Source organism: Bos taurus, chromosome 1, assembly GCF_002263795.3.
Source record: "Bos taurus isolate L1 Dominette 01449 registration number 42190680 breed Hereford chromosome 1, ARS-UCD2.0, whole genome shotgun sequence".
In the NCBI taxonomy this organism is placed as follows: Eukaryota; Metazoa; Chordata; class Mammalia; order Artiodactyla; family Bovidae; genus Bos; species Bos taurus.
In genome coordinates, this window is record NC_037328.1 from 12,498,957 (window position 1) to 13,652,389 (window position 1,153,433).

A 1,153,433-nucleotide genomic window follows, 5' to 3' on the forward strand; every position below is an offset into this window, starting at 1 on the left:
CAGAAGGACATGACCCTACTTTGAGTCCAATAGGCTCAAATTCTCTGGCTAATTATGGGGTGTATGTTAGATTTTATGAAAAATCAATACAGCATGTCAATACATGATGAGCTTTGTTTCCATCATTAAAGTGGAGGAAATGAGCCCCTTTAATAAGGACCAACTTGGGTTAAAGTACCTAACACCATCCTTGAGATCAAGAATCGGGAAAGTTAGTGCATGCCTTGGTTCTTGCTCTAGCCTGGCTTTGTGATGTCAGAGGTTGAAGCTGACTCTATTTTTGATCTCTGCCTGAGAGAATCAACTCAGAGTGTCAGCCTTCCCTGGGGTGACCAGAGGGGTCAGAGATAAAGCCTTGTCATGGCTCATGGGAATGGGCTGCCAAAGACATTCATTCATTCTGCACAGGCCATTTGTTCAGAGGTCTCTAATTTGTAGACAAGCAGTAGGAATGTTGTGGCAGCAATACTGACTGGCTCAGAAAACAAAATTTCACATTTTTGAGAGCAGAAAAAAGGATTTTATAAAGCTGTAAGAAAATACTTTCTCACTCTTTGGAGTATGTCAGATTAGTGTTTGTGTTCTCAAGAAAAATACAAGCCATGGGAAGCATAAAAGAGATTTTATCTAAAATTGGTATGCTATGTAAGACACTTGTTCTTTTTGTTTCTAAATCCTCAACTCAAATTAGTTTTTGAAAATTAGTGTAAGAAATAAAAATAAACAGCTGATTAATTGCATTTTCTGATGAACATTGATTAGACACTAATTTTCTAGTTTTGTTTATCTTGTGATCTGTCATTAAGTAAAATAATAATATATTACAAATAAACTTGAAATAATTCATCTTTTTTATTGTTTTACCTTTATATATATATATATATATATACACACACACACACACACACACACAATATCGGAGAAGGCAATGGCAACCCACTCCTGTATTCTTGCCTGGAAAATCCCATGGATGGAGGAGCCTAGTAGGCTGCAGCCCATGGGGTCGCTAAGAGTCGGACATGACTGAGAGACTTCACTTTCACTTTTCACTTTCATGCATTGGAGAAGGAAATGGCAACCCACTCCAGTGTTATTGCCTGAAGAATCCCAGGGAAGAGGCAGCCTGGTGGGCTGCCATCTCTGGGGTTGCACAGAGTTGGACACAACTGAAGTGACTTAGCAGCAACACACATAATATAGTGTTCCATATATATGTTGGAGATATATATCGATATATGGTTTTTTAAAGGTTCTAATTGATACTGTAGTTGATGATGATGAAGGTGATACTGTTGTCATAATCCATTATGGAACAATATTTTTATGAAAAAAATATTAAAATTGAAATTTAAAAATACCCAAAGGGCTTCCCTTGTGGCTCAGCTGGTAAAGAATCTGCCTCCAACGTGGGAGACTTGGGTTCAATCCCTTGGTTGGGAAGATCCCCTGGAGAAAGTAAAAGCTGCCCACTCCAGGATTCTAGCATGCAGAATCCCATGGACTATATAGTCCATGGGGTTGCAGAGTCGGGCATGACTGAATGGCTTTCACTTTCAATGGATACTGTAAAGTTTTATATATATACATATATGTATATATGTATATATATGTTCCCATTTGTATGAATAAGGTATCAGTTCAGCTCAGGCTCTCAGTTGTGTCTGACTCTTTGTGACCCCATGGACTGCAGTATGCCAAGCCTCCCTGTCCGTCACCAACTCCCGGAGTTTACTCAAACTCATGTCCATCGAGTCAGTGATGCCATCCAACCATCTCATCCTCTATCATCCCCTTCTCCTCTCTCCTTCAATCTTTTCCAGCATCAGGATCTTTTCAAATGAGTCAGCTCTTCACATCAGGTGGCCAAAGTATTGGAGTTTCAACTTCAACATCAGTCATATACTGCTATATCTATGAAGATTAATGTTGAGAGTAATAATACATTTTATTACTAGTAGCAATATTTTTGATATACTTCTAATTGCACTTTTAGTGGTGATAAAGCTTATTATAAAATGCAATATATAATATGATACAATATCATTATATTTTTCCCATAGATTTTACTATTAATGAAAAGAAAGACTTAGAGTTACATGTTAATTGAATTCCAGTAACACTTTCATTACACTGGAATTCAGGTTTTCTTGTATAAACATAAGAGAAAAACACTTTGTGCTGAACCCAAAATGAGGCTTCTACTGTTTTTCCTCAACTTCCAGCCAAAACATATCTGCTACCTTCCTTCAATCTCTTTAGTTCTGAATTTCTGTTACAGAAGCTATTGTTTGTCATTTATATGACTATTTAGAACTTATGAAAATAAGGTTATAAAACAAATACGTAGATCAGGTCTCAATTATTAATATATTTCTATAATATATAAAATAGTTATATGATTACATCAAAGTTTGCCAGATGAGCACAAAGAAAAGGTACAGAGGGGAGAGAGGTTAACACAGTGCTATTCAAACACTGGGTCCACAAATGCATTTGTTCGCAATTGGTTTACTATTATGACAAGAAAAATACAGAAAATGGGAATAAATATGTATAACATGCTATGGAAATTGAAAATACTCTATCTGTGGAAACTAATAATAGCACATTAATGATTTGTATCTCTTATGTCTTTATTGTGTTAGTTGCTCAGTCTTCTTTTCAACCCCATGGATCACTGGAGCCCACCAGGATCCTCTGTCCATGGAATTCTCCAGGGAAGAATACTGGAGTGACTGACCATTACCTTCTCTAGAGTATCTTCCCAACCCAGGGATCAAACCCAGGTTTCTTGCATTGCAGGCATATTCTTTACCATCTGAGCCACTAGGGAAGCCCTTTGTATGTTTTTTAATTTCAATTGTAATGTTTTTTTTTTTTCATTTTATAAAAATATTTTTTCCACAATGGATTATGACTACACAATCACTTTCATCATCAACAACAGCTGCCATACCTTTTATCATAGATCATTTGATAAGCACTAGTTCATTGTAATTTGAGGTCATATTATTGAATTTATGAGCCATCGGATCTAAATCAATGATAGAATAAACAAAGGAGTGAATCGATGAACGAGTGATGACATGCTTTAGTGTACCAGAGGTTCTCAGAAGAGCAGGTCTTGAATATTCATGGCTGTAGTCAGAATGCAGAAAGCATGAGATAGTGATTTTGAAGGAGGAGGAGTTAAGACTATGACTGTAGCTGGCTCAGCTAGAAGGACCAAAAAATTATTTAGTGATAATGAGATGAAGGAACTGAGAGGCCATTTTTTGAGATAAAACTTTCATGGAACATGTACAAGTTACCAAGGATGACTGCATTACCCAGCAGTGATAGGAAAGCTTTTATCCAGGTGGCCATGGAGGGGAGATGGCAATTCTATAGGGAGACAGAAAGCAAGAGAGATAAAGAAAAGTGCAGATTCTGTTTGTAACAAAAGGCCCTTCAACTGCATAGTTCGACTGTTAGATGAGAGAGTTTGTGTAAGATAAATGGCCTATGAAGGGGAAGATAAATGAGACATGAATAAATACATACAACAATAAAAATTTGAAAATTCCCTATAGAAATTGATGTTATCTCATCTCCTGCCTCATTTAGCTCCTGAGTTCTCATTGTGGCCTGAAGAATAGATCCAGTTGTCCACAAACATTTATTTTGTCTCAAAATAAATTTTGAGTTTTCAAAATTGAGAGTCAACGTGAGAACTACCAGAATCAGACTGATGATATTTTTTCCAGCCAAAGGTGGAAAAGTTCTATACAGTCAGGAAAAACAAGATTGGGAGCTGACTGAGGCTCAGATCATGAACCCCTTATTGCCAAATTCAGACTTAAATTGAAGAATGTAGGGAAAACCACTTTACCATTCAGGTATGACCTATATTAAATCCTTTATGATTATACAGTAGAAGTGACAAATAGATTCAAGGGATTAGATCTGATAGACAGAGTGCCTGAAGAACTATGGACAGAGGTTCATGACATTGTACAGGAAGCAGGGATCAACAACATCCCCAAGAAAAAGAAATGCAAAAAGAAAAAAATGATTGTCTGAGGAGGCCTTACAAACAGCTATGAAAAGAAGAGAAGTAAAAGGCAGAAGAAAAAGGGAAAGATATACTCACATGAATGCAGAGTTCCAAAGAATAGCCAGGAGAGATAAGAGAGCCTTTCTCAGTGATCAATGCAAAGAGATAGAGAAAAACAGTAGAATGGGAAAGACTAGAGATCTCTTCAAGAAAATTAGAGATACAAAGGGAATATTTCATGCAAAAATGGACTCAATAAAGAATAGAAATGGTATGGACCTAACAGAAGCAGAAGATATTAAGAAGTGGCAAGGATATACAGAAGAACTATACAAAAAGATCTTCAGGACCCAAACATCCTGGAATGTCTGGTGTGATCACTCACCTAGAGCCAGAGATCCTGGAATATGAAGTCAAGTGGACCTTAGAAAGTATCACCACAAACAAAGCTATTGGAGGTGACAGAATTCCAGTTGAGCTATTTCAAATCCTAAAAGATGATTCTGTGAAAATGCTGCACTCAATATGCCAGCAAATTTTGAAAGCTCAGCAGTGGCCCCAGGACTGGAAAAAGGCAGTTTTCATTCCAATGTCAAAAAAGGCAATATCAAAGAATGTTGAAACTACCATACAATTGCACTCATTTCACATGCTAGCAAATTAATGCTTAAAATTTTTCAAGCCAGGCTTCAACAGTACATGAACCAAGAACTTCCAGATGTTCAAGCTGGTTTTAGAAAAGGCAGAGAAACCAGAGTTCGAATTGCCAACATCCACTGGATCAGTGAAAAAGCAAGAGAAGTCCAGAAAAACATCTACTTTTGCTTTGTTGACTGTGCCAAAGTCTTTGACTGTGTGGATCACAATAAACTGTGGACAATTCTTCAAGAGATAGGAATACCAGATCACCTGACCTGCCTCCTGATAAACCTGTATACAGGTCAAGAAGCAACAGTTAGGGCTGGAGATGGAATAGCAGACTGGTTCCAAATTGGGAAAGGAGTATGTCAAGGCTGTATATTTTCACCCTACTTGTTATCTTCTATGCAGAGTACATCATGCAAAATGCCAGGCTGGATGTAGCACAAGCTGGAATCAAGATTGCCAGGAGAAATATCAATAACCTCAGAAATGCAGATGACACCAATCTTATGGCAGAAAGAGAAGAAGAACTAAAGAATCTCTCGATGAAAGTGAAAGAGGAGAGTGAAAAAGTTGTCTTAAAATTCAAGATTCAGAAAACTAAGATCATGGCATTTGATCACAGCGTATATATGGCTACGCTCGTTGTGCAGCATGGAATCTAGGGCATGCAGGCTTTAGTGGTTGTGGCCTGTGGGTTCAGTAATTGGGGCCCATGCCCACTTACTCTTCTGTTTAAAAGTTTTATATCCTACTATGGAGTGATGTCTTTCTCTCTCTTTTTTTAAAATCCTTGATTCATTCTAGAGATTTTTCTTTTTAAGTCAGGTATGTCTAAAGTAGCTTACTATGGCTGAGAAGTAATTAGGGATCTGAATCTTGAACTTTCCTGAGGAAATAAGTCACCAAATGGAGTTCAAAATTCACCAATCTCTCTGTTTAAGTACTTGGAGAAACTTTGAATATTGCAGATTATTTATTATTTGTTAATTTACCCTTGAGGTGAGATGCAAAATGATTTTGCTTATATTTACCTTGGATGCATTATTAATAGCCAGGACATGGAAGCAACCTAGATGTCCATCAGCAGATGAATGGATAAGAAAGCTGTGGTACATATACACAATGGAGTATTACTCAGCCATTAAAAAGAATACATTTGAATCAGTTCTAATGAGGTGGATGAAACTGGAGCCTATTATACAGAGTGAAGTAAGCCAGAAGGAAAAACATAAATACAGTATACTAACGCATATATATGGAATTTAGAAAGATGGTAACAATAACCCGGTGTACGAGACAGCAAAAGAGACACTGATGTACAGGACAGTCTTATGGACTCTGTGGGAGAGGGAGAGGGTGGGAAGATTTGGGAGAATGGCATTGAAACATGTAAAATATCATGTAAGAAACGAGTTGCCAGTCCAGGTTCGATGCACGATACTGGATGCTTGGGGCTAGTGCACTGGGACGACCCAGAGGGATGGTATGGGGAGGGAGGAGGGAGGAGGGTTCAGGATGGGGAACACATGTATACCTGTGGCGGATTCATTTTGATATTTGGCAAAACTAATACAATTATGTAAAGTTTAAAAATAAAATTAAAAAATAAATAAAATAAAATAAAATGGTAAAAAAAAAAAAAGTCCTTAAATTTAAAAAAAAAAAGAAAAGAAATCTGGTAATACTTAGTTCATTCTAGCATTAGCAGCCTGGCATCTGGGAGTTTATAGATAATCTGTCCTTTCTAAGCAACTCAATGTTACATTTGCTTCTTATATAATAAGTGCACATTTTGAGATTTGAAAGCTAAGTTGAGGGAAGCACCCCTAGATCTCTTTAAGAAATAATGTTTGAAATTGATTTGAATTTCTTCTTTTGATGACATTTCAGTTCATGCTCCCAGAACAAATTGTATTATAACTATTTTTAAGCATGGAGGTGAATTCATGCGCTACATTTTTGCTACCTTTTAATCATGTTGTTGACCATTGCAATGTTTTCCTGTTTGATTTTTATTATCTTTAGTCGACTGTACGTACACACTTAATAGAAACAACGTGGATCGGGTCAAACGCTGTGACTCTTCTGCAATTTTACTGTTTGGTGGTTCTCAACTAGCTGGCCCCACCACCACATTTCACAAAGTCAAGACATAATTTTGTCTGTTATTACTGGGTTGGGTGGTCGAGATATGCTATGGGTATATAGTGAAAAGAAATGAGGGACACTGCTAATCATACTACCATTTACAGGACAGAAGCTTGCCATGAAGAAGAGCTCTGAGGCTGAGAAACACTAGACTAGTTGAACAAAAGACCATCTTGATGCTTTTGCATAAAGACCAAATAATTGTGGTCTTGCTCCATCACTGCAATGAATGGGTACTATGTGGTGAGATATTTCTGAGTCTTCAGTATTTCACATGCAAGTTTCAAGTTCTCTGATGTTGGCATAGCAACTAAATCTTTCTGAACATAATCTTACTTTTTATAAAATTGAGTCAACACTACCTTCATCCTATGGTTGCCAGAAGGTTTAAATTAGATGTATATATAAAACATTTAGCAGTGTGTTTGAGATGTATTAGACTCTCAAGAGTGTTCCTCCATCTCCCATAATGTTATAATACATTTCAGCAATTTCAAAAAGATTACTTCTTAGTTTAACATTTTAGTCAGAAGAAGATATACCTATATATTTTTAATCAAGAAAATAAGAGGAGTATTTAGTATTGGCTTGATAGCTCTATTTCTTGTTGTTGTTCTTTAAACTTTTCATCATCTACTTCATCAGGAAATATATTTTTTTTAATTTTTATTTTATTTTTTAACTTTACAATACTGTATTGGTTTTGCCATATATCAAAATGAATCTGCCACAGCTATACATGTGTTCCCCATCCTGAACCCTCCCCACTCCTCCCTCGCCATACCTTCCCTCTGGGTTGTCCCAGTGCACCAGGCCCAAGCATCCAATATCATGCATCGAACCTGGACTGGCGAGAAATATTTTAACACCTTGTGCATGATCTATCGGAGAAGGCAATGGCGTCCCACTCAAGTACTCTTGCCTGGAAAATCCCATGGATGGAGGAGGCTGGTAGGCTGCAGTCCATGGGGTCACGAAGAGTCAGCCACAACTGAGCGACTTCAGTTTCCCTTTTCACTTTCATGCATTGGAGAAGGAAATGGCAACCCACTCCAGTGTTCTTGCCTGGAGAATCCCAGGGACGGGGGAGCCTGGTCTATGGGGTTGCACAGAGTCGGACACGACTGAAGTGACGCAGGAGCAGCAGCATGATCTATCAGTGAGAAATCTTGAGCCATGTAGCATTAGGTCAGAAAGTAAATCCACATACTTCTTTTAGTTACCTTAAGGAAAAAAATAATAAAGTTTTAATTATTTGAATTTAAGTATTTTCTTGAATAAAAAGAGATAGGCATGTGTGTGTGCATGCTAAGTCTCTTCAGTTGTATCCAACTCTTTGTGATCTTATGGAGTGTTGCCCACCAGATTCCTCTTTTCATGGGATTCTCCAGATAAGAAAACTGAAGTGGGTTGCCATGCCCTGCTGCTGCTGCTAAGTCGCTTTAGTCGTGTCCGACTCTGTGTGACCCCATAAACAGCAGCCCACCAGGCTCCCCCGTCCCTGGGGTTCCCAAGGTAAGAACACTGGAGTGGGTTGCCATTTCCTTTTCCAATGCATGAAAGTGAAAAAGTGAAAGTGAAGTCGCTCCATCATGTCCGACTCTTAGCGACCCCATGGACTGCAACCTACCAGGCTCCTCCATCCATGGGATTTTCCAGGCAAGAGTACTGGAGTGGGGTGCCATTGCCTTCTCTGTCAGGAAGCCTGGAGACTGGCATATCTGTATTTATAAATTATATAAATTTAAATGGAGAAGGAAATGGCAACCCACTCCAATATTCTCGCCTGGAGAATCCCAGGACCAGAGGTGCCTGGTGGGGCTTCCGTCTACGCGGTCGCACAGAGTCGGACACGACTGATGCGACTTAGCAGCAGCAGCAGCAGAATACATTTAAATAGATTTCAGGATACTCTTGGAAGTTTCTTTAAAAATAGCACACACAGTTTGCTCTTTTAACTATATATTTCCACTTATTTTTCTCCCTGAAATAAAGAATAAAATGTCCAGGCTAGGATTGCCTACAAATATGACATGGAAAACTTATATCGCTTAGACATTTGTGACAGCAGATTTATGGAAATGCAGTCAAATGAGTGAATGCCTATATTCCAGGTATTCATACATAATATAACCTTGAATCCTGATTTTTTGGCAAGAAAGAGATCAAAAGTTTTCATGCGAGTCAAACATTTCAATATGCATACACTTTCCTCCATTTCTTTCCTGTCCCCAGGCAAGCACAAAACTTTCAAATAAAATTTCCTGTTTAGTAGTTTTCATTTCTTTCTAGAATCCTTCAGAAAATGTTAAAAATTTCTCTGACAAGGTTAGCTCCTTTTCAGCAAACATAATAAATCCAGGATTTAAGTAGTCATGTACTTTTACAATGCATATAAAAACAGCCTTGCCTTGAATTTATGAATTTTCTATTTCATGTAATACTTGAGAGATTATATATATATATATTACTTTTTGACAATGTGTGATCCAAATTTATAATTTATACTAGGATAAGGCCTGAGTGTTCTTTTGACAAAGTTAAAGTAATGGTAACAATGTAAGGCAACTCAAGTATGTATAAGATTTTCCACTGAGGTGTAGGAAGAAAACTACAGCCTTTCTAGTTATATTATTATTTTAGAATAAAGAAATTTATTTTAAAATAAATAAAATAAAATCAAGTTTCTGAATGTAGGACACAAGAACTTACTGGATCCCATACATAGTAGTGAGGTGTTGGTTGTGATACTCATCATGTCTGAGGACTCTCAAGAAACCCTAAACATTACAGGGTTCCATAGAGCTGCTTTCACTTTTCATTTCAGAGTAATGTCGTAAACTACAATCTCACTTTGCCGGTTTAAGTAAAATTTTCTATAGCATAGCACAGTCATAGCATAAACATTCATCCCAAATGGACAAATCTTTAAAACATCCCCTAGCAGAAACTAGTTCAAAGAGAGTACTGACACACAAGAAACAAACAGTAAGAAAATGGCAGAACTACCTTTTATCCTATTACTAGGAGGAGATCTTTTGAATCACCATTTTGAGAGAAAGACAGTGATGACCTAATGAGATATGAAAATAAATTAGTTAAAAATTAATATTGGCATCTTATTGAAATATAAATGTATGCCACTGTTATAACAATGAACCATGTCTTAAGTGTGTGTGTGTGTGTCAGTGTAAATGTAATGGAAATTGCAACTTCTTGAGATCATTTTAACTTCAGGCTAACAATTATATAAAACTAAATCAATTTAGAACCAGACTTTTGATTATCTGTATCCTTCATTGCTAAGCCAGTTTTTTAAGGAGAAATCAAAATCAACAATGTAATTCACACTACTATTATTGCTATTAAATGTCAATAATACATGCAATATAGCTTTAATCATACTGTAGATACTATATTAACTACACTCTTATTATACAATAACCAAACTTTTAACAAATATGTAGTGAGAAAAAAGAATTTTTCTATTCCTAATAAAGAAAAGATAAAAATATTTTTAATTATCTTTATATTTTATATTATCAGTTTTAAATGTATTATTAAATTTATATTTATTATTATAACTATACAATGTACTGATATATATTCATATTAAATATAAATCCCTTTATATATATATATATATATATACACATACATACATATGTACATGTATTTATACACATACCACAAAGGACAATTTTTTACTTATGGAGATGCACTAACAAAAATGCTTGAAGAATGCTGCTGTAATGTTACAAGTAGAAATTTATTATATTCTTGCCTTCAAAGAACCTACAAATATAAGAAAATAATAAAGCAAATAATAATATTTTATGTTCCTTTAGTAATTTAAAAACAGTGCAAATAGAACTATTGATTATGAAATATGTTGAAAGGATTATGGTAAATTTTTTAAACCATTTAATCAATAAAGCAACATATGCAATTTAATTCTTTTATTTTAGAAATTTAAAGAAAATTATTAAAAGTATCAGTATTTTATACAATGTTCTATATGAACTTATGTGGCTTTTTGACATTACAGGATGCTTTCATGTACTTTACCATGTTTGAATTTTGACAAATGAAGCAGCTTGTGAATGACTTAGATTGCATGTGTTTTGTTACACTTGAGAAGAGAAATCTGGGGTTCAGAGAGGTCATTCACTGTCACACACCTAAGAGACCTGAAGACATGAATTTTTTCCCCTCTGTTTTCCCTATTGACTTCATCATCTTCTCTAGCTCACACTAATGCTGCTTTCATAAATATTTTCCAAGTATTAAAACTGAGAGGCTAATACTGCTTGTTTCTTTTGTCCCTCAAAAGGCATATTTGATGACAAAGGACTGACAGTGAGTTAGGAGTCATCAATGTTTTAGCTGCTCTTAAATGGATTCACACATTTTTAGAAACTTACTTTGCCATGATACCATCATTATTACTTTTTTGATGTCTATGGTGGAGATGACTGTCCATCAAAATCCTCTTCCTGGATACAGGACAAGATATTTTCCAGCCTCTCTTTCATTCAGTGTAGTCATTTGACTGATTTCTTCTTAAGGAGATAAGAGTAGAGAGGGCGTGTGCTGCCTTCATGTTTGAACCTCTGCCTGGCTACCTGTGCCTCCTCCATGTCTGTTCTTTCTCCTGTCACCAATCCCTGAGCATGACAGTCCAGTTTTTATGACGTGGACAGTGACAAGACCCTGAAGAGTACCAGTATTGTAGAAGGGAAGGGGCAGGAACTCTGGATCTCTGTGTGGTGTGGGGGAGAGTTGCTCTTCAGCCAGGAACACCTGTCTAGACTACAAAAGGACAAAGAACTAGGAACCCCTTATAGGTTATTTTGTGTGAAGTAGCTCAGTCGTGTCTGACTCTTTGGGACCCCATGGACTGTAGCCTACCAGGCTCCTCCAACCATGGAATTCTCCAGGCAAGAATACTGGAGTGGGTTGCCATTTCCTTCTCCAGGGGATCTTCCTGACCCAGGGATTGAACCCGGGTCTCCCACATTGTAGGCAGACACTTTACAGTCTGAGCCACCAGGGAAGTCCAAAATAGTTTACAGTAGGCTTTAATATAATATTTTGCATTTAAATTTTAAATACATTGTTTTGCTTTTCATAATATACCATGTGTGGCTCAGACAGTAAAGAATCTGCAATGCAGGAGAACCAGGTTTGATACCTGGGTAAGGAAGATCCCCTGGAGAAGGGAATGGCTACCCACTCCAATATTCTTGCCTGAAGAATCCCTTAGACATAGAAGCCTGGCAGGCCACAGTCCCTGGAGTCACAAAGATTCAGACAAGACTGAACAACTAACTGTCACTTTGAAAGTTTTCGGGACATTTTTTCTTCCCTTTTTGGCTTCTCTGAATTCTCAGGCCTTAGAGAGAGCCCAATCGTTATTTAAAACTTATTTCCCATTATAATTTGATAGCAAAACCTCTTTCAGATTTTCTGTTCACCTCTCAGGCTTTTCTGCTAGGCTTGCTTAATGTGCTGATTAGCACAGCAAGATGAACTTTAGCTCACATTTTAAACTGCAAAACTTATATTGTGATGCACAGAGCAAAAGTTGTGAAGAAGCAAAAATAACACAAAATGTGTCAATTTTCCCCACCCTTGCATTGTAAAGACTCTCCTAAGACCTGGAAATGCCAAAATGAAGGAAGTGCTCATGTGACGTTCTTTTCTTACATACAACACATAATCCATTAGATGCCTTTACCTGAAGAAATCACATGCTGTACAGAAGTCATTTTAGAAAATACTTATGTATAGTTGACTACATTAGTAACAATTTTATATTCTGCTTTGGAGTCTCTGCTGTTGTCGAGTCTTATGGAGTGACTGTAATAGTTGGAAACTATTGAAGAATAGTTCATTCTGGAGTGTCTGCTATACAACCCACTTTCTAGCCTCTCAGATGTCTAATTCAAGGCTAATTTCCAAGGTTTAGAGACTTTTATTATAGTGATTAGACTGGGAATTCCAGCGTTTACATAGACCAAAATCTACTCGGTAAATTCTTCATAATCCCCCGATGACTCTCATCTGTGAGGAATTACAAATAACACTTGGTTTGATGTTAGAAGTTTAGTATATTCTGTACAACCAGGGTTCTGCTCATTTATATGTCCTTTAGTTAATCAACATTGTTGTTCAAACTCTAAGCTGTGTCCAACTCTTTGTGACCCCATGGACTGTATCACACTAGGTTTCCCTGTCCATCACCATCTCCTTGAGCTTGCTCAAACTCATGTCCATTGAGTCAGTGATGCCATCCAACCATCTCATCCTCTGTCACCTCCTTCTCCTCCTGCCTTCAATCTTTCCCAGCATCAGGGTCTTTTCCAATGAGTCAGCACTTCACATATGGTAGCCACATTATTGGTGCTTCAGCAACAGTCCTTCCAGTAAATATCCAGGGTTGATTTCTTTTAGGATTGTCTGCTCTGATCTCTTTGCAGTTCAAGAGACTACTGAGAGTCTTCTCTAACAGCATAATTCGAAAACATCCATTCTTTGGTGCTTAGCCTTCTTTATGTCCAAATCTTATATCCATACGTGACTAATGGAAAAACTTTAGCTTTGAATTTTTGGGCCTTTGTCAGCAAAGTGATGTCTCTATTTTTTAATACTCTGTGTGGATTTATCATAGCTTTCCTTCCAAGGAGCAAGCATCTTTTAATTTTGTTGCTGCAGTCCTTGTTGCAGTGATTTTGGAGCTGAAGAAAATTTCATAATAAACTACAGTGCAGTTTAATGTAACTCTGAAGACTCTGATCCTGGGAGGCATTGGGGGCAGGAGGAGAAGGGGACGACAGAGGATGAGATGGCTGGATGGCATCACTGACTCAATGGACGTGAGTCTGGGTGAACTCCGGGAGTTGATGATGGACAGGGAGGCCTGGAGTGCTGTGATTCATGGGGTCGCAAAGAGTCGGACACGACTGAGCGACTGAACTGAACTGAACTGAACTGAAAGACATAAAGAATTAGAGAAATAATGTTCTAAATAATTGGGAAACCAATAAAGTTTTGTATGTATATAGCCAGCAATCAACCATAAGTAAGAAATATGAAATATATAAATAATCCATATATATATATATTTTTTTTTTAATTCCAAGACTGTAGAAACTTTTCCTAAAGCCCTTCAAATCAGGGCACACTCTCCTTAATCAGTTACATCAAAAATTCAACATTTTTTTTATAGCATTCTACTCTTACACTAATTATATTGATGATGTGACTTATGGTAACATAGTGATGATGCAAAGGGGAGTCACTGAGACTGTTTCTATATATATATAAGTTAGTGAAGTGGTTAGTAGCATTGTTTTACAAAATGCACATAAGAAGAAAAAAATATATCTCCTCTGTCTGATTAACTTTAAGCCTGTGGATTAAGAAACTGTAGCAGACTGCTTTTATAATAAGATATATATGTATATGTCTCTGTGTGTGTAGGATGTGCACATTATTTTCATCTTTAAATACACCTTTAGATATATTTTCACTTGTAAAATGTTTTATGCTTAATTAGTTTAAACTCTACTGAGTTGTAGGTAGTATTCTATAATTTGGAGTCAGGGACGGTACAGAAATTGAAGAACCTACTTCAAGGGGGCTCATATGTTCTGTGTTCTTTCCTAATTGTGAATGTTAAAAATCTTTTAGGTTCTGTTGCTTACGATTCTTATAAAAACTCCATAGATGTGGGCACACTGGTGACTAGAGAAGTTCTGTGGTTTTCTCAGTAGTGGGTAGAAAAGAGAGATACAGGGGGGATTTCGTCTTCCTGGCCCAGTTACCTTAGTCTCTGTGGCATATGCCCATTTTTCTCCTTCCCTTCTAACGGTGTTGTTTTCCTCTTGTCCTCTTCTCACTACTTAAAAGTAATGCAAGTTAATATAAGCAGTTTCTCCCAGGGGTATTTTTTAGAGGGGCAGTCTGGGGATTTTGCAAGACTAACATGAACTTTTTGCCTTTAGCATGGTTGAAAGGTCTCTGGTCCCACCAAGGATGCTGCTGAATGATCCATAGTCTTAACACATGGGTCTCTTCACCAGCCTAGGCAGCCATGGGAGGTTTATCTAGAAAGTCTGGTTGTGAGAAAGTAGTTTCCTGAAAAGAAAGACTTACTTTATCTTCTCAGTATCCTCTTAAGGCTGAGAACTGTAGTTCTTCATGCAATAATAAAAATAATAACAAGGACCAAAAAAAAAGCATTGTACTTAAGATCCTAACATTAACATAAAGATTAAAATATTTCAATGAGAAAATAAATGGTAGATATATTTACTTTTTAATATTTAATGCAAAGTAATTTTAATAAACTCTTACTTTAAAAAAAACCTATAAAAAAGATTTTAGTTATACTTATCTATTAACTAATTCAATTATTTTAATTTAGTCTGAGAATACACACACATTGTTTTCTAAGATTGGTCTCCCATGAGGAGACTGTTCTGATATATATATTTTTAAAGGTCATTGGAAGTCAGAAAGTCTTGGTGCCATCCCTAGATTCATAATGAAGGCATTGTCATGGATGAGACAAAACTGAACTCTGCATAAATAGTAAAGCTTTACCTTAAAGGGTACCTAGTACTGTCTTCTTTAAAGAATTATGTTTATTGAGGTCAAAGACATATTCTCACACAATTTTTATTTCCTCGAGAGTACCCTGCAGAGTTCGAGGGACTTGCTGGATTTGAATAAATATTTGTTAAACAAAGATGAGGGCTTCCCTGGTGGTTAAGGGGTAAAAAGTCCACCTGCAATGCAGGAGATGCAGGTTCAGTCCCTGCGTTGGGAAGATCCCCAGGAGGAGGAAATGGCAACCATCTCCAATATTCTTGCCTGGGAAATCCCTGGGACAGAGGAGCCTGGGAGGCTACAGTCCGTAGGGTTGCAAAGACTCAGATATGACTTAGCGACTAAACAACAACAGCAACAAAAATACAAGTCAGCAGTTCATTTAGAATCTTTATCACTTAGCTATTTCTGTCTAACCAACACTTGTAACTTATTGACAGGAGTTGGGGGGTTGTGGATTTTTGCAGAAACTAAAGACTGTGGCCAGTGATTTGTCATGTAAGTGAATAAAAGACATATTGATACGTCTTCAGTCAATAAATTGTTTAAGATAATTGGAACTACAGCCATTTTAATCTATCTCAAGGTGATGAGTCTTTGGGAAGTTCTGCAGATCTAGGTCGTACTTGACTGATCTTGGTGTAATCAGGGGGTGAGTCAGCTGGAATCTGGCTGGTCATACACTGCCTCAATTAGGATGGGTCTCTCTGTTCAGGGCACTCTCTCACCCGACAGCTGGCCAGTCCAACTTATTCTCAAGGTAAATGAGCAAAGTTCCAAGAGAGTGCAGTATAAACGGCCTCCAGAGCCCTATACTCAGTATGCCCCGCTATGACAACTCTGCACTCTATAGGCCAAATGACAAGAACAGCTATGATTCCAGGGGTAGAGACAGACACTTCACTTCTAGTTGGGAAGAGCTGCCATATCTCACATAAACAACATGTATATAGGTAGGAGTGGTGAGTAGGGGCCGGTTTTACCACCAATATGTGAAATATTGAAGTGAAAAAGGGAAGAAATCAGAATATACTCAAGGCTCAAAATTCCTGCATGATGAATTTGTTAGTAGTCACTTTTTTTCCCCTGTCAGAGGCTCTAAATGACAGGGGAAAAAAATCCACAATTGGTGGCAGCAGAATAAGCTTTTCAAATAGTTTATGTTTTTTGTCAAAACAGCATAGTTATTCACACAAACGACATAGCTGTGGGTTTGTCAAAGCCCTAATTTTCATGATCTGATCATTGCTATTTATAGCACAGTGCTTCTCTATGCGGGCCTTTCGATTTCTCTGGTTATTTTTTTTTTTTTAACCTTTCTGCACTATTTCCTATTTAAATTTATATAGGTTGCTACCAAATTCCCTTTTTATTGCAAAGAATGATTGGTTTAGTTGCTCTGATAATCTTTCCTTTTTTTCCCTTCCTAAAGTAATGCACAGAATAGCACAACCTTTTCTTGTTTTTTAAATTTTATTTTATTTTTAAACTTTACAATATTGTATTAGTTTTGCCAAATATCGAAATGAATCCGCCACAGGTATACCTGTGTTCCGCATCCTGAACCCTCCTCCCTCCTCCCTCCCCTTACCCTCCCTCTGGGTCGTCCCAGTGCATTAGCCCCAAGCATCCAGTATCGTGCATCGAACCTGGACTGGTGACTCGTTTCATACATGATATTATACATGTTTCAATGCCATTCTCCCAAATCTCCCCACCCTCTCCCTCTCCCACAGAGTCCATAAGACTGATCTATACATCAGTGTCTCTCTTGCTGTCTCGTACATAGGGTTATTGTTACCATCTTTCTAAATTCCATATATATGCATTAGTATACTGTATTGGTGTTTTTCTTTCTGGCTTACTTCACTCTGTAAAATAGGTTCCAGTTTCATCCATCTCATTAGAACTGATTCAAATGTATTCTTTTTAATGGCTGAGTAATACTCCATTGTGTATATGTACCACAGCTTTCTTATCCATTCATCTGCTGATGGGCATCTAGGTTGCTTCCATGTCCTGGCTATTATAATCAGTGCTGTGATGAACATTGGGGTACACGTGTCTCTTTTCCTTCTGGGTTTCCTCAGTGTGTATGCCCAGCAGTGGGATTGCTGGATCATAAGGCAGTTCTATTTCCAGTTTTTTAAGGAATCTCCACACTATTCTCCATAGTGGCTGTACTAGTTTGCATTCCCACCAACAGTGTAAGAGAGTTCCCTTTTCTCCACACCCTCTCCAGCATTTATTGCTTGTAGACTTATGGATTGCAGCCATTTGCATTTCTCTGATAATGAGTGATGTTGAGCATCTTTTCATGTGTTTGTTAGCCATCTGTATGTCTTCTTTGGAGAAATGTCTATTTAGTTCTTTGGCCCATGTTTTGATTGGATCATTTATTTTTCTGGAGTTGAGCTGTAGGAGTTGCTTGTATATTTTTGAGATTAGTTGTTTGTCAGTTGCTTCATTTGCTATTATTTTCTCCCATTCTGAAGGCTGCCTTTTCACCTTGCTAATAGTTTCCTTTGTTGTGCAGAAGTTTTTAAGTTTGATTAGGTCCCATTTGTTTATTTTTGCTATAGCACAACCTTTTGATAAACACACTGCAGGGTTATTCATCTTTAATTGTCAAACTTTATTTTTTTAGGACAGTTTTATGTTCATGCAAAACGAGAGCACAAAATACAGGTTTCCCCATACACCTTCTCTCCCCAAACACACACATTCCCTCATTGACATCCCCTACTAGAGCCATACATTTGTTACAATCAATGATTCTACATTGACACATCATAATCACCCAAATGTATGGTTTTTATTGGAATTCACACTAGTTGCACACTCTATGGGTCTGAACAAATGTAGAATGACATGTATCCATCATTATATACCATATGGAGTATGGTCACTGTTCCCCAAATTTTCCATCCTCTGCATATTTATCCTTCCCCTGACCTACCCTTCACAACTGTTGATATTTTCCCTGTTTTTAGTTTTGCTTCTTCCAGAATAAAATATCATACAGTTGGAATAAAAAAAAATATATATAGCTTTTTCACATTGGTTTCTTTTACTTTAAAAAAATGCATTTCTCATTCTTCTGTCTTTAAATTGCTTGATAGCACGTTTCTTTCCAGCACTGCATAATGTCCCATTGTGTGGATTATCGGTTTGTTTATCCTTCCACCTGTTGAAGAATATCTTGCTTGCTTTCAACTTTTGGCAACTGTGAATGAAGCTGATACAAACATTTGCTTATAGGTTATTGTGTGGACATATGTTTTCAATTAATTTATATAAATACCAAGAATTAAATTTGCTGGATGTCGTGGCAAGAGTATGATTAGTGTTGTACAAAACAACTAAACTGCTAAAGAGGCTGCACCACAGTGTATTCCCACCAGCAGTGAATGAGAGTCCCTTGGAGGGTTGCTTCTCATCCTCAACAGTGTTTGATGCTCTCCGTGTCTTGCATTATGAAATTATTAGGTTCTAAGCAATATATCTTTGAACTCTTTACCACCTTTACAGTTTTGACTTATAGTTAGAGAATAGCTTAAAACTTACTTAATTATGACTTACATAAAACTGTAAAGGGTATACATTTTAAAAACTAGCATTAATCATGAATAAAAATGTGATTTTCTTGTTTCACCAGGCTTACTATATTTATTATTATACAATATCCATGCAAAAGATGTTAATATTAATGGAAACACTTTGAGAATAACAGAGGCAGTGATCCAAGATGAGAGCCTGATGCTCCACTTTGTGGAACTCCTAGGTTCAAGGGTGACCAGGACGCAAAAGGGTTGGCAAGGGGCTGAGTTATCCAGGTCTTGCTATAGTTGGAGCTTGACCTACTCAGAGTAATTGGGGCCTCATTCATTATTCTCAGGATCTTGCCACCTGTTGTGTTTCTGGAATGGCATGTTCAAGACAATTTCTAAAAACTCTCTTTGATCTACAGTGATCCAGACATTTTAGTTAAAATCAATGATAGATTCCTTTCTTCTATGTCTTCTTTTTCTTCTGCCCTTCCTCTTGCTCCTCCCCTTCCTACCTTCCCCATCCCCATTTTCCCCCGTCTCTTCTTTTTTTCTCATTCTGTTCCTTCTCCTCCTCCTTTGTTCTTCTTCATCTTCTTCCACTTCTTCTGATTGATTACTAACTACTTAATTTACGGTCTTAGAGACAGCACTGTTTCTCTAAACTTATTCAGCTTCATCAAGGGAATGATGCAAGATATGGGAGCCAGAACCATAGCAGAATAAAGGACAGTAAGAGTTGTACCATAAAGAAGACTGAGTATCCAATAATCGATGCTTTCAAACTGTGGTGCTGGAGAAAACTTTTCAGAGTCCCTTGGACAGGAAGGAGATCAAACCAGTCAATCCTAAAGGAAATCAACTCTGAATAGTCATTGAAGGACTAATGCTGAAGCTGAAGCCCCAATACTTTGGCCACTTGACACAAAGAGTTGAATCACTGGAAAAAAAAACCCTGATGCTGGGAAAGACTGAGAACAGGAGGAAAAAGGGGTGACAGAGGATAAGATGATTGAATCGCATCACTGACACAATGGACATGAGTTTGAGCAAACTGTGGGAGATAGTGAAGGACAGAGAATCCTGGAGTGCTACAGCCCATGTGGTCACAAAGAGTCAGACATGATTTAGTGACTGAGCAACAAAAATGCACACAAAGTCAAATCTGTACTAAATGAGATCAGTGAATATTATATACATCCTAGAGCCAAATCTTCCCAACCCAGGAATTAAATTGGGGTCGCCTACATTGCAGGTGGATTCTTTACCAATTAAGCTATCAGGGAAGCCCTCCAAAGCTGAAGAGGGGCCTATACTTCAGAAATGTTATGTTTTTACTATAATTATTTGTTGTAAGATTTTCCTGATAGTCTATTTAGAAAATGTGTCATTAGGAAATTTAATTGCTTAAAAATGAAACTTAAGTGCTAATAATGCCTTGGAATAAAATAAATTATTAAAATTAATATATGCATTTAGTTTAAGCAGTATTTGGGGGAGAAAAGATTCAAGTTTAGTTTGTTCTAAAAGAGATCTAATGTAAGCACACCTGCTATAAGCAATGCATGTATACTTCTGCCTTTGCTCAGAAAGAAAAAAAAAATACTCTTCAAATTTCTATTGTATGAAGGAAGACCCTCTCTCTGGAGCACTGAAATTGACTTAAAGCTTCAAGATAAGACATATCTTACCATAAATCACACCTGGTTAATATCATCACAGCATTCTCAATTTCTTGAATTTATAGTGGTTTTCCTTAACCTTGGCAAAACAAAACAACAACAAGAAATAAAAGTAAATTATGTTAGTAAGTACCAATAAACACTAGTTTAAATTCAAACATTCCAGCCAAATGTCTCATTTTTTTTCATTCCTCACCAAGAATATCAAAACGGATGTAACTGCAAAATAGCAGCTAATGTTTATTTTACTTTTTTATTATCCTAACTGCAGAATAGCAGCTAATTTTTATTTTGCTTTTTATTATCCTGTTACTGGGCTTCCAAGGTGACTCACAGTAAAGAATCTGCCCATAGTGCAGAAAACCCAGGTTCTATCCCTGGGTTGTGAAGATCCCCTGAAGAAGAGAGTGGCAACCCACTCCAGTATTCTTACCTGGAGAATTCCATGAGCAGAGGAGTCTGTCAGGCTATAGTCCATGAGGTGGCAAAGAGTCAGACCTGACTGAGCAACTAAACACACACACACACACACACACACACGCACACACACATTATGTTTGTAGTCTGTGAGTAAACAGTATGAACCTCTTAGTAGTGGAAATCATGTCTCTGTTCTATAAATTTGAGCATCCTCCTTACTTAGTATCATCCTGATATTTGGCAGATATCATCCAGATGTGTCTGTTGAATGAATCAATGAATCAATGTGTGTGTACGCATGCTCAGCTGTGTCTAACTCTTTGTTACCTCATGGACTGTAGTCAGGCTCCTCTGTCCATGGGACTTGTCAGGTAAGAATACTGGAGTGGATTGCCACTTCCTTCTCACAATGAATCAATATGAATGAATGAATGTTAAGTCCAAGAATGCAGATTAGATGGCTTGTTTGCCCAAAGAGGGAAGATTTATAGACAGGAAAATCCAAGAATATTCAGAATCTGTTAAAACATGAAGTACTTTGTTGTCACTGCTGTTTGGGTAATTATTTATTTTCTGTCACTTTAATCAGCATTCAACATAGTGTTATGTAAGCAAAATGACTCATTGGAAAATCTGGGCTCAGGTGCCCTTGAGCCTCTAAATGTACGAGATCATTAAACCTTCTCATTTCCCCCAACACTACAACAACAGCATCACTATACCTTCATCAAAAAAGATCTTACCTGTCAAATACTCAGCATCTAATTTATACTTCATTGGCCTTACTTTTTGCTTCATTAACTTAACTGACAAAGGAACCACTTGTTTTGAAAGAGGTAATAATAGTGCTACCCTAAGAGATGTAGGGAAAGTGATATTTAGACTTGGTAAAAATACTGCATGGTTTAATTTTCTTATTAACTTGTCAACTTTTTCTGTATAGTATGTAGCTTTGACTTACTTTTCTTAAAGTCATGACTAAATGTTTTAAGTTGGTAAGTATTTACCAAGATTACTGTCCTTATATATCTTATCTAAACAAATTCATTTGCAATAAACTTTGCCAAGCCTCTTGCTTCACACCTTTATCCCTAACCATCTGCAAAAATTTAAAATAAATAAATACAAAACTGATGTTAAAGGAAGAGTGAGATTTGATCTCAATTATTTAGATATCACAATTCTGGGGTGTCTATACTGTTTAAAATTACCAGATTCTTTCTCAAACCTCTGCTTCTGTTTGCCTGTGTAAACACAGTGTATTTTTTTTTTTTTTTGGATAAGATTTTATAAGGAGGGATTACTAGCACTTCAGAGAATAGCTCAAGCATTTTATTGATGTTTGCACAAAACCTTAACTTAGATGGAGGGTCTTCCTATTTACACCTTTTGCCAAAGAAACTAGTAGCTCTGAACTGTCTCAAGAGAAATATTGTATTTCTCAAATGAACAGCATATACTTAGATCAGATGTTTTGTCTTACAAAATTAAATATTTCCTTTCTTTCAGAGAAGAAATAATGACTTAACAATGCTTTGCAGCAAGCAACACTTAAAGTGTAATAAATGCATGCATTCTAAGGAGTCCATTTTGCAAATGCCTTCTAGTATTCCAGACAATGTTGTTGTTGTTGTTGTTTTTCTATTTATACAGCTTTTCAGGGAAATACTTATGAGAACAAAACTAATTCCACAGCTTTTTTTCTCATTATCATATTGCACTTTTTGAGTGGATGTGCAATTTTTCTTAAGATTATCTAAAACTCATCTTTTAATTTTGATCATACTCCTGATATGTTATTCTGCTTTTATAAGTTCAGAGGTTGATGGAGAAAAGGTCAAGAAAGTTCTTTGAAACATTCAAATCTCTGTATTCCAAGACCACAAGTACAACCTCTTGGCCTGGCCCCTGGTGGTTATTGGCCAGGAAGTGAGAGAGAGGTTCAGTGATGACAGCTCCATTTCCCATAGTGCCACTAATAGTGCACTGGGTTTTCCAATTATCAAAAAGCATGTGTGGAATTTTGTCTATCGTGTGCCTAATTAAAACCAAATCTTTACTCTCTCTGTGCCAGATAAACACCCAGTAGGAAATAAAGAGTTCATGCAAACTTGGCACTTATAGTTAAATATTAGTATTGTTGTTAGAGGTGTAGTCAGAGTTTAGGTTGATCATCAGGAAACAGTAAAGTGCTTAGGACTGCAAACAGCAAGGACATTTCACCAAGCCTGGACTTGAAGAGTTGGGGTAAGTTACAGAAATCAGAAAGAAAAGCTATATGGTGAGAGGACCTCCTTTAGGAGTTGGGACTTTCTGTGGAGGGATGCAGCTGTCCCAGGGTGAATTAACGGAAAAGTAGCTGGGGTGAATGCATATCAGAATCTCTTTTTCCTCTCGTCCTCTTGATCTCTTTCTAGAGTCACTGGTTGGTCAAACACAACTGAAAACAGTACATACATCAACTCACCTTGGCTATTGACACAATTCAGCCTCTGCATGCACAGAACAGGAGAGAGAGGCTAGAGAATAGTTACAAAGGGGCAAACCCTGCCACTTGGCTCAGTCTATGAAGTCCTATGTGGTCTGGCCATGATGGTTCCCGCCATTTCCACTGCATGCCATTCCTTATTGCATAACCTACCGCATGCTTTACTCTGACCACCACAGCCTTCTTTCTCCCTCTCAATGAAGCAACTATACATTCATCGTCTCCTCATTGACACCTTCCACAACCACCCGATTTAAAGGGTCTCTGTCATTTAGTCACTCAACACATTATCCTTTTTGTGTTCCTCATATCAAATACAACCCCATGAAAACACCTTGCACATGTATTTGTTGCCTTATTCATTGATGTAGAAAAGGAAATGGCCACACTCTCCAGTATTCTTGCCTGGAGAATCCCATGGACAGAGGAGCCTTGTGGGCGATAGTCCATAGGTTCTAACAGAGTTGGACACAACTGAAGTGACTCAGCATGCATTCATTGATGATAATTTAGAGTTCTAATATAAGGACATCATCTGGCTTATTGATTACAATATGTCCAGTGCTTGAAAGAGTCAGTGGCCCAAATATAATTTCACTCACATATCCAACATACGTTTTTAGTGGAGAAGAAACCTGTGGCACAAGTGTGTCCCAAGTCATAGATCACGTGAGATTAAAGGAAAAGCTTGTTGTTTAGTCCCTAAGTAGTGGCTGACTCTTTTGGGACCCCATGGACTGTAGTCCACTAGTCTCCTCTGTGAGGGATTTCCCAGGCAAGAATACTGGAGTGGGATGCCATTTCTTCTCCGGGAGGTTTTCTTGACCCAGGGATTGAACCTCCATCTCTTGCATTGCAGATGGATTAGTTACTGCTGAGCCACCATGGAAGTCCAAAGGAAAAGCTTAGTTATCTCTAATTCCACTAAGTATCACCATAAATTACGCTGCTTCTCAATGTTGCAATTCAAAACACAGTAGGGCTTTTTTTTTTCCTGTTCTGTTAGAGTTAGTGAAACATTAGAAATTGACTCATTTGAGAATGAGTCCTTAATTTATGGATGTGTAAAATTCTGAGTCAGTGTTAGTTATAAAGTGGAGAAGAGAACTCAAAATATAAACTCCGTGTCAGAAAGTCTATATAATCATCATTTACATTTATGCCTTTAACTTTCTAACATCAAGCCCAAAGAAAACATTTATTGCTCATTCATTTTTGACTCTGTGACCCCATGGACTGTAGTCCACCAGGCTCCTTTGTCCAGTGGGTTATTTCAAGTCCATTCTTGACTTGAAATTATCCAGTCAAGAATGCTCCAGTGGGTAGCCAGCCTTTCCATTCTCCAGGGATCTTCCTGACCCAGGGATCAAACCCAAGTCTCCTGCACTGCAGGTAGATTCTTTATCACCAGCACCACATGGAAAGCCCTCAAATCAACCATATTTCTATCTATGACACCTGGACAAAATCAGAAATTACTTATTTGGTGAAATGCTTCCTGTTTTGTTAAAAAAATTTTACTTTCAACCCTTGTCAAATAGAAACTAAACAAGGTATGTTCCTCCTTCATTTTACATTTCAAGCAAGTCTCATCCTTCCCCTTTCTTTCTCTCCCTTCTGAATCATAGCCAGTTGGGACATGGAGAGTGATGTCACCTTTGGAAAAAAAATGTGAACTTTTTAATTCTTTTATATAGTCATTCCCACTATTCTTCCTTAGCTTTTGTTACACATAATGAAAGCCAAAGCTGATAGAGATGTTTTTATGAAAGGTTAAATGAGTTGTAGTAGAAATGGGGAAGGAAGAATGGGAAAGAAAAATAGAATTTTTTTAATGTATTTACCATAGCAATGTTTCCACAATTCCTATTCTTGTATATTTCCACTGGGAGAAATGCTTCTGCTTGGTGTCCTTTCTTTTCTTGCTCTACACAATTCTCTCTCACACCCACTGCTGCTTATTTTACAAAATAAAGCTATATGCAGAGGGGAAGATAAGCCCCAGATTTATTTCTTAATACTTTGTCAAACATTTTACTCATTTCAGTCATTTTATAATTTGTGTCTTTGTTAGCATGGGAAATGAGGCATTGTTTTATATTTCATTTTTTCATTATATTTCTCTTTGCTTTCCAAATGACCTAGCTTATTCTATGTACCAGCTTTGTATTCCTTTTACCAACCCAGGCTGAGCACCAGGGAAGCCAGATATTTTCATTCTCATGGTGGAGAAGGAGACAAGGACAGCTCCAAAATTCTATCAGGATGACTCATTTTGTTGAAAGTTCTAAAACTCTTCCTTAGAGAATTCCACCCTGTCACCTAACAACTGCTCATATTTTTGTGGTTAAACTATGATCTCAAACTGGACTTCAGCATATTTTTTATTTGTTTGGTTTGAGTTGTTATTTAAAAATATGGCTGACATAACAACATTATGCCTATGTTCAGCAAATAATGCAGGGATGTTGGAAAAAAATATATAGATCCAAAAATTGCTTAAATTTTAAAACACAACTGTTTAAAACCTTTTCTCATAGGAGGAAGCAAGACTATAAGATCCTTTTGCCAAATGGTAGTATATACAAATCTCTCTACTGGGACATCAATATTTATAATCTTTCACATGTTGAACTGCCTTGCATGTTTTGTTTATATACAAAATAGATCAGTTTGAAATAGGGTATGAAACTGTTATTCTTGTTTTATTAGAACTATAATACAAGGGAAATTGTTAGTAATCTTACCTTCAGTGTCTCCAAATGGCAACTAATTTGAATTGTACAAAATGTTTTATTCCTTTATTGATTGTGAGGTATTTTGCATTGTTGTTTTATTTTCATCGTTATGTTGCTGTTGTCATTCAGTCACTAAGTCATGTCCGACTCTTTGTGACACCATGGATTACAGCATGCCAGGCCTCTCTGTCCTCCACTATGTCCTAGAATTTGCTCAGATTCTGGTCTATTGAATCACAGATCCTATCTAATCATCTTTTCCTCTGCTTGCCCCTTTCTCCTTTTGCCTTCAGTCATTCTCAGAATCAGGGTCTTTTCCATTGAGTAGGCTCTTCATATCAGGTGGCCAAAGTATGGGAGCATCAACTTTAGTAACAGTCCTTTTAATGAATATTCATGGTTGATTTCCTTTAGAATTGACTGGTTTGATCTTCTTTCTAAGTGACCCTCAGGGATTTTCTCAAGCACCACAATTTAAAAGCATCAATTCTTTGGTGCTCAGCCTTCTTTATGGTCCAAGTCTCACATCCATACATGACTACTGGAAAACCATAACTTTGGTTACACAGACCTTTGTTGGCAAAGTGATGTCTCTGCTTTTTAACATGCTGTCTAGGTCTGTCTTACCTTTCCTTCCAAGGAGCAAGTGTCTTTTAATTTCATGGCTGCAGTCACCATTCTCAATGATTTTGGAGCCCAAGAAAATAAAATATGTCATTGTTTCTACTTTTTACCCATCTATTTGCCATGAAATGATGGGACCAGATGCCCTGGTCCTAATTTTTGGAATGCTGAATTGTAAGCCAGAATTTTCACTCTCCTCTTTCACCCTCATCAAGAGGCTGTTTAGTTCCTCTTCTCTTTCTGCCATTAGAGTGGTATCATCTGCATATTGGAGGTTGTTGATATTTCTTCTGGAAATGTTGATTCCAGCTTGTGATTCATTCAACCTGGCATTTTCCGTGATATATTCTGCATACAGGTTTATTCAGGAGAGTGACAATATACAACCTTGTACACCTTTCCCAATTTTCAACCAGTTTGTTGTTCCATGTCTGGTTCTAATGGCTGTTTCTTGACTCACATACAGATTTCTCAGGAGACATGTAAGGTTTTCTGATATGTCCATCTCTTTAAGCATTTTCCCTAGTTTGTTGTGATCCACTGTTGAGCATAGTCAATGAAGCAGAAATAGATGCTTTTCTGGAATTCTTTTGTTTTCTCCATGATCCAATGGATATTGACAATTTGGTCTCTGGCTTCTCTGCCTTTTTTAAATCCAGCTTAAACATCTGGAAGTTGTCAGTTCGTATACTGCTGGGGGATTTAGAGCATAACTTTACTAGCTTGTGAAATGAGAGCAATTGTATGGTAGTTTGAACATTCTTTGACATTTCCCTTATTTGGGATTGAAATGAAAACTAACTTTTCCTAGTCCTGTGGCCACTACTGAGTTTTCCAAATTTGCTGACATATTGAGTGCAGCACTTTCACAGCATCATCTTTTAGGATTTGAAATAGCTCAGCTGGAATTCTGTCAACTCCATTAGCTTTGTTCATAGTAATGCTTCCTAAACCTGCTTGACTTCACACTCCAGGCTGTGTGGCTCTAGGTGTGTGACCACACCATGGTGATTATATGACCACTTCATGGGAAATAGATGGGGAAACAGTGGAAACAGTGTCAGACTTTATTTTTCTGGGCTCCAAAATCACTACAGATGCTGACTGTAGCCATGAAATTAAAAGATGCTTACTCCTTGGAAGGAAACTTATGACCAACCTAGATAACATATTGAAAAGCAGAGACATTACTTTGCTAACAAAGGTTCGTCTAGTCAAGGCTATGGTTTTTCCTGTGGTCATGTATGGATGTGAGAGTTGGACTGTGAAGAAGGCTGAGCACCGAAGAATTGATGCTTTTGAACTCTGGTGTTGGAGAAGACTCTTGAGAGTCCCTTGGACTGCAAGGAGATCCAACCAGTCCATTCTGAAGGAGATCAGCCCTGGGATTTCTTTGGAAGGAATGATGCTGAAGCTGAAACTCCAGTACTTTGGCCACCTCATGTGAAGAGTTGACTCATTAGAAAAGACTCTGATGCTGGGAGGGATTGGGGGCAGGAGGAGAAGGGGACGACAGAGGATGAGATAGCTGGATGGCATCACCGACTCGATGGACGTGAGTCTGGGTGAACTCCGGGAGTTGGTGATGGACAGGGAGGCCTGGAGTGCTGCGATTCATGGGGTCGCAAAGAGTCGGACATGACTGAGTGACTGATCTGATCTGATCTGAAGATCTTTTTTGTATAGTTCTGTCTTCTGCTTCTCTTATGCCCTTTCTGTTTCTCTCCTTATTGCTTCTTTCCTTTACTGTGCCCATCATTGCATGAAATGTTTCCCTGATGTCTCCAATTTTCTTAAAGAGATCTCTAGCCTTTCCCATTCTTTTGTTTTCCTCTTTTTCTTTACATTGTTCATTGAATAAGGTCTCCTTATCTCTCCTTGCAATTCTCTGAAACTCTGCTTTCAGTTGGATATATCTTTCCCTTTCTCCTGTGCCTTTCATTTCTTTTCTTTCCTCAGCCAACTGTAAGACTTCCTCAGACAATCACTTTGCCTTCTTGCATTTATTTTTCTTTGGGATGATTTTAGTCACTGCCTCCTGTATGATGTTATGAACTTCCATCATTAATTCTTCAGGCACATTGTCTACCAGACTTAATCACTTAAGTCTATTTGTTGCCTCTACTGTATAATCAAAAGGGGTTTGATTTAGGTCATACCTGAATGGCATAATGGTTTTCTCTACTTTCTTCAATTTAAGTCTGAATTTTGCAATAAGGAGCCCATGATATGAGTCACAGTCAGCTCCCAGTCTTGTTTTTGCTGAATATGTAGAGCTTCTCCATCTTTGGCCGCAAAGGACATAATCAACCTGATTTCGGTATTGACCATCTGTTGATGTTCAAGTTAGTCATCTTTTGGTTAAGAAAGGCTTAATTAAGTCATCTCATGCTTAAAAAAGGCTAATTAAGTAAAAGTATGAATTTGCAAAGATTAAGACAATTTGTAATATTCATATCTTGATTCCCAATCCAGTATAAAGCTCTACACATTTGTAAGGAATTGTTATTATGATAGCTGTGTCATCATTCATTGGAATATGTGATATACAACTTTTCAAATTTTTCAATAAACCTTTTTTTTTGTTTTTCTTTGATTGCACTTCTTTGCATGCAAGGTCTTAGTTCCCTGACCAGGGATTAGATCCATGTTCCCTGCAGTAGAAGTGCAATGTCTTAGCCACTGGACTGCAAGGCAAGTCCCTATAAGATTTTTTAAATGTCTGAGATATATTGATATTGGTTTATTGATTACATTCTTTGCTATTAGAGCTAGTTTGTTACATTAGTATTCAAAATATTCATTTGTTTGGTAAGATGGTACTTTTTGCACTTTTATTCCATGATTTTCTGGGGTCCCAGAAATAGAGTTTTTTCCATGACTCATCCATACCTGCCATGGTAAATGTTATGGAGAAGATTTCTATGGTTGGTAGAATTCTAAATATGGCTACCCCCTGCCCCCAAGTTTCTCATTTCTAGGTTATTCAATCATGCACTAATCTAGATTCAACTTTGAAGTGATTTTGAACATGTAATTAAAATTGCGAATTTGGTGACCTTTTGACTAATTCAAAAGCAGAGTTTTCACTCACTGATCACAGAAAATAGAAGGGGAAGTCAGAGAAATTCAAAGTTTGACAAAGTTGGAGGCAGCACATGGAGAGAGAAATGCAGGCAGCTGCTAGGTTGCCCCCAGCTCAGAGACAAAAAGAAACAGGGACCTCAGTCAATACTACAACAATGAAGAACTGAATTTGTCTAAAAATCTGTATTATCTTAGAAGCTGATCCCAATCCCCTACCCAGAGCTTCTATATAAGACTATGGTCTTTCCAATACCTTGATTTCAGTCTTATGAGACCCAGAGCAGAGAATCCAGCCAAGCTCACTCTAACTTCTGATGTACAGAACTTTGAGATAAAACATGGAAGTTATTTTAGCTGGTAAATCTCTGGTTCATTGCTATGTGGTGATAGAAAGCTAATATACCTGACATAAATCAGGTGGGAGAAATGCAAGTTCCACCCCAGCTGCTTAGAGGGTTTTAGAGTTTGATTTTACAAGATTTTTCAAGGCTGTGAAGTCAGCAAATGCTGGTCTGTATGATGATGAAACTGAGACCCCTCTGACTAGAGAGCAGGAATGTCTTCACAGTTTGAAATAAGGCCCCATGAATGCTGTGTTGAATGACATTTAACTTGTTATAATTGCATATTATTTCTTTGAAATAAACTTTAACCTACAGTGATTTGTGAGGTCTTAAGTGCACAACTTGATTACTGCTGATAAACATACTATAGTTATTATAGTATAATATATATTTAGTGTAGTATTTAATATATTAATATATAATTATATTTTCACTTCAGGCAGATTCTTTACCATCTGAGACACCAGGGAAGCCCATGTAAAGCAATAGAAGCATCCAGATTTTCTTAATATGTCATAATTTCATTTCATTTGCATTTTTAATTCTTTTGTAATTTCTTCTTTGATACATGGATCCTTTAAAAATATATGTGTATTAGTCCTCCTGGGTTCCTATAACAAAACATCATAGACTGGGAAGCTTATAAGCAACAAAAATGTTTATCTCAACCATTCTGGGAACTGAAAGTTTAGTATCAGAGTGCCATCATGGTCAAGCGGGGGTCTTTCAGGTCACAAACTTCTTCATTGTATCTACACTTGGCAGAAAGAGTTAGGGAACTCCATGGGATGTCTTATCTGAGCAGTGATCTCAATGATGAGGACTCATCTGACCTAATTGCCTCTGAAAGGCCCCAGCTCCTAATGTCATCACCATGGGGTGTAGGTTTTCAACATATGCATTTTGGGAGGAACAAGCATTCTGACCATAGCATAGTGTGTGTGTGTGTGTGTGTGTGTGTGTGTGTGTGTGTTTGTAATTTCCAGATATTTGGATCTTTTCTAACTTATTGACTCTTATTGATTCTAAATTAATCCATGTGGTCAAAGAACATACTCTGTACTATTTGTTTTTCCTTCTCTCCCTCTTTTTTAAAGGCACATTATAGTTCAACATTTTGTCTATGTTGGTGAAATTCTGAAAAGTTGGGTGCAGAATTCTATAAATTTCAATTGAGGTAAGTTGCAAGATAATGATTAAATATTCTAAGTGCTTGTTAATATTTTTACCCAGTTTTATCAATTATAGATAATGTGATTTAAATATTTATTTATGAGAGTAAAGTTGTCTAATTATCCCTTTAGCTGTCCCTATTTTGGTTTCAAGTACTGTAAAGCCCTGATTTTCAGTACAAGCACATCCCATAATATCTTTCTAGTAAAATTAGCCTTTTATCCATATGCAAAATTCCTCTTTGTGACTGGTAATACTCTTTGTCTTGAAATGTATATCATCTGTTACAACTATAGCCACACTTGCTTTCTTATTCTTACTGTGTGCATGGCTTTTTTCTATCCTAACACTGTTAATACATCTGATTTTTTATATGTATATATTTTCCTATGAGACCTCATATACTTTAGCCTTTTACTTTAAAACCTAGCCAAGTATGAGATTTGAAATTAAGATTGAATATTTAAGTGATGTCTTGACACTTGGTAACATTAGGAAGGTCTCAGATAGCATACTCACAAAGTTGCCTCCCACCTTGGCTGCTGAAGATAAGGTTTCCTTGCCAAACAAGTCCCTTTATCTCAGAGACCAGGCACAGAGCCTGCTAAAGCCCAGTAGGAAGCCTCAGTTTCTTGCCAGCATGTGGAATTATTTAAATTAGCTAATTAAGTCTTTCCTCAGAAAACCAGGGTCGCCCCACCCTCTTTTTACTACAGAGCCTCCCTCTCACTGCCTCTGCTTACCCACGGTTCCTAAGTTCAGCCCTGTGTGGCCCTGCACTGTGTGCCGCATCCTCCTCCCCACTTGGCAGAATGCCAAGTCTTTCTGAGTCTCTGTGACTATGAATTGTGGTTTATTTCATCTGTCCAGTGGCAGGCAATATTTGTTCAGGCATTTCACATAATTTAAAGGAGGAGATCCTTCCCTCATCAACAAGGTAAATAGAAATGATTTAAAAAAAAATCTGTGCTTGAATTAGATTGTCTCTTTATTTAATGCAAATATTATGATGTAGGTCTAGAATTTGTTGCAGTCTCTTTATCTTCTAGTTATTTTTTTTTCTCTTCTGTAACTGCTTTTTATTCTTGGGTATATTGAGTATGCAGTTATTCTATTTTAATTCCTCTATTGGCTTTTTAGCTATACCATTTTACATTATTTTTCATTGATGTGAATGACTGTTCAGGGGATTATGATATTATTCCTTGTTATCAAAGTCTAATAATTAAATATTTTCATAAAATTAAAAATCATTGCATCAATATAATTCAACATGTCCCTTTCCTTTGTGTTATTTTTGTAAGGATTTTTGCATTAAACTAGTAAGCTTATATTTTTTCATGCTATCAATAGCTAATACCCATTTAATTCCCGTCTTGTGTTGCTTCTTTTCAGTTGAAAATTTCTTTTGGCAATTCCTATAGTACATATCTCCTAATGAAAAGTTGTCTCATCTTGAACTGATCTGAGAAAAAAAAAAAACTATTTTCCATTAATTTTTCATTAATTTATGTGTATATTTATGGGTTGAAAGATTTTATCTAAACACTTTAATAATGATTTTTCTATTGTTTTCTTGCAGCCATCCCCACCAACCCCCGCCCCGAGAACATATAGGCATATGGGCTGTATTTAGCATTCAGTATGGTTGTTCCATTATAGACGATCTAACATTTTTATCTAGTGGCTTATTTTTTTTTAGTTATTTTTTTTAATCAAAGAATAATTGATTTACAGAATTTTGTTATTTTCTGTCAAAACTCAACATGAATCAGCCATAGATATACATGTATCCCCTTCCGTTTGAACCTCCCTCCCATCTTCCTCCCTATCCCAATCCTCCAGGTTGATACTGAGCCCCTGTTTCACTTTCCTGAGACACCCAGCTAATCGCAGTTGGCTATCTATTTTACATATGCTAATGCAAGTTTCCATGTTACTTTCAACATATATCTCACCCTCTCCTCCCCTTTTCCCATTTCCATAAGTCTATTATCTATATCTGTTTCTCCTTTGCTGCCCTGCAAATAAATTTTTCAGTAACACTTTTCTGCTGCTGCTGCTAAGTCACTTCAGTCATGTCCGACTCTGTGCTACCCCATAGATGGCAGCCCACCAGGCCTTGCCATCCCTGGGATTCTCTGGGCAAGAACACCGGAGTGGGTTGCCATTTCCTCTTCCAATGCATGAAAGCGAAAAGTGAAAGTGAAAGTGTCCAACTCTTAGCGACCCCATGGACTGCAGTCCACCAGGCTCCTCCATCCATGGGATTTTCCAGGCAAGAGTACTGGAGTGGGTTGCCATTGCCTTCTCCAAACACTTTTCTAGACTCCATATATATGCATTAGTATACGATATTTCTCTTTCTCTTTCTGATTTACTTCACTCTGTTTAATAGGCTCTAGGTTCATCCACTTCATTAAACTGACTCAAATGCATTTCTTTTTATGCCTGAGTAACAACTTTTTTATCCATTCATCTATTAATGGACATCTAGGTTCCTTCTATGTTCTAGCTATTGTAAATAGTGCTGCAATGAACAATGAGATATATGTCTCTTTTTTTTCAATTTGGTTTCGTTAGGATATATGCCTAGGAGTGGGATTGCTGGGTCATACTGTGGTTTTATTTCTAGTCTTTTAAGGAATCTCCATACCATCTTCCATATTGGTTGTATCAATTTACATTCCCACCAACAGTGTAAGAACATTCCCTTTTCTCCACTTCCTCCCCACCTATTATTGTTTGTAGACTTTTAAATGATGGTAATTTTGATCAGTGTGAGGTGATATCTCATTGTAATTTTGATTTGCATTTCTCTAATAATGAGTTATGTTGAGCATCTTTTCATGTGTTTGTTAGCCATCTGTATGCCTTCTTTGGAGTATTGTCTATTAAAGTCTTTTCCCCACTTTTTGATTGGACTGTTTGTTTTTTTGGTATTGAGTTGTATGAGCTGCTTGTATAATTTGGAAATTAATCATTTGTCATTGTTTAATTTGCTATTATTTTCTCCCATTCTGAGTGTTGTCTTTTCACCTTGCTTATAGTTTCTCTTGCTGTGAAAAAGCTTCTAAATTTATTCAGGTCCCACTTGTTTATTTTTGTTTTTATTTCCATTACTCTAGGAGGTGGGTCATAGAGGATCTTGCTTTGATTTATGTCATTGATTGTTCTGCCTATGTTTTCCTCTAAGAGTTTTATAGTTTCTGGTCTTACAGTTAGGTCTTTAATCCATTTTAAATTTATCCTTGTGTATGGTGTTAGGAAGTGTTCTAATTTCATTCTTTTACATGTAGCTGTCCAGTTTTCTCAGTACTATTTATTGAAGAAGCTGCCTTCACTTTATTGTATATTCTTGCCTCCTTTGTCAAAAATAAGGTACCCATAGATGCATGGGTTTATTTCTCGGCTTTTTATCTTGTTCCATTGGTCTGAATTTCTGTTTTTGTGGCAGTCCCATACAGTCTTGATGACTGTAGCTTTGTAGTATAATCTGAAGTCAGGAAGGTTGATTCCTCCAGCTCCATTCTTCTTTATCAAGACTGCTTTGGCTATTCAGGGTTTTTTTGTGTTTCCATATGAATTGTGAATTTTTTTGTTCTAGTTCTGTGAAAAATGCCATTGGTAATTTGATAGGGATCACATTGAATATGTAGATTGTGTTTGGTAGTATATTCTCTCCATCTGTTTATGTTGTCTTATTTCTTTCATCAGTGTTTTATAATTTTTTGTGTACAGTTCTTTTGTCACCTTTAGATAAGTTTATTTCTAAATATTTAATTATTTTTGTTCCAGTGGTGAGTGGGATTGATTCCTTAACTTCTCTTTCTGATTTTTCATTGTTAATGTAGAGAAATGAAAGTGATTTCTGTGTATGGATTTTGTGTTCTGCAACTTGCTAAATTCACTTATTAACTCTAGTTATTCTCTGATACTATCTATAGGATTTTCTATGTACAGTATCATGTCATCTACAAAGAGAGAGAGCTTTGCTTTGTCTTTTCTGATCTGGATTCCTTTTATTTCTTTTTCTTCTCTGATTACTGTAGCTAGGACTTCCAAAACCATGTTGAATAATAGTGGTGAAAGAGGACACCCTTGTCTTGTTCTCAATCTTAGAGGGAAGTCTTTCGGTTTTTCACCATTGAGAATAATGTTTGTTGTAGGCTTATCACAAATGGCCTTTAGTATGTTAAGGTAGGTTCCTTCTATGTCCATTTTCTAAGGAGTTTTAATAATAAATGGATGCTAAATTTTGTCAAAGGCTTTTTTCTGCATCTATTGATATTATCATATGGTTTTTATCTTTCAATTTGTTAATATGGTGTATCACATTTATTGACTTATTTGTATTGAAGAATCCTTAGATACCTGGAATAAACCCAACTTAATCGCCAGGTATAAGCATTTTGATGTGTTGCTGAATTCTGTTTGCTAAAATTTCATTAAGGATTTTTGCACCTATGTTCATCAGAGATATTGGCCTGTAGATTTCTTTTTTGTATTGTCTTTGTCTGGTTTTGCAATCTGGATGATGGTGGTCTCGTAGAATGAGTTTCAAAGTGTTCATTCCTCTGTAATGTTTTTGAGAGTTTTAGAAGGACAGACATTAGCTCTTCTCCAAATGTTTCATAGAATATTCCTGTGAAGCCGTCTGGTCCTGGGCTTTTGTTTTTGGGAAGATTTTTGCTCACAACTTCAATTTAAGTGCTGGTAGTTGGGTTGTTCATAATTTCTATTTCTTCCTGGTTCAGTCTTGGAAGAGTGAACTTTTCTAAGAATCTGTCCATTTCTTCCAGTTTATCCATTTTAATGCCATACGGTTGTTCATGATGGTCTCTTATAATCCTTCATATTTCTGCATTGTGTGTTGTAATCTCTCCTTTTCCATTTATAATTTTATTGATTTGATTCTTCTCTCTTTTTTCCTTGATAAGTCTGACTAAAGTTTGTCTATTTTGCTTATCTTCTCAAAGAACCAGCTTTTAGTTTTATTAATCTTTACTATTGTTTCTTTCATTTCTTTTTCATTTATTTCTGCTCAGATCTTTATGATTTCTTTCCTTCTACTAATTTTGGGTTTTTTTTTTTTTTGGTTCTTCTTTTTCCAGTTGTTTTAGATATAAAGTTAGATTGTCTCTTCAATGTTTTTCCTGTTTCTTGAGGTAGGATTCTATTGTTAGAAACTTCCCTCTTAAAACTGCTTTTGCTGCATCCCATAGGTTTTGAGTTGTCATGTTTTCATTGTCATTTGTTTCTAGAATTTTAAAATTTCCCTTTAGATTTCTTCAGTTACCTGTTGATTATTTGGACACATATTGTTCAATCTCCATGAGTTTGTGTTTTTTACATTTTTTCTTGTAATTGATATCTAGTCTCATAGCATTGTGGTCAGAGAAGAGACTTGATACAATTTCAATTTTCTTAAATATACTGAGGTTTATTTTGTGACCTAAGATATGATCTATCCTGGAGAATGTTCCATGTGCACTTGAGAAGAAGGGGCATTCTTCTACATTTGGGTGGAATGTCCTGAAGATATCAATGAAAGGCATCTCATCTAATGTATAATTTAAGACTTGTGTTTCTTTATTAATTTTGTTTTGATGATCTGTCCACTGGTGTTAGTGGCGTGTTAAAGTCTCCTACTATTGTTGTGTTACTATCAATTCCTCATTTTATGTATGTTAGTGTTTGTTTTACGTATTAAGGTGCTCCTTTTTTGGGTGCATAGATATTTACAATTGTTCTGTCTTCCTCTTGGATTGATCCCTTGATCAAGTGTCCTTCCTTATCTCTTGTAATCTTCTTTATTTTGAGGTCTCTTTTGTCTGATATGAGGATTGCTACTCTAGCTTTCTTTTGCTTCTCATTTACATGGAATATATTTTTCTATCCTCTCACTTTCAATCTATATTTCTCTTTAGGTCTGAAGTGTATTTCTTGTAGACAGCATATAAATGGGTCTTGTTTTTGTATCCATTCAGCCAGTCTGTGTCTTTGGTTGGAGCATTTAATCCACTCACATTTAAAGTAACCATTGATATATATGTTCCTATTTCCATTTTCTTAATTGTTTGGGGTTTGATTTTGCAGATATTTTTCTTCTCTTGTATTTTGTGACTGTATAAGTCCCTTTAACTTTATTGTAAAGCTCATTTGGTGGTGCTGAATTCTCTTAACTTTTGCTTGTCTGAAAAGTTTTTGATTTCTCCATCAATTTTGAATGAGATCTTTGCTGGGTACAGTAATCTTGGTTCTAGGTTTTTCCCTTTCAGAACTTGAAATGTATCCTGTCATTCCCTTCTGGCTGGCAGAGTTTCTGCTGAAAGATCATCTATTAAGTGTATGGGGTTTCACTTGTATGTTACTTGTTGTTTTTCCCTTGCTGCATTTAATATTCTTTCTTTGGGTTTAATCTTTGTTAGTTTGATTAGTATGTGTCTTGCTGTGTTTCTTCTTGGGTTTATGGGACTCTGTACCTCTTGGACTTTATTGACAATTTCCTTTTCCATGTTGGGGAAATTTTCAACTATAATCTCTTCACAAGTTTTCTCATACCCTTTCTTTTTCTCTTCTTCTGTGACCCCTATAATTCGAATGTTGGTGCGTTTGATATTCTCCCAGAGGTCTTTGAGGCTATCCTCAGCTCTTTTCATTCTTTTCGCTTTATCCTGCTCTTCAGTAGTTATTTCTACCATTTTATCTTCCAGCTTACTGATTTGTTCTTCTGCTTCAGATATTCTGCTATTGATATCTTCTAGAGTATTTTTAATTTCTGTAATTATGTTGTTTGTCTCTGTATGTTTTTTAATTCTTCTAGGTCTTTGTTAATTGAGTCTTGCATTTTCTTCATTCTGTTTTCAAGGTTTTTGATCATGTTTACTATCCTTATTCTGAATTCTGTCTCAGGTAGTTTGCCTATTTACTCTTCATTTATTTGACTTCTGTATTTCTAGTTTGTTCCTTCATTTGTGTAGTATTTCTCTGCCTTTTCATTGTTATTACTATTATTTTTTAATATACTGTGTTTGCCGTCTCCTTTTTTCAGACTGAAAGGTTGAATTCTTTCTTCCTTTTGGTTTCTGCCCTCCTAAGGTTGGTCCAGTGGCTTGTGTAAGCTTCATATAAGGTGAGATTTGTGCTGAATTTTTTTCTTTGTTTTTCCTCTGATGTGCAAAACTGAGTAAGGTTGTAATCTTGTCTGCTGATGACTAGGTTTGCATTTTTGCTCTGTTTGTTGTTTAGATGAGGCATCCTGTACAGGCTACTACTGGTGGTTGGGTGATGCCAGGCCTTGTATTCAGGTCGCTTCCTTTGTGTGAGTTCTCACTATTTGATACTCCCTAGGGTTAGCTCTCTGATAATCTAGGGTCTTGGAGTCAGTGCTCCCACTCCAAAGGTTCAGATCTCTGGTCAGGAATGAATATTCCACAAGTGTTTCTTAATGGCATTAAGTGAGATTAAAACAAATACCCAACAAGAGAAAACAAAGATGAACCCCAGACAAACAGTATTTACAAAAACAGGCAAATAATAATTAAGTAATGGAATATACATATACACCCATAACAAAATCAAAACAGTCCAACAAAAATAAAGTACAATATATTGACCCAGTGAACAAAGGAAATCAAAAATTTTATCTACCAGTTAAAAGCAAAACTAACTAAAGCACAAACTGGAAAACAAAACTAAAGCAAGATGCCAAGTGGTGAATAAAGCAATGGAAAAAAACTAACAAATATGTTGAGAGGGCAGGAAAGAAAGAAAAGAAAGGAAGAATAGCTATACAGATAAATAGAGGTAGATAAACAAGATTTATCTACATTAAAGATTTACTACAAGGGGAGAAGAACAGTAGGAAAAGCAAACAAAGGAATAAATGTAAAAAAATTAATAATAGGTTTAAAAATTTTAAATTTTTTTAAAAAGTGAAAAAAAAAAGAATAAATTTTTAAAAAAGGAAAAAAAAAAAAAAAGGAAAAGGAAAACTCCATAGAACTGCAAAAACCCAAAGTAGAGGCAGAGGTTTATAGCAACAAGAAAAAATGAGACTGAGGGAGGGGAAAAAAAAAAGCTCAAAACTTACCTGGATTTCATAATCTGGATAAAATCAACAACTAAAATGGTGGGGGTGGGGGGACAGGAGAAAAAGAAAAAAGTAAAAAAAAAAAATCCAAAAGAATCTACAGAACAAGTAAAAACATAAGAATAATAAATGTTTTTCTTGAGTCACTGCTGTTAGAGTCCTTCCCCTTGCTTAGAGTCACGGTCCATCTCACCCACCTATAGTGTTTTCCAACACTGCTGATCTCTGGACCTGCTGTGACAACAGCTCAGATTCTAATCTGGTCCTACTCCTATGTGTTTCTGCCTCCAATGTCCACAGCTATCAGAACTAGTGTGTTTTCTTTTGTAGGAGCTTTCATTGTCCTTTTATATATTCCATAGACAGAGTCTGCCTAGTTGATCATGAGGATTTAATATTCAGCTTGCACAGCTGGTGGGAAAGTTTTGGGCCTTTTTCCTTAGCCACACTGCTTCTGGATTTCCATCGTGGTTTTATTTCCACCTCTGCATGTGGGTCGTCCACTGGGGTTTGCTCCTGAAGGACTTGAACTGCCCCAGTGAGGGCCAGGTGTGGAGGTGGTGCAGCTGCTTGGGTTGCAGGAGTTTTGGCTGCACCAGGTACTCAGGGGAGTTAGCGGCTAGGGGAGCAGGAAATATATTACTCTAGAAGGGTATGGCAACAGGTATTGGCCAATACACTCCAGTGTTCTTGCCTGGAGAAACCCCCTGACAGAGAAGACTTGCAGGCCTCAGTCCACATGGCCGCAAAGAGTTGGACATGACTGAAGCAACCCTCCGTGCATAGGAGCAAGATTTTTTTTCGCCAGTGACAGTTCTGCCCATGAGGGTTGACCATGAAGGTGGCACAACTCTTGGGTTTCTTGGACCCTGGTGGTGCCAAGTGTGCAGGGACATGCACTGCCTCCGGCTCCGGAGTTATGGACCTATCAGAGTCTTTCTCTGAACCTCTGGTAGCTGGCAATCAGAAGACCTCTTTGGCCAGTCTTTCTCTGTAGATCTGCCCATTTACACACTAAGAGGGCTCCCTTGCCTGGGGTCCTTCTCTGTTGTTCTGTGGCTCAGCACACAGAAGGGCTCCCCTGGCTGGGGTCAAGGGCTATAGATTGGTGTCTTAGGCACTTAAAGGGGCACCCTGGGTGGATTCCTACTCTGTAGTTTGGTGCATCAGGTGCTTGATGGGCCAGACTTTCTGTTGTTCAGCTGCCAATGCTGGCATGTGGGGAGAGAGAGGCTTTGATGATGGCTCCACCCCATACATGTGATTCAGCGATATTGCCTTGCTTCCATTACTGCCTGGCTTTCCTCCACCGGCATTTGCCACCACAGTCTCCTCCCTCACATCCCCTGGATCCATCTCTCCACAGTCAACAGCAGCCCTCACCCTGGGATTGATCCACAATTCCTAAACTCCATCTCCCAGCCTCTGTGCCTTCTAGGGGTCCTGTGTCCATGTACGTGCTATGTATGACTGAAGGAAGGACTGTCTGATTCTCATTCCATTTAGGCTGCCACAGATCAGCTCTTATACTTTCAGCCTTAAATGTTTCTCCTCCGACTCAGACAATTGCCCTGATGTGAGGATTGGACCCCTGGTTCAGTTCCCCCACCCGCTGAGGGCAGGTCTAGTCCTACTAACACTCCTGTTTTCCCCCATAGTTCCTTCATCCTACTGAGTTTTGTATGATGCTATATATTCTTCTCCATTGGTCAGGTATTCCTGTCTGCTCTCAGCTGGTGTTCTGCATGCACTTCTGGGTCTGAAGGTGTATTCCTGATGTATCCATGAAGAGAAATGTACTCCAGGTCCACCTACTCCTCCGCCATCTTGTTCTCTAGTTGGCTTCAAGTTTTTATCTCATTTCTTGATTTGCAAAAGTCTGAATATTATGTGATCAAGGGTTTTTTGTTTTACTTTATAATATACATGTTGCTTGAGATTTACTTATATTGAGTTGTTTGTTTATATTTTTCTTCAAATGTGGACATGTATTTGCATTTATTTATCCAAACATTCTTTCGCTCTGCTCAGTCTGTTTCATCTCCTCAAAATACTCTGTTTACCCTTATAGTAGAAAAATTCAGTGTTCCATATAGGTAACATAATACCTCTTCTCTTTTTCAGAATTATTTCTCTCTGGTCTTCAAATTAGATAACGTCTTTGAGCTTTCCTCTGGTTCTTTGGCTACCCACTCTGTTAATGCTTTGATTGCAGATATTGTATTTTTCAATCTAGAATATTGATTTATTTATATTTCCTCTTTAGTGCTGGTATGTACACATGTGTTAATTGCTAAGTCATGTCTGGCTCTTTCTGACCCCATGGGCTGAAGCCACCAGGCTCTTCAGTCCATGGAATTATCCAGTCTAGAATACTGGAGTGCATTGCTATTCCCGTCTCCAGGGGATCTTCCTGACCCTGGAATTGGACCCAGGTGTTCTGCACTGTAGGCAGATTCTTTACTGTCTGAGCCACCAGGGAAGCCCTGTGCTGGTATGCTGTTGCTGCTGCTGCTAAGTCACTTCAGTTGTGTCCAACTCTGTGCGACCCCATAGATGGCAGCCCACCAGGCTCCCCCATCCCTGTGATTCTGTGGTATACCATGTAGTTAATCATTATGATTCTTTTTTCTTTTTGCCTTGAAGTTCTTGAACATATTTAAAAATAGATGTTTTCTAATTTCAGCATCTGGTTATCTAAGTGTCTTTTTCTATTGACAGGTTTTGGTCCTAAAAATGTGTTGCATTTTCTTTCTTGCCACTTCTAGTGATTTGTTTAAAACTTATTATTATATATTAGCTATTGTGCACAATATGTTTCAGTTGGTTTGGATTTAACTACATTCTTCTGAAGAGTGTTTATTCAATTCATCTGGCAAATACATTACTAGCTGTTTATAATAGTATTTTGTAGGCTTGGTTTTATAATTTGCATAGCAGAATAATTCTATTTGCCCTGAGCCATAGGATCAATCACTTTGCTGTCAAACAGTGTTTGGCCCTAAAATATAACAATTCTTAGGTTTGAATGGAAAGGCTTAGCTCTTTACTAAATCTGTTTAAGTTGGTATGATTTCTCTGCAAACTGTTTCTCTGTGTTGATCAGTATTTGATCACTACTTTAGGCCCTCTAGTTCTGGCTTTCCCCTGGGCTCTTTAATGCCCCCTATCTGCATCTGTAAAAGTGAAAGTCACTCAGTCATGTTTGACTCTTTGTGACTCCAGGGACTGGAATTCTCCAAGCCAAAATACTGAAGTGGGTAGCTGTTTCCTTCTCTGGGGAATCTTCCCATTCCAGGGATCAAACCCAGGTCTCCCACATTACAGGAGAATTCTTTACCAGCTGAGCCACAAGGGAAGCCCTATATGCCTCCATACTTCAGACTATAATGAATGTTTTCAAGAGCATTTATATACAGACAAGTACCTCCACTCTGTGACTTTTTCATTTATGTGTTTTCCCTCCTCAACTTGCAGCTGCTTTTGAAGATCTGAAATCTGTCCTGGAAAGTCTAGAGCCAATAAAATCATCTTCTTTAGCTTTAGCCCTAGCTGTCCCATACTGTGCAAATTATTGAGTTTCCTCAGGGAAAAGATAGCTAAATGGAGATCTCACCCATTCATGGCTCTCTTATTTCAGGTTCAGATGTCCTCAAATCTCCATTTTTTCATCTTTTTCTCTTTTAACACTACCCTCAGATTCTCCTCCTACCAACACACACACAATATGAGGTGGGGAGGAACTCTCCTCATTCAGTTTTCAACCTGAAGTATTAAACTTAAAATGAAAACAAATAATCCAGGATGAAAAAAATAGTAAGTGAATAATATAGATGCAGTACAATAAAAATGGGTAAAAGCAGAAAATTCAACCGAGTTAAAGTAATATCCTTTCTTAATATTGGATGTAGTCTGGTATATGGCAGTACTTTTAAAAATTGAAGAAAGATATCTCTTTACTGGTTCTCCCTCGAATTTTGTACAATATTTCACACCCATTATTTTTGCTTATGAGTTTTTAAGATTTTTAAAGTTTTTATCCCAAGAATGTTGGAAGATGTCAGATATAGCTCTGCTGTTCTAGTAAAACAATATTTGCATTCGTATATTGTATCTATTTATTCTGTTGTCAAAGCTGTGGAGTCCTATCCCAAGATGACAGGTGTGATGTCAAAAGCCACCAGATTCTTTACAGACAGCTTCCTAACCCCATATTAGGCAAAAATGCCCACCCTATGCTCACCCTATAGTGCCCTAGCCAATCATAGAATTCTAGCCATCCAGTAGGAATTTTCTTTGTCTTGAGGCTATAAAGATTGGTTGTGTGTGTGTGTGTGTGTTTAGCCACTCAGTCATGTCCGACTCTTTGTGACCGCATGAACTGTAGCCTGCTAGGCTCCTCTGTCCATAAGGATTCTCCAAGCAAGAATACTAGAGTGAGTTGCCATGCCCTCCTCCAAGGGATCTTTCCAATCCAGGGATCAAACCCAGGGTTCTGCATTGCAGGTGGGTTATTTATCATCTGAGCCACCAGGAAAACCCATAATAAAGATTCACTACTAACACACCAGTCCATCCTAAAGATCAGTCCTGGGTGTTCATTGGAAGGACTAATGTTGCAGCTGAGGCTCCAATATTTTGGCCACCTGATACAAAGAGCTGATTGATTTGAAAAGACCCTGATGCTGAGAAAGATTGAGGGCAGGAGGAGAAGGGGATGACAGAGGATGAGATGGTTGGATGGCATCACCAACTCAATGGACATGAGTTTGGGTAAACTCCAGGTGTTGGTGATGGACAGGGAGGCCTGGTGTACTGCAGTTCATGGGGTCGCAAAGAATCGGACACGACTAAGCAACTGAACTGAACTGAACTAACACACAGAAAGCATCGACTCTCCCTGGTCTGTCAGGAAGTATTGCCACACTGCGCTCACAGTGCCCACATTATCTCTGCTTTTTGTTCCTAGTAAACTCACTCCTTTCTGAAATGCTCTGTGTCTGGAAATTCTTCTCCAATCTGCATTCAGACTGCCTTGACAAAAGCTGTATGGACAAATTAGGCTTCCTTAATTTTAGAACATGTAAGTGCCCTTCTGCCCCTCTCCATTGAATTTTCTTTTCTGTTTTTTTTTTTTTTTTAAATAAGGTTATTTAATAAATAACACACAGTATCAGGGTTACAAAATGGTTTTCTAATATAACACTCCTCATTGGTGGCTTCCCAGTGGCTCAGACTGTAAAGAATCTGCATTCCAAAGCAGGATACACAGGAAACTTGGGTTCAATCCTAGCTGGGGAGATCCCCTGGAGACAGAAATGCCAGCCCACTCCACTGTTCTTGCTTGGGACATCTCCTGGACAGAGCAGCCTGGAGGGCTACAGTCCTTAGGATCTCAAAGAGTCAAATGGGACCAAGCAACTAACACTTTCAAGTTCTCTATTGTCATCAGGTGATTTCACTTTCCTAGGTTCTTCAGATTTTAATTTGCCAGAAAGATGTTTTAAGCCATGACCACTTGGTAGATGCAGTGTCTTATTGTCACTAGGCAGCAAAATGAATATGGTAATTCCTTGATTCTAATCCTATTGTGTTACTTTTTGAGCAAAGGTAAACCAGAGGGGTGACCATGAAATGATACTCTTTTAGGCTTGCTATTTCAACTACACTTACTATTGCATAGGTAGCCCCAGCTTGGAAACCTACAATAAAAACCGAGCCTTTTTTTTTTTTTTCTATATATCCAGTAGGTTTTTCTTTCTTTCTTTTGTTCTGTTTTATTCTTTTACTTGTCTCAATTATTGTTTATATCACAATAACTTAATCAGTTAGTCTCATTTTTCACAAGAGAAATATGTAACTATAATAGTCATATAAAGTGAAGTAAAGTGAAGTAAAGTAAAGTGAAGTCGCTCAGTCGTGTTTGACTCTTTGTGACCCCATGGACTGTAGCCCACCAGGCTCCTCCCTCCATGGGATTTTCCAGGCAAGAGTACTGCCATTTCTTTCTCCAGGAGATCTTCCCGACCCAGGGATCAAATCCAGGTCTCCTGCATTCCAGGCAGACGCTTTAACCTCTGAGCCACCACAGTCATATATTTGTCCTGAAATCAAAGAAATTAGCATGACTCAAAGACTTGATTCTTAATTCAGGTATTTTATTTTGTGTGTCATTAAAAATATATTTACAACCAATACCCTGGACATGGTTCCAAGGTTGGTAGAGATGAAGCATGATTGAGAACTTCTTAATTATCTTTTCATGACTCAGCATCATCCAAGGATACTGTTGGAAGAACAACGGGAGACAAGAATTATCACAGAATGACTACCATCCCCTAAAGGGTGACAGTAGGAAGATATTGGCATATGCCAGGAACAGCAGAATTAACTAAGGCAGCATGTCTACATGTGTAGGTTTTGCATTCATTCAGAAGAAATGATCTAGCTTAATTCCTTATTTATTTATTTGAGAATAAAATGAAATGAAAGTGAAATGATTCTTCCTGAAAGCTCTACTTTTCCAACCTGCTGAATAAAATAATAATAAAAGTATGAGTTTTGCAAAGCAATACCTTGAATTAGTGTCAGTTTAGTCAAAAGATCTTAAAATCCCCTTAAGTCTTACCCTGTTAACATTCTATTACAGTTATGAATAAACTATCCAATGACCAGAACATTGCAATAACATAGTTATAAAAATAATTAATTTTTCAATGAATTGGACATTGCTTTCCAACTTTTGTTGTTGTTTAGTCACTAAGTCATGTCTGACTCTTTGTGACACCATGGACTATAGCCGTACAGGCTCCTCTGTCCATGGTATTTCCCAGACAAGAGTACTAGAGTGGGTTGCCATTTCCTTCTCCAGGGGATCTTTCCAACCCAGGAATCAAACCCATGTTTCCTGCATTGGCAGGCCAATTCTTTACCATTGAGCCATCAGAGAAGAATTCTTTCAACTTTATATCATGTTAATTAAAATTAGCATACTAGTCTAATTAATATTTTAAGGAGTGCCATGGGTTTTTTTTTGTTTGCTTTTTTCTTTGTTAAAGAGAAATAACTCCAATGCATTTTTACAACAATCTTAGTAAATCACTATGTTTGATTCCCAGGTAATAAAACTAATGGAATGTTCTACTTTTGGAAATATTTGATGTAATATCTCCTGACATGAGCAGAGAGGAGAAAAAAAATCAATATACATTTTTCATTCTGTGAACTCTATGATGCAAAGTCCCAAGTTATATTCACTCTTCATGAGATTTTCTAACCGCATTCTGTTTGCTGTCTTCTAGCTCTTTTGTGTCAATCTCAATTTTTGAGTGACATAAGATCTTACTTTGTAATTATACCAATCATGGCTCACTACTTGACATTCTTAAATTTATTTAGTAAGATTCTTACTAAACTATACTCTTCTGATACTTAATAAAATTCATATTGAGATGTTCAAATGTTGAAAGTATTTTCCTTGCTTGAGATGTGTAATAAAAGTGTCAGGGTTTTTTTATTTGTTTGTCTGAGGAACTTGTTTAGCTATGCAAGTACTCAATTAAAAATATTTAGTCTTTATTGTTGGGAAAGTCTTGATTGTAATACTTAGGCATTTATTTATGGAATTTTATATAAGAGCATGTCTCTATAAGTGGCAGCCAGAAATGTGAACTTTAAAAATTACCTTCAAACTTTCAAATTTTCTTCAAAATTTCAGTTCCATTAGGAAGTATATACTTTCAACTCATTCAGCCTTTTAAAACCCTCTTATTGGCTATATATAAAATTAGTTTCTCTCCTAGAAAAGTCTGAAGTCTGAAAGTCATTTTAAAGTACCTAATAACTAGAAGGAAACATTAAGAATTCTGGAGAGAAAGCTTCAAGCACCAAATCAATAAGCTCTATCAACCTGAGAAAGGAAATAAAAATCATTTGGGAGTATTGAGAAAAACTGTAATTAAAAAAAAAAGTCAAATTAAACTTTCCCAAAGCACATACATTTCAAGTCCAAGTGCTATTGTTTGGTGCACTCAGTTGAGTTACCTTATTGGCTGAACAGAGAAAGCTCCCAAGTCTAACTCTGTCTAAAGTTTCCTTGCTGCTGCTGCTGATGCTAAGTCGCTTCACTCGTGTCCGACTCTGTGTGACCACATAGACGGCAGCCCATCAGACTGCCCCGTCCCTGGGATTCTCCAGGCAAGAACACTGGAGTGGGTTGACATTTCCTTCTCCAATGTGTGAAAGTGAAAAGTGAAAGTGAAGTTGCTGAATTGTTTCAGACTCTTCGCGACCCCATCTACTGCAGCCCACCAGGCCCCTCCATCCATGGGATCCTCCAGGCAAGAGTACTGGAGTTGGGTGCCATTGCCTTCTCCAAGAATTATCACAAATTTGGCTTATCTACACATGTGTTTATTTCTAATGAAAATTAATTTTGCCAACTCTGCTTCTGTTTAAGATAACAAGATAATAATGCTTATAATTTATGAATGTTAACCTTTGGGAAACTCTGAAATTTATCTCCATTTTTTTATAGGAGAAGAAGAAGAATCATGGAGATTAAAAAAATTCTGCCCAAGGTCCTGTTTGAGAAAGAATCAGATGTGAAACTTGAGCCAAACTAGTGTGAATCACTTGGGAGTCTCTATTATTAACTGCTACCTATAAGTTAGATAATTGATGATTTTATAGTGATGGACAATATTTTTCAAAATCCTTCAAATGTTTTTGGAGGAAAGATTTAATTTGTCAATACATTTAGGCTGAATAACAAAACTAGATACAGCTTCTTAAAGAAGTAATTTTGGCAAGAAGAAAAATTAAACATCTATCCCATAGTGTTTTATGGTAGAGAACCTACTATTCTGATGTGTTTGTTTCAAAAATTAAACTTTAACAAAAATCTTCACTAATAACATATTCTGTATTATGTGGATAATGTTTAACATTAAGCAAAAAGACTGACCTAATTTTGATTAGGGAAACTGGAAGAAAGTTGGAAGATGATTGTGTGGATGTATTTTATTTAACCTGATAATTTAAGCTACTTATAGTTTTAGAAAAACATTTTCTTGAGGTGTGTTTTACATAATATTTAGCAACACTTTCTCCACTTTTGTTTATTAAAATCAACATGTATGTAGTAACTAGTAATAATCTGCAATCACATTCTTTTTGTCTCAATATTCAGAGACTTATTTCACACAAACCTAGAGATCAAAGCCCTTGAAAGCTTTTAAAGGAACACATGCAATGCCAGGATATCTAGAATCAGGGCTGTTTGTAATAAAACTCCTCATATTGGCTGCAAGTCTCATTCTTCTGAGAAACCATCCAGAAATCATGCCAGCTTTACACTTTTCAATTCTCCTTTTCTGGGTCCCAAGAAAAGTACATGTCTTATACCCAGAAAACCTTCAGATTGAAACTATGTCTAAGCTTTTAGCTTTAGATATTTATCATTCCAGGCTTTCCAGGTGGCACAGTGTTGAAGAACCCATCTTCCAGTGCAAGAGAGGTAAGAGACACATGTTTAATTCCTGGATCATCAGGAAGATCTCCTGGAAGAGAGCACAGCAATCCACTTCAATATTCTTGCCTGGAGAAGCTCATGGACAGAGGAGTTTGGCCAGCTATAGTCCATAAGGTCGCAAAGAGTTGGACATGACTGAAGAAACTTAGCATGAACGCATGCATGCAGTATTCCTCCCCAGGTCAAACGTAGTTACATCTGAAGTATAAATTCAAACTATTTTCATAATAACATTCCATTTAAAAAGTGGCTGTTAAAAAAAAGAAGAGTACAACAGAGTCAACTGGACATTTTTAGTGACAAAATTGGCTAAAGTATTCCTGGCAATAAATTTCACACCTAGAAATACATATCAATATTTTGATTTTGGGCTCTCTACAATTTCAATTAAGCTATTTTATAAATACAAGATCAAACCAGTCAATCCTAAAGGAAATCAACCCTGTATATTCATTGGAAGGACTGATGCTGAAGCCAAAGTTACAACAATTTGGTCACCTGATGCAAAGAGCTGACTCATTGTATAAGACCCTGATGTTGGGAAAGATTGAGGGCCAAAGATGAAGACAGTGGCAAAGGGTGATAGCACCACTGACTCAATGGACATGAATTTGTGCAAGTTCTGGAAGAAAGTGAAGGACAGGGAAGCCTGGTATGCTCCAGTTCATGGGGGTCTCAAAAAGTTATACAGGAGTTAGCAACTCAGCAACAACAATTTTATAAACTATATTCTTGTTTTAATCTCCCTAATCAATTCTTAAATACATGAATGAGTAAAAAAAGAAAAGAAAAGAAACCAATATGTGGAGAAAGATCACAGGATAACATAAAAGTTTTCGACATAGAGAATCACCTCTGCAGATAATTTGAAAGACAGAAACCTAACACTAACCCCTGATAAGCTGAACTAGAGTTTTCTTCTTCTTGAGGGTGGCAGTGTTACTTTATAATGATCCACAGTTCATTCTGGCTCGTTCCCATGAACACTGAGATTCAGTATATCAGAAACACTTTATGGTGTTGGGGAACAAAGAAGTTGAAGGTCAAGCATCCAGGGACTTTAGACTGAACTTGGCCATTGCTGAACTGTGACACTGGAAGTTCAGGGTGGGTCAGAAACCCTGGCTTTCTTGCTCATCCCTATATCTTCAAGGCTGGGCCAGTGTCTGACATATGGTGGGGTTTCAGTATGTGTTTGTTAAGTGAATTAACAAATAAAGGAATGGACTGCTTTCTTCAAGAGAAGAAACTCTAAGAAATAACGAGGGCTGTCTGTTACCACTTTTTCCTGGAAAGGACACATATTTGATCGATTTAATCAAGACCACATTCTTGAAGGTCGGACTGTCCATTAAATTCTGTATGAGGAGAGGCATTCAGAGTGTCAAGTAGGAGTGTATTCAGGTCTCTAGTGAGCATTACAAAGAAGGCTGTGGGAGGATTTGTAAGGAGATGATTACTTCTCCTCGATACCTTAGAAGGAGAGTTCAAAAAGAAATTGACTTTGATTTTCTTGATTTCTTGAGGATATAATGTAGGACTTTCCCCCTTCTAGGGTAGCAAAATGAGGTTGCAGGGGTCAAAGACAATGATTTATGGACGTGGTCCTAGAACTGGGTGTCTTGAAATAAAAAAATAAAAAAGTACTGCACTTCATGGTCTTTCCTGATAAACTACAGAAAGAAGGGCTACAAATTCAATGCCGTACATGCCGTACGTTCTGATGGAGTGTTGCTGGGACAAATTATGTTCCAGCAGTCTTAACCATGTTCTGAAAATTACCAGCATTCACTTTCTGTTTTTTTGTTTGCTTTTGTTTTTGAGGTTACAGCAGTAGAATGAGGTCATTTATAGGAGAATGTGTTTCTTAGTTATTCTTCCTGGATACAGCGAGCTTTATAGTCAGATTTTGTGATTGACTGTCAACATGAAAGATTTTTCTCTAATTTATGTAGTTACTGTGGTAGGATTTGAAAAATAATTAAATATTGCATTTCTCTTAAGAAGAAATAATAGCTTTAGGTAAAAATACTCTGAGAATAATTTAGACAACTTTTATTTGAGGTAAATCTATCATTTAGTAAAAAGTACAGTTCTCAATAAACTGATCATTTGCTAATAAGTGGCTATCATATGATGTATAAATACAGAATCTGAGTTATCATATTTTCCACCTTGTTTATGGCTTAGAGTTCTATTATGAGCCAAAATAGAATAGGCTGCATTTTATTGGAAAACAATACTTACACATGATCAACTGAATTGTGCAGGAATACCATTGACTGTATCTTTTTTTTTTTAATTTTATTTTATTTTTAAACTTTACATAATTGTATTAGTTTTGCCAAATATCAAAATGAATCCATCACAGGAATACATGTGCTTAAACACTTTATCTTGACTCAAAATCCTTATGGTGAACTCAGTTTGTATATCAGAGAATTCAGTGACCTGCTCACCACAGGTTGTAACACATATTTGCTCTGTATATGTGCTCAGCTAAAATTAAACTGTAGACCTTGCTGCAGATTTGTGAAGCTTGTCAGAAAAGCAGTAATTCAGGCCTGTCCTCAGATCTACAGAATTAGAACCAGCGTTTGACATTAAACCTAGTTGAATAATCGGATGCAGCCTGAATTTGATAGCACTGTTTCAGGCTTTTAGAATGTGAAATAAGGCATCCACTGCATAGAAAATCTAATTCACAGACAAGACCATCTTCATTATTGTAGGATTAGACCCTAAGAAGCAATATTGGTCTTGGGTTTCTCTATTAACAATTTTAAATCTGTTAGAGCATCTAAATGAATATAATCAGATACACTATAATCTTATATCATATCATACTTTTACATCAGAATTGTTTCAGAATTTCAGAAAGTGAATGCCAGTTTCTCCTACAGATAAAGAATCTGAGAACTTGAGAGGTAAAATGCATACCCGAGCTTCCACAGCTGGTAAGTGGCAGAGTTCTGACTACTGTGAAGATTTTTGGAATCCAGTTCAGGACTCAGAAAAAAATAGATGCTTTTTTTTTTTCCTACAAATTCATTAAATATCTTTATCCAGTTTTTATTTTCAATTTGAAAAATGTATGCCTGTCTTCCATATGGAAAAATATCCATGTATAAATATATGCAAATAACACATAACACACCAGTAGTTAATGATGGCTATATAGAAGAAAAGAAGCAAGGGTTATTTCAATATGTATGACAAGCAAAGATGCAAAAGAAAATATTTGCAACTATTATATAATAAAAGATTATGGAGTGGAACGTATGATGAGGGATGTGACTTGTGTGTGTTTATGTGTTTTTGTGTGTGGTGGAGAGATTAACTCTTCTCTTCCATTATAGTAACTCAATAGAAAATGGATAATTTGATAAAAAATGGATGAGAAAGAGAGAAGGAAATGGAATAATGAGCATATTACTTAGAAATATAAAGGTAGATTTCAAAGGTGCCACTAGAAAATATGGGCTATATTGCCTCTGGGAACATGGGTGGTGAAGGATGTGTTAATGGTTGGCCCTTTTCCATTGAAAGCTTGTATTGTGATAGATCTACCTGTCATCTACCAAAACTTTATAATAACTTTTAAAGATATGTTTTAACTTTCAAAATGAGAGTAAAAAGAAAATACATTACTGATTGACCTACTGGCTCAGAAACAACTTAAGAAAACACATGCATATCAATTGATTCTGAAAATAGTGCATTGTGTCTTACTGGTGATTTCAGCTGGGTTGCAGGAATCTGTCTAGAAGTATTATCTGAACTCACTGCTATTCAGCAACTTGATGAAGCTCAGATCATATTATTGGAGGATTACCAGAATTATCATAACAGACAAACATTTATATAAAAAGAGTATGAGAAAATATAGTTAATATAAAACATTTTTGAGTACCAGTAGGGGGCACTAAGATTCCACTGAAAGGAAAATAATAACCCTGAAGCAGTCATAAATTATTTGTTTTCTTACCTTAATGGGAAAACATCATAAACTCTATACTTTTTTAATTTCTGTGTAGTTAGTGGAAATACTTTTTTCTCTAACCCTTTTAGCAAGAAGATGCATTTAACTATTTAACTGGAAATTTATTTTTTCTCTTATTTCCACCTCTGTCAGGTTTGCCTCTTATTCAGCATTAAAATGCAATTTTAGTTTGCTCACTTTGCCAAAAATGGAGCAATTAGGATTTTTCACAGATAAGTAATTTCCTAATAAATGGCCTTCTACAAGAAGGACCTTTAAAATGAAGCAAGGATGTGTTAACTGCAACTTGGATCCAAGAAGGAAACTGTAGAAACAAAAACAAGTTTTGTACAAGCCAACCTCCTTACCCACCCTCAAATAATTTTAAAAATACCATTTATCAACTAGGACCACACTAAAAACAATTCTAGATATGAGAAGAAACTAAAACTTTTAACATGTTTTCAATGACCATTGAATGTTAATGTCACAGTTAAAAAAAAGACATATTTTTTTAATTTTTATTTTTTAATATAAATTTATTTATTTTAATTGGAGGTTAATTACTTTTGTATTGTATTGGTATTGGTTTTGCCATAAAATGAAAAGACATCTTATATCCTCAGATTAAAAGACTTAACTCATTGGAAAAAACCTTAATGCTGGGAAAGACTGAAGCCAATGGAGAAGGGGTCAGCAAAGGATGAGATGGTTAGGTAGCATCACAAACTCAATGGACATGAATTTGAGCAAGTTCCCGGAAATACTGAACTAAGTCCCAGAAACGACTTAGTAACTAAACACATACACACACACACACATACACACACACACACACACACACACACCCTCAGAGGACATTAGTACACTAGAGGAAAAAAAATCAGTATTGGTAAACTAGGAAAAGGTGAAATCATATTAGTGGGTGTTCATGTTTTCTTCAATGCTGGTTCCTTTAGGTATTAAGAAAAGGTAAAAACTCTAAATTGTCGTCCTAAATTAGAAATAAATCCCGGGATGGCGGGGAGGGGGAATCATGGATATCTGGAAGCAAAAGAACAGTTTTATTGTGCCCAAGGTTTGAAAACAAGGGATACAAAGTCGCCAACTGTAACTGAAAGTGCATTGCGTTTCCCTATTTTTCACCATGTGAATAGGGTGGGGGATTTTTAAAAACAAAAACCTCAGAAACCACAGTTGGGAGACATGTAAAGCGGCTGGATGGTAAGTGCAGCCTGACCAAAAGTTTTTGCAACCCAACCTCAAGTTTTTGATGGCTGGCTTTCATTTCTCCTTAGGCACTTTCCCACCCACTGCCCTTAGCAGCAGGATCAGAAGTCCTTGCAAATTTTGCTTGTGATTTTTCTAAGAACACTCTGAAGCCCAGGTTTGTCATCACTGCCTGGCTCCATGTAGGGTCGCTGTTGGCAACACCAGGTCAATTTTCTGTGTTCTCTCCCTTAGGGCATTTCTCTCAATCTTTTATATATATATATATACTTTTTTTTAAGGGGATTTTATTTTTATTTTTACAAGCTAAAATATTTTTGAAATATATTGTTAAAGGTGTTGGATGTAATGCTTTGAATCTGGTTGTATATATTTTTGTCTGTATACTTTGTGTGTGTGTGTGTATTTGTAACTATCAAAAAATGATTAAAAACAAAAACAACAAAAAACAAAACTTAAAAAGGAGGCTTTGGTTTTGATCATACTGACCATCGTTTTAGGTAATTTGTGGATTCCTAATGTTCCCAGTGGTCATGTATGGATGTGAGAGTTGGACTGTGAAGAAAGCTGAGCACCGAAGAATTGATGCTTTTGAACTTTGGTGTTGGATAAGACTCTTGAGAGTCCCTTGGACTGCAAGGAGACCCAACCAGTCCATTCTGAAGGAGATCAGTCCTGGGTGTTCTTTGGAAGGAGTGATGCTAAAGCTGAAACTCCAGTACTTTGGCCACCTCATGCGAAGAGTTGACTCATTGGAAAAGACTCTGATGCTGGGAGGGATTGAGGGCAGGAGGAGAATGGGACGACAGAGGATGAGATGGCTGGATGGCATCACTGACTCGATGGACGTGAGTTTGAGTGAACTCCAGGAGATGGTGATGGACAGGGAGACCTGGCGTTCTGCGATTCATGGGGTCACAAAGAGTCGGACACGACTGAGCGACTTAACTGAACTGAACTGAACTGAATGAATGACATGAGAAATGATGTTACTAATGGATTCATGCAGATTTTGCTTATTGCATGCATACTAAGTCGCTTCAGTCGTGTCTGACTCTTTGAGACCCCATGGACAGTAACCCTCCAGAGTCCTCTGTCCATAGGACTCTCCAGGAGGCAAGAATACTGGAGCAGGTTGTTATGCCCTCCTCCAGGGTATCTTCTCTACCCAAGGATCAGACCCTCATCTCTTAAGTCTCCTGCATTTGCATGGGGATTCTTTACCACTGAGGCCACCTGGGAAGTCCTAATAATAAACCAGGCTGAGATCAAAGACTAGTAGAACTGTGAAGAGCTCTCTCAACAATCTTTTTATTTTACAATGAGAAATATTTAAGTACAGAAAGTGTTCACCCAGAAAAACTAAAAAAAAAAAAAACAAGCAAATTATTTTCCATAGTAGCAAAACTGACAAAAATTTCCAGGTCTCCTGACTTCCATCCAGAGTTACTTCTCCATGCTATGCTGCCTTTCTGTTCAAAGAATAATTGATTCACTCTCCAGGTAACAGGTTTCTTTAGCAACGATTTGGAAAACAACATGGACCCTAAGGAAAACAAGTGACAATCTTATCTGCATTTGGATAAACAGCCTTGTTCTTAGAGGTGGAGGATATTCTACGTTGATAGAGAAAAATGGATTTCTAGGACAATTACAGAACGACCCAAAAGGAAGAGCATGCACCTTATTGAGTTCTTGTTGGTTTTGCCTGTGAGTACAACTGAAGTACTGTTCCAAAGAAGCCATATCAGAAATGAAGCAAGATCTCCAGCAAGGATAGATACTTTTAAATAAACCTGATATTGCTTTGTGTCAGAACACTTAAGGATGACACACAGATGAAAACCGCAGGTCTAACCTAAAGCATATTACACTCCACTGGTTACACAATTTGAGTCATGAGTCTTGCATTTGGCTGACTGTACTGGTTCAACCCATTTTTGCCCTCCTTCTCTTCAATATAATTAAATTTATATGCTGAGTCTGTGATGACTCAGTGTGGCTGTTAGCTGCCAGGAAAATGTTTTGCTCTCTACATTTCATGCTGGTTCTCTTTCTATTAACAAAAATGGATTTTTTCAGGCTTCATTACAAGATTAAACTTCTGATAGAATTAAAGATTGTTGATCCTCTCTGACCAAAGCAATTTTCCTCCTGGGACCTACCACCCTGAGAACTAGAATCCTGAACAATTTCTCTAAGGATTCACTTTTTTTTTCCTGCTCATTGGGGAATAGCTCAATAGTATGTCATCAAACCTGGCAGAATAGTTAAACATTGTAAAATGAAATGAATGAAAAATTCTAATATAATGATGTGTATGAGCACATCAAAATATTTATGAGACATGCTGCACTGCTTAACCTGTGACTTTAGAGATATAGTTGTTTAAGAGTTTTTTTTTTTAATAACATAGCTATCTAAGATTTTAAAACAATTATTTTTTTCTTCTTTTTCCTTTTGACACTGAAAATGCACTGTAAAATTTCAAGATGCTAAAACACTGTTGTCTTCTATGTCAATGTAAATATGCTGTCATTAAGTCACCAAGTCATGCCTAACTCTTTGTGACCCTATGGACAGCAGCATGCCAGGTTTCCCTGTCCTTCATCATCTGCAAGAGGCTGCTCAAATTCATGTCCATTGAGTCAGTGATGCCATCAACTGTCTCATCCTCTGTCGTCCCCTTCTCCTGCCTTCAGTTTTTCACAGCATCAGGTTTTTTTCTAATCAGTCAGTCCTTCAAATCAAGTGACTGAAGTATTGGAGCTTCAGCTTCAGCCTCAGTCCTTCCAATATATATTTTGGATTGATTTCCTTTAGAATTGACTGGTTTGATCTCCTTGTAATCCAAGGGAATCTCGAGTCTTCTCCAACACCACAGTTCAAAAGCATCAATTCTTCGTTGCTCAGCCTTCCTTATGGTCCAACTCTCACATTCTTACATGACTACTGAAAAAACCATAGCTTTAACTAGATGGACCATTGACGGCAAAGCAATATCTCTGATTTTTAATATGCTGTCTAGGTTTGTCTTAGCTTTTCTTGCAAGGAGCAAGTGTCTTTTAATTTCACGGCTGCAGTCACCATCTGCAGTGATTTTTGAGCCCAACAAAATAAAGTCAGTTATAGTTTCCATTGTTTCCTTATCTATTTGCCATGAAGTGATGGGACTGGATGCCTTGATCTTAAATTGAAAAAGCAAATATGCTACATCGTGTTATTTTTCCAGTTCACATAAGAATTAAAGTACTTTTAAATTAAACTGTTACCTGTTTTATTTAGATACCCTTAAATACAACTGCAACCATGAAATTAAAAGACGCTTACTCCTTGGAAGGAAAGTTATGACCAACCTAGATAGCATATTCAAAAGCAGAGACATTACTTTGCCGACAAAGGTCCGTCTAGTCAAGGCTATGGTTTTTCCAGTGGTCATGTATGGATGTGAGAGTTGGACTGTGAAGAAAGTTGAGCACTGAAGAATTGATGCTTTTGAACTGTGGTGCTGGAGAAGACTCTTACAAGTCCTTTGGACTACAAGGACATCCAACCAGTCCATTCTAAAGGAGACCAGTCCTGGGTGTTCTTTGGAAGGACTGATGCTGAGGCTGAAACTCCAATATTTTGGCCACCTCACGTGAAGAGCTGACTCATTGGAAAAGACCCTAATGCTGGGAGGGATTGGGGACAGGAGGAGAAGGGGACGGCAGAGGATGAGATGGCTGGATGGCATCACTGACTCGATGGACGTGAGTCTGAGTGAACTCCAGGAGTTGGTGATGGACAGGGAGGCCTGGTGTGCTGCGATTCATGGGGTCACAAAGAGTCGGACACGACTGAGCGACTGAACTGAACTGAACTGAACTGAAATAAAACTAAGTTTCCAGTCAATTATTTTTTATCGACAACAGCCAGGTTTGAACCCTGGGTTGGAAAGATCCCTGGAGGAGGGTATGAAAATCAACTCTACTATTCTTGACTGGAGAATCCCAGAGACAAAGGAACCTGGCAGGCTGCAGTCCATAAAATTAGAAAGAGTTGGACACAACTGAAGCGACTTAGCAAGCATCTCACTAAAACATTTATATGCCATTGCAATAAAATATTTCCATTATTTATTGTCTGACTCAAAAACAAAAAAGAATTGAAACTTTATTTGAGGCTAGTAGCATGGCAAGAGCTGCCTCTTGACCTGTGTGACACGAGAGATATACAGAAAACTCTAAACAATTATTATCCCCCTGGGGCGTGGCAGTGCTGGCCGCAGTTCATCACTCAGATTTGGCAGCATCTCTCATGCTCTCCCTCTAATGCAGAGTGTTATTGGTTTTCCTTGCATTTGCTTTCTGGTATTGCTGTCTCTGTGCTGTGAGTGAGCAGAAGAATGTTACTGGGTTAAAGACGGGGACACTGAGCTGGTATAGCTCAACTGAAGAAAGTTGAGCTATAAATATTCTTGGAATCGTGAAGAGTTTAGTACTGAGGCCTTAAAGATAATAATGAGACAGAGATGAGAGAGAGTCAGGAGAAAGTGAAACTTGTCTCTGGGAAGCATAATGAGAAGGCAGGTAGGAAGGGTAGAGAATCCAGGATTGGGAACTACATTATTAACTCAAGTATTTACTGGATATGCATCTCTGATTTTGAAGGCTAAGAAGATGAAAATAAATTTCACTAAAACACTTATCAATGCATGCTATGATCAAACAGATTAATGATCTCTCTCCCTTAAAAAAAAATAGTATTTCTCTCATTGCATGTCCCAGGGATTTAAGTGGTGTGGCTTCAACATCTCCCAGCTATCAATGTTTGTAATGGCATAGTAAAGGAAATATTTTTTTTTTTAGTTTGTTAGCTTTATGCATTTGCTCTCTTTAAGCTGAAATGAGCAATGGAATTTGAATTCTAAAATCAGGTACTTCTGTTCCACACAGTATGTTAATTTTCAAGTTGTTCCACACAGTAAGTTAATTTTCAAGTTCATCAGTTGTGTATTTATATGGTGATTGTATCTGTCACATAAACATTTTGTCAATCACTATCTTTCTTCTGTTCTGATACACTATAAGTTCCATCTAAAATGTGATGAATGTTTTGCTTGTCTTAAATAAAAATTAATTGTGGCAATGACAAGTGTTTTGCCAAATTGCATACGCTCTATCATAATATTGCGTTAACCAAAGAAATCATTGAAGTTTGAAGTTTTAAATTAAAAAAAAAAATCTAGGTCAAAATTAAATCATGAAATGATTTTGCTTTTTCCTTTTAAATTATTGTATCTTTTGAATAAAGCTTTGCCTAAAATGACTAAAAAGACATAAACTAGCCCATGATCTTAGACTGAAAAACCAATCAGAATGTGTGAAATAGCAATAGAATCTAATGAATAAGTCAATTTATTTTCCTTTTTTTTTTGTACTGGCATTTTGTTTGCTTATACTGGGTGTAAAAGAGAAGATCTTTTGCTTTTAAAAGATAATGGCATGTCACACTTTGCAGTCATCACAGTAATTTTTCAATTAAATCATAAAAATTTAAAAAATCACCAATGAAATATAAAATTAGAGAGCAAAAGTTTAGGTGAAATTACAATATTTATATAGTCTCAAAGTATGTCCACTTAAGGGCTTATTAATTGAAAGTTTTAAAAAAGTGTTAGTTGCTCATTTGTGTCTGACTCTTAACAACCCTATGGATCATAGCCTTCCAGGCACCTCTGTCCATGGAATTCTCCAGACAAGAATAACTGGAGTGGGTAGCCATTCTCATATTAATTACAAGGGGTATAAATATTAACTTTACAGTGAAGAAAGCTGCCAGGCAAAACCTTATACAAGTAATCAAAATTAACATCAGTTTAATAGGACATATTAATATTATGTCCTTCTCAACTTGATACACTGAGAGGAACGTCCATTATTTCTAGATATTATTGCCAAAAGTATATAATCTGAATCTATATATATATAAAAGTATATATATGAAAAGTATACAATCTGAAAAAAAATCAGACAAGTGTACACGGAGGCACATTGTACAAAGCAACTAGGTTTAATTCTTCGTAAGTGTTAAGACAAAAGCAAGCCTGAGGACCAGTTCTATACTTAACAGACCTGGAATTATATGTGTGTGATGCAATATTGGATCATGAACAGAAAAATATATCAATATGCAATTTTATAACTTTGACCATCATATATTTTATATGAGAGAATATATTTTGTTTCAGAAAATATAAATCGAAGTATTTAGAGTTAAAAGGGCATGTCTCTGAAAATTAGATTCAATATTTTTAGGAAAAAATAGAGAAAGGAAGAGAATAAAACAAGTGTGCAAAATGAACATATGTGAGAATTTGAGAAAACTATATGAGGATTTCTTGTAATATTTTTACAACTTTTCTTATAAGTCAGTTATTACTACAAAAATGTTTAAAAAATAGAATAATGGCAAAAAGATTGAGTAGGAACTTTGTTGTTGCAGTTCAGTCACTAAGTTATGTCCAATTCTTTATGACATCATAAACCGCAGCACATCAGGCTTCTCTGTCCATCGCTATCTCCCCGAGTTTATTCAAAAGCAAGTCCATTGAATCAGTGATGCCATCCAAACATTTCATCCTCTGTTGCCCTCTTCTCCTCTTGCCCTCGGTTTTTCCCAGTATCAGGGCCATTTCCAAGGATTCAGCTCTTTTCATCAATTCAGTTCAGTTCAGTCGCTCAGTACTATCTATCTCTTTGCGACCCCATGGACTATATAGTCCATGGAATTCTCCAGGACAGAATACTGGAATAGGTAGCCTTTCCCTTCTCCAGGGGATCTTCCTAACCCAGCAATTGAACCCAGGTCTCCCACATTGCAGGTGGATTCTTTACCAGCTGAGCTACAATGGAAGCCCAAGAATACTGGAGTGAGTAGCCTATCCCTTCTCCTGTGGATTTTCCTGACCCAGGAATCAAACCAGGGTCTCCTGCATTTCTTGCAGATTCTTTACCAACTGAGCTATGAGGGAAGCCCATCAGGTGGCCAAATTATTGGAGCTTCAGCTTCAGTATCAGTCTTTCCAATGAATATTCCAGACTGATTTCCTTTAGGATTTACTGGTTTGATCTCCTTGCTGCCCAAAGGACTCTTAAGAGTCTTCTCCAGCACCACAGTTTGAAAGCATCAATTTTTCAGTGCTACACCTTTGTTATGGTCCGACTCTCACACCCACATGTGACTACTGGAAAAATCATAGTTTTTGACTAGACTAGATCTTTGTTCTCAAAATGATGTATCTGCTTTTTAATATGCTGTCAAGGTTTGTCATAGCTATACTTCCAAGGAGCAAGTGTCTTTTAATTTCATGGCTGAAGTCACCATCTGCATTGATTTTGGAGCCCAAGAAAATGAAATCTGACACTGTTTCCACATTTTTCACATATATTTGCCATGAAGCAATAAGATCAGACACTGTGATCTTCAGTTTTTGAATGTTGAGTTTTAAGCCAGCTTTTTCACTCTCTTCTTTCACCTTCATCAAGAGGTTCTTTAGTTCCTCTTCACTTTCTGTCATTAAAGTGGTATCATCTGCATATCTGAGGTTGTTGATACTTCTCCCAGAACTTTGAGATGTTATCAAAGGGGAGATTAATAATTTAAAAATTCCCATAAAGAAAAGTCCAAGCCCAGCCAGTTTTACTGGGGAATTTTGCCAGATATATAAAGAAGAACTAAAACCGATCCTCCACAAGCACTTCCAAAAATAAAAATAAGAAATGTTTCCTAACTCATTCTATCAGTCTATTGTAACCCCGATAGCAAAACCATAAAAAGACATAATAAGAATATTACAGAACATTTCTTTGAATATAGATACTAAAACTTCCAGCACAGCAGTAATAAGCCACATCCAGCAACATATAAAAAAAATTATACACAATGACTGAGTTGAGACTTATTCTGGAATGTAACATTGGTTCATGATACAAAAAGTATTCAGTTATTATATTATATTAACATAATACAGAAGAAATACACATAATCATCACAGTAGATGCAAGAAAAATAGCTGACAAAATTCAACACCTTTACAGGATAAAACCTAACAAGCTAGGAATAGAAGACTTCCTTACCTTGATAAAAAGAATCTACAAAAATCATTGCTAATTTCTTTTTATGGTAAAATATTCAATATTTTTAACCAAGGTAAGGAACAAGACAATTTTGTTCTTGCCACTTTTACTCAGTATAGAGTTTATAGACAGGTTAATTAGGGAAGAAATTGAAGTGAAAGACTCTCAGTTTGGAAAAAAATAGCAAAACTATCTCTATTTGCAGATGACAAGATGTTGTATATGGAAGATTCTAAGGAATACACACACACATATGAGGATTAAATGAATTCAGCAAGGTTGCATGATACAAAATAAATATACAATAATTAATAGCAATTAACAAGTGGAAAGTAAGAAAACACTTTCATACAACAAAAACTAATTTAAAAAGAAAGAGTAGCATTAAAACATATATTTCCATATGTAAAATTAGATAGCTGGTGAAAAACTGCTGTATGATGCAGGGAGATCAAATCCCACCTATGTGATAATCTAGAGAGGTGGGGAGGGGTGGGAGGTGGAAGAGAGGTCCAAGGAGGGGACACATGGATACCTATGGTGGATTCATGTTGATATGTGGCAGGAAAGCAATTACTCTCCAATTAAAAATAATAAGTTAACAAAAAATGGATTTAACAAAAGAAGTGCAACACTTGTACACTGAAAACTATAAAACATTGATGAGGGAAGTTAGAGAAGACCTGTATAAATAAACGATATCTTGTGTTCATGAATTGGAAGACTTGATATTGTTAAGATGATGTTCAGTTCAGTTCAGATGATGTTAATACTTTCCAAATTGCTCTTCTGATTTGATGTCATATAAAATCATAGCTATTTTTTGTGGCAATAATTGGTAAGCTGATTCTAAAATTCATATGGAAATTCAAAAGTTTCAGAAGAGCCAAAACAAGTTTGAATCAGAAAATGAATTGGAAAAAAAAAAGAAAATGAATTGGAAGACTCGTATTTCTCAATTTTAAAAATTACTATAAAGCTATTGTAATCAATACAATGTAGTGCTGGCATAAGGATAGACATATTAAACCATTTGAAAGAATCAGGAGTCTATAAATAAACATAATTGTTTATGATCAATTGACTTTCAACAGGGTGTCAAGACAATAAACCATGGGAGAAATGGTTGTTTTAACAAAAGACACTGGGGCATCTGTATATCCCCATGCAAAAGAAAGACGTTAGACCTCAATCTTATAACATTTAAAAAAGGTAGATCAAGATGGATCAAAGAATTAAGTGTAAGTGATAATACTATAAGAAAAATAGGTGCAAACCTTTGTGACATGGGATTAGATGACAGTTTCTTGAATACAATTAACAAATATATATATATATATATATATGTGCAACTGTATCAAAATTAAACACTTCTGTGTTTCAAAGGACACTATCAAAAAACTTAAAGGTCAACCTGCATAATGTATTACTACTATCTAGAATAAAATAAATAAATAAATAACTTTTTCAATTTAACAGTAAAAAGATAACCCAGTTTTGTTATTTTATTGTTGATTTGTAAGAGTTCATTTCATATTTCTGAAGACAATAACTGGTGGCCTTAAGCATCTTTTGTGTGCTTATTAGCAATCTGTATATCTTTATTGAATAAATATCTATTCAAATACTATAATTAAAAAAATAGATATAGATGTGAATTAAAATTTCTCCAAGGAATACATCTATTTATAAATATATCTGCATCTATATCTACATAGCTTATGAGGCATATGAAAAGGAGTTCAGGATCATTAACCAGTAAGAGAATGCAAAACAAAACCACAAAGACATACCATTTCATAGTAGCTAGGATAGCTGTAATCAAGCATTAAGTGTGATGATGTTGTGTAGACATAGGAATACTCATAAAATGTAAAGTAAGAATACTCATAAAATGTAAAATGATTTAACCTCTATAGAAAAGAGTTGGTCAGTTCCTAATAAAGTTAAACATGAAGGGATGATATGGCTCAGAATGTCTATACTAGTTGATATACACCCAAAATAAACAAACTCTCATAAAATATGATAATGAATAATCACAACAGCATTAATCATAATAGCAAATAACAATGAAAACAGCATAAATGTAAATCAACTGATAACTGAATAAACAAAGTGTAATATAGCATGCAATGGAATGTTACCCATGAAAAGAAATGGAATATTGATACATGCTACACTATAGATGAATGACAAAACATTATGCTAAGTGAAAGAAGACATATACAAAAGGCCACTTGCTATGTGAGTTCACTTATAAAATATTCAGAATAAGATTCAAGAAGAAAGAAAATAAAAAAAAAAGAAAGAAAGAAAATAGATGAGTGATTCAACCTTGCCACTAGGAAGAGTTTCCCCTCTTTATAGGGAATAAAAGCTATCAAATATTTTTCTTTTTTTTTTTTTTATTACAGGTGGTGAAAATATTCTAAAATTAGTGATTATTGCATAATATCATGAATATACTATAAACCATAAATGATACATTTTAAAAGAGTAAATTGTGTAGTATGCAAATTATCAGTTCAGTTCAGTAGCTCAGTCACATCCAAATATTTGTGACCCAATGGACTGCAGCATTTCAGGCTTCCCTTTCCATCACCAACTCCCAGAGCTTGCTCAGACTCATGTCCATCGAGTCAGTGATACCATCAAACCATTTCATCCTCTGTTGTCCCCTGCTCCTCCTGCCTTCAATCTTGCTCAGAGTCAAGGTCTTTTCTAATGAGTAAGTTCTTAGAATCAGGTGGCCAAAGTAATGGAGTTTCAGCTTCAGCATTAGCCCTTCCAATGAATATTCAGGACTTATCTCCTTTAGGATGGACTGGCTGGATCTCCTTGCAGTCCAAGGGACTCTCAAGAGTTTTCTCCAACACCACAGTTCAAAAGCATCAGTTATTTGGTGCTCAGCTTTCTTTATAGTCCAACTCTCACATATGTATATGACTACTGGAAAGACCATAGCTTTGACTAGATGAAACTTTGTCAGCAAATTAATATCTTTGCATTTTAATATGTTGTCTATGTTGTCTAGCTTTTATTCCAAGGAGCATCTTTTAATTTCATGAAAATTATATATCAATATAAAAATTAATAATAAAATAAAATGAAGCCAGCCTCTCTCTCTGGAGTAATGAGCCACCAAGTTAATCCAAATGGAGAGTGCAGTGTGTCACAGGGTGGAAAGACCTCAGAGTGGGAGATGAGCAGGACTCTCTTGATGGGTCAGACAGCCTACCTACATGTGATTTCCTACATGATCTTGATATTGAAAGAAAAGATGTGTAGACTAATGTTCCACATTTTTTTTGAATAAGAAATGTTCACTACTCTGATATGCTTCAGTGCTACACTCTCAATTTGTCCCACACTCTCCAAGTTTTTAAAATGTTTCCAGGTGACAATGAAGGGTGAAAAGTAGAGCAAATTTTACAAACAAATTTATAAAAAAATTTTCAGGTATATTTGAAAGACAGGATGCATCTTGGGCATGTAGACCTCTGTAGACCTCTGCTCTGCAGTGTAGAACATAGTTGTTTATTGGGGTGTCAGTGGAGGAGCAGATTGTTCTTATAAACTTTTTGGTGATGACCATTCATGAGTGTGTATGTCTCATATGGTTGTGGGAACATAACTTTATGTTAATATTTTAAGAGTATATACCTAATAATGGATTTTCTTAGAAGCATTCAACAAAGTAAAAATAGACTCTATGAAGTTACGTAATGGCTTTTTCAGTTAGCAGTTTGACTCCCTGGAACAAAGAGTAGATAGAGAAGTAATAGCCACCAGATGATGTTAGTGAGATGACCTATTCAAATACCTATTCAAAATAAACCCAGACATAAGTAGATAATCTATGCATAAGACATGGAGCAGAGTATGTGAAGGTGATAGAAATCACATAATAATTTCTTACACAGAGTACACAATTCCACCACAATGTCTCATCACACCATAAGCATTACCAAATTTTTTATGGCATTTCTAATTTTAATGTAACTTTATCAAAAGAGAAATACACATATATTATTGATCCAGTTACACAAAGCATCAGAAGTACTTGGAAAGTAGATGCAGTAAGTTTTTAATTATTCATAGGCAGCATATGCAGACATACCAAGATTTCTTAGAAAAATGAAACTGTAAAATTTAAAGGTGAATTTAATAAAAAATCAGCTCATAATGAAGCAGGGCACTCAAAGTTGGTGCTCTGGGACAACCCAAAGGGATGGGGTGGACAGGAAGATGAGAGGGGAGTTCAGGATGGGGGTGACATGTGCACCTGTTGCTGATTCATTTGTGCTGCAAAAACCAGCACAATATTGTAATTATCCTCCAATAAAAATAAGTAAATTAACTTAAGAAAATCAACGTATAATGTACAAAACCAGGTGGCAAGGCAATGAGCAAAAGCCCCTACCTTGCACACTGCTGTGAGATTCCCTGATATTACAATGTTTGTCCTTATGAGGAACAATGAGATTAATTGATCACATTCATTGTTTTCATAATTAAGAAAAGTGTGCTAAAGCCCTTTCCGTCTTTCCACAAAATAAGCTATGTATCTGAAAGAAAGGAGAACCAAAAGTCATGTCTGTAGACCAGGATAGCATTTTTTTGTTTAGAATTAAAATTTTATGCCCCTCACCCGCCACCGGTGGAATCTTTTGAAAGCTTCAGCATCCCTTCCAATTAGAGACTCAAAGGAGGCAAGGGGACTACTTTGCCAATCATTTCTGTTTTGAATAGAGTAAGAATATAAGGAAACCCAGCTTCATTCTTTGTTGGAAGCAACAGCTTATTGGCTTCAATCCTCGCCATAAGCAAAGCCAGCTTTGAGTTTAGTGATATTATCTACTTAGGGATGTTATCTGACTTAAGAAGAGATCCAAGCATTGCTTGACACTGCATCTGGTATGGAATTATGTATTTAAAATTCTTAATCTCACTTTAGCTACATTTCAGTTTCATGTTTTCCTGAAATTTCTGATATATTCCAATTGACTAAAAAGAACAAAATTAAGTATGTTTTGGTAACAAAATTAAGTATGTCCAAAAACAGAATTCCAAATAACTTATTTTTAGCTCATGGCACATGAATTAACTTCAACATATCTTTCAATTACTTTAAAGAATATGCAAAATGTTTGTGCTTGTAATAAGTCTGTTGGGCTTCCCAAGTGGCACTGTGGTAAAGGATCCTCCTGCTAATGTAGGAGATGCAAGAGATGTGAGTTCAAATCCGGGGTCTGGAATATTCCCTGGAGAAGGAAATGGCAATCCACTCCAGTATTCTTGCCTGGAAAATTCCATGGACAGAAGAGCCTGGCAGGCTACAGTCCTTGGGGTCACATAAAGGTCATACAAGATGAGCAACTGAGCATGGAGAAACAACATGTTTGTTATTCTAGAGAAAAGGCAAATAAAAGAGTCAAGATAAAAGGAAACTGTACTTAAGTGGTCAGTGACAGGAACTTTATAAAATAAATAAGCAAAATATATAATTGATTGTACTGTTCTCTGAGAAAATTTTTGATGCTGTTCTTGAAAGTAGAATTGAAAATGCATAACTGATCAGTAGATGCCTAGCAGGTCCAGAAGAAAGCAGACTAACTCAAGAACTCAAAAATCTATTTATAAATGGTTGCATAAGCTGTTTGTATTATGATACTAGCTTGTAGACCATCAACTTAATTTTTGCCCTTTGGTGTCAGTACTTAACAAAAATTGTTTTATATATTCCGTTTGATTAAAATAATGCAAAGGAAGTCATGAAAATAGTAATACAACTCACGAAAAATTTACAGTACATATAAAATATGTAGCCCGTGTACTGTATTTTCATTATATCTGACTATATTTGAACGTAGTTATCTGTCTCTCTGAAGAACATACAGCCTCTAGTGTTTAAAGATTCCTAGTAAACTAGTTGCTAAGTCTTGTCCTCCTCTTTGGGATCCCATGGTCTGTAGCCTGCTAGGCTCCTCTGTTCATGGGATTTCCCAAGCAAGAATACTACTGGAGTGGGTTGCCATTTCCTTCTCCAGAAGATCTTCTCGACCCAGAGATCAACTCTTGCCTCCTGCATTGCAGGCAGATTCTTTACCACTGAGCCACCTGGGAAGCTCTCCTAGTAACTTAATCTAAAATTAACAGAGTAAAAACTTTTATCTACTCTGAAATTTCTCAAGATTGAACAGTCGATATTTATGAAGAATTGTCAAAATCTCTAAGACTCTGTAAAATCTTGATTTTATGAATATTCTGTATATAGAGAGACTCATCTCAAGTGGCACTACTGGTAAAGAACTGTGCCTGTCAATGCAGGGGGTGTAAGAGACAGTTTAGGTCTCTGTGTCAGGAAGATCCCCTGGAGAAGGTAATGGCAACCTACTCCAGTATTCTTGCCTGGAGAATCCCAAGGACAGAAAAGCTTGGAGGGCTACAGTCCACAGGGCTGCACAGAGTCCGACATGATTGAAGATAACTTAGCACTCAGGCATGCATATATATAGAGAGAGATATATAGAAGGAATATAAACTTCAGCTGAATTCCCAGAGTTTTCAAAGTTATTTGAATAAACAAATAAATAAAAAATGCTCCCTGCAGTAGTAGAATTTAGTATCCAATTTTCTCATGTACAGATAACAAAGTAGAATAAAGCTCAAGCAAGTACACACGGGACAGCAAGTAGAGTGTCATGACTAAAACAGTACTAACATAGGATAAATTTGTGCCCTTTCTGGTAGATGCCATCTGAAAGTATGTGAAGTGTTCAAGAAAAACACATTTCTATTTTAATGTGATCATGATAGAACACATATCTCTTAGATTTAAAGGAGAAAGTATCTCAAACCCAGTCTCTGTGATTTCCTCAGAACTTTCCTATTTCCCAGATTTTGATTACATCAGTTTGGTTCACATAAAAATTTAATGAACTATACATCGAGGGAACCATTTTAACAATAAATATGCAAATAAAAATCCAGCATGGATTTCTTAGGAAACATTTCCTTAATCCTTTCTTATTTCTCAATGTTCCACTTTTATTTATATATTTGTTTAAATTTGAAAAAGAGATACAATAATGATACAAAAATGACCAATAAGATAAAATTATATGGTAAATAATGGACTTTATTACAACATTGCCATTACTTGGAAAAATGAATTATTTCCTATTCTCCATACATTTGCAATACTGTCTAGTTATTCTTGGTGGTAGTGGTTTAGTCACTAAGTCGTTTCCAACTTTTGCCTGTAGGATAAAAGTAACCTGTAGCCTGCCAGGCTCCTCTATCCATGGGATTCTCCAGGCAAGAATACTGGATTGGGTTGCCATTTCATTCTCCAAGGGATCTTCCTGACCCACGAATTGAACCCGGATCTCCTGTACTGCAGGCAGATTCTTTACTGACTGAGCTGCTGCTGCTGCTGCTAAGTCACTTCAGTCGTGTCTGACTCTGTGTGACCCCATAGACGGCAGCCCACCAGGCTCCCCCATCCCTGGGATTCTCCAGGCAAGAACACTGGAGTGGGTTGCCATTTCCTTCTCCAATGCATGAAAGGGAAAAGTGAAAGGGAAGTCGCTCAGTCGTGTCCAAATCTTCGTGACCCCATGGACTGCAGCCCACCAGGCTCTTCCATCCATGGGATTTTCCAGGCAAGAGTACTGGAGTGGGGTGCCATTGCCTTCTCCAACTGACTGAGCTACATGGTGACAATTGTTATTAGTAACTCTTATCCATACATAAGTATAAAAAACTCCAACTCATGCTAATTTGATATCATTATATGTACAATAAGTCATAGAAGAATAAAAATTATATAGGTATTTAATATCATATGCTCTTGCCTATTTTAATTGTTCAAAACTTAAAGTTGGGTTCCTAAAACATATTTATTGGGAGCACCTGAAAATTAGCTATTTGGAGAGTCTTTTTAAAATTAGCATGAAGGCCTTCAAAGAAAAAATAAATAGCTTCTGTGGTGTTTGGGTTAGAGAAGACTCTTCTGTAAAGCTTCCAAAAGATAATGTTATCAGTTTCTGAGTGGCAGCAAAGGAGAAAAAGTGTTTATTATGTGGATGTAAAATAAATCACACTCAGGGCATGATCCAACTTGAGAAGGGTTAAGGAAATGAGTGTTAGCTAAGTCCAACACCTGATAATTTCCTGGCTGCTTCTTTCATTCTGAAGTTGAGTTTCATTCTCTGTGTTGGAATCAGTAGTAATAAGATCATTAGCCATGTGAAAGAATAATTATTTCCTGAAATAATAGATGAATAAAATGTGCAAAGGAAATGAGACTCTAATCTGGACATATTTATTAGGTCATTTCCCATATGCTAAACCAAGTCATTAACTCAATTATTCAACAGATATCTGTTGAGATCTGATTATACAAACGGCTCACAGTCCTTCAGTTATCAATATCTAGTGGATAATTTCAAGAAATTCCCATTTTTCAATGGCTAGTATGTTATCTCATGCAGTTTTATTGATTATAATGATAAAACTAGTGATGATAATTGCAAGCATTAAAAATAATGATTTTCTTTTGTCCATAATGTAAAATGAAATAGAAAAGACTGAAAAATAGATATCAATTTTATATCATTTATCAACAAAGGAAATAATCATGAACAACTGGTAGATCATTTGTAAGAGTGAAATCTTTCACGTCAGCATTCAGAAGTTCTGGAAAGCCCAACATATCTTCTTGATGTGTCCACCATATGTGGTTCCATTTATGTGCTTTTCTAAGTATTTGGGCATAAGTTTCTTGCATATGTGGGATGTCACCTTTATACATTTGGTTCTCTTCCAAGGGTTTTCTCCTATTTTCAGCTGACATGCTACCAACAAACACAATTTTTGTATTCTTACTTCAGATAAGCCAGTTATTAGTACAGCTTAGCTTTACACTCTAACTAACAAGAAATATATTGCCATGTACCACTGCTATAGGTACATTTTGAGACAGAAGATTTATATTAAAGATTCAGTTAAGAGCTCATGGCTCTTTGTTAAGATTATCACTTGGGCAATTTAATTATGATTTCAAAAATTAAATTTGTAACTGTTTGTTCAAAGAACATCTTCTGATACAAATGCTCTTCAAAATTTAAACATGGCCTGATTTTAAATGACTAGATGTTTGATTCTATATATATATATATATTTTTTAATCTAAGCTTCTTTCTTTAATGTTCTAGTTCACTGAGAGGGACTTCAGAAATTTAAACTCAAAATTGGCAGGATTCTGACAAGAAATTGGAAAGAAAAATCACCAGAATTCTTACCACATTAAACAACACGCTGTGAAAGATAATTATGACACGCTGGCTCAGGAAGCAGCAGAGTTTGGCTGTAGCATTCTAATAAGAGAAAGAGAAGATAACTCTCACAAAGTAAACTTGTATCAACAAAGGCTTTTGAAATTTTTTTTTCTATATTTGTAAAATCACAGATGCTGATATACAGAAGCTATGGAGACAGGGGAAAGAGCCAAATATATAATTTTAATCTAGTTTTGGAGATCAAGAACTTCAAAATATTTTCAGTTGCATCCCACATAACCATATTCTATCACAGAGAAAGCAGGCAGCACTGACATAGAAGCTTCACATCACATCACATCACACACAGGAATGGAGAATATGAAGGCCACTGAGCACTGAATTTTCCCATTGTACTGCAATTACAGGAACACCTGTGCTACCTAGCTGTGCATAGAGCCCTGTGAAATGCAATGTTCCAGAGCTGTCAAAATGTCTCATTTCTTGTCTCTAATGCAGAGGCTTAATTATACTGGATTTGGCTCTTTGGTTAGGCTGTGTTTTAGTTACAAGCATAAAGCAGAAGGTCTAATGATTTTTAATTTAACCAGAGACACAGTTTTAAACGTTCAGCTTTGTATCATTCTTTAAACAATGCTTCTGCTATATTTACAAAGAAAAATACAGGAGTTGCTGTGATATAAAAATGACACAAATCACGAAAATGTTTTAACAGAACTGTTTATCTGTATTCATCTGAGATGCCTTTCAGCTCTTAACGTTTGAGTGAGTTATGTAGTTTTAGCTCCGTGTTTACAAGAATTAAGCAGCTTGGAAATTGGACTTCTTTTACTACCTGATGCTCACACTGATGCATCAATAAACTGATATATTGAAGAAGTTGCTTACTTAAATATAGAGAGGTAGAAAATAATTATATTATGTCTTTAATATTTTATTATTATATGTGTGTTCAGTTGTTAAGTCATGTCAAACTCTTTGTGACCCTATGGACTGCAGCATGACAGGCTTCCTTGTCCTTCACTATATCCCAGAGTTTGCTCTAACTAATGTCCATTGAGCTGGTGATGCTTTCTAACCATCTCAAGCTCTGCCTCACCCTTCTTTAGCCTTCAATCTTTCCCAGCATCAGGGTTTTTTCCAATGAATCTGCTCTTCCATTCAGGTGGCCAAAGTATTGGAGCTCAGTTTTGGCATCAGTTCTTGCAATGAATTTTCAGAACTGATTTCCCTTAAGATTGACTGGTTTGATCTCACTGCAGTACATGTGACTCTCAAGTGTCTTCTCCAGAACCACAATTTGAAAGCACCAATTCTTTGGTGCTCAGCCTCATTTATGGTTAATTAATTCAGTCAAAAAGAAAAAAAAAAACAAAACAGTATTTCTGAGACTAGACACTTCCTTAAAAGTTCCCCTAGTAACAGAATATATGTTTTCCAAGTTTACATGTCTCTTGAAAAAAGATATAAAAGGTATAAATTGGTACCTGTGGCAGTAACTTTGTTTTGAAAAAAATCTTTCATTTTGGGGAAGTTAATTGTATAAGAGATTGAACTCTCACTCTTAGAGTTGTATAAAATAAATTCTGCCTTTCTATAGTGTCTTATGCTTGACATAAAACTCTACTTGGCCTATTTAAAGTCATTAACTATGTTAATTGTATCTATGCTCAGTGCTCGTCTGAAAATGTTAATGAATAATCTCTTCATGTAAGGTGACTTCCCATTTGGGGTTGCCCAAACACTCTGATAGAGCAAAGCCTTAAGAATCAATTCTGGGCTTTATAATATAGAAAATTGCTTATTTTTTGCATATGTTACAACTTTTTTGCCCCCTAACTTTTCTGGGCTTCCCTGGTGGCTCAGAGGTAAAGAATACACCTGCCAGTGCAGGAAACATGGATTGGATCCCTGGGTCAGGAAGAGCCCCTGGAGAAGGAAATGGCAATGCATTCCAGTATTCTTGCTGGGAAATCTCATGGACAGAGGAGCTTTGTGGGCTACAGTCCATGGGGTAAAGAGTCAGACACAACTTAGCGAGTAAACAACAACAACAATCTTACTTACCTTGATGGGATATGAATTCTCTAGAGTTCCAGAGGGAAATATCATATCTCAACAATATATTGCTACAGTATTTGATCCTATATTGGAAGGTCAGCTTAAATCTTGTATATTTAAAGGGGACGAGTAGCTCAAGATATGTGACCTTTTTATAATTTTCTAAGGTTTACAACAGAACTATCCTATACAAACACTGTAGCTGTGAGATTCTAAAACCATATCTCTTATTTTTGTATTGAATCATATTGTACAAAATCTTAGGTTTGTTATTTTTACAGAAAAAGACATATCCAGATTTAATAATCAAGAAAGCAATGGGAAGTGTCAGAAAACAAAAACTTGGAAGTAAACTCAGTATGTATTCAATGATATTTTATAAGAACTGAAACAGTTGCCACTTAAAAAAAAATTCCAATTGGCAATCATTGCTTAAAGTGTGCAGGACAGTCCACACTGAAGACTACTTAGTAAATTTAGCATAGTTATGTGATAATTAAGATTTTTAATGGAATAAAATCACTGGACTACTGTGGCCTGGGATACCACTAGACTAGACATATATATTGAACAGTTGAGTGATTTCTGGACTGTGCTTTAAAAAACATAGAAATTTTAAGGAGTGTTAATAAGTATTTTGGGAATAACGTAGTTCTTCGGAAGTCAGATTGTGAAATATTACAGGCTAAATTTCTCTGAATAATCCAGAGTAGCATTAGCAATGTGAGACTTCCTAAGGTTAAAAAAAAAGAATTAAGTGTTTAACAGTATTTCCCAAACTCTTTATATATTATTTAAAAATTTATTGAAATATTGTTGATTTAAAATGTGTTTAATTTCCACTGTAGAGCAATAGTTTATATATTATATATATATATATATACATATATACTTTTTCACAGCTTTTGTCTTTACCACAGAATATTTACTATATTTCACTGTGCTATATGATAGGACCTTGTTGTTTATCCATCCTATGTATACTAGTCTGCATCTTCTAATCCCAAACTCCCAACTGTATTTCAATACTTTTATATTTAAATAGAAGTGTTTAAAAGTTTAGAGCTTTGTAAGTTACTTAAAGGCAAGCACTCTTTAACAACTATTAGGTCAGAAAATATGATTTCCTATTGGCTCAGGTGGTAAAGAATCCACCTGCAATGCAGGAGATGGGAGTTCAATCCCTGGGTTGGGAAGATCCCCTGGAGAAAGGAATGTCTACCCACTCCAGTATTCTTGCCTGGAGAATTCCATTGACAGAGAAGCCTGGTGGGCTACAGTTCATGGGGTCACAAAGAGACACAACTGAGTCAATAACACTTTTCTGGTTAGAAAATAGAAGTTCTGCATATGCATTCTACTATCTCCTTCTGATTACATCCCGGCTTTTACGATAAGCACTATAATGTTATGCAAAATAATTATTCCATAGCTTTCCTTCTTTTTAATTAATATTTTTTAATCCATCTGTGCCCTCTTGTTCTCTTTTATTGCTTAAGTTACTACTTCTTTGTCTAAGAAGCTAATTTTTGTGTGAAATTTCCCACAATCTGGGTTTTGCTGGTTGGACTTGATGTTACAATTTTATACGTGTCTGTCACTTGTAATTTTTTTCATTGATAATCATTAATTAGATAGAGTTAAGGTGTAATTAGATTTAATGTCAATGTTTTGGAAAGGTTACTTCATAGATAACACATTTACTTCAATTGGGAAGAATGTAGTATTTGTCTTGCATGTTGCAATGTCTGCTTCACATGAGGTTCAGTGGTAAAGAATCCACTTGCCAATTCAGGAGACATAGGTTCAATCCCTGGGTTGGGAAGATACCCTGGAGAAGAAAATGATAACCCACTTCTTGCCTGGGAAATCCCTTGAACAGAGGAGCCTGGTAGGCTACAACACATGTTGTCACAAAGAGTTGGACACCACTGATCACACACATGCACGCATGTTGTGATACTAGCCATCATGAATTTTCTATTCTTTAGAGATTTGAATGAATGGATTTGCTCTCATTCTAAAATTTCTTCTTCATAAAACTATAATATATTTTTAAAAAAATATAATTTATTTCATCCATGTCTTAGTTACCAGGACACATAGTTAAGAGGAAAGGCAGAATAGAGTCTCTCAACTCTTTATCGACTGTTACAGAGTAAATTTTCTAGAATCTGTAAAAGACAAATAAATTAGTTTTCTTTAGTTAAAAATGAAAATCAGTTTCATTTTGAACTGGTGAAATTAAATATATTTGATTTGGTTTGATGTATTGTACTTACTGGGCTTCCCTGGTGGCTCAGATGGGAAAGAATCTGCCTGCAAAGCAGACATGGGTTCAGTTCTTGGCTTGGGAAGATCTTCTGGAAAAGAGGATGAATACTCACGCCAATGTTCTTGCCTGGAAAATTCCATGAAAAGAGGAGAATGGTCTGCTACAGCCCGGTCTGTTAGTTGACTGAGCAACTAGCACTTCTACTTCCACTTCCATTGTATTTATTATTCTCACTGATGTCAAAAATTTTCTATCTTTGGTTGTTTTGCATTTAAACTGGAATCAGATAGAAACAGGTATTTCGCTCAATTATGTCTTTTAGTGGGAAATTGTATTCCAAGACCTCAATCTGGTTATTATGAGTGGTCATTGTTTTTAAGAAATATGAATACAAGTCCCCATGAATTCTTACTGAGAGATCTTTTCCTACTTTAATCTCTGTATAAATGCTAAATGAATTATTTTGTACTTTGTACTACACAGACACAAGCAGAGACATCACTTCACCAACAAAGATCTGTATAGTCAAAGCTATGGTCTTTCCAATAGTCATGTACGGATGTGAGACTTGGACCATGAAGAAGGCTGAGTGCTAAAGAACTGATGCTTTCAGATTGTTGTGTTGGAGAAGACTCTCAAGAGTCCCTTGGACTACAGGGAGCTCACACTAGTCAATCCTAAGGGAAATCAACCCTGAATATTCATTGGAAGGATTTATGCTAAAGCTGAAGCTCCAATCTTTTGGCCACCTGATATGAAGAGCCAACTCATTGGAAAAGACCCTGATGCTGGGAAGGATTGAGGACAGGAGGAAAAGGGAACAACAGAGGATGAGATGGCATTACCAACTCAATAGACATGAGTTTGAGCAAACTATGGGAGATAGTGAAGGAGAGGGAAGCCTGGTGTGCTTCCCCTAGTTAGTAACTGAACAACACAGACACAAGTAATAGAACAAAGACTATTCTTCTTTTAACCTATGTTCACTTATTTGGGTGACTTAATTATAAAATTAGTTGACATTGAAACATGTAGAATATCATGTAAGAAACGAGTTGCCAGTCCAGGTTCGATGTGCGATACTGGATGCTTGGGGCTGGTGCACTGGGTCGACCCAGAGGGATGGTGTGGGGAGGGAGGAGGGAGGAGGGTTCAGGATGGGGAACACATGTATGCCTGTGGTGGATTAATTTTGATATTTGGCAAAACTAATACAATTATGTAAAGTTTAAAAATAAAATAAAATTAAAAAAAAAAAAAGAAAAGTACCTGTATGATCAGGCCTGCACACTGGCACTTCTATTGCCATGAAAAAAGAAAACTATGCATGACCTAGCCAGCTGGTCTCGGCAGGAGGATGAAAGACACATGGAGCAGAGCCAAGTTAATCCAACCAAGCCCAGCCATGATTTGCAGAACTGCCAGCCATTCTCACCCTCGATCAGTCAACATCCCTTGTCAAGCTACAGATATGGGAGAAAAATACTCTTTGTGGTTTTGTGTTTGTTTGTAATGTAGCAGTGGATAACTGACTTAATCTACACAAACAACTTTTGATTTGATGACTACTGTAGTCAAAATCCTTATGTTTACACCTAATTAAAAGATAACCCAAACACTTAAAAAAAAATTAGTTGAAATTATTTGAGGATATATAGTGTTCATTCATGGAGAAGGCAATGGCAACTCATTCCAGCACTCTTGCCTGGAAAATCCCATGGATGGAGGTTCCCCTGGTACGTTACGGTCCATGGGGCTGCTAGGAGTCAGACACGACTGAAGTGACTTAGCAGCAGCAGCAGCAGCAGTGTTCATTCATAAATACACCAAACACACGTTGAGTCTTTACTCTGAGTTAAGACACTTTCAAAGTGATTCTATTGATGTGTTTGCTTATATCAGTATCTCTAATCCTTATTATTAGGATTTGTTACTGTTGTTTAGTAGCTAAGTCATGTCTGACTCTTTGTGACCCCATGGGCTGCAGCACTCCAGACTTCTCTGTCCTCCAGGATGTTATCAGGATAGAACATAATATCTGTTAATTATTAGTTCTATGATTGGTTCTATTCTAGGAAATTTCGTGTCTTTTAAATTTAGTATTTATAGCAGCTCAATAGAGATGCAGTATTATTTACTATCTAATTTAAGGAATTAGAAGCTTATGAAGCCAATAAATCTTACTGGTTGGAAGAACACAGATAGCATACAAACCCAGGCTTTCTAGCAATGATATGCATGTTCATACTTTAACTCTCTTGCTGCAGTATAACATTTTTTTCTCTGCCTTTATTTTGTCATGGTAGTTATCATTAATTCTTCAGACAAGGAAAAGTGCTTATGATCAGTATTAGTTAGCTATTACTGTGATAATGTAGAATAACAAAATAATCCCAATATCTCAGTGACTATTAAGAACACACATTTACTTTTTGTTCTTGTGTTTATAGGTTGTCCAGAGGTCGCTCCCATCCATACTGCATGTTGAGTTCTTTACCAAAATATATCTCTCATTTCAAAGTCAGGTTTAGGAACTTGAGGCTACCTAGGCCAAATGGAGTGGACAACGGCAGGGTAGGATGGGTATACATATCCAAATATATACTACATATATATATTTAAATCTAGATACATTTATTTATATTACATTTAATATGTAATATATATCACAAATTATAATGATATATAATACATTATACATATATATATATATATAAAATCCTGTAAGTTCTACACATATATTAATTGAATATTTAGCATTCACTAAGAATAATGCCAAGACATTTAAATAGAAATTCTCATAACAAACTCATACAGTGGAAAATAATCTTTATCCTTCTTTCTGTCATTCTTTCTTCTTCTTTTCTTTCTTTCTTAATAAAAGGGAATTGAGGTTCAGAGGTATTACATAGCTTCCTCAAGTTCATGTGATTACTGAATAATAAGCTGGGATATGAATACAGTAAAGATGGAGAACTTGATAACACAGAAGACAAGGAGGAATAATTACAGAAGCAGAGTACTTCAGTGAGCGGAAAGGAATAAATCCAGTCTCTTGAACTACAAGGAGATCAAACCAGTTAGTCCTAAAGGAAATCAACTCTGAATATTCTTTAGAAGAACAGATGCTGAAGCTGAAGTTGTAATACTTTGGCCACCTGATTTAAATGGCCAACTCATTGGAAAAGACTCTGAAGCTGGGGAAGACTGAAGGCAAAAGAAGAAGGAGGTAGCAGACGAAGAGATGGTTAGATAGTATCACCAACTTAATGGCCATGAATCTGAGCAAACTCTGGAAGATAGTGAAGGACAGAGAAGCATGGTGAGCGGCAGTCCATGGAGTCACAGAGTTGGACACTACTTGACAACTGAACAACAGTAAAAAATAAAGGGACTCAATTTAGACATGAACACAGGCAGTTTATATTTTTAAAAATGAAGTGAAGAAAGAGCCTACATATGTGCAGATGCAGGTAAGTTGTAACATTTAATGTGAAATTTCTCTGATTGCTCCTATTAAGCAAGCTCATCAACTAAGTGAAGAGCTGGGGAAGGAGGTGGGACTTTAAAGAGAGAATTAAATGCAAAATTATTTAGCAAGGTAAAGACTAAATTAACTTTAAAAAATCAGGTTTGTAAGGCAGGACTAAGAGCTTGCCATCGTGTGTTTTCACCTGTCATACTCAACACAGGTAAAAGTATAGAGTAGGTAGGATATTAGATTTCAACAGCATTTTGTTTTTGCCTAGAGAGTGAAATAAGGAGAAAATCACAAAGAAAGAGAAAAAAAAATGTGAGTAAAGGAAATATCATTGGTGACTGCTCTTAGAGTCAAAGCTAGGTAAGAAGAAAAGAAAAAAAATTATTAATCATGGAATTTAAACCAAGTAGGAATAGAAAAAAGCATAAGCTTTCAGAGTCAGAGAAATATGAATGGACAAATGCACTGGAGTTCTTGATGAGTTAGAGGAATTTGGGAGCTGAGAGGAACAGACAAAGAAAGTGAAATTATTAGGATAGGGTGTGGGAGGCTAACATGCTAGAAACTGAGATGATGGAGGATGCACTGCTAGGCACTTTGGATTAGGATGTACTCAGACTTCTTTTCCATGGATCTTATGCCAACTTTTCTGAAATACCCTATTTAATTCTCTTTTTTATCTCCCAGTCTGATCATATATCTCCTCAATGCACAGTTCAAGTTTTCCTCTACCAATCCATTAATTATAACATATTCTGCAGTGATTCTTATCTGCCTAAAAGCATTTTTGCAATGAAAGTTGTTGCCACACAATGCAGTCCTATAATAAATAAACTGTTATGTCCGGATTTTCTTTGGTAGTTGTATGATTGCAATATTATTTCTTTATGTATGTATCTCCATCACTCTTACAGAATATTTAATGAAGTCTTGTCAAGGAATAAAATTAACCAACGATAAACTATCCTGATTCCATATGTCTCATTTAATAAAGTGTCTTTTGCAAAGCCATATCTTGTGGCCATTTATTAGGTATATGATCCTAGATTTATTTCTGAACTTCTGTAAGACTAAGGACACAGTTCACATAAGATAATTGGTAGTTAACTAGATATAATATATGGCAACAGTGAACACCCTAAATAAGTTTCACTGGGCCTAAGAGAAGCAATGCATGTATTAGTAAGAGAAAAGAAGAATCATTTATGTCTTACTCTATTTTAACATAGAAGAAGATCTTAAAGCCAATCAATCATTCTTACTTGAAAGTTATGTTATACCCAATAATGAATAGCTTTTCAAAGCAACCATTGAGCATGGTGCACATTTGTTTCTCATAATACATAAGATGAAATTTCTAAATGTCTCTATTGGTCCTGATCATTACACAGGGTATCATTAAAGCTATAAAATGTTAACCTACTGTGTAATCATATTCAGATGCATTCCATCATACACTTCACAGAATGTTGAAGATAAATTTAGCAAAAGGTAGGAATTTGTGATTTTAAATCACTAAACACTAAAATAAAGCACCTTGATCTTCTAAAATTGAAAGCCTAGTATAACTAAATCACATATGTAATATTTTTATGATATTACGACTTGAATAATCAATATTACATTGGTATAGTCATTCTGGTGTGTCTGACTCTTTGTGACCCCATGGACTATAGCTTGCCAGGCTCCTCTGTCCAGCGGTATTCTCCAGGGAAGAATACTGGAGGAGATTGCCATGCCCCCCTCCAAGGGATCTTCCTAACCCAGGGATTGAACTCAGGTTTCCCACATTGCAGGCAGATTCTTTACCATCTGAGCCTCCAGGAGAAGCCACAATATATAACACGTTCTGTCAAAACCCTGGGTCAATAGCAATAATATCAATGTAGTATCAATCAGGACCAATAGAGACACTAAGGAATTTCATCTTATGTATTATGAGAAACAAATGTGCAGACTAAAAACATCACCAAGGTCAGTGATTGCTTCGAAAAGCTATTCATTACTGGGCATAGCATAACTTTCAAGTAAGAATTGCTGATTAGCTTTAAGATCTTCCTCTATGTAAAAAGAGAGTAAGACATAAATGATTCTTATTTTCTCTTGTTAATGCATGCGTTACTTCTCTTAGGCCCAATGAAAGTTATTTAAGGCATTCATTATCTTTATTAACATTTGACAGATGTCCATCATATGAGACAAATATTTATTCCCCTGAAGTCTCAACGGGGCTTTCTGGGATGTAGGTGTTTTATTGAATTATTGATAATAAGTCAATAATTCTGACCTGGAAAGTTAATTTATTTAAGAATACTATAGTGGTTATTCCAATACTCAGCACTTTGCTCCTTAAACAAGATATCTGAGGAATTTTGCTCTTGCATTTTCCATTCTGCAATTCTCCCACTAATATGGACATTAGCAATCAATGCTAAGACCGTCTTGCTTAAATTGTTTTAAAATACTAACTGTGGTAAAATATGATTCTATCTTCTAGGCCTGGATTATGTGTCCTTACCCCCTGAGTTTCCACTTTCTTAACCTTATTTCATAGCTGTACAGTATCTTTTACCTTCCAAATTCCCAAACTATAATTTTCAGTTTATTCTTGCTTGTCAATTTCTACAGACTAAAGTGATTAAAAATAAAATATGCAATGACTCATGAACGCAAAATACTTGATATTCAAGGGGAAAAGAGTTAAACACAAGTAGCATGTATTCAATTCACAGTTGCTATTGTTCAGTTGGTAAGTTGCATATGACTCTTTGAGACCCCCATAAACTATTGCACACCAGACTTTCTCGTCCTTCACTATCTCCTGGAGTTTTCTGATTCATGTCCACTGAGTCAATGATGCTATCTAACCATCTCATCCTCTGATACCCTCTTATCCTTTTGCCTTCGATCTTTCCAAGTGTCAAGGGTTTTTTCTAATGAGTCAGCTCTTCACAAGTGGCCAAAGTATTGGAGCTTTAGCTTCACCATCAGTCTTTCCAATGAATATTCAGAGTTGATTTCCATTAAGATTGGTCTAATCTTCTTGCAGTCCCATAGAAGGAAGAAATTTAATAACTGTCTAGTTAATAGCCAATGACTGAAGTAAGACTTCTTACCAAAATGGCTTATAGCAAAACAAATGAAATTAGAAGTGTCCTTAATATGGCATTGCTGGGAGAGTAAAACCTTGTGGATCTTGTTGGGTTTCTTTCTTTTATTTGAAAGGGTAAAACATTAATTTTAAGTGTCCCATATAGAATTTGGTAAGTATATTTCAATACCAGAAATAAGCACTAAAATAGTATACTAAGAGATATGGTCATGTCAGTAAAAAAATTAAAATGAAATTTGGAAAGTTCAAATAACCCAAAATAACTCACTACCCCTGACATCCACAAAGGAAAATAAAGAGAATATTGGCAAAGCAATTTGAAAGAATTAATCGTTCAAGTTTAATCAGATTGTCTCTAAGTGTTGGCACATATGCTGATGGTTTCTGCTATGGGCTGAATGTTCAGTGTCCTACCCCTCCCCCACAAATTCACATGTTGAAGACTTGATGCCAAATTTTTCTCTAGAAAAATACATTTATTATAAAGAATTGGCTCCTGCAATTGTAGGGGCAGGAAATTCCTAAATTTTTAGGGAAGGCCACAAAGCTGAAAATTCTGAAAATAATTGTAGTCTTAAACCTGAAGACAGTTTGGAGTCAGATTTCTTGCCTTCTTGGGGACCTCAATCTTTTCTAGTAAGGAGTTCAACTGATAATACACATTGTGGAGGTTAATTTGCTTCACTAAAATTCTACTGTTTTGAATGTTATCACATCCAAAAAAATGCCTTTTCAGCAACATCCAGACTGGTGTTCTACCAAACAAATGGGTACCATAGCCTGGCCAGGTTGAAATATAAAATTAGCCATTATAATAAGAAATATTCTTAGATATTTTTTAAATTGAATTTTAGATTCAGCATTTTTGATGTTAGTGTAATTGGGTTAAGCTCCATATATAATAATGTATGGATATGGAATGGGACAGTATTGAAATAAATCTTTGATGAAATCATATACGTTTCTCTTGGATTAATGTATAACTCATATTTGATATTGGGGTTAAATGTAAACAACAGCTCTGCATTACAGCTCATGAGCTGATAATATAGACAGAGAGCATAGTTGATTTGAAGTATACTCTGTTGCTATCTAGCTGTTGTTTATATAAGCATCTTTATCTGATATAAACTTGTTATTGGAAAAATCCATAGTTCCCCACAAATGCAATACTTGCTACTCTTCATTGATCAGTGAGGGAACTGAACACTTAGATAATGTTTTCAAGGCTATATAATCATGATGTTTGTGTGATATTTTCCATAAACTCAAAACTAGATTCAATTCCAAAGGTCATTGTGAAAACCGTATTCTAATCAGATGGTTTGGGGAAATATAATTTGAAGAACTAAGAAAACACATTGTTAATGAACTATATGAGATAGTATTATGGATATTCTCTTTTTACACTCTAGCCTTTAATGTCTATATGTTGAGCCCCAATTAGAATGATCATGGAAACACGAAAGCACAAATCCTTGGTATTCTAAAGTATTGAAAGCAAATCTCTTAGTGTTTTTATCCTCTCTCACCTATAAATTACTTTTCTTACTTCTTTTCCACTTATATTTGTGAAACAATGTCCTTAATACACTGTTTGTTCGATGGATGTTTATCACTGTGCAAAATAACTTGATAATTATTGTATTGTTAGATGACTTTGCTGTAGTTTTGCTTTTAATTGAGATGCAGATGTTAAGCCTATGAAGGCAATAATGTTTCCATTACATTCCAAGAATGAGAAAAATAAGAACTTGTCATATATAAAAAAAAAAAAAAGAACTTGTCATATAATGTTGCATATAAAGAAAACTAAGATTATCTGTAAAAGACTAATGTGTGTATGCATATAGACATATATGTGTGTACACATGTATGTGTGTGCATATATATATATGTATATATACACACATATATTTAAATAGCTATTTTGGCATTTTACACTATGATGGCTCTTAAAATTTCTGTGACAAGAGTTCTTAGAGGCTACATTAGAAGTTCCTCTATGTACTTTTTTATTCTTGCTTATGTTATGAAGATTCATCAATACTACTATATACATTTTTGTGAAATATAATTTGCTTCCTGAATTTATCCCTCAATCTTTTAAGTACATTTAAGTACATGAATAAAAGATTGGATTCAAACTCTTATTTTAGCTTCTGATATAGCAATATCTTCTGAAAAGACTTTGTCCAAGTTTGCGTTGGTGCATCTTAGTAGTTTTCACTTTGATCTACCTAGGCTTTTAGCCTCTATTTCTTACCGAGAGTCTTTTCTAACCTGTGAAATTGACACATATGTTAGAAACCACATTAGCATGCAAAACTGTGAACTCAGACATTAAAACAGTTAACCCTCATGGAGCTATCATTGACCTGTTAAGTATATTTGTTGGGTGGATAAATCTTCCTCCTTCCATGCTCCAGACATGGGTTCCATGCCCCAGACATGGGTTCCATGCCATCTCTAAGACCAACAGCTATCTCATCCCAACCTTTGGAAAGAGACTGTGTTTACCAAACCTCCCCATCCAGGAATTCACTGACCATCGTGTGAAGACCTATACCACCTTTTCCTTGTAGGCAACCTATGCTCCAGCTGTAGCCACTACACATTTCTTATACAAGAAAAAATAAAGCAAGCTTGTTCAAAAATAATAAAACATCACTCCCCATTTGTCACTATGCTAACTCTAGAGAAGTGGGTTAAGATGAGTTAACATTATGTTATTATTGTTGAATGTTAAATGGGTGTTGTCTTCAATATTCTGTAATAATCTATATGGTAAAATAATCTGAAAAAGAATGGATATATGTATAACTGAATCACTTTTCTGTGCACCTGAAACTAATACAATATTGTAAATCAACTATAATCCAATATAAAAATAAAAAATAAAAAAGTCATGTCATAAACAAAAAAAATCAAAACATTTTAAAAATGAGTGTGGCATTTTGTTCACCATATTTAGACAGGGATATGATGCAAAAATGACAAAAATATAAAATAAATTGTTTATACATAAAACCAATGAATGCTTGGCAGACTAGTAAGTTTAAGCTACTGGAGATAGAAATTAAAGTTTTAAATCATGGTGAGTGGAATCTAATTTATTGTAAAACAATAATCAAAATTGGATTTCTGGGCCTCTAGGACTGATCTCAAATTTGCTGTCATCTCCAACACTGTTTAACCATATTTTTAATGTGTTTAGGCAGTGAAACTTGGCAAAAAATTGAGAGTAGGTGTGCTTAATTTTAAGGAACTATATGACAGTATACCAATAATTTTAGTTCCAATAAACAGAATTTAAATATGAAATAATGGACTTTTTATTCTGTGGATATTAATCTTTTTTCAAATGAGTTAATTTTAGGGAAATTTTTTAATATATCTGTTAATCTTCTGGATGTTATCTACAGCATTTTATATATAATAAGAATTTTGATAGTAATATAAAACCCCACACATTAGAAATCTTTTAAATATAGACTGTTAATGCTAGATTCCAAAATAATAGGAATTGTACTTTTCCAGGTATTCCCTTGCTTATAAGAGACTTCTATCATACAGAAATCTCTAACAAAACACAATTTTGATGTATGTAAAATATCTTTATTCTTCCCCCATCTCCATTGCTGCTCACACATATGATACAGGTTTGCAGAGAAATTACTATATACCATTTCTAATTTGGGTAGCTCAGATGGTAAGGAAACTGCTTGCAATGAAGGAGGTCTGGGTTTGATCCTTGAGTCAGGAAGATCCCCTAGCAAAGGGAATGGCAATCCACTCCAGTATTCTTGCCTGGAGAATCCCATGCACAGAGAAGCTTGGTGAGTCCATGAGGTTGCAAAGAGTCGAACATGAATGAGTGACTATCATTTGAAAAGACCCTGATGCTGGGAAAGATTGAGGGTGGGAGGAGAAGGGGACGACAGAGGATGAGATGACTGGAGGGCATCACCGACTCAATAGACATGGGTTTGGGTGGACTCCGGGAGTTGGTGATGGACAGGGAGGCCTGGAGTGATGCAGTACATGGGGTTGCAAAGAGTCGGACATAACTGAGAGAGTGAACTGAACTGAACTGAGCAGGAATTTGTTTGTATTGCTTTTTTTGTAAAATAAATTTCCTTATTTAAATTTAAGATAGATTCTCTCTTAAAGCCTCAAACATCCATTTAACTAAAATGTGCATCTTAATAACTTATATTTCTGATGTACAGGACTGAACTTAAAACCATAGGCTGTAATCAAAGTCTTCTGAGAATTCAAATTGAGTATTTTTATCCTTACACTGATGAAATAATTCCATAATATCTATATCTAATTAAACATTTGCCATGAAGATGCCTTTCCTATGAATAAGATGCAAAGATTATTTCAAACATAGATTCCAGTTTAAAAATGAAATATTTGCACAATAAATGTAGATTCTTATTTATACATAATTCATAACCATTAATTTTTAAGGTTGTCATAATTAGAGCAACAGTGGAGACAATATATATTACATAAGCTTATTACCGTGTGGCAGGCAGTGGGTTACATGTTTTACATCTTTATCTTTTAAACCCTACATTTTCCTCTGAGTAAATTCCTATCATTCTCATTTTACAGATGAGGAAATTAGAATTCAGAGTTCAGTTGAGCTTGCTAGTCACTTCAGTCAAGTCTGACTCTTTGTGACTCCATGGACTATAGCCCACCAGGCTCCTCTGTCCATGGGATTCTACAGGCAAGAATACTAGAATGGGTTGCCATACCCTTCTCAACTCAACATGGTTACAAATCAATAAATGATAGAGCTAAAATTTGAACCAGTGTTTAAATTGTCAAAACTTATGTGCTCAAGTTCTACTGCCTTCCTGTTAGAAATCTTTATGGAAGCCAATAGCTTAAAAATACGATGAAATAAAATACATTTTAGAATATGGTAGATAAAGAGAGAAAACAAAAGGATAAAACATCAGGCAGGTTGGTAAAATTTGGTTGGGTAAGCTGTTGAGGTGGAGAAGGAAGTGGCAACCCACTCCATTGTTCTTGCCTGGAGAATCCCAGGGACAGGGGAGCCTGGTGGGCTTCCGTCTATGGGGTCGCACAGAGTCAGACACGACTGAAGGGACTTAGCAGCAGCGGCAGCAAGCTCTTGGGGAAGAAAGCTAACACTTATTGGCATCCTCTTACAGCACAGATGGTAGGGAGCCAATTCTAGTCATGTTGATTTGCTGGTTCAGTAATTTTCCTGGTGAATTAACTTGAAATAACTTCCTACACAGTCTTGAAAGAACCAATACCCGATTGTTTCTTGCAAAACACATAAGCTAAAAACATGCGATTTTAAATATTAAAGAAAATGACATATATAACAATAGTGTATTCAAAAACTCTTTAGAAAATTAATGGTATAGTGAATGCCTTTTAATTTTGATCTAGGCAACATAAATTAAATCATTACTAGGCTCATTTTATTTTTCTTTGATATTTTAGAATTACTTCTAAGCTGAAGAATATGTTATGTTTTCCTACATAGATTCAAAAATTAAAGATTATATTTCTCATGCATGACTAATACAAGTGCAGTATCTTTAAAGAAATCAAAAAAATAAAACTAAAAATGGCATGGCTTAGAGAAGAAATGTCAAGATGCCAAGGTACTGACAATAACAATACGGTAATAGAATGAGTGACATATACCATCCTCTTGGCAAGTGCAGTTATCTCAAATTGTCAAACTAACCAACTGAATTACTGTCCAGGCTCCCAGCGTATTATTTAACCCCTAGAAACCCCACAATAATTCTGTTTTCTGTTAAGTATTAGAAAAGAGTACCATGCAACTTTTGATAATGTGAGGAAACTGGACCCACACACATACACATAACCTTATGTATCTAGAATGGACTGAATTTGGATAGACCGAAGCCAATCAAAGGAGGGAATCTTAAATTCAATATGAAATCTCTAAAACAGGGAGAGAAGCAAGATGATGTTTCCTGATTTCTCCGTATTTTGAAGCAAACTCATATAAGGATATTGATAAAGAGGTGTCGGGAAGCATGTGCACCATCTCACTAGGGTCGGGGCTGGTACATTTGGAAAATTTTAATGTCGCACTGTTTGCTGGCATTTCTAGGTCACAAATTTCCTCCCCAGCCTGCTTCTGCAGGCATTCACACACACATACACTCTCTCTCTCTCTCTCTCTCTCTCTCTCTATATATATATATATATATATATATACAAAGAAAGAGAGAATGTTGGCAAAACTTTTTTTGGATAGAATTGGTCATTCAAGTGTGATCAGATTTTCTATAAAAATTGGCAGTTATGTGAATGCTTCCTGCTGTGGGCTGAAAGTTCATGTCCTAGTTCTCCCCCACAAATTCTCATGCTGAAGAAATGTGATCCTGTCTGGAGGTGTACCCTTAGAAGGTGATTAAGTTTATGGGAGGTCGTGAGGACAGAGTCTTCAGAATAGGATTACTTCCTGTATAGGATGAGGAAGAAATAAGAATCCTCTGTCTGTCTCATGTGAGGGTATAGCAAGAAGGCAGCCACATACAAGTCCAGCAGGCTCTTGTAGGCACAAAATCTGCTGAAACTTGAATCTTAGGCTTCCCAGCTTCCTGTGCCATGAAAAATAAGTGACTTTTAGTTTGGTTCAATTCAGTCACTCAGTCGTGTCCGACTCTTTGCAACCACATGAACAACAGCACTCCAGGCCTCCTTGTCCACCACCAACTCCAGGAGTTCACCCAAACCCATGTCCATTGTGTTGGTGATGCCATCCAACCATCTCATCCTCTGTCATCCCCTTCTCCTCCTGCCCTCAATCTTTCCAGCTTCAGGGTCTTTTCAAATGAGTCAGCTCTTCGCATGAGGTGGCCAAAGTACTGGAATTTCAGCTTCAACATCATTACCTCCAATGAATACCCAGGATTGATCTTTAGAATGGACTGGTTGGATCTCCTTGCAGTCCAAGGGACTCTCAAGAGTCTTCTCCAACACCACAGTTCAAAAGCATCAATTCTTCTGCACTCAGCTTTCTTTTCAGTCTAACTCTCACATCCATACATGACTACTGGAAAAACCATAGCCTTAACTAGATGGATCTTTATTGGCAAAGTAATGTCTCTGCTTTTTAATATGCTGTCTAATCTATGTTTATTTTGTTGTAGCAGCATCATATTATGGTTAGTTCTGTAAATAAGTCTCTCTATAAATAGATATGTAAATACCTTGAAATTGTAAACTACTAATATTTGGCTGAATGAAATTTTCTAGAAATATCCTTATATGTAGTCTATTAGATGACAAAAGACTGTACACATTTATGTAGTATTTAAAATTTCCCCAAATGCTTTTGTATATTTAACCTCATTTTGCACCTTCACACTATCATTGTGAAAATCTTTAATATATCTAATTTCCTGATAAAAACAACTGAGTCTAGAGAAGATAAGAAAGTTAGTAAAGTCATAAAGCAATTTACATTTGACATTTTTCACACGTTGAATATTCATATATACCTTTTCTACCTTGAGCCTGACTCCAAAATCACTGCAGATGGTGATTGCATCCATGAAATTAAAAGATGCTTATTCCTTGGAAGAAAAGTTATGACCAACCTAGATAGCATATTCAAAAAGAGAGACATTACTTTGCCAACAAAGGTCCGTCTAGTCAAGGTCCAGTGGTCATGTATGGATGTGAGAGTTGGACTGTGAAGAAAGATGAGGACCAAAGAATTGATGCTTTTGAACTGTGGTGTTGGAGAAGACTCTTGAGAGTCCCTTGGATTGCAAGGAGTTCCACCCAGTCCATTCTAAAGGAGATCAGTCCTGGGTGTTCTTTGGAAGGAATGATGCTAAAGCTGAAACTCCAGTATTTTGGCCACCTCACACAAAGGGTTGACTCATTAGAAAAGAATCTGATGCTTGGAAGGATTGGGGGCAGGGGGAGAAGGGGACAACAGAGGATGAGGTGGCTGGATGGCATCACGGACTCGATGGACGTGAGTTTGAGTGAATTCCTGGAGTTGGTGATGGACAGGCAGGCCTGGCGCAGTGCAGTTCATGGGGTCACAAAGAGTTGGACACGACTGAGTGACTGAACTGAACTGAATTGAAACATATCTTAAATATATTATTTTCCTTTTTTAGGTGCTGTAAAGGAAAGATAAGGCATCTCTGAAGAACACATTTAAATTATGAATTATGTATACTATACATAAAGCTACTGGAAGTGATGGAATTCCATTTGAGCTATTTCAAATCCTAAAAGATGATGCTGAGAAAGTGCTGTACTCAGTATGTCAGCAAATTTGAAAAAACTCAGCAAGGACCATAGGACTGGAAAAAGGTCCGTTTTCATTCCAATCCCAAAGAAAGGCAATGCCAAAGAATGCTTAAACTACCATGCAATTGCACTCATTTCATACACAAGTAAAGTAATTCTCAAAATTCTCCAAGCCAGGTTTCAGCAATATATGAACCATGAACTTCTAGATGTTCAAGCTGATTTTAGAAAAGGCAGAGAAACCAGGGTCAAATTGTCAACATCCACTGGATCATTGAAAAGGCAAGAGAGTTCCAGAAAATCATCTATTTCTGCTTTATTGAGTATGCCAAAACCTTTGACTGTGAGGATCACAATAAACTGGAAAATTCTAAAACAGTTGGGAATATCAGACCACCTGACCTGCCTCTTGAGAAACCTGTATGCAGGTCAAGAAGCAACAGTTAGAACTGGACATGGAACAACAGACTGGTGCCAAATAAGAAAAGGAGTGCATCAAGGCTGTATATTGTCACCCTGCTTATCAATAACCTCTGATATGCAGATGACACCACCCTTATGGCAGAAAGTGAAGAAGAACTAAAGAGCCTCTTGATGAAAGTGAAAGGAGAGATTGAAAAAGTTGGCTTAAAGCTCAACATTCAGAAAACTAAGATCATGGCGTCTGGTCCCATCACTTCATGGGAAATAGAAGGGGAAACAGTAGCTGACTTTATTTTTTTGGACTCCAAAATCACTGCAGATGGTAATTGCAGCCATGAAATTAAAAGATGCTTACTCCTTGGAAGCAAAGTGATGACCAAGCTAGACAGCATATTAAAAAGCAGTGAAATTACTTTGCCAAGAAAGATTTGTCTAGTCAAGGCTATGGTTTTTCCAATAGTCATGTATAGATGTGAGAGTTGGACTATAAAGAAAGCTGAGTGCCAAAGAATTGATGCTTTTGAACTGTGGTGTTGGAGAAGTTCAACACTGTGGTGTTGAGAGTCCCTTGTACTGCAAGGAGATCCAAGCAGTCCATCCTAAAGGAGATCAGTCCTGGGTGTTCATTGGAAGGACTGATGTTGAAGCTGAAACTCCAATATTTGGCCATCTGATGTGAAGAGATGACTCATTTGAAAAGACCCTGATGCTGGGAAAGATTGAGGGCATGTGGAGAAGGGGATGACAGAGGAAGAGATGGTTGTTTGGCATCATCGACTTAATGGGCATGAATTTGAGTGAACTCCAGGAGTTGGTGATGGACAGGAAGGCCTGCTGTGCTGCGATTCATGGGGTTGCAAAGAGTCGGAAATGACTGAGTGACTGAACTGAATGTATACTCTGGTCTCAAACTTTGGTTTGACTTCCCCTACCTTCAGTAATGTTAGTTTCGAGAATTTTTCTAGATGTGAGTGTAAGATAATGAAGAGGTCATTAAAACTGTACTGTCTACAGTACAGTTTTTACGGATCAGTAAATCCATAAATTTACTAGAAAAATTATGTGTCTGATATTTTTATCTAACTTGGTGTAATACATCTAGTTCCTATTTTGCCTAATGATGATTTACATTTCCAGTAAATTAACATCTACTTTTCTTCCCAGAATTGTGTCTAACATCCAAAGTTGGATGGCAAAGGGGGTTGGCAAAAGGGCTCCACCCAGTGCTCTGTAATCTGTTCTTGCTGGAATTCTCTGAGACATTCATGGCCCAGCCAGGTTTTGATCATTTGTCCATGCATATCACCAGTGTAGCCCTCTTCTCCATTTCTAATGACTTTTACTACTACTTGTGGATACATGGATATCATTCTGCTGTTTCCTTACCAACACACTGGGGTAAAGGAAATTTTAAGATATTATGTAAAAGTTTTGCTGCTGCTGCTGCTAAGTCGCTTCAGTCGTGTCCAACTCTGTGCGACCCCATAGACGGTAGCCCACCAGGCTCCCCTGTCCCTGGGATTCTCCAGGCAAGAACACTGGAGTGGGTTGCCATTTCCTTCTCCAATGTGTGAAAGTGAAAAGTGAAAGTGAAGCCACTCAGTCATGTCCGACTCTTAGCGACCCCATGGACTGCAGCCTACCAGGCTCCTCCGTCCATGTGATTTTCCAGGCAAGAGTACTGGAGTGGGGTGCCATCGCCTTTTCCGAAAGGTTCTGCTAGTTCCATGCTATACTCAGTGGCTTGAGAAACATTTTTTTCTTTTTTTCAAGGCCATATTGGAGAATGGAGAATTGGTGAAAACATCTCAGGGACACCTGCATTTCCACTCAGGAAAAAGGGACAGAGAAATATACTCTCTATCTGTAAATACTCTAAATTTATATGGCCTTTTTAATCTCTCTGTTTTATCCCTTCTTAAGAAGCAGTCCCCTTTGTCAGAGGCCCACTATATCTACTTATTTTTTTGTTTCTGTCCTAACTTTCCTCTTTGACAGCCTAGCAAACAATGATCAAGTGTATAAGGTTCAGAAGTTTTCTCTTAATTGCTCACATAGTGTCTTACTTTTATATATTCTTCAGGCACAAGAGTCCTTTTAAGGTTTTTCTTGTGCTTGGACTTTTGGTATGTGAAAGCAAGAAAAAAAAATTTATTCTTTCTTGTAATATCATCTTTTTCCTGAGACAAAAGTAAACTAGTAATTTCCTAAAAAGATGGAATATACACAAGACAAAAATAATTTTATAAAATAATCACTACAACAAAATATATTGGTTAATATTTTTGAAAGTGAAAGTTGCTCCATTGTGCCTGACTCTTTGCAACTATATGGAATTCTCTAGGCCAGAATACCAGAGTGAGTAGCCTTTCCCTTCTCCAGGGGATTATTCCCAACCCAGGGATCGAACCCAGGTCTCCTGAATTGCAGGCAGATTCTTTACCAGCTGAGCCACAAGGGAAGCCCAAGAATACTGGAGTGGTTAGCCTATCCCTTCTCCAGTGGATCTTCCCGACCCAGGAATTTAACCGGGGTCTCCCGCATTACAGGTGGATTCTTTAACAATTTAGTTATCAGGGAAGCCCAATATTTTTGAAATATCATGTTGTTCCCTAAGACAAGCTGTTTATTTGAATTTAAACATATGTCTGATAATAAATTAGTGTATATGTGTGGGAGAAGGAAAGAATGACTCCAAAAATTTGGTACTCACTGTGAAGCAAAAGGGTAAGTTGTGATCCCTGATTGAAGGCTGCAGTTTTGAAATACTTGGAGCATTGAATCTCCCTTTACTTCTTTTGTCTTCACACTTTTAGTTAGTTACCAGAAAAGTAGTGCTGAGGTAGAATGCTGTTCCTCTTACCACGTAGAGTCCCATGAACAAGGATTGCAAAGTGTGGACCCAGAATGATGAGGAATCACATTGTTAATGAGGCCCTGAAGAAATGAAGACAATAAGCTTGAAGTGAAGCCTGTGTTGCTGCTGGTCATTACACAAGTGTGGAAAGCTAGCCCTACAGCCATACTGTCAAACTCCATGGTGGCAGTGGTTCAATTGCTAATTGTGTCCGACTCTTGCATCCCCATGAAATGTAACCTGTCAGGCTCCTCTGTCCATAGGATTTCCCAGGCAAGAATACAAGAGTGGGTAGCCATTTCCTTCTCTAGGATATCTTCACAACCCAGGGATAGAACCCAGGTCTTCTGCACTGCAGGCAGATGCTTTATAATCTGAGCCACCAGAGAAGCACTTAGATGTTCAATATCTGGTTTAAAAAAAAGAAGAAAAAAGAGACTATGAAATAAATTCAGTGCTGACATAAAAGTTCTAATATAGTATACTCAGGAAGAATGATGGTAAAGTCTTTGAAAATTAAAAAAGGAAGTCACAAGAGAAAGCTCAATTAAGTTTGGCTTTGAAATTAATATAAGTCTATCAGAAGAACATTTCAAAAAGACTTTCAGTCTTTGGTAGTAGAATGTGCAAAGACTGATTTTTTTTTTTTTACTTTATATATTCAATAAGCTTAAAATGACATCTACATTGAAAGATTGTCTTAGCATTAAATTTAATTCTTTATGTGAAGAGACCTTATAAATTATAAAGCACTGTACTTAAGGTATTATTAATTCTTTGGCTTTTTAATTAAGTTTTCAATATTTTTCAAGTTTTCTGTCTCAGATTTTGATGATCTGTATCACTTCGATGTGATTCACTTAGAACTTATTTTATTTCTATGTAAAGTTATAAAAGATGATGTCAAAAAAATTAAAATTTTTCATTCTACCAATCAAAATATGGTAACAATTAAATGTTCTGTTTATAGAAATGTTTTGATAGACTAAAATTTATATATAAAATATCATGTTTCAACACTTTAAAATATAATTATTTTTCTTTTTTTTGGCAATACTGTGTGGCATGTGGGATCTTAGTTCTTTGACCAGGGATTGAATCTGTGATCTCTGCTTTGGAAGTATGGAGTCTCAACCACTGGACCTCTGGGGAATTCCTTAAAGCATAATTCTTTATAAAAATTGAAAGTTAGGATACTCTACTATTTAAAGGTAATGATGTATTTATATTTGTATTACATATTCATTCATTACCAAATAAAGTAGAGCTGGACATTTTAAATTCCTATTTTTCTAGGCTGTTATAAATTGACTAGATAATGAATCCAGAGGTTATCTTATTCAATTTTCTTCTCAATTAAGGAGTCCATCATTTGTATATATGGTCAGAATACAATTATTCATCTTCCACTTAAAATATACAATAAATTGTCTGTGGTGATAATGACATTGTGGTATTTTTCTTCATCAAAAGTGAATAAAAGACTACATTTTCAATGTTTTTCAAGTTACATTTACTATATTACTGAAGAAATTACTGAAATCTGTTGTTTTTGTACAGATATCAGGGCCACTCTGAAAGTACCAATAATGGCAAATGGATGGGGAACAATGGAAACAGTGAGAGACTTTATTCTCTTGGGCTCCAAAATCACTGCAGATGGTGACTGCAGCCATGAAATTAAAGATGTTTGCTCCTTGGAAGCAAAGCTAAGACAAACCTAGGCAGCATAATAAAAAGCAGAGATGTTACCTTGCCAACAAAGATCTGTATAATCAAAGCTATGGTTTCTCCATTAGTCATGAATGGATGTGAGAGTTGGACTATGAATAAAACTGAGCACTGAAGAATTTACACTTTTGAACTGTGGTTTTGGAGAAGACTCTTGAGAGTCTTGGATTGCAAGGAGATCAAATCAGTCAATCCTAAAGGAAATCAACCCTGATTATTCATTGGAAGGACTGATGCTGAAGCTGAAACTCCAATATTTTGGCCACATGATGTAAAGAGTTGACTCATTAGGAAAGACCATGATGCTGGGAAAAATTGAAGGCAAGAGAAGTGTATGACAGAGGGCAAGATGGTTGGATGGCAGCACCAACTCAATGAACATGAGTTTGAACAAGCTCTGGGAGATAGTGAAGGACAGGGAAGCCTGGCATGCTGCAGTCCATGGGGTTGCAAAGAGTCAGACATGACTGAATGACTGAACAAGAACAACTGACAGTGCATAATTTTTTCCATTTAAAATTTTTGGAACTGATCAGTCACAATTATATATTTAGCATATGATATGTCATTTACCATTAAGTGCTTTTTTTTTTCCTAAGGAAGAAAAATTATAATTAGGGTGAATCTTAATACAGTGGTAAGGAGCATGGAGTCTGCTGATAATTTGCCTACAAATTTTTGAGAATGTGTACTGTAAAATATTTAACAAAGAGAAACCTCAATTAAATAGAGATGAGAGGCCAGAGAATGAGCACTCAAGCTTTGTAACAGTAGCAGAGTCCAACAAAAAAAGAGAAACTTCTATTCTTTCTTGCAAGGACAACCAGGAAAAGCCATAGACTCTAAGGGAGGGTCATACTCTACTCTAGAATTAGTTAATATGGCAGAGCATCTTCTTCACACTCTTAATGAGTCACCTAAAAGGAAGACAGCCAAGATTCTTAATCTTCAACCCCAGCAAATAAAGACTCCTAAACAAAACTAAAATCTTTTAGTCTCTGCAGTTGTTGCAAAGAGCCAGGGCATTGGAGAAGAGATTCCTACACATGTAAGCCCTTAAGTCTCCTTCGGTCCTCTAACCAGCCTTTCTAACATCCTCCTCATTCTCAATAGTGGGACTCTGCTCTATATTGTCACCCTGCTTATTTAACTTATATGCAGAATACATCATGAGAAACTCTGGGCTGGAAGAAGCACAAGCTGGAATCAAGATTTCCAGGAGAAATATCAATAACCTCAGTATGAAGATGACACCACCCTTATGGCAGAAAGTGAAGAGGAACTAAAAAGCCTCTTGATGAAAGTGAAAGAGGAGAGTGAAAAAGTTGGCTTAAAGCTCAACATTCAGAAAACGAAGATCATGGCATCTGGTCCCATTACTTCATGGGAAATAGATGGGGAAACAGTGGAAACAGTGTCAGCCTTAATTTTTCTGGGTTTCAAAATCACTACAGATGGTGATTGCAGCCATGAAATTAAAAGACGCTTACTCCTTGGAAGGAAAGTTATGACCAAACTAGATAGCATATTCAAAAGCAGAGACATTACTTTGCCAACAAAGGTCCATCTAGTCAAGGCTATGGTTTTTCCTGTGGTCATGTATGGATGTGAGAGTTGGACTGTGAAGAAAGTTGAGCACTGAAGAATTGATGCTTTTGAACTGTGCTGTTGGAGAAGACTCTTGAGAGTCCCTTGCACTGCAAGGAGATCCAACCAGTCCATTCTGAAGGAGATCAGTCCTGGGTGTTCTTTGGAAGGAATGATGCTAAAGCTAAAACTCCAGTACTTTGGCCACATCATGTGAAGAGCTGACTCATTGGAAAAGACTCTGATGCTGGGAGGGATTGGGGGAAGGAGAGGAAGGGGACAACAGAGGATGAGATGGCTGGATGGCATCACTGACTCAATGGACATGAGTCTGAGTGAACTCCAGGAGTTGGTGATGGACAGGGAGGCCTGGCGTGCTGTGATTCATGGGGTCGCATAGAGTCGGACACGACTGAGCAACTGAACTGAACTGAACTGAAAGAGCTAGAGAAGCTCTTTCCAGTCTTTTCTCTTAACTGGCTTGAGAAAACCCTCTGGATTTGGGAGGAATTTCTCCCTGTCCTATTTGACACTGAAGTCATGCTCTTGGTGCTCAACCCCACTACTATAAAACAGCCCCTGCCCTTGAGTACTGAAACAGTTTAAATAGTGAGTCTTTCTAACTAATATCAAAAGATTCCTGTCTGTGAACCTATTCCCTTTTGTTCAGGCCCTTTGAGAGACACACAGTGCTCTTCCGAATTCTTCCACCCCCATCCATTTATTAGGTCAAAACATTTTAGAGAAATATCATGCTGGAATTTCTTTCTCCCAAAAGAGAAAAATAATTCTAGAATTTGTCAGTAGTCACTAAAATAGCTCCAGTGAATTAAATGGCCTTCAAAATTTGTCATTTTTTCTGTCTCTGATAGTGAGTGTATGTGTGTGTGTGTGCATACACAGTCATGTCTTGTCCAATTCTGCAACCCTGTGGACTACAGTCAGGTTCCTCTGTCTATGGAATTCTCTAGGCAAGAACAGTGAGTGTGTCACCATTTCCTTTTCCAGGGAATCTTCCCAACTGTGGGTTGGAACTGGGTCTCCCATATCTCCCATATTGGCAGGCAGATTGTTTGCTGCTGAATTACGGGGGAAGCCCAATTCTGGAACTACTGATCAATAGTACCTACTGAATCAGCGACCACCTTTCTTATGGGCAAATCTCCAACTGATGTCAGCAAAATTCACAAAGAACCTTCCATTAGATTCAAGTGAAAATCTATTCCTCAAAACCTCTTCCCAAAATTGATAATTTATCCAATGAATAAAGAAGGCCTTCAAGACACAAACTTAATAAAAGAAGACTGCATAAGTTCAGTACCTCATTATCTCTTTCCTCAGTCTTAGTAATTTCCTCTTTTATCAGTGAGAAAACCTAAGGATTGAGGATAGAATTTTATCCATGGCATCAGAGCAATAAATAGCACTGCTATTTCTCAACACCCTGTTCCTCATAACTTAACATATTGCTAATATCCATTCTTAACAAAAGTAGCTTATTTACTGTAATTGATTTATATAGCACAGTCTTTAGCATTCTGGTTGACAAATACCCTGTGTCTTCAGCTGGGACAAAACCAATTCACCTGGACAGTAAGCCTCATAAGAAATAAGAGAGTACTTATTTCTCACAAATCCTAAAAGCTGATCCAAATGATATAAAGTTCTGTTGCTGTTCTATCGTGTTGCAGTATGTGAATAATTTTCTTCAGGAAGCCTCATAAGAAATAAGAGAGTACTTATTTCTCACAAATCCTAAAAGCTGATCCAAATGATATAAAGTTCTGTTGCTGTTCTATCGTGTTGCAGTATGTGAATAATTTTCTTCTTTGCTCTTCTTCTCAAGCCTCCTCATAGGGGGCAAAAATCCACTTGATAAGATTTTAGACTTAAAGGGACCTAAGTATTCCCAAAAATAAAGGAAAGAAATTGTAGTTTAGTCAAACCCAAATTTGATATTTAGGGCGTCTGATATCAAAACAAGGGCTACACCAATATCCAAATAGATTTCATGGTGTTCCAAGTTTCCTAAAACCAAAAGTTGCTGTGAAAATCAACTGTGAGTTTTCTTAAGCTAAATAGTTATTGCCAAAACTGACTTCCAAATTTCTCTCATGTCCATGTCTCTGCATGTTTTGCCTAAACAATAGCAATTCTCATCCTATTTTATAGGAAAACATAGGCCTTCAAAGCCTAAAAAGGCAGGATGAAGAACCTACCTGCTCTTGGGCATCAAAGTTATCAGATTTCTGCTTAATTTATGTCCTGAAGTTTTAATTCCTTGCCCTAATATAACTGTGCCTTGACCATTCTTGCTATGGCATGATTTCCCTTTGCCTCTGTGGATTTTCTTTTTAGACCCACAGAGAAAAGAACAATGCAGTAGATTGCAGGAATACTTTTAATCTTAATTGTGGGGCTTTACCTCTTCCAGGTCATTCTAAGGGATTGTGTATCTGTTTCTTCAAATGTTAGTAGGTATTTACCAATCTCTAGTTTTTAAAATCTTGAGCTCTAAGGAGAGAGTCCCTTTGCTGAATTGATAAAATAGGATCTACTCTCTCACTTATGCTGTTTCTTAACTTCATTAAAGAAGAGGAAACAATTTCTGCCCCCTTCCTTGGGTTAAAGATGGGGACTTTTAGGGGCATGGGCCCTGAAACAGGGAAATGTATGTTCTCTGGCTTAGAGTTACTTAGGATCTAGTATGTAAGCAACATTTGGGACTTCTCTGGTGGCTCACATAGTAAAGTTCCCTGTGCCTCCAATACAGGGAACCAGTATTCTTGCCTGGAGAATCTCATAGTCAGAGGAGTCTGATGGGCTAGTCTATGCTGTTGCAAAGAGTCAGACATGACTGGGAGACTAAGCACAAGGTCTAGTATAAGGAAGCCTGGTTAACTCTGTCTGAAAGAGTCAATGAGAGAGAGAGAGAAAGCACTTTTACTAATGAGGAAGCAAAAATCCAGGTTTTCTCTGTACTACGTAGGCTAGCCCATGCTGGATGGAGCTGTCTGCAAGGGCATTCCATGTAGGAAAACTGCCTAAGGAATGAAATGGCCTGGCAGTAAAGGAAATCTCCAGAAACACAGGGACTGAAGAATAATAGAATGCAGTTAGTGGAGTGAATGTCATCAACCTCATGAGAATTGCAATTGATAGTTGTCAGTAAGAAAATCTAGGAGAAACTCACAGAGGCATCCTAGCTCAGTGCTTTCTAAATCATATTGTGCATATAAACCATCAGAAGATCTTATTAAAATGTAAGATTTGAATCAGTAAGCTGTAGCAAAATCCAAGATGAGGCTGATTAGAAGGCTGATAAAAGAAAGAGCTAGCTTTAAGTATCCACAACACGTAGCAGACATCCACACCAGATCCTGCTTCATAAAGCATATGCATCTCTTTCTGCTGTCCTCTATCCCCTGGTAAGAAATTCAAGTTGTTGAAAGATAGGAAAGAAAAATAGAGAGAAAAGATGACCATTGACAATATTTGTCTGCAGAGGAACCAGAGATGAAATTGCCAACATCTGTTGAATCATCAAAAATCAAGAGAGTTTCAGAAAAACATCAACTTTTGCTTTATTGACTATGCCAAAGCCTTTGACTGTGTGGATCACATCAAACTGTGGAAAATTCTTAAAGAGATGAGAATACCAGACCACCTGACCTGTCTCCTGAAAATCTGTATGCAGGTCAAGAAGCAAAAATTAGAGCTGGACATGGAAAAACAGACTGATTCCAAATCAGGAAAGGAGTACATCAAGGGTGTATATTGTCACCCTGGTTATTTAACTTATATGCAGAATACATCATGTGAAATGCTGGGCTGGATGAAGCACAAGCTGGAATCAAGACTGCTGGGAGAAATATCAATAACCTCTGATATGCAGATGACACCACCCTTATGGCAGAAAGCAAAGAACTAAAGAGCCTCTTGATGAAAGTGAAAGAGGAGAGTGAAAAAGTTGGTTTGAAACTCAGCATTCAGAAAACTAAGATCATGGTACCCAGTCCCATCACTTCATGGCAAATAGATGGGGAAACAATGGAAACAGTGAAAGACTTTATTTTGGGGGGCTCCAAAATCACTGCAGATGGTGACTGCAGCCATGAAATTAAAAGATACTTGCTTCTTGGAAGAAAGGCTATGACCAACATAGACAGACATTACTTTGCAAACAAATGACCATCTAGTCAAAGCTACAGTTTTTCCAGTATTACTGTATGGATTTGAGAGTTGGGCTATAAAGAAAGCTGAGCACTAAATAATTGATGCTTTTGAACTGTGGTGTTGGAGAAGACTCTTGAGAGTCCCTTGGATTGCAAGGAGATCCATCCAGTCAATCCTAAAGGAAATCAACCTTGAATATTCATTGGAAGAACTGATGTTAAAGCTGAAACTACAATACTGTGGCCACCCAATGCGAAGAACCAACTCACTGGAAAAGACCATGATGTTGGGAAAGATTGAAGGCGGGAGGAGAAGGGGACGACAGAAGATGAGATGGTTGGATGGCATCACAGATCCGATGGACATGAGTTTGAGTAGGCTCCAGGAATTTGATGGACAGGGAAGCCTGGAATGCTGCAGTCCATGAGGTCACAAAGAGCCAGACATGACTGAGCCACTGAACTGACTGATATTTTACTGAATACACAAAGAGACAAGGGCCAGCCCACATATAACAATTGACCTCTGACCCACAGCAGAAGCCCAGGAAACCAAAGCACAGTCTTTGCAGCAGTGCGTTCATATGCTCAGGACTTGGTTAGTGACTATAGACCTCGTTTTTTTGTTCCCATTTCTAGCCAGGACCAACCAGACAAAGCCACTTTTTTTTCTAAATCAATCACATAAGTTGATCTGTTTCTAGTTAGGCTGCCTCACACTGCCCCACAACTACAAACTCCAATCAGAACATATGAAAATTTCTTATATTTGTGTCAAGTACTGTGACTAATAAGAATAAAATATAAAGGAAGTTTTAGTACCTGCTATCTAAATAATAATTATTAAATTTATTTCTCCAAAATCAGACTTGGATTTGAGTCCCAGGTGCTCCAAACATTTCCTATCCTCTCCTGGACAAAGCATTTCATCTCTTTGAGATTCAGTTTTAGTTATGACAAAATGGAATAAATGATAGATTTACCTTATGCCGGGGACCAGCCCCGGCTGATCCAGGGTATTCGAAGGAGAGACGGCGTAGGCGAAGATCAGGAGACAATTGCTTAATTAAATGTTAATTAAGGATATAAAGAGTAATAGAAAGAGGATAGCTCAGTAAAATTCAGTGAAGAAAAGAGGCTGAAATAAGGATAGCTCAGTGAGGAAATTCAGTGGAGAAAAGAGGCTGAATAATTCAGCCAGAAGGTAAGAGAAAGAACGACATGGTGAGACCAAGTTTCGGTGAACAAGGCCCCGCACTTTATTTTCCAAAGTAGTTTTTATACCTTAAGTTATGCATAGAGGATAATGGGGGAAGGGGTAGAGTCAGGCAGCAAGCCAGGCTTTCTTCCTGCAAACTTATCATATGCAAAAGCTTAGGTGATTTGCATCATCTTCTGGCCCGGAGGCCTGTTAACATTTTAAGACCTTTTCTTCAGAAAACTTATTTTTCTCTAAAGGTGATTGGTCAGGAGCCACCCTCCAAAAGCATTAGATAAAGTTGCATTCCTACAGCGCAAAGGTGTGGTGGGCTATAACAAGAAAAAGAATTAACTCAAGGGTCCCAGGTTACAAACATTAAAGCTACCATTTACACCAATTATATTAATCAATACATTGCCAGGGACACAGCAGGTAAGGGATATGGAGACTTAGCAGCAAACATTGGCCCAACAAGTGAAAATCCCTTCACCAATACAATTTCTAATCAATCTTTTAACTATTCAAAAGAATCTGTGTTTACACAGTTTAGAACATCTCCTGCCTCTCACAGTTGGGAGGCTCTGAACAATCACATGTGGCCGGAAAAACCTATTCAGGCAGGCTAGAGGATTTCCAAAGGAGTTTGTAGGTTAAACACTGTCACACCCAGGAATTATTAACTGGAGCTGTAAGCTAACTCTTTTTTCAGAGAGGTAGTTGGGGACAGCCCCCCGTAAAGTCAGAGGTGTAGGTGAAAGCACAAAGCAGAAAGTAGGCAGACTCTGGTTTTGGGGGTAGATTGCTCGAGAATTTCCAGGGAGACTCCTGAGGCTTGATCCCGCCTTTGCGTATGCCAAGCCTCCTTCCTCATGACCTTTGCCAGAGGCGGAGCTCGCTCCCCGGCAACCTTATAGGGCTATTTTGTGTGCCTGTGTACGTATTCAGTCGTGTCCGACTCTGGACCCCATGGACTACAATCTGCTAGGCTCCTATGTGTATGGAATATTCCAGGCTATTATGAGGATTAATAAGAGAATGATTATAAAGTCGTTGCTGCTGCTAAGTCGCTTCAGTCGTGTCTGACTCTGTGCAACCCCATAGATGGCAGTCCACCATGCTCCCCTGTCCCTGGGATTCTCCAGGCAAGAACACTGGAGTGGGTTGCCATTTCCTTCTCCAATACATGAGAGTGAAAAGTGAAAGTGAAGTCTCTGAGTTGTGTCCGACTCTTCGCGACCCCATGGACTGCAGCCTACTAGGCTCCTCTGCCCATGGGATTTTCCAGGCAGGAGTACTGGAGTGGGTTGCCATTGCCTTCTCCCTATAAAGTCGCTAGCATGTAGTAAATATACAAAGACTATTTGCTATTGTTTATATAATATTAAATAATTTAGCAAGTTACTCAATTGAAATAATAGTAAGTTTATTCAAATTCATGTTAAAAAGATACCATTTTGTTTAACACAAAGTCCATCTCAAATATTAGTAAATCAATATTATAAAAAGCAGTGGATTCTATATTAAATGCAAATTAATTGCTTGCTCTGAAGAAATATATAGCAAAAACAATTTCTTGGTATGTGTTTCACAAATCAAAAGGTGTGTGACCTAATGAATTAGGTCATATTTTGACCTATATGTCAAAATAAGACAATTAAGGAATTTTAATTAAATCAAATAACTTTTAAACACACAGGCTAAAATGCAATAGGATTTCAATGACTACATAGAAAGAAAAAATGTATCATTACTGAATTTTTATTCATGACATAAAATCTTACAGTCTGAACTACTATGTATTCATTACTTGTAATTCCTTGTTTAATAGATGATTTCAAACAAGATTAAAGTGAATTAAATCCTCCTTGCTTTTAGAGTTTTACATTATTTACAATAATTTCATTCATTTTCCATATGTTTACACACTTAAAATTGTACAAAATATACATATTTTGACCAAGATAATATCACAAGCATTTTATATTTTTCAGCATATGTTGTAATGTTTATTTTTAATTATGAAAAATAACCATATTAAAGGAGACAGAAAATAATGGGAAAGAAACTGACCATATTTCTTCAATTCTACAACTATTGCAACCATTCGATATTATGACTTTTAATAGAATTTCTAATCTTCCCTCATGTGTTTGTGTGTGTATGCATGCTTATTTTGTTTTAGTAAAATTATGTTGTTAGAGAAGCCGGAATATAGCCTACTATATCCAATTGATATTATGCTAGGTGTATTGCTAGAAAGCATGTTAACATATTTTTTTCTAGCAATATATAATTTTTATCACATCTTATCCAAGCATGACACATTCTCTACATTTTATTAAACAAAATGTGAACAAAAAAGTAGACAAGTAAATGGTCATCCAATTCTACTTTAATTTTTATGTTTTTAATTACTGATGAAATTAGCATTATTCAGTTTTCTTGTTTAAATCTTCATTTATTATTTTGTATACTCATTATCTACCCTTTTATGTATTATGATTTTAGAACTACCAAAGACTTTTGATATCTCAGTCTTTGGAGGTATCTCTACATTGAAAGAATAATTGTATTTAAAGATTAAACATTTATTCTGAGGATATCTTGATTACAATCCTCAGAATTGCTTTCTAAAAATTTCCTATAACTTTTACCTTAGAATAATTTTCTGGAATTAATATAATATACAAAAGATGGATACACTGCCACTCATCTCAAAGGATAATTCAACTTGTTTATATTAGTATCTACAATTGATAGAAATGGTAATGAAGCCTTATTTAGATTCTTAGCATGATTACCTTAAACTATGGAATTTTAAATATCAGCTAGATAAAAGTTACCTGTAAAATTTTTCCAGATAAATCCCTCAGAGCACATAAAGCTGGAGAAGTACTAGACTAGACATTTCTTTTAGTTTTAAAATTCTTATCACACCTCAAGCTACTCTTGACATGAAGAGTAGAATGAGAAACTGCAAAGATTTTAAATTCACAGAGTGCCTAGGGCAAAGATAGAACTTAGCTCAACTGGTTCTATTATTCATAGGAGACAAAGCTAAAAATTGAAGCTATATTTTTCTTATAGTACATTAACTTTTCTTCATAAAAAAATTCTAACTGTGGAAACAGACTTTATCCGTTTTTTACTCTCTGCTGTAAGTGTTATAGAATATTAATGATAAACCAAAGCTTAACAGAAAATATGCGTGTGCATGCTAAGTTGCTTCAGTCATGTCTGACTCTGTGAAATCCTATGGACTCTGGCCTTCCAGGTTCCTCTCTCCATGGGATTCTCCAGGCAAGAATACTGGAGTGGCTTTCCAGGTCCTTCTCCAGGGAACCGAAAATACATGGTCTCCCAATTTAGATTAAAATTTGAGACTATGTTTCATTTTTAATAACCACTTCGGAGTATGGGCAGTAGTATATAGATTGTAAAAAGCCCATGGTTTCAATAATAAAGAGATTATTCATATTTCAAAGTTGAAAAGAAACAGAATTTTAAAGATATTAAATAATGATAGAAGTCAATTAAATAATAGGAAAGTCAGGTGAAAATATTACAGGTATATCTTAATGAAGTCTTTGAAACTCAGAGTTCTACCAGAATGGCATTTAGACAGTAAGGGCCATTAACATGTCATAAGGAACTACTTTCAAGAAATCATGTTAAGACATGTACTTGCACTCTCAATTTCCTCTTTTATCAACATAAACGTAGAAACACGGGGCACATATAAGTGAGGTAGTTTGTTTCTTTCATGTGATGATGAGTTCCCAGAGTCTGGAGTTCTAGGTAATCTGGGCTGCACCATCTGTGCCTCTCCACTCACAACTTTTCCAACATGAAGTGCTCTGCACAAGTTTAACCCTACAATGCACAGTCTATAAATATAACAATCCAGTCTTCAGTTCCATTCTTAAACTTTATCTTACTTTTTAAAGCTCAGTTCAGTTCAGTTGCTCAGTTGTGTGTGACTCTTTGCAACCCCATGGGCTGCATCATGCCAAGTCTCCCTGTCCATCACCAACTCCCAGAATTTACTCAAACTCATGTCCATTGAGTCAGTGATGCCATTCAACTATCTTGAACTCACCGTGCTATTTATAAGTCCTGAATATTCATTGGAAGGACTGATGCTGAAGCTGAAACTCTAATAATTTGGCAACCTGATGTGAAGAATTGACTCATTGGAAAAGACCCTGATGCTGGGAAAGAATGAAGGTGGAAGGAGAAGGGGATGACAGAGGGTGAGACAGTTGGATGACATCATCCACTCGATGGACATGAGTTTGAGTATGTGCCAGACATTGATGATGGACAGGGAAGCCTCGTGTGTGGCAGTCCATGGGGTCGCAAAGAGTGGGTGAACTGAATTGACACAGCTCTACCAAATAATAAATAAATAAATTGCTCTCTTTTCAGCTTTCCCCCTCATTTACCCATGTCTCTCTTTTGGTACCAAAATTTCCATTCAACTCCTGACATTCCAACTCTTTTGTTTCTCTGCATTGTTTTAACATGGACCCACATTATGAAAACACACTTTCCTTCATTGGCTTCAAGATGTTACTTTTCTACTTAAGTAAATAAATTGTAAATACTTCTTAATTAAATATATATTTTTAAAACTTCATTTAAAGAGGTAAAATTTGCCTTCAGTAAATTTTCCTAATCTCTGCCTTCAGTATTTTCCTAATTTCTACCAGTAAACATTCATTAAACCATGTAGGATGGCCTTAATCAGTTCTTACACTGGACTGATATTAAAGTATGCACATCATTATTTATTTCTGCTACAATAATAACTGCTTAAGTAGGTATTATTTGCTGTTCGAATTGTTTCATGTCTGGATTTTTCAGTGTGTCTTTGAATGCTTAATTTTATCTGTTTGGTAAAATAAGTCTTTAAATTTAAGCATTTAAAGAAGCACTGAGAGATTTCTTTTTTAAAGAACTCTTAGTCATTTAACTCTCTCTTAGTTGTTTTGTTTTAAAAGCCTAATATTTAGGTTTAAAATATTAGGTTCAATTTTCTTCTTAAAGTTTAAATTTTGTTTGATGTTCTAGAGTCTTCTCAGGAGGCAATGTTCTCCTTCATAAAAGACTTTGACTCGCTGAACTTTTCCTCCTTCAGGTAGCAGGAAAAAAAAAAAAAAAAACTAATTCAGAGCATAGGAATGAGTCTTGCCATTTCTCCTCAATTCTCTGACTGCAAAATTTATTCTTCCCTCTCTTTGCAAGGGAGGATTAAAAAAGACCTTACTACTTGGAAATATAAAGTCTTAAAATCTAAGTTTCTTTCCATTATCAAAGTTTCACCTGCATCATATTATCTTTGTATCTTTGCTCAATTTTTCCTTCTCAAGAAGTCACTTTTTTATATCAAGAGTATTTGATTTGAAATTGCTTCCTATTTTAAAATTATCTGTTACCAACTTTGCATGCCCTTGGCAACATCCTTGGCAACATCAGATAAAAACTACCTAGCCCATTCTTCAGAATCTTACCAACCTAATTCAAAAGCACAAAATACAGAAGTGAAACAATTTAAACAGCAAGTAATACCTATTTAAGCAGTTATCATTGTAGCAGAAATAAATACTGATGTGCTGACTTTAATATCAGTCCAGTGTAAGAACTGATTAGGGCTATCCTGCATGGTTACATGCACATTTACTGGTAGAAATTAGGAAAATACCATGCATAAGTTCTATATTCAAACTTGAAATATGTATATAGGGAGGTAGTAAGCTACTTGCAAGTCAGTTCAAACAGGCTTAAATGTGGAAGGATATTTTCATGCATACTTGTAATAATAGAGGAGACATAGCTGACAGGCAGTGGTGTTGAGGACAAATGTTCCTTTAACATGTCATGTTTCAACAAAGCCAAAAATGTTAGAGAGGAATGAGCCGTGACAAGAGGTTTTCATAGTATTGTTGACAGTGAACAACAAGTGCCTAAGTTGTTACAGAAATCTAGGGTACATTAAATATACATAATTGTATAGACCTAACAGAAGCAGACAATATTAAGAAGAGGTGGCAGGAATACAAAGAAGAACTGAACAAAAAAAGATCTTCACGACCAATATAATCACAATGGTGTGATCACTCACCTAGGACCAGACATCCTGGAATGTGAAGTCAAGTGGGCCTTAGAAAACATTACAACGAACAAAGCTAGCGGAGGTGATGGAATTCCAGTTGAGCTATTTCAAATCCTGAAAGATGATGCTGTGAAAGTGCTGCACTCAATATGCCAGCACAGTTGGAAAACTCAGCAGTGGCCACAGGACTGGAAAAGGTCAGATTTCATTCCAATCCCAAAGAAAGGCAATGCCAAAGAATGCTCAAACTACCACACAATTGCACTCATCTCACACGCTAGTAAAGAAATGCTCAAAATTCTCCAAGCCAGGCTTCAGCAATATGTTAACTGTAAACTTCCAGAGTTCAAGCTGGTTTTAAAAAAGGCAGAGGAACCAAAGATCACATTGCCAACATCTGCTGGATCATGGAAAACGGAAGAGAGCTACAGAAAAACATCTATTTCTGCTTTATTGACTGTGCCAAAGCCTTTGACTGTGTGTATCACAATAAACTGTGGAAAATTCTGAAAGAGATGGGAATACTAGACCACCTGACCTGTTCTTGAGAAACCTATATGCAGATCAGGAAGCAATAGTTACAACTGAACATGGAACAACAGATTGGTTCCAAATAGGAAAAGGAGTCCATCAAGGTTGTATATTGTCACTTTGCTTATTTAACTTATGTTCAGAGTACATCATGAGAAATACTGGGCTGGAAGAAGCACAAGCTGGAATGAAAATTGCCGGGAGAAATATCAATAACCTCAGGTATGCAGATGAAACTATGCTTATGGCAGAAAGTGAAGAGGAACTAAAAAGCCTCTTGATGAAAGTGAAAGATGAGAGTGAAAAAGTTGGCTTAAAACTCAACATTCAGAAAACAAAGATCATGGTATCTGGTCCCATCACTTCATGAGAAATAGATGGGGAAACAGTGGAAACAGTGTCAGACTTTATTTTTTGCGGCTCCAAAATCACTGCAGGTGGTGATTGCAGCCATGAAATTAAAGACGCTTAATCTTTGGAAGGAAACTTATGACAACCTACATAGCATATTGCTTTTGAACTGTGGTATTGGAGAAGACTCTTGAGAGTCCCTTGAACTGCAAGGAGATCCAACCAGTCCATTCTGAAGGAGATCAGCCCTGGGATTTCTTTGGAAGGAATGATGCTAAAGCTGAAACTCCAGTACTTTGGCCACCTCATGCGAAGAGTTGACTCATTGGAAAAGACCCTGATGCTGCGAGGGATTGGGGGCAGGAGGAGAAGGGGACGACAGAGGATGAGATGGCTGGATGGCATCACCAACTCGATGGACATGAGCTTGGGTGAACTCCGGGAGTTGGTGATGGACAGGGAGGCCTGGTGTGTTGCAATTCATTGGGTCGCAAAGAGTCGGACACGACTGAGCAACTGAACTGAACTGAACTGATACATACATATGTATGTGTGTGTGTGTGTGTGTATATATATATATATATATATATTTAGAGAGATGTATTTTGTGTGCATGAGGCCTTCCAGGTGGCTCACTAGAAAAGAACCTATCAGTGCAGGAGATTCAAGAGACACAGGTTTGATCCCAGTCAGTAAGATCCTCTGAAGAAGGAAATATTTACCCACTCCAGTATTCTTACCTGGAAAATCTCATAGATATAGGAACCTGGCAGGCTACAGTTCATGAGGTTACAAAGATTCAGGCACAACTGAATGACTGAGTGCACACTCAAGCATTGCATTCACTGTATGAGTGTCAGTTCAGTCCCTCAGTCGTGTCCGACTCTTTGCGACCCCATGAATCACAGCACTCCAGGCCTCCCTGTCTATCACTAACTCCCGCAGTTCACTCAAACTCACATCCATCGAGTCGGTGATGCCATCCAGCCAACCCATCCTCTTTCGTCCCCTACTCCTCATTCCCTCAATCCCTCACAGCATCAGAGTCTTTTCCATTGAGTCAACTCTTCGCATAAGATGTATGTACATACATTAAAGTATATACTACTGATAATATTTACATAGTCACACGTGCATTTACATATAAAGCTGCACACATATTATATGCATACATGGGAAACAGACACTTTTAAGATCAAGGTTAATGCACTATATTGTGAATCATTCTCAAATTACTGGTAAATCCACTAAAATGTATCTTTGAGAAGGAACCAGAAATATCGAAGTTTTGTGTTTTCTTCTGGTGAGAAAAAGGAAACCAAATAGTGTGGACACACAGAAGCAGGGGGAAAAAATGATGAAATAGATGCCACTAAAAAAATTCCAAAAGTTATGCTTGGATTTTTTTATACAGTCATAAAAATGTAAAAAAAAAAAAAACAACAAAGTGCTGCACTGGACACAGTAAATGTCTGATACACGATAAACCCTGCATATGTGAAAATGAAAACCAACTCTGGGACTGAAGGAGGAAGGAAGCCTCGGAAATTTTAATGTACTTAAACTTGAGTGTGTACATCATCAGCAAAGTTTCCAGGTCTGGAACTTACTTTTGGAGGGAGGAGCTTGTCAAAGGAGGCTGCAGAGGTCAAGTAATGCACTTCTTCCCCTCACACAAAGCTTTGCTCTAGGGTTTGATGAGAAAATATTCATCTTACCTTCTGGACACCCAGCACCAGTCAATGCATTACAGGACCCTAGTTACAAAATATAGCATGGGTGATGGATTTGTAACAGATGGAAGCATTGCAAGACCCCTAAAGCTTTGCTTGTCTCTGTGTTAACAGATGAGAGTGAAGGAACAGATGCCAGAAACAACTGAACAGTTTTCAGGGCAGGAAAATAAACATTAAAGGAAAACTGTAGCTTGCCAGAACAGATGATCAAGAAATTAAAACATCTGACGATGAAAGCTAGGTCCAGATGGCATTTATCTCTGACTTCTCAAGAAAAAAGAATAATGATTGGTAGAAAAAATATATATATAATTCCTAGAGATAATCTGATTCCCTATGAAATCATAAGAAGTAGACATTACAGAAAAATAGAAACAAAAATACTTAGATTAGGAAATCATATAAAAATCTTAGGAATGATAGAATATTGTAGCATAAATTGTGCACATATTTATTTTGGGTTTCTAACAGATGGGGTAACAGCCAAAGTTTAATCATCTCCCCAAAGTTACGTAACAAGTACAACCTAGGGTTCAAATGCCTGTTTGATTCCAAAGCTTGGTTTTGCTTACGCTACCATTGTTTTCATCACTGAGAACCACTGCAGTGGTTCCCAAACTGAAAGCTGCATCAGAATCCCCTGAAAGCTGATGAAATAGAAATCTGGGGCCTGCGTCTCTAGGTTTCTTACTTAGTAGAACTGGGATGGAGACTGAGTATTTGTAATTCTAACAGATTTCTAGAAATATATTTGCCAGAGAGCTCTGCTTTGAGATCTTCCATTCTAGTGAATGAAGATATAAACATCAGGACTTCCCAGGTGGCTCAATGGTAAAGAATCCACCTACCAATACAGAAGACGCCAGTTCCATCCACAGGTTGGGAAGATCCCCTAGAGGAGGAAATGACAACCCACTCTCTTATTCTTGCCTGGGAAATCCCGTGGACAGAGGAGCCTGGCAGGCTACATAGGATTGCAAAGAGAATGAATAAACACACTGAAAAAACTCATTACACAAGTAATGCAAACTTACTCTTATTATAAGACATACTTAAGTATCAGAAAAAATAAACAAGTAATATATTTACTTCAGTATCTCAGGCAGAATACAATATTCCAACAATTTATTTGAAGGATTTGGGAGAAATTATGAGGAAAATCAGAACAGGAACTTTTCTGTGGTGTCTGTAGAGATTAGGAAAGAAACAGCAACAACAATAATAGAAGGAGAGAATATCAAAAATGAGGAACTGAAAAGCAAAGTTACAAGATTAGCAGTTTAAACATGTACTACTTCTTGCTTATATTTTTCTTTCTTCCTACCATTGTATATAATTTTCAGTGTAACATTTGAAAAGTATTAAAATTCAAATGAGTGAATAAATGTAAAAGCAAATAGTGTTCCTTTAAGTCTCGCTCTTTAAAACCATTTGTGCCCTTTATTTACTTAATTTTTTATTTAATAAATATTTCTTAAGTGCCAACTGAGTGCCAAATACTCTTTTCAATGACAGAAGATAGGAGAAAACAGAGCATATAAATGTTCTTCCCTCACATAGAAAGTTAAAGGAGTTTGTCTTTAATTTTCATTATGTTCTTTTTTAAAACTTCCTTTCACATTAATTTTAGCCTCTTGTACTTTTCTTCATGACTTTGTCATAGTTTAACCACACAACTTTTTTTTTTTTTTCCCACCAAAGATCCAATTGCTACTTTGTTTCAGTCTAGGTTCTCCAGAGAAACAGAATCAATAACATTATCTATCTATCTATCTATCAAATCTATCTAGTTATATAGCTATCTCTCTAGAAAAAGATAGAGAAAGAGAGAGAGAGGGAGAAATGTATAAGAGGAGATTTGCCCTAGGAATTAGCTCAGATGGTTATGGAGGTTGAGAAATCCCATGATCTACTCTGTTCAAGCAGTGAATCATAAAGCCTGTAGTATAATTCAGTCCAAGTCCAAAGAGCCAATGGTATAAGTCTGGGAATGCAAAGACACACGAGCCAGAAGCTCTGAAATCCATGGCAGGAGAGATGGATGTCCCAGCTCAGGAAGAGAGATCAAGAAGTCACATTTCTTCTGCCATTTTTGTTCTATTTGGGTCCCCAGTGTATTAGATGATGCTTCCCTGGTGGCTTCAGTCCAATTCAGTCTCTCAGTTGTGTCTGACTCTTTGTGACCCCATGGACTGCAGTATGCTGGGTTTCCCTGTCCATCACCAACTCCTAGAGCCTACTCAAACTCATGTCCATCGAGTTGGTGATGCCATCCAACCATCTCGTCCACTGTTGTCCCCTTCTCCTCCTGCCTTCAATCTTTCCCAGCCTCAGGGTCTTTTCCAAAGAGTCAATTCTTCACATGAGGTAGTCAAAGTATTCGAGTTTCAGCTTCAGCATCAGTCCTTCCAATGAATATTCAGGACTCATTTCCTTTACGATTCACAGGTTGGATCTCCTTGCAGTCCAAGGGACGCTCAAGATTCTTCTCCAATGCCATGGTGAAAAAAGATCAATTCTTCAGTGCTTTGCTTTCTTTATAGTCCAACTCTCACAATTATACATGACTACTGGAAAAACCATAGCTTTGACTAGACCGGCTTTTGTCTGCAAAGTAACTTGTCTGCTTTTAAATATACTGTCTAGGTTTGTCACAGAAAAGGCAAAGGCAACCCACTCCAGTACCCTTGCCTGGAAAATCCCATGGATGGAAGAGCCTGATAGGCTCCATGGGGTTGCAAAGAGTCAAAGACAACTCAGTGACTTCACTTTCACTTTTCACTTTCATGCACTGGAGGAGGAAATGGCAACCCACTCCAGTATTCTTGCCTGGAGAATCCCAGGGATGGAGCCTACGAAAATAAAGTCTGTCACTGTTTCTATTATTTCACCATTATTTGCCATGAATTGATGGGACCTGATGCCATGATCTTCATTTTTTGAATGTTGAGTTTTAAGCCAGATTTTTCACTCTCCTCTTTCACTTTCATCAACAGACTCTTCAGTTCTTCTTCACCTTCTGCCATAAGGGAATACCTCATCTGTGTATCTGAGGTTATTGATATTTCTCCTGGCAATCTTGATTTCAGCTTGTGCTTCATGCAGCCTGGCATTTCTCATGATGTACTCTCCATACAAGTTAAATAAGCAGGGTGACAATATATAGCCTTGATGTACTCCTTCCCCAATTTAGAACCAATCCATTTTTTTTATATCTGGTTCTAACTGTTGCTTCTTGATCTGTATTCAGATTTCTCAGGAGGCAGGTGAAGTGGTCTGGTATTCCCATTTCTTGAAGAATTTTCTACAGTTTGCTCTGATCCACAGTCAAAGGCTTTGTGTAGTCAATAAAGCAGAAGTAGATGTTTTTCTGGAACTCTCTTTCTCTTTCAATGATCCAACAGATGTTGGCAATTTGATCTCTGGTTCTTCTGCCTTTTCTAAATCCAGCTTAAACATTTGAAAGTTCTCATTTCGTGAACTGCTGAAGCCTTGGTTGGAGAATTTTGAGCATTACTTTGCTAGCATGTGAGATGAGTTCAATTGTATCTGGTGGCTTAGATGGTAAAGAATCTGCCTGTGGCATTCTTTGGTTCAATTCCTGGGTTGGCAAGAGCCCCTGGAGAAGTGAATGGCAATCTATTCCATATTATTGCCTGGAAAATCCCATGGACAGAAGAGACTGGAGGGCTACAGTCCATGGGCCTCAAAGAGTAGGACACGACTGAGTGACTAAGCACAGCACATTACAACTTTACTGAGAGTAATCTTTGCTCAGTCTACTGATTCAAATGCCAGTTTCTTCTGAAATCACCCTCACACCCAGATATAATATTTTGCAAAGTATCTAAACATCCATTAGCCTAGTCAAACTAACACAGAGTAACAATGACAGTTTCCATCATTAACATGATTATTTCTGTCTTTGACTTTGTTTTTTTTTTTACTCTGTTCTTTATCTAATTTTTATTTTTTAAGTGCTTAGTGCTTATCTCACCTTCCATTTATGTCTTCTATTTGTAATAGAAGTAATGCAATCTATTACTTACATTAAGTTGTAGCATGCACATATTGATGATATATAGTGATTTTGTTTTTATTATATATATATATATATATATATATATTTGTACAGAGAGGCTGTTCTCTCTACAAATATCTTTACCTAAAAAGGGCAGTTGTGCTTCTGCTTGAAAAATGTAAAGAAATGTGAGAAGCCCATAGAGAATTTCCTTTCAGTTGCAGATAGATATGGAATAGTGGGTTTGGCTATTTACCTAGAGTACTTTACATACATTATTCTAAATTTTGTTTTTCTAATGGGAAAACTTTCCAAACAAAAGTCCTACAGGACAGGACTTTGTCCCACTGCTGACCTCACAGGCTAATACCCATTTGCTTATTCACTGAGTTTTGGCCCACATGACTACCCTATGGGACTTGAAACATTCATGTTTATTTCTCAGAATCTTTTCACTGGCAGTTCCCATTTCTTTGAATGTTTCTGAACCTTAATTCCTTGCTTAAATGTTGCTACTCAATCAGGCCCACTATGCTTTACATTTCAATCTCCCCTTGACAATCTCTATCAGCCCCTTTATCTCTCATCATCATCATCCCTTTAACATATCATATCATTTATTTTTAAAATGTATTTTGTTAATTACACCATGCAAGTTCCTTAACTTCAGGAATTTTTTGTTGCCATTATTCTTGCAGAATATAGGTCTTTTACTTGAAGACTTTTTTTTCTTTTTTTCTTTCTGTTGAGCTGGTAAGAATCCAGCTCTTGTTTTTAAGAATCACTGGCTTTTACTAAGCTGCAGAGAATGAAAAAGAGAAAAGAAAGAACAGATGTGCACAGACAAAGGTCAAGGTACAGTGACACAATAAGACTGCTCCAACAGCTACTCTCCCTCTTTGCTCATGGAATTTGCCAAAGAATGGAAAACTTTCAAAAGAAAAATTCTTTTTCTCAAAATAATTTTCTTTCCCCTTTCTTGGAAATCCCTGTGGGCAATAGCATCAAAACAGGACACCAAAGGAAGTTCTATGTGACGCTGTAGTAATTGACTTAGACTGCTTTTAAAGAGTTATCTTTTGTTCGTGCTTTTTCTCTCTGCAGTGACACATAAGCCTGCTGAAATAATGTGAAGCTTTGTGAGGATTTTATCTCCAGGGCCTTTCCTTATTATACAAGACTTCATGGCTTACATTGTGTGTCATCAGTAAACATCCTGTGCCTATTACTGAGAGATTCAGTTTCTCAAAAGCAGGTAAAATATTGTATGGAGAGATGCTAGTATAATAATTCAAATGGAACTAGGGTAAATTCTTTCCTGTTTTTCCAGAAATCATATGAAGGTTTGGTTTTGTTCTTGAAGATAGTGTATAAAACTATAGATATAGTGGATTAATTTGGGAGAGTTGGGTTAGGTGTTTTCTGAAAAGATGGAGGTATAGTAACCAAATTTTGTTTTAAAAATTTCTGGAAAGTACTCCCTTAGAGTCCAAGTTAATTTTGCAGGTTATAAACTTGGCATTACAATGATATCATATTATGTTATTTCAAAACAATGATGTAGACTACTCCTACTTTTCTTTCTAATACCATAGAAAAAATGTGTAAGTATCTGTGCTTCAAAAGTATTATTTCATAACGTAATATTTATTTTGAAGGCTTTGTAGCCCATATATTTATAAATGCATTGCCAAGGGACAAATTTTTCAAATTATAATCTCACGTCATGTGATATGACCTTAGATGTAAATTTTAATAAACTAATAATACTTATTTTAATCAAAGATAGCTAAAAGGGCAAAATCTGTGAATTCAGCATAGTCAGACTCTTTTTTGTTCATATCTTAGAAAAGCGCACTCTTTCCTCAATAAATAATTTTGAGTTAAAATTTTCACATATGAAATGCATTTGCTTTTGTATTTTTAAGAATGTGAAACTTCAAATGTATGAGATTGGGGATGTATTGTTTTTACTAGAAAGTAGTGATGATATGCAAGGTAGTGGCCCCTTTGCAAAAAGAGAAAAGCTGCCTGAGATTTAAAATATTTCTTTGAGCCATTTTTTTGGGGGGTGGATGGGGGTGGCGGCAAGAATAGTGGAGTGGGTTGCCATTCCCTTCTCCAGGAGATCTGTGGCAAGGGTTAACTTCAAGCGTTAACTATGCTTGCACGTAAGAATCCACCTGCAAAGCAGGAAACCCAGGTTCCATCCCTGGGTCAAGAGAATCCCCTGGAACAGGAAATGGCAACACACTCCAGGGAAATCCCTTGGACAGAGGAGCCTGGAGGGTATAGTCCATGGGGTTGCAAAGAGTCATATACAACTGAGTGCCTTTCAGCTCATCTTATGCCTAAGTCAAAGACAAGAGAACTATGTGGCCTATTTTACCATTAATCGGTGGATTGATTAACTGCTTAATATTTATTGATAATTTTGATTTTGGACGGTTTTAAAATGAACAAAGTAAAAATGTGAGAGCTCAAGCAACATCTGTTTGAGTAGTAAGGTATGATAAATACTTTCAAAATGTACATGGTTTGCCCAGTTAACTATGCTCTTGTAAACAATGAACATTGGTATCAAATTCACTTTTCTGAAGACATGGAATAGGCATGAAAAACTATCCTCAGAAAACCTCCTGTTTATAGTTTCCTTTGTTGTGCAGAAGCTTTTAATTTTAATTAGGTTCCATTTGTTTATTTTTTATTTCATTTCTAATATTCTGGGAGGTGGGTCATAGAGGATCCTGCTGTGATTTATGTAGGAGAGTGTTTTGCCTATGTTCTCCTCTAGCGGTTTTACAGTTTCTAGTCTTACATTTAGATATTTAATCCATTTTGAGTTTATTTGGTGTATGGTGTTAGAAAGTGTTATACTTTCATTTTTTCACAAGTGGTTGACCAGTTTTCCCAGCACCACTTGTTAAAGAGATTGTCTTTTCTCCATTGTATATTCTTGCCTCTTTTGTCAAAGATAAGGTGTCCATATGTGTGTGGATTTATCTCTGGGCTTTCTATTTTGTTCCATTGATCTATATTTCTGTCTTTGTGCCAGTACCATACTGTCTTGTTGACTGTGGCTTTGTAGTAGAGCCTGAAGTCAGGTAGCTTGATTCCTCCAGTTCCATTCTTCTTTCTCAAGATTGCTGTGGCTATTCGAGGTTTTTTGTATTTCCATAAAAATTGTGAAATTATTTGTTCTAGCTCTGTGAAAAATATCATTGGTAGCTTGATAGGGATTGCATTGAATCTATAGATTGCTTCAGGTAGTATACTCATTTTCACTATATTGATTCTTCCGATCCATGATCATGGTATATTTCTCCATCTATTAGTGTCCTCTTTGATTTCTTTCACCAGTGTTTTATAGTTTTCTATATATAGGTCTTTAGTTTCTTTAGGTAGATATATTCCTAAGTATTTTATTCTTTTCATTGAGATGGTGAATGGAAACAAAGGGAACTATAAGCAAGGCGAAAAGACAGCCTTCAGAATGCGAGAAAATAATAGCAAATGGAGCAACTGACAAACAACTAATCTCAAAAATATACAAGCAACTCCTGCAGCTCAATTCCAGAAAAATAAAAGACCCAATCAAAAAATGAGCCAAAGAACTAAATAGACATTTCTCCAAAGAAGACATACAGATGGCTAACAAACACATGAAAAGATGCTCAACATCACTCATTATCAGAGAAATGCAAATCAAAACCACAATGAGGTACCATTTCATGCCAGTCAGAATGGCTGTGATCCAAAAGTCTACAGGCAATTAATGTTGGAGAGGGTGTGGAGAAAAGGGAACCCTCTTACACTGTTGGTGGGAATGCAAACTAGTACAGCCACTATGGAGAACTGTGAGGAGATTCCTTAAAAAACTGGAAATAGAACTGCCTTATGACCCAGTAATCCCACTGCTGGGCATACACACTGAGGAAACAAGAATTGAAAAGACACGTGTACCCCAATGTTCATATCAGCACTGTTTATAATAGCCAGGACGTGGAAGCAACCTAGATGTCCATCAGCAGATGTATGGATAAGAAAGCAGTGGTACATATACACAATGGAGTATTACTCAGCCATTAAAAAGAATACATTTGAATCTGTTCTAATGAGGTGGATGAAACTGGAGCCTATTATACAGAGTGAAGCAAACCAGAAAGAAAAACACCAATACAGTATACTAACTCATATATATGGAATTTAGAAAGATGGTAATGATAATGCTGTATGTGAGACAGCAAAAGAGACACAGATGTATAGAACAGTCTTTTGGACTCTGTGGGAGAGGGAGAGGGTGGGATGATTTGGGAGAATGGCATTGAAACAGATATAATATCATGTAAGAAACAAATCGCCAGTCCAGGTTCGATGCATGATACAGGATGCTTGGGGCTGGTGCACTGGGATGACCCAGAGGGATGGTACAGGGAGGGAGGTGAGAGGGAGTTCAGGATGGGGAGCACATGTACACCCGTGGTGGATTCATGTTGATTTATGGCAAAACCAATATAATATTGTAAAGTAATTAGCCTCCAATTAGAATAAATAAATTAAAAAAAATTAAGATTGGTAACAACTAAAATAAATAAAGAAAATAAAATAAAGAAAATCTTATGTTTGGGTAAAGCTTGTGTGTGTTTGTTAGTTGCTTATTCATGTCCGACTCTTTGCAACCCCATAGACTGTAGCCCACCAGGCCCCTCTGTCCATGGAATTCTCCAGGCAAGAACACTGGAATGGACTCCCATTTCCTTCTCCAGTATTCTGGCCTGGAGAATTCCACGGACTGTATAGTCCATGGGGTTGCAAAGAGGCGGACACAACTGAATGACTTTCACATCACCAGTATTCTAACCTGGAGAATACCATGGACAGAGGAGCCTGGAGGGCTAAGGTCTATAGGGTCACAAAGAGTCAAGCACGACATATGCATTTGTTAAATCACTGTATCATTGCCAACATTGAGGGTATTGTATCTTCTAACCAGGAAAAAGTGAAACTGTTAAAAAGCTTGCAAATTAAGCCATAGTTTCTTCTTTTATTTTTCTTGTAGAAAACATTGCTTCCCTTTAAATTCTACCTCTGAAGAAATTTCCAAGTGAGTAGTAGGAAAGGCTGACACACAAATTAAAAAATTTGGTTCAGTTCTATCATAAACAGTATTTTTTTTTAGAGTAAGTGGAATTAATATCAAAAAGAAGTTGGGGATTAACAGGAAGGTGATAAAGGCTCTGGAGGAATAATAAAAAATAAAGGCAGTAAATTCAAATTAACTGTTAAAGAGAAACTATCATTTCTTTTTCTCCCCAAAGCATTTAGCATCTCATAACACTACCCTTTTTAACTGTGGCATTGGAGAAGACTCTTGAGAGTCCCTTGGACTGCAAGGAGATCCAATCAGTCCATCCTAAAGGAGATCAGTCCTGGGTGTTTATTGGGGGAACTAATGTTGAAGCTGAAACTCCAATATTTTGACACCTGATGCAAAGAGCTGACTAATTTGAAAAGAGCCTGATACTGGGAAAGATTGAGGGCAGGAGGAGAAGGGGATGACAGAGGATAAGATGGTTGGAAGGCATCACTGACTCAATGGACATGGGTTTGGGTGGACTCCAAGAGTTGGTGATGGACAGGGAAGTCTTGGCGTGCTGTGGCTTATGGGGTCGCAAAGAGTTGAACACGACTGAGCGACTGAACTGAACTGAAATGAAATCAATCCTGAATATTCATTGGAAGGACTGATGCTGAAGCTGAAGCTCCAGTACTTTGGCCAACCGATATGAAGTGCTGCCACACTGGAAAAGACCATGATGTTGGGAAAGTTTGAAGGCAAAAGAAAAAGGGGGTCGCAGAGGATTAGATAGATAGCATCACCAAATCAATGGACATGAATTTGTGCAAACTCTGGGAGATAGTAGATGACAGGGAAGCTTGGTATGCTGCAGCCCATGAGGTTGCAAAGAGTTGGACAATACTTAGGAACTGAACAACAACAAACACTAGCCTAAACAAAATCTCAGAGCTTTTCTTTTCTTATCTGTAAGAAACAGGGATAATAAATCAAATACAGTCAATTTGAGAATTAAGTGAGCTAGCACATGTAAAAAAGTTGGCTTAAAGCTCAACATTCAGAAAATGAAGATCATGGCATCTGGTCCCATCACTTCATGGGAAATAGATGGGGAAACAGTGGAAACAGTGTCAGACTTTATTTTTCTGGGCTCCAAAATCACTGCAGATGGTGATTGCAGCCACCAAATTAAAAAGACGCTTACTCCTTGGAAGGAAAGTTATGACCAAACTAGATAGCATATTCAAAAGCAGAGACATTACTTTGCCAACAAAGGTCCGTCTAGTCAAGGCTATGGTTTTTCCTGTGGTCATGTATGGATGTGAGAGTTGGACTCTGAAGAAGGCTGAGCACCGAAGAATTGATGCTTTTGAACTGTGGTGTTGGAGAAGACTCTTGAGTGTCCCCTGGACTGCAAGGAGATCCAACCAGTCCATTCTGAAGGAGATCAGCCCTGGGATTTCTTTGGAAGGAATGATGCTTTAAGCTGAAACTCCAGTACTTTGGCCACCTCATGCGAAGAGTTGACTCATTGGAAAAGACCCTGATGCTGGGAGGGATTGAGAGCAAGAGGAGAAGGGGACGACAGAGGATGAGATGGCTGGATGGCATCACTGACTCGATGGATGTGAGTCTGAGTGAACTCCGGGAGTTGGTGATGGACAGGGAGGCCTGGCATGCTTCGATTCATAGGGTCGCAAAAAGTCGGACACGACTGAGCGACTGAACTGAGCACATGTGAGCTTGCCTATTATAATATGTCAAAAATTATATGTTCTAAATTTCAAAAACTTCAACTGGATAAGTATATTCTGAACCTACTGCCCTCAACTTGTATTTTTACCTTCACTTAAGAAAGAAAATTAGAGAGATAAAGAAATAGAACAAGGGACTTCCCTGGGAGACCAGTGCTTAAATCTTTGCCTTCCAATGCAGGAAGTGAGGATTCATTCCCTGTTCAGAAAGCTAAAATCCCACATGCCTTGTGCCCCCAAAATTAAAACATAAAACAGAAGCAATATGGTAACAAGTTAAATAAGGACTCTAAAATTGGTTCCCATTAAAAATCTTAAAAAAAAAAAAAAAAAAAAAAAAACAAGAAATGGAGGGAAGGAAGGAATGAGAGATGGAGAAAAGGAGGGAAGCAGGTTGGTGGACCACAGGAACCTTTCATCCCTTTATCTCTATACTCTGAACAATCATATATGGCCATACCCATACCCTCTATCAGAAAATCATGCCAGGTGTTGGGTTAATTTTTAATTATTCCTCTCCCTCATTTGAGCTTATTACAGTCTATTTTATTTTTTAAAACATCTGAAAAAGGTCAAATTTATTTCATAAAGTATAGAAGCTAATGATGTTCAGTTTCTTGTATTTTTAAATCAGCTAATTTTTTTTCTTCTTCTTCTTCAAAGCTCATAAAAGAGCATCAAAATAAAGCAGTGGAGTGAACACAGAGACTTGCAGGAATATCCTGTCATGGGTGCTCCTAATTGATCTCATTTCATCCTATACTTTCTGATTTGTGTCCTTGGGGCAAATTGGGTCATGCTACTGGAGAAAGATTAGATTATCCTTTGCATTCTATAAAGAATACAACACTCAGGATAATAGCCATTTATCACCACCCCCCACAAGGTATAGGCAAGCAGCAGTTTCTCTCTACCTATTCTTTAATTCAGCTGTGTAAATGGGGGAAAAGTAGTTCAGTAAAGAAAGGACATAGGATTGATTAGTTTTCTGTCTGAGAAGCATCACGTAAAAACATATAAATATCTGAATTAGAAATTGGCTTAACCCTCCTCCCTCCTCCCTCCCCATATATGGCAAAACCAATACAATATTGTAAAGTTAAAAACTAAAATAAAATTAAAAAATAGAAAAAAAAAAAAAAGAAGTAATGCCAGAAAAAAAAAAAAAAAAGAAATTGGCTTAGGCTGAAGCCATTGCTCTCAGCATCTGAGAAGCCAGGTAGCTAAAGAGCTTGATGCACTCAACTGTAGCCATGCCTAGGCATTCAGCTTTGCCAATTTCCAAGCCACACAAGCGACTCTTGTACTATAATGGAAAAAATGCAGGTGTGTTTTTGTATGTGCCTAAATTCAATCCCAAGTTGAGCTTTAGATGCCCAAACAAGCATCTGTGAAAAACTGTTTTTATTTATTTTTCTATTTTCATTCACCATACTTAAAAACAGAACACTGGCATCCATGTATTTTATATAGAGATTTTGAAAAAGGAAGTATCAAAATTTGCTATAATTCCATGGCATCTAATAAGTTGCTCATGCAGGTACAAATAATAAAATATGATTAAATATTTTATTTATATTAAACTAAAATCTCCTTTTAAAGTTTATTTTGAAAGCCATTGAAAACTGAAATGAAATATCCCATGGTTCATGAAATGAAAATGTTAGAGTAAGCTTATTCAAAATATTTGTTCTGGTTAGACTGAATACTTTACTTTTCCCCTCAAAAGTCCATTTAAAAAGTATAAGATGACATGGCTATATTTCATTTTGATTACCCAAAGATGTTATTTACCATACATAGAACAATGATTCAGAAACTGATTAGGGATTAGATACCCACCCTCCTGACACATGAGACATGGGTTCAGTCCCTGGGTCAGAAAGATCCCCTGGAGAAGGGCATGGCAACCCATTCCAGTACTCTTGCTTGTAAAATCCTATGGACAGAGGAGCCTAGCAGGCGACAGTCCATAGGGTCGCAAAGAGTTGGACACGAACGACTCAAGCGACTTAGCATGGCACAGACACCATCCACTGTCAGTCCCTATAGCCTGGTTGGGGCTCCATCCCAATCTCCAGGGCATTGCCAATGAAAATTCAAGCCAAAGTCACTTTGGACATGGGGTGAGCACATAAATGACCTAAGCATGGATCACACGTCATATGTCGAAGCTAACAGAATATAAGATTCTTGCTTATGTTCTTGCACAGAAATTGGGAAGCATGCATCTTGTAACCATAAAGAAAGGATCTGTTTGACAGTGAGGAGTAGACATAAGCTGTTGAGCAAACCAATAATCAGCAAATCAGTTAATAATAAATCTTGGTCATTATTTTACAAACTATACTATTGATCTTTAACTTTGAAGAACCACATTATCTCTGGAGTATTTTAGACACAGAAATTTTCAACTTTGAAACATCTGTTTATTATGCATATCCTCTATTCCTCTCATTTTATCAATTAGAATGAGTTATGTTTTTAGATAATAAAATTTCAAAATAGTATATGATGGTACAACTTTTATTAATCTGATATATCTAGAGATCTACAAAGAGCAAAGATGGTGGTACTGGGATAAGTATTTCTTAAAAATAAGGCTGTACTGACTGATGATTTAGGGCAATCTGACTGAGAGAGATGAAGGCAAAGTCATATTTGTAAAAGAATAGGAGTTCAGTTGCATAATATGATGAAAATTTCTGTTCTGTACCTAAAATTATTGAGCTATTGGGAGGAATTGCATCTGAATCTATGTCTATACTTATGTTTATTTACATTTACATGCATCTATCCATGTGCATCTCTACCTAAAAACTCAAGGTAACATTGAAATATGTTCCTTCCTTCCTTCCCTTTTATTTTCTTTTAATATATCCATGGAAAAATGTTCCTTCTATTCTACTTTTTCATCTGAATACTTTAATTTTTATTATTGTAAGCCATTTAAATTTCCTTAGAAAAATTTTGAGTTTAAAGTCTAAGACATTATTGAAAACATGTAGGAATTTAAGATTAATTGCTTTAAGGCAATTAATGAAAAATTTTCAAATTGATAACAAAGTTATGAGATAATTCACATTGAATCTTATAAACCAATTTAAGGAAAGAATAGGTTTAGAGTAAGATTTAGTTTAAAGATCTCAAATCTTTAGGTAATTTCAACTTTCTTAGATAATTTCATCTTCTTAAATAATTTCAACTTTCTATTATTTTTGAATTGATATCATTGACATATAATATTGTGAAAGTTTAAGGTATTCAGTGTGTTGATTTGATAAATATACATATTGAATATGATTACCACTATAGTGTTAATTAATACCTTCTTTGTTAGGTCACATAGCAATCATTTCTTTTTCATGATGAGAACTTTTAAGATCCAGTCTCAGCAACTTTGAAGCATATAATACAATATTGTTGACTCTAATCACAATGCTGTGCACTGGATCTGCAGAAATTATTCATCTTCTAATTGCAAATTTGCTCTTTAACCCACTTTTCTCAATTCAACTTTAATAAATGGAAACTGATTCATTCTGTTTGACATAGCCAGAATTTCAAAAGATAAGTAGAATCCGTTGCAAGATAAGAAAATTGTGTTTGTTAATTATGGTAAGAAAACTATCCTCATCTGTTTGCTCAATGACCTTACAGTCACTTTAATGGGAACAATAATTAAATGCATTTAAAATTTGAATTTTAATCAAAATTAACAATTTCTTGCTCACCACTGAGCATATGATATTTTTCAAAAGGACCAATCTGAATGACATGACAAGAAATAGTTGCTCTTATAGAATAGTGAATTTGCTTTTACCCTACCTTTAGGTTGGTAAAGCAAGTGAAAAAAAAATTGAGCATTTATTTCTTGTATTAATGCACAAGTGAGGCAAAAGCTCACTAGAGCTGTTGACTTATCTGCATATAAAATGTTGAGTGCTATCCAGGAGAGAGTACTAAATGTTTCACAGTCTTGCAAATTTGCATAATGAAGAAGAGAGTGCACTTAATTTACCATTAACTTGTTAAACCTCTCTGTAATACTTTCTCTCTGTAATTTATTTTTATATGCATTACAAGGTAATTGAAACCAAAACTGCAATAGGTTAATGTAGTAAAAGGAAACAAAAAAGGAAACTATGAACTAGGTTTGCCCTTAGAATATTATCATAAAGAGCCAGGATATTAGAATCTATGAGGGTGGAAGGCTATTCATTGAAGTTTGATATTGGATTACCAGATGGTAAGTAAAGCACTTTTAATCAATTTTTATTTACACCTTCTATAGAGATTGTGCATTAGTAAGCAAAAAGTATAATACACTATGCAGTACTACCTTACATTTTTTGTGATGTCTATAATAACTGAAAATTCTGAAAAGAAAGATGGGTTAACCAGACAAATTGGAAATAAGCTTGTGGGCAATTGCTTTTCATCCTCAGTATTCCTTCTAGGTTGATTTAAAAATATTAAGAAAGCATGTGTTTCGTAAGTATGGAGATGACTCAGAAATATCAGAGTGGTAATAAAGAGCATAAGGGATATGTTTTAACATAATCTTCATTATAAACATCAGTCAGTCAGTTCAATCGCTCAGTCGTGACTGACTCTTTGCGACCCCATGAATTGCAGCACGCCAGGCCTCCCTGTCCATCACCATCTCCCAGAGATCACTCAAACTCATGTCCATCGAGTCAGTGATGCCATCCAGCCATCTCATCCTCTGTCGTCCCCTTCTTCTCCTGCCCCCAATCATGCTGCTAAGTCACTTCAGTAGTATCTGACTCTGTGCGATGCCATAGACAGCAGCCAACCAGGATCCCCTGTCCCTGGGATTCTCCAGGCAAGAATACTGGAGAGGGTTGCCATTTCCTTCTCCAATGCATGAAAGTGAAAAGTGAAATTGAAGTCGATCAGTCATGTCCGACTCTTCGAGACCCCATGGACTGCAGCCTACCAGGCTCCTCTGCCCATGGGATTTTCCAGGCAAGAGTACTGGAGTGGGGTGCCATTGCCTTCTCTGGCCTCCAATCACAGTTCTCATCAAATTCATTTCTGTAAATGAGAATAGATCTAATACTTTTCTTTACACTCTCTCCATGACATTAAACATCATCTTTGAAGATAGAATTTTCAGAAAATGCCTTTGAACAATAGCTCAACAGAGATCAGACATATACTCATTCCTTCACATTTAAAGGATGATACTTTTAGTATTTCCAAATGTTATCTGAAAACATACATATTTTAATGTGTTATTACATAAATATATTTTTACTTGTAATTAAGCCAACCTGAACTAACAAGGTAAACACTGTAGTGTAGGTCCCTTAAATCCAGGAGCATTCCTTTTGCCAAATATTCCCAAGTATAATTTTTCCTGTGTCTAAAACAGCATTTATTAACTAAAACTACCTTCTAAACTTATTGGAATGTCCATAATTTTAGGAGACATCTCTTTTCCATTTCATCCAATTGTCCCTCAGCCTCTTCATCTGGTTAGTGCTTCATTTATCTCTCAGCAACATTGTTTTTTTTTTAATTGGAGTATAATTGCTTTAACTGGTGGCTCAAATGGTAAAGAATCACCTGCAATGTGGGAGATCTGGGTTCCATCCCTGGGTTGGGAAGATCCCCTAGAGGAGGGCATAGCAACCCACTCCAGTATTCTTGCCTGGAGAATCCCCATGGACAGAGGAGCTTGGAGGGCTACAGTCCATGAGGTCACAAGAGTTGGACATGACTGAGCAACTAAGCACAGTACATAATTACTTTACAATGTTGTGTTAGTTTCTGCTGTACAATGAAGTGAATCAGCTATACGTATCCATATATTCTCTCTTGAATTTTCCTCTCACCCCAACCCCATCTGTAAAGATGTGGATGGACCTAGAGTCTGTCATACAGAGTGAAGTAAATAAGAAAGAGGAAAACAAATATTGTATATTAAAACATACATGTAGAACTTCCCATTGACATTTATCCAGTGAATTTCAGCCCCCCAAAGAAAATTAGATGTTCATGTATGAAAATGGCTTCCTAAATTCTGGAAACATTTTTATATAATTTGTTTGGAAAATGGCATGTTAATTTAAAGAACTTACTTGTGCACAAAGCCTCCTTTAGTCCAAAGCATGTCTTTATACAAATTATCAACAGCTGCTCCCATTCACCTCCCCAGGTAAAGTACAGAAAACCTGTGGTTGCACAGATGGATACTGACTGGCTGATGTGGCAAAGTGTACAATGTGTATTGCTTCATTCTATTTGGTAATATACAGCACATTTAAAAAATAAAATTTATATTTTTTAATATAGTAAACACAATGTCATCCTCTTTAACATAGTAAACCATAAAATCATCATAGAACTGAAAAATGGAAAAAAAGGATGAAGAAAAGAAGGGACCTGTCTATTCCTGGAGTCCGAAATGGTTGAAATATCATTTTGTGCTCTTTTTTTTTTTCACTTAAGTTTAAATAATAAACATTTATCATGCCATTCAAAATTTAATAAATTATAATTATCATTTTAATGATCACCTTAATTTGCTAATCATTATCCTATGTTTGTTATGCTACGCTAAGTCACTTCAGTTGTGTCCAACTCTGTGCAACCCCATAGATGGCAGCCCACCAGGCTCCCCCGTCCCTGGGATTCTCCAGGCAAGAACACTGGAGTGGGCTGCTATTTCCTTCCCCAATGCATGAAAATGAAAAGTGAAAGTGAAGTCGCTCCGTCATGTCTGACTCTTAGCGACCCCATGGATTGCAGCCTAAAAGGCTTCTCCATCCATGGGATTTTCCAGGCAAGAGTACTGGAGTGGGGTGCCACTGCCTTCTCCGATCCTATGTTTAAAGTAAAATAAAACATCTTTTAAATATTTAAATAATGATTATATGTTTTGTACTGAAATAATTTTTCCCAACACAAAGAAGATAACAATATGAGATAACTGACTTTCAGATTTTCAAGCTGGATTTAGAAAAGACAGAGGAACCAGAGATCACATTGCCAACATCTGTTGGATCATCAAAAGAGAGAGAGTTCCAGAAAAATATCTACTTCTGCTTTATTGACTATGCCAAAGGCTTTGACTGTTTGAATCACAACAAACTGTGGAAAAGTCTTAAAGAGATGGGAATACCAGACCACCTGACCTGCCTCTTGAGAAATCTGTGTGCAGGTCAGGAAGTAACAGAACTGGACGTGGAACAGCAGACTGGTTCCAAATCAGGAAAGGAGTATGTCAAGGCTGTATATTTTCACCCTGCAGGTTTAAATTATATTTAGAGTACATCATGTGAAATGCTTGGCTGGATGAAGCACAAGCTGGAATCAATATTGCCAGGAGAACTATCAATAACCTCAGATATGCAGATGATACCACCCTTATGGCAGAAAGCAAAGAAGAACTAAAGAGTGTCTGATGAAAGTGAAAGAGGAGAGTGAAAAAGTTGGCTTAAAGTTCAACATTCAGAAAACTAAGATCATGGCATCTGGTCCCATCATTTCATGGAAAATCGATGGGAAAACAGTGACAGACTTTATTTTCGGGGGCTCCAAAATCACTGCAGATATTGAGTGCAGCCACGAAATTAAAAGATGTTTGCTCCTTGGAAGAAAAGTTATGACAACCTAGACAGCATATTAAAAGTCAGAGACATTACTTAGCCAAGAAAAAGTCTGACTAGTCAAAGCTACAGGTTTTTCCAATAGTCATGTATGTATGAGAGTTGGACTATAAAGAAAGCTGAGTGTGAAAGAATTGATATTTTTGAACTGTGGTGTTGGAAAAGACTCTTGAGAATCCCTTGAACTGCCAGGAGATCCAACCAGTCAATCCTAAAGGAAATCAGTCCTGCATATTCACTGGAAGGACTGATGCTGAAGCTGAAACTCCAATACTTCGGCCACGTGATGAGAAGAACTGACTCTTTAAAAAAAAAAATCCTGATGCTGGGAAAGATTGAAGGTGGGAGGAGAAGGGGAAGACAGAGGATGAGATAGTTAGATGGCATCACCGACTCAATGGACATGAGTTTGAGTAAACTCTGGGTGTTGGTGATGGACAAGGAGGCCTGGCATGCTGCAGTTCATGGGGTCGAAGAGTCAGACATGACTGAGCAACTGAACTGACTGACTTCTTTAGGTCAGTGATGCTTTATTGTTATCATCTTTATTATGCCACGTTGCTACGGGGGACTGACATTTTATTATGAAACGTAGTGTCTGATCTCAAGCGAGGATTTTTCTATCTTCCCATAGCAAATACAAATGCTATAATATATCAAGGTTGTGCTTACTATTCTAAGAAATCAAAAAATATATATATATATACACACATATGAACAGAACTATAAACAAAGATTTTAGAACTGAAAATAACTAAAAAATATACTATATTATCTAATCTCATCAGAATTTAATGACTGTTGAGATGAGGTCATAAAAACGTGTGTGTGTGTGTGTGTGTGTGTGTGTGTGTGTGTGTGTGTGTGTAGGGGTGCTCAGTCACTCAGTCATGCCTGACTCTTTGCAACTTTGTGGACTACAGCCCTCCAAGGTCCTCTCTCCTGGGAATTTTCCAGGCAATCATACTGGAACAGGTTGCCATTTCCTACTCGAGGGTATCTTCCTTACCCAGCAATCCAATCCATGTTTCTTGTTTCCTGGAGTAGCAAGCAGATTCTTTACCACTGCACCACCTGGGAAGTCCCTGTAGAAATATTACTTGATCGAAAATATTCCTGTACAGAAATCTGTAAAAGCAAAACACTATTGCCAATACTATTTTAATTACAGCATCTCCTTGTTTGTAAAGGACTCCTTTCTAGAATTATTATTTGTAACATTGAGTTTTGTATTCACAGCATATGCAAAAACAATGAGCCGCTTCACCAAAGAAAAATAAATCAAATCCATTTTCCGCTTACTAGTGAATACTGTGGTTGCAAAACAGTTTAAAATCTTTATATATAGTTTTTTTTTTTTTTTTTTTAAATTAAGAGGTCCTATCTGTTGACTTTCTAAGGTCCTTCTGGGTTTCCCAGGTGTCGCTAGTGGTAAAGAACCCACCAGCCAATGCCGGTAGACATAACAGATGTGGGTTCAATCCCTAGGTTGGGAAGATCCCCTGGAGAAGGGCACAGCAACCCACTCCAGTATTCTTGAATGGAGAATTCCATGGGCAGAGAAACCTAGTGGCTACAGTCCACAGGCTTGCAAAGAATTGAACATGACTAAAGCGACTTAGAACACACTCAAGTTTCTTCTACCCAAATTCAAGTTCAGCCACTATTTTCAAGGAAAATTATCCATAGAGCATTGCAATTATTATCCAACAGAAATTCTCTAATCGATAACCACAAGTGAGTTTACATGTTTCCACAAAATTAGGAACAGTGACAGATGGAGCTCAATTTTCTCACAGTCCTCAAAATCTGCTGCTGCTGCTGCTACTGCTAAGTCGCTACAGTCGTGTCCAATTCTGTGCGACCACATAGATGGCAGCCCACCAGGCTCCTCCATCCATGGGATTTTCCAGGCAAGAGTACTGGAATGGGGTGCCATTGCCTTCAGAACAATACTTGCCATTGAAAATTTTATTGGTTACTTTTGTTGTAGCCACGTGTTCCAGGAAGTAAACTCACTCAGGACAAAGCAGATAGTGGAGTGCAGTTTATTACACTGGTGGGCCCAAGGCAGAGTCTCCTCTTAGCCAAGGACCCTGGCCAGTTTTTGTGAAAACCTTATATACCCTAAGGGTGTTTGCCCAAACCCACTTCCCCAAATTCCCTGAAAATAGTCTGAAGAAAGGAAAAGAAAGATACAATCAAAGTTAACCAGTGATTCATATGCCTTAAGCCTAGGTAGTTAACAGTGTACCATTATCAATAGGCCTGTGGTCATACCCCAATAAGCATCATAGAACTTATGATTCCATTTGCTTATACAGATGATTAAGGTATTCTTTTAGGCTACGGAGAGTCTAGGTACAAACCCTGGGGCTCTTCCATTCAGGGAGTCTGGTTTTGCAGTTGGTATGTCCTTGCCATAGATACTGGGCATATAGCTCAAAGTCCACAGTCTGGCCCAAGATGGAGTCCTGCTTTCAAGATGGAGCCTGTTCTGTCTGTTTCCTCCTTCATTTTGACCAATGTTATGGTGACTAATTCCATCCAGAGTATAGTGTCATTAAATAAAGTGCTTTTAACACTGAATTATTATCTCTTATTGAAAATAGTGTACACTGTGAAATTGACTCATTTTCTGTACTGTAATGGCAGGAACAGTCAGGTAAATGCTATATTCATCTTACTGCTTTCCTTAGCTGAGTAATCTTTGTATCACTGCTCACTTCTGTTCAACTATCTTTTATTTTATGGTTTTGATTCAACTTCAACTGGAGTAGGTTGTTATCTCCAAGTTGTGCCCAACTCTTTGCGTTCCCATGGACTGCAGCACACCAGGCTTCCCTGTCCTTCACTGTCTCATGGAGTTTGTTCAAACTCATGTCCATTGAGTCAGGGATGCCATCCAACTATCTCATTCTCTGTTGTCCCCTTCTCTTCCTGCCTTCAGTCTTTCTCAGCATCAGGCTCTTTTCCAATGAGCCAGTTGGTCAAAATATTGGAGTTTCAGCTTCCACATGAGTCCTTCCTATGAATATTCAGGGTTGATTACCTTTACAGTTGGGAGTATGGATCTTGTTTATCTGTGTTTTCATTGTAGGCTAATCAAAGTCTATTTGCAAAGTATGTGTTTCCTTCCACAGTCCTGCCCTTCTGTTTCCCGTATCTTTATATTTACAATTAAAAGTGGTGCAAAGAGTAAACACATGGCTTCCCAGGTGACTCAGTGGTAAAAAGTATACCTGCCAATTCAGGAAACACAGGAGACTTGTGTTTAGTCACTGGGTGGGGAAGATTCCCTGAGGGAGGAAATGGTGACCCACTCCACTATTTTTGCCTGGAGAATCCCATGGACTGAGGAGTCTAGTAGGCTACATTCCTTAGAGTTGACAAGAGTCAGGACTAAGTGACTGAATATATACACACAAAGAATAAACACATATATTAACTGTTTTCCCTTTGACACAATAAAATATCAAGATTATCTTTATATGGAAGAAATGTATTAGATGAAACACAGTGAAATAATGCTTTAAAATTGTTGTAATACTCAATTTCAGAAAACTCATTCTTGTTTTATTGTAGCAACACTGCCTGAGTCAGCTAGAATATCCACTAAGAGTAAGACCTTTGGAAATTTCTGTCTTCTCTGGGATAAAATGATGGCATCAGACTTCATGATTTGTCATTAGCATTATGAGAAGATTTTTTGTTTCTGTAAGAAAACTGTCTTTGACAATGGACAACATGCAGTGTGGGAGCTTTCAGCATTCTGGGACTTGTCTCCCATAGTGCTCTCAGAACACATCATGTAAAACAAGGTGATTCACTCTGCACACATAGTTAATCCAGACCTTCAGTATCAGAAGAGAAAAAAGAGAACAATAATGTGCAAACAAAATATATTTAAGAATGAATGGCCATATCAAAAATTTCAATTATTAGAATCAAAACCTATGGATGAATAAAATCAGTAATTAGCACTGACTAAAAAAATATAATGGAGGTTTCAAAATAAGAGCAAATCATGTAAGCAAGATAATAAGCAGATTTATAATTATTCATTTTGGAGCAAATGCACACAGGAATGTACACACACAGAGAGTTTTTTCATTATATGTTTGAAAAACTGTCTAAGACTTAATTGAAACACAATTCATATTTCAAGGTTTTGAATAATCTCAAGATGAAAATAGGCAAATCAGCTATACTCTTGAAAAAATATGATGGTAAAATATTAGCTGGAGAGGAAGCAACTTGAGGAACTGTTATTGGGATAAATGGACTTGAGAATGTTTGTGATCTGATTGTTACTGAAATGACAAATACTAAGATCACTAATGAGAATGTATATGTAGAAGAAATGTCAGTTGGGGGAAGTATGATCAAGGAATATATAAGGAAAATGTGGAATAAATGTTAATGTATTTTTATTCTTGTGAGGAGATCCCAAAGAGTATAGTGAAAGAAGCAATCAAACCAACTGACATGGGAAACTATGGAATATGTTGTTTGTGGGTAGAGACATGGAGTACTTTGAAAGTGGGATGATAAGATTCTAGAAGTGGTACTTAGTATGCCTGTGGTAGGTACAGGAGACAGGATTCTGGATGATAATATGACCTGGTAACCAGATGACAGTACTGATTAGATTGAAATATGTGGTCAAAATGTTATCTCTCATCAAATGAGTGCATATGTGTATGTTCAGTCATGTCTGACTTTGGGACCACATGGGCTGTAGCCCACCAAGCTTCTCTGTCCATGGGTTTCCCAGGCAAGAATACTAGAGTCTGTTGCCATTGCCTTCTCCAGGAAATCTTACCAACATAGGGATTGAACCTGTGTCTCCTGTGTCTCCTGAGTTGGCAGGTGGTTTCCTTACCACTGTGCCACTGGAAAGCCCCTCATCAAATGGCTTGGGTTTTATTAGAAAATTGGTATAACATGATGAGGTCTGAATACCTCTGTCACAAATTGCCACTAGTAGGGTAGATAGGCTATAGAATTACTGTTCCACACACATTGTGGATTTTTAGAAAACTTGGAGTGTTTTTTAATCTGAACTGGGGCTTCATGTTTGAGAACTGACATATGAAGATGTTTGGTAAACAATCTTGAAGGGGGTTATTTGTCATATACAGATGTTAGTGAGTGAAGGAAGAGCTTAGGGACAAAAAGAAATCTACAGAGTCAATCCAAAAGTGACCCATTTACTTTAGCTTTGGTGCGATTTTAATTCTACCTTGAGACATGTTCTCTGAGCATCCAGAAAAAATAAAAAAGAAAGAGGCTGTATGCTAAAAAAAAGTGGGGCAATATATTCCAGAGAGAGAAAGAGAGGGAAAAGATAAAGTAAGAAGACTTAGAAAACAGAACAAGTATTTTAATATTGCTTCTGCTACAAACTCAGTGGGATGCATTGTTCAACCTCTATGGACCTCTATTTTTTATCTTCCCAAAAAATGGTTGAGAATCATAATATATTGAGCCTCTTTAAAATCAAATTTTAAGGTTTCAAAAGGAATTTAACAATATTTTAATCTAATAATGTCTGATTTTGGAGATTATTTTGCATCTGCAGGGCATTTACATTCCCATATCTGGAAATGACACTTTTGAGAAACAAGAAGCTTCATCGAGGTTCAAATGTCCCCATTTCATAGCTGTGATTTTGGGCAAGCTGTTGTTGAGTCACTCATTCATGTCCAACTCTTTGTGACCCCATGAACTGCAGCAATGCCAGGCTTTCCCTGTCTTTCACTGTCTCCCAGAATTTGCTCAAAGTCATGTCCATTGAGTCGGTGATGCCATCTAATTGTCTCATCCTCTGTTGCTCGCTTCTCCTCCTACCCTCAATCTTGCCCAGCATCAGGGCCTTTTCCAATGAGTCAGTTCCTCACATCTGGTGGCAAGTAGTGACTCAACCTTTTTAAATCTCTTTTTCACTTGTTGAGTAATGATAATAGTGTGTACCTCAAAATGTTTTTGAATATCAACTGTGAAATTAAATGCTTATATCTTTTCCATACATTTTGCTCTATCCAAGGTTCAGAGGCAAAAAAGAGGTAATCTCAACTAGTCAGAGGTTCCAGAGAAGCAATCATCTGTAAAATAAGTAATTACAAAATATAAGGTTATGCTAGCTCAGGACAGCCTGTGTTTTTATTGAAGAACCAGAGAGATTTAGACTTGCCAGCTGGGGAGCTAGTTGCCAAGGGGTACTCAAAAGTCACTGCCTCTCAACAGGCCAAGTGGAGATCCAGATGGATCATTTTCTCACATGTTAGGATGCAAAATCCAGATTTTGGCAGCCAGAGAGTTTTTCATAATAAATATAGAACATGTGCCATCTCAAAAATCTAAAATCATTGGGTACAAGGCCAAACTGTGAATTTAGGTTGGATCTGAGGCAAGGGCCATGCCATGACCTTTGTGGATAAGTATAACTGGATTCTTTTTTTAGTGTTAATCTTTGGTGGCTCTTTTACATCAAATTTTTCTCTCCAGCACTAGCCCTTCACTAGCCTGCTTTCAGAATGGTGACAGAGAATGAAGAGGCTTGCAGGTTTAAGAGGAAGTAGCTCAGCTTTTCAAACCATTCCTGTGGTTTGGGATGGATAAAAAGAGGATTCTCAAATTTTCAGTTACACAGTAAATGAGCCACATAAATGAAAATATAAAGATGGGGAATAGAGTCAATAATAATGTAATAACTGTGTATGGTGATAGAGGTGGCCAAAAGTTACAGATTTCTAGTTGTAAGATAAATGCATTGTTGTTGCTATTCAGTAGCTAAGCCCTGTCCCACTCTTTGCAGCCCCATGGACTACAGCATGCCAAGTTCCTCATTTCTACACTATCTTACAGTTTGCTCAAATTCATGTCCACTGAGTCAGTGATGCTAACCAACTCATCCTCTGTTGCCCTCTTCTTCTATTTCCTTAAATCTTTCCCAGCCTCAGGGTCTTTTCCAAGGAGTCAGCTCTTCACATCAGGTGGCCAGAGTATTGGAGCTTTGTCAGGGAACGTTCAACTTTAAGGGACCCAATATGTTCTTCTTTTGTGTGCTGTTTTTCAAGGACTTTCTATGCTTTATCAGTTCCTGGAAAGCAGGAGCGAGCAGAGCTGCACGCAGTTCTCAGGACTGAGATCATGGGAAGGGGCACCTGTTTGGATTCCTTTCAGTGACTCTATTCAGTGACCTTTTATTGAAAGGTAATCTATTCAGATATGCCCCTCTTACTCAGGATATGGAATGCTTTCTGGCCATTTAAAGATTGTTATTTGTTTGGCTTTGTTTTTGCTGGTTTTTTTTTTTTTTTACTGCCTAAAGCTGCCTTGTATGAAGATATATAAATGTGCATTTCTGCAAATAAAGCACCCTTGTTTCACTCGAAGCTTGGGTCCTCTGCATTCTTCTTCTCGTCGACTCCAGTCCCCAGGTCCTGGTCTACGAAGACCGTGACAGAGCTTCAACTTCAGCATCAGTTCTTCCAAAGAATATTCAGGGTTGATTTCCTTTAGGATTGACTAGTCTGATCTTACAGTTTAAGGGACTCTCAAAAGTCTTCTTCCAGCACTGCAATTTGAAAGTATCAGCTCTTCAGTACTCAGTCTTCTTTATGGTCAAACTCTGAAATTCAAACATGACTATTGGAAAAACCATAGTTTTCACTATACATAAAAAGTACTAAGGATATAATGTATAATATGATTAATCTGATTAAAACTACTGTATGCTCTATAGCATATGAAAGCTGTTGAGAGTAAATCCTGAGAGTTCTCATAACAATTAAAAGGTATTTTCTTCTGCTGTTTTTATTTTGTATCTACCTGAGATGATGGATGCTCACTAAATTTATTGTGATGATGATTTCATGAGCTATATAAGTCAAATCTTTATGCTGTACACCTTAAATTTGTACAATGCTGTTATAAGAAATGCAGTTATAAGAAAAAAAATAGAATAAAAGGAAGTTCTATAATGGGAAATATACAGAGGGAAATTTACCAAAATATTAAGTGGAAGAGGTACAAGGCTTAGAATGAGGTATTTAATTTTTTGATTTTACAGGATCTTTTTGAACAGAGCCAGTGTTTCTGGTTGAGCAACTAATGGTGTGAGAAGCTCAACATCAATGCCATGAAGACACTTGTGTGTTCAGAGAGAACCTGGAACAATCTCTGAAATATCAGGAGCAGTCCAAAGCCCAAGAGACATGACCTCAGTCTGAAGAAAGGCCTTCTTTTTTTTTTTCTTTCTTTTTCCAAATTGATGTGTAATTGATGTACAGCATTATATTAGTTTCAGGTATACAACATAATGATCCATATTTTTATATATTATGAAATGACCATCATAATACATCTAGCTGACATTTATCACCACACAAAATTTTCTAAATTTTAATTTTAATTGTTTTTCCTGTGATAACTTTTAGATCTAATTTCTTAACAACTTTTAAAAATATAATAAAGTATTTCTAACTATAGCTACCATGCTGTACATTACACCTCTGGGCTTATTCATTTTATAATTGAAAGTTTGTATCTATTAGCAACATACACACCAAGCATTCAGATTTTGGTTTCTAATACCATTCTCCAGTAAAAGGAAACTGGGCTTCTTGAGGAAAAAGCTGGTCCTAGGGCTGGACTGTAACATGCCCAAGATGACCCTGGAGCATTTACAGTTTGAGCAAATAACAAAGTACTAAAACAACACAAAAAATGAAAAAACTCACACATATTGATATGAGTATCTCAGAGGAACACAGGGATCATTGCTTAACTCTTTTGAGAGCTCATATCTATAAACTAAAAAATATTTTGAAAATTAGCCACAGCAATCCCTGTGTGCTAGTCATTGGAAAGGATCAGAAGAAATGATAATTGCTATTTTGCTCACTTGAATTAGCATCAAAATATTCTACCAACAGTGGATGACAAAGATTTTCATTTTTTTGTTTTTTTTTTTCTTCTTTTTCCAATGTTATCTTCTGGCAGATGTGATGCTGGGACTTCCATTCTAGGCCAGATGCTCATTTGCTTGTTTTTTCTCATCTGGAAGGGCTTCCCAGGTGGCGCTATTGGTAAAGAATTTGCCTGCCAATGCAGGAGATACAAGAGACATGGATTTAACCCCTGGGTTGGGAAGATCCTCTGGAGAAGGAAATGGTAGCCCACACCAGTTTTCTAGCCTGGGAAATCCCATTGAAGCCTGGCAGGCTGCAGTCCATGAGGTCCCAAAAGAGTAAGACACTAAGAGTAGGACTTAGTATCTCAAAAACAACCCCATCAGGAATGTAAGTTCCTTCAAGAAGTAAATAAATAATCACTTAGTCCAATGATTCTCAAACTTAAGTGTTTCTCAGATTCCATTGTAGGGACAGTTGAAACACACACACTGCTAATTCCACCTTCAGTAGATCTAGGCTGGGGTCAGAAAGTCAGCATCTCTCATAAGTTCCCAGATGATGCTGATGATACGAGTTGTTAGATAATAATAAAGTCATTTTTGTGAAGAACAGAAGATCTCTAACCAGTATCAACCCTTACTGTTATAGGCTGAAGTAATAAATGTAATTTAAATAATTTTACTAAATACCACGTATTTTATCTTTTCTTGAAAAAGCACTTATGTGACAGTTGTTACATAAAGACTCTTTTGTGATGAACCTAGTTTTTTGGTATAATATCAGAATTTTTAGATTCAAGGAAAACTCGTTGAGGGAAAGTGTTTCTTTAGGTACATTCATTATTTTTTTGAAGATTTGGCCCTTTGATATTATGTAAACCTCTGTCCTGGCAATTGACAGGCCATTTAGAAAGATGGCTATCCACTCCTTATAAATATTTGTAATTTACAAATAACTAATAATTAGGTGGGCTTATAATAACAACAGACACAGCAAGCCCTTTGTTTATTGCAATTAGTCCTTTAAAAGACCTTGGAAATTGAAATAATTATCATTAACAGGTAACAAAGGGGGAGAAGTTGAATAAGTCAGCATGCTTCCTCCACAAAATTCAATCCAAGTCACAGATAGAAATGAATTTCATTTTTCTTTATGGAGGTACAAAATATGGAGATGCAACATTAAATTTCAGGGACCAGAAATGCTTCATCACTTACTTTGCCACCTTTTGATTATTTACAAAAGCAAGACATCTGCTACCTCTTAGGAGTGATAATGATTGTCAAGGTCATTTGAGGTCATAGGCTAACAGGCATGCAAACAGTAGAAAGGGCTTTTCATATGTGTTGGGTTCTCTGCTATTCCTTGAATCACTATGCTATTCTTTGCTCTTTAAATCAAAGTTAAAAAAAAAAAAAACGGCTTACTAGATACATTATAGGCTTCCCTCGTAGCTCAGTAGGTAAAGAATCTACCTGCAATGCAGGAGATCTGGATTCCATTCCTGGGTCAGGAAGATCCCCTGGAGATGGAAATGGAAACCCAGTCTAGTATTCTTTCCTAGAGAATCCATGGGCAGAGGAGCCCAGCAGACTACAGTCCATGGACTCCCAAGAGTCGGACATGACTTAGCCACCAAAACACCAGATACATTATAAGAACATGTAGAAGTATGTGCACTCACACAGCAGATTTCCCTTCACTATTATGTGTAGTATAGCATTTAATTTATACAAAGGTAATATCTGGGGTAACCTTAGATAAATGTTATAGAGAAGAATGAATGGGCTGTGTGCACATGTATGACTCTGTGCCCTTAAGTGACATCTCTTAAACACATGCTTTACTCTCTATGATTTGTTTTTAAATAGTGACTTTGAAACAAAATGCCTTGGTAATCAGAGATTTATTAAAATTCAACTAGTTAATCAAAGTTCTCTGAATAATGACATTAATTGTAGTTCTATTTTTTTCCCATTGAAACTTCTGTTTGCTCATGCAGGCTATTTTATTAAATTATTGCCTTTGTCATGTAATAGCTACAAAAACAATACACTGGCACAGTATCAGAACTTATAGTTTACTAAGCAGTCAGATTCAAACTCAGTGTGTAAAACATTACATTATCCCAACATAAAATCATAACTAACTACATTTTCGTAGAAGGAAAGTCCTATCTATAGAAAAATCCATAAAGGTTTTAGGAAATATTAAATATACAAATTTCATATTAAGAGATTGCAAAAAAATAATGAAAGACAACAATAAAGTGAGTTTGGGGAGAGAAAGAAATGATGGTTAATTTTAAGTGTCAACTTAACTGGGTTAAAGGGTACCCAGATAGCTGGTAAAACATTATTTCTGGGTGTGTCTTTGAAGGTGTTTTGGGAAGAAATTAGTGGGTTGATTCAGTTGACTGACTGAGGAAAGATCATTCCTTACCAATGTGAACAAGCATCAGCCAATCAGTGGAGGGAATGAATGCAACAGAAAGGCAGAGGCAGGGCAAATTCCCTCTCTCTCTTCTTGGCCTGGGATGCTCATTTTGGGGATTCTGGGAGAACAGAGCTCCCAGAACCTTTTTTCACCTTAGGACTCTAGGTCTTTCAGCAGGGGCTCCCTGGTTTTCAGGTCTTTAACCCTGGATTGAATTATACCACTTTCCTGCATCTCAAGCTTGCAGGTGGCAGATTGTGACTTATTGGCCTTTATAACTGTGTGAGCCAAATCCTACAATTAACACACATACAGACACAGAGAGATAGAGAAATAGATATTAATATATGTAGACACATGTGTGTGTGTGTGTGTGTGTGTGTGTATATAATTTATTCTGTTTTTCTGAAAAACCCAGACTAATACAAGAGATATGCCATGTACATGGAGAAGGCAATGGCACCCCACTACAGTACTCTTGCCTGGAAAATCCCATGGGCAGAGGACCCTGGTGGGCTGCAGTCCACGGGTCGCTAAGAGTCTGACACGACTGAGCGACTTCACTTTCACTTTTCACTTTCATATATTGGAGGAGGAAATGGCATCCCACTCCAGTGATCTTGCCTGGAGAATCCCAGGGACAGGGGAGCCTGGTGGGCTGCTGTCTATGGGATCGCATAGAGTCAGACATGACTGAAGTGACTTAGCCATGTACACGACTACTGCTGCTGCTGCTAAATCGCTTCAGTCGTGTCCGACTCTGTGCGACCCCAGAGACGGCAGCCCCCCAGGCTCCCCCATCCCTGGGATTCTCCAGGCAAGAACACTGGAGTGAGTTGCCATTTCCATGTACATGGCTAGAAGTACTTTAAATTGTGAGCAGATCAATATTCTCCCTATTAAACTAGATGTTCAAATAAATCATACAAAAAATCCCATCTGAATAAGACCTTGTTACAATACTGTAAGGAGAAGAAATATGTAAGGAGAAGAAAACTGGCAAAAACTATCAAGATTACATTTTTAGTGATATATAACTGACATATAACATTGTTGATAGCTAAGGTGTGAGAACTACTTTGAGAAAGAAATTAGTGAGAATGTCCTTGATCAGATATGACAGCATACTACAAATCAAAGTTACTAAACAAATTGGTATGAATTAATCAATGTACAAAATGAGTACTATATAGTTGTGAACCATTCAGTGTATATATTTTTGGTAATTTGCTATTCTCTCAAATGCAAGCAGCACCTATTTCATATAGTACACAAATACAAACTTCAAAATGGTTGATATATACTTGCATAAATATACAAAAATTAGGACAAGTAACATATTAAATACAAAAGCATATACTACCTGCATCTCCAAAAAGAGACAGGAGATATACAAACAAAAACCACTTGAAGGAATGATATAGCTATTTCAGTTTGAGGTAGATTTCTAAATAAAATATTGATTTAATACACATCAGTTCAGTTCAGATCAGTTCAGTCTCTCAGTCGTGTCCGACTCTTTGCGATGCCATGAACTGCAACATGCCAGGCCTCCCTGTCCAACACTAACTCCCAGAGTTCACCCAAACTCACGTCCATCGAGTTGGTGATGCCATCCAGCCATCTCATCCTCTGTCTTCCCCTTTTCCTCCTGCCCACAATCCCTCCCAGCATCAGAGTCTTTTCCAGTGAGTCAACTCTTTGCATGAGGTGGCCAAATATTGGAGTTTCAGCTTTAATATCATTCCTTCCAAAGAACACCCAGGACTAATCTCCTTTAGAATAGACTGGTTGGATCTCCTTGCAGTCCAAGGGACTCTCAAGAGTCATCCCCAACACCACAGCTCAAAAGCATCAATTCTTCGGAGCTCAGCTTTCTTCACAGTCCAACTCTCACATCCATATATGATTACTGGAAAAAACATAGCCTTGTCTATATGGACCTTTGTTGGCAAAGTAATGTGTTTGCTTTTTAATATGCTATCTAGGTTGGTCGTAACTTTCCTTCCAAGGAGTAAGCATCTTTTAATTTCATGGCTTCAATCACCATCTGCAGTGATTTTGGAGCTCAAAAAAATAAAGTCTGACACTTTTTGCAGTGTTTCCCCATCTATTTCCCATGAAGTGATGGGACCAGATGACGTGATCTTGGTTTTTGGAATGCTGAGCTTTAAGCCAACTTTTTCACTCTCCTCTTTCTCTTTCATCAAGAGGCTTTTTAGTTCCTCTTCACTTTCTGCCATAAGGGTGGTGTCATCTGCATATCTGAGGTTCTTGACACTTCTCGCGGCAATCTTGATTCTGGCTTGTGATTCTTCCAGCCCAGCGTTTCTCATGATGTATTCTGCATATAAGTTAAATAAGCAGGGTGACAATATACAGCTTTGACGTACTCCTTTTCCTATTTGGAACCAGTCTGTTGTTCCATGTCCAGTTCTGTTGCTTCCTGACCTACATATAGGTTTCTCAAGAGGCAGGTCAGGTGGTCTGATATTCCCATCTCTTTCAGAATTGTCCACAGTTTATTGTGATCCACACAGTCAAAGGCTTTGGCATAGTCAATAAAGCAGAAATAGATGTTTTTTTTTTTGTTTTTTTTTTTCTAGAACTCTCTTTCTTTTGTGATGATCCAGTGGATGTTGGCAATTTGATCTCTGGTTCCTGTGACTTTTTTAAAACCAGCTTGAACATCAGGAAGTTCATGGTTCACATATTGCTGAAGCCTGGCTTGGAGAATTTTGAGCATTACTTTACTAGCGTGTGAGATGAGTGCAATTGTGTGGTAGTTTGAGCATTCTTTGGCTTTGCATTTCTTTGGGACTGGAATGAAAACTGACCTTTTCCAGTCCTGTGGCCACTGCTGAGTTTTCCAACTGTGCTGGCATATTGAGTGCAGCACTTTCACAGCATCATCTTTCAGTGTTTGGAGTATCTCAACTGGAATTCCATCACCTCCACTAGCTTTGTTCATAGTGATGCTTTCTAAGGCCCACTTGGCTTCACATTCCAGGATGTCTGGCTCTAGGTGAGTGATCACACCATTGTGATTACCTTTGTCATGAAGATCTTTTTTATACAGTTCTTCTGTGTATTTTTGCCACCTCTTTTTAATATCTTCTGCTTCTATTAGGTCCATACCATTTCTGTCCTTTATCGAGCCCATCTTTGCATGAAATGTCCCCTTGGTATCTCTAATTTTCTTGAAGAGATCTCTAGTCTTTCCCATTCTGTTGTTTTCCTCTATTTCTTTGCATTGATTGCTGAGGAAGGCTTTCTTATCTCTTCTTGCTATTCTTTGGAACTCTGCATTCAAATGCTTATATCTTTCCTTTTCTCCTTTGCTTTTCTCTTCTCTTCTTTTCACAGCTATTTGTAAGGCCTCCCCATAGACAACTTTAATTATATAAAATTAAAAACACGACAGGATTCTGCAACAGGTTTAATTTGAAGAGGAAAATTGCAACGTAATGTTTGTATTTGGAAGACTTGAAATTTGAAGATGGACATTGCTAGAGGAAAAAAGGATCACTTGCTAGGTAGAAGTATAAGATGGTTTCAAAAGTGACTCAGTATTATAAGAATATCCTAGTTTATTGTTTTGATATCACATTTTTTGACAATTATAGGATAAATATTTATGAACTTGACTAAAAGTTGCTTTGTTCTTCTGACTTCATATACTGTTTTGTGTCTAACTGGTCCTAAAAATGCAGCTTAATCAGAACCCAGTCTTCATTTTCCATGACTACCATGGCCTTCTCCTTGACAATCTCCTATATAGCAACCAAGGCTAGTGAAACATTCAGAAGACAAACATCTGAAGCATCTGAAATTTGGCTTTATTTAAAATTTGTAGCAAATTCCTGGCCAGAAAAAAGCAAAGCTAACCATGAGCAAGAGAACGTGGTTTACAATAGAACTGCTAACGTTGCAAATGAATGCATCTCCAACTTTCTGCATTTTGGGAAATTTATCTCTCCTTTGATGCCCTGGAGAAAGCTTTTAGAAGGCGATTGCTTTAAAGTCTCTTTAGTGAACCCTGAATATTCATTGGAAGGACTAATGCTGAAGCTATACTTTGGCCACCTGATGTGAAGAGCTGACTCATCAGAAAAGACCCTGATACTGGGAAAGATTGAGGGCAGGAGGAGAAGGGAATGACAGAGGATGAGATGGTTGAGTGGCATCACCGACTCAATGGATGTTAGTTTGGGAAAACTTCAGGAGATGGCAAAGGACAGGGAAGTCTGGCATGCTGGATGTAGTCCATGGGATTGTAAAGAGTCAGATACTAGCTATGGAACACCAGTCTCAGATTTCCTGTCCCATTCCAGTCTGATAATTGCCAGCTCAAGTGCATAAGACTCTGAAGATTTTCTCTGACATTCTTTGCCTGATCTTTAAGCTTTAACTGCTGTTTAAAATTAGTTTTTTTTAACTTTTATATGATGTTTATCTGGATTGTAATCTTTTTTAGTATCATGAAATTATTCCTTTTCCACAACTATGGATGATATGAGCAGCAGAACATCATCTGACAGTTTTAAAGCATAGACTCCGAATTAGAGTAATAGACTGTAATATTTATATTATTATTGCTATTAACTATTATTATCATTGATATTATTAGTCATCTAAATCATTTACAATAAATCCAGACAGGAAAATTTCTGTCATATTTCTTTTGTCTTCCTATTTCTTACTTCCACTTTACAATCAATAGTTTGTTTCAGCATGTGGTTTCACTCTACCTTGATCTAAGTAAGCCTGTTGCTGGTGGTAATAATGATTTCCTTGATCAATAATAGCTCTGATCTCACCCTTAGATCTAAACCTGTTAATCAAAGTAGGCACGACCCCACATGCTCTGATCTGTGTTTATGCCTGTCTCTTCATCTCCTATCTCTCTCTTGCTTGCTCATTTACCTTCATCAGTGCTAGCTTTATTGATGGTCCTTAAACACAAGAAATCTCTCTCTATTTGAGGACTTATCTATTTCATCTCCCTATGAAACCTTGGCATGGATTTTATTTTCATATCGTTCAAGACTCTGGAAAAATAATACTGCGCAGAGTTTCCTTACCTCCTTATAAAAAATTACCTACTTCTACTTTCCTCTCTAATATTATGTGACTCAATCCTATTTCTAGAACTCATACCTACTTGAAAATTATTTATATGTTTCAGCTCAGTTCACTCGCTTAGTTGTGTCTGATTCTTTGCAACCCCATGGACTGAAGCATCCCAGTCTTCTCTGTCCATCACCAACTTGCAGAGTTTATTCAAACTCACATCCATTGAGTCAGTGATGACATCCAACCATCCCATCCTCTGTCATCCCCTTCTCCTCCCACCTGCATTATTTCCCAGCATCAGGGTCTTTTCCAATGAGTCAGTTCTTCTCATCAGGTGGCCAAAGTATTGGCATTTCAGCTTCAGCATCAGTTCCTCCAATGAATATTCATAACAAATTTCCATTAGGATGGACTTGTTGGACTTCCCTGCTGTCCAAGGATGTCCTCATTTTGTATTCCAGTAGTCCCCTATAATGGAAAGGACATCTTTTTTTTTTTTTTTTTGGTTTAGTTCTAGAAGGTCTTGTAGATCTTCTTAGAAACGTTCAACTTCAGCTTCTTCAGCATTATTGGTCAGGGCATAGACTTTGATTACTGTGATATTGATTGGTTTGCCTTGGAAATGAACAGAGATTATTCTGTCACTTTTGAGATTGCATCCAAGTACTGTATCTCAGACTCTTTTGTTGACTATGATGGCTACTCCATTTCTTCTATGGGAATCTTGCCCACAGTAGTAGATATAATGGTCATCTGAGTTAAATTCATCCATTCCAGTCTATTTTAGTTCACTGATTGCTAAAATGTCAATGTTCACTCTTGCCATCACCTGTTTGATCACTTCCAATTTGCCTTAATTCATGGACCTAACATTCCACGTTCCTATGCAATATTGCTCTTACAGCATCTGACTTGACCTCCATCACCAGTGACATCCACAACTGGGTGTTGTTTTTACTTTGACTCCATCTCTTCATTTTTTCTGGAGTTGGTTTACCCCTGATTTCCAGTAGCATATTAGGCACCTACTGACCTGGGGAGTTCATCTTTCAGTGTCCTATCTTTTTACCTTTTCATACTCTTCATGGGTTCTTAAGGCAAGAATACTGAAATAGTTTGCCATTCCCTTCTCTAGAGGACCATGTTTTGTCAGAACTCTCCACCATGACCCGTCCATCTTAGGGGTCATATTTTCATCAAGTTAGTGTGGTAGACTTGGGTATGGAATAAGCTGTCTTGGAAGAAGTCACCAATAACCCACCATAGAGCCGCCAGAACTTAAAGATGACTGGGGAAACAGACTCTCATTTCAGTTCAGTTCAGTCGCTTTTCATGTCTGACTCTTTGTGAGCCCACGAACTGCAGCATGTCAGGCCTCCCTGTCCATCACCAACTCCCGGAGTCCACCCAAACTCATGTCCATTGAGTTGGTGATGCCATCCAGCCATCTCATTTTCTGGCATCCTCTTCTCCTCCCAGCCTCAATCTTTCCCAGCATCAGGGCCTTTTCTAATTAGTCAGTTCTTTGCATCAGTTGGCCAAAGTATTGGAATTTCAGATTCAACATCAGTTCTTCCAATGAACATTCAGGATTTATTTCCTTTAGGATGGACTGGTTGGATCTCCTTGCTGTCCAAGGGACTCTCAAGAGTCTTCTCCAACAACACAGTTCAAAAGCATCAATTCTTCTGCTCTCAGCTTTCTTTATAGTCCCACTCTCACATCCATACATGACTACTAGAAAAACCATAGATTTGACTAGATGAAACTTTGTTGGCAAAGTAATGTCTTTGCTTTTTAATATGCTGTCTAGGTTGTCAGACTCTGGGAGGGCACAAACAGAATCTTGTACACATCAGGACCCAGGAGAAAGGAGCGGTCACCCCACAAGAGACTGACCTTATACTTGCCCGTGAGTGTCCAGGAGTCTCTGGCAGAAGTGTGTGTTGGTGGTGACCTGTTGCAGGGTTGGGGGCACTGAGTCTAGCAGTGGGTGCATGGGACCTTTTGAAGGAGGTCGTCATTATCCTCATTACCTCTACCATTGTTTGGCCTCAAGTCAAATAACACAGCCTTGCCCTTCAAGAGAAAATTGGATTAAAGATTTACTGAGCCTAGCCTAGCCATTCATAACAAGACCTATTTTCCCCCTCAGTCTGTCTCTCCCATCAGGAAGATTACATAAGCCTCTTATCCTTCTCCATCAGATGGCAGACAAACTGAAAAATACAATCACATAAAATTTATATGTTTGCCTGTTTATTATTTTATCTTTCCTACTAGAGTGTAAGCTCTAATGAACAGGTAATCTGTTTTATTAAATAAGTCTCTTTCAACATTCTGTTACACTGTCTGGTACAATGAAGATGCTTAATCAGTATCCCCAGGATGTGTGTAACCATAGACATGGCTTATTGAATAGGGGCCTAGACTTTGTGCTGAAGTGGTCCTGGGCTTCATGCTATTTGTCAACTAAATAATTTTAGCTGGGTTTCCATTTTAAGCTTCAGTAATATTTATCAATAAACTGTTATAAAAATTACATCAGATAATACAAGTAAATAGCCCAATGAACAGTATACATTGTTATAGTATTTCCATTAATGTTAACTTATCATCCACATAAAACTATAAGTTTTATGTGGGCAAGGGCAATGGCTTTCTTGCCAATATGATTTCTCCTATGCCTGGCCCATACTAATAGTTCAATAAGTATTTGCTGAATGAATAACAGTAAATAAATTAATGCTTGAAGCAAAAAGAATGCTTGTGTAAATATGTATACATACATATGTATACATATTTTTATATATTATACTACTCTGTTTATACAGTAACATACAACATCCATAGCAAATACTATGAAGTATATAATTTATATGATAATTGTAATGATAATTGATGTTTTGATGTGCCCTGTTGGTATTACTCAAAGCAAATTCACCATATTTTATAAGATAATCATGTATGCATGTGTCTTAGAACTGCCCAACTCTTTGTGACCACATGATCTACAGCCCACCAGACTCCTCTGTTTGTGGGACCCTCTAGGCAAAAACACTGGACTGGATTGCCATTTACTCCTCCAAGAGATCTTCATGACCCAGGTATCAAACCTGCATCTCTTGCATTGACAAGCAGGTTTTTTAACACTGAGCTACCTGGGAAGTTCAAGATAATCTTAGGCATTTTATTATTTTAGACATTTCTTAAAATAGTAGGTCTTTGATGTGCTAGGATTTCTTGACCTCATATAGTTATATGAAATTTCAGATGTTAAAATTTGAGTAGATAATGAGTTATATCTTACAAAGCAAAAAACTTTTGGTATTTGCAAAATTAGCAGTTTCTTAGAATGTTAGGTTATAATCATTCTACTAAATGTGAGACCATGTCTGACATATTTGATAAATAGGAAATTCTGGAGTTCTGTGAAGAGACTGTAAATTCTTTTAACTCAAAGGAAGTGTCTGACACAGTTCAGTCTTTGGCACTGACACTCCACGTATGCTACTTGGATGAGGTTTCATTTATAGGTGCAGTGACTTCTGGAATCAACTTTTAAAAGCAAAGCTCTGAGAAAACTTTTTAGAAAACCCAAATCTCCCCATTTGCTAACTTAGACCAGATCACATAGTCTAAAATTACTCTTAACTTGCTTTTCATTGTCAATAGTCTCTCTGGTCTACAATCAGTGTAGTTTTAGTGTGATGTGAAAAGATCAATAATAACTTTGAAGCTTTCATTTCAGTGCAAAAGAAACTCATTTTCTTCCTCTTGACTTTTGCCAAGGAAAATATTGTTTAAATATAATGTAATTATTTTTTAAAGATAATGTTGTTATTAAAACATATAATACATGTATTTGACAATTCTGATTAAAAAGATTTCAAAATAACCTTTTCAAGTATATCTTAAAATCACTGTAGAATTTGATTTTTCCCTTACACTTGCATTTCAGCAGACAAAGGAATGGTGCTATACACTTTTAAGCCAGAAAAGGGCCATTTTGTTAATATTTATTAAAAATTACTAAAAATTATTACAGAAAATAATCTTATTATAAACTTGATAGATATTGCATGTTTGATCTTCCAGAGTTGTCAAATACTTCATTAAAAATGTATTTTATGACTCTTATGGACTCTGTTGCAGAGGAAGAGGGTGGGATGATTTGGGAGAATGGCATTGAAACATGTATAATATCATGTATGAAACAAGTTGCCAGTCCAGGTTCGATGCACGATACTGGATGCTTGGGGCTAGTGCACTGGGATGACCCAGAGGGATGGTATGAGGAGGGAGGAGGGAGGAGGGTTTGGGATGGGGAACACATGTATACCTGTGGCGGATTCATTTTGATATTTGGCAAAACTAATACAATTTGTAAAGTTTAAAAATAAAATAAATTTAAAAAAATAAATAAAAATTTAAAAAATGTATTTTATGGAGATATTAATTTACAAATGCTTGATATTATTTGCAAATAAACTACTAAAACTCAAGATAAATCTCATTAACAAGTATTTTAGAGTAAATTACAAAATAGAATTTAAATTTATCTGTGAAATTAAATTTTAAATCTTTGCTTTATAAATAGTAAATTATACTCATAGCATTGTAAAATGAAGCAATGTGGTTTATGATAAGTCTTATTTGAAAGCATGGAAATTAAATCCTAGAGCTGTGTGTTTGAATGTATTTAGTACACTTATATCAAATGTTTAGAATACATATGTGCATATATCTGTGCACATATATGTGTATGGAACATCTGATTGTTTGAAGATTGAGAAAGGAGCACGACGGGACTGTGTGCTGTCACCCAGTTTGTTTAAGCTATATGCTGAGCACATCATGAGAAATGCTGGGCTGGATGAGTTACAAGCTGGAATCAAGATAGGGAGGAGAAACATTAACAACCTCAGATATGTGGATGATACCACTCTAATGGCAGAAAGGGAAGAGGAACTAAAGAGCTTCTTGATGAGGGTGAAGGAGGATAGTGAAAGAGCCAACTTAAAACTAAATATTAAAAACAAACAAAAAACAAAGAACATGGCATCAGGCCCCATGACTTCATGGCAAATAGAAGGGGGAAAGGTAGAACTAGTGGCAGATTTCCTCTTCTTGGGCTCTAACTTCACTGTGGATGATGACTATAGACATGAAATAAGATGATTGCTCCTTGGCAGGAAGGCTATGAAAAACCTAGACAGTGTGTTGAAAAGCAGACACATTACTCTGCCAACAAAGGTCCATATAGTCAAGGCTATGGTGAGAACTAGACCATAAAGAAGGCAGAAAGTGAAATAATTGATGCCTTTGAACTGTGGTGCTGGAGAAGATACCTAAAATACCCTTGGATAACAAGGAGACCAAACCAGTCAATCTTAAGAGAACTTCATCCTGAATACTCATTAGAAGGATTGATATTGAAGCTGAAGCTCCAGTATTTTGGTCATTTGATGTGAACAGCCTACTCATTGGCAAAGTCCCTGATGCTTGTACAGACTGAAGGCAGAAGGAGAAGAGGGCTTCAGAGGATGATATGGCTGGACAGCATCACCGATGCAGTGGACATGAACTTGGTGAGGGACAGGGAGGCCTGACATGCTGCAGTCTATGGGGTCACCAAGTCAAACATGACTGGGTGACTGAACAGCAGTGTGCATATACATGTATGTGCATATGTATTTGTATCTTGTGTTTAATACATATATATTTTTATTTAGTAAATACATGTTTATATTTGGAATACACACCCATAAATACATATAAAGCAAACAAGTCTATATTTTTGTGCCTCAGAATAAGTTCCCTTATACTGAGTTTATTGGCAAACACTCTGGCAAACACACTCATAAGAAAGTTGGGAAGACAGAAAAAGATGGGAGGAAGAGAAGGTTATTTTCAATGTAGTTGAAAACAAAGACTCATTTTACAGGGAGGTCTGGAGTTGTCATTACCCTTCAGTTTTGTCTCAAACTTATTAAAAGCAGCCTGGCCCCTGGAGTGCCACATTGGCTGCCATTTACTGAGGACCATCCTAGGAAGGGTTATAACTCTGGTTGAGTCAGCTTTCTGAGCTTTCCAGGTGGCACAGCAGTAAAGAATCCACTTACTAACACAGGAGACACAGGAGAAATGGTTTTGATCCCTGGGTTGGGAAGCTCCTCTGGAAGAAAATATGGCAACCCACCCAGTATTCTTGCCTGGATAATTCCATGGACAGAGGAGTCTGGCAGACTACATATAGTCAGTCCATGGGGTAACCAAGAGTCCAGCATGACTGAACACACATATATGAGTCAGTTTTCTGTGCTATTCCAGTGATCAATGCAACTGATATTCTTAACAGCTAGAGAATGAACTACATTGGCCTTGAAGAAGATATCTGGGCAGAGAACCAGAGTATCCAGTAAAATCCACCCCTTGTACCATGTTAAAAAATTATAAAACTTAGACCCATAACTTTGTGTAGCAAGTAGAGTAGAAAATAGTCAAGCCTGCAGTAAAAATAGCCCTGGATCTTGAGCCATGCAACCCTCTAGGCTTTATGTTACTAGAATGTCCTACAACTGGAAAAGATATGTGAAGCTTATGGCAAGGCCTAAATTAAAACGTGTAAAAGTGTTAGTTGTTCAGTCTTGTCTAACTCTTTGCAACCCCACAGACTGTAGCCCACCAGGTTCCTCTGTCCATAGAATTCTCTAGGCAAGATTACTGGAGTGGGTAGATGTTCCTTTCTCTGGGGAATCTTTCCAACCCAGGAATTAAACCCAGGTCTCCTGCATTGCAGGTGGATTCTTTACTGTGTGACCCACCAGGGTAGCACAAATTTAGATGTAGTTGCCTTAGAATTCTGGAGCAAGGCCATACTATCTACAGAAAAAAATTATGTAGCATGTGAAGATAAGCACTTAGAATATGAGCTCTGGTCAGATGAAGGACCTGACAATTAATTATTAAAAGCTGTGCACCCAGAGAATGCCGTTTGAGCTGAAGCTGAATAGACCCACTAATGCATAGGTTAAGTGGGTGTTTGCTAGGATGTTAAATCCTATTTAAGGCTGAATTCCAATATATATCCCCTATGAAATATTTTCTAGGCATCTTGCCTCCTTTCTCATTTGGAATGAATTACTCTCTACTCAAAGGAGTATGCTCCCATATTAATGGGCTATTCTTTGTTAAGCTGTGTTAAGCTGTTAATATTTGTAGTTCCTCAGAAAAGAATTTTACTTAGTTCAAATATCTGAGTCTTTTATATACTCTTTTAAATATACAGACCTTAAAGATAATTTCCTTTTTGTAGTGGTTTAACACACCTTGGAACCAAATAGAAGTAACAGATAGTTTTCCCAGAATCATACTTATTTATTGTCATGGCAATATGTAAAAATTATGACTTTGAAAGTTGTTTTAATCTCAGATATAGTCCCAGGTTTCAATTGTTCCCTCATTTTTCACCCAGAGTTACTTGCCAATGACAAAGATCAATAGCCCACTGGGACTGAAAAGCAAAAGTAATTAGAAACTTGACGCTAAGCTACTTGCCTGGAATATAGAGTAGAGCAGGGTATTTTTTCTTTAATATTAAAACATATAGATGACAACACAGTTGTAAGAGTTCTGTCTAAATCAAAGGAAATGGCTTATCTATAGATAATGATGTCTGCTGACCTGACAGTCTTTTCAATGAAATCCAGGCCAATATTTGAATTTATAAAAAAAAAAAAACAAAACTTTTTTTTCTCTTGTATTCAAGGGAGATAAAATAATGTGTGAAAAAGACAAAAGAGAATATTGTAGATGAAAACTGAAAGAAATTCCAATCTAAATCTTTGGATTTGTAGTTTATGTTTTTCAAGATTCTCTCTTTCCTTTATGATCCTAATCCATGTAAAGATGCAGTTTCTGATTTATGCCATAGTGGTCATATAAAGCAAGCTGATATATGAAAAGGGTGGATTTCACAACTGCTATAAGAAATAATATCAGCAAAAACAGGGGTTTCCACGTTGCTTATGTCTCTAGGAAATACTGGTAAACTGAAAGAGGTAGGTAGCTACCTGAATTTCTTCATTTTCTTCTAACTTTAAAATCTTCTTTAAAGTAAAACTTGAATGAAAACCTTCAGGGGTTACCCTTGTCTTTATAACCTGTATAATATGGATCGTAGCTTGGGTTGTCTCTCTGTGTGATGGCTTTGAGACCCTGATTTTTATAGCGTCCTGTCCTTGGTAACTGTGTATAGTCTCAAGAATGATTATATCTGTAACACATTCATCCTCTGTAACGTTTTCTCATCTCTTGCTTGACACGCCTACGCTGAGCATTTCTGATGGTCGCTTTTGATTATTTTAATACCGTCTCCCCAAGCAGTGTCCTTATGCACATCTCACTACATCACAGTCATAACTTGAATCCTTCTCCCCTAACACTCTTTTGTGGGGACACACACATATACACATAAGAATATCCAGGATAAGAATGTTGGATTTAAAAACATAAATAAAAATAACACCAGTCAGAATGGCTGCAATCCAAAAGTCTACAAATAATAAATGCTGGAGAGGGTGTGGAGAAAAGGGAACCCTCTTACACTGTTGGTGGGAATGCAAACTAGTACAGCAACTATGGAGAACAGTGTGGAGATTCCTTAAAAAACTGGAAATAGAACTGCCTTATGATCCAGCAATCCCACTGCTGGGCATACACACTGAGGAAACCAGAAGGGAAAGAGACACGTGTACCCCAATGTTCATCGCAGCACTGTTTATAATAGCCAGGACATGGAAGCAACCTAGATGCCCATCAGCAGATGAATGGATAAGAAAGCAGTGGTACATATACACAATGGAGTATTACTCAGCCATTAAAAAGAATACATTTGAATCAGTCCTAATGAGGTGGATGAAACTGGAGTCTATTATACAGACTGAAGTTAGCCAGAAGGAAAAACACCAATACAGTATACTAACGCATATATATGGAATTTAGAAAGATGGTAACAATAACCCTGTGTACGAGACAGCAAAAGAGACACTGATGTATAGAACAGTCTTATGGACTCTGTGGGAGAGGGAGAGGGTGGGAAGATTTGGGAGAATGGCATTGAAACATGTAAAATATCATGTATGAAATGAGATGCCAGTCCAGGTTCGATGCACGATACTGGATGCTTGGGGCTAGTGCACTGGGACGACCCAGAGGGATGGTATGGGGAGTGAGGAGGGAGGAGGGTTCAGGATGGGGAACACATGTATACCTGTGGTGGATTCATCTTGATATTTGGCAAAACTAATACAATTATGTAAAGTTTAAAAATTAAATAAAAATTAAAAAAATAAATAAAAATAAACAACTTTTTGAAAAATTGGGAATATTAGAATGAAACTAAAATGCTTTTGAATTGTGGTGCTGAAGAAGGCTCTAGAGAGTCCCTTGGACTGCAAAGAGATCAAATCAGTCAAAACTAAAGGAAATCAGCCCTGAATTTTCATTGGAAGGACTGATGCTGAGCTGAAGCTCCAGTACTTTGGCCACCTGATACAAAGAGCTGACTTACTGGAAAAAGCCCTGATGCTGGGGAAAATTGAAGGCAAAAGGAAAAGGGGGTGACAGAGGATGGGATGGTTAGATAGCATCACCGACTCAATGAGCATGACTCTAAACAAACTCCAGGATAGTGGAGGGTAGAAGAGCCTGGTGGGAGAGGGAAATGGCAATCCACTCCAGTATTCTTGCCTAGAGTATCCTGTGGACAGAGGAGCCTGGTGGGCTGCTGTCTATGGGGTCGCACTGAGTCAAACACAACTGAAGTGACTTATCAGCAGCAGTAGCAGCAGAAGAAAAACCTGGCATGCTGCAGTCCATGCTGCAGTCCAAGGTGTGGAATACAGCTTAGCTACTGAACAACAATATGCAAAAAATAAAATACAAGCACCTCACACATGCACACAAACTGGTTACTAGGTTTTACTGTTCCTTCTCTATCAGGATTCTTCTCAGGCTTTGCTCCACTGCTCCGTCACCTTCCTCCACTCACCCACCATTTCTCAAAGGTTGGCTTTCACTTTTCAGGAGTCCAATTCAAATGTTTTTCCCTCTCTAGAGTGCAGGCTCCATCCCTTGGACTCAGAGAGAAATTAAGCCCTATTCCCAGATTAAGTCAAGTGCCTTGAGTTACCCTGAATGATTGATCTCTGATACACCACTTCCTTCAGGGGAAACCACTACTCTGATTCCTGAATAGTTTATGTGGCATGGGGCCAGGATAGGTCATCACAAAACAAGCTGTATCTTTCTCAGACACCAGTAAAGCTTCCTGGGGAATGTACTGTCAACTTGAATAAACTCACCAATGGGTCCATCCCTTTTAAAGCATCTGCCTGCAGTGCGGAAGACCTGGGTTCAATTCTTGGATCAGAAAGCTCCCCTGGAGAAGGAAATGGCAACCCCCTACAGTATTCTTGCCTGAAGAATCCCATGGACAGAGGAGCCTGGTGGGCTACAGTCATGGGATTGCAAGAGTCGGAAATGACTTAGGTCTATCTTTCTTTCTTGTCTTTCTTTCTTAATTGAGGGAGGATCTGTCTGGAGACAAACTTCAACTTCCACACAGGAAGGTAGAAGGTGCATTTTTACTGACCATTTATTTATTCTTGTTGTTGTTGCTACTGTTGTTTATTTTTACAGCTGCAAATTGTGAAGTCAAGGATTTGTCCCTAACAATAGAAATAATCATTGATAACTTACAGCTTACCCTGCTGCAGTGTGTGTGTGTGTGTATGTGCTCAGTCACTCAGTCCTGTCCAGCTCCTCTTTGCAACCCTATGGATTGATCCATCTGTAGCCTGCCAGACTCCTCTGTACATGAAATTTTCCAGGCACGAATACTGGAGTGGGTTGCCATTGCATCCTCCAAGGGATCTTCCTAACCCAAGGATTGAAGCAGCATCTCTTACCTCTCCTGCATTGGAAGATGGGTTCTTTACCACTACAAAGTGGGCTGGATGTTAATGCTGTCTTTTTGATGTTGTTGTTTTTCAGTGGCTGTTTAATCAGTATGTAGTCAGTTTTAAAAATATTCTTCTTGAAAAATATCATATCAGTTATAAAGTTGGGTTAAGTCAGTGGAAATGAGTGATTTTCTTACACATTTTTATGTTTGGATTTTATTTTAATGTATAATTAGAGGAGATATTGTATTATAGTTGGCAGGTGATTTTGTGACAGAAATAATTAAGAATGGATAGAATTGAAAGGTGAAGTGTGTATATATATACACACACATATATACATATATATATGTAGTCTATCTGAAGATGAAAGTAAGTACTACTTACAGTTATTCTTTAGAGATGTCAAGTAAAGAATTAACTAGCAAGTATTACTAAGAAGAATTCACATTCTAGACCAAGCCCTAGGCCATGTGCTGTGGGTTAAATACTATTTAAATTTTAGAGAAGCCTTTGGTATTAAGAAGCTTCAGTCACTTTTTTTTGAGATGTATTGCTCATAAACTTGAAAGTCCACTTTTGAAAATCCTAAATTTATAAGGTTTAAAAAAGAGGTAGATTAATTTCTTTGAAACTCTACTTCCTGAAAGATACATACCCTGTAGCCATGTCTTGGTAAACAAGTGTTATTTCACTTGCTTTATGCAATGAAGAATGTAAATATGTCTGTTTGGTAAAATAGTTTAAAAGTCTTCTTGTGTCAAATTAATCTTATTTATTTAATTCCACTGATCTCAGGTTGACAGCACACTTGTTTAGTGACTTCACTATATTTTAGTGGACTAAAACATCATGTTCAATTATTTATTTAATATTCTAATCAGATATAACCTGATCATTTCTACCAAATTCCAATCATTGTTAATTCCCCCCTCGCACAGACCTACCACATTTACACACTCTCCTTACATGTGTTTCACCTGGAAGAATAACTGTTCTCTGTCTTCACAATTGAATCTATCAAAGTGACTGTGCCATACAGCCCATCCAGAGAAGGTTATCCAAGAAAAACTGCTGATTGAAAATAATGTGTGGAACCACTGCTGATTGTTGCTTTGGTAAATCTTTCTTTTTAGTTGCAAAGGGCCACTTGGTAACTGTATAAAAATATTCATATCCACAGACCGGTAGTTTGTAATATAGCTTTTTCCAAATGGTTCCTTGGAGGTCTCGTGCTGAGTTTTGAAAATATTTTTGAAGAGAACATGGACATCTGATGATAAATAAAATTATGATTGTATGGAAATAGTGAAAATTCAGGTTGCTATATAACATCTTACCAGAGCTTTTTAAACATTATTCTTTTCCAAATAATCTTTAGATCAACTTTGAGAAATGTGACTTGATTTTGACAATTCTAAATACCAAGGTCCCTCAGTTATAATAGTATATCAGTTGGTGATTTGAAGGAGGTTGTTTTTTATAGTTGTGGCCTCTTAATCCTGAGAGTTCTCATCTTCTGGACAATACTTTGTTTTCTCTATTTCCATTAAAAATTAGAGTATCTTAATATTTTGGTATAAAGACTGCTTCTATATCAATTGTAAGCTAGAAGATTGTGAGGTGGAAATGTTTAGAAATTAGGATATAGCTAAAATTTGTTTTAAATTAAAAGGATAGTAGAACACTTTAATACAAACCTGTAACTAGCAAGTATATTTTACCAGCAAAATCACCCTTATTGTTATTATTTTTACTAGGTGGTGGTCTTTTATAGTATCATACTGTTTTCACCATGGTCACTAATATGAATATGTATGTGGAGATTATTGACTTATGTGACATGTATACTAACTCCTGGTATATTGAAGAAGCATTTTTCCAGCTTTATTGAGATATAATTGACATATGATTCTTTGTAAGTTTAGTGATGATATGATATACATATATATTTAAACCAATTAGCATTCTCACAGTGATGTTTTATCTGTGGATAGTGGCTAATTGATCTTGTGAGGAGCAGTGAAGTCAGGAATGACTTATGACATGATCTTAACAGCATCACTTATTTTGTTTTTAACTAAGCTTTATATTACCACCCTGCTTATTTAACTTATATGCAGAGTACATCATGAGAAACGCTGGGCTGGAAGAAGCACAAGCTGGAATCAAGTTTGCTGGGAGAAATATCAATAACCTCAGATATGCGGATGACACCACAGTTATGGCAGAAAGTGAAGAGGAACTAAAAAGCCTCTTGTTGAAAGTGAAAGATGAGAGTTAAAAAGTTGGCTTCAGGCTCAACATTCAGAAAACTAAGATCATGGCATATGGTCCCATCACTTCATGGGAAATAGATGGGGAAACAGTGGGAACAGTGTCAGACTTTATTTTTCTGGGCTCCAAAATCACTGCAGATGGTGATGGCAGCCATGAAATTAAAAGACGCTTACTCCTTGGAAGGAAAGTTATGACCAATCTAGATAGCATATTGAAAAGCAGAGACATTACTTTGCCAACAAAGGTCTGTCTAGTCGAGGCCATGTTTTTTCCAGTGGTCATGTATGGATGTGAGAGTTGGACTGTGAAGAAAGCTGAGAGCCGAAGAATTGATGCTTTTGAACTGTGGCGTTGGAGAAGACGCTTGAGAGTCCCTTGGAATACCAGGAGATCCAACCAGTCCATCCTAAAGGAGATCAGTCCTGGGTGTTCATTGGAAGGACTGATGCTGAAACGCCAATACTTTGGCCACCTCATGCAAAGAGTTAACTCATTGGAAAAGACCCTGATGCTTGGAGGGATTGGGGGCAGGAAGAGAGTAGGGGACAACAGAGGATGAGAGGCTGGATGGCATCACTAACTCAATGGACATGAGTTTGAGTGAACTCTGGGATTTGGTGATGGACAGGGAGGTTTGGCATGCTGCCATTCATGGGGTCACAAAGAGTTGGACATGACTGAGCAACTGAACTGAACTGAAGCTTAAGGGTGGTATGTGAGTGTAAAAGAGAGAGAGAGAGAGAGGGGAGAGAGAGATGTTTATGTCCTTATCAAAGAAGAGAAATCACGCGTATCAGTCCTAGCTAATTGAGACTGAGATTTTTTTTCCCCACAAATCTGTTATCAAATTCTTTCTCACTTTATAAAACAAAATACAGATGGTGAAATGCTTGCATGCTGTCACTTGGAAAAATGCTTATGTTGCTTTTCCATACACATAAACAATTAAATTGGACAAAATACTTTATTATATAGCATCACAATTATTTTGGTTTATGTGTTTCTGCAATAACATTACTTTGAGGCAGTTCTTCTTAAGTTGCAGGTGTGCAGTCCATGAGTGCTTCAACCTATGTTTGCTTTTCTGCATTTTCCTTCAGCTACATGGAAGTTTCTATTAAATATCTTTCTGTACTGACCACATGCATAATTGTATTAAAAAATGATTAAACAGCAAAGCAAGGAGCTGTGGAAGCTAGGGATAAAATTAGTCAAGGCAGAAGAGGAAATCAGTATTGACTTTTCAAAAATATGGGGACCTGGATGTTAATCTTTTGTGTCTCTATTCAATATAGTCATAACCATCTGTTCTTCACACCTTCCTACCTAGCCTTTACAAAAACCCCATTACCCCATCAGTGTGAAAGAAGAAAACATTGTATGGAATTAGGATGTGGTTCCAGTAGGCACACATCGAGGAGAGTGGACTTCCTTACATGCTTTCTCAGGCACACTAGAATACAAACTCCACAAGAGCAAGGTGTTTTCTCCACTCATGTCTCCCCAGTACCTTTTATAGAGATGGCACATGGAAGGTCCTCTAAAAATATCCATTACTCAAATAAAGGTAAATTATAAGTAATATTCAGTTCAGTTCAGTTCAGTTGCTCAGTTATGCCCGACACTGTGTTACCCTATGAACTGTAGCACGCCAGGCCTCCCTGTCCATCACCAACTCCCAGAGTTCACCCAAACTCATGTCCATCGAGTCCGTGATGCCATCCAGCCATCTCATCCTCTGTCATCCCCTTCTCCTCCTGCCCCCAATCCCTCCCAGCATCAGAGTCTTTTCCAATGAGTCAACTCTTCGCATGAGGTGGCCAAAGTATTGGAGTCTCAGCTTCAGCATCAGTCTTTCCAAAGAACACCCAGGACTGATCTCTTTTAGAATGGACTGATTGAATCTCCTTGCAGTCCAAGGGAGTGAAGTAAGCCAGAAGGAAAAACATAAATACAGTATACTAACGCATATATATGGAATTTACAAAGATGGTAACAATAACCCGGTGTATGAGACAGCAAAAGAGACACTGATGTATAGAACAGTCTTATGGACTCTGTGGGAGAGGGAGAGGGTGGGAAGATTTGGGAGAATGGCAATGAAACATGTAAAATATCATGTAGGAAACGAGTTGCCAGTCCAGGTTCGATGCACGATGCTGGATGCTTGGGGCTGGTGCACTGGGACGGCCCAGAGGGATGGTATGGGGAGGGAGGAGGGAGGAGGGTTCGGGATGGGGAACACATGTATACCTGTGGCGGATTCATTTTGATATTTGGCAAAACTAATACAATTATGTAAAGTTTAAAAATAAAATAAAATTAGAAAAAATAAATAAATAAAAAGTCTTCTCCAACACCACAGTTCAAAAGCATCAATTCTTTGGTGCTCAGCTTTCTTCACAATCCAACTCTCACATCCATGCATGGCCACTGGAAAAACCATGGCCTTGACTACATGGAACTTTGTTGGCAAAGTAATGCCTCTGCTTTTCATTATGCTACCTAGGTTGGTCATAACTTTCCTTCTAAGGAGTAAGTAATATTAGTTAATAAAAAATTCTGCATTTGGAATTCTGAACTTTAGGGAAGATAAACAAAATGGCAGAATTTTCCATGGATGGATTTTTCTTCCTGGTACATGTTAAGAGATCATATCAATAACAACTAAATTTCAGCTCAAAAATTCAAAACAGGATAACATAATTACAAGAGCATAACAGAATCAAGTTTAAAATAAGAAGTGGTTTATTCTCAGAGGAGGCTGCATACACTGTCCTAAACCTTATGTGATACACACTTGCACACACACAGACATACAATATTTTTTATATTGCATTTATGTAGTTAGCAAACAATTTGTTATATTATGGTTTCAATCATTCCCTTTATTGGTTTTCAGTGTTTAGTCTCTCAGTAGTGTCTGACTCTTTGAGACCCCATGGACTATAGCCTGCCACGCTCCTCTATCCATGGGATTTCCCAGGGAAGAACACTGGAGTGGCTTGCCATTTCCTCCTCCAGTGGATCTTCCTGACCCTGGGATCAAGCTCATGTCTCCTGCATCTCCTGCTTAGCAGGGAAATTCTTTACCACTGAAGCCCTAAAGAAGTTCTTTAAAACAGTAACTTTCAAATAAGGAATTTTTCTCCCTAGGAGACACTTGGAAATTCCTTGACATATTTTTGATTGTCACCAATGGAACTTGCTATTATCATCTAGTAAGCAGAGGCCAAGGATGCTGCTAAACATCCCACAATACATAGACCAGGCATCCACAACAAAGAAAAATATAGTCTAGAAAAATCAATAGCACTGAGATTGAGAAATTTGGCAATGAGGAGCATTTATCATATTTTGCAGAGAACTTTTGATATGTAGAATGGAGACAATCGTTAAATAGGACTCTCATACTCAGGTTGGGTAATCCAGGTAGGGAGAAGCTGCAAAGACATAGTTCTGTTTACGCACTTCATGGTTATACCTAAATGAACTACATACACAAATACAAATTAAAAATAAATTTAAAAATGATCCTGGGAATTTTCTGTCTTTACAGATAAATTTGAAAGTGAGAGTGAAAGTGTTAGTCACTTGGTCGTGTCTGACTCTTTGTGACTCCATGGATTATAGCTCATCAGGTTCCTCTGTCCATGAGATTTTCCCGGCAAGAATACTGGAATGGGTAGCCATTCCCTTCTCCAAAGGATATTCCCAACCCAGGGAACAAATGTGGGTCTCCTACATTGTAGGCAGATTCTTTATCATCTGAGCTACCAGGGAAGCCCACAGATACATTTGACTATCATAAAAATCAAAGTTGAAAATTTCTATCAAGGCAATAATTCCCACTAGGAAACCCTGTGATTTAGGCAAAGGGACTCATTTGAGAGATGAGGTTTTGTCCACATCTAACATATATCAAGACCATACAAGTTATCAAGTATACAAATATTTAAATATATGAAATGCAGTGCTTGATCTTCTTTGAATCACATAGGATAATATTAAGGCATAATCATTCATCAAGTTGATATCAAGAATGACATATTGAAAGTGACATGTTAGTTGAGTGCCTTCTGGAAGCCAAATCAGACATGGAATTGGAAGAGCATGAGATTTACTGGGGAAAATGCCTATTCAATGGGCTTCCCAGGTGGTACTAGTGGTAAAGAACACATCTGCCAATGCAGGAGATGTAAGACATGCAGGCTCAATCTCTGGGTGGGGAAGATCCTCTGGAGGAGAGCATGGTAAAACACTCCAGTATTCTTTCTGAGAGAATCTCAGGGACAGAGGAGACTGGCGGGCTACAATCTATAGGACCACAAAGAATCAGACTGAAGTAACTTAGCAAGCATGCATGCAGGTCCGTTCAATATGCTGAGACAGAATCATAGAAGAAGAAAAAAGCAATGAGACGGAGCTGCTGTTCTCATATCTGTGAAGGAGAGAGGAACACAGAAGAGCCCTGTAAGAAGTGTCTTAGACCCCAGCACAGTTCCGAGAAAGGCTTGATCAGGCTAATGAGAAATCCTCAAGTCCCAAACTCCCATGTGAGAAGCTCCTGATCTTTCAGGAACAGGGCTACATTAAGGTCTTCACTGTGCGGAGTTATCAACTAGGGGCAATGCACAAAATCTTGACCTCATCCTGAATGAGATGGCTGGGCTAGAGAGGCATCAGGGCACTATCTATCGATCTGTTCCCTGTATCAAGAAGTGTCAACAGTGCATTTTTATAGTGGTTACATCATTGAAGAGAGGATGGTATCATGTTCTCTAATCTGTTTCCACACACAAGACATCAGAAGCTCTGAGAATATTAAATAAAATCAGAAATGAGAATCTGTATCCCCCTTCCCATTTTTGGTAATATTTTATAACTATTAAATCTTAAACACAGAATTACAATGTGGTTTTCATATCAATTACAGATAATGCATATCTTCAAAGTCATGAATTGATATGAGGAGCCAGTCTGCACTGAGAAATACAGAGCAGTGACCAAAGTTTTAGAAAGAGTAATTAGAAGTGTGCTTGACAAGTGAAGGCTGATACAGAATAGATCTAATAATGCACCTGATTTGTGAATATTTGCTTATACTACAGTTTCTGATTGAAGGGTTTATAAACGTCAACATTTTTTTATAACTGGAGGAAATTTTAGAAATGGTTTTAATATAGCAATATGGACATTTAAACCTTGACTCTAATGATAACCCTAAAATTTATAGAGTTAGATATAAAGCTGCAAGTTTTATATGGTGGTTTGAAACAAATTGGTTTAGACTTGAACTTGACAGTAGAAATTGTTCTCATACTTCATATTTTTCTATTATGTACCTCTTCTTCCATGATTATCATTTATTATTCTTGCAATAGCATTACACAAATTGTCATGAATGTTGTCTTTGTGTTAATTGCTAATCTGAATCAAAATATGCTATTAATTAGATTAACTAAGGTTTGATTTAGTGACTTAATCTCTCTTTGATATTCATCTCAAAATAACCCTAATTTAGCTTTATCTTTTGAACCAGTGCTTCTCATAATTAGAGTGGACAATGTCATTATTTCTACTGGGTAAGAGATTTATGCTGGATAAAAATGAAGTGGACCACTACCTTAGGGCACAGTGAAAAGAGCACCACTGTGACAGCCTTGTAAGATTAATTCCCATCCCTACCATTTATGGTCGATTTCCGTCATTTCTGCTCTTAAATTTATGCTGTTTCAAATACCATGTTTTGTCTGCCTTTATTCTAACTTACTTAATAACTAATAGGCACATTTTAAAAGGAGAATAAAAGAAGCTCAGAAATGTTGTGTGCACTATTTTAAGACTGCAGCTGCGCTTATTACTTGAGTTCTCTAAAGTGTTCAGGTTATTTTTACCTAATTTTTCTAAGAAGGTGTTAGCCTTTGTGCTTTCATACCTTATTTTATCCCCAACTGTCTATATCTACCAAAGTAAAGAAGAAAAAAGATAATCAAAGCACAGTTAAGAAAAAAAAATTTGGACTTATCCTAGTTTATTTCCATAATCCATAAGTTGCAATAATTTAGTAAGTACTGTGCCATCTCTAGGGCTATAGATTCATTGTGACTTACTGTACAAAACTCTTCAGCTTATTTCACATCTTTCTGTAGGACAGATTCTGAGAAACTTTCTGTGTTCCATTATTGCCATATTTCCTTTGTACTGATCTTTTCTGTTCTTTCCCATATACAGTATTGTATTTTTATTATTTATTTTTTGCACAAAAAGAATAGGAGGTTGTTGAGTATGTTAACCAAAAATAGAACATTTAAAATTCTGTCTTGTTGTTAGTGTCAGGCACTCTTCTAAATATTATCTATATATAGTTACTAAAGCAAACTTGAGTCTGCTTATGAATGCACAGTAAAGCCCATCTATTGACATCAGCTTGTGGTGAAGGAAAGGACAGCTTTTATTGAAGGGGACCAAACAAGGAGAGGGCTTCCCTGGTGGTTCAGTGGTAAAGAATCCACCTGTCAATGCAGGAGACCCAGATTTGATCCCTGGGTATGGAAGATCCACTAGAGAAGGGAATGACTATCCACTCTAATATTCTTGCCTGAAGAATACCATGGACAAAGAAGTCTGGTGGGCTACAGTCCATGGGGTCACAAAGAGTAGAACATGACTTGGCAACTGAACAGCAAAAACAAAGCAAGGAGAACAGGCAGCGTGTGCTCCAAAGATCCAAATTCCCCGATGGCTTTCAGCGAAGGAGTTTTAAAGGCAGTGTGAGGGAGGGGTCTGCAGAGTGCATGATGAGCTTATGCACAATTCTCAGGTTGGCTGGCATCAAGGTTAAGTTTCAAGCATCTCTAATCTTCGGGTTTCAATTGGTCTGAGATATGTGTTTCTAGTTTGTGGTTTTCATCTGGTTGTAATACTCCAACCTCTGAAAACAGCTTAGGAATGTGTGCCAGGCCTTTATCTCTTTCTTTCAGGGAACAGAGAGTTTGATGATTCTGCTATGTGGTTGCTTTATAGTGTATATTGTTACTAGTTTCTTGGCCCACCAGTAATTCTTTTTTTCTAAAACTCCACATTTCCTTAATCATTAGCTCCTCAGGTAAACTTTTTGAGATCCAGGGGAGGTCTGGGAGACTAAATCAAAAACCTTTTACCACAAAGGACAAAGACACAGGAGGCTTGTGCATGATTTCAGTGTCCCCTTTTCCTTGACATTCCTCAATCTTGAGAGTAACAGGTTCAGGACAAGAAACAGAATAAAGTTTTGAATGAAGAGGATAATCATAAACTCTGCAGAAGAACTTGGTTTTAGGTGGATTTAGGTAGTTTCAAAATTATCTCATTTAATCCTCCCAAGAACATGTTTGCATAGAAAACATTGCAATTCTCATTTTACTCATCAAAAATTTGATACCCACATAAATTTATGGACCTTCTCAAGGTAGCATAGTTAATAAGTGACAGTGTTAGGACTTGACACAAGTAAATCAGTCTTAAAACTTATGACTTAAACACTTATATAATGTTGTCTCCCTGAAGTGACAGTCAGCCAATGGTGTGGACTAAGATAGTAAATGTATTTATTAATATTAAAAAAAAATGGGCTTCCTTGATGGCTCAGATGATAAAGAATCTGCCTGCAATACAGGAGACTTGGCTTCAATCCCTGGGTTGGGAAGATCCCTTGGAGAAGGGAATGACTACCCACTCCAGTATTCTTGCCTGGAGAGTCCTATGGACAGAGGAACCTGGTGAGCTACAGTCCATGGGATCACAAAGAGTCAGACAGAGGTGCACTGCGGTGACCCAGAGGGAGGGTATGGGGAGGGAGGAGGGAGGAGGGAGGAGGGTTCAGGATGGGGAACACAGGTATACCAGTGGCGGATTCATTTCGATATTTGGCAAAACTAATACAATATTGTAAAGTTTAAAAATAAAATAAAATTTAAAAATAAATAAATAAATAAATAAAATAAAATAAAAGAACTGAGTGACTAACACTTTCACTTTCTTCATGACATTATTTCAAGATAAAAGCAATTTTCATTGCTAATAAATTCTGTTATGTATTAATATGTAATGATTTATCCCTGGAAACTAGATAATATTTAATAGCTAATACTTTAGAATTATTCACATGGCTTTCCTGGTTCTTTATGACCTTGATTATCAGAACAAACAATACACTTTTAATAAAGTAGTGGTTACCTAACAACTGAAGATTTCATAGCTTAATTTAGATAAAGATTGAACTAGAAATCCCTCAAGAATGGGAAGACTAGTCTTCAACTATTTTCCAATGTAAAATATTTCACAACTGTGTGTTAGCAAGTCCTTGAAAACAGTCATATTAAGTTAAATTATGAGGGGACATAGTAACTTGGTTGAGATTAACATAATCTTTGGATTTCAAATGGTCAGGAGTTAAGCTTAATAGTCTTTCTTGCAATAGTCTCCCCTGAGTCAATTTACCTGTGATCTCACAATGATGGCAGAACACTCCATCTTTATAAATGAATCAGTAGGAAATTCTAAGAATTTCTTTGTATAGCACATTTGCATTTCTCTTGAATCTTGACCAGTGCTTGTTTGAAACATGAGTTCTGTGCTAGGAGCAAGAAAGACATGAATGTGACCAGATATTTTAACATTCCCTTATCTTGGTCAAATCTTTGATTATGTAGGTCACAGAAAAACCTGATGCTGCTGTCTACAGCATTCATGTAAAAATATTGTTTGGTTACAACAATCAATTGTCATTAAAGTAATGGAAGCTTATGTTCAGAAATATGGGAAACAACAACCTAGAAATAGCATCACACTTAACTAGCTTAGAATCCATGGTGTTTCATGGGAATTAAAAGGATACAAATTGAGAGACAGCATAATTTAATTATACTATCACCTCAATGGATAGAATTTATTTATCTTCATTCTGCTTTTCACTCATAATCATGACTTAACTCTTCTCTGTCTAGGAGTCTCTTTGCCTTTCATTTTCCAAATATGAATATCTCAATTCTAGCTCACTCTAATCTCTTAGAGATAGTCCAAGTGATCTAAGTTAGACATAATTATCTCTGATATGTTGAGGATTTAGGGCTATAGATTACTAGGCAACATATAAATGTGATGTCCTTGGGTCTGGCATCCATCTGTATTCCAAACACCAGCTGTATAAAGCAGGTGTAATTCACAGCGGTTCATACTAACAGAAAATTTCAGACCCTATGCCTCTATACAGACACTGTGTGGACAATAAACAGCTGCTGTAATCTTGGAAGATATCAGGTTTTGTTTGGTGATCTCAATGACGATAATGAATAGAGTCTTGAGGCACAGAATATAGAACAGAATCAGTTAGCTGCACATTGCATTTGGAGTTTTTGAATCAAATTTGCTCTTTAAGCGATACGGATTGTTTACTATTGACCATTTCAATCAAGAAATCCATGAAAGTTTGACCAAAACTAATTATGTTGTTTTCTTCAATTAGACTAATTACAAAATGAGATTTGCATCTCAAAGCCACTCTTCTTTCTGATAGCAAAGCTATGTTATGGATGCAATAGAAGGTACATTTTTTTTTTTCTTTGACAAGAAGTTAGGTTTCTTGTTCACTGAAAATATGCTTCAGTGTATTCAGGCAGAAGTTAAAAATGTAGTAAGGACTCAGAAAAAGCTCTCATGCTACTTGATGTGCAACTGTGGTCTGATGGTGTTTGCTTCCCTACTGTGTCAGGGAAGTACCATCCTTTGAAAAGTCATTACTTCTATGCTGAACTTGTGTTGCTCAACCCAGTAGTGGTTTCAACCAGAAAGCATTCAAAGCTGCCAGTTGCTCAGTAAGTGCTGCAACATGTTCACCAGTCAAGAGAAGAGACGTTTGGAAAGCAGAGTAACTTAAGGCATTTCTCCATATGTATTCTGAATTCTGCAAGAATATCTGTTCACTATATTTACAAAGTTATTCACTTGTTGTGTTTCTCAGCAACTTCCATTGAAGGAAGAACTGAAAATCCCATACTTTTCACCTACTTTAGTATGCAAGAGAAAAAGTCATCTAGTAGTATAAAAGTCTTGCAAGAAAAAATAAACATCTTTTAAAAATCAAATTTGCCACTCCCTGCCTTGAGGGTGCTTTCACTTTTCACTTTCGTGCACTGGAGAAGGAAATGGCAACCCACTCCAGTGTTCTTGCCTGGAGAACCCCGGGGAAGGGGGAGCCTGGTGGGCTGCCGTCTATGGGGTCGCACAGAGTTGGACACGACTAAAGTGACTTAGCAGCTTAGTAGCAGCCTTGAGGGTGGGTTACACTTATTGACTGAATTGCATAGGTAGCAAAGTAAAAAAGTCACTTTTACAGTAGAGAAACCTGGCCAAGGTTTTGAGGTTTACCTTGATGACTTGGCCAGTCATCAAGGTTAGCATCATTGGTGAACAATCGGACTGACTGCAACTACAGCTGATATGATGTGTCCAGGACATTTTATCTCTGGGACATTTGCTCCCCACACCCATAACACCAGTATGACCATCGAAGAAATGTCAGAAGAATCTAAATTGAAGAATCTTCTGCAAAACACACTGACTAGGAATCCTCAAAACTGAAAATCAATGAAATTCTGAGAAAGTACAGACCAGGGGAGCATGAGGAGACATGACTAATGCATGTGACGTGGTACCTTGAGTAGAATCTGAGAATAAAATCATCGTGTACTAGTCACTCAATCATGTCTGACTCTTTGTGACCGCATGGACTGGGGCTCACCAAGTTCCTCTGTCCGTGGAGGTTTCCAGGCAAGAATGCTGAAGTGGGTTGCCATTCCCCTCTCCAAGGTATCTTCCCAACCCAGGGACTGAACCCGGGTCTCCTGTACTGCAGATAGACTCTTTACCATCTGAGCCACCAGGAAAGCTCATCCTTAGGGGACAATTAGGGAAATGGTAGAAAAGCAAATTACGTGTAAATGTTAGTTAATAATGTTTTTACTCAAGTTGGGTTCTTAGGTATAATAAATGTTTAGTTATAATAAATGTTAAATGTCTTACCTATCTAATCTTACATTTCAGTCTTCAAAATCAAACCAATCTAAACAGGGGAGCTATTTTGCTAGTCATGATGTTGGAGTAGAGAAGGGTGGAGTACAGGGATATGTTTTCCCTTTTGAAACCCTACATTATTTTTGGCTTCTATTTAGCATAAATTTTGTCCTCCAGTTTTAATAACAAGAAGATGAAAAAAAAAAAAGTCAAGTCCAGGTTCTCATGTCATCAGTTTAGGGCTGTCATCAGCATTATGGGTTAAATTTGGCCTCCCTCGAAATTCATATGTTGCAATATTAACCCTTAATACCTGAGATAGGGTTGTTACAGAAGTTTGGAAGTTGAGGTTAAATCATTAACTTGGGTTCATGTGCAATATGACTGGTCTCCTCATACAAAGGGAAGTCTGGACACAGAGACACAGACAAAGGAATGCGAAGTTACAGGGAAGAGACAGCTACTAACAAGCCAGCGACTAAGACCCAGAGCAGATCCCTTCCCTCACAGTTGTTAAACTAATTCTGCTACCACCCCACCATCAGCCCCTGGTTTTGGATTTCTAGCCTCTGGAAAGGTAAAGCAATAAACTTCTGTTTTGTAAGCAATCCAATCTGTGGCAGTGTGTTAGAGTAGTCCTATTAAAGTTACAGAGTCAGTTACTAATGACTGAAAGGAACATATTTGGTGTCTCAGTGGAGATAGCTTTAAGTGCTATGCAGAGTATCAAGGCACAGCCAAGGAAGTCACATTTGGGGAAGGGCTCCAGGATCCAGAATCTGTTGGGGGTTCTAAGCAGGGGGAAATGGTCTATATTGTTATAGGGGTAGAGTCATTAAATAGGATTCTTGTTACTAGGCTTATTTCGCAGTAACCCAGAAATAAAATATCAATCTGTGAAATGGAGTATTTCCTGCCACATAAGTAAAGAAGGATGTCACAAACATCAGCTATTTTAGGCTTCCAAATGTGAATTTTTGAGCCTCAATACACCCAAAGTGGAAAACAATGCTTGCAATCCAGCAGCTGTCAGCTGCCTCCTAAGAAGCTAAGAAGAAGGATTTTGGCCCCAGATAGCTCATGAAAGAAATGATTTCCATAAGCCCAGACATTTGCATCTTCCCATGCATAGAGAAGCACTAAATTCCTTGAGATATCTGGTTTTTCTTAATTAACAATAATCTTTTTATGTTTAGACTACCTGCCCCTTGTTGCAAACTTCTATATAACCTGACTCCTACCCCTCCCTCCTTGAAAAAGTTCTCTCAGTGTCATTTGAGATGCTGTTTCCCAGGCTTGAGGTCCTAAAAATTCCCACCAAATAAAACATAACTCTCAATTTCTAGGTTGTGACTATTTTTCAAGCTAATAAGTCCTAGAGAAAGAATCAAGACTCAGCCAGATGTTTGGTGTCCAAAACGTTAGCAGGGAGCTGAACTATTTCTGGCTGGGCACCTGCCTAGGGGACCATTGCTAAGGTTTGTGCCTTAAGACAACTCACAATGACCTGGAACAAAATGAATGAAAATGGATTGCAGCTAAAAATATTGACCTGAAGGAATAAAAACAGATTTCAAGTTTTAAATGAAACCAAGGGTCTTGATTCACCATAAGGAGTGAAGAAAATCAGACATACAGGTTCACAAAGACTGAGGGTGGGAGGGCATGCCTCCATTATATGACACTTGAGAAGGGTTATTGAAAAATAAATGTCCCTAGTTCTAATCTGCTTGCATGACCATTCTTATAAGCCTTGCTGTCAGTTCTCATGTAAATACATTAAAGGAACATCCATTATTTTTTTTAATTAATTTTATTTTATTTTTAAACTTTACATAATTGTATTAGTTTTGCCAAATATCAAAATGAATCCGCCACAGGTATACATGTGTTCCCCATCCTGAACCCTCCTCCCTCCTCCCTCCCCATACCATCCCTCTGGGTCATCCCAGTGCACCAGCCCCAAGCATCCAGTATCGTGCATCGAACTTGGACTGGCATCTCATTTTCAAAATTTGCATAGAAACGAATGAAAATGAAAACACAACAACCCAAAACCTGTGGGACACGGTAAAAGCAGTCCTAAGGGGAAAGTTCATAGCAATACAGGCACACCTCAAGAAACAAGAAAAAAGTCAAATAAATAACCTAACTCTACACCTAAAGCCACTAGAAAAGGAAGAAATGAAGAACCCCAGGGTTAGTAGAAGGAAAGAAATCTTAAAAATTAGAGCAGAAATAAATGCAAAAGAAACAAAAGAGACCATAGCAAAAATCAACAAAGCCAAAAGCTGGTTCTTTGAAAGGATAAATAAAATTGACAAACCATTAGCCAGACTCATCAAGAAACAAAGGGAGAAAAATCAAATCAATAAAATTAGAAACGAAAATGGAGAGATCACAACAGACAACACAGAAATACAAAGGATCATAAGAGACTACTATCAACAATTATATGCCAATAAAATGGACAACGAGGAAGAAATGGACAAATTCTTAGAAAAGTACAACTTTCCAAAACTCGACCAGGAAGAAATATAAAACCTTAACAGACCCATCACAAGCACAGAAATTGAAACTGTAATCAAAAATCTTCCAGCAAACAAAAGCCCAGGTCCAGACGGCTTCACAGCTGAATTCTACCAAAAATTTAGAGAAGAGCTAACACCTATCCTGCTCAAACTCTTCCAGAAAATTGCAGAGGAAGGTAAACTTCCAAACTCATTCTATGAGGCCACCATCACCCTAATACCAAAACCTGACAAAGATCCCACAAAAAAAGGAAACTACAGGCCAATATCACTGATGAACATAGATGCAAAAATCCTAAACAAAATTCTAGCAATCAGAATCCAACAACACATTAAAAAGATCATACACCATGACCAAGTGGGCTTTATCCCAGGGATGCAAGGATTCTTCAATATCCACAAATCAATCAATGTAATACACCACATTAACAAATTGAAAAATAAAAACCATATGATTATCTCAATAGATGCAGAGAAAGCCTTTGACAAAATTCAACACCCATTTATGATAAAAACTCTCCAGAAAGCAGGAATAGAAGGAACATACCTCAACATAATAAAAGCTATATATGACAAACCCACAGCAAACATTATCCTCAATGGTGAAAAATTGAAAACCTTTCCTCTAAAGTCAGGAACAAGACAAGGGTGCCCACTTTCACCATTCCTATTCAACATAGTTTTGGAAGTTTTGGCCACAGCAATCAGAGCAGAAAAAGAAATAAAAGGAATCCAAATTGGAAAAGAAGAAGTAAAACTCTCACTGTTTGCAGATGACATGATCCTTTATATAGAAAACCCTAAAGACTCCACCAGAAAATTACTAGAACTAATCAATGACTATAGTAAAGTTGCAGGATATAAAATCAACACACAGAAATCCCTTGCATTCCTCTACACTAATAATGAGAAAACAGAAAGAGAAATTAAGGAAACAATTCCATTCACCATTGCAACGGAAAGAATAAAATACTTAGGAATATATCTACCTAAAGAAACTAAAGACCTATATATAGAAAACTATAAAACACTGGTGAAAGAAATCAAAGAGGACACTAATAGATGGAGAAATATACCATGTTCATGGATTGGAAGAATCAATATAGTGAAAATGAGTATACTACCTAAAGCAATTTATAGATTCAATGCAATCCCTATCAAGCTACCATTATTTTATTATTACTGCAATTATTGGCTTAATACATTATGTGGAGGGTAATAGCAAAAGAGAAATCACAGTCTCTTCAATTTTTTTTTCCACTTTATTCATCTTGGGGCAGTGGTAGGGAACTGTAGTTAAATATCAACCATGTATAATAAACTATGTTAAAAACTACACAGTTCAAGGAATTCCCTGGTGGTCTAATGGTTAAGACTCAGCACTTTCACTGTCATGGCTTTGTTTCTTTCATTCCCTGGTTGGAGAAGTATAATCATGTAAGCCCCCAAAAATTAAGCAATTGATTAAATTCAAAAATTGCACTGTGTAAAGTAACAAGATTCATGGGATTCTAGAATCTTGGTTGTAAATAATCTATTAAGATTTATAACAGACTATTAATATTCATAAACTTATTTTAGTAACAGTAAATTGAACTAAATAAATAATTTAACTTTTATTTTTGGTGTGTGTGTGTGTGTGTGTTTTGAGCAAAAGGAACTGGGTCTATTACATAGAAAACTTATGATGAGAACAACCTCCATCTCTAACAGGGATTAACACACATTTAAACTAACATATTGACTGTGTGGATCACAATAAACTGTGGGCAATTCTGAAAGAGATGGGAATACCAGACCACCTGATCTGCCTCTTGAGAAATTTGTATGCAGGTCAGGAAGCAACAGTTAGAACTGGACATGGAACAACAGACTGGTTCCAAATAGGAAAAGGAGTACGTCAAGGCTGTATATTGTCACCCTGCTGATTTAACTTATATGCAGAGTACATTGTGAGAAACGCTGGGCTAGAAGAAACACAAGCTGGAATGAAGATTGTTGGGAGAAATATCAATAACCTCAAATATGCAGATGACACCATCCTTATGGCAGAAAGTGAAGAGGAACTCAAAAGCCTCTTGATGAAGGTGAAAGAGGAGAGTGAAAAAGTTAACTTAAAGCTCAACATTCAGAAAAGAAGATCATGGCATCTGGTCTCATCACTTCATGGGAAATAGATGGGGAAACAGTGGAAACAGTATCAGACTTTATTTTTGGGGGCTCCAAAATCACTGCAGATGGTGACTGCAGCCATGAAATTAAAAGACGCTTACTCCTTGGAAGAAAAGTTATGACCAACCTAGATAGAATATTGAAAAGCAGAGACATTACTTTGCCAACAAAGGTCCGTCTAGTCAAGGCTATGGTTTTTCCTGTGGTCATGTATGGATGTGAGAGTTGGACTGTGAAGAAAGCTGAATGCCTAAGAATTGATGCTTTTGAACTGTGGTGTTGGAGAAGACTCTTGAGAGTCCCTTGGACTGCAAGGAGATCCAACCAGTCCATTCTGAAGGAGATCAGCCCTGGGGTTTTTTTCGAAGGAATGATGCTAAAGCTGAAACTCCAGTACTTTGGCTACCTCATGCGAAGAGTTGACTCATTGGAAAAGACTCTGATGTTGGGAGGGACTGGGGGCAGGAGGAGAAGGGGACGACAGAGGATGAGATGGCTGGATGGCATTACTGACTCAATGGACATGAGTCTGAGTGAACTCCAGGAGTTGGTGATGAACAGGGAGGCCCGGCGTGCTGCGATTCATGGGGTCACAAAGAGTCGGACACGACTGAGCAACTGAACTGAACTGAACTGATTCTAAGTAATGCTTTAGAAATCACTTTACATATATAGAATGACACAAATTATACTGTTTAAAAATTAGTGAAGATTAAAAAAATCTATCCAAAAATGGAATGAACTAAAAATCCAAACCCAACTTAAAACACAAATATTTCCAGTGTTATAGACACATAACATATTATATAATACCTCAAATTTGATGACCAATATTTATCACTGCTCACAAGTCCACAGATCTGCTGGTTAGTTCTCTTGACTTGGAATAGACTTACCTGATCTTGACTGGGCTGGTGGTTAATTGGTGGACAGAGAAAGAACTGATAAATCAATAGAGCTTAACTGGAATACCTGCCAGTTGGTTGGTGATCTGCAAAGGTGAAGACGTTAACTGGGCCACCTGTCCCTTGACATTCAGCAGGTGGGTGGCTTTTGTTCAAGAAGGAGAGAAGTTTCCAGAGAGAGAAGAGGGTGCAAGACTTCAGGAGGCCTAGACTGAGAACTGGCATACAGTCATCTCCGGTGAGCACTATCAGCCAAGGCAAGGCGGGCGGCCTTACAGATTCAAGGTAGGGAAATGCAGCTTCTACCTGTTAACGGAAGAGGTATCAATTGGTGTGGACACAGGAAGGAATGAAGGATTGCATCCATTTTTGCAGTTTCCCACAACTGTTAACCAAAATGTTCTGCATTGCCAGAACATTTAAACAAGTTTTCTGGAAAAGTCTTCTTCACTTAAATCCTCCACTTTAACAAAGTTTTCTAAACTTTTTTTCATATATACATTGACTATCAGCACAAAATATATCAAAATCGGTACAGATATTTCATCTTTTTTTTAGGAAAAAAATGGATTTTCAGCTATTTCCCGAAATACTGCTTCTGTAAAAGGTGAGAAAAAGACAAGAAACACCTTGTGTATTAGTCTCCTAGGACATCCATACCAAGTACCACAGGCTGGGTGGCTTCCACAATACAAACCTACTTTCTCATAGTTCTGGTGGCTTAAAGTCTGAGATTAAGGTACTGGCAAGGTTGGTTTCATTCTGAGACCTCTCTCTTAGGTGTGGCAGTGACCATCTTTTTGCTGTGACCTCACACTGTCATGTTTAAATCTGTGTTTTTCTGTACTCTAATCTGTACTTTTAAGAACAGGATTCCTATGGGTTTAGAGCTCAGCCATAGATCTCAGTTTATCATAATTACCTGTATACAAGTTCATTCTTCAAATACAGTCACATTCTGAGGTACCAGCGTTTAGGACTTCAAGATAAGAATTTGGTGGAGGACATGATTCTGATATAGCACCTTCTATACAAATGAAGAGATTTTCCCAGGCGGTGTTAGTGGTAAAGGAACTGCCTGCCAATGCAGGAAACGTAAGAACCGCAGGTCCGATCACTGGGTTGGGAAGATCCCATGGAGAAGGGAATGGCAACCCACTCCAGTATTCTTGCCTGTAAAATTCTATGGATGGAGGAGCTTGGTGGGCTACATACAGTCCATGGGGTTGCAAAGAGTAGAATTCTACTGAGCAACTTTTACTTTTATCTTTTCACTTTCTTATTTAACTCTTATGCTCATTAACATTTCTCTAATATCACTCTATAATATGCCTTCCTCCCTAAATGTGATATTTGGATGTGTTTTGTTTTTGTTCTTGTCTTTTTTTTTTTTTAATTGGAGTGTAGAAGCTTTACACTGCTATGTCAGTTCCTGCTATACAGAGAAGTGAGTCAGCCATGCTTATTATACATATATGCCCCTTTTTTAGTCTTCCTTCCCATTTAGGTCACCACAGAGCATTGAGTGGAGTTCCCTGTTCTAGACATTATAGCATTCTTGATGTAGAATCTGTACTGTTGTTAACATTGCTTCCACAATTCTGTTCACACACTCCTTTGCAGAGAACACTGGGAATGAATATTATTCTCTGCTTACTCTCTTGAAGATTATCTGTGCTGTACTTTAATACACAAGATTTCTTTCCATGCTTTTTGAATAAACTTTTATGGTTAATAAATACACACATTTATAGAATACCTCAGTGAGTAGAATTTGAAAATTTTGGAGAAACTCAAATTTTTGGATGGATTTTGGCATCAGTCTTTTATCTTCATTTCAGCACAATCTCAGGTAAAGATATCAAAGCAGGTGAAAATCTTTTAAACATGATGGCTTTTTAATACATATTACATGTATTACATGTAATACATAATACATGTTACATGTATGCATTTATTATGTGTTTATTATGTTCATCTTTAGTCCCCTCGAAGGAGGTGGATATACTGTAATTCCTATTTTCTCTGTGTGTGTGTATGTCTGTGTTTATGTACAAATAGATTTTTAACAGTTCTGAAGATGCAGTTAATACAGGGAGTGAAATAAAAAAAGCTAGACTCTCCAGTCTTTCTTTCACTTCTATTTCCATTCTGTAACTAATTAAGAAACTGCAGTTGCCTTGCTCTGAAGAAATCTACATTCATCAGAGAATAGAAGGCTATTTCAACAGAATTTTTTTTTTTTCTATACTAAGGCATAGTCACAGACTTCACTGTGTGGAAACAAATTAAATACTCCAGAGGCAACTATTTATCTCAATAATTGTATTGCTTTCTTCTACAAAGTTAAGATTATTCTTTAATTAATGGGTAATTGCACATCCGGCTTGAAAATGTTTCCTAAAAGACAGCTACTTCTTAGTCTTGAGAGACTGGGTAAACAAAACAAAATACTCTTGTACAAGTACACTGACAACTAGATGCCTGGGATTTTACCAGAGTTACTCTATAAGTAAATTAACCTCTGAATCTATTATTCACTCAAGGACATGTGACTTGTACACTAAAATATTTTTTTTTATATAATTTCACAAAATAAAAAAGTATAAGAGGGACTTCCTTGGCAGTCCAGTGGTTAAACTCTATACTTCCAATGCAAGGATTCCTTTCCTGATCAGGAAACTGAGATCCCACATACCATGAGATATGGCCAAAAAAAAAAAAAAAAAACAAACTAAGAAAACAATATACAAGTTTATGTGATGATAAATGAGTCATAGAACATTTCTATATTTTATTTTTACATTTATTTATTAAAAAAAAACTTTTTGAAGTATAGTTGATTTACAATGTGTTAGTTGGTGTAAACCAACTCAGTTATATATGTATGTATATATATATATATATACATACATATATATACTTTTATCATATTCTTTTCCATTATAGGTTAGTGAAAGATATTGAATAGAGCTCCCTCTGCTATATAGTAGGACCTCATTGTTTATCTATTTTATATACAGTAGCTTGCATCTGTTAATCCCAAACTCCTAATTCATCCCTCCTCATTCTTTTCCCCTTTGGTGCATACATGCACGCTCAGTCACTGTCATATCCGACTCTTTGTGACCACATGGACTGCAGCCCATCAGGCTTCTCCATCCATGGCATTCTCCAGACAAGAATACTGGAGTGGGTTGCCATGTCCTCCTCCAGGGGATCTTCCTGAACCAGGGATCAAACCCATACCTCCTGTGGCTCCTGCAAGGGTTCTTTACCATTGAGCTACCTGGAAAGTCCTCCACTTTGGTAACCTTAAGTTCTAAATCTGTGAGTCTGTTTCTGTTTTGTAAATCAATTCATTTTTATATCATATTTCACTCTATGTTTTCAAAAAGGGATCCTAAGTAGATTCTTTTTTTTCTTGCAAAGTTCAGCACATTTGTTGGCAATTTTGGAACTAGAATTCAAATCCAGATCTTTCTGGCACTTAAACATGTGCTCTTTTTACTATGTCATATTGCATAGTACAAGCTAAACTTGTTCATGTTACTTTTCTGCCTTAATTATCGTGGTTTAGAAATTCAACTTGAAGACAGATAACCATCTCCACTTAAACACAGAGAGCAAATGTTTCTAGTTATACAGATATGTGACTTCTGCAGCTCAATCAGGTGGACATTTGGAATGTTTTTCTCTAATTGCAAGACCCCTGATAGATGCCTCACATTTTTTTCAAAACTTTCAACAAAAATTCTTCATATTATTCTAAGAATGTTGTGTCACAAGTAGGTGGAAACCCATGAACCTTGACCACTCTTGTTCTTGCTGTTGTTCCATCACTCAGTCAAGTATGACTCTTTGAGACCCCATGGACTGCAGCATGTCAGTCTTCCCTGTCCTTCACCATCTCCCGGAGCTTGCTCAGACTCAAGCCCATTGAGTCAGTGATGCCATCCAACTATCTCGTCCTCTGTAGTCCACTTCACATCCTGCCTTCAATCTTTCCCAGCATCAGGATCTTTTCTAATGAGTCACCTCTTCACATCAGGTGGCCAAAGTATTGGAGCTTCAGCTTCAGGATCAGTTCTTCTAATGACCATTCTTATCTCTTGACAAATTGGCATTGTGGATATTACCTTGCTTCACTTGAACTCTGTTTTTTTTTTTTTTTTTTCCCTAGATCATCTCTAAACTTTAATGATTTCAGTTGAATTTCTCACAGTCATCTGATCCACAGCCTCTCTCCCGGAATCTGCTGATTAGACATCTCAGTCTTGTGCCTCCCTTTATTATTATTTGGGTCCCCAGGACAATGACTATCTAATAGTAGGACAACATTATCCTGATAAGCTATAAATTTGAGATGGCGTGCTTTGTTGAAGTTATCTATATGCCAATATTAACAAGAAAGTTTGGGATATTGGACAAAATAATTAAGAAATGGTACTATGTAGGATATATATCTATTTTATTTTTCTCTGGCTATTTTCTCTCCAATGCTCTGAGGCATTCCCAATTGGTAGAAAAATACTGTATTATTTTTCTGAACTAGGTAGGATATAACATATTTTGCTATATTACACGCATGCCTGCTAAGTTGCTTTAGCCGTGCCCATCTCTTCACAACTCTATGGACTTGTAGCCCACCAGGCTTCTCTGCCCATAGGACAGATTCTCCAGGCAACAATACTGGAGTAGGCTCCCATGCCTTCCTCCAGGGTATCTTCCAGAGCCAGGGATCTAACCTGTGTCACCAGCGTCTCTTATGTCTCCTGCGTTTTCAGGCAGATTCTTTACTACTAGAACCACCTGGGAAGACTTTGTACTTATATCTAAATTAATTGATAAATTACATTTAAAAAATAGCTGAAAAAATGTTAAATCCTCTTCTGAACCTTTCAGTACCCTTCTTTTCAGAAAAGTTACTGTGGCAAGGCTGTTTTTTAAAACCTTGTTGTTACTTTGATTTTTAACTCTGGCTCTTGCTCTCCTCTGGCTAGATGGCTAGCTTGTTTTGTGTCTTCTCTGTGGATCACCAGAGGCTGCCTTTTCTCTGACAGGGACTCTTCCCTGAGTGGGAATTTGGAGCTGTTTATGTCTTTGTTCTTTTGCAGTCGATCTGTAGATGTTTTGTTTACTCACATTCTTGATTAACTTGAAGATTTTTATCATTCATCTCATACCCTTTCAGGATACTTCTCTGCTGGCCTCTATTTTTTGCCTGTAAATGTAGATTCTTCTATTGTCCTGGTCCAATTTCAATGTATTCCTTTACTGATGTTTTTTTTTTTTTTTTTCCCCTCTGAATTTTATTTGTTTGTTTGCTTTCCTAATGTCTTTGGTTTGTTTACTAATAGAAGATTCTGGGCTGGTTTGTTGGAGATGGTATTCTTTGGGCATGAAAACATACAGCTAGAAAGGCTAGGCTCTTTTTCATTACCTATTTTGAATTGGGGGGAAAAAATGTCAGTCTTGATCTCACAAGAATTCTGTTTGAAGCATCCTGGAAGAAGGCTTGAAAGTGCTATGACTCTGCAGTGCACACACCATTGAAAAATGCAGGGGTCTAAGTGTCCTGTCATTTATGGAGATTTGTTTGAGATCCATCCCCCATCTATATGTACACTTTTATATTCCTCTAAATAGATCTTAAACTACAGAAAATGTAAATAACTTCCCGGTACATTGTGTTCTGCAGCCAGTAAAGTCATAGATTCTTCCTGGATTTGTTTCTTGGCTACATCTATAAAACAACCTTTAAAAGACTATTTACATGAGAGACCTCCTGCATCAGTTTTCCTGTTCACATGCTGGTCTGCTCAGTGCATTTAAATTACTACATAACTCCTTCAGCTCAATTGCTTTTGGAAATGGGAAACCCACTGTGGTTTCTTGAAATCTGTATGTGAAACATTCATCAACATTTTTTTTTCTTTTTACTTATTCTAGAAATTCAATCTGCTAGGAGAAACCGCGTGTAAAGAGGTAAAGCAAGGTGTCAGAAGTCATCCATAACATTTTCTTATTTAATGACTCTTTTAATGACATGGATCTGAAATGCTGCTCTAAAATCAGCAGGCAAGGTGTCATTTTACTTACATACACATCCACCCTCACCTCTCTTCACTCTTCCTATCTCATTGTCATTAGCTCTAAGAAGATTTCAAAGAAATTTGAAGCAATTTCTTCTTCTTAGGGAGATGTTGAAAAAAACATGTTAAAGGCTGAGACAATAGATGTGGATTATTTTCCTGGACAGAGTAATATGGCAAGGCCAGTATCTTAGAAATCTTAATTTCCATCAGCCTAAGTAAGCAATTCCATTGAGACCTGACCATATTTTTGCTTATGAGTATTCTTTCTTTAGCTCCTGTCTGGTCCTTTAAAAGCCCAAGTTGCATGAAAATGGAGGGTTTTTGAAGCTACCTCTATTAAATAGAAAGTATAATTTTTTTGTATTGTTCTTTAGGCAGATATTATTAATGCTGTGATGACACTAAAGAATATTAAATGCAAATTTGCAAAGCTCTGAAGAGCTTTATTAAGCTAAGCAACATTTTATTGTGTCAATTCAGTAGCTATTTTAATGAAAATCTGGCTAAATAAATCTCAGTGGAAGCCACCACAGATGTTGTATCTTGTGTTCTGGGGAATAAGCACTAAATTTGGTAGAGAGGTGAGAGAAGCTGTAAGAGGAAGGAGAAGATTGGAAGGGGTGAAGGATAAGGCTAAAATCTAGATTTTAGAATAATTCCCTCCATTTTATTCATTGAAATTACAGTTGGGTACCATACAAACCAATTATGTCTTTTGGTACTAGTTGGCATCTCCTTTTCTAAATAAATGATTGTTATTTCTAACTTTTCTAAGTGAAGAAATGAGTGTGTAAACTTGAAACAGCAGTAGGAAGAAAGTAGGAATTTTGAAAAGAGGAAAAAATCAGGAAGGAAACAAAGATAGAAAGGAGGGAGGGAAAGAGGAAGAAAGGAAGGGAGGAAGAAAGGAAGGATGGAGGGAGGGAAAGCAAGGCAGTGTTTTTTTGTTTGTTTGTTTTTTTAATTTTATTTTATTTTTAAACTTTACATAATTGTATTAGTTTTGCCAAATATCAAAATGAAGGCAGTGTTTTTGAATGGGGATACTGACTTGTTTCAACTTGATTAATTTTGATGGGCTTCTTCCTGACTATGCTGGCTTGATCTTCCTTTACTTAGAGCATTTACTTTAGAAAACCTACAATTGTGATTTCTATCTCTGCTCCTTTGAGAAATAAATCTACCACCCAGAAAGTATTTTTCAAGGACCTGAAGGTCATCCTTTGATATGTAATTTGAAAGTAAAGGTGTCTATCTCATAGTTTCTGCCAGGGGTTGGGGTAAGGAGAACCTGACTTCTATAAACTAAGGTTATGGGATGGCCTTATCCCATCAGCCAACCTTCTTCCTAGTGTTTTCCAGTACATTTCCATTAGCCCAAGCTGGAGTCTAAAATTCCTGTCACCATGGATTTCAGCGGATTTGAGTTCAGTCTGTCTCCCCTACTGTAGGTCTTGACTCCTATTGCAAATACATTAAATAAAGTCTTTTTTTTACTGTTCTTAGTGTGTCTGATATAATATATCTTGCACAGAAGGATCACTAATGTGCAAAACAAGAGCCCTATGTTCTGGTCTTGAAATGTGCAATTGAGTCAGCATGTAACCTTTTACAAGTCTTTTAAGATTTCTGGATATCAGCGTTTTCATCTTTCACTTGAGACTCTAAGTGTGTCTCAGCAGGTGTACTATTACTATTTTGAAGGAAACAATCTTGATTAAATGATTCTGACACCATACATTGTTCAAAGATCAGTACCCTTGGCACTTGTCCACCAAGTACAGACAGTGCTCAGGGATTATGATAATAAAAACTCTGTTACTTGTTACTCAAAGTTAAAGTGAAAGTGCTAGTTATTGTCATATTTGACTCTTTACGACCCCATGGACTTTAGCCCTCCAGGTTCCTCCGTCCATGGAATTCTCCAAGCAAGAATACTGGAGTGGGTTGCCATTCCTTTCACCAAGGGATCTTCCTGACCCAAAGATGGAACCTGGGTATCCTGTATTGCAAGCAGATTCTTTACCATCTGAGCCACCAGGAAAGTGGACCTGTTACTCAAAGGTGGACCTCAAACCAAAATCATAATTACCAGGAAACTGTTAGAAATGCAAAGTCTCAAGCCCCAAGTTAGATCTACTGAATCAGATCAGAAATAAGCTGATTTCAAAGGTTTCTTTCATCTTTGATTTAGTTGTTTTTTAATACCTTTCAATAATATTTTATAATTTTCTGTCTAGTAGTCTTGAAAAGTTGTGTTAGATTTATTCATAGTTATTTTATATGGTATTGCATATAATTATGTGTATATATTTAAATTTTTGTAAATCTTTACCCAGTTTATTCAAGTTTATGTTCCATTTGAGTCATTTTTTGAACCAAATCATTGTGTTCACTGAAGAGTTTTAATAATGTGCTTGACTTATTTTAAAATCTTTCAATATTTTCTTAGAATGACATTTTTATTACTTTTCAATCCCTTCTATCTTTATTTTTTTCTAAGACTGTTTAGAAATGATCATAATAGACATGTTTCTTTCACTTCAGTTTTAAGAGTAAATTTTTGTCATTTTGCCACTGAATTTATTAAATCAAGGAGGATTCCTTAAATTTCTAGTTTGCTAGATATTTGTCATCATTGTGTTTGATAGATTCATTTATAGGTTTTCTGAATTCATTGAAGTGAATTATAAAATTTTTCTTTTAAGTTTGTGAATAAAATGATTCATTCTTAAGTGTTAAATATGCTCTATATTCCCATAATAAATCCAATATAGTTGTGATCTATTTTTCTTTATATATATTGATGAATTGCTTTGCTAATATTTTGCTTCGAATTTCTGATAAATGTAATCTCTGATTTTTCTCTCTTAACAAGTCCTTATATGTTTTATTTTCAGGAAGTCACTGATAATAAAACTAATTCTGGAGTAGTTTTAGAGTCTATGGAAAAACTTTTGGAATATTAGACTTTCTAAATTGTTTTTATTTTTTTAGAGTAGAAATCATCAATAAAGATAACTAGCTAGCGTTTTTTTTGGTGAGAAGTATTCCATTTTGTATTTAGTTTAATATCTATTAACTATAAAGCTTTTCTATTTATTCTTTCATTTTAGTAAATTTTGTTTTAATAAGACTTTGTCAATTTGTCTTGTATTTCATATTTTGTCAAAAACTATATTATTGATATATAATAGTATTTTATCCTGAAAGATGATGCTGTGAAAGTGCTGCACTCAATATGCCAGCAAATTTGGAAAACTCAGCAGTGGCCACAGGACTGGAAAAGGTCAGTTTTCATTCCAATCCCAAAGAAAGGCAATGCCAAAGAATGCTCAAACTATCGCACAATTGCACTCATCTCACACGCTAGTAAAGTAATGCTCAAAGTTCTCCAAGCCAGGCTTCAGCAATATGTGAACCATGAACTTCTGATGTTCAAGCTGGTTTTAGAAAAGGCAAAGGGACCAGAGATCAAATTGCCAATATCCTCTGGATCATAGAAAAAGCAAGAGAGTTCCAGAAAAACATCTATTTCTGCTTTATTGACTATGCCAAAGCCTTTAACTGTGTTGATCACAATAAACTGTGGAAAATTCTGAAAGAGAGGGAAATACCAGACCACCTGATCTGCCTCTTGAGAAATTTGTGTGCAGGTCAGGAAGCAACAGTTAGAACTGGACATGGAACAACAGACTGGTTCCAAATAGGAAAAGGAGTTCGTCAAGGCTGTATATTGTCACCCTGTTTATTTAACTTATATGCAGAGTACATCATGAGAAACGCTGGACTGGAAGAAACACAAGCTGGAATCAAGATTGCAGGAGAAATATCAATAACCTCAGATATGCAGATGACACCATCCTTATGGCAGAAAGTGAAGAGGAACTCAAAAGGCTCTTGATGAAAGTGAAAGTGGAGAGTGAAAAAGTTGGCTTAAAGCTCATCATTCAGAAAACGAAGATCATGGCATCCGGTCCCACCACTTCATGGGAAATGGATGGGGAAACAGTGTCAGACTTTATTTGTTGAGGCTCCAAAATCACTACAGATGGTGACTGCAGCCATGAAATTTAAGACGCTTACTCCTTGGAAGGAAAGTTATGACCAACCTAGATAGCATATTCAAAAGCAGAGACATTACTTTGCCAACAAAGGTTCGTCTAGTCAAGGCTATGGTTTTTCCTGTGGTCATGTATGGATGTGAGAGTTGGACTGTGAAGAAGGCTGAGCGCAGAAGAATTGATGCTTTTGAACTGTGGTGTTGGAGAAGACTCTTCAGAGTCCCTTGGACTGCAAGGAGATCCAACCAGTCCACTCTGAATGAGATCAGCACTGGGATTTCTTTGGAAGGAATGATGCTAAAGCTGAAACTCCAGTACTTTGGCCACCTCATGGGAAGAGTTGACTCATTGGAAAAGACTTTGATGCTGGGAGGGATTGGGGGCAGGAGGAGAAGGGGACGATAGAGGATGAGATGGCTGGATGGCATTACTGACTCGATGGACGTGAGTCTGAGTGAATTCTGGGAGTTGGTGATGGACAGGGAGGCCTGGCGTGCTGTGATTCATGGGGTTGCAAAGAGTCGGACGTGACTGAGTGACTAATCTGATCTGATCTCATCTGATTAATATGTGTTAAACTTTATTTTGCATTATCTTATGTATTTCATTTAATATTTTTTATTTTTATATTTATTGATGCTGAGGAACTTTTCAAAATTTCCAGTTTTTATTACTGAGAATGGTTATTTGTTACTGCTTTTTATCTTGATGAGTTTCAGAATAATCTATTATTTGTACTAATCTTTTAAAAGCCTTAATATGTGGCTGTTTTGTTCCTTCTTTTATGAACTTAATTCCTATTTTATTAATCTCTACTTTATCTTTTCTGTATAATCTCTTAAATTAATTATTTTTTTTCTGACTCTCTGAGATAGATATTAGCTCATACTTTTCAACTTACTTTTGTTTTTCATTTTTAAATGCTGTATGTTCCCTGTGTGCATGTGTGCTCAGTCATTCACTCGTGACCAACTTTTTGTGACCCCATGGACCCATGGACCATAGCTCTCCAGGCTCTTCTGTCCATGGAATTCTGCAGGCCGGAATACTGGAGTAGTTTGCCTTTTCCTACTCCAATAATATCTATGTATTTTCTTCTAAATGTATTTTCAGTTGTATCCCACAATTTATGGTATGTATTATCACAGTGATCAAGCCAGTTTACATTACTGTTAACAATGCAAGAAAATTCTCCTTCCCTATCCCACTTCACATGCACCTCTCCCTGCAAAAACAAAATGCATTATCACACTATTTCTAACGTTTGCTATGGTAGAAGTAACAGCACCACATTATAGATTTTGTTTGAAAAATATTTGAGAAAATTTACGTATGTTTAAAAGCCATTCCATTTGTATTTTCTTTACTGCTGCTGCTGCTGCTGCTGCTAAGTCGCTTCAGTCGTGTCCGACTCTGTGTGACCCCATAGATGGCAGCCCACCAGGCTTCCCCGTCCCTGGGATTCTCCAGGCAAGAACACTGGAGTGGGTTGCCATTTCCTTCTCCAATGCATGAATGTGAAAAGTGAAAGTGAAATCGCTCATTCAATTCATTAACTTTTTCTATATGCCATTCTGGAGAAGGTACTGGCAACCCATTCCAGTATTCTTGCCTGGAGAATCCGCATGGACAGAGGAGCCTGGCAGACTACAGTCCATGGGATCGCAGGAGTTGGACAGGACTTAGCGACTAAACCACCATATATCATTAAGATTTTTTTTCTTATGCTCTTTATCTGTTATATAAACTGTAACTCTTTTTGTGATATTAGTTGCAAAGATTTGTACCAGTTTATTATAGACCTGGGTTTGATCCCTGGTTTGGGAAGATACCCTGGAGAAGAGAACAGCTACCCACTCCTGTATTTGGGCCTGGAGAATTCCATGCACCGCATAGTCCATGAAGGCAGACTGTGACTCAGACCGTAAAGCATCTGCCTGCAATGTGGGACACCTGGGTTTGACCCCTGGGTTGGGAAGACTCCCTGGAGAAAGAAATGGCAACCCACTCCAGTACTCTTGCCTAGAAAATCCCATGGATGGAGAAGCCTGGTGCACGCTACTATTCATGGGGTTCAAAGAGTTGGACACGACTGAGCGACTTCACTTTCACCTTTATGATTTTTTTCTTCCAGAAATGATCAGTTTTTAATGTAGAGGGTTTTTTTTTTTTCTTTTTCTTTCTTTTTTTTTATTTTGCAGCTTTTTACTTTATTTTATATAAGTGTTCTGTATTCTGATAAAATAATAATGATTTTCTCATTCTTTCCTCTTGTATTTCAAATATTTCTTGTTTTGCTGTGTTTAAATCATTTGTCAATCTAATTATTTTGGTTGTCATTTCCTTCTCCATGGGATCTTCCCACCCTAAGGATTGAACCCACATGTCCAGCATTCCAGGCAAATTCTTTACCACTTGAGGCAACAGGAAAGCCTAATTATTTGGGGACAAAATTGAAATACAGTGTGATATTTTCCAAACAACTTTTCAATTGTTCCAGTGCTCTTTAATAAGTAGTTTTTCTTTTCCTCATTTATTTGAAATAAGTGGATTAATATTGTTTTCAATGGCCTCTTCTCTTATGATCTGTCTGATCCATCTCTTAAAGCACCAGTGCATACCTGCCTTATCTCTCCTTGTAATCACTGAAATCTGTGATTGAAAGACCAAAATATCCATTTAAATTTCACTTTGAATCCAATAATATGATTTCCCTTCTTATCAGAAAAATCTGGATTTTGGAGGGTTTTTTGTTTCATTTTTGTGTTTTAACCATTTTTATTTAATACCTGCCTAAAAACAAAGTTAAAGCAATTTTATACATTTATAACTCTAACTTAAGGCTTGTTTGAGGTGGACCAACCCTTCCTGTTTTGGCAAATTATAAGTATACCTAACTATATGTAACAAAAACTGGCCACAAATTGAAAACTTTAAGGAAATCTGACAAAGGAATATGTGTAATTTTTTTGGGTCAAGTGAAAGACTGTGGAAAACAGCTAAGTTTTAGACTGAGGTTAAAATTCTAGGTCTGCCACTCACTAATTGTGTGAATTTGGGGAAGTTACTTAAACTAAGTTCTCATTTTTACAATTATGAAATGAAAATTATAATATTAGACATTTCATAGAATCCTCTGGGGATTAAAATTAATATTTTATACAGGATAGAAAATATCTCATAACCTACTATAATGGAGTTTGTATGTCCATTGTGAAAATATGCTAACCATTTCTGAAATATATTATGTTGATTATATTATGTTGATTCAGTTATACATTTATATATTCTTTTTCATATCCTTTTCCATTACAGTTTATCATGAGATATTAAACATAGTTGTCTGTCCTATACAGTTGGATCCTCCTGCTTGACAACCGCAAGTCTGTTCTCTATGTTTGCAGGTCTGTTTTGTAGATAAGTTCATTTGCATCATACTTTAGATTCCATGGGCTTCCCTGGTGGCTCAGACAGTAAAGAATCTGTCTGCAATGCCAGAGACCCAGATTTGATCCCTGGGTCAGGACGATCCCCTGGAGAAGGAAATGACACTAACTAGAACATTCTTGCCTAGAGAATTCCATGGACAGAGAGCTTGGTAGCCTATAGTCCATGGGGTCACAAAGAGTTGTACATGACTGAGCAACTTACACTTTAACACTTTAGATTCCATATTTAAGTGATACCATATGATATTTGTCTTTCTCTTTTTTGACTTACTCACTTAAATGATAACCTCTAGTTTCATCCAGGTTACTGCAAATGGCATAAATTTGTTCTTTTTTATAATTGAGTAATATTGTATTCTATATATGTACCACATTTTCTTTATTAATCCCTCTGTTGATGGACATATAGGGTACTTCTATGTTCTGGCTATTGTGAAGAGTGTGGCCAAAAAAACCAGGGAGCATGTGTTTTTTTTGAATCACGGTTTGTCTGGATTTATGCCCAGAACTGGGATTTCTGGATTATAAGGCAATTTTGTTTTTAGTTTACCGAGGAACCATCATACTGTTCTCCATAGTGTCTGCATCCATTTACATTCCTGCCAACAGTTTAAGAGGGTTTCCTTTTCTCCACACACTCTCCAGAATTTGTTATTTGCAGACTTTTAAATGATGGCCATTATGATTCATGTGAAGCGGTACCTAAATGTAATTCTGATTTGCATTTCTCTAATAATCACTGATGTTGAGCATCTTACAGCTACAAATACATGACATTTTTCCAAAAAATGAAATTATCACCACATATTTATGTGTTTTAATAATTTTATTAAATAATACCCACAATTTCTGCCTCCACATATATATAGTCATTTTTATATTATTAGTTGCAATATTATCTTATTTGTCCTTCATTCTGCTAGATGACAAAATATTACATGAAGGTATAGATTGAATGTAGAATTGAGTTCTATATCTTTCTGAGGCTTCTTGTTTTTTATGTAGTCCTCATAGAAATAAATCCCATCAGAGGTATATTGAGACAGAAGTTTCTTAATTCCTCTCATTTAAGAAGTATCATAATGAAGCAAAAGCCTGAGATTTAGGGTCAGAGTAAGACCTAGATTTTTTAGTGATAGGTGTGACCTTAAGTGCATTTCCTCAACAGTAACAAGAACAATGATTACTTGAATCAAATGGTTTTGAGAATAAGTTTTAGAACTACGTGCTTGTGGGTTTGTGTGTGTGTGTGTGTGTGTGTGTGTGTTCTCCCACATGTCTGACTCTTTGCAACCCCTGGTAGACTGTAGTCTACCAGGCTCCACTGTCCATGGGATTTTCCAGGCCAGAATAGTGGAGTGGGTTTCCATTTCCTCTTCCAAGGGATCTTTTCTACCCAGTTATCAAACCCATGTCTCTTGTGTCTCCTGCATTGACAGGCAGATTCCTTACCAATGTGCCACCTGGGGAGCCCACATAGATGCTTATTAAATGCCAATTATGCATGCTTCTTATCTGGACCCATTACACCCAGAAAGTTTACATGTGCCCTTAAAACTAAGAAAATAAATGAATATTACTGAGCCATAATTGGCTTATTCCAAATTGCTACTTCATTTCTACATAAGTGCTATTATAATTGAGAGCACATTGTTGCTTGAGATGTATTCAAGGTGATTTATAAGGGAATAGTTGAAGCTATTAAATATTCCTTTTTATTTTGTGTTTTTAACCCAGGCAGCTTCTTTTGGAAGGGATGATTTGTTGAGGTTATGGATGCATTTGTGGATGAAATTATATTCACTAGTTTCATACTAGGTCATGAACCCCAAGAGATGTGTTATAAAGTTTGAGGCTAAATCCAAAAGACTATAATTTTTTCCCCATTGGTATTTGTCATGGTAGTGAAATAAGCACTGAAGATGGAAACATATTTTTTGTTGCCATTCAAGTAAATTCAGAGAAATCAGATTATAGCTGATGTAATTTAGATGTTTGGAGGTGGGGGATTTTCTGATAGCAAAATCTAATATATTTGGCTCCCAAAATGGAAAGCCTCTCTCAGAGGGATGACCTGCATCAGGGAATTTATTTTTCAATGTGGTGAGGCTGATATTAACTTTAAAACTGATTTTTTTTTTTCCTGGTTGGATATGACTCAAATTTTGTTCTCAGCCTTAGCCGAAATTGCATCTTCAGGAAGAAGACACCATTTCTTTCTAGACCTCACTACTTCTGGTCTGGTTCAATACTTTTACATACTTTTTCTATTTGTTAATGATTAATATGTGATGGCACCAGGATAAACACATGGACACTTGTTTATTTTATTGGTATTCCACATGGTAAAGTGGGGCCTTCCCAGGTGGCAGTAGTGATAAAGAACAAGCCTGCCAGTGCTGGAGACATAAAAGGTGTAGGTTCAATCCCTGGGTAGGGAAGATTCCCTGGAGGAGGGCATAGCAACCCACTCCAGTATTAATGTCTGTGAAATTCCATGGACAGAGGAGCCTGGTGGGCTACAATCCATGGGGTTTCAAGGAGTCAGACATGACAGAAGAGACTTAGAAGGCATGCACGCACACATGGTGAAGTATATATTATACGATTCATTTTCTGGAAAAGTGTCTGAGACTTACAAAGTATAAATCATTTATCACAGGTTACATGGTTTAAAGAGGGTGATAGCAGCTATCAATAAAGGTATCTGACTCTAGAGTTCATATCTGAATCATTATGTTTTAAGGCCAAATTGTAGCAGTCATTGTGTTTTATACATACTCCTTAGTCTCCAAAATGTCATGGCTAGCTTCTCTGTACTTTGTCTTCTGTCTTCACAGAACACAGCTAGTGTCTTAATGTTTTCTGAATTCAATTTGCAACAACCAAAATCTCTAAACTCTACTTTGGAAAGAGTGAGGGTTTACAACCTAGACAGCATATTAAACCTAGATAGCATATTAAAAAGCAGAGACATTACTTTGCCAACAAAGGTACATCTAGTAAAAGCTATGGTTTTTCCATGTATGGATGTGCGAGTTGTACCATAAATAAGGCTGAGTGCTGAGGGATAGATGCTTTTGAACTGTGGTGTTGGAGAAGACACTTGAGTCCCTTGGACTGCAAGGAGATCAAACCAGTAAATTCTAAAGACAATCAGTCCTGAATATTCATTGGATGGACTAATTTTGAAGCTGAAACTCCAATACTTTGGCCACCTGAGGCAAAGAACTGACTCATTTGAAAAGACCCTGATGCTGGGAAAGATTAAACGTGGGAGGAGAAAGGGATGACAGAGGATGCGATGGTTGGATGTCATCACCGACTCAGTGGACATGTGTTTGAGCAAACTCTGGGAGTTGGTGATGGACAGGGAAGCCGGGTGTGCTGCAGTCCATGGGGTCACAAAGAGTCAGACACAACTGAGTGACTGAAGTGACTGAGGGCTTACATTTTAGTTATTGACTTCTCAAAGTGAAATGTCCGCTGATAGAGCAGCTGTTTTCAATGACTGTGCACTCATGTGCACCCTTTCTTTAGAGCACTAAGCTCCAATTCCTTCCTTAAGTTCCACATCTAGGAAAGGGAAGACTTAGAATGATAGTAACTGGTATTCATTACATTTTTTTAAATTTTATTTTATTTTTAAACTTTACATAATTGTATTAGTTTTGCCAAATATCAAAATGAATCCGCCACAGGTATACATGTGTTCCCCATCCTGAACCCTCCTCCCTCCTCCCTCCCCATACCATCCCTCTGGGTCGTCCCAGTGCACCAGCCCCAAGCATCCAGTATCGTGCATCGAACCTAGACTGGCAACTGGTTTCATACATGATATTTTACATGTTTCAATGCCATTCTCCCAAATCTTCCCACCCTCTCCCTCTCCCACAGAGTCCATAAGACTGTTCTATACATCAGTGTCTCTTTTGCTGTCTCGTACACCGGGTTATTGTTACCATCTTTCTAAATTCCATATATATGCGTTAGTATACTGTATTGGTGTTTTTCTTTCTGGCTTACTTCACTCTGTATTCATTAAATTTTATGTAAATTTTTAAGGTTTTGGCAAACAGAACATAACCCTTTGATCAATTTTGGGTGAAAAATGCATTAAATTTGTTATACTTGCCTATTGCTAATTTGTTTTGGATACATGTATCCTGGACACAACCCATCACAACAGATGCAATTGAATAAAAACATCAACTCATATAATTGTAATCTCAAGCGTAGATATATCATGTGCAGTTTCAAAAAAGCTTCTAACTTCTCCTGTTTGATATGAAGAGTTACATATTTTGTCAGTTTTTAAGATTTATCTTGGGGAAAAGTCTTTCACCTCTATCCTAAATTGTTCATTACCCCACCCACTACTGTAGAACTGTGTAATCTTTCCCACAAAGTTCTCATGAGAAACTCTTAGGCACTACCTCCTTTAGAAACATATGTTCTCAGTACACTTATTTTTATCATTTAAGAGGCAGAAAAAGCTTGCAATAAAATTCTAAATATATTCACTGCACATTTTAGACAATCCCCCACCTCATCCTTTTAGGATTTATTTCTCTAATTGGTTTTCTTCTCAATCTCCACACAGCTATTTCCAACTTTCTGAATTTTTCTTGACTTTCAGATCTACTTTTCCTTCCACCTTATTTTTATCAGATGAGCTCATCTTCCTCTTAGGGGGGATAAAAAAGTTACAGTAAAATAGAAATTATCAGAAAATAACTCCCTCAACTTCCTATCCCTGAAGTTACAAATTTATAGGAACCTTCACTTGATCTTTTCTTTCTCATTTCCTATTAGAAAGAATCATTTTCCCCTTGAGCTGCAGAAAGTTCATTTTTTTCTGTCGGTGCTCTTCATTCCTTGCTTCCCACATTTTCAGGGGCAAATCAATTATTTCCTTTATGTGTATTTAACCTCTCAGTCTTCACATGTCTCTTCCTTCCCTTAAGCTCTTATATAGCTTATATCTTTGTCTTCTAAAAATTAGATTTAAAATTTAATGAAAAAAACTTTTAAAAATGTTTTTCCAAAGTTGACAGCCTATGCTCACTATTTCTATTTCTGCATTTTGCATTCTTTGGAAATCAGAATTACTTTTTGTGACTCTATTCATACTGATCTGATTGCATCAAAATCACCTGCCTGTTGCTAAAGTTAATACAACTCTATCTATCCATATCATTTCTGACTCTAAGCAACATCTACCAATGTTGATCTCTCCCTCTTGAAAAAAAAAAAAAAATCTCATCTTTGGCTTCCAGAAGACCAGCTCCTCTTGGATTTCCTCCTATGCTTCCTGTCCCTTTGTATAAAGTATGTCTTTTTATTCTGATGTTTTGATATCTAGGGCTTTACTGATCCTGAAGAGATTGACCCTCTCTGGGCTAGCCAGTGTCTTGAGATAGATAGTAAAGGACTCACCAGAAAGCATGAGTTTTATGTAAACCAACAAATTCAGAACAATAACCTCATGCTCACCGCCTCCCTCAGGCTCCAACACTCTTCCCAAACCACCTCAGATCCAGCTACCAGACAATTGAAGACAGCCCTCTCACCCGAGACTCCACTGAAATGTTGCAAACTAGCCAGTCCTAAACGTGCTTATTCTTCTTCACCCGTTTCTTCCCATGGAAACTACAATAAAGGCTCTTACCCACATTTTCCTCCCATCACTTCTGCCTTCTCATTGACCCTGGTTCTTTGCTGTGGGACCTTCTATCAGTCTGATAGCTGCTAGAATGCAAGTATTCTTTCCTTCCTGAGTTACCTCAGTACTCACCAGCTCAACATCGTTGGTGACTGCAATTGCTGATGACTGTGAAAGGTATCAGCAAGTATTACATTTCTCAAGGTAAGTTATATAAGGGCCTATCATTAGTTTTCTTTTCCTGCATGCCAGCTAAGTAGCTTCAGTTCTGTTCAGTCGCTCAGTCATGTCTGACTCTTTGTGACCCCATGAATCACAGCATGCCAGGCCTCCCTGTCCATCACCAACTCCCGGAGTTCACTCAGACTCACATCCATCAAGTCAGTGATGTCATCCAGCCATTTCATCCTCTGTCGTCCCCTTCTCCTCCTGCCCCCAATCCCTCCCAGCATCAGAGTCTTTTCCAATGAGTCAACTCTTCACATGAGGTGGCCAAAGTACTGGAGTTTCAGCTTCAGCATAATTCCTTCCAAAGAAATCCCAGGACTGATCTCCTTTAGGATGGACTGGTTGGATCTCCTTGCAGTCCAAGGGACTCTCAAGAGTCTTCTCCAACACCACAGTTCAAAAGCATCAATTCTTTGGCGCTCAGCTTTCTTCACAGTTCAACTCTCACATCTATACATGACCACAGGAAAAACCATAGCCTTGACTTGCTGGGAGCCGTCATGAGGACCTCCACCGGTGGCAAAGGTCATGAGGAAGGAGGCTCGACACACACAAAGGCAGGATGGAGCCTCAGGAGTCCCCCTGGAAATTCTTGAGCATCTACCCCCAAAACCAGAGTCTGCCTACTTTACTGCTTTGTGCTCTCACCTACACCTCTGACTTTATGGGGGGCTGTTCCCCACCACCTCTTTTGGAGAAGGAGTTAACTTAGAGCTCCAGTTAATAATAATTCCTGAGTGTGATAGGAGTGTTTCAACCTACAAACTCCTCTGAAGGTTCTCTAGCCTGCCTGACAGGCCTGTCCAGCCACATGTGATTGCTCACAGCCTCCCAACCGTGAGAGGCATGAGATGCTTTAAACCTTCTAAAAACAGGTTCTTTAGAGAAGTTAGAAAACTATTAGTATAGTATAGTGGGCTGATTAGAAATTGTATTGGTGAAGAGTTTTTCATTTGTTGAGCCAGTGTTTGCTGCTAAGTCTCCACATCCCTTGCCCTTATACACATTAATGAAAATATAGAAGAAATAAGTATTAACCTTTGATATTAATCACGTTAGACCTTAGGCTAAGCAAATTCTTTCCTTAATTAAAACCCACTACACCCTCACCCTATAGGAATGTAACTTTATCTGGTACCTTCGGAAGGTAGCATCTGTTTTAAGAATAATCACCCCTGGAGAAATAAGTGTTGACTGACCGCTGTCACAAGGAGAGGGTCATAAATTGTCAGCAGGCCCCCTGGCCAGAAGATGATGTAACACCCCTAAGACCTTCATATACATTTGTATAAAGCACCTGACTTTAATAAAAGTCAGGACTGCTGACCCCACGTGACTTTTGTATAACATCTCAGTGTATAAAAACAGACCCTGGAAAATAAAGATTTGGAATCAGTTCCTCGAAAGACTGGTCTCCCCATGTCATTCTTTCTCTCACCTTCTGGCTGAACCCCCATCTGGAACGTGGAGGCTCGTCAAGCCTCCTAATTATGCCTGGGCTTCTAAGATCTGACTGGGGAGGCCTTAGTGTCTCTTCTCCTTCAGGAGAATGGGAAGACGCCTGTGGCCTACGTAGGTGACGTAAATTCCTTGCCCTGGAATTTTATTAGCTTTCCACGTAAACCAAGTTATTCAGCCTCTTTTCTCCACTGAATTTTCCTATTGAGCTATCCTTATTCTATTACTCTTTATATCTCTAATTAATATTTAAATAAAGCTATCGTATCCTGATCGCTGAAGCCATCTTTCCTTCGAATTGCCCTGGATCCACCTGGGCTGGACCCTGGCATTGACTAGACGGACCTTTGTTGGCAAAGTAATGTCTCTGCTTTTCAATACACCATCCAGGTTGGTTATAACTTTTCTTCCAAGGAGTAAGCGTCTTTTAATTTCATGACTTCAGTTACCATCTGCAGTGATTTTGGAGCCTCAAAAAATAAAGTCTGACACTATTTCCACTGTTTCCCCATCTATTTGCCATGAAGTGATGGGACCAGAGGCCATGATCTTCGTTTTCTGAATATTGAGCTTTAGGCCAACTTTTTCACTCTCCTCTTTCACCTTCATCAAGAGGATTTTTAGTTCCTCTTCACTTTCTGCCATAAGGATGGTGTCATCTGCATATATGAGGTTATTAATATTTCTCCCGGCAATCTTGATTCCAGCTTGTGCTTCTTCCAGCCCAGAATTTCTCATGATGTACTCTGCATATAAGTTAAATAAGCAGGGTGACAATATAAAGCCTTGTCGTACTCCTTTTCCTATTTGGTGTACAAATCTGCAACCCTCTGGACCAGAGCCCACAAGGCTCTTCTGTCCATGGGATTCTCCAGTCAAGAATATTGGAGTGGGTGGCCATGCTCTCCTCCAGGGGATCTTCCAGACCCAGGGATCAAACACTTATCTCATGCCTCTCCTGCATTGGCAAAAAGGTTCTTTACCACTAGTGCCACCAGAGAAGCCCTTTCTTGCCAGTGGTACCCTTAAATATTAAAAGGAGTCCTGTCTGCCACATATATATTTTAACCCCACTCTGATCGTTAATCCCTTGGCTCCTTTCTCTTTCTTGTCTATTAGCTGTTTTTTTTTTTTTTTTTTTTAATGTCTGATTCAGTTGAGTTCAATACAGTTGCTCAGTTGTGTCCAACTGTTTGTGACCCCATGGACTGCAGCACGCCAGGCCTCCCTGTCCAACACCAACTTCCGGACTTTACTCAAACTCATCTCCCTTGAGTCAGTGATGCCATCCAACCATTTCATCCCCTGTAGTTCCCTTCTCCTCCAGCCTTCAATCTTTCCCATCATCAGGGACTTTTCAAATGTCTGATTACTTATTTAGTTTTCCAAATTAGTTTGACTTTCTGGTGTAGTTCCATAATCATCATTTGCATGTACCTTACTTGCTAAGCCTCTTGTTTGTTTGTTTCTTTTTTTTTTTATTTCTGATTTACTTGTTATATAAAACCCAACCATATATTAACTTCACCAATTTCATTTTTGTTTCTATGCCCATCTTCTGATCATTTTGTGGATTTTTGCCACTTTGAATTTATGATATTCAAATTTAGTCTTGCTGCAAATGTCCTATTATATCACTCTTGCAAAATGCACTTTTAGTTTATCTAGCTATTTCAAATTTTACCAGTTTTCTCAAGGGAATGCTTCTTAGCTTCCTTATCTTTAAGAGATTTTTTTTTATCCTTATTTCCCATAAAAATCAAAATTCAAGACTTCATTGTGAAAATGACTTAAGCTCTTAGATACTTAATTATATATCAGTTCAAATCAGTTCAATTGCTCAGTCATGTCCAACTCTTTGTGACCCCATGAATCGCAGCACTCCAGGCCTCCCTATCTACAACCAACTCCCGGAGTTCACTCAGACTCATGTCCATCGAGTCAGTGATGCCACCCAGCCATCTCATCCTCTGTCATCCCCTTCTCCTCCTGCCCCCAATCCATCCCAGCATCAGAGTCTTTTCCAATGAGTCAACTCTTTGCATGAGGTGGCCAAAGTACTGGAGTTTCAGCTTCAAGCATCATTCCTTCTAAAGAACACCCAGGGCTGATTTTCAGAATGGATTGGTTGGATCTCCTTGCAGTCCAAGGGACTCTCAAGAGTCTTCTCCAATACCACAGTTCAAAAGCATCAATTCTTCGGTGCTCAGCTTTCTTCACAGTCCAACTCTCACGTCCATACATGATCACAGGAAAAACCATAGCCTTGACTAGATGGACCTTTGTTGGCAAAGTAATGTCACTGCTTTTCAATATTCTATCTAGGTTGGTCATAACTTTTCTTTCAAGGAGTAAGCGTCTTTTAATTTCATGGCTGCAGTTACCATCTGCAGTGATTTTGGAGCCCCCAAAATAAAGTCTGACACCGTTTCCACTGTTTCTCCATCTATTTGCCATGAAGTGATGGGACCAGATGCCGTGATCTTCATTTTCTGAATGTTGAGTTTTAAGCCAACTTTTTCACTCTCCTCATTCACCTTCATCAAGAGGCTTTTTAGTTTCTTTTCACTTTCTGCCATAAGGGTGGTATCATCTGCATATCTGAGGTTATTGATATTTCTCCTGCAATCTTGATTCCATCTTGTGCTTCTTCCAGCCCAGTGTTTCTCATGATGTACTCTGCATATAAGTTAAATCAGCAGGGTGACAATATACAGCCTTGACGTACTCCTTTTCCTATTTGGAACCAGTCTGTTGTTCCATGTCCAGTTTAACTGTTGCTTCCTGACCTGCATACAGGTTTCTCAAGAGGCAGATCAGATGGTATTCCCATCTCTTTCAGAATTTTCCACAGTATATTGTGATCTGCACAGTCAATGGCTTTGGCATAGTCAATAAAGCAGAAATAGATGTTATTCTGGAACTCTCTTGCTTTTTTGATGATCCATATGCAAGTACAAATTTCCTTACTTCTATTTCTCCTTTTCCAAAGGACAGAATGTTCTTTGTAATACTTAAGACCGACCCACCTTGATCCTTATCATCACCTGTATGATAGCCGCATCTAATTCTGTTTTCTTTAACACCACACTCAACTGCGTACCTGCTTTCTTCCTTATTCTTTGACTCCTCTTCCTTCCTATCCTGTCCCATCTCCTCGAGTCACCTCCATCTTCCTCTTTTCTTTTCTTTGCACTTTATATCTGTCTCTGTCTGTCTGTACCTCTCTGGATAAACACACAAACTTCTAATTTCTCTCATCTTGCAACGGCAGGGAAAAAAATAACAACACAAAACACAAACATTTCTTCACTTACCATGTTGCTCTTCCAGATAAAAATATCTCTCCTACTAGATTCTTAGGAAACAGACTAGTCACTGTTGTTCCTGCCACACCATGCACTGACACCTCGACTTACTGTAACCTAGAACCAACCTTTATTGTTCTATTAAAGTTATTTTAGATAAAGTTGTCAGTGTCTTCTTGAGTGCTAAATACAAAAGGTGCACTTCAGGCCTTTCTTCCCTAATTTCTCTGCATCTTCTGGTACCATTGACTAAGTTTTTCTTTTTGACACCAAGCTTCATTTTCACTTTCCTGCTTATTTTGCGTGACTCAAATTAGTGGAGTCATGCAATATTTGTCCTTTTGTGACTTATCTCATGTAGTATAATGTCTTTCAGGTTTATCTATGTTGTCACAAGTAATAGAATTTCCTTTCTTTATAAGGCTAAATAATATTTGATTGTGTGTGCATACTGTGTTTTCTTTATCCATCCTTTGTTGATGAACATATGAGGTGTTTTCAAATCTTGGCTTGTAATTAGCCCTATAATAAACATGGAGGTACAGACATCTCTTTGAGATACTAATTTCAATTATTTTGGATATGTATTATGGAGCAGAAATTATTAAAAGTTACTGTCACTAGAAGTTTTAAACTAATGGAAGGAAAGATAGAACAGAATAAAATTATGGCACATTTGTGATGTTAAATATTATCATTATTGTATTTCTAATAAATAAAATGAGTAGGTTTGTTCATTAACATCAAATGGTATAAATAAGAGATAGAGACATAATTTACATTGACTTCAGGGAAAGAGAAATAAGAAGTTGATAGCTAAATTGGTTAAAAGAGCAGTATGCATATATTCTCAATCATCTCTGACTCTTTGCCACTCTATGGATTTTAGTCTGTCAGGCTCACCTCTCCGTGGGATTCTCCAGGCAAGAATACTGGAGTGGATTCCCCACACTCCTCCAGGGGATCTTCCTGACCCAAGGACTGAACCCCACTCTCTTATGTCTCCTGCTTTGACAGGTGAGTTCTCTACCACAAACACCACTTGGGGAAAACAGTAGCATTGTTCACTATAGACAAGATATGGCAACATTCTAAATGTCCATGGACAGATTAGTGGATTAAAAAAAAAATGTAGTAATTGCATTTTCAAATGTTTGAAAAATATTCAAACTTGCAATATATACCAACATGGATGAACTTTGAGAATATTATATTAGGTGAGATGTCAGTCACAGAAAGATAAATACAGCATGAAGTGAAGTGAAGTGAAGTGCAGCGGCTCAGTCGTGTCCGACTCTTTGTGACCCCATGGACTATAGCCTACCGGGCTCCTCCATCCATGGGATTTTCCAGGCAAGAATGCTGGAGTGGATTGCCATTTCCTTCTCCAGGGGAACTTCCAGACCCAGGGATCAAACCTGGGTCTCCCGCATTGTAGGCAGATGATTTACCGTCTGAGCCACAAGGGAAGCAAATACAGCATGACTGCACTTAAATGAAGTATTGCTAATGGTTAAATATATTTATAGACTCAAAGAGTAGAATGGTTGTTTCCAGGGGAAGAGGGAAGAGAAAAATGGGAAGTTAATAGCAATAAGCATAAAGTTTTAGTTAAACAAGATGAATAAATTCTAGAATCTGCAGTACAACATTGGATTCATATGATACTGTATTGCACATTTAAAAATGTGTTAAGAAACTAGATTTCATGTTCAGTGTTTGTATCAGGATAAAAGTAATTTTTATAAAGGAAAATAATGGGAAAAAAGTCTTAAAAATTAGAAGGAATTCATGATATAGACTTGGTAGTTACAGGAAAACATTTTCCAATTTGTAAGAAAAATAAAGTTAATAAAAGCAGGAAAAGATAATGAAAAATGGGTACGATTTCTCTAAAGATCATGAAGAGAGACCTGACTTCAAGAATCGTCAGTTCATATGATGGAAGAATACATATTTTGCTTTGTGATATTCAGTCAGTTCACTTCAGTTCAGTTCAGTCACTCAGTCGTGTCTGACTCTGCAACCCTATGGACCACAGCACGCCAGGACACCCTGTCCATCACCACTCCTGGAGTTTACTAAAACTCATGTCCATTGAGTCAGTGATGCCATCCAACCATCTCACCTTCTGTCATCCCCTTTTCCTCCTTCCTTTAATCTTTGCTAGCAACAGGGTCTTTTCAAATGAGTCAATTTCTTGCATCAGGTGGCCAAATATTGGAGTTTCAGCTTCAGCATCAGTCCTTCCACTTAATATTCAGGACTGATTTCCTTTAGGATGGACCAGTTGGATCTCTTGAAGTCCAAGGGACTCTCAAGAGTCTTTTCCAACATGACAGTTCAAAAGCATCAATTCTTTGGCACTCAGCTTTCTTTTTTTTTTTAATTTAGTTTTATTTTTAAACTTTACAATATTGTATTAGTTTTGCCAAATATCGAAATGAATCTGCCACAGGTATACCTGTGTTCCCCATCCTGAACCCTCCTCCCTCCTCCCTCCCCATACCCTCCCTCTGGGTCGTCCCAGTGCACCAGCCCCAAGCATCCAGTATCATGCATCGAACCTGGAGTGGCGACTCGTTTCATACATGATATTATACATGTTTCAATGCCATTCTCCCAAATCTCCCCACCCTCTCCCTCTCCCACAGAGCCCATCAGCTTTCTTTATAGTCCAAATCCCACATCCATACATGACTATTGGAAAAAACATAGGCTTGACTAGATGGACCTTTGTTGACAAAGTAATGTCTCTGCTTTTTAATATGCTGTCTAGGTTGGTCATAACTTTCCTTTCAAGGAGCAAGCGTCTTTTAATTTCATGGCTGCAGTTAATACTTACAGTGATTTTGGAGCCCCCCAAAATAAAGTCAGCCACTGTTTGACTGTTTTCCCATCTTTTGCCATGAAGTGATGGGACTGGATGCCATGATCTTAGTTTTCTGAATGTTGAGTTTTAAGCCAACTTTTTCACTCTCCTTTTTTGCTTTCTTCAAGAGGCTTTTTAGTTCTTCATTTTCTACCATAAGAGTGTTGTCATTTGCCTATCTGGGGTTGTTGATATTTCTCCCAGCAATCTTGATACCAGCTTGAGTTTCATCCAACCCGGCATTTCTCATAATGTACTATGCATATAAGTTAAATAAGCAGGGTGACAATATACAAGCTTGACGTACTCATTTCCCTATTTGGAACCAGTCTGTTGTTCCATGTCCAGTTCTAACTGTTGCTTCCTGACCTGCATACAGATTTTTCAAAAGGCAGGTCAGGTGGTCTGGTATTTCCATTTCTTTAAGAATTTTCCAGGGTTTGTTGTGATCCAAACAGTCAAAGGCTTTGGCATGGTCAATAAAGCAGAAATAGATATTTTTCTGGAACTCTCTTGCTTTTTTGATGATCCAGTGGATGTTGGCAAGTTGATCTCTGGCTCCTCTGCCTTTTCTAAATCCAACTTGAACATCTGGAAGTTCATGGTTCACGTACTGTTGAAGCCTGACTTGGAGAATTTTGAGCATTTCTTTGCTAGCGTGTGAGATGAGTTCAATTGTGCAGTAGTTTGAGCATTCTTTGGCATTGCCTTTCTTTGGGATTGGAATGAAAAATGACCTTTTCCAGTCCTGTGGCCACTGCTGAGTTTTCCATATTTGCTGGCATATTGTGTGCAGGACTTTCACAACATCATCTTTTAGGATTTGAGACAGGTCAACTGGAGTTCTATCACCTCCACTAGCTTTGTTTGTAGTGATGCTTTCAAAGGCCCACTTGACTTCGCATTCCAGGATGTCTGGCTCTAGGTTGGTGATCACCCCATCGTGATTATCTGGGTCGTGAAGATTTTTTTTGCATAGTTCTTCTGTGTATTCTTGCCACCACTTCTTAATATCTTCTGTTTCTTTTAGGTCCATACCATTTCTGTTCTTTATTGAGCCCATCTTTGCATGAAATGTTCCCTTGGTATCTCTAATTTTCTTGAAGATATCTCTAGACTTTCTCATTCTATTGTTTTCCTCTTTTTCTTTGCATTGATCACTGAGGAAGGCTTTCTTTCTTATGTCTCCTTGCTATTCTTTGGAACTCTGCATTCAAATGAGTATATCTTTCCTTTTTTCCTTTCCCCTTTCGTGTCTCTTCTATTCACAGCTATTTGTAAGATCTCCTCAGACAACCATTTTACCTTTTTGCATTACTTTCTCTTGGAGATTGTCTTGATCACTGCCTCCTGTACAATGTCACAAACCTCCATTCATAGATTTCAGGCCCTGAGTCTATCAGATCTAATCCCTTGAATCTATTTCTCATTTCCACTGTATAATAGTAAGGGATTTGATTTAAGTCATACCTGAATGGTCTAGTGGTTTTCCCTACTTTCTTCAATTTAAGTCTGAATTTGGCAATAAGGAGTTCATGGTCTGTGCCACAGTCAGCTCCTGGTCCTGTTTTTGCTGGCTGTATAGAGATTCTCTATCTTTGCTGCAAAAAATATAGTCAGTCTGATTTTGATATTGACCATCTGGTGATGTCCATGTCTTCTCTTGTGTTGTTGGAAGAGGGTGTTTGCTATGACCAGTGAGTTCTCCTTTGGAAAACTCTATTAGCATTTGCCCTGCTTCATTGTGTACTCCAAGGCCAAATTTGCCTGTTACTCAAGGTATTTCTTAACTCCCTACTTTTGCATTTCAATCACCTCTAATGAAAATGACATTTTTTGGGTGTTACTTCTCAAAGGTCTTCTAGGTCTTCATAGAACCATTCAACTTCAGCTTCCTCAGCATTATTGGTCAGGGCATAGACTTTGATTACCGTGATATTGAATGGTTTACCTTGGAAACAAACAGAGATCATTCTGTTGTTTTTAATATTGCATCCAAGTACTGCATTTCAGACTCTTTTGTTGACTATGATGGCTACTTCATTTTTTCTAAGGGATTCTTGCCCACAGTAGTAAATATAATGGTCATCTGAGTTAAATTCACCCATCCTAGCTCATTTTAGTTTACTGATTCCTAAAATGTCAATGTCACTCTTGCCATCACCTGTTTGAGAACCTCTAATTTGCCTTGATTTATGGACCTAACATTCCACATTCCTATGCAATATTTCTCTTTACAGCATTGGACCTTAGTTCCATCACCAGTCATATCCACAACTACGTGTTATTTTTGCTTTGGCTCCATCTCTTCATTATTTCTGGAGTTATTTCTCCACTGATCTCCAGTGTTATACTGGTCACCTACTGACTCGGGGAGTTCATCTTTCAATGTCCTATCTTTTTGCCTTTTTATACTGTTCAAGGGGTGCTCAAGGCAAGAATACTGAAGTGATTTGTCATATTACTTGTTCTGAAATAAGAACAATAAAATGGATTTATGGAAAATGAAATACGTTTATGGAGAGAAGACAAGACTAGATCATCTTAACACTACTTTAAAGACTTCTCCCATGGCTTGTTGGGTAAATAATCCACCTATAATACAGGAAACACAAGAGATGGGGATTGGATCCCTGAATTGGAAGGATACTCTGGAGAAAGAAATGGTAGCCACTGAAGTATTATTGCCTGGCTAATCCCATGAACAGAGAAGCCTGGCAGGCTACAGTCCTTAAGATTGCAAAGAGCTGGACAGAACAAAGTATGAATGCATGCAAAAACTTTTGGGTATAGCAGAAAGGTCTCTTAAGGGAGAATTAGGGTGTTCAGTAGACATAGGATATATATAATATAACTGTGAAATTTTTTTCTGAATTATATTGTTGAAATTTTGGTTTTAAAGTATGGTTTTATTGATTTAATAAATGTTTAGTTCTTATTTGACTTTTGGGGAAATAAGAAAATACATAAGTTGAACCATAATGTTTAAAAGCTTTGGAAATACATTAATATAAAATTACTGACTTTGGCTGAGTAATACTCCATTGTGTATATGTACCACAGCTTTCTTATCCATTCATCTGCTGATGGGCATCTAGGTTGCTTCCATGCCCTGGCTATTATAAACAGTGCTGCGATGAACATTGGGGTACACGTGTCTCTTTCCCTTCTGGTTTCCTCAGTGTGTATGCCCAGCAGTGGGATTGCTGGGTCATAAGGCAGTTCTATTTCCAGTTTTTTAAGGAATCTCCACACTGTTCTCCATAGTGGCTGTACTAGTTTGCATTCCCACCAACAGTGTAAGAGGGTTCCCTTTTCTCCACACCTTCTCCAGCATTTATTGCTTGTAGACTTATGGATTGCAGCCATTCTGACTGGCGTGAAATGGTACCTCATAGTGGTTTTGATAACGCATATATATGGAATTTAGAAAGATGGTAACAATAACCCTGTGTACAAGACAGCAAAAGAGACACCGATGTATAGATCAGTCTTATGGACTCTGTGGGAGAGGGAGAGGGTGGGGAGATTTGGGAGAATAGCATTGAAACATGTATAATATCATGTATGAAACGAGTCGCCAATCCAGGTTCGATGCATGGTACTGGATGCTTGGGGCTGGTGCTCTGGGACGACCCAGAGGGAGGGTAGGGGAGGGAAGAGGGAGGAGGGTTCAGGATGGGGAACGCGGGTATACCTGTGGCGGATTCATTTTGATATTGGGCAAAACTAATACAATATTGTAAAGTTTAAAAATAAAATTAAAAAAAAATAAAATTACTGACTTTGGAATTATAATAATAAAATGCATGTTTGTTAAAATCTTGTGAAATAACTGAAAAGAGAGAGGCCTTGTGAAATTTTTATAAATAAATCTAAGGAGAGCAGTAGTTGGTAAACAAACTAGAACTTATATGACAGTGTGGAACAAAAGAGATCCAGTACTACAGTGAAAGAAATGAAAATAAAGCCAAACCAGAACAGGAAACAAAAGGCAAATAGCTGCTAGGTTTACACAAAGCAGAAACAGATTATGTGGTTATTCATTATCCTCTTACTAATAAAATTTTAAAAAGTCATTAAATGTGATTTCAGGCTTAAGTGTGTTTGGAATACTGACAAGTTTTCATGCTATTTCAGTAGCTGACAGTAGGATGAAGGGGGAAAAAAAAAAAAAAAAAAACAGATGATGTGCCAATGAGGAAATATTAGATTAGGAAACATTTTGAAAGCCAGAGATGATGTGAAAGTTATAAAACAACAGATCATGGGAGAATAACGCTGCTTTATTGGTCAATCTGTGGATGCAATTTCATTTTTAGTTATCAAAAAGTAATATTTAGCTTAATTGTTTTCAGAACTCTAAATATTTAAACTTTAAGCAACTTTCCAACAGGTGCTCAGAAATCACTCTGTGCCTCTAAAGTTCTAAATGTTGGCATTCAGCCTAAGCCATATGGAAGGTGTTGATTCAGTCTTCCGCTAATATTTACAGAGTGTCTCTGTGTGCTAGATGAGAAGTGTATTGGTGAAAAGATACAGATACTGTCCCTCCTTCATGGAACTTTGAGGATAGTTTCAGAACCATATATTACTCTAGAGAAGGCAATGGCACCCCACTCCACTACTCTTGCCTGGAAAATCCCATGGTCAGAGAAGTCTGGTAGGCTGAAGTCCATGGGGTCTCGAAGAGTCAAATATGACTGAGCGACTTCACTTTCACTTTTCACTTTCATGCATTGGAGAAGGAAATGGCCACCCAGTCCAGTGTTCTTGCCTGGAGAATCCCAGGGATGGCAGAGCCTGGTGGGCTGCCATATATGGGGTGGCACAGAGTCAGAAACGACTGCAACAACTTAGCAGCAGCAGCAGCATATATTACTCATATATTATAGAAAAATTATAGAAAAGATTGAAGGCAGGAGAAGAAGGGTGTGATAGAGGGCAAGATGTTTGGATGGCATCACCAACACGATGGATATGAGTTTGAGTAAGCTCTAGGAGTTGGTGATGGACAGGGAAGCCTAGTGTGCTGCAGTCCCTGGGGGTGCAAAGAGTCAGACATGACTGAGCAACTAAACTGACATAAATACAGGAGAGGAATAGTATTAGTTAAAAAAAAAAATCTTGACGGTTTATTGAGAGTAAATTCAGTGCTAGACAATGGAGAGTCATTGTTGTAATGTGAATCATCGTATGTCATCCTGCTGAGAAATCTTTTTGATCTTGGTGACACTGACAGGCATATAAAATGAGGAATGTGATATGAGCACAGAAGATGGAAAATGATAGTACTCTGCCTGTAGTTGGTTGAATCTAAGTTTGTCCAGCCCAAAACCCCAGACTCTAAGAAAGATATTGACAAAGTAGAAGACATTCAGAGCCAAGGAGATGGGAATTTTGAAGGGAATTGACAATATAACAGATGAAGCCTCCTTAAAGCATTTGTGGATATTGAATCTGTAGAAGAGAAGACTCAAGGGGAACTTGAGAGCGCCTTTTAAATAGACCCAGGGCTTTCCTGAGCAAGAAGCATCTGACTTGTTTCTTGTGGCCCTGCAGTTTCAAACTGGAATGAAAAACTGGAAACTCCAGGGAGTATAATTTTTGCTAAATGTAAAAAGGAATTTTGTACCAGTCACAGCTATCCAAAGACACCTCAGACATCCTCTAGTGAGGCAAGACCTCAGGCAATAATATTTTCTGCATCACCGAAAGTGCTCAGACACAGGCTGGACCAGCACACGTCTGGCAGTCTGTTGGATGGGAAATTCAACATCAAATGAAAACTGAAATAGAGGCCCCCTAAAGATCTCTTATCCCTTACCACTCTGAGAGTCTAGTCAATGTACATTTTTATTCTTCTGGCTAGTGAGCATCGGCATTCATACACTTAGCTTCTTTACCCCCATAGTGAAGTTTTTGACTTTTTTTCTCTTTACACATTTAATTTAAAACATTAAAATATTTTGGAGTAACTTCCCTGGAAGCCCAGTGGATAAGATTTCACCTTCTAATGCAGGGGGTGAGTGTCCAATCCCTGGTTGGGAAGCTAAGATTCCACATGTCTTGTGCCCCCAACTCCAAACACAACAAAACATAAAACAGAAGCAATATTGTAACAAATTCAATAGATATTTAAACAATATGTTTTGGAGGTAAGAGGAGTGACTTTGGATATCTACTTCTGCTCAGCTCAGAGGCTGTCTAGACCAAGGCCTTGCAAGTTTGTTTTTCTCTCCATCTGGACTAAAGATCTCTGTCACTACCATGCTCTGCCAGATCAGCAGTCTGTTCAAGAATTTTTAGTTTGCTCTCCTTTTTCCTATTTATTGGAGCAGGAGGTGCTAGAGCAGCACTGTATATCTTATGATGGGCATCATTCAGTCCAGTCAAGGTGAGACCAAAAGGATAATTCAGAACCTTGGAATAAACTGGGTCCCAGTGTTCAGCACAAGTTCTGTTAGTGACTGTAGCTTATAGCAAACTGAAGAAAGAAGGTTCAGACTTCTAAAAGAAATGGTTCACTCTAAAGCTGCTTGGAATGAAGGTCTTCCAGGAGACATCTATACAATTTTTCACTTAAGCAGGAAGTATTTCCCCTCTAAATGCATGGACCACTCCAAAAAGGAAATCAGTCCTGAATATTCATTGGAAGGACTGATACTGAAGCTGAAACTCCAATATTTTGGCCACCTGATGTGAAGAACTGACTCATTGAAAATGACACTGATGCTGGGAAAGATTGAAGGCAGGAGGAGAAGCGGCCAACAGAGGATGAGATGGTTGGATGGCATCACCGACTCAGTGGACATGAGTTTGAGTAAGGTCCGAGAGTTGTTGATGGACAGGGAAGCCTGATGTGCTGAAGTCCATGAGGTCACAAAGAGTCAGACACGACTGAACGACTGAACTGAAATGCACGAAATCATGTTGGTGCATTGTTTGGGGGTTTACACTCATTAATGAATAGTCTTAAACTTGAAATAAACAGTTTTTTTGTTTAGCAAAGTTACCTAAGGAAAACTCTGATATCTGTCTCTCTTTCACTCTAGCTAGCTATACATATCTATATATCTATATCTATCTACATATATGTGTGTGTGTGTGTGTGTGTGTGTGTGCTAAGTTGCTTCAGTAATGTCTGACTCTTTGTGACACCATGTACCATAGCTCTCCAGACTCCTCTGTCCACGGGATTCTCCAGGCAAGAATATTGGAGTGGGTTGCTATGCTCTCCTCCAGTAGATCTTCCCAACCCAGTTATCAAACTTGAGTCTCTTACGTTTCCTGTATTGGCAGGCAGGTTCCTTACTTTTAGTGCCAGCTGGGAAACACTACATATGTATGTGTATATCCCTTTAAAACATAACCAAACTTAGTTCATAAAAAGCTAATGAATTTTAAATATGACTAACTGGATGTCAAATACTTTGGTTTTAGCAATATTAGCAAAAAAAGGAAACATCAAACTATTTTACATAATGCAAGACATTTTATTTCCCCAAATATTTTATCCCCAATTATAGAGCTAAGTGGACTTCCCTCATAGCAGAGTAGGTAAAAAATCCACCTGCAGTGCAAGAGACCTGGGTTTGATTCCTGGGTCGGAAAGCTCCCTGGAGAAGGAAATGGCAAACCACTCCAGTATTCTTGCCTGGAGAATCCCATGGACAGAGGAGCCTGGCAGGGTACAGTCCATGGGGTCACAAGAGTTGGACACAACTTTAGTGATTAACCCACCACCAACACCAACATAGAGCTAGGTGAGCTTGTAGCAAAGTTGAATCTTAGTGGTTGTCTCTGATTTTTATACCTCAAAACTTGGGGCCTCAGGCACGACAGTGACAGAAAGACTTATGCAGGAGCCCACACAAGCCAGAAAGGATGTCAACATTGGGGTTTCTTGTTTCGATACTTCTCAGTGCTGCTGTGTGGGCTCCTCCTGCATCTTCTGGCAATGTGACCCAGAGCCCTCAGGGCAGGTCCCACTACCAGCACGTTTACATGGACTGAAGATCAAGACAAGCTTCCATGAATCCTGGCGACTTTTCTCAAGACTGTGGTGTATTTGTGTTTTCTTTTCACAGAAACCTTCCTACATGTAGGCAGGGCCTAGATCTCCACCATTCCCAGAAAACTCACATCTCCAGCTTGTCCATCTGAAGAATCCCCATTTTTACTGTTGGCATCAAACTCTTCCATTTGCCTCAAACCCTTCTACCTACCAATCTAGCCAAATTAATATTCATCAGTGGACCTAAAAATTAATTGATATCTATTACCCCTTTGCAAGTAAAGATGGGGGTTAAGGGTTAATGCCTATATACTGGTTTTAGAAAAACAATGGCTGAATTCCATCCTTTCTTTTTCATTTTTCCTTTCTTTTAAGTTGGAGGATATTTGTTTTATAATATTGTGTTGTTTTCCACTTCATAACAATGAGAACCAGACATAAGTATTACTGTACATATATTCCCTCCCCCTGGAGCCTCTCTCCTACCCCCCGCCCATCCCACCCACCCTGGGTCATCACAGAGCACTGAACTGAGCTTTCTGCACCTCAGGCAACACCAAAGGACTCATAAGCAGGTGCCAAGGTATCCAGACTCACTGGCTGAAAATAGACATATGGCTGGTCATCCTCTACTTCTTTGTGTGTTGAAGAGATTCTCTCTTTGACCTAACTCTAGCCAAGCACTACGGAGGCCTCTTCTGGGCTCGGCCTCAACCTTGGCCTATAAACATTTGAACAAACAGCTGAAAACGTCATCCTTGAGATGGTCCTAATTCCTCTTACAGTGTTTGCCTGTGAAAACTCAAGTCAACCATTTACTATTTGTTTCAGGCAACATCTGCAGAAGGTGCCCCTCTCTCCCAGTCTCTGGGATGGCAAGAGCCTAATTTTGATAACAGTCAGTTAACAAACCCAGATGGATTTCACAGGGACCAACTCCTTCCCAAAATTCCTGCTTTCTGTAATTTTCACTTCCTCAACTGCGCTAAAGTTTCAAACATTCCCAAGCTTTCTATACTCTCATTTTCTCTTAAAAAAAAAAAAAAAAAAAAAAACAGTTTGCTGCTAAGTCACTTCAGTCGTGTTCGACTCTGTGTGACCCCATAGATGGTAGCCCGCCATGCTCCCCCGTCCCTGGGATTTTCAAGGCAAGAATACTGGAGTGGGTTGCCATTTCTTTCTTCGAAACAACAGTTTACCTCAGCTCAAATAGAACCTTCTTCCTTATTGTGAAAATAAAGTATCAGTTAATATCTGCCCTTACCATTTTACCTAGTGTTCCATTTTACTTATCTTTGATAGTGTCTAAGGAATGTATGTGATGATAATCATTTTTTTTTTTAACTCATCCCCTTAACCGTCAATGTCATCATCTCTTCCCACAGTCATGATTGACTCTTCACGACCCTAGGGATTGTAGCCCACCAGGCTCCCCTGTCCACAGGATTTCCCAGGCAAGAATACTATAGTGGGTTGTCATTTCCTACCCCAGAGGATCTTCCCAACCCAGGGATTGAAACCGTGTCTCTTATGTCTCTTGCATTGGCAAGTGAGTTCTTCACCACTAGCTCCACCATTTATGTGTGTAATTATATAAATAATTAAATAGAAAATTTTTGCAATAATAGAATAATGCTCTAAATATTGTAGATAAACTGTGCCCCCTACTAGATCATACAGCTAATGCTATATTTCTATATAAATTGTATTAAAATTCTTCTAAGATTTAGTTAGCATACTTTTTCTCATTACTTGGTAGGCCTCATGTTTTGCACTGAGAAAGGCTATCCTTATAGAGTCCAATATTAATCCTCTTCAGCATGCTATTATGAAAATAACAAGATAATCAACTAGGTGTAATACTTATACTGGAGAAGGCAATGGCACCCCACTCCAGTACTCTTGCCTGGAAAATTCCATGGACGGAGGAGCCTGGTGGACTGCAGTCCATGGGGTCGCTAGGAATCAGACATGACTGAGCGACTTCACTTTCACTTTCACTTTCATACATTGGTGAAGGAAGTGGCAACTCACTCCAGTGTTCTTGCCTGGAGAATCCCAGGGACGGGAGAGCCTGGTGGGCTGCCATCTATGGGGTCGCACAGAGTCGGACACGACTGAAGTGACTTACCTTATAATACTTATACAGGGCTCAGAACACACAGAATTTTCCATCAAAATCTAAACAAACTATATAAAAGGATATGAATTTGATTTTATTGCCAAGTTAACTTCCTGAATTGACTTGGTACATAGTTCAATTTTTAATTCATGAAACATGACCATAATATTTTTTTTCTAAATTCTCATTTCCATACTTACATTTCACTCATATTTTCTCACACTAAAGAAGCTTTATATGATTTTCTAATTTGAAAATTCTGTTTTTATGTACTGAATCTTCTTTAATATATGAATCTCTCAGTACTTTTCAGTACCACCTCTAAAACTGTATACTCATGCCTCACAGAAATATCTCATTGCCATTTTTGGGAAAGTAAATCCTCTCCATCTGGCTGATGACTTAGTGTAAGACTTTTCAAAAATGCACCTGACTGGACTTCATGTTATTTTAAATTAATACTCCTTCAACATAGCTTGGCCATGGATGTGAAAACTGAAAGCATAAGTAGAAAGTAACAGATTTTTGCCAAATGGCTTTGCCAGAGAAACTCTGGTGAAATGTGTGTGTGTGTGTGTTTTGACTCTCAACAACAATTTTACTACTTATCAAGATGTTTTAAACTTTTATGATGAATAGTTTAATGATCTAAAGCAAAAATGATCATTTTATTCTATTGTTAAATAGGAAACATGTTAAAAAGACAATTCTCTTTTTTGAACTCTTTATATAAATATATATTATAAAAAACAACAAAAAATAGAAATTGGCAATGTTTTGTCAATATTCATAAAGTTTTAAATCATCAAGTGCATTTTCAAATATTCTAAAATGTTCTGAGAAGATAACAGTGAATCTTCATCTGAAGATACAGAATTTCAAACGTGAGCCAACTATGGCAAAACCAATACAATATTGTAAAGTTAAAAAATAAAATAAATTAAAAAAAAAGAAAACAATAATGGTTGTAAGGAGATGCTTCATCAGTGTAAGCTTGATCATGGTCTGCCAATTAACAGATATAAAAGGTCCAGAAATAAGGGACTAAAAGGGAAGGAGGGAGTTCAAATGAAAAGCTTAATTAAATCATACACGTTATTCTTATGTTCCATTTCCATTCAACAACCAGTCTATTCAGTGGCCATGGACATTGACATGTTATGTTTAAGTGAAGCAGAGCTAAATGATCATGACTTATGAAGAAAGAAGACAGCTTTGCTATTCATAAGTGCAGAAAGGAAACAGAATATTTAGCTTTCTTAAAATACCATGAGCTTCCCAGGTGGCACTAGTGGTAAAGAACTGGTCTGCCAATGCAGGAGACATAAGAGATGCAAGTTCAGTCCCTGGGTTGGGAAGATCCCCTGGAAGAGGGCATGGAAACCCACTCCAATTATTTTCCCCTGAAGAATCCCATGGACATAGGGGCCTGGTGGGCTAAGTCCATAGGGTCACACAAAGTCAGACATGACTGAAGAAAATTAGCACACATATACCATCCCTGGAAACTAAAAATCAGAAGGGAAAGAGAGAAGTCACGTTAGAAGGTTTAAAGGAAATCAGCTCTTAGTGGAAACCTAAGTTTCCACTAGGACTAGAGTGGAAGATTCCATAAAGTCTAAAACTGGCATGTTCCCTTAAAGTTATTTTTTTTGATGAAGTTTTAAGAGGCATCCCTTCTGTCAGATGAGCTGTGATTATGTTACTACTTGTAGGCTGTTCTGAATACATTGCAGTCTCCTAATAATTCATTTTTTTTTCTTATTACCATGGCTTTTGCTCATCCTTTTTCTAATGCATCAAGAACACTGATAGGTTGTCAGGTTATAGAATTTATACTTTGAAGGAATTAGAAAATAAATAATTTATGAAATAATTTTGAGTTTCATTTGGCCACATGGGTTAGAACAGATGAATCTGTTTCCTTCTAGGACTGAACTCATATTTCAAAATACTTAAACTGCAGCTTCCTACTTTTGTATTCCAGTCCCCTATGATGAAAAGGACATCTTTTTTGGATGTTAGTTCTAAAAGGTCTTTTAGGTCATCATGCTGCTGCTGCTACTGCTAAGTCGCTTCAGTTGTGTCCGACTCTGTGTGACCCCATAAACAACAGCCCACCAGGCTCCCCCATCCCTGGGATTCTCCAGGCAAAAGTACAGGAGTGGGTTGCCATTTCCTCCTCCAATGCATGAAAGTGAAAAGAGAAAGTGAAGTCGCACAGTCGTGTCCGACTCATAGCGCCCCCTAAGTCTGCAGCCTACCAGTCTCCTCCATCCATGGGATTTTCCAGGCAAGAGTACTGGAGTGGGGTGCCATTGCCTTCTCCCTTAGGTCATCATAGAACCATTCAAATTCAGCATCTTCAGCATTACTGGTTGGGGCAAAGACTTGGATTATTGTCATATTGAATGATTTGCCTTGAAAACGAACAGATATCATTCTGTCTTTTTTGAGACTGCACTCAAGTACCAAATTTCAGACTCTTGTTGACTGTGAGTACTACTCCATTTCTTGTAAGGGTTCTTGCCCACAGTAGAAGATATAATGGTCATCTGAATTAAATTTGCCCTTTACAGTCCATATTAGTTCACTGATTCTTAAAATGTTGATGTTCACTCTTGTTATCTCCTGTTTGACCATTTTTACCTTGATTCATGGGCCTAATATTCCAGGTTCCTATGCAATATTGCTCTTTACTGCATTGGATTTTACTTCCATGATCAGTCACATCCACAACTGTGTTCACTTTTGCTTCTCCCTTTTCATCATAGTGTACTGGAATGCAAAAGTAGGAAGTCAAGAGACACCTGGCGTAATAGCCAAATATTTGGCCTTGGAGTACAAAATGGAAGCAGGACAAAGGCTAGCAGAGTTTTGCCAATGAAATGCACTAGCAAACACCCTCTTCAAAAAACACAAGAGAAGACTCTACACATGGACATCACCAGATGGTCAAAACTGAAATTAGATTGATTATATTTTTCTGCAGCCAAAGATGGAGAAACTATACAGTCAGCAAAAACAAGACCAGGAGCTGACTGTGGCTCAGATCATGAATTCATTATCGCCAAATTGAGACTTAAATTGGAGAAAGTAGGGAAAACCACTAGACCATTCAGATATGATCTAAATCAAACCCTTATGATTATACAGTAGAAGTGACAAATACATTCAAGGTATTAGATCTGATAGACAGAGGGCCTGCAAAACTATGGATGGAGGTTTGCGACTTTGGAAAGGAAGCAGTGATCAAGACTATTCCCAAGAAAAAGAAGTGCAAAAAAGCAAACTGGTTGTCTGAGGAGACCTTACAAATAGCTCAGAAAAGAAGAGAAACAAAACAGAAAGGAGGAAAGGAAAGATATACCCATCTGAATGAGGAGTTCCAAAGAATAACAAGGAGGGACAAGAAAGCCTTCCTCAGGGATCTATGCAAAGAAATAGAGAAAAACAGTACAAGGGAAGACTAGAGACTTCTTCAAGAAAATTAGAGATACCAAGGGAACATTTCATGTAAAGATGTGCACAGTAAAGGACAGAAATGGTATGGACCTAACAGAAGCAGAAGATATTAAGCAGAAGCAGAAGATATTAAGAAGAGGTGGAAGGAATACACAGAACTCTGCAAAATATATCTTCATGACCAAAATAACCACGGTGGTGTGATCACTCACCTAGAGCCAGACATCCTAGAATGCGAAGTCAAGTGGGCCTTAGGAAGCATCACTACTAACAAAGCTAGTGGAAGTGATGGAATTCCAGTTGAGCTATTTCTAATCCTAAAAGAGTATGCTGTGAAAGTGCTGCACTCAAAATACCAGCAAATTTGGAAAACTCAGCAGTGGTCATAGGACTGGAAAAGACGTTTTCCTTCCAATCCCAAACAAGGATGAAGTCAAAGAATATTCAAATTATCATAAAATTGCACTTATCTCACACACTACCAGAGTCATACTCAAAATTCTCCAAGCCAGGCTTCAAAACTACATGAACTGCAAACTTCCAGATGTTCAAGTTTGATGTAGAAAAGGCAGATAAACCAGAGATCAAATTGCCAACATCATTTGATCATAGAAAAAGCAAGAGAATTGAAAAGAAAAAAAAAAACCTTCTGTTCTATTGATTATGTGAATGCCTTTGACTGTGTAAATCACAGAGACTATCAAAAATTCTTCAAGAGATGGAAATGCCAGATGACCTTACCTGCCTCATGACAAATCTGCACACAGATCAAAAGTAACAGTTAGAACCAGACATGGAACAACAGACTGGTCCCAAATTGGGAAAGGAATATGTCAGGGTTTATATTGTCATTCTGCTTATTTAACTTATATTCACAGTACATCATGCTAAATGCTGGGCTGGATGAAGTGCAAGATGGAATCAAGATTGCCTGGAGAAATACCAATAACCTCAGATATGCAGATGACACCACCCTTATGGCAGAAAGTGAAGAGGAACTCAAAAGGCTCTTGATGAAAGTGAAAGAGGAGAATGAAAATGTTGACTTAAAATTCAACATTCAAAAAACTAAGATCATGGTATCTGATCCCATCACTTCATGGCAAATAGATGGGGAAACAATGGAAACAGTGACATGTTTTAATTTGGGGGGCTCCAAAATCACTGCAGATGGTGACTAAAGCCATGAAATTAAAAGACACTTGCTCCTTAGAAGAAAAGCTATGACCAACCTACATGTTAAACATGACCAACAGCATATTAAAAACTAAAGACATTACTTTGCTGAGAAAGGTCAGTCTAGTCAAAGCTATGTTTTTTCCAGTCAGTCAGTTCAGTCGTTCACTCGTGTCCGACTCTTTGCGACCCCATGAATAGCAGCATGCCAGGCCTCCCAGTCCATCACCAAATCCCGGAGTTCACTCAGACTCACGTCCATCAAGTCAGTGATGCCATCCATCCATCTCATCCTCTGTCGTCCCCTTCTCCTCCTGCCCCCAATCCCTCCCAGCATCAGAGTCTTTTCCAATGAGTCAACTCTTCGCATGAGGTGGCCAGAGTACTGGAGTTTCAGCTTTAGAATCATTCCTTCCAAAGAAATCCCAGGGCTGATCTCCTTCAGAATACTGGCTGGATCTCCTTGCAGTCCAAGGGACTCTCAAGAGTCTTCTCCAACACCACAGTTCAAAAGCATCAATTGGTCAGTGCTCAGCTTTCTTCACAGTCCAAATCTCACATCCATACATGACCACAGGAAAAACCATAGCCTTGACTAGACGGACCTTTGTTGGCAAATAATGTCTCTGCTTTTGAATATGCTATCTAGGTTGGTCATAACTTTTCTTCCAAGGAGTAAGCATCTTTTAATTTCATGGCTGAAGTCACCATCTGCAGTGATTTTGGAGCCCAGAAAAATAAAGTCTGACACTGTTTCCACTGTTTCCCCATCTGTTTCCCATGAAGTGATGGGACCAGATGCAATGATCTTCTTTTTCTGAATGTTGAGCTTTAAGCCAACTTTTCCACTCTCCACTTTCACTTTCATCAAGCGGCTTTTTAGTTTGTCTTTAGTCTTTTTAGTTCGTCCTCACTTTCTGCCATAAGGGTGGTGTCATCTGCATACCTGAGGTTATTGATATTTCTCCCAGCAATCTCGATTCCAGCTTGTGCTTCTTCCAGCCCAGGGTTTCTCATGATGTACTCTGCATATAAGTTAAATCAGCAGGGTTACAATATACAGCCTTGATGTACTCCTTTTCCTATTTGGAACCAGTCTGTTGTTCCATGTCCAGTTTTAACTGTTGCTTCCTGATCTGCATATACGTTTCTCAAGAGGCAGGTCAGGTGGTCTGGTATTCCCAAATCTTTCAGAATTTTCCACAGTTTATTGTGATCCACACAGTCTAAGGCTTTGGCATAGTCAATAAAGGAGAAATAGATTTTTTTTTTCTCGAACTCTCTTGCTTTTTTGATGATCCAGCAGATGTTGGCAATTTGATATCTGGTTCCTCTGCCTTTTCTAAAACCAGCTTGCATATCTGAAAGTTCACAGTTCATGTATTGCTGAAGCCTGGCTTGGAGAATTTTGAGCATTACTTTACTAGCGTGTGAGATGAGTGCAATTCTGCAGTAGTTTGAGCATTCTTTGGCATTGCCTTTCTTTGGGACTAGAATAAAAATGGACCTTTTCCAGTCCTGTGGCCACTGCTGAGTTTTCCAAATTTGCTGGCATATTGGGTTCAGCACTTTCACAGCACCATCTTTCAGGATTTGAAATAGCTCAACTGGAATTCCATCACCTCCCCTAGCTTTGTTTCTAGTGATGTTTTCTAAGGCCCACTTGACTTCCCATTCCAGGATGTCTGGCTCTAGGTGAGTGATCACACCATCGTGATTATCTTGGTCGTGAAGATCTATTTTGTACAGTTCTTCTGTGTATTCTTGCCACCTCTTCTTAATATCTTCTGCTTCTGTTAGGTCCATACCATTTCTGTCCTTTATCGAGCCCATCTTTGCATGAAATGTTTGGTTGGTATCTCTAATTTTCTTGAAGAGATCTCTAGTCTCATTCTGTTGTTTTCCTCTATTTCTTTGCATTTGATTGCTAAGGAAGGCTTTTTTATCTCTTCTTGCTCTTCTTTGGAACTCTGCATTCAGATGTTTATATATTTCCTTTTCTCCTTTGCTTTTCACTTCTCTTCTTTCACAGCTATTTGTAAGGCCTCTGCAGACAGCCATTTTGCTTTTTTGCATTACTTTTCCATGGAGATGGTCCTGATTCCTGTCTCCTCTACAGTGTCACGGACTTCATTCCATAGTTCATCAGGCACTCTATCTATCAGATCTAGGCCCTTAAATCTATTTCTCACTTCCACTGTATAATCATAAGGGATTTGATTTAGGTCATACCTGAATGGTCTAGTGGTTTTCCCTACTTTATTTAATTTCAGTATGAATTTGGCAATAAGGAGTTCATGGTCTGAGCCACAGTCAGCTCCTGGTCTTGTTTTGGTTGACTGTAGAGAGCTTCTCCATCTTTGGCTGCAAAGAATATAATCAATCTGATTTCGGCATTGACCATCTGGTGATGTCCATGGGTAGAGTTTTCTCTTGTGTTGTTGGAAGAGGGTGTTTGCTATGACCAGTGCATTTTCTTGGCAAACCTCTATTAGTCTTTGCCCTGCTCCATTCCGTATTCCAAGGCCATATTTGCCTGATACTCCAGATGTTTCTTGACTTCCTGCTTTTGCATTCCAGTCCCCTATAATGAAAAGGACATCTTTTTTGGATGTTAGTTCTAAAAGGTCTTGTACGTCTTCATAGAACCGTTCAACTTCAGCTTCTTCAGCATTACTGGTTGGGGCATAGACTTGGATTACTGTGATATTGAATGGTTTGCCTTGGAAATGAACAGAGATCATTCTGTCATTTTTCAGATTGCATCCAAGTACTGCATTTCAGACTCTTTTTTTGACCATGATGGCTACTCTACTTCTTCTTAGGGATTCCTGCCAGCAGTAGCAGATATAATGGTCATCTGAGTTATATTCACCCATTCCAGTCCATTTTAGTTCATTGATTCCTAGAATGTTGATGTTCACTCTTGCCATCTCCCATTAGACCACTTCCAATTTGCCTTGATTCATGGACCTGACATTCTAAGTTCCTATGCAATATTGCTCTTTACAGCATGGGACCTTGCTTCTATCACCAGTCACACCCACAAGTGTTGTTTTTACTTTGACTGCATCCCTTCATTCTTTCTGGAGTTATTTCTCCACCGATCTCCAGTAGCATATTGGGCACCTACTGACCTGGGGAGTTCCTCTTTCAGTATCCTATCATTTTGCCTTTTTGTACTGTTCATGGGGTTCTCAAGGCAAGAATACTGAAGTGGTTGGCCATTCCTTTTTCCAGTGGACCACATTCTGTCAGCCCTCTCCACCATGACCTGCCCATCTTGGGTAGCCCCACAGGCATGGCTTAGTTTTATTGAGTTAGACAAGGCTATGGTCCTAGTGTGATTAGATTGATTAGTTTTCTGTAATTATGGCTTCAGTGTGTCTGCCCTCTGATGCCCTCTTGCAACATCTACCATCTTACTTGGGTTTCTCTTACCTTGGAGGTGGGGTATCTCTTCACGGCTTGTCTAGGAATGTGCAGCCGCTGCTCCGTACCTTGGACAAGGGGTATCTCTTCACCACCGCCCTTCCTGACCTTGAACGTGGAATAGCTCCTCTCGGCCCTCTTGCACCACGCAGCCACTGCTCCTTGTATGTGGGGTTGCTCCTCCCTGCCGCCGCACCTAACCTCGGACATAGGGTAGCCCCTCTCGGCTGTTCCTGCACCGTTGCAGCCTGGCACTCTCGGCCTTGCTATGTGTAGCCGCCTGCACTATGTGGGCCACAAATGTGTGAGTTCGACTATAAAGAAAGTTTTGTGCCAAAGAATTAATGCTTTTAAACTGTTGTGTTGGAGAGGACCCTTGAGAGTCCCTTGGAGTGCAAGAAAATCCAACCAGTCCTAAAGGAAATCAGACCTGAATATTCTTTGGAAGGACTGATACTGAAGCTGAAACTCCAGTACTTTGGCCACCTGATGTGAAGAACTGACTCACTCCAAAAGACCCTGATGCTGGAAAGATTGAAAGCAGAAGGGGATGACAGAGGATGAGATGGTTGGATGGCATCACTGACTCGATGGATATGAGTTTGAGCAAGCTCCAGGAATTTGTGATGGACAGGGAAGCCTGGCATGCTGCAGTCCATAGGGTTGTAAAGAGTAGGACATGACTGAGCCACTGAACTGAACTGAAACTACAGCTGTCAAAATCTCTCACCCATCTGTGTTTTCTCAGACTAACTACAGGGTTTACATGCAAAAGCAAACGTACAAACCAAGCAAACAAACATGGATAGTAACGCAGCATTTCAAAGAGCAAATTTGGGGAATAAAATGCAAAGACCTTTTTCAATAAAATATTTAACAAAAGAGCTGGCAATAACATTTTGGGCAAATAAGTTAAATGTGTACAAAAAATTAATATTGTTATAGCAGCCTTGCTGCCTGAAAGATATACAGAAAGTCAGTTTTAGGGAATTTTCCTGATAGAATGTAGATTCTATTATATTATAAATATAGCTGTATTGCACCCTTATTACCATTTGGGCATGTAAATGATCACTATTATGTTATAAAAACTTGAAATGGCTAAAACAATTGTAGTATCTTTAAAGGAAATCCATATCCACAGGGCTGAATTTATCCAGTAGAAAAAGTCTTTAATACTTAATTCTGTACAGAGCAGAAGTTTGACAGGGAATAAAACAAGAAGCTTGAATTATTTAAGCCTGTTTTTCTAATAGGGAAACTCAGAAACAGAAACAATAAAATGAACTCTACTGTAGGATTTTCATCTGTCTGTGTGGTAACCAGGAACCGCCTGACTTCTGTGCAAGCTTATTTCTGCCATTGAAATGTCATGATTTCCTTTTCAAAAGTCCTTTTCAGCTGTCTCCTTCTCTAGCTTCAAAATGATACATTACATGCTATCATAGTCAAAATAAATCCCCTATCTGTGTGATGATAATTGAAGAAACTCACCAAGACGCAATCATGGCAGATTGTTATTCTACTGCATTGTTCTGGAGGATGGAGATGGAGGGTGTTCTAACACAGAATTAGTAACATTTATTTTTATTCACATCTGAGGTATGGTGCTACCTATTCTGCTACTGCAGCAGCATTTCAACTTCCATAGTTGCTACTGCAATATTGATTGAACTGTAAGGTTGCTGGATCTTGGGTTTTACTCCTAGGTTTGTTTATTATCAATGTGTGAAGAAAAACTACTTAATCATCAAGGAATCATTTTTGCTTTCCAAATATAAATTGGGTACAAAAATATCTGCCTTTTTCACTTCGTAAAATTAGTCTGGGAGTCCAATGAAATGATGAGGAGTTAAGATTTGGATACAATTTAGTCATATCTACTAAAGTTGGTGGAACTTGACATGTATTATTTGTATGTGCTGTTGTTCAGTCACTAGGTCATGTCCAACCCTTGGCAACTCCATGGACTACAGCATGCCAGGCTTTTCTGCCTGTAAAGGTTTCCCTTCACTATCTCCTGGAATTTGCTCAAACCCATGTCTACTAAGTTGGTGATACCGTCCAACCATCTCATCCTCTGTTGCTCCCATCTCATCCTCTGTTGCTCCCGTCTCCTCTTGCCCTCAATCGTTCCTAGCATCAGGGTATTTTACAATGAGTCAGTTCTTCACATCTGATGGATAGGTCTGTGATATTATTTTGGAATGTCCATAGAATATCCTCTCAAGCCTAAATAGAATCGGTCACCTGACTGTCGTTTGTAACATATCTCATTCAGTATGATGTACTATGTTTATCATAAGAAACTAAAGGCCCCCGATTTAATAAAGGCACAAGGATATTTATTTAGAATACTTCCAGTTCTTCCCATTAGAAAAGAAATAGAAACAGAAAAAGAAAATTATTTCTTATTTGTTGTTAAATGAAGGTTTTCCCCATTATACCTATTTTTTTTTCTCTAGTTAATCCTTTGTCCACACTTTTGATACTCTTCCTGAATTCCATAGAATAGTGACCAAGAATTTAAAAAGCATATACATAGGTACTTTTTTTTTTTTAAGATGGACATTATTTTAGAACAATTTTAGTTTTAGAGAAGGATTGAGAAGATAGTATAGGATTACCATATACACTCCCTACCCCTTTCTGTACTCGGTTTTCCTTTAGTATTACATGTTTACATTAGTATGGTATATTTGTTAAAATTAATGAACAGTCACTGATACTTTATTATTTAATAAAGTCCAGTTTATTCAGGTTTGTCTAGTTTTAACATAATGCAAATTTTCTATTCCAAGATCCCATCTAAGATATTACATTACATTTACTTGTCATGTTTCCTTAGGCTCATCTTGGCTGTGACAGTCTCTTAACCTTTCCTATTTTTCATGTCCTTGAGAGTTCTGGGCAGTACTGGCTAGGTATATTATAGGATCTTGTCCCTTGAAATTTGTCTAATGTTCTTCTCATGATTAGACTGATTGTGGGGAATGGGGAGGAAGAACATAGAAATAACATGCCATTTTGTTATTGTCAGTATGACTTAATGTTGACCTTGAACACCTAACTGAAATAGTGGTTGTCAGTTTTCTCCACGTTTATAGTTTCATAAAGTTACTCTTCTGTTTTTTCACCTCCTTTCATCCTGTAATCATTGGGTAGAAGTCACAGACCACACCCCACACTTAAGTAGTGGCAGTTTTACTTGCCTCCCTGATGGTAGAATATCTGTAGTTCTACTGCGTGGGAGATCTAGCATTTTCTCTTCTCTCTCATCAATTTGTTTACTCAGTCACTTATAGCAACTTAAATGGATGTTTATTTTATACTTTGCATTGTAATGTAATATCACTTTACTTACTTTATTGCTCAAGTTGTTCTAGCTCTGACCAATGGAAACCCTTGCCCCTGGCTCTGGTCCCTTCCATCCCCCTTACATCAATGTGAATCTTATCTTTTGATTTTATTTTAAGAACTTCTTTACTTTAAGACAATACAATATATTTCAGACTCACCCTGTATATTTTCTGGCCTAGTTCTATATTTAGCCATTTCTCCAAGGAATACTGGTTCTTTTTATCGGATAATGATATAAAAAATTATTGTGACATAGAAAATAATCTTCTGGTTATCAAAGGGGAAAGAGTGGGGGGGGATAAAATAGCAGGTTCTGATTAACATATACACACTGGTATACATAAAATAGATAACCAATAAGAATCTGTTGCATAGTACAGGGAACTATACTCAAAATTTTGCAATAAGTATAAGGGAAAAGAACCTGAAAAAGGATATGTATATCTATCTATGTATCTATCTATGTATCTATTTATCTATATCACTATGCAGTACACCTGAAAATAACCCAGCACTGTACATTAATTATATTTCAATTAAAAATTTTTTAATTAAAAAAAATTGCAATCCAAAGGCAGATGTTGACAGAATGGAATAAAAACAAATAAACATAGTATCATGATGTTTGCACAAGTCTGAGCTCATTGAATTGTACACATTAAATACTTGCATGATTTTGTATACTAATTATAGTTCAATAAAGCCGCTAAATATGCTTTTAAATTAATGTAATAGACTTTATTACCCAGAAAAAAACATACTATGGATACTATTAATAGTTGTATCCAGTGTTAATAAGGTATCATATTTATAGACACTTTTAGACAAATTAAATATATGTATGTACACCAAACCTTGTATGTTCACATATCTGTAAATGTTTCTATGTGTAACCATGTTTATTTATATTAAGTTGAACATGAGTTATTACTAATGTCTCCAATTTGAATCTATTGCCTATAGATCATTCTAACCTTTCATTGCTTTTCTGTAAAATTTTGCTTCATTCTGTGAAAAATGTGGCTCCTACCAACTGCTATTCATTGTCTTAAGTGTTCAATCCCTATAACATGTACAACTGTATCTCTGGGGAAGCTGTAGAAGTTCCCCTTACAGTTAATCGTAGAAGGGAATCATTATTCAACTAATAATGTTCAGTTAATTTTGCCTTTGATCTTACAGACTCCACTAATTTCCAAAGTTATTTTACTTAGGTCAGCACCTTGTACACCTTCATCATTTGTGAAGTTTTTTTCATATATTTTAAATAAAACTATATTCTCTTGGCATGATCTATAACTTCTGGAATCTTTCCATATCATAAAAAATTATTTTTTCTGCATATATTAAGGCTCAGTGTGCTATAAAATTCTATGGATGTGAAAAATGCATAGCACCTATAATTATCATTACAATATTTTATAGGATAGTTTTGATATCCTAAAAGAGCCCCCTATATTTCACCTATTCAACCTTTTATCCTTCCCACTGAACTCCTGATAGCAACTGATCCTTTTACTGTCTCTACTTTTGTGTTTTCCTGAATGACATATAACTGGATTCATATAGTACATTGTCTTTTCAGACTGGCATCATTCATTAGCAATCACTTTTTTTTTTTTTTTTTTGCATAAGGTAACAACTCATTTCTTTATGATGCTGAAAATGTCCCTTCACATATGTGCACCAGTTTCTTTATCCATTCACCTATGCAAATATCTTGGTTCATTCTAGTTTTTGGAGATTTTAAACTGTTAGACACATTCATATGCATATATTTATGCAATCATGTTTTCAGATCAACTAGATCAACCTAGGGACAACACCGATAGATCATATATTTGGACTATGTTCAGTTTTGCAAGAAAATTCTTAAAACCCTGTATCAAAGAGTGGCTGCATCATTTTACCTTCCAATCAGCAGTGAATGAGAGTTCCTGTTACTTCACATCCTTACCAGCATTCTGTATTGATATTTTTTCAGTCTTTATCCATTATGATGAATATATACTGCCATCTCATTTGCTTGACTTAGCAATTTTTAATGACAAATAATGCAAACATTCAGTTCCGTTCAGTCACTCAGTCATGTCTGACTCTTTGTGACCCCATGAACTGCAGCACACCGGGCTTCTTTGTCCATCACTGCCTCCTGGTACATGCTCAAAATCATGTCCATCAAGTCGGTGATGCCATCCAACCACCTCATTTTCTGTTACCCCTCTCCTTCTGCCTTCAATCTTGCCCACAATCAAGGTCTTTTCCAATGAATCAGTTCTTCGCATCAGGTGGCCAAAGAATTGGAGTTTCAGCTTCAACATCAGTCCCTCCAATGAATATTCAGGACTGATTTTGTTTAGGATTGACTGGTTTGATCTCCTTGCAGTCCAAGGGACTCTCAAGAGTCTTCTCCAACACCACAATACAAAAACATTAATTCTTTGGTGCTCAGTTTTCTTTATAGTCCAGCTCTCACATCTGTACACAGCTACTGGAAAATCATAGCTCTGACTAGATAGACCTCTCTCAGCAAAGTAATATCTTTGCTTTTTAATATGTTGTCTAGGTTGGTAAATAGATTTTCTTCCAAGGAGCAAGCATCTTAATTTCATGGCTGCAGTCACCATCTGCAGTGATTTTATAGCCCATGAAAATAAAGTCTGTCACTGTTTCCATTGTTTCCCCATCTATTTGCCAGGAAGTGATGGAATCAGATGCCATGATCTTAGTTTTTTGAATGTTGAGTTTTAAGTCAACATTTTTATTCTCCTCTTTCATTTTCATCAAGAGGCTCTTTAGTTCTTAGCTTTCTGCCATAAGGGTGGTGTCATCTGCATATCTGAGGTTATTGATATTTCTCCTGACAATCTTGATTCCAGCTTGTGCTTAATCCTGCCCAACATTTCATATGATATACTCTGCATATATGTTAAATCAGCAGGGTGACAATATACAGCCTTGACGTACTCTTTTATCAATTTTGAACCAGTCCATTGTTCCATGTCCAGTTCTAACTGTTGCTTCTTGACCTCCATACAGATTTCTCAGGAGAAATGTTAAATATAATTTCGTGCTTATTTGATATCCATGTGTGAGTGTGTCATCTAGTGAGTTATCTGTTATATCTTTTGCTGATATAAATATTTTTCTGTTTTGTTTTCTTATTGCTTTAATCCTATGTGTCCCTCATTTTCACACTTGCTCCCTGACCTTTTACCCTTGGAAGAAATTGGAGGTCTCTGTGGGCCCTTTCTGCTTGGCCTCAATGGGATCTTTCTTCTCTGACACAAGGGTCAGAGCAAGGAAGGAATGTGGATAAGGGCCCTTCTTACTGTCTCCCCTTCCTAGAAACTGCACACAAAGGAGTTTCCTTCCTTTGAGGAAAGATGAGAAGGGTGTCTCATTGATGCCCAAGAACCACTGCAGGAAAAGGCTTCTATGTATGTCCCCTGTACCACTAGCCAGACAGATGCCAAAGCTGGCTCACTTGAACTGCCCGCCAGCTTATCCATTCTATTCAATCTCTTTCTGCTGCTCGACTCTAGAAGATCTGCTTGTCCCTCAGAGTTATATATCCTCCTTCACTGGGAAGGCATGTAAGTCCCAACTAATGTGTTTGCCACTCTGTTACTACATGAGGAGTTAAGCGATCCAATGATAGTAAGTCATAACATGGAGTCGTCCCAGCATCACCCATTCCAGTGGTGATGGAGGAAATATTTTGTCACAAGTTTTCATTCTTTTTTAGGACTGAGACATCCAAAGGCTTCTCTTAAGGAGTCCACTTTAGAGCCAAAATGTCACCATAAATGCACATTTCTGATCTAGGGGGTTGGTCTATTAGATTCTTTATATATCATCATTTGGGAATTTCATGGGATAAAGACATATGATAGTATCTCCGAAAATAGCCTGTCTCTCACTTTCACCTCTGTTTCTTTAAGAAAGATAGATGCTGCTAATGTTCTTTGCATAAGGTAGAATTTATTAGTTTTATTTCCTCACACCATTCCTCTCTGATCCAGTAATCTAGTTCATGTCTATGTGTAAATTTCTAGGAAGAATATATTTGTAAATATTTTCTGCATCTCAAGGCCTGTATTTCTCATACTTCTTTCTCCTTCACCCCCTCCCTTCTTTATTCTGTGTCTCATCTACATATGTACACAATTGGTAAAAATCCAGAGTAGTCTATTTCTTCTCCATCAATCAATCAATTCAGTGGCTCAGGCATGTCCAACTCTTTGCGACCCCATTAACCGCAGCACACGAAGCCTCCCTGTCCATCACCAACTCCCAGAGTCCACCCAAACCCATGTCCATTGAGTCAGTGATGCCATGCAAACATTTCATCCTCTGTCATCCCCTTCTCTTCTTGCCCTCAATCCCTCCCAGCATCAGGATCTTTTCAAATGGGTCAGCTCTTGAGATCAGGTGGCCAAAGTACTGGAGTTTCAGCTTCAAATCAGTCCTTCCAATGAACACCCAGGACTGATCTCCTTTAGGATGGACTGCTTCGATCGCCTTGCAGTCCAAGGGACTCTCAAGAGCCTTCTCCAGCACCACAGTTCAAAAGCATCAATTCTTCAGCACTCAGCTTTCTTTATAGTCCAACTCTCACATCCATACATAACCACTGGAAAAACCATAGCCTTGAGTAGATGGACACTGGTTGACAAAGTAATAACTCTGCTTTTTAATATGCTATCTAGGTTGGTCATAACTTTTCTTCCAAGGAGTAAGCATCTTTTAATTTCATGGCTGCAAGCACCATCTGCAGTGACTTTGGAGTCCAGAAAAATAGTCTGACACTGTTTCCACTGTTTCCCCATCTATCTGCCATGAAGTGATGGGACTGGATGCCATGATCTTAGTTTTCTGAATGTTGAGTCTTAAGCCAACTTTTTCACTCTCCTCTTTCACTTTCATCAAGAGGCTCTTTGGTTTCTCTTCATTTCCTGCCATAAGGTGGTGTCATCTACATATCTGAAGTCATTGATATTTCTCCCATTGATATCAGCTTGTGCTTCTTCCAGCCCAGTGTTTCTCATGATGTACTCTGCATATAAGTTAAATAAGCAGGGTGACAATATATAGCCTTGACATACTTATTTCGTGATTTGAAACCAGTCTGTTGTTCCATGTCTAGTTCTTACTGTTGCTTCCTGACCTGCATATAGGTTTCTCAAGAGGCAGGTCAGGTGGTCTGGTATTTCCATCTCTGTCAGAATTTTCCGTATGTTTTTGTGATGCATACAGTCAAAGGCTTTGGCATAGTCAATAAAGCAGGAATAAGATGTTTTTCTGAACTCTCTTGCTTCTTCGATGGTCCAGCAGATGTTGGCAATATGATCTCTGGTTCCTCTGTCTTTTCTAAAACCAGCTTGAACATCTGAAAATTTACGGTTTACATATTGCTGAAGCCTGGCTTGGAGAATTTTGAGCATTATTTTACTAGCATGTGAGATGAGTGCAATTGTGCAGTAGTTTGAGCATTCTTTGGCATTGCCTTTCTTTGGGATTGGAATGAAAACTGACTTTTTCCAGTCCTGTGGCCATTGCTGAGTTTTCCAAATTGGCTGGCATATTGAGTGCAGCACTTTCACAGCATCATCTTTTAGGATTCTTCTCCACAAACAATGCAAATGAATATTGATATTGACTGATGTTGATATATATGTCTTTTTAGAATAAAAACTTAAGCAATGAAAATAACATATACAATTTAATAAACATGAAGAAAATAACGGCCCTATTAGTTATTATGCTTATCGGTTACACTTGTTTAACTACAGTTAGAGGAATTAAGTATTGGCTTAGTAGTAAAGAATCCACCTACCAATGTAGGAGACACAGATTTGACCCTTGGTCCAGGAAGATCCCAGGAGAAGGAAATGGCAAACCACTCCAGTATTTTTGCTTGGGAAATCCCATGAACAGAGGACCCAGGCATGCTACCATCCATCAGTTCAGTTCAGTTCAGTTCAGTCACTCAGTCATGTCTGACTCTTTGGGATCCCATGAATCACAGCTATCCAGGCCTCCCTGTCCATCACCAACTCCTGGAGTTCACTCAGACTCATGTCCATTGAGTCGGTGATGCCATCCAGCCATCTCATCCTCTGTCATTCCCTTTTCCTCCTGCCCCCAATCCCTCCCAGCATCAGAGTCTTTTCCAATGAGTCAACACTTCACATGAGGTGGCCAAAGTACTGGAGCTTCAGCCTTAGCATCATTCCTTCTAAAGAAATCCCAGGGCTGATCTCCTTCAGAATGGACTGGTTGGATCTCCTGGCAGTCCGAGGGACTCTCAAGAGTCTTCTCCAACACCGCAGTTCAGAAGTATCAATTTTTCAGCACTCAGCTTTCTTCACAGTCCAACTCTCACACCCATACATGACCACTGGAAAAACCATAGCCTTGACTAGACGGACCTTTGTTGGCAAAGTAATGTCTCTGCTTTTGAATATGCTATCTAGGTTGGTCATAACTTTCCTTCCAAGGAGTAAGCATCTTTTAATTTCATGGCTGCAGTCACCGTCTGCAGTGATTTTGGAGCCCAAAAAATAAAGTCTGACACTGTTTCCACTGTTTTCCCATTTCCCATGAAGTGATGGCACCAGATGCTATGATTTTCGTTTTCTGAATGTTGAGCTTTAAGCCAACTTTTTAACTCTCCTCTTTCACTTTCATCAAGAGGCTTTTTAGTTCCTCTTCACTTTCTGCCATAAGGGTGGTGTCATCTGCATATCTGAGGTTATTGATATTTCTCCCAACAATCTTGATTCCAGCATGTGCTTCTTCCAGCCCAGCATTTCACATGATATACTCTGCATATAAGTTAAATAAGCAGGGTGACAATATACAGCCTTGACATACTCCTTTTCCTATTTGGAACCAGTCTGTTGTTCCATGTCCAGTTCTAACTGTTGCTTCCTGACCTGCATATAGGTTTCTCAAGAGGCAGGTCAGGTGGTCTGGTGTTCCCATCTCTTTCAGAATTTTCCACAGTTTACATGGGGTTGCAAAAAGTGGGACATGACTTAGAGACTGATTAACAGTAACAAGTATTATAGAAGGGAGGAAGAAAATTTACTTTTAAGGAGATCATTTTTTAATTAGTGAATCTAATATTTAGTATTTATTTGAGCTCTTCTTTGAAAAATATTTTTATTGGAGTACAGTTGATTTACAATTTTGCATTTGCTTCTGTTGTATAGCAAATTAGATCAGTTATCCATAATAGTAAATTAGTGATAGTTGCTTAGTAGTGAGCAACTCTTTGCAAACACATGGTCTGTAGCCTGCCAGGCTTCTCTGTCCATGGAATTCTCCAGGCAAGAACACTGGAGTGGGTTGCTATTTTCTTCTCCAAGTTATCCATATAACAACTCTTTTTTAGATTCTTTTCCCATATAAGCCATTACAGAGTACTGAGTAAAGTTCCCTGCACTTGAGCTCTTTTCTTAATGGAATAGCTCATTGGAGGCTAAAGATTTTGTACTTTACATTTCCTCTTCATTCTTCAATGAAGGGAGAAAATTTCAGTTTTCAGATCACAAAAAAGCACGTGTGATACAAAACATGTAAAATCACCCTTTTTATCTCCAGGAAATGTGTTCAGGGAAAATGCATTTGGTTTTTCCTGGAAATGATACTGAGGACTCAGAAAACTAATCAACTCTAGCAGTACTGTTGTAATGTCAGTTATCAGTCTACCTATGAGTAGGGGGTTTCTACTGAGAAAACTTGAACAATATGATAGCCTAATGTGCTTTGGTGAAACAAAATCTATACGTAAACAATGGAGTAATAAATAATGAAGGCAAGTAATTATAATAGATTTATAAAATTAGAAATTGAAAGGAAGGAAATAAAAAGTAGTGATAGATGACTTTTAAATAAAAACCCATCACACTCGTGAATTTTTTAATATTTTATATATTAGAAGTAATATTTTTAAAATTCAATTTGTTATGCATAATTAATAAAATTGTTGGAGGAAAATGGACACATTTTTATTTAAAGAGAATCATTTATGTGAGGTATATAGTATTTTTTAGTTTATTTATATTTATATCCTATGTCTTACTAGACTTCATTATCAAAAAATGACATGCCCATGGTTCACAGCAGCTGCAATCCATTAGACTAATGGATTAGAATTACAGATTGCCTTAGGAATTGTCTATTGTATTACAAAATCAAATGTAAACCCTAGAGTGAAAATTCTTGACATTATTAAATGTAAGAAACACAATGTGTTCAGGAAGATGTTATTAAAAAGGATTTAGGACATTTGACTAATATACCAGAAAGTAATATGATGTTTAGGCCAAAATAGAAGCTACTTGTGTGTTCTTGTTATGCTCTAGTAGAGCAATTTACACTGCCAGTCTTTGACTAACAATGTTCAATATAAAAATGTGTTCTAATTGATTATCCACTTTTCCTATCAAACAATATGCACAGGTTGTGTGCACATATATTTTATTGTTACTCAAAATAGTACCTTGTGCAATTGTTTTTATTCATCCATTTGGAAATAACAACTACCATGCCACTGACAAAATATTGAGTGCCTTGTCTATACCCAGTATTGGAAAGATGCATGGTTTAGTGACATGAGCAGACCCAAAAGTAACTTTCAAAAAAATTATCTTATGCTTCCACTGTCATAAGTACAACAGAAATATTCTTACCTTTTGTTCACATTCTCACATTCCTTTAGGTGTCTATGACTCACTTTTATCACATGACATCAACATTTCTGATCAAGATCAGGTTCTCAAAGAGCAGCTTTAAAAGATTGCACTTTGACACTCTCAAGTTCAGTTTTGAAACAAAGAGAAAGGTAAGAGAAGATTTTGTTGTCTTTCAAGCTCCCCAGCGCCCCCCCCAACCCCCGCCAAGTATGGCCAATAGGGAACACCTGTCCAGTGAGCTGAAAGCCACCTGCTAACCAGTAAAATTAGTGTAGCTTCAGATTTTTAGAAAAGGGCTTCTATTTAATCAAACTCTTAAGAGGAAAGAACGATTCATTATTGTTGTTGTTGCAGAGGAGTGTTGAGGTACTTTGACTCAACTCTTTAAACTTACAGAAATGTTAGAGCTCCAGAAGCTCATTGGTGCCTGAGCTGCTGCTGTGCCTGAACTAACAGTGATATTAACTATTAGAACTATATCCTACCCTTTAAACATTCAACTTCCCCTTATATATTTAGTTATTCTTCCACATGGAGAAGGAAATGGCAACCAACTTCAGTATTCTTGCCTGGAGAATTCCATGGATGGAGAATTCCATGGGCTATAGTCCATGGGGTCACAAAGAGTCAGACATGACTGAGTGACTAACACAACAACAATTCTACCACAGGATAGTTTCTTTCCCTGTAAATTGGTCTAAATCATTGTTAAGAACTGAATGATCCTGTCCTCCCAAAATTCATATACTGAATCTTTACTCCCAATGTGATGTTATTAGAAGATAAAACCTTTCAAAGTTTATTGGGTTTAAATGCAGTCATTGGGTTGGAGCCCCTGTGATAGGATTAGTGTCCTTATATAAGAATGAACCAGGACTACAATGAGAAGTTCAATCAGAAAACGGGGGATACAATCAGAAAATGAATATGCTGACACCTTGGTCTTGGACTTCCAAGCCTCCAGACCCGAGAGAAACAAATGTCTAGTTTGAAAGCACCCAGTGAGTGGTATTTTATTATAGCAGCCCAAGCTGACTAAAATAATCATTTATATTTAGAAACAAAAATGAATATTGACATATGCTTAGATACTTAAAGTTTAATTTTCAGGCTTAATATTAACATGATCAAACTTCAGAGATGAGAAAGAAATGATTGATTCTGAAATATAAATCCTGTAAAGATGCAGGGAAACAAGAAAAAAGTTCTAATAAATTAGACATAAAGGTCATCAGAAAATTATGAACAACAATGGACCAGGAGGTAACATTTAAAATGATACTAAGCTAAGGATAAAAATTAAACAGGTTTTATGGGCTGTTTCTTCATCTAAGTGTCTTGAAAATGAATTATACTATGGCAATGTTTGATGCCAGAGAAGGCAATGGCAACCCACTCCAGTACTGTTGCCTGGAAAATCCCATGCATGGAGGAGCCTGGTAGGCTGCACTCCATGGGGTCGCTAAGAGTCGGACACGACTGAGCGACTTCACTTTCACTTTTCACTTTCATGCATTGGAGAAGGAAATGGCAACCCACTCCAGTGTTCTTACCTGGAGAATCCTAGGGACGGGGGAGCCTGGTGGGCTGCCGTCTATGGGGTCACACACAGTCGGACATGACTGAAGTGACTTAGCAGCAGCAGCAGCAGGGTTTGATGTTCTTTCTAGGAGAAAGCTGTAATTTAAAAATTTATTTATTTTTTTATTTTTATTTTTTTTAGCAGGCATGCATTTTTATTTTATTTTTAAACTTTACATAATTGTATTTGTTTTGCCAAATATCAAAATGAATCCACCACAGGCATACATGTGTTCCCCATCCTGAACCCTCCTCCTTCCTCCCTCCCCACACCATCCCTCTGGGTCGTCCCAGTGCACCAGCCCCAAGCATCCAGTATCGCGCATCGAACCTGGACTGGCAACTCGTTTCTTACATGATATTCTACATGTTTCAATGTCACTCTCCCAAATCTTCCCACCCACTGTTACCAATACACAAGAACACTGGTCTTTCTGAATTTTTATCCCCTCTTTCCACCACCCCTGCCACACACTCAATCCATTCACTTATTATTATTATATTTTTTATTCTAACAATATTTGTTTTTCTCTGACCATATGCTTATAATTTAGTTTGGAAGACAAACTCATTCATTCAACAGGCATTTATCCAATGTCTTTGATGTACCAATTGTATATGGACATACTAGGTAAATAAGAAAAATAACTGAAACACTAAAGTATGGCATATAATCCCAAGAAAAACAGGGGACTCATAGATTCAGTAACTTGAATAAGCATTACTGGGATTGATTTAAATATAAAAGGAACTTAGGAGAATTAGACTTAAATAAGAATAGTAAAGAGAAAAGCCTGTGCAACTAACATACTAGGGTGAAAAGTAGGTACTGATCTAGAAAGGAAAGTGAACATTGACATTAAAGGGCAGAAAATAGTCTAGAAAAATATGGGTGTAGTGTAAACAGGAACTTAGTTACATATTAACGCAACACATTTACTAAAAATGCATTTCTAAGTATTTATATCCAAGGAAAATATATATGTGTATTCAGTTCAGTTCAGTCGCTCAGTCATGTCTGACTCTTTGCGACCCCATGGACAGCAGCATACCAGGCCTCCCTGTCCATCACCAATGTCTGGAGCTTCAGTTCAGTTCAGTTGCTCAGTTGTGTTCAACTCTTTGTGACCCCATGAATTGCAGCTTGCCAGGCCTCCTTGTCCATCACCAACTCCCAGAGTTCACTCAAACTCATGTGCATTGAGTTGGTGATGCCATCCAGCCATCTCATCCTCTGTCATCCCCTTCTCCTCCTGCCCCCAATCCCTCCCAACATCAGGGTCTTTTCCAGTGAGTCAACTCTTCGCATAAGGTGGCCAAAGTATGAGTTTCTGCTTCAACATCAGTCCTTCCAATGAACACTCAGGACTGATCTCCTTTAGGATGGACTGGTTGGATCTCCTTGCAGTCCAAGGGACTCTCAAGAGTCTTCTCCAACACCACAGTTCAAAAGCATCAGTTCTTCGGTGCTCAGCTTTCTTCGAAGTCCAACTCTCACATCCATACATGACCACTAATTGTATGGAATAATAGGTGTATTATTCCATACAATTCCAGATACTTAATAGATACTTAATGATAGGTGTATTATTCCATACAATTCCAGATACTTAATAGAATCTAATGACAGTAAAGAATAGAAACTATAAATTCCATTTAAGAAAATTCTTACTCAAGTGTTTTGAATGGAGAAAATCCTGGATTGAAATACATAGATGTGGCAAGAACCTTGAAAAAGTACTCTTATTCACTTCTTATTTTACTGGGTAAAGATGCTAAGCTAGGGAATATGAGTGCAGATCCTATTCTTGACTACTACGTCTTGGGAATGTAACAAAAGAGTGAAGTGTTTTGGAACTTGGCCAAGTCTATGGTTGTTTACCAGCTTTTTTTCTTTTTTTTCCCCCTTCCATATGGAGTATGTCTCATCGGATCCTTATCTATTGTCAGATTGCGTTAACTAACTTGACATTTTGTGACTTAACTTGGAAGCATATTATCCAGCCCAGCTTGAGTCTCTCAGCTGATATCATGTGGAATAAAACGAACCTATTCCCATGTAGTCTCAAGTTATATATCATAAACAAAATAAATGATTATCAGTTTTGTAGTCCACTATTTTTATGGAGTCATTTTATACAAAAATAGGTGATTAGAACAGAATTTGGTGTAAGAAATGGGATGAATTAATAATAAAACACTAAACTTGTGGTATTGCCTTGGGAATAGGCAGTAGGCATTACCAGAAGATCCCCTAGAAAATGAAAAATTGTTATCAAAGATTGGAAAGAAAGATGACTAATTTGCCTACCAATGCAAGAGAAGAGGGATGGGAAGATCCCCTGGAGTAGGAAATGGCAATCTACTCCAGTATTCTTGCCTGGAGAATCCCATGGACAGAGGAGTCTGGCAGGCTACAGTTCTTGAGGTCGTAAAGAGTAGAACACAACTGAAGTGAGTGAGCACCTATCGAATGATATATATTGTCAGATATTGTGACTGTTGCTTGTGCTGTGATATATAGAAATCTCACGTAACCAACTATTGCATCTGACTATGTGGATTTCTGCAGGGCCTACCTAGTGGCTCAGATGATAAAGAATATGTCTGCAAAGCAGAAAACCCAGGTTCAACCCCTGGGTCAGGAAGATACTCAAGAGAAGGGAATGACAACCCACTACAACATTCTTTCCTGGGAAATCCCATGGACAGAGAAGCCTGGTGGGCTACAGTCCATGGGGTTGCAAAGAGTCAAACATGGCTGATCGACTAACACATAACACATGGGGATTTCTATACAAGTAATTCCAAATTATTTCACTAAATTGATGCAGCAAAAAAAAAAAAAAAGAATAATAAAAAAGAGAGAGAGTTTAAAGAAGGGACTGGTATATTTTTAAGAAGAATTGACAGAAAGTTAAAAAGAACAAGAAATGGTTGGGTTCAAACATAAAATTAGTTCCCGTCCTCAATCCATTGCAGCAAGAGTTCATCAACGTAAGAAATGCATTACAGCAAAGGTTAGGACCACTGCCAGTAGAGTGTATTCTCAGAAAAAAGATATCAAAAAAATATCTGTTAGATCTTTTATCCCTTTCATTCAGCCTCAACCCAAGTTGAAAAAGCCTAGAAAACAATGTGTTTTGTGATTTTGAACTATGGATTTAATTTTAACCTTAACCATAGCCCAGGGACTGTTTATGTAATATGTGTTTGAATTACAATGACAGAAATGGTACAAAATAAGAAGACTGTGGGCTCCCAAACTTCTGTTGATAGAATAGGAGACAGCACCCTATCTGCAAACACAGGCTATTTCTCATATAAACACAAAATGATTCAGAAAGATCTAACCACAGACAATCATTGCAAGGAGCATAGCTGGAACAAGAATTACATTTTTGTCTTAAATTGGAAATTCTATGAACCTGTGAATTCTTTGGGCTTCCCATCCTTCCATTTAAATAGGTGTTTCCACGTCCTTGCTATTATAAACAGTGCTGTGATGAATGCACATGAATGGGTAAGAAAGCTGTGATACATATACACAATGGAGTATTACTCAGCCATTAAAAAGAATACATTTGAATCAGTTCTAATGAGGTGGATGAAACTGGAGCCGATTATACAGAGTGAAGTAAGCTAGAAAGAAAAACACCAATACAGTATACTAATGCATATGCATGGAATTTAGAAAGATCGTAATGGTAACTCTGTATGCAAGACAGCAAAAGAGACACAGATGTATAGAACAGTCTTTTGGACTCTGTGGGAGAGGGAGAGGGTGGGATGATTTGGGAGAATGACATTTAAACATGCATAATATCATATAAGAAATGAATCGCCAGTCCAGGTTCCATGCAGGATACAGGATGCTTGGGGCTGGTGTACTGGGATGACCCAGAGGGATGGTACGGGGAGGGAGGTGGGAGAGGGGTTCAGGATGGGGAACACATGGCGGATTCATGTTGATGTATGACAAAACCAATACAATATTATAAAGTAATTAGCCTCCAACTAAAATAAATTTATAAAATAAATAAATAGGTGTTTCTTCTTTAGTTACCTTACACCTGTCATGTTGTTGTACGTTGGGAGTGTGGTTTAATTAATAACTTTTTTCTGTATGTCATGGGTCTTTGGATTATGAGACACTTGGCATATGTGTACATCTGAAAAATAATCAAAGTGTTTCACCCTTATTTACATTTGATTAGATGATGACTGAATAATGGGAAGAAGTTTATAATGCCTTGGGACAGGGAATTTTTCAGGCATTTTTCATATGGGTTACTGAAAATAATTTGTGGTCAATAGGTCCACTGTGTTTTAAGTCCTACCTTGTGTGGTGATTTGCTAGGCAGGATTAAATAATCAGAATGTAAAATCAGCTAAAATTAAGGATGAGAGTAATTTTCAAGGTTTGAGGAAAGAGCAAAAAGTATAATTGTCATTTAGACAAAATGGGCTATAAAATTTGGTATGATTGCCAGTCAGCACTAAAGTTCTGATTATGAATAACAATTATGAATCATGATTTTACTTAATGCACCATGAATCACAATTTAACAATCATAATTTAACACCAAAGGATGCTGTTTTAAGCCACTAAGACTATATAAATCTGCTGCATTTTGCCTTTATATTCCAATCTTTAATGTAAGCCTTTAATGATGATTTGGTATGATTTTTCTCTTTGCATAAATAGTGTATGATGTAAACTAGAAATTCATTTTTATTTTTCCACATAGATGACCAGTTGTTATAGAATTATTTACTATTCATACTTAACCTAGCAAATTAAGTAAGTAAGGGTTAGTCATTCAGTTGTGTTTGACACTGCAACTGCAAGATATGTAGCCCACCTGGCTCCTTTGTTCATGGAGTTCTCCAGGCAAGAACACTTAAATGGGTAGCCATTCCCTCTTCAAGGGGAGTTTCACAACCCAGGAATTGAACCTGTTACAGGCAGATTCTGTACCATTTGAGCCATCAGGACAGCTCTAGCAAACTCTGTATTTAATCAACATTAAAATTCCCTCCAATAATAAAGGACCTTATCATCCTTTTATTCTCATCATCTTTGCTTTGACATGCTATTATCTCCAGCATTTTTATTTTAGTTAAAAAGATTAACTATTATTACAAAAATGTTGTTTTCATGATGATGATGATGATAACAGTATTTTTAATCTTAAATCAGCAGGTCTGTATATTTCTCTATAAGCTTGCATTTTTCCCCACATCATTCCTATTCATTTCTTTCATTACATCTTGAGCCTCCTTTCTGAGATTTTTTAATATTATTTCTGAAGTCCCTGTAGCAAAGTGGTATTGGTTGGATACCTTAGGGGTTTCCAGTATTTAATATTAAGGTAGCAACATTCAAAGACCAGCTTTGACGGTGTCATTTTACAAATGAGGAAAGGAAGCTGTAATTTTCCTAAGCCCACAAGGAAACTCGGCAGGGAAAAGAATAATATTTCTAGGCTTCAGCTTTACATAGTCTATCATTCTCTCCACCGTTCACTCCATAATCATCCCTCTCCTGTTCATTTGCACTGCATATTCCTATAATAACATTTTGTTTGATGAAGATGGCTGAGGGAATATAGCATTGAAAATGCTCTTTTTGAATGTCTCAGCTTGATAACAACAGTGAATCTTTCTTTCTTTCTTTTTTTTTTTTTTGAATCTTTCTAATAATATCTAGCTGTGGTTCCAAAATTTAACCCAGTGTTATGGTAATTTGAATGATAAAATAATGATTCCTGCTCTAGTATACTGTTGTTAGTACCTATGAAATAATATTATTCATTATTATTCATTTATAGATGAAATCAATTTCTAATTATTTCCTTGAACATCAAGAGTATTTCAGTTTGTTTGATTGATTGATACACATGTGAAAGGTAAAACCATCAAAAGGATATTTCATAACAATCACACATTTTATTTGAATCTAATATATTTAAAGTGCATTGTTTAAGAAAATATAAATGATGCTTTTCATAAAAGCATCTTACTACTGTTGGAAAGAAGAAAGTTTGTTTTTCTAAACAATTTATAATTCATCAGTTTTAAAATAGAATATGGCTTATTGTTTTACTTTTTGCCGTCAACTGTATGTCCATTGTTTGGTGCAACAAACAATTATTTATTCTGCATTTTGTATTATCAAAACAACCTTATAAACTGTTAGAGAATCAAGTAAACTTAATTGATTAAATGTTCACTCAAATTTATGAGTCTGATTTAGCAATGAGTGTTTTGCATGCAAATCACTTTGTGCTGCTTGGGTCCATTTAAAGAATCACTATGAATTTTATAAATGGGTATTGACATTTCAATACTGCAGCATTTTGCTAGCACATTATCTGATAACAACATAAATAAACAAGTAGTTTTAAAAAAGGAAGGCCATTTAATTTTGCAAATAAAACAGTTCAGTCTTTGTCCACTATGTAAGACTGAAGAGATGAATCTTTGGTGGAAGCCTCATGGAGAAACTGTGCGAAAATCATCTGCCTTGTTATAGCCATCAGCAAGCTTATTATTCTTCTACTGAGACAGCATTTATGGTGGCTAAATTCCGAAATCATACTTTCTTGTGAGAAAATAGAAGATTATGAAGGTGAAAGAAGAAAGTGAAAAAGCTGGCTTAAAACTCATGCAAAAAACTAAGATCAAGGCATCCTGCCCCATCACTTAATGGCAAATAGATGGGGAAAAAGTGGAAATTCACAGATTTTATTTTCTTGGGCTTCAAAATCACTGAGGACAGCAACTGCAGGATGACCCAGAGGGATGGTATGGGGAGGGAGATGGGAGGGGTTCAGGATGGGGAACACATGTACACCCATGGCGGATTCATGTTGATGTATGGCAAAACCAATACAATATTGTAAAGTAAAAATAAATAAATAAATAAATAAAAAGAGAGATGCTTGCTCCTTGGAAGAAAATCTGAGAAACCTAGACAATAAAAGCAGAGACATAATTTTGTGAACAAAAGTCTATATAGTCAAAGCTATGGTTTTTCTAGGAGTCATGTATGGATGTGAGAGTTGGACCATAAAGAAGGCTGAGGGCCAAAGAATTGATTTCTTCAAATTGGGGTGCTGGAGACGACTCCTGAGAGGCCCTTAGACAGCAACGAAATGAAAACTAATCAATCTTAAAGGGTCAGCCCTGAATATTCATTGGAAGGACTGATGCTGAATCTCCAACACTTTGGCCATCAGGTGCAAAGAGCTGGCTCGTTGGAAAAGACTGTGATGCTGGGAAAGACTGAGAGCAGGAGGAGAAGGGGGCGTCAGAGGATGAGATGGTTGAATGGCATCACAGACTCAATGGACATGAGTTTGAGCAAACTCTGGGAGATAGTGAAGGACAGGGAAGCCTGGTATACTGCAGTCCATGGGATCACAAGGAGTTGGACAAGACTTAGCAACTGAACAACAATGAGAAAATAATAAAACACAGTTGCTTCAATACCAAGTACTGAATCTGTGAGTAAAAAGGGAGGAGCAGTCTTCCCCATAAAGTGATATTTTTTCTTATGTAAGAATTTTCTTATAATGGGGTAATTCATCTTAAGTACATTACAGAGCTGCTAGTATTATGACTACTTCCACCATGGCCCCTTTCTCTCTTCTCTCAGCTCTTCCTTGGACAGTATTTGCTTTTTATAAATTGATCTCTGTAACTCTGATATTCATATCCAACTGACATGATGTTTATCTTATGACCACTTCTTTCAGGGGAATAGTGATGCAGGAACATTCAAACATTCTTTTATAACTTTCTTGGTTAATTACAGAAAATTATGTAGACACAAAAAATTACAAATACATATTCTGAATAATTAAGAATAACTGGAGAGAATTTTGAGATAAATACAGCTTGAAAGTCAGAGACAAACATACTGTTCCAGTAGTTCAAGGGAAAACCACACACACACACACACACACACAGAGGAACTATAAAACCTCATCAGGAGGATCTTTAGCCTTAATCCCTATTTTGTGATTTTCTGTTGTCCCTCTAATTTCTAAGAGTCTCATTCTTCAATCATTTCAAAGTGTATTTCTGAATTTCTCTTGTAAATTTATGCACTGCCACAGGAATTGTTCTCACTTGACGATTCACTTTTTACTACTACCAATAATCCAACAATAAAAAAGCTCATCTCAGTAAATATTAGAAGTAAGAACTACAGTCAACAATAAAGCCATGTAGGACTGTACAAGTGTTCTATTCTTTCTGAAATAAATGTTTGGACCCAATATACATGTCCACACACACACATAGAAAAATACACACAAACTCAAACTTTGAAAACTATTAATGATTCATCATGATAGAAGTACTCTAATTTAATATTAAAGAAATATTTTTAAATTAAATATTACATAAAATTCCCAGATCTCCTTAGCCTGAAGATTTTATATATATATATATATATATATATATATATATATATATTACCATTTCCCTTCTGGTTTCCAGCAATATCAAAAGTCACTCATTAGTTATGAAAAATGCAGTTCCTCTTAAAATGTCTTACAAGACTATAGCAGTTCTGATGGGCCATACTTAATTTTGCAAAGACTTGCAGAAGATTTGAATTATTGTACACTATTTTATTTTACTGTTGGATAGGTCAAATTCTTGTGTAGACCAGCTCTCCTCACTGATCTCTAAAACTGAAAAAGATATACAATGTGATTTTTTTAAACTTTTCCTCCAGGGTGGGGACATTCATTTTTCAGGCACTCAAGGACCAATGGTAATACTTTTTATGTAATTAAATAGCCATGGAACTCCAGTATTCTTGCCTGGGAAATCCCATGGACAGAGGAGTCTGGCATGCTGCAGTCCATAGGGTTGCAGAGTCAGACATGACTTGGTGACTGAACAGTAACAACGCAGCAGTAGAAAGGAAATCAGCAAAAGCAATCTCACACTGAAAATGTTGTTGAGTTGATCGGATATGTGAGTAAAAAGCAATATATTAGGAAATCATAATCCTCAACTCTTGACAAGTTACTAGATAGCTGCAGAGGTTAGAATGAAAGTTCTTCATGTTAAGACCTTGGATTTAGTACTTGCCAAGCCTCTCTCCTGTAACCGGCTAGATAGTCTAATGTTTGCATTGCTGGCTACCATGAGTCTTGGTTCTGAATAAATAGAATCTCTTATTACATCAGATAAAGCAAATTAAGTTTCATGCTCAAAGGCTAATGTGGATTGGAACTGCTCATTCAAATGAGATACAGCAACTAATTTCCAATCAGAAGAAAAACATTTTAACTAATATTTAATATCCATATCCTTTCCCTATGAGCTAATTGTCAGTAATCCACAGCTGGACTTTGTTTGAAAGATTTGTTTATACAAAGCTGAAATGTATTTTTAAAATAAAGAACAGCTCATTCTTTCAAAATCATATTTTGGGCATTGGTGTAGTTGTGGTTATGATTGCTTAATTAAATTTCTTTCCAGCCATCAAAAATTCAGCTCTGGTCAATGTAACATAAAATGTAGCAGGAGTATTCAGTTCAGATGCTCAGTCATGTCTAACTCTTTGTGACCCCATGGACTGCAGCACAGGAGGCCTCCCTGTCCATCACCAACTCCTGGAGTCCACCCAAACTCATGTTCATTGAGTCAGTGATGCCATCCAACCATCTCATCCTGTGTCGTCCCCTTCTCCTCCTGCCCTCAATCTTTCCCAGCATCAGGGTCTTTTCAAATGAGTCAGCTCTTCACATCAGGTGGCCAAAGGACTGGAGTTTCAGCTTCAACATCAGTCCTTCCAATGAACACCAGGACTGATCTCCTTTAGGATGGTAGAGTTATCAAATTGACTGAAGTGATTTTCTTACCTAGGAGAATTTAACTATCAATTAAAAAAATAATATGGATAATTAAACATTAATTGTTGATTTTGATCTAAGAAATAATTAGTAAATTGCTTACTTAATTGGTAATATCAATTAATATACTAAACAGAGGGTGAAGATTTGCATGGCAGATGGACTTCCTTTAGATGTCCACCTTGGTCAAGTTTACATGGTCAGTGCAGTCTCCTTAGAATTATTCCAGTAAATGGGAAGCCCAGAAGGAAGCCAGTGAATACTGCTTGACCAGAGATTAGAAAATGTCATTTTTTTAAACATATCTCAATCCACTGCTGTGTTTATCTTCCCACTGAAACAAACTGACACCAAGAACATTTTGAAAGAAGGCTGAACTTGAAATACATGTTTACTTTAGTAGGTCAATTATATTTTTATTAAAGAAAATCAAATTTATGGAAATTGACATACTATTTTCAAAAATATATGTAATTGAGATTATATACACATTTTCCAGTTATTTTTGGAGCTTAACTTAGAAACAAATTCAATGCCTATAATATTTTATAGTCTATCTCTGTTGTTTGCAAAAACAATGAAACACTGCTTTTTATATTCAATACAAAATAATAAGCATTTACATGGTTGGACAAACTGGGAGATGGTTCATTGCAATCTTGTTCATATTTACAACTGAGATATAGTGAAAGATTGGTGAGATGAATTTCTTATGAAGGCTGGTTAGGTAATGAAGTTTACCAATACACATGACTGCTGCTGCTAAGTCGCTTCAGTCGTGTCCAACTCTGTGTGACCCCATAGACGGCAGCCCAACACACTCCCCCGTCCCTGGGATTCTCCAGGCAAGAATACTGGAGTGGGTTGCCATTTCCTTCTCCAGTACACATGAAAGTCCATTACAAAATCAGAAATTTATTACACGAGGTGGAGATAAAGCACAAAGTCTAAGTGAATAACTGTGGAAAGTAAAGTTTAAGTGTAAAGTAGAAAAAGCTCTTATTTTTAAGCACTGGACTTTGGATTTGATATGGCTAAATGCAGTTTTAAGATGAAAATCATATCCAACAAAATGTTCTTGGAACTTGGTATATGAAGACATGTAATATGAATCTCATAAGTTACATTTTCAAGTTTAAATTATCACTGGGCCAAAAAAAAAAAAGGAAAATCTTTATAAAACACCATTTTCAGTACCAAAACAGAGAAACAGACACACTTTTAAAAACATTGTAGAATTTTATGAACGTATAATTAGGAATAATACATTGACTTCATTGACTAACTACAGCCTTTGATGGTGTGGATACAACAAACTGGAACATTCTTAAGAGATGGGAATACCAGACCACCTTACCTGTCTCCTGAGAAATCTGTATGCAGGGCAAGAAGTAAGAGTTAGAACCAGACATGGAAAAAATGAGTGGTTCAAAATTGGTAAAGGAGTGTGTCAAGGCTACATATTGCCACTCTGCTTATATAACTTATATGCAGAATACATCATGACAAATGCTGAGCTGGAAGATCCACAAACTGGAATCAAGATTTCTGGGAGAAATATCCAATAATTTCAGATATGAAGATGGTACCACCCTAATGGCAGAAAGTGAAGAGGAACAACAGAGCCTCTTGATGAGGGAGAAAGAAGAGAATGAAAAAGTTGGCTTAAAACTCAACATTCAACTTCACAATTCATGTGGAAACACAAAAGATCCTGAATAGCTAAAGCAGTCTTTGAGAAAGAAGAATGGAACTGGGGAATCAAGCTTCCTGACTTCAGGTTATACTACAGTCATCAAGACAGTATGCTACTGGCACAAAAACAGAAATAAAGACTAATGGACCAAGATACAAAGCCCAGATATAAACCCATGCACCTATGAGTACCTTATTTTTGACAAAGGAGGCAAGAATATACAATAGGGCAAAGACAGTCTCTTCAATAAATGGTGCTGGGAAAACTGGACAGCGACATGTAAAAGAATGAAGTTAGAACACTTGCAAACACCATACAAAAAGATAAAATGGATTAAAGACCTAAACTTAAGACTAGAAACTATAAAACTCTTAGAGGAAAACATAGGCAGAACACTTGATGACATCAATCAAACCATGATCCTCTATGACTCACCTCCTAGAGTAATTAAAATAAAAACAAAAGTAAATATGTGGGACCTGATTAAACTTAAAAGCTTTTGCACAGCAAAGGGAACTATAAGCAAGGTGAAAAGGCAACCCTTAGAATGGGAGAAAATAATAGCAAATGAAACAACTGGCAAAGGATTAATTTCCAAAATATACAAGCAGCTTATACAACTCAATACTAGAAAAACAAACAACCCAATCAAAAAGTGGGGAAAAGACCTAAACAGACATTTCTCCAAAGAAGACATACAGATGGCTAACAAACACATGAAAAAATGCTCAACATCACTCATTATTAGAGAAATTTAAATCAAAACTACAATAAGATATCACCTCACACCGGTCAGAATGGCCCTCATCAAAAGTTTACAAACAATAAATGCTGGAAAGGGTATGGAGCAAAGGAACACTGTTGCACTGTTGGTGGGAATGTTAATTGATACAGCCACTATGTAAGATGGTATGGAGATTCCTTAAGAAACTAGGAATAAAACCACCATATGACCCAGCAATCCCATTCCTAGGCATATCCCCTGAGGAAACCAAAATTGAAAGAGACACATGTATCCCATTGTTCATTGCAGCACTATTTACAATAGCTAGAACATGGAACCAACCTAGATGTCCATAGACAGATGAATGGATAAAGAAGTTGTAATATATATACACAATGCAATATTACTCAGCCATAAAAAGGAAGATATTTGAGTCAGTTCTAATGAGGTGGATGAACCTAGAACCTATTATACAGGTGAAGTGAGTCAGAAAGAGAAAGATTAGTACAGTATTCTAACACATATATACGGAATCTAGAAAAATAGTACTGAAGAATTTATTTTCAGGGCAGCAATGGAGAAACGGACATAGAGAATTGACTTATAGACATGGGGAGAGGGGAGGAGAGGGTGAGATGTATGGAAAGAGTAACATGGAAACTTATATTACCATATGTAAAATAGATAGCCAATGGGAATTTGCTGTATGGCTCAGGAAACTCAAACAGGGACTCTGTATCAACCTATAGGGGTAGGATGGGGAGGGAGATGGGAAGGAGATTCGAAACGGAGGGGATATATGTATACCTATGGCTTTTGAACTGTGGTGTTGGAGAAGACTCTTGAGAGTCCCTTGGACTTCAAGGAGATCCAACCAGTCCATTCTGAAGGAGATCAGCCCTGGGATTTCTTTGGAAGGAATGATAAAGCTGAAACTCCAGTACTTTGGCCACCTTATGCAAAGAGTTGACTCATTGGAAAAGATTCTGATGCTGGGAGGGACTGGGGGCAAGAGGAGAAGGGGGCGACAGAGGATGAGATGGCCGGATGGCCATCACTGACTCGATGGACGTGAGTCTGAGTGAACTCTGGGAGTTGGTGATGGACAGGGAGGCCTTGCGTGTTGCAATTCATGGGGTCGCAAAGAGCTGAACACAACTGAGTGACTGATCTGATCTGATCTGATCTGATGGCTGATTCATGTTGAGGTTTGACAGAAAACAGCAAAATTCCATAAAGCAATTATCCTACAATAAAAAATAAATAAATTTAAATAAAGACAAAACTCAACATTCAAAAAACTAGGATCATGGCATCCAGTCCCAAGAAACTACAACAAACAGATTTTATTTCCTTGGGCTCCAAAATCACTGTGGATGGTGACTGCAGCCACAAAATTCAAAGGCACTTGCTCCTTGAAGGAGAAGCTATGACAAACCTATCTGTACTAAGTCACTTCAGTCCTGTCAAATTCTCTGTGACTCTTTGGACTGTAGCCCTCCAGGCTCCTCTGTCCATGAGATTCTCCAGGCAAAAATACTAGAGTAATATGCCATGCCCACATCCAGGGGATCTTTCCTGACCCAAGTAGCAAATTTGAGTCTCCTGTGACTCCTGCATTGGCAGGCGGGTTCTTTACCACTAGCATCAAAAAATTGAGAACAAGAGAAGGGGCCACAGAGGATGAGATGGTTGGATAGCATCATGGACTCAACAGACATGAGTCTGAGCAAATACTGGGAGATAGTGAAGGACAGGGAAGCCTGGTGTGCTGCAGTTCATGAGGTCACAAAGAGTTGGACAGGACTTAGTAACTAAACCATTCTGAATTATAAATAAGAAATATCTTGTTTTTATTTTGCTTTTTATTAACTTATCAATGTACCCTGGAGGTCAATCTTAGGTAGTATATAGAGATATTTTTACTCCACTTTTTAGATGTACAGTACTCCATTATGTGCTTTTGCCATAATTTAACAATCAGTTCCCTATCTATCAATATTTGAGTTATTTCCAGGCTTTTGCTTTAACAATCAGTGCTTCAGTGAGTAGTCTGGGGCAATTGTCCTTTTGTGTTTTAGTTTCCTAAAAGTGAAATTGCTGGATCAAAGGGAAAAAGATATATGTAAATTTTCTAGGTATCACCAAATTCCAATAATAGGGATTGAACCATTTACATTCCTGCCAATAAGTAGATACAAAAGTACTTCTCTTACACCCTTACCATTGGTGCATAATGAAAACGTTTGGAATTTTGTCAAGGCAATATTTGAAAACAAAAATAGTATTTTAAAATGTTAAGAATCTCTCTTTTGCCCCATGCTATAAATCAGTATGCTTTTATAAAAATCACACATTTAAAACTTTATGCATTTTTTTCTTCCCCTCCAATTTTTTTAACAGAATTTAAAAAAAAAGTCATACTAATTTTCTTAATCAGAATCTGAAAATATTAAATTAGGCAGACATGGATATATAACATAAACAAAGACCATATCTGCCTATTTTAAATTTAAAAAGAAGGAGTTACAAATGCAAATGATGGTCTTCAAGGAATAGTATTTTGAGATAAGGGCCATATGGTTGTTATTTTTCTACAACAAATATGGCCGATTTAAATGCAAGCAGCGCTCAGCATTGCTCTCCTATATCCCAACTCACATGCTTTGGAGGATATATATTCAACTTTGGGGCGTGATCAGCACTTTGAAAACACTTGGTTATCTTACAAGTCTATAGATGCCATAGATAGCTGAAGTCATTTTAAAGCTTTCATTCTAAATGATGGCTTTAGAAGCTTTTTAGAACCACTTTTTTTATTCCCTTTACATAATTTAGAATGGTGGTTTTCTCCCTAGTGTGTGATTGGCTGGTGGAGAAATTACTATTTTATTTTGAGTTGATAATACAAATTCTTACTGCCAAGAAACCTGTTTCTCTTAAAACCTGATTGCTTTATAACAACTAAAATATATGAAATAAATGGTGGCATTGTATTTACATGACATAAAGGGCAAATAGAGCTTTACCCAGAGTGGTCATAAAGTCTTAGTGCTTGCCATAGATCGGTATTGTTTTCCTTGGGGTTTAGTATAATTCAAGTTTGCTGAGAACATGAAGGTATATTTTCTATTTAAGGCTCTTTGGTCTCTTTCTCCATTATAAGAGAGTCTATAACTTTCCAAGTGTTTTATAGGTTCTCCTTGGGAGAGAGTCCACAATAGATATTCTATTCTTTTGTCAAAAAGCTTATGTAGAAATTAAAATCTCTATTTCTAATCTGGCTTTATTTTCACTTTAAAAGGAGAACAAAACAAATTTGCTAGTTAATTTCATTGATGTATGTGTGCATCATTTTTTGTCTACCAAATGCCAGCTATTTTACATCTATTATTTCTGTTTCACAAAATATTGTAATATATTATTACACATTTTGTAGGTGAAAAAATGAAAGTTTGAAAATTAAATAACTTGTAAAATAAAAAAAAAAAAATTAAAAAAAAAAGAAAATTAAATAACTTACTCATCGCCATACTGCTATTCAGACTGTGGTCTTCAAACTCAGTTCCTGAAGTTGTTTTTTACTGCACGGGATCACTCTTTCCAGTGAAGTTATGATCTGATTCTTGAGCATTTTTACATTTATTTCCCTGGGAGATAGAAATGTAAGGTTTGTGTGCTTGTCATTTTATTGTGACCATGGTATTTATCAATTATACTGTGACCCCATGGACTGTAGCCTGCCAGGTTCCTAGGCCCATGAGGATTCTCTAGGCAAGACTACTGGAGTGGATTGCCATGCCCTCCTCCTGGGGATCTTCCCAACCCAGGGATTGAACCCAGGTCTCCCTCATTGCAGTCAGATTCTTTACCATCTGAGCCACCACGGAAGCCCAAGTCTATAATTCAGTTCGGTTCAGTTCAGTCGCTTAGTTGTGTCCGACTCTGCAATCCCAAAAAATACAGGACTGCATTTACATGAAAGCAAATAATTTGTCAGTAGAAAATACAAAGTTTCTATACTTGTAGGCACAAAATATTATGTTGTTTATTCATAGTGTTAAAATTCATAGACTCTAGCGTGGAGCTGCTTGTGTTCCAATCCTAGATTAGTTACTAGCTATGTAGTCTTGGATAAATCATTTACTCTTTCATGCTTAAATTTCTACAACTACTAAATTAGTGTAATAATGCTATATAATTTATTGGGTTAAGATAAAGACTATCATATATGTTCACATATATACACACATATACATTTATACTCACACATATGCACACATATACATACATACATATTATAGAAAAGTAATCATGGATCTGCTTAATAAATGTCAACAATAACTACAATTATTTCTGAAAACAAGCAGAAAAAAACACTCTTTAATATTTTCTGTTACAAAAATTTTCCAATTAATTGACTGGCAATTTGTTGTTTATGCTCATATTTGTAGAGAAAAATCTTTCCTTGACTATGCCTTGGTCCAAATTTTATTCTTCCCTTTGGACAGACATTAGCAAATTTGTGAAACAGATAAAGAGTGAGTTCATTCTCCCTCCAGCCTTTTAATATTTTTGCCCTGTTTCCTGCATTTTTTTACTCCCATATTTCAAGAATCTTTTTTTTTTTTTTCCTGATTTCCTTTTCCTATGTGTTCACACATTTACAGTAAAATAATTGAGAGTTTACCATGATACTCTTAGATGTGCATTTAAATTAGGACTCTGGACTGCAGAAAAGGGAATGCTAACTACAAAATTATAAGTATCTCACTCTGGAATTTTAAGAATTTTGGAAAAAAAAAAGTTGTTATAGAATTTGTTCTTTGCAAGTATATCTAATATCAGAGTAGGTAAATATCTTTCTTAAATCTGTAAGGCTAGCCTTGCTCACCACATGCTATTTTGGTCCCATATTTATCATCAATTAACTGAATAGATTAGATTCTATGACTCTGAATGAATTTCTCCAGATCCTTTTTCCAACACATTTTTCAGTTCTGCTGAAATATATTTGGTAATTCACTTCTCCTGGGTCTCTGCTCAATGTAGTCCTTGGATCAACTCTAACTGTTTAACCGAATGTTTAGGAAATTCTTCTGGGGTCAGCAGGAGGCCTGAGACTTAATTCAGGACAGTGTAGCAAAGCCAGGATCACTTAAATTGTCCCTTCAGTCACCTGACTCTCCCATTTTTCTCCTCCAGAAGTCACAGATGCTCATATAAAATACGAGAGGGAAATAGGAAGGGGGCTAGGGAAAAAAGGAAAACTACAGAAGAAGGGTGAGTAGAAAATTACTGGCAATGGTTTGGCAATGTGGCTGTAGACATGATACTGTGGCAGCATGGTATTTTCTTGTGCAAAAACTCAGTGCAGGGGCTGGAGCCATCTTTAGGGATCCTTAGTTGAAGGCAGAATCCAGGCTAAGGGTTGGCTGAGTCCCCTTAATATGGTGCTAGGGTCAATCCTTTGTGCCATGTGGGAGCTCAACATTCACACCAAAAAAACTTACGTGATCTATCTCTCCACTTCCATGACCACTCCATCTTCTCACCACTCTGTTCCAGCCACACTTGCCTTCTTTTTATTCATCAACCACACCAAGCACACAGATTCCTCAAAGCCCTTGGATTTGCTGGTCCCGTGGTGGGCAGTCTTATCATCCATTCACCTGATATGACATGTGCTCTAACTTTTTTATGTCTCTGCTCAAGGAGGATCTAACAGCCCTCAACAAAAGCACTCCCAATCACTACACTGTTCTTCTTTGTTGTGTTCTGATTCATTACTATTCAGAGCACTTGCATCATATAATTGCATGCAAATTATATATCTATGTGTTTTCTTATATTGCTTCTGACACAGACTTTAATACCTGAAGAATGTAAGCATCATGGGAGTAAGATAGTTATATTTGTTTATTGCTGGCATTCAGGTTCTTGAACAGTTCTTTTTAAAAAATAATAATTTTATTTATTTATTTTTGGCTGTGCTGAGTCCTCGTTGCTGTTCGGGCTTTTCTCTAGTTGTGGCAAGTGGAACCTACTCTCTATTATGGTGCACAGGCTTCTCATTGCATTGGCTTCTCTTGTTTAGGAGCACCGGTTCTAGGGTGCTCAGGCTTCAGTAGTTGCAATACTCAGGTAGTTGGCTCCCAGACTCTAGAGCACAGGCTCAATAGTTGTGGCACACAGGCTTAGCTGCTTTATGGCTTGTGGGATCTTCCCAGATGAGGGGTCGAACCTGTGTCTGTTGCATTAGCAGGTGGATCTTTACCATTGAGGCACTGGTAAAATCTTAGAACAGTTCTTCATAGTAGGTAAAACTAAGTAAAATTGTAAAGTAACCTCTTCTAGGTCACCCTATTATTAAACAGAAATACCTATAGCATTTTCTTATCTCACCACCATACCCTAATAGGGAGTAGCTGAGCATTAAATTATGCCTTCTTGATTGACACTCTAATATGTTTTCTAACTCATGTTCACTGCATGCTTAGGGTGTTAAAGCTAGAATCCAGAGATCATCATGAATCTTGCTTGTGTAAAGAATTTAAAATCCAGAATAAGAACAATAATATCAATAAATATATTTCACCATAATTCCCCAGTAATTGTAGCCAAAGGGGTGGGAAAATGTTTTTGTCAAAATATTTATAAACAACAATAGTCAAATTGTTGAAATGATAACTATCAATATCTTAGGCACATTAAGGACCAAAGGAATCATGTAATAGACTGAAGTGAATGGTATCCTCTGCACTGAGACTTGGATTACAAGGGCTTCAGAAATAGTTCAGTTCAGTTCAGTTGCTCAGTCGTGTCCAACTCTTTGCGACCCCATGAATCGCAGCACGCCAGGCCTCCCTGTCTATCACCAAGTCCTGGAGTTCACTCAAACTCACGACCATCGAGTTGGTGATGCCATCCAGCCATCTCATCCTCTGGCGTCCCCTTTTCCTCCTGCCCCCAATCCCTCCCAGCATCAGAGACTTTTCCAATGAGTCAACTCTTCACATCAGGTGGCCAAAGTACTGGAGTTTCAGCTTTAGCATCATTCCTTCCAAAGAACACCCAGGACTGATCTCCTTCAGAATGTACTGGTTGGATCTCCTTTCAGTCCAAGGGACTCTCAAGAGTCTTCTCCAACACCACAGTTCAAAAGCATCAATTCTTCAGCACTCAGCTTTCTTCCCAGTCCAACTCTCACATCCATATATGACCTGTAATTTGACATATTTAATATGCATATGTACACATGATCATTTAGGAATGCTTTCTTATCTCTCCGTCTATTCTTTGGAACTCTACATTCAGATGGTTATATCTTTCCTTTGCTCCTTTGCCTTTTGCTTCTCTTAGTTTCTGAGCTATTTATAAGGCCTTCTCAAATAACCATTTTGCTTTTGTATTTCCTTTTCTTGGGGATAGTTTTGAGCACAGCCTCCTGTACAATGTTATGACCTCCGTCCATAGTTCTTCAGGGACTCTGTCAGATCTAATCCCTTGAATCTATTTGTTACTTCTACTGTATAATCATAAGGGATTTGATTTAGGGCATACCTGAATGGTCTAGTGGTTTTCCCTGCTTTCTTCAATTTAAGTCTGAATTTTGCAGTAAAGAGTTAAAGATCTGAGCCACAGTCAGCTCCCGGTCTTGCTTTTGTTGACTGCATAGAACTTCTCCCTCTTCTGCTGCAAAGAATATAATCAATCTGATTTCAGTATTGACCATCTGGTGATGTCCATGTGTAGAGTCATCTCTTCTGTTGTTTGCTATGACCAGTGCATTCTCTTGGCAAAACTTTGTTAGCCTTTACCCTGCTTTATATTCTTTGGCTCCAAAACAACTGCACCTGGTGACTGCAGCCATGAAATTAAAAGACCCCTGCTCCTTGTGAGAAAAGCTATGACCAACCTAGACAGCATATTAAAAAGCAGAGACATTGCTTGGCTGACAAAGGCCTGTATAGTCAAAGCTATGGTTTTTCCAGTATCCTGCGTTGATGTAAGAATTGGGCCATAAAGAAAACAGAGCACTGAATAATTGATGCTTTTGAACTTTGGTGTTTGAGAAGATTGTTGAGAATTCCTTGGATTGCAAGGATATCAAACCAGTCAATCCTAAAGAAAATGAGTCTTGGGTATTCATTGGAAGGACTGATGCTAAAGCTATAATATTCTGGCCACCTGATGCAAAAACTGGCTCATTGGAAAAGACCCTGATGCTGGGAATGATTGAAGACAAAAGGGGAAGGGGACAACAGAGAATTAGATGGTTGGATGGCATCACTGACTAGATGAACATGAGTTTGAGCAAGCTCTGGGAGTTGTTGATGGACAGGGAAGCCTGATATGCTGCAATCCATGGGGTCTTAAAGAGTTGGACATGACTGAGTGACTGAATTGATGACACATGATAAATAATGTTTCTAAAGTGTTGAAAAAATAGAACCATAGAACGTGTGTGCTAAGTTGCTCAGTTGTGTTCAACGCTTTGCTACCCTATGGACTGTAGACCACCTGTAAATCACCACATTAATATTATATAGTTTAAAAAACAATACTACAAATTAATTTCTTTCTTATTGCCTGCTTTTTCTAAAAAGGTTAGACCATCTTTTAGATATTAATCGCTCTCAGCAACTAACCTGATGACATGGAGCAGAATATTTATATTGCTGCTGCTGCTAAGTTACTTCAGTCGTGTCTGACTCTATGTGACCCCATAGATGGCAGCCCACCAGGCTTCCCTGCCCCTGGGATTCTCTAGGCAAGAACACTGGAGTGGGTTGCCATTTCCTTCTCCACTGTATGAAAGTAAAAAGTGAAAGTGAAGTCCCTCAGTCGTGTCTGACTCTCTGCGACCCCATGGACTGCTGCCTACCAGGTTCCTCCATCCATGGGATTTTCCAGGCAAGAGAACTAGAGTGGGGTGCCATTAGGTCTATTATTTTTAAGTAGTCTGTTTTATATCACATTTTTTTCTGAGAAGTATGTATTTACTTTCCTCCATGCATATAATGAAATTGGCGATAGTAGAAAAAAATGTATTCATTCCAAAGTGGTGAAACAGGATGTGCATCCAACTCATGCCCTGATTGAAGTCCAGTTTTAGAGTACCTATACATCCAATGAATTATGTTTCTCTACAACCAAATATGTGTCTTAATTCTGGATGTAGACCTTAGGCAATTATTAATCTTCACTGGCAGAAAAACCCAAGCCTGATCTTTTTTATATTCCCTCATTATTCCTGTTAACAAATGAAAATTTAATTTCTGTTTTGGCATTTCATGCAGTCAACTGTAAGGTTATTAATATAAAACTGTTATTAATTCCTGGGAATGATAGTTTAATAATGTTCAATCTCTTCCACATTCTACCATCCTTTTTAACCATATGTCTGTTTTTCTACTTGCTTTTATTTTATTTGCAAACAAACACAGCAGCAAAAGTTGTAATTCCAACTTGGCTGGTGTTATGAGATCTTGCTCAAAATCAACACTGAATATTCAGAAGTAAAGAACTGAGGGATGGAAGTCAACTTTGCTCCTTATACTGGCTGCAACCTTGAACCTACAATCTTAAGCCTTGCTTGATATTTAATCTGTCCACAGCTTCTTACTGGTGCTTTAAGTTTTTGGTAATCAATTTTGAAGAATTTTCAGGTGGATTGCTCTGAATATCACAAGATACATGACTTCTTCAGTAGAGTTATGCTCCAAGAGTCTTGATTAACAAGAACCTGTAGTTTTGTAGAACTTCTATACATGGCAACAACTTGGGGCAACTCATTCCTAATCTTTTGATAATTTGTTTTGTTAAGGGGTTTGTCTCAGGAATATTAGAGCAGTGTCACCTTAGTATTTTCCTTCTTAAGCTGAGGGACTCAAGGTCAAATATTCTCTGACTAGTGTCCTTTCTCCATATATAGTCCTGAATTAATCACTCCTGTATCTCTTTTATGTTATATTTATGCATAATAAAATAGAGCTAAATAGAGACAACCTGTAATTTTTCATCCTCTCTTTGCATTAGAACATTTTAATTTTCTTATTTGATGTATTACATACATACATAGGCCTCTTTCTTTCACTCAGTTTGGACATAGACTAGAACCTGAAAAGAAGAGTATTGGGGCCAATGTATTGGGAATATTAGATTCTTTAGGTCTTTGTCATAGCTCTCATGCTGCATTGCAACTCACATTCATGACTAGAATAGACAAATCTTATTAAAAGTTACCTACACACATCTAGATTTCAGGAGAGACTCTGGGAATTAAAGTCAATATCTCTTCACTTGTTCAAAAATATGTTTTGATTCAGCACTGGCAAAGTTGTCAAACACAAAAAGTTGTCAAAACATATCATATCGGTGAGAAAGACAATGAATTATTTATTACAAAACATTATGATAAGAACTGTGAGTAAACAGAATATGAGGAGAAGAGGTAATCTAGAGAAGGTGGGTTTAACATAAAGGACCATGCACAGAAGTTAGGGATCTGTGGTCTTGAAGGGAAAAACTCTCATGCTATTTTCACTAATCTCTTAAAAATATAATTCCCTTCAGTTTATTAATATAGACAATATATCAGAGTAGCATCTCTGTTTTAACAGTATCTCTGTTTTGTCACCAACATGGATCATCATGGGCCCTTTCATATCACATAAAATTTTGAAATATTATTGGGGCATTTCCTTATTTTTATTTGATTTTTAAAATATAAATTTATTCATTTTAATTGGAGGTTAATTACGTTACAATATTGTATTGGTTTTGCCATACATCAACATGAATCCACCACAGGTATACACGTGTTCCCCATCCCGAACCCCTCTCTTTCCTCTCTACCAGTACCATCTCTCTGGGTCATCGCACTGAACCAGCCCTAAGCAACTAGTATCATGCATCACACTTGGACTGGCAATTCATTTCATATATGATATTATACATGATTCAATGCCATTCTCCAAAATCATCCCACCCTCTCCCTCTCCCACAGAGTCAGAAAGACTGTTCTATACATCTTTGTCTCTTTTGCTGTCTCGCATACAGGGTTATCATTACTGTCTTTCTAAATTCCAAATATATATGTGTTAGTATACTGTATTGGTGTTTTTCTTTCTGGCTTACTTCACTCTGTATAGTAGGCTCCATTATCATCCACCTCATTAGAACTGATTCAAATGTATTATTTTTAATGGCTGAGTAATACTGCATTGTGTATATGTACCACTGCTTTCTTATCCATTCATCTGCTGATGGACATCTAGGTTGCTTCCATGTCCTGGCTATTATAAATAGTGCTGTGATGAACACTGGGGTACACGTGTCTCTTTCAATTCTGTTTTCCTCAGTATGTATGCCCAGCAGTGGGATTGCTGGGTCATAAGGCAGTTCTGTTTCCAGTTTTTTAGGGAATCTTCACAGAGTTCTCCATAGTGGCTGTACTAGTTTGCATTCCCACCAACAGTGTAAGAGGGTTCCCTTTTCTCTACATCCTCTCCAGCATTTATTGCTTGTAGACTTTTGGATCACAGCCATTCTGACTGGCATGAAATGGTACCTCATTGTGGTTTTGATTTGCATTTCTCTGATAATGAGTGATGTTGAGCATCTTTTCATGTGTTTGTTAGCCATCTGTATGTCTTCTTTGGAGAAATGTCTATTTAGTTCTTTGGCCCATTTTTTGATTGGGTCATTTATTTTTCTGGACATGAGCTGTAGGGGTTGCTTGTATATTTTTGAGATTAGTTGTTTGTCAGTTGCTTGATTTGCTATATTTTCTCCCATTCTGAAGGCTGTCTTTGCACCTTGCTAATAGTTTCCTTTGTTGTGCAGAATCTATTAAGTTTAATTGGGTCCCATTTGTTTATTTTTGCTTTTATTTCCAATATTCTGGGAGGTGGGTCATAAAGGATCCTGCTGTGATTTATGTTGGAAAGTATTTTGCCTATGTTCTTCTCTAGGAGTTTTATAGTTTCTGGTCTTACATTTAGATCTTTAATCCATTTTGAGTTCATTTTTGTGTATTGTGTTAGAAAGCATTCTAGTTTCATTCTTTTACAAGTGGTTGACCAGTTTTCCCAGGACCACTTGTTAAACAGATTGTCTTTAATCCATTGTATATTCTGGCCTCCTTTGTCAAAGATAAGGCGTCCATAGGTGTGTAGATTTATCTCTGGGCTTTCTATTTTGTCCCATTGATCTATATTTCTGTCTTTGTGCCAGTACCATACTGTCTTGATGACTGTGGCTTTGTAGTAGAGCCTGAAGTCAGGCAGGTTGATTCTTCCAGTTCCATTCTTCTTTCTCAAGATTGCTTTGGGTATTCGAGGTTTTTTGTATTTCCATACAAATTGTGAAATTATTTGTTCTAGCTCTGTGAAAAATACCGTTGGTAGCTTGATAGGGATTGCATTGAATCTATAAATTGCTTCAGGTAGTATACTCATTTTCACTACATTGATTCTTCCGATCCATGAACATGGTATATTTCTCCATCTATTAGTGCCTCTTTGATGTCTTTCACCAGTGTTTTATAGTTTTCTATATATAGGTCTTTAATTTCTCTAGGTAGATATATTCCTAAGTATTTTATTCTTTTCATTGCAATGGTAAATGGAATTGTATCCTTAACTTCTCTATTTTCTCATTATTAGTGTATAGGAATGCAAGGGATTTCTGTGTGTTGATTTTATATCCTGAAACTTTAATACATTCATTGATTAGTTCTAGTAATTTTCTGGAAAAGTCTTTAGGGTTTTCTATGTAGAGTATCATGTCATCTGCAAATAGTGAGAGTTTTACTTCTTCTTTTCCAATTTGAATTCCGTTTATTTCTTTTTCTGCTCTGATTGCTGTGGCCAAAACTTCCAAACTATGTTGAATAGTAGTGGAGAAAGTGGGCACCATGTCTTATTCCTGACTTTAGGGGAAATGCTTTCAATTTTTCACCATTGAGGATAATGTTTGCTGTGGGTTTTTCATATATAGCGTTTATTATTTTGAGGTATGTTCCTTCTATTCCTCCTTTCTGGAGAGTCTTTAATCATAAATGGATGTTGAATTTTATCAAAGGCTTTCCCTGCATCTATTGAGATAATCATATGGCTTTTATTTTTCAATTTGTTAATGTGGTGTATTGCATTGATTGATTTGCAGATATTGAAGAATCCTTGCATCCCTGGGATAAAGCCCACTTGGTCATGGTGTATGATTTTTTTAATGTGCTGTTGGATTCTGATTGCTAGAATTTTGTAAAGGATTTTTTGCATCTATGTTCATCAGTGATATTGGCCTGTAGTTTTCATTATTTGTGGCATCTTTGTCAGGTTTTGGTATTAGGGTGATGGTGGCCTCATAGAATGAGTTTGGAAGTTTACCTTCCTCTGCAATTTTCTGGAATAGTTTGAGTAGGATAGGTGTTAGCTCTTCTCTAAATTTTTGGTAGAATTCAGCTGTGAAGCCGTCTGGACCTGGGCTTTTGTTTGCTGGAAGATTTCTGATTATAGTTTCAATTTCCGTGCTTGTGATGGGTCTGTTAAGATTTTCTTTTTCTTCCTGGTTCAGTTTGGGAAAGTTGTACTTTTCTAAGAATTTGTCCATTTCTTCCATGTTGTCCATTTTAATGGCATATAATTGTTGATAGTAGTCTCTTACGATCCTTTGTATTTCTGTGTTGTCTGTTGTGATCTTTCCATTTTCATTTCTAATTTTATTGATTTGATTTTTCTCCCTTTGTTTCTTGATGAGTCTGGCTAATTGTTTGTCAATTTTATTTATCCTTTCAGAGAACCAGCTTTCTTGGCTTTGTTGATTTTTGCTATGGTCTCTTTTGTTTCTTTTGCATTTATTTCTGCCCTAATTTTTAAGATTTCTTTCCTTCTACTAACCCTGGGGTTCTTCATTTCTTCCTTTTCTAGTTGCTTTAGGTGTATAGTTAGGTTATTTATTTGACTTTTTCCTGTTTCTTGAGGTATTCCTGTATTGCTATGAACTTTCCCCTTAGCGCTGCTTTTACAGTGTCCCACAGGTTTGGGGTTGTTGTGTTTTCATTTTCATTCATTTCTATGTATATTTTAATTTCTTTTTTGATTTCTTCTGTGATTTGTTGATTATTCAACAGAGTGGTGTTTAGCCTCCATATGTTGGAATTTTTAATAGTTTTTCTCCTGTAATTGAGATCTAATCTTACTGCATTGTGGTCAGAAAAGATGCTTGGAATGATTTCAATTTTTGTTGAATTTACCAAGGCTAAGTTTATGGCCCAGGATGTGATCTATCCTGAAGAATGTTCCGTGTGCACTTGAGAAAAAGGTGAAATTCATTGTCTTGGGGTGAAATGTCCTATAGATATCAATTAGGTCTAACTGGTCTATAGTATCATTTAAAGTTTGTGTTTCCTTGTTAATTTTCTGTTTAGCTGATCTATCCATAGGTTTGAGTGGGGTATTAAAGTCTCCCATTATTATTGTGTTATTGTTAATTTCCCCTTTAATACTTGTTAGCATTTGTCTTACATATTGTGGTGCTCCTATGTTGGGTGCATGTATGTTTATAATTGTCATATCTTCTTGGATTGATCCTTTGATTATTATGTAGTGTCCTTCTTTGTCTCTTTTCACAGCCTTTGTTTTAAAGTCTATTTTATCTGATATGAATATTGCTACTCCTGCTTTCTTTCTTTTGTGCTCTATTTGCATGGAATAACTTTTTCCATCCCTTCACTTTCAGTCTGTTTGTGTCCCCTGTTTTGAGGTGGGTCTCTTGTAGACAACATATATAGGGGTTTTATTTTTGTATCCATTCAGCAAGACTTTGTCTTTTGGTTGGGGCATTCAACCCATTTACGTTAAGGTAATTATTAATAAGTATGATCCCATTGCCATTTACTTTATTGTTTTGGGTTCGAGTTTATACACTCTTTTTGTGTTTCCTGTCTAGAGAATCTCCTTTAGCATTTGTTGGAGAGCTGGTTTGGTGGCGCTGAACTCTCTCAGCTTTTGCTTGTCTGTAAAGCTTTTGATTTCCCCTTCATATTTGAATGAGATCCTTGTTGGGTACAGTATTCTGGGCTGTAGGTTCTTTTCTTTCAGCACTTTAAGTATGTCTTGCCATTCCCTCCTGGCTTGAAGAGTTTCTATTGAATGATCAGCTGTTATCCTTATGGGAATCCCCTTGTGTGTTATTTGTTGTTTTTCCCTTGCTGCTTTTAATATTTTTTCTTTGTGTTTGATCTTTGTTAATTTGATTAATATGTGTCTTGGTGTGTTTCGTCTTGGGTTTATCCTGTTTGGGACTCTCTGGGTTTCTTGGACTTGGATGATTATTTCCTTCCCCATTTTAGGGAAGTTTTCAATGATTATCTCCTCAAGTATTTTCTCATGGTCTTTCTTTTTGTCTTCTTCTTCTGGGACCCCTATGATTCGAATGTTGGGGCATTTAACACTGTTCTGGAGGTCTCTGAGATTGTCCTCAGTTCTTTTAATTCATTTTTATTTTTTCCTCTCTGTTTCATTTATTTCTACCATTCTATCTTCTAATTCACTAATCCGATCTTCTGCCTCTGTTATTCTACTATTTGTTGCCTCCAGAGTGTTTTTGATCTCATTTATTGCATTATTCATTATATACTGACTCTTTTTTATTTCTCCTAGGTCCTTGTTAAACCTTTTTTGCATCTTCTCAATCCTTTTCTCCAGGCTATTTATCTGTGATTCCATTTTGATTTCACGATTTTGGATCATTTTCACTATCGTTATTTGGAATTCTTTGTTAGGTCTTTATCTCTATCTCTTCCTCTTTTGTTTGGTTTGGTGGGCATTTATCCTGTTCCTTTACCTGCTGGGTATTCCTCTGTCTCTTCATCTTGTTTATATTGCTGAGTTTGGGGTGGCCTTTCTGTATTCTGGCAGTTTGTGGAGTTCTCTTTATTGTGGAGTTTCCTCACTGTGGGTGGGGTTGTACAGGTGGCTTGTCAAGGTTTCTTGGTTAGGGAAGCTTGTGTTGGTGTTCTGGTGGGTGGAGCTGGATTTCTTCTCTCTGGAGTACAGTGAAGTGTCCAGTAATAAGTTATCAGATGTCAATGGTTTTGGAGTAGCTTTGGGCAGCTTGTATATTGGAGCTAAGAACTGTGTTCCTGTGTTGCTGGAGAATTTGGGTAGTATGTCTTGCTCTGGAACTTGTTGGCCCTTGGGTGGTGCTTGGTTTCAGTGTAGGTATGGAGGCATTTGATGAGCTCCTGTCAATTAATGTTCCCTGGAGTCAGGAATTCTCTGGTATTCTCAGGGTTTGGACTTAAGCCTCCTGATCTGGTTTTCAGTCTTATTTTTACAGTATTCTCAAGACTTCTCCTTCTATACAGCACCACTGGTAAAACATCTAGGTTAAAGATGAAAAGTTTCTCCACAGTGAGGCACACCCAGAAAGGTTCACAGCATTACATGGAGAAGAGAAGAGGGAGGAGGGAGTTAGAGGTGACCTGAATGAGATGAGGTGGAATCAATAGAAGAGAGAGGAAGCTAGCCAGTAATCACTTCCTTATATGCACTCCACAACTGGACCACTCAGAGATGTTCATGGACTTATACAGAGAAGAGAAGAGGGAGGAAGGAGACAGAGGTGGCCAGGAGGATAAAAGGGGGGAATCAAAAGGAGAGAGACAGATCCAGCTAGTAATCAGTTTCCTAAGTGTTCTCCACCATCTGGAACACACAGAGATTCACAGAATTGGATAGAGAAGAGAGGGGATAGGGAGGAGACGGAGGCAACCTGGTGGAGAAAAAGGAGAGTCCAAAGGGAGAGAGAGCAGTCAAGCCAGTAATCTCACTCCCAAGTAAAAATGGGTACTGAAGATTGGGTTCTTAAAGGTACAAAATTGATAACAAATACCCAAAAGCACAGATTAAAAATCTAGAGTAGAGTTTGGAATTTCAAAACTACACTATTGAAGAAAAGAAAGAAAAAAAAGTCACAAAAATTATAAAATATATGTATATATATGAAGTTTGCTTTTAAAAAATAGGGTCTTTTTTTTTTTTGCAAAGTAATAGTAGGTTATAGAAGTGAAAATTAAAGGAGTAATAGAGGACTTAAAAATTAAAAAAAAAAAAAAGAATGATTGTAAAAATAGTAAAAATATATCTGGGACTTTCTCTGATGTTGTTGTGGGTATTGTGGGGTCAGTTCATTTTCGGATAGTTCCTTGGTCTGGCTTATATTTCTCAAGATTTATAGGCACCTTCCCATGTAGTCAGTACTAACAACAGGGTTTTAATCTATTGCACCTGTCACTTCCAAGGTGGTTCCCTCTGTTTTAGCTTCTTCTGTTTGCTGGTCTCTTCAGTGTCTGATTTCCACCCTGACACAAAGAGGGCTGTGGTGGACACTTTCTTTTAGGCTCACTTGTTCAGTCACACTGTGGGGAGGGAGGGACACTACCAAAAAATAACACTGGCGTGTGCTCACAGTGCCTCAGCCACACTGGGCCTGCCCCCACTCACAGCGCGTGTGCCCTCCCTGTCCACACTGCTCAGGCTCTAGGTTGCTCCACCGGGAACCGTCTGAGGCCAGTTCTGGGCTGCGTGCATCTCCCAGGTCTAAATTGCTCAGGTTCAGGCACTCAGGTAGTCCTCAGAGGAGCAGACTTGGTTGGGCCTGCGTTTTGTGCCCTTCCTAGGCCCGAGCAGCTCAGGTGATGAGGTGTTTGGTGCATGTGGTCGCTGAGACTTATCACATCCCCCGTCCCTGACACTCGGTTTTCTGGGTGTACAACCAGCGCACCTTTTCAGGCTGATGTTGACTGTCCAGAACCCCAAGAAGTCTTAGCAAAGAAGCCTGCTTGCACTTTGGTAGATAATATCTCTCTGGGGCTGCAATTGCCCCCTTCCGGCTCTGGCTGCCTGTCACTGGAGGGGGATGGTCTGCAGCCAGTTATCTCTGTTCAGTCCTTTGTTCTGTGCAGGGGCCTGGTGGTGTCTTAGGTTAGGGCTGGCTTTGCGCATGGTAGCTATCCCACAGTCTGGTTTGCTAGCCCAAGTTAGTTCCTTCAGATTGCCCTCGGGGCATTCAGGTCCGGTCCTTACTCTAAGCCATGCAGCCCGCGCCTCCGTGCCCAGCCCCCACTTGCTAGTGGTGGGTGAACTTGTCTGTGCTGCTTTTCTGTTGGGGGAGTTACCAATGGGCTCGTAATCTGTGGGGTTTAATTATTTATTTATTTTTCCTCCTTGTTATGTTGCCCTCTGTGCTTCCAAGGCTTGCCACAGACTCGGCAGTGAGAGTGTTTCCTGGTGTTTGGAAACTTTTTTCTTTTTAAGACTCCCTTCCCAGGACAGAGCTCTGTCCCTACCTCTTTTGACTCTATTTTTTTCTTTTATATTTTTTTTCTACCTCCTTTTGAAGACAATGGGCTGCTTTTCTGGGTGCCTGATGTCCTCTGCTGATCATTCAGAAGTTGTTTTGTGGAATTTCCTCAGCGTTTAAATATTCTTTTGATGAATTTGTGGGGGAGAAAGTGGTTTCCCCGTCCTATTCCTCAGCCATCTTAGGACCTCCCCCATATCCTTATTTTTAAATGATGGTACTTATTAGACCACCTTCCCAGTGGCTCAGGGGGCTTCTCTAGTGGCTCAGATGGTAAAGAATTTGCCTGCACCAGATTTGATCCTTGGGTTGGGAACCTTCCCTGGAGAAGGGAATAGCTACCCTCTCCAGTATTCTTGCCTGGAGAATTTGATGGACAGAGGAGCCTGGTGGGCTACAGTCCTTGGAGTCACAAAGATTCAGACATGACTAATTGATTAACAGATGGTTCCACTGTAAAGAATCCTCCTGCCAATGCAGGAGATGCAGGAGACATGGGTTCAGTCCCTGGGTCAGGAAGATCCCCTGGAAGAGGAAATGAAAACCCACTCCAGTATTCTTTCCTGGAAAAATTTCCTGGACAGAAGAGTCTGGCAAGCTATGATCTATGGGGTTGCAAAGAGTCAGATATGCTTAATGACTGAGCACACACACTTTGAGATCTATCTCTAGATCTTTTGATTTATCTTAATAAAGTATTAAAAATTATTTGGAATTAAGTTTGAATGATTTCCTGTACTATATTTTGTATTTTATTTAAGTATTAAAAATTCATTCTAGAAAGGGTTCATAGGGTACACAAGACTGCCAAACAGGTACCTGATATAATAATCAAGAATTTTTGGTCTATTAATATCTTTAAATTGGAGATGAGCAGAATATCAGGCACAAAACTTTCAAGATCACAACACAAGTTAAGGGATAGACAAGAGAATAAGAAAAAAAAAAAAAAAAAGAAGAAAGAAAATCTGTTAGCCGTCAAAGGAGAAATGAGAGAGGAGTGTTATAAACCAAAAGAAAATTCAAGAGAAGATAATTTCAAGAGAAGCTTTTAAGAATGAGGGCCTGATCAAAAAAAGCAAAATGTAGAGAGAAACCAACATGTGTGCAAAAAGAGGAACGGTTATTAGATTTGGTGATTTGCACAGAGGAGGGGATCTTACTGTCTACTGAGCTGTCCATAGTTAGGTGGTATTAGGTGACACAGTGCAGCTCTATTTAACATTTAAAGATCATGTTCTATTCCTTAGTTCACACTCATCTAAAGGAATAAAACTGAAAAATCTGCTGGAGCCAGAGTGATTTAATTTTGTGTATGTCGAAGTATATTTTCTTGTTAAGATATAATTTCCCACACACATTAGTTTTTTTCCACGGGAATGATTTGCTTTACTCAAAGCATCAGGTAAGATTCTGTATTGGTTTAGATGATAGCAGCCATTTCTTATTACAACTGATACTCAGGCCAACCTCCAAAATATCTCCAATTAAAAAAGTGCCACAGGGTCTGGCAAACTTTCCTTATGGGTCCTCCTTATGATTAATTCATCCATGAGAAATCGTTTTAAAATAGAAAAAAACTCTGAATATCAAGTTAATTCTCCTCAATGTCTTAATTGGAGTTTTTTCACTAGATTTTTGTTTTTTATTCATAGGAGTAAATGTAGCATACAAATGACACTGAATGTTTTGAATATAAAGAGAATCTGAAAGAGAACCTTAAGGCAAGAGAGAAAAAATTTCTTCAATTTTACTATGCAATTAGAAGATGCATCTAAAATTAAAAGCAAGTAAGTTCAAAACTTAAGAATATATATATGACATATATGGGCTTCCCTGGTAGCTCAGTTGGTAAAGAATCTGCTTGCAATGCAGGAGACCCCTGTTTGATTCCTCGGTTGGGAAGATCTGCTACAGAAGTGATAGGTTACCCACTCCAGTATTCTTGGGCTTCCCTTGTGACTCAGCTGGTAAAGAATCCGCCTGCAATGCGGGAGACCTGGGTTCGATCCCTGGGTTGGGAAGATCCCTTGGAGAAGGGAAAGGCTGCTCACTCCAGTATTCCAGCCTGGAGAATGCCATGGACTAGGGTTGCAAGAGTCGGACATGACTGAGCAACATTCACTTTCACTTTCTTTCACTTTCGTAGGACATATGTAACATATATATATATATTTGTATTTAACTTTGTAAACATGTATTGTCAAATATCTGACTCAAAATAAAAATTGAAAATATATTTTGTTGTGTTTAAGATTAGTATGATAGATTACTCTGGAGACTTTGAATAATTTACATTAATCATATTAACTCTTAAAATCACATCAGTGGGCAATAAAAATTATCCTCAAATATATCAAAGAAGCCATTGTTTCCATGATAACATCTGCTGCTGCTGCTGCTGCTAAGTCGCCTCAGTCGTGTCCCACTCTGTGCGACCCCATAGACGGCAGGCCATCAGGCTCCACTGTCCCTGGGATTCCCCAGGCAAGAACACTGGAGTGGGTTGCCATTTCCTTCTCCAATGCATGAAAGTGAAAAGTGAAAGTGAAGTCGCTCAGTCGTGTCAGACTCTTAGCGACCCCATGGACTGCAGCCTACCAGGCTCCTCCGTCCATGGGATTTTCCAGGCAAGAGTACTGGAGTGGGGTGCCATTTCTCTACATTAGCAGAAAGAGTTACTTATGTGTGTGTGTACATATATATATCTACAAATGAATAAATTATAATGAATTTTTTTAGAAGTTTTGCAAATTTCAGATGTTTTCAGGGTTTCCCATTCTTTAAAAATTGCAAGAATGATAGTACTTATGAACCTATTTGCAGAGAAGCAATGGAGACATAGGCATAGACAACAGACTTCTGGACACAGTGGGGAAAGGAGAGGGTGGAACAAATTGAGAGAGTAGCATTGAAACATATACATCACCATTTGCAAAACAGATAGCTAGTGGGAATTTGCCATATGATGCAGGGAGCTCAAAACCAATGGTCTGTGACAACTTAGAGGGGTGGGATGGGGTGGGAGACAATAGAGATTTCCTGGGTGGGGGTGACATGTGTATACTTAAAGCTGACTCGTGTTGATATATGACAGCAACCATCACAATATTATAAAGCGATTATCCTCCAATTAAAAATAAATAAATAAAAACAACTCAAGAATAATAACTTATATTTCTACCAAGGACAAAAATAGTTATAACTATTACATAGAAGGGGCCTCTTGCAATGTTGTGCATGCATTCTCAGTCATGTCCGACTCTCTGTGACCTCATGGACTGCAGCCCCCCAGGCACCTCTGTCTATGGAATTTTCGAGACAAGAATCCTGGATATGTTGCCATTTCCTTTTCCATTGCCATGCTGATAGATATTAAAGATTAACACAGATCCCTGCAGAGTTTCACCTCAAAGCACCTTTTGGATTAAAATTAGCATGGCAGTCCCATTCTGTATCATTTACCAAATTATATCTCTTCTTGAGAAGTATGACTATTAACTGTGAAGGAAAACTGTATTCAAAGATTTGTTGAAAAGAAGAGGATATCACCATACTAAAGATTACAAAAGTAAATACATCTAAGTAATTAAAAAATAATGAAGAGATGAATTTAAAATTAAATAAAACATCTTTATGATACAAATTTTGATTAGGTTGACATTATAATCTTTGTTATAAATCATATTGGTGCTAGTAATAAGAAACCTACTTGTCAATGCAAGAGACATTAAGAGATGCAGGTTCAATTCCTGGGTTAGGAAGGTCCCCTGGGGTAGGAAATGGCAATACACTTCAGTATTCTTGTCTAGAGAATCCTACGGTCAGAGGAGCCTGGCAGGCTACAGTCCATAAGTTCAAACAGTGAGACACAACTGAAGTTGTGATTCAAACAGTCAGACACAACTGAAGATATATGATTTAATCATATATCATTTTATGGAATAGAGAAAAACAAAATGTAACTCTCAGACTTCTGAACAAATCAATACTTACAGACTTGTCCAGAATTGTTCACTTTGGAGCTTAGAGCAATGATTTTTTTGAGTACACATATTTCTATGTACAGACTGTGTATGATTTGACTTTGTGCTCTCTCTCTCTTTTCTTCTCTTGTCCCCTGACTGCAAAAAGAATGGTTCTAAAAATATCAATATTTGAATTAGCATAAGGAGTTAGCAAAATCTCAACTGCCAGGAGCAGAAGAAACAAGAGTGTGCTTGCTATGTAAACACATCTGCTTTGTAGGGCTCGGAACAATGTCTACATCATAAGTTTGTTTTGAATGTGTATCACTTTGTATATATCAGGGACAGACAAAATCCACAGAGAGGAAAATGCAACTAACTTTATTAAACTGTTCTAAAATCAATCATGATTTTATTTCCTGAGGCAGCTCAAGCATGACATTGACATAAGTACTGATAGAAAAAAAAAATGTTGAAACTGGAAGAAACTATATGCTCTTAACTTTAAAAGAGTGGTTGAACCTCAACATACAACTGACCTAGGCACTCTTTAAAGTGATATTATTGCTCAAATATACACATTTTTCCCATATGAGTAATTTGATAGGTCTGCTTGACCTATTAATTTCAAATAATAGAACGATTATGGACCAAAATGGCTCAAACATTCTCTGAAATCTGATTTATGGCAAGATAATTGTTTCTATAAATCCACACATGTAGAGGGCTTAGACCATGGCTTGCTGTTTACTAAAAACTTTATAAATACAATTTACCATGATTATTATTACTGTTATTATTACCATTAGTAAACTAAGAATCATTAATGTCAAGGAATTCAACAAGTCATGGAACATTTGTGTTGAGAAACCTCATTTACAGGTGGCTGCCTTCTACTTGGATTCCCTGGTAGCTCAGTGGTAAAGAATCTGTCTGCCAATGCAGGAGACAGAAAAGACGTGGGTTTGAACCCAGGGTTGAGAAGATCCCCTGGAGGAGGAAATGGCAACTCACTCCAATATTTTTGCCTGGGAAATCCCATGGACAGAGGAGCCTGACAGGCTAAAGTCCATGGTGTGGCAAAGAGTCAGACATGAATTAGCAACTGAGCATATATACACACATGAACATGGCTTCTCCTTAAATTAGCAAGTTTCTCAAAATTAAACTTAGTGCTACTGCACATTTTGTCCAGATAGAGTAGAAATATAAAGAGGAACAAATAGAAAAAAATAAAAAGAGGCCTGAGAGAAATATTCAAAGGAAAACAAACTTTAAAATTAAGACTTTAAAAAAAAAAAAACATGTCAAAGTGTACTTTGTATGATTTAAGATAACAACATTACAAAAGGGGTATAATATCCCATAAATTATCTTATCAACTGAGGTATCTATTTCCTGTTATTTCGGGCAAGAAAAACAGCATTAGCTAATCATTAGCTGTACCTGTTCTAGCTGATTCTTTCTCAGATGCTGAGATTGAATTTAGTGACAAGAAAAGTACTGCAAATCAATGTTGCCGTATGAACCAAGTCAATAAAAAGAAAAAGGACCAAAAAAATACACTCATGAAAATAACCCACATTAAAGAAATGCAATAGCTAAACTTTGGAATTTAGTTGTCACTAATATATGTAAGTAATGTCATTAATACCTAATGCCTTATTTTGGTAAGAAAAATCAGTGAGTATGTCAGGCAGGATAATCAACACATTAATTAAATAGCATCATACTTTCTTATTTGCTGTCAATAGCAGTAATGTGTTTCATTGAATCAGTTTCATCTTACTTCATTACTGCCTTCAAATTCTTAGTAATAGTAAAATCATAACTGAATTTTACATAGGTGTGTGACATTTTTCATTTCCTCTTTGTCTTAATATAAGTTACCTGAAAATTTTCACGTAACTTTTTAAGTAAATTCATAAATTGCTAATTGACTTATTATGCTAGTAGGTTTATTTTTCTTTCACAGAAGTCAACACATCTGGGAACTTTCAGATAAATTTGCTGATTATTCTTTTATATATATATATATATAATTGCCTCTCATATATAATTTATAACTGTGTGCTATACAAATGGTTATATCTATCTTTTAAAATATATTTATTTTAATTTTTGAAAAATAAAACAGAAGGGAAAAAGCCATTTGAAAATACTAGACATTTTGCCATCATTTTAGGGAACTTTTTTGAAATGAATGCAGGAATATGTATCAAAGGGAAAGGTCTGTATTAATTGAAAAGATAAATCTAAGAGGGGCTATAATTACTGTAGGTATTTGTAGAATCATTATATTCATTATATACTTAATTTTTCTACATGGTTCTAGGTCTTGTAAATATAATTTTAAAAGAGGGAACTTAACTCAGCACAGGAATGGACTTCCTTCATTCCTTCCTCTTTTTCACCTTCCTTCCTCTTCCGCTCCTTTCTTCCTTCTCTTGTCTATTTCTCGCTTTCATCTTTCTTACATCCTACCTCCCTCTTTATCTAACTTCCCTTCATTCTTTACTTCTTCCTTTCATTCTAAACTTAAATTCATTTGAGGAGATTTGATAACTTTATAAATACACAGAAAACAAGTAATTGTAATAATCGCAACACATAAATATCAAGCACAACTATCACAATATTCATATTGATTTTCAGAGGGAAAATTATTATTAAATAACATGGAATGAGTGACTAGCAGTAGTAAATTGATTCCATTTCTCACCGTGTTTTTCAAATTACCTGTAAATGACCACATGCAAGTTAGCAAGGTGATTCCTGGACCCAAAGACAATTGGACACTGTTACCTCTAAGGTACTTTTAAATTCTAAGATTTCATGTGCTAAGAATTCCTGTGGTACCACATTAAAATCTTCCTAAAACTCTCCAAAAATAGAATGAACCAGCAACTTTTATAAGTTCATTTTTATGCCTCTGTGAATCCTATCCATTGTTTTCTATACATAGTTTCTAGTTCTTTGGGAACACATTATCTCACAATATTTTTGGTAGTTGTTTTACTAGTATTGTAATTTGAACTTATCCTTTTTCTAAAAGTCTAACTCAATGCACATTTTTGAATAATCCAACCAGCTTATGAAAAATTATTCAACTAACATGCTTTATTCATTCCATTACTCAGTATTTCAATAAATATTTTAAGCATGTACAACATAACAGACCTGCTTTGCCAACTTAGATTAGAACTAAATTTGTGCCCCACTACCTTACCAGACCAGACAGTTCACAGACTAGTGGGAAAAAGTAGACAGTATAAATGATTTTAAGTGAGTGTGAAAAGAGGTGTGAAAGAAGTTATAAAGAATAAATCATATTGCCAAAGTTAAGCTGATACTTTTAAAGTGAACAAAATAATTCTAACAAGAGCAGATAATTGACTTTAAAATAGTGTAAGAGGTATAAATAAATCATTGTAAATAGATCTAAATCAGGAATTAAAGGATATACAAATGATGGATGAGACTAGAATGTATACATAAATCAGAACCTGGATGGATTTATATATTTTTATAAGAAATGTGAACTTTGTCAATGATATAAGAAATTACTATTTTTAAGTAGAGAAATGACATAAGTACATTCTAATTTAAAGTTATTTAAAGTAGTATGACGGAGAAGGCAATGGCACCCCACTCCAGTACTCTTGCCTGGAAAATCCCATGGAGGGAGAAGCCTGGTAGGCTGCAGTCCATGGGGCCGCTAAGAGTCGAACAGGACTGAGCGACTTCACCTTCACTTTTCACTTTCATGCATTGGAGAAGGAAACGGCAACCCACTCCAGTATTCTTGCCTGGAGAATCCCAGGGATGGAGGAGCCTGGTGGGCTGCCGTCTATGGGGTCACACAGAGTTGGACACGACTGACGCGACTTAGTAGTACTAGTAGTAGTAGTAGCTGCTGCTGCTAAGTCACTTCAGTCGTGTCCGACTCTTTGCAACTCCAGAGACGGCAGCCCACCAGGCTCCTCTGTCCCTGGGATTCTCCAGGCAAGAACACTGGAATGGATTGCCGTTTCCTTCTCCAATGCATGAAAGTGAAAAGTGAAAGTGAAGTCGCTCAGTCGTGTCCGACTCTTGGCGACCCCATGAACTGCAGCCCACCAGGCTCCTCCATCCATGGGATTTTCCAGGCAAGAGTACTGAAGTGGGGTGCCATTGCCTTCTCCGAGTAGTAGTAGACTAGTATGATAAAGCATGAGATATCAGATAGGGGACAGTGTAGCCAAGGTTCTCTTGCAGTAATTCAGGTCAGAGCTGATGAAGTCTAGATTGAGACAGAAACAGTAGCAGCAGAGACTTGGGGCATTTGGACAGTGAGCTTTGCCAATTTGCTGGGTAGAGGGAGTGAAGGATAAGGAGGACTCCATAGTACCTTTTCAAGTTCCCTTATGGGGGATGAATAAATGATAGCATCATTCACAAAGAACCCCCTTCTTAGTGAGTGAGGTAGATGAGGAGAGGACAATAAAGTGTTGTACAAGGAGCTTCTGAGATGCCCATGGATTATGTATGATGGTGGAGGAGGGATAGTCAACATGTCAGAGGAAGGGAGTGTTTGGAATGCTGTAGGGAGACAAAGCATAGAGAAATATTTAATATTTGAGCTGTGGAGTCTGGAAGGAGATCTTTCAGGGGAAGCATACAGCTAAAGAAAAGAAAAGGTCCAAGGAGAGAGAGCACTTTAAACACTGTGACATCTACCAGTGAGCAGATAAAGTTCTGGGCAGGAGATGGAAAGGCCTCAGGAAAATACAAATCTATTATAATAGCAACACATAGCAGGTGCTCCACCTCTCAATTTCCTTGAAAATAATAAGAATTCTGTATACCTTTGATGCATTGTGTATGTTATATTTCATATAATCAGGATTAGGAAAATGATTTACCAGATTTCAGAAAGAAAAGAAATATGGAACCCAGAGACCTATCAAATGGAGTAATTCCTTTACCCTTATGTTGGTAGCATCTGGAGAAGGGAAAGGCTACCCACTCTAGTATTCTCGCCTGGAAAATTCCATGGACTGTATAGTCTATGTAGTCACAAAGAGTCAGACACGAATGAGCAACTTTCACTGTGGTGGTAACATAAGGGGTTGGGAAGATCCCCTGGAAAAGGGAATGACTACACACTCCAGTATTCTGGCCTGGAGACTTCCATGGACAGAGGAGCCTGGTGGGCTACAGTCTACAGAGCCACAAAGAGTTGGACATGACTGAGTGACTACACTTACTTACTTCCTTATGATGGTAGCATACCACCTACAAAAAGGCAGAGAGTAAGTGACCTAAATATTAGGAGTTGAGGAGTTCAGAATAAACTCATTATACTTCACATGTTTCCCAAGAAAATACTAATAGTATTATTGATAATAAAGATAATAGCAATCTTATTTTTTTAATTTTTATTTTATTTTTAAATTTTACATAATTGTATTAGTTTTGCCAAATATCAAAATGAATCCATCACAGGTATACATGTGCAATCTTAATGAAAAAACACTTAGTGCTTTTTATTTGTTGGATATGATGGCAAGCACTTTATATATTTCAACTCATAAAATTTCATAGTAATTCCATGAGAGAGGAACTATATATTTTCAATTTAATTGATCAGAAAGCTGAAGCAGGAGATGATAAAAATGTTTTACCAAGTTTATACTGTGAGTTAGCCAGTGACATGGAAATTAAACCTGAGCAGTTGATCCACAAAGGCCATGTCCTTAACCACTTTACATACAGCCTCTTATTAATAAATTTATAAACTAACAATTTCCCTCTAGTGTTTGCAATTTGTATGTCTTCATTAATTACATAATTATGATGCAATTACTGCACCAATATAAAATTATGTAATAATAAAGACAGTAGCAAGGTTGACAGCAACTCTATAACTCCCATATATTACTAACACTTATTGAGGTGGCTCAGACAGTAAAGAATCTGCCTGCAATTGGGGAGACCTGGGTTCAATCCCTGGACTGGGAAGATTTCATGGAGAAGGGAACGGCTACCCACTCCAGTATTCTTGCCTGAAGAATTCCAGGAACAGAGGAGCCTTGCAGGCTATAGTCAATGTGGTCACAAAGAGTTGGACACAACTGTGACTTTCACTTCACATACCCACATTGAGTACAATATACCAACTTCTCCACTAAGGTTTGCCTATGTTATAATAATTTGCTAAGTAAGTACTCTTATCACTCATTTTTTTTATCAATAAGTAAAACTTGTTTGAAGTATTGTAAATGAAAACTTTTAAGTGGCAGAGCCATGGTTGAACTCATGCCTTAAAGCCTCAGCTGGCTTGCCTGGTGGCACAGATGGTAAAGAATCTGCCTGCAAAGCAGGAGACCCTGGTTTGATTCCTGGGTTGGGAAGATACCCTGAAGGAAGAAATGGCAATTCACTCACTATGCTTGCCCGGAAAATTCCATAGACAGAGGAGTCTGGTAGGCTACAGTCCATGAGGTCGCAAAGAGCCAGACCACAAACTGAGCAAATAACACTTCACTTTCACTTCTTAGTAGTGCATTCTACCCTGAAGTAATCAGCAAATGCCGCACACAGGGCTGTGTCTTACTTTTGACGTGTAAATTACAGATATAAAAGCAGAATTTGATGGAAAAAAATACTGCACACCTAAAAGGAGGTAATCAGTGGTAATTTAGAGCAAACAGTGATTGAAGTACCTGACACTCTACACAGACTTCATTAAATAGCACCATACTGAGTGGCTAGAAAGGTAGATGACACAGGGCAGTAACCCTCTGACTCTGTCTTTACACTTACCTCATCATGCTGTCATTACCTGTTTAGATGTCTCTTGCCAATGGTCCAGGGTGCAAATTCTAGATATCAAGGATCATATTTTCACCAAAGGGTAGGGTAGGGCCAGCACATAAGAGGGGCTTTGGAATGAATTAAAACATTGCCTAGATACATGCATTAGCTATATGATTTTATTTTGTAGTGATTTTTATGCAAAAAAATTACTAATGTCATTTAAAGTTGTACTTATAAAAAGTCAATGTAAAATAATATATTTATGATCTTTTATTTCCTTAGGAAATGAACATATTTTTAAAAAGTGATTCATTTCTTCAAAATTATTTTGGTAATATAGTTTCCTTTCACTTGCTGTATTTTCCCTTCTTTTCTTTCATGTCCTTTATGTTTTGTAGTTATAGCATCTTAAACACAATTATGATGAAGTAAAAAATATTATTTAATAGTTACATAGAGTTCAATCAATTTCACATTTTTTCAATGACTACCTTGAATGTCAAAATCAATAAGATAAAATAACATTAAGAAAACCAAAATAATTAGAACAATATCCAGTCAATATTTGTAAAGATGTTTCTTGAGAGTAAAAATTTATCTTGTGAAAATACAGAAAAATATTAAAAGATGAGAAATGGAAGTAAATGTAAAATGAATAGAAAGCAGCCTATATGGCTAAATTTGTTTGGAAGGGAGCTTTTTCAGTTCTTTTATCCAAGTGTTGCATGAATCCAGATTCCTGAATTTGTTATTGTTGTTCAGCCTGTAAGTCATGTCCGACTTTGAGACCTCATGGACTGCAGCATGCCAGGCTTCTCTGTCCTTCACTATCTCCTACAGTTTGCTCAAATGCATGTTCATTGTGTTGGTGATGCTATCCAACCATCTCATTGTTTATTATCCCTTTCTCTTCCTGCCCTCAATCTTTCCCAGCCTCAGGGTCTTTTCCAATTAATCTGCTCTTTGCATCATGTGACCAAAGTATTGGAGCTTCAGCTTCAGCATCAGTCCTTCCAATGTATATTCAGGGTTGATTACCCTTAGGATTGGTTGGTTTGATCTTCTTGTAGTCCAAAGGACTCTCAAGATTTCTGAATAGGTTCTATATAAAGGTGAGCTAATGCCAGATACATGCAATGTGGGACACAGATATTGATTAGCTAGTTAGTGCAAATCTTGTGCTGGGAATGAACCACTTTCAGTGTAGTTAATTTAATTTGAAAATTTTACAAGCATCATAGAGTACAATTAAGATGAAAATTCCCATAAAATAAGAATACAGACTTAAGCTATTCTCATACCCATCAGAATTCCATACTTCAAATGCCACATACTATACCTTTAGGTTTTTCAAATTATGGAGTAAATAATGTAAGACACCTAGCATGTCTTAGGAAAGTACATGCTATAAATGAAAAATTATAAAATTCACTAAAACACTTGAAGTAAAAATCCCCAGTCTTTATATTATGAATTAATATTTTAATCATAATAGAAAAATATTTCAATATAAGATGCTTGCTGATGTTTAAATATTTGTCACATTCATATTATGAATTTGAAATTAATGACTGAATGCAAATACATATATATTTTTCATTACTATATAATAACATGTAATCATATGTATCATCCATGACATTAAACAATTTAAAATATGATTTATATATTGTATACCCTTATTAACTCTATTAATAATCTATTTCTATTTTATATATTTTATAAACTTTCTTACAATCAACTTTGGAGTCAAAAGTTATTGAATTATATTATTACTGCATTATTATTGTATATAATTCAATGTATTCATACTTATATATACACTTATATTTGTACACATAGACAATCACATACAGGTACTTATAATATATGAGCCTGACAAATAATAAGAGAGCTGTGAAACATAATGGCTTTTAAAATTTTTCTGGTCATTGATGTACATCACTTACACTTTTCATTGGCAAAGCAAACCACACAGTCAACCTACCAACAATTGCAGAACAATATTTTCTGTATGGTAAAATATTTTAAGAGGTCATATCTCTTAAAATCATTTTGATAAGGAATAATTAAAGAAATAACTGGTTTCTTGTGAAATAAATTATTTAATTTGATACTTTAATGAAGTTTTGCCCCTTTGTGTTTTCTAAAGTTTTCTTTTGGGCTTCCCAGGTTGCACCAGTGGTAAAAAACCTGCCTGCCAATGCAGAAACGCAAGAGACTTGAGTTTGATCCCTAGATTGGGATGTTCCCCTAGAGAAGGAAATGGCGACCCACTCCTGTATTCTTGCCTGGGAAATTCCAGGGAACAGAGGAGCCTGCTGGGCTATAGTTCATGGGGTTACAAAGAGCTGGACACAACTGAATATTTACACACTCTAGCATAGCATGCTGTAAAGAAAAACTCTAGTATTTTAAAAATGTGAAATATCAAGTAGAAATGATATAACTTTAAGGAAATTATGTGATTACAGTTTCTTGAAAAGGTAAAGTTGTGGTCCTGGAGAAGACTCTTGAGACTACCTTGGACTGCAAGGAGGTCAAATCAATCAATGCTAAAGGAAATCAATCCTGAATATTCACTGGAAGGATTGTTGATGAAATTTAAGCTCCTATACCTTAGCCACCTCATTTGAAGACTCGGACGCTGGAAAGATTGAAGGCAAAAGGAGAAGGAGGAGTCAGACACGAGTGAGCAACTGAAAAACAGGAACAATGCCTGGTCAAACAAGTGGGTTTCTATAGTTGCTTGATAATAGGTATTCCTTTGCTGGTGGGCTTCCTTTGTGGTTCAGATGGTGAAGAATCTGCCTGAAATGTGGGAAACCCAGATTCGATCCCAGGATCAGGAAGATCTCTTAGAGAAGGGCATGGCTACCCATGCCAGTATTCTTGACTGGAGAATTCCATGGACAAAGGAGTCTGGCAGTCTGCAGTCCATGGGATCACAAGAGTCAGACATGACTGAGTGACTAACACTTTCACTTTCACTTGCTGGTGAAATCTTTATAGCATCTCTGCCAACCATCCACCCTCTGTTTTTCTCAATTTTTCACATTTTATTCTTAAACAGATATTCCTTATTTATTACCTCTATTCCTGCTCCTCTTTCCATCACTATTGCTACAATAGTTCAGAAAAATTCCTGGAAAAAAAAAGAAAGAAAATATGGATCCAAGTGGATCCAAGTATAGCATTTTATTAATGTACAGGCTATTAGTTTCACTTTTCTGAGCAAATTCTATTGAGTATTTCTGATTTATGTGTGTGTGTATAATGGAATAATATGTTTATGTATATATTAATGGCAGAATATACACATAAAAGCCTAGCAATTATCAGCTATTCATTAGGGTCCAATAAGTTATAAAAGTTGAATATTCACAAAATAAGAAGGTTCTGAAGGAAAACATTGCTTGTAAAAGATTGCTGATCAATAATTTGCTTTAGTTTAATAATTTATAAAATGATTAAATATATTTCATTGTTAGAAATGATATAAAATATTTCTCCATATGTTTTCAAGAGAGAAAATGTGATAGATTGACAAGTCTCTACTTAATTTAGAATTTGACTATTTCATCCATCTAATGATTTCCATAGCTTCCACAGTAATGCAGTCTCTTAAATTCAATGCTTGTTAACTGTGAATTGTCCACGTATCTTGACAGGAGGAAATTAAAATTAGAATTTCCTAAAGGTTAGTTAATGATGGATAATAAATTTTGTTATGCAAATGTGAACTCCACCAAAATATTTAATTTTCCAACAACCTTTACTGAGCTAGTAAATTAAAATGCATCTTCTATTTACAGTGTTAAATTGTCAGTCAAATTGAGTTTTCAATAAGAAAGACATATGAGTTTTTACACATATACTTAATCTTTTCCATTTGGAAGCCTCTAGGGATCTAATTTTAGTTTTTTGAGGTATCTTTTTAGAGTTTAGATACAAATATAAAATATATTTTACCCTGAACTAAATTTTTCTAATGCTTAAGGTAAGCAAGTGAGTTAGTGATAGTCACTTAGTGGTATCCGACTCTTTGGGACCCCATGGACTGTGACATTCCAGGATCCTCTGTCTATGAAATTCTCCAGGCAAGAATACTGGAGTGGGTTGCCATTTCCTTCTCAAAGGCTCAGGAATAAATGTGACATTCTGGAGATTTATACTAACTGATACAATCCACAAACTTTCTCCTTGTTATCTATAGTAACTGACTCAATTTATTCATTTTAATTTTTATTCTAGTTCTTTTAACACAATAATGATAGAAAAATCAACTGATAGGATATGAATTAGTCACATTTTAAGGTCATGCATAGTAGGGATATTACACTAAAAGTATCTTTCTGTTCCTCTTTCCATCCAAATGACTCTAAATTTTTAATTTTCTTTCATTATTTTTTTCCTTTCTCCTTATGCCTCACATACCTCTCAGAATTTATCCCCTTCTGACTCAATCTAAAGGGGGCTAGAGATAACTTATTACAAAGCCAGACTATTTAAATAGCAAACATAAAAACAAAGGGGAATAAAAAACAACCTAAAGAAATAGTGTAATAAGTCACCAAACATCTAGGAACCTTTGATCATAACATTATTGTGGTCTAATACTCAACATTCAAAAAACTAAGATTGTGGCATCGGATCCCATCACTTCATGGCAAATAATAGGGAAACAATGTAAATAATGACAGTCATTATTTTCTTGGGCTCTAAAATCTCTGCAGGTGGTAACTGTAGCCATGAAATTAAAAGATGCTTGTGCCTTGGAAGAAAAGTTACGATCAACCTAGACAGCATATTAATAAGTAGAGATATTACTTTGCAGACAAAGGTCCATCTAGTCAAAGCTATAGTTTTTTCAGTAGTCATGTATGGATGTGAGAGTTGTGTTATAAAGAAGGCTGAGTGCCAAAGAATTGATGCTTTTGAACTGTGGTATTGGAGAAGACTCTTGAGGGTCCCTTGGACAGCAAGGAGATCAAAACAGTCAATCCTAAAGAAAATTAACCCTGAAAATTCAATGGAAAGACTGATGCTGAAGTTGTAGCTCCAAAACTTTGGCCACCTGATGTGATGAGCAGACTCATTGGAAAGAACCTTGATGCTGGGAAAGATTGAAGGCAGGAGGAGAAAGGGATGACAGAGGATAAGATGGTTGGATGGCATCACGGACTCAAAGGACATGAGTTTGAGCAAACTCAGGGAGATGGTGAGGGACAAAAAAGCCTGGCGTGCTCCAGTTCATGGGGTCACGAAGAGTCAAGCACAACTTAGTAACTAAACAACAACAATATTAAATTTAAGTCTGAGTTCCCCAGGACTACAGTCACACCCATATACACATTTCTCCCTCTGCTCCCCAGAAAACATGATGATTATGTTTTATTTTATTAGAGAGTTCAGTTACCTTAGTCCTTTCACTACCCCAAATGGGAGATGCTTTCCCCAACAGCTTTGCACAACATGCAGAGGACACCTTGATCTATTAGTCAATATTTCTTTTATCACTATTTTCAGGGCTTCAAAAGTTAATATATAGCCTTTAAGTTATTTAAATTGCCAAAGGATCTAAATTATGAGAACTCAAACTCTTTATACAAACTACTCATACTTTGCTAAACTTGTAAATTTTGAAACTTTATCCTGTGTTGTTATAATTAATAATCTTTTCCTTTATGTGATGATTTGAAAGTTCAAATCATGAATTTGCAGGTATAGTAATCCTTTTTTCGTAATTGAGCTATGGGATTATTTAATAGTTGCCTTTATAAATGTATGTATGCCATTAACTTTGTCACATAAGGCAAAATTTAGTATCTAAGAGAACACATAGTCAGAGGATAGAATTAAAATATGAGATTTGCTAGTGATTTCTTTGTAAAGTCAAATAATTAATTTTAAGAAATAAAGAACAAAACTTTTCCTTAGCTTCCCACATCATGCCTATACTAGGACAGAGGTAAGCATGACAAGGCTATTTACTTCCTTAGAGACTATTAAGTATATTTTCACCTCCATTATGTAGATTTTATCTTCCATTGTCCTCTTTTTATATAGTCTGTATTCTCTGAATAATATTTTACTTCTCTTTCTTTTTTTTTTTTTTGGAATGGCTTTGTGTAGGTTTGTTTCTTGTTTTTGTTCTCTTCTTTTTTTTAAATCTTTGCTTTCCCTGCCTTCTCAACTTACTTAATACTTAGCTCGACAATTGTACATGCCTTTTGTATTAATAACTTACACCAGCAACACTTAAGCAACTTCACACTTTCTACTTTAATAAGTTATTTTCCCTAATATTTTCAGATACTTTTAAAATGAACCTCAAGCAAATGCTATCATAGAATAGAGACTATCATAGGAATTTTACCCATGTATATTAAAGTCCTTTATATTAATATTGTAAGTTCATTTCATATGAGAAGAAACATTTCCTCAAATATTCTGTTAATGGGGATGTTGGGATCTTAATCTCAGGTGTATTTGATTCCAGGCCCCAGAACTTTTTATTATTTAGATCATTAGTCTGAATGATACAACTAAGAGTCATATATGCGTCCTCATATCAGGTCTCATGTGTCCTATTTGTGTATCTGCCCCATTGATACTCTAACAGAAAGTCTATGCAAAGGAATTAAGTGGTTTTGCAAAGTTCTTCAGTTACATCAACTTGGCCAGTTTGGGTTTGTTCCCTGAAATTATAAAATGTGGATAGAAATCTGTGTCTATGAAGAGCCAGTAGATCTTTGCACCTCCTCACAGTAAGTCAGAGCACGATCGATTGAGATCCAGTTTTAGCACATCTATTCCTGAAGTGAGTATGGAAAAGAATTATTAAAGAAATACCTAGGGTAATCTTGTGGTGCCTCAACTCTTTAGCTCCAGCCCATGGGCTTCAAGATACATTCTATCAAGAGTTTTACAACAATATGCACTATCCAATGATTTAGCCAGGCCTTTGAATTAGTAATAAAGGTATTACCAGAGAAATCAAAGAAATAGGAGGCAACAGACACAGGAGATCCTAAAAGTAAATACAGGAATCTGGTATTTTAACAGCAACTACTAAAGGTCATCAAGGTAGCACTGGACTTTTATATCTAAACAATGTCACAATTATATTACTATAACCACCTCACACCAATCAGAATGACCATCATCAAAAATTCTGTAAACAATAAATGCTGGAGTTGGTACGGTGCAAATGGAAATCTCCTAGACTGTTGGTTGGAACGTAAATTAGTACAGCTACTGTGATTGAAGCCATGAAATTAAAAGATGCTTGCTCCTTGGAAGAAAAGTTATGAACAACCTAGACAGCCTATTGAAAAGCAGAGACATTACTTTGCCAACAAAAATCTGTCTAATCAAAGCAATAGTTTTTACAGTAGTCATGTATGGATGTGAGAGTTGAACTATAAAGAAAACTGAGCACCAAAGAATTGATGTTTTTGAACGGTGGTATTGGAGGAGACTCTTGAGAGTCCCTTGGACTGCAAGGATATCCAGTCAGTCCATCCTATAGGAAATCAGTCCTGAATATTCATTGGAAGGACTAATGCTAAAGCTGAAACTCCAATACTTTGGCCACCTGATGAGAAGAACTTACTCATTGGAAAAGACTCTGATGGTGGGAAAGTTTGAAGGCTGGAGGAGAAAGGGATGACAGAGGATGAGATGGTTAGATGCCATCATCAACTCAATGGACATGAGTTTCAGTGAGTTCCGGGAGTTGGTGATGGACAGAGAGGCCTGACATGCTGCAGTTGATGGAATCCCAAAGAGTCGGACATGACTGAGCAATTTAACTGACTGACTGATGGTTATTACTTAAAAACTAAATACAAAGCTACCATATGATCCAGCAATCCCACTCTTCAGCATATATTTGGATTAGAAATATGGTTCAAAAGAACGCATGCACCACAATGTTCATTACAGCACTGTGTATAATAGTCAAGACAAGGAAGAAAAATAAATGTCCATCAACAGATGAATGGATAAAAGAGATATAGTACATATTACCACATGGAATATTACTCAGTCATTGGAAACAATGAAATAATGCAATTTGCAACATGAATGGACCTGGAAATTATCATACTAAGCGAAGTAAGTCAGACAGAGAAAAGCAAATATATAATACCCCTTCTATGCAGAATCTTAAAAAATGATACAAATGAACTTATTTATAAAACAGAAATAGACTTATAGACTTAGAGGATGAACTTGTGATTTACCAATGGAGGAAGAGGGAGCAGGAGGGATAGATAGTTTGGGATTGACACGCCACAGTGCTATATTTTAAATAAAATGCCTTTCCAGGAAAAAAAGAAATAACATTAAAAAAAATAGGTCTCTCATTTAAGCCTTTCCTTTTGTCTATAACATTCACTGTGACATTCTTATTAACTAGGAGATTCCATATATTTTGACATCAAGTAAAATTCTAGGTATTAGTGAATGTTCATGAAATGCTTGATAAAATAACACTTTTGAATGAAAAGATATACCACAGAAAAGAGAATAAAGATCCATGTCAGGAACTGGGGATTCTGGAAGTATTTGTGGAGTGTCTTTCATAAGTTGTCACATTGGGGAATTTATTTCCTTGAGGTCTTATTGCTTTTCTTCAAAACTTTATATCTGAATGAACTATAACTATCATGATAATTAAAAGCAAAGTTACTGGAACTTGCAATGATCTTCTCCACTGAAGGAAGAGGAAAATAATTTTTATATTCTGATAGATAGGAAATTCAAATACTCTGTGTGTATCTGGAGTTATTACTTGACATCTAATTTTTATATTTTGTGTGGAAACTATGCACCAAAATAGAGTGAAATAAAAATAAGGTAAATAGAGTTATTTGGCCACCTGATGTGAAAAGCAGACTCATTATACAAGACTCTGATGTTGGGAGAGATTGAAGGCAGGAAAAGAAGGGGGTGACAGGATGAGATGGTTGGATGGCATCACCGACTTGATGGACATGAGTTTGAGCAAGCTCCAGGAGTTGGTCATGGACAGGGAAGCCTGTTATGCTACAGTCCAGATGTTCAAGCTTGTTTTAGAAAAGGCAGAGGAACCAGAGATCAAATTGCCAACATCCGCTGGATCATAGAAAAAGCAAGAGAGTTCCAAAAAAACCCCCTCTATTTCTGCTTTATTGACTATGCCAAAGCCTTTGACTGTGTGGATCACAATAAAATGTGGAAAATTCTGAAAGAGATGGGAATACCAGACCACCTGACCTGCCTCTTGAGAAATCTGTATGCAGGTCAGGAAGCAACAGTTAGAACTGGACATGGAACAACAGACTGGTTCCAAATAGGAAAAGGGGTATGTCAAGGCTGTATATTGTCACCCTGCTTATTTAACTTCTATGCAGAGTACATCATGAGAAACGCTGGGCTGGAAGAAGCACAAGCTGGAATGAAGATTGCCGGGAGAAATATCAATAACCTCAGATATGCAGATGACACCACTCTTATGGCAGAAAGTGAAGAGGAACTAAAAAGCCTCTTGATGAAAGTGAAAGAAGAGAGTGAAAAAGTTGGCTTAAAGCTCAACATTCAGAAAACAAAGATCATGGCATCTGGTCCCATCACTTCATGGGAAATAGATGGGGAAACAGTGGAAACAGTGTCAGACTTTATTTTCTTTGGCTCCAAAATCACTACAAATGGTGACTGCAGCCATGAAATTCAAAGACACTTACTCCTTGGAATGAAAGTTATGATCAACCTAAATAGCATATTCAAAAGCAGAGACATTACTTTGCCAACAAAGGTTCATCTAGTCAAGGCTATGGTTTTTCCAGTGGTCATGTATGGATGTGAGAGTTGGACTGTGAAGAAAGCTGAGTGCTGAAGAATTGATGCTTTTGAACTGTGCTGTTGGAGAAGACTGTTGAGAGTCCCTTGGACTGCAAGGAGATTCAAGGATGACAGAGGATGAGATGGTTGGATGGCATCACCGCCTCGATGGACGTGAATTTAAGTGAACTCTGGGAGATGGTGATGGGGAGGGATGCCTGGCGTGCTGCGATTCATGGGGTCGCAAAGGGTCAGATACGACTGAGAGACTGAACTGAACTGAACTGATGGGGTCACAAAGATTGTATATGACTGAGAGACTAAACTGAACTGAAATAGAGTTCATCTGAATTCTCTGGAAAATATCCAATAAAAAGTTAGCAGTGATAACTTCTAGGGAGATTAACTCAGTGATTGAGAACAAAGGTTAGAAGGGAGACTACTTTTTACTATAGAGTTTTTATAACTTTGAAATATTTTAGCATCTAGCTTTATTTCTGCTAACAATGGGTTCAATAATTTACACAGTTTGCAAATAATATTCTATCAAAGACTAGCAATAGACTCAGGTGTAAATTAATATGTGACCTTAAAAAGATTTAAATATAATCAACATTCACTTTATGCCTTCTTTTTTTCCTATACAAATGTCATTAAAGTCTTTTTTGTGTGTTATCTTTTAAGTGCTGTATTATTTCATGCAATCCTTATCAAAATATTCATGACATTTTTTTGCAGAATGGGAACAAATAATCCTAAATTGTATATGTAAACACCAAACACTCTGTATTGCCAAAGCAATCTTAAAGAGAAAAAGGACAGAGCGGGAGGAATCATGCCCCTTGATTTCAGACTGAACTACAAAGCTACGGGAATCAAAGCAGCTTGGTACTAATACAAAAACAGCCACACAGATCAATGGAACAAAATATATTTCACAGAAATATGCCCACACACCTATAGAATTAAACTATGGGAAAAAAGCAGGAATACACAATGGAGAAAGGTGGTCTCTTCAATAAATCATGTTGGAGAAACTGGACAGCCACATGTAAAAGAACAATATTAAAACATTAGAGCATTTTGCCCACTACAAAAAAAATATAAACTCAAACTAGATTAAGACCTACACGTAAGATCTGAAACCATAACACTCCTAGGACAGAACATAGTCGCAGCACTCTTTGGTATAAACCCTGGCACTATTTTTTGGATCTGTTTCTTAAGGAGGGGGGGAGAAAAAGGAAAAGTAATAAATGGTACCTAATTTAACTTAAAAGTTTTTGTGGACCAAAGGAAACCATCAGTAAAAGAAAAAGACAACCTACTGAATGGAAGTAAATATTTGTACATGATACAATCTATAAAGGGTGCTTTTTAACTGTAGTGTTGGAGAAGACTCTTGAGAGTCCCTTGGACTGCAAGGAGATTCAACCAGTCCATAAGGAAATCAGTCCTGAATATCCTTTGGAAGGACTGATGCTGAAGCTGAAACTCCAAAAGTTTGGCCAGCTGATGGGAAGAACTGACTCATTTGAAAAGACCCTGATGTTGGGAAGGATTGAAGGCAGGAAGAGAAGGGGACGACAGAGGATGCAATATATAAATTAAAAACTGGCAGAAGATATGAATATGTCTTTGGAATAATTTGTCTAAAGAAGATATCCAGATGGTCAATAGGCACTTTAAAAAATGCTCAACATTGTTTACAATCAGATAAATACAAACCAAAATCACAGTGAGGTGTCACTTCACAGTTCTCAGAATGCCTATCATCAAAAAGAAAAGAAATAACAAGAGTTATCAAGGATGATGAGAAAAGGGAACCCTTTGTACACCATTGATAGGAATATAATTCATGAATCGACTGGGGAGAACAAACATACAAAAAAAAATGTGGAAAAAGATAAAAGAAACAGAAGCAGAGATTATCAGTAAAGAGAGGGAGGGAGACAGGGGCATACAAGGGGTATATGATTAAGAAATAGAAACTACTATGTACAAGTAGAGGAGCAATAAAAATATACTGTGCAGCACCAACAAATATAGCTATTGTTCTGCAATAACTTTAAAGACAATATAATCAGTAAAAATGTTGAATCACTATGTTGGACAGCTAAAGTTAATATAATACTGTGAATCAGCTAAACCTCAGTAAAATTTTTAACTTATTTTTGAAAAAAGATTTACTATTTCACTTTTTGTATTTAGTCCTGTAATGTATCTGACATTTTTTTGTGTGTATGGTGTAAGGAAGAGGTTAAGGACACTTTCTCATTTTATATCAATACCCAAAAATCTACTTGGCTTATTCATGTATCCAGCATTATTACTGACAGTTCCATCATTCCTCTACTGCACTGCCATATATATATGACAGTCCTGTTTCAGGACTGTTTATTTGGTTATACTCTATTTATTGTCTTTTTGCCCCTATCACATTGCTTTAATAACTACAGACTTAAACTAAGTCTTGGCATCTGGTAAACTAAGTCCTTTAACTTTAATATGTGTGTGTTTGTGTATGGGTGTCTAGAATATATATCAAAATGTAAAAATAATTCATGAAAGTAAATAACTAAAGACAGTCAATGAGTTTTTAAATTAGAAATCAGAATGGACACTTCACACAAAAGTGATATCAGAAAGTCTAATAAGCCCATAAGTTTGAATCAAAGAAGATATATGTATGAACAATACATACCTATACTTTCATCTCTATAAAGTTTGAAACAAATGATGCTAATCTATGCTAATATATATGTTGGGGGAGAAGGCAGAAACTGAGACACAGAAGTCTCAGTTAATGCAAATATTTTAATATGGGTCATAGTTACAATGTTGTATTTATTTCATATTAATTCATTCAGCAAGAATATTTGGATTGCAGTTTATGTATGCTACATCTAAAGAAAATCTTTCAACATATTAACGGTAGTGTTTATATTAATACCATTTATCCCTTTCTTCCCAAACGCCATCTGATTTGGGGAGCTGCCTTCCACATCTCTGAAGTAAAATTTATGATTAATATTTACTGAATGTACTTTTCAAGCTCTTTGGGTGTATCTTCATTTTTATATTTCAGAAAACCCATGCTGCAGATAAAGAGACTTGGGGAGGTTAAGTGACTGTCTCAGGGCATGAGGACTGGTTCATGTTGGAGTTAGGTCTTGGAGGAACCTATACAGCTTCAGCCTATACAACAAGTGGCGCTAGTGGTAAAGAACCCAACGGCCAATGCAGGAGACATAAGAGATGAAGTTCCATCCCTGGGTGGGGAAGATCCCCTGGAGAAGGAATTGGCAACCCACTCCAGTATTCTTCCCTGGAAAATCCCATGGGCACAGGACCCTGGCAGGTTACAGTCCGTGGGGTCAGAGTCAGACACAACTGAAGTGACTTAGCAGGGATGCAGAACAGAAACATATAACTGAAAGCTTGGGATTTTCTGCATCCCTAGCTCATTAACTTTCCCTGCTCTTTTTTCCTAGAATAATTTTCCTGACAGTCTTTCGTCCTCTTAAAGTCAGGAAAGCCTTGATATAAAACTGTAGTAAAATATCAGTGATATATTATTTTATACTTTACTGTCTAACAATCAAATTCAAGTCCTTGGCCCAGTACAGTATTTAAGACGGGGTCATAAAAGAGAATCTTTTCTTTAGTTCTACTTCGTGACATGATCTTAATTTAGAGGAAAAACAATAACAACAAACCCACTGGATCTGCTGACAGATGCAAAATTTTATATTTTCTATGGAAATTGTCCTCATGCAAGCACATTTCCTGATAAAGAAAGCATATTTTTGTAATAGTTTATTTTATAACTTACCATATCTAATTTGTTTGGTGTCATGCCTTCAATTTTCAGAAATATAAACAGGTTTATTCAATCAAAACTCAGTTATATTTGATAGTATCTGAACTCTATTATGTTTAGCTCTGATATTCTTGTGTGATTTTAAAATCTGTCCTAAAATTTTCTACATGGAAAATTTAAAGCTGCAATTTTTTAAAACCAAATATGTGTACTGCCTGCTGACACTTACTCCTTTGTATCTTTGAAATGTATTACTTTGTCTCAATTCCTTATTACTAATTTCAGCCTGTGTTAGTAACATAGTTACAATTTTAAGTGTTTATATTACTCTAATGTATCTATACATATACACATACATGCATATATAGAGACTATTATAGCATATATATGGAGAAGGCAATGGCACCCCACTCCAGTACTCTTGCCTGGAAAATCCCATGGACGGATGAGCCTGGAAGGCTGCAGTCCATGAGGTCGCTAAGAGTCGGACAGGACTGAGCAAACTTCACTTTTCGCTTTAATGCTTTGAAGAAGGAAATAGCAACCCACTTCAGTGCTCTTGCCTGGAGCATCCCAGGGATGGCGGAGCCTGGTGGGCTGCCATCTATGGGATTGCACAGAGTCGGACAGGACTGAAGCGACTTAGCAGCAGCAGCAGCATAGCATATATACATATATACATATATATATATATATATATATATATATATAACATTTTAAGGAATAAAATATTTAATAACTTATCCAGTTAGAGTTCTGCTTTCTCTGGAATCCTCTGATGTGCCACAAACCAAACATAACAAACTTTTCTTTTTTTTCTGAGGAAACCATTATCCTAATTTTTGTGGTAATTATTTACTTGTTCTTCTTTTCAATTTTATTATTTACTCCTAAACAATTTTGTCTAATCACTGCATCTAATGAATTGGAATTAAATAATTTTGCACATCACATATTTCCAGTTGTTTGTTTTCAATATAATTGGAAGAAATAATTGATTTTTCAATGAAATAAGCATTATGAATAATTTTTCCCAATACGGCACTGCATGATATTTGGTTTTCTGTTGAATAATATTTCACGGTGAATCTCAACCCATTCATATGCATTTATTTATATTAAACAAATATAAATTGAAATTAGGAATAGACAGTTTTGGAGCCTGTCTCATGTAAGAAATAAATTATAACTATATAAGGCAGGAGCTGAAGGGTGTAACAGAGGATGAGATGGCTGGATGGCACCACTGACTCAATGGACGTGAGTTTGAGCAAACTCTGGGAGATAAGTGAGTAACAGAAATGTCTGGTGTGCTGCAGCTCATGGGTTCGCAAAGAGTTGGACATAACTTAGTGACTGAACAACAACAGCAAATATAAAGCTAAATGAACTGTTGAGAATTAAAACCCATTATACTAATTTATAAGTGGTATAAATTTACATTGCTTTAAAATTAGTAATATATTTATGTTAGATCAATAGCCTTTATTTTTTTATTGATAATACTTTTATTTATTTTTAACCATTATCGTTTCTTTATTATTATTATTTTTTTACTTTACATATTGTATTTGTTTTGCCATACATCAACATGAATCCGCCAGAGGTGTACACGTGTTCCCCTTCCTGAACACCCCTCCCACCTCCCTCCCCGTATCATCCCTCTTGGTCATCCCAGTGTACCAACCCCAGGCATCATGTATCCTGCATTGAACCTGGATGGGCAATTCGTTTCTTATATGATATTACACATGTTTGAATGCCATTCTTCCAAATCATCCTACCCTTTCCCTCTCCTACAGAGTCCAAAAGACTGTTCTATACATATGTGTCTCTTTTGCTCTCCATAGCTTTTAATAATATTGTAAACAGCAATACTGCATAGGAACCTGGAATGTCAGGTCCATGAATCAAGGCAAATTTGAAGTGGTCAAACAAGAGATGGCAAGAGCGAATGTCGACATTCTAGGAGTCAGCGAATTAAAATGGACTGGAATGGGTGAATTTAACTCAGATGACCATTATATCTACTACTTCAGGCAGGAATCCCTTAGCAGAAATGGAGTAGCCATCATGGTCAACAAAAGAGTCCGAAATGCAGTACTTAGACGCAATCTGAAAAATGACAGAATGATCTCTGTTCATTTCCAAGGCAAACCATTCAATATCACAGTAATACAAGTCTATGCCCCAAGCAGTAATGCTGAAGAAGCTGAAGTTGAAAAGTTCTATGAAGACCTACGGGACCTTTTAGAACTAAGACAGAAATAAGATGTCCTTTTGATTATAGGGGACTGGAATGCAAAAGTAGGAAGTCAAGAAACATCTGGAGTAACAGGCAAATTTGGCCTTGGAATACAGAATGAAGCAGGGCAAAGACTAATAGAGTTTTGGCAAGATAATGCACTGGTCATAGCAAACACCCACTTCCAACAACACAAGAGAAGACTCTACCTATGGAAATCACCAGATGTTCAACACCGAAATCAGATTGATTATATTCTTTGCTGCCAAAGATGGAGAAGCTCTATAAAGTCAACCAAAACAAGACCAGGAGCTGACTGTGGCCCAGATCATGAACACCTTATTATCAAACTGAGACTTGAAGAAAGTAGGGGAAACCACCAGACCATTCAGGTATGACCTAAATCAAATCCCTTATGATTATACAGTAGAAGTGAGAAATAGATTTAAGGGACTGGATCTGATAGATAGACTGCCTGATGAACTGTGGAATGAGGTTCGTGACATTGTACAGGAGACAGGGATCAAGACCATCCCCATGGAAAAGAAATGTAAAATAGCAAAATGGCTGTCTGAGGAAGCCTTACAAATAGCTGTGAAAAGAAGAGAAATGAAAGGCAAAGGAGAAAAGGAAAGACATAAGCATCTGAATGCAGAGTCCCAAAGAATAGCAAGAAGAGATAAGAAAGCCTTTCTCAGCAATTAATGCAAAGAAATAGAGGAAAACAACAGAATGGGAAAGACTAGAGATCTCTTCAAGAAAATTACAGATAGCAAGGGAACATTTCATGCAAAGATGGGCTCGATGAAGGACAGAAATGGTGTGGACCTAACAGAAGCAGAAGATATTAAAAAGAGGTCGCAAGAATACACAGAAGAACTGTACAAAAAAGATCTTCACGACCCAGATAATCACGATGGTGTGATCACTCATCTAGAGCCAGGCATCCTGGAATGTGAAGTCAAGTGGGGCTTAGAAAGCATCACTACAAACAAAGCTAGTGGAGGTGATGGAATTCCAGCTGAGCTATTTCAAATCCTGAAAGATGATGCTGTGAAAGTGCTGCACTCAGTATGCCAGCAAATTTGGAAAACTCAGCAGTGGCCACAGGACTGGAAAAGATCAGTTTTCATCCCAATCCCAAAGAAAGGCAATGCCAAAGAATGCTCAAACTACCGCACAATTGCACTCATTTCACACACTAGTAAAGTAATGCTCAAAATTCTCCAAACCAGGCTTCAGCAATACGTGAACCGTTAATTTCCTGATGTTCAAGCTGGTTTTAGAAAAGGCAGAGGAACCAGAGATCAAATTGCCAACATCCGCTAGACATTCGAAAAAGCAAGAGAGTTCCAGAAAAAAACATCTATTTCTGCTTTATTGACTATGCCAAAGCCTTTGACTGTGTGGATCACAATAAACTGTGGAAAATTCTGAAAGAGATGGGAATACCAGACCACCTGACCTGCCTCTTGAGAAATCTGTATGCAGGTCAGGAAGCAACAGTTAGAACTGGACATGGAACAATGGACTGGTTCCAAATAGGAAAAGGAGTATGTCAAGGCTGTATATTGTCACCCTGCTTATTTAATTTATATGCAGAGTACATCATGAGAAACGCTGGAGTGGAAGAAACACAAGCTGGAATCAAGATTGCTGGGAGAAATATCAATAACCTCAAATATGCAGATGACACCACCCTTATGGCAGAAAGTGAAGAGGAACTAAAAAGCTTCTTGATGAAAGTGAAAGTGGACAGTGCAAAAGTTGGCTTAAAGCTCAACATTCAGAAAACGAAGGTCATGGCATCCGGGCCCATCACTTCATGGGAAATAGATGGGTGCACAGTGGAAACAGTGTCAGACTTTGTTTTTTTTTGCCTCCAAAATCACTGCAGATGGCGACTGAAGCCATGAAATTAAAAGATGCTTGCTCCTTGGAAGGAAAGTTATAGCCAAACTAGATATCATATTGAAAAGCAGAGACATGACTTTGCCAATAAAGGTCCATCTAGTCAAGGCTATCATTTTTCCTGTGGTCATGTATGGATGTGAGAGTTGGACTGTGAAGAAAGCTGAGCGCCGAAGAATTGATGCTTTTGAACTGTGGTGTTGGAGAAGACTCTTGAGAGTTCCTTGGACTGCAAGGGTATCCAACCAGTCCATTCTGAAGGAGATCAGCCCTGGGATTTCTTTGGAAGGAATGATGCTGAAGCTGAAACTCCAGTACTTTGGCCATCTCATGTGAATAGTTGACTCATTGGAAAAGACTGATGCTGGGAGGGATTGTGGGCAGGAGGAGAAGGGGATGACAGAGGATGAGATGGCTGGATGGCATCACTGACTCGATGGCCATGAGTCTGAGTGAACTCAGGAGTTGGTGATGGACAGGGAGGCCTGGCATGCTATGATTCATGGGGTTGCAAAGAGTCGTATAAGACTGAGCGACTGAACTGAACTAAACTGAGCCTTTAATAACAACTAAAATAATACTCCAAACCAGGGTAATGTTTTTAATAGAAACTTCACGGTGACAAAAATTACAAATGATAAAACCCTGCTGCATATATATATATATATATATATATATATATATATATATATACACACACACACACACACACACACACGTAGGAAATTAATGGTATAGAATCATTACCAAAAATAACTGCAATTATGAAATATTTCACATTGATATAAAATTCTCTAAAAGAAGTAGAATGGAAACATGAGCTCCAGAAGAATGATCAATGTAAAACTTCCAGCTTTACAAAAGTCTATTTCATTGTGTTTTCAAAAACAAATGGTTTTTGGTAGCTTTTTCGTACACGTTGGCAATTTAATTTCTTGATATAAATGAATAGTATGAACATATTTATTATGTAAAGTCATTATTTGCAGTATGCTAAATGGTAGGTCATATTTATTTGCAACTTTTAATACTTAGAGCAGTTCATTTTAGGTATCACCTTAAAATGTGTAAGAAGCTCCATAGGCTTCAGAAATTAGTAAGAGGAATATGTGAATATAAAATCATACTATGCTAAGTCAATTCAGTCGTGTCCGACTCTGTGCAGCCCCCGTGGTTGACTCTGTCCGACCCCTTAGATGGCAGCCCACCAGGCTCCCCTGTCCCTGGGATTCTCCAGGCAAGAACACTGAAGTGGATTGCCGTTTCCTTCTCCAATGCATGAAAGGGAAAAGTGAAAGTGAAGTCGCTCAGTCGTGTCCAACTCTTAGCGACCCCATGGAGTGCAGCCTACCAGGCTCCTCTGTCCGTGGGATTTTTCAAGCAAGAGTACTGGAGTGGGGTGCCATTGCCTTCTCCAATATAAAATCATAAGACCCACTAATGTAATTATGTGGATCAGGCACATAGAAGTAACATTTCTCTTTTCAATTAATCTGGCCCAGGTTTTAATTTTGACATTGCTGCTTTAAAATTTCAGAAAATCTTTTTCATATCTTAATTTTAATTAAATTCTTAGCAAATTTGGCTTGAATGAAAGTCAGTTTCTTCTCTCATTTCAACTCAAAATGGAGACCCCCTATTCTGGATTTTTAGCTTGATCTTCTTTCAGTTTCCTGATCTTCTCAAGTTAGTAGTAAATTGCTTTATCTACTCAAGTTTTGCATTCTAGTGTTTTTCAAGTAATTAATGTCTCTAATACAATGGAAAAGCAAGTAAAGATAACAAAAGCATAGTTATAGCTATAGATATTGAAGGCTGAACAAACAAGCAAACCCCTGATTTCTGTGATGAAACTCCATTCAACACCCTAGCCTCTCTGCCCCACCCAACTTCCTAGTATCTACTCACCTTTGAACCCCACCAGTGGAAGGGAAGGTTCGTAATCAACTGTGCACTCATGGAAGTACCTCATCTCATAGATGTAATCTATTTTCATTTGACCAAGGTCAACAGAATTCAGTAGTTACAGACATCTCAGGAGTTACAACCTCTTATTAAGCAAAATCTCAGGTTTTTCTTTCAAGTAACAAGTTTGTAGACAAGTCTTTTGAACTGTCATGGAAACCTAGAGATCTACATGCTTTCTATGAATAAAGCATCATATTATCTGCAATCTATGGTGAGATCCCTACACAACCTATTGTCAGTGATAAACCAAAGGGGGTGTGATGGTTGTATCACTTTAAATACTCTTGGTGGTGAGAAGAAACCATAGATATATGTTCAAGTCCCTCTATATATTCTTATGCTATGTTAACTGTACCTAAACTTTAACAATATGGACTACTTCTCAGTTCCATTTATGAAAGTAATATAAATTTATTAAAATTTATATATATATATATATATATATATATATAAGTTTAAACTGCAAACCAATTTACCTATGAATTGAGATAGACAAATTCTCATTAAATTATTACAGATTTGATTTCAGCAAAGTACCTAAAAAACAGGATACAAGCTAAAACAGATCTGATAGTTTAATTATAATGACACAAATCAAAGAACTTCCCATACAAAGAGCTTTACTAATGATGATACTGTTACAAGCAAAAAGTGCAAAGCGAAGACATCCCACTGGCTGCACAAGTTGTCCCTTCCCAAGCCTTCACATGTTTTCTGGCCCAGAGTAAATGAGGTCTTTAAATGAGGATTGTAGGTTAGCCCACACAATAGAAAATTTTAAGTTATTAAACATCTTCTTCTTTTTTTAATCCTAGAAAGTCATTGCATGGTATTCTTCAAAAAGTTATATTTCATAAATTCACATATTATAGAGTTCCATATCATAAACAATCCAAATCAAATCTGCTCAAAGTATTCCATAGATAGTAATATTCTTCTAGCAAACTTCATTGGTCCAGGTATGTTCAGGAGTTCAGTTATCATTTTTGCAGGACTGTCAGACTGCGACATTTGCCTTCTTTTATTCCCTAAACAACCCAGCTCATAGTAATTGAAGAAGAAATCAATCATAGCCTAGACTTTTTTCCAGTTCACCCTCTAATACAAGTAAATACCTTATTGCCCATATCACTGGTTAACATTTGACTTAGATCATTTTTATACAATTCCTTATACTAAGAATTAGCCTACCAATATTTCAATGATCACCAATATATGGAACATCCGATGGAGGAAGAAAAATTTCCTATACAGTGCATTTGGCCAACATAATACATTTTATCAGATCTATATTATTTAAAAATACAGATTCTTATTTTTTCCTATCATCAACTTGTATTTGGACTATTTTATTAGTATTAATGAAGGCATTTAATTGAGTGTATATATTTTCTTCTAAGACAAAATTTATTCTCTTCTTTAGCCAATTGGTTTAGGTGGGGGGCTTTAACTCAATTTCCCAAAATATTTTCTCATACTGAAAAACACAAAGGAGGCAAGAATATACAATGGATTAAAGACAATCTCTTTAACAAGTGGTGCTGGGAAATCTGGTCAACCACTTGTAAAAGAATGAAACTAGAACACTTTCTAACACCATGCACAAAAATAAACTCAAAATGGATTAAAGATCTCAGTGTAAGACCAGAAACTATAAAACTCCTAGAGGAGAACATAGGCAAAACACTCTCTGACATACATCACAGCAGGATCCTCTGTGACCCACCTCCCAGAATATTGGAAATAAAAGCAAAAATAAACAAATGGGACCTAATTAACCTTAAAAGCTTCTGCACATCAAAGGAAACTATTAACAAGGTGAAAAGACAGCCTTAAGAATGGGAGAAAATAATAGCAAATGAAGCAACTGACAAACAACTAATCTCAAAAATATACAAGCAACTCCTACAGCTCATGTCCAGAAAAATAAATGACCCAGTCAAAAAATGGGCCAAAGAACTAAATAGACATTTCTCCAAAGAAGACATACAGATAGCTAACAAACATATGAAAAGATGCTCAACATCACTCATTATCAGAGAAATGCAAATCAAAACCACTATGAGGTACCATTTCACACCAGTCAGAATGGCTGCGATCCAAAAGTCTACAAGTAATAAATGCAGGAGAGGGTGTGGAGAAAAGGGAACCTCTTACATTGTTGGTGGGAATGCAAACTAGTACAGGCACTATGGAGAACAGTGTGGAGATTCCTTAAAAAACTGGAAATAGAACTGCCTTATGACCCAGCAATCCCACTGCTGGGCATACACACTGAGGAAACCAGAAGGGAAAGAGACACGTGTACCCCAATGTTCATCGCAGCACTGTTTATAATAGCCAAGACATGGAAGCAACCTAGATGTCCATCAGCGGATGAATGGATAAGAAAGTGATGGTACATATACACAATGGAGTATTACTCAGCCATTAAAAAGAATACATTTGAATCAGTCCTAATGAGATGGATGAAACTGGAGCCTATTATACAGAGTGAAGTAAGCCAGAAAGAAAAACACCAATACAGTATACTAACTCATATATATGGTATTTAGAAAGATGGTAACAATAACCCTGTGTATGAGACAGCAAAAGAGACACTGATGTATAGAACAGTCTTATGGACTCTGTGGGAGAGGTAGAGGGTGGGAAGATTTGGGAAAATGGCATTGAAACATGTAAAATATCATGTATGAAATGAGATGCCAGTCCAGGTTCGATGCACGATACTGGATGCTTGGGGCTAGTGCACTGGGACGACCCAGAGGGATGGTATGTGGAGTGAGGAGGGAGGAGGGTTCAGGATGGGGAACACATGTATACCTGTGGCGGATTCATTTTGATATTTGGCAAGACTAATACAATTATGTAAAGTTTAAAAATAAAATAAAATTAAAAAAAAAAAAGTGAAGTCACTCACCCACACCCGACTCTTAGTGACCCCATGAACTGCAGCCTACCAGGCTCCTGTATCCATGGGATTTTCCAGGCAAGAGTACTGGAGTGGGGTGCCATTGTCTTCTCAAATATTTGACATAGTGAACATCAATTTAAATTACAGTAAAATCCACTAAGATACTATATTTTCTTATGTTTTACACAGCCCCAATAATTAAGGTAGTAAAAATAGACCTTTATGTTTCACAAGGTCTCAGTGATTAAGGTAGTGACCATAGACTCCTATCCAGCAAACAAGGCTCCATCTGCTATGTGAATGTAAGAAAGAATTTGAATGTTTTTGATGTTTGACAAAAAGCCTTTTAAAGCTCATCTCTTCCCTTTTTCTATTTTGTCCCATACCTGGAACACTTTATAAGAAAATGTGTGTACTCTATTAACAAGTACAAATAACACAAACTGCTATGAGGAAGCCCTTACCCTAGCTAGCAGCCTATAACCACAGTCCACAGACACTAAGTTATTGGAATTGTCTTCATTAAAAAAGGATGAGTTTATAACAAGCTCTAGTATATACACACTATGCAGGGTCCTGGCATTCTAGTGCAAGGTCATGTCATCAATAGACATATTTCGTTAAAAAAAATATTGCCTTCTTTAACACTGATCCTGGCAAAGATAAATGACTTGACCGTAGAACATGGAGTCATCATGTATTTGGAACTGCCAAACATGAAAACTGGCTTCTGTTGGATACAAGTTAAAAAGTTGAGCAGATTTAGTTGCAAACGATTGGAGTCTGAAAATTACATTTCCCCGGCCAAGCAAGAGCATTACTAGTAGATTATGCAGGTAGCCTAGAAATTTGACAAGATTTTAAAATCAAGGATAATGAGTTCTGGGTTAAAGATATGTAGATGAATATACGAGAGAATGTACAAAATGTAGGAATCTCTGTCTTTCATACTAATGGCCACCACAAAATATAAAATAGTTTACAAGTTGATGCTAGCAATTTTTTTAAGATTTTTTTTTTATTGAAGTATATTTGATTTACAATGTTGCATTTTAGGTGCACAAAAATATATATGGGGCTTCCCTCATAGCTCAGTTAGTAAAGAATCTGCCTGTGATGCAGGAGACCCCAATTCAATTCCTGGGTCAGAAAGATCCGCTGGAGAAGGGATAAGCTTCCCACTCCAGTGTTCTTGGGCTTCCCTTGTGGCTCAGCTGGTAAAGAATCCTGCAATGTGGGAGACCTAGGTTTGATCCCTGGGTTGGGAAGATCCTCTGGAGAAGACAAAGGCTACCCACTCCAGTATTCTGGCCTGGGGAATTCCATGGACTAATCCATGGGTTTGCAAAGAGTCAGACACGACTGAGCAACTTTCACTTCCACTATATATGTATATACATATACCACATCTTCCTTATCATTTCATCTGTCACTGGACATTTAGGTTGCTTCCATGTCTTGGCTTTTGCAAATAGTGCTGCAGTAAACATTGGGATACATGTATCTTTTTGAATTACAGTTTTATCTGGATGTATCCCCAGAAGCGGGACTCATGGATCATATTTTAACTCTAATTTATTTATTTAAGAAACCCTCATACTATTCTACATAGTGGCTATACCAGTTTACTTTCCCAGCAACACTAGAGTTCCTTTTTCTCCACACTCTTATTAGCATTTTTTATTTGCAGACTTTTTGAAGACAGCTATTCTGACTGGTGTGAGGTGATAACTCAGTGATTTTGACTTGCATTTCTCTAATGATTTGCAATGTTGACAATCTGCTCATGTGCCAGTATGTCCACTTTGGAGAAATGTCTGTTTAGGTCTTCTGCCTATTTTTTTATTTGGTTGTTTGTTTCTTTGATATTGCGCTATATGAACTATTTGTTTAGTTTGGAAATCAATCCCTTGTCAGTCACTTTGATTGCAAATGTGTATGTGTGTGCTCAGTCACTCAGTCCAACAGTTTGTGACCCCATGGACTGTAGCCTACCAGGCTCTTCAGTCCTTGGAATTCTCCCGGCAGGAATACTGAAGTGAATTGCCATTTCCTCCAAGGGATAGTCCCAACTCAGGGACTTGAATCTGAGTTTCCTATGTCTCCTGCATTGCAGGTAAATTCTTTACTAGGTGGGCCATCGGGCAAGCTCTCATTTGCAAATATTTTCTCCTATCTCACAGGTTGCCTTTTTGCTTTTAGGGTATATTGTGTTCTCAGTCACTTAGTCCTGTTGGACTCTTGCAATTCCAAGGGCTATAGCCTACCAGGTTCCTCTGTCCAAGTAATTTCCCAAGCAAGAATACTGGAATGGGTCATCATATCCTTCTCCAGGGGATATTCCCAACCCAGGGATCATATCTTCATTGGTAGGCAGGTTCTTTACCATTGAGCCAATAGGGGAGCCAAAGTTAAGCTAAAGTTGAAACTAATAGCATGCATTCTCTGTTATCAAGTCCATCTAGTTACTGTCAGTTTGAATATTCAATTTTCCAATAAGAATAAGTCTGTGGTTCTAATCTGGTACCATTCTTCCAGGAAATTGACTATTTTGTGGCAAGTTAACTACATTGTTCTTCTTTTATGCTGTAAGGAGTAATGGGTTTTTTCCTCAAGGATAGGCAACTCTTTAGGTTTATATTTGCTTTTCTTTCCCCAGAGTTAGGATAGGGATTATGGTTTATTAAATCCATATATCATGATAGAGTCTTTATCCAGAGAACTGACTTTTCAGGGACAAAGTATTGGAGTAGACTCTGACCATAGGCTCTATTGTGTTGTTCAATTGCTCAGTTATGTCTGACTCTTTGTGACCTCATGAACTGAAGCACACTAGGCTTCTCTGCTTTTTACCACCTCCTGGAGCTTCCTCAAACTCATGTCCATTGAGTCAATGATGCCATCCAACCATCTTATCTTCTGCCATTGTCCCTTCTTCTCCTCCCTTCTCTCTTTCCCAGCATCAGGGTTTTTTTTTTTTTTTTTTTTCCCCAATGAGTTGGCTCTTAGCATCAGGGGGCCAAAGTATTGAAGCTTTAGCTTCAGCATCAGTCCTTCCAATCAAGATTCAGGATTGATTTCTTTTAGGACTGACTGATTTTATTTCCATGCAGTCCATGGAGTCCCAAGAGTCTTCTCCAGCATCTCAGTTCAAAAGTGGGAATGCAAACTAGTACAGCCACTGTGGAGAACAATGTGGAGATTCCCTAAAAAACTGGAAATAGAACTGCCTTATGATCCAGCAATCCCACTGCTGGGCATACACACTGAGGAAACCAGAAGTAAAGAGACACGTGTACCCCAATGTTCATCGCAGCACTGTTTATAATAGCCAGGGCATGGAAGCAACCTAGATGTCCATCAGCAGATGAATGGATAAGAAAGCTGTGGTACATATACACAATGGAGTATTACTCAGCCATTAAAAAGAATACATTTGAATCAGTTCTAATGAGATGGATGAAACTGGAGCCTATTATACAGAGTGAAGTAAGCCAGAAGGAAAAACACCAATACAGTATACTAACTCATATATATGGAATTTAGAAAGATGGTAACAATAACCCTGTGTACGAGACAGCAAAAGAGACACTGATGTATAGATCAGTCTTATGGACTCTGTGGGAGAGGGAGAGGGTGGGGAGATTTGGGAGAATGGCATTGAAACATGTAGAATATCATGTAAGAAACGAGTCGCCAGTCCAGGTTCAATGCACGATACTGGATGCTTGGGGCTGGTGCACTGGGACAACCCAGAGGGATGGTATGTGGAGTGAGGAGGGAGGAGGGTTCAGGATGGGGAACACAGGCATACCTGTGGCAGATTCATTTCAATATTTGGCAAAAGTAATACAATATTGTAAAGTTTAAAAATAAAATTAAATTAAAAAAAAAAAGCGTCAATTACAGGAATCACACTCCCCAGAAACTACTGGTCTGATAGAGTGTTTAAAAAGACATGATGAAAACAGCTGATTCAGGCAACCTACATTACCTTGTACAGAAGGGAAACAGAAGCTCAGATGGCTGTGGTGGGAGGAGTCTGCAAAGTGTGTAGGGAAGCAATCTGATTATATATATGTGAATGCCTCTCAATTTTTATTTTGACATGCTCTCCATTATCCTTTTCCAATTTATGAGTTAGCTGAATTGTATGTTGCCCCCTTCCCAGTTTAAATGTTTATTTTGCATCACAAGAGGTATTATACTTCTGGCCTCTTATTAAACATTTGATGATTGCCAGTAACAAGTTAACACTTTGTTTTTAAAATAGGCTTTAATGGGCATCTACCTCAGGTGATTTCCAGTCCCAAACTCAGGAGATCACCACTTAATCCCCAAATTTGCTTGCTGCCAAAGAATCCAGGATGCTCTTCTCTTCTCCATATACTTCTAATATTATCCAAGCAACTGTAACATGATGTTTCTAAGATTAGGATGGCTTGCATCACTGTCAAGCTCATATCTGGTCAGGTATCCACTTAAATTCAGCTTTTGCTTTGACTTTAAAAAGGTATTGTCTTGTGCATAATAAAAATTGAATAGTAAGCAAAATTATTTTGACTGACATCCATAATTCCATTCCTCCTCCAAGTAACTGCATTAGAAAGTATGATGTATGTGTATGTGTTTCCACTTTGATAAGAAATGGCAAAGACTCTGAGGCAAATTATTAGGGAAAATTCTGATTGAATTTGGGTAAAATAGGATTTGAATTAAAGAAAACTATAATAATACTTTAAAATATAAATCATTCCTACAAAAATTCACATTAAAGATTCTATATTCAATAAAACTTTAAAAGTTAAATAGTCCTGACAATGATTCGAATAACTATTAGAAACAAAGGATTGGCTAAGAATTATGCTAGAATTAGCTCAATGCTCATAGCTTTAGTTCAAAAGGGGAGTAGGAATCAGAGGCCATAAAAGGATCTCATGGAACAGGAAAACATGAAGCTGTATGAAAATTGGAAACTCTTCCAAAAAAGATGACTTTTTACACGTGGGTTAGTTAACTGGCTTTCCAATCCGACTGAAATTTTGCTTGCTTCAAAATGTTTAGAGCTTCCACCTGAAGAAAAAATTGAATTTAAAAAATAGCAGTCACAATAACTACATATGTAAAGCAAAAAGCTCAGCTGCAAAGTACTTTATCCCCTTTCACTGCTCTTTTTTTTTTTTTTTTTTTAAGAATCTGTATCTTTTGTCATGGTCCATGCATGGGTTGGAAAATAATTTACAGACATGACAGAGAACTGGCTGGTTTAGATCCAGAGTCTTATGGCAACAGTTGCTGTAGCATTTGGTCAGTTCCAGAGATTATTTATCCTGTAACCTTGATACAGAGTTCTACAACTGTAACCTTGGTATAGGGCTCAACACAAACCCTAACTTTTCCACATTTATATTTTTTTAAAAGCAGGCAATTTAAATCTGCTTTCATGAGGAGTGAGTTTGATATGTTCTTTTGTTACATTCTGTAGTAATATGTTATTATAGTAATGAAAGCAAGTGAAGTATTGAGGAAACTTTAGTCATCTGCATAACAATGGTCTCCGCACACACCAAAGAAATTATATAAAAGTATAATTCATTTGCTGATGTATAGAACAGTCTTTTGGACTCTGTGGGAGAGGGAGAAGGTGGGATGATTTGCGAGAATGGCATTGAAATATGTATAATATCATATATGAAACGAGTCGCCAGTCCAGATTCGATGCACGATACTGGATGCTTGGGGCTGGTGCACTGGGATGACCCAGAGGGATGGTATGGTGAGGGAGGAGGGAGGAGGGTTCAGGATGGGGAACACATGTATGCTTGTGGCGGATTCATTTCGATGTATGGCAGAACAAATACATTATTGTGAAGTTTAAAAATAAAATAAAATTTTAAAAAAAAGTATAATTCATTTGCTGTCCATCTACCATTATACATTTCATCAATATTTTCATAGAAATTGATATATTTGATTACATTCTATTGAGTTTTAGCAGTATAAGAGAATATCAATGTAATAAAAGAACTTGTTTTCCTGGTTTATTGTGCATAAAACTGCATGGTAATTAATATAATCATAGGTCAAAGTTGATATTCTTTGTTAAATTGTACTTCTTCAGTTATAATAGTTGACTTATAGTAAAAGTGTAATACATTCTCTTCTTTAGACCTATCCAAAGATAATTTTTTTTTTTGGATATGGGATATTTATTATGATTACAAAATCTAAAGTGGCTTGCCAGGTTTATTAAAAAGATTACTGGCCAATTAATATTGATGAAAGTAATCTTAAAGTATCTTTAATATCTATTATACTTAGAAATATCTAAAATAATTTTAGTCTAATATAAGTGATGTGAATTTTAATCTAGAAATGGGTACACATATGTGACTGCACAGAAAACAGTTATGGCCATTTTTTAAAATTTAAATGTATTGATTTTAATTGGAGGCTAATTACTTTACAATATTGTATTGGTTTTGCCCTGTATGCGAGACAGCAAAAGAGACACAGATGTATAGAACAGTTATGGCCATTTTTAATGGTCAGTGTTGATGTCACTTATCTATAAATTATTTAGTTTTTCTTCCTGATGTTTTAAATAAAGCTTTTCAGGAGTCATTTCTGCTTACCTGTTCACATTGCTGTTCCATGTAGTGGAATGTCTGATTTTTCATTACTTCTTAATATTAAACCTCAGCAAAGAACACTGTGTATTCCTCAGTTAATATTGTAGCTATATACAAGTGGTAAAATGTAACACTAAACTTCCTACCCTAAAGCTGTAATGTTCTACGTTGTCTAGTAATAAAATCAAGATTGTCAACAGATAAGAATCACATTCTAATTTATTTGTATTTTCTGAAAATCACTCCATATTTGTTAGAATTAAAAACAATAAACAATTGGCTCAATGGTAAAGAATCTGCCTGCAATCCAGCATATGAGGATTCAATCTCTGGATTGGGAAAATCCTCTTCAGAAGGAAATTACATCTTACTCCAGCATTCTTGCCTGGAAAATCCCATGGACAGAGAAACCTGGTGAGCTACACTTCATGGGGCTGCAGTAGAGTCAGACATGACTTAGTAACTAAAAAATAACAAACAGGTACAGAGTACCTACTGTATTTAAGGCCTCTTAAGTTTTTTTTTGATAATATTTATGCGCACCTAATGGCAACCCACTCCAGTACTCTTGCCTGGAAAATCCCATGGACAGAGGAGCCTGGTGGGCTGCAGTACATGGGGTTGCGACTGAGTGACTTCACTTTCACTTTCCACTTTCATGCATTGGAGAAAGAAATGGCAACCCACTCCAGTGTTCTTGCCTGGAGAATCCCAGGGACAGCGGAGCCTGGTGGGCTGCCATCTGTGGGATCGCACAGAGTTGGACACAACTGAAGCGACTTAGCAGCAGTAGCAGCAGCAATGTACACAATGCTACTTTATGAATTAGCTTATTAGGGCTACTGTAACAAAGTGCCTCAAACTAAGTGGTTTAAAAATAACAGAGATTTATTCTCATGGTTCTGGAAGTTAGAATTCTGAAATTGAAGCCTAAGCAAGTCAAGATCTCTCTGAAACTCCGGGCAAACTGCTCCCTTTCTTCTTCCTAGCTACTGGTCATCAATCCTTAGCATTCAGGCTTGAGAGGCATTACTCCATTCTCTATCTCTGTTATCATATGTGATTCTCCTGTGCATCTCTTCAAATGGCTCCTCCTCTTATAAGGACACCAGACATATAGTATTAGGGCCCACTCTAATTACTTCATCTTCAACTGATAGCATTTTCAAAGGTTCTGTTTCCAGATGAGGATACATTCACAGGTACTCAAAGTTATAATAACATCAACAGGTCTTTATGGAGAGCACAGTATAACACTTTATGATGTAGATATTGGTTTTACTTTAAATCTACCTACCAACAGATAAACAAATGTGAGCATACTCAGTATACTAGAGTATACTAGACTTCAATGTGCTCTGTGACTCTTCCCAACTTCGATTGGTAGAGAAACTCTTGAACTTGCCATTAGTGTCAAAACTCTTGGGAACACCTTAGCAGTCTGGAGGATGATGCCAATTGCCCTGTAGTTTGGTGAATTCCAGGTAACAGCTCACATAACAAACTCAATTTGCTGAACTAAATTATTTATAGAAACTGTACACTAAAGTAGCAATTCCTAAGGTGTCAATGGAAGTCAATGTCAGTATGCAAATTTCCTTTTTAGCTGCTTCATGAGTACCAAATAAAATGTTTTTTATAAGGTTGTAGGGTCCTCTTAAATAAATAGATCTGTTAAGCTAATAAAACATTGGCATAATAAACCTATTTAAAATAGATTTCTGCTGTATTTTGCCAAATTTACAGTCACAGTGTTAGAAGAATTCTAAAATGCAATGATTTGAATAGTCATCAAGGATAATTAAATTTTACTTTTTATTAAATACAACACTCCAAAAGTGACTCTGTGAGAATTTTTTTTTTTTTCTGAGATAAAATTTGGAGCACAGATCTTAATTATTCAGATCTCAACACTTAAGTCCTGATAATTGGTCATTTCTATACCATGCTTCTAAACTTGCTGGTTTGGATATTTAAGTAAGAAATTTATTTTTTACTAAACAGAAGATTTTGTTCTCACAGACTTCAATCAGTTTCATTTGTTACAATCTAGCTATAAAATTACAGTTAATTTCCTACAGTGATATTAATTCTTTTCAAATTTGTAATTGGCAATTAATGGCTTTTGTGCAGCTTCTGTCAAGAGTTTCAAATGGAAGAAAGAGCAATTTTTTTTACATTCTGTTTCAGTTTTCTTTTTCCAGAATAACTGTTTGCTGAAAGACAGTACTTTCAGTAAAGGGTAACTTTAGGGTTTCTTTAAAAATGCAACGTGCAAATTAGCATCCACATGCTATTATAGGAAATATTTAAGGACAGACTTAGTTGGTAACAATGTCCTGAATTAATTTATAATCAATTACTTTTAATGTGATTACTATTAATCCATGAAAATGAACTTTAAAGGAAAACATTTCATCTTCCAAATATATGCAGAAAAATATTCATATTAAATATCAATAAGTCTTTGGTCTGTTTAATTCACTTCATAATGAGAGTTGGTTTTGAAACATTTGCTGGATTTAGGCTGGTCTACAAAATTACTTTTGGACTGTTGTTCATTCGCTCATGCTTTGTTTAGAGGATGTGAGAGGATGTTAAAATATATTTATCCTTGGTTTCTATTTTTACATTCTCTAATCATGGGAAGTTGTATTGGAATAGGCTTTCTTCTCTTCAAAGTTATATATTTTCCCATAAAATATGATCAAAATTTATTGAATCTTAGGATATTCTGGTTGCACATGGTAGATTAAAAGCATGGACAAGTCTCCCTTAGTACTTACACTTAGATGATAACAAGAATAAAGCAAATATATGAATTTAAAAGATGAATACATCTAGGAAAAGAGAGAAGATAGAAGATGTCAAGATTTTTTTTTTAATGATAGGAAAGTAAGTAAGTGATTTGTTCAACAGAAGCATTAAAGATGTTTTGTATTGTTTTTTCTGACCTCAAATTTCCCTGAAAAGCCTGGTTTCTTGAATTAGCAACTCATGAGATATATGTAAGACTAACCAACCAAGATAAATGAGAAGTTTTGCTGAAGCTATCTTCCAAAATGTTGTTGTTGCTATTTCAACTGAATAACCTATAATCATTGAAAAATCTGTGTGTGCACTGGCACTAGAGATTTGGTAACAAGTCATCTAAATGTGAAGGAGATAGGAAGACAAGTGATTAAAATGTACAGAAAAGCTGAAGAGATTAAGAATTCAAATTTTTCCTGAACTGGGTTTTTCTATATTTCTCTAGCTTATCTCACAAAAGCATGTATACCATAATTCAGAATAACTTTTGAATTAATACAGCAGAAGTTGCACCCAGGAAGAGCCACGAACTCTCCACTATTTTATTCTGCTTTTACTGTATTTTCCTAAAAGGTGAATAAATGTGGAATCAGTAAAACTTATTGCATCTCTTGAGATTTACTGCCAATTTGAGCATAAGCTAAAGCAAAGGAGAAAAGGAAAGATACACCCATCTGAATGCAGAGTGCCAAAATATAGCAAGGAGAGATAAGAAGGCCTTCCTCACTGATCAGTGCAAAGAAATAGAGGAAAACAATAGAATGGGAAAGTCTAGAGATCTCTTCAAGAAAATTAGAGATACCAAGGGAACATTTCATGCAAATATGGGCAAAATAAAGGATAGAAATGGTATGGACCTAATGGAAGCAGAAGATATTAAGAAGAGGTGGCAAGAATACACAGAAGAACTGTACAAAAAAGATCTGAATGAACCAGATAACCATGATGGTGTGATCACTCACCAAAAGCCAGACATCCTGGAGTCTGAAGTCAAGTGGGCCTTAGGAAGAATCATGATAAACAAAGCTACTGGAGGTGATGGATTTCCAGTTGAGCTAGTTCTAATCCTAAAAGACAATGCTGGTACAGTGCTGCACTCAATATGTCAGCAAATTTGGAAAATTCAACAGTGGCCATAGGACCGGAAAAGGTGATTTCATTCCAAACCCTAAGAAAGGCAATGCCAAAGAATGTTCAAACTACCACATCACTGAACTCATCTCACATGCTAGCAAAGTAATGCTCAAAATTATCCAAGCCAGGCTTCAAGAGTATGTGAACCATGAACTTCCAAATGTTCAAGCTAGATTTAGAAAAGACAGAGGAACTAGGGATCAAATTGCCAACATCTGTCGGATCATCAAAAAACCAAAAGCAAGGGAGTTCCAGAAAAACATCTAATTCTGCTTTATTGATTACACCAAAACCTTTGATTGTATGGATCACAACAAACTGTGGAAAATTCTTAAAGAGATGGCAATACCAGACCATCTGACCTGCCTCTTGAGAAATCTGTATACAGGTCAAGAAGCAACAGTTAGAACTGGACATGGAACAAACGACCGGTTCCAAATTGGGAAAGGAGTACATCAAAACTGTATACAGTCACCCTGACTATTTATCTCATATGCAGAATACATCATGTGAAATGCCTGGCTGGATGAAGCACAAACAGGAATCAAGGTTGCTGGGCGAAATACAAATAACCTCAGATAGGCAGATGACACAACCCTCATGGCAGAAAGTGAAGAGGAACTAAAGAGCCTCTTGAGGAAAGTGAAGGAGGAGAGTGAAAAAGCTGGCTTAAAACTCAACATTCGAAAAACTAAGATCATGGCATCTTGTCCCATCAATTCATGGCAATAGATGGGGAAACACTGAAAACAGTGACAGACTTTAATATCTTGGGCTCCAATATCACTGCAGATGGTGACTGCAGCCATGAAATTAAAAGACTCTTGCTCCTTGAAAGGAAAACTATGACAAGCCTAGACACCATATTAAAAAGCAGAGACTTTGCTTTGCTGAGAAAGGTCCTTCTAGTCAAAGCTATGGTTTTTCCAGTACTCATGTATGTATGTGAGAGTTGGACCATAAAGAAAACTGAGTGCTGTAGAATTGATGCTTTTGAACTGTGTCATTGGAGAAGACTTCCAGTCCCTTGGACTGGAAGGAGGTCAAACCAGTCAATTTTAAAGGTTATTAGCCCAGAATATTGTAAGGACTGATGTTGAAGCTAAAGGTCCAATACTTTGGTCACCTGATGTGAAGAACTGACTCATTGGAAAAGCCCCCGATGCTGGTAACGATTGAAAGCAAGAGGAGAAGGGGACAACAGAGGATGAGATGTCTGGATGGCATCACCAACTCGATGGGCATGAGTTTGTGCAAGCTCCAGGTGTTGGTGATGGACAGGAAAGCCTGGTCTGCTGCAGTCAATGGGGTCACAAAGAGTCGGATATGACTGAGAGACTGAACTGAACATCAGACCACTGCTTCTAGTTGAGCAGATGTAACTGGAAACTAGCTCAGCTGGGTAACATGCAACATACAGAAACATAGGAAAGGGGGGAAAAAAAGGACAGAAATTTGCTTTGAGGCAATTGACAGTCTCAGGATTCCTGTAATAAGACACAGCAGGTGTGTAGGTACTTAGCTGTGGTTCAACAATTAAAAGGTAGTAAGAATTTATATATAGAGAAGTTCTATCTCCTTGTATTCTCTTTTATCCCACAAGCAAGGCTATTGTTTCTTTTTTATATTTATTTTATTTTTTAACTTTACAATATTGTATTGGTTTTTCCATACATCAACATGAATCCGCCACAGGTATACACATGTTCCCCATCCATACTATATCCCCATATGTAGACTTGTGGCTACTCTTCTGAGAAAAATGGAACAAGCAAATACCTGCACACTGAGACCTTGAAGACCATAAAAACCAAAAATGTAACTAAGGTCTTAAAGAATTCAACTGCTGAAGTCTGTCTATTAAGCAGGACTCTCTAGTTACCCACCTCAATTTGCTCTAGAGGTCATCCACCCAGAGTATATATCCCCCCTCCCACTTTCATCACAAAAATAAGAAAATTAGAAATAATATTGAATAAGAAAAACTGGTCCCAAAGATAATATATGAATCATGCTAACATTTCATTCATGAATGAAGCACATTTTATGTAGATGATGATATACTGAAGTGCTCTAGTGGACAATTTCTCTCTTGCTCTTAGAGCATTCATTCACAATGAGTTTATTTTGCAATGTGAATAGATTTCCTACTTTCTCCAGATATTTGGAAAAGAAATAAAATTCAAAAAAGAAGCCAAAGCAACATACAAATACCTTCAGAAAATCAGAGAAAACTGAATTAACAGTCAAAAATCCCACTGTAGGAAAAATAATTTTAAATGACAAAAATGATAATTAACTAATATCTTCCACTAAAAAAAAAGAAAGTTATTCTACCCACAAAACCAAAATAGGATCTAAAAATCATACCAGAAAACAAATAGGAGCTTTGACATTAAAAATGAGATAAGATAAATTGATTGTTGAAATCTACCAGAGATAAGAACAAAAATATAAACAAGAAATATTTGGCAAAACCAATACAATATTGTAAAGTTTAAAAATAAAATAAAATTAAAAAAAAATAAAATGTTAAGAGATTAATCCATGAGATTCATTAATAAACTATGCAGAGTTCCAAGAAAAAAAAATGATAAAGAAAATATTCAAATATAACAAGAACATTGCTCGTCATTGAAGGACATGGCCTCCAATTGCAAAGTTTAAACAGGTAACCTGAGCAATCAATTTATTCCCTCCTTTTTTTGCCAAAGGTTTTGAACACTTGTCCACTGAAGCGTGTGAAATTATGAAATGTCACAAAAAGGAGGAAATCCTAAATTATTTGAGAAAGATAAAAATGAAAACAAAACAATATAGATGACTAAAAGATCACAGAAAACAATCAGGATAAAGAAATACCTGTACTTTCCAAATAGTAACAACAAGAGCTTACATAAAATAGAGTGATGCATTCTGATTTCTGAAAGAAACTGATTTCTAGCCTAAAAAACTAATAAAGCCACACTTTTAATCCAAGATCAGAACAATTAGAGATATTTTCAGATACTTGAGGCTTAAAAAGCTCACTTTCCTGTCTTTAGGAAGCTACTAGAAAATATGCTCATCAAAAGGAAAGAGGAAATGAGGGAGAAAGAAGGATCTAAAAGGGGATGAAGAATTCAGATTGGAAGAGGAGGGAAAGATAGCTTGAGATCTGACCAGGGGAAGAGATATTCCAGATTGGAATAAGAGGGTACCAGGAGGACTTTCCCTGATTAGTGATTAGAAGTGATCAATTATCCATGGAACTGATCGTGTAGAAAACAGCATTGGGAGGTGTGTAGGATCTCTACATGTGATAGTTATAAAAACATATGCAAGTGCAAAACAAGTAGCAATTATTAATTTGAGAAAAAAAAAGATGTAAAAGAATTGGGACAGTCATAAGCACAATACTTGTAAGTATTCATAAATTCATTTCAAGGTCTGTTTTGCACAGAAGCCTAAAACTATGTTTTATATAACCTCTTTACACAGATAAAGAGTAAGGAGAGGTCTTAATACCAGGACAGGATTGAAGTCCACCAGCTTTCAGGTGAGGTACCAGTGAATCACCAGTTCTACTACTGACTGATATAGTTCTGTGACCAAGTAAAGTCCTGCTGCCCAACCACATAGGAAACAGAATTATGAGACCAGCTTTTGAGAAAATAAAGAGCTTTATTTTAAGGTCAGTAAGCATGGAGACAAGAGGCTGGGATCAAATCTGTCTTCTGGATCTGGGGTTCAGGGTGAAACTTCAAGGTTAGGGGTATTTCAAACTTGGAAGCTGAGTGGTTAGTCTCAAATAAATCCATATACAGTAATCAAGCTACTTCTACTGTTGAAAGCTAGATTTTCTCTACTGAAGGACTTTTGGCTCGGTAAAGGACTCCATGACAACATTTGTATTCCTTTGAGTCCCATAGACAAGATTATTGGTTTTGGGGATCACCTGAAGACGTGGGTCCCTGTCCTACATGTGTGTATTGTTGTCTCTATAAAGTAAATCCAGGTTGGATTAACCAACAGTCTATTTGAAGGAAGCAAGACGAGTTTAAGCTGGTCAATGTTTTATATCCTGTTTCAGTCAGATGGAAGATTTCCAAAGTTGCTTGAGGTTTTTGGTGGCCTTACAAAGAGTCCTTGAAAACTAGTCACTTCCCTCTTGCAGGACAATATATTTTGAGTCCACTTTCCAAACTGTTAATATTCAGACTAACAATTACACAAGCCTCTGATTCCTTGTATTAAAACATTCAGATGGAATATATAGACTGGATTCAAATACAAGGCATATATGCAAGATAGACATAAATTTGAGATGAAACTGCTAAAAGCATTATATCTGGGGGAGAATGGATCTTTCCTTCTGAAAGATCACTATTTTTTAATAACTATTAAGAATTGACTTGTCAAGCTATATGTAAGCATCATTATCTACAAGTATTGACTTTAAAAAAGTGGCTGAGCTTTAAGTTGGATAAGACTTTGGGGTTGAGGGCCAAGTGATTCAAGGGGTAGAGGCTGTTCCATCAGAGGCACCAAGTTCATAGTTTCAGGATTATATAATATCCTCTACTAAAAATGAGCTGTGTATAGTGTTAACAGTTTTCATTGAAAAGTCTGCATGACTTTTCTACTCAAGCCTTACCATGCAGATCAAGTCCAAATATTTGTTTGAATAAAGGATTATTTTTGTGTAATTTTCATTACTTTTGATTGCACAATGCCCTTACTATGTTATTTGTTTAGAAAGAAATATTACTTTTTGTAAAAAGCACACCAATTATATTTCTCCCTAGACGGTGGCATGAGCAGACTTTTCCTTTTCATTGAAATTGATGGAAATATACTACCCCAGTTTCTAGTGAGTTAAAAAAAAAATCCTAAACAACTTATGACTGAAGTCTCAGCTGTACAAATAGGGGAAGACAAGCCCTTAGAACATGTGGGGTTATTTGCATGCAGCTTATGTTGTAATTCTTAGCAATACACTTGACTCTTTGCACTCTGATGGTAGTAAATTTTATTCCTGCTGACAGCAAAAGTAATTGCTTTGAACATTATAACAGGGATTGCTGAAAAATTTTAACAAGATTTTCTTACCCTACTTCTGTAGTCTCTTTTTTTTTTTCTCTTTTTTTTTTTTTTTTTTACATAAATAAAAGGGAAAAGTCAGAGACAACCCTGGTAGTTGAAAAATGAAGTATTGGTATAAGCAGTGATGGTGCTCTTTTATATGAGGATAAATTTTGATCAGTATTTCCTCTTTTGAATTACCAAAAATTTAAGCAAGTTTTATAAATAGTGCATAGATCACCCTTTACTCACTAATTCCTGACATTTTGAAAGTCTGCTCAGGAACATTAAAATTACATAAAAATCCACTATAAAACAAAACAAACAAACAAAAAAAAACAAAGAAAACCCACCAGTGATTTTGTAATACAGACAATCCCAGGTTCTATTTGAAATATCTCTAGCATAAAATTATTTCCAACATATACATTTATCCTTCCTTTGCATCACTATATACATATCTTCTACTTGTAGGTAGCGTCAACCATATTCTGGTCTCCAAACTCAGTCTTCATTCAGTTGTGATGAGTTTTATGAGACTAGAATCTATACCTTGGGAAATAGTACTTAGCCATCTCATCTGCCTCTGTGATTTTGCAGTTTCTGTGCTATTAACAGAGACTTCCTTCCCCAGTTCCTCCTGAATCAAACCTATACTTCCAGACTCAGGTCCTATTAGATTCTCCATTGCCCTTGATCATTCTTCTAAATTAATTGTTCTTCTGTGATCTCCTTATCTTCAGTCCTCACTTGTGCCATGGAATTTATATCATGATCATTTACTTCCCTGAATAGAAATCTGTGAAATATATAAAGGCAAGGACCATTGTATTCTTCTTTGCATTTTCAATTCTAAGGAAAACATTGTTATATTGTAAAAGCTTAAGTGTGGCTATTAAAAAAAAAAAAAAATACACAATTGAAGTTTTCTACAGATTCAGTAAAGGGACACGGGAGCGAAGAATGTCCTGTTGAGTTTAAAGGCATTCTTAACATTGTATTTCCTTAGCTATATGGTTCTTACAGAAAGGCATGCATGCTAAGTCACTTCAGTCGTGTCCGGCTCTTTGAGTCCCATGGACTGTAGCCTGGTGTAGGGTTTCCCTGGTAGCTGAGTGGTGAAAAATCCACTTGCAGTGCAGGAGCTACAGTAGACTCAGGTTCGATCCCTTGGTTAGGAAGATCCCTTGGAGGAGGGCATGTTAAGCCCACTCCAGTATTCTTGTCTGGAGAATCCCATGGGCAGAGGAGCCTGGCAGGATACAGTCCAAAGGATCACACAGAATCTGACATGACTAAAGTAACTTAGCATGAAATTGGATAGATGGTAAATATCTTATAAAGGGATCTTGCAAATTCAAACCCAAATCAATAGAAGTGAAATAAAGAAGTCTGGGTTTGTGTTTAGAGTTCTGGATTAAGCTTCTATGTGTCAGCATTCTCAAGCAACTTAAATCATCTTACTGTACCTGCATTTTCTCATGCACAAAACAGGACCATGAAATATCTCTGTTCTTTTTCTCTGGGATTTTGGAGCAATATAATAAGATAGTTGAGAGCTAAACAAGTATAACTATGCCATTATTATCTACCAAGGCATTTTACCTATTCTTTTGTTGGATTCTCTCATTAAATGACAAAAAGAAATAATTAGCTCCTATTACCCATGAAGCAATAAATCAATCTCTGTACAGAATCTCTCTGTAGCAAAGTTGTACATAACTGCCTCCATTTAAGTCTGAATAGCACATATGTTCATGGGCTCAAGGCAAAAATATTTTTCAATAAACTATACACAAAGAGAAAACAGTGTTCAGTATACTAGTTAGTAACTTGATTTCTTCTTGATTAAACAAAAAGATTTTGATCACAGACACCCACTCATTCATTGTGTTAATTGTGATTCAGTTATAAAATTAAAAATAATTGTTTCTTTTTTCAGACAATTTCATTCCACCATTTGTTAGCTGTGTGGCTTTAGTGTGTTCTTTGCTTCTCTGTCTAGGGTCTTTCTAGCTTTTTCCGGAATTACCTCTCTCTGTCTTCTATCCCACAATCCTTAACTTCTGTCCAGTACTTTATCCATCACAGAGGAGAGCTTGGGTATCATATCTTTTATGAAAGCAAGCATTGAAAATTTCTTACAACACATCTCAATTTCCCAGTTGAGATTGGGCAAAAATCTGATCCTTGGTATTTTCATATTTTTACCCTGTGTGTTCATCCTCAATTGGACAAGTTACATGGACGGGTTTGTTACTGATTGTTTGTATTTCTTCAACATTCATATATTAAAATTCTAAACACCAATGGGATGGTAGTAGGAGGTGAAGCCTTTGGGAGGGAACTGTTACACAAGGATGGAGTACTTATGAATGAGATTAGTGCCCTTATAAAGGAGTCCCAGGAGAACCCTCTTATATCCTTTCTGCTATGGAGGACACAGCAGGAAGAGTGTCTATGAACCAGAAATTGAGTGCTCATAAGAAGCTGTGTCCTGATATTAAACCCCCAAAACACAAAGAGAAGTAAAGTTTGTTGTCTAAGTTACCCAGTCTATGGTATTTTTGTTGTACTAACCTGAACTGACTAAGATGTTTTTGAAATTATATCAACACATAAGTTCCTCCCTTCAGTAGAGTCTATGTTCCATGGGCTAGATAAAATATCATCTATTGTTAATTTTGTTTTTATAGAGAGTACATAATGCATGTCAAGTACCTAGAAATTGTCCACTTGATAGTATGAAAGTGAAAGCTTTAGTCTCTTAGCCAAGTCTGACTCTTTGCAACCCCATGCACTGCAGTCCACCCGGCTCCTCTGTTCATGGAATTCTCCATTCAAGAATACTGAAGTGGGTTTCTATTCCCTTCTCCAGGGGATCTTCCCCACCCAGTGATCAAACCCGGGTCTTTCACGTTGCAAGCAGATTGCTTTACCATCTGAGCTACCAGGAAGCCCTCTAATTGATAATAGGCATCACTAAAAAGTCATATAAGTAATCTAATCTGTTTATTCACATTTGTAGAACAGTGCCTTAAATCTGATAATCATTAAATATATATTTGTTGAGTTAGACAGAATATGTAAAGTTCTTTTGATGATAATTTTGAACGTGTGCTATACATCCTGAATTGAAACCCTATTCTAGATATATTTTCTGTGTATCTCCAGAAGCTTCCTTTTCTCATATTTCTATGGGCAGCTCTCATGTATTTTGTGAAGTTATTCTAATCTTTCAAGCCAAATGAATTATCTGTACTCTTGTATGCTACACTAGCATCTTCTGTATAGCTCTCAGGTGGCATTCATCACATTATACTGTACTGAGGTCATGAGGGTAACCTGACACTGAGATGCAATCTCTTCAAGGGTAGGAAGAAGTTCATTAGTTTTCTATCTTAAGTAGTTCAGAAAGTTACTGAATTTTAATTATATTTAATTAATTTTGCTAAAATAATGTTAGAAAAATACCAGGAGTGTGCTATCAAATCTTTTATATTCAAGACAGATTAAAATAGTATCTTTTAAAATTTGAAGTTTTGCCTTGCCAGATGGTATTGGGCGAATTTCACCTAGGATATAAAGGTCACTGAGTGAGTACTCACAACTTACTGATGCTTGAAGAAAGTAAATTGAGTCTTCAGAATTTGTTGGATTTTTACAATTTGCAAAATTCATCAGTTCAGCTGAGTTCAATAGCTCAGTCATGTCTGACTCTTTGCAACTCCATGGACTGCAGTACTCCAGGCTTCCCTGTCCATGAACAATGCCCAGAGCTTAGGAGCTTACTCAAACTCATGTCCATAGAGTTGGTGATGCCATCCAGTCATCTCAGCCTCTGTCATCCCCTCCTCCTCCCACCTTTAATTTTTCCCAGCATCAGAGTCTTTTCCAATGAGTCAGTTCTTCCCATGAGGTGATTGAAGTATTGGAGTTTCAGCTTCAGCATCAGTCCTTCCAGTGAATATTCTGGACTAATTTCCTTTAGGATTGACTGGTGTGATCTCCTTGTAGTCCAAGGGATTCTCAAAAGTCTTCTCCAAGACTTTTGAATCACAGTTCAAAAGCATCAAATCTTTGATGCTCAACTTGCTTTAAATACCAACTCTCACATCCATACAAGACTACTGGAAAAACCATAGCTTTCACTAGACAGACCTTTGCTGGCAAAGTAATGTCTCTGCTTTTTAGTAATCTATCTAGACTGGGTATAGCTTTTCTTCCAAGGAGCAAATGTCTTTTAATTTCATGGCTTCATTCACCATCTGAAGTGATTTTGGAGCCAGAAGAAATAAAGTCTCTCACTACTTCCACTGTTTCCCCATCTATTTGCCATGAAGTGATGGGACCAGAGGCCATGATCCCAGAGGCCATGATCTTAGTTTTCTGAATGTTGAGCTTTAAGCCAACTTTTTCACTCTCCTCTTTCACTTTCATCAAGAAGCTCTTTAGTTCTTCTTCGCTTTCTGCCATAAGAGTGGTGTCATCTGCATATCTGAGGTTATTGATATTTCTCCTGGCAACCTTGATTCCTGTTTGTGCTTTATCCATCCCAGTATTTTGCATGATGTACTCTGCATATAAGTGAAATAAACAGGGTAAACAGGAGTCTTCACGTACTCCTTTCCGTATTTGGAAACAGTCTTTTTTGCCATGTCCAGTTCTGGCAGTTGTTTCTTGACCTGCTTACAGATTTCTCAGGAGACAGGTCAGGTGATCTAGTATTCCCATCCCTTTAAGAATTTTTCAGTTTGCTGTTATCCACACACTCAAAAGCTTTGGCGTACTTGATAAAGCAGATGTAGATGCTTTTCTGGAATGCTTTTGCTTTTTCAATGATCCAAAGGATGTTGACAATTTAATCTCTGGTTCCTCTGCTTTTTTAAACTTCAGCTTGAACATCTAAAAGTTCACAGTTCACGTACTGTTGAAGCCTGACTTGGAGAATTTTGAGCATTACTTTGCTAGTGTATGAGATGAGTGCAATAGTGCAATAGTTTGAACATTCTGTGGCATTGCCTTTCTTTGGGATTAGAATGAAAACTAACATTTTCCAGTCCTTTGGCCACTGCTGAGTTTTCCAAATTTGCTGGCATACTGAGTGCAGCACTTTCATGGCATCATCTTTTAGTGTTTGAAATAGTTCAACTGGAATTCCATTATTTCCACTAGTTTTGTTCATAGTGATGTTTCCTAAGGCCCATTTGACTTCACTTTTCAGAATGTCTGGCTCTAGGTGAGTGATCACATCATCGTGGTTATCTGGGTCATGATCATTTTTGTATAATTCTTGTGTATTCTTGCCACCTCTTCTTAATATCTTGTGCTTCTGTTAAGCACATACCATTTCTGTCCTTTATTGTGCCCATCTTTGTATGAAATGTTCCCTTGGTATCTCTCATTTTCTTGAAGAGCTCTCTAGTCTTTCCCATTCTATTGTTTTCCTCTATTTCTTTGCATTGATCACTGAGGAAGGCTTTCTTATCTCTCCTTGATATTCTTTGGAACTCTGCATTCAAATGGTTATATCTTTCCTTTTCTCCTTTGCCTTTAGCTTCTCTTTTTTTCACAGCTATTTGTAAGGCCTCCCCTGACAACCATTTTGCCTCTTTTTGTTTCTTGTTCTTGGGGATGGTTTTGATCACTGCCTCCTGTACAATGTCATGGACCTCCATCCATAGTTCTTTAGGCACTCTGTCTATCAGATCTAATCCCTTGAATCTATTTGTCACTTCCACTGTATAATCATAAGGATTTGATTTAGTTCATACTTGAATGTTCTAGTGGATTTCCCTTCTTTCTTCAATTTCAGTCTGAATTTGGTAATAGGAGTTCATGATATGATCTACAGTTAGCTACTGGTCTTGTTTTTTCTGACTGCATAGAGCTTCTCTACCTTTGAGTGGAAAGAATATAATAAATCTGATTTAGGTATTGACCATCTGGTGATGTCCAGGTGTAGAGTTTTCTCTTGTGTTGTTGGAGGAAGGTGTTTATGATGATCAGTGTGTTCTTTTGGCAAAACTCTGCTAGCCTTTCATGGCTTCATTTTGTACTCCAAGGCCAAATTTTCCTGTTACTCTAGGTATGGCTTGACTTCCTACTTTTGCATTCCAGTCCCCTAAAATGAAAAGGACACTTTTTTTGGGTGTTAATTCTAGAAAGTCTCGTAGGTCTTCATAGAAGCATTCAAATTCAGTTTCTTCAGCATTACTGGTGGGCATAGAGTGGGATTACTGTGATAGTGAATGGTTTGCTTGGAAATGGACAGAGATCATTCTGCTGTTTTTGAGACTGCATCCAAGTACTGCATTTCAAACTCTTGTTTACTACGAGGGCTACTCCCTTTATTCTAAGGGATTTTTGCCCACAGTAGTAGACATAATGATCATCTGAGTTAAATTCACCCATTCCAGTTCAGTTTAGTTAACTGATTCTTAAAATATCTATGTTAACTCTTGTCATCTTGCATAATTTTTAAATACCTTAATTGATAAATTTTCTTTGTCCTTTCATTTCATAGAATTAAATTCAAACCCCACTAACTAATTTGGAACTGAAGACAAACGAAAAAAAAAAGAAAAAAGAAATGTGCTTAATGCTGCTGCTAAGCAGAGAAGGTGATGGCACCCCACTCCAGTACTCTTGCCTGGAAAATCCCATGGATGGAACAGCCTGGTAGGCTGCAGTCCATGGGGTCGCTAAGAGTCAGACACAACTGAGCGACTTCACTTTCACTTTTCCCTTTCATGCATTGGAGAAGGAAATGGCAACCCACTCCAGTGTTCTTGCCTGGAGAATCCCAGGGACAGGGGAGGCTGGTGGGCTGCCGTCTATGGGGTGCTTAATGCTACACTGAATAAATTTTCTAATATAAAGCAAATGTTTCTATTGGAAATAATTTTGTACAGTAAGGAAAAAATATTTCATTTTAACCAGATTAATTTAAAAAATGAATATACAAGTCTAGTGTCTAAATGTTTACATGCCTACCTATCATTCTCTTTCTTAATCTTATAAAGTTCTACCTTAAATCAGAATTACAAATATCATCCATGTTAACTCTGGTATTTCACAAACTTTTGTGTCTGCCCAAATCAAGCTGTGTTTCTCTGATATATATTAATAAAGATTATTAGCTTTTTCCCTTGAAGACCAGGAGACTGCACATCCTGAATCAGTGTTACAATTATGAGACATTTATTGACAGAACAGATACCCCAATTTGTGTATATGAATTACAGAGATTTGACACATCCAGTATTCCAAAACTAACCTGAAATATAAAGTGCATGAAAGGATTTTAGGTAATTTTATTGCAGAATATTGTATTTGTATTGAATTGAAGTAAAAGTCACTCAGTCACACCCAACTCTTTGTGACTTCATGGACTACACAGTCTATGGAACTCGCCAGGCCAGAATACTGGGTAGGGGTATAGGGTAGGGTAGGGGTATAAAGGGGTAGGGTAGCCTTTCTCTTTTCCAGCGGATCTTCCCAACCCAGGGATTGAACCCAGGTCTCTCGCATTGCAGGTGGATTCTTTACCAGCTGAGCCACAAGGAAAGCCCCAGAATACTGGTGTCATTAGTTTATCCCTTCTCCAGGGGTTCTTCCCGACCCAGGAGTCGAAGCAGGGTCTCCTGCATTGCAGGCAGATTCTTTACCAACTGAGCTATCAGGGAAGCACCTAAAATATTTAATTAAATTATTCTGAAAGGTGTCACAATTTTGACTTTTATTGAGTCTGAAAGTAAAAGTGAAAATATTAGTCAGTCGTGTCCAACTCTTTGCAATCCCATGGACTCTGCCAGGCTCCTCTGTCCATGGAATTCTCCAACAAGAATATTGGAGTGGGCTGCCATTTCTTCCCCCAGGGGATCTTCCCAAACCAGGATGGAGCCTGGGTCTCTTGCATTGTGGGCTGATTCTTTATCATCTGAGCCACCATGGAAGCCCTTCACTGAGTATGCTGTAGATTAAATTTTTAACTTTTATTTTTGTTCTTTTTCTTATACACAGTATTGCCAAGATTTATACTCACACAATGGTATGTTTTGGGGGCTGAAATTCAATAATTATTTATGCCTATAAGGTGGCTTACAGTTATTAAAACACTTTGGATTTTAACTCTGTTTTTCACAGTATTCACTATTTCCTCAGCTGTGTGCATACCATCAACTGAGGAGCAGGCTCTTCATATTTTCCTTGTGATTATTAATGAACAGATTGAACTGGACAGGTCCAAGGAAAGGTCCCTGTGTCCTTGAAGGGACACAGGCCTCCAGTGAGCTGACATCTTCCTCTGTGACATAATAAATTAGAGAGTTCAGTCCAGAGTGTCGGATCTGTTTTCATCTAGGCATTGGTTAGATAAATGAGGGAAAGTTGCACAATCTAAAGAGATGGCTTAGGCCCCTGCCCCTGCCCCTGCCTGTGAAAGTTTCTAAACAGGTTCAATGCCTTTGACATGACTGCACAGGAGATACAGTGATCTATGTACATATTCAAAATTCTGGGGCCAGTTTGACTGATGATGTCTTGATTCATCCTTCATATCTCTTCTCAGAAATGAATTTTTTCTGAGTCTGCCTTATCCAGTAGAAAAAAGGGTTTGGTTAAGTGTCTCATCTAGGCACTCCCCTCATATAGGAAGTTTTACAGTTAATTTTAACATCATGTTTTTAATGTCTACATTTTCTGTGTCAGTATGGTGATATTCTGAGAAACAGTTCTTTATTTTTTATCCACCAGTTGTATTTCTGGTTGTTAGAACTGTGCCTGTATATATTCAACAAATGTAAAGTGATATCATAGATTCATTCACACAACCCTCAGATCAATTAAAAAAAAAGTATGACTTTATTTTTATGACTTATCTGATGTCCTATAAGAGTTAATATTCTACCAGCTGACAGCCAGATTTAAATCTGTATTTGAAGAATTTCTCAAGCATTTTTCAAGTGGAAATCATCAATCTGTTTTGTACACAATGCCCTTTCAGGGCTGGTTTGAATGAAGATCTTCAACTGATTCATTATCTTCATTCACACACATTATATTTTATCATCTACATCCTAAAAAGGTGGCTAAGTGTGAAAAGAGTTTCAGTCCCTGTAAGCCCTTGAAGGCACTCTTCCAGACTATAAGGGTGAACCTTAGTGCCCATTCTTCTCATAATAGTGATCTAAACCACTTCCCAAGCTGGCTGACATAGGTAAAGTTGGTCTTAAAAGGTCCAGAGAACTGATAAGTTTGCTCCCTCAGCTAAGTCCATGGACTCAGCTATTTGGTCCTAGTTCAAAGGCTTTATTGATGATGTCCTCTTCATCATGATCCCAGGCCTCTGATTTTAACAGTCTTCTTAGAAACCTGTGTACTTTCACTTGAATACTCAGGTATGGGTAGGCTTTCTGAAATCCCTAGGGAAACCAGGGCACTTCTTGAAGCTCCTCTACTTTATTGTCTCCAATAATTCTGTCATTCTATAATGCATTATGTTTTTGCTGTGGTACTGTTGCTTCAGGCCTGACTGACTCTTTGAAATTCAATGGACTGTAACCTGCCAGGCTCTCTTACTCATGGGATTCTCAGGCAAGAATACTGGAGTGGGTTGCCATTCCCTCTTTGAGGGGATCTTCCCAATCTAGGGATCAAGTCAGAGTCTCTTGTCTTTTACATTGGCAGGTGGGTTCTTTGCCAACAGCACCAACTTCAGGTCAGTTTTTCAGTCGTGTCTGACTCTTTGTGCCCCCATGGACTGCAACACGCCAGGCTTCCCTGTCCATCACCAACACCTAGAGCTTGCTCAAACTCATGTCCATAGAGTTGATGATGACATCCAATCATCTTATCCTCTGTAGTCCCCTCTTCCTACTTCCTTCAATCTTTCCAAGCATCAAGGTCTTTTCCAGTGAGTCAGTTTTTCGCATCAGGTGGCCAAAGAATTGCAGTTTCAGCTTCAACATCAGTCCTTCCAATGAATATTCAGGACTGATTTCCTTTAGAATTGACTGGTTGGATCTCCTTGCAGTCCAAGGGATTCTCAAGAGTCTTCTCCAACACCACAGTACAAAAGCAAAAATTATTTGGTGCTGTTTTCTTTATAGTCTAACTACCACATCTGTACATGACTGTTGGAAAAAAAATCATAGCTTTGACTAGATGCTTTCTGGTGAAAGGGTAGTGTCATCTACATAGCTTATTGACATTTCTCTTGCCAATCTTGATTCTAGCTTGTGTTTCATCCAGATCAGCATTCACATGATGTACTATGCATATAAGTTAAATACAGAGGGTAACAATATACAGCCTAGACATACTCTTTTTCCAATTTGGAACCAGTCTGTTGTCCCATGTCCGGTAATAACTGTTGCTGAAGTAGATGTTTTTCTGCAACTCTCTTGTTTCTTGGTGATCCAAGGGATGTTGGCAATTTGATTTCTGGTTCCTCTGCCTTTTCTAAATTCAACTTGAACATCTGGAATTTCACAGATCACGTACTGCTGAAGCCTGTCTTGGAGAATTTTGAGCATTACTTTGCTAGCATTTGGGATGAGTGCAATTGTGTGACAATTAGAACATTCTTGGGCATTGCCTTTCTGCAGAATTGGAATAAAAACTGACCTTTTCCAGTCCTGGGGCCACTGATGAGTTTTCCAAATTTGCTGACATATTCAATACAACAGTATCACAGCATCATCTTTTAGGGTTTGAAATATCTCAACTGGAATTCTAAAACCTACACTAGCTTTGTTCATAATGATGCTTCCTAAGGCCAGCTTGACTTCACATTCCAGGATGTCTGGCTCTAGGTGAGTGATCATACCATCATGGTTATCTGGGTCATGAAGACCTTTTTTGAACAGTTTTTCTGTGTATGTTTACCACCTCTTCTTAATATCTTCTGCTTTTGTTAGGTCCATAACATATCTGTCCTTTATTGTGTCCATCTTTGCAAAAAGTTTTCCACTGGTATCTCTAATTTTCTTGAAGAGATCTCTAGTCTTTCCCATTCTGTTGTTTTCCTCTATTTCTTTGCATTGATCACTGAGGAAATCTTTCTTATCTCTGCTATGCTGTAGAACTCCGCATTCAAATGAGTATATTTTTCCTTTTTTCCTTTGCCTTTTGCATCTCTTCTTTTCACAGCTATTTTTAAGGCCTCCTCAGACAACCATTTTGCCTTTTTGCATTTCTTTTTCTTGGGAATGGTCTTGATCACAGCCTGTTGTACAATATCAGGAACCTCCATCCATCCTGAAGAACCTCTTCAGGTACTCTGTCAATCAGATCTAATCACTTGAATCATTTGTCACTTCCACTGTATATTCGAAAGGAATTTGACTTAGGTCATACTTGAATGGTCTAGTGGCTTTCCTATTTTCTCAAATTTCAGCCTGAATTTGCCAATAAGAAGTTCATGGTCTGAGCCACGTCAGCTCACTGTCTTGTTTTGCTGACTGTATAGAGCTTTTTCATCTTTGATAGCAAAGAAAATAATCAATCTGATTTCGGTATTGACCATCTGGTGATCTATTTCAAATTCTGAAAGATGATGCTGTGAAAGGGCTGCACTGAATATGTCAGCAAATTTGGAAAACTCAGCAGTGGCCACAGGACTGGAAAAGGTCAGTTTTCATTCCAATCTCAAAGAAAGGCAAGGCCACAGAATGCTCAAACTACCACACAATTGCACTCATCTCACACACTAGCAAAGTAATGCTCAAAATTCTCCAAGCAGGGCTTCAGCAATATGTGAACCGTGAACTTCCAGATGTTCAAGCTCATTTTAGAAAAGGCAGAGGACCAGGAGATCAAACTGCCAACATCTGCTGGATCACTGAGAAAGCTAGAGAGTTCCAGAAAAACATCTATTTCTGCTTTATTGATTATGCCAAAACCTTTGACTGTGTGGATCACAATAAACTGTGGAAAGTTCTGAGATGGGAATACTAGACCGTCTGACCTGCCTCTTGAGAAACCTGCATGCAAGTCAGGAAGCAACAGTTAGAATTGGAAATGGAACAACAGACTGGTTCCAAATAGGAAAAGGAGTATGTCATGGCTGTGTATTGTCACCGTGCTTATTTAACTTCTATGCAAAGTACACCATGAGAAACACTGGGCCAGAGGAAGCACAAGCTGGAATCAAGATTGCTGGGAGAAATATCAATAACCTCAGATATGCAGATGACACCACCCTTATGGCAGAAAGTGAAGAGGAACTAAAGGGGCTCTTGATGAAAGTAAAAGAGGAGAGTGAAAATGTTGGCTTAAAGCTCAATATTCAGAAAACTAAGTTCATGGCTACTGGTCCCATCACTTCATGGCAAACAGTTGGGGAACAGTGGAAACAGTGGCTAATTTTATTTTTATGGGCTCCAAAAACTGCAGATGGTGACTGCAGCCATGAAATTAAAAGACACTTACTCCTTGGAAGAAAGGTTATGACCAACCTAGACAGCATATTAAAAAGCAGAGACATTACATTGTCAACAAAGGCCAATCTAGTCAAGGCTTTCGTTTTTCCAGTGGTCATGTATGGATGTGAGAGTTGGAGTATAAAGAAAGCTGAGCACTGAAGAATTGATGCTTTTGAACTGTGGTGTTGGAGACTCTTGAGAGTCCCTTGGCCTGCAAGGAGATCCAACTGGTCCATTCTAAAGGAGGTCAGTCCTGGGTATTCATTGGAAGGACTAATGTTGAAGCTGAAACTCCAGTACTTTGTCCAACTAATGAGAACAGCTGACTTATTTGAAAAGACCCTGATGCTGGAAAAGATTGAGGGAGGTAGGAGAAGGGGGCGACAGAGGATGAGATCATTGGATGGCATCACTGACTCAATGAAAATGGGTTTGGGTGGACTCTTGGAGTTGGTGATGGACAGGGAGGCCTGGTATGCTGAAGTTCATCAGGTCACAGAGTTGGACATGAGTGAGAGACTGAACTGAACTGAACTGATGCCATATTGCTCTTATAGAATCAGACTTTTCTTCCATCACCAGTCACATCCACAACTGTGTGTTGTTTTTGCTTTGGCTCCATTTATTCATTCTTTATGGAGTTATTACCCCACTGATCTCCAGTAGCATATTGGGCACTTACTGACCTTGCAAGTTCATCTTTCAATGTCCTATATTTTTGCACTCATGCTGTTCATGGGGTTTTCGAAGAAAGAATACTGAAGTGGTTTGCCATTCCCTTCTCCAGTGGACCGCATTTTGTCAGAGCTCTCCATCATGAGCCATCAGTCTTGGGTGGCCCTACATGAAATGGCTCATAGTTTCATTGAGTTAGAAAAGGCAGTGGTCCATGTGATCAGTTAGATTAGTTTTCTGGTATTGTGGTTTTCCTACTGTTCATGGGGATCTCAAGGGAAGAATACTGAAGTGAGTTGCCATTCCTTTCTCCAGTGAACTCCCCAGTTCTGTAGGTGCCCAATATGCTACAGGAGATCAGTGGAGAAATAACTCCAGAAAGAATGAAGGGAAAGAGCCAAAGCAAAAACAATACCCAGTTGTGGATGTGACTGGTGATAGAAGCAAGGTCCGATGCTGTAAAGAGCAATATTGCATAGGAACCTGGAATATTAGGTCCATGAATCGAGGCAAATTGGAAGTGGTCAAACAGGAGATGGCAAGTGTGAACGTTGATATTCCAGGAATCAGCAAACTAAAATGGACTGGAATGGTTGAATTTAACTCAGATGATCATTATATCTACTACTGTGGGCAGGAATCCCTTAGAAGAAATGAAGTAGCCATCATGGTCAACAAAAGAGTCTGAAATGCAGTACTTGCATGCAATCTCAAAAAAGACAGAATGATCTCTGTTCATTTCCAAAGGAGACCATTCAATATCACGATGATCCAAGCCTATGCCCCAACCAGTAACCCTGAAGAAGCTAAAGTTGAATGGTTCTATGAAGACTTACAAGAACTTTTAGAACTAACACGTGAAAAAGACGTCATTTTCATTATAGGGGATTGGAATGAAAAAGTAGGAAGTCAAGAAACACCTGGGGTAACAGGCAAATTTGGCCTTGGAATATGGAATGAAGCAGGGCAAAGACTAATAGAGTTTTGCCAAGAGAACGCACTGGCCATAGCAAACACCCTCTTCCAACAACACAAGAGAAGACTCTACACGTGGACATCACTAGATGGTCAACACCGAAATCAGATTGATTATATTTTTTGCAGCCAAAGATGGAGAAACTCTATACAGTCAGCAAAAACAAGACTGGGAGCTGACTGTGGCTCAGATCATGAACCCCTTATTGACAAATTCAGAAGTAAACTGAAGAAAGTAGGGAAAACCACTAGACCATTCATGTATGACCTAAGTCAAATCCCTTGTGATTATTCTGTGGAAGTGAGAAATAGATTTAAGGGACTGGATCTGATAGACAGAGTGCCTGATGAACTATTGATGGAGGTTCGTGACATGTACAGGAGACAGGGAACAAGACCCAATGGAAAAGAAATGCAAAAAATGCAAAATAGCTGTCTGAGGAGGCCTTACAAATAGCTGTGAAAAGAAGAGAAGCAAAAAACAAAGGAGAAAAGGAAAGATATAAGCAAGCATCTGAATGCAGAGTTCCAAAGAATAGCAAGAAGAGATAAGAAAGCCTTCCTCAGTGATCAATGCAAAGAAATAGAAGAAAACAACAAAATGGGGAAGACTAGAGATCTCTTCAAGAAAATTAGAGATACCAAGGCAACATTTCATGCAAAGATGGGCTCGATAAAGGACAGAAATGGTTTGGACCTAACAGAAGCAGAAGATATTAAGAAGAGGTGGCAGGAATACACAGAAGAACTGTACAAAAAAGATCTTCATGACCCATATGTACATGGTGGTGTGATCACTCACCTAGAGCCAGACATCCTGGAATGGGAAGTCAAGTGGGCCTTAGAAAGCATCACTATGAACAAAGCTAGTGGAGGTGATGGAATTCCAGTTGAGCTATTTCAAATCCTGAAAGATAATGCTGTGAAAGTGCTGCACCCAATATGACAGCAAATTTGGAAAACTTCAGCAGTGGCCGCAGGACTGGAACAGTCAGTTTTCATTCCAGTCCCAAAGAAAGGCAATGCCAAAGAATGCTCAAACTACTGCACGATTGCACTCATCTCACACGCTAGTAAAATAATGCTCAAAATTCTCCAAGCCAGGCTTCAGCAATATGTGAATCGTGAAGGTCCAGATGTTCAAGCTTATTTAAGGAAAGGCAAGGGAACTAGAGATCAAATTGCCAACATTCGCTGGATCATCGAGAAAGCAAGAGAGTTCCAGAAAAACATCTATTTCTGCTTTATTGACTATGCCAAAGTCTTTGACTGTATGGATCACAATAAACTGTGGAAAATTCTTCAAGAGATGGGAATACCAGACCACCTGACCTGCCTCTTGAAAAACCTATATGCAGGTCAGGAAGCAACAGTTAGAACTGGACATGGAACAACAGACTGGTTCCAAATAGGAAAAGGAGTACGTCAAGGCTGTATATTGTCACCCTGCTTATTTAACTTATATGCAGAGGACATCATGAGAAATGCTGGGCTGGAAGAAGCACAAGCTGGAATCAAGATTGCCAGGAGAAATATCAATAACCTCAGATATGCAGATGACACCACCCTTATGGCAGAAAGTGAAAAGGTACTAAAAAGCTTCTTGATGAAAGTGAAAGAGCAGAGTGAAAATGTTGGCTTAAAGCTCAACGTTCAGAAAACTAAGATCATGGCATCCGGTCCCATCACTTCATGGGAAATAGATGGGGAAACAGTGTCAAACTTTATTTTTTGGGCTCAAAATCACTGCAGATGGTTACTGCAGCCATGAAATTAAAAGACACTTACTCCTTGGAAGGAAAGTTATGACCAACTTAGATAGCATATTGAAAAGCAGAGACATTACTTTGCCAACAAAGGTCCTTCTAGTCAAGGCAATAGTTTTTCCAGTGGTCATGTATGGATGTGAAAGTTGGACTGTGAAGAAAGCTTAGTGCTGAAGAATTGATGCTTTTGAACTGTGGTGTTGGAGAACACTCTTGAGAGTCCCTTGATTGCTAGGAGATCCAACCAGTCCATCCTAAAGGAGACCAGTCCTGGGTGTTCATTGGACGGACTGATGCTGAGGCTGAAACTCCAATACTTTGGCCACCTCATGCAAAGAATTGACTCATTTGAAAAGACCCTTATTCTGGTAGGGATTGCAGACAGGAGGAGAAGGGGATGACAGAGGATGAGATGGGTGGATGGCATCACTGACTCGATGCACATGAGTTTGGGTGGACTCCGGGAGTTGGTGATGGACAAGGAGGCCTGGCCTGCTGTTATTCATGGGGTCACAAAGAGTCGGACACTAGTGAGCTACTGAACTGAACTGAAATGATTATTGTTTTCATTCTGTCTGCCTTCTGCTGGATAAGGATAAAAGACTCATGGAAGCTTCCTGATTTCAGAGACTGACTGAAGGGGAGTAAGTGAGTGAGTGATTGAAGTCACTCAGTAATGTTGGACTCTTTGCGACCTCATGGACTGTAGCCTACCAGGCTCCTCCATCCATGGAATTTTCCAGGCAATAGTACTAGAGTGGGCTGCCATTTCCTTCTCCAGGAGATTTTCCCGACTCAGGGACTGAACCCAGCTCTTCTGCATTGCACGCAGGCACTTTACCATCTGAGCCATGAGGGAAGTTCTTCTTAATAAAGTTTTATTAAAGTTTAAATGCAATAGAGAAAGCTTCTGAAATAGACATCAGAAGGGTGTAGAAAGAGTACTGAATGGGAAACTGGGTCTTATTCTGATGGGTGGTGCAATACTCAATCTACTTTAAACCTATTTTCTGTTTATGGGTGCTGTTGTGTTCCCTCCCCATTGTTTGACCTGAGGCCAAACTATGGTGGAGGTAATTAAGAAAATGAAATTAATGGCAGCCTACTTCAAAAGGTCATATGCATGCACTGCTACATGCAGTGCCTCTGACCCTTCAGCAGGCCATCATCGACACACAACTCCACTGAAGACTCCTTGACACTCACGGCAAGTCTGGGTCAATCTCTTGTGGGGTCACTGCTCCTTTCTCCAGGTTCCTGGTGTGCACAAGGCTCTGCTTGTGCCTTCCCAGAGTCTGTTTCCCTAGTCCTGTGTAAGTTTTGATGACTCTATGGTGTATTTAATGGTGACCTCCTCCAAGAGGGCTTATGCCATACCCAGGTCTGCTGCATCCAGAGACCCTGCACCTGTGGCAGGACTCTGCTGACCTGTAGCTTCACTGGAGGCACTCAAACACAGTTCTGTCTCAGTCTCTGTGGGGTCTCTGGGTCTTGGTATACACAAGATATTTTTGAGCCCTCTGAGTGTCTGGTGGGTAAGTGGTTTGATTCTAAACATGATTTCACTCTGCCTAACATCTTGCTGGGGCTTCTCCTTAGCCTTTGGACATAGGGTATCTTTCTTTGGTGGGATCCAACATTCTCCAGTCAACAGTTGTTCAACAATGAGTTGTAGCTTTGGAGTTCTCACAGAAGAAGATGAGCGCAGTCCTTCTATTCCACCATCTGACGTCACAAATGCTATTTTGCATTATATGCACATAAAAATATGGTGGCTTTTTCCTTTGAATCTCTAGGAGGTATGACTCCAGGTGTGCTTTCCCTACTTATCTGTATCCAGAGTGCCTCACAGACATCTATCGGGACATTTCAGATAACTTACCTCTTGAAGTCTAACCCCAAATATGGCTGTGTGTGAAGGACTCATAATATTGGACCTTATTTCTACCTCATTATTTCTACCTCTCTCCTGGGTATATAGTAATACTATTAATCCATTTCTTGAGGTTTATACTGATGTGTTACCTTAAGTAAATCTCCCTTCCCTTCTCTCCCCATAAAACTTTATTTTCAATGCTACCATCTTGCTGAAGTGATCAGAAATGTCTCCATTGAGGCTCAAAAGTGACCTATGACAGATATTTTGAACCAGACCATCCTTATCCTTTCATCTAGAGGGAAATAAACCTCAGCTTCAGAAAAAGGACATTGAAAAGAAATGTAATTAAAGAAGATACATGCTTGCATGCTCAGTCCTATCCAACTCTTTGTCACCCCAGGAACTACAGCTTGCCAGGAGCTTCTGTCCATAGGATTTTTCAGACAAGAAAACTGGAGTAGGTTACCATTTCCTCCTCCAAGGGATCTTCCCAACTCAGGGATCCAACTCATGTCTCCTTTGTCTCTGCATTGGTAGGCAGATTCTATATCACTGAGCCCTCTAGGAAGCCCCCATTTAAATATATGTATACACACACACACACACACACACACACACACTAAGTGTATTTGACAAGGAATTGCATTACAAATGAATAGATAAATGAGTAGTGTATTTTGAAGATCGTGTCACCTCCTCTGTGGAGATCTCTATGAATTCTAGGGAAGGGGAACTTCTTCCTCTGTGTTCCACAACTTTGTTCCGAGGCATGGCTCTATTGTAGAGTATCTCCCTTTGATGTATTTGCATCTAGATCTAGCTCCTAAATGAAACTACAAGACCCTGGGTGATAGGAAATTCATTTAATCCATCTTTGGATATGTAAAAGATAAGAAGGACAGTATCTGACATATAGTAATGATTGATAAATATTTTACAATGAAGTGTGAATTTGAATGATTAAAGGAATTCTTTTTTTGATTTCATTGTGATGATAGAAAATTTTACTTCCAAAGACATTTGGCCAGTTAAACGAACTGACACATTAGACATCTGGGTATGCAAAGCTCAAATTAACATAATTAGATTGAAATGATAACATTAAGTGGACTTACCTAGAGATCAATCAGGTTATATTTATAATTTATTTTTATAATCAGAGGAGGATTCTTTCATTGTCTACCGTTCTTTGTTATATATTCTTTATAGGCATTTTTTTTTCTTTTTAATAAGGAACTCCACCTAACCTAAACATAATGGTGTACTGTCAAAACCCAATCTTAGAGACCAAATGCATTATCTCTATCAAACACATGTGTTCAAGCTGCCAATTTAAAGCTTAAGGGAAGCACTCAATTATAGCAGGCATGCCTCTAAGTGAGCTGAAGCCAATCAGCCAGTTTAAAGTGATTTAAAGATAATTTATTGTCATCCAATTCAGAATTTATCAGTGTTACCAAGATCCAGTTGTCCAGAATGGTGGTGAATCTTCATTTGCTCAGCTCCAAATGACAGATTCATATTCTTAGAAACTGTGCTGAAAGATAATTAGAATAAACTGGCTGCATGATGAAAAGAACACACAGTGTTGTGTCAAGAAATTAATGGGAAAACAGACTCAGCTGGTACAGTTTACAGATCGGAAACAATCTACTCAGTGATGTTCCAAGGAATACATGCAATATCAAGTGATCTCCCTACTCTCAAAATAGAGATATGAAAGAAAGAGGGATTAGAATATCTGATTTATTTCATTCTTCCTAATGTTATCTTCAGTGGATTAAGGATGACTGCTCCAGATACACTGAAACAGCTAGTTTAGATGAAGTTATTCTTGACTCAGAGAGATGTGATGTCTCCAGCTGCGTACTGGGAAAATACTGATGATACTGTGCTCTGGGTTTAAAAATGTTCATTCTGATATACTCCATATACACTTGAATAATTCAGGAAAGAGAAAAGCTGTGTGAAGTCTGTAGTAAATGTCACATTTGAAATGTCAATTTGGCGTTTTTATGAATACACTTCTAACTTGGAAATGAAAAAATTAAAAAAAGAAAGAAATATACACTAGAGCTTCTTCCCCTAGACTGTGTCTACATGTATTGAAAGCTTTCACTACTTTTTCCATAAATGAAATATATTTTTAAACCCGCCACTTGGCTATCATGCTGCACAGTGAGTCTTTCAACGGAAACTACCTGTGGCAGAAAATGACAGATTCACTGCAGTGGTAGTGCCACCACACTGCTGCTGCTGCTGCTAAGTCGCTTCAGTCGTGTCCGATTCTGTGTGACCCCATAGTCGGCAGCCCACTAGGCTCCCCTGTCCCTGGGATTCTCCAGGCAAGAATACTGGAGTGGGTTGTCATTTCCTTCTCCAATGCATGAAAGGGAAAAGTGAAAGTGAAGTCGCTCAGTCGTGCCCGACTCAGCGACCCCATGGACTGCAGCCTACCAGACTCATCCATCCATGGGATTTTCCAGGCAAGTGTACTGGAGTGGGGTGCCATTGCCTTCTCCACACAGGGAAACCCAAAACCAGCTTTGTATCTTTGATAAAAATGAAGAGTGTAGAAAGTCTGTGTCTTCAGGTCTTAGCAAAGTGTCTTGTGACAAGTGTCTCATTATTGTGTATAATTAAAAGTGACTAGTTAATGTGTATAATTGTTTCCTGAATTAAACTGTAAACAAAATTATGAAGATCCAGCAAATAAAAGGTTGCAATTTGGTAAAAAAAAATAATGAAAATTGTGTTGTTGTTTGGAATTTAGATTATACTCTTGAACAAGGCTTTGATTTTTTTCCAACATTAAGCACTTGTTATTATTATTATTATTTTAATTAAATGAACTTTTGCAAGGTGAGTTTTCTTTGGGGGCTGTTCTATGTTCAAATGGGCTAAGCTTTTAGCAACTAAGCCATGGTGATGTGACCTCAATTCCATAGTTCAGTTTCTATATGACAGATCCCCTCAAAAAGACCATTATAGTGTGTCTTAGCAATTCAGTTGAATAGTGAATGTCCATTAGGTTGATATATCGCCTTTATCTTTTAGTAACCAGGAAAAATGAGCTCCCTTAAATAATTAGTATAAGCTCCTTTTATCAGATGAGAATTATATAATCTATCATATTTCCATTTTTATTCAGGCTTCCAGAATGCAATTAACTAAATATAACGGAAAGCATGGTAACTATTTCAGCATATATTAATGTATTTTTAAAATTTTTTTCTCTAATAAAATTTTATTTTTCCATCTAATATTCTCATAGTAAACTAAGAATTTTAAAGTTTAAACATATATTTCAATTATGTTCTGAATAGTTAGTTAGATGCTGATATGATGTTTTTCTGGATGAGGGCAGAACTCAGTCTTCTTGAGTAGATACTTAAGCCTTGAAGGAAGTCTTGATGGTTGGGTCAAGAAGAGATTATCTATATAGAACAGTGTCCTAGAGAGAGCCAAGATATTTACCTTGATTTGTAGGTGAGCTGTGTAAATAGCATATCAAAGATATTCTCCATGGAAAACTATTTGTGAAGACATCTTAGTAACATAAATAGAATTGTGAGGGGCAAAACTGAAATAAGCAATGTTGCAAAAAGTCAAAACAGTACGCTGGTCAAGTCTCTACATTATTCACTTTGCTCCTCTACTGCAATTTACCTTTATTGTTGCCTTAAATCATCAGGTCAAGATACTACCAAAATCTCCCTTTCCCACATTTAGATTCATAAGAAATACTTTTTTAAAAATATAAAAATGTATGATCTAGATATATACAATTAATTAAGACACACTTTTTTCATCAAAAAGTAGATGTAGGATGCCATGTGCAATTCACTAATCTAATTATTTGTAAGTATTCAAAATTATATGTAAGGAATTTCTCTTTAGTAAGATATATTTTAAAATGTCAGACCATGAAATTGAGATATGTTCTTCAGATTCTTAATTATGGGCTTTTTGGTATAACATTTGAATAATATGTTATAAGCAGTAAAATGTCATTTTACACAAAGAAATTTTGTAATTTTCTTGTTCAGTAAGAAATTAACTTTAATTAAAGTTCCTGCTATGTTGAAGTTAGCATCAAAAGGGGTCAGTGGACACATAGTGTTTGGAGAATACACAGTACTTATAAAATGGACAAAAATTATCCTAAGTCAAACCTTTGTAGAAGAAAGCAGTTTGGGAAAAAAAATTGATATTTTGAACATAATTCTCTGGATAAGACAATGTGCTTTGGAGTCTTGTACTATCCAAAGACCATAAAAGTGATTACTTTGATATATTTTCCAAGAATCAAAATATAAGACATATGTTTAAAAAATAATAAGAAAAAGCACATTGGTTTACATCTCTTAAGTGAAAGACTCTTTTCCAAGATATTCATCCTTATTAAGAGAAACATATTTCTAAAGCTTATGAGTTTACACATAAAATACATACAGTTTGTTGCATGCTATTATACTCCAATAAATCATTAGAATAATTCACAAATACACACAGCAGTTAAGGAAAATGTAAGCCCTTAGACCCAATCAACCAACTAAAAAAACAAACCCAAACTATTCTTTATTGACCTCTTAGAACAATTCAGTTCAGTTCAGTTCAGTTCAGTCGCTCAGTCATGTCTTAGAACAATAGTAAAGCAATTAAATGCACTTTTCTATTTTATCAATATACCATTTTAAAATTAGTTGCTATATTCAAATGCTATGTTCCACCTCACCAGAAATTTTTACATTGTCCTCAGGAATCTCTGTAATGGCAATTCAGGATATCAGTAGCAAGTCAAGTGCTCTGTAGTCACATGCTGCTGCTGCTGCTAAGTCGCTTCAGTCATGTCCGACTCTGTGCGACCCCATGGGTGGCAGCCCACCAGGCTCCCCCGTCCCTGGGATTCTGCAGGCAAGAACACTGGAGTGGGCTGCCATTTCCTTCTCCAATGCATGAAAGTGAAAGTGAAAGTGAAGTCGCTCAGTCCTGTCTGACTCTTAGCGACCCCATGGACTGCAGCCCACCAGGCTCCTCTGTCCATGGGATTTGCCAGGAAAGAGTACTGGAGTGGGGTGCCATTGCCTTCTCCTATACCACTGTTTAAAGTCCATTATTCAGCTGTGATTTGTCTAATGATTGATGAATCCTAAATTTGTATCCTCATATTTGAGATGTTTGAGAAATATCATCACTGATTTAGAATTACTAGGTTCATTTATCCCTCCCTTAGTGGCTTTCAGTTAAGTTCAGTTGCTCACTCGTGTCTGACTCTTTGTGACTTCAAGGACTGCAGCATGCCAGGCCTCCCTGTCCATCACCAACTCCTGGAGAATACTTAAACTCATGCCCATTGAGTCGGTGACACCATCCAACCATCTCATCCTCTGTCAGCCCCTTCTACTATTGATATTATAGTTATTGTTATTGATATTTCCTTCAAACTTTCCCGGAATCAGGGTCTTTTCCAAAGAATCAGTTCTTCACACCAGGTGGCCAAAGAATTGGAGTTTCAGCTTCAGCATTAGTCCTTCCAATGAGTATCCAGGACTGATTTCCCTTAGGATGGACTGGTTGGATCTCCTGCAGTTGAAGGGACTCTCAAGAGTCTTCTCCAACACCACAGTTCAAAAGTATCAATTCTTTGATGCTCAGCTTTCTTTATAGTCCAACTCTCACATCCATACATGAATACTGGAAAAACCATAGCCTTGACTAGACGGATCTTTGTTAGCAAAATAATGTCTCTGCTTTTTAATGTGCTGTCTAGGTTGCTCATAACTTTTCTTCCAAGGAACAAGTGTTTTCTAATTTCATGGCTTCATTCACCATCTGCAGTGATTTTGGAGCCCCCCAAAATTAAGTCTGTCACTGCTTCCACTGTCTCCCCATCTATTTCCCATGAAGTGATGGGGCCAGATGCCATGATCTTCGTTTTCTGAATGTTGAGCTATAAGCCAACTTTTTCACTCTCCTCTTTCACTTTCATCAAGAGGCTCTTTAGTTCTTTGATTTCTGCCGTAAGGGTGGTGCCATCTGCATATCTGAGGTTATTGATATTTCTCCTGGCAATCTTAATTCCATATTGTGCTTCATCCAGCCCAGCATTTCTCATGATGTACTCTGCATATAAGTTGAAAAAGCAGGGTGACAATATATAGTCTTGACATATTCCTTTCCTGATTTGAAACCAGTCTGTTTTTCCATTTCAAGTTCTATTTGTTGCTTCTTAACCTGCATACAGATTTCTCAGAAGGCTGGTCAGGTGTTCTGCAATTCCCATTTCTTTAAGAATTTTCCACAGTTTGTTGTGATCCACGCAGTCAAAGGCTTTGGCATAGTCAATAAAGCAGAAATAGATGTTTTTCTGGAACTCTCTTCCTTTTTTGATGATCCAGCAGATGTTGGCAATTTGATCTCTGGTTCCTCTGCCTTTTCTAAATCCAGATTGAACATCTGGACGTTCACGGTTCATGTACTGTTGAAGTCTGGCTTGGAGAATTTTGAGCATTACTTTACTAGCATGTGAGATGAGAGCAATTGTGTTGTAGCTTGAGGATTCTTTGGCATTGCCTTTCTTTGGGATTGGAATGAAAACTGACCTTTTCCAGTCCTGTGGCCATAGCTAAGTTTTCCAAATTTGCTGGCATACTGAGTGCAGCACCTTTACAGCATCATCTTTTAGGATTTGAAATAGCTCAACTCGAATTCTATCACCACTAGGTTTGTTTGTAGTGATGCTTCCTAAGGCCCACTTGATGTCACTTTCCAGGATATCTGGCTCTAGGTGAGTGATCACACTATCGTGCTTATCTGGGTTGTGAAGATCTTTTTTGTTAGTAACTTTAATTCATTTCAAAAAACTGTTTCATTGGCCATTGTTCCTTATCCCTTACCTCTTGTTCTAAACCCATGATTACTGGCATGTTTTCCTCTATAGCTTTGGATATTCTCCTTATGTTGCATGGACCCCTTTCTCCACACCACATTTCCACCTGTTAGGAATATTATTTATCTTGCATGGTAATTTGTGGCTGTAAGATTGTCATCTTTCAAATCATATTTATATGCTCCATTAGTGTGGCTTGCTTGTCTACATCTGTACAAATCACATTTTTTAAAGGTATATTTTAAAGTACTTTTTTTTTTTTACTTTTTATTTTGTATTTGAATATAACCAATTAACTATGCTGTATTTGTGTTAGTTTCAAGTGGACAGCAAAGATACTCAGCCATGTATATACATATATCCATTCTTCCCCAAACTCCACTCCTATCCAGGCTGCCACATAATATTGAACAGAGTTTCTTTTGCTATACAGTAAGTCCTTGTTGGTTATCCATTTTAAATATTTGACCATACCATGCAGCCTGTGGGATCTTAGTTCCCTGACCAGGGACTGAATGTGTGTCCCCTGCTGTGGAAACATGGAGTCTCAACCACTGAACTTCCAGGGAAATCAGCCCTGCATATTTATTGGAAGGACTGGTGTGCTAAAGCTGAAGCTCAAATACTTTGGCCACCTGATGCCAAAAGCTGAAACATTGGAAAAGACTCTGATGCTAGGAAAGACTGAAGACAGGAGGACAAGGGGGTGACAGAAGATGAGATAGTTTGATGGCATCACTGACTCAATGGACAAAATTTTGTGCACATTCCAGGAGATAGTGAATGACGGGGAAGACTAGTGTGCTGCAGTCCATGGCATCACAAAGAGTGGGGCATGACTTAGTTACTGAAAAACAACAAATAACATATCCCATAATAGAACGTGATATTACCAGGGTAGAGAACATATCTTTTCATTTCATCTTCTTGTTTCCAGAGAACAGTGTAAATGTTTACATATTTTGATACAAAGGACATCACTATTAACTTGAAGGTTCTGGAAATATCTCACAGTGGAAGTTGTATTTAAAATTATCTTAACATTTGAGGATGAAAAGAATTTGGATTAGAAAAGATGAAGTGCAAAGGAAATCTTAGGCAGAGAAAATGGTATCCATATAAGCCAGAGGTCCTTGTTAGTGTGTTCTGTGGACCTCAGTATGATCCCCAAAATTCTTCCAGGGAGTTTGCAAAGTAAGCATTGCTTTCATAATAATGCTAAGCTCTGACATGTTCTCATTCTGTTGACCTTTATCATGATGGTGCTAAATCACTAGTGGGTAAAACAGCTTGTGATATAGCACAGATTAGGGGAGGGACACCACAAAGTGCTCATTGTCACTGTGTCTTTCACTACCACACAGTTAAAATTAAAACAGAACAAAATTGAATTTCAAAATGACCAAATTAAAAAAGCAAAAGATAAATATGGGGATAAAAGTTTTCTACATATAGATTGTATTTAAAAAGGTGAGGCTGTTTTAAATGATGATATTACCTTAAGAGTGAAAACAGAGAAGAAAATAGGTCAAAAATTGATTTCAAAGTCTCCTCAAAGTTGAATATTCACTGTCATTTCAAAGAAAATTAAAACTCGTGCAATTAATTAAAGTAAAATTTTGAAACAAAAATTCATCTTTTAGTTTTGTATATGTTCTCATGACTTTGACACTTAAAGATAATTTTGATAATATTGGTGATAATATTAGTCTTTTATATATTTAAGAAGGCATATAATAACATATTCAGGCTGTTCATAACTTAATGAACCCAGATTTTCCTAATGAATAATGCATGATGGCACAAAATCATGTGTGGCAAAAAGTACTTTCAAGGTATAAGAGAAACCAATGGATTTTTAGTAGAATAGAGTTTAAAAATGATATTGTTTCATATCTTACATTGCAAACTGTAATCTTTTGATGTAGAATCAAAGATGAATATTCACATTTATCTGAAAAAAAGTAAATTCTTCCTCCTTTTCTAATATTTCTCTGCGTAATACCTCCTTTTCATTATATGCTTTCTCCAAAACGATATATTACAACTTGAATGCAAGAGATATTAACAAGTATCTGTCTTCAGTTGAATTAGACTTTGAAGAGGTTTGCAAAAATGTAATCTCCTCTGCTAGTTATATTTGAAAACATAGTTATTTTGATAAATATGTTTTATTAAAATTTAATAGATTTATTATTCCTATGCTTAAAAGAAATATTCAAAGTATTATTTCAATTTAATTTTAAACATGGTGCTAATAGATTCATCCTACATAAATAAAGATTTTGGAGGATTCTCAATGATTTTTAATAGATGGACTTCCTTGGTAGCTGAGCTGGTAAAGATCCACCTGCAATGCAGGAGTCTGCAGTTGGATTCCTAGGTCAGAAAGATCCCTTGCAGAAGGGTTAGGCTACCCACTCCAATATTCTTCGGCTTCCCTGGTTACTCAGATGGTAAAGAATCTGCCTGCAATGCGGGAGACCTGGGTTTGATCCCTGGGTTAGAGAAAATCCCCTGGTGTAGGTTATGGCAACCCACTCCAGTATCCTTGCTGGAGAATCCGCATGGATAGAGGAGCCTGACAGGCTACAGTCCATGAGGTCACAAAGAGTCAGACACGACTGAGTGACTAAGATCAACACAGTGTGTATATACATATGTGTGTGTGTGTGTGTGTGTGTGTGTGTGTATATATATATATATATATATACATATATATATATACATATATATATATCCTCTCTCTATATATCCTCTCTCTATATATCCCCTCTGTATATATCCTCTGAGGCCAAAATTTTTGAGAATGGAAGATAGAGGTAATATCAAGAAGGATGGAAAACACAGAAGGCATGCTGGAGAACAACAGCAAGGATCCAGTTGGCTTAGGGTACTGACTATGTGAACAGGCTTATTATAGGCTAAAACTACACAAGTGATTGAGTCTTATTATTGTGGAGATTTAGAGAAGGAAATGGCAAATCACTCCAGCGTTCTTGCCTGGGAAATCCCATAGACAGAGGAATTTGGAGGGCTATAGTTCATGGGGGTCACAAAGAGTTGAACATGATTGAGCACACAACACACATCATGGAGACTGAGTTCAAGGCTGTAGATGTTACAATCACTTTAGAATGTGTGTACATATATGAGTCCATAAGGCATTAATATCTAAACACTCCTTGAAAAGTCAGTGGCATGTTATATTTTTCTCAGAAAGTAGATAATATATTGAGACTTCAGCATATTAATGAACCATATTCATGTGCATAATAGAAAATTAATAGCTTAAAATATTTTATATAATGAAAACAATGAGCAAAGTGAAAAGAATCATGCATATGAAGCATAATCTGGGAAAACTGCCAAGAAATTACTAAGGTAATATGAGAATCCACACTCGTTATAAGATGCTTTTAACTTAGGTTAATTTAGGTTACAGAACAAGCAATTTCCTGAGATCTCTGCCCTCTTTTAAAGTTGTGATGTGCACCAATACCCTTGTCTATAACACATCTATCTATAATCTGATAATTTCTTTCTGTTTTTAATTTAGTGTCATTAAAATATTAAAAATTGAAAAAAAATTTGGCCTATTAAAAATTATAGATTTTTTAAATTTAATTTTATACCACTTTTGAGATTTCAATTAATTAGTTTTAGATGTCTTACCCAGTTTATTGACTTTAAGCTCCATCTCTTTATTTTCATCAACAAATTCATTTTCCAAGAGCCTCTTGATGTTTAAGATGTCTTCAGAGCAGTATTCTTGATGTTTAAGATGTCTTCAGAGCAGTATTCTTGGACAGAGAAGCCTGGCAGGTTACAGTTCATGGGATGGCAAATAGTCAGACATGACTGAGTGACTAAACTCACCCACACACACATGCACACTCATACACACAGAGCTATTATACTATTCTTTATCCCCTAAATATAAACTTTTAAATTCTGTTATAAAATCACATGCAGGTAACATATATCAATGTCAATTAAAGTTTTAAACTAATGCCTAATATGTAAAAGAAACATAGATGCTGAATGAATGAATTTCCAAAGAGACAGAAACAATCAGGTAGAAGATATTCAGTTATGCATGCCAGAAGTAGCTTATTTAATAGAACAACCATAAGTGATAGATTATTTTGTTTCCAAATTAAAGTTTTCCTCATTTTTCTTGTTCTTTTCACCATTCCCTTTACTTTAATTCCATTTTTTCACATCAGAACTATTGAGTAGGAAAGCATTTACTCCTCACAGATCACAGAGCTCAGTCAGTAGACATTCCTAAAAAATCTGTCATCTTCTCAAAGAGTAGAAGTAGGGCATAATGAAATAGTCATGCTTTTCTAAGTCTGATGGGAGTAGGGACTCAAATGACTTTTTAACATGTGTACAGATCAATCAATTATTTTCATCTCCTTATGATAACTTGGAAGAAATGGAAAAAACTCTTAGAAAAGTACAACTTTCCAAAACTGAACCAGGAAGAAATAGAAAATCTTAACAGACCCATCAGTCATGGAAATTAAAACTGTAATCAGAAATCTACCAGAAAACAAAAGCCCAGGTCCAGACAACTTCACAGCTGAATTCTACCAAAAATTAGAGAAGAGCTAACACCTATCCTACTCAAACTCTTCCAGAAAATTGCAGGGGAAGATAAACTTCCAAAGTGATTCTATAAAGCCACCATCACCCTAATAACAAAATCTGACAAAGATGCCACAAAAAAAAACCACAGGCCAATATCACTGATGAACATAGATGCAAAAATCCTTAACAAAATTCTAGCAATCAGAATCCAACAACACATTAAAAAGATCATACACCATGACCAAGTGGGCTTTATCCCAGGGATACAAGTATTCTTCAATATCCACAACTCAATCAATATAATACACCACATTAACAAATTGAAAAATAAAAGCCATATGATTATCTCAATAGATGCAGAGAAAGCCTTTGATAAAATTCAACATCCATTTATTATAAAAACTCTCCAGAAAGGAGGAATAGAAGGAACATACCTCAACATAACAAAAGCTATATATGACAAACCCACAGCAAACATTATCCTCAATGGTGAAAAACTGAAAGCATTTCCCCTAAAGTCAGGAACAAGATAAGGGTGCCCACTTTCACCACTACTATTCAACATAGTTTTGGAAGTTTTGGCCACAGCAATCAGAGCAGAAAAAGAAATAAAAGGAATTCATATTGGAAAAGAAGAAGTAAAACTCTCACTGTTTGCAGATGACATGATCCCCTACATAGAAGACCCTAAAGACTCCACCAAAAAATTACTAGAACTAGTCAATGAATATAGTAAAGTTTCAGGGTATAAAATCAACACACAGAAATCCCTTGCATTCCTGTACACTAATAATGAGAAAATAGAAAGAGAAATTAAGGAAACAATTCCATTCACCATTGCAATGAAAAGAATAAAATACTTAGGAATATATCTACCTAGAGAAACTAAAGACCTATATATAGAAAACTATAAAACACTGGTGAAAGAAATCAAAGAGGACACTAATAGATGGAGAAATATACCATGTTCATGGATTGGAAGAATCAATATAGTGAAAATGAGTATGCTACCCAAAGCAATCTATAGATACAATGCAATCCCTATCAAGCTACCAAGGGTATTCTTCACAGAGCTAGAACAAATAATTTCACAATTTGTATGGAAATACAAAAAACTTTGAAAAGCTAAAGCAATCTTGAGAAAGAAGAATGGAATTGGAGGAATCAACCTGCCTGACTTCCGGCTCTACTACAAAGCCACAGTCATCAAGACAGTATGGTACTGGCAAAATGACAGAAATATAGGCCAATGGAACAAAATGGAAAGCCCAGAGATATCCTGCACTTATGGATACCTTATCTTTGACAAAGGAGGCAAGAATATACAATGGAGAAAAGACAACTTCTTTAACAAGTGGTGCTGGGAAAACTGGTCAACCACTTGTAAAAGAATGAAATTAGAACACTTTCTAACACCATACACAAAAATAACCTCAAAATGGATTAAAGATCTAAACGTAAGACCAGAAACTATGCAACTCCTAGAGGAGAGCATAGGCAAAACACTCTCTGACATAAATCACAGCAGGACCCTCAATGACCCACCTCCCAGAATATTGGAAATAAAAGCAAAAATAAACAAATGGGATCTAATTAAACTTAAAAGTTTCTGCACATCAAAGGAAACTATAAGCAAGGTGAAAAGACAGCTTTCAGAATAGGAGAAAATAATAGCAAGTGAAGCAACTGACAAACAACTAATCTCAAAAATATACAAGCAACTCCTACAGCTCAACTCCAGAAAAATAAATGACCCAATCAAAAATGGGTCCAAGAACTAAACAGACATTTCTCCAAAGAAGACATACAGAGGGCTAACAAACACATGAAAAGATGCTCAGCATCACTCATTATCAGAGAAATACAAATCAAAACCACAATGAGGTACCATTTCACACCAATCAGAATGGCTGCTATCCAAAAGTCTACAAGCAATAAATGCTGTAGAGGCTGTGGAGAAAAAGGAAGGCTCTTACACTGTTGGTGGGAATGCAAACTAGTACAGCCACTATGGAGAACAGTGTGAAGATTCCTTAAAAAACTGGAAATAGAACTGCCTTATGGCCCAGCAACCCCACTACTGGGCATACACACCGAGGAAACAAGAATTGAAAGAGACATATGTACCCCAATGTTCATTGCAGCACTGTTTATAATAACCAGGACATGGAAGCAACCTAGATGTCCATCAGCAGATGAATGGATAAGAAAGCTGTAGTACATCTACACAATGGAATATTACTCAGCCATTAAAAAGAATACATTTGAATCAGTTCTAATGAGGTGGATGAAACTGGAGCCTATTATACAGAGTGAAGTAAGCCAGAAAGAAAAATATCAATATAGTATACTAATGCATTTTTATGGAATTTAGAAAGATGGTAATGATAATGCTGTATGTGAGACAGCAAAAGAGACACAGATGTATAAAACAGTCTTTTGGACTCTGTGGGAGAGGGCAAGGGTGGGATGATTTGGGAGAATGGCATTGAAACATGTATAATATCATATATGAAATGAATCGCCAGTCCAAGTTTGATGCATGACACAGGATGCTTGGGGCTGGTGCACTGGGATGACCCAGAGGGATGGTACAGGGAAGGAGATGGGAGGGGCTTTCAGGATAGGGAACGTGTATACCCATGGTGGATTCATGTTGATGTGTGGCAGAACCAATATAATATTGTAAAGTAAAAAAAAAAAAAAAAAAAAATTAAAAAAAATGTTAAAAAAAATTTACCTACGTATGTTGATAGAAATGTGATACTTTGAATATAGTAGAACTATATGCAATCTTGTTCTGTATTTTCCAAAGATTCCTGTAAATGTGTTATTATACTTTCATAATGTAAAAAAAAAATGAAAAGAAAAAGAGAGAAAACAAAAATTCTTTTGAAACATGGATTCCCAGAAACCAAGTTTTAGAAAGTTTAGCTAAAATTGTGTATGTGTGTGTGTGGGTGTATGGTTGTGTGTGTCTGTATGGTGTGTGTGTGTGTGTGTGTGTGTGTGTGTGTGTGTGTGTGACTGGATGTTGAGTACAAGTGGATGATAGGACTTGGTGGAGACCTAAACCATTATTTTAATAAGTAAATTTCCCAACTCAACTTTTTAGTTCTAGTTACAGATACTTACTATGTGAGACTAAAAAGAACAAGAATAGAGCAATATTTAATCTCCAGGGACTGTTCTCTTACAACTGATTAATCTTATTTACAAATTGTTTTCTGAAAGAGAAATCTCTCTGCTTGTTTGACCCACTCTATGGCATTCCTTTTTCCTAGGTTCAGAAAAAAGTCCTACATTAGAGAGAATGTAAAAAACCTGCCTTCTTTTTGGCTCTATCACCTAGTTTTCAAGGGAATAAATAATTTATGTGTGTAAATATATATAATAGCTACAAGAAAATGTTGCACTGAATACTAATGTAGCATAATGCCCTTTCAAAGACAGAAGACCTATTTTTCCCATCTTAACTTAGGTGAAATGTGAATTTTAATAAAATGTGATAAAATTATAAGATCAACAAAGAAGGAAATATGTATTATATCTTGATATTTTGAATATCAGGGTGTTTTTTTTTTTTTTTTTTAATTCTTATCTCAGTAGTTAATGCCTACATCACTTAACACAATGAACTTTTGTCACTGAGCAAATAACAAAGAGGTAAAATATAGGTATTGATAGGAAGGTGGTGATGAGGTAGAAATTAATTTAATTTTCTCTGATATTAGGGAAATTAGGTAGTCATTGAAATAAATACAATTATTTAAAAAAATGTATTTTAAGATTTAAAAATAAATGTATACCCATTTTACCATGATTTACTGAATGTTTCATTCTGGAAAATATTCACTTTTCTGTTACTTTGTAAGTGGAACAAATGCTATTGACACCCTCTATAGATATTAGTCTCTGATGTCTTATGAAGTTCATGTAATTTACTTTTTAATCATGACTACTGGCAGCTGTTGTTCCATGTCCAGTTCTAACTGTTGCTTCCTGACCTGCATATAGGTTTCTCAAGAGGCAGGTCAGGTGGACTGGTTTTCTCATCTCTTTCAGGATTTTCCACAGTTAATTGTGAAGTCAAAAGCCACAGTCAAAGGCCTTGGCATAGTAAATAAAGCAGAAATAGATGTTTTTCTGGAACTCTCTTGCTTTTTCCATGATCCAGCAGATGTTGGCAATTAGATCTCTGGTTCCTCTGCCTTTTCTAAATCTAGCTTGAACATCTGGAAGTTCACGGTTCACGTTCCAAATAGGAAAAGGAGTACGTCAAGGCTCTATATTGTCACCCTGCTTATTTAACTTCTATGCAGAGTACATCATGAGAAATGCTGGACTGGAGGAACCACAAGCTGGAATCAAGATTGCTGGGAGTATCAGTAACCTCAGACATGCAGATGACATCATCCTTATGGCAGAAAGTGAAGAGGAACTAAAAAGCCTCTTGATGAAAGTGAAAGAGGAGAGTGAAAAAGTTGGCTTAAAGCTCAACATTCAGAAAATGAAGATCATGGCATCTGGCCCCATCACTTCATGGCAATTAGATGGGTAAACAGTGGAAACAGTGTCAGACTTTATTTTTCTGGGCTCCAAAATCACTGCAGATGGTGATTACAGCCATGAAATTAAAAGATGCTTACTCCTTGGAAGAAAAGTTATGACCAACCTAGATAGCATATTGAAAAGCAGCGACATTACTTTGCCAACGAAGGTTCATCTAGTCAAGGCTATGGTTTTTCCTGTGGTCATGTATGGATGTGAGAGTTGGACTGTGAAGAAGGCTGAGTACCAAAGAATTGATGCTTTTGAACTGTGGTTTTGGATAAGACTCTTGAGAGTCCCTTGGACTGCAAGGAGATCCAACCAGTCCATTCTGAAGGAGATCAGCCCTGGGATTTCTTTGGAAGGAATGATGCTAAAGCTGAAACTCCAGTAGTTTGGCCACCTCATGTGAAGAGTTAACTCATTGGAAAAAACTCTGATTCTGAGAGGGATTGGGGGAAGGAGGAAAAGGGGATGACAGAGGATGAGATGGCTAGATGGCATCACTGACTCAATGGACGTGAATCTGAATGAACTTCGGGAGTTGGTGTTGGACAGGGAGGCCTGGCGTGCTGTGATTCATGGGGTCGCAAAGAGTCGGACACGACTGAGTGACTGAACTGAACTGAACTGGTAGCTGGGAAGTGAGTGGACAGCAGCATTATAGCTAGCATATTGCACCCTTCGTGAGTGTAAAATTTACATAGAAAGAACTAAAATTTAACCTCTACATGGACCCTATATCTCCTTAAGTCCAGCATATTACATGAAACAAAGAAACAGATAAGATTTTGTTTATAGTGTTCCCCATATTACAGAAGTCTCTCATTAGAAAATTTTTACTACAGCACTGAATATATAAGCATGAAGTCAGAGAGAAAAAGCATATCCTTTGGTGGGATTGTCAGAGAGAATAACACACATAGTCAATCAAATATTTTATGCATATTTAACTTTTGTTGTGTTATTACATCCTGCCTCAGATAAACTTTCGTTTCTGTGAAGTGACACCAAGCTACTGCCTAGATACCTAGATACCTAGATTGGAGCAAATAACTATAAATAGATGAAATAAATGAAAATAGCATGTTATCAGATGAAATATAAAATAGCAATTAAATACCCTGTTCTTGAAAATCTATGACATAAAAACATTTTTGTTTAAATAACATTTTTTAAGTCAAGAAATACAGCAGCTATAATAAGAACAGAAGCAACAAAGATATTAACTAATCTTTATGCAGTAGTATTCCAGTGCCAGGCACTGCTACAATTTTATTATCAAACAGCAACTTATATGATTCTCTCATAGGATAACTGAGACACAAACAATTCTGTGTGTTTGTCTATTTAACACAGACAAAAAAAAAAAATGTTTACCTGTGATTGTAATGTAATTTGTTTAATTACAAAGTCTGCCCTGTACATACTTGTAAGAACTTTTGGATTTTACCCTGAACAAGAAGGAAAGCCATTGGCAGGGTGTGAGCAGGAAAGTGCTATGAACCAACTTGCTTTAGAAAGGATCAAACATGCTCTCAGGTGTACAGTTGTGTGTTGGGGCAAGGATACAATATAGAGGACCCACTTTGATGGCTCAGAAGTGAAGGATTATTGTAGTTTGGATTATGCTGTTAGCAATGGGATCAGGGAGAAGTAATCAGACTCTGAATATATTTTGAATGAAAAACCAAAAGGATGTGATGATGGAATATTTGGAGTATGTAAAAGAAATTCAAGAGTCAAAGATGATTGCATTTGGCTCAAGCTCCTGAAGGGGTACTTGAGTTTATCTGCAAACTTCCAGCCTTACATAAAAATGTGGAACTATATATTTAAGACACTTTTGTGATGCTTACTTGAAGATATTGCCTTAGAATTAATTGATCACCACATCATGTAATTTCTCCAAGGAGTAGAATACATAGCCCTGGAAATCAAGGGATAGGAGTAGAAATGTTTGATTCATCAGCACACCAGGCCTCCCTGCCTGTCACCAGCTCCTGGAGTTTACTCAAACTCATGTCCATTGAGCCGGTGATGCCATCCAGCCATCTTATCCTCTGTCATCCCCTTCTCCTTCTGCCTTCAATCTTTCCCAGCATCAAGGTCTTTTCCAAGGACTCAGCTCTTCACATCAGATGGCCAAAGTATTGGAGTTCGCTCGTGTGACCCCATTGACTGTAGCCTGCCAGGCTCCTCCATTCATGGGATTGTCCAGGAAAGAATACTGGGGTGGGTTGCCAGTTCCTTCTCCAGGCAATCTTCTAGACCCAGGGATTGAACCTGGGTCTCCCACATTGCAGCCAGATGCTTTACCATCTGAGCTATCAGGGAAGCCCCCTGTGAAATCAGGTGGCATCTAATCTTCAGTTGAGACAATGTCAACATTTAGTATCTTCTCCCCTACCTTGATCTTACTCTTACATCTGAAAGTATTCCCTCAGTATATTCTAGGCTCTGTTTCTAGTGAACCCAGCAATTAATGTTAATGGCCAGATGTAGGAGAAATCCATTTGACAGCCATTGACCAAGCAAGCATCAAGAATGGTATCAGCTCTGCCCTTTAGTACGGAGCAGAGTCAAAGCTAACATACATTCCCAAAGGAAACACCTGATAAATATTTGACAAAGGTATAAATGAAGATCAGTATTAGAGTAGAATTAAAACTATCATTCTTGACTGTGTGAGACAAGGAGGAGATGAGGTTCCAACTGCATCTGGACAAATGGGAAACATCCATTGGTAATGGAGGCAGCAATGCATTCTGGGATGAAGGAATCCCGTGAGTAATACTGGAAGGCCTTTAGGCCCAAGATAGAAGATTTGGAATCATCTTAGGCAAGAAAAAAATCTCAGATAGCTTTTGAACAGGACTATTCTACTTATATATCATGCATGCAGACATTGATCTGACCATTTTTGAGTATAATGAATTGGATAAAGAGTAACTAGAAAAAAATGGACTTATTTCAGTAGTCCTGTTAACATATAATAACAGATTAACCTTAATGATGTTTATAGGAAAGGAAACAAAGGGAAAATATAACTGTTATTTTAAATGCAAAAGTACAAAGTAATTGCCTAAAAAGGAAAAGGACAGAAAAACTCAAGACAGAGAAGGATCCAAATCTTCCTCTGGAAGAATTGCGATGTTATAACCAAAACAAGAACAATCACTGAGAAAATTTAGTTTGGTTGAAGCACAAACTTGGCCACATCAAATCTGATTTACTTTTAAAACACATACTAGACAGCCAGCCATTCAGATTGAGAATTTTCAAAGAACTTGTAGCTATATTTAGAGGCATCTAATTCCATAAATGTGAAGAAAATTTTGATGGAGAGTGAATCAATGCAAATAAGACAGGGGCATAGCCAAAATTTTAGGATTAAGAGGCTCTCAGCCAAAGACAACAAGATGAATTTGAGCTGACGTAGTGGTGAGGGCCTACATGCACATCTCAACATATTTCAAATATGAAAATTTAAGATAGAAGCTTAGTCATTTCTGTAGCATATAACCATGTTGTAGGCTTTACATCAAACATATTAGTAGAGAAAATGCTTTCTTGGAGTCAGGCAATCTGAGTTTGTGGTATCCAGGCTGTGTTATTTAATATTTCTAGTACTCATCTTTCTCTCTGTTTTTGCTGTTCCCTAAAGTCACGTCTGACTTTGTAACCCCATGAACTGCAGCATGCCAGGCTTCCCTATCCTTTGCTATCTCCCAGAGTTTGCTCAAATTCATGTCCCTGGTGGCTCAGACATAAAGACTCTACCTGTAATGCAGGAGACTGAGTTCAAGCCCTAGTTTGGGAAGATCCCTTGGAAGAGGCCATGGCAACCCACTCCAGTATTCTTGCCTGGAGAATCCCATGGACAGAGGAGCCAGGTGGCCTAGAGTCCATAGGGTTGCAAAGAGTCAGACATGATTGAGAGACTGAACATTCATGCACACATGCACAATGTCAGGACCCCAGTTAAGGTTAAATAAATACATCCCTATCATCTCAGCTTCCCTTCCTGTTTCTCTTCTCTCTTGGACTGCTGGACCCTAACATACGTTTTCATCTTCTTTGCTGCTGCTGCTGCTGCTAAGTCGCTTCAGTCGTGTCCGACTCTGTGCGACCCCATGGACTGCAGCCTACCAGGCTTCTCCATCCATGGGATTCTCCAGGCAAGAACACTGGAGTGGGTTGCCATTTCCTTCTCCAATGCATGAAAGTGGAAAGTGAAAGTGAAGTTGCTCAGTCGTGTCTTACTCTTAGCGACCCCATGGACTGCAGCCTACCAGGCTCCTCCATCCAAGGGATTTTCCGGGCAACAGTACTGGAGTGGGTTGCCATTGCCTTCTCCCTCATCTTCTTTACATCCTCCTTAAACAATTTTCTTATAGCCATATTCCCACCACCTTTGGACACAATATCTTAGGTGAGTGTGTGTGTTAATATGTGTTTATGTGAATAGTCATGTGTGAGCCTTTGTGTTTGATTATAATCGATTTTCTTTTTTTTGAGTTTTAAAGAAAAGAGACTAAAATATCATCTTTGCCATAATACTGTGAATAAATAACACCATTTTCAATAAAAAGCCCATGACAGACTTTGAGACACTTATGCAAATTCTGACATGTAGTTTCCCAGTGCTTTGTAAATGTTAAAATCCTGTCACAGATTTTATTTGTCTATTTTCTTGTTGGTGACATCCAAGTATTCTCTACTCTCTTACTTTTGATTACTTGCGTCACGGACTTTAGCACCAGGGACAATTTAATTCTGAAGCAACGAAACAGAATGAAAATTGCCCATGAATTTGAGAGATGCTTAATCATGATGGGATTAAGAGTGACAAAGAAAGGAATTAACAAATCAACAAAGGCTGTCTTGAAATAAATAAAAGTGAGAGGAGAACCAATAGCTAGCTATCAGACTATTGCAGCCCTGCAGAGAGAGATGAAGAAATCCCTACAATGTAAGTACACTCTCTCAGTCCTCTCAGGGAATTGATTCAAGGATTCCTCACAGATACCAACATTTGTGGATGCTCAAATCTCTTCTATCAATGGCCTAGTAGAGTTGGCACATGGTACCTGGGTATGTGCAACTTGTGGATACAGAGGACCGCCTCAAGTCTTTGTTGAATAAATAAGTAAAACAAATGCAATTTTAAAATTTACTTTGATGTTAATTTATTAGCATGTTTTTGGTATTTCTTGGTTTCCCTGGTGGCTCAGAGGGTAAAGTGTCTATCCACAGTGCGGGAGACCTGGGTTCGATCCCTGGGTTCCTGGAGACCTGGGTTGGGGAGATCCCCTGGAGAAGGAAATGGCAACCCACTCAAGTATTCTTATTACTTGTTAAGGCTTCTCTGATGGCTCAGTGGTAAAGAATCCACCTGCAATGCAGGAGACTTGGTTTTAGGCCCTGGGTTGGGAAGATCCTCTGGAGAAGGAAATGGCAACCCACTCAAGTATTCTTGCCTGGAGAATCCTCATGGACAGAGGAGCCTGTCAGGCTATATGGTCCATGGGGTCACAAAGAGTCAGATAAGACTTAGAGACTGAGCATGTGCATCTAATTATCACTTCCTTTAAAGCATGCTGCAACTTCTGTCACCCAGTTTGAGGTGACATCAGAGCATCTGGTATCCAGTAGATGGGAGAAGTGAAATATAAAGGACAAACATTTGGGGGCAATGCAGAACATTTTAATGGACAGTATTTGTTTAAGAGCTACCTACTAATTGGGCAAAAATTTGTCATTCTGTAACATAGTGCAACTTTTTTTTTGGGTCAAATCTCACTTCCTTTGCTGACTTTTTACACATGTTTATCTTTAAAAAATGTCTCTTCTTAACCCCTTTTACTGTAGAATTCCACCTGCTACAAATACCTCATACTTTACAGGTACTTGGTAACTGTTGTATGAATGGTAAAATAAACCACTGTTATTGCCAATATGTGCTTGCTGGACATCTAGCCTGTTCTGCACATGGTGTATGAGAAATTACTGGTTGTACAGCATCCTCATAAAACACAACCCCAAAGTAATTTGTAGGTAGTCTAGGATAACGCATAGTATGATTCATTTCAGAGATATTGGATAAATTGTTTTCTCAAAATACTTCCTTTTATTCTATGGTGAATGAGTATCTTCTCTCAGGCTGAAAAAGCAAAGTTCATTGTAAAATTATGGTTTTAAATTGAAATAACCCATACAGGTGTAGCTTTTATATTTTCACTATTAGACTGTCATTTCCCTCTTCTCATGACACTTTGATCACACCTTTATTTGAATGAAGTTGAGCTTATTGACTCTCCATTAACGGGAACCCACTTTTTTTTTTTTGGAAGACTTAATAGTGTTTATTTATTTATTTTTTTTTTGTAGTTAAGAATTTTTATTTTTTTTTATTTTTTTATTTTTTTCTCTAATTTTATTTTATTTTTAAACTTTACATAATTGTATTAGTTTTGCCAAATATCAAAATGAATCCGCCACAGGTATACATGTGCTCCCCATCCCGAACCCTCCTCCCTCCTCCCTCCCCATACCATCCCTCTGGGCCGTCCCAGTGCACCAGCCCCAAGCATCCAGCATCATGCATCGACGGAACCCACATTTTAAGGGACTCCAGGGCATCTCAGATGTAAGGAATGACTTATTATAATATTTGAGCATGTGATGGGATAATTTGACTATATAGTCTCAAATAGTCTATATGAAATATAGTTTTAATGTATTTGATGCTGTCAGAAATGGAAGAAATTACGTACATGATTTTGAAAATATTCATTCATTGGAAAGACTGATTCTAAAGCTGAACTTCCAATACTTTGGTCATCTGATGCAAAAAGCTGACTCATTGGAAAAGATCCTGAAGTTGAGAACCACTGAGGGGAGGAGGACAAGTGGGCAACAGAGGATGAGATCATTGGATGGCATCCCAGACTCAAAGGACTTGAGTTCAAGCAAACTCTGAGAGATAGTGAAGGATAGGGAAGACTGGAGTGCTGCGATCCAAGAGTACACAAAGAATCTGACATGGCTGAGCAACTGAACAATGAAACTGATTTTTCAAGAAGGAGCAGTTTCTCATGTTAGCCAGAAGAGGGATCAATTTGGTCACTTTTGCTTGAGTGTGAGACCAATATAATTACAGAGTGGTCTTTGTGTCTTGATTATCATCAGCACTCAGTGGCTTTGTCTAACATTGGTAGTCTGTAATATTGTTTATGTTCAACAGGAGAACATATGATCCTGTTAATAGCCTATTTTATCTGCTTCTGTCTGACATTAGCCAGACAGTGCTTTATTTCCTCTCTAAAGATATTCATAATTGAGATCAGACCTTTGCCTGATAGTAGTTTTATTAAAAGGAATGACTAGAGGACAAAGATACTGAGCACCCAAAAGTGTTAAGATAGCAACAACAACTCCTGTTGACTTTACTGTGTTGCTTAGGGCTGAGCCATGTCACAGGTACTTGGGAGCATGTGAATCAATGAAGCAGACTGCTGTTCACTCACATGTTTGGAGGTCAGAATGAAGACTGCACTGAAAAATGTCTCCCTAGGAAATTTCTACATGTCTTCATTTATAATTACCACTTTGGAAACTGCCTGTGACTATCAAAGTAAATGAGCATATTACTTCAGGGGAATAATTCTAAAAAAATCAAGTTAGACTGAACTCACAGGTCCTATCTTTTAAACATACTTGTAGTCATAATGATATATGACTGAGAATAAGTAATTTAGCATCTCTAGGTCTCTGACTGGGGGAACCCTGAGGCCCATTAGGACTCCCCAGATCTCTGATCCTGTATTCCATAATCAGCACCTTAACTAGGAACTCTATCTCAATTAGGGACATGGATGAATAGAACCTTGGAAAATCTGATTTTCCTCATAACAATGAGTCGGCTTTTTGCATCAGATGACCAAAGTATTGGAAGTTCAGCTTTAGAATCAGTCTTTCCAATGAATGAATATTTTCAATGTCTCAGTTAAAATAGAGTATTGAGAAAAAGCCCTTTATATTGAGGAGGCAACATTCCAGAACTTGGGAAAGGTAAGATGTGATTGCATTGCATTTGGTAGGTAATGCCTGCCCAGGAGGCTTTCGATAGTCAGTGTTTCTGGCCAGCTGCAGAAACAAGAAGCCAAAATGGGTTAAGCCAAGATTAGAAAAGCATAGTTACTGGAGCATTCAAGCCAGGATGATTAACCCTAGACCTCAAGGTGAAATCCAAGACATGGGACCAGGAATATTGGAATGGGTTGCTCTTTCCTTCCCCAGGGAATCTTCTGGACTCAGGGCTCAAACCTTCAACTCCTGCATTGCAGACAGATTCTTTACTGAACCACCAGAGAAACCTTTGTGTTCCATTCATCAATAAGTTTAGAAGCATCCACATATCATTTCAGACCAACATCAAAGGGTTACTAAACTGTGAAGAGTGTGATAACAGGACATGAAAAACTTATCAGTGAATGAATAAATGTTTCCCTTATTTTTAAGGTGACTTCTGCTTATGAGAATTGAATGATAATGTATAAAATGTTACCTCAATATATGCAAAGATATTTAAACTTTGTAAATTCCAGAGATCATGTATTTCTCGAAAAGTGACTACCACACTTTTTAGCTAATAGAGCTACTGAAACTCAACATGATATTTATTTTCAGATGAATTGAAGGAGAGGGAGAAACACTGAGAAGCAATTACAACCACTAAAAATAGAATCACTAAAGCATGCTATATCAGTTCACAAAAAAGCTATGGGGAAACATTCCCCTTAACTATCCTCACAATAATCACAGCTCAGAGAATGTATTTCAGACAACCAAATGCTCCAAGTTGTGCAAACTCTCAACTTAAAGTTAAGGGGGAAAGTAATTCTAATTTTGGAGACAAACATGGCAACCCACTCTAGTATTTTTGCCTGGAAAATTCCATGGACAGAGAAGTCTGGCAGACTACACTCCATTGGATCGCACAGAGTTGGGCACTGCTGAGTGTGGAAGCACAGCAATTACAATTTAATCAATAGAGTAGATGTGGAAACTGAAAATCCTTCAAAAGAATACTCTTTTAGATATCCAATTTCATGGTTCGGAATTGTCATGGGGTTAAGAAGTCATCTTGTCTTGCTGAGCCCTTTTGAAATCAGAGCTTCCAGGTCTTGGTATGAACCCAGTTGGCCCTCTGATCATCCAGGTGCTCAGATGAACACTCAGGTTCAAGCTCTTTGAGACTCAAGCTGTGTTCTTGCAATGACTTGGAAGCTAGTTTCTGGCATGGGTAAAGAGCCAACATGTTTCATGTGTGTTGCCATTTTTTTTTTTTTTCTCTCTCTCTCTTCTCTGTTCTCAGGAACCTATGAACAAGCCTTTATCTGTTCAAAGACCAGCTTCATACATTTTTCTTACTGAAGAAGCAGCTTTACTATGGTTTACATTCCAATCTATTTATTCTTCTCCATGATGCATAATTAAAAACATTCTGTAATCAACTACTTTTTGTGACTAGATCTGAAAAGTGAAAGAAATCCACTCCCTTTCAAGAGCTTTTTGCACAATGTTGACCATAGAGTTGACATTCAAATATTTTTAGTGAATGAATAAAGCAATAATCTTAGAGATAAAATTCAAACAATAATATGTTTTAATATGTTGTTTCTCCATATCTACTTATTGCTTTATTCTTAAGTGAGCCTTGCTGCTTTGCAGAGCTAGGAAACAAACAGACAAAAACTGCATTTTCCCACTCAGCACAAAACATTGAGGCTTTTGGTTTCTTCTCGCTCACATCTGACCTTCTGGAGCTCTGTGTCGAGATTGTGGCTGCTTGCCTTGCCTTCACTATTTTGTCCAGTTAAAGCTTTATGAGATGCCTATGGAGCTACAGAGTATGAGAGAACAATAACGTAAAGAAAGCTTCCAAAACACAGCAGTTTTTATCAAAGCTGGCTAACATCCTCATCTTCTCTGTTAGTATGAATTACCACAAAAAGCCCTATGGCTACATTTTTTTACCTAAAAAAACCCCTTAGATTACTGATTTTAAAAATGATTTATCCACAATAAAGATACAGTTTTAAACCCAACCTATGAAATATTATTGAACAATAATTCAGACAATTGGAGATTGTCACAACTGGATAAATTAGAGGAATAAACATAGGTATTAAATACATTGAAAGAATTTTATGAACATATTTAAGAACACTTTTATAAAGGACAGGCAGTATTTAAAGGTGAGAATGCTAGGAAAGAGCTCAATTTCTAAGTAGGAAATGTTTGGTGGGATCACTTGATATTTTTATCATCATTTTTATTTTCACAAATTCATAAGCTAGTTTTAGGAAACATTAGGAAGTTCAACCGAGGTGAGGGACAGAAGCCAGGAGGTCCCCATGCCCGAGGGGTGGCGGCAAAGAGGAGTTACCCCACGTTTGAGGTCAGGGGCAGCGGCCGAGAGTGCCAGGGTGCCACAGCAAAGGAACGGCCAAGAGGAGCTACCCCACGTCCGAGGTCGGGGGCGGCAGCCGGGAGAAGCTACCCCCTACCCAAGGCCAGGGGTGATGGCCAGGAGGAGCTACCTCACATCCAAGTAGCAGTGGCTGCATGGGCGCAGGAGGGCCTAGAGGAGCTATTCCACGTTCAAGGTCAGGAGGGGCGGCGGTGAGGAGATACCCCTCGTCCAAGGTAAGGAGCAGCAGCTGCGCTTTGCTGGACCAGCCATGAAGAGATAACCCACCTGCAAGGTAAGAGAAACCCAAGTAAGACGGTAGGTGTTGCACTGGAGGGCAGACGCACTGAAATAATAATCACAGAAAACTAGTCAATGTAATCACACTAAGACCACAGTCTCGTCTAAATCAATGAAACTAAGCCATGCCCGTGGGGCCACCCAAGATGAGCGGGTCATGCTGGAGAGGGCTGACAGAATGTGGTCCACTGGAGAAGGGAATGGCAAACCACTTCAGTATTCTTGCCTTGAGAACCCCATGAACAGTATGAAAAGGCAAAATGATAGGATACTGAAAGAGGAACTCCCCAGGTCAGTGGGTGCCCAATATGCTACTGGAGATCAGTGGAGAAATAATGCCAGAAATAATGAAGGGATGGAGCCAAAACAAAAAGAATACCTAGTAGTGGATGTGCCTGGTGATAGAAGCAAGGTCTGATGCTGTAAAGAGCAATATTGCATAGAAACCTGGAATGTCAGGTCCATGAACCAAGGCAAATTGGAAGTGGTCAAACAGGAGATGGCAAGAGTGAATGTCGACACTCCAGGAGTCAGCGAACTAAAATGGACTGGAATGAGTGAATTTAACTCAGATGACCATTATATCTACTAATGCAGGCAGGAATCCCTTAGAAGAAATGGAGTAGCCATCATGGTCAACAAAAGAGTCCGAAATGCAGTACTTGGATGCAATCTCAGAAATGACAGAATGATCTCTGTTCATTTCCAAGGCAAACCATTCAATATCACAGTAATCCAAGTCTATGCCCCAACCAGTAACACTGAAGAAGCTGAAGTTCAACGGTTCTATGAAGACCTACAAGACCTTTTAGAACTAACACCCAAAAAAGATGTCCATTTCATTATAGGGGACTTGAATGCAAAAGTAGGAAGTCAAGAAACACCTGGAGTAACAAGGAAATTTGGCCTTGGAATACAGAATGAAGCAGGGCAAAGGCTAATAGAGTTTTGCCAAGATAATGCACTGGTCATAGCAAACACCCTCTTCCAACAACACAAGAGAAGACTCTACACATGGACATCACCAGATGGTCAACACCGAAATCAGATTGATTATATTCTTCGCAGCCAAATATGGAGAAGCTCTCTACAGTCAACCAAAACAAGACCAGGAGCTGACTGTGGCTCAGATCATGAGCTCCTTATTGCCAAATTCAGACTGAAATTGAATAAAGTAGGGAAAACCACTGGACCATTCAGGTATGACCTAAATCAAATCCCTTATGATTATACAGTGGAAGTGAGAAATAGATTTAAGGTACTAGATCTAATAGACTCAGTGCCTGATGAACTATGGATGGAGGTTCATGACATTATGCAGGAGACAGAGATCAAGAACATCTCCATGGAAAAGAAATGCAAAAAAGCAAAATGGCTCTCATGGGAGGCCTCCAAATAGCTGTGAAAAGAAGAGAAGTGAAAAGCAAAGGAGAAAAGGAAAGATATAAGCATCTGAATGCAGAGTTCCAAAGAAAAGCAAGGAGAGACAAGAAAGCCTTCATCAGCGATCACTGCAAAAAAATCGAGGAAAACAACAGAATGGGAAAGACTAGAGATCTCGTCAAGAAAATTAGAGATACCAAGGGAACATTTCATGTAAAGATGGGCTCGATAAAGGACAGAAATGGTATGGACCTAACAGAAGCAGAAGATATTAAGAAGAGGTGGCAGGAATACACGGAAGAACTATACAAAAAAGACCTTCATAACCCAGATAATCACAATGGTGTGATCACTGTCCTAGAGCCAGACATACTGCAATGTGAAGTCAAGTGGGTCTTATAAAGAATCACTATGAACAAAGCTAGTGGAGATGATGGAATTCCACTTGAGCTATTTCAAATTCTGAAAGATGATGCTATGAAAGTGCTGCATCCAATATGCCATCAAATTTGGAAAATCCAGCAGTGTCCACAGGACTGGAAAAGGTCAGTTTTCATTTCAATCCCCAAAAAAAGCAATGCCAAAGAATGCTCAAACTACTGCACAATTGCACTCATCTCACACGCTAGTAAAGTAATGCTCAAAATTCTCCAAGCCTGGCCTCAGCAATATGTGAACCATCAACTTCCAGATGTTCAAGCTGGTTTTAGAAAAGGTAGAGGGCCAGAGATCTAATTGCCAACATCCACTGGATCATGGAAAAAGCAAGGGAGTCCCAGAAAAACATCTCTTTCTGCTTTATTGACTATGCCCAACCTTTGACTGTATGGGTCACAATAAACTGGGGAAAATTCTGAAAGAGATGGGAATACCAGACCACCTGACCTGCCTCTTGAGAAATCTGTATGCAGGTCAGAAAACAATAGTTATAACTGGACATTGAACAACAGAATTGTTCCAAATAGGAAAAGGAATATGTCAAGGCTGTATATTGTCACCCTGCTTATTTAACATATATGAAGAGTACATCATGAGAAATGCAGGGCTGGAAGAAGCACAAGCTGGAATCAAGATTGCCAGGAGAATTATCAATAACCTCAGATATGCAGATGACACCACCCTTATGGCAGAAAGTGAAGAGGAACTCAAAAGACCCTTGATGAAAGAGAAAGAGGAGAGTGAAAATGTTGGCTTAAAGCTCAACGTTCAGAAAACAAAGATCATGGCATCTGGTCACATCACTTCATGGGATGGGGAAACAGTGTCAGACTTTTTTTTGGGGGGGAGAGGGGGGCTCCAAAATCACTGCAGATGGTGACTGCAGCCATGAAATTAAAAGACGCTTACTCCTTGGAAGGAAAGTTATGACCAACCTAGATAGCATATTCAAAAGCAGAGAAATTACTGTGTCAACAAATGTCCATCTAGTCAAGGCTATGGTCTTTCCTGTGGTCATGTATGGATGTGAGAGTTGGATTGCAAAGAAAGCTGAGCGCTGAAGAACTGATGCTTTTGAACTATGGTGTTGGAGAAGACTCTTGAGAGTCCCTTGGACTGCAAGGAGATCTAACCAGTCCATTCTGAAGGAGATCAGCCCTGGGATTTCTTTGGAAGGAATGATACTAAAGCTGAAACTCCAATACTTTGGCCACCTCATGCGAAGAGTTGACTCATTGGAAAAGACTCTGATGCTGGAAGGGATTGGGGGCAGGAGGAGAAGGGGACGACAGAGGATGAGATGGCTCGATGGTATCACTGACTCGATGGACGTGAGTCTGAGTGAACTCTGGGAGTTGGTGATGGACAGGGAGGCCTGGCGTGCTGTGATTCATGGAGTTGCACATAGTTGGACAGGACTGAGTGACTGAACTGAACTGACTGACGAATTTCAACCATGCTTCCATTTTATTTTAATTTATAAATTCCAGTACATGTACTTCTACAATATAATTATGAGTTTCTGATTCATAAATAATGCACATTTATTATAGAAAATTATGCTATAATACATACATGCTTCAAATACATGTACTTTTACACTTATAATTATGACTCCTGATCACATAAAGAATACATTTTCATTATAAAAAATCAAGAAACCTCTAGATTGTAAAGAAAGGAAGTTTCATTTTTTGGCAGGGCTAAGTTTGAGTTACTCAACTCCAGAGTTTCAACTTTAACTTTCATATGAAACTTACTCACAGTATTTATCTACTAACCTGCTTCTCTCTTTCTCAAGCACTCTCCATAAATACACATATATGAATATATATAATATTGTTGTATATCTTAAGTATATAAGTTTTACAGAAATATTAGTTCCTAATTATTTTAGGAAACAATGTTCTGCAGTTAAGATATCACCATGCTATCATGTATAATTTTACTTAATAATTTGTTTTATAACTTGCTTTGAGGCTTCCCAGATGGCTCAAGTGATAAAAAATCTCCTGCCAATGTAGAAGATGCAGAAGATGCAGTTTTGGTCCCTGAGTCTGGAAGATCACCTGGAGAAGGAAATGGCAATCCACTCTAGTATTTGTGCCTGGAAAATTCCACGTACAGAGAAGTCTGGTGAGCTACAGTCTATGGGGACACAAAGAGACACAACTGAGCATGTCCACATGCATTTGGTGAATTTACACTAAATTCTAAGAACTATGATTCTAAGAACTATGTCCTGTTGAGTAATGATTAAGCAGATGTTAATAGGCTTTTTGAACGATTTGGTGAATATGATACCAACTACACTTAGAAAATGGAGGTTTGATTTTATTTTTACAGCATGACTTTTCAGTCTTTAATAGATTCACGTGTATTATGACTTTCCAAAGAGTGGTGCCTATATTTAACCTTGTTCCCTAATTTTGATATACCTTGAAAAAATGTCAACTTAACAAAATATTTTGAAGAATTTTTAATTTCTACGTGTCCTTCATTTGATTACTTGTGATATATTTCATCACACTCCACTGAAACAAAATTTATCTCTTTCCAAGGTTTTTACTGTTGTAAATTCCAGTCCCATCACTTCATGGGAAATAGATGGGGAAATAGTGGAAACAGTGGCAGACTTTATTTTTTTGGGCTCCAAAATCACAGCAGATGGTGACTGTAGCCACAAAATTAAAAGATGCTTACTCCTTGGAAGGAAAGTTATGACCAACCTAGATAGCATATTGAAAACAGAGACGTTACTTTGCCAAAAAAGGTTCGTCTAGTCAAGGCTATGGTTTTTCCTGTGGTCATGTATGGATGTGAGAGTTGGACTGTGAAGAAGGCTGAGTGCCGAAGAATTGATGCTTTTGAACTGTGGTGTTGGAGAAGACTCTTGAGAGTCCCTTGGACTGCAAGGAGATCCAACCAGTCCATTCTGAAGGAGATCAGCCCTGGGATTTCTTTGGAAGGAATGATGCTAAAGCTGAAACTCTAGTACTTTGGCCACCTCATGTGAAGAGTTGACTTATTGGAAAAGACTCTGATGCTGGGAGGGATTGGGGGCAGGAGGAGAAGGGGACGACAGAGGATGAGATGGCTGGATGGCATCACCGAGTCGATGGACGTGAGTCTGAGTGAACTCTGGGAGTTGGTGATGGACAGGGAGGCCTGGCGTGCTGCGATGCATGGGCTTGCAAAGAGTTAGACAGGACTGAGCGACTGAACTGAACTGAACTGAAATTTTATTTTAATTCATGATAATATATATCAATATTTGTGAACATCCATGGTCCCTCCTCCCTTAGGTAAGATTTATAGAACATGATTTATTGTAGGAATAATAAGCACAATAGAAATAACTGTAATGACTTTTATATTACATTGATAAAATGGCTACTAGACAATTTGTATCTATTTAGATTGCATCTTGAAAAATCTGAGACTAGTGGTTTCTCCATATTTCACTTCCTTTTCCATATTTTTTATTGGACTTGTTTATCCTTTAAATTGAAATATGGCAGTTCCAATTGAGTTTTCTGTAAATAATATAATTTTTTGTTTGTCTTCTTTATGCTTGCCAATTTTTATAATCTAACATTGAGTTAATAATACTGTTTATGTCAAAATGTCATTGCAAGACCCTTTCCCATGATGATAGGTAGGTTGCATTTTCAGTACCAATATCTCACTCTATAGTCCCACCCTTAGCTGAGTGACATTGCGGTTTTACGCCCCCAACACTGCAGATTATATTTCTCCACCCTGTGCTTGCTATTCAGTCATGTTACCTGTTTCAGACAATAGATTTAGGCAGATCTAAGGCTGTGACAGTTCCAAGCCTAAGGCATTGGAGGCCTTTCATGATTTTCCTTGTTCAGTTTTGCTTCTGATAGAGCAATGAGAAGAATATTCAGAGGTGAGTGTGATGATTCCAGGAAGATAAGAGACCCTTGGAACAGAGCCAGACTTGTGTCCCACCTCAACCTCCTCACTCCAATCTATAGTCTAGCAAGGTTCAGCCTAGATCAGTTAAACCTCTAACAGTAACTTACAGACCCATGAGTTTCCATACATGATTTAAATTTTAAACCAGTGTTTGTTTATGGTCTTGATATGCAGCAACAGTTAACCAGCATGTTCAACTTGATAAAACATATATCTTTGCATTTTCTTTTCTGTTTTTAGAATATTTTAAGTCCATCTATGGGACTTCTCTGGTGGCTCAGCAGTAAAGAATCTGCCTGCAATTCAGGAGATTTGTGTGGACCCCTGGGTCAGAAAGATCCCCTGGGGAAGGAAATGACAACCTACTCCGATATTCTTGCCTGGGAAATATCATGGACAGAGCAGTCTGCTGGGCTGTAGTCCAGGAGATCACAAAAGAGTCAGACACAACTTAGAAAATAAACAATAACAAAACCAACAGAGTAAGTCCATCTATAGGAAATAGTGTCTGAAATGGATTCTACTAACTCACATAATATTGAAAGTGATTGAACTCTTAGTATGGACCACTCACTCCTGTAAATAGTTTAAAATAGTACTTGATAAAATATTTTCAACAAGAATTTGGATTAGTAGTAGTATTTCCATCTCCCAAATGAGTTAACTACTATGAAAGGGATTTTAACAATTTCTCCCAAAATAGAGAACTAGGGAATTACAAAGACAAATTGCAAAATTAGGCACAGAATGGAGAGTTTCTTTTCTAAATTGCTGTACAATTCTGCCTGTCAAGACCTAACCAATTTTTCCTTTACTGTTATTGAGTATCATCACCCCCTCTGCCATGTGAAAGCACAAGTTTTGGGTCTATTCTTGGGTATTTTATCTTATTACATCAATCTAATATTTATCAGTCTACTTGTGTCTTTCCCAGTTAACAGTTAAGAAGGAAAAGCTAGGCCATATCTCATCTTATTCATGCTTCCCATAAAATTTTACTTGCTATAAATGTGTATATATGGAGAGAGGATAAGAATAGTAAGGAAGGGAAAACAATGAATCTAGTCTAAATAGCTCTCTTCCAAAGATCCACAGTAGACCACTGGAATTATCATATACAGAAAATGTTTGATGTGTTATTACCATATCAAAGTTCATATTAATATGTCCTTCTGGATCTGGGGTCAAAAATTAAGCCAGATGAAAGGACTAGTACCCTGAGAATATGAGAGGAAATCTAAGTTTTTCTTTAAGAGAAGACTTGTCTGAAAACTATCACTGAATTGCTTAAGAATTTTTATTTGAAGTTACCTGTTGGTAACATATTATATATGACTCAGCTCAGTGTCAAAAATCTTTTTGCTTCCTTCTCTGTTTTTGATAGTCTTGCAAGGAGGTGAATTTTGCCAGCATTCTCCTGGCTCATATATGTGCCTAAAACAATTGCTTTCTCAAATCCTCATTTAACATTTGATCCACTGCCAGCTTCTCTAAATTTAGACAAGAAAGCTGCTTTAGAATCTGCAAGTACATCAAACTACTGTTTTATCATATAGTCACAACTTTTTCCCCTTTAAATTTAAAAGCTCTATTAATATTCAGATGTCAATGCTTTAGTTTCAGAAATTGTTTTATCTTCACACACTTATGTAGCATGAAATGGAAAGTATTGGAAACAAATCCTCCTCGGAAAAATAATTCAAAAATCTTAAAAAGATGACTATAGTCATAGTTATTACTACTAGCTGATTACCATTTTTTCTCTAATAGGATAGTACTTTTTTTCATTCACAAAAAAAGTTGCTTTAGTTTTCAGGTTTTGATGAAGAGAAAAAGCATATTGATATGAAATAAACTATAAATGTGTGTGTGTGTGTATGTCATATATAGATGTGACACATATTTTTTCTGAACAAAATTTAAAAAAAACAAAATTTTACAATACACTGGATAATTTTAAGTAAAGTGGTTTGATGCTAAATATTTCTAGAGAATTTTAGCTAAAAAATATGCTGTTTTAGTTATCTATACACTTATAAATTATCTAGAACATAGTAACTAAAAATAAGAAATCTTCGTTATTTCTCTGAGTTGCTGTGTCAAGAACCCAAGTGTAGCCTTTGCTGTGCCTCTGATTTAGGATCTCTCTGGAGGCTGAAGTACAGGTTTGGAGGAATGAATGCAGCATGCCCAAGCTCAGCTAAGGCAGGATGGGTTTCTGAGCTCACTCAGGAGGCTATTGTTTATTCTCAGGTCCACACTGACTAATGGGTAAAGGAAGACGTCAGTTCACTGCCCTGTGACCCTCTCCAAAGGGCTTCTCCCAGAGCCAGAGCAGAGAGAGAGAGAAAGAGGAAGAGAGCTGGAAGTCACAATAATCTTATCTTGGGAGTGACTTCCCATGACTTTTGATGTGCTTTATTTGTTAGCAGTGAGTCACTGGATCAAGGAGAGAGACTATCTAAAGGTTTGAATATAACAGGGTTGGGTGGGGGCACTTTAACTGCTTAGACAAATCAATTATTTTATATTGTTTTTGTTGGTGTTCAGTCACTCAGTCATGTCTGACTCTTTTCAACCCCATGGACTGCAGCATTCCAAGCTTCTCTGTCCTTGACTGTCTCCCAGAGTTTGCTCAAACTCATACCATTGAGTTGGCAATGACACTCAACCGTCTCATCCTCTGCCACCCCCTTTTCCTCCTGCCCTCAATCTTTTCTAGCATCAGAATCTTTTCCAGTGAGTCAGCTCTTCACATCAGGTGGTCAAAATATTGGAGCTTCATCTTCAGCATCAGTCCTTTCAGTAAATATTCACTGGCTGGTTTACTTTAGGATTGACTGGTCTGATGGGTTTGTTCACTTCCCCTCACTCTCTGGTAAGTGTACTCTCTCTAGTTCAACATTTAGATATATACAATATGCATTGAATTTGACCTGTAAACTCTTTATATTTTTTTTTTCTGCAACAAAATAAAAGAAAGTAAAACAAACTTATTGCAAGAGTGTCATTCCTGCAGCATGCTAGTGTAACATTTTGAAATCTACTTTGGATTCTGGGCTGTCATTGTACTATTACAACAACCAAACTGCATTCATTTAAGGTACACTGTGTGTGCTTGATTCTATCTTCTGTGTTTGTTCATGCCCAGTGTGATTATTTTTTTTATTTAATTAAGAATGCTTTTCCTCTGGGATAGTTTGAAAATATTGTGTACATTGTTCCTACTTTTAAAATTCATTTGGGGAATGCTGTTTAATTTCTCTTCTTTGGAATTTAGCTTCATGTTTATATTTATTGTTCATGTATTCTGTTTTCTATACAGTTTCTTTATGGCCAAAATGTCATTTTAGCAACAATGTTAACAAAAATGTAGCATTGTTTTAAAGTTTGGAAATTACTCTGACATCCTGTATTTATGTTAAAATTTTTAGCAATCCAAATGTAACATGTTTTAATAATGTTTTATAACATACATAGGGTTTTTTAATTTATTGATGATATAATAAGCTGAAAAAAGAGATATAGGTTAGTTGTATTCTGTTCAATATTTACAGATGAATAAACTTAATCTGAGTTGATAAATAATTGAAGGATTAAAAAAAAAATCTAGTGGAGATCGCAGGGTAGGCTTGGAACTGAGTCCTGAAATTAAGTATACCCATGTCTTCTTTAATCAGTTCTTAAATATGCATTTTACTTTTATGTTATTTTCATTATGGACAATGTATGCAACCATTTTAGGGTTTCACTGTTTTCACTAAAAGCTTCCCTGGTAGCTCAGTGGTAAATAATCTTCCTGCCAATGCAGAAGACACAGGTGATGCAGGTTCTATTTCTGGGTTGGGAAGATCCCCTGGAGAAGGAAACAATCCACTCCAGTATTCTTGCTTGGAAAATCCCATGGACAGAGGAGTCTGTTGGGCTACAGTCTGTGGGGTCACAAAGAGTTGGACAGAACTGAGCATACAAGACACACGGTACATTCTCTTGACTTTCAAAACAAAATCCAAATTCTTGACTCTATTAATTTAGGTAATTGTAAATTACCTAAATGTAATAGATATGTATCAAAGTTGCAGTAGTATATGTCGACTAAAAAGATGAACAAAGTGAGTTGCAAGTTAACTTTTATTAGGGGCAAAATGAGGACTTCAGTCCAGAAGATAGTACTTCAGACAGCTCTGAGAGACTGCTCCACAGAGGCAGTTGGTAAAGCTCAATATATAAGATTTTGGTAAAGGGTCAGTTCAATGCAATCAAGCCTTTACATTACAAAAGGTTTTCTGCTAATCACGAGGAGCTGATGTCACCATAGATTAAGTGATTTTCTAGGTATTAAAAGAGGCAAGGATTGGAATCATGAAATCACGTCCTGAAAATATCGGGAGGGATTGGGGGCAGGAGGAGAAGGGGACGACAGAGGATGAGATGGCTGGATGGCATCACTGACTCGATGGACGTGAGTCTGAGTGAACTCTGGGAGTTGGTGATGGACAGGGAGGCCTGGCGTGCTGCGATTCATGGGGTCGCAAAGAGTCAGACATGATTGAGCGACTGAACTGAACTGAACTGAAAGATCTGTTCTACCAGTTTCCCTGGAGCACAGAGTGCCTCATTCTCCAAGCTGAACTCCCCTCACAGGGTGCTGAAGGTCAGTAGCTACAGCAGCACAGAGTTCAGTCTCTGCAGAGGCAGATGGCAAACACCCTTGCTGTTGTTATTCAGTCACTGGCAAATGTTCTTGGCAAGTGCCATTTGTCATTGACACATAGTTCAGGAAATTTGGGGGGCTTCTCTGGAGGCTCAGATAGTAAAGAATCTACCTGCAGTGTGGGAAATCTAGGTTTTATCCCTGAGTTGGGAAGATCCCCTGAGGAGGACATGGCAACCCACTCCAGTATTCTTGTCTGGAGTATCCCCATGGACTGAGGTACCTGGTAGGTTGCAGTCCATTGGGTCACAAAAAGTTGAACACGACTGAGTGACTAAGCACACACTCACACATTTGAAATGCTTATTTTTGGCTCATATAAAATCTAAAACCCATTTTCCTGATTATATTTTTGTTTCCTCCTAATTGTAATTAAGTAGTCCAAGCCCTCTGAAAACCTAGTTCTTCCAGCTTTAACAGGCAACTTTCAAAGGTGCCATTGCTTGCTTCTATTTAGTCTGTAGAAAGAAAGAAAGGAAAAAAAAAAAAAAGTTGATCAGATTTGACATGGCAGGATGTGTTTCTTGAACATTTAAGTTTACCCCTATCTCTTTTGTTTGGCTTTGTCCTCTAATACAAGCTGAATCCTTTCTAAAATTCATATTCTTCAGAAAGAACATGAAAATTCCAATTCTTCAGAAAACCCTTTCCTAACAATGGAATACTACATCTTCCAATCTATTTCAAAGCCCTAATTCATTTCAACATTATCTCAATCTGAAAACATATACATTTATTGTTTTGTTTTTTATTCATTTGTTGTTTCTCTCTCTGCACTGCCTTAAGGTTCCCTAGGAATGGAGCCTTGATTCTCATGTTCAAGGCTGCACTTAGATGGACCTACATCTCATAGGCACTTAACTAAAAGCATTTTTGAATGAATGGATCAGTGTGCATACAAACTTCTTATCATCCCTACTGAAAAAAAAATCATAAATTTAAGACTTCTAAGGCTTTTTTGTGGATGAAATTAGAGAAAAGGAGCATGATAAAACACTAAGGAAAATCTCAAAATCTGCATAGTGTTTCAGAGGTTGACAGAAAATACAAACCGGAGCTTCAGATACCTTAGCTAGGCTTTGTTTCAGAACTGTGCAGCAGTTCTAATTAGCAATCAAACATTTCCATATATAATATGCTCTAATTTCTCTAGAGACATGTATACATGGGTTCGTAAAAGATTTAACTATCCTTCCTCATTAACTTCCTATCCCCATTATTTTGCTATACTGGAGGACTATTAGTTCAAAGGCAAGAGTGACTTTGAAGTTTAATATGAAAAACATTGTTTGTAATCTTTCATGTAAGTTCATTTTTTCCATTTTATTTTCTCCATCTTCCTCTCTGTATAGCTTCTAGTCAGAGCAGCAATGAAAACAGAAGCTTAATTGGTTAATGATTCACAGTAGAAGGATATCATTTGAGTGTTTCATTATTTCATCTTTTGTGCAGTAAAATAATACCTATTTGTAAAAGAATATTCTGTGGAGTTGTACATAGTTACAGAATGTTAACCATTAAAACAATTAAAACTAAAAATACATCTTATCCTCAAAAAGTAAGTGCATTAACATTAATCCCATATATATTTACTCAAAAGTCTAATTTGAGGTTTGAATTTAAAGGAAAAAAGAAAGCATTATCATAATAAAGCATGACAATTGTTACTAGCTTCAGGAAACACTTTATAAACAAATCAAACCACATTAAAATGAAGATCTCTAACTGTTCTCTCAAGGTCTTGCTAATCATTCCTTTATTCAATACAGTGACATTCTGCTCTAGTAAAATGATATGAATAGCCTCAATAATTTGGCTAGTCTCTTAGAATTTATGTAATTGGATCGTAAATCCTTCTAATGAGATTTGCCCTCTGTAAATCTTGATCCAGACTTTTCCTTATTTTGCCTCTCTTTTGGTTCATATATTTTAGGAACAGGATCCAAGGTATCAAAAAGTGATGTGGTTCCTAGAGAATGGGTTCTCTGCAGAAAACATCTAACTGACCTTCATGTTGCAATGACTCAGGTAGTATTTAATTTTCAAATCTTGCAACACATTGAATTTTGGCAATGATAATTTGCATAAGCTAAGAAATAAAAGCCACTTATAATGTGGCAAGAATAATACTCTGAAAAAATAGAAAAAGTAAAGCTCATGTGTCAAGACTCTTTTATCAGTTTCAGCTAAGTTGACCTAAATTTTAAGAAAGGAATTCAAGAGCTATATTTCACATACAGTTGGAAAAAAAAACAGTAGACTGTAGAAGTGATAAGTTAAAGAATTTCCATGCAGACTGTCCATGAAAGGAAAGCAACAGGCTCAGGTAAGAAGTCAGTAAAATCGAGTGAATGTCTTGATCGTTAAGTGAGTTCCTAGGAAAAGTGGTAGAATGTCTGGTAGTAGTTGATAAAAAGAATTCTAGAATAAGAGAGAACTCTATTCAAATCCTAACTCATGTCATTTTCCTAGCTGTGTGTCTTGAGACAAGTTACTTAATCTCTCTGAATCCTGTTTTCTTATATGAGATGGAATTAATTAAACATAAGTCAAATAATTATTGAAAATATTAAATTAACATAGTGTGTGAAGTGATTTAGGGCATAATGACTGTGATATGTTGATGGTGGTGATGATCCCTAACTTAAAGTCATGTGCAGTCAGTTTATTTAGTTCTGTCACTCTACACATCATTATAATAAATACTGATACAACTTTCCCCTGGCATCAGGCATATTGTGGAATGTGTATGACAGTATAACTTATATTGAGTGAAGACTATGAGTGACATTAATTAGAATATAAACTAGCTTTAATATATATCATTTACATATAATCATGTATCCAATAACAATTCCCTATTATTTTTTATTGAATATTTTTAAAATTGTATTTTATATATCTTAATTTGATTATGCAGAAAGACAAATCAAATATCAAATTACAGCTAAAGAATGTTTTTTTCTTGGTAGCTGACACCATATTTGTCACCATATTTGTTCAAAATCCACCTATCTTTTTAAAATTGAGATCAAGATAAATCATTCTATGTGGCCAATTAGCCCATGAAAACTATAATAAAATATATCTTCTGGAGAATTACCAAATTATAAGGTATTTCAAATTTTGGTTTTATCTGTTGTCTGGATTATACCTTTAATATATGTATGTACATAAAGATATACATATATGGATATATATATACTTATATATATATATAAAGATATAAGTATCTTTAATACATATAAAAGAGACAACTGAGTTTTGCATGCTTACTGTGCTAATTACAAAAAACATGAATGTGATTGATTAATTTTCTTTGATGATCAGTGGCGCAATGAACTTTAAAACTGAACCCAAAGGAACAGGTACCTTGGGCTTCAGTTCAGTTCAGTTGCTCAGTCATGTCCGACTCTCTGCGATCCCATGAACTGCAGCATGCCAGGCCTCCCTGTCCATCACCAACTCCCGGAGTTCACTCAGACTCACGTCCATTGAGTCGCTGATGCCATCCAGCCATCTGATCCTCTGTCGTCCCCTTCTCCTCCTGTCCCCTATCCCTTCCAGCATCAGAGTCTTTTCCAATGAATCAACTCTTCGCATGAGGTGGCCAAAGTACTGGAGTTTCAGCTTTAGCATCATTCCTTCCAAAGAAATCCCAGGGCTGATCTCCTTCAGAATGGACTGGTTGGATCTCCTTGCAGTCCAAGGGACTCTCAAGAGTCTTCTCCAACACCATAGTTCAAAAGCATCAATTCGTCAGCACTCAGCTTTCTTTACAGTCCAACTCTCAAATACATACATGACTACTGGAAAAACCATAGCCTTGACTAGACAGACCTTTGTTGGCAAAATAATGTCTCTGCTTATGAATATGCTATCTAGGTTAGTCATAACTTTCCTTCCAAGGAGTAAGCTTCTTTTCATTTCATGGCTGCAATCATCATCTGGAGTGATTTTGGAGCCCCCAAAAATAAAGTCTGACACTGTTTCCACTGTTTTCCCATCTTGGGATTTCAGTTCAGTTCAGTTCAGTTGCTCAGTCGTGTCCAACTCTTTGCAACCCCATGAATTGTAGCACGCCAGGCCTCCCTGTCCATCACCAACTCCAGGAGTTCACTCAAACTCACGTCCATCAAGTCGGTGATGCCACCAGCCATCTTGTCCTCTGTCGTGCCCTTCTCCTCCTGCCCCCCCCCCATCCCTTCCAGCATCAGAGTCTTTTCCAATGAGTCAAGTCTTTGCATGAGGTGGCCAAAGTACTGGAGTTTCAGCTTTAGCATCATTCTTTCCAAAGAACACCCAGGACTGATATCCTTTAGAATGGACTGGTTGGATCTCTGTCAAATTTCCATGTGAAATCCTCTAGCATCTGTCCTTTGTGCTCTCTTGAGAGTCAGAAGAGTGAGTTGTGCACAGTTCACCTGTGAAAAAGAATGCGAGCTGGGCTAAGATGGGGAGGTAAAGGGTCTGTGCGAAAGGATGTCAAGAGACTGACACTTGATGGAGAAAGCACAAGCAGCCTCAGGTGAGACACACTAAGAAAACCTGGAGCAGCAAGATAGGTGGTTTTTCTCATTGATCCATGGGTTCCCTTGTCCATTTGTTCTTCAACATACACCCATTATCATCATTTCAATTTTTTGCCCTTTATTAATGTTTTAAGTTGCCTATGACTGCAAATGCAAACGACTCAGCCCTAACACTAAACGTTATCCACTGTTTTAAAAGAAAAAACTCAAAATCTCACAAAAAATATCAAAGCTGAAAAAAAAATACCTTTTTTATAAAAACAAACACTGCTTTTCTCTGTTGTCTGACACTACTCAAAGTCTCCAGTAATTAATCAGCAAATGAAGTGATTAAAAAAAAAAAAAAGCCAAAGCACTTATCTTTCAAACTTTGGTGATTACTTACTTTTAAAATGTGTGACTCTTGTTATACTAGTGTCTATAAGTATTTCATTTCCAGCTAAGGTAATAACATCATTGGAAAGGAAATATGGTAAAATCATTGTAATTCAGTGGCTTTGAGAGGGGAAATTTGGAACCTACAATAAAATGTGTAGTTCCCTGAATAGATGAGTAAGCATGCTGTAAGGACCAACATGTACATGAGATTTACTGTAATTTCTTGCTTAGAACACTCTCACTTCTTTGATTAGAGTTAAAACTGCCTTGAAGTATACAGTACATTCATCACTACAGAAATGAAGACTCAACTATGTAAGGAACAGAGGGGACAAAATATGAGAGTTTGTAAAAAAAAAAATCAGTTCCATCTATCATCATACCTTAGAAAGTACTAAAAGTGGTCTCTTTTTTAAAAATGTTGTGTCCTTCATTTTTACTGGATTATTTATATGTTTCAAGAAAACTGAGCACTGAAAACTTCCATGTTGTTTTAAATATATTGTAAATATATATTTTTAAATGTTTTGGGAAATATAGAGGAAAGAGTAACAGAGATAGAATATGATTTGACATGAGTACATCTATATTTCTTCTTGATTGTTCTTTATTCCTCTGCATTTCCTCTGGCATAGGAGTGGAATTTGATTATATATAGATAGATACAGATATACTATAGCTATATATAGCTATAATTATATATATAGATATGGATATAGACATATTCTTTCCTGGAAAATTCAATAGTCAGAGGAGCCTGGAGGACTACAGTCCATGGAGTCACAAAAAGTTGGACATGCCTAAGCACACATGCATTTATATAGATATAGTATAGATATAGATATAGATAACATAGATGTAGATATAGACATAGGCATAGACATAGATATATTTCACCTGATCTGGAGAAGTAGAACTTGTTCAATTTGGGAAAACTAGGCAGAATTTTATAGCATTCTTAATTAATAAAGCCATTTTCAGTGAAAAATCACATATCAGTTGGTACTAAAATTAGGATTACAATTTCAATGTAAAGCACATTTGTGCCTTTCTATGCTTGAACATTTTCCCAGTTTTCTTTCATTTCACCTTTCTCTCAGATTCTCAGCACTATTACAGGTTTATGTCAGAATTTGCTTGCTCAAAAGTCACTTTCCAGTTCTCTTCTATTTAGCATATGTGGCATTTGTAAATAGAATATATGGTATTTATGTTTTTAAAATATACAACAATTCAAACTAAGCTATGCATTCCATTCCTCAGTCTCCTTTCATTGGTTAATTGGAATTTATCTCATTTGTGGTCCTGCAGGATGGTCATCTTGTATTATGTTCTACATGACAACAAAGTTGAACATTTGAGCCAGGTTAGGCCAATTATCACACTGCATCCCTGTGGAAAGAGTGGTGGATCTAAAGGTGGGCACTAGGAACCAGGGAGACCAATGAGAATTTTCCTGTGACTTCTCCTGCTGGGAATTGAGAGAGTCAATTCCTAGGCAGCTTGAGAAGAAGTCCAGGACCCCTGAGAAGGAGAAAGGGATCTGGGGCTCTCAAGGAGGAGACAGGGGTCTGGAAATCTAAAGGAAGAGGAAAAGACAACTTTTTTCCCCTACATTCCTTAGTAAGGATTATATAACAATAATGTATCCTGCTTGAGGACATGCTTCTCCTTCCTGAAAACCTTCTAACTAATCCTGCCACCTTAAAATGTATATTATGGGACTGGGTATAATAAGATCTTTACAATATTGAGACATTCTTTTGATTTATTGTAATAAACAGTTAATAAGTATATAATTCCCTTGCTAAGACTAGGGATTAGGGCATTCTCCATCCCTTTCTGATGTCTATGTCAGAAGCTTTCTCTGTCTCTTTTATTACTTTAGTAAAACTCTATTACACAAAATTTCTGAGCTATCAAGCCTCATCACTGGCCCCAGATTGATTTCTTCTCTTCTAGAGGACAAGAATCCCAGCATATTTCACGATTCAGCAACAACCTTTCATCTTGAGGGGTTGTCTGGGATTCTTCAGGACAAGGTAAGGACTCTTGGAGCTCTAGTTCTTTGCTCTCCTACCAAACATGTTTTCTGCTGTACTTTACTAACTCTACGGTGTGTTTGTATCTGTTATCAATTAAAAGAGACACATGTGTGAACCAAGGGCTGTGTCTAATGTACGGTTCTGAGGTGACCTCATATGGTTTATGGCAGAAACTCTGTTGGGGGATTATAACAACCTGCTAATGTCACAGGACAGTCAAAATCTCCTTTGGGGATTGGCCAGAGATGGATGAAGAGTGTGGACCGAACTCTACTTTCTCACTCAAACTTTTTAGGTTCTTTGACCATTTCATCACTTCTTGGGAAATAGAGCAAAATCAAGACCAGGAGCTGACTGTGGCTTAGATCATGAAGTCTTTATTGCCAAATTTAGACTTAAATTGAAGAAAGTAGGGAAAACCACTAGACCATTCAGGTACGACCTAAATCAAATCCCTTATGATTATACAGTGGAAGTGAGAAATAGATTTAAGTGTCTAGATCTGATAGATAGAGTGCCTGATGAACTATAGATAGAGGTTCATAACACTGTACAGGAGACAGGAATCAAGACCATCCCCATGGAAAAGAAATGCAAAAAAGCAAAATGGCTGTCTGCAGAAGCCTTACAAATAGCTGTGAAAAGATGAGAAACAAAAAGCAAAGGAGAACAGGAAAGATAAAACATCTGAATGCAGAGTTCCAAAGAATAGCAAGAAGAGATAAAAAAGCCTTCCTCAGGGATCAATGCAAAGAAATAGAGGAAAACAATAGAATGGTAAAGAATAGAGATCTCTTCAAGAAAATTAGAGATACAAAGGGAACACTTCATGCAAAGATGGGCTCAATAAAGGACAGAAGTGGTATGGACCTAACAGAAGCAGAAGATATTAAGAAGAGGTGGCAAGAACACACAGAAGAACTGTACAAAAAAGATCTTCATGACCAAGATAATCACGATGGTGTGATCACTGACCTAGAGCCAGACATCCTGGAATGTGAAGTCAAGTGGGCCTTAGAAAGCATCACTACAAACAAAGCTAGTGGAGGTGATGGAATTCTAGTTGAGCTATTTCAAATCCTGAAAGATGATGCTGTGAAAATGCTACACTCAATATGCCAGCAAATTTGGAAAACTCAGCCGTGGCCACAGAACTGGAAAAGGTCAGTTTTCATTCCAATCCCAAAGAAAGGCAATGCCAAAGATTGCTCAAAGTACTGCACAATTGCATTCATCTCACACACTAGTAAAGTAATGCTCAAAATTCTCCAAGCCAGGCTTCAGCAATACGTGAACATGAACTTCCTGATGTTCAAGCTAGTTTTAGAAAAGGTAGGCAGAGGAACCAGAGATCAAATTGCCAACATCCTCTGGATCATTGCAAAAGCAAGAGAGTTCCAGAAAAAACATCTGTTTCTGCTTTATTGACTATGCCAAAGCCTTTGACTGTGTGGACCGCAATAAACTGTGGAAAATTCTTAAAAAGACGGGAATACTGGACCACCTGACCTGTCTCTTGAGAAACCTATATGCAGGTCAGGAAGCAACCATTAGAACTGGACATGGAACAACAGACTGGTTCCAAATAGGAAAAGTAGTGCATCAAGGCTGTATATTGTCACCCTGCTTATTTAACTGATATGCAGAGTACATCATGAGAAACACTGGGCTGGAAGAAGCACAAGCTGGAATCAAGATTGCCGGGAGAAATATCAATAACCTCAGATATGCAGATGACACCACCTTTATGGCCGAAAGTGAAGAGAAACTAAAAAGCCTCTTGATGAAAGAGAAAGAGGAGAGTGAAAAAGTTGGCTTAAAGCTCAACATTCAGAAAACGAAGATCATGGCATCCAGTCCCATCACTTCATCGGAAATACATGAGGAAACCATGGAAACAGTGTCAGACTTTATTCTTTGGGCTCCAAAATCACTGCAGATGGTGACTGCAGCCATGAAATTAAAAGACATTTGCTCCTTGGAATGAGAGTTATGATTAACCTAGATAGCATTTTGAAAAGCAGAGACATTACTTTGCCAACAAAGGTCCAGCTATGGTTTTTCCAGTGGTCACGTATGAACGTAAAAGTTGGACTGTGAAGAAGGCTGAGCACCGAAGAATTGATGCTTTTGAACTGTGGTGTTGGAAAAGACTCTTGAGTGTCTCTTGGACTGCATGGAGATCCAACCAGTCCATTCTAAAGGAGATCAGTCCTGGGTGTTCTTTGGAAGGACTGATGCTAAAGCTGAAACTCCAGTACTTTGGCCACCTCATGCGAAGAGTTGACTCATTGGAAAAGACTCTGATGCTGGGAGGGATTGGGGACAGGAGGAGAAGGGGACGACAGAGGATGAGATGGCTGGATTGCATCACTGACTTGATGGACGTGAGTCTGAGTGAACCCTGGGAGACGGTGATGAACAGGGAGCCTTGGGGTGCTGCAATTCATGGGATATCAAATAGTCGGACACGACTGAGTGACTGAACTGAACTGAACCTAATCTCTTGGATCATAGTCTTTCAAGGGACTTGTGATTTATGCTCTTACTGTGTACTGTTACTTAGGTCCAAAACTTAGATTGGTAGTCAGGAAATGCCCAGCCTTGCTCAGAGCTGAAAGTTCGGAATCTAGGTGGAGATCTAACCCCAAGAACATTTCTCTGGTTAAATATCATTCAGATGGGAAGTGCAGCAGTCTTCTTCCTTTGGTAATGTCAGCTCTTAGTGAACCAGAGGAGACTTTCCAGTGGCTTTTGTCCCAACTCCTTAGATATTCTTTCTGTGGAATCTGTTGGAATGAACTGGAAGGACTGGCCCTAATAACTCAAAGAAAAAACTCACTTTTTCCTCACCTGCCACCCCTTCTCCATCTCTTTTACTATCTCTTATGCTGGTGTGGTGATCCTCAGAAGGAACATATTGGTTTTGTTTTACCGGTCTTACTGTGGCCAGGAATAGACTCAGAGTCATGAACAGGCAATCAGGAGACAAACGATTCCACCAGCGGTCTTAGCTTAGGAGACATTCCAGAGAGTTACTCTGATTGCATCCTGGGTGGCATCAGAGGCAAGCATGGTTCTAACAATGAGGAACTGGGCATTAGTCTGGGATGTCATCAAGTCTAGCCTTGGTGCATCTCCACCCTGCCTCAGCAATAGAGCCAAGCAGGATGAGTAGGGCACCTACATTGGTAAGGGAAAGACTAAGTCTGACCAGGGAAGGAAAGCTTCGGTGTAAAGTCTGTCTAGACTTACACCCCATCTAGAGCAAGGAGGAACTCTTCTGGTAGAAAGATGGTGCTGGTCTCTTTTTTTCTTTCTTAAAGATAGGAACTAGCAATTCCAGCCTCACTCCTTTGAACTGTATCCTGAAAATCTGGGATATATTTGATCCCCAGAACTTAAAGAAGACACGCCTGATCTTCTTATGCAATACTGCATGACCACGACATCCATTGGAGGATGGCAAATGGTGGCCAGTTGAAGGGTCTCTTTGTTGTGATACTGTTTTACAACTATACCTGTTCTATAGAAAACAAGAGAAATGGGTAGAAGTGACATAAGTGTTGTTCTTTATTTTTCTATGAGACATGCCAGACTTGTGTCCTAAGGGTACAGAATTGGATGTGAAACCTTCAGCTCCCTCTTGTCCTCTTACTTTGCCCTTGTATCTGGGGCTCCCAACTGAACAGGTTAAGAGTCAGGGCATCCTTCCAGGAAGGGTTGCCTCGGTCTTGGTAGAAATCCAAACAATACCAGTTGTGGTCAGGACTATCTAGAGGATCCAGAAAAAGTACATAGAAGCCATTATGGGACTAATTCTTTACTTCATGACCTTACTTGGAGAGATGTAATGCATGTCTTGAGATAGATGCTGAGTCCTGACTCAAGAGCTTGAGTTTTGGGGAAGCTACTATTTTCAGAGATGAATGGCTTGAACATGAGACAAGGGGAAAGAGGGAACATGAAATAGCCCTACTCCCTACTGGGAGCCAAGCAGTCCCCATAACAGAGCCACTTTGTCATATATATTCTTGAAGGACTCAAGCTAGTGCATGCTAAGGCTTTATGCTAAGTTGGCTAACATAGAACAGGGAGAGAAGGAAGCTCCTGGTAAATTCCTAGATAGACTGAGGGAAGCCCTTCACAGATTCACTGAGATTGATCCCGAAAGTGAAGAGGGAAGAGTGATTTTAAAATATACATTTCTCACTCAATTGGCTCCAGATATCTGGCATAAGCTATTAAAACAGGCATATGGACGAAATCAGTCTTTAGATAATCTGTTGCAACTGTCTCAGACAGTCTATCATGACAAGGAATATGAGGAAAAGAAAGAAAGGCAGAAAAAGACAAAGGGATAGGCAGAAGCCCTTGTAATGGCTGTCAGAACTGTTCTTAAACAGACTGAGAAAAATTCCTAGAGAGATCAAGGTGAAAAGGGATGGGCTTGTTATTACTGTGGAAAGGAGAGGCACCCCAAGCGAGATTGCCCTCAGGCACCTAAGCCACACCTGCCTCCATGTCTGGTCTGCAAGGGACCACACTGGAGGAGAGACTGCCCCAGAGGAATAGGTCAGGGGTCAGACTCTCAAGACTATCAGGACTGAAGGTGCCTGTGGATCCCCACACAAGCTCCCATCCTAATTGCACTTGAGGAATTCCAGGTATTAATACTTGTCGGGGGCCAATCCTTTGATATCCTTTTAGACACTGGGACAACTTTGTGTTTATTGAAGCCCCTGGCCCATTTTATCCCTGAGCCACTTCTGTAATAGGACTATCTGGACAAGCCAAACTTTATTATTTCAGTCGTTCTCCAAGTTGCAACTGGGACTCTATGCTATTTTCATAGGAGTTTCTTTTTTTTTTTTTAGGAGTTTCTGATCATGCCTGTTTCCCTCACCCCTTTTGGGGAGGGATATGCTGAGCAAGGTCCATGCCTGTGTTTTCAGGAATATGGAACCTTCTTTTTCTCTCCCTTTAATTGAACAGAATGTAAATCCTAAAGTTTGGGCTGATGGAAAAACTGGGTCAAGCACAAAATGCTATTCCTGTACTTACGAAGCTTAAAGACCCTCACCTATTTCCACATCAAAAACAGTATCCACTAAAGCCTGAGGTTAATGAATGGGCAAAATCTTACTGTACTGACTTCTCATGATGTAAATGTGATATTCAACTCTAAAGTTCAGAGCAATAGTGGCTCCACTTTTAAAGCTGCTGTAACTCAAGGGGTGTCAAAAGCTTCAGGAATAGAATAACATTTACACTGTTCCTGGAAACCCCAATCTTCAGGAAATTTGAAAAGACTAATGACATGAAGAGGCATCTGCATAAGCTAACTCAGAAACACAAGATAGTTGGTTTAAAGTTTTACCTATTTCTTTAAAGAGGACTTGAACCGCTCCCCACCCCCCTACCCCCGCCTCAAATGGCATTATCTCAATGACAAAGCTTTTTTGTGCACAGATATTGTCATAGATCCTAAAGACTTAGAACTAGCTATGTGATTCAGCTTTTAGCTTTTCAATGGACATTGTGAGAAATCTGGGATATGACCCCTGACCCAGACTCCACAATCGACATAATTGCCTGGTCTGCACAGTGCTCCTTTTCCTCATCAGTTGAAGACTTCCCATGGTGGGTTACTCCAACTCAAGGAAAGGACTTTCTTCAACCCTGTGAATATCTTCACCAACAACAATTGTATGTGATACCTCTCCTTGATCTGATGGCATCTAACAATCCTAAGATGAAATGATTGTACCTTAACTATGAACATAATGTGACTTTTAATTTTGATTAGGTTTTAACTTGATTTAATAAAGTAATAATTTAATAAATTTTGCTTACCTCCTTAACTGTAAAACGGGGTTTGTTTCTGTCTGAAAGCTATTAAATTACAGATGGTTGTCCAGGCTCCTACTAGTGCCACAGCCTCCTCCAACTGTCACTTGGGGGCCCTGGGTCAGAGACCCTCAATATGAAGGTTCAGTTCAGTTCAGTCACTAAGTCATGTCCAACTCTTGGCGACCCCATGAATCGCAGCATGTCAAGTCTCCCTGTCCATCACCAATTCCCAGAGTTCACTCAGACTCATGTCCATCAAGTCAGTGATGTCATCCAGCCATCTCATCCTGTGTCGTCCCCTTCTCCTCCTGTCCCCAGTCCCTCCCAGCATCAGGGTCTTTTCCATTGGGTCAACTCTTCGCACAAGGTAGCCAAAGTACAGGAGTTTCAGCTTTAGCATCATTCCTTCCAAGGAACACTCAGGTCTGATCTCCTTCAGAATGGTCTGGTTGGATCTCCTTACCATCCAAGGGACTCTCAGGAGTCTTCTCCAACACTACAGTACAAAAACATCAATTCTTCGGCACTCAGCTTTCTTCACAGTCCAACTCTCACATCCATACATGACTACTGGAAAAACCATAGCCTTCATTAGAGGGACCTTTGTTGGCAAAGTAATGTCTCTGCTTTTCAATGCACTATCTGGGTTGGTCATAACTTTTCTTCCAAGGGGTAAGCACTTTTTAATTTCATGGCTGCAGCCACCATCTGGAGTGATTTTGGAGTCCCCCCCAAAATAAAGTCTGATACTGTTTCCACTGTTTCCCCATCTATTTTCCATGAAATGATGGGACCAGATGCCATGATATTCGTTTTCTGAACGTTGAGCTTTAAGCCAACTTTTTCACTCCTCTTTCTCTTTCATCAAGAGGCTTTTTAGTTCCTCTTCACTTTCTGCCATAAGGTGGTGTCATCTGCATATCTGAGGTTATTGATATTTCTCCTGACAATCTTGATTCCAGCTTGTGCTTCTTCCAGCCAGGGTTTCTCATGATGTACTCTGCATATAAGTTAAATAAGCAGGGTGAGAATATATAGCCTTGACGTACCCCTTTTCCTATTTGGAACCAGTCTGTTGTTCCATGTCCAGTTCTAACTGTTGCTTCCTGACCTGCATATTGGTTTCTCAAGAGGCAGGTCAAGTGGTCTGATATTCATATCTCTTTAAGAAAATAGATGTTTTTCAGGAACTCTCTTGCTTTTTCCATGATCCAGTGGATGTTGGCAATTTGATCTCTGGTTCCTCTGCCTTTTGTAAAACCAGCTTTAACATCTGGAAGTTCATGGTTCACACATTGCTGAAGCCTGGCTTGGACAATTTTGAGCATTACTTTACTAGTGTGTGAGATGACTGCAATTGTGTGGTAGTTTTAGCATTGTTTGGCATTGCCTTTCTTTGGGATGTGAATGAAGACTGACCTTTTCCAGTCCTGTGGCCACTGCTGAGTTCTCCAAATTTGCTGACATATTGAGTGTAGCACTTTCACATTATCATCTTTCAGGATTTGAAATAACTCAACTGGAATTCCATCATCTCCACTAGCTTTGTTCGTAGTGATGCTTTCTAAGGCCCACTTGACTTCACATTCCAGATGTCTGGCTCTAGGTGAGTGATCATACCATCATGATTATCTTGGTCATGAAGCTCTTTTTTGTACAGTTCTGTGTATTCTTGCCACCTCCTCTTAATATCTTCTGCTTCTTTAGGTTCCTATCTTCTTTGTCCTTTATTGAGCCCATCTTTGCATGAAATGTTCCCTTGGTATCTCTAATTTTCTTGAAGAGATCTCTAGTCTTCCCCCTTCTGTTGTTTTCCTCTATTTCTTTGCATTGATCGCTGAGGAAGGCTTTCTTATCTCTTCTTGCTATTCTTTGGAACTCTGCATTCAGATGCTTATATCTTTCCTTTTCTCCTTTAGGAGAATATGTTGCCTCAACAATTTAGGGACAATGCCCCTTGACAGCAGAAAATCGTTACAGAATGAAAATGATGTCCCTTTCTCTTGGCAACATAATTCTTGTAAAAGAAAAGGGGGAAAGAGAGAGTCAACTCCTAGGTAGGCTGATAAGAAGTCAAGGGTCTCCAAGGAGGAGAAAGGGGTCTGGGACTCTCAAGGAGGAGATAGGGGTCTGAAATTCTCAAGGAGGAGGAAAGGACAAACTTTTTTTTCTACATTCCTTAATAAGGATTATATAACAATGTATCATGCTTGAGGACATGCTTCTCTTTCCTGAAAACCTTCTAACTAATCCTCTTACCTTAAAATGTATATTATAGGAGTGGGTCTAGTAAGATCTTTACAACTTTGAGACATTTTTTTGATTCATTGTAATAACAATTAAAAAGTATATAATTCCCTTTCTAAGACTATGGATTGGGGCACTCTCTGTCCCCTTCTGATTTCTATGCCAGAAGCTTTCACTGTCCCTTTTATTGGTTTAATAAAACTCTTTAAAAAAAAAAAATAAAACTCTGTTACACAAAATCTCTGCATGATCAAGCCTTGCCACGGGCCCTGGATTGAATTCCTCTCCTCTGGAGGCCAAGAATCCCAGCGTCTTTCACTACTCAGCAACAACATTTCAGAATGATGGGGAATATTCTCTTCAATTTGTATTATTAGCTGTAAACACATACAGTATGATTTACAGGAATCCTCCTTCATGGTTGTGCAAGAAGTTTATTTGCAGTAGAATAAAAAATTAAATATGAAAATAGAAGCACAGATAATAATTTGAACTGAGAAACAGAGGCAGAGTCCTGGCAACATCTCTTTGCTGCTGCTGCTGCTGCTGCTGCTGCTAAGTCGCTTCAGTCGTGTCCGACTCTGTGTGACCTCATAGACGGCAGCCCACCAGGCTCCCCCGTCCATGGGATTCTCCAGGCAAGAACACTGGAGTGGGTTGCCATTTCCTTCTCCAATGCATGAAAGTGAAAAGTGAAAGTGAAGTCGCTCAGACGTGTCCGACTCCTAGCGACCCCAGGGACTTCAGCCTACCAGGCTCCTCCGTCCATGGGATTTTCCAGGCAAAAGTATTGGAGTAGGGTGCCATTGCTTTCTCCGGGCAATATCTCTTTAACCCTGAATATATCCACACCTGAAACCAATCTCTTTGTTATATGAACTGAATATTTTAAGTGAGAGTTGCTATTTTATAATAAACATGAGTGAATGAGTTTACCCAAACTGAAACATTTATATTAGCCAAGTAATTAACTTTCATAATTTGTCAAAATTCAAATTTTTATATAAGTTTTCAGATATTTTGCAAGTATTTGTTCATTATATTGTCACAATTAGTTTTGGATTTAACACAAGTATTAACTAGTTTAGTTTTGACCACAGTCACACAGCTAGTAAATATTCAGGGAAGATTATAACTAAGATGTATTAATGTCTACTTTGGGACTTGAGATTTTTCCTCAACACGAAATTCTTCTTTCCATTCTGTCACTCATTTTCTACTCTGACTTTTCTTAATTTTGACCACTCCTATTTCACTGATCTGCTAATATTCAATAACGTGAGGACATAAGATTCTGTTATATTCCCCAACCCCCTTTTCCAACTTATTCCCATGTAAACAAACCCATTGTTTTACATAGAATTACCTCTACCATAGAAAGTATGAGTCAGAGTCAGACAGGACTGAAGTAACTTGACATGCATGTACACATATGAAAGGAGCAGGATTATACAGCCATGCTAAACCTTCTTCTTTCCCACATACAGAGGCCAGAACTCTTTGTTATTCAATTACAATTGATTAAATAATCCAAAGTATCACTTCCCTTATGAAGATGCAGACATTTAAAGGATGAATGGAATCCAAAAATATCTGCTTCTTCTCTCTTTCCCCTACTGATTCAAAAACAGTACCAAAATTTTGGGAACATTCTGATTTCACTGGTAGTATCAAGGAGGAAGATATATTTCCTGGTATCACAGGATTGGAATATGGGATACCTTTTGGGACATGAGTAGAGAAATAGAAATAAAAGTTCAAGGAAAAAATGTAGGTATTTATATCTTGGTGAGAAATATCAGAACAGATTTCAAAGTGGATTTTAAGTTCTTTAAGAAAGGCAGCACATTCAGTTGTTGACTCATTTGTTTTTCTGTATCATACCTAGAATATTCTCCTGATGACAAAGGAGAATGAGTTTCTCAAGTCTCCTGCTACAGAAGCAAAACTGACATATAGTCCTAACTGCTTCACTTTGAATTTCATTCCTAAAAGCGCCCCAAGGCATTTCCTGCCATGAGCTGTACCCTGTTAATAACTGTGTGTTGCAAGGCAGACCCTTTCCTGAGAAACATGAGATTTCGCTGTCAGCTGACCTCAGCTCAGAAAATCTTTGACATATCTGCCGAACATTCATTAGACTACATGGCTATCTAGGCTATTTTTTAAAATTAATTTATTTTTAATTGAAGGATAATTGCTTTACAATATTGTGTTTGTTTCTGTCATACATCAACACGAATCAACCATAGGTTTATGTATGTCCCCTACCTCTTGAGCATCCCTCCCACCTCTTTCCCCATCCCACCCCTCTAGCTTGGTACAGAGTCCTGGTTTGATTTCCCTGAGTCATACAGCAAATTCCCATTGGCTATCTGCTTTACATACAGTAGTATATATGTTTCCATGCTACTCTCTCCATTTGCCCTACCCTCTCCTTACTCTAGGATATTTTTGCCTGACTTTCGTTTTCTCTCTTCTTTGTTAGGGATCAGATTTGCTCTGGGGTCTGAGGTTCTCCCAACTTTTCCTAAGTCTTTATTTTCCTTCACACCATGATTTCCCTAAGAAAATTCTTACATGTTTAATCTCATATTAACATCTGCTTCTAAGAGGATTTGTAGTCACACACAGGGGTGCCCAGTAAATATTTGCTTCTGATTTTAGTATGTCCAAAATGTCAATATAGACCTCATCATATATTTAGCTTTGGAAATTTCAAGTCAGAATAATTTATTTTTTATGGCCATGGCCCCTAAATTTTCATATGATTCGTATATAATTATTTTAATTCTCAATTTGAAGCAAAAATACTTTATGTTTCTTACTCTAATACCTGATGATAATTTGTCACAAGAGGTTTTTGATAATATAAATGTCAGAATGCATATTTCTTTCCTTAAAAAAAAAACTTTATATGCATATGTTTTATTTCGTAAAAATGTCAGTGATTTCTAAGCTGGCAAAAAAATTCATCTACACCTAATGCCAGCATTTCAAAACACTTTCATTACTAAAGATTTGAAACCTGTGAATTTTGCAACTATAGGAAATGTTAAAGCTAAAATGAAACAAGCACTATAAATGTATAAATTAAAAAAGCCATGCTCTACTAAATGGAGTTCACATGAGAATGGAGTGGTTCATAATTAAAGGATTACAATTCTCTTTAATTGATAATGTGACTTTACCAGTAGGCCACAATTTTAGCCTCATAGATATGCTCAATCAGAATGTTGTGATGAGATTCACAGCTTTAAATGTACTGCTAATTATCTTAGAAGATGAAAAAAACACATTTTTTTTTTTTCCCCAACTTGCTTCCATGGGTTTTCATCACAGGTGATAGTCAATCTCCTAAGCAAAACTGTTTGGAAGCTTTAAAGCGTGCAACACTTGAATCACAATAGGAATATCTGAAGGTCAGTATGTTACCAAACTACTTCTGCTTTTTGGTTGATGGGGTAGTGCATGATGAATATAAGATGAAAGAAAAATTGTGTATCAGTATTATCCCAAGCCATAAGCTTTCCTTACTAGAAACAGTACAATCATTCCTATTGGTTTTACACAACTGCTTTACCCCCTCTGTCAATGTCTACATGATTTCTCTTTTTGAAGCAGTTCTTTCTCCCAGTAGAGTTGACAACAATTTAATGAGGTGTAGGGTCAGGAGAAGGCAATGGCACCCCATTCCAGTACTTTTGTCTCAAAAATCCCATGGATGGAGGAACCTGGTGGGCTGCAGTCCATGGGGTCGTGAAGAGTCGGACACAACTGAGGGACTTCACTTTCACTTTTTACTTTCATGCATTGGAGAAGGAAATGGCAACCCACTCCAGTATTCTTGCCTGGAGAATCCCAGGGATCAGGGAGCCTGGTGGGCTGTCGTCTCTGGGGTTGCACAGAGTCGGACACAACTGAAGCAACTTAGCAGTGGCAGCAGCAGCAGGGTCTGTTGGGGTTTCCCTGGTGACTCAGGTGGTGAAGAATCTGCTGCAACACAGGAGACCCAGGTTCAGTCCCTGGGTTGGAAAGATCCCCAGGAGCAGGGAATAGTTTACCCATTCCAGTATTCTTGCCTGGAGATTTCCATGGACAGAGGAGCCTTGTGGGCGATAGTCCATGGGGTCACAAAGAGTCAGACATGACTGAAATGACTTAGCAGCAGTAGGGTCTGTGGGGTAAAATGAGACAAGATAGCTGGTCTGACTTTGTCTCTTTCTTCAGCAGCAAAATCTTTGCAAATGGAAAGATAAGACTTCCTGAAGCTCTGTCAAGTCACTCTTCAGAGAGCAACTAATGACAGTCTTTACATACACGACTGCACATAAACACTACAAAATAAGTTCCTCCAACTCTAATGCCATTTCTTGGTGTTTGAGGGCAGATACCCATAGGATTTAAAAAAAAAAAAAGAAAAGATCTTTCACTTTGAAGTACAATTATAATAGGACAGCAAGGCCATCTCCTAAGGAGGCCACTATATGCAACTGAATACCTCTGCTGCTTTAGCAACCCCTTTTTATTCTGCTCAGAAAAGACTCCTGGATACTCATAGTTAATTAAAACCTATTTAAACAAGATAATTTTTTCCTTCCAGGATTCTGGAAAGTTACTTTTCAGAGATATTATAAGGTGTAATTGTCTTCTCAGACTTCCTTAGGCAATTTATGCTGGGCTCTGCACACCTTCTCTGATGAACATCCCTTTCTAATAGTCCTAGGCAAATTTCATGGCAGCCATTATGGGGCCTCTGCCTGAGTCATAAAACCCTTCTTGTTTCTGAAGAGCCAGTGTTTAATTTTAGGCAGTCCCCCTGGAAAGTGAGACAAAGTGGGAGGATGGTAATGAACATTTTTACGACCCATATAATCAGATCTCCTTCTCACCATTGCTTGCTATTTGCTTTCTCAGATTGAGGCCATCCAGGCTCCTTTTTTCTTTCCCCAAATCCATTAAATAACAAGCTACCCAGGCTATGGCACTGTTTGAAATGTAAAAATGCTGTACTGTTAGGAGATAATTAAGCTTTGCTTTTGTTTCAACAGGACACCAAATTGTTATTTCTGGGTTTTCATTACTTGCCTCGGCCCTTCTCCAATTCAAGAATTACAGAGTAAAATAATCATACTCTTTTCAGAAAAAAAAAAAAACAAAACTAAGTGAACTAAGTGAGTAAAATGAGTCAACCATCAAGTATATGCCACATAAGCAATTAAGTGTTTAGTCACTTCAGTCATGTCCAACTCTTTGCAACCCTATGGACTGTAGATCGCCAGGCTCCTCTCTCCATGGGATTCTCCAGGAAAGAGTATTGGAGTGGGTTGTCATGCCCTTCTCAAATACAATTAAACATTTAAATTAAAAAAGAAAAAAAAAAGAAAGAAAGAAAATGAAAGTCTAATGCATTAACATCTTAAAAACTATTTGTTATTATTTTTATTACTTGCATTTTTCTTTACACAAATCAGTAAAGGTATTTTTGTCCTTATAGTTTGTTTTGGCCTGGAATTATTCTATTATATCTGTCCATAGTGGAAAAAAAGAATGGAAATCTCCCATTCCTGAATATCTAAAGGCAACTATATTCTCCATAGTATTTGTGATTTTTTTTCTCCCTAAAAAAAATGTAATTCAGCCTGACACTAACAAACTCTCATTAAGGAAGGAAATGAGTGTCTGGATTCCTAAGAAAAATAAATCCTACCAGTTGGCAAGATACCTCCATGAGGAGAGAAAGCTGACTCTTAGCTCATTTACTTTTTTTTTTTTTTTCAACCATATATCACTCATTTACTCATTTCTGTCTTCATGTTTTGTGTCCACATGACTTGCTTTTTTTTTTTATCAAACTCTTGGTAACTTGAACATAGATACTTAGATAAGTTCCTATGCCCTACTCCACCTACTCTTGTCACCTTTTAAAAAAATACCTCCTTGAGTAACCCTCTCTAAGCAATCTAACTCTGAAAATCTGACCATATGGTCTCTAATGAGTGAAAGTGTCTGTTTTTACTGCATCAGCAGATATGTGTGTTCAGAATTTTTGTTTTAGATTATTTTTGTTCCAGGGAAACACACTTTCTAAGCAATTGCTAATAACTACCTATTTTTTTTTAAGATAGTGCATTGTTGCATCTGCGTCTGTCTCCTCTCTTTTACTTTCTTCCCCTCTTCCTCTTCCTCCTCCTTCTGCTTTTAACCATACTTTCTTTTCTCTTTTTTTAAATCTATATTTGTTCCAAAGAGAATCTAAGATCTCTTTCATTCCTTTAAAAAATGATATGTCTAATTTTTAAGATATTCTCATATTAGTATATACAGATATGTGGATTATTCAATTCTATTAATGAAACATCATTAACTTAACTTGGTAAGTGCTTTAATTTAACTTGGTAGATGTTTAGGTGGCATACAATACTCAGCTGTTGAGATCAATGCAGAACTTAACATCCTGGTATATGCATATATATTTCTTGAGGTAGATTCATAGAAGTGTAGTCTCTGCGTTCAAGGGTATGTATATTTTGAATACTAATGAATATTTTGAGAAAATTAACTTTTTATCCCACAATATTGGATGTCTTTTCTTTTACTTTGAATTTTGTCACAAAAATGAATGTTTTGTCTATTTTCATGGAATAATACAAAATTGCATTTTGTTTTCATTTTCAAGTTATTATTGATTTTTTTGCCTGGTAGGCTGCAGTCCATAGGGTCGCTAAGAGTCAGACACAACTGAACGACTTCACTTTCACTTTTCACTTTCATGCATTGGAGAAGGAAATGGCAACCCACTCCAGTGTTCTTGCCTTGGAGAATCCCAGGGATGGGAAGCCTGGTGGGCTGCCGTCTATGGGGTCACACAGAGTCGGACACGACTGAAGCGACTTAGCAGCAGCAGCAGCAGCAGCAGCAGCAGCAGCATATATTCATTTATTTATAGTTATTTATAATTCTTATCAAGTAAATTTCTACATTAACCATTTAAAACACATCTAATGGTTGACTTTTTTGTTGCCTTAGGAAACTATATAGTAAAAATAAGCTTTTATTTGTGGCATCTATAGTTTCCTGGGCTCCCCAGGTAACACTAGTGGTAAAGAACTCACCTGCAGATGCAGGTTTGATCCCTAGGTCAGGAAGATCTCCTGGAGGAGGGCATGGAAACCTACCCCAGTATTCTTGTCTGGAGAATCCCCTGGACATAGAAGGCTAACATGCCACAGTCCATAAGGTTACAAAGAGTGGGATATGACTGAAGTGACTTACACACACACACACACACACACACTTGCCTAATCTGTGGCAAAGACAACTGTTCATTGTGCCTTTTGTTGTAAATGCTGAAATCATTTAGCTCTTTACTTGTACCTCTGTGTTTTGCTTCATGAATGTCACACATTCTTTTTTTTTTGTATGTATTTTTCACTTTTCTTCAGTGCATTCTAAATAATTATTTTAGATAAATAAATTTGGAAGAAGAGACTTTAATTGAAAAAAAAAATTATCTGTCCTAACAACATTGTATTAACCAAACTTGAGGTTATAATGAAAGACTCTGCTTGTAAAGTTCAATCTTTCTGTGTCTTGGAAGAAAAGAAAGGGCTTGGCCAAGCAGTCTGTGTTGTGGAAGCACACAGTGGAAGGAAAGAGAATTTGCTCACAGATGTGACAGAGTTCGAAGACAGAGACAATATTGATATTGTCTTATGAGAGAAACCCATGGATCAAAGTGTAGATAAGAATCAAGATTTTAGGTGCAAAGAGTAGAGGTAGTAATAAGACAAGAAGACAGGAGCAATAGTAATAATTAGTGAGGTAGGCAGAATTCTGAGATGACTCCAAGATGTTCATTCTTCCAGTATACACATCTGTATAATCCTTAAGCTCAGTATGGTGAAATGCACTTGCATGATTAGTCTATATTAAGCTATTAGTATATTATAGGGCAAAGTTAACCTTAAGAGAGGAAGATTATGCAGGTGGATTCAACTTATTAAATAGCTTTCTAAAAGCATAGCCTTTTCTCCTGCTGGCTGCAGAAGTCAATGTTTGGAAGCAGGTAAAAGATTAGGCAAGCTATTGCTGGCTTGAAGATGAAGGGGATAACACATCATGATCTGTCAGTTGCCTCTAGGAGCTGAATGAAGCATGAAGTTTGCAGCAAGCATAGAAATGGACAATACAGGCCTATAACTTGCAAGGGATTGTATTCTGCTAACAAGAAGGAGCTTGGATGCACGTTTTCCCATGCAGCTTCCAAATGGAAATTCAGTCTGGCTGACACTTTGATTTTAATCTCATGACACCCTGAGCAGAAAACAAATTCATACAATGCTTAGACTTCTGACCTGTCCATGAACTAATAAATGGGTATTGTTTTCAGGTGCTAAGTTTGTGGTATATTTTTCTGTAGGAGCAGAAAACTAACACACATAGGTCAGAGAGTAACAGCGGCCAGCTCTCAAAGCTAGGCATGTGTTTAACTACAGCAGTATTTTTACATGAGTGAGAGTTCGGAGAAAATTCTAATTATGAGTTTATCCAAGATTCTTATTGTTTCCTAGACATTTTTATTTTGATGTAGAGTTATAATCTTAAACTCAGTCTGTTTGAAAGCTTCTCTGTCTCTTTTGCTACTCTTCATTGACTGCATTGTAAGTTGCCTGTGAAAGACAGAAGAATAGACTCTTCTATAATTGTGTCCACAAGCTAATCTCTTGAACTTTTTATTATGTCATGGTATGTCCTATGGGACAATTTAAGGTTGCAAATGTAATTAAGACTGATAATCAGTTTATCTTAAAATACAGAGACTCTGTTCTCACATCCATTACTTCCATTCCATTGACTATAACATTATTGGGATAGGTATTCATAATTTCTTAACTGGGTCATTAATTTTTTACCACCAGAGATCACTCCATCTGTCAAGTTGATATTAGTGTTATTTTCTAAAGCTGCAGATATGTTCAAGTCATGCCCCTGGGTCACAAACTTACAACAAAAATACCCTTGCAATGACTTTCATAATACGCAAGTTTCATACAGCTTCTTGTACAACCAGAAAAACTGTTCATATCTTGAAGAGCTTTTGGAAAATCTAAATGCTCATTTTTATAACACTTACCTTTTGAAATGCTAAATACAATGATTCTTTTTATTACAAATTTTAATAGTTTTATTATCCTAACTGTTCTTTATTCAAATAATACCATTTCTGCTCTCAAATGAAATTTTTGTGCCAGTTACAATTAGTTTTCCCAGTTAGTGTTGAGAAAATATTTTTATATTGTTTCAACATATTTGTTGAAATTCAAAGAAGGAACCATAAAATTTAGTCTCACTAAACCCATATTTATTGATATTTCTGAAAATATAAAAATTATCTGTACAGCATTAACTGGCATCATGACACTGAATTTTCTCTACCAAATATCACTATTAAATTGGTGAACCATCAGATTTTTAAAGATACTATATTAGTCTTTATTTTCACATTAACATTTACTTTGACATTATTAAAATATTCAAGTTTGTGAAGTTTTCTTGGAGATATGGATAATTCTATTTTTTCACCAGTATAGATGAATTAAAACAATCACAGGACTGAAACAGCCTTGACTGCGTTCTGGTTTCTGAACATCAAATATGTACATGCTCTACAGAAAATGGTGATGATGCTATTTCAGTGGTCTGGAGTATCCTCCACCCGCGATCTCCACCAATATCTTGATTTGATTAAAAGTTATGTTGTATAAATGATTACTCCTGTCTTCGAGTAATTGTTATGTTTTATTATATTAACCCGAGCTATAGTTCTGAAATCTACTGATTCTATACTGAACTGTTTGAGGTAAAGATTAGAGTCGTATCTCCTTCCATTAATTTACTCGAATCATTTGAAATTGTTAGTATTTGATTATTTTTGACTGATAAGATTCTCTATTTCAGAATGTTAAATCTAACCTTTAGTTTACAAACTTGTCCTTATAATTGCAGATACTTACTTTCTAATATCCTAAAGTCTAAGCTCTTTAGTCTTCATAACCTTTTTGTACACTGTAGACTTTTTAATTGAGCAATCTAAATTAAATTAAATTCTGAATTTTCTATAGTGTTTCATCCTAAAGGAAATCAGTCCTGAATATTCATTGGAAGGACTGATACTGAAGCTGAAATTCCAGTACTTTGGCCACCTGATGCGAATAACTGACTCGTTGGAAAAGACCCTGATGCTGGGAAAGATTGAAGGTGGGTGGAGGAGGGGATGACAGAGGATGAGATGGTTGGATGACATCACCAACTTGATGGACATGTGTTTGAGCAAGTTCCAGCAGTTGGTGATGGACGGGGAAGCTTGACATGCTGTGATCCACAGGGTCGCAGAAGTCAGACACGACTGAGCAACTGAACTGAACAGATCATGTTTCATATTTTCAGATCAACATATAATACCTTGAGATAATATGAAGTAGAGGATGGATATTAGCACACATAGAAGAAAATTGAGGTCCCTCACACAAAACACTCAGACCTTTCCAAGTGGTGCTAGTGGTAAAGAACCCTCCTGTCAAGGCAGGAAACATGCAAGACACTGGTACTATTCCTGGGTTAGGAAGATCTTCTGGAGGAGGGCATGGCAACCCACTCCAGTATTCTTGCCTGAGAATCCCATGGACAGAGGAGCCTGGTGGGCTACAGTCCACAGGGTCACAAAGATTTGGACACAACTGAAGTGACTTAACACACATGCACACAAAACACTCAAAAATACACAGAAAATTATTATGTTTAAATCCCTGATCTTCACAGACTTCAAATATTCAGCATTCCTGAAGTCAAGGTATTCAGTTTCTTTGTTAATTCATTCCATTCCAACCATCTCTACCCAGTACTGATTGCTCAAACATCACACAAAGTCAACGATCTAAATAAATTGAAATCTCTTCCGGGGATTTGGGCAACCTTTGAAGAAACTGATTGGTAGAATGGAAATCTAAGACTGTGTAACAAAACCCACTTTAAATCATTAGGATCAGTCTTAAAAATTGAATTAAACAAAAAGTACACTGAAATCATGTAGCCAGAAAACAAAAGGCTGTTTTCTCTAAGAGATATGTGAAGATTGCTGGTCACATGTTGCCACTTTGCATCTCATCCACACGTATTTACTGATTCCTGGCAGTGATCTGTCTTTGAACATCTAAAATGATCACACAAACCAGTGGCCACACAGAAGTCAAGCTCTTTTTTTTTTTTTTTTTTTAAAGAATAGAATGAAGCTGCCTTTAATTTTTCTTCTGTGGTTCTTATGGATAAGGACACTTCAATACATTGACACTCACTGACTTGTCTTTGTTTGTATTCTTTAGAAGAAATAATTCCTGTCCTGGGTTTTAAAACATGATTTCTGATGGAGAAGGAAATGGCAACCCACTCCAGTATTCATGCCTGGAAAATCCCATGGACTGAGGAGCCTAGTAGGCTATAGTCCTTGGGGTAGCAAAGAGTCAGACATGACTGAGCGACTTTCACTTTCACTTTCTGATGTGTTTCTGAAAATGCTACTAATCATAAAATGTAAATCTTATCCAGATATGTTACTTAAGGAAAAAAAAAATTTTAAAGTGACTTTAAAGATGCCTCTTGCAATCTTGTTCAGTTATAGAGATTTTTTACAATATTCTGTGTCCTTTTTTTTTTTTTCTTCTCTGCCTTTGAGAAAGTGGTAATGGGTGAAAGTTGTTTGACTTGAAAATACATTTTTCCAGATATCAAGGTACTGCAGATATATGTTTTCTTAGCTAAATAATGAATCTAAAATAATTGTTACTCTTGTTAGTTACATCTCTTGCCTTAAGTTTGAAATCTATGATCCACATGCCGATTAAAATATATACATATATATTCAGTCTGAAAATTATATTTAAAAAATATTCCTGTTTCTCTATCTTTTCTTCTAGTAAATAAGTGACTGGAGAAGTTTCCACTATCAAGCTTATATTTGCAAAGATGTAGATAAATGTGGAGTTTCATTAATGGTGTAAAAAGAGAAAACTGCTTATTTTTATTCCTAGGATACTAGTAACATATAATTGCTACGAACACTTGCCACCTGTTTCTGTCACTGTCACTTGTCTCATTCTGAATCCTTCCTTTTCTCTCCATTGTTTGAATGGATATTCAAAGGTTTTGGATAATTAATCACACAGAACTGTTTTAAACATGTCTTTGCCCCTAGAGGCCTCTCAAATAATTAGCCTTTTTGGAAGTGTTCAAAGATGTAGTGCATTATACCAAGATAGTAAAATCTCCAAATTATTTGCATGTTTTTTGCAGATTTATATTAACCCAATCTTTCAATTCTTTATACCCAGTTGTTGGAAAAAACATCAACAGAAGATGGCACTGTTTATTCATTGCTTTAAAAAATGTCAGTAAATAGTCTTTCCACGTTGAACAAAAACGAAGTTTTAAAAGCTACCTCAAAGAAAAAGAGAGAGTTTTATCAGAAAATGGAGGTGAGATGCATGGCATAAAGCATAATTTATTCAAAAATTGGAATAAAAAGCAATTTAAAATTAAACATGAAAAAATAAATCTTAAAATATAATTACTTTTTAAGAAAATTGCAAGAAAAGATCATACATAACACAGTGTTAGTTACATATGAAAAATATCATATACCATATGTAATATAAAGGGATTGGAAGGCTGCGAAAATTTAGTTTGTAACTCATGTTCGATCTTTACTTTTATAAATCATGAGACCCTGGGTAAGTTACTTCTATCTGAATTAAATGGCCTTGGTTTATAAATGAAAGTAATATCTATTCTATATTTGGAGGTTTAAGTTAAAATATGGAAGGTTCAATTGATATTGCTTTATCATCCCACAATATAAATATTGCGTAGGGCAAAGAAGATGTCTGCTTTTATCATTATATTATCAACACATAACACTATATCTGACATTTAGTACAAGTATGACAAATTTGCTTTCGTGGAAGAAATAACAGAGCTTCAATGGATTGTGTATTAGTTTTAAATGACTTTTCAAACAAGGGCTGTAAAAATGATACTCAAGTTTTCAGAAGCAATTATTATATAAAAACAAGTTTTTTAAGAGGTAGAAAAAAATTTTACCTTTTCTTTTTTCTTTTAAGTATGTAGCTCCTAACACTATTGCATATAAATAGATGAGTGTTTGAAAATAAAACAAAGAAGAAAACTTTGTCTGTATAGGATTACCCAAATTTAGAGGCAAGACAAGTTCTTTGAATTCAGTCTACACTGATTAAATTTCTGCATTTAAAATCATCACAGAGAGAAATGATGAGCTTACTTCTTATCTTTGAATTTAACTCCAGGCAAACTTAAACCTGAAAAACAAATATCCCAAATACATGTTTAGAAAGAGTTGCATATTTAAAATGTTCATCCTCTTAATCCCCAACAAGTAGAAATTGCTAGTATTTAGTAAAAGAAAATAATTTTATCTTCTTGGTATAGAGCTAGCCTGTATTTCCCAGTCTCTGGGTGTGCATACACAAAGGAATGTGAATCAAAATCCTACATGTTATTGTTATGTGAAGGTTTTTGGAAATAGATGTCCCTCTAATTGGGTACTAAGGGTAGGCTGGTTGGCTTCCCTGGTGCCTCAGTGGTAAAGAATCTGACTACAATGCAGAAGAATGGCATTGAAACATGTAAAATATCATGTATGAAATGAGATGCCAGTCCAGGTTCAATGCATAATACTGGATGCTTGGGGCTAGTGCACTGGGAAGACCCAGAGGGATGGTATGGGGAGGGAGGAGGGAGGAGGGTTCAGGATGGGGAACACATGTATACCTGTGGCGGATTCATTTTGATATTTGGCAAAACTAATACAATTATGTAAAGTTTAAAAATAAAATAAAATTAAAAAAAAATTAAAAAAAAATAAAAAAAAATTAAAAAAAATTAAAAAAAATAAAAATAAAATAAAATTAAAAAAAAAAAAAGACCCAGATTTGATTCCTGGGTCAGGAAGATCCTCTAGAGAAGGAGTATTTTCACCTGGAGAATTCCATGGACAGAGGAGCCTGACAGGTTACAATCCACGGGATCATAAAGAGTCTGACACAATAGACAACTAATACACTTTTAGAAACGCATGTCCCTCTAGTGGAATAATAAGGGTAGGCTGGTGGGCTACCCTTCCTGAGCTGGTGGGCTCAGTAGTAAAGAATCTGCCTACAATGCAGGAGACGCATGCAGGAGAGGCAGGTTCCATCCCTGTGTCAGTAAGATTCCCTGGAAGGGGAAATGGCAATCCACTTCAGTATTCTTGACTGGGAAATCCCATGGACAAAGCAGCCTGGTGGGCTACAGTCCATGGGGTTGCAAGAGTCAGATATGACTTAGTGACAAAACAACAACAGCCAAGAAGAATATATTTGATCACTAATATGTTTAGAATTGATAAACCTCTCTCATTCCTTTCAATATCAAGATGCAGATGAATGAAAGCTTCTTTCTCCATCTATGGGTCTAAATAAATGATCTTTGTCCATGATTCTAGCTCTTGCTAGTCTCTATTAACACCATCTCCTTCCCTCACTCATTTAGGTCTAAGGGTGGTTGATCATAACAACTGCCCAGCAGCTTCCCTAGAACCTGGTGATATCTATTCAGGTTACTAAATTCTTTCTCTTAAACTGAACATGTTCAAGTAGATTTCTGTTTCTTGCCAGGACATAACTAATATACCATGAGTGTTAGAGAACAGAGACAGAATTCAGTGTTTGGTTTGATGTTTTTATTTGACAAGTCTCTAAAAGTAGCATTGAGATAAATCAAAGGGCTTAGTTCACTTAAAATGTTGATATCATTTTGAATATATAAAACATTAAGGGATCATTGAGTGCTTCTCTAGTATTACTTCCTTTTTGTTAAAATACATGAACATAATCAAAATTTGGATGGCTATACAAATTTGGTCAATGTTTTCAAATACTAGAAATAATCCAGATATTAATTATCCATTTATTTTTATTTCAAGTAGGTACTCAACTTTGGACATCTAACCTTCCCACCTCTGTCATGTTTGCATGTGAGGTTTCTTCAACAGAAAGGAGAAAATGAAAACAGCCACAAGTGCTTAAACCCAGATAAGATCAGTCATCCATCAGAAGAGAATTGAACTGCCTGAGAATTTTGAGAAAAATTAGGGCCATTCAATGACACTATGGGGGCAAAACTTTAAAATAAATCAAACATTAGGGAAAAAATAAAATAAAATGATAGGGAAATCTCACCAAAAATCTGAATAATACAATTCTAAAAATCAACTAGAATTTTAATTTATTGAAGATATTTTATTGAAAGAAACATTCATGAAGAGGCCTTGTTCCCTTATCATTATATCACCACCATGGCTGAGCCTCCTGACTGAATCATCTAGAAAAATACTGTAAGCATCTTGCAAGTGCAATGTATAGAGTAAAACATCCATTAAATTGAATTCCTCAGTGTGTAAATGCATTAATATGCATACAGTAACAGATAAACAAAGGCAGTGCACAAAGACAGTGAGAGAAACATGAGTCATTTTAAGATTATAGCTGTGAGGAAAAGAAAGCTGACACGGAACAATGGTTTTGTGCTTAAAAAAAGCAAAATCAGGCACTCTTGTCAAACTACTTTTTTTAATGATGTGGTAATTAGCAATCACATATTCATCTTAAAGGAAAAATCATTTGTTCCACAGATATGTTTTATTTTTTGTAGAAATACCCAGAGGAGATAGTGCGTATTACTCCTTCCCACTCCTGAAATCACCTTTTGATGTTTTCTGTGGCATTACCCCCATTCACATATCTTAATCACTGCCTTTTTATTTTATTTTTTTAGTTTTTACTCCCTTCCTGATAAATGCTAAACTCTTGTATCTTATGTCTGACACCTGATGATAGAGAATAGATCAAAGATTACCTCTTAGGATTGCGGACCAACTGGAAACTAGTGAATAGTATGAAAACTTTCCAAAATGAAAATATTTCATAACTTATTTTGGGTTGATATTTACATGGGGCATATAAGTCAACATTCATCACAATGTATATTTAAGACCTGGAGATTTTTTTCATATATTTTCTAAGCAAAAACATATAAGATTACTTAGAAAGATATATAAAGAAAATATATCTCCCAGTTCTTTGTATATCTGAAGGTAAAAAAATTAAACTTAAAGACTGAAAATAGTATAAAATGAACATTGTTATTTTGAATGGAGAGAACTAAAAAGAGACCTCATGGTTTTTAAGATATTTAAACTCTTATTATATTTTGAAAAACGGTTAGGCAGTCTTTCTGGCCAAGATCAAGAAGGTAAAATTAATAGATGAGGATCAGTGTTCCACTTTAGGAAGATCTCTAAACATGGGAGGATTTTCATAATAGCAATGAGCTGAGTTAGAGAGTATTCTGATGCTGCAAGTTCTAACTAGAGTAGTGGCCAGGGATATTTGGAGATATTTCTACAGATAATGAGATTTGGCTAGAAGCCATTTGAAGCTTACCAGGTGGCACAGTGGCAAAGAATCTGCCTGCCAATGCAGGAGACATGGGTTCGATCCCTGGATTGGGAAGATCCCCTGGAGGAGGAGGGCTTCCATGGCAGCTCAGTTGGTAAAGAATCCAGATGGAGTGCAGTGCAGGGGACCCCAGTTTGATTTCTGGGCCTGGAAGATCCCCTGGAAAAGGGATAGGCTACCCACTCCAGTAGTCTTGGGCTTCCCTCATGGCTCAGCTGGTAAAGAATCCACCTGCAATGCAGGATGTGTGGATTCAATATCTGGATTGGGTAGATCCCCTGGAGAAAAGAGTGGCCTACCTTTGCCAGTATTCTGACCTGGAGAATTCCACAGACTCTATAGTCCATGGGGTCACAAAGAGTTGGACACGACTAAGTGACTTTCACTTTCCTGGAAGAGGAAATTACTATCCACTCCAGTATCCTTGCCTGGGAAATCCTCATGGACAGAGGAGCCTAGCAGACTATAGTCCATGGGGTTGCAAAGAGTCTGACATAATTGTGCACACACACACTCAGAGGGCCTTTGAGATTTTTACTAACAAAGATCTTAGGATTCTAAATTTTATATTTTAACATACAAAAAATGATATCTTAATTTATTCGTGTGCAGCTATTGTATGTACTTGAAGGCTGCAGTTATACTGTTCACCATCCCTCACTGTCTATCACATTTAACACATTAGCTATCACGTTTAAAGCCATGTGCTTATAAATGTGTATGGAGTGTGTCTCATTATATCTTGAGCTTCTTTTAACTGTATGAGTTTACTTCAATCTTGTTCCAAGCCTTATTTCCTGTTTCAAACTCTATGCATTATGAACTTTATAAAGGAACTGAACTAAATCACTTTTTCACATTTACTACTTAAGGCAGAATACTATTAAAAACATTATGTCAGTTGCTCAGTCATGTCTGACTCTTTACAACCCCTGTGGACTGTAGCCCACCAGACTCCTCTGTCCATGGGATTAACCAGGCAAGAATACTGGAGTGGGTTGCCATTACCTTCTCAAGGATATCTTCCCAACACAGGGAATGAACCCAGGTGTTCTAAAATGCAGGCAGATTCTTTACCATCTGAGTTATCAGAGGAGCTCTTTACCAGACACCAAAATGTTGTGTATACACACACACACACACACACACATATATAACACACACATACACACACACACACACACACACACACACACACACACATATATATATATATATATATATATATATATATATATATATATAATCAGTTCAGTTCAGTTCAGTCACTCAGTTGTGTCCGACTCTTTGTGACCCCATCAATTGCAGCATGCCAGGCCTCCCTGTCCATCACCAACTCCTGGAGTTCACCCAAACCCATGTTCACTGAGTCGGTGATGCCATCCATCCATCTAATCCTCTGTTGTCCCCTTCTCCTCCTTCCCCCAATCCCTCCCAGCATCAGAGTCTTTTCCAATGAGTCAACCTTTCGCATGAGGTGGCCAAAGTATTGGAGTTTCAGCTTTAGCATCAGTCCTTCCAAAGAATACCCAGGACTGATCTCCTTTAGAATGGACTGGTTAGATCTCCTTGCAGTCCAAGGGACTCTCAAGAGTCTTCTCCAAAACCACAGTTCAAAAGCATCAATTCTTCGGCGCTCAGCTTTCTTCACAGTCCAACTTTCACATCCATACAAGAAAGGATTTCCAAGGCTATTGGAAAAACCATAGCCTTGACTAGACAGACCTTTGTTGCCAAAGTAATATCTCTGCTTTTGAATATGCTATCTAGGTTGTTCATAACTTTCCTTCCAAAGAGTAAGCATCTTTTAATTTAATGGCTGCAATCACCATCTGCAGTGATTTTGGAGCCCCAGAAAAATAAAGTCTGACACTGTTTCCACTGTTTCCCCATCTATTTCCCATGAAGTGATGGGACCAGATGCCATGATCTTCATTTTCTGAATGTTGAGCCTTAAGCCAACTTTTTCACTCTCCTCTTTCACTTTCATCAAGAGGCTTTTTAGTTCCTCTTCACTTTCTTCCCTAAAGGTGGTGTCATCTGCATATCTGAGGTTATTGATCTTTCTCCCAGAAATCTTGATTCCAGCTTGTGCTTCTTCCAGCCCAGCGTTTCTCATGATGTACTCTGCATATAAGTTAAATAAGCAGGGTGGCAATATACAGCCTTGTCGTACTCCTTTTCCTATTTACAACCAGTCTGGTGTTCCATGTCCAGTTCTAACTGCTGCTTCCTGATCTGCATAAAGGTTTCTCAAGAGGCAAGTCAGGTGGTCTGCTATTCCCATCTCTTCCAGAGTTTTCCACAGTTTATTGTGATCTACACAGCCAAAGGCTTTGGCATAGTCATTAAAGCAGAAATAGATGTTTTTCTGGAACTTTCTTCCTTTTTCCATGATCAAGCAGATGTTAAGATTGTATCTATCTATATAGATAGATATAATCTTTTAAAATAAGATAAATTGCTTTGCTTAGTAGATGAAAACCTCAGTTAACATTTTGTTGAGGAGAATCAGTGTGTGAAGTAACAAAATAATCTATTTGTCATCTGATTTTTGGATTTACTGAACTTAAGATTTTAATAAATGAAAATAAAAGCATAAATTCAGAATTATTGTATATTAATTAATTAACTTTTAGCGATAATTGACTTAATATTGTCAAATTCTTGTTATGATAACTATGCTGCATTAAAGAACTACAGAAAACAACTAAAATTCTAACATTTCAATTTTTTAGAGAAAACAAAAGGACCTTTATTGACTCCCAAAAGTATATCAAAGCTAGGAAGGATATTCACAATATTTATCTGTATGATGCAAGCAACTGACTAGTCACAATAGACTTGGCTGATATGAATTATGGTTCACACTCAATTTGTGATTGGATGAGCATAATGTTAAAATGAAAGCAAAACAAGATTGTTAAATTTATTATATTTCATAAAAAATCATTACATTGGCCTTATGTTCTTCTGTTGTCTTGAATTATAAAAATTTTGTTACATATGTGGAAGTGTTCTTAGAGAAAAAGTTTGGGAATGCTGACCTTCAAAGTTCCTAACCCCTAAGTTTACCATCACAAAGAGGGGGGTAGGTTTATTCTCTGTGTCACTGAACTACAAATATTAAATTCAAATATGCAGAAAAGCTCTCTAAGCTTTGTGGAGGAAGCAAGTGATCCTCCAGGACTGTCTTTTGTTGAGAATGGATATAAGTTATTGCAACAACAGACTACATACGATATGATCTTATTTTCTTAAGAGCTTTTCAATCCAGCTATAGTAGCAAGATGAATATACCTAAAATAAAATTATTTTAAATTGATGCATTTAAGTATACAATAATATTGCCTAGATGTATCCTAGTAAGATAACCCATGTGAGAGTACTAATTATACAGAAGAAAATTTAATCTCAAGGAGATTTTCAAATGAAATGGATTCTATTTTTATATGGGGATCTATAGGAATTTTAAATATCTCATAAATAACCAGCAAGGCTTGCCACTCTATAATATAGACATTATATTCTGAAGAGTGAAAATGGACTAATTTAGGTGTGAAATACCCATGTGTATCCCTACTTCATCCTCCACAAGAAATCTAGAGCTCCCTACCTATTGTTGTTGCTGTTCCTTCGCTCAGTCACATCCAACTCTTTGAGACACCACGGACCTACACTTAGCCCCTTAATTCAATACACTAACTCTGTTCTCAAAGTACTTTGTTAGGTACTGTAGATTGACAAAATTTAATTATTCCATGAAATACTGCTTCAGAAACTGAAGGCCATATAGAGTGTAGTAATGACGACCCCTCAAGATATCCTGGTCCCAGGCCCTAGAAACTGTGAATGTTGTCTTAAGTGTCCTAATAAGAGGAATCAGAGGAGTATGTGAGTAGAGAAGAGGAGGAAGACAATGTGAGGTAAAGAGCTGAGATTGAAGTGAAGTGGCTAAAAGGGAAGGTATGCCAGGTGCCAGATAGCAGGGTGTGGGTACTTCCCTGGAGCCTCCAGAAAAGACCAGTCCTGTTGACACTTTGACTTTAGTTTGGACACATTTTGTACTTCTCACCCTAAGAACTAAATAAAATAAACTGTGTAAGACAATAAGTTTGTTGCAAATTCTTACAATGGCAACATGAAACAGATGAATATAATGTAGCTTTTCTTACATTTCTGATTTCATAGTCAGATGGTTCTCAGTACCTTTTTAACAGGCAGCTTCATTAACTCTGTACTGTTTTTTTTTGTTTGTTTTTTTACATATTTTTTGTTTGTTTTAATGGTATTGTCCCATCGCCAAATTACTTATATTTAAAGAGAAGTCTTATTTAGTATTCTTTCTGAAGCAGCTTATTAGAAGCTGATTAAAAAATTGATTTATTTTATCCTCATAAGAAACCTGTATGCAGGTTAAGAAGCAGCAGTTAGAACTGGACATGGAACAATGGACTGGTTTCAAATAGGAAAAAGAGTAGGTCAAGGCTGTTTATTGTCACCCTGCTTATTTAACTTCTATGCAGAGTACATCATGAGAAGGGCTGGAAGAAGCACAAGCTGGAATCAAGATCTTGGGAGAAATATTAATAAACTCAGATATGCAGATGACACCACCCTTATGGCAGAAAGTGAAGAACTAAAGAGTCTCTTGATGAAAATGAAAGACGAGAGTGAAAATGTTGGCTTAAAGCTCAGCAGTCAGAAAACGAAGATCATGGCATATGGTCCCATCACTTTATGGTAAATAGATGGGGAAACAGTAGAAACAGTGGCTGAATTTATGTTGGGGTCTCCAAAATCACTGCAGATGGTGATTACAGCCATGAAATTGAAAGATGCTTACTCTTTGGAAGGAAAGTTATGACCAACTTAGATAGTATATTAAAAAGCAAAGCCATTACTTTGCCAACAAATATCCGGCTAGTCAAGGCTATGTTTTTTCCAGTGGTAATGTATGGATGTGAGAGTTGGACTGTCAAGAAAGCTGAGTACTGAAGAACTGATGCTTTTGAACTGTGGTGTTGGAGAAGACTCTTGAGAGTCCCTTGGACTGCAAGGAGATCCAAGCAGTCCATCCTAAAGGAGATCAGTCCTGGGTGTTCATTGGAAGGACTGATGCTTAAGCTGAAACTCTAATACTTTAGCCACCTAAAGCGAAGAGCTGACTCATTTGAAAAGACCCTGATGTTGGGAAAGATTGAGGGCATGAGGAGAAGGGGACAACACAGGATGAGATGGTTGGATGGCATCACTGACTCGATGGACATGAGTTTGGGTAAACTCCGGGAGTTGGTGATGGACAGGGAGGCCTGGCATGCTGCGGTTCATGGGGTTGCAAAGAGTTGGACGCGACTGAGTAACCGAACTGAACTGAACTGATCTTCTGTTGGAATCTACATAGCTCATAAAATTTCACATAACAAGGTTCTATTTGATTGATCAATACATTTTTTCTTTCAATCAAATAAATTAACTATGAAATATCATATAATGAGACAGTTTACATGCTCTTACAGTTTAAATGTGAAAAATATAGTATTCTATTTTATATATGTTCACAGTAGATTATTAATAATAAAATTATAAAGACACAAAATTTAATTATTTACAAAATTCTAAGCTATAAATTCAGAGAAGGCAATGGCACCCCACTCCAGTACTCTTGCCTGGAAAATCCCATTGACAGAGGAGCCTGGAGGTCTCCAGTCCATAGGGTCACAAAGAGTAAATCACAACTGAAGCAACTTATCATGCACACACACATGCAAGCTATACATTGTAAGGTAAATCTTTCCCAGAGAACCAACTTTTCAATGAACTGTTTATCAAAATGTATAAATAATAGCATAAATGGGGAAATCACTATGGGAATAGTGGAATCTTAAATACATGGAGGATGTGGCATGAATGTAAAACCAGTTGAAATGTGTTGGAGGAAAGTCAAACTAAAATGATGTTGGACACTTTCATGGACTCAATTGCTCTCCCTAAAGTTCAAGTAAAAAAGTCCTATCCCAGTACCACAGAATGTCATTGGATTGAGATAAAGGATTTTAAAGAGATAAATAGGGTAAAATGAGGTCTAAGTTGGGCTCCAATCCAGTATGATTGGTTTCCTTTTAATAAGGGAGAATTTAGACATAGAAATGTACTGAGGAAAAACCATGTAAAGACTCAGAGAGAAGACAGACACAATCCATCCACAAGTCAGAGAAAGAGGACTCAGAAGAAACCAGGCCTTCTGAAGTCTTGTCCTTGGGCTTATGGCCTCAAGAACTGGAGTAAAATAAATTTACATTTAGCCAGCATTGTCCAGTTTGTGGTACTTTGTTATGACAGCCATCCCAAACTAATAAAGACTCAGCCGATACTAAGTACATATTAGACTGGTCATATTAAAAGTAAGATTCTTAGTCATTAGTGAAAGTGAGTGCAAGATGCTCAGTATTGTCTGACTCTTTGCAGTCCCATGGAGTATACAGCCTATGGAATTCTCCAAGCCAGAATACTGGAGTGGGTAGCCTTTCGCTTCTCCAGGAGATCTTCCCAACCCAGGGATCGCACCCAGGTTTCCCACATTGCAGGTGGATTCTTTACCAGCTGAGTCACAAGGAAAGCCCTCTTAGTCATTGGTTTAACCAAAAAAAAAAAAAAAATTTGGGGGCATCTTGACATTTAAATAAGCAAGACATGTAATTTTTTGAACTTCATAAGCATTTTATCCACTGTATTTTATATGCCTATGTGATATGCACTGGGGATATTTGGTACAAAATTACATTTTTTTGTTTTCCTTTTTGAACCCCTTATTCAAACTTACATGAATCTCATATTCATGTAAGTTTCATTCATGTATTCATGCCACAAACAAGTATTTGATTCTAGCAAAAATAAAATTTAATGAATATATACAGACTCTTTATTTTGTATCTATATGTTAGCCAAATATTTGGGGGGCATTTTAAAATTAAAGTGCTCAATTTTTTTATTTTCATGAAACAAAATTTATAAATGACAATTAAAAAAATATTTGCCAAATGGTGAATAAGAAAATTGCAATAAAAAATATATAGCATTGCTTTGGGACTTATTTAATCCAAGCATTTTTGAGACAGTTACCCAATGAAAAGCATATAAGTATTTGTTTAATATTATGGTCATAATGAGAAATTTAACACATGGTTATATGTTTTAAGTGAAGAATAAAATTATATATAATAAGTTTAAAACTTTTTTTAAAAATTATTGGTAGCTAGGAAAGCTAAAGCAATTTAAGTATAGTTAATTTCAAATATCCAGGAGCTATAGCAAATGCTGACCATTTGTTAAAAGGTTTTCAATTGTGATGCTGGAGAAGGCTTTTGAGAGTCCCTTGGACAGGAAGTATATCAAACAAGCCAAACTTAAAGGAAATCAATCCAGAATATTCACTGGAAGGACTAATACTGAAGCTGAAGTTCCAATATTTTGGCCACCTGATGCAAAGAGCCAATTCATTGGAAAACACCCTAATGCTGGGAAAGATTGAAGGCAGGAGGAGAAGGGGACAACAGAGGATGAGATGGTTGGATGGCATCACTAACTCAATGGACATGAGTTTGAGCAAACTCTGGGAGATAGTGAAGCGCAGGGAAGCCGGGCATGCTGCAGTTCACAGGGACAGAAAAAGTTAGACACAACTTAGTGACTGAACTGAACTGAACCAAAACTTAAAAACAAGTGATATTGAAAGCATACCTTTGTTTTAGAATCAAAATGATAGAATAGAAAGAAAGGGTTGAATGACATTTAAACGCCTTGCTTAAGTCAAGTTTTCAGTATTTGTGTGAGCTTTCAGTTTGCTGTAGAATTTCTCCCATTTTCTATATTTCTGAAAAGGAGATTTTACTAGATGTGAAACTATTTTTGTTGTTACTGGTATTGTAGCTGTTGTTTCAACTTTAATAGCTATAGCAATATTTTAAATTATTTGTGTTAATTAGTGATAACAACTACATTCTTAGTCTTTCTCATCACATTTCAGAAATTTCAAATTTTATAAATGAGAAGAGTTTTATATTTCTGCTCCTAAATAAAGTGTGGTTTTCTCTAAATTCTCATGAGATTTCATGTTGCAATTTATAGTACGATTTCCCCAAAAACCTTCTTACCAGTTACAGTAACTCTGTAGTATTTATCTTAAATCTGTTGGTGATACTCTGTATCTTATTAGCGAAATAGTGCACCAAGCATCTCTATCAAGTTTATTAGTTAAAGTTTTTATTTTCATAGTTGTAGGTTTTCCCAGATTTCTAAGAAACAACACGGAGAGATTCCTTGCAGCTTTTACCCAGTTTCTCCTAATTACTATACAATATCACAACCAGAAAATGGACATTGATATGATCCATCCATCTTGTACAGATTTCCCAGTTTTACTTGTCTTCATACATGTATATGTATGTGTGTTTAGTTCTATGCAGCTTTTCTCATGGGCAGATACATTTGACTTCCACCACTTCTTTCGAGATACAGAACAGTTGCACAATCTTAAGGATTCCTTGTGTTGGTATTTTAGAATCACACCCAATTTCCTTTCTCTCCACCACATGTCTACCAATAAGTATTGTGTTCACCGCTTCTATATGAAATGGGGCTGTGTGAGCTGGGTTGAGGGCCCACGAGCTAGTATAATGGGATATCAAAGTGAAAGTTGGATGTTCGGAATAGCTGCAAACCATAACCTCAGGAGGGTCTCCCTGGTGGCTCCAACAGTAAAGAATCCTCCTTCAATGCAGGAGAAACAGGTCCAATTCCTGGATCAGAAAGATTCCCTGGAGAAGGGAATGGCTACCCACTCCAGTATTCTTGCTGGAGAATTCCATGGACAGAGGAACCTGATGGGTTACAGTCCATGGGTTCTCAAAGAGTTGGACATGACTGACAGACTAACACAATAACATTAGGAAACATAACATCAGGAAACAAACAGTAACTAAACAAAATGTGAACAATAATTGTCATTTTGAAGTAGGCAACTAAGCAGATCCTTTGGATATCCTTGATCCAGACTTAAAAAGCTTTTGACTTCAGATAAGATTAATAGTAAAATCGAGGTGTGGTTTAGAAGAAAGGAAGCACAATAGTTTAATGTTGGAAGTGTATTTCCTCTAGACAATAAAACCAACAGTGATCTGTACTATGTCTATTTTGTTAAGATGGTCTTTCAAAATGCAACACACAGAAATTGTTTGCACTTCCTTTTTTCCAAAAGCAAAAATATCCTTTACTTCTTGATTTCATTGTGGAAAATACAGTCATGAGTAGTCCAATTTTTTGTTTTAATGTAAAAAAGTGTTCATTACCCTGCATAGACATAAAAAAACTTTAAAATCCTATCTGCTGTTAATCTATATTAATTCAGATTGTGTAAATAATACTTAGGATTTTAGGCTCTTGAAAAGTAGAAACTTCCTCCTCACTGCCCAGAAAATTGCAAATCTGATTTCTTTCCTCAGACATAATGGTGAGTTCCATGAGGAGAAAAGATGAGAGTAACCCTATTCATGCAGGAATAAGTCAGGAAGCAGTTCATGGGTTGGTCTTAATGAAATTTCTGAAGAATTGTACTTTTCATAGACTCTATTGCAAGAAAAAATATCACAGTGGGATTTAATAGCATCAGAGGTTAGTAATAGAAGGAACATTATGGGAAAATAAAAATAAAATAAAATCTTCTACTCCATAAAGTGTACCCTTCCCACTAAAATTACTATCATATTATATATGAAGCTGCAGTAAAAGGGGGAAAGCACATAAAACTTATGATTATATTTTTGCCTTTAAAAATGAAATGCTTTTTTTCTTTACCTGTTAAGACCTGAGTTCAGGGATCAGTTCTACAAGTGATCATGGATTCTGAAATGATCAGAGGGCTGTGTTCTTCACTGTGCTTTCAATATTAGATAAAACCTGGAGACAGAGAAGAAACTTGCGGGAATAAAAAGTCTGAGCTTTCAACCATAAATTACTAGAAAATTATTTTGAGGTAGTGGTTATACTTTTCTCTCTATAGACTTATTAGAATGAGACATTTTATGATCTCTTGCTGAAAAAATAATGTCTAGTTGGATTGTTGCTTCTCCTGTCAAAAGAAAAAACAAATAAAAAATATCCGGCAAGTGTGAATAAAAATAATATACGTTTGGAATAACACTGAAAAATAAAACAAAGCAGATTATTATGGGGTTTAAAACAGCAAAAGCTCAAGGAAATATTACAGAAGGCCTATTTTTAAAGCCTAAAAGTCAAGATAGGAGTTTAAAAAACATAGATAAGAATATATTCTGTCCTTTTGTTTTTGTGTGCATTTGTATTGGTGGAGAAGTGACAGTAAAATAAATAGCATCTGAGTGTTTACGGAAGGATAAGATTAGCTACACTGCAAAGGATTTGGAAAAAAAAAGGGGGGGGGATGCTTCTGAAATAATATTGCAGCAAAATATTTCTCCTAACCCATCTGTTCATTAAGAATAAAAGGGATCTTTGAGCCAAGAGTGAATTATACTCAATTAGGATACCCCAAACAATCTGCTGCATGGTCATTTTTTCCCCATATTTTAATGTTTTGAGATGAGGAAACATCTTGAGAGGATATGGTTAGAGTTCTTATTGTTAGCATTCATGTTGAGAAACAAATAATATCCTCTCATCATTTTATGTCATCTATATGCTGTTTCGATGTAGCATTACAATTATTGTGATATTTCAGGAAGAATAAAAGGAGAGATCAGTACAGATATGAAGTGTCAGGGAAGCCATCACAGAGAATAGATCTGATAGATTTGGCAACAATAATAGTTCCATCAAAATGAGACAAGAGTTAGACCATGAAAGTGGAGATGAAATTGTGGGGAGATTAGCCTTATAATTTTGTTCAATATATTAAAACTTTGATTTAAATAGTTTCAAGGCAAAGGGATGCAAAGACCAAGTAAGTAGTTTGGTAATTAAAAATTTAGCCAGTATGAAATTATGGTCACGCACCTAACACAAACAACATACATATATTTGAACATTTATAATTGATAAATCAGGAGGGAAATGCAGTAAATTGAGGAGAAGAAACAGAGGATTTAACTCTGAGATTATTCAGTGACATTAACAGGTTAAAAATTATTTTTAAAAATTGTGTTCAGAATTAATTGAGGCTTTTAGGTAGATTACAATGGAAAATAGAAAGGCATTGAGAATCCTTTCTGATAGAAATGAGGTCCTGGAAAGTGCAGTTGATCTAAAAGTTCTGTTGTTGTTTTGTCACTATGTTCTGTCTGACTCTTGCAACCCCATGGGCTATAGCCAGCCAGGCTCCCCTGTCCATGGAATTTTCCAGGCAAGAATACTAGAGTGGGCTGCCATTTCCTTCTCCAGTGTATCTTCTCCACCAAGGGATCCAACCCTCATCTCCTGCATTGGCAAGTTAATTATTTACCACTGAGCCACCTGGAAAGCCCTAACCAAGAAGTTTGTCAGTGCTTATTCTTCATCCTCTCCTGCAACAGAGGAGCTGCCATCTTACAAATCTTGTCATTATTACCTCTGAACTAACTCAGATATAATTTGAAATCTTGTGTGTGTGTGTGTGTGTGTGTATAAGAGGCTTGAATATTTTGTATAATTTTTAATGAAAATTTTTTCTGCTGAGAAAATGAAGTTTGTCACCCTCTAAATAATATTTAAAATTATTCTTTTAAACATTTAATTATGAATTATTATATATAAAAGAGTGATATGTATGTTATAAATTTGAGTGTGTATATTTGATTATGTCTATCTGTTAATTATACTTAATAAGTTTAAAAATTGAGCCAGGAAGGAAATGGGACCCCCAGGGTAAAGGTATTTGAGATTCATTACCTCGATCAGCAAAGAGATCAAAAGAGTCAATCTTAAATGAAACCAACCCTGAATATTCACTGGAAGGACTGATGCTGAAGCTGAAACTCCAATACTTTGGCCACCTGATACTAAGAGCTGACTCGTTGTAAGAGACCCTGATGCTAGGAAAGACTGGATGTAGGAGGAGAAGCAGACAACAGAAGGTGAGACATTTGGATGGTATCACTGACTCAATGGACACAAGTTTGAGCAAACTCTGGCAAAGGACAGGGAAGCCTGGTGTACTGCAGTCCACACCATCACAAAGAGTCAGACATGACTGAGTGACTGAACAACAACAACTCTGTGGACCAAAACTCCAAAATATCAGCAGCAGGATGAAAGAGAGAAGAGATTGGGCACCGCCCAGAAAGAAGATGAGAGGTCACATATTTTTCATTCTTGAAGTCCAGTGACCTCCCTGACTACACATGTACAGAAAGGTTCCTTGGAGTTCAAAGGGGAGTAATGCTAAGTGATGTTCTACTTTTAGGCCTTTTCAGTAGAATCCATCTTGGCTAAGAGATGCATACTTACACGTGAGAGGATCCTGAGATATACCAAATATGGACCCTGAACCCAGTAAATTAAAATGATTGGTCAAAGGAAACCCAGAAGAGAAATCCCACAAAAGTAATTCAAATTAACTTGAGGGAGTGATTCGGGGACTCTCTGAGCTTGCCCATGTGTCTATCCACATGTACTACACTCTTTTTTTCTTTTTTATCTATTTATTTTTAAATTTTATTAAAGTATAGTTGATTTACAATGTTGTATTTTGACCATTTTATTTTATTTTTTTCAGGGAAATATTTTATTTTATTTTTCATATCGCATTTTATTTTATTTTTTTAAACTTTATATAATTGTATTAGTTTTGCCAAATATCAAAATAAATCTGCCACAGGTATACCTGCGTTCCCCATCCTGAACCCTCCTCCCTCCTCCCTCCCCATACCATCCCTCTGGGTCGTCCCAGTGCACTAGCCCCAAGCATCCAGTATCGTGCATTGAACCTGGACTGGCATCTCGTTTCTTACATGATATTTTACGTGTTTCAATGTCATTCTCCCAAATCTTCCCACCCTCTCCCTCTCCCACAGAGTCCATAAGACTGTTCTATACATCAGTGTCTCTTTTGCTGTCTCGTACACTGGGTTATTGTTACCATCTTTCTAAATTCCATATATATGCATTAGTATACTGTATTGGTGTTTTTCCTTCTGGCTTACTTCACTCTGTATAATAGGCTCCAGTTTCATCCACCTCATTAGAACTGATTCAAATGTATTCTTTTTAATGGCTGAGTAATACTCCATTGTGTATATGTACCACTGCTTTCTTATCCATTCATCTGCTGATGGACATCTAGGTTGCTTTCATGTCCTGGCTATTATAATCAGTGCTGTGATGAACACTGGGGTACACGTGTCTCTTTCCCTTCTGGTTTCCTCAGTGTGTATGCCCAGCAGTGGGATTGCTGGATCATAAGGCAGTTCTATTTCCAGTTTTTTAAGGAATCTCCACACTGTTCTCCATAGTGCCTGTACTAGTTTGCATTCCCACCAACAGTGTAAGAGGGTTCCCTTTTCTCCACACCCTCTCCAGCATTTATTATTTGTAGACTTTTGGATCACAGCCATTCTGACTGGTGTGAAATGGTACCTCATAGTGGTTTTGATTTGCATTTCTCTGATAAGGAGTGATGTTGAGCATCTTTTCATGTGTTTGTTAGCCATCTGTATGTCTTCTTTGCAGAAATGTCTATTTAGATCTTTGGCCCATTTTTTGATTGGGTCATTTATTTTTCTGGAGTTGAGCTGTAGAAGTTGCTTGTATATTTTTGAGATTAGTTGTTTGTCAGTTGCTTCATTTGCTATTATTTTCTCCCATTCTGATAGACATGTGTCTATCCACATGTACTACACTCTTTTTTCCCTTCTAACAAAGACATGTTTCACTATCTTCCATCTTTGTGGGAATTCTTTTCCTGAAAAGCCAAAGGGCCAGTGACTTTTCTCTGACCACTGGTCCAGTGCCTAGGATTTTGTGCTCTCACTGCCATGACTTGACCTCAATCTCTGGCCAGGAACTGAAGCCTTGCTTCAAGCCACAGCAGGCCAAGGCTACCCCAGATCAAAAAAATGAAACTAACACTCATAAACAAACCAGTCACATAATAATTCTAACATTTTTAAATAGCTGAAGAAAATACAGCTTCCTAAAAATCATGTTTAACTATAAAAAATTATCTTGGATGATCTAGTGGGGAGGGGGATAAGATGATATTGGATGGGGGAAGAACTGATGGATAAATGTCCTAACACCAGGCAACAGAGGATTGAAATTAGTGTCCAAACAGGTGTTGGACATAGGTATGAGCAGGAATGATTTATCTGTGATAACAGGCAGATAAATGTGACATAAATGGTAAGACCAAAAGTGGTGAGCATGTGTGTGTTTGTGATGGTGGAAATCTGTGGTGTTTTCTGCTAGTTGCTTGACTTTTTCAGAGAAGTGGAATGAAGTTAATTAGCTAAAATTCAAAATGAAGAGGAGACTTGAGAAACGGGGAAAGGTATTAAGTGATTGAGTGAAAAAGTGAAGGAGATAAGGCAAAGGCAAGATATTCTAACAACACCAAGGGCATCCTTAAGTTTTGTGACTGTGGCTTTAGTGATTTGAATTACCATGGTGGTGTTTCTTTCTCCAGGTTTGCTGGCATATGTTAAGGTTCAAAATAAAAAACAAAGTGATTTTTCTAAGCAAATCAAATAAAACAAGGAAGGAAAGGGGGTCCAGGGAATGGAGTAAGAATATCCCAGATAGTAAGGAACAGTGAAGGCGGTGGCAGGATCAGGAAACCAGAGCTTCTGATGAAGATGCAGAATTACAGAAATCCATGTTCTAGATGAAGTGAGCCAGAATACAGAAATTGGTGGACAGTGAATCCCCATCATTTGGAGCATAAAGGAATTGTAGAATTGGTCATTTTTAAATAAACACAGGAGGACTTCCCTGGTGGTCCAGTGGTTCAAACATCACCTTCCAATGCAGGGCTTGTGGGTTCAAACTCTGATGGAGGAGCTATAACACTACATGCTTCGCAGCCAAAAAAACTGAAACATAAAATATAAGCAATATTGTAAAACCTTCAAAAAAGACTTTGAAAATGGTCTACATAAAAACTTTTTTTTTTTTTAAATAAAAACACACTACTGCTAATACCAAAATTAATGATCAGAGGAGTGAGCAGATGGCATAATTTTGAGATTGAAATAAATCTTGGGGGAAAATCAAAAGATTCAGGAACACTGAAAACATTTTATAGGTGATTTCATAATGATTATAATTAAAACCAGTTATATTGGGTAGATTGCAGATTGGAGGCTGAAGTTGTCAAAAATAAAGGAAAACAATCGGATGTCAAGGGTCCAAGATGGTCGAGTAGAAAGGCGTGCACTCATCTTATCCTGTGAGAACTCCAAAATTACAACTTGCTGCTGAAAAACCATCGACAAGAGAATGTTGGAACATACCAAAAAAGATACCCTATGTTCAAGGGCAAAGAAGAAGCCCCAGCAAGACGGTAGGAGGGGTGAAACTGCACTTAGAATCAAACCCCATATTAGCCATAGATACTTGATGGGCTCAAAAAAACCTTGTGCTCACCAGGACCCAGAGATTCCACAGAGACTGAATGAGAACTGTATTTGAGTGTCTCCTGCGGAGGTATGGGTCAGCAATGGACTGCTGCAGGGGCAGCGGCCCTGGGTGCAACAGACCCAGGTATGGGATATTAGCTCCACCATAGAGCCACCAGAATTTATGCAGGACTGGGGAAACGGACTCTTGAAGAGCACAAATAAAAGTTGTGTGCACCAGGATCCAGGAGAAAGGAGCAGTGACTCCACAAGAGACTGACCTAGACTTGACAGTGAGTGTCCAGGAGTCTCCCAGAGGAGGCGTGGGTCAGCAGTGGCCTGCTGCAGGGTTAGGGCACTGAGTGCACAGTGGGTGCAGAGAACCTTTTGAAGGAAGTCATCATTATCTTCATTACCTCCACTATAGTTTGGCCTCAGGTCAAACAACAGGGAGGGAATACAGCCCCACCCATGAAGAGAAAATTGAATTAAAGATTTACTGAGCATGGCCCAGCCCATTAGAACAAGACCCAGTTTCCCCTTCAGTCAGTCTCTGCCATCAAGAAGCTTCCATAAGCCTCTTATCCTTCTCCATCAGAGGGCAGACAAAATGAAAACCACAATCACAGAAAACTAACCAATCTGATCACATGGAAAACTGCCTTGTCTAACTCAATGAAACTATGAGCCATGCTGTGTAGGGTCACTGAAGAGGGATGGGTCATGGTGTAGAGTTCTGACAAAAGGTGGTCCATTGGAGAAGGGAATGGCAAACCACACCAGTATTTTGGCCTTGAAAACCCCATGAACAGTATGAAAAGGAGAAAGATATGACTCTGAAAGATGAACTCTTCAGTTCGGTAGGTGCCCACTATGCTACTGGAGATCAGTGGAGAAATGACTCCAGAGAGAATGAAGAGATGGAGCCAAAGCAAAAATGACACTCAGTTGAGGATATGACACGTGATGAAAGTAAAGTCTGATGCTATAAAGAGTAATGCTACATAGGTACCTGGAATGTTAGGTCCATGAATCAAGACAAGTTGGAAGTGGTGAAACAGGAGATGGTAAGAGTAAACATGGACATTTTACAAATCAGTGAACTAAAAAGCATTGGAATGGGTAAATTTAGCTTAGATTACCATTATATCTACTACTGTGGACAAGAATCCCATAAAAGAAATGGAGTAACCATCATAGAGAACAAAAGAGTCTGAAAGGCAGGACTTGGATGCAATCTCAAAATCAACAGAAAGATCACTGTTTCCAAGGTAAGCCATTCAATACCACAGTAATCCAAGTCTATGACCAAATCAGTCATGCTGAAGAAGCTGAACTTGAATGGTTCTATGAAGACCTACAAGAACTTCTAGAACTAACATCCAGAAAAAAGATGTCCTTTTAATTATAGCGGAATGGAATGCAAAAGTAGGACGTCAAAAGATACCTGGAGTAACAGGCAAATTTGCCCTTGGAGTACAAAATGAAGCAGGGCAAAGGCTAACAGAGTTTTGCCAAGGAACACACTGGTCATAGAAAACACCCTCTTCCAATAACTCAAAAGAAGACTCTACACATGGACATCACCAAATGGTCAATACCAAAATCAGATTGATATACTCTTTGCAGCCAAAGATGGATAAGTTATATACAGTCAGCAAAAAAAAAAGACCAAGAGCTGACTGTGGCTCAGCTCATGAACTCCATATTTCCAAATTCAGACTTAAATTGAAGACAGTATGGAAAACCACTAGACCTCTCAGGTATTACCTAAATCAAATCCCTTAAGATGACACAGTGGAAGTGACAAATAGCTTCAAGGGATTAGATCTGATAGACAGAATGCCTGAAAAATTACAGACCGAGGTTCCTGGCATTGTAAAGGAGACAAGGATCAAGATCATCCCCAAGAAAAAGAAATGCAAAAAGTCACAATAGTTGTCTGCAGAGGCCTTATAGAAAGCCGAGAAAAGAAAAGATGAAAAAGGCAAAGGAGAAAAAGAATGATATACTCATATGAATGCAGAGTTTCAAGAATAGCAAGGAGAGATAAGAAAACCTTCCTCAATGATCAATGCAAAGAAATAGAGGAAAACAATAGAATGGGAAAGACTAGAGCTAGAGCTCTCTTCAAGAAAATTAGAGATACCAAGGGAAAATTTCATGCAAAGATGGGTTCAATAAAGGACAGAAATTGTATGGACATATGAGAAGCAGAAGATATTAAGAAGAGGTGGCAAGAATACACAGAAGCACTGTACAAAAAAAAAAAAAAAAAAAGTCCTCATAACCCACATAACCATGATGCTGTAATCACTCACCTAGATCCAGACATCCTGGAATGCAAAGTAAAGTGGACCTTAGGAAGCATCACTACTAAGAAAGCTAGTGGAAGTGATGGAATTCCAGCTGAGATATTTCAAATCCTAAAAGATGATACTATTAAAGTGCTGCACACAGTTCAGTTCAGTAGCTCAGTCATTTCTATGGACTGCAGCATGGCAGGCCTCCCTGTCCAACTCCCGGAGACTACTCAAACTGATGTCCATTGAATCGGTGATGCCATCCAACCATCTCATCCTTTGTCATACCCTTCTTCTCTCACTTTCAATCTTTCCCAGCATCAGGGTATTTTCAAATGAGTCAGTTCTTTGCATCAGGTGGCCAAAGTATTGGAGTTTCAGCTACAACATGAGTCCCTCAATGAATATTCAGAACCGATTTCCTTCAGATGGACTGTTTGGATCTCCTTGAAGTCCAAGGAACTCTCAACAGTCTTCTCCAACACCACAGTTCAAAAGCATCAATTCTTCAGCATTCTGCTTTCTTTATAGTCCAACCCTCACATCCATACATGACTATTGGAAAGACAATAGCTTTGACTAGATGGACCTTTGTTGGCAAATAATGTCTCTGCTTTTTAATATGCTGTTTAGGTTGGTCATAACCTTTCTTCTAAGGAATAAGCATCTTTTAATTTCACGGCTGCTGTCACCATCTGCAGTGATTTTGGAGCCCCCCAAAATAAAGTTTGTCTGTCTTTCCACTGTTTCCCCATCTATTTGCCATGAAGTGATGGGAACAGAACTTATCACCAAAGAACTGGTGCTTTTGAACTTTGGTGTTGGATAAGACTGTTGAGAGTCCCTTGCAGCAAGGGGCTGCAGGGAGATCCAACCAGTCCATCCTAAAGGAAATCGTTCCTGATTATTCAATGGAAGGACAGACGGTGATGCTGGAACTCTAATGCTTTGGCCACCTATTTTGCAGAACTGTCATTTGAAAAGACCTTAATGCTGGAAAGATTGAAGGCAGGAGGAGAAGGGGATGGCATCACCGACTCAATGGACATGAGTTTGAGTAAACTCTGGGAGTTGGTGATGGACAGGGAGGCGTGACTTGCTGCAGTCCAAGAGGTCACAAATATTCAGACACAACTAATCAACTGAACTGAACTGAACAGAACTGATGGGACCAGATACCATAGTCTTAGTTGTCTGAATGTTGAGCTTTAAGCAAAATTTTTCACTCTCTTTCACTTTCATCAAGAGGCTCTTTAGTTCTTTTCTTTCTGCTATATGGTTGGTGTCATCTGCATATCTGAGGTTATTGATATTTCTCCCAGCAATCTTGATTCCAGCTTGTGCTTCATCAATCCCAGCATTTCTCATGATGTATTCTGCATATAATTTAAATAAGCAGGATGACAATATACAGCCTTGACGTACTCCTTTCCCTATTAGGAACCAGTCGGTTGTTTCATGTCCAGTTCTAACTGTTGCTTCCTGACCTGCATACAGGTTTCTCAAGAGGCAGGTCAGGTGGTCTGGTATTCCCATCTCTTTCAGAATTTTCCACAGTTTATTGTGATCCACACAGTCAAAACTTTGGCATAGTCAATAAAACAGAAATAAATGTTTTTTTCTGTACCTCTCTTACTCTTTCAATAATCCAACGGATGTTGGCAATTTGATCTCTACTTCCTATGCCTTTTCTAAAACCAGCTTGAACAACTATAAGTTCAGGGTTCATGCACTGTTGAAGTCTTGCTTGGAGAATTTTGAGCATTAATTTGCTAGTGTGTGAGATGAGTGCAATTGTGCAGTAATTTAAGCATTCTTTGGTTTTGACTTTCTTGGGATTGGAATGAAAACACATTTTCCAGCCCTGTGGCCACTACTGAGCATTCCAAATTTGCTGGAATATTGAATAAAGTGCTTTCACAGCATCATCTTTTAGGATTTGAAATAACTCTACTGGATTTCTATCACCTCCCCTAGCTTTGTTTGTATTGATGCTTTCTAAGGCCCACTTGACTTCGCATTCCAGGATGTCTGGCTCTAAGTGAGTGACCACACCATTGTGATTATCTGGGTCATGAAGGTCTGTTTTATATGTCTTCTGTGTATTCTTACCACCTCCTCTTAATATCATCTGCTTCTATTAGGTCCATCCCATTTCTGTCCTTTATTGAGCCCATCTTTGCATGAAATGTCCCCTTGGTATCTCTGATGTCCTTGAAGAGATCTCTGGTCTTTCCCATTCTATTGTTTTCCTCTGTTTCTTTGTATTGATCATGGAGGAACACTTTCTTATCTCTCTTTGCGATTCTTTGGAACTCTTCATTCAAATGGGTATATCTTTCTTTTTCTCCTTTGCGTTTCACTTCTTTTCTTTTCACAGCTACATGTAAGGCCTCCTCTGATGACCATTTTGCTCTTTTGTATTTCCTTTTCTTGGGGATAATCTTGATGCCTGTCTCCTATACAATGTCACGAATCTCTGTCCATAGTTCATCAGACAGTCTGTCTATCAGATCTAATCCCTTGAATCTATTGCTGCGCTCACTATGCCAGCATATTTGGAAAACTCAGCAGTGGCCACAGGACTGGAAAAGGTCTGTTTTCATTCCAATCCCAAAGAAAGGCAATGCCAAAGAGTGTTCAAACTACCACACAATTGTACCCATCTCACACACTAGCAAGTAATGCTCAACATTTTCCAAGTCAGACTTCAACAGTACATGAACCATGAAATTCCACTTTTTCAAGATGGTTTTAGAAAAGGCAGAGGAACCAGAGATCAAATTGCCAATATCTGCTGGATTATTGAAAAAGCAGGAGTTCTAGAAAAACATTTACTTCTGCTTTATTGACTTTGCCAAAGCCTTTGACTGTTTGGATCACAGCAAACTGTGGAAAATTATTAACTAAATGGGAATACCAGTCCACCTGACCTTACTCCTGAGAAAATTGTATGCAAGTCAAAAAGCAACAGTTAGAACTTGACATGAAACAACAGATGTTTCCAAATCGGAAAAGGAGTACCTCAAGGCTGTGTATTTTCTCCCTGCTTATAATGTTGGGAGGGATTGGGGGCAGGAAGAAAAGGGGACAATAGAGGATGAGATGGCTGGATGGCATAACTGACTTGATGCACATGAGTTTGAGTAAGCTCCAGGAGCTGGTGATGAACAAGGAAGCCTGGCATGCTTCATTCCATGGGGTCTCAAATATTTGGACACAACTGAGCAACTGAAATGACCTGAATTGAATGTCAGCCAATGACAGCAATAATGAAGTATTCTTGGTGGCATGGTCTGATAAAGTGTGATTTAAAGCTGAGATTGTACGGAGCCAGGAAGGAGTTATTAGAATCGGGTAGTAAGGAACAATGATGCTTCTAGCTCAAGTCCTAGGGGAATTGAACCATGGTGGCATAAAGTAGCCATCTGTTTAGAGATGCAGCGAAGTTAACATCTTCAGGCAAAAGTCAAATTTCAATCAGATGAAAAAAATTAAAAGTTAGAAAAGTTTGAAGATATACAACATTTTGCTGAAGACTGATTATGGAGTAAAATGCTGGAGGAATCAGTCATTGTAACTTTTATTCCACATTCCTGGGAACATCCCCTGAAAATATAACAGGCGGAAGCAATTGGGTTTCTCAAGAATAAGGAACATAAGGTGAGCACCAGCTGTAACATCGGTACCAATGGTCATGACAATGAAATTAAAATAGGATAATGTAATGGACACTTAGCATGAGGTAGCAGAAAAAAACATTTTGCCTTTTCTCTGCTTGTAATTTGTTCAAGAAACACTAAAATATTTAGTGCCAAGTTTGTATTTTAACTGCATTCTTCGGCCTATAGATAAACAGCCCCTTTTTTTTTTTAAATCATTTTTTCCCATATTCCATACAAGTCTTAGTATTATAGTTTTAACTATATAAAGGTCATATAGCTTTTTCCCAACCTAATTAGAATGGACCATTATGTCACTTATCATAGATAACTACACAATTTAATCTTTTAAATTATTTTAAAAGATTGTTATTTAAGGAAATCAGATGTTATACTGTGTTTATAAAATAGATGAGAGATATAAATGATGAGAGAGTTAATATAACTTAGCAGGTTTTATTGTATTGAGCTGAATCTTCGGTTCTCTTATTATTATTCAAAAGAAGCAAGGGTGAATTCACCTAAGACAGTTCATAAACTGGATGCTTTTAGCCCTCTATAATCTTTCAGATCTGTTTCAATATAAAACAAATCTACCATGCAGGTAAAATCAGGTTGAAGAAGGAAAATATAGGAGACAATAAGCTTCAGGACTGAAACACATAGTTTTAAGTACTGCTTTATATTGGTTAGTGCTGCAATGAAAAGGGATGAACCATTTCTCAAATATGCTTCCTGCTGTTTAGAAACACCCGGGGGTGGATCCACAGGACATATGGATATCATGGGTAATGGCTGAGTGTGCTTGACCTACACTACTCTACAGATGGTTTATTACTTAAATAATAGGGTAGCTTTAATTTTGTTGCTCTAACGGGATTGGTTTGATTTTAAAAAAATAGTTTATGGCCTAAACTCTTGGATTATTGTAGCTAAATGTCTGCTGTACTTATCTCTTACTTTCTATGCACAATGATTCTGATCTGATTATAGGGTGCCTTCTAAGTAGACAGCTGGCTTTGATTGTGTGTTGGAAGCTTGTTGATTTTCAGGGTAACCACTGTTTATACTAATTAATCACTTGCTTGCTTTATTCAGGAAGAGACTGCTGATGTGTCTAGGAATAGGAAATTAAAAAAAAAAAAAGAAAACTGAACATTCTTTATTTTCTCAGCCTGTTTATAGACTGTTATTTCAAGTGTCATTATCAATTTTTGAGGAATGAATTTGTTGTAGAAAATAAATGAAGAAGGAAAACAGAAGATAAAAAGAAAGTAAATTAAATTTATTTTCACTCTTATTCTCATATTTTCCTTTAACTTACATTTTATTTACTTTCTTAAATATGTAAAGGTGCATATTAATCAGATCAGATCAGATCAGTCGCTCACTCGTGTCCGACTCTTTGAAACCCCATGAATCGCAGCATGCCAGGCCTCACTGTCCATCACCAACTCCCGGAGTTCACTCAGACTCACGTCCATCGAGTCAGTGATGCCATCCAGCCATCTCATCGTCTGTCATCCCCTTCTCCTCCTGCCCCCAATCCCTCCCAGCATCAGAGACTTTTCCAATGAGTCAACTCTTCACGTGAGGTGGCCAAAGTACTGGAGTTTCAGCTTTAGCATCATTCCTTCCAAAGAAATCCCAAGGCTGATCTCCTTCAGAATGGACTGGTTGAATCTCCTTGCAGTCCAAGGGACTCTCAAGAGTCTTTTCCAACACCACAGTTCAAAAGCATCAATTCTTCGGCGCTCAGCCTTCTTCACAGTCCAACTCTCAAATCCATACATGACCACAGGAAAAACCATAGCCTTGACTAGACGAACCTTTGTTGGCAAAGTAATGTCTCTGCTTTTGAATATGCTATCTAGGTTGGTCATAACTTTCCTTCCAAGGAGGAAGCGTCTTTTAATTTCATGGCTGCAGTCACCATCTGCAGTGATTTTAGAGCCCAGAAAAATAACGTCTGACACTGTTTCCCCATCTATTTCCCATGAAGTGATGGGACCGGATGCCATGATCTTCATTTTCTGAATGTTGAGCTTTAAGCCAACTGTTTCACTCTCCACTTTCACTTTCACCAAGAGGCTTTTGAGTTCCTCTTCACTTTCTGCCATAAGGGTGGTGTCATCTGCATATCTGAGGTTATTGAGATTTCTCCCAGCAATCTTGAGTCCAGCTTGTGTTTCTTCCAGTCCATCGTTTCTCATGATGTACTCTGCATATAAGTTAAATATACTGGGTGACTGTATACAGCCTTGATGAACTCCTTTTCCTATTTACAACCAGTCTGTTGTTCCATGTCCAGTTCTAACGGTTGCTTCCTGACCTTCATACAAATTTCTCAAGAGGCAGATCAGGTGGTCTGGTATTCTCATCTCTTTCAGAAGTTTCCACAGTTTATTGTGATCCATACAGTCAAAGGCTTTGGCATAGTCAATAAAGCAGAAATAGATGTTTTTCTGGAAGTCTTTTGCTTTTTCCATGATCCAGCGGATGTTGGCAATTTGATCTCTGGTTCCTCTGCCTTTTCTAAAACCAGCTTGAACATCAGGAAGGTCATGGTTCGCATATTGCTGAAGCCTGGCTTGGAGAATTTTGAGCATTACTTTACTAGCATGTGAGATGAGTGCAATTGTGTGGTAGTTTGAGCATTCTTTGGCATTGCCTTTCTTTGGGATTGAAATGAAAACTGACCTTTTCCAGTCCTGTGGCCACTGCTGAGTTTTCCAAATTTGCTGGCATATTTTGTGCAGCACTTTCACAGCATCATCTTTCAAGATTTGAAACAGCTCAACTGGAATTCTATCACCTCCACTAGCTTTGATCGTAGTGATGCTTTCTAAGGCCCACTTGACTTCACATTCCAGGATGTCTGGCTCTAGGTCAGTGATTACACCATCATAATTATCTGGGTTGTGAAGATCTTTTTTGTACAGTTCTTCTGTGTATTCTTGCCATCTCTTCTTAATATCTTCTTCTTCTGTTAGGTCCATACCATTTCTGTCCTTTATCAAGCCCATATTTGCATGAAATGTTCCTTTGGTATCTCTGATTTTCTTGAAGAGATCTCTAGTCTTTCCCATTCTGTTGTTTTCCTCTATTTCTTTGCATTGATCATTGAAGAAGGCTTTCTTATCTCTTCTTGCTATTCTTTGGAACTCTGTATTCAGATGTTTGTATCTTTCCTTTTCTCCTTTGCTTTTCGCTTCTCTTCTTTTCACAGCTATTTTTAAGGCTTCCCCAGACAGCCATTTTGCTTTTTTTGCATTTCTTTTCCATGGGGATGGTCTTGATCCCTATCTCCTGTACAATGTCATGAACCTCATTCCATAGATTCTGTGTATTAATAAGGTAAGGTAAAAGAATTATGCTCTTATCTTCTGTAAAAAGAAAGTGCTAAACTGTGACTTCTCTCCTTAGGGATTTTCTTTACAAGAAACAGAGATTGTGTGGAGAATCCAAAGAAATAAGAGGCTAGAGGTACTGGTTAGCAGACAACAATTTTACTGCTTTCAAAGAAATGCTAAAATTACAGTTCTCTGAAGCTAATTTTCCTCTAATGCTTTTCAAAAATATAATAAAAGTATATAAACCATGATCATTAAATGAACTATAAGAAAAATAATAAATTAAAAGAAAATTAATTCACTTTAATATTCTAGCAGTATGCAACTTTTTTCTTCCATGTAAAAAATACTTAAGCAAAGTTAGTCATGAATAAAAGACATTTAATAAAGAAATTTGTTCACAGTTGCATATAAATGAAGGAAATAAACAGTCAAAGGATGAATTTCCTAGGGAGGTAACTAATCTGTTGATAATGCCAACCACAATCATTTATTATACCCTGACTCCAGCTGGATTTTTTGTTTGTTTGTTTGTTTATAATGTAACAGTCATTGAAGCAGAGGCTGAATATAAAATAATGAACAAAACCCGATGTTTTCCTCAAATAAATAAAATGTTTTTCTTCAAATAAAAACAAAATTTTTACACATTCTAGAGATAAAAATTATTTATGTTTAAATTAATTTTTTATTTATAAAATATATCTGAATTGGTTTAATTTAGTATGATTTCATATAAATCTTAATTCTTATTTGTGAATTGTATTTTCTATGGTTTGTTTTTTTAGTAACCATTATTCAAATTTGAAGTAATTCATCAATTTTGTTTTTGTTATTGCTAATGATGCTGATATTAAACAGTGATAAAGTTCAATGCACTTGATTTTTTAAAATAAAGTAAAAATTTTTGGAAACATGGTTTTTAGAACAAACAGTTTGTTATCCCATAGTAAGAGTTCCATAGATGTCTACAGAAGTTTAATACTATATTAATAAAATTCAATAAAAAGTCAATAAACATAAAAATTTAATAAATCTGGATCTCTGTAAAATTCAAAATGAAGAGGAGCAAGAATAAAATTATAGCCATAGTGCACCATTTATTAGAATGAAAATAAAAGAAAAATTAGATAAATTACAGAATTGAAAGACAAAAGTCTAAAAGTCTTATAGAAAATTGTACACAGCATTATGTAAACTAATAGAGATTAATAATATATTTTACATTTTACATCTTCCAAATTCCTGTTCATCATTATGAGTCAACAAATAAGTTATTCATTTAATCAATCATTTCTTTATTCTTTAACAGATTTTGAATTTTTAATTATGCTTGTTACAAAGAACTAATTAGACACAATCTCTAGCACTGAATAGATAGTTATTTCTGAAACACAAGTGAAAACGTCTAATGTAAAAAAATAGAAAAACTGATATAAAATCACACAAAGAAGGATAACATATTCTGTCCATTTCTGACTGTAGACTTAACTTTGTCATGCAATATTGTAGCTCTACATTAAGAGATAGATTATAGTGTATAATTTGTTTTAGCCAATATGATATTAACAAATATTATATAAGAAAAGGGTTAAGAAATTCTTGAACACTGGGACTTATCCTGCTTGTGCTATTGAAACATTGAAACAATCATGTGAAAAAATGCCTGAGCTACCTTACTCATTGGAAAAGACCCCGAGGCTGGGAAAGATTGAAAGAAAAGGGAGAAAAGGACAGCAGAGGATGAGATGGTTACATAGCATCACAAACTCAATGGACATTAATCTGAACAAACTCTGGGCGATAATGAAAGTTCAGGGAAGCCTGGTGTGTTGCAGTCCATGGGTTTGTAAAGAGTTGGGACATGACTCAGACTGAAAAACAGCAACAAAGCTTCCTGGAGGATGAGAGGATACTTGGCAGAAAACTAAGATTCCCCAGCCATAAGATATAATCATCTAACTGCTAGATAACACTTCAGTTGACATGAGAAATTCCAACAGAAAGATCGGCTAGGCAGGGCCATACCATCAAACAACTGATCCAAAGAATTATAAAAAAGTAAACAGTTTAAGGCAATGTATTTTGGATTGCTTGTTATATGACAGTAATATTTTTATGAAAGTATTCAAATTTTGTTTATTAAAATTTATAGCATTAAGAAAGGAAAGATTCATCCAATACAAATTATTCTTTTTAATTCTAAATTGAGTTCAAATTTATTGAAAAGTTCTCAAAACTGATCATAGTGTATGTGTATCCTTCATTCAGCTTACTATAGCAGTAACAACTTAGGTATGCATAGTACTATTAACAAAACCATAAAATTAGAATGGGCACAATACTACTAACTGTTTATACAGATTTCTTTCATAATTTTCTCTGAACTCCCTTTTAAAATTTTAGATCAGTATTTCCTTGTCTTTCCCCAGCATGATAATTTAAAAGAGTTCTGATCAGTAATATGGATCTTAATTTGGGGTTTGTCTGATGTCTTTTTTAGGGTTATATTGAGATTATGCATTTTTTCAGTAATGTCAAAATATTATTGTGATCTACTTGGTACCTCATCAAATGGGAGCATGATATGTCTTATTATTTATGTTGTTAACTTGGAATATTTTATTACATGGGTGTATCCATACTACTCCACTTGTTAAGCTCTAAGTAAAATAAAATATTGAATTTTAAATATACCAAACTTATGTTGGTATTAGAATACATTTTATAGGGGTGAATTGCAATGAAATACCCAGGGAATTCTCAGTTGTTCAAAGTTCACTGGAAAAGTTATAGTTTTAATGAGAAAATGTGGTGACAAAGCAGTATGTATTTTCAAAAGGATATCTGTGATCATGCCATTCTATCACATTAATGCATTTAATATTTTGAGTATATCAGTTACTTGCTTGTTAAAAAAAACCACACTTTTCTTGTGGGGATTTAGTAAGCAGTAGTTAAAGTTGGTAAGTTAAGCTTCATTAAATAAACCTCTTGGGACAGCCACTCTAAAATCCCATTGTCTACAATAATGTTTCTCAACCTTTTATTCCTTATCATTCTCATAAGAAGAAACATTAAATTAAATTTAAATTATTTATATCCATAATGAATGTGATACAAACACACATTTATTTTTCCTTTAGCAGCATTGGGTTGTTTGTGTTTCTACTCAAGTGACTTATTCTGGAGCCCAAATTGAAGGAGTAGACCTTATTTGTTACAACCTGTTGTTGAATCAAAAAGGATGAGAAGTTGTAAAGGTACTTAATGATTCTTAAACTGTATGCTTAGGCTGTTGAAAGTCACTTGGCCAGAGCAAGTTAAATGGCCAAGCACGAACAGATGAGATGGGGAAAAATCTCCTTCCTATAGAAAATCTACACAAGTCTTGATGATGGGATGAGGGTAAGGAATCATGACAAGGATGATGGGCAAGTGAAAAAAATGGAAACATGAGTACCATCCACATGAAAGCAGGGATGTTGAAAGCAGGCCAACAATGTTTGATTTCTGTTTCCTTAACTAGCTGGATGACCTATAAAAACACTTAACTCCTTTATAATTGATTTCCCTCCTCTGCAAAAAGGGAAAACTGAAGGTTCTTATACAATAGGAGAGTTGGAAATACACAGAAGAACTTCAAAAAAGATCTTCACGACCCAGATAATCATGATGATGTGATCACTCACCTAGAGCCAGACATCCTGGAATGTGAAGCCAAGTGGGCCTTAGGAAGCATCACTATGAAAAAAGTAAGTGGAGGTAATAGAATTGCAGTTGAGCCATTTCAAATCCTTAAAGATGATGCTGTAAAGGTGCTGCACTCAATATGCTAGCAAATTTGGAAAACTCAGCAGTGGCCACAGGACTGGAAAAGGTCAGTTTACATTCCAATCATAAAGAAAGGCAATGCCAAAGAATGCTCAAACTACTGCATATTTGCACTGATCTCACATGCTAGTAAAATAATGCTCAAAATTCTCCAAGCCAGGCTTCAGCAATACGTCAACCGTGAACTTCCAGATGTTCAAACTGGTTTTAGAAAGGGCAGAGGAACCAGAGATCAAATTGCCAACATCCACTGGATCATGGAAAAAGCAAGAGAGTTCCAGAAAAAAAACATCTATTTCTGCTTTATTGACTATGCCAAAGCCTTTTGATTGTGTGGATCACAATAAACTGTGGAAAATTCTGAAAGAGATGGGAATATCAGACCACCTGACCTGCCTCTTGAGAAATCTGTATGCAGGTCAGGAAACAACAGTTAGAATTGAACATGGAACAACAGACTGGCTCCTAGGAAAAGGAGTTTGTCAGGGCTGTATATTGTCACCCTGTTTATTTAACATATACTCAGAGTACATCATGAGAAATGCAGGGGTGGATGAAGCACAAGCTGGACTCAAGATTGCTGGGAGAAATATCAATAACTTCAGATATTCAGATGACACCACCCCTATGGCAGAAAGTGAAGAAGAGCTACAGAGCCTCTTGATGAAAGTGAAAAAGGAGAGTGAAAAAGTTGGCTTAAAGCTCAACATTCAGAAAATTAGGATCATGCCATCCATCCCATCATTTCATGGCAAATAAATGGGGAAACAGTGGAAACAGTGGCTGACTTTATTTTGGGGGGCTCCAAAATCATTGCAGATATTGACTGCAGCCATGAAATGAAAAGACACTTACTCCTTGGAAGAAAAGTTATGACCGATCTAGACAGCATATTAAAAAGCAGAGACATTACTTTGCCAACAAAGGTCCATCTAGTCAAGGCTATGGTTTTTCCAGTAGTCATGTGTTGATGTGAGAGTTGGACTATAACGAAAGCTGAGTGCAGAGGAATTGATGCTTTTGAACTGTGATGTTGGAGAGAACTCTTGAGAGTCCCTTGGTCTGAAAGGAGATTCAAGCAGTCCATCCTCAGGAGATCAGTAATGAATATTCATTGGAAGGACTGATGTTGAAGCTGAAACTCCAATACTGTGGCCACCTGATGTGAAGAGCTGACTTATTTGAAAAGGTCCTGATGCTGGGAAAGATTGCAAGCAGGGGGACAAGGGAATGACAGAGGATGAGATGGTTGGATGGAATTTCCAACTCAATGGACATGAGTTTGGGTAAAATCTAGGAATTGGTGATGGACAGGGAAGCCTGGCAGGCTGTGGTCCATGGGGTCACAAACAGATGAACAGGACTGAGTGACTGTACTGAACTGAACTGATACCATCGAGGGTTTCTTGAGAATTAACTAGTTAAATTAAATAAAGCAAGTAGATTACTTTCTTGAATAGTAGAATTCTATATGCAAGTGTTTGTTAGATAAATCATATAGACACACAAATACACACTAAATACACAGTTGAGTAGCTTCTTTTAGCAAGAATTTCAATTCTTTTAGTGGAACTGTCAGCCTCTCAATTTTGTGCATTGACTTATAAAAATAATTTGTTCTCTGGTTTTATATGATTGAAGGATCCATAAAACCAACCCCATATTAATTTCAAAAGCTCTAAGTTAATTTATTTTCCAAAGTTTCATACAGTTACTACTCTTTGCAAGAAAATTGCAAAATTGAATTTCACATTATTTCCATATTCTTTCATCAAAGCATTATGCCCACATTTCAGTACATAAGTTTCTATAGAAAGCAAAACTTATATTAGGCTGTTGACAGATAAGGATATTATTCTGGCTATGATCTCTCTTCTGAACACAGTCAACTACCCACATGATATCTCCCCTTGGGTGTCTGCCAGCCACTCCACACTGAATGTGACCAAGATTGAACATTCAATATTCTTCCCCAAACATGATCATGATTCAAAGCTCTCTAATTCAGTGAAGAATACAATCATCCTTCTAGCTGTGTAAGAGTTAACTTGTCCTAGATTTTTATAAACATGAAAATGTTTTGTATGTCCCTTTTTCTGCTGTTTTCTAGGCTTTCCTTGTGGCTAAGCTTGTGGTAAAGAATCTTTGCTTGTGGTAAAGAATCTGCCTGCAATGCAGGAGACTCGGGTTTGATCCATGGGTTGGGAAGATTCCCCTGGAGAAAGGAAAGACTACCAATTCCAGTATTCTGGGCTGGAGAATTCCATGGACTGTATAGTCCATGGAGTTGCAAAGAGTCAGACAAGACTGAGCGGCTTTCACTTTCACTTTTCTGCTGTTAGATCTCTCTTACTTCTAGGCCCTATCATTTTTTTTTTTTCCTTTATAGCATCTAAAGTCTATCCATTCTCAGTTGTATTTAGGCCTTGTCAAGCTAAGCATCATCTCAAGCTTCAGTTCAGTTCAATTGCTCAGTCATGTAGAACTGCACTCTAATGTTAACTAACTGGCTTTGTGATAGCCTCAGTTCAGTTCAGTTCAGTCACTCAGTAGTATCTGACTCTTTGCGATCCCATGGACTGTCACACACCAGGCTTCCCTGTCCATCACCAACTCCCGGAGCTTGCTAAAACGCTTGTCCATCCAATTATCTCATCCTCTCCTGTCCCCTTCTCCTCTTGCCTTTAATCTTTCCCAGCATCAGGGTTTTTCCCAAGGAGTCAGTTCTTCACATCAGGTGGCCAAATACTGGAGTTTCAGCCTCAGCATCAGTTCTTCCAATGAATATTAAGGACTGATTTCCTTTAGGATAGATTGATTGGATCTCCTTGCAGTCCAAGGGACTCTCAAAAGTATTCTCCAACACCATAGTTAAAAGGCATCAGTTCTTCAGCACTCAGCTTTCTTTATAGTCCAACTCTCACATCCATATATAGTCCAATCTCACACATAGGTGACTGTGATATTTAATGACTGGTATTCCCACTTCACTACTAGATATCCATGTATACAATATGCACAAATAATTCAAACACTAAATCCAGCCTATTTTTTTTCAAATTTATATTTAGTTATCTGTTCTAATTTCAAATCACTGTTAGCATGGCCAATAAAGATATGGCCTATATCTCCACATTTATTTCCTATCATGTTCCTTCCAAATCTATCAATGGCAACCAGACCAACCTTATTTACCTCACTACAAGTGCCAAGCCAGGCACTACACCCCATCTCCATTCTCTACTTCCCATCAACCTTACACCTCAATTCCATTGTACTTATCTCAGACTTTTAAGACCTGCATGATTAGGTCAGATCCCTAATTATCATCTTTTATATGGTCATTAATTTCACAGCACTTGTCAAGGTGATGACTTTATTAGTACCTGTATTTAGTGCCAATTTCAAGCTTTGCAAGCATAGGAGTTTGGCTTGTATGTTGTTGTTGACCTTTATTCGCCCACATCAAGCATAAGGACTATTGCATTATAGGCAGTTAATGAATATTTAATCAGTTACTAATCAATAGCCAAATTTTAAGAGTGTCATTTAAATTAGAAAATATACAGAAAAAGAATCAGTAAAAAGCTACATGTAGGCTGGCCATTAGTAGTGCAATTTATTATTGAGGATACTTGAAATTCATAAGACCATGCATTCATGAATAATGAATCATGCATCCAGTTCTAGAAGAGAATATAAGTGAAAAATGTCAAGAGAATGTGCAGCAACAGGCTACCTAGATATGTTTAAGCTACCCCATTTATTACTCCTTGCTACATTCATCCAAAGGGGCAACCTATTCATAAAGCAGGAAATAAAATTACTGGAGTTGATAGAGACCCAATCTATATGCTACTTACAAAGATGAAAATCAAGTGTAAGAAGATTTAAGATTTCTAGTTTCAAGCTCTAAAAATCATGGTGAGATTAATCTAAAAGGAAATTTTACTCTTTGCTATGAATTTTACCAAACTATTTATCACATGTCTTCTTTGAAGTATTTACTCAAAGAAGATATTTGTGAGACACTTCAGCATCACGAAAAAAATCTGTTTCTCTATATATAATATGAAAATAAACAGTACACAGTTATTTTATTAAAATGGTGTGTTAGATAGTTAATAATATGTTCTTGATTTTTAATTGATTTCCACGTCCTTACTTAGACTCTCAGCTCACTAAAAATCTAATATTAGGTTTCTCCTCCCACACAGCCCTTTTCACCTGAAAAAAAATCTCATATAGTATGCTATATCTTTGATTTATGCTTTTGAGTCATTTACTCTCTTCTTGCACTGAAAATGTATTAAGTTTTGACTGCTTGTCAAAATATATGAATTTTATTCTAACAGAAATTTATATAGATATTTTCCATGAAAGTGCTGAAAATTATGCTAGAATAATTATTAGAACTGTTGACTTAGATTATTTAATGTAGGCAATGTATGATACCACTGTTATTTCATAATAGAAATACTAGATAGTAGCAACAATAAATCACCTTTGGAAAGATATGTATTGTCAAAAGTATGTGTCTGGAAAAACAAATAATATGCTTGTTTATACATATCAATATATGGTGAGATGTAGGCATTTTCGTCATTATTTAGTGAGTGAAATTACAAGAAAATATCTTAACAAGGATAGCACTGAATATGGGGTATGCAGTTTTTAGAAAGGACTTCTCCATGTTTGTCTTTTTAGGCATTTAGGAAGAGTGGTTGAATATTTTTACCAAGTCAAAAAGAATGTGCTACAAATAAAGACAAAAATTTAAAACACAAAACTGGTGAGCTACCTTTGAATGAAAAGAGATAAACTGCCTAATCATTTCTGTAGAACTGCATTCTAATCTTATCTAACTGGTATTGTGATAGCCTCAGTTCAGTTCATTACAGTGGCTCAGTCGTGTCTACTCATTGTGACCTCATGGACTGCAGCACACCAGGCTTCCCTGTACATCACCAAATCCTTGCTTAAACTCATGTCCATTGAGTTGGTGATGCCATCCAATCATTTCATCCCGTCATACCTTCTCCTCCTGACTTCGATTATTTTCCCTAGCATCAGAGTCCTTTCCAATGAGTTGGTTCTCACACAAGGTGGCCAAAGTATAGGAGGTTCAGCTTCAGCATCAGTCCTTCCAATGAACATCATCGATTTCCTTTAGGATTGATTGGTTTGACTCCTTGCTGTCCAAGGGACTCTCACGAGCCTTTTCCAACACCATAGTTCAAAAGCATCAATTCTTCAGTGCTCAGCTTTCTTTATAGTCCAATTTTCACATCCATGCATGACTACTGGAAAAACCATAGCTCTGAGTAGATGGACCTTTGTCAGCAAAGTAATGTCTCTGCTTTTTAATATGCTGTCTAGGTTGGTCATAGCTTTTATTTCAAGGAATATCTTTTAATTTTATGGCTTCACTCACCATCTGCAGTGATATTGGATCTCAAAATAATAAAGTCTTTCACTGTTCCCCATCTGTTTTCCATGAAGTGACTGGACAGGATGCCATGATCTCAGTTTATTGAATGTTGAGTTTTAAGCCAACTTTTTCACTCTCGTCTCACTTTCATGAAGAGGCTCTCCATTTCCTCTTCATTTTCTGCCATAAGGGTGGTATCATCTGTGTATCTGAGTTTATTGATATTTCTCCTGGCAATTCTGATTTCAGCTTATGCTTTATCCAGCCCAGCATTTTGCATGATGTACTCTGCATATAAGTCAAATAAGCAGGATGACACTTTACAACCTTGATGTTCTCCTTTCCCAATTTGGAAACAAAGTGTTCTTCCATGGTCAGTTCTAACTGTTGTTTCTTGCCCTGCATACAACTTTCTCAGAAGGCAGGTAAGGTGCTCTTGTGTTCCCATCTCTTTAAAATTTTTCCACAACTTGTTGTTATCTACACAGTCAAAGGCTTTGGAATAATAAAAAAAAAGCAGGAGATATTTTTCTGAAACGATCGTACTTTTTCAATGATCCAACAGATGTTGGCAATTTGACCTCTGGTTGCTCTGCCTTTTCTAAATACAGCTTGAACCTCTGGAAATTCATGGTTCATATATTGCTGAAGCCTGGCTTGGAGAATTTTGAGCATTACTTTACTAGAGTATATAGCATATTTAAAGCATATTTCTGCTTTATTGACTATGCCAAAGCCTTTGACTGTGTGGATCACAATAAACTGTGGAAAATTCTTAAAGAGATGGGAATACCAGACCACCTGACCTGCCTCTTGAGAAATCTGTATGCAGGTCAGGAAGCAACAGTTAGAACTGGACATGGAAAAACAGACTGGCTCCAAAGAGGAAAAGGAGTCAGCAAGGCTCTATACTGTCACCCTGCTTATTTAACTTATATGCAGAGTACATCATGAGAAATGCTGGACTGGAAGAAACACAAGCTGGAATCAAGATTGCCTGGAGAAATCTCAATAACCTCAGATATGCAGATGACACCACCCTTATGGCAGAAAGTGAAGAGGAACTAAAAAGCCTCTTGATGAAGGTGAAAGTGAAGAGTGAAAAAGTTGGCTTAAAGCTCAACATTCAGAAAATGAAGATTATGGCATCCGGTCCCATCACTTCCTGAGAAATAGATGGGGAAGCAGTGAAAACAGTGTCAGACTTTATTTTGGGGGGCTCCAAAATCACTGTGGATGATGACTGCAGCCATGAAATTAAAAGACACTTACTCCTTGGAAGGAAAGTTATGACCAACCTAGATAGCATATTCAAAAGCAGAGACATTACTTTGCCAACAAAGATCCGTCTAGTCAAGGCTATGGTTTTTCCTGTGGTCATGTATGGATGTGAGAGTTGGACTGTGAAGAAGGCTGAGTGCCGAAGAATTGATGTTTTTGAAGTGTGGTGTTGGAGAAGACTGTTGAGAGTCCCTTGGACTGCAAGGAGATCCAACCAGTCCATTCTGAAGGAGATCAGCCCTGGGATTTCTTTGGAAGGAATGATGCTGAAGCTGAAACTCCAGTACTTTGGCCACCTCATGTGAAGAGTTGACTCACTGGAAAAGTCTCTGATGCTGGGAGGGATTGGGGGCAAGAGGAGAAGGGGATGACAGAGGATGAGATGGCTGGATGGCATCACTGACTTGATGGACGTGAATCTGAGTGAATTCCAGGAGTCGGTGATGAACAGGTATGCCTGGCATGCTGCAATTCATGGGGTTGCAAAGAGTCGGACATGACTGAGTGACTGAACTAACTTACTAGCGTGTGAGATGAATGCAACTATGCAGTAGTTTGAACATTCTTTGGAGATGGAAATGGCAACCCACTCCAGTACTCTTGTCTTGAAAATCCGATGGACTGAGGAACTTGTTGCAGGCTACTGTCCATGGGGTCTCAAAGAGTCGGATGTGACTGAGGGACTTCACTTTCACTTTCACTTTGAGCATTCTTTGGCATTGCCCTTCTTTGGGATTGGAATGAAAACCGATGTTTTCCAGTCTTATGGCCACTGCTAAGTTTTCCAATTTTTTTCCAGGAGAAAAGAGCAGTGATCCACAAGAGACTGACCCAGATTCACCTGTGAGTGTCCAGGAGTCTCCAGCAGAGGCATGGGTTAAAAGTTGCCTGCTACATGGTCGGAGGCCCTGAGTGCAGCTGTGTGTACACAGGACATTTTAAGGAGGCCTCCATTATCTTCATTACCTCCACCATAGTTTGATCTCAGGTCAAACAACATCGAGAGAACACAGCCACAAAGATCAACAAAAAATTGGATTTACTGAGCATGGCCCCACCCATCAGAACAAGACCTAGTTTCTCTCACAGTCAGTATCTCCCATCAAGAAGCTTCCATAAGTCTGTTATCCTTCAGAGGGCAGACAGAATGAAAACCATGATCACAGAAAAGTAATCTCGTAACAAGGACCACAGCCTTGTCTAACTGAATGAAACTATGAGCCATGCCATGCAGGGCCCTTAAGAAGGATGGGTCTTAGTGGAGAATTCTGACAAATGTGGACCACTGGAGTAGAGAATGGCAAACCACTTTAGTACTCTTGCCTTGAGAACCCATGAACAGTATGAAAAGGTTAAAAGATATGACACTGAAAGATGAACTCCTGGTAAGTGCCCAATATGCTACTGGAGATCAGTGGAGAAATAACTTCAGAATGAATGAAGAGACAGAGCCAAAGGGAAAACAATGCCCAGTTGTGGATGTGACAGGTGATGGAAGTAAAGTCCAATATTGTAACAGGTAATAGTGCATAGGAACCTGGATTGATAGATCCATGAATCAAGGTAAATTAGAAGTGGTCAACCAGGAGATGGCAAGAGTAAACATCAACACCACAGTTCAAAAGCATCAATTCTTTGGTGCTGAGCTTTCTTTAATCCAGCTCTCACATCCATACATGACTACTGGAGAAGCTCTATAAAGTTAGCAAAAAAAAAAAAAAAAAGACTGAGAGCTGACTATGGCTCAGCTCATGAACTCCTTATTGCCAAATTCAGACTTAAATTGAAGAAAGTAGGGGACACCACTAAACCATTCGGGTATGATGTAAATCAAATCCCTTAGGATTACTCAGTGAAAGTGAGAAATAGATTCACGGGATTAGATCTGATAGAGTGAGTGCCTGAAGAACTGTGGACAGAGATTCATGATATTGTACAGGAGGCTGTGATCAAGACCATCTCCAAGACAAAGAAACACAAAAAGGGAAAATGATTGTCTGAAGAAGCCTTACAAACAGCTGAGAAAAGAAGAAATGGTAAAGGCAAAGGAAAAAAGGAAAAATATATCCATTTGAATACAGAGTTCCAAAGAATAGCAAGGAGAGATAGGAAAGCCTTCCTCAGTGATCAGTGCAAAGAAATAGAGGAAAACAATAAAGTGGGAAAGACTAGAGATTTCTTCAAGAAAATTAGAGATACCAAGGGAACATTTCATGTACAGATGGGCACAATAAAAGGCAGAAATGTTATGGACCTGACAGAAGCAGATGATATTAAGAAGAGGTGTCAAGAATACACAGAATAACTAAAAAAAAAAAATCTTCATAACTCGGATAACCACGATGGTGTGATCACTCCCCTAGAGCCATACATCCTGGAATGTGAAGTCACGGTGGTCTTAGGAAGCACACTACAAACAAAGTTAGTGCAGGTGATGGAATTCTAGGTGAGCTGTTTCAGATCCTAAAAGGTGATGTGATAAACTACCATCAAACATTCAAAGACATGCATGTGGGATATCTCTGTGAAGTTCAAATGGAACCCCCAGCATTTTAAAGTATAATAAATGCAATATTTGGAGACATAAATCTCAAGTTTAAGCCCTCTGCTAGTTATTCCCAGTCTAATTTTAGAGAATTTCACATCATAGGTTATTTTTCTTTCTCTTCGAAATGAAAACTAATCAGCATTTGACATACAGAACTATGAAAAACTAAACTGACATGACATGTACATATGAACTATGAAAACTGTGAGAAGGTTTGCAAATTATCTCAAGTGGTCATTGCCTTTTTTTTTTTTTTTTTCATTAAAAAAAATTTACTATCATTATTTGCTTTATTATCTTTCTAGGGTAAAAATGGGCATACCTGGGATATATTATCAGTTTTATTTCAGACCACCACAATAAAGTATTATAATTAAGTGAATCACACAATTTTTGTTTTCCTAATGCATATAAAAGTTATTTTTAGGCTAATTCGTACTCTGTTAAATGTGCAAAAGCATTATGCCAAGAAGAAAGCACATTAAATATTTTAAAATATTTTGGTGGCTTTTCGGGCAGTTCAGTGGTTAAGCCTCTGCAGGGGGCATGGGTTCAACCCCTGTTCAGGAAACTAAGACTCCACATGCCATATTGCACTGAAAATACATAAATAAATAAAGTATAAAATTAAAATACAAAATAAAAATGCTAAAATACTTCATTGCTAAAAGATATTAAATATTATTTGAGCCTTCAGGGAGATGGAATCTTTCTGCTGGTGGAGGGTCTTGCCTCCATGTCCATGTCTGCTGAATAATCAGGGTGGTGGCTGTAGAAACATGGGTAGCAATTTTTAAATACGATAACATTGATAATTGCTCAATCTATTGTCTCTTTCAGGGATGATTTCTTTGTAGCATGCACTGCTGTCAGCATTTTACTCATAGTAGAAATTCTTTCAAAATTGGAATCATTCTGTCAAATCCTGCCACTGGTTTATCAACTAAGTGTACATAATATTCTGAATCCTTTGCTGTTATTTCAATAACGTTCATAGCATCTTCACCAGGAGTAGCTTCCAAGTCAAAAAACTACTTTCTTTGCCCATCCATGAGAAACAAGTCCTCACTTGTTAAATTTGACAGCGAATCAGTCACATCTTCAGCTCCACTTCTCATTCCAGCTCTTTAGCTTTTTCCGTCATGTCTTCAGTTATTTCCTCCACTGTAATCTTGAGTTTTTCAAAGTCATCCATTAGGATTGAAATTGACTTCTTCTGAACTCCTGTGAATATTTGGTTTTGACCTCCTCCTTTGTTTTATGAACATTCTTAATGACATCTAGAATGGCAAATTCCTTCCAGAAACTTTTCAATTCACTCTGTCAAGATCTATCAGAGGAATGCCTCTCTATGGCACATATAGCCTTACAAAATGTATTTCTTGAACAACAAAACTTGAAAGTCACAATTACTCCTCTACTAATGGGCTGCGGAATGAACATTGTGTTAGCAGGCATGAAAACAGCATTAATCTCATTGTGCATCTCCCTTAGAGCTTTTGCTTGACTAGGTACATTCTCAGTAAGAAATAACATTTGGAAAAGAATCTTTTTCAGAGCAGTGAGTTTTAAAGTGAAAGTGTTAGTCCCTCAGTCATGTCCAACTTTTTGTGACCCCCATGGTCTGTAGCCCACCAGGTTCCTCTGTCCATGGAATTCTCCAGGCAAGAATACTGGAGTGGGTTGTCGTTCTCTTCTCAAGGGGATTTTCCCTATCTAGGAACTGAGCCCAGGTCTCCTGCATTACAAGCAGATTCTTTATAGTCTGAGCCACCAGGGAGACACAATAGATTTTCAGAGTGAGCTTAAAATATTCAGTAAATTATCTTATAAACAAATGTACTGTCATCTAGGTTTTGTTGTTCCGTATATGCAGCACAGGCATGGTAGAGTTAGAATAACTCTTAAGGACCCTAGGATTTTCAGAATGGTAAATAAGTATTGACTTCAGCTTGAAATCATCACCTGCATAAGTCCCTAACAAGAGAGTATGCCTGTCCTTTGACGCTTTGAAATCAGACGTTGATTTTTTTTTTCCCTCCTCTTCTGGAAATTCTAGGTGGCATCTTCTTCCAATATAAGGTTGTTTCATCTACACTGAAAATCTCTTGTTTAGGCTATATGCATGTGTGCTGAGTTGTTTCAGTCATGTTTGACTCTTTGCAACCTTATGGACTGTAGCCCACCAGGCTCCTCTGTCCATGGGATCTTCCAGGCAAGAATACTGGAGTGGGTTGCCATGTCCTTCTCCAGGTTTAGTGTAGCCACCCTCATTAATTTGTCTTCCCTGGTGGCTCAGGTGGTAAAGAATCTGCCTGCAGTGTGGGAGACCTGGGTTTTACTCCTGGGTTGGGAAAATCCTGTCTTATTAATAGCTCAGTATTCCAGATAACTTGTTGCAGTTTCTACATTAACCTTTGCTGTTTCACCTTGTAATTTTCTTTTTTAAACCTTATGAACCCACCTCTGCTGGCTTCAATCTTTTCTTCTGTAGCTTCCTCACCTATCTCAGCCTTCATAGAACTAAAGAGATTTAGGGCCTTTCTCTGATTTAGACTTTGGCTCGAGACAGTGTTATGTCATGGCTAGTTTGATCCTCTATCCAGGTCACTAAAACATCCTCCACATCTGTCGTAAGGCTGTTTCCCATTTCTGTGTTCATTGGGCTAGTGCTTCTAATTTCCTTCATGAACTTTTGCTTCCCATTCACAAATAGGTGAACTGATACAGGATGCTTAGCTTTCAGCCTATGTTGATTTTGAACATGTCTCCCTCACTGTGCATAATCTAGCTTTTGATGTAAACTGAGCAATGTGCAACTATTCCTTTCCCTTGAACACTTAGAAGCCATTGAAGAATTATTTTTTATTGTTGTTCAGTTGGTAAGTCATGTCTGACTCTTTGTAAGCTCATGTACTGCAGCAGGCAAGACTCCTCTGTCCTTCACTATCTCCCAGAGTTTGCTCAAAGTCATGGCCATTGAGTCCGTGATGCTATCTAACCATCTCATCCTCTGTCATTCCCTTCTCATTTTTCCTTCAATCTTTCCAGTGAGTCAGCTCTTTACATCAGGTGGCCAAAGTATTGGAGCTTTAGCTTCAGAATCAGTCTTTCCAATGAATATTCAGCACTGGCTTACTTTAGGACTGACTGGCTTGATCTCCTTGCTATCCAAGGGACTGTCAAGAGTCTTCTCCAACACCATAATTTGAAAATATCAATTCTTCAGCACTCAGCTTTCTTTATGGTCCAACTCTCATATCTGTACATGAATACTGGAAAAACCATAGCTTTGACTACATGGACTTTGGTTCACAAAGTGATGTCTCTACTTTTCAATATGCTGTCTAGCATTGTTGTAGCATTCCTTCCAAGGATCAGGTTTCTTTTAATTTCATGGCTTCAATCTCCATCCACAGTGAATTTGGAGCCTTAGAAAAGAAAATATTTCACTATTTCCACTTTTTCCCCTTCTATTTGTCATGAAATGGTGGGACTGTATACCATGATCTTAGGTTTATTTATTTATTTGTAATGTTGAGTTTTAAGCCAGTTCTTTCACTCTCTTTACCCTCTTCAAGAGGCTCTTTAGTTACTCCTCACTTTCTACCATTAGGATAGTACTGCATATCTGAGGTTATTGGTATTCTCCCAGCAGTCTTTATTCCAGCTTGTGACTCATCCATGAGGTCTAATTTCAATATCGCTGTGTTTCAGGGAATAAAGAGGCTTGAGGTGATGGAGAGAGACAGGGAATGGACTATCAGTGGAGCAGTAAGAACACACACAATGTTTATTGATTAAGATTATGTCTTTTTACATGGGCACAAATTGTGCCTCCCTAATAGAAACATGAAACTCAAGATTCCCTGGATTTGATAAATTTGATTGATCTTATATTTGCACATTTTGCAAAAACAACTTTTTAAGAAATTACAGTTTCTTGCAGAAAGCAAAGAAGAACTAAAGAGCCTATTGATGAAAGTGAAAGAGGAGAGTGAAAAAGTTGACTTAAAACTCAACACTCAGAAAACTAAGATTGTGGCATCTGCTCCCATCACTTCATGGCAAGTAGATGGGGAAACAATGAAAACAGTGACAGGCTTTATTTTGGGGGGCTCCAAAATGACTGCAGATGGTGACTGCAACCATGAAATTAAAAGACGCTTTTTCCTTGGAAGAAAAGCTTTGACCAACCTAGACAGCATATTAAAAAGCAAAGACATTACTTTGCCAACAAAGGTCCATCTAGTCAAAGCTATGGGTTTTCCACTAGTCATGTAAGGATGTGAGAGTTGGGCCATAAAAAAGTCTGATCACTGAAGAATTTATACTTTTGAACTGTGATGGTGAAGAAGACTCTTGAGGGTCTCTTGGACTGCAAGGAGATCCAACCAGTCAATCCTAAAGGAAATCAGTTCTGAATATCCATTGTAAGGACTGATGCTGAAGCTGAAAGGCCAATAGTTCAGCCACCTGATGGGAAGAACTGACTCATTGGAAAAGACCTTGATGCTGGGAAAGATTGAAAACAAAAGGAGAAGGTGACAACAGAGAATGGGATGGTTGGATGGCATCACTGACTTGAGGGACATGAGTTTGAGTAAGCTCCAGGAGTTGGTGATGAACAGGTAAGCCTGGCATACTGCAGTCCATGGGGTCGTGAAGAATTGGACATGACAATGATTGAACTGACTGAACCCAGAATGCAAATCCCAGTAATGCAAAAAATAAGCAAAGATTACTATCATGAGAGCAAATATGAAGTCCATCGTTACAATAAGGCATTACTAGTCTGAAGAGACTTGAAAATGCATTGCTGTGAATAATCACTGTCTCCTTGAGGAAGTATATTGTCCATATTATAAGAATTAATCAATTTGACATATGCATGCTACTGAATAATAAAAGAGCAACTGAACTTTCAAGAAAGATATACTTATTACACAGTGGAACATTGAATGCTCTAATTTTTTCCTGCAGAACTGCTAGCAAATAATCATCTACCAACTAACACTGTTGTCAGATATTTTGATTTTTAATGTTACAGTCTAATGAAAATATAACTAGTTTTAACTTTCAGCTTTTAAGTATTCTTCATAAGTAAGATTAGATCACTAAATGGCTATTTTTGACTTGCTTCATCATGGGCTTGTAATATGTATCTGAAGCAGTTAAAATTATCCTAGCATCTCACTATGTTAAAAAAATTGGCAAGTATTATTTTATCTGAGAAATGATATAGAACAACAATGTGATTTCTTTTATTCATTCTATAAACAAAGTATCCATAATTGATAGAGATTTCTCTCTTAGAATCTTTATACAAGTGTTCACTTATTACTGACATATGCTGGTATTTTGCCAGGTTTTCTCTGTTTGGTGTTTATTCCTAAGGCATCAGAATTGCTTAGCTATATGATATGTGAGTGTTTAAATATTATATAACTGGATACCTTGGCTTATGTACAGTCACACTTGCCAAATTTTATAGCAGCTTCTCCACTATTTTTACTTAATCATCAGGAAAAATGGCTGTTGCTCTATTCACTTTTGAACTGATATCACTGGTCATTGTTTTCCAACACTTTCACTCATTTGGTTCCTGTACTATCTTTCTTATTCTCTTTCTTGGCAATTTTATTTTGAAAGACCAGGATTTATTATACAGAGAAATAAATTAAAATCCTGAGATTTAGGTTTAAATAATTGCAATTTCAATAAAAGAAGGTTGATTTTCTTAATTATATGTTGATCAACTAGAATTATCTTCTTTTGGGTAGACTGACAGTGGACACAATTGTATAAGAATAAGCCATGTGAATTAATATAATACTGTGATTAAAAATAGAAGGCAGGCATCACGCAAAACTGATAATATTAATGGAAAAACAGGTTGGCTAACTTTGGAGAGGTCTAAAAGCAATATTCTAAGACACTCAGGTCTTTGTTTGAAACTCTTTTGTCTAAATCTTATATTCTAAATCTTTCCATCAAATTTAACATATTTTTATATTTTCTTGTTAATTGAAAAAACATATTATGACATTAACAAATCTTATTGACAGGAGCTTTCATAAGTGTGATATCAACAGTATTAGTATATTACTGTTTCCACTGTTTCCCCATCTATTTGCCATGAAGTGATGGGACCAGATGCCATGATCTTAGTTTTCTGAATGTTGAGCTTTAGCTGAACTTTTCACTCTTCTCTTTCACTTTCAAGAGGAGGCTTTTTAGTTCCTCTTCAGTTTCTGCCTTAAGGGTGGTGTCATCTGCATATCTGAGGTTATTCATATTTCTCCTGGCAATCTTGATTCCAGCTTGTGCTTCTTCCAGCCCAGCATTTCTCATGATGTACTCTGCATATAAGTTAAATAAGCAGGGTGAAAATACACAGCCTTGACGTACTCCTTTTCCTATTTGGAACCAGTCTGTTGTTCCATGTCCAGTTCTAACTGTTGCTTCCTGACCTGCATATAGGTTTCTCAAGAGGCAGGTCAGGTGGTCTGGTATGCTGATCTCTTTCAGAATTTTCCACAGTCTATTGTGATCCACACAGTCAAAGGCTTTGGCATAGTCAATAAAGCAGAAAAAGATGTTTTTCTGGAACTCTCTTGCTTTTTTGATGATCCAGAGGATGTTGGCAATTTGATCTCTGGTTCCTCTGCCTTTTCCAAAACCAGCTTGAACATCTGGAAGTTCACGGTTCACGTATTGCTGAAGCCTGGCTTGGAGAATTTTGAGCATTACTTTACTAGCGTGTGAGATGAGTGCAATTGTGCAGTAGTTTGAGCATTCTTTGGCATTGCCTTTCTTTGGAATTGAAATGAAAACTGACCTTTTCCAGTAATGTGGCAACTGCTGTGTTTTCCAAATTTGGTGGCATGTTGAGTGCAACACTTTCAGAGCATCATCTTTCAGGATTTGAAATAGCTCAACTTCATGGCAAATAGATAGGGAAACGGTGTAAACAGTTTTTTGGGGGCTCCAAAATCACTGTACATGGTGATTGCAGCCATGAAATTAAAAGATGCTTACTCCTTGGAAGGAAAGTTATGACCAACCTAGATAGCATATTAAAAAGCAGAGACATTACTTTGCCAACAAAGATCCGTCTAGTCAAGGCTATGGTTTTTCCAGTGGTCATGTATGGACATGAGAGTTGGACTGTGAAGAAAGCTGAGTGATGAAGAATTGATGCTTTTGAACTGTGGTGTAGGAGAAGACTCTTGAGAGTCCCTTGGACTGCAAGGAGATCCAACTAGTCCATTCTAAAGGAGATCAGTCCTGGGTGTTCATTGGAAGAACTGATGCTGAAGTTGAAACTCCAATACTTTACCTACCTCATGTGAAGAGTTGACTCATTAGAGAAGCCTCTAATGTTGGGAGGGATTGGGGACAGGAGGAAAAGGGGATGGCAGTGGATGAGATGGCTGGATGGCATCACTGACTCCATAGACATGAGTTTGAGTAAACTCTGGGGGTTGGTGATGGACAGGGAGGCCTGGCTTGCTGTGATTCATGGGCTCACAAGAGTCAGACACGCCTGAGCGACTGAACTGAACTGAACTGAATATATTGTTATGCAGACCAAATATGCCAGAATATCTGGAAAACTCAGCAGTGACCACAGGACTAGAAAAGGCCAGGATGGTGCTGGGAGGGAAGAGGGTGGAGGGTTCAGGATGGGGAACATGTGTATACCTGTGGTGGATTCATGTTGATATATTGCAAAAACCAATACAATATTGTAAAGTTAAAAAATAAAATAATAATTAAAACGAGTTGCCAGTCCAGGTTCGATGCGCGATACTGGATGCTTGGGGCTGGTGCACTGGGACGACCCAGAGGGATGGTATGGGGAGGGAGGAGGGAGGAGGGTTCAGGATGGGGAACACATGTATGCCTGTGGCGGATTCATTTTGATATTTGGCAAAACTAATACAATTATGTAAAGTTTAAAAATAAAATAAAATTTAAAAGAAAAAAAAAACATAAAAAATAAAAATAAAATAAAAGGTCAGTTTTCACTCCAATGCATCAGAAAGGCAAAGCCAAAGAATGTTCAAATTACCACACAGTTCCATTCATCTCACATGCTAGCAAAGTAATCCTCAAAATTCTCCAAGCCATGCTTCAACAGTAGGTGAACTGTGAACTTCCAGATGTTCAAGCTGGATTTAGAAAAGGCAGAGGAAGCAGAGATCAAATTGCCAACATCTGTTGGATCATCAAAAAAGCAAGAGAGGTCCAGAAAAAAATCTACTTCTGCTTTATTCACTACACCAAAGCCTTTCACTCTGGATCACAACAAACTATGGAAAATTCTTAAAGATATGGAAATACCAGGTCACCTGACCTGTCTCCTGAGAAATCTGTATGCAGATCAAGAAGCAACAGTTAGAACTGGACATCAAATAACAAACTGGTTCCAAATTAGGAAAGGAGTACATCAAGGCTGTATATTGTCACCTTGCTTATTTAACTTGTATGCAGAGTACACTTTGTGAAATGCTGGGCTGGATGAAGCACAAGCTAGAATCAAGATTGCAAGAATAAATATTAATAACCTCAGATATGCAGATGACATCATCCTTATGGCAGAAAGCAAAGAAAAACTAAAAAGTCTCTTGATGAAAGTGAAAGAAGACAGTGAAATATTTGGCTTAAAACTCAACATTCAGAAAAGTAAGGTCATGGCATCTGGTCCCATCACTTCATGGCAAATAGATAGGGAAACAATGGAAACAGTGAGAGACTTTTGACGGGAGCTCCAAAATCACTGCAGATCTTGATTGCATCCATGAAATTAAAAGATGCCTGATTCTTGGAAGAAAAACTTTGACCAACCTGAAGTGAAGTGAAGTGAAGAGAAGTCACTCAGTTGTGTCTGACTCTTTGCGACTCCATGGCTGTAGCCTACCAGGCTCCTCCATCCTTGGGATTTTCCAGGCAAGTGTGCTGGAGTGGAGTGCCATTTCCTTCTCCAGGGGATCTTCCCAACCCATGGATTGAACCCAGGACTCCTGCATTGTAGGCAGATGCTTTACCATCTGAGCCACCAGGAAAGCCCTAGACAGCATATTAAAAAGCAAAGACATTACTTTGCCAACAAAGTTCTGTCTTGTCAAAGCTATGGTGTTTCCAGTGTTCATGTATGGAAATGAGAGTTGGATTATAAAGAAAGCAGAGCACTGAAGAATTGATGCTTTTGAACTTTAGTTTTAAAGTAGAGTCTTGAGAGTCCCTTGGACTGCAAGGAGAACTGACCAGTCAATCCTAAAGAAAATCAGAAACTCCAATTCTTTGGCTACCTGATGAGAAGAACTTACTCATTGGAAAGGAACTTGATGCTGGGAAAGACTGAAAGCAGGAGGAGAAAGGGACAACAGAGGATGAGATGGTTGGATGGCATCACTGACTGGATTTATATGAGTTTAAGTAAGCTCTGGGTTTGGTGATGGATAGGGAAGCCTGGCATGTTGCAGTCCATGGGGTTGCAAGGATTTGGACAGGACTGAGTGACTGAATTGCCTGAATGATGCAGACCAAAAATCACTAAGGCAAGCATATACTAATTGTCTGTTAAATGTATCAATTATTTGTTTGTTTGTTTGTTTGTTTTTCTCACAATTATTGAAACATTTTGGGGTTTACAACAAAGATTCAGAATATAAGTTTTGACAAAGCATACAATTTAAATTTTTATTTCTTTGAAGAGGGAACAAAATATTGAATGTGCCTTTACTTTTGATTTTCTTCATACATATGTAATGTGTGATCTTGATATTAATATGGTGGTGATGGTTTAGTTGTTAAGTCATGTCCAACTATTTGAGATCAAACAAACTGTTGCCCACCAGGCTCCTCTGTCCATGAGATTTCCTAGGCAAGAATACTGATTCCTTCTCCAGGGGATATTCCTGACCCAGGTGTTGAACCTGCATCTCCTGCATTGGCAAGAAGGTTCATTACCAATGAGCCACTGGGAAGTCCACTGGTATTAAAATAAAAGCCAAAGTTGTAGCTTGAAGTTGAAATAAGAAGTAATATAAATAAATGTTAAAAGAAAGTTAGAAGTAGATAAAACCTTTAAAGTCAATAAGATAGATAAGATATTCATAAAGCACAGGGAGATAAGGACAGAATGTCCATATGATCACAGACAAAATACAGACACACAAACACACACATCATGACACTTTTAAGCATTCAGTTCAGTTCAGTTTAGTCACTCAGTCGTGTCTGACTCTTTGCAACTCCATGAACCGCAGCACACCAGGCCTCCCTGTCCATCACCAACTCCCGGAGTTCACCCAAACTCGTATCAACTGAGTCGGTGATGCCATCCAGCCATCTCATTCTCTGTCGCTCCCTTCTCCTCCTGCCTTCAATCTTTCCTAGCATCAGGGTCTTTTCCAATGAATCAGCTCTTTGCATCAGGTGGCCAAAGTATTGGAGTTTTCGCTTCAGCATCAGTCCTTCCAATGAACACTCAGGACTGATCTCTTTTAGGATGGACTGGTTGGATCTCCTTGCAGTCCAAGGGACACTCAAGAGTCTTCTCCAACACCACAGTTCAAAAAAGCATCAATTCTTCGGTGCTCAGCTTTCTTCACAGTCCAACTCTCACAATCATACATGATTACTGGAAAAACCATAGCCTTGACTAGATGGACCTTTGTTGACGAGTAATGTCTCTGCTTTTGAGTATGCTGTCTAGGTTTGTCATAACTTTCCTTCCAAGGAGTAAGCAGCAGCCTCTCACAGAGGAGAAGTGAGAAGTGGAAGTAAATATTTTCTTGATGTAGTGAAATTGTTTCATGTTAGAGAATATGTCCACTAGCCTTGAGACAAGGCTCATTTTTATTACATTTTTAATCTTGCTATGCTTTGGGAGAGGATGAAAAGAAGGATGAGATTTGTTGGCCTTCATTAGAAGAAACTACTCTATAAAGGCATATTTACTTCAACTACTTAGAAGGACAAAGTCTACAGTTTTAGTGTGCTATAGGTGTGATTATTTCAATACGATAAACATGTTCAAATTCTCCTCTTTCCTCCCCCATCACTGACTTTCCTGCTCCACTACCATCTCCTAACTTCCTAGGATTCGGATAGTCACTTCTGAACTTGAATCATAAATGGGTCATTGCATGTTTGATACAATTCAGAGTGGCAGGAGAAACCCCAATGTTCAAAATAATTCCCTCATAATCAGACTTTCAAACAAACTAAATTTCATTAAATGAGGTAATTCATTTTTTCTCCTTTTGTTATTGTCATATGAAGTTAATTCTAAGAGGGTAACTTATAAAAACAACTTTATATACAAGATGGATCCTGACAGAGAATATATCCAGGAAGGGATGCTCTAAACAAGGGTTTCTGGGGAGAAATGTGGAAATATTGGCTTCTTTATTTGGGTTGGTTTTTCTACCACTTCTCTAGAACCAAATAAAATCATAAATTATATTTTAAAAATATGAACCTTAACCAAGTATGATGTATTAATATAAACAGAAGCATCAGAATTCTGGCTATGCTTCATCAGTACTTCAAGCACTGTGAGGAGTTCAGCAAAGGAGTCAATTTTTTAAGAGAAACTTTTCATCCAGTTGGTTCCCAGTTTTGTAAATTAAGGATGTTCATTAATCAAAACAATTCAGGCACAGGATACATTAAAACAAATTTCCAAAGTTAAAATTTTGATCTTTCTAAATATACTTGGTACCCTCTCCGTTTCAGATCTCTGAGTCAAATTTGTATTTTTCTCCCCATGTTTTCATCTTCCACCAGGAGAAAATAATACAAAATGTGAATCTCTAACCCCAAGACATTCCAGAAGCTCATTCAGTTCTGTTTTCCCTTGGCCGTGAGATTTCCCCACTCACTTTTAGGAATAAACAGCTTTAGAAGGGACTCTTGTAGCTTTAATGGCTCCTGGCATTTACAGTCTCTCAAGATCAAACCCCTCTTTAAAGTTTCCTTGTTCAAACACTTGAGGATTCCAGATTCTGTCATTCAGCGTTTTCAAGCCTCCTGGGTTTCCTGCCACCTTTTTACCTTATTATGGTTTCCTTTAACTGGATTCCCTTGAACCTGCCCTATGTTAATCTTTTGAGCAAAATAAGCACCTGAAATATTTTCAATATAGTTTTGGAATGCATGAATAATTTTTACAGTTCTCATAAAAGACTTCTTTTTTATTTTATTTTTTTTGCCTGAACATTGGTTTGCAATATGTGTATCTGTATATAATATATTATGCATTTAAAATCTTAAGTCAAAAGTTTTCTTTTGATAAAGGGAGCTGAGATGTCCTTTATACTTTCTTAGAAAGTATGCCTTTTTTCTTTTTTTGTTTTAAGAGAATTCTGTTATAGGAGCAATTTAAAGTGATTTCCTAAAATCACTCCAGAGCTGTGATGTCTAATATAGTATCGACTGGACACATATGGTTAATGAATATTTGAAACATTGCTAATCCTAAGAGAGATGTGCTCTAAGTATAAAGTAGAAAACATATTTTGATTTCCAAGGCTTAGTTTGAAAACATAATGTAAAGTATGTCCTAATACGTTTTATGGTAATTACACAATGAAATAATATTTGGCTAACGACAGAATGATCTCTGTTTGTTTCCAAGGCAAACCACTCAATATCACAGTAATCCAAGTCTATGCCCCAACCAGTAATGCTGAAGAAGCTGAAGTTGAATGGTTCTATGAAGACCTACAAGAACTTTTAGAACTAACACCCAAAAAAGATATCCTTTTCATTATAGGGGACTGGAATGCAAAAGTAGGAAGTCAAGAAACACCTGGAGTAACAGGCAAATTTGGCCTTGGAATACAGAATGAAGCAGGGCAAAGACTAATAGAGTTTTGCCAAGAGAATGCACTGGTCATAAAAAACACCCTCTTTCAACAACACAAGAGAAGACTCTACACATGGACATCACCAAATAGTCAACACCGAAATCAGATTGATTATATTCTTTGCAGCCAAAGATGGAGAAGCTCTATACAGTCAGCAAAAACAAGACCAGGAGCTGACTGTGGCTCAGACCATGAACTCCTTATTGCCAAATTCAGACATAAATTGAAGAAAGTAGGGAAAACCACCAGACCATTCAGGTATGGCCTAAATCAAATCCCTTATGATTATACAGTGGAAGTGAGAAATAGATTTAAGGGCCTAGATCTGATAGATAGAGTGCCTGATGAACTATGGAATGAGGTTCATGATATTGTGCAGGAGATAGGGATCAAGACCATTCACAAAGAAAAGAAATGCAAAAAAGCGAAATGGCTCTCTGAGGAGGCCTTACAAATAGCTCTAAAAAGAAGAGAAGCGAAAAGCAAAGGAGAAAAGGAAAGATATAAACATCTGAATGCAGAGTTCCAAAGAATAGCAAGAAGAGATAAGAAAGGCTTCTTCAATGATCAATGCAAAGAAATAGAGGAAAACAACAGAATGAGGAAGACTAGGGATCTCTTTAAGAAAATCAGAGAGAGCAAAGGAAAATTTCATGCAAAGATGAGCTTGATAAAGGACAGAAATGGTATGGACCTAACAGAAGCAGAAGATATTAAGAAGAGATGGCAAGAATACACAGAAGAACTGTACAAAAAAGATCTTCACGACCCAGATAAACACGATGGTGTAATCACTGACCTAGAGCCAGACATCCTGGAATGTGAAGTCAAATGGGCCTTAGAAAGCATCACTACGATCAAAGCTAGTGGAGGTGATGGAATTCCAGTTGAGCTATTTCAAATCCTGAAAGATGATGCTGTGAAAGTGCTGCACTCAATATGTCAGCAAATTTGGAAAACTCAGCAGTGGCCACAGGACTGGAAAAGGTCAGTTTTCATTTCAATCCCAAAGAAAGGCAATGCCAAAGAATGCTCAAACTACCACACAATTGCACTCATCTCACACGCTAGTAAAGTACTGCTCAAAATTGTCCAAGCCAGGCTTCAGCAATATGTGAACCGTGAACTTCCTGATGTTCAAGCTGGTTTTAGAAAAGGCATAGGAACCAGAGATCAAATTGCCAACATCCGCTGGATCATAGAAAAAGCAAGAGAGTTCCAGAAAAACATCTATTTCTGCTTTATTGATTATGCCAAAGCCTTTGACTGTGTGGATCACAATAAACTGTGGAAAATTCTGAAACAGATGGGAATACCAGACCACTTGATATGCTTCTTGAGAAATTTGTATGCAGGTCAGGAAGCGACAGTTAGAACTGGACATGGAACAACAGACTGGTTCCAAATAGGAAAAGGAGTTCGTCAAGGCTATGTATTTTCACCCTGTTTATTTAACTTATATGCAGAGTACATCATGAGAAACGCTGGACTGGAAGAAACACAAGCTGGAATAAAGATTGCCGGGAGAAATCTCAATAACCTCAGATATGCAGATGACACCACCCTTATGGCAGAAAGTGAAGAGGAACTCAAAAGCCTCTTGGTGAAAGTGAAAGTGGAGAGTGAAACAGTTGGCTTAAAGCTCAACATTCAGAAAACGAAGATCATGGCATCTGGTCCCATCACTTCATGGGAAATAGATGGGGATACAGTGGAAATAGTGTCAGACTTTATTTTGGGGGGCTCCAAAATCACTACATATGGTGACTGCAGCCATGAAATTAAAAGACACTTACTCCTTGGAAAGAAAGTTATGACCAATCTAGATAGCATATTCAAAAGCAGAGCCATTACTTTGCCAACAAAGGTTCGTCTAGTCAAGGCTATGGTTTTTCCTGTGGTCATGTATGGATGTGAGAGTTGGACTGTGAAGAAGGCTGAGTGCCGAAGAATTGATGTTTTTGAAGTGTGGTGTTGGAGAAGACTGTTGAGAGTCCCTTGGACTGCAAGGAGATCCAACCAGTCCATTCTGAAGGAGATCAGCCCTGGGATTTCTTTGGAAGGAATGATGCTAAAGCTGAAACTCCAGTACTTTGGCCACCTCGTGCGAAGAGTTGACTCATTGGAAAAGACTCTGATGCTGGGAGGGACTGGGGGCAGGAGGAGAAGGGGATGACAGAGGATGAGATGGCTGTTTGGCATCACTGACTCGATGGACGTGAGTCTGAGTGAACTCCGGGAGTTGGTGATGGACAGGGAGGCCTGGCGTGCTGCGGTTCATGGGGTCGCAAAGAGCCGGACATGACTAAGCGACTGATCTGATCTGATAGTGAATTTAAAGAAAATATGGTGAAGCTTCATTTTTAATTTCACCTTTTACTTTTTATATTTGAGTGTGACTACTGGGAGCATTTTAATTTGTTAATGTGATTTGCATTTACTATTTGCATTATACACTGGTAGAATAATGAAAGATGACATTTAGGCAGAATAAGTTAGCTAATAATTTGGGCTGTGTGTAAATAAATGAAAGACAAATATATATGTATACACACAAATATATTTTCACATATATACATCAATATTCATACAGACACATGCAGGCTTTTATGCATGCTCTGTGGAAAAGAGCACACACTTTCATTTTGACTACTACAACACTTGCTCTGGAAATTGTATTTATGTGCTTTTTTAATTTTTTATCACGTCATGGTATTCTTCCTAATTATTACTTCAGCTATGTAGAACATGTCAGTGAGTGCTTACAATCTATTTATATTTTTACTGAAAAATATAGATCTGGACTGGTTAATAGGAAGATAGATACATAAGTTACATACATCTTTGTGTTATTTTCTAATCATTTGCTTAGAAAATATTTATATAAATCACTCCTTTGCTTGAAATAAATTAGAATTATCTTAATAAGTTTTAAGATTGCTATTTGGAAGTATACTCTTTGCTATTCTAGAAATATAGTCACATATTTTATATGGACTACACATTTGATACCATGAGCATGAAAGCATTTTTTGGTCATGTTGTTGCTTACTTGCTAAGTCACATCCAACTTTTTTGAGGCCCTGTGGACTGTAGCCCACCATGCTTCTCTGTCCATTGGATTTCCCAGTCAAGAATTCTGGAGTGGCCTGCCATTTCCTTTTCCAGGAGATCTTCCTGACCCAAGGATTGAACCTGTTTCTCCTAAATTGCAGATAGATTCTTTACCACTGAGCCACCAGGAAGAACCCTTGTTTGGTACATACAGAGATCAAAATCAGAAAGGAACTATAGAAGTTTGATAATATAAACCTTTAAGCACATTGTCTAAAGCATAGTATTTTTGTGATTTACATGCTGTTATATCACCATTTAACATAAAATAGTTGATATTCCTTTACAACTCTTTTATTGCTATATCTTATTAGACATTGTTCTTAACAAAATTATCTATACCTGTCTTATCAAAGAAATAGAGGAAAACAAAATTGGAAAGACTAGAGATCTCCTCAAGAAAATTAGAGATATCATTTCAGTTCAGTCACTCAGTTGTATCAGACTTTTTGTGACCCCATGAATCACAGCATGCCAGGCTTCCCTGTCCATAACCAACTCCTGGAGTTTACTCAAACTCATGTCCATTGAGTCAGTGATGCCATCCAACCATCTCATGCTCTGTCGTCCCCTTCCCCTCCTGCCCCCAATCCCTCCCAGCATCAGGGTCTTTTCCAGTGAGTCAACTCTTCACATCAGGTGGCCAAAGTATTGGAGTTTCAGCTTCAGCATCAGTCCTTGCAATGAACACCCAGGACTGATCTCCTTTAGGATGGACTGGTTGGATCTCCTTGCAGTCCAAGGGACTCTTGCAGTCCAAGAGTCTTCTCCAACACCACAATTCAAAAGCATCAATATTTCGGTGCTCAGCTTTCTTCATAGACCAACTCTCACATCCATACATGACTACTGGAAAAACCATAGCCTTGACTAGACAGACCTTTGCTGACAAAGTAATGTCTCTGCTTTTTAATATGCTGTCTAGGTTGGTCATAACTTTCCTTCCAAGGAGTAAGCGTCTTTTAATTTCATGGCTGCAGTGACCATCTTCAGTGATTTTGGAGCCCCCAAAAATAAAGTCTGACACTGTTTCCACTGTTTCCCCATCTATTTATCATGAAGTGATGGGGTCAGATGCCATGAAATTAGTTTTCTGAATGTTGAGCTTTAGGTCAACTTTTTCACTCTTTTCTTTCACTTTCATCAAGAGGCATTTTAGTTCCTCTTCACTTTCGGCCATAAGAGTGGTGTCATTTGCATATCTGAGGTTATTGATATTCCTCCTGGCAATCTTGATTTCAGCTTGTGCTTCTTCCAGCCCAATTTTTCTCATGATGTACTCTGCATAAAAGTTAAATAAGCAGGGTGACAATATACAGACTTGACGAACTCCTTTTCCTATTTGGAACCGGTGTGTTGTTCCATGTGCAGTTCTAACTGTTGCTTCCAAGGGAACATTTTATGCAAAGATGAGCTCAATAAAGGACAGAAATGAATGGACCTAACAGAAGCCGAAGGTGTAAGAAGAGGTAATAAGAATACACAGAACTAAACAAAAAAGATCTTCATGACCCAGATAACCACGATGGTGTGAAAATTCACCTAAAAGCTGCACATCCTGGAGTACAAAGCCAAGTGGGCCTTAGGAAGCATCACTATGAACAAAGCTAGTGGAGGTAATGGAATTCCAGGTAAGCTGTTTCAAGTCCTAAAAGATGATGTCGTTAAAGATCTATACTCAATATGCTGGCAAATTTGGAAAACTCAACAATGAAAAGGTCAGTTTTCATTCCAATCCCAAAGAAAGACAATGCCAAAGAATATTCAAACTACCACATAGCTGCACTCATCTCACATGCTGGCAAAGTAATGCTCAAAATTCTCCAAGGAAGACTTCAACAATATGTGAACTTAGAACTTCCAAATGTTCAAGCTGGATTTACAAAAAGCAGAGGAACAGATATCAAATTGCCAGCATCCATCGGATCATATAAAATGCAAGAGAATTCCTGAAAAAAAAAGAAAGAAAAGAAAAAAACTACTTATGCTTTATTCACTACACCAAAGCCTTTGGCTGTGTGGATCACAATAAACTGGAAAATTCTTCAACTGATGGAAATACCAGACCACCTTACCTGCCTCCTGAGAAATCTATATGTACATTAAGAAGCAACAGTTAAAAATGCACATGAAACAACAGACTGGTTCCAAATTGGAAAAGGAGTATATCAAGGCTGCATATTGTCAGCCTGCATATTTAACTTATATGCAGAATACGTGATGAGGATTTCCTGTCTGGATGAAGCACAAGGTGGAATCAGGATTGCTGGGAGAACTGTCAATAACCTCAAATATGCAGATGACATCACCCTTATGGCAGAAAACAAATAGAAATTAAAGAGCCTCTTGATGAAAGTGAAAGTGGACACTGAAAAAGTTGGCTTAAAAGTCACGTGTACCCCAGTGTTCATCGCAGCACTGTTTATAATAGCCAGGACATGGAAGCAACCTAGATGTCCATCAGCAGATGAATGGATAAGAAAGCTATGGTACATATACACAATGGAGTACTACTCAGCCATTAAAAAGAATACATTTGAATCAGTTCTAATGAGGTGGATGAAACTGGAGCCTATTATACAGAGTGAAGTAAGCCAGAAGGAAAAACATAAATACATTATACTAATGCATATATATGGAATTTAGAAAGATGGTAACAATAACCCTGTGTACGAGACAGCAAAAGAGACACAGATGTATAGAACAGTCTTATGGACTCTGTGGGAGAGGGAGAGGGTGGGAAGATTTGGGAGAATGACATTGAAACATGTAAAATATCATGTCTGAAACGAGATGCCAGTCCAGGTTCGATGCACGATACTGGATGCTTGGGGCTAGTGCACTGGGACGACCCAGAGGGATGGTATGGGGAGGGAGGAGGGAGGAGAGTTCAGGATGGGGAACACATGTATACCTGTGGTGGATTAATTTTGATATTTGGCAAAACTAATACAATTATGTAAAGTTTATAAATAAAATAAAATTAAAAAAAAAAGTCAACATTCAAAAAATTGAAATCATGGCATCCTATCCCATCACTTCATGGCAAATTGATGGGGAAATACTGGAAATACTAACACAATTTATTTTCTTGGGCTCCAAAATTATGGCAGATGGTGACTGCAGCCATGAAATTAAAAGACACTTGCTCCTTAGAAGAAAATCTATGACTAACCTAGACAGCATATTAAAAAACACAGACATTACTTTGCCAAAAATGGTCGATGTAGTCAAGGCTATGGTTTTTCTTGTAGTCATATATGGATGTGAAACTTGGACCATAAAGAAAGCTGAGCACAGAAGAAATAATGCTTTTGAACGTGGTGTTGGAGAATACTCTTGAGGGTCCCTTGGACTGCAAGGAGGTCCAACCAGTCAGTCCTGAAGGAAATAAGTTCTGAATATCCATTGAAAAAATTGTTGCTGAAACTCCAAAACCTTGACCACCTAATGGGAAGAACTGACTCATTGGAATAGACCCTGATGCTAGGAAAGATTGAGGCAAGAAGAGAAGGGGATGACAGAGGATGAGATGTTTGGATGGCATCACCGCCTAGATGGACATGATTTTGAGCAAGCTTCAGATGTTGGTGATAGGCAGGGAAGCCTGGTGTTCTGCGGTCCATGGGGTCTCCAAGAGTCAGACACAACTTAGTGACAGAACTAACTTCTACTCAAAATCTCTGCAATGTAATTATACAAGGCAAACTGTTTCAAATGAGTTTTACTTAAGTTTTAAACATTTTAATGTGTATAATATTTCATTTCCTTTCTTAATACTAATAGTTCTGTTTTATTCCTACCAATTCCTCTCGATTTTTACAGACTAGTACTTATTTTGATGAAAATTGTTGTCACAAGATCTTCATAACTTAGCAGAAACTTTATGAGTTCAAAAATAATTCAAGAAAAACTAGATAAAAATTTAGAAACAGATACTCATTTTTAATATATTTAATATAAGTGAAACAAAGAGCAAGCAATCTAAGGAAGTAGATATAATCAATATATCTAAGTGCAGAAAAGTTTGAAAAACTGTATTAATGGTAGTTTATACAAATGAGAAGATAATGAATGAAAAAATTGCAATTTTTGAATATAGGAATTGTTGTCTCTGTTATATTGAAATATAAAGATATATATTAGTGTGTGCGAAGTTGCTTCAGTCATGTTTGACTCTTTGCAATCCTATGGACTATAGCCTGCCAGGCTCTTCTGTCCATACGATTTTCCTGGCAAGAATACTGAAGTGGGTAGCCATTTCCTCCTCCTGGTATCTTTCCATCCCAGGTATCAAACCTACTCCTCTTATGTCTCCAGCCTTGGCAGGTTTTTTTTTTTTTTTTTTACCAAAGTCTCCTAAAAAAGAGATTTAAACAAAATTAATTTCTTGGTACTGCATACAAGGATGAAAATCAGTGAGAGTTCCAAAAATATGGAGGCCATGTTATCTTTTAGAAATATGGATTTCTTTAATGAACTACTAGAATTTTACTTTTTCATATAAAGACTATAATTTCATTTCAGATTTCTTACAGCAAGTAGTGTAGTGACTGTATTTGGTCTTTCTGCTTTCCCTCTCATTCTCTATGATCTAATGTTACTCAGACATCAAAGTAATCTTTGAATAACTTGTCATGTTATCTCATTCTATTAATCAAACCACTTTGATGGACTTCCATTTCACATAGATTAAGCACCAATGTTTGTATAATAGGTACGAGTTGCTAAGTGATCTGTCCTCTACAAAGAGCCAATTCACAAAGTTATAATGAGAACTCTTGGGGTCCATTCTATTAGGAAATTCAAAGTATATGCACAAGTGCTAAGTCACTTCAGTCCTGCCAAACTCTTTGCAACACTATGGAACACAGCCTTCCAGGCTCCTCTGTCCACGGGATTCTCCAGACCAGAATACTGGAGTGGTTTGCTATGCCATCCTCTGAGGAATTTTCCTGACCCAGTCTCCTGCATTGGCAGGCATATTTTATACCACTATTGCCAGCTGGGACGTCCTCAAAGTACATCACTTCAGTTCAGTCACTCAGTCGTGTCCAACACTTTGCGACTTCATGAACTGCAGCACGCCAGGCTTCCCTGTCCATCATCAACTCCCAGAGCTTGCTCAGACTCATGTCCATTGTGTTGAGGATACCATCCAACCGTATCACCCTCTGTTGTCCCCTTTTCCTCCTGCCTTCAATCTTTCCCATCATTAGGGACTTTTCAAATGAATCAGTTCTTCACATCAGATGGCCAAAGTATTGGAATTTCAGCTTCAATGTCAGTCCTTCCAATGTATGTTCAGGACTGACTTCCTTTAGGATTGACTGGTTTGATCTCCTTGCCATCTAAGGGACTCTCAAGAGTCTTCTCCAATTGATTCAAAATCATCAATTCTTCAGAGCTCAGCTTTCTTTGTAGTCCAACTCCCACACCCATACATGACTACTGGAAAGAAAAAAAAAACATAGCTTTGACTAGATGGACCTTTGTCAGCAAAGTAACGTCTCTGCTTTTTAATATACTGTCTAGGTTGGTAAAAGCTTTTCTTCCAAGGAGCAAGCATCTTTTGATTTCATGGCTGCAGTCACCATCTGCAGTGATTTTGGAGCCCAAGAAAATAAAATCTGTCACTGTTTTCATTGAAGTTTCCCTATCTATTTGCCGTGAAGTGGTGGGACTGGATGCCATAATCTTAGTTTTTGGAATGTTGAATTTTAAACCAACTTTTTCACTCCTCTGTTTCATTCTCATCAATAGCTTCTTTATTCTCAAATTACATACTATATTATTATTACTGTAGTCACCTTGCTGTATATTGTCTATTTATTTTATAACTGAAAGTCTGAAACCTCTGAACAACAGTTTCACCTTTTCCCAACAAAACTTTTTATATGCTATGCATATTTATACACATATTAAAGAATACAATAGATATTGTTTTCTTTCTAGATTAGAGTTTGTCTCAACAAATAATTTTAATTATACTTATGATTTTCAAGTTAGACAGCTTCCAAATGTTTATGTGTGCATAAACATTTTATTGAGCATGCTCTCACAGTCATACCATTTTTCTTTGTTTGGAATACATTTACATTTATTAATTTTATCTCTGAATGTATGCTAATTCAGAATTTTTAAGGAAATAGATATGGTGATATAATTTCAGTTTTAATAGTAAAAATTTCACAAATAAGCAATGATTCCTAATGCAAACCAAAATTTGATGGAAAGCTTATATATGCATATTTATATGGGCTTCCCTGGTGGCTCTGATGGTAAAGAATCGAACTGCAATGCAGAAGTCTCAGGTTCAATTCCTGGGTCAGGAAGATATTCTGGAGAAGAGAGTGGCAACCCACTCCACTATTCTTGCATGGAGAACCCCTCTGGACAGAGGAGCGTGGTGGGCTATAGTCCATGGAGTCACAAAGAGTCACATACAATGGAGTGTCTACCACTTCACTTCATTTATATATATATATATATATAAAACTCTGGATAGCTTCCCCAGGCTGAATCCAGTGATGATTATAAACATTCCTTCCTTCCTTTATTTATTTATTTTTTTATGAAATTATACATATTTTAATGCCATTCTCCTAAATCATCCCCCCCGTACCTCTCCCACAGAGTCTAAAAGACTCTTACATACATCTGTGTCTCTTTTGCTGTCTCGCATACAGGGTTGTTGTTACCATCTTTCTAAATTCCATATATATGTGTTACTATACTGTATTGGTGTTTTTCTTTTTGGCTTACTTCACATTCCTTCCTTTAAATGAAAAGGAAATCTTCATAGAACAGAAAGAAAAAAAAAAGTTGTTTGTTACTAGCTCAGCAGTTAGCATTCAGTTATTTTGATTTTTTTTTCTTGTAAATAGACCTAGAATTGAGTGTCTGATTACTAATCATGGAACAAGAATCATGTAACTTCATGATAAAAGATTAATGGTACCTGTTAACTTCCTTTCTCACATAAACCTGCTGTGTTTTGAAACCTATTGGAAAAAAAAGAATTTACTATTTGTCATATTAAATATTTTTCTTGATCATGTTAGATAATACATATAATTGAAACAGTAAGAACAGAATGTTCTTATGTGTTCTTAAAATTTGAGTTTATTTCCCTCTCCTTCTTTCTACTTAGATTTCTTCAGACAACTGAAACCCAATGTTTGAATTATAGTTGACAAAACGTTATTTTATAAAGCTAAAAGATTGCTGTTAGAGTACAAAAATAACAAAGCTCAGCATCTTAACTAGTTAATAAACATTCATTTCAACAAATGGATATACATTTGTCCAAAGCTCTCAATTCTATAGTATGTCTCAAGCACAGATGTATCAAAATAATTTATGTAAATTCCCCTTTTTCCTTTAAGTTATAAATGACTATAGGAAGTCAAATTATAATTTTAAAACTTGTGAAGAGTGAATACGCTGAACGCCAACTTAAACATGTAGCAGCGCAAAACTAGTCCACTATCAAATTATTAAACATAAGTACTTTAAAAGAAAATTTCTTCTTCCAATATATCAAAAGAAATACTTATTCTTCCAGAACTTATGCTTCTCAAAAAAAGAAAACAAAACCAGAAATAAAAATTGATCAAATAACTGTATAAATAACAAAATATGCTTCAAAAGGATGTTTGCAGACAGCACGATATCCCAAAATAGCTTTCAAGTTAGGAATTACTGTGTTGTGCCATGCTTAGTTACTCAGTTGTGTCTGACTCTGCAACCCTCTGGACTGTAGCCTGCTAGGCTTCCTCTGTCCATGGGATTCTCCAAGCTAGAATCCTTAGTGGATTGCCATGTCTTTCTCCAGGGACTCTTTCAGGGATCAAACTTGCATCCCCTGCGTTAGCAGGCAGATCCTTTACCACTGATCCACCAGGGAAGACCACGCAGAGAATGTCAGGCATGTGTAAGTCAATAAGTCATTTTACTCCTCTTTAGCATCATGCTCCATCCCCAATCACCATGTTCATTATTGAACTTTGATCACAGCTCTTTGATATTTTCAAAAGCTAATATTTTTATGGTACCCAGTTTTATCTTTTTTCTCAAAAGGCTTCCTCTAGACCAAGCTACCAATTCAAACTCAGTACCAGAAGTCAGATTTATACTTACATGAAAGATGATTAGTCTCCAGAAAATAAATAAATAAATAAATAAACCTGAGAAAGTAAGCATTTGGAATAGTTATGAAAAGAAACTATCCTCAGGTTTTGTAACCCATAGGAAAATGCAGTATTTTCAAAAAAAGAGCGAGATACTGCTTTCAAAATAAGTTTGTAAAAGTATTAGGCCTCTCAGAGAAAAGGCAGAGGAACCAGAGATCAAATTGCTAACATCCACTGGATCATCAAAAAAGCAAGAAAGTTCCATAAAAATATCTATTTCTGCTTTATTGACTATGCCAAAGCCTTTGACTATGTGGATCACAATAAACTCTGGAAAATTCTGAAAGAGATGGGAATACCAGACCACCTGACCTGCCTCTTGAGAAATCTGTATGCAGGTCAGGAAGCAACAGTTAGAACTAGACATGGAAAAACAGACTGGTTCCAAATAGGAAAAGGAGGACATCAAGGCTGTATGTTGTTGCCCTGATTATTTAACTTATATGCAGAGTACATCATGAGAAATGTCGGGCTGGGTGACGCACAAGCCGGAATCAAGATTGCTGGTAGAAATATCAATAGCCTCAGATACGCAAATGACACCACCCTTATGGCAGAAAGTGAAGAAGAACTAAAGAGCCTCTTGGTGAAAGTGAAAGAGGAGAGTGAAAATGTTGGCTTACAGCTCAACATTCAGAAAACTAAGATCATGGTATCCAGTCTATCACTTCATGGAAAATAGATGAGGAAACAGTGTCAGACTTTATTTTTTGGGGCTCCAAAATCACTGCAGGTTGCAACTGCAGCCATGAAATTAAAAGATGCTTGCTCCTTGGGAGAAAAGCTATGACCAACCTAGACAGCATATTAAAAAGCGGAGACTTTACTTTGCTAAAAAAGTTCTGTCTAGTCAAGGCTATGGTTGTTCCAGCAGTCATGTATGTATGTGAGAGTTGGACTATAAAGAAAGCTGAGCACTGAAAAATTGGAGAAGACTCTTGAGAGCCCTTGGACAGCAAGTAGATCTAACTAGTCCATCCTAAAGGAAATCTGTCCTGAATATTCCTTCCAAGGATATCCTTCCAAGGATAATGTTGAAGCTGAAACTCAAAAACTTTGGCCACCTGATGTGAAGAACTGACTCATTTGAAAAGACCCTGATGCTGATAAAGATTGAAGGCGAGTCGAGAAAGGGATGACAGAAGATGAGATGGTTGGATGGCATCACTGACTCAATGGACATGAGTTTGCGTGAACTCCGGGAGTTGGGGATGGACAGGGAGGCCTGCTGCAGTCCGTGGGGCTGCAAAGAGTCAGACATGACTGAGCGACTGAACTGAACTAAACTAAGAGGAGGAAGTTTGAATTCAACATTTCTCAGTTTTCTCCTATGATGTTTTTGATGAGATTATATCTATTTTTTTCTTAAGGAGATTTATGTGACACATTTTTTTTTATATCCATTGAAAATAAATATTTCTTTCCCCCATAATTTTTTTATATTGCCTGGCTACTTTGTTAAACCAAAGGACATAAAATCTATTAAGTATTAAAAGTCATGACTTATGAACTGTATTTCAATAAAATAGAATCATGCTTATAACTTCTACATTATAATGAATGTAAACTGAAAATTTTTCACAGTTATGAGGAAAAGAAGGAAAGTTATAGATTTATGAAGTCACAAAGCTCATAATTTCTGGGAAATGTATCATCAGTTAAAAAAAAAAAGGCAAACTTTTTGTTTTGCAGTTTGTCTGGGAAAATACTAAAAAAGAATTCATCTCATCGTCTTTTTTAGTTATTCCTTAAAATCATTTTATTTGCATTGAGTTATGCAACATGTTACTTTTACATACAAACTTTTTTATTCCTTTCATTATGTGTCACCTTATACTTTTTACATTGTTTCATCACTATCCCTCACCCATCCAAGTAATATAAGTTAAAAGTTATTTTTTAACAAAAACAATCCAGTCAGTAAATGGACAGAAGACCTAAACAGATGTTTCTCCAAAGACATACAGATGCCCAGTTGGTATATGACATGAAATTCAACATTAATAATTATTAGAGAAATGCAAAACAAAACTATAAAAAGCTATCACCTGATACCACCAATCATATGGCCACATCAGTAAAATATCTATACACAATAAATACTTTTGAGAGAATGTAGAGAAAAGGGAATCTTCCTACACTGTTGGTGGAATGTAAATTAGTGCAACCACTATGGAGAATAATATAGAGGTCTCTTAAAAAATAAAAATAGAATTATCATATAATTATGCAGATCCATTTTGGCATTTTATACAGAAAAGATTAAAACTCTCATTTGAAAAGATACATGCACCCCAATGTTCATAGTAGCTGTATTTACAATAAGCAAGACATGAAGCAACCTAAAAGTCCATAGACAGATGAATGCATAAAAAAGAGATGGCTTATGTATAAGGATTGTTGTTGTTCAGTTGTGTCTGGTTCTTTGTGACCCCATGGACTGCAGCATGCCAGACTTCCCTGTCCTTAACTATTTCCCAGAGTTTGCTCAAACTCATGTCCATTGAGTCAGTGATGCCAAACAACTATCTTACCCTCTGTCGCTTCCTTTTCCTCCTGCCTTCAATCTTTCCCTTCATCAGAGTCTTTTCCATTTAATCAGGTTTTCACATCAGGTATCCAAAGTATTGGAGCTTCAACATCAGTCCTTCCAAAGAATATTCAGGGTAATTTCCTTTAGGATTAATTAGTTTGATCACTTTGCTGTCCAAGGGACCCTCAGGAATCTTGTCCAGCGCCACAATTCAGAAGCACCAATTCTTCAGCATTCAACCTTCATTATGGTCCAACTCTGACATCCACACACGAATACTGGAAAAAAACCATAACTTTTACTATACAGACCTTTGTTGGCAAAATTATGTCTCTGATTTTTAATACACTGTCTAGGTTTGTCATAACTTTTCTTCCAAGCAGAAAGCATCTTTATTTTCATGGCTACAGTCACCATCCACAGTGATTTCGCAGCCCAAGAAAATAAAGACTATCACTGTTTCTCTTTTTCCCCATATATTTGCCATGAAGTGATGGCACCAGATGCGATGATCTTAGTTTTTTGAAAGTTGAGTTTTAAGCCAAGTTTTTCACTCTCCTCTTTCACCTTCATCAAGAGGTTGTTTAGTTTTTCTTTGCTTTCTGCCATAAGAATAGTATCATCTGCATATCTGACTTCATTGCTATTTATCCCAGAAATCTTGACTCCAGCTTGAGCTTCATCCAGCCAGGCATTTGGCATGATGTACTCTGCATAGAAGTTAAATAAACAGAGTGACAATATACAGCCTTGTCATACTTGTTTCCCAATTTTGAACCTGTTTGTTGTCCCATGACCAGTTCTAACCATTGCTTCTTGACCTGCATATAGATTTCTCAGAAGGCAGGTAAGGTGGCCTGGTATTCCCATCTCTTTAAGAATTTTCCACATTTTTTTGTGATTCACATGGTCAAAGGCTTTAGTGTAGTCAATGAAGCAGAAGTGGATGTTTTTCTGGAATTCCCTTGCTTTTTCTATGATTCAATGGATGTTGGCAATTTCATCTCTGATTCCCCTGCCTATTCTAAACCCAGATTTTTCATCTGGAAGTTCTTGGTTCACATACTGTTGAAACCTGACTTGCACAATTTCAAGTGTGACCTTGCTAGCATGTAAATTGAGGGCAACATTCTTTGGCATTGCCTTCTTTGGGATTGGAATGAAAATTGATCTTTTCCAGTCCTGTAGTCGCTGCTGAGTTTTCCAAATATGCTGTTATACTGAGTGCAGGACTTTAACAGTATCACCTTTTAGGATGGAAATAGCTCTGCTGGAAATCCATTACCTCTGCTAGCTTTGTTTGAAGTCATGCTTCCTAAGGCCTACTTGATTTCACACTCCAGGATGTCTGGCTATAGGTGAGTAATCAAGGATGTACCCATCGATGATAACATTAAGTGAAGTAAGTCAGAGGGAGAAAGAGAAAAATCATATGATGCCATTGATATGTGGACTCTAAAAAATGATAATGCACTTGTTTACAAAACAGGAATAGACTCACAGACACAGAAAACAAGCTTATGGTTATCAAAGGAGAAATGGAGTGGAGCCTGCAGGCAGTTGGGTGGAGCTGGGTTTTGGTGTCCAGAGGATGCTTGCTCAGGCCTGGGAGAAGTATGACAGCCACAACTGGTATGTACATGAAGTGCCTGTGGTGGCAGACACCAGCAGGCAGAGGCCCGTTCTGGTGCCACATTTTTTTTTTTTTTTTTAAATTTTGTTGCTTACTGGGACTGCTTGTCAGTGTATAAAAATGGCTTTGTACATAAATAACATTATCATATAAATGCCATCTATTTCTAGATTATTTCTTCTGTCTCACTGATCAAATTATTTATTTCTATTGAAATATAACATTGAATTGATTTTAGCATCTTTATAGCCCTTCTGCATGTGAAATTTTTCCCATTAGTAGTCTTCTTTTTAAATATCCTGCAGATATCTCTCTTTCTATAAAAATTTCAGGTAATTTGTTCAAATAAAAAATGCTGGTGTGATTCTAGTTAAATTTCAATATTTTCATATCAGAGATAATTATTAATTTCAGAGGACTGATATTTTTATCATTTTAAAATTTACATGCCAAATTTTTACATGTCATGTTTCTTTTTTTGTTTTATTCCAGTTGTACACATCAGATCACTCTGTTACTACCACTTATTTTTTTTTTTCTGTCTCATTTTCATTGTTTGTTCACCCAGCTTAAAATCCATAGCTAATCATTTTAATCACTCTAATGCATTTAATTTCTGTTCTATCTCTGTCTACTCTGCCATTATCTCATTTCCTTATTCCCCTTGGCATAACCTCCAGCCTGATTGCATCTATCTCTCCACTTTATCTGACCCTGTATGGTTACTGTTGTCTGGTACAGGAAGAAAAAGGACATTCATACCAATGGTTCTCTATATAAATTTGATGACCTCCATGAATAACAAGAAGGCTTTTGATATTCTCAGGCAATCATATACCATACTCTTTTTTTTTTTTTTAATTTTCCTGAGTCATTCCTTGCAATTCTGAGTAAAAATGTCTTCCCACTTACTCAGAGTAAATGAGTGCAAAGTCCTTGCAATAGCCTCCAAGATTCTGCTTCATTTCTGAACTCATCCTCTAAAGCGTTCCCTCTTTACACACTCTGATCCAGAAAATCAGACCTCTCTATTGTTCCTCAAACACACTGCTCCATGCATACTTGATTATTCTGTCAAGCTTGAGTAGCATTCATCAAGATATGTGCTTGATTAGCCTCTTCAATCAGAGAAGGCAATGGCACCCCACTCCAGTACTCTTGCCTGGCAAATCCCATGGATGGAAGAGCCTGATAGGCTGCAGTCCATGGGGTCGCTAGGAGTCGGACATGACTGAGGGACTTCACTTGCACTTTTCTCTTTCATGCATTGGAGAAGGAAGTGGCAAGCCACTCCAGTGTTCTTGCCTGGAGAATCCCAGGGACGAGGGAGCCTGGTGGGCTGCCCTCTCTGGGGTCGCACAGAGTCGGACATGACTGAAGTGACTTAGCAGCAGCAGCAGCAGCCTCTTCAATTGTGCTGACATTTTGAACACATTTAAGCCTGATCTTGCTATTCAGTTTTGAAAAGTATTCTCTACAGCTAATATGCAGAATTCTAAGATGGTTCCCCAGAGTTCTTTCACCCTTATGTACATTGCCTGTGTTATCTCTTCACCTTAAGTGTAGACCAGACTTTTTAATATGATTTTTCTCCTGTGATTGAAGTGAAGCATTAGTAGCTCAGTCTTGTCCAACTCTTTGCGACCCTATGGACTGTAACCAACCAGGCTCCTCTGTCCATGGGGTTAAGTAGATTAAACAGCAGTGGTAAAGGAATTTTGTAGATGTAATTAAATTTCATATCCAGCTAGCATCAGATGAATCACTGGTGGGATTATAGTGTATAGAACCAATCTAATCTTGTGAGCTCTTTAAACCGAGTCTTATCTTTCTCTTTGGGGCTTCCCTGGTGACTCAGGTGGTAAAGAATCTGCCTGCCATCCAGGAGACTTGGGTTTGATCCCTGGGTCTGATCCCTGGGTCATGAAGTTCACCTGGAGTAGAAAATGGAAACCCGTTCCAGTATTCTTGCCTGGAAAATCCCATGGACAGAGAAGACTGGCAAGCTACAGTCCATGGGGTCCCAAAGAGTCAGACACAATTAGCAACTAATGCTTTCATTTTCAATCTTTCTTTGAAGAGAGAGATCTAGTGAAACTAAAGAACACTTCCACGTTGTAGAAAAAGATATTTGGACCTAAAGTCCTCACTCTTAAAAATTGCGAGAACTGAACTAGGCCAATAATTAATGAGCTTGGAAGAGAAACTAAGTTTCAAATGACACTGCAGTCCAACCAACACCTTGGATGCAGTCTTCTATGACTGAGATCAGATGACCCAGCCAAGCCATATTCACAATCACAATGTCTGTGCTGTTTTTAGCCACTAAATTTATGGTATTTTGTTATTTGTCAACAGAAAACTAATACAGTATCACTTCCATTTCTCCTTAATTTCATATAGTCTTCCATAGCACTTAACACATTTACCACACTGAGTTTTGACTTCTTGAATAATTTGGCCCAAAATTATTTCTAAGTAGAATGAATTTCTAAGTAGATGAAAGTTCTATAATAACTTAATTATTTTCCAATTATATTGGATTATGATAACAGAATATAGTACACACCATCTTTAAATATTTGGTTAAAGTTTTTTTTTTTTTTCTCCTAGCAAAGGGTATCACTAATTTTTGGAGGTATATCATGCACAGTGAGAAAATATAACATATGGATGGTAGATTTTTGTGTTTGTTTGTTTGTTTGTTTGTTTTGGATTGGCTTGTTTTATTTCTCCTCTGTATTGAAGCCTTTTTTGTGTGTTAATGTAAGATGATAAAATAGCTTTTTCTTTGATTTTTTGTGTATGTGAAATCAAATTAGTAAGATTTTTTTCAACTATAATTACTAATCACTTAAACCTACTTTTCTGTGAGGTAGTTCTCTGTTACTATTGCGAACTGAGTCAGGCTATACACCCATATAGAAAAATTTAAGCTTATGGAATCAGGAGACAACTAAGATTATTTGTCGAATAACTTCCCAATTCTGGCTGCACATTGAAGTAACCATCTGAATCATATCTCTGTGTGTGTGTCAATTCAGGATTTGCTCCAGATAACTCTGGGTGAAGATTGAGAATCAGTGAAATAACCAACCTCCTATATATAACAGTTCAGGAAACTGAGATATTTAGAGATTAAAATTTCACTCACTGTTACCCAATAAGTAAAAAGCATATCTATAACTAAAGCTAAATTTCTCTGAAATCACAATAAAATCTGAAGAAATAAAACATGAATATAAAGCTTGATGGTACAGTTCAAGTCTGAAAAGATTTCACTTTACAAGCTAACCTTCTGAAGTTTTTTGTTTCCAAATTAACTGAGTAATATAAATATGCTGGTCCTTGTTCAGCAAGGAGTTAAAATTATTTTCTAGAATTGGCAGGGTGCAAATGAGTGGGTGTGTGTAATTATGCAACATATGGAATTACTGAATCCATTCTTGACTGTGTTACTTTGTATTCCTTGTAATGCTACTCATTACTCTATGTGATTTTAATTGTGTTCTTAGGTGGATATATTAAAGATTAATGATGCATTTAACTTAAGTCAAGACTTACAGAGATGTGAAAAAATAGGGTAGAAGCTATAATATTTAAAGATTTTTCGCTTTCCCTTTGGAGGGACTATATCCTGAGTATTTTATGTGAAAAAATTAAGTGGTTATAGTCAGTCTCTTAGTGGTGTGTTATTATCCCATATTCTTGCCATATAACTGACATTATAACTCTGCCATCCTACTTGGAAATATATAGTGAGCTGGTGTGCAATGAGAGCCATTATCCGACTCAATAGGTTGGGTTTAATTGAGTAGGGTGTGCACATAATATTTTCATTGCCTTAGTAGGAAAAAATACAGCTCCCTATTTCATATCAAATAAGATGTTAATCTTTTCATAAAGAAATATGAACTTAAGTCACAAGAATTTTTTACATAACTGATTAAAATATATTGACAGGCTTTAGATAAACATGTGGCTACAATTTAACTAATGAAGGGAATCGCTAAATTACTGAATGGAGATCAGATACTATTTTCACGGGTTAAACAAATTAGGTTGGACTTATAACACCAATAATTATAATGATGATAAATACTTTTATTGCACTGCTTGTAGTGCTGCTAAAATAATGACACCAGCAGCAGAAGCAAATATACCTGGCAAGAATATGCCAGGCATTCTTGTCAGTTCTTTATATACACTTATCAATTTATTTAAATGTTCAATGTAATCCTATATAGTAAGTCATCACTATTTTTTATACCCATTTTACAAGATTATGAAAATGTGACACAGGAGATTAAATAACTTTGAAACTGAAAGTGAAGTCACTCAGTGGTGTCCAACTCTTTAGGACCCCATGGACTGTATGTAGCCTACCAGGCTCCTCAGTCCATGGAATTTTCCAGGCAAGAGTGCTGGAGTACGTTGCCATTTCCTTCTCCGGGGGATCTTCCCAACCCAGGGATTGAACCGGGGTCTCCTGCATTGCACGCAAACGCTTTACCATCTGAGCCACCAGGGAATCAAGATCATAATCTGGTAAATTGAACATTTGGGACTTAAATAACACATTGAGGCTAAAGAACCTTTGTCAGTGTGTGTGTGTTTACAGTTTAACTGAACTATAATTCATATACCAAAAAGCTCACTCATTTAATTGTACAAATTCATGTTTTTAGATTATTTACAAAATTTACATATATTGCCACAATTAATTTTAGAACATTTTCATCACCCCCCCCAAAAGTAACTCCACACCATTTAATAGTCATCTCTCCTTTTCCCCAAACTGTTAGGCTATAAACCATCTCTAATATAATTTCTGACTCTTAAAACTTTGCTTATTTTGAAATTTCAAATAAATGTTATAATATGTGGTCTTTTTCAACTGTTTTATTTTACTTAGCATAACATTAACACGACCCATATATATTGTAGAATAAGTTGGTACTTCACTAATTTTTATTCATGCGTAATATTCCATTGGGCTTCCCAGAAGGGGCTAATGGTAAAGAAACTGCTTACCAATGCAGGGACCGTAAGAAACACAGATTTGATCCCTGGGTCAGGGAGATTTCCTGGAGGAGAACATGAAAATCCACTCCAGTATTCTTGCCTGGAGAATCCCATGGACAGAGGGGCCTGGCAGGCTACAGTCCATGGAGTTGCAAAGAGTTAGGTATGACTGAAGTGACTGAGCACAATATATTCCATTGTATGAATATACTATGTTGTATTTATCCATCCATCAGTGTAAAAACATTTGGTTTATTTGCACTTTGACTATGACAAATAATGTTGCTATGAATTAATATTCATAATGCCATAGTCTTTAAAGCCCTAATAATATTGTCTAGCATTTATATACCATTTAAGTTAGACAGGAGGATTACTTTTCTGAATCATTGTTTTATGGGAAAAAAATGCAATTCAAAGTTGTGGGTGTGACTACAATATGAGACAAGTCACCAAAATTTTGCTATTAACTTTCTTATCTGAAAAGGGGAGATTCTACTTAACAATTCTATTCAGAATGGTTCCATATGTGGGTAAAGAAGCAACAGTTAGAACTAAACAAGGAAAAACTGACTGCTTCAAAGTTGGGAAAAGAGTACAACAAGGCTATATTTTGTCATTCTGTTTATTTTCCTTCAATGTAGAGTACATCATGGGAAATGCTAGACTGGATGAATCACAAGCTAGAATCAAGAATGTGGGGAGAAACATCAACAACCTCAGATATGCAGATGATACCACTCTAAAAGCAGAAAGTAAAGAGGAACTAAACAGTTTCTTGATGAAGGTGAAAGAGGAAAGTGTAAAAGCTGTTTTTTTTTTTAAATATAATATAAATGTATTTATTTCAATTGGAGGCTAAATACTTTAATTACTTTAAATTTAATTACTTTAATTTAATAATTTAATTAATTAATTTAATTTGAGGCTAATTACTTATATGCAGACTACATCATGAGAAACGCTGGACTGGAAGAAACACAAGCTGGAATCAAGATTGCCAGGAGAAATATAAATACTCTCAGATATGCAGATGACACCACCTTTATGGCAGAAAGTGAAGAGTAACTAAAAAGCCTCTTGATGAAGGTGAAAGTGGAGAGTGAAAAAGGTGGCTTAAAGCTCAACATTCAGAAAACAAAGATCATGGCATCCGGTCCCATCACTTCATGGGAAATAGATGGGGAAACAGTGGAAACAGTGTCAGACTTTATTTTTCTGGTTTCCAAAATCACTACAGATGGTGACTGCAGCCATGAAATTAAAAGACGCTTACTCCTTGGAAGGAACGTTATGACCAACCTAGATAGCATATTCAAAAGCAGAGACATTATTTTGCCAACGAAGGTTCGTCTAGTCAAGGCTATGGTTTTTCCTGTGGTCATGTATGGATGTGAGAATTGGACTGTGAAGAGGGCTGAGTGCTGAATAATTGATGCTTTTGAACTGTGGTGTTGGAGAAGACTGTTGAGAGTCCCTTGGACTGCAAGGAGATCCAACCAGTCCATTCTAAAGGAGATAGGCCCTGAGATTTCTTTGGAAGGAAAGATGCTAAAGCTGAAACTCCAGTAGTTTGGCCACCTCATGCAAAGAGTTGACTCATTGGAAAAGACTCTGATGCTGGGAGGGATTGGGGACAGGAGGAGAAGGGGACGACAGAGGATGAGATGGCTGGATGGCATCACTGACTCGATGGACATGAGTCTGAGTGAACTCCGGGAGTTGGTGATGGACAGGGAGGCCTGGCGTGCTGTGATTCATGGGGTCGCAAAGAGTCGGACACGACTGAGAGACTGATCTGATCTGATCTGAATTACTTTACAATATTGTATTGATTTTGCCATACATTTACATGAATCTTTTAAAACTCAACATTTGAAAAACTAAGATCATGGCATCTGGTCCCATTACTTCATAGAAAATAGAAGGAGAAAAAGAGGAAGCAGTGGCAGATTTTCTTTTCTTGGAGTCTAAAATTAATGCAGACGGTGACTGCAGCCATAAAATTAAAAGACACTGGCTCCTTTGAAGGAAAGCTATGACACAGCATATGAAAAAGCAGAGACATCACTTTGCTGACAAAAGTCCCTGTAGTCAAAGCTATGGTTTTTCCAATGGTCATATACGGATGTGAGAGTTAGACAGTACAGAAGACTGAGCAGCAAAGATGATGTTTTTGAATTTGGGTGCTGGAGAAGACTCTTGAAGACATCAAGGCAATCAAATGAGTCAGTTCTAAAGAAAATCAACCCTAAATCTTCTTTGGAAAGCCAGTTGCTGGAACTGTGATACTTTGATCACCTGAGTGAAGAACCAACTCATTGGAAAAGACACTGATGATGGGAAGGATTGAAGGCACAAAGATAAAATGATGTCAGAAGAAAAGATGGTTATATAGCATCACTGACACAATGGACATGAATCGCAGACCCTGGGAGATAGTAGAGGACAGAAGAGCCTGGAGTGCTACAGTCCATTAGGTCTTAAAGAGTTGAACACAACTTAACAACTGAACAACAACAGAACGGTTCTAACTTTACAGAAAATTGACTAAGTTTTATAATTTTTTTCTCCATAAACCTGTACAGAGTCTAGAATATATTGGATGCTCAATGAATTTTTGCTAAATAAAAAAAATTATTAATGGAAAATATGTTTACTAGCATAAATAAATTAATTTGCTCATCAAGAATTAATAAATACTCTTCAATTTCATCCTCTTCTGGATGATATGCTACCCCCCTCTCTGCCATTAGACTTTATAGAAGACACCAAAGACCATAGGCTAGCTATAGAAACTACACCTATCACATATAGAAGCATTATCTTTTGAAGATGCCCTTTCCCTGAAGTGAGCAAGTTAGGAACTCTATGATGGCAAGTATCTGAATGACTTGAGTTTTCTATATAACATTTGAATTTGTTCTGATCACACAGACCACAGCCTTGTCTAATTAAATGAAACTAAGTCATGCTGTGTAGGACCACCCAAGACAGACTGGTTATGGTGGAGAGGTCTGACAAAATGTGGTCCACTGGAGAAGGGAAAGGCAAACCACTTCAGAATTCTTGCCTTGAGAACCCCATGACCAGTATGAAAAAGCAACATGATAGGATACTTAAAGAGGAACTCCCCAGGTGAGTAAATGCCCAATATGCTACTGGAGATCAGTGGAGAAATAACTCCAGAAGGAAAGAAGGGAAGGAGCCAAAGCAAAAACAATACCCAACTGTGGATGTGACTGGTGATAGAAGTAAGATCGGATGCTGTAAACAGCAATATTGCATAGGAAACTGGAATGAATGAATCAAGGCAAATTGGAAGTGGTCAAACAAGAGATGGCAAGAGGGAATGCTGACATTCTAGGAATCAGCGAACTAAAATCAACTGGAATGGGTAAATTTAACTCAGATGACCATTATATCTACTACTGTGGGCAAGAATCTTTTAGAAGAAATGGAGTAGCCATCATGGTCAACAAAAGAGTCTGAAATGCAGTAATTGGATGCAATCTCAAAAGCAACAGAATGATCTCTGTTCATTTTCAAGGCAAGCGATTCAAAATCATGGTAATCCAAGCCTATGTCCCAACCAGTAATGCTGAAGAAGCTGAAGTTGAACGGTTCTATAGAGACCTACAAGACTTTCAGAACTAACACCAAAAAAAGATGTCCTTTTCATTATAGGGGACTGGAATGAAAAAGTAGGAAGTCAAGAAACATCTGGAGTAACAGAAAAACTTGGCCTTGGAGTACGGAATGAAGCAAGGCAAAGGCTAATAGAGTTTTGCCAAGAGAACGCACAGGTAATAGCAAACAACCTCTTCCAACAACACAAGAGAAGACTCTACACATGGACATCACCAGATGGCCAACACAAAAATTAGATTCATTATATTCTTTGCAGCCAAAAATGGAGAAGCTCTATACAGTCAGCAAAAACAAGACTGGGAGCTGACTGTGTCTCAGATCATGAACCTCTTATTGCCAAATTCAGACTGAAATTGAAGAAAGTAGGGAAAACCACTAGATCATTCAGGTATGACATAAATCAAATCCCTTATGATTATACAGTGGAACTGAGAAATAGATTTAAGGTACTAGATCTGATAGACAGAGTGCCAGATGAACTATGGATGAGGATTTGTGATATTGTACAGAAGACAGGGATCAAGACAATCCCCATGGAAAAGAAATGCAAAAAAGCAAAATGGCTGTCTGGGGAAGCCTTAAAAATAGCTGTGAAAAGAAGAGAAGTGAAAAGCAAAGGAGAAAAGGAAAGATATAAGCATCTGAATGCAGAGTTTCAAAGAATAGCAAGAAGAGATAAGAAAGACTTCCTCAGTGGTCAATGCAAAGAAATAGAGGAAAACAACAGAATGGGAAAGACTAGAGATCACTTCAAGAAAATCAGAGATAACCAGGGAACATTTTTGCAAAGATGGGCTCGATAAAGAACAGACATGGTACGGACCTGACAGAAGAAGATATTAAGAAGAGGTGGCAAGAATACACAGAAGAACTGTACAAAAAAGAGCTTCATGACCCAGATAATCACGATGGTGTGATCACTCATCTAGAGCCAGACATCCTGGAATGTGAAGTCAAATGGGTCTTAGAAAGCATCACTATGAACAAAGCTAGTGGAGGTGATGGAATTCCAGTTGAGCTATTTCAAATCCTGAAATATGATTCTGTGAAAGTGCTCCACTCAATATGCCAGCAAATTTGGAAAACTCATCTGTGGCCACAAGACTGAAAAAGGTTGGTTTTCATTTGAATACCAAAGAAAGGCAATGCCAAAGAATGCTAAAACTACTGCACAATTGCACTCATCTCACATGCTAGTATGCTCAAAATTCTCCCAGCCAGGCTTCAGCAAATGTGAACCATGAACTTTGAGATGTTCAAGCTGGTTTTAGAAAAGCAGAAGAACCAGAAATCAAACTGCCAACATCTGCTGGATCATTGAAAAAGCAAGAGAGTTCCAGGAAAACATCTGTTTCTGCTTTATTGACTATGCCAAAGCCTTTGACTGTGTGGATCACAATAAACTGTGGGAAATTATGAAAGAGATGGGAATACCAGACCACTTGACCTGCCTCTTGAGAAACCTGTATGCAGGTCAGGAAGCAAAAGTTAGAACTGGAAATGGAACAACAGACTGGTTCCAAATATGAAAATGAGTATGTCAAGGCTGTATATTGTCACCCTGCTTATTTAACTTATACTCAGAGTACATCATGAGAAACGCTGGGCTGGAAGAAGCACAAGCTGGAATCAAGTTTGCTGGGAGAAATATCAATAACCTCAGATATGTATATGTCACCACCTTTATGGCAGAAAGTGAAGAAGAACTAAAAAGCCTCTTGAAGAAAATAAAAGAGGAGAGTCAAAATGTTGGCTTAAAGCTCAGTATTCAGAAAACTAAGATCATGGCATCTGGCCCCATCACTCCATAAAAAATAGATGGGGAAACAGTGGAAATAGTGCCAGACTTTATTTCTTGGGGGTCCAAAATCACTGCAGATGGTGATTGCAGCCATGAAATTAAAAGACGCTTACTCCTTGGAAGGAAAGTTATGACCAACCTAGACAGCATATTAAAAGGCAGAGACATTACTTTGCCAACAAAGGTCCGTCTAGTCAAGGCTATGGTTTTTCCTGTAGTCATGTATGGATGTGTGAGTTGGACTATAAAGAAAGCTGAGAGCCGGATAATTGATGCTTTTGAACTGCAGTGCTCTAGAAGACTCTTGAGAGTCCCTTGGACATGGACATCCTAAAGGAGATCAGTCCTGGGTGTTCATCAGAATGACTGATACTGAAGCTGAAACTTTGGTCATCTCATGCGAAGAGTTGACTCATTGGTAAAGACCCTGATGCTGGGAGGGATTTGGGGCAGGAGGAGAAGGGGTTGACAGAGGATGAAATGGCTGTATTGTATCACCAACTCGATGGACATGAGTTTAGGTTAACTCCGGGAGTTAGTAATGGTAGGGAGGCCTGGCATGCTGTGATTCATGGGATCACAAATAGTCGGACACACCTGAGTGACTGAACTGAACTGTACTGAAGAGGGTTTGCAATGCTTCAGATTGTCCTCCACTTAGGACTATAGACTTTCAATGGACTCATCCATTTCCGTACCAGATGGGCATTGTTCAGACAGGGTGTTAGAAACTCGACCTGATCCTAGAATTTGTCTAAGACTCCAAATTCCAGTTTCCTATGGCTATGGGTGGACTTGGGCATCTATACACTCAGTAACATTATAAAAGAGATCTCACCTTGGTTTCTGATGGAACATTTCAGTTTTCTGCTACCTCTTTAACTTTTTTTCCTTTCCTGTAGCCCAGATCCCTTGCTTGAATCTGTGATAGTTTCCTAGATCTTATCACCTTCATTTCTCTGAAAATATTTCTAGGACTTTCTCTTTCCCACACACTAAATGAAACTAAGAGCTTCTCTTTTCATGACACCATGCCCTCTGCTGCTTTATATTTGCCTTCACTCCTGGGGAGTCCTCCTGCCATTCCACCAGACAAGAAAAGATTAGACAAAGTTGGCATGCATCATGCAACTTCTCTTCTCCGGAAGAGTGTATTCTACACTTGTGTTAACTTTAATCTGTTCCCACTCATTCCTGAGTGAACTGCTTCTCTTCCATGTTATGTGATTGAAGTTCTGCCATTCTTCTCAGCTGAGTCAGAACAAATGTTCTTACATTTTTTCTTTATTTCCAATAAAATGGATGGATGAAATGCTCACTCATATTCAAGAGTCTATTCCAAAATATATTTTATATTCCATAAGACATATCTAAAAATTAACTAGCTGGATTTTTAGGCTATTTCACTATATTATCAATAAGTATTCTTATTTGTTCATATATTTGCCACAAAAATATTGTTTTTTAAGAAAATAGCATTAAATGTTATATTATATTTAATATCCCATATTTGACAGTGAAACATTATCTCAAGCTTGAGAATTTTATCTTGAGCATTCTTCTTAAGAGTACTGGTAATATCATCAGTAGTTACTTTTGCAAATATAAAAAATTCTATTTAAATCAAATAAATTATTTTCTTTTTATCTATGTGATTTTCAACTCTTGGAGTCTCAGATTCCTCATCAGAAAGAGAGGAAAACAAATAAACAGATAAACAAACTTAAAATGAGTTAATGTGACAATTCAAGTGAGTGCATGTAACTAGCATAATTTTTGAAAATAAATAGCATCCAACCTGTATCATTAATATATGAGGGTATTTTATTAAGATATAAATTACAGCATTATTTTCTAACTCAGTGTTACTCAGTAGAAAGTGTCAAGTGAGAATTATTTACTTAAAAATTTTAATTTAATTTTAAACTACTCACCTCCAGTCATTTGCATACTCCTTCTTTCAAAAGAACAAAATACAAACAATGCTTATATATTGTGCTCTGAAAGTGATGTTCCAGCTGGTACTGTTTTTTAGTTGCTTTATTTTTTTTCCTGCCCTCTTGTAAGATATAAAGCCTGCCATTCTATAATGTCTGTAGATTATTAATTTAAAACTGATTTATTCACACTGTTCAAAGTTCTGTGCCTTACAAATGTACACAATAAACTTTAAGTCTACCTGGTGATATTTTCAATGCAATCTTCATAACGATATAAAGAAAAAGAAGCAAGCCAAGCAGGCAGAAGTTCTATGGGAAAGAAATCAAAAGCAGCCTTTCTAAGCTCTGACAGGTTTCAGCATATATCTCACAGCTCTTGTTGTTATTTTGAAGCAGCATGGTGCCAAAATATGCTTCCAATTTTTGAAAAGCTACTATGCAGAAATATATTGAACTAATGGCATAGAAGATTTGTATCTCACTGTACACACTCTGTTCTCCTTGGCTGTTAAGCGGTGCTGAGACTCCAGGTTTGTATATTTTTCAAATAAATTGACAGAGCTATTGTGGCAATGGGATTTGACAGAACAACACATTCATTACTTTGCTGATTCAAGTTGCATTGTTGTGCTAAGCTGGTTTTCTTGAACTCTTTCACTGAGTCAGTAAGATTATAAAGTCAATAGAAATAACCAAATAAAGATGGTTTAGTGTATTCAAAAAGGCTAAAAAAATAATCTCATATGCATTTTTTTCTTTTTTTTCTCTCAAGATAGAGATGCCTATGTTCAAAACTGCTATTGACTAGCCAAAAGTACAGATTTGTCACCCTGGGTTCCTTCCTCCTGTGATGTTATTAGATCTTCAGAAGGCTTTCTGACCTTCTCACTTGATTCAGTCTTTATTTTCAAGTGTTAGAAATACAAGTTTCTCAGGGTTACTTCTAAAGTAGCAAAGCCAGATTAACAAACTCCCAAGAATTTAAGGGGGATATAAATGTTGACTGGTTTCAGCACTTTGATATTTTAATTTTTTTCTCTTTGATTTCTTGATTCTATATTACAAAGAGAAGTCATCTTGAAACTGGTCATGCAGTGCTCTCATCAGCTTCATAGTGATTCTTTTCAGCACAGTTAAACTTCAGTTCCAGGGTCAATTTGTTCCCATTTCTCAAGGAAATGGGAATATTTCAGAAGACTTATGTCAGTTTATGTTTGGAGAAGGCAATGGCACCCCACTCCAGTACTCTTGCCTGGAAAATCCCATGGATGGGGGAGCCTGGAAGGCTGCAGTCCATGGGGTCTCTGAAGGTCGGAAGTAACTGAACGACTTCACTTTTGCTTTTCACTTTCATGCATTGGAGAAGGAAATGGCAACCCACTCCAGTGTTCTTGCCTGGAGAATCCCAGGGATGGGGAAGCCTAGTGGGCTGCTGTCTATGAGGTCACACAGAGTCAGACACGACTGAAGTGACTTAGCAATAGCAATGGCAGTTTATGTTATAGCTGCAATGCACGAGACCCCAGTTTGATTCCTGGATCAGAAAGATCCGCTGGAGAAGGGATAGGCTACCTACTCCAGTATTCTTGGGCTTCCTTTGTGGCTCAGCTTGTGAAGAATCCACCTGCATTTCAGGAGACCTGGATTCAGTCCCTGAGTTGGGAAGATCCCCTGTAGAAGGGAAAGGCTGCCCACCTCAGTATTCTGGCCTGAAGAATTCCATGGACTCTATAGTCCATGGGGTCATAAAAAGTCAGACACGACTGAGTGACTTTGACTTACTTACTTATGTTATGGCTACAATGTGTTATAGTTGTATTATATGGCTACAATGTATTATAGTTGTATATAATCATCATGTATTATAGTTGACCTCTCTACCTGGTGGGGGTTTTAGTATCTAAACAACAGCTCAAAGGATATGGCTCAGAATATTATCTACAGTCCATGAGGAGGAACTAAATTTCCTTGATTTTATTTAATGATTAAACTATTTTGGAGGTTCCCAGATGGCTCAGTCAGTAAAGAATCTGCCTGCAATGCAGGTGAACTGGGTTCAATCCCTGGGTCAGGAGGATCCCCTGGAGAAGGGAATGACAACCCACTCCAGTATTCTTGCCTGGAGAATTCCATGAAGAGAGGAGCCTGGTGGCCTACAGTGCATGAGGTCACAAAGAGTCAGACAGACTGAGCAATTAACACTGATTTTTTCACTTTAATTATTATTTTCTCCTATTTGACTGCTTTTTATTTGTCCCTGCTCTTTTTCACTTCTCTGATTAAATGTATTCCTTAACTGAGTTTTTTTTTTTTTTTTTCCACAGAGAAGATGTAAGCAGAGGACAGGGGCGGGGGTGTCCTGGGAAGACCCTATCGGTCCTGCTCCATTTCATCATTAGTCTATCTGTTTTTTCCCAGAGAAGGCTGAGGAGATGAGAATAGGCTATTAAGTGACATCCCACATTTAATCCTTATCTCTTCAAAAATAATTTGCAATGTGAGCACCTCATCTAATATGGCTAAAAAGTTCATATCATGATGGTGTGTTTGTGTGTTTGCTCATGAAGTGAGGTGAAGTGAAAGTCATTCAGTCATGTCCAACTCTTTGTGACCCCATGGACTATAGAGTCCATGGAATTCTCCAGGCTGGAAAACTGGAGTGGGTAGCCTTTCCCCTCTCCAGGGGATCTTCCCAACCCAGGGATGGAACCCAGGTCTCCCACATTGCAGGTGGATTCTTTACCAGCTGAGCCACAAGGGAAGCTCAACATTCATATCATGATGGTGTGTGTGTTTGCTCATACTTTCTTTGAAAGTTAACATGAGCAAAATTCAATAAACCTAGGTTAGAGACATGAAATATCTGCTTCTTTCAAGAAAAGAATAATCAGTTCACTGAAAAAGATTTGTCTGTGTTAGTTGCTCAGTTGTGTCTGACTATTTGTGACCCCACGGATTGCAGCCCAACAGATTCCCCTGTCCATGGGATTGCCAAGCAAGAATACTGAAGTGGGCTGCCATTCAGTTCACCAGAGGATCTTCCTGACTAGGGATTCAACCCAGGCATCTGGCATTATAGGCAGACTCTTAACAGTATGAGCTACAGAGAAGTCCCTTATTTATGTAAAGTGCACAATTAATGGAACTAAGGTAACAAATATAAGCAAGAATATTCCAGAAAAAAGAACACAATTTCCTTCCAGTTATAAAGAATATTAAAACAAATCTACAAAGCAAATTGGCTGAGATATGCTGCTCAGCAATTAGGAAAATCACTTCTATTTCCAGCAAACAGCTGTGCAGTATTTGGAATATATTTAAACACTCTAAGCTTCTGTCTCCTCATCTGAAAATTGTTATTAATAATTATATATATCACATGATATTGTTATAAGGATCTATAAGTTAAAAGGACTTTAGCTCAGTTCAGTCACTCAGTCGAGTCCAACTGTTTGTGGCCCCATGAACTGCAGCACTCCAGGCCTCCCTGTCCATCACTACGCCCAGAGTTTACCCAAACTCATGACCATTGAGTCAGTGATGCCTTCCAATCATCTTGTCCTCTCTTGTTGCCTACTCCTCCTGCCCTCAATCCTTCCCAGCATCAGAGTCTTTTCAAATGAGTTAGCTCTTCACATCAGGTGGCCAAAACATTAGAGTTTCAGTTTCAACATCAGACCTTCTAATGACTACCCAGGACTGATCTCCTTCAGAATGGACTGGTTGGATCTCCTTTCAGTCCAAGGGACTCTCTTATGAGTCTTCTCCAACACCACAGTTCAAAAGCACCAAATCTCAGGTGCTTAGCTTTCTTTATAGTCTAACTCTCGCATAAATACATGACCACTGGAAAAACTATAGCCTTGACTAGACGGAACTTTGGTAACAAAATAATGTCTCTGCTTCTTAATATGCTATCTAGGTTGGTCATAACTTTCCTTCCAAGGAGTAAGCATCTTTTCATTTCATGGCTGCAGTCACCATTGGCAGTGATTTTGGAGCCCCCCAAAATAAAGTCTGACACTGTTTCCACTGTTTTCCCATCTATTTCCCATGAAGTGATGGGACCGGATGCCATGATCTTAGTTTTCTGAATGTTGAGTTTTAAGCCAACTTTTTCACTCTCCTCTTTCACATTCATTAAGAGGCTCTTTAGTTCTTCTTCACTTTCTGCCATAAGGGTGGTGCCATCTGCATATCTGAGGTTATTGATATTTCTCTCAGCAATCTTGATTCCAGCTTGTGCTTTTTCCAGCCCAGCATTTCTCATGATGTACTCTGAGTATAAGTTAAATAAGCAGGGTGACAATATACAGCCTTGACATACTCCTTTCCTGATTTGGAACCAGTCTGTTGTTCCATATCCAGTTCTAACTGTTGCTTCCTGACCTGCATACAGGTTTCTCAAGAGGCAGGTCAGGTGGTCTGGTATTCCCATCTCTTTCAGAATTTTCCACAGTTTATTGTGATCCACACAGTCAAAAGCTTTGGCATAATCAATAAAGCAGAAATAGATGCTTTTCTGGAACTCTCTTGCTTTTTCAATGATCCAGCAGATGTTGGCAATTCTATCTCTGGTTCCTCTGACTTTTCTAAAACCAGCTTGAACATCTAGAAGTTCATGAAATGAAAAGATGCTTACTCCTTGGAGAATTTTGAGCATTATTTTACTAGTGTGTGAGATGAGTGCAATTGTGCAGTAGTTTGAGGATTCTTTGGCATTTCTTTCCTTTGGTATGGAATGAAAACTGACTCTTCCAGTCCTGTGGCACCTGCTGAGTTTTCCAAATTTGCTGACATATTCCGTGCAGCACTTGCACAGCATTATCTTTTAGGATTTAAAATAGCTCAACTGGAATTCCATCACCTCCACTAGCTTTGTTCTTAGTGATGCTTCCTAAAGCCCATTTGACTTCACATTCCAGGATGTCTGGCTCTAGGTCAGTGATCACACCATCGTGATTATCTGGGTCATGAAAATCTTTTTTTTGTACAGTTCTCCTGTGTATTCTTGCCACCTCTTCTTAATATCGTCTGCTTCTGTTAGGTCCATACAATTTCTGTCCTTTATTGAACCCATCTTTGCATGAAATGTTCCCTTGGTATCTCTAATTTTCTTGAAGAAATCTCTAGTCTTTCCCATTCTATTGTTTTCCTCTATTTCTTTGCATTGATCACTGAGAAAGGGTTTCTTATCTCTCCTTGCTATTCTCTGGAACTCTGCGTTCAAATGAGTATATCTTCCCTTTTCTCCTTTACTTTCACTTCTCTTCTTTGCACAGCTATTTGTAAGGCCTCTTCAGACAGCCATTTTGCTTTTTTGCATTTCTTTTTCTTGGGTATGGTCTTACTCCCTGTCTCCTGTACAGTGTCATGAACCTCTGTCCATTAATCATAAGGGATTTGATTTAGGTTATACCTGAATGGTCTAGTGATCTTCCCCACTTTCTTCAATTTAAGTCTGATTTTGGCAATAATGAGTTCATAATCTGAGCCACAGTAAGCTCCTGGTCTGGTTTTTTGCAAACTATATAGAGCTTCTTCATCTTTGGCTGCAAAGAATATAATCAATCTGATTTTCGTGTTGGCCATCTGGTGATGTCCATGTGTAGAGTCTTTTCTTGTGTTTTTGGAAGAGGGTGTTTGCTATGACCAGTGCATTCTCTTGGCAAAAGTCTATTAGTCTTTGCCCTGCTTCATTCTGTACTCCAAGGCCAAATTTGCCTGTTAGTCTAGGTGTTTCTTGGCTTCCTATTTTTGCTTTCCAGTACCCTATAATGAAAAGGACATCTTTCTTAGGTGTTAGTTTTAAAAGATCTTGTAGGTCTTCATAGAACCATTCACCTTCAGCTTCTTCAGCATTGCTGCTCAGGGCGTAGACTTGGATTCCTGTGATATTAAATGGTTTGCTTTGGAAATGAACAGATATCATTCTGTCAGTTTGAATATTGCATCCAAGTACTACATTTTGGACTCTTTTTACTATGATGAATACTCTATTTCTTCTAAGGGATTCTTGCCCACAGCAGTAGATACAATGGTCATCTGAGTTAAATTCACCCATTCCAGTCCATTTTCGTTCGCTGATTCCTAGAATGTTGACTTTCACACTTGCCAGCTTCTATTTGACAGTTTTCAATTTGCCTTGATTCATGGACCTAATATTCCAAGTCCCTATGCAATATTGCTCTTTACAGCATTGGACCTTGCTTCCATCACCGGTCCCATCCACTACTGGGTGCTGTTGTTGCTTTGGCTCCATCCCTTCATTCTTTCTGGAGTTATTTCTCCACTGATCTCCATTAGCATATTGAGCACCTACCGACCTGGGAATATTCTTACCTTGAGAACCCCATGAACAGTATGAAAAATAAAAAGTCTTACAGGTGGAAGAATCTGCCTGCCAATGCAGGAAACACAGAAGGCACAGTTTCCTTGACCAGGAAAAGCCCTTGGAAAGGGAAATGGCAACTCACTCCAGTATTCTTGCTTGGAAAATTCCATGGACAGAGTTGCCTGGTGAGCTACAGTCCACAGGGTTGCCAACAGCCAGACACAAATGCACATAAGGTAAAAGATGTAAGTAGTTTTTTTGTTGTTGTTTGGTCTTTAAGTGTCTGAATCTTTCGTGATCCTATGGACTGTAGCCTGCCAGGCTCCTCTGTCCATGGGATTTCCCAGGCAAGAATACCGGAGTGGGTTGCCACATCCTTCTTCAGAGAATCCTCCTGAGCCTATGATCAAACCTGCTTCACCTGCAGTGGTAAGCAGCTTCTTTACCACTGAGCCACCAGGAAAAACTTTAAATATTTTAGCTTAATGTTTTATGAATATTATGTAATCAAACAAGGTCATAAGTTAAATATCTCATGATATTCTTCATATATAAAATTCCAACTATGAGGCTTCCCTGGTGGTTGGTGGTCCAGTGGTTAAAAATCTGCCTTGCAATTCAAGTGATGTGGGTTTGATCCTTGGCTGTGTAACCAGGATCCCACATGCTCCAGGGCAATTAAGCCCATGTGCCACAACTACGGAGCATATGTGCCACAACTACTGAAGCCCAAATGCTCTAGAGCCTATGCTGCACAACAGAAGCCCATATCACAAGAAGCCCTCATGCCATTGCTAGAGAGAAGTCGCTGCATGCTGCAACGAAGACTCAGCACAACCAAACTGAGGAAACCAGAAGGGAAAGAGACACGTGTACCCCAATGTTCATCGCAGCACTGTTTATAATAGCCAGGACATGGAAGCAACCTAGATGCCCATCAGCCGATGAATGGATAAGAAAGATGTGGTACATATACAAAATGGAGTATTACTCAGCCATTAAAAAGATTAAATTTGAATCAGTTCTAATGAGATGGATGAAACTGGAACCTATTATACAGAGTGAAGTAAGCCAGAAAGAAAAACACCAATACAGTATACTAACGCATAAATATGGAATTTAGAAAGATGGTAACAATAACCCTGTGTACGAGACAGCAAAAGAGACACTGATGTATAGATCAGTCTTATGGACTCTGTGGGAGAGGGAGAGGGTGGGGAGATTTGGGAGAATGGCATTGAAACATGTATAGTATCATGTATGAAACGAGTCGCCAGTCCAGGTTCGATGCACGATACTGGATACTTGGGGCTGGTGCAATGGGATAACCCAGAGGGAGGGTATGGGGAGGGAGGAGGGAGCAGGGTTCAGGATGGGGAACACAGGTATACCTGTGGCGGATTCATTTTGATATTTGGCAAAACTAATACAATATTGTAAATTAAAAAAAAAAAAAAAAAAGAACCTGGAAAAGTTAAAAAAAAGAAAAGAAAAGAAATTCATGAAATAGAAAAAAAATTAAAAAATAAAAATACCAATTGTATTATAAAAACAATTGGCTAAAACTCAGAGGCAAAATTTTTTATCACACTTTCAATAAAAGTAGGTTTTAAGTAATTGCCTAAATAGATAAATGTAAAATGTATATGTTAATAAAACCGATTTTGATACTGATGCTTTAAATTATGTAAAAGGAAAAAGAATCTCAGTTGTTTAAGAAGTAGTAATATTAGAACTATTAATTAATACTTTCTTCATATTTATCTTGTGTCAGACAATGTGGAAAGTGCTTTATAAGAACTTAACCCTATAATTTTCTTCACAACCCAATTGGCTACTGTTATTGAAAGGAAAATGAGAAACAGAATTTGTTCAAGGTCACATATTTATATGGCTGCAAACAGATTGAATGCAGAAAGTCTGATGCCAGAGTCTGTGTCCTTCGTGGGCTATACTATCTCTCAATATAAAAGAAATGAAAGCACAATTGCTTGGGTAAAATGAGCCATGTTAATATTTGCTGGAGTTATTTTACATGAAAATTTTCAATGGAAATTTGTGAGTAAAATATTATTGTAACTAACATTTAAGAATATAAAGTAATTGATCATTAAAACATGGTGAAGAATTTTAAAAAGTTAATGATATTATCCCAAATTAGAACAAAAAGCTCCAATTAGACAAATAGACATTTTAAGTGCAAGAAAGGCAGACAGAGTATGGAAGAATGACTAACACTCAGCTGTAAAATCACTAATTAGTGATTGTTATGAAATTACTAATTCAATTTTAAAAATAATATACTTTTATGGCATCATAATTTATATAAATTTTATTCAAAATATTGTCATTTTGACTTAGCAATTTAACATATGTGACAATATATAAGTTATAAAGATGTTGAGCAGTTCTTTGGATTCTGCTCAGTATGAAAATAGATAGGAGGGATTTTAAAAATTGAAAAACATATGATCGGTATGATTATATGAATATTGAAATAACTAAAAATATAAATTTGAAGTAGAGCATAAAACATAGCATTACTAGAACACAGTGGTGCTACAATATAGAAAAACGTATCTACAAATATGTAAAGTTATTAAACCTTTTGCTTTGCAAAATAGAAATTCCTGAAATTGTACAAGGCTAATAATTATTAAGACTTTTTTTCTCCATATTACTTACCAATATAGTATGAAGAAAGTTTTCCAATAGATTCAGATTCAGATCAGATTCAGATCAGTCGCTCAGTTGTGTCCGACTCTTTGTGACCCCATGAATCGCAGCACACCAGGCCTCCCTGTCCATCACCAACTCCAGGAGTTCACTGAAACTCACGTCCATCAAGTCAGTGATGCCATCCAGCCATCTCATCCTCTATCGTCCCCTTCTCCTCTTGCCCTCAATCCCTCCTAGCATCAGAGTCTTTTCCAATGAGTCAACTCTTTGCATGAGGTGGCCAAAGTACTGGAGTTTCAGCTTTAGCATCATTCCTTCCAAAGAAATCCCAGGGCTGATCTCCTTCAGAATGGACTGGTTGGATCTCCTTGCAGTCCAAGGGACTCGCAAGAGGCTTCTCCAACACCACAGTTCAAAAGCATCAATTTTTCGGTGCTCAGTCTTCTTCACAGTCCAACTCTCACATCCATACATGACCACAGAAAAAATCATAGCCTTGACTAGACGAACCTTTGTTGGCAAAGTAATGTCTCTGCTTTTGAATATGCTATCTAGGTTGGTCATAACTTTCCTTCCAATATAAATTGAAGGCATAATGATTAACACTATTGTGTTTATCATTTATCTGCTTTTGTTCTCTGACCAAAGATGCAAATGTCTCGTGACAATTATGGTCACGTGGCTCCCTTGTCAACCATCTTCCATCTAAGGACAAGTTTTGGGACACATTGGTAGGAAACTGCAGAGTAGAAGGACTAACACTCCACAGTATTTCCACCCCCTCTCTTTGTTTGAGAGACATAGGAAAGCCAAATGGCAGCTGAGGGGTCTCCCATGTGGTCCAAGAACCCACTGGGCAGGTCATTATGAATGAATTATATTCCTGTTGGGTGACTGAATTTTGGGATCTAATAATTTTGGTTTCACTCCAAGATAAAAGTAAACACTATTATTATACATACTACAGGCTAAACTCAACCCTTGATTTTACTGTTACTGTAAAATCAGGAAAGCGTGAAGCTAAAACATACAACAGGATTTTCTGTGGATAGTTGGTGTTTTATAGACTGAGTAATAGTGATAAAAAAAGGACACAAGAAATCAAGCTGACAATGGACTGTATAGTCAAAGCTATGATTTCCCCAGTAGTCATGTAAGGTTGTGAGAGTTGGACCATAAAGAAGGCTGAGCACTGAATAATTGATGCTATCAAACAGTGGAGCTGGGGAAGACTCTTGAAAGTCCCTTGTACAGCAAGGAAATCAAACCAGTCAATTATAAAGGAAATCAACATTGAATATTCATTGGAATGACTGATGCTGAAGCTCCAACACGCTGGCCACCTGACATGAAGAGTCAACTCACTGAAAAAGACCCTGGTGCTGGGAAAGACAGAGGGCAAGAGGCAAAGGGGGTGACAGTGGATGAGATGGTTTGATGGCATCACTGCTTCAATGGACATGAGTTTGAGCAGTCCACATGGTCACAAAGTGTCAGAAACAACTTACCAACTGAGCAATGGCAACAACAAAATCAAGTATCCATCATTTTATTGAAAACTGCAGTTCTACAATTTTAATTTTAGTTCATGATGTAACCCTGTAGTGGAAGAATTATTTATTTAGCTGCACCAGGTCTTAGTTGTGGTATGCGGGATCATTTTTTAATTATTGTTGTTTGATAGTTGTGGCATTCTGAAACTTTAGTTGTGGCAGGAGAGATCTAGTTTCAGAGAAGTGATAGGACCCAGGCCCCCATCACTGAGAGGATAGTCTTAGCCACTAAACCACAAGGAATTAAGCTGTAACAGTAGTTCCGATAAAGGTTTCCTTTTTTTTTTTATTTTTTACATTCAGAAACACATCTAGAGATGCAAAGTTTTGAAAACACTTAAAACCATGGAGTAAAGTAAATAAAACTGGGGGAAAAAAAGTAAAAATGACAATTTTTTCTAAAGCAATAATTATTCAAATTTGTTCATGTAGTTAAACAATAGAAAGGGAAAGACTGGAGATCTCTTCAAGAAAATTAGAGATACCAAGTAAAGAGCAAAGATGGGCACAATAAAGGACAGAAATGGTATGGATATAACTGAAGCAAAAGATATTAAGAAGACATGGCAAGAACACACAGAAGAACTATATGAAAAAGATCTTCACGACTCAGATAATCATGATGGTATGATCACTCATTTAGAGCCAGACATCCTGGAATGAGAAGACAAGTGGGCCTTAGGAAGAATCACTATGAACAAAGCAGGTGGAGGTGATGGAATTCCAGTTGAGCTATTTCAAATCTTAAAGTATGATGCTATGAAAGTGCTGCACTCAATATGTCAACAAATTTGGAAAACTCAACAGTGGTTTACAGGACTGGAAAGGGTAAGTTTTCATTCCAATCCCAAAGAAAGGCAATGTCAGAGAATGCTCAAACTACCACACTATTGCACTTATCTCACACGCTAGTAAAGTAATGCTCAAAATTCTTTAAGCCAGGCTTCAACAGTATGTGAATCGTGAACTTCCAGATGTTCAAGCTGGATTCAGAAAAGACAGAGGAACCAGAAATCAAATTGCCAATATCTGTTAGATCATCAAAAAAGCGAGAGAGTTCCAGAAAAATAACTACTTCTGCTTTATTGACTATGCCAAAGCCTTTGACTGTGTTGCTTTCAGTTCAGTTCAATCATTCATTCGTGTCCGACTCTTTGTGACCCCATGAATCACAGCATGCCAGGCCTCCCTGTTCATCACCAACTCCCAGAGTTCACTCAAACTTACATCCATCAAGTCAGTGATGCCATCCAGCCATCTCATCCTCGTCGTCCCCTTCTCCTCATGCCCCCAATCTCTCCTAGCATCAGAGTCTTTTACCATGAGTCAACTATTCGCACGAGGTGGCCAAAATACTGGAGTTTCAGCTTTAGCATCGTTCCTTCCAAAAAATACCCAGGGCTGATCTCCTTTAGAATGGACTGGCTGGATCTCCTTGCAGTCCAAGGGACTCGCAAGAGTCTTCTCCAACACCACAGTTCGAAAGCATCAATTCTTCAGTGCTCAGCCTTCTTCACAGTCCAACTCTCACATCCATACATGACCACAGGAAAAACCATAGCCTTGACTAGACGGACCTTTGTTGGCAAAGTAATGTCTCTGCTTTTCAATATGCTATCTAGGTTGGTCATAACTTGCTTTCCAAGGAGTAAGCGTCTTTTAATTTCATGGCTGCAGTCACCATCTGCAGTGATTTTGGAGCCTCCAAAAATAAAGTCTGACACTGTTTCCCCTGTTTCCCCATCTATTTCCCATGAAGTGATGGGACCATTTGCCATGATCTTCGTTTTCTGAATGTTGCACTTTAAGCCAACCTTTTCACTTTCCTCTTTCACTTTCATCAAGAGGCTTTTTAGTTCCTCTTCAGTTTCTGCCTTAAGGGTGGTGTAATCTGCATATGTGAGGTTATTGATATTTCTCCCAGCAATCTTGATTCCAGCTTGTGCTTCTTCCAGCCCAGCATTTCTCATGATGTACCCTGCATATAAGTTAAATAAGCAGGATGACAATATACAGCCTTGACGAACTCCTTTTCCTTTTTGGAACCAGGCTATTGTTCCATGTCCAGTTCTAACTGTTGCTTCCTGACCTGCATACAGGTTTCTTAAGAGGCAGGTCAGGTGGTCTGGTATTCCCATCTCTTTCAGAATTTTCCACAGTTTATTGTGATCCACACAGTCAAATGCTTTGGCATAGTCAATAAAGCAGAAGTAGATGTTTTTCTGGAACTCTCTTGCTTTTTCTATGATCCAGCAGATGTTGGCAACTTTATCTCTGGTTCTTCTGCCTTTTCTAGAACCAGCTTGAACATCTTGAGGTTCACAGTTTGTCTTTGTGGATCACAACAAACTGTAGAAAACTCTTCAAGAGATGGGAATACCAGACCACCTGACCTGCTTCTTGAGAAATCTGCATGCAAGTCAGGAAGCAACAGTTAGAACTGGATATGGAACAACAGACTGATTCCAAATAGGGAAAGGAGTATTTCATGGCTGTATATTGTCACCCTGCTTGTTTAACTTATATGTAGAGTACATCATGAGAAACATTGGGCTGGATGAGGCACAAGCTGTAATCAAGATTTCAGGGAGAAATATCAATAACTTGTAATATGCAGGTAACACCACCTTTATGGCAGAAAGTGAAGAAGAACTAAAGAACCTCTTGATAAATGTGAAAGTGGATAGTGAAAAACTTGGCTTACAACTCAACATTCAGAAAACAAAGATCATGGCATCTGGCCCCATCACTTCATGGCAAATAGATGGGGAAACAGTGACAGACTTCATTTTTGGGGGCTCCAAAACCATTGCAGATGGTGATTGTAGCCCTGAAATTAAAAGGAGCTTGCTTCTTGGAAGAAAAGTTATGACCAACCTAGATAGTATATTAAAAAGCAGCGACATTACTTTGCCAACAAATGTCCATCTACTCAAAGCTATGTTTTTTCCAGTAGTCATAAATGGATGTTGGATTATAAAGAAAGCTGAGCACCACACAATTGATGGTTTTGTACTGTGGTGTTGGAGAAGACTCTTGAGAGTCCCTTGGACTGCAAGGAGATGTAACCAGTCCATCCTAAAGGAAATCAGTCCTGAATATTCACCATAAGGACTGATGGTGAAGCTGAAAACCCAATACTTTGGCCACCTGATGTGAAGAACTGACTCATTTGAAAAGACCCTGATGCTGGGAAAGATTGAAGGCAGGAGGAGTAGGGGACAACCGATTATGAGATGGTCCGATGGCATCACTGACTCAATGGACATGAATTTGAGTAGTCTCCAGGAATTGGTGTTGGACAGGGAGGCCTGGCGTGCTGCAGTCCATGGGGTCACAAAGAGTCTGACACGAATGAGCGACTGATCTGAACTGACTGAACTGATGTAGTTAAAAAATTAAAAAAAGAAGCTCCATAATCAAGGGTAAAGGAAAAGCCTCAGCAAGATAGTATGAGGACAGTAATCACCTTTAAAATCAAACCTCCTAGGTGTCAGAGATGCTTGGATGGCACAAACAAAACCCTGTGCACACCAGGAAAGAGTGATAGGAGCAGTGACCTTTACAAGAGACTGAGCCAGACCTGGCTGAGTGTCTGAAGGTGGTCTGCAGAGGCATGAGTCAGAAGTGTCCTGCTGGGGGTTCAGGGGCTCTGGTAGCAGCAGTCCTGGGAGGGGCAGCACGTGGTATAAGTCCTCTTGGAGGAAGTTGCTATTAGCTCCACTATAGAGCCACTGTGTGGGCAATTCATGAACTGGAGAACAATTATATAAAGAAGATCTTGCACTGCTGAGAAAGTTCTAAGCTCCACAACAGACTTCCCAATCTGGCGATCCAGCAAAGGGACTGAATATTCCTAGGGAATCTGACTTTGAACATCAGTGGGATTTTATTACAGAACTTTCACAGGAGTGGGGAAACAGAGACTCTTGGAGGGCACAAACAAAAGCTTCTGTGCACCAGGACCCAGGAGAAAGGAGCAGAGATCCCACAAGAGAATGAGCCAGACTTGCGTATGCGCGTTTAGGAGTCTCAGGCAGAGGTGTGAGTCAACAGTGGAGTCAGGGGCACTGACTGTAACAGTCGTAAGAGGTGTAGGGTGCTGGTATAAGTCCGAAGGGAGAAGGTCATCATTACCCCCACCATAATTTAGCCACAGGCTAAATTACAGGAAGGGAATAGATCCCCACTCATAAGCTAAAAATTGGATTAAAGACTAACTGAGCATGGCCTTGCCCACTAGAACAAGACCCAATTTTCCCCACAGCCACTCCTTCCTATCGCAGAACTTCCACAAACCTCTTATCCTCATCCATCAGAGGGTGGACAGAATGAAAACCACAATCACAGACAACTTAAAAAATAAAACTTATCACAATGGTTTACAGACTTATCTAACTCAATGATACTATAAACCAGGCCATATAGGGCCACCCAAGATGCATGGATCATGGTGGACAGTTCTGACAAAATGTGGTCCACTGGAGAAGGGAATGGCAAACCACTTCAGTATTCTTGCCTTGAGAACCCCATAAACAGTATGAAAAGGCAAAAAGATAGGAAAGTGAAAGATGAATCCCCCAAGATGGTAAGTGTCCAATATGCTACTGGAGAAGAGTGAAACAATAGGTCCAGAAGGAATGAAGAGGCTGAGCCAAAGCAGAACAACACCCAGTGGTGGATGTGTCTGGTGGTGAAAGTAAAGTCCAATGCTGTAAAGGAAAACAATGCATAGGAACCTGGACTGTTAGGCCCCATGATCAAAGTAAACTGGAAGTGGTCAAACAGGAGATGGCAAGAGTAAATATCGATACTCTAAGATTCAGTAAACTAAAATGCTCATGAAGAGGCAAATTTAATTCAGATGAACATTATATCTACTACTGTCAGCAAGAATCCTGTAGAAGAAATGGATTAGCCCCCAGAGTCAACAAAAGTCCAAAATGCAGTTCAGTTCAGTCCATTTCAATCACTCAGTAATGTCTGCATCTTTGAGACCCCATGGACTGCAGTACACCAGGCTTCCTTCTCCACTACCAACACCCGGAGCTTACTCAGGCTCATGTCTATCAAGTTGGTGATGCCATCCAACCATCTCATTCTCTGTCATCCCATTCCCCTCCAGCCTATAATCTTTCCCAACTTCAGGGTGTTTTCAAATGAGTCAGTTCTTCACATCAGGTGGCCAAAGTATTGGAGTTTCAGCTTCAGCATCACTCCTACAAATGAATATTCAGGACTACTTTCATTTAGGATGGAATGGTTGAATCTCCTCACAGTCCAAGGAGCTCTCAAGAATCTTATCCAACAGCACAAGTTCAAAAGGATTAATTCTTTCATGCTCAGCTTTCTTTATAGTCCAACTCTCACATCCATACATGACTACTGGAAAAGCCAAAGTTTGATTAATCAAACCATTATTGGGAAAATAACGACTGCTTTTTAATATGCTATCTAGGTTGGTCATAACTTTTCTTCCAAGGAGCAAGTGTGTTTTAGTTTCATGGCTGCAGTCGCCATCTGCAGTGATTTTGGAGCCCATCCCGCCCCTCCCCCCAAAAAACAAAAAAAAACAAAACAAAACCTGATTGTGTTTCCGTTGTTTCCCCATCTACTTGCCATGAAGTGATGGGAGTGGACACCATTATCTTAATTTTCTGAATGTTATGTTTTAAGCCAGTTTTTTCACCCTCCTCTTTCACTTTCATCAAGAGGCTCTTTAGTTCTTCTTCACTGTTTGCCATAAGGGTGGTGACATCTGCATATCACCAGATGTTACTGATACTTCTACTAGCAATCTTGATTCCAGCTTGTGCTTCATCCAGCCCAGTATTTCTCATGATGTACTCTGCAAACAAGTTAAATAAACAGGGTAAAAATATGAAGCCTTGAGGTACTCCTTTACCAATTTGGGACCAGTGTATTGTTCCATGTATATTTCTAAATGTTGCTTCTTGACCTACATACAGATTTTTCAAGAGGCAGGTCAGGTGGTCTGGCATTCCCATCTTGAAGTATTATCCACAGTTTGTTGTGATCCAACCAGTCAATGGCTTTCAGGTAGCCAATAAAGCAGAATTTTATGTTTGGGGGGAACTCTCTTCCTTTTTCTATGATCCAATGGCTGTTGGAAATTTGATCTCTGGTTTCTCTGCCTTTTCTAAAACCAGCTTGAACATCTTGAAGTTCACAATTCACGTACTGTTGAAGCCTGGCTTGGAGAATTTTGAGCATTGATTTGCCAGCATATGAAATGAGTGAAACTGTGCAGTAGTTTACACATTCTTTGGTATTGCCTTTCTATGAGATTGGAACGAAAACTGACCTTTTCCAGTCCTGTGGCCACTGCTGAGTTTTCCAAATTTGTTGACATATTGAGTGGAATACTATCACAGCATCCTCTTTCAGGATTTGAAATAGCTTAACTGGAATTCCATCACCTCCACTAGTTTTATTCGTAGTGATCCTATGTAAGGCCCACTTGACTTCACCCACATTCCAGGATGTCTGGCTTCAGGTGAGTGATCACACCATCATGTTTATCTGGGTCATGAAGGTCTTTTTTGTATATTTCTTTTGTGTATTCTTGATACTTATAGTTAATATCTTCTGCTTCTGTTAGGCCCACCATTAATGTCTTTTATTGTGCCCGTCTTTACAGGAAGTGTTCCCTTGGTATCTCTAATTTTCTTGAAGAAATCTCTAGTCTTTCCCATTCTATTGTTTTCCTCTATTTCTTTGCATTCAGCACTGAGGAAGGCTTTCTTATCTCTCCTTGCTATTCTTTGGAACTCTGCATTCAAATGGCTATATCTTTTCTTTTCTCCTTTGCCTTTCTTTTTTTTTTTTTTTTTTCCTGTGGCTCTTGACTTTTTTTTTTTTTTTTTTATTCTTCCAATTTTATTTTATTTTTAAACTTTACATAATTGTATTAGTTTTGCCAAATATCAAAATGAATCCACCACAGGTATACATGTGTTCCCCATCCCGAACCCTCCTCCCTCCTCCCTCCCCATACCATCCCTCTGGGCCGTCCCAGTGCACCAGCCCCAAGCATCCAGCATCGTGCATCGAACCTGGACTGGCAACTCGTTTCCTACATGATATTTTACATGTTTCATTGCCATTCTCCCAAATCTTCCCACCCTCTCCCTCTCCCACAGAGTCCATAAGACTGTTCTATACATCAGTGTCTCTTTTGCTGTCTCGTACACCGGGTTATTGTTACCATCTTTCTAAATTCCATATATATGCGTTAGTATACTGTATTTATGTTTTTCCTTCTGGCTTACTTCACTCTGTATAATAGGCTCCAGTTTCATCCACCTCATTAGAACTGATTCAAATGTATTCTTTTTAATGGCTGAGTAATACTCCATTGTGTATATGTACCACAGCTTTCTTATCCATTCATCTGCTGATGGACATCTAGGTTGCTTCCATGTCTTGGCTATTATGAACAGTGCTGCGATGAACATTGGGGTACACGTGTCTCTTTCCCTTCTGGTTTCCTCAGTGTGTATGCCCAGCAGTGGGGTTGCTGGATCATAAGGCAGTTCTATTTCCAGTTTTTTAAGGAATCTCCACACTGTTCTCCATAGTGGCTGTACTAGTTTGCATTCCCACCAACAGTGTAAGAGGGTTCCCTTTTCTCCACACCCTCTCCAGCATTTATTGCTTGTAGACTTTTGGATCGCAGCCATTCTGACTGGTGTGAAATGGTACCTCATAGTGGTTTTGATTTGCATTTCTCTGATAATGAGTGATGTTGAGCATCTTTTCATGTGTTTGTTGGCCATCTGTATGTCTTTTTTGGAGAAATGTCTATTTAGTTCTTTGGCCCATTTTTTGATTGGGTCGTTTATTTTTCTGGAGTTGAGCTGTAGGAGTTGCTTGTATATTTTTGAGATTAGTTGTTTGTCGGTTGCTTCATTTGCTATTATTTTCTCCCATTCTGAAGGCTGTCTTTTCACCTTGCTAATAGTTTCCTTTGATGTGCAGAAGCTTTTAAGGTTAATTAGGTCCCATTTGTTTATTTTTGCTTTTATTTCCAATATTCTGGGAGGTGGGTCATAGAGGATCCTGCTGTGATGTATGTCGGAGAGTGTTTTGCCTATGTTCTCCTCTAGGAGTTTTATAGTTTCTGGTCTTACGTTTAGATCTTTAATCCATTTTGAGTTTATTTTTGTGTATGGTGTTAGAAAGTGGTCCAGTTTCATTCTTTTACAAGTGGTTGACCAGATTTCCCAGCACCACTTGTTAAAGAGATTGTCTTTAATCCATTGTATATTCTTGCCTCCTTTGTCGAAAATAAGGTGTCCATATGTGCGTGGATTTATCTCTGGGCTTTCTATTTTATTCCATTGATCAATATTTCTGTCTTTGTGCCAGTACCATACTGTCTTGATAACTGTGGCTTTGTAGTAGAGCCTGAAGTCAGGTAGGTTGATTCCTCCAGTTCCATTCTTCTTTCTCAAGGTCGCTTTGGCTATTCGAGGTTTTTTGTATTTCCATACAAATTGTGAAATTATTTGTTCTAGCTCTGTGAAGAATACTGTTGGTAGCTTGATAGGGATTTCGTTGAATCTATAAATTGCTTTGGGTAGTATACTCATTTTCACTATATTGATTCTTCCAATCCATGAACATGGTATATTTCTCCATCTATTAGTGTCCTCTTTGATTTCTTTCACCAGTGTTTTATAGTTTTCTATATATAGGTCTTTAGTTTCTTTAGGTAGATATATTCCTAAGTATTTTATTCTTTCCGTTGCAATGGTGAATGGAATTGTTTCCTTAATTTCTCTTTCTGTTTTCTCATTATTAGTGTATAGGAATGCAAGGGATTTCTGTGTGTTGATTTTATATCCTGCAACTTTACTGTAGTCATTGATTATTTCTAGTAATTTTCTGGTGGACTCTTTAGGGTTTTCTATGTAGAGGATCATGTCATCTGCAAATAGTGAGAGTTTTACTTCTTCTTTTCCAATTTAGATTCCTTTTACTTCTTTTTCTGCTCTGATTGCTGTGGCCAAAACTTCCAAAACTATGTTGAATAGTAATGGTGAAAGTGGGCACCCTTGTCTTGTTCCTGACTTTAGAGGAAATGCTTTCAATTTTTCACCATTGAGGATAATGTTTGCAGTGGGTTTGTCATATATAGCTTTTATTATGTTGAGGTATGTTCCTTCTATTCCTGCTTTCTGGAGAGTTTTTATCATAAATGGGTGTTGAATTTTGTCAAAGGCTTTCTCTGCATCTATTGAGATAATCATATGGTTTTTATTTTTCAATTTGTTAATGTGGTGTATTACATTGATTGATTTGCGGATATTGAAGAATCCTTGCATCCCTGGGATAAAGCCCACTTGATCGTGATGTATGATCTTAAAAAAAAAAGTGTCCTCCACCGTGCCCTTTGAGTCAGGGCGGAAACCAGATACTGAAGAGACTAACAAACAGAAGAAGATACAACAGAGGGAAACGCCTTGGAAGCTACAGGCAATAGATCAAAACCCTGTGGTTACTACGGACTACATAGGAAGGGGCCTATAGATCTTGAGAAATATAAATCTGACCAAGGAACTAGCCAAAAATGAACTGAACCCACAACACCCAAAAAAAAAAAAAAAAAAAGCCCTAGATATATTTTTATTATTTTTACGATCATTCTTTCTTTTTTTTTTTAATTAAAAAAAAAAAAATTTAAGTCCTCTATTGTTCCTTTAATTTTCACTTTTATAACCTATTACTTTGCAAAAAAAAAAAAAGACCCTATTTTTTTCTTCTTCAGCAAACTTCATATATATATATTCTATAATTTTTTGACCTTGTTTTTTTTTGTTGTTGTTGTTCTTGTTTTTGTTTTTTCCTTCTTTTCTTTAACATTGTATTTTTGAAATTCCAAACTCTACTCTAGATTTTTAATTTTCGCTTTTTGGTATATGTTATCAATTTTGTACCTATAGTTTTTTTTTTATATAATTTCTGTGACTTTTTTTTTTTCCTTTTTTTTTCTTCTTCTCTGTTTCTTTCTCTTCTTCTTTTATATAACATTGTATATCTGAAATTCCAAACTTTACTCTAGATTTTTAATTTATGCTTTTTGGTATTTGATATCAATTTTGTACCTGTATTTTCTTTATAATTTTTGTGACATTGTTCGTATTTGTTTGTTTGTTTTCTCTCTTTCTTTTCCTTCTTCTTTTCTTTAACATCGTATTTTTGAAATTCCAAACTCTACTCTAGATTTTTAATTTTCGCTTTCTGGTATTAGTTATCAATTTTGTACCTGTACTTTCTTTATAATTTTCGCGACCTTGTTTGTTTTTGTTTGTTCGTTCTTTCTCTCTTTCTTTTCCTTCTTCTTTTCTTTAACATCGTATTTTTGAAATCCCAAACTCTACTCTAGATTTTTAATTTTTGCTTTTATGTATTTGTTACCAATTTTGTACCTTTAAGGACCCAATCTTCAGGACCCATTTTTCACTAGGGAGTGAGATTACTGGCTTGACTGCTCTCCTTTGCCTTTCACATCTTTTCTTTTCTCAGCTATTGGTAAGGCCCCCTCGAACAACCATTTTCCTTTTTTCCAGAGGATGGTCTTGATCACTACCTCCTGTACAATGTCAGGAACTTCCATCCATAGTTCTTCAGACACTCGATCAGATCTAATCCCTTGAATCTATTTGTCACTTTCACTGTATAATCATAAGAGATTTGATTTAGGTCATACTGGAAAGTTATGTTATTTAGGTCATACCTGAAAGGTAGGTCATACTTGAAAGTTATTTAGGTCATACCTGAAAGTTATGTTATTTATGTCATATCTGAAAGGTAGGTCATACCTGAAAGTAGTGGTTTTCCCTACTTTATTCCATTTAAGTCTGAACTTGGCAACAAGGAGTTTGTGATCTGAGCCACAGTCAGCTCCTGGTCTTGTTTTTGCTGACTCTCTATAGCTTCTCTATCTTTGGCTGCAAATAATATAATCAATCTGATTTCAGTATTGACCATCTGGTGATGTCCATGTATAGTCTTCTTTTGTATTTTTGGGAGAGAGTGTTGGCTATGAGCAGTGCATTTTCTTGGCAATACTCTATTAGCCTTTGCCCTGCTTCATTTTATACTCCAAGGCCAAATTTGCCTGTTACTCCAGGTATCTCTTCATTTCCTAATTTTTCATTCCAGTATCTTATATTGAAAATGACATCTTTTGGGGTGTTAGTTGTAGAAGGCTTTGTAGGTCTTCATAGAACTGTTCAACTTCATCTTCTTCTACTCCATTTCTTCTAAGGGATTCTTGCTCACCGTAGTGTATACAATGGTCATCTGAGTTAAATTTGCCCATTCCAGTCTCTTTTATTTTGGTCATTCCTAAAATGTTGATGTTCACTCTTGCCATCTCCTATTTGACCACTTACAATTTGCTTTGATTCACGGACTGAACAGTCCAGGTTCCTATGCAAGTATTGCTCTTTACAGCATCAGACTTTACTTTCATCAACAGTCATATCCACAACTGAGTGTTGTTTTTCTTTGGTTCCTTCTCTTCATTAATTCTTGAGTTATTTCTCCACTAATCTTCAGTAGCATATTCGGCACCTAGCAACCTGGGAAATTAATCTTTCAGTGTCCTGTATTTTTGCTTTTTCATACTGTTGATGAGGTTCTCAAGAAGGGGTTTGCCATTCCCTTCTCCAGTGGATCATATTTTGTCAGAACTCTCCACCATAACCAGTCTGTCTTGGGTGGCCCTAAACAGCATGGCCCATAGTTTCATTGAGTTAGACAAGGCTGTGGTCCTTGTGATCAGATTGGTTAGTTTTCTGTGATTGTGTTTTTCATTCTGTCTGCCTTCTGATGGATGAGGATATGAAACTTATGGAAGTTTCCTTATGGGAGAGACTGATTTGGGCGAAAACTGGGTCTTATTCTGATGGGCGGGGGCATGCTCAGTAAATCTTTATTCCAGTTTTCTGTTGATGGGTGGGGCTGTGTTCCCTCCCTGTTGTTTGACCTGAGGTCAAACTATGGTAGCAGTAGTGAAGATAATGAAGACCTCCTTCAAAAGGTCCCATGCATGCACTGCTGCAACTCAGTGCCCCCAACCCTGCAGCAGGCCATCACCAATGCACACTTCTGCCAGAGACTCCTGGACATTCACGGGCAACTCTGGGTCAGTCTCTTGTGAGGTCACTATCCCTTTCTCCCTTGGTCCTGGTGCATATAAGATTTTGTTTGTGTCCTTCAACAGTCCGTTTCCCCAGTCCTGTGTAAGTTCTAGTGGCTCTATGGAGGGGTTAATGGTGCCTCCTCCAAGAGGGCTTATGGCTCCTCCTAGAAGGCTTATGCCATACCCAGGTCTGCTGCACTCAGAACCTCTGCCCCTGATGTAGTCCACTGCTGACCAGTACCTCTGCAGCAGACACTCAGACAGAGTTCTGGCTCAGTATCTGTGGCGTCTCTGGGTCCTGGTTGCACAAGGTTTGTTTGAGCCCTCCAATCATCTCTGGAGGGTATGGAGTTTGATTCTAAATGTGATTTTGCCCCTCCTACTGTCTTTCTTGGGCTTCTTCTTTGCCCTTTGATACGGGGTATCTTTTTTTGGTGGGACTCAACATTCACCTGTTGATTTCTCAGCAGAAGGCTCTAATTTTGGAGTTCTTGCAAAAGATGAGTGCACTTACTTCTACTCTGCTATCTTGAAGAGCAAAGTGCAATTCCAGAGTGCAATCTCAAAAACAACAGAATGGTCTTTGTTTATTTCCAAGACAAACCATTCAATTTTACTGTAATCCAAGTCTATGCCTCAACCACTAATGGTGAAGAATCTGAATGTTTCCATGAAGGCCTATAAGACCATCTAGACTTAACTAACATCAAAAAAAAAAAAAAAAGATATTCTTTTCATCATATGGGAATATGGGACTGGAATGCAAAAGTAGGAAGTCAAGACACACCTGGAGTAACAGGCAAGTTTTGCCTTGGAGTACAAAATGAAGCAAAGCAAAGACTAACAGTGTTTTGCCAAGAGAACACACTGGGCATAGCAAACACCATCACTGAACAACACAAGAGACATCTCTACACAGGGACATCACCAGATGGTCAATGTCAAAATCACATTGATTATATTCTTTGCAGCTGAAGATGGAGAAGCTCTATAGAGTTAGCAAAATAAGGCCAGGAGCAGATTGTGGCTCAGACCATGAACTCCTTATCACAAAACTCAGACTTAAATTGAAGAAAGTAGGGAAAACCATTAGACCATTCAGGAATACCTTAATCAAATCCCTTATGAATATATACAGGAAGTCAAAAATAAATTCAAGGGATTAGAAAAGATAGAATACCTGAAGACCTATGGATGGAGGTTTGTAGCATTGTACAGAACATGTTGACCAAAAGAATCCCCGAGAAAAATAAATGCAAAACGGCAAAATGTCTGTTTGAGGATTCCTTACAAATAGCAGAGGAAGAAGAAAAATGAAGTGCAAAGGAGAAAAGGATGAATGTAGAGTTCCAAAGAATAGGAAGGAGAGATAAGAAAGCCTTTCTAGGAAAACATGTAAAGAAATGAAAGCAATAGAATGGGAAAGACTAGCGATCTCTTCAAGAAAATTAGGTATACTAAGAGACATTTCATGTAAAGATGGACACAAAGGAAAGAAACGGTATGGACCTAACAGAAGCAGAAGATATTAGGAAGAGGCAACAAGAATACACAGAAGAAATACACACAAAAAGTCTTGACTTGACTAGCCACGATAGTTTGATCACTCACCTAGAGCTAGGCAGCCTGGAGTGTGAAGTCAAGAGGGCCTTAGGAAACATCACCACGAACAAAGCCAATGGAAGTGATGGAATCCAGCTAAGCTATCTCAAATCCTAAAATATAATGCAGCTGAAGTGAAGTGCTCAATATGCCAGCAAATTTGGAAAAATCAGCAGTGGCCACAAGACTGGAAAAATTCAGTTTTCATTTCAATCCTAACGAACATCAATGCCAAAGAATGTTCAAACTACCACATAATTGAACTCATTTCACATGTTAGCAAGGTAATTCTCAAAATCCTTCAAGATAGACTTCAGCAGTATGTGAACTGTACACTCCAGATGTACAAGACAGTTTTAGAAAAGGCAGTGGAATCAGAGATTAAGTTGCCAGCATCCACTGGATCATAGACAAAGCAAGAGAATTCCAGAGAAAATCTACTTCTCCTTCATTGACAACACTAATGCCTTTGACTGTGTAGCTCACGACAAAATGTGGAAACTTCTTAAAGAGATGGAACTACCAGAACACTGTACCTGCCTCTGAGAAAACTGTATGCAGGTCAAGAAGCAATAGTTAGAACCAAATGTGGAACAATGGACTAGTTCAAATTTGGAAAAGAGTATGTCAAGGGTGTATATTGTCACCTTGCTTATTTAACTTATATGCAGAGTACATCATGTGAAATGCTAGGTTTGATGAAGTTCAAGCTGGAATCAAGATTGTTGGGAGAAATATCAATAACCTCAAATATGCAGATGATGCCACCCTAATATAGAAAGCAAAGCACCACCAAAGAACGTCTTAATGAAGGTGAAAGAGGAAAGTGAAAAATCTGGCTTAAAACTCAACATTCAAAAGCTAAGAACATAGCATCTGGTCTTATCATGCCATGGCAAATAGATGGGGAAACAACAGAAACAGTAATGGATTTTATTTTCCTGGGATCCAAAATCACTTTGGATGGTGACTACAGGCATGAAAGAAAAATTAGGTTCCTTGGAAGCATAACTTGGAAGAAAAGTTATGACTAACCTAGACAGAATATTAAAAAGCAGAGACATTACTTCCCAACAAAGGTCCATCTAGTCAAGTCTATGGTTTACCCAGTAGTCATGTATGGATGTGAGAGTTGGACTATAAAGAAAGCTGAGCACTGAAGAACTGATGTTTTTGAACTGTGGTGTTGGAGAAGACTCTTGAGAGTTCCTTGGACTGCAAGGAGATCCAACCAGTCCATTCTAAAGGAGATAAGTCCTGAGTATTCATTGGAAGGACTGATGTTGAAGCTGAAACTCCAATATTTTGGCCACCTGATATGAAGAACTGACTCGTTTGAAAAGACCCTGATGCTGGGAGAGATTGAAGGCGAGTGGAGAAGGGGAAGACAGAGGATGAGATGGCTGGATGGCATCACCGACTCAATGGACATGAGCTTGAGTGAACTCCTGGAATTGGTGGTGGACAAGGAGGCCTGTAGTGCTGCTTTTCATGGGGTTGCAAATAGGCAGATATGATTGAGTGACTAAACAACAAATGTAGTTAATCCTTGAAAAAAAATTTATAAAGCTATAAACTACATGAACTAAAGGAAAAATAAAGACTCTTGGCAGTCTCCTTTCAAAAATCTGTAAAGAAAAAATATATGAGAATAGAAGTAGTTAAATCCCTTAATTTGAAGCCTACCTGCTTCAGTTACTTTTTAATACATATTCAACTTTAATAACTATATTACCAATTTGTGAGAATCAAGAGAGAAATAAGGAAATGACTTTCTGAACATGAAATTTCATTTATAGATAGAATTAAAAAAGCAATAATAATTTATAAACTTCATAGAGTTCTGTGCAGTGCTTCCTAAACAGTATTTTACTGTATTCTTATAAGTACTATGGTGTTATTCACCACATGTTTAAATGAGGAAACCACTGTTTCCAAAATGTTAAAATATCCAAGATCAACAAGCAGTATAGATGTAGGAGAACCAGAATTCAAAACTGGGTTGAGGATCATAGCTCGGTTGGTAAAGAATCCACCTGAAATGTAGGAGGCCCCAGTTTGATTCCTGGGTCAGAAAGATCCCCTGGAGAAAGGATAATCTACCCACTAGAGTATTTTTAGCCTTCCCTTGTATCTCAGTTGGTAATGAATCGGCCTGAAACATGGGAGACCTGGGTTTGATCCCTGGGTTGTGAAAATCCCCTGGAGAAGGAAAAAGGCTACCCACTCCAAAAACCTGGCCTGGAGAATTCCATGGACTGTATAGTCCATGTGGTCACCAAGAGTTGGACATGACTGAGTGACTTCTGTTTGTTTTGTTATGAGAATCTCTACCTCAGTCAGTTCAGTCACTCAGTGGTATCTGACTCTTTGCAACCCCATGGACAGCAGCATGCCAAGCCTCCCTGTCCATCATGAACTCCTGGAGTTTATTCAAACTCATGTCCATTGAGTTGGTAATGCCATCCAACCATCTCATTCTCTGTCGTTCCCTTCTCCACTCGCCTTCAATCTTTCCCAGCATCAGAGTCTTTTAGAATGTTCAGCTCTTCCCATCAGGTGGCCAAAGTATTGGAGTTTCAGCTTCAACATCAATCCTTCCAATGAACGTTCAGGACTGACTTCCTCTAGCATGGACTGGTTGGAACTCCTTGCAGTCCAAAGTACTCTCAAAAGTCTTCTCCAACACTACAGTTAAAGCATCAATTCTTTGCTGCCCAGCTTTCTTTATAGTCCAGCACTCACATCCATACATGACTACTGGAAAAACCATAGCCTTGACTAGTCGGAACTTTGTTGTCAAAGTAATGTCTCTGCTTTTTAATATGCTCTCTAGGTTGATCATAACTTTTCTTCCAAGGAGTAAGTTTTTATTATTATTATTATTATTATTTCATGGCTGCAGTCACCATCTGCAGTGATTATGGAGCTCAAAAAAATAAAGTCTGCCACTGTTTCCACTGTTTCTCCATCTATTTGCCATGAGGTGATGGGGCTTAGTACCATGATCTTTGTTTGCTGAATGTTGAGCTTTAAGCCAACTTTTTCATTCTCCTCCTTCACTTTCATCCAGAGGCTTTTTAGTTACTATTCACTTTCTGCCATAAGGGAGCATGTAATTCTAACTTTTATACTATGCTATTCAAAGTAAACTACCCCCCCCCAAAAAAAAAAAAAAAAAAGTAAACTCCCCATTTCAAATACGTTAGACCAAATTTCTAAATATCCTCCTAGCTAAAGATGTTGTTTTTTAGTCGCTAATTTATATTTAATTCTTTTATGATCCCTTGGAACTGTAGCAACCAGGGAAGTCCACTGGAGAAGGGAATTGCAAACCACTTCAGTGTTCTTGCTTTGAGAACCCCATGAATAGAATGAAAAGGTAAAAAGATAGGACACTGAAAGATGAACTTCCCAGGTTGGTAGGTGCCCAATATGCTATTAAAGATCAGTGGAGAAATAACTCCAGAAAAGAATGAAAGGATGGATTTAAAGCAAAAACAATACCCAGTTGTGGATGGGACTACTGATAGAAGCAAGATCCAGTGCTATAAAGAGCAATATTGCATAGGACCTGGAATGTCAGGTCCATGAATCAAGGCAAATTGGAAGTGGTCAAACAAGAAATGGCAAGAGTGAATGTCGACATTCTAGGAATCAGAGAACTCAAATGGACGGAAATGGGTGAATTTAACTCAAATGACCACTATATCTACCACTGTGGGCAGGAATCCCTTAGAAGAAATGGAGTAGCCATCATCATCAACAAAAGAGTCCAAAATGCAGTACTTGGATGCAATCTCAAAAACAACAGAATGATCTCTGTTCATTTCCAAGGCAGACCATTCAATATCACAGGAATACAACTCTATGCCCCGACCAGTAACGCTGAAGAAGCTGAAGTAGAATAATTTTATGCAGACCTACAAGTTGTTTTAGAACTAACACCCAAAAAAGACGTCCTTTTCATATAGGGGACTGGAATGTAAATGTAGGAAGTCAAGAAACACCTGGACTAACAGACAAGTTTTGCCTTGGAATGCAAATGAAGCAGGGCAAAGGCTAATAGAGTTTTGCAAAGAAAATACACTGGGCATAGCAAACACCCTCTTCCCACAACACAAGAGAAGACTCTACACATGAACATCACCAGATGGTCAACATCAAAATCAGATTGATTATATTCTTTGCAGCCAAAGATGGCATAGCTCTATACAGTCAACAAAAACAAGACCAGGAGCTGACTGTGGCTCAGATCATAAACTCCATAATGACAAATTCAGATTTAAATTAAAGAAAGTGGGGAAAACCCCTAGACCATTCATATATGACCTAAATCAAATCCATTATGACTATACAGTGAAAATGAGAAATAGATTGAAGGGACTAGATCTGATAGACACCAGAGTGCCTTATGGACTATGGATGGAGGTCCACAGCATTGTAAAAGAGACAGGAATCAAGACCATCCCAAGGGAAAAAAAAAAAAAAAAGAGCAAAAACTCAAAATGGCTTGTTGAGGAGGCCTTAGAAATAGCTGTGAAAAGAAGAGAAGTGAAAAGCAAAGGAGAAAAGGAAAGAAATACCCATTTGAATGCAGAGTTCCAGACAATAGCAAGGAGAGATAAAAAAGCCTTCCTCAGTGATCAATGAAAAGAAATAGAGGCACGTGTATCCCAATGTTCATCGCAGCACTGTTTATAATAGCCAAGACATGGAAGCAACCTAGATGCCCATCAGCAGATGAATGGATAAGAAAGCTGTGGTACATATACACAATGGAGTATTACTCAGCCATTAAAAAGAATACATTTGAATCAGTTCTAATGAGGTGGATGAAACTGGAGCCTATTATACAGAGTGAAGTAAGCCAGAAGGAAAAACATAAATACAGTATACTAACGCATATATATGGAATTTAGAAAGATGCTAATAATAACCCTGTATATGAGACAGCAAAAGAGACACTGATGTATAGAACAGTCTTTTGGACTCTGTGGGAGAGGGGGAGGGTGGGATGATTTGGGAGAATGGCATTGAAACATGTATAATATCATATATGAAACGAGTCACCAGTCCAGGTTCGATGCACAATACTGGATGCTTGGGGCTGGTGCACTGGGATGACCCAGAGGTATGGTATGTGGAGGGAGGAGGGAAGAGGGTTCGTGATGGGGAACACATGAATACCTGTGGCAGATTCATTTTGATATATCACAAAACCAATACAATATTGTAAAGTTAAATAAAATAAAATTTAAAAAAAAAAGAAATAAAGGAAAACAATAGAATTGGAAAGACTAGAGATCTTTTTAAGAAAATTAGAGATACCAAGGGAGCATTTCATGCAAAGATGGGCTCAATAAGGGATAGAAATGGTATGGACCTAACAGAAGCAGAAGATATTAAGAAGTGGTGGCAAGAATACACAGAGGTACTATACAAAAAAAAAAAAAAAAAATCTTCACGACCCAGATAATCATGATGGTGTGATTATTTACACTGACCTAGGACAGACATCCTGGAATATGAAGTCAAGTGGGCATTAGGAAGCATTACTACCATCAAAGCTAGTGGAGGTGATGGAATTCCAGTTGAGCTATTTCAAATCCTAAAAGAGGATGGTGTGGAAGTGCTGCACTCAATATGCCAGAAACTTTGGAAAACTCGGTAATGGCTACAGAACTGGAAAAGGTCAGTTTTCATTTCAGTCCCAAAGAAAGGCAATGCCAAAAAATTCTCAAACTACTGCACAGTTGCACTGATCTAACACGCTAGTAAAGTAATGCTCTAAATTCTCCAAGCTAGGCTTCAGCAATAAGTGAACCGTGAACTTCAAGATGTTCAAGCTGGTTTTAGAAAAGGCAGAGGAACCAGAAATCAAATTGCCAACATCCACTGGATCAATGAAAAAGCAAGAGAGTTCCAGAAAAATATCTATTTCTGCATTATTGACTATGCCAAAGCCTTTGACTCTGTGGATCACAATAAACTGTGGAAAATTCTGAAAGAGATGGAAATACCAGACCACCAGACCTGCCTCTTGAGAAACCGATATGCAGGTCAGGAAGCAACAGTTAGAACTTGACATGGAACTACAGACTGGTTCCAAATAGGAAAAGGGGTATGTCAAGGCTGTATATTGTCACCCTGTTTATTTAACTTATATGCAGAGTACATCATGAGAAATGCTGAGCAGGTGGAAGCATAAGCTAGAATCAAGATTGCTGGGAGAAATATCAATAACCTCAGATATTCAGATGACATGATTCTTGTGGCAGACAGTGAAGAAGATCTAAATAGCCTCTTGATGAAAGTGAAAGAGGAGAGTGAAAACTTTGGCTTACAGCTCAATATTCAGAAAACTAAGATCATGGTATCCAGTCCCATCACTTCATAGCGATAGGTGGGGAAACAATGGAAACAGTGGCTGACTTTATTTTTTGGGACTCCATAATCACTGTAGATGGTGATTGCAGCCATGAAACTAAAAGAAGCTTACTCCTTGGAAGGAAAGTTATGAGCAACCTAGAGAGCATATTAAAAAGCAGAGACATTACTTTGTCAACAAAGGTCCATCTAGTCAAGGCTATGGTTTTTATGGTAGTCATGTATGGATGTGAGTGTTGGACTATAAAGAAAGCTGAGCACTGAAGAATTGAAGAAGACTCTTGAGAGTCCCTTGGACTGCAAGGAGATCCAGCCAGTCCATCCTCAAGGAGATCAGTCCTGGTAGTTCATTGGAAGGATTGATGTTGAACCTGAAACTCCAATAATTTGACCACCTGATGTGAAGAGCTGACTCATTTGAAAAGACCCTGATTCTTGGAAAGATTGAACACAGGAGGAGATGGGTATTGCAGAGGATGAGATGTTTGGATGGCATCACCAACGTAATTGACATGGATTTGTGTAGACTCCGGCATTTGGTGATGGACAGAGAGGTCTGGCTTGCCGTGGTTCGTAGGGTCACAAAGAGTCGGACACAGCTGAGCTACTGAACTGAACTGGAAATGTAGCCCACCAGGCTTCTCTAAATGGGGCTTCCTTGGTAAGAATACTGTAGTGAATTGGCCATTTACTTCTTCAAGGGATCTTTCCAACCCAGGGGTCAAACCCGTGTCTCCTACATTGGCAGGTAGTATTTTGTTCCACTGAATCCCCTAACACAATGAGCTTCAGTGTTTATGCTGTTTTGCTTGGAATCTAGGTGGTTTTAGTGTAATAACAGGGATCCTTAAAGGAAGAAATTTCTCTGACTTTTAGATGAAGAGAAAGTCAGACAGATTCAAATTGTGAAGAGAATGTGTGGTCCTTGCTGCTTTGAAGATAAGAAGTAATGTAAGTGGCCTCTAGAAACTGAGAACTTTACCTGGATCATAGTCTACAAGGAAATCAAAACTTCAGATTTAAGAAAATGAATTCTTCTTATAATTTGAATGAGTTTGGAAGTAGACTTTTCCCCAGAGTCTCCAGATTGTTAATCTTTAGATCAAAATGTCAAAGAAGAATAATATTCAGCTAATGAGAGGGTGTTAAACTTGATCTAAATTAGAAATGGTACATTCTGTTGTCCTTCACAGCTGCCATTTTAGAAAAAGAAAAAAGCCAAGACAGAAACTAAAACTGAAAAATAAAGCCAGATAATTACATGGTAACAGGAAAAGCCACATCAGGTCCTCAGAGCACCCAAGGTCTCTTTTGGTGACACATTCCAAACATGCTAGGAAAGTGACAACATAATAATCAAAAAGAATGTGTATCTATGCAAGGTCATATTCAGAGGCCTAGAAAAAAACCAGATTAACAGTTATGGAGAAAGTGAGAAAGTGGTAATAAAATTTTTCATCTTGAAACCTATAAAGTTGATCCTTCATCTACCAGAGGTGAGAACACATCTAACTAGGTTATTAAGCACAGCAAGCTTCAGGCAAAAGTGAGAATGAGATACCACTAAAAGACAATTTATCAGCAAGTTAGACCTTCAGCCCTCAGCACATTATGTAATTCAACCTCTCATATGACTTATTCTAGACATGATAATGATTGCAGTTACTTTGCATTAGGTATTTTTTTAAACTATGGGAACTACACAAATAATAAAAAATGCTTATGAGAAGCAGGATTTCAGTCAATTCTAGGTCAAATTTCCTGCACTTATACAGTCAAGAGTGCTTTAGCATTTTCATCCATTAAGTAAGCTTCTGAGTGATAACCTGCACTCCCTTGTACAACTTGCCCTTGATTGATGTATAAATTCTCTGTAATTCTAATTATTTGCACAAAGGGTATATACTAGGTGTGTGAGAAGTGAATCAAGCCCCAATATTTATGGGAGAAAGCCACAAAGTACTGGGAGCTCATACAAATTAAAGAAAGATAACACAGAAAAACATGTGGCTTATTACATTTGAATAGCTACATTGTCTCTTCCCCAATAATTCAATTATTTGAATTGTGAATGGTGTATGGAGTGCTTTGATTCAAAAGGCTGTCCCTGGGATGTTATTAATCAAGTGACATAGTGTTACAGTCAAGAAAGGTGAATAAGCTCAATATTCTGTACATTGTACTTATAGTCAACACTCACATAGTACAGTTTGCAAAATTAAACAAAATTAAAAGGTCATTTTTCCTCTCTCTTACATTAAAAATTCTACTCAGAATAGAACTACCATATGACCCAGCATTCCCACTGGTGGGCATACACACTGAGGAAACCAGAATTGAAAGAGAAACGTGAACCCCAATGTTCATCGCAGCACTGTTTACAATAGCCAGGACATGGAAGCAACCTAGATTTCCATTGGCAGATGAATGGATAAGAAAGTGCAGTACACATACACAATAGAATATTACTCAGCCATTAAAAAGAATGCATTTGAATCAGTTCTAATGAGGTGGATGGAACTGGAGCCTATTATACAGAGTGAAGTAAGCCAGAGAGAAAAACACCAATGCAGTATACTAACAGATATGTATAGAATTTAGAAAGATGGTAATGATGACCTGATATGCAAGACAGCAAAAGAGACACAGATGTAAAGAATAGTCTTTTGGACTCTGTGGGAGAAGGTGAGGGGTGATGATTTGAGAGGGTAGTATTGAAATGTGTATGTTATTACATGTGAAGTGGATCGCCTGTCTAGGTTTGATGCCTGAGACAGGGTGCTCAGGGTTGGTGCACTGGGATGACCCTGGGGGATGGAATGGGGAGGGAGGTGGGAGGGGGGTTCTGGATGGGGATCATATGTGTGCCTGTGGCTGATCATGTTGATGTTTAGCAAAAACCACTGCAATATTGTAAAGTAATTAACCTCTAATTAAAATAAATTTTAAAATTTTAAAAAAGAAAAAAAAAAGAGAATATTCATTCTGGAATAGAATCAAGATATATATGGCCTAAAATATATAATGTCCAAACATTATGTCATTACTTTAATTTTCTAAGAAATAAGACATGTTATTTTCTACCTCCATTTATCATTAAAACGTTGATAGGTTGAGAGAGAGGTAAGAGGGAAGTTCAGGATGGGGGACACATGTACACCCATGGTTGATTCATGTCAGATCAGATCAGATCAGATCAGTCACTCAGTCGTGTCCGACTCTTTGCGACCCCATGAATCGCAGCACGCCAGGCCTCCCTGTCCATCACCAACTCCCGGAGTTCACTCAGACTCACGTCCATCAAGTCAGTGATGCCATCCAGCCATCTCATCCTCTGTCGTCCCCTTCTCCTCCTGCCCCCAATCCCTCCCAGCATCAGAGTCTTTTCCAGTGAGTCAACTTTTCGCATGAGGTGGCCAAAGTACTGGAATTTCAGCTTTAGCATCATTCCTTCCAAAGAAATCCCAGGGCTGATCTCCTTCAGAATGGACTGGTTCGATCTCCTTGCAGTCCAAGGGAATCTCAAGAGTCTTCTCCAACACCAGAGTTCAAAAGCATCAATTCTGCGGCACTCAGCCTGCTTCACAGTCCAAATCTCACATCCATACATGATCATAGGAAAAACCATAGCCTTTACTAGACGAACCTTCGTTGGCAAAGTAATATCTCTGCTTTTGAATATGCTATCTAGGTTGGTCATAATTTTCCTTCCAAGGAGTAAGCATCTTTTAATTTCATGGCTGCAGTCAACATCTGCAGTGATTTCAGAGTCCAGAAAAATAAAGTCTGACACTGTTTCCACTGTTTCCCCATCTATTTCCCATGAAGTGGTGGGACCAGATGCCATGATCTTCATTTCCTGAATGTTGAGCTTTAAGCCAACTTTTTCACTCTCCACTTTCACTTTCATCAAGAGGCTTTTTAGTTCCTCTTCAGTTTCTGCCTTAAGGGTGGTGTCATCTGCATATCTGAGGTTATTGATATTTCTCCCGGCAATCTTGATTCCAGTTTGTGTGTCTTCCAGTCCAGCATTTCTCATGATGTACTCTGCATATAAGTTAAATAAACAGGGTGACAATATACAGCCTTGACAAACTCCTTTTCCTATTTGGAACCAGTCTGTTGTTCCATGTCCAGTTCTAACTGTTGCTTCCTGACCTCATACAAATTTCTCAAGAGGCACATCAGGTGGTCTGGTATTCCCATCTCTTTCAGAATTTTCCACAGTTTATTGTGATCCACACAGTCAAAGGCTTTGGCATAGTCAATAAAGCAGAAATAGATGTTTTTCTGGAACTCTCTTGCTTTTTCTATGATCCAGCGGATGTTGGCAATTTGATCTCTGGTTCCTCTGCCTTTCCTGAAACCAGCATGAACATCAGGAAGTTCACAGTTGACGTATTGCTGAAGCCTGGCTTGGAGAATTTTGAGCATTACTTTACTAGCGTGTGAGATGAGTGCAAATGTGTGGTTGTTTGAGCATTCTTTGGCATTGCCTTTCTTTGGGATTGGAATGAAAACTGACCTTTTCCAGTCCTGTGGCCACTGCTGAGTTTTCCAAATTTACTGGCGTATTGTGTGCAGCACTTTCATAGTATCATCTTTCAGGATTTAAAATAGCTCAACTGGAATTCAATCACTTCCACTAGCTTTGTTCGTAGTGATGCTTTCTAAGGCCCACTTGACTTCAAATTCCAGGATGTCTGGCTCTAGGTGAGTGATCACACCATCGTGATTATCTGGGTCATGAAGATCTTTTTTTGTACAGTTCTGTGTATTCTTGCCACCTCTTCTTGATATCTTCTGCTTCTGTTAGGTCCATATATATCATTTCTGTCCTTTATCAAGCCCATCTTTCCATGAAATGTTCCCTTGGTATCTCTAATTTTCTTGAAGAGATCTCTAGTCTTTCCCATTCTGTTGTTTTCCTCTATTTGTTTGCATTGAATCACTGAAGAAGGCTTTCTTATCTCTTCTTGCTATTCTTTGGAACTCTGCATTCAGATGCTTATATCTTTCCTTTTCTCCTTTGCTTTTCGCTTCTCTTCTTTTCACAGCTATTTGTAAGGCCTCCTCAGACAGCCATTTTGCTTTTTTGCATTTCTTTTATATGGGAATGGTCTTGATCCCTGTCTCCTTTACAATGTCACGAACTTCATTCCATAGTTCATCAGGCACTCTGTCTATCAGATCTAGGCCCTTAAATCTATTTCTCACTTCCACTGTATGATTCATGTCAGTGTATGGCAAAACCCACCACAGTATTGTATAAAGTAATCAGCCTCCAATTAAAGGAAATAATTTTAAAAAAAGAAAAGAGGATGTTGTTATTTTTAATTTGTGCCAGAATCTTGCTGCATAGAAATGAGCATGCCAACTCCAGAAAAGATTTTATTATAAAAGCTATTGCTATTATATCACCATACACTGTAAAACTATTGGGTGGCCAAAAGATTGGTTCAGGTTTTTCTATAACTTTTTGGTCAACCTAATATAATTGATATAGTTTATTTTTTTAATAAAAGTCTTTTAATAACAAGCCCATCAGCTTATTTATTCACTAGATATCATTTAATAGTCTCAAGATGGCCTTAAGAGATAGGAAAATAAGGCACAAATACAGACAAACCCATAACATGACAAAATCTCAGGCAAACGTTGTAGAAATGCTTCTCCCTCTTCCAGTGTGAACAATGCACACATGAATCAGAGCACATCTTTGAGAAATACCATTGGTAGTGCCACACTTGCATTTTATTAGATTATTTCTTATGGTCTGAACACTCATAAAAATGAGTCTAATCAGTTAATCTTGTAAGAGGTGTAGTAAAATTAGCATTCAATAAGAAAACAAGTAAATCAGGCATTTATACCATTTAATAGTATATAAAATTTATCAGCAGACTCCTTTTTAGCTTCAATTTTTAAAAATTGTTTTAAAATAAAACTGCAAGTGTGAAAACTATGCTCCAAAACACCTGAGGTCCTAGATCACTGAATTTAGGCATTCCTGCTATCACACTTGACAGTTTGTTCTCATGGAAAATAAAGAAGTTGAAGGAAAAAGATTACCCTACTGAACTTGCATCACAAAAGTATGTGTTTAAAAAATTAGAATTATTTTGTTTATCTTCTAAACAGAATAGAATCTCCCAGAGACCAAAGGTCATATTAGGCATAACAGTGGTATGTATGATGCTTGGCCCACAGCATGTGTGTGCATGTTCAGTCAATAAGTCACGTCTGACAATTTGTAACCCAAAACTCAACATTCAGAAAACAAAAATCATGGCATCTGGTCCTGTCACTTCATGGGAAATAGATGGGGAAACAGTGGAAGCAGTGTCAGACTTTATTTTTTGGGGCTCCAAAATCACTGCAAATGGTGATTGCAGTCATGACATTAAAAAATACTACTCCTTAGAAGGAAAGTTATGACCAACCTAGATAGCATATTCAAAAGCAGAGACATTACTTTGCCAACAAAAGTCCATCCAGTCAAGGGTATGGTTTTTCCAGTGGTCATGTATGGATGTAAGATTTGGACTGTGAAGAAAGCTGAGCGCCACAGAATTGATGCTTTTGAACTGTGGTGTTGGAGAAGACTCTTAAAGAGTCCCTTAGACTGCAAGGAGATCCAACCAGTCCATTCTAAAGGAGATCAGTCCTGGATGTTCTTTGGAAGGAATGATGCTAAGGCTGAAACTCTAATACTTTGGCCACCTCATGTGAAGAGTTGACTCATTGGAAAAGTCTTTGATGCTGGGAGGGATTGGGGACAGGAGGAGAAGGGGACAACAGAGGATTAGATAGCTGGATGGCATCACTGACTCGATGGACATGAGTTTGAGTGAACTCCGGGAGTTGGTGATGGACAGTGAGGCCTGGTGTGCTGTGATTCATGGGGTTGCAAAGAGTCGGACACGACTGAGCGACTGAACTGAACTGAACTGAACTGAACCCAATGGACTGAAGCCCGCCAGACTCCTCTGTCCACAGGATTTCCCAAGCAAAAATACTGGGGTGGGTTGCCATTTCCCACTCCAGAGGATATTCTGGACTCATGGCTCAAACTCACGTCTCCTCCATCTCTTGCCTTGGCAGGCAGATCCTTTACCACTAAGCCATGTGGGAAGCCCTTCCTGGTCCACAGAGTAATTGTGAATATACAATAACTAACTGAATAACTTTTATGAGGATCTGTAGACTAAATCACTGGGTGGGGGGGGGTGGGAAAAACTATTGAGCAGAACATCATGTCCATGTTATCAGTCTCAGAGAATTCCAACCACATGGAGGATAGTAAAGTTCATCACTGTGCCAACCTCCAGAAACAGAAATCCAAACACTTCTGCTCATTGAATCCTGGCCTCCAAGTTGGCAAGGAAAACATAATACCATCACGTCCTGATGAAACAATGGTTAACTTACATACAAATGCTTCATGGTGGGCATGGTTACTAGTTTCTTCTGGGTTTCTCTTGGCAGGGCATTTACCTGTGTAAATCACTCTTCTGCAATAACAACAGGATTGAGAATCTTTTCATGAAGGACAGACACAGCAGTGGGGTTGGCATGGTGACAAGAGATCACATACTTAAGCAGAACAAAAGGATACTCACTGAGCTTGAAGCAGTGAAACATATTCCTGCACAAGATAATAAGCCCAACACAGGCTTTGTGGCCTTTTTATTTCTTGATAAAGAAGTATCCCAAACCCCTGGCCCATCCTTAAGCAGCCAAATGAGTGGTAGAAAGATTGTGTTTGAGACTGCCTTTACTAAAAACAACCAAAATTACTTTTAATAGTTTATAGGCTAGAATTAGGGTTGGAGCTAGATATATGGTGCTTATGAAATTGTTTTCTTGAAAAGCTAAAATTATTTGGAATAATAAACTCATGAGAATTAGAAGAATCTTCCCCTTAGGTCACCTTTTATTATGTTTTTCAAAGCACTTATTATTGGAAAGTGCAACTCAATCATATCCAATAGCCAAGAGTCCTAGCTGAATAGATCTACAGAGATATATAGAGAGGTATGGATATTACACATTTGGAACAAGTCAGGTAGTGCTACAATTTTAAGTTACATTCATCAATTTATCTAGTACATTTGATTTTGTAGAAACCTAAGACAAAGGAATAAGTAAGTATCTTGATTAGAATTCAAGCCATAAATCTTTAAGCATGCCCACCATCTGCTGCAGCATATTAGAGAACATACTAATAAGAAGCTACATCCCTGCATACCTTATATTTTATTGTGGTGTAGTCCTAGAGAAGGTAAAAAACATTTCATGATTTGGTACATTAAATACAAGCATATTTTTAAATTGTTTTTGTTCTGTAACTTCATCTAAAATTATATTTTCTTTCACAACCTATTAAATAATTCACAATATTATTTTCTTTCAGTTTACTGAAATTTAGAAATATAAATTTGCATTTTATTTTGTAATCTTTTGGTTTATTCTTAATGCTCTATATAGATAAATACCTTCAATGTTCACCAACTGCCATCTTGCTGAATATTTTCTAATCAGCTAACACATTCCTCAAAACAGCATAGAGTACAACATTTCCTGAAACTTGACAAAGATAAGCATATCATTTTGAATGTTTTAGAACTGAGAAACTTGAAACTGAGTGGTAGGAACAATTTCTTAGAACTCTGCATGAGCTGTTTGTGTGTGGTAATGAAGAAAGATGGAGATATTATAAAGACAAAGCATGTGTATAATTTAGTCTTTATTTCTCCAGTTAAAAGTTATCAATGCTATGGCATTTGTAATTAAATTAAAAAACCACTGGGATATACAATTCAGTTAATTACTAGCTCAGGAAATAGAGCATAAAGATGAGAGCATCTGGATCACCAAGATAAGGCTAAGTAGACAGGAGGCTAAGAGGAAGGCTTCCTATACCTTTCTCATAACGTGCCCTCATTTAATTTTCCAGCTACTAACAAAGCTAGCAAAAAGTTTTGAAATAATTGATGATCAGACTTAAAAGTTTGCAGTGTTTAATATTAGAAAGCCAGGGTTTCATTGACATCATCTTCTAAACGTTTTTACCAGTTGAAAATAATCAGAGTAGTTTTTCAAACTGTCATTAGAATTGAAAATAAAACTATTCATTGAGAAATGCAGGTAAGAAAATCAAAGTTGTAATCAGAAATAAGTATTTATGAAGCTATACATTCCCACTAAAATGTTTTGATATAAATGATTACTTATCATTAAACTTCTTCAATCCTGAATTATTTAAAGTGCATACAACATTGCAAGTTCTACAATGTGAATAAAATAGTTCCTTAAAACAGCCTTTTTCAGTGTCAGAATTTTCACAGTCAGCTTTTAAAGAACGCTCGCCTGAAAATCTCATGAAAAAATTATTTCCATAGCTGCCCATAGTGGCTGAAATCCTCCTAAACTGGTTGATCATAGTTAGAGTGGAAAAAATAAAACAACAACAAAAAAAGATGTTCCCAATAGGAATGTGTACATTTTCCTATATAGAAAAGTAAATAATTATATCAGAATTTGTTTATCATTATTTCCATTGCAATGACTGAAACTCAATGGAAACTAGGTTAAGGGAGGAAAAAAGATGTCTTATTGCCTTATGTAGCTAAAGTTGAAGGAATAATATTAATATTTCTTTCAGGCACAGATGAATCCAGTGGTTCAGGGCTGTCTCTTAGTCATACCAGTTCCCTCTCATGGTTCTGATAATTTGGTTTCTTTCTCAGTCTTTTTCAATGAGGTGATAATATAGGCCACAGCTCACCAGGAGTATATGATTCCAGGGACTAAGAAATATCCTCCTCCCATCTTTGCATGCTCTGATTCATCCAGACTTCCTTCTGTGCTCATGACTGGATCAGGCACTGTTATCAGAAGAATGGAGTTTGTGAGCTGTTCTCATAGAGCTGCCTGTGGGTAGCCTCACTACAGTCTCCTAACACTGAGTTGAGCTTTTCCTAGGAAGATAACATTTTAGGTAAATATTGAAGTACTAAGTATTAAAGCATCTAAACACACCTATCACCACATGCACAAACAATTCCCAAACATCTCCCTTCCTGGCTAACTTAAATGACTGGTACTTCTTTACCAATCACAGCTTTACCTTTGCTCTTGTCTTCGGTCCTTCCAGATATGATTAACTCAAATAACATCATAGAATAATTCCTATTTATGACACTATACAACACACAGCAAAAGTATTCTATGTATACATACCACAACAATAGAAATTAAACTCAAATGTACTCTTTGGGCAAAAAGACTTAAGAGACAAAGAGTCTTAATCCAATGAAAAGAATCCCGCCTCTGGACTTGAACAATATATTTGTGGAAATGTGTGCTAAAACTCTATTGCACATAATGTAACAAGGTAAAGGCACCCAGAGAAAGACATTTAGGAGGAAACTTGGCATCCCTGTGTCAGGGCATATGTGTGCCCTTGGGCTATTGCCAGGAGAGTTCTCAGTGAGCCAAGGCATAACAAAAGGAAGAGAAACAACATTTTCAGCTTTTCTGTAGAAGCCAGGAAAGGAAATGCAGTCTGGCAGCTGAGGTAAGGCCCATAACAAGTAATTGAGTGGGAGCACAGCTTTATAATCCGTCCCAAACAAAGGGGACTTGGACAGAAAATGCTCCTTTTGGAATCCTAACTGAAGGAATGTTGTTTCTGCCTGCCCACTTATTCATCAGATCTCACATCCATGTCTTTTACAACTAGCTTGTAAACAACTCTATTGGACACAATCCATTGTCTTTCACCTCTTCAAAATAGGCTCATGGAGAGTCCTTTCAGCAATTATAGACCTCTTTTATCTGCAGCACAGGTGGAGACTGAATTTAATGGCCTTAGATGATTGTGTCCTAAAATTACTTTGCTGCTGCAGGGTTTTCAGTTATTTTTCCTTTCCATATGGACCTTATTTGCTCTGCTCATGTTGTATTGATTCTAGTGACATTTAGGATATGTGCACTCTATGTTTCATTCTCATAGCTCCCATCAAAATCTGTTCTTACTGGTCATGCGAGCTATGAATGGCCAATGAAGAGTAATGTTGTATACATTTCCTGGGCCTTTCTATCTTCATCATAGAAGATGTATTGCCTGCTCCAGACAAAGAAACAAAGTCCATAAAGGGCATTGTCCACCTATATGATTTCTGTACGTAAGAACAAGTGACAGAGTGAAAGCAGTCAAAGGGGTACGCTGTGAATGTCCATATTGATATTTTGTGTTCTATAAGCTAAAGCACATCTGATTCTGAGACCCTTCCTCATGCTTGGTACATGATAAAGTGAGAATGTGGCAGATACTTAGAAAAATAGAAAATATCTAATGCTATACTCTTGGGTTGTAATACATTTTTTTTCCATTGATAACTGGGTACATGACCACTTGACATGTACGGTCTTTATTTCATTCACTTGTGTGGTGATGAAAAACTTGATTGACATGTAGACTATTCATTTTTCTTTTACCATAAAATACTGTCATAGCTTTAAGACTTGGAGATTCTCCCTCTCTGTACCATAGCTATTGGAATTTTCACTTCCTGTTTAGAGACTAAGATATCAACTAGATGTTGATGTCTCAAAATAAGACATAGAATACGTTGCCTCTTTGTTGTTTTGTCTCTAAGTCATGTATGATTCTTTGCGACGCCATGAAGTACAGCATGCCAGGTTTCTGTGTCCTTCACTATCTGCCTCAGTTTGCTCAAACTCATATCCAATGAGTCAGTGATTCCATTCAACCATCTCATTCTCTGTTGCCCCTTCTCCTATAGCATTTAATAAAGATTTGGAATGACAACATGCCTAAAATTTGCAGAAAAAAAATTAATAGTTTCTATAACATAGTTCACAAGCCGCTCTAAGGTAGTCAATAGGAAAAATCCTTCATTATGTGTAAAATTATGACATTCATGTATGTCAGTACCAGTAGAGTTTGTTTAGTACCTCTTGGCAGTTGCATATGTAAAGGAAACTAAAGTGAGCTCTCTGTAGCTTTGAGTCTCATAACATCAATTAGTAAGGAAATGAGGCATGCAACTTTCTTTTAATATTCTTCAACTAAGGTAAGGTCTATAGGATAAACAGGAAAAGCCAGTCTCAGTGGGAAAAGCCTTTTTTTTTTTTTTTTTTTTATTTTATTATATATGTTGCCACTAGGATCTGAGGAAGATCAATATGTTTATGTCAATAAATTAACACCTATTTTACTAAATGGGATTTCCTTGGTGGCTCAGATGGTAAAAAATCTGCCCACATTGCAGGAAATTTGAGTTCTATCCCTGGGTCGAGAAGATCCCTTGGAGTAGGGAATGGCCACCCACTATAGTATTCTTGCCTGGAGAATTCCATAGACAGAAGAGCCTGGAAGGCTAAAGTCCATGGGTTCACAAAGAGTGGGGCATGACTGAGCATGTATTTTATGTATGCATTTTATTAAACTAACAAACATATTGTTTGTTTTAGATTTAGTTTACAATTATATAAATGCATATACACATTGTTACCTAAAACAATTATACTTACAGTTATTTCCCAGCAAAACTGGGTTTCATTGGGATCATCAGAGAATTGCAACACGAAGCCTGCAATCATGTCAAGTCACATGGAAGTGCCCAGCAAAAATGGAGAGGATAACTCATTTACAGAGGGGAAAAGGAAGTTAGGAAGTTAAATGTTAGTTTCTCAGTCATGTCTGACTCTCTGCGAATCTATGGACTGTAGTCTATAAGGCTCCTCTGTCCATGGAATTATCCAGGCAAGAATGTTGGAGTGGATTGTCATTTCCTTCTCCAGGGGATCTTCCCGACCCAGGAATTGAACCCTGGTCTCCTGCACTGCAGGCAATTCTTTACCCTCTGAACACAGGGCTATAGTAACTAGAGTCTATGGCTTTTCATTAGCTGAGTTGTGACAGCTTATCACTGGCTGAGCTGTAGGCAGAAAAGAAAATCTTTCTTCTTGTTGTTGGGCTCTGCTACTGTCACAAGATGTGTGAGCTCCCAGTTCTGGTTTCCCAATTTTATTTAATTGAGGTTTCTGTTTATTCATTTTTACAAGGTATATTTATATGTAAATGTATATATTTATGGATTTCCCTGATAGCTCAGTTGGTAAAGAATCCACCTACAATGCAGGAGACTAGTGTTTAATCCCTGGGTCCAGAAGATCCCCTGGTGAAGGAGTTGACAACCCACTCCAATGATCTTGCCTGGGAAATCCATATAAATACATATTTATCTTTAAAATAAGACAGATTGTATTATACATGATTTCAACAATTTTAAAGGTAAGGTAATTGAGAGAACTCAGGAAACTCCATAGGGTACACTCATAAAGTCTTTGATAAAGACACATAATATAGCAAAAGAAATAAGCAAAGATCAGTGAAGTTTACATTTTCCAAAACAAATCTCAGAGCTTCTTCTCAGTCACACAGCAGATATCCCATCATCTGACTGTGATTCATAAATATGAAACACCTTATTCTCAGGTGAGCCAAAGAGCAAGCTTACTAAAGAGTCTTTTATCCTCTATTGGTCACCCAGCTAAAACCATGTGCATACCATCAACTATACACATTTGATAAATAATGTAAGCACACTAGTACAAAAGGTGAGTTTAAGAATTTACCCATCATAAATCACAAGGTAATTGTCCATCTAGTTAAGGCTATGGTTTTTCCAGTAGTCATGTGAGAGTTGAACTATAAAGAAAGCTGAGCACTGAAGAACGGATGGTTTTGAACTGTGGTGTTGGAGAAGATTCTTGAGAGTCCCTTGGACTGCAAGGAAATCCAACCAGTCCATCCTAAAGGAAATCAGTCCTGAATATTCATTGGAAGGACTGATTTTGAAGCTGAAACTCCAATACTTTGTCCACCTGATGAGAAGAACTGACAGATCAGAAAAGACCCTGATTCTGGGAATGATGAAGGTGGGATGAAAAGGTGACAGCAGAGGATGAGATGAGATGTTTGGATGGCATCACCAACTCAATGGACATGAGTTTGAGTAAACTCTGAGAGTTGGTGATGGACAGGGAGGCCAGGCATGCTGTAATCTATGGGGTTGCAAGGAGTTGGAGACGGCTGAGCGACTGAACTGCACTGAACTGAATATTCTTTCTCCCTATTTTGAAAGTCAGCATCATGTTCCTAGATATACTAATAGAAAAATGTTGAACAACCACAGATAGGCTGCAGGTTAAGCCAGTTCTAACACAGTAGTTCATTATAACATATTATCGACTCCTTTCCATGCCATGTTGCTTTACCTCTTTCAGTTCCGTTCAGTTCAGTCGCTCAGTCGTGTCCAATTCATTGCGACCCCAAGAATCACAGCACGCCAGGCCTCCCTGTCCATCGCCAACTCCTGGAGTTCACCCAGACTCGCACCCATTGAGGTAGTGATGCCATCCAGTCATCTCATCGTCTGTCGTCCCCTTATCCTCCTGCCCCCAATCCCTCCCAGCATCAGAGTGTTTTCCAATGAGTCAACTTTTCGCATGAGGTGACCAAAGTACTGGAGTTTCAGCTTTAGCATCATTCCTTCCAAAGAAATCCCAGGGCTGATCTCCTTTAGAACGGACTGGTTGGATCTCCTTACAGTCCAAGGGACTCTCAAGAGTCTTCTCCAACACCACAGTTCAAAAGCATCAATTCTTTGGTGCTCAGCTTTCTTCACAGTCCAACTCTAACATCTATACATGATCATAGGAAAAGCCATAGCCTTGACTAGACGAACCTTTGTTGGCAAAGTAATATCTCTGCTTTTCTTTTTTTTTTTTTTCTTAACTAATTTTATTTTATTTTATTTTATTTTCATATTTATTTTTTTTAATTTTTAAAATTAAAAAAATTTCAGGTATACACATGCTCCCCATCCTGAACACTCCTCCCTCCCCCCTCCCCATACCATCCCCCTGGGCTGTCCCAGCGCACCAGCCCCAAGCATCCAGCATCGTGCACTGAACCTGGACTGGCATCTCGTTTCATACATGACATTTCACATGTTTCAATGCCATTCTCCCAAATCTTCCCACCCTCTCCCTCTCCCACAGAGTCCATAAGACTGTTCTATACATCAGTGTCTCTTTTGCTGTCTCGTATACAGGGTTATCGTTACCATCTTTCTAAATTCCATATATATGCTTTAGTATACTGTATTTATGTTTTTCCTTCTGGCTTACTTCACTCTGTATAATAGGCTCCAGTTTCACCCACCTCATTAGAACTGATTCAAATGTATTCTTTTTAATGGCTGAGTAATACTCCATTGTGTATATGTACCACTGCTTTCTTATCCATTCATCTGCTGATGGACATCTAGGTTGCTTCCATGTCCTGGCTATTATAAACAGTGCTGCGATGAACATTGGGGTACACGTGTCTCTTTCCCTTCTGGTTTCCTCAGTGTGTATGCCAAGCAGTGGGATTGCTGGATCATAAGGCAGTTCTATTTCCAGTTTTTTAAGGAATCTCCACACTGTTCTCCATAGTGGCTGTACTAGGTTGCATTCCCACCAACAGTGTAAGAGGGTTCCCTTTTCTCCACACCCTCTCCAGCATTTATTATTTGTAGACTTTTGGATCGCAGCCATTCTGACTGGCGTGAAATGGTACCTCATAGTGGTTTTGATTTGCATTTCTCTGATAAGGAGTGATGTTGAGCATCTTTTCATGTGTTTGTTAGCCATCTGTATGTCTTCTTTGGAGAAATGTCTATTTAGATCTTTGGCCCATTTTTTGATTGGGTCATTTATTTTTCTGGAGTTGAGCTGTAGGAGTTGCTTGTATATTTTTGAGATTAGTTGTTTGTTGGTTGCTTCATTTGCTATTATTTTCTCCCATTCTGAAGGCTGTCTTTTCACCTTGCTAATATCTGCTTTTCAATATGCTATCTAGGTTGGTCATAACTTTTCTTCCAAGGAGTAAGCGTCTTATAATTTCATGGCTGCAGTCACCATCTGCAGTGATTTTGGAGCCCAAAAAAATAAAGTCTGACACTGTTTCCATTGTTTCCCCATCTATTTATCATAAAGTGATTGGACCGAATGCCATGATCTTTGTTTTATGAATGTTGAGCTTTAAGCCAACCTTTTCACTCTCCTCTTTCACTTTCATCAAGAGGCTTTTTAGTTCCTCTTCACTTTCTGTCATAAGAGTGGTGTCATCTGCATATCTGAGGTTATTGATATTTCTCCTGGCAATCTTTATTCCAGCTTGTGTTTCTTCCAGTCCAGCATTTCTCATGATGTACTCTGCATATAAGTTAAATAAACAAGGTGACAATATACAGCCTTGACATACTCCTTTTCCTATTTGGAACCAGTCTGTTGTTCCATGACCAGTTCTAACTGTTGCTTCCTAACCTGCATACAAATTTCTCAAGAGGCAGATCAGGTGGTCTGGTATTCCCATCTCTTTCAGAATTTTCCACAGTTTATTGTGATCCACACGGTCAAAGGCTTTGGCATAGTCAATAAAGCAGAAATAGATGCTTCTCTGGAACTCTCTTGCTTTTTCAATGATCCAGTGGATGTTGTCAATTTGATTTCTGGTTCCTCTTCCTTTTCTAAAACCAGCTTGAACATCAGAAAGTTCACGGTTGACGTATTGCTGAAGCCTGGCTTGGAGAATTTTGAGCATTATTTTACTAGCCTGTGAGATGAGTGCAATTGTGCGGTAGTTTGAACATTCTTTGGCATTGCCTTTCTTCAGGATTGGAATGAAAACTGACCTTTTCCAGTCCTGTGGCCACTGCTGAGTTTTCCAAATTTGCTGGCATATTGAGTGTAGCACTTTCACAGCATCATCTTTTAAGATTTGAAACAGCTCAACCGGAATTCCATCACCTCCACTAGCTTTGTTCATAGTGATGCTTCCTAAGGCCCACTTGACTTCAAATTCCAGGATGTCTGGCTCTAGGTGAGTGATCACACCATCGTGATTATCTGGGTTGTGAAGATCTTTTTTGTACAGTTCTGTGTATTCTTGCCACCTCTTCTTGATATCTTCTGCTTCTGTTAGGTCCATACCATTTCTGTCCTTTATCAAGCCCATCTTTCCATGAAATGTTCCCTTGGTATCTCTAATTTTCTTGACGAGATCTCTAGTCTTTCCCATTCTGTTGTTTTCCTCTATTTCTTTGCATTGAATCACTGAAGAAGGCTTTCTTATGTCTTCTTGCTATTCTTTGGAACTCTGCATTCAGATGCTTATATCTTTCCTTTTCTCCTTTGCTTTTTGCTTCTCTCTTTTCACAGCTATTTGTAAGGCCTCCCCAGACAGCCATATTGCTTTTTTGCATTTCTTTTCCATGGGAATGGTCTTGATCCCTGTGTCCTGTACAATGTCACGAACCTCATTCCATAGTTCATCAGGCACTCTATCTATCAGATCTAGGCCTTTAAATCTATTTCTCACTTCCACTGTATAATCATAAGGGATTTGATATAGGTCATACCTTAATGGTCGGGTGGTTTTCCTTACTTTCTTCAATTTAAGTCTGAATCTGACAATAAGCAGTTCATGATCTGAGCCACAGTCAGCTCCTGGTCTTGTTTTTGCTGACTTTATAGAGCTTCTCCATCTTTGGCTGCAAAGAATATATGTCTTTATGATACCATATATTTTATTTTCTGCGTTTGATGCTTTGACATCTTAGGGCCTAACTGACTAGAGACATTGGTCTTCCCAGATTTAATAAATCCTTAAGCATAGCTTAGTAAACAATTTGTCTCAAGCATGTTTTTCATATACAAACCAACCAGTTCAGAATTCATACCCCCTACCATTTCCTTTATGGAGCTCACACACTATTCCTTTGCCCTAATCATCTTAAGACCAAGTATCAAGCAACTGGAGACAGATCTTATAACTCAGAATCTGTGGAAATTGTTTAAACTAGCCTATCCTAAGCCTCCTTACCCCACCTTATCCATCTTTCCCTAATAAACTGCAATAAAGACTCATGCCCTCGCTTTCTCCTCACTCTCTCCCTTTGACTGACTCTGGTCTTTCCTGTTGGCCCCCTCCCCATGCTCCTCCTTTTAGAATCTGTGACTATACTGAGCTATTTTTTAAAAGGCAATCATCTCTTGATTTGTTAGTCCTGCCGTATATGATTGATAATAAAATTCTATATTTTAAAACAGGGCTTTCCTTGTGGCTCATATAGTAAAGAATCCACCTGCAATGAAGAGACACACTTCTATTTAATAATTGATTTTTTCTGACTGAATGTAGCATTATTTATTTAATCAACCCTTTATAAATGGACAATTATATTGATTCAATTCTTTTGTCATTTTTACAAGTACTTCAGTGACAGCTTTCAGTTTTCTTAATATCTGGGGCAAAAATACTTAAAGATTTATTCTTAGAATTGTTTTGCCCTTTGTGTTAGGTATTGTTTGAAGAATTAGCATAATTTCAAAATATCTGCTGAGATCTATTTAAGGGCATAGTGCTAGGATCTATATGGCACATGCCATGTTAGAGGTGTTTTCTAGATAAGTAAAAAGTGAAAGTATTAATAAATATATAAAAACTATTATAATAAAAACAGTAGTTGGTGTTTATGAAAAACATATGTCAGTGTCAGGCAATGAACTACTAAGAACAACAACAACAAGTAGATAATGTTGTCTATGTAGCAAACAGCATTCTAAGTGTTAGACTTCTTTTATTACCCTATTTAATACTTAACAAAAATCTATGAGGTAAACATTACTACTCACATTTTATATACATGGAAACTTAAGCAGGACTTTCTTAAAATTGCAGAGTTTGAAAGGGAAGGACTGGGGTTTAGTCTTCACAAGAATTCAGCAAAAAAGTATCATTATGTCCATTTTAAAATGAAAGTAAGAGAAATTCAATAAGTTTCTTAAGATCACATAATTGCTCAGTAAAAGATGGATTTCAGTAACTCACGTCTGTGGAAAACCAAAACTACTTTCTACCAATACTTATAGGTAGGTATCTTGGGCTCAGTGTTCAGAGTGTACACAATTTTAGAGCTGGAATGGTTTATCTGACTAGCTTGCTAATATCTCCAGCTTGAGTCTTAGAGCATGGAAATGATTTTGGTTACTTGACTATGTGGTTAGGCCTGACCTCTCAGGAGTATGTGGCAAGAGAACAAGAACAAAGCTAACATATGTATCACATCTGAACAGCAATGATGGGTCTGACTTGAAAAGGAGAAAAATGCAAAAGACTGGGAAGTTCATCGTTTATGACACTTCCTGTTGCAAGGAACAGAACATCCAACCACTCAGTTCAGTTCAATCACTCAGTTAAGCCCGCCGCTTTGTGACCCCATGGACTGCAGAATGCCAGGCTTCCCTGTCCATCATCAACTCCCAGAGCTTGCTCAAACTCATGTCCATCGAGTCGGTGATCCCATTCAACCATCTCATTCTCTGTCATTCCCTTCTCCTCCTGCTTTCAATCTTTCCCAACATCAGGGTCTTTTCCACTGAGTCAGTCCTTTGCACCAGGTGGCCAAAGTACTGGACCTTCGGGTCAGCATCAGTCCTTGCAGTGAATATTCAGGACTGATTTCCTTCAAGATTGACTGGGGTGATATCCTTGCTGTCCAAGGGAATATCAGGAATCTTCTCCAGCACCACAGTTCAAAAGCATCAATTCTTCTGCAGTCAGGTTTCTTTATAGTCCAACTCTAACATTCATACACGACTACTGGAAAAACCAGTAGCTTTGACTGGATGGACATTTGTCAGCAAAGTAATGCATCTGCTTTTTAATATGATGTCCAGGTTGGTTATAGCTTTTCTTCCAAGGAGCAAGCATCTTTTAATTTCATGGCTGCAGTCACCATCTGCAGTGATTTTGGAGCCCAAGAAAATAGTCTCTCACTGTTTCCATTGTTTCTCTATTTGTCATGAAGTTATGGGGCCAAATGCCATGATCTTTGGTTTTTGAATGTTAAATTTTAAGCCAGATTTTTCACTCTCCTCTTTCACTTTCATCAAGAAGTCCTTTAGTTCCTCTTTGCTTTCTGCCATAAGGGTGGTGTTGTCTATATATCTGAGGTTATTGATATTTCTACCAACAATCTTGATTCCAGCTTGTGCTTCATGCAGCTGGGAATTTCTCATGATGTATTCTGCATATAAGTTAAATAAGCAGGGTGACAATATAAACTCTTGACATATTTTTTTCCCCAATGTGGAACCAGTCTGTTGTTTCAGTTCCAGCTGTTGCTTCTTGACCTGCAGCAGATTTCTCAGGAGGCAGGTAATATATTGTCATTGAGTCATGTCTGACATTTTTTGTGACCCCCTGGACTATAGCCTTCCAGGCTTCTCTGTCCATGGGGTTTCCCAGACAAGAGTACTGGAGTGGGTTGCCATTTCCTTCTCCAGGGGATCTCTGTGACCCAGGGATCAAAGGTGGATTCTTTACTACTGAGCTGCCTGGGAAACCCAAGGATAGCTAAAACTTCCAAGTTTGGTTCAGCCGTTCAACATTACCAAAGATGTAAGAGTTTTTCTTATTTTTTTCTGTCATCCTTGTTGTGGTAGCAGATTGTTCTTACAGTCAGCCTATTTAGCAGCCCCAGGTATTTCATGCAAACACAGTCAGTTACTGCCAATGGAGAAGAAAATTGTGCTTTGGTCTGTGTGCCTTTGTGTGTGTGTGTGTGTGTGTGTGTGTGTTTAAGGGAGGGAAATTTTCTAGGAATTCCTGCTTCTCTCCTCTCTTTCATTAAGAAGGATTGGGGTACAAATTCTGCTTTCTTTATAATTCTGAGCAAACATGTTTCTTGGATTTTAAGCTTATAAGATATGAAGACATGTTTGCTAGGGAGGAAAACATAGGAACAGGAAAGGCTATTGGACAGAAAATCAACAATGATTGTACAGATAAGTTGAGAAGAAGCTAAGAGGCAAGGAGCCAAGTAAAAACAGCTAAGTGTTTGGAATAAGGTGATAGGAGTAGGTTAAAGCATGATAATAAGGTTATAGGAGTGTATTGAGCAATATAACAAAAACTTTTCAGTTCACAGGAAATGATAATGATTTTCAGAAAAACAAAATGATCTAGGGCTCTAAGTTAGTTTCAAGAGTAAAACTGTGAGTAATCAAAATATGTCAGTGCCATTAACTAAAACATGGGAATCAACATCTGGGTCAGCCCTGTAGAGTTTCACCTCACAACCAGTCCAAATGTTTATCTGCAGTTCTAAAGCTGCTAAACTCCAGTGCAGGGGGCACATTCTAGCTCTGCTTTGAGTCTTTTGTTTTGTACCTGTTTTCTCTAGTCTGGTATCTCAGGCATGTGTGTTTGTCCTTTGATGGGACTGCATGTCAGAGGCATAATTCTTGTTTAATCCAGGAGGAAATTTTCTGTAAGTCTGGTGTGCTCATAGTATTATTCACTCTGTCCAGGCTCCCAAAACACATCTAGGATTCCTAGCTTGTGTGATTTAGGTCATTTCAAAAGAGATGTTCTTTGGGAAATGATTTTTTAAAAAACAGTGAATTTGGGTTGGAGACATAGTGACATAGAGATAATTAGGGAAATCAAAAACGGTGGTGAGGTAGTTTAAATGTGGTTATATAGCTCAAAAAACATATGAAGCTCATTTTGTAAATTGATAGTCTGTCAATATTAGGGTTGAAGACATAGACTTGGGTAAATTTAAAGTAGTATCATATAATACACAGAGCATTTATTTCTGAGTCAGATAGTTTTTACTCTACATATTTGGTGAATTTGGACAGTTTTTCTATATGGACTATTTTTCTTTTATACAAATAGATGAATTTCTATAATAGGACAATTCTGAAAACAAAAAGCTATAATGGATATAAAATAAAAATAGCACAAAATTGTAAATATAATAAGTTCTTTTGAGGATATGAAGTTAGAATACAGTTTATAAAAGGGATAAAAATGGAATTATATATTGGATAGTTATATGTTAGATATATAATTATTCCTTATATATTAGATAAGGGATTCCCAGGTGTCACTGGTGGTAAAGAACCTGCCTATCAATGCAGTAGACATAAGAGATGTTGATTCAATCCCTGGATCAGGAAGATCCCCTGGAGTAGGAAATGGTAACCCACTTAATGGTAACCCCAGTATTCTTGCCTGGAAAATCTCATGGACAAAGAAGCCTGGCGGGCTACAGTCCATGGGTTCATGAAGAGTCAGACACGACTAAAGCAACTTAGAACACATGCATATTAGATAAAGACAATTTATTGTTTCCCACAATGACTCCTCCTCGTTGTCATGCAGAAAGAGTATATTTTCAAGTGTCCCTTGGTTATGATTCACTTTTCATAAGTAGGAATGTGTATCTCACTTCCTGTTTGAGGTAGTTGAGGTTAATTGTAATTGAGCATTCCCAGAACTCCTATCTTTAAATATCTACAGGGGAAATGTGCTAATAAAAAAAAATAAATAAATAAAAAAAAAAACTAAAGTATGTGCTTTTGCCTACATAGATTAATGGAGCATGTGGAGGAAACTGATATCAAAAGCCTGCTAGATGGACAACCATGGTATTCAGTTGTAATTTTTTCTAGGTTATGATCTAAGTCAACCAGAAAAGGAATCTATGTGCCTAAGAAGGCACATAGACTTGTATGTGCACTTGAAGGCACATAATTACACTTCTTGTAATTATGCAAGAAGAAGACATAAAATTAAATACTGATATTTTATGTTATATAATTTTAACTTCATTTTCAGTTCAGTTCAATCACTCAGTCATGTCCAATTCTTTGTGACCCCATGAACCACAGCACGCCAGGCCTCCCTGTCCATCACCAACTCCCTGAGTCTACCCAAACCCATGTCCATTGAGTCGGTGATGCCATCCAACCATTTGGCAAAGTGTTAATCAGGAAGATGTGAATTCAGACTTCATGATGCTTGTTTGCAAAAAGAAATGAAAGGGAACTGAGATAATTTGGGAATTAGGAGCTTTTCTGGGCTAGGAAAACCAACCAATTCCATTCTCCAAGCACTAAGAGCTGACTTTTCAAAAGGCTTTGAGAAACATACCCCTAAAATAAATCTCAGTTAATTAAAATGGCTTGCCTGAAATAGGTTATATTGTGAGCTTTTATCTATTTTAGATAGTATCAATAAATCGGGGGGGTGTTATACACAAAATTTTTAACAGTGTTTTATTATAAAGCAATAGTTAACTTTCATTGGAGGCAATGAAAGTAGAATACATATTTTATAAATTTGGTATAGACCCTAAGGATTCCTAATGTCCTCACTTCTGGAATGCATAATTAGAATAGACGTCCTAAGTAACTGGCAGATCCCCACACTAGCTCCCTGACTTGTGAAGTCTATTACATTGGAAAAGGTCAAACAAAAATCACTAGAACTACCTGTACCTAAAAAAGGATAAGCCACAAGCATTACTGCAGTTCAAGAGGGACTGCAGAGCTTAGTTCTATCATTTAAAGATTGAAGGATGCAGGACTGGTGAATCCTAGTACATTCACATTCAACTTATCTATTTGGATCCTGTGGAAGGCATGGATCTTGGAGAATGACAATGGATTATTATAATTGCTTAACTAGATAGTTGTTCAAATGTAGCTCTATGGCAGAAATGATTTCATTACTGCAGCAAATTAAAACATGCCCTGGTACCTGGCATGTAGCTGAAAAATACTCCCCTCCCCATCCCCCCCCAATTTCTGTTAGTAAAGATGACCAGAATCAGTTTGCTGGTAAGGCCAGCAATCCAGCTTCACCATCCTACCCCAAGAATTCATCAATCTCCATCTCTATGACATAATTCAGTTCACAGGAATTTTGATTTCCTTACCCTTCCACAAGATATCACCTGGTCCATTACAAATATGACATTATGTTATTTGGGCCTATCAGTAAATAGTGGCCTGAGAAGCTGCTAGACCTTGAGAAAGATATAACAGATGTGAACAGAAAATATAAGAAAGCAGGATTGGGTAGAGAATGTCCCAGACTGGGTCACAGGAGACAAAGTCTTGGAAGTGAATTTACACTGTTAAAGGAGTTTCACTATGGGCAGAAATATCCAGGCACTAGTATGCTGACCATGACTGTCATCTGCTGAAAGATGCCTGGAAAAAGCATGGGCCCTAACTCAAAAGCTGAAGAGAGCAATGCTGGAATCTCTCAATTAAGTCTTACACAGATGGATGGGAAACTGTTACCTGTACAAGATTCAGGGGCACAGAGTTCAAGCCTCAGTCAGTCAGTTCAGTTGCATACTCTTTTCCAACTCTTTGCGACCCCATGAATAGCAGCACTCCAGGTCTCTCTGTCTATTACCAACTCCTAGAGTTCACTCAAACTCATGTCCATCGAGTCAGTGATGCCATCCAGCCATCTCATCCTCTGTCGTCCCCTTCTCCTCCTTCCCCTAATCCCTCACAGCATCAGGGTTTTTTCCAATGAAACAACTCTTCACATAAGGTGGCCAAAGTATTGGATTTTCAGCTTTAGCATCAATCCTTCCAAAGAACACCCAGGACTGATCTCCCTTAATGGACTAGTTGGAACTCCATGCAGTCCAAAGGACTCTCAAGAGTCTTCTCCAACACCACAGTACAAAAGCATCAATTCTTCAGCACTTAGCTTTCTTCACAATCCAACTCCCATATTCATACATGACCACTGGAAAAACCATAGCCTTGACTAGATGGACCTTTGTTGGCAAAGTAATATCTCTGTTTTTAATATGCCATGTAGGTTGGTCATAACTTTCCTTCCAAGGAGTAAGTGTCTTTTAATTTCATGGCAGCAATCACAATCTGCATTGACTTTGGAGTCCTAAAACATAAAGTCTGACACTGTTCGAATGTTTCCCCAACTATTTCCCATGAAGTGATGGCACCGGATGCCATGATCTCAGTTTTCTGAATCTTGAGCTTTAAGCCAACTTTTTCACTGTCTTCTTTCACTTTCATCAAGAGGCTTTTGAGTTCCTCTTCACTTTCTGCCATAAGGGTGACATCATCTGCATATCTGAGGTTATTGGTATTTCTCCCGGCAATCTTCATTCCAGCTTGTGCTTCTTCCAACCCAGTGTTGCTCATAATGTACTCTGCATATAAGTTAAATAAGCAGGGTGACAATATACAGCCTTGACGTACTCTTTTTCCTATTTGTAATTGGTCTGTTTTTCCATGTCAAGTTCTAACTGTTGCTTCCTGACCTGCATATAGGTTCCTCAAGAGGCAGGTCAGGTGGTCTGGTATTCCCATCTCTTTCACAATCTTCCACAGTTTACTGTGATTCACACAGTCAAAGGCTTTGGCATAGTCAATAAAGCAGAAGTAGATGTTTTCCTGGAACTCTCTTGCTTCTTCAATGTTCCAGCGGATGTTGGCAATTTGATCTCTGGTTCCTCTGTCTTTTCTAAAACCAGCTTGAACATCTCGAAGTTCATGGTTCACATATTGTGGAAGCCTGGCTTGGAGAATTTTGAGCATTACTTTACTAGTGTGTGAGATGAGTGCAATTGTGCAGTACTTTGAGCAATCTTTGGCATTGCCTTTCTTTGGGATTGGAATGAAAACTGACCTTTTCCAGTTCTGTGGCCACGGCTGAGTTTTCCAAATTTGCTGGCATATTGAGTGTAGCATTTTCACAGCATCATCTTTCAGGATTTGAAATAGCTCAACTAGAATTCCATCACCTCCACTAGCTTTGTTTGTAGTGATGCTTTCTAAGGCCCACTTGACTTCACATTCCAGAATGTCTGGCTCTATGTGAGTGATCACACCATCATGATTATCAGATGGTGAAGATCTTATTTGTACAGTTCTTCTGTGTATTCTTGCCACCTCTTCTTAATATCTTCTGCTTCGGTTAGGTCTACACATGTATGTCCTTTATGGAGCCCATCTTTGCATGAAATGTTCCCTTGGTATCTCTAAGTTTCTTGACGAGACCTCTAGTCTTTCCCATTCTGTGGCTTTCCTCTATTTCTTTGCATTGATCGCTGAGGAAGGCTTTCTTATCTCTTCTTGCTATTCTTTGGAACTCTGCATTCAGATGCTTATATCTTTCCTTTTTTCCTTTGCTTTTTGCTTCTCTTCTTTTCACACCTATTTGTAAGCCTCCTTAGACAGCCATTTTGCTTTTTTGCATTTCTTTTCCATGGGGATGGTCTTGACCCTTATCTCCTGTACAATGTCAGGAACCTCCATCCATCAGGCATGTCCATCAGTTCATCAGGCACTCTGTCTATTATATCTAGTCCCTTAAATCTATTTCTCACTTCCACTGTATAATCATAAGGGATTTGATTTAGGTCATACATGAATGGTCTAGTGGTTTTCCCCACTTTCTTTATTTAAGTCTGAATTTTCAATAAGGAGTTCATGATCTGAGCCACAGTCAGCTCCTGGTCTTGTTTTTGCTGACTGCATAGAGCTTCTCCATCTTTGGCTGCAAAGAGTATAATTAATCTGATTTTGGTGTTGACCATCTGGTGATGTCCATGTGTAGAGTCTTCTCTTGTGTAGTGGAAGAGGATGTTTGCTATTACCAGTGAGTTCTCTTGGCAAAACTCCATTAGCCTTATGCCCTGCTTCATTCCGTACTCCAAGGCCAAATTTGCCTGTTACTCCAGGTGTTTCTTGACTTCCTACTTTTGCATTTCAGTCCCCTATTATGAAAAGGACATCTTTTGGGGGTGTTAGTTCTAAAAGGTCTTGTAAGTCTTCATAGAACCATTCAACTTCAGCTTCTTCAGTGTTACTGGTTGGGGCATAGACTTGGATTACTGTGATATTGAATGGTTTGCCTTGGAAACGAACAGAGATCATTCTGTCTTTTTTGAGTTTGCATCCAAATACTGCATTTCGGACTCTCTTGTTGACCATGATGGCTACTCCATTTCTTCTAAGGGATTCCTGCCCACAGTAGTAGATATAATGGTCATCTGAATTAAATTCACCCATTCCAGTCCATTTTTGTTCACTGATTCCTCGAATGTCCACGTTCACTCTTGCCATCTCTTGTTTGACCACTTCCAATTTGCTATGATTCATGGAACTAACATTCCCGGTTCCTATGCAATATTGCTCTTTATAGCATCAGAACTTGCTTCTATCACCAGTCAGATCCACAACTGGGTGTTGTTTTTTCTTTGGCTCCTTCCCTTCATTCTTCCTGGAGTTATTTCTCCACTGATCTCCAGTAGCATATTGGGCACCTACCAGCCTGGGGAGTTCCCCTTTCAGTATCCTTTCATTTTGCCTTTTCATACTGTTCATGGGGTTCTCAAGGCAAGAATACTGAAGTGGTTTGCCATTCCCTACTCCAGTGGACCACATTCTGTCAGACCTCTCCACCATGACCCATCCATCTTGGGTGGCCCCACATGGCATGGCTTAGTTTCATTGAGTTAGACAAGGCTGTGTTCCATGTGACCAGATTGGCTAGTTTTCTGTGATTATGGTTTCAGTGTGTCTGCCCTCTGATGCCGTCTCGGAGCACCTACCATCTTACTTGGGTTTCTCTTAACTTGGACGTGGAGTATCTCTTCACTGCTGCTCCAGCAAAGTGCAGCCGCTGCTCCTTACCTTGGACGAGGGTTGTCTCCTCACAGCCACCCCTCCTGACCTTGGACATGGGGTAACTCCTCTCAGCCCTCTTGCACCCGCATAGCCGCTGCTCCTTGGACCTGGGGTAGCTCCTCTTGGCTGTCACCCCAACACAGGCCTAAGAAGGCCAGGCAACATCAAAAAATGGTATCTTTTGAGATTTTATGTGCTTTATTGGGAAGAACTTTTGCTCCTAGTATTTCTATTGCTAGTTTATTGGATCATTTACCTTTTCCTAATAGACTGACACAATGACAGTGGTATATGAACTTAGTGTTTTTGTTTCCGATGTCAAAGGAAAATTTAATTGGCTTGTTGTTTAATTGTGAAGTTATGTCCAACTCTTTTGTGACCCCATGGAGTATAATCCATCAGGCTTCCCTGTCCATGGGATTTCCCAGTCAAGGATACAGGAGTGGGTTGTCATTTCCTTTTCCAGGGACTATTCCACACCCAAGTATCAAACCCATGTCTCCCGCCTTGGCAGGTTGATTCTTTACCACTGAGTAACTAGGGAAGCCCCAATTGGCTTATAAAGAAAGAAAAAAAAAAGTTTCCTCCCCTCACTTAACAATAATAGAGATAGGAAGAAAGAATTATGTCTTGTTTATGACATTTGAAAGAAAGAATCATTGAGCAGTAAGAGCTACCAGGTAGAAATAAACCTCCATTCCAGGAGACCAGAGCAGACAGATTGTAATTTGCAGAATGATTCTGTATTCTCAAAAATCATAAGCAGAGATGGCAAAGATGCTTATCATTACAAAATCTCAGTTGTCAGATCTCCTCACAGATTAAAGATAAACTACTGCATTAACATTTATTATAAATCTAGAAGTATTGACAGGACAGAAATATCTAGCAAATCAAAGACAGAAATAATAAGTATTATCACTCTCAGGGCTTTATGTAATTCAATGATAGAGAAATTGATTTTCAGTTAAAGCAATAACAATGCAGTCTGTGCTCTAATTAGACAGCAATAATCTTAGAGAAGATAACAGAGGTGTTTTGAGATTAACTCTCATTATACAACTGTAAATTGTACACTATATGTACTACTAAAAAGATTATTGTGTTAGAAGAATAGGTCTCTAAATTTTGAGTTAATCTGACCAATACATATCATTATAGGTATTAAAACCTTTGCAAAAGGAGTTAGTGATATACATCGGCTTTTTTACTAATAAAAATATGCCAAGGATAATTGGAAAGTTTTATGATAGATAGATAGATATTCATTTTTGCCAATTTTATTTTGTCTCTATTTGCCAGATTTAAAAGAATAAAAACCAATGCTATGCTTGAAAACATGAGGCTCAAAACCATCTATATCTTGCTCTAGAGAGAATATTCTTAGGAGGCATAGAGACATTTAATCTTGATCTAACCTGGGACTGAGGTAATAAATGGCTTGAATTTAAAACCTTTTGTCAGATTATTTATTTCCATTGCACCTTCTCTTCTAAGGAATAACCAGCCCTGCATATTTCCCAACAGAAAAGCACATGCTCACCAAGGCTCATCTTCCTCAGTGGACTCTGAACTCCAACTGTGGTCTCTCAACTTAGTGAAACTGCTTAAAGCTCCCTCATCTTTTCAACATCTAGTCTGCCACTTAATAAATGGAAAATGTCTCAGGGGGAGAATAGAGTTAATTTTAAGAGTTTCTTTCTTAGCATTTTTCTCCAGTCTAAAATCTTATGTTCTCCAGTTTTCATTGTTTTATCAGTACTCAAGTGCTTTCAAACTGGTGTACACTATATTTCCTGTTGTTTTTCATGGGAGATTTGCCCTCAAATAATCCATTCTGTCATAGCTAGAAACAGAAGTCAAGTGTTCAGTATTTAATTTGCAAATTACTGTCTGTAATTGATAAAACACTTTCCAGGTTTTGTTAGCTGTGAGTTATATGAGAGGCCAGATTCCAGAAACAACAGGTCAGCAGTTTTTCCATCTTTAATTCTAACTAATGATGGCTTATAGATAAAGGTTAGAGGTTTCATTTTTCTTGAGTTAATTTTGAAGGATTATCACTTTAAAATTTGTCACTTTTTAATTAAATTATGATTAGAATTACTATTGTTATTTTTAATTGTGAAAGTGTTTAAGCTCCCTGGATTTTCTATGATATTGTAAATATACAATACAAGTTGGATAAACAGTATATACACCATCTATCAAGAACTTTATTCATCAATCTTTAGAATGATCCTTGACACTTAATTAGATTATAGTCTTATACTGTGAGCGATTTGGAGAATTCTGTGTTCTTCTACAATTTATCTTATTGCCTTAAGGGAACATTTCTCTAAAGGTATGGACAAAGATCCTAAAAGGGCACAGGTGAGAATGTATTTTGCAAGCTTCGTGGTCATTGCTTTTCTACACAGAAGTGAAGCTGTGATTGTGGAGACAGATTTCACCTACACCTAATTTTTGTGCTGATTTCAAATGTTCACACAAATAAGATTTACAAATAAAATTTTGTAAATTGAATTCATTTAGGTTAGCTTTCAACATACCAAATAATATAATTTTCTAAATAGAAATACAGTTTAAGGCTTAAAGATAGGGTTGAAAACTGGCAGAAATTTGGCTACATACATGTGTGTATGTATGTGTTTATGCATGTATGTGCATATGTGTACATGCATACAGCTGTTCATCTAGTTTACTCAGATTACTGATACTGCTGTATACAGTGCTACATGCTGAATGGCTTCAAACAACAGACATTTATTGTTAGTTCTGGAAGCTAGAAGTCTGAAATCAGGTGTCAGCAGAGCTGCTTCTGTCTGAGCACTCTGAGCAATACACTTTTCCATGCCTCTTTCCCAGCTTCTGGTGACATACAACATTCTTTGCCATTCCTTGACTAGCAGATGCATTACTCTGATCTCTGCCTCCATCTTTACCTGTTGCTTTCCCAGTGTCTCTATACCTTCACATGTTCAATCAATAAGGGAACCAATCATATTGAATTAGAGTCTCACTCTACTCCAGTATAACCTCACCTTACCTGATTACATATACAATGGCTTCATTTGCAGCTAAGGGTGTGTGGAGTTAGAGCTTCAACTATCTTTTGGGAGGTGGGACACAATACAAACTATAATAGGCAGTATGCATGCAAACTAAGTTAAATAAGCAGGATGACAATGCACAGCGTTGTCATACTGTGCGACTGAGCAACTGAAATGAGAAGTGCCACATTCCCCCAAAAAAGAAACACACATAGTTCCCAGATACTGCATCTAATCAGTTCAGTTCGGTCACTCAGTCATGTCCGACTCTTAATGACCCCATGGACTGCAGTGCACAAGGCTTCCCAGTCCATCACCAACTCCTGGGGCTTACTCAAATTCATGTCCATTGAGTCGCTGATGACATTCCAACAATTTCATCCTCAGTCTATCCCCTTCTCCAGCCTTCAGTCTTTCCCAGCATCACAGTCTTTTCCAATAAGTCAGTTCTTTGCATCAGGTGGCCAAAGTATCTGAGCTTCAGCTTCGACATCAGTCCTTCCAATGAATATTCAGAACTGATTTCCTTTAGAGTTAACTGATTGAAACTCCTTCCAGTCCAAGGGACTCTGAAGAGTCTTCTCCAACAGCACAGATCAAAAGCATCAATTCTTCGGAGCTCAGCTTTCTTTAAGTCCAAATCTCACATCCATACATGGCTACTAGAAAAACCATAGCTTTGACTAGATGGACCTTTGTTGGCAAAGTAATGTCTCTGCTTTTTAATAAGCTATAGGTTGGTCATAACTTTTCTTCCAAGGAGGAAGCATCTCTTAATATCATGGCTGCAGTCACAATCTGCAGTGATTTTATAGGCCCCAAAAATAAAGTCTCCAGCTGTTTCCATTGTTTCCCAATCTATTTGCCATGAAATGATGGGACTGGATTCTATGATCTTAGTTTTCTAAATGTTGAGTTTTAAGCCAACTTTTTCACTCTCCCCTTTTACTTTCATCAAGAGGCTCTTCTTTGCTTTCTGACATTAAGATGGTGTCATCTGCATATCTGAGGTTATTGATATATCTCCTGGCAATCTTGATTCCAGCTTCTGTTTCATCCAGTCCAGCATTTCACATGATGTACACTGCATATAAGTTAAATAAGCAGGGTGACAATATACAGCCTTGACGTACTCCTTTCCTGATTTGGAACCAGTCTGTTGTTCCATGTCCAGTTCTAACTGTTGCTTCTTTACTTGCATACAGATTTCTCAGGAGGCAGGTCAGATGATCTGGTATTCCCAACTCTTGAATAATTTTCCAGTTTGTTGTGATCCACACAGTTAAAGGCTTTGGGTTAGTCAATAAAACAGAAGTTTATGGTTTTTTCAGGAACTCTTGCTTTTTCTATGATCCAATTGATGTTGGCAATTTGATCTCTAGTTCCTCTGCTTTTTCTAAATCCAGCTTGAACATCTAGAAGTTCATGGTTCATGTATTGTTGAAGCCTGGATTGGAGGATTTTGAGCATTATTTTGCTAGCTTGTAAGATCAGTGCACCTGTGCAATAGTTTGAACATTCCATTCTTTGGCATTGTCTTTCTCTGGGAATGGAAAGAAAACTGATCTATTCCCGTCCTGTGGCCACTGCTGAGTTTTCCACATTTGTTGGTATACTGAATGCAGCACTTTCATAGCATCATCTTTTAGGATTTGGAATAGCTCAACTGGAATTCCATCACCCACACTAGCATTGTTCATAGTGATTCTTCCTAAGGCTCACTTGACTGTGTAAGTCTGGCTCTAAGTGAATGATCACACCATCGTGGTTATATGGCTCATAAAGATCTTTTTTGTATAGTACTTATGCGTATTCTTGCCACCTCTTCTTAAAACCTTTCTGCTTCCTCTAGGCCTATGCCATTTCTGTCCTTTATTTTGCCATCTTTGCATGAAATGCTCCTTTGGTATCTCTAATTTTCTTGAAGATAGCTCTAGTCTTTCACGTTACATTGTTTTCCTCTATTACTTTGCATTGACCACTGAGAAAGGCTTTCTTATTTTTACTTGCTGTTCTTTGGAACTTGCATTCAGATGGGTATATCTTTCTTTTTCTTCTTTGCTTTATTGTCTCTTCTTTTCTCAGCTATTTTTAAGGTATTCTCGACAACCATTTTGCCTTTTTGCATTTTTTTTTCTTGGTGATGGTCTTGATCTATAGTTCTTCGGGTACTCTGTCCATCAGATCAAACCCGTTGAATCTGTTTGTCACTTCCACTGTATAGTCGTAAGGGATTTGATTTAGGTCATACCTGAAAGATTTAGTGGTTTCCCTTGCTTTCTTTAATTTCAGTCTGAATATGGCAATAAGGAGTTCATGATCTGAGCCATAGTCAGCTCCAGGTCTATTTTTTAATGAGTGTGTATAGCTTCTCCATCTTTGGCTGCCAAGAATATAATAAATCTGTTTTAAGTATTGACCATCTGGTAATGTCCATTTGTAGAGACTTCTCTTGTGTTGTTGGAAAAGGGTGCTGGGTGTTTGCTATGATCAGTGCTTTTTTGGGGCAGAACTGCTAGCTTTTGTCCTGCTTCATTTTGTACTTCAAGGCAAAATTTGCCTGTTACTCCAGGTATCTCTTTAATTCCTACTTTTACATTCCAGTTCCATATGATGAAAAGGACATTTCTTTGGGTGATAGTTCTAGAAGATCTTGTACGTCTTCATAGAAGCATTCAACTTCAGTTTCTTCAGCAATACTGGTTGGGGCATAGACTTGGATTACTGGATATTGAATGGTTTGCCTTGGGCAGGAACAGAGATCATTCTCTTGAGTAGTTTTTGAGATTGTACCCAAGAACTGTGTTTTGAACACTTTTGTTGACTATGATGGCTAGCTACTCCATTTCTTCTAAGGGATTCTTGCCCACAGTAGTAGATCTAATGGTCATCTGAGATAAATTTGTCCATTCCAGTCCGTTTTCATTCACTGATGCCTCAAATGTTTATATTCACTCTTGCCATCACAAGTTTGACTATTTCCAATTTGCCTTGATTCATGGACCTAACATTTCAGGTTCCTATGCAATATTGTTATTTACAGCATTGGACTTTATTTCCATCACCAGTCACACCCACAACTGGGTATTGTTTTTTCTTTGGCTCCATCTCCTCATTCTATTTGGAGTTATTTCTCCACTCTTCTCCAGTAGCATATTGGGCATCTATCTACCTGGGGAGTTCATCTTTCAGTTTCCTATCTTTTTGCCTTTTCATACTGTTCATGGAGCTCTCAAGGCAAGAAAACTGAAGTGATTTGCCATCCCCTTCTCCAGTGGACTACATTTTGTCAGAACTCTCCACCATGAATGTCTTCATTCCTACATGAAGGAATGAATTCCTAAATGTGGCGTTACATGGCATGGCTCATAGTTTCCTTGAGTTAGACAAGGTTGTGGCCCATGAGATCAGTTTGATTAGTTTTATGTGATTGTGGTTTCATTCTGTCTGCCTTCTGAGGGATAAGGACTTCCCTGATAGCTCAGTTGGTATAGAATCCACCTGCAATGCAGGAGACCCCAGTTGGATTCCTGGGCCAGAAAGATCCCCTGGAGAAGGGATAGGCTACCAACTACATTATTCTTGGGCTTCGCTTGTGGCTCAGCTGGTAAAGAATACACCTACAATGCAAGAAACCTGGGTTCGATCCCTGGATTGGGAAGATCTGGAGAAGGGAAAGGCTACCCACTCCATTATTCTGGCCTAGAGAATTCCATGCACAGTCCATGGGGTTGCAAAAAGTGGGACAAGACTGAGCAACTTTCACTTTCAAAGGGATAAGGATAAGAGGCTTATGGAAGCTTCCTGATGGGAGAGACTTACTATAAGGGAAACAGGGTCTTGTTTTGATGAGTGGAGCCATGGTCAATATATCTCTAATCCAATTTTCTGTTGATGGGCAGGGCTGTGTTCCCTCCCTGTTGTTTGACCTGAGACCAAACTATGGTGGAGATAATGAAGATAATGGTGCCCTCCTTCAAAACTTATATAGGACTGGAAAACAGACTCTTGGAGGGCAACAACAAAACCTTGTGCACACCAGGACCCAGGAGAAAGGAGCAGTGATGCCACAGGAGGCTGACCCAGTCTTGCCTGTGAGAATCCAGTAGTCTCTGGCAGAGGCAGGGGTTGGCAGTGGCCTGCTGCAGGGTCGGGGACATTGCAGCAGTACATGCATGGGACCTTTTGAAGGAGGTCTCCATTATCTTCATCATAATCAGTAAAACTTAAAATTATTTTATTGTGACCATTCTCATTGGTTCATATAACAGGAAAAAAGAAAAATGATCAATTTTAGTACAGCCTGATTCATAAATAGGCAATAATCTATCACCAGATCAAAACTGATATATCTTTAAAATATGCCAATTATGATCATTAATTTTACATGTCAACTTGGCTGGCCGTAAAGTACCCAGATTACTTTATTTCTGGGTGTGCTGTGAGAGTGTTTTGGGATCATATTAGCATTTGAATCAGTGGACTCAATAGATTTCCCGCCCCAGTTTTGTTCAGTCATGTCCAACTCTGTGTGACCCCAGAGAGGACAGCCCACCAGGCTCCCCAGTCCCTGGGATTCTCCAGGCAAGAACACTGGAGTGGGTTGCCATTTCCTTCTCCAATCATGCAATTAGAGAAAGTGACAAAAATAAAGGCTAAGTGAACTGGAACATTTCATCTTCTTCTCCCCTTAGATTGTGATTTACTGTATTGACTCCCTTGGTTCTCAGACTCCAAATGAATCATACCACAATTTTTCCTGGGTCTCCAGCTTACAGATAGCAGATGATAGCCGTGTCTTTCTCTTTCTCTCTCTCTCTCGTGGGTCTCCAGCTTAAAGATAGCAGACGATAGCCATCTCTCTCTCTCTCTCTCCCTCTCTCTCTCTCTCCCTCTCTCTCTCTCTCCCTCTCTCTCTCTGCGCGGGTGTAGGTATGTGTGCGTGCGTGCATGCACCTTGGTGGCTCGGTCGATAAAGAGTCTGCCAGCAATGCAGCAGTGCCAGGCTCAATCTCTGGATTGGAAGATTTCCTGGAGGAGAAAATAGTAACCCACTCCAGTATTCTTGCCTGGGAAATCCCATGGACAGAGGAACCTGACAGGCTCTATAGTCCATGGAGTCACACAGAGTCAGATATGACTGAGCAACTAATACTTACTTTCACTTTCACATGTGTATATACATACATATATATCCTAGGGGGTGTGTTGCTCTGGAATACTATGACTAATATACTATGAAATCATTTTATTGAATAATTTTACAAGTATGATAAAAGTAAGAAAATAGTCTCTTTCTGGCTTGATGGTTGATAACATTCACCAAGTAAGGAAAAGCTGGAAGACCAGGTTTAGAGTGAAACTGTTAATCTGGTTCTGGATATATTTAACTTCTGTTCTGTTCTTAGTACAGTGCCACTAAATGTGTAATATTTAAATCATTATTGTAATAATTCATTAATTCAACAAATATGTATTAAATATATGCATATTATAAGTAAGAAAAGTAAAGTTAACAGTAATAACTGTAGCTTTCATATTCAAAGGTCTAATGGCAGGGAAGTAAATTGAAAGATGAATCACATAATTATGTATGAAGTTAGGCCAGTGATAAGGGCAATGAAGGAAAACAACATGGATTATAATAACATTAATAAGAGTTTTGACATCAACAGGAAGGTTTTGGAAAAGCTTTTATTAATAGATAATACACACACGTGCAAATATAGAAGGTTCAATAATTAATAAGGTCATATTTTAAGAGAAAGAAGAGTGCCTATGATAGAACATTTTGAAACTCAAATATTTAATCATCCGATTAAGACTGATGAACCAGAAAATGGGATAGAAAAAGAAGAATGGAAGGTAGTTAAACCATGTAATCTGAGAAAGGAAAGTATTTCTAAAGGAGAGGGCATTAAAGAAGAGAGTTACTGAATCTCTTATAAGGACAAGTAAGATAAGAAATGTCATTTCCATTTATTTAGAAGCATGGTAGTAATAGAGAATGGCTTTCTTAAAATCAGGCAAATAAAAGCCAAAATAGAATTGATTTAAAGAATTAGTTATGTAGAGGATCATGTCATCTGCAAATAGTGAGAGTTTCACTTCTTCTTTTCCAATTTGGATTCCTTTTATTTCTTTTTCTGCTCTGATTGCTGTAGCCAAAACTTCCAAAACTATGTTGAATAGTAATGGTGAAAGTGGGCACCCTTGTCTTGTTCCTGACTTTAGAGGAAATGCTTTCAATTTTTCACCATTGAGGATAATGTTTGCTGTGGGTTTGTCATATATAGCTTTTATTATGTTGAGGTATGTTCCTTCTATTCCTGCTTTCTGGAGAGTTTTTTATCATAAATGGGTGTTGAATTTTGTCAAAGGCTTTCTCTGCATCTATTGAGATAATCATATGGTTTTTGTTTTTCAGTTTGTTAATGTGGTGTATTACATTGATTGATTTGCGGATATTGAAGAATCCTTGCATCCCTGGGATAAAGCCCACTTGGTCATGGTGTATGATCTTTTTAATGTGTTGTTGGATTCTGATTGCTAGAATTTTGTTTAGGATTTTTGCATCTATGTTCATCAGTGATATTGGCCTGTAGTTTTCTTTTTTTGTGGGATCTTTGTCAGGTTTTGGTATTAGGGTGGTGGTGGCCTCATAGAATGAGTTTGGAAGTTTACCTTCCTCTGCAATTTTCTGGAAGAGTTTGAGCAGGATAGGTGTTAGCTCTTCTCTAAATTTTTGGTAGAATTCAGCTGTGAAGCCGTCTGGACCTGGGCTTTTGTTTGCTGGAAGGTTTTTGATTACAGTTTCAATTTCCGTGCTTGTGATGGGTCTGTTAAGGTTTTCTATTTCTTCCTGGTCGAGTTTTGGAAAGTTGTACTTTTCTAAGAATTTGTCCATTTCTAAACTAAAGACCTATATATAGAAAACTATAAAACACTGGTGAAAGAAATCAAAGAGGACACTAATAGATGGAGAAATATACCGTGTTCATGGATTGGAAGAATCAATATAGTGAAAATGAGTATACTACCCAAAGCAATTTATAGATTCAATGCAATCCCTATCAAGCTACGAACAGTATTCTTCACAGAGCTAGAACAAATAATTTCACAATTTGTATAGAAATACAAAAAACCTCAAATAGCCAAAGCGATCTTGAGAAAGAAAAATGGAACTGGAGGAATCAACCTACCTGACTTCAGGCTCTACTACAAAGCCACAGTTATCAAGACAGTATGGTGCTGGCACAAAGACAGAAATATAGATCAATGGAACAAAATAGAAAGCCCAGAGATAAATCCACGCACATATGGACAGCTTATCTTTGACAAAGGAGGCAAGAATATACAGTGGATTAAAGACAATCTCTTTAACAAGTGGTGCTGGGAAATCTGGTCAACCACTTGTAAAAGAATGAAACTAGAACACTTTCTAACACCATATACAAAAATAAACTCAAAATGGATTAAAGATCTCAACGTAAGACCAGAAACTATAAAACTCCTAGAGGAGAACATAGGCAAAACACTCTCTGACATACATCACAGCAGGATCCTCTATGACCCACCTCCCAGAATATTGGAAATAAAAGCAAAAATAAACAAATGGGACCTAATAAAATTAAAAGCTTCTGCACATCAAAGGAAACTATTAGCAAGGTGAAAAGACAGCCTTCAGAATGGGAGAAAATAATAGCAAATGAAGCAACCGACAAACAACTAATCTCAAAAATATACAAGCAACTCCTACAGCTCAACTCCAGAAAAATAAATGACCCAATCAAAAAATGGGCCAAAGATCTAAATAGACATTTCTCCAAAGAAGACATACAGATGGCTAACAAACACATGAAAAGATGCTCAACATCACTCCTTATCAGAGAAATGCAAATCAAAACCACTATGAGGTACCATTTCACGCCAGTCAGAATGGCTGCGATCCAAAAGTCTACAAATAATAAATGCTGGAGAGGATGTGGAGAAAAGGGAACCCTCTTACACTGTTGGTGGGAATGCAAACTAGTACAGCCACTATGGAGAACAGTGTGGAGATTCCTTAAAAAACTGAAAATAGAACTGCCTTATGATCCAGCAATCCCACTGCTTGGCATACACACTGAGGAAACCAGAAGGGAAAGAGACACGTGTACCCCAATGTTCATCGCAGCACTGTTTATAATAGCCAGGACATGGAAGCAACCTAGATGTCCATCAGCAGATGAATGGATAAGAAAGCAGTGGTACATATACACAATGGAGTATTACTCAGCCATTAAAAAGAATACATTTGAATCAGTTCTAATGAGGTGGATGAAACTGGAGCCTATTATACAGAGTGAAGTAAGCCAGAAGGAAAAACATAAATACAGTATACTAACGCATATATATGGAATTTAGAAAGATGGTAACGATAACCCTGTATACGAGACAGCAAAAGAGACACTGATGTATAGAACAGTCTTATGGACTCTGTGGGAGAGGGAGAGGGTGGGAAGATTTGGGAGAATGGCATTGAAACATGTGAAATGTCATGTATGAAACGAGATGCCAGTCCAGGTTCAGTGCACGATGCTGGATGCTTGGGGCTGGTGCGCTGGGACGGCCCAGGGGGATGGTATGGGGAGGGGGGAGGGAGGAAGGTTCAGGATGGGGAGCACGTGTGTACCTGAAATTTTTTTAATTTTAAAAATTAAAAAAAAAAAGCTAAAAAAAAATAAATAAATGACACCTTTGGCAAAAAAAAAAAAAAAAGAATTAGTTAAAGTAGAAGGATGGTTATAGAACAGAAGATGATGACTTTAAATGGTACTGAGAAAGTAAAAATGAGTAGATTTTACGATTAACTTTCTTTGGTGGAGGAGTAAAAATAAAAGACTATTGTTATGGATGACTTCTAGGTTTTTAGTTTGTTGGGATTAATACTTTCTGAGAGAAGACCAGGTTTTGGGGGGGGGGGTGAATTATGAACTTAATTTTTGACATGTTTGAGTCAACCAACTGTTGATTTCTTTAATAAGCCATTGGATAAGTAGTATGCTGATCAGAAAAGAAGCCCATCTAAGGGTATTTTCAGAAATACTTATTACACAGGTGCTAACTGAAAGCAAATAAAAGAAGGGCAAGAATAGCCTGGATCATAACTGTGTGGTGTGGAAAGACACATTTTATTTAAGCTGAGGAGGGGTATTTAAATGTGAAAAGTATGAATATTAAAGAAGAAATGTTTCACTCATAGCTGAGGAGATGAATGGATGATAATCATAGTATCTGTGGATGAGAACAACTGCATAAGTTATTGGCCTTAAATAAGAGTCAGCTGTTTTATAGTAAACTTTTGTATTTTTTAGCAGATGGATGAGAGAAATGTCTTCTTGTGTCTTTCACTTTCCTAAGTTAAGATCTAAATTTATGTTTTGAGACTGAGTGGAACATTGAGCAAATAGGAGACTGGGAGAGGATACACTTTTTTCTATAAACTAAGAACCACAGTAGTCACTACCATGGAGGACTGAGAAGGAGTAAAACATGCGGCCCATTATTTTTAAGGAATTTAAGAAATACAAACTTAAAAAAAAATAAAACTTCTAAAGATAAATGTATGCTGATGAAGCAAAGAAGTAGATCTGTTTGCTTTGAGTTGAGAGAACACTACAAAATGTGGGACATGAACGCAGATATAATTTAATAGGAGATGAATAATAAGGGGATTCTTTGATAGAAAAAGTTATAACCAAGTGGATATAGTAGATAAGCATATGGTATTATTTCTTATTGAAGGATACTATAACAATTTACCATACTGGATGGCTTAAAAAGTAGGAATTATATTTGTTACACTTCTGAAGACTTAGAAGTCCAATATCAAGGCACTGGGAAATCTAGAATATGGTGAAACACCAATTCTTGATTGGCAGATGGTAGCCTTCTCATTGGATCCTCATATGGCAAGACATTAGAGAGCAAAATCATGTTCTCTAAGCTCTTCTTTGTTGTTGTTCAGTCACTAAGTCATGTCCAAGTCTTTGAAATTCCATGAACTGCAGCATGCCAGACTTCCCTGTCCTTCACCATCTCCCAGAATTTGATCAAACTCCTGTCCATTGAGTCAGTGATGCCATCCAACTATCTCATCCTCTGTCATCCTCTTCTCCTCTTGCCTTCAACCTTTCACAGAATCAGGGCCTTTTCTCTTCTTATAAGGGCACTAACCCTGTTCAGGAGGGTTTTACTGCCTGAGTAATTGTTTTCTTATAAAACCCTCCACTTTAAACACCATCACACTGCAGCTTAGGATTACAACATGCAAATTTGTGGAGGCTAGAAACGTTCCCTCCATAGCATAGTGACAGCAAATATTGTGTGTCCTGTATAGAATATGGACTTTGGATTAAAAAAATAACAAATTTGGATGGGACCTGAATACAAAAGACTTTAAAACTTAACACTGTATTTTATTTCAAATAAAGAGCCATATTTTTCATTCTTGAACATAAGGAAATGATGAATTCATTATGATGTTTAACGAATGTTAGTTTAAAACTAGTTTGAAAGATATTTTAGGGTTTGGAGGGCCAGTTATTGAAGCAAAACCTGGAAAACTGTTATAACAATCAAAATGTGAGGCAATGGATACCTGTATTTGAGTGATAGCAGAAAGGAGGATAGTCTGGGCTTGAACTTGGAAGACATTCTAAAGACTTAACAAAGTTTTGAAATTCTTTGTTGAAGTTTTACTGCCTGGGTAATTGTTTTCTTTTTCTGTTGAGTCAGTCCAAAAAAGGATGCAGAATAAGAAGATGGCCTTTATTAAATAAGGAAGATTATTGAACCATCTAAGTAACAGTGCTATTATTTCTTATTGCTCTAACTATGCAAGTGAGCTTTGTTTTATTTCCTGAATAAATGATGATGGACAGAACTTATTCTGATGCATGAGAAATAGTATTCAGTATAATTTTGTAGTTGTTTCTTTTAGCACTTCTTTAGTTAAGCAACAATAAAATGCTCTCTGAAGACATATTAAATTGTTTGAGAAAATAATGATTGTCTTCAACAAAATCTCCTCCTTTCAACTTACGGTTTTAATTTGTTTACATTGTTTAAGTCTCAGAACTTAAGGAACATAATCAACTTGGTATTGGAAAAAAACAGAAATATTCTAAAACATCTGTTTTCAAAAGTTAATTTGACTGCCTGACTTCAGGATCTACTACAAAACCACAGTCATCAAGACAGTATGGTACTGGCACAAGGACAGAAATATAGATCAATCGAACAAAATAGAAAGCCCAGAGATAAATCCATGCACCTATGGACACCTTATCTTTGACAAAGGAGGTAAGAATATACAATAGAGAAAAGGCAATCTCTTTAACAAGCGGTGCTGGGAAAACTGGTCAACCACCTGTAAAAGATTGAAATTAGAACACTTTCTAACACTATACACAAAAATAAACTCAAACGGATTAAAGATCTAAATGTAAGACCAGAAACTATACAACTCCTAGAGGAGAACATAGGCAAAACACACTCTGACATAAATCACAACAGGATCCCCTATGACCCACCTCCAAGAATATTGGAAATAAAAGCAAAAATAAACAAATGGGACCTAATAAAATTAAAAGCTTCTGCACAACAAAGGAAACTATAAGAAAGGTGAAAAGACAGTCTTCAGAATGGGATTGACAAAGAATTAATCTCAAAAATATACAAACAACTCCTGCAGCTCAATTCCAGAAAAATAAATGACCAAATCAAAAAATGGGCCAAAGAACTAAATAGATATTTCTCCTAAGAAGACATGCAGATGGCTAATAAACACATGAAAAGATGCTCCACATCACTCATTATCAGAGAAATGCAAATCAAAACCACAATGAGGTACCATTTCATGCCATTCAGAATGGCTGCGATGCAAAAGTCTACAAGCAATAAATGCTGGAGAGGCTGTGGAGAAAAGGGAACCCTCTTACACTGTTGGTGGGAATGCAAACTAGTACAGCCACTATGGAGAACAGTGTGAAAATTCCTTAAAAAACTGGAAATAGAATTGCCATCAGATCAGATGAGATCAGTCACTCAGGCGTGTCCGACTCTTTGAGACCACAGAATCGCAGCAGGCCTCCCTCTCCATCACCAACACCCGGAGTTCACTCAGATTCACGTCCATCGAGTCAGTGATGCCATCCAGCCATCTCATCCTCTGTCGTCCCCTTCTTCTCTTGCCCCCAATCCCTCCCAGCATCAGAGTCTTTTCCAATGAGTCAACTCTTCGCATGAGGTAGCCAAAGTACTGGATTTTCAGCTTTAGCATCTTTCCTTCCAAAGAAATCCCAGGGCTGATCTCCTTCAGAATGGACTGGTTGGATCTCCTTGCAGTCCAAGGGACTCTCAAGAGTCTTCTCCAACACCACAGTTCAAAAGCATCAATTCTTTGGTGCTCAGCCTTCTTTACAGTCCAACTCTCACATCCATACATGACACAGGAAAAACCATAGCCTTGACTAGACGAACCTTTGTTGGCAAAGTAATGTCTCTGCTTTTGAATATGCTATTTAGGTTGGTCATAACTTACCTTCCAAGGAGTAAGCGTCTTTTAATTTCATGGCTGCAGTCACCATCTGCAGTGATTTTGGAGCCCAGAAAAATAAAGTCTGACACTGTTTCCACTGTTTCCCCATCTATTTCCCATGAAGTGATGGGACCGGATGCCATGATCTTCGTTTTCTGAATGTTGAGCTTTAAGCCAACTTTTTCACTCTCCACTTTCACTTTCATCAATAGGCTTTTTAGTTCCTCTTCACTTTCTGCCATAAGGGTGGTGTCATCTGCATATCTGAGGTTATTGATATTTCTCCCATACTGCCATATGACCCAGCAATCCCACTACTGGGCATACACACCGAGGAAACCAGAATTGAAAGAGACACGTGTATCCCAATGTTAATTGCAGCACTGTTTATAACAGCCAGGACATGGAAGCAACCTAGATGTCCATCAGCAGACGAATGGATAAGAAAGCTGTGGTACATATACATAATGGAGTATTACTCAGCCTTTAAAAAGAATACATTTGAATCAGTTCTAATGAGGTGGATGAAACTAGAGCCTATTATACAGAGTGAAGTATGCCAGAAAGATAAACAATACAGTATACTAATGCATATATATGGAATTTAGAAAGATGCTGACAATAACCCTGTATGCGAGACAGCAAAAGAGACACAGATGTATAGAACAGTCTTATGGACTCTGTGGGAGAGGGCAAGGGTGGGATGATTTGGGAGAATGGCATTGAAACATGTATAATATCATATGTGAAACAAATCACTAGTCCAGGTTTGATGCATGATACAGGATGCTCGGCGGCTGTGACTGGCACACTAAGTGTGGCAGACAGGAGCTACCCCACGTCCGAGGTCAGGGGCAGTGGCCGAGAGTGCCAGGCTGCGATGGTGCAGGAATGGCCAAGAAGAGTTACCCAAGTCCGAGGTCAGAGGCGGAGGCCGGGAGGAGCTACCCCACGGCCACACACCTGAGGCCAGGGGTGGTGGATGGGAGGAGCTACCCTACACCCGAGGTCAGGGGTGGCGGCCAGGAGGACCAACCCCATGCCCAAGGCCAGGGGCAGTGGCCTGGAGCACCAACTCCAGTGGCTGCGCAAGCGCAGGAGGGCCTAAGAGAAGCTATTCCACGTTGAAGGTCAGGAAGGCGGCAGTGAGGAACTACCCCTCGTCAAGGTAAGGAGCAGCGGCTGCCATTTGCTGGAACAGCTGTGAAGAGATACCCCATGCCCAAGGTAAGAGAAACCCAAGTAAGATGGTAGGTGTTTCAAGAGGGCATCAGAGGATAGACACACTGAAACTATACTCACAGAAAACTAGTCAATCTAATCACACTAGGACCACAACCTTGTCTAACTCAATGAAACTAAGCCATGCCTTTGGGGCCACCCAAGACAGGCGGGTCATGGTGGAGATGTCTGACAGAATGTGGTCCACTGGAGAAGGGAATGGCAAACCACTTTAGTATTCTTGCCTTGAGAACCCCATGAACAGTATGAAAAGGCTAAATGTCAGGATACTGAAAGAGGAACTCCCCAGGTCAGTAGGGGCCCAATATGCTACTGGAGATCAGTGGAGAAATAACTCCAGAAAGAATGAAGGAATGGAGCCAAAGCAAAAACAATACCCAGCTGTGGATGTGATTGGTGATAAAAGTAAGGTACGATGCTGTAAAGAGCAATATTGCAGAGGAACCTGGAAAGTCAGGTCCATGAATCAAGGCAAATTGCAAGGGGTCAAACAAGAGATGGCAAGAGTGGATGTGGACATTCTAGGAATCAGCGAACTAAAAGGGACTGGAATGGGTGAATTTAACTCAGATGACCATTATATCTACTACTGCGGGCAGGAATCCCTCAGAAAAAATGGAGTAGCCATCATGGTCAACAAAAGAGTCTGAAATGCAGTACTTGGATGCAATCTCAAAAACGACAGAATGATCTCTGTTCGTTTCCAAGGCAAACCATTCAATATCACAGTAATCCAAGTCTATGCCCCAATCAGGATGCTGAAGTAGCTGAAGTTGAATGGTTCTATGAAGACCTACAAGACTTTTTAGAACTAACACCCAAAAAAGATGTAATTTTCATTATAGGGGACTGGAATGCAAAAGTAGGAAGTCAAGAAACACCTGGAGTAACAGGCAAATTTGGCCTTGGTATACGGAATGAAGCAGGGCAAAGGCTAATACAGTTTTGCCAAGAAAATGCACTGGTCATAGCAAGCACCCTCTTCCAAAAACATAAGAGAAGACTCTACACATGGACATCACCAGATGGTCAACACTGAAATCAGATTGATTATGTTCTTTGCAGCCAAAGATGGAGAAGCTCTATACAGTCAACCAAAACAAGACCAGGAGCTGACTGTGGCTCAGATCATGAACTCCTTATTACCAAATTCAGACTGAAATTGAAGAAAGTAGGGAAAAACACTAGACCATTCAGGTATGACCTAAATCAAATCCCTTGTGATTGTACAGTGGAAGTGAGAAATAGATTTAAGGGCCTAGATCTGATAGATAGAGTGCCTGATGAACTATGGACTGAGGTTGCTGACTTTGTGCAGGAGACAGGATAGAGACCATCCCCATGCAAAAGAAATGCAAAAAAACAAAATCGCTCTCATGGGAGGGCTCCAACTAGCTGTGAAAAGAAGAGAAGCAAAAAGCAAAGTAGAAAAGGAAAAATATAAGCATCTGAATTCAGAGTTTCAAAGAATAGCAAAAGATAAGAAAGCCTTCCTCAGCGAAAAATGCAAAGAAATAGAGGAAAACAACAGTATGGGAAAGTCTAGAGATCTCTTCAAGAAAATTACAGATACCAAGGGGCATTTCCTGCAAAGATGGGCTCGATAAAGGACAGAAATGGTATGGAACTAACAGAAGCAGAAGATATTAAGAAGAGGTGGCAAGAATACACAGAAGAACTGTACAAAAAGATCATCACAACCCAGATCATCACGATGGTGTGATCACTCACCTAGAGCCAAACATCCTGGAATGTGAAGTCAAGTGGGCCTTAGAAAGCATCACTATGAACAAAGCTAGTGGAGGTGATGGAATTCCAGTTGAGTTATTTCAAATCCTGAAAGATGATGCTGTGAAAGTGCTGCACTCAATATGCTAGCAAATATGGAAAACTCAGCAGTGGCCACAGGACTAGAAAATGTCAGTTTTCATTCCAATCCCAAAGAAAGGCAATGCCAAAGAATGCTCAAACTACCGCACAATTGCACTCATCTCACATGCTAGTAAAGTAATGCTCCAAATTCTCCAAGCCAGGCTTCAGCAATACGTGAACCATGAACTTGCAGATGTTCAAGCTGGTTTTAGAAAAGGCAGAGGAACCAGAGATCAAATTGCTGACATCCACTGGATCATCGAAAAAGCAAGAGAGTTCCAGAAAAACATCTATTTCTGCTTTATTGATTATGCCAAAGCCTTTGACTGTGTGGATCACAATAAACTGTGGAAAATTCTGAAAAAGATGGGAATACCAGACCACCTGACCTGCCTCTTGAGAAATCTGTATGCAGGTCAGGAAGCAACAGTTAAAACTGGACATGGAACAATAGACTGGTTCCAAATAGGAAAAGGAGTACATCAAGGCTGTATATTATCACCCTTCTTATTTACCTTATATTCAGAGTACATCATGAGAAATGCTGGACTGGAAGAAGCACAAGCTGGAATCAAGATTGCTGGGAAAAATATCAATAACTTCGGATATGCAGATGACACCACCCTTATGGCAGAAAGTGAAGAGGAACTAAAAAGCCTCTTGATGAAGGTGAAAGAGGAGAGTTAAAAAAATTGGCTTAAAACTCAACATTCAGAAAACGAGGATCATGGCATCCGGTCCCATCACTTCATGGCAAATAGATGGGGAAACAATGGAAACAGTGTCAGACTTTATTTTGGGGGGCTCCAAAATCACTGCAGATGGTGACTGCAGCCATGAAATTAAAAGACGCTTACTCCTTGGAAGGAAAGTTTTGACCAACCTAGATAGCACATTCAAAAGCAGAGACATTACTTTGCCAACAAAGGTCCATCTAGTGAAGGTTATGGTTTTTCCTATGATCATGTATGGATGCAAGAGTCGGACTGTGAAAAACGCTGAGTACCAAATAATTGATGGTTTTGAACTGTGGTGTTGGAGAAGACTCTTGAGAGTCCCTTGGACTGCAAGGAGTTCCAACCAGTCCATTCTGAAGGGGATCAGCCCTGGGATTTCTTTGGAGGGATGATGCTGAAGCTGAAACTCCAGTACTTTGGCCACCTCATGTGAAAAGTTGACTCATTGGAAAAGACTCTGATGCTGGGAGGGACTGGTGGCAGGAGGAGAAGGGGACGACAGAGGCTGAGATGGCTGGATGGCACCACTGACTCGATGGATGTGAGTCTGAGTGAACACGGGAGTTGGTGATGGAGAGGGAGGCCTGGCATGCTGCGATTCATGGGATTGGGAAGAGTTGGACACAATTGAGTGACGCAACTGAACTGAACTAACAGGATGCTCAGGGCTGGTGCCCTGGGATGATAAGGGAAGGGAATTGGGAGTTGGGTTCAGGATCGGGAACACTTGTACACCTCTGGCGGATTCACGTTCATGTATTGCAAAACTAATACAATATTATAAAGTAATTAGCCTCTAATTTAAATAAATAAATTTATATTTAAAAAAAGTTAGGTTTGAAAACCATGACTAAACTATTCTGATATGTGCTACCCTGAGTGATTTTCTTTTCCTTTCTCTTTCAATTTATTGAATTATGTGTTCTTTTAGGTTAAGGACTGAGTTATCCAATATTAAAATTTCTGAACTTCTGTAGCATTATTCCTAGCATATATTTCCTGAAAATCAGTCATGTAAGAGTCACTAAATCAAAATAATAATAAGCTACTCATGATCATCAAAGTCATTCAAATATTTTGATGTATTGCAACAAAACAGTGCTCAAAGATGATTCTAAACATCTGTGAGTAATATGACCTACATAACCTTGTGTTTGCTGTCAATTTCCTAGTCCAGTTTCTTACTGTTCATTTGTAGATTTCTTTGACTCAGTTAACAAAAGACTTTGCAATATGTCACAGGTTCCAATGTCTTTTGCATCTTTTTTTTTTAATATTAGTTTTTAAAATTTTATTTATTTTAATTTAGATATTTAATACATTTTGAGTTTATTTTTGTGTATGGTGTTAGAAAGTGTTCTAGTTTCATTCTTTTCAAGTGGTTGACCAGTTTTCCCAGCACCACTTGTTATAAAGATTGTCTTTTCTCCATTGTATATTCTTGCCTCCTTTGTCAAAGATAAGGTGTCCATAGGTGCCTGGATTTATCTCTGGGCTTTCTATTTTGTTCCATTGATCTATATTTCTGTCTTTGTGCCAGTACCATACTGTCTTGATGACTGTGGTTTTGTAGTAGAGCCTGAAGTCAGGCAGGTTGATTCATCCAGTTCCATTCTTCTTTCTCAAGATTGTTTTTTTGCCTAGATGTATTTTTTGTCTAGATGCATTCCTACTTACTCTTTTTTTTTTTCTTTCTTTTTATTTTATTTTTTAACTTTACAATATTGTATTGAAGCTATGGTTTAGGGGAGGATATGTGTATGTGAGTGTTGCAAATATATGAGAAATGTCTGTAACTTTCCTCAATTATTCTGTGAACCTTAAAATACTCTTTAAAAAGTCTTAATAATAATAATTCAAGGATTCCCCAAATGTCCAGTAGTTAGCACTTGGTGCTTTCACTGCTGAGGGCCTTGATTCAATTCTTGGTCAGATAGCTAAGATCCCACAAGTTGTGCAGTGGGGCTAAAAATAATCAGCATAAATGACATATTATCTCCCCAAATAAACTCATCTCAAGATTTTTGTGCTTATTGTACAATTATCCACTGTTGCACAGATAACACTATGGCAATTGTGTGTTTTATTAAATAAAGGAATAATTTACTGAATAATTAGAATTTACCATGGTATTTTCCTTTCTTCAGCTTAAATTGAGTGGAAATATATATATATATATATATATATATATATATATATATATATATATATATATGTTTTATAAAGATATCATTCCCTTTTTGTGATACTTCACCTCAGGCATTTAGAAGTGTTAACTAACTATAGACATATCATCAATAAGAAGAGAAGAAGGGAAACTTTAGAAGGATAAGAAGTAAGACTTAAGCTATTCAACCCACTTTTTAAACAGAGATGATTTTGTGGATCATGCGGTAGATCACCAATTTGATTCACAGTTTCTGAATTTAAAACAATTTTATTGAGGTGTAGTTTATTTACAATACTGTGCTAGTTTTAGATTCTTTGCTAATTTATATAAAACACAATTTGTTATGATTTATAATCATGTCAAAGGAAAAATATGAAAAAATGAGAGATGATATAGATTAAAAAAAAATGTAGTGTACACTTAGGTGTTCTTGACATCATTTGGCTTTTTAAAGAGATTGGAAAAGGCAATGAGTAAGGATATTTTTAGTGAGAAACCTGAATAGACTGCAGGTATATTTCCTTAGTTTTGCTATCTAGAAGATGGAACTGTCAAAATAATCTCTCACTATGTCAGACTTTAGAAGCTAAATTATTAATTCAACCACATTTTCTCTCACATCATTTATACAAAAGAAGTCAATTAAGTGGAATATTAAAAGCTGATGAATCAAACACTGGCATAAAATAGCAATTAGAAAATAATCAGTTAATGAAGTAAAATGACAATTGAAAAGTCATCTAATGACAGTAATAGAACTAGTGCATTAACAAGAAGTGACACTGAAAAATAGAAATGCCAAATACAACAGTTATGATGACTAAAAATGTATTAGAGAGATTCATACATATAATTAAGTTAAAACACCTCCAGTGCTTAGGATATTTTTCTGGTATTGTAACAAAAAAAAACCTTAAATTTAGTCTGCTTTAGATATGACCTCCAAGTAAATACTCTCACATTTATAAAGCTATCCTCTGAACACTGTTGAAACTAGATAACGCAGTTTAAAAAATACTCATACCTAAATTTCATGAATATTAATATGTAAGATGCATATACATAGGCATAAGGAAAGGGCTCTTTCTTTCTTACAGGGCTTGCATTAATGGAAAAAGCCCTGACCACCATCAAATGGCTCAGAATGAGGGATAAAGCTGGTGTGTTGCTAGTTTGAAGTGAGGAATGTTAGGATGAATTGAAGTGATTAAATTTCCAGGATTTCTCCCTTCCCAAAAGACTCTCTGTAATATGTACAGGTTCTCTGTACATATGACAAAATTCTAAATGAGTTATCACCTCATCATCAGTTGTTGTTCAATTACTAAGTCATATCCGACACTTTACAACGCTATGGACTGCAGCAGGGAGGATTCCATATCCTTCACTATCTCCCGGGGTTTGCACAAATTCCTGTCCATTGAGTTGGTTATGTCATCCAACTATCTCGTCCTCTGTCACACCTTCCCCTCTGCCCTCAATCTTTCCCAGCATCAGAGTATTTTCCAATGAGCAGACTCTTTGCAACAGGTGGCCAAAGTATTGGAGCTTCAGCTTCATTCCTTCCAATGAATATTCAGGATTAATTTTCTTTAGGGTTGACTGATTTGATCACCCTGCAGTCCAAGGGACTCTCTAGAGTCTTCTCCAGCACCACAATTCAAAAACATCAATTCTTTGGCACTCAGCCTTTTATACAGTCCAACTTGCACATCTGTACATGACTAGTGGAAAAACCTTAGTTTTGAAAATGCAGAACTTTGTCAGAAAAATAATGTCTCTGATTTTTAATAAGCTGTCTAGGTTTGTCATAGTTTTCCTTCCAAGGAGCAAGTGTCTTTTAATTTCATGGCTGCAGGTGGCACTTTTGGAAAATAACTCTCCTGCCAACACAGGAAACATAGGCTATGTAGTTTAGATCTTTGGTTGGGAAGATTCCATGGAGGAGGGCATGGCAATCCACACCAGTATTCTTGATTAGAGAATACCATGAACTGAGGAGCCTTGTGAGTTAAGGTCTGTAGGTTCTAAAAAAGTTGGACATGACTGAATCCACCTAGTATGTACTCACAGAAGTAGGGTTGCTTGATGATATAGTAATCATGTTTTTATTTGTGGAGGAAGGCTTCCCTGGTGGCTCAGATGCTAAAGAATCTGCTTGCAATGAAAGAGACCCAGGTTTGATCCCTGAGTTGGGAAGATCCCCTTGAGAAGGGAATACTACCCACTCTAGTATTCTTGCCTCAAGAATTCCATGGACAGAGGAGCCTAGAGGGCTACAGTCCATGAGGTTGCAAAGAGTCAGACATGACGGAGTGATTAAGATTTTCAGCATCAGTAATTAGTCTGAAATCTAAGAAAATCCTGTGAAAAAATAAACAATGAAAAATGTAACTAATACACTTTTAGACATTAAATGACATTTATGGTATTGGTACAGACTGTTTTTACAAAGATAATTTATTTTTTAAACTTTATTGGAGTATTTTATTTAAAACTTTGTGTTAGTTTCAGATGTAAAGTCAAAATGAATCAGTTATACACATACAGATGTCTACTCATTCTTAGATTCTTTTCTCATATTGGTCATTCCAAATATTGAATAAAGTTCCAGTGCTATGCAGTAGGTCCTTAACTATTATACATAAAATTTATAGCTTTTAATTTGTTGATAGAATAAAGTGTCCATTTGTAATCCATCTACTTCCAGACTGGAAAAAAAGAAGTCAAAGTTACTATTTTTTTAATACTGAAATATTTATGAATAATTGTCTCCTCCTCTTGGAACATTTTGAATGTTCATGTAATATTTTATTGATTCGGGTCATTTTTTGGTGAAAAGGATGAGATCTAGATTAAGTTATTTATAGTTTGAATAGAATTTGATCTGATGATTCTGCTATCAATTTCTCCTTATTTAAAAGACTTTCATCATTAGCTATGTCTCTATTTAAAGTGCTGACATGTAATATCACTATGTAGCATGAAGTAACTGCCCTATTACTATGATTCCTGATTATACACACAACATATGAAATCAAAGTTCATTCTTTTTTTTCCTTACATGATATATAATGGAATCAGTTTGAGCTAAAAACCATGGCTTATTTCAGAGGAATTGAAAATTAATGAATAACTATAGGACTCAACCCTCATGAGACAGGGTAAGAAAAACAAGTCAAATTATAAAATTGCTCTTAAGTTAAATAGTGCACAGCTTATGAACCAATACATGTCACCCGTGGAAATTATTATCCCTTGGAAATGTCTTCAGGTTTCTTCCTACATGGATTATATACATCCTGATATATTTGATACTCTCTCCCCCTTTCTCTTTTTCCTAAAGCTTTTTTAAAACCTGGTTCATGGATTTTTTAAAAATTATTCTTGAGATATGAATATTCATCTTCCTTTATAGCCATTTTTATCTGGCTTTGCCCTATAAAAATTAGTAATGAAAAATATTGGTTTTAGAAAAACCTTGCTTGTAAGTGTTATTAAATATACAAATGTAAAGCAAACCCATGAATTAAAACTTACGGTGCCAACTCAAATGTGCGTGCTTGTGCATAGTAAGTCGCTTCAGTCATGTCCAACTCTGTGTGACCCCATGAACTGTAGCCCTCCAGGCTTCTTTGTCCATGGGATTCTCCAGCCAAGAATAGTAAGTAACTGTTAATTTTCTTGCTATAATAAGCACTTAAATAAAATAACTTATGTCCACATTGGGCTTCCCTAGTCACTCAACTGGTAAAGATTCCACCCTCAACCAGAACACCCAGATTCGATTCCTGGGTCTGGAAGACCCACTTGAGAGGGGATAGGCTACCCACTCCAGCACTCTTGGGCTTCCCTGGTGGCTCAGACAGTAAAGAATCTGTCTGCAACGTGGGAGACCTGGGTTTGATCCGTGGGTTGGGAAGATCCCACTCAATTATTCTGGCCTGGAGAATCCATAGACAGAGGAGCCTGGGGGGCTATAGTCCATGGGTCTTAAACACTGAGCCACTTTCATTTTCATGTTCACATTATAGTCAAGGTAATTCTAGTGTTGTGGGACCTACTTCTTTCATAAGGATTACTTTTCATTTAATTTGAAAATGTACTCAGAGGTGAAGAGGGAGAATGTTTTTCCTCTGTGCCTAGGATGTTAATATCTATTATGGCAACTGCCATAGAATGGGAAAAGTAGTACCTTCTCCATCATGAATGCTTAGGGTGTTTTTGTACTAATAGAAATTTTTAAATTAGTCCATCATGTATGTTTCTACGAATGTTTTAAAACACTTTATGGTTGTGTAATGCCAATTTATAAAACAAAGAAGCAGATATCTGAGAAAAGTTATCCTAAACCAAAAAATTACAATCCTTTAAATTTTTAAGGTTTTCCAAATTTCCTGATGGAGTATTTACCACTAGAATTAAGAACAACCATTGCTATGTTTAAATATCCAAGATAGATTTTCTCTCCCTTTTTTTTCCCTTATAGTTTTATAATTGACAGGCACCTAAATATATATATATATATATATTATATATATATATGGAAACAGAGTATGTTTATATATATATATATATATATATATATATGTTATATATATATGTTCCATATACATATAAATATGGAAACAGAGTATGTTTCCATATTTCCTTTTCCTACCAGCTTGCTCTATAAGTACACAGATCTGACTGTACTATTATTTTATCTGATGTTATATGAAAATTAATTTACAGATGAAGGAATATATAAAATAATGTTTTAAGTGTAGATCCACCTAATCAAGGGCATACATGATATATTCTTGAAACATGAGTTGAGCAGATCTTGTTTCTTTGTGTGTCTTAAAAACATGAATAAGTGTTTCCCATAAATATGTTGCATAAAAAGCTGCTATTACAAGTGTCAAAGGCAAAATTATGAAATAGCAATATCTGTCACCATTTGCATATTTTATGATGTGCTATTGTTCACTAAATTCCAATTTCTTGTTATTTTTATATATTTTCTACTCCAACTAAAGTTCTCTGTAAGGGTTTGTTCTCTGGATTTGGTTTTAAATCATTCACATCCACATATGCATAAACACAGAACATATCTTTGAAACAAAATCTTGTTTATATGTCAATGGATAGGTAATTTAAAAGCAGAACTATTATGGTTGACATACTGAAAAGGCCCCTGAGTTGTCTTACCATGAATCATGCATTATAAGGTACGTTTTAGCTGAAAGTTACTATATTTAAAATTTTGTTTTCAACTGAATAGTCTACGCTTCTATCTTAAGACACTAGAAGAGCAAACTGAACATATATAAAAGGAAAATAATAAAATTTGCACTGAAATTATGAAGTAGGTAATATTAAAAGACAACTTCAACAAAAACACAAATATTTCTTTGTAAAAACTGACAACATAGACATATTTGAGCTAGACTTCACTTTCACTTTTCACTTTCATGTATTGGAGAAGGAAATGGCAATCCACTCCAGTGTTCTTGCCTGGAGAATCCTAGGGACAGGGGAGCCTGGTGGGCTGCTGTCTATAGGGTCGCACAGAGTCGGACACAACTGAAGCGACTTAGCAGCAGCAGCAGTAGCAGCAGCAGCTAAAGATTAAAAAACAAAAAAAAAAGAAACGATTTAAATTACAAAAATAAAAAAAAAAAAGAGTAAACCTCATCACCAATCTTACAGAAATGAAAATGATTTTAAGGGATTGTTATGAACAAGTACACACTAATAAATTAGATAATTAGATTAGGTGAAATGCACAAAGAAAGACAGCATTAAGTCATGTCGAACTCTTGGGATCTCATAAACGGTAGCCTGCCAGACTCCTCTGTCCATGGGATTCTCCAGGAAAGAATAATGGACTGGTTTGCCATTTCCTTCTCCAGGGGAACTTCTCAATCCAGGAACTGAACCCAGGTCTCCCACATTGAGGGCAGATATTTTAATGACTAAGCTACGTGGGAAACAGGGAAATGCACAAGTTGATAGAAAATCAAAAGGGCCACATATGGCTAAATAAGAAATGAAAAATTTGAATAGATATTTCCTAGTAAAGGGGCTTCCCAGGTGGCGCTAGCGGTTAAGAATCTGCCTGCCAATGCAAGTGGAGAAGGAGATGGCAACCTATTCCAGTATTCTTGCCTGGAGAATCCTGTGGACACAGGAGCCTGCTGGGCTGCTCTCCATGAGGTCGCACAGTCGGACATGACTGAAACGACTTAGCAGCAGCAGCAGCAGTCAGTGCAGCAGACAGAAGAAATGTAAGTTCTATTCCTGGGTTGGGGAGATACCCTGGAGGAGGAAATGGCAACCCACTCCAGTATTCTTGCCTGGAGAATTCCATGGACAGAGGAGTCTAGTAGGCTACAGTCCATGGGGTCGCAAAGAGGCAGATACATCTGAATACACACACACACACACACACAAGTAAAAAAGCTACTTACAAAGAAAATGCCAGGACCAAGTTAGTGTGGCATGGGCATAGGGGGGGAGAGAGAGAGAGAGAGATCAGTAGAATAGAATTGAAAATACAAAAGTAAACCACTGCACCTGTGGTGGCTTGCAAATATGCCCAGTTTAAATTATTTTCAACAAATATGACACTGAGAAAACTGAATACGCAAATGTAAATGAATGATTCCCCTACCCCACATCTTGTGTGTGTTAGTCACTCAGTCAAGTCTAACTCTATGTGACGCCATGGACTGTAGCCCACAATGGGATTCTCCAGGCAAGAATACTGGAGTGAGTTGCCATGCCCTCCTCCAAGGGACCCTACCCCCAGGCATTGAACCCAGGTCTCCTGCATTGCAGGAGAACACTTTACCATCTGAGCCACAACACCTTACATAGAAATTAATTGAAGATGCATTACAAACCTAAATTTAAGATCTAAATATACAAAATCTTGGAATACATAGACAATGGTTTTTTAGTTCTCCCAGCAAAATTTCATGTTACCAAAAAAAGAGATATATTTGACTTCATCACAACTGAAAACTTTTGTGTTGCATATACTAACATCAATAAAGTGAGAATACAACCACTGACTGCAAGAAAATATTTGCAAATCACAAATGTGATAAGGGACTTGTTTTCAGAATATATAATGAATTATTAAAACTCAGCAAAAAAAGACAAACGAAAACAAATAACCAAAATAATGGATGAAGATTATGAATATACACTTGGATAAAGGAGAGATAAAAATCTCCAATAAACAGAAAACAAGAATCTCAACATCTTTTCCAACCAGGAAAATGAAAATTTAAAATGTGTTTTAAAATGTTCTACCACTTGAATTGTGGTAATAGTTGCATTGTCCTGTGAGGATACTAAAAATAACATTGAATAATACACTTGAATGAATGAATTTTATGATGTTTGAATAATTTCTCAATAAAATTTTAAAATAAATGATCCATGTGAGAAAGCATATTTTAAATTAAAAAAAAAAAAACAAATTAATCTCCAGTAATTAGACAAAGTGATTTTTTCCTAAACAACAGAGTAACAGAGATGAAATAAGAAAATTACAAGGAAAATGTAAATATATTAATTTTATTGTTGTTTAGTCACTAAGTCATGTCTGACTCTTCTGCAACCCCATGGACTCTAGCCCTCCAGGCTCCTCTGTCTATGGAATTTCACAGGCAAGAATATTGGAGTGGGTTTCCATTTCCTTCTCCAGGGGATCTTCCTGACTCAAGGATTGATCCTATATTACCTGCATTGGCAGGCAGATTCTTTATCACTGAACCACCAGGGAAACCCATAAATAAATTAATATAAAGCTTAATTTGTTATTGTATCTCATAATGATCAGTGTTTTCATGTATTTCTTAAGTTCATAACATTTTTAACTATAAATATTTTGCTACCATATTTTTTTAGCATTTTCTAAGTATCATATTAACCTGTTAAATACTAACTTTTCTAAAAATAATTATTATCTGGATGTTAATATTTTAATATTAATGTAATTATTAATAAGTTACCTAGATAAGAAAGAATTAGGGTAAAATAAAATGCAATTTGAACCTAAACACACTGAGATAATCTGACCCAGATATTGGTCATAGGTGTCCCTTATCCATATCATTTTGACTCAAAATTTATGAATATATAAACATGTGTATCACACATTTATTAAAATTATATAGAAATTATGATTTGTAAAACTATAAAATGTGAATGCTAAATGAAGATTAAACTATCATAATAATATTCTTATTGATTGGTAATTATATATTATCCTTTATAAGAAACAGTATTATGAACTAATCAGCCTATGACACAGTATATGCTTTGTCATTTTACCTCAGAACTGTCTTCTGTCTTCAATTTTTTTAATTCTAGTTCTGTATGCTTTCTTGAGCCATCTTCTGAAAATTTAGGATTTCTCTATTTTTCTGTTCACATTATAATAATTTCTTTGCAGTGGACCTGTAATTTGGATAGACAAAGAAAATTACAAGAAAAAATAATTGTGATATTTTCCTATTAAAAAGGTAACCTCTCTACATTCTACTTTTCCTAAGTTAGTAACGTAATGAACATATAATGTCCTACAGTTCTACATATTACTATAATAAAATGAAGGTCAATTTGTGCCATTAATTTTATTTTCATTTGGTTAATTTAAATTTTAAGGATACTAATAAAAATAGGCTTTCAAATGTCAATTTGGGGAGTAACAGTAAAGATATTTAGTTGAAATCATAGCTTCAAATTAAAGTAATTCTATAGTCTAATGCTATAAAGAGCAATATTGCATAGGAACCTGAATGCTAGGTCCACGAATCAAGGCAAATTGGAAGCGGTCAAACAGGAGATAGCAAGATTGAATGTTAACGTTATAGGAATCAGGAAACTAAAATGGACTGGAATGGGGAATTTAACTCAGATGACCATTATACCTACTACTGTGGGCAAGAATCCCTTAGAAGCAATGGAGTAGCCATCGTAGTCAACAAAAGAGTCTGAAATGCAGTACTTGGATGCAAACTCAAAAAAGACAGAATGATCTCTGTTCATTTCCACGGCAAACCATTCAATATCATGGTCATCCAAAACCATATCCCGACCAGTAATGCAGAAGAAGGTGAAGTTGAGCGGTTCCAAGAAGATCTACAAGAACTTTGGAACTGACACCCAAAAAAGATGTCCTTTTCATCATAGCGGGCTGGAATGCAAAAAGTAGGAAGTCAAGAAACACCTGGAGTAACAGGCAAGTTTGGCCTTGGAGTACAGAATGAAGCAGGACAAAGGCTAATAGTTTTGCCAAGAGAAAACACTGGTCATATCAAACATCCTTTTCCAACAACACAAGAGAAGACTCTACACATGAACTTCACCGTATGGTCAAAACTGAAATCAGATTGATTATATTCTTTGCAGTCAAAGATGAAAAAGCTCTATTCAGTCAGCAAAAACAAGACAGGGTGCTGAGTGTGGCTCAGATCATGAACTTCTTATGCCAAATTCAGACTTAAATTGAAGAAAGTAGAGAAAATCACTAGACCATTCAGGTAAGACCTAAATCAAATCCCTTTTGATTATACAGTGGAAGTGAGAAATGGATTTAAGGGACTAGATATGATAGACAGAATGCCTGATAAACTATGGATGGAGGTTCATGACATTGTACAGGAGACAGGGAGCAAGACCAATGCCAAGAAAAGAAATGCAAAAAGGCAAAATGTCTGTCTGATGAGGCCTTATGAATAACTGTGAAAAGAAAAGTGAAAAGCAAAGGAGAAAAGGAAAGATATACCCATTTGAATGAAGAGTTCCATAGAATAACAAGGAGAGATAATAAAGCATTCCTCAGTGACAAATGCAAAGAAATAGAGGAAAACAATATAATGGGAAAGTCTAGAGATCTCTTCAAGAAAATTAGAAATACCAAGGGAAAATTTCATGCAAAGATATGCTCAGTAAAGGACAGAAATGGTATGGGCCTAACAGAAACAGAAGATATTAAGAAGAGGTGGCAAGAATACACAGAAGAACTATACAAAAAAAAGATCTTCATGACCCAATTAATTATGATGGCATGACCACTCACCTAGAGACAAACATCCTGGAATGTGAAGTCAAGTGGGCCTTAGGAAGCATCACTACAAGTAAAGCTAGTGGAGGTGACAGAATTCCAGTTGAGCTATTTCAAATCCTAAAAGATGATGCTGTGAAAGTGCTGCACTGAATATGTCAGCAAATTTGGAAAACTCAGCAGTGGCCACAGGACTGGAAAATACCAGTTTTCATTCCAATTCCTAAGAAAGGCAATGCCAAAGAATGCTAAAACTATTGCAGAATTGCATTCATCTCACACACTAGTAAAGTAATGCTCAGAGTACTCCATGCCAAACTTGAACAATACATGAGCCGTGAACTTTCAGATATTCAAGCTGGTTTTAGAAAAGGCAGAGGAACCAGAGATCAAATTGCCAACATCCGCTGGATCATGGAAAAAGCAAGAGTCCCAGAAAAACATCTATTTCTGCTTTATTGACTATGCCAAAGCCTTTGACTGTATGGATCACAATAAATTGTGGAAAATTCTGAAAGAGATGGGAATACCAGACCACCTGAACTGCGTCTTGAGAAATCTGTATGCAGGTCAGGAAGCAACAGTTAGAACTGGACATGGAACGACAGGCTGATTCCAAATAGGAAAAGGAGTATGTCAAGGCTGTATATTGTCACCCTGCTTACTTAACTTATATGTAGAGTATATCATGAGAAATGTTGGGCTTGATGAAGCACAAGCTGGAATCAAGATTGCTGGGAAAAATATCAATAACCTCAGATATGCAAATGACACCACCCTTATGGCAGAAAGTGAAGAAGAACTAAAGAACCTCTTGATGAAAGAGAAAGAGGAGTGTGAAAAAGTTGGCTTAAAGCTCAATATGATCATGATCAACAAAGATCATGGCATCGGGTCCCATCACTTCATGGCAAATAGATGGAGAAACAGTGGCAGACTTTATTTCTGGGGGGCTCCCACATCACTGCAGATGGTGACTGCAGCCATGAAATGAAAAGACACTTACTCCTTGGAAGAAAAGTTATGGCCAACCTAGACAGCATATTAAAAAGCAGAGATATTACTTTGCCAACAAAGGTCCATCTAGTCAAGGCTATGGTTTTTCCACTAGTCACATTTGGATATGAGAGTTGGACTATAAAGAAAGCTGAGTGCTGAAGTATTGATGCTTTTGATCTGTGGTGTTGGAGAAGACTCTTAAGAGTCCTTTGAACTGCAAGGAGATCCAACCAGTCCATCCTAAAGGAAATCAGTCCTGAATGTTTATTGGAAGGACTGACCTTGAAGCTGAAAATCCAATACTTTGGCCACCTACTGCCAAGAGCTGACTCATTGGAAAAGACCCTGATGCTGAGAAAGATTGAAGGCTGGAGGAGAAGGGGACGACAGAAGATGAGATGTTGGATGGCATCACTGACTCAATGGACATGAGTTTGAGTGAACTCCGGTAGTTGGGGATGGACAGCGAGGGCTGGCGTGCTCGGTCCATGGGGTCACAAAGAGTCCACACAACTGAGCGACTGAAATGAACTGTACTGATAGTGAGTGGATATAGTGTCAACAAATATATGTAATTGTGAATACTGTACAACTGGCAAATAAACACCAGCATTTCAGAATTTATATTTGAATGCTGTTTAAAAAGATAGGTGATACCTTTATCTTTCAATACCAACAGATGTTTATACAGATTATCTCAAGTAATTTGCTTTGAGTATCATCTTAAAAATGTATATGATACATGTATTTCTTTCTATAAACATAAATCAAAGTTGACTTCATCTTTCTGATACTTACTTGTTACCATGAAATTATTATCTCTTGTTATAAGGAAATAGGTAAAATACAAATTTAATTCAAGGTGGCATTGCCAAAATCTTTAGTAGCCAGAGAAATTAGGATTCAAACTTTAAAGATTTAGTTGGAAAATTGACATCTCTAAGCATATTTTTATGCTTCTAGTTTTTTAATGATTATTTATAACATTAGTTACTATGTGTAACCCAGAACATTGTACCTTTATAAATTTACCCACTGCTCAATGGAAACATCATGGAAACATATTAGTCAGATGGCAATTTTTCTTTGTAGCTTATACATCCTTTTATACAAATATTTTATGTTTATTTCTAGTTGGAAGGACATATGTTCAATTCAGTCGCTCAGTCGTGTCTGACTCTTTGCGACCCCATGAATCGCAGCACGCCAGGCCTCCCTGTAGATCACCAACTCCCGGAGTTCACTCAGACTCATGTCCATCTAGTCGGTGATGCTATCCAGCCACTCATCTTCTGTTGTCCCCTTCTCCTCCTGCCTCCAATCCCTACCAGTATCAGAATCTTTTCCAATGAGTCAACTCTTCGCATGAGGTGGCCAAAGTACTGGAGTTTCGCCTTCAGCATCATTCCTTTCAAGAACATCCAGGGCTGATCTCTTCTAGAATGGACTGGTTGAATCTCCTTGCAGTCCAAGGGACTCTCAAGAGTCTTCTCCAACACCACAGTTCAAAAGCATCAATTAGCATAAAAAGACATAATCACCATTGTGAAATAACTTAAATTTTTTCTGAAAACATTTTATTTTGCATATATTGTTGCCTATTGTTATTGCTGTTTAGTTACTAATTCATGTCTGATTCTTTTGCAATCCCTTGGACTGTAACCCGCCAGGATCCTCTGTCCATGGATTTCTCAAGCAAGAATACTGGAGTGAGTTGCCATTTCCTTCTCTAAAGGATCTTCCAAGCCTAAGAATTGAACCTGCATCTCCTGCATTCTTTAACAGTGAGTCACCAGTGAAGTCCATGTTGTTGCCTAATCTCTGAGGAATCTAGATGAGTTACATCAATGTTTATGTTGCTAATAGATACTTAATCCGTCCTGAGGTGAACTTTGATGGTAATGTTTTATTTGTTTTATGTAAATTTAAGCTACAATATTCTATTTTTAGTTGTAATATAATCATAAAGGACTAATATTAATCTGTATTTAAATAATTTAATTTTTAATTAAATCATAACATTTAAATACTTCCTAATTTAAAAACAAAATAATTTATGGATTTTGCCAATTTTTTTACAATGTTGCCACAGCATTTCTTTTTATACTTTATATAATCTGGAATAAGGTTGTTTTACTGTTTGATTTAATGTATAGTTTAGTGTTTCATTTTCTAAATTAAAGGATCAAGAATATACAGTGGAGAAAAGACAGCCTTTTCAATGTTTGGTACTGTGAAAACTGGACAGCTACATGTAAAAGAATAAAATTACAATAGTTCCCTAACACCATACACAAAAATAAATTCAAAATGGATCAAAGACCTAAATGTCAGGCCAAATACTATAAAACTCTCAGAGGAAAACACAATCAGAAGACTCTCCGACATAAATTCCAGCAAGATCTTTTTGATCCACCACATGGAGTAATGAAAATAAAAGCAAAATTTAATAAATGGGACCTAATTAAGCTCAAAAGCATTTGCACAGCAAATGCAACCAGAAACAAAACAAAAAAAAACACATCCCTTTGACTGTGTGGATCACAACAAACTACCGAAAATACTTAAAGAGATGGGAACACCAGACTACATTACCTGCCTCCTGAGAAATCTGTACACAGATCAAGAAGCAACAGTTAGAATCGGACATGGAACAACAGACTAGTTCAAATGTGGGAGAGGAGTATGTCAAGGCTGTATATCGTCACCCTACTTATTTAACTTACATGCAGTGTACATCATGCAAAATGCTCTGCTGGATGAAGCACAAGCTGAAATCAAGATTGCTGGGAGAAATATCATTAACTTCAGATATGCAGATGACACCACCCTTATGGCAGAAAGTGAAGAGGAACTAAAGAGCCTCTTGATGAAAGTGAAAGTAGAGAGTGAATAAGTTGGCTTAAAACTCAAGATTCAGAAAACAAAGATCATGTCATCCAGTCCCATCACTTCATGGCAAATAGATGGAGAAACAGTGGAAACAGTGACAGACTTTATTTCCTTGATCTCCAAAATCACTGCAGATGGTGACTGTAGCCATGAAATTAAAAGGTACTTGCTCCTTGGAAGAAAAGCTATGACCAAGCTAGACAGCATATTAAAAAGCAGAGATAATACTTTGCTAACATAGGTCTGTCTAGCCAAAGCTATGGTTTTTCCTGTAGTGATGTATGGATGTGAGAGTTGGACTATAAAGAAAGCTGAGAGCCAGAGAATTGGTGCTTTTGATCTGTGGTGTTAAGAGACTCTTGAGAATCCCTTGGACTGCAAGGAGATTCAACCAGTCCATCCTAAAGGAAATCAGTCCTGAATATTCATTGGAAGGACTGATGCCGAAGCTGAAGCCCCAAGGTGCCTGATGTGAAAAAGACCCTGATGCTGGGAAAGATTGAAGGCAGGAGGAGTAGGGGACAACAGAGGATGAGATGGTTGGATGATATCACTGACTAGATGGACATGAGTTTGAAGAAGCTCCAGGGTTTGGTGATGGACAGGAAAGCCTGGTGTGCTTCAGTCCATGAGGCAGCAAAGAGTTAGACATAACTGAGTGACTAAACTGGGTGAGAAAAGTCTGTTCTAGATAGCTACATACTATATAATTCCAACTAACATTCTGGAGAGGCAAGACTGCTGCAACCATAAGAAGATCAGTGTTTATAGGACAGGGAATGAATAGATTGAGAGCCAAAGATTCTTGGGGCAGTGAAAATGCTCTTAATGTTTTCATAATATCAGATGCATGTCTTTGTGTGCATGCTAAGTTGCTTCAGTTGTGTCCCACTCTTTGTGAGCCTATGCACTCTAATCCACCAGGCTCCTCTGTCTATGGGATTCACCAGGCAAGAATACTGGAGTGGATTGCCATGCCTTCCTCCAGGGGATCTTGTAATCCAAGGAATCTAACCCGCGTCTCTTACATCTCCTATGTTGTTAGGCAAGATGTCTTTATGCATTTGTTCAAACCCATACAATGTATAAAACGAAGTGGGAATCCGAAAATAAATTCTGTATTTGGGCAATTATAATGTCTCATTGTGGGTTTATCCTTGATAACAAGTATACTATTTTGGTGGGAGGTGTTGATAATAAGGGAGACTATGCATAAGTGGGGGGGAAGGAAATGGCAACCCACTCCAGTGATCTTGCCTGGAGAATCCCATGGGCAGAGGAACATGGCAGGCTACAGTCTGTGGGGTCGCAAGAGGCGGACACAACTTGGCGACTAAACTACTACTACTAAGATTCATATTGGAGAAGGAAGTGACCACCAAATCCAATATTCTTGCCTGGAGAATTCCATGTACAAAGGAGTCTGGTGAGCTGCAGTCCATGGGGTAACAGAGAGTCAGACATGACTGAGTGACTAACAAACACACACATGCATAAGTGGGCGTAGCAGATAAATTAAAAATCTCTGCTCCTATTTATTTTGTGGTGAACCTAAAACTGCTCTAAAAACAGTCGTAAAATCCACAAATATATATTCTATTGTATTGATAATTAAAACTGTGCAAAATTCCTTAAATGTATAAGTTGTCACTCACTTGCTTGCAATATTGTAGTTTAATAATACAAGAAAAATCTTTACACTTTTTATGAATCTTTGATAACCATTATTTAATCTACCACAACTCTAAAAGAGAGTTGGGGAACTTCTTACAAAGAGAAAAATAGTTTTACTATACTCATTCATCTCCAGATATTTAGAAAACTAATTTAAAAAAAGATATCAACATACAAGTATACATATGAATATTTATAGCAGCTTTATTCATAATCATCAAAATCTGGAAGCAACCATGATGCCTTTCAGTTGGTAAATGGATAAACAAACTATGTGTATCCATACAACCGAATAGCATTATTTATTAATATAAATAAGCTATCAAGCCACAAAAGGCATGATTGAATCTTAAATGTAGGTTGCTAAGTGAAGTATCACAGTCTAAAAGAGTTACATATTGTACAATTCCAATTTTATGATATTCTGAAAAAGCCAAAATATACACATGTTAAACACATCATTAGTTTTCAAGGGTTCAGTGGAACAGGGTAAGTTTGATGAGTAGATGAAACACAGGGGATTTTTTTTACTATGGTGAAACTTTTCTGTATGATACTATAACTGTGGATACATGGCACCATGCCTTTGTCAAAACTCATTAAACTTTACAGCATAAAGAGTGAACTTTAATGCAGGACAATTTAAAATATATCATTTAAGCTGTCTGGGGAATTCCAGAATAAAATGTAGAATATGACAAAACATCCTAACTGTATCAAAAATGTTTGAAAGAATCTCACTGAAAGGGGTCAGGGAAATCATGCTGACCTGAAAAAATTGGCTAATAAGTGGAGTCTATAAAATTAAAGTAAAAAATGAACCATATTATAGAGTAAGAGTAAGAGGCTAAAGTGATCCAAGTGATAATGGATTAAAATCACAAACATTACTATGAAGCCGTGAATAGCTTAATATAGATATAGATGGTTGCATATAAAATATGTATCAGTTCAGTTGAGTCGCTCAGTCCTGTCTGACTCTATGCAACCAAATGGACTGCAGCATGCCAGGCTTCCCTGTCCATAACCAACTCCTGGAGCTTGCTCAGACTCATGTCCATGGACTCAGTGATGCCATCCAACCATCCAAAATATGTATCCAATCAACCAAAATATGTATAGATATGTGTATACATACAAGTTATGTGTATGCCTTTATGCTCTTGCTATAGCAGAACTGATGCTTTTGAACTGAGAGACAACTGAGACTGAATTGAACTGATTAGATGCAATATCTGGAAACTATGTCAGTTTCTTTTTGGGGGGGAAGGTGGCATTTCTCAGGTCAGTCACTCTGTCGGTTCCAACTCCTGATCCCGTCAATTGTAGCATGTCAGGCTTCCCTGTCCATCACCAACTCCCGGAGCTTACTCAAACTCATGTCCATCGAGTCGCTGATGCCATCCAACCATCTAATCTTCTGTAGTCCCATTCTCATCCCAACTTAAATCTTTCCCAGCATCAGGGACTTTTCCAAGAAGTCAGTTCTTATCATCAAGTGGCCAAAGTATTGAATCTTCAGCTTCAGCATCAGTCCTTTCAATCAATATTCAGTACTGATTTCTTTTAGGAGGGACAGGTTGGATCTCCTCACAGTCCAAAGAACTCTCAAGAGTCTTCTCCAAACCCACAGTTCAAAAACCTTGTTTTTTAGCCACCACCATTCTGGACTCCTGTTTCCTATTCTAGTTTAGTCATTCAGTCGTGTCCAACTCTTTGCAACCCCATGAATTGCAGCATGTCAGGCCTCCCTGTCCCTCACAAACTCCCGGAGTTCACTCAGACTCACGTCCATCAAGCCAGTGATGCCATCCAGCCATCTCATCCTCTGTTGTCCCCTTCTCCTCCTGCCCCCAATCGCTCCCAGCATCACAGTCTTTTCCAATGAGTCAACCCTTCGCATGAGGTGGCCAAAACACTGGAGTTTCAGCTTCAGCATCAGTCCTTCCAAAGAAATCCCAGGGCTGATCTCCTTCAGAATGGACTGGTTGGACCTCCTTGCACTCCAAGGGACTCTCAAGAGTCTTCTCCAACACCACAGTTCAAAAGCATAAATTCTTTGGCACTCAGCCTTCTTCACAGTCCAACTCTCACATCCATACATGACCACAGGAAAAACCATAGCTGTGACTAGACAGACCTTCGTTGGCGAAGTAATGTCTCTGCTTTTGAATATGCTATCTAGGTTGGTCATAACTTTCCTTCCAAGGAGAAATCGTCTTTTAATTTCATGGCTGCAGTCACCATATGCAGTAGTTTTGGAGCCCCCAAAAATAAAGTCTGACACTGTTTCTACTGTTTCCCCATCTATTTCCCATGAAGTGATGGGACCAGATGCCATAATCTTAGTTTTCTGAGTGTTGAGCTTTAAGCCAACTTTTTCACTCTCCTCTTTCTCTTTCAAGAGGCTTTTTAGTTCCTCTTCAATTTCTGCCATAAGGGTGGTGTTATCTGCATATCTGAGGTCATTGATATTTCTCCCAGCAGTCTTGAGTCCAGCTTGTGTTTCTTCCAGTCCAGCGTTTCTCATGATGTACTCTGCATAGAAGTAAATAAGCAGGGTGATAATATACAGCCCTGACGTACTCCTTTTCCTATTTGGAACCAGTCTACAGTTGCATGTCCAGTTCTAACTGTTGCTTCCTGACCTGCATACAGATTTCTCAAAAAGCAGGTCAGGTAGTCTGGTATTCCCATCTCTGTCAGTATTTTCCACAGTTGATTGTGATCCACACAGTCAAAGGCTTTGGCATAGTCAATAAAGCAGAAATAGATGTCTTTCTGGAACTCTCTTGCTTTTTCCATGATCCAGCGGATATTGGCAATTTGATCTCTGGTTCCTCTGCCTTTTCTAAAACCAGCTTGAACATCAGGAAGTTCATGGTTCACGTATTGTTGAAGCCTGGTTTGGAGAATTTTGAGCATTACTTTACTAGTATGTGAGATGAATGCAATTGTGTGGTAGTTTGAGCATTCTTTGGCATTGCCTTTCTTTGGGGTTGGAATGAAAACTGACCTTTTCCAGTCCTGTGGGAACTGCTGAGTTTTCCAAATTTGTTGAAATATTGAGTGCAGCACTTTCACAGCATCATCTTTCAGGATTTGAAATAGCTCAACTGGAATTCCATCACCTCCACTAGCTTTGTTCATAGTGATGCTTTCTAAGGTCAGTGATCATACCATCGTGATTATCTGGGTCATGAAAATTTGTTTTGTACAGTTCTTCTGTGTATTCTTGCCACCTCTTCTTAATATCTTCTGCTTTTGTTTGGTCCATACCATTTCTGTTCTTTATCGAGCCCATCTTTGCCTGAAATGTTCTCTTGGTATCTCTAATTTTCTTGAAAAGATCTCTAGTCTTTCCCATTCTGTTGTTTTCCTCTATTTCTTTGTATTGATCGTTGAGGAAGGCTTTCTTATCTCTTCTTAGTGTTCTTTGGAAATCTGCAATCACATACTTATATCTTTCCTTTTTCCTTTGCTTTTAGCTTCTCTTCTTTTCACAGCTATTTGTAAGGCCTCCCCAGACAGCCATTTTGCTTTTTTGCATTTCTTTTCCCTGGGGATGGTCTTAATCCCTGTCTCCTGTACAATGTCATGAACCTCATTCCATAGATCATCAGGCACTCTATCTATCAGATCTAGGCCCTTAAATCTATTTCTCATTTCCACTGTACAATCATAAGGGATTTGATTTAGGTCATACCTGAATGGTCTAGTGATTTTCCCTACTTTCATCAATTTATGTCTGAATTTGATAATAAGGAGTTCATGGTCTGAGCCACAGTCAGCTCCCTGTCTTGTTTGTGTTGACTCTATGAAGCTTCTCCATCTTTGGCTGCAAAGAACATAATCAGTCTGATTTCACTGTTGAAAGAGGGTGTTTTCTATGACCAGTGTATTTTCTTGGCAAAACTCTATTAGTCTTTGCCCTGCTTCATTCTGTATTCCAAGGCCAAATTTGGCTATTACTCAAGATGTTTCCTGACTTACTACTTTTGCATTCCAGTCCCCTACAATGAAAAGGACATCTTTTTTGGGTGTTAGTTCTAAAAGGTCTAGTAGGTCTTCATAGAACCCTTCAACTTCAGCTTCTTCAGCATTGCTGGTTGGGGCATAGACTTGGATTACTGTGATGTTGAATGGTTTGCCTTGGAAACGAACAGAGATCATTCTGTCATTTTTGAGATTGCATCCAAGTACTGCATTACGGACTCTTTTGTTGACCATGATGGCTATTCCATTTCTTCTGAGGGATTTCTGCCTGCAGTAGTAGATATAACGGTCATCTGAGTTAAATTCACCCATTCCAGTCCATTTAAGTTAGCTGATTCCAAGAATGTCGACATTCACTCTTGCCATCTCTTGTTTGACCACTTCCAATTTTCCTTGATTTATGGACCTAACATTCCAGGTTCCTATGTAATATTGCTCTTTATTGCATCAGACCTTGCTTCTATCACCAGTCACTTCCACAGCTGGGTATTGTTTTTGCTCTGGCTCCATCCCTTCATTCTTTCTGGAGTTATTTCTCCACTGATCTCCAGTAGCATATCGGGCACCTACTGATGTGGGGAGTTCCTCTTTTAGTATCCTACCATTTTGCCTTTTCATACTGTTCACAGGATTCTCAAGGCAAGAATACTGAAGTGGCTTGCCATTCCCTTCTCCAGTAGACCACATTATGTCAGATCTCTCCACCATGACCTGCCTGTCTTGGGTTGCCTGTTGAGCATGGCTTAGTTTCATTAAGTTAGATAAGACTGTGGTCCTAGTGTGGTTCGATTGACTAGTTTCCTGTGAGTATGTTTTCTGCCTTCTGATGCCCTCTTGCAACACCTACCATCTTACTTGGGTTTCTCTTACCTTGGACGTGGGGTATCTCTTCTCAGCTGCTCCAGCAAAGTGCAGCCGCTGCTCCTTACCTTGCATAAGGGGTATCTCCTCATCGCCACCCTTCCTGACCTTCAACATGGGATAGCTCCTCTAGGCCCTTCTGTGCCCGCGCAGCCACTGCTCCTTGGACATGGGGTTGGTCCTATTCTAAATACCTAACAATTCTAAATACATTTTCACCCCTCCTATCATCTTGCTGGGTCTTCTCCTTTTCCCTTGGACATGGGGTATATTTTTTTGGTGGATCCAACATTCTCCTGTTAACAGTTGTTCAGTAGAAAGTTGAAATTTTGGAGTTCTCACAGAAGAAGTGGCAACATCCTTCTACTCTGACATCTTAGATGTCCCTTTATCCAATAAATGGAACCAATGTTCCTTGAAGAAAGGCTAATTGTAGGACTAGAGCCAGAAATGTACAGGATAAGATCAGAGCATCTTATATTGTTAGGAATCAAGGAAATACTCAAAGAAAGGAAGGAAGGAAGGAAGGAAAAAATGGAAGCAAAGAAGGAAGAGAAGGAGGAACTGATGAAGGACGGTAAGAAAGGATGGAACAAAGAGGAAAGGACAAAAGGGAGAAATGCTCAATGATGTTGTTATTCAGTCACTAAATCATATCTGACTCTTTGTCATGCCATGGACTGCAGCACACTAGGCTTCCCTCTCCTTCACTATCTCTCAGAGTTTGCTCAGACTCATGTCTATTAAGTCAGTGATGCCATCCAAATATCTCATCCTCTGTTGCCCCCTTCTCCTGTTGCCCTCAATCTTTCCTAGCATCAGGATCTTTTCTAATGAGTTGGCTCTTCGCTTCTGGTGGCCAAAGCATTGGAGCATCAGCTTCAGCACTGGTCCTTCCAATGAATATTCAGGGTTGATATCCTTTAGGATTTTCTGGTATGATCTCTTTGCTATACATGGGACTCTTTAAGAGTCTTCTGGGGTTATGTCAAAAAGACAGTTCCATAGGAGCCAGCTTAAGGAGCACCCAGTAGCTAAAGATGGAATAATTTGAGCAAAATACCAAAGTAGATTGGATTATAAACCAAAGTAAAATGTTATCTGTACATCAATGCTGATATAAATAATTAAGTGCATAAAAAATGAAAGGGAAAAGACAAATCTTCTCTACAAAATTCCAAATAATTTATATAGCTACTATGCCTTCAAGGAACTATAACATGAATTCCAACTTCTTATATGTGGGCTGTTTGTAGTTATTTCTCTCCAAAGAATATAATCTGGAAATGGGGTAATAAAAGAATAACATTGCAATGGAAATGCCTGACAAACTACCTCAGCCAAGTGATTAATATTAACATTATTAATATCAACAGTGATCAGTTATATTGATAATATGCACCCTTGATATGACATGATGAAGATATTGTACCTCTGATTTTGGTCTCAAACACCACTTTACATTTGAATCATAAGAAAAGAATTAAATAAATACCAACAAAGAAATAGTCTACAAAAAAAAAAAAAGAAGAAGAAATAGTCTACAAAATATCTGACTTATATTCATTGAACTTCTCAAATTCATCCTGAACAAGGAAACTCTGAAAAATCATGATATCCCAAAAAGCCTAAGGAGATTTGGCTATTGAATGCAATATGGCATCCTGGATAGGAATCTGGAACTGGAAGATGGCATTTGGTTAAAAAACGAGGATATCTGAATAAGGAATAGGCTTTGACTAGCAATAATATATCAATTTTTGTTGTTCAGTCACTAAGTCATGTCTGACTCTTTTCCAACCCCATGGACAGTAGTTCACTAGGTTCCTCTGTCCACAGGATTTCTCAAACAAAAATACTGGAGTGGGTTGCCATTTCCTTTCTCCAGGGGATCTTCCCAACCCAGGGATCAAACCCATGGCTCCTACCTTGTAGATGGGTTCTTTTACCACTGAGCCACCAGGGAACATATCAATATGGTTCTTTAATTATTACAAATGAACCATAACAATGTATTCATAACAAGGGAAACGAGTTGTTAGTGCAGGGACATTTTCTGTACTATATTTGAAATTATTCTTGAAACCTAAAAAATTTAAATTCAAAAGCTATTAATTTAATAAGTAAATTAAAATGTGGACAGAACATTAAAAATTATAAATCCACTACATAAGACTGTGAATAATCTAATTTTGTATACTCTCTCTCTCTCTCTCTCTCTCTGTATATATATATATATATATATATATATATATATATATAAACTGATATGCTACATATTAATACTTGTGTAAGGCAAATATAGGCAAAGAAAAGCAATTATGTGGAACAAAACATAAATGAATACAGCTTTTATAACTTTATGCTAGAATAACAAACCTCAAAAACAAAGTTTATTTCTCACAACAATGTTTATATCAGATGGTTTGGCACCAGTGTCGTGTCATGTATTTATATTCCAGAACATAGACTGCGGGGCTTCCCTGGTGGTTTAGTCTTCCTGCAATGCTGGGGACATGGATTGGATTCCTGAGTTGGCAAGATCTCTTGGAGGAGGAAATGGCAACCCACTCCAGTATTCTTGCCTGAAAAGTCCCATGGACAGAGGAGCCTGGTGGGCTACACTCCATGCGATTGCAAAAGGGTCAGACTCAGTGACTAAACCACCACCACCACATAGACTGAAGGTAGCCATACCTTTCTAGTCAAATAAAATAAATGAAATAAGCCATTGATCAATAATTCATGATGTTGAGCATCTTTTCATACACTGCACCCAGAGATGTTTTTATTTATTTTCATCAGGAGAAAGTACATAATTGTTAATCATAGATTATGATAGCAAAGTATCTGGGTACAATTCATATTTCCATCTTTCTGAAATTAAATATTTAGAATATGGTGAATGCACATTATGGCATAATCACAGCAGTGAATAGCAGTATACATACATAGCAACGTAGATTTAAAATATATATATATATATATATATTGAGTAAAAGGAGTAAAATGCAAAAGTATAACTGTGCAATAATGACATTCATTAAAGTTAAAAAATGCATGTATATTTGAATAAAGATATGTATATGAATGAATGAATTATATTAAACACATTAGATTATTTGCCTGTTAAAGGGAAAGGCAGTAAGACTGGTGAATCAAATCAAATTAAATAATGATGAAAAAGAAAGGAAGTAACAGGTGAAAATAGGTAAAAACTCTGCCTAAATGCATGCAAAAACTTTCATCTTCAAAATAACAAATAATAATATATCATTATCAAATTGAATTATATTACAAAACCTGTCATCTATGAATACAATGAATTTATCCCAGTACTATGAAAGAACAATGTAATATTAAGTGAGCTTCTCCTTTTCTGATAAATATAAAATTTGACTTAAGAGTTATTTATTGAGGTGGTTCATCATTTAGCATGTTGTTGTTTAGTTGTTAAGTCGTGTCTGACTCTTGAGACCCCAGGGTCTGTAGCCTTCCAGGTTCCTCTGTCCTTAGGTTTTCCCAGGCAGTAATACTGGAGTGGGTTGCCATTTCCTTCTCCAGTCATTTAGCATTATTTGGTTTAAAATCTAGAAGTATAAATAGAATATTAAGCTACAATTTTTTTTCATTTGTCTACCCTGATTTGACATCATTAATGACACCTAACAATGAACAAACACTGTTTATCAGTGGTAGTAGTCTACACATGCCTAGAGAAGTAGAGGAATTGTTACCAAAACATACAGGTTTGTGTGCCCAATTCACAGTGAGGCCAAACAATACTAAAGCATCAGAATTTGGAACAGATAAAAGTTTATTACAGGACCATGCAAGGAGATGGATGGCTCATGCTCTAAGACCCCCAATGTTACTGAAAGCTTTCACAAAGCCTTTTTAAAAGCAAATGGTGAGCGAGGGGTGTGGTTAATTGTTGCAAATTTCTTGGTGTCAGATCCTTTCTTAAGTCAGATCATGGTCAAGTAACAACGTTCCTGTAAATCTCTACAAAATGAATACTATTCTCTGTTTTGATAAGAAAGGGCAAGGTCCCAAGGCACAACTTTCACCCTCTAGGGTACTGGTCCTCCAAGGCACAACTTTCACCCTCCAAGGTACTGGTCCTGGTTAAGGGAAGGCATAACTCAGCTGGTGGCTCCCTCTGGGCCAGGTCCCAAGACTACTGCGCTGTCATCTCTGAGGGAGCCAGGCACCCAAACCAACTAGCTCTCAGGCTCTTCAAGCTGATCAAAAGTAGGAGGAGACCAACTCCCACAGACTGTGACCAAGACAGACTGCCACTGCTATTAGGTCATAGAGACAGGGAGGCAGGAGAGTTTCACTGCTGCCTCAAGGTCTAGGCCAAAGCTAGTGGATGCCTTAGGGAGAGTTCTGGATCCCTGCAGGTCATGGTCCACAGCCTGTTCCTGGGCCCCCAGCTCACCCACTGTTCCAATGCCAAGTGAGCTGAAGTGCCTCAGGGAGAAGGCCAGGATCAGCCTCACACCTCTCACTCTCTGCCTCAAAGCCACCACTCCACTATTGTCTGCTTTTCCTCACTATCACTCTTTAACAGTTGGTTACTTGTGGGTGGGACCCATTGTTGCACTGTGCAATGACTGAGCAAGGCCACTAAGGTCACACATGACAGTTGGTTGCCAGTGGGCAGAGCCCACTGAGGCATCAACCAATGGCTGAGTAGGACCCACTGACTGGTATCAGAGTGAGAAGTAATGAAGGACAGCAATGATTGCTCTGCTAAGGGCTGAGTTCACTGTGCTCTGTTATAGGATTTTAAGAATAAGTACAGAGGTAAAAAATCGGGAGGAGTTCTTTTGGAAGCAGCAAGTCTGCTCTGAAGCCACACGGAGGGAATCCCTACACCCAGACCCCTTTCTTTCAGCCTCCTTCCACACATCCGTACAAACAAATAACACCACCTACTTACTTGTGTCAGCTTCCCTCCATTCAAGCAAACTTGGACCACAGCTTTCAATTATTTCTGACAAGAAGACAATTATTAGTGTTGATTTGTTATTTAGACTTATTAACAATCAGTTAATCTAATTGATCCACAAACCTGTCTTGCAGAATTTCAAGAATCCTTTTGATTTATATTAATTCTCTTTGAAGGGGACACCATTTAATAAGACTGATTCAACATTCTTAAGAACTGCTGCTTGGCAACCAATTATTTAAATCCATCAATAACTTCTTTATTAAAGAAAACTGTGGAAAGTACAATAGGATGTGGATTCAGCAGCTTCACTAATAACAAGTAATGCTGCTCAGCCAGCAGCTGGCAGCAATGAAAATGGCTCATTTATACATGAATATGGTTGTGTGCTGAAGATGAGGAATTAAAAAAAAAATCCTAATATGCTGTTAATGTTGAAATGCCAGCAGTACTACTCTAATGGCAACTCAGGCAAAAACAAGCACACTTATTTCCAGTCATTTCCTTTGAGATGACTTTTCCCTCCAGACAGGAAGAAAAACATTGTCTGATCCTTGAGGCAATCTTAGTTTTAACTATATCCTTCATCTGTTTAAAAATGCAGATTATTTGAAGAGGAGAACAATTATTCTATGTATTCAATCAATGTAGACAATTAACTGAGCTAATTACCTTACCTCTACGTATTGTTAGACCTACATCTAAACTGCCTTGAGCCATGTCAATAAGCCAATAGCATACTGACCTGGGACTGAAAAATCAATAAAGCTTGGAGAATTTTGAAACTTCTATGATAATTGGATGGAATTATTGTGCAATCATTGCTAGGTCAGTAATTGGAAAACAACATTGTAAACCAACCAATCAAACAAATGATGTTGTGCTGTGCTGTGCTTCCTCACTCAGTCGTGTCTGACTCTTTGCAATCCCATGGACAGAAAGTGGAAGTTGTTCAGTCATTTCCAACTCTTTGTGACATCATGTACTATATAGTCTGTAGAATTCTCCAGGCCAGAATACTGGAGTGTGTAACCGTTCCCTTCTCCAGGGGATCTTCCGACCCCAGGAATTGAACCCAGGTCTCATTCATTACAGGCAGATTCTTTACCAGCTAAGCCACCAAGGAAGCCCAGGAATACTGGAGTGAGTTCAGTTCAGTGCAGTCACTCAGTAGTGTCTGACTCTTTGCGACCCTATAAACTGCAGCATGCCAGGCCTCCCTGTCTATCACCAACTGCCAGAGTTTACCCAAACTCATGTCCATCGAGTCAGTGATGCCATCCAACCATCTCATCCTCTATTGTCCCCTTCTCCTCCTGCCCCCAATCCCTCCCAGGATCAGGGTCTTTTCAAATGAGTCAGCTCTTCACATCAGGTGGCCAAAGTATTGTAGTTTCAGCCTCAGCATCAGTCCTTCCAATGAACACCCAGGACCGATCTTTAGGATGAACTGGTTGGATCTCTTTGCAGTCCAAGGGACTCTCAAGAGTCTTCTCCAACACCATAGTTCAAAAACATCAATCCTTCAGTGCTCAGCTTTCTTTATAGTCCAACTCTCATATCCATACTTGACTACTGAAAAAACCATAGCCTATGGAGTGAGTAGCCTATCACTTTTCCAGGGGATCTTCCTGACCCAGGAATCAAACCAGGGTCTCCTGCATTGCAGGCGGGTTCTTTACCAGCTGCGTTACCAGGGAAGAGTCAGGTAATTAAAAGTTTTCATTTGGGTTATGAAAAAGGGCCTATGGCATGGGCTAGGCCAGGTATATTAAAATAGTACTGTAAGTTTAATCACAAATATAATTTACATGTCCCAGATTTTCACATACATTAATATGTAGAGACTTAACACTGCTGACACCCCAAATGTCCCTTAACAGAAGAGTAAACAAATTTTGATATATTGATGTAGTGAAGTATACTCATCAGTAAAAATAAATCAAAGTACTAATAAATGCAGGGGCTTCCTAGGTAGTTCAATGGTAAAGTACCTGCCTGCCAATGCAGGATACACAAGAGACATGGGTCCCATCACTGGGTCGGTAAGATGCCCTGGAGGAGGAAATGACAATCTACTCCATTATTCTTGCCTAGAAAGTCCCATGGACAGAGGAGCCTGGCGTGCTACTGTCTGTGGGTTCACAAGGAGTGGAACACGACTGAGCTATTGAGCAACAACTAATATATGCAACAATACAGGTGACTCTCAAATGAATCATGAGTGAAAAAAGCTCAGATAAAAGTACATATTACCTGATACCATTTACATAAATAACAAAGACAGCCAAATCAAATCTAAGGAAAGAGTTTATTTCAAGTTGAGAATTGACTGAAAAGAGTCATGAGGTAGCTTTTTATGGTTAAATAATTGTTCTGAATCTTGATTTGAGTGATGGTAACACAGGTTTCTGTAACTGTCAAAACTCAAGCTGAGGATTTAAAGTCTGTGTCTTCACACAAATAATCTACTTAATGAATTATACATATATTAACCTAAATTTAATCTAAAAGACTAGATATTATTTAGACTTTAAAAATGTGTAGGCCACTGATACTTAATTATAACTATTATTAATAACTGCAACTATTTTCACAAATGTATTATTTTACCTAAGAATAATAATAGGAGGTAAGATCTATCTGCTGATAATGTATACATTGTCATACTGAAAATTGCTATTTCTATTATTGATATATCAAGATAAATATTTTCACTGTGGTTTCCATTGCCTTAGTCATGCAGAACCAATACATTTACATGTCTAATTCAAATGAGATTGTGAAATATTTCTGACTCTTGTTTTTCATACAAAGTTGACATTTTACAGTAATTGTGCTAATATAGTTTTCTAGTAAAAATTATTATTTATCTTTTAAGGAATTTTATTTAAAAAATAGCTTGTGGCAATCCCTTTAATTAAGAAGTCAACTGGATGCATCAGCTCCTAGAGTGTCAATGCATAAAATTAACTTCTACATTGCAATTGTGTTTAATTTAACCTCTATGAGTTTAGTTTTTCCAAAATGTGCTTAATTAAACACCAGTGGGTAAAGAATCCACCTGCAATGCAGGAGACACAAGAGACATGGGTTTGATCCCTGGGTAGGGAAGATACCCTGGAGGAGGAAATGACAACCCACTCCAGTATTCTTGCCTGAAAAATCCCATGGACAAAGGAGCCTGGTGAACTACAGTTCAAAGAGTTACAGAATTGGACATGACTGAGCAACTAAGCATGAAATTTTTATCCTAGTTTGAAATCATATACACACAAATTTAAATTAGTTATTTACTGAAAGGCAAGACATGCTCAAATCATACTACTTTGCTAGTTCATATAACTGTGAATAATAAAATCAGTTATTACTACTTTCAGCATAGAAGATTCTATCTTGGCAAGGTACTATATGAAATTTATAAAATTCCTTTTGAGAATTGACTGGCATTGCCATTTTCAGCAATATAAGGTATTTGCTATACTGGGAAAATATCTCATTTCAAAAATTGAGATATAATGGAAAAAAGAAAACACTCATATGTACTCATGGAGATCTGCCCATGAACATTAATAGAGTCAATGCTTGTCATAGCCAAGAATTAAAAACAACTTAAATGTCCAAGAGCAAGAGATTAAACTTATACATCTTATAAGCAAGGATGCAGTGTAATAAGGGATATTATTGAAAAGACTGTAAGATTTGCATATCTATAAACAACATAGAGTGTCACTATGTTGTCTATAGAGTGTCACTATGTTGTTTATAGATATGTAAATAGGCAATCAGGGTTTAAATTAATATATGAAAATGATGAGCAGCAACCTCAGGATAATGATTTTTGTCTAGACATAATTCCATCAGGAAAGAAAGCAGTTTTTTTTTTTTTTTTTTACATTTCTTTTTTTTTTTTTTTGGTTTTAATTTTATTTTATTTTTAAACTTTACATAATTGTATTAGTTTTGCCAAACATCAAAATGAATCCACCACAGGTATACATGTAGAAAGCAGTTTTTTAAAATACTTTATGTTTTAGACTTTTTGAAGTTTCATACATAATTTCATTAGAAGTGTTTAGTATATTTTAAGTTGATAAATGTTGGTTTCTGTTTTTATTTGTAGCCTCTGATATTTTCATTCAAAATCATTTACATATTTTTCCAATTCATATTTTGATAAAAGTAATTTACTAAGTCAAACCAAATCAGAGCATTTGTTGATTACTTAATCACAGTTATATGCATTTTAACAGATATATATATATATATATATATATATATATATATCAGAGAAGGCAATGGCACCCCACTCCAGTACTCTTGCCTGGAAAATCCCATGGATGGAGGAGCCTGGTGGGCTGCAGTCCATGGGGTTGCTAAGAGTCAGAAACGACTGAGCGACTTCACTTTCACTTTTCACTTGCATGCATTGAAGAAGGAAATGGCAACCTATATATAGACACACACACAAGGGAAATTTATAGCCCAGTTTGATGGATCACAAAGAAGCATTTATAAAGTCAAACAAAAAAAATCACTGGATTAATAGCAGCAACATTTTAAAAATAATTTCTAAAGTACAACATTAATCACCAATTATTCTTTCTCAAATGCAAAAAGCATAATTTAAATGTCTGTATCAAAGATAAAATATTTTCTATACTTAAAGAAATTTCATAGCTTTAATAAGCCATGTTCATTGTTAATTTTCAAAAAGTAATATGATGCATGTCACCTCCAAAATTTATCTTAATGTGGAATATTTTCAGGAGTGGAGTAATTGTATAGCTATCTCAAACGTACACTTGGAAATAGCATTGTTTGATTCCAGGAGAGGAGATAGTTTTAAGGCAGTTTCATGAAAACATTGTTTTTTGAGGGTGTTTGGATAAACTAGAGAAAGAAATCTAAACATAGCAGTGACAGAAACATTTGTAGCCAAATTTAAAAACATTACATAAGTGACGAAGAAATAAAAATCGGCAGGTTATTAAACATTTTCATCAATTTTCCTGTTGTCAGTTAAGTATAAAGCAGATGACTCTTTGCAATTATAATTTTTAATGCTTTATTTTTTTATCATCCTATCAAGTATTAGTTTATAGCATGGCAGAAAAGAGATATTCTGTGTAATTTTGACTATGGTGCTGATATTTGACTAGAATACTGTATTTAAATTGAATAAAGTAGAGACAAAAATGTTTACTTTGCTCTTTTGTAGACATCCATTTTAATTCATGGGTATGTCTGTTACCTACTCTTTTTGCTTAACTGAACATCTGTTTGCCTAACCTTCTTTCTTCTCTAACAAGGATTAGGAACTTGGAAAAATATCTCAGAATCAAGTGCCAACTGTTCATAAGGCACTCGAGCTTGTTTTGGATATCCTCTGAGACACAGGGCATGTGAGACTATTTCCAGTTGCAAACAGAAGAAAAGTTGACAAGTGCTGGAGCTGTTCCTGAGGTTACTCCTAAGATCACACACCTCGAAAGATGGCCTGTCCACATTTTCTCTAAAGAATTGGCAGCAAGACAAGAGAAATTAAATGAAAGCACAATCAGTGTCTTATATGAACTGACTGGAATGCATTAATATATGAGACAAAATTATAAAGTACAGGCTGTTTTATAGTATAAAATATATCAAGACTGTTTTACATATCATCGGAAGGTATTATTTTGGAATTGTCTATTCAATGAATATTCATATTCTCTGCATTTACTGAGGTTTACGGGTATATCCAAAGAAAGTAAATATACAAAACACTCTTCTACTTACTATTCTGATGAAGGAAATGGCAACCTACTCTAGTATTCTTGCCTGGAAAGTCCCATGGACAGAGAAGACTGGCAGGCTACATACAGTCCATTGGGTTACAAGAGTCAGACATGACTTAGACACTAAAACACACTTACTTTTCTAAGATTTATTTTCCCTGTTTGGTAGGTAATTAATATTACTTTAGTATTTAAACGTTTAAATTTAAATTCTATATAAATATGTAAATTTTAACATATTTTAAGTAAAGAACATTATTTGAAACTGAAGTTGTAAAAGGAATAATCCATTTTTCTAGTGTACAGGGAACATTTGATAAAGGTTAGATTGAATTAAAAAAATAAATTCTATGTATATTCATAGTGATGACCAAGGCAGTTATTACTGTTAATATTCTTTGGGAAATATTGCAGACACATTTTAAACTACAAGTCCACAAATTAATTCAATAGTATGTGACATAAGGCAAGATATTCTATAGGAGTGGCTTTTATAGAAAAATATTTGTAGAGTTAAGCAGAAAATGGACTTTTTATTATATCTTCTTGAGTGATAGTTTCATTATTTCAAGCTTAAGTGTTTATCTTTTGTGCAGTTCAGTTCAGTTGCTCAATCATGTCAGACTCTTTGTGACCTCATGGACTACAGCATGCCAGACCTCCCTGTCCATTGCCAACTCCCGGAGTTTACTCAAACTCATGTACATTGAGTCAGTGATGCCATCCAACTGTCTTATCTTCTGTTGTCCCCTTCTCCTCCTGCTTTCAATCTTTCCCAGCATCAGGGTCATTTCAAACGAATCAGCTCTTTGCATCAGGTGGCCAAAGTATTGGAGTTTCAGCTTCAGCATCAGTCCTTCCAAAGACTATTAAGAACTGATTTCCTTGAGGATGGATTGGTTAGACATACAAGATACACAATAACACAAACAACACAAGAGAAGACTCTACACATGGACATCACCAGATAGTCAACACCAAAATCAGATTGATTATAATCTTTGCAGCCAAAGATGGAGAAGCTCTGTAGAGTCAGCAAAAACAAGACTGGGAGCTGAATGTGGCTCAGATCATGAGCTCCTTATTGCCAAATTCAGACTTAAATTGAAGAAAATAAGGAAAACCACTAGACCACTCAGTTCAGTTCAGTTCAGTTCAGTTGCTCAGTCGTGTCCGACTTTTTGTGACCCCATGAATCGCAGCACGTCAGGCCTCCCTGTCCATCAACAACTCCCAGAGTTCACACAGACTCACGTCCATCAAGTCAGTGATGCCATCCAGCCATCTCATCCTCTGTCGTCCCCTTCTCCTTCTGCCCCCAGCATCAGAGTCTTTTCGAATGAGTCAAATCTTCGCATGAGGTGGCTAAAGTACTGGAATTTCAGCTTTAGCATCATTCCTTCCAAAAAAATCCCAGGGCTGATCTCTTTCAGAATGGACTGGTTGGATCTCCTTGCAGTCCAAGGGACTCTCAAGAGTCTTTTCCAACACCACAGTTCAAAAGCATCAATTCTTTGGAGCTCAGCTTTCTTCAAAGTCCAACTCTCACATCCATACCTCACCACTGGAAAAACCATAGCCTTGACTAGAGGGACCTTTCAGGGGCAGTGGCCGGGAGAAGCTAACCCCACGTCCGAGGACAGGGGTGGCGGCCAGGAGGACCTACCCCTCACCCGAGGCCAGGGGCGGCAGCCAGGAGGAGCAACTTCACTTCCAAGGAGCAGTGGCTGCAGGGGCACAGGAGGGCCTAGAGGAGTTATTCCACGTTCAAGGTCAGAAGGGGCCGTGGTGAGGATATACCCGTCGTCAAAGGTAAGGAGCAGCGGCTGAGCTTTGCTGGAGCAGCCGTGAAGAGATACCCCACATGCAAGGTAAGAGAAACCCAAGCAGGAAGGTAGGTGTTGCAAGAGGGCATCAGAGGGCAGACACACTGAAACCATACTCATAGAAAACTAGTCAATCTAATCACACTAGGACTACAGCCTTGTCTAACTCAATGAAACTAAGCCATGCCCTTGGGGCCACCCAAGACAGTGGGGTCATGGTGGAGAGGTCTGACAGAATGTGGTCCACTGGAGAAGGGAATGGCAAACCACTTCAGTATTCTTGCCTTGAGAACCCCATGAACACTATGAAAGGGCAAAATAACAGGATACTGAAAGATGAACTCCCCAGGTCAGTAGGTGCCCAATATGCTACTGGAGATCAGCGGAGAAATAACTCCAGAAAGAATGAAGGAATGGAGCCAAAGCAAAAACAATACCCAGTTTTGGATGTGACTGGGCTAGAAACAAGGTCCAATGCTGTAAAAAGCAATATTGCATAGGAACCTGGAATGTCAAGTCCATGAATCAGGGCAAATTGGAAGTGGTCAAACAGAAGATAGCAAGAGAGAACATCGAAATTCTAGGAATCAGCGAACTAAAATGGACAGGAATGGGTGAATTTAACTGAGATGACCATTATATCTACTACTGAGGGCAGGAATCCCTCAGAAGCAATAGAGTAGCCATTATGGTCAACAAAAGAGTTCTAAATGCAGTACTTGGATGCAATCTCAAAAACGACAGAATGATCTCTGTTCATTTCCAAGGCAAAGCATTCAATGTCACTGTAATCCAAGCCTATAACCCAACCAGTAATGTTGAAGAAGCTGAAGTTGAACGGTTCTATGAAGACCTACAAGGCCTTTTAGAAATAACACCCAAAAAATATGTAATTTTCATTATAGGGGACTGGAATGCAAAAGTAGGAAGTCAAGAAACACCTGGAGTAACAGGCAAATTTGGCCTTGGAATACAGAATGAAGCAGGGCAAAGACTAATAGAGTTTTGTCAAGAAAATGCACTGGTCATAGCAAACACCCTCTTCCAACAACACAAGAGAAGAAGACTCTACACGTGGACATCACCAGATGGTCAACACCGAAATCAGATTGATTATATTCTTTTCAGTCAAAGATGGAGAAGCTCTATACAGTCAACAAAAACAAGACCAGGAGCTGACTGTGGCTCAGGTCATGAACTCCTCATTGCCAAATTCAGACTTAAATTGAAGAAAGTAGGGAAAACCACTAGACCATCCAGGTATGACCTAAATCATATCCTTAGACCATTCAGGTATGACCTAAATCAAATTCCTTATGATTATACAATGGATGTGAGAAAAAGATTTAAGGGACTAGATCTGGGAGATAGAGTGCCTGATGAACTATGGACTGAGGTTCCTGACTTTGTACAGGAGACAGGGATCAGGACCATCCCCATGGAAAAGAAATGCAAAAAAGCAAAATGGCTCTCATGGGAGGCCTCCAAATAGCTGTGAAAAGAAGAGAAGTGAAAAGCAAAGGAGAAAAGGAAAGACAGAAGCATCTGAATACAGAGTTCCAAAGAATAGCAAGAAGAGATAAGAAAGCCTTCCTCAGTAATCAATGCAAAGAAATAGAGGAAAACAAGAGAATGGGAAAGACTAGAGATCTCTTCAAGAAAATTAGAGATACCAAGGGAACATTTCATGGAAAGAAGGGCTCGATAAAGGAGAGAAATGGTATGGACCTAACAGAAACAGAAGATATTAAGAAGAAGTGGCAAGAATACACAGAAGAACTGAACAAAAAAGATCTTCATGACCAAGATAATCATAATGGTGTGATCACTCACCTAGAGCCAGACATCCTGGAATGTGAAGTCAAGTGGGCCTTAGAAAGCATCACCACAAACAAAGCTAGTGGAGGTGATGGAATTCCAGTTAAGCTCTTTCAAATCCTGAAAGATGATGCTGTGAAAGTGCTGCACTCAATATGCCACCAAATTTCGAAAACTCAGCTGTGGCCACAGGACTGGAAAAGATCAGTTTTCATTCCAATCCCAAAGAAAGGCAATGCCAAACAATGCTCAACCTACTGCACAGTTGCACTCATCTCACAGGCTAGTAAAGTAATGCTCAAAATTCTCCAAGCCAGGCTTCAGCAATACATGAATCTTGAATTTCCAGATGTTCAAGCTGGTTTTAGAAAAGGCAGAAGAACCAGAGATCAAATTGCCAGCATCTACTGGATCGTCAAAAAAGCAAGAGAGTTCTAGAAAAACATCTATTTCTGCTTTATTGACTATGCCAAAGCCTTTGACTGTGTGGATCACAATAAACTGTGGAAAATTCTGAAAGAGATGGGCATATCAGACCATCTGACTTGCCTCTTGAGAAAGCTATATGCAGGTCAGGAAGCAACAGTTAGAACTGGACATGGAACAACAGACTGATTCCAAATAGGAAAAGGAGTACACCAAGGCTGTATATTGTGACCCTGCTTATTTAACTTATATGCAGAGTACATCATGAGAAATACTGGGCTGGAAGAAGCACAAGCTGGAATCAAGATTGCCTGGAGAAATATCAATAACCTCAGATATGCAGATGACACGACCCTTATGGCAGAAAGTGAAGAGGAACTAAAAAGCCTCTTGATGAAAGTGAAAGTGGAGAGTGAAAAAGTTGACTTAAAGCTCAACATTCAGAAAACGAAGATCATGACATCTGGTCCCATCACTTCATGGGAAATAGATGGGGAAACATTGGAAACAGTGTTAGACTTTATTTTTGGGGGCTCTAAAATCACTACAGATGGTGACTTCAGCCATGAAATTAAAAGACGCTTACTCCTTGGAAGAAAAGTTCTGACCAGCCTAGATAGCATATTGAAAAGCAGAGACATTACTTTGCTAACAAAGGTATGTCTAGTCAAGGCTATGGGTTTTCCAATGGTCATATATAGATGCGAGATTTGGACTGTGAAGAAAGTTGAGAACCGAGGAATTGATGCTTTTGAACAGGGTGTTGGAGAAGACTCTTGAGAGTCCCTTGGACTGCAAGGAGATCCAACCAGTCCATTCTGAAGGAGATCAGCCCTGGGTGTTCTTTGGAAGGAATGATGCTAAAGCTGAAACACCAGTACTTTGACCACCTCATGCGAAGAGTTGACTCATTGGAAAAGCCTCTGATGCTGGGAGGGATTGGGGGCAGGAGGATAAGGGGATGACAGAGGATGAAAGGCTGGATGGCATCACTGACTCAATGGACTTGAGTCTGAATGAACTCCGGGAGTTGATGATGGACAGGGAGGCCTTGCATGCTGCGACTCATGGGCTGGCAAAGAGTCTGACATTACTGAGCGACTGAACTGAACTGAACTGATACCTCTGTAAGATTTTACAGCTTCAAGTTTATTTCAAAATTACTTGAAATCTAAATTTCATAAAACCAAGGAGTTAAAGTGATAGATATAAGTGTATTCTTCTTTTTGTTGATGAGAAATGTAAACGTAGCAATGTGAGGTGATGGTTTAAGTTTGAATGCATGATTATTGTAAAAACATAAAGCAAAACCGAGAAGTGTGTCTTCTGATTCTGTACCATCTTCTGAGATTATGATTTAATGTGATTTAACATCTTCCTACGGAGAAGGCAATTGCACCCCACTCCAGTACTCTTGCTTGGAAAATCCCATGGACAGAGGAGCCTGTTAGGCTGCAATCCATAGGGTCGCTAAGCGTGGGACACGACGGAGCGACTTCACTTTCACTTTTCACTTTCATGCATTGGAGAAGGAAATGGCAGCCCACTCCAGTGCTCTTGCCTTGAGAATCCCAGGGACAGGGGATCCTGGTGGGCTGCCGTTTATGGGATTGCACAGAGTCGGACACGACTGAAGTGACTTAGCATAACATCTTCCTATTTACTTCATAATTTGACTGAAGCTACTTACCTGTTTGTAGAAACTAAGTTTTAAGGGCAAATCAAGACTGAAGATTAATGATAAAGGACAGATTATTGAGAATTTTTTATTAAAAGCCCCTGTGTTTTCTTTCTTTCTTTTTTTTTTTAATGTCTCTGCTTTTTAATTAATTTTATTTTATTTTTAAAATTTACACAATTGTATTAGTTTTGCCAAATATCAAAATGAATCCACCACAGGTATACATGTGTTCCCCATCCTGAACCCTCCTCCCTCCCCCCTCCCCATACCATCCCTCTGGGTCGTCCCAGTGCACCAGCCCCAAGCATCCAGTATCGTGCATTGAACCTGGACTGGCATCTCGTTTCATACATGATATTTTACATGTTTCAATGCCATTCTCCCAAATCTTCCCACCCTCTCCCTCTCCCACAGAGTCCATAAGACTGTTCTATACGTCAGTGTCTCTTTTGCTGTCTCGTATACAGGGTTATCGTTACCATCTTTCTAAATTCCATATATATGCGTTAGTATACTGTATTGGTGTTTTTCCTTCTGGCTTACTTCACTCTGTATAATAGGCTCCAGTTTCATCCACCTCATTAGAACTGATTCAAATGTATTCTTTTTAATGGCTGAGTAATACTCCATTGTGTATATGTACCACTGCTTTCTTATCCATTCATCTGCTGATGGACATCTAGGTTGCTTCCATGTCCTGGCTATTATAAACAGTGCTGCGATGAACATTGGGGTACACGTGTCTCTTTCCCTTCTGGTTTCCTCAGTGTGTATGCCCAGCAGTGGGATTGCTGGATCATAAGGCAGTTCTATTTCCAGTTTTTAAGGAATCTCCACACTGTTCTCCATAGTGGCTGTACTAGTTTGCATTCCCACCAACAGTGTAAGAGGGTTCCCTTTTCTCCACACCCTCTCCAGCATTTATTATTTGTAGACTTTTGGATCGCAGCCATTCTGACTGGTGTGAAATGGTACCTCATAGTGGTTTTGATTTGCATTTCTCTGATAATGAGTGATGTTGAGCATCTTTTCATGTGTTTGTTAGCCATCTGTATGTCTTCTTTGGAGAAATGTCTATTTAGATCTTTGGCCCATTTTTTGATTGGGTCATTTATTTTTCTGGAGTTGAGCTGTAGGAGTTGCTTGTATATTTTTGAGATTAGTTGTTTGTCGTTTGCTTCATTTGCTATTATTTTCTCCCATTCTGAAGGCTGTCTTTTCACCTTGCTAATAGTTTCCTTTGATGTGCAGAAGCTTTTAAGGTTAATTAGGTCCCATTTGTTCATTTTTGCTTTTATTTCCAATATTCTGGGAGGTGGGTCATAGAGGATCCTGCTGTGATGTATGTCAGAGAGTGTCTTGCCTATGTTCTCCTCTAGGAATTTTATAGTTTCTGGTCTAACGTTGAGATCTTTAATCCATTTTGAGTTTATTTTTGTATATGGTGTTAGAAAGTGTTCTAGTTTCATTCTTTTACAGGTGGTTGACCAGATTTCCCAGCACCACTTGTTAAAGAGATTGTCTTTAATCCATTGTATATTCTTGCCTCCTTTGTCAAAGATAAGGTGTCCATATGTGCATGGATTTATCTCTGGGCTTTCTATTTTGTTCCATTGATCTATATTTCTGTCTTTGTGCCAGTACCATACTGTCTTGATAACTGTGGCTTTGTAGTAGAGCCTGAAGTCAGGTAGGTTGATTCCTCCAGTTCCATTTTTCTTTCTCAAGATCGCTTTGGCTATTCGAGGTTTTTTTGTATTTCCATACAAATTGTGAAATTATTTGTTCTAGCTCTGTGAAGAATACTGTCGGTAGCTTGATAGGGATTGCGTTGAATCTATAAATTGCTTTGGGTAGTATACTCATTTTCACTATATTGATTCTTCCAATCCATGAACATGGTATATTTCTCCATCTATTAGTGTCCTCTTTGATTTCTTTCACCAGTGTTTTATAGTTTTCTATATATAGGTCTTTAGTTTCTTTAGGTAGATATATTCCTAAGTATTTTATTCTTTTCATTGCAATGGTGAATGGAATTGTTTCCTTAATTTCTCTTTCTGTTTTCTCATTATTAGTGTATAGGAATGCAAGGGATTTCTGTGTGTTGATTTTATATCCTGCAACTTTACTATAATCATTGATTAGTTCTAGTAATTTTCTGGTGGAGTCTTTAGGGTTTTCTATGTAGAGGATCATGTCGTCTGCAAATAGTGAGAGTTTTACTTCTTCTTTTCCAATTTGGATTCCTTTTATTTCTTTTTCTGCTCTGATTGCTGTGGCCAAAACTTCCAAAACTATGTTGAATAGTAATGGTGAAAGTGGGCACCCTTGTCTTGTTCCTGACTTTAGAGGAAATGCTTTCAATTTTTCACCATTGAGGATAATGTTTGCTGTGGGTTTGTCATATATAGCTTTTATTATGTTGAGGTATGTTCCTTCTATTCCTGCTTTCTGGAGAGTTTTTATCATAAATGGGTGTTGAATTTTGTCAAAGGCTTTCTCTGCATCTATTGAGATAATCATATGGTTTTTGTTTTTCAGTTTGTTAATGTGGTGTATTACATTGATTGATTTGCGGATATTGAAGAATCCTTGCATCCCTGGGATAAAGCCCACTTGGTCATGGTGTATGATCTTTTTAATGTGTTGTTGGATTCTGATTGCTAGAATTTTGTTTAGGATTTTTGCATCTATGTTCATCAGTGATATTGGCCTGTAGTTTTCTTTTTTTGTGGGATCTTTATCAGGTTTTGGTATCAGTTAATTCAACAAAGCAACTCATCAATATCACTAAAAAATGTGTTCTGTTGCATATGGGCTACAATAAACATGAAATTATCCAATTTTGATACATTTTAACATTTTGTGTAATTATTATAATAATTGCATTTATATTAATCACCATAGTCATTCCAAATTTTGAAGAAGTAAGTTAAATCAATTAGAAAACTTATCCTTGTCATCGATTAGAAACAGTCATCCCTTTTTTTAATGAGAAAACAATTTTTCCTTGTATTTTGCAACTATAGATTTATGTCTGAAGTCCTTTTACAATACTAGAACACTATATACATTTAAAATGTTGATGTCATTCATGTGGTTCATAAGAAGTAAACAGAAATTTGGAAATATTTTTAATGTACTTACCTTGTGACTGTTAAATTCAATTTTCTTTAACCACCAAGAAACCAATATTTCCATTAAAATACCACTTATATCACTAAAATATAATTTATTAATTTAATGCATTAATATTAATAAACTTTTTATTAATTATAAGTTAATTTATTTGGATAGAAATATTTTGACATATTAAAAAGACTAATATATCAGATTCTAAGAAATTTAAACACCTTTAAAGGCAGATAAACACAAACTATCACAATTACAGAACTTATTACCTCACTTTAAACCAGATTAAATGCCCTACTATTAATATATAATACTGAAGTTTAAGTGTATATTTTAACCCTTGTTTTGAATATAGACATAGCAAAACGTTTTGTTTTCTGTCTTGTCAGCTATAACCACTAAGCTGACAAGAATTTTTTCTGACACTATCTTTATAGTTTTGCATGATTTTGGTGCTCTTTCATGTTCAAAGCAAAAATCACACAAAACATCATTTCAAACCAGCCAAATAAAGGCTGAAGTTGTTCAACAAATGAAGTTTGATTAGAAGATAAGGCTTTGTTTTATTGTATAACTTTACTTATTCTGATATGTAGGGTCATTTAGAAACTTTTACTTCTGTGTTAAAACAATTTTATTTTCTCAAAATATCTATCAAATTGATACAATATTTAAATGTGTCTCATATCACCTACCTAATCTCTCTATTAGTGTATATTAATCTAAAGTATTGTATTATTTTAAATACAGGCATGCATATTCATCCATAAACATGTAATTTAAGTTCTCTATGTATTTCCATCATATTTACATATTTAAACGTGCATTATAGCATAGATAATATCCAATTCTCATCAATATTTATCATCCTTTTTAGAATATGTTGGGAAATGAAATACTAAATATCTTGAGTCACAGTGGCTCAGACAGTAAAAAATCCGCCTGCAAAGCAGGAAACTTGGGTTCAGTCCCTGGGTCAGGAAGATCTATTGGAGAAGGGAATGGCTCCCCACTTCAGGATTCTTGCCTGGAGAATTCGATGCACAGAGCAGCCTGGCAGGCTACAGTCCACAGGGTTACAAAGAATTGGACACAACTGAGCGAATAGCATTTTTACCTTACAACCTTGCTTCTTATAGAGAGGATGACTACTTTATATAGATAAGGAAGTATGTAACTCCTCCAGCTTTGAAAGTAGAAAAATAAAACAAAATAAAACTCAAAGATCATTAAATTATTTTATTCAAAGTACAGCTCCTTGAAAACTCTTGATTGTGAAATGAACACTACTAATTATGAAAATAATGCATTCAGCATACTTAACTATTCCTGAATCACTCATTTTGTGCTCTCCTAGTTATCTTATGTAGACTTGAATTAATAATATTTAAAAGAATAATCCCCACAAAAATCCCCTTGCTACTAGAGGTGAGAAAAAATAGAATGAATTACAGAATATACCTGCAAGAAATTTGTAACCAACCAAGATGAGGTCATTCATAAGACATGGTACAGATGACTAGCTTTTCAATTTTTTTATTTATCAAAAAAAAAATAATTGTATATTTGTATATGTAGGCAGCAAGTGTTATTAAATATTAGATTGTGTGTATACACATAAAAGGATTCAGAGTTTAACATGGGTTTCTTCATTTTGATTTAACTAGCTTCCCCAGTGTTTTTCTATCTTTGCCGTTTGGCTTTGGAGATTTTCTAAGAAAATCACCTTGCCTGAAATAAGTTTTGAGAGTGACTCTGGAATCTTGATGAGTACCATGAATCTAAACATAATTTGAAGACTTTGCAGGGATGAATATTTTATTCCAAATCTGATATAGTTTCTGCAGCAATCTCTGTGGCTCTTCACTGAACCCTAGTGTCAGATTAGCTTGGCCAAGGTCCTTCTGGATCAATGATTGTGCAACACTGTAGACCAGCAAGTAGCAGGAGGTCACAGTGACTTTGCTCCAGTGTATCATTACAGCAGGTTTGATGTTTCTCGATAGAGGAAAAGCACAGAGAATAATTTACTTATACCCACATTGAAATCAATTCGTCTTACAAAAGCACTCAGTGTCAATTGCTAAGAAGGGTGATTAAGACTAAGTCCTTAAAGATCCATCAGGATACTAAGGTTTATGTCTTACTAAGTACATACTGCCTATGTCTTTGAAATTAGTTTACTGAATGCTATCTTAAATATCTTACAAAGTGGATGTTGGCATGTATACACAAGGGTTTGGAGACTTTTTCATCACTTTTTCAGTCATTTAGAATATGGTTCAAATTGCTAAGGTTTCCCTCAGATAGTTTTAAACCTATATAAAGGTTTTACATGTAATTTGATGACTACTGATGAAATAATACATATAAGTTAAAATTTTTGAGAGTGTTGTTGTTGTTGTTTTTCTTGCAAAATCACTGAAAGGTTATGGGTGGATGATTAACCAAAATGTAAAACTACTGTAAATAGGTATTATTCCAACAGAATTAGTCACAGTTGTGCTGAAGGTCAGGTGACTTGTAAATAGTAAGATTATTTTATTCACTTTATACTAACCAGAACCTACTTTCTTTCTAAAGCCCAATAGCCTTTTTTTTGTTGTTGTTGTTGTTCTTTTGTTCTCACCAAAACTTTCCTAGGTTCTTTTGTTTCCTTAGAGCCCAGTAAGACTTAATAGACTGCCGAGTATCCTATTTTTCCCTTATTTAACAAAGGAATCTTTATTGAACATTGATGATAGAAGGTATACATTGATTTTTCCTTAACTCCTGTACAAGCTTTTATGTGGTTTAACATGGTTGGGGTCATTGTAAAAGGAAAATAGTCAAATATTCTCTGGATAATTTGGAGGTCTGGAATGGTAAAGTACCTATATATTAACAGTCTAACTATGCTTCATGTGAATTAGAAAATATACAGAATTGCAGAAAATGAGCCAAACATAAATTTTCTTACTCATGTACCCCAGTGATGATTTTCATTACTTTGTAATATAGACTAAGTTGTCAGTATAACATCTGATTTGGAAGCCTTTGGCAAAGATGGGAATTAAATTGGAGAAGGCAATGGCACCCCACTCCAGTACTTTTGCCTAGAAAATCCCATGGACGGAGGAGCTCAGTAGACTGCAGTCCATGGGGTCGCTAGAGTCGGACACGACTGAGCGACTTCACTTTCACTTTTCACTTTCATGCATTGGAGAAGGAAATGGCAACCCACTCCAGTGTTCTTGCCTGGAGAATCCCAGGGACAGGAAGCCTGGTGGGCTGCCATCTATGGGGTTGCACAGAGTCGGACACGACTAAAGCGACGCAGAAGCAGCAGCAGGTAAGGCATAATTAGTTATGGGAAAACTTTACCGTGTTATTTTTTGTTTCAGATTTCAGATGTGTGTAATCAAGTAAACTACAAACTATATGACAAAATCATCATCTAACTAAAGGTCTGGAGAAGGAAATGGTAACCCACTCCAGTATTCTTGCCTGGGGAATCCCATGGACAGAGGAGCCTGGTGGGCTGCTGTCCATGGGATCTCACAGTTGGATATGACTGAAGCAACTTAGCATGCATGCATTGGAGAAGGAAATGGCAACCCACTCCAGTATTCTTGCCTGGAAACTCCCAGGGATGGAGGAACCTGGTGGGCTGCCATCTACAGGGTCACACAGAGTCGGACAGGACTGAAGCGACTTAGCAGAGTCAGCAGCAGCAAGTAGAGGTCCCATTATGCATTATAGAGCCATAGAGTGGGCTAATCTTGATTGGCATGTGAATTTCCTCACAAAATTTCATATTTGCATTTATCTTCATGCTGATGGAACAGTCTAACTCAAGATTAAGGCATAAAACTACATTGTCTCAGGGAATCTATTTATTAAACTATTAATAAAAGATGGAGATAGTTGAATAAATATCAATAATAATAAAAGTGTAACCATCTCTATAGGTACTCACTTCTATATAGATGGAATAGGCCATGTAGAATTATAAAAATTATTCTCTGCATATTCATATAGCATATCTTCTAATTCTCATATATACCTTATAGAATAATTGCTATTAACACTTTTTCAAATGAAGAGATGAAGTTTACCAAAGAATAATTAAACTGTTTAAAATTTAAGAACATGTATGAATGAGAGTTTGGATTTAAATATAAGACTTTTGTATCTAAAGCTCTTGATTATTCTACTCTGGAGACTGAATGATTAAATGTGTCTGAGTAATTTCTGTGTCCTGGGAAATGTAGGCAAGATAAAGGCCCTTTGCTTTAATTATACTCATGCAAGTAAAGGAATATTTCAGGGAAAGAAAATCTCATCACCTAAATCTTAGGGGTTAAATAGAAACTTTACTGCCAACAAGATAACTGAGGTGAATATCCTGGTGAGTAGGGAACAGAATATATCTCAAGAAAATGAAGAACATCTGATAAGAGATAAGACCTAGATTTTTAAAAGGTCATAAAACAGGAATGGTGTTGGCAGGAGATGAATTTGGAAGTTATAGTGAAAATGAACAGAAATGAAAGTACAACCAGCAAGAATCTACCACAAAAACCAAAGGAAAAACAATGTTGAAAGGGAAGATGGCAGTGAAGTCTCAAATATTAAAAAAGGACTAAGCTGAAATGAGAACACAGAAGATGCTGTTATATTTTAGTACACAGAAAGTGTCAGACTGTCTTCAAAGAGGTAATAATATAGTCAGAGTGAAGGACTGAGAGCTAATGAGTGACTATATGATAAGGAGAGGGGGCAACAAAGATTGAATCACCAAAATCAAAGCAAACTGTAACCATTCATTATACACAATTTCAAATAAAATGCTCTATGGCTTTTATAGCATTTCACACACAAGAGTTGCCAAGTGACTGAATTTTTAAGTGATATTCTTAACATATGAATCTTGAATGTCACCTTACATATTTTGACCTTTAGAATTATTTTATCACATTCTTTATGCTACCCACTATTTCTACAAGATTGATGGTTTTCTTTTAATCCTAACATGATGTTACATTTATAACATTGTTCAACTAAAATATCATTGTGTTTGCAAGAGTTTGTCTTTTCAAATCTATTTATCCCTACATCAGTGAAAATATTGAAAATACTAGATGCTAAAGTATGGAAGCAGAAGACAAAAAAAGATTGATATTTAGAATTTTCTTTAAGTGAAGCAGAGGGTAGAAGTTGAACTCAATCACTAAACTCTTTAAGAATTCAGATTTGAAAGAAAAACTAGAGTCCATTAATTCAATATGTTAATTTCCTCTCATAAAATACTACCAAGGAGTCTCTGTTTGCACATACTATACAGTATTATGTTTGTACATTGCATTACACAGACTTAGCTCTAAGTGGGTAAAACTGAGTTATTTGTTAACCATCAGCTGAATATAATTTTGATATTAAATGAGGAGAAGACACTGTACTCTGTACTAGGAACAGAATGATTTTTAAAATTTATTATTTTTTTAATTTTTACAGATTTTCTCAACTTAAAAAATAGTCACAACCTAGAAGTTGAGAGTTATGTTTTATTTGGTGGGAATTTTTAGGACTTCAAGCCTGGGTGATAACATCTCAAGTAACACTGAGAAAATTATTCTGAGGAGGTGGGGGAGGAGTCAGGTCATATGGAAGTTTGCAGTAATCAAAAGAGTCATGTTAAGTAAGGAAAACTAGATACCTCAAATTAAAGAATTTATTGTTTTTCCAGGTATGGGAAGATACAAGATTCTGGGCTTACTGAAATCATTCCATTCATATGAATCTCATCTGTCTGGGGCCAGCATACTTCAGTTTGATTTTTCACATCCCTTGGTTTGCTGTAGGAAGTGGAGGATGGCTGCTGCCTATGCTTTTCATTTCCACTCCCAGCTCCTACGAAGAGTGGGGAGTGACTATGGTTGCCAGATAGCAGGCATTGTTCTTACTGGATACCCCTGGGTTCAGAAATTCACATGGAATCACTGATGGTTATGACATCCTTGTTTACTGATATGGCAGGGGATACTCCGTTTCAACACATTATAGATATTTAACAGCAGATGCAATACAGACTCAAGCTCTCTAGTTTTAACTGGTTGAAAGTATAAGAAGCCAACCCTAATTGGAACAACCACTCTATATCCTTGAGTTTCCCCTCCCCCCCCCCCACCCAAGGTGAGAGCACATGGAAATGCATATAGCATTTAACATGTCCGGGGAGTGTGTACTTTCCTCAGTTCTGTCTCACCAAAGCAAAGCTTTGAAATGGAGGACCAGTGTTACAGCTCTGTTACAGCTCAGTTTTACTTGGCAAGCAAAGGATAGTTCACTCTTGAGGCATGAGGGCCGGCTGACCCAAAAGGAGAGGCCTCAATCCATCTTGGCTTCCTCCTTTTATATGTTTGTCTGCTCCCCCTCTTGAGCTTTTCCTATGCAAATAGGGCTGGCCAAGACGGGGGTGTGTTTGTTTCACCTGAATTTCTTACTCCAGTTGGGCTTCCTTTTGTTCCATTTTCACAGGCTTTTCCCTTTTTTTGTCTTTTCAGTTCAGTTCAACTCAGTCACTCAGTTGTGTCAGACTCTTTGTGACCCCATGAATCGCAGCAGGCCAGGCCTCCCTGTCCATCACCAACTCCTGGTGTTTACCCAGACTTATGTGCATCCAGTCGGTGATGCAATCCAGCCATCTCATCCTCTGTCATACCCTTCTCCTTTTGCCCCCAGTCCCTCCAAGCATCATGGTCTTTTCCAATGAGTCAGCTCTTCGCATGAGGTGGCCAAAGTATTGGAGTTTCAACCTCAGCCTCAGTCCTTCCAATGAACATCCAGGAACATCTTGAACATCTGGAAGTTCACAGCTCACGTATTGCTGAAGCCTGGCTTGGAGAATTTTGAGCATTACTTTACTAGCCTGTGAGATGGGTGCAATTTTGTGGTGGTTTGAGCAATCTTTGGCGTTGACTTTCTTTGGCATTCAAATGAAAACTAATGTTTTCCAGTCCCGTGGCCACTGCTGAGTTTTCCAAATTTGCTGGCATATTGAGTGCAGCACTTTCACAGCATCATCTTTCAGGATTTGAAATAGCTCCACTGGAATTCCATCACCTCCACTAGCTTTGTTTGTAGTGATGCTTTGTAAGGCCCACCTGACTTCACATTCCCAGAATGCCTGGCTCTAGGTTAGTGATCATACCATCCTGATTATCAGGGTCATGAAGATCTTTTTTGTACAGTTCTTCTGTATGTTCTTGCCACCTCTTCTTAATATCTTCTACTTCTGTTAGGTCCCTACCATTTCTGTCCTTTATTGAGCCCATGTCTGCATGAAATGTTCCCTTGGTATCTCTCATTTTCTTGAAGAGATCTCTAGTCTTTCCCATGCTGTGTTTTTCCTCTATTTCCTTGCATTGATCGCTGAGAAAGGCTTTCTTATCTCTCCTTGCTATTCTTTGGAACTCTGCATTCAAAGGGGAATATATTTTAGCCACAGCCATTTTGGACTCCTTTTTCCTTTCTAACTACTTAACAAACTGATAAAAGTGGTTGCAAAAATAATCTTTGGTTAGCAAAAACTTGTATTTAAAGTAGCAAAGTTATTTCCACAGGCAATACATTTTTTTAAATATGTAAAAATTATATATTTCTTTTTTTTATGTCCAATTTCTTTTTATTTGAGGATAATTCCTTTACAATAATATTATTTATTTATTTATTTTTGTTTTGCCAGTAAAACAGTTTTATTCAGAACAGCAAAACAATTGCAGTATAGCACATGCAAGTGTGGTGAGCCACTTGCAAGTTCCATAAAGTAAAGGAGAGAAACTCATACAGAAGAGGATGTTTGGAAGGACTATTATAAACAAAAAGTCCATTGGAGAAAACTGGGAGTTCATAGTATAGTGGCTTTTCTTGGTTGAGTTTCGACAGTCTCTCCTTAGCTGAGCTGGATAATTTCTTTCTTCCTGCTCCTGGTGGTAAGATGGTAGTGTCACTTCCTGCCAGAAATGCTAAAGAGATCTCTTCCTCTTGGGATCTGTACTGACCTTAAGTTGTACCTACCTGAGAACTCCTCTTTCAACTTCCCTGTTACATTTTAGCAAGATTTCTCTAAAATTTATAATTTCCCTTAATTAATCATAGTTTTGCACTGTTTCTGTCTCTAACATTCCTTTCTTGTATTATTTTTGTTAGAATGTCTATCTGTCTTATTATACTACCCGTTTTGCATGCTCTCTGCTTTATCCATTGGAGCTTTTAATATCCTAATTATGATTGTTTTAAAATTTTGGTCTGATAACCAATAACCCTACCATTTGTAGTTTTGATGGTTGTTTTAGCTCTTAAAATTTTGTTTTTTGCCTTTCACATGACTTGTAAATTTTTTTTTTAATTTTAGCTGGACATGGTATAGTAGAAGCATAAATAAATAAATAAATACGCTTCTATAAGCAGGCTTTAGAACTGTGGTGGTAAGCTATGGGGGCAGAGAAAGTGTTCTGTGGTACAATGCTTGGGTCTCTGTCTTTCAGTGAACCTAGGCCCCTGAACTGTGAACCTCAGAGTTGTCTTTCATTTTTCCTCCATTAGGTTGAACATGATGGCTAGAGTAGGCAGGAAGTGGATATTTTTTACCCTGGGTCATTTAGGCTCTTATATTACTCTAATAGTTTAGGCACCAATTAACTAGTTTTCCCTTAGGTCAGGCTTTATTAAGAAGAACAAAGACTGTGGTACATTTACAAATGGTGTTTCCACCTGCCCCCACACACCTCCCCCTACCACTGCCTCAAGCACAGGATATTTTTCCTCACATATTTACTGTGAGAACCTTGTAATATCTCTGAGGATCCATCTAATAAAACTTAGAAGGCTGACAAATGAGTTGGTCTCCCTGAGATTTTTAACTCTCTGAGTTCTTTACACTAAGCCTGTAGCAATTCATCAATTACATCTGAGATTTTCCTATCATGTTATTGGGTCCTGTGTCTACTAAGTCATGATTCCCTATATTCACTTATATTTCTCTGCTATTTTGGGGACAGTTCTTTGATCTGTGTCTTCCCTTTTCTTGCAAAAAAGAAGTGTCCATTTTTCAGTCTATTCATCTTTTTGTTGTTGTTAAGATAGTAGGCAACTTCCAAGCTCCTAACAAGAAGAACTCTCAATTTACATTTCGAATATCAGAGTATATTTTGGTTTTAATATAAGTATTTTAAATATAACTGTATATTTCTTGTATTTATTATAGCATGATGCCTCTGGTGTTCTTGATACTTCATAACATGACAAAATATTTTAAATAGTATCTGTCCAAGATTTGTGATTTTCTTCTTCAAAACTATGGGACTATGTTTACTACACACTTTTATAAATAGAACCCTTAATATTTTATACACCTTGATTTTGTATTACACACACACACACACACATATATATATATATCATTTTGTATTATAAACCTTAATAGTGTATTATAACTGAAATATAAGCCAAGTAAATTCAGATATCTTTTCTTTCTTGTGATCCCTGTATTGTCAATACTTAATACAAGACCTGTTACATAGCAAATGTACACTAAATATTTATTCAGTAATAAATTACTACAGAGATATTTAATATGTACTATTCTTGATGAAAGTGAAAGAGGAGAGTGAAAAAGTTGGCTTAAAGCTCAACATTCAGAAAACGAAGATCATGGCATCCGGTCCCATCACTTCATGGCAAATCGATGGGGAAACAGTGGAAACAATGTCAGACTTTATTTTGGGGGGCTCCAACATCACTGCAGATGGTGACTGCAAGCCATGAAATTAAAAGACGCTTATTCCTCGGAAGGAAAGTTATGACCAACCTAGATAGCATATTCAAAAGCAGAGACATTACTTTGCCGACAAAGGTCCGTCTAGTTAAGGCTATGGTTCTTTCAGTGGTCATGTATGGATATGAGAGTTGGACTGTGAAGAAGGATGAGCACCGAAGAATTGTTGCTTTTGAACTGTGGTGTTGGAGAAGACTCTTGAGAGTCCCTTGGACTGCAAGGAGATCCAGCCAGTCCATTCTGAAGGAGATCAGCCCTGGGATTTCTTTGGAAGGAATGATGCTAAAGCTGAAACTCCAGTACTTTGGCCACCTCCTGAGAAGAGTTGACTCATTGGAAAAGACTCTGATGCTGAGAGGGATTGGAGGCAAGAGGAGAAGGGGACGCCAGAGGATGAGATGGCTGGATGGCATCACGGACTCGATGGATGTGAGTCTGAGTGAACTCCAGGAGTTGGTGATGGACAGGGAGGCCTGGCGTGCTGCGATTCACGGGGTCACCAAGAGAAGGACACGACTGAGTGACTGATCTGATCTGATCTGATCTGATTCTGATAGAAATATTTCCATTGTGACAGAATTAAAATGTGTGTCAATCCTAAGTTTAAAATTTAACTTCACATGTAGAATATACTTACATATTCTTTAACCAAATATGTTCTTTCAAAGTATTTCTCCTCTTAGTAAGGTAAAAATGTTATAAAACATGTATCAAACAAAGCTGAAAACCCAGCTTATTCTGTTCATTTGTTACACTTTTCATCTCCACTAGGCTTATTCACCTCCAGTACTCCTGCCTGGAAAATCCCATGGACGGAGGAGCCTGGAAGGCTGCGGTCCATGGGGTCACTGAGGGTCGGACATGACTGAGCGACTTCACTTTCACTTTTCACTTTCATGCATTGGAGAAGGAAATGGCAACCCACTCCAGTGTTCTTGCCTTGAGAATCCCAGGGACGGGGGAGCCTGGTGGGCTGCCGTCTATGCGGTCACACAGAGTCGGACACGACTGAAGTGACTTAGCAGCAGCAGCGGTAACAGGCTTATTCATAGCTTATCTTATAGCTTTGGATGTCTGTCAAATGTCTTGCTAATTGTGGAAATCTCAAAATACTCAAGGTCCCTACATGTGTTTCTGAGCGTTTGGGTTGAAGCACTATAATTTGTAGTTCAGAAACAGCAGGCATATGGACTAGTTAGTTATAAACCTGATCCCTACTGATCTGAGACTCAATCTTGAGTGACCAAGTTAGGCAGTCTCAATTTATAGAAAGAAAGGGACAGAAAAATGAAAGTATATTTCACTAAGGGGAGATATATAGTCACAGATGGAGGCACAGGAAAGGGTGAGTTAGCAAAAGGAAACATGGGTGGTTGGGTGGAAATGGGAATAGAGGAGAGAAAAGACTTTTTACCAGAATATTCCTAAAAACAAACAGGACACAATTAAAGATTAACTTACAGTTATGTATCTTTGGAGTGTAGATCTCTCAAAGTTCCCTGCCAGTCTTGGAAAACATCAGTTAGAGTGGGGAAGAAGGGGAAAAAAAAAAAGATTTGGTAAAACCCTGATGACATGGGAAAATCATAAACTATTTGAAAATGAGATAGCAGAAATATCACGTTGCCTCCATCTGTCTTTCTCTGCTCTTATTCAATCCATGCAGACATACCTTCTATCCATTAGAGTGTGTTAAAGCAAAAGACTGGCAATGTGCCTGAGTGATTCACATGTAGTTTTCTCACTTATTTGATTTATATAAAATTATGACTATCATGCACCCATAACAGTAAGCCTGGAAGGACAGCAATAATAAAATTTATCAAGTATCTTCACAATTTTTTTTTATTGAAATATCAATGATTTCATGGCAGAAAGTGAAGAAGAACTAAGGAGTCCTCTTGATGAAAGTGAAAGAGAAGAGTGAAAAAGTTGGATTAAAACTCAACATTCAGAAAACTAAGACCATGGCATTCAGTCCCCTCACTTCACAGTAAATCGATGGGGAAACAATGGAAACAATTATATACTTTATTTTCCTGGGCTCCAAAATCACTGCAGATGGTGACTGCAGCCATTAAATTAAAAGATGCTTGCACCTTGGAAGGAAAGTTATGACCAACCTGAATAGCATATTCAAAAGCAGAGATATTACTTTGCCAACAAAGGTCCATCTAGTCAAGGCTATGGTTGTTCCAGTGATCATGTATGGATGAGAGAGTTGGACTGTGAAGACAGCAGAGAGGCAAAGAATTGATGCATTTGAACTGTGGTGTTGGAGAAGACTCTTGAGAGTCCATTGGACTGCAAGGAGATCCAACCAGTCCATCCTAAAGGAGATCAGTCCTGGGTGTTCATTGGAAAGACTGATGCTGAAGCTGAAACTCCAATACTTTGGCCAACTCATGCGAAAAGTTGACTCATTGGAAAAGACCCTGATGCTGGGAGGGATTGGAGGCAGGAGGAGAAGGGGATGACAGAGGATGAGATGTCTGGATGGCATCACTGACTCAATGGACATGAGTTTGGGTGAACTCCGGGAGTTGGTGATGGACAGGGAGGTCTGGCGTGCTGCAATTCTTGGGATTACAAAGAGTCGGACACAGCTGAATGACTGAACTGAACTGAATGATTAACAATATTGAGCATCTTTTCCTGTGCATGTTAACTATTTGTAGATCTTCTTTGGAAAAATGTATATTCAGATCTTCACATTATTAATTGGGTTGCTTGTTTTCTCGATTTTGGGTTGTATGAGCTGTTCACATATTTTGGATGTTAAACCCTCATCAGCCACATCACTTGCAAATATGTTCTCCCATTCAGTAGACTGTCTTTTCCTTTTGTGAATGGCTTATTTTGCTGTGAAAAAATTTAAATTTAATTACTTCCCATTTGTTTATTTTTGCCTTAAGAGACAAATGGGAACTAATTAAATTTAAAATGTTTAAACTTTTTCAAAAATATCAAACAATGTTTTGTTATGTTCACTTCTAGGAGTTTAATGATTTCAAGTCTTATATTAAGTCTTTAATGCATTTTGACCATTTGTATATGGGGTTATAAAATTCTAATTTCATTGTGGTGTACATGGCTGTCCAGTTTTCCCAGACCACTTTGTGTGTGTGTGTGTATGTGTTTCCTACATTGTATATTCTTGGCTTCTTTGTCATAGGTTAACTGACTATAGGTTAATGGATATACTTCTGGGATCTCTGTTCAGTGATATTGACCTGTATTTCTGTTTTTGTGCCAGTGTGCTGTTTTGATTACATTAGCTTTGTAGTATAATCTGAAATCGGAGAGCATGTTATCTCCATTTTTTATTGTTATTGTTGTTTGTTTTGTTTTCTCAAGATTGCTTTGACAATTTGGACTATCTTGTGTGTCTGTATAAATTTTAGGATTATTTGTTCTAGTTCTGTGGAAAATATCATGGATATTTTGATAGGGATTACATTACATCTTTAGATTTCTTTGCATAGTATGCATATTTGAACAGCCTTAATTCTTCCAATCCAAGAACATAGAGTATGTGTGATTTCTTTGTATCATCTTCAATTAACATGATCAGTGTTTAAGAGCTTTCAGAGTATAGGTCTTTACCTCCTTGATTAAGCTAATTCATGTACATTTTTACATAATTTTAAATGATATGTTTTGCCTTCTCTTTCTAATACTTCACTAGTAGGGAATGGAAAACCAACAGATTTCTGCATATTAATCTTGTATCCTGGAATTTGATTGAGTTTTATTTAGTTAGTTAGTTATAATAGGTTTTTTGGGTTTTTTTTTTTTTGTTTGTTTGTTTTTGTTTTGGTGAAGGCTTTAGGATTTTCCATATGTAGTTTGTAATCTGCCAACAGTGATATTTTTACTTCTTCTCTTCCCATTTGGATGCCTTTTTTAATATTTATTTTTGAGATATTCCAATACTATGTTAAATATATGGTCAGAGCAGACATCGTTGTCTTGTTCTTCATTTTAGAGGACATGGTTTCTCACTTTGTACCTTTTAGCATGATGTTGGTTGTTGGTTTGTCATAAATGATCTTCATTGTGTTGATATAAGTTTCTTCTATGCCACATTTGATATGAGTTTTTATCATGAATGTGTAATTTAATTTTATCAAGTGCTTTTTCTGCACCTATAGAGATAATTATGTAATTTTTATCCATCCTTTTGCTAATCTAATGTACCACACTGATTGATTTGCAATTTTTGAAATGTTTATTACAGGATATTTTGCTGTTGTTTTTTATCCATTTTTTTGCCATAATGTACAGAATATTCTGCATGCTTGGGGGAAAAATGATCTTCTTTATTTCCCTGAGAAGTATTTCATGTGTAGTAAGCAGCCTCTAAGAAAGCCACAGGGATTCCCACTCCTGGTAGCACAAGGATATTTCACTCCCTATTTCCTTCTCTGAATTAGGCATAATTCCCTTAGACATTACAAGTATATGAAATACAAATAATGCACCTTGCCAGAAGTGAATACAAACCATTATAGCATGAGTTGGAGCCCTTTCAGTTCAGTTCAGTCGCTCAGTCGTGTCGGACTCTTCGCGACCCCATGAATCGCAGCACGCCAGGTCTCCCTGTCCATCACCAACTCCCAGAGTTCACTCAGACTCACGTCCATCGAGTCGGTGATGCCATCTAGCCATCTCGTCCTCTGTCATCCCCTTCTCCTCCTGCCCCCAATCCCTCCCAGCATCAGAGTCTTTTCCAATGAGTCAACTCTTCGCATGAGGTGGCCAAAGTACTGGAGTTTCAGCTTCAGCATTATTCCGTCCAAAGAAATGCCAGGGCTCATCTCTTTCAGAATGGACTGGTTGGATCTCCTTGCATTCCAAGGGAGTCTCAAGAGTCTTCTCCAACACCACAGTTCAAAAGCAACAATTCTTCGGTGCTCATCCTTCTTCACAGTCCAACTCTCACATCCATACCTGACCACAGGAAAAACCATAGCCTTGACTAGATGAACCTTTGTTGGCAAAGGAATGTCTCTGTTTTTCAATATGCTGTCTAGGTTTGTCATAACTTTCCTTCCAAGGAGTAAGCGTCTTTTAATTTCATGGCTGCAGTCACCATCTGCAGTGATTTTGGAGCCCCAAAAAATAAAGTCTGACACTGTTTCCCCATTTATTTCCCATGAAGTGATGGGGCCGGATGCCATGATCTTTGTTTTCTGAATGTTGAGATTTAAGTCAACCTTTTCATTCTCCTCTTTCACTTTCATCAAGAGGCTTTTTAGTTCCTCTTCACTTTCTGCCATAAGGGTGGTGTCATCTGCATATCTGAGGTTATTGATATTTCTCCCGGTAATCTTGATTCCAGCTTGTGTTTCTTCCAGTCCAGGGTTTCTAATGATGTACTCTGCATATAAGTTAAATAAGTAGGATGACAACATACAGCCTTGACGTACTCCTTTTCCTATTTGGAACCAGTCTGTTCCATGTCCAGTTCTAACTCTTGCTTCCTGACCTGCATACAGATTTCTCAAGAGGCAGATCAGGTGGTCTGGTATTCTCATCTCTTTCAGAAGTTTCCACAGTTTACTGTGATCCACACAGTCAAAGGCTTTGGCATAGTCAATAAAGCAGAAATAGATGTTTTTCTGGAACTCTCTTGCTTTTTCCATGATCCAGCGGATGTTGGCAATTTGATCTCTGGTTCCTCTGACTTTTCTAAAACCAGCATGAACATCAAGAAGTTCACAGTTCACGTATTGCTGAAGCCTGGCTTGGAGAATTTTGAGCATTAATTTACTAGTGTGTGAGATGAGTGCAATTGTGCGGTAGTTTGAGCATTATTTGGCATTGCCTTTCTTTGGGATTGGAACGAAAACTGACCTTTTCCAGTTCTGTGGCCGCTGCTGAGTTTTCCAAATTTGGTGGCATATTGAGTGTAGCACTTTCACAGCATCATCTTTCAGGATTTGAAATAGCTCAACTGGAATTCCATCACCTCCACTAGCTTTGTTCGAAGTGATGCTTTCTAAGGCCCACTTGACTTCACATTCCAGGATGTCTGGCTCTAGGTCAGTGATCACACCATAGTGATTATCTGGGTCGTGAAGATCTTATTTGTACAGTTCTCTGTATTCTTGCCACCTCTTCTTGATATCTTCTGCTTCTGTTAGGTCCATACCATTTCTGTCTTTTATTAAGCCCATCTTTGCATGAAATGCCCCTCTAATTTTATCCCCTTCTAATGTCCCCCTCAAAAAAATCTCTAATTTTCGTGAAGAGATCTCTAGTCTTTTCCATTCTGTTGTTTTCCTCTATTTCTTTGCATTCATCACTGAGGAAGGCTTTCTTATGTCTTCTTGCTATTCTGTGGAACTCTGAATTCAGATGCTTATATCTTTCTTTTTCTCCTTTGTTTTTTGCTTCTTTTCCTTTCACAGCTATTTGTAAGGCCTCCCCAGACAGCCATTTTGCATTTTTGCATTTCTTTTTTGTGGTCTTGATCCCTGTCTCCTGTACAGTGTCACGAATCTCATTCCATAGTTCATCAGGCACTCTGTCTATCAGATCCCGGCCCTTAAATCTATTTCTCACTTCCACTGTATAATCATAAGCGATTTGATTTAGGTCATACCTCAATGGTCTAGTGGTGTTCCCTACTTCTTCAGTTTAAGTCTGAATTTGATAAGAAGGTTCATGATCTGAGCCAAAGTCAGCTCCCGATGTTGTTTTTGTTGACTGTATAGAGCGTCTCCGTCTTTGGCTGCAGAGAACATAATCAATCTGATTTTGATGTTGACCATCTGGTTATGTCCATGTGTAGAGTCTTCTTTGTGTTGTTGGAAGAGGGTGTTTGCTATGACCAGTGCATTTTCTTGGCAAAACTGTATTAGCCTTTGCCCTGCTTCATTCCATATTCCAAGGCCAAATTTGCCTGTTACTCCAGGTGTTTCTTGACTTCCTACTTTTGCATTCCAGTCCCCTATAATGAAACGGACATCTTTTTGGGGTTTTACTTCTGAAAGGTCTTGTAGGTCTTCATAGAACCGTTCAATTTCAGATTCTTCAGCATTACTGGTTGGGGCACAGACTTGGATTACTGTTATATTGAATGGTTTTCCTTGGAAACGAACAGAGATCATTTTGTCGTTTCTGAGATTGCATCCAAGTACTGCATTTTGGACTCTTTTGTTGACCATGATGGCTACTCCATTTCTTCTGAGGGATTCCTGCCCCAAGTAGTAGATATAATGGTCATCTGCATTAAATTCACCCATTCCAGTCCACTTTAGTTTGCTGATTCCTAGAATATTGACATGCACTCTTGTCATCTCTTTTTTGACCACTTCCAATTTGCCTTGATTCATGGACCTGACATTCCAGGTTCCTATGCAATATTGCTCTTTATGGCATCGGACCTTGCTTCTATCACAGTCACATCCACAACTGGGTATTGTTTTTGCTTTGGCCCATCCCTTCATTCTTTCTGGAGTTATTTCTCCACTGATCTCTCAGTAGTATATTGGGCCCCTACTGACCTGGGGAGTTCCTCTTTCAGTATCCTATCATTTTGTCTTTTTATACTGTTCATGGGGTTCTCAAGGCAAGAATACTGAAGTGGTTTGCCATTTCCTTCTCCAGTGGACCACATTCTGCCAGCCCTTTATTTAATTCTAAATCTTCTCAGAAGGTTTAATTCTAAACTTTCTCTCAGTTATAGCCTAGATCATTTTGAATCAACCTTAATGCTTAGAAAAAGCATAAATGCTGAGGAAATAAAAGAAAAAAATAAGTTTTAAAGCAACCAAGATTTCAAAAGTAAGCATGAATTTGCATATTCAAAGATTCAGAGAGTGTGATGATGTTATTTTCCTTCAGAATGAAAAGTAATAATTCGAAGTCTCCTTGATCCTTTCAGACTGAAATGGAATTAAAAATCGTAAAGTGTATAAATGTTTATCTGAGTAGTTTTTGCTAATTTATATTACAGTGGTGATGTAAACGTTCATATTGCTTCATACTTTCAACAATATTTGTTATTGCCTTTCTTAAATGCTTGTGAGTGTGGTATGCATTCTTATATGATGAGGGATTGAATTAGACTGAATTTATCTTATGAATAATGATCTTAAGTACTTTTCAAAAACACTTATAGTCACTTATTTCCCTCTTATTCAAAGTGTCCACACAAGAAATTTTTTCATTATTAAGTTAGGTTTATAAACTTTTCTTGTTCAGGTGTTACCATATTTTATGAGCCATGACATGTAAGGCCACCCACAAAGAATGGGTCATGGTGGAGAGTTCTGACAAAATGTGGTCCACTGGAGCAGGGAATTGCAAACCACTTCTGTATTCTTGCTTTGAGAACCCCATGAACAGTATGAAAAGGCAAAAAGATCGGACACTGAAAGATGAACTCCCCAGGTCAGTAGGGGCCCAATATGCTACTGAGAGATCAGTGGAGAAATAACTCCAGAAAGAATGAAGGGATGGAGCCAAATAAAAAACAATACCCAGCTGTGGATGTGACTGGTGATAGAAGCAAGGTCCGATGCTGTAAAGAGCAATACTGCATAGGAACCTGGAATGTCAGGTCTATGAATCAAGGCAAATTGGAAGAGGTCAAACAGGAGATGTCAAGTGTGAACGTCCACATTCTAGGAATCAGTGAACTAAAATGGACAGGAATGGGTGAATTTAACTCAGATGACCAATATATCTACTACTGTGAGCAGGAATCCCTTAGAAGAAATGGAGTAGCCATCATAGTCAACAAAAGAGTCCAAAATGCAGTGTTTGGATGCAGTCTCGAAAATGAACTAATGATCTCTCTTCACTTCCAAGGCAAACCATTCAATATCACGGTAATCCAAGTCTATACCCTGACCACTAACACTGAGAAAGGTGAAGTTGAATGGTTCGATGAAGACCTACAAGACCTTTTAGAACTAACACCCAGAAAAGATGTCCTTTTCATTATAGGGGCCTGGAACGCAAAAGCAGGAAGTCAAGAAACACAGGCAAATTAACAGGCAAGTTTGGCCTCGGAGTACCAAATGAAGCAGGGCAAAGACTAATAGAGTTTTGCCAAAAGAACGCACTGGTCATAGCAAACACCTTCTTCCAACAACACAAGAGAAGTCTCTACACATGAACATTACCAGATGGTCAACATCAATATCAGATTGATTATATTCTTTGCAGCCAAAGATGGAGAAGCTCTATACAGTCAGCAAAAACAAGACCAGGAGCTGACTGTGGCTCAGATCATAAATTCCTTATTGCCAAATTCAGACTTAAACTGAAGAAAGTAGGGAAAACCACTAGACCATTTAGATATGACCTAAATCAAATCCTTATGATTTTTTTTTTCAAATCCTTATGATTATACAATGGAAGTGAGAAAGAGATTTAAGGGACTAAATCTGATGGGCACAGTGCCTGATGAACTATGGACGGAGGTTCATGATATTGTACAGGAGACAGGGAATAAGACCATATCCAAGAAAAATAAATGCAAAAAAAAAGCAAAATGGCTGTCTGAGAAGGCCTTACAAATAGCTGTGAAAAGAAGAAAAGCAAAAGGCAAAGAAGAAAAGGAAAGATATACCCATTTGAATGCAGAGTTCCCAAGAATAGCAAGGAGAGATAAGAAAGTCTTCCTCAGTGATCAGTGCAAAGAAATAGAGGAAAATAATAGAGTGGGAAAGACTGGAGATACCAAGGGAATATTTCATGCAAAGATGGGCTTGATAAAGGACAGAAATTGTATGAACCTAAAAGAAGTGGAAGATATTAAGAAGAGGTAGCAAGATTACACAGAAGAACTGTACAAAAAAGATCTTCATGACCTAGATAATCATGATGGTGTGATCACTCACCTAGAGCAAGACATCCTGGAATATGAAGTCAAGTGGGTCTTGGGAAGCATCACTACAAACAAAGCTAGAGGAGGTGATGGAATTCCAGTTGAGCTATTCCAAATCCTAAAAGATGATGCTGTTAAAATGCTGCACTCAATATGCAGGCAAATTTGGAAAACTCAGCAATGGCTACAGGACTGGAAAAGGTCAGTTTTCATTCCAACCCCAAAGAAAGGCAATGCCAAAGATGCTAAAACTATGGCAAAATTTCACTCATCTCACACGCTAGCAAAGTAATACTCAAAATTCTTCAACCAGGCTTCAGCAATACGTGAACCGTGAACTTCCAGATGTTCAAGCTTGTTTTAGAAAAGGCAGAGGAACCAGAGATCAAATTGCCAACATCACTGGATCATTGAAACATTAAGAAAGTTCCAGAAAAACATCTATTTCTGCTTTATTGGCAATGCCAAAGTCTTTGACTGTGTGGATCACAATAAACTGTGGAAAATTCTGAAAGAAATGGGAATTCCAGACCGCCTGATATGCCTCTTAAGAAGCCTGTATGCAGATCAGGAAGCAACAGTTACAACTGGACATGGAACAACAGACTGGTTCCAAATTGGGAAAGGAGTATGTCAAGGCTGTGTATTTTCGCCGGGCTTATTTAACTTATATGCAGAGTACATCATGAGAAATGCTGGACTGGATGAAACACAAGCTGGAATCAAGATTGCAGGCAGAAATATCAATAACCTCAGATATGCAGATGACACGACCCTTATACCAGAAACCGAAGTAGAACAAAAGAGCCTCTTAATGAGTCGAAAGAGAAGAGTGAAAAAGTTGGCTTATTAAAGCTCAACATTCAGAAAACTAAGATCATGGCATCTAATGCCATCACCTTGTGGCAAATAAATGGGAAATGATGTAAAAAGTGAGAGACTTTATTTTTTTGGCTCCAAAGTCACTCCAGATGGTGATTGCAGCCATGAAATTAAAAGACTCTTGCTCCTTGGAAGAAAAGTTATGACCAACCTAGAAAGCATATTAAAAAGCAGAGACATTACTCTGCCTACAAAAGTCCTCTAGTCAAAGCTATTGTTTTTTCAGTAGTCATGTATGGATGTGAGAGTTGGATTATAAAGAAAGCTGAGTGCTGAAGAATTGATGCTTTTGAACTGTGGTGCTGGAGAAGACTCTTGAGAGTCCGTTGGACTGCAAGGAGATCCAACCAGTCCACTAAAGGAGTCAGTCCTGGGTGTTCACAGGAAAAACTGATGTTGATGCTGAAAGTCCAATACTTTGTCCACCAATACTTTGGAGGAGCTGACTCATTTGAAAAGACCCGGATGCTGGGAAAGTTTGAAGGTGGGAGGAGAAGAGGATGAGAGAGGGTGAGATTGTTGGTGGTATCACCAACTCAATGGTTATGAGGTTGGGTAACCTGAGTTGGTGTTGTACCTGGAGGACTGGCACAATGCACTCCAGGGGGTCACAAAGAGTAGCACATGACTGAGCTACTGAACTAAACTGATAGAAGACTTCTTCAGTTTTGTCATTGAAAATATTTTTCTGCTTCTATGAATTGCCTTCTCAGTCTTTTAATGTATTCAGCTGATGAAAATTTGTTTTTTGTTTTAGTTAAATTCATTTTATCTATCATTTTAATTTTAGATATTACATCTTGTTTTAAAAATTGTATTATTGGTTGATATAAATGCATGTTTTCTTCAAGCTTGGTTTATTTCCTTTTTTATTTTTTGCTTTTTGCTTTCATGTGCATATTTATGATAAATCTGATATTAATTATTTTGTATGATGTCAAGAAAGGATTATAGTTTATTTACATATGTTCTTGTGTAGCTGTCTAATTGTGTACTATTTATTGAAAATATATTCATCACCCATTGATGTAGTGGGTTCTCTCCTTGATTATCAACCATGATATTGCTTACGATCAGGTATGTTGTTCAGTATTTAGCAGCAGGCTTTTGGAATGAGCAGCTTATTTTAATGGCGAAAGTAGAACGGAAATGAATCCAACAACTGTGCTTGCAGTTTTCAAATTCTGCTACTTCACTATCATACCAGATATGCTGATTCTGCTGGTTCTGCAGTATGGCTGCATACTTTCAATTTTCATGGAATCATTTGGGACCAACTGACTCCACACATCTTCAATTCAGTCTCTCAGTCATGTCCGACTCTTTGCGACCTCATGAATCGCAGCACACCAAGCCTCCCTGTCCATCCCCAACTCCTGGAGTTTACTCAAACTCATGTCCATCGAGTGGTGATGCCACCCAGCCATCTCATCCTCTGTCGTCCCCTTCTCCTCCTGCCCCCAATCCCTCCCAGCATTAGGGCCTTTTCCAGTAAGTCAACTCTTTGCATGAGGTGGCCAAAGTATTGGAGTTTCAGCTTCAGCGTCAGTCCTTCCAACTAACACCCAGGACTGATCTCCTTTAGGATGGACTGGTTGGATCTCCTTACAGTCCCAGGGACTCTCAAGAGTCTTCTCCAATACCACAGTTCAAAAGCATCAATTCTTCAGCTCTCAGCTTTCTTCACAGTCCAACTCTCACATCCATACATGACTACTTGAAAAAGCATAGCCTTGACTAGACCGACTTTGTTGGCAAAGTAATATCTCTGCTTTTGAATATGCTATCTAGGTTGGTCATAACTTTCCTTCCAAGGAGTAAGCATCTTTTATTATTTTTTTGTTTGTTTGTTTCTTTTTTTTTTATTTTATTTTTTAACTTTACAATATTGTATTGGTTTTTTAATTTCATGGCTGCAATCACCATCTACAGTGATTTTGGAGCCCCAAAAAATAAAGTCTGACACTGTTTCCACTGTTTCCCCATCTATTTCCCATGAAGTGATGGGACCTGATGTCATGATCTTCATTTTCTGAATATTGAGCTTGAGGCCAACTTTTTCACTCTCTTCTTTCACTTTCATCAGGAGTCTTTTTAGTTCCTCTTCACTTTCTGCCATAAGGATGGTGTCATCTGCATATCTGAGGTTATTGTTCTTTCTCCTGGCAATCTTGATTCCAGCTTGTGCTTTTTCCAGCCCAGCATTTCTCATGATGTACTCTGCATAGAAGTTAAATAAGCAGGATGACAATATACAGCCTTGACGTACTCCTTTTCCTATTTGGAACCAGTCTATTGCTCCATATCCAGTTCTAACTGTTGATTCCTGAACTGTTTGTAAGATAATTTATATTTTAAATGACTAGAGCAGATTTTAACTGAAGACAGTAAGAAAAACCACTAGGCCATTCAGGTATGACTTAAATCAAATTCTTTACAATTGTACATTGCAAGTGACAAATAGATTAAAGGAATTTGATCTGTAGACAGAGTGTCTGAAGAACTCTGGATGGAGGTTCATAACATTGTATAGGAGGCAGTGATCAAAACTATCCCCAACATAAAAGAGGTGCAAAAAAGGCAAAATGGTTGTTTGAGGAGGCCTTACAAATAGCCCAGAAAAGAAGAGAAGTGAAAGGCAAAGGAGAAAAGGAAAGATATACCCATTGAATTCAGAGTTCCAAAGAATAGCAAGGAGAAATAACAAAGCCATCTTAAGAGAAAAATGGAGATAAATAGAGGAAGAAAATTAAATAGGAAATGTAAGACATCTCTTCAAGACAATTAGAGATAACAAGGGGACATTTTATGAAAAGATGCACACAATAAAGGACAGAAATGGTATGGACGTAACAGAAGCAGACAATAGTAAGAAGAGGTGGCAAGAATAAGCAGAAAAATAAGTATAAAATATATCTTAATGACCCAGATAACCATGATTGCATTATCATTCAAACAGAGCCAGACATCCTGGAGTTTGAAGTCAAGTGAGCCTTAGGAAGCATCACTGCAAACAAAGCTAGTAGAGGTGATGGGATTCCAGCTAAGCTGTTTCAAATCCTAAAAGATACAATGCTTTACTGAATAAACCAGAAAAATTGTAAAACTAAACAGTGGCCACGGGACTGGAAAAGTTCAATTTTCATTCCAATCCCTAAGAAAGGCAATGCCAATGTATCTTCAAACTATCACTCAATTGAACTCATTTCACAGGCTAACAAGGTAATGCTCAGAATCCTTCAAGTTAGTCCTCAACAGTACGTGAACTAAGACCTTCCATATGTACAAGCTGGATTTAAAAAGACAGAGGAACCAGAGATCAAATCGCAAACATCTGTTGGAATTTAAAAAAGCAAGACAACTCCAGGAAAACACTACACTAATGCCTTTGTGTGGATCACAGCAAATTGAAAACTCTTAATGAGATGGGAACACCAGACCACCTTATCTGCTTTTTGCAAAACCTGTATGCAGATCAAGAAACAACAGCTAGAATTGGACATGGAACAACTGACTGGTTCAAAATTGGGAAAAGAGTACATCAAGGCTGTATATTGTCACCCAGCTTACTTAAATCATATGCAGAATGTATCATATGAAATGCCGGACTGGATGAAGCACAAGCTGGAATCAAGATTGAGGGGAGAAGCATCAATAACCTCAAATATGCAAATGACACCACACTTATGGCAGAAAGAGAAGAGGAACTAAAGAACCTCTTGATGAAGGTGAAATAGGAGAGTAAAAAAGCTGACTTAAACTCATCACTCAAAAAACTATCATCATGACATCTAGTCCTATAACATCATGGCAAATAGATGGAGAAATAATTGAAACAATAAAACATTTTATTTTATTGGGCTTCAGTATCACTGTGGACAGTGGCTGCAGTCATGTAAATAAGACTCTTGCTTCTTTGAAGAAAAGCTATGACAAACCTAACAGCATATTAAAAAAAAAGAGACAGCACTTTGCCAATAAAGCTCCATCTAGTCAAAGCTATATATATATATATTTTTTTTTTCAATAAGCATGTATGGATATGAGAGTTGGACCATAAGGAAGGTTGAGCATGGAAGAATTGATGCCTCAAACTGTGGTGCTGGAGAAGACTTGAGAGTCCCTTGGACAGCGAGGAGATCAAACCAGTCAATCCTAAAGGAAATCAATCCTGAGTATTCATTGGAAGGACTGATGCTGAAGCTGAAACTCTAATACTTTGGCCACCTAATGTGAAGAGCCTACTCATTGGAAAAGACTCTGATGGCAAAAGACTGAGGGAAAGAGGAGAAGGGGACAACAGAGGATGACTTGTTTGGATGGCATCATTAACTCAATTGATATGAATTGGAGCAAACTCAGGAGATGGTGAAGGGCAGGGAAGCCTGGCATTCTGCTGTCTATGGGGTTTCATAGAGTTGGACAGGACTAAGCAACTAACCAACAACAAAGATCAGATTATGATATACACAAATAATAATCCTTTCCAATTCATAACCTTACAGAATCCTTTAATAATTTCAGTTTTCATCCTCTGATATAGGTATGAAGAATTTTAAGTTTCTCTTCCACTCAATTGTCCAATTAATTTTTAGATTTTCCATAACCTTCCTAATCTAAATACTGTAATTCCTATTTATAGTCAATTGAGGCTCAAATGAAATTTTTTCAATTAAAGTATACTTAACTTACAATATCATATTATATTCAAGCATACAACATAGGGATTTAATATTTTTATAGATTATACACCATTAAAAGTTATTATAAAATATTGTCAATATTTTGTGTTGTTCATTACATCCTTGTAACTAATGTGTTTTATAACTTAGTTTGTACCTTTAATCCCTTTCAGTTATTTTACCCAGTTACTCCACTCCTGTCCCCTCTGTTAACCACTAGTACGTTCTCTGTGTCTATGAGTCTGTTTCTATTTCATTATATTTATTTATTTTTGTTTTGTTTTATAGATTACACATATAACAGAAAACATACAATATTTATCTTTCTCTAATTTCCTTCACTTACCATTATACCATTCAGGTCCATCCATGTTGCTCTAGTAGCCAGATTTCATTCTTTTTTATGACTGAGTAATGTTTTATTAGATACACAGATAGAAAGATAGATATCTCAATCTTCTTTATACATTCATCTATCCTTGGGTCTTTATGTTGCCACTGTAACTTGGGTATTATAAATGCTGTTATAAACGTGAGGATGCGTATGTCTTTTCCAATAAACGTTTCTGTTTTCTCTGGATAAATATTAAAGAAGTGGAATTGCTGGATCATGGGGTAGTTCTTTTTGGAAGACCCTCTATACTGTTTTCCATCTTGGCTACACCAGTTTACATCCCCACCAATAGTGTACAAGCTTTTCCTTTTCTCCACATCCTCACCAATGCTTGTTATTTCTTGCCTTTTTGATGATATTCTGACAGCTGTGAGTTAATGAGGTCTAAATGGGTTTTGCATATGTTTTACAACTTTTGTGTGATTTGTAGCTATATATCTGAAGTTTTGCCAATATTTTGGCTTTTTAGGTGAAGAGCTGACTCATTGGAAAGAACCCTGATGCTGAGAAAGATTGAGGGCAGGAGAAGAGAAGAAGAGGAAGAAGATGGTTGGAGGGCATCACTGACTCAGTAGATAGGAGTTTGAGCAAAATCTGGGAGATAATGAAGGACAGGGAAGCCTGACATGCTGCAGTGCATGGGGCTGCAAAGAGTCAGACATAACTAGTGGCTGAACAACAGCAATGACAATGATAGTAGTAGATATAATGGCAAGGACAGTTTGTTCATAGTGCAAAGAATCTGCCAATGAAGTCCAATTTATAAAGTAAAACACATCTCCCTTCAAATTCTTCCATATACTTGAGTAATGCTACTTTTTGCTTTCAAAATATTATTTGTGCAGACATTTGACTGCACATTATAACACTGTTATAATACTGTTGTAACACTGTTGAGATGTATTATGAAACTTAAATTTCATTCCAAATGTTTTCATCTCTTTAACATTAGATTTTTAAAAAAATTTGTATGACATTTAAACTGCTTTCAGAATATTTCCTCAAAGTGTCTTAATAATATCTCTCATTTTTATACATATATAAGTAATGGGACCAAGATATAATTCTCTGTGATAAAGGTGAGTTTTATCTCTGAGACATTTCATTACTACCTGATGTGATTGGAAACTATAACTAACTCAACATAATGTCAAGACATTTTCTTACTGTATATGTATGAATTAATATGTATGAAAAGCAGAAGTTTATAAATATGGTGAATGCCTTTAAAAATTAGTTTTTCTTTAAGACATTCCTTAAATAAAGAACCTTTAAGACCAACTATATGGTCTTCATTAATTAGCTGGTCCAGATAAAAGAAAATTTCTATTGCCTACCCCAAAAAGTATTTCATCTTATTTCTGCTACCCATGGGAGGAGTTGTAAAATTAAATAGAGTTTCACTATAACAAATGACTGTGAAATATGATATATGTATAATAAAAAACATACTCAAAGTCAGAATCTAGACAAGAGATACTTGTCTTGTTTTGTGACTGAGATGTCAGCCACAGAACAATGAGACTAAAACTGTGGTCTCTGGAACTTCAGTGATTGCATCACCTGCAAATTGTCAGGCCCAATTCCAGATATACTGAATTAGCTTGCCGGGATTTGGGGCTCAATAATCTGTATTTGAACAAATTTTAAGTAATGCTAATGAATACTCAAATTTGAAAACCAGTGTGTAGAATATTATCATGATAGAGATAGTGTCTGTGCTAAGATATTAAGAAAAGTCTGAAATCAGTCTACAAATCAAAATGGGTTAAGGAATTATGAATAGTACAGGATTTCAAAACACTACAAACAGGCACAGTTGTAAGTAATGAAGTTGAGCATTTGGCCATAGTCATCACCCTTAGGTGTCTTAATGTTATGCTAAGAAACTTTGATGTTATAGTACTAGTCCATGGCTTTCACCCTTTTGAAAGGAAAACTCATTGAAAAATATCTTCACATGTTTAAACAATAGAGATGAATATATAAGTGTGCACTGACAAAATATTCTTACTCTATTTCTTTTTTGCTTCTGGTAAATTTTTATTATTTTATACTTCGCTAAAAAGTTGTTGGTTCAGATGTATAAAACTGATTTTATAATCCACTACGGACTAAAAGTAGCAATTTAGATAATACTAGTGCATATGATTGAGAACAAAGGAAGTATTTAAAATTAGGTGGAAATATGATCATACTTGCCTTTTAGAAAGACAGCAACATTTGGATTAGATGCAGAAATAGAACAGAACCTTGTAGATGCATAATCAAAATTTTAATATGATATTGTATTGATTCTGCCATACATCATTGTAGAGAATTAGCCTTCAATTAAAATAAATAAATTTAAATTTAAAAAAATAAAATAAAAGTTAAAATTAAAAAAAAGAAAAAAGAAATAAATAAGAATATATGAAACCAAAAAAAAATGAATTAGTAAGCAGTGATAACAGAATAAACTGTTATTTATATAAATATAATAATAAATATCCAGTACCAGCAGGAATGGATAAAATGGAGAAATAGTAAAGATAGGGAAATGATAAAATGAGGCAGCTAATTGAATCTAAGGGAGTAGAAGGAAGAGTAAAGTTAGACTGAACCTCACTTCCTGACTAACAGGCCTGGGTGTAGAATAAGGATCTGATTTCCTGAATTAAAAGGACAGGAGATAGTTTTTTTGGAAGATGACAGGAGGAAAGGAAAAAAAAAATGATTTCAGAATTAAAAATCATGTTTGGATAATAATCACTCAGAACATTCTGGTTACAAATATGTACATGATAACATCAGATTCATTTAAATAATGTTGCTGTTTTTCTTTTTTTTTAATTTTATTTTATTTTTAAACTTTACATAATTGTATTAGTTTTGCCAAATATCAAAATGAATCCACCACAGCTATACATGTGTTCCCCATCCTGAACCCTCCTCCCTCTTCCCTCCCCATACCATCCCTCTTGTGTCTAACTCTTTGAGACCCCTGGACTGCAGCACTGCCAGGCTTCTCTGTCCATCACTATCTCCTAGAGTTAACTCAAATGTTGACAGTGGGTTAAATTATATTTACGTATTATTTTAATGGTTAATTTTCTCATAATATGAAAATAAATCCAGATGAAGTCTTACTCCAAAAATATTTAAGACAGTGGCAACTGAATATGAGTCAGTTGTAGCTCTCAGAGTTACAATGTGGCAGCAGGTCAGTCCAGTTATTTTTAGAGTCATTTAAGTTGCTTTTGTAGAAGGGTTTTTCAGTCATGATATTAGGTATCAGACATTAGGAAATTTGTTACAGGGGTTGTAATGGAGGAAGGGGCTAATTAAAGAGTATTATAAAGATGCTGAGGCTTTCTAGTTTCAGTATAAAATTGAAGATTCCCTAAAATATTTTTAAAAATCTCTACAGAGAATTTCAGGTATTACCTGATAATTCAGTTGCAGCAATCACTCTCTACAACAAGAAATATCCCTTTTACATGAATAATAATCAACTCTTCATCATAAGTTGTTTTACATTTTCCTAAAATACATCAACAAATACAAACACAACAATACAAACACAACAAAGGATAAGACCTAAAACAGATACATGCTCTGAAAAGGAGAAATGGAGGACAATAAAAAAGAAAGCATGCTCAACAACTGATTATTTTGTTATTAAACAAAATTCTAACTTTCCACTATTGATATATTACAAATGAATTAAAAGTTACACTTATATTTTCAGCTTACCGTTATTCTAATAATTCTGTATAAAATATGTTTGATTAAGCATCAATTAGAAGTAACACTTGCTCCTCGAAAGGAAAGCTACAACAAACCTAGGCTATGTACTAAAAAGAAGAGACATCACTTTGCCAACAAAGGTCTGTATAGTCAAAACTAAGTCAAAGCAATGGTTTTTCAAGCAGTCACGTACAAATGTGAGAGCTGGACCATAGAGAAGATTGAGTGCTGAAGAATTGATGCTTTCAAACTGTGATGCTGGAGAAGACTCTTGAGGGTCCCTGGGACAGCAAGAAGATCAAACCAGTCAATTCTAAAGGCAATCAACTTTGAATATTCATTGGAAGGACTGATGCTAAAGCTCCAGTACTTTGGCCACTGGATGTGAAGAGCCACTTCACTGGAAAAGACACTGAGGCTGGGAAAGGTTGAAGGCAAAAGGAAAAGAGGGCAGGAGATAAGATGTTTCAATAGCCTCACCAACTCAATGGACATGAATTTGAGCAAACTCCAGGAGATAGTGGAGAACAGAGAAGCCTGGTGTGCTACAATCCATGGAGTAACAAGAATCAGACAAGACTTAGTGACAGCAAAACAGCTGTTGCAGGAAGGGGGACACCTTCCAGCGCCTGAAACTAGGCGCTTATCTAACACTCAGAAATGAATTGTCTGAGGAGACACACGTGCTGACAAAACAAAAGATTTTATTGGGAAAAGGCACCCTTTGGAGAGTAGTAGGACAAGGAAACCCAGGAGAACAGTTCTGCCACGTGGCTGACAGTCTCGGATTTTATGTTGATGGGATTAGTTTCCAGGTTGTCTTTAGCCAATCATTCTGACTCAGAGTCCTTCCTGGTGGTACATACCTTGTTCAGCCAAGATGGATGCCAGCAAGGATTCTGGGAGGTGGTCAGACATGTGCTATCTCCTTTTGACCTTTCCTGAACTCTTCTGGTCCATGGTGGCTTATTAGTTTCATGTTCCTTACCAGGATCTCCTGTTGTAAAACAACTAATGCAAATGGTTACTATGGTGACTGGCCAGGTGGGCACTTTCAGTCAATGTGCTTCCCCTAACACAACTACAACACAATAATTGTAAAGCCATTCATTTTCTTAGGCCTTGATCATTTCCTGGCTTAGGATGTGGGTGGATTAAACTAACAGATGCTGAAATTTTATTTAAATATGTAAAGCAAATTTGGAGTTAATTTTTGTCATTAGAAAGGTGATACAACTGGATGAATAGTTTCTGCTTGGTGTTTTCTGTGTGTGTGTGTATGGTCAGTCATTCGATGGTGTCTGACTCTGCTACCCATGGACTGTAGCCCAGCAGGCTCCCATTTCCCTGGAATTTTCCAAGCAATAAAATTGTAGCAGGTTGCCATTTTCTTCTCTAGGGGATCTTACCAACTCAGAAATTGAACCAGTATCTCTTGTGTCTCCTGCATTAACAGGTGGATTCTTTACCACTGCATCACCTAAGAAGCCTTTATATCTTCTAATTTTGACCAATTTCTATTCATCTAAGCTTCTCTGAATATATATGGTTATGTAAATATTTGAATTAGCATTTTTAAGTTTTTTAAATATTAATTTTAATATTTTAAATTTTAAATATTTAAATTTTAAATATTCAGAAGTATTTCTTTTGACCAATATTAACTCCACTCAATGGTCATCTGAGTTAAATTCACCCATTCCAGTCCATTTAGTTCACTGATTCCTAGAATATCAATGTTCACACTTGCCATCTCCTGCTGGACCACTTCCAATTTGCCTTGATTCATGGACCTTACATTCCAGGTTCCTATCCAATATTGCTCTTTACAGCATTGGACCTTGCTTCTATCACCAGTCCCATCCACAACTGGGTATTGTTTTTGCTTTCACTCCTTCCCTTCATTCTTTCTGCAGTTATTTCTCCACTGATCTCCTGTAGCATATTGGGCACCTACCGACCTGGGGAATTCCTCTTTCAGTATCCTATCATTTTGCCTTTTCATACTGTTCATGGGGTTCTCAAGGAAAGAATATTGAAGTGGTTTTCCATTCCCTTCTCCAGTGGACCACATTCTGTCAGACCTCTCCACCATGACCCACGCATCTTGAGTGGGCCTGCATGGCATGGCTTAGTTTCATTGAGTTACAGAAGGCTGTGGTCCATGTGATCAGATTGGCTAGTTTTCTGTGATTATGGTTTCCGTGTGTCTGACCTCTGATGCCCTCTCGCAACACCTACTGTTTCACTTGGGTTCCTCTTACCTTGGACACTGGATATCTCTTCACAGCTGCTCCAACAAAGTGCAGCCACTGCTCCTTACCTTGGACGAGTTCATCCTTCTTGACCTTGAACGTGGAGTAGCTCCTCTCGGCCCTCCTGTGCCCGTGCAGCCACCGCTCCTGGGATGTGGGTTTGCTCCTCTCGGCAGCCGCCCCTGACCTCAGATGTAGAGAGGCCAACATGGTCAAAAGAGGAGTCTGAAATGCAGTACTTGGATGCAATCTGAAAAACAACAAAATGATCTCTGTTTGCTTTGAAGGCAAACCATCCAATAACACGGTGATCCAAGCCTATGTCCCAACCAGTAACACTGAAGAAGGTGAAGATGAATGGTTTTATAAAGACCTAAAAGACATTTTTTAGAACTAACACCCAAAAATGATGGCCTTTTCATTATAGGGGACCGGAATTCAAAAGTAGAAAGTCAAGAAACACCCAGAGTAACAGGCAAATTTGGCCTTGGAGCATGGAATAAAGCAGGGCAAAGGCTAATAGAGATTTGCCAATAGGATGCACTGGTCATAGCAAACACCCTCTTCCAACAACACAAGAGAAGACTCTCCACATGGACATCGCCAGATGGTCAACACCGAAATCAGATTGATTATATTCTTTGCAGCCAAAGATGGAGAAGCTCTATACAGTCAGCAAAAACAAGACCAGGAGCTGACTGTGGCTCAGATCATGAACTCCTTATTGTCAAATTCAGACTTAAATTGAAGAAAGTAGGGGAAAGCACTGGACCATTCAGGGATGACATATATCAAATCCCTTGTGATTATACAGTGGAAGTGAGAAATAGATTTAAGGGCCTAGATCTGATGGACAGAGTACCTGGTGAACTATGGACAGAGGTTTGTGACATTGTACATGAGACAGGGATCAAGACCATCCCCATGGAAAAGAAATCCAAAAAAGTAAAATGGCTATCTGAGGAGGCCTTACAAATAGCTGTGAAAAGAAGAGAAACAAAAAGCAAAGCAAAGGAAAGATATTCCCATCTGAATACAGAGTTTCAAAGAATAGAAAGGAGAGATAAGAAAGCCTTCCTCAGTGATCAGTGCAAAGAAACAGAGGAAAACAACAGCATGGGAAAGACTAGAGATCTCCTCAAGAAAATTAGAGCTTCCAAGGGAACATTTCATGCAAAGATGAGCTTGATAAAGGACAGGAATGGTATGGACCTAACAGAAGCAGAAGATATTAACAAAAGATGGCAAGAATACACAGAAGAACTGTACAAAAAGATCTTCATGACCCAGATAATCAGGATGGTGTGATCACTCACCTAGAACCAGACATCCTGGGAATGTGAAGTCAAGTGGGCCTTAGAAAGCATCATGATGAACAAAGCTAGTGGAGGTGATGGAATTCCAGTTGAGCTATTTCAAATCCTGAAAGATGATCCTGTGAAAGTGCTGCACTCAATATGCCAGCAAATTTGGAAAAATCAGCAGTGGCCACAGGACTGGAAAAGGTCAGTTTTCATTCTAATCCCAAAGAAAGGTAATCCCAAAGAATGCTCAAACTACTGCACAATTACATTCATCTCACACGCTAGTAAAGTAATCCTCAAAATTCTCCAAGCCAGGCTTCAGCAATACATGAACCGTGAACTTCCAGATGTTCCAGCTGGTTTTAGAAAAGGCAGAGGAAAAAAAGAAAAGAAAAGAAAAGGCAGAGGAATCAGAGATCAAATTCCCAATATCCACTGGATTATCAAAAAAGCAAGAGAGTTCCAGAAAAATTTCTATTTCTGCTTTATTGACAATGCCAAAGCCTTTGACTGGGTGATCACAATAAACTGGAAAATTTTGAAAGTGATGGGAATACCAGATCACCCGACCTGCCTCTTGAGAAACCTATGTGCAGGTCAGGAAGCCGCAGTTAGAACAGACTGGTTTCAAATAGGAAAAGGAGTACATCAAGGCTGTATATTGTCACCTGCTTATTTAACTTATATGCAGAGTACATTAGGAGAAACACTGGGCTGGAAGAAGCAGAAGCTGGAATCAAGACTGCCAGGAGAAATACCAATAACCTCAGATATGCAGATGACACCACCCTTATGGCAGAAAGTGAAGAGGAACTAAAAAGCCTCTTGATGAAAGAGAAAGAAGAAAGTGAAAAACTTGATTTAAAGCTCAACATTCAGAAAACAAAGATCATGGCATCTGGTCCCATTACTTCATGGCAAATAGATGGGGAAACAATGAAAACAGTGGCAGACTTTATCTTTTTGGGCTCCAGAGTCACTGCAGATGGTGATTGCAGCCATGACATTACAAGATGCTTACTCCTTGGAAGAAAATTTATGACCAACTTAGATAGCATATTCAAAAGCAGAGACATTACTTTGCCAACACTGGTCCATCTAGTCAAGGCTATGGTTTTTCCAGTAGTCATGTATGGATGTGAGAGTTGGACTGTGAAGAAAGCTGAGCACTGAAGAACTGATGCTTTTGAACTGTGGTGCTGGAGAAGACTCTTGCGAGTCCCTTGGACTGCAAGGAGATCCAACCAGTCCGTGCTAAAGGAGACCAGTCCTGGGTGGTCATTGGAAGGACTAATGCTGAGGCTGAGCCTCCAATACTTGGCCACCTCATGCAAAGAGTTAACTCATTGGAAAAGACTCTGATGCTTGGAGGGATTGGGGGCAGAAGAAGAAGGGGACGACAGAGGGTGAGATGGCTGGATGGCATCACTAATTTGATGGACATGAGTTTGTTTGAACTCCAGGGTTTGGTGATGGATAGGGAGGCCTGGCCTGCTGCAATTCATGGGGTCGCAAAGAATCGGACACGATTGAGTGACTGAATGAACTGAACTCCACTCAATAGGATATAAATAACTTTAGAAATAAGGAAGAGACAACAATATGAAAAATTCAAGCAGGCCCCTTTTATAAATGAAAGATGCTATCTTGTCTTCACCAATTCTTGAATAGTAAAATATTGCTCACCACCTGCACAGCCTGAGATTTCCTGTTAATCTTCACCTTCAGAATTGCAAATTCAATTTAGTAGTTTGCATTGGACATTTTGAGGATTAACGTAATTTTAATTTTAAAGATGCTAGAACTTTTTCTCTTGAGTGCTTATTTTACAACTAGGTTAAATTTACCTCTGTGATTAAAATCATAGATGGCAGGGAGGTATTTCCAGTGAGTAGATACTCATTTCTAAGGCGTGCACATTATTCTAAAATTTTGTACAAGAAAATAAATATAAATAAGTTAACATTTTGTAGTATTTGAAATGATTTTTCAGAAATGATAATTTATAACATTAAATTTTACTTACAAATATTTAAAGTCTTTAATTTCTTTTGTGGTTTCAAGTTGTGCAAATGCTCAGCAATTATTTTAAATGCATCCTTTTTTCCAAGATACTTGTTTTGCAATGTGAACCTGAATGCTGTCAATTTTAAAAGGACAGAAGTCCTATTATTTGTAATGATACAGTAAAAAAAAAAAAAAAAAAAAATCTCTCATTCTTTGAGTAAATTCAAAATTGCTCCCTACAGTGTTTTCTCTATATTATGAATTAGTCGTTACTGAGAAATTTAACATATATTCATTGCCTTTATATCACCTATTTTGTGAAAGAAAAATTTATAAACTGTGTTTGGTGCCCCAGGAAAAGAACATTTCAATAACTTAAATAAGGATATTTGCACAGAATTTAAATGTAGATAAAGTGACTGAAATCAACCAATTTAGAATATTATAAGGACAAGGGACAATTTACTAAGCTGCTTATTCAGTTTACAAATTGAATTCACTTTTTTTTTTTTTTTTGGTATAGACTCATATGTATGAAGCATGGAAGGACTTACTCTTTGTTACACATTACTTGTAATTATAATTTTTTTTTCTATTCTAATGTTTCTGCCCCAAAGCATTATGAAATAGGTTGATGCTTTCCAGGACACTGAATACTATGTATCACAGTATGAACTCAAAGAGACCAGGAAATACTTGGTTTGTCAAAACAATCCAGAGGCAGTGTAATAATAATGACATTATGATTAAAAGAATACCATCTTATGATTAAAAAAAAAAACAAAATGATATACTGCAGGTAAAAACCATAGCAATCATTTGCCATATATGATGTATCCACCACTTTATTGTGTTTATAGTGTTATCATTATCAATATGTATTCATAATCTAATTACAAATAGGTATATTCATGCTACTTTAAGTAGAAAATTCAAATGTACAAAAGATATACTTTTCAAAAACAATAGGATATACATACATATATATATATATATATATATATATATATATATATATAATAGTGGGAAGGATTCTTAAAGGGGAGAAATGCTGATTTTAAAAATTTGACTAGAATTTCAAGCGAATAACACAAAAACAGCAGCAACACAAAAAGAGAAATAGATGTGGAAGAGAATATAGCAAACAGATTCAATTTAAGAATGACCATGCCAAGATCGTGGAACAGGTTAACCTGCTTGCATGTGGTGATTTATATTGTCAGCAGTGAGGTTAAATTAGGGTAAATACTATCTGAAAATGGCAGACTCTGTAATAGATGACTGTAAATTGAAATCGCTATCTCAGCATTGAAGATTTGTGCAGATGATGATGACGAGTGTTTTAAGATCATTAATTTGGTGACAGGTAAGTAAAACATTGAATTCAACAATGACTATAGGTTATTCAATCTGACAACTTGGAGGTAGTATTTTAGCCATTTCAAGACGTTAATGTCAGTAAATCGGAGAAGGCAGTGGCGACCCACTCCAGTACTCTTGCCTGGAAAATCCACTGGACAGAGGAGCCTGGTGGGCTACAGTCCATGGGGTCGCTAAGAGTCTGAGATGACTGAGCGACTTCACTTTCACTTTTCACTTTCATGCATTGGAGAAGGAAATGGCAACCCACTCCAGTGTTCTTACCTGAAGAATTCCAGGGAAGGGGGAGCCTGGTGGGCTGCCGTCTATGGGGTCACACAGAGTCAGACATGACTGAAGCGACTTAGCAGCAGCAGCAGCAGCAATGTCAGTAAATAAGTTTTATAAATTGATTATATTGAAACTTAACATTCCCTTTAGTTTTCTTCCTGAATCTAATTACAAACTATGAAAGTGTCTGATGAAAACTACAGAAGTAAATATTTGGGCAGAGTTATGATGTCCCCCCAAATGCCTTATAATTAAATCCTATAATTATTGCAGCTAATAAAAACATGTTTTCCTATGACAACAAAGTTTAAGCTTCACCAAGAAATATAAATATTACATTTTATGAATTAATATAAGATTACTTCAAAAACATTTGTGACAAAAGGTGCACTGATTCAACAAAAGTCATGGACTATGCAGTTCATGGAATTCTTCAGGCCAGAGTACTGGAGTGGGTAGCCTTTCCTTTCTGCAAGGGATCTTCCCAACCCAGGGATAGAACCCAGGTCTCCTCCATTGCAGGTGGATTCTTTAGCAGCTGAGCCAAAAGGGAAGTCCACAAAAGTCATGAATACATCTCAAATGTTGTTGTAAAATTATCTGAAAGTTTCTTTCAATGTACAGGTTTCTAAGCTTTAAATCTTACACATTTTCAATTTATTAGATCTGAGGCAGGACACACAAATTGGATATTGATACATATATATTCTGCTAAGAAATTTAGGTTGTATTTTTAATATAAATTTTGAAAACATATGATTCTACCTTTCTAGAATATAACAATGTATACAGGTTTTATTTTCTCTATGGTGTACATTACATTGGGACTGAAAAGTAAGGACTTTATACTATAGCAAATATAGATGGTAATACTGTATTATCATTATGTAATGTGATAAATCTTGCTACTTTAGCAATTATATTTTAATATATAAATGTATCAAAGTGAAGCATTGTAAACCTTAAATTTAATGTTACACATCAAATTTATTCAATAAAAATTAATTAACAAGTAAATATTTAAAGTCTGTCTAAATTGAGAATTCTATGTTCAACTTTTGTTATCACCATAAAAATTTGGAAAATTTATTGCTTCTCAGATAGTATTCCTTAAAAGACAAGGAATATGTGACTGCAGCATAACAAAGACTTACTTAAATGGTGATTGATGTTATTTCTATAAGATTTTCTACTGTTTTTTGAGCACACTAGAAGTCCCAAGAAGAAATCACATATAAATGGTGCATCCAAAGCCTTTTAAATGTCATGGATTTAGACTTCATCTAAGCTTTTATGTAAGTAATTATTTTTCTATTTTATTTGACTTTGGAATTTAATAGCTGGATTTGATTTCTTCTAGAATCCAACCAATCAATACTAAAAGAAATAAGTCCTGAATATTCATTGGAAGGATTGATGCTGAAGCTGAAACTTCAATACTTTCGTCACCTGATGTGAAGAACTGACTCACTGGAAAAGACCCTGATGCTAGGAAAGACTTAAGGCGGGAGGAGAAGAGAACAACAGAGGATGAGATGGTTGGATAGCATCACCAACTCAATGAACATGAGTTTGGGTAGGCTCTGGGAGATGGTGATGGACAGGGAGGCTGGGCGTGCTGCAGTCCATGGGGTCGCAGAGTCAGATACAACTGAATAACTGAACTGAACTGAGAATGAACTATTTATGAGGTTCTTCATGTGGTTCTAAAATTTTCTTTAAATGTTTAGCTTCTCAGATGAGCTAACAAGCAATTATAAAGTAATAAAACATCTAAACTTGTATCAATCCACAAAATTTCTAGGTGGAATACAAGGAATTTTTATTACAAAAAATGTACAAAATATTAACTAGGTTTAATTCTATTCCCCTTCACTAAAATATCAGTGTCTGCTTTATTTATGCAAGGCAACATAGCATATTTTGTTAAAAACATGGGATCAAATTCATCTTTTAATTAGAAATTCTGATATCAAGCACATATTTTTCTAAATGCAGAAGGTTTTAATAAGTGTTAAATGTGCTAAAAGCATGCTAAAAGTGTTAAAAGCATGCAATAGTACATCACAGAAAATGTACTCAAAATAACTGTTACAATGATGCCCTATAAAACAAATTTTCAAATATCTTGCTAGATGTATTTAATAATACTCTAATAACTTTTAAAAATTATTTATTATGATTTCTCTAATAGAGTAAGGCTGGTATATAGAAAAGCTCTGGAATTACTAAATAAATCATATATAGATCTTTCTAAATACTTTACTAGTACTTAACAATTTGTCATTCTGTTCTTTAGAATTTGCAGCTGGAAAATAACACTATCTGAAAATAATGAAGAATTTTCTCCTCATATCCATCTTGTGCACCTGTTTTATCCATTTTTTTGTTTGTTGGTTTTGGTGGTTTAGAATAATGAACAATATATTTCATAATGGATATCTTGATTATTTATGACTTTAATGGAAATGCTTAACACACTTTGTTCATAATTTGATGTTTAATGTATGATTTTGGTAATACATTTTTCTTCAGCCTGGAAAAGAAAGAATTATCTCCAAAAAGGAGTTCATAATTTTTAAAAAAATTGGCTGTGCATTAAATTTTAGTTGATATTTATTTTTTTAATCTACTGAGATTACCATGTGGCTCTTGGAATTCCTTTTCCATGAAATTTTCCAGGTAAATTAATATAGAAAATTATTATATATTCTAATGTAGTAATATATTGGCTCTTATATCATTAAGAGTCCCTAAATGATATTCCAATTCTTTTCACTTTAAGACTCCTTAACAGTCATCAGGCAAGAGAAGGGGGTTAATATGTTTTCAAAGAGAGAAACAAATATCAGAAATTCAGATTAGTGATTTTTGGGTTTGCTATGGCTTGTTCAAAACCAAAAACCCATCATTCATTAAACTATGTTAATGTGAGTCTTAACAAGATTATGAATATATACATGTACATATATATGTATGTAAGTTTGTGTATGTATGCACATGCACATGTATGCACATGCAGGCTCCAATCACGCATATATAGCCATATATGACTGTATGTATATAATGTATGTGTATATATATATATATATTTAGAAAGAGAAAATTATCTAGAAATATGAGTATACACAGAGTTATTGGTAAACTATTTGATCACAATGCCAGACATGGTATTTTTGTTGACTCACTCCAATATACTGGCCTGGAGATTTCCATGGACTCTATGGGCCATGAATCACAAAAAGTTGGACAAAACTGAGTGACTATAACAGTTTGCTCAAATTCATGTCCATTGAGTCTGTGATGCTATCTAAAAATCAAATCCTCTGCTGTCTCCTTTGCCTTTTGCCTTCAATCTTTCCCAGCATCAAAGTCTTTTCCACTGAGTTGGCTCTTCATATCACATGGCCAAAGTATTGGAGCTTCAGCTTCAGTATCAGTCATTCCAATGAATATTCAGGGTTGATTTCCTTTAGGATTGATTGGTTTGATCTTCCTGTAGCACAAGGTACTCTTAAGAGTCTTCTACAGCATCACAATTCAGAAGCATCAATTCTTCAGAACTCAGTCTTCAAAGTCATGTCTCTGCTTTTTAAGAAGCTGTCTAGGTTTGTCACAGCTTTACTTCCAAGGAGCATGCTTCTTTCAATTCCATGGCTGCAGTCACTATCTGCAGTGATTTTGGAGCCAACCTAAAAACAAATCTGTCATTGCTTCCACTCCCCTTCTATTTGCCATAAAGTGATTGGATCAGATGCCATGATCTTAGTTTCTTTTAATGTTGAGTTTTATGCCAGCTTTTTCGCTCTCCTATTTCACCCTCAATAGAAGTTCTTTAGTTCCTCTTCACCCTCTGCCACTAAAGTGGTATCATCTGTACATCTGAGATTGCTGATATTTCTCAAGGCAAACTTGATTCCAACTTGTGATTAATTGAGCCTAGCATTTCACATGATTCAGTACGCATAGAAGTTAAATAAGCAGGATGACAATATACAGCCTTGTCTTACTCCTTTCACAATTTTGAACCAGTTCATTGTGCCATATCCAGTTCTAATTGTTGCTTGTTGACTTGATATAAGTTTTTCAGAAAAAAAGTAAGGCAGCCTGATATTCCCATATCTTTAAGAATTTTCAGTTTGTTGTGATCCACACAGTGAAAGGATTTAGTGTAGTCAATGAAGGAGAAGTAGTTTTTTTTTTTTTTTGTTAATGGAATCTACCTTCCTCTTTTTATGTTCCAAATAAATGTTGACAGTTTAATCTCTGGTTCCCCTGCCTTTCCTAAATCCAGCTTGTACATCTCAAAGTTCTCAGTTCACATACTGTTGAAGCCTAGCTTGAAGGATTTTGAGCATAACTTTATTAGTACGTGAAATGAGCACAGTTGTATGGTAGTTTGAACATTCTTGGCATTACCCGTCTTTTAAGAACTAGTGGTAAGATAACTACTTCTGTCAACATCTTAATATCAGATAAAATGACAATGCAAATCTATCTTTCACCTTAAAATCTTTGCACATGTTTTTACTTGATAATTTCTTCCCAATTCCATAGCTGTACTTAAACTCCACTCATGTTTTAAAACTCATCTTTATAAGATGTTCTTTCATAACTTCATAGATAATGTCATGGCCCTATTTTGTTATAAAATGTCTTATCCTTCAGCAACTGTTTTTCTGATCACATCATTTTATAATTCATTTTAAAACAATAAAATGAAGTTTTTGTGGGATTATGTAATTAAAGTTTTAATTGCTGATTATTATCAACAGTTCCAAAAATAACTAATGCTAATAGAACAACAATTACTTAGGAATTTTGCTTGTTTTGTGCACTATTATAAACTCTAAATATATTGTGCTGTTCTGTCTGAGTCTTTGTGACCCCATGAACTGTAGCTCACCAGACACTTTTGTCCATAGGATTTTCCCAGAAAGAATACTGGAGTGGGCTGCTATTTCTTCCTCCACCAGACCTTCCAAATCCAGGGATTAAATCTGAGTCTCTTTTGTCTCTTGCATTGCCAGGAATGTTCTTTGCCACTATCACCAGCCAGGAAGCCCTAAAATATATCATCAGTTTAGTAGCTCAGTTGTGTCTGACTCTTTGCGACCCCATGAATGGCAGCACATCAGGCCTCCCTGTCAATCACCAACTCCCGGAGTTTACTCAAACTCACGTCCATCGAGTCGGTGACGCCATCCAGCCATCGCATCCTCTGCCATCCCCTTCTCCTCCTGCCCTCAATCCCTCCCAGAATCAGAGTCTTTTCCAATGAGTCAACTCTTCACATGAGGTGGCCAAAGTACTGGAGTTTCAGCTTTAGCATCATTCCCTCCAAAGGAATCCCAGGGCTGATCTCCTTTAGAATGGACTGGTTGGATCTCCTTGCAGTCCAAGGCACTCTCAAGAGTCTTCTCCAACACCACAGTTGAAAAGCATCAATTCTTCAGCGCTCAGCTTTCTTCACAGTCCAACTCTCACATCCATACGTGACCATAGGAAAAACCATAGCCTTGACTAGACGGACCTTTGTTGGCAAAGTAATGTCTCTGCTTTTCAATATGCTATCTAGGTTGCTCATAACTTTCCTTCCAAGGAGTAAGCATCTTAATTTCATGGCTGCAGTCACCATCTACAGTGATTTTGGAGCCCCCAAAAATAAAGTCTGACAATGTTTCCCCAATTATTTCCCAGGAAGTGGTGGGACCAGATGTCATGATCTTTGTTTTCTGAATGTTCAGCTTTAAATCAACTTTTTCACTCTCCTCTTTCACTTTCATCAAGAGGCTTTTTAGTTCCTCTTCACTTTCTGCCATAAGGGTGGTGTCATCTGCATATCTGAGGTTATTGATATTTCTCCCAGCAATCTTGATTCCAGCTTGTGCTTCTTCCAGCCCAGCATTTCTCATGATGTACTCTGCGTATAAGTTAAATAAGCAGGGTGACAATATAGAGCCTTGACGTACTCCTTTTCCTATTTGGAACCAGTCTGTTGTTCCATGTCCAGTTCTAACTGTTGTTTTCTGACCTGCATATAGGTTTCTCAAGAGGCAGGTCAGGTGGTCTGGTATTCCCATCTCTTTCAGAATGTTCCACGGTTTATTGTGGTCCACACAGTCAAAGGCTTTGGCGTAGTCAATAAAGCAGAAATAGATGCTTTTCTGGAAATCTCTTTTTTGATATTCCAGTGGATGTTGGCAATTTGATCTCTGGTTCCTCTGCCTTTTCTAAAACCATCTTGAACATCTGGAAGTTCACAGTTCACATATTGCTGAAGCCTGGCTTGGAGAATTTTGAGTATTACTTTACTAGCGTGTGAAATGAGTGCAATTGTGTGCTAGTTTGAGCATTCTTTGGCATTGCCTTTCTTTGGGATTGGAATGAAAACTGACCATTTTCAGTCCTGAGGCCACTGCTGAGTTTTGCACATTTGCTGGCATATTGAGTGCAGCACTTTCATAGCATCATCTTTCAGGATTTGAAATTGCTCCACTGGAATTCCATCACCTCCACTAGCTTTGTTCATAGTGATGCTTTTTAATGCCAACTAGACTTCACATTCTAGGATGTCTGGCTCTAGGTGAGTGATCACACCATCGTGATTATCTTGGTCGTGATCTTTTTTGTACAGTTCTTCTGTGTATTCTTGCCACTTCTTCTTAGCTTCTGGAATAAATTAGGGATATAATTAATACTAAGCATTGCATTAGGGTAGGAACATATAACATAAAAACTTGTAAAACTAATTTATACTAGTAACTATTAGTTTAGGAAGTTGATGCTAAACATTCTTATTGTTTAAGTGCATGAAAAATAACATGGATAATATTGTTCAATTTCCCTGGTGGCTCACATGATAAAGTGTCTGCCTGCAATGCGGAAGACCCAGGTTCGATCCCTGGGTCAGAAAGATTCTCTGGAGAAGGAAATGGCAACCCACTCCAGTACTCTTGTCTGGAAAGTCCTATGAACAGAGGAGCCTGGTAGGCTACAGTCCATAGGGTTGCAAAGAGTTGGACACGACTGAGCGACTTCACTTCACTTTACTTTACTTTACTTTAAAGAAACATGAACATAACCTAAAAAATAATTTAAAATTCTAAGGAAAATTTCCATAAACTTTTTGAGGGGATTTGCATTTCCAAATGTTTATTATATTCTAAGTAATACTTTTCTTAGATTATATATGTGTATATGTGCCCGTGTATTCAGACTCATATATTAGGTAAAGACTAAAAGCATAAACTCAATGAACTTTAATATACTAGATACTGCCTCTTAACTGAAATACATTTCTGTACCCTGAAGACACCACCATGGTTCACTAGCTTTTCCTAAAAAAATGAAATGTTTATCTGCAGATGATGGTATCAACTTGCCCTCAAACCTAAATGCTTGCACTGTACTTTATCATAAGCCCTGAAAAAGATTCCATGCAGGTTTGCTATCTACTGATAGTAATCATCTAATCTCCAGAGAAAGAATAGTTGTATTAGCAAAAGCCAAGTAGACGTCCCTGGAAACACTTCCTACCTACTAAAATATTAAGCCAAAGACATTATCTCATTCTTGAAGGAATTGCAAGTACCAGTATCCATCAAGGCCTTTGGGATGAAAGAGTGATGATTCCTACCTCATCTGCACTAACCCACCTATCTGGACTGTGCAGAGAAGAGATGGATATTGGAGAATAAAAGTGAAATGTCTTTAACTAAACTAACTTGTGATCGATATCATCTAAATATAGTATCTTTATATACTATATTAGATATATTATCTTTAGAGCACACATTCAAGTCTAAATATAGTATCTCCACTGCAGCATATAACACACCATGCAATATCTAATATTTTTATATTAATCAAGAGAGTGCGTTGTCACTGTATCTCTTAGTAAAGGCCCTCAGAAGCACTTTGCTTCAGATGTCAATAGCAGCAGTACAATTTAATTCTTCTACTTCAGAGATATATCCACTCTCCTCCCTACTGTCATATCTGTTCTTCGCATAAGCTATGCAACACTGATCATCCAGAAAACCATACTTGTCCATCATATCAATGCCATCTTTTGAGACACATGCATTCCAGAGTATCAAAAATAAATCACACATGATTTTAATACCTTTAGAACATGAAATTTTGCATCTTGTTTTATGTCCCTGGAGATGTTCCAGTGTCTCCTGGTTTATAGTTTATGAGGATTTGAATAGAACTCATATCCTACTGTGATGTGTTTTGAAAATTGTATAAATCTTAATTATGTTGAATTGGTTCATAGTATTTTTCAGGTTTACTATATCCTTCTACTTTTCTGTCTGCTCATTCTATTAATTTTTGAGAGTTTCATATTGAAACTCAAACTAAAAAGCTCAATTTAACTCCTTATAAATTGAAATATATAGTGGAACTATATATAACTTTTTTTTGTAGTTTTCAAGTCTCCTATAAATGTATTATCATACTTTCATGATTAAAAAAATAAATTAAAGTTTTCAACAACAAAAAATGTCATGCATGATTTCAGTAACTGGTAATGTTTAATAAAAAATTTAGCTATTCAAAAACAGAAAGCATATCAAGATAATTTTTCTAAGGTAAAGAGTTTGTTACTGCATCTGGCCTCTCCTAACAAAAACAAATAAATAAGTAGACCACTTTTATTTTGAGGGAAAATGTATAATTCACTTGACATGCTAGTCTGTATCATTTATTGACTAACTTAAAAGGTTACCAGTTGTGAATGATGTCTAGAACAAGTAAGATCCCATTACAGAGTGTTCTGCTATGAAAGTCACTCTTCAGCGGGGTTCTATGAAAAGGTACAATAATAGTTGAAGTGTCTGTAGCAGATAGCAACATTTCATGGAGTCTCTGTCAGACCCCTATGGTGAAATACAGTATAATATTCAGGTTTGGGGGACAAGTCAATTCCATCATTTGCAGATAAGTATTTCATTTTTAGAAAAAAAGCATCTAGTTTCCCACTAGGTCTTAGTAGAGACTGAGTGCAGCCCATCAAGTTACCATGTGACCTGATCTCTCTTATCATGAAGTACGAGTTTCCTGATCCATCACTCTAAGAAGTTGATGTGCATGGTGACAGCAGGACACCATCACTACATGGCAATGGTATAAAATAGTTCAAGCTCAAGTGACTCCTGAAGGAATAAATATGTTCCATAACCAAGATGCTTAGATTCTTATTAATCGTATTTTTGCTGTACCATCTCCTCTCCCTCAACTCACATTTATGGATTATTGGGAGTCCTTTATGACAAAATGCTAAGAAAGTAAAAGATCAGCCCTAATTTACAGATAGCTGTACATACTGTACATAATACGCTTGCACTACCAGAAAGTGGAAAACTACAATACTACAACCGCACTCAGGCATTGCCTGGAAGGCAGGCTTTGATGAAGGAAAAACCTTTCAGTAGCCAGAAGCAGTCTACCTGACCAAACATTTTGCCTAGAAAGAACCAGAGATAATGTTCTATCACTTCAGTTCAGTTCAGTTCAGTCGCTCAGTCATGTCCAACTCTTTGCTACCCCATGAATCGCAGCACGCCAGGGCTCCCTGTCCATCACAAACTCCCGGAGTTCACTCAGATTCACGTCCATCGAGTCAGTGACGCCATCCAGCCATCTCATCTTCTGTTGTTCCCTTCTTTTCCTGCCCCCAATCCCTCCCAGCATCAAAGTCTTTTCCAATGAGTCAATGCTTCACATGAGGTGGCCAAAGTACTGGAGTTTCGGCTTTAGCATCATTCCTTCCAAAGAAATCCCAGGGCTGATCTCCTTCAGAGTAGACTGGTTGGATCTCTTTGCATTCCAAGGCACTCTCAAGAGTCTTCTCCAACACCACAGTTCAAAAGCATCAATTCTTCGGCGCTCAGCCTTGTTCACAGTCCTACTCTCACATCCATACATGACCACAGGAAAAACCATAGCCTTGACTAGACGAACCTTTGTTGGCAAAGTAATGTCTCTGCTTTTCAATATGCTATCTAGGTTGCTCATAACTTTCCTTCCAAGGAATAAGCATCTTTTAATTTCATGGCTGCAGTCACCATCTGCAGTGATTTAGGAGCCCCAAAATAAAGTCTGACACTGTTTCCACTGTTTCCCCATCTATTTCCCATGAAGTAATGGGACCAGATGCCATGATCTTCATTTTCTGAATGTTGAGCTTTAAGCCAACTTTTTCACTCTCCTCTTTCACTTTCATCAAGAGGCTTTTTAGTTCCTCTTCACTTTCTGCCATAAGGGTGGTGTCATCTGCATATCTGAAGTTATTGATATTTCTCCCGGCAATCTTGATTCCAGGTTATACTTCTTCCAGGCCAGCATTTTCATGATGTACTCTGCAAATAAGTTAAATCAGCAGGGTGACAATATACAGCCTTGACGTACTCCTTTTCCTATTTGGAACCTGCCGGGAGCCAGCATGAGGAACTCCGCCCATGGCAAAGGTCATGAGGAAGGAGGCTCGGCATACGCAAAGGCGGGATCAAGCCTCAGGAGTCCCCCTGGAAATTTTCGAGCATCTACCCCCAAAAACCAGACTCTGCCTACTTTACTGCTTTGTGCTCTCACCTACACCTCTGACTTTACGGGGCACTGTCCCCCACCACCTTCTCTCTCTCCTGAATAGGTTCTTCCAACTACATGTGATTGTTCAGAGCCTCTGAACTGTGAGAAGCATGAGATGTTCTAAACTGTCTAAATACAGATTCCTTTGAGCAGTTAAAAGATTGATTAGAAATTGTATTGGTGAAGAGTTTTTCACTTATTGGGCCAATGTTTGCTGCTAAGTCTCCATATCCCTTACCTGCTGTGTCCCTGGCAGTGTATTGATTAATATAATTGGTGTAAGTAGTAGCTTTAATGTTTGTAACCTTGGACCCTTGAGTTAATTCTTTTTCTTCTTATAGCCCACCACACCTTTGCCCTGTAGGAATGCAACTTTATCTAATGCTTTTGGAGGGTGGCACCTGACTAATCACCGTTAGAGAAAAATAAGTTTTTTTGAAGAAAGGGTCTTAAAATGTTAACAGGCCTCTGGGCCAGAAGATGATGTAAATCACCTAAACTTTTGCATATGATAAGTTTGCAGGAAGAAAGCCTGGCTTACTGAATGACTTTACCCCATCCCCCATTACCCTCTATGCATAACTTAAGGTATAAAAACTACTTTGGAAAATAAAGTGCGGGCCTTGTTCACCGAAGCTTGGTCTCCCCATGTCGTTCTTTCTCTCACCTTCAGGCTGAATTATTCTGCCTCTTTTCTCCATTAAATTTTCTAACTGAGCTGCCTTATTTAACCCCTCTTTATATCTTTAATTAACATTGAAATAAGCTGTTGTTTCCTGATCACCGAAACCACCTCCTCTTCGAATTCCCTGGATCCACCAGGGCTGGACACTGGCAGGAACGAGTCTGTTGTTCCATGCCCAGTTCTAACTTTTGTTTCCTGACCTGCATATAGGTTTCTCAAGAGGCAGTTCAGGTGGTCTGATATTCCCATCTCTTTCAGAATTTTCCACAGTTTATTGTGATCCACACAGTCAGGGCTTTGGCATAGTCAGTAAAGCAGAAATAGATGTTTTTCTGGAACTCTTGCTTTTCCCATGATCCAGCGGATGTTGGCAATTTGATCTCTGGTTCCTCTGACTTTTCTAAAACCAGCTTGAACATCTGGAAGTTCACAGTTCACGTATTGCTGAAGCCTGGCTTGGAGAATTTTGAGCATTACTTGACTAGCATGTGAGATGCGTGCAATTGTGCGATAGTTTGAACATTCTTTGGCATTGTCTTTATTTGGGATTGGAACGAAAACTGACCTTTTCCAGTCCTGTGGCCAATGCTGAGTTTTCCAAATTTGGTGGCATATTGAGTGTAGCACTTTCACAGCATCATCTTTCAGGATTTGAAATAGCTCAACTGGAATTCTATCACCTCCACTAGCTTTGTTCATAGTGATGCTTTCTAAAGGCCCACTTGACTGCACATTCCAGGATGTCTGGCTCTATGTGAGTGATCATACCATCGTGATTCTCTTGGTCTTGAAGATCTTTTTTGTACAGGTCTTCTGTGTATTACTGCCACCTCTTCTTAATATCTATTGCTTTTGTTAGGTCCATACCATTTCTGTACTTTATTGAGCCCATCTTTGCATGAAATGTTCCCTTGCTATCTCTAATTTTCTTGAAGAGATTTCTATTCTTTCCCATTCTGTTGTTTTCCTCTATTTCTTTGCATTGGTTGCTGAGGAAGGCTTTCTTATCTCTTCTTGCTATTCTTTGGAATTCTGCATTCAGATGATTATATCTTCCCCTTTCTCCTTTGCTTTTTGCTTCTCTTCTTTTCACAGCTATTTGTAAGGCCTCCCCAGACAGCCATTTTGGTTTTTTGCATTTCTTTTCCATGGGGATGGTCTTGATCCCTGTCTCCTGTACAGTGTCACGAACCTCCATCCATAGTTCGTCAGGCACTCTACCAGGTCCAGCCCCTTAAATCTGTTTCTCACTTCCACTGTATAATCATAAGGGATTTCATTTAGGTCATACCTGAACAGTCTAATGGCTTTCCCTACTTTCTTCAATTTAAGTCTTAATTTGACAATAAGGAATTCATGATCTGATCCACAGTCAGTTCCTGGTCTTGTTTTTTCTGACTGTATAGAGCTTCTCCATCTTTGACTGCAAAGAATATAATCAATCTGATTTCAGTGTTGACCATCTGGTGTTGTCCATGTGTAGAGTCTTCTCTTGTGTTGTTGCAAGAGGGTGGTTGCTATGACCAGTGCATTGTCTTGGCAAAACTCTATTAGTCTTTACCCTGCTTCATTCCGTATTCCAAGGCCAAATTTGCCTGTTACTCCAGGTGTTTCTTGACTTCCTACCTTTACATTCCAGTTCCCTATAATGAAACGGACATTTTTTTTGGGTGTTAGTTCTAAAAGATCTTGTAGGTCTACATAGAACCATTCATCTTCAGCTTATTCAGCGTTACTGGTTGGACATAGACTTGGATTACTGTGATATTGAATGGTTTGCCTTGGAAACGAACAGAGATCATTCTGTCATTTTTCAGATTGCATCCAAGTACTGCATTTTGGATTTTTGTTGACCATGATGGCTACTCCATTTCTTCTGAGGGATTCCTGCCCACAGTAGTAGATTTAATGGTCATCTGAGTTAAATTCACCCATTCCAGTCCATTTTAGTTTGCTGATTCCTAGCATGTCTGCGTTCACTCTTGCCACCTCCTGTTTGACCACTTCCAATTTGCCTTGATTCATGTACTTGACATTCTAGGTTCCTATGCAATACTGCTCTTTACCACATCGGACCTTGCTTCTATCACCAGTCACATCCACAACTGGGTATTGTTTTTGCTTTAGCTCCATCCCTTCATTCTTTCTGGAGTTATTTCTCCACTGATCTCCAGTAGCATATTGGGCACCTACTGACCTGGGGAGTTCCTCTTTCAGTATTCTATCATTTTGCCTTTTCATACCATTCATGGGGTTCTCAAGGCAAACACTGAAGTGGTTTGCCATTCCCTTCTCCAGTGGACCACATTCTGTCAGACCTCTCCACCATGACCCACCCATCTTGCATGGCCCCACAGTCATGGACTAGTTTCATTGAGTTAGACAAGGCTGTGGTCCTAGTGTGATTAGTTTGACTAGTTTTCTGTGAGTATGGTTTCAGTGTGTCTGCCCTCTGACATCCTCTTGCAACACCTACCATCTTACTTGGGTTTCTCTTACCTTGGAGGTGGGGGTATCTCTTCACGGTTGCTCCAGGAAAGCACAGCCACTGCTTCTTAACTTAGATGAGGGGTATCTCCTTACTACTGTCCCTCCTGACCTTGAATGTGTAATAGCTCCTCTCAGCCCTCCTGCATCCACACAGCAACCGCTCCTTGGAGGTAGGGTTGCTTGTCTCAGCTGCTGCCCCTGGCCTCAGGAGGGGGTTAGCACCTCCAGGCCACCGCCCCTGACCTCGGACGTGGGATAACTCCTCTCTGCCATTTCTGCCCCGTCGCAGCCTGGCACTCCCAGCTGCTACCCCTGACCTCAGATGTGGATTAATGTTTTATAGTGAATAGTAAGTTGTAGCTTCTGAAGTGGGTAGGTGGTTCAGTTAAGTTCAGTTCAGTCACTCAGTCGTGTCCGACTCCTTGCGACCCCATGAATTACAGCACGCCAGGCCTCCCTGTCCATCACAAACTCCCGGAGTTCACTCAGATTCACGTCCATCAAGTCAGTGATGCTATCCAGCCATCTCATCCTCTGTCGTCCCCTTCTCCTCCTGCCCCCAATCCCTCCCAGCATCAGAGTCTTTTCCAATGAGTCAACTCTTCACATGAGGTGGCCAAAGTACTGGAATTTAAGCTTTAGCATCATTCCTTCCAAAGAACACCCAGGACTGATCTCCTTTAGAATGGACTGGTTGGATCTCCTTGCAGTCCAACGGACTCTCAAGAGTCTTCTCCAACACCACAGTTCAAAAGCATCAATCTTTGGCGCTCAACTTTCTTCACAGTCCAACTCTGACATCCATACATGACCACTGGAAAAACCATAGCCTTGACTAGACGGACCTTTGTTGGCAAAGTAATGTCTCTGCTTTACAATATGCTATCTAGGTTGGTCATAACTTTCCTTCCAAGGAGTCAGTGTCTTTTAATTTCATGGCTTCAGTCACCATCTGCAGTGATTTTGGAGCCCCCCCCCCCGCCCGAAAATAAAATCTTACTGTATTTCTACTGTTTCCTCATTTATTTCCCAAGAAATGATGAGACCAGACGCCATGATCTTAGTTTTCTGAATGTTGAGCTTTAAGCCAACTTTTTCACTCTCCTCTTTCACTTTCATCAAGAGGCTTTTTAGTTCCTCTTCACTCTGCCATAATGGTGGTGTCATCTGCATATCTGAGATTATTCATATTTCTCCCAGCAATCTTGATTCCAGCTTGTACTTCTTCCAGCCCAGCATTTCTCATGAGGTACTCTGCATAGAAGTTAAACAAGCAGAGGGACAATATATAGCCTTGACGTACTGCTTTTCCTATTTGGAACCAGTCTGTTGTTCCATGCCTAGTTCTAACTGTTGTTTCTTGACCTGCATATAGGTTCTCAAGAGGCAGGTCAGGTGATCTGGTATTCCCATCTCTTTCCGAATTTTCCACAGTTTATTCTGTTCCACACAGTCAAAGGCTTTGACATAGTCATTAAAGCAGAAATAGTTGTTTTTCTGGAACTGTCTGGCTTTTTCGATAATCCAGCGGATGTTCACAATTTGATCTCTGGTTCCTCTGCCTTTTCTAAAACCAGCTTGAACATCTGGAAGTTCAACGTTCACATATTGCTGAAGCCTGGCTTGAAGAATTTTGAGCATTACTTTACTAGCGTGTAAGATGAGTGCAATTGTGCAGTAGTGTAAGCATTCTTTGGCATTGCCTTTATTTGGGATTGGAATGAAAACTGACCTTTTCCAGTCCTGTGGCCACTGCTGAGTATTCCAAATTTGCAGGCATGTTGAGTGCAGCACTTTCACAGCCTCACCTTTCAGGATTTTAGATTTTTAAAAAGCTATTAGATGAACACTGTACAATGAGTAAATAATATAACTTCTTTCAAGACATTTTTAGTTTGAATATATCACAAGTTTCTGTTGTAAAATTATGCCATGTTACTTGTTTACTCATTTCACAAATATTTTTAGAATTTTTCTTCGATATCAACACTGCACTATATATTAAGAATGCAAAGGTGAATAACTATGACCCCATCCTTTTAGGTTCTGCCAGACTAATGGGAGACAAACAAACATAAACAAACATTTGGAATTCAGGTTAATTAGTGTCTTATCAGTTTTATTACATGCTGTTTTATTATCCTTGCATTTTAATCCATTGTTTAAAATTACTGTAAAATAAAGTGAGGAAAGGTTATGTATATTACTTTCCCAAAGGAATTAATTAGTATTGCAAAGCTAAAATTGATCATAAATTGGAAAAAAATAAAGATACTATTCTCAAGAAATTTAATGATTTTAAAATATGTATTTACTTGAGTGTAATGTAATAGACTTTATGATTCCTCTGTGTCTGCCTGCACATATAACTTTTATTTATAATTTATTATTATAAGTTAAATACAGCAACTTATTATAATTATAGAGACAACCAGTTGTGCAAAAATATAACTAATAATATAAACTGTTTATAAAAATATTAATAACCATTTTAATTTATTTTCTCAGGAATAATCAAGAGAAGTTTGAGATCCAGAGCATTTTTCACTGTGTTTTGCACTTACTTGATATTGAAATAAAAGTGAAATTATTTTTTAAGAATTACAGTCTCTGCATTGTGATTATTTTCAGTGTTTTGTTTATTATAATTTTATTACATCATAGTGAATTAATATATACTGTAGCCTACAAGAGAACATTGTATTATAATCAGAAGTATTCATTCAGTAAGGGGCACTATTCTAAATCCATAATGTAGATTTTTGTCCCATTCTCAAGAACAGTAAAAGAATGGTCAGTATATTGCAAACTAACATTCACTAACTCTATTAGTCATTTTTATATGCTATTTAACAATTTACAAATTGATAATGCTGTAATCTGCAGATACGGTTTTGTCTGTAATGTCTATCCATCTGTATGTTCTTATCTGTAAAAGTGTTTTACTTAGATAACTTTATATTTGTATGTACATAAATTATTAATTATTTGTGTGAGTTTTTTTAAACTTAACTTGCCCACAAAATTGCCAATATAGCAACTTCAATTAGAAAAGAGTGGAGACTTTAATGAATCTAATTATTTACATTGATAAATTTATATAAGCTATTGTAGGTATAAGCAACTTCATTTGGTGAGTATTTTGATGTAAATCATTTTGTATGTACAAGCATACACATATGTATACAGAAAAGTGAAAATTTTAGTCAGTCATGTCCAACTGTTTGTGACCCCAGGGACTGTAGCATGCCAGGCTCCTCTATCCATGAAATTCTTCAGGAAAGAATACTGGAGTGGGTACCCATTCCCTTCTCCAGGGGATCTTCCTGACCCAAGGACTGAACTCAGCACTCCTTCACTGAGGGCAGATTCTTTACTATCTCAGCCATCTGTGAAGCCCCATATGTATACATACATATGCATTTGCTCAGAGCAGATTTTTCTCCTTCCTTATTTACCAGAAAATGTAAGTACATCATGTAAAACATGTAAAATCGTAATGATCATCTTATGTTTTTACTCAATACCCACGCACATTAAGACATAGAAACTAGAAAAAAAAAAAAAAACTTAGAAAAAAAGTTATTTCTGTTTCCCTAATCCCTCAGGTCTCTGACATGATTTGCTCAGCATTATACCACAGTCGTTGTCATCAGTGGGGGTGATAGGCAATTCTCATAATGCAATCTGTCTTCTGTTTCCGGTTTAGTTTGTATTGCCTTTTAGATTGTTGGCTGAAAATACTCAGCTTTCTTTGATTTCCATGGATATCTGTCATTCCCCTCACCTAAGGCAACACATCTCCTAAAAGCCTCTCTGTATACTTTAAGGCACATCAATTCAGCAAAGTAGTCTTTATTCTTAGTACTTTTTATAGTTCTTTTTTTTTTTTTTTCCTTCATTTCCTTACCAAAATTGGAAACTACCTCTTCATCAAATAGGCTGATTCCCTATATTTTCCTTCTTATTATTCATTCCTGTGGTTCAGATTTCTGGTGTTGAAGTCACTCATTGTTTTCTTTTCCCCTAAGGCCACTTTTAGATTATCAATCACTTAACTTTTAAAAATAAGTACCATCATATTACTAATAACAATATGAATAATCCATATTCACTACCACCCATCCTTATTACTGTCATTTTCCTTCCCCTGGTGGAAACCTCCAGATTCACTGAAGATTTTAGCAAAATGTCTCACTGCATTCTCTATGTCTCTACCCCATTAACTTCTAAGCTGTATAGATGACGTGCTCCAGCTTTCAGAAAGTTGCTGACATTCTAAATAAAACATGTTGAAAAGAAATTCTTGTTATTATAAAGCTTCAGAGACAGGGTGATTTGGAGCATTGTGGTAAGGGAAAAATGGAGTTTGTGATGTTTAGTGAATCAGTGTTTGTGTATATCAGTATACAAAAAAAATTAATTGAATAATAAATATTGAGGTATTACATACATTAAACAATAAATTAGATGATGAAATAAAAAATCATGATTTAGGAACTAATAGATACCTATTATTAAATATAGTTTTGGAAGTCTTATGTATAGCAATCAGAGAAGAAAAAGAAATAAAAAGAATCTAGATTAGAAAAGAAGTAAAACGCCCACTGTTTGCAGATGACATGATACTAATACATAGAAAATCCTAAAGATACCCTAGAAAATTATTAGAGCTTGTTGTTGTTCAGTTACCAAGTCATGTCCACCTTTTTGCGAATCTATGGAATGTAGCACTTCAGGCTTTCCTGTCCTTCACTATTTCCCAGAGTTTGCTCAAGCTCATGTCTATTGAGTAGGTGATCTCTCCAAACCATCTCATCCTCTGTTACCCCCTTCTCCTCTTGACCCCAATCTTTCCTGCTATCAGGATCATTTCCAATGACCTGGCTCTTTGCATCAGGTGGCCAAAATATTGGGGTTTCAGTTTCAGCATCAGGGTTGATTTTCTTTAGGAAATGAATATAGTAAAGCAACAGGACATAAAAATAATATACAGAAAATCATTGCATTCTTAAACACTAACAATAAAAAATCAGAAAGAAAAATTAAGGAAACAATTTCATTCACCATTTCAATAAAAATAATAAAACATTTAGGAATAAACCTAACTAAATGAGACAAAAGATCTGTATGCATAAAATTATAAGGCACTGATGAAAAAAATCAAGGACAACACAAACAGATGGAGTGATACACCATATTCTTGAATTTGAAGAAACAATATTGTGAAAATGACTATACAACCAAAAGCAATCTACAGGTTCAATGCAATTTCTATCAAACTATAATTTGATTTTTCACAGAAAATTGAAAAGAAAGTGTTAGTTGCTCAGTTGTTTCCAACTCTTTACAACCCCATGGACTATAGCCTGCCAGACTTCTCTGTGCACGGAATTCTCCAGGCAAGAATACTGGAGTGGGTAGCCATTTCCTTCTCCAAAAGCTCTTCCTCACCCAGATATTGAATCCATATCTCCTGAAGGAGGGCACAGAAACCCACTCCAGGATTCTTGCCTGGAGAATCCCATGGACACAGTACCCTCGTGGGCTATGGTTCATAGGATCACAGAGTCAAACATGACTGAAGCCACTTAGCACTTTTGCATTATACGTAGATTCTTTACCTTGTGAACCAAAAAAAAAAAAAAAATTCACTATTTGTATGGAAACACATAAGACCCTGTATAGTCAAAGCAAACTTAAGAAAGAAAAATTGAACTAGAAGAATCAACCTTCCTGACTTCAGACAATACTACAAAGGTATAGTCATCAAGAGAATGTGGTACTGGCAGAAAAACAGAAATATAGATTAATGGACCAAGATAGAAATCCCAGCTATAAAAACCATGCATCTATGGGCACCTTATCTTTGATATAGGTGACAAGACTATACAATGGAGAAAAGACACCCTCTTCAATGAGTGATGCTGGGAAAACCTGACAGTTACATGTAAAAGAATGAAACCAGAACACCTCCTACCACCATTCAGAAAAATAAGCTCAAAATGCATTAAACACTTAAAGGTAAGACCAGAAACTACAAAGCTCTTAGAGGAAAACATAGGCATATGCAGGATCACAGCAAGATCCTCGATGCAATTCTCACAGCAATGACCCAACTCCTAGAAAAATGGAAATAAAAACAAAAACAAACACGTGGGATCTAATTAAACTTAAAAGCTTTTGCACAGCAAAGGAAATTATAAAAAAAAAGAAAGAAAGAAAAGGTGAGAAGATAACCGTCAGAATGGGAAAAACAATAGCAAGTGAATCAACTGACAAAGGACTAATCTCCAAAATATACAAGCAGCTCATGAATCTCAATACCAGAAAAACAAAGAACCCACCCAATAAGTGGGCAAAAGACCTAAACAGACATTTCTCCAAAGAAGACATACATATGGCTAATAAAGACATGAAAAGATACTCAACATCACTCATTAGAGAAATGCAAATCAAAAGTACAATGAAGTATCATCTCATCTCTGTCAGAATGACCACCATCAAAAATTCTACAAACAATAAATGCTGGAGAGGGTGTGGAAAGAAAAGGAACCCTCTTGCATTGTTGGTTGCATTGTAAATTGATACAGCCACTATGGAGAACAGTACAGAAATTCCTTAAAAAACTAGAAATAAAACTACCATATGACCCAACAATCCCACCGATGTGCATATACCCCGAGGAAATCATAATTGAAAAAGACACATATACCCCAATGTTCATTGCAGCACTGTTTACAATAGCTAGGACATAGAAGCACCCTAGATGTCCATTGATAGATGAATGGATAAAGAGGTTGTGGTAGATATATACAATGGGATAATACTCAGCCATAAAAAGGAATACATTTGAGTTAGTTCTAATGAGGTAGATGGACCTAGAGCCTACTACACAGAGTGAAGTAAGTCAGAAAGAGAAAAACAAATATCACATATTTTTGTATATTTATGGAATCTAGAAAGATGGTACTGATCATCCTATTTGCAAAGCAGTAATTTAGACTCAGACATGGAGAACAGACTTGTGGACACATTGGAAAAAGGAGAGAGTGGAATGAATTGACAAAGAAGCACTGAAACACATATATCACCATATGTAAGACAGCTAGCCAGAGAAAATTTGCTGCATGATGCAGGGTACTTGAACCAGGTGATTTGTGATAACCTAGAGGCCTGAGTGGGAGTGAGATTCAAGAGTCAGGGGACATATGTCTACCTATGGCAGACTTATGTTGATGTGTGGCTGAAACCAACAAAATATTGTAAAGTAATTATTCCCCAATTACAAATAAATTAAAAAAATAAACAGTGAATGGGGAAAAGGAATTTTTGAGTAATTACACAACTATGATAAAATAAAGGTAAGTTTAAAAACTAAATCTGTTAGTATTTTAATACTATTTAGTTTTTAAGATGATTTAGAAAGGATACTGGGAGAAGTTGGAGAAAGGGAGAATGCACATTTTACTTCATGCTCACATCTATATAGGAGATAAAACTGTCCATGTGTAGCTTTTTTCAGTAATATATTCAGCTAGATAGCTTTCAAATTTGCTCTTGTATCAGAATCAACTGAGGAGCTTATTAAAATTGTAGTTCTCTACAAGTCACCATTAGAGATTTTGATACAGAGGTCTGAGATGAGGTTAATCATTTTCATGTTAATAACCAACCTGTTATTTTAATGTATTTCAAAGTTTGAAAATCTATGCTTATATCAGGATGTGTGTGTGTGTGTGTGTGTGTATGTATGTATGTTTTAACAATTGTGGTGTGAAGAGCTTGGAGAAAACTCTCTCCTAAAAGACACCTATTAAGCTGGGTAAAATTTGAAAAGACAAGTTTTTGGAGTTTGACCAATGATTTACAACAAATTAAGAAGAATTTATTCAACAAAATTATGAAAACTCAGTAAGACAGGTAGGAGGCAACAGCATTTGAGCTAAGGATTGTTCACATGCCCCCACCACTCAGTCTTGTTGAAGAGCTGTCCCAGGAGGCTCTGCAGCTGCATAGCAGTTTGAATTTTTTTTCACCATTCCTAAGAGAAGAACTACTTCATGTGGTTTCAGCAGCTGATGGACACTGGCAAAACACATTTTTCACAGCTTTGTGCTGTGAAAGGTTTTTATTAAGTGGATAAAATCAACTAGCTGGAATGCATTTTCCCCCACCCCACCTCCAATTCCTGTTACACAGGGAGGATCCAAGTGGGTGGTTTTGTGACAAGAGCTGTCTCCTCTTTCCCTACAAATATATGTTGAGGGAGAGATTCTCTGGTGGGTTTGGGGGATGAAAGGTAGCTTACATCAAGCCCAGGCTCCTAGAGAAGAAGATTATTCTGGATAGAATCATCAGGCAGTGAACCTTGACAGATGACTCCATCATTTCTGGCTCTGGGTTGCAGAATAACTCACACAGAACAGTGGTAGCAACATGATGCAAAAGAGTTCTTACCCCAATCCCTCTACATACATTCAAGTCCTACACCTTTGGGAAGTACTCCTCACCTCTTCCTGCGCCACAGCTCAAGATCTTAGTCAAGGAGAAAGTTCCAGCAAACCTCAAAGACAATGACATTTGGCTTTTGCCAAAGGACTTGACTTATTTGTTGGACTTAGACTGACCAGTGATCTACACTCCAGGGTGCTACTGAAAAACAATAGAACAATCAGATAATGATGGTGGAAGCTAACAGCTGGAGTAATACATAAAGTGGCTAATAGCCAAATTCAGCGGGGAAATAAGAGAAAGACACAGGTTTGTTCGTTTGTTTTTTAAGACAACTAAAACCTTATCCTGGATGGACAGGATATTGAATGAAAGTGTAATGCTATTTCCTCTGAGAAGTGGATATCAGAGAGAAAAACTAAGGGGAGATCAACAATTAAATAAGTAATGAGACAACAATAATAACAATCCCGGCAGAGGACGGCTCTGCTCAACATTCAGAGATGTCACTATATACTATCCAAAATATACACTGTACAACAAAATATATTACACATACAAAGAAACAGGAAAGTATGTCCCATACACATGACAAAATAGCAAATAAGAGAAAATTTTGTATGAGGTGGCTCAAATATTGGAATTAATAGAAAAAGTAGCTGTTAGAACTAATGTGATAGTTATGATATTAATGAATATATTCAATGATCTAAAGGAGCTTGCAATTTAAGAAATACAGGAAGTACAAAGACAATGTTTTACAAAATAACAACTATCAATGAAAATAAATTACCAAAAAGAACTAACTGTAAATTCTGTAGTTGAATAGTACAAGGACAAAATGGAAAATTCACTAGAAAATCTCAGCTGTAGCTTGGAGCAGGCAAAACAGAGATTAGTAGACGTAAAGGTAGACTGACAATGACTGAATGCTCTGAAGAACAGTGGGGAAAAAAAGCACGAAGTAAAATGAACAGAATCTCAGAGAAATACTGTTGTATTACATACTTCAAATGGATCAATTTTATGTAAGCAATTTGTAGTCATAAAACTGCTAAAAAAGGTTTAAAAGAAAACATTGTACCCCAGTGTTCATCACAGCACTGTTTATAATAGCCAGAACATGGAAGCAACCTAAATGTCCATCAGCAGATGAATGGATAAGAAAGCTGTGGTACATATACACAATGGAGTATTACTCAGCCATTAAAAAGAATCCATTTGAATCAGTTCTAATGAGGTGGATGAAACTGAAGCCGATTATACAGAGTGAAGTAAGCCAGAAAGAAAAACACCAGTACACTATACTAATGCATATATATGGAATTTAGAAAGATGGTAACAATAACCCTGTATACGAGACAACAAAAGAGACACTGATGTATAGAACAGTTTTTTGGACTCTGTGGGAGAGGGAGAGGGTGGGATGGTTTGGGAGAATGGCATTGAAACATGTATAATATCATATATGAAACGAGTCGCCAGTCCAGGTTCAATGCATGATACTGGATCCTTGGGCTGGTGCACTGGGACGACCCAGAGGGATGGTATGGGGAGGGAGGAGGGAGGAGGGTTCAGGATGGGGAACACGTGTATACCTGTGATGGATTCATTTTGATATATGGCAAAACCAATACAATATTGTAAAGTTAAAAAATAAAATAAAATTTTTAAAAAAGAAAAAATAATCAGTGAATAAAATTTGCCAAAAATTTGGTAAAAGAGACTGAAACATTCAATTATTAGATTCAAGAATGAAAGGAAAGAAAGCTATTAAATTGTGCATAAAATCACAGTAAAACATCAAGTAAAACAAGCAAAAACACCCATGAGGAATTAGGGGATGTTGTTACTATAAAAAATTATTTGCATCATCCATATTCTGGAACTTTTCTTCAAAAGAACTGAAACCTTAGATGAATTGAAGCTAAAACTGGGAGGTATCAAACTTGCCCTGCTCATTAATGTGCTAGACATTCATACAACTCTGACATAATTATAATAAATATTCATCTATTTTTGGTGAAAATGGGATTGAGATACTTTCTGAGATCATCACAAAAGATTTAGAATTATGTTTTTACTTTATTTCAAAAAATTTTTCCGTGTATACCATCCATTAAAAATTATTTATTGCCTGTTAAAGATATAAAATTGCTGTAAATGTATCTGAGGCTTTCAGTCAAACTTGAATGGCTTAATATCTTCTGAGAAAAGAGTCCTACTCTAATTTCCTTTTATTTTTTTAATGTTGTAAAGAGCCCTATTCTCATTTCTACTTATTTTGATAATGTTTCAGCAATTGAGCCATAGTGAAACACAATATCTATTTTTCTTAACTAATTTCTTCATTTCTTTTTTCAAGCAAGGATAGAATAGACTGGAAATATCCAGTAATTATATAAATAGTGCAAACACGATATTGCAGCCTAACTTTTATTTTATGGATTGTCTCCATATGACACTGTTATCTGCACTGTAAAAAGTTGGGGCATAAATTAATAAGGGGAAAGTTCATCCTTTATATTCAACTACAAAATGAAGGTATTGTGAATCTAAAGAAAACTTGATCAGAAATAATCTGAAATGGTAATTACATGTAGAGGGGCTCAAAACTTTTCAGGAAACTGCATATTTTACTACATGATAGGACATCTGTAATAACATGAAGAACAACAACCAAAATGTGATTTACAAAGAGAAAGATGAAGCACTTATATATTAAATGATCTGCCAAAGGACACATAAATTTAGTAGTTGAGAGGGTCAGAAATTTAAATTATTCTTGTCGGCTCCTGAAAAAGACTTTCTCCCATCTCACTAATACACCTCTACTTACATACATACATATGGATTAAAAATAGCACACAGTGAAATAAAAACACATAATTTAAGATGCATAATATATCATATCTAAACAAATCAAATTAGCTTAAATTGTACATTTTCAAGTGTTATAAAGCTGATATAATTAACAACTCATAAGTCAATTTTAAATAATATTAACTTTAAAGAAGAACAGTACTAAACATAACAGGTCACTTAAGCATAAAAATACCTAAAGAATTTATGGATAGAGGTAATTTTCTACTTTTACTTTGAATAACAATGAGGCTATTAAGATCATAATACTGAGGATATTAAGATCTCTTGAAAGAAATTAGAAAGGCAATATTTAACGTTAGTGAGCATTCAATCCCCTAGTTGATCACTAACTCACCATATGAATAAAGTTGAATAGTTTTTTTTTCCCCATTTTTGGATTTTGCTGTGCAATCTGGGGAGAAATTTAACTCAAGAGATTCACTGCTATCATTGTTAGACAAATTATCTACTAAACATATTGTTCTCTTAACCTCACAATTTTACAAATGGTGACTTGTGGTCCCTGGTCCCCTACAGTGGCCATACCAGCTAGGTGTGTAATTGCTGTTTAGGTGCTCAGTCATGTCCTGCTCCTTGTGATCCCAAGGACTATAAGCCAACAGTCTCTTCTGCCCATGGGATTTCCCAGGTAAGAAATTTGGAGTGGGTTGCAATTTCCTTCTCCAGGAGATCTTCCCTACCTAGGGATCAAACCCATGTATCAGAAACTGCAGGCAGATTCTTTATAGCTGAGCTACCAGGGAAGTCCTCTGCATACCAGCTAGGCTGATCAGAAGCTTATAAAGCTTGAACTTCATTCTAAAATTTTCAACAGTGAAGTTGGTGTACATTTACTAATATGCCATTTTTGATTAGTTTTTGTGTTGCTACCAAGTATTATTCATTACTTTTATTTGAAATAATGCTTGCCTTTTTTGTCTGATTTACCATTTGAATTGATATTTTGAGTTCTAATTTTAGCTGAAGAAATTTAAAGTTTCCAGGGAGAAAGGTGTTAGTATTCCCAGTCCTTACACTAGCTATGTTAAAAGTTTTTAAAAAGTATATAATTGCAATATTACAGCTTAAAGAAGAGAATCAAACTAGTATAAACCTGATGTCATTGCCTAACAAACTCGGGGAAATGAAAGAAAAAATAAATCATTTTTTTATATGTATGAGACTGTAAATTTATAAATAAATATGTGAAAAGGTCACATCTGACATTATATAATTAAGAACTAAATCTTATTTGGGTTTACAGCTGAATTTATAATTGTCAAAATGAGAAACCAAACATATCAAAGTAAACAAAATAAAAACTCAGCCAAAGAATATATTTTAAAGTAGTCCAGTGTTGAGAGCATTGCCAAGTACACACGTAAGCAAACTTAAAGCCTCTGGCTAAAAATACCTATAAACCACAGATTTATGAGCTTTTAGTAAAGAAAGAAAGAAAACCCATAACATATACCATATACATGAACAGGCATGAGCAAACATGCATGTGTACACACACAGACACACATACACACAAGGTATTATGAGACAGAATCAGTAGAAATAGAAGCTAAATCAGATTCCAAAATATGTCACTTATTAAGGTTATCAAAGAATACAAAATAAATGTTTCATCTATTTAGAGAAATTAAAAATGACTTCAAATATCAAATTAAAATTCATGCTATAGAAATAGTAATTAGATTTAAAAATAGTATTTTAAACCTGGAAATGAATTGAAGTTAAAAAAAAACTTCACTGAATTTTTTAAATAATAGAATAGGTACAACAGTACACTTAATAACAAAAAGAAAGGTAAGATGTTCAGAACATACCAAAACAAAAAAGACAAGGAAATATTAAAAAGAGTCAGAGGCAATTGAAAATTTGAGTGGAAATTCATAGGAAATTTTTATTAAATAATTAAGTTTCTAGACTGAACTAAATTTAAATAATGATTTCCAGGAGTCTAAAATTTGTAATTAGGGTAAATGAGAATAAATCCATACCAAAGTGCAGAACCATATTGTACTAGGCAATCTAACAGTCCTGAAGGTGCCCATGTCTTAATCCCTGGAACCTTGAGTACATTCTCTTACATGTAAAGGTATTTTGCAAGTGTGATTAATGTTAAGGACCTCAAGGTAGAGACATTATTTTTTATTATCCATGAACATATTATAATATGTTCAAATAAATCCTGAAAATCTGAACACCTTTCCATGCTGTAAACAACAAGCACAATGTTTCTGCCTCTGAAGATGAAGGAAGCTGTCCAAGAGTAAAGGAAAGTAAACAGCCTTAGAGATGGAAAAGGCACAGAAGCAGACTCTTCCCATAGTCTTCAGAAGGAAAGCAGCTCTCTGACCTTGATTTTGGCTGAGTGAGACCTGTGTTGGGCTTCTAATCTATAGAATTGTAAAACACTAAATTTTGCCATTTTAAGCCATTTTATACTGGCATGCTCAAACATTCAGTCTTAAGTCAATCTCTTATGATGCCATGGATTGTAGGCCTCCAGGTTCCTCTGTTCATGGGATTTCCAAGGTAGGAATGCTGGGGTGGGTTGTCATTTCCTCCTACAAAGGATCTCCCAACCCAGGATAAAACCACAGTTGCTGCATTGGCAGCAGCATTCTTTGCCACTGAGCCACCTGGGAAGCCCTTTAGGACATTAAGTTTGTGGTTATATAGTGGCCACAGGATTAGAAAAGGTTAATTTTCATTCCAATCCAAAGGAAAGGCAATGCCAAAGAATGCTAAGACTACCACACAATTGAATTCATGTCACATACTAGTAAGGAGAAGGCAATGGCACCCAACTCCAGTACTCTTGCCTGGAAAATCCCGTGGGCCGAGGAGCCTGGTAGGCTTCAGTCCATGGGGTCGTGAGGTCAGACATGACTGAGTGACTTCACTTTCACTTTTCACTTTCATGCATTGGAGAAGGAAATGGCAACCCAGTCCAGTGTTCTTGCCTGGAGAATCCCAGGGACAGGGGAGCCTAGTGGGCTGCTGTCTCTGGGGTCACACTGAGTCGGACACGACTGAAGAGACTTAGCAGCAGCAGCAGCAGCACATACTAGTAAAGCAATGCTAAATATTCTCCAAGTCAGGCTTCAACAGTAGGTGAACCATGAACTTTCAGATGTTTAAGTTAGATTTAGAAAATGCAGAGGAACCAAAGACCAAATTGCCAACATCTGTTGGATCATTGAAAAAGCAAGAGAGTTCCAGAAAAACGTTTACTTCTGTTTTATTGACTATGTCAAAGCCTTGACTGTGTGGATCACAACAAACTGTTGAAAATTCTGAAAGAGATGGGAATAACAGACCACCTGACCTGCCTCTTGAGTAACCTGTATGCAGGTCAGGAAGCAACAGTTAGAAGTGGACATGGAACAACAGACTGCTTCCAAATTAGGAAAGGAGTACGTCAAGGCTGTATATTGTCACCCTGCTTATTTAACTTATATTCAGAGTACATCATGAGAAACACTGGGCTGGAGAAAACACAAGCTGGAATCAAGACTTCCAGGAGAAATATCAATAACCTCAGATATGCAAATGACACCACCCTTCTGGCAGAACGAGAAGAAGAACTAAAGAACCTCTTAATGAATGTGAAAGAAGAGAGTGAAAAAGTTGGCTTAAAACTCAACATTCAGAAAATTAAGATCATGGCATCCAGTCCCATCACATCATGGCAAACACATGGGGAAACAATGGAAAGAATGACAGACTTTATTTTTGGGACCTCCCAAATCATTGCAGATGGTGACTGCAAGCATTAGATTAAAAGACGCTTGCTCCTCGGAAGAAAAGTTTTGACCAACCTAGACAGTATGTTAAAAGCAGAGACATTACTTTGCCAACAAAGGTCCATATAGCCAAAACTGTGGTTTTTCCAGTAGTCATGTGTGGATGTGAGAGTTGGAGTACAAAGAAAGTTGAGGGCTGAAGAATTGATGCTTTTGAACTGTGATGTTGGAGAAGACTCTTGAGACTCCCTTGGACTGCAAGAAGATCCAACCAGTCCATCCTAAAGGAAATCAGTCTTGAATATTCATTGGAAGGGCTGGCACTGAAGCTGAAACTCCAGGACTTTGGCAACCTGATGCGAAGAACTGACTCATTGGAAAAGACCCTGATGCTGGGAAATATTATTTGGATAATAAGGAATCTTACTTCTTCTTCTTCTTCTTCTTCTTCTTCTTCTTCTTCTTCTTCTTCTTCTTCTTCTCTCTCTCTCTCTCTCTCTCTCTCTCACACACACACACACACACACACACACTTAAATAAGCAAAACCATTCCTTAGCACTCCATAAGATATCTTTTTACCTAGAAAACATTCAGCTGAGAATTCACACTTACCACTCAACAATAATCAGGTCTTGCAATTCTTATTCACTGGAGGTAGACAATCAGACAGCCATTTTCATTCAGACGGTTGTTGCCTAACCTAATTTGAAATTAACAATTTTGTTCTTCTAAGTTTGTTTTTTTCTCCTAGATTTTTATGCCTTTTAATTTTATTATAATAAGGAAAGGAGTCTATTATAAGCAATGGGACAACTAAAATATATATCTCAAGCAGTTATCCTGGCTTCCCAAGGGTGTCAGTGGTGAAGAATCTGCCTGCCAATGCAGGAGATGCAGGAGATGTAGGTTTGATCTCTGGATAGGGGAGATTCCTTGGAGTAGACTGCTTAGTTCAGTGCATTTACCAAATTAATTTCCAATTTATAACAAGTGTTTATGCTGTATCTCAAGAATAGTTTTCACAAACTAACCTTGTGCTCCTTATTGAACTAAAGAGATATTTTGAAATATCCTCTACCTACATTACCATATACCCTGGATAATACAACTTTCTGCCTTTGTGCTCAGTTGCTCAGTCATGTCCAACTCTTTTGGAACCCCATGGACTGTAGCCTGCTAGGTTCCTCTGTCCATGGGATTTTCCAAGCAAAAATACTGGAGTGGGTTACCATTTCCTCCTCCAAGGAATCTCCCCAATCCAGAGATCAAACCTTTATCTCCTGCATCTCCTGCATTGGCAGGCAGATTCTTCACCACTGACACCTTGGGAAGCCAGGATAACTGCTTGAGATATATATTTTAATTGTCCCATTGCTTATAATAGACTCCTTTCCTTATTATAATAAAATTAAAAGGCATAAAAATCTAGGAGAAAAAAACAAACTTAGAAGAACAAAATTGTTAATTTCAAATTAGGTTAGGCAACAACCGTCTGAATGAAAATGGCTGTCTGATTGTCTACCTGCGAATAAGAATTGCAAGACCTGGTTATTGTGAGTGGTAAGTGTGAATTCTCAGCTGAATGATTTCTAGGTAAAAAAGATATCTTATGGAGTGCTAAGGAATGGTTTTGGTTATTTAAGTGCGTGTGTGTGTGTGTGTGTTTGTGAGAGAGAGAGAGAGAAAGAGAGAAGAAGAAGAAGTAAGATTCATTATTATCCAAATAACCACAACACAAATATTTCATCATGAAATTATCTCTTCTGTGTTGAAAAATATTCTATTTCGCTTGTGAAAATTCTATTTATAATTTAGTGAAAAATATGAATGTACAATTATGCCTTATAAAAGTGTATTGCATATCCAATATGGGGTAGGAATCGCATGGGAATTGTAGATTCCCTTGAGTATACAAAATTATATTTTTAAAAATACTTTGTATGTACTAGACTCATAAACATACAAGAAAATCATCTGTTATAATAAAAGCTAAATGATTTGGAGTATCAATAAAGTGTTAATTAAGAAAATGATGGCTCATGTCTTAAATACTATTATGTAAATACAAATAATTGAAATAATTTTTTATGTGCAATTCACTTATCTAGAATACAGAAAAAAATAAAATGTAAATACAAATAATTGAAATAATTTTATATGTGCAATTCACTTATCTAGAATACAGAAACAAAATAAAATCTTTTCCTAACTGTGGGAAATGTTAAATTGATAAAAACACATTCATCTTTTTATGAACACATGAAATTTAGCTCAATTATATAGATGGCTACTTATTTACAATGGATATAGATTGATTAATTTGGGACATATACTATTATTCTCTCAGTTCAGTTCAGTTCAGTTCAGTAGCTCAGTCATGTCTGACTATTTGTGACCCATGGACTGCAAGCACACCAGGCCTCCCTGTCCATCATCAACTCCCGGAGTTTACTCAAACTCATGTTCATTTAGTTGATGAACTAACCATCTCATCCAACCATCCAACCATCCAACCATCTCATCCACTGTCATTCCCTTCCCCTCTAGCTTTAAATTTTTCCCAGCATCAGAGCCTTTGCAAAAGAGTCAGTTATTCCCATCAGGTGTCCACAGTATTAGAGTTTCAGCTTCAGCATCAGTCCTTCTAATGAATATTCAGGACTGATGTCCTTCAGGATGGACTGGTAGGATCTCCTTGCAGTCCAAGGGACTCTCAAGAGTCTTCTCCAGCACCACAGTTCAAAAGCATCAATTTTTTGATGCTCAGCTTTCTTTATAGTCCAACTCTCACATCCATACTTGACTACTGGAAAAACCATAGCCTTGACTACATGGATATCTGTTGGCAAAGTAATGACTCTGCTTTTTAATATGCTGTCTAGGAGGGTCACAGCTTTTCCTCCAAGGAACAAGCATCTTTAATGTCATGGCTAAAGTCACCATCTGCAATGATTTTGGAGTCCCCAAAAATAAAGTCTCCAACTGTTTCCACTGTTTCTCCATCTATTTACCATGAAGGGATGGGACCAATACCATGATCTTAGTTTTCTAAATGTTGAGTTTTAAGCCAACTTTTTCACTCTCTTCTTTCACTTTCATTAAGAGGCTCTTTAGTTCTTCTTTGCTTTCGGCCAGAAGAGTCGTGTCATCTACATATATGAGGTTATTGATATTTCTCTTGGTAGTCTTGATTCCAGCTTGTGCTTCCTCCAGCACAGAGTTTTTCATGATATACTCTGCATATCAGTTAAATAAGCAGAGTGACAATATATAGCCTTGATGAACTCCTTTTCCTATTTGGATCCAGCCTATTGTTCCATGTCCAGTTCTAACTTTTGCTTTCTGAACTGAATGCAGATTTTTCAAGAGGTAGGTCAGGAGGTCTGGTATTCCCAACTCTTTCAGAATTTTCCACAGTTTATTGTGATCCACACAGTCAAAGGCTTTGGCATAGTCAATAAAGCAGAAATAGATGTTTTTCTGGAACTCTCTGGCTTTTTCCATAATCCAACGGCTATTGGTAATTTGATCTCTGGTTCCTCTGCCTTTTCTAAATCCAACTTGTACATCTGAAAGTTCACAGCTCACGTACTGTTGAAGCCTGGCTTGGAGAATTTTGAGCATTACTTTACTAGCATGTGAGATGAGTGCAATTGTGGAGTAGTTTGAGCATTATTTGGCATTGCCTTTGTTTGCGTTTCAAATGAAAACTGACATTTTCCAGTCCTGTGGCCACTGCTGAGTTTTCCAAATTTGCTGGCATATTTAGTGCAGCACTTTCACAGCATCATTTTTTAAGATTTGAAAGAGCTCATCTGGAATTCCATCACCTCCACTAGCTTTGCTCATAGTGATGCTTCCTAAGGCCCACTTGACTTCACATTCCATGATGTCTGGCTGTAGGTCAGTGATCATACCATTGTGATTGTCTGGGTTCTGAAGATCTTTTTTTTTTTTTTTTGTACAGTTCTGTGTATTCTTGCCACATCTTCTTAATATATTCTGCTTTTGTTAGTTCCATAACATTTCTGTCCTTTATTGAGCCCATCTTTTCATGAAATGTTCCCTTGATATCTCTAATTTTCCCATTCTTTGATATCTCTTGTCTTTCCCATTCTAAAGTTTTCCTATATTCCTTTGCATTGATCAATGAGGAAGGCTCTCTTTATTATCTCTCCTTGCTATTCTTTGTTTTTTTAATTTTATTATTATTATTATTATTATTTTTTTTTTTTTACTTTACAGTATTGTATTGGTTTTGCCATACATCAACATGCATCTGCCATGGGTGTACACGTGTTCCCCATCCTGAACCTCCCTCCCACCTCCCTCCCTATACCATCCCTCTGGGTCATCTAAGTGTACCAGCCCCAAGCTTGCTGTATCCTGCAACGAACCTGGACTGGTGATTCGTTTCTTATATGATATTATACATGATTTAATGCCATTCTCCCAAATCATCCCCCCTCCCTCTCCCACAGAGTCCAAAAGACTGTTCTATACATTTGTGTCTTGCTGTCTCGCATACAGGGTTGTTGTTACCATCTTTCTAAATTCCATATATATGCCTTAGTATACTGTATTGGTGTTTTTCTTTCTGGCTTACTTCACTCTGTATAATAGGCTCCAGTTTCATCCACCTCATTAGAACTGATTCAAATGCATTATTTTTAATGGCTGAGTAATACTCCATTGTGTATATGTACCACTGCTTTCTTATCCATTCATCTGCTGATGGACATCTAGGTTGCTTCTATGTCCTGGCTATTATAAACAGTGCTGCAATGAACATTGGGGTACACGTGTCTCTTTCAATTCTCGTTTCCTCGGTGTGTATGTCCAGCAGTGGGATTGCTGGGTCATATGGAAGTTCTATTTCCAGTTTTTAAAGGAATCTCCACATTGTTCTCCATCGTGGCTGTACTAGTTTGCATTCCCACCAACAGTGTAAGAGGATTCCCTTTTCTTCACATCCTCTCCAGCATTTATTGCTTGTAGACTTTTGGATCACAGCCATTCTGACTGGCGTGAAATGGTACCTCATTGTGGTTTTTATTTGCATTTCTCTGATAATGAGTGATGTTGAGCATCTTTTCATGTGTTTGTTTGCCATCTGTATGTCTTCTTTGGAGAAACTCCACATTCAAATGGGTATATATTTCCTTTTCTCCTTAGCTTTTTGCTTCTCTTCTTTTCACATTTAGTTGTAAGGCCTCCTCAACAGCCATTTTGCCTTTTTGGTATCTTTTCTTGTGGATGGTCTTGATCTCTGTGTCTTAAACAATGTCATGAACCTCTGTCCATAGTTCATCAAGCACTCTATCAGATCTAATCCCTTGAATGTGTTTCTCACTTCCACTGTATAACCATAAGGGATTTAATTTAAGTCATACCTGAATGGTCTTGTGGTTTTCCCCATTTTCTTAAATTTAACTCTGAATTTGGCAGTAAGGACTTCATGATCTGAGCCATAGTCAGCTTCCGGTCTTGTTTTCGCTGACTGTATAGAACTTCTCCATTTTGGCTGCAAAGCATATGATCAATCTGATTTTGGTATTGACCATCTGGTGATCCATGTGTAAAGTTTTCTCTTGTGTTGTTGGAAGAGGGTGTTTGCTATGACCAGTGTGTTCTCTTGGCAAAACTCTATTAACCTTTGCCTTGCTTCATTCTGTACTCCAAGGCCAAATTTGCCTGTTACTCCAGGTGTTTCCTGATTTCCTACTTTTGCATTCCAGTCCCCTATTATGAAAAGGACATCTGTTTTGGGTGCTAGTTCTAGAAGGTCTTGTAGATCTTCATAGAACCATTTAACTTCAGCTTCTTCAGCCTAACTAGTTGGGGCATAGACTTGAATTACCATGATAGTGAATGGTTTGCCTTGGAAATGAACAGAGATCATTCTGTCATTTTTGAGACTTCATCCAAGTACTGCATTTTGGATTCTTTTGTTGACTATGATGGCTACTCCATTTCTTCTAAGGGATTCCTGCCCACAGTAGTAGATATAATGGTCATCTGAGTTAAATTCACCCATTCCAGTCCATTTTAGTTTGCTGATTCCTAAAATGTTGATGTTCACTCTCGCAATCTCCTGTTTGACCACTTCCAATTTGCCTTGATTCATGGACCTAACATTCCAGGTCCTATTTATTATTGCTCTTACATCATCGGACTTTGCTTCTATCACCAGTTACATCTGCAAACAAATTTTGTTTTTGCTTTGGTTCTGTCTCGTCATTCTTTCTGGAGTTATTTATCCACTAATCTCCAGTAGCCTATTGGGCACCTACTGACCTGGGGAGTTCATCTTTAAGTGTCCTATCTTTTTTGCCTTTTCATACTGTTCATTGGGTTCTCAAGGCAAGAATACTGAAGTGGTTTGCCAGTCCCCTCTCCAGTGGACTGCATTTTGTCAGAACTCTCCACCATGACCCATTTGTCTTGGGTGGCTGTACATGGCATGGATCATAGTTTTATTGAATTAGACAAGGCTGTAGTCCATGTGATCAGGTTGGTAGTTTACTTTGATTGTGGTTTTCAGTCGCTCTGACCTCTGCTGGAAAAGGATAAGAGGCTTATAGAAGCTTCCTTATGGGAGAGACTGACTTGAGGGGGAAACTGAATCTAATTCTGATTGGGTGGGGGGGGGTGGGCATGCTCAATAAATCTTTAATCCAATTTTTTTTTTTTTTCTCTTTTAGAGAATACATTATTTTTTTTTTTTTCTTTAATCCAATTTTATGTTGATGGGTGGAGCTGTGTTCCCTCCATGCTCTTTATCTGGGGCCAAACTATGGTGGAGGTAATGAATATAGTGATAACAATATACATGCCAATAGGAATAAATGGGCCTATCTCAGTAATCTGGTCAACAAACTTTGAGATTCAAATTCCACAGGGAATATAATTATTTAAAACACTCTCAAGGGAAAAAGCATTAATTATATAAAGACAGAAAGCAAAATTGACTCTTATCAAATATGTCTAATATCCTTCATTCAGCTGTCTTCCTAAAGGTAAATTTATATACATGTATTAATACACTATTTCTAAGTAAGTTTTACTTAAATTTGGTATTTTCCATGAAAAAAACTTTTTAGAAAATTCCAGTAACATACAGAATTTTTTTGAAACATAAATTACTGTTATAGTATTATGCATTTTATCCGATGAGCTGTGTCTTTAAAAGTGGAACACTTTTAAAGTGTTCTAATACAGTTCTAATAAAGTTCTAATACAACATTAGAAGTATTTTTTTTTTTTTTAAGTATTTCTCTCTGGTATCTCAAGGTTAAAATAGAACAAAGCTGCCTTCTGAGAAACATTTCTGAATGTATCTGCTGAATGAAATAATTACCCACTTGTAGACATCTCAGCTAATTAAATCCAACAGAGGAATTATCAAACATAGCACTTTTGGAAGAGAAAGTGCTTTTTAGGTCTATTGAAACTCATTTCAGAAATGAAGAAAGCTAAAATCAAAGACAACTGTATGAATGATTCTGAAAAATGAACAGTTAGCTGCATTTAGATTGCATTCTGTTATTTATATTCTGACAAGAGAACATGTTGTATATTTGTATGAAAATCATTTAAGGCAAAGTATATGTTATAAAACCTCTAAATTACACAGAGAGAAATGATCATTCTTAAATGATTGTTAACATTTAAATGTCATTATAAATGTATTTTAATACTGTTCATGGGGTTCTCAAGGCAAGAATACTGGTTTGCCATTCCCTTCCCCAGTGGACCACGTTTTGTCAGAACTTCCACCATAAAGAAAGCTGAGTGCCAAAGAAATTATGCTTTTGAACTGTGATGGACAAGACTATTGAGAGTCCCTTGGACTACAAGGAGATGCAACAAGTCCATTCTGATCAGTCCAACTGATCTCTAAGGAGATCAGTCCTGGTTGTTCTTTGAAAGGAATGATGCTAAAGCTGAAACTCCAATACTTTGGCCTCCTGATGCGAAGAACTGACTCACTGGAAAAGACCCTGAGGCTGGGAAAGATTGAAGGCAGGAGGAGAAGGGGACAACAGAGGATGAGAGGGTTTGATATCATCACCGTCTCGATAGACATGGATTTGAGCAAACTCCTGGAGTTGATGATGGACAGGAAAGCCTGGCATGCTGCATTCCATGGAATAGAAAAGAGTTGGTCATGACTTAGTGACTGAACTGAACGGAATGTTCAGTATCCAGTCAGTTGTAATTGATGACCCTTCTTTGTAGTTCTTATAATTTTCCTTTATGTAGTCCTTGGAGTAATCAAACTTCCCTCTGAAGTTACTATAAAATCAAGGAGCATACTAAATACAAAGACTAAGATTTCACTATGATGTCTAGAGTAGAGCTGTAGCCCTCATAAACCTTAGAATCATTTATAAATGCATTTGAAGGTCAAAAGATTCAGAAAATCCAACTGGTAATAGCTTCAGTGAGTAGATTTTTTTTTTCCTCACATACCAAAAAAATCAAGAGGTAACAGCTAGGACTTATGCAATGGTTCAATACTACCCTTCTTTTTTTCTCCTCCACTGTATATACTTAGTAAATTGGCCCATCCTTTGCACGGATGAAGAATTGCTATTGAAGCTTGGGACTTCAATTTCTGCTTTAAAGCAGAAAAAAGTGAAAAGAAATAGAATGTTTTCTAAGAAATTTGTCCTCCATCCAAGGAAATTTCTGGGTAAATTTCATTGTTTGCAACTGTTACATCATGGATACTAAAAGAAAAAAAGAAACAAACAAAAAAAGAAAAGGTATTTACTTAGACAAACTTAAAGCTTTATGATCATATGGACTCTTACATTGCAATGGCAAAATTTAGTAGACATGTTTGAAGCATAAAATATATTCAGACACTGTGTTTGTTTGGAATTGTGCTGTTAGCTACGACGTCTTACAGATTTTTTAATTGCTTACTTTGCTCCTAGGAAGAAAAGCTGTGACCAACCTAGACAGCATATTGAAAGGCAGAGACATTACTTTGTTGACAAAGTTCTGTCTTGTCAAAGCTAATAAAAAGACATTTATTAGCCAAACTTAGACACCACCCTTATGGCAGAAAGTGAAGAGGAACTAAAAAGCCTCTTGATGAAAGTGAAAGAGGAGAGTGAAAAAGTTGGCTTAAAGCTCAACATTCAGAAAACTAAGATCATGGCATCTGGTCCCATCACTTCATGGGAAAGAGATGGGGAAACAGTGGAAACAGTGTCAGACTTTATATTTTGGGGGGGCTCCAAAATCACTGCAGATGGTAATTGCATCCATGAAATTAAAAGACACTTACTCCTTGGAAGGAAAGTTATGACCAACCTAGATAGCATATTCAAAAGCAGAGACATTACTTTTCCATCTAGTCAAGGCTATGGTTTTTCCAGGAGTCATGTATGGATATGAAAGTTGAACTGTGAAGAAAGCTGAGCGCCGAAGAATTGATGATTTTGAACTGTGATGTTGGAGAAGACTCTTGAGAGTGCCTTGGACTGCAAGGAGATCCAACCAGTCCATTCTGATCAGTGCAACTGATATCTAAGGAGATTAGTCCTGGTTGTTCTTTGGAAGGAATGATGCTAAAGCTGAAACTCCAGTACTTTGGCCACCTCATGCGAAGAGTTAACTCATTGGAAAAGACTCTAATGCTGGGCGGGATTAGGGGCAGGAGGAGAAGGGTACGATAGAGGATGAGATGTCTGGATGGCATCACAGACTCGATGGACGTGAGTTTGAGTGAACTCCGGGAGTTGGTGATGGACAGGGAGGCCTGGCGTGCTGCAATTCACGGGCTCGCTAAAATAAGGACACGACTGAGCAACTGATCTGAAGTGAAAGCCTTATTGGCAAAAATGATTATTTTTCCAGTAGTCAGTTCTATCTTTCAAAACTTTCTTCATGCAGTAGTGCCAGATATTGCATTCTTACAGATAATTTCCATTTTTATTTTTCTGTGTCTGTAGTCCTGAAGAGGTAAGAGATCAATGAACAGAGATTTGATAAGGGATAGTTTTAAACTTTTTACACACTTCTCCCAGCATGTATGAGAACCCAGCTCCATCTGTCTCTTTCTCCTAGCAGAATTTATGCTTGGTTGAGAGTTTGATAACAAATATAATTTTTAAAAATTATTTTCTCAACCTTCTACAGAGAAGAGTAGCATAACAGTAAACCATTACTTAGTTCTGACAAAGTGCCAAGTATTATCTGCTTATTTCACTCATTTAATCCTTGCATAAGCCATCTGACTTTATTTTGCAGACAGTAAGCCTATAGCTCAATAGAGCTTAAGTGACCTCCCCAGGGTCACTCAGGTTTTTCTTGGCAGAGCCAGAATTTACACCCAAGTAACCTGGCTGCAGAGTGATTGTCCCAAATATACTATCATAGCAGTGGTTCTGTATTTCTTCAAATGATGCTGCAGGGAATTCTAAAGCAGCCCACATTTCCTCATTCAATCAGGCAAGGTAAAGCTATAATGAGGAATTTTTGTCTCATGTGAATTCTGAGAAATAATAAAGTAAAGTTTGAAAGCTATTGTGTGAAAACCAAATCTTAAGTATCTTTCCCCTTATATTTTCATTGGAATTAATGTGATACAAATCCCAACTCTCTTTTAAGATATGCTAATTAACCAAATGAATTCAAGCTCTATCAAGGGCAGTTTTGAGAATGGAAAGGTGTAGTATTAGTAATTAACCCAGGACAATAGAAAATAAAACAGAATTACCTCCCCTCCCCCTCATAAACTGGGACTTTTCACCATCCTAATTTTAAGTACTCAAATTCAGCAGAATTATTTTGTTGCAACAAACAGAAAATTCTAATTTAAATGATTCTTCCAGGTTCTCCTGAAGCAAGAAATTCATTTTTTAAAATACATCTTTTTTGTTTTATATAGTTAACTGTCACTCCGTTCAACTAATATGCCTAAATGTGAGCTTGTTTCTGATCATCTTGTCAGGCTCCTTACTGGAATAATCATATTCATTATTCAACCTTTGGGTGGAAAATACAAGCCAACCCATGGAAGAGCACACTATGAGATGAGATAATGATCTCGAGCTTTGAAATTCATGGTTTCAAGATCTCCTTAATGCTTGTTTTTTGAAAATGTCTCAGTTTTGTCCCAATGTGTATATTATAGTGTGTGTGTGTGTTGGGGGGGTGCTATTAGTATGACACATGGCTGTGAGTTAGTATTTCTTAGAAAAGTGAATACTTGCATAGTAATTGGGCAAAATACTGTGGATTACTTAAATAGATATGTTTATGTTTTGCTTAGCAGTATCATCCTTAAGAGTCAGCCAGCTGGTCTTTTGCACTGGCTCTTCTATTCCTGAAGGAAGAAAGATGTCATAAGGTGTAGAGCTCAGCTCTGATCACAGTACTCTCTTGCTCAAAGACACTCAGTCAATTCCAACTTTCTGTAAACACAATCTAACTTTTTAGCCATGCTTTCACAATCCAGCCCCTTTTAACATTCTATTATCGTTAAAACATTTCCCCTATGTATTAATATTTATGAACCTGGGAAATTTTTCACAATAATTATTCCTTCATCATGACTCTTTAAAGTTTAGTTCTGTAATCAGGTTTCCAATTTCTCTGATTTTTATTCTGCTTTGTCTAAACTACTGTTAAAATTTTCCAATGCTATTTTTATTAACGTTATTGTTTTGTCATTTGGTGTGCAGCCCAGATGGCTCAGGGGTAAAGAATCTGCATGCAGATGAAGGAGATGCAAGAGACACAGGTTTGCTCCCTGGGATGATCCCCTGCAGGAGGAAATGGCAACCCACAACAATATTCTTACCTGGAAAATTCCATGGACAGAGGAGTCTGGTGGGCTACAGTCCATGAGGTCACAAAGACTCAGACATGGCTGAGCAAGTAAGTAAATTTCAGTTACTTGCAGATCAAGTGAATCCTTTTGGAACCTCCTTTTTAAGCTTTATTTGGTAGAGTGACATCGCCCCTTGGATTTAGACAGGATACATATGGAGACCTTGCTGAATGCATGAGGTAAGTGGTAGTCTTTCCACTCACACCGGTTGGGACTAGGATGTTTCTCCACTCTGTGTGAGCACTGAGCTTTATTCATCTTACAGTGCCTTAGTAGTGGTTACTCCATTGCCTCATGAGATTCCTACTTGCATGCGCAAGTTAGCATTCCATAAAAACTCAGGGCTTTCCTTTTACAGAATTGTTTGTCTCTCTATCTGCAGATTTCTCTTCTTGTTGGTACCATGCTCCACAGCTTCTAGTCATGTCAGCCTGACTCCCAACTTTTCCCTCAAATCATTGAGACTGCTATGATCTTTTTGGGGTTCCCCATCTTGTTCTTCATTCTGGAAAGTGCTTTGCACTTGAAGGCCACAGCAATCATAGCGCTTATTTCTTTTCTCTTGCTGATCACTCTCCAACACTGTCTCAAAACAACTGACTCATCCCCCTTCTCCCCAGATTTCTAGTGTAAAGTGTGAGGGCAAGTTCAGAGTCAGTTATTCTTTAGTGAGCAAAAGCAGAAGTCCTCAACATGATTTTTTAATATATAAGAGTTTCTAGCTTCAGGATCATTCCCAGTCAGGATTTTGATACTGTTTTTTTCATTTTCTTGTATCTAGTGTTGTTGATGTCAGTGGGAACTTTGTTTCTTTCTTATCGTTGTTTACACAGTATTGTGTAATTTTAAATTATTCTTTTCAATATTTTAACATTAACTCTCTGACAATAGTATTTTTTAAATGATTATTATTTCTGTTGTAATTATTGCCTTTTTGTTTTCTGATATATTTAACTCTCTCTCATATACCTCTCTTTCTTTCCAATGAGACTTCAACTGAAATATGGCCCAAGAGAGGTGTGACTGGGAGACTGAATGGGAGAGACAATGAATCAGTCAGTGAGTTCACCTCCTAGTCACTGTTTCAGATATTATCCCAGACAGTAATGGCATCTCCTCTTTGACTCCATTTCTTGAAAAAGAGCTTCTACTTCTGGGTTCTTTGCTCCTGTTCATCACTGTATTTTCCTCACTCTATCTTGAAATGAGCTGTGGTACTAATGTTTTTCAACCACATCAATCAAAGATACATTTAAATCGTCTTGTCAGATTTTCTGATTTACATAGACTGTGTAATTAGAATATCAGACTGATTTTATATTAATATGCAAAAATAATTGATGACTTTTAAAAATATTTTTTCTTAATTCTTGTCTATATTTTGAACTGGATAAAGCCAAATAGTATTTATAAAACAAATTTTCACAGCTCTTCAGAGAGTTGATTCCCCACAATGTTAAAAATAAGTTATTCTGTCATTTATCAATCAGTTATTTTTTCTGAGATAATTCATTCTTTTCACTGACTACCAGTGATTCTTTGCAATTTTACTAAAAAAAAATCGATAACACATTTAAAATAAAATTCAATAGATTCTTAATATTTGCTCTACTATTTAAGGCAATTTTAAGTAATATGAAAAGCTTTTCTTAGTAATTATTAGGCGTCTAGAAAACTGAACCTGGTTAACACTGGAAACCTATTACAATCTTATTTATATAGTTATTCCAGGAAGTCTATTAAAGTTTATGGACATTATAGACTCATATTCTAAGACAAGTATAATGCATAGTACAGAGCAACAAAAGGCATCACTTAACTTTTTACCATCTGGAATAGATAATTATTAATGTGATACTTGCATGCAGCTCTTTCAAAAATAAAATAAATATAATATTACATATAAAGTTTGGGCTCCTTTGACCTCTTTACAAATTGTCATTTCTCTCATGTCCAGAGTTAACCACTGTAATGAAGATGGTGGTACTTCTTCAAGGGCACATTCTATACTTTGATAAACACATGCACTACACATGAATGCTATAAAAAATGTTCCATGTTTAGTTTTTAAAAATCACTTTGGAGTAGATACATGATTCAGCAATTGTTTTTCATTTAAATGTATGCTTTGATAATATAAATACTTATACAGTAAATATAATTTGATTCTTTAGTTTATAGTATATTTTATGAATCATTTATTTATGTTCATATCAATGAGTAGGTATAATGGAGCTAGCCCCTAAAAGACCTTAAAAGCCCATTATGTGTATGTCTTCTCAAATCTTATGTAGTGACATTACATTGGTGGATCAAAATTGGTCATGGGGGTAGTATTTACATCATGAAGATTGGCAAATGTTCCAAACCAAGATTTTCTTGTAGCTCAGATGGTAAAGAATCTGTCTGCAATGTGGAAGGTCCAGGTTTGATCCTGGGGTTGGAAAGTTCCCCTGGAGAATGGAATGGCAACTCAATCCAGTATTCTTGCCTGGAGAATCCCAGTGGACACAGGAGCCTAGTAGGCTACAATCCATGGGATCACAAAGACTCAGACATAACTGAGTGACTAACACTTTCACTTTCAATATCTAGTTTGGCTCAGAGGGTAAAGAATCCACCTGTCATGAAGGAGATGTGGATTTGATCCCTAGGTTTAGAAGGTCCCCTGGAATAGGGCATGTCTATCCACTCCAGTATACTATCCTGGAGAAATCCCATGAACAGAAGAGCCAGTCGGGCTATAGTCCATGAGGTCGCAAAGAGTGGGTCATGACTGAACGACCAAGCACATAGCACAAACATCAACCAGCACACCACTCGGTGCACATACAGTTATAATACTGGTTATTTTAAAAAATCCTGAAATAAATATCTTGATAAAGTACCTTTGTCCACATATACAATTCTTATTAGGAAATACACTTGAAAATAAGCACTGGGTTGCTATATTACCATGTTAATTAAATAATAATCAAAGTCTTAAAGGCTATTTGCAAGAAACATGGTTAACTTGCTCTACAAAGTAGGTATAATAATTTGCACACCCACCAGCAAAGTGGAAAAGCTCTTAGTCTTTCTACCTCCAGGCCATCATTAAAGATTGTCAGAGTATTATTATTATATGATTTTACTTGATTTACTTGATAATTTTATGATTACAACTTTGGTTGAAAATTATTTTATTCCATAGATTTTTAAATCTCAGTTCAGTTCAGTTCAGTCACTTAGTCCTGTTCGACTCTTTGCGACCCCATGAATCGCAGCACGCCAGGCCTCTCTGTCTATCACCAACTCCCGGAGTTCACCCAAACTCATGTCCATTGAGTCGGTGATGCCATCCAGCCATCTCATCCTCTGTCATCCCCTTCTCCTCCTGCCCCCAATCCCTCCCACCATCAGAGGCTTTTCCAATGAGTCAACTCTTTGCATGAGGAGGCCAAAGTACTGGAGTTTCAGCTTTAGCATCATTCCTTCCAAAGAACACCCAGGACTGGTCTCCTATAGAATGGACTGGTTGGATCTCCTTGCAGTCCAAGGGACTCTCAAGAGTCATCTCTAACACCACAGTTCAAAAGCATCAGTTCTTCGGTGCTCAGCTTTCTTCACAGTCCAACTCTTACATCCATACACAACTACTGGAAAAACCATAGCCTTGACTAGACGGATCTTTGTTGGCAAAGTAATGTCTCTGCTTTTTAATATGCTATCTAGGTTGGTCATAACTTTCCTGCCAGGGAGTAAGCGTCTTTTAATTTCATAGCTGCAATCACCATCTGCAGTGATTTTGCAGCCCCCAAAAATAAAATTTGAGACGGTTTCCACTGTTTCCCCGTCTATTTTCTAGCTCTATCATATGCCACCTTCCTACTCCATCCACTGAGATGTTTATCTTTACCTGCACCTATATAAGGGAGAAGGCAATGGCAACTGAACCCAGTACTCTTGACTGGAAAATCCCATGGACAGAGGGGCCTGGTAGGTCCATGGGGTCGCTACAAGTCGGTCACGACTGAGCGACTTCATTTTCACTTTTCACTTTCATGCACTGGAGAAGGAAATGGCAACCCACTCCAGCGTTCTTGCCTGGAGAACCCCAGGGACGGGGGAGCCTGGTGGGCTGCCGTCTATGGGGTCTCACAGAGTCGGACACGACTGAAGCGACTTAGCAGCAGCAGCAGCACCTGTATGAACTGCTTTGTCTATGTTTACTCAATAATTCTTTTTTTTTTAAATTTTATAAAATAAAGGACATTTAATACCAGAAAAATAAGATAAACATAATTGTGTAACAACAGGCAATTTTATCCATTTTGTGGCATCTGTCTTTGGTTTTCTCATTTTCTCCGGAAGTGAAACTGGGTCATGGATCAGATTGAGAGTTCCCTATTCAGAGGAACTGCTCAGATCCAGTTCAGACTAATTTTAGGTCAGGAATTTTCAACTCTCCTTCTGCATTTGCCTCTGTGCCTCACGTTAGGTTCAGAGCTTCCCAAAGAGTCTTAACAATCAATGGAGTTTATAGACAATATGTGTTGTTCCACATTTTGGGGGGTAGGGTGGAATGTTATAAGAATTCAGCTAAGAGCAGTGAGATTTTCAAGTCCCAGGATTCTGAGTCATCATTCTGAACTCTGCTTGTCGTTTGCCATTTTCTTTTGAGAAATAGGATTTTGTGCCCCTGCCCCATGGTACTTTACATCTCAACAAAAAAGGAAAAGATGTATTCTTTCTGGAGAGAGTAGGTTGTTGGCGACCTATCTCAGTTCACTGGCTTGCTGAACAGTGATTAACATTTAAAATGTATGCAAACTCGACTCCTAATTATTTTTTTTTCCTTATTTAAAGTTTTATAGTTTATTTGTTAATCCAATTCTAATTCTTTTTTTTTTTTTTTAAAGAAAATCCATCCTGAACGCTCCTCCCTCCTCCCTCCTCCCTCCTCCCTCCTCCCTCCCCATACCATCCCTCTGGGTCGTCCCAGTGCACCAATAATTCTAATATCTATGAATACAACAGCCTTTCATTCACTGCTTACTTTTCACTTTTAAAACTGCAGTGGTATCTATGGTTTGGATATAGTTTTAATTAAAATTTATTAATATTAAACTCAAATTACTAATTAATTTTGATAAAATTTATTACTATGGTAAAATGAATCTTTCCATCTTGGATAAGGAGATTCTTCTCTATTTAGAGCTTCTGTCAGTGCTATATATAATTTTTAAATTTGTATTTATATTACTCTAGCACATTTTTGATATATTACTGTACATTATAAACTTTGTTGATATGAATGAATTTGTTGTTCTATTTTTTGTTGCCAGAACAATGTTGAATTTTTAATATTTTTACAAGAATCTATCTGAACTCTTTTATCTTTCACCTTAGATTACTATTGCAGATTCTCTTGATTTTCTGTATAGTAATAAATAGGGCATATACTGATATAACATCAGAATTAACTCTTCAATCCAATTCCTTTCAATACTAGTTTTGCTTTGTATTCTTTTTTGGTCTACTGCTAGGTTTAAGGTCACTGTCATAATTTTCAGTGTTGAGCTCCATAGAATAGATCAAAATTTTTTGAATGTGACAATGATTGAATGATTCATCATTGAGTTTGATGCTTGATAAAGTTTATTTGGTAAATAAATTTGTACTCAGTTTTGTAAATGTTAAAATTAAAATTATTCAAAATATTCATGTATTTATTATGATAGTTATGATTTTTATCCTTTAACTTTATCTTTTTCTCTTTTTTTTTAATTTTGTTTTATTTTTAAACTTTACATAATTGTATTAGTTTTGCCAAATATCAAAATGAATCCATCACAGGTATACATGTGTTCCCCATCCTGAACCCTCCTCCCTCCTCCCTCCCCATACCATCCCTCTGGGTCATCCCAGTGCACTAGCCCCAAGCATCCATACACATCAGTGTGTTTATCTTTTCAGGCCTGTGATGAAGCCTAGAATACACTATACAATAAGACTGTCTGGATGCTTTGATCTGAGGCCAACATTAAAGTGAGTTCTTAGTTTTTTTTAATCTTTAGGGTCGACTTTAAAAGAATGTTGACTAGTAAGAAATGTGATGCCTATCAAAAACACATATTAAAACTTTATGATTCATGACCTAATGTGGCTTAACCAGAGTTCATGGAAGAAGTAAACTGATGTGTTGTTCTCAAGAAGCTCCCAAGCATATATATATATATGTTACCATACACATATATGTGTATATGTATATATATACATATGAACATACACACATAATGTAAAAATTACCTTTTTTTAAAAAATTTACTATTCACTCAAATTTTCTTAATTGTTGTCCCTGTGTTATTCTTAAAATGCTACCTATCAGAGAGCCATTTTCAAGAGAAGATTTGAGGCTTTTTATTATACTTTTTTTTTCTCTCTTTTTAACATCACAGATAATGACTGATACAACAGAGAACAGTCTGCTTTTCACTCTTCTTGTTTTATTTTACTTTAATAGCAGTTTGCTTTATGCTGATTTTAAGTTAAAAAAAAAAAACAACTATAAACCCACTTTTCTATTTTATTCCCCCCTTCCACAATATTTGATAATGGCATATTAATATTCTATCAGTTGTTTCATATTTAATTTTGTAGCTAGGTTAGATTGCTTTCTGGTTTCATTACAAAATTACACTAATCTCATAGAAAGCAGGTTGTCCTAACCTGTTTTTCTACTCTGTCTTTTCAGAAAGAGTATTTAGAAAATATGCTCCTTGATAATTTAGCAAAATCTCCCTGTAATATTGATACTACTTTCGTGGAATGATTTTTATTACCAAATAACATTCCTTAGGGGATATTGTATTTTTTGATATTGTTTTCCTTTGAGTAGTTTAATTAACTTATTTTCCCCAGATAATTTCCATTTTCACCTTAGAATTTATTTGAATAAATTTATTGGTAATGTAACCATAATTTTCCCATTTTTTTTTCGTCTCTAGTGTATTAGTATTTTATATTGTTTTAGGCTTCCCAGGTGGCTCTATGGTAAAGTACCTGCCCACCAATGCAAGAGACACAGGGAACTCGGATTTGATAGCTGATTTGGAAAGATCCCCTGGAGAAGGGCATGGCAACCCACTCCAGTATTCTTGACTGGAGAATCCCATGGACAGAGGAGTCAGGCAGGCTACAGCCAGGGGGATGCAAAAGGTCAGACATGACTGAAGCAACTTAGCATGCACAAAGTCTTCTTACATGAAAATGTTTGTCTTACCCTTCCAAAAATTTTTAACTTACCTAGATTATTTGCATGTTCTTTAACAAAATTCTTTAACTTATACATTATTTTATTAGCTCTTTTACTTTTTTGTTATTGATTTTTTTTTTAGAAAAATTCAGATTGCTTCCTAATTCTGATTATAAATATCCCATATGTTTTGTTATATACTTCTTTTGTTAGCTTTCTTTTTCTTCACAGAAACAGAGCAGTAGTAGTAATACTAGTCATAGTAGAGAGGATTTCCTATCATCAATGCCATTTGGCAAGTTATATACATGTATACATTATATAAATTGGGAATTTATATAAATTATAAATTGGGAAAGTAGTACATCAAGGCTGTATATTGTCACCTTGCTTTTTTAACTTACGTGCAGAGTACATCATGCAAAAAGCCAGGTTGGATGAAGCATAAGCTGGAATCAAGATTGCAGGGAGGAAGATCAACAACCTTAGATAGGCAGATGACACCATCTTTATAGCAGAAAGCAAAGAGAAACTAAAGAACCCCTTGATGAAGGTGAAAGGGGAGAGTGAAAAAGCAGGCTTAAAACTCAACACTTGAAAACTAAAAGCATGGCATTTGATCCCATCATTTCATGGCAAATAGATGGGGGAAGAATGTGTGAAACAGTGAAAGACTTTACTTTCTTGGGCTCCAAAATCACTGTGGACAGTGACTGAAGACATGAACTTAAAAGATACTTGCTCCTTGGAAGAAAACCTATGACAAAACTAGACATTATTAAAAAGCAAAGATATTATTCTGCCAACAAAGGTCCTTACAGTCAAAGCTATGGTTTTTCCAGTAGTCATGTACAGATATGACATCTGGACCATAAAGAAGGCTGAGCACTGAAGAACTGATGCTTTCAAACTGAGGTGTTGGAGAAGACTCTTGAGAGTCCCTTGGACTTCAAGGAGATCAAACCAGTCCATCCTAAAGGAAATCAGTCCTGAATATTCATTGGAAGGACTGATGCTGAAGCTGAAGCTCCAATACTTTGGCCACCTGAGGCAAAGAGCTGACTCATTTGTAAGGTCACAGACACTAGGAAAGATTGAAGGCAGGAAGAGAAGAAGATGACAGAGGAGATATGGTTGGATGGCATCACTGACTCAAAGAACATGAGTTTGAGCAAGCTCCAGGAGATGGCAATGGACAGGGAAGCCCGACATGCTGCAGTCTATGGGGTTGCAAAGAGTCAGACAAAACTGAGTGAACAACAATATGGGTATAAGGGTTTACCTGGTGGCTCAAGAAGGTAAAGAATCCACTTGTAGTGCAGGAGACCAGGGTTCAATTCCTAGATCAGAAAGATCCCCTGAAGAACAGAATGGCTACCCACTCCAGTTCTTTTTTTCTTTTTTTTCTTGCCTGAAGAATTTCATAGATAGAGGAGCCTTGTGGGCTACAGTCTATGAGATTGCAGAGAGCTGGACATGACTGAGTGACTAACACTTTGACTTCACTTCACATGCAGGTATAAAACAAGGCCCCACTTAAAGGGACTACCTGGTTGCAAGCATTCTATAAACTATGTGAATGAAAAGCCATGAGGCCCCTCTGTTGCAGTGCAAGAGTTTTTCTCCAAGCCTCAGGGTTACAGCAATATGATGTGCTAGAAGCTTAGTTTCCAGCTTAATCTTTCCTAATTAGTATTCACAGCTGGGGAAGAATTCTCCACCACTGTGTTCACATGGCTGAATGAATTCTAGCCATGGTATGTCACCCACTTGAGCACTGATTTCCATGGAGCACAGAAGAAAGCCAATTCCTTTACTGGGATGAGTTGTCTCTTAAATATAATAAATATTTCATAATTATAGAGTGATTGCTGTTTAACTTATCAGTTCATAACAAGAGAATTATTTCACTTCCAAATGTTGATAACTGTATTTTTTATATATGCTATAGAAAAATAAAGTAGGATAAGTTGAGTTTGAAATGTCAGAGAATCTTCTGTTTTTCTTCATGCCCTCTGCTAATTAAAAGTGTTAGACATCCTAGTTCCACCTTTTTGTTCGATTATCTTCAAAATCTTGACATATATAGCTGGAGATAGAATATAGAACGGAGAAGGCAATGGCACCTCACTCTAGTACTCTTGCCTGGAAAAACCCCATGGATGGAGGAGTCTGGTAGGCTGCAGTCCATGGGGTTGCTAAGAGTCAGACATGACTGAGTGACTTCACTTTCACTTTTCACTTTCATGCATTGGAGAAGGAAATGGTAACACACTCCAGTGTTCTTGCCTGGAGAATCCCAGGGATGGGGGAGCCTGGTGGGCTGCCGTCTATGGGGTTGCACAGAGTCAGACATGACTGAAGTGACTTAGCAGTAGCAGTGCAGAATATAGAAAGATTCTGAAGCAACAGTTAGAACTGGACATGGAACAAAAGACTGCTTCCAAATAGGAAAGGAAGTACGTCAAGGCTGTATGTTGTCACCCTGCTTATTTAACTTATATGCAGAGTACATCATGAAAAATGCTGGGCTGGAAGAAGCACAAGCTGGAATCAAGATTGCCAGGAGAAATATCAATAACCTCAGATATGCAGATGACACCACCCTTATGGCAGAAAGTAAAGAGGCACTAAAAAGCCTCTTGATGAAAGTGAAAGAGGAGAGTGAAAAATTTGGCTTACAGCTCAACATCCAGAAAATGAAAATCATGGCATCTGGTCCCATCACTTCATGGGAAATAGATGGGGAAACAGTGGAAACAGTGTCAGACTTTATTTTTCTGGGCTCCAAAATCACTGCAGATGGTGACTGCAGCCGTGAAATTAAAAGACACTAACTCTTTGGAAGGAAAGTTATGACCAATCTAGATAGCATATTGAAAAGCAGAGACATTACATTGTCAACAAAGGTTCGTCTAGTCAAGGCTATGGTTTTTCCTGTGGTCACGTATGGATGTGAGAGTTGGACTGTGAAGAAAGCTTAGCGCTGAAGAATTGATGCTTTTGAACTGTGGTGTTGGAGAAGACTCTTGAGACTCCCTTGGAATGCAAGGAGATCCAACCAGTCCATTCTAAAGGAGACCAGTCCTGGGTGTTCTTTGGAAGGAATGATGCTAAAGCTGAAACTGCAGTACTTTGGCCAACTCATGCGAAGAGTTGACTCACTGGAAAAAACTCTGATGGTGGGAGGGATTGGGGGCAGGAGGAGAAGGGGACGACAGAGGATGAGATGGCTGGATGGCATCACTGACTCAATGGACATGAGTTTGAGTGAACTCTGGGAGGCCTGGCGTGCTGTGATGTATGGGCTCGCAAAAGTTGGACATGACTGAGCAACTGAACTGAACTGAACTTACAGTTTACTGTGGTTGAATTATCACAGTTTTAGATTAATTTCACTCTGTCACTACCATTTTAATATTTACAAAATTAATTAATTTATTATTGGCTCTGCTGGGTCTTTGTTGCTGTTCACGAGCTTTCTCTAGTTGCAGAGAGCAGGAGCTACTCTCTAGTTGCTGTGAGTGGGCTTCTCACTGGGATTAAACAATTCTCCTGTTGTGGAGCACATGGGAACATGGGCACATGGGCACATGGGCACATGGGTTTCAGTAGTTGTAGCACATGGGCTCAGTAGTTGCGGCTCTCAGGCTCCTTAGCACAGGCTCAACATTTTTGTCACTCAGGGTGGGCTTGGTTGCTCCTCAGCATGCAGGATCTTCCCAGATCAGGGATCAAACCCATGCCTCCGGAAATACAGGTGGACTCTTTACCACTGAGCCACCAGAGAAGACCTATCACTATCATTTTAAAGAGGAGCTAATTTTTTGTGCCTAAGACATCATTCAGTTGAATTCAGTTCAGTTGCTCAGTCATGTCCAACTCTTTGCGAGCCTATGCATCGCAGAACGCCAGGCCTCCCTGTCCATCACCAACTCCCGGAGTTCACTCAAACTCACGTCCATCGAGTCTGTGATGCCATCCAGACATCTCATCCTCTGTTGTCCCCTTCTCCTCCTGCCCCAAATCCCTCCCACCATCAGGGTCTTTTCCAATGAGTCAACTCTTCACATGAGGTGGCCAAAATACTGGAGTTTCAGCTTTAACATCATTCCTTCCAAATAACACCCAGGACTGATCTCCTTTAGAATGGACTAGTTGGATCTCCTTGTAGTCCAAGGCACTCTCAAGAGTCTTCTCCAACACCATAGTTCAAAAGCATCAATTCTTCCATGCTCAGCCTTCTGCACAGTCCAACTCTCACATCCATACATGACCACAGGAAAAACCATAGCCTTGACTAGACGGACCTTTGTTGGCAAAGTAGTGTCTCTGCTTTTGAATATGCTATCTAGGTTGGTCATAACTTTCCTTCCAAGGAGTAAGCGTCTTTTCATTTCATGGCTGCAATCACCATCTGCAGTGATTTTGGAGCCCCCCAAAATAAAGTCATTACTGAGATATAACTGTCAGTTAAATTCCATATGGTTAATGCAATTCACAGGGAGTAAAGAAAAATGAGTAATCCCTCTCAGGGAGGAGACATCTCATGAGAGAGAACACAAATGAAACTCAAGACAATTCTGTTTTTGGAGAGATAGACTTCATAAATGCCAGTTTTAGTCTTCAGAAAAGGAAGAATTGTTTCTCAATTTTTAAATTTAAATGGCTTTATTTATTTCTGGAGATATGATTAGTGCTATATGCTGCTAGCTGATTGAATTGATGTAATCAATTATACTGTAATAAATAAAAATGCTTAAATTGAATTACATATCAAAATGAGATCTGTGGTTAATTATTCTTGTCAATAATTATGATCTGCAAAAGTTCTGCACCATGTATAAATAAATATTCTTAATATAAATATATGATTTTATTGCAGCAAACCATATTTCACAGTAAATAAAAGATAATTAAATGTTTTTTAATATTTGCAGAAATACTTTATGATCTTGAACTTTTCCCTAGGTACCTATGTAAACTAGAAATAGCTATTACAGTAAAATGGTTTTATATTTGGTGATTGCATGGCAGATATTAAAGGGGTAAAACATTTCCTCATGGTATTTAAAAAACTTGATCTTTTTAGCAACAGTTCCCCATATTCACCATAAAGGCAAAAATGTTACATACAATGAGAAGTCATTGCTTTTAAATCTTGGTGACATAAATGCCCCATTAGAGCAAACTCTGACTTATTAGTATTTTAATAATTTGCAGGCTTGTATCTGGATATTAGAAGCCATAAAAATATTCCACATAGATCAGCTTAATCATTGAATAATAATCATAAATATTAAAATGCCTTACTAGAGAATACTGTCTTGAGATATCTAATATACAGAATAAATTGAAATACTTTTGATATGAGCTTGCTTTTTTTTCTTTTGTGGGGAGACAGACCATAAGCATTTGAAATGATACATTAGTAAAATATATAGTGTGTTGCTGCTGCTGCTAAGTCACTTCAGTCGTGTCCGACTCTGTGCGACCCCAGAGACGGCAGCCCACCAGACTTCCCCGTCCCTGGGATTCTCCAGGCAAGAACACTGGAGTGGGTTGCCATTTCCTTCTCCAATGTGTGAAAGTGAAAAGTGAAAGTGAAGTCGCTCAGTTGTGTCCGACTCCCAATGACCCCATGGACTGCAGCCTACTAGGCTCCTCCATCCGTGGGATTTTCCAGGCAAGAGTACTGGAGTGGGGTGCCATTGCCTTCTCCATACAGTGTGTTAGGAGACCCATATTAAATGTCTCATAGGAAAGTAATGCAGGGTAAGTAAGATTGGAAATGTCAAGGTTCAGTGGAATGGTAGGTTGCAATTTTAAATAATATGATCAGGGAAGCCCCAATAAGATGTGACTTAAGCATAGACACAAATTATAGAAAATAATTAGCTATGAGGATGCTGTTATTAGGAGAGAGAAGAGCCAGTATAAATACTGTGTATCAGAAACATATGTGGAACAGTTTAAAGGAGACTGTGCCCAAGAACTGTGGTGTTGGAGAAGACTCTTGAGAGTCCCTTGGACTGCAAGGAGATCCAACCCGTCCATTCTGAAGGAGATCAGTCCTGGGATTTCTTTGGAAAAAATGATGCTAAAGCTGAAACTCCAGTACTTTGGCCACCTCATGGGAAGAGTTGACTCATTGGAAAAGACTCTGATGCTGGGAGGGATTGGGGGCAGGAGGAGAAGGGGACAACAGAGGATGAGATGGCTGGATGGCATCACTGACTCAATGGACGTGAGTTTAAGTAAACTCCGGGAGTTGGTGATGGACAAGGAGGTCTGCCGTGCTGCGATTCATGGGGTTCCAAAGAGTCGGACACGACTGTGTGACTGATCTGATCTGATCTGATCTGTGCCCAAGAAGAATGAGCAAGGGAAAAAGTGATTATTGAAGCTAGCAGGGTGACTGAAGTCTTATTGTATAGGGTTTATAAGCCTTTGCTTTTACTCTGATAGAAATACTGAGCCATGGCATAGTTTGGCAAAGGAGTGACATCTGTCAGCTTAAGTTCAGGTGGGTCACTGTGGCTGCTGCTAGGTGGAGGATTTATCACAGGGTGGAACAATATAAATGTTGAGATCAGATAGAATGTTAAATTGGAGAAGACAATGTCATGTTGAATCAAGATGGTAGCAGTAAAGGTATGTGGGAACTGATTTAGATGTCATTTGAAGGTAAAATAAATTGGATATACTGACAGGTTGAATGGAAAGTGTGAGGCAAATTGTAGCCAAAAATGACCTCAGACTGATCAGCTAACATTTCCTTATATTATAAGGTTTTGTTTGTGAATATAAACATAATGCACCTCTTCTGGAAATGTATTCCAACTATGAGTACACAAAGAAAGAAAGAAATTATTAAGATTCTTGCCTTCTGGAAAAAATGTTGAAGGTTAACATGGATACTTTAAATTTGTTGTTGTTGTTGTTTACTTGCTAAGTTGTGTCCAACTCTGTGAGCCTAGGGATTATAGCCTGCCAGGCTCCTCATCCATGGAATTTTCCAGGCAAGAATACTGGAGTGTGTTGCCATTTCCTTCTCCAGGGGACCTTCCCAACCTAGGGACTGAACCTGGTCTCCTGCATTGGCAGGTGTGTTCTTTAGTACTGAACCACCAGAGAACCCCTATATTACAATTATTTACTATAATTACTCAACTTATAACAACATTGATATTATTATAGTGCCCCCACCCTTTGAGATTTGCAACTTTATTCCTTATCAATTAGAAACTTGGTTCTTATTCTTAATACATTTCCTTACTTGATCAGTATTCCTATTGGTAATCAATCTGTCTCCTACAATTTCTCCCTGATACAGATAGCCGTTACCCATACAAATTCCAGTGTAAGTTGAGTCACTTTCCACATGGGGGCACTCATCCTTTGATTAGCCTCTGATAACCCACAGTTGGCATCTCTCTTTATCAATGCCTTCTTCTTTTTTCTCAAGTTCTAACATCCTATGTCGGTGGCTGCTCCAAAGGGAAGACTTCATTGACTAGCTTGGGCTTTCAGATACTACGCCAGGCCAAGCCTCAACCAATGTCCGCACCCTCTTCATCCAGCTTGTAACCTAACTCTCACATAAGACAGACCTCCTCATGCTCCAGAAGGGAAGGGGAAGAAAGGAAAGGAAGGGGAAGAAAGGAAAGGAAGGGGAATGGAAAGTAAAGAAAACTCATATATATATATATAAAATCTGTTACTGTTTGTAAGATACAGTATTGTTAAGATGACAGTTCTTTCCAAATTGATGTATTACAATGACTGCAAACATTCTCTTTACAGGCCCAGATAGTAAAATTTTAGATTTTGCAGGTACATACTTTCTATTTTCTCTTCTTCTTTTCATTTTTCTCCCACCTCTTCCTTTTCCCTTTCCCATTTTCCTTATACTTCTCCTCCTACCTGTCCTATTCATCCTCCTTCTCCTCTTCTTTCTGCTTCTGCTTCAACATTTTCTTTGTGAAAATATAAAAGCTACAATAGAAGCCTATTCTGTTGGGTAGTCACTTTACCTATGGATTTAAAACAATCCCAGTCAAAATCAAAGTAATTTTTAAATGACAGACATAAAAAAAGGTGACTAGACATCATATGGAAATACAAAGGACTTAGAATAGTTAAACCAACTTTGAAAAAAAAAAAAGTTGAAAGGTTCATCACTTTCTGATTCTGATGAATTAATCAAAAAACACCATAGAATTAACATCAAGAAAACAAATAGATAAATGGAACAGAATAGAGCATCCTGAAATGTTGGAGAAGACTCTTGAGAGTCCCTTGGACTGCAAGGAGATCAAACCAGTCCATCCTAAAGGAAAGGTATCCTGAATATTCATTGGAAGGACTGATTCTGAAGCTGAAACTCCAATATCTTGGCCATCTGATGCAAAGAACTGACTCATTGGAAAAGACACTGATTCTAGAAAAGATTGAAGGCAAAAGGAGAAGGGGACGGCAGAGGATGACATGGTTCTATATCATCACCGACTAGATAGACATGAGTTTGAGCAAGCTCTGGGAGTTGGTGATGGACAAAGAAGCCTGGTGTGCTGCAGTCCATGGGGTCACAAAGAGTTGGACACGACTGAGCAACTGAACTGAACTGAAAAATTCTTACATGTATGTGGATGAATAAGTTTTGATGCCAAAAAAAGGTGCAAAGGAAATGGAAGTATAGTCTTTTCAACAAATTGTAATAAACAATTAGACCTACTGGCATAAAAATGAATTTTTATTCATATTAGGCACCATATATGCAAAAACTGACTCAAAATGATTCATAACCCTAAATGTGACACCTCTACCAAAAAACTTTCTATAAAAGACATAAAAGAAGTCTACACTACTTTGTGTAAAGCAATAATTTCTTAAATATGATACTGAAAAAAATGATTTATAAAAGAAAAATGACTTGATTAAAATATAAAACCTCACCTCTTCAAAAGACACTACCAGATAATAAAAAGACAAGCCAAAGACTGGATGAGAAATTAAAAAAAAAATTTGATAAAGAATAAATATTCCCAGTAAAAAACAAAAGGAAAAATACAAAATTCAGTACCAATAAAATAATTCAGTTTAAAAATGGGCGATGCTTGAAGGATGTTTTACTAAAGACAGATATGGATACCAAATAAGACTGTGAAATGATATTTAATCATGAATATAATGAATATTTCAGTTCAGTTCAGTCACTCAGTTGTGTCCAACTCTTTGTGACACCATGAATCGCAGCATGCCAGGCCTCCCTGTCCATCACCAACTCCCAGAGTTCACTCAAACTCATGTCCATCGAGTCAATGATGCCATCCAGCCATCTCGTCCTCTGTTGTCCCCTTCTCCTCCTGCCCCCAATCCCTCCCACCATCAGGGTCTTTTCCAATGAGTCAACTCTTCGCATGAGGTAGCCAAAATATTGGAGTTTCAGCTTCAGCATCAGTCCTTCCAATGAACACCCAGGACTGATCTCCTTTAGGATGGACTGGTTGGATCTCCTTGCAGTCCAACGGACTCTCAGGAGTCTTCTCCAACACCACAGTTCAAAAGCATCAATTCTTTAGTGCTCAGCTTTCTTCACAGTCCAACTCTCAGATCCATACATGACTACTGGAAAAACCATAGCCTTGACTAGACGGACCTTTGTTGGCAATGTAATGTCTCTGCTTTTGAATATGCTATCTAGGTTGGTGATAACTTTCCTTCCAAGGAGTAAGCATCTTTTAATTTCATGGCTGCAGTCACCATCCACAGTGATTTTGGAGCCCAAAAAAATACAGTCTGACACTGTTTCCCCATCTATTTCCCATGAAGTGATGGGACCAGATGCCATGATCTTCATTTTCTGAATGTTGAGCTGTAAGCCAACTTTTTCACTCTCCTCTTTCACTTTCATCAAGAGGCTTTGCATATGCTAATTAAAAACTCATTAGACATCTGTTAGAATGACTATAATTCAAATGACTGGACAAAACATGGGTGATAATATGAAGAAATTGAAATTCTTTCACAGTGCTGTTGTTCAGTTTGGTTGCTCAACTGTGTCTGACTCTATGCGTCCCCATGGACTATAGCATGCCAGGCTTCCCTGTCCATTGCCAACTCATGGATCTTACTCAAACTCATGTCCATTGAGTCGGTGATGCCATCCAACCATTTCATCCTCTGTTGTGCCCTTCTCCTCCTCCTTCAATCTTTCCCTGCATCAGGATCTTTTCCAATGAGTCAGTTCTTCGCATCAGTTAGCTGAATTATTGGAGTTTCACCTTCAGCATCAATCCTTCCACACTGCTGTTGAGAATGTTAGACACGCACAAACACATACATACACACATACATTCACCATGGTGAAAACAGGTGGGCCACTGACAGAATTTGAACGTGCATCCGCCATATACACCAACTGTTCTACTCGTACATGAGAGAAATGAAATCATATTTTAAGGCCAATACTTATACCTCAATATTCATAGTATCTTAGGCATACTGGCAAAATTTTGAAACAACCAAAACATCCATCAATATAATGGGCAAATTGTGGTATACTCATATAATGATTTAGACTGTAAAGAATATGCCTACAATCGAGGAGAACTAGGTTCCATCTCTGGGTTGGGAAGATGTCCTGGAGAAGGGAATGGGTACTCAGTCTAGTATTCTTACCTGGAGAATTCCATGGACAGAGATGCCTGGTAGGCTACAGTCCATGGCATAACAAAAGAGCCGACAGGACTGAGCAACTAACACTTTCCTATAGTGAATATTACTCAGCAAAAAAAAGGAACAAACTCATGCACACATGAATCTCAAAGATATCATGATCCATGACAGAAGTCAGAAATGAAAGGCTACACTTTGTATGTTTTATTTATATGAAATTTTGAAAAAGGCAAAACTATAGGGAAAAGGCAAAAATATAGATCAGTATTTCCCAGTGGCTTTTAGTGGAGAATGTGGAGGCTGATTCACTTCAATGGAAAGTGTCACGTGGAAACTTAATGAGATGATGAATCAATTCTGTATCCTGATTGTAGAGGCAGTTACAGAACTTTATCCATTTGTCAAAACACATTAAACTGTACATTTTGAATATTAGTATATGTGAACAATTCTTCAATTTAAAATAAATATGCCTGTTTTTGGAAAAACATTATTTCTTAATGAACTCCTCTTTTTTGAACTGTACCTTTATATTTCCTTCTTCCTTTTTTATGTTATTATTAAATATATATTCCTTCTAAGTGCTCCAACTTCAGAGTATGAATTATTTTAATCAAAAAGTCTTAAATTTCATTATCTTTCTCTTTCACACCAATTTGTCTGCAGAGTTTATCTTCTTGTAGTATGTCAGATGCTACACACAGTGCAATGAAATATTTCTCATTGTTTTAATTCTCTGTAAGACATATTTTATGGTACTTTGTATAACCCTTCAATATAAAAATAAATTGTATTGAGTTTGTTACAGTTCTATCAAAAAATGATCAATTTGGCAAGAATTTGAGGAGCTAATGAGCAGATACTGCTTATGCTTGCATCACCATTTTCAAGATGGTATATAGAGATTTTTCTTAAAAATTATGAATATAAAATACACTACATTACTGTTCCACATAGAAGTTTGGCAATTTAGATCCCACATTATAATTTTTTCTCGATCAAATTATCTTTTGCCTCAAGATAAATAAAGATTAAAGATGTAATTTCTAACATTTATATAAACAGTCCTGCAGTCCTTTTTCTACATTAAAGGGGAACTTTGGAATGGGCTTTTTTTTTTTTTTTTTAATGCAGCATCCAAACATTACTTCTATCCCATTATTCTTGTGTATTTTATGTCTTCTGTCCAGAGATGTACTTCTATCTCTTGTGATATGTAGTGTGTCTTTCACATTACGATTTCCATAAGAAAGTAAGGCTGTTGCAACTCTGAAACAAATTATTTCCAATTTATTTTTCAAGGGATTTACTGTTGTATAAAAATTAGACTATCATTGTTTGACCTGGTGATTATGCATTATGTCTCAGAGTAAAATCATTTTTAGAAGTGATTTTCAGTAAGTATGTCACTACACTTAGGAGATTTGAATTTTTTATTATTATTAAGCTTTTTATTTTTAGAAAATTGTGAGTTTACATTGTTATAGTAATAGAGAAAAATACTATTTATCCTTCACCCAGTTGTTTGTGTCTCTTCATTAATTTCATTCATGGATTGGAACGCTATTTCTTAGTGTTTTGGGAGGTCTTTGATGGCAAAAAGAAATAGTTATACAATTAAATACTCCTACAGGATACCTCTTGCATTTTTTAGGAATACTGAAATGAAAGAATCTCAGTTCCAGGTGATTAAAGAAATCAACTAAATCTGACCTAAACAAAGAAGTCTGGATTCAATGGCACACACAAATAATACAACCACCTTATGATTCAACTGGTTTTGTCAATACTTCTTTCTTTTCCCATCATTTAGTTTTCTCTGTATTGATTTAATTATTAGAGCAAACTGAAATACCCACATTCATTCCTATATAACTAGCAAAATATTAATAAATCCCCTTCCTCTGAAAGGTTCTAAACTCCAAAGCAGAAACTCATAAGAGTTTCCAGTTTGAGTATTTCTGTTATACAAAGCCCACTTCACTGTATACACCCTAGAGAAGGAATGGTTACCCAATTCCAGTATTCTTCCCTGGAGAATCCCATGGACAGAAATTACTGGCAGGTTACAGTTCATAGGGGTTGCAAAAGAGTAGGAAATGACTGATCGACTAAGCGTGCATGCACCACTATATACAAGTTACATGGCATTTGAGAAACCAGTTTAATAATAATTAACATGTATGCATAATTAGTTGATTATGCAGTGTACCTTTAAGCACTTTCATGTCCCTTAATTATTATAAAACCTCTAACATCCCTATATAAGAGATCAGAATTACAGAGTTTATAAGTAGTAAATCCATTACTGTTTACATTCAACATGTGATTTCATTGTCTGTAATAAATTTTCATGTGCCTTTCTGGGGACTTCTTAATTAAAAATTCATGATACCAAGATGATCCAAAATAAGGTAATATGTAATGTTACCTTTTAATAGGTGTAATTAATTATTGTTTTATATAATGTTATCTGTGCTTTATAGAAAAAAAATATTCAAGTTCTCCCTTCCCTCACTAAATAAATGTTAAAGAGATCTTTGTTTTTTAAATCATTAATTTTAGGAAGAACCAAGTCAGTGGTTTGCTGCAGATGCCCAATTTCTCAGACCAGGCATATGACTGCTTAGAGACAGGCAGCTCCTAATTGGTTTATTGACCTTTTCCAGAGTTCTCAATATCTCTCTCCTTGCTTTCAGCTGAAAACCATTATTTTTAAGGAGAGGAATTTCTATTATGAAATTACATTCTATTTTCTTTTATTCTGTCCTATTCAATCTTTATTTATCAATTTCATTTTTATCTCTGCCATTGTCCTTCACAGTTGAGACCTATATTATTTCTTTCTTATTGGAATTCCCTGTTTCTATGTATTATGTTATCTGTTCTCGTGTTTTGTTAATGCTTGAAACTCCAGATTGTTTTCATCATAAAGGCTGCCAGAAATACAGAATAAAATTTTATCTTGCTGTGTCTCTGATCATGTCAATACTATGACTTCGTAAGTCAGACTGTCAATTTTTAATTCTTAAATGTAGTATTCTTAAATATAATATAAAACTTGAAAGTTAAAAAGAAGGGGCCAACCACACTTAGAAACAGGTGAAAATTACCATGAATAAGATCAAAGACAAGTTTGCAACTGTTTCAGAAGCAGTTATCCTGCTAGACTCCAGGGCAAACATAAAGAGACCCAGCAAATATTCTTGTTTGAAGCCATCTTTGCTGGTCTCTTGTTTGGTTCTGCTCTTTAGTATAATTTCTTGGTTTTGGAGAATTTAACTTTCATTTAACAATTTTTAAGAATTAAAAATTGACAGTCTGACTTATGAAGTCGTAGTAATGACATGACCACAGACATAGCAAGATAAAATTTTATTCTGTATTTCTGGCAACCTTTATTATGAAAACAATCTGGAGTTTCAAGCATTAACAAAACACGAGAACAGATAATACATAGAAACAAGGAATTCCAAAACCAAGGAATTCAAGAGCCGTGATCATGATTAGGACTCTATGCTCCCCACTGTGATACTGAGGGCATCTAGTGACCCAGGCTACCTGCCAGTGTGAGGACAGATGTGTAAAATTCTCAGGAAGAAACATCCTCAGGGCATTAAGACCTAGTTCTGAAATAAGGAGATTAGGGGTTCATATGGAGGTGGTCACATACAGGTTGAAAGAAGGAAATGTAAAATGTAATCTACACCCATGTTCCCCTCCACATACATGAACACATGTGAAACACATATAAGCAATATTGTTCATTTACAATACTGTGACATTTTACTTAATAAAATGATTTTTAAAAATTTAGACATTAGCTTACCATTATACACAGTAAAGTATTAGAATACAAAGTTAAAACTTGCTGTTATTTGGAAATATCATGAAGGGATAAATTACGATTTTAGAGGAACTAGATTCATGCAAAATGCTCGTATTTGAACATGATTTTAAGGTTTAATTCTCTTTTATTTTTTGATGTAACATTTGCTTATATGTTAATAGAAATTCTGTAGATTTTCTTCCTGCCTTGCTAAACTAATATTAGCTTGAAATTTTAATTAAATTTCTTATTACTGCTATATAAATTATTTATTGTATTAAATTTAAATGTATCTTAGTTCCATACATATAAAATATGAATATCTGGAGAAATAATTATTTAATAAATATTTTCTCACACCAAACATACTCTCACTCATATTACTTTCATTTGACTTCATATCATAAATAGTAAAGAATAATACAGTATACTTTTCAATATTAGGTAAAACTCAAAAATAAAAAGTAATTAATGATATAAGCATAGATATATATTTGTTCAGAATCTACTGATTTCATTTAGTTTATTTTAATAACCTTCATTGTATTATTTGTAATATATAAAAATAATTCTAAAAATACTATCATTGATGTCTTCATTGGAATAAGTTAATATAGCATAAATATCTAGAAATATATCCTCCTCTATGATTTTCCTATAAATTTTTAAAATACTAATTAAGCTGCTTAATTTTGAAATGTGTTACAGTTAAGATGTGGAGAAGGCAATGGCACCCCACTCCAGTACTCTTGCCTGGAAAATCCATGGACAGAGGAGCCTGGTAGGCTGCAGTCCATGGGGTCGCTAAGGGTCGGACATGACTGAGCGACTTCACTTTCACTTTTCTCTTTCATGCATTGAAGGAAATGGCAACCCACTCCACTGTTCTTGCCTGGAGAATCCCAGGGATGGCGGAGCCTAGTGGGCTGCCATCTATGGGGTCGCACAGTGTCGGACACGACTGAAGCGATTTAGCATAGCATAGCATAGCACTAACATAGGGATGTTGACTGATACTAATACCATTCCAATTACAGCTGTGACATGTTAGCCTCCCAGGAAAATGCAGTGAAAAATGCATGGAAATTTGAAGAGAGACCTGAGAGTCATCAGACTATAAAATATTTAGAATAACTATGAATATCAGTCACCAAAAACTCTGCTGACTTAGCCCACATATGTTTATTGTTGCTTCAGCCCAAACACATCCCTGATAGGTGAAAAACAATTCAGAGGCTGTGTTACATGTGTTGTATCAAATAGTCATTAGTCTTGGCCCACATACATTGGCAGCAACTATGACATTTCTTACCTACTCTTCCCTTTTTCCTCTCTATGCTGGAGTGATATTTATGATGCTAATGCCAGCCAAAGGCATCATCAGTAGCTGTGATGCTACTGGACATTTTATTCATGCCAGTATCACTGATGATTTAATTATTAGTAATACCTGTGCTGAAGGCATCTCTCCTAAAGCCCTAAAAATGGGGCAAATGTCTGATTCTACCAAAGTCCGGTCCACTGCCAAAATACTTGACAATTGTGCCCTAAATTTCATTATAATTTTTGTTGAACCACTCTTTTAAGTTTGTTTGTTTGTTTTCTTATTCATTAAATGCAATCCTATCAGTCTAGGTTACAGGAACTATTCCACCTAGAGCAAAGACTAAAGGCAAAAAGAGCAATAGACACAATTAAAAAATAAGCCTCTTCTGCCAGGCAATTATATTATTCTTGATGAAAATATTAGCACCCATCTTGTTTTCTCTTGAAATAAATTGTTTCCAAGATGATCCTTTTCCTACATGAACTAAACAAAGGGCCCAGATGAATAAAGGCAGTTTATATTCTAGATGTGTCTACACACACTTAGACCTCAGAGTAGTAAAGTTTGGGTCAAACAGCTATATGCAATTACAGTGAATTTAGTTTTGTTAAACCTTTATAAAAATGCTTTTCTCTCATTGGTTTCTGAATATGTAAATATATATTTGTTTGTTTATTTGTTTTTTGGTGGGAGAGGGGACTCTGGTTTCCTGTATGCCTGTGTTATCAAGCAGCTGCACATTCTTTCTCAGCTGCAAGCAGGAAGGACTTCTACATGACAGGCATCACAAGTGAATACTTAGTACAGAAAAGAAATGCAAAAACCACAAATCTTCAAAGCTCCAACTAATTCAGTAGGAATCTAAGTCTGAAGAAGAGACAATTCTTTCAATCATCCAAAGAAATTATCTCTTTAGAAATTCAATTTGGTTGAAGAAAGCAAAACAAAACAAAACAACTCTATTTTATGGACAAATAAAACAAATTTGCATCCTATCAAAACTACATTTTGGGGTCAAATCCACTCATATGGGAATAATCTGTCATTGGCAGTGTTTAAAAGACACCTATAAAATCCAGAGTTGCTATGGAAACATAAGGTTACCCCTCATGTAAATTGATATTCCAGTAGGCTTTACACTAAGGGCAAGGTTAAACCAGAAATTACATAACATTCAGTGCAGATTTATGGCACCTTGTTGGCTTATATTTGTAAAAAACTCTGCAGTGGTCAGGAATGATTGTCAGAGAACATGCAAAGAGAGTAAGCTGTGTCTTACAGGACCAGTGTAACACTTAGCTCTTAGTTTCTGAATATATTTCTTCAATAAATGGAACTAGCACTCCTTAAAAAGTACTTCATTTCATGCCTTAGGAAAGGACACTACAAGATAAACATTAAACATTCTATGATGTCAGAATCAAGGCAAGTTGGAAGTGCTCAAACAGAAGATGGCAAGAGTGAACATCAACATTCTAGGAATCAGCGAACTAAGATGGACTGGAATGGGTGAATTTAACTCAGATGACCATTGTATCTACTACTGTGGACAGGAATCTTAGAAGAAATGGAGTAGCCATCATGGTCAATAAAAGAGTCCTAAATGCAGTACTTGGATGAAATCTCTAAACTGACAGAATGATCTCTGTTCATTTCCAAGGCAAACCATTCAATGTCATGGTTATCCAAATCTACACCCCCACCAGTAATGCTGAAAAAGCTGAAGTTGAACAGTTCTATGAAGACCTACAAGACCTTTTAGAACTAACACCCAAAAAAGATGTGCTTTTCATTATAGGGGGCTGGAATGCAAAAGTAGGACGTCAAGAAACACCTGGAGTAACAAGCAAATTTGGCCTTGGAATACAGAAGGAAGCAGGGCAAAGGATAGGAGTTCTGCCAAGAGAACGCACTGGGTATAGCAAACACCCTCTTCCAACAACACAAGAGAAGACTCTACACATGGATATCATCAGATGGTCAACACTCAAATCAGATTGATTATATTCTTTGCAGCCAAAGATGGAGAAGCTCTATAGAGTCAGCAAAAACAAGATTGGGAGCTGAATGTGGCTCAGATTATGAACTCCTTATTGCCAAATTCAGACTGAAATTGGAGAAAGTAGGGAAAACCATTAGACCATTCAGGTATGACCTAAATCAAATCCCTTACGACTATACAGTAGAAGTGAAAACTAGATTTAAGGGACTAGATCTGATAGACAGGGTGCCTGATAACTATGGATGGAGATTCATGACATTGTATAAGAGGCACAAATCAAGACCATCTCCAAGAAAAAGAAATTTAAAAAAGCAAAATGGCTGTCTGAGGAGGCCTTACAAATAGCTGTGAAAAAAAGAGAAATGAAAAGCAAAGGAGAAAAAGATATACCCATTTGAATGCAGAATTCCAAAGAATAGCAAGGAGAGATAAGAAAGCCTTCCTCAGCAATCAATGCAAAGAAATAGAGGAAAATAGCAGAATGGGAAAAACTAGAGATCCCTTCAAGAAAATTAGAGATAGCAAGGGAACATTTCATGCAAAGATGGGTGCAATAAAGGGCAGAAATGATAGGGACCTAACAGAAGCAGAAGATATTAGGAAGAGGTGACACGAATACACAGAAGAACTATACAGAAAAAATCTTCATGATCCAGATAATCATGATGGTTATCATGAATTATATGATAATCATATTATATTATATGATGATCATTCACTTAGAGCCAGATATCCTGGAATGTGAAGTCAAGTGGGCCTTAGGAAGCACCACTACAAACAAAGCTAGTGGAGGTTCCGGAATTCCAGTTGAGCTATTTCAAATCCGGAAAGATGTTGCTCTGAATGTGCTGCACTCAATATGTCAGCAAATTTGGAAAATTCAGCAGTGGCCACAGAACTGGAAAAGGTCAGGTTTCATTCCAATCCCAAAGAAAGGCAATGCCAAAGAATGTTCAAACTACCACACAATTGCACTCATCTCACAGGCTAGTAAAGTAATGCTCAAAATTCCCTAAGCCAGGCTTCAGCAATACATGAACCATGAGCTTGCAGATGTTCAAGCTGGTTTTAGAAAAGGCAGAGGAACCAGAGATCAAATTGCCAACATCCACTGGATCATGGAAAAAACAAGAGAGTTCCAAGAAAACATCTATTTCTGCTTTATTGACTATGCCAAAGCCTCTGACTGTGTGGATCACAATAAACTGTGGAAAATTCTGAAAGAGATGGGAATACCAGACCACCTGACCTGCTCCTTGATAAACCTGTATGCAGGTCAGGAAGCAACAGTGAGAACTGTGCATGGAACAACAAACTGGTTCCAAATAGGAAAAGGAGTATGTCAAGGCTGTATATTGTCACCCTGCTTATTTAAATTATATTCAGAGTACATCATGAGGAATGCTGGGCTGGTGGAAGCATAAGCTGGAATCAAGATTGCCGGGAGAAATATCAATAACCTCAGACATGCAGATGACACCACCCTTATGGAAGAAAGTGAAGAAGAACTAAAGGGCCTCTTGATGAAAGTTAAAGAGGAGTGTGAAAAAGTTGGCTTAAAGCTCAACATTCAGAAAACTAAGATCATGGCATGTGGTCCCATTGCTTCATGGCAAATAGATGGGGAAACAGTGGAAACACTGGCTGACCTTATTTTTCTGGTCTCCAAAATCACTGTGGATGGTGATTGCAGCCATGCAATTAAAAGAAGCTTACTCCTTGGAATGAAAGTTAAGACCAACCTAGACAGCAGATTAAAAAGCAGAAACATTACTTTGTCAACAAAGGTCCACCTTGTCAAGGCTATGGTTTTTCCAGTGGTCATGTTTGGATGTGAGAGTTGGACTATAAAGAAAGCTGAGCACTGAAGAATTGATGCTTTTTACCTGTGGTATTGGAGAAGACCCTGAGAGTCCCTTGGACTGCAAGGAAGTCCAACCATTCCATCCTAAATGAGATCAGTCTTGGGTGTTCATTGGAAGGACTGATGTTGAAGCTGAAAGTCCAATACTTTGGCCACCTGATGCAAAGAACTGACTCATTTGAAAAGATTCTGATTCTGGGAAAGATTGAGTGCAGGAGAAGAAGGGGAATGACGGAAGGTGAGATGGTTTGATGGCATCACCGACTCAATGGACATGGGTTTATGTGGACTCTGGAAGTTGGTGATGGACATGGAGGCCTGGCATACTGTAGTTCATGGGGTCTCAAAAAGTCAAACATGACTGAGCAACTGAACTGACTGATGATATCAGAAAATAAGATAGTGTCAAAATTTGGGGGATATTACAGTAACCAAAAAGCCAAACTGAAAGAGCTCCCAGTACAAAAACTGTGGACATTAGGGCAATAAATTGAATAGCAATAGCATTTTATTTTACTTGCACAATGAAATAAATATTTATGAGGCCTAACATACAGACATATATATATAAGAATTTTATATTACTCCTTAAAAAGCAGAGGAATCCCCACCCTTGAGAATCTGGTTTGCAAGGGCAGTAGATGACACTCAGCAAGAGAATCTAAAAGTTTAGTATTCATACAAGGGACTCTAAGAAACAGGTGGATGCAAAGAAGACCAGGTTGTCTGGGTTAAAACAGAAGGAGTGGGTTTTGGCCTTTGTAATGACTAAGAATTTAGATGAGGCAAAAGTTCAGCCACATACGATTTAAATTTCCCTCCAGTAAAAACTCCTGGGCTTTTTATCTTCCTACCCAGATGAGGAGCCAAAGGAGAAGAGAGAGTGCAGCCTAAAAAGAAGTCAACAGTCATACATCAAAATAGAGAGTAGACACTTATTTCAGGAATGAATAAATAAAGCTATATATAAATAAATAATGCAGAATAGGAAGCTCTTCCTTCAAGAAGGAACTAATTAATGGAGAAGGAATGAGGGAAAATTAGAATCACCGTTAGACAAGGTCACTTTTCAGAAAGAACCAACTTGAAATTTTATATATAGCAAAGATTAATGAGCAGTGCAGAAAGTTACTGTCAAAAGTTTCAGAGGTCTTTGCAAATCCTGTACTGAGGGAAGGTATCTCTTAAAAACACACACACTTTCAATAACTGACCTGGTCTTTGGAAGATGCTTGACAGGGCCCATGACTTGAGAGAAAAATTAAAAATGAAGGGTATCTTACCATTCTCTAATAGTTTGGGAAAGGTAGAAATTTCCTTTGATAATGAAAGTAAGGGAACATCTGGTGCCTTAACCCCCTAGGAAAGAAAAGTAAAAATCACAAAGGAGAGATCCACCTAAGCACTGGAATTATTGATCAGAAAAAAATTAGAGCTTAGATTAATTCTCTCTTTGAAGCAATCAGATGATATTTCTAATATCCTTTTTAACATGAAGGAGTAAATAATGCTTGGCTTCCCAGGTGCCTTAGTAGTAAAGAATCCTCCTGTAAAGCAGGAGACATGAGTTCAATCTCTATGTAGGGAAGATCCCCTGGAGGAAGAAATGGCAACCCACTCCCGTATTCTTGCCTGCAAAATCCCATGGACAGAAGAACCTGGCAGGCTACCGTCCAAGGAGTCACAAAGAGTCAGAAACGATTGAGTGATTAAACAATAATAAATGATGTTTAGGGCTGTTTCCTAAACTGTTAGGAATTTGAGGGTTCTGTTTTTTGTTTTTGTTTTTCTTTTTTTTTTTAATAATTTTATTTTATTTTTAAACTTTACATAATTGTATTAGTTTTGCCAAATATCAAAATGAATCCGCCAAAGGTATACGTGTGTTCCCCATCCTGAACCCTCCTCCCTCCTCCCTCCCTATACCATCCCTCTGGGTCGTCCCAGTGCACTAGCCCCAAGCATCCAGTATCGTGAATCGAACCTGGACTGGCAACTCATTTCATACATGATATTTTACGTGTTTCAATGTCATTCTCCCAGATCTTCCCACCCTCTCCCTCTCCCACAGAGTCCATTAGACTGTTCTATACTTCAGTGTCTCTTTTGGTGTCTCGTACACAGGGTTATTGTTACCATCTTTCTAAATTCTATATACATGCGTTAGTATACTATATTGGTGTTTTTCCTTCTGGCTTACTTCACTCTGTATAATAGGCTCCAGTTTCATCCACCTCATTGGAACTGATTCAAATCAGAGATAGTTAAAAACCTAGCTCTTCATATTATTTGTGAGTTATTGTATAATAATATACTTGCTTTTAAAGGTAGGAATATTAGACACAACAATTAGGAGCTTAGAATATCTATACTCATCCAGAAAAAAGAAACATTACCACTTTATTTTAGTTCTTTTAACCTGGCGGGCTACAGTTCATGGGGTCACAAGGAGTCGGACACTATTTAGCAGCTAAACAGTTCTTATCATGGTTAAATCTCTTACCTCTTTCAACATGATTTGTGCATGAAGACATATGGGAAAGATAAATAAATGGATGGCTTGGGGAAACATACTTTTATTTGCAAGAATTAGTTAAATATGCCATGGTACAATGTATTTGCTGTAGAAAATTAGGCAACCTTTACTCAATGAGTAAAACATATGAAATGGGTTAATTTTGTTTGGAAGTCACACGCTTTCTTGTGATAATGAATAATATGTAACTAATAGTCCCTAATGGTATTATTTTTTTCTTACAATGGAAATAAAAATTAAATTTTAATTCATAAAAAGGAAAAATCATATGGGGTGTTTGGCAATTGTGAATGAATATTTCACTTAACCTTTATTGAAAATGAAGCAAAACAGACTTATTTTAAATTTTTTTATGAAGTTTAGTCCACATGTAGAAGTCATGGAGAAAGTGCCTTTGTTTATATACAATATTAAAAGCTTTGAACTGTATTTCGTGATCTGAGTGTTTTGTAGCTAACCCTCCATTTATGCATATTAGATTTCATGGATTCTAAGTCATTGACTCATTAACTTCTGACTTAATCCTTATGTAAACTCTGATTTTCATAATTTTAAATGCATTTCTGACCTAGCATTGGTGTAGATTTCTTGCCAGATTAATTCTGGGATGAGGAGACAAAAGGCATATGATTTCTGATAATTACCCTCCAGCAAAGATTTAAAGCTTCTGCTTAACTATAATCACTGTCATGTAGGAGAAATGATAACTTAGGAATGCAGGCATATGGGATTGTTAATAAAGTTGACCCTTCCTCTTTGCAAGGGCAATGATAGTCTCTTGTACAAACAGTTATACTTGGCAATGTGATTAGAAACAAGCTTAGTAAAAATATCCCTGGATAATTTTGCTGAAGTACCAAATGTCCATAGGGATTTGCTAATTGAATTGTTACAGGCATGGTTGAGCAAGTTAACCACTGTGGTTTCACGTGTTCAGGGTTTCACTGTGTCTCATTATGTCACCGAAGACTGATTGCCAGAAGAGGTGGGAGTGTATCACAGTTCACAGCAGCTTGTCTCCCTGGAGGTGGGTTCAATGTTGTTATAGTGATGATTAGAATTTACAAGTAAGGAATTTACTAAATTCTTGTCTTAGTGAATACACTTTATGATAGGGAAGCAAGAATCCTACCATTGATTTCTCTTATTATTTGATTATTTTCCAAGCTGATACAATTAATTTATCATAAATAATATATAATATTTTGGGTCTATGTTTGTAAACAAACCTGAGGACATTGTATTATTGAATAATATTCTTGATAAAATATAGATTATTTTTAGCTAAATGCGAACATATAGGGAAGTTAAGGAGTTATTGTTGAAATATTACTTAGATAGAGACAAGCTCCTATACAACCACAGCAAACTTTTTGGAAAGACAAGAGAAATTAGCCAAAATAACATTTTTCAGATTATTAACTGTTTTCATACCTTGTCTTCTTTACAATTCATCTAGAATGAGTTTTAATCTACAATGTTTAGTCTTCTTATAATAATCATCTATTTTTACTCATTTTGATGTTAAAACTATACTTCTCTGATTTTAACAGTGTCTTGAGTTGAATGTATGTGTATGTGTGTGTATATATATACAATCGTGGAGGATTAATTTGCTGTTAGTTAGGATTATTTGTTGCTTCACTATGGTTTTAGAGTCATTTTCCCTCTTTCTACACATCAAACAATGATGCCTTTGATTCCTCAACAAAACATTGTTTGTCCAAAAAGAGTGATTAAGTAACATTTAAATTAAACTTTGCTTATGATATTTTTATACGATGGAATAATGAAGTAGAAACTTTATTCTGTAGGAATTTTCTTCATTGTTATTAAAATCAGAGTATGTTTTCTCATTATATCATCAGGTATATTCCTAAATGGAGATTAGAAGATGTAGGAGAATTTGGGGGAGAAGAAAGAAGAGTGACATTAATCTGTAGCAAATGCTGTTGAGGTCCTGCCTGCATTTTTTTGTTACTCACTGTTCCAGTGAAGTGTGAAAAGGTGAATAAAAACATTAGCTAACATATATGTTGGAAAGATTAAATAAAGCCAAAGTACCTCTTAAAAAAAAAATGTGGCTTATCCAACCAGAATATTGTTGCACTGTTCTCAGTGTTACTGCTCTTTGTTAAATTGAAAATAAGAATGTTGAAGTCCTTCCTTCCACACTCATACCCCAACACACACTGGAAAGAACTTGCATGAACAGTGAATGATTTGTAATCTACTCATTTAAATAATAAATTGCAGTTTACCATAAGCTTTACAGAAACTGCATATTCTGAGAATGCCAAAAATAATTATAAAGCTATTCCCAAGGTTTTTTATGAAAATGATCTTAAAGTGGACAAAATCTTCAGCCTATTCTGTTTTTCCTTTACAACCTGAAAACCACTAAATAAAGCAATAAAGTATGTTGAGATGCACCATAAGTGTCAGTGATTAATGGAAAAGAAGAATCGTGAATTTTGCAGACTGATATTTTGTATGCTTTCCAAATTGGGCTTGGTCATTGCTGTCAAAATCACAGTAAATTTTGCTTCTGTGAAATTGTTAGGGGAAGCAAACTGACTGAAACGACCCAACGTGGCCGGGCACCATATTAACCATTTTCATGGGTTGTTTTATGACAGGAGGTCCTAGTAAGGAACATGGAATTAATAAGTCACCACCAACCAAAAGAATTCGGGAAAGGTCAAAGGGAGACACCACATGTCCGACCACCTCCTAGAATCCTTCTCACTGGCATCCATCTTGGCTGAACAAGGTGTGCACCACCAGGAAGGACTCTGAGTCAGAATGATTAGCTACAGACAACCTAGAAACTAATCCCATCACCATAAACCCTGAGACTGTGAGCCACTTGGAAGAGCAGTTCTCCTCAGTTCCCTTACCTTGCCCAGGTGCCCTTTCCAATAAAATTTCTTGCTTTGTCAGCACACTTGTCTCCTTGGACAATTCATTTCTGAGTTTTAGATAAGAGCCCATTTTCAGGCCCTGGAAGGGGTCCCCTTTCCTGCAACAAAATCACTTTTGAGGATTTTCATTCTGCATTCTAGAAGCAGCTTTCCTATTCTATACTCACAATCCCTTTGCATGTATGTAGAAGTATATGTGCTAGATAGCTAGATAGTAACATCTTCTGACATAACAGCAGAGAAATCACAGGTATATGACAAAATCTAACATTTTTAGTGAGAAACTTCTCAGGCATATCTTAAAATTCTGAAGATTACAAATTTCTTGATATTTAGAGAACAAACTTACTGTCCAAACTGCTTCAGAGTGCCCAGATTTACTGAAGATTCTAAAGGAAAACAAAAATGGAATTTGAGAGCTCTCTATTATTCTTGGGTACTTTGTGATTGCTATAGTGATCATCTGTATACGTAGAGTTTGTCCAAAGCTTCTAAGTCAGAAAAAAAAGGCACTGTAATAGTTGAAGACTGTTTCATCTGGTGGCTTAGATGGTACAGAATCAGCCAGCAATGCAGGAGACTCGGGTTCGATCCTTAGGTCAGGAAGATTCGCTGGAAAAGGGAATGACAATCCATTCCAGTATTCTTGCCTGGAGAATCTCATGGAAAGAGGAGCCTCGTGGGATGCAGTCCATGGGTCGCAAGGAGTCGGACACAATTGAGCAACTAACATTTTCACTAAAACTTTCACTTTCAGGGCAAAGATTTTTTTGGTGTTTTGCTCTTAGTCTAATAGCTTCTAGGAAAGTGAAGAATATATTTATGAAGTTGAAAGGTCATTTAAGACCTTGAATTCAATAACTAAAATCATTCTTCTCATTTGAATGAGCAAGCAGAGTCAGAAATTCCTTTTACTTCTGTGTCTTTCTTTTGCCCTCTGTTAGCTGTTTGCCCTATCTCTGTCTCTTTCTGTGTGTTTTTATCTTTCCCAATTATTTTGTTCAGTACTTCATTAAGTCAATTACAATTTAAATCAGAAGTAAAAAAATACACATTTCAGTAAAACAAAGCATAGAAGACATAAATGTATATTTACACCAAAGTATTCTACATGGCAGCTGATGCTATAGCCAGTAATTGCTAGTTTCTTGGTTTTAACATTTCATTTTTTCATATTAGTAAAAAATGACACAGTTAATCTTTCCTTATAAATGAAATTGTGACTTTATCTATAACTTATTCTGGGATGATAATTTTGAACAGAAATTAAGTTCTATGAAAATCAAAGTTTACAACTTTTTTTTTTCCCCATATGAAAAGCTCTACTCTATCATGAAGAGTGTCTCAAGAAGGAAATAGAAACCCACTCTAGTATTTTTGCCTGGGGAATCCCATGGACAGAGAGGCCTAGCAGGCTACAGTCCATGGAGTCACAGAAGAGTTGGATACGACTTAGCAAGTCAGACATGACTTAGCAACTAAACAAGATGTTGATTTAATAAGCAATATATACTTTTCTGTGTCATACTTATACATATTAAATAGAAATAAGTCTGAGATCTGTTCATAAATATACATCTTGGGTTATTTATATGCATAGCATTATCTGTATAATCAAATCATAGAGCGGAAAACTAACAATAGATCTGATTAGACTAGATATAAGAAAGCACAAAATAATTACCATGGTTTATTGTTTTTGTTTTTACAAACTTTCTGATTTTACCTTCTATCCTTTCACAAATAGAGTTGTAGATATGCCTGTATTGTTCAGCTATTATATGAAAATGAAAAACATACTGTTTGAAAAACTGTTTGACACAAGATATTATCATATCTATTTTACTTTGATGAAAGAATGTTCATATTTTTTAATTAGAATCAAAACTGAATTTTTTTTTCCATCAGTGGCTTTATATAACTTTCCTGTGAGTCAGTGAACTCAGTGAACAACACCATGATACACCTCACCAATGGTTTAGATATACACAGGAAAAAAAAAAAGAAACAAACGAACAAAAAACCGTCCAACTTGTTAATTTTCTGCTTTAATTTTTATCAGCTGACATTTTTATGAGTCCTTTTTGAGCTTGATTCATATTAAATAATTGGAGAACTTAGCACTCTTTCTATTTTCTTCCTTCCTCTCTTTCTTTGATTTTCTTTTTTTTTTCCACTGTCTTTCTCTATTCATTCACTTCAGCAATTTATCTATGGTAGAAAAGTAGAATTAAATTGATCTTCAAAAATGCCTCATGATCCCTCTGTCATGCTTCAGAGTACCAGCATCTCTGTGAGGAGAGCTCCTACACAGGCCTGGTGTTCCAGTTTTTACATCAAGTGCCCTGGATTTTGTAACTGGCAGTCAGGAGATACCTTTGGACCACTTGGCTGTGATGGCCAGGGGTACATGCAATCCTGGGCCCTTTGGAATTATAACAACCAGAGACATAATTCTTGGCAGCCCACCACCCACAGAGCACTATACAGACATCAGACTGAAATTCATCCACAGCCTTTCTGAGAAAGAGGCCTACTCATCTGTCCTACAGCTTTAGCCTTAAGGGGGGGCTCAGGCTTGGCACCCATCTAGAGGCTAAGTTCCTAGGGAATATAGGACAGGGCATGCTATACTGCACTCTTCCTCTGCCTCACTACAGCTCACTGGTATGTTCCATCTGGAGCCCTAATTTCTCTGAGTGACACCCAGGAGACACCTCAAGATGACTTGGCTCTGGAGGCCAGTGAGGCTTACATTTGTGGTACCCCAGTATGGATGTGAGAGTTGGACTGTGAAGAAAGCTGAGCGCTGAAGAATTGATGCTTTTGAACTGTGGTGTTGGAGAAGACTCTTGAGAGCCCCTGGGACTGCAAGGAGATCTAACCAATCCATTCTAAAGGAGATCAGCCCTGGTATTTCTTTGGAAGGAATGATGCTAAAGCTGAAACTCCAATACTTTGGCCACCTCATGCGAAGAGTTGACTCATTGGAAAAGACTCTGATGCTGGGAGGGATTGGGGGCAGGAAGAGAAGGGATGACAAAGGATGAGATGGCTGGATGTCATCACCAACTAGATGGACATGAGTTTTGGTAAACTTTGGGAATTGGTGATGGACAGGGAGGCCTGGTGTGCTGCAATTCATGGGGTCGCAAAGAATCGGACATGACTGAGCGACTAAACTGAACTGAAAGCTACATATACATTTCTATTTTTTAAAAGCTATTCTCAAGAGCCTGGCTTCCAATCAACTGAATCTAGAAACTGACAGACCTTCCCTTTTTGGACACTGAGTGGGACACTTAATGTACCTTCCATTACTGGGAGTTATAAAAAATAATATAGGCTGCTTGGACAATTACTGAGATTTGAGAGACAACCAAGAAGAAAGGCAAGGTTGAATGATAAGGCTTATCCCCTACAGAAGGCCAACTCTTCAAGACTAGAGAGGTGGCTGTTTAATGCATAGATACCAAAACAGTCAAGAAAAATAAACATTATAATATGTTCCAAAAGAAGAACAAGATAAATTCTCAGGACAAATTCTTAAGTAAAGAAAAAAATTCTTACCAAGTAATTTACTTGATAAAGAGTTAATAGTAATTGTCTTAAATATGCTCACCAAACTTGGGAGAGGAATGGATGAACACAGTGAAAACTTCAGCAAAATACAGAAAAATAAGTCAGTACCAACCAGAAGTCACAGAACTGGAGAATACAATAACTTAACTGAAAAATATTTACTAGTGGCATTCAACAGCAGCCTAGATGAAGCACAGAAAGAATCAGTAATCTCAAATACATGGCAGAGAAACTCATCCAATCAGAGAAACAAAAAGAAAGAAAAATGAAAAAAAATGATGATAGTTTAAGAAATCAATAGGACAACACTAAGCAGACTAGCATTCTCTTTATAGAAGTTTCAGAAGAAAAAAAGAGAGACAAATGGACAGAAATTTTATTTGAAGAAATAATGGTTGAAAAGTTCCCAATCCTGGAGAAAGAGCTATACATACAAATCCAGGAAGCCCAGGGAGCTCTAACTGAGATGAACTCAAAGGGGCCTACACCAAAACACGTTATAAATAAAGTGTCAAAAGTTAAAAAGGCAAAAAGTCTGTGTTCAGAAAACAATAAGAAGATGCTGAAATAAATCAAACACTGCACTGATAAGAGAGCTACACCATATTCTTGGATTGGAAGAATCAATATTGTGAAAACAGCTATACTATCCAATGCAGTCTCAGTGCAACAACTGCCACATTACCAATGACATATTTGACAGAATTAGAACAAAATAATTTAAAATTTGTATGGACACACAAAAGATATCAAACAGCCAAAGCAATATTAAGAAAGCAAAATGGAGCTGGAGGAATCAGGCTCACTGACTTAAGACTATACTACAAAGTTATAGTAGTTAAGACAGTATGGAACTGGCATAAAAACAGAAACATAGATGAATGCAACAGTATAGAATGCCTGGAGGTAATGATCACCTAGTGAAAACAGTCTCTTCAATAAATAGTGCTGGGAAAACCAGACAGCTACATGTAAAAGAATGAAATTAGAACAATCTAAAACACCACACACACAAGCAATCTCAAAATGAATTAAGGACCTAAATGTAAGACAAGGTACTATAAAACAAGGAAAACATAGGCAGAACACTCTTTGACATAAATCACAGCAAGATCTTTATGAACCACCTCCTAGAGTAATGAAAATAAAAACAAAAACAAACAAACTGGATCTAAGTAAACTTAAAGGCTTTTGCAAAGTAAAGTAAATCGTAAAGAAGATTAAGTGATAACCTTCAGAATGGGAGAAAATATCTGCAAAGGAAGCTACTGACAAGAGATTAATATCCAAAATATACAAACAACTCATGCAAATCAATATTAAAACAAATAACCCAATGAAGAAGAAAAAAAAAAAAAAGACGGGGAGATCTGAATCTAGACATTTCTCCAAAGAAGACATTCAGATGACCAACAAACACATGAAAAGATACTCACCATCACTAATTATTAGAAAAATGTAAATCAAAACTACAGTGAGGATTCACCTCACACCAGTCATTGATCCATCATCAAACTCTAAAAACCATAAATGTTGGACAGGGTGTGGAGAATAGGGAATCCTCCTACACTGCTGGTAGGAATGTAAATTGGTACAGTCACTGTGAAGAAGAGTATAGAGGTTCCTTAAAAAATAAACATAGAACTACCAGAGGACCCAGCAATCATACTCCTGGTCATATACCCAGAGAAAACCATAATTCAGAAAGAAACATGCACTCCAGTGTTCATTGAAACACTCTTTACAATATCCAGGGCATAGAAGCAATCTAAATGTCCATCAGCAGAGGAATGGATAAAGATGTGATACACATACACAATAGAGTTTTACTCATCAATAAAAAAAAATGATAATAGTGGCATTTGCAGCAACATGGATGCACCTAGAAATTATCATATGAGTGAAATGTCAGACACAGAAAGATAAATATCATATGATATTGCTTATATGTGGAATCTGAAAAATGGGAGGATACAAATGAACTTATTTACAAAACAAAAGTAGAGTCATGGATGTAGATTAAAAAAAAAAAAAAAACTATGGTTGCCAGGAAAAAAGGAGAGGAATAAATTTTGAGATTGGAACTGATACATATGTACCACTATATACTAAATATATTACTAAAAATAACCTGCAGTATTGCACAGGGAAACTGTGCCCAATATTCTCTAAAGGCCCATATGGAAAAAGAATCTTATAAAAGAGTGTATATATGTATATGTATAACTGCTTCACTCTGCTGTACATGTGAAACTAATACCCATTGTAACTCGACTGTATTCCAAAGTTTTTCTTTTTTTTTAAAAAGGTGATCAAACTAAATATATATATATATATATATATATATATATATATATATACACACACACACACACAAAATAATAAGACACAAGAGAAGAGAACTAGAGAGCATGCATTTATTTATTTACTTTTAAATTTTTTATTGGAATATAGTTGATATATTAAAATCTTGATAAATGGAAAGAGAGGAAAGGGAGGGGCAAAAGCAGTATTTATACAAACTATTGGTCTTCCCAGGTGGTGCTAGTGGTTAAAGAACCCTCATGTCACTTCAGGAGACATAAGAGATGAGGGCTCCATCTCCTAAATCTAGAAGATCCCTTGGTTGAGGGCATGGCAACCCACCGCAGTACTCTTGTTTAGAGAATCCCAAGGACAGAGGAGCCTGGCAGGCTATGATCCATACATAGGGTTGCAAAGAGTCATACACGACTAAAGAGACTTAGCATGTATGCATGCATACAAACTAGTATGTATAAAATAAAGAAGCAACAAGAATATATTTTACAGAAGAGAAAAATATAGCCACTATTTTGGAACAATTTTAAATGGAGCAAAACGTATAAAAATATTGAATCACTGTACTGTACACCTGAAATTAATATTCAGTTCAGTTCAGTGGCTCGGTCCTGTCGGACTTTTTGCGACCCCATGAATTGGGGTCCATCACCAACTCCCAGAGTTCACTCAAACTAAAGTCCATCGAGTCAGTGATGCCGTATAGCCATCTCATCCTCTGTGGTCCCCTTCTCCTCCAGCCCCCAATCCCTCCCAGCATCAGAGTCTTTTCCAATGAGTCAACTCTTCGCATGAGGTGGCCAAAGTATTGGAGTTTCAGCTTCAGCATCATTCCTTCCAAAGGACACCCAGGGCTGATCTTCTTTAGAATGGACAGGTTGGATCTCCTTGCAGTCCCAGAGACTCTCAGGAGTCTTCTCCAACACCACAGTTCAAAAGCATTAATTCTTCGGCACTCAGCTTTCCTCATAGTTCAACTCTCACATTCACACATGAATACTGGAAAAACTATAGCCTTGACTAGACGGACATTGGTTGGAAAAGTAATGTCTCTATATGCTATCTAGGTTGGTCATAACTTTCCTTCCAAGGAGTAAGCAACTTTTAATTTCATGCCTGCAAACACCATCTGCAGTGATTTTGGAGCCCCCAAAATAAAGTCTGACATTATTTCCACTGTTTCTCCATCTATTTCCCAAAAGTGATGGGATCAGATGCCATGATCTTAGTTTTCTGAATGTTGAGCTTTAAGCCAAATTTTTAACTCTCCTCTTTTATTTTCATCAAGAGGCTTTTTCGTTCCTCTGTACTTTCTGCCGTAAGGGTGGTGTCATCTGCATATCTGAGGTTATTGATATTTCTCCCGGCAATCTTGATTTCAGCTTGTGCTTCTTGCAGCCCAGCATTTCTCATGATGTACTCTGCATATAAGTTAAATAAGCAGGGGGACAATATACAGCCTTGACGTACTCCTTTTCCTATTTGGAATCAGTCTGTTGTTCCATGTCCAGTTCTAACTGTTGCTTCCTGACCTGCATATAGGTTTCTCAAGAGGCAAGTCAGGTGGTCTGGTATTCCCATCTCTTTCAGAATTTTCCACAGTTTATTGTGATCCACACAGTCAAAGGCTTTGGCATAGTCAATAAAGCAGAAATAGATATTTTTCTGGAACTCTCTTGCTTTTTTGATAATCCAGTGGATGTTGGCAATCTGATCTCTGGTTCCTCTGCCTTTTCTAAAACCAGCTTGAACATTTGGAAGTTCACAGCTCAGGTATTGCTGAAGCCTGGCTTGGAGAATTTTGAGCATTACATTGAGCAATCTTTAGCATTGCCTTTCTTTGGGATTAGAATGAAAACTGACTTTTTCCAGTCCTGTGGCCAGAGCTGAGTTTTCCAAATTTACTGGCATATTGAGTGCAGCACTTTCACAGCATCATCTTTCAGGATTTGAAAGAGCTTAACTGGAATTCCATCACCTCCACTAGCATTGTTCATAGTGATGCTTTCTAAGGCCCACTTGACTTCACATTCCAGGATGTCTGGCTCTAGGTCAGTGATCACACCATCTTGATTATCTTGGTCATGAAGATCTTTTCTGTACAGTTTTTCTGTGTATTCTTGCCACCTCTTTTTAATATCTTCTGCTTCTATTAGGTCCATACCATTTCTGTCCTTTATCGAGCCCATCTTTGCATGAAATGTCCCCTTGGTATCTCTAATTTTCTTGAAGAGATCTCTAGTCTTTCTGATTCTGTTGTTTTCCTCTATTTCTTTGCATTGATCACTGAGGAAGGCTTTCTTATCTCTTCTTGCTATTCTTTGGAACTTTGCATTCAGATGCTTCTATCTTTTCTTTTCCCCTTTGTCTTTCACTTCTCTTATTTTCAAAGCTATTTATAAGGCCTCCCCAGACAGCCATTTTGCCTTTTTGCATTTCTTTTCCATGGGGATATTCTTGATCCCTGTCTTCTGTACAGTGTTAAGAACCTCCATCCACAGTTCATCAGGCACTCTATCTATCAGATCTAGCCCCTTAAATTTATTTCTCACTTCCACTGTATAATCATAAGGGATTTGATTTAGGTCATACCTGAATGGTCTAGTGGTTTTCCTTACTTTCTTCAAGTCTGAATTTGGCAATAAGGAGTTCATGATCTGAGCCACAGTCAGCTCCCGGTCTTGTTGTGCTGACTGTATAGAACTTCTCCATCTTTGGATGCAAAGAATATAATCAATCTGATTTCGCTGTTGACCATCTGGTGATGTCCATGTGTAGAGTCTTCTCCTGTGTTGTTGGAAGAGGGTGTTTGCTATGCCCAGTGTGTTCTCTTGGCAACAGTCTCTTAGCCTTTGCCCTGCTTCATTCTGTATTCCAAGGCCAAATTTGCCTGTTACTCCAGGTGTTTCTTGACTTCCTACTTTTGCATTCCAGTGCCCTGTAATGAAAAGGCCTTTTTTGGGGGTGTTAGTCCTAAAAGGTCTTGTAGGTCTTCATAGAACCGTTCAACTTCAGCTTCTTCAACATTACTGGTTGGGGCATAGACTTGGATTACTGTTATATTGAATGGTTTGCCTTGGAAACGAACAGAGATCATTCTGTCGTTTTTGAGATTGCATCCACGTACTGCATTTCAGACTCTTTTGTTGACCATGATGGCTACTCCATTTCTTCTGAGGGATTCCTGCACACAGTAGTAGATATAATGGTCATCTGAGTTAAATTCACCCATTAGTGTCCATTTTAGTTCACTGATTTCTAGAATGTCGACGTTTACTCTTGCCATCTCCTGTTTGGCCACTTCCAATTCACCTTGATTCATGGACCTGACATTCCAGGTTCCTATGCACTATTGCTCTTTACAACATTGGACCATGCTTCTATCACCGGTCACATCCACAACTGGGTATTGTTTTTGCTTTGGGTCCATCCCTACATTCTTTCTGGAGTTATTTCTCCACTGATCTCCAGTTGCATATTGGGCACCTACAGACCTGGGGAGTTCCTCTTTCAGTATCCTATCATTTTGCCTTATGTTCATACCGTTCATGGGGTTCTCAAGGCAAGAATAATGAAGTGGCTTGACATTCCCTTCTCCCGTGGACCACATTCTGTCAGACCTCTCCACCATGACCCGCCCTCCTTTGGTGGCCCTACAAGGCATGACTTAGTTTCACTGAGTTAGACAAGGCTGTGGTCCGTGTGATTAGATTGACTAATTTTCTATGATTATGGTTTCAGTGTGTCTGCCCTCTGATGCCCTCTCACACCTACCATCTTACTTGGGTTTTTCTTACCTTGGACGTCGGGTATCTCTTCATGTGCTGGCTGCTCCAGCAAAGCGCAGCTGCTGCTCCTTACCTTGGATGAGGGGTATTTCCTCAAGGCCGCCCCCTCTGACCTTGAACGTGGAGTAGCTCCTCTTGGCCCTCCTGTGTCCGTGCAGCCACTAGTATATTGTAAAGCAATTATGCTTCAATTAAATAAATAAATAAAATGTTGTGTTATTGCCCAAGATTGGCTTTCCCATAGGGGGAAAAAAAAATACTTGGTATTATAATATTTTCTAAAATTTAAATGTAATGATTATCACCCAATGACAAACATCATGGCATAAGTTAACTAAACTAGTAGTTAGCTTTCAAATTAAAATCAAATTATTTTTAAAATGTTTCAGTAAACAAATACCTATTAAGAGATACTTTTAATTCTCACATTTTAACTGGAAATATTTATATATTTCATTACAGTCTTCATTTCCTTAGATATTTATTACATTGTATCCATTTTTTGCTTTGATTCATTTATAATTATGGTATGAGACAGAAGACAAAATATAATTTTTCAAATGCTAAAATAAAGAAATTGGTTATATTCTCAAAATAAATAATTTAGCTTTATAAAATTACTTTATTTTGGAAATTGAAATCATTTCTGTGGTTAAGCATAAATTGTCACAATCAGGTATGATATATTTTAAGAGGTTTTTGTGCATTTGTTTTTCCTGCTCACTTGAGGATTAGATGCATCTGGCAACTCATTTATGTCAATGACATTTATTAATCACTTCCCATTATTTCAGTTATGATGTATGAAGGCTTTCACACGTGTGATATTTCAAAAGTATATAAAAATGATGATTCCCATTTTCTCATTTAAAACCTATTAGGAAGGGATCTCCTGAGAAAACAGCCACCTGTGTCCAGTTAACAGCTTATGGTCATCTAGAATTCCTGATTGCATAGATAAAATGTGTTTACTTCTTGTTCCTATTTTTCCACTACAATGTCCTTCAACTAAATTGACCTCATTTGTTTGTTATTAACATATCTTTTAATGTAATTAATCACTTACCCATTTAAAAATCCATGGTTTTACATGTTATTTCTGCCTTTTTGGATTGGTTCAAGACAGAGAACCAAGTAAAATGTATATATTTCAAATCATATGTAGATATCCAGGGTGAACAAACAAAGAATGTCTGATATTAATTAGTTTTTCAGATTATATACTTTATGCATAATTAGCTTCCATAATATGATTATACAACAATGGTGAATAGACTAGGTCAAGTATTATTTCACATAGTTACATATGTTATTTTGTATTTTAACAAAAATAAAGAGAATAAAATATAAGTGGACAAAAATATCATTTAAGTAATAGTCTCACTCTGCCCTCCAGAAATTGATATAGACTTCCAAATATCTTTATATATATACATAAGGCTTCAGCAATATGTGAACCATGAACTTCCTGATATTCAAGCTGGTTTTAGGAAAGGCAGAGGAACGAGAGATCAAATTGACAACATCTGCTGGATCATGGAAAAAGCAAGAGAGTTCCAGAAGAACATCTATTTCTGCTTTATTGACTATGCCAAAGCTTTTGACTGTGTGGATCACAATAAACTGGAAAATTCTGAAAGAGATGGGAATACCAGACCACCTGATCTGCCACTTGAGAAATTTGTATGTAGGTCAGGAAGCAACAGTTAGAACTGGACATGGAACAACAGACTGGTTCCAAATAGGAAAAGGAGTCGTCAAGGTTGTGTATTATCACCCTGTTTATTTAATTATATGCAGAGTACATCATGAGAAATGCTGGACTGGAAGAAGCACAAGCTGGAATCAAGATTGCCGGGAGAAATATCAATAACCTCAGATATGCAGATGACACCACCCTTATGTCAGAAAGTGAAGAGGAACTCAAAAGCCTCTTGATGAAAGTGAAAGTGGAGAGTGAAAAAGTTGGCTTCAAGCTCAACATCCAGAAAACGAAGATCATGGCATCCGATCTCACCACTTCATGGGAAATAGATGGGGAAACAGTGGAAACAGTGTCAGACTTTATTTTTCTGGGCTCCAAAATCACTACAGGTGGTGACTGCAGCCATGAAATTAAAAGACACTTACTCCTTGGAAGGAAAGTTATGACCAACCTAGATAGCATATTCAAAAACAGAGACATTACTTTGCCAACAAAGATTCGTCTAGTCAAGGCTATGGTTTTTCCTGTGGTCACGTATGGATGTGAGAGTTGGACTGTAAAGAAGGCTGAGTGCCGAAGAATTGATGCTTTTGAACTATGGTGTTGGAGAAGACTCGTGAGAGTGCCTTGGACTGCAAGCAGATCCAACCAGTCCATTCTGAAGGAGATCAGCCCTGGGATTTCTTTGGAAGGAATGATGCTAAAGCTGAAACTCCAGTACTCTGGCCACCTCATGCAAAGAGTTGACTCATTGGAAAAGACTCTGATGTTGGGAGGGATTGGGGGCAGGAGGAGAAGGGGACGACAGAGGATGAGGTGGCTGGATGGCATTACTGACTCGATGGATGTGAGTCTGAGTGAACTCCGGGAGTTGGTGATGGACAGGGAGGCCTGGCATGCTGTGATTCATGGGGTCGCAAAGAGACAGACATGACTGAGCGACTGATCTGATCTGATCTGATATATATATTTAGGTTATATATAATTGGAGAAATTGATAGTAGATCAATAGCTAGATATTTAAAAGATAATCTTATAAAAATTAGATATGTCCTGCTGCTCTGCAGGCTTCTCTAATTGTGGAAAGTAGGGGCCACTCTCCAGTTGCAATATGAGGGCTTCCCACTGCGGTGGCTTCTCTTCTTGTGGAGCATGGCCCTAGGGTGCTTGCACTTCAGCAGCTGAGGCACGTGGGCTCAGCAGTGTGACTCCTGGACTCTAGAGCACGAGTTCAATAGTGTGGCACACTGGCCTAGCTTTTCCGCAGCATGTGAGATCTTACCAGGGACCAAACTTGTGCCTACTGCACTGGCAGGTGGATGTTATACCACTAAACTGCCAGAGATGCCCTCTAGTAACTAATCTTCAGTAATTTCAACACAGAATAATCAAGTCCCAAGTTGATGATAACTGGCAGCAGCATATTACAAGTTCCACATGTACAAAGTAGACATTTAAAGATTTTAGGAGATATATATTGATTTTAAATACTCATAATAACAAACATAAGATACTATTGTTTGAAAATTAAGATAGAAACTAAACCTCTAAAATATGTAAAATTCTGAATACAGGAAAGCTACAAATATATGTAAAGTTACTAAAGAGCTTTATATAAGTCTATATTAATGCATCAAAATTAAGAATCAGCAAAGCACCAATATTTCAAAATACTTATTGTTGACTAATATATTTTTATACTTACAAAGTTGCATTTGGCCAAATTAATTTTAGCCAAAAATAGTGCATTTCATTTTCTACTTACACAGAAATTATCTATATGTATTATTTAACCCTATATAAAATTATTTTTTATAGTCAGAGTATTTCAATAGAAAATATAAAATGAGAATGCTTAAGTTTCAGAAAGGTCAGAAAGCTCTTACACCTAAAATAGAGCTAATAATTCAAGATGATTGAGTATGCTTAGACATTTGGGAAAGAAATTATTTTCAAATTAGTTGGGAATGTCTTGCATATATGACATGTTGACAGGCCTCATGCTATATCTTCTAAGAGGCATCATAACAATAGTGAAATGAGAGAAAATAAATTAGAATCTATTGATTTTAACCTCTTAGTATGAAACAAAAGCATTTTGGTTGTTAAGCAAAAACAAAAATTAGAATATTGAAACTTGAACGGTGATTTTTCTATTTGTTTAAAAATACAAACTGTTTTGTAATTGAAGCCTAGATTAAAAAATTATTTTATATCTACCACTTGATTAAAAATATCTTAAAGATGTCCAACTTGCTTTGTCCTTCTCCTAAAGCTGAGTAATTTTGTAGTGAAGAATTTGTGGTTAGCATAAAGTTACAACTTTGGAACAGCCTGAAATCATGGCTATTACAAATTCTCTTTCTAGCGATATCAAGTTAAAAAGTAATAAACTTTTAATTCTAATGTGCTTTGTTCCTTAAAATCTTTCCTTTAGCCCTTTATGCTGCTGCTGCTAAGTCTCTTCAGTAGTGTACAACTCTTTGAGACCCTATGCAGCATAGCCCACCAGGTTCCACTGTCCATGGGCTTCTTCAGGCAAGAATACTGGAGTGGATTGCCATGCCCTCCTCCAAGGGATCTCCCCAACCCAGGAACTGTGAAACCACATGTCTCAAGTCTCCTGCATAGGCATGCAGATTCTTCACTAGCGCCACCTGGAAAGCCCTAGAGCCTTTATGCCTTTAGCAGAATAATGGTCTCAGTTACTAAGAATCACAAACATGAGCCTCCCATTGCTTATGTGAAAATTTTAAGATGCTGCCAGCCAGTTCTGCATCAAATATGTTCTGTTTATTTGACAAATTTTCATCTGCACTTCCAAGTTTATTTTTTTCTAGTTGGTGAAACAAGTTCCATATTTGCTTGTGACTATAAAGCATGGTGATATATAGTTTAAAAAATTTAAAGAGTTTAAGAAATTATTTACATCAGCATCTCTAGTTTTTTTTTTTTTTCTTTGTTCCCTTTCCTAAGAAATCTTTGAAATATGGAGTGATACTTTCCTTTGGTGTTCTCCATCATTCTCCATAGTAAAATGTATTTCAGAAACAGATGTTATCCTTGTATTTTCTTACTCAAAATCTCACCTAGAATGTCTACAAAAGCAGAGGAAACATATCTCTACCTCCTCTACTCCCTGAAGCTAACAAAAAATTACAAGCATATTATAGATGAAATCCCTCAGAAAATATATAGATATAGGGATTCCCTGGTGGTTCAAATGGCTCTGAACACAGTGTGGGAAACATGGGTTGGAAGATCCCCTGGAGAAGGAAATTGATATTATAGATGAAATCCGTAAGAAAATATTTTGATATAGTCTCCATAAAATTAAATAAAATAATTGAATCATAGTCTCTAGAAGTTCAAAACATAGATATGATAAATTGAGAGAATTAAAACAACAATCAACCAAAAAGTCCACTGATAACAATCAGAAAATAAATAGAAAATAATGATAAAGCCATTTTGACAATTGTTATTTTCTAAAGCAACAGAAACATGAAAATACACCATTAAAAACATTCATATATATGGAAGACAAGGCAGAAGTAAAAATATAGTTATGTAAGAGGGCTTTTGACATATCTCTTTATAATGGTGGAGAAAATACTGCCATATATAATGTCCCCCAAAAGACAATCCCTAAATCTTCTTCAGATGGGAGGAGTGTTATGAACAACTATGATAAAACAGGTTTTCAGTCAGTTCAGTTGCTCATTCGTGTCTGACTCTTTGTGACCCCATGGACTGCAGGACACCAGGCTTCCCTGTCCATCACCAACTCCCAGAGCTTACTCAAACTCATGTCCATTGAGTCCATGATGCCATCCAACCATCTCATCATACTCTGTCATCCCCTTCTTCTCCCACCTTCAATCTTTCCCAGCATCAAGGTATTTTCCAATGAGTCAGTTCTTTGCATTAAGTGGCCAAAATATTGGAGTTTCAGCTTCAGCATCAGTCCTTTCAATGAATATTCATGACTGATCTCACATGATACTCTATTAGAAACAGTAGAAAGTAAGAATTAAGAACACTTCTTTAATATGGAACCATATTTTAACTGGATAACACTATTCGAGTGTCTCTCACTAACTCATGATAATAACATTTCACTAGCTTGAACCTCAAAAGAGCTGAAATTATACAGGGAATGGGAAAAACTCAGGCAAAGAAAATCAGCTCAGTTCAGTTCATTCATTCAGTTATGTCCAACACTTTGAGACTTCATGTACTGCAACATGCCAGGCTTCCCTGATCATCACCAACTGCCAGAGCTTGTTCAAACTCAATGTCCATCGAGTTGGTGATGCCACCCAGCCATCTCATCCTCTGTTATCCCCTTCTCCTCCTGCCTTCAATCTTTCCCAGCATCAGGGTCTTTTCTAAGGAGTCAGTTCTTTACATCAGGTTGCCAAAGGATTAGAACTTCAGCTTTAGCATCAGTTCTTCCAATGAATATTCAGAACTGATTTCCTTTAAAATTGACTGGTTTGATCTCCTTGCAGTCCAAGGGACTCTCAAGAGTCTTCTCCAACACCACAGTTCAAAAGCATCAATTCTTCAGTACTCAGCTTTCTTTATGGCCTGACACTCACATCCATACATGATTATTGGAAAAACCATAGCTTTGAATAGATGGACCTTTGTTGGCAAAGCAATGTGTTCTTTTTCCTTTTTCCATCTCTTTTTCTGGGGGATAGTTTTGATCACTGCCTCCAGTACAATGTTACAAACATCTGTCCATTGTTCTTAAAGCACTCGGTACATCATATCTAAGCTTTTTAATCTATTTGTCACTTTCACTGTATAATCATAAGAGACTGATTTAGGTCATACATACCTGAGTGGTCTAGTGGTTTTCCCTACTTTCTTCAATTTAAGTCTGAATTTGGCAATTAGGAGTTCATGATCTGAGCCACAGTCAGCTTATGGTCTTGTTTTTGCTGACTCTATAGAGATTTTTTATCTTTAGCTGTAAAGAATATTATCAATTTGATTTCAGTATTGACTATCTGGTGATGTCCATGTGTAGATTCTTATCCTGTGTTGTTGGAAGAGGGTGTTTGCTATGAGCAGTGTGTTCTCTTGGCAAAACTCTGTTATCATTTGCCCTACTTTATTTTGTAATCCAAGGGCAAACTTTCATTTTACTCCAAGTATCTCTTGACTTCCTACTTTTGCATTCCAGTACAATATGATGAAAAATACTTTTTCTTTCTTTCTTTCTTTTTTGCTCTTTGTTCTAGAAATTATGACAAAACATGGTTCACTGGAGAAAGGAATGTCAAACTACTTCAGTATTCTTGCTTTGAGAGCCCTATGAACTAAAATGTGAAACTGAAATATGAACTCCCCAGATCAATAGGTGCCCAATATGCTACTAGGGAAGAGTGGAGAAATAGCTCCAGAAAGAATGAAGAGGCTGAGCTAAAGTGAAAACAATGCCCAGTTGTGGATGTGACTAGTGTTGGAAATAAAACCAAAGGTTATAAAGAACAATATTGCATAGGAACCTGGAATGTTAGGTCTATGTATCAAGGTAAATTGAAAGTTGTCAAACAGGAGATGGAAAAAATGAACATAATCATTTTAGGCATTAGTAAACTAAAATTGACTGGAATGGGCGAATTTCTTCAGATGACCTTTGTATCTACTACTATGGGTGAGAATCCCTTAAAAGAAATGGAGTAGCCCTCCTAGTCAACAAAAGAGTCCAAAATGCAGCAGTTGGGTGCAAATTAAAAAATGACAGAATGATCTCTCTTCATTTCCAAGGCAAACCATTCAGTATCACAGAAATCCAAGTCTATGCCCCAACCAGTAATGCTGAAGAAGCTGAAGTTGAACAGCAAAGAACATAATCATACAATAAACTTCACCAATCCTCTCTGAGAGTGAGCAGATTCAAGTCCTTTCTGAAAGCCCTGATAAATTATCCTTTTTTTGTTTCCTTACAAGTAGGAAAAGTCAGATGCTAGAAAATGTAGATCCTATATTTTATGATTCATGGTGTGCATCATGGGTTAAGGAGAGAATTGAAGAGGCTTAAACATACAGGTACAGAGGAGCATGCGGCCAATTTATATCTTTTAATGTAAGTAAAAAGGAAGTTTCCTTTATTATCATAATTCTAATAAAATGAGATATTCTCTATAGCTCAGTCCTTCCAACACTCAAAGAAGCTCTATTTGCTTATGTGTGTGCTCAGTCGTGTCTGACTCTTTGCAACCCTATGAACTGTAGTCCACTAGGTCTCTCTGTCCATGGAATTTACCAGGCAAGAGTACTGGATTGGATTGAGATTTCCTACTCCAGGGGATCTTTCTAACACAGGGATAGAACCATGTCTCTTGCATCTCTTATATTGGCAGGCAGATTCTTTACCACTACACCACCTATAGTTTTTCTAGAAAATGGAGAAAAGTTATCTCTGATTCTGTTGTTGGGTTTCCTGGTGCTAAATTTAATTTCTATTTCCCTAATATCTTTCAATATATATGTTCAGCTCCACCTCCATTTTTAAATGAGCTTCCCACGTGGCTCAGTGGTAAAAAAAAAAAAAAAAAATCCACCTGCCAAAGCAGGAGACACAGGGGACAAGAGTTTGATTCCTGAGCCAGTAAGATCCCCTGAAGGAGGAAATGGCATTTCAATCCAGTACTCTTCCCTAAAAAATTGAAGGGACAGATAATCTTGGGGGACTACAGTCCATGGGATCACAAAGAGTCAGACACAACTGAGCCCACACACATACACCATTTATAAATGGATCTTTCTAAGAGGAATTCAGGTGAAAAATAGGCTCAAATTGTTAATTTATTTTGCCTGTGTTTAAATGACTGCATGAAAAATTTTAAAGCTATGATTCTCAGAAAGCCTGAAAAATGCTTGTAGGCTCCTTTTCTCACTTGGGAATACATTAAATCGTGTAAAAGTGAAACTGTTGCTAAGCAAAGCTGCCCATTTGACACATACTTTTTGAAAGTTGATTATAAAGGTATAGTCAGTCTCAAAGTTTAGCTTTGAAAGTCTTGAAGAATGACATAGGAAATCCTTTACATTCCTGCTGAATAAATCTGAAAAACAAAGAAACTTGGACATAATTTAATGCAGTTCAAACCTGTGACAAAGCTATATAGCAGACAGAGATCAAGGAGAAGTTATGCTTGCTTCTGGCCAAGAAGAAATACAGAAAGATTATAAGGCCTGAAGAAATGTATGTTTAAACTACTTGCAAATCAAAAAGCTAAAAATTAAGGATTATATTTATTTCTTTTCCTTTTCCATTTGAATTTAGTTTAACAAGCTGTAGCAAAAGAAGAAATTAATCATTAGGGAAAGCCAGATGACTAAACTAAGAAATTATCTCTTTTAGTTTTTTCAAATTGAGATATATTTGACATATAATTTTATATTAGTTTCAAGTATACAATATAATTCATTATTTATATTATTGCAAAAATATCATCCCTTAGTTTTCTGTTATAACACAATTATGTAACTTTCATATAACAAATTAAAAAGTTCCCTTTTTAGTGACCCTATGCACAAGATATTTATAGAAACATTCTATAAATATTTCTGTAGTGAGAGTTTCCTTTGATTTGCCCAGGATTCAGTGAAGGATTGTTCATCACAAGACAGATTCCCAGGAAATTTTGATCATCTTTTTTAAAAATTAATTTATATTGGGGTATAGTTTCCCTTCTGGTTTCCTCAGTGTGTACGCCCAGCACTGGGATTGCTGGATCATAAGGCAGTTCTATTTCCAGTTTTTAAGGAATCTCCACACTGTTCTCCATAGTGGCTGTACTAGTTTGCATTCCCACCAACAGTGTAAGAGGGTTCCCTTTTCTCCACACCCTCTCCAGCATTTATTGCTTGTAGACTTTTGGATCGCAGCCATTCTGACTGTCATGAAATGGTACCTCATTGTGGTTTTGATTTGCATTTCTCTGATAATGAGTGATGTTGAGCATCTTTTCATGTGTTTGTTAGCCATCTGTATGTCTTCTTGGAGAAATGTCTATTTAGTTCTTTGGCCCATTTTTTGATTGGGTCATTTACTTTTCTGGAGTTGAGCTGGAGGAGTTGCTTATATATTTTTAGATTAGTTTTTTGTCAGTTGCTTCATTTGCTATTATTTTCTCCCATTCTGAAGGCTGCCTTTTCACCTTGCTAATAGTTTCCTTTGATGTGCAGAAGCTTTTAAGTTTAATTATGTCCCATTTGTTTATTTTTGCTTTTATTTCTGATATTCTGGGAGGTGGGTCATAGAGGATCCTGCTGTGATGTATGTCAGAGAGTGTTTTGCCTATGTTCTCCTCTAGGAGTTTTATAGTTTCTGGTCTTACATGTAGATCTTTAATCCATTTTGAGTTTATTTTTGTGTATGGTGTTAGAAAGTGTTCTAGTTTCATTCTTTTACAAGTGGTTGACCAGATTTCCCAGCACCACTTGTTAAAGAGATTGTCTTTAATCCATTGTATATTCTTGCCTCCTTTGTCAAAGATAAGGTGTCCATATGTGCATGGATTTATCTCTGGGCTTTCTATTTTGTTCCATTGATCTATATTTCTGTCTTTGTGCCAGTACCATACTGTCTTGATAACTGTGGCTTTGTAGTAGAGCCTGAAGTCAGGTAGGTTGATTCCTCCAGTTCCATTCTTCTTTCTCAAGATCGCTTTGGCTACTAGAGGTTTTTTGTATTTCCATACAAATTGTGAAATTATTTGTTCTAGCTCTGTGAAGAATACCGCTGGTAGCTTGAAAGGGATTGCCTTGAATCTATAAATTGCTTTGGGTAGTATACTCATTTTCACTATATTGATTCTTCCAATCCCTGAACATGGTATATTTCTCCATCTAGTAGGATGGGGAGAACACTTTCTCCCCCACAAATTCATCAAAAGAACATTTAAACACCAAGTAAATTCCACAAAACAACTTCTGAATGCCGGCAGATGACATCAGGCACCCAGAAAAGCAACCCAACTCTTTGAAATGAGGTAGGAAAAAATATAAAAGACAAAAAAAGAGACAAAAGAGGGAGGGACAGAGTCCTGTCCTGGGAAGGGAGTCTTAAAAAGAGAGAAGTTTCCAAACACCAGGAAACATTCTTACTGCGGAATCTGTGCCAAGCTTTGGAAGCACAGAGGGCAACATAACAGGGAGGAAAAATAAATAAACAGTTAAAACCCGCAGATTGCACACCCTATGGTAACTCCCCCAGCGGAGAAGCAGCACAGACACCTGCACATGCCATTAGCAAGCGGGAGCTGGGCAGGGAGGCGCGGCGCGGGCTGCATCGCTTAGAGTAAGGACCTGGCCTGAATACCCTGAGCGCTATCTGAGTGAAATAATTTGGGCTAGCAACCCAGACTGTGGGATATGTACCACGTGAAAAGCCAGCCCTAACCTAAGACACCATCAGGCCCACGCACGGAACAAAGGCCTGAACAGAGATAGCCAGCTGCAGACCTTCCCCCTTCGGTGACAGGCAGCCAGAACCAGAAGGGGGCAATCGCAGCCCCAGAGAGACATTATCTATAAAACCATAAGCAGGCTTCTTTGCTAACTAAAACTTCTTGGGGGTCTGGACGGTCAACATCTGCCTGAGAAGGTGCGCCGGTTGTAAACCTAGATAACCAAGCGGCGGGGAGGCGATAAGTCGCAGCAATCACACTCGCCAAACACCTCATCACCTGAGCTGCTCGGACCTGGGAAGGGCACAAAACTCAGGCCCAACCTAGTCTGGGCCTCTGAGGACTACCCGAGTGCCTGAACCTGAGCGGCTTGGACCTGGGAGGTGCAGGCAGCCCAGGGCAGGCCACGGATGGTTCCCGGCAGAGCAACCTAGAGCCTGAGCAGTGTGGGCAGGGAGGCTACAGGCACCGTGAGTCGGGGCAGACCCAGTGTGGCTGAGGCACTGCGAGCACACGCCAGTGTTTTTTGCAGCATCCCTTCCTCCCTCCCCACAGCGTGACTGAACAAGTGAGCCTAAAAAAAATAATAATAATAAAGGTGTTCTCCACCGTGCCCTTTGTGTCAGGGCGGAAACCAGACACTGAAGAGACCAGCAAACAGAAGAAGTTATAACAGAGGGAACCGCCTTGGAAGCTATAGGCAATAGATTAAAACCCTGTGGTTACTACCGACTACATAGGAAGGGGCCTATAGATCTTGAGAAATATAAGTCGGACCAAGGAACTAGCCAAAAATGAACTGAACCCACAGTACTCACAACAAAACCAGAGAAAGTCCTAGATATATTTTTACGATCATTCTTTCTTTTTTTTTATTTAAAAAAAATTTTTAAGTCCTCTATTATTCCTTTAATTTTCACTCTTATAACCTATTACTTTGCAAAAAAAAAAAAGGACCCTATTTTTTTTTACAGCAAACTTCATATATATATATATATATATTTTTGTAATTTCTTGACCTTTTTTTTTTTTCCTTCTTTTCGTTAACATTGTATTTCTGAAATTCCAAACTCTACTCTAGATTTTTAATTTTAGCTTTTTGGTATTTGTTATAAATTTTGTACCTATAGTTTTTTTTATAATTTCTGTGACTTTTTTTTTTCTCTGTTTCTTTCTCTTCTTCTTTTATATAACATTGCATATCTGAAATTCCAAACTCTAGTCTAGATTTTTAACTTATGCTTTTTGGTATTTGATATCAATTTTGTACCTGTATTTTCTTTATAATTTTTGCGACTTTGTTTTTTTTTTTTTTTCCTCTCTTTCTTTTTCTTCTTCTTTTTTTTTAACATTGTATTTTTGAAATTCCAAACTCTACTCTAGATTTTTAATTTTTGCTTTTTGGTATTAGTTATCAATTTTGTACCTATATTTTCTTTATAATTTTCATGACCTTGTTTGTTTTTGTTTGTTTGTTTTTTCTCTCTTTCTTTGCCTTCTTATTTTCTTTAACATCATATTTTTGAAATTCCAAACTCTACTGTAGATTTTTAATTTTTGCTTTTATGTATTTGTTACCAATTTTGTACCTTTAAGAACCCAATCTTCAGTACCCATTTTTCACTAGGGAGTGAGATTACTGGCTTGACTGCTCTCTCTCCCTTTGGACTCTCCTTTTTCTCCTCCCTAACCCCTCTCTACTCTACCCAACTCTGTGAATTTCTGTGTGTTCCAGACGGTGGAGAACACTTAGGGAACTGATTACTGGCTGGATCTGTCTCCCTCCTTTTCATTCCCCCCTTTTATCTTCCTGGCCACCTCTGTCTCCTTCCTCCTTCTTCTCTTCTCTGTATAACTCCGTGAACATCTCTGAGCGGTCCAGTTGTGGAGTGCACATAAGGAAGTGATTACTGGCTAGCCCACTCTCTCCTCTATTGATTCCACCTCATCTCATTCGGGTCACCTCTAACTCCCTCATCCCTCTTCTCTTCTCCATGTAATACTGTGAACCTCTCTGGTTGACCCTCATGGTAGAGAAACTTTTCATCTTTCACGTAGATGTTTTATCAATGGTGCTGTATAGAAGGAGAAGTTTTGAAACTACTGTAAAAATAAGACCAATAACTTGAAGCAAGAGGCTTAAGTCCAAACCCTGACTCCAGGGAACTCCTGACTCCAAGGAACATTAATTGACAGGAGCTCATCAAATGCCTCCATACCTACACTGAAACCAAGAACCACACAAGGGCCAACAAGTTCCAAGGCAAGACATACCAAGAAAATTCTCCAGCAACAAAGGAACACAGTCCTGAGCTCCAAGATACAGGCTGCCTAAAGTCACCCCAAAACCATAGACATCTCATAACTCATTACTGGACACTTCATTGCACTCCAGAGAGAAGAAATACAGCTCCACCCACCAGAACACCGACACAAGCTTCCCTAACCAGGAAATCTTGACAAGCCACCTGTACAAACCCACACACAGCGAGGAAACGCTTCAATAAGAGAGGAAAAGGGGACGACAGAGGATGAGATGGCTGGATGGCATCACTGACTCGATGGACCTGAGTCTGGTTGAACTCCGGGAGTTGGTGATGGACAGGGAGGCCTGGCATGCTGCGATTCATGGGGTTGCAAAGAATCGGACACGACTGACCAACTGAACTGAACTGAGCTGAATTTATATCAAAAGAAATAAAAATATATTAATTCAAAAAGATTATTTGACAGTCCCTGATAATTTTCTTAAGAATGTACTTACACTTTTCAGTTTGGATTTAATAATAATTGCTTTATGGTTTTATTCCCCAAAACTCACATAATTGTAATCAGTGCTTAAACAGCTTCTCACTACCTACACAGTGACTGACTTCACCTATGTCACCATGACTTTTCACTTGAATTGTGGCAATAGCTCCTAAAATTTCTCCTTTTTGTCACTTTTTGCCTCTCCACCATTTTTTTCTCAATAAAGCAACCAGGGCAATTCATACAAAGCATAATGCATCATGTCACCTCAGTACTCATGAATTCCAGTGGTTTTGGACCTTATCAAGAAAGAAAATCAAGTTCTATAAATACCATTAAAAGACTGTATGTTGTGCTCCCCAAATGCCATTCCTAAAATACACATTTTATACACGTTTCAGATTATACTTTACTACTCTCTCCCTTTCTCCTTTTACTCTCTGCTACATTAACTGTCTTGTAGTTCAACAATAATATACTTGTTTCAATCTCATGGTACTTACACATGTGGTGTTCTTTGCCCAACAATCTATTCACTCAATTAACTCTATCACATTCTTGCTTTGTTTCTCTACTACAGGCCACTTATTAGTCACCTATTTGTGAAAGCTACACTGACCACCATATTAAATGCTCCTCTCAACCAGGCCTTGGCAGTCAATATCTCCCCACCTCCTTGTCTTCATTTTCCTCATAATATTTATTGTCACAATGCTTGTTACAAATTCATTTGTTTGTCCATTTATTGCTCCTGCTGCTGCTGAAGTCTCTTCAGTCGTGTCCAACTCTGTGCAACCCCATAGATGGCAGCCCACCAGGCTCCCCCGTCCCTGGGATTCTCCAGGCAAGAACACTGGACTGGGTTGCCATTTCCTTCTCCAAGGCATGAAAGTGAAAAGTGAAAGTGAAGTCGCTCAGTCGTGTCCAACCCTCAGCGACCCCATGGACTGCAGCCCACCAGGCTCCTCTGCCCATGGGATTTTCCAGGCAAGAATACTGGAGTGGGTTGCCATTGCCTTCTCCACCATTCATTGCTAGTCTACCACAAATAGAGTATGTAACGGATATACAGAGAACTCTTAAGGGAATCAACCCTAAATATTCACTGAAGGGACTGATGCTGGAGCTGAAGCTCCAATACTTTGGCCAACTGATGCGAAGAGCTGACTCATTGGAAAAGACCTTGATGCTGGGAAAGATGGAAGGCAAAAAAAGGAGGTGGAAGAGGATGAGATGGCTAGATAGAATCACCGACTCAATGGACATAAATTTGAGCAAACTCCTGAAGATTTTGAAGGACAGGGGAGTCCAGCATACTGCAGTCCAAGGAGTCGCAAAGAGTCTGACGTGACTTAGTGACTGAACCACAACAAGGGATAAACAATACATGCTTGCTGGACAAACTAATAAATTAATGCAAGAAAAAGAGGAGTTTTTCTTCAATATCAGAGGTAGGCAATCTGAAGGCCTCAGGCTAAAACCAGTCTGTCACCTGTTTTTATAAATAAAGTGTTATTAGAACACAGCCATGTATAATTTTTCACACAAGGTTTATGGCACCTTTTGTTTGACAACAGAATTGAGTGGTTGGGACAGAGAATGTGATATTAGCAAATACAAAAATATTACTACCTGTCTCTTTACAGAAAAAAAGTTTCTTAAACATTACATTTATAAATGGTTTCCATTTTCCACCATGTTTTTTCAAATAGGTAGAAGTACCTATTATTATAGCATTCGATATTGTAATCATTAACCTGAAGTCAGATTTTAGTAACTTGTGGGAACCAAGATTTATACTGGATCAGAGAACGTAGTTTTGTCATCAAAAATTTCACATGAAAAATATTGACTGTGTAAAAGCAAGTGTAAAATTTTTGAGTTGTTCCCTAGGAAGGTTCCCTAAGAAAATCTGAAAAGATTGAAACAAAATCCCAGCAGGATTTTGATTGATTCAAAGGAGATAGAGATCATGGGAAAATAAAAGGAAAGCAACTTAGATGCAGGAAATGACATTTCAGAAAAATATCATTTTATCTTTCATAAGTTATGTGGAGAACTTTTGATGTGTAGTTCCATTAAACAATTAAATATTTAATGAAAAAGAGTACTAATTGGTATAAAATGTTCTTAATGATTGTTTCTTAACCAGTTAGTAATTGCATGAAAAAGTCATATAATAGCGACTTAATGAGCAATATAAACTACTCTGCAAAAAAATGGCATATTATTTTCACAGAATGTATGTTGTAGCCACCCTCATTTTCCCCTTTGGTTATGAAACCTTAGTAGAAAAAATAACACTAAATATAGGTTGATGATTTGTATTATTTTTCTAAATCTGTTCAATTATTTGATTGTCAAAGTCACGTATTCTCTAAGACTTCTGTTCTCATATGTAGAATATAATTAGTTGTTTATTTCTCCAGTTGCCTGGAAAGGAAATAACATGATCAATGAAGTAGAGTGAGGATCCTAGATGGAAATTGGATTGAGTAGTCAACTTTCATTTACTCTTAGAAAATCTATGCTATGATTAAACAATTATGCTTAACAAAAGAAGAGCACAATAAAACCATGTTTATTTCAAACTTGATTGTTTTCAATTTTGTGAAAATTCAGCCAAATGAATTTTTCTGAATTTTCAGTCTAACAAATAATTATAAGTTGAATATGCTTGTATCCCCTGTGTGGACTAAGGAATATAACTTTCCCAGCCATTTCCCAAAATTCAAAGTGAAAATTTAAATTTTCAGTCAAATGAATTATTATACATTGAATATGTTTGTGTCCACTGTGTGGATTAAGGAATATAATTTTCCTAGCCATTCCTGAAGACTCTCTTGGTGCTCCAAATCACTTATAGTTTCCTTCATGCTTCAAATAGTTAATAATTATCCTAATATTTATAGCACTCAATTCCTTGAATTTCTTTATGGTTTATCAAGACACTATATTTTAGCTTTCTGTGTTATTTACTCTCTACCCTTTTATTTTTTCTTCTTAATTTATCTATTTTAGAATCTGTGAAATTTGACTTAGAAGGTTTCCAAGAATCTGAATTAGGTTACTGCAAATCACAGTGCAACTTAACATGTGTTAAACAAAGACTGGATAAGGTCTTTAAATAATAACAGACTTTTTAATAAGAGGCACTGGAGAAGGAAATCGCAACCCACTCCAACATGCTTGCCTGGAGAATCTCATGAACAGAGAAGCCTGAAGGGCTACAGATCAGGGGGTTGCAAAAGAGTCGGACACAACTTAGCAACTAAACAACAACGACAATAGGAGACACAGAATATTTGCTTTCTGTCTTTCACATTTTGTTGTTGCTGTTCCAGCTATTTATGCCCAATTTTTCATTTCTTCTTCCACTGGAGGTTAAAAAATGGTTATAATATAATTCTAGCACTTTATTTAATGCTCAACTGAAATAATTTTGCAAAGCAATGTAATCTCTCATCTACTGTTGGTTACCCAATGGTGCAGTTTGTATAGGAAAGGTGGGGCAATCACTTGGTTCTTTTTCTGTCATTTACTCAGTTTTTAAAAATTAACACTTCCAACATACTGGGAGGTGGGTCATAGAAGATCCTGCTGTGATTTATGTCGGAGAGTGTTTTGCCTATGTTCTCCTCTAGGAGTTTTGTAGTTTCCGGTCTTAAATCTAGATCTTTAATCCATTTTGAGTTTATTTTTGTGTATGGTATGAAAAAGTGTTCTAGTTTCATTCTTTTACAAGTGGTTGACCAGTTTTCCCAGCACCACTTGTTAAAGAGATTGTCTTTTCTCCATTTATATTTTTGTCTCCTTTGTCAAAGATAAGTTGTCCATATGTGCATGGATTTATCTCTGGGCTTTCTATTTTGTTCCATCTATCTATATTTCTGTCTTTGTGCCAGTACCATACTGTCTTGATGACTGTGGCTTTGTCATAGAGCCTGAAGTCAGGCAGGTTGATTCCTCCAGTTCCATTCTTCTTTCTGAAGATTGCTTTGGCTATTCAAAGTTTTTTTGTATTTCCATACAGATTGTGAAATTATTTGTTCTAGCTCTGTGAAAAATGCCATTGGTAGCTTGATAGGGATTGCATTGAATCTATAGATTGCTTTGGGTAGTATACTCATTTTCACTATATTGATTCTTCCAATCCATGAACATGGTATATTTCTCCATCTGGGAGAAAATAATAGCAAATGAAGCAACTGACAAACAACTAATCTCAAAAATATACAAGGAAATCCTGCAGCTCAATTCCAGAAAGATAAACGACCTAATCAAAAAATGGGCCAAAGAACTAAATAGACATTTCTCCAAAGAAGACATACAGAGGGCTAACAAACACATGAAAAGATGCTCAACATCACTCATTATCAGAGAAATGCAAATCAAAACCACAATGAGGTACCATTTCACGCCAGTCAGAATGGCTGCGATCCAAAAGTCTACAAGCAACAAATGCTGGAGAGGGTGTGGAGAAAAGGGAACCCTCTTACACTGTTGGTGGGAATGCAAACTAGTACAGCCACTATGGAGAACAATGTGGAGATTCCTTTAAAAACTGGAAATAGAACTTCCATATGACCCAGCAATCCCACTGCTGGACATAAACACCAAGGAAACCAGAATTGAAAGAGACATGTGTAGCCCAATGTTCATTACAGCACTGTTTACAGTAGCCAGGACATGGAAGCAATCTAGATGTCCATCAGCAGATGAATGGATAAGAAAGCTGTGGTACATATACACAATGGAGTATTACTCAGCCATTAAAAAGAATACATTTGAATCAGTTCTAACGAGGTGGATGAAACTGGGGCCTATTATATATAGTGAACCAAGACAGAAAGAAAAACACCAATACAGTATACTAACACATATATATGGAATTTAGAAAGATGGTAACAATAACCCTGTATGCGAGACAGCAAAAGAGCCACAGATGTATAGAACTGTCTTTTGGACTCTGGAAGAGGGAGAGGGTGGGATGATTTGGGAGAATGGCATTGAAACATGTATAATATCATATATGAAATAAATCACCAGTCCAGATTCCATGCATGATACAGGATGCTTGGGGCTGGTGCACTGGGATGACCCAGAGGGATGGTACTGGGAGGGAGGGGGGTTCAGGATGGGGAACACCTGTACACCCATGGTGGATTCACACTGATGTATGGTAAAACCAATACAATATTGCAAAGTATTTAGCCTCCAATTAAAATAAGTAAATTTATATTATAAATAAAAATAAAAAATTAACACTTTTTATGATGAGTTTCAATCCATTACACCTCTTCAGTTCAGTCGCTCAGTTGTGTCCGATTCTTTGCTACCCCCTGAATTGCAGCCCTCCGGGCCTCCCTGTCCATCACCAACTCCCAGAGTTCACTCAAACTCACGTCCATTGAGTCGGTGATGCCATCCAGCCATCTCATCCCCTTCTCTTCCTGCCCCCAATCCCTCCCAGAATCCGAATCTTTTCCAATGAGTCAACTCTTCGCATGAGGTGGCCAAAGTAGTGGAGTTTCAGCTTTAGCATCATTCCTTCCAAAGAAATCCCAGAGCTGATCTCCTTCAGAATGGACTGGTTGGATTTCCTTGCAGTCCAAGGGACTCTCAAGAATCTTCTCCAACACCATAGTTCAAAAACATCAGTTCTTCGGCACTCAGCTTTCTTCACAGTCCAAGTCTTATATTCATAGACGACTACTGGAAAAACTATAGCCTTGTCTAGGCGGACCATTGTTGAAAAAGTAATTTCTCTGCTTTTGAATATGCTATCTAGTTTGATTATAACTTTCTTTCTAAGGAGTAAGCGTCTTTTAATTTCATTGCTGCCATCACCATCTGCAGTGATTTTGGAGCCCCCCAAAATAAAGTCTGACACTGTTTCCCCATCTATTTTCCAAGAAGTGATGGGACCAGATGCCATGATCTTCATTTTCTGAATGTTGAGGTTTAAGCCAGCTTTTTCACTCTCCTCTTCCACTTTCATCAAGAGTCTTTTAGCCATATTAAATCCTAAATTGTCCCATCTTGAATTGACAAGTGGAGGCCTCAGCAGGCTGGATATTGGATCCTCAGGACCTGACCCTAGTGGTCCTTAACAGCCATCTTGCTCTCTGATAATTCAGGATAGTCCATGCTCATCTTGTATATTTTCTTCCCTAGACAAAGTATCACATCTCTCTGCAAGAAACCCATTTTTTATTTTCAACTAGGCAGTATTACTGTAAGAATCAATCATTTTCTCTAAGCCTTCTCATAGGATTTAGGATCAATAGATATATATAAAGTTATACACATAAAATGTCATGTGAGACATACTAATGCTTCCATTCCAATCAAAGATTATGGAAATTTTATATGACTTCATCTATACCACTTTTGTGTCACATTTCATACACCCTGATAATTCTGGTTTTCAATGCCATGAGATATGACAGAGTGAGACTATTCCCTTTATGAACATGCATTATTTCACATCATAGTGAATTTCAATATTTCACATGATAGCTGCCTCCAAATATCAACACTGATACTCCCATCTCCATCTATGATTACTAGCAAGTGATTTGTTATTGGTGGTGGTTTGTTTTTCATTTTCTCTATTCTCTAATTTTTATCATTTCTGTCTTTCCTTTTTCCTTGGTGAGTCTGAGTATACTCACAGTATTGATCTTCTCAATGAAGCAGCTTTTAAAATTTTATTTGTTTATTTATTTATAGGGTTAAGTGGTCTAGGTATGTCCATAAGGTCAGTGTAGCATTTTTCAGGTTCTTCTATCAGCTTTGGTGACTTTTTTTTTTCTGTCTTTCCAGGCTTTCTAAATTTCATTCTTCAGGTGTCAAATCAATCATAATTTTCTCACCAAAGTCTTCCCATACTATTTATAGAAAAAAAGTGGAAGGAACTGCATTTCATGCCATGCCAGTGTCAATATAAACTTAAGAAGAAGAAAGAAAGATCGTGCAGAACCATAATTAATGTAGAATATAAACATAGGTTATTCTGTCTCAATGGCAGGAACTTCTATGATCCAGATGTCACATCACTTTCGATGCTGTCATTTTCAAAAGTACTACAGGTTATTACCAGTTATAATTTTATTTCATATAATCCACATTTTAATATTTTATATCCATATTGGCTTTTTAAGTTCAGTCTATTTAATTTTACATTGTTTTATCTTGATCATTTTCCTATGCAAGATTCTAGTGGGTGATGTTTACGTGTAAAATTATAGAATGGCAGAGGATTTTTTAAAAATTTATTTTCATGAAAGGATAAATTTAAACCTTAAAATTAATGAGAATTCATATGTATGTCTATTTAATGAATCTGGAAAGATGGGTATATTAAGATTTGGCAAACATATATGAGAGTTTAGGTCAGAAGAGAAATATTTTATGAGTACAGTCTCTGTTACATATCTCTTCATTCTGCTGCTGTATCTAGTGCATATATCAGCGGTAAGCAAACTGCAGGGCCAAATCTAGCTAGATGCCTGTTTTTGTAAATATCTGTTACAGGTTCTGTAACATACCTCTTCCATTCTGCTGTTACATATCTCTTCCATTCTGATGCTGTATCTAGTGCGTATATCAGGGGTAAGCAAACTTCAGGACCAAATCTAGCTAGATGCCTGTTTTTGTAAGTAGTTTTATTATTAATCAACAATGTTATTTTGTTTACCCTTGTTTACAGTTGCTTACATATTACAGTATTACAAGGTCACAGTTGGGCAATTGTGATAAACATCTATATAGCCCACAAGACCAAAATATTTATATTATATATGGCCTTTCAGACCAAAAAGTTTGTCTTACTCTGATCTATACCATCAATACTATTATCATCATCATCAATACATCATCAATAGCATTATATATATCTAATTATATATAATCAATTTACTGTATACATAGGTACATGCATGTGTATGCATCAGTATATATATGTCTGATATGTGTGTGCATGTGTGTGTGTGTATATATATATATATATATATCTTAAAATATGTATTCTTAATACATACATTAAAATTTATATGTTTTTTACATATAAAGGTTCTTGATGACTCCCAAGTAAGGAAAATATACCACCAAGTAAGAAAGATAGAAGCAAGATAGAACATGATAAAAGTAGAACAAGAACAAAAATAACCAGAAGGAACAATACTTTCAATCTGTTTAAGCCCTTCAATTTTGGTACAACTTGGTTTTCAAGCCTGAGTATATATGAAAGTAATGATCAAATTTGGTCTACATTGTTCTTCTTTCTAGAATCTATGATAAAGCAAATTCATGAGAATAAAGAAATAGTTCCTATTTTCTTATGTAGATTTAAAGACAGCAGTTTAGTAGACCTTAAGGAAATAATCTCTTTAAAATTTTACTTTAAATACAGAATGCACCATAAGATAAAGCAATATTTCTGAGAGTTTTAACGATAAAAAAATGAACAATAAACTTTTCACCTTATATATTAGCAATGAATCTATGTTAATGCAAAAGTGTTAGTTGCTCAGTCATGTTTGAATCTTTGTGACTGTATGGACTGTAGCTTTCTGGCTTTTCTATCCGTGGAAATCTCCAGGCAAGAATACTGGAGTCTGTTGTCATTTCTTTCTCCAGGGGATTTTCCCAACTTAGAGATCGAACCTAGGTCTCCTGCATTGCAGGCAGATTCTTGACCTTCAGAGTCACCAGGGAACCTACGGTAATTCAAGGAGACATATAATTGAATTGTAAAATGAACATTGCTTTCAAAAAAGAAAACATTTGGAATAGACTATTTAAATGAAATAAGTACTTTATATATATATATATATATTTAAATATATATGTATATATGTGTATACATATGTACATGTGTATACATATGTGTATACATATATGTATATATTTAAATATGTATGTATATATATATTTTAATTATATATACTTATATATAAGTATATTTAAATATATATATTTAAATATATATATATACACATATACATACATATTTTTCTAAGGATTTTTTCATTTTTATTTTTATATGCCTAAATGGTGATGTCAGTAAAAATTTCCCTAAAATCTAATATGAGGGATTTGCATGAATCATTTTAGAAACATGTTTCTCAAAAATTTCAAAATGTGTTCATTTAAATTACTGTTTTTGTCTTTATGTATGTAGAGACAAGTGATATTGGCTCATTTAGCCCAAGGAAATGTTAAGACTTAGAGAAACTGCAGAAGTGAAAACAATGTAAGAAATAAGGGCTCTTGACAGATAGTGCCATTTTCTTTCATTGAATGAAAAAACAATGTACTTATAATAATTTTGTATTCAGTTGCTTTATCCTATAACAATATATTAATATAATTTTTATCATGTTGCTATCTCATTAATTACATTTGAATCTGTGATATGAGTATTGTAAATATTTGATATTTATTTTCTCAATATTGTACTGGATAATACATCTACTTAATAATATAGCAAGTAATAAATATGGTTTGCATTATTTCATGTGAAGTAAGTAGGTTTTATAAACTTAATAGTAGTTTTTAAGTAAATGTACAAAGACAACTTAAAATGGAAAGAATACATTTTTTTTTCTCCCAGAAACTCAACTCATCACTATTAATATTAAAGACACTTCTCGAGTGTAAAAAAAAATTGTTGTGTACTATTAATTCTGAAGGGGAATTTTTTTTTGAGTGTAATGCTTAACTGATTGAGAATTTCAGTAACTATTTCACTATTGTTTTAATTTTATGTGGCAAATTTGGCAGGGCAACTCTGTTCATCATTCTGACCTACAATGTTACACAGTTCTCTGAAGGTCAGTTTTCAGAAATGAGAAACACAATTCAGAGTAACATGTAATGTACTGCATACAGAAATACTTTGTCTTATAATCTCTACTGGTCTCTGTGATATCTATTATCCTTCACTTTCTTTTTTTTTTTTTTTTACCATTTTTCTTTTTTTTTTAATTAATTTTATTTTATTTTTAAACTTTACATAATTGTATTGTATTCTTTTTTTATTATTACTTTTACAGTTTTACTGGAGTATAGTTGATTTACAATGATACGTAAGTTTCAGATGTACAGCAAAGTAAATCTCATATATATATATATATATATATATATATATATGTATGTATATCCACTTTTTTCCTATAGATTCTTTTCCCATATAGGCATTGCAAAGTACTGAGTAGAATTCCCTGTGCCATAGGGTAGTTCTTTATTAATTTTTTTTAGTTATTTTTTAATTTTTTTAGTTCTTTATTATCTGTTTTATATATATATATGTGGTATGTATATATCAATCCCAATCTTCTGATGTATCCCTTCCCTGCCCTTACCCCCTTGTTACTGTTAAGTTTTTTCTACATCTGTAACTCTATTTCTGTTTTACAGATAAGTTCATTCGTATCTTTTTTTTTTTTTTAAGATTCCACATGTAAGCAATATCCTATGATATTGTCATCTTTCTCTGTATGCCTTACTTCACTCAGTGTGACAATCTCTGTATATCCATGTCATTGCAAACGGCATTATGTCAATCATTTTTATGACTGAGCATGGGAGACCATAAGCAAAACAGAAAGGCAACCCTCAAAATGAAAGAAAATATTTGGAAATGAAGCAACCAACAAGAGACTAATTTCCAAAATACACAATCAGCACATGCAACTCAACATCAAAAAAAAACAAGCAACCCAATCAAAAAGAAAAAAAAAAAAATGGATGGAAGATCTAAATAGGCATTTCTCCAAAGAAGACATATATATGGCTAAAAAGCACATGGAAAAATGCTTAACATGATTCATTATTAGAAAAATGCAAATCAAAACTTCAATGAGTCATCATCTCACACAGGTCAGAAAGGCCAGCATCCAACAAATCTACAAACAATACTTGCTGGAGACAGTGTGGAGAAAAGGGAACCCTCCTACACTGTTGTTGGAAATATAAATTGATACAGCCACTATGAAGAACAGTATGGAGGTTCCTTAAAAACTTAAAAATAGAGTTACCATATGATCTAGCAATCCCACTTCTGTGCATATATCCAGAGAAAACTATAATTTGAAAAGATACATGCACCTCAGTATTCATTGCAGCACTATTTACAACATCCAGGACATGGAAGGAGACTAAATGTCCATCAACAGAGGAATGGATAAAGAAAATGTGATACATATATACCCTTTACCTTTTTAGATAAAAGGGCTATGTTTTCATTCATCCCCCTTTTTATCAATTCTTACCTTGCTTGCTTACTGTCACATTCACATGCTCTATAAACAACAACAATGACAAAAGGAAACAGACCATTTAGAAATATGAGGCAATTATTTCAAGGCTACCAAGACTTTGATGTCAAACAGATAATCATTGATGATTAGAAACTACGTTTAGGGGCAATAATTTATTTTACTGGAGGCAAAAACAAAACAAAATAAAACTGTTCTTAGACTTAAAGGAGCATGGTCTAATTTTTTTTTCTTTTATCATTTCGTCGATCTTTAAGGAAACAGTAAAAGCAATAACAATAAATAATCAATAAATAGTAATCATAGTAATAATAGTAATCATAGTAATAAATAGGCATCATTTAATTCAGCTCTGCTTCTCTACCAGATTCTTCTAAGTCCCATCCATTTATTGTCTTTGTGAAGTATCGGTTCTTAGTATGCCCACTATACCAAAGGGGAAGCCAAGCCCTTGAGAGATCAATCATCTTGTTGGAGATCATGCTACCAGTAAAAGAATGAGTCACAATTCTGACCTAGGTAATCAGGTTCTGTAGAAGATATGTAACTTCTCACAAAGAAAATGTCCTTTTTTGAAAATTAAGTATTCAGTATCATGGTGCAATAAATATACAAATTGCACTAAAAATCACAAGTATTAGAAGCTGTTTCTGTTCCTTAATTTGCCTTAATAAATAAACAAAAAACACTGCAACAGTCACAAGGTGGACATTTAAATCATTTTGGAAGTAATTCATGGCTACTAGGGAGGACGTGTGGACTAATTTTGACCCCATAGGAAGTTACCTAATTCTGTTCAGCAGATATTTACAGTAAGTTATGCAACAAGTAAGATATACAACTGCTAAAGCTTGCAGAATGTTCAACATGTGTCAAACACCCTGCTTTAACTGCATTAACTCATTATATTCATCTATATAGTCAAAATTTGGGTTTGTTATATCACAATTTAATTCAAAATAGTCAAACATAAAGATATATGATTATTATATATTCAAAACAGTTAGAAACTCCTCTTCTAACTCACTTCCTCCCATCAAACACTTATTCAAGCATTTAGAAGTGGTCATTCAGTAAAGTCTTATTCTGGAAGTAAAGTAACTAACTGGACAGTTTCCTTGTGAGGTTTTGTGAACTTACTGTTCATTGAAAGCACAAGACTACATTGTTTTAGTATATGAAAACTGCAACATTTTCAAATCTGTCATTGTTTTATCAAGCAGATGCAATATTTCATAAGAGATTAAGAACAACACATTCTGATGTATGTTACAGCCATGAGAAAATCTTTTGAAGTATTCAAAAAGGAAGGATTTTTATTATGAATGTTTGCATATTTCAAGCTTGGACTCAATGGTGGCAAAAGATAATTTATAGCTAGTATGACACATACTATATTGTCTACACTTTTTCCTGCCAAAATTCAGGTCATTCACAATAGCAAGTTGTGCATTTCATGGGACATTAATCAGGCAATCAGCTGCTGCAGAATATTAAAAAGGGCCTTGCTAAAGAAGAGTGATTGGAAAATTTCTTAAGAAAACTCGATTATAGATACAACAGTTCATTTACTTCAGCTGGGTTGATATCATTGACCCTATGGGCAATAACATGAGAGAATGGCAGAATTCAAAATGGATGGAGACTGGGTCCCTGACACCATTAAGCTACCAGATCAGCTATATTATTACATGAGGGACAAACTTATCACAAGTTTAAAGCATTGTGACTTCAGGTCTCTCTAATAGAAACTTCACTTATTCCCAGTCACTCATTACATCACATTAACAAATGCTAAGCTCTTAGTCGTTAAATATGAAAGCCTGCATAACAATAGGTACATTTTATAAACTATAGCTTTCTGCTATTTTCATTAATCATTCCTATATTTCACTTTATCTATCTACTTATCTATCTATCCTTCTGTCATGACTAAATATACATAAATACCTTGCTTGTTTGTTGTTTTGTTTAGCAGCTAACTTGTGTCTGACCCTTTCACGACCCCATGGACTGTAGCCTGCCAGGATTCTCTGTCCATGGGATTTCCCAGGCAAGAATATTGGACTGGGTTGCCATTTCCTTCTCCAGAGGATCTTCCTGACCAATGGATTAAACTTGAATTTCAGGCAGATTCTTTACCACGGAGCCATCAGGGAAACTCAAATATATTGAAAGTGTTCACTGACTTATTTAGTTTGTGCTTTTGATGTGTGTGAATTAAATTTTTTTATTGATTTGTTAACCTGTAGGTAATTGTACAAAGAGAAAATAGTATGATCTCTAGATATATCCTATTTTCCATATTAGCCAAATGTAACTATTTGAGAAACATAGAATTTCATTAAGAAATGGCTTTGTGTTCTTGAATCCTAAGCCCAATTGCTAAATTTTTAAATAAATATTTTTATCACCAACTCTTCTTTAATAATGTTCTTTTGTCATTTAGTTATTGATGTTTCTGGGTTTGATATATTAAGTTTTTTATGAGATGACATATTTGCTACTTTTTAAAAGCTTATTCTTGTAAATTGAAGAAGCTGAGTTCCTTTATGTTTGCCATATTCACTAAAGTACCTGGCACAAAATGCACCCAAACCTAGAGCCATAGCTTTATGGAAATGCTCATGAATTAATATGATTTATTTAATTGTCAATCCGTTTATAACCTGTGCAATATCATATGTATGTAGAGATTGAGTTGCCAATAAAAAAAAAAAGTAGCCTAAAAAAGAAAGAAGGAAAGAAATGGCTTTCTGCAGAGCAATACCAAAGCAAATTAAGCAAAATAAGGAAATGTCTCTGCTCTTGAAATTCAAAGTTCTGGTATGTAACACATAGTCCTCTGTGTATTATATAATGAAATCCATGTGGTCCACCTCCTGCAGTTTTGGCTTCCACTAAGCTTGGAGCTAAATTTAGTTTTCTTCTCCATTTCAATAGCTTCGTAGTGATGAGGAATGAAATAAGAAAAGGACAAAAAGGGCTTGATTTTTTTTTTTTCTTTTTGAATAAGGGGTTTCCCAGGTGGCACAGTTGGTAAGGAATCTGCCTTCTCAGTGTAGGAGACATAAGAGACACTGGTTTGATCCTTGGGGTGGGAAGCTACCCTGGAGGAGTAAATAGTAATCCACTCCAGTGTTTTTGCCTAGAAAATCCCAGGGACAGAGGAGCCTAGTGGGTTACAGTCCATAGTGTCACAAAGAGTCTGACACGACTGAACATGCACCAGTGCATGGAAGCTTACTTCAAAAGATCTACTCCTGCCTTCTGTGTTCTACCAGATCCATAGGAAACATGAGTCTACTTAGAAGGTCCTTGCAATAAAAGAGATTCAATATAATGAAGGTGACCCCAGAGGGATAGTTGTGGAGCTGACAAGACGTATCACACTCTAGGTGTGATGGAGTGCAAACTTAAGTGTCTTGCTGTGCCACACTTATACTAGACTTCCAGGACCAAATTCTCTCCAAAAAAAGTGAAAGTGAAAGTCACTCAGATGTGTCTGGCTCTTTGCGACACCATGGACTGTAGCCCACCAAGCACCTCTATCCCTAGAATCTCCAGGCAAGAATACTGGAGCGGTTCCTTTCTCCAGGGGATCTTCTCAACCCAGGAATGGAACCCTGGTCTCCCGCATTGCAGGCAGATTCTTTACCATCTGCAAAACCCTCTCCTAAACATTTCTCTCATGATATAATCTTCTGAAAGGTTCAGGCATTCAAAAGTGAATAATACATTGTTTTTCAAATGTATGCTTCTTGGGATCTTGTGAGCTAACCCTTACTGACATATGGAATTTAGTTGTCTTGTCTGCTGGCTTTTAGAAAATGGAACGTCAAGCATAGAAAGACCAAAACACAAATTAGTATCTTTGAAAATATCTCAGAAGTTTTTTTTTTTCTGTCCTATTCTTCTCCTAATATGTAAATACATATTTTTTCTTGAAACACATTTATATATATATCCCTGTATTAGGTGGTGCAAGATGAGAACAAGTATGCTGGGCGGGATTGGGGGCAGGAGGAGAAGGGGATGACAGAGGATGAGATGGCTGGATGGCATCACTGACTCGATGGACGTGAGTCTGAGTGAACTCCGGGAGTTGGTGATGGACAGGGAGGCCTGGCGTGCTGCGATTCATGGAGTCGCAAAGAGTTGGACCCGAATGAGTGACTGAACTGAACTGAACTGACTGAGGCTTAGCTTTATATGGAAGCAGGCTGTTGAATGGATTATATGCATCCCAAGAAGGAATTTTATAGAATATTCCATGAGTACAACATTAATATAATACAATTTTTATTAGAGCACATTGTGTGTAAGCAATGTATCCAAATATACATGCATACTAACATAAACTTTGCATATGTAGACATTGAAAATAATAAATTTAAATTAAGCTTTATCATATTTAAAATAAGGAATATATACTGTGTCTTTCATATATATTTATAGGCATTAGCTGTCATATTTTATATGCCAGATAATCTGGAGTAGATGTATATAATTAGGAACAAGGCTAAAAAAATTACTCTCATGATTTCTATTCCATATTAGATAGAGGTTCTAGACAGTGCCCTAAGAAACTAGAAGGAATAAAATTAAATAAATAAAAATAAAATAGCACAGTTTGAGAGAAATAAAATTATGTGTCTCAGAGAGAATATGAGTGTCTACTTGGAAAGTCAAAAAAATCTATAAATACAAGCACACAAATATAAACACACTTCAATTCTCAGGGTCATAGGATACAAGGTTAATATTTAAAAAAACAATTTTATTTTAATATACCAGTACTGAGTAATTTTTAATCAAAACTAAAAATACAATCTCACTTATATTTGACTGCAAACTACACTAAACACTTTTAGGTATAAATCTTCCAAATGATGTTTAATGTTTATGTTCTATAACCCACAAAACACTGATGAAATTAATCAAAGAAAATGGAAATAAATGATGGAGATATTTTGTTTATTGTTTAGAAAATGCTATATTGTTATGATTTCAATTCTTCTCAGTTCAGTTCAGTTCAGTTCATTCACTCAGTAGTGTCCAACTCTTTGCGACCCTATGGACTGCAGCATGCCAGGTTTCCCTGTCCATCACAAACTCCCAGAGTTGCTGAAACACACGTTCATTGATTTGGTGATGCCATCCAACCATATCATCCTCTATTGCCCTCTTCTGCTCCAGCCTTCATCTTTCCCAGCATCAGGACCTTTTCTAATGAGTCAGTTCTTAGCATCACGTAGCCAAAGTACTGGATTTTTAGCTTCAACGTCCATCCTCCCAATCAATATTCAGGACTGATTTCCTTCAGGATTGACTGGGTTGATCTTGCAGTCCAAGGAACTCTCAGGAGTCTACTCCAACACCATAGTTCAAAAGCATACATTATTTGGCCCTTGGCTTTCTTTATGGTCCAACTCTCACATCCATACATGACTACTGGAAAAAACAGTAGCTTTGACTAGATGGGCCTTTGTCAGCAAAGTCATGTCTCTGCTTTTTTAATATTCTGTCTAGGCTGGTCATAGCTTTTCTTCCAAGAAGCAAGTGTCTTTTAATTTCACAGCCACAGTCACAATTTTCAGTGTTCTGGAGCCCAAGAAAATACAGTCTCTCACTGTTTCCATTGTTTCCCCATCTATTTGCCATGAATGGATGGGACCAGAAGCCATGATTTTCATTTTTTGAATGTTGACTTTTAAGCCAGCTTTTTCACTCTCCTCTTTCACTTTCATTAAGAGACTCTTCAGTTCCTCTTCGCTTTCTGCCATAACGGTAGTGTCATCTGCTTATTTGAGGTTATTGATATTTTTCCTGGCAATCTTGATTCCATATTGTGCTTCAACCAGCCCGGTATTTCTCATGATGTACTCTGCATATAAGTTAAATAAGCAGTATGACATTATATAGCCTTGACATGCTCCTTTCCCAATTTGGAACCAGTCCATTTTTCCATGCTCAGTTCTAACTTTTGCTTATTGACTGCATACACACTTCTCAGGAGGCAGATAAGGTGGTCTGGTATTGCCATCTCTTGAAGAATTTTCCAAAGATTGCTATGATCTACACAGGCAAAGGCTTTGGTGTAGTCAATAAAGCATTTAATTAATATGAGCCTTTAATTGCCTGCCATTATATTACCCTACTTGAATTACATATTAGATTTTAATGACCACATGTAAGTCAAAGTACCTTTGGTTTGCAAACCATTCAGTTTCTTCTGACTCTTGGCCCTCTCAGTGATGAATTAATATTTATGTATACTTGTATCATTGTAGGTTGTACTGTAGCTGTTTAATATGTGAAATCTAAATGGCACCTTTGACTTTGATAGCTAAGATGTGTTTCATGTATTTCTAAAGCTTTTAGACCAAAGTAGTGTAAGTTATTCAGAGAAGGCAATGGCACCCCACTCCAATACTCTTGCCAGGAAAATCCCATGGATGGAGGAACCTGGTAGGCTGTAGTCCATGGGGTTGCTAAGAGTTGGACACGACTGAGCGACTTCCCTTTCACTTTTCACTTTCATGCATTGGAGAAGGAAATGGCAACCCACTCCAGCGTTCTTGCCTCAAGAATCCCAGGGATGGGGGAGCCTGGTGGGCTTCCGTCTATGGGATTGCACAGAGTCAGACACGACTGAAGCGACTTAGCAGCAGTTAATAAAGCATAAGTAGATGTTTTCTGGAACTCTTTTGCTTTTTCTATGATCCAGCGGATGTTGGCAATTTGATCTTTGGTTCCTTTGCCTTTTCTAAAACCAGTTTGAACATCTGGAGTTCATGGTTCATGTATTGCTGAGCCCTGGCTTAGAGAACTTTAAGCATTACTTTACTAGCCTGTGAGATGAGTGCAATTTTGCAGTAGTTTGAGCATTCTTTGGCATTGCCTTTCTTTGGGATTGGAATGAAAACTGAACTTTTTCAGTCCCATGGCCACTGCTGAGTTTTCCAAATTTGCTGACATACTGAGTGCAGCACTTTCACAGCATCATCTTTCAGGATTTGAAATAGCTCAACTGGAATTCCATCACCTCCACTAGCTTTGTTTGTGGTGATGCTTTCTAAGGCCCACTTGACTTCACATTCCAGGATGTCTAGCTCTAGGTGAGTGATCACACCATCGTGATTATCTTGGTCATGAAGATATTTTGTGTACAGTTCTTCTGTGTATTCTTGCCACCTCTTCTTAATATCTTCTGCTTCTGTTAGGTCCATACCATTTCTGTTCTTTATTGAGCCCATCTTTGCATGAAATGTCCCCTTGGTATCTCTAATTTTCTTGAAGAGATCTCTGGTCTTTCCCATTCTGTTTTTTTCCATTTCTCTGTACTGATCACTGAGGAAGGCTTTCTTATTTCTTCTTGCTATTCTTTGGAACTCTGCATTCAAATGAGCATATCTTTCCTTTTCCCCTTTGCTTTTCACTTCCCTTCTTTTCACAGCTATTTGTAGGGCCTCCTCAGACAGCCATTTCGCTTTTTTGAATTTCTTTCTTGGGGATGGTCTTTATCCCTGTCTCCTGTACATCAGGCACTGTATCTATCAGATCTATTCCCTTAAATTGATTTCTCACTTCCACTGTTTAGTAATAAGGGATTTGATTTAGGTCATAACTGAATGGTCTAGTGGTTTTCTCCACTTTCTTCAATTTCAGTCTGAATTTGGCAATAAGGATTTCATGATCTGAGCCATAGTCAGCTCCCAGTCTTGTTTTTGCTGACTGTATAGAGCTTGTCTGTCTTTGGCTGCAAAAAATATAATCAATCATCTGGTGATGTCCATGTGTAGAGTCTTCTCTATTGTTGATGGAAGAGGGTGTTTGCTATGACCAGTGTGTTTTCTTAGCAGAACTCTGTTAGCCTTTGCCCTGCTTCATTCTGTATTCCAAGGCCAAATTTTGTTTGTTAGTCCAGGTGTTTCTTGACTTCCTACTTTTTCATTCCAGTCCCCTATAATGAAAAGGACATCTTTTTTGGGTGTTAATTCTAGAAGGTCTTGTAGTTTTTCATAGAACTGTTCAACTTCAGCTTCTTCAAAGTTACTGGTCGGGACATAGACTTGGATTACCGTGATATGAATGGTTTGCCTTGGAAAAGAACAGAAATCACTCTGTCGTTTTTGAGATTGCATCCAAGTAGTGCATTTCAGACTCTTTTGTTGACTATGATGCCTATTCCATTGATATCTCTATTCAAATATCTAAGCAGAAAAAGAAATTTATAATACGAACCACTGACTAAAACAGAATAAAGAAACTCTCATGAATTGCTAGTGAACATGCAAAATGCTAAAATATTGCAAAAATAGTTTTCTCACAAAATTAGACATATATTTACTATGACAAATTGTTGATGTACTCAATAGCACAAATGTGCTTCAAATGCAATACACTAAGTGAAAGAAATCAAACTCACAATGCTCTCTACCTTATGATTTAATTTATACAATATTCTAGACTAGTCAAACTATTGAAACCTGAAAATTGATTACTGATGGATGTATGAAGCAGCTAACTATGTCTACAAAGGACATTTAAGGAAAACATCTCAAGTGTTGGAACCATTGTTTCTGTTGCTACAGTGGTGACTATATGACTGCATTAATTTGCCAAAACTCCTAGAACTGTACATTAAAATTGGTGAGTTTTACTGCATGTAAATTATACCTGACTAATGATGATGTGAAAAATCCCACAAGATATAGTTATTAATAACTTCAATGCAAAACAGTTATTATCTGTCAAAGTTGCCTTTTCTGATAATTTTCTTCCTTCCTGGAATTATATAGTTCAATCAGAAATCCCTTTCCATCTTTATTATTTTTCGTAGAGCATGTATCCTAACAACAAAGGGGACAAGAGAGGATAATATGGTTGGATAGTATTGCCAACTCGATGGACATTAGTTTAAGCAAGCTCTGGGAGTTGCTGATGGACAGCCTGGTTTGCTGCAGCCCATGGGGTCACAAAGAATCAGACACGACTGAGACTGAACTGAAATGAAGCTTAATTAATTTCCTTTTTTTAAAGAACTTTTTTTGCTTGTATAAGCGTCTAGATTAACATTTTTATTGTTGTGTGTTTATTTTGTCTTTAACATATTTGGGACATCATTCCATTATCTCTGGCATCCATGGTTTTATTAGGAATGAGTCTAAGCAGATAACTAGAACTCTGTAAACCAGATTAACTTTAAACATAGTCACTTACTTCTCTTGGAAAAACATGAGGTAAAATGAAACCCAGGGCAATATTGAAGTTGGAGAACTGCTGCAAGAACATCTTAACAGTGGATTCAGGAGTATTTTCTTCCCTTTCTTCAAGCAACTTTTTCATAAAATTGAGCAGTTTTAATAAAGCTGACACATTCTTAGTGTGATTGCACAATCTATATTTGGATTGATTTTATTTTTATGCTAAATATATGCAGCATCAATAATTTATACTCAACATTAATATTCTACACAGCTAGTACAGTCCTGTGTTCACACTCTGTGTGTAAGATATATAACTCCTTAGAAAGAATATACATTTTGATAAACTGATACTATCTGCTAAAAGATCATAAACAAAATAAATTGAATGTGTAATAAATATATGCTACATATAATAAAATTTGAAGTATAACTCATCTAATTGTATGATATTTACAAGCATATACACTGACAAAATAAACACATAATATTTCTTCTTTATCACACAAAGATTGTATTATAGTATGTATAATATAATGGACAAGTATCTGAAGCGATAGATGGTGCTATTGGTCCATAAATACGGATGTTATAACCAGTTTTATGGTGTTCACCCCTCACTATCTATAGCCCTCATTATTTGCCTACAGTTTTATAGGCCAGTGTATGAAGATATTTGAAAAGTTTATGGGAAGACAGCTTTTTGTGTGTTTTTTTTTTGTTTTTTATTTACTAGACAACTTTGATTTGGGTTTCCTCTCTGTATGGAGGGTATTAACTGAAGAATGACAGGAGCAGAAAACAAAACCCTTCAGTTCTTTTATATGTGGTTCAGGACAGATGACTCACAGTTACTTGGAAATTGTCAGTGTGCTGCTCTAGGGCTATCCATCCTTTACATTTAGTGGCAAGATTTGTTCCTAGGAAGTTGTCAGTGATACTTTTTATGATAACTATTTTTTCCTTTGAAATCACTTGGATTATAATACTATATTTGGAGAAGGAAATGGCAACCCACTTCAGTACTCTCGCCTAGAAAATTCCATGGATGGAGGAGCCTGGTAGGCTACAATCCATGGGATTGCAAAGAGTCAGGCATGACTGAGTGACTTCACTTTTCACTTTCACTATATTAATATATTCTTTAGGGATTTCCTTGGTGGTCCAGTGGTTAAGAATATGCACTTCCACTACAAAGGGCAGGGGTTTGATCCCTGGCCAGGGAACTAAGATCCTGCATGTCACCTGGAGAGGCCAAAAAGTAAATAAATAAAAATAAAGCAAAGTAATATATTCTTTAACCCTAAAGATAAATGAAATGAGAAAAACTAATTTTCTTTAAATTAGTTTTCTCTGGTCCTGTTAAAAACATTAATTTTAAATAAATAACTGGATCCTATGTGGATAAGAAAGAAAAGTTTATTTTATACAGCAATAGGGATATGACTAAGGACAAGCTAATGATGGCAGTCTTAATCATAGTGCGGTGAGCCCTATTTTGTGGAAGAAAGAACCAAAAAGGAGAACATATCACAGGTCACTTAGTTAATACTTAAAACTATTCTAATACATTGGGGGCAATTGTACTGACCTACGAAGCTTACTCTGGTCACCTCTACTTTGAGATGATCATTGCTAGTTTTCTGATAACTGAGTGGTGCAGTTCATCTGTTGAATCCATTGAGTTCTGTTGACTTTCTTTCCAATGAGTGCTTAGATTTCAAAACAAAGTAAGATTTAAAAGTTGTACTTTTTTTTAAATAGAAATATAAACTATCAATTTAAGTTAAGTTATGGACTCTGTGGGAGAGGGAGAGGGTGGGAAGATTTGGGAGAATGGCATTGAAACATGTAAAATATCATGTATGAAACGAGATGCCAGTTCAGGTTCGATGCATGATACTGGATGCTTGGGGCTAGTGCACTGGGACCACCCAGAGGGATGGTATGGGGAGGGAGGAGGGAGGAGGGTTCAGGATGGGGAACACATGTATACCTGTGGCAGATTCATTTTGATATTTGGCAAAACTAATACAATTACGTAAAGTTTAAAAATAAAATAAAATTTAAAAAAATCAAAATCAAAATATAAGTAAGCAAAATAATATCCCATATAAGAATACATGTCTATGTGATAAAACTCTCTTCCTTTTAAGGAAAAAAAATAGTGCATTTTAAGAAATTCTGGATTTCATACTAATGGAAAGCAGAAAATTTTTTTTTAAATTAAAAAATTATGAACATGAACAATTATAAAGAGAAAACTTAAAAGAACACTACAAATTGTTATTTTTTTTAAAAAAATAAATATCCTCTTATCAGGTAAAAAAAAAATAAGTTAATAGCTGGAAAAAAAAAGGTTCCAATTTAACATCATCAAATTTTCATGAAGTCTTTCAGCTATAAGACTGGAGTCTTATGGAGACACAATTAAGTGCTTTATTAGAAATGTTTCTTCCTCCATCTGTAAAAATAACATAGCGCACTTTTGCCCAGCACCATAAATAGCAATTGACCTGGGAGCAGGCTGAGCTCCTTTGTACAGTTTATGAGGTGATCAAGACAACATAGTTCTTCCTTATTCTGAATTTCTCAAATTTGAACAGATAACTCAAACTTATCAAGATCAAAATTTTCTTTGTTTTTGACATCTATTTTTTACAATATCCAAACCATGCAAATAGAGACAGAAAGTTCAGTTTACTTAATGCATGCAAATTATAAAGCTCTTTGTAACTTTTAATTATGAAAAATTTCCTTACAATAATTAGGTCATATATTGTAATATTCAAATACCAACTGGCACTTAGGAAAAATGATACCCAGTGTGAACAAGTAAATTGCCTGAGGTCAAATAGCAAGTAACTTGACAAAGGCTTCAAATGAAGAATTCTGATCTTTTGCCCCGAATCTTTCTGCCATCTTGTGCAGCTTCCAATTAGAAAATCAGATTTAATTCTCAAATCATTCCTTTAAGAACCCAAAGTTTTCACAAAGATGCTAACTTTTAATACCACAAGGTAATGTTATAAGGAGATTATTTTGTTTACCAGGATGTTATCATACTTGACAGTAACCATAATATTTAATGAGCAAAGCTTGTTTAATAATTTATTTGTATCCAGAAAATATTCTACATTTAAACTGGAATTCTTCTGCAGTGTCCACCTTCTTACAGTTCCTTAGCCCCTGGCTAGTCTGTTTTTCATTACTATATATATATTTTTTCACTTTGATGTTGTTATATAGATAGTTTAAAATAGTCTGTGACCTTTAAGACTGTCTTGTGTCATTAAGCATACTGTCTTTGAGGTTCATTGAAATTGTTACTTGCACCAAGCAGTCCATTTATGTTTATGGCTAAGTTATATTCCTTAGTATGAATTTATCCCATAGTTGGTTTAACCATTCATCTATTAAGAAACATTTTGCTTGTTTCCAGTTTAGGACTATTATAAACAAAAATGCTATAGTATTTGCACAGATTTTTTTTGCATATTTAGTTTTCTGGGTTAAATGCCTATGAGCACAATAGATGGATCATGTGACATTACGTTTAATTTATTAAGAGGCTTCCAAACAATTGTAAAAGTGGTTGTTCCTTTTTACAATGCCACCAGTGGTATATGAGAAATTCAGTGTCTCTGTATCCTCACTAACCTTTGGCATTGTTTCTGTGATTTTTTTTTTTTAAATTCTTAACTTTTGTAACAGATGTGTAGTAATATTTCTTTGTAGTCTTAATTTGTATTTTCCTAATGGCTAGTGATGTTGAACATTTTCTTATGTTCTTTATTGCCATGTGAATATCCTTACCAATGAAATGTCCCCATATATCTTTTTATCTTATAGCTGGATTTTTATTATTGTATTTTGAGAGTTTTTAACATATTCTTGGTAAGTCCTTTATTAGATACATGGTTTTCAAATATTTTCTCTCAGTCTGTAGCTTGTCTTTTCCTTCTCTTTTCAGGATTTTCCATATAAAAATCTAACTTCATTTGGATGAAGTCAATTAATCTTTTTTATTTTAAATAGATTATGCTTCAGGTGACATGTCTAAGAAAGATCATAAAAAGTTTTCATGAGCTAGCATCTAAAAATGTATAGTTATATTTTATAATTACTTAAAAATCTATAATTGATTTTGAATTAATGTGTATTTAATGTGAAATATATACTTAGTTGTTTTTTTTTTTTTTTTTGCCTGTGGCTATCCAACTGCTCCATCACCATTTGTTAAAAGTACTATCTCTACTCCAGTAAATTTATTTTTTTATTATTAATTTTTATTAGAGTATAGTCCCTTTACAATATTGTGCAAATTTCTGCTGTACAGCAATGAAAATCAGTTATATATATATATACCTCCCCTCTTTTTTAGATTTCCTTCCTATTTAGGTCACCATATAGCACTGAGTAGAATTTCCTGTGCAACACAGTAAGCTCTCAGTAGTTATCTGTTTTATAAGTAGTAGTGTATATATGTCGATGCTTCTCTCCCAGTTCATCCCACTCACACCTCTTTCCCCGTTGGTAACCATAAGTTTGTTCTCTATAGTAACTTGCTTTAAAGTTTGTAAAAAAGTCAGTTTACCAGATTTTTTTCAAGGTTATTTCTGGGCTCTTTATTCTGTTTCATTCAAGCTTTGCTTTATAGCTCTGCCAGTGCCTTACTGTCATGATTACTGCAGCTATATAGAAAGACGTCATACTACAGAACGATTATTTTTCAAGATTACTTTAGCTGCTATTTCTACGTAACTTTTACATTAATACTGTCTGTATCTATTAAAATTTTAATGAGATTTGATAGAAATTGCATTGAATATGTATGTAAATTTGAAGAGAACTAACATCTTTTACTATGTCTTCCAGTCTATGACCTTGCTATGTCACTCCATTTATTTAGATTAGCAGTTCTTTTTAGCACTCAACATACAAGTCCCTAGTGGCCCAGATGGTAAAGAATCCACCTGCAATGCAGGAAACCTAGGTTTGTTCCCAGGGTCAGGAAGATTCCCTGGAGAAGGGAATGATTTTTGTGCACTGATATTTGTATCCTGTGGCCTTGTTTAATTCATTAGTTACGGGAAGTTTTTGGACTGCCGTCTATGGGGTTACACAGAGTCGGACACGACTTAGCGACTGAACAACAGCAACAACAACAATGGGAAGTTTTTTTGTTTCTTAGATTCCTTGGGTTTTTTTGTGGACTATTACATCAACTGTATATAGAGAAAGTACTATTTCATCTTTTCTAAAATGTATGTTTTTTTTTTTTTCTTATTGTGCTGGCTAGAACTTTAAGCAGTGTATTGACTATGGTTGAAAAGAATGGACACCGATACTTTATTATTCACCATAGAGTTGAAAACTGTTTCACCATTAAATATGATAGTAGTTACAGATATGTTATAAATGTGTTTATCTAGGTGAGAAAATTTTCTTTATCCTAAGTTTGCTTAAAGTCTCTTTACAAGTTTTGTAAAAAAAAAAAAAAATCTTGCATCAGTAGATATATCAATGTGATTTCATCTTCATCTTCTTACTCTGCTGCATTACATTAACTTATTTTAATATCTGAACCAGCTTTGTATCTCTGAGTAAATCCCATATGTCATGATGGATAATTCTTTTTATTTATTACTATATTCTATTTGTTAATATGCTGTTAAGAATTTTGCATCTAAGTTTTCCAATGTATATGTGTAGACTTGTCCACATCATGTCTATATTGTCGTGTTGATCCCTGTAAGATGTCTACTGATACCTACTATTTCATTGCTGATTTTAATAATTTGCATCCTTCACTCCCCACAGATTTGTCTTTCATATTATCCCTTTCAGTAGACCAGGTTTTTGCATATTTATTGTATCATTTTTCCATTTTCCATTTTATTGATTTGTATTTCCTTCTTGTTCATTTCCTTTCTTCCTTTGGGTTTATTTTGACTTTTTTGTCAAAGACCAAAAAGTTTAAGGTGGGAACTTAGGTTATTTATTTAAGCCTTTTCTTCTCTTTTCTAATGAAGGGATCTCCCTTTCATCACTGATTTACCTGCATCCCACAAGTTTTTATATGTTAAATATTCATTTGCATTCAGTTCTTTTAAAAAGAAAAATTTCCTTAACACTTCCCCTCTGATTAACGACTTATTCAGAAATACATGGATTTTTAAGTATATGAGGATTCTCTTTTTTATTTTTTGTTATTGATTTCTATTTTTATTTAATTGTGATTAGAGTAAATATTTTCTTTGATATCGATTATTTAAGTCTTTAATCCATTTTATGGCCCTGGGTATGCTGTGCTGCTGCTGCTGCTAAGTTGCTTCAGTCGTTTCCGACTCTGTGCGACCCCATAGACTGCAGCCCACCAGGCTCCCCCGTCCCTGGGATTCTCCAGGCAAGAACACTGGACTGGGTTGCCATTTCCTTCTCCAATGCATGAAGGTGAAAACTAAAAGTGAAGTCACTCAGTCGTGTCTGACTCCCAGCGACCCCATGGACTGCAGCCTACTGGGCTCCTCCGTCCGTGGGATTTTCCAGGTAAGAGTACTGGAGGCATAAATTCCATGGACACCTGAAAAGAATGTAAAGAATATGTATCCTTCTCCTGTTCAACAGGGTGTTCTATAAATGTTCTATAAATGCTGATGAATGTTTTTGTTGAGTCCTATATCCATGCTGATTTGTTTTGGTCTAACTTTCCACCCATTATTGAGAGAGGGGTGCAAAAATCTCAAACTTTAAAGATTTGATGATTTCAACTTTCCATTTTATCTTTTTTTTTTTTTTGGCTTTACATAAATTGAAAGTCCATTGTTCAGTACTATGTCTTCCTTTTGGTTATACTTCTTCCCCCCCCCCAAATTTAATATTCTTTTTGTTCTTGGTAGCATTTCTTTAAAGGTTACATTATCCAATAGGAATATATTCACTCCTTTCTGCTAATATTTTATTTGTCTATATTTTTCCATTCTTTCACCTTTAGTATCTGGTATTATTATGTTTAAAGTGAGTTTCTTATAGACAGTATGCACTTGGGTAATGTTATTTTATCCAATTTATCAGTCTCTGCCTTTAATTAGCATAGTTAGACAATTTACATTAATGTAAATACTGATGTATTTTAAAAGATTATGTCTAAAACGTCTGTTTCTTCTCTATGATTTTTTTCTACCTTGAAATTTTCTTTACAATTTAATTTTTATTGTAATTTCTTTAAATATTTCCTTTAGATATACTCAGAACTACATTAGGTATTGTTATGTTTTTGGCTGCCACCAATAAAAATAATTAAGAAAATTTAAGACAACTACAGTCTATTGTATCAACTATAATTTTTATTCTTTTGCTCTTTTTTTTTTTCCTTTTCAGATGCTCCAAATTTCCTTCTTTTATCATTTTTTTGTTATTGTTTATTTATTTATTTATATTTTTAGTCATTGTTTGAAAGTATGTTATTTTATTTTGAGCATGTTGTGATTGCTCCTTCATTCCTGGAGAATATTTTCACTAGTTTAGAAACATTTCATTTGACAGTTCTTTCCTTCTAGTACTTGGAATGTTTTATCACATCCTTCCTACCTCTCTTTTATTTTATTTCACAGTCATACAAACTGTTCTTCACCTATAGATAATATGTCATTTTCCTGTGTCTGCTTTCAAGAATTTTTTTCCTTGTTTTTTAGTCTATTTTCATTTACTTAAAGTTTGTTCATAATTGCCTGTTGAAAATTTAATAATAGGTAGCTTAAAATCACTGTCTGATAATTGTAATATCTGTATCATCTTAGTGTTGGGATATGTCTATTTTCTTGTCTTATTTAACTTGAAGTCTTTCAGATTCTTGCTGAAAGTTTCAACCGAAACTTTTCAAGTTCTTGCTGTAGATTTCAAATGAAATCTGAACATTTTGGTATTATGAGGTGAGATAATCTTATTTAATACTTGCACTATAGCAGGCTATCTCTCACACTGCTCCAGTAGCAGAAAAGTAATCTTAACTCCTTACTGCCAGTCTTTCTGTTAATTTACTATGACAATGATGAAAACTTGACACACACTCTACATCTTAGAATATCCAAGGTATATTTGGTTTATGGACTCCCTGTATATCATGGGTCTACTTTATAATATGAAGCAAATAACAGTGTTTTAAACATTGTTGATTTTGTAATAGACTGGCAAGAATGCTGATTTTATTGTTGATTTTATACTAGACTCTTCCTTAGGAGTGTTCTGACTGCATTTGACACTTTTACTTTTCTAGAACATTTAAGATCAGTCTGTCAATATCCATTAAAAGTAAATTCCTTGACAGAATTTTAAAATAGCATTCAGTTGATCAGCTTACAGCAAATTGATATCTTTGCAGTAATGGGTCTTTGAAACATTAAGCATTCCATTTGTCCCTATATAAATAGATACTTTGTAATAATTTTCAATGAGAATTAAAAAGTTTCCACGAAATACTTACATATCAATGATATATTCAAGTCTCAATTTCTTTTTTTTTGTATTGCTGTTTATTTAAAATGTTTGCTTTTAATTATATTTTCTATTTTTTCTCATTGAAAAATATAAATGACGTTTTTTGTTTGTTTGTTTCCATTTCAGGCTTATAATAAGCAAAGTGGGTTAAGTTTCCACCTTTTATAGTTTTATTGTTATAGTGTAGAATAACTGGTAGTCTAAGCAGGAAATCTATTAATTTATGAAAAATAAAAGTTTATTTCTTCCATCAAAATCCTAACATTTACCTTCTTATATTCCTTTCCTTACAAGTATCTTATGTCTTTTTGCCTTACAATACTAGTTTGGAATTTAGGTACAGTAATGAAGTCCTATGGCAATAATTTTATTTCATATTTATAGTAAAGGATAAACTTTCCATATTTTCCCTTTGTATAGGTTTTTCATTTGTTTGTTTTGAAAATGCCTTTAGTAATAAATAAACTCTCTTTTCTGGTTGTGTAAGACTTAATTTCACCAATGAATGATGAATTTTTACCTGGTTCTTTTTCTACATCTATTAAGCTCATCATATAATTTTTCTCATTTTTTCCTCTGATAATGTGGCTAATTACATTGGTTGAACATTAATTTACAACTGCAATACTGAATAAATCCTATTGAATACCATATTTTTTTGGTTAGCTAATTGGCTTTATTTGATGTTAGATTTGACTTTCTTATGTTTTTCTTTAGATAGATTGGGTTGCAGCTTTACTTTCTTTAATAGTTCTTGTTGGGTTTTCACATTAAGGCATTCTAAAGAGATGGGAGTTGTTTTCTCTTTTCTAATCACTAGAGGGATTTCTGTAGCATATATAGCTATTTCAAATGTTTCATAGAATTCAAGCTAAAGTGTGTGGAACTACATATAAATTTTGGGGGTGTTTTAAGTTAGAGACTAAATTTATCTATAGTATAGGATAAAATGAACATCTTTTACTTGGGGAGCACATAATGATGAAACTAGGGGCCCAACATTCCTTGATGAGCTAACTGCAGTTGTAAATTGTCTTGGGAGACTTTTTTTTTTCCCCAACACCTGGGCCACAGATAAGGTCAAATAGGTTTGCTGCTTTACTAATATATTTTAAGCAGTAAATTTTATTTTTCTATTTCATTATTTCAATTAATATTTAAATATTTTTAGTCAGAGTATACATTGAGATTTTAGATTTTACTTCTCACTATGTGTTTATCCTTGTTGTTGTTCAGCCACTAATAAAGTATCCAAATCTTTGTGATTGAAGGACTGCAGCCAGGCTTCCCTGTACTTCACTATCTCCAGAATTTGCTCAAATTCATGTCCATTGAGTCGGTGATGTTACCCAGACAACTGATCCTTGGTTGTTCCCTTCCCCTTTTGTCTTCAGTCTTCACCAGCATCAGCATCTTTTCCAAAGAAATCAGTTCCTTGAATCAGGTGGCCAAACTATTGGAGCTTCAGCACCAGTTCTTCCAATGAATATTCTGGGATGATTTCCTTTAGGATTGACTGGTTTTATCTCCTTGCAGATCAAGGGACTCTTAAGAGTCTTCTCCAGGACCACAGTTCAAAAGCATCAATTCTTCAGGACTCAGCTTTCTTTCTGGTCCGACTCTCACATTTGTATATAACAGCTGCAAAATTCATAGCTTTGACTATCCAGGCTTTGTTGGCATAATGATGTCTCTGCCTTTTTTATACACTGACTAGATTTGTCATAGCTTCCCTTAAGGAGCGAGTGTCTTTTAATTTCATGGCAGCAGTCACTATCCACAGTGATTTTGGAGCCCAAGAAAATAAAATCTTTCATTGTTTCCACTTCTTCCCCATGTATTTGCCATAAAATGATGGGACTGGATGCCATGATCTTAGTTTTTTGAATATTAAGTTTTAAGGCATCTTTTTCAGTCTCTAGCATGCTCATCAAGAGGCTGTTTAGTTCCTCTTCACTTTTTGCCATTAGGGTGGTGTCATCTGAATATTTGAGGTTATTGATGTTTTTCCTGAAGATCTTGATTCCAAGCTTCTGATTCATCCAGCATGGCATTTCAAATGATGTAGTCTGCATATAAGTTAAATAAGCAGGGCGACAATATACAGCTTTGACTTAATCCTTTCTCAATTTTGAACCAGTTGGTTGTTATGTGTCCAGTTCTAACTTTTGCTTCTTTTCATGCGTACAGGTTTTTCAGGAAGCAGGTAAGGTGGTTTGATATTTCCATCTCTTTAAGATTTTGCTCTTGACCACCTGGTGATTTTCATATGTAGACCCCTCCCTTGTGTTGTTGGAAGAGGGTCTCTTGACAAAACTTTTAGCCTTTGCCCTGCTTCATTTTGTACTCCTAGGCACAACTTGCATGTTACTGCAGGTTTCTCTTGAATTCCTACTTTTGCATTTTGATCCCCTATGATGAAAAGGACTTTTTTTTTTGGGGGGGGGCAGTTAGTTCTAGATGATCTTGTAGGCCTTCATATAACTGTTCAACTTCAGCTTCTTCAATATTCATTGGGGCATAGACTTGGATTACTGTGATGTTGAATGGTCTGCCTTGTAAACAAACCAAGATCATTCTGTCATTTTTGAGATTGCACCAATGTACTGCATTTCATACTCTTTGGGTGAATATGAGGACCAATCCATTTCTTCTAGGGGATTCTTACCCACAGTAGTAGACAGAATGGTAATCTGAATTAAATTTGTTCATTTCAATCCATTTTTGCTCATTGATTTCTACGATGTTGATGGTCAATCTTGCCATCTCCTGTTTGACTACTTCCAATTTACCTTGATTCATGGACCTAACATTCAAGGTTCCTATGCAATATTATTCTATACAGTATCAAACTTAATTTCATCACCAGCCTCATCCACAACTGAGCATTGTTTCTGCTTTGTCCCCGCCTTTTCATTCTTTCTATAGCTATTTCTGTGCTCTTCCTTAGTTGCATACTGGACACCTTTCTAGCTGGGGGACTCATCTTCTGGTACCATATCTTTTTGCCTTTTCATACTGTTCATGGGGTTCTTGAGACATGAATAGTGAGGTAGTTTGCCATTCCCTTCTCCAGGGACCACATTTGTCAGAACTCTCAACTAGGACCTGTCCGTCAGATGTGGCCTTGCATGGTAAGGCTCATAGCTTCATTGAGTTACATAAGCCTGGTCTATGAGGTTATTTTGGTTAGCTTTCTGTGATTGTGATTTTCCTTCTGGAGGCTGTGGGATTGTAATTCTTGCTTCTTCTGTCTGTGCTCTAATGGATGAGGTTAAGAGACTTGTGCAAGGTTCTTGATTGGAGAGACTGACTGTTGAGGAAACATGTTCTTGCATTGGTGGAAAGGGCCATGCTCAGTAATATTTTAACCCAATTGTCTGCTGATGGGTGGGGCTGTACTCCCTCCTGTTTAGTATTTTGGCCTGAGGTGACCCAGCCCTGGAATCCACAGGTGACCTCTAAAAGGATATATGTCAATATGTGCCTTCTTTGCCTTTTTTCCTGAGGGCTGCCTTTAAAAAAAAATCAAAGCCCTTACCTTCGCAAGAAATTCTCAGGGTGCTTGATGTTTCCTATTTCAATTTTGGTAATATTTTGGTATTAAAAACATTCCCTTTTCCTTACTTCCAGCAGAGACATATATTTGCAATGATGTTACCTATTATTTAAACAGCAAATCTATATATTTCATTTCAGAAAGGCTTTTCAGAATATCTTTTCAACCACATTACAGGAAATGAATCTACACTGTTTGTGATAATCATTCTACTTTTGAATACTCATATTAAGAAAATGGGGAAACAATGGAAACAGTGACATTCTTTGCTTTCCTGGACTCCAAAATCACTGCAGATGGTGACTGCAGCCATGAAATTAAAAGACACTTGCTCCTTGGAAGAAAAGCTATGACCAAACTAGGCAGCTTATTAAAAACCAGAGACATTACTTTGCCGACAAAGGACCATTCTAGTCAAAGCTATGGTTTTGCCAGTAGTCAAGTATGGATGTGAGATTTAGACCATTAAGAAAGCTGAGCACCAAAGAATTGATGCTTTTGAACTGTGGTGTTGGAGAAGACTCTTGAGATTCCCCTGGACTGCAAGGAGATCAAACCAGTCCATCCTAAAGGAAATCAGTCCTGAATATTCATTGGAAGGGTTGATGCTGAAGCTGAAGCTCCAATACTTTGGTTACCTGATGCAGAGTTGATTTACTGAAAAGACCCTGATGCTGGGAAAGATTGAAGATGGGAGGAGAAGGGGATGACAGAGGATGAGATGGTTGGATGCTATCACTGATTCAATGGACATGAGTTTGAGTATACTCCAGGAATCAGTAATGTACAGGGAGGCCTGGTGTGCTGCAGTCCATGGGGGTCACAGAGAGTCAGACATGACTGAGCAATTGAACTAAATTGATTGAGAAAACCTCAGTTCTTCATTTGTATTTGTCCTCTGTGTGTGTTACTTGTGTCTGACTCTTTTCAACACATGGACTGTAGCCTGCCAGGCTCCTTTGTCCATGGAATTCTCCAGGCATGAATACTGGTGTGGGTTCCTCCAGAGGATCTTACAGACCCAGGGATTGAACCTGAGTCTCCTGCACTGAGGGCAGATTTTTTATTATATGAATTACCTGGGAAGCCCAAGCCCATTTATCTCTACTTTCACATAAAACACATTCTAGGCACTTCTGGTCATCAAATGTGTGTGTGGATTTTTCCTACAACAGAAATTCTGCAATACCAGATGGATATCCTATAATTTAATCCAGTTTTGAAACTATTTACCTGGAGATAGAGTCAGATCCCCCTCCAAGTTAAAGACTAAGTCTCACAATACTGGGATGCCAGTCAGAAGTAATAGTTCGCCAGAATACCCACAACTTCTATCTGACTTTACTACAAATTAGAGCTTTCTATTACTCCCTCCTCAATATGATTAATAATACTTTGCTAGAAGTGCTAACAGAACTAAAGGAAAAATTTAATTGAGTTTTCCAATTTATTATAGGATGCAATAAAACATAAAATAAACAGTCAGATGACGAAATACATAGGGTGAGGTCTGGGAGGGTATGGAGGATGGAAGCTTCTTTCCCAAGGAGTTGAAGAATATTCAGCTGAAGCTGAAACTACAATACTTTGGCCACCTGATACTGACTGACTCATTGGGAAAGACCCTGATGCTGGGAAAGATTGAAGGCAGGAGGAGAAGTAGACGACAGAGGAGGAAATGGTTGGATGGCATCACTGACTCAAAGGACATGAGTTTGAGCAAGCTCCAGGAGTTGGTGATGGACAGGGAAGCCTGGCATGCTGCAGTCCATGGGGTTGCAAAGAGTCGGACACAACTGAGCAACTGAACTGAACTGAACTGAAATTCCCTGTCCAGGGATGTTTTCACTCACCTCTAACCTCCCTGAATTTCATAGTGTTGGAATTTTGATAGAACCACCCTCAAGGAGGTATGATCAGTTATTAGCCTCATTTCCAGCCACAAAAGAGTGGCTTTTTTTGTGTGTCTTTTCTTTTGTCTCTCAAGAGGTGTGTGTTTGTGTGGGGGAATGTGGTGATGAAAATCGTAAGCTTCTAATTAATTGACTGAAGCCCTCCAGGATCCTCTCTCCATAGAATTTTCCAAGCAAGAATATTGGAGTGGGTTGCTATTTCCTTCTCCAGGCCATCTTCCTGACCAGGGATCTAACCCACATCTCCTTCATTTGGAGGTAGATTATTTACTGAGCAACCAGAGAAGCCCTCAAATAAAGTCACTAGATTCTAATTGATAATTATGGCTCTTGTCATTTTTATAATTGTATAAGTAAATATGCTAAGAGATCCAGATACTAAGATGAGCAAAGGAAGTTAAGTACCTCTGAAGCTTTCTACACAATCATTTATGTTTCTATGATCTGATATAGTACTGTGGCTTCTATTAGTTAATGATTATCAAGAAGGTTACTATCATATTCAGTCAGGAGTTTAATCAGGCAGGCATTAGATTTGTTCCTGAGTCTTTTTGCCTTGAATTAATTATCTTATTTTTTCTTTAAATTGTCTTTTTTTTAAAGCACATTTTGTTTTAGATTAACAATTTTCTTGTCTGGAGCCAATATATGTAATTCATTTCTAAGAATTTCCATATAAATGACTTTTATAGCCTTTTTTCCAATACCAATAAAGAAATGAAGCAATAGGTGATTTGATTAGTTAGTAAAACTCCTCGGATTATTGGTTGTGAGAATAAGCATAGCTGATATTCTCCATTTAACTGGAGATAATAACCATAATAGTAGTGACTGGATAGAGTTAGAGTATCCCATGATGACTGCTGGTGCCAATTCAAAGATGAAATGAGTTTTTTTCCAGTGTGGCCATTATCAAACTCTCCAGCCTATATCTTTCATCACATTTACTATAAGAAAAAAACTTTATTCTTGAAGGGACAATTCTGCATTTTGGATTGTTAATTTCTAGGGCATAGAAATATAACTGATATTTATGTGTAGATCTTGTATGCTGAAGCCTTCTTGAACTCATTTTTTAATTTAATAAATGTGACAAAATGTTGAGGTTTTGTCAATATATTTTTCTTTTACTGCTAAGATAATAATGTATTTTTGTCCTTTATAAGCACATTGTAATATATTTTTTAAATGTAATAATTTACAAACATTAAACCAACTTTGCGTTATGAAAATAAATCATGCTTAGTCATGATGTTTAATTCTATTATTTTGACTGAATTTAATTTGCTAGTATTTTCTTAAAGATTTTTGGGTCTATATTTACAGAAGTTATTGCTACGCATTTTTCTATTCTTCTGAATTCTTAGAGGGATTCCCAGGTGGTGCAGTGGTAAAAAATCTGCCTGCCAATGCAGGAGACACAAGAGATGCAGGTTCTATCCCTGGGTCAGGAAGATACCGTGAAGTAGGAAATGACAACCCACTGCAGTATTCTGGCTGTGAAATCCCATGGACAGAGGAGTTCATGGGTTTGCAAAGAGTGAGACACAACTGAGCACAAGCACACAGCTATTTATAGCCGTACATTTACATGTAGGCACTGCTATAACTGTACATAATAACCTTTTGTGTAATTTTGTTTCATTGATCTGATAATTTCCTTTGTGATTTTTAACTTGAACTGAGTAAAAATTTTTACTTGAACTTTTTAAAAAAGTGTTGCTTAACTTACACATATTTTTGCATATCCCAAAGTTAGTTTTTTAAAATTAATTTTTCATTTCATTTCATTGTTAAGTGGACAATATATTTTGTATAATGTAAGACATTCAATATTTTGTAACATATTTTATAGCCTAGCCTATAGTTTCTCCAGAAGTATATTTCATGTGGTTTGAGAGGAATGTGTATCTGCTCTTGATGCATGGTGTGTCTTAAAGTGCTGGTGAGAACTAGTTGATTTATTGTTATTCAAGCCTACAATTTCCTGTTGATCTTCTCCCTCATTATCCTATTACTGAAAGTAGGGTATTGAAGTTTTGAATATATATATATATGCAATATATAAAATTATAATTTATATACATACAATACATAATGTATTTTTTGAAAATAGTTATTGAGAAAAAAAATATTTTAGATTCAGCAATTATTTATGAATAATTTTTAAAATTTTCATTTCATTTTAAAAAGGTATCCTAGATATGCTAAAGGAAATCAACCCTGGATATTCACTGGAAGGACTGATGCTAAAGCTCCAATACTTTGCCCATCTGATGAAAAGAGCTGACTCATTGGAAAATTTGATCCTGATGCTGGGAAGCATTGAAGGCAGGAGGAGCAGGGGACAACAGAGCATGGGATTGTTGGATTGCATCATGGACTCAATGGACATAATTTTGAGTAAACTCTGGGAGATAGTGAAGGAGAGGGAAGGTTTGGTGTGCTGTAGTCCATGGGGTTGCTAAAAGTCAGACATGACTGAGCAACCGAACAACAACAAATCATAAATGTACCACTTAACCCTGAATGAAGGACTGATATTAAATATTGTCTGACATATTAAATCTTTAGTAAGATTGTTTTCTCATATATTATATGAAAGCTGAAGGAATTCACTTTCATATTTCATTAAAATTAAGTGGATGAATTCACATTTCATCCACTTAAATGCCTATTATTATTAAAGTATTATTATTAAAGGAACAGAGAATTTATTTCAAGGTTTTTTTTTTTTTTTTTTTTTTTGGTTTAGGGCCCAGAGCAGAACAAACCATTTTCTGTAAGCTATAGATGAATATATTTATCTTCTTCTTGTGTCAAATCTATATTTTACAAATCATGAGGCTCAAATGGGAGGAAAGTTTTGGTTAAAAATGTGCTAGGATTTCCTCATAGCTAAAAAAAAAAAAAAAAAAAAGTTGCATGGTAAGTGGGCAGTGCTTTAAGAGAGGGGCTACTATTTATGATAGATACATAATCTATCATATAAGCAAAGACATAGGATTAATAATTTTGAATTTTAAAGCAGGAAAATATGATGTTGAAGAGTGTTAAAATGCTGGTGCCACATCTTAAAATAGACAGTAGGAAGAAGCTTATCCTACAGAATACTACAGTTATTCACAATATTGTAAAAAATATTTTGGTGCAATAGTCCTAGTCAGACATTTTTATGCAAATGTCTTTATGACCATCCCACACTTCCTGAATATGAAAATGTAAAATAAAGTAGATAAAATTAACTCAAATTACACACTGTGGTGGTGGTTGTGGTGTTTAGTCACTAGGACATGTTCAACTCTTGAGACCCCATGCACTGTAGCTCGCCGGGCTTCTCTGTCCATGGAATTCTCTAGGCAAGCATACTGGTATGGGTTGCCACTTCCTTCTCAAGGGGATCTCCAGACCCAAGAAACGAACCTGAGTCTCCTGCATTACAGGCGAATTCTTTACCACTGAGCCACCAAATATTCCCTAAATTGCATATTAGTTCAGTTCAGTCACTCAGTCGTGTCCAACGCTTTGTGACCCCATGAATCGCAGCACGCCAGGCTTCACTGTCCATCACCAACTCCCGGAGTTCACTCAGACTCACGTCCATCGAGTCAGTGATGCCATCCAGCCATCTCATCCTCTGTCATCCCCTTCTCCTCCTGCCCCCAATCCCTCCAAGCATCACACTCTTTTCCAGTGAGTCAACTCTTCTCATGAGGTGGCTAAAGTACTGGAGTTTCAGCTTTAGCATCATTCCTTCCAAAGAAATCCCAGGGCTGATCTCCTTCAGAATGGACTGGTTGGAACTCCTTGCAGTCCAAGGGACTCTCAAGAGTCTTCTCCAACACCACAGTTCAAAAGCTGCTCAGCTTTCTTCACAGCCCAACTCTCACATCCATACATGACCACTGGAAAAACCATAGCCTTGACTAGACGGACCTTTGTTGGCAAAGTAATGTCTCTACTTTTGAATATGCTATCTAGGTTGGTCATAACTTTCCTTCCAAGGAGTAAGTGTCTTTTAATTTCATGGCTGCAGTCACCATCTGCAGTGATTTTGGAGCCCCCCAAAATAAAGTCTGACACTGTTTCCACTGTTTCCCCATCTATTTCCCATGAAGTGATGGGACCGGATGCCATGATCTTCGTTTTCTGAATGTTGAGCTTAAGCAGGGTGACAATATACAGCCCTGATGTACTCCTTTTCCTATTTGGAACCAGTCTGTTGTTCCATGTCCAGTTCTAACTGTTGCTTCCTGACCTGCATATACGTTTCTCAAGAGGCAGGTCTACCCTAATAATCTTACTTTAAAATAATAACCTTTTAAATACTCTATCCAAATACAGTCACATTGTAAAATGTGGGATTAGAACTTCAGCATATGAATTTTGGGAGGAAACAAATATATCTGTAAAAATGACCTCAATATGACTTATTTCTAAAACAGAGCTAAAAAATGATATTTTAGTTTTAAATATATATTCTAAGAGGAAAATACATTAAGAAAGTAAACGAATAAAAGGAAAACATACTTATCTACTTGTCCACATTGCTTTGTTCTGAGAAGGAGTTTACTACTAACAAATTGACCAAATAAATGTGTACAGTTTCACTGTTTATTTGATTTTTTCAGTATTAGGACACTAGGTGAGAATAAGTGAAAGAGCAATATTGAAAAGGAACCTGGAATGTTAGGTCCATGAATCAAGGCAAATTGGAAGTGATCAAACAGGAGACGGAAAAGTAAACGTCCTCATTTTAGGAATCAACAAACTAAAATGGACTGGAATGGGTGAATTTAACTTAGGTGACCATTATATCTACTACTGTGCGCAAGGATCCCTTAGAAGATATGGAGTAGCCATCAAAGTCAACAAAAGAATCCGAAATGCAGTCTCAAATCTGAAATCCAATCTCTTTGAGATCCTTCTCAAATCCTCTTTGAGATTGGATGCAATCTCAAAAATTGACAGAAGGATCTGTGTTCATTCATAAGCCAAATCATTCCATATCACAGTAATCCAAACCTATACCCCGAACAGGAATGCTGAAGAAGCTGAAATTTAATGGTTCTATGAATATCTACAAGATCTTTTAGAACTAACACCCAAAAATGTCCTTTTCATTATAGGTGACTGGAATGCAAAATTAGGAAGTCAAGAAATACCTGGAGTAAAAGGCAAATTTGGTGTCTGAGTACAGAATGAAGCAGGACAAAGGCTATTAGCCAAGAAAACATACCAGCCTTAGCAAACACCCTCTTTCAACAATACAAAAGAAGACTCTACACATGGACATAACCAGAATGGTCAATACTGAAATCACACTGATTATATTCTCTGCAGCCAAAGATGGAGTTCTCTACAGTCAGAAAAAAAAAAAAAAAAACAAAACAAAACTGGAAGCTGACTGTGACACAGACCATGAACTCCTTATTGCCAAATTAAACTTAAATTAAAAAGGTAGGAAAAATCACTAGACCATTCACGTATGACCTAAATCAAATCCCTTATGATTATACAGTGGAAATGAGAAATAGATTCAGGAGATTAAATCTGATAGACAGAGTGCCTAAAGAACTATGGACAGTGGTTCATGGTATTGTACAGGAGGCAGGGATCAAGATGATTTCCAAGGAAAAGAAATGAAAAAAGGCTAAATGGTTGTCTGAGGAGGCCTTACAAATAGCTTTGAAAAGAAGAGAAACAAAAGGCAAAGGAGTAAAGGAAAGATATACGCATTTGAATGTAGGGTTCCAAAGAATAGCAAGGAGAGATAAGATAGCCTTCCTCAGTGATCAGTGCAAAGAAATAGAGGAAAACAACAGAATGGAAAGACTAGAGATCTCTTCAAGAAAATTAGAGATACCAAGGGGACATGTCATGCAAAGATGGGCTTGATAAAGGACAGAAATGGTATGGACCTAACAAACAGAAGATATTAAGAAGAGGTGGCAAGAAGCAAGAATATACAGAAGAAGCATCCAAAAAAAAAAAAAAAAATCTTCATGACCCAGATAATCACAATGTTGTGATTACTTACCTAGAGCCAGACATCCTAGAATGTAAAGTCAAGTGGGCCTTAGAAAGCATCACTATGAACAAAGCTAGTGGAGGTGATGGAATTCCAGTTGAGCTATTTCAAATCCTAAGAGATGATGCTGTCAAAGTGGTGTACACAATGCACCAGCAAATTTGGAAAACTCAGCAGTGTGGCCACGGGACAACAAAATGTCATTTTTAATTCCAATCCCAAAGAAAGGCAATGCCAAAGAATGCTCAAACTACCAAACAACTGCATTAATCTCACATGCTACTAAAATAATATTCAAAATTCTCCAAGGCAGGCTTCAGCAAGACATGACCTGTGAGCTTCCAGATGTTCAAGCTGGATTTAGAAAAGGCACCAGAGTTCAAATTGGCAACATGCATTGGATCATTGAAAAAGCAAGAGAGTTCCAGAAAAACATCTATTTCTGCTTCATGGACTATGCCAAAGCCTTTGACTGTGTGGATCACAATAAACTGTAGAAAATTCTGAAAGAGATGGGAATACCAGACCACCTGACCTGCCTCTTAAGAAACCTGTATGCAGGTCAAGAAGCAACAGTTAGAACTGGGCATGGAACAACAGGCTGGTTCCAAATAGGGAAAGGAGTACATCAACTCTATCTATTGTCACCCTGCTTATTTAACTTCTATGCACAGTACATCATGAGAAATGTTGGGATAGATGAAGCACTAGCTGAAATCAAGATTGCTGGGAGAAATATCAATAACCTCAGATATGCAGATGACACCACCCTTATGGCAGAAAGCGAAGAACTAAAGAGCTTCTTGATGAAAGTGAAAGAGGAGAGTGAAAAAGTTGGCTTAAAGCTCAACATTCAGAAAATGAAGATCATGGCATCCGGTCCCATCACTTCCTGGGAAATAGATGGGGAAACAGTGGAAACAGTGTCAGACTTTATTTTTCTGGGCTCCAAAATCACTGCAGATGGTGATTGCAGCCATGAAATTGAAAGACACTTTCTCCTTGGAAGAAAAGTTATGACGCAACTAGACAGCATATTAAAAAACAGAGACATCACTTTGAGAACAAAGGTCCATCTAGTCAAAGCTATGGTTTTTCCAATAGACATGTTTGGATGTCAATGTTGAACTATAAAGAAAGCTGAGCACTGAAGAACTGGTGCTTTTGAAGTGTGGTTTTGGAGAAGACTCTTGAGATTCCCTTGGACTGCAAGGAAATCCAACCAGTCCATTGTAAGGGAAATCAGTCCTGAATGTTCATTGGAAGGTCTGATACTGAAGCTGAAACTTTAATACTTGGCTACCTGATGCAAAGAACTGACTCATTGGAAAAGACTCAGATGCTGCGAAAGATTGAAGGCAGGAGGAGAAAGGGATGACAGAGGATAAATTGGTTGTATGCTGTCACCGACACAATGAACTTGAGTTTGAGAAAACTCTGGGAATTAGTGATGGACAAGGAGACCTGGTGTACTGTAGCCCATGGGGTGGGAAAGAGTTGGAACCAACTGGTCGACTGAACTGAACTAATACCAGTTGTTTGAGCTCACTACACCATATTTTGCTATGTTTTCTGTCTGTATTATGAAAAAACTAAATATAAAAATATATATATATAAAATAAGTCACATGTGATTTTCTTCATCACTTAGCATTTAACAACTAATTGCAAACTTATTTGTTCTATACAAATTCAACTACCCATTCATTATCTTGATTCAGATTTTAGATATATCCTTTTATCCATGGATATTTATTTAAAATAAAGTTATAAGAATGTATTCTAACACAAAATTACAGTATCATTATTCCACTAAGCACACCTAAGGTGATAACTTTATTTAAATAGATGGGATATTAGAAATAATGACATGATTTATTATAACTGAAATACTGAAAATGTGTTAAAGTTGTCTTATCAGCAATTTTGAGAAATTGTTAAAAGGTAGCTCCCATAATTGGAACGAAAATGAGAAGAAACATACAACATTCTAGTAAAAATTCAAGTCAGTTATTTAACTCTAGAATAGGGTTTATCAAACCAGGAGTCTGTCAGGCATTATTAAGGAGTCTACAAGGTAAGATAATTGAAAATAAAACTATTATTGATTTCTATATTAATGCATGAGTGTTTGACAAATCTCATTAGCAATTTCACTGGGTGTGTTCCAGGCTTGCATCTCAGTGTCAAGATCACATTCATTTAATAGTGGCAGCTTTAGATGTGATAGCTGTAGCTATTAGTAACTGGCAGTTGTGGTATTACAAGGAAGAAATATTAATTCTTTCCTTCTGCAAGAACGTACTCCAACCTCACCTTGTAGGCTCCTAACTAACATAGTCTGAACACACCAATTTTTGTAAGAGAAAATAAATGGGAATTTTTACTCTAGAGAAATTTCAAAGCAACTTTTATGGTTGCTATTTTCACAAATATTGGAAAGTATGGATTCTGTTTCAATAGTTTTGAAGCAAAGTATATTGTAAAGTTTTTGTGTTTTGATGAGATTTGCTATTGATTTACCCTGCATGATTATTGTATTATTTAATGAAATCTTATACAATCATCTCTAATTTTTATAAGGAAATACTAACATAATAAAGGAAAATTTGAGCCCTGGGCCTATTAATAACCCTCAAAAGACTGAATGCAAAGAATAATATATTATGAATCATTTTAATATACTAATGGGACAAAGGACAAACAAGAGCAATGTTACTTCATGCATTTATTCATGAGCTGATAATCTAAGTCAGCATCTGCTGTTTTGTGTTATGTGTTAAACAATATGCAAATGCAAAAGATATAGGTAATAATATAATGAGATGGCATTTATAATGTGACACAAAATACTGATTTTTTTTTTGTAATAACTGACATATAACAGTTTTCTAAGTTGGTATGTAAACTATTACCTAGCATTTGTAAGATCTCTAAATGCAGTGGAATTCAAGAAAATATTTTTCTGATCCAAATACCTTCCCAAGATATCAAAGTTCAAAGTATATTTGAAGATTTTTATTTATATATGAAAACAAAATGCCGTATCAGAACTCTGAGTATTGGTCAAAATTCCACAGATAAATAGAACCAATAGGATTGTAAAAATTAAGAACAACTTAATTAAAATAAGTTGGGAGACCAGGGAAGAGATGAAGAAAGAGCTCTCACACCTTACAGTGTTATCAGAGCCCACACAAAGAATAAAGATTCATTCTTGCCTGCCAACGAAAAGCTTGAGAATGAAGTAAGATATCAAGAAGTATCAAGTGTTATTGAAAAGTAGTAACAATACTTTGAACAAAATGGAATGGCATTTTACATTTTTTAAACACAAACTGAAACTGCTTTAAGGTTAAAACTGTTTTGAATTGCTGATTGTACATTCAATTTGAGTGTTAATGTTATGCTACATGACAAATTCTGAATTTGTATGTTTAAAAAAGAGAGATACCTGTATTTACAAAATAGCTATTTAGGGAAACTAACACAAGATCTATATATGAAACTGAATGTGCCAGACAGTAAGAACATATTTTTTCACTGCTTTGTATATATGTATTTTAAGATGTATTTTCGCTTATTTTGTTTTGCTGATGGTTTTGTTAGGTTTATTGTTCCACTCTGTAAAAGACACTTTCTTTAAAAAGTAGTAATTAGCATCAATTAAATCAAATGTTAAAAGCCTACATTTCACATATTAAATATCACTGTAGCTTACTTTAGCTTTCAGAAATGTATTATATTTTTCTTTATAAGTTTTCAAAATATGTGAAAAGGAAAGAAACTCATTTAAATTTAAAAAGCAGATCTGAACTCTATTTTTTCATTAATGCTGGCTCAAAATTTAATTATTTATGGTGATAAATGATTTTTTAATTAAAACATTGCCTTGGTTATTATATTTTTCAGGTATTATATGTAGGCTAAACACCATTACAAATTATCTTAGCCAAAGCATATATTTTTCTTTTGTACATTATTGTCTCTTCTTTTCTTTTTTACAGTTTTAAATTTACTATAGATGGCTTTCTCTTCTTATTGATTTGGTTCAGTTTGCTTCAGTCACTCAGTCATGTCCGACTCTTTGAGACCCCATGAATAGCAGCACACCAGGCCACCCTGTCCATCACCAACTCTCCGAGTCCACCCAAACCCATGTCCATCGAGTCAGTGATGCCATCCAACCAACCATCTCATCCTCTGCTGTCCCCTTCTCCTTCTGCCCTCAATCTTTCCCAGATTCATGGTCTCTTCAAATGAATCAGCTCTTTGCATCAGGCGGCCAAAGTATTGTAGTTCCAGCTTCAACATCAGTCCGTCCAATGAACACCCAGGATAGATTTCCTTTAGGATGGACTGGTTGGATCTCCTTGCAGTCCAAGGGACTCTCAAGAGTCTTCTGCAACACCACAGTTCAAAAGCCTCAGTTCTTTGGAGCTCAGCTTTCTTTATAGTCCAAATCTCACATCCATTCATGACCACTGGAAAAACCATAGCCTTGACTAGACTGACCTTTGTTCTCAAAGTAATGTCTCTGCTTTTTAATATGCTGTCTAGGTTGGTCATAACTTTCCTTCCAAGGAGTAAGTGTTTTTTTTTAATTTCATGGCTGCAATCACCATCTGCAGTGATTTTGGAGCCCCCCAAAAAATAAAGTCAGCCACTGTCTCCACTGTTTCCCCATCTATTTCAAACCATGAAGTGATGGTTCTGGATGCCATGATCTTAGTTTTCTGAATGTTGAGCTTTAAGCCAACTTTCTCACTCTCCTCTTTCACTTTCATCAAGAGGCTGTTTAGGTCTTCTTCAATTTCTGCCATAGGGGTGGTGTCATCTGAATATCTGAGGTTATTGATATTTCTCCCAGCAATCTTGATTCCAACTTGTGCTTCCTGCAGCTCAGTGTTTCTCATGATGTACTCTGCATATAAGTTAAATAAGCAGGGTGACAGTATACGGCCTTGATGTACTCCTTTTCCTATTTGGATCCAGTCTGTTGTTCCATGTCCAGTTCTAATTGTTGCTTCCTGACCTACATACAAGTTTCTCAAGAGGTTGATTAGGTGGTCTGGTATTGCCATCTCTTTCAGAATTTTCCACAGTTTATTGTGATCCACACAGTCAAAGGCTTTGGCATAGTCAATAAAACAGAAATAGATGTTTTTCTGGAACTCTCTTGCTTTTTCCATGATCCAGTGGATGTTGACAATTTGATCTCTGGTTCCTCTGCCTTTTCTAAAACCAGATTGAACATCTGGAAGTTCACAGTTCACATATTGCTAAAGCCTGCCTTGGAGAATTTTGAGCATTACTTTGCTAGTGTGAGAGATGAGTGCAAATGAGTGGTAGTTTGAGCACTCTTCGGCATTGCCTTTCTTTGAGATTGGAATGAAAACTGACATTTTCCAGTCCTGTGGCCACTGCAGAGTTTTCTAAATTTGCTGGTGCATTGTGTGCACCACTTTGACAGCATCATCTCTTAGGATTTGAAATAGCTCAACTGGAATTCCATCACCTCCTCTAGCTTTGTCCATAGTGATGCTTTCTAAGGCCCACTTGACTTCACATTCCAGGATGTCTGGCTCTAGGTGAGTGTGAGTGATCACACCATCATGATTATCTTGGTTGTGAAGATCTTTTTTGTATAGTTCTGTGTATTCTTGCCATCTCTTCTTAATATCTTCTGTTTCTGTTAGGTCCATACCATTTCTGTCCTTTATCAAGCCCATCTTTGCATGAAATGTTCCCTTGGTATCTCTATAATTCTTGAGGAGATCTCTAGTCTTTCCTATTGTATTGTTTTCCTCTATTTCTTTGCATTGATCACTGAGGAAGGCTTTCTTATCCCTCCTTGCTATTCTTTGGAACTCTGCATTCACATGGGTATATCTTTCCTTTTCTCATTTGCCTCTTGTTTCTCTTCTTTTCACAGCTATTTGCAAGGCCTCCTCAGACAGCCATTTTACTTTTTTGAATTTCTTTTTCTTTGGAGGGGCCTTTATTTCCGTCTCCTGTATACTGTCATGAACCTCCATCCATAGTTCATCAGGCACTCTATCAGATCTCGTCCTTTAAATCTATTTCTCACTTCCACTGTATAGTCATTAGGGATTTGATTTAGGTCATACCTGAATGGTTTAGTGGTTTTCCCCACTTTCTTCAATTTAAGTCTGAATTTGGCAATAAGGAGTTCTTGATCTGATTGATTTGGTAGTATTGTTTATTTTTAATTGGATCAAATATCTTCCCTTTTCTGTCACTCATACTCAAATATATATTTTCACTACATAGCAGAAAGATGTCAAGTTTCCACAAAATATAACCCCCTCTCCATGGCAGAGAACCAAATTTGTTGAGGCCATTAAATGAAGACAACTTTGGGGTATCTTCATTAAGTCCAGACTGTTTTTCCTGTTCTATTATACTCTTTCTGGTATTACACTGGTATTCCCAATATATGACCTTCTATTACAACTTTAAGTCATGAAAAGATAATGAGTCTCTTCTAATGAGAAATTGCTGATTCATAGCAGAAAACTGGAAACCACCAATGTTGAAGGAGTTGTTGTGAGGAGCCCCTGATTCAGATGTGGTTTATCTGTGTAAATATTAATATGCTGTGTACTGCCCTCAGTCACTTAGTTGTGTCAGACTCTTGTGGCTCCATGAAGTGTAGCCCATCTGGCTCCTCTGTCCATGAAATTTTCTAGGCAAGAATACTAAAATGAACTGCAATTCCTCCTCCAGGGGATTGTCCTGACCCCAGGGATCTAAACCGCATCTCCTGTGTTTCCTGCATTGGTAGGCAGATTCTTTACCTTTGAGTCATCCTGGAAGCAAGTATTAATATAAGTTATAGGGATAGGGCTTCCCGGGTGGCACTAGTGGTAAAAAACACGCCACCAATGCAGAAGATATAAGAAATGTGGGTTCAATCCTTGGGTTGGGACGATCCCCTGAAGGAGGGCATGGCAACTTACACTAGCATTCTTGCCTGGAGAATTCATGGACAGAGAAGCCTGGTGGGCTAGGGTCTATGAGGTTGCAAAGAGTCAGATATAACTGAAGCAAGTTAACACACACATGCATATAGGTGATACAAGTAAATGTAAGTTTAATACTATGGGAAAGGTAAGCCATTAAATTCTTATTAATGGAAACCTGAGAAACACCCTCCATGTGAGTGCTATTGATATAGCTATTGGCAAACCATCAAAGAATAGTATTAGTGAGAGGTATGTAAGTATATCTCGTGACCTTTCAGTTATTTCCCTGAAAATAATCTTGGTCCCTGTTCCCATGGAACCAGATTCCCATGGGAATCTTCAGTTCATGGAGGTGAAATTTTCCCCATCTTGGAACAAAGCAGTGAAAGTGTTTCTGAATACAGTAGTACCATTGTGTACTATTCACATCTCACTTTTTTGATTACAGCATTTTCGTATCCAAAAAAAAAAAGTGTTTTTCTCTCAAGAACTACGTTAAGTGAAGTGAAGTCGCTCAGTCATGTCCGACTCTTTGCCACCCCATGGACTGTAGCCTACTAGGCTCATCCGTCCCTGGGATTCTCCAGGCAGGAATACTGGAGTGGGTTGCCATTTCCTTCTCCAGGAGATCTTCCCAACCCAGGGATCAAACCTGGGTCTCTCGTATTGCAGGCAGACGCTTTACCAGTTGAGCCACCAGGGAAGTTTCCCAAGACATTCTCTTTAGTAGTTATCATGCTTGAACCTAACTTCCCTAAAAACATTGTGCGTCAAAATTGAAAGATAAAAGCTCTCTATTTTTCTTATGTAAGTTCTTGCCTTATGATTCCAAACCTGTGGTTTTAATGATATTCTTTAAATACTTTTTCTTCATTATTTCAAAATGACAATTTGTTTCTTTTTTTCCAAAGGAGGAGTTTTGATTTGCTACCTGTGAGTTTTCTCCATCACTTTTATCCTTGCACTATATCTAAATGAAATTTCCCTCAAATTTGTGAGACAGATGGTCACATTCCATGTTTTAATATTAATCAAAATAATTGATTTTTATTTTTATTTTCCTTTAATCACTTAAAAAAGCATGTTATTAAAAATTCTATTTCAGAAAACATTTGGGATTCTAAAAATATTAAAGAATTCCTTTGGTTTGAGGTCTTCTTATGCAGATTCTTAAGATGCAATTTGGGTTTTCTGGGGGGCTCAGTGGTATACAGAATCCTCCTTCTAATTCAGGAGACAATGATTTGATCCCTGGGAAGATCCAGGGATCTTCTGGAGGAGGAATTGGCAACCCACTCCAGTATTCTTGTCTGGAGAATCCCATGGATAGAGGAGCCTGACAGGCTACAATCCATAGGGTTGCAAAGCATTGGACATGACTAAAGTAACTTAGCATGCACACATGCAAATGCAATTTAAGGGAAGAAACAACAAATAGTTCTAGGAGTGAATTAGATTTCACAGAAAATAGAAGGCTGAAGATAAATTATGAAATTGAATTATTATGACTTTTCAGACCTGGACATCTCAGTTTATATTTTCTTAGTCACATTATACTTTATTTTTGCTTGTTTTTTAAAGTATCTATTTGTGACAATAGAAAAACTAATGTTGCCCATTAATTTATGTAGTTTTATTTTTTAAAGTCTTCTGGTTTAGACTCAATAGATGTTTATTATTTAGTGCTGGACACACTAAATATTTCCTCCAACATTACATAAATCTATAAGCATTTCACCGACTCTGGACATGAGTTTGAATAAACTCTGGCAGTTGGTGATGGACACAGAAGCCTGGTGTGCTGCAGTCCGTGGGGTAACAAAGAGTCAGACACGACTGAACTGAACTGAACTGATAAGCATTTCAAATAAAACCTTTACCTTCTGTAAACTCTGTAATCAGTATCAGGAACTTTTGTGTGATTTAATTTAGAGATTTGAAAGACTAATTTGTCTTTGTTCCTTTTAAAAATAACTAGAACTTTATAACCACATAATATTTTAATTTCAGAAATGATCTCTGTTATTCAACTTTAATTTCTGCGTGGCCTGGACCAACATAACCATAATTTAGGTCAGGTCATGCAATAGGCCTGTTGTCCGAGTGCTTTTGATCCAAGAGAGCAAAAACGAAATGAAGAATATAAATACAGATATATATATATATATCACACTACGGAAGGAGAGTAATGAAGACTACTCTGCTTTTCTCAAACTGTATGCTAATTCAGTACATATAGCTGGTTCATTTTTAAAAATGGGATGGTACAGGGAGGGAAGTGGGAGGGGGGTTCAGGATGGGGAACACGTGTACACCCGTGACAGATTCATGTTGAAGTATGACAAAACCAATACAATATTGTAAAGTAATTAGCCTCCAATTAAAATAAATAAATTTAAATTAAAATAAAAATGGACTTAGAATTAATCTTTCATGTATTTTAAAGTAATTTTAAGTAATTATAACACTGACTTGTGATAGTAGCACCAATAATGACTGAGTACATATATTTTGTTTAATAAAACTATGATTGGAATCTATAAAAATGAACTGAGAGAATGCTATATTTCACACCATAATAATAATAATAAGAAGAAAACAGGGTCCAATTAGAGCATCAGTTTGGGTCTGGAAGGAAAGAGAAGCAGAAAGGATCAAATTAGGGACAGAAGCCAGGATACTAGTATTCCTTGAATCTGGAGGGATTCTCTGAAGCCTTATTTAGTTCCAGGTAGATATTTAGATTAAATTTCAGCAGCTTATATTCTCCATTCAGAAAACATGAATGCTGAGCTGATATATGCTTACCTACATTGAACTTATATGATTTTTCTAAGTGCACTACAGTTTTCCATTTGCCATAAAAATGATAGGATGGAGGGACAACTTTTATTTGTTATTTTCTACACAATATTGAAAGAGCAAAGTAGAAAAAATTGGTACAAACTTCATGAATATGCAACTGAGAATAAGAACTTATTTCTTATAATAAAAAATATAAAATGATAGATATACAAACATTAGATACTCTTCCTAGAACTGAGATAATTTACATAAAAAGAGTCAGCTGTGTGTGTGTATGTGTGTGTGTGTGTGTGTATATATATATATATATTACATCAGTTCAGTTCAGCTCAGTCACTCAGTCGTGTCCAACTTTTTGCAACCCCATGAATTGCAGCACACCAGGTCTCCCTGTTCATCACCAACTCCCGGAGTTCACTAAGACTCACGTCCATCGAGTCAGTGATGCCATCCAGCCATCTCATCCTCTGTCGTCCCCTTCGCTTCCTGCCCCCAATCCCTCCCAGCATCAGAGTCTTTTCCAATGAGTCAACTCTTCGCATGAGATGGCCAAAGTATTGGAGTTTCAGCTTTGACATCATTCCTTCCAAAGAAATCTCAACGCTGATCTCCTACAGAATGGACTGGCTGAATCTCCTTGCAGTCCAAGGGACTCTCAAGAGTCTTCTCCAACACCACAGTTCAAAAGCATCAATTCTTTGGTGCTCAGCTTTTTCACAATCCAACTGTCACATCCATACATGACCACTGGAAAAACCATAGCTTTGACTAAACGGACCTTTGTTGGCAAAGTAATATCTCTGTTTTTTAATATGCTGTCTAGGTTGGTCATAACTTTCCTTCCAAGGAATAAGTGTCTTTTAATTTCTAGGCTGCAATCACCATCTGCAGTGATTTTGGAGCCCCAAAAAATAAAGTCAGCCACTGTTTCCCCATCTATTTCCCAGGAAGTGATGGGACCTGATGCCATGATCTTCATTTTCCAAATGTTGAGCTTTAAGCCAACCTTTTCACTCTCCTCTTTCACTTTCATCAATAGGCTTTTTATTTCCTCTTTACTTTCTGCCATGAGGGTGGTGTCATCTGCATATCTGAGGTTACTGGTATTTCTCCCAGCAGTCTTGATTCCAGCTTGTGCTTCCTCCAGCCCAGCGTTTCTCATGATGTACTCTGCATATAAGTTAAATAAGCAGGGTGACAATATTCAGCCTTGACGAACTCCTTTTCCTATTTGGAACCAGTCTGTTGTTCCATGTCCAGTTCTAAATACATACACACATATACAACCTGATTGATACGAGGATGTATATATACATATACATACATATGCATGACCCTTCTTGTATAAGTTAACTCTGTTCTGGGGATATATATATATATATATATATATATATATATATATATTCTTTAGGTTCATTCTGATCAAAAGAAACTGGTTCATTTGAAGAAACTTAATTGAAAAAATAATGGTTGAAAAATAGTCTGTGTTTCATCTGACTTATAGATACATTTGATTATCTTATTTTTTGAATTCAAAACTAGATATTATTGATACAAAGATAAATAAAAAATGCTACAACTCAGAATAAGAAGAAGACGGTAGAACTGTCAGACTGATATGACCAAGACTTAAGCCTCTTTCTATTTTCATATAAACCTCTTGCTGTTTTCTACTTTCCTCAGGAGATAAGTTTGGAGTGACTAAAGTCATACCATTTTAGAAAGACTGAATCAAAAGCAGTTTGACCACTCCTAGGATATGAAATCAAATTTTTTACTGATAACATTGACGCAAATACTAGACAACAATGTACAAAGGCTTATTAAATAAGAATTTGTACTGAGGTAGAAATCTTGCTTGCCTTTCAAAATTCCTTCAATTTCATGTTTTTCATCTCGTTAGTGTACTTCTATTTCCTGCATGCTTCCCCACACTTGCATGTGTGTGTGTGTGTGTGTGCTAGGTCTCTTCAGTCATGTCTGACCCTGTGCAATCCTATAGACTGTAGCCTGCCAGGCTCCTCCATCCAGGGGATTTCCCTGGCAAGAATACTGGAGTGGGCTGCCATGCCCTCCTCCAGGGGATCTTCCTGACCCAGAGATTGAAACTTTGTCTCTTACATCTCCTGCATTGGCAGATGGGTTCTTCACCACTAGCGCCACCTGGGAAGCCCATGTTCAGACTTAAATAAAACATCATGCAAGGTGACTTAAGATGGTCACATAGGAATGACTGAGGTGACTCATTCCTGTTCCTCCTGTCTCCTCCTCCAGCAGGGTGGCAGATAAATACTTCTATAGCAATGGCAGGAGAACAAAAGGAGATATGCAAACACTAAGGTGGTTTGTTGACTGAGACATGATCTCTGTATTTATCACACCTCATAACTTGTCAAAGCAAGTGACATAGCTAAACTAAGAATCAAGGATAGAAAAATGGACTACTTTCTATCAGGATGAACTGCCAAGTCAAAAGACAAAGGGTTGAAACTGTGAGGAATGAAAGCTATAGTCCTGAAATGTAATTTAATAAATTCATCTTAACCTTGTAGATCTAAAAGAGTAATGAATTAGCACTGGTAGTAGTCCTCTGGTGTCTGACCATATGTTGTTGGTTCTCTTAACAATGACATATTTATAGTAAATATCCCCTTGGCTATATTCTTTCCTGCTAAATCTATCTGATTATAGTACCTCTTTCCCCCAAGAGCACACACTGATGTGTTATAATATATCACTCTCATAAGTAATCTGTTGGCCTAGGCTTTTAATCGTAATTAATTTTCTATCTACTCTTTACCAGAGCTACACATGATTAACAACCCCAGAGTTTCTTCAGTCTAGTTTCCTCCTCAGGTTTAAGTTCTTTGTTATTAAGAAGTTCATGGCTGCATATATGTATAACATATTGCCCAGTTTAAAACATTGATAATATTTTAACTCGGGAATTCTGTCCAGTAATTCAGCTCACTGTATGTGCAGTGTTAACTCACCCTCTTCATATTATATTATGAGAATTGGATCTTAGGAAACTAGTGCATAAATGCTGATACTCTGCTTATAGTAAAAGCTGATAACAATAAACTGTCCTTTGTCTCTGATCCAGGGGTCTTCTGTCTTCCATTATCTTTCATGAAATTTCAAAAAGATAATTAATTAGCTTTCAGATAGAGTAAAATCTCATCTCTGGTCTTTCAAAATTCTTAAAAAAACTGTATATGATATATATATAAACATATAAATAACTGCATATAAACACAGATATAATCAATTAAACAATAAACCATTTATCTTGGATACAGACCATGATCAAAGCAACACAGAGCATGTGGTAATTCTATAGAACATTTTCAATGAATTTAAAAATAATGTCTATAAAACATAGATATATTTCATAAAACCTTTTAACATTTATAGGACAGGCAAAATGAGAAATTGACATGCTGCATGATTATATTACAAGTTCAACATCATACCATATTCAGTTTTTCCTTTTGCAAAGCAATAACAGCAATAAATATTTCATGGTGTATTAATTGGTCTCATTCCTCAAAGTGCCCAGGATAGTATTTCATATATATTAAAGGGGGAGATTTAATGAATATGCATTTTATAGTTTTAAGAAGATGGATCCAGGAGCCAGACTGCTTAGTGGCCCATCTTTTTAATGTAGTACACTGCTTCATAAGAAAATTATAATATTCACTTCATCTAATAAGATATATATATATATATGAACATGAAAGTCGCTCAGTCAGGTCCAACTCTTTGTGACCCCATGGACTATACAGTGCATGGAATTCTCTACACCAGAATACTGGAGTGTGTAGCCTTTCCCTTCTCCAGGGGCCCTTCCCAACCCAGGGATCGAACTCAGGTCTCCCGCATTGCAAGCGGATTCTTTACCAGCTGAGTTACAAGGGAAGCCCAAGGCTACCGGAGTGGGTAGCCTATCCTTTCTCCAGGGGATATTCCCAACCCAGGAATTGAATCATCGGGGTCTCCTGCATTGCAGGCAGATTCTTTACCAACTGAGATATCAGGGAAGCTGATATAAATGTCAAAGACATATGTAAATATGTGTATATATGTCTTTGACATTTTTGTTTTTCTCTATAGAGCTATTCATATATTGCACATTTTTTTAATTAGCAATAATAAAGTTAAGTAATAACAAGATTAAGACGGCTTTATTCTGAAATATCTAACTTCTTATGTATGGATGGCCAAAGCATGATGTTGAAGGTTACAGCAGAATACAGAAGTTCTGAATCACTTTGAAGCTTTCATAAGCCAGTGTTTATAATGACCAACAGACTTCACAAAACCTTTTACTCACAAGAGGAAAAATAGCACTGATTGGATTAGAAGTGGAAAGACTAATGCATTTTTGTCCTTAAGGATTAGAAGAAAAATGGTTCTCTCAGCTCTTGCAAGGAAGCACAACAAGCAATCCAAAAGCATTATTTGTGTGAGGCAGTTGGCAGAATCTGTTTCATTTGTCACTGGAAGTAGTGGCTGAGGCATGGAAAATTTGAGTAATGGTTCAGCCCCAGGGTCAGTGTCAACATATTCAGAGCACTACCTTAGGTTTAAAGGTGATTCATGTTCTCAGAAACAGTCATCAGCATCATCAACCCCAAACTCTCATCTGAACTTGTAGTGCCTTTGTAAAGGAATATAAGAGATTACTTTGACCAGATGAATTGAATATATATCTGTGTATATTTATATATAATATATATATATCATTTTTTTCCCTGTGATAGCTATTAAATATTTTTAGTGAATGGTTAAACAATATCTATCTCTGAGGGTGTTTCCTTTTTTGTATACTTATATGTTAATCTCAAACATGATTAAGACTCTACTGTATGAAAAAGTTGTTCCACTTTGAGATAAATTGGTGTCTCAAGAGTTATTTTCCTTAAAAAGGAAAAAAAAAAATGACTCACCTCAACCACAGATTATCTGAGGTCTTTGAAGTGCAACAACCACTAGAAAAGGAGAATGTGTTACAGTATAGAATCTGTACATGGTGTCTCCAGTTCCCCATGGTTACAAGGTGACAGCTCATAGAAACAAAGTATGTTTCAAGTCACCAACCATACAATTTCATAATGGTTATAAAAATAACCATGTGATTCTTTGGTCACTTTTGGAGTATCAGCATCTAAAACTTAACATAAAGCAAGGGTAACACTGACCTGAATGTGGATAATGGCTACCCTATGTTATGTATCAATGAAATGACTTCATCATTTTAACTATTTTTAAATGAAATTGTTTTCTTTATATAAGCAATAGGCCAAATGTAGAAAGTTCATTTTCAGAAAGCAACTTTATACTGGATTATTTACTTGGGTGATTGTTGGCCCTAGGCATACAGAATCTCAGCTGTGGTTGAAAGAATTCTAAGACTGTCTCTGATCCCTAACCCTGCTGTATAGGTCCTCTGACCCTGACTTTCCTTGAGTCACAAGTGAGATAGGTCACTCTGAAAGACTATTTGCTCCCTTAATTAGGCTATATTATATGGCAAAGGTGATGAAGTGGTACTTATTTTTTCCTTACAACAACCGATGTTCCAATTCTCTGACATCAACTGGAAGTATAAAAATTCAATTCAATTCTGAGAGTAACTACTTGCAATCGAGTGCTGACCCCACAAGTTAAGAGGTCAGTTCCACAAGGCTGCCCCATCTCAGATGCCAACTCCAAGTGGGGTTCCCACACTTCTGCCCAGTTAGTCAGTCAGTTCAGTCTTTATTGTGTCTGATTCTTCACAACCCCATGGACTGCAGCACGCCAGACCTCCCTGTCCATCACCAACTCCCAGAGTTTACTCAAACTCATGTCCATTGGGGCAGAGATGCCATCCAACCATCTCATCCTATGTTGTCCCCTTCTCCTCCTGCCTTCAATTTTTCCCAGCATCAGGGTCTCTTCCAATGAGTCAGTTCTTTTCATCAGGTGGCCAAAGCATTGGAGTTTTAGCTTCAGCACCAGTCCTTCCAATGAATATTCAGGACTGATTTCCTTTAGGATGGACTGGTTGGATCTCCTTGCAGTCCAAGGGACTCTCAAGAGTCTTCTCCAATACCACAGTTCAAAAGCATCGATTCTTCAGTGCTCAGCTTTCATTATAGTCCAACTCTCACAACCATATATGACTATTGGAACAACCATAGCTTTGACTAGATGGACCACTGTTGGCAAAGTAATGTCTCTGCTTTTTGATATTCTGTCTAGTTTGGTCATACCTTTTCTTCCAAGGAATAAGCGTCTTTTAATTTCATGGCTGCAGTCACCATCTACAGTGATTTTGGAGCCACCCAAAATAAATCAGTCACTGTTTCCACTGTTTCCCCATTTATTTTCCATGAAGTGTTGATGCCTGATGCCATGATCTTCATTTTCTGAATGTTGAGCTTTAAGCCAACTTTTTCATTCTCCTCTTTCTCTTTCATCAAGAGGCTCTTTAGTTCTTCGCTTTCTGCCATAAGGGTGGTTTCATCTGCAGATGACAGGTGACACACACAGAACCCATGTTCAATTATTTGCTAGACTGAATCACAGAACTTAGAAAAGCACTATATTTATGACTGTTGTTTTATGATAAAGGATACAAATGAACAATCTAGTGAAGGGGTACACAGAGAAAGCTCTGCAAGTGTCTTGAGCACAGGAGCCTCTGTCCCAGAGGCGTCAGGCTGTCCCACACTACATTCACCAACCCAGAAACTCCCCCAAATATTGTCATTCTGAGTTTTTGTTTTAATTAAATTGTTATTATAAAAGTACAATTGATCTATTTTTTTATTTTTTTTTTAATTTTATTTTTTAACTTCACAATATTGTATTGGTTTCGCCATATATCAAAATGAATCCGCTACAGGTATACATGTGTTCCCCATCCTGAACCCTCTTCCCTCCTCCCTCCCCATACAATCCCTCTGGGTCATCCCGGAAAGCACTATTGATTTAATTGCTAGCCATGGGTGATTGAACTCAATCTCCAACTGGTATCCCTTCCCCAGGGTTTGAGGAGTGGAGTTGAAAGTTCTAACCTAATCATCTCGTAAGTTTTTCTGGAGGCTAATCACCCTCTGAAATCATCCAGCTCCCTCTACCCCTATACACACACCTGAATCATCTTATTAACATACAACAGACATTCCTATAATTGGGAAACTCCAAGAGTTTTAGCCCTGTGTCAGAAACCAGGGACAAATCAAATACAATTTTTATTATACTACAGACAGTCACTTTAGTGGTTGTGTTACCTTATATAGTGTTCCATCTTAGCAGAAGGAAGAGATTCTCCAGCTGTCTGTGAAACGGTATGTAGGTTCCAGGAGCTGAGAATAATCCCAATTGACAGCCAGTAAGAAAGCAGGTACCTCTGTCTTATAACCTCAAGGAAGTAAATTAACATCTAGTAAACTTGGAAGAGGAGGCAGAGCCTCTCTTTAAAATCATAACCCTGGCCACCACCTTGATTTTGTCCTGGTTGAGACATTGTCCAGAAAACCCAGGAAAACCCTGCCCAGAACCCTGACCTGAGGAAACTGAGATAATACATTTGTGTTCATTTAAATCACTATGTATAATAATTTCTTACACAGCAATAGAAAACAAATTCACTTGTCCTCACTGAATTTAAATTGTGTTGAGGGAGACAGATAATAAATACCTTAGTGTGTGCTAAGTCACTTCAGTTGTGTCCCACTATTTGTGACCTTATGGTCTGCGACCCACCAGGCTCCTCTGTCCATGGGATTCTTCAGGCAAAAACACAGGAGTGGATTGCCATTTTCCCAGATTGAACCTGAGTCTCAGTCTCCTGCATTGGCAGGCGGGTTCTTTACAACTAGGGTCACCTGGGAAGCCCTAAATATCTAAGTAAAAGCTATCAATAAATAATGCAATTACAGAAGAGGAGTGTTTGAAAGTACACTAATATAAGTTGGGTGGAAGAGGACATGGTATTTAATGTCTAAAGGATGAAAAGTGAGAATTCCAGAAGATCACTACAAGAAGCCTCAAGGTTCAGAAATGAGAGGGGACTTCTCACATTGTAGGAAAAGCTGAAGGTGTGAAGAGAAGAGCAAAAAAGTAAAAGGAACAAACAGGAATGAGGTAGGGGAAGAGTCTGAACAGAAAGTAATAGATCAGATAATGAAAACTCACAATAGTCATGTATTTCTACTGTTTTGAACTCTTTCAATAGCTTAAATGAAATCTCTTCTGTAGAATTTTAAAAATATTGACCATTTGTGAAAGAATTTTGACAGCTTATTCAATGTTTTACAACTCTGCTGGTATATTTATTCTTCTCCCTTAGGCAATGTTGATATAATTTATTTTCACACAGTGGTTTATTTAACTGTTATATTCAACTTTGTATAGAATAGTAAAGAGAGTTCCAATTTTCTGTATGTACACTAGGAGTCAATAACAATGAATGACATTTTATCTATCTAAGTGAGCTTTGGAATTAATTACCATGATACTGTGCATTCTTTATGAGTGAATCATTAAGAAGTTATTCATGTTACGTTTCAATTCCTTTGTATTCATTTAGCAACTTTTACACATACATATAATGCCTATAATTTCATAATGGCTCTTAATTGATCATGATAAAATATTCATCAGTGACAGTGTATGCTGGAGCTGGCTTGCAATTACTCATGAGAGTCCATTGTGAGTGTCTCTTCCCAACCTCATGCTCAGTGATATCATGTTAGTAGCTTGAAATTGCCCATGGTGTGAGTGGCAACACCACAAAATCTGCAAATGATACAAATATAATATTTCTTTCTTCAAGAGAACCTGTTGTTAAAATTTGCCATAGCAGCTAATTAATATAAATTTCATCAAAATGCTTTTGCTTGTATGTTTCATTTGCCTTACTTTGATTTTGTATTACTCATAAAAGCAATTTTTGAAAAAAAAATACTTTGTTCAGTTGCATTAACTTTAGATTTGATAGTCACATTTAATGTAATAAAATTTAATTTATATTCATGAGAAGTTAATTAAATAATAGTTTATTCTGGATGCTGAAATTAATATAGATTTATCACATTTAATTATATTTACTAATTAGAAAATTTCCTCTCCATACCAACATCTCTTATTCCCCAATTCAATTATCATCCAGGGATATAGTGTAGCTTTCTGCTCACACAGGTAATTGTTGGTAGGAAACTAAAATGTCTACAATGCTGTAAATTTTTTCCATCACATTAACTGGGAAGTAAAATGTGCCTAGTTCCACATCTATGCACAAGGGAAATATAGAGAGCAATTATGTCCTTCCCTGCAACATTTAATTTTTCAGAGAAGGCCGAAAAAGAAAAATAATACTGCATTTGTATCTCAATGAAAAGCAGTAAGTAATAAAAGACAAGAGTAACTTGAGAGTTCTTTATTTTAGTTATGCCTTATGTATTGGAGTGCCAGAATCAAAAATTATAAATCTATGATGTATATAATGTGGATTTATCTTAGGACTACTCTGTTAATAGTAGCTTATTTTCCTCTCCAAATAACTATGAGTTACACTCACTTTTCACCCCCCAAATTTTTTTATCCAATTCTCTCTGGAAATTTAAGCTTGGGTTCCAGTAGCTTATACCAATTTCTACCTAGGAAAACAATGAAATGTATCAGATTGTAATTTTTATTGTGTAGCAGGCTCTATCATCAGGGGCCCCATTTTATTCCCTGGCTATGCCACCTTCTATTATTTTTGATATAAAAGAAAACTATCCAATGTCTTTGGAATGAGCAGTGAAAAGCAGTTTCCTGGCATTTAATGTATAAGGCCAATTCATAAGCCACTTTACACACTCCATTCCTCTTCTCAGGATATTCAAATTATACTTGGTTATTTATTGTACAGAAGATAAAACATTTTGTCAGCTTCTTGACATGTCATCTTCTTTCATGTTTTTTTTCAAATAAAAATTTTATTGTAATAAACTGCAATTCAAAATCTCAGGAATTTTTATTTTTAGAATTTGAAGATCTTTTTGAAAATTAATCTGGAGGTATAAGTACATAGAAAGGAAAACACTTGACATTCTCAACTTTTCTGTCTAAAATGCAAATTTTTCTATTAGTTTAGATAATTAAAATTTTGTCACATTACTTCCCAACATTTCTTATTAAATATTAACATTAATATTTTTTTAATAAATATTTTATAACAATTTATATGCTACTATCTCTTTTATCTCTATTTTTTATTTTCCCTGTTATATAATAATCTCTTCCATCAGTTCTAATGATTGTTTCAGTTGATTCTCTTGGGCTTTCTGGGTAGATATTGCTTGCAAATAGTTGTGATTTACTTTTCTAATTCTCTAATATTCATATATAATTTTCCTTATTTTTTGACATTCTTACATTACTTAATCTATTTATCCCCAATCTACATTGAATGATTATTTTGATAGGTAGTAATTCTTCCTTTTTGATGATTTCAAGGAAAAATTTTTAATTGCTCATCTACGTAGTAGCTTCATTATTAGTTTCAAATACAATCTTATTCTAATTAAGGAATTTATCTGTTCCAGTTAGGTAAAAAGTTTTTTGCTTTTCTTTAAAACGAATATAGAATTTTAAAATCCATATGTCAGTACATCAAGGATTTTCTCCTTTAACTCACTGACTTATTTTAATACACTAATATGCTTTCTAATTTTAAACAATTATTATATTCCCACAATAAAAGTTCCTCATTTTGGTATGCATCTTTTTTAAAATAATTAGTTATATCTGCTTGCTAATATTTTATTAAAAGTGTTGGGTTTTTCTGCCAAATAAGATTGATGTACAGTTCCTCTGTATTGTGAGGCCTATATCTCGTTGGTATCATAGGAAAATTTTCCAAACATTTAAAAAAATATTTCTAGCTTTTAAAGCAATGCTATGACTACTCCCTCCTTAATATACAAGCAACCCCTACAGCTCAACTCCAGAAAAATAAATGACCCAATCAAAAAATGGGCCAAAGAACTAAATAGACATTTCTCCAAAGAAGACGTACAGAGGGCTAACAAACACATGAAAAGATGCTCAACATCACTCATTATCAGAGAAATGCAAATCAAAGCCACTATGAGGTACCATTTCATGCCAGTCAGAATGGCTGCGATCCATAAGTCTACAAGCACTAAATGCTGGAGAGGGTGTGGAGAAAAGGGAACTCTCTTACACTGTTGGTGGGAATGCAAACTAGTACAGCCACTATGGAGAACAGTGTGGAGATTCCTTAAAAACCTGGAAATAGAACTGCCATACGACACAGCCATCCCACTGCTGGGCATACACACTGAGGAAACCAGAACAGAAAGAGACAGGTGTACCCCAATGTTCATCACAGCACTGTTTATAATAGCCAGGACATGGAAGCAACCTAGATGCCCATCAGCAGATGAATAGATAAGAAAGCGATGGTACATATACACAATGGAGTATTACTCAGCCATTAAAAAGAATACATTTGAATCAGTTCTAATGAGATGGATGAAACTGGAACCTATTATACAGAGTGAAGTAAGCCAGAAAGAAAAACACCAATACAGTATACTAACACATATATATGGAATTTAGAAAGATGGTAACAATAATCCTGTGTACGAGACAGCAAAAGAGACACTGATGTATAGATCAGTCTTATGGACTCTGGGGGAGAGGGAGAGGGTGGGGAGAATAGCAGTGAAACATGTATAATATCATGTATGAAACGAGTCACCAGTCCAGGTTTGATGCACGATACTGGATGCTTGCGGCTGGTGCACTGTGACGACCCAGAGGGAGGCTATGGGGAGGGAGGAGGGAGGAGGGTTCAGGATGGGGAACACAGGTACACCTGTGGCGGATTCATTTCGATATTTGGCAAAACTAATACAATATTGTAAAGTTTAAAAATAAAATTAAATTAAAAAAAAAACTTTCTTTTGCAAAAACTTGTCCATTTCTTTTGTGTTTTCAGAGCTAGGATTAAAAAAGCTGCAAAAACAAACAAACAAACAAACAAAAAACCAAAAAATTCTGTTTTCTAAGCACTAGTTTCTATCCTTGTTTTACGTCGAATTCCTCGAAAGCAAAATAAGAGATGAGAATGCAAGTGATTTATTAAGGAACTATTTCCAAGAGTAATACTCAAAGGAAGAAATGCAGGGCAAAGAAGAAGAAAAAAGCTAAGCTACGATGTTTCGTACATTGTTCCACCGCATTTGATCTCATGGAGAACTCTGGAGTGTAAATTACACCTCCGAGACTGTCCCAGTTATGGGTAAGAGAACTAGCTTTCATGTTCTTTCTCTATGGTGTGTGTGTGCACACTATGTCATTTCAGTCATGTCCAACTCTTTGTGACCCTATGGACCTCTGTACGTGGGATTCTCTAGGCAAGAATATTGGAGTGGGTTGCCATGCCCTCCTCCAGGAGATCTTCTCCACCCAAGACTGGACACAGGTTTCTTATGTCTCCTACATTAGTAGGCAGGTTCTTTACCAATAACTCCACCTCTACACTATGGTAACCTTGGTTAAAGACAACCTGAGAAAGTAGTTAGAGGGGGAACCATTTGGAGAGGAAAGTGTCATTAACCTCTGGAACCTCTAACAAAGAATTTTGAAAAATATGACAGGTGAAGTATTTAGAAGCTGGGATACAGACACACAACACAGACAAATGAATCTGGGCATATCTGGGAGCACAGAGTGTCCACTATGACTGTATTCTTTGATCATGACTTTGATCATGTAATGAATTGATTTTTCAAAATTTCTTTCCAAAAACATATGAGAATTAATGATGCACAGAGTATGAAGAGCTGAGGCTGAGCTGGAAACAGTTGAGCTACCTGGTGTCAAGACTAACTGAATAAAACAAGACAAAAGATTTAAGCCTTCAATCAATTGCTGTGATCATATAAGCAACAGGAGAACTCACCAACTTCCATGATGTTGCATTTTTCTTCACAGGACAGCACTGGTGGAAGGTCAAATGTATCAGCACAGACAAAGGTTCTCACTTCCAAGGGAGTGACAAACAAAAAGCCTTTTTTTCTATGGACCTGGAGACCAGAAGGGGAGAGAGAATGGGTAAAGTTGAAAGTAGAAAAATACTGAGTCAAAGTGGAAAACATGTTTTTAATTCCCCCTTCAATCTGTAAGTAGATCTCAGCAGAAGTATCTGAGAAAACTCTTGGTGCAAGGCTCCGAGGTGGTGCGAGTGGTAACGAGCCCATCTGCCAATGTAGGAGTCAAAAGAGATGCAGGCTGGATCCCTGGGTCTGGAAGATCCCATGGAGGAGGGCATGGCAACCCGCTGCAGTACTCTTGCCTGAAGAATATCATGGACAGAGGAGCCTGGCAGGCTAAGGTCCTTCAGGTCGCACAGAGTTGGACAACACTGAATTGATTTGGCACACATGCAAGTAAGGCTCCCAAAAGGACACCTCCAAATGAGGCAAAAAGGAGATCCCTAAGTTAAAAATGGAGTTATTCAAAGAGCATGGCTGGATGGCTGATTGGGGGATAAGGGGTTGGCAGGGAGTTGCTGAATGAGTGCTTAATTGAAACTCCGTTCAGAGACCATAGCTAGCTGTACCTCAGGTCTTGTGTAAGAGGGGAGCTTAGTCCCTTGAGACTTGCCAGATAAACTTCTTGTAATATCTATCAGTCATGTCTGAAAAGTCACACAGAAGATGATTTTGGCCCAGAACCAGATTCTTCAATGAAGGTATTTTTAAAAATACAATTTCTTAGGTTTCACATTCAATAACTCTGTGTGTATACATACACACAGTCACACGCACACACAATATATATATATATATATATATATATATATATATATATATATATATATATAATTTGTTGTTGTTTAGTTACTAAGTCAGTCTGACTCTTTTGCAAGCCCATAATCCACCAGGCTTCTCTGTCCATGTGATTTCCCAGGCAAGAATACTGGAGTGCATTGCCATTTCCTCCTCCAGGGGAATCTTCCAACCCAAGGATAGAACCCATGTTTTCTGCATTGCAGGAAAAATCTTTATCATTGAGCCACTGGGAAAGCCTATACCTGCATTTCTATCTATCTATATCTATGTGTGTGTGTGTGTATGTGTGTGTGTGTGTATTGTGGAAACCACATTAGTTTTAGACTAAGTTATTAAGCTACTTTTGTTGAACACAGGTAAGATTAGTGAATAGTATTAAGGATCATATACCTAGACACACAACATGCACTGACCACTTTTATATTTGTAGTTACATGTTGTTACTGTATTTCAACAATAATGATAAAACTCATAGTTTGAAAGGACAAGCTGTGATAACTGCCTTCAGCATTCATGCTCAATATTGGGGAAAATATCTTTTCTCAGTGGTGCTCAATTTATTATTGCTTTTAAAAAGTATTCAGAACAAAATTATAAGCCAAATGTAGTTTGGATTACTGAGTCATTATATCAATGATTTTCAAATTTTGTTCTAGTCTAGAATTCTTTCTTCAAAACTTTGAAAGATGAGTCAGTCTATTAAACATTGCTTATTTTTTCATCATGAGGTACATCTTGAAAATACAAAATTCCTTTAGAATATTAATATGAGCTAAATTTTAAAATAATTTCTATTTAATCATGCATTACTATAAATTTAGTACCCAGTGGGAAAAGCACACTGCACAATAGGATAGATACTGGTATTTAAAATATGTATTTCTCTCTTAACAATTAGCTGTCATTACAGCAATGATGATCAACTTTAGAATCCAGTTAGATTTTGTATACAACTAGACATATGAATTTAAGCCATGGACCTGTTTCCCTTTTGCAATTAACCTGTGATTAAGAGCTTTCAATTATAAATTAGATGATCAGAATTAGGGATATAGTTTTGACATGGGACTGTGTAATTTGGCTCCTCCATCCATGGGATTCTCCAGGCAAGAATATTGGAGTGGGTTGCTATTTCCTTCTCCAGGGGATCTTCCTGACCCAGGAATCAAACCCAGGTCTCCCACATTAGAGGCAGACGCTTTAACCTCTGAGCCACCAGGGAAGCCAAGAATAAAATTAATCTTCTTATATTATTATTATCATTATTATTTTTTGTGGCCACACCACACATCACATGAGATCTTAGTTTCCTGACCAGGGATTGAACCCATGTCCCCTGCATTGAAAGTGTGGAGTATTAACCACTGGATTTCCAAGAAAGTCCCTATTTTTAAATTGATATGGAATGTATATTCTCTATAGTATAGTGCATAATGCAAAAATATGTATTACTTGATTCCAAACATAAGTCTAAGTATATATGTGCTTGTATATAGTTTTTCACATTATAACGTAGATTCAGTTCAGTTCAGTCACTCAGTTGTGTCCAACTCTTTGCGACCCCATGAATCATAGCACGCCAGGCCTCCCTGTCCATCACAAACTTCCAGAGTTCACCCAGACTCACATCCATCGAGTCAGTGATGCCATCCAGCCATCTCATCCTCTGTCATCCCCTTTTCCTCCTGCCCCCAATCCCTCCCAACATCAGAGTCTTTTTCGATGAGTCAACTCTTTGCATGAGATGGCCAAAGTACTGGAGTTTCAGCCTCAGCATCATTCCCTCCAAAGAAATCCCAGGGCTGATCTCCTTCAGAATGGACTGGTTGATGTCCAGCTAAAGAGTTAAATAAATAAACCAGAATATGTTTCCTAGTTCATATATGTGTGACAGCCTTCACATTTCTTTTTCAAAGTTTTGAGACAAAATTCATGTAACAAAAAATTATTCATTAAACATTTTAAGGTGTACTTTTTTCTTTCATTTAGTACATTTGCAACATTGCACAACCATACCCTCTTTAAGTTCCAAGACATTTTCATCATGTCAAAAGGAAACCTTGTATATAGTAAGCAGGAATTACTAATTTCCCTTTCACCCAACCTCTGGAAACCCTTTGTCTGCCTTTTGATTCTATGGATGTATCATTTCTGAAAGTTTCATATAAATGGAATCCTATAATATGTGACATTTTGTGGCTTCTATCATTTAGAATAATTTTTAGTAGCTCATCTCAGAGAAGGCAATGGCACTCCACTCCAGTACTCTTGTCTGGAAAATCCCATGGATGGAGGAGGCTGGTGAGCTGAAGTCCATGGGATCGCTAAGAGTCGGACATGACTGAGTAATTTCACTTTCACTTTTCACTTTCATGCATTGGAGAAGAAAATGGCAACCCACTCCAGTGTTCTTGCCTTGAGAATCCCAGGGACGGGGGAATCCTGGTGGGCTGCCGTCTGTGGGGTCGCACAGAGTCGGACATGACTGAAGCAACTTAGCAGCAGTAGCAGCAGCAGCTCATCTTCATTGTAGAATAGTATTTCTTTTCTTGGCAGAACAATGTTTTACTCTATGGGTATATCGCTATTTTTTATCCATTCAACAGTTGATGGACATGACATGATATTACCTTTTGACTATGGTGATTACTGCTGCTATGAAAATTTATATAAAATTATTTGTTTGAATACATGTGTGCTACAAATAACAAAAATGGTTTGTTTGATTACATGTGTGCTATGGTTAAAGGAATGAAGAGTGAAATATATATAGTGCATGACTTCATGAAGCTTACATTCTTATCTGGAAATAAGAATTCCAAAGATAATTAAGTCTCATTTGTTTATTTTTGTTTATATTTCCATTATCCTAGGAGACAGATATAAAAAGATTTTCCTGTGATTTTTGTTAGAGTGTTCTGCTGATGTTTCTCTCTAAGTATTTTATAATATCTGATCACACATTTAGTTCTTTAATCCATTTTGGTTTTAATTGTATGCATGGTGTTAGAGAATGTTCTACTTTCATTCTTTTACATGTAGCTGTCCAATTTTCCCAGCACCGTTTATTGAAGACTCTGTCTTTTCTCCATTGTATATTCACGCCTCCTTTGTCATGGAGTAAATGATCATAGGTGCATGTGTTTATGTCTGGGTTTCTGACCTGTTCCATTGAGCTATATTTCTGTTTGTGTGCCAGTGTCATGCTGTTTTGATTACTGTAGCTTTGTAGTATACTCTCAAGTCAAGGAACCTGATTACATGAGCTCCACTTTTCTTTCTCAAGTTTTCTTTAGCCATTCAGGATATTTTGTGTCTCCATATGAACTTAAAGCTTTTTTTTTTTTTTGGTCTAGTTTTGTGAAAAAATTTAATAGGGATTGCATTGAGTCCATAGATTGCCATGGGAAGCATAGTTACTTTGACAGCAATGATTCTTCTACCCAAGAATATGGTATATCTTTCCATCTGTTTGTGTCATCTTTGATTTATTTCATCAGTATCCTATATTTTTCTATATACAGGTCTTGGCCTCCTTAGTTAAGTTTGTCCGTAGATATTTTATTCTTTTTGATGTGTGGTGAGGGGTATTGTTTCTTTAATTGCTCTTTCTGGTCCTTTGTTGTTAGTGTATAGAAATGCAACAAATTTCTGTGTATTAATTTTGTATCCTGAAACTTTGCCAGATTTGTTAATGAGTTCTCTTAGTTATCTGGTTCCATCTTCATGATTCTCTATTTGTATTATCATGTTATCTGCACCTAATTAAACTAAAATGCTTTTGCACAGCAAGGGAAGCCATAAAGAAAATGGAAGGACAACCCACAGAATGAGAGAAAATATTTTCAAACAATGTGACCACCAAAGGATTAATCTCCAAAATTTGCAAACAGCTCATATAGCTCAATGCTAAAAAAAATAATACAAATGTGCAAAATACTGAAATAGATTTTTTTTTGTATATTAAATGGACTTTATTCGATTTTATCATGTACTCATATATATCAGTTATCCGTTTTTAAAGAAGAAGGAATTGAGGCAAAGAAAAATAAGGTTCTTACTCAAGAAATCTTTAACTCTTGCTATGATTGATTTAGTTTTAGATGTTTCATTTGAAAAAAAAATTGATACAAGGAAGGTTTCATTCTGAGTGGGTGGTATTTTAGGCTTGTTCTGGTAATGTGCCTTCTTTGTTTAGATACTGGAACTCTTACCTGGTCGTTGAGTATTAATTTTTTTTTCAAGTCATCAAGCACGTCCTGCTTTGTGATTTTCTCCCAGGCATCAGGAATTTCACCGTTATTAATAAATTTTTTCTGATACTTTTCTTCTAGCTTTGATCTGAAGTGACAGACAAACCATTTCCAGTATGGCTGGGTGGATGTGTCTGGGGTGATGCTCCATGTGGCGTATTCTCCTCCTGCTTGTCGATAGGTCTTAAATGGGATTCTCCTGCCATCATTCAAAATGAAAACATGATCACTTGCTACTGAACTAGTACAGTAATTAAGGGTAAAATAGTCTGTTTGATCCCACCACCATCCACTGACAGCCTTTGGATGGTAGAAGGGAGCACTGTCGTCTCCTTCATGGGTAGGGATTGTGTTCGTACAAATTGCGTTACAGAAGGGACACTGTTTCCAGCAGCCACAGAGATGTTCAGAGAGCATTTTCTGGATTTCAGGAATCGTTTCTTCTACAAGTCTAGACAAACAGGTCTGTTCTTCACTGTTCATTGCAGAATCCAAAGCTTTTTTTTTTTTTTTTTTTTAATTTAATTTTTTTTCTAATTTTATTTTATTTTTAAAATTTACATAATTGTATTACTTTTGCCAAATATCAAAATGAATCCATCACAGGTATACATGTGTTCCTCATCCTGAACCCTCCTCCCTCCTCCCTTCCCATACCATCCCTCTGGGTCGTCCCAGTGCACTAGCCCCAAGCATCCAGTATCGTGCATTGAACGTGGACTGGCATCTAATTTCATACATGATATTTTACATGTTTCAATGCCATTCTCTCAAATCTTCCCACCCTCTCCCTCTCCCACAGAGTCCATAAGACTGTTCTATACATCAGTACACATTGAGGAAACCAGAAGGGAAAGAGACACATGTACCCCAATGTTCATTGCAGCACTGTTTACAATAGCCAGGACATGGAAGCAACCTAGATGTCCATCAGCAGATGAATGGACAAGAAAGCTATGGTACATACACACAATGGAGTATTACTCAGCCATTAAAAAGAATTCATTTGAATCAGTTCTAATGAGGTGGATGAAACTGGAGCCTATTATACACAGTGCAGTAAGCCAGAAGGAAAAACACCAATACAGTATACTAACGCATATATATGGAATTTAGAAAGATGATAACAATAACCCTGTGTACGAGACAGCAAAAAAGACACTGAAATAGATATTTTTCTAAAGAAGACATGCAGATGGCCAAAAGTCACATAAATGATTACTCAACATAATAAATTATTAGAGAAAAACAAATCAAAACTACAATGAAATATCACTTCACACCAGTCAGAATGGCCATATCACAAAGTCTGCAAACAATAAATGCTGAAGTGGGTGTGGAAAAAGGTAACCCTCCTATACCACTGGTGGGAATGTAAATTGGTACAATTGCAATGGAGGACAGTATGAGGTCCCTTACAAAATAAAAAGTAGTGCTACCCTATTATCCAGAAATACCACTACTGGACACGTATCCAGGAAATACTATGGTTCAAAAGGATACATGCATAACAAATTTCATTACATCTCTGTTTACAACAACCAAGACACTGAAGCAACCTAAATGTTCATCAGTAGATGAATGGATAAAGCATATGTTCCTTAGCCATTAGAAATAATACAATAATGACATTTGCAATGGAGATTATCGTATTAAGTTAAATGAGTCAGAGAAAGACAAATATCATGATATCCCTTTTAAATATAATCTAAAGGAATGACACAAATGAACATATTTACAAAACAGAAAAAGACTCACAGCCTTAGAAAACTAACTTATAGTTAGCAAAGGGAAAAGTAATGGCAGGGATGGATAAATTGGGAGTTTGGGATTCACATATGCACAGGACTATATATAAAATAGACAACAAATAAGAATCTACTGTATAGCCTGGGTACTCTGCCCAATATTACACAATAATCTAAATGGGAAAAGAATTTGAAATATATATATATATATATATATATATATATATATATATATATATATGTATAACTTAACAAACAACTTTTCAGTACACCTGAAACTAACACAACATATAAACTGTAGTCAAATATATATTTTAAAAAATCTCCAAAGACAGAAATGATTAAAAATTCAAATATGTACTGTCAGATCAGATCAGATCAGATCAGTCGGTCAGTTATGTCCGACACTTTGAGACCCTGTGAACTGCAGCACGCCAGGACTCCCTGTTCATCACCAACTCCCAGAGTTCACTGAGACTCACATCCATTTAGTCAGTGATGCCATCCAGCCATCTTATCCTCTGTCGTCCCCTTCTCCTCTTGCCCCCGATCCCTCCCAGCATCACAGTCTTTTCCAATGAGTCAACTCTTCTCATGAGGTGGCCAAAGTACTGGAGTTTTAGCTTTAGCATCATTCCTTCCAAAGAAATCCCAGGGCTGATCTCCTTCAGAATGGACTGGTTGGATCTCCTTGCAGTCCAAGGCACTCTCAACAGTCTTCTCCAACACCACAGTTCAAAAGCATCAATTCTCTGGCACTCAGCCTTCTTCACAGTCCAACTCTCACATCCATACATGACCACAGGAAAAACCATAGCCTTCACTAGATGAATCTTTGTTGGCAAAGTAATGTCTCTGCTTTTGAATATGCTCTTTAGGTTGGTCATAACTTTCCTTCCAAGGAGTAATCGTCTTTTAATTTCATGGCTGCAGTCAACATCTGTAGTGATTTTGGAGCCCAGAAAAATAAAGTCTGACACTGTTTCCACTGTTTCCCCATCTATTTCCCATGAAGTGATGGGACCGGATACCATGATCTTTGTTTTCTGAATGTTAAGCTTTAAGCCAACTTTTTCACTGTCCTCTTTCACTTTCATCAAGAGGCTTTTGAGTTCCTCTTCACTTTCTGCCATAAGGGTTGTGTCATCTGTATACCTGAGGTTATTGATATTTCTCCTGGCAATCTTGATTCCAGCTTGTGTTTCTTCTAGTCCAGCGTTTCTCATGATGTACTCTGCATATAAGTTAAATAAACAGGGTGACAATATACAGCCTTGACGAACTCCTTTTCCTATTTGGAACCAGTCTGTTGTTCCATGTCCAGTTCTAACTGTTGCTTCCTGACCTGCATACAAATTTCTCAAGAGGCAGATCAGGTGGTCTGGTATTCCCATCTCTTTCAGAATTTTCCACAGTTTCTTGTGATCCACACGGTCAAAGGCTTTGGCATAGTCAATAAAGCAGAAATAGATGCTTTTCTGGAACTCTTTTGATTTTTCCATGATCCAGCAGATGTTGGCAATTTGATCTCTGGTTCCTCTGCCTTTTCTAAAACCAGCTTGAACATCATGAAGTTCACGGGTCACATATTGCTGAAGCCTGGCTTGGAGAATTTTGAGCATTACTTTTACTAGCGTGTGAGAAGAGTGCAATTGTGCAGTAGTTTGAGCATTCTTTGGCATTGCCTTTCTTTGGGATTGCAGAAATACTAAAGATACTGCTTTCAACATATCTGGGAGAAGTGGCAACCTCTCTAGGAAAATGGAGCATAATTAGAGACATGAGGATCATTTGAAGAAAAAGGAGAGAAAAAACCAAGGGATGGAGAAGGCTAAGTGTTCTTTGCAAGTTCAACAGTATATTGAAAACCCTGGAAGCAAGAAATAGAATGACACCTTATGGACATGAAAGATCTACATTTCAAAAGTAAAGAAAGTAAGAAAATGAGCCTGGGGAGATTAGCTGATTGAACATATATGGGATTGACCACTTCAGCTTATAAGGGCACTATGTGATTTTAGAAATCAGCTAACTAAAATGTACGGGAATGGGTGAATTTAACTCAGATGACCATTATATCTACTACTGTGGGCAAGAATCCCTTAGAAGAAATGGGGTAGCCATCATAGTCAACAAAACAATACAAAATGCAGTACTTGGATGCAACCTCAGAAATGACAGAATGATCTATGTTCATTTCCAAACCAAACCATTTGATATCACAGTAATCCAAGTCTATGCCCTGACCAGTAATGCTGAAGAAACTGAAGTTGAATGGTTCTATGAAGAACTACAAGGTCTTTTAGAACTAACACTCAAAAAAGATGTCCTTTTCATTATAGTGGACTGAAATGCAAAAGTAGGAAGTCAAGAAATACCTAGAGTAACAGGCAAATTTGGCCTTGGGGCACAGAAAGAAGTAAGGCAAAGGCTAATAGATTTTGCCAAGAGAATGCACTGGTCATAGTAAACACTACTTCCAACAACACAAGAGAAGACTCTACACATGGACATCACCAGATGGTCAACACCGAAATCAGACTGATTATACGATTTGCAGCCAAAGATGGAGAAGCTCTATACAGTCAACAAAAACAAGACTGGGAGCTGACTGTGGCTCAAATCATGAACTCCTTATTGCCAAATTCAGACTTAAGTTGAAGAAAGTAGGGAAAACTACTAGACCATTCAGTTATGACCTAAATCAAAGCCCTTATGATTATACAGTGGAAGTGTATAGATTCAAATAGATACAAGTGATTCAATCTGATAGAGTGCATGATGAACTACGAATGGAGATTTGTGACATTGTACAGGAGACAGGGATCAAGACCATCCCCAAGAAAAATAAATGAAAAAAGCAAAATGGCTGTTCAGGAGCCTTAAAAATAGCTGGAGAATAAGAGAAGCGAAATGCAAAGGAGTAAAGGAAAGATACACCCATTTGAATGCAGAGTTCCAAAGAGTAGCAAGGAGAGATAAGAAAGCCTTCCTCAGTGATCAGTGCAAAAATAGATGATAACAATAGAATGGGAAAGACTAGAGTTCCCTTCAAGAAAAGTAGAGATACCAAGGGAACATTTCATGCAAAGATAAACTCAATAAAGGACAGAAAAGGTGTGGACTTAACACAAGCAGAAGATATTAAGAAGAGGTGGCAAGAATACACAGAAGAACTATACAAAAAGGATCTTCATGACTCTGATAATCACAATGGTATGATCACTCCCCTAGAGCCAGACACCCTGGAATGTGTAGCCAAGTGGGCCTTAGGAAGCATCACTACGAACAAAGATAGTGGAAATGATGGAATTCCAGTTGTGCTAGTTCAAATCCTAAAAGATGAGGCTGTTAAAGTACTGCACTCAATATGCCAGTAAATTTGGAAAACTCAGCAGTGGCCACAAGACTGGAAAAGTTTAGTTTTCATTCCAATCTCAAAGAAAGGCAATGCCAAAGAATGCTCAAACTACCGCACAATTGCACTCATCTCACATGCTAGTAAAGTAATGCTCAAAATTCTCCAAGCCAGGCTTTAAAAGTCTATGTACTGTGAAATTCCAGATGTTCAAGCTGGTTTTAGAAGAGGCAGAGGAATCAGAGATCAAATTGCCAGCATCCACTGGATCATCAAAAAAGCAAGAGAGTTCCAGAAAAATATATATTTCTGCTTTATTGACTATGCCAAAGCCTTGACTGTGTGGATCACAACAAACTGTGGAAAATTCTGAAAGAGATGGAAATACTAGACAACCTGACCTGCCTCTTGAGAAACCTATATGCAGGTCAGGAAGCAACAGTTAGAACTGGACATGTAACAACAGACTGGTTCCAAATAGGGGAAGGAGTACATCAAAGCTGTATATTGTCACCCTGTTTATTTAACTTATATGCAGAGTACATCATGAGAAATGCTGGGCTGAATGAAGCACAAGCTGGAAACAAGATTGTCAGGAGAAATATCAATAACCTCAGATATGCAAATGATACCACCTTATGGCAGAAAGTGAAGAAGAACTAAAGAGCCTCTTGATGAAATTGAAAGAGGAGAGTGAAAAAGTTGGTTTGAAGCTCAACATTCAGAAAGCTAAGATCATGGCATCTGATATCATCACTTCATGGCAAGAAGAAAGGAAAACAGTGGAAACAGTGGCTGACTTTATTGTTTTGGGCTTCAAAATCACTGCAGATGGTGACTGAACCTTGAAATTAAGAGATGCTTACTCTTTGGAAGAAGAGCTCTGACCAAACTAGACAACATATTAAAAAGCAGAGACATTACTTTGCCAACAAAGGTCTGTCTAGTCAAGGCTATGGTTTTTCCTTTATTCATGTATGGATGTGAAAGTTGGGGTATAAAGAAAGTTGAACGCTGAAGAATTGATGCTTTTTAACTCTGATGTTGGAGAAGACACTTGAGAGTCCCTTGAACTGTAAGGACATCCAAACAGTCCATCCTAAAGGAAATCAGTCCCAAATATTCATTGGAAAGACTGCTTTGAAGCTGAAACTCCAATCTTTTGGTCACCTGATGTGAAGAACTGACTCATTTGAAATGACCCTGATGTTGGGAAAGATTGAAGGTGGGAAGAGCAGAGGACGACAGAGGATGAGGTGGTTTGGTGGCATCACCAACTCAATGGCCATGAGTTTGAGTAAACCCCGGGAGTTGGTTCTGGACAGGGAGGCCTGGTGTTTATGGGGTCACAAAGAGTCAGATACAACTGGGAGACTGAACTGAACTGACTGTGTGTCCTGGTAAGAATTGCAGATTATATTCTAGGCAACTTTGCATAATATTAGACATGACAGTCAAAAGTACCATTTGTTTTGTTTTGTTTTGTTTTGATATGGTTAATCCATTATAGCACAGCATGATTTAGTCATAGTTTCTCAAAAGTATATATAATTTCCCTTGAACTTGATCTGTACACTTCTTAGTCCATTATCATGTGCGGAGTGCTTTTAAAGCTGTTTCAAACACTTGCACTCTTTCAACCACTCCAGTACTTCTGCGTTCTAACATGTAAAACTTGTGATTGCAGGGGCACTCTGAAGTATGAAAAGTATCAAAAACATCAGTGTACTACTATAAGCCTATATTCATCTATTTTATCTGGAGTTTAACTCCTGAAGCAAAGGTATGGTTTAGCTTAGAGGTTTTTCCATTTCATTACTGAAACACTTCAAAATCTACTCTTTTGGAATATTACTTGCTATCATTTTACAAACTAAATGGAATGAGTTGATCTCAACATCCATGTTTTAAGTGTTCTCATTGCAAGCTAGCAATGAGATCAAAGTAATTGACTCCCTAGAGATGAGTGCCTTGCAATGAGTTGTGTCTGTTTTCATACTCCCACAAAACTTGGATAGTGTCTTATTAACAGAATAAAGTTCAAAACACATTTTTCTGTAATACAACTGTTGGATATAATCTTATCTTGTAGGGGCTAGTTTGTTGTCAGCTTAAGATAAAAAAGTCTTGTGGTTATTGGTTCTTTTTTTTTGGTTATGGGTCTTTAATTTGTAAACCTTATAATGTTTTGATCATTTGGATTTATTGTTAGGACCACGGGTATCTCAGTAAAATAAAATATATTCTGGACTAGGTTTTCTTTTGTGTGTGTTGTTATCTGACAAGTTGCTGTGATTGGCCAATATAATGTAAATTTATGCTGCTGCTGTTAAGTCACTTCATTCGTGTCCGACTCTGCTGCTGCTGCTGCTGCTAAGTTGCTTCAGTCGTGTCCGACTCTGTGTGACTCCATAGATGGCAACCCACTAGGCTCCTCTGCCCTGGGATTATCCAGGCAAGAGTACTGGAGTGGGTTGCCATTGCCTTCTCCAAAGATTCATGAAAACACTGTTAATATTTCCTAAGCTTCACTCTCAGTTCATTTGAACTATCAATAGTCTAAAAATAGTCCTCACAAGATACATGGATATTTTCCTTCTTATTAACATTTTAATATACTTAGTTAACAACTGACAATTTTTTCCTTATTATTAGTGGGACTCATGCTGCTGAAAATGTTCATGATTAAAAAAAAAAAAAAAACAATGCTCATGAGGATTAAGTTTAAGAAATTCTGGGCTAAGTTCCAGCTTTCATGTCTCTTAATTATTTTGATTCTGTGTTAAATATTATATTATTTACTTTAAAAAATACTTAGCAGAAATCACAATCCTACTCATCTGTAATAAAAATTAGTCATATTGCTTGAACTGCTTATAATTAACTCCAAGACTTTGGAGGTGGGAGGACAGAGTGGGGACGAGAGTGGGAAGCAGCTATGCCGGTTATTATTTACAAGTCTTCTCTCTCTTTTGTATCCACTCATGAAGCTGCAAATGCTTTTTAGTACCATGTATATGAAGTCAGTATTTAGGAAGATGAACTGGTAATACCAATAGTAATGGTTGAGCCAATGATACTAATAGTATAAGTAGATAATAAAAATTCAGAGTTTTAAGTGCTACATAAAGTGCACTCTAATCCTGGCATTTATATGACACATAAAGAGTCTATTTCCTTTTAAATTATAGCAAAGTTGTCACTCAGTTTTCATTAAGATTGATAGTAACAAGAATAAATTGCAAAATCTCCCATTTTTATTATATATCTTTCTTTAAGTAAATCACATTCTTTAAGATTTGGTTTTTAGGATTCAATTTAGGGTACCATTGTAATGAAAGAAATAGAAGTATGTTAAAGCCCTGGGCCTATTTAAGTAGAAGTTCCCCTTAAGCAAAATCAATTTATTTTAACTTCTTATAACCACTCATAAACAGAGTTGCACGTGATAATTGTACATTTCTAGAAGAAAAACAGGACAGTACTAAGCTCATAGCTTAGTGGAGAAGATGCTGCTGCTGCTGCTAAGTCGCTTTAGTTGTGTCCAACTCTGTGCGACCCCAGAGACGGCAGCCCACCAGGCTCCACCATCCCTGGGATTCTCCAGGCAAGAACACTGGAGTGGGTTGCCATTTCCTTCTCCAATGCATGAAAGTGAAAGTGAAGTCGCTCAGTCGTGTCCGACTCTTCGCGACCCCATGGACTGTAGGCACCAGGCTCCTCGGTCCATGGGATTTTCCAGGCAAGAGTACTGGAGTGGAGTGGAGAAGATAAACAAACCAAAAACTGAAATCAGACCTGACACTTGTCAAAATTTAAGGGAGAATGATACCTGTAACTGAGTCTCAATACTTAAATACATTTAAAAGAAAAAGTGATCTTTCAGTAACTTTCATATCCATTTCTATGAACCTATAAAGTTAATAGTCCCTTAACTTCTGTTTGTCTTTGCTAAAAATTATTCTAACCATATATGGCTGTAAAATGGTTTTAGAATTATAAATATGTGAATGAAAACAAATTGGTAATTTTTTTAGATTATCTAAGAGGTCAAACTCATTAATTATGTTAGTTCTCTGTAATAGGCATTTCTTGCATGTTTATCCTTTCATCATTTCAATTCCTTGTATATTTTCTTTTCTATATTTGAAAATTTAATTTGATTTGGAAGGTGATTATATTTATTCCCTTTATTATTTTTATTATCATATACATATTTAAGATCAAAATGAAGGAGAAAAAAGAATTTTGTGTGACATTGAGGGTTATGTCCACCCTTATTCAATTATATTCTCTTTCTCTCATTACTCTGAAAGAGAGTTTATATCATTCCAATGCATATCTTTGTTGTTTCCTACATATATATTATTGTCAAATACTATATAATTTTATTTTATACATTTTAAACTATAAATTCATATGATAATATCATTCTGCAACTGACTTTCTCATTTATCTTGTTTTATAGTACTCCAGTCCTAATCTGTTCTTCTAAGTTAACATGTATTTATATTGTTTTGTACTTTCAATAGTATGCAAAACTCTTAAATTATTATTAGTGGCATTACTTTGGATATACATGCAAATGCTTTTCAAGGTACATATCTAGGATTACCCTTACTGTGTTACAAAGTCAGCTATACATTCTAAATTATATGTGTGTTGTTTTATTTGGAATTCCAAGTGTGTTTTCATTTTACTGCTGGTTGGGGTAACTAACAGGCCAGATACCAAAGTCTATTCCCTTTTGTTTTTTTAATGAAATCATAGATTTCTCTCTAAACACAGATTTGTTTATTCCAGTAGTTTCCTCAGAAGACTAAGTAATAATCTCAATTTTGATTTATTTAATCATTGCTAATTATTTTATAAAAGTAATATGTATTTTCATTGTTTTATTTTAGTTTATGCCATTGTTATAACTCTGTTCTTATTTCTAAAAAGATAAATATTAGTATACAAAGCTAAAATATTTCGTAACAAATATTTTATCCCTTCTAGGAGATATTCAGAGAGTTATTTTTCCTAGTTTCCTAGAAGAATTTCATTGGTCTAGTATAATTTTACCACATGCCCTATTTAAAACAAATAAATTAGAAATTTTAAAAACAGTATTATATTTGTATACCCTGTAATGCTGTGCTACTTTTCTCCTTAATTGTTGGTCAATTATCCTTATCCCACACTATTTTTCCTTTAATTTGCTATGTTAATCATATAAGATTGCAATAGTTTTAACAGCAAGCTAACCTGCACAGGAATACTTTGACACAATGATATATTTAAAAATCTATAACTCTCCATATAGTATTATTCCAGAGCACTGTATAAGTCACTCTTTCAAAATTTTAATTACAGAACTACTTAATAAATACACACTTTCATCAAAGAGAATAACTATTTTTCCAATGGGTAATCCCTGAGTTTTTCTCTAAGGAGGTTGACAAATGGGAAAAGGATGCACTATGTTCCTCCAATGTAGTTCTGTTTAATAAAAGAAGGATGTATATGCCAACAGCATTTCTCAAGTGTATAATGTTATTGGTATTTTAGTTAATGATACACTTTTAACAACTCTGCAACACATGTTTTGACAGTGTTAATTTTCTTGATGTTGAGAATCTCACCATCTTCTGTATCAGTATAAGTACTTGATTATAAAATTGGGGAAACCTATTTGAGTCTATGGATTAAATGTGATTTTAGAATCAGCTGCCACCAACTTAACATCATGAGATAATGTAAAGGGTATGCATTAGACAAAAAAACAAAAAACTATAAATGAATGAAAGTCACTATATTCAGAGAGAGAGGGATAAATTTAAATTTGAAGCTTAATTTAGATGTGAAAAAAAATCAAAAAGAACATTATTGACTATTCAATTTCACAAGGATTATGTCATTAGTTTTTACAGTCACTGACCAATAATGGACCAGGAGAAGACTTCAGATTGAAAAACTGGATGAAGCATTCTGTGCTTTAGGTAAACAGGTCTGTTACATAAGTAGATGTATATCTCAGGGAGAATTATAATGCACTCAGATCCCTGAATCTTTCCCTATATAGAAAATGACTAAAGTCATTTTAACCTGAGATATATATTCTTTGTGAAGAGCAGTAATCTTTTATCAAGAATATATGCCTCACTGTGTGTATTCACTAGCTAAAAATCACATAAAAACTGGCTTCCCCTCTATGTCTTTAGAGCAGCTTCCTCAGAGCTAACTGAACAGTGGTTTCCCAGGCTATAGTCCTCAGCAAGATCCTGAATAAAATTTCAACTCACAGCTCTTATGTTGTGCATTTTTCAGGTTGAAATAGATGTCTGTGGGATGCAAAACATTATTATTACAGCAAAATATAGGTAGGAGTTGAATGGAGTTTTGACTGAAAAAATACACAGAAAAAATATTAGCTGGGAATCTGCACAGAAATAATACCACATCAGGTGAGATACTACATTTGAAATAGTCAAGAAACTATTTTGCTTAATAATTTCTGAGATTTTGTAGTGACTATTAAATGGTGCTCCCCAACATAATTAATTATCCAAACTCTCTGGTTACAATTCAGCCATAGAATAATTTGCATTTTATGAAGAAAAATCATTGTATCCTATGTGTTACTTACTTCCCTCTCTTTCCTTCTGCATTCCTCATGTCCTTATTTCTTCCTGACTAGGTTTGAATTCTGGAAGGGCTTAATTTATACAAATAAACTTTAGATAATCATGTGCATAACTTAAATTTGATTTTATTTTCTATGAATAAAGTTAGTTTTAGCTGAAGAATAATTATACATAATGGTCTGCTGGGGAGATTTTTCCAGAAGAATCTGAAAAGTTTTCAGGTGAAAAATATTTTATTTTTGGCCTTCTTTCCAATACAGAATTAGAAATATTCAACTCTCAGGGTGTAAAACATCCTAAACTGTTCTCTGAGATTATTTTATCTATCACAATTTCCTAGCTAGAGGAAATAATATATATATATTTTTCCTTCCTGAAGGTGAAAGGTAATAAATTATATACTGAATTTTGTAAAAGAATGTTGTCACCTCCTATACTTAAATATAACAATAAAATACAAATTTCATAATTTATATAAATAAATAAACTTTTGTGTCCTTTAAATGAAGTAAGTTAATTTATATAGAAACAATATTGGATTTAAACTATAATTAGCTTCAAAGGGAATATTTATAAGTATTAGAGCTTCTTAACATATTCTGTAAATCTCCACCTCAAAGACACAAGAAATAGAAATGTTTATCAGCTTCTTCAGGGATTTTTTTTGAACCAAATTTTAAAATACAATTTGGCTATTATAACTTCATTGCTTACAGTTATTTTAAAATATAATTCGAGCAAATTTTACTGATCCATTGAGCATTTGTTCTGATTAGAACTAAGTGGTGGAAAGAATTACCATGTTGTCTACTGGGAAATTTAAGTTTGTATTCTAATAGCAAGGGAAAAATAAAGCATGAATGTAAAGATCTTCTAGGAAAGTGGTCCTGGGATCACAGTAGAAAGCTGGCTAAGGAATGGGGAGGTTTTCATTTTCAAGTGGATGTGACTTCTAACAAAATAATAACAATAATATTCACTAAAGAAATAGAATTATTTTATTTATTTAGGATATAATTGTTTCTCTAGTTTTAAGATGTTTTCAAATTATAATCTCAGTGAGATTTTTGCACTGGGATTCTCCAAAATATGTCTAAAAATGAGGCAGCTTTCTGCTGAGTAAAAATAAAGTCTCAGATCTTAAATACTTTTTCTGTAAATTTCAATTCATGTTGCCTTAATACAATAAGGACTATTTCTGTTTTGTTTTTTTGTTTTGTTGTTGTTTTTACTCATACAAAGTCCAAAGTTGGTGTGGGGGATCCTCCAGGCAACTGTCATCTACTACAGGGAAATTTAGAAATCCACCATAGAAAGGTTGCATCATACTGTAGGTACATTAGCAAGTGAAGGCTTTCCTGGACAATAGATACAAAACATATACACACATACATACACGCTAGAGAATCTCACATCAGCAATTTGGTTCTTCAGAATGAAAGTGATAAGTGTTACTTGCACTTGGAGCTGTTTGTCTAAAACCAGCTAAGTAATCCTTACATGCACAGGGAAGTCAGCATGTAAGACTGTGTGGTGTTAGAAGGGAGAGGAGACTCGGATCTGGATGAGCTTTAGAGAGTGTCTGATACACTGAACATACAGTATGATCAGGCATATGGTTTAAAATAAAGGCTTAATATCCAGCTAAGGATATTATGAACATCATAATGATGTTCATCTAAGACTATTGGTCTAAGATTTTAAAACACCATGGCCTTTAGATTTTGCATCATGATAAAACAATAAGCAGTTCAAGCAGAAAAATAGTCAAGAATTAATGTTATTCCCTTTCATAAATAAACATTATTTATGAAAATAATGTTTCAGAGTGATTATATAAATTCACCACATTCATACACTAATAAACTTATCTTTGTTGTTGTTGTTCAGTCCCACAGTCATGTCTGACTCTTTGCAAACCCATGGACTGGAGCATGCCAGGCTTCCCTGTCCTTCACCGTATCCCAGAGCATGCTCAAACTCATGTCCATTGAGTGGGTGATGCCATCCAACCGTCTCATCTGCTGTTCCCTTTTCCTCCTGCCTTCAATCTTTCTCAGCATCAGGGTCTTTTTAAGTGAGTCAGCTCTTTGCATCAGATGGCCAGAGTGTTGAAGCTTCAGCTTCAGCATCAGTCCTTCCAAGTGAGAACTACTGCTGTTAAGTCACTTCAGTCGTGTCTGACTCTGTGCGACCCCATAGATGGCAGCCCACCAGTCTCCCCTGTCCCTGCGATTCTCCAGGCAAGAACACTGGAGTGGGTTGCCATTTCCTTCTCCAATGCATGAAAGTGAAAAGTGAAAGTGAAGTCGCTCAGTTGTGTCTGACTCTTAGCAACCCCATGGACTGCAGCCTACCAGGCTTCTCCATCCATGGGATTTTCCAGGCAGGAGTATTGGAGTGGGGTGCCATTGTCTTCTAAAAATTATACTAATACTAATAAAACACTAATACTAATTACAAAAGGTACTAATAAGATATAGCTGTTCATAATAGTATAACAGAATATCAATGTTACTTATATACTCAGAATATTACTCATTGTAAAGTACTTTAACATACTTTTTTATTGCAGTACTTATGTAAAGATATAAGCTATTTGTTGTCTCTGTCTCTCTGTTAGCATGACATTGGTGATACTGTATTTCTCTAAGTTCTCATGGAATCCATGCATTACTCATGGATTCTAATTTTTTTCATAAATTTATTTTCCTTTGATATCCTCACTATACTGAATATGTCCCTTTTTAGAATTTAAGCATATGCTTAACTTTCCTTATGCAATCTTCTAATTTGTGGTTACTTAGGATATTTGTCCTATTTTTGGCAATGAAACTTCTGGAAGGGAACAATTACATTACACCCCTCAAACCTTCATCTCACTTTCCCTTCTCAACCCTGGTAATCTGATATTGCTCCACTGCCTCTCTTATCCTGCTATTAGCCACTTAGCCTGGATTGCAGTTAGACACTCCTTGGTTAGTCTAAGGAGGATGTACTGTTCCTACTTGCTGTGTATAGAGTTGTGGTCCTCTAAAACTCATTTGTTGAAGACCTAACCCATACTATCTCAGAATGCAAACTTATTTGTAATAGGGTCATTATTTATGTCCCTATTACAAATTGGGTAATTTGTTTCATTAACTATGCTAAAGTCTTTGGCTGTGGATCACAACCAACTGCAGGAAATTCTTAGAGATGGGAGTAGTAGACTATTTTACCTGACTCTTGAGAAACATGTATGTGGGTCAAGAAGCAACAGTTAGAACTGGACATGTAACAGCAGACTGGTTCAGAATCAGGAAAGGAGTATGACAAGGTTGTATATTGTCACCCTGTTTATTAAATTTATATGTAGAGTACACAAGAAATGTTGGGATGTGTTGGACCATAAGGAAGTCTGAGTGCCAAAGAATTGATGCTTTTGAACTGTGGTGCTGGAGAAGACTCTTGAGAGCTCCTTGGACTGCAAGGAGATAAAATCTGTCAATCCTAAAGGATATCAACCCTGAGTATTCATTGGAAACGCTGATGCTAAAGCTGAAGCTCTATTAATTTTGACACCTGATGCAAAGAGCTGATTCACTGGAAGAGACACTGATGCTGAGAAAGATTGAAGGCAAAAGGAGAAGGGGGCAGCAGAGGATGAGATGATTACATGGCATCACCAACTCAATGGATATGAATTTGAGCCAACTCTGGGAGATAGTGGTGGAGGGAGGAGCCCGGTGTGCTTCAGTCCATGGGGTTGCTAAGAGTTGGGCAGGACTTAATAACTGAATAACAACAACAACGTGGTTTATGTAACTTGTTAAGATAAGGTCAACTATTAGGACCCAATATGACTTATAGCTCTATAAAAAGGGGGAAATTAGGCATAGATCCACACACATGGGGATACTAAAGAAACAAGGGAGAAGACGACCATCTATACACTAAGGGAAATGACTTTAGCAGATCTTTTTTTCATGGCTTTCAGAAGGAAGAGACCCTTCAGACAGAACGCGTTGAACTGGACTGCTAGCTTCCAAAACTATGTGGTAATAAATGCTTTTACATCATTAGGTTGTGGTGATTTTATATTGCAGTCCTGATTTTATCCAACTTGTGCTTATATCAAACCTGACCACTTGTTTCTTATTGAATTCTCCCTACATTTGTCTTCTATGACACTTTTCCTTCCTCTTCTTCCTTTTACAAATACCAAACCATTAGTGTTTATCAGGGAATTACACCATTCCTGTGATTTTAAAAGCATATTTCAGGTAATGAAATATGAATACCAAACTATATATTTCCACCAATATCTGTTCCCTGAATTATAAAAACAGTGGATATTCTCATTTAACAAATCTGTAGGCATTTCTGATTCCAAACTAAACCAATGTCCTCTCCTCTTTGACTCCTTATTCTTGGTTCCCTAAACTGCATGTATTGGCATCACCTCCAAACACTTGAGTGTATGTAACACACCTGAGGACCTTCTTTCCCCCCTTTTTAGGCCTAATAACCCAATAAGTTTTTGATTCTGCTTCTTTCTTTCCATCCCTTCTCCTGATGTATGTGGAAGGATGCCATATACATCACTCACCACTCACTTACATGATTTCTATGCTTTCCCAAGTGATCTGTCTAAACTTTGATATAATTTCTTTTAATTCATCCTCCTCATGCATGCAGAGCACTATATACACTCTTCTCAAAATTGTTATCATGCTGCCAGATTTGTTTTGTTATTCTCCTTCCTTTCTAGATCTCTCCATACCCTACCTCTCCATGTATTCCTATTATTTGTTATAACATATTTTAGAGCAGACTGCATGCATCATGCACCATTATCCCTTAGTACTTCACTGTATTTCTTTTTTTTTTTAAATTTTATTATATTTTTAAACTTTACATAATTGTATTAGTTTTGCCAAATATCAAAATGAATCCATCACAGGTATACATGTGCTCCCCATCCTGAACCCTCCTCCCTCCTCCCTCCCCATACCATCCCTCTGGGTCGTCCCAGTGCACTAGCCCCAAGCATCCAGTATCGTGCATTGAACCTGGACTGGCATCTCGTTTCATACATGACATTTTACATGTTTCAATGCCATTCTCCCAAATCTTCCCACCCTCTCCCTCTCCCACAGAGTCCATAAGACTGTTCCATACATCAGTGCCTCTTTTGCTGTCTCGTACACAGGGTTATTGTTATCATCTTTCTAAATTCCATATATATGCATTAGTATACTGTATTGGTGTTTTTCCCTCTGGCTTACTTCACTCTGTATAATAGGCTCCAGTTTCATCCACCTCATTAGAACTGATTCAAATGAATTCTTTTTAATGGCTGAGTAATATTCCATTGTGTATATGTACCACTGCTTTCTTATCCATTCATCTGCTGATGGACATCTAGGTTGCTTCCATGTCCTGGCTATTATAAACAGTGCTGCGATGAACATTGGGGTACACGTATCTCTTTCCCTTCTGGTTTCCTCAGTGTGTATGCCCAGCAGTGGGATTGCTGGATCATAAGGCAGTTCTATTTCCAGTTTTTTAAGGAATCTCCACACTGTTCTCCATAGTGGCTGTACTAGTTTGCATTCCCACCAACAGTGTAAGAGGGTTCCCTTTCCTCCACACTCTCTGCAACATTTATTATTTGTAGACTTTTGAATTGCAGCCATTCTGACTGGTGTGAAATGGTACCTCATAGTGGTCTTGATTTGCATTTATCTGATAATGAGCGATGTTGAGCATCTTTTCGTGTGTTTGTTAGCCATCTGTATGTCTTCTTTAGAGAAATGTCTATTTAGTTCTTTGGCCCATTTTTTGATTGGGTCATTTACTTTTCTGGAGTTGAGCTGTAGGAGTTGCTTATATATTTTTGAGATTAGTTGTTTGTCTGTTGCTTCATTTGCTATTATTTTCTCCCATTCTGAAGGCTGTCTTTTCACCTTGCTGATACTTTCCTTTGATGTGCAGAAGGTTTTAAGGTTAAATAGGTCCCATTTGTTTATTTTTGCTTTTATTTCCAATATTCTGGGAGGTGGGTCATAGAGGATCCTGCTGTGATGTATGTCAGAGAGTGTTTTGCCTATGTTCTCCTCTAGGAGTTTTAGAGTTTCTGCTCTTACGTTGAGATCTTTAATCCATTTTGAGTTTATTTTTGTGTATGGTGTTAGAAAGTGTTCTAGTTTCATTCTTTTACAAGTGGTTGACCAGTTTTCCCAGCACCACTTGTTAAAGAGATTGTCTTTAATCCATTGTATATTCTTGCCTCCTTTGTCAAAGATAAGGTGTCCATATGTGCGTGGATTTATCTCTGGGCTTTCTATTTTGTTCCATTGATCTATATTTCTGTTTTTGTGCCAGTACCATACTGTCTTGATAACTGTGGCTTTGTAGTAGAGCCTGAAGTCAGGTAGGTTGATTCCTCCAGTTCCATTCTTCTTTCTCAAGATCGCTTTGGCTATTCGAGGTTTTTTGTATTTCCATACAAATTGTGAAATTATTTGTTCTAGCTCTGTGAAGAATACTGTTGGTAGCTTGATAGGGATTGCATTGAATCTATAAATTGCTTTGGGTAGTATACTCATTTTCACTATATTGATTCTTCCAATCCAGCCCAAAACCTTTGGGACATGGTAAAAGCAGTCCTAAGGGGAAAGTTCATAGCAATACAGGCACACCTCAAGAAACAAGAAAAAAGTCAAATAAATAACCTAACTCTACACCTAAAGCAACTAGAAAAGGAAGAAATGAAGAACCCCAGGGTTAGTAGAAGGAAAGAAATCTTAAAAATTAGAGCAGAAATAAATGCAAAAGAAACAAAAGAGACCATAGCAAAAATCAACAAAACCAAAAGCTGGTTCTTTGAAAGGATAAATAAAATTGACAAGCCATTAGCCAGACTCATCAAGAAACAAAGGGAGAAAAATCAAATCAATAAAATTAGAAATGAAAATGGAGAGATCACAACAGACAACACAGAAATACAAAGGATCATAAGAGACTACTATCAACAATTATATGCCAATAAAATGGACAACGTGGAAGAAATGGACAAATTCTTAGAAAAGTACAACTTTCCAAAACTGGACCAGGAAGAAATAGAAAATCTTAACAGACCCATCACAAGCACGGAAATTGAAACTGTAATCAAAAATCTTCCAGCAAACAAAAGCCCAGGTCCAGATGGCTTCACAGCTGAATTCTACCAAAAATTTAGAGAAGAGCTAACACCTATCCTGCTCAAACTCTTCCAGAAAATTGCAGAGGAAGGTAAACTTCCAAACTCATTCTATGAGGCCACCATCACCCTAATACCAAAACCTGACAAAGATCCCACAAAAAAAGAAAACTACAGGCCAATATCACTGATGAACATAGATGCAAAAATCCTTAACAAAATTCTAGCAATCAGAATCCAACAACACATTAAAAACATCATACACCATGACCAAGTGGGCTTTATCCCAGGGATGCAAGGATTCTTCAATATCTGCAAATCAATCAATGTAATACACCACATTAACAAGTTGAAAAATAAAAACCATATGATTATCTCAATAGATGCAGAGAAAGCCTTTGACAAAATTCAACATCCATTTATGATAAGAACTCTCCAGAAAGCAGGAATAGAAGGAACATACCTCAACATAATAAAAGCTATATATGGCAAACCCATAGCAAACATTATCCTCAATGGTGATAAATTGAAAGCATTTCCTCTAAAGTCAGGAACAAGACAAGGGTGCCCACTTTCACCATTACTATTCAACATAGTTTTGGAAGTTTTGGCCACAGCAATCAGAGCAGAAAAAGAAATAAAAAGAATCCAAATTGGAAAAGAAGAAGTAAAACTCTCACTATTTGCAGATGACATGATCCTCTACATAGAAAACCCTAAAGACTCCACCAGAAACTTCCTAGAACTAATCAATGAATATAGTAAAGTTGCAGGATATAAAATCAACACACAGAAATCCCTTGCATTCCTATACACTAATAATGAGAAAACAGAAAGAGAAATTAAGGAAACAATTCCATTCACCATTGCAACGGAAAGAATAAAATACTTAGGAATATATCTACCTAAAGAAACTAAAGACCTATGTATAGAAAACTATAAAACACTGGTGAAAGAAATCAAAGAGGACACTAATAGATGGAGCAATATACCATGTTCATGGATTGGAAGATTCACTGTATTTCTTAAGAAGAGTATTGTCTATAGTACAGTTTTAAAATCCAGCAAATTTATATTTGATTTAATATTAGCATCTAATCATCTGTAGTCATATTTTTAATACATTATTCATCTCAATAATGTTCTTTACAGTACTTGTTTTTCACTTTACTGAATTTATAGGCTTACCTGGTGGCTCAGATGGTAAAGAATCTGCATACAACTCAGGAGATCCAGTTCCAGTCCCTGGGCAGGAAGATCCCCTGGAGAAGGGAATGGCTACCCACTCCCATGTTCTTGCCTGGAGAATCCCATGGACAGAGGAGCTTGGCAGGCTACTGTCCATGAGGTTGCAAAGAGTCGAACATGACTGAGTAACTAACACTTTCACTTCACGTTCATTTCTTACTGCATTTAGCTGTCATTTATCTGGGTTTAGTCACTAAGTTGTGTCCAAATCTATTGTGACCCCATGAACAGTAGCCCACCAGGCTCCTCTGCCCATGGAATTTTCCAGGCAAGAATACTGGAGTGGGTTGCCATTTCTTTCTCCAAGGTATTTTCCTAGTCTCTTGTAATCTGGAAATTTTTTTCAACCTTTCTTTGACATTCATATGATTGACATTTTGAAAACTACACACTAGTCATTTTATTGCTTTTTCTTAATTTTGGATTTTCTGAGATTTCTCATGATAAAATTCAGGTTAATTTTCCTAAATTAATACTGAAATGAAACTGTGTTCTTTTCAGATTAATACATCCAGAGTATATGATTCCATCAGTCATATTATGTGTCAAATTAATTATGATTATGTAGTTATAGGGTTGTTTGGTTCCTCAGATCTGTAGGTATTGGGTTGGCCAAAAAGTGTGTTTGGGTTTTTCATCTTTCAAACAAACCCAAATACACTCTTTGGTCAACCCAATACTACTTTTTAAAAATTCTTATAAGTGGTCATTTTAGGGGAGATTTTGGACAATAATATTCTAATAGTAAATAAACTTCGATTTCTACATTGAACATTCAGTGATGATTTTTCCTGAATCATATTTTACGCATAAAGTTCAACATTTTAAATGGCATCTAAGACCTTGAATGATTTATCTCTTGCTTATTTCTCCATTTCATTATCTTGCCATCTCTCCTTCTATTATTTATCTATATGTTTTTTGGAGACATCAGCTATATTTTGCTTACTACTTTAAGCTATTCACAATTTTTTATTATATATGCATTTTTGTGTATATATTTGAAATATATTCTACCACAGCTGATGTTCGTTCCTTCTACTATCCTCTCATCAAAAGCACAAGGGGCATTTATAAGACACAAAATGTTCCTGTAGTTCATGTAAAGTCACTCAGTATACTAACTGGGAGAAATTCACTATTAAAACAACTCTACTATATTTATATTTCTTCACTTGCTGATTATCTGTTTTCTGACTTAAGATAATAAAATCTTAATGGCAGAGTATCTTCCACCTTCAGTTAAATACTCTTCCACATACAGCTTTTCTTCAAGGTCTGATGTATATTCCTGGAATGCACATTTAATTTAATAATATAGTATTAAAATATAATTAAAGTATTAATTTATAATTAAAATATAAATATGCAGGATCAAAATAGACTAATATTTCACTGGGCCAATAAAGTGAACCATTTCAAGACATGCTGTATTATCTCAGCCAATACTTTGACCCATTAACGATAATGGATACTTCTCTGCCAATGTATTTATTTTTTTTAATTTTATTTTATTTTTTAACTTTACAATATTGTATTGGTTTTGCCATATATCAACATGAATCCACCACAGGTATACATGTGTTCCCCATCCTGAACCCTCCTCCCTCCCTATACTATCCCTCTGGGTCGTCCCAGTGCACCAGCCCCAAGCGTCCAGTATTGTGCATCGAACCTGGACTGCCAATTTAAACTTCAACAATATTCAGCATTATCTGTTAGTTCTTTTTTTCCCCATTATGGGTGGCTGGAGTTTTTACTTTTTTTTATTTTGGGCTGCAACTGAATCTATTTTTAGTTAATTTTTTAATCCTTTATAAATATTAGAAAACTATTTTTAAACATGTTTTAATCTATAAGAATATGTATATTTAAGTGTATATTTAAATATATAAGTATATATATATCTATATAAGTATATATATTTATATAAGTATATATATATTTAAATGTATAACTATATTTAATGTATAAGTAAATTATATTTAAAGAAAACAGAGCATTTATTTATTTAGTTGAGATTTCTGATTTTGACTACATAGAGAAAAAGAGAAACAATTTGTTTCTGGGCATAAAATATTGACAACTGTTTTCTTTGACAGAAAACTGTGCACAAAAATCAGGACAGACCAGCTCAATGCTTCCAATTCTTATCAGATGTTCACAGAGTTTGAGGTCCTGAAGGCACAAGGAGGAAAAGCCAATACAGATTTGAAAAGCAATTTGAACTTGTTCTGAAGCCATAGCTTGCAATCTGAAGTGTTTTAGTTGATAACTATTTTATATTCTGCCTTTCTCATATCTCGCTTTGTCAATACTGCTGAAATATTTGAAGTTTTTAGAAAACACATTTCCTATATTTTACAAAAAGTATTTTTCAGTCAGCATTTAGTCAGAATTTACTGCTCAAATCAAGTAACTCCCACTTAAAGGACACGTAGGTAGATGGGAAGATAACTATCTTCTTACTGAGGAAACCAAAATTATTATGCACATTTTGTTGCTGCATAAGAACACTATGAACTGTTCCCACATCTAAAATTTGAAGAATGGAAATGTGCTTATAAACTTATGATGTACACATTTACAAAGAGAAAAAACAGTACATCTTGATGAAAAAGTTACTCAATATTTATCGATGTTATCAACATTATGTATGTTGAACACTGGAAAATTATAAAAACTCTTTTTATTATGCTTTGCAGAAAAAAATTGACTTGTATCTTTTGTTTTTAATTACATTTTATTTAGTCCTTAATGACTTGCTTTTTCTCAGTTAATATCATATCTCAAAGGATTTTTTTTTTCATCTGTCTACACATAGCTGCACATTGTTTCATTAATGATGATTTTAAGGTTTTAATAAATTAATGGCCATATGTTTGGGCTTCCCAGGTGGCACAGCAGTAGAGAATGCACCTGCCAATTGAGGAGAGGCAGGAGACTCAAGTTCAATCCCTGGTTTGGGAAGATACACTGGAGGAGGAAGTGATAACCCACACCAGCAGTCTTCCCTAGGAAATCCAATGGGACAGAGGAGCCTGGCAGTCTATAGCCCATGGGGTTGCAAAGAATCAGATATGGCTAAGCGACTGAGCACACACACATACTAGTTCCCCAGTATAAACAACATTTATTTCTCACATTTCAGGAGGCTGGGAAGTCTGATATCATGGAGCTAGCAGATTAGGTGTCTGGCCAAAGAATTGATGCTTTTGAACTGTGGTGTTGGAGAAGACTCTTGAAAGTCCCTTGGACTGCAAGGAAGATCCAACCAGTCCATTCTAAAGGAGATCAGCCCTGGATGTTCTTTGGAAGGAATGATGCTAAAGCTGAAACTCCAGTACTTTTGCCACCTCATGTGAAGAGTTGACTCATTGGAAAAGACTCTGATGCTGGGAGGGATTGGGGGCAGGAGAAGGGGAAAACAGAGGATGAGATGGCTGGATGGCATCACCAACCCGATGGAAATGAGTTTGAGTGAATTCCGGGAGTTGGTGATGGACAGGGAGGCCTGGTGTGCTGCGATTCATGGGGTCACAAAGAGTCAGACACGACTGAGTGACTGAACTGAACTGAACTGATAATCTTATATTAAAAGTTGGACAGCTTTTCACTTTTCATTTCTGTTACTAGTTTTCTATTGCTATATAGAAAATTACTAGAATACTTTGGCCATCTGTTGTGGAAGAGCTGACTCATTGGAAAAGGCCCTGATGCTTGGAAAGCTTGAGGGCAAGAGGAGAATGAGATTACAGAGAATGAGGTGGTTGAATGGCATCATCAATTCAATAGACATGAGTTTGAGCAAACACTGGGAGACACTGAAGGACAGGGAAGCCTGACATGCTGCAGTCCATGGGGTCACAAAGAGTCAGACAAAACTTAGTGACTGAACAACGACAACAAGTTTGGTGGCTTAAAACAATACACATTTATCATCTGTAGACCAGGAATCTACACACATGTTGCCTGAGTCCTCTTCTTAACATCTAACCAGGCTGAAATCAAGGTGTTGGCTAGGTCCACCTTCTTGTCTGAGGCTCCTCTTTCTGACTAGCTAATTATTGGCAGAAAACTGAGGTAGCTAGCTGCTATAATCCATGAGCAATTACTTCTAGCAAGGCTCCCTCCAAAATATGACATCTTGCTTCTGTCAGAAGAAATTCTGCAGCTGCTTCCAATCTCTTCAACTTTTGTCTTAATTTAAGTACTCACCTGTTTAAGTCTGTCTCACACAAAATAATCTCTCTTCAATTAACTAAAAGTCAATTGCTCAGAGAACATACCTACATTTGCAAAAACCCTTCACCTTTGCCATATAACACAATAGTAACCTGCTTAAACAAAAAAAAAAAAAAAAAAAAAAAAAGCCCCACCCACTCAAGGAGAGGAATTATATGAAAGAATACAAACCAGAGGGTGGAATCTAGAATCTTGGGGCTGTCTTAGAATTCTGTTTACCTCAAATTAGAACATTACACAGAGCTTTAAAATTGGATTTTGTTTGCAAGGAGGGGAAGCCAGGTTTTTGTTGGGGAAATTTTCTATCTTTCCACTTATTCCCCTCTGAGAATTTTTTCAGATTTATCCCAGGTACTATTTCACAAATTTTGAAACTTCTTATATGTCTTGCCCTACCCATTCCATCAGCTTCAGCAGCCTCTTAAGCTCAGTGAGGTGCATGCCCCATTTGGGATTTATTTCTCTGCTTCCCATTCCAAAGGGCTTCCAGGAAGAATGCCAGGTTTATTGACGAGCACTCTCAGAGTTCATCTCATGTCATTATTTTGCCAAAGGATACAGTTCAGCAAAGCTGTTCAATCACTAAAAATAGTTTCCTCATATGTTTTATCCAAATTTGCAGTTGACTTTTTCTCACCAAAATAAATCTGGTACAGACTTCTGTATCATGGCTAGACGAGGAATTCCCTATGGCAAATGTAGTCAGAGAAAAAGGTATTTTAAAGGAAATATTTAATGAGCTCTCTGAAGTAATATAAATTGATATCATAATTGAAATGAAATATATTATTGATGACTGATTTTCCATGACTCTGAAGAGTCCTGAATCTTGTTTAGAGATTGGGAAATTTAATGGTATTTTAGAATCTCCCCAACAGGTGGACATCAATTAGAATGATAATTTCCTGAAGGATTTGGGGGAGCCTGTGCTTCCTCTGGTGTGGAAATAACAAGTGAATATATTTGGGTGAGAATCAAGTCATGGTGGTGGTTTAGTTGTTAAGTCATGTCTGACTCTTGCAACCCCATCAGCTAGACTATAGCCTGCCAGACTCCTCTGTTCATGGGATTTTCCAAACAAGAACAGAAGTGGGTTGCCATTTCTTTCTCCAGGGAATCTTCCTGACTCAGGAATCAAACCCAGGTCTCCTGCATTATAGGCAGATTCTTTAATAACTGAGCTACAAGGGAGACTGCATCAAGTCATGGGGAGAAGATTACACTTTCCACACAGTTTGTAGTGCTTCACTAGCCACTAACTAAGGACAAAAGAGGAGATGAACACTTGGTGGGCTAGCACACTGGTTAAGAATCTGATACCTGTGGAGGATTCATGTTGATATATGGCAAAACCAATAGAATATTGTAAAGTTAAAAAATAAAATAAATCACAAAAAAAATTAAAAGAAAAGAATCAGATACAGAGATTTGAAGAATTAACCATACATGGACTTGGAAGCAAACCACCTAAAATGAGAAGACATAATTTTTTATGTCCCATAATTCTTTATATTCAAGTTTTGTCTGGAACACCCATGAAACTTCTCTTGAATATATACATAAAATATATCCACAAGTTCTTGCTTTCATTTGTTCAACTCTTCCCTTCTTATTTATTTTTCTTTAACAACACCCGGAATCTGATTACAAGCTACTCTCTCCTTTGCATTGGGCTTCCAACTGAAATTATTTTAGTTCATATTCATTTAAGCTTTATCAACTGCTGGAGACTCCTTTATAATTTTATTTCTTGTGAATTTATCTCAAAATGATACAACTTACTGATATGTTCTACTGATTGAAGACAAGGCTTCAGGACAAATGGTCAGATGAATTCCCTAACAGCCAACAAGGGACACTTTAGCCATTATTTTCAGGAACATATTTAGTTTCAGGTACATGTAGAGTGTGGTGATACTTCTTGTCCTGAAAGAAAGAGTACTTCCAATAATATTAGTTATACTTAAGAGTTGTGTTCTAGTATAAAAGTTTATAAAGATTTTAGCAGGAAGAAGCTTTTTAGCAAAATTTTCCATAAAAGAATGGCATAAAATGGAAGAAAGCACAATAACAGTTGAACTGGGGCCAGAGTGCTCAGAAACACCACAATCCTGATCCTAATAACTTCTGTCTCCTGTGATCTCAGAAAAGTTTGAAGAGCAGAAGCATAGATAAGACAGTGGCCCAAACTTAGAAAGCATGTTTTATAATCTTGATACAGCCCTCTTCAACTGTGTGATCTTGGCAAACTGATTGACCACAATGGCATTCAATTTCTTCATTAGTCAAATAAATTGGTGAAAAAATATATATCAATAGAAGTTTCCACATTAAAACCTAGCTATGGCATTGATCAAGGGATGATCTACGTGTAATTAATTCTCCAAAATAGAAATATTTATGACTTCGGTGATTAATGAATTTTTGTAATCAGAAATGATAAAATACCTAAAGGAAATATAGCCACAGTTCATTGTCAAGACACTGTAGAAACAATAAGTAAGACAATTCTCTCTATGGTGCAGAACAATTTAAATGTGCACATTGAACCCTATGACATTCTGTAATCATAAAAATAAATGATTGGATTCACACAGGTAAATGGTCAATAACTATAATATATAACAACTGAATTATTTCCCGAAAAAATTGTCAGTCTAAATTCATAATGGCCTATTACAGGAAAAAACATTTCAATCTTCATATGATCTAGAATTTGACATTTAAACTCTAGGTCTTCTCTTTTTCTCAAGCTCATTGTGCAGGGTTAAAATAACATCAAAATAAGCTAAAATCTACCACTATTAATGGACCATGACTTTTTATAAGAATAAATGGATATGACTTCAGTCTAATTATATGATGCAGGGATAACTAGGAGACTCTTTTTTGAATAAAAATGTTCAAAATGCCTCCTATAAGACTGAAGATGACTGTAACCCTCTTTTTGGTTTTGGAAGTTTGAAGACTTTTTCATATTTGAAACTATATATATATACATATAGCTATAACTATCATCTATGTATCTATTATCTATCTATACATCTAACAAGCAATCTTTCTAAATTACTCTTTCCAGGGAGAACTAACTATATTTTTTTAGTGTCATTCTTATCATCATAGTAATGATGGGTTGCTCTAGCTAGAAATGTAGCCCATTCCTAAGTGAATGGAGTACATACTAAGTTTTAGAGGAACATAAAATCTTGATCTTGTAGACACAGTTAAAAAAAGGCAGTTGGAGGGAATGAGATGCACTAAAGTAGGAAAATATGGGACTGGGAAAATTGTCAACTGTCTGTCAGGGAAAAAAAAAAAAAAAAACTAGGAGATTTAAGGATGCCTCAAACAAATCTCAGGTGTCTTATCTAATGCCTGCTCAGACTCAACCTGATATTTTCTATTAACTTTCAAATTGATGAGGTTTTTTACACTGTAAAAAAAAAAAAATGTTTCTCTGTCTTTTTTATTTGGCCCCCATAAAACTCATATTCCTAGCCTTATTCATTCATTCAAAGATACAAATGCATAGTGAACACCATATGAGCCACAAGCTATTTTAGGTGATGTTGGCAAAGCAATGAGCAAAACCTATAAGGTTTCCTGCCTTTGTGGAATTTATGTTCTGGCACATTTTTAGGTGACATTGCTTAAGTATGGCTGCTGAATGGGACCCTTCTCTTAGGCTGGGGAAAGCAAATACATCTCCTTTATCTTCTGTGCTTCATGCCTACTGCACTCCATTCAATTGTGATAGACTAGATTCCTCCATGCCTGGTGAAAACTCTGCCTATTTTGGATTATATTTATTTTCATTGTTTGAGAGATACAAACTGTTTCCATTGACACTGAAAACCTATTTTGCAACATACTTCAGACTTGCAACGTGCAGTAGTTCTTGCTGTATAACATGGAGGCTACATTTCTAAGCTAAAGTTGTTTTGCCTTGCTGTTGTTTTTCTTTTCCTTTCTTTTTAACCATCCTGAAAGAAGTTTCTCCTTCTATTTTTGAATATGAAACAATACAACTGACCTGTGTTATGAAATATTTAAACAGAAATATATGACTTTTTCAAGACATGTGCCGAGAGGCTTCTGATACACATGGAGCTTCCTAATATACTACAAGTCACATCACTTAATAGGCCTTCGAAAATCACATTTTTTTTTTCCTTTCAAACATTATTTTAGTAAGAAGTTTGGTACTTAAATCTTAATTTAAACTGGATTAAATAGTAAAATGTCCTTGTTTAGAAAATTCCTATTTGAAGCCGTGAAATATTCAGGGGTAAAGAGAGTCTCTCCTGTGTTTAAGCTACAGACCACACTGCAGCTACAGGATGTATAAATATCCTGAAGTCACTCAGCTTTGTGGTTAAGTTGGAACGTTTTGGCAGCAAAGAAATACCTGTTTGCCAGCAGTGAGGTCCTCTAGTGTGTGCCCCCCTCCTGACTTCTTGCCATATAGCCAATTCCCTGTTGCTGGGTAATCATCAAGCACAAGACAAGATCAAAATAAGTATGTCCTTATGTTGATATTTTTCCATTTTTCCACACAGCAGCTAAATAAGCATTCATCAATTTTCTCACAGTGTGCTGACTTCCAATTTTGAAGAACTGATTATAAGGACTTCTTTAAACCCACTAGAAAGGGAACATGTAGGTCCAGGTTACACAGTGATTAGTACTTTGTGAAAACCCTTCTGAGATTTCTCCCAGGGAAAAAAAAAAGCTACCGATGAACCCCACTGTGCCAGTCTGTCACTGGTGGTGTGAACACACACTACTGTTATGTGGCACTCCAGCAGTCCCTGTGACCCTGAGTTTGATCTTAGGATGTCAGTTAAAGCATCCTCCATGTATTCAAACTGACTGCTCAAAGCTTGTATTCATTCCTCTAAAAATAACCCTCCAATATAAAGCATATGAGCAAAAGTAATTAAGGAACTTCCCTTATGAGTCAGTGGTAAAGAATCTGCCTGCCAGTGCAGAAGACATAGGTTTGATCTTGGGTTGGGAAGATCCTCTGAAGAAGGAAATGGCAACCCACTCCAGTATTCTTGCCTGGGAAATTCCATGGACAGAAGAACCTGGTGGGCTACAGTCCGTGGGCTTGTAAAAAAGTGGGATATGACTGAGTGACTAACCAACAACAGTAATGAAAGTTCTGCAGCATGTACACTCAGTTATGAGCAGGTACAATATTTTACCATTTTTTCATGTACAATGAATTTAAGTAGTTCCAATACATAAAATATTTTACTTGTCTTCACATAGACCCTTAAATATTTTTATCACTATATTTAAGCTATGAATATTGTTAGTATATATTTGCTTCTTCTGATAAATCCATCAGGCTTTCAAAGGCAGAAAATATATCTTGGAGATCTCTAACCCAAGAAAGCAATACCAATATATAGCTTATGGAGAATATTAATTAGTGTCTTTAAAATTCAGGAAAAATTGATTACCAGATATACTTTGCATATAGGATGATCTATATCCATTCTTATTAAGCTATGTGCTTATAATATATTTTGCATTTTACTATTAATGTATTACTTATATCTATTTAATTTACCATGGTCTTATGTTTTAAAATACAGAGTGACTTATATTTTTTTCTTGAGAATATTGCTGAGTCCCAAAACCATTAATAAAAATATACATTATAAATATACAGTATTTTACATTCCTAAGATGAGCAGGGGCCTTTGTTCAAACAGGGTATTCTCCCTAAACATTGACTCTGGCTGTTGTATAAAAGTCAACTGAACACAATTATATGTGAGATGCAATTAAAGACTAATGTGTTCATTTGCATCTAGGACGATCTCTTCTAATAGCTACTGAGTGAATTGGTCATTTTTAAGTATCCATTATTATTTCATATCTATCATTTCAACTCTCAGTTTAATTCAGTTCACTTGAGGTGCTCATTCCTGTCCTACTCTGTGACCACATGGACTGCAGCACTCCAGGCTTCCCTGTCCATCACTGACTCTCAGAGCTTGCTAAAACTCATGTCCATTGAGTCGGTGGTACCATGTGACAATCTCATCCTCTGTCGTGCCCTTCTCCTCCTGCTTTCGATCATTCTCAGCATCAAGGTCTTTCCCAATGGGTCAGTTCTTCATATCAGCTGGCCAAAGGATTGGAGCTTCAGCTTTAGAATCAGTCCTTCCAAAGAAGTCCTTCCCTCATAGTCAGCAAAAGAGTCTGAAATTCAGTACTTGGATGCAGTCTCAAAAAATGATAGAATGAACTGTTTGTTTCCAAGGCAAACAATTCAGTAATCCAAGTCTATGCCCCAACCAGTAATGCTGAAGAAGCTGAAGTTGATCAGTTCTAGGAAGACCTACAAGACCTTTTAGAACTAACACCAAAAAAGTTTTATTTTTCATTATACAGGATTGGAATTCAAAAGTAGAAAGTCAAGAGATACCTGGAGTAAAAGGCAAATTTGGCCTTCGAGGAACAAAATGAAGCAGGAAAACGGCTAACAAGAGGTTTGCCAAGAGAAGGCACTGTTCATAGCAAACAACCTCTTCCAACAACACAATAGAAGATTCTACACATGGACATCACCAGATGGTCAACATCGAAATCAGACTGATTATATTCTTTGCAGCCAAAGATGGAGAAGCCCTATAGAGTCAGCAAAAACAAGACTGGGAGCTGACTGTGGCTCAGATCATGAACTCCTTATTGCCAAATTCAGAGTTAAATTGAAGAAAGTAGGGAAAACAACTAGACCATTAGGTATGACCTAGATCAAATCCTTTAAGATTATATAGTGAAAGTGAGAAATAGATTCAAATGATTAGATCTGATAGACAGAGTGCCTGAAGAACATGGACAGAGGTTCATGACATTGTACAGGAGGCAGGGATCAAGAAGATCTCAAAGGAAAAAAAATGCAAAAAGTTTAAATGGTTGTCTGGGGAGGCCTTAAAAGTAGCTGAGAATAGAAAAGAAGCTAAAGGTAAAGGAGAAAAGGAGAGATATACCCATCCGAATGCAGAGATTAACAGAATAGCAAGGAGAGACAAGAAAGCCTTCCTCGGTGATCAATGCAAAGAAATAGAGGAAAACAATAGAATGGGAAAGACTGGAGATATATTCAAAAAAATTAGAGATATCAAGGAATTATTTCATGCAAAGATGGACACAATAAAGGACAGAAATGTTATAGACCTTACAGAAGCAAAAGATATTCAGAAGAGGGGGCAAGAATACAAAGAAGAACTTTAAAGAAAAGATCTTCATGACCCAGATAGCTACAATAGTCCAATCACTCACCTAGAGCCAGACATCTTGGAATGAATAATCAAGTCGACCTTAGGAAGTATCAGTGCCAATAAAACTCGTGGGGGTGATGGAATTCCAGTTGAACTATTTCAAATCTTAAATGATGATGCTGTTACAGTGCTGCAGTCAATATGCAAGTAAACTGGAAAAGTCAACAGTGGTCACGGGTCTGGAAAAGGTCAGTTTTCATTCCAATCCCAAAGAAAGGCAATGTCAAAGAAAGTTCAAACTACCTCACAAATGCACTCATCTCACAGGCTAACATGTAATGCTCAAAATTCTCCAAGTCAGCCTTCAGCAGTATGTGAACCATGAACGTCCAGATGTTCAAACTGGATTTAGAAAAAGCAGAGGAACCAGACATCAAATTGTCAACATCTGTTGGATCATTGAAATAGCAAGAGAGTTCCAGAAAAATATCTACTTCTGCTTTATTGACTATGCCAAAGCTTTGACTGTGTGGATCACAACACTCTGTGGAAGATTCTTTAAGAGATGGGGAATACTAGATGAACTAACCTGCCTCCTGAGAAATCTTGGTGGAGGTCAAGAAACAACAGTTGAAACTGGACATGGAACAAGTCAGGCTCCAAATTAGGAAAGCATTACATCAAGGCTGAATATCGTCACCCTGCTTATTTCAATTATATGCAGTGTATATCATGCAAAATGCATGGCTGGTTCAACCACAAGCTGGAATCAAGTTTGCTGGGAGAAATATAAATATCCTCAGATATTTAGATGACATCACCCTTATGGCAGAAAGTGAAGAAGAACTAAAGAGCCTCTTGATGAAAGTGAAAGAGAGTGAAAAATTTAGCTTAAAACTCAACATTTATAGAACGAAGATGATGGCATCTGGTCCCATAACTACATAGCAGATAGACGGGGAAACAATGGAAATAATGGCAGACTTTATGTTTCCAGCCTCCAAAATAACTGCAGATAGTGATTGCAGCCATTAAATAAAAAGACGTCTACTCCTTGGAAGAAAATGTATGACCAACCTTGACAGCATATTAAAAAGCAGAAACACTACTTTGCTGACAAAGGTCCATCTAGTCAAAGCTTTGTTTTTTCCAGTAGTCCTGTATGGATGTATGAGTTGGACTATAAAGAAAGCTGAGCTCCAAAGAATTGAGGCTTTTGAACTGCGGTGTTGGAGAAAACTCTTGAGAGTCCCATGGGCTGCAAGGAGATCCAACTAGTCCATCCTAAAGGGAATCAGTCCTGAATATTCCTTGGAAGGACTGATGTTGGAACTGAAACTCCAATATTTTGGCTACCTGGTGTGAAGAACTGACTCATTGGAAAAGCCCCTGATGCTAGGAAAGATAGAATGCAGGAGGAGAAAGGGCATGACCAGGATGAGATGTTTGGATATCATCACTGACTCAATGGACATGAGTTTGAACAAGGTCTAGGACTTATTGATGAATAAGGAAGCCTGGAATGTTGCAGTCCATGTGGTCACAGAGTCTGACTGACTGACTGAACTGAACTTCCAGTGAATAAGTAGGAGTGATTTCCTTTACAATTGACTGATGTAATCTGCTAGCAGTCCAAGGGACTCTCAATAGTCTTCTCCAACACCACATTTCAAAAGCATCAATTTTTCAATGATCACTTTTATTTATGGTCCAACTTTCATATCACACATGACTATTGGAAAAACCATAGCTTTGACTAGATGGACATTTTTTGGCAAAATAATGTCTCTGCTTTTTAATATGCTATATACATTGGTCACAGCTTTTCTTCCAAGGAGCAAGCATCTTTTAATTTCATGGCTACAGTTACTATCTGCTGTGATTTTGTACTGAGTCTCTCAGTCATGTTCCACTCTTTGCAACCCCATGAACTGCAGTATGCCAGGCTCCTCTGTCCATGGGGATTCTCCAGACAAGAATACTGGAGTGGGTTGCCATGCCCTCCTCCAAGGCACCTTATCAACCCAGGGATTGAAGCCAGTTTTCCAGCATTGCAAGCAGATTCTTTACCTACTGAACCAACAGGGAAGCAGTGATTTTGGAGACCAAGAAAATAAATCTGTCACAGTTTCCATTGTTTCTCCATCTATTTGCCATGAAGTGATGGGACCAGAAGATTGTAGAAATAGCTCCAAAATAATGAAGAGATGGAGCCAAAGAAAAAACAAGCACATTTGTGGATGTGACTGGCAATGGACATAAAGTCGAGGCTGTAAAAAATTATATTGTATGGGAACAAGGAACATGAATCAAGGTAAACTGGAAGTGGTCAAACAGGAAATGGCAAGAATAATATCAACATTCTAGGAATGAGTACACTCAAATCGATCATCCTATATACAAAATTATGACACTGAAAAATCAACTCGCCAGGTTGGTAGGTGCCCAATATACAACTGGAGAAGAGTGGAAAAATAACTCCAGAAAGAATGAAGAGATGAGCGAAAACAACGCAAAAACAATGTCCACTTGCAGATGTAACTGGTGATGAAAGTAAAGTTCAATGTTGTAAAGAATAGTATTGCATAGCAACAGGAATATTAGGTCCATGAATCAAGGACCATGAATCCATGAATTCAGTTCAGTTGAGTTCAGTCAAGTCGCTCAGTCATGTCCGACTCTTTGCGAACCCATGAATTGCAGCACGCCAGGCCTCCCTGTCCATCACCAACTCCCAGAGTTCACTCAAACTCACGTCCATCCAGTCAGTGATACCATCCAGGAATCTCATCCTCTGTTGTACCCTTCTCCTCCTGCCCCCAATCCCTCCCAGCATCAGAGTCTTTTCCAATGAGTCAACTCTTTGCATGAGGTGGCCAACGTGCTGGAGTTTCAGCTTTAGCATCACTCCTTCCAAAGAACACCCAGGACTGATCTCCTTTAGAATGGACTGGTTGGATCTCCTTGCAGTCCCAGGGACTCTCAAGAGTCTTCTCCAACATCACAGTTCAAAAGCATCAACTCTTCAGTGCTCAGCTTTCTTCACAGTCCAACTCTCACATCCATACATGCCCACTGGAAAAAAACATAGCTTTGACTAGACAGACTTTTGTTGGCCAAGTAATGTCTCTGCTTTTGAATATGTTATCTAAGTTGGTCATAACTTTTCTTCCAAGGAGTAAGTGTCTTTTAATTTCATGGCTGCAATCACCATCTGCAGTGATTTTGGAGCCCAAATAAATAAAGTCTGACACTGTTTCCACTGTTTCCCTATCTATTTGCCACGAAGTGATGGGACCAGATGCCATGATCTTCGTTTTCTGAATTTTGGGCTTTAAGCCAACTTTTTCACTCTCCTCTTTCACTTTTGTCAAGAAGCTCTTTAGCTCCTCTTCATTTTCTGCCATAAGGGTGGTGTCATCTGCATATCTGAGGTTACTGATATTTCTCCCGGCAATCTTGATTCTAGCTTGTGCTTCTTGCAGCCCAGGGTTTTTCATGATGTACTCTGCATATAAGTTAAATAAGCAGGATCAGAATACTAAACATTTAATTAATAAAATTTAACTCAGAAAATATCCTCATAAAATTTTACACAAGAATGCTATTTATCTTTTATTTTTGCTTTGTGGTATTTCCCAAGGCTGACAAGATACATAGACAATTATTATCTTTTCTAATAGAATATGGTGGAGAAGGGAATGGCACCCCACTCCAGTACTCTTGCCTGGAAAATCCCATAGACAGAGGAGCTTGGTAAGCTGCAGTCCATGGGGTTGCTCAAAGTCAGACACGATTGAGGGTCTTCACTTTCACTTTTCACTTTCATGCATTGGAGAAGGAAATGGTACCCCACTCCAGTACTCTTGTCTGGAAAATTCCATGAACGGAGGAGCCTCGTAGACTACAGTCCATGGGGTCGCAAAGAGTAGGACACGACTGAGCAACTTCACTTCACTAATAGAATCAAAGCTTATCATTAATTAACAGCTAATTGGCTATTTACCTTGACACATTTCAAAGCATATCAGACTTTATAGATCTTTAGTTTGTTCATCAACTGCTCCAGAGCACTGATTCGTATACTTTCTTCTCACTGCTCATGTCCTTACATAACAATGCATGAAAACATCACATGCCTGAGAATGGAAATTTATAGCATAATATCCTTACATAATCTATTTCTCAAATATATTCCCACTAGCTTGTGGTGAAATGACATTGATACAAACAGGACCATAGCAGTGGTGGATGTTCCTAAAAGTGACCCTCAATGAGCCAAATCCTTGAAAATGCCCTCCCTCTGAGGGTAGATTTGGAAAAAGAAATGACAACCCACTCCAGTATTCTTGCCTGGAGAATTCCATGGACAAAGGAGCCTGGCAGGCTACAGTCCATGGGGTCGCAAAGAGTCGAAAACCACTAAGCAACTATCACTCACTCACTGAGTATAGATTAAACCTGGAACATCACGATGAAAGTGTTAGTTGTTCAATGATGTCCAACCCTTTTGCGACCCCATAGCCCATAGCTGAACCAGGCTCTTCTGTCCCTGGGATTTCCAAGGCAAGAATACTGGAGTAGGTAGCCATTCCCTTCTTCAAGGGATCTTTCAGACCCAGGGATCTAACCTGGGTCTCCTGAACTGCAAGTGGATTCCTTACTGTCTGAGCCACCAAGGAAGCCCTAAAAAGTCTGGAACATACTTCTAATCAATAATAAAAAAGAATTTTTTAAAAAAACCTGATATGATGTTGCTACATGACAGTGAGATGCTGCTGTGACAGGTATGTTAAGTGAGGAGCAGCTTTGGAACCAGAAAATGAGCTAAGGCTGGAATAATTTTGGTGAGCATGATACAGAGGTTATCAGCATATGAACACTGTTAGTAGAAATTCAGACATGAAAGCAGTGTCATTTGGAGATTGGAAGGAGGTGAGAAGTATGTTATTAGAAACTGGATGAAGATATCCTTGTTATGTAGCAGTAGAAAATTTAATAAAATCCTTGTCTGCATTTATATGGAAAGCAGAATTTGTAAGAGATCAATTTGGACATATAGCTAAGGAGATTTCCAAAGAACACTGAATATGGGTTTGTATTCCTTCTTGCTGTTTACAGTAAAACATGAGAAGTGAGAAATAAACAGATGGAAGAACTGTTAAACAAAAAGCAACCAGGACTAGATGATTTTGATGCTTACCAGCCTCTTAGGTGCAGCAAAAGATGTTACAATTAAGATCAGGAAAGCAACTCTAGAGACATGACTGAGGGTAGGACTGTGACTGTATAACATTTTGCTTAAAGCTCAGAAAGACTATAAGGACAGAGTATCTGGGCATACAAGTGACCTCCAAAGATGTTAAGGTGTGACCTACAGATCTCAGTCAAACCAGAGTTTCCAGGAAGCTTAAGGACATTGTTCTTCAACCATCTCAGTAATTTCTTGTTGCAGACTTACACTTATATTGGATATTAGATTCTCAAATTAACATTTCTTTTACTTCGTCCTTTCATAAACATGAATTTCTCCAGCTCTGTCACTTCCACAGGAAGTTAGGGTTGTACCTTGGGCATTTTAGAAATAAGGTCATGGAAAAGAAAATGCAAAAGAAATAGATACACAAATAAATCCCATGGTTATGGGTTATAGTCCAAAAAATTAATGCATTGACTCAAAAACTAAATAAAGAATAATGAAGGGATATACAGTAAAATCCAGGAAAAGTTTAGAAACCATCCCTAGATTAATACACCTAGACACTCAAATCAGTTTACTATGGTGAAGTCACAGAAGGTCTCAGTCAAGAGAAGCTAGTGATAGCTTACAGTGAATAATGCTGGATTGTGATCTCCAAAGATTTAGTTTAAGGATCAGGAACCAGGCTTGATCACTCAGAGTCTTTGTATGGCAGAAGTTTTATTACAGTGAAAAGGACAAAGAAAGCTTCTGATATAGACATCAGGAGGGGGACTGAGAGGCCTTACATACTTTTACCAGATTCACTCCCACAACACACATCTTAAATCAACAAGATTAGAACTATCAATAGAAAGGTCTTCCCAGACCCACTCCCACAATGTATATCTTAAGATAACAAGATTCAGTTAAGTTCAGTTGCTCAGTCCTGTCTGAATCTTTGTGACTCCAAGAATTGCAGCATGCCAGGCCTCCCTGTCCATCACCAACTCCCGGAGTTCACTCAGACTCACATCCATCCAGTCGGTGATGCCATCCAGCCATCTCATTTTCTGTCGTTCCCTTCTCTTCCTACCCCCAATCCCTCCCAGATTCAGAGTCCTTTCCAATGAGTCAATTCTTCACATAAGGTGGCCAAAGTACTGGAGTTTCAGCTTTAGCATCAGTCCTTCCAAAGAACACCCAGGACTGATCTCCTATAAAATGGACTGGTTGGATCTCCTTGTAGTCCAAGGGACTCTCAAGAATCTTCTCCAACACCACAGTTCAAAAGCATCAATTCTTTGGCGCTCAGCTTTCTTCACAGTCCAACTCTCAAATCCATACATGACCAATGGAAAAACCATAGCCTTGATTAGACGGACCTTTGTTGGCAAAGTTATATCTCTGATTTTTTTTTTTTTTAACTTTACAATATTGTATTAGTTTTGCCAATATCGAAATGAATATCTCTGCTTTTTAATATGCTAGGTTGGTCATAACTTTCCTTCCAAGGAGTAAATATCTTTTAATTTCATGGCTGCAGTCACCATCTGCAGTGATTTTTGAGCCCCAAAAAATAAAGTTTGACACTGTTTCCACTGTTTACCCATCTACTTCCCATGAAGTGATGGGACCAGATGCCATGATCTTAGTTTTCTGAATGTTGAGCTGTATGCCAACATTTTCACTCTCTTCTTTCACTTTCATCAAGAGGCTTTTTAGTTCCTCTTCACTTTGTATGGTAAGGGTGGTGTCATCTGCATATCTGAAGTATCTCTAATTTTCCTGAAGAGATCTCTAGTCTTTTCCATGCTGTTGTTTTCCTCTATTTCTTTGCATTCATCTCTGAGGAAGGCTTTCTTATCTCTCCTTGCTATTTTTTTGAACTCTGCATTCAGATGCTTATATCTTTCCTTCTCTCCTTTGCTTTTCTGTTCTCTTCTTTTCACAGCTATTTGTAAGGCCTCCTCAGACAGCCATTTTGATTTTTTGCATTTCTTTTCCCTGGGGATGGTCTTGATCCCTGTCTCCTGTACAATATCATGAACCTCATTCCATAGTTCATCAGGCACTCTATCTATCAGATCTAGTCCCTTAAATCTATTTCTCACTTCCACTGTATAATCATAAGGATTTCATTTAGGTCATAAGTGAATGGTTTAGCGGCTTTCCCTACTTTCTTCAATTTAAGTCTGAATTTGGCAATAAGGAGTTCATGATCTGAACCACAGTCAGCTCCCAGTCTTGTTTTTGCTGACTGTATAGAGCTCCATCTTTGGATGCAAAGAATATAATCAATCTGATTTTGGTGTTGACCATCTGTTAATGTCCATGTGTAGAGTATTCTCTTGTGTTGTTGGAATAGGGTGTTTGCTATGACCAGAGTGTCCTCTTGGCAAAACTGTATTATCTTTTGCCCTGCTTCATTTCATATCCCAAGGCCAAATTTGTCTGTTACTCCAGGTGTTTCTTGACTTCCTACTTTTGCATTCCAGTCCCCTATACTGAAAAGGACATCTTTTTTGCGTGTTAGTTTTAAAAGTTCTTGGAGGTCTTCATAGAACTGTTCAACTTCAGCTTCTTCAGCATTACTGGTTGGGACATAGACTTGGATTATTGTGGTATTGAATATTTTGCTTTGGAAACGAACAGAGATCATTCTGTAGTTTTTGAGACTGTATACAAGTACTGCATTTCAGACTCTTTTGTTGACCATGATGGCTACTCCATTTCTTCTAAGGGATTCCTGCCCACAGTAGTAGATATAATTGTCATCTGTGTTAAATTCACCCATTCCAGTCCATGTCAGTTCTCTGATTCCTAGAATGTCGATGTTCATTCTTGCCATCTCCTGTTTGACCACTTCCAATTTGCCTTAATTCATGGGCCTAACATTCCAGGTTCCTATGCGATATTGTTCTTTACAGCATCGGACCATGCTTCTATCACCAGTCACATCCACAACTGGGTATTATTTTCCCTTTGACTCCATCCCTTCATTCTTTCTGGAGTTATTTCTCCACTGATCTCCAGTAGTATAGTGGGCACATGCCGACCCGGGGATGTCCTCTTTCAGTATCCTATCATTTTGCCTTTTCATACTGTTCATGGGGTTCTCAAGGCAGAATACTGAAGTGATTTGCCATTCCCTTCTCCAGTGGACCACATTCTGTCAGACCTCTCCACCATGACCCACCCATCTTGGGTGGCCCCACATGGCATGGCTTAGTTTCATTGAGTTAAACAAGGCTGTGGTCCTGGTGATAACAAAATTAGTCAGAAGTTTCTTCTTCTTAAGAAGAAACATGTCCTTGAGCAAAATACTTTGTTGTTATAATATAATCAAACATACCCTTGAGCAAGATAGTTATTTTGTTGTGTAATCATTAGCTCTGCTGCTGCGGCTGCTAAGTTGTTTCAGTCGTGTCTGACTCTGTGCAACCCCACAGATGGCAGCCCACCAGGCTGCCCCATCCCTGAGATTCTCCAGTCAAGAACACTGGAGTGGGTTGCCATTTCCTTCTCCAAATCATTAGCTCTGGCCTTAAAGAAATTCAGTCTTAAAGGTAAGAAGTCAGTGATTCAGAAAAAAACGTCCTATGTGACTAAAACAAAGCAATGTAGAAAGAAATATTTTTCCTCCTTGAGGATCCCAGACCCCTTATCAAGCTAGCTAAGAATTAACTCTTTCACTGGGATATAGAAATAGAGAAATAAGTACATATATATTGAGCAAAGGGGCTGAAATAGTAGGACAAGTTGACAGATATAAACTAGAGCCAGTACCAGATGTTCATCTGCCATGATATTAATCGGTCAGTGTTGTCCCACTCTTTGCAACCCCATGACTGTGGACTACAGCATGCTATGCTTCTGCATCCATCACCAACTCCCAGAGCTTGTTCAAACTCATGTCCATGAAGTCAGTGAAGCCATCCACCCATCTCATCCTCTGTCGTCCCCTTCTCCCCCCTCCTTCAATCTTTCCCAGCATCAGGGCCTTTTCCAATGAGTCAATTATTTGCATCAGTTGGCCAAAGTATTGGAGTTTCAGCTTCAGCATCAGTCCTTCCAATGAATATTTAGGGCTGATTTCCTTTATGATGGACTGGTTGGATATCCTTGCAGTCCAAGGGACTCGCAAGAGTCTTCCTCAACGCCACAGTTCAAAAACATCAATTCTTTGGCACTCAGTCTTCTTTATGGTCCAACTCTCACATCCATACATGGCTACTAAAAATACCCCATAACTTTGAGTATACGGACCTTTGTTGGCAAAGTAATACCTCTGTTTTTAATATGCTGTCTAGGTTGGCTATAGCTTTTCGTCCAAGGAGCAAGTGTCTTTTAATTTCATGGCTGCAGTCACCATCTGCAATGATTTTAGAGACCAAGAAAATAAAGTCTGTTACAGTTTCCATTGTTTCCCCATCTATTTGCTGTGAAGTGATGGGGCTGGATGCCATGATCTTAGTTTTTTTAATGTTGCGTTTTAAGTCAGCTTGTTCACTCTCCTCTTTGACATTCATCAAGAGGCTCTTTAGTTCCTCTTTTCTTTCTTCCCCATAAAGGGTATAGCCTTCATTAACAAGTTATGGTTTCCTTAAAAAAAGCATTATTTAGTATTATGAATGAAAATTACCTAACTTCCTAATCAATTAAGTTTTGGAGACTGAGAATAAATAGCAATGCTCTACATAGAGCTTAAAACTTGTTTTCTATTTCAAATATAAATGGAATTTTTTCAAAAGGTATTTTATTCTTTAAAATGGTAATTGCCTTAGCAGTGATTCATTTCCTTGAGTGCCAACACTTCCTAGGAAGTAAATAGTTTTGTATTATAAATAGGAATATGTGTTCCAGCACTACAAATTAAGCAGTAATAGGTCAGAGAGCAGAGGACTATCCTGACCCAAAATAAAATGCCATAAACAGAGTAAGTGCAAATCCCATTAAAGCACAAAATTGAAAAGTGAAAGTTGCTCAGTCATATCTGACTCTTTGCAACCCCATGGACTATACAGTCCATGGACTATACAGTCCTGGACTGTATCCAGGCCAGAATACTGGAGTGGGTAGCCTTTCCCTTCTCCTGTATCTTCTGAACCCAGGGATCAAATCCAGGTCTCCTGCATCACAGGTGGATTCTTTACCAGCTGAGCCACAAGGGAAGCCCAAAGCACAAAAGAAGACACATTTATCAATATATATATACACTGTTATTTAAATATATATACATAATTTTATCTATTTACTCCTGGCTATGCTGGGTTTTCTTTGCTGCACATGTTTCTCTTTAGTTGTGGCAAGCAGGGCTTACTCTCTATCTGTGGTGCATGGACTTCTCATTGTGGTAGCTTCTTTTTTTGCTGAACATGGTCTCTAGGGCATATGGCTTTCAATAGTTGCAGCATATGGTCTCAGTAGTTGCAGCTCCCGGGTTCTAGAGCCCAGGCTCAATAATTATGGTGCAGGAGCTTAGTTGCTTTATGGCATGTGGGATCTTCCTGAATCAGAGATAGAATCTGTGTCTCTTACATTGGCAGATAGATTTTTTTTTTTTTAACCACCAAACCACCAGGGATGCCTACATCCTTTTTATTACAAAAGCTAAGTCATCAAACCTGAGGACCTATACAGGCACCATGAGCTTACTTCTGAAATAACATCACTTGGGATTGTATTCTGATTCAGAATAGATGCTAAGAAAAACCCTGGTTTACTGGCTGTTGTCCACAATTTATTGATTTTCTCACTTAATACATTGTAATTGGTCATCTTATCTAAAGATGATCCATGAACCAGAATGACCCATGACACAGGATTTGTGTTAAATTTTAATTTTAAAACCAGCAAAGTTGTTAGTACTATATATTTGTTCAGTAATGGAAAAGGAAAAAAAAAATGAAAGAACAGACTGTTTTTCTAACAAAATGCCCTCCAAATTTGTGATAAGTAGAGTTAATCAAATTAATATACAACATGTCATCCAATTCCATTTTCTAACATAAACATACTCCATATATTAAATATACATACACTATACATTAAATTCAGGAGACCCTGGTTTGATCCCTTGGTCAGGAAGATCCCCTGCAGAAAGGATCGGCCATCAGTCCAGTATTCATGGGCTTCCCTGTTGGCTCAGATGGTAAAGAATCTGCTTGCAATGCAGGAGACTTGGGTTCGATCCCTCAGTTGGAAAGATCCCCTGAAGGAGGACATGGCAACCCACTCCAGTATTCTTTCCTGGAGGATCCCCATAAACAGAGAAACCTGGTGAGCAACAGTCCATGGGGTCTCAAAGAGTAGGACACAACTGAGAGATTAAAAACATACATTAAATTAAAAAAATATATGATGGCTTACAAATTGTTATTAAAAGCTCCATTCCAAGGAAATTTAAAAGGACCTCTATGTTAACATTGGAAAAAAGAGCCAAAAATAACATAAACCATACTGTTTATTTCTCCCTCATAGGATTTAAACAACATTTTCCTGTCCCTGCCTTATCTCTCTGTTCTAGGTGCTTGCAATTACCAACATGTAAATGTTATTCAATGTCCTCTCTTGCTTCCTGAGGAAGACAGTAATTATTCCAGGGCTTTTAGAATTCAAAGTTTTTGATATAGAATATTTTATATTCCTAATATGTGTTAAATATTAAGTTTTGTTTTTTTCTTTTCAAAACAAGAATCCAGCAAATGTTTTAGATTTAAAATTCCCTGTTCTGTATCTCCTCTGGATCAAATACTGTGAGACATGTTAGAGTATTCAAATATGCCTCCTATAGATGGTGCAGTGAAGGACCAAGACTGAGTTCTAAAGACTATGACTGAAATATGTGAAATGTCCACTTTTTAGTTGAGTTGTATATTTTCTTGTGTGTGTTAGTCATTCAATCATGTCTGACTCTTCGTTACCCCGTGGACTGTAGCCTGCCAGCCTCCTCTGTCCACAGAATTCTCTAAGCAAGAATATTACAGTTGGGTAGCCATTCCCTTCTCCAGGGAATCTTTCCAAAACAAGGATCGAAACCAAGTCTCTTGGCATTGCTGGCAGATTCTTTACAATATGAGCCACTAGGCATCACTGTTTTATTTTAAGAGTTATTTGGATAATTTAGGTGTATTTCCAAAGTTTTTCCCAGTCTGAGCTTATATAGTCCCACACATCTACTTAAATCATCAACGCAGTCAGCTTTACTTTTGCCAGTTCTGTCATTGCTCCTTCATGCTGTTCCCAGGGAAAACTTTGTCCTGTTATTACTGTGCCTCAGAAAGTCTGTCTACTGTGTACCATCCATCTCCATGACTGTATCAATCGAATGTCATCACATAAGCTGGAAATAAATCCTGGGATCGACCTCCTCTCTCCATCTGCTCAACAATGACCCAGGTCTGATGACATGACCTGCCAGCTTATCATTATATAGAATATCCATGATAAACCTGACTCTGACCGTTATGAAAAAAACTGCACTTTGAGCACCTAACCGGTTCTCTGTCAGGGCAAAGGGCTTACTTGTGTACTCCATAAACTGTAACTTCAATTACCCTAACTGACTACACTTGCTCAAGAAGGAGCTCTAGAGTAAGACAAAGATCCCAGTATCACTTATTTGTGGAATATAAAAAATGTGATACAAATGAACATATTTACAAAATATATAGAGTCACAGATGTAGAAAACAAACTTACAGTTACCAAGGGGGAAAGAGGGGTAGGTAAATTAAGGGACTGGCATATACACACTTCAATATATAAAATAGACCAGGCTCCTCCATCCATGGGATTTTCCAGGCAAGAGTACTGGAGTGGGTTGCCATTGCCTTCTCTGGGATAACTAATAAGAACCTACTATATAGTGCAGGGAGCTCTACTCAACAGTCTGTAATGACCTATATGGGAAAGAATCTAAATAAGAGTGGATATATGCTATTTTTCACAGCAATCTTGATTCCAGCTTGTGATTCATCTAGCCCAGGATTTCACAAGATGTACTCTGCATATAGGGTTTTCTGGGTAGTGCTAGTAGTAAAGAACCCACCTGCCAGTGTAGGATACATAAAAGACTCGAATTTCATTGCTGGGTCTGAAAAACCCCTGGGAGGAGGGCATGGCAACCCACTCCACTGCTCTTGCCTTGAGAATCCCATGGACAGAGGAGCCTAGTGAGCTACAGTCCATAGCGTCACAAAGAGTCAGACACAAATGAAGTGACTTAGCACATACACACACAGCACTTTGCATATAAATTAAATAAGTATATAAATTAAATAAATACAGCTTGTCATACTCTTTTCCCAATTTTGAACCAGTCAGTTGGTCCATGTTAGTTCTAACTGTTATTTCTTGACTCACACATAAGATCTGGTACTTCCATCTTTTGAGGAATTTTCCACAGTGTGTTATGATCTACACAGTCAAAGGCTTGAGAATAGTCAATGAAGCAGATTTTTTTTTTTTTTTTTTCTGGAACTCCTTTGTTTTCTCCACGATTCAACAAATGTTGGCTATGTGATCTCTGGTTCCTCTACTTTTCTACATCCAGCTTGTACATCTGGAAGTTCTTGGTTCACATACTACTGAAACCTAGCTTGAAGGATTTTGAGCATAACCTTGCAGAGGTTAAAGCGTCTTCCTACAATGTGGGAGACCCGTGTTTGATCCCTGGGTCGGCATTATCCCCTGGAGAAGGAAATGGCAACTCACTCCAGTATTCTTGCCTTGAGAATCCCATGGAGGGAAAAGCCTGGTAGGGTACAGTCAACAGGGTTGCAAAGAGTCGGACACAACTGAGCTACTTCACTTTCACTTTGCTAGTATGTAAAATAAGTGTGAGAGTATGGTAGGTGAACCATTCTTTACCTTTGCCCTTCTTTGGGATTGGAATGAAAACTGACATTTTCCAGTCCTGTGGCCACTGCTGAGTTTTCCAAATTTGCCAACATATTGACTGCAGCACTTTAAAAGCATAATCTTTTAGAATTTAAATGCTTCATCTGGTATTTCATCACCTCTACTAGCTTTGTTCACAGCAATGCTTCCTAAGGCCCATTTGACTTCACATTCCAGGATGTCCAGATCTAGATGAGTGACCATACCATCATGGTTATACATTACATTTTTTGTATAGTTCTGTGTATTCTTGCCACCTCTTCTTAATCTCTTCTGTTTCTGTTAGGTCCTTACTATTGCTTTTATCTTATCCATCTTTGGAGTAATGTTCCCTTGATGTCTCCAATTTTCTTGAAGTGATCTATAGTTTTCCTACTCTATTCTTTTCCTCTATTTCTTTGCATTGTCCACCTTTGAAGTCTTCTTTTCTCTCTTTGCTAGTCTTTGGAACTCTGCATTCAGTTGGGTATATCTTTCCCTTTCTCCCTTGCCTTTTGCTTGTCCTTTTTCCTCAGCTATTTGTAACACCTCCTCAGATAGCTACTTTGCTTTCTCGCATTCATTTTTCTTTGAGATGATTTTGATCACTGCCTCCTGTACAATGTTACAAACACATCCTCCTCAATCAGTAGTTTGTTTGTTTTTTACTTTACAATATTGTATTGGTTTTGCCATACATCAACATGCATCTGCCACGGGTGTACATGTGTTCCCCGTCATGAACCCCCCTCTCACCTCCCTCCAGGAAATCTATCTGCCAGATCTAATCCCTTGAATCTATTGCTCACCTCCACTGTGTAATCATGGGCTTTCCTTGTGACTCAGCTGGTAAAGAATCCATCTGAAATGTGAAAGCCCTGGGTTTGATCCCTGGGTTGGAAAGATCCCCTGGAGAAGGGAACGGCTACCCACTCCAGTATTCTGGCCTAGAGAATTCCATGGATTGTATAGTCCATGGGGCTGCAAAGTGTCCATGGAGTTGGACATGACTAAGTGACATTCATTTTCACTTCACTGTATAATCATAAGGAATTTGATTTAGGTCATTCCTGAATGATTAGTGGTTTTCCCTGTTTTCTTCAATTTAACTTTGAATTTTTCCAAAAGGAGCTCATGATCTATGCCACAGTCAGCTCCAGGTCTTTTTTTTTTTTTTTTTTTGCTGACTGTGTAGAGCTTCTCCATCTTAGGTTGCAAAGAATGTAATCAATGTGACTTCGGTATTAACCATCTGGTAATTTCAGTTCATAGAGTCATCTCTTGTGTTGTTGGAAGAGGGTGTTTCTTATGACCAATGTGTTCTCTTGACAAAACTCTGCTAGCATTTGCTCTGATTCATTTTGTACTCCAAAGTCAAGTTTGCCTGTTATTCTGGGTATCTCTTTCCTTCCTACTTAAGCATTCCAATCTTTGGTGAAAAGGATACCTTTTTGGTGTTAGTTCTAGAAGGTGTTGTAAGTCTTCATAGAACTAGCCACCTTCAGCTTCTCTGGCATCAGTATTTGGGATATAGACTTGGATTACAGAAGATATTGAATGGTTTTCCTTGGAAACAAATGGAGATCATTCTGTCGTTTTTGAGACGGCACCCCAGTACTGCATTTCAGATTCTTTTGTTGATCTATTTCTGCTTTATTGACTATGCCAAAGCCTTTGACTGTGTGGATCACAATAAACTGTGGAAAATTCTGAAAGAGATGGGAATACCAGACCACCTGATCTGCCTCTTGAGAAATTTGTATGCAGGTCAGGAAGCAAGAGTTAGAACTGGACATGGAAAAACAGACTGGTTCCAAATAGGAAAAGGAGTTCGTCAAGGCTGTATATTGTCACCCTGTTTATTTAACTTATACGCAGAGTACATCATAAGAAACGCTGGACTGGAAGAAGCACAAGCTGGAATCAAGCTTGCCGGGAGAAATATCAATAACCTCAGATATGCAGATGACGCCACCCTTATGGCAGAAAGTGAAGAGGAACTCAAAAGCCTCTTGATGAAGGTGAAAGTGGAGAGTGAAAAAGTTGGCGTAAAGCTCAACATTCAGAAAATGAAGATCATGGCATCTGGTCCCATCACTTCGTGGCAAATAGATGGGGAAACAGTGGAAACAGTGTCAGACTTTATTTTTCTGGTCTCCAAAATCACTGCAGATGGTGATTGCAGCCATGAAATTAAAAGACGCTAACTCCTTGGAAGGAAAGTTATGACCAACCTAGATAGCATATTCAAAAGGAGAGACATTACTTTGCCAACAAGGTTCATCTGGTCAAGGCTATGGTTTTTCCTGTGGTCATGTATGGATGTGAGAGTTGGACTGTGAAGAAGGCTGATCGCCAGAGAATTAATGCTTTTGAACTGTGCTGTTGGAGAAGACTCTTTAGAGTCCCTTGGACTGCAAGGAGATCCAACCAGTCCATTCTAAAGGAGATCAGCCCTGGGATTTCTTTGGAAGGAATGATGCTAAAGCTGAAACTCCAGTACTTTGGCCAGCACATGAGAAGAGTTGACTCATTGGAAAAGACTCTGATGCTGGGAGGGATTGGGGGCAGGAGGAGAAGGGGAGGACAGAGGATGAGATGGCTGAATGGCATCACTAACTCAATGGACATAAGTCTGTGTGAACTCCGGGAGTTGGTGATGGACAGGGAGGCCTGGTGTGCTGCGATTCATGGGGTTGCAAAGAGTTGGACACGACTGAGAGACTGATCTGATCTGATTTGATCTGATGAGGCCTACTCCATTTTTTCTACGGGATTCTTGCCCACATTAGTAGCTTAATGGTCATCTGAATTCAATTTTCTCATTTCTATCCATTTTAGTTCACTGATTCCTAAGTTTTCAATGTTCACTCTTGCCATCTCCTGTTTGATCACTTGCAATTTACCTTGATTCATGGACCTAACATTCCAGGTTCCTATGCAATATTGTTCTTAACAGCATCAGATTTTACATTCATCACCAGATACATCCACAACTAAGTGCTGTTTCTGTTTTGGCCTACCCACTTTATTGTTTCTGGAGCTATTAGTAATTGCCCTGTACCCTTCCCCAGTAGTATTTTGGAAGCCTTCCAACCTGGGGGGCTTATCTTCTGATGTGTCATATCTTTTGCCTTTCCATGGGGTTCTCCAGGCCAGAGTACTGGAGTGGGTTTGCAATTTCCTCCTCCAGTGGGCTAAGTTTTGTCAGAACACTTCACTATTACCTGCCCATCTTGGGTGGTCTTGCACAGCATGGCCCATAGGTTCAATGAGTCATACAAGCGTCTTCACAATGGCACAGCTGTGATCCATGAAGGTATCTGTATCACCTAATCTGATGTCAATTCATTATAGTGTGTTTCATTTTTGATTCTATTTTGTAATTCTGTATTTTTTTTTTTTTACATTTCTTAGTTGCTTGTTAATATTCTCACTATGTTAACATAGTCTTTTCCCTAATTCATTTGGTATTCTTATTACAAAAGCTTTGAAATCTTCATCTGCTGAATTGTTTATTTCTGTTTCATTGCTAGAGCCTTTTTTCCAGATTTTTTTTTCTTGTTCTTTAAATTGAAATGAATTCCTTTGTCTTCTCTTTTTTGCTTAATTTTTCCTGTCTCTATGAAATTAGGCAAAACAGTTAACTCTTCTAGTCTTAAAGGCATGCCTTCGCATGGGGGCATCACTATACAGACTATGTATATCATAGAGCTGGAACTGACCTGAGCACAAGGCAGATCCTTCTAGAAGTGGTGCTGGCAGCAATCAGTCTGGTAGGACATGGGGCTGCAAATAGAATGCCTAGAGCCAGAAAAGTATGAGCTAGGGCTTCTTTTCTCGGTGGGTAACTCCTCTCTGTTGGGGATGGGGTCAGGTCCCAAGTTGCTGGAGCAGAAGACTTGAGAGTCAGGTCCAGGTTGACTCCATTCCTTCCAAATGCTGTTCTTTCTCCACCCAGCACTGGCACCTTCTTCCCAGAAGCAAGTATTGCTGGAATAAAAGAGGCTGACATAGGGTTATCAGCATGAATCTGGGTGTGGGCTGTGGCAGCCCCAGTCCCAATCAGTGTCCCAAAACATTACTCATGCAATAATCACCAGTATGGCTACCCTTGCCCAACTGAGTCAGGGGTCATCATGGATCTGGGCTGGCACAGTATCTCACAACCAAGCACTTTCCTTAACCACAGCAGCCCTTTCTTTAGCAGGAAGTTGTGTAACTGAGCAAACAGGACACAGCAGGGACTCAGTGCAGGCTGGGGTATGCCAGACCAGTTGAGGAAAAGAGGCCAGGGTCCCAGGCAGTTTCCATTTTTTCCCCCTGCCTTATTTCATAAATAAGCAATGTATGCACACTCTCCATGAACAGATTCTGGGTTTCCTACAGCCTTCTTGTTAGCCCACTGGTTTTCTAATGAGTTAAGTGGATTCAATCTCCGGTATCAGACCCCAGGGCTCTTGTGCCCAATATGTGACTCAAACAGTTCACTCCCCAAGGAGAATCTCTATTTTTACAATCCCACCACCTTTTGTGTCCCTTTCCAGGGAAACAGACTTCAATCTGCTTGCTTCCCTTCCCTTCCTACTCAGTTATGTGTGGCTCTTTCTTATAGCCTTGTTTGCATAGCAGTCTTTCTGCCAGTCTCCCGTTAGTTTTCGGTGAGAATGACTCCACATGTTGATATATTTTTGATATATTTGTGAGGATAGGTGAGTTCAGTGTCCTCCTCCTAAACCACCTTAATCTCTTCTTACAAATGTAGTATTTTTGATACATTAAGAATAACATCATGGTGTATCTACATGGGATTTCCTTGGAAGGAATGATGCAGAAGCTGAAACTCCAGTACTTTGGCCACCTCATGCGAAGAGTTGACTCATTGGAAAAGACTCTGATGCTGGGAGGGATTGAGGGCAGGAGGAGAAGGGGACGACAGAGGATGAGATGGCTGAATGGCATCACTGACTCGATGGACGTGAGTCTGAGTGAACTCTGGGAGTTGGTGATGGACAGGGAGGCCTGGCGTGCTGCAATTCATGGGGTCGAAAACAGTTGGACACGACTGAGCGAGTGATCTGATCTGATCAACACAGATTGATTTGCATATATTGAAGAACTGAAAACAAAGCAATTGGCAAAGGTTTAATCTCCCAAATAAATGAGCATCTCATAGAGCTCAATATTGGGAAAACAATCCAATCAAAAAAGTGGGCAGAATACTTAAACAGATATTTTTCCAAAGAAGACATACAAATGGCCAAGAGGCACATGAAAAGATGCAAATCATCACTCAGTATTAGAGAAATCAAAACTCCAATGAGATTTCACCTCACACTAGCCCAGAGGATCATCATCAAAAAAAAAAAAAAAAAAAAATCCACAAACAATAAATGCTGGAGAGGGTATGGAGAAGACAACCCTCCTGTACTGTTGGTGGGGATGTAAACTGATAAAGCCACTATGGAGAACAGAATGAGGGTTCCTTAAAAACAACAACAACAAAGCTAAAAATAATACTACCATATGATCTAGCAATCCCACTACTGGACATATACTGTGAGAAAACCACAATTCAAAAAGACATATGTACTCCAATGTTCACTGTAGCATTATTTGCAATAACCAGGGCATGGAAGTAACCTAGATGTTCATGGGCAGGTGAATAGATAAAGAAGAGACGGTACATAATATACAGTGGATTATTACTTAGTCATAAAAAGGAAAGAATTTGAGTCAGTTGAGAGGTGGATAAGCCTAGAGTCTGTTATGCAGAGTAAAGTAAGTCAGAAAGAGAAAAATAAATATATATTAACACACAGATATGAAATCTAGAAAAATAATACTGATGAACCTATTTGCAGGGTAGAAATGGAGACACAGACACAGAGAACAGACTTATGGACACAGCAGGGAAAGGAGAGGATAGGATGAATTGAGAAAATAGCATTGACATATAGACACTATCCGTGTAAATTAAATATCTAATGGGAAGCTGCTGTTTGACACAGGGATCCCAGCCTGACACTATGTGACAACCTAAAGGGGTAGGATGGGAGAGTGAGAGGGAGGCTCAAGAAGGAAGAGATATGTATATCATTATGGCTGATTGTTGTACAGCAGAAACCAACACAACACTGTAAAGCAATTATCCTCCAATTAAAAAATAAGTTAAATCCCAGGAATACTTTAGAAAAAATGAATAACTATCATTTCATCTCATGATTGAGCTATTGTCTCATGCTTGATAGTTAAGGAACCTAAAATTATCTTAGACATGCATCAAAATAATTTTTCACAAGTCTTTTTCTTGTATTCTTTCTATATATGTGATTGTATACAAGCACATATAATTTATAAGGACTGCTTTTATTCCAGTGTGAGTAAAATATCATGTGTGTTTGTTAACATTAAATAGAAAAGGAAAACAAATTATGAGCTTTGTTCCTTGGTAGAAGTTTTATGTAATAAGAGTCATCTGCTTCATTACCTTTGATGTATATGAATACATAGTTTAATTAGTGCAAACTCAAAGTAAATAGTCAGCACTTTATCAGTATGGGAAAAAATAAATTGTGCTTGGCTTTAGTCATTCAGTGATGATGAAATTAACAAGGCCAACTCTGTTCATAAAGTAGTTGTGCTTTAAGTTAATAGAAAACTTGACTGCAAATAATTAAAATATTTTGAATTGAAAAAATGATTTATAAATTATTTTTAATACTTTAAAGACCAAAATAATTGCTATAAGTTGCAAAACAGGACATAAAACAGTATACTCTTAAATTTATATTTTGAATTCTGTGGTGAACATAATGTCTTAAAATACTTTCTCATTAAGATAATAAAACTTGATTTTGCCATACATCAACATGCATCCACCACAGGTGTACACATGTTCCCCGTCGTGAACCCCCTCCCAACTTCCTCCCCAATACAATATTGTAAAGTAAAAAATAATAATAATAATAAAAAGATAATAAAACTTGAGAATAAAATATACAAAAAAATAAACTATTTTAAGACATTCTAAAATGGAAGTAAACTTTTAGAGTCTGAACTCTAAATGGCAAAATAAATGTTATGAGGTTAGCCTTGGGAGATCCGACTTTCACCTTTAGATGTCTTGATAAGCTCTGATCCTGATAAATATACTAAGTGAGGCTGAAAAATACCCTAGTACCCATGAGATACGTAATCTGACGAAGAACAAAAAATATTTCTGAGATCTATAATAGCTGCATTTTTGGTGTATATGTATTTGATATATAGTATCCATGCAAAAAAGGAAGAAAACAAAATTCAAGTTGAAAGGAAACACTATTTTAAAGGAAAAGCAAACATGGGTTCACCAAAAAAAAAAAAAAAAAGTTACACAAGTGGATCTCAGAAAAGTATTTTCCCTCAAATTAACAACACACAGTGATTTTTTTTCTTTAATGAGCAAACAAAAATATGTTCAAAGCAGATAATTAAATTTAAAGCAACTTTGTTTTGGTTATCCTCTCACATGATCTGTGGAAACAACAGCAAATTCTTAAGAATAAAACTGCAAGTAAGTTTTCAAATAACCCACATTGGTTATGTTTTTCAAGAAAGAAATAACTTTTATGCAAAAATAACAATGTATATAGGGAAATGAGTCGCCATGAATGCAAGCAGAAAAAAAAAACACACAATATATTAAAAATCATTTCAGATATAGGAAAAATCAAATACTATGAAATAAATACAAATTTCAGATATAGGAATTATAAAATAAACATTAAATTTGTTTAGATAAATAATAGAGAATCAAAAATAAGTCAGGTGAAAGTGAAAGTCGCTCAGGAGTGTCCTACTCTTTTCAACCCCATAGACTGTTGCCTGCCAGCCCCCTCTGTCCATGGAATTCTCTAGGACACAACACTAGAGTGGATAGCCGTTTCCTTCTCCAGGGGATCTTCTGAACTCAGGGATTAAATCCAGGCCTCCCACATTGCCAGCAGAGTCTTTACCATAGAGCCACTGGAAAAGTCAGTTACTAGAGTCTAAGAAGAATGACCCATTAAATGTCTCAAGATCCAAACAGAGCTTTTAAAAATGAAAACAAACAAACAAAAAATCCATAAGTGAATAAAATAGCATATTAAAAACAAATAAGAATCAGAAAACTAGAAGATATTGGTGAAGAAATTATGTAGGACAAAATATAGAACAAGACAGGGAAATTATGAGGGATTAGGCAATGTTGAGACTAGAGCAAGAATGTCTAATATACGTGTATTTCAGAATTCCTAAAAGAAATAATATAGAGTTAAGGTAGGGTGATAATTAGAGAAACAATGGTTGTCTACTTCCAATGACATGTATAGATAATAAAATTGCAGTTTTTGAAGCCATATAACAATCTTAAGTAATAAAGTAAATATAAATCTATATAATTAGAGTAAAATTAGTAGTAAGTCAAGGACAGTAGAAATTTTAAAAGCATCTAAAGAATAAAGACATTATCTAAGACAGAAAACAAATGTAATGACAGATAACTTCACACAAACACAACACACAATACACATAGACAATAATAAAATGTCATCAAAATAGTTAAAGAAATTAACTGTCCTCACAAAATTCTATAAGTAACCAAATTATGTCTGATAAATGGAGAGAAAGACAAACTTTTTTAGAAAGGAAGACATGGCAAATATGTATAGTGCCTAATAAATAAATATTAAGTAAAAAATAAAAATAGTAATAATAATTTTGTGTAAGGAAAATAACATACCTAATGCACTGGAAGATGTAATTGGAAAAATGAAATAAACAGTTTTGAAGATTAGAATATGCTACATTTTCAAGTTCAAGTTTCACTCAAAGTATTAGACAAGACAGCAGATGCAATGCTAACTCCTAAAGAAATAAGCACAGTGAGTAAAAATTCCAAATAAGTAAATGTAAAAGCAAAAGCACTCAAAAAGAAAGCTCAATTCAAAAGAAGGCAAGAAAGGAAGAAAATAAGGAAAAGACATACAATTCTGTACAAAAAGAAAGACAACATGGAGTTTTATATTTCCATTAATATAATATTAAAACATTAATTGGCATATGATTAAAATATTCATTGACAAAATATGATACACTGATTTTTTTAAATTATAGAATAATTTAAAATATTGGGACACAAAGAAAAGCATGGAGAAATGAACAGTGAACAAATAACAATAAAAAATAGCATAGCTATATTGTTTAGAGACTTAAGGCAGAAACATTTTGTAGTCATAAAATATATTATGATAAAATAATTAAATTCAGAAACAACTTGTAATTATTACATGTGCGTAATTATATGGTCCAAATAAGCAAGTCTCAAATTGTCTGGAGTACAGATTTTCAGAAAAAAAGAATTGAGAAGAATACACTACTGAGATACACAGATTTACTATAAGAAATTAGCTCATACAAGTACAAAGGCTGGCAAATCACAAGAGCAAGAGTCAGAGAGCTGGAGACCCAGAAGACCCAGGAGAAATGATTACATAGTTTCAGTTAGATAGCCTATAGGCTCAAGACCAAGGAAAAGGTGAAGCTGCAATTTGAATATGAAGGCAGAAAAGAAAAGAAAAAAAAAAAAAAACTTAAGGTCCCAAATTGATGGCATCGCACATTAAGACATTCTGTCCTGCTCTATCCTTTTGTTCTTTCCAGATCTTGAACTGATTGGATGAGGTTCAACCTCCTTTGGGAGGGCAATCTGCTTTACTCAGTCTACTAATTCAAATGTTAAGCTCGACCACAATCCCCTTCACAGATATACCCGAAAAAATATTTAAATAAATATCTAGGCACCACATGGCCAGTCAAGCTAATGTGTAAAATGATCCATCTCACTCTCTATGATATTTTAAAGAAAAGCAACTTAACTGGATGATCTTAGTCAGTTAGGGAGAAAAATACTATAGAGTGACTGGGTAGCTTAAATGACAGGCATTCATTTCTCACAATTCTTGAAGCTGGAAGTACACTTTCAATGCACTGGCAGATCTGGTATCCACTGAGAGCCACCTTCTTTTAGTATCCTCATGTCTGATATGTACAGCAGAGAAAGAAGGGGAGAGAGATTGATCTGGTTTATTTGTCTTTTTATAAAGTCACTAATTCCATTCATGAGGTTTTCTCCCTCATGTCCTTGTTACCTCGCAAAGAACTCAGCTCCAAATAACAAACCACTGGAAATTAAGCTTCAAATGTAAATTTGAGGTTGGGGGAGGAAAGGAGATACAAGCATTCAGCACACATCAAAATATAAAGAAAAAAATTATATAGTAAAACTTTATGGGGTTGATGGCAAAATGGATAGACCATTTGAAATTAAGTGTAGATAAACAACATAAAACAACAAATATGAATCTATTTATAGTTCTATACGCAACCCACTCCTGTCTTATTGCCTGGAGAATTCCATGGACAGAGGAGCCTGGCTGGCTACAGTCCATGGGGGCACAGAGTCAGACAGGACTGAGCAACTAACACACACAAATACATACACGCATACACACTTTACATATAATTATGATTATATACGAGCTTCCCAGGTGGTGCTAGTGGTAAAGACCTGCCTGCCAAAGCAAGAGACAAAATAGATGCGGGTCAGATCCCTGGCTTTGGGAAGATCCCCGGGAGGAGGTCATGACAACCCACTCCAGTATTTTTGCCTGGGGAATCTCCATGGAGAAAGAAGCCTGGAAGGCTATAATCCATAGGGTTGCAAAGAGTCAGACACAACTTAAGCGACTTAGAGTGCACACACATGATTACATATACTTATAATTTTAGATAACTTTATACAATTAAGATTCTGATAGAGATAACAATTGAAATAAATGACAGGATACATATTTTCCAGTAAATGACATTGCATCACTTGAATAACCATTTGGACTACAATTTAACTATATAGTTTTTCATAAATTATCATAAAATGTAAACAAAAAATATATATAAATGCTGAGTTACCAAGTTTCATTTCATATTAAAATACAGACTTTAATTTTGGGAAAAAAAATGTAAAGATGGATTAAGTATTTGCATTTAAGAAATAAATATACAATGGGATTAGAATAAAATGGCTATATGAGGATAAAAAAAATCCTTCATAAGTATGATATTAATGTCTGAAATCATGGAATGTTGGGTTAACAAATCACTAAAAATTTTTAATGTGCTATTATTGTATGTTATGTATGAATGTAGTGTATAATTATTGTTCAGTTCAGTTGCTCAGTCATGTCTGACTCTTTGGACCCCATGAACTGCAGCACTTCAGGCCTCCCTGTCCATCCCAAAGTTTTCCCAAACTCATGCTCATTGAGTCGGTGATGCCATCCAACCGTCTCATCCTCTGTCGTCCTCTTCTCTTCCTGCCCTCAATCTTTCCCAGCATTGGGACTTTTCCAATGAGTCAGCTCTTCCCATCAGGTGGCCAAAGTATTGGAGCTTCAGCCTCAACATCAGTCCTTCCAATGAACACCCAGGACTGATGATCTCCTTTAGGATGGACTGGTTGGACCTCCTTGCAGTTCTAGGGACTCTCAAGAGTCTTCTCCAACACCACAGTTCAAAAACATCAATTCTTTGGCACTCACCTTTCTTTAGAGTCCAACTCTCACATCCATACATGACTACTGGAAAAACCCTAGCCTTGACTACACGGACCTTTGTTGGCAAAGTGATATCTCTGCTTTGTAATATGCTGTCTAGGTTGGTCATAACTTTCTTTCCAAGGAGTAAGCGTCTTTTAATTTCATGGCTGCAATCACCATCTGCAGTGATTTTGGAGCCAAAAAAATAAAGTCAGCCACTGTTTCCACTGTTTCCCCATCTATCTGCCATGAAGTGATGGGACCAGATGCCATGATCATAGTTTTCTGAAGGTTGAGCTTTTTTTTTTTTTTTTTTTTAATTTTATTTTTAAACTTTACATAATTGTATTAGTTTTGCCAAATATCAAAATGAATGTTGAGCTTTAAGCCAACTTTTTCAGTCTCCTCTTTCACCTACATCAAGAAAGACTCTTTAGTTCTTTTTCACTTTCTGCCATAAGGGTGGTGTCATCTGCATATCTGAGGTTACTGGTATTTCTCCCTGCAGTCTTGATTCCAGCTTGTGCTTCTTCCAGCCCAGCGTTTCTCATGATGTACTCTGCATATAAATTAAATAAGCAGGGTGACAATATACAGCTTTGACGTACTCCTTTTCCTATTTGGAACCAGTCTGTTGTTCCATGTCCAGTTCTAACTGTTGCTTCCTGACCTGCATATATGTTTCTGAAGACAGGTCAGGTGGTCTGGTATTCCCATCTCTTTCAGAATTTTCCACAGTTTATTGTGATCCACACAGTCAAAGGCTTTGGCATAGTCAGTAAAGCAGAAATAGATGTTTTTCTGGAACTCTCTTGCTTTTTCCATGCTCCAGCAGATGTTGGCAATTTGATCTCTGGTTCCTTTGCCTTTCTCAGAACAGCTTGAACATCTGGAATTTCATGGTTCATGTATAAGGAACAGAGGATGTGCTTTGGTGGAGGAGCCTTGAAGAGATACCACACCTCCAAGGTAAGAGAAACCCAAGTGAGACGGTAGGTGTTGTGAGAGGGCATCAGAGGGAAGACACACTGAAACCAAAATCACAGAAAACTAGCCAACCTGATCACAAAGACCACAGTGTTGTCTAACTCATTGAAACTAAGCCGTGCCATGTGGGGCCACCCAAGATGGACGGGTCATGGTGGAGAGGTCTGACAGAATGCGGTCCATTGGAGAAGGGAATGGCAAACCACTTCAGTATTTTTGCCTTGAGAACCCCATGAACAGTATAATTATTGTGCAAACAATAATTATAAGATATTTTTAAAAGTATATTTGTTACATATACATGAATCAGTGAAAGTGAAAGTAAAAGTCATTCAGTCGTGTCCAACTCATTGCTACCCATTCCATAGCCAGAACACTGGAGTGTGTAGCCTTTCCCTTCCTCAGGGGATCTTTCCAACCCAGGGATTGAACCCAAGTCTTCCACATTGCAGGTGAATTCTTTATCAGCTGAGTCACAAGGGGAGTCCAAGAGGGGTGGAGTGGGTAGCCTTTCCCTTCTCCAGCAGATCTTCCTGACCCAGGAATCACACTGGAGTCTCCTCTGTTAGAAGGCAGATTCTTCACTAACAGAGCCATCAGGGAAGCCCATGATGAATTAGTAACATGCTATTTATAGTAAGAGTTCTAATAAAATACAGTAAAAAATAACCCAAATAATAAAGCAATCTCGATTAAAAAATAGGCTGAACTTTGACACCTCACCAAAAAAAGATAGATTGCAAATACACACAAGAAAAACTGCTGCTCATCATATGTCATCAGGGAAATATAAATGAAAACACCAAGGGGATTCTACTGCACACTCATTAGAATGGCCGGTATCCAGAACACTGAGAACACAAAATGCTGGTTAAGATGTGGATTAACAGGAGCAGTCATTTTTGAGAGTAGCTCTGGCTATTTCTTACAAAAGTAAACAATTCTTACCTAGAGATCAAGGAATCTTGCTCCTTGGTATTCATCCAAAGGAGGTTACAACTTATGTCTATTCAAAACTTTCACATGGATGTTGTAATAACTTACTCAAAATTGCTGAAATTTGGAAACAATGAAGATATCCTTCGGTAAGACTTTCAGTAAGACTGAGTACATTATGCTGCCTCCAGAAAATGCTATATAATTGAGCTATCAAACTATGAAAGGACATGGAGGAACCAGAAATGCATATTGCTATGCTAAGTCACTTCAGTCGTCTCCGATTCTGTGTGACCCCATAGACGGCAGCCCACCAGGCTCCCCCATCCCTGGGATTCTCTAGGCAAGAACACTGGAGTGGGTTGCCGTTTCCTTCTCCAATGCATGAAAGTGAAAAGTGAAAGTGAAGTCGCTCAGTTGTGTCCGACCCTCAGCAACCCCATGGACTGCAGCCCTCCAGGCTCCTCCGTCCATGAAATGCATACTACTAAGTGAAAATAGCCAATCTGAAAAGGCCGCAAGCTGTGTGATTTCATTTATCATTCTTGGAATGGGAACCCTGGAGACAGTGAAAAGATCAGTGGCTGTCAGAAGGCGGGAAAGAGGGAAGGATGTGTAAGTAGAGCACAGAGGATTTTAAGGTATTGGGAATATTATTTGGAAACATATGTTGGATACATGTCATTATATGTTTGTCCAGGTCCAGAGAAGGCACAACACCAGTAGTGAATCCTAAAGTGGACTGTGGGTTTGGGGTGATTATGATGTATTAATGTGGATTCATCAATTCTAGCAAAATAATTGGTTTGGTACCAAATGCTGACAATGGGGAGTTTGTGGATGTATGAGGCCAGGAGACTGTATGTTCCCTGTATGTCCCTCCCAATTTTGTCAGAAACCTAAAACTACACTTAAAAAATGTACTCCTTAAGTTAAAACAAACAACGAAACTCATATAAGAGTGGAATGGCAATCAATCCACAACAGGAAAAAAAAAATCATAGCTCAGACACACTTTACAAATCAAATTGTAAAAAAGATTTGAAAAACAGGGTTACTGCCATAATTTTAATGGGAGTGTAAATTTAAATATTTTTCTAAGAGAAATGTAACTCTATGTGTCAGTGTGTCATTAGATATGAAAACCCACCTTCTAATATATATGTGTATATGTATGCATGTGTGCGTGTGTGTGTATGTGTGTGTGTGTCCTGTGTTAGTTGCCCAGTCATATCTGACTCTGTGACCCCCATAGACTGTAGCTTGCCAGGCTCCTCTGTTCATGGGATTCTTCAGGCAAGAATATGGGAGTGAATTGCCATTTCCTACTCCAGGGAATATTTCTGACCCAGGGATCAAGCCCACTTTTCCTGTGCTGAAGGCAGATTCTTTACCATCTGAGCCACCAAGGAAGACCATTTCTATGCCTTATAAATTATCACTTATAGAGAGGTATATGCAGGAGCATTTATATCAAGAGGCTTATAAACTACTTCTGCAAACCGAGGAAGGACATAATAAGAAATTAGAATATTACTTCTGCAGAATATAATTCACACTGTCTCAACTCTCAACAAATTGAACAAGATTATAAAAGATCAGCTCTTTTTAATAATTGAAAATTAAAGACCTTATAATGATGCAGTAATGTGCTTTAGTTAAGTTACTTATGACTTACTCTTTTATCTATGATGTAGAGTCATCGTGTGTCTCTCATAATGGTGAGCCCTAAGCATGGCCTACACGGATCTATGTGTTTCCAACTCTGCAGTTCTCTCAGCTGCACATTATATTATCTTTCATTTCATTCCCAAAACTGTCATTCTTTTCTGCCCTAAATTACTCTTAAATCTTAATCTTTTTCCTGATTCTGGGGCATAGCATTGCTGTTTCCTTTGACCAGAAAATTATTTACTTTCTTTTTCCTCCGACTAAATCTTCTTGATCTTCTAAAAATGTTCAAATGTTCAACTATAATGAATGGTTATAATGTCTTCTCCTAATGCAGATATATTTAATTAGTTATTAAAATCCCTGGTACTTGAAATGCTCATTATATATTCAAATATAATTGGATAATGAAAGACATTTGTTTCACATTATATATTTATAGCAGTTAGAGTTCAACTCCTAATGTCAAGGACCACAGAAACTACATATGCATTACTTGAAACATAATTTAATACAGAAGAAATTCATAATATGATGTCTTGCAAAATAGTCTGGTCAGCCTTTCTTGGAAAACTAAAAAAAATATTATATCATTTGGAGCCATCCAGTACTGCTTTTGAATATAATATCTTGCCCCAAATCTACATGTACTTAGAAATTTACTTAATGTCATTGAGTCACTATCCTCACCTACAGTAGGAGAACATCAGGCCCCTAGATTGAGACATCTTTAACTAATACAGAATATCTCCTTTTTTTCTACAGTGGGTGGATGTAGTGAAGGTTAGCCTACCTAACTTACCTTTAAGTGAAAAGTCTCTCAGTCGTGTCCGACTCTTTGCGACCCCATGGATTCTAGCCCACCAGGCTCCTCCATCCATGGGATTTTCCAGGCAAGAGTACTGAAGTGGGTTGCCATTGCCTTCTCCAGAGGACCTTCCCGACCCAGGGATCGAACCCGGGTCTCCTGCATTGTAAGCAGACGCTTTACCATCTGAGCCACAAGGGAAGCTCTATAACGTACCTTTAGCTACAATTAAATATATTTACCATCTGAGCAACCAGGGAAGCCCAAATATATTTATATATTTTTCTGATTTATTTCATTATACAAGCTTGTTTGAATCCCATTAACTTTTTATGGGATTCTAAAGAATCCCATAAAGTTAAGAATTTATAAATTCTTAACTGTGTTTCATTAATACTTCCATGCTTTATTCTTTAAAAAAATATATTTGAGATTTCAGTATTTTATCACAAACGCTAAAGCCTGTTTTTAGGCTTAGATGCAAAGACTAGTGACTTATCTTTGAATCCCAGAGTGAAGGGGTCCATGGAGGTTTGGATATGCAGTTTATCTGGGATCTGGGTTTAGAGATCACAGCTTTCAGGTGGTTTAACTATTGTACCAGTTCCCTGGGGCTGTGTTAACATAGCACCGCAAACTGGGTGGATTGCACAATTCAGTTCTGGAGTCTGGAAGACTGACATCAAGATGTTATTAAATTTGGTTCCTTTGGAGGGCTGTGAGGGAGAAATTGTTCCATACTGCTATCCTAATTTCCAACAGCTACAGGCCTTCCTTGATTTTGTAGATAGCATTCTCCCTGTGTCTTTATATTATCTTCCCTCTGTCTGTGTCTTTCTCTATATTTCTCTTCTTAAGAGGATACCAGTCATACTGGATTAGAGTATAATAATCTTATCTTGAATTGCTCATTTGCAAACACTCTTTTTCCAAGTAAGGTCACATTTACAAGTACTGAGGATTAGTATCTCAATGTTTTGGGGAGTACATAGGCATTGTCTTCTTTTTTATTTTTTAACTTACTTTAATTGAAAGATAATTACTTTACAATATTCTGATGATTTCTGCCATACATCAACATGAATGAGCCATAAGTATACATATGTTCCCTCCATCTTAAGCCTCCCTTCTTCCTCTCTGCCCCACCCCTCTAGGTTGTCACAGCACACCAGCTTTGAGTTTCCTGTGTCATATAGAAAATTCCCAGTGGCTATCTACTTTACATATGGTATTATATATGTTTCAATGCCACTCTCTCAAATCATCTCACCTTCTTTCTCCCTCATTGTGTACAGAAGTCTGTTCTCTATGTCTGCCTTTCAGTTGTTGCCCTGCAAATAAGTTCATCAATACTGTCTTTCTAGATTCCATATATATATATATGTGTTGATGTACAATATTTGTCTTTCTCTTTCTGACTTACTTCACTTTGTATAATAGGCTCTTGGCTTATTCACCTCATTTGAATCCACTCAAATGTGTTCATTTTTACAGCTGAGTAACATTCTATTGTGTATATGTAGCACATCTTTATCCATATATCTGTAGATGGACATCTAGGTTGCTTCCATGTCCTAGTAATTATAAATATTGCTGCAATGAACATTGCACACATGTATCTTTTTCAATTATGTTTTAGTAGAACACAATTTTAATTGCAATAGCCATTCATTGCAAGGATTTTGATAATAATGACATGTTTCTGAAAAACACAAATTTAAAAATGGTACTAACCCATTATATGCTCTTTAAAGGAAACTTCAATTACATAGTTACATACTCTAAAGTGATGTTGTTGTTGTTGTTGAGTCACCCAGTCATGTCTGACTCTTTGTGACCACATGGACTGCACCACATCAGGCCTTCCTGTTCCTCACCATCACCTGGAGTTTGCCCAAGTTCATGTTTGTTGTGTTGGTGATGCCATCCAGTCATCTCATCCTCTGATGCCTTTTTCTGCTTGGAGTCTTTCCCAGCATCAGCAACTTTTCCTTTGAGCCATCTGTTTGCATCAGATAACCAAAATACTGGAGCTTCAGCTTCAGCATCAGTCTTTCCAGTGAATATTCAGGGTTGATCTCCCTTAAGATTGACTGGTTTGATCTCCTTGCTGCCCAAGGGACTTTCATGAGTCTTCTCCAGCACCACAGTTTGAAGGAATCAATTGTTTGGTGGTCTGCCTTCTTCATGGTCCAGCTCTCACAACCTCACATGACCACTGGGAAGGCTATAGCCTTGACTATACAGACCTTGGTTGGCAGAGTAATGCCTCTGCTTTTCAACACACTGTCTAGGTTTGTCATCACTCTAAAGTGATATGCAGTGCTAAAATGCTAATTAAAGAAAGGAAGTCTAATTTCACTTGTTTAAAATGTGATTAGGATCTAGAATTTAATTGCTTGGAAACCAGAATGGCATAATCATAAGATTCAGTCTTTTTTTTTTTTAACTTATAATTTAAAAACAAAAATATCTATGTTAGCCCATTTAAAAGAGTCTCCAAATATTTTATTGCAGTGAAATCACATAAAATAGTGTTCTACAACTGGTTGCCACTGAGAAGCATGAATCAGAAAAGCACATCCATAAAACTGAAGAAGTGCCAAAAACATCTGGTACTCACTATCAGAGAACATAAGTAACTGAAACTTGAAGCAAGAACATTGTGGAAAGAAAATGAACAAATTGCAGGGGGGCAAAGTTATGCTACTTTTATATTGGGGATTTTTTTCTCCTAAATCTCATGATAAGGCATTAAGCCCTTATAGAAACTCAGCTTGAGATATTGTTTTCAGAGAGGCAAAATTTTGTTTTCAGAAGTAATAATGCATTCAGTATGTGAGAAATAGAAATCTTAGAGAAAAATGACAGAGAAGTGATCCAAAAATTCTGAGTGCTTTAGTACTGCAGATTACCAGTAAATCCTAAAAAACGCAGAAGGAAGAGGCCAAGAAATCAATCAGAAAGAAATTGCTAAGTAACTTAAAAAGCCTAGGAACTTTCAATAGTCTTATGTTTCAAGGGAGACACAATTGTACTGCAAGATAGGAGAGAAGAGAGCAATTAACACATGTATTCAGTTGCCACTTCTAAATAGCTATGTCCTAAAATAAAATGTGTACCAGATAAAGATAAGCTTTACAACACAAGCTCAAAAAAATATAGGTTGTTTATTGAGAAATGGTAATATGCACTTACTTTAACTACTGGCATGAAGCAACTTAATTCTTTCCTAAAAGAAAATACAATTATTTAGAGCTGGTTAAATTTTTCATGTTGAGTGTAACATGCAATAAAATATCCCCGGTATAAAAATGGGACAAAAATTCAAAGACTAAAAACCAAGGGAAAACTTACAAATGAAACTGATCCACAAATACACAGACAATTGAGACAGACATAGAGTTGAAAAAAAAAAAATCTGATTAGTATATTTAAATATTTTCAAAACAATAGCCTGATTAGGAATTACAAAAATGAAACTTAAAGCCGGATCAGCTATCTGATCATTTCAGATGAGTTCTGCTACCAGACCAGCAGAGAATAGAAATTAGCATATGGACAGGGATAATCTGCCCTAACCACTATGTGTAGGAAGGTCACCTTTTATGTAATGGGGGTGGAGAGGAATACACTGATGCTCAATGAAGGGATTTGTGGTTTTCCATGACCAGCATTATCAGTAAATGAGTGAGTACCACGAATAAAGTCTAATGAAAATATGAAGGAGTGTCAGATATGAAGTTCTGTATTGACCAAGATGGCAAGCCAATTTTGATCAGCAGAAATGTTAACTAAATGGAAAGTGTAACTACAGTGAAGAGTAGAAAATGGGGATCCTGATTATCAATTATGGTCTCAGGACAAACTGCAAGAACAGGAACTGAATTTGTCACATTAAACCTCCTTTGATGATTTTTCCAGGAATTGTAATGAAAAAAACAGGAGAAGTAATGGAATCTGTGTAATCAAAAGAGTTGATTATGTTGGATACAAGCATTCACCAGTTTTCTTTACAATTTGACATAGCCATTTTATAATTTCAGTCATTGTTGAATAAATAAATCTGTAGCTCTCTTCATAATTCCTAGAATATTTTTTTCTATGGTAAAGTATGTATTCCTCAGCTTCCTTGTGATATCAGTTGGAAGTTAGTCTCAACCAAGGTCACATTTTTGCTTAAATTATTTACTCTGATTTTTTTAATGAAATAATCTCTCCTTCCAAAACTATAAGGCTCAACTGCCAAAATATCTGATATAAAACCACTTCCCAACTTGTTCCACTACCCCAGGATAAACTTAGCACAAAATTCTGATGAGGACTTTGAGTAAAAGAATATTATAGGCTAACTTCTTTCAAGAATACAGGTAAAAAAAATATAAACAAAAGTCAATCAAATTTACTAACATCTGGTGGTTCAGATGGTAAAAAAAATTTGCCTGCAATGCAAGAGACAGGGATTTCATCCCAGAAGATTCTCTGGAGAAGGGAATGACTACTCACTCCAGTATTCTTGCCTGGAGAATTCCATGGACAGAGGAGCCTGGCAGGCTATACAGCCCATGGAGTTCAGAGTCAGACACAAAGGAGCAACTAACACTTTCATTTTCAAACACATAATAATCACAAGTTGGATTTACATTAGAAATTTAAGAATGATTTAGAATTCAGAAACAATAAATGCATATCTCTATATCAGTGGAAAACATAAGACAAATGTGATATTCTCAATAACTAGAATAAATAATAATTTTCTTCTTCCACATATTAAAAAATGGCATTTCATCTCAAGATAGAAGAAAAACAAGCTTAGGTGTAAAATATTACTTCTATTTGAATATTTGTCACATTAAATTCAAATTCACATTAAATTCAAATATTCTATTTGAATATTAACTTCTGTTAATATTCCTAGTCACTGAAATAAGAAACAAGAAAGTGGTAAGGTTTAGAAATGGCAAAATAAAATTGTAAATGGCAATAACAAATTATCCATCCAAAAAAATCAAAAGCATCTTCAGATATTAAAATAAGCCATATTTTACATTATAAATATATAAGCTATGAGACAGTATAATTTCATATTATTATTCTAATGATATGCTTACGTTAGTGTATGATTAGTTATCCATGAGAAATCAGAAGAAAGTGAATTTATTTTAAAATCTTTTATTTATATCACACAAAATCCACACATATAATCAATTTTCTTGATTATATTCTTCCTGTATCCACTAACTTACTTTTTCATTAGTAAAAATCATTTTACCTGTAAATGTTAGGGCAGATTCTCAGCTATGTATTTAGAGTGTAAAATATGCACAGATCGAGAGGTTTGTGTAACAATACACTTAACCATAAATTGGGTCATACTTTACTAATTTGTTTTTTTCAGAGAGTTAGGCACACAGTTGTTTTCTGCAGTAAACATGCTGACTTAATTTAGCGGCCTTTTGAGTATAGACCCACATCTCATTTTATTGGTCTGATAAAATGTCAGCAAAAATGTATGCATTCTTCAATAGCCTCTAGAGAAAGTCAACCTAAAACAGAAAACAGTAACCATTATGATAAAAAGCATATGTTTCAAGTATCTTGGGTATAATAATATGTATCTGCTGAGGAGACAATTTGTATTGAATATTCTAAGAGTAAGTAAAAATCGATCTCTAGGTAAATATTTCAAGTGATTAAAAAAAAAAAAAAAAAAGGCTTGTTCAGTGAATTATTTCATCTACTGACACCAATGGTTTTTCTCTGTGAGGCTAACTTAGTATATCACAGAAGAGTTTAGCTTCTTGATTTTGACAGTGTATGATAAAGCTGTGCATAGGCAAAGTGTCCTATGAATGCAACAAATAATTTTAAAAAGAATAATTTTTAAAATGAACTGAAATTCACTCAGTAGTGTCTGACTCTGCTACCCCATGGACTATACAGTCCATAGAATTCTCCAGGGCAGAATACTGGAGTGGGTTGCTGTTCCCTTCTCCAGAGGATGTTCTCAACCCAGGGATGCAACCCAGGTCTCCTGCATTGCAGGAAGATTTTTTACCAGCTGATTTACCCAGAAAGCCCAAAATTTTTAAAGCTCTCAGTTAATTGATGTGAGAATTAAAGCCTAATACATATTTCAAAAATAAAATAAATCTATACTATTAAAATGTTAATTAATATATCTTCCAGTGAACATTTAGATGGAGATATGTTAATCATTTTATAACCACCATTACAATGTGAATTCTAAATTATAGACACAAAAGTTCTACAGCTAAATAGACATACAGGAGTGTGAATTTTTTATTAGGGCCTATCAGTATTGATGGAGAAGGCAATGGCACCCCACTCCAGTACTCTTGCCTGAAAAATCCCATGGACGGAGGAGCCTGGTAGGCTGAAGTCCATGGGGTCACTAGGAGTCGGACACGACTGAGTGACTTCACTTTCACTTTTCACTTTCCTGAATTGGAGAAGGAAATGGCAGCCCACTTCAGTGTTCTTGCCTGGAGAATCCCAGGGACGGGGGACCCTGGTGGGCTCTCATCTATGGGGTCACACAGAGTCAGACACGACTGAAGTGATTTAGCATAGCATATCAGTATTGACGTTTTCTCTCTATGATGTAGACTTAACTTATATACAGCACTCTCTGCATAATGAATTAATTTCTTATAATTTTGAACTTCCCTATCAGTAATTAATTTTAAACAGAAAATTATCATGAGAAAATCCAGCAATGTAGATTAAGAATATGTTTTTAAACTTGTGTTTAGAGAAACCACAAACCAGTGGAGGGAAAGTAATCATAAGAGTTAAGAAATTTTCACGTGTACAAATAGGAAAAAAAGAACACAGCAAAAACAACAACAAACATTTGATAATTGAAATATGACCTTTAGAAAGAAATCTTAAAAATTAGGGCAGATGTAAATGCAAAAGAAACAAAGGAGACCATAGCAAAAATCAACAAAGCCAAAAGCTGGTTCTTTGAAAGGATACATAAAATTGACAAACCATTAGCCAGACTCATCAAGAAACAAAGGGAGAAAAATCAAATCAATAAAATTAGAAATGAAAATGGAGAGATCACAACAGACAACACAGAAATACAAAGGATCATAAGAGACTACTATCAGCAATTATATGCCAATAAAATGGACAACGTGGAAGAAATGGACAAATTCTTAGAAAAGTATAACTTTCCAGAACTGAACCAGGAAGAAATAAAAAATCTTAAGAGACCCATCACAAGCACGGAAATTGAAACTGTAATCAGAAATCTTCCAGCAAACAAAAGCCCAGGTCCAGACGGCTTCACAGCTGAATTCTCCCAAAAATTTCTCTTCCAGAAATTGCAGAGGAAGGTAAATTTCCAAACTCATTCTATGAGGCCACCATCACCCTAATACCAAAACCTGACAAAGATGCCACAAAAAAAGAAAACTACAGGCCAATATCACTGATGAACATAGATGCAAAATTCCTTAACAAAATTCTAGCAATCAGAATCCAACAATACATTAAAAAGATCATACACCATGACCAAGTGGGCTTTATCCCAGGGATGCAAGGATTCTTCAATATCCGCAAATCAATCAATGTAATACACCACATTAACAAATTGAAAAATAAAAGCCATATGATTATCTCAATAGATGCAGGGAAAGCATTTGACAAAATTCAACATCCATTTATGATAAAAAAATAAAAAAATAAATAAAACCTCTACAGAAAGCAGGAATAGGAGGAACATACCTCAACATAATAAAAGCTATATATGACAAACCCACAGCAAACATTATCCTCAATGGTGAAAAACTGAAAGCATTTACTCTTAAGCCAGGAAGAAGACAAGGGTGCCCACTCTCACCACTACTATTCAACATAGTTTTGGGAGTTTTGGCCACAGAAATCAGAGCAGAAAAAGAAATAAAAAGAATCCAAATTGGAAAAGAAGAAGTAAAACTCTCACTGTTTGCAGATGACATGATCCACTACATAGAAAACTCTAAAGACTCCACCAGAAAATTACTAGAGCTAATCAATGAATATAGTAAAGTTGCAGGATATAAAATCAACACACAGAAATCCCTTGCATTCCTATACACTAATAATGAGAAAATAGAGAAATTAAGGAAACAATTCCATTAACCATTGCAATGAAGATAATAAAATACTAAGGAATATATCTACCTAAAGAAACTAAAGACCTATATATAGAAAATTATAAAACACTGGTGAAAGAAATCAGAGGACACTAATAGATAGAGAAATATACCATGTTCATGGATGGGAAGAATCAATATAGTGAAAATGAGTATACTACCCAAAGCAATCTATAGATTCAATGCAATCTTTATCAAGGTACCAACAGTATTTTTCACAGAGATACAACAAATAATTTCACAATTTGTATGGAAATACAAAAAACCTCGAGTAGCCAAAACAATCTTGAGAAAGAAGAATGGAACTGAAGGAATCAACCTGCCTGACTTCAGGCTCTACTGCAAAGCCATAGTCATCAAGACAATATGATACTGGCACAAAGACAGAAATATAGATCAGTGGAACAAAATAGAAAGCCAAGAGATAAATCCACTCACCTACGGACATTTTATTTTTGACAAAGGAGGCAGGAATGGATTAAAGACAATCTCTTTAACAAGTGGTGCTGGGAAAACTGGTCAACCACTTGTAAAAGAATGAAACTAAAATACTTTCTAACACCATACACAAAAATAAAGTCAAAATGGATTAAAGATCTAAACATAAGAGCAGAAACTATAAAACTCCTAGAGGAGAACATAGGCAAAACACTCTCCGACATACATCACAGCAAGATCCTCTATGACCCACCGCCCAGAATATTGGAAATAAAAGCAAAAATAAACAAATGGGACCTAATTAAACTTAAAAGCATCTGCACAACAAAGGAAACTATAAGCAAGGAGAAAAGACAGACTTAAGAATGGGACAAAATAATAGCAAATGAAACAAATGACAAACGACTAATCTCAACAATATACAAGCAACTCCTGCATCTCAATTCCAGAAAAATAAATGGTCCAATCAAAAAATGGGCCAAAGAACTAAATAGACATTTCTCCAAAGAAGACATACAGATGGCTAACAAACACATGAAAAGATACTCAACATCACTCATTATCAGAGAAATGCAAATCAAAACCACAATGAAGTACCATTTCACGCCAGTCAGAATGGCTGCGATCCAAAAGTCTGCAAGCAATAAATGCTGGAGAGGGTGTGGAGAAAAGGGAACCCTCTTACACTGTTGGTGGGAGTGCAAACTAGTACAGCCACTATGGAGAACAGTGTGGAGATTCCTTAAAAAAACTGGAAATAGAACTGCCTTCAGGTCAGTTCAGTTCAGTCACTCAGTAGTGTCCGACTTTTTGTGATCCCATGAATTGCAGCACGCCAAGCCTCCCTGTCCATCACCAATTCCCGGAGTTCACTCAGACTTACGTCCATTGAGTCAGTGATGCCATCCAACAATCTCATCCTCTGTCGTCCCCTTCTCCTCCTGCATATAGGTTTCTCAACATTAATACTGAAATTAATTTTTAAAAGAATTGAGACTGATTAATAGTTAAAAGTCAATCTACATACAGTAAGACATGTTCAATTACTTTGATATTCATTACCTATAACATAACAAAAGGTAGTTACTCAATTTCCTCCCTAGTTGCAAAATTATGCTAAATAAATAAAACTTGTTCTGACAGCTTTAGCTCACTGTTTGGCCAAATTAACCTACTCTTACTCAGATATGGTTTTCATCATGGAAAAATTATTTTTCTCTTTTCTATTAAGAAGCAAATAATAATCAGGAAACAATTACATATTTTTTCATTAAAATAAATGAAAGGTTCATTTCAGTTCAGTCACTCAGTTGTGTCCAACTCTTTGTGACTGAAGCATTCCAAGCCTCCCTGTCCATCACCAACTCCTCTAGCTTGCCCAAACTCATGTTTCAATTGATTGAATTTAAAAAAAAAATCACTAGTATTATTTCTCCAGCTTCCAAATATTCATCTCATATGCATAACCCCAAAGAAAAAAATATAATTTCTGGACTAAAGAAAATCCAATATAACTAATGAAAGAACACCAACTCTTAAATTTTAATTGGGTTATAAAAGTAATCATCCAACTCTATAAAACTGTTATCCCTATTACAAGCATGCATGAATGTTCCATATATGGTTAATTATGTCCACTCTCTTTTAATACTATAATTTTGAAAATGAAGCACAAATTGAGAAAATAATACATTAGGTATATAAGATTATATAGCTTGCATTTTCTGTTTTATTTAATAACCAACAACATGCATCTAATAAAATTTATTTGCTCTGCATTCCTATCAAGTGTCATAAATAATTCCTCCCTCCTGAACCAAGATGTTTATTTACAGTACTAAACCAAGAAATGCCCTAAAATAAAACATCGAAAAAATTACGATAATAAAAAAGGTGAAGAGAGTAATGAATTTAAATGTTTTGCCATTAATTGTAATTCTTCCTTCTAAATATCAAAATCCTATGCTAAATAGTGAATTCAGTTTACTTTTTTTCCAAAGTGTCATCATACTTACTATTCAATAATCCCATAAAACTACAATGTGAATGAAAGGATGTTCATGACAGCTTAAAAGTATAGACAGTAAGCCTCTACAGATCAATGTGCTAGAAATTTCTGTTGTTCTTCATTTAGTTCTTCTAGTAAGTGTAGATAATAAAAACTCTTGGAGCAGTACTTTGCACCTTTATTCACCATAAGTCCCTTTATGCTATTTCCATTATTTTGCTTATGGGGGACCGTAGTTCAGTTACTCATATTACTCCACTGAAATGTGTGCAACACTGTTTTATCTGACTATAACAAATTGCAGTCACAAAGAATGTTTCCTTTTTGGTGGTAATGGGATCACAGGCTATCGATGATGGGGCAGATTCTGTTGGTAACCATTCTAAACATACTTCTGCTGCATTTCTGTCTGTCAATTATTTTCTCTATTGTTTTCCATTTTCAGTTTTATTGATTTCTGCTCCGATGTGTATTAATGACTTATTTGAATTTACTTTCAGTTTATTCTGCTCGTCTTGTTCCAGATTCTTGAGGTAGAAAATTAGGTTTTTATTGAGATCTTTCTCCTTCTTTTCTAATGTAAGTCTTTAGCGCTATAAGTTCCCTCAGCACTACTTTAGGTGTATCTTACATATTTTAATGAATATATTTCTACAGTCTCAAGGTTTGGAGATGAAGAGGTTTTCCTGGTTGTTGCTTATTTACCTATTTGAGGTGGAGGGGGAGCACTTCCTGGGGTAGGCATTTATTATCAGTAGGTTAGGATCCCCACTGCATGTTTCCTTCTCCAGTCACTTCAGGGTCTTAGTACAGAAATGGAGGGTTCTGACCCCAAAGAGAAAAAAGTGCTCCTCTCTTTGCTTTTGTTAGCAGAGTTTGTGATTAATTGCCCTTATCAGTGAATCCAGGCTTGCTGAATCTTGGCAGAGAGAATCCTGACACCTACCTGAGTGTCTTCTGCTGCTAATTTTAGACAGGAATGCCAAAATTGAGGGTATATGGAGCTTCAGATATCCTCCCACTTTGATTCTCCTCCAGTAGTATATTCTCACACCAGTCTTCCTTCCTCTTACTACCTGTCAGCATCGTTCTTTGGTTGTCTTTCACATTATTTAAGAGTATTACATAGTTTAAAGAGTGAGAGAGAGGTGGAAGAAACTGGCCTATACCATATTGTCCAGACCAGAAGTCCCTTTTAATTCTTTCTGAAGTTTCAAGTCCTTTCCTATATATTACTTTGAGAACTTCCTTTAACTATTACTTAAGATTATGTTTACTAGCCACATATTCTCTTGGTTTTCCTTTGTCTGAGAATGTCTTGATATTCCTTTGATTCCTGAAGATATTTTAGCTAGATATAGAATTTGGAGCTGGCAATTCTTTTCTTCTAACACTTGAAAAATGCTGTGCCATTTTCTTCAGACTTCCATGTTTTCAGATAAGAAAGCGATTGTTATTCAATATGGTTGTTCCCTTTAAGGTAATATGCCATGTGACTCTAGGTTCTTTCCATAGTTTTTGACTTAGTTTTCAGGATTCTAATTATGATGTATTTTGGTGTGGATTTCTTTAGATCTCCTATTTTGCTCAGTATCTTGATCCTATAGTTTTATAGCTTTCATCAAATTTGGAAAGTTTTCTGTCATTATATCTTTGTATATTTTTAAAATTCTACTTTCTCCTCTTCCTCTCAGTTTCCATGATATAAAAAATGAGCTATTCTACTTTTGTCCCACTGTTCCCTTAAACTGTTATTTCAGTCAGCTTTTTCTCTATTTTTCAGATTGTGCTTAGTTGCTCAGTCGTGTCTAACTCTTTGTGACCTCATGGACTGTAGCCCACCTGTCTCCTCTGTCCACAGAGATTGTTCAGATTAGGTAAATTCTATTGAACTGTCCTTAAATTTTTTACTTCTATCCTTTGTCATCTCAACCCTACTATTAACTTCATCAAGCAAGTTTGTTTTTCTTGTACTCTTCAATTTTATAATTTCTATTTGGAACTTTTGACATATATTTCTCCATTGAGTTTTTTTTTTATTTTCTTCTTTTCATTTGTTTGAAGAGAATTTTTAATTGCATGTTGGAATTTTTTATAATGATTGTGTTAAAAGATTTGATAAATAATTTCAACATCAAATTCTTCTCCCTGTTGGTTTCTGTTTATGATTTTTTTCTCACTCAATATATGATTTTCTTCATCTTGGTATGAAGAGTCATTCTGGAAATATAAATTGCATTTTAAAAATTGTGGAATCTAATTTTAAAGCTGGCTGTACCCCTGTTGAGGCATACCACTATAGTTGCTTAGGTGTTTATTTTAATTTCCCATTGGGCTCCACCAACACCATACTGGAAAATGTGGGTCATTGGCCCACATCATCTTCTTGTCTCCAACTTGGAGAGCGTGCTTACCTCTCCACTGGCCTCACAGAGTTAAGAAAAAGGAGAATTGGATGACTGACAGATACTACCTTAATGTGCATGGTAGAGTTCTAGCTTAGTACCTCATGTTTTCCGCTGACATAGAGGGCCAGGGAAGCAAGTGCAAACAAGTCCTACTGTGCAACACCTTAATCTGTCTCCTTCATTGCAGGTGGATGGTGGGCTTGTCACTGGGCTTTGCTACTCTATAATGGAAGGCACTGAAGTGCCCAGGAGTCCCAACTCATAATGCCTCACTGAGTATCATTGCTACTTCATAGGTGTTGAGATTTATCTATTCTACTGGGCCACACTGACCACAGGTATGTATGAAAAGTAGAAATCTGGTTAGTTTGGACTCTCACTGCCTTGACCCGGTCTCCTTGACATTAGGTGATGATGGTAGATGAGTTGTAACTATGAATGGTCACTAGCTCATCTCAGTACTGCCTTGTTAAGTTTCCTTGCTTCATTGTGGGAGTTGAGGCACAGCTTGGTAGCAGACCTCATGGATATTACCTTGGTTGGGAAATTGGAGTACCAGCAACTTCCTCAAGATTGAAGACAGAACATAAGCTTTTCTCTCACATCAACACTACCTCAGTAGAAGAATTAGAACACTGCCTATCTCCATGGACAGAGAAAACAAGATCAACTCCCTGATAAGATTCCAACAACACTGCCAAATGGGGCAATCAGAGTGCTGCTGTCTGATTCTAAAGAGCATGCAAAGGATGCGGTGGAGGTCCAGCTACTTGATTAATCACTTGTTACTCACAGTATGGGATTACAGGTGATGCATGAAGGAGGATGGACAGTTACATATAGTAAGAAACTAGCCCTCCCAAACATGTCTATGTGCTAATATCTAGAATCTTTAATATGTTACATGGAAAACAGAATTTTTCAGATGTAATTAAGGTATGGGCCTTCAATGGAGAGATTAGATTAGACAGGCGGGTCCAATATGATCACATAAGTCCTTAAAAATAGAGAATTTTTCCTGGCTAAGGTGTGTCAGATGTAGTAGAAGAAGAAGAAAAAATGCTATAGCTAGGAATGTCATATCTATTCCAGTTGAGAGAACGATTTGATTCATGATTGCTGGCTCTGAGATTAAAGGCATACATTTAAAGGCCAGAGAGAAATGTATAGTGATGTTTCTGAAGCTTTCAATCATTTTTCTCTTGATAAAAGCAAGACTCAAATATTTTCTAGTTTTAAAACTGTATCAGTCTCCTTTAATCATAGAGTTTTGAGTTCTCTATAGGGTCTCCTGCATTGCCAGGCAGATTATTTACCACTGCACCACCTGAAAACTTCTAATATCAACTGACCCATCTTTAAGTTCACAAATAATTATTTCTGCCAGCCGAAATTTCCTGTTGAATTGCTCTCATGAATTTTACATTTGTTTTATTTTCCAAGTCCAGAGGTTCTTTTTTGTTTGTTTAAATAAAATTTCCAGCTCTTTATTCCCATCTTTATTTAATGAAACATTGTTCTTATACTTTCCTTTTTCAGGGAAAAGATAGTTGCACTGTTTATTTTTTAAAAATGTCCTCAGGAAAAGATTGCTCACACAGAGAAAGTTCTGTGTCAAGTCATATACATATAAGCCTTGCAATGAGGATTTCTGGAGGAATTGTCAGAGATGTCAAATAATTACAATTCTCTAATAATTTTGCTTTAGAGGCATACTAATGTTGTTTTGTACCTTCCAGTGGCTGCCAGGCTGTTGGTTTACACTGCAGTTGTGGGATTTTTGATTTTTATAGTTTCTGCAAAGTTGGGTAGAGAGAGTTGGGAATAAGGCAAGTTAAAGTGTCACTGCCATTGTTTAGTTGCTAAGTCATGTCTGACTCTTTGTGACTCCATGGTCTGCAGCACGTCAGGCTCCTTTGTCTTCCATTATCCCTCAGTTGCTCAAATTCATGTGGAGTCGGTGATGTTTTCTAACAATTTCTGCCTCTGCCACCCCCTTCTCCTTTTACATTCATTATTTCCCAATATCAGGGTCTTTTCTAATGAGTTGGTTCTTCACATCAAGTGCCTAAATAGAGTGCCACACAGATAACCAATCCAGCCATTTTTCTTGAATAAATACTTCCCAGGTTGTTGTAAGTCACTGGTTAATTTTCAGAATTCTGGAGCTGAGTGTTGATAAATTTGTAGTGTTTTTGTTGCTCTTATAAAATAATTTTTGGTGGTCCTTACTCCATCTGCCTTGCCCACCTTTCCTTTCAGTGCAGCACATATATTAGACTGTCTTTCCTAACTCAATCATTTTTAAGTAGTGAAGCATATTCACATTGTTGTGCGACAGGTTTCTAGAACTTTTCATTCAGCAAAAACGAAACTCTGTACCCACTAAATAACAACTTTTCTTTTCTCTTTTCCCCAACCACCTGGGAAACACCATTCTATTTTCTGTATCTATGTGTATATTTATAGTAAACAATGTCAGTAATATGAGGTGATATCTCCTTGTGATTTTTATGAGTGTTGTTGAGTATCTTTTTATGTGCTTCTTGGCCACTTGTAAGATCATTTTTGGAGAATTGTCTATCCAAGTCCTTTGCTCATTTTTTATTTGATTTATTTTTGTTTTTGTTGAGGAACAGGCATTCATTATATATTCTGGATATTAAAACTTTAACAGATCTATAATTTATATCTTTTTCCCATTCTGATGGATGCTTTTTCACTTTGTTGATTCTCTCCTTTGATATATAAAGAAACCCCAGTTCTCTATTTTTGCTTTTTCTGTTTATGCTTTTGGTACCACTTCCATGAAATCATTGCCAAATTCAATGATATGAACTTTTTGCTTGTTTCCTTCTAATAATTGTATAATTTCAGGTCTCATGTTCAGGTCTTTAGTCCACTTTGAATTAGTTTATAGGTGATTTTGAGTTCAACTTCATTCTCTCACCTGTGAATATGCAATTTCTTGTCACTATTTGTTGGAAGAAATTATCATTTCCTACTGAGACAACTAGTCAATGATCATCTGATCACCTATGTATGGATTATCTTATTCTTTTTGATGCTACTGAAAATTAATTTTTTTTCTTAATTTTGTTTTTGGATTGTTCATTTTTAGTGTGCAAAAAGGAAACTGATTTTTATGCTGAATTTTGATTTTTGCTGAATTTGTTTATTAGTTCTAATAATTTTTTTAATCTTTAGAGTTTTCTACATAAAGATCATATCATCTTAGAAAAGAGGTAATTTTAATCCTTTCTTCTTAATTTAACTTTCTAAGATTTATTTAATTTATTTTTCTTACCTGTTTTCTCTAGCTAGGTCTTCCTGTACTAGGTTGAGTAGAAGTGGTCAGAGTTGGCATCCCTGTCTTGTTCTTTCTTGATCTGAGAAGAAAAGTTTTAATTTTTAACCACTGAATATGATGTTAGTTGTTGTCTCTTCATATACAGTGTTTACTATGTTGAGGAAATTTCATTATATGCTGGGTTGTTAAGTGTTTTTATCATGAAAAGATGTGGAATTTTGTCAAAAAATTTTTTCTGTATTTCTGTATCAATTAAGATGACCACATAATTTTTGTCCTCACTCTATTAGTATGGAACAGTGCATTCACTGATTTTCACATGTTGAAAAATCTTTTCATTTTAGGGGAAAAAAAATCCCACTTAATCATGGCACAAAATCTTTTAAATGCTCTGTTGAATTCAATCTGCCAATGTTTTATTGAGGTTTTATATTAATATTAATTAGGGATGTTGATTTGTAGTTTTATTTTTGTATGATATCCTTGTCTGGCTTTGATGTCATGGTAATGCTGGCCTTACAGAATAAGACTGAAAATGTTTACTCCTCTTCAACTCTTCTGAAGAGTTTGAAAAGAATTGTTACATTTCTCTTATTGATAGCATTCACCAATAAAGTACCTGGTGCTGGGCTTTTCTCTGTTGGATTGTTTTTGATTGCTGATTCAATATCTTTAAAAGTTACAGGTCTACTCAGATATTATATTTCTTCATAATTGAGTCCTGGTAGGTTGTGTGTTTTTAGAAATATATCCATTTAGTTTTTCTACTTTGTTGCCACACAGTTGTTCTCAGTATCATGTTCTACTTTTTATTCTTTTTTTATCATGTTCTACATCTTTTATTGCTATGTCATTGGCTGTAATTGATTATCTTTAATTTCTGATTTTAGTTATTGTAGTATTCCTTCTCCAATTTTTCATTGTTTTTTTGCTCCTCTGAGTTGATAATGTGAAAATGCTGCAGTCAAAATGCCAGGAAATTTGGAAAACTCAGCAGTGGCCACAGGACTGGAAAAGGTCAGTTTTCATTCCAATCCGAAAGAAAGGAAATGCCAAAGAATGCTCAAACTACCACGCAAATGCACTCATCTCACATGCTAGTAAAGTAATGCTCAAAATTCTCCAAGCCAGGATTCAGCAATACATGAACCGTGAACTTCCAGATGTTCAAGTTGGTTTTAGAAAAGGCAGAGGAACCAGAGATCAAATTGCCAACATCCACTGGATCATCGAAAAAGCAAGAGAGTTCCAAAAAAACATCTATTTCTGCTTTATTGACTATGCCAAAGCCTTTGACTGTGTGGATCACAATAAACTGTGGAAAATTCTGAAAGAGATGGGAATACCAGACCACCTGACCTGCCTCTTGAGAAACCTGTGTACAGGTCAGGAAGCAACAGTTAGAACTGGACATGGAACAACAGACAGGTTCCAAATAGGAAAAGGAGGACATCAAGGCTGTATATTGTCACCCTGCTTATTTAACTTATATGCAGAGTACATCATGAGAAATGCTGGGCTGGAGGGAGCACAAGCTGGAATCAAGATTGCCAGGAGAAATATCAATAACCTTAGATATGCAGATGACACCATTGTTATGGTAGAACCCAAAGAAGAACTAAAGAGTCTCTTGATGAAAGTGAAAGAGGAGAGTGAAAAAGTTGGCTTAAAGCTCAACATTCAGAAAACTAAGATCATGGCATCTGGTCCCATCACTTCATGGCAAATAGATGGGGAAATAGTGGGAACAGTGGCTGACTTTATTTTGGGGGGCTGCAAAATCACTGCAGATGGTGATTGCAGCCATGAAATTAAAAGACACTTACTCCTTGGAAGAAAAGTTATGACCAACCTAGACAGCATATTAAAAAGCAGAGACATTACTTCATCAACAAAGGTCTGTCTAGTCAAGGCCATGGTATTTCCAGTAGTCATGCATGGACTGATGTTGAAGCTGAAACTCCAATAATTTGGCCACCTGATGAGAAGAGCTGATTCATTTGAAAAGACCCTGATGCTGGGAACGGTTGAGGGCAGGAGGAGAAGGGGACGACAGAGGATGAGATGGTTGAATGGTATCACTGACTCAATGGACATGGGTTTGGGTAGACTCCAGCAGTTGGTGATGGACAAGCAGGCCTTACGTGTTGTGGTTCATGCGGTCACAAAGAGTCGGACATGACTGAGCAACTGAACTGAACTGAGTTGATAATTTCAAATAACTTGTCTTCAAGTTTGCTAATAATTTATTCCTTGTCAAGTCTAACTTTGAGCAAATTTAGTGATTTTTTTCAACTCACTTATTGTATCTCTCAGCACCAAAATTTCTGTTTGATTCTTTTTTTATATTGATAGTTTAAATTTATTGAAATTATCTTTTTGTTTATGCAATATTTTCCTGATTTTGTTTAGGTGCCTAAAAACATAAATCTGTGCCCTCATTGAACATTATTTATGCAGAAATTTTAGTTTCTTTGTTCAGTAATTTAGAGACACATATTCTGTAGATCAGTCTGTGGAGATTTACTTTGCTTTTTTAGTTGTTTCATATTTCCCTATCTGTACACATATGATTCATGATATTAATAATAATAAAAAAGAGGGTCTTCTCCTAGTCTTTACAAACCATGTTTTTGCAAAATGAGTCTCTTCACCAATCAGCACAGCTAGAGTTTCCATTACCTCTCAAAACTTTTCTAGTCATGTGTCTTCCCTGAATGTGAACATCTGTTTTTATTCTGGCATATACAGCTACTTTTAACTACCTTCATTTCCCTGTTCATTTCAGTTCTGTTAATTTCAGTCCCTTAGTAGTGTCCAACTCTTTGCGTCCCCATGAACTGCAGCACTGCCAGGCCCCCCTGTCCATCACCAACTCCTGCAGCTTACTCAAACTCATGCCCACCCTACCATCTAATCCTCTGTCATCCCCTTCTGCTCCTTCCTTAAATCTTTCCCAGCATCAGGGTCTTTTCAAATGAATAAGTTCTTCCCATCATGTTCCAGCTTCAGCATCAGTCCTTCCAATGAATATTCAGGACTGATTTCCTTTAGGATGGACTGGCTGGATCTCCTTGCTCTCCAAGGGACTGTCAAGAGTCTTCTCCAACATCACAGTTCAAAAGCACCAATTTTTTGGTGCTCAGCTTTCTTTATCATCCAACTGTCACATCCATATGTGACTACTGGAAAAACCATACTTTGACTAGATGGACATTTTTTCTGGCAAAGTAATGGCTCTGCTTTTTAATATGCCTTCTAGGTTGGTCATAACTTTTCTTCCAAGGAGAAAGCATCTTTTAATTTAATGGAGCAGCCAACACCTGCAGTGATTTTGGAGTTCTTTTTCACTTTCTGCCATAAGGGTGGTGCCATCTGCATATCTGAGGTTATTGATATTTCTCCCAGCAATCTTGATTCCAGCTTGTTTCACCCAGTTCAGCATTTCTCATGTTGTACTCTGCATATGAGTTAAATAAGCAAAGTGACAATATACAACCTTGACATGCTCCTTTCCCAATTTGGAACCAGTCTGCTGTTTCATGTCCACTTCTAACTGTTGCTTCCTGACCTGCATACAGGTTTTCTCAGGAGGCAGATCAGGTGATCTGGTATTCCCATCTCTTTAAGAATTTTCCACAGAGTGTTGTGATCCACACAGTCAAAGGCTTTGTCATAGTCAATAAAGCAGAAGTAGATGTTTTTCTGGAACTTTCTTGCTTTTTTGATGACCTGATGGATGTTGGCAATTTGATCTCTGGTTCCTCTGCCTTTTCTAAATCCAGCTTGAACATCTGGAAGTTCACAGTTCACATATTGTTGAAGCCTATCTTGGAATATTTTGAGAATTAATCTGTTAGCTTGAGATGACTGCAATTGTGCAGTAGTTTGAGCGTTCTTTGGCATTTCCTTTTTTGGGATTGGAATGAAAACTGACATTTTCCAGTCCTGTGGCCACTGCTGAGTTTTACAACTTTGCTGGCATATTGAGGGCAGCACTTTCACAGCATTATCTCTTAGGATTTGAAATAGCTCAATTGGAATTCCATCACCTCCTCTAGCTTTGCTCATAGTGATGCTTCCTGAGGCCCACTTGACTTTGCCTTCCAGGATGTCTAGCTCCAGGTGAGTGATCACACCATCATGATTATCTGGATCATGAAGATTGTCTTTGTATAGTGCTTTTGTGTATCCTTGCTACCTCTTCTTAATATCTTCTGCTTCTCTTAGGGACCATTTTGTCCCTTATTGTGCTCATCTTTGCATGAAAATTTCCCTTGGTGTCTTTAATTTTCTTGAAGAGATCTCTAGTCTTTCCCATTCCATTGTTTTCCTCTATTTCTTTGCATTCATCACTGAGGAAAGCTTCCTTATTTATCCTTGCTATTCTTTGGAACTCTGCATAAATGGGTATATATTTTCCTTTCTCTTTTCCCTTTTCTTCCCTTTTCCTTTTCTCCTTTCACTTTTCTTCTTTTCATGGCTATTTGCAAGGCCTCCTTAGATAACCATTTTGACTTTTACATTGCTTCTTTTGGTAATGGTCTTGATCCCTGCATCCTATACAATGTCACAAGCCTCTGTCCATAGTTCTTCAGGCATTCTGACTATCAGATTTAATCCCTTGAATTTGCCTATTACTTCATGGCAAATAGATGGGGAAGAAGTGGAAACATTGGCAGATTTTATTTTCTTGGTTTTCAAAATCACTGTGACCATGACTGTAGCCACAAAATTAAAAGATACTTGTTCCTTGGAAGAAAAGCCATGACAAAACTAGACAGCACGTTAAAAACAGACATCAATTTACCAACCAAGGTCTATATAGTCAAAGGTACGCTTTTTCCAATAGTCATATATGGGTGTGACAGTTAAGCCACAAACAAAGTTGAGCACCAAAGAACTGATGTTTTCGATTTGTGGTGCTGGACAAAACTCTTGAGAGTCCATTGGACAGCAAGGAGATCAAGTTTGTCAATGTTAAAGGAAATCAACACTGAATATTCATTGGAAGACTGATGCTGAAGCTGAAGCTCCAATGTTTTGGCCACCTGATGCAAAGAGCTGACTTATTGGAAAAGACCACGATTTTGGGAAAGATTGAGGGATGGAGAAGAACTGGGCAATAAAGGATTAGAGAGTTGGACGGCAACACCGACTCAGTGGACATGAGTTTGAGCAAACTCAGGGGGATAGTGAAGGACAAAGGAGCCTGGTGTGCTGCAGTCCATGGGGTTGCAAAGAGTTGATCACGACTTAGCCACTGAACAACAAAATGCTCACCCTCAGTAGCACTTGCCTTCCATTTCTATTGAGTTACTATATCTAGCATTGTTTGCTCCCTCCATCGCCTCCCTATAGAGCTTCATACTCCCTGCTGCTCTAATGCCCCATGTTACAGGTCTTCAAGGTCTAACCTAAATTACATCAATAGTTCCCCCAAGCCGTCCAACTCAAGTGATACATACAATAACCAGTCCTTTGGGCAGACACAAGAAACATTCAAAACATTAGATAAAGTTTCCACTTTTTCCAGGAGCCAGTAACTGGGAGGTTTCCTTCTGATTGTGTTGTACTACACTGGGTCAGGGGATTGGTAAAGATGAGCACATGCAAAAAACAAAACAAAACAAAAAACTCTTTATCGTCAAAATCCTTCTTAATTATTTAGTGCTTCATGCTGCTCCTGGATGAGCCCACCAACTACCTGGACCTCAATGCTTGTGTGTGTTTAAAAAGAACTAAATGCTTTTAAGCACATCTAGGTCCTCATCTCCCATTCCCAGGACTTTCTCAATGATGTCTGTATCAACAACATTAAACATTTGTGGGTAATTGTGGTCAGTATGTGAGGACATGGCCGGAGGTGAAAGAGAATCAGATGAAGAGGTTTCACAGGGAGCAGAATCAAATTGCATACATGAAGAATTATACTGTTTGGCTCAGTCATGGCAATGCCAAGCTATTCAGCAGACACACGGCAAGGAGAAGACACTACAGAAAATGATGACATCAGGACTGACAGAGAGAGCTGTGAGTGACAAGACACTGTCATTTTATTTCTCACCATGTGGAATGATCCCTCCACCCATTATCATGGTGCAAAATGTCACTTCAAATAAACAAAAGACAGGACTTGCATCTTCAACAGTCTAAAATTACATGTCAGTTTTGACACATGAATGACTTTGGTGGGGCCTAATGGAACAGAGATGTCAACTCTTCTGAAGCTGATCAGTGGAGAGCTACTAATTGCAGACAGAATGTCCTGAAAACACTCTCATGTCAAGAGAGTACATTACCATCAGCATTTATAAGAGCAGGTGGACTTAGATCTTTTGCCTTTGGAGTACATGATGAATGCTATCCAGAGAACAAGGTGAAGAAAGAAATGAAGATGACTGTACAACTGGTCTCATTGGGAAACAGCAGGTCATCCCAGTCCAGAACCTATCTGATAGGCAGAAGTCTTGAGAGTGTCTGGCCTGGCAGAACCCCCACATGCTCTTCTTGGATGAACCTGGATATTGATACCATTTGAGGGTTGTGTGATGCTGATCAGTCATGGTTTCAAACTCCATCAGCAAGTTGCACAAGAATTGTAGTTCTGTGAAAAGTAGACAATCACCAGGTGGCCTAGAGACATCATGGTCTACAAGAAGAACCTCAAGTCCAAGCTGGTGGGCAAGGAGCCCCAGCTCACAAGGAGGACCCACAACATGTGACCCCTTGCCGGCCCCTTAGGCCAGGCTCCTGGGGTTGTACTCCTGCATTGCTGAAATACTATTCCCCAGCCCCTCCCCTGCCAACATTAGCCTTAGCTGCACTCTGATCTTATCTACAGCTGGACAATACCTGTCCATCTTCTGTCCTTCCAGATACATCTGTCCATGTCTGGGCTTGGCTGGCTCTTTGTGCCAGCTTTTTGCTGGTTCTGACTACAATGTAATTATTTAAGGGTGTAACTTTTAAACATGTGTGACATCTATAAAGCATCCCCCAGAAAAGAAAGAAAGATTAAAAAAAAAAGAAAAAAATCCAGTCAGAAAATGCTTGATAAGTGGTCTTGTATTCAAAAGCTTATCATCCAACATGTGAGATATAAAATTTTAGTTAACAAATATATACCTTCAAATATATTTTCTAAATGAGATATCTGTTTTTCCAATTAAAATTTCATATTGAGTATACTTTTTAAAAATAATTTTTAAAACATTTTTGAATTTTATAAATTTAAAATGTAAATATATTTTATTTAAACTTTAAACTTTTCATAAAGAATCATGTCTTTGATGTAAAGCTATTTTAGTTATAGCTGCACATATGACAATGTTAAAATAACATCCAGGAAATCAAGAAGCTATTTACTTGTCTTTTCATTTTAAACTTTTTAATGTCTAAATTTATACCTACATGATTTACTATATTCTGTGTTGATGGAGTTAACAAAACCCTTGTATGTTTGTAAAATTCAAAGAATCTACCTGCCAATGCAGGAGACTCAGGAAATGTTGGTTTGATCCCTGGGTCTGCAAGACCCCCTGGAGGAGGAAATGGCAACCCACCTGAGTATTCTTGGCTGGAAAATTCTATGGACAACGGAACCTGGAAGGCTCAGTCAGACATGACTGAGCACACACACATGCACAATTTTATACAGCTTTTCAAATATATTTTGAAATTATATACTTTCTTTAATTTATGAAAGAGCAGATGTATGATCTATCTTATTAATTACTAACTTTAGAATAGCATATGTTGATGCTAAAAGTAGCATTCTAAATTATATAACAGTTCCCTGGGTTGGGAAGATCCCCTGGAGAAGGGAACAGCTACACTCTCCAGGATTCTGGCATGGAGAATTCCATGGACTGTATAGTCCACAGGATTGAAAAGAGTGAGACACAACTGAGTGACTTTCACTTTTCTATTCCTCTCATTTTGCAAATGACAAAATTTGGTGCTCTGAGATAAACATGCTTGTCTCTGTTAGTGGAAGGAACAGGGGTATAGGAGTTGGAAGATGAGTGTAGAAATTAACTTAGAGCTAAAACCTGACTTTCAGTGAGGTGAATACCATCACCATTTCCAATTAGAAAGTAAAGATTTGTGAGAAAGATCAGAAACATAGTTTTTGTTTTTGTTTTTCTTTCTGTCAAACAACATTTCAAACCGCTGGAGTAGTCTACATTATTTTGTTTTTCAAACTACTGGAATAGCTTACATTGCTATGACTTCAGTATGAGAACAGCCAAGATACCAATTGGACTCAGAACAAGCAAAGACCAAACGCACATTAAAACTGCTCTATATTTATTACACTCCTAGTTAACTATCTTACCAATAAAATTATAATGAAAGTATCCAGGCAAATAATCATAAAGTAATTGAGGAATGAGAAACATTTAGTCTGGATAACTCCATTATCAGGTTGGTAGAAAATCTTGAGGGCTTGAAATAAAGAAGAGAACTGAGGCCAAAACCTGCATTTACTTTGTTTTGAAAGTGTAAACTATAGGAAAGATGTATTTTTTCATGTTTTTCCCATTTCACTCTAAATTAGTATTAGGTAAGGAATATTGCCATGTTTACATAGTTCCACCATTTTTTCTCAGATTGAAATACCAAATTGAGACATCAGAATGGAAAAACTAAACTTTGCCTCCTGGTGCTCATGATGATTTATCTCTCATTTATGATACAACACATTCTTCTTCTCAGTCCATCTTTCCAAGAACATTTTATGAAAATGTTGTTTAGATAAATATTCAAGATTTATGTTATGAGTATGTAAATGCTATTCAAAAATGCAACCACACAGCAAAACATGATTATTTATTTCCATGAAAAATGCTTATTTTCTTGGTACTAATAATTATCTTGCTTAATTTTATGTCTCTACCATAATTTCTATTCCAAACTCACTGACTACCTCACACTCCTCTGCTGCATTGAGATACATCAGTTCAGTTCAGTTGCTCAGTCATATTCAACTTTTCGTAACCCCATGGACTGTAGAAGGTCAAGCTTCCCTGTCCATCACCAACTCCCAGAGCTTGCCCAAACTCATATCCATCAAGTCAGTGATGCCATCCAACCATATCATCCTCTGTTGTCCCCTTCTCCCCCCTGCCTTCAATCTTTCCCAACATCAGAGTGTTTTCCAGAGTCAGTTCTTCACGTCACGTGGCCAAAGGATTGGAGCTTCAGCTTCAGCATCAGTCCTTCCAATTTATATTCAGAACTGATTTCCTTTAGGATTGATTGGTTTGATCTCCTTGCAGTCCAAGGGGCTCTCAAGAGTCTTCTCCAACACCAAAGCTCAAAGTATCAATTCTTCATTGTTCAGCTTTCTTTATGGTGCACCTCTCACATCCATGCATGACTACTGGAAAAACCATAGCCTTGACTAGACGGACCTTTGTCAGCAAAGTGATGTATCTGATTTTTAATATTCTGTCTAGGTTTTCCATAGCTTTTCTTCCAAAGAGCAAGTATCTTTTAATTTCATGGCTACAGTCACCATCTGAAGATAATGTATAAAATTTATCTTCCTAATAAAACATCTCCCAAGTCATATAATCTGCTTCAAATTTAATGGATTATTTCACATATCCTATATACAGTTGTCATCCTAATTGGCCTGTCCTGGGAACACCCTTTATCTCTTTATTCTGTTTATTTTATCTCTTTTTCTTTGTTTACCTCTTTTATTGCTGTGGCATTTTAATATTTATTTAATATATATTTGACTTCCTGGGTAGTTCAAATGGTAAATAATCTGCTTGCAATCCAGGAGACCTGTGTTCAATCCCTGAGTCAGGAAGATCCCCTGGATAAGGGCATAGCAACCCACTCCAGTATTCTTACCTGGAGAATTTCATGGACAGAGGAGCCTGGTGGGCTTCAGTTTATGGGGTCACATAGAGTCAGACATGACTGAGTGACTAATACAACAGCACAGCAGTAATACACATTATAAATTGCCTATTTAATATACATTACAGAGAGAATAATCTATGTTGTATTAATACAATTTCTCTATTATGTGTACAACACATTCTATATTAGACTAATAGTTTATATTATTTCTGTTAAATACACATACACAACAAAATAGTCCATTATGTATTTTCTTCTAAAAATCATTTCCAAATGCATGCTGTACTTTAACCTATATATCACTTTGGGCATATACATCATCCAATAATTTCCTAAAGAAACTGTCTCAAAGTTACTCTTGTGAGAGTCTATATGTCTTAAACTGTTTTTATTCTACCCTCACAGTTGATTGGTAGTTTGAGAAGAGGATCATAGTTTTAAAATAATGAAATATCGTAGAACAAAGGAATTGAAATTTTGACCCTGCTTCGGACACTGCAAATTGACCCATTAATGCTTTAAAAGGTAATGAAATATTTACTTTCCTTTCTTAAATGACCTATTTGACTGGAATATAGAATATGATGCAAGATAAAGAAAGGGATTTGTCACTGAGATCAGCTAGTAGGTTGTTTTGATAATCCAAGTGAGAGAGGGTAGTGTCCCTGGACTAAGGTAAAAACAGCGTTGGAAATCTAGGCATCAATTTTAAACTGGCTGAAGTAAAGCAATGAGGAATAAATGCTTTATCTGTATAGGAACTACTTTAACAATCACTGACCAGTGAAAAAGGGTTGGAGCTTGCTCTGCTTGTGGGGCACTTTTGCATTTAAGTAAACATAATTTTAAAACTTCATTCCAACAAATGCAGTTAGAGTGGGTTTACACTGTAGCTGACTTTGGTTTTGTGAATTTCCAAAGGGTCAGAAAATTCCTTGCGACTATACAGTTCTCTTCAAAATTGAATTACCCACTTCTCTGTAGCAGTGTGAAAGTGTCATTTGCTCAGTCACATCCAACTCTTTGTGACTCCATGAACTGTAGCCCATCAGCCTCCTCTGTCCATGGGATTCTCCAGGTAAGAATACTGGAGTGGGTTGCCTAAATTCATTTCAGTGTAGTACTTAGCCTTAAGATTAATAAACAGCAAGTTGAAAAACAGTTTTGTGTTATAGGATGGCAACTAAGTTCCTTTTCACAAGTAATCAATGTATCAGTAAGTTGGTGATTCTAAAAACGTGTTGCAAACCATCCTAAGGAGAATTGCCTATGGTGTTGGTTAAAAAGCAGAGACTTTTAATTCCCACCCCTGAAAGTATATACTAATATTGTCAGGAAGCATTTAACAGGAGGCTTCCTGTGTGCTGTTTTGGATCTGTCAGGAATTCTCTGTTCCTTATTAATTCCTGAATATTTAGGAATTAAGAGGAGAGGCAAGCCTCTCCAGGGACTGAGGAATCCAGGCATTTCCTTCCTTAGTTTTTCTATACAGTGATAAGTACCCTCTTCCTTTTTATGAACCATGTGGTAAAAGTGGCTATTTACAACTCTCTCTTTCATATGGATGACTTCATGTTTTCTTGATAACTTGTAAGTTTTGATTTTATCTCTGCTGAAAATAGGTATCTTGTAAGACAGTATGAATACCTACACAATGTTGAATAAAACATCTTTGCTCCATCAAAGCTCTGGTCCCCATATCTTTCTCTCTCTCTCTCTCCCTCTCTCCCTCCCTCTCTTTTTCAAGCTGATCTCCTGGAGCACAGAGGCTCTCTGAGTTCCCTTTCCTGCCCGGGCTTCTAAGACCCTCTTGAGAAGGTTCTCTGTGTGTTCACCTCATCAAGAGGGCGCCTGAGGCCTTCGTGAACAGAGCAAGCCCCGTGTAGGGGCTTTATTGGCTTTCTGTGTAAACCAAGGAATATCAGCCTCTTTCTTATCATCGACTCTGGACCACCAGGTTCCAGTCCATTAAAGGACCTCAACATAATATAGTCTGATGGTTGACCCCAGGAATCTACATTTTAAAAAAGCTCTCCTGGACTGTTATGTACTGTAAATTTTGAGAACCACTGGGAATGTTTGGTAAGAAGCTAATACCTTCATTTGGAATAATTCAGGTTGATTTTGAAGTTGGATACAGGGATAATACACAATGAAACAGCATTGTTAATGAATGATCATTTCAATTTGATATTTGAGAGGCTAACCTTTTGGCACGAATCTACAAATGAATATTACAGCTGTTGTGTAGTTTTAATGGCATGGAATTAATGTCCTAGAAGCATAACAAATCCGGGCTAACCTGATAATTACTGAGGTGAAACAATAAAATCATAAAAAAATACCACTGTCTGAAGGAAATGGCAACCCACTCCAGTATTCTTGCCTGGAGAATCCCATGGACAGAGGAGCCTGGTGGGCTGCAGTCCACGGGGTCACAAAGAGTCAGACATGACTGAACAACTTCACTTTCTCTTTCATGATCAACACAAGTTACTGCCAGGACATAATTAAATTATGAAACGGTACTTTCTCTTTCAAAAGCAGAAAATGCATTTGAAGAATTATTGCATGACACCTTCCAATTTATAGTTAGGGTTTACAGATATTTTTAAAACTCTGCATCATTTATTGCTATTGTGAACAAGTTCTGGCATGACTTAAGGAGAGGTCTTGCATTCAGATAATACAGATGTTTGTATCAGGGAGTTAATAAACAAACCATTAATAAGTAATCCAGCAGTATAATGAAACCGTCATCTAACAAAAGTGACACAGTACATTGCTGGCTGTAGCAAGTAATTAAAATGAAACAAGTTTGTTACATTTAGGATAATAAAAGGAAATAACTACAAGCAGCTGAGAGGGCTTTTTGTTTGAAAAACCAGGAGCTTTCTGGTTGTGTTTTTCATCTGCATTACAATGCTTTCCTCCCTCGTGACCTTTCGACATCTTGCACTTTTAAAATGCATCATTTTTAAATGTTTCAATTGGGTAGTGGAGCAATGATGCCTTCATTTATTCTGCAATGATGTTTGCATTTTTCCTGTAGGATTATATTTAATTCTTCTCTTATACATTGATAATTCACCATATGATTTGGCAAAAGTAAAGCTTCCTTCAACCTCAAGCCAATAAAATGCAGCTGTCGTCTAGCGGCTTTGTCCCTGGATCATATTTCACTTTCATTAGAATTAGCTTGTGCAGGAAGAAAAGTGAAGGTACAGAATTCAGTAAACCATTTAAAATCATTCAGTACCTTTCTTTTTTTTTTTTTCCTTTATTTCATACTTATTTCATTTCCTTATTTCATCCTTATTTCATGATCTTCCTATTGGCAGTACAAAGGGAAGTTTTTCCACTCCCAAACAGTATTTCCTCCTTCACTTAATGAAAGATATAAGCCAGAAATATTGCAGACTTAAAAGGGAAACGTTGGTAGTCTGGCAAAGAAGTCTTAACTTCTAGTAGAACCAAAAACAAAGCTGGAGACAAGTTAAGGTTGAGAACTGAGTGGCTTTTCCTGGTTCCTTGAGTCAAACAGTGTGACTTCCTCATTTGCTTCCATTTCTAATCCTGAGAACTCCAGGTATACCCAAGATCAAAAAAAATAATAATAATAATAATAATAATAATAAAGAAAAAAAAAAAAAAAACACCACATTCCAAAATCAAATAAATGATTTCCTGATTATCTGGGTCTCTGTTCCTCTCCACTAACATGTATAATCAAGAGCTGATGATGCCATATATGATAAGTAATTCTTTGATGAAAAATTTGATACTTAATTTCTTATAGGAGTTTCATTTTTGTTTTTGCAAGGTTTAGTTCTGACAAGCCTATTTCTGAAGAATGCCATTTAGTCTTCTGGGTTTTCATTTGAAATACTTTTAGCCATTTAAGAAAAAGGAAGCCAAAGTCATGTTTCAGGGGAGAAAAAAAGAATCCAACCAGCAGTAACAGCTTAATCCAGGCTGGACAGCAGAATGCATGAACTCTGGCTGTTGAAATAACAATTTAGCAATCCTAAACTAGACTCCCATCAAAATGAAGCTTTCACTCATTCTCTGGCCCCTCACTGTACTCTTTTATCTTTCATATAGCTTTTATAATGCACTTATCAAACTAGTCATTAAATTCACATTTGTATGCTGACCATGAAGTGTTTGGGCTTCCAAGATGGTCAAAATGAACTGCTTTGAAGCTAATAATCTGCTGAATTAGCTGCCTTCTTTCATGGTATTCCAGAACAAACAGATCCCCTTTAAAGAAGTCTCCACTCTTGTTTCAAGTGGTTCAAGTCGGTTATTCTTACATAAAGATGTTAGGGTTCTTCCAAGAGAAGTTCAAAGAGAAATTTAGGAATAAACTGTTAAGCAGATTAAAAGGACTTTGAATATAATGATCATGTCACTGAGTAAAAGATGAGGTTAAAATTGGCCATCACTTTACGGTGTAATCAGTTATGTGTTTTTCCTTAACTTGCATAGGAAGTCTCAAGTTAGCCCTAAGTTTTAGAAAGGAATGTCATCACTGGGACAAATATCAGAGTAGTAATAGTCATTGAGCGCTTAGTCTACCACATGGGTCAGGAAGGTCCCCTGCAGAAGGAAATGGCAACCCATTCCAGTACTCTTGCCCGGAAAATCCCATAGACGGAGGAGCCTGGTAGGCTACTGTCCATGGGGTCACAAAGAGTTGGACATGACTGAACGACTTCACTTTTCTTTACCGTCTGAGCCATAGGGAAGCCTGCTGTAGTACAGTGCAGAAAAATCCAAACAAACTTTAAGATGGACCTACACATTTGACTTTGTTATTCTCTAAAGACCATCTTTTTATTTTATTTATTTATTCTTTTTATCTTTTTAATATGTCCTTAAATGTTTCAGCATAATAATGTATTATCTATTATATTTACTATAATGATTAAGAGGAACTAGTAAGATAAGTCACATAAGGTGCTTGGGACATAGTAAAATCATAATAAAAGCTATGCATGCTAAGTCACTTCAGTCATGTCCAACTCTGTGTGACCCCATAGACGGCAGCCCACCAGGCTCCCCCGTCCCTGGGATTCTCCAGGCAAGAACACTGGAGTGGGTTGCCATTTCCTTCTCCAATGCATGAAAGTGAAAAGTGAAAGTGAAGTCGCTCAGTCGTGTCCGACTCTTCGCGACCTCATGGACTGCAGGCACCAGACTCCTCCGTCCATGGGATTTTCCAGGCAAGAGTACTGGAGTGGGGTGCCATTGCCCTCTCTGAAAGCTATGCATATTATACCCCATAACACATACTATTTGATATACACTAAATATTTTTGTAACAATGGAAATAATGTGTATGAATCACATCCTAATGCCTTCACATAGCAGTCGCAAGTAAATACTATCATTCTGTATGCATAAATTACCAATAATTATCTGTGCCTATAAGTGAGGTGCAAAACTGGAATCCAATGCACCTAATAGTTGTGATATTTTGTAGAATATATAGAAATATTTACCTTTGAAAGGAAAGAAACTATATTTGCTTTATTCATATAAACATATAATGTTATAGTCATCTTTAAAACTGAATTAGCTTATTCTCATATACACAAAAATACTCTATAATTTATGACACCACATGAAGATCTTTATTTTCAAACATCTAGCCAGATGCACTGCAAATAACATGATTAGGGTTGAACAATTTGTTCTCAAGGAGTCATAATTTCTTGAAAGCTCTGTTAACCTTTCCAAGCCACTAGGGTGTCATTTAGTATAATGAGTGCTAGTTTCATAAGTGGTGTCCCAGTGACCCAAAAGATTTCTCCCAACTTCTAAAAGTGCTCCTTAGTCTCCATGGTACAGTTTACACAGTGGAAAAATATGATTCATTATCTCACAAACATACATTACAGGCAAAGAACTTAATAATTTCAACATTTTTTATGCTTAAACTGGGTAACAATAAAAGGAGTGTTTCTAAAAATAAAGTGAAAGTCACATGTAGAAAGTCAATTATTATGATCCAATATTTTCTCTTTTACTGAATTTTGTTTAAAAAATTCTTCTACAATCCAATTTTAGGACTCCTTTTAAGATGTAAATGAGTATCAGAAGGGAGGGGCTATCTCAGGCTAATTTCCTTAGAGCACTCACAATGATGATTTTCATCTTCTCCTATTGCTCTCCAAGGCCCTTTTCTGGTTCTTCAAACTGATGTTTTGCTCTTTTCAAGCTTGAATGACAATTGGAACATATTTTTTAGCTCAATGAATTTGTATCTAGGCAAGTTCCTAATTGCCTTATATAAACAGTTTCTTCAATTTTTCTGTAAAAAATATTCTTATACAAATCACTGCCTTTACAAAGAATAAAATTTAGATTTCTCTGAATGATAGGGAAAATGAGTAATGGAATGAATATCATATTATATGCAATATATTCCCATAACACTGCAGATATATCATTCTTACTTCTCCCTTGTGCATCATAAATATGAGTATACGATTTAAGAAAGAGAGGAAATCACTTATTTCTATTTCTCACTCCTAATCTGAGGTCAGAAATCCTTTTTAATAGTTATAATCATGTCTGAAACCACTATTTTAGAGATGGAAGGTTAGTTATTATGTTGAGAATTTCAACTTAAAATGTGGGATATTTCCACAAAGAGTATTAATGAATGATGAAGCAAGAATGTGTTGAACTTTGTGAAAATAAGTGGGAGAGTGCTGGGCAGAAGTTTCTCTTTTTACTTAAGTCCCATAAACATTTTTCTTTTTACAAATTTATGTAGAAAATTTTGGTTGCAGAATCAAATTCATTATGACCTATTTTCATCTTAGTTATGTCAAAAGAAAAATATGAATTCTACTACAGGAAATAAGGTAGTATATTCCCAACTTTAATGCACCTGCAGAAGTCACATGGACCCTCTTATCAAAGTGTAGATTCTGAGTTTGAGTTTGTTACGTTTTGAGTAGGGCCTCAGATTCTGTGTTTCTAAGAAGCTATTAGGGAATGCTACTATGCCTGATAAATGGACCACATTTTGAGTAGCAAGGGAATAGAAAATAGAGTTATTCCTTTTTTAGCAGTTAGATTTTCAGAGATGCCTGAGGAGTTACATGATTAATGTCTACATATCAATGTAGTTCTTTAATTTAACTGAAAACCAAAGAGTAACCTAGTGCAGAGAAACGATTATAGAATGGCAATTCTGATACCATAATAACTATCATTTTATTCTGTGAATTTTTAGATTTATGATATAGGTTACCAGAATGCATATATCAGACACAATCTAGAAATTTTGGGGAGAAAGCAGTTTCAGTATGGAGACAATGTGAGTATATGGAGGTTTACAATTGTCTGAACACTTATTGAGGAAAAGGGCATAGTTGTTACTATGTAAAAATGAATGGGTTGATGTTCGTTGTTTTCATGCAATCCCACAAAAAGTAGGAAAGTTTATTTATTAACATGATATGAAACAGATATAATTTGTATTGCATATCTAATAGGTTTGACCCTATAACCATATCTATGTGCAAGAAATGTTATTTTAGAATAAATGTTTGTTGAATAGTTGATACTTCCTACACAAATAGTTACATCACAAATGTTTTAATAAATAAAATATTAATAGCCAGCTATTTCATTTGTTATATGATTAATACAGGTATATTAGGTATTTCATTTATTATACAACTGATACAGGTATCGGAGAAGGCAACAGCACCCCACTCCAGTACTCTTGCCTGGAAAATCCCATGGATGGAGGAGCCTGGTAGGCTGCAGTCCATGGGGTCGAGAAGAGTCAGACACAACTGAGCCACTTCACTTTCACTTTTCACTTTCATGCATTGGAGAAGGAAATGGCAACCCACTCCAGTGTTCTTGCCTGGAGAATACCAGGGACGGGGGAGCCTGGTGGGCTGCTGTCTATGGGGTAGCACAGAGTTGGACACGACTGAAGTGACTTAGCAGCAGCAGCAGCAGATACAGGTATAAGTTACAAATACCACGTTATGACCAAATCACAATTTAAGATATTCTATTTGAATAAAATAACCATTCTTTCTATACCAAAATTTGAGCAAGTAATATATTTATCTTAGGAACAAAAACTACTTTCTCACTATATTTAAGTTATTTTCCATAGCAATATTACATTCAAAGAAATTCCTGATTATTTGGAATTTAACAGGCTTAAGATCTTTGCAGGAAAGCTGAGTAGATTATAAATTTTCTAAAGAGCTTTTTTTAAAAAGAACACTTCCCATCACACAGTACATAATCAGTAGTTCTTTTGCATTTGAGAAGAAAGGTGAGTAGTTATTATTTCAGTGCAAGTACTATAAATAGGGAATTTGGTAATAAGAGGAACATTTGTTATTTAGGGTAAAAATAATACATACATGAAATGTGTGTAGATGTTAAATGTAAGTTTATAGAACAAAAATAAAAAAAATGGTGAAGCTGGGATTGGAAGTAATACAAATATAACAAACATGGTTTTAAAAAGAACACTTTACTATAATTTACAGTAAGTAGTAAAATGCTCAGCAATGTTGCAGTAGTGAAATTAGAAAAAAAAAATATTAAGTAGTTGAGTTCAAGAATAGTTTATTTCTCACTCTTAAGTGATCTGCACACATTAATATAAACCTTCTGCATGCAGAGAAAAGGCATTGAATCTGTCTTATTCACCAGGCATGTCACTGATTCCTTCTTCCCACACATAGAACACACACATTTCCTCCTTACAGGAAATAAAGTCCTCTCTTGTCACTGACTGGTCTGCAGCCATTCTCAAATGCCACTGGGAAGATAGTTTTTGAAGGTTTCCTACTTGTAGGTCTGGAGGTGGGGGTTCCTGACAAGATCTGACAGTTCTCTCAGAAACCCTTATTCTACTGGTTCCTGTGTTGTTCTGCTCTGGGATTATTTATAGCTCACTATTTCTCATCTATATATCAGATGGGTAATGGGAAAGGTATCCTCCTGTAGTCTGCCAGACCTCTCAGTTCAGTTCCTACAGGAAAAAGCTTAGGGACCAAAGTTTTTTGTTGTTGTTGTTGTTCATTGTTTTTCTTCTTAAAATCTCAAAGAGTTAAAGTTTTTTTTCCAATGTCAGGATTTTTGCCAGCAAAATTTCCTGAAAATTTTAGTTTCCTTCTCATCTATGGGGTTCCAGGATATTCCATGTGCTAATTACCACACTGAAAGTTCTTTTGAGACATATTTCTAAATACTGCTTTTGTTGGTGGTTGTTGTCTATTAGTCACTAAGTCATGTGCGACTCTTTATGACCCCATGGACTACAGCCAGACAGCCTCCTCTGTCCATGGGATTTTCCCGGCAAGAAAGCTGGAGTGGGTTGCCATTTCCTTCTCCAAGGGATCTTCCCAGATCAGGGATCAATCTCACGTATCCTGCATTTCAGGCAGATTCTTTATTATTTGAGCCACTAGCAAAGCCCATATACCAATTGACTTTTCCAACTCTGGCAGTAGTTGAATATTTCACAGGTTTTGCTTGCAACAGTTTTTAGCTTATTTTATGATACTTGTGTTCCTAGAAAAAAGTTTGCTTGAAGAACTCCCCTTACCTTTCTGTGTTATAGGAAAGAAAGGCTCGCTGCAAAGAACACCCTTACCCTTATGACTCAGGCTAAGACTTAACGGTAACTCCCACTATACACACACCTTGTTTACTCGTGCAAAAGGCAGCTAGAATCTACAAATCCCATTCTTTACCTTATGAAAGATAGGTAATGTAACTTGTTTGTCATCACTTGTCAATCAACACAAAGTGCTTGTTAACTGACTAAACCAAACTTTAGTGAAGTTTCTGTCTTTATAGGACCCTGAACATTGACTCACCCTTAGCCAGAGGGAGCAGACAGCCTATCCTTGGGAATTTTTTCAAAAATTTGGGAATCTACTCACCCCAAAGAAAAGCATTTCCTCATTTATTTTGCTCCCACACTTGGTTCTTTTTACCCTTGTTTACTCCTCCTGATAAAAGGAAAGCCCCGTTTGCCCTACTTTCAAGATGTTTGCAGATCTCCTAAGTGGAATGTTCTAAGAGTCACCTTTCCAACCACTGCAGTAGTCCCTTTCCTGCCTCTTGCAATAAACTTTTCAAATAAAGTCTGAAATTGTTTTCATTTGAACACTTACAAATTGACTAGTAATTTTTAGAAACTGTCACTTTCTTCTGAGACCTTGATAAATGGAAGCCATAGCTATGCCCATGCCCCATTAACATGTTTCTAACTTCCTCCCCTAGAGCTACAAGTTCATAGGCATAGAATTTCCCTTCCAGATGATTTCAGGCTGTAATTTCCCAGATGTTTTGGTACTTCTAAGATGAACCTCCACCTCTTTATGCTTAGATATTTCCTTAGTGGCTCAGATGGTAAAGAATCCTTGTTCGACCCCTGGGTCAGGAAGATCCCCTGGAGAAGGGAATGGCTATACATTCTTGCCCAGAGAATTTCATGGACAGAGGAGGCTGCCTGGCTACAGTCCATGGGGTTGCAAAGAGTCAGACATGACTAAGCGACTAACACACCCAAGCTTCCTTACTTTCCCAACCCAACCACTAAGCCAGGACCATACAATTAAGTTCATCTTTGTGCTTATTTGCTAAGTTTTGGCAGCATTTCATTAAAGATCTGGTTTCTATTTTTGTCAGCATAACATTAGACATTCTATAGTGTTAACACAAGAATTAGAAAATTAAATCTTTTAGTGCTTGTTCATTCAGAGTTCTCTAAAGGCAAGTGGCTCTGCTCCATCTTAAGGGCCTCTAGGGAAATGACTCCTCATCCAGGAACATACACACATCACCTCAATTCATAGTCTACACCAGTCAGGGTCAGTTACATGATGCCACCAAACTACAGTAAGAACTATGAATATTTGGGGCAACTATTAGTGACTCTCTCTGCTGTGTGGTAAAAAGGACAAGAGACATAAGATCTATGTCACAAAATCACCTTCAAAATTTAAGATTAGTTTAGTTTCCCTTGATGATATAAAGCAATTCAATTGACATATGCATACCCAGCCCAAGAAAAGGCTTTGTTAGAGTGGCGAGGTCCAGTAAGACTTAAACATTTTTCCCAGAAGTTCAATCCCTCTTTCAAACAACATGTTTATAATCAACATTCTTTCACTAGTTATTCCAATTTTACTCTCTGTAGCATTCCTAACAGTAATTGAAAGAAAATTCCTGGAATATATACAACTCCTAAAAGGGAGTAAACACCTCCAATCCCTACGGATTATTGTAGCCCATTGCTGATGCAAACTAATTATTTATTAAATAACCATATGATCATCAATACCATCAATTTGTGTATTTGTTATTGTATCAATTTTAGCTTAACCCTGTTTTTATCTATATGAATTCCTCTTCCCATATAATAAAACACTAATCAGCATAAGCCTAGGTATACTATATAGGGCTTCCCAGGTGGCTTTAGTGGTAAAGAACCCGCCTGTCAGTACAGGAGATGTAGGAGACATGCGTTCGATCCCTGGGTTGGGAAGAAACCCTGGCGAAGGAAATGACAACCCATTTCAGTATTCTTGCCTGGAGAATCCCATGGACAGAGGAGCCTGGCATAGGATCGCAAAGAGTTGGACACGACTGAAGCAACTTAACACAAATACTATATATACTAGCTGGGCTTTTCAGGTGGCACTAATGGTAAAGAATCTGCCCACCAGTGCAATAGACATAAGAGATGTGGGTTCGATCCCTCAGTCAGGAAGATACCCTGGAGGAGGACACAGCAACCCACTCCAGTATTCTTGTTTGGAGAATCCCATGGACAGAGGAGTCTGGTGGGCTACAGTTCACGGGGTCACAGAGTCCGACACAACTGAAGCGACTTAGCACATTTGTACTATCTATATCAAGCCTGGCTGTTTATTCCATCTTTTGAGCTGAATGAGCTTCAAATTTAAAAGATGTACTAATAGAGTTCCTTGGGGAGTAATCCAGACAATCTCATATGAAGTGACATTAGCAGTTATTCCCTTATCAGTCCTACAAATAAATGGATCATTTACACTTTCAGTACTAATTATTACACAGGAACACCTATGATTAACTTTCCCACCCTGACACCTCACCATAATATGAGTTATCTTTATTCTCACAGAAATCTTTGGATTTGACAGAAAGTGAATTGGAGTATGTATGCATAGAATACATAGCAGGCTCATTCATGGTGTTCCTGGCAGAGAATGCCAACATCATCATAAGAAACGTTTATTATTTTTAGGAGCATGTAATAACCCTTACATATATGAAGTATACAGAGACAATCTCATCATTAAAACATTCCTTTGATTAATCTCTTCTCTCTCTCTCTTTTTTTTTTTTTGTTGTTTATTCACAAAGTCGTGTCCTACTTTTTTTAAAATTTTATTTTATTTAACTTTACAATATTGTATTGGTTTTGGCATATAACAAAATGAATCTGCCACAGGTATACATGTGTTCCCCATCCTGAAACCTCCTCCCTCCTCCCTCCCCACACCATCCCTCTGGGTAGTCCCAGTGCACCAGCCCCAAGCATCCTGTATACTGCATTGAACCTGGACAGGCGACTCGTTTCATATATGATATTATACATATTTCAATGCCATTCTCCCAAATCATCTCACCCTCACCCTCTCCCTCTCCCACAGAGTCCAAAAGACTGTTCTACACATCAGTGCCTCTTTTGCTGTCTCATATACAGGGTTATTACCATCTTTCTAAATTCCATATATATGCATTAGTATACTGTATTGGTGTTTTCCTTTCTGGCTTACTTCACTCTGTATAACAGGCTCCAGTTTCATCCACCTCATTAGAACTGATTCAAATGTATTCTTTTTAATGGCTGAGTAATACTCCATTGTGTATATGTACCATCGCTTTCTTATCCATTCATCTGCTGATGGGCATCTAGGTTGCTTCCATGTCCTGGCTATTATAAACAGCGCTGCAATGAACATTGGGGTACACGTGGCTCTTTCAATTCTGGTTTCCTCAGTGTGTATGCCCAGCAGTGGGATTGCTGGGTCATAAGGCAGTTCTAGTTCTAGTTTTTTAAGGACTCTCCACACTGTTCTCCATAGTGGCTGTACTAGTTTGCATTCCCACGAACAGTGTAAGAGGGTTCCCATTTTTCCACACACTCTCTAGCATTTATTATTTGTAGACTTTTGGATTGCAGCCATTCTGACTGGCATGAAATGGTACCTCAGAATGATTTTGATTTGCATTTCTCTGATAATGAGTGATGTTGAGTATCTTTTCATGTGTTTGTTAGCCATCTGTATGTCTTCTTTGGAGAAATGTCTATAGAGTTCTTTGGCCCATTTTTTGATTGGGTCATTTATTTTTCTGGACTTGAGCTGTAGGAGTTGCTTGTATATTTTTGAGATTAGTTGTTTGTCCGTTGCTTCATTTGCTATTATTTTCTCCCATTCTGAAGGCTGTCTTTTCACCTTGCTAATAGTTTCCTTTGTTGTGCAGAAGCTTTTAAGTTTAATTAGGTCCCATTTGTTTATTTTTGCTTTTATTTCCAATATTCTGGGAGGTGGGTCATAGAGGATCCTGCTGTGATGTATGTCGGAGAGTGTTTTGCCTATGTTCTCCTCTAGGAGTTTTATAGTTTCTGCTCTTACGTTTAGATCTTTAATCCATTTTGACTTTATTTTTGTGTATGGTGTTAGAAAGTACTCTAGTTTCATTCTTTTACAAGTGATTGACCAGTTTTTCCAGCACCACTTGTTAAAGAGATTGTCTTTAATCCATTGTATATTCTTGCCTCCTTTGTCAAAGATAAGGTGTCCATAGGTGTGTGGATTTATCTCTGGGCTTTCTATTTTGTTCCATTGATCTATATTTCTGTCTTTGTGCCAGTACCATAATGTCTTGATGACTATGGCTTTGTAGTAGATCCTGAAGTCAGGCAGGTTGATTCCTCCAGTTCCATTCTTCTTTCTCAAGATAGCTTTGGCTACTTGAGGTTTTTATTTCCATACAAATTGTGAAGTTATTTGTTCTAGCCGTGTGAGAATACCATTTGTAGCTTGATAGGGATTGCACTGAATCTATAAATTCCTTTGGGTAGTATATTCATTTCCATTATATTGATTCTTCCAATCCATGAACATGGTATATTTTTCCATCTATTAGTGTCCTCTTTGATTTCTTTCACCAGTGTTTTATAGTTTTCTATATATAGGTCTTTAGTTTTCTTTAGGTAGATATATTCCTAAGTATTTTACTCTTTTCGTTGCAATGGTGAATGGAATTGTTTCCTTAATTTCTCTTTCTGTTTTCTCATTATTATAGTATAGGAATGCAAGGGATTTCTGTGTGTTGATTTTATATCCTGCAACTTTACTATATTCATTGATTAGTTCTAGGAAGTTTCTGGTGGAGTCTTTAGGGTTTTCTATGTAGAGGATCATGTCTTCTGCAAATAGTGAGAGTTTTACTTCTTCTTTTCCAATTTGGATTCCTTTTATTTCTTTTTCTGCTCTGATTGCTGTGGCCAAAACTTCCAAAACTATGTTGAATAGTAATGGTGAAAGTGGGCACCCTTGTCTTGTTCCTGACTTTAGAGGAAATGCTTTCAATTTTTCACCATTGAGGATAATGTTTGCTGTGGGTTTGTCATATATAGCTTTTATTATGTTGAGGTATGTTCCTTCTATTCCTGCTTTCTGGAGAGTTCTTATCATAAATGGATGTTGAATTTTGTCAAAGGCTTTCTCTGCATCTATTGAGATAATCATATGGTTTTTATTTTTCAATTTGTTAATGTGGTATATTACATTGATTGATTTGCTGATATTGAAGAATCCTTGCATCCCTGGGATAAAGCCCACTTGGTCATGGTGTATGATGTTTTTAATGTGTTGCTGGATTCTGAATGCTAGAATTTTGTTAAGGATTTTTGCATCTACGATATTGATCTATCTATGCATCTATGATCTATGATATTTTGCATCAGTGATATTGGCCTGTAGTTTTCTTTTTTTGTGGCATCTTTGTCAGGTTTTGGTATTAGGGTGATGGTGGCCTCATAAAATGAGTTTGGAAGTTTACCTTCCTCTGCAATTTTCTGGAAGAGTTTGAGTAGGATAGGTGTTAGCTCTTTCTAAATTTTTGGTAGAATTCAGCTGTGAAGCCGTCTGGACCTGGGCTTTTGTTTGCTGGAAGATTTTTGATTACAGTTTCAATTTCCCTGCTTGTGATGGGTCTGTTAAGACTTTCTATTTCTTCCTGGTCCAGTTTTGGAAAGTTGTACTTTTCTAAGCATTTGTCCATTTCTTCCACGTTGTCCATTTTATTGCCATATAATTGCTGATAGTAGTCTCTTATGATCCTTTGTATTTCTGTGTTGTCTGTTGTGATCTCTCCATTTTCATTTCTAATTTTATTGATTTGATTTTTCTCCCTTTGTTTCTTGGTAAGTCTGGCTAATGGTTTGTCAATTTTATTTATCCTTTCAAAGAACCAGCTTTTGGTTTTGTTGATTTTTGCTATGGTCTCTCTTGTTTCTTTTGCATTTATTTCTGCCCTAATTTTTAAGATTTCTTCCCTTCTACTAACCCTGGGGTTCTTCATTTCTTCCTTTTCTAGTTGCTTTAGGTGTAGAGTTAGGTTATTTATTTGACTTTTTTCTTGTTTCTTGAGGTATGCCTGTATTGCTATGAACTTTCCCCTTAGGACTGCTTTTACAGTGTCCCACAGGTTTTGGGTTGTTGTGTTTTCATTTTCATTCATTTCTATGCAAATTTTGATTTCTTTTTTATTTCTTCTGTGATTTGTTGGTTATTCAGCAGCGTGTTGTTCAGCCTCCATATGTTGGAATTTTTAATAGTGTTTCACCTGTAATTGAGACCTAATCTTACTGCATTGTGGTCAGAAAAGATGTTTGGAATGATTTCAATTTTTTTGAATTTACCAAGGCTAGATTTATGGCCCAGGATGTGATCTATCCTGGAGAAGGTTCCATGTGCGCTTGAGAAAAAGGTGAAATTCATTGTTTTGGGATGAAATGTCCTATAGATATCAATTAGGTCTAACTGGTCTATTGTATCATTTAAAGTTTGTGTTTCCTTGTTAATTTTCTGTTTAGTTGATCTATCCATGGGTGTGAGTGGAGTATTAAAGTCTCCCACTATTATTGTGTTATTGTTAATTTCTCCTTTCATACTTGTTAGTATTTGTCTTACATATTGTGGTGCTCCTATGTTGGGTGTATATATATTTATAATTATTATATCTTCTTCTTGGATTGATCCTTTGATCATTATGTAGTGACCTTCTTTGTCTCTTTTCACAGCCTTTGTTTTAAAGTCTATTTTATCTGATATGAGTATTGCTACTCCTGCTTTCTTTTGGTCCCTATTTGCATGGAAAATCTTTTTCCAGCCCTTCACTTTCAGTCTGTATGTGTCCCCTGTTTTGAGGTGGGTCTCTTGTAGACAACATATGTCGGGGTCTTGTTTTTGTATCCATTCAGCCAGTCTTTGTCTTTTGGTTGGGGCATTCAACCCATTTACGTTTAACGTAATTATTGATAAGTATGATCCCATTGCCATTTACTTTATTGTTTTGGGTTCAAATTTATACACCCTTTTTGTGTTTCCTGTCTAGAGAATATCCTTTAGTATTTGTTGGAGAGCTGGTTTGGTGGTGCTGAATTCTCTCAGCTTTTGCTTGTCTGTAAAGCTTTTGATTTCTCCTCATATATGAATGAGATCCTTGCTGGGTACAATAACCTGGGCTGTAGGTTATTTTCTTTCATCACTTTAAGTATGTCTTGCCATTCCCTCCTGGCTTGAAGAGTTTCTATTGAAAGATCAGCTGTTATCCTTATGGAAATTCCCTTGTGTGTTATTTGTTGTTTTTCCCTTGCTGCTTTTAATATTTGTTCTTTGTGTTTGATCTTTGTTAATTTGATTAATATGTGTCTTGGGGTGTTTCCCCTTGGGTTTATCCTAATTGGGACTCTATGGGTTTCTTGGACTTGGGTGATTATGTCCTTCCCCATTTTAGGGAAGTTTTCAACTATTATCTCCTCAAGTATTTTCTCATGGTCTTTCTTTTTGTCTTCTTCTTCTGGGACCCCTATGATTCAAATGTTGTAGCATTTAATATTGTCCTGGAGGTCTCAGAGATTGTCCTCATTTCTTTTAATTCGTTTTTCTTTTTTCCACTCTGATTAATTTATTTCTACCATTCTATCTTGTAATTCACTAGTCCTATCTTCTGCCTCTGTTATTCTACTATTTGTTGCCTCCAGAGTGTTTTTTATCTCATTTATTGCATTATTCATTATATATTGACTCTTTTTTATTTCTTCTAGGTCCTTGTGAAACCTTTCTTGCATCTTCTCAATCCTTGTCTCCAGACTATTTATCTGTGATTCCATTTTGATTTCAAGATTTTGGATCAGTTTTGCTATCATTATTCAGAATTCTTTATCAGGTAGAGTCCCTATCTCTTCCTCTTTTGTTTGGTTTGGTGGGCATTTATTCTGTTCCTTTACCTGCTAGGTATTCCTCTGTCTCTTCATCTTGTTTAAATTGTTGAGTTTGGGGTGTCCTTTCTGTATTCTGGTAGTTTGAGGAGTTCTCTTTATTGTGGCATTTCCTCACTGTGTGTGGGTTTGTACAGGTGGCTTGTCAAGGTTTCTTGGTTAGGGAAGCTTGTGTCGGTGTTCTGGTGGGTGGAGTTGGATTTCTTCTCTCTGGAGTGCAATGAAGTGTTCAGTAATGAGTTATGAGATGTCTATGGTTATGGGGTGACTTTGGGCAGCCTGTATATTGGAGCTCAGGGCTGTGTTCCTGTGTTGCTGGAGAATTTGCTTGGTATGTCTTGCCCTGGAACTTGTTGTCCCTTGTGTGGTGCTTGGTTTCAGTGTAGGTATGGAGGCATTTGATGAGCTCCTGTCAATTAATGTTCCCTGGAGTCAGGGTTTGTACTTAAGCCTCCTGCTTCCAGTTATCGGTCTTATTTTTACAGTAGTTTCAAAACTTCTCCTTCTATGCAGCACCATTGATTAAACATCTAGGTTAAAGATGAAAAGTTTCTCCACCGTGAGTGTCACCCAGAGAGTTTCACAGCATTACATGCAGAAGAGAAGAGGGAGGAGGGAGTTAGAGGTGACCCGAATGAGATGAGGTGGAATCAATAGAGGAGAGAGCAGGCTAACCAGTAATCACCTCCTTATGTGCACTCCACAACTGGTCTGCTCAGAGATGTTCACAGAGTTATACAGAGAAGAGAAGAAGGAGGAAGGAGACAGAGGTGGCCAAGAGGATAAAAGGAGGGAATGAAAATTAGAGAGACAGATCCAGCCAGTAATCAGTTCCCTAAGTGTTCTCCACCGTCTGGAACACACAGAAATTCAGAGTTTCATAGAGTAGAGAAGGGTTAGGGAGGAGACACAGGTGACCTGGTGGAAAAAAAGGAGAGTCCAAAGGGGGAGAAAGCAGTCAAGCCAGTAATCTCACTCCCTAGTAAAAAATGGGTACTGAAGATTGGATTCTTAAAGGTACAAAATTGGTAACAAATACCTAAAAGCAAAAATTAAGAGTCTAGAGTTCAGAATTTCAAAAATACAATGTTAAAGAAAAGAAGAAGGAAAAGGAAGAGAGAAAAAGAAAAAAAAGTCACAAAAATTATAAAGAAAATATAGGTACAAAATTGATAACAAATACCAAAAAGCAAAAGTTAAAAAATCTAGAGTAGAGTTTGGAGTTTCAAAAATACAATGTTAAAGAAAAGGAAAAAAAATCAAGGTCACAAAAGTTATAAAAAATATATATATGAAGTTTGCTTTTTTTTAAAAAAAAGGGTCTTTTTTTTTTTTTTTGCAAAGTAGTAGTAGGTTATAAAAGTGAAAATTAAAGGAGTAAAAATTTTAAAAAAAGAAAGAATGATCACAAAAATAGTAAAAATATATATAGGACTTTCTCTGATGTTGTTGTGGGTATTGTGGGTTCAGTTCATTTCTGGCTAGTTCCTTGTTCCGGCTTATATTTCTCAAGATCTATAGGCCCCTTCCTATGTAGTCAGTACTAACCACGGGGTTTTAATCTATTGTCTGTGGCTTCCAAGGCAGTTCTCTCTGTTATAGCTTCTTCTGTTTGCTGGTCTCTTCAGTGTCTGATTTCCACCCTGATACAAAGGGGGCGGTGGTGGACACCATTTTTTTTTTTTTTTTTTTTTTAATGCTCACTTGTTCAGTCGTGCTGTGGGGAGGGAGGGACACTGCAAATAAATAAGACTGGCGTGTGATTGCAGTGCCTCAGCCACACTGGGTCTGCCACCGCTTACGGCGTGTGTAGCCTTCCTGCCGACACTGCTCAGGCTCTAGATTGCTCTGCTGGGAACCAACTGCAGCCAGCCCTGGGCTGCTTGCACCTCCCAGGTCTAAGCCACTCAGGTTCAGGCACTCGGGTAGTCCTCAGAGGCACAGACTCGGTTGGGCCTGTGTTTTGTGCCCTTCCCAGGTCCGAGCAGCTCAGACAAGGAAGACAAGACATATACTTGTCCTTCAATGATGAGGTGTTTGGCAAGCGTGGTTGCGGCAGCTTATCGCCTCCCCGCCGCTCGGTTATCTGGGTGTACAACCGGCGCACCTTCTCAGGCGGATGTTGACTGTCCAGAACCCCAAGAAGTTTTAGTTAGCAAAGAGGCCTGCTTACAGTTTTGTAGATAATGTCTCTCTGGGGCTGCGATTGCCCCCTTCCAGCTCTGGCTGCCTGTTCACCAGAGGGGGACGGTCTGCAGCCGGCTGTCTCTGTACAGTCCTTTGTTTCATGCGTGGGTCTGGCAGTGTCTTAGGTTAGGGCTGGCTTTTCGCGTGGTAGTTATCCCACAGTCTGGTTTGCTAGCCCAAATTATTTCACTCAGGTAGCACTCGGCGTATTCAGGCCAGATCCTTACTCTAAGCAATGCAGCCCGGGCTACACCTCTCTGCCCAGCCCCGAATTGCTAATGGCAGATGCAGGTGTCTGCGCTGCTTCTCCTCTGGGGGAGTTACCGTAGGGCTCGTAATCTTTGGGTTTTAATTGTTTATTTATTTTTCCTCCCTGTTATGTTGCCCTCTGTGCTTCCAAGGCTCAGCACAGACTCGGCAGTGAGAATGTTTCCTGGTGTTTGGAAACTTCTCTCTTTTTAAGACTCCCTTCCCAGGACAGGACTCTGTCCCTCCCTCTTTTGTCTCTTTTTTTGTCTTTTATATTTTTTCCTACCTCCTTTCGAAGACAATGGGTTGCTTTTGTGGGTGCCTGATGGCCTCTGTCAGCAATCAGAAGTTGTTTTGTGGAATTTACTTGGCGTTTAAATGTTCTTTTGATGAATTTGTGGGGAAGAAAGTGTTCTCCCCGTCCTATTCCTCCATCATTTTAGCTCCTCCCCCAATAATCTCTTTTCTAAGAATTCTAAAACTTTACCCATGATTTTGATATGATTAAGCTACAGATCTTTTATATAAACAAAAATTGCCACCAACACTAGCTTTATGTAGGTGATATATTTAACAAACTTCATCATATCAGGCACCCCATCACACATATAAGAAATATGTCTGACAAAAGAGTTTCTTTGATAGGTTAAATAATAGCAGTTTAAACCCTCTTATTTTTAGAATTTATAGGAATAGAATAGTGAATTAAAAATCCTTCAAGCCACTATATTACACCACACTCTATAGCACAGTTACTAAATAAGTTATCAGACCCATTCTCTAAAAACATTAGTTATATCTTTTCCATACTAATAATTCTATTGATTTTACTATCATTCTACTATTATCCCAGGACAATAATTAAACCTACAGGCCCATACTGGTTATTAACCTGAATTGAATTTGAAATAAAATACCAGCTATGGGCCCCATTCTAATAAAACATTTTAACCCACAAGCTATAGAAGCATCCACCAAATATTTTTTAACACAAGCCACTGCATCACTACTACCTTATAATGGCTATACAATTACTAATTTAACATATTCCAGTCAATGAACAATTAAAAGAACCTTCAATACAATAGCATTCACCATCATAACAATAGTCCTCATCATAAAATTAAGACTTTCCCTATTTCACATGTGAATGCCTGAACTTACACAGGCATTCTGCTAACAGGAAGCCTATTTCTATTAACTTATAATTGAAATGTTAGGGACCTTTCATATTAATGGACACACACTGCCTTTCAAAAATAATGACAAAACATATGTTATATAAATTACTTTCCATTTTGAAACACAAACCCTCTGAAACTAAGGGTAAGTTCAGTTCAGTTGCTAAGTCGTGTCTGACCTTTGCAACCCCATGAATGGCAGCACGCCAGGCCTCCCTATCCATCACCAACTCCTGGAGTTCACTCAGACTCACCTCCATCGAGTAAGTGATGCCATCCAGCCATCTCATCCTCTGCCGTCCCCTTCTACTCGTGCCCCCAATCCCTCCAAGCATCACAGTCTTTTCCAATGAGTCAACTCTTCGCATAAGGTAGCCAAAGTACTGGAGTTTCAGATTTAGCATCATTCCTTCCAAAGAAAACCCGGGACTGATGTCCTTCAGAATGGACTGGTTGGATCTCCTTGCAGTCCAAGGGACTCTCAAGAGTCTTCTCCAACACCACAGTTCAAAAGCAGCAATTCTTCAGTGCTCAGCCTTCTTCACAGTCCAAATCTCACATCCACACATGACCATTGGAAAAACCATAGCCTTGACTAGACAGACCTTTGTTGGCAAAGTAATGTCTCTGCTTTTGAGGATGCTATCTAGGTTGGTCATAACTTTTCTTCCAAGGAGTAAGCGTCTTTTAATTTCATGGCTGCAGTCACCATCTGCAGTGATTTTGGAGCCCTAAAAAATAAAGTCTGACTCTGTTTCCACTGTTTCCCCATCTATTTCCCATGAAGTGATGGGATTGGGTGCCATGATCTTCGTTTTCTGAATGTTGAGTTTTAAACCAACTTTTTCTCTCTCCTCTTTTACCTTCACCAACAGGCTTTTAGTTCCTCTTCACTTTCTGCCATAAGCCTGATGTCATGCATATCTGAGGTTATTGATATTTCTCCCAGCAATCTTGATTCCAGCTTAGGCTTCTTCCAGCCCAGCATTTCTCATGATGTACTCTGCATATAAGTTAAATAAACAGGGTGACAATATACAGCCTTGACAAACTCCTTTTCTTATTTGGAACCAGTCTGTTGTTCCATGTCCAGTTCTAACTGTTGCTTCCTGACCTGCATACAAATTTCTCAAGAGGCAGGTCAGGTGGTCTGGTATTCCCATCTCTTTCAGAATTTTCCAGTTTATTGTCATCCACACAGTCAAAGGCTTTGGCATAGTCAATAAAGCAGAAATAGATGTTTTTCTGGAACTCTCTTGCTTTTTCCATGATCCAGTGGATGTTGGCAATTTGGTCTCTGGTTCCTCTGCCTTTTCTATAACCAGCTTGAACAACTGGAAGTTTTTCGTTGAAACTGAAGCCTGGCTTTGAGAATTTTGTGCATTACTTTACTAGCGTGTGAGATGAGTGTGGTAGTTTGAGCGTTCTTTGGCATTGCCTTTCTTTAGAATTGTAATGAAACCTGACATTTTCCAGTCCTGTGGCCACTGCTGAGTTTTCCAAATTTGCTGGCATATTGAGTGCAGCACTTTCACAGCATGATTTTTCAGAATTTGAAATAGCTCAACTGGAATTCCATCACCTCCACTAACTTTGTTCGTAGTGATGCTTTCTAAGGCCCACTTGACTTCACATTCCAGGATGTCTGGCTCTAGGTCAGTGATCACACCATCGTGATTATCTGGGTCATGAAGATCTTTTTTGTACAGTTCTTCTGTGTATTCTTGCCACCTCTTAATATCTTCTGCTTCTCTAATTCCATACAATTTCTGTCCTTTATCAAGCCCATCTTTGCATGAAATGTTCCCTTGGTATCTCTAATTTTCTTGAAAAGATTTCTAGTCTTTTCCATTCTGTTGTTTTCCTCTATTTCTTTGCACTGATTGTTGAGGAAGGCTTTCTTATCTCTTCTTGCTATTCTTTGGAACTTTGCATTCAGATGTTTATATCTTTCCTTTACTCCTTTGTTTTTCATTTCTCTTCTTTTCACAGCTATTTGTAAGGCCTCCCCAGACAGCCATTTTGCTTTTTTGCATTTCTTTTCCATGGGGATGATCTTGATCCCTGTCTTCTGTACAGTGTCACAAACCTCCGTCCATAGTTCATCAGGCATTCTATCTATCAGATCTAGTCCCTTGAATATATTTCTCACTTCCACTGTATAATCATAAGGGATTTGATTTAGGTCATACCTGAATGGTCTAGTGGTTTTACTTACTTTCTTCAATTTCAGTCTGAATTTAGCAATAAGGAGTTCATGATCTGAGCCACAGTCAGCTCCTGGTCTTGTTTTTGTTGACTGTATAGAGCTTCTCCATCTTTGGCTGCAAGGAATATAATCAGTCTTATTTCAATGTTGACCATCTGGTGATGTCCATGTGTAGAGTCTTCTCTTGTGTTGTTGGAAGAAGGTGTTTGCTATGACCAGTGCATTTACTTGGCAAAACTCTATTAGTCTTTGCCCTGCTTCATTCCCTATCCAAGGCCAAATTTGCCTGTTACTCCAGGTGACTCTTGACTTCCTACTTTTGCATTCCAGTCCCCTAGAATGAAAAGGACATCTTCTTTGGGTGTTAGTTCTAAATGTCTTGTAGGTCTTCATTGAACCGTTCAACTTCAGCTTCTTCAGCATTACTGGTTGGGGCATAGACTTCGATTGCTGTGATATTGAATGGTTTGCCTTGGAAACAAACAGAGATCATTCTGTCGTTTTTGAGATTGCATCCAAGTACTGCATTTCGAACTCTTTTGTTGACCATGATGGCTACTCCATTTCTTCTCAGGGATTCCTGCCTGCAGTAGTAGATATAATGATCTTCAGAGTTAAATTCACCCATTCCAGTCCATTTTAGTTCGCTGATTCCTAGAATGTCAACGTTCACTCTTTCCATCTCTTATTTGACCACTTCCAATTTGCCTTGATTCATGGACTTGACATTCCAGGTTCCTATGCAATATTGCTCTTTAAGGCATTGGACCTTGCTTCTATCACCAGTTACATCCACAACTGGGTATTGTTTTTGCTTTGGCTGCATCCCTTCATTCTTTCTGGAGTTATTTCTCCACTGATCTCCAGTAGCATATTGGACACCTACTGACCTGGCGAGTTCCTCTTTCAGTATCCTATCATTTTGCCTTTTCATACTGTTCATGGGGTTCTCAATGCAAGAATTCTGAAGTGGTTTTCCATTCCCTTCTCCAGTGGACCACATTCTGTCAGACCTCTCCACTATGACCCACCCTCCTTTGGTGGCCCTACATGGTGGCATGACTTAGTTTCATTGAGTTAGACAAGGCTGTGGTCCTAGTGTGATTAGATTGACTAGTTTTCTGTGAGTATGGTTTCAGTGTGTCTGCCCTCTGATGCCCTCTTGCAATACCTACCGTTTTACTTGGTTTTCTCTTACGTTGGACGTGGGGTATCTCTTCATGCCTGCTCCAGCAAAGTGCAGCCACTGCTCCTTACCTTGGACGAGGGGTACCGTCTGCATAAAGCACATTTATAACATATGGTTGAATCCCCATTAAAATCCATCTTGCAGTCCAATCACTATTACTGCCTTTCTTTGTGAGACCAAGAGACTAATATGGTTATTTCCACAAAGATCCCATATTAGTAAAGATTCCAAAGCTTACAGTGATCTTGTGAAGAAAATCATACATGGAGCTGAAGCTAAAAATGTGGAACTAACTTTTCTGAGTTGGAATTCAATCTTCTTGCACAAAATCAAAGTGGTTCATATATATTGCTTCCAAACTAAGAAGCATTTCACTTTGCCTTGGTGTTACCTGTGATTTTAAAGCAAAGTATATGTTGTTCCGTGTGCATGGAGATGAGCAAAGGAAACATGGTTAAAGACAAGATTAAGCCAATTCATGAAAAAGGAGAACACTGGATATTGTGACATCATAATAAAAAATCCAACTGTATAGATGATTAATGTCTTGTAATTTAAAAATAAAATGATAAAGTTGTATGATAAAGTTTTAAATGAGCATAGATTTTGTTCACTCAATACTAAACAAATAGCATGTTAGCAAGTGTATTTAGTTTCTATTTCTCCATCTTAATATTCTGAGTGAATATTATGAAGTCATCAATCAGACTTCATGTTCTTCCAGATTCAAAAGCTGAAAAAGAAAGACACAGTCTCTGCTTCACTTGTTCTTTATTCTGAAAACTTCTCATTTCCAAGGTTCCAAGCTCCCAAGCCCCTACCCTCTTCTAAACTGGATCTGCCTTCATCTGAGTCCTCACTACCTCAGACACTATATTTCAACCACACACATCATGCTGTGAACAGCTCTTAACCTTGTCAACCTGAGTAACTTCCTGTAACATGCAAAATATTTCCATGTTTCAGATCCACGTTGTTTAATAATACCACTTCTTCAACTCACCTTCTCAAAACATGCACACATTTTCTAACTCCATTAAGGACTTTGCATTATAGTCACCTCATCAGCTATGATTCTGGGACCAAAGATGTGATAGAGTTTCACATTTCTCTCTGACTAAAATTGTTCTATTTCCAGTTAGCACTTTAACACTACTTAATACTTTGGCCATCTGAGGCAAAGAGCCAACTCAGTGGAAAAGACCTTGATGCTGGGAAAAATTGACGGCAAGAGGAGGAGGAGGAGGCAGAAGATGAGATGACTGTATGGCATCATCAACTAAATGAGCCTGAGTTTCAGCAAGCTCCAGGAGATAGTAAAGGACAGAGAAGCTGGGTGTGCTGCAGTTTCTAGAGTTGCAAAGAGCTGGGCATGACTTAGCAACTGAAAAATAATAACAATTAAAAAAAGGTTTTTAACTTTTATTTTCTATCTTCCCATAGAATGTCAACTCTATGGGTGCAAGAATTTTTAAAAAATATATTCTGATATAACTGTAGTTATTAGAAAAGTATATTACATGACTGGGGAGTCAATCTTCAGTTCCTTAAATAGTACCTGCTATATAGTCATTCCAATCCCAAAGAAAGGCAATGCCAAAGAATGCTCAAACTACTGCACAATTGCACTCATCTCACACGCTAGTAAAGTAATGCTCAAAATTCTCAAAGCCAGGCTTCAGCAATATGTGAACCGTGAACTTCCTGATGTTCAAGCTGGTTTTAGAAAAGGCAGAGGAACCAGAGTTCAAATTGCCAACATCCACTGGATCATGGAAAAAGCAAGAGAGTTCCAGAAAAACATCTATTTCTGCTTTATTGACTATGCCAAAGCCTTTGACCGTGTGGATCACAAGAAACTGTGGAAAATTCTGAAAGAGATGGGAATACCAGACCACCTGATCTGCCTCCTGAGAAATTTGTATGCAGGTCAGGAAGCAACAGTTAGAACTGGACATGGAACAACAGACTGGTTCCAAATAGGAAAAGGAGTTCGTCAAGGCTGTATATTGTCACCCTGTTTATTTAACTTATATGCAGAGTACATCATGAGAAATTCTGGGCTGGAGGAAACACAAGCTGGAATCAAGATTGCCGGGAGAAATATCAATAACCTCAGATATGCAGATGACACCATCCTTATGGCAGAAAGTGAAGAGGAACTAAAAAGCCTCTTGATGAAAGTGAAAGTGGAGAGTGAAAAAGTTGGCTTAAAGCTCAACATTCAGAAAACGAAGATCATGGCATCCGGTCCCATCACTTCATGGGAATAGATGGGGAAACAGTGGAAACAGTGTCAGACTTTATTTTTCTGGGCTCCAAAATCACTGCAGATAGTGACTGCAGCCATGAAATTAAAAGACGCTTACTCCTTGAAAGGAAAGTTATAACCAGCCTAGATGGCATATTCAAAAGCAGAGACATTATTTGCCAACAAAGGTTCATCTAGTCAAGGTTATGGTTTTTCCTGTGGTCATGTATGGACTGTGAAGAAGGCTGAGCGCCAAAGAATTGATGCTTTTGAACTGTGGTGTTGGAGAAGACTCTTGAGAGTCCCTTGGACTGCAAGGAGATCCAACCAGTCCATTCTGAAGGAGATCAGCCCTGGGATTTCTTTGGAAGGAATGATGCTAAAGCTGAAACTCCAGTACTTTGGCCATCTCATGTGATGAGTTGACACATTGCAAAAGACTCTGATGCCGGAAGGGATTGGGGGCAGGAGGAGAAGGGGACGACAGAGGATGAGATGGCTGGATGGCATCACTGACTTGATGGACTTGAGTCTGAGTGAACTCCGAGTGTTGTTGATGGACAGGGAGCCCTGGTGTGCTGCATCATGGGGTCACAAAGAGTCGGACATGACTGAGCGACTGAATTGAACTGAACTGAACATATGATCATCCAAAATAATAATCATCTTAGTTGTTTTACTTAAATTCAGTTCAGTTCAGTTGCTCAGTTATCTGACTCTTCATTACCCCGTGGACCACAGCATGCCAGGCCTCCCTGTCTATCACCAACTCCCAGAGTTTACTCAAATTCATGTCCATTGAGTCAGTGATGCCATCCAACCATCTCATCCTCTGTCACACCCTTCTCCTCCTGCCTTCAATCTTTCCTAGCATTAAGGTCTTTTCAAATGAGTCAGCTCTTTGCATCAGGTGGTTAAATAAACTTATCTCAATTTTACAACAATAAGAGGGAGATAGTATTACTCCCTGTGCTCTATAAATGTGAGTTAAGGGAGGTAAAGTGATATAGCCACTGGCAGAGACTGAGAAAGGTACTGCATTCTCAAGTTAAATATGGTAGAAATAGATGATATTGATGGTAGAGAGAAAAATTATAAATAGATACATACATACATATAACATATAAGCATACACTGTCAGTACAGGAATATAAAGACATTTTGTAAAAGAAATATAGTATAATTTTCAGTTAAGATAAAGTGAAAGAGGAGACTGAAAAAGTTGGTTTAAAGCTCAACATTCAGAAAACTAAGATCATGGCATCTGATTGCATCACTCCCTGGGAAATAGACATGGAAACAGTGGATACTGTCAGACTTTATTTTGCGGGGGCTCCAAAATCACTGCAGATGGTGATTGCATCCATGAAATTAAAAGATGCTTACTTCTTGGAAGGAAAGATATCACCAACCTAGATAGCATATTGAAAAGCAGAGATATTACTTTGCCAACAAAGGTCCCTCTAGTCAAGGCTATGGTTTTTTCAGTGGTCATGTATGGATGTGAGAGTTGAGCTGTGAAGAAAGCTGAGCGCCAAAGAATTGATGCTTTTGAACTGTGATGTTGGAGAAGACTCTTGAGAGTCCCTTGGACTGCAAGGAGATCCAACCAGTCCATCCTAAAGGAGATCAGTCCTGGGTGTTCATTGGAAGGACTGAGGCTGAAGCTGAAACTCCAATAGTCTGGCCACCTCATGTGAAAAGTTGACACACTGGAAAAGACCCTGATGCTGGGAGGGATTGAGGCCAAGAGGAGAAGGGGACAACAGAGGATGAGATGGCTGGACAGCATCACCGACTCGATGCACAAGAGTTTGAGTGAACTCCTGGAGTTGGTGATGGACAGGGAGGCCTGGCGTGCTGCAGTTCATGGGATCACAAAGAGTCGGACATGACTTAGGAACTGAACTGAACTGAACTGAAAGTTTATCAGATATTGTCATACAGAAGAAACAAACAAGACTCAGAATTTTTGTTGGTTTTATGTTTACAATCATCTGAAAATGTAATGTAAACAAAAGATCAATACTGATTTACATTATAATTCTAAAGGATAAAGGGACCTTTACATTTAGGATCATTTAATTTCCTGATGGCTTAGATGGTAAAGAATCTGCCTGCAATGCAGGAGACCTGAGTTCAATCCCTAGGTTAGGAAGCTTCCCTGGAGAAGGGAATGGCAATCCACTCCACTATTCTTATCTGGAAAATTCCAGTGACAGAGGAGCCTGGCAGGCTACAGTCCATGGAGTCAAAAAGAGTCAGACACAACTATACTATGGCACTACTACTACTACTGTAACTAATAAAATACTATAGATGTGGAATCCAAGCTCAATGGAAAAGGGAAGCCAAGAGCTGTGAGGGTATGAGATGTTTCTTTCCATGCAAGTTGATTACTAGGCTGACCTCATTTTCATGGATGCTTAGAGAAGAAAATAAACTTAGTTTAAAGAACAAGTACATCAGACTATTCACAGAGTGTCAATAGTCAGAGTGTCATTATTTTTTTTGCATTTATTCCCTGAAACCCTGTGTTCCACACATGACTCAAAAAGGGCTGGATAACATCTGCACATTCACTGTGCTGTGGCAGAGAAGAAGAACACAGAACTAGAGCAACAGAACCTTTTATAATGGGCTGTGATCATGGCTGCACTTTGCTCCCATGGGAGAGAGTATTTTTAATATACTGAACCATAAGCAAACCAGATCTTGGGAAGCAACACTATCTCTACCCTCCAAGCCTAAAAGCAAACCTGATACTTGGGAGACACCATCTCAGTATTTCAAAGGGTTTGCTATACAGACACTCCTTCAAAATAGCTCAGAAAAAAAAAAAAAAAAAAAAAGGCTCTCAGTGCATTGTTTCCAAGATTTGCAGACATGTGAGAAATACAGTGGAGGACTGAATACAGAGAGAAGTACCTGAATCGATTATATACTTTGTTTTGACTATCATCTCCCTCATTATTCTGTCTATATCATAACTGGCAGAATGGGCAAAAGACATTAGGTATTTTTCAGGACTGCAATGAAAAGAGAAATAATTCACTTCCACTTTTAATATCATATTTTTCAGGTAAAGGTTATATGATGTTTCCAATCAGTAGTGTATTACAACTCATACCACATTAAAAGAGCCAATTAATAAAAGTTAAATGAGTACAGAGGACCAATGTTAAATATAGCCATGATTAGAAATGAAATTATATACATTCATAATTATTATTATATTTAAAAGGCAATAAATATTATGCATTTAGTGTGTGTGTGTGTATATATATATATATATATATATATATATATATATATATATTCACAGGTTCCATGTAGGTATATATATATACCTACAATATCTCCATGGTGGAAATATCATGGATATATATAATGGCACACTACTGTACTTCCCTTTCTGTTATGGGTTGAAATATGCCCCCTAAAATATACACTGAAATTCCAACACAAGAAACCTGTGAATGTGACCATATTTTGAAATAAATGTTTTTTGAGTATAATCAAGTTAAGATGAAGTCATTGTTGTTATTTGTTGTTGCTCAATTGCTAACTCATGTCTGACTGTTTGCGACCCCATGGAGTTCAACATCTCCCTGAATTTGCTCAAACTCATGTCCATTGAGTCTCATCCTCTGTGGTCCCTTTCTCCTCCTGCCCTCAATCTTTCCTAACATCAGGGTCTTTTCCAGTGAGCGGACTCTTCCAATCAAGTGGCCAAGGAGATTTTCAAGGAGATCAAGCCAGTCAATCCTCAAGAAAATCAACCCTGACTATTCATTGGAAGGACTGATGCTGAAGATGAGGTCATAGTTGGTTACAATAAGCTCTAACCTAATGCCTGGTGTTCTTATTTGTAGAGAAAAATATGGACACAGCAACACAGAAGGGAGAAATGCCGTGTGAAAAAGGAGGTAGAGATTGGAGTGGTACGTCTACAAGCCAGAGACGGCTAAGGATTACTATCAAGTACCAGAAGCTAGATAGAGGAAGAAAGGATCCTCCCCTATAGATATCAGAGAGAGCATGGCCCTGCCAACACCTCGATTTTAAATTTCCATCTTCTAGAACCATGAGTGAATAAATGTCATTTGTCCTGGGATACTTTGTTATAGCAGGCCTAGGAAATTAATACACTTTCCAATTCCTCATTCACCAGGATCCCATTTGTAGCCTGAAATTGGCCATGGTGGGAATATTGACAACAGGGAATCCAGCAGTATTACAAATAAGAGATTTATTTAATGCTGATGCTTACAGAAGTTTTAGCCTAGTGAATACCACTTGCATGAGTGTTAGAATAGTTAACCAATAGATCACAGGTAAGATTCAATGGTGATGTATTTATAGGGATAAAGCTAGATTAGGATGCATTTGTTAATTCATAGCAGAATTGCAAGCTTAGGTCAGCTATAGCAAAAATCAAATATTCTATGATAACTGGTTAACCATATACAATTTACCATGAAGAGTATTGATCTTAATATAAGCACTTTATATGAAATGATGGTGAAGAATTACCTCAAATTATCAGTGACTTTTTTATATGTGAATTAAAAAAATATGTGATGGGGATTATCAGAGCTTTGTTAGAGTATATATAATGATACTCCCAACTAATTTTCCCTATTCAAAGACATCTGAGAGCAGAAACTGGCCATCAGTCATCTGGGATATGCAAATACTGCATAGGTAAGAGGGCAAGTTGGAAACAGTGACAGACTTTATTTTCTTGGGCTCCAAAATCACTGCAGATGGTGACTGCAGCCATGAAATTAAAAGATACTTGCTCCCTAGAACAAAAGCTATGACAAACCATGGCATATTAAAAAGCAGAGACATTATTTTGCCAACAAAGGACCATATAGTTAAAGCTATGGTTTTTTGAGTAGTCATGTATGGATGTCAGAGTGGAACATAAAGAAGGTTGAACACCAAAGGATTGATGCTTTTGAACTGTGGTGTTGGAGGAGATCAAACTAGTCAATCCTAAAGGAAATCAATCCTGAATATTCATTGAAAAGACTGATGCTGAAGCTGAAGCTCTAATACTTTGACCACCTGATGCAAAGAACTGACTCATTGGAAAAGACCCTGATGCTGGGAAAGATTGAAGGCAGGAGGAGAAGTGTGTGACAGAGGATGAGAGGTTGGATGGCATCACTGACTTAATGGACATGAGTTTGAGCAGGATCCAGGAGATGGTGAAGGACAGGGAAGCTTGGTGTGCTGCAGTCCAAGGGATCGCAAAGAGTCAGACTGAGCGACTGAACAACAAGGGGGCAAGCTGAAAGAAGAAAAGAATGATCATCTTAGAGGATTTAAAAAGCTCAACATCCCCGGGCCTCAATCTAGACTTATCAAATCAGAATTAGGGACACAGAGTGGCATGAATTAAAATATATCAAAGATCCATCAGGTGATTATGATGAACATACAGAACCATCAAGTACTCAGATCAATGCTCTTCACATTTTTTTCCTTAAATATTTCATACTTCTAAATTTCCCCTGTTGATTCTTTCTTTTCTCCAATGCCTCTGGGGAGAATGATGTAGCCACCTTCTATTGCCAGTGATCTTGTGCTGTGTATGTAGCCACAAGAGCTGATACTTCTCTAATGTTCTCGGTTTCTTAGTTAAGTCTGTGGCTGGTATTCACAAGGCCAAGTATTACTGCCTTTATTCAAAGAGTCAGTTTGATAAGTCTGAAAACCAAACAGAGGCATTCTATCTACCTCTATTTCCAAGCAGGCCTGTACCTGTTCCTTTGTTGATTGTGTTTTTTTTTTTTACCTTGTATTTTAAGGACATGATTAAAACATGTCTGTACATCAGATATCTATCATCAAGCTTTCCACTTGACTTTCTTAACCTGCTTTCTGTACCATTATCAATTATGCATTAGCTAGTGGTATTTAATATTAGCAGACTGGCTCCATTTTAACATATATTGCCAAATTTCCCTTATCATTTAACCACACATATGGTGTTCATGATGAAATCACACCAAAAAAGGCCAGCATTATAACTATTAAATTAAAACTGGCTATTTCATTAATGTAATCACTTGACAAATGGAAGTTGATTGCATATTTGAAGCATACTATATACTCATCTCTGAAAATATTTGATAGCTTTATAGCTTTAGTTTGCCTCTTTGGGACTTAAATATATAATCATAGTATGGGCCAAAGCATTCAGTGATTATCTTCAGATCTTTATCACCTGTGAAAATTAAAGGCTTAACGATCTGTTTCTGTCATGCTGGCTGGTTGGTGATATCAGACTCACTTAACTTGGTCATCCATCTAAAACACTGTGCTGACTCTGCACATCAAACACTAATGAACACCCTCGTCTGTAGGTGCCTTATTTGTACTGTGATGTGAACACAGATGGGATAAAGTTGTTTTCAAATGAATCTATAAACTGTGAAAATGGTATATGCACAGTTATCTCTATTATTTGAGATTCAGGAAAACAGAAGTATTATGATACATTGTGATAATATGGTAGAGCTTTTGAAAGGAGGGGCCATTTTAAATAACACAAACAAAGATACTGAACAGGGCAACAAATATTAAGGGACACTAAATTATCAGGTCTCTAGATTGCATGAGCCGCTGATGTACAACCTTGCCTGCTTATATACTATCTGGCTCAAGCTACTGAGTGTGAGTGTGCATCATGATTAACATACAGTAAATGATGAAGGCTGTAATTCAAGAAGTGCATCTAGTGTTCTTTATGGAAACCTCAACCATGCTGTCCAAACGAGGACTGATTCTGGGGAAAGACTGAAGGCAGAAGGAGAAGGGGGCAGCAGAGGATGAGATGGTTAGATAGGCCGTCATTGACTCAATGGACGTGAATTGGAGCGAACTCCAGAAGATAGTGGAGGACAGAGAAGCCTGCAGTCCATGGAGTCACAAATGATCAGACATGACTTAGGGACTGAACAACAACAAAATTTATATATTGAATTCCTAATCCTCAATACTTCAAAATGTGACCTTATTTGGAGATAGGGTGTTTACAAACATTATCAAGTGAGGTGTCCCTATAAAAAGAGGAACTTCAGTGAAAGATATGAATATGGGTATAATGCCATGTGAAGAGACTCAGGGAAAAATGGCCTTGCACAAGCAAAAGAGAGAAGCCTGAAATGGATTTATCCCCCCACAGTCCTCAAAAGGAATCAACCCTTAATTTCAGATTATGCCCCCTGAAAGTCGGAGACAATATATTTCTGTTTCTTAAGCCACCCGGTTTGTGGTCATTTGTTACGGCAGCTTTTGTGAACTAATACCACCTCTTCCTCAATGATTCTGCTTTCTTGATGAAAGTATTTGGACAAGGACTGGCACCTGCCCCATGCTGGGACCCATATAGTTTCACTTTCCTAACCACAGTGTTTGGGATTGGGTGAACGGCCTAAATAAAAGGCCAGTTAAGAGTCTTTTCATGGAGATATTTAAATTGGAATGCACAAATAACAGTCTTTACTCTCAGATGGAAAATAGGCATTTAGGAACTGCTGGTTGCCCTTGCTTCTCTCCACGGAGAAAACCAATCAGTAGAAATAGAAAAATGGATGTGACATGTGGAGAGGAATAAAGACAAAAAGCAGAAAAAGGCAAGGGTCACTGGTTGCCGTTCTGAAATATACAGCTATCCAGACTTCCCTGATTACATGGGCCATTACAGGAAGTTGTTTTCTGTTTTTTTTTTTTTTTTTTTTTTTTTAATTACTCTGACATTGTGCAAATGTCTTAAACTGAATCTAAATTCTCATCACTAAAATGATATTAGTTACCTTTTGATAACATCAAAAGGTCAAGTTAATTGTTTGTAAAGTTTTTGGCACATAATACATACTAAATTCAATAAATGTTTTTAATATTAAATTTATCAGTTTCTGAACAAAAATAATAATTGGTCAATAATCATGTTGTACCCTAAGACTGGAGGTCTCATTTACTAGAAGCTTGACTTATTTTTATATCATAACCTCAGGGCAAATATATTTCTCACCATTACCTTGTTACTTTGTCTGTCTGTCATGTCTAAGTCCTATTTAGTAGGTGTGTTTTCATTTGATGATATCTAGGCTTCTTCCTGCCCAAGGTTAAGTTCCTACTGGCTTCAGCATTCAGTGCCTCTCATTCATCCAAGTCCCTAATGCTTGTATTCTTTCTCATAGTTCCCTGCTTTACTTCTGCTTGTTTGTGAGCCACATAATAATAGGCACTGCCAAAACATATGACTGCTAATAACTGGAAAGTCAGTAACAAAATCACCTGAATTGAAATCTCATTTCTTGCTGAGTTTTTGGCTGACTTACAAGCACATTCACCCTATGACAAGAGGAAAAAATAAACATGATGGCAATAGTTTAGCAACTAATTTATTTATTTTCATAAAAGTATCTGTTTGAGTTCAGGTACAGAAATAATAAAGAATTGGTTGATTATAGATCACCCTAAGTTGTTCTATAATCTGTTTTTAAAATTTTGCTACCTTATCTACATATTATTTTTGTAATAGAGTTTCTTAATATAGTTTCTAAGGTTATCCCAAATTCAATCTCCATACAGGTCATTTTGGTTTGTATTATGACCTTTCATATTCATGTTTCACATGAGCTAAACCTATATTTGTTTACACATCAGCTCTTTAGCCATAACCAGAGGTTACCTTACATAGATGTTTATTTTAAGAGGTGATAGAAATGAATCATTACATTAAATTTAAATGCACTTTAGGATGAAAAAGTCAGCAAATAAAATAAGTTCCAAGGGCAAATTTTAAAGTATTGCTTTTTTCAAAAGAAATCCTTCATATCGACATTGTCAGTAGAAATGATTTTATTGAGGGTAGTGATAAGCTTTGACAAGACGCAAAAGGATGCATGTCATATTGATGTTTACAAATGTTGAGTCTTTAATGTCATAAAAGCAATACAGTTAAACATTACCAACCTTTATAACTATTAAAAATATAGAGTACATTGATTTCTTTCAAAGCTTATCATTTTGTTACCCCAGGTTATATTTATAAATATTTCTTCATAAATCAAATTTCTTTCTGAATAAATATTTAGTTGCTCATTAGCATTATCCCAGGAAATGTTATTTGTGCCAGGCTCCAGAAATAACAATGAACCATGAAAATAAATATTATAGACAAATAAGCACTACTTTATAAGGATACTCAAATCTTGGTAGGAGAGTGTATAAAGTGCAATAAAGACATACAAAGGTAGCTAGCTGAGTCCTCAAGGGTAAATCACACATTTTATCCTCTAGAATAAATCCAAAGATTATACCTTATAAACCTCTAAAATATGCTCACCCACATCCATATCCACACCCCACACAATACAAATGTGCTCATACATACAAAAGTCAAAAACAGAGTTCAAATCAATACACTAAGAAAGCATATACAAATAATATCCTATTTGGGGGATTAGAAAAAGAACTAAACATACTGAGGGTTGACTCTTTTAGCAGGATATAGATAAAGAATATAAATAAAACAAATTTGGCAGAAATGACTTTTAGATACCTAATTTTTTTTTTTTTCAGGAAAGAGATAAAATTTCTTCAGACTCTAAGGAAAGAAAGAATGCACTTAAAGACACATACACACAATCCACCCACATCTATTTTTAACCTTTCTATATCTCTTCATTTTCCATCTTGAAGTGGAAATAACATCTAGAAGTGACAAACAATGACAGAGCCTCAAATATATTAATCTCCCCCGTCATCTCAATCTAAGATACTTCCTCCCTTAATCTAAATTAATGAATCACTCAATCTAAATTAATGAATCAGAGGTTGAAAATTGGCCCAGAAAACAGACATTCCAGGGTCAAAAATTAAGAGGCAAAGACACAGAGTCTAAATTAAAATCTGTGGACCAGATGTATAGAAAGAGCTATAGATAGATGAACATATATTAGAGGTTTGGAAATGTCAGAGCAAGGACAAACTTTAGGAAATATCTGATGATAACACCAATAATCAGAGAAGGTTGAAAACATGTTTTAAATATTCCAGAGTGAATTTTCTGAATGGATCATGGGAAAAATAAATAGAAATAAATACCAGCTGAGAAAAGAAGAGAAGTAAAAGGCAAAGGCGAAAAAAAAAAAAAAAAAAGATATACCTCTGATACAGAGTTCCAAAGAATAGCAAGGAGAGCTAAGAAAGCCTTCCTAAGTGAATAATGCAAAGAAATGGAGGGAAAAATTAGAATGGGAAAGACTAGAGATCTCTTCAAGAAAATTAGAGATACCAAAGGAACATTGCATGCAAAGAGGGGCACAATAAAGGACAGAAACAGTATGGACCTAACAGAAGCAGAATATTAAGAAAAGGTTGCAAGAATATATGGAAAAACTACACAAAAAAGATCTTCATGACCCAGATAACCACGATGGTGTGATCACACACCTGGAGGCAGACTTCCTCAAATGTGAAGTCAAGTGGATCTTAGGAAGCATCACTATGAACAAAGCTAGTGGAGGTGATGGAATTTCAGCTGAACTATTTCAAACCCTAAAATGATTCTGTCAAAGTGCTGCATCCAAAATGCCAGCAAATTTGGAAAACTAGCAGTAGCCACAGGACTCAAAAAGATCAGTTTTCATTCCAATTCCAAAGAAATGCACTGCCAAAGAAAGTTCAAATTGCTGCACATTTGCAGTTATTTCACATGCTAGCAAAGTATGCTCAAAATTCTTCAAGCTAGGCTTCAACAGTATTTGAACTGAGAAATTTCAATTATTCAAACTGGATTTAGAAAAGGCACAGGAACCTGAGATCAAATTGCCAACATCCGTTGGACAATAGGAAAAGCAGAGAATTCCAGAAAAACATCTACTTCTGCTTCATTGACTATACTAAAGCCTTTGACTGTGTGGATGACAACAAATCGTGGAAAATTCTTAAAGAGCTGGAATACCAGAACACCTTACCTGCCTCCTGAGAAATCTATATGCAGATCAAGAAGTAACAGTCAGAACTGGAAATGAAACAACAGACTGGTTCCAAACTGGGAAAGGATTACATTAAAGCTGTATATTGTCACCCTGCTTATTTAACCTATATGCAGAGTACATCATGAGAAATGCCAGGCTGGATGAAGCACAAGCTGGAATCAAGATTGCCAGGAGAAATATCAATAACCTCAGATACTATGATGACACCACCCTTATGACAGAAAATCAAGAGGAACTAAAGAGCCTCTTGATGAAAGAGGAGAGGAAAAAAGTGGGCTTAAAACTCAACATTCAAAAACTAAGATCATGACATCCAGTCCCATCACTTCATGGCAAACAGATGGGGAAACAATGAAAACCTTGCCAGACTTTATTTTCTGGGGCTCCAAAATCACTGCAGATGGTGACTGCAGCATATGAAATTAAAAGAGACTTGATCCTTGGAAGAAAAGCTATGACAAACCTAGACAGCATATTAAAAAGCAGAGACATTACCTTACTGACAAAGATCTGTATAGTCAATTCTATGGTTTTTCCAGTAGTCATGTATGGATGTGAAAGTGAAAGTCATTCAGTCATGCCTGACCCTTTGTGACCCCATGGACTATACAAGTCCATGACATTCTCCTGGCCAGAGTACTGAAGTAGGTAGCCTTTCCCTTCTCTAGGGGATCTTCCCAACCCATGGATCAAACCCAGGTCTCCCATATCGTAGGCGGATTCTTTACCACCTGAGCCACAAAGGAAGCCCATGGATGTGAGTTGGACCATAAAGAAGGCTGAGTGTTAAAGAATTGATGCTTTTGGACTGTGGTGTTGGAGAAGACTCTTGAGAGTCCCTTGGACTGCAAGGAGATCCAACCAGTCAATCCTAAAGGAAACCAGTCCTGAGTATTCATTGAAAGGACTGATGCTGAAGCTGCCTCTCCAATACTTTGTCCACCTGATGCAAAGAGCTGACTAATTAGAAAAGACTCTGATGCTGGGAAAGAATAAAGGCAGGAAGAGGAGGGGATGAGATGGTTGTATGGCATCCCTGATTCAATGGACATGAATTTGAGCAAGCTCCAGGAAACGTTGAAGAACAGGGAAGCCTGGCGTGCTGCAGTCTATGTTGTCTCAAATAGTTCGACATGACTGAATGAGTGAACAACAACAACAACAAAGCAAATATTGAGGAGTATTTGTTGGTGATAATCAAAACCTCCTACTGGCACCCTAAAAATAGAAATCCTGATTAAAATATGATGTTGTTTAAGTATATTATGGGTCATATAAACATTTTTAAAAATTGAAATTAACAAATGAGAAATAATACAATTCATATAAATGTTTTAAGTATATAAATACTGACATAATAATAGAAATTGTAGGAATAACAGCAGAAAAATAAAAACTAGATAAAAAGGACAAGATGGGACTTATAACCATAAATGACAATATATGAAATGAAAATTTTACAGGGTTTTTGGGGTACGTATAATAATGATGGGTCCACCAAAATAAAAAAAAAATAATAAGGTATGTACATGTTAATCTGCAGAATCTGTGAATGTTCGATTACACAGATATTCAGAATTGAGTTTTCGAATAAAGAATTAAGTTCCCAATAAAAGACCTTTAAATAGAGAGATTATCCTGTAGGGTGCCTAATGTAATCATGAGGATCCTTGAAATCAAGAGACAGAAGTCTTAAGTGATCCAATATGAAGGCTCAAATTGCCTTTTCTGGCTTTGAAGTTGGAGGAAGAGGACCATGAGCCAAGAACTGGGGTAACCTCTGAAAGCTGGAACGATGCACAGAAACCATTTCTCCCTTGAAACTCTGGAAATAAATGCAGCCCCATAGACACCTTGATTGCAGCCTATTGAGATGTGTGTCATATTCCTGATCCATAAATCTGTATGATAACAAATTCAAGTTGTTTTAAGTCATCCCACCTGTGATAATTTGTAAAAACAGAAATATCAAGCAATATGTATTCTGGAATTTCAAGAATTGAAATTAATAGGAAAGTTTTAACACAAGTATCACAGCAAATGTTTTAAGGACTTATGAGAAAAATAGACATAATAATAGAAAATAAGGAGGATCTTGGTGACATAATGGAAATGATAAAAGAGAACCAAATGGAAACCTTAGAATTGAAAAGGACAATATTTGAAATGAAAATCTTACTTACTAGATTTATCAACAGACTTTATCAATATACAGCCATAGAAAATATCAGTGAATCTGAAGAAATGTCAATAGAGCATTTAACTGAAAGAATGATGACTGCTGGACATGATAGATATGTGGTTAATGTAAAAGTGGGTTTCTATGGTAGGAAGGATCTTTTCATGACTGTATTCAAATTCTTCTTTCCTTATATGTGCTTTCCATTCATCATTGAAGAATTTAATTTTTTAGAGGACAGAAAATGTAATGTTCTGGGACTTTGCCAAGATTTAAAAGACTGGACACGACTGGGGCGACTTAGCAGCAGCATGTTCTACTCTTTTTTTTTTTCTTGGAACCCAGCCACCATGCACTGAGAAGTCCAAGCTCTATGGAAAGGCCATGTTCATCACTGAAGTAAACTGCTTCAGATGAGTTCCTAGTCAAAGAGACACAACTTCTAGCCAAGTGAATGATCTGTTTCAGCCACATAAGCCCAGACTAGTAAATATACCTGCAGCCACAGTTGACATGTATTGCAGAAATCTCTATCTGAGCTCATTCAAAATGCTACTCTTTGTGCAGTCTTGCAGAGCCAGTGTCTACATTTTAAATAACCCCAGCTCTATGCTCTGACTCTAAATAATTACTTCATACTGCTCCTTAACTTTTCTAGGCAGTTCAGTGCCACAGAACTTAGAATTTCAGCACTGGATACCCAATCTCATGAGCTGACTTCTCCAAAGCTGTCGAAGCATATACAATGGTTAATCATGAGTTCTTGAGCTTTCCCTTTCTATGGGTCATATCTGATAACATTATAGCACAGTCTAGAAGTATTACTCAAATGAAGTTAAAGAAACTTCAGTCGTGTCTCCAAATCCTAAATATTCTACAATCCAATAGCAATAGTGTCAGGTCCCATGCAAGATATTGCGTTCAATAAAATCCCTTGTTTATTGAATAGAGTTGCTGTCATTTCTTCTGCACAAACTCTCTAACAGGACATATATCTTTGGGTTAATAGAGAGCACAGCTCAGTTCACTCTATTTTTAAGACTGGTAACGGAACCAAACAAAAGTGTCAGCTTGAAAATTGTCTGACATGAGAAATACATTAACTACAAAGGATAATCTATCTTTTGAGCTTGGGAAGATCAGATGGCCCCAAAGACATAGGGAAATAGTTTTAATCACCTGGACTCTACCTGTTCAACTCTGTTTTATGGGGTCTTTTTTTACCAGAAAACCCAGTGGTCACTGTGGTCATGACCTGTCTGTGTGTCAACCATGAGTCAAAGGCAATATCATGCCTCACTACTCATTTATTTCATTTTCTCTATATCAGGACAAGCTAAAGAAAAATAACAACTGAACAAGACTAAAAAGAAAACAAGACAAAAAACTCCTGACTTCCTGTAGGCAATATAGCAAAAAGAAGTAGAAAGGAATTCACTAGAGCTCACTGATCATACTTAGAAATCTAAGTAATAGGTTTGTGAATATGAGTGAGGATGAGAAGAATGCCAAAGTTCATGTCAACAGCTGTACAAAAAGCAATGGCACAAGGAAGCACACGTCTCTAGGTTAGTGAGAGAAATGGTACTTGAGCAGGAAATCCTCCACCTTTAAGATGCTCATGTTCTTCAGTGATCTTTCTAGATGTCATTTTGTCAAAATATTTTGGAGGCTTTAAATATATCCAAGAGATGTTTCCAAGGAAATAGTTATATGTACATACAATTTTATCGACATAATAGAGCAGCAATTCTTATGAGAATAAAAAATTGAGAAATAAAGAAACAAAACAACATTTTCAAAATATAAAGATGGTTGTTATCTCTTTAGCTCATGAAAATCAGCTCTACAAACCCGATTTTAAATTTAGATGCTTGATATGAGCATGTATTCAAATTTAATGTTACTTTGAAACTGCACTTAGGAAAATATTTAACCTGTCTGGTGCCTCAATTTCCTTCTCTGAGAAAAGAGAATAAATACTAATACAACCTAATACTTCGCAAGGATTAAATAGGAAGCACTTAGTGAATTTATTATCCAAAGCCTATTTCTGTGAAAGTGTGTTTACAATATATCAGTGCTTTTGAAACCTTTTTTGACTTGTACCAATGATAAGAAGTACACATTATATTTTATTTCCAATACACAAACATATAAACACACACAAACATATGGAGTTTCACCCACCTGTAACACACAAATGAACTCTCAGATCACTTACTCTATATGTAGAGCACCTTATGTTTACATTGCATGCTGTGCAATGTTATGCTGCACTATGCTATTTTTGCCACAGTCAGCTACCATATTTTCATTTTAAAATCCTTGCCATAGACTCACTAAATCAATTTCATAATTGGCTAAAGTTTCCCTGGATTGTTGTTATAAATATTGCTGTTATTTAGTCATTTAGTTGTGTCATACTCTCTTGCAACCCCATTGACTGTAACCTGCCAGACTCCTCTGTCCATGGGATTCCCCAGGCAAGAATACTGGAATGGGTGGCCATCTTTTTCTCTATTAGATCTACACGACCCCTAAATTAGGTCATCATTTACTACTAGTCTAGCTAATCATTTAATATCTAATCTATCGAATCCACCTATTTATTCTCTGATATTTGGTTGCTTATTAATTATATTTCTGTCTCCTTTCAATAGAATGTGAGATTAATGGAGGCAAGAAGTTGCTTCTTCAATAACTAGAACAGTCTTTTCTAGATGATATTCTAAAATATTTTTAGTTAAGGGAGCAATTAAAATATTGTGGCCCTAGGAAAAAAATTAATTAAAAATATATAGATTGTCACAAAATTGAAATGCTATACTTAAATTATTTAAAGATACATAAACAGAAAAAAGTAGATAGCTTGGTTAAGAATTCCATAAAAATATATATATATATATATATATATATATATATACATACATACATATATGTTTTGTTTTGTTTTTCTCATGTGGCTCAGTGGTAAAGAATCCACCTTCCAAACAGAAGACTCATGTCCAATCCCTGGGTTGGGAAGACTGCCTAGAGAAAAAATGGTAACCCATTCAAGTATTCTTGCCTGGGAAATCCCATAGTCTGAGGAGCCTGGTGGGCTACAGTCCACGGGGTTGCAAAAGAATCAGGCACGACTTAGCAACAAAACAATAATATATGTGCATAGAGAGAGACAGACAGAGAGAGAGATTGTTGTTGTTCAGTCACTAAGTCACGTCCGACTCCATGAACCCAGGAACTGTGGAATGCCAGGTTTCCCTGTCCTTTACTATCTCCTAGAATTTTCTCAAGCTTATGTCCATTGAGTCAGTGCTACCATCCAACAATCTCATCCTCTGTTGCCCCCTTCTTCTCCTGCCCTCAAACGTTCCTAGCATAGAGCCTTTTCAAATGAGTCAGCTCTTCGCATCAGATGGCCAAAGTACTAGAGCTTCAGCTTCAGCAATAGTCCTTCCAATGAATATTCTGGGTTGATTTCCTTTAGGATTGACTGGTTTGATCTCCTTGGTGTCCAAGGGACTCTCAAGAGTCTTCTCTACCACCACAGTTCAAAAGCATCAATTCTTCGGCTATCAGCCGTCTTCATGGAGAAGGGAATGGCAAACCATTCCAATATTTTTGCTTGAGAATCCCACAAACAGTAACATAAGACAGATATAAATTTATGTGAAAAAGCATGTCCCAGAGACATGTTGATGCTGTAGAATGTTGAGAATATTTTAAGGCTAGGTATTTTTAAGACTAAAAACAATTCAAGAAACCACGAAGAAAAAATATATATTTGATTTTCATTAATTGTTTAAATCATAACACACTGGGAAATATATGCTTAATATCATGATCCTCTGAAAATATCCCTAAGGAGGTTGGACATCTTTTTATTTGTACTCAGTTTTGCTATATATGTATTCTTTTTTTCCTGTTTTAAATTTGGTATCATGCTAGTTTATGTACAAAAATAACCAAATATGTAATTACCTAGTCAAAAATGCTGGTGGCTACCAAAAGTGAGAATATTAATATATCCATCCTAATTTATATATTATGTAGCTTCTAATGCATAATTTTCCAGTTCGTTTACATTACATACCACTATATTAAATTACTATGGATGTGTGGCCTTGTCAGAACTCTTTATAAAATGTGACAGCAGACTAGTAGCTGACTATATATACACAGTGAATTAAACTCAGTGAACTGTCAGTGTAACGATATTAGTTGGGATACTTAAATTGAATTTGTAATTTCTTTCAAATAGGATGTCTTATAATCCACTATGTTAAAATTACTGGAATAAACGCTTGGAAAATTTTAAATATACTGCATGCTAACAGCAGAACTATACCACAGGAATTTCATTAGCAGTATTTTTTCAAGTATTCTTTGAATATTTTTATTTTAAAATAAAGTTAAAATTGGATAAAATGAAACTCTTTGGTTTAAGAAATAATAAATTTTATATATATATATATATGTGTATATATATATATATATTGCTAATATTAAGAAATATTTCCTTTGAATCTCACAGAGTGGGTATTCATGACAATCACAAAGAATATCCACCAATAGGCATGTTCATCTTTATTGGAAATGAAAAAGAAAATGATAAATACCTACATGCATATACCAATTACACTCCCACTAGTGGTAGGATGAAGACTTCCAATGTCTCACACACTTACACACTTAATAAGTAAGGTCCAGTACTTTGGCCAACTGATGCAAAAAGCCAACTCATTGGAAAAGCCCCTGATCCTGGGAAAGATTGAAGGCAGGAGGAGAACAGGGTGATAGAGGATGAGATGGTTGGATGGCATCACTGACTTAGTGGACATGAGTTTAAATGGGCAGACTCCAGGAGAGAGTAGAGGTCAGGGAAGTCCGGCATGCTGCTTTCATGGACACATGCTGCTGTGACCCCATGTGGTCACAAAGAGTCGGATGTGACTGAGCAATTCAACAATGACAACACAATTTAATTATAATCATTATCGAGTTGTTGAATGCTCTATTGTATTTGATGGATTTAAAGTTCTCTCTGATATTCATGAGATCAAGCTTTTTTACATAGGTTTCTAGTTTATTGGCATTTTTTCTTCTGTGAAAAAAAGGTTGATGTTTTCAGCCACTTCCATTTGAAACTGCTTTTATTGACTCATAGATACTGCTTATATATTTGGGATAAAAATTCTTGGTTGGTTATGGATATTATTCTAGCAAAGGATAGCCCATATTTTCACTCTAATTTTTAAACAAATAATATTTTATATTGAGTAAGTCAATTGTATAAATTATTTGGGCTTTCTTGGTGACTCAGATGGTAAAGAATTTACCTGCAATTCAGGAGACCTGGGTTCCATCCCTTGGTTGGTCAGGAAGATCTGGAGATGGAATGGCTACCTACTCCAGTATTCTCGCCTGGAAAGTCCCACAGACAGAGGAGCCTGGGGAGATACAGTCCATGGGGTCACAAAGAGTTGAACTAACTGAGAGACTAACACTTTCTATAAATTATTTCCATATTTTTTTTATTATTTGTCATTTATAACTTCCTAGGCAAAGTATACTATGTATACTGTGGAGTATAAAGTATTCGTTTATTTTGCCTTTTAAAGTTTAATAATTTGCCTTTTACATCAATTTCTCTATTCCATTTTTTTTTTCAGGTCATGAGTAAAGGTTGGAATTTTATTTATCCCCATATGAACAACTAATTGTTTCATAAGTAAATACTGAATCATTTTCTTACTGTAGAGCTATACTATACACTTTTAATTTTTTAATATATTTTATTTCATTTACTTGTAATTTTATTTTTTAGAGCTAAAGAATAGTTGATTAAAATGTTGTGTTAGTTTTAGGTGTACAGTAAAGTGATTCAGTTATACCCTTATATATTTAGTTATGTAATCTTTTCAGATTCTTTTCCTTATAGGTTATTACAAAATACTGAGTATAATTCCTTGTGCTATACAATAGGTCCTTATTGGTTGTCTATTTTACATATAGTAATGTGTATATAGTAATCTCAAACTCCTAATTTATCCCTCCCTGCTCCTTTCCCCTTTGGTAACCACCTAAAAATTATCACATGAAGTGAAGTAAGCCAGAGAAAGCAAGTATCATATGATATCACTTATATGTAGATATAAAAAACATGATACAAATGAACTTATAAACAAAACAGAAATAGACTCACAGAAATGTCAATAGTACCAAAGTTGAGACCCCCTGCTCTAAATGAATATTATAATCAATGTGCCAGGCGATATAACCAAGTTGGAAATTCGATTTCAGTGCTACTAAAAAATTTGGAGATATTTTCACCCTTGATGATAAATATTTCTATCTCTTAGCCAGCAAATGTGTCAAGGTCCTTAGGCACATAACTCTAGATCTTAAAATATTAAGACCAGTGTTCAACATTTTATTAAATATTCATCAGTACTAGCCAAACAATTTTTATCAGATTCTTCCTATGGCCTATTATTAAAAAAAAAATCTAAAGGTTATTCATCTAAATTACATAGCTACATTAATTTTTTAGAGGATGCACTTGAAGTTTATACTTACTTTTAAACACCAATCTTTATACACGACTTTATAAATTCTAATAATTTATCTGCATATTAAAAAACAGAGACATTACTTTGTCAACAAAAGTCCATCTAGTCAAGGCTATGATTTTTCTGGTATTCATGTATGTATGTGAGAGTTGGACTATAAAGAAAGCTGAGTACTGAAGCATTGATGCTTTTGAACTGTGGTGTTGGATAAGACTCTTGAGAGTCCCTTGAACTGTAAGGAGATCCAACCAGTGCATTGTAAAGGAGATGGGTCCTGGGGGTTCATTGGAAGGACTGATGTTGAAGCTGAAACTCCAATCCTTTGGCCACCTGATGCAAAGAGCTGACTCATTTGAAAAGACCCTGATGCTGGGAAAGATTGAGGGCAGGAGGAGAAGGGGACAACAGAGGATGAGATGGTTCGATGGCATCACTGACTCAATGGACATCGGTTTGGGTGGACTCCAGGAGTTGGTGATGGACAGGGAGGCCTGGCATGCTGCGGTTCATGGGGTCTCAAAGAGTTGGACATGACTGAGTGACTGAACTGACTAACTGACTGACTAATTAAAAATGTCTCCACCATTTAATTGGAAAGGTGTTTTAAGCATTAAAATAATTTTGAAGTGTACATAATTTCTCTATTTATTGAAATAATTTTAATATGTCAAGGTGAGAATTCTATGTTCATTTTGCTAATGCTAGCCATTTAGTTTACTCAAGGGATAAATAAAGCCTTTTTATGATGTATTATTAATAATATATTTATGTATTGTTCAGTTATTAACTTATGATATGACTGCTAAAATAATGTGTATTTTTTCAATCTATTTAAATTGCTTAATATTAAGATTGAGAAGGGGACAACAGAAGATGAGATGGCTGGATGGCATCACCTAATTGATAGACATGAGTTTGAAAGAACTCCAGGAGTTGGTGATGGACAGGGAGGCCTGGCATGCTGCGATTCATGGGGTCACAAAGAGTCGGACATGACTGAGCGACTGAAGTGAACTGAACTGAACTGAACTGAACTGAATGCCTTATAAAATGAGATGAATGTCCAGTTTTTCTGTTAACTGAGATCATTTCTGTAATATTAGAATTCTGGTTATTTAATATATAGTATAATATTCCTATGATGCATTCTATACCATATCACTTGTGTAGAGCTTCTTTAAATTTCTATTTAGATTTCATTTGTGATATTGAGACCATTCAGGCTCTCTATTTCCTCTTGAGTCAATTTTTATCATATGTTTAGTTTTAAGAGTATATTAGTTTTCTCTAAGCTTCCATATTTATCAGGATAGGCTTATTCACAGTAACATTCACATGTTGATTCCTATCATGTAGCTATAATTGTATGCATGTGTATGTGTGTCTTCTCTCGAGTGTCACATTTAGATTATTTTGCTGTCTCTTTCTTTATAGTTTGGTTTATTTTCCAATCATAGCACCACATTAGATATACTAAAATTCTATATGTTTGTAGAAATGTAGGTAGTTCAGTTGAGGAAAGTATGACAACACACTCTTGTATTCTTACCTGGAGAATCCCCATGAACAGAGGAGCCTGGTGGGCTACAGTCCATTGAGTTGCAAAGAGTCAGACTTAACTGAGCAACTAAAGACAGCACAAGCAGTTCAGTTAGGTGGCCTTTTGAGAATTTCAACTTTCAAAAGGAAATACATAAAACACTAAAATAAGGCATGGATGTTTTGTCAGAACAAATAGTACATAAATATTATTTTGTTCAAATTATCTACTGCACTAGAAAGCCATTTAATCATAGTAAGACATTTTCTTTAAGAATAAAATGGGAATAACAGAATCTGACCAACTTAGCTCATGGGACCAGCAAAGAAAGTGCAATTCTTTTATGATATCAACAGTGATATCATAAAAGAATATACAGATATTACTAAAGTACTGTAAAAGTACTAAATATTCTCAGAACATGCAAAGGTAATGTCATCTTATAGTATATTTTCATGACTAGATGCCACAAAATATAAGAAATAGAAGGAAATAATTTGAGTACTTAGGGTGAAATTCAAAGAGAAAGAGAAAGAATAATATCAATTGGAAAAGTTAGAGACAATTATCCAACATTAATCTTGGCATTGAAAGATTAGCAATGTTTAGATATTTCATTTATAATGTCCTAACACAAGATTTTGCATATATTCAGTGCTCAGAAATTTATTTATTAATTGCTTTCAGGAAAATGAAGTGCTTTCATCAGAAGCAGGTCAATGTAAATACTTTCTATCTTTATGAGATAAAATAAGGAAATTTTCTTCATTGTTACAAAAACTGTATTAGAGAGTAACAGGGATAAATTGAGAATTAAATAGAATGGAATTAACCCTGGCAATAAGGCTGAGGTCTTGGAGCTGATTTCTGCATTTTCAGGTTTCTTTCATTTCTTTTTTCTACATGTAAACTTCTTGTTTTCTATTTCCAAGCTGAAATCTAAGTACTAGATATGTTTCCAAATTTGAGAAGACATAATTGTAGAATAACCCCATGCTGATTTAAGAAAGAACAAATTATTAGCCATATTGTTTTTCTGGTGTCTGTAATACTTCCCTAGTCTCCTCCATTCCAGACAGAAAAAAGATTTCCTGGGATCCAGGATTGCAAAGTAGAGAAATAGAACAGTGTCCAGGGTCTTTGATTTTCATGGGAAGGAGTATATTTAAGGTCTACGAAGATTCACAACTGAAAAGGAAAAAAAAAAAATGCTAAAGTGAGTTGGCATTCATAGCAAAGTGAAAGCTTTGTAGTTGTTGTTTAGTCGCTAAGTCACCTCTAACTCTTTGACCCCATGGACTTTAGCCCACCAGGTTCCTCTGTCCATGGGGTTTCCCAAGCTAGAATACTGGTGTGGGTTGTCATTTCCTTCTCCAGAGGATATTCCCTATCCCATGGAATCAAACCTGCTTCTCCTTCATGCATCTCCTGCACTGCAGGTAGATTCTTTACTGCTAGCCACCAGGGATGCCCTAATTGACTGCTTAAAGGGTATTTAGATAGAAGAATTGATCAAAACTAATCAACATTCCCTACTTCAAATTATACTACAAAGCTACAGTCATCAAGACAGTATGGTTCTGTCACAAAAACAGAAATATAGAGCAATGGAACAAGACAGAAAGCCCAGAAATAAATCTCACACCTATGGGTACCTAATCTTTGACAAAGGAGGAAAAAATATACAATGGAGAAAAGAGTCTCTTCAACAAGTGATGCTGGGAAAACAGTTCAATTATGTGTAAAGGAATGACATTAAAACACTTCCTAACACCTACACAAAAATAAATTCAAAATGGATTAAAGATGTAAATGTAAGACCAGAAACTATAAAATTCTTAGAAGAAAGCATAGGCAGAACACTCTCTGACATAAACCACAGCAACATCCTCTACAACCCACCTCCTAGAATAATGGAAATAAAAACAGAAATAAACAAATAGCACCTAATTAAATGTAAAAGCTTTTGCACAATGAAGGCACCTATAAGCAAGGTGAAGAGACTACCCTCAGAATAGGACAAATTAATAACAAATGAAATAACTGATAAAGAATTAATCTCCAATTTATATAAGCAGCTTGTGCAGTTCAATTAAAAAATAAATAAAAACGTGGACAGGAATACTAAACAGATATTTCTTCAAGAAGACATACAGATGGTTAATGAACACATTAAAAGATGCTCAACATCACTCATTATTAGAGAAATGAAAATAAAAACTACAATGTGGTATCATTTCACACCAGTCAAAATTGCCATCATCAAAAAGTCTAGAAGCAATAAATGCTGGAGAGGTTGTGGAGAAAAGGCACCCTCTTACACTGTTAGTGGGAAGGCAAATTGATACAGTCACTATGGAGAACAGTATGGAGATTCTTTAAAAAAAAAAAAAAAAAAACTAAGAATAAAGCTATTATAGCAACCATCAATCCCCACTATTGGGCATATACACTGAGGAAGCCAGAATTGAAAAACACTTCTGTACCACAATGTTCATTGCAACACTATTTACAATAGCTAAGACATGGAAACAACTTAGATGTCCATAGACAAATGAATGGATAAGGACGCTCTGGTACATATACACAATGGAATATTAGTCACCTATAAATAAGAACATATTTGAGTCAGTTCTAATGAAGTGGATGAACCTAGAAGTTATTATACAGAGTGAAGTACATCAAAAAGAGAAAGACAAATATCATATATTAACACAAATACACGGAATATAGAAAGACAGCATCAACAACCTACTTGCAGGGCAGTAAAGGAGACACAGACATTTTGGACATGGTATGGGAAGGAGATGGTGGGATGATATAAGAGAACAGCATTAAATCATAGGCATTATCATGTGGAAAACAGATAGCCAGTGGGAGTTCGACATATCATTCAGGGAACCCAAAGCCAGTGCTCTGTTACAGCCTAGAGGGGTGGGAAGGGAAGGGGTGTGGGAAGGGGTGTTCAAGACAGAGGGAATACACATATACCTAATGCTGATTCATGTTGATATATGGCAAAAACTATAACAATATTGTAAAGTAATTATCCTCTAACTAAAAGAAAAAATAAAATAAAATATATAAAACTATGATTGATATATATAGATATGCAGAAAGAAAGAAAAATTAAGAATCAAAGGAGGTTTAATATTAACCTAGAAATAAAATCCTTCAGGATGTAAAGGGTTCATTGTAAAACACAAGACTGAAAGTAAAAGATATGGTAAGGGTAGGCATATATCCAATTCCTTTACTGTTTTCTATTAAAATTCTTAATTTATTTATTTATTTTTCAAATTTCCCCTAACCAGTGCAGCACAATCTTTAGGGACTATACAGCTTGAAGTTTCTTTTGGAAAATATGTCAGATTTTTGTTTCCATACTAAGAAAACAGATTGACCAAAGCCTAACTCAGAATTCTGTGAGGATTATTTTGTCTGGATCAGTTCAGTTCAGTTCAATTCAATTACTTAGTAGTTCAGTCACTTAGTCGTGTATGACTCTTTGTAACACCATGGACTGCAGCACACCAGGCTGCCCTGTCCATCACCAACTCCCAGATCTTGCTCAAACTCATATTCATCAAGTCAGTGATGCCATCCAACCATCTCATCCTATGTCATTTCCTTCTCCTGCTGCTTCAATTTTTCCCAGCATCAGGGTCTTTTCCAACAAGTCAGTTCTTCGCATCAGGTGGCCAAAGGATTGGAGCTTCAGCTTCAGCTTCAGCATCAGTCCTTCCAATGAATATTCAGGACCGATTTCCTTTAGGATGGACTGATTGGATCTCCTTGCAGTCCAAGAGACTCTCAAGAGTCTTCTTCAACACCACAGTTCAAAAGCATCAATTTTTCAGCACTCAGCTTTCTTTATTGTCTAACTCTCACATCCATGCATGACTACTGGAAAAACTGTAGCTTTGACTACACAGACCATTGTGAGCATAGTAATGTCTCATCTTTTTAATAGTTGTATAGGTTGGTCATAGCCTTTCTTGCAAGGAGCAACTGTCTTTTAATTTCATGGCTGCAGTCACCATCTTCAGTGATTTTGAAGTCCAAGAAAAGAAAGTTTGTCACTGTGTCCATAGTTTCCCTATCTATTTGTCTTGAAGTGGTGGAACCAGATGCCATGATCTTAGTTTTTTGAATATTTTTGAATGGCATCCAGCTTTAAGCAAGCTTTTTCACTGTCCTCTTTCACTTTCATCAAGAGGCTCTTCAGTTCATCTTCATTTTTTGCCATACTCATAGTGTCATCTGCATATCTGAGGTTATTCATATTTCTCCTGTCAATCTTGCTTCCAGCTTGTGCTTCATCCAGCCTGGCATTTCTCATGATGTACTCTGTATATATGTTAAATAAGCAGGATGACAATATACAGCCTTAAAGTAAACCATTCCCAATTGGGAACCAGTCCGTTGTTCCATGTTAAATTCTAACTGTTGCTTCTTGAGGTGCATACAGATTTCTCAGGAGGCAGGCAAGGTGGTCTGGTATTCCCATATCTTTAAGAATTCTCCATGGTTTAGTCAAAGCCTTTGGCGTACTCAATAAAGCAGAAGTAGTTGTGTAACTGTGATGTCGAAAAAGACTCTTGAGAGTCCCTTGGACTACAAGGAGGTCAAACCAATGAATCCTAAAGGAAATCAGTACTGAATATTCATTGGAAGGACTGATGCTAAAGCTGAATCTCCCATACTTTGGCCACCTGATGTGAAGAACTGACTCATTGGAAAAGACCCTGATGCTGGGAAAGATTGAAGGCAGGAGGAAAAGGGGATGACAGAGGATGAGATGATTGGATGGCATCACTAACTTGACCCACATGAGTTTGAGCAAGCTCCGGGAGTTGCTGATGGACAGGGAAGCTTGGAGTGCTGCATTTAATGGGGTTGCAAAGAGTTGGAAACAATGGTTTTTCCAGTGGTCATGTATGGATGTGAGAGTTGGACTGTGAAGAAAGCTGAGCGCTGAAGAATTGATGCTTTTGACATGTGGTGTTGGAGAAGACTCTTGAAAGTCCCTTGGACTGCAAGGATATCCAACCAGTCCATTTGAAAGGAAATCAGTCCTGGGTGTTCACTGGAAGGACTGATACTAAAACTGAAATTCCAATACTTTGGCCACCTCATGCGAAGAGTTGACTCATCGGAAAAGACTCTGATGCTGGAAGGGATTGGGGGCAGGAGGAGAAGGGGATGACAGAGGATGAGATGGCTGGATGGAAACACCAACTCAATGGACATGAGTTTGAGTGAACTCCGGGAGTTGGTGATGGACAGGGAGGCCTGGCGTGCTGTGATTCATGGGGTTGCAAAGAGTCGGACATGACTGAGCGACTGAACTGAACTGAACTGGAGGGACTGCAAGGTGAAGGTGAAAAAGCAGCCTTCAGAATGGGAGAAAATAATAGCAAATGAAGCAACTGACAAACAACTAATCTCAAAAATATACAAGCAACTCCTACAGCTCAACTCCAGAAAAATAAATGACCCAATCAAAAAATGGGCCAAAGAACTAAATAGACATTTCTCCTCTGTGTTTTCTAAATCCAGCTTGAACATCTGGAACTTTTCAATTCACATACTGTTGAAACCTGGCTTGGAGAATTTTGAGTATTACTTTGCTAGCATGTGAGATGAGTGCAATTGTGTAGTAGTTTGAACATTCTATGGCATTGCCTTTCTTTGGGATTGGAATGAAAACTGACCTTTTCACGTCCTGTGGCCACTGATGAGCTTTCCAAATTTGCTGGCATATTGAGTGCAGCACTTTCACAGCATCCTCTTTTTGGATTTGAAATAGCTTAGCTGGAATTCCATCACCTCCACTAGCTTTATTCATAGTGATGCTGCCAAAGACCCACTTGACTTTGGACTCCAGGATGTCTGGCTCTAGGTTAGTGATCACACCATCATGGTTATCTGGTTCATGAAGATCTTTATTGTACAAGTTCTTCTGTGTATTCTTTCCTCCTTTTCTTAATACTTTCTGCTTCTGTTAGGTCCATACCATTTCTGACCTTTATTGTCCTATCTTTGCATGAAATGTTCCCCTCATATCTCTAATTTTCTTAAAGAGATCTCTAGTGTTTCCCATTCTATTGTTTTCCTCTATTTCATTGCATTGATCACTGAGGAAGGCTTTATTACCTTTCCTTGCTATTCTTGGAACTCTGCATTCAGATGGGTATATCTTTCCTTTTCTCCTTTGCCTTTAGTTTCTCTTCTTTCCTCAGCTATTTGTAAGGACTCCTCAGACAACTTTTCCTTGGGAATGGTCTTAATCACTGCTTCCTGTACAATGTCATGAACCTCTGTCCATAATTCTTCAGGCGCTTTTTCTGGTATTCAGTGGATAATCAGTAATCTTAATTTTCCCTTCCATATCCTTTTTAGTTTTGTGGATAAACTTCAATTTTAATCACCTTATTGTAACATGTTTACCATGCTAGAATACATAGAGCTTTAGCTCAAACTTTCTAAAGAAAATAAAACTACAGATAATGCCCTTTATAATTTCAAGACTAAAAATCTGTAAATTATGGCTATAATAGCCAAAAAGGGGAAAAAATGTATATGCAAGTTAAATGAATAGGAAATGAATAAATAAACATATTCCTGAGTAAAGTACATATGTAAAATCAATTTATATGTATGCATGAATATCCTCAGCTTCTGAATGCTAATTCATACAACACAGCATAATTATACAATCAAAGAAGCATATTTGACTATATATCAAACAGATAGCCTGCCCAAGGAAATAGAAAACAATTAACCTAAGAGAAAGATTCAATAATGTTGACATCATCCATCTGATTTAAAATGCTTAATTCTACTACAGATACTACACAATGATCCTAAGTGCCAATGTCCACTTATTTAAAGTGTCCATTTAAAAATATATATTCACTATAATAAAATATATTGAAGTGCAAAAAGCATATGTCAATAAATTATCTAAACATTAATAGTAAGTCTGATTTTAGATAATATCACATTTCTGTTCCCAAGTAACAAGGAGATAATTAAATTTATCCAATGATGTAAGGTGGGAGAGAAGAGTAAACCATTATCCTTTCTTGCAAAAAAAAGACATTTTGAAATTTCATTATACAGACACAGCAGTCTTCCAAAAATATGAGCTAAAAGAGATCAGCTACTGTTGAACTATTTCAATGACTGCTGCCAGAGATGTCTTATCAAGGGCACAAACAAAATATTCTACCCCACAGTCTATGTATACATGATGGAAAAATCCTAATTAAATGGCATATAGGCTAATCAATAAGCAATATTTATGTATACTACTTTATGTATTTTATTTTAGATTTAATAGAAGATTTAAAAATAGAAAAATACTACTTTGAGTAACTTAATTCATCTGCCTTTTATTTAGCCTAACATACAGCTGTAGACAATAGCTGTCACTATCCCCAGTGAGAGTAAGTTCAAGACCCACCACACAACAGAGACTTAGAAAAAGTTTCTTTGATACAGACACCCAGAATATGTGGGAGTTTTGAGGTAAACAAAGAATGCATGCAGATTCTGGAGGCACTTATGATCCTTAATCAAAGGAAGATAAGTCAATACAAGCTGATGGCTTAATACAAAATAATACTTTCCAACATTATCTTTACTGATGGAGGAATTATATTGAGTTCTCAAATCTCTAAAATAGGTTTTGTGTTGCCACTTAATGTTGCTAAAACATAGGAAAATCTTATCGGGATTTTAAGTAACTTTCTTTATGATGCAGATGTAAAGAAAGCAAGTTACATCTTCTGGGACTCTATCAACTCTTTTGAAAATCTACCAACATGTTTTCCTGTCCATGTCTAAGTAACATGTAATAATCCCAACATCTTCCTGGATATTTTCTCCTAAAATGGCTCAACAGAAGATGAGTCACCCAGGAATAGTTTCCAGGGGTTGCATATCCCTGACATGTCCGGGTTTTAAGTTTTTTCTTTAATCTTTTTGAAAATTATTATTCTTTTCTATATATGTTAGCAAACTATTTTCTGCAACAAAAAAGGTGACTACCTGTTTTTGTAAAATAAAAACTTTACTGGAATTTCAGTATGCCCACTCACTTAGTCTGTTGCTGTTATTGTGTTACAACATTGAGTACTGAGTCCCCTACAGGGATGGGACTATGTGAGTGTGTGCTTAGTCTCTAAGTCATGCTTTCCCCTTTGCAATGCCATGGGCTGTAGCCCACTGGGCTCCATTGTCCATGGAATTCTCCAGGCTAGAATATGGAGTGGGCTTCATTTCCTTCTCCAGGGGTCTTCCTAACCCAGGGGTCAAATCTGTGTCTCCTGACTCTCCTGCATTGGCAGGTGGATTCTTTATCACTGCACCACGTGGGAAGCCTATAAGGCTCATAAAACCTAAAATATTTACTATATGGACATTTATAGAAAAGGTTTGTTGATCCCTGCTCTAACAGCTGAAAAAAAAAAAAAAATACTGCCCCAAGTTTATTAGTTAATCTGTAACCATATTGTTGATGGGGAACAAAGATGGGAATTACTATAATGCAAAGAAATACAAAGAGATAATATTGCAAGTGACTTGTCTAAGAACAAACTTTAAAGTAATCAGGATTTCTATGAAGAGTGAAGTCATTTTCCTCAATGCAACTATTTCTTCCCATCATATTCTAACAATTACAGAAACATAATCTTACCAATCTTCATGTTATTAGAGAGTATATGACCAACAAACTACATTATTTTTAGTAAAGTACAATAAAAATTGACCAGAAAAATATCAGTCAATATTTTTTCTCTGAAAATTTCTGTTCCAAGTTCCCTTAGATGAGTGTCACTCACAGCATCAGGAAGTGAAAAGACTAAAATTCTTTAACAGCTTTCACACATACATTATTAACTTTAGAAGTAGAAAGCTCATGCAGTGAAGAGAAAATAAGATGTTCTGATCTTTAAGTATCAGCATTCATCATTTTTTCCTCCTACAGAATTAAAATTTCATAAAATTAAGATTCCATACTTTTATGAATTATACATTTAAACCAATTCTAATGTTCCCTACAGCAATTTATTATGATGGTTTCTCAAGATTTTCATACTTTAAAAGTCCCCTAAAGCTTAATCATTTCAATAACTCATTTAAAGTTATTGTGTATATTTAGTTCACTGAAAGCCTATCCAATTCATAAAGAAAAAAAAAATCTCTGAATGTATAATGCAGTACTTTCACATTTAGCCATCTGTGCACAATATGAATCATCTATTTTAATATTTTCAAATGCATTTTATAAACCATAGCTTATATTTATCATTTTGTCTTTGACAAATAGCTATGTGAGCAAGGAATAGCCCCAGCAATTAGTGTAGATATTCATATAAAAATTTTCAAGTATCATTTCAATATTGTAATATGATGAATTTCTTTATTCCCTTTCTTACTTTTATAAGAGGAATTTTTCATTTCATATTTCATGAATATAAACCTCAAACATGTTTCTATGGGAATTATAAACTATCTAAAATGAAGCAATTGCTTCATTCCTAACAAGACTCCTAAATTGCTAAGATAAATGAGAGGTTATATGGATCAAACATAATTTCCTTACTGTATGTTAACTTACCAATTCAAAATAATTTGTATTTTATTCTCTTCCCTATCATTTATAACCCATCAAATAAAATGTTTTCTCTATTTCTACTCTTCCAAGTTTTGTTAACAATATTACTGCCATCACAAAGAATGACATTTTTAAGGGACTAGAGAAAATGCTAAAAGAAAACAAGATGTTAAATATGTATAGCTGATTCACTTTGCTGAACAGCAGAAACTAAACACAACATTATAAAGCATCTATACTTCAATAAAAAATTAATTGGAAGGTAATAATTACTTTACAAAGTTGGTTTCTGCTATACAACAATGCAAATCAGCCATAACTATATATTACTCCCCACCATCATTACACTTAGACCTCTCATAGTTGTGAGAGTCCCGAGCTGAGCTCCCTGTGTATTGCAGCAGCTTCCCATTGTGCTTAGTCACTCATTCGTGTCTGACTCTTTGTGACCCCATGGACTGTAGCCCGTAAGGCCCCTCTGTCCATGGGAATTCTCTCGGTAAGTCTACTGGACTGGGTTGCCATGCCCTCCTCCAGGGTATCTTCCCAACCCAGGGATCAAACCTGCATTGCAGGCAAATTCTTTACTGTCTGAGCCACCAGTGAGTACGACCCATTAGGTATCTGTTTTACAATTGGTAGTGTATATATGTCAATGCTACTTTCTCAATTTTTCCCACCCTCTCCTTCCTTCTGTGTCCATAAGTGTGTTCTCTAAATTTGAGTCTCTACTTCTGCCATGTAAATAGACTTATCAGCACCGTTTTTGTAGATTCCATATATATGCATTAGTGTACAACACTTGTTTTTCTGACTCATTTTATTCTGTATAACAGAGTCTAGATTCATTCACTTTATTTCAACTGATTCACATTTGTTCCTCTTTATGACTGAGCAATATTCCATTGTATATATGTACCACAACTTCTTAATCCATTCATCTGCCAATGTAAATCTAGGTTACTTCTGTGTCCTGGTTATTGTGAATAGTGATGCAGTGAACACTGAGGTTGTTGTTGTTGAGATGCTAAGTCATGTCTGAGTCTTCTGTGACCCCATGGACTATAGCCTGCTAGGCTCCTTTGTCCATGGGATTCTTCAGGCAAGAGTACTGAAATAGGTCGCCATTTCCTTTTCCGGGGGATCAACCTGACCCAAGGATGAAACCCACATCTCCTGCATTGGCAGGTGGATTCTTTACCACTGAGCCACCAGGAAACCTGAACATTGAGGTACATGTGTCTTTTTGAATTACAGTTTTCAAGGGTATAAGCCCAGTAATGGGATTGCTGGATCATGTGGAAGTTTTATTCCTAGTTTTTTAGTACATCTCCACACTATTCTCCATAGTGGCTTTAGCAATTTACATTTTCACCAACAGTGCAAGAAGGTTCCCTTTTCTCTATATCCGTTCAAGCATTTATTGTTTCTGACTTTTGATGATGGCCAATCTGATTGCTGTGTGGTGATACCTCATTGTCGTTTTGATTGGCATTTCCCAGTGAGTGATGTTTAGCATCTTTTCATGTGTTTATTAGCTATCTAAATGTCTTCTTTAGGAGAAGGCAATGGCACTCCACTCCAGCACTCTTGCCTGGAAAATCCCATGGATGGAGAAGCCTGGTAGGTTGCAGTCCATGGGGCCGCTAAGAGTTGGACACTACTGAGTACAGTAATGCTCAAAATTCTCCAAGGCAGGCTTCAGCAATATGTGAACCATGAAATCCCTGATGTTCAAGCTGGTTTTAGAAAAGGCAGAGGAACCAGAGATCAAATGGCCAACATCCGCTGGATCATGGAAAAAGCAAGACAGTTCCAGAAAAACATCTATTTCTGCTTTATTGACTATGCCAAAGCCTTTGACTGTGTGGATCACAGTAAACTGTGGGAAATTCTGAGAGAGATGGGAGTACCAGACCACCTGATCTGCCTCTTGAGTAATTTGTATGCAGGTCAGGAAGCAACAGTTAGAACTGGACATGGAACAACAGACTGGTTCCAAATAGGAAAAGGAGTTCATCAAGGCTGTATATTGTCACCCTGTTTATTTAACTTATATGCAGTACATCATGAGAAACACTGGACTGGAAGAAACACAAGCTGGAATCAAGATTGCCAGGAGAAATATCAAATAACCTCAGATATGCAGATGACACCACCCTTATGGTAGAAAGTGAAGAGGAACTAAAAAAGCCTCTTGATGAAAGTGAAAGTGGAGAGTGAAAAAGTTGGCTTAAAGCTCAACATTCAGAAAATGAAGATCATGGCATCCGGTCCCACCACTTCATGGGAAATAGATGGGGAAACAGTGGAAACAGTGTCAGACTTTTTTTTTCTGGGCTTCAAAATCACTACGGATTTTGACTGCAGCCATGAAATTAAAAGACGCTTACTCCTTGGAAGGAAAGTTATGACCAACCTGGATGGCATATTCAAAAGCAGAGACATTACTTTGCCAACAAAGGTTCGTCTAGTCAAGGCTATGGTTATTCCTGTGGTCATGTATGGATGTGAGAGTTGGACTGTGAAGAAGGCTGAGAGCCAAAGAATTGATGCTTTTGAACTGTGGTGTTGGAGAAGACTCTAGAGAGTCCCTTGGACTGCAAGGAGATCCAACCAGTCCATTCTAAAGGAGATCAGCCCTGGGATTTCTTTGGAAGGAATGATGCTGAAGCGAAACTCCAGTACTTTGGCCACCTCATGCAAAGAATTGACTCGTTGGGAAAGACTCTGATGCTGGGAGGGATTGGGGGCAGGAGGAGAAGGGGACGACAGAGGATGAGATGGCTGGATGGCATCACTGACTCTATGGACGTGAGTCTGAGGGAACTCCGGGAGTTGGTGATGGACAGGGAGGCCTGTCGTGCTGCGATTCATGGGGTCGCAAACAGTCGAACACGACTGAATGACTGATCTGATCTGATCTGAGCGACTTCACTTTCACTTTTCACTTTTATGCATTGGAGAAGGAAATGGCAATCCACTCCAGTGTTCTTGCCTGGAGAATCCCAGGGACGGGGGAAGCTGGTAGGCTGCTGTCTATGGGATCGCACAGAGTCCGACACAACTGAAGCGACTTAGCTTATGTCTTCTTTGGAGAAATGTCTGTTTAGGTCTTTTGCCCATTTTTTGATTAGGTTGTTTGTCTTTCTGATACTGAGGTGCATGAGCTGGTTGTATATTTTGGAGATCAATCCTTTGTCAGTTGCTTAGTTTCCAAAAAAAGTTTTTTTAAAAAATTACTGTATCCAAAATCTGTACCACCTTCTGATAACCAGATAAACATTTACTGTGTCATAAAATATTCATTATTAAAAGGTTTATTATTAATTTACCACTACATATTGGAAATGCCTTACATGTCTTAATGTATATTTAAACATTTCAATTTCATGAAATGAGTATTGTTAGTAAAAGAAAATGAGATGATATATAACAAATAAAAATAATATACCTAGCAACATGGATCACTATAAAAAATTCCTAGATATTGATTTAGTTATTTTTCCACAAAAATCAGAAATAATGGAAACACACATACACATGGATACATGATGTCTTTTATGTAATATATTAATATTCATACACATATAAGTATGTGGGAATAATATTAATGTATATAACAATATGTTAACATCTTATTCATACATAATTTTTAGAAAACTTGGAATTACATTGCATTACACACCTGGAAGGAATCTAGTAAAGTATTTATCCAATGTTATTTTTTGCTTCTGGGTAAAAAAGCGAATACATGAGGGTCAAAATCACTTGTCTATTGATAGTTATATCATTAGTGATTGAGCTGGAGTTAGAAACAAATGCTTTAATTCCAGCGAATTAGATACAAATAATCAGACCAGTGATATTTCCAGAAAAGGGAAATAAACTCAAATTTCAGTCAAAACACCATGGCTCATGTTCCACTTTGGTTGCAGCATGTCTGTGACTTTGGAAAGATAGATCATCTAATTTGTTGTGAATTTCAGTGCTTTTAATTCCACAAGATAGAAACCAGAAAGATTCCTTCAGTATTGTAAAGAACTTATATAATGTGAAATAGGTTTAAGATTCCCTAGCCTATTAAGCAACAGTACCCTTTAATAATTTTTTATTGCAGTATAGTTGCTTTAAAATATTGTGTTAGTTTCTATTCTACAGTAAAGTGAATCAGCTATATGTATACATATATCCCTTCTTTTTTGGATTTCCTTCCCATTTAGGTCACCAGAGAGCACTGAATAGAATTCCAAGTGGTATACAGTAGGTTCACATTGGTTATCTATTTTATCAATTCAGTTCAGTTGCTCAGTTGTGTCTGACTCTTTGTGACCCCATGGACTGTAGTAAGCCAGGCTTCCCCATCCCTTTGGTATCCACATGCTTATTCTCTACATCTGTGTCTCTATTCCTGCTTTGTAAATAAGATCATCTATACCCATTTGTTCAGATTCCACATATATGCCTTAATACATGATTTTTTGTGTGTGTCTTTCTGACTTACTTCACTGTATAACAGTCTCTAGGTCCATCAAATGACCCAATTTTGTTCCTTTTTATGACTGAATAATACTCCATATTGTGTGTGTGTGTGTAGGGGCTTCCTGCTTGGTTCTAGTGGTAAAGAACCCACCTGCCAATGCAGGAAAGCTAGAAGACCAGGTTCACTCCCTGGGTCAGGAAGATCCCCTTGAGGAGGGCATGGCAACCCACTCCAGTATTCTTGCCTGGAGAATCCCATGGAGGGAGGAGCCTGGAAGGCTATAGTCCATAGGGTTGCAAAGAGTAGGACATGACAACACACACACACACACACACACACACACACACATATGTTCCACAGATTCACGAAAGATGGCAGATAACACAAGACTCCTTGTGTTATATAAATACCCACATCTTCTTCATCCATTCCTCTGTTGACGGACATTTTGTTTGTTTCCATGTCCTGGCTATTATAAATAACTGCTACAAGAAGAAACATTAAGTGCTGTAAACATTCTTTCTTGTTGTGGATGTTCCTAATAGTTCCAAATATAGAGTAACCGTTAAATGTCTCATTTAATTCAACATATTTTTATTTCTGACAGCTCACACAATAGTATAATATGTGACATGTGTGTGTATATGTGTGTGTGTATACACACACAATGACAAAAATAAGAAAGAGTAAGCTTTTTATGGATTGGAAAGGCTGAGTGATGTAATCAACAATCTGAGCATTTAGATATATGTGATCCTTAACTTACTTGGTGGTTTAGTCAATAAGTCATGTTTGACTCTTGTGACCTTATGGACTGTAGACTGTCAGGCTCCTCTGTTAATGGGTGATTTACTTACTCACTTCTCTTTTAGGGTCTAGACTGATACCATGATTCAAAGTGAAACAAAACAAAACAAATCTCTGTGGCTTAAAATGGCAACATCTATGTTTATCTGTTTCTAAAATCTTTTTCAAATAGTCTTACAAAAAAAAAAAAAAAAAATCTAGTAGACAGTATCTGGGGGTATTTTCAGGTGAAAGAAAATACTGCCTAAATCTTTTATGGTCCCAGCTTCAGCTACCCTGCTCTCACATTAATGCCTACCATAGTACTGTCCAGTGTCAGAAGACAGCCAGGTGCACTGCTCATAACTGAATGTGTGAAAATCTCCCCACTTGGTGCTACATACAGTTGGTTTTTCCCTATGAACTTGTGTCAATGCCATTTACTTCCTTTGGAGTAAAAAATGAGCTACTGTACTAGAGTATATAAAAAAAAAAAAGCTTAAGAAAATAGTTGTCCTAGTCTAAATGTTTTTATAAAATCATTTCCTCCTAAAATAAGACAACAAAATTGAAAAATCAAGCAAAATAAACATGGTATCAGACAGTCAATGGCAGAAACAGCTGCAGCAAATATGATAATAAGAAAATTTAATTGAAACAGATGTTTTAAAATGTGCAACTAAATGGTATACAAATGTTGATATAAAGTAAATTTTAAATAAAATAGAATTGATTGGAAGCATAATTAAAACCCAAAAGAAACAAAAATAGTCTTGATGAAAACTAAATTAGAATGATAAACAATAATTGGCTTTGCCTAGAAAACAAAGTATTAAATAGTGGAGGAGAATTACTTTTTATGTTAATTAACTTCAGTGCTACTTAGGCAAACATGTATCCAACAAGCTCAGTGATGATAAACTTTAGAGAGAACTGAGCTTCCAAAATATGTGCTCTGTCAACATTTTAAAACACACAGAAAAATAAATAAATAAGAAATAAAACACAGTCCAATAAACTCCACAATATAAAATCTAAAAATGTATTTAAAATGTAAATATTAAACTAATTTCACAAAAATATTTATATTTATCAGATTTGCCTAAATTTTCTCCTCATTCTGTTCTACAAGTTGTGAAAAATGTTGAAGAATCTGAGATTTCACCCCTACTTTCAAGCTAACAAGACAGGATGCCACAGTTTCATGGAAGATGGCAAATTACACAAGACTCCTGAAACAGAGAAAAGGATTGCATGAGCATGGTTCAACATGTAGCACAAAATCACACAAGAATAATTCTGTCAACTCTGCATGTCCCAACTTCCACAAGGATCACGTGGATGGACATAGGTTTAAAAAGCCTCTTGATGAAAGTGAAAGTGGAGAATGAAAAAGTTGGCTTAAAGCTCAACATTCAGAAAACGAAGATCATGGCATCCAGTCCCATCACTTCATGGGAAATAGATGGGGAAACAGTGAAACAGTGTCAGACACTTTTTTTCTGGGCTCCAAAATCACTGCAGATGGTGACTGCAGCCATGAAATTAAAAAACGCTTACTCCTTGGAAGAAAAGTTATGACCAACCTAGATAGCATATTCAAAAGCAGTGATATTACTTTGCTAACAAAGGTTCGTCTAGTCAAGGCTATGGTTTTTCCTGTGGTCATGTATGGATGTGAGAGTTCGACTGTGAAGAAGGCTGAGTGCCGAAGAATTGATGCTTTTGAACTCTGGTGTTGAAGAAGACTCTTGCGAGTCCTTTGGCCTGCAAGGAGATCCAACCAGTCCATTATGAAGGAGATCAGCCCTAGGATTTCTTTGGAGGGAATGATGCTAAAGCTGAAACTCCAGTACTTTGGCCACCTCATGCAAAATGTTGACTCATTGGAAAAGACTCTGATGGTGGGACGGATTGGGGGCAGGAGGAGAAGGGGACGACAGAGGATGAGATGGCTGGATGGCATCACTGACTCGATGGATGTGAGTCTGAGTGAACTCCAGGAGTTGGTGATGGACAGGGAGGCCTGGCCTGCTGCGATTTATGGGGTCACAAAGAGTCGGACATGACTGAGCGACTGAAGTGACTGACTGACACACAGAATGGGTCCATTGTATTTAGGGAACCTAAATACTTTATAACAGATAGTAAGCAAATATGCTGTTTGTTCAGGAGACAGACACTATCTCTTTTATGATTTTTTTTTTTTTTTTTTTTGCTATATAGACATGTTTTAAAAGACAGTCTATCACAAAAAGCAACTGATATTTTTCTTTGCAAAGTGTTTAGAAATACAAGAGACCACGGGGTATATTCTCCTAATAAAGGCAATTTTCACTCTAGAACCAGATCCAGTCCCTGAAGCTTGGAAAACTATAGTGGTTTCCTGAGGAGGTCTTTTTTTTTTTTTTTTTTTTTTAATCTGACTTAACTCTCATTTTTACCTTGGCAACACTTCTTAATTTCAGTTAGCTATAGTAACTGTTGTCAGGTCTCAAGGGTTTCACATATTCATGCCTTCTGTCATGGTCATAAAAAGGAATATTATTGAGACAAATAGCACAAATAGTGTCTAATTTGGAGCAGAACAAGAATTCTAGAGACAGTAGAGGCAGTTGATAAAGGCTGTTGAAAGAGTTCTACCATAATCAAATACAGATGTTTAAGACTGGCCAATGTGAGACTCATGTGAATCACATATCTCATAAAAGCCAAAGGTTTCTGTTATATAAGAGTTGTTCCTGTACAAATTTAGATATTACCTAATTGTTATTCGAATTTGGCATAATTCAAGTATATGTAGATTTTCCTCCAAAATATAATTTGTTCTTATGTATTTAGCTTTTTAAGGGGCTTCAATGGTGACCCAGTGGTAAAGAATCTGCCTGCAATACCGGAGACACAGGATATACGGGTTCAGTTCCTGGGTCGGGAAGATCCTCTGGAGTAGGAAAAGGCAAACTCTTTCCATTCTGGGCTGGAAAATTTCATGGACAATAGACCCTAGCAGGCTAGAGTCCATGGGGCTGCAAAGAGATGCATACAACTGAACACACACACACACACACATTTCACCTTAATAGAAAGCTATTCTAGTGTTTTTTTGTTGTTGTTGTTTTTTTTCCTCACTCAAAGGTCAGAATGAACACGGTGCTGAGGAGTTAGACTCATCCAAACGCTCATTCATTCACAAGAATACTGGTTGATGCTATCAGACAGAACTCAGTTGGGGCTGCTGGTGAGAACACCTGCATTCCTCAAGGTATGCTGTTCTATCAGGTGTGCTGTGCTGTGAGTCCCGCTATTATAGGACAATGAGAAATGAGACCAGTGACTTCCAAGAGTATGAGTTGAATCCTGTGCTTCACACACTGTAAAATAATTCACTATTCAGAGGCAGTGTTCTGTTGTATAAAACTAAAGTGACCCAGACATTTCATAAAACATGAATGGTGGCTTTGGAAAGATTTTGGGTTGGCCAAAAAGTTTTTTCATGTTTTTCTGTAAGATGTCATGGAAAAATCTGAATGAACCTTTTGACCAATACAATATTTACAGGAGGTGAAAGAAAAATCCACAATAATATTATTTTCCAGTGATTACAAAGCACTATGCCTTCCACAAATGAAATGCAATCAATCTGCCATCAAGTACACAACTGGCTTCAATGGGAAATAGTGTCATCTTAAGGCTCAGTACTGATGTCTGCTACAGGCAAGCTTTTCACTGAGTAGGTTACAATCATATAACATTTTATGAATTCAAGTCCATGTTTCTAGCCCCACTCACTGTCTCCATCTCTGCTACCATGACACATTGTAGATGAATCTACTGATTAAGAATACATGTTGATGTGGAGAAAGGCTGATATCAACAGAAAAGATCATCTTTACTACTTGATAATAATCTACTTTCCTTAGGTTACTCCTCCTTGAGCAATCCTATGGGACACATAAATCTTTTGCAGAACTCTCTTAATTTTCCATTTGTGTTCCTTCCATGTCACTATACTTCTATCCAAGCTGCTAGCTACTGTGCTCATCAACAAGTACAGACCTACACTTGTCTCTCACTCTTTTTTATATAAAAGACAACTACAAGGAGCACTGTTAGAACATACATAAATGTGTATACACACACACACACAGAATTGTTTTTGTTCCTTGATTTTTTACTATGGTGTCATTTCATAAACACACACACACACACACACATGACCCTTGAATAACATGGATTCAAACTGCACAATCCACTTACATATGGATTTTTTTCACTAAAAACATATTACAGAACTAAACAGTATCTGTGAATTGTTGACTCGCATGCAGAACAGTAGATGTGGCAGGCCAACTATTAAGTTTCATGTAGATTCTTGATTGTGTGAAAGGTTAGCACCTTTAACCTTATATTGACCTTGTGTTGTTCAAGGGTCAACTGTATAGATGTATTTGCATTTGTGTGTGTGTGTGTGTGTGTGTGTGTGTGTGTGTGTGTGTGTATTAGATACCTATTGTCAGGGAATATGTGTTTTCATATAACACCAAAACTCAATTTGGAAGAGCAGCTGCAACTTGGAGTCACCATCAGCTTTTACTTATGAAAATGCACTGTCATTCTCCAATGTCATTTTGTATTCTACAGAGGACAATTACATGGGTTGAAACACAATGTTAGCAATCAATAACCTTCCATCTTTCAGGGTTTTGATGGTGAAAACTGGTAGTGGCTATAATCTCCACAAATCCTTAGGGAATGTCATATTTCTTTCAGCATAATACATGGGTCAGCAGAAATAATTCTAATGGCTGCCTGTTGGCCTTACTGCTGTAAACTCCCTCACCGCATGGATCAGGAGATGAATGTGAATATTCTGACAGTTGTTGAATGTATATATTAAAGCTATACAGTCTGAAATTGGGGAGTTAATCACAGGGTGGGTTTCAGGACTTACTATACCAAACAGAACCCCAAACTCCATTTTTTGTTGTTCCTGTTGTTGTTCAATCACTGTTGTGTCTGACTCTTTGCAATATCATGGACTGCAGCACATCAGACTTCCCTGTCCTTCACTACTTCCTGAAGTTTGCTCAAATTCATGTCCATCAATTCGATGATGCTATGTAACCATCTCATCCCCTGCCGCCCACTTCTTCTTCTGCCTTCAATCTTTCCCATCATTGGGATCTTTTCCAGTGAGTCCACCCTTCACATCAGGTGGCCAAAGTATTGGAGCTTCAGCTTCAAAATTTCCAATGATTATTTAGGGTTGATTTTCTTTAGGATTGACTGGTTTGATCTTCTTGCAATCCAAGGGACTCTCAAGAGTCTTCTCCAACACCACAGTTTGAAAGCATCAGTTCTTCAGTGCTCAGCCTTCTCTACGATCTAACTCTCACAACCATATATGACTAGGCAAAACCATAGCCTTGACTACACAGACCTTTGTCAGCAAATTGACATCTTTGCTTTTTAATACACTGTCCAGGTTTGTCATAGCTTTCCTCCCAAGCAGCAGACATCTTTTAATTTAATGGCTGCAGTCACTGTCTGCAGTGATTTTGGAGATCAAGAAAAGAAAATCTGTCACTTCTACTACTTTTTATCCTTCTACTTGTCATGAATAATGGGAATGGATGCCATGACCTTAGTTTTTGAATGCTAAGATTGTTCTTCTTTTTTAAAAATTTATTTATATTTTAAGGATAATTGCTTTACAGAATTTAGTTGTTTTCTGTCAAACCTCAACATGAATTAGCCATAGGTATACATATATCTCCTCCCTCTTGAATATCCCTCCCATACGAATGCTGAGTTTTAAGCCAGCTGTTCACTCTCCTCATTCATCATCATCAGAAGGCTCTTTAGTTCCTTTTCACTTTCTACCATTAGAGTAGTATCATCTGCATATCTGAGGTTGCTGATATTTCTCCCAGCAATTGTGATTCCAGCTTGTGATTCCTCAATCCCAGCTTTTAACATAATGTACTCTGTATATAAGTTAAATAAGTAAAGTGACAATATACAGTCTTGTCATACTCCCTCCCAATTTTGAACTAGTCAGTTGTTCCATGTAAGGTTCTAACTGTTGCATCTTGACCCACATACAGTTTCTCAGAAGACAGACAAGGTGGTGTTAATCATCATCTTAATTACATAAACCCATATTCTTCCTGGGGCTACAGGAAAGACTGTCAATTCAGGATCAGTTGCTGGTTTAGCCAACCAAATTCTAATTGTGCTCCTTTCTCCAGTACAAATAAATACCCAAGGAGTACTTTGGGAAAAGTCAAGAGGAAGATACATACTACAATTTGGAGGTGGGGTAGGGATATGGAGTTCTTCCTCAAGCATACTGAGCTTTCCCTTGAAAACCACAATCAAAGAAAGCTAATCAACCTGATCACATGAACCACAGCCTTATCTAACTCAACAAAACTATGAGTCATGCCGTGTAGGGCCACACAAGACTGACCATAGTGGAGAGTTCTGAACAAATATGGTCCACTGGAGAAGTGAATGGCAAACCACTTCAGTATTCTAGCCTTGAGAATCCTATGAACAGGATTAAAAAGCAAAAAGATGTGGCATTTAAGATGAACTCCCCAGGTCGGTAGGTACCCAATATGCTACTGGAGAAGAGTGGAGAAATAAATACAGAAAGAATGAAGAGATGGACCCAAAGCAAAAACAATGCCCAGTTGTGGATTTGACTGGTGATGGAAGTAAAGTCTACTGTTATAAATAAAAATATTGCATAGGAATCTGGAATGTTAGGTCTATGAATCAAGGTAAATTGGAAGTGATCAAACAGGACATGGCAAGAGTGAACATAAACATTTTAGGAATCAGTGAACAAAATAGACCAGAATGGTTGAACTTAATACAGATGACCATTATATCTATTACTGTGTGCAAGAATCCCTGAGAAGACATGGAGTAGCTCTTATAGTCAACAAAAGATTTGTGTGCAATCTCAAAAACAGCAGAATGATCTCTGTTCATTTCCAGGGAGATAATTCAATATCACAGTAATGCAAGTCTATGACCTAACCAGTAATGCTGAAGAACATGAGGTTGAATGGTTCTATGAAGACCCACAAGACCTTCTAGAACACCCCAAAAAAGATGTCCTTTCATCATAGGGGACTGGAATACAAAAGTAGTAAGTCAAGAGCTACCTGGAGTAACAGACAAATTTGGCTTTGGAGTACAAACGAAGCAAGTCAAAGGCTAACAGAGTTTTGGAAATAGAACACACTGGTCATGGCAAACAAACTCTTCCAACAACAAAGAGAAGACTCTATACATGGATATCACCAGATGGTCAATATCGAAATCAGATTGATTATATTCTTTGCAGCCAAAGATGGATAAGCTCTTTTTCTGATACAGTCAGCAAAAAACAAGACCAGGAGCTCACTGTGGCTCAGATCATGAAATCCTTACTGCCAAATTCAGACTTAAAATGAAGAAAGTAGGGAAAACCATTAGCCCATTCAGGTATCACCTAAATCAAATTCTTTCTGATAACACATTGGAAGTTACAAATATATTGCAAGGAAGTAGTTCTGATATACAGAGTGGCTAAAGAACTATGCACAATTGCACTCATCTCACATGCTAGTAAAGTAATGCGCAAAATTCTCAAAGCCAGGCTTCAGCAATACATGAATCATGAACTTCCTGATGTTCAAGCTGGTTTTAGAAAAGGCAGAAGACACAGAGATCAAATTGCCAACACCCACTGGATCATGGAAAAAGCAAGAGAGTTCCAGAAAAACATCTATTTCTGCTTTATTGACTATGCCAAAGCCTTTGACTGTGTGGATCACAATAAACTGTGGAAACTTCTGAAAGAGATGGGAATACTGGGCCACCTGACTTGCCTCTTGAGAAACCTATATGCAGGTCAGGAAACAACAGTTAGAACTGGACATAGAACAACAGACTGGTTCCAAATAGGAAAAGGAGTACACCAAGGCTGTATATTGTCACCCTGCTTATTTAACTTATATGCAGAGTACATCATGAGAAATGCTGGGCTGGAAGAAGCACAAGCTGGAATCAAGATTGTCAGGAGAAATATCAATAACCTCAGATATGCAGATGACACCACCCTTATGGCAGAAAGTGAAGAGGAACTCAAAAGCCTCTTGATGAAAGTGATAGTGGAGAGTGAAAAAGTTGGCTTAAAGCTCAACATTCAGAAAACGAAGATCATGGCATCTGGTCCCATCACTTTAAGGGAAATAGATGGGAAAACAGTGGAAACAGTGTCAGCCTTTATTTCTGGGGGCTCCAAAATCACTGCAGATGGTGATTGCAGCCATGAAATTAAAAGACGCTTACTCCTTGGAAGTAAAATTATGACCAACCTAGATGGCATATTAAAAAGCAGAGACAGTACTTTGCCAACAAACGTCCATCTAGTCAAGGCTATGGTTTTCCTGTGGTCACATATGGATGTGAGAGTAGGACTGTGAAGAAAGCTGAGCGCCGAAGAATTGATGCTTTTGAACTGTGGTGTTGGAGAAGACTCTTGAGAGTCCCATAGACTTCAAGGAGATACAACAGTCCATTCTAAAGGAGATAAGTCCTGGGTGTTCTTTGGAAGGAATGATGCTAAAGCTGAAACTCCAGTACTTTGGCCACCTCGTGCGAAGAGTTGATTCATTGGAAAAGACTCTGATGCTGGGAGGGATTGGGGGCAGGAGGAGAAGGGGACGACAGAGGATGAGATGGGTGGATGGCATCACTGACTCGGTGGACGTGGGTTTGAGTGAATTCTGGGAGTTGGTGATGGACAGGGAGGCCTGGCATGCTGCAATTCATGGGGTCACAAAAAGTCGGAAATTACTGAGCGACTGATCTGAACTGAACTGAACTGAAAGAATTATGAAGGGAGGTTCATGACATTGTACGGGATGCCATGATCAGGAGTATCCCCAAGAAAAAGCAATGAAAAAGGGCAAAACGGTTGTCTCAGGAGGCCTTACAAATAGCTGAGAAAATAAGAGAAAGTAAAAACAAAGAAAAAAAGGAAATATATACCCATCTGAATGCAGATTTCCAAAGAATAGCCAGGAGAGGTAAGAAAGCCTTCCTCAGTGATCAGTAGAAAGAAATAGAGGAAAACAATAGAATGAGAAAAACTAAAGATCTCTTCCAGAAAATTAGAGATACCAAGGGAACATTTCATGCCAAAATGGGCACAAGAGAGGATAGAAATGGTATGGACCTAACAGAAGCAGAAGATATTCAGAAGAGGTGAAAAGAATACACAGAACTATTCAAAAAGATCTTCATGACCCAGATAATATGATTGTGTGATCACTCACCTAGAACGAGACATCCTGGAATGTGAAGTCAAGTGGGCCTTAGGAATTATCACTATGAACAAAGCTAGTGGAGCTAATGGAATTCCAGTTGAGCTATTTCAAACACTAAAAGATGATGCTATGAAAGTGCTGCACTCAATATACCAGTAAATTTGGAAAACTCATCAGTGGCCACAGGACTGGAAAGTTCAGTTTTCATTCCAATCCCAAAGAAAGGCAATACCAAAGAATGTTCAAACACACAATTGCACTCATCTCACATGCTAGCCAAGTAATGCTTAAAATTCTCCAAGCCAGGTTTCAACAGTACGTGAATCATGAACTTCCATTTGTTCAAACTGGATTTAGAAAAGTCTGAGGAACCGGAGATCAAATTGCTAACATTTTTTGAATCATAGAAAAAGCAAGCAAGTTCCAGAAAATCACCTGCTTCTGCTTTATTGACTATGCCAAAGCATTTGACTGTGTAGATCACAACAAACTTGGTAAAATTGTTAAAGAGATGGGAATGTCAGACCACTTTATCTCCCTCCTGAGAAATCTGTAAGCAGGTCAAGAATCAAAAGTTAATACTTGACCTGGAATTACAGACAAGTTCCGAACTGGGAAAAGAGTATGTCAAGGCTGTATACTGTCACCCTGTTTATTTAATGTATATGCAGATTATATTATGCAAAATGCCAGGCTGGATGAAGTGCAAACTGGTATCAAGATTGCCAGGAGAAATATCAATAACCTCAGATATGCAGATGACACCACCCTTATGGCAGAAAGTGAAAAAGAACTAAAGAGCCTCTTAATGAAAATGAAAGAGGACAGTTGAAAAATTGGCTTAGAGCTCAACATTCAAAAAACTAAGATCATGACATTCAGTCCCATCAGTTCATGGCAAATAAATGGGAAACAATGAAACCAGTGGCAGACTTTATTTTTGTGAACTCCAAAATCACGTCAGTGGTGACAGCAGCCATGAAATTAAAAGATGTTTGCTCCATGGAAGAAAAGTTATGACCAACTTCGAATATTAAAAAGCAGAGACATTACTTTGCCAACAAAGGTCCATCTAGTCTAAACTATGCTTTTTCAGTAGGCATGTATGGATGTGAGAGTTGGACTATAAAGAAAGCTGAGCACCAAAGAATGGATGCCTCAAACTGTGGTGTCAGAGAAGACTCTTGATTGTCCCTTAGACTGCAAGGTGATCAAACCAGTCAATCCTAAAGGAAACTTTTTTTCCTAAAGGAAACTCTTTTCCTTCATAGAAATAAATGTACAAGAACACCAGAAGATAAATTTCCATTAAAAAATTTAGAAATGTAAATGGGAATACTTTAAAATATTAACTCATTTGATCCCTACAACTACTTTATGAAGTAGGTACTTTGAAGGATGGTGTTACCTCATTGTCCTACATCTAACAGCATTACGTCCATTTCTCTGCATTTTTAACCAGCTATGTGATGATTCCCTACATATACACAGCACTTTTTAATAGTGATAGACTCTGATTGGTGGTGATGGGAATGGTATATTAAAAAAAAGGGAAAGATACTTATTTTTTTAGCTACATATGCATTGATATTTCTATAATGCAGTTCAGTTCAGTCACTTAGTCGTGTCCAACTCTTTGTGACCCCATGGACTGCAGCATGCCAGGCCTCTCTGTCCATCACCAACTCCCAGAGTTTACTAAAATTCATGTCCATTGAGTCTGTGATGCTATCCAATCATCTCATCCTCTATCATTCGCTTCTCCTCCTGCCTTCAATCCTTCCCAGTATCAGGGTCTTTTCAAATGAGTCAGTTCTTCACATCAGGTGGCCAAAGTTGTGGAGTTTCAGCTTTAGCATCAGTCCTTCCAATGAACACTCAGGACTGATCTCCTTTAGGATGGACTGGATGGGTCTCCTTGCAGTCCGAGGGACTCTCAAGAGTCTTATCCAACACCACAGTTCAAAAGCATCAATTCTTAGGCACTCAGCTTTCTTTATAGTCCAACTCTCACATCCATACATGACTACTGGAAAAACCATGCCCTTGACTAGATAGACATTTGTTTGCAAAGTAATGTCTCTGCTTTTTAATATGCTGCCTAGGTTGGTCATAACTTTTCTTCCAAGGTGTAAGCGTCTTTTAATTTCATGGCTGCAGTCACCATCTGCAGTGATTTTGGAGCCCCCCCCCCCAAAATAAAGTCTGCCACTGTCTCCACTGTTTCCCCATCTATTTGCCATGAGTGATGGGAGCAGATGCCATGATCTTAGTTTTCTGAATGTTGAGCTTTCAGCCAACTTTGTCACTTTTCTCTTTCACTTTCATCAAGAGGCTCTTTAGTTCTTCTTCACTTTCCACCATAAGAGTGATGTCATCTTCATATCTGAGGTTATTCCATAATCCATAATGCTGCTGCTGCTGCTAAGTCACTTCAGTCATGTCCGACTCTGTGCGACCCCATGGACAGCAGCCCACCAGGCTTCTCTGTCCACAGGATTCTCCAGGCAAGAATACTGGAGTAAGCTGCCATTTCCTTCTCCAAATATAGAATGCATTTATAAATATATTTGAAATTAACAAAATAAAGCATTTATGGAAATGGTGGATAAAATTTTCAGATAATTTCACAGGTCCCTCTGCTTAAAAGGAAATCATGGTGGCCAATACTGAAAGATAGTGTTGAAAATTCTGTTATCACTCACCCACGGAAGGCACAACATCACTAATTTGACAACAGACTGCCAAGATATTTTTAAGACTTGCCAAGACTGCCATGATATTAGGCAGAGTTAACACTGTTTTAAGAAAAACTAGGAATCTCATTTAACCCTTTTGCTTGAGGACAGTCATAAAGGAAATCAAGAACTAAAGACACTTAGTTGGAAATTAAACTTCTTAGTCTCAGACAAAATTTTCCATTATTTCCATTAATTCTATTACTCAGAGAAAAGTTTCATTATTTGATTTTTATCTTACCATATGAGTAAATCCAAGCAAAGAAAAGTTCCTGCCAATCCAAAGAGGGAAAGGAAAATCTTTAAAGGATATTTTAGGATACGAACTTTAAAGTAGAATATGAATCAGAATTTATAAATAATAATACTGAGTTACATCTGTAAATTGTTAAGATGATATAGGCCATAAAATTAAAGTGTTATATACAATTTTTAAAATATAAAGCAAAAAAATCCTAAAGTTTGTTGGTTTTATTTAAGTATATCCTCTTTAATATTGTTCTCAATGTGGTCATAGTCAAATACTAAATACTGTTTGTGATTACAAGAGTTTAACTGAAAATTCTCGTTAGTCAAGTGACATTTTTCAGTTAGCCAACATCACAAACAAAGCAAAATTATTGGTATAGAAAAAAGCAATAGTTAAGATGGGAATAAACTTAATGTTCTAAGCTTTACATGCTCATTTCAGTAAAATATTTTGTGATGCTGATCTTCAGAATTTACATAATTTGTAACCTTGTAAGTTAGAAAATGGACACTTACAGTGAAAATCAATACATACATTTATACAAAAAGCACATGCATATGAAATATTTCCATTTGGAATATTTTGTTCTCTTCTAATACTCAGAAAAGTGTCAGTTGTGACAGCCTGTTGACCAGGAATCACTTTTCTTATTTTGAATCAATACTGGTTCTTCTTTGTTTCCATACTGTGTTTACGATAGACAATATATTTTATAGTATTTGGCAGAATATATATTCATATTTATTAGATTTTGATATGAAAAAGAAATTCAATTTTAATGAAATATATTCAACACTCACATACTGAATGACAGGTTTCTGGTTAAATGAGATCCAGTAACAGGATGAGATCCAGGCTCACACTTGAAAAAAACAAATAAATTAAAATGTACTGTAAAAACAGTAAAGATAAGCCAGTTAAAGGACAGTGATTTCTGAGAGATGAGAAAAAAACAATATTATCTTACAACTGACCCATATTACTTCCATAAGAGGGATTCCTGGCTACAGTACAGGGAGCGGGAATCTAGAAAGAGCCTGGAAAACTCTGTTAGGAAAATTAGGCTGATAAATTATGGAGATTGAAGTGATTAGACTCTGTAGGAAAGAGTAACAGAGAGGAGAGGGTATGCTTGAATATTCAACTGAGTACTGATCTGCTCATGAATTTGAGGAAATCATCTCAGGCCTCGGAAAGAACCACCTCAACAGATGAGATGTAATACTGCCCTGGTGTACACGTAGCTAAGAACACCACCAGTCAGAATGGAATAATTCACACCATTGAGTCTTGGGTAAGAGTATAGAGAAGGATTTTATACAATAGTGGTACATATTTAATCCTAGTTTGACATAGACAGCACTTACCTAACAGAACTTAAAAGCAAAGTCCCAAAGAATGAAGTGTTTTAAAGTAAATTAACGGTATTTCAATTTCAAGAATATTTAGGGAAATAAATAATATATGGAACACAACATGGAAAATTTAAAAAACTATGTTACCCTGTAAAAAATTACTAGTCATGCAAAGAAGCAGGAGAATATTTCATGTCCCATATAGGTGAGAAATATCAATTGACAGTCCATCCTAAAGATCAGTCTTGGGTGTTCATTGGAAGGACTGATGAAGCTGAAACTCCAATACTTTGGCCACCTAATGTGAAGAGTCGACTCATTTGAAAAGACCCTGATGCTGGGAAAGATTGAGGGCAGGAGGAGAAGGGGATGACAGAGGATGAGATAGTTGGATGGCATCACCGACTCGATGGACATGGGTTTGGGTGGACTCCGGGAGTTGGCAATGGACAGGGAAGCCTGGCGTGCTGTGGCTCATGGGTCGCAAAGAGTCAGACACGACTGAGCGACTGAACTAAACTGATGCAGAACTGGTAGAAATATTAGAAGACACTTGTAACAGCTATTATAACACCACTGTATGTGTTCCAAAAGCTGGCAACACAGAAAATATTTTTTAAACAAACATAAAATTGAACTTGTAAAGATGATAACCACAAAGCACCAAATGGAATTAATGACATTTAGGAATTTCAGGTAAAAATAATGATAATGAATTAAAAATAAATAAACTAGAAAGATATACTGTACAACAGGTAGTATAGTCAATATTTAATAATAGTTATGAATGGAGTATAGTCTTTATTTTATTTTATTTTTTGAGTATAGTCTTTAAAAATGTGAATCACTATGTTGTGCACTTGAATACTATATAGTATTATAAATCAACTATACCTCAATTAAAAAAAAAAAAGAAACCTGAAAACATCAGTATAAATTATACAAAATAAAATATTGGGAAAAATACTATTTAAAAATTAACAAAGTATCAGTAAGCTACAAAATAACTTCAAGTGCCTCCAAACAAATGAAAATAGAGTGATTTAAAACAAAAGGAGACAAAGTTATGGAACAGGAAAAAAAATATTGGAAGAAATAATGGCAGAAAAATATTTCACATTTCATTAAAACTATTAATATAAACTTTAAGTTTCAGCAGCTGTGTGTGTGTGTGTGTGTGTGCTCAGCTGTGTCCAGATCTTTGTGATCCTATGGAATGTAGCCTGCCAGGCTACTCTGGAGGACTCTTTCCTACTGCGCCACCTGTGAAGTTTTTTCAAAAGTTTAAAGGATTCTAATCCTCCAAACCGAAGAAAACTAGACTAGTGAACATCATAAAGAAATGCAATGATAAAAAGAAAAATTTTAAATCCAGAAAAGGGAAAAAAAAAAAACTCATTATGTTTAGAAGAACAAAGATAAAGATGTCAGCAGATTTCTGATGAGAAATTATACAAGACAGAAGACAGTGAAGTGACATTTTTAAAGTATTGAATGGTAAAAAAAAAAAAAAAAAAAAACACCTTAATTTTAGCTACAGAAAACATCTTTAAAAAAATATAAACATGAAACAAAGGCATTAACAGCTATATAAAATGCAGAAGAATTCATCAGCAACAGATTTGTGACAGTACAATAAATATCAAAAATACTTCAAACAAGGAAAAATGATACCAGACAGAAATATGGATCCACAGAAAAAATAAATTATGAGCCCTAGTAACTATATGTTTAAATATATAAGATTTTTAATCATCATTGCAATATCTTTAAAGGACAACTGTTTAAATAGAAGTAGGAAGAGTGTAGAGATGTTTACAACATTAAAAGTAACAATTAGAGCAAAACACAATTTCCAGACGGGGAAAAATAAAAGTATACTATTATAAAGCTCTTACACTATAATTTAAATGGCATAACCATGAAAGATATCCTATAAGGTAAAATATGTATGTGAGCAAAAGAGAAAAAGAAAACTGAAGAAAATATATGAAGTCAAGTAGTCCTTAGGAAGCATCACTACAAAGTTAGTAGAGGTGGTGGAATTCTAACTGAGCTATAACAAATCCTAAAAGATGATGCTGTGAAAGTGCAAAAAAAAAAAATTTAAAAAAATAATATGCCAGCAAATGTGGAAAACTCAGCGGTGGCCACAGGACTGGAAAAAATCAGTTTTCATTCCAGTCCCAATGATAGGCAATACCAAAGAATGCTCAAACTACAGCACAATTTCACCCATCTCACACACTAGTAATGTAATACACAAAATTCTCTAAGCCAAGCTTCAACAGTACATGAATCGACAACTTCCAGATTTCAAGTTGGATTTAGAAAAGGCAGAGGAATCAGAGATCAAATGGGCAACATCTGCTGGATCATTGAAAAGGCAATAGAGTTCCAGAAAAACATCTATTTTTGCTTTATTGACTATGTCAAAGCCTTTGACTGTGTGGATCACAATAAACTGTGGGAAATTCTCAAAGAGATGGGAATACCAGACCACCTGATCTGCCTCTTGAGAAACCTGTATGCAGGTCAGGAAGCAACAGTTAGAACTGGACATGGAACAACAGACTGTTTCCAAATAGGAAAAGGAGTACATCATGAGAAATGTTGGGCTGAATAAACCACAAGCTGTAATCAAGATTGCCAGGAGAAATATCAATAACCTCAGATATGCAGATGACACCATCCTTATGGCAGAACACGAAGAAGAACTAAAGAACCTCTGGAAAGTGAAAGAGGAGAGTGAAATGTTGGCTTAAAGCTCAACATTCAGAAAACTAAGATCATGACATGCGGACCCATCACTTCATGCCAAAGAGATGGGCAAACAGTGGAGACAGTGGCAGACTTTATTTTTGGGGGCTCCAAAATCACTGCAGGTGGTGACCATAGCTATGAAAGACACTTACTCCTTGGAAGAAAAGTTGTGACCATCATAGACAGCATATTAAAAAGCAGAGATATTACTTTGCCAACAAAGGTCCATGTAGTCAACGCTATGGTTTTTCTAGTGGTCATGTATGGATGTGAGAGTTGGACTATAAAGAAAGCTGTACGCCGAAGAATTGATGCTTTTGAACTGTGATGTTGGAGAAGACACTTGAGAGTCCCTTGGACTGCAAGGAGATCCAACCAGTCCATCTTAAAGGAGATCACTCCTGGGTATTCATTGGAAGGACTGATGTTGAAGCTAAAACTCCAATACTTTGGCCACCTGATGCAAAGAGCTGACTCATTTGAAAAGTCCCTGATGCTGGGAAAGATTGAAGGTAGCAGGAGAAGGGGACAACAGAGGATGAGATGGTTGGATGGCATCACCAACTCAATGGACATGAGTTTGAGTAAACTCTGGGAGTTGGTAATGGACATGGAGGCCTGGCCTGCTACAGTCCATAGGGTCACAAAGAATCGGATATGACTGAGCACCTGAACTGACCTGAACGGAACATAATACTAAATGTAAAATAGAAATGAGTAAAACATATATAAAGTAAAAAGTAGAAGTAATAAACCTAGTTGCTTAAAATATATTCAAAAGGAAAACAGAAAAATCTAGAATAAAAATACCAGAATGCTTTATAGGATACAGGAAGTCAAATTAATATCAACCTAAGAAATGTGCTGTATGTCTATGATGAAGCTATTAAAAGGTGAGATAAAATGAATAATTCTTGTCACATTTTATTAACTCTCAGGATTTTAAGGTTATAAGAGATTTTACATATCTTCTAGTAAATCTTTCATTACACACATGATGACATTGAAGTTTGGCATTTATTTGCAATTTAAGAGAGGAAATGGCTCTCTTAAGTCAGATTAAAATATTGAATATAATAAATTAAGTAAAGTGCCTAGTAGACTGATAAGTATTAAATGTTTTATAAGCAATTATTGTGGTTGTCAGAACTCATAATGACTACTCATTTTTATGTTTTTCATATCCAGTTATGGGTATATTTTATTTTCAAAGAAGAACCTAATATAACAAATTAAAATACTGATAAATATAGATTCATATAATCCTAATGATTTCAAAATTAAATACATATGTATATACATTATACCACACATGCCACACACACATATCTATGTATGTGTGTTTTATATAACACACATATGTATGTGTGTGTGTATATATATATATGTATATATATATGTATATATATATATATATATGAGTCAATTTGTTATTGATTTTAGGTGTCCAAATTCAAGACATGCAACTTTGAAAATGAAATCACCGTTTTTTCCTTTTTAATTTTATTTTATTTTTAAACTTTACATAATTGTATTAGTTTTGCCAAATACCAAAATGAATCCACCACACGTATACATGTGTTCCCATCCTGAACCCTCCTCCCTCCTCCCTCCCCATACCATCCCTCTGGGTCGTTCCAGTGCACTAGCCCCAAGCATCCGGTATTGAGCATCGAACCTGGACTGGCAACTCGTTTCTTACATGACATTTTACATGTTTCAATGCCATTTTCCCAAATCTTCCCACCCTCTCCGTCTCCCACAGAGTCCATAAGACTGTTCTATACATCAGTGTCTCTTTTGCTGTCTCGTACACCGGGTTATTGTTACCATCTTTCTAAATTCCATATATATGCGTTAGTATACTGTATTGGTGTTTTTTTTTCTGGCTTACTTCACTCTGTATAATAGGCTCCAGTTTCATCCACCTCATTAGAACTGATTCAAATGTATTCTTTTTAATGCCTGAGTAATACTCCATTGTGTATATGTACCACTGCTTTCTTATCCATTCATCTGCTGATGGGCATCTAGGTTGCTTCCATGTCCTGGCTATTATAACAGTGCTGCGATGAACACTGGGGTACACGTGTCTCTTTCCCTTCTGGTTTCCTCAGTGTGTATGCCCAGCAGTAGGATTGCTGGATCATAAGGCAGTTCTATTTCCAATTTTTTAAGGAATCTCTACACTGTTCTCCATAGTGGCTGTACTAGTTTGCATTCCCACCAACAGTGTAAGAGGGTTCCCTTTTCTCCACACCCTCTCCAGCATTTATTAGTTGTAGACTTTTGGATCACAGCCATTCTGACTGGTGTGAAATGGTACTTATAATAGTTTTGATTTGCATTTCTCTGATAATGAGTGATGTTGAGCATCTTTTCATGTGTTTGTTAGCCATCTGTATGTCTTCTTTGGAGAAATGTCTATTTAGTTCTTTGGCCCATTTTTTGATTGGGTCATTTATTTTTCTGGAGTTGAGCCTTAGGGGTTGCTTGTATATTTTTGAGATTAGTTGTTTGTCCGTTGCTTCATTTGCTATTATTTCCTCCCATTCTGAAGGCTGCCTTTTCACCTTGCTAATAGTTTCCTTTGGTGTGCAGAAGCTTTTAAGTTTAATTAGGTCCCATTTGTTTATTTTTGCTTTTATTTCCGATATTCTGGGAGGTGGGTCATAGAGGATCCTGCTGTGATGTATGTCAGAGAGTGTTTTGCCTATGTTCTCCTCTAGGAGTTTTATTATTTCTGGTCTTACGTTTAGATCTTTAATCCATTTTGAGTTTATTTTTGTGTATGGTGTTAGAAAGTGTTCTAGTTTCATTCTTTTACAAGTGGTTGACCAGATTTCCCAGCACCACTTGTTAAAGAGATTGTCTTTAATCCATTGTATATTCTTGCCTCCCTTGTCAAAGATAAGGTGTCCATATGTGCTTGGATTTATCTCTGGGCTTTCTATTTTGTTCCATTGGATCTATATTTCTGTCTTTGTGCCAGTACCATACTGTCTTGATAACTGTGGCTTTGTAGTAGAGCCTGAAGTCAGGTAGGTTGATTCCTCCAGTTCCATTCTTCTTTCTCAAGATCGCTTTGGCTATTCGAGGTTTTTTGTATTTCCCTACAAATTGTAAAATTATTTGTTCTAGCTCTGTGAAGAATACTGTTGGTAGCTTGATAGGGATTGCATTGAATCTATAAATTGCTTTGGGTAGTATACTCATTTTCACTATATTGATTCTTCCAATCCATGAACATGGTATATTTCTCCATCTATTAGTGTCCTCTTTGATTTCTTTCACCAGTGTTTTATAGTTTTCTATATATAGATCTTTAGTTTCTTTAGGTAGATATATTCCTAAGTATTTTATTCTTTCCATTGCAATGGTGAATGGAATTGTTTCCTTAATTTCTCTTTCTGTTTTCTCATTATTAGTGTATAGGAATGCAAGGGATTTCTGTGTGTTGATTTTATATCTTGCAACTTTGCTATAGTCATTGATTATTTCTAGTAATTTTCTGGTGGAGTTTTTAGGGTTTTCTATGTAGAGGATCATGTCATCTGCAAATAGTGAGAGTTTTACTTCTTCTTTTCCAATTTGATTCCTTTTATTTCTTTTTATGCTCTGATTGCTGTGGCCAAAACTTCCAAAACTATGTTGAATAGTAATGGTGAAAGTGGGCACCCTTGTCTTGTTCCTAACTTTAGAGGAAATGCTTTCAATTTTTCACCATTGAGGATAATGTTTGCTGTGGGTTTGTCATATATAGCTTTTATTATGTTGAGGTATGTTTCTTCTATTCCTGCTTTCTGGAGAGTTTTTATCATAAAGGGATGTTGAATTTTGTCAAAGGCTTTCTCTGCATCTATTGAGATAATCATATGGTTTTCATTTTTCAATTTGTTAATGTGGTGTATTACATTGATTGATTTGTGGATATTGAAGAATCCTTGCATCCCTGGGATAAAGTCCACTTGGTCATGGTGTATGATGTTTTTAATGTGTTGTTGGATTCTGATTGCTAGAATTTTGTTAAGGATTTTTGCATCTATGTTCATCAGTGTTATTGGCCTGTAGTTTTCTTTTTTTGTGGGATCTTTGTCAGGTTTTGGTATTAGGGTGGTGGTGGCCTCATAGAATGAGTTTGGAAGTTTACCTTCCTCTGCAATTTTCTGGAAGAGTTTGAGCAGGATAGGTGTTAGCTCTTCTCTAAATTTTTGGTAGAATTCAGCTGTGAAGCCGTCTGGACCTGGGCTTTTGTTTGCTGGAAGATTTTGATTACAGTTTCAATTTCTGTGTTTGTGATGGGTCTGTTAAGATTTTCTATTTCTTCCTGGTCGAGTTTTGGAAAGTTGTACTTTTCTAAGAATTTGTCCATTTCTTCCATGTTGTCCATTTTATTGGCATATAATTGTTGATAGTAGTCTCTTATGATCCTTTGTATTTCTGTGTTGTCTGTTGTGATCTCTCCATTTTCGTTTCTAATTTTATTGATTTGATTTTTCTCCCTTTGTTTCTTGATGAGTCTGGCTAATGGTTTGTCAATTTTATTTATCCTTTCAAAGAACCAGCTTTTGGTTTTGTTGATTTTTGCTATGGTCTCTTTTGTTTCTTTTGCATTTATTTCTGCTCTAATGAAATCACCCATGTTTATATACCCAGTTACAAGATTAAAAAAAAAAAAATTAGGAGCTATACCAAGTAAACCTGATGCTGACATGGTCTGCTAACAATTTCATGTTAGGGTGCTTCATCAATGGCATTGTGGTAAAGAATCAACCTTCCAATGCAGGAGCCACAGGAGACCCAATCCCTGGGTTGGGAAAATCCCCTGGAAGAAAAAATGGCAACTTGCTCTAGTATACTTTCCTGGAAAATCCCTTGGATGGAAGCCTGGCAGCCTACAGTCCATGGGATCACAAAAGAATCAGACATGACTAAGAACACACACATGTATACAATTTCATGTTATACCACAATTATCTTAATTTAATTTTGTAGTTTCTAGAAGGTTCAAACACGTATTGCTATAAGTTTGCATATCTTTTGTGAGAACTATTAAGCTATAATAATTTACATGATATAATATTCATTTCTTTTAAGTAAATAAATTGACAACTCTGAAAAACACAGTCATGTAATCAATACCACATCAATATAGAAAATATTTTCATCATCCTGAAATTTGTTTATGATCTTCACCCACTCTCAGTCTCTGTAAACCACTGATCTTTTGCTTTCTATAGTTTTCCCCTCTGACCCTGGCAACAAGGATATCTGAGGAAGCCTTGTTTTTTTTAGATGAAACTGAACATAATAATAACACATGAGTCAGAGAAACTGAGGGAAATCCAGAAGAGAACAAAAACAGGTACAGCTGCTGCTCAATGACAACACTTTGACTCAGCAGATCAGAGAAAAGTGAGTTTATAGTTACTGACTCCTTCTGTCCTCCCACTCTTCAGAGACAGTCTCCATAGTGGCTCATGCTAACTAAAATGGAAAAGGAAAATGAAATCTGGGGGATGAAGTTTATTATGGCCATATAGGAAAATGTAAGGTCTTATCACTTCATCAGAAATAGATGGGGAAACAGTGGAAACAGTGTCAGACTTTTTTTTTGGGGGGGGGGGCCTCCAAAATCACTGCAGATGGTGATTGCAGCCATGAAATTAAAAGACGCTTACTCCTTGGAAGAAAAGTTATGATCAACCTAGATACCATATTCAAAAGCAGAGACATTACTTTACCAACAAAAGTCCGTCTAGTCAAGGCTATGGTTTTTCTTGTGGTCATATATGGATGTGAGAGTTGAACTGTGAAGAAGGCTGAGCGCCGAAGAATTGATGCTTTTGACATGTGGTATTGGAGAAGACTCTAGAGAGTCCCTTGGACTGCAAGGAGATCCAACCAGTCCATTCTGAAGGAGATCAGCCCTGGGATTTCTTTGGAGGGAATGATGCTAAAGCTGAAACTGCAGTACTTTGGCCACCTCATGCGAAGAGTTGACTCATTGGAAAAGACTCTGATGCTGGGAGGGATTGGGCGCAGGAGGAAAAGGGGACGACAGAGGATGAGATGGCTGGATGGCATCACTGACTCGATAGATGTGAGTCTGAGTGAATGCTGGGATTTGGTGATGGACAGGGAGGCCTGGCATGCTGCGATTCATGGGGTCGCAAAAAGTCGGACACGACTGAGCGACTGAACTGAACAGTGAAGATGATTTATACTTTGCTTTCTTGTGGATATAACTAAAAACCTATTGCAAATCACTGGTTAAAATCTAAAGAAATAAAAATATGATTAAATGTTCCACTTTTTCATTTGAGTTAGGTCAAAATACATAGCTTTGTAGAGACTTGAAATATTTACTTTATCTGAATATACTGACCTAATTTTGAGACTATAATACAATAAAACAAGGAATTACTTAGGTCAATTAAGTCAAATAATTTCAGTATATTAGAAGTTTCTTCATCTTCTTCTTCTTTCTTTTTTACTGTATGGGTTTTTCCCGTAGTCATGTATGGATGTGAGAGTTTGACTATAAAGAAAGCTGACCACTGAAGAACTGATGTTTTTTAACCTTGGTGTTGGAGAAGACTCTTGAGAGTCCCTTGGACTGCAAGGAGATCCAACCAGTCCATCCTAAGGGAAATCAGTCCTGAATATTCATTGGAAAGACTGATGTTGAAGCTGAAACTCCAATACTTTGGCCACCTGATGAGAAGACCTGACTCATTTGAAACGACCCTGATGCTGAGAAAGATTGAAGGCAGGAGAATGGGAAGAGAGAGGATGAGATGGTTGGATGGAATTACCGACTCAATGATCATGAGTTTGAGTAGACTCCAGGAGTTGTTGATGGACAAGGAGGCCTGGCATGCTGCTGTCCATGGGGTCACAAAGAGTCGGACATGACTGAGTGACTGAACTGAACTGAACTGATGGGTTTACTAAGTTTAAGGGGGCAGCAAAGGATGACAGGGAAAGGCAGCATCACAGACTCAGTGAACGTCACTTTGAGCACACTCCAAGAGATAGTAGAGGTCAGAGGAGCCCAGCTGCCGCAGTCCACGAAGTCTTAAAGAGTCGGACACAACTTAGCAACTGAATAACAAGTTCATTAAACACATACTGTTAACCTGTTTCCAATTAGCAATTCATTTCTTCCCATAGACATCATTTTCCTTGCTTTGCTTCTGTTGGGTTGTCATAGATGAATGAGATTCTTTCTAGTTATGTATCTCATTGTATACAGCCTTTACCCAATCTAATACGGTGTAAAGATATGACAGGTTCCAACAGTATTGCTTATTTCAAAACATGCAATGGTCAAGTTTTGGCATTTATACTACTTGGAAACTATGGGAACCTCTGTCAAAGGCTTTTAATATTGTTATTTCAATTTGCTTCTGTTTGGTAGTTAGAATAGGAAAAAGGACTCCAAAATGGCAGTGGCTAAAAAACAAAAAAAGGAAAAAGCCCATGAAAACAGGACAAAGAAAGGCCTGAGGATCGGAGTGAGAACCTCAGGTTAAGCAAACAGCCCTCCTGGCTAGCCCAGTTTATATAAGGCATGCTTGGGGGGAGGAGAAACATATAAAAAGATGAGCCACAATTGAGCCATGGGCTTCTTTTGGGTAGGCCTGCCCTCAAGCCTCGAGGATGTATTTTCCTTTGCTTGCCAAATAAAACTGAGTTGTAACCGAACTATAATACTGATCTGCCATTTAAACTGAGCTGTAACCAAGCTGTAACACGGGTCCATTGCTTCAAATTTTTGCTGAATGAGACAGAGCCAAGGAAATTATACACTCCCCCGACACTTCAGACTTTAGGATATAACTGAAATTGCTTTATTATATCAGCTTCTTAAAGCTTGGTGATGGCTTCACTTTCTAAATTTAATCAAACAAAAGGAATATTTTGTCCTGCTTGAAAATATGCTCTACATTAATTTTAACATTGCATTGCATTCCATATGTTATTATAAAGATCTACATTCTTATCAGAAGAAAACACACATTTTTATTGTTTGTATATGTGTGTGTGTGTGTATATATATATATATTTAATTTGTCTACATGTAGTCTCTTTGAAGCAATCTAAAATAGTGAAATAATCACTTTAATTAACCATGTTTTCTGCTATTTAAATTATATTCATACCTTGACAATCTCACAGTGATTTATTCCTGTGATCACCTGAAACAGTATGCGTACTATGTTTAATTAATAATCCTTTAATGCAATAGGTATCAATATAGCAGACAAAGTTAAGGTTATATCTAACTAGACAATTAATCAATAATATTACTTCAAGTTCATGAAGAGGCATAAATGGACAGATCTCTTAATTTGCAAAACCTGTATCCATAGAAAAATTGATGTAGTTAACTTATTTTCAATTCAAATATTGTATCAATAAAATCAAGCATGCACTGGAGAAATGACCTAAGGTACATAAATACACTATAAACATTTTAAATTTGTGAGTTAATTACATCATTTCTAACTTGACAGCTAACAAAAAACTAGTATTGGGTGAGGGATAGTACATCAAGGGATGCTAGTCAAGTGAGACCTTATAGCTCCTATATGTTTAGTTATTTTTGAGAACATTTTCTCAAGGCAATTATATATCTTGCTCACTAAAATGCAATTGTCCTATGGCAGAGAAAAATATCATTAAAATGGATGTTGCCTAAACTTGAATATATATGTAATGGGTTTATCTAGTTTGAGATATATCTAATTTCTTCAGTAGAAGACAGCAAAATTGCCAAGTGATGAAACTAAAATTTTCAAAATGGCAATGATGTTTATGCTTCTCATAATAAACTCAGATTGTCTTGGAAGATCTCTTTGTTCTGTTGTTAGTAGCAAGTTTTGCTCCAATTGCTATACAATCTAACTCTGATTCTCGGGAGGAAGTGAGGAAAAACTTTCACCTTGACTTTGATCTATTTCTCATCACGTGTGGCTGCAGGAAATGTCAGACCTAAAATTGTTGCAGGTTTGCCATAATGCTTCAGGGCAAGACCTGTTCCTTTGCATGGTATAATCCACTTTGTAATTCCAGGAAATTCAGGTTTCAGGAGACTAAACAGTTTGAAGGGAAAGGGGAAAGCAACATATTTCTATGGCCTTTCTCTTTCTGGCTTTGTTTTAACATGCTTATTTCACAGCAATTCCAATATCAAGTCTCTAGTAATACTTAATTTGGCAAAGACAGCCCAATAAGCTCCCCACTCCCATTTCTGAATAAATCCCAGAGAACATTAATTCCACTTTCAAGTTTCCCATAGCAAGTTTTGTGCCATCTCTGTGATGCTAGCAGCTAACTTTCCTGTAATTTCATTAATTGAATGAGAGGCTTTGAAACCCTAAAATACAATGTTTTTTCAATGCTTTCAACTATCACAGTTGAGTCTATTAGCTATTACTGCAAAAAATATCATTCAACTAATCATACTAAATTTAAATGATTCTTCTAAGAGAACCAGAAAATTACAGCTATTGGAATCAAATGGAACAAAACATAATTTTTAATCTCTTTTATATGTGTTTGATTCATTGGAACACAGGGCTGTGTGGTCATTTTACCCTGAAGAGAATTCCCTGAGGGGCATATAATCCCTTCTGAGGCATTTGGAATCTTATAGAATGATATATTTTCACATAGTCCTTTGAAATATCACTCAATTTATTATATCACCCTCTTCAATCAGATTTGCATATTCAAGTGTTTCTTTAGTAACTTAATGTATGTCTAATTTAGTCATTGATGATTGCTGAGTAATATCAATATGTTCTTACAAATTCCCTATAATACAGCAAATAGTAATATAATCCATCTAAAATGTTTAAGTGTATAAACTATATGCAACAAATGAGATAGTGATTCAGGATTTGCCATTTTCAAACTATATATATTTGCCTAGTTTTAAAGTTGGCTTAAAGCTCAACATTCAGAAAACGAAGATCATGGCATCCGGTCCCATCACTTCATGGGAAATAGATGGGGAAGCAGTGGAAACAGTGTCAGACTTTATTTTTCTGGGCTCCAAAATCACTGCAGATGGTGACTGCAGCCATGAAATTAAAAGACGCTTACTCCTTGGAAGGAAAGTTATGACCAACCTAGATGGCATATTCAAAAGCAGAGACATTACTTTGCCAACAAAGTTTCGTCTAATCAAGGCTATGTTTTTTCCTGTGGTCATGTATGGATGTGAGAGTTGGACTGTGAAGAAGGCTGAGCACTGAAGAATTGATGCTTTTGAACTGTGGCTTTGGAGAAGACTCTTGAGAGTCCCTTGCACTGCAAGGAGATCCAACCAGTCCATTCTAAAGGAGATCAGCCCTGGGATTTCTTTGGAAGGAATGATGCTAAAGCTGAAACTGCAGTACTTTGGCCACCTCATGCGAAGAGTTGACTCATTGGAAAAGACTCTGATGGTGGGACGGATTGGGGGCAGGAGGAGAAGGGGACGACAGAGGATGAGATGGCTGGATGGCATCACTGACTCGATGGACCTGAGTCTGAGTGAACTCCGGGAGTTGGTGATGGACAGGGAGGCCTAGAGTGCTGCAATTCATGGGGTCACAAAGAGTCGGACACGACTGAGCGACTGATCTGATCTGATCTGATATAATGGCTTGGTCTTCTCAGGTGGTACTAGTGGTAAAGAACCCATTTGCCAATGCAGGAGACATAAGAGAAGTGGGTTCCATCTCTGAGTTGGGAAGATCCCCTGGAGGAAGGCATGGCAACTCACTCCAGTATTCTTGTCCAGAGAATCCCATGGACATTGGAGCATGGCATCATGTCCAGAGAGCTGGACACAACTGAAGTAACTTAGCATGCATATATGCATGCATACAATGGCTTGGAAACATTTAACAGCTTCAGCTGGTTTCTTTAATCAATTACTAGCCTATATGGAAAAAAAGGGGAGTTGCTGTTTTCTAGGTTTATACCGTTCATATTCTAGTCCATTTTGCTCATTTAAGGCATTAATTGCCTCCCTGATACATCAGATTGACTCAATATGGCAAAGCTAATTTATGTTAACAGACAATAAAACAGGATTTCCCAGATGTCACAGTGGTAAAGAGTCTGCCTGCCAATGCAGGTGACCCAAGAGATGTGAGTTAGATCCCTGGGTGGGAAAGATACCCTGGAGTAGGAAATGGCAACCCACTCCAGTATTCTTGGCTGGAAAATTCCATGGACAAAGAAACTTGGTAGACTAAAGTCCATGAGGTCACAAAGAGTAGGGCATGACCGAGTGTACACATACACAATAAAAACATAGAAACACACAGCATTCTAGCCACTGCTTTTTTCACTGTACAATATTAATATTAAAACTCACTATTTTAAGATCATAATGCCCTGATTTTGAGTAATATTTTGAAGGAGAAAGGAAAAATTGACGATATTTCTTTATTAAAGTTAAAGATAAAAATAAGCTAAAACATTATCAGATCATATATGCTATGAAAAATTTAAAGTAACCAAATATTATACTGGAAGATCATAAAGCATCTGAAACATACGTATAAATGAGTTCTAACTCTGCCCGTCTTTTTAATGACAAAAAGTGAAGTTGCCTGGAGAGTATTTGGGTAAATTTATTTGCAAAAACTACTGTGAATTTACATTTTGATATGCATTCTAAAGTGAATCTGTTCAAGGTGGTGTTTAGTTTACATCTTGAAAATTTTTTTAAATGTACCAATTTAAGTTGATGTATTATTCATTCAAAAGATTGCATTGACTCAGAAATGTGACCAGCTGAAAGAAAGTAAATCTAGCTTTAATCATATATTGAGGCAAGGACAAAAGTGAACATATCTTAATTGTCTTGGCCCACAAAAAAGCTGAGGCTCATTTTGATTATTTTCTGGAGATAATTACAACACCCAAAATGGACTCTATTTGAAACTTTATAAGCCAATCATACTGGTATTGCATATATATATATATATATATATACACACACACACACACACATACACACACACACTACCTAGGAAAAAGAAATCAGCAATTTTCTGCTAAATAATGATTAACAGAAAACCAAAAATGTAATGTGCTTCTGGGAAAAACAACCTTACTAACAAATGACATACAGAGCCAAAGTGTCTATTAAAGCAAGCATCCATAGAATAAATCTCTTTTAATTTTCAGCAGTTATTTATAATATTATCTTGATAGATGAACAGCCAATTTGCTGTTTATTCACTGAGGCCAATCTGACTCTTTTGCAATCCCTTGGACTGTAGTCCTCCAGGCTCTTCTGTCCATGGAATTCTCCAATCAAGAATACTTGAGTGAATGGCAATTTCCCTTTCCAGGGGATCTTCCCAACCCAGGTCCAACCCAAACCTCCCGCATTGGCAGGATGATTCTTTACCACTGAGCCACCTAGGAAGCCCAGCAAACCAATTAGGAAAAAATAATAATTATTATAAAATAGAAATGGTTAAAAGAATATCTATAAATGATAAAGACTTCATAACTCCTGGAGGGAAGTACCCTTTCAGAAGAAATAAACATAACCATACAGAATAAATTTTACCAAACACACACATGTGCGCACAAGCCCTCTCCCATGTCCCATCTCTCTCTCTCACGTGTGAACCTAGAGGGCGCAGGGCCTACCTGGATTGCTCCCCTCAGCTCCACAGAACCGTCCATTCAGTCTTCCAGGAATCGGCTCAGGTGGTTCTCCGCAGTCGCAGTCTCACCTCCTTGGGGCTGTTATCAGGAGTTTTTTGCATGAAAAATCATCAACCTGAGGTTCTCTCTGCCATGACCTCACCAGCGGTGCAGGAAGGAACACGGTGCTGCCCTTCTGCCCAGGACGCTGGTGGGACCCAGTTCCCAGGCCGGGAGCATCCCACTGCACCTCAGACACCCAAGGTTACTGTAGAGGGCCAGCCTGGCCCAGGGGGTTGGGGTTCAGTACTGAGGGAAACCCCTCTGAGGCTTGAGACATGAGCTTTCTAGGCCACCAACACCATAGGCCCCCCCACTCCTGGAAGTACCCAGAATCACTAGCAGATCCCCAGCCTCCAGCAGCACATCCCAGAAACAGACCAGCCTGTGCAGTTCTGCGCCACCTTGAGGCTGTTCTGAGGTTGCACCTTCAAGATCTACTGGTCTTAGGACCCTCTGGATAGTATCCACAGCCCCACCTCTTTCCCTTAGCTTTGCGCATCCCAGTATAATAAGGTAAGGTAAGTCACTTCAGTCGTGTCCGACTCTGTGCAACCCCATAGACGGCAGCCCACCAAGCTCCCCTGTCCCTGGGATTCTCCAGGCAAGAACACTGGAGTGGTTGCCATTTCCTTCTCCAATGCATGAAAGTGAAAAGTGAAAGTGAAAAGTGAAAGTGATGTCGCTCAGTCGTGTCCGACTCTTCGCGACCCCATGGACTGCAGCCCACTAGGCTCTTCTGCCCATGGGATTTTCCAGGCAAGAGTACTGGAGTGGGGTGTCATTGCCTTCTCCGCCCAGTATAATAATAATAACTAAAATGACACCATTTGTCAAAAAAAAAAAAATGGATCTCATCATTTGTCAAAAAAATAAACAGACAAAAAAAAAAACAAAAAAAAAAACACCTTTTGGTTGGTAAGTCAGGTCATCTAGTTGCTCAGTCGTGTCGGACCCTGTGAAACCATGGTCTGCCAGGCTCCTCTGTCCATGGAATTTCCTAGGCAAGAATAGTGGAGTGGGTTGCTGTTTCCTCTTCCAGGCCCAAGAATCAAACCCTGGTCTCCCAGGTTGCAGGCAGATTCTTTACCATCTGAGCCACCAGGGAAGCCTTTGGGTAGTGAGAAAAAAAAGAAAAGAAAGTGAAGTCGCTTAGTTGTGTCCAACTCTTTGCTACCACATGGACTGTATCCTAACAGACTCCTCCATCCATGGGGTTTTCCAGGCAAGAATACTGGAGTGGGGTTCCATTCCATTGGGTAGTGAGCGACTACTCAAAACGTTTATTTTTGTTGTTATCTTTTTTGTTACAGAAAGCATACAAACAATTTATAAACAGTACATAGATATAATATTTTTGACTAATATCCATGGTATTTAAATTATCTATAAATTTTCTACAAAAAGATACCTGACATAATAATATATAACTCATACTGCAGTCTATATTAAGAAAATTGTTTTATATGATCTTTAGGATCTTTTTTATGTATGAAATAAAAGTAAGGCTTTATAGTGTAACTAGAGCATTATGTAATGAAAACTTGAGATTCAGATAAACATAGTCTCAGTTTCAAACTAAGCTCTTAATCTATCTACCTGTTTGTCATCTCTGTAGGGAATATTTTAAGATGAGTAAAGCACATATGATTCAGAGTCAAAATGTTGATTTTTAAATCACTAATCAAGCATTTATGTTGCTTAATCCAATAGGTGTATACATTGAAAATTAAGGGCTCGGTATTCAGATCAAGTATGAAGTCGTAAGTTGGAGAATTAATAAAACAAATTCTAGATGAAAAATAATCTTGCCAGAGAAATGTCCGTGATACTAATTTCATGTGAGAGGTAGCTATGATATGTTCTGCCTATATGTTATGACATGCTCTGCCTATATATTATTTTCACATTTATAGCCTTCCATATTCTACAGTTGGTCTGATAGAGATGCAAATATTTCAGTTTTGATGTCACCAAAAGTTTTTCAAAGACAAAGAGCAAAATAATGTAGTAAAAAGAGGTTGAAAGAGTTGCACCTAAAATCTCAAGGATTATCCAACCTACCCTTTCTGCATCAATCTTCATTCTCCCATGAATCTATAAAAACAGAAAACTGTAAAGACATTAAGAAACAAATCCATCATTTCTCTGAAAACTTTGTTCCTCTAGATTTAGGCCAGTTTCTGAGAAGTCATGGGATGACTCAACTGCATTGAAAGGCTCATGACCATGTATAGTTAACAGAAATATACTAGCCTTGTCATGTGATCTTCCTTCCCCTACTGTGCCACAAAACCAGAAAGAATAAGCCATAGTGAAAATACCATGGTAAAATTGCACTATTAGAAAATAAAACACATGGAAATCATTTTTCCCAGAATTCTCTAGAAAAGAAAACACTGAATTGTCCATTTCATGAGAAATAAACACTTCTAATCATGCACCACTTCATTAAAAAAGAATACATCTAGTCAGGGCAAAAGTTAAGATTCATTAGGTGACTAATGAATGCCAAAATAGTAAGAACTTTCAGTGATAAAAAGACTTATTTTGAGAATCCATTTATTACCCTAAGAAAGAATAGTACAGTTATATTGTTTCCTTTTATGATTTCTATAATAAAATAATAATTACTATAGGAAGCAACTTCTTTGAAATCATAATGCTTCAAACATTACTGTTGATTACACAACTTGTTTAAAATTCATGATCACATATAAAAGAAGATATTAATGCAATGATCTTTGTTCATTCTTTCAAGTTCAGTATCCAGGAATCTCATGAATAAAGAAATTTTTTTTCACAAATAACAGTGTATATCATTATAATTTCTATAAAGAAATTTCCAGAGATTGATATCTGAGAATAGTTGGGCTCTATTTAAATTAAAAGAGCAAATTATGGAAATTTCAAGTCAGTATATATAAACTATTAAGAATAAGCAAAGCAATTCAAGTACACTGAATTACTCAGAATAAATGTAATAATAGGTCTGTTTAATGGATTTGGAAATATAATTGGTTTATATTTTATTTTACTGAAATTTAAACAAAAATTCACTAATTACCACTTGAACAGAAAGTCATTTATTGTCTTCTACCCTGAATAATTACACATTAGTTCTTATTGTTTTATTCATGAGAATAAAGACTTCAGTGACCCTAAAGCTTGGTGAGGAAATATTTTACTTATATTTTTATGGATGATTAAAGAGCACCAGAGGGCTATACTACTTCTTCTCAAGTAAAATGGAAACACTTTCAAATGATTTTATAGTGGATGATTTTCCTATATTTATAGGAGCCAAAACGTCCAGAATGTATGTGAGAATAAAGTGTATTATTTTGTGTAAAATAACATGCAATGTCTGTTCAATAAGATTTGGAAAAACTATGGAACAAGAGAAATAAAAAGTTATTCTTACATTTAAATCCATAGTTATTTTTGCAATGAAAGTTGCGACATTCTCTTCAATGTGTTATCATTACCACAAGAAACCTGTAATTTTGTAGCTATAATAAAGTATGTGGTGGGTACACTATATTGTTTTCTGCAACTTCAAATGCTTTTAGTATGTTTATCCATGTCAATTCTTAATGATGCCTATAACAGTTGGCCAATAAATTATATTTGAGCCAGAGAAATTTATACCTCCACTCTTGAAAATGTGGTTATTATCATTTTCAGTAGTTAAACTTGTAATAGAGAATTGAGTTTTACTAGTACTCTTGCCTGGAAAATACCATGGACGGAGGAGCCTGGTAGGCTGTAGTCCATGAAGTCGCTGAGAGTCGGACACGACTGAGCAGCAGCTGAAATAGAGATGCTGTTGTTATGTAATGTTTTACTCTTTTTATTGAGATATATATTAATATATACATGGGAATTTAAAGGACTTATCAAAAACAGTTACCATTTGTTTCTCTTTTTAACTTAAAAAAATTGCTGTATCTGGAATTGTCTGAGTTTATCCTGTTTTGTAATGTATCTTACAATTGCAGCTATGCTACACAGTTTACAACTCTATATTTACTTACAAAATAAATTATGTTAATTTTGAAACTTCCATGGAATTCAGCATAAGAACTAGATAATATTAGGTTCAGATTCATTAAAGGATATGGCCTAAAAGTATTACCTTTAGCAAAGGAGTTATTTAAAACTATCAGAAATGTTGGGGATAACAATACAATTCCAGTGTCAATATTTATTTTAGAGATGGTTTACCTTGAGTTTTACTTTAAACAAATACTGCCAAAAATTTTGACTATGACTTAAAATTTTAATACGCTTTGTTCTCTCCTTAATTCACACTCTTGATTACTGTGCAGTAAAGCAAATAAGGCTTACCAATATAAAAAGAATAACATAGAAAAAAATAATGTAAACAGTTTTATGTATTTAATATAGCATATTAAAAGGTAAGCTTGGAAATGAACAATTTTTATTAATTAATTTCATGCAGTCAACCTAGATATAATTAGCAATGTGTATACAGTAGCTTCTGAGCTTCCTTGGTGGCTCAGATGGTAAAGAATCCACCTACAATGCAGTTGGGAAGATCCTCTGGAGAAGGAACGTGCTAGCCATTCCAGTATTCTTGCCTGGAGAATTCCATGCACAAAGCAGCCTGGCAGGCTACACAGGCTACAGTTCATGGGATTGCAAAGAGTCAGATGAGACTGAACACTAACACTTTCACACAGTAGCTGCTAGTAGCCAAATAAATAAATGAATGAAAATATGAATATATTGCTAACTCTTGTTTTCCATTTGTTATATACCAAAAGACTATTTTTTTAATGGGCATGATAAAGTTGAATTGCTTATAAAAAGCTCTAATAGCATGATAAGTTCTAAATATAGACAAAAACTTGCTTTTATTTACTTTCAGAGATAATTTTTGGTAAAGAAAAAATATTTAGTGGAATGGTGGCCAATATTTCCTGTGTGACAACAAAAACAGTTTTCCAAAAATATTTTAGTATAGGTAGCCTCAGAGATTTCTAAGTAACTTCTTAGAGTCTGCAAAGAATGAGGTTAAAATGACACATTAGAACTAAGATTTACCTTATAGAATCTATTTTATTTTTCTTTCTAGTCTAATTAAGGGGAAAAAGCAGGGTATATATTTGCCATTTTAAAAAACAAGTTAAATTTAAAAACTAAGAATTTAATTCTTGGACAAGATTTTCCTAGTTTTACTTCTATTGAAATCCATGTGGCACTTCACAGGTGGCACTAGTGGTGAAGAACCTTCCTGCCAATTTAAGAGATCTAAGAGATGTGGGTGCAACCCGTGGATTGGGAAGATCCCCTGGAGGGGGGCATGGGCAACTCACTCTAGTATTCTTGCCTGGAAAATCCCATGGCAGAGGAGCCTGGCAGGCTGCAGTCTATCGGGTCACAGGGAGTTGAACACGACTGAAGTGTCTTAGCATGCATGCATTGAAACATTGCTAAGTGATTCAAGTTCTAGGTAAAAAATATTTTTGGTTTTACAAGAACTTTCATAAAGCTAGTGAAGTACGTGAATACTTATCTCTTAAATTATATTTTGAATATTTTCTCTTTTCTGCTTTTTTATAATTATGTATTATTAAAATAAGTATTATGTCACTAAAATACAAACAAAAATATGAAATAAAGTATCCACTATATGACAGTGTTATTTATGTACAGAAATTGCTTTCTTAAAATACTGATAGCCAATATTTGCAACTAGAAAAATTTAAGTAAGTTTAGACATTCAATGTTAGATGTCCATCTTAGAAAATAATGACTATCCATATTTATAGGGAATCTACTATGGATTAGGAACTTCTCTAAAGTTCTCAAACTCCTTTCATACAATATATTTTCTTATTTTACAAGTAAATAAATTCAGTTATAGATGGATAAAGTAAATTACCCAACATCAAATGGTTAAGGAAACTTGATCTTATATGTCCCTGCTATAACCATCCATTATTCAACTGACTTTCATCAAATTACAAATCAAGATTCTTTATTAATCAAAAATGGACAGACTTTCAAATGTTTCTTAGAATGTAAAGAGCTGTAAAGACTGTCACTCCTATACACATAAAGAAAGATTCTGGATAGACTGCAAATTCATGACTGTTCTTGACCATGACATTTCTTTTCAAAATGATTTTAAGGCGGGGTGGGTATATGATTCAATATATAGAGGAAGACAAGTACTTGCAGAGATAAGTGAGACATAACTGTTGGCTTATGTGGGGAACACAGAAGAGTACATAGTTAACACAATTTAGTGAAGGGGTTTGGGGGGGAGGATGAATAAGTCATTCACAATAAACCATTCACACTTTCAAGAATGTATTTTTAAAACTCAGTACATAAACTATGGGCCCAAAGGTATTTACTGCAGAAAAGCTTCCAAGTCACAAAGTATTGTGTGCTTATCACTCGGGGGATGACTAATGAAATTACAGTTTAACCACACAGTGGAATGTCATATAATCATTTGAAAGGGAGCAGGACCCTATGGTTCTTCTCCCTCATGTCTTCAGCCAGACTTTTGCCTGCTGAAAAACTTTGATCAAAAAATAAGCTTAATCAGAGAAGTGAGAAAATGTAGAAACAAAGGAAAACAATCACATAAGACAATATAATGATAGATTAGTCATTAAACATAGTAGAACCCTTTTAGTTTCACTTCAAGAGCTATAGATAATATTCTTAACCAGATCTTTTGAGCCTTCTTACAGATACTGGGCTGACCTTCTTACAGTAAGGTCTTTTGAACCTTCTTACAGATACTGAGCCAGGTCTTTTGAGCCTTCTTACAGATACTGGGCTGACCAGGTAAGCCCAGTATTAGCCTTATTAGCTAATAAGGGCTGACCAGGTAAGCCCTATTAGCCTTACAGGGCTAATTAGGCTGTAGCCTTATCAGCTAATAAGGGCTGACCAGGTAATTACAGGCTAATTAGGCTATAGAAGGCGAATTAGGCTCTAGAAGGCCAATTAGGCTGGTCTTACAGAATAACCTGCAAGACCAGCCTTCTTACAGATACTTGAGCCAGGTCTTTTGAGCCTTCTTACAGATACTGAGGGGCTGACCAGGTGGCGCTAGTGGTAAAGAACCCACCTACAAATACAGGAGATATAGACACAGTTGGATCCATGGGTCAGAAAGATCTCCCAGAGGAAGGCATGGCAATCCATTCAAGTATCCTTCCTTGGAGAACCCCGTAGACAGAGGAGCCTGGTGGGCTACAGTCCACAGGGTGACAAAGAGTTGGACACAACTGAAGCAACTGAGTATGCACACACGCATAGAGACTGAAACCCACACCAGGTGGAGGTTAACCACATGATGATGAGATAGCAGATATGACATAAGCTGACACAATTCTGAGGTTTTCCCTTAAATAAACGGGAACAAACCGACCCTGGAACTGAAGACTAACTGTACTTAAAACAATCTAGATGATGCAGGTCAGACCACCACACGGCCAATTTTAAAATGACCATCAGATAACTGTACTGTTTCTTCATGTAGACCCCTCCCTCTGCTTATTAAAGCTTTTGAAAGTGGACAGGAATCCAACAGCCTCCTTCTGTTGCCAGCATCTGAAATAAAGCAAACTTTTCACCACTCTTGCCTCTTTTTTGGCTTTTGAATGGCAAGCAGCCAGACCTGCACTTTCTGTAACTGTTTGTGTGTGTGTGTGTGTGTGTGTGTGTGTGTGTGTGTGTGTGTTTGGTGCACAACGTGAGGCTGCTCCAGTGCCTCACAGCTGCCACTTGCCACAGTGCTGGAGCAGCATGTGGCAGAGAGGAGATACCCCACGTTCAAGGTCAGGAGTCGTGGCCATGAGGAGATACCCCACATCCAAGGTAAGAGAAACCTAAGTAAGACAGTAGGCACTGAGAGAGGGCATCAGAGGGCAGACAGACTGAAACCACAATCACAGACAACTAGCCAATCTGATCACATGGACCACAGCCTTGTCTAACTCAATGAAACTAAGCCATGCCATGTAGAGTCACCCAAGCCGGACTGGTCATGGTGGAGAGTTCTGACAAAATGCAGCCCACTGGAAAAGGGAATGGCGAACGACTTCAGTATTCTTGACTTAAGAAACCCATGAACAGTATGAAAAGGCAAAAAGATAGGACATTGAAAGATGAACTCCCAAGGTCGGTAGATGCCCAATATGCTACTGGAGATCAGTGGAGACATAACTCCAGAAAGAATGAAGGGAAGGAGCCAAAGCAAAAACAACACCCAGTTTTGGATGTGACTGGTGATAGAAGCAAAGTCCAATGCCTTAAAGAGCAATATTGCATAGGAACCTGGAATGTTAGGTCCATGAATCAGGGCAAATTGGAAGTGGTCAAACAGGAGATGGCAAGAGTGAACGTCGACAGTCTAGGAATCAACGAATTAAAATGTACTGGAATGGGTGAATTAAACTCAGATGACCATTATATCTACTACTGTGGGCAGGAATCCCTTAGAAGAAATGGAGTAGCCATCATAGTCAACAAAAGAGTCCAAAATGCAATACTTGGATGCAGTCTCAAAAATGAAACAATGATCTCTCTTCATTTCCAAAGCAAACTATTCAATATCATGATAATCCAAGTCTATACCCTGACCAGTAATGCTGAAGAAGCTAAAGTTGAACAGTTCCATGAAGACCTATAAGACCTTTTGGAACTAACACCCAAAAAATATGTCCTTCTCATTATAGGGGACTGGAATGCAAAAGCAGGAAGTCAAGAAACACCTGGAGTAACAGGCAAATTTGGCATTGGAGTACCGAATGATGCAGGGCAAAGGCTAATAGACTTTTGCCAAGAGAACACACTGGTCATAGCAAACACCCTCTTCCAACAACACAAGAGAAGACTCTACACATGAACATCACCAGATGGTCAACACCAAAATCAGATTGATTATATTATTTGCAGACAAAGATGGAGAAGCGCTATACTATCAGCAAAAACAAGATGGATAGCTGACTGTGGCTCAGATCATGAATTCCAGATGTTCAAGCTGGATTTAGAAAAGGCAGAGGAACCAGAGATCAAATTGCCAACATCTGCTGAATCATCAAAAAAGTAAGAAGGTGCCAGAAAAACATCAACTTCTGCTTTATTGACTATGCCAAAGCCTTTGACTGTGTGGATCACAATGAACTGTGGAAAATTCTGAAAGAAATGGGAATATCAGACCACCTGACCTGCCCCTTGAGAAAACTGTATGCGGGTCAGGAAGCAACAGTTAGAACTGGACATGGAACAACAGACTGGTTCCAAATAGGAAAAGGAGTACGTCATGGCTGTATGTTGTCAGCCTGCTTATTTAACTTATATGCAGTGTACATCATGAGAAATGCTGGGCTGGAAGAAGCACAAGCTGGAATCAAATTTGCCAGGAGAAATTTCAATAACCTCATATATGCAGATGACACCACCTTTATGGCATAAAGTGAAGAAGAACTAAAGAGCCTCTTGATCAAAGTGAAAGAGGAGAGTGAAAAAGTTGGCTTAAAGCTCACCATTCAGAAGACAAAGATGATGGCATTCGGTCCCATCACTTCACAGCAAATAGATGGGCAAACAGTGGAAACAGTGGCACTCTTTATTTTTCTGGGCTCCAAAATCACTGCAGATGGTGACTGCAGTCATGAAATTAAAAGATACTTACTCCTTGGAAGGAAATTTATGACCAACCTAGATAGCATATTAAAAAGCAGAGATACTTTGCCAACAAAGGTCCATCTAGTCAAGGCTATGGTTTTTCCAGTAGTCATGTATGGATGTGAGAGTTGGACTGTAAAGAAATCTGAGTGCAGAAGAATTGATGCTTTTCAACTCTTGGAGAAGACTCTTGAGAGTCCTTTGGACTGCAAGGAGATCCAACCTGTCCATCCTAAAGGAGATTAGCCCTGGGTGTTCACTGGAAGGACTGATATTAAAGCTGAAAATCCAATACTTTGGCCACCTGATGTGAAAAGCTGACTCATTTGAAAAACCCCTGATGCTGTGGAAGATTGAGGGCAAGAGGAGAAGGGGATTACAGAGATTTAGATGGTTGCATGGCATCACAGACTCAATGGATATGAGTTTGAGTAAATTCCAGGAGTTGATGATGGACAGGGAGGCCTGGCATGCTGCTTTCAATGCTGTTGCAGAGAGACAGACATGACTGAGCAACTGAACTGAACTAATGTGAGGCTGTGCTTTCAGGGTATTTGGCTTCCCTGCGTTTTCCACAGTAGAGCCTCAGCCACAGCAATGAACTGCAATTGCTGCAATGAGCCAGCTGTTCCTGGCTAGCTAACCCCAAGAGGGGGATTCTAACTAGTTTCCTAGCCCCTGCCATAACCATTTGTTTTGTATATCCTTTCTGATTCTCCTCTGCTCAGCACTGGTTGCCAATTTACACTTTTCCTCTGTGGAACCAAAACATGCATTTGGACCAGCTGAGGCACTCCATGACTGAATAAGTTCGCCTAAGTCCACTTTTGTGCCCCTGGGCTAACTTCTCTGTAGAGCATGAAGTGATTGGGGGCATTTCGTCAATTGGTTCTAGTGTCTGTCTGCCACTGAGGATGTTTTCTGAGTGTAAAGTGCTATGTTTGCATTTTTTGCCAGTTGATTCTGCCTCTAATCTGCTGTTGAGGAACCTTTGTGTTGGGGAAGTATTGATAATCCCCTTGTAGGATTTGTGACATTTCTGTCTTTGGCTGTGTGAATGCTTATTCCACTTGTGAGATTAGTAGCCCTTTTGCTTTTTGTGAAATGGGAAATTCAAGGTCAATTCAATAGAAAAACAAGCTCTGAAACTCAATGAAAATAGTGCAGTCATTAAACAAAGTTCAGTTCAGTTCAGTTCACTTCAGTCGCTTCGTCCTGTCTGACTCTTTGCGACCCCATGAATCGCAGCACGCCAGGCCTCCCTGTCCATCACCAACTCCCAGCGTTCGCTCAGACTCACGTCCGTTGAGTCAGTGATGCCATGTAGCCATCTCATCCTCTGTCATCCCCTTCTCCTCCTGCCCCCAATTCCTCCCAGCATCAGATTCTTTTCCAATGAGATCAGATTCTTTGCATGAGGTGGCCAAAGTACTGGAGTTTCAGCTTTAGCATCATTCCTTCTAAAGAAATCCCAGGGCTGATCTCCTTCAGAATGGATTGGTTGGATCTCCTTGCAGTCCAAGGGACTCTCAAGTCTTCTCCAGCACCACAGTTCAAAAGCATCAATTCTTCGGTGCTCAGGTCTCTTCACAGTCCAACTCTCACATCCATACACGACTACTGGAAAAACCATAGCCCTGATTAGATGGACCTTTGTTGGCAAAGTAATGTCTCTGCTTATGAATATGCTATCTAGGCTGGTCATAACTTTCTTTCCAATGAGTAAGCGTCTTTTAATTTCATGGCTGCAGTCACCATCTGCAGTGATTTTGGAGCCCAAAAATATAAAGTCTGACACTGTTTCCCCATCTATTTCCCATGAAGTGATGGGACCAGATGCCACGATCTTCGTCTTCTGAATGTTGAGCTTTAAGCCAACTTTTTCACTCTCCACATTCAATTTCATCAAGATGCTTTTTAGTTCTTCTTCACTTTCTGCCCTAAGGGTGGTGTCATCTGCATATCTGAGGTTATTGATATTTCTCCCGGCAATCTTGATTCCAGCTTGTGCTTCTTCCAGCCCAGCGTTTCTCATGATGTACTCTGCATTTAAGTTAAAAAAGCTGGGTGCCAATATAAAGTCTTGATGTACTCCTTTTCCTATTTGGAACCAGTCTGTTGTTCCATGTCCAGTTCTAACTGTTGCTTCCTGACCTGCATATATGTTTCTGAAGAGACAGGTCAGGTGGTCTAGTATTTCCATCTCTTTCAGAATTTTACACAGTTTATTGTGATCCACACAATCAAAGGTTTTGGCATAGTCAATAAAGCAGAAATAGATGTTTTCTGGTACTCTCTTGCTTTTTTGATGATCCAGTGGATATTGGCAATTTGATCTCTGGTTCCTCTGCCTTTTCTAAAACCAGCTTGAGCATCTGGAAGTTCACAGTTCACGTATTGCTGAAGCCTGTCTTGGAGAATTTTGAGCATTCTTTGGCATTGCCTTTCTTTGGGATTGGAATGAAAACTGACCTTTTCCAGTCCTGTGGCCACTGCTGAGTTTTCCAAATTTGCTGGCATATTGAGTGCAGCACTTTCACAGCATCATCTTTCAGGATTTGGAATAGCTCAACTGGAATTCCATCACCTCCACTAGCTTTGTTCATAGTGATGCTTTCTAAGGCCCACTTGACTTCACATTCCAAGATGTCTGGCTCTAAATGAGTGATCATACCATCGTGATTATCTGGGTCATGAAGATCTTTTTTGTACAGTTCTTCTGTGTATTCTTGCCACCTCTTCTTGATATCTTCTGCTTCTGTTAGGTACATACCATTTCTGTCCTTTTTTGAGCCCATCTTTGCATGAAACATTCCCTTGGTATCTCTAATTTTCTTGAAGAGATCTCTAGTCTTTCCCATTCTGTTGTTTTCTTCTATTTCTTTGCATTGATCACTGAAGAAGGCTTTTTATCTCTTCTTGCTATTCTTTGGAACTCTGCATTCAGATGCTTATGTCTTTCCATTTCTTATTTGCTTTTCACTTCTCTTCTTTTCACAGCTATTTGTAAGGCCTCCTCAGACAGCCATTTTGCTTTTTTGCATTTCTTTTCCATGGGGATGGTCTTGATCCCTGTCTCCTGTACAAAGTCACGCACCTCCGTCCATAGAAGTTAGGAGCATTAATTTCCTCTTCAGAGGATACAATGTTCTGAGTTGTATCCTTTGAGTTGTCTTGTAGAAACTGAAACCCATGCCAAGTGGAAGAAATTAACTCCATGATGACCAGACTGTAGCCAAGGTTGAGATATCAGGCTTCATTTCTTGGAAATATACTTAGTAATTTCCATCACTCATGATCTGATTGGTCTAGAAATAGATAAGCAACAGAGAAAATATAATAATAATACAGAGGAGGAGTCTTTGTATTGACTACCTGCTACTATTTGAAATTCTGTTCCTCATAAGAAGATTCAACATTATGTGCAAAAGCTTCATGTGACTTACATAGTCTTCATGTGACTTATGTCGTCGAGCAAATATATTAAATGGCAATGCATATTAAGCCCTTCACTGGAATATAAGCCAGGGTCATAACTCTGCTTCAACTTTGTATTTCAAGATCTTTACACCTAGCTAGGACTGAATTAATATTGCTGAATGAAAAAATGAGCAATCCCACTGCTGGGCATACACATTGAGGAAACCAGAAGGGAAAGAGACACGTGTGCCCCAATGTTCATCACAGCACTGTTTATAATAGCCAGGACATGGAAGCAACCTAGATGTCCATCAGCAGATGAATGGATAAGAAAGCTGTGGTACATATACACAATGGAGTATTACTCAGCCATTAAAAAGAATACATTTGAATCAGTTCTAATGAGGTGGATGAAACTAGAGCCTATTTTACAGAGTGAAGTAAGCCAGAAAGAAAAACACCAATACAGTATACTAATGCATATATATGGAATTTAGAAAGATGGTAACAATAACCCTGTGTACGAGACAGCAAAAGAAACACTGATGTATACAACAGTCTTATGGACCCTGTGGGAGAGGGAGAGGGTGGGAAGATTTGGGAAAATGGCATTGAAACATGTAAAATATCATGTATGAAACGAGTTGCCAGTCCAGGTTCGATGCACAATACTGGATGCTTGGGGCTAGTGCACTGGGACGACCCAGAGGGATGGTATGAGGAGGGAGGAGGGAGGAGGGTTCAGGATGGGGAACACATGTATACCTGTGGCAGATTCATTTTGATATTTGGCAAAACTAATACAATTATGTAAAGTTTAAAAATAAAATTAAATTAAAAAAAAGAAAAAATGAATATCAAAATAAAAGTAAGTATATGGCAATTAAAAAAAAAAGGATTTAATGAAATCGAAAAGTGAGGCCCTATCTGATATGAGTGGTATCCTTATAAGAAGAGGAAGAGACACCAGTAGTGTAGTCTATGGTATTTTTTTATGGCAGCTCTTATAAACTAACATGTAAATGCATGTATACCTATATGGAAAAGTATATGTTAATAAACATATGAATAAATGAGAGCTACTTTATTAACTTGAAGTGACTCACAATATTTTAATGATGGGTCACATATAGAGGAGGCTTCCCAGGTAGCACTAGTGATAAAGAACCCACCTGCCAATGCAAGAGACAAAAGAGATGTGGGTTCAGCCCCTGGCTTGGGAAGATCCTCGGGAGGAAGGGAATAGCAACTCATTTTAGTATTTTTGCCTGGAGAATCCCATGGATGGAGGAGCCTGGCAGCTACAGTCTATAGGATCACAAAGAATTGGACATGACCGAAGTGACTTAGCACACACGCACTCATACAGATAAGACAGAGGGAAGAGGTAGTCATGTTAAAAAAAAAAATTAACTCTGATATAAAAGATGCATCCTAATAATCATATTTACATAATTTTATGTGCAAATTATGTGTGTTCCTGACACTATGTATAAAAAATCAATTATGTATAGTTATATATATATATATATTTGTGTGTGTATATATATATATATATATATATGTATATATATATTTTGGAGAAGGCAATGGCAACCCACTCCGGTACTCTTGCCTGGAAAATCCCATGGATGAAGGGGCCTGGTAGGCTGCAGTCCATGGGGTCGCTAAGATTTGGGCACGACTGAGCGACTTCACTTTCACTTTTCACTTTCATGCACTGGAGAAGGAAATGGCAACCCACTTTAGTGTTCTTGCCTAGAGAATCCCAGGGACGGGGAAGCCTGGTGAGCTGCTGTCTATGGGGTCACACATAGTTGGACACGACTGAAGCGACTTAATAGTATATATATATATATATATATATATACACATATACACACACACACATATTCATACACACATATATTTTCTTTATATATTGAGATATAAACAATTTTATATATTACCCAAATCTCTATGGATCATAGAGTACATGCATATGATATCACTTCAGCTGTGTCTGACTCTTCGTGGCCCCATGGGCTACTCCTTGTAGCCTGCCAGGGTTTTCTATCCATGGGACTCTCCAGGCAAGAATACTGGAATGGGTTCCCACTTCCTACTCCAGGGAATCTGTCTGACCCAGGGGACGAACTAACCTCTCTTATGTCTCCTGTATTGGCAGGTGGCTTCTTTCCTAGCTTACAAAGTAGAATACCCAAAAGTGTTACTATCATATTAGACTTTATTTAATATTTTCCCTTGGTTGCAATGTAAGGCTTGTAGGATGTTAGTTCCCTAATAGGGAACCCAGACCCTGGAAATGGAAGTGTAGAATCCTGACCACTGGACCACCAGGAAATTCCTGAATATTTGCCTTAGTTTAAGACTCTTTCTGTAAATTTTTATAGCAACAAAACCAATTTATATCAGGATGTTTTAAGTGTAGCATAGTGTCTGGTATATAATAAGCATTTCATGCAAGTATTATTTGCTCAGTTCTGTCTGACTCTTTGCGACCTCATGGACTGTAGCCTATCAGGCTCTTCTGTCTATGGAATTCTCCAGACAAAAATACTGGAGTGGGTTGCCATTTCCTTCTCCAGGGGATCTTCCTGACCCAGGAATTGAACCCATGTCTCCCACACTGCAGGCAGATTCTTTACTATTCAAGCCACCAGAAAAGCCCTAAGCATACCATACACAATTTTTATTTGGCTTCCCAAGTGGCTCAGTGGTAAAGAATATGCCTGTCAATGCAGGAGACACAAGAGACACTTATTCTGTCCCTGGGTTGGGAAGATCCCCTGGAGAAGGGAATGGCTACCCACCCTGGTATTGTTGTCTGAAGAATTCCATAGACAGGGGAGCCTGGTGGGCTACAATCCTTGGGCTCTCAAACAGTTGGACACAACTGAACACACATGTACATGCCATGTATAAGAAATATAGCAGTGTTGTTAAGAAAGCAGGCTCAGATGTTAGCCTGGGTTTGAGTTCTGAATCTACATAGCTCTACGATTTAGGGCTGCCTTTTATTCCCAAGTCTCCGCTTCTTATTTTTAAAATGAAACAATAATTGCACATGCCCTTCAAAATGTTGGGGATATTGAGGATGATAAGAAATACAAAATACTTACAGTGGCACCCACCACATTGTACACACCTAATACATTTATTTATCTAATCTTAGTTACCTCTCTGTACATTTCCTTTTCATTGCAGCCTGAATTCTAATCCAAAGGTTATCTCAGATAAAATAGTTTTGTAATGTCTTTTCTTAATGTTTTTGAAAAGATTTCTTTGATTTCCTAAAACCTATTCTTCTTGTTTTTTTCTAAAATTATTTATACAGATTATAAAAAATTTTTATCTCTTTAAAATGAGTATGCTTCTCATTTTGCATAAGTAGTCAGGAAGCTCCCAGAGGTCAAGAACAGAGAGGATGTTTTATATAGCATCCTGTCATTCATAGCACAGAACTCAGTTTCTTCAACCAAGCATTCCACACTCCACTCATAAATTTGTCAATCTCCAGTGCCTTAAAGAATTTCCATTAATTGTAGTCTCAAGGCGTACATTTTCTTCTTTTAAAATGCTTATTTTCTGTTTGATTACAACTTTGAATTCTCAAATTATTATTATTGCCTATGGCAAATCTCTTGAGATTTACTACATCAATCACTGAAAAAAATAAATCCTAATGCCTACATCTGTGTCTACTTACCTCAGTCAAAATGACCATTAATTTAATAAAGAAACTACAAGAGAATTGGAGTGTTTACTTCAATTGTTTTTAAGTCATCAATGCTATATCCTAGAGCATATCTCGGAGAAGGCAATGGCACCCCACTACAGTACTCTTGCCTGTAAAATCCCATGTATAGAGGAGCCTGGGCCGCTAAGAGTCGGACACGACTGAGCGCCTTCACTTTCACTTTTCACTTTCATGCCTTGGAGAAGGAAGTGGCCACCCACTCCAGTGTTCTTGCCTGGAGAATCCCAGGGATGAGGAGCCTGATGGGCTGCCCTCTAGGGGGTGGCACAGAGTCGGACATGACTGAAGGGACTTAGCAGCAGCAGCAGAGCATATCTTGGAGAGGGCACTGGCGACCCACTCCAGTACTCTTACCTGGAAAATCCCATGGCTGGAGGAGCCTGGTGGGCTGCAGTCCATGGGGTCGCTGGGAGTCGGACACGACTGAGTGACTTCACTTTCACTTTTCACTTTCATGCATTGGAGAAGGAAATGGCAGCCCACTCCAGTGTTCTTGCCTGGAGAATCCCAGGGACGGGGGAGCCTGGTGGGCTGCCTGTCTCTGGAGTCCTGCAGAGTCGGACACGACTGACATGACTTAGCAGCAGCAGCAGAGCGTATCTACATAGATAGTCATAGAAAATTTCAAATTACATTTTAAAGATATACAAAGAATTGATATACATTTTCCTTGCTATATCAGAGATATTGAGAAATTGTAGTTATGAATTAAGGAGTCAGGTAATGTTTTATCTCTCTCTTAATTATTGTCAATTTCAATACTTTGGTAAGATCGGGGTATTTCTATATAGTCATTTCAAAATTTTACATTACAATGGAAGAGGAATTGCTGAAAAAGAAGTCAACATATTTTCAATCATAAAATAATGCATACATTTCAAGTAGAACACAGCCATACTTCTAAGATGCAGCACAACTTGTTTTAAAACAGAGATCATCAGATTTGTCACAGTAAAAGTTATCTCAGTCAATAATTCTATTGCATTTCATGTCTACTTACTTCTAAAAAAATAAGAAAATAATTCCATAACAGCTAAATATAGTTTAAAATGACTTCACTGGTTTCCTCTGGAGTGGGAAGAAAAATAATCTTTCATCAACAAAGAATGTCCTAGCAAGTAGAAATATTGCTTATTTGGTAAAACTCTGAAATATTGCAGCTATCCTACTGTGAACATCAATATTTAATTTTTCTCATATGTTTTTTATGAGTAAGTATTAAGAAATACAATACATCGAGAACCACTATATTAAAAAATAGAGAATTTAATACTTAAGTAGCAAAAGATACAGAGATTCACTTGCATTTCCAACTATATTGATTTTAGCTATTATTTGTAACTTGTCTTTCTCATCAATTGTGAATGTAGATGATTAAAGGCATAAAATTTTCATCCACATATAGTTTAACAAAACAGAGTACGTTAAATAGCCCAATATTTGCCACAAATATTCAGTTTGACATCTTACCCACTTTTGAAACTCTGGACAAAAAGGTACTTGTCATATATATCAGTGTATGATTTTTGATAATATGATACCTATTTTCAATGTTTATTCATCTCCAATAAATTTTTATCCCAGTAGTTTACAAATAGTACCACTCCTAAAAATAAACAGATGAAATGCAGAATTCATAGCTTTGTAAGATGTAAGCAGGTGTATCTTTATGATATACACAGATTTAGCAATACTTGTATTATATAAAGATGTACAGAATATATCATTTTAATGTCTCTGTTTTATTTTTTTTATTTTTTTTTTTTTTTGAGCTGTCAAAATTCAACTTTTATTCCTTTTAAAACTCTTGGTAAACTAGAAATTGAAATACAATTTCTTTTCTTTTTTTTTTTTTTTTTTCACTTTCTTTTTTTTATTTTTTTTTATTTATTTATTTTTTTTTTTTTCCTCTAATTTTATTTTATTTTTAAACTTTACATAATTGTATTAGTTTTGCCAAATATCAAAATGAATCCGCCACAGGTATACATGTGCTCTGTTTTAAATAGTTTATCATTAGAAACTCCAGACTGGTGAACAAGGACTGTTCCACATAAACTATGTCAATTTTTACTGCTTTTGTCATTGTTTACTTGTGTTTGTTTGCTGTATTATTAGTGGACCTCCTCTGATTTTTCTCATTTTTTCTTCTTGGTTATTAAAACACACATTTATTTCTAAAGCAATTCATCTTTATTCCAATGTTACTTCAGAAAACATGCTAGAGATGAAATGAGATACGAAGGAGATAAAGAAAAATATAAAAATGCTTTTCTTTCTTTTGATTACTTGAGAACTTTCTATTCCTTATTTTTATATTAACTTTTTGTTTATACTATTCATTTTAATATTTCTATGTTAATCTGAAAAAATGTAGAGATTTGATTCATTATAATCAACAATAAATCAAATTTTTGTCACTTAAGAAACAAGGTAAAAACCTTATAACTATTCAACTCATTAATATTATTTCATCCTTTGTGAAATAGGCATTAAGACAATACAATTTTTTGCTGTTTAAAATAATTTATTTTGCTTTAAGTACACATTTACTGATTTCACTAATTTTTATGCCTTCTTAGATTTCTAGTTTTCACATGGGATCAGTTCTTTCAGATTGAAGAACATCACTTGGTATTTTGTATAATGCAAAAACGAGTTTGCCTGGTGACTCAAGGGTAAAAAACCCACCTGCCAATGCAGGAGACGCAGGTTCAATCCCAGGGCTGGGAAAGGAATGGCAACCCACTGCAGTATTCTTAACTGGGAAGTCCACGGACAGAGGAACCTGGTGGGCTACAGTCCAGGGGGGTCACAAAAAAAGTCTGACATGACTTAGCAACTAAACAACAACAATAATGCAAAGTGCTAGTAATCAATGCTTTTATACTCTGTATTTCAAAAATTAACTTTATTTTTGCTTTAGGTTTTGAAGAGTATTTTAAGTGGTTTTACAAATCTGCAGTGACATTTTTCCTTCCATTTCAGCACTGTAATTTCCACTCTATTGTCTCTGATTTCCAAAATTTCTCTTTGAAATTGTCCTGATTCTCTTTAAGGCACGTGCCTTTCTACCTCACTATCTTCAAGTTTTGTTTGTTTGTAATTTGATTTCTTTGTTTTCTTACATTTGTTTATAATGTGGGGGACTGTGATTTTCTCCTGCATACATTTTATAGACTTTTAAAGTATTAGGTTGATTTTTTCATCAGTCTTGGAAAATGATTAGTCAATATCTCAGACTTCCCTGGTGAGGAATCTGCCTGCCAATGCAGGAGACACCAGTTGGATCCTTGGGTTAGGAAAGTTGACCAGTTAAAGGCATTTTATTAAAGGCATTCACCAGTTAAAGGCAATTTAAGTTCTGATAATTACAAATAAGCACTTATAAACATTTATGTCAAGTTTTGTGTGAACACAAAGTTTCCCTGGTGGCTCAAATAGTAAAGAATCTGCCTGCAATGCAGGACACTTGGGTTCAATCCTTGGGTCGGGAAGATTTCTTGGAGAAGGGAATGTCAACCCACTCCATTTTTCTTGCCTGAAGAATTTCATGGTCAGAGGAGCCTGGAGGGCTATGGTCCATGGGATTGCAAATATTTGGACACAACTGAGAGACTATTTGGTTTGTTTGTTTTGTTTTAATTGTGCTTTGGTAAATGACTAGAATTGACTGTTGAGTCATATTTTACATGTATTTTAAACTTTATAAGGGACTAACATACTCTTATATGAAAATAATTAAATACACCTCAGCAGTAACCCACTCCAGTGTTCTTGCCTGGAGAATCCCAGGGACGGGGGAGCCTGGTGGGCTGCCATCTACGGTGTCACACAGAGCTGGACACGACTGAAGTGACTTAGCAGCAGCAGCAGCATCTGTGGAAAGGAAATTCTTCATGGACATCTTTTTTCTATTTTGACCAAATATAGTCCAAAATATAACCTTCACAAAGGCAGATATAGTATTTTTGTCTTGAAACCTAGTATTTTCTCAGTTCTAGGCTTTACCTAGAAAACACTAGATTTTCATTAAATATTCACCTAATGAAAGAGCTGACCAATGTTACATAACTACAGAGTAATATATGATGAAACATGTGCTAGACACACAGTGATGGATATTTAGGGAAAGATTATGATCACATGAGATTATTAAAGACTGTAAATACATCATAGATAGCACATATTAATAGAGAAGCCAGGGTGAAATACTCCATCTATGTTGAAGAGCACAACCAACGACAGAAATAAGGAAAATACCTTATTTTCCACACAAAAATAAGTACACTTAGAGAATTTTTGATAGGACAAGAACATAGTATTTGTAGGAAAAAAAAAAAAAAGAAGAAGACCTGAAAGCAGGTTTATAATCAGAGTCTGCCACTTGGTGGTCCTTTGGGCTTACTTTGGACACTTGACTTCTCAGTACTTCAATTTCTTTATAAGCAAGTTAAGACCCTAACAATGCCAAAGTCAACGAGTTGCCAAGTGAGTGTAGTGAATTGAAGGTCGCTCAGTCGTGTCTGACTCTTTGTGACCTCATGGACTATACAGTCCATGGAATTCTCCAGGCCAGAAAACTGGAGCGGGTAGCCTTTCCCTTCACCAGGGAATCTTCCCAACCCAGGGATCAAACGCAGGTATACCACATTGCAGGTGGATTCTTTACCAGCTGAGCCACAAGGGAAGCCCAAGAATACTGGAGTGGGTAGTCTATCCCTTCTCCAGGGGATCATCCCAACCCAGGAATCCAACTTGGGTCTCCTGCATTGCAGACAGATTCTTTACCAGCTGAGCTATCAGGGAAGCCATGAGTTGGCAAAGGTATTATATTACTCATTTTATATAAAATGTTCTCATACTATTGATGGCCTGACAGAAAGGTTAATATAAAAATGTGAACAAATGTTAACATAAACCTAGTCTGGTGATTTGAAGTTTGACATGGCAAAAATTTGTATAGTAAAACTTTTGAGAACAATTTAAATATTAAATTGTCACTGATAAAATGCTGAAGTCCATACATTGACAAAAAAGGGGTAACAGTAGTACACATTAAATTAGTGATTGAAGAAAAAAAATAGCACTGGAAAATTTTAGTTTTATCATCTCTTGGTAAATTATAGGAAAAAAAATGTTGATTTTCCATTAACAAATATTGAATCAGAAGGTTCCTACCACAGTTTTGCAGTAATAAGAGATATGGAAAATAATGAGTCATCAATTAAGCTTTAGTGATGATACTGGTAAGAAATTATGGGGAATATAGAAATGTTCTTCCCCCATATGTGACTGGGGAATTGTATGACATCTCCAAAGTAGTACTATCATATATTTTGTCATTTTTACATTTCTCTAAAATTATTATAATAGAAATTTATTTTAAGGGTTCAAAACAAAATCTAAAATCACTCAGATACATGCCTTCTACTATCATTTTTCTACTTTCTTCCAAAAATAGAAGTTAGAAAACTTTCTATGTTTAACGGCTTATGTTGTCCAGATATTTCCTTTTAAATAAATAATTTCAAAGTAAGTCCAGAAGACAACTGTACTTCAGTAGAGACCTTGATCCAAGATTATGAGTTTCTAGTCTGAGTTGGAAATCTATTCTCTGCTATGAAGTTTATGCTTCCTTAATAGTATAGTCCTGAGATTGTCAGAGAATATGACAAAGTTATGTCACAACCATTATCATTCCAAATCTATTCAGATAAAGCACCTTCAGTTCAGTTCAGTCACTCAGTCGTGTCCGACTCTTTGTGACACCATGAACCACAGCACGCCAGTCCTCCCTGTCCATCACCAACTCTTGGAGTTCACTGAGACTCATGTCCATCGAGTCAGTGATGCCATCCAGGCTCTCAAGAGTCTTCTCCAATACCACCGTTCAAAAGCATAAATTCTTCAGTGCTCAGCTTTCTTCACAGTCCAACTCTCACATCCATACATGACCATTGGAAAAACCATAGCCTTGACTAGATGGACCTTTGTTGGCAAAGTAATGTCTCTGCTTTTGAATAGGCTATCTAGGTTGGTCGTAACTTTCCTTCCAAGGAGTAAGCATCTTTTAATTTCATGGCTGCAGTCACAATCTGCAGTGATTTTGGAGCCCCCCAAAATAAAGTCTGACACTGTTTCCACTGTTTCCCCACCTATTTCCCTTGAAGTTATGGGACCAGATGCTATGATCTTAGTTTTCTGAATGTTGAGCTCTAAGCCAACTTTTTCTACATATTCTTAAATACTGAATTGTGTCCCTTCAAAATTCATACATTAAAACATTAATCCTTGGTGTAACCGTATTTGGATATGGCACCTATAGAACCGTAATAAGAGTTAAATAAGTCATACGGGTGGGTCCCTAATCCAATATGACTTGTTCCACAGAGCAAATGCCTCTGAGGACATAGCTAGAAAGCAGTCATTTACAAGCCAGCAATGAGGCCTCAGGAGAAACCAAACCTACTGACATCTTGATCTTGGACTTTCAGGCTCCATAACTGTGAGATGATAAGTTTGTTGTTTAAACCACACAATCTGTGATATGTTTTCATGGCAGCTCTGGCATACTGATAAACACATTAAACAAAAATTGAGTATGTAAAAGAAGAGAAACTTAGGGAAAGTTACTATATTAGTTTGCTAGGGCCACCATATAAAAATACCACACTGGGTGTTCTTAACAACAGAAATTTATTTGTTCACCATTCTGGAGGATAGAAACCCAAGTTCCACATATTAGCAGGTTTAGTTTCTCCTCAGGCTTTTCTGCTTGGCTTTCATATACCCTCATTCTCACTGTGTCCTCATATGATAGTTTGTCTGTACATGGACATGCCTGGTATGTCTATCTCTATCCTAATATCCTTTTCTTATAAGGACATCAGTTAAATTGGATTCAGTTCAGTTCAATCACTCAGTCGTGTCTGACTCTTTGCGACCCCATGAATTGCAGCATGGCAGGCCTCCTTGTCCATCACCAACTACCGGAGTTCACTCAGACTCATGTCCATTGAGTCAGTGATGCCATCTAGCCATATCTTCCTCTGTCATCCCTTTCTCCTCCTTCCCCCAATCCCTCCTAGCATCAGAGTCTTTTCCAATGAGTCAACTCTTCATATGAGGTGGCCAAAGTACTGGAGTTTCAGCTTTAGCATCATTCCCTCCAAAGAAATCCCAGGGCTGATCTCCTTCAGAATGGACTGGTTGGATCTCCTTGCAGTCCAACGGACTCTCATGATTCTTCTCCAACACCACAGCTCAAAAGCATCAGTTCTTCGGCGCTCAGCTTTCTTCACAGTCCAACTCTCGTATCCATACATGACCACAGGAAAAACCATAGCCTTGACTAGACAGACCTTAGTTGGCACAGTAATGTCTCTGCTTTTGAATATACTATCTAGGTTGGTCATAATTTTTCTTCCAAGGAGTAAGCGTCTTTTAATTTCATGCCTGCAGTCACCATCTGCAGTGACTTTGGAGCCCCCAAAACTAAAGTCTGATACTGTTTCCACTGTTTCCCCATCTATTTCCCATGAAGTGATGGGACCAGATGCCATGATCTTCGTTTTCTGAATGTTGAGCTTTAAGCCAACTTTTTCACTCTCTTCTTTCACTTTCATCAAGACGCTTTTTAGTTCCTCTTCATTTTCTGCCTTAAGAGTGGTGTCATCTGCATATCTGAGGTTATTGATATTTCTCCCAGCAATCTTTATTCCAGCTTGTGCTTCTTCCAGTCCAGTGTTTCTCATGGTGTACTCTGCATATAAGTTAAATAAGCAGGGTGACAAAATACAACCTTGACATACTCCTTTTCCTATTTGGAACCAGTCTGTTGTTCCATGTCCAGTACTAACTGTTGCTTCCTGACCTGCATACAGGTTTCTCAAGAGGCAGGTCAGGTGGTCTGGTATTCCCATTTCTTTCAGAATTTCCACAGTTTATTGTGATCCATACATTCAGAGGCTTTGGCATAGTCAATAAAGCAGAAACATATGTTTTTCTGAAACTCTCTTGCTTTTTCGATGATCCAGCAGATGTGGGCAATTTGATTAGAAACCAATAAACAGACATATAAAAAAGACTAATAAAGAGTATAGTCTGAGGAGTACATTTTACTCTGAATGATGGAAAGCATATGTGCTTTACATGAATACTAAGCATAGAACAGAATTTGAACTAATGTTAGACCTAATCTGTAGACATAACAGTTGAAGATCTAAGAAGAGTTTTCTGTCAATAGAGTGAGTTGAAAGAGAGAAGATAAAAACTAAAGTTACATCAATTGTTAAAAACACACTGTACTTAAAAAAAAAAAAATACAGAACACTCACAAAGCAGTAAAACATGACTTGAGGAATGTTACTGAAGAGAAAATTAGGATACAATAAACAACAAGTCAAGGGAAGCACAAACTAGTGAAAAAGACCTATTGATAATAAAATACTGATAAGAACTTAACCTCATCTGTATTATGCTCCTTCTTAGGCTGAGTCTCAAATCAATGCTGAAAATATTATTGCTTTATATACTTTGTGTAAAACATATTCCATAACAAGTTTTTATTATTTCTACCTGGTAGATAAAAAGAATGCTGAATATGCCAAAAAAATAGTTTTGCAATATATATTTTCTAACAATTACCATTGGGGAGGAATAAAGATAAAAGTCTTTGAAATTATCAATGCAATATATATAAATGCTTGAACACAAAAGTGAAATATGGCATTGAAAAAAATTATAGCAGGAAACTAGTATGAGTGGGCAGACAAAATAAAAAAAAATATATATATATATATATATATATATACAATGAAATATACAAAACAGGAAATGAAGGTAGACAAACCCTCTTGATGAAAGTGAAAGTAGAAAGTGAAAAAGTTGTCTTAAAGCTCAACATTCAGAAAATGAAGATCATGGCATCTGGTCCCATCACTTCATGGGAAATAGATGGGGAAACAGTGTCAGACTTTATTTTGGGGGGCTCCAAAATCACTGCAGATGGTGACTGCAGCCATGAAATTAAAAGACGCTTACTCCTTGGAAGAAAAATTATGACCAACCTAGATAGCATATTGAAAAGCAAAGACATTACTTTGCCAACAAAGGTCTGTCTAGTCAAGGCTATGGTTTTTCCTGTTGTCATGTATAGATGTGAGAGCTGGACTGTGAAGAAGGCTGAGCGCTGAAGAATTGATGCTTTTGAGCTGTGGTGTTGGAGAAGACTCTTGAGAGTCCCTTGGACTGCAAGGAGATCCAACCAGTCCATTCTGAAGGAAATCAGCCCTGGGATTTCTTTGGAAAGAATGATGCCAAAGCTGAAACTCCAGTACTTTGGCCATCTCATGCGAAGAGTTGACTCATTGGAAAAGACTTTGATGCTGGGAGGAATTGGGGCTGGAGGAGAAGGGATGACAGAGGATGAGATGGTTGATGGCATCACCGACTCAATGGACATGAGTTTGAGTGAACTCTGGGAGTTGGTGATGGACAGGGAAGCCTGGCGTGCTGCGATTCAGGGGTTGCAAAGAGTCAGACACGACTGAGCGACTGCACTGAACTGAAACAACTTGCTACAATAAAATGAATAGATCAATGAGGAAATCAAAATACCTTGAGGCAAAGTAAAAGGGAATGATATCTTTCCAAAATCAGTTTATTGTTTTCCAGTGGCTAAATCATGTCCGCCTCTTTGTGACCCCATGAACTCAGGCTTTACTGTTCTTCCCATCGTCCAAATTCAATGGAATACATCAAAAGCAGTAATAAGAGGGAAGCTTATAGTGATACATTCCACCCTCAAGAAACAAGAAAGCCCTCAAACAACCTAATCTTCCATCAACAAGAATTAGAAAAATAAGAAAACCAAAGTCTAAAGTCATTAAAAAAAAAGAAGCATATAATAAATATGAGATAAGAAATTAATAAAATAGAGGCAAAACATAGAAAAGATCAATCAAACCAAGAGTTTTTTTTTTTTTTTTTTTTTGAGATAAACAATTTGCTATGTCTTTAGCAAGGCTCATCAAGAAAAGAGAGGATCCAATTAAACAAAATGAGAAATTAAAGAGGAGATGACCAATAAAATATAGATATAGAAAATAATAAGAGGGTACTACAGGCAGATGTATATCAGTAAGTTGGACAGCCTAGAAGAAATGGACACATTTCTATAAACATACAAAAGTCCAAAACTAAATCAGGAAAAAAAAGTAATTGAACAGATCCCATTACCCTGGTATCAAAATTAGACAAAGCTACTACAAAAAGGAAAATTACATACCAATATCTTTGGTGAATATAGATGCAGAAATCTTCATCAAAATATTAGCAAATAAAATTCAACAATGTATAAAGAGAATTATATACTATCAAGTGGGTTTTATCTGAAGTATGCAGTAATCACAAATCAATCATTGTGACACTCTACATTAACAAAATGAAGGATAAAATTCACTTGATCATTTCAACTGATGGAGAAAAAGCTTTTGAGAAAATCTGACATCCATTAATGATAAAAGAAAGTAAAAGTGATAGTCGCTCAGTTGTCAGACTCTTAGTGACCTCACAGACTGTAGCTTGTAAGGCTACTCTGTCCATGGGATTCTCCAGGCAAGAATACTGGAGTGGATAGCCATTCCCTTCTCCAGGGGATCTTCCCAGTTCAGGGATCAAACCCAGGTCTCTCACATTTTAAAAGGATTCTTTACCATCTAAGCTACCAGGGAAGCTCTTAATGATAAAAACTCTCGTCAAAATTGAGCAAAAATGGTACATAACTCAACATAATAAGGCCCATTTGTGACAAATTGAATATAGCTAAAATATAACTTAAGGTTTTATTTATCCCTTGCACCACAGGTGATAGATTTTGAAAATCATACATTTGGCTCACAACACATAAAATTTAGTATTATTAATGCTACAAGACCTTCCATGTAAAAAATGTCAAGTTTATATATATATATATATATGTGTGTGTGTGTATATACATACATATAGATAGATAGATATAGATAGATAGATAAATTGATAGCCTTGAATTCATCAATGCCCAAATCAAAGCTGAGTGATGTCAAGCAGTTGGCAACTATGCAGATCAATCAAAGTGACATCTCATTGCTCCTGAGACAATGACAGGACTTAGTGTTTAATCTGACAGGTCCACTGATATTAGTTCTAATAGACCACATCTCAGGGCAATTACATTAGGCTACAAACTGAACTGCTTCCTACTAGTAGTCCTGAATGAAGAGATATATATGATTCATGCCATCAGATACAATACATAGAGGAGAGAATGGTTACAGCTTAAATGTTAAACAGTAGACATGGTTTATTCCCTCCATAATCTCCTTTACATTGCATTTGTCCAAAATATATCATTTAGAACAAGTAAAAACAGCACAAAATATGCTTTTTGTTTTCTTTTGTTTTGTTTTCACTACGATGGATTCTATGAAAAGAATAAGGGATGTGTAGATAGTTCCCCTGCCTTCATGGGACTTGAAGAAATACATGTGCCTCCATCCTCTCTCTTACTAACTCCACAGGCTTTTGAGGCTTTTGTACCCTCAATCTTACTAGGGAAGCAAAATACACATGATAAGTTATATACTTGAAAAAACTTGTGTGCTCCAATGAGTGAGGCTGACAGGAGCTGCAGTAAGGGTTTCATAGCATAAAGATTCCAATTATGTTTCATAAGAAAATTGAGTTTGAGTTCAGTCATAATTGATGAAATGGTTGGAAGAGGAAGGCTTCAAGTATCCAGAAATGAAATGAAACTGTGAAAATACACAAAGACATTGTATATTATGGTTCCAAGAGGTAACTTCTCTTAAAATAGTTTTTTGTAACTCAGGACCACATGTCAAAAACATTGGAGAGTGGTCAGTTCAGTTCGGTCCCTCAGTCGTTCCCGACTCTTTGCAACCCAATGGACCACAGCCTGCCAGGCCTCCCTGTCCATCACCAACTCCTGGAGCTTCCTCAAACTCATGTCCATTGAGTTAATGATGCCATCCAACCATCTCATCGTCTGTCATCCCCTTCTCTCCCACCTTCAATTTTTCCCAGCATCAGGGTCTTTTCAAATGAGTCAGTTTTTCGCATCAGATGGCCAAAATATTGGAGTTTCAGCTTCAGCATCAGTCCTTCCAATGAATATTCAGGACTGATTTCCTTTTTGGAGAGTGATAGAACTTGGTAAATAGAGCAATAAAACATATCAAAGACCTTGTAATGGAAGCAGAAAATTCAAACCTCATCAATGTCTCATTAAAATCAATGAATGCTTTAAAGCATAGAGTTTGCATAGTAGGAAATCCTAAATTTAGGACAAATTAATTATTTAGTTTGAGAGTAAAAATTTGGTTATACAGATGATCATTGGAAAGCCAGTGTACCAATTTACCTCTGAATAACTGTATCAATAAGATTCTCTAATAATATCAATAAAACTAGATAGGAAGGAATAGATATCAAAGACTTTTCAGAGGATGACTATGATGTGATTATTTTCATAATAAATAGTGATATATGAAGGCTAAAAAGTCTATCTTCTTGTGTAATAAAGATCAGTGTTCATGAAACATCATAGTGGAAAATATCTCATATAGAATATAATGTTCATGAATCATCATTTTTGCTCATATTAAGTAGAAATTACCAAACTAACTAAAAATAGTAAAGACCCTCATGTCAAGTACTGTAAAGCATTTTTCAAAGTTGACACTTCTCTGATTTTATCTCACTTCATTAAGTCAACAACTTTGTAATACAATGTTGTGGCTGGTTGATGGGCTTCCCTGTTGGATCAGCTGGTAAAGAATCTGCCTGCGTATTTTTGAGATTAGTCCTTTGTGAGTTGCTTCATTTGCTATTATTTTCTCCCGTTTTCAAGGCTGTCTTTTCACGTTGCTTATAGTTTCCTTTGTTGTACAGAAGCTTTTAATTTTAATTAGGTCCCATTTGTTTATTTTTGCTTTTATTTCCAATATTCTGGGAGATGGGTCATAGAGGATCCTGCTGTGATTTATGTCGGAGAATGTTTTGCCTATGTTCTCCTCTAGGAGTTTTATAGTTTCTGGTTTTATGTTTAGATCTTTAATCCATTTTGAGTTTGTTTTTGTGTATGGTGTTAGAAGGTGTTCTAGTTTCATTCTTTTACAAGTGGTTGACCGGTTTTCCCAGCACCACTTGTTAAAGAGATTGTCTTTTCTCCATTGTATATTCTTGCCTCCTTTGTCAAAGATAAGGTGTCCATAGTTGCATGGATTTATCTCTGAGCTTTCTATTTTGTTCCATTCTATATTTCTGTCTTTGTGCCAGTACCATACTGTCTTGATGACTGTGGCTTTGTAGTAGAGCCTGAAGTCAGGAGGGGTTGATTCCTCCAGTTTCATTCTTCTTTCTCAAGATTGCTTTGGCTATTCGAGGTTTTTTGTATTTCTATACAAATTATGAAATTATTTGTTCTAGCTCTGTGAAAAATACTAGTGATAGCTTGATAGGGATTGCATTGAATCTATAGATTGCTTTGGGTAGTATACTCATTTTCCCTGTATTGATTCTCCTGATCCATGAACATGGTATATTTCTCCATCTATTAGTGTCCTCTTTGATTTCTTCACCAGTGTTTTATAGTTTTCTATATATAGGTCTTTAGTTTTTTTAGGTAGATATATTCCTAAGTATTTTATTCTTTTTGTTGCACTCCTGCAGCTCAATTTCAGAAAAATAAGAGACCCAATCAAAAATGGGCCAAAGAACTAAATAAACATTTCTCCAAAGAAGACATGCAGATGGCTAACAAACACATGAAAAGATGCCCAACATCACTCATTATCAGAGAAATGCAAATCAAAACCACAATGAGGTACCATTTCACACCAGTCAGAATGGCTACGATCCAAAAGTCTACAAGCAATAAATGCCGGAGGGGGTATGGAGAAAAGGGAATCCTCTTACACTGTTGGTGGGAATGCAAACTAGTACAGCCACTATGGAGAACAGTGTGGAGATTCCTTAAAAAACTGGAAATAGAACTGCCTTATGAACCAGCAATCCCACTACTGGACATATACACCAAGGAAACCAGAATTGAAAGAGACACGTGTACCCCAATGTTCATCGCAGCACTGTTTATAATAGCCAGGACATGGAAGCAACCTAGATGTCCATCAGCAGACGAATGGATAAGAAAGCAATGGTACATATACACAATGGAGTATTACTCAGCCATTAAAAAGAATACATTTGAATCAGTTTTAATGAGGTGGATGAAACTGGAGCCTATTATACAGAGTGAAGTAAGCCAGAAAGAAAAACACCAATATAGTATACTAATGCATATATATGGAATTTGGAAAGATGTTAACGATAACCCTGTATGCAAGACAGGAAAAGAGATGTATAGAACAGTCTTTTGGGCTCTGTGGGAGAGAGAGAGGGTGGGCTGATTCAGGAGAATGGCATCGAAACATGTATAATATCATATATGAAATGAATCACCAGTCCAGGTTTGATGCATGATATAGGATGCTTGCGGCTGGTGCACTGGGATGACCCAGAGGGGTGGTACAGAGAGGGAGGTGGGAGGGGGGTTCAGGATGAGGAACACGTGTATACCCATGGCGGATTCATGTTGATGTATGGCAAAACCAATAAAATATTGTAAAGTAATTAACCTCCCATTAAAATAAATAAATTTTTAAAAGAAAAAAAAAAAAGGAAAAAGAATATGCCTGCAATGCAGGCGACCTGGATTCCATCCCTGTGTTGGGAAGATCCCCTCGAGAAGGGAACAGCTATCCACTCCAGTATTCTGGCCTGGAGAATTCCAAGAACTGTATAGTCCATGGGGTCACAAAAAGTCAACTGCTGGTTGATAGATGCAAAGTTAGCGGTTTCTCTCTTGTGCAAAAAAAGAATTCCAAGGAGGTAAGGCTATGTTCAAATGTCTCAAGACAATGCTTTTGCCACATGTATTTACTGAATACCAGGTCATGCTATTTGCTTGTTCCTCACTAGTAGTTTTATGGATTAAACTTCCTGAAAATTACACAAATGGAACTTTTTCTTCCTGAACTTACCTACAACACTTATCTCATTAAAAGTAGATATATTGCTTAAGTATCTTTTGTGATTCCAACTATGTTATAATCTAAGAATTCAAAGTGAAAGTCATTCAGTCGTGTCTGATTCTTTGTGTTCTAACAGTAAAGCAATTGTTAGTAAAACCAGGAACACAAAAGAAATAACAATACAAACAAAATATTTGTCATGAATATATTATATAAAAAAAGTTTAAAAACTCTATATATTTTAGAAGTATGTGCTGAGACACCCAATTATGTGAGTGTAGATGTTGAAAAATAAAAATAAGAGCACTTGAAGCATGAGATAATATGATTCTCCATTAGAATTCATTCTAACTGTAAGATGGTCCATCAGCTTGCTATTCAAATGAAATGACACTTAATGGTTTGTTTATTCACTCAACTCTAGCACACTAAGTGGAAAATCTCTTACTTACTAAATCTTCTATTAGTTTGGGTTGAGGACATTAAAGCATTTTTGAAAAATTTCAAAAATGACCTTGTTTTCAGAGTGTAAAAATATGCAAATGTTAACAACCTTTTCTTCTCTTATATAATGGTGCTAGCTTCATGTGTTTCTTCTGACATTTCCAAATGGGCAGATGTAGAGATTTTAGGAATATAAGTTTCTGTTTTGCATTTAAACATTTAACAAACATTTAAAAAATATTTTGGATAGCATGCATATTATATCACTAGGAAAGACTTTCACATTGAATTCCTTGTTACCAAGGGCTATTTTCATCCTTTTAGTGACTTTCTAATTCTGAAAAGCGGAATTTATTACTCAAAACAGATTTAGTACTCAAAAAAATAGATTTTTGAGTACTCACTATATGTAAGACACATGGTTAGGCAACTATTGCTTTTCATTAAAAATTGCTAAATAATTATATTTTTGAAGGATCTTTTGGCTGTAACAAAAACACAACTTAAAGATTTTAAACCATTAAAAAAAAATGTGTTTGTTGCTCTAGTTGCTAAGTTGTGTCTAACTCTTTTGTGACACCCCAGGTATTGAAAACTGCCAGGCTCCTCTGTCCATGGGATTTCCCATGCAAGAATACTGGAATGGGTTGTTATCTCCTTCTCCAGGAGATCTTCCCGACTCAGGGATTGGACCAGTGTCCTCTTCATTGGCTGGTGGATTCTTTACCACTGAAGGTAAGCCCCAGGAAATGTTTTACATATCATAATAAGAAATCTCAATATACTGTGGAATATTTAGAGACTCAAGATGCTATAAAATTATTAGGTTGCCTTTATCTTTTCCTCTTGTTTTTTCAGTCACTTCAATGCCTCAGCAAAGGTCAACTACAGTAGTTCTGGGCAACACATTCTTACACTAAACAAACAGAGGTTTGAAGGTTTTCCTAGAAGCAGTCTTCCTTACACATTAACAAATTTCTCCTGAAATCTTAATTGACAGAGGGACAAAATATGTTTTAAAGTCAGCTTTTGGGACAAGACATATAATTAATATTATTCAGTTCAGTTCAGTTGCTCAGTTGTGTCCGACTCTTTGTGACCGCATAAATAGCAGCACACCAGGCCTCCCTTTCCATCACCAACTCCCGGAGTTCACTCAAACTCATGTCCATCGAGTACGTGATGCCATCCAGCCATCTCATCCTCTGCCGTCCCCTTCTCCTCCTGCCCCCAATCTCTCCCATCATCAGAGTCTTTTCCAATGAGTCAACTCTTTACATGAGGTGGCCAAGTATTGGAGTTTCAGCTTTAGCATCAGTCCTTCCAATGAACACCCAGGACTGATCTCCTTTAGGATGGACTGGTTGGACCTCCTTGCAGTCCAAGGGATGCCCAAGAGTCTTCTCCAACACCAAAGTTCAAAAGCATCAATTCTTCAGCGCTCAGCTTTCTTCACAGTCCAACTCTCACATCCATACATGACCACAGGAAAAACTATGCATAGACTTGACTAAAGGGACCTTTGTTGGCAAAGTAATATCTCTGCTTTTGAATATGCTATCTAGGTTGGTCATAACTTTTCTTCCAAGGAGTAAGCATCTTTTAATTTCATGGCTACCATCCACCATCTGCAGTGATTTTGGAGCCCAAAAAAATAAAGTCTGACACTGTTTCCACTGTTTCCCCATCTATTTCCCATTAAGTGGTGGGAACAGATGCCATGATCTTCATTTTCTGAATGTTGAGCTTTAAGCCAACTTTTTCACTCTCTTCTTTCACTTTCATCAAGAGGCTTTTTAGTTCCTCTTGACTTTCTGCCATAAGGGTGGTGTCATCTGCATATCTGAGGTTATTGAAATTTCTCCAGGCAATCTTGATTCCAGCCTGTGCTTCTTCCAGCCTAGCATTTCTTATGATGTACTCTGTATATAAGTTAAATAATCAGGGTAACAATATACAGACTTGACGTACTCCTTTTCCTATTTGGAATCAGTCTATTGTTCCATGTCCAGTTGTAACTGCTGCTTCCTGACCTGCATAGAGGTTTCTCAAGAGGCAGGTCAGGTGATCTGGTATTCCCATCTCTTTCAGTATTTTCCACAGTTTATTGTGATCCACACAGTCAAAGGCTTTGACATAGTCAATAAAGCAGAAATAGGTGTTTTTCTGGAACTCTCTTGTTTTTTCAATGATCCAGCAGATGTTTGCAATTCGATCTCTGGTTCCTCTGCCTTTTATAAAACCAGCTTGAACATCTGTAATTTCATAGTTCACATATTGCTGAAGCATGGCTTGGAGATTTTTGAGCATTACTTTACTAGCGTGTGAGATGAGTGCAATTGTGTGCTAGTTTGAGCATTCTTTGGCATTGCCTTTCTTTGGGATCGGAATGAAGACTGAACTTTTCCAGTCCTGTGGCCATTTCTGAGTTTTCCAAATTTGCTGGCATATTTAGTGCAGCACTTTCACAGCATCATCTTTTAGGATTTGAAATAGCTCAACTGGAATTCCATCACCTCCACTAGCTTTGTTCGTAGTGATGCTTTCTAAGGCCCAATTGACTTCACATTCCAGGATGTCTGGCTCTAGGTCAGTGATCACACCATTGTGTTTATCTGCATCGTGAATCTAATAGCCCAAACAGATTAGTCATTTTTGGAGCCGAATATAGATTTTACTTCCTGAATATTTTAACTCATGGAAGACTTTGAACGTCCAAAAGTATGTGCTACAGAAAGTTTAATTATCACAACCTATTAAAAAAGAAACATAAATTTAAAACAACAGACATTGTTTGTTTCACAATTGATAATTATTATAGCTGGAATTAAGATTATTGCACCAACAAGTCATTTTAGTAAATACTTCCATTTATCCTCACTCCAAAAATATTATGTTTATTAAAACAACAAATATTTACCAGTTACTAGATCTATAGATAGATGATAAATTTTCACATGTTAATTAGAACAAATATACCATAATCTGATAATCAGACATAAAGGGATGATTTAATAAGTATGTGGTAGATAAAATGAGTGACAAGTGACCATGGTATTATGCATTCAGAGACGTGGGACAACTAACAAGAGGGATGGTGACCCTGAAATGAGGTGGTTGAGCTAAATATGTAATAATCTTCCTACAGAAACAAGTGCAATGTTCACATTTGCAAAATTAATAGACCTAAAAATTCATCATATTTCTATATGTTTGATATTACTTTAAAAAGGTAATTTGGCTTTTAACTGAAAATGCAACAATCCAACTTACTCATGTAATTTACTCAAAAGTAAACAACATAAAAGTAAAAGAAATTTGCAAGAAAACTTAAAAAAAATTATCCCATCTATACACTTATTTTTAACATTTACTAGAAGTATGCATTAATTTTAGAAGTATGCTTTTGTTTTTGGTGGTCTTATTTTTCTCTTTCTATGAAGGTTAACTGTTGCAAACATCAATATGATAACCCCTTCTTTGAGCATATCTGGATAGAGAGAACTAGTTATTTTCACTTTCCAGGCTTACCTGAATATCTGTAGATACTGATAGGATGAGAGATCAGGAAGAGTCAGAAAATTAGCCAGATTCTGAAACTAGAATCTTCAGAAAACATTCTGTTATTGGTAATTTTCATTCACAACTTTTAGTCATATAATGTGGAGAAGATGAGGATTATTAAAACACCTAAGAATTAAAATATTCTTTAGCAGTGAAAGCACTCATGGTTTATAAACATTAAGTATATTCTTCTGATAGCTGAAGGTAAATATTAATATATTCAATATTATACTAGAAGGTACAGGGAATTTAAGAAAATGCACATGCACAAGATAGAAAGTTCATAGATTAATGCTATTAATATACTTTTTATTCTGTTCCATTGATCTATTTGATTACTCTGCCATTACCATCTCACTTAATGGCTGTTTTATAGTAAGTCTTGAAGTTTAGTAGCAGTAGTTCTCCGAAGTTGTTGTTCTTCAATATTTTGTTGACTATTCTGAGTTTTTCCCCTCACATACCATGTAACTACCATGTAAACTCTAAAAACAGCTAGTTGTTATCCATAAATAACTTGCTGGGATTTTGACTGAAATCACATTGATATATAGCTCAATTTGGGAATAACTGACATTTTGACAGTATTGAGTTTTCTTATCCCTGAATAATGCAGTGTTTCTCCATTTATTTACTTCTACTTTGTTTTCATTTAGTAATGCTTTGTACTGTTTCACATGTGGATATTTACATAGTTTACTAGATTCATATGAAGTTTCCTGAGTTTGTGTGTGCAAATGTAAATGGCATTGTGGTTTTAATTTCAAATTCACTTGATCATGTTTGGTATATAGGAAAGCAACTGACATTTTTATATTAACCTTAAATCTTTCATCCTTGCTTTAATTGTTTACTAGTTCCAAAAATTATTCTTTTCTAGTCTTTCAGATTTTGTACATAAACAATCATCTTCAAAGAAAGAAACTTTTATGTCTTCCTTTCTATACATCTTTTATTCCTTTTCTTGACTTCTGTCATTAGTAAGGAATTTCAGTATAATGTTGAAAAATAACAAGTGAGAAGGGATACTCTTTCCTCATGACTGATGTTAGTGGGAATGATTTGAGATCCTCTCTATTAAGTATGATGATAACTGCGGGGTTTTTTGTAGATACTCTGTCAAGTTAAAGAATTTTCCCTCTATTTCTAGTTTAAAGTTTTTCTCATAAAAGGGAATTGGCTTTCTCAAATGCTTTTTCTGCATGTGTTTATGTGACTATGTGATTTCATTGATTTTCTCTATTTGGTTTCCTGTCTTCAATTTTATTTCTTTTTTTTTTTTTTTTAATTTGGATTTAATTTGTTTCCCTAGCTTCCTAAGATGGATATTATTTTATTGATTTTTGTCATTCTTCTTTTCTAATATATGCATTCAATTCTGTTAGCTTTCTTTTAAATACTGCTTTCACTGGATATCACAAATTTTGATGAGTTATATTTTTATTTTCACTCAGTTAAATTTTTTAAAAAATTTCTCCTGAAATGTATTCTTTGACCTACATGTTATTTAGAAGTATGTTGTTTACTCTCCATGTGTTTTGGGATATTCTTTTTTTTTTTTTTTTTTTCAATTTTTTTTTTAAATTTTATTTTATTTTTAAACTTTACATAATTGTATTAGTTTTGCCAAATATCAAAATGAATCCATCACAGGTATACATTTGCTCCCCATCCTGAACCCTCCTCCCTCCTCCCTCCCCATACCACCCCTCTGGGTCGTCCCAGTGCACTAGCCCCAAGCATCCAGTATCGTGCATTGAACCTGGACTGGCATCTCATTTCATACATGATATTTTACATGTTTCAATGCCATTCTCCCAAATCTTCCCACCCTCTCCCTCTCCCACAGAGTCCATAAGACTGTTCCATACATCAGTGTCTCTCCTGCTGTCTCGTACACAGGATTATTGTTATCATCTTTCTAAATTCCATATATATGCGCTAGTATACTGCACTGGCGTTTTTCCTTCTGGCTTACTTCACTCTGGGATATTCTAATTATCTTTCTGATATTGATTTCTAGTTTAATTCTATTATGGCCTACAAAGCAGACATTGTTTATAATCATGTTCTTTTAAATTTGTTAACATATTTCATGCCCCAGAATGTGATCAATCTTGGTGAATGTTCCTATGAGTTTGAGAAAACAAGACATTTTGCTGTAGTTGGTTGAAGAAGTCTGTAGATAGTAATTATAACCAGCTGATTGATAGTGTTGCTGAGTTCAGATATGTCCTTCCTGGTTTTCTGCTTCTACTAGGTGCAATCATTTCTGATAGAGGGTTGTTGAAGTCTCCAACTATGATAGTAGATTGGTCTCTTTCTTCTTTCAGTTGTTTTAGTTTTGGTCTCACATAGTTTCATGTTCTCTTGCAAGGCATATTCATAATAAAAAATGGTTAGATCTTGAAGAATTGACCTTTTTATAGCTTCATAATGCCCTTATTTAAACCTGATAACATTCTTGACTTTAAGTCAGCTCTGTTTGAAATTTATACAGCACTCTTACTTTTTTAGATAAGTGTTAGCATGATGTACTTTTCTCCATCCATGTACTTTTAACTCATGTGTCTTTATATGTGAGGTGAATATTTATTGTAGATAACATGTATTTCAATCCTGTTTTTTGATACACTTTGACAATCTCTGCCTTTTAATTGTGTATTAGATCATTGGCAATCATAGTGATTATTAATATTGTATTAAAATTAATATCTACAATAGAAGTCAAGAAACACCTGGAGTAACAGGCAACTTTGGCCTTGGAGTACAGAATGAAGCAGGGCAAAGGCTAATAGAGTTTTGGCAAGAGAACGCACTGGTCATAGCAAACATCCTCTTCCAACAACACAAGAGAAGACTCTACACATGGACATCAACAGATGGTCAACACCAAAATCAGATTGATTATGTTCTTTGCAGCCAAAGGAGGAGAAACTCTATACAGTCAGCAAAAACAAGACTGGGAGCTGACTGTGGCTCAGATAATGAACTCCTCATTGCCAAATTCAGACTTAAACTGAAGAAAGTAAGGGAAACCACTGGACCATTCAGGTATGACCTAAATCAAATCCCTTATGATTCTACCATGGAAGTGAGAAATAGATTTAAGGGACTAGATCTGATAGATAGAGTGCCTGATGAACTATGGACGGAGGGTCTTGACATTGTACAGGAGACAGGGATCAAGACCATCCCCATGGAAAAGAAATGCAAAAAAGCAAAATGGCTGTCTGAGGAGGCCTTAAAAATAGCTCTGAGAAGAAGAGAAGCAAAAAGCAAAGGAGAAAAGGAAAGATATAAACATCTGAATGCAGAGTTCCAAAGAATAGCAAGGATAGATAACAAAGCCTTCCTCAGTGATCAATGTAAAGAAATAGAGGAAAACAACAGATTGGGAAAGACTAGAGATCTCTTCAAGACATTTAGAGATACCAAGGGAACATTTCATGCCAAGATGGGCTCAGTAAAGGACAGAAATGGTATGGACCTAACAGAAGCAGAAGATATTAAGAAGAGGTGGCAAGAATACATGGAAGAACTGTACAAAAAAGAGCTTCATGGCCCAGTTAATGACTATGGTGTGATCACTCACCTAGAGCCAGACATCCTGGAATGTGAAGTCAAATGGACATGAGAAAGCATCACTATGAACAAAGCTAGTGGAGGTGATGGAATTCCAGTTGAGCTATTTCAAATCCTGAAAGATGATGCTGTGAAAGTGCTGCACTCAATATGCCAGCAAATTTGGAAAACTCAGGAATGGCCACAGGACTGGAAAAGGTCAGTTTTCATTCCAATCCCAAAGAAAGGCAATGGCAAAGACTGCTCAAACTACTGCACAATTGCACTCATCTCACACACAGTCCAAGGGGTCGTGAAGAGTCGGACATGATTGAGCGACTTCACTTTCACTTTTCACTTTCATGCATTGGAGAAGGAAATGGCAACCAACTCTGGTGTTCTTGCTTGGAGAATCTCAGGGGCGGGGGAGCCTGATGGGCTGCCGTCTCTGGGGTCGCACAGAATCGGACAATACTGAAACGACTTGGTGGCAGCAGCAGCAGCACACACTAGTAAAGTAAATATGTAAACCATGAACTTCCTGATGTTCAAGCTAGTTTTAGAAAAGGCAGAGGAATCAGAGATCAAATTGCCATGATCGAAAAAGCAAGAGAGTTCCAGAAAAACATATTTATGCTTTACTGACTATGGCAAAACCTTTGACTGTGTGGATCACACTAAACTGTGGAAACTTCTGAAAGATGGGAACACCAGACCACCTGACCTGCCTCTTGAGAAACCTTTATGCAGCTCAGGAAGCAACAGTTAGAACAGGAAATGAAACAACAGACTGGTTCCAAATAGGAAAAGGAGTACGTCAAGGCTGTATATTGTCACCCTGCTTATTTAACTTATACACAGAGCACATCATGAGAAACTCTGGGCTGGAAGAAGCACAAGCTGGAATCAAGATTGCCAGGAGAAATATCAATAACATTAGATACGCAGATGACACCACTCTTATGGCAGAAAGTGAAGAGGAACTAAAAAGCTTCTTGATGAAATTGAAAGAGGAGAGTGAAAAAGTTGGCTTAAAACTCAACATTCAGAAAACTAAGATCATGGCATCTGGTCCCATCACGTCATGGGAAATATATGGGGAAACAGTGGAAACAGTGTCAGATTTTACATTTGGGGGCTCCAAAATCACTGCAGATGGTGATTGAAGCCACAAAATTAAAAGACACTTACTCCTTGGAAGGAAAGTTGTGATCAACCTAGATAGCACATTAAAAAGCAGAGATTACTTTGCCAAAAAAGGTCCATCAGTTCAAGGCTATGGTTTTTCCAGTGGTCATGTATGAATGTGAGTGTTGGACTGCGAAGAAAGCTGAGCACCAAAGAATTGATGGTTTTGAACCATGGTATTGGAGAAGACTCTTAAGAATCCCTTGGACTGCACGGAGGTCCGGCCAGTCCATCCTAAAGGAAATCAGTCCTGAGTGTTCATTGGAAGGACTGATGCTCAAGCTGAAACTCCAATACTTTGGCCATCTCATGTGAAGAGTTGACTCATTGGAAAAGTCCCTGATGCTGGGAGGGACTGGGGGAAGGAGGAGAAGGGGACTACAGAGGACTAGATGGCTGGATGGCATCACCGACTCAATGGACATGAGTTTGAGTGAACTCCAGGATTTGGTGATGGACAAGGAGTCCTGGCGTGCTGTGGTTCACGGGGTCACAAAGAGTTGGACGTGACTGAGCAACGGAACTAAACTGAACACTATATTCAATATTTTTATTTGTTGCTTTTGTTTTTTTCCTGTTTTTCCTCCACTTTTTTCTTGCATTTGTTGTCTTAATTAAACATTTTATATGATTTTATTTTCTCTTTTTTCTTTGAAATCTAATTATACATATTTTTCTACATTTATAGTGATTGTCTTAGAGTTTGCAATATGTATTTACATTTCCAAATTACTCAATTATACTTGAAAATTGCACTATATCATGGCAGTATGAGTACCTTATAATAATAAAATATTACTAATTATATGTATGTGTGTGTGTGTTTAAAGTCATTGTAATAAGTAGGGCAATGGAAGAAGAAATGATTAAAAATGAAGACAAAGTATGGGACTGTCCTCAGAGATAAACTATCCTTTGACCAAATGATTTGTTTACAGTTTATTATTTGCAATGGAATCTCAAATTTTATCTTGGCATTTGATTATGTCCATTTTTATTATGAAAGGGCTGCCTTTTATAGGAATCATCAGGTGTAAAAATTACAATCTAGTGTAATCTTTCATGTCAAATACATTTACGCCTAAAGAAATATTCAGCTCTTTAAGAATTCCAAAATATTGTGCCTTATTTCATTCACAGTTGTGGTCCCCACTTATTAGAATGTATCTCTTTTATATAACCTCACTTCAGTCCTAATACATCAAAACAGAGAATATTTAAATGTTTTTCTAACCTGTGAGACTATTTATTTCTTTGTATATTTATCTTTGTTTTATTCTAGTTGTTGTTTTCTTTTAATCCGAGGAACATTCTATTTGAGTGGAATCTTCCTTTATTTAAATTCAATCTGATCTACAGAGTGTAATATATTGTTGTAACAATCTTTGTTACAGATTGTAAAAAGGTAGTAACAAATTTCATGTTTAATATTCTAAATTTCAATTTTCCTTGATGTTCAAACAGGTATAGGAGTTTTCCCTTTTGTTAAAATGCTTTATTGATTTCCAAGGGAACCTGTTAGGGGGAATGTGTGATTTCTAATATGTATCCTTCTATAATTATAGAAGGAAAATACAAGCTTCTAAAGAATGATGCCTCATTTCAATTCTAAAGCTGTGAGTCAGTGAAAAGGATGTATAATGCAGTTTTGAACTTTTTCTCCAAAAATTTTTCTGCACGTTAACTTTGAATGACAAATACTTCATATCTCATGTACTTGATCTTTAAAGTGATACTCTGATGCAGACTTTTCCAAAACCTTGTAAATGTGAGAGGACCTTAGAACAGAAAGAAAAATTTGACATGTTATCAACTATGTTAACTTCATAGGTACATTTCTATTTAGTCTTCTTTACAAAATTAAAACCAATTTTCGAGCTTCCCCTCACTTTAAAACATAAAAATATAATAATTTCTGTCAATATTCCTAGAAATCTATAGAATGTCTATCGTGTGCTAAAATGACACAGAATTACCATCTTAAAATGGGTCTTTGCCAAGTTACATGTTGTTACATGCAAATTACATGTTTAAAAATAACAAAAATTTTAGTTATGTAAATGTATATCTTATAATAAATTATAATCTGGTTATTCCAAATATCAGTGATAAACTATTCCTACCAAAATAATTTTTCTCATGGATTTTTAAATTATATTCTGGCATCTGAACCTTTTTTTTTAATTAAAGCTTATCTGGTAATCAAATTAAAAATAATCTAGAAATACATTTTAACAATTCAAAATTATATTTTAGACTATTGACTATCTAAACACAATAATATTTTTCCCCAATTGTAGTATATATAAGTCTCTAATGCTTACATTTTCAAGGCAATGAGCATTTCACAGTAGCTGTGAAGCCTCCTATACTATGAAATAAACTATCAAATAAGTTGTCTTTTAAATGTTTTGTATATATTCACTCATAAGGGGAAAACTGACACTGAACTACTGATACTGGCTGAGCTACAGTCAAAGGATTTGAAGTTACATGGTTTTGTTTTTTGTTGTTGTTTTTTGTAAGGGTCTTCCCAGGTGGCTCTAGTGGCAAAGAACCAACCTGCCAATGCAGGAGGCGTTAGAGAGACAAATTCAACGCCTGGATCTGGAAGATCCTCTGGAGAAGAGCAACGGGAACCCACTCAAGTATTCTTGCCCAAAGAATCCCATGGACAGAGTAGCCTGGTGGGCTCCTTAGGATCTTAGAGTCAAACATGACTAAAGCAACTTAGCATGCAGGCAAAGTTTTTTTAAGAAAAGTTTTCAAGACTCAGAGAATGCGCTTTAGTTTCAATGGGTTAGAAGGGGGAAGGGAACTCACTGAGAGCTGAAAGAGACTTTCTGTATATTTCTTTTTGGCTTGTCTAGTCTTAGCTGCTAGTGGCTAGTTCCTTCTCCTAATTTGTTAACAACTCATTATGTGAACAGAGAAGGCAATGGCAACCCCCTCCAGTATTCTTGCCTGGAAAATCCCATGGACAGAGGAGCCTGGTGGGCTGCCCTCTATGGGGTCTCACAGAGTCGGACACGACTGATGCGACTTAGCAGCAGCAGCAGCATTATGTGAAAGAATACATGGTTCCTAAGGCTGGTGATCAGTCATATCCGACTTTCTGCAACCCCACGGTCTGTAGCCTGCCAGACTCCTCTGTCCATGGAGTTTTGCAGATAATAATACTAGAGTGGGTTGCCATTTTTTCCTTCATGGGATCTTTCCAATCCAGAGATTGAACCAGTGTCTCCTGTGTCTCCTGAATTGTCAGGCCGATTCTTTTACTACTGAGCCACCTGGGAAATCCACATGATTCCAGACTCCTAAATTGTATGTATTTTTAAGTGGCTTTGTAGTCCAGCCTGGATTAATTTCAAATATTCATTTGCTTTCTACTCCATCTTACCATTCATGGAAATTATCTGCTGAGAGACAGTAGAGCTCAGAGGAAAGAACAAATGTACTGAAACCTTAATTAAAATAGTTATCACTGATCATTGATGATCAAAGGAGAACAATTCCTAGTAAGTCAGGTGTTTCCTCAAACTCTTTTCACATACAAATAGTTATACAGTTTTACTTCTTCACAGAATAATCTTATAATAAGATAGTAGCTGTAACTTGCAGATTTTACTTCATCCTAACTGGGATCTTTTCTTACAAACTTTATTTTTCAATTGGGTTATAGTTGCTTTACAAGGTTGTACAACAGAGTGAATCAGCTTTCTGTGCACATATATCCCCTCTTTCTTGGCCCTCCCTTCTACCCTACTATTCCACCCATCTAGTCAACAGAAATCACTGAGCTGAGCTCCCTGAACTACACAGCAGATTCCTACTAGCTAGCTGTTTTACACATGGCAGTACACATACTTCAGTCCTAATCTCCCAATTTATCCCAGCTCCCACCCTATGTCCACACATTCATTCTCACATCTCAGTCTCTATTCCTGTCTTTCAAATAGGATAATTTGTACAATTTTTCTAAATTCCACATATATGTGTTAATATATTTATTTTTTCTCTTTCTGACTTACTGGAGTCTATCATACAAGCTACTTTTTAATCATTTTATTTACTAGCAAATAAGAGCACACTTCCAGCATTAGATTTTTTTTTTTTTTTGACACAGAGTTCTTGATTTAACTTGCTTTATATCTCCCAGAGATAAACTGCAGAGTTGTTTTCTTTCCTTTTCTGCCCTCAATACTATTTCCCTTTCCTCGTCTGATTTTTTAATTTCTTTTTTTCAAGCACCAGCATTTTGCAATCTACTATATCAACACTGGCTGGTTTAAAGTCCTTGGTCTTAAATGTCAGGGCTTGTAAAACTTGCTTGGAGAAGACCCAGCTCAATAAAACTCTATCACTGTTTAATAAATCCTACATGACAATGATAAAAATTCAAAGGACAATTTTCCTCCTCAATAACATCACTTTGCTAGCAGGAGAGCAGAACATATTGTACTTTACTATTAATGTTCATTTGTATCTGGCCCTGGTTTGTTCCAGTATAATATCATTACCAGTTAAGATATCATCTTTTCAATTTCAATAAGAACAACAGAACAGACTTACCAATGTTTAATTAATTATTCAGCTGTGCAACAGAGAATTTTGTTTTGCTCCTAGCCTTCAGGAGGCTTGCTGGCTAGATGCTCAACATCAGAAGAGCTGTTTGCTAACACTGATCACTGCCTGTCAGTAAATACTAGCAAGGAGAAGGACAGAGAGAAATATACAGAGAGATAATAAATGTGGTTGTCAAAATATCTGTCTTATATGAAGCACCTTCCATGAGAAAAGTGTTTTGTAGTGAAGGCAATGGCACCCCACTCCAGTACTCTTGCCTGGAAGATCCCATGGATAGAGGAGCCTGGTAGGCTGCAGTCCATGGGGTTGCAAAGAGACAGACACGACTGAGCGATTTCACTTTCACGCATTGGAGAAGGAAATAGCAACCCACTCCAGTGTTCTTGCCTAAGAATCCCAGGGACGGGGGAGCCTGGTGGGCTGCCGTCTATGGGGCCACACAAAGTCGGACACAACTGAAGCGACTTAGCTGCAGCAGCAGCAATGCGTATCACAACCTAATTTTGTTGTATTATTTTCAGAAAATTTTTTGGAGAGCAGAAAATGAATTATTCAAATTGCTTAGCAAATTGGGAGACTGCAATGCATTCTGAAAATCATGTAAAAGACATATTCCCCTTATTTTTACTTGAAAAATCATATCATATTAGTAGTAACAGTTTAGAAATAATAGTCACCCAGGGACATTTTGTAATATAAATGGAAATAACATTTGACTCCCTAGAATTCTCCTTTTCCAACCACTGTCTCCAATTTTCCCTGTTTTTCAGCCTTTAATTCCCTTTATTGTGCCCTTTGGCAGCATTAATTCTCTAGAAATATGTAATTTGTAGTATTAATGCTCGTTATAGATCATAACCATATTGACTATCCCTCATTCTTGATTTTCTTCTCTTTTGTCATCTTTTCCTCCTTTCCGATGCTTTCTTCTGCTTCTGCTATTGACTGTTCTTCTCCTTTTCCACTCCAAAACTTTGGGGTGTCCTAAAGTCTTATCTTGGTGGCTTCTATTTTCTTTTCATTTTCCCTCCACTAGTGATTCAAGCAGTTTCCTGATTCCATTGTCCTAGAGTGACGACATCCAAATCTGCATATTTAATTTCCCACCTCAGTTGAGTTCAGTTCAGTCGCTCAGTCGTGTCGGACTCTTTGCGACCCCATGAATCGCAGCACGCCAGGCCTCCCTGTCCATCACCAACTCCCGGAGTTCACTCAGACTCATGTCCATCGAGTCAGTGATGCCATCCAGCCATCTCATCCTCTGTCGTCCCCTTCTCCTCCTGACCCCAATCCCTCCTGGAATCAGAGTCTTTACCAATGAGTCAGCTCTTCGCATGAGGTGGCCAAAGTACTGGAGTTTCAGCTTTAGCATCATTCCTTCCAAAGAAATCCCAGGGCTGATCTCCTTCAGAATGGACTGGTTGGATCTCCTTGCAGTCCAAGGGACTCTCAAGAGTCTTCTCCAACACCACAGCTCAAAAGCATCAGTTCTTCAGTGCTCAGCCTTCTTCACAGTCCAACTCTCACATCCATACATGACCACAGGAAAAACCATAGCCTTGACTAGACGGACCTTTGTTGGCAAAGTAATGTCTCTGCTTTTGAATATGCTATCTAGGTTGGTCATAACTTTCCTTCCAAGGAGTAAGCGTCTTCCCACCCCAGGAGGGGTATAAATCAGAAGTTTCTAATAAATTGAATCTCACTATGTAAGATATCCGAACAGGACTGGAGTGTGTCTCCTGAAAGCATTGGAAATTCAACTTCAAATTTTCCTTCTCAGTGACTGCAGATACTTCAAAACCATTTCAAAGTCTCTAGATAGAATGCATATCAGTAAAAGAAGACATGATTTTTAATGATTGTAGTCTATGTATACATAATCATAGTTCTTCAGAGCAGGAAAAGATTGAAGAAGTTAATGTGAATGCCTAATTTTTGAAAGTATTGTATCCATATATATATATATATATATATATATATATATATATATACAAGAGAGAGACACAATTTATATAGAGACAGAGAATTTATTTATTTACTTATTTATTTGTGATCTGTGTTATGTTTTGTTTTGCTTTCCCAGGCCATTTAAAATTTTGATGTTTCACATCAAATATATTTCCAAGAATATGTTTCAATGTGGACACAATGGATCAAGTTTCATTAACCGTTTTGATCTGTGTGCCTATCCTCATTTTCTAAAATTGAAGTATAGTTGATTTACAATGCTGTGTTAGTTTTAAGCGTATAGCACATCTATTCAGTTATATACAGCATATGTACACTTATGTTTTCTTTTTCAGTTTCTTTTATGTGTGTGTTAGTTGCTCAGTCATGTCTGATTCTTTGCTACCCCATGGACTGTAGCCTGTCAGGCTCCTCTGCCCATGGGATTCCAGGCAAGAATACTGAATTGGGTTGCTGTGCCCTCCTCCAGGGGATCTTCCCAACCCAGGAAATGAAGCTTGGTCTCCTGCATCACAGGCAGATTCTTTTATATATAGCAGCATGTGTATCTTAAACTCATCCTACTAGTTTATCCCTCCCCCTTCCCTTTTATATCCATATTTATTATATTTATTTTCTTTTAATATTTTAATTCTCACTTCAGAATGCTTTCAAAACATTTCTCAAGTACTTATTCTCTTCCATTTTTGTGTCTGTTTGCTCTCATCTTTTATTTTAATGCTTGTGTCTGTCGTAATAAGCTATGCTATAACAGATATAAATCTGAAATTTTAAGTAGTTTAGAATTTCTATTTTCTTTTTACTGAGTTCTAGACTCTCCCACTTAATTTATCTAATGGCCTGATATATCTTTCATGAATCCTTGAATTTCTGATTTGAGATTATTAATGTATTCAATGGACATTTTTTGATGTTTCTAATTGTTTTGTACTTATTATTTTTCTTATAATATCTACTAAGTATGTTGCTTATTCAGTAAAAGTAGTTAGACTTTGACAAGAATAGGGTTTCTAGCATTGCAACTTAAATCAGTCTCATTTGTAGGCTCTATGTTAGCCTTGAAAACAGCAGCCTTAAAACTACAGTGACTGTAATTGCCTTAAGGCTTACAGCTACTAGAAGAAAAAAAAACCTCATGTGGAGCTTTTAAAAATTCCTATTCTGATATATAACTGTCATTATTTGAATTGATTGAAAGCTCCCAGAAAAGCCACATTTTTCAGGGCATTGTCTTAGATTGGTGTGCCTCAGAACTTACTCCTTGAGAAAAGCCTGGTTTGCAAGGTACTTGTTGAAAACAATTGAAACAAATTTCAAAAATTGTTCAAAACTAGATGCTGTTTAAGGCTGAAATATGAATGTGTAAAAACAAGATATAAGCCAAAATTTAAAGGAAGATTTGAGAAAGCAGGTGATAGTGGACTTTGAATATTCTGCAATATTCTTGGTGATGTAGAGAGCTGTGTGTGTGCCTGGGGAAGGGGGTGCACAAACAAAGAAACAAAAATCTTGAGAACGACTCAGGTACTCAACTTTTACTCACATTGTAACCCTATGCAAGCAGGAAGTAAGGCACTGATGTATATTTAAACTGCGTGGGTTTTTAAGGCAAACTCCATTAAGGGAAACTATCTATCTATCTATCCCTTTGGTGAAGCATTGAAGATTTACTGGCTCAAGCCTTTTAAGAAAATTATCTGAGCCATTGAACAATCATTGGTTGACCATTAAGGTAGAATGACCCAAGAGTGACCCCAAGAATACAGGTTTAAAAGAAAGAGAGAGCACAGGCAGACAATTCTGCAGCAAAGAATATCAATAACAAAAAAGAACAGATGGAAGAACTGATTACAGAGTTGCTATATTATCCAAAATAATAGTTTTCTTTGATACTCACTCAGTAAGGAACTTTTTTTTTTTTTTAACACACACTGCTGCTGCTGCTGCTGCTGCTGCAGCGTTGCTTCAGTCGTGTCCGACTCTGTGTGACCCCATAGAAGGCAGCCCCCCAGGTTCCCTCGTCCCTGGGATTCTCCAGCAAGAACACTGGAGTGGGTTGCCATTTCCTTGTACAACGCATGAAAGTGAAAAGTGAAAATGAAGTCGTTCAGTCATTTCGGACTCTTCGCAACCCCATGGACTGTAGCCCACCAAGCTCCTCCGTCTGGGGGATTTTCCAGGCAAGAGTACTGGAGTGGAGTGCCATTAACACACACAATCCTATGTAAAAGGTGGAATTTTATTATTTTGGCTATGTACTCAGTAAATTTCAATACTAACTGAAATTTTAGTATTTGAATGAAGGGACATGTGGAAGCCATATTTTCCATTAGGAAATCAGTAAACCCTGGGCTCATAATGAAACATATAAGAAATCTTGCTCTCTGCAAAGAAGTAAAATGATTATCTGTCTGTCTATAATCTAACACACAGGAGGGAAAAGATGACAAAAAATAGTAAAATTTAGATCATGTGTAAATAAAGGTTTCAAAGTACCATATGTTGGCATTGATTACATTTAATATTAAAATCAAATATCGTCCATATCTGTTAGTGTCATAAGACATTTATCTGACTCTTGAACTTAAAGGTTACAATAGTTTGTTAAAAGTTACAAATAGACTAAAAATGAATAAATTCATTTGAGTTTTAAAAATGTTTGAAGTCTTAAATCCTGTTCTCTACTCAATTGCTTTTGTTATTACTTTTATTTTCTCCTTGAGTGAACAGTTCCAGGAAGTATGCTATTTGGTTGGTTATGGCATGAAAATATGGACCAATTTATGAAGTGCAGAGCTATAGACCCGTTTGTGGAGCTTGAAAAAGTGCTGTTATTTATTCTATTTTATAAATATATCATAGTGCATAAAATTTTAGAAGTGATGATAGCCCAGAAATACTTTATTTGTCACTTTACCAATCTAGAGTTCCTTTACAATAATTTCAAACCATCACCCTCTCCCCATGATCCCATTCTCAACACAACCTAAAAACATATATAACAAGAAAATAAATAAAATATTAATTTTTACTTAGTGATATACTCAACTACCAATTATTTATAAAAAAAATTGATCGTGCATTCTTTTTTCTAAAAATTGTTTTAATGACTTCATATTTTAAGAAAACATTGCATTAAGAATAAAACAATCTCTATGCAAGGCATTGTGTATAAACAACTTTGTTCTAATTTCAATTATTTATTCCTGAATATTTTATTTAAATTGAAGCACTAACTCATTCTTAATTCACCCTTTATCTCAAACACCAAATTTTTATCTATGTGGATGAGTGTATTTAGAATTCTCCTGGTCTGGTTTTCAGAATACTGTGTATTCTTCATATAACAATTCAAATACAAGTTTCTACAAGAGGTTATCCTCAGCTTCTCAGGCAGATACGACCTCTTTAGAATCACATGTAATACACTGCTTCTCTCTTGTGTGTGTGCTATAACAATTATAAAAAAAACTAGATGCCTTGAAAGTAAATCTAGATATTTTCTACTTTAAAAAGCAATTTGCAAACATTACAAAATAGATATTCAATAAGTATGTCTTGATTAAATTGAATTGCATCCAACTGTGAACAAGAAAAACTATTAATGTTAGTAACTATTGAACTCAGTTTGTGTGTTGATAGTACACAGTATTCAGGGAATATACTGTGATGGTTATAATTTTTTACTACTGTCTAGTGAATCTCTTTATACTGCATTTTCCCCCAGGGCTTAACAAGTTGATATATGTTTTACAGTTGTAAATTCCCGCTATTAAAATGTCAAGAATCTTCTGTTTCTAAAGTAGCTGTAGCACAGGTATTTTACTTAAGCCTAAATTGTTAATCAAAACTCTGATAATTACTGGATAATTAGTGGAAAACAGTTTGTTGGAACCCTAATGGTAGAAAGGAAAATATTCTGAGAATGAACTAGCAAAGTAATGCTCAAAATTCTCCAAACCAGGCTTCAAGAGTACGTGAACTGAGAATTTTCAAATGTTCAAGCTGGATTTAGAAAAGGCAGAGGAGCCAGAGATGAAATTGCTAACATTTGTTGGATCATAGAAAAAGCAAGAGATTTCCAGAAAAACATCTACTTCTTCTTTATTAACTATGTCAAAGCTTTTGACTGTGTGGATCACAACAAACGGAAAAATTCTTCAAGTGATGGGATTACCAGATCACCTTACATGCCTCCTGAGAAATCTGTATGCAGGTCAAGAAGCAACATGACCTGGATAGGGAACATGGGACAGCAAGGACATGGAACAAAGAGGACATGGAACAACAGACTGGTTCTAAATTGGAAAATGAGTATGTCAAGGCTGTATATCGCCACCCTGCTTATTTAACTGATATGCAGAGCACATCATGCAAAATGCCAGGCTGGATGAAGCACAAACTGGAATCAAGATTGCAGGGAAAAATATCAATAACTTCACATATGCAGATGATACCACCCTTATGGCAGAAAGCAAACAAGAATTAAGAGTCTCTTGTTAAAGAGGAGAGTGAAAAAGCTGGCTTACAGCTCAGCATTCAAAAAACTGATCATGGCATCTGGTCTCATCACTTCCTGGCAAATAGATGGGGAAACAGTGGAAACAGTGACTGACCTTATTTTCTGGACTCCAAAATCACTGCAGATGGTGACTATAGCCATGATTAAAAGACACTTGCTCCTTGGAAGAAAATCCATGACCAAATTAGACAGCATATTAAAAAGCAGAGACATTACTTTGCCGACAAAGGTCTATCTAGTCAAAGCTATTGTTTTTCTAGTAGTCATGTATGGATGTGAGACTTGGACTATAAAGAAAGCTGAGTGCCAAAGACTTGGTGCTTTTGAAGTATGTTGTTGGAAAAGACTCTTGAGAGTCCCTCGGAGATCAAACCAGTCAATCCTAAAGAAAATTAGTCCTGAATATGCATTGGAAGGACTGATACTGAAGCTTAAATTCTGAAAGTTTGGCCCCATGATTCACAAAACTAACTCATTGGAAAAGACCCTGATCCTGGGAAGGATTGAAGGCAGGAGGAGAAGGGTACAACAGAGGATAAGATGGTTGGATGGCAACATTGACTCGATAGACATGAGTTTTAGCAACCTCTCGGCATTGGTGAGGGATAGGAAAGCCTAGTGTGATCCAGTCCATGGCCTCACAAAGAGTTGGACATGTTGGCCTCACAAAGAGTTCTCAGCCATGACTGAGAAACTGAACTAACTGAAGATAAACATGAATTAGGTAAGTTAACTTGCTACAGTAATACTGACTCAGAAAACAAAGAAGATGCATATTTGAACTTGCCAGTTTATCTGTCATTGAACTTATCTTTAAGATCAGCTCTGGTGGACTTGTATCTGACTGTTATGGTGAGAAGTAGGAGTGGGTGAAAAAAAAATAATAATATTCAGAATGAAACACAAAATTCCTTTAAGATCAATGGAATATTCTAATGCATCTAAAGATAATTAAGATTATTTTTCTTTAACACTGAAATCAGGACAAACTCTACACATTGGTGCCTACTTTGGTCAGTTTTGGCTTCTGTAATAAAATTATCAAAGACTAGGTAGCTTATAAGCATAAATTTAATTCTCACAATTCTGGTAAGTGAGAATTTCAAGGTCAAAGCAACAGTACATTCCGGTGAGATGTCATTTCTTGTTTAATTGACTACCATCTTCTCAGTGACCTCACATAGTTAAAGGGGAAAGAAAGTTCTTTGGGGTTTCTTTCATAAGAGATAATTCCATTCACGAGGACTCTACTCTCACGACCAAATCACCTTCCAAAGTCCCTGCCTCCAAATACCGTAACATTGGCAATCAATAAAGTTTCAACGTATTATTACATCAGGAGGAACACAAATACTCAGTCTATAATAGAGGCCCAGTGAAATGACTCCAGTTAGTTAAAATATGTTACAGGTTACAATGATCTCTGAGGCTACAGTATCACAGGCTGCAGAATACAATGTATATAGTTGCAAAGGTACAACAATTATCAGATACAGTTCTAACAACATTATATCCAATGACAAAAGTGTCAGCATCAGGGTGAATCCAAGTCAGTTATGATAAGAAAGAAAGGCTAGCTATTTTGATTGAAATGAGAAAAAAGTGAGAGGGCACATTTATAAAGAATTTTTACAAGCATTAGTACTATGCACAGTTACCTGAAAATGATAAAAACAAACTGTTAGCAGACTATAACTCTAAGAGACCAGATAGAATTTTTCTTTCTGTTTTGACTAGACTGATTTTGCCTGGTAGGTTGTGCTGTATGAAATAGGTATAGTATGGGTGAACTCTGGGAGTTGGTGATGGACAGGGAGGCCTGGCGTGCTGTGATTCATGGGGTCGCAAAGAGTCAGACATGACTGAGCAACTGAACTGAACTGATATTCATATGACATATTTATTCATCATAAAATTGTGTAAATATCATTTGAAATGGGAACAATATTTCCCCAAATTATACACAATTCATTCTTATAATATTCATTCTTTTTGAGTCATAATAAAATCTGCTGTTGCTGTTGTTGTTCAGTCTCAGTCACGTCTGACTCTTTGTTACCCCATGAACAGAAGCATGCCAGACTTCCCTGTCCTTCACCGTCTCCTAGAGCTTGCTCAAACTCATGTCCATTGAATTGGTGATGCCATCCAACCACTTCATCCTCTGTCATCCCCTCCTCCTCCTGCCTTCAGTCTTTCCCAGTATTAGCGTCTCTTCCAGTGAGTTGCATAAGGTGGCCAAAGTATTTGTGCTTCAGGTTCAGCATCAGTCCTTCCCATGAACACCCAGGACTGATGTCCTTGAGGATGGACTGGTTGGATCTCCTTGCAGTCCACAGGACTCTCAAGGAGGTTTTACAAATAGCTGAGGAAAGAAAAGAAGGGAAAGGCAAGTGAGAAACAGAAAAAATGTTCCTAACTGAATACATAGTTACAGAGAATAGCAAGGAGAGATAAGAAGGCCATCTTAACCAAACAACGCAAAGAAATAGAGGAAAACAAATTAATGGAAAAGACTACAGGCCTCTTCAAGAAAATTGGAGATATCAAGGGAACATTTCATGCAAGGATGGCCATGATAAGGACAGAAGCTGTAAGGACTTGATAGAAGCAGAAGATATTAAGAAGAGGTGTCGAGAATACACAGAAGAACTATATAAGAAAGGTCTTCATGAACCAGATAACCACAGTGGTGTGGTAATGCAACTAGAGCTAGTCATCCTAGAATCTGAGGTCAAGTGGGCCTTAGAAAGCATTGCTAGGAGGAATGATTTGGAGGTGATAGAATTCCAGATGAGTTAAGTCCTAAAATATATCCTGTTAAACTGCTGCACTCAATATACCAGCAAACTTTGAAAACTAAGCATGAAAACTTGAATATGAGCAAACTCTGGGGTGATAGTGGAGGACAGAAGAGGTTAGTATGCTGCAGTCCATGAAGTTGCAAAGAATCATACCCAACTTAGCAACTGAACAACAATATCAATTCCTAACAAAGTTAGAAAAACAACCACCACCAGAATTGACATTTACCAGTTCAGTTCAATTCAGTCACTCAGTCATGTCTGACTCTTCACCACCCCATGGACTGCAGCACGCCAGCCCTCCCTGTCCATCACCAACTCCCAAAGTTTACTTAAACTCATGTCCATTGAGTCAGTGATGCCATCCGACCATCTCATCCTCTGTCATCCCCTTCTCCTCCAGCCTTCAATCTTTCCAAGCTCAGGGTCTTTTCAAACGAGTCAGCTCTTCGCATCAGGTGGCCAAAGTATTGGAGTTTCAGCTTCAACATCAGTCCTTCCAATGAATATTTAGGACTGATTTCCTTTAGGATTGACTGGTTGGATCTCCTTGTAGTCCAAGGGACTCTCAAGAGTCTCCTCCAACACCATAGTTTAAAAGCATCAATTCTTTGGGGCTCAGCTTTCTTTATAGTCCAATTCTCACATCCATACATGACTACTGGAAAAAACATAGCCTTGACTAGATGGACCTTTGTTGGCAAAGTAACATATCTGCTTTTTAATATGCTGCCTAGATTGGTCATAACTTTTCTCCCAAGGAGCAAGTGCCTTTTAATTTCATGGCTGCAGTCATGAAGTGGTTCAAGAAGTGGTTATCTAAATAATTCTTATATACAAAGTGAAACTATTGAGGGAAGGCTGGTAGTATCACTAATAAAGAAGTGGCAAAAAACTTTTCTGGTGATGTTTGTAGTGGCATAGTTCTTTGCCTTCTTCCTGATTCCAGACACGATTTGAGAGTGCATAGAGGACTCTGGTGGCTCAGTGGTTAAGAATCTGTCTGCCAATGCCAGAGACGTGGGTTCTATCCCTGATCCAGGAAGATTCCACATGCTGTGGAGCAACTAAACCCATGTGCCACAACTATTGAGCTGGTGCTCTGGTGGCTGGGAGCCACAACTACTGAGTCCACATGCTGCAACTACCGAAGCCTGGGCGCCCTAGAGCCCATGCTCCCCAACAAGAGAAGCCACCACAGTCAGAAGCCCACGTGCTGTAACTAGAGACCAGCTGCCACTCAGTGCAACTAGAGAAAGCCTGAGGAGCAATGAAGACCAAGCATAATCAACAAAAATCAATAAATAATATTATTAAAAAATGAGAGTCCATAAGTGTTTTTTTCTGAGGTTAATGATTTATGGAATTGCTTATGTCAATAGATAACATCATGGCCTAGATCTTAGCTGCCTACTTCCAAGGTCATGTTTCACTTTTTTCTTCTTGTTCTCCTTATCTAATCTATAATAATTATCTGATGAACTATTGTATACAATCTGATCTAATATAATAGTGTATTTAGTAGTAAATATTTCCTGAATCATTAGAAAATCAAATTACAATCAGATCTTCAGTTCCCAGATTTTCCCATTGATTAAAGTCTTTCATATCCAATTTCAATTTTAAAATGCCAAAACCACTAGTGCTGTAAGATTGAAAGGAAAACTGTATTTTATTTTATCATTCAATGAGTAATATTAAAATAAAATGAAAATATTTTTTACAGTGATATCTTTTCTCAGATACAGGCTAACATTTTCAACTATGACATATAGTACTAATGATATATCTGTTCAATAAAATGTTTCTAAGCAAGGTCAGGGAAAAAATTCATTGAAAGTCTGTTATTTATGTCTGTGTCTCTATTCTTGCCCTGCAAAGCTCATCAGTATCATTTTCCTAGATTCCATATATATGTGTTAATATATGATATATATATATATTTTTTCTCTTTCTGACTTCATTCTGATTAACAGGCTTTAGTTTCATTCACCCTACTAGAATTGATTTAAATGCATTTCTTTTTATGGCTGAGTAATACTCCATTGTATATGTGTACCACATCTTCTTTATCCATTCATCTGTCAATGGACATCTAGGTTCTTTCCATATCCTAGCTATTGTGAATAGTGCACCAGTGAACACTAAGTTACACGTGTCTTTTTCAACTATGATTTTCTGAGAGTATATGTGCAGTGGCAAAATTACACAGCAAGTGAAAGAGAAAGTGGGACTAACTGAGAGAGAAGCACTGAAATATATACATTACCATATGTAAAACAGACTGCTAGTGGCAAGTTGCTATATAACACAGGGAGCTCAACGAAGTACTCTATGAAAACCTAAAAGGGTGGGATGGGGTGAGGGGTATGGAGAGGTTCAAGACAGAGGGGACATGTGTATACTTATGGCTGATTCATGTTTTTGTATGGCAGAAGCCAACACAGTATTATGAAGCAAACATCCTCCAATTAAATTTGTTTTTAAAATATCATTGGGAAATAAAGCCATTCAGATTGTCTGTTAGATCAAGAAGAATCACCATTTCCATGACAACTCAAAGATACCCATCACCCAGGTCACATTTCATATTTTTAAGTTGCTTAATGCAGAAGTGAAAGGTTGTTGCTATGAGCTGTGAAGGACGCCAGGATTCTCAGCCTCTAGAGGACAGAAATACAATCCAAGGCCATTTGCTTAGAGCTTTTGTGTAATAAAGTTTTATTGAAGTACAAAAAACATAGAGGAAGCTTCTGACATAGACATCCAGAAGGGGGCAGAAAGAGTGCCCCCTTGCTAGTTTTTTTTTTTTTTAAACTTTACAATATTGTACTAGTTTTGCCAAATATCGAAATGAATCTGCCACAGGTATACCTGTGTTCCACATTTAGCAAGAAGTTATATTAATTATATTATATTAGTTATATTAGCAAGCTGCTAATTAGATAAATTAAGCTGCTAAATTAGAGAAAAGAAATGTCTCAAAACTGAGAGTGGTACCAGGTTCCTCAGACATAATATGTATTTTGAGATCGCATTAGCACAAGGTGAGTCATTCCTGGCCATAAAGCAATTGACATGAATCTTAAAAAAAGGCAGGTTTCCAAGCAATACAGTTTCATTAACGTAGCTTAAGAGAACATTTCCAGGAGTAAAGCATACTGGTTGTTCAGCCATTTTTCTGAGACTTAGGCAAACCAACTTGAAGAAAGAGTTTAAGGAAAATACATAGTTCATTAACATAGCTTAAGAAAAACATTTCTGTAACAAAATGATATCTATGATATCGAGTAACACTCTTGTCTACCATAGGATATTATTGTAAATGGTAAAGTAAGTTTGTGAATGTTAATCAATTTTGTTGTTGTGTTGTTTTGATAAAATTATGCTCTAGCTATAAATCTCTGTAAGCTTTGGGGCAAACATTTTTATCCTGATGACCTGAGCTCTCATTCCTTGAGGTACTAATTTTTGAGTCAAGAACTGATGGATAAAAAGACATTACATAGTTTAAGCAGACATCAGTTCAGTTCAGTCTCTCAGTCATGTCTGACTCTTTGCAACCCCATGGACTGCAGCACGCCAGGCTTCCCTGTCCATCACCAATTCCCAGAGCTTGCTCAAACTCAGGTTCATTGAGTCAGTGATGCCATCCAACCATCTCATCCTCTGTTGTCCCCTTCTCCTCCAGGCTTCAAACCTTCCTAGCATCAGGATCTTTTCCAATTAGTTCTTCTTCTCATCAGGTGGCCAAACATTTGGAGTTTCAGCTTCAGCATCAGTGCTTCCAATGAATATTCAGAACTGATTTCCTTTAGGAATGTCTGGTTTGATCTCCTCGAAATCCAAGGGATTCTCAAAAGTCTTCAACACCACACTTCAAAAGCATCAATACTTTGGCACTCAGTTTTCTTTATAATCCAACTCTCACATCCATACACGACTACTGGAAAAGCCATAGCTTTGACTATATGGACTACAGCTTTGACTATATCCAACTGGAACACAGCCCTGCCCATCCACAGAAAATTGGATTAGAGATTTTCTGAGCATGGCCCCACCCATCAGAACAAGACCCAGTTTCCTCCACAGTCAGTCTCTCCCATCAGGAAGCTTCCATAAGCCTCTTATCCTTATCCTTCAGAAGGCAAACATGATGAAAACCACAATCACATAAAATTAATCAAACTGCTCACATGGACCACAGCCTTGTCTAACTCAATGAAAGTATGAGTCATGCCATGTAGGTCCACCCAAGATGGATGGGGAGAGTTCTGACAAAACCTGGTCCACTAGAGAAGGGAATGGCAAATCACTTCAGTATTCTTGCCTTGAGAACCCCATAAACAGTATGAAAAGGCAAAAAGAAGATATAGTATTGCTATAAACAGAGTTGTAAAATCTTAAAAAATCTGAAAAATCAAAGGCCATTGGGCTAGAATTCAGAAAGTGAAGAAGAAAATAGCAAAAGTTGAGTTTGGAAATTTAACCAGCACTTTGTAGATCATGCCAGGGCAGTTTGGAGATGAGCTATTTTTAAGAAGTGGTAGCACATAATCTAGTTTTTATGGAATAAAAATACTCTGTCAGTGAAGATGGAGATAAAGGATCAGAAGAGTATCAAAGTGAATGGAAGGTGATTATTTTGAAGAATCTACCAGAAGTACTGTTATGAAGTTGCAGTAGTGAAAAATCTTTAAAGAGTGGATAAAATTCAAACAAATTTAGGAAATGAAATTGAAAATATAGTATGCATTGGAAGAAAGCAGAGAAGAAGGTTTTTTCAGGAAGATTTAGTTTCTTAGAGTGTTTTAAAAAACAGAGACATTACTTTGCCAACAAAGGTCCATCTAATCAAAGCTATGGTTTTTCCAGTAGTCATGTATGGATGTGAGAGATTGACCATAAAGGCTGAGCACCAAAGATTTGATGCCTTTGAATTGTGGTGCTGGAGCAGACTCTTGAGAGTTCCTTGCACTTCAAGGAGATCAATCCAGTCAATCCTAAAGGAAATCAATCCTGAATATTCATTGGAAAGACTGATGCTGAAGCTGAAACACCAATACTTTGGCCAACTGATGTAAAGAGATGACTCATTGGGAAAGACCCTGATGCTGGGAAAGATTTAGAGCAAGAGGAGAAGAGAGTGACAGTGTTTGAGATGGTTGAATGGCATCACTGACTCAATCAACATGATTCTGAGCAAACTCTAGGAGATAGTATAGGAAAGGGAAGCCTGGGATACTGAAGTCCATGGGAATCACAAAGAGTCAGAGCCAGCTTAGTGACTGAACAACAGAGTTTGTGCATTCCTTTGGACCCCACAATATATGCATTCTGTGGGAATTTCCCAATCAGATCTTAATCTGCCCAGATGATAGGAGTGAATTTACATTAGCATACAGGATCAAAACAGCTGTGGAGGTGGGAAACCAGAACTGTGGGCTTTCTCACTCACTTTTTCACTTTTTGTCCCAATTCCTTGTTATATCTGGCAGCTTTCTCTCTTTATTTTCCCCTTTTTCTATTTTGTTCCACCTTTATGCATGTACAAACTCTATCTGAGACTGTTGCTGAGATAGCTTACATGATACAATGATAATACATGATACAATCATGTATTATCAATGTTCAAGACATGCCACTAGGGTCTAACATGATTACAGATTCAATAGTTCCTTATACGAGAAAGACGCATACACATACTTTCTGTTGAAAACTCAAAGCAAATCTCTTGCTGCTTTCTACCACTCTTGTTCTAGATATATTTATTTTTATGACTTTTAATTTAATTTTATATGATTTTCATTTAACTACAGATATATGTTTTTATTATATGTTTTTATTATAAATTCCATCTAAAATTTATTTTACAGGATAACAGATTGATTATCCAAATACTATTTATTAAATGTTTTAAATATCATCACCAATTTTAATACCTTCCTTTTAAAAATAGGAAAATACTGCCAGTATGTTATTAAAAAATTTCTTCTACATAATCCTCTTTGAACTATATATAAATAATGCATTTCCATTCAATTTGGGGAGAAGTACAGGATTTGTATTGGTGGGATTTCATGAATAATAGATATCCTAAGTATAACATAATGAATTAGAAATGAATATCTATTCTAGATTTTTTGTTTGTATTTTCATTTTTCTCTCATGGCACTAGTACACGTATTTTAAAATTATTTTAGTGTTATAAAGATTTTCAGTGTCTGGGAATGTAAAACTCTACCCTCTCCCTGTCCCCCTAAAAAAAAACCAACCTGGCCAATTTCTTATTACTGTGTGCCATCCACTAACTTTTAAAATAATATTCATAATAGCATTTTCAATTAAAAAAATGTTGTGGTTTTTGATTATGCTATATTACATATTAATTTGCAGAGAACCAACATATTGTATACATTTACTACTTCCTTCAAGGGGCATTCTATATCTTCCATTTACTTAGAATTTATCTGTTACATATAATTAAATTTATTATTTTTTTAAAGCTCTTAGGTTTGTGGAATATTTATATATAGCTATTTTAACTTTAGTAAAGTTGACCCACTATATTTTCTACCATTTATTTATTTGAAATGATATTTATTAGCACCTGTAAAGCTTTATTTATTCCTATAATCTACATAAAGTAATATATAACAAAAGCCACATTTGAATGAAGTGATTTTTTAAAATATATTTTTATTTTACTCCTTTCACACCAATACTGAAAAACACACACTGTATTCTATTATATGCAACTTGCGTATGTATTAAAAGCAAAGTGGTTCACTTGGAAATCATATTTACCTGTTGACAACAAGTAACAATGAAAACAATACAGATTCAAAACTCTTTTCCTCTATTAAAATAGGACCAACTCACTATGTTATAAATATTTTCAATAGAGTTTTATTTTTTACATAAACATAAGTATTTAATTCAACATGGAAAAAAGGATGGAAGTGATTATTCATAAGAATTCATAAGTAAAATAATTTTCAACTATAAGAGCTTACCAAAAATTAAAATCAATCTGTCTTCATTAAGATAATATACTTATTTTCCTCACACAATATTATGAGATCAAAAGAGTACTGGCTTCATTCAAGGATATAGGCTACACTTCTGAATTTTCTCTCAGCAACTATATGAATAGATTAAGGAAAAATATCACACTCCACCTAGCTTTATATTCACAAAGTAAAGCAATACTAGCTTCTCAATAATGGTTAAGAAAAATCCGCTCAATAATAGTTGACAGAATTGATAATGTGTTTCTCGTGTTTTTCTTCTCCTCTATTATAAAGTATTTGAATAAGGTAATTCATCTTTAAGATCCCTTTGGGTTATAGGACTATATTTCTATTTTGCAAAATCAATGCACATTATGGTGATAATAATTTTGGAATTTGTGAGATCTTCAAGAGTTTACTTAATGGTTGTTGTTAAGAAATTTTATAATAGATTATCTCTTTTTTTTAATTTTATTTTATTTTTAAACTTTACATAATTGTATTAGTTTTGCCAAATATTATGTCCTATCCTAATAGATAACCTTCTATACTATTCCCTATCAACTGAAAAATAATAGTAAGCTTATATTTAAAGTTGTTATTGTTCACTTGGTAAGATGCATCTGACTCTTTTGAGACCCTATGGGCTGAACCTGCCTTGCTCCACTCTCCATGGGATTTTCCAGACACAGATATTAGTATGGGTTACCACTTCCTTCTCCAGGGGATCTTCCTAACCCAAGGATGAAACTTGTGTCTCCTGAATTACAGGCGAATTCTTTACAACTGAGCCACTAAGGAAGCCCAATTTAAAGTTACACAATATGATGATAATTATAATTAGTTTAAGAAATATTATGTAGGTGAGACAAGAACAGAGCCCCACAATATTTTATTCAATTTCATTATACTCACTTTATGGGCTTCCCTGTTGGCTCAGTGTTAAAGAATCAACCTGGAGACACAGGTTTGATCCCTGGCTTGGGAAGATGCCCTGGAGAAGGAAATAGCAACCCACTCCAGTATTCTTACCTGGGGAATCCCATGGACAGAGGAACCTGGTGGGCTATAGTCCATGGGGTCATAAAAGAGTTTGACATGATTTAGCAACTAAACAACAATGTGCTGTTTTTACAAATGAGAAGCATGGGATTCAGCAAAATAAAAAACTTACTAATTGCCTCCCACCTAGTGAGCAACAGAGCCTGAATTCAAGACCTATCTCCATTCTTTTTTTTTTTTTTTTCCATTCTTCATGATACAGTCTGTCTTCAGCATTGTATCTTTATAGGATTACCCTCCCAGTCAGAGATTTTAAATTTGTCAAAACAATGCTTCTTAAATGTCATATGACTTTCCTTTATAGTTTCTGATACCTGTATACTTCTATATAGGCTCTTTGTTATTTATAAATTTTCTGTAATAGTCAAAGCAAGAAGGCAGAGAGGCATGTGAAGCAAGCTTCAGAGAAGAAGAGCCCTTTGGTGGAGTCATTAAACCTGATAAAAACAGAGTGTTAAAGTTATTATATGGCTTCCTTAGAAATTTGTTTTGTGCTTTGGAAAGGACGAAGACCTTCAGATGAATAGAATTTTTCTATGCTTTTCTGCTGTGAGTGTGTATTTGCATAAATAGATTCTCCTCTTGCAGAGCAGAAATGTAAAAGATCATTGGGGTCCTCTCAGCTTCTTTATCTTAACATAAGATCTGGGAAGAATATTTAGAGGGTGATGATCTGCAACAAATATTTGCATCTACATTATTGTATGTGTGTGTGTATATATATATATATATATATATATATATATAGAGAGAGAGAGAGAGAGAGAGAGAGAGAGAGAGAGAAGCTTTATTTTTTTCCCAGCAAAGGCAACAGGAGGATTCTAAAAGCCTTGATATTATGGAATAATGTATTCTAGCTAACTACACAAATCTCAGGCTATTGCCAGAAGTCTGTTTATTAGAAGATCATTTAGGTCATGCTCCTATCTTTTAATTCACAAATACCTATGGAAAAGCTGACTTCTTTTATGTGTAAGTTGAATGCTGCAGAACTAATTCTGAAGTGAATGCACAGAAGTCAAGCTCCAGCATTAGCTTTCCTAATCATATACAGTTTCCAGTAACTGAATATCTCAGGGATTCTGCCCTTCTTTCTCAGGCACATCAGAGTGCTTACCCCACAAACATCTCCTATTAGTTCAGGATCATTTGCTTGCTCTTGTCAGGGACACTCATAATTTTTGTTCTGTTGTTAACATAGGTGCCTTAGAATTTGTTTGTTTCTCAAAATGGAAAATATCTAAGCTCTTCCACTGAAAAGAAATTTCTGGGAGGTGGAACTCAGGCATGATGGGAACGGTAAAAATAAATGAACCCTTTGTTAAGTACTTACACTATTACCTGTAGAGCTGGATGAGTTTTATCTGGAGTTTTAGAAGACTTATAAGCTTGGAGCAACTTTGCTTATATTAACTTAGTGCCACCCAGTGAGGTTACTAATATGAGAGAGCACATAGGGTAAGAACTAAATCAATGTTTTTCCTCTAAGCTTCCTACTTACCTCCACTTGACAAGTCTGGGCCATTGTTGCCTGAATGTCCTGGAGGCACTGAGAGTAAACTTGTTGATGACATGTACCGGAGTCATAAAGCAATTATATTAATATCTTGACTTTTCAAAAAAATCTGTGATTTCATTGTAAAATTACCTGATTGCCTTAAGAAATATTTGCTGAGATATAATTTCTATTTATTTTTTTCATACCTCTCCCTCCTGGCCCCTCCTCCTATCACTCTTTATTTCTCTGCACCAAAGCAGAAATGGCCGATAAAATTCCAATAAAAAATAGAATGAGAAAAACAAAAAACAAAACATGAGACTCAGATTCTGTGTAAATGTCTTGACCTTGATCTTCTCCTCTCAGAAGCTCAGTCTTTCAGTCATGTCTGACTCTTTATGACTGTGAACTGTAGACCACCAGGCTCCTATGCCCATGAGAAGTTCCAGGCAAGAATACTGGAGTGGGTTGCCATTTCCTTCTCCAGGGGATCTTCCTAACCCAGGGATAGAAACAGCTTCTCCTGCCTTATTCGCAGATTCTTTGCTGCTAAGTCATCAATGCAGAGCAGGTTCTAAAATTTAGAAAATATACTTTCCAGAAAAGATACAGAATTGAAGCTGAGAGTCACACAGAGAGTTAAAAGCAAGTGAATATCTGCTGAGGAATTAAAACTATGTGTCTTGCTTTGTCCCTTTCCTGCTGGTTAGAATGGTCTTTGGTGGCTGAGAGTCACACAGAGAGTTAAAAGCAAGTGAATATCTGCTGAGGAATTAAAACTATGTGTCTTGCTTTGTCCCTTTCCTGCTGGTTAGAATGGTCTTTGGTGGCTGGAACTCAATCAAAATTGAACAACTGACTTATTGTTGAAGATGAGGATGTAGAACATTGAGATATGAAGGTTTTGACTTTAGATGACTTATCCAAGTTCCTTACAATCCTGGAATGGATGTGTTTTTAAACAGAAGACAGACTTACACTTTATCCTTGTTAAAGCCATATTATTTGTAGTTTCTACTATGTGAACCTAATCCTAACTCATCTAGAACACTTTAAAATAGTGGATGAAGGAAGAAATTCCAAAAATCTTTTATGGAGGAGGATATATTCTCATATATGCGTGGGTCAGAGCAGCAGCATTTGCCATGTTAGCTATGTTGATGGCCCAGCAACACAGCAGAAATAAAGAAGCACCATGACCACGACCTTGAGTGTGCAACAAGGCAAACATTCTAACACAACTGACTCTTAGTGACAGTGATATTCAAGATACTTTTTTTTTTTTTTTCATTTTTTAAACTTTATTGTAATTGGAGGCTAATTACTTTATAACATTGTGGTGGTTTTTGCCATACATTGACATGAATCAGCCACAGGTATACACGTGTTCTCCCATCCCAAAACCCCTCCCACCTCCTTCCCCATCCCATCCCTCAGGGTTGTCTCAGTGTACCGGCTTTGAGTGCCTTGTTTTATGCATTGATCTTGGACTGGGCATCTATTTCCCATATGATTATATACTTGTTTCAATGCGTTCTCTCAAATCCTCCCACCATCACCTTCTCTACAGAGTCCAAAGTCTGTTCTTTACATCTGTGTCTCTTTTGCTATCTTGCATATAGGGTTGTCATTACCATCTTTCTAAATTCCATATATATGTTTATTTTACTTTATGTGTTAATATACTGTATTGGTGTTTTTCTTTCTGACTTACTTCACTCTGTATAATAGGCTCCAGTTTCATCCACCTCATTCAGTTCAGTTCAGTTGCTCAGTAGTGTCTGACTCTTTGTGAACCCATGAATTGCAGCACACCAGGACCCCCTGTCCATCACCAACTCCCGGAGTTCACTCAGACTCACGTCCATCGAGTCAGTGATGCAATCCAGCCATCTCATCCTCTGGCATCCGCTTCTACTGCCCTCAATCCCTCCCAGCATCAGAGTCTTTTCCAATGAGTCAACTCTTCACATGAGGTGGCCAAAGTACTGGAGTTTCAGCTTCAGCATCATTCCTTCAAAAGAAATCCCAGGGCTGATCTCCTTCAGAATGGACTGGTTGGATCTCCTTGCAGTCCAAGGGACTCTCAAGAGTCTTTTTCAACACCACAGTTCAAAAGCATCAATTCTTTGGCGCTCAGCTTTCTTCACAGTCCAACTCTCCTATCCATACATGACCATTGGGAAATCCATAGCCTTGACTCGACAGACCTTTGGTGGCAAAGTAATGTCTCTGCTTTTGAATATGTTATATAGGTTGGTCATAACTTTCCTTCCAAGGAGTAAGTGTCTTTTAATTTCATGGATGCAATCACCATCTGCAGTGATTTTGAAGCCCCCCAAAATAAAGTCTGACACTGTTTCCACTGTTTCCCCATCTATTTCCCATGAAGTGATGGGACCAGATGCCATGATCTTCGTTTTTCTGAATGTTGAGCTTTAAGCCAAATTTTTCACTCTCTACTTTCACTTTCATCAAGAGGCTTTTTAATTCCTCTTAATTTTCTGCCATAAGGGTGGTGTCATCTGCATATCTGAGGTTATTGATATTTCTCCTGGCAATCTTGATTCCAGCTTGTGCTTCTTCCAGTCCAGCGTTTCTCATGATGTACTCTGCATATAAGTTAAATAAGCAGGGTGACAATATACAGCCTTGACGTACTCCTTTTCCTATTTGGAACCAGTCTGTTGTTCCATGTCCAGTTCTAACTGTTGCTTCCTGACCTGCATATATGTTTCTGAACACAGGTCAGGTGGTCTGGTATTCCCATCTCTTGAAGAACTGGCTCAAATGTGTTATTTTTTTATAGCTGAGTAGTATTCCATTGTGTATATTCACAACTTTCTTATCCATTTATCTGCCAATGGACATCTAGGCTGCTTCCATGTCCTAGCTATTGTAAACAGTGCTGCAGTGAACATTGGGGTAAATGTGAGGCATTTTTAGATTGGGGAAATGGAGGGAAGAACTATGAGCTTTTGTAATTTTAAAAATGGAATCTAATAAACTAATGAAATTCTGGTATTAATATTAAATGCCATAAATGGTAAATCTTTTTGTAAAATGAATCAGTTTGGGAAATTAAGACCAAATCCTTAAATATTACTTAATCTCAGTTCCCAAAAACAGAGCCTGAGACAAAACTTATTTGTGAACTAGAGTCACTGGAAGAGTAAGGGAAAAGGCAGAGTGTAAATTGCTGTGTTTTACATGTACTTTACCTTTATATCTTTTTAATTTTTAGAAGATAATTGCTTTACAATATTATGTTAGTTTCTGCTGTATGGCAACAGGAATCAGCTATAAGTATACACATATCCCCGCCCTCACAGTACCCCACACACACCCCTCTAGGTCATCAAAGAACACCCAGTTGAGTTCCCTGTGCTATGCAATAGCTTCTACTAGCTATCTGTTTTAGTCATAGCAGTGCATATGCATCAATGCAACTCTCTCAATTTGTCCCCCACTGTCCTTCCCTCGCTTAGTCCCCAAGTCTGTTCTTTACATATTTAAACCCAATGGGACTTTTAATTTTGTTCATCAATGTAAAACATATGCATAGATGCCACAAACAGAGTCTGAGATACAGAAGCCCAGAAGACATTCTCCAGTAGGGGGTAAAGATGAACACAAGGTAATATTGCATGCTATAGTGGTTAATGTTAATTTAATTTGATCCCTGTAAGGTTCCAAAGAAGAAGATTTTGTTGATTCAGTATACACATAAAATAGTAGTACTGTGGCCTAACTTTATTAGTTCATGGAATTAATCTTGTCATCTAAAACAATCAACTTCAAATAAAACCCTCAGTGCCAAAATGTACAAATCACATAGCACTCTGTACATAAGGCCTTTTCTCTCCAGAACAAACTACTAAAAAGCAAAATGCAACTGAGTAAATGTTGTTGCTGTTATTCAATCATAAATCCCGTCAGAATTTTTATAAAACTATGGACTTCAGCACGCCAGACTTCCCTATCTTTTATTATCTCCTGGAGTTTGCTCAAACTCATGTCCATTGAGTCAGTATTCAAAAGATCTTATTGGCTTTACTCAGTAATTCGTGAATCGAGAGGCATCCAATCCAGCAGATAGAAAGGGGCTGTATAAAATAAAAGACTTTTCTAGGGAAAAGTGAAGGCCTGGAGACATTCGGGCTCCCATGGGTCCAGAGACCCAGATGTAGGGTATTCAATGGATCAATGTTCAGAGGTTAGCTGCCTGCAGCACATAACCTCATTGTTGAAACTAACATTCACACTTTTTTTCTTTTTCTTTCTTTCTTCCTTTATTTTCTTTATCTCTCCCTTCTTTCTTTAAAGAAAATGGTTTCACTTTAATATAGTGCTATGGAGAAAAACAGTTCTGCTACTAGGCAAAAAAGTAGATTGGTTACTCTAAGGCTACTTTCCTTTAGGGGATGGTGGTTGTCTATTAGACAGATTACCTAACTAGTGCTGGTGTGGAGATTCCTGATTGATTGACCCATTTCTGGAAGAGTCTAAAGTGTAACTAGGGTAAATCTGTTTGGTGACTTGGGGCTGTTGAGTGAAAAAAAAAAATGCACATTGTGAGAGCTGAGAGTTAAAGTTTACTTGGGAATAAATGAGGACTATAGCCGGGCTTTCCAGGTGGCACTGGTGGTAAAAAAAAATCTGTCTGCCAATGCAGGAGATGTAAGAGATGTGGTTCACTCTCTGGGTTGGGAGATCCCCTGGAGTAGAAAATAGCAACCCACTCCAGCATTCTTGCCTGAAGAATTTCACAGACAGAGGAGCCTTGCAAGCTACAGTCAATGGTGTTACAAAGAGTCAGGCATGACTGAGCACAGCACAACCCAGAGGACTATAGCCAGGGATTACTCTGAAGAGGTTGGGTTAGAGATTAGTATATATGTGATTTTAGTGAAGGAGCAGTACATGCAATCAAGTACATATTTTGGCAGAAGATTGCTGCTGTTAACAAGGATCAGATGTCTTAGTTAATAGTTGTAGTGCTTTTCTAGATATGAGAATTTGCAAGAAATTGGATTCATAAAATCTGAAAATATTCAACTATCTAAATGCCTGCTTTGCCACTTTTTCCAGAACACAGAATGCCTCTTTTGTGGTCTATGTACTGAATTCCTTTCACGGTGTGTTGAAAGAGAGTGACTTCAGTGCCTAGTGACTTAATTCTTGTAGAACCAGCTGGAAAGTGGCAATTTTTAGTTGACAGAGCTTAGCATAAGTGACTCCTTTTGGGCCTTGTTGCCTTATTTTAACAAAACACTAAACTGAAGATGAAAAATTTAATAATGTTTAGAACTATTGCAGGCTTCAGATATTAGCATTTTGTAAAACAACTTTAATATGAAAATCTAAGTTTTAAAAGACTGAAGGACTCAAGATGAAGAAGTAAATGTGTACATGTAATATTTGATATAGTAAGCAAACTCAGGCTGAACAGAAATAGTCAGTAGGATGACTGAATTTGAATTCACTATCACTTTGGAGTATGGTTAGCTTTAGTGCCAAAATTCCATTGACTATCAGAAAAGAAAAAGAAAAAAGGACTACATGGCACATCCCATAGTTTGTGAACTATCATTTACACCCATTTAATGTAGGAACTGCATCTGGGTTTGCTAACATTTCGGGCCAAGAATGATTGGCATAATGGGTCAATTAAAACTCTTAGAATTGTAGTCAGTTTATTTTGACAGGTGGTTATGCATTATTGGAAATGATTTGCAGAGATGAAAATAGAATTCCAAAGTACTGTTTATTTACTGAATCCCAAAAGATGGTGAAGAGGCCACTTTTAAAAGGAAACTTTAGAATGAAGATTTTCAAATGCAGTATGTCCAGAAGAAGGAAGGTAAGAGTTGGGAATGCAGCCAGTTATGTTCTGATGATTATTTTATAAACCTTATTACTACTAAGAGAACCTCTTAGAAAAGACGAGCAAAAATAATCTTAAGTACTTGTATCAGACTCTGAATAGCCTCAAGCAAAACAAATGACAATTAACTATCCAGAAAAACTCACTTCAGGAGAGGAGAGTCGGTATTTGTTGCTCTTGTTCAGTTGCTAAGTTGTGTCTGACTCTTTGCAACTCCATGGACTGCAGCATGCCAGGCTTCCCTGTTCTCCAGTATCTTCCAGAGTTCACTCAAGTTCATGTCCGTTGAGCTGGTTATGCTTTCTAACTATCTCTTCCTCTGCTACCCTCTTTGCCTTTTGCCTTCAATCTTTCCCAGCATCAGAACCTTTTCCAATAAGTTGGCTCTTCATATGAGATGGCCAAGTATTGGAGCTTCTGCTTCAGCATTAGTCCTTCCAATGAATATTCAGGGTTGACTTCCAGAGTCCATATAGTCTCATATGTAACAATGATCTTGGACATGCTTGTTAAAGTGTAAGCATGTCAGTGACCTGAAGAAAGGAGTTATACATAAAGTAAAAGTTCTGACCTGACACAACCAAAAGATGAAATGTTATTTTTAAAGATCCAATTCCTTCCCAAAGGGAAGGAAAATCTCAGCCAGGCCAAACTGTCTCTGATTGTTGGAGAAAATGTTACCTCGATGGCAAGCAGCTGATTTCCCAGAAGCTGAATTGTCAAATGAACAGTCTAAAGGAAATAACATCTGAGGCCACTTGGGTTCAAAACCAACAAAATTTCTGTGACTCTGGATGAAGGTCTGTGTCTTTTGAAAGAAATTTTGGCAACACAAGTCTCTGAATTTTCAGAATACATTTCTTAAATTTACACTGTAAGATAAATGAAAGTTTGCTGGAATTTATACTAAAATTAGAGTTTTTGTTTCTCTTGACACTGACCTGAGGACACTCATATTTGGAAAGCTTGGAAATAACTACTTAGGGCTGGTGTGTCAGACATTAGCCTGTATTAACTCCAGGCTTTATTTCTACTCCAATTGTTTACCATCCACTGAAAATCTAAAGTTTGATGAATGGAATGTATTGGTTTCCTATGGCTGCTATAACAAACTACCACACAAATTACCACACATACAGTGGCTTAAGACAGAACAAAGTTATTATACTACAGTTCTGGATTTTAGAAGCTGAAGTGAGTTGGCAGGCTGAATTTCTTCTGGAGGTTTGACGGAAGAATCTAGTTTTCTTGCCAGCATCTGAAGCCCATCTGCTGCTTTAGCTTATTGTCCCTTACTCCATCTACAAATGCAGCATAGCATCATCAAAGAGTTCATCCTCTCTTTTCTCATATATATATATGAGAGTCTCCTATGTCCGTGGAATTCTTCAGGAAAGAATACTGGCTTGGGTTGCCAATCCCTTCTCCAGGGTATCTTCCTGATCCAAGAATTGAACCTGGGTCTTGCAGGCAGATTCCTTACCATCTGAGCCATTAGGGAAGCCTAAACACACACACACAAATATAGAGAGATCTATCTCTATTTATTTACTTATCACCTCTGCTTTCATTGTCACAGCTCCTCTTTGACTTTGATCCTCCTCACACCTGTCTTTATGGAGAAGCCTTGTGATTACATTGGAGCCATGTAGACAATTCAAGAAAATCTTACCATCTCAAGACCCTCAACTTCATCATATCTCCAATGGTCTTTTTCCATAAAAGGTAATAGATTAACAGCTTCCTGTGAATTAAGGTATAGCCATGTTGGGGGGCCTTTATTCTGTCTATCAGAAGGGTGATATAAAGTTGACTTCTGTCTCAGTTACTTTTAATAATGCAACTTTGATTTTCTGTTAATCTATATAAATCTATCTATCTATATATGCATATATATAGATAGCATATATTATGGATTCATTTATATATATATATATATATATATATATATATGTATATATACACACATGAATATATCCAAATGCATTCAGTTCAGTTCACTTCAGTTCAGTCTCTCAGTTGTGTCCGACTCTTTGCGACCCCATGAATCCCAGCACGCCAGGCCTCCCTGTCCATCACCAACTCCCGGAGTTCACTCAGACTCATGTCCATCGAGTCAGTGATGCCATCCAGCCATCTCATCCTCTGTTGTCACCTCCTCCTCCTGCCTCCAATCCCTCCCAGCATCAAAGTCTTTTCCCATGAGTCAACTCTTTGCATGAGGTGGCCAAAGTACTGGAGTTTCAGCTTTAGCATCAATCCTTCAAAAGAAACCCCAGGGCTGATCTCCTTCAGAATGGACTGGTTGGATCTCCTTGCAGTGCAAGGGACTCTCAAGAGTCTTCTCCAACACCACAGTTCAAAAGCATCAATTCTTTGGTGCTCAGCCTTCTTCACAGTCCAACTCTCATATCCATACATGACCACAGGAAAACCATAGCCTTGACTAGACAGACCTTTGTTGGCAAAGTAATGTCTCTGCTTTTCAATATGCTATCTAGCTGGACATAACTTTCCTTCCAAGGAGTAAGCGTCTTTCATGGCTGCAGTCACCATCTGCAGTGATTTTGGAGCCCAAAAAAACAAAGTCTGACACTGTTTCCACTGTTTCCCCATCTATTTCCCATGAAGTGATGGGACCGGATGCCATGATCTTCGTTTTCTGAATGTTGAGCTTTAAGCCAACTTTTTCACTCTCCACTTTCACTTTCATCAAAAGGCTTATTAGTTCCTCTTCATTTTCTGCCAGAAGCCTGGTGTCATCTACATATCTGAGGTTATTGATATTTCTCCCTGCATTATATTATTCCAGCTTGTGTTTCTTCCAGTCCAGTGTTTCTCATGATGTACTCTGCATATAAGTTAAATAAGCAGGGTGACAATATACAGCCTTGACATACTCCTTTTCCTATGTGGAACCAGTCAGTTGTTCCATGTCCAGTTCTAACTGTTGCTGCCTGACCTGCAAACAGGTTTCTCAAGAGGCAGGTCATGTGGTCTGGTATTCCCATCTCTTTCAGAATTTTCCACAGTTTATTGTGATCCACACAGTCAAAGGCTCTGGCATAGTCAATAAAGCAGAAATAGATTTCTTCTGGAACTCTCTTGCTTTTTTGATGATCCAGTGGATGTTGGCAATTTGATCTCTGGTTCCTCTGCCTTTTCTAAAACCAGCTTGAACATCAGGAAGTTCATGGTTCACATATTGCTGAAGCCTGGCTTGGAGAATTTTGAGCATTACTTTACTAGCCTGTGAGATGAGTGCAATTGTGCGGTAGTTTGTGCATTCTTTGGCATTGCCTTTCTTTGTGATTGGAATGAAAACTGACCTTTTCCAGTCCTGTGACCACTGCTGAGTTTTCCAAATTTGCTGGCATATTGACTACAGCACTTTCATAGCATCATCTTTCAGGATTTGGAATAGCTCAACTGGAATTCTATCATCTCCACTCGCTTTGTTTGTAGTGATGCTTTCTAAGGCCCGCTTGACTTCACATTCCAGGATGTCTGGCTCTAGGTCAGTGATCACACCATTGTGATTATCTGGGTCGTGAAGATCTTTTTTGTACAGTTCTTCTGTGTATTATTTACTATTTATTATTTACCAAATGCATTATTTACTGTTATTTGTTATACATATTTTTGAATATATCTTAATATTTAATAAGTGATATACTTGAGATAGGAAAATTTGTACTATAATATACCCATTTGTTAAATATTAGAATTTTAAAATAAAATCAGAACATAAATGTTCACAAGTATTGTTAGTTATGGATTTGCATTTTTATTTTTTAAAAATCCAAGTATTTGTTAAAATATCAATGAATCTACATCACTCATTGAACTTTCTTTTTTTTTTCTAATTTTATTTTATTTTTAAATTTTACATAATTGTATTAGTTTTGCCAAATATCAAAATGAATCCGCCACAGGTATACACGTGTTCCCCATCTGGAACCCTCCTCCCTCCTCCCTCCCCATACCATCCCTCTGGGTCGTCCCAGTGCACTAGCCCCAAGCATCCAGTATCGTGCATCGAACCTGGACTGGCAACTCGTTTCTTACATGATATTTTACATGTTTCAATGCCATTCTCCCAAATCTTCCCACCCTCTCGCTCTCCCACAGAGTCCATAAGACTGTTCTATACATCAGTGTCTCTTTTGCTGTCTCGTACACTGGGTTATTGTTACCATCTTTCTAAATTCCATATATATGTGTTAGTATACTGTATTTATGTTTTTCCTTCTGGCTTACTTCACTCTGTATAATAGGTTCCAGTTTCATCCACCTCATTAGAACTGATTCAAATGTATTCTTTTTAATGGCTGAGTAATACTCCATTGTGTATATGTACCACTGCTTTCTTATCCATTCATCTGCTGATGGACATCTAGGTTGCTTCCATGTGCTGGCTATTATAAACAGTGCTGTGATGAACATTGGGGTACACGTGTCTCTTTCCCTTCTGGTTTCCTCAGTGTGTATGCCCAGCAGTGGGATTGCTGGATCATAAGGCAGTTCTATTTCCAGTTTTTTAAGGAATCTCCACACTGTTCTCCATAGTGGCTGTACTAGTTTGCATTCCCACCAACAGTGTAAGAGGGTTCCCTTTTCTCCACACCCTCTCCAGCATTTATTATTTGTAGACTTTTGGATCGCAGCCATTCTGACTGGTGTGAAATGGTACCTCATAGTGGTTTTGATTTGCATTTCTCTGATAATGAGTGATGTTGAGCATCTCTTCATGTGTTTGTTAGCCATCTGTATGTCTTCTTTGGAGAAATGTCTATTTAGTTCTTTGGCCCATTTTTTGATTGGGTCGTTTATTTTTCTGGAGTTGAGCTGTAGGAGTTGCTTGTATATTTTTGAGATTAGTTGTTTGTCGCTTGCTTCATTTGCTATTATTTTCTCCCATTCTGAAGGCTGTCTTTTCACCTTGCTAATAGTTTCCTTTGATGTGCAGAAGCTTTTAAGGTTAATTAGGTCCCATTTGTTTATTTTTGCTTTTATTTCCAATATTCTTGGAGGTGGGTCATAGAGGATCTTGCTGTGATGTATGTCGGAGAGTGTTTTGCCTATGTTCTCCTCTAGGAGTTTTATAGTTTCTGGTCTTACGTTTAGATCTTTAATCCATTTTGAGTTTATTTTTGTGTATGGTGTTAGAAAGTGGTCTAGTTTCATTCTGTTACAAGTGGTTGACCAGATTTCCCAGCACCACTTGTTAAAGAGATTGTCTTTAATCCATTGTATATTCTTGCCTCCTTTGTCAAAGATAAGGTGTCCATATGTGCATGGATTTATCTCTGGGCTTTCTATTTTATTCCATTGATCAATATTTCTGTCTTTGTACCAGTACCATACTGTCTTGATAACTGTGGCTTTGTAGTAGAGCCTGAAGTCACGTAGGTTGATTCCTCCAGTTCCATTCTTCTTTCTCAAGATCGCTTTGGCTATTCGAGGTTTCTTGTATTTCCATACAAATTGTGAAATTATTTGTTCTAGCTCTGTGAAGAATACTGTTGGTAGCTTGATAGGGATTGCGTTGAATCTATAAATTGCTTTGGGTAGTATACTCATTTTCACTATATTGATTCTTCCCATCCATGAACATGGTATATTTCTCCATCTATTAGTGTCCTCTTTGATTTCTTTCACCAGTGTCTTATAGTTTTCTATATATAGATCTTTAGTTTCTTTAGGTAGATATATTCCTAAGTATTTTATTCTTTCCGTTGCAATGGTGAATGGAATTGTTTCCTTAGTTTCTCTTTCTGTTTTCTCATTATTAGTGTATAGGAATGCAAGGGATTTCTGTGTGTTGATTTTATATCCTGCAACTTTACTATAGTCATTGATTATTTCTAGTAATTTTCTGGTGGAGTCTTTAGGGTTTTCTATGTAGAGGATCATGTCATATGCAAATAGTGAGAGTTTTACTTCTTCTTTTCCAATTTGGATTCCTTTTATTTCTTTTTCTGCTCTGATTGCTGTGGCCAAAACTTCCAAAACTATGTTGAATAGTAATGGTGAAAGTGGGCACCCTTGTCTTGTTCCTGACTTTAGAGGAAATGCTTTCAATTTTTCACCATTGAGGATAACGTTTGCTGTGGGTTTGTCATATATAGCTTTTATAATGTTGAGGTATGTTCCTTCTATTCCTGCTTTCTGGAGAGTTTTTATCATAAATGGATGTTGAATTTTGTCAAAGGCTTTCTCTGCATCTACTGAGATAATCATATGGTTTTTATTTTTCAATTTGTTAATGTGGTGTATTACATTGATTGATTTGTGGATATTGAAGAATCCTTGCATCCCTGGGATAAAGCCCACTTGATCATGGTGTATGATCTTTTTAATGTGTTTTTGGATTCTGATTGCTAGAATTTTGTTAAGGATTTTTGCATCTATGTTCATCAGTGATATTGGCCTGTAGTTTTCTTTTTTTGTGGGATCTTTGTCAGGTTTTGGTATTAGGGTGATGGTGGCCTCATAGAATGAGTTTGGAAGTTTACCTTCCTCTGCATATTTCTGGAAAAGTTTGAGCAGGATAGGTGTTAGCTCTTCTCTAAATTTGAACTTTCATTACATCAGCATAAGAGATACTTTAAACCTTCATCTGGCCTGCCAGACATAACAGGCAGCTGTTTTATAAATCTTACATAGATCAGTAAGACGGATTTACAGAGAGTTTCTTTTTTATGATAAGGAAAGCTTGAAGACATTTTTTTTAAATGACATTATTATAGTAAATATCAGATAAATTAAGTAGTGTTGAAATCTCACTTCCAGCATTTAATTGAGTCTGATCCATTACAAGCAGTTAGAACTTGGATAAATTTCAGTAATTTGGCAGAAGAAACTGACGTAATTTGATTTTTTTTTTTGGAAATATTTTTAGAACAAAAACAAGCTGAGAAGAAAAATGATGAACGTTCTAAGATGAACAAATGTTCTACTTGTCACTTAAACAATTTAACAATCATTTCAAATTTGGAGAATTGATTCATAAAAGTACTTATTCATAATATAGCCTTCATATGATACCATTTCTCAAGAATGACATGCTGCAAGTATTCAAGTGCTATTTGTATAAGTTACCATAACCATTTTTATTCTTGTATTTGATGTGTAAGTAGTTATTATATTGGTAAAAGTAATACAAGTTTTGGCAAAAAAGTTAGGCATAAGAAATATACACTTTTCAGTTCTCCACTTTTAGGGCCCAAGATAGATCACCTCAAATGTGCCCCATTTGTTAGTGAGCTCTCTTAGGTTCTACTGCCCATGTGCAGCAAAGCCTTCCAAACTATTGAAACAATTTTCTCATTGATAGTGAGGTAGAAGGGTCACAGAAGTCAGAATCATCAATCCTTAGCAGCCAGCTGATCTGGGGGCCATGTGCTATAGTCATTAAGTGGTCAACTTCTTTCATTTGGTGGGGGTTTTAGTATCTGCAAAAGAATGCAGGAATGTGCATCAGACACTGTTCTCTAGATACTTCAGGGAGGAACTAAAGATTCTGTGACTGCTATATACCTGACATGTTGTTTAAACTGTTGTTACTACACATCAACATTCTTTCAATCATAAATTCTTCTGTGAATTAGGGAAAGCCTGGGAGACTAAAGTTTTTCTACAAATAAGAAGCAGGCATAGGACATGGGTGGAGTCTGTCCTGGGAGGCTCTATAAGTTCCTGCTACAGTTCCATATGGCACATTTATTACTTGGAGTTAATGTTACTTAAGAAATGGCCAGATGCAAGAGGGATGCTCTCATCCTCCTTTCTATCTCCCTGAAAGCAGGAAATAAATCATGTGAAAGGTGTTCACAGCATCTGGAGGTAGGATACACTTATTAGCAAAATAGAGAATTGGGGGCCAAGAAACCTATATAAGGAAAACCATGTGACTTACTGAATCTAGTCCCAAAGTCCATTGTCTATTTAGGCTCTTCACTAACTGAACACCCATAACCTAAGTTCCTTTGTCCTGTAAACTTGTTACAACTCTATTATCTCTTTGTTTAAGATGTTTACCACCTGCCTGACATGTTTTGTTAATTTCTTAGGTTCCATTTCCATTGGACCTCCATGCACATAATTTAAAATTTGTTTCTTCTTCCTCCAGTAATCTGTCCCAATTTTATTATCAGTTCAGCAACAGGAATTCAAGAGGAGTAGAGGAGGAAATTTCCCCCCTACCTAATGCCACAATTCAATCACTAGTGATGTCTTCATTTGGTCTGCTATACTGGCACAGATTTAAGAAGTATATAGGATCCCAAAAGGCACATGAGTTTGTGAACTTAATACTGATATCAGGATTGCCAAATTGATTTCATTTTAAAATGTCAAATATAGAATATGGTTTCCTAATAGTCTTTCTTTCTGAAAAGATGTTCTTTCACCTGTTTCTCCCTGAACAGGTAGTCTTGTGAATATTGTGTATATATATAACTAAATACAATCAATTTTCATGTGACTTAAATAATATACTCTAAGTAAAATTATATATTTATATGTATTCTGAGTATTTAATACCTTTTGTAGACTAGTATATTAAAGAGACATGAACTTTAAATCAGATATCCTTCAAAGTATAATCTAGCATTGATTTTAAAGCTTCTCTATTCATACTAATAGTTTAGTGCTAATTCTACATGGTTTTGTTTATATGTGTGATTGAAAATTTGTCAGTTATAAACAAGTATGTAGCTAAAACACAGAAACACATAATTTAATCAGATTATCTTTCAATTCTAAGAACGGATAAATGAGTATGTTAAAGACTTTATGAAAACAAATAAGTGAGAGTTTGACACCTAATAAAAAATCTATAGCAAATAATACTGTTTAGGCAGCACATATTTTTTGATATATACTTAGGTGCCAGCCTACTTTTAAATGTGGGAATATTGCATGGTGAAAGATAAACAAGATTCCATAACTTGATATGCATACATTGTGAAAGGATTCCTTTAATTGAGTTAGTTAATATATCCATTACATCACTTCACATATTTATTTTATTTTATTTTATGTTTTTGTTTTGGTGAGAACATTTAAGTTCAAGATTCTTAGCAAATTTGGATGATAAAAAAACTTTATCAACTACAATCACCATGTGGATACTCAGACCTTTTTCATCTTTTAATTGAAAGTACCCTTTTACCAACCTCTTTGTGTTTTCTCCTCTCCCAGACTCTGGTAACCACTTTTCTACTCTGTTTCTATGAGTGTGACTTTTTTTGGATTTGCGATTTAAGTGATCATTCGTAAAATTTAGCTATTTCTGTGCGGGTCACTTCACTTACCATAATGTACTCCAGTTTCATCCATGTTGTAAATAACAGAATTCACTTCTAAGATTGAATCATAGTTTACTGTTTGCATGCATGTATGCATATATAAGGGCTTCCCAGGTTGCAGTAGTGATGAAGAATCTGCCTGCCACCGCAGAAGACATGAAATAGGTTCGATCCCTGGGCTGGGAAAGTCCCTTGGAAGAGGGCATGGCAACCGATTCCGTATTCTTGCATGGAGAATCCTATGGACAGAGGAGTCTGATGGCCTACAGTCCATGGGGTCGCAAAGACCCAGATACGACTGAAGGGACTTAGCGTGTACTCATGAACATATGCAGAGAAGGCAATGGAAACCCATTCCAGTGCTCTTGACTGGAAAATCCCATGGACAGAGGAGCCTGGTAGGCTGCAGTCCATGGGGTCGCACAGAGTCGGACATGACTGAAGCAACTTAGCCGCAGCAGCAGAAGCAGCAGCATGCACATCTAAGTATATAATATACATTTTTAATCCATTCATCCATTGATGGAAACTTAGATTGTTTCTGTACCTGTACTATTGTGATCCTTTTCAAAAAATTTCTATTAATATTTCATTACTGACATTTTTATTTTGTTTCCATAGCTATTTGTAAGGCCTCTCCAGACAGCAATTTTGCTTTTTTTGCATTTCTTTTCCATGGGGATGGTCTTGATCCCTGTCTCCTGTACAATGTCATGAGTCTCCATCCATAGTTCATCAGGCATTCTATCTATCAGATCTAGTCCCTTAAATCTATTTCTCACTTCCACTGTATAATCATAAGGAATTTGATTTAGGCCATACCTGAATGGTCTAGTGGCTTTCCCTACTTTCCTCAATTTAAGTCTGAATTTGGCAATAAAGAGTTCATGGTCTGAGCCACAGTCAGCTCCTGGTCTTGTTTTTGCTGACTGTATAGAGCTTCTCCATCTTTGACTGCAAAGAATATAATCAGTCTGATTTCTGCGTTGACCATCTGGTGATTTCCATGTGTAGAAGCAAAAGAGAAAAGGAAAGATATAAGCATCTGAATGCAGAGTTCCAAAGAAGAGCAAGGAGAGATAAGAAAGACTTCCTCAGCGATCAATGCAAAGAAATAGAGGAAAACAACAGAATGGGAAAGACTAGAGATCTCTTCGGGAAAATTAGAGATACCAAGGGGACATTTAATACAAAGATGGGCTCGATAAAGGACAGAAATGGTATGGACCTAACAGAAGCAGAAGATATTAAGAAGAGGTGGCAAGAATACACAGAATAACTATACAAAAAAGATCTTCATGACCAAGATAATCAGGATGGTGTGATTACTCACATAGGGCCAGACATCCTGGAATGTGAAGTCAAGTGGGCCTTAGAAAGCATCACTACAAACAAAGCTAGTGGAGGTGATGGAATTGCAGTTGTGCTATTTCAAATCCTGAAAGATGATGCTGTGAAAATGCTGCACTCAATATGCCAGCACAGTTGGAAAACTCAGCAGTGGCCACAGGACTGGAAAAGGTCAGTTTTCATTCCAATCACAAAGAAAGGCAATGCCAAAGAATGCTCAAACTACCGCACAATTGCACTCATCTCACACGCTAGTAAAGTAATGCTCAAAATTCTCCAAGCCAGGCTTCAGCAATATGTGAACCGTGAACTTCCTGATGCTCAAGCTGGTTCTAAAAAAGGCAGAGGAACCAGAGATCAAATTGCCAACATCCACTGGATCATCAAAAAAGCAAGAGAGTTCGAGAAAAACATCTATTTCTGCTTTATTGACTATGCCAAAGCTTTTGACTGTGTGGATCACAATAAACTGTGGAAAATTCTAAAAGAGATGGGAATACCAGACCACCTGAACTGCCTCCTGGGAAACCTATATGCAGGTCAGGAAGCAACAGTTAGAACTGGACATGGAACAACAGACTGGTTCCAAATAGGAAAAGGAATCCGTCAAGGCTGTATATTGTCACCCTGTTTATTTAACTTATATGCAGAGTACATCATGAGAAACACTGGGCTGGAAGAAGCACAAGCTGGAATCAAGATTGCCAGGAGAAATATGAATAACCTCAGATATGCAGATGACACCAGGCTTATGGCAGAAAATGAAGAGGAACTCAAAAGCCTCTTGATGAAAGTGAAAGAGGAGAGTGAAAAGTTGGCTTAAAGCTCAACATTCAGAAAATGAAGATGGGATCATATTTATGGGAAAGATCACTTTATGGGAAATAGATGGGGAAATAGTGGAAACAGTGTCAGATTTTATTTTTGGGGGCCCCAAAATCACTGCAGATGGTGACTGCAGATGTGAAATTAAAAGATGCTTATTACTTGGAAGGAAAGTTATGACCAACCTAGATAGCATATTGAAAAACAGAGACATATCTTTGCCAACAAAGGTCCATCTAGTCAAGGCAATGTTTTTTTCCAGTAGTCATGTATGGATGTGAGAGTTGGCCTGAAGAAAGCTGAGTGCCAAAGAATTGATGCTTTTGACATGTGGTGTTGGAGAAGACTCTTGAGAGTCCCTTGGACTGCAAGGAGATCCAACCAGTCCATCCTAAAGGAGATCAGTCCTGGGTATTCTTTGGAAGGACTGGTGCTAAAGCTGAAACTCCAATATTTTGGCCACTTCATGCAAAGAGTTGACTCATTGGAAAAGACTCTGATGCTGGGAGGGATTGGGGGCAGGAGAAGAAGGGGACGACAGAGGATGAGATGGCTGGATGGCATCACCGACTCAATGGACATGAGTTTGAGTTATCTCCAGGAGTTGGTGATGGACAAGGAGGCCTGGGGTGCTGCAGTTCATGGGGTCGCAAAGAGTCGGACATGACTGACCCATTGACATGAACTGAATTGACATTTTTATTTTGTTTATACATGATTTTTAAATTTACTTTAACTCTTTGTCAATATTCCTTTCATTCACAGAGCATATTTAGGACAGTTGACTTAATGTTTTTTACTAGGAATCTCAACATTTGGGTTTCCACAAAGACCCTGTGAATGGGCTATATGTTCCTTTTAGTCTTTTTTTGCTGTCTGATTTTTGTTGTTATTAGTGTCAGCTGGGCATTTTTAATATTATAATGCATAACTTTGCACATCAGATTCTCTTACTTATGTTAGTGTAAATTCATGTGCCTAACACACAGTGAGATCAAATAAACAGAAAAAAAGAAAAAGTTTGGATCAGAGAAAGATTTATTGCAGCACTCTGCCAGAAGATGGGTGCCTCATACTCTGAAAAATCTCTGAGCTCCCTGAAGGGATTTGGTGAAGCATTTTTAAAAGCCATATGAAAGAGGAGTGTCACAGGGTATGTGTTCAGCTTGTGCACAATCCTTTGGTTGGGTTAAGGTTAGTGAGATAACAGGGCAATGTTAACATTATCAGTCCTTAAGCTCCAGGAGGCCCGGAGCTATGTGCTCATGGTCATCAAGTTGTGAACATTTTCCTTTATGTGGGGAGTTTTCACATCTGTAAAATAACTCAAGCCTTATACAGTCCTTCTTGGTTACAGTCAGGGCTTATTAAATTTTTCTCTAAGTGCTACCATGCTCCCTTGTAACTTGCTCAAGTTATTTTTGCAAACTGTGCATATTAGTCAAGGTTCTTCAGAGAAGCAGATCTAATAAGACAGCTATCTAACCATAGATACAGATACAGATATATTACAGACATATACAAAGAGATTTATTATGAAGGATTGGCTCACACAATGATTGAGCTTGTCTGCAACCTGGAAGCCCAGTGGTATAATTCTAGTCCACTCATGAAAACTGGGAGATTTAACCTGAAAACTGGGAGATTTAACGGTTCATGTCCTGGTCTGATTCTGGAGACCTAAAAACAAAAGCATGATATTTCATGGGCAAGAATGGGTGAAAGTCCCATCTTAGAGGGAATTTACACTTTTTCTTCTTTCTTGGTGCTTAAGAGATTGGATAATGTTTGACAACATTGGTGAGGAGAATCTTCTTTACTTGTCTAAGTTTGCTAGGACTGCCATAGCTAATTACTACAGACTGAGTGGATTACACAACAGAAATTTATTCTCACCATTGTAGAAGCTGGAAGTTCACAATTAAGACACCAATCAGGTTGGTTTCCTCTAAGGTTCACAAGAGGTCTGTTGTACACTTCTCTCCTTGGCTTACCAGATGTATATTCTCTTGCTGCCTCCTAACTTGGTGGTTAATGTGACATATGTGCCCATGATGGCTCTCTGTCTCATCTTATGAAGACACTAGACATTTTGGGTTAGAGCCTCCCAGCCCAACTGGCCTCATTCTAACTAACCTACCTCTTTAAATGCCCTATTTCTAAATGTGTGTATACCCACATGAATTTATTTAACCTTAATTACATTTTTAAAGATTTTTTCCCCAAAATATATTAATAGTAACATACTGGAGAAGAAATGATTCAGCCTAAAATTCTTATACATGTCTATTGTTTAATTTTCAGGTTGTGTTTTATGTTTGCTAACTTAATACCAGTGAGATCAGAGAAAGCACTGTGGATATTTTATTGCAGATTTCTTAATGGCCCATCAAATAATACATTTTTGCAAATGTTTTGACAAGTGTTCCATGAACACTTCTAAAGAATGGTAATTTTTTCATTTTTTTATATAGAGCTATAAAACTATATTGTGTGTGTGTGCATGTATATGCATATCATTTGCTCAATTTGATAATTAGTTAAGTCAGAATACTACATAAAGTCAGAATCAAAATCAATGGATTCTGAATCTCTGGATTCAGCCAATATGAATTAAAAATATATGAGAAAAATTGCAGAAAGTTTCAATAAGCAAAAAGTCAATTTTCAGAATGCCAGTGACTATCTATATAACATTTACATTGTATTTGGTATCATAAGTAATCTGGAAATGATTCAAAGTATACAAGAGGATATCCACAGATTCCAAGTAAATACTACATCATTTTACATAAGTTACTTGAACATCTTTGGATTTTGGCATCCTCAAGGGTACTTGAACCAATCCCCTACATATACTGAGGGATGACTGTACTCATTGATGCTTTTGTCTCCTTGTTTTCTTAGCTACTGAGAAGTAAGTTAATAAATCTCTATCTGATTATAGACTTATCTGTATCTCTTTTTAATTGTGTCAAATTTTGCTTAAGGTATTTTGCAAATATGTTACTGGGCATATAAAGACTTTGATGTGTCATGTTTTATTGTTAGGTTGGTCTATTTGGCATTTAAAATAGCCCTTTAAATCTCTAGATTGAAAAATTTTCATTAGCACTAAGTTTAATATTTAAAACCTCTATCCTTGTTTAGTGCTTAAAACTCCTACCCTTTTAGTGTTTAGACTCCTACTCTTGACATATCTTTGAGGCAGGGACAGGGTTGGGCTGTGGTCAAATATTTGGGCATCTTAAGTGTTCAGTTTTATCATTCCACTTTAGAGCGGCTGCCAAGGTCTTCACTTCTTCTGTAAAAACCCTCTACTGAAGCCCAGTGCCTTCTCAGCCTCATACACAAGCACGGGTTTGGCAGTACCCCAGGGGAAAAGTACCTACTTCAACTCAGCTCTTTACAGTGCCTTATCACCATGTTCATAACATTACTACTTCCTTATTCTCACTGAGTTTTTTATCCTTTGAAAACAGGCGATATTTTTCATTATTTATCAGTTCATCTAGCACCTCTTTTCGGAGAAGGCAATGGCACCCCATTCCAGTACTCTTGCCTGGAAAATCCCATGGATGGAGGAGCCTGGTGGGCTGCCGTCTACGGGGTAGCACAGTTGGACACGACTGAGCGACTTCACTTTCACTTTTCATGCATTGGAGAAGGAAATGGCAACCCACTCCAGTGATCTTGCCTGGAGAATCCCAGGGACAGGGGAGCCTGGTGGGCTGCTGTCTATGGGGTCGCACAGAGTCAGACACGACTGAAGCAACTTAGCATCAGCAGCAGCACCTCTTTTGTGGCAATAATGTTTCACTCTAATAAACATTAAGTAAAATATTTTACTCTGATGAACATTAAGTACTAATGTTTCACTTCTTTAATAAATCCAGAAGTAACTTTCTACAACTTGTAATGTTTACAAATTTTTAAAAACATGAATGAAAAGAAATATACTATAGTAATTCCGAGTAAAGTTCATTGAGTTATTTTGAATTTATTGCAACAAATGATTAATTTCAATATCAAATGTTTCCAAATTTTAAAGTATTAAATAAATTTGAAATAGTAGAATTTCAGGTGAATTTTTTATATTCTGAACGAATCCAGACAAGATTAAGCATATCAGGTGAACTGGCTCTACTGATAATTCTTATTCCTATATCAAGTCATTTGCAGATATTGTTTTATGTTTTCAGTATAACTCATACCCTACATAAAATTCTAACTGAGAAGAGTTTTACAGTCTTTGTTTTACCCTGCTATAGATAATATGAGACATCCCTAAACCATATTGTACAATTTGGTACAAATTGCAGTTTACTGAAGAGAGACTTAAAAAAGATGATGAATGACAGAATTGATTAGAATAAGATACTTCTGACTTTAAAAATGATTTCTAGCCCACAAAGAGATGCCGGAAAATCACATCACATAAGCTAAATTAAATCTGGCAGGGAAGAATTTCAGGTACCAGCAGAGCATATCTTATCAAAAGAGCCTACTTTCAAACTTAAATAACAATAGATGTAAAATATGCTTTTAAAATATCCTGGACTTTTAAAAATTATTTTGACTTATAAGTAAAGAATATCCCCTGGAATTTCCCTTATGAAAGAGAAAGGCAGAAGTTATTGACTGACTTTTAACAACTTTTGCAAAATATATAAAATCTTATTTATTATTTTAAGGGATAAATGATTTAACTGCATAGCTCATTTTTTCAGAATAAAATATTTAAACTTTAAGACTAGGAATAAACTAACATCAATTTTTATGACTCACAGGCATGGATTATACATTGTTTTTGACACTGTTTTGAGGAAGCACCATACCTTCCTGTTTCCCTACTGTCTTTTTCCCTTTCCAGACATGTGGGAGAAATTAGTAATCAAATCAAACTTAATTAATATAAAACCAGTTTCTTGTAGCCCCTGCATTCATGGATGAAGGATTCAGGCAGTTTTTGAATGAGGGATGCTTCAGCTAAGGATATCCTGTAGAGTCTAAAAATACTTTTCTCAATTGCTTGGCACTTTGACAGAGTTGTCTGGAAGTCTGGGTTCAGCTAAATCCCTCCCCCTATTCATGTCATCTCAAGAACTCTGATGTAGTCACCCAATCAAGTTAACTGAATGTTTATAATTGTTCATGGCTCCAAAAATGAGTCTTTCTGGCTTCAGATATATGTGTAACCTAGCCTCCAAAATCTAGGAATTCACTTATACCCCATTTGATTGGTTAAGCTGGTCACTAAGATCAACATAGAATAGTGTGTAAAGGAATTAGTCCTCATCTATCATGGACAATCTCGAAATAATTTGTGGCTACAGTCAACCATGTTGAACATGCAAATTTCATCATTGATGAATGATACAGAATTCATCTGTTTGTAATCAATAAGAAAGATAAGTTAATGTTCAGTTCAGTTCAGTTCAGTCACTCAGTCGTGTCCGACTACCTGCGACCCCATGAATCACAGCACGCCAGGCCTCCCTGTCCATCACCAACTTCCAGATTTCACTCAAACTCATGTCCATCAAGTCAATGATGCCATCCAGCCATCCCATCCTCTGTCATCCCCTTCTCCTCCTGCCCCCAATCCCTCCAGCATCAGTCTTTTTTGAACGAGTCAACTCTTTGCATGAGGTGGCCAAAGTACTGGAGTTTCAGTTTCAGCATCAGTCCCTTCAGTGAATATTCAGGACTGATTTCCTTTAGGAAGAACTGGTTGGATCTCCTTGCAGTCCAAGGGACTCGCAAGAGTCTTCTCAAACACCACAGTTCAAAGGCATCAATTCTTCAGCGCTCAGCTTTCTGCAGAGTCCAACTCTCACATCCATACATGACCACTGGAAAAACCATAGCCTTAACTAGACAGACCTTTGTTGACACAGTAATGTCTCTGCTTTTTAATATGCTATGTAGACTGGTCATAACCTTCCTTCCAAGGAGTAAGCATCTTTTAATTTCATGGCTGAAATCACCATCTGCATTGATTTTGGAGCCCAGAAAAATAAACTCAACCACTGTTTCCACTGTTTCCCCGTCTATTTCCCATGAAGTGATGGGACCAGATGCCATGATCTTCGTTTTCCGAATGTTCAGCTTTGAGCCAACTTTTTCACTCTCCTCTTTCACTTTCATCAAGAGGCTTTTTAGTTCCTCTTCACTTTCTGCCATAAGGGTGGTGTCATCTGCATACCTGAGGTTATTGATATTTCTCCTGGCAATCTTGATTCCAGCTTGTGCTTCTTCCAGCCCAGCGTTTCTCGTGATGTACTCTGCATATAAGTTAAATAAGCAGGGTGACAACATACAGCCTTGACGTACTCCTTTTCCTATTTGGAACCAGTCTGTTGTTCTATGTCCAGTTCTAACTGTTGCTTCCTGACCTGCATATAGGTTTCTCAAGAGGCAGGTTATGTGGTCTGGTATTCCCATCTCTTTCAGTATTTTCCACAGTTTATTGTGATACATACAGTCAAAGGCTTTGCCATGGTCAATAAAGAGGAAATAGATGCTTTTCTGGAACTTTCTTGCTTTTTTGATGATCCAGCGGATATTGACAATTTGATCTCTGGTTCCTCTGCCTTTTCTGAAACCAGCCTGAACATCTGGAAGTTCACCGTTCACATACTGCTGAAGCCTGGCTTGGAGAATTTTACTAGCGTGTGAGATGTTAGCTGATTCCAAAAGCACTTGACTTTTACCTATGTTCTGGAGCTGTTTAGCAAATATATGGAGATAATAATATAGGGGTAAAATCATACTTGTGAATAAAGAAGAAAATGCATTTCTAAGGAGAAAGCATAATTATTCTAGATTGAGCTCAATGTAAAAATATACGCAAGGACATTATCAGTGCAAAGAAATAGAAGAAAACAATAGAATGAGAAAGACTAGTGATCTCCTTGAGAAAGCTGGAAATAACAAAGGAAAATTTCATGCCAAGGATGGGTACAAGAAATGACAGAAATAGTAAGGACCTAACAGAAACAAAAGAGATGGCAAAAATACACAGAAAACTATACAGAAAAATGGCTTTAATGACCCAGATAACTATGATGGCGTGATCACTCACCTAGAATAGGACAACTTGGAGTGTGAAGTCAAGCGGGCATTACTACAAACAAAGTTAGTGGAGGGGATGGAATTCCAGCTGAGCTATATCAAATCCTAAAAGATGATGCTGTTAAAGTGCTATGCTCAATATGTCAGTGAATTTTAAACTCTCAATAGTGGCCACAGGACTGGGAAATGTCAGTTTACAATACCAAAGAAGGGCAATGCCAAAGAATGTTCAAACTACTGTACACTTCTGCTCATTTCACATGCTGGAAAGGTTATGCTCAAAATCCTTAAAGCTAGGCCTCAGCAGTATACGAACCAAGAACATCCAGATGTAAAAGCTGGGTTTAGTACAGACAGAGGAACCAGAGATGAAATTGCCAACATTCATTGGATCATAAAGAAAGCAAGAGAATTTCAGAAAAAAAAAAATCTGCTAAGTTGAATATGTGAAAGCCTTTGACTGTGTGAATCACAACAAATTGTGGAAAATTCTTACAGATGTGAGTACTATGTACCCCTAGTACTAAGTACCACCTTACCTGTCTCCTGAGAAACTTGTATATCGGTCAAGAAGCAACAATTAAAACTGGATATGAAAAAATGGACTGCTTCAAAATTGGGAAAGGAGCACAACAAAGCTGTATATTGTCACCCTACTTATTTAACTTCTATGCAGAGTGTGCATGCGTGTGTGCTAAGTCACTTAAGTCAGTCTGACACTTCGCAACACCATGTACTATATATTATGCAAAATACCCGGCTGGATGAATTACCAGCTGGAATTAAGATTTCCGGAAGAAATATCAACAACCTCAGATATGCAGCCAATACCACTCAGAAAATGAAAGAACTTCTTGGTGAGGCTGAAAGAAGAGACTGAAAATGCTGGCTTGAAACTCAACACTAATAAAACTAAAATCATGGCATCTGATCCCATCACTTCATGGAAAACTGAAGGGTAAAATTGTGGAAGCATTGACAGATTTTATTTTCTTGGTCTGCAAATTTACTGTGGACAATGACTGCAGCCATGAAATTAAAAGATACTTACTTCTTGGAAGGAATGAAATATCTCAGCAGTGTATTAAAAAGCAGAGATATCACTTTGCCAACAAAGGTCTGTATAGTCAAAGCTATGGTTTTCCGAGTAGTCATATATGTATGTGACAGTTGGACCATAAAGAATGCTGAGTGCTGAAGAATTTATGCTTTTGAACTATGATGGTGGAGAAGACTCTTGAGATTCCCTTTGTCTTTGAGGAGATCAAACAAGTCAATCCTAGAAGAAATCAACCCTGAATATTCATTGGAAGGTGTGATGCTAAAGCTGCAACACTTTGGCCACCTGATGCAAAGAACCAATTTATTGGAAAAGACCCTGATGCTGGGAAAGATTAAAGGCAGAAGGAGAAGGGGGTGACAGAGGATGACATGGTTGGATGACATCACTAATGCAATGGATATGAACTTGGGCAAACTCAGGGAGATGGTGAAGGACTAGGAAGCCTGGCATGCTGCAGTCCATGGGTTTGCAAAGAGTGGTAAATGATTTTTTGACTGAGCAACAACGATGAATAATTATTTACTCAAAATCAGATTTAGTGGAGAAAACAAATGCATTTTTCTTTTTTCTGCTTTAATGAACATCCTTGGAAGTGATACATACTGCTGTACTGCCTATCATCATTTTCTCCATTCTCTGACACAATGGCTGGTCCTCCTGGATTTTATATCAGTTTTTCTGTGTCATCATCATCACCAACATCAGGTTCCAACATGCCTATTCTTGTGTATTGTAAAATGTGTTGTCTCTCACTCATCTTGCTCATTAACCTCATTTATCAAAAAATGTGTGTTATAGTAGAGCCTGAAGTCAGGTAGGTTGATTCCTCCAGTTCCATTTTTCTTTCTCAAGATCGCTTTGGCTATTCGAGGTTTTTTTGTATTTCCATACAAATTGTGAAATTATTTGTTCTAGCTCTGTGAAGAATACTGTTGGTAGCTTGATAGGGATTGCATTGAATCTATAAATTGCTTTGGGTAGTATACTCATTTTCAATGATTCTTCCAATCCATGAACATGGTATATTTCTCCATCTATTAGTGTCCTCTTTGATTTCTTTCACCAGTGTTTTATAGTTTTCTATATATAGGTCTTTAGTTTCTTTAGATAGATATATTCCTAGGTATTTTATTCTTTTCGTTGCAATGGTAAATGGAATTGTTTCCTTAATTTCTCTTTCTGTTTTCTCATTATTAGTGTATAGGAATGCAAGGGATTTCTGTGTGTTGATTTTATATCCTGCAACTTTACTATAATCATTGATTAGTTCTAGTAATTTTCTGGTGGAGTCTTTAGGGTTTTCTATGTAGAGGATCATGTCATCTGCAAATAGTAAAGCTGTGGTACATATACACAATGGAGTATTACTCAGCCATTAAAAAGAATACATTTGAATCAGTTCTAATGAGGTGGATAAAACTGGAGCCTATTATACAGAGTGAAGTAAGCCAGAAGGAAAAACACCAATACAGTATACTAACGCATATATATGGAATTTAGAAAGACGGTAACGATAACCCTGTATACGAGACAGCAAAAGAGACACTGACGTATAGAACAGTCTTATGGACTCTGTGGGAGAGGGAGAGGGTGGGAAGATTTGGGAGAATGGCATTGAAACATGTAAAATATCATGTATGAAACGAGATGCCAGTCCAGGTTCAATGTACGATACTGGATGCTTGGGGCTAGTGCACTGGGACGACCCAGAGGGATGGTATGGGGAGGGAGGAGGGAGGAGGGTTCAGGATGGGGAACACATGTATACCTGTGGTGGATTCATTTTGATATTTGGCAAAACTAATACAGTTATGTAAAGTTTAAAAATAAAATAAAATTAATTTTAAAAAAATGTGTGTTATTACACTTTTTTTTTTAACTTCTAAGAAAACATGAAGAAAAGTGTGAGGATACATTAATTATTTTTGATTCAATGTTTTATCTTGCATATAAACCACATTTTATAGATGGAAACAAAATTCTGAATGACCTAATCCTAATATCTACCATCTCTGATACACATATTCAAAATGACACATGCTATAATTGAACATCCAGATATATGCTCTTTTTGTTTTTCCTACTCTTTAATGTGATATACTCATGAACTCTATTCCCTAAGTCATTTCCACACATGGCTTACCTCTTTGTTATATTATGTCTTTTAGTCACAGGATGAATGATAAGAAATGTGCTTTTATTTTATTTTTTTAAATTTTATTTTATTTTTAAACTTTACAATATTGTATTAGTTTTGCCAAATATCGAAATGAATCCGCCACAGGTATACCTGTGTTCCCCATCCTGAACCCTCCTCCCTCTTCCCTCCCCATACCATCCCTCTGGGTCGTACCAGTGCACCAGCCCCAAGCATCCAGTATCGTGCATCAAACCTGGACTGGCGACTCATTTCATACATGATATTATACATGTTTCAATGCCATTCTCCCAAATCTCCCCACCCTCCTTAAAAAACTGGAAATATAACTGCCTTATGATCCAGCAATCCCACTGCTGGGCATACACACTGAAGAAATGTGCTTTTAAAAATATTTCAGAAGCAAGATAATTGAGCAGAAAGGAATTGAATTAATAGAAATAAAAAAACCTAATACTATCATAATTGACAGTGACAATTTAAATTCATTTTTCTTAGTAATTGCTTCAATACTAAACTAATATTTATTCTTATATTTTTTAAACAGTGAATATTTTCTGTGATCGGGTGATGAAGAACCACCTTGGGTTAGAGGTAAAGAAGGTGAACAAAAACAATAGAATAGGAATACATTCTGTTATTAGATGTGAATATAATTTGGTGAAAATTATTTATGCTGACAATTTATCATTTCATATAGTTAGTACATTTAAATACAAACACTGGTTAATTTTAAATATTCTCCAATAAAAGTGATCAAATTTTAGTCCTTTTGCATGTCAGAAATATTTACCCTTACATAAGAGATTATTGATTTGATTATGTGATCTAATTGAGAAGTCACAGGATATGATATATATGGTATGCAATTTACAATTGGTAGGGCTTCCCTGGTAGCTTAGATGGTAAAGTATCTTCCTGAAGTGCAGGTGACCTAGGTTCGATCCTTGGGTCAGAAGATTCCCTGGAGAAGGGAATGGGTACCCACTTTAGTATTCTTGCCTAGAGAATTCCATGGACAGAGGAGCCTGGTGGGCTACAGTCCAGGGAGTGGCAAAGAGTCAGACTTGACTGAGTGACTAACAAAATTGGTAAATCTAAAAAAACTAAATTAACTATAAATATTCTCATTATAATCTATTGACTACCTGAAATTTTGATTTGGAAACAACTGCATATGATTTGCAATTGGTTATCACAGTAGTCATGTATGGATGTGAGAGTTGGACTGTGAAGAAAGCTGAGTGCCGAAGAATTGATGCTTTTGAACTGTGGTGTTGGAGAAGACTCTTGAGAGTCCCTTGGACTGCAAGGAGATGCAACCAGTCCATTCTGAAGGATATCAGCCCTGGAATTTCTTTGGAAGGAATGATGCTAAAGCTGAAACTCCAGTACTTTGGCCACCTCATACGAAGATTTGACTCATTGGAAAAGACTCTGATGCTGGGAGGCACTGGGGGCAAGAGGAGAAGGGGATGACAGAGGATGAGATGGCTGGATGGCATCACTGACTCGATGGACATGGGTTTGGGTGAACTCTGGGAGTTGGTGATGGACAGGGAAACTTGGAGTGCTGCAATTCATGGGATTGCAAAGAGTCGGACAAGACTGAGCGACTGAACTGAACTGAACTGATTAAGGGTTTGACTAGGCAAACTCAAAGTTATATTTGTAGAGTTCTCACTGGGCATTTGAGATCACTAGATATCATTTTTTGTTTGATTTTTAAAACTCTAAGTTAAAGAACTTTTAATTTTATTTATGCAAATCTATCTTGTTGTGTGAGGAAATACAACAAGAATTAAAATTGTCATTCCAGGGCAGGTAAGCAACATCATTAAAATATGTTTCTATTTATATACCACAGGTAAATTCTTGCTTTTATTAATTTGTAAAGTAGGAGCAATATGTATTCTGCATAGTCACTGGGAATGAACACATTATATTTAAAAAAATACCTAGCATAGAACCTATGATATATGAGGAAACTAGTAACAATTGCCCTGCATTATTCCTTTATTGTAATAGCTATAATTTATAATTTCTAAAGTAAGGCATGTACTACTAAATTTGTAGTTTTGCTTTACTGAAGATTTGCTTAATATATTGTTTATTCTCACTTACACAGCATAAAGACCCTGTCACAACATGGGGTTGATACTGTCTATGGGCTTTAACAACAGACTTAAAATAACAGCCCACCATCTGGGTCAAGATTAAAGAACTTGGCTTTTTTTATTTTTCAAACCTGTTTTCCAGATTCTAACTAGGTCAAGCTTACAGGAGGTGCTATCAGACTTTCTGCTTAAAAGATAACCTTTATTGTATAAACTGGAAGCATAAGTGACCTCAAAGGAACAAATTAATGAAGCATTTTCAAGAATTATACTTTTATCATAATATGTTTTCTTCTCTAAAATTTCATGAAAGATGTAATGTCATAACATAGAATTATGGCTTTATCAGGAGGATGCCCTCAGATAAAATAGCAATTCTATAAGATTAAAGTACTTTGTTCCAGGAGGACTATTTTAAGAAAATTAATGCTGAAAACCTAGACAGCATATTAAAAAGCAGAGTCATTACTTTGCCAACAAAGATCTGTCTAGTTAAAGCTATGGTTTTTCCAGTAGTTGTGTATGGATGTGAGAATTGGACTATAAAGAAAGCTGATTGCTGAAGAGTAGATGCTTTTGAACTGTGGTGCTGGAAAAGACTCTTGAGAGACTCTTGGACTGCAAGGAGTTCAAACCAGTCCATCCTAAAGGAATTCAGTCCTGCAAATTTGTTGGAAGGACTGATGCTGAAAGTGAAACTCCAGTACTTTGGCCACCTGATGTGAAGAACTGACTCATTGGAAAAGACCCAGATGCTGGGAACGATTGAGGGTGGGAGGAGAAGGGGACAACAGAGGATGAGATGGTTAGATGGCATAACCGACTCAATGAACATGAATTTGAGTAAACTCTGCGAGTTGTTGATGGACAGGGAACCCTGGCGTGCTGCAGTCCATGGGGTCATAAAGAGTCGGGCATGACTGAGTGACTGAACTGAACTGAAATGAATGCTGAAAAAAAGTTTATACTGAGTTTCTAATATGTCAATATAAACAGTGTATATATCATTGTAAATGCATTTCTGTATATAATAATTCCATAATGTAAATGCAAGTAATGACCTATTAGCTTTTCAATGTTATGGTGTGTATTCTTTTAAAACATAATTTAAAAGTTTATACAGATATTTTAAAAAATACTGTAGGGACTCAAGACACATAGGAAATATTCTTAAAAAACTACACACATTGTAAAAATTTCCCCAAAAATAATAGAACTAAGCTAAATTTAACTTATGGACAACTGGCTACTGTACTATATACAAAACTGTGTCCTCAGGTTCAGGCCAAATATTGCCTATATTTTATTTTATTCCATTCCATATATAAAAAATGATTACTTCATTTCCAATATGCACTAGGCACTGATAATTTTAATATAGATGTAACTTGCTTAAACAATTGGAAAATTTAATATCATTTATTTTTTAAATAAAGTAACTATAGCCTAGAGAGGGTACATTTATTTCTAAGAGTAAATAATAGGTTAGCATCTGCTCAAATCTGATAGATTCCAGTTTCTTAGGATTTTAGGTCTTCATCTTGCTTGCTATATCATTGAAGTATTAAAGCCTGTGGATTGGATATTAAATAAGTTTATTTTTATTTGGCAAATATTAAATTTGTATAATAATATACCCATTGTGAGGAGGGACAAACTAACAAAAAGTCTTCATGTATTTTTAAACAGATACTAAGTTTTGATATCATGGGGAAGACTTACAGAATGTTGACAACTCCAGGCAAAACTAAAAATGAACCATATGTCATTAATTTGATTCATAAATTAAAAGAAGCATTTTATCTACCAGCAGATCTAAGGTTCTGCTTGGCTAAATGTCTAAGTATAAATTATTAAAAAGCCTATATGCAAAAAGTCAAGTAGGATTCTGAATATATAAAGTACTTACTCATGTAAATAAATAACTATAAATTGAAGAAATACTATTCACCTACATGATCAATGATGAGGGAAAATATTCAGAGGTGATGGTGGAGCATAAAATTAAAAATCTTTCTAGAGGATTTTTTTTAAATTTTATTTTATTTTTAAACTTTACAATAGTGTATTGGTTTTGTCAAATATCGAAATGAATCCACCACAAGTATACATGTGTTCCCCATCCTGAACCCTCCTCCCTCCTCCCTCCCCATACCCTCCCTCTGGGACGTCCCAGTGCACCAGCCCCAAGCATCCAGTATCATGCATCAAACCTGGACTGGTGACTCGTTCCATATATGATATTTTACGTATTTCAATGCCATTCTCCCAAATCATCCCACCCTCTCCCTCTCCCACAGAGTCCAAAAGACTGTTCTATACATCAGTGTCTCTTTTGCTGTCTCGTATACAGGGTTATTGTTACCATCTTTCTAAATTCCATATATATGCGTTAGTATACTGTATTGGTATTTTTCTTTCTGGCTTACTTCACTCTGTATAATGGGCTCCAGTTTCATCCACCTCATTAGAACTGATTCAAATGTATTCTTTTTAATGGCTGAGTAATATTCCATTGTGCATATGTACCACAGCTTTTTTATCCATTCATCTGCTGATGGGCATCTAGGTTGCTTCCATGTCCTGGCTATTATAAACAGTGCTGCAATGAACATTGGGGTACACGTGTCTCTTTCCCTTCTGGTTTCCTCAGTGTGTATGCCCAGCAGTGGGATTGCTGGATCATAAGGCAGTTCTATTTTCAGTTTTTTAAGGAATCTCCACACTGTTCTCCATAGTGGCTGTACTAGTTTGCCTTCCCACCAACAGTGTAAGAGGGTTCCCTTTTCTCCACGCCCTCTCCAGCATTTATTGCTTGTAGACTTTTGGATCACAGCCATTCTGACTGTCATGAAATGGTACCTCATAGTGGTTTTGATTTGCATTTCTCTGATAATGAGTGATGTTGAGCATCTTTTCATGTGTTTTTTTTAATATTAAATTGAAAAATATCATAAAGGATTTTCAAAAGCAATGGGAAAAAAATACAAAATCAATACAATTTTCTCAAGCATTGCCATCATTACATTTGTATATCAACTTATTTTCAACAAAACAAAACATCTCATTAAAAACTTACAGCAGAAGCCAGTTTGAAGGGGATCAAGATGTACAATTTGGGGAAAACTTGAGTCCCAGAATAAGTGAGGACTATAATGAATTGTGAGTGTCCCTGGTAGCTCAGACAGTAAAGAATCTGGATGCTTGGGGCAGGTGCACTGGGACGACCCAGAGGGATGGTATGGGGAGGGAGGAGGGAGGAGGGTTCAGGATGGGGAACACATGTATGCCTGTGGAGGATTCATTTTGATATATGGCAGAACCAAAACAATATTGTAAAGTTTAAAAATAAAATAAAATAAAAAGAATCAGCCCACAATGCAGGAGACCAGAGTTCAATCCCTGGGTCGGGAAGATCCCCTGGAGAAGGGAATGACAACCCACTGTAGTATTCTTGCCTGGAGAATTTCATAGACAGAGGAGCCTTGTGGGCTACAGTCCACAGGGGTTGTAAAGTGTCAGACATGACTGAGCAACTGACAACACATAGAATGAAAGCTTATGAAATTAAGACTCTTTTACAATAATAAGATGAATTAATGAATAGAGGGGAAGGAAGATTCTTCCATACTAAGCCTGGAGCTCATGCCTCATCAGATCTACTATTTATATTACATTTTTTTCAATTGAACTATTGTAATCACCAATAAAAATTGGATAACAAAAGAATCATAAATGAGTGCTTAATCTTAAAAAAAAATCTAGCTATTCAATGGACTGCTTTGTGCTCCCTGAAAAGGATAACATAAAATAATAGCTAATGTCAAGAGAAGTGTTTCCAATATGCTAAAAATCTAGATCACCAAATTGTGTATATTTCAGATAGACTGTAGATAAATAAATAGATAGATAGGGACGAGTTGAAAAACAGAGAGTTATTTTAAATATAAACAGCAAACAGAAAACAGAGAGATCATAAGAGAAGGAGGCCTATTATCTCTAAGTAAAGGGATGATAGATTTTACATTCTACTCTTGTATTTTTCCATATTTTCCAATACATATAAATTAATGTGTATATAGTTAAAATATATTTTACTTATAAAACCTCACCTAAAAATTTATAGTCTCAAAATATCCAGATAAAATGTGAAGAGTTTGTCTGTGTCACTTAATATTCAAATTATGGCACAGTCTCAACACTGGTTCCTGCAAGCAGCTTCTCTTTAACTTAATTATTTTATCAGTTACTGTTATAGACAGACTTCTAAAGATGAACCAAGACTCTTGTCCCCTTGTTCTACAAGAAAGCACTAGTCTGAGTATGCTGTAAATGGATTTTGCAGATGAAATTAAGATGATAAACCTTAAAATAAAAAGATTATCTTGAATGATCAAAGTCGATCTAATCTGATCACTTGATTCCTTAAAAGTAGAGACATTTCTCCCATTGGCAACAGAGAGATGCAGTGGGTGAGCAAATGCAGAGGAGAGGTGAGGCAGAATGCCTGAGACAAACTCAGCCTATAACTGATTGCTGACTGAAGAAAGAAGTCAAGAATGCCCGCAGCCTCTAGAAGCTGAGAATAACTCCTGGCCAACAGTCAAAAAGAAACAGACTTCAATCCTGCAACTACAGAGAACTGTATTTTGCCAACGAACTGAATGAGCTTGAAAGCACTCTCCCTTCAAGACAGTCCTGTAAAGAATGCAGTCCTGCAGACCCTCTGATATCAGCTTTTTGAGACCCTAAGTAGATCCCACTAGTCTTTTCTGAGAACCAGTTAAACCTTCTGAACTTCTTTTTTTTTTTTTTTAAGTTTTATTTATTTAGACTTATGGCCACATATTGTGATATGTTGGATCTTAGTTCTCTGACCAGGCATCAAACCCATACCCCTTGCACTGAAAGGCGATGTCTTAACTGGACCTCTGGGGAAATTCCTGAAGTTCTTATGAAATAATAAATGGACATTGCTTAAAGCTGATAAATGTTGGTACTTTTTTCTTTAAGTGGGGTATAATTGCCTTAAAGTGTTGTGTTAATTTCTGCTGTACAGCCAAGTAAATCAGTTATAGATAGACATTTTAGTATTTTTTAGTTGCAGAAATAGAAAACTAATAATGATACTTGAATATTCTCTTCTGGGCTTCCTTTGCAGCTCAGCTGCTAAAGAATCTGCCTGCAATGCAGGAGACCTGGGTTTGATCCCTGGGTTGGGAAGATCCCCTGGAGAAGGGAAAGGCTATCCACTCCAGTATTCTGGCCTGGAGAATTTCAAGGACTGTATCATCCATGGGATCGCAGAGTGGAACATGACTGAGCGACTTTCACTATTCTCTTTCAGTCCCATTCACCTCTCATATTTACTGTTCTTCATCATATAGGCAACATAATAACATGTTTAATACATATGATTGAATGTTTTGGGAAGAGGTAAATGTCCCTGTTTACCTATGTTGAGTATTTGTGGCTAGACTAATAATAAAACTGATACAAGACAGATGAGCAAGAGAAAAGAAATTTTCATTCATGCACACAGAAATGAGACCACAAAAGTGGGTAAACAGGCATCTTTGATAATTATTACACAGAGAAATAGTAAATGTTTGAGGAATTGACAGGACAAAGAAACTTAAGTTTTGGTTGCCCAAGTAGTGAAGAATCTAAACAGAATTTGAGTTTGAGGTGTAAGTTAAAGTCAAAAGGTTTATTTATACAGGCTTCTTGGACCCCCGGGGATTTCCTCTTTGTTAATAACTATGTCCTTCTACCTCCCTATGCAGAGAGTGGACTTTGCACATGAGAGATTCATTTCCTGCTTTCAAGAAGACAGAAAGGAGCATCCAAGTGTCCCTCTTAACATTGAAAATTTCTTAAGTAAAAAATAATCAGTATGCTATTATGGCACACTTTGGGATGGCCGACTCTTGGTCCCTACAAATAAGTAAGTATTCAAATAAAATACATAATATTTAATGTGCACAGAAAATTTACCTTATATAAATAAATCTGTGGTGCTATAGACCTTATTTTCTTTTAGGTTATTGATAATGATCCATATTTATCTGTGTTTATAGGCTAACACATCCAAATTCTGCATAGTTCTTAGATTCAACTAACATATTTCAATTTTTTTCCACTCCCCCTGTAATAATCTTCAAGGTAGCCTCATAATTTCGCAAACAAAAAACAATATTGAAATTAACCTTCACATTCATGACTTGTGGTTTAGTCACTAAGTTGTGTATGACTCTTGTAACCCCATTGACTGTAGCCCGCCAGGTTCCTCTGTCCATGGTATTTCCCAGGCAAGCTATACTACAGCAGGTTGTCATTTCCTTCTCCATGTTCTTCTTATATAAGTTAATAATTTATGTAAGTTATTTGTAATTACTTTATATAAGGACTGTTCTAAGTTATGCATAATCCTCAGAAAATGAAAATTCCCTTTTCTTTATTTTTGTTAACACATGTTCATATAGTAAATTTTATTTAATTTAGACAATCTGATCCATATAAATTTTAATCTTACTATTGTTTTAAAATTCATTTTCTTGTTATTTGGCCATATTGAGTGTTTCTTCACATACTTGTTAACTATTCAGTGTTTTCTATCTGTGACCTATCTGTTCATAATTTTTGCTTATTTTCCTCTGAGTTGTCTACTTTTTCCTTGTTTATTTTCGTTATACTTTTGTATACTCTGTTAGTAGCAGATGGTTTTCTTTGGCATTTTTACCATGTTTATAAAGATAATTTACATACAATAACATTCACCAAAGTTTAATATTAATATTGTAATTATTGTTGGAGGGGCTTGGTTTTGTTTTCATTTAAATGTAAATACAATGATATTTTCTTGTTAATCTGTAAATAGTGTAGAAATTACGTAGGTATAATAATGCATGGTGATTATAGCAATGTATTTATTTTTCTTCAAAACTTTAACATTTCCATCTTGAGGAAGCTGTTGTTGAGAAGAAAATGAAACACGACATGAAACTATTCTAGGCATAATCTTTTTATTTTTTAACAACTTTGCTGAGATGTATTTTAAAAATTATACTATTAAGGATTTCTTGTGGACAATTCAAGAATTTTTTGTAACTTTCCTGAGTGGTTACACCATCAAATTAAGCCAATTTCAGCATATTTTCATTCATCTTATTCATGTACAGTTAATTCTTGCTTCCATCCCCCATCCATGAAACCCCTGATCTGTTTTATGTCTCTTTCTTGACTTTTGTGAACATTTCCTATAAATGTATTTACAGAATATGTGGTCCCATGCAACTTCCTTTACTTGGTATCATATGTTTTGAGGTTCATCCTCAAAACATATGTCAATACTTTTTTTTTTTAGTAATGTTCCATGCTGTGGAATACCATGTTGCTTAACCATAAACAAGTTGATAGACAATAAATTGCATACTCATTTTCCCTATTGTGAATATTAATGCTTCTATAAACATTGTCATGAAAGTCTTTTTGTAGACAAATGTTTGTGTTGGTCTTTGACAGATACCTAAGAATGGAATTACTGGATCCATTCTAGTTTTGCTTTTAGCTTTTGGAGTAACTGCTAAAATGTTTTCCATATTAGTCACAGAATTTTATACTTTTGTTAGTGATGTATAAGGATTTTGGTTTCTTCACATCTTTGTCAACATGTGTTACATTATGTCTTTTTGATTATAGTCATTCTTATGAGAAAGAAGTGATATCTTGCACTTTAGTTTATATTTTCATAATGAATTGTGATGTTGAATAACATTTTATATTGAAATGTTATTAACTGATTGTTGTGTTTGATGCACAAAGCATGCTATTCATTCACTATCTGGCTAATGAAGCAGGTAATCATGATAAGCTGAATATTTAGCTGAATAAAGCCAATGGTATCTATGATATAAATCACTTCAAAGTGTACAGGGCATTTGTTAGAATATATTTTAAATTAATAAAGAGTAGTGAGGCTCTGTATTTAGATATTGTGTGTGCTTGCTAAGTCGCTTCAGTTGTTTCTGACTTTGCAGCCCCATGGACTGTAACCTGCCAGGCTCCTCTGTCCATGGAATTCTCCAGGCAAGGATGCTGGAGTGGGCTGCCATCTCACACCAGGTGATCTTCCTCACCCAGGGACTGAACTGCAGTCTCTTGTGTCTCTTGCATTAGCAAGTGAATTCTTTTATCACTGTGTCAACTGGGAAACCTATATTTAAATATTAATTATGGATATTCCATAAATTCAATCAAAATGAACAGGCTTACATGAGCATTTAAAATGGAAAAGAAAATCCGGGTTTTTATTTTTTTTAAGAATAATGTGAAGCTATTTACTGCTCTGATAGTATTAACTTGCTGCTGCTGCTGCTAAGTCACTTCAGTCATGTCTGATTCTGTGTGACCCCATGGACGGCAGCCCACCAGGCTCCTCTGTCCCTGGGATTCTCCAGGCAAGAATACTGGGGTGGATTGCCTTTTCCTTCTCCAATGCATGCGTGCATGCTAAGTTGCTTCAGTCGTGTCCGGTCTGGGTGACCCCATGGACATCAGCCCACCAGGCTCCTCTGTCCACGGGATTCTCTAGGCAAGAATACTGGGGTGGATTGCCGTTTCCTTCTCCCAGGTATTAACCTGCATACGTCAAAAAGATATTCCACAGACTCTTCTTCCCTATATATATCTGGGTTAGAATTGGTCAAAGAAGAAATTTTGAACAATATTTAGAAAGCAAAGTGAAGCATTAGCCACCAGTTTTTGAAAGTTTGATCATTGTATGAGATTTTGATTTCTAGAACAATGTTTATAAAACTATAAATCATAATGTTCTGTGATATTTGTTTTACCAAAAAGAAATTATTTATATCTCCAGTGGACAAAAACCTACATGTGAATCTTTACAACTTCAAAGTGGTATAATAATAGCTCATTAAACAGGAAGTCCAGGCCAGCATTGTCTTACATGCAAACTACTAATCTCTTTGTCTATTTTCCTAAAATACCTCTTAACTATATCTATACCTATAAAATAAGAAAGCATAGATTTTCTTTAGCACATACTTTCTTTGCTTTCCACTCTCAGGCAATTGCCAATCATTAGTATCCTCTAGAATTTCTAATTTTATGAATAAATTTTTACTCTTTTTCCTCTCATCCTTTCACTTTCTCTGATAAATCTCATGAAAGTAAAGATACACTTGTCTTAAGTAATTTACTTTCTTTTACTTCTCATATAGCATCAATTTTTCCCAGATTTATTTCTGGTCTTGCTTAAATAATTCCTCTGAAGTTCACTCAGAAAATAACTTTTATGTAAATTTTCTAAATATTTCTTTTAATTTGAAAAATTATTTTCACCGTCACGTTTAAGTGAGTAAGTACGTTACTACATAAGTAATTCTAAATTTAATTTTGCTGTCTTCAATATATTGCAAACATCAGTCTATTTTGTTTTTGCTTTCAACATGATTATTTTCATTCCTCATGCTTCTCTTTAGGTGATAGGCATTTATCACTCTGGAAAATTTGACATTTCTTCTTCATCACCGGTGTGTTAGAATTCTCTATAACATCTATAACTCCCTACAGGACTGGGACTGTTGGTCACACTAGAGAAAGTTTTAAGAAAATAGAAGTAGAAGAGGAATATTTATACAAATAATGCTTATTATTTCCCAAATTAAACAATAATGTAAGAACACAGGTGAGAAATTCTCAGGGATGGCCAAATCAATTGATTTAGGTAAGCAAACAGAGATAAACATTGATATACTCACACACGCATACACACACACACACACACACACACACACATGCACACAAGTCTATCTGTTATCCAGCAATTCTCTCCATTTAGATAAAGATCCTGGCTTCCATTAACCTTGTGCCCAGTCACTCAGTTATGTCAGTGATCCTATGGACTGTAGCCCACCAGGTTCCTCTGTCCATGGAAGTTTCCAGGCAAGAATACTGGAACAGGTTGTCATGTCATTTCCTTCTCCAGGAGATCTTCTCCACCCAGGGATCAAACCTGCATCTCCTGCATTGGCAGGCAGAGTCTTTACCACTGTCCATTAACCTAGTTAATTCATTAATATACTTAATGATAAGGAGAAATCACAAGAAGGGTATGGGAACATGATAATATGTGAACATGGTCTTTCACACAACATCACATCACTTTCTTCTTTCCATCATACCTGGGCCCAAACTGATTGGGTAATTAAAAAAAAATTCAGTGATGATATGATAACATTTAATAATGGTATAAGATGGTTCATAGGAGATATTCCTAAGTAAAATTGGAAAGTTCTTTATACTTTCAGAGGATTCCAGTTTCAGTCTTCCAGGTATAATATTTGACAAGTCAAATAGGCATTAAATTGATTTAACAAATTCTTTCTCCTGCCAACAATATTTACAATATCTGCTGCTGCTGCTGCTAAGTCGCTTCAGTCGTGTCCGACTCTGTGCGACCCTACAGATGGCAGCCCGCCAGGCTCCCCGTCCCTGGGATTCTCCAGGCAAGAACACTGGAGTGGGTTGCCATTTCCTTCTCCAATGCATGAAAGTGAAAAGTGAAAGTGAAGTCGCTCAGTAAGTGTCTGACTCTTCATGACCCCATGGACTACAGGCTACCAGGCTCCTCCGTCCATGGGATTTTCCAGGCAAGAGTACTGGAGTGGATTGCCATTGCCTTCTCACATCTAGAACTATACAAATCTTATGCACAGAGCATATGATTTGTATTTAAGATGGGGGTCACTGGGTTGAATCTGCTTTAAAAAGAGAGATGGATACAAATAAGTTTAATAATATCAAAAACACTATTCTCATTACAGTTATTTTTAAACATCTCAAGTTCCTCATTTATATTGGGTTGGACAAAACGTTCATTTGGGTTTTTCATAATATCTTAAGGAAAAACCTGAATAAACTTTTTGATCAAACCAATATTTCTCTGAAATTATGAAAAATGTCACTGCTGCCCTGTATTAAAGTGCCCATTATCATTTCTTCCCCTCCCATCACAAATGTCTCAGATCCCAGTGCTTGCCCCCTTTAAGGCCGACATAATTTCCCAACTCCAAACTTCTATGTTTCTCTTACCCCAAGACTTTTATTGGGGCTTCTCTGGTGGCTCAGGCAGTAAAGAATTTGCATGCAGTGTAGGAGGCCTGAGTTTGATCCTTGGGTCAAGAAGATCTTCTAGAGAAGGTAATGGCAACCCAGTCCAATATTCTTGCCTAGATAATTCCATGGACAGAGGAGCCTGGAGGGCTAAGTCCATGGCATCTCAAACTGTCAGACACGACTGACCGACAAACACACACGTGACCTTCATTACTGAATTTTTTTTTAACATTCAACACTTTTTTTCCTTTTCTAGGTTTCAAATTTCTACACTTTTCCCTATCTTTGTCACTTCTTTTTTAAATCACTGACAGTCCAATAAGTAAAACAGCTCTTAGAATCTGTGACAGGAAGAACTTTACAGGAGGACATTTCTTGAACAGGAGGTAAATTCATAACAAAATATAACTTAAAATAGATGCACTGCTGCTGCTGCTAAATCACTTCAGTTGTGTCCAACTCTGTGTGACCCCATAGATGGCAGCCCAGCAGTCTCCGCCGTCCCTGGACTCTCCAAGGAAATGGGTTGCCGTTTCCTTCTCCAATGCATGAAACTGAAAAGTGAAGTGGCTCAGTCATGTCCGACTCTTAGTGACCTCATGAAAAGCAGCCCACCAGGCTCCTCCATCCATGGGATTTTCCAAGCAAGAGTACTGGAGTTGGGTGCCATTGCCTTCTCTGAAAATAGATGCACTAAATAAGTACAAACTTGAAAATATATTTACATTAGGATAATAAAATACTGGAGTGGGTAGCTTAACCCTTCTCCAGCAGATCTTCCCAGCCCAGCTATAGAACCAGGGTCTCCTGCATTGCAGGCAGATTCCTTACCAACTGAGCTATCAGGGAAGCCCAATAAAGTTTACTCTGAAATAGTATAAATTATTTTAGACAAATTTAATTATTAGCATTTGTAAATCCTGTATCATAACCATTAAAGAGAAAACCCTATACTAGACAAATTAAACATTATAATTCTAACCTCATTTTATAGTATAGTTCTACATTTTACTGGGAAGGCTCTTGCTATAGTAAAATAAAATAGCTAATATAATCATTGTGAGGCTGGATACAAAAACAGAAGAAAGCTCATGAGATTCTTGACTGGTTTCCCAAACTTAACCTTATTAACATATATTAGAATATGTATTAAACATCTTATCAATTGCCATCCATGAAAACAATTGTGGAATAATTTCTTTAAAAATAAATATTTAAAAATATAAACTAGAGGTTAGGTATTTGAATGCAGTTAAAAGGCAAAAGCATAATCTATAGAAAGAAGCGCAAATAAATACAGAGAGTACAATAAAAACAGTACAGAAAGAGTCTGCAGAGAAAAGGAAAATGTAGCTGGTCTTCTATTGGTAAACTTTTAGCTTCTGTGTAAATAGGCTCAACAATTTATAACTAGAATTGATGGATAGCTGTATTTACACTTAGAATGTCTTCTTTATACTTATCGCAGTGCTTCTGACCCAGGAATGAGAAGACAAGCTCTTTCTTCTAAAAAGACTTTTGCCTCTAGTAAAGCTAACCAGAATTTCAAAGTTATTTGAAAATTTTGCCTTAAGAACATTTAACTGTCAGGAATATTTCAGCCTACAAACTTTTATTGAGAAAAATCATGGTGTGTGAATTATGGATGTCCCAACTCCAATATTCAGTGAGAAAAATATATAAAGCATTCTTACAATCAAAAGAGAAAAGGAGAAGTACTTCTCACCATGCCCTCCTTGAGGGAATCAGTAGCGCACTCCAAGATGGAGCCATAAGCCTCAACAGGAGTACGTTTCCTAGATTGTAGGTGGGGAATTAAAATGATCTCCAAAGTTACAATTTCACACCCTAAAAACCGATTTCAGTGAATATTTTCTTTAAAAAGTCATTCGACATCCTAAATCTAATGCCCTGAACTTTCAGACCTGCTCAGGTACATGAGAACAGATAACAAAGAAGACTTCAGATAAACTAAATTTACAGAGACAGAGAATGACAAATTCATAGAAAGGCAGTCTGAATTTCTTCAGGAAGCAAACTGACATTATTCAGTGTGGGTAAAGTGTGAAAATATAGCTGTTCTCAAGATGCCTGATTTTATGTTGAAATGAGTCTGCTACAAAAACTACCAAAATGAGATTTCAGCATATGCGTGGCCTTCCTGTTTTAATCACAGAACACTTACATGAAGTGATTTCACACACTTCATGTGTGATATCATATGCCTTCTGAGAGAAGTCAGAGTTCAATTACACACTAATTTGAGCACTGATAAAATGGAGCTTAATTAATTTTTTTCATATACTGTTAAAAAAAGTTTACAGTTGTCTACTCATATGTAGGTCAATGATGTAGTTTTTAATCTAAATACAGACTAATAGGTTTTTAATTAAAACTTCAAAATAAAATGCTATTATTCATATAATTTCAGATTTTCTACAATTAAGCCAATGGAAGCCTCAAGTTGCCTTATATGTTATTTTGACATTTCATACATATATATTAATATATGAATCATGTATATATGAATCACGTATGTAGGCACATATCTGTTACTTGCACATATACACACATAATAATATATAGTTATGTATATACCAGTACTATTTTGTTTTATTATGAGTTTATTCTGATACTTCTAATTTCAATCTAAACTTCTGTTATTACCTACGTGTATTCCTCTTCTCCCACAATGAGAAACTTGTTCCTAGAAAATATTAATATATTTACTCATTTGTTAAAAAAAGTTTTGGAAGTACTACTTCAATATCACTGCTGCTGCTGCTGCTGCTAAGTCGCTTCAGTCATGTCCGACTCTGTGCGACCCCATAGACGGCAGCCCACCAGGCTCTAATATCACTGTGCCATAACAAATATAAATCAAAACATATTTGTATTTCCTTTTTACATCTGTAGACTGGTGGCTCAGATGTTAAAGTGTCTGCCTGCAATACAGGAGACATGGGTTTGATCCCTGGGTCAGGAAGATTCCCTGGAGAAGAAAATGGCAACCCACTCCAGTATTCTTGCCTGGAAAATCCCATGGATTGGGGAGCCTGGTCTACTACAGTCCATGGGATGCAAAGAGTGAGACACGACTGAGCGACTTCACTAGACTGACAATACGTGTCAATGTTACTTGTATTAATTTATACTTCCTTCACTCTATGTTATCATGTTGATATATTCTTGTTTCATTTATTTTTCTGCATTCCTTTGAAATTTTCTTTTCCATTCTTTTTTAATTTGTATGTGTTAGAATATGCAAATTGATAGTGATATCAAATCAGAAACTCTTTTGCTTCATTATCTTTCCCACTTAATTGTCAACAATTCTCTTTAGATATTCAATTTCATGACTTCTGATTTGTCATTCTGCTTACTGTTGCTAAAATAGTTCTTTAAAATAAAAGTTAACACAATGCATATACTGTTTTGCATTTTTCTCTTTGTTATCTAAAAATACAATGTTAATATCACTGTTCAACTGTTAATGCAGAACTTTTAATTTCATCTAATATTTTTATTATATAATTTTCAAGTGTGCAGCATTATAATTCAACCTTTGTATATACTACAATGTTATAATGCCACAAGTCTAGACAATATCCATCATCATACAGTTGACTTCCTTCATCCATTTCCACTACTCCCTAGCTCTCTTCTCTGGTAACCAATAATCTGCTCTGTATCTCTGTGTTGGTTTTCATTTTATTTTGTTCATTCATTTGTTTAGACTCCACATCCAAGTGAAATCATATGATATTTGTCTTTCTAACTTATTTCACATAGCATGATGTATTCAAGGTTCATCCAAGTTGTCACAGAGGATTTCATGTCTTTTTTTAAATGACTGATTGATATACATAGGTGTCTCAGCAGTAAAGAATCTGCAATTCAGGAGTTGTGCAGCAGATGTGGGTCTGACCCCTGGGTTGGGAAGATTCCTTAGAGAAGGAAATGGCAATGCTCTCCAGTATTCCTGTCTGGAAAATCCTATGGACAGAGGAGCCTGCTGGGCTACAGTCCATGGGGTTACAAAAGAGTCATACACGACTTAGGGACTAAACAACAAGGACAACATATAAGATATAGATATATATACATATATAATAGTTTTATATATTTATTAAGATCTGTCCATCTATCTATATCACATCTTTATCCATTCATCTGTAGATGGATACTTAGGTTGCTTCCATATCTTGGCTATCATGAATAATGCTGCCAAGAACCTTTTAATGAACATATCATTATGAATTAGTTTTGTGTTCCTCATTCCACCCAGAAGTGGGATATGTGGGTCATATGGCAATTCTATTCTTAACTTTTGGAGGAATCTCCATACTTTTCCATAGCGGTCGTACCTATTTACATTTCCATTAACAGTCTACTAAGGTTCCTTTTTAGGGTTCCCTTTACCAACACTTGCTATTTCTTATCTTTTGATGATAGCCATTCTGACAGATGTGAAGTAATACTTCATTGTGCTTTTGATTTGCATTTCCCTGATGATATGTCATTTTTAAACCTTTTCATATGTCTTTTGGCCATTTGTATATCTCCTTAAAAAAAAAAGTCTATTCAGATCCTCTATCCATTTTAAATCCAGTTTTTTTGTTTTGTTTTGCTTTGTTTTTGATACTGGGCTGTATTGAGCTTTTCTATTTTGAATATTTACTCTTTATCAGATATATTGTTTGCAAATATCTTCTCACATTAAGTAGGTTGCCTTTTTATTTTATTCATGGTATCCATTGCTATAAATAAAAAACTTTTGAGTTTTATGTAGTCTTAGTTGTTGTTTTTTTTTTTTTTTGGTTGCCTTTGTAGTAAAGATTGGTGACAGTAAGCTTATCACCAATGTTTTCTTCTAGAAATTTTATGGTTTCTGATCATATACTTAAATGATTGTTTCGAGTTAATTTTTGTGTATGGGGTAAAATAGTAGTCTAGTGGCATTTTTTTTTTTTTTTGCATGTGGCTCTCCAATTTTCCAAACACCATGTTTTAAAGAAATTATCACTTTTCCATTGTATGTCCCTTGCTTCTTTGCTGTATATTAATTTAACCTATATATGTTGGATTTATTTCTGGACTCTTAATTCTGTTATATTGTTCTGTGTGCCAGTACCATAGTCTATTGAATACTATAGATTTGCAGTATAGTTTGAAATCAGGGCATGTGATGTGCCCAGTTTTTCTCTTTCTCAAGATTATTTTGATTATTCAGAATCTCTTGTGGTTCCATCAAAATTGTACATAACTGGTTTATCTCCTAGCAAATAGAAGTTCTATTATACCACTTTAAAACTTTGTGAGAAACAAATTATATAAAAATGTAATAGGTTTTGCAAAATATACAGTGCTTATTACCCAAGTGTATTAGTTTTATCTCCTTTCCATTTTTATAAAACAATTAAGATACATATTATTGACTATCTAACTACACTGCCTCTAATGACTCTTTAACAGCTATGAGGTTGAGATCCTTAGTGTTTACCAGAAGAGAAGAAAAATGTCTGTAACAACTCATTCTTCCCTTGTGAGAAGTTCATAAAAGTAAGTTGCAGAATATGATGGTATAAGTTCTCAATTATGAGGTCACATCCCTTTAAGATATTGATTGTAGAAAGGCTGGGATCAATCTCTGGACAGAAGAATTTCTCAACTCCCATTTAAGAGAAGGAGGAACAAAATTAAATACATTTCTTTATCTTATAGTTCATGTCTCTGAGGAAGCTAACCCCTTTGATCGAAGTCTCAATTTCAATTCTCTCGTTTGTGAGAAAGTGCTTCTTACTCAGGGAAACAAGGAAGAACTCAGGGAGAAGAAAAGAATGTTGTTATTTGCAGGATGATTTTTTAACTTAAAGGTGAACTGTACTCTGAAATGAAAATGATTTTAAATATTACCTCTGAAATTTTCAAGTTTTAAGACTTTGAAAATATAACATTGTAAATATTATAGACCTGACCATGTTCTAATAATTGTATATAAAATGAGCAATCAGTTCAGTTCAGTTCAGTCGCTCAGTCATGTCTGACTCTTTGCGATAGACAATAGCTAATAACTCAATACTTTTACTTCAGATAAGTATTGAGTTACTAGTTCACTATTCATTTCCCTCATTCCATTTCTTAATCTAAAATAACATATGACAGCTAACTACTTGAAAAACAAATTTTCCTTACATTTTCAGCTCTAAATAATAACAAGGATTATATTAAGCTTCATCTTTGCCTCTTATTTTCTCCACATGCCTCAAGAAATTAAACATTTCAGTATCCACACTATCTCCTGCTACCTGCTCAGAATGGTATTTTCTGGTTGAAAAGAAGTAATACCTTCCTTTTTAGCTTCTTTATAATTTCCTTATTAAGAAAATGTTGACCATGAGTAGCAACTGGTAGAGGGTGTGTCCTGTACCAGGTGTGAGAAAACCAGTCTTTCTTCAAGGAAGAGCACATGTAAAGTTGTCCCTATTAAGAATTCATTTTACATATACATCAAAGAGAGTTTGAGTAAAACACATATGAGTTTATGATTAATGTTTTGTTATCTTTGGATTGTGTCATTTAATTTGAAAAGGTTAATTGACTATGAATCATCCATGATTTTAATAAAATGTATAATTTTAATCACCTGAATTTTCTGCTATTCTAAGTTTTCTGAAACATATTACCTTTAATTTGTTCTGGTTTCTGTGGTTCTAATTCTTGCAGAGTTAATTGACGATATCTAGGTAGGTTAACCTCATATATAGCAGTTCTATTATATACTATTATTATAGTATTCTATTAATATACTGATAAATCAAGATTTTCCACAATATATTTAAATATTTAAATGTATGCCTTAGTGTAACTATGACTTCCCTGGTGGCTCAGATGGTAAAGCGTCTGCCTACAATGCGAGAGACCCAGGTTCAATACCTGGGTGGGGAAGGTCTCCTGGAGAAGGAAATGGCAACCCACTCCAGTATTTTTGCCTGGGAAATCTTATGGATGGAGGAGCCTGGTAGGTTACAGTCCATGGGGTCGCAAAGAGTCAGACACAACTGAGTGACTTCATTTAGTGTAATAGTTATGTCACTGTTTCAGAATGCATGTTTATGAATAATTGAATAGCTAAGTTATTAATATTTAGAGTATACCTCTTTATATATAAGAATATAATTTTCTTTTAAGTATCTGTGATGAAAATAATACTAAAACAGCATACACATATTAAGATTTCTCAAAAATAACACAGAAATTACAACATTTTTCTTATTGGATAAGGTCTTTTTTTTCTTTCTCATCATCTACTGCACTGGATTCCACAAAGGGATTTCTTTCCTTTTTTTTCCTAATGGAAGTCTGAAATTTGATATCTGACTTCTTTAGGTCATTATTTCTTTTCTATCTTTGCTGTTCTCTCCTGGAATAACTAGTGCTCACACGTGATACCTTGAGACCTTACAGTAAACCCCAGATGAGGAAGAAAAAAAAAAGTTTCAGAAAAAAAAGAGATTAAAAATATATGTGATAGTACAGAGCTCATTCTCTGATATAAACATATACTACCTGAGAAATATTCTCTAAAAATACATGCAGAAAGTCTACTTTCAATGGTGTCTTAATGATGAGATGATGAAATATTTCCTTTATTGCTAAACTTAATTTTAGTGTACATTTTAATGGATTTTGATAAATGTAACCATCATCTCAAAAAATTTCTACCTATCAATTAAAGTCAGTCACTTCCATCCTACATCCAGATAATAACTGATCTGTTTTTTGTTCATTTTTTTCAGTTTTGGTCTTTAGAATTTCATATAAATGAAGTCCACTTTCTTTCCATTTAATATAATGTTCTTGAGATTTTCTATATTGTTGAGTGTATCAGGATTTCTTATTTTACATTGTTAAATAGTCTTTCAACAATATAAATATTTGAATTTATTTTAAAAAGTTTGTATATCTTGCCATTTTTATTGAACTCTTACATCTTATTAGTCTTTCATAAGATGTACTGAAACAGGACTTCTAAAATGGTATAAGTATGTACATAGAAGATTTTAAGTAACTAAACAATTTAAGAAAGCAAAATCTTTAAGAAAACCTAGACAGAATATTCAAAAGCAGAGACATTACTTTGCCAACAAAAGTCCATCTAGTCAAGGCAATGGTTTTTCCAGTAGTCATGTATGGATATGAAGGTTGGACTGTGAAGAAAGCTGAGCTCTGAAGAATTGATGCTTTTGAACTGTGGTGTTAGAGAAGACTCCTGAGAGTCCCTTGGACTGCAAGGAGATCCAACCAGTCCATTCTAAAGGAGATCAGCCCTGGGTGTTTTTTGGAAGGAATGGTGCTAAAGCTGAAACTCCAGTACTTTGGCCACCTCATGCGAAGAGTTGACTCATTGGAAAAGACTCTGATGCTGGGAGGGATTAGGGGCAGGAGGAGAAGGGGACAACAGAGGATGAGATGGCTGGATGGCATCACCGACTCGATGGACATGAGTTTGAGTGAACTCCAGGAGTTAGTGATGAACAGGGAGGCCTGGTGTGCTGTGATTCATGGGGTTGCAGAGTCAGACACGACTGAGCAACTGAATTGAACTGAATGACATTTCAAATTTTCCCTCTTACACTAAATAGTATTTGTGCTCTGGCAACTCAAATATTTTCATATTTCATTTTATCCAGCTTAAAGGAGACTACTGAATTTCGTTGTAATGAGTTTAAGATGCAATGAAAAATCAACTGTAATGAAACTATAGCATCTAACAGAAAAAGTAACTGACAACTGATAGCAAAGTCTTCCCAGGTGGCTCACTGGTAAAGAATCTACCTGCCAATTTAGGAGACACAGGAGATGCGTGTTCAATCCCAGGGTTAGGAAGATCTTCTGTAGAAGGAAATGGCAACCCACTCCAATATTCTTGCCTGGGAAATACTATAGTTTCCCTGGTGGCTCAGATGGTAAAGTGTCTGCCTGCAATGAGGGAGACTTGGGTTCGATTCCTGGGTCAGGAAGATCCACTGGAGAAGAAACTACTATGATAGAAGAGCCTGGCAGGCTACAGTCCATGGAGTAGCAAAAGAGTCTAACATGACTTAGCAACTAAACAACAACAGCTGATAGCAAAAATAGTATATGAGATCTCAGGAATTTTAAAGAGCTTTGCTTGAATCAGTATAAATAGGACAACTTGCCAATCTTCCTAAATTCCATATTTAGTTATAACCAAGCATTATAAATATTCAAAGAAATTATTACCACAGAGGGGAGAAAAAAAACATTTTCTAATTAAATTTTTTTCTTTACTTTCTTTGCATTCTAACTACATGATAAACTGTAGTAAAATCACTATTTGATTTTTATGTTCTAAATTGATTTTTAAATTAATAAAACTATTAATGTATTATTCATATGATTCTTCATTTCATATAAATTTACCCCTCTTTTTTCCACAACAACAAAAAAAAGATTTTTTTTTGTTGTTGAATTAAAATGAATTAAAAATCTATTCAGAAGTATTTATATGTTTACCACTTTCCTATGAAATAAGGACAGAAATATATCATATTTTAATGTTTCATGTACTCAGCAGTTTAGTGTTTATTTACTTTTTAATTCAAGGAGAAAGAGCAAAACCAGCAGTACAGAAACAAATGATTGCAAATAAAAAGTAAAAACAAAAAACATTCTGTGTTATTTAGAATCATTTTTGCACTAATCTATTTGAGTTTTGCCATTAATTTGATTTTTATGGCTGTAACATACTATTTTAATATTTTCCATTAACAATGTTTTGAATTTTCTATAAATCTGAGAACACTTCTTTCTTAAAGCTATAATTACCGCTTTGAAGTAAGTCAACTTGGAAAACTTAGAATAAAACTGAAGAAGCCATTTGTTGCTGCATTGGAGAAGGAAATGGCAACCCACTCCAGTATTCTTGGCTGGAGAATCCCATGGATAGAGGAGCCTGACAGGCTACAGTCCATGGGGTCGCACGAGTCGGATACGACTTGGCGACTAAACCAAACCAAACACTTCATAGCTTAAAATATCAAATGTTTATTTTCTTCCACAGTTTCTGACAGTCAGGAATCTAGCAGTGGCTGAGCTGACTGGCCTTAGATCAGAGTCAAATAAACCTCTTAGTTGGGGCAGCAGCCATTTCAAGTCTTAACTACGGTTTAACTACTATAGGAATCCCCAATATCTGGGATCTAATGACTGATGGACTGATGTGGAACTGATTAATAATAACAGAAATAAAGTGCACAATAAATGTAATAATCGAAATAATAAAGTGCACAATAAATGTAATGCACTTGAATCATCCCCAAGCCGCTCCCACCACCTGGTTCATGGAAACATTCTCTTCCATGAAACTGGTCCCTGGTGCCAAAAAGGTTTGGGGCCCCTGCTTTAAAATTTGCTTCCAAGCCCACTCACCTGATGGTTGGCAGTCCTGACTTCCTCACAGGCTCTTCCAGGAAGTCTCAGTTTCTCAACAAATAGGTCTCCTCATATGTCTGCTCAAATTGACAACATATTTCTGCAAGAGAGAGTAATAGAAGAAAGAGGAGATAGGAGGAAAAGTGGGTGCAAGAGAGTGAGAGAGAGTCAGAGCAAGCAATGCTCTGCCATATGCTAATTGGCACATTGGCAAACCCTGGTAATATATGGGAGGGGTCTCTACAAATCTGTGAGAACAACAAACAGGGAGCCCTGGAGGGCCTACTGGAGGCTGGCTATCACAGTCTTGTCTGGCTCTCAGTAACTGATATTCCTCCCATAATCACAGAGATCAAGGGGTACCCAAAGAAAGAGAACAAGGCATGGCTTTCTTGACATAAGAGAAGCCATTTTTGGCCTAAGCCATTTTGTGATTTTATCCTGGCCACAACACTTGCTCTTAAACAGGTCTCAGTAATTAATGATCTTAAGGAAACAAAAGCATACAGAAATAAACCGTTATTAGGCAGGAAAAGTGATAGTACAAAGATAATACATCACTTGTAAAGACTCCCAGTTCTATTTCAATGGTAAAGATTAGCCTAAACCACCAGATTAACAGGAACTTAAGCAATGATGATGTGGAATTTTTCTGAACCTCATGACTTCAGTCAACAAAAGCTGTACCCCATAGACTACCCAAGTCCCTTTATGAATTTGCATGTGCCCTTAACTTAAAACTTCCTCAGTGTTGCTGTTAGAGAGACACTACTTTGGGGAAGATCCCCAGTATTCTCCTTACTTGCAAGTAATAAATCCTTCTTCTCCCAACCTTTGATTTGGTTGTGTCTTCTGGATCCATATACACCAAGAGGCAAACCAGTTTTCCAGGTAATACTCCACAGGCAAAACACATTCACCTCCTCATAAGTCCCCCTAAAGTCTTATCCTATTATAGAGTCAACTCAAGTCCAGACTCCTATACCTAAATCAGGTTCAGAATGAATGGGCTCTTGGGTGTGGTTCTGTAAATACAGTCATTGAGTACAGTTCTTCGTGACTTTAAGTAACAGGTTGTCACTTGTGAAAAGTGACACCAGTTGATGACGGTGAGATTAGCACAGACAACATCTTCAAAAAGGGAGAAAAAGGAAGGAAAAAGTAGACATTGTTTCAAAACAATCCTAACATCCAGCCAGGCAAGAACTGTACATCTTGTGATTAGGTTTCAAGGCCAGGGAATAATTGTTGAAGGTTCTTGGTTCCACCCTGAGTCCTGCTTCCTTTTTCATGAAAGGCAACACCTGTTCCTTCTCGGTCTGCTTACTGTTACTAGCATTTGTGAGTCAAAAGGTCTCTCTTCATTTTGTACTTTCTGTGACCTTTTCAGGAAGTCAAAGTTGGTAACGTTTCTGAATACAGAATTCCTTAAAATTTGTCAATCTTATTGAGTTTCCTACCATTAGATAAAAAGCCACATTTATGATCTCTTGGAGATAAGTGATCTCTACCTTGCATTTCAACTGGGAAGGTTGAGGGACAATGACCTTTAGTATTTTAAAACCTCTAATGTTTGATCGAAAGGATATGTGAGGCACATGTTTTATCTCTTTGGAGAGTCTTTCATCTGAAGTAAACTTTGATCTTTCTAAGGTCTCAGTGAAAGATTTTCAGTCATAACTTTCAGCTTTATCAATGGTCTGTTCCCACCCCCCCCACACACACACAGTGTCATGAATTTGATCTTTCTTTAGAATTTTAGCATCTTTGCCATCTGAAAGGGCTGAGAAGTTTCAAAGCCATCAATATTTAATATTTTAACAATGCTCCCTTTGTTTTATCTCACTCCTCTTATGTATTAGTATAAGTTATAAGAGAAACTAGGCAGTATTTTAAACACTATGATTGGAATTCTCCTCAGTGGGAGACAGTTCTCCATGGATCTCTGGTGTTTCTGCACCTCTGACATCTTTTCAGGATTGTCTGCATAGCAAACAGATTTGGAAAATAGAGGTAGTATCTTCTTCCAGGATTTGCATCCCAAGATGTTAAGAGATATTAAAGATCACATCTTCTACTGTGACAATCATTTTGTCGGTTTATGTATTAGCTTCTTATTGCTACTGTAACAACCTTTGTTTCTTAAGTTATAAATGTGTATATATATATATATATATATATATATCTCCTTGGCTCATGGTCCCTTTCACCTTCAAAGTCACAACTACAAAGTCACTTTCACAAAGTAAGGTAAATATTCACAAATTCTGGGTATTAAGACACGGACATTTTTGCAAGGTTATAATTTTGCTAACCATAGTCTATATTTTGGAACTCAAACATTCAGTTCTATCCCACATACAAAAGAAAATCACCCTATAGTCACATCTCCAAAAGTCTCCACCAATTATAGCATCAACTTAAGTCCAAAAATCTCATTCACTTTTTATCAGGTCAAAAGCCCCAGATCTCATCATTTAAATCAAATTTGAGTAAGATTTTGGGTGTCATCCATGTTGGGGCAAAATTCCACTCTATCTGTGGGCCTGTGGAATATAAGTTTCATGCCTCCAAAATACAGAGGTGGGATAGGCATAAGGTAATGGCACCCCACTCCAGTACTCTTGCCTGGAAAATCTCATGGGCAGAGGAGCCTGGTGGGCTGCAGTCCATGGGGTCGCTAAGAGTCAGACACGACTGAGCGACTTCACTTTCACTTTTCATGCATTGGAGAAGGAAATGGCAACCCACTCCAGTGTTCTTACCTGGAGAATCTCAGGGACGGGAGCCTGGTGGGCTGCCGTCTATGGGGTCACACAGAGTCAGACACGACTGAAGCGACTTAGCAGCAGCAGCAGCAGCAGTTATAGATATTCCCATTCAAAATAGGAAAGTATAGGAGAAAAAAAAAAAGATTTACCAATTCTTTTTTTTTGTTGTTTGTTTTTATTTTATTTTATTTTTAATTTTATTTTATTTTTAAACTTTACATAACTGTATTAGTTTTGCCAAATATCAAAATGAATCCACCACAGGTATACATGTGTTCCCCATCCTGAACCCTCCTCCCTCCTCCCTCCCCATACCATCCCTCTGGGTCATCCCAGTGCACCAGCCCCAAGCATCCAGTATCGTGCATCGAACCTGGACTGGCAACTCGTTTCATACATGATATTTTACATGTTTCATTGCCATTCTCCCAAATCTTCCCACCCTCTCCCTCTCCCTCAGAGTCCATAAGACTGTTCTATACATCAGTGTCTCTTTTGCTGTCTCGTACACAGGGTTATTGTTACCATCTTTCTAAATTCCATATATATGCGTTAGTATACTGTATTGGTGTTTTTCTTTCTGGCTTACTTCACTCTGTATAATAGGCTCCAGTTTCGTCCACCTCATTAGAACTGATTCAAATGTATTCTTTTTAATGGCTGAGTAATACTCCATTGTGTATATGTACCACAGCTTTCTTATTCATTCATCTGCTGATGGACATCTAGGTTGCCTTAAGTACTCTTGCGTGGAATATTTCACGGACAGAGGAACCAGACTGGCTACAGTCTATGGGGTCATAGTCAGACGTGACTGAAATGCAGCTACGTAAATAACATTATCTTTCAAAGCATTAGCTTTCTTTGACTCTCAGATGTTTCTTGGGTCATGGCTTCTCCACCCTCACAGTTAACCTTTATGTTTTAGGATATAACTCATTCTGCAGCTTAGTGATTTTATCTGTCTGTTTTCTGCTACAGAATTTTGAGACATCAACAGCTTCCTTTTATTCATTTCATCCTCTCCTTGTTCCTTTTGGTTTAAGCTAACACTGTTTCTGTTGATAAGAAAAAAACCTATTATACCCTTGAGAATCCCCCATGTATGTCATGTGGATTCACTCTATTAGACAAGAGGCTTCACCACAGACCTTTCATGAATAATTCATCTCTATTCCTGGCTTCTTCCCTCCTAGTTGGCTGAGGCAATCCATGTTTCCCACACCTTCAGAGTGTCTTCTTAAGGGTGAACACAATGACCTTTTGCTCCTTCCTAGGCAGTAGCAAGCTTTCCTTGTAACTCAGTTGGTAAAAAATCTGTCTTCAGTGCAGGAGACTGGGGTTTGATCACGGGGTCAGGAAAGATCCCCTGTGGAAGGCAATAGCAACCCACTCCAGTATCCTTGCCTAGAAAATCCCATAGACAGAGAAGCCTGATGGGCTGCTTCTCAAGGGTGTAACAGACAGATAAAATCACTAAGGTGCAGAATGAGTTATATTCTAGACAGAATGCCATGTGCAAGAATCGAAATCTTTGCTACTGACTCGTAAGAGTTAGTTGCTCAGTCATGCCCGACTCTTTGCAGCCCCATGGACTGCATTCTGTCTAGAGAACAGTCTTCTGATGGTGAACCTCCTAATTTGGCATCTTTGGCAACCTGTATGAGCTGATATTTTTTCTGATTGTCAAGTTGTGTTCCCTTTTACTTAATAGTTCAATGTATCTGAACTGTTTTCCTCTTGAATTTTACTATGAGCAGCAGGAAGCAACCTTATCTTCAATATTTTGCTTGGAAATTTCCTCAGTTAAATACCCAAGTTTATCACATGCACATTATACTTTGCACAGACACAGTTAACTGCAAGACAGAGTTCAGTCAAGCTTTCTGCCACTGAATAAGAAGGATACCTCCCCTCTGGTTTCCAATAACATGTTTCTCATTTCTATCTGAGTCCTCTCCAGGATCACTTTTAAGGTTCATGTATATCTATCTACAATCAGTTCAAAATGATACATGTTTTCTACACCATGCTCATCATTTTCTTCTGAGCCTTCACCAGAAATCTTAAATGTCCGGGTTTCTCCAAAAATTCTGTTCAAGACAATTTGTTTCTAGAATGCTCCTCAAATTTTTTCTAGGTTCTGACCACTGCTCAATTTCAAAGTCACTTAACATTTTTAGATATTTCTTAGTGCATCATACTACTTCAAGGCACCAAAATCTGAGTTACCAGGGAAGCCCAATAATTTTTTTTAGGCTGCTGTAATAAATTATCATCAGTGGGGTGATTTGAAATCACACAAAAATAATATAGTTCTAGAGGTCACAAGTCTAAAATGAGACACACTGGGAAGGCTTCAGGGGAGAATCTGTTGTCTTGCCATTCCATGGACTTTATCCATCTTCATAGGCAGCAAAGGCTGGTCCAATCTTCCTCATGCTATATCACACTTGACCCTGACTCCTCTATCACATTCTTTCGCTTATAAGAACCCTTCTGATTATTTTGGGTCCACCAGCATATGCTCCCTGTTTAAAGATTCCTAATGTAACCTCACCTGTAGAGGCCCATTATTAATAAACAATGATATATTCGTCATGTTAAAGGAATATATCATTTAATATAATATATTCACATGTTCTGGAGTTGTTTGAGGAAGGGAATTCTTCTGCATAACACAGTTTGCATTCAGCTTTCTTATAAGGTGGAGAATTTCTTAAGCTTGTGGCTCATCATTTGTGACAAAATTTCCATGCATGAGCATCACTCTAAGCCATTACCTGTGGGACCTGGAGAACATGGGGAACAAGAGGGACAGAAGCAAATATGGTGCATATGATGGTTTCCCAGGTGATGCTAGTGGTAAAGCACCTCCTGCCAATGCAGAAGACATAAAAGACAGGGTGAGATCCCTCTGGGTTGGGTAGCTCCCATTAATGAGGGCCTGGCAACCTACTCCAGTATTCTTGCCTGGAGAATCCCATGGACAGAATAGCTGAAAGGCTACAGTCCATATGGTTGCGAAGAGTAAGACACTACTGAGGCAACTTAGCAGGCATGCCTGGTGTATGCAGTGATTTGAATAAAATAGTCCTTTGTCTGATGGCTTCTGGTAGCATGAGTGAGATTGTGCCCTGCCAATTTATTACATTTTAAATTTGTTACCTTTTAAACAGGCTAAAAAATCTCAGACTTTCCTCAGCATTTGACTGCCTTAGCTTGATTACACATATAATACTTTATTTCTAACTATAGTATTGTTGCTAAAGTTTCTGCTACTATACTATAATAAACCACTTTCCCTAACTTTTAATAACATTTTCCCCACTTTCATGTAAGTCCTCTCTCCTAGACTTAACAAAGACTGTACAAATTCTCTATTAAGTGCTTCAACAAAACACCTTAGACTTTTACTATCCTTCTTAAATTTTACTGTGCAGTTTCAAAGCCACACCCACATTTCCAGTTTCTTTCTTTAACATGCAGATTCTGATATCAAAATATGTAGAAATATTATTTTGTTTTGTAATAAGCTATCTTAAAACACAGCAACTCAAAACAATGAGCATTTATTTCTCATACATTTTCTGAGGGTCAGGTTTCTGGGAGTGGCTTAGTTGAGAATTTCTGGCTCTGGATCTTCCATGAGATCACAGCCCACTCTTGGCTGATGGTTCAGTCACCTCAAGGCTCTACTGAGGTTTGAGAATCTGTCTCTTTGTGATTGTTGGAAGCCTTCTTCTTTGCTGGCTCTTGTCTAGAGGTTTTATTTCCTCATATTTTATTAGTTTTCTCCACAAGGTTGCTTACATCAAGGAAGTTTGTTTCCCAAGAGTGACTGATGACAGCAAGAACAATTACAATTTATTCTTAGCAGTGACATACCATTAATTCTGCCATATGCTACTTGCCATACAGACCAACTGTGTATACCATGTGGAGGAAACTACACTTGGAGTTGAGATCACTAAGGGCTTTGTTGGAGACTCAGTACTACAAACTGTCTTGTTTGATATTATTGTATCTAGGGTCAATTGGTGATCATGTCTTTTAGATGGCTTCTTCCAACATTCAAGTATCCCTGTCACTTATAGTAACTGGAACCTTGTAGGAACTCAGAGAATATGTGCTGAATGAATGAATTGAGCTTTTTGAAGCTACAAGGCTAACAAGTTCATCTACAGTTTGACTATATCATATGCTTTAATGAATAAATTGTTGTTTTGAAATATAATAAAGTGAAATTATTTAAAGACTTAGATCATCATTGCATATTTACTTGAAATACTATTCATCTTGGCTATTGTCATGTTGGGGGCTATTAAGGGATGTAGGACTATTTTAGATTAACTATCATTGTTGCTCCAATATTCTCAATAGCTGTTAATGTCAAATGACTATTGCTGAACTGCACAAAAAATTATTGATTATTTCAATTTTAAAAAGTTATTCTGTGAATTTTTTAGCACAACTTTAAAGCAATAGACAGAAGTTATATTCAGCAGTGACTTGAAAGGCTGAATAATCCAGTTGCTTTTTAGTTTTCCTGTAAAGCTTGAATTGTTATTAAGGTTATATAATAATAAACTAATTTTTCTCTTATGCATCATGCCAGTATTTGATTTTATTTTTAGTTAATTGGATTGCTATTGTACATTATAATAGCATTTGCCAATTTGATATCCCCTTTACTCAAAGGAAGATCAAAGGACTTTTTGCTCTCTGATCTCCAGTTCTTCAAACATCCTTGAATGACATTTCTTATTACTTTCTGAAAATACCCAAGGTAAGGCAGAATGTCTGCAATATAATACAAAATCTCTTCATGCCAAAAAGACAGAGTAGCTAAAATTATTAATTTTATGTTAGCCAGAACTGTTGTCAGTACTTCTGTTACTACTGTAACAGTTTGCCCTGGCAAACTAATACAAAAGCCACACAAGAAAATTATCAACTGGTCTCAGAAATTCATGAGGCAGTTATGCAATGTGTTGACTCTAAAAACTTAAATGGATGCTTTTATTTTCTATAGAGGTTGTTCTCCATCATTTTGTAAAATAAAACAAGAGTAATGAATTACTCTCATAGAGAAAGTCTTTCATACAGTCAGAATGTGGTAATGTTAGCAGAAACTCTACTGATCTACTGAAACATGTGTTTAAATATAGCATAGGCATAAGGTCTTATACCGGAGAAGGCAATGGCACCCCACTCCAGTCCTCTTGCCTGGAAAATCCTATGGATGGAGGAGCCTGGTGGGCAGCAGTCCATGGGGTCGCGAAGAGTCGGACACGACCAAGCGACTTCCCTTTCACTTTTCACTTTCATGAATTGGAGACGAAAATGGCAATCCACTCCAGTGTTCTTGCCTGGAGAATCCCAGGGATGGGGGAGCCTGGTGCGCTGCCCTCTTATGGGGTCGCACAGAGTTGGACACGACTGAAGCGACTTAGCTGCAGCAGCAGCAGCAGCAGCAAAGTCTTATACAAAGTGGTATCGTGTGCCATCTATGTCTCATTATTCAGAGAGAAGACAGAGAAACTTACATGTTCTACTGGTAATAAATGAATTAAAAAACATTTGCTGTGAGTCAAGCTAACAGTATGTATCAAAGAATTAAAATGATCATATATCTTGACCCAATATACCATTTGAATTATTTATTTTTTTGAAAAATAAGAAATATATACAAACATATTTCTAAAAAAATTCTTAACTATAAAATTGCTGGTTATAGAATATTATGAATTATATTATATATTAATATTATAGAGTATATTAGATATAATATAATTACTTAGAACTTGAAAATTTTGCATATTTTAAGTTAATTTATATTATTTAACAAAATCTTTAAATATGAGTTAAAAATCAAATGCAATGTTAGAAAAGTTGTTTTCAATGAAATACTTCAAAAAACGCTATATGTAGGTATTATTTTCCAGAGAAGGTGATGGCACCCCACTCCAGTACTCTTGCCTGGAGAATCCCATGGATAGAGGAGCCTGGTAGGCTGCAGTCTATGGGGTCTTGAAGAGTCGGACACGACTGATCGACTGAGCGACTTCACTTTTCACCTTCATGCATTGGAGAAGGAAATGGCAACCCACTCCAGTGTTCTTGCCTGGAGAATCCCAGAGACAGGGGAGCCTGGTGGGCTGCCGTCTATGGGGTCACACAGAGTCAGACATGACTGAAGCGACTTAGCAGCAGCAGGTATTATTTTCATTTTGTAAATGTTGCATTCTGAAAGTATGTGTACTGAAAATCCATTACTTAAGAGACTCCATCAAAATGTACAAAATGACTGACCTTGAATAAAACATAATTGGAGATTTTGAAAGATTCCTTTCTTACCATTTTTATAGGTTCTAAAGTACTGTCTATGGAACCATTAACTCAGCTATCCAACCACTTCCTGCCTAGTTCTGATCTATCATACCTTTTCTACCTCTTTTATTTATTTTCTTTAGCTCTTACAATTATCATGTTACTGATGCTCAGTTTGTTCATTTGTCTCTCCTACAGTCTCTTTTCAAATTCTACAAGAGCAAGCTTTTCACTACTTTGTCCAAAGATAAATTTGCAGTAATCCTCGCCACACAGTCAGTCCTAACAAATGTTTGTTGAAGTGATAAATGCATGATTCAGCATTATTATTTTGCTTAACATTAAACTTTTTGTTTTGTATTGGGGTATAAGCAATTAAGAATATTGTGATAGTTTAGGTGTACAGTGGAGGAAAAAGACATACATATACATGTATCCATTCTCCCCCAGTACACCCTCCAAGAGCTTGTATCATTTTTGTAACAAGAAAATAGTAGATATTATTTCTAAATATATATATAAACCCCAGAGTAATGGAAAACTTACAGATATTACAAACACATGTAAACTGACATTAAACATTAATAAAAGTTGATTGTAGAAATAATTGTATTTTGCTCTTCTCTCAACTTTTTAAAGTCTTCATTTTTTCCTTATTTCAATTTAAAAAGGTTAGAGTGATGTTTGTGCCTGTGTATTGCCCTTTCCTAACTTAATTTCATTTCTCAACTGAACATTACTTTCTGGCCACATGATTTGCAAACTTTATCGTCATCTGGGAAAATTGCCATCGACATATACTTTGCATATATTTTCAACTGGAGCTGAATTTTATATATATTAAAAAAAAAAAGGTCTCTTGTTCCTCATTCATGGCAGCATTGTATTAATAATAGATTAAATACCACTTGTCTAAAATGTTCTTTGGTTGTGTTGTCCCTCTAAATACATTTAAGTTGAAATCAAAACAGTTTTTAACAGAGAAAATAAGAACTTTGTATTGTTTGACAGGAACATGGTATTATGTATTCAGCATAGGTTTGTGAACTATATCTTCTAAAATGGGTGTATTTTATAATGATTAAGCTTTCCTTTCAAATATACTTTGCTGCTTGAATAATGCAACTACTAATAGACAAAATCATAGTTATTTCAGTAACAGAAACGCAGCTATTGTCCAATATAGAGAAGCATACTCCATTAACCTTTCTGTCCTTGGAAATCAGACAGGCTTACTGTGCAATTGCAATTAGCTTGTCAAATAAATCCACTGCCGCTCCAATTCTTTCCTTTAGTTCAGTTTTGGAAACAGGGTGTGCCAAAACTTGAAAAGCATTATAATTTTATTCTCTTGGAGAAATATTAGGCAATGGATATTGAAGTAATATTTAAAACTGAGTATAGCTTTTATGAATGTGACATGAATGATAATAGGCATGACTTCTAGTTTGATGTTTAATTTCACTTTGCCTTGAATAATGGAGATCATTCAACCCAGAATGGTCATGGTATTGCCTAATGCTGGCTATATATAAAGCAAAAAATAGACTTTTTTGTTTCATGTTGCTAAATCACATGTATTATTGACCTTGCGTATATACTACATTTCTCACCTTTAGGGGAATATTTGACAGAATTAGGAAGAAAAAACAAAATTGTATTGATAAATATTTTTAGAATACATCATTCTCTTTAAGCCATACTCACCCCAAAAATTTTAATGCTTATTTTATTTTAATATCCAGCTATTATGGTGACAAACATTTATCCCAATTTAAAGTGTATATGAATAAGCAATAATGTTTAGAATGTGAGGAAAAGTGCAAATTTTAGTAAAAAAAAAAAAAGATGTGCAAAGTCATATTTTTAAGACACCACCTCTAAATTTTTTCTTTGTTCTAAATTCATTCATCTTTTCAAATTGAAAGAAATAGACCTCTTCATGGGATAGAATTAAGCACAATTTATTTTCTAATGTTCATTAATATATCAATAATTTGTTAGTTTTTGATCTTTATTCTTTTCAACATTATGCTGTACCCCATTTCTATTGACATGATCCAATATGTTTCATAGAACTCAGCTTTTAGTTTGATCTGAAAGTATATAGTTTTTCTAGTTCACATTTTATTCTGTAGAAAAAAATTCAAATTGAAATTGAAACATATTAGCAAAAATTAGAAGGGTATAGATTGTTATATGGAGAAGGCAATGGCAACCTACTCCAGTACTCTTGCCTGGAAAATCCCCTGGGGGAGGAGCCTGGAGGGCTGCAGTCCATGGGGTCTCGAAGAGTCAGACATGACTGAAGGACTTCACTTTCGCTTTTCACTCTCATGCACTGGAGAAGGAAATGGCAACCCACTCCAGTGTTCTTGCCTGGAGAATCCCATGGATAGAGGAGCCTGGTGGGCTGCCATCTATGGGGTCACACAGAGTCAGACTCGACTGAAGCGACTTAGCAGCAGCAGCAGCAGCAGATTGTTATAGGCCTAAATTAATTTACCTGTATTTATAAGGTTATAGTTATATTTTGAACTTTTTAATATTTCTGCTGATACTTTTGTTTACAAGTATAAATAGGGACCTTTGTGTAATTAGATACATCTTCACCAACATTGTGACTCTGTCATAGAAATAGATGTATTATTATAAATGTCTAAATTCACTTGAGGAAATCTGGACAAGGGGCAAAAAACAAAGTGATCTCAAATTTCCTTTGATTTCTCTTCTGAAAACATTGTCAGAAATAAAAACAAATTAAACCATGATTTGCCATGGCTCAATTCAATCCCTGGGTTGGGGTAGTAAGATCCCACAAGTCAGGCAGTGTGGCCAAAAAACAAAAACAGAAGACCATTTCAAATTTTAACATTTAAAATGACAGAAAAATTATAGTATCATTAAAAATTTTCTTTGAAAAACATTAATAGGACTAGTTAGGACTAGTTTCACTTTTCCTAAGTTTTCTATAATATTTGATGCATAAGTAACAAAGGCACATGTCTGTTTTTAAATTTAATAATAAAGACTAAATATGAATGCCATGAAATACATTCCATGAAAACCATGCTTACATGAATTTGCATCAACTTTATTAGGGTGATATTTATCAGATTTTCAAAAGGTTGTGTATAGGATGAAGAATAAATATATATAAGAGACATATAATGTAATGTAATATAAAATATAATATAGTATAATGTAATATATACATGATGAGCATGCAACCTGTCTCTGAACGGAGTTTCAGAAAGACAAAGCTTGGCAGCTGTTGACTGTAGAACTATGAGAGCAAATGACAACCAGGCATTAGAAGTTAAGTAGCATGGGTTTTTCCAACGTTAGAAGATTTGTTTTCTGTTTTTCTGACTTTGAAAAGTGTAATATGTTTATGCTATTGTAGCTGTTGTTTAGTCATGGCCTCAGTTGCAAATACAGCAGACAATGCAAGTTAATTTGAAGGCAGAAGAGAATCCTCCACAGTTTCTGTCTACATATTAAGCGCCAGAAATAAGAATCATGCGATACTATATTGGGCTTCTCTGGTGGCTTCACTGGTAAAGTATCTTCTGGCAATGTGGTAGACTTGGGTTCGATCTCTGGGTTGGGAAGATCCCCTGGAGAAGGGAATGGCTATTCACTACAGTGTTATGGTCCAACTCTCACATCCATACACGACTACTGGAAAAACCATAGCTTTGGCTAGATGGATGTTTGTCAGCAAAGTGATGTCTCTGCTTTCTAATATGTTGTCTAGGTTTGTCATAACTTTTTTTCCAAAGAGCAAGCGTTTTTTCATTTCTTCTCTGTATTCTTGCTACCTCTTAGTATCTTCTGCTTCTGTTACATCCATACCATTTCTGTTCTTTATTGTGCCCACCTTTTCATGAAGTTTTCCCTTGGTATCTCTAATTTTCATTAAGGTATCTCTAGTCTTCTGCACAGAGAAGGCAATGGCACCCGATTCTAGTACTCTTGCATGGAAAATCCCATGGATGGAGGAGCCTGGTAGGCTGCAGTCCATGGGGTCCTGAAGAGTCAGACACAACTGAGTGACTTCACTTTCACTTTTCACTTTCATGCATTGGAGAAGGAAATGGCAACCCACTCCAGTGTTCTTGCCTGGAGAATCCCAGGGATGGGGGAGCCTGGTGGGCTGCCATCTATGGGGTCACACAGAGTCAGACACAACTGAAGTGACTTAGCAGCAACAGCAGCAGCAGTCTTCTGCATTCTATTGTTTCACGCTATTTCTTTTCATTGTTTACTTAGGAAGGCTTTCTTATCTCTCCTTCCTATTCTTTGGAATTCTGCATTCAGATGGGTGTATCTTTCCTTTTCTCCTTTGCCTTTCATTTCTCTTTTCTCAGCTGTGTGTAAAGCCTCCTCAACCATTTTGCCTTTTAACATTTATTTTTCTTGGGGATGGTCTTGATCACTGCCTCTTGTATAATATCGCAAACCTCCATCCATAGTTCTTCAGGCACTCTGTCTATCAGATCTAATCCTTTGAATCTATTTGTCACTTCCACAGTATAATTATAAGGGATTTGATTTTTTTCAATTCAAGTCTGAATTTTGCAATAAGGAGTTCATGATCTGAGCCACAGTCAGCTCCCGGTCTTGTTTTTGCTGACTCTATAGAGCTTCTCCATCTTTGGCTACAACAAATAAAATCAATCTAATTAAGTATTCACAGTCTGGTAATGTCCATGTGTAAAGTCATCTCTTGTATTGTTGAAAGAGAGTGTTTGCCATGACCAGTGCGTTCTCTTGGAAAAACGCTGTTAGTCTTTGCCTTGCTTAACTTTGTACTTCAAGGCTAAACTTGACTGTTACTCCTGATATCTCTTGACCTTCTACTTTTGCATTCCATTTCCCTATGATGGAAAGGCCATCTATTTTGGACTTTAGTTCTAGAAGTTATTTTAGGTCTTCATGGAACCATTCAACTTCAGCTTCTTCAGCATTAGTGGTTGCAGCATAGACTTGGATTATTGTGATATTGCATGGCAAACTTGGAAATGAACAGAGATCATTCTGTCTTTTTTGAGATTGCACTGAAGTACTGCATTTCAGACTCTCTGTTGACTATGAAGCCTACTTCATTTCTTCTACGGGATTCTTGCCCACAGTAGTAGATATAATGGTCATCTGAATTAAATTTGTCTTTTCCCATCCATTTTAGTTCACTGATTGCTAAAATGTTGATGTTCACTCTTATCATCTCCTTTATGACCACTTCCAATTTACCTTGATTTGTGGACTTAACATTCCTATGAAATATTCTGCTTTACAGCATTGGACTTTACCTTAACTACCAGACACATCTATAACTAGGCATTGTTTCTGCTTTGGCTTAGCCTTTTCATTCCTTCTGGTGGTATTTCTCTGATTTTCTCCAGTAGTTTATTAGATACCTAATGACCTGGGGAGTTCACCTTTCAGTGTCTTTTTTTCTTTTTTTGCATTTTCATATTGTTCATGGGATTCTCAAGGCAAGAATACTGAAGTGGTTTGCCATTCTCTTCTCCAGTGGACCATGTTTTGTCAGGACTCTTCACCACCATCTTGGGTGGCCCTACATGGAATGCCTCAGTTTCATTGAGTTAAACAAAGCTGTGATCCATGTGATCAGTTTTGTTAGTTTTCTGTGATTGTGGTTTTCATATATTCACTGTTTTCCCTGAGAGCTCAATTGGAAAAGAATCCACCTGCATTGCAGGAGACCCCAGTTTGATTCCTGGGTTGGGAAGATTCATATATTCAGTAAATACTAATTACTATTTAATCAAAAGCAAGTCTGAGATGTTTATTTGTTTATGTTATGGATGTGAGAGTTGGACTATAAAGAAAGCTGAACGCCTAAGAATTGATGCTTTTGAACTATGGTGTTGGAGAAGATTCTTGAACTGCAAGGAGATCCAACCAGTCCATACTAAAGGAAATCAGTCCTGAATATTCATTGGAAGGACTGATGTTGAAGCTGAAACTCCAATACTTTGGCCATCTGATGTGAAGAGCTGGCTCATTTGAAAAGACCCTGATGCTGGGAAAGATTGAAGGCAGGAGAAGAAGGGGACGACAGAGGATGAGGTGGTTGGATGGCATCACTGACTCAATGGACATGAGTTTGGGTAAATTCTGGGAGTTGGTGATGGACAGGGAAGCCTGGCGTGCTGCAGTCCATGGAGTCGCAAAGCGTAGGACATAACTGAGCAACTGAACTGAACTCAACTCAACTGAAGATGGTTATGTTCTATATGTGTGAGTGTGCTCAGTCTCTCAGTCATGTCCAACTTTTTGTGATCCCATGGACTGAAGCACACCAAGATCCTCTGGCCATGGAATTTTCCAGGCAAGATTACTGTAGTTGGTTGTGTACAATGAGTTGTTTTACACTAAATATAGTGCTGATTCTTTTAACTTTTTTCATTTTGTTTTGTTAATTATTATTCCAAGACGATATGTAATTCATAGAATATTATGACTTTTTAATTGAACTGATTAATCTTGCACTAAATATAAATAACATGGATATCTAAATGTTTGTTTTATAATATTTTCTATTATTTGAAAAATATTCTAAACAATATATACTCTCTCATGGACACCAAGTCTATTTCTACCTCAGGGCTTTTATATTTCTCTTAGTTGGGTGTGGAAGGCTTTTATCTGCATATATTAGGGCTCATTTTCATATTTCATTGAAATCTGTTGAAATACTGCCTTCTTATATCAAACTGAAACATCTAGACCCATGAATATTCTTAAGTCTAACCTGCCCTGACCACCCTATTTGAAATTGTAGCCCCATAACTTTTCTGTACCTTTTTCCTGATTAATTTTTTATAGCACATATAAACACATTACATGTATATCTATATCTGGTACCCTCAGGGTTTTGCTGTTGTTGTTCAGTTGCCAAGTCATGCCTGACTTTTTGTGACCCCATGGACAGGAAGCAGTATGCCAAAGCTTCCTGTCTCTCACCATCTCCCGGAGTTTGCCCAAGTTATTGTCCATTGAATTGGTGATTTCATCCAATCATTGCACCCTCTGTTACCCTCTTCTGACTTCAGTCTTTCCCAGTACCAGGGTCTATCTAACGAGCCACCTGTTTGCATCAGGTGTCCAGAGTTTTCACATCAGGTGCCTCAGGGTTTTAGTTGTCACCAAAAGCAGCGGGACTCTGCAAATTAAGAAAAAAGAAAATAAATGAGCAGCTCACAGAACTGTTTAAGGGGCCAGAGAAGCAGCCCCAGTCTCAACATGATGAATGTTAAAAAGCCCAGACAGGAATAGTCATGATTGACAGTATCTCACTGAGCCCTAGAGGCTACAGAGCAATTACTAATGCTGAAGGCTTCATTAATGCCTCTTTTGCACCCCAAACTCAAGCTACAGCTGGTCTTGAAATTTAGATGCCTCTTGAATCAACTGAAAATTAATTTCCTTCCCTACTAGAACTTTATTCCTTAATTTGCTCACTTGCAAATCAGTTTCATATAAACAACCCTGAATGAAGGACTGTCCAATTATGGAGGTACACCTCAGTAAAGGCTGAATGAATAAACAGGTTGTGGATTTTTGAATACCCTATTTGGTAAAGAAGCTATTTTGACAATTTCATACATTTAAATGTCTTTAACTGAATATAATTGAATCATCTTTATTTTTAAACCATTCAAACTTATCACTACTAAAAGTATGTCAATTCTGTTTTTTTTTTTTCAAAAGGAAGAATTGCCCCTCAGTATTGAAATAACTGATTCAAATCTCCAAATATTTTCTTTATGTAAATCTAGAATATATATGTGTATAATATTTATCATTTATACACTGCATGTGTATAATGTTCATAATTTAATTTTATATAATTTACATGTGTAAAATGTTTATTTTTGTAATACATGTATATCAGTTCAGTTTAGTTCAGTCACTCAATTGTGTCCAACTCTTTGCGACCACATGAACTGCAGCACGCCAGGCCTCCCTGTCCACCACCAACTCCTGGAGTTCACCCAAACCCATGTCCATCGAGTCGGTGATGCCATCCAGCCATTTCATCCTCTGTCGTTCCCTTCACCTGCCCCCAATCCCTCCCAGCATCAGAGTCTTTTCCAAAGAGTCAACTCTTCACATGAGGTGGCCAAAGTACTGAAGTTTCAGCTTTAGCATCATTCCTTCCAAAGAACACCCAGGGCTGATCTCCTTTAGAATGGACTGGTTGGATCTTCTTCCAGTCCAAGGGACTCTCAAGAGTCTTCTCCAACACCACAGTTCAAAAGCATCATGTATATGCTGCTGTTCAGTTGTGTCCGACTCTGTGCGATCCCATAGATGGCAGCCCACCAGTCTCCGCCGTCCCTGGGATTCTCCAGGCAAGGACACTGGAGTAGGTATACATATATGTTATTACAAAGAGAAATGTTTTCTCTCTCATTATATGTATGTAGTTTATATATATATATATATATATATATATATATGTATATTAGTGTGTGAAAGTCACTCAGTAATGTCTGATTCTGCAACCCCATGCCAGGTTGCTCTGTCTGTGGAAGTCACCAGGCAAGAATACTGGAGTAGGTTAGCTGTTCCCTTCTGCAAGGGATATTCCCAACCCAGGGATTGAACCCAGGTCTCCTGCATTGCAGGCAGATTCTTTACCATCTGATACACCAGGGAAGCCCGTGTATGTATGTATGTGTATATATATATACATATATACATATACATATACATATACATATATATATATATATATATATATATCGGAGAGGGCAATGGCACCCCACTCCAGTACTCTTGCCTGGAGAATCCCATGGATGGAGGAACCTGGTAGGCTGCAGTCCATGGGGTCGCTGAGAATTGGACACGACTCAGTGACTTCACTTTCACTTTTCACTTTCATTCATTGGAGAAGGAAATGGCAACCCACTCCAGTGTTCTTGCCTGGAGAATCCCAGGGATGGCGGAGCCTGGTGGCCTGCCGTCTATGGGGTCGCACAGAGTCGGACACGACTGAAGCGACTTAGCAGTAGCAGCATATATATATACACACACATAAAATAATGGACAGAAAATATTTTTGTGCTAACATATTACAGTAATGCTTTATTGAAATGTGTGATATTAAAACTCTACTTCAAATACTGAATCTATCTGTGATTTAAGATGTGTATACTTTTTGTTACAGTGGGTAACTGAGACAGATGTTGGTAGATAACGAAACAGATGCTAAATGATTCTCTTTTTACAAGACATTTATAAAAAGAAACAAAATTAAATGTCAAAATGATAAAACTACTCTCAGTTCAGAGATATAAACCTCCCCAAACTCATTAAAGTGGAAACAACAGCCAGAACAGGTGTTTATGTAAGTGGGACATGTAACTTACATGTGGAAAAAATATATTCTTACTAAAATAAGATATACTGAAATATGCCAATTTTCTTTTCATATTTAAAATATATCACAGAGATATTTTGACAGAGGCTACTTTATGATCTTTCTCAATGGGTGATTTTAAATGAACATGATTTCAGCATCACACAAAGTAAGACTAAAGATGTGCCTACGCATATACAAACATAGAAAAATAGTTGTTAAAAGAGACATGAAATGCACTACCATCTTAAAAGGTAGCAATGCTTTCTTTAAATTAGAAAAAAAAAAAAGCATTATCTAACTATGACATTTAGAAACCAGCTAGAGAAAATTACATCACACACACAATTTTATGCAACCGATACCACAATAGTATATAAATTGTGGTCATATATGATGGTGAATAAATGTCTGTGCTTAATTCTATGTTGCTTTCTCTCTCTGGAAATTCTCAAATTCTGTAACTAATGTTAGCAGTGGATTGACATTTTCCTATTTGTATGGAATGAAGCGTGTGTGTAAAGGCTGTTTGATAACCATCTGATTTATGATCATTGCTGTATTTTAGCTGTTGAATTGATGTGGCTCATAATCAGAAATTGAGCAATAAAAGACTATATTTTAAGATGCTTAGAATGTGAAGCTTAATTACAATCTAGATTGCATGATATTAACTATGCTGATTGTCCTTTAGGTAAGTTTTGTCTGTCCAAGGAAGTTAGCTACATAAAAAGGCATAAACATGCACTGACCATTACATCTGCAGTTTGTCTTCATTTAAATTTAAAAATAACTATACTATAAGGAAAACTTTACAAGGAAAATAATTTTCTCCTAGCCATTTTAAGTTTGAATAGTTATATAAATGGCAAAAAGAACTATTTCAAGCACTAGATTTAAAACTTTCTATGTATGTTTCTGAAAGAATTTTTAACCTTTGGACAGCACTCATGTCAACCTGGTCAGTTCTTTGATGAATCAATGTGTGAGTGAAAATGTGTATCTCTCTTACTATAACTTGTCACAAATTCATATTGAATATTAAGAATTATGGAAATATGATGTTAATAACTCTTCTAGTCAGTAAACTAAAGTCTTCAATATATGAGATTGAATATAAAGTAAGTAGAGTATGGCTTTCTTGATTTTTCAATCATTTTTCTTGATTAGCAGATTAAAGATAGGCAATATTATTTTAATATGGTACTTGGATTATTTGATTCATTAAAAGTTCATTAAATTCTGACTACATGTAAGATATTGCCCTAAGAATTAGAGATACATTGGACAGTAAACATTATTCCTAAATACCTAGAATTTAGAATAAAATAGGGATAAAAAAATGTGAAACCAGTAATTGTAGAAAGCATACTACAGATGCTTGTTCTAAACTATATATTCATAGAAAATTTTTAATTTTTCTTGTAATAATTTATTTCATATACAAAGTAATTGTAAAATTATTCTGACAAAAATAACATTAGAATACTATTTATATGTTTGTGATAAAGAAATTGCAAATTTGGGGAAGTCTTCCCTGAAGGATATGACATTAAACCCAATATGTATAAAGGAAAGTGAACAATGAGTATAAAGGATGGAAATAGAAAAGGTAGCTCTTCTCAGTTAAGGAAACAGCATGGTCAGAATCTGTATGGTGGTAGAAGTGTGTCAAGTTCAAAAGTCTTAAGGTTCAGTCAGTGATGCTGTGGCTTAACAAACAAACACAGGAGGGTTTTGAACATATTATCTAGGGCTTTTTAAACTGTATTAAGACATCTAGCATGTAGCCTTGGAATAAGGGAAAGATCATTGAAAGCCTTGGAATAAGGAAATAAATTTTTCTGTTTTGTTTTACATAATTGAAATTCTCTATTTGCTTATAATTTGATATTAAGTCTCATTATACACAGTGTGATTCAGTTGACATTAAGGAAACAGTTCCTCATAGCACAGGGGAAAGTATATCATTATGAAATAATTATTGATTATTACTGCAGTTAAACACTGAAAAGAAAAACCATTTTACTTTCAGGGACTTTTCTCAGCTGTGATAATTAACCTAAGTTGATAAAAATTACTTGAACCTTCTAGAAAGTTCAATTTCTTAGCTGTAGAACAGGAAAGTCTAGTGATTTGAGTGGCACAATTTCTTTATCAAATGTCAATAAAATTAAGATATTGTTGAAGAAACCTCAATGGGTTTAGACCCTATGTACAGTTCCACACTTGCTCACCATCAGTTCTCTTCAGTATCAAGTATCCTTTTTCTAGTGATGAGAATTGATACCTTTAAGCCTCAAAGAAGTTAATATATTTCTGTTGACTCTATGGGGGTCTCTTCAGGAGAACAGTGGAGTACTAGTCCCTCACCAGCCTGCAAAGGGTATTCGTTTATAAATGTTGATTCTCAAAGACCCTATAAAATAAGCAGAGCTGAAGTGACTAACAGAGATTATAGGCCCATGAAAATGGGGTTTTATATATCTTCTATGATATTTTCATGTTTTACGCATTACTTTCTCATTTTTCACAGGCTTTATAATCCTTTTGATTCCAGGTGCATTTACTTTTCAGGCAACATAGTACCCTATTATTTGTGAGACAGATTTAGGCCGATGGTTTTATAACTCCAGCAATAGGGGAGAGACTAATTTTTGTTCCTAAAACCTTACCCTTAAGTCTCTTACTCACTTTCCTGACAAAATGACAACCAATGAAGCATGTCACTTCTTAATCTAGCCCACAAATTAAAGTATTTTTGATGGTCTAGCACTTATACATGATGAAAAGTTACTCAGCATAACCCATATAATTTTTCTGGCTTAAACAGGATACATTTCTAGGTAGAAAATAAATTCAAAATGCAATAACTGAGGCTAAATATCCATAGCAACCCTGTGTATCAAAAACCATTAAGTAAATAAATCAACAGCAGCTTTTAAAATAAGGTATGTTAGGAGGGAATTTACTTTCTGATTCACCTTATAGTCAAAACACTACTTGTCTACACAATATATTCATTGGAGTTAGGCACAGGGTCATTCTGACTTTAAAATGTACTATAGCATAAAAAGTACTCAGATACAAGATAAATGACATGAATATAAAATATAAAAATATGATATACCTGTTGGATATCAACAAACTATTAAACATTAAAAAAAGTTTAGGATACAGAATAAAGTTTAAGGCTAACAACAGACTCAATTTTCTTGTGCTCCAAAATCACTGCGAATGGTAATTGAAGGCACAAAATTAAAAGATACTTGCTCCTTGGAAGAAAAGCTATGACAAACCTAGACAGTGTATTAAAAAGCAGAGACATCACTTTGCTGACAAAGGACCATATAGTCAAAGCTATGGTTTCTCCAGTAGTCATATACGGATATGAGAGTTGGACCATAAAGAAGGCTGAGCACCAAAGAATCAATGCTTTCATACTGTAGTACTGGAGAAGACTCTTAAGAGTCCCTTGGACAGCAAAAAGATCAAGACAGTCAATCCTAAAGGAAATCAACCCTGGATATTCATTGGAAGGACTGATGCTGAAGCTGAAGCTTCAATATTTTGGCCACCTGAGGCAAAGAGCTGACCCCCTGGAAAAGACCCTGCTACTTGGAAGTATTGAGGGCATCAGGAGAAGGGAACAACAGAAGATGAGATGGTTGGATGGCATCATTGATTCAAAGGACATGAGTTTGGTCAAACTCTGGGAGATAGTGAGGGACAGAGAGGCCTGGGGTGCTGTAGTCCATGGGGTCACAAAGATTTGGACATGACTAGTTGACTGAATAACAATGAGAGGAACCTGTTATCTGATAACATAATCTTAATATTAAGATGGTACAAGTAACGGTAGCACTTATTCTAAGAAAAAGTAGTGAAATTAAAGCAGGATTCTATGCATAAATAAAACTTAGAAATATTATAATCCCAAACAAACCTTCAAAGAAGTTATCACAAACTGAATCTTATTACTTAAAACATGGACAGCAAATTAAAATGTTAAAATAAAAATACTCAACAAATAAAAATGGATTTTTCTAGTTTTCTCAAGCAAAATTCAATTAAAATTAGCCTTTCACAGATTTAAGCTTTTTCCTGATTTAATGAAATGTTTCAGCTCAATTCAGTTTAGTCGCTCAGTCATGTCTGACTCTTTGCAACCCCATGGACTGCAGAACTCCAGGCTTCCCTGTCCATCACCAACTCCCGGAGCTTACTCAAACTCATGCCCATTGAGTCGGTGATGCTGTTTAGAACTGCCCCACTTTATTTAGGTTATTTTTTTTAGTCTTAGCAAACCATTGCCTTATTTTGCAGTTACCAATTCATTTGTCTCTTTCCAGCACATTTGTAGTGAAGACTTCAGGGAAGAAAATGACCTTAGATTACCAACTAGCTTCAGAAATATGCATATTTCTCTGAAATTTTATTTCATAAACTCTTATTTCTTTCATGGCTCTCTGGTGCATTAAAATTGCGATACTAATAACCTATCTTTCTTTTCCTAGCAAGGATAGAAATTCTCTGATAATCAGTAAGGAATTAAAGGTGTGTAAATATTAGAGCTCCCTGGAGTAGGAAATGTCAACCCACTCCAATATTCTTGCCTAGGAAATCCTATCGACAGAGGAGCCTGGCAGGCTACAGTCCATGGAATTGCAGAGTCAGACATGACTGAGGACACACACACACAAACACACACACACATTTGAATTAGGTATGCAAATGATGGTAAGGGACAGGGAGGCGGGGTGTGCTGCAGTTCATGGGGTTGCAAACAATCTGACAAAACTGGGTAACTGAACAAGAACAACATGCAAATGAACTGCCTTTTGAAAAAGTCTATCGAATACTGGTCAATTCTTAAGAGCCAAAGAGTAAAATTAGGCAAAATGGAGAATTGAATTTATTTATATAATTTTCAGTATTTCATGAGTACTGGGAACATAAGAAGCATGTGATTAAAGCAACATAATGCCATTTCAAAGGACTCCTTTGGGCAATTTTCATCAATTGCCTGTTTGTAAAGCTTTCTTGTCTAAGAAAAATTCCCTGTACTGAAATCCCCATTCCATTACAAACCTCAATTTCTCAAATGATATTGGGAAAATAATAGAATATATCAAACCTCAATTCAGTCATGTGAAAAATTTGGAATAATCAGCTTTCTTTCCTGAATTAACTTTCCATAGTTGTGTAATAAACTATGTCAGTTCAGTTCAGTTGCCCAGTGATTTCCAACTTTGCAACCCCATGGACTGCAGCATGCCAGGCCTCCTGTCTATCATCAACTCCTGGAGCTTGCTCATACTCATGTCCATTGAATTGATGATGCCATCCAACTATCTCATCCTCTGTCATCCCCTTCTCCTCTTGCCTACAATGTTTTCCAGCATTAGGGTCTTTTTTAATGAGTCAGTTCTTTACATCAGGTGGCCAAAGTATTGTAGCTTCCGCTTCAGCATCAGTCTTTCTAATAAATATTCAGGACTGATTTTCCTTAGGATTGACTGGTTTGATCTCCTTGCAGTCCAAGGGACTTTCAAGAGTCTTCTCCAACACCACAATACAAAAGCATCAATTCTTTGGTTCCCAGCTTTTTGTATGGTCCAAATCTCACATCCATACATGACTACTAGAAAACCCATAGCTTTTGCTATACAGACATGTGTCGTTAAAGTATTGTCTCTGCTTTTTAATATTCTGTCTAGGCTTGTCATAGCTTTCTGCCAAGGAGCAAGCATCTTTTAATTTCATGGCTTCAGTCACCATCTACAGTGATTTTGGGGCCCAAGAAATGAGTAAATAAATAACTTAAACACAATATTTAAGCAATAAGTCAAAGTGATATTTCAGAGTTTCTATAGACAGAAATTAGGATGCAGTTTAGCTGGGTGATTTTGAATCAAGGTTTCTCCTGTTACTGCTGACTAAAGTGTGGCTTGTATCATCTGAATGTTTATCTAGGGCTGGGAGATCCAGTGCCATGATGGCTCCATCTCATGCCTATCTAATTAATGCTGGTTGCTTTTAGAATCTTCAGTTATTGCCTAGTAATCTGGACTTCTTCATAGGGCTGTGAAAGTGTTCTCATAATATGGTAGGTGACATCCCAGGGTGAGGACTCAATATCTTTTACACCTTGTCTTTGGGAGTCACATGGCATCATTTCCAATGTATTCTATTGCTTGTGTGAATCAATCTCAATTCTTAAAGGATTACCAAAAATTGAGAATACCCAGAGTCATGGATCACTCAGTACAACACTGTCCAACTCAGGTAGTGGTTGTAAGGGTCAAGAGCAAATGTATACCTGTGATGGATTCATTTTGATATTTGGCAAAACTAATACAATTATGTAAAGTTTAAAAATAAAATAAAATTAATTTTAAAAATGTGATTAAGAATAAGAAACACCCTGAAAGAGTAAATTTTCAATGCTAATAATGACTAGGGTACCAGAGAAGAATACATATATATGAATATATGTCTATATATAGTATAGTAGTGTATATAGTGATTATGATATGTGATATGTAATATATATTATTATGTGTCTATATCACTATATATGTGTATATAGGTATATATAGTGATATATATGTGTATATATTTTATCATGATAAAATAAGTGCCATTTTTAAACCATCTTCTCATATTTTTAAAATACAGAGATTAATTTAGAATAGACTGATGTGAACTGAAAGTATCTGGATATGAAAGTCTGAAGTAATCATGAATCAAAACAATTAGAATAGAATATACATTAAAAGTAGTTCTCCAGAGAATTATTTTTGATCCATTCATTGACCTTCATTTTAAGTTTTCTTTTCCAGCTCATTTATGCTATGTAAAAGTTGTGGTACTTGATGCACAATTAATTTTTTCCAGAAGCACATATATAAAACATATGCATATTATATAAATATAGCTATATGAATGGAATCACTTGAATATTCTGTTATAAAATATCACAGGGCAGTTGATCTTGTGAGACATAACAAGATAACACTTTTACTAATGCAAGTCAATACATAAACAAACAAGACCTAGAAGGTTAATATATCATTTAATGAAAAGTGCACAACATTAAAACTACAATTGCAACAATAGCAATACTTAAAAGTTATTGAATGCTGCATAAGGAAGACTTGCTTTGAGGTTTTTTTTTTTTTTTTTTTTTTTCTTTTTCTGGGTTTTATTTATTTTTTTAAATTTTATTTAATTTTTTAACTTTACAATATTGTATTGGTTTTGCCATATATCAAAATGAATCCGCCACAGGTATACATGTGTTCCCCATCCTGAACCTTCCTCCCTCCTCCCTCCCCATACCATCCCTCTGGGTCGTCTCAGTGTACCAGCCCCAAGAATCCAGTATCATGTATCGAACCTGGACTGACGACTCATTTCATATATGATATTATACATGTTTCAATGCCATTCTCCCAAATCATCCCACCCTCTCCATCTCCCACAGAGTCCAAAAGACTGTTCTATACATCAGTGTCTTTTTTGCTGTCTCGTACACAGGGTTATTGTTACCATCTTTCTAAATTTCATATATATGTGTTAGTATACCGTATTGGTGTTTTTCGTTCTGGCTCACTTCACTCTCTATAATAGACTCCAGTTTCATCCACCTCATTAGAACTGATTCAAATGTATTCTTTTTAATGGCTGAGTAATACTCCATTGTGTATATGTACCATAGCTTCCTTATCCATTCATCTGGGGATGGACATCTAGGTTGCTTCCATGTTCTGGCTATTATAAACAGTGCTAAGTTTTATCTTAAAACTCATATATTTAGTTTACTAATACTCATATATCTAACAGACTGGCAGTTAGTTACTCTTCAATTTTAAAGTGAATATAATTTTCTCTGGGAAATTGAAATGATATGCCTATGGGCTCATAACAATTTAGTAGAAATTAAGCAGTAGAAATCAATACAAAAATATCCTAACACAAAATCATCTCTTTTGCTTAAAAACAAAACAAATAAACAAAAAAGCAAACTTTTTATTTTGTATTGGGGTATAGCTGATTAACAGTGTTATGACAATTTCAGGTAAACAGTGAAGGGACTCAGCCATACATATACAGGGATCCATACTCCCCCCAAACTCCACTCCCATCCAGGCCAACACGCAACACTGAGCAGAGTTCCCAGTGCTATACAGTAGATCCTGGTTGGTTGTCTGTTTTGCACATAGCAATGTGTACAGTTCCATCCCAAACTTCCCAAAAATCCTTTCCTCCCTAGCAATCATAAGTTTGTTCTTCAAGTCTGTGAGTCTCTTTCTGTTTTGTAAGTTTATTTCTATTGGACTTTCCTGGTGGCTCAGGTGGTAAAAAAAAAAAAAAAAAAAAACACACCTGCAATGCAGGAGACCTGGGTTTGATCCTTGAATTGGGAAGATCCCCAGGAGAATGGAACAGCTACCCACTCCAGTATTCTTGCCTGGAGAATTCCATAAACAGAGGACCCTGGCGGGCTACAGTCCATGGAGTCACAAAAAGTCAGATATGACTGAGCTACTTCCACTTTTCTTTTCACTTCTTGTGTATCATTATTTTTAGATTCCACATATAAAGGATGTCATATGATATTTTTCCTCTGTCTGAAAGTCTTCTTTTTTAACACTTCCTTTTATTCCAAGGCATTTTTATAGGTTGTTGAAAAAACTAGTTATTCTTGAAACTATTGAAAAATATTAATCATTTACCTGGGTTCCAGCCCTAGGTCTGGAAGACCCCTGGAGAAGGGAATGACAACCCAATTCAGTAATCTTGGCTGGAGAATTCCATGCACAGTGGAGCCTGGTGGGCTACAGTCCATAGGGTCAGAAAGGGTCAGACACAATTGAGCGACTAACATTTTTGCTTTCATTTGCCCGTAAGTAATGTACTTGAATGTTAATTGCTAAAATGTCAAATTGTAAGCTACTTGTAGTAACAGAACATCTAAAAAATGGGAATAGAGAAGTTCACAGGGAAATTATCACCTTCAATAAGGCATGATGAAGGCCTGACCTAGAACAGTGAAATAGAGCTAAAAATAATAGGAATACTTATGCATTGTGTGCTATATTGCAGGCAGTTTTCTATTTGCTTTGCACATATTATTTTATCTATTCATCATAATAATGTAATAAAAATATTATCATTATTCTCATTTTTTTTTCTTGTGAGGAAACAAAAACACAGAGTTTTGGCCAAGTTCTATAATCAGGTATTCACACCTTCCCAGCTGTAGACTATGAAATCTAAACAAGTATATAAAGGTAATTTTTCAGATGCAAGAAAAGAGGCAGGAACAAGATACTCTGAATATAGAAAACACACTCAGGATATAAAAACAGTTTAGCAATAACATGAGGCATGTTATCAAAATTTTCTAAAAGAATTTATTCCCTTTAAATTTTTAAAAGAATTTATTCCCTCTAAAATAATAAACATCTAGAGTAGATGATGGAGAAGGAAATGGCAACCCACTCTGGTATTCTTGCCTGGAAAATCCCATGGACAGAGGAGCCTGGCGGATTACAGTCTATGGGGTTGCAAAGAGTCGGACATGACTGAAGCAACTTAGCAGAGTAGATGAGCCACTAGGTAAAGAATCCGCTTGCATTGCGAGGGACCTGGGTTCAATCCCTGGGTTGGGGATATCCTCTGGAGAAGGGAACGGCTACCTATTCCAGTATACTTGATGGAGAATTCCACAGATAGAGGAGCCTGGGGAGCTACAGTCCACGGGACTGTGAAGAGTTGGACACGACTGAAGTGACTTAGCAGAGCACAGCATAGCACAGAGTAGAAGAGTAGATTGCTATTTTGACATAAAAAGAGACCAGCATTCATTTGTAAGGTACATCTATCTTTCAAATGCTAAAACTGGGAAATTCCACAAATCATATTTTCTCAGATTTAATTAAAAATTTAAACTCTATGGAATCAAGATGTTGATTAAAATTTTCATATTTTAAGGATTTAACTCAAAGTATAATGTTTATTACCCATAAATGAGTAGGCTATTAAAATTTGGCAGTGATATTCAAATATATCCTACTGACATATTACAGGCACAATTACAAATTCAACAAAACAATACAAACATTTTTGTGACATAATTGTAGCTTATAAAATATTTTTACCAATGTGCCAATGGTATACTGTATGAATGACTCATTAAAACAAACATATAGTTTACTAAACAATGAGATTTTGTTTAAATATTTGAGAAAATTGAGTACAAGAAAACAAATGAATTTAGGGGGAAAGCCTTCCCAGAAAGCAGTTTCCTATCTCACACATGAAATATCCAAATGAGTATTATAAATAAATAAGTTCAATCAATCCAAGCCAATTTGATTTGATTCATTATATATTTATCCTGCTGATACAGTATATATTTCATTATAATCTGCTTGTCTGATTTAAATGTAGGTACTACATATAGAATAAAACACTGAAGCTCCAATTGTGGTGATCTAGAAGAATACAGTCTAAGACCTTAAAAACATCTTTAAATGATGTTTTTAAGGTTAAAATCAATCTCAATGCTTGCAAAAAAAACTTATTCACTGACTGATTTCTTCATTTTATAATTATTACTCTTCCACTCATTCATTCATTCACTTATTTACTTTATTTTTTGAGTGCCAATTATATTTCTGAAATGTGCCTGATGCTGATAATTTAGTTTAATCAAAGAGAATCTTCTAGGCCTCTATAATATTTAATGTCCAAGAATAATTCAATATTATGCACTGGTGATTTGTAAATGGTTAATTTTGAAACATTATATAATAAAGGCAGATGCCTTTGCTGTTTGATGAATACATTTATATTGCATTTATATCATCTCCCAAAATAAATAAGGTAGAAGTTTTAATGAGAAGCTAAAATTCCAAAGTAACCTAGATACTGATCAAATAATTTTCTTAATGAAACAGATAAGACAAAAATCATTGGTACTTGTCGGTTGCTTCATTTGCTATTATTTTCTCCCATTCTGAAGGCTATCTTTTCACCTTGCTAATAGTTTCCTTTGATGTGCAGAAGCTTTTAAGGTTAATTAGGTCCCATTTGTTTATTTTTGCTTTTATTTCCAATATTCTGGGAGGTGGGTCATAGAGGATCATGCTGTGATATATGTCGGAGAGTGTTTTGCCTATGTTCTCCTCTAGGAGTTTTATAGTTTCTGGTCTTACGTTTAGATCTTTAATCCATTTTGAGTTTATTTTTGTGTATGGTGTTAGAAAGTGGTCCAGTTTCATTCTTTTACAAGTGGTTGACCAGATTTCCCAGCACCACTTGTTAAAGAGATTGTCTTTAATCCATTGTATATTCTTGCCTCCTTTGTCAAAGATAAGGTGTCCATATGTGCGTGGATTTATCTCTGGGCTTTCTATTTTATTCCATTGATCAATATTTCTGTCTTTGTGCCAGTACCATACTGTCTTGATAACTGTGGCTTTGTAGTAGAGCCTGAAGTCAGGTAGGTTGATTCCTCCAGTTCCATTCTTCTTTCTCAAGATCGCTTTGGCTATTCTAGGCTTTTTGTATTTCCATACAAATTGTGAAATTATTTGTTCTAGCTCTGTGAAGAATACTGTTGGTAGCTTGATAGGGATTGCGTTGAATCTATAAATTGCTTTGGGTAGTATACTCATTTTCACTATATTGATTCTTCCAATCCATGAACATGGTATATTTCTCCATCTATTAGTGTCCTCTTTGATTTCTTTCACCAGTGTTTTATAGTTTTCTATATATAGGTCTTTAGTTTCTTTAGGTAGATATATTCCTAAGTATTTTATTCTTTCTGTTGCAATGGTGAATGGAATTGTTTCCTTAATTTCTCTTTCTGTTTTCTCATTATTAGTGTATAGGAATGCAAGGGATTTCTGTGGTTGATTTTATATCCTGCAACTTTACTATAGTCATTGATTAGTTCTAGTAATTTTCTGGTGGAATCATTAGGGTTTTCTATGTAGAGGATCATGTCATCTGCAAATAGTGAGAGTTTTACTTCTTCTTTTCCAATTTGGATTCCTTTTATTTCTTTTTCTGCTCTGATTGCTGTGGCCAAATCTTCCAAAACTATGTTGAATAGGAATGGTGAAAGTGGGCACCCTTGTCTTCTTCCTGACTTTAGAGGAAATGCTTTCAATTTTTCACCATTGAGGATAATGTTTGCTGTGGGTTTGTCATATATAGCTTTTATTATGTTGAGGTATGTTCCTTCTATTCCTGCTTTCTGGAGAGTTTTTATCATAAATGGATGTTGAATTTTGTCAAAGGCTTTCTCTGCATCTATTGAGATAATCATATGGTTTTTATTTTTCAATTTGTTAATGTGGTGTATTACATTGATTGATTTGCGGATATTGAAGAATCCTTGCATCCCTGGGATAAAGCCCACTTGATCATGGTGTATAATCTTTTTAATGTGTTGTTGGTTTCTGATTGCTAGAATTTTGTTAAGGATTTTTGCATCTATGTTCATCAGTGATATTGGCCTGTAGTTTTCTCAAAAATATACAAGCAACTCCTACAGCTCAACTCCAGAAAAATAAACGACCCAATCAAAAAATGGGCCAAAGAACTAAATAGACATTTCTCCAAAGAAGACATACAGATGGCTAACAAACACATGAAAAGATGCTCAACATCACTCATTATCAGACAAATGCAAATCAAACCACTATGAGGTACCGTTTCACACCAGTCAGAATGGCTGCTATCCAAAAGTCTACAAATAATAAATGCTGGAGAGGGTGTGGAGAAAAGGGAACCCTCTTACACTGTTGGTGGGAATGCAAACTAGTACAGCCACTATGGAGAACAGTGTGGAGATTCCTTAAAAAACTGGAAATAGAACTGCCTTATGATCCAGCAACCCCACTGCTGGGCATACACACTGAGGAAACCAGAAGGGAAAGAGACACGTGTACCCCAATGTTCATCACAGCACTGTTTATAATAGCCAGGACATGGAAGCAACCTAGATGCCCATCAGCAGATGAATGGATAAGAAAGCAGTGGTACATATACACAATGGAGTATTACTCAGCCATTAAAAAGAATACATTTGAATCAGTTCTAATGAGGTGGATGAAACTGGAACCTATTATACAGAGTTAAGTAAGCCAGAAGGAAAAACATAAATACAGTATACTAACGCATATATATGGAATTTAGAAAGATGGTAACAATAACCCGGTGTACGAGACAGCAAAAGAGACACTGATGTATAGAACAGTCTTATGGACTCTGTGGGAGAGGGAGAGGGTGGGAAGATTTGGGAGAATGGCAATGAAATATGTAAAATATCATGTAGGAAACGAGTTGCCAGTCCAGGTTCGATGCACGATGCTGGATGCTTGGGGCTGGTGCACTGGGACGGCCCAGAGGGATGGTATGGGGAGGGAGGAGGGAGGAGGGTTCGGGATGGGGAACACATGTATACCTGTGGCGGATTCATTTTGATATTTGGCAAAACTAATACAATTATGTAAAGTTTAAAAATAAAATAAAATTAGAAAAAAAATAAATAAAAAAAAAGAAACATCGATTTAAAAAAAAAAATCATTGGTACTGGAGGAATAAAAATAAAAAGCAAGGTTCTGGTTTTATATATCTCCCCTTGCTAAATCCTTTAGGATGAGCTTCCAAACAACTAGAAGTCAGCTTCCAAACAACTTAGACACTGGCACATGGTAAGGCTAGAACAGGATCTGACTTCCCACCAGGGAGTGACAAATACCCAGACTGAGGTCTTTGGTCCTTGGGCCCCAGACAATACTGAGAGACCAGGAAGGAAATACCTAGAAAGTGTGCATACTACTCGAGCCAAAGGGATAGAGGGAAAGCAGGTCCAGATTGAGTTTTAGGGAAAAGGGAAATGTTATCTTCATATGGTACATATTCAAAACTTCCTTTTTTGATACATTTATTTTTTGAATCCTTTCGTTAAAAGAGGTAACAGAAAAGATTAGGATGATATAATCTGTTCCAAAGTTTAGATGCCCTCCAGAGTAACGAGTGTTAGTCAGTCACACAGTCGTGTCCGACTCTTTGTGACCCCATGAACTGTAGCCCGCCAGGCTCCTCTGTCCATGGAATTCTTTAGGCAAGAACACTGGAAAGGGTTGCCATTCCCTTCTCCAGGACGTCTTTCTGACTCAGGGATCGAACCCAGATCTCCCTCATTGCAGGCAGATTCTTTGCCATCTGAGTCACCATTAAGTCAGTAAAACCAGGAGTAATGAGAAAGGAGGTAATTGCCATGTAGACAATAGTCTACAACATTTATTACCTGGAATACATGTGTGTGGATGGGATAAAACTCATTTTATGCCAAACAAAGCTTTTGAAAGTATTTTTCTTAATGGGAAAATTATAAGAGAAAAGAAAAACAGAAGTTGAGAAACAGTTTGGCAGTTCCCTATCTCTTGGAAATCTATAATTCCAAATTATTTTCAAACAGATGAAAACTCTGTTTTCATCTGTTTGGAAAAAAATTATTTTTTCAGAAAATAAGAAAGAAAACATTATAGTCCATAAACATATCTGAAATATATGCTAAGCTGCAAAGTCCAGCAACTGTGGTTTTAGTTATACAAATGTATTGAGTTCTGCATTCTTTTATATTTTTCATTTTCTAATAACCCCCTAATTATAAAAATTTTGAGTGTACTATAGGTTTGGAAAATTGCATTCAGCTGGCAATTCTGCTTAACATTGATATGTTATCCAATGAAAATAACACTATTCTGAAATGCATAGTAATTAAATTCTTATTTTAACAAATTAATTTAAATTAATTCTTCATAGCAATTTTCTATTTTAACCATATAAATCACTTTAAATTTGTAAGCATCAAGTTTGATAAAATTGTGTTTGCTATTTTTAAATAACATATTTTATTCTGGTTATAAATGAAATATATGAGCAGCGTCAAAAATTTGACAAATAGAGAAAACCAAATGAATAAGCTTCTCTTATATAACTGTTTCTCTTTATATATTAGTGTATGTGATTTCTGTTGAAGTAACCCTTTATGATATTCAAATTGGAGTATCTTTTGTTGGTTCTCCTCTTTAACTCCCAAACCCAGAGCATTATCTATGTAATGTATCCTGTTGTGAATCAAAGTTTTTTGAAAGCCTGTGAAAAATTCTGAGATGGGAATTATGAGAGAGATAGGAATATCAGACTACTGACCTGCCTCTTGAGAAATCTGTATGGAGGTCAGGAAGCAACAGTTAGAACTGGACATGGAACAGACTGGTTCCAAATAGGAAAAGGAGTACATCAAGGCTATATATTGTCAGCCTGCTTATTTAACTTATATGCAGAGAACATCATGAGAAACACTGGCTGGATGAAGCACAAGCTGGAATCAAGATTGCCAGGAGAACTATCAATAACCTCAGATACACAGATGACACCACCCTTATGGCAGAAAGTGAAGAAGAACTAAAGAGCCTTTTGATGAAAGTGAAAGAAGAGAGTGAAAAAGTTGGCTTAAAGCTCAACATTCAGAAAACGAACATCATGGCATCTGGTCCCATCACTTCATGGGAAATAGATGGGGAAACAGTGGAAACAGTGGCAGATTTTATTTTATTTTTGGGGGCTCCAAAATCACTGCAGATGGTGACTGCAGCTATAAAATACAAAGGCACTACTCCTTGGGAGAAAAACTATGACTAACCTAGACAACATATTCAAAAGCAAAGACATTACTTTGCCAACAAAGGTCCATCTAGTCAAGTTTATGTTTTTTCCAGCAGTCATGTATGGATGTGAGAGCTGGACTATAAAGAAAGCTGAGCACAGAAGAACTGATGCTCTTGAACTGTGGTGTAGGAGAAGACTCTTGAGTGTCCCCTGGACTGCAAGGAGATCCAACCACTCCATCCTAAAGGAAATCAGTCCTGAATATTCTTTGGAAGGACTGATGCTGAAGCTGAAACTCCAGTACTTTGGCCACCTGATGTGAAGAGCTGACTCATTGGAAAAGACCCTGATGCTGGGAAAAATTGACAGCAGGAGGAGAAGGGGATGACAGAGAATGAGATGGTTGGATGGCATCACCAACTCAATGGGCATGAGTTTGAATAAACTCCAGGAGTTGGTGATGGACAGGAAGGCCTGGCTTGCTGCATTCCATGGGGTCACAAAGATTCAGACACGACTGAGCAACTGAACTGAACTTAACTGAAATATGCCAATAAGAGCTTACTTCATGATTCCATGAAGAAAATAACCAAAATTGAATATTATACCCCAGTACTTGAGTTATTTTTTGTATTCACAGTTACACTGAGTCTCCTTCTAATGGATGGGCTGCTTTTCCAGACTTTTTGCTTTAATAAGAACACATAGTTGTTAGACATATTGAAATTCCAGTCTTTCACAATTTTTTTCATTGACAGTGGAAGTTGACAGATTAGCTGTTCATTATATCACTAATTTACTATATCACTGTATAATTTGCTATATCATTAATAAGACATATTTGCATAGGTCTTATTTCTGAGCTCTCTAAATAAAATAGAGATCCATGTGCCTGTTTTTATGGCAATGCCTTAATGTTTTTATAGTATATTTTTGTGATATGGTTTGAAATCAGGGCATATAATACCTCCAGCTTTGTTCTTTTTGAAATTATTTTGTGTAATAGAGGTTTTCTGTAGTTCTGTAAAAATTTTAGGATTAATTGTTCTGTAAAAAAAATGCTGTTGATTTTTGATAGGGATTGCATTGAGTTTATACATTTCTTTGGTATTATGGATATTTTAACAATATTAATTCATCTAATTCATAAGCATGGAACATATTTAAATTCATTTGTGTCTTCAGTTTATTTCATCAAACATCCATCTTACAATTTCACCATACTAGTTTTTCACCACCTTGGTTAAATTTATTTATTTATTTCAATATTTTTAGTAGTGCATTTAAACATGCAGAATTATTGTGTTAAGTTATACTGTAAAATACATCAATTTTATAACCTGCTGTTCTTCCTTGATTTTATGCTTATAAAAGAATTCTTTATTTTATGAACGGATAATTAAATACTTACATGATTTATCCTTTTTTGCTTAATGTCATATTCTATTTGAAATCATTTTACTATGTTATAAAAATGATGAGTGTCAAGCAGAATTAAGCACAGATGCTATTAATGATATACTGCAGGTTCAGAAAAGAAAAGAAAGGAAGTCAAAGCAAAACTGAAACAGACTTACAGATAAAAAGAACAAACTAGTGACTGACAGAAGGAAAGAAGGTTAGGGATGGCTAAAACAAGTAAAGAGGGTTGAAAGGTACAGACTGCCGGTTATATGCTTCCTTCATAGCTCAGTTGGTAAAGAATCTGCCTGCAATGCAGGAGACCACAGTTTCATTCCTGGGTTGGGAAGATCCCCCGGAGAAGGGAAAGGCTACCCACTCCAGTATTCTGGCCTGGAGAATTCCATGGACTGTACAGTCATTGGGGTTGCAAAGAGTCAGACATGACTGAGTTAATTTTACTTTCACCAGTTATATATATATATATATACTATATTATACTATATTATATTATATTATAATATGGCCGGCTTCCCTGGTGGCTCAGATGGTAAAGCATCTGCTTACAATGCGGGAGACCAGGGTTCAATCCCTGGGTCTGGAAGATCCCCTGGAGAAGGAAATGGCAACACACTCCAGTATTCCTGCCTAGAAAATTCCATGGATGGAAGAGCCTGGTAGGCTGTAGGCTATACTCTATGGGATCGCAAATAGGGGTTTTATTCAGTTCAGTTCAGTTGCTCAGTCGTGTCCGACTCTTTGCGACCCCATGAATCGCAGCACACCAGGCCTCCCTCCATCACCAACTCCCGGAGTTCACTCAGACTCACATCCATCGAGTCAGTGATGCCATCCAGCCATCTCATCCTCTGTCCTCCCCTTCTCCTCCTGCCCCCAACCCCTCCCAGCATCAGAGTCTTTTCCAATGAGTCAACTCTTCGCATGAGGTGGCCAAAATACTGGAGTTTCAGCTTTAGCATCATTCCTTCCAAAGAAATCCCAGGGCTGATCTCCTTCAGAGTGGACTGGTTGGATCTCCTTGCAGTCCAAGGGACTCTCAAGAGTCTTCTCCAACACCACAGTTCAAAAGCATCAATTCTTCAGCACTCAGGCTTCTTCACAGTCCAACCCTCACATCCATACATGATCACAGGAAAAACCATAGCCTTGACTAGACGAACCTTGGTTGGCAAAGTAATGTCTCCGCTTTTGAATATGCTATCTAGATTGGTCATAACTTTCCTTCCAAGGAGTAAGCGTCTTTTAATTTTATGGCTGCAGTCACCATCTGTAGTGATTTTGGAGCCCAGAAAAAGAAAGTCTGACACTGTTTCCACTGTTTCCCCATCCATTTCCCATGAAGTGATGGGACTGGATGCCATGATCTTTGTTTTCTGTATGTTGAGCTTTAAGCCAACTTTTTCACTCTCCACTTTCACTTTCGCCAAGAGGCTTTTGAGTTCCTCTTCACTTTCTGCCATAAGGGTGGTGTCATCTGCATATCTTAGGTTATTGATATTTCTCCGGGCAATCCTATATAAATACACACACACACACACACACACACACACACACACACACCATTTTCCCACAGTTATTTACATAAATTCAAATTATTGTTGTTTAGTTGCTAAGTTATGTCTGACTCTTTGTGAGCCCATGAAGTATAGCCTGCCAGGCCCCTCTGTCCTTGGGATTTCCCAGGCAAGAATACTGGAGTGGGTTGCCATTTTTTACTCCAGGTGATAAATTCCAATAGTGTTAACTCCAACAGGACAGGATGATAGCAGCAAAGACAGACAATATTAGGTAACAAAGTCCTAACAGTCATGTTAGGAACAGAGTTTGAGTTGAGACCTGAGTGACAAGAAGTCATCATTCTAGGACTTGAGGGAGGGCCTTTTAGGGATTAGCAACAGCAAATACCAATACCCAAGGGCCGAAATAAAATCGGAAAATTCAGCTCTAAGAAGAATACTAATGTGACTAGCTTCAGGTCAGAGGGCTTAGTTGTCTGTTGGCAGAGAGAAAAAGGGAGAATTACATTACATTACCTTACGCATAATCTTACATTACTATGCGCTGATCTGGCCCTTGCTGACTTCTCCAATATGTATCCTGCCACTCTCCTCCTTGCTTGTTGCATATGTCTGTCATCTCTGTTAATGCCACTGAAGCAAAAATGCTGGATGCCTAAAAATTCTCACATTCTCCTCCTCCATTCCCAGCCCTGTCATGTAGTGAGTCATTTCCTCCACCTGTGTCCACAGATTCTCATCCCTATGAATGTTTCTCCAATTTCCATCTTGTTTCTCAAGCTGGAACATAATTATTATGCATGTATCATACACGATGAATCTGAGGTGCAAAGGTGCAAACTGATTTTCTAAACTTTATATGAGGAAGGGATGCAGCTGGGATTTAGAACAAGATGCCTTACTCCAGATCCCATGCTTTTGATAAATATACTTTAACACTTTTCCTAGCAACTTTTAACCATAAAATAAAGGAAATAATAACAAAAACTTTGTTTCATTTCTAATATAAATTCTGATTAGTTTGGCTTTGCTGAGGTAAAAAAATGCAAATATGTAACTAATCATAATTTAGTATACAACATATTTAGCCTATGGGATCAATTATTTTGATGACCACTTGTTCTCCTTAAACATGATTATCCAGTTCAGTCTGCTCAATAAAAAAGCTATTCTTACATCCCTGTATGTAATACTTTTTCATTCACCACAGGGCCACACAATTTTCTTTACCAATACTAGAGATGCGAGAGCCATTACATAGCAATTTGTCATAGGAAGTGAGCTCAATGTTTTCTAGCTACCTCAAAAAGAAGATCCCACATAGCTGAGTGTTGGCTACATAATTCTTTTCTGAACACTATAGTCCCAGAGTTTCTAATTCAAAGGTAGCGATTTGGGAAGAGAGACAATGAGATTTTCTACATCCTGCAAGTTTTTGATTTGCTCTGTTTTTAAAGGCTAGCTTTGGTGAACTTAAAATTGTTTTTTCCGATTCAATGAATCATAGAGTTAAAATGTATATCTTAGAATCTAACCATAGATCAAGTGCAAACTTTAGTTTGTGTAGTTTGTATGCATGTGTGTATGTGCTGTGAGTTTTCCTCTTACTTCATGTATTCATAGATATTTCACAATTGGAATATCCATAATTGGAATTGATATTGAAAAAGAGTTTGCTAGAAGCTAATAGTAAATGCCACTTATGACCAGAAATTTTTATTACATAGGCTAACCAACATGATCAGTGTTTGAATATGAAATTAGATTGTTAAAGTTTTGAGGAATCATTATCACTGGCCTTCCTTATTCAACCACTATTATTCCATTGATTCAAGGAATAAAGTATTTAGCTTTTACATTGAAAGATGTGAAAATCTAATAATTCATTGTATGGTGAACACTTGGATGAAAAACCACTTTGTCACATATATCTTTCTATTTTGCTTTTTATTATCTACCTACCTACCTATCTATCCCTCTGTCATCTATCTATCCATTTATTTCACCAGCCATCTTTCCATATATACATTTATTTATGTCAACCTACATCTTTATTCCTATACCTCTAACATTATAAACTTATGACATAAAACTTTTGCCCATCTTTCTACAAATGCAGCCATTTGGTGACAAGGATAGGCAATGATAGGCAATAATAACCTCTTTTCCTAGCGTCTTCCAAAGTAACTTGCTCATAGTAAGAATTTTTTGAATGCTGTTCAATGAATTAATTTATGATATTTTTTTCTAATTAATTGGCAGGAGCAATCCTCAATCTCGTATACCAAACAATTTATCTAAATGAACCAGTGGAAAAAGACGAGCTTCTGCAGGAAGATTTGGAAAATCTCAGTGTATATAACCCTTAGATAATTTAGACCAGTTTCTTGTAACATGTTTTGTTCATTAACAAGTATTTATTGAATGATGGGAGAAGGAAATGACACCCCACTCCAGTATTCTTGCCTGGAAAATCCAATGGATGGAGGAACCTGGTGGGCTGCAGTCCGTGGGGTTGCTAAGAGTCGGACATGATTTCACTTTCACTTTTCACTTTCATGCATTAGAGAAGGAAATGGCAACCCACTCCAGTGTTCTTGCCTGGAGAATCCCAGGGATGGGGGAGCCTGATGGGCTGCCATCTATGGGGTTGCACAAAGTCGGACACAACTGAAGCTACTTAGCAGCAGCAGCAGCAGCATTGAATGATGACTTGGTACTAGTTGTCTTTTGAAGTGAATGGGTATTGAGGAAAAGAAACAAACAAATACAGAAGTGAATCACTATACTGTACACCTAAAACTAATATAGTATTAGACTATGCTTCTATATACTATATATATTATATATATACTATATATACTATATTATATATTATACTATATTATATATTATAATTATAGTATATATTATATATACTATATTTATAATATATATAATATATCCTATAATATATAGTATATATTAAACTACACTTCAATTAAGGAAAAAAAACTACTTGAGTAAACATGCCTATGCACACAAACATTTTTAGCATGTTTTGTACAGATACACATGTCACCATCCTTCTGTATGTGATGTCATGAATAGAAGAGGCACTAGGTACAGTGGAGTCTGGAGGTACCGAGGGCGATGGGGATTAACATGGCTGCATTACTGGACAAAGAGAGCAAAGCTCCTCATTCTGGTTACTTTCTAGATGTTGGCACCTACAAAGAGAAAAGAGCAAAGATCTTAGAGTGATATCTCTAGTAGCACAGGCAGTTCAGCTTGGTTATCTGTGATGACCTAGTTGGGAGATGGGAGGGAGACTCAAGAGGGAGGGTATATATGTATACTTATACCTGATTCACTTTATTATACAGCTAAAGTAACACAACACTGTAAAGCAATTATACTCCAGTGAAAAATAAAATAATCATAAAAAAATTAAAAACATCTTAGGGTGCAAAGCTAGAAAAGGAAAAGATGAAAAAATAGACAAAAGCAAATGAAAGCACCCTTGTGCTCTTCCAGAGTTTACACTCTAGTTTAACAAGCAGTGTGTGTGTGTGTGTGTGTGTAGAGAGAGAGAAATAAAACATAATAGAGGAAAAGTCAAAGCTGCATGAGCATAATCTTTAATATGATCAGCATGATTTTTGATATCATAAGAGAAATGTGGAAATAGAAGAGCAGTTCAAGGTATTAGATACAAATATCGTATTTTTATCTTCAAGTAAGGCACAAACTGTATTCACAGTTGTGGCTTACTGTCACAATCTACAAGGTAATTCATATCAATGAAAAGAATAGATTTATAGGAGCTGTCATATAATCATTTGATAAGAAAATTGATTGTTTAGTTACCATCATAATTTTAGAGAGGATAAAAAGATCTTTCACTTCCCTACAAGCTTTCTTTTTTAACCTGATTTTATGCCTGAAGCAAAACAGTACATTGATTTCCTCAGGCAAATTACTTATACAGAAGTATGATGGCAACTCTTCTGGCAGTCCTTAGATCAATGATAACTAATAGTTATTACTGTGTCTATGTCTTTTTGAATTATTTGTTCACAACTATAGAAACAGATCAGGTTATCTTTAGCCAAATAAAGTAATTTATGGGAAAAATATGGGATCCCCCAAAGAATCAAAACAAAGTTTTAGTAAAGGAATTCTTGAGCAGGTCTTAAACAGGAGAAAATATGTAGTTCATTATAAATCAATGGAGACTCTCCCTAGCAAACAAAGACAGGAGGAATTACCAAAGTAAATGAATTAACACACTTACATAGGAACTGTAAAACAGTGAATTCTTGTCTTATTCTTCTCCTTCCAATTAAGACCACTGTGCCCTAATACCTCATGCTGGAATTAAGCTGCATATTTTTACTTTTATACATGCTATAAATTATAAAGAAGCCTTATGGTGGATTATGATGAGAATCATCAGTGGACTGTAATGTTTTCATTGCTTTATTTATCTTTATGTCTTATTTCTACTACATTCTCTGAAAGTGTGTTAGTCTCTCAGTTGTGTCTAACTGTCAACCCCATGGACTGTAGCCCACCAGGCTCTTCTGTCCGTGGAATTCTCCAGGCAAGAACACTGAACTGGGTAGATACCCTTCTTCAGGGGATCTTCCCTACCCAGGGATCAATCACAAATCTCCTGAATTTCAGGCAGATTCTTTACTGACTGAGCCATCAGGGAAGTCCTAACTATGTTCTCTACTCAATGGTACTATGGTATTCTAAATATCTTACAATAAAAATACATATTACCAAGTTCTTATCTCTCTTCCCTTATTCTACTCATCATGTTTATTAGACCAAGCCTATAGTGGTATTTTAGATCATAATGGGCAATCATAAATTCTTAAATGCAATGCCAAGAACTGGGTCTCTGCCAACATAATCTCAATATTTGCTCACTTTCAAATATTAATGGCATGTAGTTGAATATGCTGAAGTGCGTTGATGTGTGTGTTTGATGCATATGATTCTCTCATCTTCATATCAATAATTTAATAATTCCTATTTACTCATATATTTAATCACATAATTCAGAGTTTATAGTACAATATTATGACTAAGTTATAACTACCTTAATTTTGTTTTGGATTTAGCACCCTATCTCCCAAACTCTTAATAATTCATCACATTAGTGTCCACTAGGACAGTCTTGTTTAGCCTGTATGCATTGGTCATCACCCTCACAGCATATCATCAGTTCTACATTTCTGAATAGACCAAATCTTGAGGCTGGTTCTTCTGTTCGTTGGAAATGGGAATAATTCAGTCAAAGCAGAATTAAAAAATAGAAAGAGGTAGAACAAAATCAAGAACTAGATAAAGAATGAGAAAAAGGCAGGAGAGAGGGAATGAATAGAGATAATAAAAACTTACCCTTATTTAAACTAGCAACAGAACAAGGATGATCATAGATATTTCTATTAGGGATCAGGAGCTCTTTCCTAAAGAAGTTAGAAGCTTCTGGCAAATTGACTGAGTTTCAAAACTAATGAAGCTAGGTGTATCGATCTCCTAATTATTGAATTTTCTATGACAATTTATTTTCCATCATATTTGTTTCTTTTGGTTTTCCTTCAGCTTGCAGATAATTTTTGGCCCTCTTCATTTAACATTTTACTGCTCAATGATTTATCACTTGCTATTATTTAGTATCATTTAATATTTAGAAACATGATCTATTCATTGGGATTTACAAATTATTAATTTGTCTGCATATGTACATATTTCTACATATCTCAGTTCTCTGCCTTTTCATTCAATTTAGTTTTTCCTCTCAAAGTTTCTATTTCTCTATTTTGCCACCTCCTTCTCCCTTTCCCTCTTCTTTCCACTCCCTTTCTCATTTTCTCTGTTTCTCTCACTTATTATTTTAAAGAAGCTCTGATGTGGGCAAGAGAGAGACATCTTTCCAATTTATTCCTCAGCCAGTGATGAAATATGCCCACAGGCAATACTAGATTGTTGCAGCAAAATAATCTGGAGAGAAGATGAAGAATCACATTTTCTGCTGTCACTGTTTATGATGATGGCCTTGCCAAAGTCGTTTGCTGGAGCCGATGTCTAAGACAAACTATACACAAGCAAGGCCATCGTTACTTTAACTTCACAGTGCAGGGGACTGAGGACTTCAATCTTCAGGTTTGCTTTGGATTTTTTTTTTTTTCAAATCAACCCACTCTACCTTGATTAATAGTTAGTAAGGTAAATCTACTCTTCCATTTAAAAGTAAGTGTCTCAGGGTCAATAATTTAATTTCTCCTACTGAACTTTTTATAGGTACAAAATGGTCAAATGTTTTCTTGCTGAAAATAAATTGTCTGTGTCATATCCAGCCTGGCTTTTTTTTTTTTTTTTCCACAGTATATATAGGACTTCACTTTCTATAGTCTTGTTTGTTTTAATGAAGTGAGTTGCTTCATCAGAAGAAGATTATGTGGACTGTCACACATGACCTAAATGTTGGACATGGTGACTCGGTGATTAAATGCTGGGTTTTGTTTATTTATAAAAATTGTTATTAATTTGTGCAAAATACTGTGCCTATAAGTAATAGACACAAAATAGAAAAACCAAGAAGTTCACTGGAGAGCTAAATTTTGAGACAACAGAAATTCAGATATTTTTTCAAGAGAAAAAAAAAATGCTACTACACCTCGCCTAGTCTTATTAGTTACTTTCACTTTATAATTTCTTTTGAAAATCCAGCATACTGTATTAAAACATTTAATTACACTCTAAGTTAAACACAGTAATCAAATTGTATAGATGAGGTAAATACTCTAAGGTCTTACTTTACTCTGCTCCTATTCTGAGCCCTACTGTCCTAATAGGGCTTCCACAGTGGTAAAGAATCTACCTGCTAATGCAGGAGACACAGATTCAGTCCCTGGGTTGGGAAGATCCCTTGCAGGAGGGCATGGCATCCCACTCCAGTGTTCTTGCCTAGAAAATCCCATGGGCAGAATAGCCCCGTGGGCTACATACAGTCCATGGGATCCCAAATGACTCAACAGCGACTGAGCAAGCATGCACTCATATACACATTATTCTAATAAGATTGTCTACATGTCCCTGCTATTTAGATTCCTGGAAACAGGTGCCTTGTTCCTGTCTTTTCCAAGCTTAGGAAAAGAGAATTTCTAAGTACTGAAAAGTGAAATGATATCCCAGGAAGGAGTGAATCCTTCCCCAACATGTGCCTTGGAAATAACATTTTGGTGAAATGTGTAATGTCCTTCTGCAGAAAAGATGGAGAAAAAACTCCTAAACTTGGTATCACCAGGTAAATTAATATTCTTCCCTCAAAACCTCAGTTCCCCACATCAGACTTGTTATATTCTAAGATTTTATTCTTACAAAAAAGCAACAAAATAAACACCATTGTGGGTGAGACCAAGTATGGGAAAAACTCAAATACTAGTGACTATTAGGGACTAGAATATTCTTCCCAGGGGGACAAGCTATACAATTTGGATGAAGTGAATCCTAATGGGAAAGCTTACTGGAAACAAAATATCCTTCTCATATGCAAATAAAAGCATCAATATCTTCCTTCCACACTCAGATAAATATGGAATTTCATCTCCTTTCTGTTATTCACCTAGGACTTAATGTTCTCTTCTGATCAAAACTGCTCTCTTGGCAAGTACTCAATATATATTTATTGTTATTATTATTAATTTAGATCTGTATCATAATTCATATAGTCTGTTACAATTAGTTGTTTGTTTACAAAAATCAAGTTCTTAATTGTTCAAATAACTGAGTATGCATAGAAAATGATCTTCAAAATAAAAGAACAGAGAAGTTCATCTCAAACATAATTCTGAATCCCCCTGAGTTTGGAACAATGGTTTTGTCTATGTTTAACACATATAAAGCATGGAAAATCTCCCTGAAAAATTCAAAAGACTTTCATTGACATCAAATGTCTTTAAGAGAGAGTATTTGGAGGGTTTGGTGTAAATGAATCACAATAGGTGGATTAACTTTCCCACATATTATACAAAATTCAAAAATTAAGTGGGAGCATTTCAAAGAAGTATGCTTTGAGTTCTGTCAATTAAAAATAAGGTAGAATTAGTGAAAATGTTTTTTTTTCCATTTAGTCATTTATGGATATGAAAGTTGGACTATAAAGAAAGCTGAGAGCCAAAGAATTGATGATTTTGAACTGTGGTGTTGGAGAAAACTCTTGAAAGTCCCTTGGACTGCAAGAAGATTCAACCAGTCAATTCTAAAGGAAATCAGTCCTTAATATTCATTGGAAGGACTGATGTTGAAGCTGAAACTCCAATACTTTGACCACCTTATGTGAAGAACTGACTCCTTAGAAAAGATCCTTATGCTGGGAAAGATTGAAAGCAGAAGGGGGTGACAAAGGAAGAGATGGTTGCATGAAATTACTGACTTGATGGACATGAGTTTCAGCAAGCTCTGGGAGTTGTTGATGGGCAGGGAAGCCTGGAATGCTGCAGTCCATAGGGTCTCAAAGAGTCAGACATGATTGAGTGACTGAACTGAGAATTAGTGACATCTTTAAGAGGTCAACAGCATAGTGAGTTGGTTTGTTTCTAATTCTATAGGCATCTGTACACACTTGGAAGCAGACACACTCTCCCATGTACTAACTGCATAACTTTGAACAAATTCTTTACTTTCCTGAGCTTCAACGTCCTCATATGTCCAGTGGAATTAGTAATACTTAACTCACAGTGCCTAACCCACAGCTGTGTGGATTCAGTGCATACTTAGTCACTCAGCTGTGTCCAACTCTTTGTGACCCTTTGGACTGTAACCTACCAGGCTCCTCTGTTCATGAGATTTTTCAGGTAAGAATATTAGAGTGGGTTGCCACTTTATTCTCCAGTGTGGATTCAGTAAAAATGTTTAATTTATGCATAGCACTTAGAAGATATGTATACTTGTATGAACATATGTCTTAATGTATATAAGTGTGGATATATGTGCTTTACATGTGTGAGTGTGCATGGGTAAATATGTGTGTGAGTACATGGTATTTACAAATGTGTGTGTAAGTATGTGTGTTTATGAGTGTGTATATATACATAAGACTCTTTGAAGGTAATTATGTATGTGCATGATTGTGCAAATGTATGATAGTGTGAGTGTGTCAGTATGCACACACATGTATTTATGTGCCCATATGCTGGGTGCCTCTTTTCACTGTAGAAGTTAATAGGTTGTGAACTATAAAAATCAGTTGGATAGAATGTGCAGTGGTATTAATCTGGCACCTATATTGAAGTTTTTAAACAACTTTATTGACTTTATATTGATAATTACAGTTAACATGAGTTCTACATTCTTAATAAAGTTTAATAATATGACGCAATATTGTTGACTATAGAAACAAAGTTGTATAGATCTCCAGGGCTTATTGATTCTGATTAACTGAAGGTTTATGTCAATAAATTAGTAACTTCCGTTCTTACTTCTCCACCAACCACTGGAAACCACCATTTCACTCTTTGATTCTATAAATCTGACAATTTTTCATATCTCATCTAAATGGAATTATGTAGTTGTTTTTCTTTGACTGGCTTCTAAACTCTTTTCTTGACTCCACCTTCATTCCTATCTAGTCAACTCCCACACTATAATCAAAGCTAGCTTGCTTTTTAGCAAAACTTAACCACTTGCCACGGGCGCTTCCCAGGTGGTACTAGTGGTAAAGAACCTGCCTGCCAATGAAGGAGATGTAAGAGCGGTGGATTCAATCGTTGGGTCCGGAAGATTCTCTGGAGGAGGGCTTGGCAATCCACTCTAGTATTATTGCCTAGGAAATCCCATGGATAGAGGAAGCTGGCATGTTACAGTCTATAGGATCGCAGAGTTGCACATCACTGAAGCAACTTAGCATATAGGAATGCACCATTTGCCATTATCTTATAAAACATGAAAGGGAGTTTAGGATTTTTGAGGAGAAGAAAATGTGAATATCTACTTCTCAAGGGCCATATTTTTTTTTTGGTAAATGTCCAATTTTTAACACAGCTTATGATACAAGTGGGATGCGCAAAAGTATCTGTTGAATTGAATAATTAATTAGGAATTATATCTCCTTAAAGAGACAGCCTATCATTTATAATTTCCTACTAACAAAAAGAGAAAGCAGTACTTAGTATATTGCAAGTTTTCAAAATATTATTTGAATTAACAGCTGTGAAAACACTGAAGATTCACTCTAAAGTGTAAAATAATTTTAATAGCTTAAATGTGTCTCTGCTTTAAGGGTGATTCTTATTTTGAGAAAATCAGTTCTGCAATACCCAGCACAAACTTTAGTGGTATAAAAATACTAATAGCATGAAGATGAATTTGAAAATGAATTTAAAAAGTGAGAAACAGGCAGTGATGAATGCCATGACTAATACTTTAATTTCAACAGAAGCTCAACTGAATTCCAGGAAAATTATAATAATTAATTTCCCTGGAATGGAAGTCTTTCAGAATTGTGAGTGTTAAACTCTATCTGAGAGATGAGGCATCTTTGGGAAAGATGCTTTATTTTTCCAGTGAGATAACTAACAGAAAGGGCTGTCTTTCCTTTGCTGGGATGTGTTCTAATAGGCTGGGCTAGCCAGAACTGCTGCAACTGTTTTGCTACCTATATTAAAGTGAAATCAAATTAAGAATGGCACAATTAAGATGTTTAAAGGGGACTTCCCTGGTGGCCCAGTGGTCAAGACTGCACCTTCCACTGCATGGGGCATGGGTTCAGTCCCTGATCATGGAACTAAACATTTCACGTGTTTACAAAAAAAAAAAAAAGATGTTTAAAGAAGCTACATCTTGAAAACATTGTTAAATGGATGACTAAAGCAACCTGGAAGTTACATCAACCTTGGACTTCTTGAGGAAAACAATACAGTTTGCTTATTTCTCAAAATAATAGATTTTTGTCACTTACAACTCAGAGTTCTAAGAGACTGACAAATATTTGTGTTATTTTTGTAGTGTTTATCTTTTGTTTTGGTTTGTTTTACTTATGTATTGTTATTCCAATTGACCACCAAGAATAATTGTTTCCTAACACAAATGCATACAATGAAATAGAAATTTTAAAAAAGGCTAAGGGAGAGGGAAGAGAAATATGGATATTATTTACATATGGAACACAAAGTAAGGTGAATTCCTTGAAGGGAGCATCGCCATTATTCCTGTAGGACAGAGGTATGCTGTAAATTTGGTCTGAGGTTCCTATCAGCTAAAGTGAAAAGGTAAACACCATCAGTTGAAAATTTGTCTTCAATTAGATAGAAAGAAAGGGTGTTTTTTGAGGAACATCTGAGTGAGTCATTTTTGGTTTTGTTTATTTTGTTTTGGGTATGGCATATGAATGTGAGACTTCATAAAAGAGAACATTATAAGACGAACAGCTCTGTGCCTATAAATCATATCACTTTCCACTCAAGCTGAGAAAGCATCTCTGGAGTGAAAAGTGAGAGATCAACAATGTCATCTTGTGCTTATCTGTCTGTGATAAAACTCTATGTTTCCCGTGACAAAAAAAGAAAAACAACTCAAACTGCTTTAAGCAACAACAACAATAAAAATGCTTGGTACCTTTTGCTAACTTAAAATAGTTAAGGTAAAGATCAGTTGGATTTAGCCTCTTTACCAATATCACCAAAAACCCAGCTTCTATCTCTTTTTATTTCTCACATAGCCAGTCCTCTGAGTCCCATGAGTTCACCTCCGGCAGCATCAGATGCTCTTGGGGTCACACTGACCAACCTCACTGCCCTTCAGAGTGCGAATGTGCCAGTTTCTCTGAGCAGCTAAACTGAATTCCTCAATCTGGTTTTCAGTCAGTGCTTCAAAATTTGTAACTCTTTCGTGAATCAAAGTTTTATGATTAAGCTTACTGAATTAAGCCAGCTACTAAGTCTATATAAAGGTAAAGGTAGGGTCTCTCCTATTCAACTTGATTGAGATTTTTTTAAAAATGTCAAAATAAATATGCAAGAGTGCTAGACAGTGTGAATAATAGAAGTTCTAAACAATCTATACTTATTTACTTAAAAATGTATATACTGTTTCAGAAAGCTGCCTAGACAGGTTACAAAGTATACAAATAAATCAGGTTGAAAGGAAACTAAAAACACAGGGAAAAAACAAAAGGTGAATTAGACTAACATACCAAGGTTTCATAAGCTATATTTTTAACATGATAAAGTTAATACTTGATGGATTACTTAATTATAGCTATTTTAAATTAGTGAAGTATTAATTGCTCAGTCATGTCCGACTCTTTGTGACACCATAGAGTTTATGACACCTACCAGGCTTCTCTCTCCATAGAATTCTCCAGGCAAGAAATTTGGAGTGGTTAGCTATCCACTTTTCTAGGGGATCGTCCTGACTCAGAGATCAAACCTGGGTTTCTTGCATTGCAGGAGTCACCAGGGAAGCCCAACTTCTCTTCCACTTATAGCTTGTACTTTATTTTTAATACCTTTAATTTACAAGAGGTGCATGTGTGCTAAGTCACTTCAGCTGTGTCTGACTCTTTGTGACCCTATGGACTGTAGCCCAGCAGGCTCCTCTGTCCATAGGATTCTCCAGGCAAGAATACTGAGGTGGATTGCCATGCCCTTCTCCAGGGAATCTTCCCAACCCAGGGATCAAACTGCTGTCTCTTATGTCTCCTGCATTGACAGGCAGATTCTTTACCACTAGCGCCACCTGAGAAGCCCCATTTACAAAACAACCAATCATAATAGAGTTAATTATGCACTTTCATTCATAATACACACCTTAACATACAAACAGATGAAAATTCTCTCCTTTTCTCTCCATAAGATATAAATACACTTAAGAAAGAAAAAAGCAATTACTAAGGAAGGAAAAAAACAATTACTAAATTACTTTGTTATATCTTTTTTATTTTCTACATGAGATAGTATATCAGAGTGGATGTCTTTGATCATATTGTCATAAAATCACAACTAATTTCTTAAGTGGTGTAGCAAACTGGGACTTCCCAGGTGACTCAGTAGTAAAGAATCCAGCTGCCGAGCAGAAGACGCAGGCTCAATTCCCTGGAGAAGGAAATGGCAACCCACTCCAGTATTCTTGCTTGGGAAAATTCATTAACAGAGTAGCCTGGCGGGCTACAGACTAAGGAGTCACAAAGAGTTGAACGGGACTTAGCAACCTAATAACAGCAGTAGCAAACTGGCACATGTTGACCACCTAATATTATTTTTTCACAATCTTCTGAAGAGGTTAAGGCAACGATGTAGAATTGAATCTCCTTTCTTTAAACTCTGTGTGGCAAATTTTGAAAGCTCAACAGAGTAATCATGTGCACTTTAGAAAACAGTGACAATGAATGTTTGGTTATACTTATAACTTAGAGGGGTAAGTTGCATGAATTGTTTGACACTACTCAAATCATCTGAATCTGGGTAGCCTTAACTTTTCTAAGATTACTGATATTATCTATGAGAGAACCAAGCAAAGGTCCCAGTGTTCTTTCCTAGCACACTTTTTTTCAAACTATTTGATACAGGACAGTGTTTTATCAAATTGTTTAAAAGAGCATGAGCACAGTTAAATCTTGCCTAATTCTAATTCCAATCATGGATAGAAAATGGGGTTTTTTACTTCAACTTGTTACAGTAAGCTGTATTATAAACCTGGAAGAATTATAAAGACTAATAAATTGTACATGCATTTGTTCTCAAACTCTATAATTTTCTTTTTGATTGAAACTGAATTTAAAAAATTATGTGCAGTTGTTCACTATAAATCCACAATATCAGTTCAGTTCAGTTGCTCAGTCGTGTCCGACTCTTTGCGACCCCATGAATTGCAGCACGCCAGGCCTCCCTGTCCATCACCAGCTCGTGGAGTTCACCCAGACTCACATCCATCGACTCAGTGATGCCATCCAGCCATCTCATCCTCTGTCGTCCCCTTCTCCTCCTGCCCCCAATCCCTCCCAGCATCAGAGTCTTTTCCAATGAGTCAACTCTTTGCATGAGGTGGCCAAAGTACTGGAGTTTCAGCTTTAGCATCATTCCTTCCAAAAAATACCCAGGGCTGATCTCCTTCAGAATGGACTGGTTGGATCTCCTTGCAGTCCAAGGGACTCTCAAGAGTCTTCTCCAACACCACAGTTCAAAAGCATCAATTCTTTGGCGCTCAGCCTTCTTCATAGTCCAACTCTCACAGCCATACATGATCACAGGAAAAACCATAGCCTTGACTAGTCGAACCTTTGTTTGCAAGGTAATGTCTCTGCTTTTGAATATGCTATCTAGGTTGGTCATAACTTTCCTTCCAAGGAGTAAGCGTCTTTTAATTTCATGGCTGCAGTCACCATCTGGAGTGATTTTTGAGCCCAAAAAACAAAGTCTGACACTGTTTCCACTGTTCCCCATCTATTTCCCATGAAGTGATGGGACCGGATGCCATGATCTTCGTTTTCTGAATGTTGAGCTTTAAGCCAACTTTTTCACTCTCCACTTTCATTTCATCAAGAGGCTTTTTAGTTCCTCTTCACTTTCTGCCATAAGGCTGGTGTCATCTGCATATCTCAGGTTATTGATATTTTTCCCGGCAATCTTGATTCCAGCTTGTGCTTCTTCCAGTCCAGTGTTTCTCATGATGTACTCTGCATATACGTTAAATAAGCAGGGTGATAATAAACAGCCTTGACGTACTCCTTTTCCTATTTGGAACCAGTCTGTTGTTCCATGCCCGATTCTAACTGTTGCTTCCTGACCTGCATACAAATTTCTCAAGAGGCAGATCAGGTGGTCTGGTATTCCGATCTCTTTTAGAATTTTCCACAGTTTATTGTGATCCACACAGTCAAAGGCTTTGGCATAGTCAATATATCAGAAATAGATGTTTTTCTGGAACTCTCTTGCTTTATCCATGATCCAGAGGATTTTGACAATTTGATCTCTGTTTCGTCTGCCTTTTCTAAAACCAGCTTGAACATCAGGAAGTTCACGGTTCACATATTGCTGAAACCTGGCTTGGAGAATTTTGAGCATTACTTTACCAGTGTGTGAGGACTGGAATGCAAAAGTAGGAAGTCAAGAAACACCTGGAGTAACAGGCAAATTTGGCCTTGGAATACGGAATGAAGCAGAACAAAAACTAAAAGAGTTTTGCCAAGAAAATGCACTGGTCATAGCAAACACCCTCTTCCAACTACACAAGAGAAGACTCTATACATGGACATCACCAGATGGTCAACACCAAAATCAGATTGCTTATATTCTTTGCAGCCAAAGATGGAGAAGCTCTATATAGTCAGCAAAAACAAGAACAGGAGCTGACTGTGGCTCAGATCATGAACTCCTCATTGCCAATTTCAGACTTAAATTGAAGAAAGTAGGGAAAACCACTAGATCATTCAGGTATGACCTAAATCCATAAAACTATGTACAATTGATGGATCAAGAAGTTGTAAAATATATTAAATTCCCAATCAGCAAAAACTCAGAGATCTAGTAAAAATATCAATCTGATACAAATTCATAGAAAATATCCTAAACTTGAGAACATATTAATGTAGCTCAAGGCTTAATATAAATCTCAGCAGATAACCATGAAGAATTAGGAATAAGGAAGTGGTTTTACATTCCTTGTCATGTTTTCTATTTGAAGTTTGCTTAATTTTTATTCTCTAAGATCCTTCTTTCTGTATGCAAAATCTTTATTTTGATCAGAAATGAGAAATGAATCCAAGTATCATTTTGTTGACTTGGCTTAGTTTAGCATTTTTTTTTTTTTTAATTACATTGGACGCCTTTCTCATGAGGCAGAGATGGTAGTCAATTCTTAGTGTAAGAACAATAACTTCCCCCTCAATAAACATGTACACATTTAGAATTCTCCTATCAGGGGTTGATTTTCTTAGTCCTTTACACATAAACACATTTTTTAAAGAATCATCTTTACCTATTAATGTCCTGCCTCTTAACCAAATATGTCACTTGAAGAGTGTCTGGTATATAAAATTAATGTCAAAGAACAGAAGACTTCTTAGCTAAAATAATTAAGGAAGTTCAAGATGGACAGGGAGGTCTGGCGTGCTGCAATTCATGGGATCGCAAAGAGTCAGACACGACTGAGCGACTGAACTGAACTGAAGAATGGAATCAGACGTAACCATATAAACTTATCTCAAGCATTTGATTTTACTTATTTTAATCTAAAATTATAAGTATGCAATTTGCTACATGCAATTAATACTAATTGCTAATTAGTTAGCAATTAGTAATAATTGCTAATTAATACTTACAATGTTACCTTTTTATGTATCAAGGGCTTCCCTAGTGGCTCAGCTGGTAAAGAATCAACAATGTGGGAAACCTGAGTTTGATCCCTGGGTTGGGAAGATCCCTTGAGGAAAAGAATGGCTACCCACTCCAGTATTATGGCCTGGAGAATTTAATGGGCTGTATGGTCCACGGGGTTGTAAAGAGTCAGACATGACTGAGAGATCTCACTTTCACTTCACTTCACTTTACTGAGTGCTAGGAACAAAGTTATTTTTATTTTTTTGACTCAAGAAAAACATTTATTATTCTTATGCTTTGACTTGTTCTGTAGATTCTTTTTTTTTTTTTTAAACCTTACATAATTGTATTAGTTTTGCCAAATATCAAAATGAATCCACCACAGGTATACATGTGTTCCCCATCCTGAACCCTCCACCCTCCTCCCTCCCCATACCATCCCTCTGGGTCGTCCCAGTGCACTAGCCCCAAGCATCCAGTATTGTGCATCGAACCTGGACTGGCATCTCATTTCATACATGATATTTTACATGTTTCAATGCCATTCTCCCAAATCTTCCCACCCTCTCCCTCTCCCACAGAGTCCATAAGACTGTTCTATACATCAGTGTCTCTTTTGCTGTCTCGTACACCGGGTTATTGTTACCATCTTTCTAAATTCCATATATATGCGTTAGTATACTGTATTTATGTTTTTCCTTCTGGCTTACTTCACTCTGTATAATAGGCTCCAGTTTCATCCACCTCATTAGAACTGATTCAAATGTATTCTTTTTAATGGCTGAGTAATACTCCATTGTGTATATGTACCACAGCTTTCTTATCCATTCATCTGCTGATGGGCATCTAGGTTGCTTCCATGTCCTGGCTATTATAAACAGTGCTGCGATGAACATTGGGGTACACATATCTCTTTCCCTTCTGGTTTCCTCAGTGTGTATGCCCAGCACTGGGATTGCTGGATCATAAGGCAGTTCTATTTCCAGTTTTTTAAGGAATCTCCACACTGTTCTCCATAGTGGCTGTACTAGTTTGCATTCCCACCAACAGTGTAAGAGGGTTCCCTTTTCTTCACACCCTCTCCAGCATTTATTATTTGTAGACTTTTGGATCGCAGACATTCTGACTGGTGTGAGATGGTACCTCAAAGTGGTTTTGATTTGCATTTCTCTGATAATGAGTGATGCTGAGCATCTTTTCATGTGTTTGTTAGCCATCTGTATGTCTTCTTTGGAGAAATGTCTATTTAGTTCTTTGGCCCATTTTTTGACTGGGTCATTTATTTTTCTGGAGTTGAGCTGTAGGAGTTGCTTGTATATTTTTGAGATTAGTTGTTTGTCAGTTGCTTCATTTGCTATTATTTTCTCCCATTCTGAAGGCTGTACTTTCACCTTGCTAATAGTTTCCTTTGATGTGCAGAAGCTTTTTTTTTTTTTTTAAACTTTACATAATTGTATTAGTTTTGCCAAATATCAAAATGAATCCGCCACAGTGCAGAAGCTTTTAAGGTTAATTAAGTCCCATTTGTTTATTTTTGCTTTTATTTCCAATATTCTGGGAGGTGGGTCATAGAGGATCCTGCTGTGATGTATGTCAGAGAGTGTTTTGCCTATGTTCTCCTCTAGGAGTCTTATAGTTTCTGGTCTTACTTTGAGAGCTTTAATCCATTTTGAGTTTATTTT

The 1,153,433-nt window shown here is 37.1% G+C and overlaps 1 pseudogene; it reads left to right on the forward strand.

Moving 5' to 3' along the window:
• The first annotated feature begins 886,181 nt into the window (after positions 1-886,181).
• Positions 886,182-887,364, forward strand: LOC100847925 (ATP-binding cassette sub-family F member 2-like; annotated as a pseudogene).
• The last annotated feature ends 266,069 nt before the right edge of the window (positions 887,365-1,153,433 follow it).